Below are 1,153,433 nucleotides of genomic sequence, written 5' to 3' on the forward strand. Positions count from 1 at the left end.
GGCTGAAGCTGAGGGCCGGGCTGTCAGCGCAGCCTAGCGGCGGAGGCTGAGGGCCGGCTGCGCGTCGCCGGGGTCACTTTCCCGAGCCTCACGCCGTGGAGACCCGTGGGGCGGTCCTCTGTGCGGCAGAAAGGAAGCCTGCGTTCCCAGCGCGCACAAGCGGCCGCCTCCCGAGGGCAGAGCTGAGGCGCTCGGCGGCGGGAAGGTGCTGCCAGCTAGGCCCTGAGGCCGCGTTTCCGACAGCGAAGCTCAAATGGACGGTGTTCCCAGCCCACTCAACACGGGAGAAAAGCTGCTTTCTTGTAACGATTCCTTCCCCTTTTAAACCTGCCCGGGTGCAGAAAAAAGAATATAATCGAATCTTTCCGACTCCTCAGAGTCAAATCGGACTGTCCAGGTCCCGCGCTACAATGAAAGTGAATGAGTCCACCCAAGAAGACCTGCACCTAAGGGATGTAGGAACTCGGGGAGCTATGTCGTGCTTGTCTCTCACGCCGTCTTCCCACCCGGCCCGTGCAGGCCCCGGCGCTGCCCTCTGACGTTAGCGCGGGTACTGCCAGGCCTAGTTCCCGCCCACACCGGGTAGGTGCCCTGCTCCACCTCTCGGGCTGAAGCAGAGGGGCGGGTCCGGAATGCGCATGCGCCGCGGCGGCGCCGAGCGGCGCGGGAGACGCTCCAACGGGATTGGGCGGCCGAGACTCACACCAGCCAATCGAAGGAGCAGTCGGAAGGGGAAGTGAGACCGGGGGACACTCCCTCAGAGTTGTCCCTGCCCTCCACCGTCGTCCTTTCCTGCGGCCGCTGAGGAGAAGGGTTCTTCCGAGTGGCGCTGGTCCAAGCTGCGAAGTCCGGCAGGGAGACTGTTAAAACCTTCAGCACTATAACCGGAGGTACCTTATCTGCTTCATCATCACCAACACGGACTTGGAGCAGAGTCTGTGAAACTGGGCAGAGCCGCACCTGAGACTGAGGAGGAAACGGACTCTCACAGAAAGAGGGAGATAATTACAGAGAGAAGCTAAAATTCCTTAATTTTGTTTTCATTTTAACTGGCGTATTTCGTTTGGGCTTCCCAAAAGTCATAGTTTTAAAATCGATATGTTGCTTAACTGGGGTGCTGTTGAAATGTGTGCCCAAGGACATTGCTTAGTTACTGATTTTAATGAAACATATTTTGAAGCAGTTTTAGAATTGTATACAATGTTTAGGCGATACGTATTATATGTTTATTTTTATTTATAGGTACCATTCAAAATATCCCTTATGGCGTCCCTTGTGGCTCAGCTGGTAAAGAATCCAACTGCAATGCCAGAGACCTGGGTTTGATCCCTGGGTTGGGAAGAAACCCTGGAGAAGGGAAAGGCTACCCACTCCAGTATTCTGGCCTGGCGAATTCCACGGACCGTATAGTCCATGGGATCGCAAAGAGTGGGACAGAACTGAGCGACTTTCACTTTCACGTAGATGAATCAAAATTAAATGGCTGATAATTTTTGTTGGTTGTGAAACAGAATTTTCTGTTGTTTAGTCGTTGAGTCCTGTCCTTAACTCTTTGCAGCCCTATGGACTGCAGCACATCAGGCTTCCCTGTCCTTCACAGTCTCGGGGAGTTTGCTCAAATTAATGTCCTGTTGAGTTTGTGAAGCTGTCTAATGATCTCATGCTCTGCTGCCCTCTTTTGCCCTCAGTCTTTCACAGCATCAGAGTCTTTTCCACTGAGTCTGATCTTCCATCAAGTAGTCAAAGTGTGAAAGTAATATGTTGTCCCACTCAGAATTCTTGACTGGCTAAATATAAGGCCTTACACATATGGTTTCATATACAGTGTATACAATAAGAATTTACCATTATGTGGTACTTAACGATAACTTTATTAAAATTCCCCATGAAACATTAAATTATCTTATGGTAAGAAATGCTTAAAGAATGGATTGAAGATTTCCACTGGAGGAATTTGGGATAATACAAGCCTCAAAGAGAGTAATTGGAATAATTGAATTTAAAAATTGGGTAAAGAAAATGCATGAATTTAAAAGTGCCAGTAGAAATAAATAAAGGGATAGATGAAAACTTTTCTTTCATAGAAATGCCAGAGAATAAATGTACAACAAATAATAGAATTAGAAAATCACCATTTTGCAAATCAGTCACAATTGATTCGGACTAGAGAATGCCAAAAGTCACTGGGTGGAAGATAGTAGGAGTACAGGATGTTCACTTGGTATGAAGGTATCAAGATGTTAAAGTATTAAAAGTCCGTTTTTTCCTTATTGTAAAAGGGAACAACATACCTTTATCTTTATAAAAAAAAAAAAAAAAAAAAAAAAGGTACTGCCTTAAATAAGTGATGAAGGCTAATCAATAATGGGACGATCGGATGTTATGTGCTTACTGATACAATCAGAAATAAGCATCATATGACAAATATTCTTGATAAAGTTGTTTCCCCTGAATTTGAGTGAACTTCTAGTTCCCTACCCTAACCTCCACCCCTGGCCCCGGGCACTTTTGAGCATGTGTGGAGACGTTTTGGTTATAACCTGGTGGGAACGGGGAAATATTAAACACACTGCAACACACAAGATAGCTACCTGTCCAAGATGTCAGTATTGCCAAGCCTGAGATACATAGGGAATTTAACAGGTAAAACATAAGGAAACAGGCAGATAAATCTGGAATCTGGCATTTTCTACAAAAAACCTGGCATGGATTGTACAAATGTAATTTAAATTTTACATTTGCAAAAATGTAATTTTTTTGAAAAAGAATTCTTCCAGGTTAAAAGGAATAAAAAGACATGACAACAATATGCAATCATGGATTCAAAAAGAATAGGGGAAGGAACAGAAGGAGAGATTTTTGTGGCCAAATGCACCAATTTCAATATGGACTAGATTTGGATAGTATAATGAAATTATAGTTTTCTTAGATGTGATAGTAGTCCTTAATATTACAAATTTTATGTGAAATATTTATGGCTGAAGAGCTGTGGTGTTTATAACTATGTGTGTGTGTGCCTATGAAAGAAGATAACTGTGGCAAAATATTTAACAGGGAATCTAATTGGAGAGTCCAGTGTTCATTATATATTTTTAAAAATTTTTGTCTAAGTTTAAAACTTTTCAAAATAAAAATTGAAGGGAAACGCATGGAATATACTAATTTCTTTCACATCAAGAATTAGGATTATGCTCTATGTAGATAAGTTAATACCATGTGATATGGTAGGAGCTGACTAGACAAAAAATTAGATTTCCATTTTTAATAAGATGAATCATTGACTTACAGAAAATATAAAGTCTACAATGAGCTGAAAGCTGGACAAGAGCATAAAGAACACACAAGAGCTGTGTTAGGTATCAGTTCAGTTCTGTCGCTCAGTCGGGTCCAACTCTTTGCAACCCTATGAACCACAGCATGCCAGGCCTCCCTGTCCATCACCAGCTCCCAGAGTCCACCCAAACCCATGTCCATTGAGTCAGTGATGCCATCCAACCATCTCATCCTCTGTCATCCCCTTCTCCACCTGCCCTCAATCTTTCCCAGCATCAGGGTCTTTTCAAATGAGTCAACTTTTCCCATCAGGTGGCCAAAGTATTGAAGTTTCAGCTTCAAAACATCAGTCATTCCAATGAACATTCAGGACTGATCTCCTTTAGGGTGGACTGTTTGGATCTCCTAGCAGTCCAAGGGACTCTCAAGAGTCTTCTCCAACACCACAGTTCAAAAGCATCAATTCTTTGGTGTCCAGCTTTCTTTATAGTCCAACACTCACATCCATACATGACCACTGGAAAACCATAGCCTTGACTAGACGGACCTTTGTTGACAAAGTAACGTCTCTGCTTTTTAATATGCTGTCTAAGTTGGTCATAACTTTCCTTCCAAGGAGTAAGCATCTTTTAATGTAATGGCTGCAGTCACCATCTGCAGTGATTTTGGAGCCCAAAAAAATAAAGTCTGACACTGTTTCCACTGTTTCCCCATCTATTTGCCATGAAGTGATGGGACCGAGTGCCATGATCTTAGTTTTCTGAATGCTGAACTTTAAGCCAACGTTTTCACTCTTCTCTTTCACTTTCCTCAAGAGGTTCTTTAGTTCTTCACTTTCTGCCATAAGGGTGGTGTCATCTGCATATCTGAGGTTATTGGTATTTCTCCCGGCAATCTTGATGCCAGCTTGTGCTTCTTCCAGCCCAGCGTTTCTCATGGCGTACTCTGTATATAAGTTAAATAAGCAGGCTGACAATATGCAGCCTTGACGTACTCCTTTTCCTATTTGGAACCAGTCTGTTGTTCCGTGTCCAGTTCTAACTGGTGCTCCCTGACCTGCATACAGGTTTCTCAAGAAGCAGGTCAGGTGGTCTGGTATTCCCATCTCTTTCAGAATTTTCCACAATCTATTGTGATCCACAGAGTCAAAGGCTTTGGCATAGTGAATAAAGTAGAAATAGATGTTTCTCTGGAACTCTCTTGCTCTTTCAATGATCCAGCAGATGTTGGCAATTTGATCTCTGCTTCCTCTGCCTTTACTAAAACCAGCCTGAACATCTGGAAGTTCACGGTTCACATATTGCTGAATGCTGGCTTGGAGAATTTTGAGCATTACTTTACTAGCGTGTGAGATGAGTGCAATTTTGTGGTAGTTGGAGCATTCTTTGGCATTGCCTTTCTTTGGTATTGGAATAAAAACTGACCTTTTCCAGTCCTGTGGCCACTGCTGAGTTTTCCAAATTTGCTGACATATTGAGTGCAGCCCTTTCACAGCATCATCTTTTAGGATCTGAAATAGCTCAACTGGAATTCCATCACCTCCACCAGCTTTGTTCATAGTGACGCTTCCTAAGGCCCACTTGACTTCACATTCCAGGATGTCTGGCTCTAGGTGAGTGATCACATCATGATTATCTGGGTCATGAAGATCTTTTTTGTACGGTTCTTCTGTGTATTCTTGCCACCTCTTCTTAATATCTTCTGCTTCTGTTAGGTCCCTACTATTTCTGTCCTTTATCAAGCCCATCTCTGCATGAAATGTTCCCTTGGTATCTCTAATTTTCTTGAAGAGATCTCTAGTCTGTCTTTCCCATTCTGTTGTTTTCCTCTATTTCTTTGCATTGATCGCTGAGGAAGGCTTTCCTTTCTCTCCTCGCTATTCTTTGAAACTCTGCATTCAAATGGGTATATCTTTCCTTTTCTCCTTTGCTTTTTGCTTTTATTCTTTTCACAGTTATTTGTAAGGCCTCCTCAGACAGGCACTTTGCTTTTTTGCATTTCTTTTTCTTGGGGATGGTCTTGATCCCTGTCTCCTGTACAATGTCACGAACCTCCATCCATAGTTCATCAGATACTCTGTCTATCAGATCTAGTCCCTTAAATCTATTTCTCACTTCCACTGTATAGTCACAAGGGATTGACTTAGGTCATACCTGAATGGTCTAGTGGTTTTCCCCACTTTCTTCAATTTAAGTCTGAATTTGGCAATAAGGAGTTCATGATCTGAGCCATAGTCAGCTCCCCGTCTTGGTTTTGCTGACTGTATAGAGCCTCTCCATCTTTGGCTGCAAAAATATATAATCAATCTGATTTCGGTGTTGATCATTGGTGATGTCCATGTGTAGAGTCTGCTCTTGTGTTGTTGGAGGAGGGTGTTAGGTATAAGAAGACAAAAAGGAGGAATTAAATGTATTTGGAGTCAATGGGATAAGTTAAGAGAAGAAAGACTGAAAATCCATTCAACTGTTTCATTTCAGTGAAAGAAAAGTTTCTCAGATTGAAAATGATAGAAGGCTTTGGATAAGGAGGTAAAAACCACAATAAAAAAAAAAAATGGTATTATAAGAGTACCTAGCCCCTCTGAGGCACATTAAATCTTTGACCTTAAACCGTTTGTATTCCAAAGAATACTATAATAACCTCTGAATGACTTAGATGAGCCAGTGCCAGGGAGCTCTGATGAACTGCTGAGCATATCAAGAAATGTGCTACATGCCTGTAAACAAGAAAAAAATATTTTCAGTATTAAAAAGGGAATTTCATTCCCTTAAAAAGGGAATATGTATTTTCAACAAATGGTGCTGGGACAACTCTGTATTCCCATGCAGAAGAAAAAAGTTGGACCCCGTTTAACATCATATGTAAAAATTAACTCAAAACTGATTATAGATCTAAATGCAAAGGCTAAAAATATAATATTCAAAATGTTAAAGCAAATCTTCACGACAATGGGTTAGGCAGTAGATAATGGCAACCAAACACAATTTTAAAAACAAATTAGATAATTTAATCTTCACGAGGTGATCCTAAGATGGTGGAGGACTAGGATGGGGAGACCACTTTCACCCCACAAATTCATCTAAAGAACATTTGAACACTGAGCAAACTCCACAAAACAACTCCTGAACGCTGGCAGACACCCAGAAAAGCAGCCCATTGTCTTCGAAAGAACGTAGGACAAAATATAAAAGATAAAAAGGAGACAAAAGATTTAGGGATGGAGATCCATCCCAGGAAGGGGAGTCTTAATAGAGGAGAAGTTTCCAAACACCAGGAAACCGTCTCACCAGTGTGTCTAGGGGAAGTGCTAGAATCTCGGAGGGCAACATAACCGGGAGGAAAAATAAATAAATAAACCCCACAGATTATGTGCCTAAAGGCAACTCTCAGGAGAGAAGTGCCCTAGACGCTCACATCCGCCACCAGCAAGTGAGGGCTGAACGGAGAGGAGCGGGCGACATTGCTTAAGGTAAGGACCAGGCCTGAATGCCCTGAGGGCAATCTTAGGGAGCTAACGTGAGATAACAACTTAAACTGTGGGATAGCCAGAGAGAGAGAGAGAATTATCCCGTGAAAAGCCCTAAACTAAGGCAGTGCCGGCCCGCTCACAGAACAAGGGACTGAGCAATACCAGAGAAAAGCTAGCCAGCTGTGGAATGGCCCATCCCCTGCCGGTCACAGGGGGCAGGAGGGTGCCATCCAGAGCCGGAAAGGGGCAAACTCGGCCCCATAGAGGGCATCCCCTGCCAAACTGCAAACAGGCTTCCAGTTTCTAACCAAAGACTTCCTGAGATTCTGGATGGTTGACATCCGCCAGGAGGATCACAGCCAGAGATAAGCTCCCCAGAAGAGACACACAACACACCAGAGTCGGGTGCACCAGGAAACCGAGTGGCTGGGACCAGGGAGGTGATAAGACTCAATACACCTGAAGAGAGTGTGCTCGCCAAGCAGATGATCGCCTGAGCTGCTGGAGCCGGGGAAGGCACAAAACGCAAGCCCAACCAAGTCTGCGCCTTTGTGGAGTACCCAAGAACCTGAACCTGAGTGGCTTAGATCTGGGATGTTCACACAACTCAGAGCCCGCTCCCTGCAGAGCAACTTGGAGCCTGAGCAGTGTAGACGGGGAGAGCACACACGCCGTGAGCAGGGGCAAACCCAGAGTGGCCGGAACACTGCGAGTACTCCCCACACAGGCCAGTGATATTTGTTCGCATGTTCCTCCCTCCCCACAGCACCACTGAACAAGTGAACCTAGACAAGTGACCACCACGCCCCCTTGTGTCAGGGCGGAAATTAGACACTGAAGGGACCTGCAAACAGAAGCCAAATAAACAAAGGGAACCGCTTTGGAAGTGACAAGTGCAACAGATTAAAACCCTGTAGTTAGCACTGACTACATAGAAAAGGGCCTATAGATATTGAAAAGTATAATCTGGAACAAGGAACTATCTGAAACTGAACGGACACCACACTGCCCAAAACAGCTCCAGAGAAATTCCTGGATATATTTTTACTATTATCATTTTTTAATTTTTTTTATTTTTTAAGTCCTCTATAATTCTTCTAATTTTCATTTTTATAACTCACTATTACCCTGCAAAAATAAAAAAGATCCTATTTTTAAAACAAACTTTATATATTATACTTTTTGTGATTTGGGTTTTTTTTTAATATTGTATTTTTAAGAGTGTAACCTCTACTCTAGATTTTTAATCTTTGTTTTATAGTATTTGATATCAGTTTTGTACATTTAAGAATCCAATCTTCATACCCATTTTTACTCAGGAGTGTGATTACTGGCTTGATTACTCTCTCCCCCTTTTGACTCTCCTTTTTCTCTCCCAGGTCACCTCTGTATCCTCCCTCCCTCTTCTCTTCTCAACCCAATTATGTGAATCTCTGTGGGTGTTCTGGGCTGCAGAGAACACTTAGGGAACAGAGTACTGCCTAGATCTGTCTCTCTCCTCTTGATTCCCCCTTTTCTCCTCCTGCTCACCTCTATCTCCTTCCTCCCTCTTCTCTTCTCTATGTAACTCCGTGAACCTCTATGAAGGTTCCAGACTGTGGAGAACACATAGGAAATTGTTTACTGGCTAGACTGCTCTCTCCCCTTTTGATTCCCCCTCTTCTCCTCCTGGTCACCTCTATCTCCCTCCTCCCTCTTCTCTTCTCCATGTAACTCGGTGAAGCTCTCTGGGTGTCCCTCACTGTGGAGAATCTTTTCACCACTAACCTGGAAGTTTTATTATCAGTTATCTGTGAATGGAGAAGTCTTGAGGCTACTGTAAGAATAAGGCTGAAAACCAGAGGCAGGATGCGTAAGCCGAAAACCTGAGAACACAGAACTCCTGACTCCGGGGAACATTAACTGACAAGAGATCATTCAAAAGCCTCCATACCTACACTGAAACTAAGCACCGGCCAACAGCCAGTAAGTTCCAGAGCAAGACATACCATGCAAATTCTCCAGCAATGCAGAAACATAGCCCTGAGCATCAATATACAGGCTGCCCAAAGTCACATCAAACCGATAGACATCTCAGAACTCACTACTGGACACTTCATTGCACTCCAGAGAGAAGAAATCCAGCTCCACACACCAGAACACTGACACAAGCTTCCCTAACTAGGAAACCTTGACAAGCCACCCATCCAAACCCACCCACACTGAGGAACCTCCACAATAAAGAGGAACCACAAACTGCCAGAATACAGACAGGCCACCCCAAACACAGTAGTATAAACAAGATGAAAAGGCAGAGAAATACTCAACAGATAAAGGAACATGACGAATGCCTGCCAAACCAAACAAAAGAAGAGGAGATAGGGAGTCGACCTGAAAAAGAATTTAGAATAAGGATAATAAAAATGATCCAAAATATTGAAAACAAAGTGGAGTTACAGATAAATAGCCTGGAGAGAAGGATTGAGAAGATGCAAGAAATAATTAACAAGGACCTAGAAGAAATAAAAGAGAGTCAATATATAATGAATCATGCAATGAATGACATCACAAACACTCTGGAGGGAACCAACACTAGAATAACAGAGGCAGAAGATAGGATAAGTGAGGTAGAAGATAGAATTGTGGAAATAAATGAAACAGAGAGGAAAAAAGAAAAAAGAATCAAAAGAAATGAGGACAACCTCAGGGACCTCTGGGAAAATGTTAAATGCCCCAGCATTCAAATCATAGGAGTCCCAGAAGAAGAAGACAAAAAGAAAGACTGTGAGAAAATACTTGAGGAGATAATAGTTGAAAACTTCCCTAAAATGGGAAAGGAAATAGTCACCCAAGTCCAAGAAACCCAGAGAGTCCCAAACAGGATAAACCCAAGGCAAAACACACCAAGACACATATTAATCAAATTAACAAAGATCAAACACAAAAAAACAAATACTAAAAGCAGAAAGGGAAAAACAACAAATAACATACAGAGGGATTCCCATAGGGATAACAGCTGATCTTTCAATAGAAACTCTTCAGACCAGAAGGGAATGGCAAGACATACTTAAAGTGATGAAAGAGAAAAACCTACAACCCAGATTGCTATACCCAGCAAGGATCTCATTAAAATATGAAGGAGAAATCAAAAGCTTAACAAACAGGCAAAAGCTGAGAGAATCCAGCACCACCAAACCAGCTCTCCAACAAATGCTAGGGGATATTCTCTAGACAGGAAACACAGAAAGGGTGTATAAACTTGAACCCAAAACAACAAAGTAAATGGCAATGGGACCATACTTATCAATAATTACCTTAAATGTAAATGGGTTGAATGCCCCAACCAAAAGACAAAGAGTGGCTGAATGCATACAAAAACAAGACCCCTATATATGTTGTCTACAAGAAACCCACCTCAAAACAAGGGACACATACAGACTGAAAGTGAAGGGATGGATACTCTATGCAAATAGAGACCAAAAAATAAGCAGGAGTAGCAATACTCATATCAGATAAAATAGACTTTAAAATAAAGGCTGTGAAAAGAGACAAAGAAGGACACTACATAGTGATCAAAGGATGACCCAAGAAGAAGATATAACAACTATAAATATACATATGCACTCAACATAGGAGCACTGCAATATATAAGTCAAATACTAACAAGTATGAAAGGGGAAATTAACAATAACACAATAATAATGGGAGACTTTAATACCCCACTCACACTCAGGGATAGATCAACTAAACAGAAAATTAAAAAGGAAACACAAACTTTAAATGACACAATGGAACAGCTAGACCTAATTGATGTCTATAGGATATTTCACCCAAAATCAATCAATTTCACCTTTTTCTCAAGTGCACATGGAACCTTCTCCAGGATAGATCACATTCTGGGCCATTAATCTAGCCTTGGTAAATTCAAAAAAGTTGAAATCATTCCAAGCATCTTTTCTGACCTCAGCACAGTAAGACTAGATGTCAATTACAGGAGAAAAACAATTAAAAATTCCAACATATGGGGGCTGAACAACACGCTGCTGAATAGCCAACAAATCACAGAAGAAATAAAAAAAGAAATCAAAATACGCATAGAAACGAATGAAAATGAAAACACAACAACCCAAAACCTATGGGACATGGTAAAAGCAGTGCTTAGGGGAAGGGTTATTGCAATATAGGCTTACCTCAAGAAACAAGAAAAATGTCAAATAAATAACCTAACTCTACACCTAAAGCAACTAAAAAAGGAAGAAATGAAGAACCCCAGGGTTAGTAGAAGGAAAGAAATCTTAAAAATTAGGGCAGAAATAAATGCGAAAGAAACAAAAGAGATCATAGCAAAAATCAACAAAGCTAAAAGCTGGTTCTTTGAGAAGATAAAATTGAAAAACCATTTGCCAGAGTCATCAAGAAACAAAGGGAGAAAAATCAAATCAACAGAATTCGAAATGAAAATGGAGAGATCACAACAGACAACACAGAAATACAAAGGATCATAAGAGACTACTACCAGCAGCTCTATGCCAATAAAATGGACAACTTGGAAGAAATGGAGAAATTCTTAGAAAAGTACAACTTTCCAAAACTGAACCAGGAAGAAATAGAAGATCTTCACAGACCCATCACAAGCATGGAAATTGACACTGCAATCAGAAATCTTCCAGCAAACAAACCCCAGGACAAGATGGCTTCACAGCTGAATACCTCCAAAAATTTAGAGAAGCGCTAACACCTATCCTACTCAAACTCTTCCAGAAAATTGCAGAAGATAAACTTCCAAACTCATTCTATGAGGGCAGCAAAAGACTTATATATAGAAAACTATAAAACACTGATGAAAGAAATCAAAGAGGACACAAATAGATGGAGAAATATACCATGTTCACGGATTTGAAGAATCAATGTAGTGAAAATGAGTATGCTACCCAAAGCAACCTATAGATTCAATGCAATCCCTATCAAGCTACTAACAGCATTTTTCAAAGAACTAGAACGAATAATTTCACAATTTGTATGGAAATACAAAAAACCTCGAATAGCCAAAGCCATCTTGAGAAAGAAGAATGGAACTGGAGGAATTAACCTACCTGACTTAAGGCTCTACTACAAAACCATAGTCATCAAGACAGTATGGTAATGGCACAAAGACAGAAATATAGCTCAATGGAACAGGATAGAAAGCCCAGAGATAAATCCACGCACCTGTGGACAGCTTATCTTTGACAAAGGAGGCAAGAATATACAATGGAGAAAAGACAATCTCTTTAACAAATGGTGCTGGGAAAACTGGTCAACCACTTGTAAAAGAATGAACCTAGAACACTTTCTAACACCGGACACAAAAATAAACTCAAAATGGATTAGAGATCTAAACATAAGACCAGAAACTATAAAACTCCTAGAGGAAAACATAGGCAAAACACTCTCTAACATAAATCACAGCAGGATCCTCTATGACCCACCTCCCAGAGTATTGGAAATAAAAGCAAAAATAAACAAATGAGACCGAATTAAACTTAAAAGCTTTTGCACAACAAAGGAAACTATAAGCAAGGTGAAAAGACAGCCTTCAGAATGGGAGAAAATAATAGCAAACGAAGCAACTGACAAAGAATTAACCTCAAAAATATACAAGCAACTCCTGCAGTTCAATTCCAGAACAATAAACGACCCAATCAAATAATAGGCCAAAGAACTAAACAGACATTTCTCCAAAGAAGACATACAGATGGCTAACAAACACATGAAAAGATTCTCAACATCTCTCATTAGAGAAACGCAAATCAAAACCACAATGAGGTACCATTTCACGCCAGCCAGAATAGCTGCTATCCAAAAGTCTACAAACAATGAATGCTGGAGAGGGTGTGGAGAAAAGGGAACCCCTCTTACACTGTTGGTGGGAATGCAAACTAGTAGAGCCACTATGGAGAACAGTGTGGAGATTCCTTAAAAAACTGGAAATAGAACTGCCATATGACCCAGCAATCCCACTGCTTGGCATACACACCGAGGAAACCAGAATTGAAAGAGACATGTGTACCCCAATATTCACCACAGCACAGTTTATAATAGCCAGGACATGGAAGCAACCTAGATGTCCATCAACAGACGAATGGATAAGAGAGCTATACACACACACAATGGAATATTACTCAGCCATTAAAAAGAGTACATTTGAATCAGTTCTATTAGGTGGGTGAAACTGGAGCCTAATATACAGAGTGAAGTAAGCCAGAAAGAAAAACACCAATACAGTATACTAACAAATATATATATGAAATTTAGAAAGATGGTAATGATAACACTATATGTGAGACAGAAAAAGAGACACAGATGTATAGAACAGTCTTTTGGACTCCGAGGGAGAAGGTGAGGGTGGGATGATGTGAGAGAAAGCATTGAAACATGTATATTATCATATGTGAAGTGGATCACCAGTCCGGGTTCGATGCATGTGACAGGTGCTCAGCGCTGGTGTACTGAGATGACCCAGAGGGATGGGATGGGGAGGGAGTTGGGAGGGGGGTTCAGGACATGTAAACCCATGGCTGATTCATATCAATGTATTGCAAAAACCACTACAATATTGTAAAGTAATTAGCCTCCAACTAAAATAAATAAATTTTAAAAATTAAAAAATGAAATAGAAATAAACTTCATCAAAATATAAAATTTTAAAAGGGAGGAAATCCAAGGAAAAGGGTATGTGTGTGTGTGTGTGTGTGTGTGTGACTGATTCACAATGCTGTACAACAGAAACTAACAACATTGTAAAGTATTCCCCAACTTTAAAAAAATATTAACTTTTGTGCCTTAAAGGTAGTGAAAAGGACAATTTACAGAATGAGAAAAATGGGGTTTTGTATCAAGAATATATAAAGACTTATAATTCAATAATAGAAAGACAACTCAGTTAAAAATGGGCAATGCATTTTGGCAGATATTTCTCCAAAGGACATATACAGATGGTCAATAAGTAGATGAAAAGGTGCTCAACATCATTAGTCATTGCATGTATGTGTGCTAAGCTTCTTCAGTCGTGTCCAACTCTTTGCAACTTTATGAACTGTAACCTCCCAGGTTCCCATGTCCAACGAGTTCTCCAGGCAGGAAAACAAGTGGGTTGCCATGCCCACTTCCAGGGAATCTTCCTGAGCCAGGGATGGAACCCACATCTCCTGCACTGGCAGACAGGTTCTTTACCACTAGCACTGCCCCGGAAGGCCCCATTTGTCTTTCAGGTAAGTCAGTTCAGTTCAGTCGGTCAGTCATGTCTGACTCTGCGACCCCATGAATGGCAGCATACCAGGTCTTCCTGTCCATCACCAACTCCCGGGGTCCACCAAAACCCATGTCCATTGAGTCGGTGATGCTATCCAACCATCTCATCCTCTGTCTTCCCATTCTCCTCCTGCCCTCAAATCTTTCCCAGCATCAGGGTCTTTTCCAATGAGTCAGCTCTTCACATCAGGGGTCCAAAGTATTAGAGTTTCAGCTTCAACATCAGTCCTTACAGTGAACACTCAGGACTGATCTCTTTTAGGATGGACTGCTTGGATCTCCTTACAGTCCAAGGGACTCTCAAGAGTCTTCTCCAAGACCACATTTCAAAAGTATCAATTCTTTGGCGCTCAGACTTCTTTATAGTCCAACTCTCACATGCATAGGAGACCACAGGAAAAAACATAGCCTTGACTAGACAGACCTTTGTTGACAAAGTAAAGTCTCTGCTTTTTAATATGCTGTCTAGGTTGGTCATAACTTTTCTTCCAAGGAGTAAGCATCTTTTAATTTCATGGCTGCAATCACCATCTGCAGTGATTCTGGAGCCCAGAAAAATTAAATCAGCCACTGTTTCCACTGTTTTCCCATCTATCTGCCATGAAGTGATGGGGCTGCATACCATGATCTTAGTATTCTGAATGTTGAGCTTTAAGCCAGCGTTTTCACTTTTCTCTTGCACGTTCATCAAGAGGCTCTTTAGCTCTTCTTCACTTTCTGCCAAAAGGGTGGTGTCATCTGCATATCTGAGGTTATTGATATTTCTCCCGGCAATCTTGATTCCAGCTTCTGCTTCATCCAGCCCAGCATTTCTCATGATGTACTCTGCATATAAGTTAAACAAGCAGTGACAAAATACAGCCTTGACGTACCCCTTTTCCTATTTGGAATCAGTCTGTTGTTCCATGTCCAGTTCTAACTGGTGCTTCCTGACCTGCATATAGGTCTCGCAAGAGGTGGGTCAGGTGGTCTCGTATTCTCATCTCTTGACGAATTTTCCACAATTTATTGTGATCCACAGAGTCAAAGGCTTTGGCATAGCCAATAAAGCAGAAATAGATGTTTCTCTGGAACTCTCTTGCTCTTTCAATGATCCAGCGGATGTTGGCAATTTGATCTCTGGTTCCTTTGCCTTTTTAAAAACCAGCTTAAACATCTAGACGTTCACCGTTCACATATTGCTGAATCCTGGCTTGGAGAATTTTAAGCATTATTTTACTAGTGTGTGAGATGAGTGCAATTATGCAAGTAGTTTGATCATTCTTTGGCATTGCATTTCTTTGGGATTGGAATAAAAACTGACCTTTTCCAGTTCTGTGGCTACTGCTGAGTTTTCCAAATTTGCTGACATACTGAGTGCAGCCCTTTCACAGCATCATCTTTTAGGATCTGAAATACCTCAACTGGAATTCCATCACCTCCACCAGCTGTGTTCATAGTGATGCTTCCTAAGGCCCAATTGACTTCACAATCCGGGATATCTGGCTCTAGGTGAGTGTAAGTGATCACACCATGGTGATTATCTGGGTCGTGAAGATCTTTTCCGTACACTTCTTCTGCGTATTCTTGCCACCTCTTCTTAATATCTTCTGCTTCTGTTAGGTCCATACCATTTCTGTTCTTTATTGAGCCCATCTTTGTATGAAATGTTCCCTTGGTATCTCTAATTTTCTTGAAGAGAGCTCTAGTCTTTCCCATTCTATTGTTTTCCTCTATTTCTTTGCACTGATCATTGAGGAAGGCTTTTGTATCTCTCCTTGCTATTCTTTGGAACTCTACATTCAAGTGGTTATATCTTTCCTTTTCTCCTTTGCTTTTTTGCTTCTCTTCTTTTCACAGCTATTTGTAAGGCCTCCTCAGACAGCCACTTTGCTTTTTTGCATTTCTTTCTTGGGGATGGTCTTGATTCCTGTCTCCTGTATAATGTCACGAACCTCTGTCCATAGTTCATCAGGCACTCTGTCTATCAGATCTAGTCCCTTAAATCTATTTCTCACTTCCAGTGTATAGTCATAAGGGATTTGATTTAGGTCATATCTGAATGGTCTAGTGGTTTTCCCCACTTTCTTCAATTTAAGTCTGAATTTGGCAGTAAGGAGTTCATGATCTGAGCCATAGTCAGCTCCTAGTCTTGTTTCTGCTGACTATATAGAGCATCTCCATCTTTGGCTGCAAAAATATATAATCAATCTGATTTCGGTGTTGACCATCTGGTGATGTCCATGTAGAGTCCTCTCTTGTGTTGTTGGAAGAGGATGTTTGCTACGACCAGTGTGTTCTCTTGGCAGAACTCTATTAGCCTTTGCTCTGCTTCATTCTGTTCTCCAAGACCAATTTTGCCTGTTACTCCTAGTGTTTCTTGACTTCCTACTTTTGCATTCCAGTCCCCTATAATGTAAAGGACATCTTTTTGGGGTTTTAGTTCTAGAAGGTTTTTAGGTCTTTGTAGAACCATTCAATTTCAACTTATACTCAAGAGTAATGGAAACATATGTCCACATAAAAACTGGTAATGGCTATTCACAGTCTTATTCATAATAACCAGTAAGTGGGAAAAACTCCAAAGGTCCATCAACTTTTGAAAAGATAAATAAGTGGAGTGGGAATCCACAAACTGAAGACCAGAGAATTTACTGTTAAACCACTTGTCATGGTTCTAGAACTCGTGATTCACGAAATGATTTAGTAGGAGAAGTAATTCAAATAACTGATGTCTGAAGATTGTTTGAGTCCTAGAATTCTATGAAAAATGAACTGTTTCCTTTAAAAAAAAAAAAAAAAAAGAGCTTCTTAACTACTGACTACAAGAAGTAGGTTTCCATCAGGAGATAACAGGTTATGCCATGACAAACAACCACAAAATATTACTGATTTGTGATCAAAACATGTTTATTTCTTTTTCATGTAGTGTGTCCACTGTGGATGTCTAGAGAATGGAAGGAAAGGTCTTCTCATTTTAGAACCCTGACAAAGCACTAACCATCTGGAAGATCATTGGTGGAAGCAGTAGCATGAAGGAAGACTCTGGAGTAACTCACATTGGAAACTGAATGCTCTGCCAGAACTGGACACAAGACAACACAAGAAGTCTTACACCAGGAGTCGGTGGGTGAAGAGCCAGAAGTATTCAGTGAGTGAGATTAATGACTGTGGTAGTCAATGTGGCGCAGTATTATTTGTAATGACAAAATCCTGGAGATAAAGTCAATCAATAGTGGAATATTTAGACAAGTTACAATGGGTACCATAGACATTACCAAAAGAAGAAAGAAAAAGGAACAGATCATTGTGTACTGACTAAGATATATTAGCCAGATACATATGTGGAGTAAAAGAATAAAAGCATGTTTTAATGTGATTAATTAGTACAAATCCTTAAGAAAGAGGCAACATCTCAGTAGGGAAATGGGCAGAGTATATGAATGTTGTTGTTTAGTCACTTGAGTAGTGTCTGACTCTTTTTGGGACCCCAAAGACTGTAACCCTCCAGGCTTCTCTGTCCATGGGATTTCCCAGTCAAAAATACTGGAGTGGGTTGCCATTTCCTTCTCCAGGTCATGTTCTCCACCCTGAGACTGAATCCACGTCTCCAACTTTGGCATGCAGATCCTTTAGTGCTGAGCCACAAGGGAAACCCAACTTGGCAATTTCTAGCAAAGCTTGATAGGTGTATACCTTATGATTGAGTATTTTCATTTTTAGATACATATTCCAGAGGGAAAAATGCTCATTAATAAAAATCACTACAATATTGTAAAGTAATTAGCCTCCAACTAATAAAAATAAATGAAAAAAAAAAAGAAAAAAAATACATTGCTTAAAATAGAAGAATGAAAATTCCAGTGTCCGGTTGGGGAGAAATGGGTTTTAAAGAGTTGTATATGTATGTGTTCTATCAAAAAATAGAGTAATCTATGCTAGTTTAAAGGAATATGCTACATATCAACTTGAGTGGCTCTTGACCACATAATGCCAAGTAAGGAAAGAAAAAAGCAGCTTGATAAACTTATTCAGGGTATTACATTATTTGAAATTTTAAAAACACTTATAAAAATACATCTATTGCAATAGAGCTCCATGCAATGATGGACATGTTCTATATCTGCACGATGCAATATCCTAGCCACTAGTCACATTTGGCTACTGAGCACTTCACTTATGGTGAGTGCAATAGAAAACTGATCTTTAACATTTTAAAAATTTATTTTAATTTAAATAATCACACTGGCTGGTGGCTTTATACAGAATGGCATAGATATATTTATGTCTGGGTGTATAGATGCACACATACATATATAGAGGGATGAAAATAAATCTGAAGGATGCACAGCAAACTCAGAATACTGGTTAATTTGAGGAAGAAATGGAATAAGTGTGAGGGAGGTTGCCAGAGAGGAATTTTGCTTTGTTGACAAAGTTATTTCTTTAAAAGGAGCAGAAGCAGTTATGACAATATATTAGTTATTTTTCCTTGAGTAATAAGAATATATTCTTATATTATTACTTATACTTTTGGTAACACGAGTTGTAACACTACTATTGTATTACATTATTTGTTGCTGTTCAGTCACTCAGTCGTGTCCAACTCTCTGACCCCGTGGACTGCAGCATACCAGGCTTCCCTGTCCATCACTGTCTTCCAGAACTTGCTCAAACTCATGTCCATTGAGCCAGTGATGCCATCCAACCATCTCGTCCTCTGTCATCCCTCTCAGCATCAGGGGCTTTTCTAATGATTCAGCTCTTCAGGTCAGGTGACCAAAATATTGTAGTTTCAGTTTCATCATCAGTCCTTCCAATGGATATTCAGATTGATTTCCTTTAGGATTGACTGGTTGGATCTCCTTGCAGTCCAAGGGACTCTCAAGAGTCTTCTCCAACACCACAGTTCAAAAGCATCAGTTCTTTGGCTCTCAGCCTTCTTTGTGGCCCAACCCTCACATCTGTACATGACTACTGGAAAAACCATAGTTCTGACTATATGAACTGTTGTCAGCAAAGTAATGTCTGCTTTTTAATATGCTGTCTAGATTTGTTGCAGTGTTCTTTCCTAGGGGCAAGAATCTTTTAATTTCATGACTGCAGTGATTTTGGAGCCCAAGAAAATAAAGTTTGTCATTGTTTCCATTGTTTCCGCATCTATTTGCCATGAAGTGATGGGACCAGATGCCATGATCTTCGTTTTTTGAATGCTGAGTTTTAAGCCAACTTGTTCACTCTCCTCTTTCACCTTCATCAAGAGGCTCTTTAGTTCCTCTTTGCTTTCTGCCATAAGGGTGGTGTCACCTGCATATCTGAAGTTATTGATATTTCTCCCAGAAATCTTGATTCTGGTTTGTGCTTCATGCAGCCTGGCAGTTCTCATGATGTATTCTGTATATAATTTAATAAGCAGGATGACAATATACAGTCTTCACATACTCCTTTCCCAATTTGAAAATAGTCCTTTGTTCCATATCTGGGTCTAACTGTTGCTTCTTGACCTGCATACAGATTTCTCAGGAGGCAGGTAAGGTGGTCAGGCATTCCCATCTTTTTAAGAATTTTCAACAGTTTATTGTGATCCACACAAAGGTTTTAGTGTAGTCAGTGAAGTAAAGTAGATGTTTTCCTGGAACAATCTTGCTTTTTCTATGATCCAACAGATGTTGTCAATGTGATTTCTGGTTCCTCTGCCTTTTCTAAATCCAGCTTGAACATCTGGAAGTTCTTGGTTCACATACTGTTGAAGTCTCACTTGGAGAATTTTGAGCATTACCTTGCTAGCATGTGAAAAGAGTGCAATTGTGTAGGAGTTTGAATATTCTTTGGCATTGCCTTTCTTTGTGATTGGAATGAAAACTGACATTTCCTAATTCCTGTAGCCACTGCTGAGTTTTCCAAATTTGCTGGCATTTTGAGTGAAACCCTTTCACAACATCTTCTTTTAGGATTTGAAATAGCTCAGCTGAAATTCCATCACCTCCACCAGCTTTGTTCGTAGTGATGCTTCCTAAGACCCACTTGACTTCACATTCCAGAATGTCTGGCTCTAGGTTAGTGATAACCTAGATAATAAACACCATCGTGTTTATTTGGGTCATTAATATCTCTTTGGTATAGTTCTTCTCTGTATTCTTACCACATTTTCTTAATATCTTCTGCTTCAGTTAGGTCCATGCTGTTTCTGTCTTTTATTGTACCTATCTTTGCATGAAATATTCCGTTGGTATTTCTAATTTTCTTGAAGGGATGTCTAGTCTTTCCCATTCTATTGTTTTCCTCTATTTCTTTGCACTGATCACTTAAGAAGGCTTTCTTATCTCTCCTTGCTACTCTTTGGAACTCTGCATTCAGATGGGTATGTCTTTCCTTTCCTCCTTTGTCTTTCACTTCTCTTCTTTCCTCAACTATTTGTAAGGACTACTCAGACAATCTTTTTGCCTTTTTGCATTTATTTTCTTGGGGATGGTTTTGATCATGGCTTCCTGGACAATGTTAATAATAATATACTTTTATTTTCTATAGTATATGGTTTTATGTTGTTAATATAATGAACATATAATGAGTATGAAAATAACAAGGAAGAAAAAATAAAAGGGAGAGCAGGTCAGATAAAAAAGACTGTAATAGCCTGCTTCTGTTTTATAAATAGTGACCTTAGAAATTAGAAATGTGAAAAAAAATTTAGACTTGTCCTTGTCAGTTCCAAAGGATAGTCCTAAGAATTAAAGAGAAGATTTCAGCTTAATTTAATAAAAATCTTAACCTAGAGGAAGTCCAACAAAGAAACAGGCAGTCTCAGAACAAAGTAATTTCCCCAGCATTATATGATTCAAGCCTCTGTTAAATGATTATTTGGTATGAATATTATAGAAAAGAATCCAAGCAGTTAGACTGGTTCAATGCTCTAAAGAGCCCTAGTGGCTCCACTTGTTGCCTGAAGAACCACACTATGAGGCAAGAAGGGGCAGCAAGCTGACGTCTAAGCCCATAAGGCCCCTTAAAGGAGAACAGCACTTCTTTTATCTGCTTTAACTTGAATATAAAAAGAAGGTTTGAGAATCACGAGGCAAGATGAGTAAGTGAGTCACTCATTCACCAGGGATTTACTGAGCACACACGGTGAGCCAACCACTGTGCCAGGCACTGCAGGTGAGATCAGCAGTGACGAGCCCTGCCTTTGGTGTTATAACCTGCACCACGCCAGGCTTCCCCGGCCCTCACCCTCGCCCAGAATGTGCCCCTGTTCATGTCCGTTGAATCGGTACCATCCAACCATCTCATCCTCTGTCACCCTCTTCTCCTTCTGCCTTCAGTCTTTCCCAGCAGCAAGGTCTTTTCCAAAGAGTCAGATTTTCACATCAGGTGGCCAAAGTATTGGAGCTTCAGCTTCAGCATCAGTCCTTCCAAAGAGTATTCAAGATTGATTTTTTCAGGATTGACTGGTTTAATTTCATTGCTCTCCCAGGAACTCTCAAGAGTCTTTTCCAGCATCACAGTTGAAAACTGTCCATTCTTCTGCACTCTGCCTTCTTTATTTTCCAGCTCTCACTTGTACATATTTATAGTCTGTCTGAGTACAAAAATATTAAATTACTTTTATATGCAGTTAATTAGTTACAGTTGTAGTTAGTGCAATGAAGATATCAAACCAAACCTGAGATCTTATGTGTAATATTATAAATCTCTGTTTTCATTATTATTGAAATGACTAATTTTAAGTAATTTGATTTTGCTCTATGTATTCTATATGTGTCCTTGAATGTGACTGTTGATCATCTATGCAAATACCCTTTAACAAAAATTTACTTACTCAGGGGCTAAGCATAGGAAGATAAAGTTTTGATTAAGGCCAATGGAATCTCTGCACTTGTAGAGGTTTCTTTCTAACTGTTTATGGGAGAAACAATGTGTTTTACTTAGCAAATCCAATATTTTAGGTGATCACTGTGGTTCTTCTCAATTATTACAAAATAATACAATTATGTGAGCTTTATTGGACACAATTACAGCAACCTGTATTATAAGGGAAGAAGACTGAAAGAGCATGTTACTTTTGTAGCTTTCTAGGTAGCTATAGGAGATTTTATGTTCTACTTAAAATATACATTTTTTTTCAAGATTAGTATATACAGTGTTACTCTTATAAGCATTAGTAAGTATGTGGCAGAGTGAATTTACATGGCATATTCTTTTCTATGAAGTCCTAGAATTTCACATATATGTGTAATTTATGTGCAATGTAATTGATAGCTGTATCAATTTGAAGATTCTTTTATCTACCCTTGTTAAGGATTTTATCAACTAATGCATTGTAACATTTCTTATGACATACACTTTATATTTCTGTTTATATTTTTCCTTCTGGTTATTTGTTACAGGTAACATGAATTATATTTAAATATTTGAAATATTTTTTCTAATTTAATGTTTTACTTGACTTAGGTATTCTATGTATCCTTTTTAAAATTAATTTTTACTTAATCATTTTCTATAAATCACTGAGTACTTAAATATTTTATATTTCATTAAACATTTCCATAACTGCATTAATATCAGTTCAGTTCAGTTCAGTTGCTCAGTCATTTCCAACTCTTTGCGACCCCATGGACTGCAGCAAGCCAGGCCTCCCTGTCCATCATCAACTCCCGGAGTTTACTGAGACTCATGTCCATTGAGTCGGTGATGCCATCCAACCATCTCATCATCTGTCTTCCCCTTCTCCTCCTGCCTTCAACCTTTCCCAGCATCAGGGCCTTTCCAAATGAATCAGCTCTTCGCATCAAGTGGCCAAAGATTTGGAGCTTCAGCTTCAACATCAGTCCTTACAATGAACACCCAGGACTGATCTCCTTAAGGATGGACTGGTTGGATCTCCTTGCACTCCAAGGTTCTCTCAAGAGTCTTCTCCAACACCACAGTTCAAAAGTATCAATTCTTTGGTGTTCAGCTTTCTTTATAGTCCAACTCTCACGTCCATACATGACTACTGGAGAAACCATACCCTGACTAGATGGACATTTTTTGGCAAAGTAATGTCTTTCCTTTTTTTGTTTGTTTGTTTTTTTTTTTTTTTTTAGTTGGAGGCTAATTACTTTACAATATTTTAGTGGTTTTTATCATACATTGACATGAATCAGCCAGGGATTTACATGTATACCCCATCCCGATCCCCCCTCCCACCTCCCTCTCCACCCGATCCCTCTGGGTCTTCCCAGTGCACCAGGCCCAAGCACTTGTCTCATGCATACAGCCTGGGCTGGTGATCTGTTTCACCCTTGATAATATACATGTTTCGATGCTTTTCTCTCGAAACATCCCACACTCGCCTTCTCCCACAGAGTCCAAAAGTCTGTTCTGTACATCTGTGTCTCTTTTTCTGTTTTGCATATAGGGTTATCGTTACTAAATTCCATATATATGTGTTAGTATTCTATATTGGTCTTTATCTTTCTGGCTTACTTCACTCTGTATGATGGGCTCCAGTTTCATCCATCTCATTAGAACTGATTCAAATGAATTGTTTTTAATGGCTGAGTAATATTCCATGTTGTATATGTACCACAGCTTCCTTATCCATTCGTCTGCTGATGGGCATCTAGGTTGCTTCCATGTCCTGGCTATTATAAACAGTGCTGCAATGAACATTGGGATGCACAGGTCTCTTTCAGATCTGTTTTCCTCAGTGTGTATGCCCAGCTGTGGCCTTTTTAATATGCCATCTAGGTTGGTCATAACTTTTCTTCCAAGGAGTAAGCATCTTTTAATTTCATGGCTGCAGTCACCATCTGCAGTGATTTTGGAGCCAAAAAAATAAAGTCTGCCACTGTTTCCCCATCTATTTTCCAGGAAGTGATGGGACCGGATACCATGATCTTAGTATTCTGAATGTTGAGCATTAAGCCAACATTTTCACTCTCCTCTTTCAGTTTCACCAAGAGGCTCTTTAGCTCTTCTTCACTTTCTGCCATAAGGGTGGTGTCATCTGCATATCTGAGGTTATTGATATTTCTCCCGGCAATCTTGATTCCAGCTTGTGCTTCATCCAGCTCAGCATTTCTCATGATGTACTCTGCATGTAAGTTTAATAAGCACGGTTACACTATACAGCCTTGACATACTCCTTTTCCTATTTGGAACCAGTCTGTACTTCCATGTCCAGTTCTCACTGTTGCTCCCTGACCTGCATACAGATTTCTCAAGAGGCAGGTCAGGTGGTCTGGTATTCCCATCTCTTTCAGAATTTTCCACAGTTTATTGTGATCCACAGAGTCAAAGGCTTTGGCATAGTCAATAAAGCAGAAATAGATGTTTCTCTGGAATTCTCTTACTCTTTCAATGATCCAGCAGATGTTGGCAATTTGATCTCTGACTCCTCTACCTTTTCTAAAACGAACTTGAACATCTGGAAGTTCACGGTTCACGTACTGTTGAATCCTGGCTTGGAGAATTTTGAGCATTATTTCACTAGTGTGTGAGAGGAGTGCAACTGTGCAGTAGTTTGAGCATTCTTTGGCATTGCCTTTCTTTGGGATTGGAATGAAAGCTGACTTTTTCCAGTCCTGTGGCCACTGCTGAGTTTTCCAAATTTGCTGGCATATTGAGTGCAGCCCTTTCACATCTTCCAGGATTGAAATAGCGCAACTGGAATTCCATCACCTCCACCAGCTTTGTTCATGTCCACTTGACTTTGTATTCCAGGATGTCTGGCTCTAAGTGAGTGATCACACAATCATGATTATCTGAGTTGTGAAGAATTTTTTTGTACAGTTCTTCTGTGTTTTCTTGCTACCTTTTCTTAATATCTTCTGCTTCTCTTAGTTCCATAGCATTTCTATCCTTTATTGAGCCCATCTTTGCATGAAATATTCCCCTGGTATCTCTAATTTTCTTGAAGAGATCTCTAGTCTTTCCCACTCTATTGTTTACCTCTATTCTTTTACACTGATCACTGAGGAAGGCTTTCTTTTTTCTCCTTGCTATTTTTTGGAACTCTGCATTCAAATGAGTACATCTTTCTTTTTCTCCTTTGCTTTTTGTGTTTTCTCTTTTCTCAGCTATTTGTAAGACCTCCTCAGACAGCCGTTTTGGTTTTTTACATTTGTTTTTCTTGAGGATGTTCTTGCTCCCTCTCTCCTGTACAGTGTCATGAACCTCTGTCCATAATTCATCAGGCACTCTATCAGATCTAGTCCCTTAAATCTATTTCTCACTTCCACTGTATCATCGTTAGGGATTTGATTTAGGTCATACCTGAAAGGTCTTCTAAGGGATTCCTGCCCACAGTAGTATATATAATGGTCATCTGAGTTAAATTCACCCATTCCAGTCCATCTTAGTTCACTGATTCCTAAAATGTCTATGTTCACTCTTGCCATCTCCTGTTTGACCACTTCCAATTTGCCTGGATTCTTGGACCTAACATTCCTGGTTCCTATGCAATATTGCTCTTTACAGCATTGGACCTTGCTTCTATCACTAGTCCCATCCACAACTGGGTGTTGCTTTTGATTTGGCTCCACCCATTCATTCTTTCTGGAGTTCTTTCTCCACTGATCTCCAGTAGCATATTGGGCACTTACCAATTTGGGAAGTTCATCTTTCAGTGTCCTATCTTTTTGCCTTTTCATACTATTCATGGGTTTCTCAAGGCAAGAATACTGAAATCGTTTGCCATTCCCTTCTCCAGTGGACCACATTCTGTCAGACCTCTCCACCATGACCAGTCTGTTTTGGGTGGCCCCACATGGCATGGCTTAGTTTCATTGAGTTAGACAAGGCTGTGATCCATGTTATCAGATTGGCTAGTTGTCAGTGATTAAGGTTTCAGTCTGTCTGCCCTAATGGCCTCTCTCAGCATTGACCGTCTTACCTGGGTTTCTCTTACCCTGGACGTGGGGTATCTCTTCATGGCTTCTTCAGCAAAGTGCAGCCACTGCTCCTTACCTTGGATGTGGGGTAGCTCCTCTTGGTCGCCACCCCTACCTTGGCTGTGGGGTGCTCCTCTTGGCTGCTCCATCATAGTGAACAAAAGAGTCCAAAATGCAGTTCTTGGGTTCAATCTCAAAAATGACAGAATGATCTCTGCTCATTTCCAAGGCAAACTAGTCAATATCACGGTAATCCAAGTCTATGTCCCGACCAGTATGCTGAAGAAGCTGAAGTTGAACGGTTCTATGAAGATCTAAAAGACCTTCCGGAACTAACACCCCCCAAAATATGTTCTTTTCATCATAGGGGACTGGAATGCAAAAGTAGGAAGTCAAGAAACACCTGGAGTAACAGGCAAATTTGGCCTTGGAGTACAGAATGAAGCAGAGCAAAGGCTAATAGAGTTCTGCCAAGAGAACACACTGGTCGTAGCAAATAGCTCCTTCCAACAACACAAGAGAAGACTCTACACATGGACATCACCAGATGGTCAACACCAAAATCAGATTGATTATGTTTTTTTGCAGCCAAAGATGGAGATGCTCTATATAGTCAACAAAAACAAGACCAGGAGCTGACTATGGCTCAGATCATGAACTCCTTACTGCCAAATTCAGACTTAAATTGAAGAAAGTGGGGAAAACCACTAGACCATTCAGATATGACCTAAATCAAATCCCTTATGACTATACACTGGAAGTGAGAAATAGATTTAAGGGACTAGATCTGATAGACAGAGTGCCTGATGAACTATGGACAGAGGTTCGTGACATTATGCAGGAGACAAGAATCAAGACCATCCCCAAGAAAGAAATGCAAAAAAGCAAAGTGGCTGTCTGAGGAGGCCTTACAAATAGCTGTGAAAAGAAGAGAAGCAAAAAAGCAAAGGAGAAAAGGAAAGATATAACCACTTGAATGTAGAGTTCCAAAGAATAGCAAGGAGAGATACAAAAGCCTTCCTCAATGATCAGTGCAAAGAAATAGAGGAAAACAATAGAATGGGAAAGACTAGAGCTCTCTTCAAGAAAATTAGAGATACCAAGGGAACATTTCATACAAAGATGGGCTCAATAAAGAACAGAAATGGTATGGACCTAACAGAAGCAGAAGATATTAAGAAGAGGTGGCAAGAATACGCAGAAGAAGTGTACGGAAAAGATCTTCACGACCCAGATAATCACCATGGTGTGATCACTTACACTCACCTAGAGCCAGATATCCCGGATTGTGAAGTCAATTGGGCCTTAGGAAGCATCACTATGAACAAAGCTGGTGGAGGTGATGGAATTCCAGTTGAGGTATTTCAGATCCTAAAAGATGATGCTGTGAAAGGGCTGCACTCAGTATGTCAGCAAATTTGGAAAACTCAGCAGTAGCCACAGAACTGGAAAAGGTCAAGTTTTTATTCCAATCCCAAAGAAAGGCAATGCCAAAGAATGCTCAACTACTGCACAATTCACTCCTCTCACACATTAGTAAAATAATGCTCAAAATTCTCCAAGCCAGGATTCAACAATACATGAACCGTGAACTTCCAGATGTTCAAGTTGGTTTTTAAAAAGGCAAAGGAACCAGAGATCAAATTGCCAACATCTGCTGGATCATTGAAAAAGCAAGAGAGTTCCAGAGAAACATCTATTTCTGCTTTATTGACTATGCCAAAGCCTTTGACTCTGTGGATCACAATAAACTGTGGAAAATTCTGAAAGAGATGGGAATACCAGACCACCTGACCTGCCTCTTGAGAACTCTGTATGCAGGTCAGGGAGCAACAGTGAGAACTGGACATGGAAGTACAGACTGGTTCCAAATAGGAAAAGGAGTATGTCAAGGCTGTATAGTGTAACCGTGCTTATTAAACTTACATGCAGAGTACATCATGAGAAATGCTGAGCTGGATGAAGCACAAGCTGGAATCAAGATTGCCGGGAGAAATATCAATAACCTCAGATATGCAGATGACACCACCCTTATGGCAGAAAGTGAAGAAGAGCTAAAGAGCCTCTTGGTGAAACTGAAAGAGGAGAGTGAAAATGTTGGCTTAATGCTCAACATTCAGAATACTAAGATCATGGTATCCGGTCCCATCACTTCCTGGAAAATAGATGGGGAAACAGTGGCAGACTTTATTTTTTTGGCTCCAAAATCACTGCAGATGGTGACTGCAGCCATGAAATTAAAAGATGCTTACTCCTTGGAAGAAAAGTTATGACCAACCTAGACAACATATTAAGAAGCAGAGACGTTACTTTGGCAACAAAGGTCCATCTATTCAAGGCTATGTTTTTGCCAGTAGTCATGTATGGATATAAGAGTTGGACTATAAAGAAAGCTGAGCGCTGAAGAATTGATACTTTTGAGCAGTTGTTTTGGAGAAGACTCTTGAGAGTCCCTTGGACTGCAAGGAGATCCAACCAGTCCATTCTAAATGAGATCAGTTCTGGATGTTCATTTTAAGGACTGATTTTGAAGCTGAAACTCCAATACTTTGGCCACCTGATGTGAAGAGCTGACTCATTGGAAAAGCCCCTTATCCTGGGAAAGATTGAGGGCAGGAGGAGAAGGGATGACAAAGGATGAGATTCTTGGATATCATCACCGACTCATTGGACGTGGCTTTGGGTATACTCCGGGAGCTGGTGATGGACAGAAGGCCTGGCATGCTGCAGTTCATGGGGTCACAAAGAGTCGGACACGACTGAGCGAGTGAACTGAACTGAACTGAAAAGTCTAGAGATTTTCCCTACTTTCTTCAATCTAAGTCTGAATTTAGCAATAAGGAGTTCATGATCTGAGCCACAGTCAGCCCCCAGTCTTGTTTTTCTTGACTGTATAGAGGTTCTTCATCTTTGGCTGCAAAGAATGTAAGCTGTCTGATTTCAGTGTTGACCATCTGGTGATGTCCATGTGTAGAGTCTTCTCTTGTGTTGTTGGAAGGAGCTACTTGCTACGACCAGTGTGTTCTCTTGGCAGAACTCTATTAGCCTTTGCTCTGCTTCATTCTGTACTCCAAGGCCAAATTTGCCTGTTACTCCAGGTGTTTCTTGACTTCCTACTTTTGCATTCCAGTCCCCTATAATGAAAGGACATCTTTTTTCGCTGTTAGTTCTACAATGTCTTGTAGGTTTTCATAGAAATGTTCAACTTCAGCTTCTTCAGCATTACTAGTCAGGTCGTAGACTTGGATTACTGTGATATTGAAAGGTTTGCCTTGGGTACGAGCAGAGATCATTCTGTCATTTTTGAGACTGCATCCAAGTACTGCATTTTGAACTCTTTTGTTGACTATGATGGCTACTCCATTTCTTCTAAGGGGTTCTTGTCCACAGTATTATATATAATGGTCATCTGAGTTAAATTCACCCATTCCAGTTCATTTTAGTTCACTGATTCCTAAAATGTCGACATTCACTCTTGCCATCTCCTGTTTGATCACTTCCAATTTGCCTTGTTTCAGGGACCTAACATTCCAGGTTCCTAAGCAATATTGTTCTTTACAGCATCGGACCTTGTTCCATCACCAGTCACATCCATAAGTGGGTGTTATTTTTGCTTTGGCTCTGTCGCTTCATTCTTTCTGGAGTTATTTCTCTACTGATCTCCAGTAGCATATTGGGCACCTACTGACCTTGGGAGTTCTTCTTTCAGTTTCCTATCTTTTTGCCTTTTCATAGTGTTCATGGGTTTCTCAAGGCAGGAATAGTGAAGTGGTTTGCCATTCCCTTCTCCAGTGGACCACATTTTGTCAGAACTCTCCACCATGACCCATCCATCTTGGGTGGCTCTACTAGTTTCGCTGAGTTAGACAAGTCTGTGGTCCATGTGATCCGATTGGTTAGTTTTCTGTGGTTGTGATTTTCAGTCTTTCAGCCCTCTGATGGAGAAGATAAGAGGTTTATGGAAGCTTCCTGATGGGAGAGACTGACTGAGGGGGATACTGGGTCTTGTTCTGATAGGAGGGGCTATGCTCAGTAAATCTTTAATCCAATTTTCTATTATGGGTGGAGCTGTGTTCCCTCCCTGCTATTTACCTGGGGCCAAACTATGGACCACTGACTTTCCTGCTGGCTCAGACAGTAAAGTGTCTGTGTACAAGGCAGGAGACCCGTTTCAATCCCTGGATTGGGAAGATCCTCTGGAGAAGGAAATGGCAACCAACCCCAGTACTCTTGCCTGGAAAATCCCATGGATGGGGGAGCCTGTAGGCTATAATCCATGGGGTGGCAAAGAGTTGAACACAACTGAACAACTTCACTTTCACTTTCAAACTATGGTAGAGGTAATGAAGATAAAGGTGACCTCCCTCAACAGATCCCATGCATGTACTGCTACAGTCTGTGCCCCCAACCCTGCAGCATGCCAACACCGACCCACGTCTTCACCAGAGACTCCTGGACAACCACAGGCAAGTCCAGGACAGTCTCCTGTGGTGTCACCATTCCTTTCTCCTGGGTCCTGATGAACAAGATTTGTTGTGCCCTCCAAGAGTCTATTTCCCAGTCCTTTGTAAGTTCTGGCATCTCTATGGTGGGGTTAATGGTGACCTCCTCCAAGAGGCCTTATGCCATACACACACCCAGAGCCTCTGTCCCTGTGGCAGACCACCACCGACCCATACCTCCACAGGAGACACTCAAATACAGTTCTGTCTCAGTTTCTGTGGGGTCTCTGGGTCCTGGTGCACACAGTTTGTTTAAGCTCTTTGAGCATCTCTGGTGGGAATGGGGTTTGATTCTAAATGCGAATTCGCCCCTCCTACCATCTTGCTGGGGCTTCTCCTTTGCTCTTGGTGGGGTGTCTCCTCAACAGCCACTCCAGTGCCTACCATCTTTCTGGGGTTTCTCTGACATTGGACATGGGGTATCTCCTCTCGGCGGCTCACTGCTCCAGCACCGCACAGCCCCCGCTCTTAATACAGCTTTGATACACCACTGAAAGTGTTGACCATGCAGTAGAAGTTGTGTTAGGACTCTTTGGTTTCAGTAACACTAAGTGAAAGTAGAATGTGTGTATAAAGATATACAGGATTCTATAGAATCCACAAGCTGAGAAGCAGTGGACTTTGAGAAGGACCAAAAGCAATGGCCAAAAGCCACTGGACTCCCAGATGAAATTTTGTCTTCTTGCTACCTCTCTTCCACTTGCTGCATAACTTCTTTCTTTTTCCTTACTTCCTAATTTGCATGACAGCATACATCCTTAACACATGAGTTTACATACTATGGTTCCAGGTCCCAGAGAGACTAACTCTCACTCTTGACCCTCAACAGGAAATATCTGGGAAGGCACTCCCACGTGGCATGGCATGGATAAGGACCAACATGGTCAGAAAGTGGGATTCACATTTTACCCAGAGCTGCGGAAGCAGCAATTCCCAACCTTTTCATCACCAGAGGCCGGTTTTGTGGAACACATTTTTTCCAAGTACGGGGTAGGGGGATGATTTCAAGATGACTGAAGCACAGTCGGGTTCATACTCCTATGAGAATCTATGTCTACCATTAAAATGAGAGAAGGCGGAGCTCAGGCAGTACTGGGAGTGATGCAGAGCAGCTATAAATATAGACAAAGCTTCGCTCACTTGCCCATCTCTCACCTCGTGCTGTGCGGCCTAGTGCCACACAAGCCATGGACTGGTGGTCCTGGTCTGTGGTTCAGGGGTTGGGGACCCCTGTGCTAGAAGACCATCACACGTGAGAAGCAAGCAGTCAAGGGGATATTTACCCAAGCAGACACTCCAAAACATATCTACCAGAGCTGTATTCCTTTTAATGGTGTACAGATCATTATTTTGTCATGTACTATATTTTTTACTTACCCAAAGACCTTCCATTTAAAAGAATGCTAGTTGCACCCACTCATAAAATGAATCATCACAATTTTAATATATCTTCTGGATAACTTTCAAATTTCCGATAATCACTCTTATTTAAATAAAAATCATTGGCAGTCACTTTCCAAAAACTTTACAACATGAACAAGTATCATAAGTATGCTCAAGAAGAATTAGCCTGTTTTGCTTTCATATGACTAAATTAGACTGCACATACTTTAGTTATTTTATTTAATTCACTTGAGGTACTAAATGTTGCCATATTCCCTAGAGCCAGTGAACTTACCTTTTAAACTATTTAGAAGAGATATCATGTGTATTTTATGTCCACAACATGGTCTAATACGGTGCAAAGGATGATGTTTTTAAAGAGAACTGAAAATCGTCCCCCAAAAGTCTTTGTAGTTTTTTGGTGTCTGGTGACAATGTCTCTCTTTAGAATGGACAAGTAAATAATGAAATTCAATGTAAATAGTATTTTATCTACATTTCATTATAGATTGTTTTTCCAGCATTCACTTTTCTTGGAGTATTGGGGAATTTTGACTATATACACATATATCTTGTTGATGAGTAACTTTCAGTTAAATTAGTAAATATTAGAGCCAAGTTTCCAGAGGATTCTGACTCCAAAGCACATGCAATTAGCCCCTACACTTCTAAGAAACTGGAAAATCCTGGGATCGTTGGCAAGATAGAAGAGGATGAGATAGATGTGCTGTCTTTAGCCATGTCAGATCTAAAAGGGACAAGATGTGCCAAGTATCAAGTAGTAGTTTAGGCTATAAACGGGTGAAGGGCAGATTTGAAGAATGCCAATTTTGGGAGTGACTTTCTACAACATATTGTTAAAGCCTTATCAATGACCAGGCTTCTAAGGAATAATATAAAATCTGAGAAGAGGCTCAAAGATTGAGCCTAAGGAAAAATCACACTGAAAAGCAGAAGAAAGGAAGTATCAGAGAAAACAGAGAAGCTATAGCCAGATTGCTGGAGGGAATATGATGCTAGAAGAACAAATAATATGAATGGATTGTTAAAACAACTGAGATAAATTAAGTTAGAATGGATTTTCTTGACAGCCAACCTGTAGACAATGCCTTAATAAAACAATAGAGATATATTTATAGTCCCTTCCTTAGCACATCCTGTTCATTTTTACATTACGGGCAGCTTCATTGTCATTGCATGTGCTAAATATTTCCTTAAATACAAATGAGACAGAATTACAGTGGTAAAATTACATTTCCATGATACCTGTGCCATTAAATGACAAAGCTGAGATTTAAATCCATATCTATCCAGCACTCTGGCCACCCTATTGACCAGTACACATTCTTGAAACATGGAACAAAGAGAGATGGAGAACTCTGCTAGTTTTCTATCATGAAATTTTTATTATTTCTATCATAAACATCACTATCATGTTTGTGAATATGACCTTAAATAACATTAACTTAGCAAATATTTATTAAATAAATCACATAGAGGAAAGTTATACCCCTTTCCAATTCTTTTTCAGTTTGTCTCATGGCCTCAAGAGGAGGTATTGGTTTGGAGTAAGTGTTTGTATTAATAATATCTCCCTAACACTTGCCAACCTCCATTTTTCACGAAAAATAAAGATAGCAGGCCTTAAGGTCAAATATTCTGTAGACAACAACTTCTAACTATAATTTATTAACATCGCTTTGTTTTCTTTTTATTTACTTTTTATAGTTTCTTTCTATTTATGGCAAATTATTTTAGTTTTCCATTTTCGGTAGTCAGTAAACTTTCCTGTCTAAATATAGATAAGATTTTTAATAGTGCCTCTGTCCAAAAACTTATATTAGGCAAGCAATAATACTGGAAGAATGTAGATAAATGGCAGAATTTTGAGTGTGGCTTGTAAATGACTAAAGTTAGGGAAAATTGAATTGTGTTAAACATCCCCTACCCCATGAAACCCTTAATCATATACTTGGTGCCAATTACTTGGGGTCAATTGCTTATTTTCCCCTCTCCATTCCTGTCACTCTTTCTGTAGCACTAATCCAAGTTATGCCATCCATGTGATTATTCTGTTCATATTGTAGATTTTTTTTCCTTTCCTTTCCTTTTTTTAACCCTTGCAAGGAGTAAAACAATAAACAGGACAACCAGACAGAAGAGGTTTTGGGTCTCTAAGTTTCAGCAACAAAAGCCATATAATGATACTTTGAAATAGATGCTTCAGCAAATGTTTCTGAAAAGGGTCATAAATAGAATAATTTTATAAAGCTTCTGCTTGACTCAGAGAAGTTAACCATTCAGTTTTTTTTAGACATAAGTTATCCAAATCATTCCTCCAAGTATCCTTCAAAATTCTAAGTCAAATAAAATTATCAATAATTAAATGTTAATTATAGATAGTTTATTAGTGTGATCCAAATTTTCAAAGACCTTATCTGACATTGGGTTCAAATGAGTCTACATTAACATTTCTATACCAATTTTACTGTCACTTTTCACAGCGTAACTACAGGACTTAAACTTTAGTTATTGCCACCCTGACAGTAATGAATTCTAATTTTGCAAAGACTCCTCAGGAAATGTGTAACACTTGGGCAGCAACAGTCCTTCACTGTGTCTTGCTCTGGCCTCTAGTTTTGTCCACTGGCTTGCAACCCATTACAATAAAGAACTTGGATATAATCATCATACCATGACCTCTCCATTTCTCTGTCAAGGAGATTATTTATTCTGACCCTAACCTGCAAAACCTCAACATGTCAAAGAGCAATGTGTTCCATCCACCATGTCTTCTGCATAAAGTGGAGCCAGCCCCTCTCTAAATCCTGGTACACTCGGTTCACCTGGGGCTCTGCTTACTCTGTGGGCCACACACTTTGCTTTTGAAACAGCATTTGCTTCAGCCCTCAGATTCTCTACAGCTCAAAAGAGAAGCTGCACAGAACAGGCTTAACGAACTGACACGGCACTGTCCTCTTCACTCTTCTGTCTTGCTGGAACCTCCCCATAACTCTCACTCACGGGAGTAGATGTCAGGGAGGTTGTGAGTCAGCCTGTCTATCAAACACATCTGCACTTTTTTAAGCCCAGCTGGGAAACATCTTTCTCCAATATTAGTTTCAATAATCCAAATTTCTCATATAAGTATTATATTTTTTTTTACACAAATGGATAGTTTTAAATGCATTAAGCCCATTCTCCTTTTTTAAAATTAATTTGTTCATTTTTGTCTGTGTTCAGTCTTCATTGCAGTGCATGGGCTTTTTCTAGTTGTGAAGAGCGGGGCATACTCTTCATTGCAGTGTGTATTTTTGGCTAGGTTCAAATCCCATCACAGTCATGTGGTTTCGGGACCATAAGAAAGAACAGGTGAATATTATTGTTTTAAACCATTAAGCTTTGGGGCAGTCTGTGAGGCAACCAGGAGAAGGCAATGGCACCCCACTCCAGTATTCTTGCCTGGAAAATCCCATGGACAGAGGGGCCTGGTAGGCTACAGTCCATGGGGTCACGAAGAGTTGGACACGACTGAGCGACTTTACTTTCACTTTTCACTTTCACGCACTGGAGAAGGAAATGGCAGTGCACTCCAGTACTCTTGCCTGGAGAATCCCAGGGACGGGAGCCTGGTGGGCTGCCATCTATGGGGTCGCACAGTTGGACACGACTGACGTCAGTGAGGCAGCCAAAGTAAACAGAACCTGGAATATGACACACTAACATGTATGGATTGCCTACTATGTGCCAGGAACTTACTTGCATCATTTTCTCTGGTCTGAATTATGACTCAATATTTGCTTTTATACTATATTATTGGACATATCTGTGATTTATTTTATGCTAAATTTTTGTCAATAAAGCAACTCCCAGATATAATATTGTCTCTTGGGAAAATAAAATTTTAAGATGTTCTGCTTCCTAGTGGACATTCACCTAGAGGCAGATATCCTGGAGTGCAAAGTCAAGTGGGCCTTAGGAAGCATTACTGTGAACAAAGATGGTGGAGGTGATGGAATTCCAGTTGAGCTATTTCTATTCCTAAAAGATGATGCTGTTAAAGTGTCTCACTGAATATGTCAGCAAATTTGGAAAACTCAGCAGTGGCCACAGTGTTGGGACCAGCCCCAAAACAAACCGAGCAGAGGGAGCGGTGCTGCAGAAGAATAAAGAAAAAGAAGACTCAGAAATAAAGTGAGGATCAAGGGTCTGATGCCATTTGCAGGCAAAAGCCCAGATTCTAATCCTTGCCTGCTTTTTATTGTTAACTTCTACTTCCTTATTCGTGCTCTAGAGATATCTGTTCTTTACCATCTCAGATCGAGGATAAAGATATGCAATGCATAGTCCTCAGTGTCAAACCTTCAGGCCTTTCATGACTTTGTTTAGCCCTTCAGCTAGTGAGGCTGTTTCTCAGCAACTCCCTCAAGGCTCTGGTTATGGGAACTAATGATTTTCTATCGGTCACATCAGTACTTCAACATCTTGTTTTCAAGATGTCTTTCCATGATTTACTTTTTACTGCTCCCAGCCCTTTGCCTGAGGGTGATGAGAAAGTCATTCTTGTTTTTCAAAGGGGCCCTGTTGATTATAGTACAGGCCTGTGCATAGCACATTCCCTAAACCACAGGACTGGAAAAGGTCAGTTTTCATTCCAATCCCAAAGAAAAGCAATGCTAAAGAATGTTCAACTAACATACAGTTGCACTCATTTCACGTGCTAACAAAATAATGTTCAAAATCCTTCAAGCTAGACTTCAACAATACATGAACTGAGAATTTCCAGATGTACAAGCTGGATTTATAAAAGGCAGAAGAACCAGAGATCAAATTGCCAACACCCTTTGGATCATAGGAAAAGCAAGGGAATTCCAGAAAAACACCTACTTCTTCTTCATTGGCTACACAAATGCCTTTGACTGTGTGGATCACAACAAACTATAGAACATTTGTAAAGAGATGGAACTACCAGAGCACCTTACCTATCTCCTGACAAACCTATATGCAGGTCAAGAAGCGATAGTTAGAAATGGACATGGGACAACTAACTAATTTTATATATATATATATATATATATAGAGAGAGAGAGAGATTTTATATATAATATATATAGTGACACTGATACATAGTGTCAAGGCTGTACAATGTCACCTACTCATTTAACTTATATGTACATCATGGGAAATGGTAGGATGGATGACTCACCAGCTGGAATCAAGATTGCTGGGAGAATATCAACAACCTCAGATATGCAGATGATACCACTCTAATGGCAGAAAGTGATGAGGAACTGAAACCTCTTGATGAAGGTGAAAGAGGAGAGTGAAAAGGCTGGCTTAAAAACTCAACATTCAAAAAACTAAGATCATGGCATCAGGTCAGATCACTTCATGGCAGATAAAAGGGTAAAAAGTGGAAACACTGACAGACTTTATATTCTTGGGCTCAGAAATCACTGCAGATGTTGACTGCAGTCACGAAATTAAAAGATGCTTGCTCCTTGGAAGAAAAGCTGTAATAAAACTAAATAGCATATTAAAAACCAGAGACATCACTTTGCCAACAAAAGTCCAATAGTCAAAGCTATGACTTTTCAGTAATCACATATGGATGTGAGAGTTGGACCACAAAGAAGACTGAGTACTGAAGAACTGATGCTTTCAAATTGTGGTGTTGGAGAAGACTCTTAAGAATCCCTTGGACAGCAAGATCAAACCAGTCAATCCAGAGGAAATCAATCTTGAATATTCATTGGAAGATCTGATGCTGAAGCTCCAATATTTTGACCACCTGATGCAAAGAGTCAACTCATTGGAAAATACTGTGGTGCTGGGGAAGGTTGAGGCCAGGATCAGAAGGGGATGACAAAGGATGAGATGTTTGAATGGCATCATCAACCCAATGGACTTAAGTTTGAGAAAACTCAGGGAGAGAGTGAAGGACAAGGAAGCCTGGTATGCTGCAGTCCATGGAGCTGCAAAGAGTTGGACATGAATTAGCAACTGAACAACAACTTCCTAGTGCTGTTACCACTGTGCCACTTGATTTGTACCAAGAAGTACTACTGTTAGGTAATGAAAACTCATTTCAGGGTTTATACTCAGAAAGAATTATTTTGAAAAAAAAATTTTTTTAATGATCAAAATTGAACTCTAAACTGCCTTCCATCTCTAAGGTTTAATTCTATAAACTTATCAATATATTTATTTTTGGTGTGCCACTTAAAAGGGGGAGTTTTAGTTACTTTTAGAAAATATTTCTTCTTTTACTTCTTCTTTCATAATAACTAATATGAGTTTTCCTTTAACTTTGCTGAAGCTAAGAAGTGTAAGGGGAAAAGTGGTCAAGTAAGATAGAAATAATCTTTTATAAGTTTTAAAAAATATATTTTATACCAAATACTGACTTTTTACAGAAATGCAACTGGGCTTATAGCTTGTGTTTGAGGATGACACCTATTTCCCCAAGTCAATCTGTATTATGCAAAAATAAAAATAGTATAGTAATATAGCAAAATTATGCATATACACATAGATATTATATATATGTATGTTTAATTTTATGCATTCTTTTTTTAGTGCTAATTAGTAACACACACAATACTATTATTTTTAATAAATATTTTAAGTACTTGTTACAAATATTTTTGTCATTATTATTATTGAAATACTTAGGGCCAAAAGAAATTCAACCCATGTGGAGTTCAAAGCAGAAATTCAAACTGCTTTGTTTTATCGGTCATCAACAAATGGAACAGATGCATTGTTTTCTTGACAGATAATAGTCAGTGGTATATCGGCTCTTGCACTAGAAACACTGGTGAATATTAAAGTCATAAATAATTCAATCCTTTGTAGCATCAGTATACGACCTCAAAATAACCCTGTTCAGTCTGAAGCTACTGGTAATTGCCCAAAGTTCAGCAAGGCCAAATCATAGCCTGCCATATATAGTAACACGCTGTAATACAGAGCTTCAACAGAGAAAATACAGTTAGCATAATAATGAGGCATTAGCTGAAATGCACAAGAAGTTGTTGACCTGAAACAAAAAGTCTACAGAAAGGATATGTTCTAAAGGATGCTGACAAAGTAATTAAAATAACTGGAGAAATAGACCTAGCTTGAAACTTAGCAAGTCATAAGTCCTGTCTTAGTCACTTAACCTTTAACTTATGCTCCCTGATCCTTATGACTATTTTAATATTCAGTTATTCAATAGAGTAAATTCAGAGCATTGCTGTATTTAATTTCAATGCTCCTACCACAAGAACCTCTACCCCAATGCTAAACTTTGCATGATTTCCATAATGTGTTAATCTCTTTTCCTCTTTGTGCTGTGCTGTGCTGTGCTTAGTCACTCAGTTGTGTCCAACTCTTTGCAACCCCATGGACTGTACCCCACCAGACTCCTCTGTCCATGGGATTCTCCAGGCAAGAATACTGGAGTGGGTTGCCATGCCCTCCTCCAGGGGATCTTCCTAACCCAGCGACTGAACCCAGATCTCCTGTATTGCAGGTGGATTCTTTATCGTCTGAGTCACCAGGGAAGTCCTTTCCTCTTTGGTGGCTCTTTACTTAATTGTGTTTTTAGCCTTGAATACTCTTCTTCTCCTTTGGGCCTCAGACTTCAGGTCTGTGAACCCTCACCTGATTTACCCAGACACAACTTCTGCCCACCATTTCTGTGCTCACACGTTATTTCATAAATCCATTTTCTCTAGTTCTTACTGTACCACAGTGATATCATTTGTGTATATATCCACCCATTTCTCCCTTCACAGTTTGAGGTGCTTATAGGCAAGGACCTGATTTCATTCTTTTTTCTGAAGTTGGTCACAAAGCTTAGTGGTCAACAGTGTGGACTTAGAAGTTAGATATCCAGGTTTGAATTCCGGGTCCACCTTTCACTGGCAGTGCATTACTGGGAGAAAGCTCTTGTGAGTCCCTTGGACTGCAAGGAGATAAATCCTAAAGGAAATCAGCGCTGAATATTCACTGAAAGGACTGATGCTGAAGCTGAAACTCCAATACTTTGGCCACCTGATGCAAAGAACTGACTCATTGGAAAACACTCTGATGTTGGGAAAGATTGAAGGTGGGAGGTGAAGGGGACGACAGAGGATGAAATGGGTGGATAGTATCACTGACTCAATGGACATGAGTTTGAGTAAGCTTCAGAAGTTGGTGATTGGCAGGGAGGCCTGGCATGCTGCAGTCCATGGGGTCACAAAGAATCGGACACGACTGAGTGACTGAACTGAATTGAACTGAACTGGAAGAGCTACATAGCTTCTGACCCTCATTATCTCCCAATGGACCATGCTAACAGGGACTCTTGGAAGATTAAATGATATAAAACACACATACACAGAGTATTCAATAAACATAGTTTACTGAATGTAATAAATCCTTGTTGTCATTTGATTACCTTGAAATGTTTACTCTAGGTTCTATCAGACTAATGGACTGAAATCAGTGTCAGATAGCATTTGTCCTTTCTGGGTTAAAAAAAATTGTTATGCACTTATGAGTGTTACCCAACAAATCTCCAATGCATCTTGAGCAATAATAGAAATAATCCATAGAAATATTATTTGACTTAATACAGGAGGTGGTCCTAAGATGGTGGAGGAATAGGACAGAGGGACCACTTTCTCCCCCACAAATTCACTGAAAGAACATTTGAACGCTGAGAAAATTCCACAAAACAAATTCTGAATGCTGGCAGAGGACATCAGGCACCCAGAAAGGCAGTCTATTGTCTCTGAAAGGAGGTAGGAGAAAATATAAAAGATTAAAACAGAGACAAAAGAGATAGGGATGGAGATCCCATCCTGGAAAGGGAGTCTTAAAAAAGAGAGAGGTCTCCAAACACCAGGAAACACTCTCACCAGTGGGTCTGTGGTTAGTCTTGGAACTCAGAGGGCAACATAACTGGGAGGAAGAATAAATAAATAAATAAATAAATAAAACCCACAGATTACGTGCCTAACGGCAACCCTCAGAGGAGAAGCAGCCCAGATGCTCGCATCTGCCACTAGAAAGCAGGGTCTGGACAGGGAGGTGCGGGCTGCATTGCTTAGGGTAAGGACAGGGCCTGGATGCCCCGAGGGCAATCTGAGGGAACTAACGTGATAGCAACCCAGACTGTGGGATAGCCAGAGAGAGAGAGAGAAAGGAAAAAGAGAGAGACAGAGAGAACTATCTCCTGTAAAAACCTAACCTAAGACACTGCCAGGCCCGCTCACAAACAGCAGAACAAAGGACTGTGCAGAGCTAGCTGGCTGTGGACCGGCCCATCTCCCACCAGAGACAGGCAGGCGGGGGCAGCCAGAACCGGAAGGGGGCAATCGTGGCCCCAGAGAGGCATCCTCTACCAAACTGCAAGCAGGCTTCCTTGCTAACCAAGACTTCTTGGGATTCTGGATGGTTGACATTGGTCGCAGCCAGAGATCAGCTCCCCAGAAGAGACACACAGCAGACCTGAGAAGGCATGCACATTGTACACCCAGAAAACCAAGCGGCTGGGATGGGGAGGCGATAAGATGCACCCCCCTCCCAACCTTGGAGTGACTGCACTCGCCAAGAACCTGGTCGCCTGAGCTGCTCAGACCTGGGTAGGGCACAAAACCCAGGCCCAACCGAGTCTGCGCCTTTGTGGAGTACCCGAGAACCTGAACCTAAGCAACTTAGACCTGGGAAGTGCATGCACCCCAGGGCCTCCTCAGACAGTTCCTGGCAGAGCAACCTAGAGCCTGAGAAGTGTAGACCATGAAAGCACACAAGCCATGGCTGGGGGAGGAGGGGGCACACCCAGTGCAGCTGAAACACTGCAAGCACTCCCCATACACACCAGTGATATTTGCTTGCAGTGTTCCTCCCTCCCCACAGCATGACTGAACAAGTGAGCCTAAGGAAGTGACCACCACCACGCCCTTGTGTCAGGGTGGAAATTAGACACTGACCAGCAAGCTGAAGAAGCTAAAATAAACAGAGGGAACCTCTTTGGAAGTGACAGGTGCAACAGATTAAAACCCTGTAGTTAGCACCGACTACATAGGAAGGGGCCTATAGATCTTGACAAGTATAAGCTGGATCAATGAACTATCTGAAAATGAACTGATCCCACACTGTCTGCAACAGCTCCAGAGAAATTTCTAGATATATTTTTACTATTATCATGTTTTGAATTTAAAAAAAATTTTTTAATTTTTAAGTTCTCTAATTACTCCTTTAATTTTCATTTTTATAACCTATTATCTTGCAAAAAAAGACCCTATTTTTAAAACAAACTTTATATATATATATATATTATAATTTTTGTGACTTTGTTTTGTTTTTTTAATATTGTAATTTTGAGAATCTAACCTCTACTCTAGATTTTTAATCTTTGCTTTTCAGTATTTGTTATCAATGTTGTATCTTTAAAAACCCAATCTTCAGTACCCATTTTTACTTGGGGATGAGATTACTGGCTTGATTGCTCTCTCCCCCTTTTGACTCTCCTTTTTCTTGTCCATGTCACCTCTATCTCCTCCCTCCCCCTTCTCTTCTCTACCCAACTCTATGAATCTCTTTGTGTGTTCTAGGCTGTGGAGAATACTTAGGGAATTGATTGCTGGCTGGATCTCTATCCTTTTGATTCCCCCTTTTCTCCTCCTGGCCACCTCTGTCTCCTTCCTCTCTCTTCTCTTCTCTGTGTAACTCCATGAACAGCTCTGATGGGTCCAGACTGTAGAGAGCACATAGGGAAGTGATTACTGGCTAGCTTGCTCTCTCCCCTTTTGATACCTCCTCTTCTCCTCCTGGCTGCCTCTATTTCCCTCCTCCTTCTTCTTTTCTCCATGTAACTCTGTGTACCTCTCCAGATGTCCCTCACTGTGGAGAAACTTTTCATCATTAACCTAGATGTTTTATCATCGGTGCTATATAGATGGAGAAGTCTTGAGGCTACTGTAAGAATAAGAATGAAAACCAGAGCCAGGAGGCTTAAGTCCAAAACTTGAGAACACCAGAGAATTCCTGACTCCAGAGAACATTAATTGATAAGAGATCACTCAAAAGCCTCCATACCTACACTGAAACCAAGCACCATCCAAGAGCCAACAAGTTCCAGCCCAAGACACACCATGCAAATTCTCCAGCAACACAAAAACATAGACCTGAGCTTCAATATATAGGCTGCCCAAAATCAAACCAAGCCCATTCACATCTCAAAACACACGACTGGACACTTCATTGCACTCCAGAAAGAAGAAATCCAGCTCCACCCACCAGAACACTGACACAAGCTTCCCTAACCAGGAAACCTAGACAAGCCACTTATCCAACCCCACCCACAGCGAGGAATCTCCACAATAAAGAGGAACCACAAACTGCCAGAATACAGACAGGCCACCCCAAACACAGTAATATAAACAAGATGAAAAGGCAGAGAAATACCCAGCAGGTAAAGGAACAGGATAAATGTCCACCAAACCAAACAAAAGAGGAAGAGACAGGGAGTCTACCTGATAAAGAATTCCGAATAATGATAGTGAAAATGATCCAAAATCTTGAAAACAAAATGGAGTTACAGATTAATAGCCTGGAACAAGGATTGAGAAGATGCAAGAAATGTTTAACAAGGACCTAGAAGAAATAAAAGAGAGTCAATTTTTAATGAATAATGCAATAAATGAGATCAAAAACACTCTGGAGGGAACCAAGAGTAATAATGGAGACAGAGATAAGATAAGTGAGGTAGAAGATAGAGTGGTAGAAATAAATGAAACGAAGAGGAAAAAAGAATTAAAAGAAATGAGGACAACCTCAGAGACCTCTGGGACAATGTTAAACTCCCCAGCATTCAAATCATAGGAGTCTCAGAAGAAGAAGACAAAAAGAAAGACTGTGAGAAAATACTTGAGGAGATAATAGTTGAAAACTTCCCTAAAATGGGGAAGGAAATAGTCACCCAAGTCCAAGAAACCCAGAGAGTCCCAAACAGGATAAACCCAAGGCAAAACACACCAAGACACATATTAATCAAATTAACAAAGATCAAACACAAAAAACAAATACTAAAAGCAGAAAGGGAAAAACAACAAATAACATACAGAGGGATTCCCATAGGGATAACAGCTGATCTTTCAGTAGAAACTCTTCAGACCAGAAGGGAATGGCAGGACATACTTAAAGTGATGAAAGAGAAAAACCTGCAACCCAGATTGCTGTACCCACCAAGGATCTCATTCAAATATGTAGGAGAAATCAAAAGCTTAACAGACAGGCAAAAGCTGAGAGAATCCAGCACCACCAAACCAGCTCTCCAACAAATGCTAGGGAATATTCTCTAGACAGGAAACACAGAAAGGGTGTATAAACTTGAACCCAAAACAACAAAGTAAATGGCAACAGGACCATACTTATCAATAATTACCTTAAATGTAAATGGGTTGAATGCCCCCAACCAAAAGACAAAGAGTGGCTGAATGCATACAAAAATAAAACCCCTATATATGTTGTCTACAAGAAACCCACCTCGAAACAAGGGACACATACAGACTGAAAGTGAAGGGCTGGAAAAAGATACTCTATGCAAATAGAGACCAAAAAAAAAAAAAAAAAAGCAGGAGTAGCAATACTCATATCAGATAAAATAGACTTTAAAATAAAGGCTGTGAAAAGAGACAAAGGACACTACATAATGATCAAAGGATGAACCCAAGAAGAAGATATAACAATTATAAATATGTATGCATCTTACATAGGAGCACCACAATATGTAAGGCAAATGCTAAAAAGTATGAAAGGGGAAATTAACAATAACACAATAATAATGGGAGACTTTAATACCCCACTCACACCCATGGATAGATCAACTAAACAGAAAATTAACAAGGAAACACAAACTTTAAATGATACAATAGACCAGTTAGATCTAACTGATATCTATAGGACATTTCACCCAAAATAATCAATTTCACCTTTTTCTCAAGTGCACATAGAACCTTCTCCAGGATAGACCACATTCTGGGCCATTAATCTAGCCTTGGTAAATTCAAAAAAACTTGAAATCATTTCAAGCATCTTTTCTGACCTCAGCACAGTAAGACTAGATGTCAATTACAGGAGAAAAACGATTAAAAATTCCAACATATGGAGGCTGAACAACACGCTGCTGAATAACCAACAAATCACAGAAGAAATCAAAATATGCATAGAAACGAATGAAAATGAAAACACAACAACCCAAAACCTATGGGACATGGTAAAAGCAGAGCTAAGGGGAAGGTTCCTTGCAATACAAGCTTACCTCAAGAAACAAGAAAAAAGTCAAATAAATAACCTAACTCTACACCTAAAGCAACTAGAAAAGGAAGAAATGAAGAACCCCAGGGTTAGTAGAAGGAAAGAAATCTTAAAAATTAGGGCAGAAATAAATGTGAAAGAAACAAAAGAGACCATGCAAAAATCAACAAAGCTAAAAGCTGGTTCTTTGAGAAGATAAATAAAATTGACAAACCATTTACCAGACTCATTAAGAAACAAAGGGAAAAGAATCAAATTAACAAAATTTGAAATGAAAATGGAGAGATCACAACAGACAACACAGAAATACAAAGGATCATAAGAGACTACTACCAGCAGCTCTATGCCAATAAAATGGACAACTTGGAAGAAATGGAGAAATTCTTAGAAAAGTACAACTTTCCAAAACTGAACCAGGAAGAAATAGAAGATCTTCACAGACCCATCACAAGCATGGAAATTGACACTGCAATCAGAAATCTTCCAGCAAACAAACCCCAGGACAAGATGGCTTCACAGCTGAATACCTCCAAAAATTTAGAGAAGCGCTAACACCTATCCTACTCAAACTCTTCCAGAAAATTGCAGAAGATAAACTTCCAAACTCATTCTATGAGGGCAGCAAAAGACTTATATATAGAAAACTATAAAACACTGATGAAAGAAATCAAAGAGGACACAAATAGATGGAGAAATATACCATGTTCATGGATTTGAAGAATCAATGTAGTGAAAATGAGTATGCTACCCAAAGCAACCTATAGATTCAATGCAATCCCTATCAAGCTACTAACAGCATTTTTCAAAGAACTAGAACGAATAATTTCACAATTTGTATGGAAATACAAAAAACCTCGAATAGCCAAAGCCATCTTGAGAAAGAAGAATGGAACTGGAGGAATTAACCTACCTGACTTAAGGCTCTACTACAAAACCATAGTCATCAAGACAGTATGGTAATGGCACAAAGACAGAAATATAGCTCAATGGAACAGGATAGAAAGCCCAGAGATAAATCCACGCACCTGTGGACAGCTTATCTTTGACAAAGGAGGCAAGAATATACAATGGAGAAAAGACAATCTCTTTAACAAATGGTGCTGGGAAAACTGGTCAACCACTTGTAAAAGAATGAACCTAGAACACTTTCTAACACCGGACACAAAAATAAACTCAAAATGGATTAGAGATCTAAACATAAGACCAGAAACTATAAAACTCCTAGAGGAAAACATAGGCAAAACACTCTCTAACATAAATCACAGCAGGATCCTCTATGACCCACCTCCCAGAGTATTGGAAATAAAAGCAAAAATAAACAAATGAGACCGAATTAAACTTAAAAGCTTTTGCACAACAAAGGAAACTATAAGCAAGGTGAAAAGACAGCCTTCAGAATGGGAGAAAATAATAGCAAACGAAGCAACTGACAAAGAATTAACCTCAAAAATATACAAGCAACTCCTGCAGCTCAATTCCAGAACAATAAACGACCCAATCAAATAATAGGCCAAAGAACTAAACAGACATTTCTCCAAAGAAGACATACAGATGGCTAACAAACACATGAAAAGATTCTCAACATCACTCATTATCAGAGAAACGCAAATCAAAACCACAATGAGGCACCATTTCACGCCAGCCAGAATAGCTGCTATCCAAGTCTACAAACAATGAATGCTGGAGAGGGTGTGGAGAAAAGGGAACCCTCTTACACTGTTGGTGGGAATGCAAACTAGTAGAGCCACTATGGAGAACAGTGTGGAGATTCCTTAAAAAACTGGAAATAGAACTGCCATATGACCCAGCAATTCCACTGCTGAGCATACACACCAAGGAAACCAGAATTGAAAGAGACATGTGTACCCCAATATTCACCACAGCACTGTTTATAATAGCCAGGACATGGAAGCAACCTAGATGTCCATCAGCAGACAAATGGATAAGAAAGTTGTGGTACATATACACAATGGAATATTACTCAGCCATTAAAAAGAATACATTTGAAGATGAAACTGAAACCTAATATACAGAGTGAAGTAAGCCAGAAAGAAAAACACCAATACAGTATACTAACAAATATATATATGAAATTTAGAAAGATGGTAATGATAACCCTATATGCAAGACAGCAAAAGAGACACAGATTATAGAACAGTCTTTTGGACTCTATGGGAGAGGGCAAGGGTGGGATGATTTGGGAGAATGGCATTGAAACATGTATATTATCATATGTGAAGTGGATCACCAGTCCAGGTTGGATGCATGAGACAAGGTGCTCGGGGCTGGTGCACTGGGATTACCCAGAGGGATGGGATGGGGAGGGAGGTGGGAGGTGGGTTCAGGATGTGGGACACATGTACACCCATGGCGGATTCATGTCAATGTATGGCAAAACCACTATAATATTGTGAAGTAATTAACCTCCAATTAAAATAAATAAATTTATATTTTTAACAAAGAAATATTATTTGACTCAATACAGTAACCTCTTCCAGAACACCCTCAAAATCACACTATGATCATCATTACCATCATAGTTATCAACTTATACCAAATTCACTCCCAGCAATCCTTTTCTATTAATAAGCGGATGTATTTAAGTTGATTTCTTAACATTTAAATATGAAAATGAATATATTTCTTTTATAGAAAATATTACTTTATTAAATATGAAGTATTCAAAATATACAAACTATTTAATATCTTTAGAAACAGTTGCTAGTGATAAAGCAGTTGGAACCATGAAGGAATAGTTTTTGTTTGTTTTCTTATATAATAGCACTGACATTATGCTTAGCCCTCTACTAAAAAAATGCATCATCAATGATAGGGAGGATAATCAAATAGCTAGCTTAGAAATCCCATTAAGGAATTGTAGATAGAGAGGGAGCTTTAGGGGGCTTTGGGAGATCACAGTAAGGTTAATGATCACTCAACAAAATAATGGGAAAATTCTGAAACAATGTGGGCTTGCCTGACTCATAAAGCAGATCAAGTCACTTAGCATCAAAGCCAGATTCTCTTGTTGAACAATAAAATCCAGCTAACTTCAGCTCAGTTCAGTTCAGTCGCTCAGTCGTGTCCAACTCTTTGAGACCCCATGAATCACAGCATGCCGGGCCTCCCTGTCCATCACCAACTCCTGGAGTTTACTCAAACTCAAGTCCATCGAGTCGGTGATGCCATCCAGCCATCTCATCCTTTGTCGTCCCCTTCTCCTCCTGCCCCCAATCCCTCCCAGCATCAGGGTCTTTTCCAACAAGCTAACTTGTTTAGCAACAAAACCATGTAACAGAAGCACAAAACATGCCCCAGAGCAATGAAACAACGGTGGTGGAATGAGACCTACATCTTGCCCAGAGAGTTCAGTGAGTTAATGAACCCCCAAACATGTTCTTTATTTCTTTTTCTTGGGGATGGTCTTGATCACTGCCTCCTGTATAATGTCACAAACATCTATCCATAGTTCTCCAGGCACTCTGTCTATCAGATCTTTGGTCAATATTTTGGCCACCTGATGCAAAGAACTGACTCATTGGAAAAGACCCTGATGCCTAGAAAGATTGAAGGCAGGAGGAGAAGGGGATAACAGAGAATGAGATGGTCAGATGACATCACTGATTCAATGGACATGAGTTTGAGCAAGCTTTGGGAGTTGGTGATGGACAGGGAAGACTGGCGTGCAGCAGTCCATGGGGTAGCAAAGAGTTGGACATGACTGAGCGACTGAATTGAACTGAACTGAAACATGTTCTTTGGCTCCTAAGCCATGCTCTGTGCACAATGCCCCCAGAACAATAAAGCAGTAGCAGAGAATAAGGTGCCTGTCCAGTAGTGTCATCAAGTTAATGACCTATAGGACATGCTCTGTGCACACAGAAAACAATCATTCATGGAAAGGTGACTTTCCAAAATGAAAGACTCTCATTGTGCTGGGACCTGAAATAATTTTTCCAAAGTGCTATGACAGTCCTGGCTTGACCATATATGGACAAGAAATCTTCCTTGCCCATTGGGGGGAGGAACCAATGATAGAAGTGTGAGGTCTATTCAAGAAAGACAAAGAAGGTCTTCTTCTCTCTCTTCCTTTGATTATAAAAATGTTCCTACTGAGTCCTTGGGGCAGTGCAACACTTGCCTGCCTGCTTGTGAACCTTACAAGCGTCCTAGCCTATTAAATCACTTTTTATCTATCACTTTGCCTCTCACTGAATTCCTTTCTGTGCTGAGACATAAAGGACTGTCATATTGGAGCCCCCAAAACAATACCAAACCATTTTGTTATTACAAAATATGCATCTGCAGCCTCCCATGAAACTGATCACACAGCAAAGGCCACAGTCAGTTTCATGATCTGTTTAGTGCAGGAGAACAAGTGAACTCTGCCTGGAATCTAATTGTGCTTCTGTTACAGGACCAGGAGCCTGAAATATTCTGTATTTTTCAATATCAAATTCAACTTAGAGTGAATTTAATCTGAATAACTGACTGGATCTACGTTTACATCATTCATGGTCCTAGATGGCACTAACAGTGAGCTATATTCTTGGGCTTCCCTGGGGGCTCAGAGGGTAAAGAACCCTCCTGCAGTGCAGGGGACCTGGGTTCTGTCCTGGGTCGGGAAGATCTCCTGGAGGAGGGCATGGCAACCCACTCCATCATTCTTGCTTGGAGAATCCCCATGGACAGAGCCTAGTGGGCTGCAGTCCATGGGGTCACAAAGAGTGGGACACAACTGAGTCTCTGAGCACAGCACACAGCACAGCCAACTGTTCAAGCTATAGTCCTGAACAGAAGAGCAGAGAAGTCCGAATTCCTTCTCATGGAAACTAGGGAGTGTAAGGAAATAGAGCAAAAATTACCCCTGTCTCTCCCATCCATACCAACTTTTCTTGCATAGGGACTGAAGACACCTTTCTCCCCCTTCATATGCAAATGAGAAGCAACACCAAGGACAGATCCTACTACTTTATTTTTTTTCCCCATTTATTTTTATTAGTTGGAGGCTAATTACTTTACAATATTGTGGTGGTTTTTGCCATACATTGACATGAATCAGCCAGGGATTTACATGTGTTCCCCATCCGGATCCCCCCTCCCTCCTCCCTCCCCCCTCCCCACCCCATCCCTCTGGGTCTTCCCAGTGCACCAGCCCCAAGCACTTGTCTTGTGCGTCCAACCTGGGCTGGTGATCTGTTTCACCCTTGATAATATACATGTTTCATGCTGTTCTCTCAAAACATCCCACCCTCGCCTTCTCCCACAGAGTCCAAAAGTCTGTTCTGTGCATCTGTGTCTCTTTTTCTGTTTTGCATATAGGGTTATCGTTACTAAATTCCATATATATGCGTTAGTATACTGTATTGGTCTTTATCTTTCTGGCTTACTTCACTCTGTATGATGGGCTCCAGTTTCATCCATCTCATTAGAACTGATTCAAATGAATTGTTTTTAATGGCTGAGTAATATTCCATGTTGTATATGTACCACAGCTTCCTTATCCATTCGTCTGCTGATGGGCATCTAGGTTGCTTCCATGTCCTGGCTATTATAAACAGTGCTGCGATGAACACCATACACAAAAATAAACTTAAAATGGATTAAAGATCTAAATGTAAGACCAGAAACTATAAAACTCCTAGAGGAGAACATAGGCAAAACACTCTCCGACATAAATCACAGCAGGATCCTCTATGACCACATCCCAGAATATTGGAAATAAAAGCAAAAATAAACAAATGGGACCTAACTAAACTTAAAAGCTTTTGCACATCAAAGGAAACTACAAGCAAGGTGAAAAGACAGCCTTCAGAATGGGAGAAAATAACAGCAAATGAAGCAACAAAGGATTAATCTCAAAAATATACAAGCAACTCCTGCAGCTCAATTCCAGATCCTACTACTTTAAAACGGTGTGGAGGAGGTGGAAATTAAGAGCTGAGCTGAATAATAACACTGTTCAGCATTTCCCTCCATTATCATTGTTCTTCATTTCTTCTTGTACTGAAGCTCTTTTTAGAAATGTCAAGCAAATAGCCAGTATGGTATTACTTTGAAATGCACACTCTATCTGCAAATAGTGGGGAATGGGGTTGATCCTTATTATACATAAACTGTAATCCTAAGTAAATTAATTCATTCTCAAATTTAGACCTCCCAGCAATTGAAAGCTTAAAAATTGATTGTTCTCACTTTAACAAAGCAAAAGGAAAATTCTCAGTAAGTATTAATAAGCAGAATTAAATGTAATGAATAAAAATGTAAACAGATTAGCAAAGCTTTGAATTTATATCATTTTTATCAATTATATCTCAAACTATGAAGTATATTTTTTGTTCCTGTTACATCATTGTACAGGTAATCTTTTAATCTTCATTTTATTAGTAGTAATGAAAATGTTTTATACACATACACACACACATACACACACATATGTGAAGTTTGGCAACTGTCTGTATTTTGATGGTGAATGAGATAAATGGAGAACTCAGGGATCCTGAGCAATTCAAGCCAATAAATATATTAGCTGTCACAAATTGTCAATCCTAACCCTAGCTAAGAGCCTTGTTGTACTATTGACTAACTGAAAAAAAGTAGCCTTTTATTTTTTTTAAGTTCATCTTGGTACTATCTATAGGTGTCATCAGGTGGCAATATATTAGGACTCACTAGAGTTTTTACAGGAATGTGGAAACATACCTTTCTCATTGAAGAAAATATATTCAGGGACATACAGTCAAAACTTCACAGGGGTAGAAATAAACTTCAAAACTGGTCTTTCCCAGCAACACCCTGACAAAGACTTACTTTTTCCTATTCCTCTTATCACATTCTCACTGAAACCTACTCCATTTTGCCCCCATTATGCCATTAAAGTTCCTCTTGCTAAGGTTATCACAGACACCCATATTGCCAAATCCAGTGCTATCTTTCTTCCTCACCCTTTCTGACCTATGAGTGAGTGTTGACATTTAGCACATTGATTTATCAGCCTTGACACTGAGCACAGTTGAGCACCTCTCCTTCCGTGATACACATTCTTCACTTGGCTTGCAGGATGCTATACTCTTGATTTTTCTCCTACAAGAAAGACAAAAAAACTTCATAGAAATTGAACAATTTGAGAAATTTTTTTTAAATGTGTCTATGCTCAGCAAGGCAGCCTTTGTGTGTCCTGTAATCTAAAATGCCTGAAGGTCTAGTGATTTGAAGATTTGCAATATAATAAAAACAGAATTCTTCGTACCAAACTAGAGAGATGCAAACAAAGCAGATGGGAAATCTAGCATGAGATGAAACTAGCCTTTAAAAAAGGTCTAATGTTCAGGTTCCTAGTTAATATCTCTTGCTATGAATTCTCTTCTTGCAAAAGGGAAATAACCATTCTAATTGCAAATATGCGGTGGGCTTACAGCTTGGGAGCTCAAAGCTGCTTAGTTATTGCCTGTTCACTTGAAGACCATACGTTCACTATGCTGTGAGACAAAGGACAAGATAAAGATCTTGACACCGAAATCTGGGCAAATGAAGAAACTAAAGGTGTTTATTAAGAAGTACTAATCTCTGCTCAGATTTGAAGTTAATAGACTCTTTAATTTAACCAAGATTAAACAGGTTTTGTGACTAACCCATGAAATTGCAGAGTCAACTAAACTTTTAGATTGCTTGCTAAAGACATCTCAAATTTAGTAAACAAATGCTGGTGATTAATTCCTAAATCCTAAGTAATCCTTCCCTGGTGACTCAGACAGTATAGAGTCTGCCTGCAATTCGGTAGACATGGGTTTGATCCCTGGGTCGGGAAGATCCCCTGGAGAAGGAAATGGCAATCCACTCAAGTATTCTTGGCAATCCCATGGATGGAAGAACCTGGCAGACTACAGTCCATCAGGTCGCAAAGAGTCGGACAGGATTAAGAGACTTCATTTTAAGTAATCTTTAGACTTCCTCTCATTGATGTTCTGATAAGTGATACAAGTGGCTATAAGAAGATGGACCTTGATTCAAAGCGTTTGCTGATTTCTCTAGTATAAATACTTCCATCATGGCCGTTTCAAGCTGTCAACATATATCACTGGATTCCGAGTTGGCAAGAGATATACAAAATTGGCCTTCTTTGCACCAACAGGAAGTAGACTTCTACAGACACAGCTTCATCAGAAAGTGACTGGTCCTTAATGCTCATTATCTATGAGGGATAGTAGACTAGGGAGGTCCTTCCAGAGACAGGACGAGAAGCTGCCCAATTGTATATGCGCGAGGATTTTCTCTTACCCCCCAGGCAAGATGTGATATATACTATTGAATCAATGACCACTGTTAGTTGTTTTCTGTGCTAGCCTCTTCTCTATATCCTGTCCTGTGCTTAGTCGCTCTGTCGTGTCCAACTCTACGACGCCATGGACTGTAGCCCAGCAGGCTCCTCTGTCCATGGGATTCTCCAGGCAAGAATACTGGAGTGGGTTGCCTTGCCCTCCTCCAGGGGATCTTCCCAATCCAGAGATCGAGCCCAGGTCTCCTGCATTGCAGGTAGATCGTTTACCATCTGAGCAACCCTCTTCTCTATATGGATTCTAAATTGAAATTAGAATTGCTTTGTGAGTTAATTCCAAGTGTTTAGGTTTTACATATGTCCACTGGTTCTCAGATCATGAGAAGTATATCCAGATCTATTTGAAACCATGCATTATCTAGACACCTTAAATTTAGTCTTAGATGCAGTAACTGAACCAAACTCTCAGTTGTCCCCCTTCGGGAAGGCAGGAGTGCACAAAGAAGTGTGTGTCATTAAGCGCCAGGCTAAGGATGTTTGGAAATTTATATATGTGGAGGAAGATGGGTATTGGAGCTGAGTTGTCAAAGGATAGACTCTACTTAATTTTCTCCATCTAACAGTCATTCTTTCTCTTTTACTAACAGTGTTGTATTTGGATTTCTTTTGGGTGCCCATTTCCCTTGCATTCTCATCAATGCAGGGAGGTACAATTTAATCTTTTGTTCTAGGAAGAAATAAGTGACTCAGGCCCTTCCAATAGACCTCTGCTTTCCACTGGAGAATAATTTGCTTTAGAATGAGAATGTGACCCTGAAGTGGTTCAGTAAGAATAAAACCTAGGACTTTTGCTGAATTACAAGCAAGTTATTTTCCCTTTCCTTCTGGACTTGAATCTTGGTAGATAAAAGCCTGGAGATCTAGAAGCCACCATTCAGCACCTTAAAATGATACCCCACAATGAAAGGCATGGTTGAATAAGGTAAACTGACTTATTTTTAGCTACTAGATCAAGCCAAACCTGAGGAAATGGTTACATGGACCAGTAAGTTATTTAACTGGTTTGAATTGGGTTTTCTACCTCTTATTTCAAGAGGTAAAACCATTTCAAGTAGATACTTCTCCTAGCTTATTTTAAATTAAAGATAAATTTTTACACTAAATTATAGTTTTATCTTTTAATCCTTAGGCCTCCTCAGATTCCCCTAATCACAATCTACTTATTCAGTGGAATACTAACATTTCAAAAAAAGCCATATCACATTTAGGAAAGATAGAATACTTCTTACTTGATTCCCTAAGGGCTACCTTTTCAAAAACTCCAGAAAAATTAATGTGCAATGCAAACATTTGCATATTTATGCTTATTGAATCTTGTTTCTTGTCATGTTCCGTTCAATTTTACTGACTTCAGACCTGTCATATTTTTTTTGTCACTGCAGAAATCAAGATTTTAAATAGTTTATATAATTAAATAATTTAATGCGCTAGTAAAAGATCCCTTTTTGCCATGGCATAAAGAAATATTTTGGAATAAGTTTACCAGTACAACTTCAAATCAAAGTTGTACTGGAGACTCCCACTTTGCCAATTATTGCAACAATTGTAGTGACTTCTTTTAAAGGCTTAAGTTTAACAAAATATGTCTTGAAAGAGCATGAATTTTGATTATGTCAAAGCTTTACAGAAGATAATTATCATTTGATACATGTAAGTTGCAGTCCATATATAAATTGATATAGCTGTTTTATATATTTAATGATCTATAAAATAATATAGATAATATATTATATTATCTATAATTAGATATAGCATAATTATATAATTATATGTTATTAAAATATATTGTATACTTTAAATATATTTAACATATATTTAATATATTTATTGTATATTAAATATATATTTACTTTAAATATTCATATAATATATATAATATATGTATAATATTTGATATATATAATCATATAATATTATTATATCATTATTATTATATATAGCATACTATATATATAATTATATAGATATTAATTATTGAAATCTAACCATAAATAAAATATTATTATATAATATATATAATTACATAACCCTACTTATATATAATACTTAACCCTAACCCTAATAATCTTGTTTCTCTTATATAATATATAATATTAATATAATAATATAGTATAATATTATTAATATAATATAATATAGTATAAGTATAATATAACATGATATAATAAAATATATATAATTACCTAACCATAACCCTATATATAAGATATATATAGTACATATAAACTATATATAGTATATAATATTATTATAGCATATTATCATATAATATTTAATATTATTATTTAATATATTATTTATCATTTAAAATATCACTTAATATAATATTTAAATATTATATAGTAATATAAGATAAAAATATTATAATTATACATATAATGATATTATATATTATTATATTAAGAATATATATAATATATAACTATATTATATATACTATATATTATATTATATTAATATATAATATAGATTACTGTTATATAATATTACATATATAATAATATATGAATATATTTATAAAATAAATATATTTGAATATATAATATAATAATATTGTTATATTATATATTAAAATATCTATTTTATAAGTATCTATTTGCCATTTTATTTATTTATTATTTTACATATATATTATATATTATATAGATAATATATAGATAAAATATATATTCAAATATATTTATTTTATAAATATATTCATATATTATTATATATAATATTGTATCATAAAAATCTATATACTATATTATATATAGTATATAGTGTATATAGTATATATAGTATATCTCTAGTATAGTATATATATATAATATAATATATAATTATAAATACAATATAATATATAGTTATATTATTACTATATTATTAATTATACTAATTACAATATAATATATAGTAATTAAATATACATATCAATTATATTATTTATTAATTATATAATAGAAATATAATATAATATATAATTATAAAATATAAATATTATATTATATAGCATATAATATAGATTATATGTAATATAACATATTATATTATATATTTGTATATTTAGTATACATTTATTTTATATATTCACATTATAATATATAAGTATATATAATATAGATATAACTGTCTACAATATATAATATAATATAGATTATATATATAATAATATAATATAGTTGATCTTTCAGTAAACAAATACATTACATTTTTATTTTCCTTAAACAGATATTTCTTTACATCTTCCCATTCTCATATTCATAAGGAAGAGACTTCATTTTAAGTAATGAAGTCCGTCTGCTACATGAGGGTCAGATAAATTCCCAGGTTGTTTCTTTAACTATCAGAACTCACTTGGTAGTGTCAGAAAGACCTCTATTTGAACAGAAAAAAGTTAGGTACCAAATTTGTATCTTAAGGAAAATATGTAGTCACTGAATGGGATACTGAAATTCAGGAAAAATTTGTTGTTGGTCTGCTGTGCTAGGGCTAGACCAATTCCTCACTCAGAGCTCAGAGGGCACTTCTGAGTGGCACTTTTAAGTAAGTTTAATTACTTAAAATTAAGTAAAATGTTACATCTAGTCCTCTGGCTTCAGGTTCCTTCCCCTTGAGATAGACATTCATTTGGTGTGCCCATTTTGTGAAATTTTCTATAGAAAGATATTTTAATCACAGTTAAAATCACTGTCTCTTTCCATTCTGCATTGGAATTCTACATGTTAAGGATTTACCTAAGGGTAAATCTGACTATATTGGGTTTGGAGACCTCTATTTGTGTAGTTTATAGGCACTTCCCTGGACACTGTTATTCCTTGCTGTCCCAGTGTGGGAATGACTTCCAGAAATCTTCCTTCATCCCACTGTGCAAATCCATCCAGCATCATGATACAGAAACATTAATTACAAACTTGCTAATGAGTGCTATCAGATCAGTCAGTGCCTAAGAGATCTTGAAATATCTTGAACCTGATGGTTCAAATACAAAAGAAACTTGATAGAGGATTTTCCAAATTTAGCAACAATATTAAAATTGCATATGGACTTGATCACCAGAAGTTATGAAGCTGAAACTTCTCTAAACTTTTAATAAGGATAAACAAATATAAGCTAACTATGCTAGAGAAAAGTTTGAATTATCTTTCTATTCTCTGGATCAAAAAGCTATATTCTGAAGTTTTTGTCATATGAAGAGACAATTAATGGGTATACTGCTAAAAGTGTAGGGACAAAAGTATTGTAGAAATGTATCAGGAAAACCATCAATTAAAATAATTTTGTTAATTTTCTGAATTTTGTGGTTTTGTGATATTTCAGGCTTTTGAAATTTGTAACTTGCTACAATTTATATGTATTTTTAAATAATAATCACTTTATTGGGCTTCCCTGATGGCTCAGTGGTAAAGAATCCACCTGCAATGCAGGAGACACAGGTTTGATCCCTGGATTTGGAAGAATCCCTGGAGAAGGAAATGGCAAGCCACTCCCATATTCTTGCCTGGGAAATCCCGTGGACAGAGCAGCCTGCCAGGCTACAGTCCACAGGGTTGCAAAAGAATTGGACACGACTTAGCGACTAAACAACAGCAGCAATCACTTTATTACCAAATTTTATATTCAAAACTTTATCTTCTTTTTCTTAAAGAAATCCCCCTCCCCAAATTGTATAAGCCTCAGCACACAGAAAACCTGGATCCACACAAGCCTTCAAAATAAATATCAACAAAACTCTATTTGAAGGCAAAGTAAAAAATTCTATAAACCAGGAGTTTCCAAATATCTGGATGATTTCCTGGATTTTAAAAAGCTTCTCATCGGAATTACTGTCTCTCAGATAGTTGTAATCACTGAGTGACATTTCAGAATTAGAATCTGATTTAGAGCCTCTGTCAGTTCTCCAGGCTATGAAATCTCATTTGTTTGAGGGTGCAATCCCACTAAAAATCAAAGAAAGTTTTACATTACTCTGGCTATCATGGAAAATAATGTTCTGGTTCTTTGCCTCCTATCATATAGTTCTTCTCATCTAAACACAGCAAGTTCTTCCTTTACATTTGTATTCAGTACCTTTTGGCTAAGAATAAAACAGTCACTATCAATTTCTCACCAGTTCCTGAACATTGCTAAGCTGAAATTATTTTAGAGTAGTTATTCATGGGGTTTGCAAGTTGAATTGAAAAAGCACAGAAAATCAATTTCATTATAAGCTTTGAAGTAAAGGGATGTTGCATCAATAAGCTTGACTGGTTGGTAGGTGGTATTTACTTATTTTATCCTGGAATGCTATAGCACAGCAGCTTTTAAGCCACTGAAAAACCCAGCTGGTGATTTTGTGAAACACATTCCCTATACATAATCAGAGAAGTCTCACTTGACTGGGTGCTTGCACAGAATTCACTGAAAAGAATACATCTGTATTATTTCATGGCAGTGATTTCATTTATAACATTATGCACTTTCCTCCTTATAGTGAATGTGTCAGTTAACGACTCTGTTCCATAGTGGATTGGATATTTTCCCTGGTGAGTATTAAGATAGTGAGACTAACAAACGGTTCTCAAAACTCTTAGGATAATTTGAAAATCAAAGTTTGCAGTACTTAATGGGCCAGAAGCCTAAGGTTTAAAGTCATGCAAACACAAACAATGTGAAGTAGAGAACAGCAATTGACACTCTGAAATTTTAACAGCCCCAAATGTTACTAACTTCTATGGGAAACCAGAGCTCTTCTCAAACCCCATTCACTCTAACCAGTGAAAAGAGTCAAGGGCAAGATGAGGTCCCATGTACACACAGTTTAGGTCTTGATATCAGGAGAGGACAGTTTAGTGGAAATTGCAAAGATTAGTTGATAGAATTCAAATGAGACCACCATCCACCCTTCCTATGGCACTGAGCTGGCTTTCCTCATTCTCTTCCCTTTACTATGATTATACATCAAGGTAGAGGCTTAGTTTATTTCCTGCATGCAGGTCCCTCACCACCCCAATTTAAACAGTGTAGTCCTTTATGGGTGTTGGGATATCCAAGATCAAACAGAGGGCTGTTAACCAGCAGAATCCTTACTGAAGATGCTCTGACTTTGGAAGGTCTGTGACAGCAGGCTGGGGCCAAGAAGAGGAGACAGGCAAGCTCCTGTCCATTCCTTAAAGACAAGACTCTTGTTTTCTCTGCCAAACATCACAAGGAAATTTTTAGGTGGTGAGGGTCAGTTGTTTAAGTCAATCAATGAAGATGCCTGATAGCTCAGTTGGTAAAGAATCCACCTGCAATGCAGGAGACCTGGGTTCGATTCCTGGGTCAGGAAAATCCACTGGAGAAGGGCTAAGCTACGCACTCCAGTATTCTTGGGCTTCCCTTGTGGCTCAGCTGGTAAAGAATCCACCTGCAATGTGGAAGACCTGGGTTTGATCCCTGGGTTAGGAAGATCCCCTGGAGAAGGGAAATGTTACCCACTTCAGTATTCTGGCCTGGAGAATTCCACAGACTGTATAGTCCATGGGGTTGCAAAGAGTCAGACATGACTGAGCGAGTTTTACTTCACTTCCAGTGAATATTCAGGACTGATTTCCTTTAGAATTGACTGGTTTGATCTCCTTGCTGTCTAAGGGACTCTCAAAAGTCTTCCCCAACACCACAGTTCAAAAGCATCAGTTCTTCAGTGCTCAGCTTTCTTTGTGGTCCAACTCTCACATCCATATGTGACTACTGGAAAAACCACAGCTTTAACTATATGGACCTTTGTCAGTAAAGTAATGTCTCCGCTTTTTAATATGCTCTCTAGGTTTGTCAAAGCTTTTCTTCCAAGGAGCAAGCATATTTTAATTTCATGCCTGCAGTCACTGTCTGCAGTGATTTTGGAGCCCAAGAAAATAAAGTCTGTCACTGTTCCCATTGTTTCCCCAACTATGTGCCATGAAGTGATGTGACCTGATGCCATGATCTTAGTTCTTTGAATGCTGATGTTTAAGCCTGTTTTTTCACTCTCCTCTTTCAACTTCATCAAGAGGGTCTTTAGTTCCTCTTGGCTTTTTACCATATGGGTGGTGTCATCTGCATATCTGAGGTTGTTGATATTTTTCCCTGAAACCGTGATTCCAGCTTGTGCTTCATCCAGTCCAGCATTTCACATGATGTACTCTGCATATAAGTTAAATAAACAAGGTGACAATATACAGCCTTGACCTACTCATCTCTCAATTTGGAACCAGTCTGTTGTTCCACGTCTGGTTCTAACTGTTGCTTCTTGACCTGCATACAGATTTCTCAGAATGAAGGTAAGGTGGTCTGGTATTCACATTGTTTTAAGAATTTTCCAGTTTGTTGTGATCCACACAGTCAAAGGCTTTAGCATAGTCAATGAAGCAAAAGTAGATGTTTTTTCTGGCATTCTCTTGCTTTTTCTATGATCCAACAGATGTTGGCAATTTGATCTCTGGTTCTTCTGCCTTTTCTAAATGCCTGTGGTGTAGTCTGAAGGAATTCTCATGGATCTAACACCTAACTACTACACCACAGTGGGTGGTCAGTAAGGGGTTTTGACCAAACCCAGGTATCAGACCTGAATATTACAGTAACTGTGAGCATTGGGCAGGTAACATGACTAGCCAGGCAAGCCAGACCTAAGGAAAGTGAGGCGTGAGGGCCACAATACATGATCAGTGCTACCCACTTTCACAGTCAAGAGGACAGGAGGAAGTGGTGGAGTGTGTGAACTAGAGACCCCACCCTGTCAGAAGTCAGCAGCTGCCCTTCTACTCCGGGGGGTTGTTGCCAGCCATGCTGATTTTTCAAGGGAAATTGGAAATCTGGATTTTCATGTGAAATCTCCTGAATTTTTGCATGTGTGCATGCTAAGTGGCTTCAGTCATATCTGACTCTTTGCTACCCTATGGACTGTAGCCTGCCAGGCTCCTCTGTCCATGGGATTCTCCAGGCAAGAATACTGGAGTGGGTTGCCATGCCCTCCTCCAGGGGATCTTCCCAACCCAGGAACTAAACCTGCATCTCTTAAGTCTCCCACATTGGCAGATGGGTTTTTTATGACTAGTGCCACCTGGGATGCCCCCTGATTTTTTAAGTTTTATCAAATTAAAACTTTAATTAATTTAATTTAACTTAATTTAATTAAAAGTTAAAAAAAAAAAAAAAAAAACACTGGTTGCTATCACGCAGGTCAAACAAAAAAAAACAGCTGCAAATAGGATGTGTTTTATGGGCCGTCAACCTGTAGTCTCTGCCAAATGTTTACCACATGTTATGGGATCTTCATGACCTATGCCTCTGTGTGGCAGTAAGTTGTTATTTCAGGAGTCAGAGATCTAGGGTTTCTACCTCTTTATAAGAGATGATGGGGCGAATACTATAACTTAATAACAATACTATAGATTCTAAAAACAAAATGGAGAGATATGAGTTCCAAGTAATATAATATTATATTACATTGAATTGGGATTGGAATTGGAAATGAAGGTGATAATTTTGCTTTCATGTTCATTTCAAAAGCTGGGTAGAAAGAGAAAAACCAATAGAGAGCTATGAAATACTTAAGTTGCAATGCCCAATGTGGATGGGATTTTGAGGATAAATTTTTATGTAGGATAAATACTCCAATTTTTAGAATGTGGAATGTTAGTGCCCAGAGAAAAAATTATATTAGATTTGGAAGTAAGAGTAGGAAGCTCTATCTATAGAAAATCTGAAAGTGCACCACCAGTATATGAGCTGTTGTAACATGATTCAACTCAGACGAAAACCCAAAAAATTTTAGTACCTTTATTTCACTTTACAAATATAATAAAAATAAATGTCTTTATTAGGGAAAACACATGGATTAATTTAAAGGAAATAAGCCACAGGCTCTCTGAAGATAATTTAAAAATATCTCACAGGAAGCTCAAGAGAAAGTAGGACATGAATTTAAAAAAAAAAACACTAGATTTCTGGAAGAAAAATATCATTCATAGTTGATTGCAATGTCTAAAATAATGCAATGGCAAAATGCTATCAAAGAAAAGTAGAGCATTTCTTTAAACATATAAAACCTGCTCAAGGGGAAGGTCAGGTGAAAATAAATTTATGTGTGGAAAAAATATCCAATGTTATGTACCTTGGATGGTAGGGGGATTTGGGGGAAAACGGATACATGCATATGTTGGGATGCATCCTTTTGCTGTTCATCTGAAACTGTCACAACACTGTTTGTTAATTGTATATACCCCAAAACAAAATAAAAAGTTTTTAAACATTCCAAGCTAACCTTAAATTAATATCTCAATGGTGTATAGACTCACACACACACACACACACACACACACACCCCTCACAAGAGATAGGATACCAGTGAGATAAGATATCTGAATAAAACTTGATAGATTGATTCCTGTTAACATTAATATCCTGGTTATGATATTGTACTATTGCTTTGCAAGACGATACCATTGGGGAAACTGGGTTAACTGTACATGGGATCTCTGAATATTATTTCTTACAACTGTATATGAATCTACAATTCTACAATCTACTAAAAGTAAATTTTTAAATTTTAAAACACTAATAAAATGTAAAATACCAATCATAAGTTGTTAAAATATTGAAAAGTGGGAATATTGCTACAAAAGTATCTAATAAGATCAGTGTGAAGCATGTACTGAGGAGAACAGAGAGAGAATAAATGATTTGTTTCCTTCAGTCAGAGAGAGACATGAGGGAAATTTTCATTTCCATACTGTCTTTAAAAGAGAAAGGTATTAGGTATTGTACCAAATATTGGCAATCACCCAGGTGGCACTAGTGGTAAAGAACCTACCTGCCACGAAGATGTGAGAGACATGAGTTTGATCCCTGGGTCAGGAAGATCCCCTGGAGGAAGAAACAGCAACCCACTCCAGTTTTCCTGCCTGGAGAATGCCAAGGATAGAAAAGCCTGGTGGGCTAAAGTCCATAGGGTTGCAAAGAGTGGGGCGTGACTGAAGCAACTTAGCATGCTTGTATGGTAGTCCAAATTCTGAGTTGTCCCTGTCACCTGTCAGCCACCGTGAGCTTGAGGATAGGCACACTGCTTTATTATCTTTGTACAACTATTGCCTTTGAGAGCAACTGGCACAGAATAAGCATTCAATAAGGGCTTATTTTTCTTTTAAAATTTAATGAATGAGGGAGTGAGGCCTGGGGATTAGTGAAATGCCAGGATCAACACTGTCCTCAGGAGGCAGTGTAACTCAATAATGAAGTGAACAGGGACTAAATTTGGACTTCCCTGGTTCAAATCCTGACTCTGTCCATAACTAGCTGGGGGTGGGGGGGTGTTACACAAATGCTTTAATCTTTACTCACCCTTGAGCTGAGGATGATGAAATAACACCACTTATCTCACAAGTTTTGGGAAACTCAAAAAAGTTCAGTGTAACAAAAGCACACAGGATAGAGCCTAAAACACAATAAACGCTCAGTGAGCCTTAGCTCACTCTGCATAAGGAAGTGCCCAGTGCTAGCTTTGAGTGTTACAGTCCAGTAATCCTACTTCTACACTGTGTAAATTAATTAAAAGTAGAATAAGAGTAGTCACTAGTGAGTAAGATAAAAAGAGCAAATTTAAGAAGACAACTCTTGCACATCTACTGGAGTTCTGAATGGAAACAATTGTTTATTAAATACATAGTAAATGGCAGAAACCTTATGAAGTATTTAACTTAACTCCAACAATAACTCCAACAATAATTTTTAATGAATATTTTTAACACAATAATAGTTTAAAGAAGTATTTAACTTAACTCTAATAATAACTCTAACTTAACTCCAACAATTCATCTGTGAAAACCCAGTTCACATATGAAGAAAGCAAAACCAAAGAGGTCAACTAGTTAGTCAACTAACAAAGCCAATCAGTCTGAAGTTGGAAAAGCCAAATTCTAAGTTAAGGGACTGCCTTGAGAGCTCCCTCTTTTGGAAGAAAAAGAAAATTAAACTGTGATCAAGGACTTAAATACCAAAAGACACACTGTAGATTTTCAAGCAGTACATATTTTATTAAATTGTTGTTGTTGTTGTTATTCAGTTACTCAGTTGTGTCCGACTCTTTGCGACCCCATGGACTGCAGCAGACCAGGCTTCCCTGTCTTCACCATCTCCCAGAGCTGGCTGAGACTCATGTCCATTGAGCCAGGGATGCCATCCAACCATCGCATCCTCTGTCATTGCCTTCTCCTCTTGCCTTCAATCTTTCCCAGCATTAGGGTCTTTTTCTAATGAGCTGGCTCTTTGCATCAGGTGGCCAATATATTGGAGCTTCAACTTCAGATAGCACAGTAAACAACAAAATCTGTGAAAATGGGGCTTCAGGAATTGGTAAAAATTATTTCTAATGGCTCTATAACTAGTAATACAAACAAATTTTGTACATAAAAAATATATATGGATCTCTGTTCATTTCCAAGGCAAACCATTCAATATCACGGTAATCCAAGCCTATGCCCCAACCAGTAATGCTGAAGAACCTGAAGCTGAATGGTTCTATGAAGACATACAAGACCTTTAGAACTAACACCCCAAAAAAAGATGTCCTTTTCATTATAGGGGACTGGAATGCAGAAGTAGGAAGCCAAGAATCACCTGGAGTAACAGGCAAATTTGTTAGAGTACGGAATGAAGCAGGGCAAAGCCTAATAGAGTTTTGCCAAGAGAACGCACTGGTCATAGCAAACACCCTCTTCCCATAACATAAGAGAAGACTCTACACATGGACATCACCAGATGGTCGACACCAAAATCAGATTGATTATGTTCTTTGCAGCCAAAGATGGAGAAGCTCTATAAAGCCAGCAAAAACAAGACTGGGAGCTGACTGTGGCTCAGATCATGAACTGCTTATTGCCAAATTCAGACTTAAATTGGAGAAAGTAGGGAAAACCACTAGACCATTCAGGTATGACCTAAATCAAATCCTTTATGACTATACAGTGGAGGTGAGAAATAGATTTAAGGGACTAGATCTGATAGACAGAGTGCCTGATGAACTATGTATGGAGGTTCATGAATTGTACAGGAGACAGGGATCAAGGTCATCCCCATGGAAAAGAAATGCAAAAAGGCAAAATGGTTGTCTGAGGTGGCCTTCCAAATAGCTGTGAAAAGAAGAGAAGTGAAAAGCAAAGGAGAAAAGGAAATATATTCCCGTTTGAACGCAGAGTTCCAAAGAATAGCATGGAGAAATAAGAAAGGCTTCCTCACTGATCAATGCAAAGAAATAGAGGAAAACAACAGAATGGGAAAGACTAGAGATGTCTTCAAGAAAATTAGAGATACCAAGGGAACATTTCATGCAAAGATGGATTCGATAAAAGACAGAAATGGTATGGACCTAACAGAAGCAGAAGATATTGAGAAGAGGTGGCAAGAATACACAGAAGAACTGTACAAAAAAGATCTTCCTGGCCCAGATAATCACAATGGTGTGATCACTCACCTAGAGCCAGACATCCTGGAATGTGAAGTCAAGTGAGCCTTAGAAAGCATCAATACGAACAAAGCTACTGGAGGTGATGGAATTCCACTTGAGCTATTTCACATCCTGAAAGATGATGCTGTGAAAGTGCTGCACTCAATATGCCAGCATATTTGGAAAACTCAGCAGTGGCCACAGGACTGGAAAAGGTCAGTTTTCATTCCAATCCCAAAGAAAGGCAATCCCAAAGAATGCTCAAACTACCACACAATTGCACTCATCTCACACACTAGTAAAGTAATGCTCAAAATTCTCCAAGCCAGGCTTCAGCAATATGTGAACCGAGAACTTCCAGATGTTCAAGCTGGATTTAGAAAAGGCAGAGGAACCAGAGGTCAAATTGCCAACATCTGCTGGATCATCAAAAAAGCAAGAGAATTCCAGAAAAATATCTATTTCTGCTTTATTGACTATGCCAAAGCCTTTGACTGTGTGGCTCACAATAAACTGTGGAAAATTCTTCAAGAGACTGGAGTACCAGACCACCTGACCTGCCTCTTGAGAAACCTATATGCAGGTCAGGAAGCAACAGTTAGAACTGGACATGGAACAACAGACTGGTTCCAAATAGGAAAAGGAGTACGTCAAGGCTATATATTGTCACCCTGATTATTTAACTTATATGCAGAGTACATCATGAAAAAGGTTGGGATGAAAGAAGCACAAGCTGGAATCAAGATTGCTGGGAGAAATATCAATTACCTCAGATATGCAGATGACACCACCCTTATAGCAGAAAGTGAAGAGGAACTAAAGAGCCTCTTGATGAAAGTGAAAGAGGAGAGTGAAAAAGTTGGCTTAAAGCTCAACATTCAGAAAACTAAGATCATGGTATCCGGTCCCATCACTTCATTGCAAATAGATGGGAAAACAGTGGAAACAGAGGCTGATTTAATTTTGGGGGGCTCCAAAATCACTGCAGATGGTGATTGCAGCCATGAAATTAAAAGACGCTTACTCCTTGGAAGGAAAGTTATGACCAACCTAGAAAGCATATTAAATAGCAGAGACATTACTTTGCCAACAAAGGTCCACCTAGTCAAGGCTATGGTTTTTCCAGTGGTCATGTATGGATGTGAGAGTTGGACTGTGAAGAAAGGTGAGCGCCAAAAAATTGATGCCTTTGAACTGTGGTGTTGGAGAAGACTCCTGAGAGTCCCTTGGCCTGCAAGGAAATCCAACCAGTCCATCCTAAAGATCAGTCCTGGGTGTTCACTGGAAGGACTGATGTTGAAGCTGAAACTTCAATACTTTGGCCACCTCATGCGAAGAGCTGACTCATTGGAAAAGACCCTTATGCTGGGAGGGATTGGGGGCAGGAGGAGAAGGGGACGACAGAGGATGCAAAGGTTGGATGGCATCACCGACTCGATGGACATGAGTTTGAGTAAACTCCGGGAGTTGGTGATGGACAGGGAGGCCTGGCGTACTGCAATTCATGGGGTTGCAAAGAGTCGGACACGACTGAGTGACTGAACTGACTGAACTCCAAAGAACCTGAGTGACTAGAAGATAGAGAAGGCCAGAGACTTTTTAAAAAATTAATTATCATTGGATATAGTTGATTTACAATGTTTTGTTAGTATCTGCTGTACAGCAAAGTAAATCAGTTATCAATATACACATGTCCACTGTTTTTAAAATTCTTTTCCCATTTAGGTCATTACAGAGTATTGAGTAAAGCACCCTGTACTCTACAGTGAGTTCTTCTTAGTCATCTATTTTATATACAGTAGTGTGTATATGTCAATCCCAATGTTGTATCTTTAGAGTCCACTAGCAAGTGATTTGGAAACCCAGCACCTGTGTTTCCATGATTTTTCTTTTCAAGATTAAGCAAAATGAAACCAACACTCTTGTTATGCTTACTTACCAAGGTACTGTTAGAAAGTAGGATGTGTCCATGGCTTTACTCTATATTAGGTGCATTGTGACACACTGCTACTAATATTTACCTGTTGTGGCACCTCAGTCAGCTGTCAGTAGACTTGAGGCTGCTTGGCTATATGGGAGTGAGGCAAAACTTTAAAAACTGGTGAGTAACACCTTTTAAAAAGGACAGTTTCATGGCTCTGGCTGTCTAGCTTTGTGGTAAACATGGTACAATGACACATTAATAAAAGGGTTCTAATTAGACAGTCAGGGAAGGTGGCTTTTCTGCAGAAGTGCTGTCTGAGCTGAGATCTCAAAGTAGACAAAGTGAAAAAGGAAGATGGAATCAAAAAGAGAAACAGCATGTGCAGAAACCTAGATGCAAAATGCTTATCAACTGCTGAAAGATACCAGTGTGGCCGGAAAGAAATCTGAGTGTGGCAAACATGAGAGAGGGCTGGACTGTGTCTTGTTCTTCATGCATCCCCAGTATCTAGCTTAGAGTTCAGTTAATAGAGCTATAAAGCCGTAAGAAGGATAGAAATTAAATGATTAGTCTTCTGACAAGATGAATAAATAATACAGGTTACTATCTCTTCCTCTAAGTCAGTCCTGCAGATATTACACACACAAATAAGAGGGAGGTTGGGGATCTGAGAAACTTAAGTATGAAAAATCCCCTGGAGGAACAGCTGATGGTTAGCTACTGTTGAGTGGCAAGAACTGGAGGCCCAGTGCTGAAAATGGGAGCAGGGGTAGTGTAGGTAGGCAGGGATTCTCTGGGGTGGGGGGGGGGGGGGGGCAGGACATTGTAACAGTTAGCTCCTGGGGTTCTCCTCCAGGGAATTACAACTGAGGGGAAGAAGGAGAGGAAGTTCTGCCATCTGCCACTCTGGTGAGGTCCAGATTCCAACTCACAGGCTCTGGGCCTTGAGGACATTACCTTTCTCAACTCATTGGCGTAAAACACTAGAGCCCGCGCCTGGCTTCTCCCTTCTACCACTGTGTGATGCAAACTCCCCGTCCTCTGCTGAGAGCTCACAGGGCAAAAATAAGCCAGTCATCTGGGACTACAGTGTTTCTATAAAAGATAACAGGCTCAAACCCTATTCCAAATGACAGAAAATAAAAACAAGATCATAGACTACGACAGGTTGAATGTTCAAAACGGAACGTTTGTAAATTGTAGCAATGTTCTCTTAAGTCAGTCTCTCAAGGCAATAGAAATGAAAGCAAAAATAAATAAATGAGGCCGAATCAGACCTATAAGGTTCTGCACTGCAAAGAGAACCACAAGCAAAATGAAAAGACAATAGACAGAATGGGAGAGAACACACCTGCAAACAAGGCAACAGACAAGGGCCTAATTTCCAAAACATACAAACAGTTCCCATAGTCCAACATCCAAAAAATAAACAGCCTAACCAAAAAATGAGCAGAAGACCTAAACAGACACCCCTCTAAAGAAGACACACAGATGGTTAACAGGCACACGGAGATACTCAACATTGTCAACCATTAGAGAAAATCAGACCAAAACTACGATGAGGCACCACCTCACACTGGTCAGAATGGCCAGCACTGCAATGTCTACAAACGACAAACGCTGGAGAGGGTGTGGGGAAAGGGGAACCCCCACATCTCTAGTGGGAATGCAAACAGGCACCACCATCAGGAAAACAGCAAGGAGGCACCTCAAAAACCAGAGTTGCATATGATCCAGCAATTCCGCTGCTAGAAACATATCCGGAGAAAACTAACTCAAAAAGACACATGCACCCCAGTGCTCATAGCAGCACTATCCACAATAGCCAAAATGTGGACGCAACCCAAGAGTCCACCAACAGATGAATGCACAAAGATGAGGAAACACACACACGGGATGCTGCTCAGCCATAAAAAATGCCATTTGCAGCAACATGAATGAACCCAGAGGCTGTCATGCTAAGCAAATCAAACAGAGAGTGAAAGACAAATACTATAATCACTTTTGTGTGGAATCCAAAATATGATACAGATGAACTCATCCATGAAACAGAAACAGACTCACAGATAGAAAACAGACCCATGGCTACCAGAGGGAAGTGGGTAGCAGAGGGACAGATTAGGAGTCAGGGACAAGCAGACACAAACCACCGTATACAGACAGACGAATAGCAAGGCCCCCCTGCGGAGCACAGGGAACCAGACTCGACTCCTGCAATAAACCATAATGGAAAACATGAGAACAAATGCATGGAATATTTGTGGAACATGGCGGGCAACGAACTGAGGAGCATGGTTAGCTTACATGTGTTTATTGCATTGTTTTATCAGCAGCTGGCAGGGCCTAGAAGCACTAACACCTCAGTGTCTAGAACATATCTAGTACCCAAATCCTGGTTTCTTAATACTATTCTCCAGTAAAGAAACCATGACTTCTTGGATAAATGGCTAACTTTGGGACAGAAAAGATATAAGATGAACCTGGAGCATCTTGTGGAGCCAGAAAGTGAGAAGTGCTTAAAACAACCACCTCACAATGATGGGGGCATATCAAAGGAACACAAGAGCCAATTGTGAGAGCTCCTAATAGCCAAAGAGGCAACACTTTGAGCAAAATGAAGTATTATTGGATTATTTCCCAAAGCATAAAATGAACAGCTGTAAGTCCACAGTGGTACAAATAAATTTTAAAAATGAGGGAAGAGACTAATTTCTTTCTATAGAATTTCAATTAACTGATATAACATTCCACCCTCAAGAATACCACAACTCCATTCTTCTTAAGTGTGGGCTGCACACAGTGATTTCATTCCAAAGTGTACAGTGTTGTGGAGACGGGGTAAACTTTACCCCACAGGGAAAAAAACCTGTGAATAATACTTCAGCCAGGTGACCAAGGTTAACCTCAACAATAAAAAGTAATGTTGATAGTATGTACTCTTAATATGGGATGAGAATAGCACTTTACCTCTTTGGTTTTCCTTGCAAAATCCCTTGGTATTTTAAGATTCCCAATCCTAATTATGAGAAAAACTCAATCCTAAGTGACAAGCTTTCTACAAAGTTTGGGACTTGGGACTCAAGCTTGGGACTCCCCTGGGGGTCTAATGATTGAGAATCCACCTGCCAGTGCAGGGGTCACGGGTCTGATGCATGATCTGGGAAGCTCCCACATGCCATGCAGGAACTGAGCTCTGGGTGCCACAACTACTGAGCCAGTGGTCTATAGCCCATGAGCCACGATCCCTGAGCCCCAGGAGCTGCAGCTACTGAAGCCCGTGTGCCTACAGCCCGTGCTCTGCAACAAGGGAAATCACTTCAATAAGAAGCCTGCGCATTGCAAGGAAGAGGAGCCTGCTCATCCCCCCACCCCCAGTCACAACTGAAGTCTGCACACAGCAATGAAGACCCACCAAATCCAAAAACAAATAAGTAAGTCTTAAAAAAAAAAAAAAAAACTCAAGCTCGTCAGAAACAAAGAAACTCTAAGAAGATGTTATAGCCAAGAGAAGCCTCAGGAGATATGATGACTAAATGTAATATCCTCAGTGGGATCCAGGTTGCTTTCTTTTAGGTGAGACACCTTTTTGCACCCCTGTGGGGCTTGCAGAATTTATTCCTCTGGGACTTATTAAAATTTGAGATATAATCCAAAATTTCAGTGCAATAATTCATTGACATTAATTTCTTTCATCCATTATCTATCTCGTGTCACAAAAGCTGTCAAACCTCTGAGGTCCCAGTGGAGGAAGGTTTTCTCACTCAGGTAAAGGCATCTGATAACCATAGACAGCCTGCCCACCTGCCTCTAACTCCTCTCTTCAAGAGGACCGAGGATGCCCTACTTCCCAGTCATCTTGGGGCCGCATCTACTGGAGTCCACAGCTGGCCCCTCTGCACATGACCAGAGCTTGACAGAGACCCTGTAGCCCATGCAGAGACCACAGGCTTTCAAAAGGAGCAGACTTACTTTTCATTGTTACCCTTCAGGCTTTTCCATGGAGAAGGAAATGGCAGCCCACTCCAGTTTCTTGCTGGAAAATCCCATGGACAGAGAAGCCTGCTGGGCTATAGTCCATGGGGTTGCAAAGAGTCGGCCATGACTGAGCGACTTCACTCACTCACTCACTCAGGCTTTTCTAAATAATTTTGTCATGTATGTATTTGCAAAAATAAATTTCTAAAAAAAAAAAAATTAAATGACCAAAGCTTAAAGAGTATGTTTGTGTATACAGTTTGACACTATAAAATGCTGATGTCCCAAACAAATCATCCCTGTTGTAGTTACTGAATTAGACAGACATTGGCTTCAAAGAATATGGCATTTGTAGCTTTTAAGATTGATTTTTTGATTATTAGACTTAGACTTCACACAATCTCATTACTAATTATCTTAATAATTTTAATTTCTATGCAACCTCATTCTGTTAGTATTAAAGTCTAACTAGCCTTTTAGAATCTGATCCCAATTTTATATATTTCTTTGCATGTCTCCTTAAGTTTCAATTGGAGAAGGAAATGGCAACCCACTCCAGTACTCTTACCTGGAGAATCCCATGGATGGAGGAGCCTGGTGGGCTACAGTCCATGGGGTCGCAAAGAGTCAGACACGACTGAGCAACTTCACTTTCACTTTAAGTTTCAATAATGAATTTTGTGGCAGACTGAATAAGCGTGTCCCAAAATATGCCCATGTCCTAATCCTCAGAAGAATTTTTGTGTGTTACCTTATTTGGCAAAAGGGACTTTGCATGTGATTAATTAAGAATATTAAGATGAAAGACGGATTATCTAGGTGGACCCGGTATAATCACAAAGGTCCTAGTATAAGGAAGACAGGATAGTCAGAGAAGGAGATGTGAGGACAAAAGAATAGGTGCTAGTGATGATTTCATAAAGGAAATCAGTCCTGAATATTCACTGGAAGGATTGATGCTGAAGCTGAAACTCCAGGACTTTGGTCACCTGATGTGAAGAACTGACTCATTGGGAAAGACCCTGATGCTGGGAGAAAGATTGAAGGCGGGAGGAGAAGGGGACAACAGAGGATGAAATGGTTGGATGGCATCACCAACTCCTTGGACATGAGTTTGAGTAGGGAGTCGGTGATGGACAGGGAAGCCTGGCGTGCTGCAGTCCATGGGGTCGCAGGGAGTCGGCCACAACTGAGCAACTGAACTGAACTGAACTGAAGAGTGATATAGCCCCAAGCCAAGGAATACAGACAGTCTCAAGAAGCTGGAAAGGCAAGGAACAGATTTTGCTGACATCTTGATTTCTCACATGTAGCTAGCTCTAGGAGACTCATTTCAGACTTCTGACCACCAGAACTATAGGATAATAAGTCTACGTTATTTTAAGTCCCTAAGTTTGTGGTGACTTCTCACTCTAGCAATAGGAAACTAGTACAAACGCTTTGTTTCCAGTTCTTTTAAAATTGTAAATTGGTGAACAGGTATGTGGATAATTGTAAAATCTAAAGATATACAACATAATAAAGATTTTACTATAAGCAAGCAGTTTATCCACAAAATTCAAGGGCATTATATCAGGAAGAAACAATCAACAAAATTAATTACATCAACAACAAATTTGTAAGCAATGAATGTTTATCTTAGAAGTAAAAGCTCATTATTACAATTAAGTTTGATATTTACTGACATAAGCTAGGTGCCAATCAAAGTCTGAGGCCCAGGTGAGTTAATCCAGGTCTACGGAGCTGAGCAGAGACCAAGAGCAGAATATCAGCCACGAGGCCGTGATGGATGAGGGAGCGTTTCCGGAGGCAGAGCACGGAGGGTGTCCAGCACGCAGCAGAGTGCTCAGTGGAGGGGACCTGTTGGTAAGGAGAGGACCCGCGCCCACCCCTGTGGGTAAGGTGGAGTCCTTAGGATTTTCCCAGACACCTGGGATAGGCACAGTGATTTGCCCCGTCGAATTCATGGCTTCATCCTTCAGCTGTAACTCAGTAATCTGCAGAAGGCAAGTAGGTTTTTCCCATTCAGAACTACAGTATAAGAATAATTGATCTCCACAATGGCCATAAAGTCAGTACAAAAAGAAGTGTATGAGTAATCAGAACATGGTTTTATAAAAGAATGAAAGAATCCTAACATTTTATTTAATTGTTTGTGTCCCTTTGTTCCCTCCTTCCCCTGACTATCATTTGTTCTTGAGTTCAATAGACTGTGAAACATTTATATGAACCTATTTGACACATCTTAATTTCTTTTAACTTTCTTTACCAACAGTTTTTGTAAAAATAAGCCATAAATGTTCCATTGTATTCAGTTTAAAGCAATTTACTAGCAATTTCTCAGACATATCTTCTCTTAGAAATAAAAATGGCAAGAAAGGAGTGTTGTTAGGTAGAATTATGACTCATTTGGTAAAACAATGGACATTTGCAAAGTGCAAAATGAGTTAAATTTCATACAGACTAATCATTTCTATTTCACTGTTTTGACTTAAGTAAATATACCTAACTTTTAAAACAAAATTGAAAAAAAAATCAGCTGCCTTAAAATCAGGTTAAATGTGCTATGATTAAATGGGGTAAGTCTTTACTTCAAGAGATAATCCAGAGAAATATTTATATACACCAAAAGGTGGTTAAATCTTAACTTGTACTTATAGTGCTCAAACCCTATTATCTTCATTTTGCAATTCTCTACAGTTAGTTAAACACATGGCTCACAATATATTAAAGAATGTTGCCCAAAAATAAGAGTTAAAAAAGCTTATGATATGATCTGGAGAAGGAAATGGCAACCCACTCTAGTACTCTTGCCTGGAAAATTCCATGAATGGGGGAGCCTGGAGGGCTACAGTCCATGGGATCACAAAGAGTCAGACAAGACAGAGCGACTTTCTTTCTTTCTATTGTTCCTTTTGGAGGAGGAAATGGCAACCCACTCCAGTGTTCTTGCCTGGAGAATCCCATGGACAGAGGGGGCTGGTGGGGCTGCAGTCTATATGGGGTTGCAAAGAGTCAGACATGACTAAGCAACTAACACACACACACACATAATATGATCAGTAAATCAAATAAAGTTGACTCTAAAAATTAAAGATAATAGGAGAAAAACTATTTTGACAAAGAGATGACAAATCAAGAATGCTGAGTACTTAATGCTTTCTATGTTGTGATTTATGGGGTATTTGTACCCTATAAGTAAGGCTGAGGTTGCCGCTTGACCTTGACTGTACTTACAAATTACTCAAGGCTTTGCTCCTCCTGACTTGTCTTTGAAACAGAGAAATGTTTGTAAGTTGGGCTGCTGGGAGGTGTCTTGCTGGAGCCTTCCTCTGCCCTATGAGTTGATCTCCCTGGCACAGTGGTGGATCCAGGCATGATGGTGCAGCCTAAGCCTTGCTGTTTATGCCATCTTATCCCAGGAGAAGAACAAGTGACTCGAGATGAACCTATTGAAACTCCACCATGATCTGAAATTTCCTTCCACAATGATGATGAAACTGAGAGGAAGTGGTCTTCAGCTTCTGCTCCCTCCACCGCCCTGAAACTGCCCTGGCCAAGAGCACCAATAGCTTCAAATCGCCAGAGCTAAGTATCACTTTCCTCTTCTCTTCCTTAACTTCCCAGAAGCATTCAAAGCAGCTGAAAGCCTAGTCTCCCAGTTGACAATTTTGCCTTCTTAGCTTCGAGGACACCACACTCTACACTTCCCCCTATTACACTGGCCATTTGTTCCGAGACTTCTTGGCTGCTCTAAATTTGAGTACTCTAGGGTTATTTCCCTGAAACTTTTTTTTTTTTTCTTATATCTATGCTCTTACTCTAGAGACTCTTAAATGCTACAGATAAACACCATGTACTTGATAATGGGACCCAAATCTTTGTCTCCAAGACTATCTTTTCATTTTTACCTAGTTGATGTCTCTCTCAGATGTCTTTGGAATCTCAGACCGACCACGATGAAACATACTTTGTGATTCTCACACTGTATGCATCCCCCAACCTAAACTATCTGCTTCCCTCTCAGTTTTCTCCACCCAAGGAAACACCACCCTCAACCCAGACCTAGCTGGTAGCATGAAAAATATAGCCATCATCCATAATGGCTATTATTCTCTTGGCTTCCGAATCAACAAGACTTGTCAATCTACCTCCAAAACATACCCCAAACCCACTCCCTTCTCTCTAAATCCATTTCAATTCAGTCAGTTCAGGTGCTCAGTCACGTCTGACTCTTTGCAGCCCCATGGACTGCAGCATGCTGCCTCCATTATTATCCTAATTCCAATATCACCCTCAATATCACCCTCCAATATCAGGACACTCTCATCTCTTACCTGGGCCACTGTAGTACCTTCTCACTGGTCATTCCACACCTCCTCTGTGTTCAGTCACTTCTTGCCACAGCATCATCTGGCTTCTTGTCATTCAGATTCAGTTTAAATTTTATCTCCTCAGAGGAATTTTCCACACCCAGTCATCCCATCCAGCTTTAAACTTTTCTCTTTCTTTCTTGCTCTCGCCTTAACTTAGCGACTCAAAATAGGAGCCTGTGCTCCATGTCTTGCTCACCATGTGCCTGTAACATCTAGTACAGAATATTGACTTGATAAAACTTTGAAGGAATGACTATGCTCCCTAAAGCTTCTCTAAGTTTAAATCTCTTTAAATCATAAACCTCTGCGTATTTCACAGTAGCTCTCTATGCTTCCAAACCAAGTCACTAGCCTTGTCTCCATCATAATTTCATTGCCCTGTTTCTAAGATGCTCCCAAGTTCACAAAACTGAGGTCTCTATCTTTCACTTACTGATTTGAAACGTTCTTTATACATCAGAATATTACCTTCTGTCAATCAAATTGCATTTTTTTCCAATTTTGTTATTGATATTTTAAATTTGTCAATGAGTTTTGATGTTTTTAATCTGTTTGTTACTGTATAAATGTTTATGTTACTGTCTTTAATGTTGTGCTTAGAAATATTTTTTCTTACCAAAGATTATATGAATATTGATTTATTGCTCTCTGGTATTGTTTTGCAACTTGTTGCACTTAATTCTTAATTCCTATGGAAATTGTTTCATTGTCAGGTGGGAGGTAAGGATTCAATTTTATTTTTTTCCAAATGATAAACCAGTTGTTCCAATACCAGTTATTCATAAGTCCATCCTTTTGCCAGCAATGGGAACTTGAGGCAGATTGTGTGGTAATTAAAAGAATGACTCTGAGTTCAGAGACCATGGATTAAAACCAGGCTGATCCTATTATGTACATGTTGTCTATTATTTCTAAAGCTCAATTTCTTCGTCTGCAAAAATAGAGTAATAGTAATAACTACCTCAAAGAGTTGTGGTGCAAATATTGTGAAATACTCAGCATGATTCATGGGACATGGAAGCTACATTACTCTTCTTGTTAATGTTGGTATTATTATTCTTATATTTACCTTTTTAATATCTGGTAGGGTAACTCCCCATGACCATTTTTTTCTTAACTTTTTTTCTTAATCTAACCTTTCAACTTCAAATGGAATTTTGGTTTAAATTGTATTGAGTATTTAGATTATATTACCTATATAATCACCACATATGTAACATACAGTCTTCCCATCCAGGAACACAATGTATCTGTCTTTTTTCATGTCTATTTTAAAGAGCTGTGCTTTCTCTTTCTTTTTTCATTCTTATTAACCTTATTTATAGACAATTTATATATTTTTATTGTTATTTTAAATGGAATCTCTTTTGTCACTATGTTGTCTATTTCATTAGTTGTATTTAAAACTCTATCATTATTTAAAGACTTTTTTCTGAATTTGTAGTCATGACCTCTCTTTACTAATATTTATTTCTCTTTTTCTCTCTTTTTTCATTGGTCAGACTTTATGATGTTTGCCTGTATCACTGACCTTTTAAAGATGTTATATATCAACTCTATTTTTGTTTTGTCTATCTTACTGTTCCTATTTTAATTCATTTTTTTCCTTAAAAACAATAATTCTTCCTGCTTTCTTTTTGCTTATGTTTTTGGAGTTTTTCCCCAACATTTTTGTTGTGAGTATTATTTAACTGAAATATAGCTTTGGCTATATCACATTCCCCTGGGATGTTCTCATTGTTAATTTCTAATTTGTAAGAGACTTTCATTTCTGGCAACTCTAAGCTAAAATATTTAACATGCCTGTGGAAAACAACTAAACAGTTTCTTGAAAATGTTATTGATTAAACTACTGGCATCCACATATGTTTATGTCTTGCCCACTTAATAGTTTCCGTTTTTTTCCATACACTCAAAAATAAACTCAAAATAAATTAAAGACCTAAATGTGAGACCAGACACTATACAGAACACCCTCTGACATAAATTAAGAGAAATATCTTTCTTGATCCATCTTCCAGAATAATGGAAATAAAAACAAAAATAAACAAATGGTTCCTATTTAAATTCAAAAGCTTATGCACAGCACAGGAAACAATAAACAAAATGAAAAGACAACCCACACATTGGGAGAAAATATTTGCAAATGAAGTGATTGATAAGAGATTAGTCTCCAAAATTTACAAACAGCTTATGATACTTAACAGCATCAAAACAAATAGCCCGATCAACAAATGGGCAGAAGACCCAGAAATTTCTCCAACGAAGACATACAGACAGCCAAGAGACACATGAGATAATGTTCACCATGACTAATTATTAGAGAAATGCAAATCAAAACCACAGTAAGATATCACCTCCCACAAGCCAGAATGGCTATCATCAAAAAAATCCACAAACAATAAATGCTGGAAAGGTCGTGGAGAGAAGGAAACCCTCTTACACTGTTGGTGGGAATGTAAATTGGTACAGCCACTATGAAGAACAGTATGGAGGTTCCTTAAAGAACTAAAAATAGAGCTACCATATGACCCTGCAATGACACTCTTGGGAATATATCTGGGGAAAAACATGATCCAAAAGTATATGCATGCGCCTTAATGTTCATTGCAGCACTGCTTAAAGTAGCCAAGACATAGAAGCAACCTAAATGTCCATCAACAGAAGAATGGATAAAGAAGATGTGGTACATATATGCAACAGAATATTACTCAGCCATTAAAAAGAATGAAATAATGCTGTCAGCAGCAACATGGGTGTACCTAGTGATTGTCATACTTAAGGAAGTGAGTAAGACAGAGAAGGAGAAATATCGCATGACATCCCTTATATGTGAAATCTAAAAAGAAATGATACAAATGAACTTACAAAACTTAGAGAATGAACTATGGTTGCCAGGGGGAAGGGAGAGTTAGGGAGATTGGGATGGATATGTACTCATGGTTGTATTTAAGATAGATAACCAACTAGGACCTACTATATAGCACATGGAACTCTGCTCAATGTTATGTGGCAGCCTGGATGGGAAGGGAGTGTGGGGAGTAGATGCATGTATGGCTGAGTCCCTTCCCTATTTACCTGAAATTATCATAGCATTGCTGATTGGCTATACTTCAATACAAAATACAAAGTTTAAAAAAAAGTTTCAATTTTTACTTTTAATTATCCTCTGGGAATTTATCATTTTAGATGTGTATTTGTTATCCCTTTCTGTGTAACAAACTACCACAACTCAGTGGTTTAATATGTCATTTATTTATTTAATTTATTTTTGGCCATGCCAAAAGCTACCCACTCCAGTATTCTGGCCTGGAGAATTCCATGAACTGTATAGTCCATGGGGTCGCAAAGAGTCAGACACAACTGAGCAACTTTCACTTTCACTTATGGGATCTTAATTCCCTGATCAGAGATTCAATCTGGGCCCCCGAAGTGAAAGCAATGAGTCCTAACCACTGGACCACCAGGGGATTCCCACAACACACATCTATTGTCTCAGTTTCCATAAATCAGGAGGCCAACATGGCTTAGTTGACCCTCTATTCATGGTTCCACCGGGCTAAAGTTAGGTGTCAGGCAGTCTGTGATTTCCTCTGGAATTTGGTATTCTCTTCCAAGTTTAAATGGCTTTTGGTAAATGTACTTCCTGTGGTCCTGAGGACCATCTTTCTTCCTAGTTGTCAGCTAGGAGTCATTCTCAGCTCAGACAGGCCCTTGTCAGTTTCTTGCTATGTTGTCTTCTTAGAGGGCCTCTAACTACAGAGTTTTGCTTCTTTAAGGCCAGCAGAAGACTCTCTGACATCTAAACACTTTATTTAAGTGTTCAGCTGATTAGGTCACACCCATTCAGCACAATATCCCTCCTGGCTAAAATCAACTGAGACCTTAATAACAAGTACAAATCTATTCACTCCCCCATCAGATAATCTAATCTAATCAAACTGTGATACCCATCATATTCACAGGTCCTGTCCATAATCAAGTATAGTAGATTATACAGGGTGTGTACACTGACAGAGAGGAACCTTGGGGGTCATCTTAGAATTCTACCTAATTCTTTTTGAAGTTAAGTGCAGTATCTCAATTTTTATCCAGAAAACATCCGTAACACCACTTGAATAATTTTTTTTTAGTAAGTTTCAGGTTCCACATTTATCATATATTAATTTATAACATGTGTCTATATGGCTCTATTTCTGGAATTTTATTGATTTGTATGAAGACTTTGTAATATTTTAATATCTAGTTTCAGTTCAGTCATTCAGTCATGTCTGATTCTTTGAGACCCCATGGACTGCAGGCTTCCCTGTCCATCACCAACTCCTGGAGTCTACCCAAACTCATGTCCATTGAGTCAGTGATGCCATCCAACCATCTCATCCTTTGTTGTCCCCTTCTCCCCCCACCTTCAATCTTTCCCAGCATCAGGGTCTTTTCCAGTGAGTCAGTTCTTCACATCAGGTGGCCAAAGTATTGCAGCTTCAGCTTTAGCATCAGTCCTTCCAATGAATGTTCAGGACTGATCTCCTTTAGGATGGACTGGTTGGATCTCCTTGCAGTCCCAGGGACTCTCAAGAGTCTTCTCCAACACCACAGTTTGAAAGCATCAATTCTTTGGCTCTCAGCTTTCTTTATAGTACAACTCTCACATCCATTCCTGACTACTGGAAAACCAGATAAGGTTAGTTCTGTCTCACTATTCTTTTTTAAAAAGAATTTTGATATTTTATTCTTGATTTTCTAATTTTCTATGTAAAATTTAGGAACATCTTGTCTAGAAAAAATTAATTTATTGTATTTTTATTAGGACCACATTAAATTAGCAAATCAATTTAGAGGAATCCAATTTGAATGCTAATCAAGCATACAATATGTCTTTTCATTAATTCAAGTGCTCTATATATGTCTTTCCTTTGTATTTAAATGTTTTATTCATAGAGACCTTGCAAACTTATGAAAAAAATGGGTTTGGGGTTTTAATTTTTTCCACTCTTGGCATCGTTCCAATAGTTCCAATCGGAGTTATCTCTTTTTTAAGGTTATATGAAATTCCTGTAAAATTGTCTGGACCTGGTAATGTTTTTAGAAGATCATGCTTTGACAACTGCTATATCTTTTTGAAAATTGGTCTGTTTATATATTCATTCGTTTTTATGGTAATTTATTCATTCTATCCAGGTTTTTCAATTTGTTTGCACGGAGCTAAGAGGAGTAATCTCAGAATTCTTGAATGTCCTCCCTTCTGTCATTACTTTCCTACTGTCATTTTTCAATCTATATAGTTATACTTTCCTTGTATTTTTCCTTCAGTTGACTCATTTATGTACTCAGTTATTTTCCACAAATACTGAGGTTTGGATTTATTTATCACTTCAATTTTCTGTTTTTTTTTTTAATTCATTAATTCTGCTTTTATCTTTACTAATATATCCCTCTGTGTTTCTTAAGTTTATCTGTTTTTCCTTTTCTAACTTTTAAGTTGATAGTTTAGTTCATTTCTTTTTCTTTTTTTTTTTTTTAATTTTTATTTCTTTATTTTTGGCTGCACTGGGCCCTCATCGCTGTGCATGGGCCTTCTCTAGTTGCGGTAAGCAGGGGCTACTCTCTGATTGCGCTGCATGGGCTTCTCATTGCAGTGGCTTCTCTTGTTGTGGAACACAGGCTCCAGGGTGCACCAGTCTCAGTGGTCGTGGCACACAGGTTTAGTTGTCTCTCAGCATGTGGAATCTTCCCAGACCAGGGATTGAACCCGTGTCGCTGACAATGGCAGGTGGGTTCTTAACCACTGGACCACCAGGGAAGTCCTTATTTCTTTTTTAAAGTAATGTGAATGTTTAAGGCTATGCCTTTTTTGAGCACTTACATATGATTCTCATTATCCTTATCTCTGCATTTTAGAAATTCTTCAACTTCAATGGGTAGCTATTATTTGACCCATGACTCAGGTTGTTAAGAATTATTTATATTATCAGAGGAAAGAACCATTTTATTTTTTGTTTCTAGTTTTATTTTATGGTGATCAAATACATTGATTGATGAACACACTATTGTCTAATTGTAAACAATATTCATGACTGCCTCTTAGGCATTTGAAAACAAGATGTAGTTTTTTTCATGGACAGACTTCAAGATGGATGAATTGGACTTTTTAAATAATGTTGTTTAGGTATTTTAAGATCTTAGGATCCTATAGTAATATATTTTTGGACATTTCTTTTTGCAGTTTCTATCATTTGTGCCTTATGAATGTTACTGCTAACTTGATTACTGCATAGATTTTCATAACTTTTTTATGTTCATTGTCAATTGTCCTCTTTGGCATAAAAAAGAACACTTTATATTACACCGTCTATCTTGAATTTTATTTTATTTGATACTGATGTTGCAAGACTTAATTTCAACTCTTTTGTAAATTTTACATGTGTCTTCTGCATACAGTGGAAAGTTAAGTTTTGATTTTTTATCTGAAAATGTTTTTTTCTTTTAATCGTGAGTTAACTCATTTATATATGAGCACACGATAGATGTGGTTGACCTTAGTTCTCTCATTTTTTTCTATGTAGCATTATTTGATGACAGTTGTTTTTAAAAGTCTTTACAATGTAATTTGTTTACTTTTGTGAGGATATTTTTGATTTAAGAAGACCTTGTTTTTCCTTCTCTGTTTACCATTTTAAAAACAGTATTAATTCTCTATAAGGAATGACAAGAATATTATAGTATTTTCTCATCTTGTTTCCTTTCATCCCTCTGTGCCCCACTATGTCAACACAATTATATTTTTTACTGTTTGTTAGATTTTCTTTTACTTTCAGTATTTACCTGTCAACTTGAAATAATATCCAGTGGCTTAGAGATACTGCTTGTGTTCAGTCGTTTCAGTCATGTCCAACTCTTTGTGACCCTATGGACTATAGCCCGCCAGGCTCCTCTGTCCATGTGATTTTCCAGGCAAGAATACTGGAGTGGGTTGCCATGCCCTCCACCAGGGAAACTTCCCAATCCAGGGATCAAACTTGAGTTTCTTATATCTCCTGCATTGGCACACAGGGTTCTTTACCACTAGTGCCACCTGGGAAGCCCCCAATTTTGCCTGGAAATGTCTTCAAATCATCACTTGCCTAGGCCATTCAGATCTCAGCTCAACTCTCATATTATACTGGATTTAAGTGTATCTCCTTAGCTTCTTTATTTCTAAATTGTGAGAAAATACAATTTAGATCTATTTTCTGTCTCCATAGACTCCTTATTTGTTTTAGTCTCATTATTAGTTCTGTGGTTAGAATACTTCATTCTCATTGCAAGTTCTTATGCTACTGTTTCCCTAGTCATTCTAAATTGATAAAGTTTATCTCCAATAATTTTCTCAGTAAGAGTCATATATATATGGCCACATATATATTCCCTGATGACTCAGATGTTAAAGAATCTGCCTGCAATGTGGGAGACCGAGGTTTGATCCCTGGGTCAGTAAGATCCCCTGGAAGAGGGCATGGCAACCCATTCCAGTATTCTTACCTGAAGAATCCCATGGACAGAGGAGCCTGGTGGGCTATAGCCCACTGGGACTACAAAGAGTCAGACACAAACTAAAGTGACTTAGCATGCACACACACACACACACATATATATATATATCTCCACTCTTCTTTTTCAGATTTATTTCCCATATGATTACTACAGAATATTGAATAGAGTGCCCTGTGCTATATAGTACATCTTTGTTAGCCATCTTTTTTATGAATAGTAATATGTATATGTTAATCTCAATCTCCTAATTTATCACTTGCCCTGGTGCGTGTGTGTGTGTTCAGTCCTGTCTGACTCTTTGTAACACTATGGGCTATAGCCTGCCAGGCTAAGCTCCTCTGTCCATGGAATTCTCCAGCAAGAATATTGGAGTGGGTTGTCATTTCCTCCTCCAAGGGAATCTTTCTGACTCAAGAATTGAACCTGCGTCTCTTGTGTCTCTTGCATTCTCCTGCACTGGCAGATATATTCTTTACTACTGAGCCACCTGGAAAGCCTATCACTTGCCCCTAAGTTTCCCCTTTGGTAACCATAAGTTTGATTTCGAGGTCTGTAATTTTGCTTCTTTTTTGTTAAAAAGAAGTTCATTTGTTTCCTTTTTATTAGATGCCACATGTACCATATGCCATTTGTCTTTCTTTGTCTAGTTTACTTCCCTTAGTATAATAATCTCCAGGTCCATCCATGTTGATGCAAATGGCAATATTTTTGTTTTTATGACTGAGTAATATTCAATTGTATATATGTACCATGTCTTCTTTATCCATCCCCCTGTTGATGGACATTTAGGTTGCCTCCATGTCCTGGCTACTGGAAAAAATTGTGCTGCAATGAATATTGGGATGTATGTATCTTTTCTAACTATGGTTTTCTTTGTAAATATGTCTAGGAATGGGACTACTGGGTCATACAGTATGTCAGTTTTTAGTTTATTAAAAAACCTCCATACTGCTCCCCATAGTGGTTGTACCAGTTCACATTCCCACCAACATTATAGAAGGGTTCCCTTCTCGACACACACCCTCTCCAACATTTATAGTTTATGGGTTTTTTGTTGATGACCATTTGACCATTGTGAGGTGATACCTCATTGCAGATTTTATTTGCATTTCTTTAATAATTAGCTATGTTGAGCATCTTTGCAAGTGATTTTTGGCCATCTGTATACCTTCTTTGAAGAAATGTCTATTTAGATCTTCTGCTCACTTTTTTATTGAGTTATTTACTTTTTTGATTGAGCTGCTTGAGCTGTTTGTGTATTTAAGAGATTAACCCCTTGTCTGTCACTTCATTTGCAAATATTTTCTCCGATTCTGAGAGTTTACTTTTCACTTTGTTTACAGTTTCCTCTGCAGTGCAAAAGCCTTAAAGTTTAAGTAGGTCTCATTTGCTTATTTTTGTTTTTATTTTCTTTATTCTAGGAGGTGGATCCAAAAACATACTGTGGCGATTTATGTCAGAGTGTTCTGCCTATGTTTTCTTCTAGGAGTTTTCTAGTATCTACCCTTACACTTAGGTCTTTAATCTGTTTTGAGTTTACTTTTGTGTGTGATGTTAGAACGTGCTCTAATTTCATTCTTTTATGTGTAACTGTCCAGTTTTCCCAGCACCACTCATTGAGGATCCTGTCTTTTCTTCATTGCATATTCTTGCCTCCTTTGTCAGAAATTAGTTGACCATAGGTGAGAGATTTTATTTCTGGATTTTCTATCCTATTCTATTGATCTATATTTTTGTTTTCATGCTAGTACCATACTGTTTTGATTTCTGAAACTGTGCAGTATAGAGAACATGATTCCTCCAGTTCTGTTTTTCTTTCTCAAGATTGCTTTGGATATTTGGGGTCTTTTGTGTATCCATAAAAATGTTAAATTTTTTTGTTCTATGTATGCGAAAAATGACATTGGTAATTTGATAGGGATTGTATTGAATCTATAGATTATCTTGTGTAGTATAGTCATTTTGACAATATTGATTCTTCCAATTCAAGAACATAGTATATATTTCCATGTGTTTGTGTCATCTTTCATTTCTTTCATCAACATGTTATAGTTTTCTGAGTACATGTCTTTTACCTCCTTAAGTAGGTTTATTCCTAAGTATTTTATTCTTTTTGATGCAATGACAGATGGGATTGTTTCCTTAATTGCTCTTTCTGACCTTTCTTTGTTAGTATATATAAATGTAAGAGAATTTTCTGTGTTGATTTTGTATCCTGCAAATTTACTGAATTCCTTTATGACTTCTAGTAGTTTTCTGGTAACACCTTTAGGATCTACTATGTAAAATATGTCATCTGCAAACAGTGACAGTTTTACTTCTACTCCACTTGTATTCCTTTTCTTTCTTTTTCTTCTCTGATTGCCATGGCTAGGGCTTCCAAAACTGTGTTGAATAAAAGTATGTGAGAGTGGACATACTTGTCTTGTTCCTGATCTTAGAGAAAACTATTCCAATTTTTCATCATCGAGAAGGATATTAGCTGTGGGTTTGTCATATATGGCCTTTATTATGTTGAGTGAGGTACCCTCTATGCTCACTTTCTGAAGAGTTTTTATCGTAAATGGGTGTTGAATTTTGTCAAAAACTTTTCCTGCATCTTTTGAGATGATCATATGGCTTTTGTTCTTAAATTTGTTAATGTGGCATACTACACAGATTTATTTGTATAGACTGAAAAATCCTTGTATTCTTGGGATAAATCCCACTTGATCATGGTGTAGGCTCCTTTCAATGTGTTGCTGAATTTATTTTCTAGTATTTTGTTGAGAATTTTTTGTCTATGTTCATCAGTGATATTGGCCTATAATTTTATCTTTTTTGAGTCACCTTTGTTTGGTTTTGGTGTCAGGGTGATGGTGATCTTGTAGAATGAGCTTAAGAGTACTTTTTCCTCTGCAATTTTTAAGAAGAGTTTGAGAAGGATAGGTGTTAGTTCTTTTCTAAACATTTGATAGAATTTGCCTGTGAAGCCATCGGGTCCTAGACTGTTGTTTGTGGGCATTTTTATATCACAGCTCCAATTTCAGTGCTTGTGATTAGTCTATTCATTTTTTCTATTTCTTCCTGATTCAGTCTTGAAAGGTTTTACCTTTCTAAGATTTTGTGTATTCTAGGTTGTCCATTTAATTGGCACATAGTTGCTTACAGTAGTCTTTTATGATTCTTTTACTTCTGTGGTGTTTGTTGTCACTTTTCCTTTTTTATTTCTAATTTTATTGATTTAAGCCCTCTCCCTTTTCTTCCTTGTTAAGTCTGGCTAAAGGTTTATCAATTTTGTCTATCCTTTCAAAGAATCAGTTTTATTTTTTTTTAATTGGATAGTAGTTGTTTTACAGTAATGTGTTGGTTTCTGCTGTACAATGAAGTGAATCGGCTATATGTATACATATACTCCCTCTCTCTTGGATCTCCCTTCCACTCCCTCTATCCCACTGTTGATGAGTATGTAAACAGACACAGCAATTATGGACAAAAGCATGGAGGTTCCTTCAAAAACTAAAACTAGAACTATTATATGACACAGTAATTCTACTACTGGGCTTACACCCTGAGAAAACCATAATTCAAAAAGGGACATGCACCTCGATATTCATTGCAGCACTGCTTACAATCACTAGGTCATGGAAGCAAAACGTGTCCACTGGAGAAGGGAATGGCAAACCATGTCAGTATTCTTGCCTTCAGAACACCATGAGTGGTATGAAAAGGCAAAAAGATAAGACACTGAAAGATGAACTCCCCAGGTCGGTAGGTGCCCAATATGCTACTGAAAATCAGTGGAGAAATAACTCCAGAAAAAATGAAGAGACACAGCCAAACCTAAAACAACACCCAGTTGTGGATGTGACTAGTGATAGAAGTAAAGTCCGATGCTGTAAAAAGCAATATTGCATAGGAACTTGGAATGTCAGGTCCATGAATCAAGGCAAACTGGAAGTGGTCAAACAGGAGATGGCAAGAGTGAACACTGACATTTTAGGAATCGGTGAACTAAAATGGACTGAAATGGGTGAATTTAACTCGGAGAGCCATCATGTCTACTACTGTGGGCAAGAATTCCTTAGAAGAAACGGAGTACCCATCATAGTCAACAAAACAGTCCGAAATGCAGTACTTGGATGCAATCTCAGAAATGACAGAATAATCTCTGTTCGTTTCCAAGGCAAACCATTCCACATCACAGTAATCCAAGTCTATGCCCCAATCAGTAACTCTGAAGAAGCTGAGCCTAAATAGTTTTATTAAGATCTACAAAACCTTCTAGAACTAACTCCCCAAAAAGATGTCCTTTTCATTATAGAGGACTGGAATGCAAAAGTAGGAAGTCAAGAAATACCTGAAGTAACAGGCAAATTTGGACTTGGAGTACAGAATGAAGCAGGGCAAAGGCTATTAGAGTTTTGCTGAGAAAATGCACTTACCATAACAAACACCTTCTTCCAACAACACAAGAGAAGACTCTACACATGGACATCACCAGATGGTCAATACTGAAATCAGATTGATTATATTCTTAGCAGTCAAAGATGGAGAAGATCTATACAGTCAGTAAAAACGACACCGGGAGTTGACTGTGGCTCAGATCATGAACTTCTTTGCCAAAGACAGACTTAGATTGAACAAAGCAGGGAAAACCACAAGGGCTTTTAGGTATGGCCTAAATTAAGCCTCTTACTATTATACACTGGAAGTGACAAGTAGGTTCAAGGGATTAGATCTGATAGATAGAGTGCCTGAAGAACTATGGATGAAGGTTCATGACATTGTACAGAAGGCAGTGATCAAGAGCATCCCCAAGAAAAAGAAATGAAAAAAGGCAAAATAATTGTCTGAGGAAGCCTTCCAAATAGCTATGAAAAGAAGAGAAGCAAAAAGCAAAGGAAAAAAGGAAAGAAATTCCCATTTGAATGCAGAGTTCCAAAGAATAGCAAGGAGAGATAAGAAAGTCTTCCTCACTGATCAATGCAAAGAAATAGAGGAAAACAACAGAATGGGAAAGACTAGAGATCTCTTCAAGAAAATTAGAGATACCAAGGGAATATTTCATGTAAAGATGGGCACAATAAAGGACAGAAATGGTATGGACCCAGCAAAAGCAGAAGATATTAAGAAGAGGTGGCAAGAATACACAGAAGAACTGTACAAAAAAGATCTCCGTGACCAGATAACCACGATGATGTGATCACTCACCTAGAGCCAGACCTCCTGGAATGCAAAGTCAAGTGAACCTTAGGAAACATCCCTACAAATAAAGCTAGTGTAGGTGATGGAATTCCAGTTGAGTTATTTCCAATCCTAAAAGATGATGCTATGAAAGTGCTGCACTCAATATGTCAGCAAATTTGGAAAACTCAGCAGTGGCCAAAGGACTGGAAAAGGTCAGTTTTCATTCCAATGCCAAAGAAAGGCAATGCCAAAAAGTGTTAAAACTACTGTACAGTTGCACTCATCTCACACACTGGTAAAGTAATGCTCAAAATTCTCCAAGCCAGGCTTCAACAGTACATGAACTATGAATTTCTAGATTTTCAAGCTGGTTTTAGAAAAGACAGAAGAACCAGAGATCATATTTCAACATCCGTTGTATCATCAAAAAAGCAAGAGAGTTCCAGAAAAACGTTTCTGCTTTATTGACTATGCCAAAGCCTTTGACTGTGTGGATCACCACAAACTATGGAAAATTCTTCAAGTGATGGGAATACCAGACCACCTCATCTGCCTCTTGAGAAATCTGTATGCAGGTCAGGAAGCAACAGTTAGAACTGGACATGGAACAACAGGCTGGTTCCATATAGGGAAAGGAGTACATCAAGGCTGTATATTGTCACCCTGCTTATTTAATTTATATGCAGAGTACATCATGAGAAATGCTGGGCTGGATTAAACACAAGCTGGAATCAAGATTGTCAGGAGAAATACCAATAACCTCAGATATGCAGATGACACCATATGTCAGAAAGTGAAGAATAACTCAAGAGCCTCTTGATGAAAGTAAAAGAGGCAAATGAAAAGCATGGCTTAAACATCAACATTCAGAAAACTAAGATCATGGCATCTGGTCCCATCACTTCATAGAAAATAGATGGGGAAACAGTGGAAACAGTGAGAGACTTTATTTTGGGGGGCTCCAAAACCACTGCATATGGTGACTGCAGTCATGAAATTAAAAGACAATTGTCCCTTGGAAGAAAAGTTTTGACCAACCTAGACAGCATATTAAAAAGCAGAGATATTACTTTGCCAACAAAGGTCTGTCTCGTCAAAGCTAAGGTTTTTCTAGTAGTCATGTATGGATGTGAGAGTTGGACTATAAATTTGAGCACTGAAGAATTGAAGGTTTCAAACCGTGGTGTTGGAGAAGACTCTTGAGAGTCCCTTGGACTGCAAGCAGATCCAACCAGTCTATCCTAGAGGAAATCAGTTCTGAATATTCATTGGAAGGACTGATGCTGAAGCTGAAACTCCAAAACTTTTGCTACTTGATGAGAAGAACTGACTCATTAGAAAAGGCCTTAATGCTGGGAAAGATTGAAGGTTGGAGGGAAAGGGGATGTCAGAGGATGAGATTGTTGGATGGTATCACCAACTTGGTGGACATGAGTTTGAGTAAACTCCGGGAGTTGGTGTTGGACATGGAGGCCTGGCATGCTGCAATTCATGGGGTTCCAAAAATTCGGACATGACTGAGAGACTGAAGTGAACTGAGGACATGGAAGCAACTAAATGTTCAAAGAACCAGCTTTTAGTTTCAATGATCTTTGTTATTGCTTTGTGTGTGTGTGTGTGTGTTGTGTGTGTGTGTGTCTGCATTTATTTCTTCTGATCTTTATGAATTATTTTCTTCTACTAATTTTTCTTCTTCTTTCTCTAGTTACTTTAGGTGTAGGGTTAGGTTGTCTACTTGATATTTTTCTTGTTTCCTGAGGTAAGATTGTATTGCTATAAACTTCCCTCTTAGAAATGCTTTTCCTGTGTCCCATAGGTTTTGGGTCATCATGTTTTCATTGTCATTTTTCTCTAGTTTTTTTTTATTTCTTCTTTTATTTTCTTCAGTGATCCATTGGTTATTTTTTATTACTTATTAGTTTTATTATTTTTTATTAACTTTTCTGTCTTCTTTTTTTTAACCACTGCCATATCATCCTGCATTTCTTTCTTTTACCTTAAAAATAATCACATATAATTCTCCTTCATGGTTTCTTTTTTATTATAGTTCACTCAAGATATTATATAAGTTTTAAGTGTACAGCATAGTGATTCACAATTTTTATAGATTATGCTCCATTTAAAGCTATTATAAAATATTAGCTGTGTTCCCTGTCCTGTACAATATATCCTTGTGGCTTATGTTTTACATGTAATTGTTAATCCTCTTAATCCTCTTCTCACATCTTGATCCTCTCCCTTCCCTCCCTCCAGTGGTAACCACTACTTTGTTATATCTGTGAATCTGTTTCTGTTTTGTGGTATTAATCCTTTTGTTTTATTTTTTTAATTCCACATATATGTGATAACATAAATATTTGTCTTTCTCTGTATGAATTATTTCATTAAGCATAATATCCTCCAGATTCATTCATGCTGTTTCATGTGTAGCCAGATCCTGGCCCCTGCGGTGGACAGGATGGTGTCCTGGGGTGGTTGTGAGCTTAGAGGGTCTTAGGGCACCCTGCCTGGTGTAGTTGGCACTGTGTCTCCACCCAGCAATTTGCCTGACCTGAAGCATTTACAGTGCTCGTGCCAACAAGCAGGTGTGAGGGGCCAGGTCCCAGTGCTACTAAGCTAGAGGGAGGATTCCAAAATGACCCTTGCCAGCACCAGGGTCTTTGTGGTGAACAAGACTGTCTGTGGTGAGCAAAATGGCTGCCTCCAACTGTGTTCCCTAGGTTAGCTCCATTTGCTTCCTGCATCTATGGGAGACTGTCCAAGTTTAGCAGGTAGATTCGACCCTTTCAAACTAATAATGCTTCTACTCTGGCTCCCAGAGCACTTAGGGATTTGTGTGTACCATTTAAGAGTGAAATCTCTATTTCCAACAACTTTATGGCTCTCCTGAAAGTAAGCTCTCCTGGCCATCAAAGCCAAACGTTCTGGGGGATCCTTTTCCTGGTTCAGGACCCCCGGACTGGAAAACCTCATATGGGACTTGGACCCACTGCTCCTTTGGGAGATCCTCTGCAATTATAATTATCCTCTCATTGTGGGTCGCCCCCTTAGGAATATAGATGCTGACTGTACTGTGACGAGCTTCCCAGGTGATGCTCGAGGTAAAGAACTCACCTGCTAATGCAGGGGATATAAGAGACCCAGTTTCAATCCCCGTGTCTGGAAGATCCCCTGGAGAAGGAAATGGCTACCCACTCCAGTATTCTTGCCTGGAGAATCCCATGGACAGAGGAAACTGACTGGCTACACTCCATAGGGTCGCAAAAGTTCAGACACAGCTGAAGGAGTTTTCACAACACAGTACACATACTGTGTTTCCACCCTTCCTACCTGTCCCATTGTGATTCCTTCTTTACACCTTGGGTTGTGATCTTTTCTGATAGATTTTCATCTTTCTCATCAGTTCAATTCAGTTCAGTTGCTCAGTCGTGACCCCACGAATCACAGCACTCCAGGCCTCCATGTCCATCACCAACTCCCAGAGTTTACTCAAATTCATGTCCATCGAGTCAGTGATGCCATCCAGCCATCTCATCCTCCGTCGTCCCCTTCTCCTCCTGCCCCCAATCACTCCCAACATCAGGGTCTTTTCCAATGACTCAACTCTTCTCATCAGGTGGCCAAAGTAATGGAGTTTCAGCTTTAGCATCAGTCTTTCCAATGCACACCCAAGACTGATCTCCTTTAGGATGGACAGATTGGATCTCCTTGCAGTCCAAGAGATTCTCAAGAGTCTTCTCCAACACCACAGTTCAAAAGCATCCATTTTTCGGCACTCACCTTTCTTCACAGTCCAACTCTCACATCCATACATGACCACTGGAAAAACCATAGCTTTGACTAGACGGACCATTGTTGGCAACGTAATGTCTCTGCTTTTTAATATGCTTTCTAGGTTGGTCATAGCTTTCCTTCCAAAGAGTAAGCGTATTTTAATTTCATGGCTGCAATCACCATCTGCAGTGATTCTGGAGCCCCAAAAAATAAAGTTGGATACTGCTTCCACTGTTTCCCCATCTATTTCCCATGAAGTGATGGGACCAGATGCCATGATCTTAGGTTTCTGGGTGTAGAGCTTTAAGCCAACTTTTCCACTCTCCTCTTTCACTTTCATCAAGAGGCTTTTCAGTTCCTCTTCACTTTCTGCCATAAGGGTGGTGTCATCTGCATATCTGAGGTTATTGATATTTCTCCCGGCAATCTTGATTCCAGTTTGTGCTTCTTCCAGCCCACCGTTTCTCCTGATGTACTCTGCATATAAGTTAAACAAGCAGGGTGACAAAATACAGCCTTGACGTACTCCTTTCCCTATTTGGAACCAGTCTGTTGTTCCATGTCCAGTTCTAACTGTTGCTTCCTGACCTGCATATAGGCCTCGCAAGAGGTGGGTCAGGTGGTCTCGTATTCTCATCTCTTGACGAATTTTCCACAGTTTATTGTGATCCACACAGTCAAAGGCTTTGGCATAGTCAATAAGGCAGAAATAGATATTTTTCTGGAACTCTCTCACTTTTTTGATGATCCAGCAGATGTTGGCAATTTGACCTCTGGTTCCTCTGCCTTTTCTAAAACCAGCTTGAACATCTGGAAGTTCACAGTTCATGTATTCCTGAAGCCTGGCTTGGAGAATTTTGAGCATTAGTTTACTAGCATATGAGATGAGTGCAATCGTGTGGTAGTTTGAGCATTCTTCTGGATCGCCTTTCTTTGGGATTGGAATGAAAATGGACCTTTTCCAGTCCTGTGGCCACTGTTGAGTTTCCCAAATTTGCTGGCATATTGAATGCAGCACTTTCATAGCATCATTTTTCAGGGTGTGAAATAACTCAACTGAAATTCCATCACCTCCACTAACTTTGTTTGTAGTGATGCTTTCTAAGGCCCACTTGACTTCACATTCCAGGATGTCTGGCTCTAGGTAAGTGATCACACCATTGTGATTATCTGGGTCATGAATATCTTTTTTGTACATTTCTTCTGTGTATTCTTGTCACCTCTTCTCAATATCTTCTGCTTCTAGGTCCCTACCATTTCTGTCCTTTATTGAGCCCATCTTTGCATGAAATGTTCCCTTGGTATCTCTAATTTTCTTGAAGACATCTCTAGTCTTTCCCATTCTGTTGTTTTCCTCTAATTTCTTTGCATTGATCAGTGAGGAAGCCTTTCTTATCTCTCCTTGCTATTCTTTGGAACTCTGCGTTCAAATGGGAATATCTTTCCTTTTCTCCTTTGCTTTTTGCTTCTCTTCTTTTCACAGCTATTTGGAAGGCCTCCTCAGACAACCATTTTGTCTTTTTGCATTTGTTTTCCATGGGGATGACCTTGATCCCTGTCTCCTGTACAATGTCATGAACCTCCATCCATAGTTCATCAGGCACTCTGCCTATGAGATCTAGTCCCTTAAATCTATTTCTCACTTCCACTGTATAGTCATAAGGGATTTGATTTAGGTCATACCTGAATGGTCTAGTGGTTTTCCCTACTTTCTCCAATTTAAGTCTGAATTTGGCAATAAGCAGTTCATGATCTGAGCCACAGTCAGCTCTCAGTCTTGTTTTTGCTGACTCTATAGAGCTTCTCCATCTTTGGCTGCAAAGAATATAATCAATCTGATTTCAGTGTTGACCATATGGTGATATCCATGTGTAGAGTCTTCTCTTGTGTTGTTGGAAGAGGTTGTTTGCTATGACCAGTGTGTTCTCTTGGCAAAACTCTAATAGCCTTTGCCCTGCTTCATTCCTTACTCCAAGGCCAAATTTGCCTATTACTCCAGGTGTTTCTTGACTTCCTACTTTTGCATTCCAGTCCCCTATAATGAATGGGACGTCTTTTTGGGGTGTTAGTTTCTAGAAGGTCTTGTAGGTCTTCACAGAACCATTCAACTTCAGCTTCTTCAGTGTTACTGGTTGGGGCATAGGCTTGGATTACTGTGATATTGAATGGTTTGCCTTGGAAACGAACAGAGATCATTCTGTCGTTTTTGAGATTGCATCCAAGTACTGCATTTTGGACTCTTTTGTTGACTATGATGGCTACTCCATATCTTCTAAGGGATTCCTGCCCACAGTAGTAGATATAATTAAATTCACCCATTCCAGTCCATTTTAGTTCACTGATTCCTAGAATGTCGACATTCACTCTTGCCATCTCCTGTTTGACCACTTCCAATTTGATTCATGGACCTAACATTCCAGGTTCCTGTGCAATATTGCTGTTTACAGCATCGGACCTTGCTTCTATCACTAGTCACATCCACCACTGGGTATTGTTTTTGCTTTGGCTCCATCCCTTCATTCTTTCTGGAATTATTTCTCCACTGATCTCCGGTAATGTATTGGGCACCTACCGACCTGGGGAGTTCCTCTTTCAGTATCCTATCATTTTGCATTCTCATACTGTTCATGGGGTTCTCAAGGCAAGAATACTGAAGAAGTTTGCCATTCCCTTCTCCAGTGGACCACATTCTGTCAGACATCTCCACCAGGACCCATCCGTCTTGTTGGCCCCACATGGCATGGCTTAGTTTCATTGAGTTAGATAAGACTGTGGTCCATGGGATCAGATTGACTAGTTTTCTGTGATTATGGTATCAGTGTGTCTGCCCTCTGATGCCCTCTCGCAACACCTACCGTCTTACTTGGGTTTCTATTACCTTGGATGTGAGGTATCTCTTCACAGGTGCTCCAGCAAAGCGCAGCCACTGCTCCTTACCTTGGACGAGGAGTATCTCCTCACAGCCGCCCCTCCTGACCTTGGACGTGGAGTAGCTCCTCTCGGCCCTCCTGCGCCTGCGCATGTGCCCATGGATGGAGGTGAGCTCAAGATCTTTGTACTCACCAACTCAACTAAGTTTATTTTGAGACAGTCAATTCTTAGGTCGGTTGATAAGAAGTCCAGGGTCCCAGAGGAGGAGAAAGTGGTCTGGGGCTCCTAAGAAGGAGAAAAGGACAAACTTTTTTTCTATATCCCTTTATCTTAATCACATAAATTTTTTTTTTTTCTTTAAGCCCAGAGCTGATGATTACACTATGAAACAACTTATCTTAAACTTTGTACTAAGGATTATATAACAACTTTGTATCCTGATTGAGGACACGTTTCTCCTTCTTAAGACCCTTCTGACTAATCCTGTCATCTTAAAATGTATATTGTGGGAGTGGATTTTGTAAGACCCTTACAACCTTGAGACATTCTTTTGATTTACTGTAATAACCAATTGAAAAAATATATAACACTCTTGCTAAGACTAGCGAGGGGGCACTCTCCATCCCCCCTTCTGATATCTATATCGGAAGCTTTCTCTGTCCCTTGTTCACTTTAATAAAACTTTGCTACACAAAAGCTCTTGAGTGATCAAGCCTGGTCCCTGGTCCCGAAGCTAAATCTTCTTCCGAGATCACGAATCCGACATTGTTCACTGTAAGCTATCAATTTCTTTGTGGTTTATTTCACAGAAATAATTATTTCTTTTACCATTAAAAAATATTCACTATGAAGTGCTTACTACCAAGTATCAACTATTCCATGGCATTATTTTTGGAAAGCATTCTGTTCTTATATCAATAATCACTTTCATCTTTTTTCCGTAGTATCTTTTAGTCAATTCTGTATCAGTTTCTTTTTCTGATCAACAGTTTCAATGAGTGAGATTTCCCTGCAGTTGGTTCCTATGGAAGGGTCCAGAGTGTTGCAACTACCACTGCAACTACGCTGCCAAAGATACCTTACTTTAACAGCATACAATTGATAAAACACTTTGACCCATGCTTACAATTTGACCCATGTTCTTATTTTTATTTTCATCCTAACAGAATCCTATAAACCAGGTAGGATGATTATTATACCCATTTTTCAGAGGAGGATGTTTGAGATCAAACAGATTGTAAAATGTTTCCAAGTATTAAGTGATTAGAACCTAGTCCCCAAGCCTAGACATCACTACCAAGTATTTACCTCTTGGCAATGAGACTTAACTTTTGTTATCATTAGGAAATAACTCAGTAAAAGAGTACATTTATTGTTTATTTTCTTCTTATTTGAACTTTAAAATTATATAGAATTTGGGATGTTCTAAAGTAAATAGTTCTTTCGTTTACATTAATAAAATTTACTTCCTGTTCAGTGGATCATTAGCTGGTTATTCAACTTCATGGGTCTCAGAGTCTTTACTTTTATAGTGCTTAGGCTTAAACTCAAATATCTAAAACTAGTATTCAGTGAGACTAACTCTCAGCACGTACTGAACTGAAACAAAACCAGGACATCTTGAATCAAACGCAAGACTGACTCACAAGATGAGACTTTCATAATTCTACATTTCTGCAAGTATAACAGAGGTAATGGACCCCCACCCCCCCACACCATGTCACCAATGGGTCATTCTCAGCCTTAGTCCTCCTCCTAGCACAAGAAGGAGCATTTCAAAGTTTAAAAAAAAAAACCGAAGCCAAATTCCGAGGTGATTCCATGGGACAGAGACTGGGGACCCGCTGCTTCTTTTCTTTTTCTTCCATTTTGTTCTCCCCTCTATGTCTCTCCCTCATTGCCTTTCCTGGATATAACATCGACGACTGTTGCATGTCTTTGACTCAACCAACATGTAATTTGTGCCTACCGCATGCCAACACAATTGTAAATGTTGGAGTTATGACTGAGAAATAACTTGTTGAAATGTTATAAAACTTTGATCTACTCTGAGGGAAAAAAGCTATGGAAATTTAATCAATAAAGTAGGGAGGCTGTTGTATTATAGCTTATTGTTATCTCCAATCTGGAAATGTAACAACAAACATACTTTGTGGTATGCACAGTTTTTATTTATTACATATCATTTTCTCCCCAGCCGGATTTGTGGCTTATAAAAATAACCAAATATTTGCTTACAAATTGTTATAATGAAAATCTGTAGTCTGCTGCAATAAGATTCATGGTCACAATAACTTTGAAAGCATTTGTTTGCATTTGGAGTGTGGGGGAATAATTTAAATTTAAAATTTTTGCATAAATTATTTATATGTTGAGTCCAAGATGCAACGGAATTACAACATTTTTTAGAAGTGAGGCAGAAGTTTAAAATTTACAAATAACTCTACATTTTGGTGGCACTAGATATAGTTTTCTAGAAAGCTGTATTTTTTGTTGTTGTTTGAATAGCAGTTAGTTGTTTTCACTCTCTCTAACAGATGGAACCAAAGCATTGTGAACATTTTCATTAAAACAGAAAATAAGCTATGAGAGAAGTGTCACATTGCCAAGTATTCATCCTGCAAATTAAATTCTACAACTTAGCAGGTGGTTTAAGTTCCCTTTAGAAATTTAAAATCACCTCATTTTATTTATCTTTAACAGAGACACAGGTTCACTGCTGTATTCACTTGCACAGAATCTGCATGTTTCTTAGACTTGACAGTTGAGAAAATATTTGCCAACTCTCACTCAAAATGGCTCAGAAATGCCATAGTCAGATGGTTGAGTCTTTGATTTCCTTCACTATTAAAGTCTACTATTTGTCTCTGGAATCAGTTGCAAGGCCTGATGGATCCAAAAATTTAAAGCCCCACAGTCTGCATGTACTTTTTTACACCATTTTGATATATATTATCATTCGGGCACTGGACCGTACTATCCAATATAGAAAATTTCATTATTAGGTAGTAATCACTATGGACAGAAAGTTTGTGTCACCCCAAAATTCATATGTTGGGTCCTAATTCCAATGTGATGGTATTTGAAGTTGGAGCTTCTGGGAAGTGATTAGGTCATGAGAATGAAACCCTCATGAATGGGATTAGTGTCCTCATAAAAAAGGCTCCAGACCCTCCTCTCTGCTTCTGCCATGTGGGAACACAGTGAGAAGGCATCATCTATGAACCAGGATCTGAGCTCTCATCAGGCACTGAATCTCCTGGCACCCTGATCTTGAACTATCCAGCCTCTAGAACTGTGAGAAACAAATTTCTGTTGTTTATTAGTTACCCAGTCTACGGGCTTCCCTGGTGGCTCAATGGTAAAGCGCCTGTCTGCAACGCAGGAGACACGGGTTCGATCCCTCGGTTGGGAAGATACCCTGAAGAAGGAAATGGCAGCCCACTCCAGTAGTCTTGCCAGGAAAATCCCATGGACGGAGGAGCCTGGTAGGCTACAATCCATGGGGTCACAAATAATTGGACATGACTGAGCGACTCCAATTTTAAAATTTCAGTCTATGGTATTCTGGTACAGTAGCCTGAAATATTTCTAGCTTAGACAACAACAGTTAAGCAATTGACACTTCCAAATCTCTGTAAGACTGTAATGATGAATTTACCTGATACATTAAAGAGTGGCCTTGGTCTGCAGTCATTTCAGAGGTGATGAAGTAGACCTACCTTTTCTGTTTCTAATGTCAGTGCTATAAGATTAATTTCACAAAAATATAATTTTTCCTCCAAAAAAGTTTTTATGCTTTCCCACTACCTCAGAATAATACTTAGACTCATCATTCACAGACTTCTTCAATTTTCCCTCCAAACTCTTCTTCCAATTACTTCTCAAAACCTCTTGTTCCAGGTAAACTGATATATTTATTGATTGTCTCCCAAGTAAGTTGGTACTACTTTGTATGCCCCTCTGTTCACTTTTTATACACCTTCCTTCTTGATTGTCTAAATCCTTCTTTTCCCTGCAGGAACAACTTAAATCATAACACAATGAATTCTCTCTTAACCATCCTAGATTTTCTTCTTAAATCTCTCTACTATCACTTATTACGTAGCTCGTATGGTTCTTTATATTCCTTGTATACTTTCAACCTTCCCAATTAGAATGTAAGATCCTGAGGGTAGAAATGCCATATTACACACTGAGTCACTATTACCCCAGTACCCAGGACATAGTAATCAGTTTTTAGTGTTGATATTGGTAAGGTAACTGAGATTTTCCCAGGTTACATCAAAAAATATAAAACACACTTATTGCAAGTTCATAGCCTTTGGGGTTTAAAACTATAGCTGAAGTTTTGCTTGACCAGCATGCTTCCTCATTTTCTTTCTTCAGACTTTTCTGGGGTCTCCACTCTCCCTCTATGTGGAGTGTCAATTTTAGTGTTGAATTTTTCAGAACAGGCCTGCACATGATCCTGGATATTAGTAAATTCAAGCAAAGGTTGAATTCTCATTCACACTGTGTCTGGAGTGCTTTGGTTCCAAGCTTTTCTCCACATTCTCCTTCCTCTGGAACTCAGGCTAATATTTCAGCCCTTATATGGAGCAATGAAGAAGCAGAGAGATAAAGTGTGGCAAATGTGCACTGACTTCATAGGATGGACTTCCCTGGTGGCACAGTGGGTAGAATCAACCTGCCAATGCAGGGAACATAGGGTCAGTCCCTGCCCAGGAAGATTCCCTATGCTGTGGAACAACCAAGCCTGTGTGCCACAACTACTGAGCTTGCACGCTGCAACTACTGAAGCCCTCAAGCCTAGAGCCTGTGCTCCAAGGACAGAAGCCACTGCAGTGAGAAGCCGGCACGCCACAACAAAGAGTAGTTCCCTTCCCTGTAGCTAGAGAAAGACTGCGCAGTACAACAGAGACCCAGTGCAACCAAAAACAAATAAATAAAACTATTTAAAAATTACTGTTTGAAAAACTTACCAAGGAAGTACACACATGTACTAGCAGAAGGCTAAACATCAATGAAACTGAATTGAGAACCCAGAATTAAATCTTTACAGTGATCATCAATTTGAAAAATGGTTTTTTTAACATGGTGTTGAAATAATTAGATACTCACATAAAAAAGAATAAAGCTGAACAACTATCCCACACTGTATAGAAAGATTAATCCAAAATGGATCATAGACCTAAATGTAAACTAAGTGTAAAATATAAAATAAAAATGTAAAAGTAAACATGCAAAATTAAATGAAAAAGCTAAAATTATAAAACTCTTAAAATGGGATTAAATTTTCATGATCTCAGGTATTTATGACACTAAAATATTTCCTTCTATATGACCCAAATAAAATAAAAAAATAAATAAAATTAGACTTCATTAAAATGAAAAACTTTGATCTTCAAGAAAGTGAAAAGACAACTGAAGGAGTGTGAGAACATATATGCAAACAGTATGTCTGACAAGGGACCTGTATCCAGAATATATGAAGAACTCAACACTCAACAATAAAAAGACAATCTAGTTAAAAATGGGCATTTAACCCAAATGATTTAAAAAGACATTTCTCCAAAGAAAATGTATAAATAACCAACAAGCACGTGAAAAGATATTCAACATCTTTAGTCATTAAAGAAATGCAAACCAAAATCACAACAAGGTATCCACAAGGATAGCTAAATTTAAAAGACAGAAAATTATAAGTGTTGGTAGGGAAACTGAAACCCTTATACACTGCTGGTGGGAATGTAAAACAGTTCAGCTGCTTTAGAAAACAGCTTAGCAGTTCCTCAAAAAGATAAACATAGAGTTACCACATTACCCAGCAATCTCACTCCTGAGTATATATGCAAAAGAAATGTAAAGAACAAAAACCTGTAAACAAATGTTCATAGTGGCATTATTCATAACAGCTAAAAGTAGAGACAACCAAAATGTCCATCAGTGAATGAATGGATAACCAAAATGCAGTAAATCCACATACTGAAATATTATTCAACCATAGAAAGGAGTGAAATACTGATCCTACTACAACTGGGATGACCTTGGAATCATTATGTTCAGTGAAAGAAGCCAGTCATGAAAGGCCACACATTGTATGAAGCATCCAGAATAGGCAAGTCTGTAGAGACAGAAAATAAATTAGCAATGGACGGGGGCTGGTGGGAGAGCAACTGCTGCTGAACATTAGGTTTCACTTTGGAGTGATGAAAACTTTCCAGAGCCAGATGGAGGGAATAAGTGAACAACTCTGTGAATATACTGAAAACCACTGAACTGTACAACTGAAGAGAGTGTATTTTATGGTTTGTGGATTATATCTCAATAAGAATGTTATTTTTTAAAGTGACATGCATCCCTCTTGCTCCCTTTCATTGGTCAAAGTCACATGGCCGTGAGTTATCCCAATGAAAGAGAGAATTGCAACCCTACTGTGTGCTTGGAAGGAAAGTGGAAATATCTGGGGGGCCGTATGAATGACTGCAGACAGTGCCCTCAGCCTTTAGTTCTACAAGTAAGATGAGTCTCAGGGTAGGCCAGTCACGACACTGCACCCTCCTGGACACAATGATTGGCGCTTCTGCTGTTGTTATTGTTCAGTCACTCAGTCGTGACTCTTTGTGACCACATGGACTGCAGCATGCCAGGCTTCCCTGTTCATCACCATCTCCTGGAACTTGCTCAACCTCATGCCCATTGAGTCAGTGATGCCATCCAACCATCTCATCCTCTGTTGTCTCTGTCTCTTCTTGCCCTCAATCTTTCCCTGCAACAGGGTCTTTTCTAATGAGTCACCTCTTCACAACAGGTGACCAAAATATTGGAGCTTCAGCATCCATCCTTGCAAAGGATATTCAGGATTGATTTCCTTTAGGGTGGACTGATTTCATCTCCTTGCAGCCCAAGGGACTCTCAAGGGTCTTCTCCAACACCACAGTTCAAAAGCATCAGTTCTTTGGTGCTCAGCTTTGTTCTTAAAGAATCCACCTTCAATACAGGAGACCCTGGTTGATTCCTGAGTTGGGAAGATCTGCTGGAGAAGGGATAGCCTAGCCACTCCAGTATTCTTGGGCTTCCCTTGTAGCTCAGCTGGTAAAGAATATGCCTGCAATGTGGGAGACTTGGCTTTGATCCCTTGATTGGGAAGATCTCCTGGAGAAGTGAATGGCTACCCACACCAGTATTCTGGCCTGGAGAATTCCATGGACTGTATAATTGTCCATGGGGTTGCAAAGAGTCAGACATAACTGAGCTACTTTCACTTCACTTCACTTCATTCAGCCTTCTTTGTGGTTCAACTCTCACATCCATGCATGACTACTGGAAAAACCACAACTTTGACTGTACAGACCTTTGTTGGCAAAGTGATGGCACTGTGTAGTGGACATGTAACAGAAGTTAGGACAACCAGTCCTTTTGTAGCTTGAGTGTATGTTACAGACAGAAATATTGGGGGATTATGAAACAGGAGGATGGGAGTTGGGAACTATCAGAAGCCATATATAAAATCCTTGTGGAGAGAGCCTGCATCCAGCTGTGACTTCTAACCCCCTAGATTTCCAAGATGCAAAAGATTCTGACTAATGAACCATTAATAGCAAAGTGGATTTTAATCTTATAATTTTTTGCCCAGCAGATGTCTCACATGTTTCTTGAGAAATCCCACCAGTGTTTCTACTTTGCCACCTTCTGGAATCTGTTCTCATTCCCTCACTGTTGATGCCTAAACAGAAGGAATCTCCTTTTACCCAGGCTTTCACACTTCCTCTTGCCTACAACTTCAGAATCCACCTTTGATGTTGCCCCAGATTGAAAGATTTTTGAAGGAGCTCATTGTTTTGTGTTTTACTGTTTATGCTAAACAGGCTTATAAACTGAACCCCAATTCTCCACCTATGCATGTGTGAGGGTGGGCTGGACTCTTGAGAGTGGGCCAGACCTGTGACCTGTGCTAATGATGGAATGCCACTTTCAAGGCTAGGTTGTAAAAGACTCCAACTTCTGATTTGCTTGTCCCCTCTTGCTCTCTCTTCCTAATTCTGAAAAATGCCAGACACCATATTGTCAGTTGCCTTAGGAAGAGGCTCATATTGCAAGGAACTGAGGGCTTCCTCCAGCCAACAATCCACAGGAAACTGAATCTTGTCAATATCAAGTGAGTGAATATGGAACTGGGAACTCAGCAGCTGAGCCTTGAGAGTTCTGCAGCCGAGCTGGTACCTTGATTGCAGACCTTGAAACAGAGGCCTCAATTAAGTAAGCCGTGTCCAAGTTTCTGATCCATACAAACTGTGTAATAATAAATATTGTTTTAAGTCAATAATTTTGTCATACTTTGTTATGCAACAGTAAATAAACAGTAGAGTGCACCTTCCTTGAAATCATGACACAGCCCTTTTTAGATCAAGGTTGGGAGTTGTTATGTATGACTTTGTTCTAAACTGCTCTCAAAAAATTTTTGTTCTTGGACTTGCCTGGTGGTGCATTGGATAAGAGTTAGCCTGCCAATGCAAGGGACATGGGTTTGATCCTTGGTCTGGGAGAAGTCCACAGGTTGCAGAGCAACTAAACCTGTGCACCACAACTATTGAGCCTGTGCTCCAGATCCCAGGAGCCACACCTACTGAGCCCTCAAGCCGCAACTCCTACTGAAACCCATGTGACTAGAGCCCATGCTCCACAACAAGAGAAGTCGCCACAATGAGAAGTCCAAACACTGCAACAAAGAGTAGCCCCCCGCTCACTGCTATGCCCTCCAATCAGACATCACGCTCTGTCCATTTCCGTATTGATTTGATGTCAATTCCTGTTCCTGTCTTAGGCTCTTTCAGGATGGTCTTGATGACTCCTCACGTGTGCAGTCTACTCTGCAGTGCTTCAAAATTAAATAAGATGATATTGAACCTGCATATCAGTTTTTTCATCCAAAGAATCAATAGAATGTGAAATATTCAAGCCAAAGACAGAGTTGGTGAATGAGCCCATGAATCCTTTAGGAGAACCCTCTAAGTAACTGCAGGTAAAGCTGCCCAGCTGGCTTATTCTGCTTGGGTTTCTAAGATTCCTCTGTCCTGGCCAACACCTCCCACACATGGATACCCACTCACATGCTCAGCTTGACTCACCCTGGTCAGAGCCCCGGGTCCCCAGGCAGTGTCTCCCCCCAGCACCGGGATCTGTCCGTTACCTCACTCCGGCCAGCCCCGCGCCAGGAGACCGGGCCCAGCCTGCCCCGTCCTGAGTGCTGACGCTGGTAACGTAAGTTACAGCAGACAGTTCCTGTTTCATCTCTCTCATGTAACCAAGGGGTCAGCCAGGGCTTCCCCCCTCTCAGACAGTGGGAATTCCTGCCCACAGGCAGTGCCTGTCTGGACCCTCCCTTTGGTTCCCCACAGCCTCTCCTCCTCTCAGAAGGTTTAACATCCAACTCTCCCTTTACCCCAGTTTCTATAAGAAATCCAACCAAACAAAATAAGCTGTGATGGCCTGCGGATTTTTACTTCACGTTGGGAGAGTCTGGAAACACGAGGGTCTCCATGCAGCCGTCACTGTCTGGGCCCATCTGCCTTTTCACCGCCTGGTGTCCTCCCAGGAGACCCAGTGTGCTGAGCACACTCCAGTCTGCCCTGGTGCTCACAGCAGTGCCTCTGCCTCTGGGTCATGAAGTTTCCTCTTTCTCATTATTCTTGCTTTGGATGCAGTTTTTAGAAAGATCTGGCCTGCTATCTTCTAAGTTCCTCTTCTCACCTATTCAGCCACCTTCCCCCAATAGCAAAAACTAAAAGTTAGTCTTACAGTCGTGTCTGACTCTTTGTGATCCCATGGACCATAGCCTGCCAGCCTCCTCTGTCAATGGAATTCTCCAGGCAAGAGTACTAGACTGGGTTGCCATTTCCTTTTCCAGAAGATCTTCCTGACCCAGGGATCAAACCCAGGTCTTCTGCATTGCAGGCAGGTTCTTTACCAACTGAGTCATTAGGGAAGACCAATAGCAAAGCACCTCCTTTTTTCCTGATGCTGGTCCTAGAACTAGGCTGCATTTGCCAGGCCTTGGGTATGTTGGCCTGTTCACCAGGAATTGGACTCCTCTGCCCCAGCCACCCCATTGTTTACCACTAAACCCCTGCTTTGGAAAAACCCTAACAATTGACTGGGACTGCAAAGCTTTTTCCATTTCATAGATGTGTGTGCTGAGGCCAAGGCGATGCTTTCTCCTGGATCTGCACACAGAGAGGCAGATTAATCAAAAAGATCTTAAGCAGGCACTGTTTGTTTTGCATGAACAAACAGCAGTTGCTCTTTGTTTAAATTTAATAGTTAAAAATGAACAGTTCTGGTGATAATTACCACATATTTATATTGGTATTTTACTTTTTAAGTTCTGGAAGAACAGCAGTTTAACTCGATTGAATCATATTTATTAAGCCAAAGGTTAAGTGCTTCTATTGCCTTTTAACATTAGAGAAGACAAAGAATTTACTAAGAAAATGCCCCAAATTAATAGTAATTTACAGTATATGTGTCTTTTGTTGTGGAGGAGGTGAAAAGAGAGCTCAGAGTAGCTAACAGTAGATTAAAGGAAATAAATAAAACATTTATCTATTAATATTCAGAAACCTATGTAGAAGATCAGCATTGTTGCCCACATTTGCGTATGGCTGACTTTGGCTGTTGGATGGATGAAGCATGTTTGGCACAGAAGACCCTGCAGTACAAATGAAACACTAAGCACTTCATGCCACAAAACTAACCCTGCTGAGGCAGCCCTTATCACACTGTAAATAAGAATGCCACAGTGGCATTTTTAATAGGAATTTGTTAATGATAATCTCATGATTTATGGAAAACATTGCTGGTTTTAGAATCATGCTTCATCTTAGTCCTGTTTCTAGCCACCAGAAAGAGGGAATTTTTGTCATTGTGATAGTCTGTTTGCACTTCTCTTTAAAATATGGTTTTCCAGTGCATGGCACACAGGTATTTTAATTAAAACTCATCCGTATGGAAGCTTTCTACCTGATCCTAGTAAATAATTTGAAATAGAAATGTTTGAAAGAGACTGTTACAAATCAAAAACAGCTACCAATTTGGGATTGTAAGTAGAATGGATTACATAGAATATGTTTATAGAAATGAGCCTTTATAATAAACACAAATAAAGATGCTCAACATCACTCATTATTAGAGAAATACAAATCAGAACCACAATGAGATATCATCTCATGCTGGTCAGAATGGCTGCCATCAAAAATCTGCAAACAGTAATTGCTGGAGAGGGTGTGGAGAAAGGAGAAATTTTTGTTGGTGAGAATGCATACTGGAACAGCCACTATGGAGAATAGTATGAACATTCCATAAAAAACTTAAATACAACTGTCATACAACCCAGCAATCCCACTGCTGGGCACACACACCAAGGAAACCAGAATTAAAAGAGACACATGTACCCCAATATGCATTGCATCACTGTTTACAATAGCTAGGACATGGAAGCAACCTAGATGTCCATCAACAGATAAATGGATAAGGAATTTGTAGTGCATATGCACAATGGAATATTACTCATCTATAAAAAGGAATGCGTTTGAGTCAGGTCTAATGAGGTGGGTGAAACTGGAGCCTATTATACAGAGTGAAGTAAGTCAAAAAGACAAACACCAATACAGTGTATTAACACATGTATATGGAACTTAGACAGTAAGGATGATTCTATATGCAAGGAGGCAAAAAAGACACAGATGTAAAGAACAGACTTTTGGATTATGTGGGAGAAGGCAAGGATGGGATGATTTGAGAGAATAGCTTTGAAACAAGCGTGTTACCATATGTAAAACAGAGGACCAGTGCAAGTTCAATGCATAAAGCAGGGCAGTCAAAGCCGGTGCGCTGGGACAACCCAGAGAGATGGGGTGGGGAGGGAGGTGAGTGGGAGGGGGGTTAGGATGGGGGACACATGTGCGTCTGTGACTGATTCATGTCAATGTATGGCAAAAATCATCACGATATTGTAAAGCAATTATTCTCCAATTAAAATTAATTAATTAATTTTTTAAAATAAACCTTTAATTATTTCACTTTAGAGATTTAAGATAACAATTTAAATTATAGAATTATAGAACTAGAAGAACTTTACGTGTTACCAAGATCAACCTCTCCTCACTCTCCTTAGATAAGGTAAGAAGAGGTTAACATGTATCTGAGACTACACACCTGGTGGCAGGGATGGAACTATAATAAGCTCCTGATTTCTAAATTAGCATTCTTACAGTCTTTGTACAACCTCCTCTAGTGTTCCAGTAGTAAATAAAATTAATTTGAAGTATTAACTTTCATTGTATTTTAATAGATCAGTTTTCTCAATGCAATTAAGATATCAATATTTCAAACAGTCAAACCATTGACTTTATATGCATATTCATGTTTATAGTGTTTTGCATATTGAAAATTCAAGATCTTCTTTTCCTAGACCTAATTTTTAGTCCATACAATTAGTCAGAGTTACAGGAAGGATAGGACATAAACTTTCAATATTTGCATTTTTTCTGCCAAATGAGAGTTCAAAAAATTAGTTCCATTGAGGTTTTAATATTAATATATGACTTGAATTGTAGAAGAATACATTAATAGGAAATATATATCATTCTAAGATAAGTAAAATGCTTAATCCATTATTCCTAAGCTGATTTTTTTTTTTTGCTGTTGTTTTATAAGATTAGGATGCAGATTCCCTTTCATTAGAAAAGTACTTTACAACATTCATTGAACAATACATCATACAAATAATCTTTCTTGAGAATTTGTAATAAATCAGGGACTTTCTGACAATTAAAAATAGAAATAGCCTTCATATATCACTGTATTAGATAAGCTGCTTCCAGCTACAAGAAACAGAAATCCTAAATTAAGCTGACGTAACAAGGAAATGTATTAGCTTACAAACAGAAAGTTTGCTTTGGATGATTTGGCAGCTCAATCATGTCATCAAGAGCTTTAGTTCCTTTAATTTCTTTACGTGAGTGTCCAAAATGCCAGCTCCATTCTCTGTGATGTAGGTACTAGCATCTCCTCATTTTATAAATAAGGACATTTATGGTCCTAAAATGATGCCATCTTGGCCCTTTGTTGTCATGATATGGGCTTCAGTAACAACTAGGGCTATATTATTTACATCCAATGAGAGATAGACACTAGCTTCCTGTTGTTCTCTATCTAAAAAAGGAAGGATTTTCGCAGAAGTCACTAGTACACTTCTCCAATCTTACTGGCCAAAATTAGGCTTCAGATTCATTCCTGTACCAAATATTGGTGCAGGGGTTACTTTAACTCAGTCACACTTGAGTCACGGTCAGTTCTCCAACAAGACATTGCTGGTATTCAGTGAAGAGGAGAGAGGTTCTGCATGGTGCAGAGGAGGTTCCAGCTTCCCCTCTGAAACGCTTCTGCCTCTTAACTTCCACAACCTCACTGTTAGTTTGCCCTCTAGCGTTTCTGTTCCCACTCCTCAGACTCCTTTTCCAGCTCCTCTTCCACTTCCCTTTCTCTAAATATTGGAGTTTCCCATGCCTCAGTGATCAGGCTTCATCTCCCTCTTTGACTTTCTCTCTAGGTTATCTCACCTGTTCCCATAGCTTCGAATAACACTCTAAGTTGATCATCTCCCACCGAAACTCTCTCCTGAGCTCCAGATTCACATGTTCAGCTTTATTCCATGTAGACACTCAGGTGCTTGTGTTTCTTCCTTTTATGTCTCCCATTTCTCAAACTTAAGTTTCTCAACCTAACAGTGAGAAATTGTTAAGTTTCTCTTAACTTACTTAACATTCTCAAACTTAACAGTGGTTCTCAAACTTAAGCATGCATCAGAACCGCTGGAGGGCTGAGGAAACACAAACTGCTTGCCCCACCCTCAGAATTTCTGGTTCAATAGGTCTGTGTTGGAACTAAAGACTATGAATTTCCAACAAGTTTTTAAGTGATGCTGACACTGCTCATCTGGAACAACGCTTTGAGAACAAGTTTCCTCATATGAACGTCCAAAGCTGAGTCCCTGGCACAGAGTGTAGACAACTGTACAACTGCACTCATTTCACATGTTAATGAGCTTCTGCTCAAAATCCTTCAAGTTAGGCTTCAGCAGCACATGAGCCAAGAACTTCCAGATGCACAAGCTGAGTTTAGAAAAGGCAGAGAAACCAGAGATCAAATTGCCAACAATTGTTGGCTCATAGAGAAAGCAAGGGAATTCCAGAAAAACATCTACTTCTGCTTCATTGACTACACTAAAACCTTTGCCTGTGTGGATCACAACAAACTTTGGAAAATTCTTTAAGAAATGAGAATACTAGACCACATCCATGATCTGAGCCACAGTCAGCTCCAGGTCTTGTTTTTGCTGACTGTATAGAGCTTCTCCATCTTTGGCTGCAAAGAATATAATCAACCTGATTTCGGTGTTGACAATCTGGTGATGTCCATGTGTAGAGTCTTCTCTTGTGTTGTTGGAAGAGGGTGTTTGCTATGACCAGTGTGTTCTCTTGGCAAAATTCTAATAGCTTTTGCCCTGCTTCATTCCTTGCTCCAAGGCCAAATTTGCCTATTACTCCAGGTGTTTCTTGACTTCCTACTTTTGCATTCCAGTCCCCTATAATGAAAAGAACATCTTTTTTGGGGTGTTAGTTCTAAAAGGTCCTGTAGGTCGTCACAGAACCGTTCAACTTCGGCTTCTTCAGAGTTACTGGTTGGGGCATAGGCTTGGATTACTGTGATATTGAATGGTTTGCCTTGGAAACGAACAGAGATCATTCTGTCGTTTTTGAGATTGCATCCAAGTACTGCATTTTGGACTCTTTTGTTGACTATGATGGCTACTCCATTTCTTCTAAGGGATTCCTGCCCACAGTAGTAGATATAATGGTCATCTGAGTTAAATTCACCCATTCCAGTCCATTTTAGTTCACTGATTCCTAGAATGTCTATGTTCACTCTTGCCATCTCCTGTTTGACCACTTCCAATTTGCCTTGATTCATGGACCCAACATTTCAGGTTCTTATGCAATATTGCTCTTTACAGCATCGAACCTTGCTTCTATCACCAGTCCCATCCACCACTGGGTATTGTTTTTGCTTTGGCTCCATCCCTTCATTCTTTCTGGAGTTATTGCTCCACTGATTTCCAATAGCATACTGGGTACCTACCGATCTGGGGGGTTTCTCTTTCAGTATCCTATCATTTTGCATTCTCATACTGTTCATGGGGTTCTCAAGGCAAGAATACTGAAGTGGTTTCCCATTCCCTTCTCCAGTGGACCATATTCTGTCAGACCTCTCCACCATGACCTGACCATCTTGGGTGGCCCCACATGGCATAGCTTAGTTTCATTGAGTTAGACAAGACTATGGTCCTGTGATCAAGTTGGCTAGTTTTCTGTGATTATGGTTTTAGTGTGTCTGCCCTCTGATGCCCTCTCGCAACACCTACCGTCTTACTTGGGTTTCTCTTACCTTGGACGTGGGGTATCTCTTCACAGCTGCTCCAGCAAAGTGAAGATGATGCTGTGAAAGTGCTGCCCTCAATATGCCAGCAAATTTGGAAAACTCAGCAATGGCCACAGGACTGGAAAAGGTCCGTTTTCATTCCAATCCCTAAGAAAGGCAATCCCAAAGAATGCTCAAACTACCACACAATTGCACTCATCTCACACACTAGTAAAGTAATGCTCAAAATTCTCCAAGCCAGGCTTCGGCAATACGTGAACCAAGAACTTCCAGATGTTCAAGCTGGTTTTAGAAAAGGCAGAGGAACCAGAGATCAAATTGTCAATATTTGCTGGATCATCAAAAAAGCAAGAGAGTTCCAGAAAAAACATCTATTTCTGCTTTATTTACTACGCCAAAGCCTTCGACTGTGTGGATCACAATAAACTGTGAAAAATTCTGAAGGAGATGGGAATACCAGACCACCTGACCTGCCTCTTGAGAAACCTGTATGCAGGTCAGGGAGCAACAGTTAGAACTGGACATGGACCAACAGACTGGCTCCAAATAGGAAAATGAGTACGTCAAGGCTGTATATTGTCACCCCACTTATTTAACGTATATGCAGAGTATGTCATGAGAAACGCTGGGCTGGAAGAAGCACAAGCTGGAATCAAGATTGCTGGGAGAAATATCAATAACCTCAGATATGCAGATGACACCACCCTTATAGCAGAAAGTGAAGAGGAACTAAAGAGACTCTTGATGAAAGTGAAAAAGAAGAGTGAAAAATTTGGGTTGAAGTTCAACATTCAGAAAACTAAGATCATGGCATCTGGTCCCATCACCTCATGGGATATAGATGGGGAGACAGTGGAAACAGTGTCAGACTTTTTTTGGGGGGGTCTCCAAAATCACTGCAGATGGTGACTGCAGCCATGAAATTAAAAGACGCTTACTCCTTGGAAGGAAAGTTATGACCAACCTAGAGAGCATATTAAAAAGCAGAGACATTACTTTGCCAACAAAGGTCCGTCTAGTCAAGGCTATGGTTTTGCCAGTGGTCATGTATGGATGTGAGAGTTGGACTGTGAAGAAAGCTGAGCACCGAAAAATTGATGCTTTTGAACTGTCATGTTGGAGAAGACTCTTGAGAGTCCCTTGGACTGCAAGGAGATCCAACCAGTCCATCCTGAAGGAGATAAGTCCTGGGTGTTCATTCGAAGGACTGACGCTGAAGTTGAAACTTCAATACTTTGGCCACCTCATGCGAAGAGCTGAATCATTTGAAAATACCCTGACGCTGGGAGGGATTGGGGGCAGGAGGAAAAGGGTACGACAGAGGATGAGATGGCTGGATGGCATCACAGACTTGATGGGCATGAGTTTTAGTAAACTCCGGGAGTTGGTGATGGACAGGGAGGCCTGGCGTGCTGTGCTTCATAGGGTCACAAAGAGTTGGACACGACTGAGTGACTGAACTGAACTGAACTGAGACCACCTTACCTGTCTCCTGAGAAACCTGTCTGTGGGTCAAGAAGCAACAGTTAGAACTGGACATGGAACAAAAAAACTGGTTCAAGATTGGGAAAGGAGTATGAAAAAGCTGTATATTGTTACCCTGCTTGTTTAACTTCTATGCAGAGTACATCATGAGAAACATCAGGTTGGATGAAGCACAAGCTGGACTTAAGATTGCCGACAGAAATATCAGCAACCTCAGATATGCAGATGATACCACTCTAATGGCAGAAAGTGAAGAGGAACTAAAGAGCGTCTTGATGATGGTGAAAGAGGAGAGTGAGAAAGCTGGCTTGAAACTCAACATTCAGGGGGAAGCAGCATGAGGAGTTGGATGATCACCGAGGGTTACTAAAAGGGGCCACTAGGACCATCTGCCACCTGCAGTATATTTTTGGAGATTTTAGCCCTGATGAATTCAATCAGTTCTCTGTGACTCCTCATGCTTCAGTGGAGCTTCCTCCACACAGTGGGACAGTTCTGTGTGGCGCACAGGCTGCTGGTGACCTCCCCAATGGACACAACTTTCAGAGAATTGTATATGTTGTTAATGAAGTAATCGAACCCAGTGACACTTTGCCGAGAATGCCCAACTACAGTATTTCCAGTACGTTGAATCCTCAGGCCCCTGAATTTGTCCTTAGCTGCACAACTTCCAAAAAGCTCCCTGATGACATTGATAAAGAAGTGAACTACACTTCCGCCGACTGCCAGTACTCGGGCCCTACCCTTGCCCTGGATGGCAGCTCTCATGCCGAGGTGGAAATTATAGAGAATGACGGCGTTTCAGGTGGTCTCGGACAGTTCAGTTCAGTCCAGTCCCTCAGTCGTGTCCTACTCTTTGCAACCCCATGGACTGCAGCAAGCCAGGCCACCCCATCCATCACCAACTCCTGGAGCTTACTCAAACTCATGTCCATTGAGGCAGTGATGTCATCCAACCATCTTATCCTCTGTCATCCCCTTCTCCTCCTGCCCTCAATCTTTCCCAGAATCAGGGTCTTTTCAAATGAGGCAGTTCTTTGAATCAGGTGGCCAAAGTATTGGAGCTTCAGCTTCAACATCAGTCCTTCCAATGAATACCCAGGACTGCTCTCCTTTAGAATGGACTGGTTGGATCTCCTTGCAGTCCAAGGGACTCTCAAGAGTCTTCTCCAACACCACTGTTCAAAAGCATAAATTCTTTGGTTCTCAGCTTTCTTTATAGTCCAACTCTCACATCCATACATGACCACTGGAAAAGCCATAGCCTTGACTAGACGGACCTTTGTTGACAAAGTAATGTCTCTGCTTTTTAATACACTCTCTAGGTTGGTCATAACTTTTTCCCCAAGGAGTAAGCGTCTTTTAATTTCATGGCTGCAATCACCATCTGCAGTGATTTTGGAGCCCAGAAAAATAAAGTCTATCACTGTTTCCCCTGTTTCCCCATCTATTTGCCATGAATTAATGCGGCCAGATGCCATGATCTTAGTTTTCTGAAGGTTGAGCCTTAAGCCAACTTTTTCACTCTCTTCTTTCCCTGTCATCAAGAGGCTCTTTAGTTCTTCTTCACTTTCTGCCATCAAGGTAGTGTCATATGCATATCTGAGGTTATTGATATTTCTCCCTGCAGTCTTGATTCCAGCTTGTGTTTCCCCCAGTCCAGCATTTCTCATGATGTACTCTGCATATAAGTTAAACAAGCAGGGTGACAATATACAGCCTTGACATACTCCTTTTCCTATTTGGAACCAGTCTGTTGGTCCATGTCCAGTTCTCAATGTTGCTTCCTGACCAGCATACAGGTTTCTCAAGAGTCAGGTCAGGTGGTCTGGTATTCCCATCTCCTTCAGAATTTTCCACAGTTTGTTGTGATCCTCGCAGTCAAAGGATTTGGCATAGTAAATAAAGCAGAAATAGATGTTTTCCTGGAACTCTCTCACTTTTTTGATGATCCAGCAGATATTGACAATTTGATCTCTGGTTCCTCTGCCTTTTCTAAAATCAGCTTGAACATCTGGAAGCTCACAGTTCATGTGCTATTGAAGCCTGGCTTGGAGAATTTTGAGCATTTCTTTGCTAGCATGTGAGATGAGTACAACTGTGCGGTAGAAAGGGAGCGCAAAAAGAAGAAAAAACATCCTCCTGGATATTACAGTCACTTGAAAGTGCCGAGGGCAGCTCTTCAGCAGAAGCCCTGGTCGGTGGTCATCCAAGCCAGCAGTCCCCAACAGTGTAAGCACCCAGGATGCAGACTCGATGGGGGATGTGCCCACATCCCCCCCACTCTCGGACTTGGGGCAGCCCTCTGGACACCACAGACTTTGTCAGCGACGCCGCACCTCATTGAGCCCTGGACGGTGGGGCCAGGACTGCAGGGTAGCTGAGGGCTGCCCCGGGGCTGATTCCCAGCAGGGACACCCTGTTGAGGACAGCTATGGCTCAGCCCTCCATGGGGACTGAGATTACTCAGAACCTTGAAGTCGCTAAGGGACAAATACTTGAATCCTTGGGTGAGGGAACAGCTGCCAGCGGGGTGGAGTTGCACACTGTGGAGAGCTTGGACCTGGCCCTGCCAAGGCGGAGAGCACCCCACCTCCTGTGGACACCCCGGCCTCTGCAGCGGGCACAGTGCCCACCAGTCAGCCTGCCAAGTCGTGGGCCAGCCTTTTTCATGATTCTAAGCCCTCTTCCTCCTGCTCGCCTGTGGCTTCTGTGGAAACTAAGAACTCCCCTCCCACCACGTCTCCCCTGGTCTCTGAAAAGCAGGCAGAAGTCAAGGAAGGGCTGGTTCCAGTTTCAGAGGATCCCGAAGCCATAAAGATCGCAGAGCTCCTGGGGAACACCACCCTGATTCATAAACCAGTGTTGTTGCAACCCTGCGGGCTGATCTACAAAGGAAATTGGTGCTACATCAAAGCCACACTGCAGGCGTTGGTGGCTTGCCCGCCGATGCATCACCTGATGAAGTTCATTTCTCTGTATTCAAAAGTGCAAAGCCCTTGTACGTCCACACCCATGACAGACAGCTTTGTTTAGCTAATGAATGAGTTTACTAATATGCCAGTACCTCCAAAACCCAGTCAAGCTCTTGGAGATAAAATCGTGAGGGATATCCGCCCCAGAGCTGCCTTTGAACCCACATATATTTGTAGACTCCTGACGATGATCAAGTGGAGCCTGTCTGAAAAGGATGGGCAAGAAGATGCTGAGGTGTACTTAGGCTTCATTCTAAACAGACTCCAGGAGGAAATGCTGAACCGAAAGAAACTTCTCTCACCAGATAATGAAAACCTTACTGTTTCCAGTGGACCCAAAAGCCACTCAGTGAATGAAGAGGAGCAGGAAAAACCAGGAGAAGGAAGTGAGGATAAGTGGGAGCAAGTGGGCCCCCAAAACAAGACCTCAGTCACTCACCAGGTGGCCTTTGTTCAGACCCCCATCGCTGGCATTTTTGGTGGACACATCAGGTCTGTGGTTTACCAACAGAGTTCAAAAGAGTCTGCCACTGGGCAGCCATTCTTCAACCTGCAGCTGGACATCCAGTCCGATAAGATACGCACCGTCCAGGACGTGCTGGGGAGCCTGGTGGCCAGAGAGTCTGTCCAGGGTGACACCACCAAAACCGAACAAGAGGTGGAGATCAGTGGGAGAGTGACTCAGGAAAAGCTCCCTCCTGGGCTTCTGCTGTGCCTCCAATGGTTTGTGTACAGGACTGGGGGCTGTCAGACCTCATCAGAAATACTGACTATCCTGTGGACTTGGAAATTAGTAAAGACTGCTTTCCCCAGGGGTTAAAAATAAGAACTTTAAATGCCACAGAGCCTATAGACTGTTTACAGTGGTCTACCGCCACGGCAGCTGCACCACAGGTGGCCACAGGACGTCTCCCAGGTCAGGCTCAAGGGCTGGGGGCGGGCTGAGGAGCAGACGGTCACAGTGATCAGCCCGATGGTCAAGGCCAAGGCCAAGGCCAGCAGCAAGAGCAAGGCCCACCGCGGGCGCGCAGCCCGCCTCCTGCGCGACCGCATCGTGGACCTGCTGTAGCCGTGCCAAGGCCTCTCCTAGGCTCGGTCCTCACCGCCTCCCCTCTTCTCTTTAGTGGCTCTTAGAGGAGAAACTCTTTCTCCCTATCGCAAAAATGGGCTCGAGTGAGAGGAGGCGCCTTGCGGTTTGTGCACAGCATAGCTTCCACTGACTCCTAGCTTCCAAATCAAAATCATCTGGTGAAACAGACTGTAGCTTCATTCAAGAAAGTACACGAGAAACCCATTTCTGAAATAATGGTGATTCCTGAGGAAGAAGGGTAACTTGAGTTTAATTCCCAGTCTAATTGCACAGTGGAGTAAGTCCTCCACCAGCAACAACACTTGTAAATTTGTGAAAATGAATTTTCTTTCCTTAAAAAAGATAAATTTTTTAATCCATCACACTTTCGTCCCTCACCCTTTAGTTTTTGATCAATGATAAAAACGAGTCAGTTACCAGAGAAGAAATAGTTCTTTGAAGGATAAATAAACACAAAAATGTTGCTGGTTCCTAACAGGAAAAATACATTTTAATAATTGTGCGCTGAGAAGCTGCTTACGCACACATGGCAGATCAAATATTTAGAGTTACAATATCAGTCACATAGAAGGGTGATTGTAATTTCATTGCCATTAAAAGATTTCAAAGTGCATTCATGCTTCTGTGTACACATAATGAAAAAGGAGCAGAATAATGCAGATTGGTATTCCCCTCCAGCTGCTGTCTAATTCTGCTGTCTGCTCTTCTATGATGCCATGTTTCTAATGTACACAGTTAGTGATAACTAGGAGTGTACAGTTGTTGCCCATCAATAAAAATCACAAAGTTGGTTTAAAGCTGAAAAAAAAAAAACCCTCCACATTCAAAAAACTAAGATCATGGCATCCAGTCCCACAACTTCATGCAAATAGAAGGGGGAAAGTGGAAGCAGTGGTAGACTTTATTTTCTTGGGCTCCAAAATCACTGTGGATGGTGACTGCAGCCATGAAATTTAAAGATGCTTGCTCCTTGGAAGAAAAGTTATGACCAAGCTAGACAGTGTATTAGAAAGCAGAGTCATCACATTGCCAACAAAGATTCATATAGTCAAAGCTATGGTTTTTCCAGTAGTCATGTATGGATGTGAGAGTTGGACCATAATTCAGCTGAGAGCTGAAGAATTGCTGTTTTCGAATTCTGGTGCTGGAGAAGATTCTTGAGAGTACCTTGGACTGCAAGGAGATCCAACCAGTCCATCCTAAAGGAAATGAACCTTCAATATTCATTGGAAGGACTGATGCTGAAACTGAAGCTCCAATACTTTGGCCACATAGTGAAGAGTCAACCCACTAGAAAAGACCATGATGCTCAGAAAGATTGAAGGCAAAAGAAGGGGGCAGCAGAGGGTGAGATGGTTAGATAGCATCACTGACTCAATGGATGTGAATTTGAGCAAACTCCAGGAAATAGTGGAGGGTAGAGGAGCCTGTCATACTGCAACCCGTGGGATCACAAATCATCCGACGGAAACAACAACATCACACATAGCAAGGTATAATTTTAGTTTAGCATTGTTTTTTTAATTACTATCTCCTTTACTAGTAGTCTGCTTCATCAAGACAGGAGTTATGCCCCTCTTATTCATTTCCGTATTACTCATTTGGAAAAAAATTTTGTTGGTGACTGAAAGCTGTTTCTCTTCTCCTCTTTCTTACGTGAAGTTGAAGGTGAAGTTGCTTAGACTCTGCGACCCCACACTGTAGCCTACCAGGCTCTTCCATCCATGGGATTTTCCAGGCAAAAGTACTGGAGTGGGTTGCCATTGCAGACTCTAATTTAGCTCAGGTATCAGGAGATTCTTGATCTCGGGGAAGATGGAACTAGCTATCTAAGAGTAGGCTTGTAATTCAATTCTACCCTTAAGATATAACGAGAAATGTAGAATATCTTCTGTATGTTGTATGAGGATATGATATCTTGAGTTGCAGCAGCCAGACTGCAACCAGGAGGTAAAGTTCTAGCAAACTGCAAAGATACCAATCCTGAGATCCAGCATCAATAAGCTGCTGCACACACCTAGCAAATACCTACCAAATGTTAAGGGACATAAATAAAGACAACTATGTGTTTAAGCTGTTTTCTGTTGCAGTGACTAGATGAAGCCAAAAGTTTTATGACTCAGTACACTGCTTGACACATGCAAGCAACTTGTGTTCAATTAATACAGGTATTTGTTTTTGTTGAATGAATAAAAGACTACATAGTTAAAGCAATGTGAGAAAGAATGGGGAAGGTATCCAGGGAATTTAATCTACATTAAAAATACGATTTGGGGGAGGATTAATCTAAGGGAGGGAGAAGTAGGAACAGGGTACATATTATACTGCCTGGTGATATTTATTAACCAATTTATACAAATATTTTTTCATTCATTTAAATAAAAATATAATGAAGACTTACTACTTCAAGAAGTATTTCATTAAGGAGGCACACAGTATATTGTTTGAAAATACAGGTCACGGAATACTTAAACACAGCCTCTCAAAATCTGGTGCCTTAAAGTAAGTTACTAAATCTCCTTGAACTTCAATTTGCATGTTTGTATGCTAAGTCACTTCACTCATGTCTGACACTCTGCAACCCAATGAACTGTAGCCTGCCAGGCTCATCTGTTCATGGGGTTCTCAGGCAAGAATACTGGAGTGGGTTGCCATGCCCTCCTCCAGGGGATCTTCCTGACCCAGGGACTGAAACCACGTCTCTTATGTCTCCTGTTTTGGCAGGCAGGTTCTTTACCACTAGTGCTATCTGCGAAGCGCTAACTTTAGTTTCAGTTCAGTTCAGTTCAGTTTAATAGTTCAGTTGTGTCCGACTCTTTGCGACCCCATGAATTGCAACACACCAGGCCTCCCTGTCCATCACCAACTCCCGGAGTTTACTCAAACTCATGTCCATTGAGTCAGTGACGCCATCCAGCTATCTCATCCTGTCGTCCCCTTCTCCTCCTGCCCCCAATCCCCCCCAGCATCAGGGTCTTTTCCAATGAGTCAACTCTTCGCATGAGGTGGCCAAAGTATTGGAGTTTCAGCTTCAGCATCAGTTTTCAGTTTACTCCTCTTCAAAAGGAAATAATCACACTTTTAAAAGGTTAGTGTGATGAGAGGATGCATGTAAAGTGCTCAACGTCCTACATGCCTATTAAGTAGTAAATAATAAATAGTTTTACATTTGTTATTATAATGATTAAGTATGGCTAAGAGAAATGGGACACAAAGGTGAAAAATATATAGCCCCTTTCCATAACAAAAATGCCTTAATATCTGAATACTGAAATAACATAAAACAGCATGAGGAATGTGAAGGAAGGAAAAGTCTTTCTGCTTTGGAGGATAAGACAAGGTTTTAGTAGAGGAGAAAACGTTTGGTCTGTATCTTTAATGAAAGTTTGCATGTTCACATGCAGAGATGAGCAGTGAAGAATGTATGCCGCAGTGGTTGGAAAGGGAGAACTAACAAACATGTTACAGACAATAAAACCTAGGAAGAGGAGGGCAGGGAAACATAAGGCCATGGCTGGTAGGATGGCTTGGCACCAGTTCAGACTTAAGAAAGAGGCCTGTGGGGGTGAGCCCGTGGGAAGTGCTACCTCTCATGGAGGAGGAGTTTCAATAACTAACTAGCAAGGCTCTGGCTTTTTTTGGCAGGCAATGAGGTGCCATGAAAAGATTTAAAGCAGGGCAAGAAAGTGACCTGATAAAAGTGTGGCCAGACATTGTTAATGTCCCTCCACAGCCATCCTTCCTTTGGTTTGCCCAGTTTGAAGGGATGAAGACCACCAGCTCTGACAATGTAACTGAAATCTGGGCAATGATTTGTAAGGAAGATCTACCGAGTGCTCCTGGAAAGTAAGTTTTTTTTAAAGAGAAAGATATACTAAGGGAAAATCATTATGCTCTCTCCATTGGTTCCCCTTGCTGAACTCACCCTGTGAGTTCTGTTGTGTACAGATACAGACAGTGCTTAGAGCTTCAGCAGCAATCTTGAAAAATGATCTCTCACACTCACAAATGATGGTTAAAAGATAAAATTCAAGAAGCCTGGGTCTTTGATGACATTATTGAACTGTGCAGTCAATTCCAGGACTGCCTATTCCCAGACGACCAGTTAAGCAAATACTAGACACATTATAGGTTAGGCCGCTATTGCTTAGTGGCTTGTTCTTTGTAGCCACACTATTCAAACTAATGCTGATAGCGGTGTTTTAGGAAGATTCATAAGAGATTGATGGGATGAACTGATGCAATGTGAAAATAAGGATAACAAGTAGGAAAACAATTACTAAGCATGTCTTGTGTGCATTTTTGAAATTAAGAAACGCATGTACAGCACTTACAATGCACCAGATACTATGAAGCACTTTGCTCGTTTCTCAGTAAATCTCTGTGAGGTAAATACTATCAATATCCCCATTTTTCAAATAAGAAAACTGAGTCATAGATTAGTGATACAGTTTCCCCAAGGACACAGAGCTAGCATTTGTGGAGCATTCACCCAAGCAGTCCAGCTCCAGACTGTGCTCCCAGCTATTCGTATGCGGTTAATTTTCATGCAAACACTATCCTACTCTTACGTGAAGATCTTATGAGGGAAAAAACCACCAATATAGCCATTTTTTCAAGTGAAGAAACTGAAGCAGAGAGGTTAAGTAATTTACAGTCATGTATGTAACAAGGAATGGAGCAGAAAGTCAATGCCAGTTCCACCAGATTCCAGAGATACAACCTTGGTGCCCAAATCTCCGGCAATGAGACTGCTCCAGACTTCTGAATCAGAGGAGTGGCTCTAGAAATGTAAAAGGAGGAACTTACACAAGACAGAGGTTAGACAAGGATTAAGGGCAGATTTTATGTTAGAGGAAAGAATGAAAGGTGAGTCTGGTTTTTCAAAGCTTAGTTAAAGCACACAGATACTGTGGTGTGTTTTTGTGTGTGTGTGTGTTTTTTTTGAAGTATAGTTGATTTTCAGTGTGTGTTAATTTCAGGTGTACAAGTTGATTCATATATATATATATACACATACATATATATATACATATATATATATATATATTTTTCAGATTGTTTTCCCATATAGATTATTACAAAATGTTGAGTATGGCTCCCTGTGCTCTAAGTAGGTCCTTCAGGTCCTTGTTGTTTAAATATAATAGTGCGTATATGTTACTCCAAAATTTCTAATTAGGGATACTATTTTATTTTTTTTTGGGGGGGATACTATTTTTTAAAAGAAAGTCTGAAAAATGAATATTTTAAATTTATATTTTGAGAAAATACTTAAAAATCCTTGTCAGCACACCGAATAAGTTAGGGTCAACTCCAAAAGCAGATATCAAGGTGACCCATCTTGTTTAAGTTGCAATTTCTGTGTGCGTCTAAAAATGTGGCCCAGGAGCAATGAGGAGGGGCTTCGTCCACTTGATCCTTTTGCAGCTTAAGATCCTTGAGATAATTCTCTAAACAAACCCACACTTGCCTCCCCACCCCCCAGGCCTCTGCCAAGCCACACACATCTCCCTACTTTAGCGTAGGACACATTTTGGCTTATAATTTCTCATCTGTGGTTATCAACCACCCCTCAGGAAATTCAGTTTTCCAGGCATACAATGTCAGACCCTATGCTCCCTCAGCAGGACACAGGGTGTCATTTGTTTTGAGAACACAATACATGTAGTGCTGTGGGAGGAATCTTGTGATAGGGATTATATTCACCGGGTCTCTGTGGGCTGTTTCCTGGGCTTCCTTCGCAGGGTCACCTGCACACTAGCTCCAAGGCTGTGTTTTTCCACAGAACCTTATTTCTACCCCTTGGACAAAGCAGACAATTTTTCTTAGTTTCTGTCATCACTGTAGAAGTTTAGCTCTAGATGAAGGTTTTGGTTTGGGATTAAAATTACTTTTTCCATCTCCACCTGAAACTATTCAGTGGCCTCCAGGAATTTAACTTAATTCATTCAATTTCTTCCATTAAACGTTGACTAAGTGCCAGGCACCACACTAGAAGCTTAAAGTCTAGGAAAGCACTGCATCTCAAATTCTGACTGCATGGGAAACACCTGGGTATTGGTTAATGCCCCACTGCAGATGCAATAGATCAGAGGTGGGGCTGAGATTCTGCATTTCTAAAAGGCTCCCGGGTGAGTCCATTTTGAATAGCCATTGAGGAAGATGGAAATATAAACAAATAAGAAAGAGTTATAGATCCTGTGATAAATATGTGAGAAACCGAGAATGGAAAGAGGTTTTCCAAATTCCTCTGGTCTGCACTGCTTCCTCAGTAACCTCCCTAGACTGCTCCTGATTTATTTCAGTATTTCAGGTCCTGCTTTAAACCTCTGCCGTCAACTTGTACTCTAAACACTTGCTACACACCTATTCCAGCTAATATTCGCCTATGCTTACAAAAGCATCTTTCTGCATCACTAATTCCCTCATACTTTTCCTTTGTTCCACTTAAATGTTTGCAGGATTCCCTCATTTTGGCTTCTAATTTCTCATCTGTGGTTATCAACTACCCCTCAGGAAATTCAGTTTTCCAGCCATACAATGCCAGATCCCATGATCTCAGCCTTATGAACACTAGTAGTATGTAAACATATACATGTTATACATTTATATTTATATGTTGATTTTTTGTATATAATCATAACAATAGTTAACATACATGAAGAGCTTAAAATATGCCAAGCACTGTGATATCATAAAAGTCTGTGAGATTGGCACTAATATTATCCCATTTGAATAAAACTGAGACAGAGACATTGAAATCACATTGCCATCAACCAGTTTGAATGTTATATCTTCAAAGAATGGTGCCATTTAAAATGAAACTAGTTACACCTAAATCTACTCACTGTTGTGTAAGTTTGGGAAGATGTGTTAGCCATTTCTGTGGCATGGGGAATCTCCTCCATGATCTGGATGGAATCAGACATTTTCTTCGTTTGTGAGTAGAAGATCTGCTGTCTATCAAATGTGCTTTCAAATCTGGTTAAATGGCTGTGTCACGGAAACTTACGGCTCTAGATGAGTCAATTAAACTCTTAATTCAGTTCTGCCTTATACAGATGAGAGATTCATTTTTATTTGATACGTTAGGTTCTGATCAAGTCTTTTAGTTAAGTGTCTCAAAAACGCAAATACAAATCTTCATTTTATAAAATCATCTGGATTTAACAGAAAATCTGATCTCACTAGAGAATTGTATCATGCTGGCTTTCTTTTATGCTGTCTCTATAATTGAATTGCCTTTTCACCAAAAAGATTATTTTGAACTCACGGAAAACTTCTTAAAAAAATAAATGACAATGAAAGCCCAAAGGACACTCAATATGAAACCAAATTATTATAGCATTAAAAGATCTAAGTTAAATCCACGAAGGCAAGAAAATTCAAAGCAGAGTTTTAGGAATAAAATTCCTTCAGTTTCATGCCTCACTGCATGTACCACTTCCTTAAACATTAGGACGGAGTAGAGGCAATGAAATTCTTTAGCTGACAACTGCTGTGGAACTTTAAATTAGTGAAGGAACTCAAAATATTGGTAATAGAAGCAGGGTCAGAAAGGACTAATACAATTTTTTTTTTCAAATAGAACTTTTCATTGCTACTGTTTTCTCATCCTTGGTATTTTCTTTGTCCTTGGTATTTTCTTCAGCATACTTCCCAGAAGCTATCTTTTGGCCATAAAAATGGTACCACAAAAGTGAGATTCCATTTCGGTTGCCATTACCACCCCCTCACCTGGCCTAATCACCTCCTACACTCTCACTGCTTCCCGGATTCTCTCTTCTCATCTTCATTTCTTTTTCTCTGTTGCTCAGTCCTAAAAACAGTTGTGAGCTGCTTTTGGCAGGAGAGAGCTCACTACAGGACCCCTTTTGTTTTGTCATTTCCCATAAACCAGACACTCCCACCCTCTACTCATTTCAGGCCCAGCACTCTCCTCCAATGTTATGGTCACACAATACCTTGCCTAACCTGTTGGTTCTCTCCACAGCTCAGAAAAGTAGAAGTGGAGACCAAGTAGCTGACAGGTGACCAGATCTCTTCCTTAGCTTCCCCATCAACGATCTCACAAATAAACTGCATGAACAAGATAGCAAATAAAGGAAAACAACAAGCCAATAAGCCTGCACAGCAATCTGCACACAATGGGGATGGTGACGACTCTGAACGCCATCTCAGTGATCAACTGAAACCACTTCCCCGGTTCCCTCTAAAGCTTTCATGGCTGAGCAGAATCTTCAGAGGTGCTTTTGGGGAAACAATGAGAACACCATCTCCCCAGATTGCCAACATTCTAATTAAAAGCAGTTTTCCTTTCTACCAACCTTTGCCTCTCTCAAGCATTGATCTTTGAATGGCAAGCAGCCAGACCTGATTTGACAACACAATCTTTCTTTGTTCTTTCCATTTAGTCCCCTCATGAACCTCAAATTCAAATCCTTCACGAGCTCACTGCACCACCCAGATGACAATGTCCAGATGTTTCACTGTGCACACATGTGGGGGGGTTCTGATACAAGCAGGCAAGGACAGCACTCCAGAATCAGTGGGCAAGTAGCAGTTTTTGTCTGTTGCATCAGATCATTCAAAGGGCCTGGAAGTTAATGTGCTTCATATTGAGCCTAAAAGCAAATATTACTTGCCTCTTCCTATAAGAAAGTAAACTAAGTATTCTGGAGTCACTTTTACTCCTAGGGGATAACTCTTTTCTGTAAGTGGCAATAACCCCTGTCAGCTCCCCCAATATCTTTTCTGTGACAACTAGAAGGTGTCCCTGTCTCATATAGGCTCTGGTGAGTACACAGTGCAGGTGTTTATCCAGGGCAAATCTCCTCTCTCAATTGTGCTTAGCAACAACTTTGATTCAATCATGTACATGGCTTTGCAATTCAGAGTATCAGGCATAATTTATTTCTCTTCTTCTTTCTCACTTTGGAATCAAAACGGTCTGAAATTCGGTAATTCCTCTTGCATGGTTTCAATTCGGTATGTTAACATTGCCTTTTTGGCAGTTTTCCATGCTGCAGAAAAATCTGGGAGGGTGGAAAACCCACCTACAATCTATTTCTTTTTACATTAAGTCTAGCTAAGTTAACGGAAATGTGCTAATTAATCTCTATTATACACAACTCTTTAGCTGTACAGCCCTTTCTCTGCCTATTTAAGTTTATTCAAATAAGGTAACATGATGCAGTTCTGCATCATTTTCACAAGATGGCACTGCAACTTTCTGTATTTATTACTGAGCAAGGAAATAAAATAGAATTCTAAAATTTATAGTTTAAATTACATAAATTATAGTTGAATATTAAAGAGAATATAATGGCACACAACTATATGATGATCTAATTTTCTTTAAATATTTTAGCTCCCTTTAAAAAAGTAATCAGTGAAAATCAGAACAAATGCAGCTTTTTAAAAAATAAATTTCTCCTTTGTTGTTTTGTTTTATTTTTGGCTATATTGAGGAGTGATTTTCTTTAACTTTTTAAATTTGTACTGGAGTATAGCCTATTAACAATGATGTGATAGTTTCAGGTGAACACTGAAGGGACTCAACCATACATATACACATACATGTATCCATTCTCCCCCAATATCCTTAGACAGCAAGGAGCTCAAACCAGTCAATCCTAAAGGAGATCAGTCCTGAATATTCTTTGGAAGGACTGATGCTGAAGCTCCAACACTTTGATTACCTGATGCAAAGAGCCTACTAACTGGAAAAGACCCTTGTGCTAGGAAAGATTGAGGGCAGGAGAAGGGGGCAATAGAGGATGAGATGGTTGGATGGCATCACCAACTCAAAGGACATGAGTTTGAGCAACCTCTGGTAGATAGTGAATGACATGGAAACCTGGCATTCTGCGATCCATGGGGTTGCAAAAAGTCGGACAGGACGCAACTGAGTGATAAACAACATTCTCCCCCTAACTCCCCTCCGATTCAGGATGCCACATAATGTTGAGCAGAATTCCATGTGCAATACAATAGGTCAGAATAATATGACATGGTATTTTCACTGATACAGAGATGCTAAAGCTCTAGTTTCTACTTTTTTAATTCAATTTTTCTAATAATGTAATAAATTCTTATCTGGAGTTCCATTGTCATTAAAAGTGTCGGATTTTTTTCCCCCAGAAATTTAGGCTAGGGAGAAATCAGAACTATGAATTCAAATTTAGATCTTCTTACCATCTATAAGCACAATCTTGTAAAGAGTAGACATTTTTCAAAAGAAGATATAGATAATGCAAGTGATAGGGGAAATAAAGGAAAAAAGTAAAGAAGGCATAACTACTTAAATTCTTTTATGTCTGTGCCCTGAACTGTGCATTTCATGTAACTTTATGCAGTAATAACAGAGAACATTTATTGAGTTCTTATTCTATGCTAAACACTATACTGAATTCTTTACATGGATGAGCTCCCTTGATTCTCCAAACCATTTGAGGTGGTTATTATTATTATCCATATCTTAACTGGAACAAAATAATACTCAGTAAGATTCATTCATTCATTCATTCATTTCTTCTTTCATTCAATTCATTCATTCATTCATTACTAATAGTAAGATTCATTCATTCCTTCATTTCTTCTTTCATTCAATTTATTCATTCATTCATTTCTTCTTTCAACAAGTGATTATTGAGTGCCTACTATGTGACTTGAACATTTGAACATGGCACAGTTTGAGTTAAACCCAGAATCTACTGAGATCAAAACCTAAGACTCCTTCACTTAATTACAGAACTATAAAGAATCAATTCCTCAGATAAGCCTAACAGGCAATTAAGTGATGAAGAAGAGAAAAGAAACTCCACCGTAAAATGAGTAAGCAAACTGACACACTACCAAAATCAGCTTTGGTTTTTTGCTCTATGTGTTTTTCATAACGTTGATTTGAGGTTCGTTTATTCAAGGTTCAAGTTGGCCAGAATACAGTGTATATTTTAATTATAGATCAATTCAACAACCATTTCTTGCACACCAAATATCTCTCAGAGTAAAAAACATTTGGGGGTTAAAAAAAAAAAAGGCCTGGAATGACTTCCAGTTAAAATGGTAGGCTACACAGAGAAGAACCCCTCTATTTCTTCAATAAAAACAACAAAAGTGCAGACATCTCAATAAAACTCTTTGCATTATTTTGATAGTATGTAGCCAACCTCAACACTAGGGAAAAAAAACTTCTAGGCTACATGAATAAGGAAGGAATTTAAAGGTTCATGTAAAAAGAAATAAAATTGCACTGTCCACTAGGCACCAGGATACCATAATCAGGGTCTTCTGAACATGAGACTCAAGGTGCAGATCCTTGCACAGCAAGAATTCCATTTCTTACCCAAATCTGGAAGGTGAGAAAGAATTATCCTGCCATGGGGCTGCTCGACCCCAGAGACTGGCCCTCATCTGCCTGGGGATGAAGAAGAACTAGTCCACACAGGGAATCAAAACTGTGCTCAAGTGAAAGGATCTAAATTCCCTCTACCCACAATATGCAAACATTTGAAACTAAAAAACATGACAGTTAGCTAGGAACATCAGTCCGGGTAATATGAAACCACCACTTTCTAGGCCCATATGAAACTGCCTGGAAAAAATAAGTCTTAAGGAAGATGAACTTAATAAGCAGAAGTTACAAGAAAATTTGTTGACCAAGACAAGAACCCAAAGTGGAGAACTCAAAGCCCCACCAAACCATAGATTTCACCTCTATAACAAAGAAATCTAAAGGGAACTTTGAGCAAGTTTAAAATGTTCAAAAGGAAAGAATATATATATATATATATTTATGTATATATAAGGCAAAAAGATATAACATAAACCCCTGTATGTCAGTAGGTGTCCAATATCACCACTGGAGAAGAGCAGAGAAATAGCTCCAGAAGGAATGAAGAGGCTGAGCCGAAGCAGAAACGACACCCAGTTGTGGATATGTCTGCTGATAAAAGCAAAGTCTGTGGCTGCAAGAACAATATTGCATAGTAACTTGGAATGTTAGGTCCATGAATCAAGGTAAATTGGAAGTAGTCAAATAGGAGATGGCAGGAGTTGGCAAAACATCAACATTTTAGGAATCAGTGAACTAAAATGGACAGGAATGGTGAACTGAATTCAGATGACTATCGTATCTACTACTGTGTGCCACAATCCCTTAGAAGAATTGGAGTAGCCCTCACAGTCAAAAAAAGAGCCCAAAATGCAGTACTTGGGTGCAATCTCAAAAACGACGGAATGATCTCTGTCCATTTCCAAGGCAAGCCATTTGGTATCACAGTAATACAAGTCTATGCCCCGACCAGTAATGCTGAAGAAGCTGAAATTGAATGGTTCTATGAAGACCAACACGACATTCTAGAACTAACACCAAAAAAAAAAAAAGATATCCTTTTCATCATTGGGGACTGGAATGCAAAAGTAGGAAGTCAAGAGATATCTGGAGTAACAGCAAATTTGGCCTTGGAGTACAGAATGAAGCAGGGCAAAGGCTAACACTGTCTTGCCAAGAGAACCCACTGGTCATAGCAAACACCCTCTTCCAACAACAAAATGGACAACTCTACACATGGACATCACCAAGTGGTCAATGCTAAAATCAGATTGATTTTATTCTCTGCAACTGAAGATGGAGAAGTTCTATACAGTCAGCAAAAACAAGACCTAGAGATGACTGAGGCTCAAATCATGAACTGCTTATTGCAAAATTCAAACTTTAATTGAAAAAGTAGGGAAAACCACTAGACCATCAGTTCAGTTCAGTTGTTCAGTCGTGTCCAACTCTCTGCAACCCCATGGACTGCAGTACACCAGGCCTCCCTGTCCAACACCAACTCCTGGAGTTTACTCACACATGCCCACTGAGTCAGTGATGCCATCCAACCACCTCATCCTCTGTCGTCCCCTTCTCCTCTTAGGAAGAGGAAGCACTGCTATTAATAAAGCTAGTGGATGCTATGGAACTTCAGTAGAACTATTCAAAACCCTAAAGGATGATGCCATCAGGGTGTTGCATTCACCATGTCAGGAAATCTGGAGGACCCAGAAGTGGCCACAGGACTGGAAAAGGTCAATCCTCATTCCGATTCCCAAGAAGGGTAGTACTAAAGAATGTGCTAACCATTGGACAATTGCACTCATCTCCCATACTAATAAGATTCTGCTTAAAATCTTGCTTTCTAGGCTTCAGCAATATGCTAACCAAGAACTTCCAGATGTCCAAGCTGAATTTAGAAAAGGCAAAGGAACCAGAGATCAAATTGCCAACATACACTGCATCATAGAGAAAGCTAGGGAATTCCAGAAAAACATCTGCCTCTGCTTCATTGACTATGCCAAAGCCTTTGACTGTGTGGATCATAATAAACTGTGGAAAGCTCTTAAAGAGATGGGAATACCAGACCATGTTACCTGTCTCCTGAGAAACCTGTATGGTCAAGAAGTATTGGTTAGAACCTTATATGGAACAACTGATTGGTTCAAGATTGAAAAAGGAGTATAACAGGGCTGTCTGCTGTCACCCTGTTTGTTTAATCTATATGCTGAGCACATCATGAGAAATGTCAGGCTGGATGAGTTACAAGCTGAAATCAAGATAGGCAGGAGAAACATCAACAACCTCAGATATGTGAATGATAGCACTCTGATGGCAGTAAACAAAGAGAAACTAAAGTCCCTTGATGAGGGTGAAGAGGAGAGTGAAAGAATTGGCTTAAAACTAATTATAAAAAAACATAAGATCATGGCATCCAGCCTCATTACTTCAGGGCAAACAGAGGGGTCCAATGTGGAAGTAGTGACAGATTTCCTCTTCTTGGGCTCTAAAATCACTGCAGACAGCAACTGCAACCATGAAATCAGAAGACATTTGCTTCTTGGCAGGAAAGCTATGACAAACCTACACAGTGTGCTGAAAAGCAGACATTACTCTGCCGACAAGGGTCTATATAATCAGGCTATGGTTTTCCCAGTGGTCATGTATGGTTATGAGAGCTGGACTATAAAGAAGGTGGAGTGCTGAAGAATTGACGCCTTTGAACTATGATGCTGAAAAAAAAAGACTGCTGAGAGTCCCTTGGACTGCAAGGAGATCCAACTAGTCAGTCTTAAGAGAAAACAACCCTGAATATTCGTTGGAAGGACTAATGCTGAAGCTGAAACTCCAGTATTTGGTCACCTGATAAAAACAGCTGACTCAATGGAAAAGTTCCTTATGCTGGGAAAGATTGAGGTCAGAGGAAAAGAGAGTGTCACTGGATGGCATCACCAAAGCAATGGACATGAACCTGGGGAAACTTCAGGAGATGGAGAGGAGCAGAGGGGCCTGGTGTGCTGCAGTCCATGGTACGTTTGCAAAGAGTCGGACTTGACTGGGCAACTGAACAACAGCAACGAAAGAGATATAAGTTGACCAACATTTTCTTCTTGCACAACCATGGTTTTCTTTTCAGTGGAAAACTTGCCCAAAGTGGAGATAGCTGACAAGGGCCTACAGTAAAGCTATTTGTGGTTAAGGGACTGTGTATTGTCTGTCCAAGTAAAAGAGGTTGTTTGTTGCCTTCTTAAGAAATCTCCTGTTACATGAGTGAAAAATAAACTTAAAGATTTTTTTGTTTGTTTCAGTAAGAAAAAGGGTTAGGGGGCCATAGACTTTCAGACTTCAAAATGTCAGCAATAACGTTTTACCTTAAGGAATTTTGTATATAGCTGAAGCTGTTCACCTCAGACTGGGACTTGAACTCACATGTGGGGACTCGAACTCAGCCAAAATCCTGCTTGGGACTGGATCCCAAATGGCCAGGACTTGAACCTGGCCAAACCCCACAGTCTTCCGAGATTGCACATCTCATGTGTGAACCCAATGGGGCTCAGAGTCTTGATGTCTCATAGCAGAAAGAATTCAGTAAGAGACAAAGTACTAGATAAGAAGTGTATTTATTTAGACAGAAACACACACCACAGACAGTGTATGGGCTGCTGCAGAGGGCAAGTGTGGTGTGGTAAAAAGCTTGTATTAGGTCATTCAGACAGTAAAGAATCTGCCTGCAATGCAGAAGACACAGATTTGATCCCTGGGCTGGGAAGATCCCCCGGAGAAGGGAACAGCTACCTGCTCCCACTTGGCCGGGAAATCTCATAGACAGAGTAGCCTGGTGGGCTACAGAGTCAGACACGACTGAATGACTTTCACTTAGCTTTTAAGGGCTGGGTAATTTCAGAGGCTAATGAGTGGCAGAATTATTCCAGCTGTTTTGGGGAAGTGGTGAAGATTCCCCGGAACTGGGCCGCCACCCACTTTTTGGTCTTTGATAGTAGGTATTGGAACTGTCATGGTGCCTCTAAGTGCATCATGTCACTTGCTGAGGTGCTACAATGAGCGTGTACTGAGGCTCCAGGCGATAGTGAAGGACAGGGAAGCCTGGCATGCTGTAGTCCACGGGGCTGCAAAGACTCAGACACAATTTAGTGACTGAATAACAATAACAAAACTGAGGCTCAAGATCTACTTGTCTTCCATCTGGGACCTACTTGGTTCTGGTCAGCTTACGTCATGTCCTCAGGCTATGTCATTCATTAAACATTGCCCGCTTCTGTCCGATTTGATAGCCGCAAACCCAACACGTTGCTTTTTCTCCAGCTGCCAAGTCTACACTTCAGGCAGGAGTAGCTAGGAAACATGTAACTCTTGGTGTTTTAAATTTGAAGCAAACTAATTCTTCTTATATAGGGTCTGTCCTGTATGTTGCAGGGGGTTTAGCATACCTGGTCTCCACTCACTAACACCACCAATTATTCTGAAAACTAAAATTTCCCCCTTATTTTTGGAGAACCAGTTTCACTGCATCACAGGACTAATTGGTTTTCTTTTTCCAGAGCTACGATCAGCACAGTGCTAAAGACATGCTCTTATCACCCTCATCCATTCCCTTATCACCTAAGTATTTAAACAATGCTGGCTGCAAACAGTTTTGTTTGACACTAATTCCCAATCTCAGCCCAGTTATAACCATTGCAATATATAAATATAAAAATGTTCCCTAATTAATCAATCATATTGAAGTCAATTCAGGTTATGAAAACTCAAGTTGTAGTTGAGAGGTTTGTACACTTCCCATCTCTGTGCTGTTTCTGTTCTCCTGTCTATTGACAACAAGTCCTTCAGCTTGTCTTAGTTTTGAGCCCTGAGTCAGAGCCCTTCAACCTCTCCCATACTGTTTTCACCTAGAAATTCAGCCTCAGATTCATCTGGTCAAGAGTCTGAGGGGATCAGTATTTAAACCACTTGAAAGTTAGTGAGAATATTTGGGAAGAGCATTTTCATAATCATGAATAAATAACAGGCTGAAAGGAGTAGCTGTTTCCTGCTAAACCCCATCCCAACCCCTTTCCAGGCTTCACTGAGCCAGGCAAGCAAGGATGTGATAAAGATCTTCAGACAGGACATCAGTCTGTCCTTTTAAAACAGTATTTTCTCATGGCAATAAGCATTCTCTCTAGTTAAAGAATAGAGGGAGAAAAATGTGATTGGTGAAATCAGTCAGTAACAAAGTGATGAGGTTGGCTTCCTTAAGGAGACAGGGTCTTTCTGAGGTCTGTTGAGATTGTACAGCCTTGCTATCAGAAATAGACAACACAGAGGGACACTATGTAAATGCAGGACGAGGAAATGCAGCATGGTGTCAAGCCAAGCCTGAGGCTGAGGAAGAAGACTGCGAAGGGATGAGGGCACAGAGAGCAGCAGCAGCCCCTGTGTTCTGTGTGACACTGGGGGCAAGTGTCCAGGAGAAAGCACGCAGGATGGCAAGGCTGCTGGAGGAAAGAGAAAGAGGAAAGAAAATTGTGCCTGTATCCAGAACAGGCACACCCAGGACATCAAGGGTTAGGTAATACTCAATGACTCCAACCATTCATTTCTTCACTCAGCAAGTTTTTAAGGAGCTATTATTACATGTGTTATTACGTGGTTTCCCTGGTGGCTCAGCTAGTAAAGAATCCACCTGCAATGCAGGAGACCTTGGTTCGATCCATGAGTTGGGAATTTCCCCTGGAGAGGGAAATGGCTACCCACTCCAGTATTCTGGCCTGGAGAATTCCAAGGACTGTATAGTCCATGGGGTCGCAAAGACTCAGACACGACTAAGCAGCTTTCACTTTCACTTTCATTATGAGTCTGGCACTGTGCAAGGTGATGCACAAAGATGAGCATAATAAAATCCCTGTCCTTCAGGTTTAGTGGAGAAAACTGTTAAATAAACAAGCGACAGAAAACACTGTAATCAAGTGCTTTAGCAGAGTACTGCATGTTGGAGGAACTTAGAGCAGAGAATGACTTTTTCCTGGGGTCATAGAGAAGGCTGGAAAATACTTCAGAGATAAGTCTTTATAGAAAAGCTAAAACATAGAGGCCTAGGACAGGGCCCTGAGGTACAGAAGCTGCAATTAGTTCACCGTGATCTGAAGCCAAATCACCTGTGAAACAAGAGAGCAGGTGAGGCTAGAGAGGTTGACAGAGGAGGCCTGTTCAAGAGACACCTTGCCATATGAGGAGTCGACTTCATGTGGTGAACGTAAAGAATCTCATTCAAGGAGCAATATGGCCAATACTTATTGAAAAATAACCAACAACCATTCCCGATTTCCTACTTCCTTGCCCATCTCTCTCTCTGCTGCTGCTGCTGCTGCTGCTAAGTCGCTTCAGTCATGTCCGACTCTGTATGACCCCATAGACGGAAGCCCACCAGGCTCCCCCGTCCCTGGGATTCTCCAGGCAAGAATACTGGAGTGGGTTGCCATTTCCTTCTCCAATGCATGAAAGTGAAAAGTGAAAGGGAAGTTGCTCAGTTGTGTCCAACTCTTAGCGACCCCATGGACTGCAGCCTACCAGGATCCTCCTTCCATGGGATTTTCCAGGCAAGAGTACTGGAGTGGGGTGCCATTGCCTTCTCTGCTCTCTCTCTAGACGCTGGAAAAAAACCCTACATATCCATTTTCCTTTTCTCTCTTGTCGCTCACATGGACATAGGACCCAGTGTTGGTCAATGGGATGAGAGTGGAGGTCTCAGGGGCAGACTTCTAGGAAAGAGTTTCCTCCCCGGCAAAAGCCAACAGTCATGTGGGGGAGCTCTCTCACCACCTTGGCCACACCTCTGCTTCTTAGTTTTCAAGCCTGGGGACACGATGCTGGTGCTGCAGGAAAGACACATCAACCCAGTACCCTAAAATCTGAAGCTGCTGATCTAATCCCCAAACCATATGCATCCACGTTTGCGTTACATAAGCGATATTCTATGACTTAAGCCACTTAAGCTTAACTCCAATTTAAGCTGGAGTTTTCCGTGATTTGCAGTCCAACGCATTCCTGTAACAGCTCGTTATTGAGAATTACTAAAATGTGGTAAATTAGACTTATTCTAGAATATACTAAGTACTCTAAATCAGTATTTTAGTGGCTCTCAACTTTGCAAAGTGTGTTGCAGATGCTTGAAATTCCTCCTGCTTTCTGGAACTGTCCTTTCTTCAGTGCCAACTGTGCGATGGCGGGTTGGTCCCAGTTCACCTTCACTGCTACCTTACTCTTTCATTACAGTCATATCTTGGGGATATCACAGGTTTGGTTCCAGACCACTGCAATAAAGTGAATATCACAATAAAGTGAGTCACACAAAATTTTTGGTTTCCCAGTACATGTAACAGTTATGTTTACACTATGTGCATGCATGTGTGCTAAGTTGCTTCAGTGGTGTCTGACTCTTTGCAACCCTTTGTTTACAATATACTGTAGTCTGTTAAGTGTGCGACAGTGTTACATCTAAAAAAACAATGTGCGTGCTGTGTGCTCCGTCACTTCAGTCGTGTCCGACTCCTTGAAACCCCATGGACTGTAGCCCACTAGGCTCCTCTGCCCATGGGATTCTCCAGGCAAGAATACTGGAGTGGGTTGCCATGCCCTCCTCCAGGGGATATTCCTGACCCAGGGACTGAGCTTGTGCCTCTTACATCTCCTGCATTGGCAAGAAAGTTCTTTACTACTAGCACCACGTGGGAAGCCCAAAAAACAATGTACGCATATTTAATATTTTTAAAAAGTGTATTGCTAAAAAAATGCTAACCATCATCTAAGCCTTCAGAGAGTCATAACCTTTTTTCTGGTGGAGGATTTTGCCGAAATGTTGATGGTTCCCGACTAGTCAGGTTGGTGGTTGATCAAACAAGACAACAATGAAGTTTGCCACATCAATTGACACTTCCTTTCATGAATGATTTCTCTATGTCATGCGATGCTGTTTGATAACATTTTTACCATGGTCAAACTTCTTTCAAAATTGGAGTCAATCCTCTCAAATCCTGTCTCTGCTTGATGAACTGAATTTATGTAATCTTCTCAATCCTTTGTTGCATTTCAGCAATTTTCATAACATCTTCATCTGTAGTAGATTCCATCTTAAGAAACCACTCTCTTTGCTCATATATAGGAAGAAGCTCCTCCTCCATTAAAATTTTATCCTGAGATTCCAGCAACTCAGTCACATCTTCAGGCTCCACTTCTAATTCTAGCTTTTGTGCTATTTTTACAACATCTGCAGTTACTTTTCCACTGAATTCCTGACCCCCTCAAAGTCATCTGTGAGAGCTGGAATCATGTTCTTCCAAATTTATGTTAATGTTCATATTTTGACCTCTTCCCATGGATCACTAATGTTCTCAATGGCATCTAAAATGGTGAATCATTTCAAAGAGGTTTTCCATTGACTTTGCCCAGGTCCATCAAGGGAGTCATTATCTACAGCAGCTAGAAATGCACTTCTTAATATGACTAAATTCAAACTTACTCCTGATCCATATGTTGTGAATCCATATGTGTTATCAGGCCTGAAAACAACATTAATCTCAGGGCACATCTCCATCAGAGCCCTTGGGTGACCAGGTATTGGGTTTGGCTAAAAACTTCATTCCTGTTTTTCCCTAAGATGTTACAAAAAAAAAAAAAAAAACCGAATGAATTTTTTGGCTAACCCAAAACATTATCTATGGGCAGTAATATTTTGAAATAAATCTTTTTCCCCCCTAAGTAGTAGTACTCAACAGTGGGCTTAAAATATTCACTAAACCATGTTGTAAACAGTTGTGTCATTATTCAGGTTTTTTTCCATTTATAAAGAACAAGTCGAGTAGGTTTATCATAATTCTTAAGGGCCCTAGGATTTGGGGATGGTAAATGAGCATTGTTGTTCAATTGCTAAGTCGTGTCTGACTCTTTGTGACCCCATGGACTGCAGCACACCAGGTTTCCCTGTCCTTCACTATCTCCTGGAGTTTACTCAAACTCATGTCCATGGAGTTGGTGATGCTATCCAACCATCTCATCCTCTGTCATCCCCTTCTCCTCCTGCCCTCAGTCTTTCCCAGCATCATGGTCTTTTCCAATAAGTCAGTTCTTCACATCAGGTGGCTAAAACATTGGAGCTTCAGCTTCAACATCAGTCCTTCCAATGAATATCCAGGGTTGATTTCCTTTAGGATTGACTGCTTTGATCACCTTGCTGTCCAACAGTCTCTCAGGAGTCTTCCCCAGCCCCACAATTCAAAACTACCAACTCTTCAGCACTCAGCTGGTGAGCATTGGCTTCAACTTAAAGTCACCAGCTTCATTAGCCTCTAACAAGAGAGTCAATCTGTTCTTTGAAACGCTGAGGCCAGACATTGACTTCTTCTTTCTAGTTATGACAGTCCTAGATAGCATCTTCTTCCTATATAATTTCATTGAAAATTTGCTGTTTAGTACAGCCACCTTCATTCATTATCTTAGCGATATCTTCTGGATAACTTGCGTGGCTTCTGCATCAGCATGTACTGCTTTTCCTTATACTTTTGTTATAGAGATGCTTCTTTCCTTCAACTTCATGAGCCAGCCTCTGCTGGCTTCATATTTTCTTCTGCAGTTTCCTCACCTCTCTCAGCTTTCACAGAACTGAAGAGAGTTAGTTAGGACCTTGTTCTAAATTGGCTTAAGGGAATGTTATGGCTGGTTTGATTTTCTTTCCAAACTACTAAATTTTCCCCATATCACCAATAAGGCTATTTCACTTTCTTATCATCCATGTGTTCACTAGAGTAGCACTTTTTAATTTCCTTCAAGAACTTTTCCTGTGTGTTTATAACTTGGCTAACTGTTTGGTCCTAGAAGCCTAGCTTTCAGCCTATCTTGGCGTCGTACATGCCTTCCTCACTAAGCTTAATCATTGTTAGCTTTGGTTTAAAGTGAGAGTCATGTAAGTCTTCCTTTCACTGGAATACTCAGAGGCCATTGTACAGTTATTAATTAGCCTAATTTCAAGATCGTTGTGTCTCAGGGAATAGGGAGGCCCAACAAGAGGGAGCAAGATCAGGGGTAGGGGGAACGGAAACTGCTGGTCGGTGGAGCAGTTAGAACACACATATTCATCAAGTAAGCTCACCATCTTATAGAGACATAGTTCATAGCATCCCAGAAAAATTACAATAGTAACATCAAAGATCACTGATTACAGATCACCATTAGTTCAGTTAAGTCGCTCAGTCGTGTCCGACTCTTTGCGACCCCATGAACTGCAGCACACCAGTCCTCCCTGTCCATCACCATCTCCCGGAATTTACCCCAACTCATGTCCATTGCGTCAGTGATGACATCCAACCATCTCATCCTCTGCTGTCCCCTTCTCCACCTACCTTCAGTCTTTCCCAGCATCAGGGGCTTTTCAAATGAGTCAGCTCTTCACATCAGGTGGCCAAAGTATTGGAGTTTCTGCTTCAAAATCAGTCCTTCCAATGAACACCCAGAACTGATCTCGTTTAGGATGGACTGGTTGGATCCCCTTGCAGTCCAAGAGACTCTCAAGAGTCTTCTCCAACACCACAGTTCAAAATCCATAAGAAATATAATAATAATGGCAAAGCTTGAAATATTGAGATAATTACAAAATTGTGACACAGAGACATGAAGTGAGCAAATGTTGTTGGAAAAAATGACACCAAAAGACTTGCTCAACATAGGGTTATCACAATCCTTCAATTTGTTAAAAACACAATATCAATGATCAGCTCAGTTCAGTTCAGTCACTCAGTCATGTCCGACTCTTTGCGACCCCATGAATCGCAGCACGCCAGGCCTCCCTGTCCATCACCAACTCCCTGAGTAAGCGCAATAAAGCAAGGTATGCCTCTCAGGACTGTTGACTTCATTGTTATTAATTTAATTTGTTTTGCACTCTGCTTAAGCTTATTTTCATTTGAGCTATAATTTTCCAGATACTAGGCTTTAGTTCATGTGTGCACTGTTTCAGATAGAATGCAACCATATTGCTGCTGATAAAGAAGTACCTCTCACCAAAAGCTGTTAATATAAGAATACTTGAATGGTGATGAGTTACTATTGGACTCATCCTTTTTTTAAATTTATAAATGTTATCATGGTGTCATAAAATTACATATAATTACATAAGCTTAAATATGGCATCAAGGTTGCATTCTTCTCCTAAAGTATAAGTAGTTCATGTGAGTTGTGAAATACAAACATGTGGGCTTACATTTCTCTAGAATGCTTTGTTAAGCCTGTTCCCACTGGAACTGCTCAACAGTACTGCTAATCAACACTTGGAACTCTGACCCAAGTCCACTCAATAGGTTGATACCACCTTTCTTGAGGCCAACACGGTTTTTCATTTGGTCTCTTTGGACAAGTACATCACACTGTGCAAGTATTTACAAATTTCTCTACTGGAGCACTAACAGGGTAAGAATAAGTTTCTAGCTAACACAACATTTTAATTTTGGTATCAAAGGGAAGGGCACCATAGACGTCTACCTTCACAAGGAAGTCAATTTTCCTTCACAGCCTGCCTCTCCTGCTTCCGGGACAGATCATGCCCCCTTCTTCAGCATTTTCTGTCTGAAACTCCACTCCCTTCTTCTAGGAACATGTATGAGACACAATTTCCTGGTTCTTTCCCTTTTCCTATCACACAATACTCTAAATATACACTTCAGTCAGATGATTAAGGTTAGATTCTATTTCCATGTGTGACAGTAGATATAGATTTTCCATCTTGAGTACCTGTTTACTTTCCTGGTGTCTTCTTCACCTGTGTGTGTGTGTGTGTGTGTTAGTTGCTCAGTCATGTCCAACTCTTTGCAGTCCCACAGACTGTAGTCCACCAGGCTCCTCTGTCCATGGGATTCTCCACACAAGTAAATTGAAGTGGATTGCCATGCCCTCCTCCAGAGGATCTTCCCAACCCAGGGATCGAACCCTGGTCTCCTTTATTGCAGACAGATTCTTTTACCATTTGAGCTATAAGGTAACATGCAGATAATAATAGTGTCTATCTCATAGACTGGCTAGGAGGATTATGTGATAGCTCATGGCTTATAATAATGACTGGCACATAGAAATTACTATAAGAACGTGTTTTTAAAAAATAACATGTGAATTCTTTCCACTGGTGTATCTAATTAAGATAAGCATATCTCTCAACAACAAATACTGTTTGTGTAGCTTGTTTGTTTGTTCTAAAACAGAATGGTCAAGTCATGTACCAGAGCTATTAGTTTGTTTAAATAAATGAATAAATAACTACTAAAAGGTTCAAATAGTACTATTCCAAAAAATAGAAATGCAAGGGGAAAAACTGAGACTGGAAAAGGACATTGAGTTGTTTTAAAGTAACATAAAATAATATTTTAAAAAAGAATACATATTTATGTATAACTGAATCACTTATACATATACATATATATATATATATATATATATATATATATATATATATATATATATGTATATATAAGGTCCATCTAGTCAAGGCTATGGTTTTTCCAGTGGTCATGTATGGATGTAAGAGTTGGACTATAAAGAAAGCTGAGCACCGAAGAATTGATGCTTTTGAACTGTGGTGTTGGAGAAGACTTGAGAGTCCCTTGGACTGCAAGGAGATCCAACCAGTCCATCCTAAGGGAGATCAGTCCTGGGTGTTCATTGGAAGGACTGATGGTGAAGCTGAAACTCCAATACTTTGGCCACCTCATGCGAAGAGCTGACTCATTGAAAAAGACCCTGATGCTGGGAGGGATTGGGGGCAGGAGGAGAAGGGGACGACAGAGGATGAGATGGTTGGATGGCATCACAGACTCGATGGACATGGGTTTGGGTGAACTCTGGGAGTTGGTGATGGACAGGGAGGCCTGGCGTGCTGCGGTTCATGGGGTCAGAAAGAGTCGGACACGACTGAGCGACTGAACTGAACTGAATCACTTTGCTATATAGTAATAATTAACACAACACTGTAAATCAACCACACATCAATTGAAAACCACAATAGGATAAATACATGTTTTAACACTATATAATGTATTATTAGAAACCAATAAATTATAATATTGAACAGTGGACAAAAAAAGAAAAGAAAGAAGGAAAAGTGAAAGAGCAAAATAAGAAAACATACTCTTACATAATAGTAAGAAAACACATTATGGAGGAACAAAAAGAAACGAGGAAGAAAATCAAGCTGTTTGTTTCATTAAGCAAGCTTCCGAGTTAATGAATCTGATTTTCTTTGGAATGTGGCCAGAAGAAAATGAACAGTTTAGGTAACGACCAGTCCTCACTGGATGCAGAGGTCCAGGAAATTGCCAAGGCGACAGCAGCTGTTTACGACACACCGAGAAGAAAGGATGCCGAGAATTTCTTTTTATTAAGTAGCTGAGACAATAGCAGGATACCGTCAAACAACGGTGGAGATGAGGAATGGAGCATGTTTAAAACTCAGTGGATCATATGGCAGTTCTATTTCCAGTTTTTTAAGGAAGCCCCACACTGTTTTCCATAGCGGCTGTACTAGTTTGCATTCCCACCAACAGTGTAAGAGGGTTCCCTTTTCTCCACACCCTCTCCAGCATTTATTGCTTGCAGACTTTTGGATAGCAGCCATCCTGACTGGCGTGTAATGGTACCTCATTATGGTTTTGATTTGCATTTCTCTGATAATGAGTGATGTTGAGCATCTTTTTTTTTTTTTTTTTATGTTACAACAATTTTATTTTTGGGTATATTTCCAAAGAATTGAACTCTCCATAAAAATATATGCACCCCTTTTTCATTGCAACATTATCCATCCTGGTGAAACATATGGAAACAACTGAAGTATTAATTGTTGCCTGAATACCTCTGACTGTTGTGTTCAGTCACTCAGTTGTGTTGATGTTGAGCATCTTTCCATGTATTTGTTAGCCATCTGTACATCTTCTTTGGAGAAATGTCTGTTTAGTTCTTTGGTCCATTTTTTAATTGGGTCATTTATTTTTCTGGAATTGAGCTGCAGGAGTTGCTTGTATATTTTTGAGATTAATTCTTTGTTGCTTCATTTGCTATTATTTTCTCCCAATCTGAGGGCCCATATGACCCAGCAATCCTACTTCTGGGCATACACACTGAGGAAACCAGATCTGAAAGAGACACGTGCACCCCAATGTTCATCGCAGCACTGTTTATAATAGCCAGGACATGGAAGCAACCTAGATGCCCATCAGCAGATGAATGGATAAGGAAGCTGTGGTACATATACACCATGGAATATTACTCAGCCATTAAAAACAATTCATTTGAATCAGTTCTAATGAGATGAATGAAACTGGAGCCCATTATACAGAGTGAAGTAAGCCAGAAAGATAAAGAACATTACAGCATACATACTAACACATATATATGGAATTTAGAAAGATGGTAATGATAACCCTATATGCAAAACAGAAAAAGAGACACAGATGTACAGAACAGACTTTGGGACTCTGTGGGAGAAGGCGAGGGTGGGATATTTTGAGAGAACAGCATCGAATCATGTATATTATTTAGGGTGAAACAGATCACCAGCCCAGGTTGGATGCATGAGACAAGTGCTCAGGCCTGGTGCACTGGGAAGACCCAGAGGGATCGGGTAGAGAGGGAAGTGGGAGGGGGGATTGGGATGGGGAATACATATAAATCCATGGCTGATTCATGTCAATGTATGACAAAAGCCACTATAATATTGTAAAGTAATTAGCCTCCAACTAATAAAGATAAATGAAAAAAAAAAAAACTCAGTGGAAGTGCAGTCAATAGCAATGCAAATGTTGAGGATGCTCGAAGTGTTTTCTTTTTTAATTCAATTGAGTCAAACAGTTAAAGAAATGCAAAAACAGTGCAAAGAAATATGGAAACCAAAGGAGAAACAGAAGGAAAAACTCTGTGCTCTGTAAACATAGCTTTGAGTGCCAAAAGAAAACTTGAACTTGGCTTTGAATCCTCAATGGGCAAATTATTTAAATATTCTGAACCTCAGTTTCCTCACTTGCAGAATGAAAATATTGGAAGATTGCTATGAATTTGAGTGAAATAATGTCATGTTGTCCCTGCCTGTTTTACAATAATTGTGTTATAAATTATAGACCTCTCTCTCTTTCTGTAACTAGATGAAAGACCTTCTTTATAGAGGAAAATGAGACTACTAAGATTTAGAAAGCATGAAACAGGAAAAAGTTTTAATGGTGTGTGTTTGGACTATAATTAAAAGTGGAAAACAAGGGAAAGGGATCTGAGATATATTTCAGTTCCAAAAGTTGAAGAATTAAATCACCAAGTTTAAACCTTCATGCTGTATGTACTTAGACTAATCTTAGGATACAATTGGCTTTACACTTAAATCTAACTCAAACTTACATATTGTTGTTCCTACACTACGTCTTTGCTTGAATATCTCATAGGAATTTCCAACTTTGCATGTTCAAAGTCCATCTCCTGAGTCTTTCAACACACAGATCCCTATGGGGATTTCTCATAAGGGTACATGGCACCATTTTCACTTAATTCAAACATGAAACTCAAGAGGCTTCCTTGATTCATAGTTTCCTTCAGTCCCACACCAAGTTACCTTCAAGTTCTTTTCATCTTACCTCCAAAATCTACAGATTCTTCTCCATGTCTCTTGCCATGTCTCTGCTATAAGCCAGTATCATCTCTAATCAGAAATGCTGCAACAGGATCTACTCAGCTTCTGACATCCTGGCTTGCTGTCCTTAATGTAGCCATGAGAGTGAGAGTGATCTTTGAAAACATAAATCTGATCATGTCATTCTAATGCTAAATGCCTTAGGTGGGATCCCTTTGAACTTAGAGTAAAATTCGTCTCCTTTCCAGTGCCTGCAAAGCCCTAAATGATCTGGCCCATGACTACACTAAACCTCATCGCCCCCAGAGTCCCCCAGGCTCACAGACCTTTGACAGTTTCTAGAACATTCCATGCTTTATTTCTGGATTTTTAGTATTTGTTATTCCCTTTGTCTATAAAGTTCTCCCCTAACTCCTGTTGTAGTTGACCTCATCCTTCCTTTAGGTCTCAGACAAGCCTTTTCTGAACATCCAGTGTAAATAATTCTTCCTTTTTACTTTCAATCACTATCACAGCCCATAATTATTTATTGATTTATTGCTTTAGCTTTTAGTTCTCTGTCTCTCCCTTGAGAATTTTGGCTTATCAGTGCAGAGATTGTGTTTCTGAAGATTCTGAAGATTCAGAACTTGCCTGGCACAAATTAGATGCTCAATAACAATTTGTGAAATGAATAAATTTTTAGTATATTCCTTATATTTCTATATATGTGAATATACACACATTTACACATATACTCACTGTTTTTTTTAAAAAAAAAAAAAGTAACACCCCATGAGAATGAAACCAAAAGTTTTTCTTCTTTTAATTTTACCATCATTTAAAAAATCTTTGCCTTTTGTTGTTTCTGTGGTTATTCAAGCCAAACATGAAGACTACTTCCTCCCACAGTAATTAGCTCCTTCTGGGAAAAGTTTTTAGAAAAATTCTTTGTGGTCTTGCCCAATTTGAGCACTGGTCTTATGTTAATTTTTTTTTTTTTAATTTTGCCCCTTATATTTCATCTCAACTGGCACAAATACTGATTGACAGCTTAAAATCCATGTCCCTTTCTTGGAGCAGGAATTGATACAGGATTATGAAACCCCAACACAGGGTTAGAAATCCACCGGCTGCTACAAGTTTGAAGTCCAACAGAACACCCAGGCCAGATGGTTTAAACGTGCCTCCTTACTAATAACTTGGTACAAAGAAGAAAATAACTCCCTAGCTAGATAGCATGTTTCAAATGGTTTTAGAGATGGGAATTAAGGTAATGGAAACCAGGTGAATAAACCAATTTTTCTCGTTAAAAATGCAGGTGGTACATTCCAGTGCAGCTGCTATGTTTTAGGGGAAGATAATAGCAATGCACTTTTCATATTTTATGATTTTGAAACTTTCTTTTTCTTTGAGAAAGCTTTAGACATTACACAAATGCATTAAGTTATGATGGTTATTAATGTTATTAATGTTAACATTACTATATGTATGAGTTACTAACTGCTGTGTGACAAATTATTCCCCAAACTTGGCACTTAAAACAATCCTTATGAGCTCATAGTCTCTGAAGGTCAAGAATCTGGTCATGACTTAACTAGTTCTCTCTCTCAGAGTCTCTCACAAGCTGTAATCAAGATTTCAACTGGTTTGCAGCAAACTCAAGGCTCATGTTGGGAAGGAACCACTTCCGTGTTCACTTATACGGTTGATGGTGGGGTTCAGCTCCAGGTGAGCTGCCAGTCAGAGGCCACCCTCAGTTTTCTGTGCTGCTGTGGGTCTCTCCACAGCATAGCTCCCTACATGGCAGCTTGCTCCATCCGAGCACGTGAGCAAAGGGGTAAGAAGAGTGCCAGCAGGCAAGAGTGCTAGTAAGACTAAAGTCACAACCTTGTATAATGTAATGCCAGAGTGGCATCCCATCATTGTTGCCATATCTTATGTGTTAAAAGTCAGTCACTAGCTCCTTCCTATACCCAAGGGGAGGTGGTTACATTCAGGAGTGAACACCAGGAGGCAGTGAATGTTGGGACCACTTTGGAAACAACTACCACTGGGGTTGTAGATTTACCACACCACTATTGCTTTAAGTATGCTGGAGCATTGTCATATTGCACATAAGAGCATAATGTTTGAAGCTAGAGAGAAGAAATTGAGTCCCAGACATGTTATTTATTAGCCATGTGACTGGACATATCTGTGCAAATTTGACCTATGCAAATTTTCATTTTCAAATTTCTAAAAATTGTAACACTCAGTTCAGTTCAGTCACTCAGTCCAACTCTTTGAGACTCCATGGACTGCAGCACGCTAGGCCTCTCTGTCCATCACCAACTCCCAGAGCTTGCTCAAACTCATAGCCATTGAGTCTGTGATGCCACCCAACCGTCTCATCCTCTGTTGTCCCATTCTCCTCCCACCTTGAATCTTTCCCAGCATCAGGGTCTTTTCCAATGAGTCAGTTCTTCGCATCAGGTGGCCAAAGTATTGGAGTTTCAGCTTCAACATCAATCCTTCCAGTGTATATTCAGGACTTATTTCTTTGGGATGGACTGGTTGGATCTCCTTGCAGTCCAAGGGACTCTCAAGAGTCTTCTCCGACACCACACAGAACCTGTCTGAGGAGAGAGGGAGAAACCTACAGATGAAGGTGTATTTTTGGACATAGTATTCATGGGATCTAATGATGGATTGTTGCTCCAGCTGCAAGCATAGGTCAAGATTAGCGTCATCCAAGTTCCTGGGCTTTTCACACACAAATCCTTTCTAAATATTTTTGGTTTTGTCACTTGTATGGTCTCATAGCAATAGCAACTGGTAATATTAATTACTGGCATCTAGTAGGTGCCGAGTACTGTACTAAGTGCTCTACTTTGATGTTTAGTTTACGCCTCCTTTGGTCCTATGCAACTTCAGCATCAGTCCTTCCAATGAATGTTCAGGACTGATCTCCTTTAGGATGGACTGGTTGGATCTCCTTGCAGTCCAAGGGACTCTCAAGAGTCTTCTCCAACACCACAGTTCAAAAGCATCAATTCTTTGGTGCTCAGCTTTCTTTATAGTCCAACTCTCACATGCATACATGACCACTGGAAAAACCATAGCCTTGACTAGATGGACCTTTGTTGGCAAAGTAATGTCTCTGCTTTTTAATATGCTGTCTAGGTTGGCCATAGCTTTTCTTCCAAGGAGCAAGTGTCTTTCAATTTCATGGCTGCAATCACCATCTGCAGTGGTTTTGGAGCCCTAGAAAATAAAGTCTGTCACTGTTTCTATTGTTTTCTCATCTGTTTGCAATGAAATGATGGGCCCAGATGCCATGATCTTGGTATTCTGAATGTTAAGCTTTAAGGCAATTTTTAAACTCTCCTCTTTCACTTTCATCAAGAGGCTCTTTCATTCTTCTTCACTTTCTGCCATAAGGGTGGTATCATCTGCATATCTGAGGTTATTGATATTTCTCCCTGCAATCTTGATTCCAGTTTGTCCTTCATCCAGCCTGGCATTTCACATGATGTACTCTGCATATACAATAAATAAGCAGGGCGAAAATATACAGCCTTGAGACCTACTCCTTTCCCAATTTGGAACCAGTCTGTTGTTCCATATCTGGTTCTAACTGTTGCATCTTGACCTGCATACAGATTTCTCAGGAGGCAGGTCAGGTGGTCTGGTATTCCCATCTCTTGAAGAATTTTCCGCATTATCAATTATTATTGCTATGAGGCCATACAAGTGACAAAACCAAAAATATTTAGAAAGGATTTGTGTGTTTGCAACACCCAAGAGCTTGGATGAACATTAATGTTGACCTATGTTGGCAGCTGGAGCAACAATCCATCATTAGCTCCCATGAATACTATGTCCAAAAATATATCTTCATCTGTAGGTTTCTTCCTCTCTCCTCAGATACGTTCTCCTGTGTGAATGACAGTGATAGTCTCCTAATTGGTCTGCCCTGTTCCTCTTTAAGGTCCTCCCATGAAACTTCCATACAGCTACCAAGGTGATCCTTAAAATATTTCAAAAGACCAAATCATGCTCCAGCTTTCACACCTTCCAATGGTTTCTCATTTTGTAGTCATGATTCAGATATTTCAGTATGACCTACGAGGCTCTGCCTCCTTGCCAACCTCAGCTTTTCCCTCTTCCTTTCTACTCAGCCTGAGTTCTAGTACTTGAGTTCTTGCGTGCCTCAAGGCTTTGCAGATTCTCTTCCTCAAATACCTCCCCTCTCTGACTCCAACCACCCTTCAGGTCACGGCATACATCACTTCCTTAGTCTGCACTTCTGTCACCTGCTTCTTCTAACCAACTGAGGCTCTTCCATTTTTATTTCTTTATAGTATCTTAGTCTTTTTCTTTGCTGTTTCTAACTTTATTTACTATTTCTTTAATGCCTGTCTATTCTGAGAGGGCTGAGATTATGTCTTTTTTTAATTCACTATTTTATGTTCACATCGAACATGGTACTTAATCACAGTTGTTGTTGTTCAGTTTCTCAGTCATATCCGACTCTTTGTGACCCCAGGGACTGCAGCACACCAGGCTCCCTTGTCCTTGATCATCTTCCGGAGTTTGATCAAACCCATGTCTGTTGATTTGGTGATGTCATCCAGCCATTTCATCCTCTGTATCTCCTTCTCCTCCTTCTGTTAATCTTTCCCAGTATCAGGGTCTTTGGCAATGAGTTGGCTCTTTGCATCAGGTGACCAAAATATTGGAGTTTCAGCCTCAGCATCAGTCCCTCTGATGAATATTCAGGATTGTTTTACTTCAGGATTGACTGGTTTGATCTCCTTGCAGTCCAAGGGACTCTTAAGAATCTTCTCCAACACCACAGTTCAAAAACATCAGTGCTCGCATGTTCAGCCTTCTTTTATGGTCCAATGCTCAGATCCATACATGCCTACTGGAAAAACTATAGCTTTGACTATACGGACTTTCGTTGGCAAAGTAATGTCTCTACTTTTTAATATGATGTCTAGATTTGTGAATTGGAATGAAAACTAGAAAAGGTCAGTTTTCATTACAATTCCAAAGAAAAGCAATGCCAAAGAATGCAAAAACTACCGCACAATTGCACTCATCTCACATGCTAGCAAAGTAAGGCTCAAAATTCTCCAAGCCAGGCTTCAACAGTATGTGAACCATGAACTTCCAGATGTTCAAGATGGATTTACAAAAGGCAGAGGAACCAGAGATCAAAATGCCAACATCTGTTGGCTCATCAAAAAAAGCAAGAGAGTTCCAGAAAAACATCTACTTCAGCTTTTTTGAATACGCCAAAGACTTTGACTGGGTGAATCACAATAAAATGTGGAAAATTCTTTAAGAGATGGAAATGACAGACCACCTGACTTGCCTCCTGAGAAATCTGTATGCAGGTCAAGAAGCAGCAGTTAGAACTGGACATGGAACAACAGACTGGGTCCAAACTGGGAAAGGAGTAGGTCTGAAGGCTGTATGTTGTCACCCTGCTTGTTTAACTTATTTTTTTTTTTATAATTTACAATATAAAATTTATTCTCCATATATGTGCAATACTCTTTTTCAAAGGTTCACATTTTGTCCACTTTCTCCCAGCAGCATACAACTTTGTATTTTTTAGAACACAAATAAGAAATTTAAATCCCAGACTTGAGATTTTCTATAGTTTGATTAGTACACTGTAAGATTCTGTAGTAGAAGCAGATTTCACTGTTTCCCATCTTAATTTCAGACCTACAAATAGAGCTTATATGCTTTCTCTTAGTGTAATAAATACCATTAGTTTCCAAAACTCTTCATCGTAATTTTTTATGAAACTCAAGTTTCTTGGGAATTATCTAGATATGTGGCTTCTCCTGAGAAACTTCTCTGGGCTTCGATTACTGTGCCTAACCAATTTTCAGATTGTCCATAACTATCTACAGATTAGGAGCAATTGGCTTTTTCTTGAGGTATCACTGTAGTCATCACATTGCTTGTTTAACTTAAATACAGAGTACATCATGTGAAATGCTGGGCTGGATGAGGAAAAAGCTAGAGTCAAGGTTACCGGGAGAAATATCAATAACCTCAGTTATACAGATGACACCACCCTTATGGCAGAAAGTGAAGAAGAAGAACTCTTCTAGAAGAAGAAGAACTAAAGAGCTTCTTGATGAAAGTGAAAGAGGAGAGTGAAAAATTTGCCTTAAAACTCGACATTCAGAAAACTAAGATCATGGCATCTGGTCCCATCATTTCATGGCAAGTAGATGGGGAAACAACGGAAATAGAGACTTTATTTGGGGGGGCTCCAAAATCACTTGCCCACAGTGACTGCAGTCATGAAATTAAAAGACACTTGCTCTTTGGAAGAAAAGTTATGACCAACCTAGACGGCATACTAAAAAGCAGAGACATTACTTTGCCAACAAAGGTCCGTCTAGTCAAAGCTATGGTTTTTCCAGTAGTCATGTATGAATGTGAGAGTTGCTGAGCACCAAATAATTTGATGCTTTTGAACTGTTGTGTTGGAGAAGACTCTTGAGAGTCCCTTGGACTGCACAGAAATCCAACCAGTTCATCCTAAAGGAGATCAGTCCTGGGTGTTCATTCGAAGGACTGATGCTGAAGCTGAAACTCCAATACTTTGGCCACTTGATGTGAAGAACTGACTCATTGGAAAAGACCCTGATGCTGGGAAAGATTGAAGGCAGGAGGAGAAGGGGACGACAGAGGATGAGATGGTTGGACAGCATCACCAACTCAATGGACATGAGTTAGAGCAAGCTAAGGGAGTTGGTGATGGATAGAGAATCCTGGCGTGCTACAGTCCATGGGGTTGCAGAGAGTCAGATACAACCAAGCAACTGAACTGAACTGAAGTTTGTCATAGCTTTTCTTCCAAGAAGCAAGCGTCTTTTAATTTCATGGCTGCAATCACTGTCCACAGTGATTTTGGAGCCCAAGAAAATAAAGTCTCTCACTGTTTCCATTGTTTCCCCACCTATTTGCCATGAAGTGATGGGACTGAATGCCATGATCTTGTTTTTCTGAACATCGAGTTTTAAGCCAACCTTTTCCACTCTCCTCTTTCACCCTCATCAAGAAGCTCTTTAGTTCCTCTTCGCTTTCTGCTGTAAGGGTGGTGCCATCTACATATCTGAGGTTATTGCTATTTCTCCCTGCAATCTTGATTCCAGCCTGTGCTTTATCCAGTCTGGCATTTCACATGATGTACTCTGCACAGAAGTTAAATAAGTAGGATAACAATATAAAGCCTTGTCATACTCCTTTCCTGATTTGGAACCAGTCTTTTGTTCCAAGTCCAGTTCTAACTGTTGCTTCTTGACCTGCATACAGATTTCTCAGGAGGCAGGTAAGGTGGTCTGAGATTCCCATTTATTTAAAAGTTTTCCACAGTTTGTTGTGATCCTCACAGTCAAAGGCTTTAGCATAGTCAATGAAGCAGAAGTAGATATTTTTATGATCCAATGGATGTTGGCAATTTGATCTCTGGTGCTCTGCCTTCTCTAAATACAGCTTGAATATCTGGAAGTTCTCAGTTCACAAATGATTGAAGCCTGGCTTGGAGAATTTGGATATTACATTGCTAGCATGTGAAATAATTGCAATTGTGCAGTTGTTTGAACATTTTTGCCTTACTCTTCTATGGAATTGAAATGAAAACTGACCTTTTCCAGTCCCGTGACACTGCTGTGTTTTCCAAATTTTCTGATATATTGAGTGTTGTTTTTTTTTTCTTAACATTAGTTCTATATGTTTTGAGAGACACAAGAAAGTGTGCAATGTTAAACAATATTGCTGCCCTGTCTAATGGGAAATCCAGTGTCATTTCAAGAAATTAAAGATACCGAAAAGTCATTCCCCAATTTCCATGAACAACCCTCTAAAACTGAACCTCTCCAATTGATATAAATATACAAATTTAAAATGTGTGTAATTCAGAAAACCGTACTGTTTTCAGATTGCTTGTGTTCTAGAAGATATACAGTTTAAAAAAATACCAGAGATGTAGGGCTGAAGGCTCTCTGGATTACACAGGGAAAATGAGCCTCACTTCAGTAGGGAGCAATTTGTGGAGAATGTGGCATCCTTGCAAATCAGTAACATTGAAGGTTGGCGGATCACAACCCTGGTGGTGAGGTGGGGTGATAAGATGCATGTCTGCTAAGTTGTTTCAGTTGTGTCCAACTCTTTGCAACCCCATGGACTGTAGCCCACCAGCCTCCTTTGTCCATGGGATTCTCCGGGCAAGAATATTGAAGTGGGCTGCTGTGCCCTCCTCCAGGGGATCTTCCCGACCCAGGAATTGAACCTGTGGCTCTTACATCTCCTGCAGGTGGGTTCTTTACCGCTAGAGTCATCTGGGAAGCCCATAACATGTATAGTAAGGCCAATTTTCCCCAGCATGATATTCAAAGACAAAAGGACAAAATCTCAATACTTGAATTGCAATGTATATCCTAATGCTAAATTTCTCTCCTTATGTGTAACACCTCATCTTACCTTCAACACTCTGTCTCCCAATAAAAGAGATAATTGGGCTTTCTATGTTTCAAGAATATCCATAGACACCTGAAAATAGCTTTCTTCCACTTCACTCCACTTTATGGGATAGTATTTGATACTTTTAAAAGTACTTAAAGAATCAGAACAGTCTTATTTTTTAATTTTATATTTTACCTTTTAGCTGAATTAATAACAATGAGGGACTTTTTATAGAGTCAGATCTTTTAGAGACAGATACAATACTTACAGATGAAATGATACAATGTCTGGGAAGTACTTCAAGTGATTTAGGGCATTGGTGGGGACTGCAAGTTTACATGAAACAAGATTGATAATTTTTGAGTCTGAGTGATGACATGTGAATGCTCATTATACCTTTCTCTTTATTTTTGTTCATTTGAATTATTAATAATAAAAAATTTAAAAGACTTTTTACAAAATATCATTGAAATCTTCTAGATTCTGTATGTCTGCTTTTGTTTTCCCCGTCCCACCTTAGGTCACAGCACTGACCATATGAACTTAAAACCCTGGTGGTTGAGAGTATGGTCTGGTCCAAACTGTTACCAGTCCCACCCTGCTGCATCACTCACTGCGCATGTTACGGGTAAGTGCTGAAAGAGGCGGGATGCCCTTTGCGGCTCAACTTTCCTTTCTGTAAAGTGGGAGAAAAATATCAATCTCAGTTTTGATGATACAATAAAATAATGAATGTTAAATACAGAGTCTGATAAGTGGTGTTTATTCAGCTAACTAATAATTACAATCACAAATTAATTCAGTTGATTATTGACTACTTACTCCTTATGGGGCACTTTTCTAAAGGTAGCTATCGTTATTCTCAGACTTAGCTATCAGCTATGAATACACAGGAATGCTGGCTAAGAAGAGAAATTTGCAGAAACTCTAGAGTTGAACTGAAAAGGGGAAGGCACTGAAGAATCGGAATGAGGGAAAAGAAAATAAAGCCATGGGTGCTGCTTGGAATGCGTTTTCCTCCTTTGTCCCTGTCTCTTTATAAGATAAAAGGACACCTTTGGTTTTTGAAGGACTCTAAACTCCATGGACAGAAGATTTCCTTTGAGAGTCCTCTTTATAAAGGATAGGAATACAATTGCTTGGTTTAAAAAAAAAAAAAAATCTGTTCACTGGGAGCCTTATCCATTCTGTAAGAACAAACCCAGGAGAATTTTTATCTCAAACTCAAAACCTCAGGGGAAAAGATTCCTGAGGATTTGATATGCATTTCTTTTTCAAGCTGGATCTGATTTTAAAAATCCCCTCACCTCAGTCGTGTGTCTGTGTTGCTTACTTACCCCATGGCCACCTTGGCTTGAGAAAGATTGAGAAGCAAGGCAGGCAGGAAGTTATTTTCCGTGGATAGAGCTTCACTGGCGCAGCAAGCGCCTCTTCTCCAGCCGCAGCTGCCGGCTCCTATCGCTGGGCACCAGCTGTCCCCAGCCTCTGCCTCTGGTCAGGGCCCTCAGGCCCCCGGTGCCGAGCCCTGCATGGACCGTCCTGTGCCCTGGTCTCCTGCCCCTGGCCAGTCCGCTCTGGCCCCGCAGCGTCCCTCCCGGGTCCCCCGCCCTCCTGGTCAGCGGCTGTGGGCACCTGCTGCCCCCTTCGGCCGTGGTGCTGTCAGGACAAAACAAAAGCAAGAATCACGACCTTGGAGACTAAGACTCTTCACAGTAGCAAAATTATGGGAGTTGTATTACACACAACATGTATGAAAGAAAAACTGGGTTTGTTTTTAATATATATGCACATATATAGCATATCAGTTTCTCTTTTTTAACTTTTTATTTCATATTGGGGTATAGCTTATTACCAATGTTGTGATAATTTCAGGTGGGCAGCAAAGGCACTCAGCCATCCATAGCCATGTATCCATTCTCCCCCAAACTCCCCTCCCATCCATCCAGGCTGCCACATAACACTGAGCAGAGTTCCGAGTGTCATAGAGTAGGTCTTTGTTGGTTATCCATTTTAAATATAGCAGTGTGTATGTATCCATTCCAAACTCAAATTATCCTTTACCCCTATCCTTCCCGGCCAACCCCCAGCAACCATAATATCATTCTCTACGCCTGTGAGTCTGTTTCTTTTCTGTAAGTTCATTTGTATCATTCACTTCTAAATTCCACATATAAGGATGTCATATGGTATTTCTCCTTCTCTGTCTGGCTTACTTTACTCAATATGACAACGTCTAGGTCCATCCATGTTGCTGCAAATGGCATTGTTTCATTCTTTTAAATAGCTGAGTAATATTCCATTGTATCTATGTACCATATCTTCTTAATCCATTCCTCTGTCAGTGGACATGTCTTGGCTTCCATGTCTTGGCTATTATAAACACTGCTGCCATGAACATTGAGGGGTGTGTATCCTTTCAGATCATGTTTTTCCTCCAGATATATGCCCAGCAGTGGGATTGCAGGATCATATGGTAGCTCTATTTTTAATTCTTTAAGGAACCTCTGTACTGCTCCCCATAGTGGCTATCCCAATTTACATTCCCATCAACAGTGTAGGAGGGTTTCCTTCTCTCCATAGCCTTTTCAGCATTTAAGGTTATGGATTATTTTATGATAGTCATTCTGGCTGGTGTGAGGTGATATCTCATTGTAGTTTTGAATTTGTATTTCTCTAATAATTACCAATGTTGAACATGTTTTCATGTGCTTCTTGGTCATCTGTCTATATTCTTTGGAGAATTGTCTATTTAGACCTACTACCCAATTTTTGATTGGGTTGTTTGCTTTGATGTTTTTAAGGGCCATGAACTGTTTGTAAATTTTGGAGACGAATCCCTTGTCAGTCACATCATTTGCAAATATTTTCTTTCAATATGAGTTGTCTTTTCACTTTATTTATTGCTTCCTTTGCTGTGCAAAGGTTTTTGAGTTTAAGTAGGTCCCTCTCTGGATCACAGGGACTGGGGAAGCATAAAACCGTATTTTCCATATTCCCATTCTGCTAGGGATCTAGATGAGATTTAGGGGAAAAACAAAAGTAGGTCACATTAGTTTTTATTTCCATTATTCTGGGGGATGGATAAGTTTCTGAAAAAGTGGAAATTTTGTTTAGGAAAAGAATTCTTTTAGAGTGCATTTGAAAGAGTACACTCTATTAGAAAAATATAAAGTTTTACATAAGTCTCAATTATGTTACCTAATTGGGGTGAATACAGAGTGACTTCACTTTTCGTAGGGAGCCAGGCCTCCTCTGTCCTCACTGTGTGGCATCTGACAAAGTAAGTTGACCAACATATTCTTTTAAGAATAATTCCTTCTTTTTTGATATGTATCAAGATCTGAATTAAAAGCCTTCTATTTTATTTTGTTTCTTCTTTTCTTTGATTTCTTATGCCAACACATAAGGAGATCAGGAGAGTCATCCTATGGTATTCAGCAGTGACATTTGTTAGCTATTACAGGGAGGAATTTGAGACTCAGTTTGGGTGATGCGATCTTTCAAACGTCACTAGGAATATTCTAGAATGAATGATTCCTAATTTGAGGGTACGAAGTTACAGGACTACCTGCTTTTACCATCTTGGGGATACTGGCAGAATTCAGTTATTTACAGTGTTGGTCAGTAAGTAGCATCCCATGTCGGTCTCACCATTGCAGCCACTGGGGATAGTGACAACTGTCCTTAACTCCCAAGTCTCCCTACTTCTTCTACTTCTGCTGCTATTATCACCCCTTTTTGGAGAAGTCAGGTCTCTAGAAAGCGGGCTTTTTCAGCTTTTCTACTCTCTGCTGTGATTCTCAATATCTATATCATCTCAGTGAAGATTAAAATGTATGTGTGTTGGGAGAGGCAGGCAAGAATTTTGAAAAAAATACTAGTAGTGGTATTCTTTAGTGGGGAAATTAAGGGATTGCTGCTTCTTAAAATTTCCCTCCTTTGCAAATTGTTAGGAAAGGTAGTTAATAGCATTTTGATCAGAAAAAAAGCACCTCTGTTTTGCAAATGACCAAAAGAAATGTTTTTTCTCTTCCCTTCATTATCTGTTCCCTTTTGCCTCTTCTGGCACTCTCTTCATTCCTTATAAGAGAGCCAGTATCAGTTTCAGAGCAACGGCACATGGGGTGGGGACCTCAGAAGAAACAGCCCTTTCCCCTAAACTCAGTCTTCACCGTTCCCAGGGGCCCGGTTTCCATCTATCGTCACAAAGCTGTCTCCCCTCCATTTTCACACCGCATCCCCTGCTCTTATTCTCCATCCCTTTTCTAGACCCTCTCTCTCACACAGCGCAGATCTTGCCCGATCCTTCACCTTTCCTGTTCTCTCTCAGCCCTTCCTGTGCCTTGAAGAACTATAGATCCACACTCAGTAAACTCCTGTCTCTAGTTTCTTGACTGTCCCTTGCACTTCTGGTCTGACTGAAACCTGGTTGTTCGCTGAGGACACCACTCCTGGAACACTCATACTCCCTTCATCTCAGGGCTAGAGGTAAAGTGTAGACTGCTCCCCATTTCCATACCCAAGCTTTTCTCTTCTTTCAAAGCCCAAATCCTTTCATTCTCCTCCTTTCCTTTTTGCCACATTTTCTTCGTTTCTTTGGCTGTCATCTACTGACCCCTTCCTGGACTCTTCTCTTTGAAGATGTTTGCTTGCTGTATTTCCACACTTACAGTCGCCTCCATTCTCAACACCCACAAAGATGACACATCCTGGCCTTTCTGGCCTTGCCCCCGCCTCCCCACTCCAATAAGCATTTCCTTCACCAACTTCAGTGACCCACACCCAAGGTCAGAGTCTAGCGCTTGTCATCACAGTAATGGCATCTGAAATCAAATTAGAATATGCTTCTCAAATACAGTCTACCACGTTTCCAGCTCACTGTCCATGCATACACTGTAGTAATTGTTCCTCTTCTGTTCTCATGGTTCATTATTCCTGGCAACTTCCCTGCACACACTTGCCCCTCCTTCCTCTATCACATTCACCTGTTGAAACTCTGACCTGCTTAAACACGTATCAGCACCAGCATTTCTAATGGCTGCCAGGAAAATGTTTCAGAGGACCTATGCAGTGACTGGTGGCATTCAAATCAGGATTACAAACCCCTGTTGAAATAATTTTCTAGATCCAAGATGGAGCTGTTTCTGCCTGGGGTGCACATCAGCCGACCGAAACTCAGATCACATTGTGTCCCTATAGCTGCACCCTCTGACCAGAAACACAGTCTACTCTGTCAGTCAGTCCCCAGACACAAAGCTGACTCCCAGCCTTCTCACCCCAAGCTGACATTGTGGGCCCACACAATCAGATATTTCGTTTGTCTCTTCCTTGGTCTTTATTCTTTATCCTGTACAAGCTTCCTGCCTTCCACCCTGTTTTGCAGGTCTTCCAAAGGAGACTTTCCACGTCATCAAGTGTTTAATAGTTTGCTTGCATCACCTAAATTGCCTTTTTAAATCATTTTTAATTGCATTTATTTATTTTTGATTGATCTGTGATTGATTTACAGTATTGGTTTGATTTCTGTCATACGTCAACATGAATGAACCAGAGGTGTACATATGTCTCCTCCCTCTTGAAGCTCCCTCCCACCTCCCACTCTCCCCAACTCCTCCAGGCTGTTACAGAGCACCAGCTGGAGTTCCCTGGTCACGCAGCAAATTCCCCTTGACTGCCTATTTACATACGTTAGTGTGTATGCTTCCATGCTGCTCTCCCCATTCATCGCACTCTCTCCTTCCTATCTCTTACCTTTGTCCATGAGCCTGTTCTCTATGTCTGCTTCTCCATTGCTGCCTTGCAGATAGGTTCATCAGTACCATCTTTCTAGATTCCATATATATGCATTAATATCTGACATTTGTTTTTCTCTTTCTGACTTACTTCACCCTATATGGAAGCAACCTAGATGCCCATTGACAGATGAATGAATAAAGAAGCTGTGGTAGTATATACAATGGAATATTACGCAACCATGAATCATTTTTTAACATCCTAAACAGGCATCGGACTGCATCCAACAATGCTACTACATGGCCCCGGTGAGTTTGCTGCCTGGATATCTGACGTGAAGTAGAAGTGAAAGTCGCTGAGTCGTGTCTGACTCATTGAGACCCCATGGAGTCCAAGGAATTCTCCAGCCCAGAATACTGGAGTGGGTAGCCTTTCCCTTCTCCAGGGGATCTTCGCAACTCAGGGGTCAAACCCAGGTCTCCCTCATTGCAGGCAGATTGTTTATCAGCTAAGCTACAAAGGAAGACCAGGAATACTGGAGTGGGTAGCCTATCCCTTCTCCAGGAGATCTTCCCAACCAGGGATCGAACCCAGGTCTCCTGCATTGCAGGCAGATATCTGAAACTGCTCTTTAATTCATACCTTCCCCTCTCTTACCACATTTTATTACTCCTTCACTCCAGCTGATGGTCACTCCTCATTCTTCATGGATAAAATAGAATCAAAAACACTCTTTTCTTCCTTTAACAAATAGAAAGCCTACTTACTTCTTATGTTTTCTGCCTCCCTGTTTCCTTCTCCTCTTCCTAACTTCCTCGTGCATCTTAGCCACCATCTCTCTGAGACTTTGCTCCTTTAACTATGTTCTCCCACTGCAGCGTCCTCAGTCTCTCCGTCTCTCCTGGCTCGTTCCTGTCAGCATAACAGACATGCTCTGGCGTGTCCTCTTTAAAACCTCAACCTTCCTTTACCCAACGTATCTCTCCAGCTTTCTCCTTATTTCTCTTTTGCTTTTCACTGCAAAACATCCCCAAACCGGCTCTACACTTCCTTCATGCTCATTTTCTCTTGAAATAATTTCACTCTGGCTTCTGCTTTCATCATTCTTTCTACTTCAATGTCTGCTGCTGCTGCTGCTAAGTCGCTTCAGTCGTGTCCGACTCTGTGCGACCCCATAGACGGCAGCCCACCAGGCTCCCCCATCCCTGGGATTCTCCAGGCAAAAACACTGGAGTGGGTTGCCTTTTACTTCTCCAATGCATGAAAGTGAAAAGTGAAAGTGAAGTCATTCAGTTGTGTCTGACTCTTAGTGACCCCATGAACCGCAGTCTACCAGGCTCCTCCCTCCATGGGATTTTCAAGGCAAAAGTACTGGAGTGGGGTGCCATTGCCTTCTCCGACCTCAATGTCTAGCGTACATCTAAAAATCAACTTGTTCAAAGCATTTCCCACCCCGTGAAATTATCTACCTTCCGGTTTTCCACAGGTCGGACAGTGGAACCACCATCTGCCCAGATGACCAAGCCAGAAATCTAAGGGACATTTTGCTTCATCCTGTTTACTCCTCCTTGGTCCAATCCATTAATAAATCCTGTCATTTCTTCCTCAAAATATATCTAGAATCTTCTGATTCCTCTTCCTATTTACAATTGCCTCTATCTTCCAGGATAATGCTTCCCTAAATGGGCTTAATTATCTGCTCTTCCACTTCTTCAATCCATTTTGCACAAAGCAGCCAAGAAGAGTGATCTGTTTAAATGCAAATTGGATCTTTTAGCACAGCCTTTAATGGCACCCATTATACACACACAGTACACTCCAAACCTTACCTCTTACTCTTCCCTCAGGGCACAGCCCAGATGTCACTTTCTCCAGATCTGTCTTCTTTCATTCCACTCCACATCTGAACCAGTTGTCCCTCCCAGAGTCACAGAATAGTCTGCCCTCCCCCCATAGCTCTATCCCATCATTTTTCCTTCTTTTCTGCCTCGCTCATGCTGCAACTTCTTTTAGAGCTGGGAATATGCTTATTGTGCTCATGATTACATTGAAAGCTTTTAGCACATTGTCTAGCAGACAGGATGCCCTTGGTAAATAATTAGAATGTTGTCGTTGTTCTTCAGTCACCCAGTTCTGTCCAACTCTTTGCAACCCCAAGGACTGCAGCATGCCAGGCCTCCCTGTCCCTCACCATCCCCAGAAATTTGCCCAAGTTCATGTCTATTGCATCAGTGATGCCATTCAGCCATCTCATCCTCTGACACTCTCTTCTCCTTCTGCCCTCAATCTTCCCCAATACCAAGGACTTTATCAGTGAGCCAGTTTGTCACATCAGGTGGCCAAAGAATTAAAGCTTCAACTGTAGCGTCAGTCCTTCCAGTGAGTATTCAGGGTTGATTTCTCTTAAGATTGACTGGTTTGCCCTCCTTGATGTCCAAGGGACTCTCAGGCATCTTCTCCAGCACCACCATTCGAAGGCATCATTTCTCTGATGCTCTGTCTTCTTTACAGTCCAGCTCTCACAACCATATGTGACCACTGGGAAGACCATAGCCTTGACTATATGGATCTTTGTCAGCAGAGTACTGTCTCTGCTTTTCAACACACTGTTTGGGTTTGTCATAGCTTTCCTGCCAAGAAGCGAATGTCTTTTGATTTCATGGCTGCAGTCACTGTCCACAGTGACTTTAGAGCCCCAGATGAGAAAATCTATCACTACTTCCACTTTTCCCCTTCTATTTGCGATGATGCAATAGGGCCGGATGCCATGATCTTAGTTTTGTTTGCTTGTTTGTTTTTGTTTCATATTTAGCTTTTGGTTCAGTTCAGTCACTCAGTCATGTCTGACTCTTTGAGACCCCCATGGACTGCATAGACGATTTAGTTTTACGCTGGCTCTTTCACTCTCCTTTTTCACTCTCATCAAGAGGTTCTTTAGTTCCTGTTCACTTTCTGGCATTAGAGTGGTATCATCCATATATCTGAGGTTGTTGATGTTTCTCCCACCTATCTTAATCCCAGCTTGTAACTCATCTAGCACAACTTTTCTCGTGATGTGCTCAGCATATAGTCCTTGCAACCCCCAGGACTGCAGCATGCCAGGCCTCCCTGTCCCTCACCATCCCCAGAAGTTTGCCCAAGTTAACCAAGCATATAGGTTAAATAAACAAGACAGCAGACAGCCCTGTCATACTCCTTTCTCAATCCTGAACCAATCACTTGTTTCATACAGGGTTCTAGCTATTGCTTTTTGACCCGCATAAAGGTTTCTCAGGAGACAGGTAAAATGGTCTGGTATTCCCATCTATTTAAGAACTTTCCACAGTTTGTTATGATAATAAAAAATATGAATATATAAATATTCCTGCCTACTATGTATGTCTCTTCCCTGTAACCACCCACACCATCACTCTGATTGGTCCTGCTCCCCATGTTTTCTAACCCAATGATGGAATAAAATTTGTGTTTTATGGCAAGACAAGAGAATTTTAAACATAAAATTTTTCTCTGCCCATTTGGGCCTCTGCCTTCCCCTTTAGAGTGTGTTGTGCATCCAACTTAGGATATAGCCTTCCCTGTCAGTCTTGTAAGGGTCCATGAAGACACATGACCCACTACTCGCTTTGTACATGTAGACCTGGGTTGTGTAAACTGTCAATGTCATTTAGTGTGCAGCCCTCTTGACTCAAAATCTCATGTAACTGTCTTTGACCAGTAATGGGCAAAAAGTTCTTGGATTTTCTGAGAGGCTGTTCCTGGGTTGTAATCCTTAGTATGGCTCAAATCTTCTATTTGTCTCTTAGACTTTTTTTTTTCCTTTGCTGACACCAAGTTCACGTACCTGACTTGTGAGGTTAAACAAACCAAAACATCAGAGTTTGGAGCAGAGAGATTTATTGCAGGGCCAACAAAAGAGAACAGGTGGCTCCTGCTCAAAAAAAAACCCCAAACTCCTCTCTTTTTTTTAATTTATTTATTCTTTAATTGAAGGATAACTGCTTTACAGAATTTTGTTGTTTTCTGTCAAACCTCAACATGAATCAGTCATGGATATACATATGTCCTCTCCTTCTTGTTGAAGAATTTTAAAGGCAACATTTGGGGAAGGGCTGCAGGGTACATGACTTTCTTCTGATTGGTTGGTGGTGAGGTAACAGGGTGGAATTCCAGGAATGTCAATCATCAGCCTTCTAGTTCCAACCAGTCTGGGGTCTCAGCAGGTACTGATTGCTACCATCTTCCACCTGGGTGGTGGCCTTAGTTCCTGCAAAACAACTCAGAGATGTATATCATATTGTTACATACACACATATAACCTTTGAAGAAAAACTAGAACTCTTTTATCACTGAACTATGTTTCTTAACTGGTTTTCCTTTGTTTCTGCATTTCCTAACTAGTGACTGCTTGAAACTGCTCTTCAGAACCAAAGGAAGGCCTAGAATACTATAAAGCCTTTTACTACAAATAAGAAATGGGGGACAAGAAAAGGCTTTTGTACTTTGGAGAGCCCCCTCCCCCCCAGAGTCCTGCTTGGCTTTTTCAGGGGAGTGTGTAATTTCCTCGGTTCTATCTTGTCACAACAAAAATTTGAAGTGATGGACATCACGGCTCTCAGACAGACTGAGTCGCAGCTCTCAGACAGACTGTGTCTCAGCCCTCAGACAGACTGTCTCAGCTCTCGGAAAGATCAGTGTTACAGCTCTTGGACAGATCAGTGTTACAGTTCTGTTTTATTTAGAAAATAAAGGAAAATACATCTTCAAGATGTGAAGGCATGCTGACCCAAAAGACACGAAGAGAAGAGAGAGAGAGCGCGCGCACACACGCACAAGAGAGACCCCCGGCCTTTTGGCTCCTCTTTTTCATGTTTTTTTCTCCTGCCCCTGGGCCTGCCCTATGTAAATCGGGCCAGCCAGGGGTGCTGTTTGTTCTACCTGAGGTCCTCACTTCAGTCCTCAGACCTTCATTTGTTCAATTTTTTCAGGCTTTTCCCTTCCTTGTCTTTTAGCCACCGATATTCTGGACTCCTTTTTTCCTAGTCTAACTACCTAATACTCCCCCCTCAAGAGATGGGAGGCCCAGTTCTTTGGGAACAAGGGCATCGAGGTACCTCTGGGTACTTCCTGCTGAACTGGAATGACGAGGGGCATTGGGCCTCCCCCTCTTGCTAGTCTCAGGCCTCAGAGTCCTTATAGTGGGATCCATCTAAGGGTGAGTAATGTTTTCTGTGGTCAGCTGTAGTTTTATATATCCTTGTTGAACTGGCACTGCATGTTGTAGCTTGTTGACCTGGGCAGAGACAAAACGGGTTAGATAACCAATAATACATGAAGCAATCAGCAGCAGCATCAATATGGTGGCAACAAGGACTAGTTAGCCAACTCCAAACTCCCATCGCCAGGATGGCTCAAGTCCCTCCTTGTTCAGGGATCAGAAGATCTGTCTCGTTTCTATTTTGGAGTACAACTCCTGCCAAGCTGTGTTGGCTCTTTAGAGCTGTCCTGAGAAATCTTATCCCCAGAAACTTAATTTTGGGGGTGTTCATTAGAATGGCACTCATTTGTAGTCCTGAATAGGTATCTGAGATCTCCCAGGGGCTCCCAGGTATATTGAGTGTCCTCTTCTGTTTTCTTCCATGGCTTGACTCATGAGTAGTGAATCCAGGAGTCATGTCCTGGTACCTTGACTGCTGTGGGGGTAGAGAGTATTACAGGGTAGGGGCCCTTCCATGGGGGCTAGAGTTGAGCCTTTGGGGACACATCTTTCCAGACTTTAATTAGGATTTGAGTCTCTGGAACATATAGTGGTGACTTCTTAGAATCTTTTGGGTCCTAGTTGACACCCCACAAGCGTATATCCTGTTGGAATTGACCAATGACCATGGCATAAGACCTCAGGGTCTGAGCCTCTGGATATAGGAAGAGGTCATTGACAGAAACAAAAGGTCTCCCATATAGCATCTCATAAGGACTAAGATCAACCTGTTCCTTATGGGCAATACTGGTGCAGAGGACAGCTATCAGTAAAGCCTCCTTCCATCCTGGGGAGGTCTCCTGGGTTATCTTTTTCATCACTGATTTTAATAATTGGTTGGCTCTTTCTACTTTTCCTGAAGACTGAGGCCTCCAGGCACAATGGAGATAATAAGTAATGCCCAATGCTTTAAAGACCCCTTGGGTGACCTTAGAAGTAAATGGTGTCCCATTGTCACTTTGTAATGACCTGGGCAGACCAAATCTCAGAATGATTTCATAGAGCAGGTTTTTTTTTTTTTTAACCACCTCCTCAGCCTTCTCAGTCCGGGTGAGAAAGCCTTCAATCCATCCTGTGAATGTATCTATCATGACTAATAGGTATTTATACCCTTGAGAAACGCATCTGGGTGAAGTCCATCTGCCAGTCCTCTCCTGGGTAGGCCCCACATCATTGGACAGACTGGGCCATCTGAGGTCTTCAAGCTCCTTGGGAGTTGTTTAATTGGCAAATGGGACAAGAGGAGACCACTTGCCTTATACCGTTTGGAGGTCTGTTCCTCTAAAGGACCTTTCTAGTAATCTTTGGAGGGCCTTTTCCCCTAAGTGAGTGGTGGCATGTAAGGAGTTAACCAACTTCCCTTGGAGGTTCCCAGGCAGAAAAAGGAGTCCCTCCTTTTGGAACCACTCCATATGATCTTCTTGAAAGCCCTCACTCTTAGCTTTAATGGTCTAACCTTCAATATACAAAGGAGTTTCTGGCAAATTAGTCTGTGGACCTAAGGAGGAAACCCCTATTAGGTCATTGCTCTGTAACGCTGCTCTCTTAGCTGCCTGATCAGCTTCTTGGTTCCCTCTTGTCACTTCTGTGCTCCCTTTTTGTGTCCTTTACAGTGGGAGACTGAAACCTCAGCGGGCAGATGGACTGCCTCCAAGAGCCTAAGGATTTGATCACCATATTTGATTGGGTATCCTCATGTGGTCAAGAGGCCTCTTTCTTCCAAATAGCAGCATGTGCAGTAGCACCAGAAGGGCATACTTGGAGTCAATGTAAATGGCTACTCTTTTTCCTTTTCCCAGCTCTAAAGCTCGAGTCAGGGCTATGAGCTCAGCTAACTGGGCTGAAGTACCTGGTGGCAGAGGCTTCGCCTCTATGGTCTCAAAATTGGAGATGACTGCATATCCGGCTCTTCTTTTTCCATCTAAGACAAAGCTGCTTCCATCAGTGTACCAGATTTCCTCAGGATTGGTCAGAGGATCCTCTGACAATCCCTCTCGGGGTTTTGTCCAGTGGTCCAAGGTTTCTAGGCAAGAGTGAAAGGGGAGAGAGCCCTTGGGGGTAGGCAGGAGGGTGGCTGGGTTAAGAACTTCACAAGGGGATATAGTGAGGCCTGGATTTTCCATCAGCACTACTTGATATCTGAGGATACTTTGATCAGACATCCATAAATGGCCTCTCCCATTCAGGAATTGTTTTACTTGGTGACTGGCAAAAATAGTTTGTCCCCAAAAGAGAGTTTTAAAGAATTTTGTATCAGGACTGCAATAACTGCAAGATTTCAAAGGCAGGGAGATATTTCTTCCCAGTAAGAAAGGAGGATAGTCAGGGACCACTAGAAACTGATGGGAAAATATTTGTCCATCCCAGCAAAAAAGTGCTTGGGTGACTCTTTTGTAATTGTTTTTCCTGTATCACCCAAAATGGTACAGGTTTAGGAGAAGAAGGCTCTGGAGTAGGAGGTCAGGAGAGAGTAGTAACCCCTGTGTCAACCAAGAAATTCTCAGACCTACCTGCCACAACCAGTTGCACTTTTGGCTCCAGCTCCGCACATGGTTATCTGCAGGCTGGCTGGAGCGGGCCACTTCAGTCCTGTTGAACCATCATGAGGGAAGGCTTGGCTCTTGACCTTGAGGCTGTTGGGTCCCCGGGGCAGAGTGCCACTCAATGTTCCAATTGATGGCATTTGTAGCAAGCCATTTTAGGAGACTTGTCATGGTTTGAACACTCTTTGGCCCAATGCCCTGCCTGTCTACAGATTAGGCATTTGCCTGGTGCCTTGCCCTTCAAGGACTCAGGGTTTGCCATAGGGTTTTCCTGGAGGGTGGCCAGCATCTGGGCATGCCTTTTCTCTTTCCTTTTCTCCTTCTCCTGGTCCTTGGCCTCCTTCTCCTGTTCTCTGTTGTAAAAGGTATTGATGGCTATCTGGACCATCTCATCTAAAGGCAGCAAGGTCCTATAGCTGTTGTTTGTAACTTTGTTCTGATGTCTGATGCACATTGGGACAGGAATTTGTCCTTTAAAATTGCCTGTCCTCATGGAAGCAACCTAGATGCCCATCAGCAGATGAATGGATAAGGAAGCTGTGGTACATATACACCATGGAATATTACCCAGCCATTAAAAAGAATTCATTTGAACCAGTTCTAATGAGATGGATGAAACTGGAGCCCATTATAGAGAGTGAAGCAAGCCAGAAAGATAAAGAACATTACAGCATACTAACACATATATATGGAATTTAGAAAGATGGTAACGACAACCCTATATGCAAAACAGTAAAAGAGACACAGAAGTACAGAACAGACTTTTGAACTCTGTGGGAGAAGGTGAGGGTGGGATGTTTCAAAAGAACAGCATGTATATTATCTATGGTGAAACAGATCACCAGCCCAGGTGGGATGCATGAGACAAGTGCTCGGGTCTGGTGCACTGGGAAGACCCAGAGGAATCGGGTGGAGAGGGAGGTGGGAGGGGGGATCGGGATGGGGAATACGTGTAAATCTATGGCTGATTCATATCAATGTATGACAAAACCCACTGAAAATATAAATAAATAAATAAAGGGAAAAAAAAAATTGCCTGTCCTCATAAGAGTCTAAGTCCAGATTGGTAAACTTTCAGAGGGCCTATTTTAGCCTTTCCAGAAAGGCAGTGGGGTTCTCATTGGGCTCCTGAGTTATTGCTGAGACCTGGGCATAGCTGATTACTTTTTGCTGGGCTGCTTTCAGTCCTGCCTTCACACAGATCAGAAAATAATCCCTTTCCCAGATGTGCTCAGAGTCATTGTAATTCCAGTTAGGGTCTGAGGAGAGAACTGCAGTTTCCCCTACTAGGTATTTATCACTTGACATGTGAAGCCCTGTTGCATAACTTCAGGCCTCCTTTAAGACCCTAATATGCTCAGGGTCAGATAAAGTTTGACTAAATATGACCATAATGTCCTTCCACGTTAAGTCAAAGGCCAAGGTAATGTGTTGGAATGTATCTATATATTTGCTGGGTCATCTGTGTAGCTTCCCAGGTCTTGTTTGATCTGTCTTAGATCTAAGAGGGAGAAGGGCTTATGGAGCTGGGTTGGTCTGAATTCTCCTCCAGTTTCGACTAAGGGACATATTCAAGTTGGCTTTTGTGGAGGAGGTGCTCCCAGATATGGGGGCATGTTTGGATACAAGGAAGGAGCACCAGGCAACTCAGGAGCTGTGGGAAGTGAGCCTTCAAAGGGGGGGTTCCTTCTCTTGGTTGTCTGCGCCTAACACCATTTGCTTAGTAGGCTCACTTTTAGGGCATACAACGATCCCATACTTAAGACAGAGTTCCTTCATATCTCTTAGTTGGAAGAAAATTTGGACTTAGGGGATCTCTATCCATTTCCCTTGTCTTTTGCAGAATAAGTCTAGCTGTAGGATGGTATTGTAATTTAAACTCCCATCCTCAGGCCAGTGTTCCTTGTCCCCCAGAGGCACAAAAGAATTTTAAGCAACTTCTCCTTAGAGTTAGATGATTGAACAGCTTCCAGTTATCAAGGATGCATCTCAAGGGCATCTACCAGGAAGTGTATTAGAGCACAGAGGATAGTGGAGTCTTCAGGACACAATGGGGAGTAGCCTCTTCAGAGTCCCTCAATTGTACCCACTGCAACTCACCTGTTCTCAGGGGGTTCGAGGAAACAAGAAATGAGAGATTGTAAAGGAATTAAGATTTTGTTAGGCATATGTCCTTCCAGCCATAAGAGCGAGGGCCTCCTACCTTAACTGGAGGTCATCTGGAATCTGAGACTGAGCCGCGTGAGCTTTCTGCTGAGTTCATTTTTCACTGTCCCGCTTTCCAGCACACTGGGCTTCTTGTCACTTCCCCTGCGCTGGGTTTTCTTCGTGTTCAGCTTCCACTGTGGGAGGTTTCCCCTAGTTGGGCTCCTGCTGTGCTTGGCCTCCTCCTTGCGGGGGCCGTGCTGAGTTTGTTTCAGCCAGGTTAAGTCCAAGAAATGGCACCATAGATGTCGAGGAGTGTGTCATTTCCTCAGTTCTGTCTCATCATAACAACAATTTGAAGCTACGGATGTTAAAGCGCTCAGTATGTCTCAACTCTCAGACAGATCAGTGTTACAGCTCAGTTTTATTTAGAAAATAAAGGAAAATACATCCTCAAGGCATGAGGGCATGCCAATCCAAAAGACACGAAGAGAAGAGAGAGAAGGAGAGCATGCAAGACAGAGAGCCCCGACCCTTTGGCTCCTCTTTTTATATGTTTTTTCTCCTCCTCCTGAGCCTGCCCTGTGTAAATTGGGCTAGCCAGGAGGGCTGTTTGTTCTACCTGAGGTCCTCACTCTGGTCCTCAGACCTTCCTCTGTTCTATTTTTGTGGACTTTTCCCTTCCTTGTCTTTTAGCCACTGCCATTCTGGACTCCTTTTTCCTATTCTAACTACCTAACACTCACTCACATGATAAAGAATCCTGTTACTGATTTAAGTGAATGTTTAGTTAATGTAGATTTATTGACCTTTATTTGTTGACCATAAGGCAATTAACAGAAGCAAGAAGTTTTTGCAGTCTGTAGAAGATCTGGAGATGTGAAGGGTTCCATGAGGAAATTTTCTCCTGTAGTTCCAGTTGACATAATTACATGTGAAATGGTGACAAATATTTGGGACCTTCAAGCTTATGTTGCTACTTACACAAAGATATATCCCAAGGGCCTACATCCAGGAAAGAGAATCAGTGAAAAAAAGAAAATTACAGTCACAACTACAAGTAAAAACTTTCAGCTTGACGGTTTTTCTTGTAGGCATTGAAAAGAAAACCACAAGCCCAAAATGGCATCACTCGTCCTGAAAGCCCAGGATACCAAACCTAGATTTAATGCCTGATCTACTTGCAGTTTCAATCTCTCTCAGAAATGTAATCTTAATCGACCGGGCTGAAATTTTCTGGTCAAGAACCAGTAGGGTAATCAGTCATGTGGGCCCTGTCCATCCCCCGGAGGAAGAAGAGGTAATCTGCATGATAAAACACTTGCCATTCCCTTTCCCTGAAAAAGATGTCCTGGCCTAAAAACAATCCTTTCTCCCCCCCCCCCCCCCCCCCCCCCCACTAAAAGCACCCTTGGGATCACCCTTCTTCCTTTAAAAATCGTCCATTTTCTACAGCTCTTTAGATTGCCTTTCCAGTTGTTCACTGCAATGCTGTTGGATTCAGGAATCATTGAAGAAGTAGATTAGAGTTCTAAATTAACTGAGTTTAATTTTGCTTTCTTAACACAGATATAGCTTAAAATTAAGTGAAAACTCAGTGAAAAGTACATTTGACTTCTTTTGAACTTTAATTTTTTCAAAATACCTACAATATATATTACAGAATATAACCTTTAAGCTTTACTGTTTTAATTCATTCAGTCATTGTTGTTCAGTCACTAAGTCATGTCCAACTCTTTGCAACCCCAAGGACTATAGCACACCAGGCTTTCCTGTCCTTCACCATCTCCTGGGGTTTGCTCAGACTCATATCCATTGAGTCAGTGATGCCATTCAACTATCTTAGCCTCTGTTGCCCCCTTTTCTCCTGCCTTAAACCTTTCCCAGCATCAGGGTCATTTTTCAATGAGTTGGCTCTTCACATCAGATGGCCATACATTCAATCACTGTTACTGAGAGTTTCTATGTGTCAGGCACTGAGCCAGGTAGCAGAAATACAGCAGAGAAAAACATCTAAAGTGTATCTGCTATCAAGAAGATTACATTCCAATAGAAAAGCAGATACTGAACAATTATGTAATTCATTTTTTAGCTATAATTGTGACTGCTGCTATAAATGAAAAACAAAAAAGCTATGACCACACACAGGGTGGACAAACTTTGCCTTTCATATGTGTCCTCTCTTTGTTACCACTGCTATTGCCTCAGTCACACCCCTGCCCCTCTTTTTAATAGAAACCTGTTACTCTTATATAGGTTTCAGGAGAGTTGGTGGAGATTTCTGACAGAATGTGGTTCACTGGAGAATGGAATGGCAAACCACTTCAGTATTCCCGCCTTGAGAACCCCATGAACAGTATGAAAAGGCAAAAAGATAGGACACTGAAAGATGAACTCCTCAGGTCAGTAGGTGCCCAATATGCTACTGGAAATCAGTGGAGAAATAACTCCAGAAAGAATAAAGAGATGGACCCAAAGCAAAAACAACACCAAGTTGTGGATGTGAGTGGTGATGGAAGTAAAGTCTGATGCTGTAAAAAACAACATTGCATAGGAAACTGGAAAAGGTCCATGAATCAAGGCAAATTGGAAGTGGTCAAACAGGATATGGCAAGAGTTAACATAGACATTTTAGGAATCAGTGAACTAAAATGGACTGGAACAGGTGAATCGCACTCAGATGACCATTATATCTACAACTGTGGGCAAGAATATCTTAGAAGAAAGGGAGGAGCCATCATAGTCAACAAAAGAGTCCAAAATGCAGTACTTGGATGCAATCTCAAAAATGACAGAATGATCTCTGTTTCTTTCCAAGGCAAACTATTCATTATCACAATAATCCAAGTCTATGCCCCGACCAGTAATGCTGAAGAAGCTGGAGCTGAACGGTTCTATGAAGACCTTCTAGAACTAAACCCCCCCAAAAATGCCCTTTTCATTATAGGGGACTGGAATACAAAAGTAGGAAGTCAAGAAATACCTGGAGTAACAGGCAAATTTGGCCTTGGAGTACAAAACAAAGCAGGTAAAAAGCTAACAGAGTTTTGTCAAAAGAATGCACTGGTCATAGAAAACACCCTCTTCTAACAAGAGAAGACTCTACACATGGACATCACCAGATGGTCAGTACCAAAATCAGATTAATTATATTCTTTGTAGCCAAAGATGGAGAAGCTCTATAGAGTCAGCAAAAACAAGACCTAGAGCTGACCAGATCATGAACTCCTTGTTGCCAAATTCAGACTTAAATTGAAGAAAGTAGGGAAACCAGCTAGACCATTCAGGTATGACCGAAATCAAATCCCTTACGATTATACAGTGGAAGCGAAAAATAGATTCAAGGGATTAGATCTGATAGAATGCCTGGTGAACTATGGTTGGAGGCTCATGACTTTGTACAGGAGACACGGCTAAAGAGCATCCCCAAGAAAAAGAAAAAAATGCAAAAAATCAAAATTGTTGTCTGAAAAGGCCTTACAAATGCTGAGAAAAGAAGTGAAAGACAAAGGAGAAAAGAAAAGATATACCCATTTGAATGCAGAGTTCCAAAGAATAGCAAGTAGAGATAAGAAAGTCTTCCTCAGTGATCAGTGGGGGAAAATATATATATAGGAAAACAATAGAATGGGAAACACTAGAGATCTCTTCAAGAAAATTAGAGATACCAAGGGAACATTTCATGCAAAGATGGGCTCAATAAAGGACAGAAACAGTATGGACCTAACAGAAGCAGAAGATATTAACAAGAGGTGGAAAGAATACACAGAACTATACAAAAAAGATCTTCACGACCCAGATAATCACGATGGTCACTCACCTAGAGTCAGACATCCTGGAATGTGAAGTCAAGTGGGCCTTAGGAAGCATCACAATGAACAAAGCTAGTGGAGGTGATGGAATTCCAGTTGAGCTATTTCCAATCCTAAAAGATGATGCTGGGAAAGTGTTGCACTCGATATGCCAGCAAATTAGGAAAACTCAGCAGTGGCCACAGGACTGGAAAAGGTCAGTTTCATTCCAATCCCGAAGAAAGGCAATGCAAAAGAGTGCTCAAACTACTGCACAGTAACACTCATCTCACATGCTGGTAAAGTAATGCTCAAAATTCTGCAAGCCAGGCTTCAACAGTACCTGAACCATGAACTTCCAGCTGTTCAAGCTGGACTTAGAAAAGGCAGAGGAACCAGAAATCAAATTGCCAACATCTGTTGGATCATCAAAAAAGCAAGAGAATTCCAGAAAAACATCTATTTCTGCTTTATTAACTATGCCAAAGCCTTTGACTGGGTGAAAGTGAAAGTCACCCAGTAGTGTCCAACTCTTTGCGACTGCATGGAATATATAGTCCATGGAATTTTCCAGGCCAGAATACTGGAGTGCGTAGCCTTTCCCTTTTCCAGGGAATCTTCCCAACCCAGGGATCAAACCCAGGTCTCCCGCATTGCAGGCAGATTCTTTACCAGTTGAGCCACAAGGGAAACCCAAGAATACTGGAGTGAGTAGCCTATCCCTTCTCCAGCAGATCTTTCTGACCCAGGAATTGAACCAGGGTCTCCTGCACTGTCGAAGGATATTTTACCAACTGAAGGATTGCAACAACCTGTGGAAAATTCTTAAAGAGATGGGAATACCAGATCATCTGACCTGCCTCCTGAGAAATCTGTATGCTGGGCAAGAAGCAGCAGTTAGAACTGGACATGGAACAGCAGACTGGTTCCAATTTGGGAAAGGTGTATGTCAAGGCTGTATATTGTCACCCTGCTTATTTAACTTATATGTGGAGTACATCATGCGAAATGCTGGGCTGGATGAAGCACGAGGTGGAATCAAGATTGCTGGGAGGTTATCAATAACCTCAGATATGCAGATGACACCACCCTTATGGCAGAAAGCGAAGAAGAATTAAAGAGCCTCTTGATGAAAGTGAAAGAGGAGAGTGAAAAAGTTGGCTTAAAACAACATTCATAACACTAAGATCATGGCATATGGTCCCATCACTTCATGGCAAATAGATGGGGAAACAATGGAAACAGTGACAGACTTTATTTTCTTGGACTCCAAAATCACTGCAGATGATGACTGCAGCCACGAAATTAAAAGGCACTTGCTCCTTGGAAGAAAAGTTATGACCAACCTGGACAGCTTATTAAAAAGCAGAGACATTACTTTGCTGACAAATGTGCATATAGTCAACGCTATGGTTTATCCAGTAGTCATGTATGGGTGTGAGTGTTGGACCATAAAGAAAGCTGAACAGTGAAGAATTGATGTGTTTAAACTGTGGTATTGGAGAAGACTCTTGAGAGTCCCTTGGTCTACAAGGAGATCCAACTAGTCAATCCTAAAGGAAATCAGTCCTGAATATTCATTGGAAGGACTGATGCTGAAGCTGAAGCTCCAATACTTTGCAAAGAACTGACTCATTGGAAAAGACCCTGATGCTGGGAAAGATTGAAGGTCGGAGGAGAAGGGGATGACAGAGGATGAGATGGTTGAATGGCATCACCAACTCGATGGACATGAATTTGAGTAAGCTCTGGGAGTTGGTGATTAACAGGGAAGCCTGGCAAGCTGCAGTCCATGGGGTCACAAGGAGTCAGACACGACTGATCGACTGAACTGAACTGAGGTTTCAGGAGGCAAAGGAGAGAAAGCAAGAACTGGTTAGAATCAATTAGGCCTGAGATGGTGGCAGATTTCACTTCCAGTCGACCTTGTGCCTCATTAAAAAACCATTGTAATACATTAGCTAAGTGAGAAACTCACCAGCCCATGACAATTGACAGTTGCCCTGACAACAACCAGAAAAGCCTAGATGAGGACTGATATGGAGTTTTTCATCAGTTCCAGGTCTAAACCACAATCTTGTTCTGAGATAATTCATGAATACTCCTTCAACTTTTTCCAATTCTCTTCCTTTCACTTCAACCCTCCTATATATTTGATGTCACCACCCAAATGGGTTGAGAAGTTGATTCGCAAACTAGATTCCTGATTCTCCATTCTTTGGCTACTGAATAAAGCTTGTGCTGGTCCAGTCTCAGTTTTGTTATCAGTTATGTGAATCTGACCAGAAAAAGAATCTCCCTGGCTGAGATAAGGGTCTTGGCCTGGTTAGCACCCCAGCAGAGGTCTAATTGACCAATTTGATAGCATTCCTTCTCTGCTCTGCCCTGGGAGGCTGACCTCTTTGGATTCCTTGCTCTCTGGCTTTCCTTTGTTTCAAGAGGATGTGGGAGAGCAGAAAGGGATCAAGGTCAGGGTAACTGCCTCCCAAAGCCCCTCCCTGGCCGACCCTGGCAGGGAGCAGTTGCACCCCTCTCTTCAGGTCCTGGGCATCCCTTCTTTCCCTTGTCACCTAGGCCTAGCCACGATCACAGCTCCCTCACAGCGTCTGGCATTCCTCACTGTCCAGGAACCCTGCAGTGCACCTGTTGAATCATTCTGGTTAGCTCATCAGTTTTCTGATTCATGTACCACCTGTTTCCTGTTATGCTCCCTATGAACTTGGTAATGGAATTTAGACAAAAGTAGAGAGGACAGAAGGAAATGTCCTTTTGGAGAAGGCAATGGCAACCCACTCCAGTATTCTTGCCTGGAGAATCCCACAGACAAAGGAGCCTGGTGGGCTACAGTCCATGAGGTCACAGAGTTGGACACAACTGAGCGACTAACACACAGAGAGGACAGAACGCACGTTTAAGCCGCAGGTTGAAGGGTGTTGCTCCCCCGGGTGGTCCTTCTTACACGTCCTCTCTTTCCATAAAACATCCACGTGTCCAGAGAAGAGTAGGTCATCAATTGTTTTTCGCTTTATCCCTTTGCTCATGTTGCCCTCTCCTAGCCCCAGTAGGAAACGCTTCCCCTTTCTGTTTTCACTGGCATTAGGTCTTCCTGTGCTCTGAGATCAGTCCCCTCTTCCTCCTCCCCCATCGTGCATCTTTCCTGTCCTGTCAATATCCCTAAAACACGTGCCCTCCAGGTGACCCATGCTGTGATGTGTGGGCCTCCTCTCTCACGGCTCCTTTGTATTCAGCCACACTAGATCTTTCGCTGTTCAATGCCTTTGTTCAGTTTTTCTTCCGGATCACCCTAACCTCATCTGTCCTTTCTGTTGAAATCCCCTCCAGTTTAAACGCCACCACTCCACAAAGCCTTCCTAAAGGTCTCAGCACGAAGTGTGTTCCCTTCCATTATTTTTTGTCCCCATAAAGCCTTTTCTTTATTTTTACTTTCTTTGTTCTTCTCACATGATTTATAGTTTTGATATTTGTGAAAGTGTTTTACTTCTCTCCCATCAGCTCTGGAAAGCAGGGACTAGTGTGTCTATGAAACATCTACAACACTCCATTTGATACAACACTTACTATTTAGTAGGAGATGCTGAATTTTCATATCCATTGATACATATTTTATCTTTTGTTGTAGGGAATCATTTTGGAATTATTCCCTTATACAACATGATAAGTGAAAATGTTTGTGCGCTCTCTTTGTATGTGGCCCCTGGCCTGGTTATTTTCGTATTGTGCTTTTTAATGCAATGTAATTAAATTGTACACTTAAACCAAATATAACTAGGGGACATAGAACTCAGACTATTTCCTCCAGTTACACTTGGAGGGCCAGGCTTTATCCGCCATTTCCAGTCTTTCAACATTCATGTATCAGTCATGCCAAATTATTTATCATCTCAGAAAAAATCAAACAAAAATATTATAAAGGCTTCTAGATACCGTACAGTTGCATAGATCTGGAGAAATAGGAATGAAGCATATACAGATTAATTGAGGTGGAAATAAAAATATGGTTCCCTTAGCTTCATGCTCCATACTTCAAATTGAGATTTCTATAAGTTCTTCTCGAGGAGGCCTTTGCTATGTCTATTGTTTGGTTTGCTAAGGTTGGAAGATGAGGAATTTGGGAATTTTAACTTCAAAAAGACTTTTTGATTCTGTGCATTCTGTGAAATTGAATTGATTTTAAATGGTAGTTTGTATACTTTATATATTTGAAATAAAGTAATTATATTAACTACCATTTATTAATCACCAAATAATCCTTTTAATCTTATAACCAGATCTAATGCAGATATTATTGTCCCCATTTCATAGATGAGGAAGCAGAGATTCAAGATGTTCACTGCCCTCTTCCAGGGCACAGTTTCAGGTGACAGCTCTTCCTTGTCCAATGCTCACATTCTTAGACACTATTGCACACCTCCTCTGGGCAATATCACTGAGGAGATGCCCGTTTGCTTGGCCATCCTCTATATATAGTGCAAATGTTCTACAACACTCTGAAACTTGTATGATCTCAGAAAGTCTCTTCCTTAGGGAACAGAGCTGCACAGATTGCTGGGGAAGAGATGGCCTGGCAGAAACATGGCGGGGAAATGGACCACCCTAATTCAAAGTCCTGCTAGGGCTTCCTCTGCCTCCTAAACCAGTAACAGCTGGGAAATGAGTCTGTTAATATGCTGGGAGGGAGAGTCTCTGGAAAAACAAAGAAGGACTTTCTGCCCTGAACACATAGGTAAGCATGCTCTGACAGCATATATTATCTTGTATTTTATAAATCTGAGAAAGTTTGTCTTAAAGTGGCTGGGTGGTAGATTTTTTACATTGCTTTCTATGCATATTTGAAGACTTTTTTTCCTCCAGTTGTTAGCAAAAGTTGTTTAAACATCAAAAGCCTGAAAAGCATAAAGTCCAAAGAAAAATTATTTTTATTGAATTGAAGCTATATTTTTTTAATCAAGAAAGCAGTCATCTAAGGGGCTTTTCCTATTTTCAGTTCAGTTCAGTTTAGTTCAGTCCCTCAGTTGTGCCCGACTCTTTGTGACCCCATGGACTACAGCACGCCAGCCTCCCTGTCCTTCACCAACTCCTGGAGGTTACTCAAACTCATGTCCATTGAGTCAGTGATACCATCCAACCACTCATCTTCTGTCGTCCCCTTCTCCTCCCACCTTCAATCTTTCTCAGCATCAGGGTCTTTTCAAATGAGTCAGTTCTTTGCATCAGGTGACCAAAGTATTGGGGTTTCAGCTTCAACATCAGTCCTTCCAAAGAATATTCAGGACTGATTTCCTTTAGAATGGACTGGTTGGATCTCTTTGCTGTCCAAGGGACTCTCAAGAGTCTTCTTCAACACCACAATTCTAAAGCATCAATTCTTCAGCTCTCAGCTTTCTTTATAGTCCAACTCTCACATCCATACGTGACCACTGGAAAAACCACAGCCTTGAGTAGACAGACCTTTGTTGATGAAGTAATGTTTCTGCTTTTTAATATGCTGTCTAGGTTGGTCATAACTTTTCTTCCAAGGAGTAAGCGTCTTTTAATTTCATGGCTGCAGTCACCATCTGCAGTCATTTTGGAGCCCCAAAAACTGAAGTCTGTCAGTGTTTCATCTAAGGGGCTTTTCTTATTTTCTATCTCACATGTACCAAGACACCTCGCGTAACATGAGAGACAGTATTCAGAAGGCAATTCCAAACACATTAGAAGAGCTGCTTTGGAAAAATGAGTCAAGTGAATTTTCTCCCTCTAAAGGCTACAAAAAAGGAACACCCTTCTACAGGGCAATAGGCTGAAAAGGGGATAAGGGGGAACACAATATCTCATCTAAAATCTTGCCGGCAAGAACATTTATTATTGCAGGAAGCAAAAGGTGAGCCTAGCTTATAAATGAGATCCCGCAGACAAGGGAGGTGTATCTTGCTGAAGTATTACTGTACAGAATGAACTTTTAAAGCTTGGACTCCAAAGGCATAAACCATTGTCAAATAAATCTAACTGATGTATTCATTTTTAATAAAAGAAAATGCGACATAGCATGGCCATAGTAATATGTAATTTCATCCTTGCATTTCCATTCTCAAGGGTTGTTTAATTTTCCTTAAAACATTACAGAAAATGCAAGGAGTTAGATGAAAATAAATATTCTCACCTGGAATGATATGAATTTCATCAGCATTTTCCCTGCCAGTAAGAAACAATAGTAGAATACACAAATTTGAAGACCCATCTATGGTTTATCTATACAATAATTTACAATACCAAATTAGCATATAAATAGTTAAGAGGAGAAATGGCTAAATTTTTTCTTTTAAAATTATTTTAGGGTCTTTAATTTGGATATTTAAATTCTCTATAATGAAGGCAAGTCCTACAGGAAAAACATAAATATTAATTGTGAAAAATAAAAAGAACTGAACCAGCATACAAGTATCCTATTAAAAACGGTTCTCATATGAATAATCCATAGGGTTAATTGCAACCTTGAAGCAAATGACTGCCAAAGCTGTTTTAAAGAAACATTTTTTTAATGTGACATTGAGTTTTTTATCTGTTTTTTTCTCTCTTCTTCTTCCTCTTCTCTATTTTCCTTCTTGCATTCCTCTCCTGATATTTTTAAAGTAGGATTTAAATTAATTATATTAAAGACATATAAAAGAAGTAAATAAAATAGAAATGTTACCTGAAACTAATGCCTTCACTATAACATGCTATGAAGATTGTAGAATCTTTTTGTCTTACAGTGTAGCTGAGTGAATTTTATGGTGACCCAGGTAGATGTTAGGCATTTTATTTTAAATTGAGATATAGTTGATGTACAACAGTATGTATCAGGTATATAATGCAGTGATTCACAATTTTTAAATTTATAGTTATTATAAAATATTGGCTATATTGTCTGCTTTGTAGGAAATACTCTCATAGCTTATTTTATACATAGCAGTTTGTAGTTAATCTTTTAACCCTATGTTGTCACTCCCCTCTCTGCTCTCCCCACTGGTAACCACTAATTTGCTATTTATATCTGTAAGTCTGTTCCTTTTTTGTTATTTCACTAGTTTGTTATATTTTTTAGATTCCACATATAAATTATAGCATACAGTATTGCCTTTCTCTATCTATTACATTTAGCACAATACCCTCCAAGGCCAGCTGTGTTGTTGCAATTGACAAAATCTCATTCTTTTTGTGGCTGAGTAGTATTCCATTGTGTGTGTGTGTGTGTCTGAATGTCACACCTTTATTCACTCATCTGTTAATGATTATCTAGGTGGCTGCAGTTCGTGGGGTCAGAAGCAGAGGACACGGTGAGACTGATCAGCAGCGAGGTTGTTTTCGAGTCTCGGCTACTGTAAGTAACGCTGCTATGAATATTGGGATGCATGTATCTTTTTGGATGCTTTCGTTTTTTTCAGACATATACCCAGGATTGGAAGTTCTATTTTTAGCTTTTGGAGAAGCATCCATACTGTTGCCACAGGGGCTACAATAATTTACATCCTCATCAGTAGTTCACCAGGGTTCCCTTTTCTCTATACCCTTGCCAACATTTGTTTTTTGTGTCTTTTTTCATGGTAGCCATTCTGACAGGCGTGAAGTGGTATGTCATTGTGGTTTTAATTTACGTTTAGGTATTCTTTTTTAATGACCAGAATCATCAGTAGCTTTCTTTTCACTAGTGCCCAACATACCAGGGAAAGCTCTATTATATAATCATGTTTAATATAAGGATGTCTTTCTAGAAGTTTGTTTCACTCAAAGGAACAAATATAGTTAATCAAATAATGAGTTGATTCCAAAAATCTGGATGCAATTCACAAATATGACTTTCAGGGTTATAGTGTCTAAAATTTAACTTTTTATGTTGAATAAAATCTTAAAAGTTTAAAGAAGAAAACAGTTTGTCAATTTCTCAAAAACTTAAACATAGAATTAACATATCACATAGGATTCCACTCCTCAGAGTATACTCAAAAGAATTGAAAATAAATACTCCAGCAAATACATGTATCTGCATCTTCATATTAGTACTAGTCCGCGTTATGCAAAAAAATGAAGCCAGACACAAAAGGTCACATACTGTCTGATTCCATGTAAGTGAAATATCCAGAAGAGGTAAATCCATAAAGACACATGCAGACTGGGTGGTTGCCAGGGGCTGGGAATGGGTGAACAGTTGCTTAACTGGGTACAATGTGATAAAAATGTTTGGAACTAGAGAGAGGTGGTGGTTTCTCAGTATTGTGTGTGTTCTAAATATCACTGAAACGTCCACTTTAAATAATGTTATGGTGTATGAATGTCATCTTTAAAAAATGAAAGAAAGAAAATCTTCCAGAGAAATGTTAAAGAATGAAAATGCAAAGCCACTGAAATTTAAATTATAGCTCAGAAAAATATGGACAGGAGGCATTAGACAGTCAGAATTGAAGTAAATGAACATGTAGTAAGGTCAGGAAACAGAGAAGAAAATTGAGTCCAATAGCAAGTATATTATGAACAAAAAACTTTCATAGGAAAGCATAGTCAAACAAAAGCAAACCCTCTCTAAAGCAAATTTAGAAGAAGCTCTTTTTAAATGAGTGAAATATAAATAGCAGATATGTTCTTAAATTTTATATTATTTAATCAATTATGCAGCAAAGTCCTAATTTATTTTTGTAGTAGATAACAGATAGCTCATTTATAGTTTATTAAATTGCATCTTATTGTCGAATGTACAGTGTAATTCAGGAAGCTGAAATGCACCCTCGGCATCTCCTTCAGGCAGAGCTGATTTATAACATTGTGTTAGTTTCAGATGTACAGCAGTGTGATTCAGATTGAGAGGCGGGTAAGTATTATAAGAGTATATGATACATATATTCCTTTTCAGGTTCTTTTCCATTATAGGTTATTACAAAATATTAAACACAGCTCCCTGTGCTATGCAGTAGGTCCTTGTTGTTTATTCTATGTATAGTAGTATATATCTGTTAATCCCAAACTCATAACTTATTCCTTATTTTGTCCCCCTCCATCTTATTTCATTAAAGTTTTGCTCATATGGCTCATTTTCAGAGAGTAATGCAAAGGAAATCTTCAGTCTGTCTTTGGTCTGTGGTCAAAAAAAAAAAAAATCTGAGTAAGGTTTAAATGTTTGTAGCACCAAAACAAAGAACTGTATCTGAATAAAAGATGTAGAGTAATTCTTAAATACAAAAGGAGGACTAAAAAAGTCCACATATTGGGTCTGATTTATAGAGATGTATGATACTGCTATGTCAAATAATTTTAATGATTAGCGTAAATTAATCTGTAAAAAGGAGAAAAGCAATTTGAAAAACTAGAGACCATGTTGAGTACAATAGAGAAGGATAAGTGAGCAAATGGGGAAAGGAAATGGAAGTATTCAGGAAGCAATTACTAGCTATCCCGAGGTTCCGTGAATGATCTAACAGTAGGTGCCAGGAGTGGAAAGGGGCCAGGGTGAGTGAATAGGCCCTGAGGGAAGTAATCAGAGATAAGGATAACATGAGTATCGGAGGCACAGATAAAGCTCAGAGAGAGGATGACAAAGTCCACAGCCTGAGCTTAGAGACACTGCACAATGAGAAAGAAAGCAAAAGCTGAGAGCTGAATAAAGGGTCTGCTCGCAAATATTATGGAAATGTAAGATGATGGAATACAAGCTCACTGGAGGAGGCAGGATGGGCACGTGAGAAAAGCCAGAATGAGGTGCAAAACGAGCATTATCAAAAGCATAAGTGAATTTTTAGGCTTCGTGTTCAAATGTGCAGATAGCAAAGGTGAACAGGTGCTGTGGTTCAGAATATTCTCAGAAGAAACAATTTCAGAAAACCACAGTCTCATTTTAACTGAAAAATAGAAAGTTAGACCCTGCAATCAGGAATATACTGTGGCTGGCCAGAGTTTCTGTTCTAGAAGTTCCATGAGGATGCAGTTGTTAACTGTTAGAAACTAAAACAGAAGAACTTAGAGCCTTTCCCAAACACCAACTCTGTATTTGGGAAAATGTGAACAAAGAGCACAAAGTAAATGTTGGGAAGAAAATAACCAATTAAAGTTCCATTAGAAATCATTTATTATCACATACCACATTTATTAACTAATGTGTAAACTGAGGAGCATATTTAGCTATTTGAATTATACCAAAAACAGTTCTACCTTCTCACAACCCCTTCAAAAGTATTTATTTATATTTTTGTATAAATACTGATGTCAAGCCAAGTGTTTTGTCTACAATTACTGTTTTAAATGTCAGATGATATGGTCTTACATACAACCTTGTTTCTTTTCAGTTGTGCCCCTAATATTCCTAAGTCTCGGTTTTCCTGTGTGTGGAGAAGAGCAGATGGTAAGTGCATAAATGAATGTCGATTGTCATGGAAAGGATGGTATGAGATAATGTCAAGATGCACCCTGCAACTTGTTTAATCACTATTAATCTTGTTGTCACTAGTATTATTTGCCATAAATGGTCATGTTACCAGAATGCCTCAGTCAAATAACATGGAAAGGGGAAAAAGAGGTTATAGTCGAATACAATATAAGCCTATTTGGTGTTGACATAATACCAAAAAAAAAAAAAAGCTCACTTTTTTTCTTGCAGAATTTTTAAATTAAATGTTATATTTTTATTAATAACCATACTTTTAGTATAAAAGAGGAAAGTTGCACATTAAAAAATACTTCAAAGAGAAATTAGTCCAGTGTAATTACTATAAATTATCAAAATAGCAACATATAAGAGTACATGTGCCCTATTACAAAAACCAGGTGTTTAAATGAGATAAAATTGCCTCCTGAATTGTAAGAGGATTGGACTTGAGTTGTGCTTTTCAAATATAGAAAAGATTGTTTCTAATTGCTTTCTCCATAGGTACCAAATTTGTGCATTTTATTAAAATGTTTCAAAAAGAAGTTATCAATGCGATTGTGAACATTTTGTATGCATTTCAGCCACTCTGGATATATCCTTGGCCCTGACTAAGAAAGAGAATTTAAATATCAATCTAGTATAGAATAATAGATGTGAAAATGCTAACCAAAATAGATGGAAAACATTTTCTTCCAGAACCTTGAGTTTAGCATAGAGATTTCTGCATAGCTTTTGAATGCCGGGAAGGGCATGTAAGGATGGAACAAGGTCCTGAAAGAGGCAATAAGTGACTGGCTCAAGAGGCAGGTGGTGGGTCTGGCCTTTAAAAAGGACAGGGAGACCCAGTAGACCCTGAGACAGGCTGAAAGGAACTGAGTGCAGGTGTGAATGCAAATAATTTATAGACAGCAGGTCAGAATTTAAGAAAGGGTACACTCAGTGGCCTCAGTTTTCTGGATTAATTGGGAGGCAAGATTGTCTTCTGGGAGTGGAGCAGGCAGGGGCAAGTGGGGAAGGCTAAAACCAAAGCAAAACCAAACCAAGTCACGGCCGCAGATCCAGGGATGAGATTAACCCCAAGAAATGTTAAACCTTTGTTGCAAAGATGCAAAAGATCACAATCTCAACTAATTCTCTTACATAGCCATCAGATTATCCTTTAACTATCTATGCAGCTTTTGCGTACTGTGTATCATACATATTCCTCACTAAACTGCTAGAGATACACATAGTTTGTATCTGGTTCTGGTTGAAAAACCAATGCATTCATCTCCAGTTCTGCCACGTTATCCACTCTTGTTCACCTCAGATTGATAGGAGAGGTCATTTTCAGGGCCTCATATATACATGAAGCTGTCTCCCAGCAATCACATCGTTATCAAACCTTGGTCCCTATTGAATGTCTTAGTCTCTGAAGATAATATTCTGGGGAAAATGCCTGCAATTTCTACTCTAATTACTACAGTGCTCTGAAGGAAGCTCCATTTGAAGGTGAAGTCAAACGCTTTCCTTTTTCAGTCTGCCAGGAAACAACTTAACTTCCCTTTTTATCTTAAAAAAATCAGATAAAGAGAAGCTTTAATTATCCTGCCTACAAAATTTCCTGTTTATTTAGCAATAATAAGTATCTTTTCAGTTGGTGCAGAATTAACCTGCCAATGCAAGAGGTGTGGGTTCAATCCCTGGGTCAGGAAGATTCCCTGAAATAGGAAATGGCAACCCACTCCAGTTTTCTTGCCTGAAAAATTCCATGGACAGAGGAACATGGCAGGCTACAGGCCATGGGTTGTGAAGAGTTGGACACAACTGAGCAAAGCACAGAAACAATTGTCTTGTCACAACAGTTGTAACAAGCATCATTTCACCCCTCAAACATTGACAAAGATCCTCTCCTCGACCAAATTCTAATCAGGCACCTCTGAGCTCTATTTCAACTAGGTTTCAACTTTTAGACTTCTCTGTTCATCTCTGCGATGTCTAGTTTTAGCAAGAATTCTCCTTAGTCCAAGTTCAGACAGAATCCCTCACTCTCCACGTCTGATCAGACTCAATATCTAATCTCATTCTCTGGGGTGATGTCTGATCACCTTGAGGTTCCTTCAACAAGAATCCTGCTAGATTGGTTTAGCCAGGATTCTTCTTTTCTTCTGAGGTTGTCTGGGAGCAATTTTCCACCCACTGACCTCCACCCTGCTCCTTGGCTCTAAATTCCCATTCTTTGTTGTTGTATTTGAGTTGAGGCAATTTCTCTCTGCCCGCCCCCACAAGACCCCAGCTCAGAGCTCCCTTCATCTATCACAATAATCCCCCTGAATCAAGTCTGGCTTAACATTCTTTAGTGTCATCAATGTTTTTCTTCAACAACATCAACACTTAAATGTGGATTTAGAAAGGTGACCCAAGGGACTTCCCTGTTGGTCTAGTGGCTAAGGCTCCAGATTTCTAATGCAAGGGGCATGGGCTGGGAACTAAGAACTCATATGCTGAGTGACATGGCCAAAGAACATAAACAAGTGACCAAGCCTCAGTCCTAACATAAATTGGTCAAATCACAGTGAAGTGGGACCCATCATACTGTGATACCAGGTGAAATAAATGTCTTACTTTAGGACAAGTCATTGGAAGGACTGATGCTGAGGCACAAACTCCAATACTTTGGCTACCTGATGTGAAGAACTGACTCACTAGAAAAGACCCAGATGCTGGGAAAGATTGAAGGTGGGATGAGAACAGGATGACAGAGGATGAAACTGTTGGATGGCATCACCAACTCAATGGACATGAGTTTGAGCAAGTTCCGGGACTTGGTGATGGACAGGGAGGTCTGGCGTGCGGCAGTTCTGGTGTCGCAAAGAATCTGACATGACTGAGTGACTGAACTGAACTGACAATAAGTCCTTTGGGTGGATGGATCCAAGATATTTTTACTTTCTATTATATCTACTGTTTTATGCCAAAGCAAAAAAAAAAAAAAAACACCCTATTGTGGATGTGACCATGGAAGTAAAGTCTGATGCTATAAAGCACAATATTGCATAGGAACCTGGAATGTTAGGTCCATGAATCAAGGTAAATTGGAAGTGGTCAAACAGGACATGGCAAGAGTGAACATCGACATTTTAGGAATCAATGAACTAAAGTGGACTGGAATGGGTGAATTTAACTCAGATGACCATTATATCTATTACTATGGGCAAGAATCCCTTAGAAGAAGTGGAGGAGCAATCATAGTCAACAAAAGAGTCCAAATTGCAGTACTTGGATGCAATCTCAAAAACAAGAGAATGATCTCTGCTCATATCCAAGGCAAACCATTCAGTACCACAGTAATACAAGTCTATACCCCAACCAGCAATACTGAAGAAGCTGAAGCTGAACGGTTCTATGAAGACTTTCTAGAACTGAAACCCAAAAAAAGATGTCCATTTCATTATAGGGGACTTGAATGCAAAAGTCAAGAGATACCTGCAGTAACAGGCAAATTTGGTCTTGTAGTACAAAATGAAGCCTGTAATAGGCTAACAGTTTAGCCAGAGAATGCACTGGTCATAGCAAACACCCTCTTTCAACAACACAAGAGAAGACTCTACACATGGACATCACCAGATGGTAAACAACAAAATCAGATTGATTATATTCTTTGCAGCCAAAGATGGAGAAGCTCTATGCAATCAGCATAAACAAGATCTACAGCTGACTGTGACCCAGATCATGAACTCCCTGTTGCCAAATTCAGATTTAAACTGAAGAAAGTGGGGAAAACCACTAGACCATTCAGGTATGACCTAAATCAAATCCCTTACAATTATAGTGAAAGTGACAAATAGATTCAAGGGATTAGATCTAATAGACAGAGTGCCTGAAGAACTATGGACAGAGGTTCGTGACATTGTACAAGAGATGGAGATCAAGAGCATCCCAAAGGAAAACAAATGTAAAAGGGCAAAATCATTGTCTGAGGAGACCTTACAAATAGCTGAGAAAAGAAAAGAAGTGAAAAGCAAAGAAGAAAAGGAAAGATATACCCATTTAAATGCAGAGTTCAAAAAAAAACACCAAGGAGAGGTAAGAAAGCCTTCCTTGGTGATCAATGCAAAGAAATAGAGGGAAACAATAGAACAGGAAAGACTAAAGATCTCTTTAAGAAAATTAGAGATACCAAGGGAACATTTCATGCAAAGATGGGCACAATAAAGGACAGAAATGGTATGGACCCAACAGAAGAACAAGATATTAAGAAGAGGTGCCAAAAGTACACAGAAGAACTATACCAAAGAGATCTTCATAACCCAGATAACCACAATTGTGTGATCACTCACCTAGAGCCAGACATCCCAGAATGTGAAGTCAAGTGGGCCTTAGGAAGCATCACTATGAACAAAGCTATTGGAGGTGATGAAATTCCATTTGAGCCATTTCAATTCCTAAAAGTTGATGCTGTGAAAGTGCTGTACTCAATATGTCAGCAAATTTGGAAAACTCAGCTGTAGCCACAGGACTGAGAGCCAGTTTTCATTCCAATCCCAAAGAAAGGCAACCCCAAAGAATGCTCAAACTACTGCACAATTGCACTCAGCTCACACATCAGCAAAGCAATGCTCAAAATTCTCCAAGCCAGGCTTCAACAGTATGTAAACCGTGAACTTCCAGCTATTCAAGTGGGATTTAGAAAAGGCAGAGGAACCAGAGATCAAATTGCCAACATCCACTGGATCATCAAAAAAGCAAGAGAGTTCCAGAAAGACATATATTTCTGTTTTATTGACTGTGCCAAAGCCTTTGATTGTGTGGATCACAACAAACTGTGTTAAATTTTTCAAGAGATGAGAATCCCAGACCACCTGACCTGCCTCCTGAGAAATCTGTATGCTTGTCAAGAAGCAATAGTTAGAACAGGATAGGGAACAACAGACAGGTTCTAAATCAGTAAAGGAGTACGTCAAGGCTGTATATTGTCACCCTGCTTATTTAACTTATGTGCAGAGTACGTCATGAGAAATGCTGGGCTGGAAGAAGCACAAGCTGGAATCAAGATTGCAGGGAGAAATATCAATAACCTCAGATATGCAGATGACATCACCCTTATGGCAGAAAGCAAAGAAGAACTAATGAGCCTCTTGATGAAAGTGAAAGAGGAGAGTGAAAGAGTTGGCTTAAAGCTTAACATTCAGAAAACTAAGATCATGGATTCCAGTCCCATCACTTCATGGCAAATAGATGGGGAAACAATGGAAACAGTGAGAGACTTTATTTTCTTGGGCTCCAAAATCACTGAGATGGTGACTGCAGTCATGAAATTAAAAAATGCTTCCTCCCTGGAAGAAAAGCTATGACCAACCTAGACAGCATATTAAAAAGCAAAGACATTCCTTTCCCAAAAAACATCTTTCTAGTCAAAGTTATGGTTTTTCCAGAAAGTCACATATGGATGTGAGAGTTGGACTATAAAGAAAGCTGAGCACTGAAGAATTGATGCTTTTGAACTGTGGTGTTGGAGAAGACTCTTGAGAGTCCCTTGGACTGCAAGGAGATCCAACCAGTCCATCCTAAAGGAAATCAGTCCTGAATATTCATTGGAAGGACTGATGGTGAAGCTGAAACTCCAATTCTCTGGCCACCAGATGCAAACAGCTGACTCATCTGAAAAGACCCTGATGCTGGGAAAGATTGAAGACAGGAGGAGAAGGGGAGGACAGAGGATGAGATGATTGGATGTCATCACCAACTCAATGGACATGAGTTTGAACAAGCTCCGGGAATTGGTGATGGATAAGGAGGTCTGGTGTGCTGTGGTTCATGGGGCAGCAAAGAGTTGGACATTACTGAGCAACTGAACTGAAGATATTTCAGTTTATGGCTACATTCAAAGCAAACAAGATGCTGGACCCTCCAGGAAAGAGGGTGTCACTTCCAAAGGGAGCCCCTTTGAGTCTTTGCTTAATATTCATGAAGTCCTTGAAGAGTTGTTCAAAACAGCTGGTTCAAGAAAGCTTTTGGACTCCAGACACTGGAAAGTATGTGAAACTATTAAACTTGAATATTATACATATGTGAAGAAAACAAGAGAAAGTGTACCACCTGAGCCAAACCATACTGAAAACACAATTTCATCCCTCACCTCTCTCTATAGCTAATTCATGTGGAAATCAAATTTTTATGTTGCATAGACTGCAATCTTAAAGCCTAGATGGATGATTAGGAGGAAGAAAATGATGAAACTACATGATGCCGTAGAAATAGCCAGGGCTATTCGAAACAATGGAAGCTCTGTTAGTTAGAGCACAATATGTCTACTAATAATCAGCCCACAAAATGCTGTCATTGTGTCTGAACCTGGGACTCTGCTTTGATAGTGAGTATTGATTTGAAAGTCACAAATCTTGGAGATGAGCAAAAAAGTGAAAGTGAAATTTCTGTCCAACTTTTTGTGACCCCATGGACTATACAGTCCATGAAATTCTCTAGGTCAGAATACTAGAGTGGGTAGCCTATCCTTTCTCCAGCGGATCTTCCCAACCCAGGAATTGAATTTTCCTCTTTTAACAAATTATTAACATTTGGATTGTTGAAAGGTAAGTTAGCAAATATGCTTAAACCCAATCATAGCACTCCATTTGCTCCTCTTTGGGTATTCTAGAAGAAAATGCAGAAAACAGCCTGCAGCTTTGTTTATCCTAGACAAAAACAACTGTAATCTACAAAGGACACTCTTCTTCTGTTCTTGTAAAATAAGATCCTCTGTCTGTTAATAGTGGTATATCAGCATCAGTTTCTTGATTCTAATAATATATTATGGTTATGAAAATGGTTATTGCTGTGGAAAGGTGGTTGGAGGATACACATAAATTCTTCTGCAATTTCTTGTGTCTTGTATTAAAAAAATTTTTAAACCAAACCAAACAAAAAGATCTTTCTGCAGACAAATTTGTCTCAATCTGTCCCCAATGACCTATTTGTCAGGAAAGACTGTTGTTCAATCACTCAGTCAGGTCCAACTTTTTGCGACCTCAAGGACTGCAACATGCCAGGCTGCCCTGTCCTTTGCCATCTCCCAGAGCTTGCAAGGACTCATGTCCATTGAGTTGCTGATGCCATCCAACCATCACATCCTGTCTTCCTCTTCTTCTTCTGCCTTCAGTCTTCCGCAGCATCAGGATCTTTTCTAATGAGTTATTTCTTAGCATCAGGTGGCCAAAGTATTGGAGTTCAGCTTCAACATCAGTTCTTCCAATGAATATTCAGGACTGATTTCCTTTACGATGGACTGGTTGGATCTCCTTGCAGTCCAAGAGACTCTCAGGAGTCTTCTCCAACATCACAGTTCAAAAGCATTAATTCTTCTGCGTTCAGCCTTCTTTATGGTCAAACTCTCACATCCATACATGACCACTGGAAAAAACATAGCCTTGACTAGACAGACCTTTGTTGGCAAAGTAATGTCTCTGCTTTTTAATATGCTGTCTAGGTTGGTCATAGCCTTTTTTTCAAGGAGCAAATATCTTTTAATTTCATGGCTGCAGTCGCCATCTCAGTGATTTTGGAGCCCAAGAAAATAAAGTCTCTCACTGTTTCCATTATTTCCTCATCTATTTGGCAAGAAGTGATGGGACACTGTAATTGAAGAAAGTAGGGAAAACCACTAGACCATTCAGGTATGACCTAAATCAAATCCCTTATGATAATACAGTGGAAGTGACAAATAGATTTAAGGGACTGGATCTGATAGACAGAGTGACTGATGACTATGGACGTAGATTCATGACATTGTACAGGAGACAGGAATCAAGACCATCCCCCCAAAAAATGCAAAAAAGCAAAATGACCCTCTGAGGATGCCTTACAAATAGCTCTGAAAAGAGGAGAAGTGAAAAGCAAAGGAGAAAAGGAAAGACATACCCATCTGAATGCAGAGTTCCAAAGAATAGCAAGGAGAGATAAGAAAGGCTTCCTCAGAGATCAATGCAAAGAAATAGAGGAAAACAATAGAATGGGAAAGACTAGAGATCTTTTCAAGAAAATTAGAAATACTAAGGGAATATTTCATGCAAAGATGGGCACAATCCAGGACAGAAATGGTATGGACCTAACAGAAGCAGAAGATATTAAGAAGAGGTGGAAAGAATACACAGAAGAACTGTACAAAAAAAGATCTTCATGACCCAGATAATCACGATGGTGTGATCACTCACCTAGAGCCAGACATCCTGGAATGTGAAGTCAAGTGGGCCTTAGGAAGCATCGCTATGGACAAAGCTAGTGGAGGTGATGGAATTCCAGTTGAGCTACTTCCAATCCTGAAAGATGATGCTGTGAAAGGGCTGCACTCAATATGCCAGCAAATTAGGAAAACTCAGCAGTGGCCACAGGACTAGAAAAAGTCAGTTTTCATTCTAGACCCTAAGATGGCAATGCAAAAGAATGCTCAAACTACCGCACAATTGCACTCAACTCACACGCTAGTAAAGTAATGCTCAAAATTCTCCAAGCCAGGCTTCCACAGTACGTGAGCTGTGAACTTCCAGATGTTCAAGCAGGATTTAGAAAAGGCAGAGGAACCAGAGATCAAATTGCCAACATCTGCTGGATCATCAAAAAAGAAAGAGAGTTCCAGAAAAACATCTATTTCTGTTTCATTGACTATGCCAAAGCCTTTGATTGTGTGGATCGCAATAAACTGTGGAAAATTCTGAAAGAGATGGGAATACCAAACCACCTGACCTGCCTCTTGAGAAATCTGTATGCAGGTGGGGAAGAAACAGTTCGAACTGGACATGGAACAACAGACTGGTTCCAAATAGGAAAAGGAGTGCATCAAGGCTGTATATTGTCACCCTGCTTATTTAACTTACATGCAGAGTACATCATGAGGAATGCTGGACTGGAGGAAGCACAGCTGGAATCAAGATTGCTGGGAGAAATATCAATAACCTCAGATATGCAGATGACACCACCCTTATGGCAGAAAGCAAAGAAGAACTAACGAGCCTGTTGATGAAAGTGAAAGAGGAGAGTGAAAAAGTTGGCTTAAAGCTCAACATTCAGAAAACTAAGATCATGGCATCCAGTTCCATCACTTCATGGCAAATAGATGGGGAAACAGTGGAAACAGTGGCTGATTTTATTTTCTGGTCTCCAAAACCACTACTGATGGTGATTGCAGCCATAAAATTAAAAGACACTTACACCTTGGAAGGAAATTTATGACCAACCTAGACAGCATATTAAAAAGCAGAGACGCTACTTTGTCAACAAAAGTCCATCTAGTCAAGGCTATGGTTTTTCCAGTAGTCATGTATGGATGTGAGAGTTGGACTATAAAGAAAGCTGAGCACAGAAGAATTGATACTTTTGAACTGTGGTGTTGGAGAAGACTCTTGAGAGTCCTTTGGACAGCAAGGAGATCCAATGAGTCCATACTAAAGGAAATCAGTCCTGGGTGTTCATTGGAAGAACTGATGTTGAATCTGAAACTCCTATACTTTGGCCACCTAATGCAAAGAACTGACTCATTGTAAAAGACCGTGATGCTGGGAAAGATTGAGGGCAGGAGGAGAAGGGCACGACAGAGGATGAGATGGTTGGATGGCATCACTGACTCAATGGACATGGGTTTGGGTGGACTCCAGGAGTCCACCATGCCAGGGAGGCCTGGCATGCTGTGGTTCATGGGATCACAAAGAGTCGGACATGACTGAGCATCTGAACTGACTGAACTGACTGATGGGACCAGATGCCATGTTCTTACTTTTTTGAATGTTGAGTTTTAAGCCAACTTCTTCACTCTCCTCTTTCACTTTCATCAAAAGGCTCTTTAGTTCTTTGCTTTCTGCCATAAATATGTCATCTGCATATTTATTGATATTTCTCCCAACAATCTTGATTCCAGCTTATCCTTCATCCAGCCCTGCAGTTCTCATGACGTACTCTGCATTTAAGTTAATCAAGCCAAATATATAGCCTTGACCTACTCCTTTTCCAATTTGGAACCAGTTGTTTGTTCCATTTCTGGTTCAAACTGCTGCTTCTTGAACTGCATACAGGTTTTTCAGGTGCAGGTAAGGTGGTCTTACCTTTCTCTTTAAGAATTTTCCACAGCTTGTTGTGATCCACAGAGTCAAAGGCTTTAGCATACTCAGTGAAGCAGAAGTAAATGTTTTTCTGGAAATCTGTTGCTTTTTCTATGATCCCAATGGATGTTGGCAATTTGATCTCTGGTTCCTCTGCCTTTTCTAAATCCAGCTTGAATATCTAGAAGTTCTCGGTTCATGTACCACTGAAGCCTGGCTTGGAGTATTTTGAGCATTACTTTGCCATCGTATGAAATGAGTATAATTGTACAGTAGTTTGAGCATTCTTTGACATTGACTTTCTTTGGAATTGGACAGATAACTGACCTTTTCCAGTCCTGTGACCACTGCTGAGTTTTCCAAACTTGCTGACATATTGAGTGCAGCACTTTCATAGCATCATCTTTTAGGATTTGTAATAGCTCAACTGCAATTCCATCACCTCCACCAGCTTTGTTCATAGTGATGCTTCCTAAAGCACACTTGACTTCACATTCCAGGATGCCTGGCTCTAGCTGAGATGGATCACATCTACTTGGTGATCTGGGTCATGAAGATCTTTTTTGTACAGTTCCTCTGTGTATTCTTGTCACCTCTTCTTCATATCTTCTGCTTCTGTTAGGTGCATACCATTTCTGTCCTTTATTGTGCCCATTTTGCATGAAATGTTCCCTCAGTAACTCTGATTTTCTTGAAAAGATCTCTAGCCTTCCCATTCTATTGTTTTCCTCTATTTCTTTGCATTGATCACTGAGGAAGGCTTTCTTATCTCTTCTTGCTATTCTTTGGAACTCTGTGTTCAGATGGGTATATCTTTCCTTTTCGCCTTTGCTTTTTGCTTCTCTTCTTTATCAGCTATTTGTAAGGCACTTCAGACAAACATTTTGCCTTTTTGCATTTCTTTTTCATGGGGATAGTTTTGATCACTGCCTCCTGTTCAATGTCACAAACCTCTGTCCACAGCTCTTCAGGTACTCTATCAGATCTGATCATTTGAATCAATTTTCACTTTCACTGTATAATTTAAGGGATTTTATTTAGGCCATACCTGAATGGCCTAGTGATTCTCCCTACTTTCTTCAATTTAAGTTTGAATTTTGCAATAAGGAGTTTGTGATCTGAGTCACAGTCAGCTCTAGGTCTTGTTCTCACTGACTCTACAGAGCTTCTCCAACTTTGGCTGCTAAGATTATAATGAATCTGACTTCAATATTGACCATCTGGTGATGTCCATGTGTAAAGTCATCTCTAGTGTTGTTGGGAGAGGGTGTTTGCTATGAGCAGTGTGTTCTCTTGGCAAAACTCTGTTAGCCTTTTACATGCGTCATTTTGTACTGCAAGGCCAAGTTTGTCTGTTACTCCATGTGTCTCTTGACTTCCTACTTTTGTATTCCAGTCCCGTATGATGAAAAGGACATCTTTTTTAGAACCATTCAACTTCAGCTTCTTCGGCATTAGTGATTAGGGCATAGACTTTGATTACTGTGATATTGAATGGTTTGCCTTGGAAACAAACATAGCTCTGGAAAAACCATAGCTCTGACTATATGTGCTTTTCTTGGCAAAGTGCTATCTCTGCTTTTTAATACACTAAGTTTGTTGTATCTTTTCTTCCAAAGAGCAAGTGTGTTTTAATTTCATAATTTCAATCACTGTCCACAGTGATTTTGTAACCCAAGAAAATAAAGTCTGTCACTGTTTCCACTTTTTCTTCATCTATTTTCCATCTATTTGCAGTAAATTGATGAGACCAGATGCCATGATATTCATTTTTTGAAGGCTAAGTTTTAAGCCAGCTTTTTCACTTTTCTCTTTCATTTTCTTCAAGAGGCTCTTTAGTTCCTCTTTGCTTTCTGCCGCTTTCTGCCACAAGGTTGGTGTCATCTGCTTATCTGAGGCTATTGATATTTCTCCCAGCAATCTTGATTCCACTTGAGTTTCATCTAGTCCAGCATTTCGCATGATGTACTCTGCATAAAAGTTAAATAAGCAGGGTGACAATATACAGCCTTGACGTATTCCTTTCCCAATTTGGAACCAGTCCGTTGTTCTATGTCCAGTTCTAACTGTTGCTTCCTGATCTGCATACAGGTTTCTCAGGAGTTAGGTAAGGTGGTCTGGTATTCCCAACTCTAAGAATTTTCCACAGCTTGTTGTGATCTGCAGAGTCAAAGGTTTTAGCATAGTCAATGAAACAGAAGTAGATGTTTTTCTGGAACTGTCTTGCATTTTGTATGATCCAACAGATATTGGCAATTTGATCTCTGATTCCTCTGCCTTTTCTAAATCCAGCTTAAACATTTGGAAGTTCTCGGTTCACATACTGTTGAAGCCTGACTTGAAGTATTTTGAGGACTACCTTGCTAGCGTGTGAAATGAGCACAGTTATGTAGAAGTTGGAACATTCTTTGACATTACACAGTCCCTTTTTGGAACTGCAATGAAAACTGACATTTTCCAGTCCTGTGGCCACTGCTGTTTTTCACATTTGCTGTCATATTGAGTGCAGCCCTTTCACAGCATCATCTTTTAGGATTGAAATGGCTCAGCTGGAATTTCATCACCTCCGCTAGCTTTGTTCCTACGAAGCTTCCTACGGCCCACTTGATTTCACAGTCCAGAATATCTGGCTCTAGGTTAGTGACCACACCATCATGTTATCCACGTCTTTAAGACCTATTTTGTACAGTTCTTCTGTGTATTCTTGCCACCTCTTTTTAATATCTTCTGCTTCTGTTAGGTTCATACCATTTCTGTCCTTTATCGTGCCCACCTTTGCATGAAATGTTACCTTGGTATCTCTAATTTTCTTGAAGACATCTCTAGTCAAGATTATCTACATTATTAGCAGAGGTACCTTACTCATTGCATTTCTTTAGATGACATAAAGGAGGTGTGTGAAGAATGCCCAGTCTATTCTGGTGCAGCCTTGGGGCAGAAATATATTAGAGTTTTGGGCATTTGTCACCTGTGGGGGAACAGAGTTCGCAAAGGCCGTGGTTTACAAGGAAACAGTAGAAGAGGGGCCAGACTGAGCATCCAGCACATGTCACACACCAGGGACCAGATCGCTCTCCAGGGTCAAGGAGACAGGGAAGGCCAACTTGCCAGCCCTTGTACTTTTACCGTTTACATCCCATCCTCCCTGAATAGCCACTCTCAACTCTCCCAGCTAGACAAAACCAGCACAGAACTCACCAGCTCACCTCATTGCCTAGAGGCTGGCAAGAAATGTCCTGCTCTGACTGGATAATGCAGACCCGTTAGGCTCCCATGGAATCCCCATGGCTCGGTACTCCAGACCCACTCCATGGCCAAGCCCTTCTCCATTTCCCACCCCACCAAAGCCAGGGCCCCTCCCTTTTAAAAAACATAATTTTATTTACTTATTCTGGGCTGTGCTGGGCCTTCATTACTGTGTGTGGGCTTTCTCTAGTTGCAGCAGGCAGAGGCCATGCTCCACCTGTGGTGTGCAGGCTTCTTACTGTGGTGGCTTCTTAGGTTTCTGAACGTGGGCTCTAGGATATGTGGGCTTGATAGTTGTGGCACATGAGCCCAGTCGTTGTGGTCCCTGAGATCTAGAGCACAGGCTCAATAGTTGTGGTGCATAGGCTTAGTTTCTCCATGGCATGTGGGATCTCCCCAGAACCTGCATTGGCAGGTGGATTCTTTACCACTGAGGCACCAGGGAAGCCAGCCAGGCCCTGATATTAGTCAGGGTCTAGCTGCTCCTTTTCTATTTTTAAATTTGGCCTATCCTGTTTGTGGTTATTGCATTTGAAATGCCTGTACCACAGCTGCTTGGATTACCTGGTTCACATGACTAATTCATCAAAGGTATGTAGGGGAAAGCATTAACACTGTCCTGGTTAGCTGACTATGAAGCTTGGCCAGTTTAGACACTGGTCTCAACTCTCCAGGAAGATACAGGAGAGATTAATAGTAGAGGTAGAGGTCTTCCATCTCTGTATACCTCTGAGTCCAATGGTAATTTTATTACTTGGCTACTATATGTGGCTAATGTGGGAAAGATCTCAGAAAGATTACGAGTAAAGCATTGGAGGAAAGTATCATTAAATACACTGACCAAGCCAATTCTTCCCTGTGGAAATAGTATTGGAAAGTGTTAGGTGTGTGTGAGGAATACAAGTCAGAGATGATATGAGATGTGAGAGGACAGAAGGAGGCAAAATATAAGAAACAGAATATAAAGTTGAACCATATGAAATAGCCATTTGTGTAGGTCAAAAACAAAATATCAACAATTTCAGTGTTCAGCCTAATAAAAGGATGCTTAGTATGGCCTCAATTAAGATATGCTTCAAGAAATAAATAAGCTATTTCATATCACTGAATAGCTCATTCATTTTGTCATTCATTTGACAATGATTTATTGAGATACTACTACGTGCCGGGTAACATTCCAGGTGCTGGGATTCAGTAGCACGTAGGACAACCAAATATCTCTGCCCTCTGGTAAAGAAAGACATTCAATAAACAAACTATACACATATATCAATAAACACACTCAAAAGCATCAAATATGCAATATAATATGTTAGCGATATATATGTATATATATGTATGGTCAGGCCACTCAAAATGACTGTTCTCTTTCTCTCTATACATCCGCTGCATGGCCAGTGCTTGATTCATCTGCACCCTACTCACCTGAACTTCCTGTTTCTTGCCCCAGTCACCAGATGATGATTGTTCTTATCAAAGGGGCAGTGAAGACAATGCCCCTCCACAGTTTTCCTTGCTAACTGATGAGCCAATGTGATATTTATTCCCCCTATAACTGGCAATCTCCCCGTCCCCCTGGGCGTGAAGCCTGCCCATCATCCACCACATTTGGTAGAGTGTTGCTCTGGGATCTTGCTTCAGACGTGTAAGATCCCCTATCCATTAAACCACTGATGGCTCTGCCACCAAATCTGGTTTCTTTCTTTGGTCTTGAAGTTGGGAAAGCACAGGCCTTTTGACCTGACAAGTGCAGCACAACAACATAATATTGCTATCTATCATAAGCAATGATATACTCTAACATTTTATGTAATAAACATATCGGTGTGTTTATGTATATGTATTTATACACATTATCAGATAGTGATGCCAAAAGCTTGGCCTCTGTGCACCAGTGCCAAATTCAGTCTTGGAGAAAGAGTTTTGGGTGAAGTAGAAAAGAATAGCTTTATTTTTTTGCCAAGCAAAGGCAGAAGCAGTTGGTCCCAGCCTTGAAAACTATAAAACCCCAACCTAGAAGGATTTGACAGGGAGTTCAAAGGTTCAAGGGTAGGATTGATGATAGGATTAGAGTGTGTGTACAACCTCTGTTCTGCATCAGGGACTCATTTGAAAAAACCCTGATGCTGGGAAAGATTGAAGGCAGGAGGAGAAGGGGACAACAGAGGACAAGATGGTTGGATGACATCACCGACTCAATGGACATGAGTTTGAGTAAGATCCAGGAGTTGGTGATGGACAGGGAGGCCTGGTGTGCTGCAGTCCATGGGGTTGCAGAGTTGGGCACAACTGAGCAACTGAACTGAACTGAACAACCTCTGCTCCTCTAATCTGGTCTCAAGTAATCATAATGACCTTCTCTGGTTCCTTTAATGTAGCCTCAGGTGGTCTTTTCTCTGGTATGAAGAATGCTGACATCTTAGAGTTTAAAGACATAATTATGTGTATTCTTTGAACCAGGATCTTACCCCAAGGCTGCATTACTGTTTCCTGGTTACCCCTCCTTTGTCTTTTCATCTCTTCCCTTCTCAAATTAGCAATTGATTCAATCAGTCCTTTGGAAATGGCTCTGAAAAATGGTTCAGAGGATAAAGCATCTGCCTGCAAGGTGGAAGATCTGGGTTCGATCCCTGGGTCAGGAAGATACCCTGGAGAAGGAAAAGGCAACCCACTCCAGGACTCTTGTCTGGAAAATCCCATGGATGGAGAAGCCTGGTGCAGGCTACAGTCCATGGGGTCACAAAGAGTCAGACATGACTGAGTGACTTTACTTACTTTTCACTTTTTGGAAATCAGGGAAAGATAAGGAGGCTGGAGTCCTTTTATCCTCCTTTATGGAGGGTCCTGCTTGGTTTCAATAGTAATATGTACTATAAAGAAAAATAAACAGGAAAGGAAGATACAGTGACAGGTTACACAACAGTATGCAATTGTAAATATGGTGATTAAGATAAGTTGACCTTTGAGCAAAGATCTAAGAGACATAATGGAGTAAACCATGAGGATATTTGGAAGAAGAGCTATCAGGAGGAGGGAACAGCAAGAACATCAAGGTGACGCCAATGCAATGTGTGAAGGGTAGAGTAATAGGAAGTGCATTTAAAGAAGTAAAAGGGAGCCTACCTTTTCAGGCACTATAAAACTTTGCTGCTCTGAGTGAAAAGGGAACCATTGGATAGTTTTGAGCAGAAGAGAACAACGCTCTGATTTACATTTTAAAAGAATTCTGGCTGTTCTGTTGAAGAGACTCTTTAAGTGTAAGGGTGGGAGTGAGAAGAGGAGATAGAAACTGTTATAGTGATTCAGTGGAGAGAGTGAGAAGTAGTGGGCAGGCTTGAGGCATATTTTCAGGATTGAGTGAGTAGTGTTTGCTGTTTGGGCATGGGATGTCAGAGAAAGGGAGTCAAGGAAGACTGAAGACTTTGGTCTGAACAACTGAAAGTGATACCAAAACTCCGTCTCTGTGCACCAGTTCCAAATCAAATCTGAGAGTCAGACTTTTGGGTCAGGTAGAAAAGAACAGCTTTATTGCTTTGTGAGGCAAAGGGGGACATACTGGGCTCATGCCCGTCAGAACTGTGTGTTCAACCCATGAGAATATGACAAGGAGCTTTACAGAGATGGTTCAAGGGTAGCTCACTGATAAGGATCAGGATGTGTGCAGAGTCGTCATTCTGTTAATTTGGGCTCACTTCCATTCAGTTCAGTCGCTCAGTCGTGTCCAACTCTTTGCCACCCCATGGACTCCGGGAGCTTATTTAAACTCACATCCATTGAGTTGGTAATGCCATCCAACCATCTCATCCTGCCATCAGTCTTTCCCAGCATCAAGGTCTTTTCCAATGAGTCAGTTCTTCACATCAGGTGGCCAAAGTATTAGAGTTTCAGCTCCAACATCAGTCCTTCCAATGAATATTCAGGACTGATTTCCTTTAGGATGGACTAGTTGGATCTCCTTGCAGTCCAAGGGACTCTCAAGAGTCTTCTCCAACACCACAGTTCAAAAGCATCAGTTCTTTGGCCCTCGGCTTTCTTTATACTCCAACTCTCACGGCCATACATGACTTCTAGAAAAACCATAGCTTTGACTAGACAGACATATGTTGGGAAAGTAATGTCTCTGCTTTTTAATATGTTGTCTAGGTTGGTCATAGCTTTTCTTCCAGGGAGGAAGCATCTTTTAATTTCATATCTACAGTCACCATCTCAGTGATTTTGGAGCCCAAGAAAATAAAGTCTCTCACTGTTTCCATTGTTTCTCCATCTATTTGCCTTGAAGTGATGGGACTAGATGCCATGATCTTAGTGTTCTGAATGTTGTTTTAAGCCAGCTTTTTCACTCTCCTCTTTTACTTTCATCAAGAGGCTTTTTAGTTCCTCTTCGCTTTCTGCCATAAGGGTGGTGTCATCTGCATATCTGAGGTTATTGATATTTCTCCCTGCAATCTTGATTCCAGCTTGTGCTTCATCCAGTATAGCATTTCTCATGATGTACTCTGCATATAAGTTAAATAAGCAATGTGACAACATACAGTCTTGACCTACTCCTTTCCCAATTTGGAACCAGCCTGCTGTTCCATGTCTAGTTCTAACTGTTGCTTCTTGACAAGCATACAGATTTCTCAGGAGGCAGTTCAGGTGATCTGGTAGTCCCGTCTCTTTAAGAATTTAACACAGTTTGTTGCGATCCACACAATCAAAGACTTTGGCACAGTCAATAAAACAGAAATAGATGTTTTTCTGGAACTCTCTTGCTTTTTTGATGATCCAATGGATGTTGGCAATTTGATCTCTGGTCCTCTGCCTCTTCTCAATCCAGCTTGAACATCTGGAAGTTCACGGTTCAAGTACTGTTGAAACCTGGCTTGGAGAATTTTGAGCATTACTTTGCTAGCGTGTGCGATGAATGCAATTGTGCAGTAGTTTGAACATTCTTTGGCATTTGCAATTTCTTTGTGGTTGGAATGAAAACAGAACTTTTCCAGTCCTGTGGCCACAGCTGAGTTTTCCTAATTTGCTGGCATATTGAGTGCAGCCTTTTCACAACATCATCTTTTAGGATTGGAAATAGCTCAACTGAAATTCCATCACCTCCACTAGCTTTGCTTCCTAAGGCCCACTTGACTTGGCATTCCAGGATGCTGGCTCTAGGTGAGTGATCACACCATCGTAATTATCTGGGTCATGAAGATCTTTTTTGTACAGTTCTTCTGTGTATTCTTGCCACCTCTTCTTAATATCTTCTGCTTCTGTTAGGTCCATACCATTTCTGTCCTTTATTGCGCCCATCTTTGCATGAAATGTTCCCTTGGTATCTCTAATTTTCTTGAAGAGATCTCTAGTCTTTCCCATTCTATTGTTTTCCTCTATTTCTTTGCATTGATCGCTGAGGAAGGCTTTCTTATCTCTGCTTGCTATTCTTTGGAACTCTGCATTCAAACGGACATATCTTTCCTTTCTCCTTTGCCTTTCACTTCTTTTCTCAGCTATTTGTAAGGCCTCCTCAGACAACCATTTTGCCTTTTTGTATTTCTTTTTCTTGGGGATGGTCTTGATCTCTGCCTCCTGTACAGTGTCACAAACCTCCATCCATAAATCTTCAGCCACTCTGTCTATCAGATCTAATCCCTTGAATCTATTTGTCACTTCCACTGTATTATCGTAAGGGATTTGATTTCGGTCATACCTGAATGGTCTAGCTGTTTTCCCTACTGTCTTCAATTTAAGTCTGAATTTAACAGTAAGGAGTTCATGATCTGAGGCAAAGTCAGCTCCCAGTCTTGTTTTTGCTGACTGTATAGAGCTTCTCCATCTTTGGCTGCAAAGAATATAATCAATCTGATTTTGGTACTGACCATCTGGTGATGTCCATGTGTAGAGTCTTCTCTTGTGTTATTGGAAGAGGGTGTTTGCTATGACCATTGCATTCTTTTGGCAAAACTCTAATAGCCTTTGCCCTGCTTCGTTTTGCACCCCAAGGCCAAAATGCCTGTTACTGCAGGTATATCTTGACTTCCTACTTTTGCATTCCAGTCCCCTATAATGAAATGGACATCTTTTTAGGGTGTTAGTTCTAGAAGATCTTGTAGGTCTTCTTAGACCCATTCAGTTTCAGCTTCTTCAGCATTACTGGTTGGGGCATAGACTTGGATTACTGTGATATTAAATGGTTTGCCTGGGAAACGAACAGAGATCATTCTGTCGTTTTTGAGATTGCATCCAAGTACTGCATTTCAGACTCTTTTGTTGACTATGATGGCTACTCCATTTCTTCTAAGGGATTCTTGCCCACAGTAATAGACATAATGGTCATCTGATTTAAATTCTCCCATTCCAGTCCATTTTAGTTCACTGATTCTTAAAATGTCACTGTTCACTCTTGCCATCTCCTGTTTGACCACTTCCAATTTGCCTTGATTCATGGACCTAACATTCCAGTTTCCTATGCAATATTGCTCTTTATAGCATCAGAGTTTACTTTCATCACCAGTCACATACACAACTGGATGTTGTTTTTGCTTTGATTCTGTCTCTTCATTCTTTCTGCAGTTATTTCTCCATTGATCTCCAATAGCATATTGAGCACCTACTGACCCGGGGAATTCATCTTTCAGTGTCCTATTTTTTGCCTTTTCATACTGTTCATGGGGTTCTCAAAGCAATAATGCTGAAGTGGTTTGCCATTCCCTATCCAGTGGACCATGTTTTTTCAGAACTCTCCACCATGACCTGTCCATCTTGCGTGGCCCTATATAGCACGGCTCAGTTTCATTGAGTTAGACATGGCTGTGGTCCATGTGACCAGATTGGTTAGTTTTCTGTGGTTGTGGTTTTCATTCTATCTACCTTCTGATGGAAAAGGATAAGAGGCTTATGGAAGCTTCCTGGTAGAAGACACAGACTGAGGCCTCAGGTGGTCTCCTAAAGAGGCTCTGTGGTTCTTGGGGTTATCAAACTTTGGCTTTCTCTGTGGAATAAAGAGTGTTTCATCAAGTAGTTAACATCTTCCATTACTGGGGGTGGGGTGTCCTGCTGAAGAGCTCAAAGTTATTGGTATGTGTTTTCCTTGCCAGGGAACCAGAACCTTGCCCCAGAGTTTTGCTATTATTTTATAAAAATTATTTACTTATTGACTGTGCTGGGTCTTTTTTGCTGTATGCCAGCCTTCTCTAGCTGCAGTGAATGGAAGTAACTCTCTAGTTGCAGTGCATGGGCTCAGTAGTTGTGGCACGTGGGCTAAGTTGCTCCGTGGCATGTGGAACCAGGGCCGGGGACTGGACCTGTGTCCCCTGCACTGGCAGGTGGACTCTCGTCCACTGTACCAGCAGGAAAGCCCCTGGGCCATTATTTTTTGGCTGATCATCCCTTGATTCTATATCCTCTCCCTTTTTCTCATTAGCAGCTGTTTGAACCTACCCTTTGGAACTCTGGTAAGGCCATGGAGGTTGAAGCCTATGCCCTTCAAACAAGAAATGGGGACACAGAAAAGCTTTAATGCCCAGGAGCCCCCCAGGGTGCTACTTGGTTTCAAAACCATGAAAAATTGAAAGAGTAAAGAGCAGAAAACTGCCATAGAAGTGAAACTGCACACTTCAGGTGGGGCTTGGACTCACTGTCTTTTAACTGAACTCACATATTAGGTCTCAGGGCTTAATGAACCTCAGTCTTTTATGTGTCCTCACAGAAGGAATTCAGCAAGAAATATCAGTAAGATCTTACCAAAAAAAACTTGAAACTTATGGAGAGAGATACACTCCAGAGATAGAGTGTGGCCATCTCAGAACATGAGAGACCCCAAATATGAGGTAGTTAGTTTTGTAGGCTGGGTAATTTCATAGGCTGATGAGTTGGAGGATTATTCCAACTATTTGGGGGAAGAGGTGAATATATCCAGGAACTGAGCCACTGCCAGGTTTTGGCAGTTTATAGTTGGTCTTGGAACTGTCATGGTACCTACATACATGTAATTTAGCATGCCAATGTGCTACAATAAGCACGTAAGGAGGCTCAAGGTCCACTCAGAAGTCAAATTTGTGGCCGTCTTCAACTCACTTTGTTCTAACCAGTTTATGTTTTATTCTGAATGTGTGTTATTATTTTAAAGGTTGTACCGTGTCCCCTTCCCTCATGTTTCAGAAGTAGTCGGGGAAGGGTGAGGGGAGATAAGCTATAGAGAGTTCACTTTAGTTGTGTTAAATTTGAGACATTTATTACGTATCTAAATGTTGCTGAATACACATTCTTATGCCCAACACAGTGAGGCCAAAAAACCAAAATGTCTGAGTTTGGAGTAGAGAAATGCTTATTGCAGGACTAAGCAAGAAGAATGGCTGGTTTGTCCTCAAAAAAACCTCAAATTCCCAAATAGTTTTCTGGGGAGTTTTTATAAGCAAAATTTGGGGCAAGGGCTACAGGGTATATGACTTTCTTCTGGTTGGCTGATGGTGAAGTAACAGGGCAGTGCTCCAAAAATCTTGTGCTCAGCCCCAAGTCACCATGCTCCACCTGGGTGGAGACCTAGGAGGAAGAACTCTGACCCTGCCCCAAGGTTGCACTTTTGTTTGCTGACTCTTCCTTTATTTCTGCATCCTCTCCCCTGATTAGCAACTGTTTGAACCAGTCCTTTGGAACTGAGGGAAGATCAAGAAGGTTGAATGAAGCCTATTTCCTATAAAAAGGAAACAAGAAACATGAAAAGGACCCCACTGCACCAACAGTGTCCTTCTCAGTTTTGTAAGGGCCATAACATTATTACCTGAAATCTGGATTTGCCTCTTGGTAAGTGACACAACCCAGCCAAGATGGGGAGAGGGAAGGATGGATTACTTACAGCAAGTAAGGAGAATATTGTGGGGGTGGGCGGTGGGGGAGGAGGATTTTCCCAAAGCAGTGTTCCCCTGAACAGCAAAGCTGGGGAAGTTTTAAGCTGAAGGTGCCTGCATATTCATGAAGGGCCTCAGGGAGAGGAAAATTCAGCACAGAATTGGGGCAAAGGTCAACAGACTTCAAGCTTTAGATGACTGAAGTCACAAGGGTCAGGAAGGTCAACATCACTAATCCTTAGGTTCCACGTGGTCTGGGGTCTCAGCAAGTAGCTACCATCCTCTACCTGGGTGTGGGCCTTAGATCCTACAGAACTCAGAGACGTGTGCTGGGTTATGATGTTCCTTTGAGGAGGAACTAGAACTCTATTTTATATCACTCAACCATTGCATCTTGACTGCTTCTCCTTTGTTCCTGCATTCTCTTAAATCATTAATTACTGAGACCTATTCAAGGGCACGGAGAAGGCAATGGCACCCCACTCCAGTACTCTTGCCTGGAAAATCCCATGAACGGAGGAGCCTGGTGGGCTACAGTCTGTGGGTCACAAAGAGTCAGACACAACTGAGCAACTTCACTTTCACTTTTCACTTTCATGCATTGGAGAAGGAAATGGCAACCCACTCCAGTGTTCTTGCCTGGAGAATCCCAGGGACGGGGGAGCCTGGTGGGCGGCTATCTATGAGGTCACACAGAGTTGGACACGACTGATGCAACTTAGCAGCAGCAGCAGCATTCAAGGGCAAGCACTGAGGCAGACTTAGATCACAAAATGACTTAGGCCAAAATTAACTTCTTTATGTCAGGAAAACCATGCCTGTTTCTTTTTTGAAGAGAGCCACTAACCTAGATAGAATAACCCACTATTAAAAAATGATAATACTCATTCCAGAGCCAAACCCATAAACATTTTCATATATTTACAATTTTTAAGACCCCCCTAATGTTTGCTTACATGGTTATAGAAATATCCGGTGGTTTAAAATTAACTTTATTTTTATATTAGCCCTTATGTTGACATATTATATTCCCAAATGAATAGGGTTTATAACAATTGACTGCAAAAAGTGTTATACAAAAATAAGCAAAGGTAGAATTCAATCTAACTTATTTTTCATCTTGGCAAAGCTATGATTTTCCCAGTAGTCATGTATAGATGTGAGAGTTGGACTATAAAGAAAGCTGAGCACAGGAGAACTGATGCTTTTGAACTATGGTGTTGGAGAAGACTTTTGAGAGTCCCTTGGACTGCAAGGAGATCCAACCAGTCCATCCTAAATGGAAATCAGTCCTGAATATTCATTGGAAGGACTGATGCTGAAGCTGAAACTCCAATACTTTGGACAGTTGATGCAAAGAACTGACTCATTGGAAAAGACCCTGATGCTGAGAAAGATTGAAGGCGAGAGGAGAAGGGGACGACAGAGGATGAGATGGTTGGGTGGCATCACCGACTCAATGGCCATGAGTTTGAGTAAACTCTGGGAGTTGGTGATGGACAGGGAGGCCTGGTGTGCTGCAGTCCATGGGGTCACAAAGATTCAGACACGACTGAGTGACTGAACTGACTGATTTTGCATATTAATCACATAATTTGGACATTTTTGTATTTAAAAAAAAAAGTACACACATTCCTCCATTCTGGCTACTGTTGATTTCACTTCCAAAGTCATCTGCACTGACAAAACTATGAAAATTGAAAACTATTGATCCCAGTTTATCCACATGTACTTGAGAGAAATAAAATCTGGCTCATTTCTATTTTTTTTTTTTTTTTTAATTCATGAGCTTATATCTGGCATTCAGTCATGCAGGACTGTAATTTGCTACTCATGTTCTCTTCATTTTAAAGTCAGCTTATTCGAGTCTCTGGTGTCAGAACAAATGTGTCCAGAGTTCCAAAGCATGTACATCACCCCTTTCATTTCACAGCATCCCAGAGAAATCAGGATCTGAGGCCACTCAGAACACAATCTATGCTGACCCCAGGCCAGTGGGTCATAGTAACCCTCATACCTGTGGGTCAGAGACAAATGGATGTGTGAAGCAGAAATACAGTTACATTCATGTCATTATTTCTGTGATTCAATTGATTCAACTTGGACATTTTATCACATTTTTCACTTGTTTCAACAGCCATTAGGTAAACAATAAAAGAACCTTGGATTTCAATTAGCAGGAGAAATTCTTAGATGGCAAAAAGAATGAAGAGAGGAAGGAGGGAAGGATGCAGTTAAAGATAAAGGTAGAATTTTTTTTTTTAAAGAAAAGGAAGGAAGTAGGGGAGGGAGGGGAGAAATGAACCAAGGACTCCTCCAAATCCAATTTTGGGTTTATTACATTTTCTCCAGTGTTTTGCTGCATCTCATTTCCCAGCCACAACTTTGCTAAGTAGTTTTCAGATTCTGACTGGTCTGGTTTTGTGATTTCTGTCCATCTAATTATTTTTCTTCTGTTAATATAAACCCTCAGAGAGCTTAGAAACAGATATGTTTGCCTATTTACCTACATATAACATTTTGATCTAAGCAAAAATCCGAAGTGAAGAGCTGATTATACAATTAACAGCATACTCCATTTTAACCTCAAGATCACCAAGGGTTCCTTCCTAACCTCCTGAGGAAGGGATAGGCTCCCCCTCATCAGCAAGAACTACAATAAATCTGAAATCTCATGCTTGGGCTGCTATCTGTGAATAAAATGTGTTTGAATACAGAAAGCCGCAGACTGGTATGTTTAAATTAAATTATCCAGGTAATTACACAATTCTTCATATCATTACCCTATTAGCAGCTTAAGCTGATAACACGCATCGACTAAGCTAAGGGCTTGTCTGAAATGCTAACTTTTTATTCTACTTAGTTGCAACCATTGAGGTTTCCTATATTCCTTTTACTGGCCAGTCATGTCCAACTCTTTGTGACCCCATAGACTGTAGCTCACCAGGCTCCTCTGTCCATGGGATTTCCCAGGCAAGAACACCGGAGTGGGTAGCCATCCCTTCTTCCAGGGGCTCTTCCTAACCCAGGGATCAAACTGAGGTCTCCTATATTGCAGGCAGATTCTTTATCATCTGAGCTACCAGGGAAGCCTTTTTTAGTCACTAGTTTCAAAAGAAATGTAAGGAAGGGGGAAAAAAGCTAGAAAGAAGAAGGAAAGATGAGTGATTTGATCATCACAAACCCCAGAACCCTGTTAAAAAGTATTTGTACTTTAAAAAATCTTTTTTGCTGAAAGCTTTTTCAGGAGAAATAAATTATACTGACTCTATATAAATAAAAGCAGAAAAAGAGCAAAGACGAACATGAACATATATTACCAATGCCATTCATCAAATATACTTGACACTTCAATCTAATCCAGCAAATGAAAGCACAGAAGTTTATAGAGTTATAGGAAGTAAGCAATTTAAACATACCAGGGCATGAGGTCATCTCACAATACAAGAAGGAAGATGTTCCCTTTTTTTTCTCTTTCATTATTTCACTTCTCTCAGATACTGATTGATATCCGTGTTTCTCACAGGGTGAGGTGATCTTCAAATCAGATAATTAATAATAGCAGTCCAAATGTTCCTGAACAATCCTCCTTGCTCTAATGTCATAAAATAAAAGGACTTTTCATGCATTTCACACCATCATTATAGTGCAGGGTTTCTCTTTCCATAATAAAGTAATACATTTCTTAACTAATTAGTTCATTAATTTTAAATGTGATTCCCAGTTTTTTTAAAAAAAAAAAAACTCTTTGAGACAGTTAATCCTTCTTAAAAGTGTGTGAGGTTATAAAAAACAGTTCCCTGAGCACTGTCACCACCAATCATTAATGGTCTGAATGGGTGAGGAAATACAGAGCTGAGAAAACACATCTCATTTGTTTTTGAAGGCAAAGCTCCAAGGATGCTTTATAACCAGAAATCATACCCATGTCATGCAGATGCTCTGGTAAACTTTACGGTTCCAATTAGGAAAGGACAGTTTTCAATGCACTGCTCAAACGCTTTGCTAGTCTATATGTAAATACTTCACTAAAACCACTGAACAGTGATGGAGTTCAATATTAATATCGCAAATTAAAGATGACATCTGAATGCCTACTATCCAGAAGAGTGATCAGCGCTCATGGCAAGGCAATAATCAGCGGCTTAAGCAACTTTCAAGCACCATGGGGGAAAAAACAAATATGATGGAGCTTGGAAATTGCACTGGTGCATGAAGAACATACCATAGAGCAACTGCCGATTGACCTGGTGATGAAGTGGAGGATACGACCATATGCTGCCATAAAGGATATTTGGAAACAGCCTTGAGAATATCCCCCAAGAGCTCATGACTATTACCTGGTGTATTCCCATTAATTTACAATGTAAACTTTATCTGTAAGAGTGAAATAAGCTGTCAAAATAACTGCCTGTCCTGGGAGGAAAAAATTGCCTGAACGATGATCACACCCAGCACATTTTTCCACTAGAAATATTGAAGGATTATGTGCCTGGGTTTTCCTTAAGTTCCATCGTCACTGCCTTGAAGAGAAGAATGGTTTCCACTTCTGTACTTGGATCATCTGGATGGGGAAAATAGGTATGTTAATATGAAAATTGGAATAGAAAGTCATATGAGAGGTAAGAGATGATCAGAGAATTTAGAATCCCAAGCACAGTGGGACTCTAAAACCCAGACTTAGAATCCCAGTCTGTGATATTCTAAGGATACTATTCTGAGCCTGCATCCTCTGGGAAGTCATGTTTTACTTCCAGAAACCAGTCATAGGAAGCAAGCAAGGGAGTGGGCACTGACAGCCTCAGACAGGAGGCCGAAATCCAAGAATTCCCCCCGAAGGAAGCCACGCAGCTCTGCAGACAGCGGTCCCTCCTTCTTCCTTCACGTTGGGAAAACATCAGGAAGTGAAAATGAACACAGATGGAAAGAGACATTACTTTCCCATGACAGCCTGTGCTGGGGTGACAAGGACAGACTGTGAGGGAGTCTGCTGAGGTTCAGTTCCTGGCCCTGCTACCTCCCAGCTGTGTGGCCTTGGGTAGGTTACTTAATCTGTGCTTCAGCTTTCCTCTGTAAAACGTGGCTGCCTCACAGACCAGGGCCGGCCCTATGTCCTACAGCTGCCAAGCTAGCTGGGCTTGGTCGCTCAGTCGTATCCGAGTCTTTGCAACCCATGGACTGTAGCCCGCCAGGCTCCTCTGTCCATGGGGATTCTCCAGGTCAGAATATTGGAGTGGGTTATCACACCCTCCTCCAGGGGATCTTCCCAACCCAGGGATTGCACCCAGGTCTCCCGCATTGCGGGCGGATTCTTTCCTGTCTGAGCCACCGGGGAAGTTGTTTTTAGTCTTCCTGTCCCTAGAACAGTCTAGGGCCACGTTGAGAGAGTAAATTAAGGATCCAAGGTTTTTCTGGCCTCAGCGCATCCTCTCTCTGCTTCAGAAATGAGAAGGGGGATTTTTCTTGTTAACGTCCAATGGATGAGTTGTTTTTAACTCCAGTTGCTGGATTCCACATTCCATTTATCTATTTACTTACTTATTTTTGGCCGTACTGCAGCTTGCGGGGATCTTAGCTTTCTGACAGGTACCAAAGCCATGCCCCCTGCAGTGGAAACAGAGAGTCTTAACCACTGGACCTCCAGGGAAGTCCCCAGAAGGGGAATTCGTCTACTGGAGCCTCCTCACGCTGCCTGCTGAACCAGGGCCCAGGGGTGGTCCTCCCCGGCGCCCTCTCCACCTGCAGAGACCGGACGGCGGGCCGGGCCCAAGCGCCGCCCTGTGGCCCGCTCGGTGCCGTCTTCCCACCAGGCTGCCCTGCTTTCAAGCCGGGGAGACAGATCCAGCAGCAGGAAGAAAGTGGAGCCGAACCGCCCTGACCCGGCCGACCCCGAGTGCCCCGCCACTAGGGGTGCTCAAGCCTCCTCCCCTGGTTTTTTCTGGGAGGACTTGCATTAGAATCCTTGTCTCAGGGTCTTCTGGGGAAATCCAGACTAAGACACGCAGTTGGTGTCTTCTGGTGCTGTCCCTGGAGCGTGAAAAAGGTTAGGGAACCACGGGGGCTCATACCTTTGGGTGTTAGAGACACTGCCAGCGGGCACCTGTGAGCGGCTGAACCAAGCGGAAAATGACCACCAACACTGGCAGGCCATGCTGATCTTCATGACTTTTGTTTGTCAACCACTCTCTTTCTGAATATTCTTTTGTTCCAAGAGGCTTTCAACTAGGAGTATGTAGAGGAGAGAAAGAGGACATGGAAAGGGTACCGAGAGAACCCTGCTTTCTGCTCTAACCGCTGTGAGCAGAGACAGGCTGCGCAGAACAGACGCTGTCTCAGGTTGAGATTCCCTCACCTGCACTTTTCCGGGAGGCTGACACCGGCAGGACGAGGTGACACAGGGTCCCTGTAACAACCGTCTACCACGGCTGCACAATCCCTAACCGCTGTGATAGAGAAAGCAACTGTAATAAAGGCACATTACCTCGCCCCTGAGCGATCAAACACGCTCAGATTGATGGAGGCTACACTTTGATGTCTCCTGAAAAGTCCGCGTTTCTGGATATCGCTGAACTACCAAGGCTTTTCCTAAGGTAAGGTTAAAAAAATAATTGTGGTTTAGGCTCCTATTTCAAAAGGAGAACAAACTGCTTTTTAAGTTCTGTGCGAGAACAACAGAGACCCCAAATATAGACCGTGTCTCTGACCTGCTGTACCCTAGAAGAAAAATAAAGCTGGGCCATCCATTAATACCAGCCTTGAATTCAGGAGTAGTTGGAGTGCAGGACAGGCAGGAGGTATTATTATTTTTTAATGGCTACTTTAATAGAGATGTACACGTGAGCCTTCTTCATGGGCAAAAAGCTTCCATTCTCTAAGATGCTTGTCACTCTCCAATTAAAAACATATTTATTGTCAAGGGGTAGTAGAATATTGGTTTCCTTCCACCTGTATTTTGTCTATTGTTGAAAACCTTACATAAAGAAAAGTTAGAGGACGAGATGAGCTTCTTGTAAGTCCAGAGTGGGGAAATATTGCCACTTAAAAAATAACATTTCTGAAAGAAAGCAGAGGCGTCAGAGACAAAGAGAAAAGGGGGTGATGTGTCGGTTAGTCAATAGTCTTTATTGAACACTCACTGTGTGGGAGAACACAAAAGGCATAATACACTCCTCGCTTGTTCTCCAGGAGCTTGGGACCTGAAGAAAGGACAAGCATTAACACAAGGAAACATGCGTGAAGCATATGACTAATTGCAACCTAAAAGAGCTGTGTGTGAGTGAATGAGAGAGAGTGTGTGCGTGCATGGGTGGGTGTGTGTGTTTAAAAGGAGCTTGAAAGTAAGATACAGTGCTGGTAATGAAATCAGAGAATGAACACCACTGAACACAGGAGAACTGATACAAGAATACAAATTATCCTGTAGTACTTTTGTCTTTCAGTTGACTCTTCTCTGAGTGTAAATCACAAGTGGAAATATAACACAAGATACCTTTCTTGTCATTGGGATGTCGAGTAACTGGCATCCTCCCTTGTCTGATAGCTGGCCCTTCAAAGATATGCATCATATGTATTACTGTTCCACCTCACGAAAGTGATTTGACTTGAAAATGCAATGACAGGGAGCCATATTGGGGAACAGAAATTGTTTACATAATTGCTTGGTCTGTTGGTGAATACAGGCCTTCATTTAAAATTCATTATTTTATAAACTGCACAAAGGGATTTCTAAGTTGTCAAGCTTGGTTTGTAAAAAATAAAATAAAAAGATAATGATAAAATGTCTGGCACCAGCTTTTCTGACTGTAATTTTTTTCCTCCATTCTATTCATCTTCCCAGTCATAGCAGGTACTCCATCAGCTGTGATAGCTGCTATTTTCTCTGGATTTAGATCAAACAACCTCAGAACATCCATCAGGGCCATTTTTACATCCTTTCTCCTTTGATGCCAAACCCCAAAGATTCCCTATCAGGTAGAGTCTGCAAGTTGTTGGACTGACGAGCATTAGTAACCTTGGAATGTCACCCAGACTCAGCTTTCATACTGGAGGAGGCTAATGAATTTTGCTGTGACCAACTTCGTCTTGAAATAATTTTTCTTTAGGTCACCTTTCATAGTTAAAATAGTTTGCTTTCTTATAGTTTACTTTTTGTCTGCTGAGTGAAGGTGGCAGAGAAGACTGGGCCTGAGAACAAGAGTGTGGAGTGCAAAATTCTGATGTGTGCTTTTAACACTGCATATTTTAAAATCATCTCAACAAACCCTTATTTTTTACACACACATATTAAAATGTTGGTTTTATTTTCAAGGGATATCTTATGCTTAAAATGTTAACCCTAAAGTGTGGACTATACTTTTATAATCATATTTAGCAGATGAGGACCATCTAAGCAATTAAAGTTTTGTCCAGATTAAAAAATGTACAGTCTCAAAAGCCCATGTCAGAATTTTGTGCTCTAGACTCTCTTGTTCAGGGGCTCAGTCATCTTTGCCATCTTTAGTCGGCAAGCAAAAAGAAAACCAGGAGAAAATGACCCAACGAAAAATCACTTTACATACACACGAGACTTTTAAGTATAAGTACAATTTTCAATCAGTTCAGTTGCTCAGTCGAGTACAACTCTTTGCGACCCCATGGACCACAGCACACCAGGCCTCCCTGTCCATCACCAACTCCCGGAGCTTACTCAAACTCATATCCATCAAATCGGTGATGCCATCCAGCCATCTCATTCTCTCTCATCCCCTTCTCCATCCTTCCAATGAATATTCAGGACTGATTTCCTTTAGGATGGACTGGTTGGATCTCCTTGCTGTCCAAGGGACTCTCAAGACAACACCACAGTTCAAAATCATCAATTCTTTGGCCCTCAGCTTTCTTTATGGTCCAACTCTCACATCCATACATGACTACTGGAAAAACCATAGCCTTGACTAGGTGGACTTTTGTTGAAAAAGTAACATCTCTGCTTTTTAATATGCTGTCTAGGTTGATCATAACTTTTCTCCCAAGGAGTAAGCGTTAATTTCATGGCTGCAATCACCATCTGCAGTGATTTTGGAGCCCAAGAAAGTAAAGTCTCTCACTGTTTCCATTGTTTCCCCATGTATTTGCCATGAAGTGATGGGATCAGATGCCATGATCTTAGTTTTCTGAATGTTGAGCTTTAAGCCAACTTTTTCACTCTCTTCTTTCACTTTCATCAACAGGCTCTTTAGCTCTTCTTCACTTTCTGCCATAAGGGTGGTGTCATCTGCGTATCTGAGGTTATTGATATTTCTCCCGGCAATCTTGATTCCAGCTTGTGCTTCTCATGATGTACTCTGCATATAAGTTAAAAAAGCAGGGTGACAATATACAGCCTTGATGCACTCCTTTTCCTATTTGGAACCAGTCTGTTGTTCCATGTCCAGTTTGAACTGTTTCTTCCCCACCTGCATACAGATTTCTCAAGAGGCAGGTCAGGTGGTTTGGTATTCCCATCTCTTTCAGAATTTTCCACAGTTTATTGTGATCCACACACTCAAAGGCTTTGGCATGGTCAATAAAGCAGAAATGCATGTTTTTCTGGAACTCTCTTGGTTTTTTTGATGATCTAATTGATGTTGGCAATTTGATCTCTGGTTCCTCTGCCTTTTCTAAATCCAGTTTGAACATCTGGAAGTTCACAGTTCATGTACTGCTGAAGCCTGGCTTGGAGCCATTTTGAGCATTACTTTACTAGCGTGTGAGATGAGTGCAATTGTGCAGTAGTTTGAGCATTCTTTCGCATTGCCTTTCTTAGGGATTGGAATGAAAACTGACCTTTTCCAGTCCTGTGGCCATGGCTGAGTTTTCCTAATTTGCTGGTATATTGAGTGCAGTGCTTTCACAGCATCATCTTTCAGGATTTGAAGTAGCTTAACTGGAATTCCATCACCTCCACTAGCTTTGTTCATAGTGATGCTTCCTAAAGTCCACTTGACTTCACATTCCAGGATGTCTGGCTATAGGTGAGTGATCACACCATAGTGATTATCTGGGTCATGAAGATCTTTTTTGTACAGTTCTTCTGTGTATTCTTGCCACCTCTTCTTAATATCTTGTGCTTCTGTTAGGTCCATACCATTTCTGTCCTTTATTGAGCCCATCTTTGCATGAAATGTTCCCTTGGTATCTCTAATTTTCTTGAAGAGATCTCTAGTCTTTCCCATTCTGTTGTTTTCCTTATTTCTTTGCATTGATCACTAAGGAAGGCTTTCTCATGTCTCCTTGCTATTCTTTGGAACTCTGTATTCAAATGGGTTTATCTTCCCTTTTCTCCTTTGCTTTTTGCTTCTTTTCTTTTCACGGCTAGTTTTGTGCACGCCAAATACAATTCTGGCGTGCACAAAACTTTGCTTGTCCTTCAAAACAACTGAGGTTCATGGGTTTAAGAGCCACTAGTGTAGGGCTATAATATGCAAAACCATTTCTGTTCTATAATATGCTCATGTAGAGAAAAGTGTCCATGTGGGCAAGTCGAGAGTTCAGGATTCACGTATGTAATTAATAACATTTGCTGATGACTAATGATACACATTTCACGACTGTTTATCCCGACCCCCATGCTCGGGGGCAGAAGAGACCCTCAAAATTTCAATCAAGACAAATTATAGAGAATGCAACTTGAGTTTTCCTACCTCTCTCCAGTTTCTACCTACCAGTTGCATTACCGTGCTAACAGGGGTCCCGCCCTGGGCAGCGCGCAGCGAGCGTGGGGCCTGGGGAGACTCGCCCGCCGGCTTGTCCTGCTGCGCCTGCGCCGTGGGCGCGGCCCTGACGGAGCTCTTCTCCACCAGGGGGCGCGCTCCCGGGCTTCCGGACCCGCCCGCCGGTCCACGCGGAGGGTTTGTGCACTGCTGTATCACTCCGTCCGCGGGCGTCCAGAGCGCGGCCGTCTCCCTACCCAGCCTGAACGCGGCTCCACGGGCGCCTGAGGACGACCTGAGGACCCCGGACCTGCAGCTGTCTGGGGCCGTATCACTGCCTCTCCATCACTGCGGATCTCACTAAATGCCAATTCCGATTTAGTAAGACTGGCCTGGGCCTGCATCTCTCAGGGGCGGGACTAGGCACAAAATTCGGGGGAGTGACAGAAAACTTAGCTATCAAGATGAACTACATTTTAATGCAACAGTCATAGTATTTAATGCAATACTTGAAGTATATTTATTTAAATTAAATTATCTTACTGTTTATTAAATTATATTAATATTTGCTAATAATTATTATAATGCACGTTTATATAAATAATAATGTGATATTGATATTTAATGCAACATTTTGAAAAATACAAATTTTACCCCAAAACCCATGATGAACAGAATAACCAGCTTTTAAATGCAGGATTAAATATCCCAGGCAACGTTAATCTGACTACATTTTTAGCAGCAAGGCCCCAGAGTCTAACACATCTTAATATCCTCCAAGAGGTAACATTTACCTCCCCATTTTACCAGTTGTGTGCCAATGTGCTTAATTTGAGCCCGTGTTAGGACCACTGATACTTGTACAACGTCTGTCCGACCCTCACCACTAAGGTGAAGTGGAAACTATAACTTGATGAGGAAACGCTCTAGAGCAGTGGTTCTAAAGCGAGGGAGCAGATTTAGCAATGCTGGGGAACGTTTTGGGTTCTCACAGATCTGAGGGCTCTCCTGGCGTCCGGTAAGGAGACGCCGAGGGGTGCTGCTGAGCACCGCACACCGCACAAGGCGGCTGTGTGCGCCTGTGCGCCGAGTCTCTTCAGTCGTGTCCGGTTCTGAGACCCTGTGGACTGCAGCCTGCCAGGCTCCCCTGTCCATGAGGTTCTCCAGACAAGAGTACTGGAGTGGGTTGCAAGTGCCCTCCTCCCGGTGATCTTCCTGACCCAGGGATCGAACCCGTGTCTCTCACATCTGCCTTCATTGGCCGGCAGGGAGGCCACCTGGCAAGTCCAGTGTTAGGTCGCATAGTCATATTCCACTCTTTGTGACCCCATGGGCAGTAGCCCGCCAGGCTCCTCTGTCCATGGGATTGCCCAGGCAAGAATACTGGAGTGGGTTGCCATGTCCTACTCCAGGGGATCTTCCTGATCCAGGGATTGAACCCACACCTTTTATGTCTCCTGTATTGGCAGGTTGGCAGGCAGATTCTTTACCACTGAGGCCACCTAGGAAGCCCGTATTATTACCTAAGTATAGCTATATGTGGGGTTTCCCTGGAGGCTCAGATGGTAAAGAATCTGCCTGCACTGCAGGAGACTGGGGTTCGATCCCTGGGTAGGGAAGTTCCCCTGGAGAAGGGAATGGCAACCCACTCCAATATGCTTGCTTACAGAATTCCATGGACAGAGGAGCCTGGCAGGTCACAGTGCACGGGTCACGAAGAGTCAGACATGACTGAGCGATGATCATATAGCTATATATAGACTAATTTATGTATAATATACATACAATATTATATAATGTTAATATAGCATTTTCATCTCATAATAATCTTTTAGGAGCATTACAATGATGGCACTCAAACTTACTCTGTACACTTTTGATGACAAAGCTCCAAGGCATAAAATGACTACAAGTGGTTTTAGAGTCCTAAATTTTGCCTGCTCTGTACAGAAATCTAAACAAAACGTTACAATATAAGTTAGTGATTATTGCAGAGCTCTGGGTTGATGATTCGAATATTGCGTCTCAGCTCCAAAGCCGCCTTCTTGTGACCTGCTCCGTGATGCTGGGGCTGAGATTCTATGAACGGTATTTCCCAGGCTCCCCGTGCGTCCCCTTCTGTTAGGTTCACTAATGGAAGGTTGGGGGAAGAAAGAAGGTGCTTCCGTTTTGTTCTCTTGCAACAACAATCCAGCCTCAGGCTCTTTGAAAACTCTCAGCACCTCTGGGACCCACACCAGCTATGGGGTGAAGTAGAGCCCCCCACCCAGGGGTTCTACGTCCTAATGGACCCTTCCCCTTTCTTTTCTTCCCCTAGGCCTAAGGGTAGTAGTTGCTTCCAGAAGTTACTAACCCTGGGGCTACTTCAGCAGTTCCTCTCTGCTCTTTCAGGCTTCAAAGTCATGTAAATAATACCCTGCATGAAATCCCTCTGCTTGAAATACTTATTCTGGCTTCTGTTCTGACTAAAAGCTAGCTGATATAGCCTATTATAACAATAAAAATATGGATTATATAATATATAACAACAAATGCATGCAGTGTGATTGCACCTTTTCAGATACAGCTTATCGATTGTGAATTTCTCAGTGATTCTACTAGAAATTTCATGTGTAAGACATTACACCGCGTGCTTGGAACAGAACAGGTGCTCTTGAAAGAGTGTACTTCTCTGCCATTTGTGCTTGCTTTTTTACCAACCAGAGGAAGTTAAAGATCAAAATTATTTTTAAAAAAGATTCCAGCTGCTTGACCAAAAGAAGCAATGTCTGGAATATATTTCAATAATGTACCTCAACCAGATGTTAAACTAGAGTTTTCTCCTTTTTAAAGAGCAATGGTGCCCATCCAAGAGGAAACACTAATCATCTCACTCTCCCTTTGGGACAGTGGGAAATTGTTGCTTGCAGATGCCGCCTCGTTGATCACATGTGGGTCTATGTAGGTGACTGTGTATAATTCCTGTTGCTCTATTTCTGACTTGCCTGTTTATTTTTAACAAATACATGTCCACTTTTCCATACATCCTGGATGTTCTTAAGTCTTAAGGAAACTTGAGTATTTTGGCAGCCTGGCTTCAGTCATTTAAATTATACTATATTATGGGAATGTTTTTCCTAAAACACAGACTCCTAGGAAAGTTGAGATTTATGAGTATTCTGACAGTCATTTTATTTTATACAAACACAGCAGTTAGTGATTTTTATACCACTTCAATGACACGTGGTAAGTAGATAGACCATAAATAAATGACTGCATTTTTATAACACCAGTTAGACATCTTCAAAAATGTGGGTTTTTTTTTTGTTGTTTTTTTTTTTGTCTTCATTCACATCAATCAAATTGAGTGAAGTCCACGGTTCTATTTATATGACTACTTTTTGCAAGTTACCAGTGGCCCAACACCATGAACTATCCAGGAAATGTAGAACATCTTGGATGCTATTTATAGTAGGAGCACCAAAGGGACATAAGATATAGATCCTGCCTTCTTAATCAGTAGTCTTTGGCAGGCAGTGATGGTATCACCATGTGTCTTTGTATCAGTGTGGGAAACTTGATAGATCCACGCACATGCAGAGGGCTGTTTGGCTGCACGGAGACATGCTTAAGTGATAGATAATTCATGGAAGAGAAGCCACGTGGAACTTGGGGGAATAGTCACAGCGATCTGCTTAGTCTATGTAGTCTGTTGTTTTAACGCAAGTTCCTCCCAGAGAAACAAAGCCTGAGCCCTAGGCTTTTGTGCAGGTAGTTTATTTTGGAAACTGATCCTAGGGATCAAGAGTGAAGGAGCAGGGAGAATGAAGGGGAAGGAGGAGAGGGCAAATGGAGTATGCAGTGCTGAGTTGGTCACCGCTCTGGAGTTCCACCCTGCGGGCACCCCCTAGTGCCGAGAGGAGCCGTCCGCCCTAAGGACCCCAGGGAGAGGCCCGCTGTCGCAGGCTCAGGATCCCCCTTGGAGCTCCTCTGGTGGAGAATCGCCCACTAGGGGTTAACTCTCTCCTACTCCTGAGGCCGAAGGTGTCCCCGCCAGCCCAGGCAGGCGAGAGAAGCAGTGCTTTCAGCAGGAGATGGGTCAGCACTTGTGCAGACCTGCCCGCGGTAGCCATGGCCTCAACAGGAAGCAAGACAGAAGACCCAGGGCAGGGCTCTGATAGGACCAAGGAAGTCTGCTGCAAAAGAGGTCACCCTTAGGCTGCGGTCAGCGTTTTCACGGCACGTACCTTTCACTCGATTGTGGTTTGTACTTTCTCTCTTTCTTCATTTTTTTGGCTGCACCGCAGCTTGTGGGACTTTAGTTCCCTGATCAGGGATTGAACCGTGGCCCTCAGCAGTGAGAGCACGGAGTACTAACCACTGGAGCGCCAGGAATTCCCCATATTTTCTTACTTTTGTGAAACATTTTATTTTCCCAGATGTTTCACTACTAAAAATTACTTTCTTGGCTCCTGTGTAAGTGATACCTCCCCAACTTTGAAGAAAGGGAAGCGTTCTTATCTTCTTTTAATGTGGCTAGGGTTTTAATTCTAGTTGTGCACGGTAACTACTCACAGAGCCATCCCTACCTCGGGGTGAGGGGAGACAAATATTTTTTCAAACAGCAACTGTCCATATAAACAACTTATGTTAGCTGCTCAGTCGTGTCCAGCTCTTTGTGATCCCATGGACTGTGGTGAGCCAGGCTCCTCTGTCTGTGGAATTCTCCAGGCAAGAAGTACTGGAGTGGGTAGCTGTTTCATTTTCCAGGGGATCTTCCTGACCCAGGGATTGAACCCCAGTCTTCCTCATTGTAGGTGGATTCTTTACTATCTGAGCCATCAGGGAAGTCCAGACAATAAACAATTTGAGTTACACAGAATCAGTCTGGTCCCCAGTATGTTCTGGTGGCCCTTACATTCCTCTGACAGAGAGACCTTTGGCAAGAACAATTTGTTCAGGGGGCTGCCCTCCGGGTATGGGCACCCAACCACAGGGCTCCAGGGTCCAGGAGCTCCACAGAGCATGCGGCCCCCACACCTGAGGGCTGAGGCAGGCCACCCTGCTGGGCTGGCTGCCCACCGGAGGGGGCTGCGAGGGTTTGCGGAAGCACCCCACCCACATGGGAGGGAGGCAGGGAGCTGGCGACTCTGGCCCAAGGTCCAGAGCTTTCTGTGAGGGTCTGAGCACAGTGCTAGTTCTCCTGGACACCTGGTTTTTCAACATATGCTTTCTTGTGACCTAATCACTGTCACACTGGCAGCCTAAACACTTGGAGGAATGCACTTTTTCCTTGGTGAGCTTGAGATGGAGCGGGAGCCTGCGGTCCTTCCCTCCCCTCCCCTCATGTCCTCTGCTTGCCTTCTGCCTGTGGAGAACTTTAGTCAAAGATTAAGTTTAATCAGAGAAGTGAGAAGCACAGAAACAAAGGAAAACAGTTAAAGGAGACCAGATAATAATAATGTCATCATTAAGCATGGTCAGGGACTTTCAGTTCTTTCTCAATGGCTGTAGACAATATTCTGAACCACATCCTATGAGCTGTCCTATAGATACTAAAATATCATGGAAGTCACCAGATGGTCAACATTGAAATCAGATTAATCATATTCTTTGCAGCCAAAGGTGGAGAAGCTCTACACAGTTAGCAAAAACAAGACCAGGCTCAGATCATGAACTCCTTATTACCAAATTCAGACTTAAATTGAAGAAAGTAGGGAAAACCACTAGACCATTCAGGTATGACCTAAATCAAATCCCTTACGATTTTTCAGTGAAAGTGACAAATAGATTCAAAGGATTAGATCTGAAAGACTGCCTGATGAAGTATGGATGGAGGTTCGTAACACTGTACAGGAGACAGGGATCAAGACCATCCCCAAGAAAAAGAAAAGCAAAAAGGCAAAATGGCTGCCTGAGGAGGCCTTACAAATAGCTGAGAAAAGAAGAGAAGAGAAAGGCAAAGGAGAAATGGAAAGACATACCAACTTGAATGCAGAGTTCCAAAGAATAACAAGGAGAGATAAGAAAGCCTTCCTCAGTGATCAATGCAAAGAAATAGAGGAAAATAATAGAATCAGAAAGACTAGATGTCTCTTCAAGAAAATTAAAGATACCAAGGGAAAATTTCATGCAAAGTTGGGCAAAATAAAGGACAGAAATCATATGGACCTAATAGAAGCAGAAGATATTAAGAACAGGTGGCAAGAATACACAGAATAACTATACAAAAAAGTTCTTCACGACCCAGATAATCACAATGGTGTGATCACTCACCTAGAGCCAGACCTCCTGGAATGCGAAGTCAAATGAGCCTTAGGAAGCATCACTACGAACAAAGCTAGTGGAGGTGATGGAATTCCAGTTGAGCTATTTCAAATCAGGGTAAAGAACTTAACTACAGGATGACCAGACTGTACTCCTGACATCAGCTGCCACAGTTCTGAGAATTGGCCTCAGAGAAATGGAAACAAGTGGACTCTGGAACTGAAGAATAACTGTACCTGAAACAACCAAGATGATGCTGGCCAGAGCGCCAGAGGCCACCGTGAAGAGGACTGTCAGGGAGGACTGTGATGCTCCTGTGTGTGGACCTGCCTCCTTTCCATAAGTGCTCTTGCCCCATGAGTTGCCTGCGGTAGGGATTCGGCCTCTGGACAGATGTCCACCCTCCTCCCCCAACCCAGCTGTCAGCATCTGAAATAAAGCAAACTTTCCTTTTCACCGACCTGTCCTGTTTATTGGCTTTTGAGCGGCAATCTGGACCCTACACTCTTTCAGTAACATGCTAAGACCAAGCGTTTATAAATTGGGCTTAATGCAGTACAGAAATACATGTGTGTGTATCAGGACCTGATTTTTATGTGCAGTGTAATAAAGGAACAACTCACTAGCAAGTATTAAAACACCATCTTCTTGTTTTATATATTACCCTCCATACATTCACATTCCACTTAGAAGATACTCCTGGTTTAAACAGAACGGAATGTATCTCGTTTTCATTTGATCTATAACAGAATCTATAGGTAACACTGTATATTTTCTTCTTTAAAAGATACCTCTTTGATATTTTGACACTGGCTTAATATTTCTTACACCTATATTTATATCACAGATTCTACTGAAAACACAATTATCAAGGTCAGACAGTGCAGATATTGTCACATACACCCTTTCTTCAGATGACAGCGTTATGCTGCCGCTACTGTTGAACTGTTTCCATGAGGTTAAAATATAAAAATGTATTATTCATGAAAGAAAATGCATTTCATATATTTTGCCAATTGTTATTATTGTTCTAGAGGGGGAAATAAATGAAAATGGTGGTAGTTGTGGAAATGCACCCTGATTTGGAACTTAATATACAATACCAATTTAGACTACTTACCTTTTTCAACTTTATACCTTCCATTAAACTCAAAGTTTGATGTCAGCTAAACTCTATAAATGTTAATTTAAGGTCAAGGTGCTCCTGGGAAGCATTTGAATGCTTAGAGCAGAGCCCAAGAAAACTTCTTTTCAAAGATTTATGGGATAATGTGTCTCCTTTCTGAAAAATAGGAACTCTATTTCTACTTTTTCCAATCACTTTCTATTTCAAGCTCTAGGACACACTTTCCTTTATGAACCTTTCTCAGATGTTTAATGGCATTCTGGAGATGTTAAAATGCAAATTTTTTTCCACGTGTAAGGTATAGTGTCTCTCCAATTTAATCTTCATTTAGTAATGCCAAGTGCTCTGTATAGTGAGGAATGAATCATCCGTAACTTGGAAGCCCCTTCATCCATAAAGTAGCCACAACACAAATGCATCCCTTTCAATATCCAAATTATCATGAGGTGGGGTGTTGGGCCAGTGGGCACGTCTTCTGAAATCATGAACAAAGTGCATTTAAGGTTTGGTTCCGATGAGGCCCACAGTCCATTTTTCTTTGTTGTCTATGTTACTAAGTGAAATAAAGTTGGGCACACAGGATGCTATACATGTTCCCCTTTTTTAGTCCATCAAAGTTTTTTTCAACAGGGTTCTGAAATCTTCTGGGGGAGTGGTTGGGGGCGCAGCACTGCTTGTTATTTGGTGGAAGCCGCAAGGGCTCTCTGTTCTACGCGTGAATGCAGGGTTGAGGTGATGTCTCCTGAGGACGGGGCGCGTCATCGCCACATCCACACAGGTCTCTGGGATTCGGGGAGGAGACAGGCCACAGTCTCTGCTCTCCTAGGATCCTCTGCCCACCCTCCCAGCAGCTGGTCAAGGGAGGCGGGTCTTCACGGCCCCTCCAGCATTTTGTATGACATTTTATGCAGCACACTGTCTCTGAGAGCAAGTCGTGGAAGGCCAGCAAATACATGGGCTCTCCTGGGGTTTATAAGGTGGTTTGGCACAGAAGCCTTGTCCAGAAAGGGATAATGTTGACCAGGCAGGGCGATGGCATTTTTCCTCCCAGAAATTTGAAAGCGAAAAAACTAAAACCCAGGTTTGAGCAATTAGCAGAAGGGTTGGAGGTGAAAGGATACACAGAGCAGGCTGTTTGCCGAGGCTGTGAGGCAGTAAAGGTTATAAACGAGCAGAAGCTCTAATAATGCCAGAGTCATAAAGCAGAAAGTGGGCATCGGAGAGAAATTCCTCAGAAACATCAGGAGAGAAAAGTTAAGTCATGTTAATTACAAAATACCAGAACACAAACTGTCTCCAGGAGCCCGTGCTGTAAACCTCTTCCTGATTGCCTGAAATGCTCAGTGTCTTCATTCCCTGCCTTTCGTGTTAACTGAAGTGACCTGAATTCTTTGCTCAGGACTAAAAGTAAGCGGCATGCAAATAGCTTTGGAAGCTTCCAGGTAAATCCTGGAAATTAACAAAGAACCCTTATCTTCTGGTGGAGGACTCTTGGAATCACAGGACTGACCAGAGTTTGAATCATGCACTTAAGGATAGTCATTGCATTCCTGAGGAAAATCTTAATTAGCACCTCTTTGTGTGATGGGGCTGAGGGCCCCTGGGGGTTGGCGTGGCTGTGACAACAGCAGCCACGGGAACCCCAAGACTTCAGAGAAACTGATGCCTGAGGGCCTGGGGGAAGGGTCCTGTCCTGGACACACACTGCTGGTGCTCAGTCGTGTCTGACTCTTTGTGACCCCAGGCTCTGCTGTCCACAGGATTTCCAGGCAAGAATACTGGAGTGGGTTGATATTTCCTTCTCCAGAAGACACACCCACGTTGACACTATGAGGCCTGGTTTTCTAGAAAGGAGCCCATCTTGTGGCTTCTCTTGGCTATCTGAGTGTAGAAGAAAGACTCCACAATGTCTCTTGGAGACCTTGACGCTACAGATCTCCTGCGATTCACCTGGGCTGCCCACCGGGAACTCGTTCTCTCAGGGAAGATCTGGCCTAAAACGATCAGGGTCAAGAGGAAGGAGTGAAACTCCAGTGGCCTCCCCCAGCCTTGTTTCTGAGGTGGTGGGGGGTGGACAGAGCGCTGAGGTGAGAGCTGAGAGCCCTTCACCGCACTTCTTGGGTCTCAGCCTCACCAGGGGAAACTGAGTGATGGGTTAGATGAAAACTGAGACCCCAGCTCAAAAAGCCGAGGTCTGGGATTTGACACTGACATCTCCACAGGTTCTGGAGCCCTGTTCGCTCTCCCTGGCATAAGCTGGGGAATGGGAAGGAATATTTTTCTGTTAAAGCTTTGCAAATGTGGGCTTTAATTGCCATTCGATAACATCCAAGGTTGCAGATACGTACGTAAATACTGCCACAGTCAGCTCAGACTCTCTAATATTCTGACCTGATCAAATTTGAAAGATGCATGAGTATGAGTGTTGTAGCCACGCTTTCCGGGAAACAAACTCACTCAGAAGGACAATGCAGAGAGTGGAGTGCAGTTTATTACACCGGCGGGCCCAAGGCAGAGTCTCCTCTTAGCCAAGGACCCCAACCAGTTTTTGTGAAAACCTTACATACCCTAAGTGTATGTGCTTAAACCTACCTCCCCAAATTCCCTGAAACTAGTCTGAATAAAGGAAAAGAAAGATAGAATCAAAGTTAACCGGTGATTCATATGCCTTAAGCCTAGGTAGTTAACAGTGAACAATTATCAATATGCCTGTGGTCATACCACAATAAGAATAATAGAATTTATGATTCTATTCAGTTGCACAGATAATTAGGGTATTCTTTTAGGCGACTGAGAGTCTAAGTACCAGCCCTGGGCTCTTCCATCTGGGGGGTCTGGTTTTCCAGTTGATATGTCATTTCCATAGATACTGGGCATATAGCTCAAAGTCCACAGTCCGGCCCAAGATGGAGTCCTGCTTTCAAGATGGAGCCTGTTCTGTCTGTTTCCTCCTAATGAGAAAGAGTACAGTTCTCTTTAGCAGGCAGTGTAAGCAACTGTTCATCAGGCAGTCTGGAAAGATCAGGGAATTGACTTTTCTCTTGAACCTCAAGCAAAGGCTGACCAGAGCTGGTCTACAACTGCCCCTCAGGTGGGATATCACTAAGGCACACGTTCTGCCCAGCGTCGCAGAGTTTCCCTAGTGGGATTTGGCTCCAGATGCCCTCGGTTGAACCACTGCTTAAACTGGCCCTCTGAACCAGGATCCCATCTCTTGCCTGCCCAGTATATCTCTGTGTGTGTTGTGAGGGCAGGGTAGTTAGTTTCAGGAAGAGAATGCACATGTGCAGAGGTCTGGGGCACAGAGAGCAATGGTGAGTTGGGAAAATGGCAAGTAGGGTCATTGTACAAAGAACTTAAAGTGGGAAACAGTGAGAGGTGAGATGAGATGTGAAAGCAATGGCCAGTTATGCCTAAGAGGCCAGATTGAGGGCTTGGACTTTAATACATGGTAATGGGGAGTCACTGAGACTTGTTAAGAGGGAAATGACACAATCAGTTTTCCTTTTTGGAAAATTACTCTGGCTGCAACATGGATAAGCCAGAGGATGCAGAAAACTGGAGGCCGAAAGACCAGTCCTGAGTTAGCTGGAGATGTTTAAATGAGAGACCCTGGGGGTTTACATGAGGTGGTAGCCATGGGTTTGGAGAAAAGTAGGCTGTTAAGCAAACTTTCCTTGGCACCGCCAAGCAGAAACAGGCGGCCTTTCTCTACTCTCTATGAATACTAAACATCTTTCTGAATACTATACATCTCTCTGTGGTTGCTTTTATCATCACTTCAGTTGCTCAGTCGTGTCCGACTCTTTGCGACCCCATGAATCTGAGCACACCAGGCCTCCCTGTCCATCACCAACTCCCGGAGTTTACTCAAACTCAAGTTCATCGAGTCGGTGATGCCATCCAGCCATCTCATCCTCTGTCGTCCCCTTCTCCTCCTGCCCCCAATCGCTCCAAGCATCAGGGTCTTTTCCAATGAGTCAACTCTTCGCATGAGGTGGCCAAAGTATTGGAGTTTCAGCTTCAGCATCAGTCCTTCGAATGAACACCCAGGACTTATCTCCTTTAGGATGGACTGATTGGATCTCCTTGCAGTCCAGGGGACTCTCAAGAGTCTTCTCCAACACCACAGTTCAAAAGCATCAATTTTTTGGCGCTCAGCTTTCTTCACAGCCCAACTCTCACATCCATACATGACCACTGGAAAAACCATAGCCTTGACTAGATGGACCTTTGTTGGCAGGGTAATGGCTCTGCTTTTTAATATGCTAGCTATATTGGTCATCACTTTCCTTCCAAGTAGTAAGCGTCTTTTAATTTCATGGCTGCAATCACCACCTGCAGTGATTTTGGAGCCCCAAGAAATTAAGTCTGACACTGTTTCCACTGTTTCCCCATCTATTTGCCATGAAGCGATGGGGCCAGATGCCATGATCTTAGTTTTCTGAATGTTGAGCCTTAAGCCAATTTTTTCACTCTCCTCTTTCACGTTCATCAACAGGCTTTTTAGTTCCTCTTCACTTTCTGCCATAAGGGTGGTGTCATCTGCATATCTGAGGTTATTGATATTTCTCCCAGCAATCTTGATTCCAGCTTGTGCTTCTTCCAGTCCAGGGTTTCTCATGATGTACTCTGCATATAAGTTAAATAAGCAGGGTGACAATATACAGCCTTGAAGTACTCCTTTTCCTATTTGGAACCAGTCTGTTGTTCCATGTCCAGTTCTAACTGTTGCTTCCTGACCTGCATACAGATTTCTTAAGAGGTGGGTCCAGTGGTCTGGTATTCTCATCTCTTTAAGAATTTTCCACAGTTTCTTGTGATCCACACACTCAAAGGTTTTGGCATAGTCAATAAACCAGAAATAGATGTTTTTCTGGAACTCTCTTGCTTTTTCAATGACCCAGCAGATGTTGGCAACTTGATCTCTGGTTCCTCTGCCTTTTCTAAATCCAGCTTGAACATCTGGAAATTCACAGTTCACGTACTGCTGAAGCCTGGCTTGGAGAATTTTGAGCATTACTCTACCAGTGTGTGAGATGAGTGCAATTGTGTAATAGTTTGAGCATTCTTTGGGGTTGCCTTTCTTTGGGATTGGAATGAAAACTGACCTTTTCCAGTCCTGTGGCCACTGCTGAGTTTTCCAAATATGCTGGCATATTGAGTGCAGCACTTTCACAGCATCATCTTTCAGGATTTGAAATAGCTCAACTGGAATTCCATCATCTCCACTAGCTTTGTTTGTAGTGATGCTTTCTAAGGCCCACTTGACTTCACATTCCAGGATGTCTGGCTCTAGGTAAGTGATCACACCATTGTGAATATCTGGGTTGTGAAGATCTTTTTTGTACAGTTCTTCTGTGTATTCTTCCCACCTCTTCTTAATGTCTTCTGCTTCTATTAAGACCATACCATTTCTGTCCTTTATCGAACCCATCTTTGCATGAAATGTTCCCTTGGTATCTCTAATTTTCTTGAAGCGATCTCTAGTCTTTCCCATTCTGTTGTTTTCCTCTATTTCTTTGCATTGGTCACTGAGGAAGGCTTTCTTATCTCTCCTTGCTATTCTTTGGAACTCTGCATTCAAATGGGAATATCTTTCTTTTTCTCCTTTGCTTTTCATTTCTCTTCTTTTCACAGCTATTTGGAAGGCCTCCTTAGACAACCATTTTGCCTTTTTGCATTTCTTTTCCATGGGGATGGCCTTGATCCCTGTCTCCTGTACAATGCCATGAACCTTCATCCATAGTTCATCAGACACTCTATCAGATCTAGTCCCTTAAATCTATTTCTCACTTCCACTCTATAGTCATAATGGATTTGATTTAGGTCATACCTGAATGGTCTAGTGGTTTTCCCTACTTTCTTCAATTTAAGTCTGAAATTGGCAATAAGTAGTTCATGGTCTGAGCCACAGTCAGCTCCCAGTCTTATTTCTGCTGACTGTATAGAGCTTCTCTACCTTTGGCTGCAAAGAATATGATTAATCTGATTTCGGTGTTGACCATCTGGTGATGTCCATGTGTAGAGTCTTCTCTTGTGTTGTTGGAAGAGGGTGTTTGCTATGACCAGTGTGTTCTCTTGGCAAAACTTTATTAGCCTTTGCCCTGCTTCATTCCATACTCCAAGGCCACATTTGCCTGTTACAGATTATAATTGTTTGCTTGAATGTCTATTTCTCCACTGGACAGTAACTTCCTTGAGGTGAATACATGCTTATTTTCATTTTCATCTTGTGTCCAGTCTGCCAGCTCTCTCCTTGGTTCATGGTAATTTCCTAGATGTTTGTTGAAGGAGAAATGTTTTCCCCTTATACATTCCACCCATTCTTCTAGTTCTGCTACTTGGCAACAGTACGGATTATATTTAAATCTGCGTTGTTGCAGGAAGGGAACATTTTCCAGGGCCTAAGAATGGGCTCTCGTCTAACACTCAGAAATGAATTGTACAAGGAGACACACAAGCTGACAGTGCAGAGACTTTATTGGGAAGGGGCGCCCAGGCAGAGAGCAGGAGGGTAAGAGAAACAGGAAGGACTGCTCTGCTGCGCGGCTCGGAGTCTCAGGTTTTTGGTGATGGGATTCGTTTCTGCGTTGTCTTTGGCCAATCATTCAGGGTCCTTCCTGGTGGCCCACCCATTGGTCAGGCAAGATGGATGCCAGCAAGAAGGATTCTGGGAGGTGTTAGAGCACATGGCCTCTCCTTTTGACCTTTCCCAAACTCTTGAGGTTGGTGGTGATTTATTAGTTCTGTGTTCCTTACCAGGACCTACTGTTGTAAAATAACTCACACAAATTGTTACTATGGTGCCTGGCCAGGGTGTGATTTCAGTTAATGTTACCCCTAACTGTTTTGTATTTAAAGTCTCTTCAGAGCTCCCCTTTCCTCTTCCAGTTTCAACAATCTAATCCTTTCAATGGTTCTGTGGTGTCTGACTTGGTTTTGAATCGTTCACCATCCTAGTTCACCTAAGTATGCAAAACTCCTAGGACTGGGCATCGCACTTCAGGAAACTTGGAAGAGAAAAGCCAAGCTCCAAAAGGTAAGTGAGACTGGAGACCACCCAGCATTGTCTCATGGACCACTGTCCACATGCAGCCTGCATGATTCTTTTCTCCAAGGGCCAACCTAGAGACTAAAGCAAAAAGAAATTCCCCCGGGGAAGTACTTGCCCATGTATTGCACAATACTGTCCTTTATGTAAAGATTGGGGAGGGCAGGCAGACTGTGGAGGAAAGTTTAGGTGGGCAAGGGTGGGTCTGCCCCCTAGCAAAGAGGACATGGACAAACAGCCCCCCAAAAGGAGAACCCAAGGGCGTCTGTGGTGCAGTTCATCCCTTTGGAGGCCAAAGGACAGAGTATCAACTTCAATCCCACTCACAAGTTACCAGCCATCTCTTTCCTGTAAAACTGAAGTTTTTAACATTCTTTGTCATTTTCCTTTAGATACACTTGTATAAGCACATACTTTCTAGCAGGAGAAGGAGAAAGACAGCAATGTTGAAGAAGAAAAGTTCTATTGTTCTGTTGCTTCTAAAGTAAATGATGGAAAATTATAAGCTAATTTACATATGGAAGATTAGCAGAGTATCCCTTTATTCCTATTAATATATTTTCCCTTCCTAATTATAAAGATTTCAATCTTTTTAAAACAACTTTATACAAAACATTTGTGTGGATATAAGAACTGCATGTTAAATGCTAATTCTGGATGAGTTATTTGCATAACCTTACAAAGGAGCTAAATTGCTTGTATTTAATAATAAATAGAGAGTTTAAAAGGATTGCGGATATCTTGAGAAAATGTGAAACAGAGAAAAAATTTGCTTCTATTTTAAGATATGGACTTTTTTCTCCCCACTTTGAATTTAAAACTGCTCACTGTCCTCTAGGGAAAACTTGTCCTAACTTTTCGATAAGCTTGATATTTCAAGGCTCCAGCAGCATAACAATTCAAATACATTGGAGGTGAAGAGCTAATATGTTTTAAAATGAACATGGATCATTTCCAAAAGATAATAAACTGCATCTAAAATAGTTCTACGTTTGGAAAATGGAAATTTTTGAAGATTCTAGGTATGATAGCAATATGGAGAGAATTATAGAAGTTATCCAGATAATTCAGGGAGAATCAAAATTCATAAAGGAAGATGGAAGACTCTTCTTTAAATAATGTGATTTGACAGTGTTATGACTCAGCAGTTGTTATTTCTGCAGGTGCGCAGGGAAAACACACTAGCAGCTAAAACACATGCAGTAACTAAGATGCTAAATACATTTTAGCTTTGATTTGATGTTCACACTTTGTGAAGTCAGGAACCAGTCTCTTAATCATCATTCCATGCAGCAGACTCTTCATCTTTCTCTTCCCCCTCCTCCCATCAATTCCTTGCTCTCTTGATTTTTCCTTCTGTCTCTTTGCCAATTCTTCTTCAGACTCTTTTGTAGACCCTTCTTTCTCTCTTTGATGTCTATTGTTGACCTCTAGTTTGGTCCTCAGCCCTCCTTCACTTCCACTTATCCCCCTCTTTCTCAGTGATCTCTTCAGTCTCCATGGCTTCAAATTCTATCTCTATGCCCCAAATACCAAGTTTATATTCCCAAACCTATCTTCTGAGTCTGGGTTAGCAGCTGTTTCTCAGACCCCTCCGCTCAGATGTCTCTCAGCATCTCACATGCAACAAGTCAGCCCAAAACTATACTCTCAGTGTGGCTCACCATTCATGTCTCCCCAGACTGCTCCCCTACAGCAGTTAACACCGTGTCCACCCATTCCAACTGCTTGATATCAACATACTTTCCCTGTCATGTCATTGGAAAAGCATGTCAAATCTTTTCACTGGTCTTCTTTTACACCATTGTCCACTCAGTCTAAGCCACCATCCCACGTGTTGACTTCCCTGCCTGCTACTGACACACATGTCTCCTCTAGCCAGTTTTTCCTGCAATAACAAGAAAGTAATCTTTGTATGTCATTAATTATTACCAGCTGCCTTTCCTTAGAATTTATTTGTAATTTTCTTAGAATTCCTTAGCTAAGCAGATTTTATAGCTAACTGCAAAATGGCTACTCTGGGTTGTCACAAATCTGACCTGGTCTATGAACATGTCACTTTTATAGTAAAACCCTGTCAGTGACTTTCTATTACATAAAATATAAACTCCTGACAAGGGTGTTATATACTGATTATTTGTGTCCCCCATAAAATTCATATATTGAAATCCTAAACCTAATGTGATGATATTAGGAGGTTTAGGTCATGAGGGTGATGCCCTCACAAGTGGGGTTAGTGCCCTTCCAAAAGAGACCCTGGAGAGCTTCCTCACTCCCTTCTGCCATGTGAAGAGACCTCAGAGAGTTTCCTCACCCCCCTCTACCAACTGAAGACACGGCAAGAAGACAACCATCTGTGACCCAAAAGGCTGACCCTCACCAGACACTAAATATTCTGGCACCTTGATCTTGGTCTTCCCAGCCTCCAGATCCATGAGAAATAAATGTTCATTGTTTAAGGCACCCGGTCCACAGTGTTCTGTTACAACAGCCCAAATGGACTAAGACAAGTGGTCTACAAAGACCCCAGGTGATCTGTCAAATTACTCCTTGCTTATCTTACAAAATTTATCTCTTGCCCCCTCCACCTTCCTCACTTTCCTTCAGCCACACTGGCCTTTCAGCCCTTCAACGGTTCTGTGCTTTTTCCAGTATCAGAGACTTTGTATGTGTTGTCCCTTTATCGAGAATACCCTGTCTGTGCTTTTATGAAACTGACTCTTTCAGTTCTCAGTTTAAATGGCACTATCTCAGAGAGATCTTCCCTGCCCAGCAGTTCTGAGTGAGCCCTCCTCTACAGTGTACCATGTATCACTTTAACCTGTTTGTTTCCTTCAAAACAATGATCATAATTTTTATGTCATTTTTTTTTTTTTTTGCTTGTCTAGTGACAGCCTCTTCTACTAGATTGTTAATACCCTAGGGACAGGGATTATATGTGTTTTATTACCTAAAGAGCTTAGTACAGTGCCTGTCACATCCTAGGCCTCAATAAATATTTGTAGAATGAAGGAAGAGTAAATGAATGAGCTGAGGGCAATACAGGAGGAGGTTTTCTACAAAGTTTTTCATGAGTGAAAGAAACTAGTCAGCTGCTTATTATCTAAAAACTAAGTGGTGCATGGCTGTAGTTTGCTACCTGAAAACTTGGTACAACTTCATACATAATTTCTTTCAAGAAGAAATTATGATCTACAGCTATCTTTTCAAGTCTGGAGAATATCAAAAGTTCGAGAACATAGCCTTTCGAAACGTCAAGTGCCTATTGCATTGAGGTTTTTAAAATTTTCAAATGATTTAAGCTAAATTGCATTCTCTTTATTTACTCACAAAATACACTCATGGCCTGAAGAAATAGAGTCAAGTCCAACAAATGACAGGGACAGCACACAGAGACTGGAGTGGGCTGTCTGTATAAGTCTCCAATTTTCCTGGTAGGAGACAGAGAAACACCACAGCAAGGGGACTCTGGAGTAGAATTACTCACCACTGTGGGTTGAGACCAAATGCCTTGGAGAGTATATGATTCTATGACTCTCAACATATTTAATGAGCTGATATGGCTCCTTGGACTTCTATACTATTTTCTCTGTTCCAGTATAAATTTTCCTTGAGTTTTAAATATTGCTTCTGTAGTTATCTAGAATAATTAGTTATGCAAGGATATTATAAAACCCTTGGCAATTCGTCCCAAAAAAATGTTTTGCAACCTACCAGGGAATAGCCTCTGCCCTGCTGATTCCTTTGAGTGACATTTCCAAAGCTGATTACTTAGTCCTATTCAGACAGATATCCCACTGCAATCAACATCCTTCTTGTGTTTGCCTCAATAGGGATTTTGCCTTAATAAGAAATATAGAATTGGTTTCTTGGTGATAATTATGATAATAATTTTCAAAGGGCAAGTCTTCCCCTTAATAAAAAATTCTTCTGTAAGAGCAACATCCTTGAATCTTATCTATGCTAATTTTCAAGTGAACATTTTTAAAAATCAATTTTGATACTGGAGACTTATGCAAGGATAAGTAGAACTCAGAAATGATAGATTCCATTTTTATGTGGATGTAGATGTTTACCTAATACCAACAGTAGGGGAGAAATAAGCAAATTTGTTTATTAAGGTCTTCTTTAATCTTCCAATGCCAAAGATAACCTCAGATTCATATAAAATAAAGCATCCCACCATTGTCCTAAATTAATTAATTAAAACCAATAGAGGCTGCCTTATCAGAGTATTGTCATCATTGGAGTTTAATATAAAGCAGGCAGTGTTTGGATGGCTTGAGACTGTTTAGCACCTCCTATTTCCATCCATTTGGAGAAGGAAATGGCAACCCACTCCAGTATTCTTGCCTGGAAAATCCCATGGACGGAGAAGCCTGGTAGGCTACAGTCCATGGGGTCGCAAAGAGTCAGACACGACTGAGCGACTTCACTTTCTATTTCCATCCATTATCCACAGTTCACCTCCAATAACATATTTTTAAGTAAAAGGAGAGCATTTGCTAGGGTTTAATTCCTCAGCTGCCCCTTAAACTCACACTGCTGCTTCTGAGCTGCTCATATTTGGGGATTCTGGACCTACCAGTGGAGACGACAGTATAGCAGGGTAGCTAAGACTTTGCAAAGATTCTGAAGGAACACAAACTAAAACGTGACTGGGAGGCAGTGAGTACAGGGTGCGGGGTTCTCATAACACCATCACTACAGCATCACAGCTCAAGGCAGGCGCCTACATTTCACTGCATTTCACAATGGTGAGAGCAATGAACAAAGAGTTAAGTGAGCAGGAATCTAATTCAGTCATGCCACTGTTAGTTGTGGCTCTTTATCCAAGACTTCAATTTCCTCATTTTAAAATTGAATGTATAAGATTTCTGTTCCTGGAAACATAAAGTAAACATCATTTCCCTGTTTGTCATATAAAATAAAACTTTAAAACACCAAACATATATATATATGTAAAACACATAAGAAGCCACTGAAAGGGGAGAGAAGAAGGCAGACAAACAAGAAAGTTTGGGACATGAAAAAAAAACATGGTGGTGAGTTCTCTTAGCTTTCTTTTAACCTCATATATCCAGACTTGGAGCTGAAGAAGTCAATGATATGGGAATGCCAATGGGAGCAAGGGGAAAAAAAAAAAAAAACTACAATAAAACCTGCTCTTTTTAGACAAGAAATAAAATATGGGCAGCCCATTAGGACAGAAGCTTTGGGAAAATAAAAGCCAAGCATCAGAGAAAAGACCACGGCCCTACCCCACTCATGCTGGCAAAGGCTGAGTGGAGTGAGGAGCTTGGACTTACACTCAGACACACTACAGCAGAGTGCCCTCCTAAGGTGATGTCTGAGAAGACCACGTGGTGGGACGGAGCACTCACCCCTGTGACCAGCAATGAGCCCCTTGCTTAGGCAGTGTTACTGGAGGCCACGTGACAGTCTAGTCCCACCCCCATCCAGCGCTAAGGAGACCTCCGTCCCACCCCCATCCAGCGCCAAGGAGACCTCCCTCCCCTTCCCCGTTGAAGTAGTGTCAGAGGAAGTCTAAGGAAGAGTTGGTACTCTCACCATCAACCAGCAGTGACAAGGCCATCTCTACTGTGACGTCAGTGGAGACCACAGCTGTGCTGAAAGTTACACTCATCCAGCCTTAATGAAGATGCCTCCCACCAGGTGTCAACAGAGGCTGGACAGCCACAGAGGCGACCTTTACTTGGCAGTAACAAGGAAGTGCCCTCCTCTTTCCCCAGAAGAACAAGTGTCAGAGAAAGACAGTTAAAATAAATGGCGATCCACAGTCTTAAAATGAAATGCAGAAATAATCAGGTTGGCACTGAAAATTGCTCATCATACCAAGAACAAGGAAGATCTCAAAATGAATTCCAAAAGACTATTGATAGATGTGAACACTGAAATGGTAGAGATGTTAGAATTATCTGACAAAAATTTTTAAGTAGCCATTAAGTATGCTTCACTGAGGGACTTCCCTGGTGGTCCCATGGTTTGCAATCTGCCTTGCAATTCAGGGAACACCAGTTTGATCCCCGGTTTAGAGGAGCCCATGTACCTTGGGGCACTGAGCCCGTGCGCTGCTGCTACTAAAGGCCATGTGCCCTATAGCCTGTGATCCTCAACAAGAGAAGCCTCGGTGAGAAGCCCTGTGTACCCCGCTCGCTGCAACTAGAAAAAGTCTGTGTGCAGCCACAAAGTCCCAGCACAGCCAAAAATAAATAAATAAATAAGAAGAAAAGAAATTGCTAAAAAAAAAAAAAAAAATTGCTTCAATGAACAAACTCGTGAAACTTCTGAAAAATAGAAAACCTCAGCAAAGAATTCGAATCTATAAAGAAGAGCCAAATGGAAACTTTTGGAACTGCGAAATGCAATCAATCACTGAAATAAAGTAGACACAACAGCAGAATGGAAGTGACAAGAGTAAAGAATTAACAAACTGGAAGATAGAACAATAAAAATTACTCAATTTGAGCAAAAAGAGAGGAAGTACACTAAAAAATAAAATGATGAGAGCCTCAGAAATCTGGCATACCAAAACAAAAAATCTAACATTTTGAGTCATTCAAGTCCTGGAGGAGAGGAGAAAACAACGACATTGAAAAAGTATACAAAGAAATAAAGATTGAAAACTGCCTAAATTTGGCAAGAGACACAAAACCACAGATAGAAGGAACTGGGTGTAGCCCAAGCAAGGAAAAACTCAATGAAATCTGTGACAAGACACATCATCATTAAACTTCTGAAAGCAAAAGACAAAGACAAAATCCTAAAAGCAGCCAGGTAAAATGACATACTAGCAGTGAGGGAAAAATTATTCAATGACAATGGAATGCACATCAGAAATCATGTAAGTCAGAGGGAAATGGAAATCAAAAAATACATTGAACCAAATGAAAATAAAAACACAGCATAAAAATTTGGCATTACACGCTAAAGCAACATAGCTTTAGCTTAGCTTAGCTAAAGCTAAGAGGAAATTTATAACACTAAATTATACTAAACACTAAATCAAGGAAGAACATTCTCAAATCAGTCATTTAACATTCCACCTCACAAATCTGGAATAAAGAGAACAAAGTAAATCTGAGGCAAGGAGAAGGAAGGAAATAATAAAGAACAGAAATTGGTGAAATTCAAAACAGAAAACAACACAGAAAATCAATGGAGCAAAGAGCTGATTCTTTAGAAAATCAATAACATTGATGGAACTTTAGTATGACTGACAAAGAAAGAGAGAGAGAAGACAAATCATCAATATCAGGAATGAAACAGAAGCTATCACTAAAATCCCTACATGCATCAAAAGATAATAACTGAATCTCCTTCAACAAATGAATGGATAAAGAAGATGTGGCATATACATACTATGGACCACTATTCAGTGATTGAAAAGAATGGAATGCTGTCATTTGCAACAACAAGGAGGGTATTATGTTTAGTGAAATAAGTCAGACAAAGATAAATACTGTGTGATATCACTTCTGGAGAGTGATAAAGCTGACCTGAAACTCAACATTCAGAAAACTAAGATCATGGCATCTGGTCCCATTGCTTCATGGAAAATAGATGGGGAAACAGTGGAAACAGTGGCAGACATTATTTTTCTGGGCTCCAAAATCACTGCAGATGGTGACTGCAGCCATGAAATTAAAAGACACTTTCTCCTTGGAAGAAAAGTATGACCAATCTAGAGAGCATATTAAAACACAGAGACATTACTTCACCAACAAAGGCCTGTCTAGTCAAAGCTGTGATTTTTCCAGTAGTCATGTATGGATATGAGAGTTGGACTATAAAGAAAGCTGAGTGCTGAAGAATTGATGCTTTTGAACTGTGGTGTTGGAGAAGACTCTTGAGAGTCCCTTGGACAACAAGGAGAGCCAACCAGTCCTTTCTAAAGGAAATCAGTCCTGAATGTTCATTGTAAGGACTGATGCTGAAGCTGAAATTCCAATACCTTGGCCACCTGATGAGAACTGACTCATTAGAAAAGAACCTGATGCTGGGAGGGATTGAAGCAGGAGGAGAAGGGGACAACAGACGATGAGATGTTTGGATGGCGTCACCGACTCGATGGACATGAGGTTGAGCAAGCTTCAGGAGTTGGTGATGGACAGGGAGGCCTGGTGTGCCGCAGTCCTTGGGGTCACAGAGAGTCAGACATGACTGAGCAACTGAAATGAATGGAGGAGACTAAGAGGTGCAAGCTGCTATGTAAAAAATAAACAAGTTCTAGGGGTAAATTATGCAGCACTAGGAATATAGCTAACACTTTATAATAGCTATAAATATTTTAAAAACCCTTCCCTTGTATTTATTACTACTTTAATTATAGATATATTTAAATAACTATTTAAAATATGAATCACTATGTTTTACACCTGAAGCATATAATATTATAAACCAACTATACCTCAATCAATTAAAAAAAGTAAAAACAAAAATAAATAAACATTTATCCCAAAAAATAGTTCACTACAGTACTATACAATACACATTTGGTTGAATATTGTGATGTGGAATCATAGATATGAAAGGTCAACTACAGGCTATATGTGAATTTGACTATATGAAGAGCTGGTGTCCCTAATCCACATGTTGTTCATGGATCAAATGTACTAAAAACAATGCTATACAAATAAATTTGACAACTTAGAAGAAATGGACCAAATCCTCAAAAATACAACTTACTACAAGTCACCCAATGTGAAATAGATAATGTGAATAGCCCTAAAGCTATTAAGGATATTGGATCCATAATTTTTTAAACTACTGAAAATAATTATGTGATCTTAGATGATTCTACTGGAGAATTCTACCAAATGCTTAAAAAAAGAAGTATCACCAATTCTATACACAAGCTCTTCAAGAAAATAGAATAGCAAAGGACAGTTCCCAATTCATTTTATAAACTAGTGTTACTCTGATACCAAAGCCAGACAAAGACAGTACAAAATAAGAAAACTGTACAGCCAATATGCCTCATGAATATGGATGCAGTCTTAAACAAAATATTAGCAAATAGAATTCAGCAGTATATTTTAAAAAATAATTATATACCATGAACAAATGAGATTCATTGATGAATATGAGAGTTCCTATATTTGAAAATCATTCAATGTAATCAATTTGACATAATCCACTATATTTAAAAAAGAAGAAATAACATGATCAAATCAATCAGTGCAGAGCATTCAACAAAACTCATGAAAAATAGGAATAGATGGCAATATAACATATTTGACAAAGATCATCTACAAAAAGTCCTACAACTAACGTTATACTTAATGGTACACTGCAAGTACACCTGCTTTCACCAATGTTATTCAACACAGGGCTGAAATTTCTAACCAGTGCAATATGGCAAGAAAAGGGAATAACACCATATAGGTCAGAAAAGAAGAAATATAACTGTCCCTATGACAGAAGACATGATTGCCTATGCAGAAACTTTCAAATTCTATCAAAAACATCTCCTAATACTGATAGGCAAATGCACACAAGGTGACAGGATACAAGATCTACATCTGAAACTTGATTGTATTTTTATATATTATTACTAACAATGAACATGAGAATACTGAAAAACATAATACTTGTACAGGAGCTTAAAAAAATCCTTACATGTCAATCTAACAAGACCTGTATAGGAGTTGTATGTTAAAACTATACAATGATGATATAAGACATTAAGGATTTAAATAAGTGGATGTTCACGGACTAGAAGAGTCAACATAGTAAAGATATCAATTTTCCCTAGATTGATATACAGACTTGGCACAATTCCTATGAAAATTATAACAAAATTTTTTTGTGGAAATATATATGTATTTATTACCATGGTAAAGGGTACACTGGATCTCTCTGCATTTTTTTTATAACTGCATGTGAATTTACAATTATCTCAAAAGTTTGATGTAAAAAAAGAAGGTAGCAGGGTAGTCTCTCATATAACTTCTCAGATAAGTTATATGAGAGATTCTAAGAGTTTCTCATTATCATTTTAGTTGAACAACTGTAAATACATAGAAGTGTAAACATAAGACACAAAGGTAAATTTAAGCTAATACATTTTTAGCATTTATGACTGAAGTAGAAATAGGTCACTAAGTTGAAAATTAATAGACTATATTCAGACGGGTGAATCTTGCATATTTACCTCAGGTTGAAAATAGCAGCTATAGAGTCAACTAGTGAAATACTATCTGGAATAACGCAAAAATCTCATGTACATTTCTTATAATCCTGCAAAAAGCTTGCAGACAAAAATTCTATCACAGGTGTGTGGCCTGGGGCCAGACTTGGAGAGAGTGAAACAATTTCCCGTTCTCCACAAAATAACATTCTAAAGAAACACAAGGTTATATAAACACTGTGATAATCTGGCAAAAGCAAAGAGAAACTACACATATCAAAACAATACCAAATAGAAAAGATAACCTATTCTGACAGCATGTTACTGTTCAGTCGCTCAGTTGTTTCCAACTCTGTGCGACCCCACCGACTGCAGCACGCCAGGCCTCCCCATCCCTCACCGTCTCCCGGAGCTTGCTCTTCCCCAGCGTCGCTTCCCCTGAGTGTAGCCCACCCACTCTTTCTGACCGAGCTCTTCTCTTTCAGGAGCCCAGTTTCACTGGAGGGACGGAGAAACTAGAAGAGTGCACTGTCTAGTGCTGAACTGAGGTCAAGAATTGTCACCCAGGTCAAGATTAGTAAATAAAAAGTCAGGCAGACAGTCTAACTGGCTTCAGTCCTGGGGCCCACAGTGGGAGACCAAGTCCAGATGTGAGGCAGCGGGTAAGAAACCAGCGGGAGCAGAAATTCCATCCCTAACAGAAGAAGCCTGGAGACACTGTCCACACCACTGGGGCAAAACTGGAGGTGTTCATTCAGGGTGCCTGTGTTTTCACTGCAGGGGAGAGAGCTTCTAAAGTTTTGGGTCAGTTCAGACACATCTACTCAGCAGCTTTTTAGGAATCTCTATGTGCTGGGCTTTGTGCTAGCATTGAGGAAGCAAAGGCTATTTAAGTGCTTCTATGGTTCAGTTGAAGGGAGGGATCAGGCAGCCCTGACCAGCACCTGTGAAAAGATGGAGGGAAGCAAAGGTGGGGTGGGCGCCCCCAGGGAAGCACTTCTGTGATCTGAGGGTTTGCGGCAGTGGAGGGGTGGAGAGGGGGCAGGCCAGAGAAAAGGTTGCCGAGGTCACACCACCAGACTGGGTCTTGAAAGGACAAAGGTGAGACAGGAGGATTGGGAAAGAAATTTCCGACACAGGAAAGGAGAAGGAATCTGTGTGAGATACTGAGGCTTGAAAACCTATGATGCCTCAAAAATTCTATTTCTGGAGCAATTGATGATGAAGTTGGGGACTCTGGGGACACTGAACAGAGACCCCAAGGAGAGTGAGTCACAGAACTAAAAGCAAGGGCATTAAACCGCACAAAGGAAGGTGGCTCTCCATGCAGAACTCCAGCCTCCAGGCTCTTCCACCAAAGGCAGAGGTTCACTCAGACTTCAACCTACATGTCATTCTCTGGAGGATCTTGATGAAATGCACTCTGACACAGTAGGTTTGAGGATGGGCCTGAGATGCTGCATATCTAACAGACTCCCCATGCGATGCTGACTCTGCGGGTCCATAAACCACTCTGTGAACATTAAAAGCTTAGAATGCTCTAGTCTCCAGAGTGGACATGGACTGTAGCGAGGGAAGGAAATGTTAGGGCTTATATCTGTGTGAGCATGCCAAATCGCTTTAAGTCATGTCCAACTCTTGCAACCTCATGGACTGTAGCCTGCCAGGCTCCCCTGTCCCTGGTATTCTCCAGGCAAGAATACTGGAGAGAATCTTTATCAAAAATGTAGGAAATTAAATGTTGTGCAGTAGTATGCAGATCAAATCCGGCACCTTCACTCATTCTGTCTCCTGGACAGTTGGCGTGTGTCATATATAAGGTATCCTGTAGGAGGGGTGGACATTCTGTAACTTGGAGGAACTAAGTGGCACCTTTCTCCTAAGTCAAATTTCAACTTATAGCCACATACTGCAATTATAACATATTATTCAGTGGGTTTCTGGATTATATTATCTAATATTAACAACTTCAATTACATTAGGAATATAAATACAAAGTGAACAATCAAATGGCAGTGATAATGTTTCTGCTACTCTTGGAATGAGGTCTTGGTGGCTACATAGTGACATCAAAACAATGATTCCAAGGTCTAATTCCAAGTTGGTTAAAAAATAAATCTAAATTATGAATAAGACTATTTGCAGTGTTTTTTTACATCTACAAATATTAACAATTAACAATTAACCCCACTATGACTGTATATTGTTCCTTGGTATATTCATGAAACCTTGGGATATTCATGGAACAGGACTTTTCAAAACAAAGCATTTCCATGGAGAAAGACTGCAATATTTTTCAGCTACACTTAAAGACATGTAATTATCAATCTTGGACAAAATTTTACTAAATTTGATATTACATTTTTAGAAACCACTTTTGCATCTTCTTACATAATAGCAGAGACAAAAAGTCACACACTGGGGAGTGACTTGATCTTTCTGATATATCCCACCACCAAAAATGAACATGATAAACATATGCTACCCAACACACAGAATACCAACAGTGACTCAAGGAAGGACTCCCCATCTTCTAGGTCCCCAGGTCAATACCACTCAGCTAAAAGTGGAGAATAGTACATGGGAGATTCTTTATTCTTATTGGAAGATACTGGTTTTACAGAGTTGTGGTGGTCTGTGTCGTACATCAGGGCCAATCAGTCATAATTATATATATATATATATATATACCCTCTTCCTCTCAAGCCTCCTTTCCCCCTTCCACTCCTCCAGGTCAGTGCCAGGCTGGGCTCCCTAGGTTATATAGCAGCTTCCTGCTACACAAGAGATTTTGACGGGCCTGGAAAATGGTTTACATCACTTTTTTTTTTTTTTCTTCTTTTTTTTTAATTTTTTTATTAGTTGGAGGCTAATTACTTCACAACATTTCAGTGGGTTTTGTCATACATTGATATGAATCAGCCATGGATTTACACGTCTTCCCCATCCCAATCCCCGCTCCCACCTCCCTCTCCACCCGATTCCTCTCGAAACATCCCACCCTCGCCTTCTCCCACAGAGTTCAAAAGTCTGTTCTGTATTTCTGTGTCTCTTTTTCTGTTTTGCATATAGGGTTATCGTTACCATCTTTCTAAATTCCATATATATGTGTTAGTATGCTGTAATGTTCTTTGTCTTTCTGGCTTACTTCACTCTGTATAAGGGGCTCCAGCTTCATCCATCTCATTAGGACTGGTTCAAATGAATTCTTTTTAATGGCTGAGTAATATTCCATGGTGTATATGTACCACAGCTTCCTTATCCATTCATCTGCTGATGGGCATCTAGGTTGCTTCCATGTCCTGGCTATTATAAACAGTGCTGCGATGAACATTGGGGTGCACGTGTCTCTTTCAGATCTGGTTTCCTCAGTGTGTATGCCCAGAAGTGGGATTGCTGGGTCATATGGCAGTTCTATGTCCAGTTTTTTAAGAAATCTCCACACTGTTCTCCATAGCGGCTGTACTAGTTTGCATTCCCACCAACAGTGTAAGAGGGTTCCCTTTTCTCCACACCCTCTCCAGCATTTATTGCTTATAGACTTTTGGATAGCAGCCATCCTGACTGGCGTGTAATGGTACCTCATTGTGGTTTTGATTTGCATTTCTCTAATAATGAGTGATGTTGAGCATCTTTTCATGTGTTTGTTAGCCATCTGTATGTCTTCTTTGGAGAAATGCCTGTTTAGTTCTTTGGCCCATTTTTTGATTGGGTCATTTATTTTTCTGGAATTGAGCTTCAGGAGTTGCTTGTATATTTTTGAGATTAATCCTTTGTCTGTTTCTTCATTTGTTATTATTTTCTCCCAATCTGAGGGCTGTCTTTTCACCTTACTTATAGTTTCCTTTGTAGTGCAAAAGCTTTTAAGTTTCATTAGGTCCCATTTGTTTAGTTTTGCTTTTATTTCCAATATTCTGGGAGGTGGGTCATAGAGGATCTTGCTGTGGTTTATGTCGGAGAGTGTTTTGCCTATGTTCTCCTCTAGGAGTTTTATAGTTTCTGGTCTTACATTTAGATCTTTAATCCATTTTGAGTTTATTTTTGTGTATGGTGTTAGAAAGTGTTCTAGTTTCATTCTTTTACAAGTGGTTGACCAGTTTTCCCAGCACCACTTGTTAAAGAGGTTTTCTTTTTTCCATTGTATATCCTTGCCTCCTTTGTCAAAGATAAGGTGTCCATAGGTTCGTGGATTTATCTCTGGGCTTTCTATTCTGTTCCATTGATCTATGTTTCTGTCTTTGTGCCAGTACCATACTGTCTTGATGACTGTGGCTTTGTAGTAGAGTCTGAAGTCAGGCAGGTTGATTCCTCCAGTTCCATTCTTCTTTCTCAAGATTACTTTGGCTATTCGAGGTTTTTTGTATTTCCATACAAATTGTGAAATTCTTTGGTCTAGTTCTGTGAAAAATACCATTGGTAGCTTGATAGGGATTGCATTGAATCTATAGACTGCTTTGGGTAGAATAGCCATTTTGACAATATTGATTCTTCCAATCCATGAACACGGTATGTTTCTCCATCTGTTTGTGTCCTCTTTGATTTCTTTCATCAGTGTTTTGTAGTTTTCTATGTATAGGTCTTTTGTTTCTTTAGGTAGATATACTCCTAAGTATTTTATTCTTCTTGTTGCAATGGTGAATGGTATTGTTTCCTTAATTTCTCTTTCTGTTTTTTCATTGTTAGTATATAAGAATGCAAGGGATTTCTGTGTGTTAATTTTATATCCTGCAACTTTACTATATTCATTGATTAGCTCTAATAATTTTCTGGAAGAGTCTTTAGGGTTTTCTATGTAGAGGATCATGTCATCTGCAAACAGTGAGAGTTTCACTTCTTCTTTTCCTATCTGGATTCCTTTTACTTCTTTTTCTGCTCTGATTGCTGTGGCCAAAACTTCCAACACTATGTTGAATAGTAGTGGTGAGAGTGGGCATCCTTGTCTTGTTCCTGATTTCAGGGGAAATGCTTTCAATTTTTCACCATTGAGGGTGATGCTTGCTGTGGGTTTGTCATATATAGCTTTTATTATGTTGAGATATGTTCCTTCTATTCCTGCTACATCACTTTTTCTCAGTTTCCATTGACCTGAACTCAAAACTTGACTGTAACTAACTGCAAGAGAGACTGGGAAATATGTCTACCAAAATTTTAAAGAGCTGGGTTTGAAGCCAGTATCTCTGTTGAGTATGTAAAGCTGAGAAGTGAGCCAAAGATATATTGGTATCATATTTGATGGTTAAAATGTGTGCATGTTGGCTTTTAAAAAATTATTTCAAAAAATTTTTAAAAAAGCATAAAATAAATGTGCATCCAGTCAAACATTTAGAACTAGCAGCCAATCTGTTTTGAGCATATGATTTTCTTTTACAAAGTTTTGTTTTATTTTGTTTTTGAAGATATACCAATATTTAACCCTATTTGAAAAATATAGCTAAAGAAACAAACAGGGAGAAACGCTTAAGATCAGCTAATATTTTATTCAAAGTACATATAATAACTTTTTACTAGAATTCTTACAAAACTAATGATCACATTAATAGATATTAGGGTATATTATGAAGACTAAGCATTAAAATATATGAATCTAGATGGGTTTACTTTCTTTTAAAATTAGTCTATAAACTAGTATATAAAATATCCATTTCTGAATGCTTAATTGATATCTAAAAATATTCTCTAGAATTTAGGGAATTAATCTAATTAATTTTGCTAGGCTGACAACAAAATCACAGAAAACAACTCAAGAAATGCAGACCATATAACAGATGACTGTTCTTATTATCTCTGGAAATAATAATTCCCAGAGAAGATAAAACGTTCATCATACTGTTGTAAAATGAATGAAAGCTGCAAATTAAAATTCCAAACCCTGATAACATAACTGTACAAGAAGGGAAAGTGAAATTTACAAGGAACAATTAGAAAAATTATAAATACTTAGGATTTCAAAATTATTTTATAATGTATTTGATTGCTGAGCTATTAAGATTTTTCTCTCATAAAATTATAATAAATTCTAAGCAGTCTGAAAATCCTATCAGCAGGAAGCATGTGTCTTTTTTTAATACAATGTGGCTTTAAAATGAACAATTCCCAATTATTAACCTTAAACCATCTCAACAGACAGAAATAGAGATAAATGCTTTGTTTTTCTAGAGCCTCACACCAGGCATTTTCATCCTCTCCTCCTTGCTTCATAGGAAGCAATTAAATCTTTGCATAGAAGATTTACAAGTCTTTGGAAAAGCAAAATCATTAGAACAAAACAATGTGGCCATTTGAAAAGAGTATCAGGGTAGGTAATAACAATTGAACTTTGAGTTATTAAAGCAATAAATTTTTTAATCAATTTGGGAAGTATGATGAGTATCTGAAATCTTTACTTAGTATTAAATGATTTTTCTCTCCTAAGAATCATTCTCAGACTGACCTCTTAAGGTTTCTTCAAGACTTAACTCAATTATTTTTTTTCCTCAGACTTTCTAAAGAAATAAAGTGCTTTTGAAAATGAGTATGGTACACAGTAGCAGCTGTCAGAGGGGGAGGGATATGAGCAGAGGGCAAAATGGGTAAAGGAGGTCAACTGTACAGTGATGGATGAAAGCTAGACTTTTGGTGGTGAGCATGCTTGCTGCAGTGTATTCAGAAGTCAAATATAGTGTGGGACACGTGAAACTCATAATGTTATAAACTGATGTTACCTCAACATAGTCATTATGGTATTTGTTTTATTTTGTATAATTCTTCTTTAACTTTTTGGTTGTGCCTTACGGCATGCAGGGATTTTAGTTCCCAGACCAGGGATTGAACTCATGCCCCCTGCAATGGAAGCAAGGAGTTGTAACCTCCAGATCACCGGTGAAAGTGGCTCAGTCGTGTCCGACTCTTTGCAACCCCATCAGCTGTAGCCTGCCAGGCTCCTCCATCCATAGAATTCTCCAGGCAAGAATACTGGAGAGGGTAACATTCTGTTCTCCAGGGGATCTTCTCAACCCAGGGATCAAACCTAGGTCTCCTGCTTTGCAGGCAGACTCTTTACCATCTGAGCCACCAGGGAAGCCCAGAATCTTAATAGAAGTTAGGTATCATACAAGTCTTAGGATATTTATAAAAAATACTTCTCTTTTTTAATATGATGCAAAGTTTAAGGCTGCTAGAAGCAAGAGCACATTGTTATTGCTCTAAATAGAGTTAAAGTTTATACAGAATGACGTTTGGCAGATCATAGTTTATGACATCATGGTAGGATGGTCCCCAAAGCAAAGGAATGAAGCAAGGTGCTTCAAAGGCCTGGGTTTAAAGTAAGCATACTTGATATTGCAAATAGGAGCTGAAAAACCAAGGTTGGAATTTGTTTCAAGCCTCCTGGGGAAGCTCTTCAGCTGAATGCTGATGAATGAGCCCCTGAAGTGCTCACACCAGCAGATTTGCTGGATATGGTCCCAGTTGGGATAGGCAGCACAATACTATGTACTCATGACCTATCAAAATCAAAGGACAGGCTGGTATGGACAACCAAAGACACAGTTCAGAAGCACACAGCTATGAGCCAAGACCAATTCAAAAATGCCCCAAAATACTTCCAACAGGATAGAAGCATTTATTTCATGGTTCCTTTTAAGAAACAAATAAAAATCCTCAAAATACTGCCTCTATCCTTGGCCTGAGTGAATGGTCTAATCTGTTTTAACCCCCTAAAACTCATATGTTGCAATCTCAACTTCCAAAGATGATAGTACTAGGAGGTAGGGCCTTTGGGAGGTGCTTAAGTCATGAGGTGGAGCCCTCATAAATGGGATTAAGACTCTTGTAAAAGACACACCACAGAGTCCCCAGCTCCCTTCTACCATGTTCCGACGCAACAAGAGGCCCTGGCCACAACAAGGAAGAGGGCCTTCACCAGAACGCGACCCAGCAGGTGCCTCCAGAGCCGTAAGGTGTCAATTTCTGTTGTTTTCAAGCCACCCAGTCTGCGGAGCTTTGTTACAGCAGCTTGAACAGGTCAAGGTGACCCTACGCCTCTTACTTGGATTATTCATACAGCCCCTTATCTCCCTCAGCCTCTTCCGTGACTTCTCAGATTTGAGCATGCACTCTTGACAAGCTGATCTTCCTAAAAATATATTTTCAAGGTTTCTTTATCTTTTCACAACTTCTGTAGGTCAGTGAGGTTGACCCACATGGAAGACTGTTCACAAAAACGGCCCCTCCCTGCGGCGCACACTCTGACCAGTGATTTTTCAGCTCCTCGCATTAGGAGGAGGAGGGTAATCCCCCACCATCTTCGTCTGGCACTGTGATCTGTGTTGACCAACAGAATGTGGCAGAAATGACAGTGCGCCAGGTGTAAGCCTGGGCCTCAAGAGGCCTTGGCACACCTCTGCCCTTCTCCCCTGTGGCCCTGATGGGTGGCCCCGACCAGCCAGCCAGAGTATGAGACCAGCTGCAGCCCTCCAGCCAACGGCCAGCCAGCCTAAGCTGTGAGTTTCTCTAGATTAGTCAGCCCTTAGTTGCCCTCTTAGCTGACCACAGCACAACTGACAAAAAGCTCAGCTGAGGTCCACTCAACCTGGTCCCGATCAGTAGAACAACAGACAACAGCAAATCGCTTTAGGTTGTGAGGTGATTTGTTACATAAGGAACAACTAACGAGTGTAGCCCCCACACATCCATGCTTATTCCCACCTCTTTGATTACATCCTCCAATCGTCCTTCCTAGAATGTCTCCTTCTCTCTCCTCCATCTTCAGCTGTCCAAACACTTCTAAGCCCCAAGTCAAGTGCTATCTTGCAAAGCCTTCTCTACTTCAACCTATACGCGTATCTCTCTTTAGTAAAAAAAAATTTTTCATTTTTCTCTGTAATATTTCATGTATCCCATATGTGATTATACAAACCCTGAGTTAACCTCAGTCCCTGACACAGAGCTAGCTCACCTTGAATGCTTAATAAAATTCACTACCTGAAAGCAAACCGATTTGATAGTCTTTTCACCCATCCAACCTGTGACCTGGTCTAGGCATCAGTACATCTCCCTCAACTGACCATGTCTTGGAACTGATTAACAGGTGCAAAACTTTCGCTGTTGAAGCTCTTTATAAAGAGAATTGATGACTATATAACTACAGTTTACTTAAGCCATCAATTTCCTTCAAATAAAAGAATTGTGTTAGTAGATTTTTCATATATATGTATATAAAAGCTTAAGGGGATTTCTCCTTTGTTAGAGCTATCAGTTTCTGTTTCTGCTTATTAAGGATGCACTTCATATTCATTTTACTTGACACTACAGGAAATTGTGCATTCTCGGGCTACATAATTCTGAGCTTACTTCTGAATTGCTTTGACTATCATTTCACTGTCACAAAGTCATCTGACTCTTAACATGCATCAGGTAAAACAAGAAATATGCACATACATACTAATGTAAATTTCATAATAAATTCCTATATTCAGTATTATCCATGACCAACTCATGTTCTAACATCACTTTTTTCAGAATGTATGATACTTACACAAGATATTGCAAAAGTTACAGCATTGGCGTTTCAGTCCAATAAACAATTATAGCATATTTACCACTTTGGATTCATTTGCCACCTCAATACAATTCCAACAGTTAGATGAGTAATTTAGCTACTTAAAAACTAACTTCTTTCAGAGTAGTTTTACTGACTTTTTCTTAGAAATCAAGAAATGTATGCTCATTACTAAAAATCTTGTCCCAGTTCTTATGCTAAGATTAGTGTCAAATAATAATATTACTGGATATTACTATTATATATAAGACCCTCAAGAAGTCAATTTAAGCCTAACAGTTTACAACTTGACTCATGTAGAAGCAGTCTTCTGTTAGAAGTGGTACTAGTTTAGAAGGAGTAAGAGTAGTTCTTCCTAATTTGAGGCAACAATTTACTGAGTATTTGTTAAGTGTCAGATATGTGGAACGAACCTGAGCTTTATAATCTGATATAATTATCACAATAATCCTACAAATAGGCATTTATACTAGCCTCCTTTTTTGCCAATAAGCGAACTGAGGTTCTGAAAAGTTAAGTAACTTACCCATAATCGCACAGATAATGAATCATATTTTAAATATTACATTCTTCCCAGGTTGCTCTTGTTTTCAAGAAGCCCAGAACTATCTTTAAGGTTCCTCTTGAGATTGCTGTGATGGCAAGTCTCCCTTCTGTTTTCTCACTGTATCTCCTTTATCCAGGTGACTTGCCCTCAGTGAGACCAGCCCAGGGGAGTGGATTACTGCTCATGTCATTTCTTCACATAATTAACTGTAATTTTTTGTCTTGTCTGCTAAGCTCATCACTGTAAATTTAACTCAGTTTAAAACTTGAGTATTAAATCTTGAAAATCACTTATGTTTTAAAAAGAGATATTCAAAGAGGAATTGTTTAATCCAAAGGAAGCAATTGCTGGTGATAGAACTCGAGGCAGCTGTGAAGATGTAGGAATAGATCAGTGGTTCTCAGTCTTGGCAGCACTTTAGATCACTTGCAGAGATTTAAAAAAGAAAAATCTTTATCCAGGATTCCCCAGAGGTCTGATTCAATTGCTTTGTATGATAGATACTAGGTACCAGTCCCGCTTTATAAAAGCTTCAAAGGTAATGATAATGGTGAACTAGGGTAGAAAACCAATAGTAAGATCACAGAATACCTACATAGCTAAAACATCGGACTTGGCGTTCATTTTTCTCAAATGGTGTGTCGGTCTGTGGCAGTGAGCTTGCTCTCTCGATGAAACACAAATTTCTTACCAACATGTGGGTGGTGGTTTAGCTGTTGGTTGTGTCCGACCCTTGCGACCTGCCAGGCTCCTCTGTCCATGGGATTCTCCAGGCAAGAATACTGGAGTGGGTTGCCACTTCCTTCTCCACTTCAAGATTTTTAAACAAACTTTTTCTATGAAAGTGCTAGGAAAAAAAAAATGGGGAGAAATGTTACAATGCTGAAGTGTAAAACTCCTGAGTTAGATGTAAATCCCAGAAGCCAAGACAACAAGAAAGAAAAGGTAAATTAGGATACAATATGAGCAATTATTTTTTCATAGGCAAAATAACCATAAATAAAGTCAAAAGAAAAACCTAAAACTGAGAAAAGCTTACTTGCCACATGTTGACAAATGAATAATCTCTCAAAGTACAAAGAGCTGAGAGGGCTGGGAGCAGCAACACCGCAAGAGCAATGAGCACACTTGGAAACCAAATCTTGTTTTCTAAATGAGATCCTTCATTAAAAGGAACTGGCTTGTAATCTTCGTAAGTCTGAGGATCAGGAAAGTCAAGGAAAGACTGAGAAAAGGTTCTAAACAAAAGGAAACCACAGATACATTACAACTAAATGCCACACTTCATACCAGACCCTTTTTCTATAAAGGATGTCATTGGGACAGTTGGCAAAACTTGAACAGAATCTGAGGACTAGATGGTAATAAAATATCAATTTTGATCACCTGACTGGTGAACTTTTTGTTATACAGGAACATGATCCCTAAAGTATTTGGGGGATTATGAGATTCACATCTTAATCTCAATGGTTCAAAAAAAAATCTTTGTTCTGTATTCACAATTTTTCAGTAAGTTCAAAAAAAAATTTTTTTTTAATGTAGTGCACTGGAATTTATTAGAAAGTTCAGTGAGGTGGAGATGTGAATCTACACACTTTCCCCCAAGGAAAGCAAGAACAATAACAGCTCTCTAGGTACTAGATATGGCTAAACTATACAGAATTTGTAGATATCAAAAATGCTACCTTGAGGCTGCCTCGGTGACCTGACCTTGCCCTCTAACATTTAGGATTGCTGGGAGTAGAGGGACTTCTCATAAAGGAAATTACTTTTATTTCCTCCTCAAAATTCAGTGGAAGAAGGAAGAAATCTAGAGAAATATATATAAATAAATAAACTTCCGCAGCAAGTTTGAACATTTATGCATTTGCAGTTTAAAAACCCATTTTTTAAGTACAGACATTTATGAAGTTCCAACAAATATTTCACAAGTACACTTTTGTCAGAAGTACACTCAGTTTTTGTAGAATGCTGCCTCTTATCAGAGATAAGAAAAACATACTGTTCATTGAATTAGACCTTAAAGAGACCTCTGGAGCTTATCTGACCCAAATACCTCCTGCTGGGTTATAACCACCACACCACCACCCCCATCCCTTTGCTCTGCCCTGGTAAGAAGAGAGATAGAAGTCATCCTCTGATCCTGCAAGCTCGGCTGTCTGCCGCAGAGAGCTCGTCCCTGTGCGGCCGGGCTTGGTTCCCTGCGGATCCTCCATCCAACGTGGATGTTGATGTTCCGTGGTTCACAAGCTCCACGGGCAGCAGTGCTTCCCTCCCAGCTGGTGGTGTTAATCCCCTTGAACCATGTGGCCTGTGGTCCAAGCTAAACGCAAAAGGGCAGAGACTGGCTTTCATTAGACTCCAAGGATATCTATGGGACACACAATGGTCATATTTCACCCCTTCCCACCGTGTAATCATCTTTCACACAGGATTGCTTCTCTGAGTCACCTGTCCAGCGTCTCTTCCCGGACTTCACATGCCCTACAAAGGGGACATGCACGCGGTCCCCTGCTGCCCCTTTCTTACCCAGCCCCTGCTGTAAGATGGACCCATCAAGTGGACGGACTGAATTACCCCTACATCTTTGGCTGTCACCTAATAGGAGAGGAGGGCCCAATGTGGAGAACACCACAGGAGAAGGAAGCCAAAGCCAGAGATAATGCTAAAGACAGTGGAATGACTGGGGAAATCTGTCCCTGGAAAATTGGGATTCAAATGTTTTGTACCTGAAATAAACCACAGGAAATCGATGAATCCTCATAAAACCACAGAGTGGGAAAAGACTTTAGAGTCACTTTTTCTGGCTGAACCCTGTTCACCATGAATATTTACAGTTCTTGAACAATAATCCACATTCTTCTTTTACAAAAGTTTTTTTTTTCTTTCCTCCTTAGGTAGAGAAGAAGCAAGTCTGTGTAGTGTGGCCTGGTCCCTATAACTTGTTAAGGATGTAGAGTCTGTATTTCCTAAGCGTCTCAACCTCATTATGAATGAGGAGCTATTATTTTCCCCATTTCTCAGATGAGAAAAATGACCCCTAGAAAGGTTCAGTGGTGTGTCCAGGGTCACACAGCATGAGTGGCAAGGCCAGGCTGTGAGGCCAGAATGATATGATTCTGACAGGCTATTTTAGTCATCTCATTTTTGGAAAAGTAATTTACTATATGATAGACACAGAAGAATATTTGTGACATATGCATAATACTCCAATTATTTATTGCAAACCACGAGGCTGAAAACAGCCGTTTAGGCCGCTAGGCCGCCGGAATCCGCAGTTTGCTCAGCGCCCTGCGCCCCTCACCGCCCTCCCTGGAGCAGCTTCCAAGGCTGACAGCCCGAGCCGACCGGCGGCGGCAGCGGCCTTCGCTTTCCCGGCCAGCGTCCTCTGCCCGGGAGGCAGGTGGCCGCCCTGCGAGGTGTGCTGCGCGACCCGGTCCACGGATGAAGGTGCCCCAGGCCCTGTGCGGGGCCCCGCAGGGCGGGTGACCCCGCGGATGGACGCTCACGAGCTGCGACCCCAGAAGAGATCGCAGTGTCTGGTCCTCTCACCGACCCAGGGGGCAAGCAGGTGCGGGACAGACCCTTCCTTTCGCCCCGAGCAGGTCCAGCCTCTCCCTCCAGCCTTCCACCCTTCATCAGAGAGTATTCCTCCCTGTCTAGGAAAGAAAAGCAGCCTCCAGGGAAATCCATCTCTTCCTCCAGCTTCAGAACCCTCTCGGGGACTGATGCCCCCCGCCCCCGACACCCCACTTAAGGTGCTCGGGTGAGGGCGGTTCTCAGGTTCTGTCCCTCTCCCCAGCCCTCAGGAGGGGCGTTGCCTTAAATTCTGTTATGAAAACACAGCCATCTCCGAATCTATCTCGCTTGGAAATCCCGTCTTGAAAGTACCCTTTCTTCAGTTCAGTTCAGTCGCTCAGTCTTTGCGACCCCGTGGGCTGCAGCACGCCAGGCCTCCCCTGTCCATCACCAACTCCCGGAGTCCACCCAAACTCATGTCCATTGAGTCTTAACGGGAGCCCAGTGTGGTCAGTAGGTCCCCAACTAGGAGGTCTCAGAGAGCCTTTCTTGTTGCTCCCCTTGTGTATGTGTTTGTGTGACTTTTAATAACACGTTGACTTAACAACAACAACAAAAAAAAAAAAACAGCAGTTTATTACTACTGCCCACAGTTCTGCTCATTGAAGAAGCTCAGTAGGGTAGTTCCCACTTGGGTTTCCACAGGTAGTTGCAGTCAGGTGGTGGCTGGGCTGATGTCAAATCTGCAAACTCTCATGTGCTAGACACACGTGATGACTCTCTTATACATCTGGGGCCTCAGCTGGGATGGCTGTTCAGGCATCACCCTGTGTCTGTGCAGCCTCCCCGGTGGCTGACTTGGGCTTCCACACAATATCCTGTTCCGGGGTAGCTGAACTTCCTACATGGTGGCTTGCTTTCCCAGTGTGTGTGCTCCAAGAGGCCAAGAAGGCAGATACAGAGCTTCTTATGACTTAGGCTTATAAGCCACATAGTGCTACTTCTGCCAGTTTCACTGTGGGAGGGGATTATACAGGAGAATGAGTATTGGGAAGTGTGGCACATTGAAAGTCCATCTTTGTAGACTGGTTACCAAATATAAGTTAAGATGCGTAATCAAAACACCAATCCACCCTTCAAATAAAGAAGTAAAACATTACTAACACCACTGAAGATATTGTGCATTTTCTCTTGACCCTTCCCTCTACAAGTTGTAAATACTATCCTGAATTGTGTGTTTTTATTCTCTTGCTTTGTTTAAAAAATAAAATAAAAATTTAAAAAAAGCAAAACATGAAACAGTATCTGTATGTGTACATGTCTTTTAATTGTGCTCATTTTGAAACTACTGGAATGGTATCAAACAATGTGTAGTCTTCAGTTACTTGCTTTTTTTACTCTCAAAACTCTATTTGTAAGTTCCACCTATTCTGCTATATGTAAGCAACAATTAGAACTGGACATGGAACAACAGACTGGTTCAAAATAAGAAAAGGAGTACGTCAAGGCTGTATATTGTCACCCTGCTTTTTTAACTTATATGCAGAGTACATCATGAGAAACACTGGGCTGGATGAAGCACAAGCTGGAATCAAGATTGCTGGGAGAAATATCGATAATCTCAGATATGCAGATGACACCACCCTTATGGCAGAAAGTGAAGAAGAACTAAAGAGCCTCTTGATGAAAGTGAAAGAAGAGAGTGAAAAAGTTGGCTTAAAGCTCAACATTCAGACTAAGATCATGGCATCTGATCCCATCACTTAATGAAAAATAGATGGATAAACAGTGGAAACAGGGACTGATTTTATTTGGGGGGCTCCAAAATCACTGCAGATGGTGAGAGCACGCATGAAATAAAAAGATGCTTACTCCTTGGAAGAAAAGTTATGACCAAGCTAGACAGCATAGATGCTTTTGAACTGTGGTGTTGGAGAAGACTCTTGAGAGTCCCTTGGACTGCAAGGAGATCCAACCAGTCCATCCTAAAAGAAATCAGTCCTGGGTGTTCATTGGAAGGACTGATGCTGAAGCTGAAACTCCAATACTTTGGCCACTTGATACGAAGAGCTGACTCATTTGACAAGACTCTGATGCTGGGAAAGATTGAAGGCGGGAGGAGAAGGGGACGACAGAGGATGAGATGGTTGGATGGTGTCACCGACTCAATGGACATGAGTTTGGGTAAACTCTGGAAGTTGGTAATGAACAGGAAGGCCTGGCGTGCTGTGGTCCATGGGGTCGCAAAGAGTCAGACACGACTGATCGACTGAACTGAACTGAACTGAACTGAATCAACACTCATTTTTACTGTTGTAGGATATTCTGTTTTCTTGAAAGATGCCACAGTTTAACCATTCTCTTGTTAGAGGATAGCTGGAGTGTTCCTGCTTTTTGCTGCCAGACTCATCACAACTATGAGCATTCTCGTGCTTGTCTCCCAAGATACAAATGTTGGAGGCTTTCTCAGACACATACCCAAGAAAGGACACTGGGTCATGGATCACAGGAAAGATAATCTTTCAGTCTCCCTGTCTCCAGGTTCACGCTCCTTTAGTCCATTCTCTACACACACGATAGAGTGATCTTTCTAAAATACAAGTCTGGTGTCATTCCCTTACTTCAGGGCCTTTGGTAAATGCCCACTGACCATACCAGTTATTCTCAGACTTTGTGTATGTTAGATGAACCTGAGGGGCTTGTCAAAATCAGTATCCTGGTCCTACCACTGGAGATTCTGACACCATCATAAAGGCAGATGTGTGTGTTTAACAAGTTCCCCATGTAATTCTGTTGCATACCAAAATTTGAAATTCACTTCATAGCATGATAAAATTCCAACCCTTATTTTACTTAAAACCACTCCACAATTTGTTTCCTATTGACAACTCCAGATTTATCTTTACCCCACCCGTCAAATACAGCAAGACCAAAGGCTTCAAGTTCCTGAAATGTCTCCTCTTGCCCCAGTGCCCATCCCATTTACTTCCTATTATTGCATCTATAGTTCTATACTCTGATTATTTTTACAGTCAGTCTCTCTTTATCATGGGGAAAGAACCTAGAAATCAAGGATTCTCTTCTATTACCAAAATATTTCCAACATTGTGAATAGTATTCAGATATTTAAGGAACATCAAAATCATTGATTTTCCCAAGGTCACAAAACCAGTTAATGGTGCATCTGGGACAAGATACTACAGTTTTTCATTTCTAGTCTGATGGTATTTCTTTACCCTGTAGTCAGTCTTAATGACCAATCATATGACACTATCATAGTGTTCCTGGTATCTAGACTAAAAGAATGGTGACCTTCATCCTCATTCTTAAGAAGGACTGCATATTCACTCCTGAAGGAGTATATTGAAAACAGTGTGGGAATCTGTGTAAATCCTCAGATTCTCCAAAACATAGTAAATTCTGATTTTCCGAAGCATAGGAAAGTTTGCTTTGGTAAGTATTTTACCTTTGAAAATGATTCTATAGGTGTTTTTAATGTTGTCTTTGGGAAATTTGTTACCTAGTTATTTTATCATTTTGTTTCAATTTGTTTTAACTTTTACCTTCACTTGCAGTATACACCCTTTCCCTATTATTTATAGTTGTTTCCATTCTTTTAATAAAAACACAGAGAGACCGTTGTAGAATCTAAACTACTGATATTTTATAATGCATCTTTGGGAGATGCTCTTTGAAGATTCCCCATAGAACAGAGTGTAAATAGAGTTGTTGCTGTTTTTTTGTTGTTGATTTGGCTTCTAGCTTTAGGATTCTCTTCAAATGCTTTCTCAGACTTCTCAGCTGTTCCATAATTTAGTGTTTCCATGTTTCTGAACTGCTCCTTTGTAGAAAAGCCATGCTATGAGCAACTACAAAAATGTATATAAACAACAAAAAGATTTTTCTGAAAAAAATCAATTAAGGTGATGTTTAAATGAGGTTAATTGCACCCTGAAATAAGCCAAGATATTTTCCTTTAGTGACAGATCTTATTTTATTAATATGAATTCTTGCCCTGATAGTGAGCCACAGAAGACAATTTGAGACAAGAATAATTAATTAAAAGACACATTTCATGAAGCAGATGACATTGACAGAGTAAGAAAGAAGCAAAGCAGAATTCACAGTCTGAAGATGAGGTACTAAAAAAATTCAGCCCTTTCAAGTGATATAGGTATTTTCTTCTGATGCACAAAAATGCAGAAGGCAATTCAACCCTTTAGAGGTCTGTTTTTCATCAGCTTTGATCTTAAAATTGAGACAAGTGTTTGGAGTACTGTCGCTGATAAGGAGCAAAGCGAGGGCTGGAAGCACACTTGAACAGAATGTGGCTACTCACACCCGGAACGATTAAACACTCACTGCATTTTTTCAAAGGCAAATTCCACAAGTCACACAGTTTCAGAAATCATTAAAGAGAAAAAGAACACCACACAGAGTACTTTCATAAGAGCAAAAGCTGTCATGACCACAGAATACCAAAGAATAAGCTCTGCACATATTCCCAGTTTCATCTTTAGTTTTCCTTATTTGTTTCTAGACGCTATTTTCTCTGCCACTGACAGTGTTTACATTCTCTGGTTGTCACATAATGAAACAGAAGCAGAAAGCCTGATTATGGTGTTAGTAGTTTAGAAAGACACCAACATAGCTAGGTGTCATATTTTATTTGTTTTATTTTTATTATTTTTTAAATTTTCTCTCCTGAGACATGCTATTTTTTTAGTCTGAGGATCCTGAGGAATCCTAGGTCAGCAGAGTTTTGGTAACTGAAAGGTTACATTCATAGCTAGCTGCAGGGTTGAGATGGGCTTCCTTGGCCGCTCAGTTGGTAAAGAATCCACCTGCAATGCAGGAAACGTGTATTCAATTCCTGGGTGAGGAAGATCCCCTGGAGAAGGAAATGCAACCCACTCCAGTATTCTTGCCTGGAAAATCCCATGGACAGAGGGGCCTGGTGGAGTTGCATGAGTCAGACACGACTTAGCGACTAAACCACCACCATGGTTGAGTTACAGTCCAATAAGATGGAAATTAGTAGTGATGTTTGCCCCCTAGAAGAGGAAGCGATATCCCAGATGCCGATCCTTCCTTGCAATTATAAAACCCTAGGGTCCAGGCCAAAGGTAGACTGATAAAGAGTGGAACTTCCTCAGCTGTGTATTTCATTCATAGCCCCTCTTCAGTTCAGGTGGGGATGCAGCTGAAAAGCAGAAACTTCTCACTTAACTATTGGGCTTTAGTTTCCTGCTTTTCATTAGCAGAATGTGTGAAATCTCTTGAGAATTGTACCTTTCTGTTATCTGTGCTAAATATTCATGTGAGACAAAGTAGTATAGTTCATGAAATCATTTAAACATTACTCAGCAGATACTGCAAGGCCCTGGAAGCAGAAAAGGGAGAAAGACACAGCATGCCAGACCTCAGACAGTCAAGGTCTCATCAGAGACACAGAAAGGCAAACATCTGATGACAGCCTAGCGTGGGAAATGCCGTCATCACCTCCGCCGGGAGCTGCAGGAGCAGCGGGAGGCTGAACTCACCCTGCTGAGGTTCCGGGAGAGAGGGGCTGGGACACAGTGACAAAGGAAGGATCAGCTGAGCTGGAGCTCTCCAGGAAGAGAAGGCATGGAAAGCCATTCCAGAAAGAGCCGCCTGCAGAAGCTAAGGCTGGTGCTGTGTTTAGAAAGGTGTGTGGGAAACAGCTTGTTGGGAAACGTTGTTATCGAGTTATCTCTTCGGCTAAGGGAGAACCTTGGAGCAAAGAGTAAATTCCCGCAGCTCTAGCACTGGCACCCAGGGAGAAGCAGATGCAGTCAGCTTTAGCGTTGCTCTGAGAAAGGAAGGAGAGGTGGAGATGGGGCAGAGGCTGCAGGGGATGCAAAGAGGGACTGCGGGGAGGAGGAGGTGGCCAGGCACCCCGGTCGTGCCCTTCTGTTTACAGACTGTTTCCGCATCCAGGTCAGATTCTTTTTCATTTCTGCACACGTTACCTCAGTGATGGGGCCTCTAAAGCAGCATGGACCTCATGAGTTACCAGAATCAGAGATGTTCCCAGCTTTGCTAGGTCCTACGACAGCGCTGTCTAAATCCCAAGAAAGAGATATAGGTTAGAGGTCTCTGCAGAAAAATAAAAGTAGGGAAGAGACAAACACTACCTCCATAGGTAGTGGGGTCCTGAGGAGAGCAACTCTTTGGGAGAACTGAGCCTCTGACAGCAGTGAAACGGGAGAAAGGCACAGGCCTGTCACCTGAGGGACCGGGGACTCTTGGCCAGACTTGCTAATGCTGTGAGGGGTGACTGAGGAGACTATTTCCAGCCCCGGAGGGGTGCTCCACAAAGATGCAAGGCAGATGGAAATTTGAAAAGAACAAAGACACATTCTCACTGGTCTCCAGGTTTTCACACTTGCCACTCCTTCCACGCCAGCTAACACTGTGTCATTGGTTTTTGCAAATTCAAGCCATATCGAAACACAGCCAAGCTCATTCTTTCAAACATTGTCTATGGCTGCCTTTTTGCTCCAATGGCAGGGTTAAGTAGTTGTAACAGAGCTTTGTAGCCCATAAACCCTAAAATGTTTACTATCTGACCATTTCCAGAAGAAGTTGGCCAATCATTACTCCAGATCTATCTTAGAATTTTCAGAAAATACAGTGGATATAAGATCAAATCAAAATGGTACCATGATGATGCCATCAGCCAGATCCAGAATGTTGCACATTCCACCCCAGCACTGAAAAGAGGAAAGGGATATTATAGTACACAAGAGAATTAACACACACAAATTCATAAAATTTGCCAAATGTAAAACAAGAGGGAATGAGTGGCAGGATGTCTGTGAGTTCAAATGCAGATTTCTAAAAAATGTCACAGACTCAACAAAACCTGATGATTGAATCTGACCAGACACAACAACCTGTGAGCTATTGTATGGATGGTGAATGCTCCTTAATGCAGCTGATTATTATTATTATTCATTTGCTTCTCAAGCTTTTTCAAATTAAATATCAGTGATTTTATTCTTAGTTATTAATAGATCTATTTATCATGCCCAAGTCCTATAGAGTTTTATCCTCTTGTATTTCTTTCAACTTGAAATAGCAGTGTTTTCCCCCAGTGAACCATAGTTGGTATCTTCCCAAGATTAATCACATGTCATGATTGTCTACTGCACATTTCTAACCTTGTTAGTTCCATATGTACCATGTTTCTATTCTTTCCTCTGTTGAAAACACCTCATTTAGTACCATCTGCAAAGTTTAATAAATTATTTGTTCTCTCAAAGAACTAATGAGAATATGAAATGAAACCTTCTAAATGGTAACCAGAATTTGCATAGCTGAGTCTGTGACACTGTATGTGATCTTAGTAAAGCTGCTTAATCTCTAAGTACCATTTCAGTACTTTTCACCATTCCTTCATTCTTTGCACTTATTTTACTTATTGTTTTTAGTGCAATTACTGATAAAGCTGCCTCTTGCTTTTTGTAAGAATGAGTATCAGAATTACAGGATGGACAAGTTGATATACTTCTTTTCTTAAAAATATTTGTTTGTTCTCTTAAGAGTAAATATTTCATGAAAGAGTTGCCTGGAGGAGTTTATGCATGAATTTGTCTTTTTATTCTGCTGCTGTCACTTACCCACACCGTGATTAAAATGTGTGTTTGTAAAACACTAACAGTATAACTACAAAAAAGATGTGAAGTGGAAAAAAAAAAAAGATGTAAAGTGGTGCCCTAAATTCCTTCTAAGGAATAAAATTGGTTATAGAAGTTAAATACAACTATGTAAGATAAATGAGAATTTATCATATAAGCATCAGAATCCGTACAGAATTTCAAATGACAGATCCATAGAAAGATGCCTAAATGTCCTCTTTGAAAATTGAAGGGTAAAGGACTAGGAATTTCATGGCAAAATGGAGAAAAGACACAAACACAGCTCACCAAAAAGGTGTAAAAATAGTCCATGTGTATGAAAATATTTTCAATAAAATCTGATATTATAAATATCAATTAATTAAATGTTTCACACTTAATTAGAGAAATTCTAATTAAACCAACACTGAGATACAAGTTCTCATTATGTAATTGGTGATATTAAGAAGTATGACAACATATTCTGTTGGCCAGGCTGTGGGGGAATAGGAACTCTCATACATGGTTGAGAGAATGTAAACTAGTTAAAATGAATCAGGAAGTACAGGAAACTCAAAACACCCCAGGCAACAAATTTGGAAAAGAGTGTTTGCGCTATATATTATAAGGCTAAAGACAAAGAACTGTACCCAATATCGTTACTAAACTTGCTTTTCACTGTGATATGTGGGTTTTCACTCACAATTAAGCAACTTCATTATGTGTATTCCAGAATGGATTAAGTAAGTAAATATATTGCAGATCATGAGAGTTTGGCTTCCCACTGCTGGAGAAAGAATGAGGCAGGCTAAAATGAACCACGGGGTGGGGATTTGGAGTCAGAGGTATCAGTATGAATTCACGGTCTTTAATATATTCAGAGAGAGAGGAAAGAGTGTATGTGGAATGTATGTGTTAGACATACATTATACTAATATTTCCTACATTTTTTCCTTACAGGAGCCTAGAAACAGTGACATTTCAGCATTGAGCCCACCTGGCACTCAAATCTTGGTTTTAAATCATTATCCAATAAAAGGAGTATATTCTTGGCTGATTCCAGGACTGAGGCAAGAAAAATGCGAGCGGAGTCTGAAATGCATTGTGGTGTCAGAGAGTAAGGAAATGATGGGGACATGCGAAAAACACAGACGTTCACGTGAGGGAGCTTCCCTGGCTGATGCTGGGGAAAGCAACAATATTAATAATGAGACTAATAGGATGTAACCTATAAATAAAATAAAAGTCCATGATTCATACTCAGAGAAGTAAGTCATTAATATCTTTATGTGAACCTGTTTCCCCCACAGTATCTTCTTCTATAAAGGTAGGACGAGATGAATTTATCTTGCAATATTGTGAGGATTAATTAAGGGAAAGGGTTTGAAAGAATAGTGCAAACTACATGAAAGGTGTCTATAAATTAATTTACTTTCCTACCTAGAGGGATAGGAAAGGTGGGAGGTGGGAGGGGGGTTCAGGAAGGAGCGGACATATGCAATTTACTTTCCTGCCTCATTTTCTTTTTACACAGTCATTTCCTAGAAAGCCAGAATATCACAATTTTGAAGTGAAATGACTGTGGAGTTTTGATTTAGTTTTAGAAACATGATCTTAGTCTTTTTTTTTTTTTTTTTTTTAAGCAACCTCCTTCAAAATGGAAGCATCTACTTACTGACTTGTCAGTGATAGTTAGCCTAAAATAATCTTGAGAAATTCACCATTTCCCCATGAATTCTGCCCCAGCTGCTTCTCCCCTCCAGGTGCGTTCTGGAAGTGATCTTGAGACAGGAGCCTCAGAACGCGCGATCCTGCTGCCTGCCCTGGACAGCTGGCCGTTAGAGAGCACTGCAGGCTTGCAAGAGGCGCCTGTCCTCTCCTTGGAGTTCAGCTCCCTGGGTAAGCAGCTGTCATCTGAACAAAGACGCTGATTTCCCATGGAGGAAGTTTCAGCCTGGTTGGAAAACGTCTTTTTCTGTCCTGATAATCGGGTGGTCCTCGTTCATGGTTGTTAAAGAGAGTCTGATGAAGCTCTATTTTCTATGCATGTTGTCTTCTCCTTGATTTAACATAATCCTTGAAGGCAGAGAATGTTTACACTTTTCTTTGATAATCCCTTAGCATCTAGTTTAATAATCTGCACACTGGACTTGATGCTATCAAGCCAGTTTTGGGTGCAAACTGATCTTAGGATACAGATATGAATCCAGTGTTCCTTCTGTTAGAGGGAGATATCCCTATCTGCCTTTTATATATTATGTAGAGCTATGTGGTCACACCATTCCTTAAAGTTAGACAAACACTGATTTTTTAATAAGAGCTTCGAACTCTAGCATAAGGGTAAATAGCTCATTGAATGTACTATGACCTCACTTATTCAGCAAATATTTATCAAGCCTTCATGATACCCCTGGCACTGTGTTAGTAGTGAGGGTAAATAAGACTTAGGGGCAAATAAATGGTAGTATCTGCCCTCAGAGGGTTTGCACTCACATAGAGTGTGATAGATGTGTGAGTAAGTGTAGCAAAGTGCCATGGTATATGAGCCGTGATAGCCACTCCTACAAGATACACGAGCACTCAGGGAATGTCCAACAGTTCCCCTGAAGGTGTTGAAAAAAGCTTCACAGAGAAACTATCAATTCGAGCTAAGTCGGAAAGAGAACCCTGCATAGCATGATGAAGAGGTAGAAGGGAGGCTTGATTGAAAACACGGAGATCAGTGCAGGGAACGATTCTGAAAGCAGAGGCTGGAGACGGGGAGAGCTGAGGCCACAGACGGTGGGCCCCAGCTCTGAGCAGGGCTCGCCGAGGGCCGAGGCAACATGTATTGAATGCGTGAAAGAGGAAACTAATAAAGACGATACATGCTAGTGTGGATGTGACAGGGAATAATCGTTCATTCATTTAACAAGCATTTATTATGCATCTACTAAATGTCAGGCGTTGTTTTAGGTAATGATTATGCAGAGTTTATAAAATAGAGTCCGTTTTCAGGAAATGTGTATATACTGATGGGAAATGACAATAAACAAATGGTCAAATAAATATTGATCTAAGTCAGATGCGTATAAGTGATGTGCACAAAAATGAAGCAAACGAGGGCACGAGGGGCAGCAGGAGTGTGGGCTGCTGATTTTATGTCAAGTGGCTGGGGAAGGTCTTTCTGAAGGTTTTTGTGTCAGCGGAGAACTGAAGGAAGAAGGTGGGGAGATGAAAGGCCCAGAGTAAACAGGATGGCTCGCATTTCTGCACAGAGGGAGGGAGGGCAGAAAGCAGCAGGGGGCAGACAGGAAGAGTGGGGCGGATGCCCTGAGCAGACCGCGGGAGGACGGCCTCCGGGAGCACAGGTATCCATGGCCATGTGCACAGACACTGGAAGGGGGCCCTGGGGCCTCCGCCGGCAGCTCCTTCGATGGCGGAGGTGGCATCTGCGAGGGTGCTCAGGGCTCCAGAGCCCTAGGCCGTTCAAAGGGAAGACTCAAGGGTCCTCTTTGTTGGCTTCCAAGGGCCACCTGAACAGTTTGGGAAAAGCAGACTGAGGCGGTGGCAAATGATGGCAGTTTGGATATGTTGAGTTTGAGTTTCCTAGGGGAGGGCCAAGGGGGATGGTTTATGTGGGGATCTGTAGCTCAGGAAAGACTTGGAAGTGGACGAAAGAGTCATGTGATCACTGGTGACAGTGATCTGCGGGGAGGTACGTGGTCACCAAAGGAGGAAAGAAAGGAGAAGAGAACTAACATCAGCTCGGGGGAATTAGCGACGTTTTAGACAGGGCAGGAATAAACAAGCCTGCAAAAAGTCTGAGGAGGAAAGTTGAAGAGCAGGAGAAACGTGGCATCATAGAAGTCAAAGGATAAGAGATTCCTCAAGAAGACGGGGATGAGGATTTCTCTGGTCCAGTGGTTAAGACGTGGGTGTCACTGCCGTGGACCTGGGTTCAATCCCTGGTTGGGGAACCAAGATCCCACAAGCCATGCGGTATGGAAAAAAAAGAAAAAAACAGCACATCAGGAATAATCAACATTGGCCAGTGAGAAAATGCCAATGGGAAGTGAGAACACAAAGATACTGAACGTGGAGTCTTTTTTTTTTTTTTTTCAAGAAACTTTGGTGTAAAGAGATCAGAGAGGTGACAACCGGAAGGAGGTCAAGGCAACTGAGGTGAGGAAGTCTTTTGTTTTAAAGCTCGCTGATGCTTAAGCAGCTTGTAGCCTTTGGGGACCAAGTCTTCCCTAAGAGGAATCTAAGGGTCTAAGAGAGAGAGGAAATAACTGGGTAAATGCTCACAAGAAATGAGACAATAGAAAGAAAGCAGTTCATCTGGAAGACTGGTTTACAAGAACTCTCTCACTCTTCTTACTAAACTATGATGTTGTCGTTATTTAAAATGTGAATATTTCATCCAAGTTTTTGGAATATTTAATCAGATAATTGTGGATTTTTACATTAATTTTGCTATCTTGAAACATTGCATTAGATTATTTTTCTTGATTATGAAGTTTTTGTCCTTTAAACTTTGCACCAGAAGCAATCACCCTAGTCCCAGCCCTATCTGAAACAGACACACCTTATCTACCAATGAAGATGTTGTTAGGATTAATCATCAAGGAAAGAGGCTAATTCTAGAAAAGCACTGGAGACTAGAGGTACATTAGGGACTTAGGCAGAGATGGACACTGCCTGTATTCAGAGATGTGAAGGTCCTGGGTTCCAGGAAAGCAGACACATTCAATGACATCCCTAAAAGGCCACTATACAGAAAGGCACCCACAAGGGACACATCCCTCCCCCCGACAGGTGGGCCTGGCCTTGAGCATGAGCACATATGATAATAGCCATTGGATGCTCACTAAGTCATTCTTCTATGATCTAACCCCTCTAACTTCAGTAAAGTCTTCTTTCTACCAATGACAAACTATTGCCCAGCAAAAATATCCCAGACTCCAGCTAATAAGTTCACATTATCCCCAAATTGTGGACCCATGCAGTACATTTCCTCATTTTAATACATTCCTTTCTTTTCACATAACACAATTTATGTCCTACCTCTTGGGACAGCTTCTTCTCTATCTCTGTCTGATATATTTATGCAATAGATTTATGAGTTCTATATCTTTGCTGCTTTTCTAACAATATAAGGAGCTACCCACACAGTTGATTGACAACAGTTTTTATTTTTTGTTGAAACCTAACTCAGTTCTTCATTGCTACTGATTTTCAGTGTTCACTGGTGATAAAGAGAGAACAAGGGAAACCACTTGTGACTATCAGAGTTCACAGCATTATTTAAAAAATAGCTAGTTGATGGGAAACTGTCCCACAAACCAGTCATGGAAACTTAAGTCAGTGTTTGGTCAGGCATCCACAAAGAAATAGACATCCACTGACACTGTCTTTGCCAAGAATGTGATGGTAAACATTTAACAACTAGCTCTCCAGAAAATAAAAAAGCCCTAACTTTTTTGTATTGAACAATTTCCATAGTGTAAATGCTCTTACAATGATGGATTTCAAGTTGCCCACCTGATATCCCTGAATGTAGAATGGAAAGAAGTCACAAAACAGCATATCCTTCTGTGAAATTTCTGCCGTAAACATACAATCAATGCATAAATGTACAGGTAGGTGTAAAATAGCAAAGAAGTGACAAATTTTGAGCGTTTATTAGTTTAAAAAATTTAGCTTAGTTCTAAGTTTACATAATTCAATTTTTAAGAGTGGCTTGCAAAACTTTTGAAAATTTAACAGTCATAATGAGCCTGTGTGACAGAGCTCCAGGACAGCCTACTCCTTACTACCCTCAGTGAAAAGGAGTCGGCTATGAGGAGACAGACGTGAAGCATAAACCTCCTTATTGATAAGACTAGCAGCAGCTCAGAGGAATGGTGCTGGCCTGCATCAAAGGAACAATGGCAGAGAAACTGGGAGACAGAGCAGAAGGAGCTTTTCAATGCGAGGGTTCAAAAGTAAAATGCACAATCACGACTGTCTTACCCTCTGAAAAATTCTTGATGCATTGATATACCTAGTTTTGTGCTATACAAGTAAGACCATGCTACTGTATTTGCCCTACTCCACTAGCCTGCTGGGTAACTTTTTGTTTAGAAACTTGAAAAGCTTTTCCTTTCTAGGTTTACAAAAAACAAGGATCACTCTGGAGTTAGAAAATGGGGCTCATTGTAAGGATGGTTAGTCTTCTCAAAAATAATACAAGGGGTTGTTATTATAAAATAATGCCTCTAGGATCCTTTTAAAAAAATAAAATTTATCATGCTTGGGTTGGAGGAAACATTACATTCTCCCCAGTCTTATGTCAAAGTCAGAGCATTTTGGGAGAATGTCTTTGTACCGTCTCTGGATGGGCCATGGTCTGGACCCACATTTCCGGTGTTCAGTCACCAGAATTGAAAGGCCTGGACCTAGGAGGTGTGCAAATTCTAATTACTGGGGGGATGCTCATTCTGGAGAGAGGCAAGAAAGCCGACTGCTTATTATGGGTTGCTCCAGAACTCCAGCCCATCACACCTTAGAGAAAGCAGAGAATGCAGAACTGGAACTACTGTCTTGAACCTGCAGCCATTTTTATGCCTAGCGGCAAAGCAGAATACTGTAAAGCAACTTTTTCATGAATGTAGCTATTATATATTATTATTTTCTATTTGTGTGCTACTTAATAAATTGTCATCCTTTGAGCAAATTATGTGTTGATTGCTTCTCTATTCTGGCTGTGAAGTCTGCCAGTCAGACAAGGCATTCCTGGTATAGGGCAGTGGTTTTCCAATGATCTTCCTAATAGGAGACACTTCCTAAGCTGTTCCTCTCTGCTGTTGACTTCTGAGTAAGATTTTATTTGATAAAAGAGTTTCCCCAGCTCAAAAGTCAAGTTCAGAAACCACTGGTAAGAGAGAAAAGAGTCTGTACCTGTGTTACATGACAAAAGTAAGAAAGGATTAATCTGGAAGCATTGGAACATCATTGTTGGAATTTATACTTTGATACAAGCCAGTTGGTTTAAAGCTAAAAGAGATGTGAAAAAAGCCCTCAATATTAAATTGAAGATTGTTGTCCTGATATCATTCTTACTCAAGGACTATTGATTTTTTAAAAAATCAAGCTGTTTAAAAATGTTGTGCTAAGGATGAGACCATATTCAATGACAAATGGACGGCATAAACTGTCTTCCCAGAGCCTTATCAAAGCTTTTCACATGGTGCTTGGATAGTTCATTTTTTGATGGGCAGAATCTGAGTCGTGCACCCTTATCTGGCTTCATTATTATGGATATGAACATGGTTCCCGAGACTCTCACTGGCTCCACAAAAGAAGATTTTTAAAAAGGCAGCCTGATAAATTCCCCATTCAATGAGAGCTAAGGAGTGTTTTATTCCACTATACTGTAGTTTAAAGGCATGTGACCTGAGTTTCTGCAGGAAGTTGTTTTTAATAGGGAAACTATTTAGGTTACAAACCTTGAAACCTCCTTCTCTTCCTCTAAACTCAATTTAAGTGCTTTTCCCCTCACATCTATTTATGCAAGAGAGCCTGGAATGAAAGAAAGGAATCTGGAAAGAGGAAATTGAGAGCCCTGCCAAACACCTGGAAAGGCATTTAAGAAGAACATGCAATTCACTTCATAGGAATTCAGATCCACCCAATTCACGTCCAAAAAAAAGAATAGTTTTTGATCTGAAGCCCCAGAGGACCACATTTCCACTACTGATGCTCTCCAGTGTGTGCCGTCTATCCCTTGTTTTTTCATGACTCAAAAGTTGGAAAGGCCTTAACTAGTCGGTCAGGAAAGGAAGACTCTTATCATTAGGGTGAGTAGTATCAGGCTCTCAGTTTCTTGGCAAGGATATTCACTACAGGCTGGGCATTATGCTAACACTATCCGATTTATTTCTTATAGAAACTCCAAGGAATGAAACCTTATTATCTCTACTGTGTAGGTTAGGTAATTGAGGTTTAGAGATATTATATGATTTACCCAAGGTCACTCGGCCAGCAAATGATAGAAAAGGGTGTGACTCCCCGAGCCTCCTACCACAGTGGAGCCAAAGGAGACGGCGGAGCCGTGTGACTCGTCAATGCAAGGACGGAGAGACAGCAAAGGTCAGGAGCAATTGTCCTTTTCCTCGTAAGGGCTATTTTAGGCCTTGCTTCTTAGCATTCATCTGCGCACTAGAATAATTTTTGTTTCCATTCATAATGCAAAATTGTCTGCATCTCTAAAATTTTATTATGAGCCTTATGTAATAATTTGTATAAGGTCGAATTTGCATAAGTCAAGTGTTAAGTAACCGGTTAGCATCTGCACATCACTATCTGTAACTAAATAGAAAGGGAAATGAGAAAGACTGGTAGGATAGGTTTTTTACACAGAGCCTGAGAGAGAAAGGATTATAGGGAATAAAGAAGCGGGCATGGAGAGACAAACAGAAACTCTGAGAAAGGAACCCAGTTGAAGGGGAGAACTTAACTCTTTAAAAAAAATTTTTTTTTAATTATGAAAGTATGATATATTTTGAACTTCCCCAGTGGCTCAGTATTAAAGAATCCACCTGCAGTGCAGAAGACACAGGAGATGCGAGTTTGATCCCTGGAGGAGCGCATGGCAACCCACTCCAGTATTCTTACCTGGAGAATCCCATGGACAGAAGAGCCTGGCAGGCTACAGTCCATGGGGTCACAGAGTCAGACATGACTGAAGCGACTGAGCAAACACAGCATATGATAACACATTTACAGGAAACCCGGAAAATACAAAACAAGGTTACATATAGTTCCACTATATCTTACAATTATTTTTTACGTAGATAAATTTTGAGTAGATTTTTAGTTGGAGTTTCAATATCAGATTCTCAAAAATCAATAGAAGAAGAGAAGTTGAAGGATATAGTAGACCTGAAAATTACTGTGAACCAATTCAACATAATTAAGATTTATACAATTTTCACACAACAATAGGATACAAATTCTATTCAAGTTCCCATAGACTGTAAACTAGGAGACAGTGGAACATATCCACGGACATAAAACAAAGTGCAAAAATTCCGCGGTCTAAAGCTAGAATTTAATTCTTAAGTCAATTGTAAAAATTCACATGCTAGCCTGGATCCTTCTTACTTCTTTTTCTCTTTGTTTCTCCTTCTTTCCCTCCTCTCTTACTCTCTGCCCCCTTCCTACCTCCCTCTTTTCGCTCCTTCCTTGCTTATTTGGTTATTAAGCTCTTTCAGATTCTCAGGAACATAAATATGTTCAGGACAGCTCAACCATGATAGTGACTTGTAAGAATATAGGAGAAAATAAGGAAGTAAGAAAAACTAGGAAAAGGCCAGCATTTAAACCACCAGATCTTAGGAATAATAGCCCTCTGTTCTGAGTAGGACCTCAAGGACACTGAGAACAACATTCAATGGCTCACGAGGTCGCCGCTGACCCTCCCCAAGTCAGAAAAGTCTCTAGAGCCTCTGTCTCAGCTTCTGCTTTGCTCACAATCACAGATTCTGCTTACTCTTTCTACCTCATGACATTTTCTTACTCTTGACTTCAACTGTCTCATAGTTTTGTCTTCCTTCTCTATATATCACAGCTTTTGACAAATCATATGAGAAAATCTAGTTTAACTCATTGTTTTATTTGAAGATTATTTAGCATGAGACACTTCTCTTATACATTTCCTGGACAACCATTTCTTCCCTGTATTGAAGACTTTTCAGAACATCTGACTAGTTCACAAGAATCCTCTTAGCTATCCGTCTACCCCATTGTCATTTTGTACATGATCCCACTCACCTGTCAGACAGACCAGTCCCAAGACCAGCCGATCAGAGCTTCTTCTCTGGCAGCATTGAGAGAATGAGCCTATCCAGGTAGCTGGGTTTTTAACTTATACAAGAAGGCTGTCTTCCTTTTTGCCATGGGCTGTCTCATTTGTTCCAACCCAGACAGAACTCAGCTCTCTATCACCATTATCATTACAAATATCAGCTCATCAAATATCTTTCAACTTCTGTCATCTATCATTAATGAGGAGAAAGGTAGAGGAGTCATGCAGTTTCTTCCCTCCTCCCTGTCCTTTCTAGCTCTGTCCCTCTTCAGTCACACTCACTCTTCTTGGTTTATGCATAGATTTTACAGTACTCAGCTTGTGTAATTTGAGCATGTCCTCAGGGCTCAGCCACTCAGCCTACCAACTCATCCAAGGATTACTTCAAACTAGGTATTCCTCCCCAGAGGAATCCTAGGCAATTTATTTCCTTTCAATAGCTTTGTTCTTAGGAGCTGTGACCAGATTTTTAACCGTGACCAGTGCTTTAGAAAAGCACTCAGACTGGTGAACCATCTTGGGGAACAGATGAAGAGAAGCAGAGAGGAGAGTCAGAAAGAACACTTCTGGGTGGACAATTTCTCTCCAGTCCCTGTCCCTGTCCTCTCTAAGGGTAGGCTGCATTCTCTCCCTTGGATTCTCTGAAACAGCCTGTTAGTTAATAATTCCTTTCTTTGCTTAGATAGCCTAGATTAGCTAGGCTATTTGTCAGCCAGTGATCCTAATTAAATACTCCCCTATCAAAAAAGCATCACTTTTTATTACCATTACCAGTTATGTCTGTGCTCTTTCTTGACTGAAAGCTTCTCAAGGGCAAGGGCTGCATCTGTCTTGCTCACTGTTTTATCCCCAGAACTTAGCATGTTTCCTGGATACTTAATAAGTATATTTGGATTGACTCTACAGTTATCGATTACCACCTGCACCAAGCACTATTTTATGCACTGTGAATGAAAGATGAGAGACATGATCCTCACAGTGCTTAGAGTCTGTGCCTATGTGCTCAGCCCTGTCCAACTCTTTGCCACCCCATGGACTGTGTCTCCTCTATCCATGAGATTCTCCAGGCAAGAATACTAGAGTGGGCTGCCATGCACTCCTGCAGGGAATCTTCCCGACTCAAGGATCAAACCCATGTCTCTTACCTCGTCTGCATTGGCAGGTAGGTACTTTACCACTAATGCCACCTGGGAAAAGTCTAGTTGCTTCCAAATCAGCCCAGTTCTACTTCTACTTTAAATGTTCCTTGTATTAGTGAGGACTTTTTGAGCTTTTGTGAAGGGGGTAGAGTTGGCTCAAGTGACGAAATCTCACAAGAAGCCAGGATAAAACTGGGCTGTGGGAACAGCTGGAGCCAAGGACAAATGTGGCCAGGACTTTTCTCCCTTTCTTGTCTCTGTGGGTTAACTTCTCCACATCAGGCTTACTTCCTCCTGAGTATGGAAGAGTGCTGCAGTCCATGGGGTCGCAAAGAGTCGGACACGACTGAGTGACTGAAATGACCTGCTGGAAGAGAGGCAACCAGCAGTCTTCACACTTACATTTTCCCAGCTTTATCATGAGTTTCCATGTTTACAATTTAAAAAGTACTGGGGAGCCATTCCAGTTGGCCTGGATTTTGTCTAAGGCACTTCTCTGGGCCAATCACTGTGGAGAGAAGGCCCTAGGATTGTTTGAGTTTGGGTTTCCATCCCTACAGCAGTCACAACCAGCAGGACCTGTCAGATGGTGGCAGACAAACTAATAGGTGTCTGCCTACTCCATCTCCTTACCTCACACGTATCAACTCCTTTCCCTGACTTTATTAAACAAATACCTATTAAAAGTTCATTTAGTGCAAAGCATTGTGCTAGGCTATTAGATTAAGCATTTACATTAAATGTATCAAAATTAAAATTTTTAAAGGAAAGCAAACATCTCTCCTTAATCCCTACAGCCATAATTCAGTCTTTTCTGCATTTATTTTTCAGGGTCACAGTGTAGCAAAACCTTCAAGCACTGGTTTATTTGGACCATCCTAGTACACATGAGTCGGGTGATTTTTATCTTTTGTTCCTATCCTTGCCATCTCTAATCTGTCAGGCAGTCCTGAATCTATACCATCAGGCCTGTTTGTTCTACTTCCCTATCCTTTTATCATGGTTCTATTAACTCACATCCAAGGATGTCAAGAGAATAAATAGTCCAATAAAACAGAAGAATATACTTCCAGTTTTAAAAAGAAAGAAGCGTACAAGAAATACATAAATCATACCGTATGACAATAGCCTAGAAGATTGCATGGGAGGATCTCTGTGCTTTCTGCAGGGGAAAAGAAAAATGGAATTTCCATGCCTTGCATCAGCACTTGACAGCTGAATATTGGACAGTAAAAGGAGGAATGGGTGTCAGGAATGACCTGAAACAAGCACAATTCCATGGAGGATGACGATGTGTTTTCCCTGGCGATCATCTTATAATTCAGGGCAATTTTAACCTAGCCTAAACCTACATTTTATCTAAGAAATTCTTAATCATAAACATTTCCTCCTCATAAAACACAGTCTCTTACAACATGGGCTTGACATGCAACTCCCTATCACTTAGGGTCACACCTATGTAATGGACACTCAGGTCTCAATGAGCTCTTCCCAGATAAACAGAAGGCACCTGTCCAAGAGTAATAAACACTTGGTACACAGGTTGCTAAGAGCACAAATAAAGATAAATTTGTTAGCCTGACCTAAATGTTCTCTGGATCTCAAATTAATCTAATGTTATCTGGCATTTGGCACTTTCTCTATCTAAACTGAAAAGACCACTCTATTGTTAGGGTCTCATCACTCTTTTTCAAGAAGTAATTGTTCTTTTGCCTCCTGGTGCTTCCCTGCTGCTTCAATGGGGTACACTGTGAGCTCCAAATGTAGCACCCAGATTCAAGCAGAATATAATTCAAAGTCACTCAAAATCAAATGGTTGGTTCCTGGAGTCAACACTGATGTAAAGCTAAGTCTAACATCGAAGGGGAATTTTTTTTTTAAGATTTTCTACATGACTTGAATTAGAAATTTATTATATTAGCATTTAAAAATGCACTTTAGAGTTCTCAATTTAAACTCATAGTTTACAGTTGAGGAAACCCAGACTCCAAGAACTAATTTCACCTAAGTCACACAGACCTTAGTGAGTGCCAACTTATGCTGGAGTAGAATTTTGTTTTACCTTAATTATAGAGAAACTGAAACTATTTAACTGCTCAAAATATGTTCTATACATTTTAATATGTTTAGTTATGACAAACAAAGAAATGTTCTGTGTCAACAGAAAGCTGGATTGGCGAGCAGCCAACAAGCTTACCTGCCAACTTCTGTAAATATTCCCAAGTTAATAATTAGTTTTTCTTTCTAGGAAATAAAGATTCTGTACACCAACCTCTAGGAAGGAGAAGAAGGAGAAGAACCACCGAGAAGGTCACTAGCTATAAATAGAGAAAACACGTGCCCCAACCTCCCCATTAAATAAGAACTCTTACAATAATATTATTACTACTATTACTATTTAACATAATATAACCTCTGATGTCCTCCCAGAGCAAGTTCTGGAATGTGCTTTATAACTCTTAGGAACTGATTCTCCTTTTACAACCAAAGCTTGTTTGCTGTTGTCTAGAAACCTGGTGTTTGAAAAAAGTCGCTTGCTGACAACTATGACCAACATGAAAGTTTTTCCTCATCACTCCTACTTGAACCTAACCTGATCTTCTGCCCGAAACAGGCAAGATGGCTTTGCAATAAGACAGAGTCACACTGCATGTACCTCACACTCACAAGTCCAAAGGGTCACGTGACCACTGTGTGCTCCCTGCAAACCCTCCCAGGCTGGTGAATTTCCCTTGTTTGCCAATTTGGCCACTTGCACGGTCCTTCTACTTCACCTACCCTCTCCACAGGATTGCCATACAGCGGTACAGATTTTTCCCAAGCATCTGCCCATTTTATTTGTTTAGAAGCAACAGTTCTCCCGCTGACTCTGTCTGTCCTCCTATCAGTACCAAATGCTCTTAGGGAAATTATTTTATTATTATTATTTTAAACTTTCTCCTTTTAAGATAGTTTATATAATCCTGCATTTGTTCAACATCAGAGTGAAATTTAAATAAAAGGAAATTTGCTAGCCTTTCTATGTTCTGCAGGAGGCAGATTATAGGAATTGTAAATCCTGTACTGCTGCTGCTGCTGCTAAGTCACTTCAGTCATGTCCGACTCTGCGACCCCACAGACGGCAGCCCACCAGGCGCCCCCGTCCCTGGGATTCTCCAGGCAAGAACACTGGAGTGGATTGCCATTTCCTTCTCCAATGCATGAAAGTGAAAAGTGAAAGTGAAGTGGCTCAGTCGTGTCCAACTCTTAGCGATCCCATGGACTGCAGCCTACCAGGCTCCTCCGTCCATGGGATTTTCCAGGCGAGAGTACAAGAGTGGGTTGCCGTTGCCTTCTCTGGAAATCCTGTACTACCCAGCACCGAAACAGAATGCACATGCACATCATGGAGGAATCGCCCAGTGTAATGCTTAGCGAGAGAAACGGAACACAAAGAGAAAGTGCTGAACAATCCCAAATTTGTCAAGTTCAAAATCAGCAAACCTAAGTCTATGGTTATACAGGTCAGATAGTGGTTGCCTTTGGCTGGGGTATCAACCATCAGTGGGTATCAAGAGCCTGCTGGTGACAATAGAAAAGTAGTGTCTTGTGGGTAGTGGCAAAATTAACTTATATAAGTACTCACCTAGTGCAAACGTGAATTGCGTACTTTACTATATGTAAATATGCATGTATTATGCTTTAATTTTAAAAATATGTTATATCTATTTTTGTTAACTTTTGTTTAAAGATCCAGCGATGTGCTTGAATTCTGATTTATATGAGAAGCGTTCCTCAAGGTCAGGTTTCCCTTTTGGCTCAGCTGGTAAAGAATCCGCCTGCAATGAGGGAGACCTGGGTTCAATCCCTGGGTTGGGAAGATCCCCTGGAGAAGGGAAAGAAAACCCACCCCAATATTCTGGCCTGGAGAATTCCATGGACTGTATAGTCCATGGGGTCACAAAGAGTCAGACATGACCGAGCCACTTATAATGTGGTATATTACATTGAATGACTTTTGTGTATTGAATTACTCATGCTTTGAGGGGATAAATCCTACTTGGTCATGGTGTATATTACATTTTTATATGTTGCAGGATTTAGTCTGCTAGTATTTTGTTGAAGATTTTTGCCATCTATATTTACAAGAGATATCAGTCTGTAGTTTTCTTGTGATGTCTTTGTCTGGTTTTGGTATCAGGGTCATACTGCCTTCATAGAATGAGTCAGAAAGGATTCTTGGACCTCTACAGGCAGCATCTGATGGCAGGATGTCTCACGGGAAGTTCTCTACTCCCAGGCGTTGGTTCCTGGGCTTCCTGCCTCAGAAGTGCAGCAGTCAGCACCAGGGGAAAGTGACAGGGTTCCCCAAGGATGACTCTTCCAAGCCCATGTAGCTCTCAGCCTTCCTTGGCTACAAGGCTGGCAAGACCCATGTTGTGAGAAAGGTTGATAGACCAGGGTCCAGACTGCATAAGAAAGAAGTTGTGGAGCCTGTGACCGTAGTGGAGACTATGGCCTTTATGCCTGTGGGCACTGTGGGCTGCGTGGAAATGCTATGAGGCCTCCAGACCTTTGAGTCCATCTTTGCCGAGCATATCAGCAATGAGTGCAAAAGGCGTTTCTATTAGAACTGGCATTAAACATAAGACAAACACCTTCACCGAAAAGAAGTGACAGGATGTAGACAGCAAGAAGCAGCTGGACAGGAACTTCAGCCCACACCCAGATGTGCCTGCTTCCTCTATGCCAGAAGAAGGCCCACCTAATGGAGAGCCAGGTGAACAGAGGGACTGTGGCCAAAAAGTTGGACTGGGCCCATGAGGAACCAGAGCAGCAGGTCCTTGTGAACCAAACATTTGGGTAGGATGAGATGATTACTGTCACTGGGGCGACCAGGGGCGAACACTACAGAGGGATCCAGCCACTGGCATACCAAGAAGCCACCTTGTGAAACCCACCGAGAGCTTCACTGGGCTGCCTGTATTTCCATGTGACATCTTGCCCGGGTGGCCTTTCTGCGGCTTGGGCTGGGCAGAAAGGCTTCCATCTCTGTACAGAGATCAACAAGAAGATCTACAAGATTGGCCAGGGCTACCTCATGGGGAATGGCAAAATGATCAAGAACAACGCCCCTACTGATTACACCCCAAATCATCAGCCCTTCGGGTGGCTTTGTCCACTGTGGTAAAGTGACCAATGACTTTGTCATGCTCAAAGACTGTTCGGTAGGAACCAGGAAGACAGTACACACCCAGTGCAAGTCTTTGCTGATGCAAACTGAATGGCAGACCCTGGAGAAGATTAACTTCAAGTTTGTTGACACCACCTCCAAATTTGGCCATGGCTGCTTCCAGATTGTGGAAGAGAAGAAAGGGTTCATGGGACCACTTAAGAAGGACTGAGTTGCAGAGGAAGAAGAAGGGGCCTAGTATCAGAGTAGATTGTACAACTGGCAGAATCTCAATAAAGTTAATTTCCAGTGACAACAAAAGAAGAAAGTGTTCCCTCTTCTGTTTTTTAGAAGAGTTTGCAAAGGACTGATGTCAATTCTCCTTTAAATGTGTGGTAGAAATCATCAGGATATAATCTCCTTTACACACTTAAATGGTACGGTATTAACACAGTGCTATTTTAGCTTGTATTTCTTTGATAACTAGTAAGGTTAAACATCTTCCCATATGTTTGCTTGTTAATTATCTCTCTTGGTATGTATTGTTTGTTCATATCCTTTGCTCATTTTTATATTGAGGTCTCAATGTTTTTCTTATCAAGTTTAATGAGGCTTTTAGAATAGTTACCCTCAAAACATTATATTTTAATCCAGTAATTTTTCATCATCCAAAAATACTGTATTTTAGGCATAGGGAGGATAAGTCAGATTTTAGAAGCACTTCTACTTACAAGAATTTTCTCCTAATTTTATCCTGTTGGCAAATAAACTTTTCTGCATTTAATGGGGTCAGCAGGAGGTCACAAATCTAACTAAAAATGAATTGAGTTTTCTTGATGCCCAGGTCAATTTTAAAGAAAATTATTTTCTCGAATATTTATTTGTTTTCACTGTCAATCCAGGCATACACACACACACACACACACACACACACACACACACATATCAGACATACCCAATCCATAAGGTAATATCCTCCCTCTGAGTCCTTGCTGATGGTTCCATTTAGTGAGTCTGACTTGCTGAGTGCCATGCCTACATGCTTAGTTCAACACAACATCTAATTCAACTTCCCCCAACTTTTTTACCCAAGGGAAACATCAAAATGGAAAACAAGCCATTTAACCAGTATGTATCTTGAGAAATTCATTCAGCTCACCATTTTAATGAAAAGCTAATGAAGACAACTTGAGTCTTCTCCACGGACAAACATTTGATTAATAAGACCAGTTGGCATATGGTCTGCTTAGAGGATTTTAAACTAAAATGTCATTCCCTACAAGCCTATAACAATGCCTGGACAACCCTCATTAGAAAATGTATTATTTGTGATTAAATTTGGAAAAGACTTATTCCATATATGTTTTGTGTGGGTTATGTGTGTGAAGGTGGGTGAAGGTGAGTGGACTGTGGATGTGTGAGTTTAAATGAAAGAAAAGGAAATAAAACACATAGGTTTTTTTTCATTCCATAATTTTTTAAATAAAATTTTACTTTTCTAAACTTCTCACAATTTAGTATTCCAGAGAGGCATTTTTGCTAGCATGGAATAAGAACCAAATCACTCAAAGTCAGCCTCAATAAAGCAATTTAAACTACCTAGTATAGATTTTCCCTGGCTCTTTGCACTGCTGTTTATGTTTAGGAGATTTTTGTCTCCTAGTCTCTTGTCACTTTAGATGAGTACACACACAGTTATACAATGTTTTCTCATACCAAACCTATAGGAAAAATATACATGTTGACTACATGGAAGGTGTTTTAATCATTCTTGTGTTTTTCATTCTTCTTTGGTCTATTTCTCTTAATCATAAATTGATCCTATTTTGTACATTTTATTCCTTTAAGAAGTTGTTGTTTAGTCTCTTAAGTCTTGTTGGACTCTTTGCCACCATATAGGTTGCATCATGCCAGGCTCCCCTTGTCTTTCCTCTCTCGCAGAGTTTTTTCAGGTTCATATCAATGAATCAATGATGTTATCTAACCAGCTCATCCTCTGCCACTCCCTTCTCTTTTTGCCTTTAATCTTTCTCTGCAATACAGTCTTTTCTAATAGGTCAACTCTTTGCATCAGGTGACCAAAGTATTAGAGCTTCAGTATCAGTCCCTCCAATGAGTATTCAGGGTTTATTTCTTTTAGGATTAACTGGTTTGATCTCCTTGCAGGCCAAGGGACTCTTAAGAGTCTTCTCCAGAACCACAATACAAAAGCATCAGTTCTTCCAAGCTCAGCTTTCGTTATAGTCCAATTCTCACATCTGTTCATGACTAATGGAAAAAACCACAGCTTTGAGTGTATGAAACATTGTTGGCAAAAGTGATGTCTCTTGTTTTTAATACGTTGTCTTGGTTTGTCATAGCTTTTCTTCCAAGGAGCAAGTGTCTCTCAATTTCAAGGCTGCAGTCACTGTCCACAGTGATTTTGGAGCCCAAGAAAATAAAATCTGTCACTGTTTCCACTTTTCCCCCACTTATTTGCCATGAACTGATAGGACTGGATGCCATCATCTTCATTTTTTGGATGCTGAATTTCAAGCCAGCTTTTTCACTCTCTTCTTAGGTTCCTTTTCACTTCCTGCTGTTAGAGTATTATCATCTGCATATCTGACGTTGTTCATATTTCTCCTTGCAATCTTGATTCCAGCTTGTGCTTCACCCAGCCTGGCGTTTCGCGTGATGTACTCTGCATATAAGTTAAAAAAGCAGGGTGACAATATATAGCCTTGATGTACTCCTTTCCCAGTGTGTAACAAGTCTGCTGTTCCATGTCCAGTTCTAACTTCTTGACCCACTATAGGTTTCTCAGGAGGCAAGTGAGGTGGTCTGGTATTCCCATCTTTTGAAGAATTTTCCACAGTTTTTTTGTGATCCACACAGTGAAAGGCTTTAGTATAGTCAATGAAGCTGAAGTAGCTGTTTTTCTGGAACGCCCTTGCTTTCTCTATGATCCAACACATGTTGACAATTTGATCTCTGGTTCCTCTGCCTTTTCTAAACCCACCTTGCACATCTGGAAGTTCTCAATTCATGTCCTACTGAAGCCTCACTTGAAAGATTTTAAACAGGACATTGCTAGCATGTGTAATGCAATTTTACAGTAGTTTGACCATTCTTTGTTGTTGCCTTTCCTTGGTGTTGGAATGGAAAGTGACCTTTTACAGTCCTGTGGCCACTGCTGAGTTTTCCAAATTTGCTGAAATGTTGAGTGCAGCACTTGAACAGCATTATCTTTTAGAAATTTAAATAACTCAGCTGGAATTCCATCACCTCCACTAGCTTTGTTCACAGAAATGCTTCCTTAGGCCTACTTGACTTCATACTCCAGGATGTCTGGCTGTAGGTGAGAGACCACACCATTATGGTTATCTGAGTCTTTGAGACTTTTTATATATAGTCCTTCTGTGTGTTCTTGCCATTTCTTCTTAATCTCTTCTGCTTCTATTAGGTCCTTACCATTTCTGTCCTTTATCGAGCCCATACTTGCATGAAATGTTCCCTTGATGTCTCCAATTTTCTTGATATCTCTAGTCTTTCCCATTCTATTGTTTTGCTCTATTCTGTGCATTATTCATCGAAGAAGGTCTTCTTATCTCTACTTGTTACTCTCTGAAACTCTGCATTCAGTTGAGTATATCTTTCCTTTTCTCCCTTCTGTTTCACTTCTCTTCTTTTCTCAACTATTTGTAAAGCTTTCTCAGACAATCTCTTTGCCTTTTTGCCTTTATTTTTCTTTGGTGTGATTTTGTTCACTGTCTCCTGAACAATGTTACAAACCTCCATCCATAGTTCTTTAGACACTCTGTCTACGAGATCTAATCCCTTGAATCTATTCATCACCTCCACACATAATCATAAGTGATTTGATTTAGGTCATAGCTGAATGGCCTTGTGGTTTTCCCTACTTTCTTCAATTGAGCCTGAAGTTTCAATAAGGAGCTCATGAGCTCAGTCCCAATCAGCTCCAGTTTTTGCTGACTGTATAGAGCTTCTCCATCTTTGGCTGCAAAGAATATAATCAACCTGATTTCAGTATTGACTATTTGGTGATGGCCATGTATAGAATACTTTTATGTGTTGTTGGAAAAGCATGCTTATTATGACCAGTATGTTCTTTTAGTAAAATTCTGTTAGCCTTTGTCCTGCTTCATTTTGTACTCCAAGGCCAAACATCCTGTTACTCCAGGGATCTTTTGACTCCCTACTTTTGTGTTCCAATGATGAAAAGGACTTTTTTTTTTTTAATGCTAGTTCTAAAAGATCTTGTAGATCTTCATAGAATCATTTGACTTCAGCTTCTTTGTCTTTAGTGATTGGAGCATAGACTTGGATTACTGTGATGTTGATTGACTTGGAAATAAACTGACATCATTCTCTTTTGTTGACTCCATTTCTTCTAGGGATCCTTGCCCACAGTAGTATATATAAGGGTCATCTGAATTAAATTCATCCATTCCCATCCATTTTAGTTCATTGATTCCTGAAATGTCGATGTTCACTCTTGCCATCTCCTGCTTGACCATGTCCAATTCACCCTGATTCTTGGACCCAACATTCCAGATTCCTATGCAATATTGTTCTTTACAACATCAAACTTTACTTTCACCCCCAGACATATCCACAACTGAACATTGTTTCTGCTTTGGCCCAGCCACTTCATTCTTTCTGGAGCTATTCATAATTGCCCTCTGCTCTTCCCCAGTGGCACACTGGATACCTTCCAACCTAGGGAGCTCATCTTCCAGTGTCATATCTTTTTGCCTTTTCAAACTGTTCATGGGGTTCTCTCAGCAAGAATACAGGAGTGGTCAGCCACTTCCTCCCCAGAGGACCGTGTTTCCTCAGAACTGTTTACTATGACCGAGTCTAAGTTGTGTGGCCCTGCACGACATGGCTCATAGCTTCACTGAGTTATGCAAGTGCCGTTGCCACAACAAGGCTGTGATCCATGAAGGGGACTTTAAGAAATATCCCTACATATGTTTATGTGTAATTTAATAAAGTATAGGTATCTCTAGAAGCTTAATAGACAATGTATGCCTACATGATCCTTGTAAAATGTACTTAACCTCTCTGGGTCTGTTTTCCCCTCCCTAGTAGGATGATAGCACTTTCAAGATTGTTGAGAGATTCTACCAAACCTTTGCTCCAGCCATCTTAGCAGATGTAACAACAATAGAGGCCACTGAACATAAGGCAAATAAAAGGCAGCATGGGATCAAGGAACATCATCAAGGACCAAACCCTGTCCTCTCTGCTGCCCAGATGATTCAAAACCCTTGCCCTTTAACCAAAAAATCACCCTGAGTGAAAGGAAAGGAGAAAAGAGACAGAAAGGCCTTAAAGTTATGTAACTATGTTAAACCATGGGTAAGTAAGGAAACACTGGACTGACTGAGTCCACCATGAATTGCCCAGATTGACTTTTCTACACTAACCTGACATTGTGAGGCTCCTTCTTTGGAGACAAAAAAAATACCAGAAGCCTATTCTCTTCAATCACAGTTGGATATAGTTTGACAGAGTAGTTGGAAGATTTGGGGAGGAGGGTTAGAGGACTGTTTCTGTAAACTTTCTCCTTATTATATCCTTCATGGATACCCTATCCATTACTAGATCCTAAGCACTGACATAAACACTTAGACATAGCTGTCTTTTGAAGTAGACAAAAGTGTGAGTCACTGCTGGTGCTGGAGAAGACTCATGAGAGTCCCTTGGACTGAAAGAAGATCAAATCAGTCAATCTTAAAGGAAATCAACCCTTAATATTAATTGGAAGGACTGATACTGAAGTGGAAGCTCCAATATTTTGGCCACCTGATATGAAGAGCTGACTCATTGGAAAAGACCTTGATGCTGGGAAAGATTGAGGGCAAAAGAAGTGGGTAGCAGAGGATGGGATGGTTAGATAGCATCACCAACTCAATGGACATATATTTCAGCAAGCTCTAGGAGATAGTAGAGAACAGAGGAGCCTTGTGTGCTACAGTCCATGGGGTCCCAGAGTTGGACATGACTTAGCAACTGAAAACAACAACATCACTGGAAAACTTTTTTCCAACCTCAAGTCAGTCTTTATGTTTGACCTATTGCTAATGGAAATGTTCTAGGTAGAACAGGTAGTCCAGGAAAAATATACCCTTTGCACATCTTATTCACATAATCATCAAATTATGAAAGGATCTACAGTCCTGACTAAGTGTATCAACATTGCCAATAACTGTAACTAGGTCATCAGAACTTGAAATAGCTAACAAGCATTACCACTAGCAAGAGCCCATAGAGCAGAGGTCAAGAGTTAGATTTTCATACAAGTGAAAGGCTTGTGAAGCTTTAACATAGGAAACTGTTTACCAGCTCTTTCCATCCAGTGACGTGGATATGCTTTATTCATCTGGGGAGCACATCACACTGATACTGTGAAGCAAGCACTCCCTTCCTGTAGACAACTTTCTTACTGCCATTAGTGATGATGCTTCAGATAGGAGTCAACGTGGCACCTTCACATTATCTCTTTCTATAACTGTGAACCCCTCTCGGCATGTCAGGAGAGCAGGAAAGTGAAGAGCAAATGAAAACCTGGAAACAGGTTGGAAACAGAAGCACCCCATTTAATTGAACTGAAAAGTTCTTCCTAAGTTTGTGGCAAACTCACTTGGCAGCAAAGTGTGAGCTGATATACAACTGTTTAAAGACTATTTACCCTAGTTAGCATGAATATTCATTCATTTCTCTGCAGAAATAACAATGTGCTTGATTACGGGGCAAAGACCTGTTGGGAACATTATATTATACATCAGCATATTACGTAAGTTACATGCATTTGATTATCTTTCTGAAATTCAAGAATCTCTGAATTCTAAAATGTTTGTAGCCTCAAAGGTTTTATGTAAAAAAGAGTGAATTTGTACTTATTTTTCTGATTAGGTTATATAGAATTATTCTAGCCACTTTAATTTCATATGGTAATATACTTGGTCCATATTCCTGATTCTAGTTTCCTCATTTATATCCATGCCATAATATATCTCATCTTAACTGGAGTACTAGGTAGTTTATGATAGCTGAGCATATAACTTGAATATATGTATGTATACATATATAAAACCTATATGTTTATGTGACACAACTACACACAGAGAACTGCTTTGGGAACCACCTCAATTTTAGTAAACACAGGTATATAACTGATACTTTCATTCAACAACCTATTTCTCAGGAGCACTTTCAAAAAAGTGACACTTGATCTCATTTTGCGAGCAGCAAGTTCAGTGTTCTTTCCACAACTTCTTACTATCTAAAGTTTAAATCAAGTGTGCGGGCAGTGACAGAAGGACTATCACTGAAAAACCTGGTTTTAAAGAGGCTGTCTTCACAAGGGGAACTCGCAGATCTCTCTTCAAATTGCTGAATATCTTAAAGGAAGTTGATCATCACCCTGGGAATCAATTTATATGTAAACTCTTTCAAGAGCTTGTATGCGACATCGACAAATACAGAGAGCACTGCAAAGAGTTTCTTCTTGAAGATATTGCAAGAAGAGCTTAGGTTTCTATTTTTCAAAGAACTGTAACATGTATTCTCTGTATTTGGTTTTGTGTAATGAGGGTGATAATAATAGCCACCCCAAGAGTAGTTTTGAGGGTTAGATAACACATTAAATGCCACGCCCAGTGCATTCTACCTGGTACCACTGTGAGGTAGAACAGCTAGGATCACCGTCCTCAGTTTTCAGACAGGGTCCAGAAACCGTAGGTGGCTTGTCCAAAATCACATGATCAGGACACTGAAAAAGTGACACTTGATCTCATTTTGCAAGCAGCAAGTTCAGTGTTCTTTCCACAACTTCTTACTATCTAAAATAAATGAGGAAGACATGGCAACCCACTCCAATATTCTTGCCTGGAGAATTCCACGGACAGAGGAGCCTGGCAGGCTACAGTCCTTAGGATCACAAAGAGACAGACACAACTGAGGCAACTTAGCAAGCACGCATCTTTTATCATAACTTTTGCTAAGTGGAAATAGCTTTATTATTTTTACTGATTATTTAAACAGAACATGCTCATTGTATAAATAACTGCACAGATTGGAGAGATGAAAAGAAAAAAAATACAAAAAAATCACATCATCCAATCACCCAGAAATACCCATGTTTAATTAGAAGCATCATCTTTAAGACATTTTTCTATGCATAAACACATGTAAATACAATATAACAGGGTTTCCCTGGTGACTCAGTGGTAATGCAGGATATATGGGTTCGATCCCTGCTCCAGGAAGATCTCACATGCCATGGGGCAACTAAGCCCATGGGCCACAGCTACAGAGCCTGTGCCCTAGAGGCAGGGAGCCGCAGCTCCTGAAACCCACAGCCCCTAGAGCCCGTGTTCCACAACAAGAGAAACCACTGAAACGAGAAGCCTGCACGCGGCAGTGAGAGAGTAGTCCCTACTCGCCACAACTACAGAAAAGCCCACCTAGAAATGAAGGCACAGCACAGCCAAAAATGAATAAATGAAATTTAAACAAATAGCCACAGCTTCCCAAAAAAAACCCCAAACAAGCAATGTAATAACTAAAATAGGATAACACAGATCATTTTTATAGTGCCTTTTTTGTAAAATAAATTATAGACTTTACATATTAATAAATATGTTTTAGCTATAAATTGCAAAAAATTTACTAAAGTGCACAAAACTTACGGTTTTGCCGCTTAATTTATTTTTAAGACCCACAACTAGTAGAAAAGTCCATCTGGGCAATTCATGGTGGACTCTGTCAGTTCACTGTCTTCTTGGTTACTTATGGTTTGACATAGTCACAGCACTTTGGGACTTTTTTCTCTCTTTCTCAATCATTTCACCCATGGTGATTTTTCAGTTAATGGTCAAGGGCTATGAATCATCTGGGCAGCAGAAAGAACAAGGTTAGAACCTTAATGATGCTCTTCTGTCTTATGCTGCCTTTTATCTGCCCTTTAGGCAGCAGTTTTCATTCTTGCTATGTTTGGTAGGAGGGTTGGAATCATTCCCTGACAGCTGGCTGTCAGATTGTGTATTCTGCATCCACTTTATTCCAAACACAAGGTTCTCTGCAAGTCTGCCCACCAACCCATCTGCCTTAATCTGTTCAAACTAAATATACCATAGACTGCATGGCTTAAACAATAGACATTTCTTTTTAACGGAAGTTCTGGAAGCTGGGAAGTCCAAAATCAAGTTGTCAGCAGATTCAGTGTCTGTTAAGAGCCTACTTCTTGGTTTGTAGACAACTGTCTTCTCACTGTGTCCTCACATGGTAGAAGTGGCCAGGGAGCTTTCTGGAGCCTCCTTCATAAGGGCACTAACACCATTTATGAGGGCTCCACCCTCACTACCAAATCACCTCCCAAAAGCCACACCTCCTAACACTGTCACTCTTCAGGGTGAGGATTTCATAGATGAATTTTGAGGGGACACAAGCCCCCACTGTATGTCATCTTCTGAGCCCTCTCAGTCGCCTTCCCAATGCCAAACTGAGATTACCCTTGGGACTACCTGCTGAGACACCTAACACACTCATGGCTATTCCACTGCCAGGGTACCCCCAAGGATGTTCACATTCTTATGGTCAGAACTCATGAACATGATACTTTACATAGTAAAAGGGACTTCGCAGATGTGATTAAGTTAACGATCTTGGTATAGATTATATCAGATTATCTTGGTAGGCCCAACGTAAGACCCTTATTGAAAAGGGGAATACAAAGATCAGAAGCTGCAAAGGAGATAAAATAAACAGAGAGAGGGAGATGCTGGAAGATGCTACACTGCTGGCATTAGAAATGAGAAAAGGCTTATGAGCAAAGGAAATCTCTAGAAGCTAGAAGAGGCAAGGAATAGATTCTCCCCTAAAGCCTTCAGAAGAAACGTAGGTTTCACAACAACCTTGATTTTAACACACTGAGACTGATCTTGTGCTTCTGACCTCTAGAATTATGAGGTAATAAATTGTATTGTTTTAAGTCACCAAGCTTGTGGTAATTTGTCATAGCAACAATTTGAAACTAATATACATACTGAACATAGAGCTTCTTTAAAGGCTGTACCTAGAGAAGTAAAGCATAGGCACCCTCTTCACGGGTACGCCTTAATTGAAATTGGGTTCCTATTCTCCCACTCACCCCACTGTCAAAGCTTGGCAACACGAACGCAGAGAATTATATTCCTTTTCAGAGAACACTGATAGCAGCCAAGTTTGTTGCTCTGCTCTCTCTCTCTGAAAAATAAAGCTGCTTGTTTGCCCAGAAAGGAGAAAAACTCACTAGACAGTTACTCTTCCAAATCTATCACTTGTTTTAACACTTTAAGACTTCAACTTCTAATATGAACAACCAAACTTTTCAAACTAAACATCTTTCTCTCACAAAGTCCAGCTCTTTAAAGCCTAAGCTTTTTAAATTTGTTTAAAATTTCATTCACATATGTATGCATTGTTTAATTTGTTTTTTTCCTGAGCCAATAAATGCATTGATTCAGTGATAGGTAGAGAGAGAACCTGGGTTAATATCACCACAATTTATCTCTGTTCATATAAACCTCCATCAACAGTTACTATTGAAGTACAGTTGATTTACAATGTTGTGTTAATTACTACTGTTCAGCAAAGTGATTGAATTATATATATATATATATAATATATATATAAATATTATTTTTCATTATGGTTTATCATAGGATACTGAATATAGTTTGCTGTGTTATGCACTATGAATTTGACATTTATCCATTTTAATATATAAAAGCTTATATCTGCTGACCCCAACTTCCCACTCCATCCCTCCCCCAAACCCTTCCTGCTTGGCAATCACCAGTGTGTTCTCTATGTCTGTGATTCTGTTCCTGTTAACAAACGTAGGTTCATTTGTGTCATATTTTAGATGACACATATAAGCGATATCATATGGTATTTCTCTTTCTGCTTATTAATATAATATCTAATTGCACCCTTGTCGCTGCAAATAGCATTATTCTGTTCCACTGTATATGTATACAATGTATAATTCATCCATTCATCTGTCATCCACCAATATCTTTAATGATTATAAAATATTCTACTATATGGTGACTCCAGAATATATTTACCTAATTCCCTTTTGATGGACATTTTGATTGCCAAGTTTTTGCTAATATAGTATGGACACGGAGTGGAAGGGGAGGGTGGGACAGATTGGGAAATTAGCACTACCAGGCATAAAATAGATAGCTAGGGGGAACCTAGCTATAAAGAACAGGAAGCTCGCCTCAGTGCTCTGTGATGACCTAGAGGGATGGGATGGGGGTGGAGTGGGAAGGAGGTCAAAGAGGAAGGGGATGTATGTATACATAGAGCTGATTCACTTTGTTGTTCCAGAAACTAACACAGCATTGTAAAGCAATTATATGCCAATGAAAAATAAAGACCTATGTGATTCTAAGTTAAAAAAAATGCAGCAATGAATTTTGATCAGTTATGACATCATTTCTTTAAAAAAAAATCTTTAAGAACAGATTCTCTAGTTCAAAGTGTATGCACATTTTACACTACGAAACTTGTTACCAAATTGATTTTCTCTTATGCTGGAAGTAAAAATGAATTGTCCTTTTTGTTTTACCAGTTTTTCTTTTGTGTATAGTCAGTGTATGAGAGTCCCTTTTATCCACACTCTGTCCAATCAGAGGAGTTAGCAATTTTTCTTTATCCACAATGGATCAACAGTAATATCGAATTGGTATTTTACTTTGTATGTCTTTGACTATTGGATTAAATGTTACTGGTCATTTTTAAGAGCTTCCTGGGTAGCTCAAACTGTAAAGAATCTGCTTGCAATGCAGGAGGCCCGGGTTCGATCCCTGGGTTGGGAAGATCCCCTGGAGGAGGGCATGGCAACCCACTCCAGTATTCTTGCCTGGAGAATCCCCTGGACAGAAAAGTCTGGCAGGCTACAGTCCATGGGGTGGCAAAGACCTTCTCTAGATTCATCAGTCATATCCTCAGTCCATTTTTTTTTTTCACATTGCCTTCTTCATATAAGCTTTTTCATGCCATCACAACATTTTTCCCTATGCTTGTCACTTATCTTTTTTCTTTTATTTAATTTTATGGTTTCTCTGCCTCCATTAGATTGTCAAGTATGTCAATCATTTTTTTTAAGTGTTCTGATTTAGCTAGCACTCCTGCCTTTAATTTTAGTACTGTTGATGTTTTGCAGAATGTGATATCTGAATGTTTGGATTAAGCAGGAACATTTCAAAATAAAACCTTCTCCTTTTCTCCCCCCAAAGTATTTATTTATTTAATTGATATGGTTGCATTTAGGTCTCCAATCTTACTATTATTTTCTTTCTTTTTAACATACAATTTTATATTAGTGTTACTGCAATATTTTGTGATTTGATATCTTCATGTATTTATAAAATGATCCCCACATTACTGTCCAGTTACCATGTTACACTTGGAAACTTGTTACCAAGTGTAACAAGTTACAGTCTGGTTACCATTATAATACAGTTATTGCAATATTGTTGACTGTATTCCCTATGCTATATATTATATCCTCATGATTTATTTATTTTACAGTTGGAAGTTTGTCCCTGTTAATACCCCTCATCTATTTCACTCAGCCCTTTACCCTCCTCCCCTCTGGCAGTTTGCTCTCTATATCTGTGAGTCTGGTTCTGTTTTGATTTGAGTGTTCACTTGTTTTGCTTTTTAGATTCCACATAGAAGCGAAATCATATGGTATTTGTCTTTGTCTGACATCACACTTAGAATAATATCCTCTACGTCCACCCATGTTGTTGCAAATGACAAGACTTCATTCTTTTTTATGCTGAGTGAAATTATATATAATGGAATATTATTTATTTATTATATATAGCTCCACATATATGATGGAATGTTGCATATATATATATGGTTGCAGATGATATGATACTATATATATAAAATCCTAAAAACAACCCCAAAAAGTATTAGAACTAATAAATAAATTCAGCAAAGTTTCAGGATGGAAAATTACATACAGAAATCTGTTGCATTTCTATACACTAACAATGAATTATCAGAATGAAAAATTACGAAAACAATCCTATTTGTAATTGCATAAAAATAATAAAATACCCAGGGATAAATCTAAACAAGGGGGTAAAAGCTTATACTTAGAAAACCATAAGATACTGAAACAAGAAATTGAAAACAGCACAAATGGAAAGGCATAATGTGTTCATGGGTTGAAAGAATGAATTTTGTTAAAATGACCATACTCCCCAAAGCAATCTATAGATTTGATCAATATCTCTTAACTAATTGTTCATGGGTATGTACTTAATTTTCACTTTGTTACTCATGGTACACAAGCTTCTCTTGTTGCAGAGCACAGGCTCCAGGGGCCGTGGGTTTCAGAAGTTGTGGAGTGTGGACTCAGCAATTGTGGCACACGGGCTTAGTTGCCCTGCGGCGTCTGCAGTTTTCCTGGACCAGGGATCGAACTCACATCACCTACACTGGCAGGTTAATTCCCAATCACTGTGCCACCAGGGAAGTCCAATTTCCTAAGTCTGAACACATTGGAACAGCCTTGCATTTCTACTCTCTACTTTCCTATGTTTGAAAGTGAAGTCGCTCAGTCGTGTCCAACACTTTGTGACCCCATGGACTGTAGCATAGCAGGCTCCTAAGTCCATGGAATTTTCCAGGCAAGAGTACTGGAGTGGGTTGCCATTTCCTTCTCCAGGGGATCTTCCCAACCCGGGGATCGAACCCCGGTCTCCCACAATGCAGGCAGACGCTTTACCATCTGAGCCACCAGGGAAGCCTCCCTGTGTTTAATGTTGTTTTGTTTTATATTATTGGTTTGTGTATCCCTTAACTACTTATTGTGGGTGTAGATGATTTTGCTATTAATACTTTGTCTTCTAACTTTCCTACTAGCTTAATAAATGATTGGTCTACCACCTTTGCTATATGTTTGCCTTTACCAATGAGATTTTTTTTCTTCATAATTTACGTATTTCTCATTGCAGTCTTTTGTGCTTAGAGAAGTTCCTTTAACCTCTTGTCAATCCACTTTAATGGGCTGAATTCTTTTGTTTGTCTGTAAAATTTTCTCTCTTCCTTCGGATCTGAATGATAGACTTGCTGCGTACAGCATTCTTATTACAGTTTTTTATTTGTTTTTCTTTCATCTCTTTGAACATATTTTTTTTTTAATTTAAAAAGAATAATATTTTATTCCAATTATAATTTCATTTAAATATACACCACTGAATACTCTGAAATTCAGATGGGCTGATTTTTTTTTTTCATTTATTTTTATTAGTTGGAGGCTAATTACTTTCTTTGAACATATTTTGCCACTCTCTTCTTGCCTGCAAAGTTTCTGCTGAAAAGTTAGCTAATAGCTTTATGGGATTTCCACTGTATTGAAATAGTTGCTTTCCCCTGCTCCTTTTAAGATTCTCTCTTGATCTTTAACTTTGCCATTTTAATTAGAAAGTATCTCGGTGTGGGCCTCTTTGGCTTTCCTTTGTTTGGGACTCTCTGTGCTTCTTGGTCCTGGATGCCTCTTTCTTTTCCCAAGTTAGAAAATTTTTCAGCTATTATTTCTTCAGATAGAGTCTCTGACCCCTTCTCTTTCTTTTCTCTTTCTGGGGTCCTGTAATGTGAATGCTAGTATGCTTGATGTTGCTCCAGAGGTCTCCTGAACTAGCCTCAATTTAAAAACATTTTTTTTCTTTTTCTGTTCAACTTTGGTTATTTCCACCACTCTGTGCTCTAGTTCACTGACCCATTCCTTTGTATTACCTAATCTGCTGTTGATTTCTTCTAGTGTATTTTTTTACTTCAGTTATTGCAGTATTTCAATCTAGTTCTTAATGTTTTGAAACTCTTTGCAAACTTTTCACTGTGTTTATCCATTCTTCTCCTTAGCTTATTAAGCATCTTTATAATCTTTCGATTAAACCCTTTATCGGGTAGTTTGTGTAGCTCCACTTTGCTTAGTATTTTTTCTGGGGTTTTTATCTTATCCCTTAATCTGGGACATAGTCCTCTGTCACCTCACTTTGACTAATTTTCTGCGTTTAATTTTAAGTGTCAGGTAGGTTAGTTATGTATCCCAGTTTGGAGCAGTGGGCCCCAGCTGCCTCCTCCCCTCTGGCCATCGGGTATATATGCTCCAGGATTATCTCCTATGTGAGCTGCGTGGGCATCTCTGTTGTGGCGGGCCACTGTGGGTATGCTAGCAGGCAGGGCTGGCCTATGGCGCAGGAGATCGCTAGGCCCTGCCTCATGTGGTGGCTGCCGACCCACTGCTATGTGGTGGCATCTACCTGTGGGACCAGGGGGACCCCGAAGCTGGCGTCAGCCTGCTGGTGGTAGGTGGGGTCAGGTCCAAGGGCAGTCCATGCTGGTGGGCAGGTAAGCCCCCTGTGTCAATGGGCTAAAAGGGGGATTTCAAAATGCCGCTTGTATACAGAGCATCAATATCTTCTTTGCAGAGCAAGCTTCCGAACAAGGCAGCCACCAGCATTTATGTCCTGTGGGGAATCCCAGTTGCCTCCTGCCTCTCCAGGAGGCTCTCAAGATCCGCAAGTGGCTCTGACCCAGAATGCTTTCAAATTCCTGCTTTTGCACTGAGGCTAGAAGCGTGTGAGATTTTGCTTGTACTCTTTAAGAGTAGAGTCTATGTTTTCCCCAGCTCTCCTATATCCAAGCCCTAGTAATCTGTAAAGCCAGTTCTTCCAGGGGCTCATCTTCCTGAAGCAGGACCCCTGGCTTGGGGAATCCAGCGTGGGGCTTGTACCACTTGCTCCTTTAGGAGGACCTCTACAGTTGGGCTGATCCTCCCATTTATGTGCTGCCTCGCTGAGGATCCAGGTCACAACCATACCATGCCTGCGGCCCTCATCTAACTGCGGTTCCTTATACCTCTGTCTGTGGAAAACCCCCCCTGCCAGTCTTCAGGTTGTTCTCTTAGATAGCTAGCCGATAGATAGTTGTAATTTTGATGTGCCCATGGGAAGAGGGGAGCTCAGTCAAGTTCTTCCTTCTCCAAAATCTTGGCCATATTATGCAGATAAACAATGCAAACATAGTTACAAATAGACATTTCCTTGACACATCACCCAGCTTAATTTTATAATAAATAGGTGTACTTCGTTTACCTGAAGATTTATTGTTTTGTCTGATCCTTTGTCTGACCCTTTTGTAACCACGGGGACTGTAGCCCACCAGGCTCCTCTGTCCCTGGGATTTCCCAGGCAGGAATATTGGCGTGGGTTGCCACTTCCTTCTCCAGAGGATCTTCCCGACCCAGGGACTGAACCCATGTCTCCTGCATTGGCAGGCAGATTATTTACCACTGAGTCACCAGGGATGCCAACTGAAGATTAAGGGTCTTTAAAAACTGTCAGCTGAATAACTTTCTGAAGTTATCCAGTAATGTTTATAATGGTTTATCCCAAAGAAAGCACAGTCACTTAGTATTTGTGATTCAACTAGGTGTCACGCTTAGCATCTTTTTCTTCTACAAATTAATAAACTCTCTAGAATCCACTTATCTGAGATTTCTCTTTCTGCCATGTCTGTACTTTGCAGAATTATCTGAATTTTCAAGATGGTTTGGAACATTCGTCTCTAGATCGTTTCTTTCAGCGTACACTTAGGTGACTGGAGTTGAACCACTGTGGGGCACACCAGAACTGCCTCCCCAGAGAGCTCTGTCTGCGTTGTTAGGTAGGCATATAAGTTGCATCTCCAAAATAAATGTATCCTCTACAATCACCAATGGGGTACCCCAGGGCAGTGTTTATATTAGACTACCAGATCAAATATTTTAACTAAAATGAACAGTCAATTCAGTCAGGTTATTTAACTGATAGTAAAGCAAGCAGTTTTTTGTTTTGTTTTGTTTTTTGCAAGCAGTTTTTTGTGTGTGAAATAAAGGAACTAACCAGTGATTTAAAATTAAAATAATTTTCATAGCCTTGATATTTAAACACAGCATTGCCCTGGCTTCTCTGTGGGGGGTGTGTGTGTGAGTGTGTGTTTGTGTTCATGTGTATATTGGGAAGTTGTAAGTAGTAAAGATAGAAATTCATGTATGTAATTGTTTTATAGGTAAAAGTGCTTAACATGGGATTTTTTTCAAGTATCAGCAACTCCTGCAGAGACATTCTTGATAAACTGATATGAATGAACAATTGTCTAAACAAATACTATTATGGTTATGTTCCAGATAACCTACATGTCTCCACTTAAAATAACTAAGTAAGTGATACTGTAAAAAGAGGTCCCCAGATGCTGGGATCTAATGCCTGATGATCTGAGATGGAGCTGATGTAATAATAATAGCAATAAAGTAAGCAATAAATTCTCGAATCATCCTGAAACCATCCCCCAGCCCTTGGTCATGGAAAAATTGTCTTCCATGAAACCTGTCCCTGGTGCCAAAAAGGCTGGGGTTCACAGCTGTAGGGTATTACACAGCTATTAAAAAGGACAAACATAAATTTAAAATTCATACTTCTTATAATTTTTCCCTCATGTATGTCTAACAATTGAAACTTACTTCAGTCAGCTAACAGACATATTCAAGAATTGTCAAGCTACAAATGGAAGCAAAACCAATGCACTTATTTTTTAAAAAAAAATAATAGCTGTGACTTAAAAACTATCATATTGAATATTTCTAAATGTCAGATATCTTCAATCTAGAAATCTTTAATTTTACTAAAACAGCTTGGTTAAAAGTTGAGTATTATGTTTTTTCACTGATAAATTCAAGAAGCTTGTACAAAAAATATCTGACATATTTTCACCTTAAAATCTTTACTACAGTCAGAAAGCTTTGATTTCTCTTGACCACATTATATCTAAATCAAATTCATTTTTGTCCTATAAAAAGTTCAGGAAGACTGCATGAAAATACTATGAATGTTGAAATACCAGACATTTTCTAGATAATTTTATAGAAAAGATAATTCTGAATAGGATTTTGTTATCTTGATAATGTGCTGTTATTCATTTTTCTTGGAACCACTTTTTTCTGATACAGTTTTTCTCCTGTAGTGGAGAAACCATCATTTTGCTAACAGTTAACAATATATCTCCCAGATGGTATATCTTCTCTGCATTGCTTCCTTGACCTTTCTCTTCAGCAGCACAAAATTCTTTTCTACAAATTCTTTCCAAAGATATCCACTAGCTTTTAACAACGAGATTTGCAAGGAACCCAACAAACTCCTTAATTGCTTTTCACCCCTGACCAGCTAGTCACTTTTGGCTGCAGATTTATATGTGTCCAGAATACCTAAATTCCTTATCATGCTTGCTATCAATTGTTCCTTTTCAAGATCTTCACTATTTCTAAACAGCAAAAATATCTCTTCATTTTTCTTGTTAAAGAAAATTAAAAAAAAAAATTCCAGTATCAAAGGACATAATTAATTCAGTGCTTGTCCTGATTTATTAGTAAGTTTGCTTCCTTTCTTTGTAATTTCTTCCCCTGATATATTTGTTAACACTCTGCAGATTAGTGTTAATCCTTTATATTAATAGAATATTTTGCTTACTTGCAAATATATATATACATCTTTTCAAATATATCTTTTCAACTAAAGTTAACCCTTATCTGATGTGTTTACTTTACTTCCTTGTCATCTTCTTATTTCCCAAATAGATTTTATTCATCAAAATCTTTTGGTGGTATGTGCTCAAGTCACTTTTCTATAGAGTTTTCATTCCTTAAGGAATTAAAGCTATGCTGGGTTTGCATTAAAATCCTAAGTTGAAAATTTCCTTCACACCTCTTGATTTAACATTTTTCTTCTGCACTTGGATTAGTTGTGTATTTTTTTCATGAATTATTATATAACCAAGTCTCTAATGTTATAGTGGAGTCATTACTTTTCTCTACCCATATCTGCTTTTATATCCATAATGTTCTAGAAAATACTGGGCTTCCCTGGTGGGTCAGTTGGCAAAGAATCTGCCTGCAAGGCAGGAGACACAGGTTCGATCCCTGGGTGGGGAAGATCCCCTAGAGAAGGAAATGGCAACCCACTCCAGTATTCTTGACTGGAAAATCCCATGGACAGAGGAGACTGGTGAGGGTTATAATGAAGCCTGTTATACTGGAGTCATTAATTTTCTCTACCAATATCTGCTTTTATATCTATGTGAATGTGTGTGAAAATCCCTCAGTTGTGTCCAACTCTTTGTGACCCCATGGACTATATAGTCTGTGGAATTCTCCAGGCCAGAATATTGGAGTGGGCAGCCATTCCTTTCTCCAGGGGATCTTCCCAATCCAGGGATCAAACTCAGGTCTCCCACATTGCAGGTGGATTCTTTACCAGCTGAGTCACAAGGGAAGCCCATTATGTTCTGTAAAATACTAATTTATATTTCAACAAAAAAGATCTTAAAAATTCCTTAAAAAAGAGGCATTGTCTTCTATCTCTTCTGCAACATCTTAAGAATCTAACATTTAAAATGTGTTAGTCACTCAAATGTGCCTGACTCTTTGTCACCCCATGGACTATAGCCCATCAGGCCCCTCAGGAATTCTCCAGGCAAGAATACTGGAGTGGGTTGCCATTCGCTTTTCTAGAAATAAGTAGTAGTAAGACATAAAACCAATGCTTTGGAAAGATAAAATTAAGGAGCAGCAAAAACTGTTAGAAAAAAAAGGAGACCAGGTGGGAGAGTACAGCAATAATACAGGAGCATGAATGGGACTGGAGAGAACACGTCAGGAGATTGTGTTTAAGACAGAATATTCTGAATTTACGGACTGGATATGCGGGGAAAGGGAGAGGGCAGAACCAGAGATAAAGCTGTGGTTTCCAGCTCAAGTGGCTGAGCAGATGCAGTGCCTTTTAAAGGAATAAGGAAGTCAGAGGAGGAGGCAAGTACAGATGACTATTCAATAATCGGAGTGGGGAAGGGAGTTAGGGGCTCCACTCCTCCAGAGTTGAGAGTGGGGGGATAACTTTACAGTCAGCATCCATGATAATGATTCAAACAACCACAGATCATATAGTCCTGTAGTATTTATTTTTAAAAATAGGCATATAAGAGTACCCTTGAAGTTCAAACCTGCATTGTTCAAGGGTTATTGTAGAGAGTGTGCAAGATTATCAGTTCTATTTTGGACAGAGTGTTGCTGGAATTTGGAGAAAATTGGTTGTAGTTACCCTGACTACATAGCACAGAATTTAAGATTAGAGCCAAATAAAAATGTAGGATTTAACCCAAGAGGATAGATGACCAAAGACGAGATGCCCTAAAAATAAGAGAAAGGAGAGTAGTACACCTTTATGGTAAAGAGAAGAAAAAGGACCCAAGAGGAAGAAAAGCTCCACAGGAGTGAATTAAGAGTGGCAAATGCTACTGAAATGGAAAGAAGAGGCCTGAGAAAACAGACCTGAGAAAACTCAAGGTACTCAAGAGGTACCTTGAGTTGTGGAGGGAGAAGCCAAATTCAAAAGGGTTAAGCATTAAGTGACAGTAAGAAACTGAAATAAATTCGAATTTGTCTACACCCCTCCCGTATTTTTTCATCCCAGAAACACTGGTTGGGTTTGTAGTCACAAGCTTCTTTCCTTTTTTTGGCGTTCCGTGGCCCTCCAGATAGTGATTTGAGTAATTAAGTTCTTCTTAAATAAAAAACTAATTTAAGAGTATAATGATTAATTTAACTTGTTGAAATGGGAAACTTAAAAAACCTGTTTTAGGAAATATTTGAGTCTTAGCACTGCAATTTACTAACTATGATCTTGGCTGGGTTTCCTAAGTGATCTATGTCTAGTCCTCATCTGTAAGTATTAATATGAAGTAATTTTGAGAATAAAATAAGCACATTATTGAAAGAGCTATGTAAGTTGTAACACACTCTACATAAATTAAGTTTTATTGAGACTCACTTGTTTATGTAAGGGATCAAGAAACTTGATGTTAACTGATTTAAGGGTAAAGGTTTGACCTGGGGGAAAGTGTATACATTAAAATAAGATTAGATGGAGTTCTTGATGTTAGAAAAACAAAGAAAAAGAGAGGCCTTCCTATTCTTTTGAAGACTTAGTTCTTTCTTGTTTCTCTTCTGAGTAGTTAAAGTTAATTGAGATCTCCTCTAATCTCTCCCACTATCTCTCTTTTCTACTTACCCTGTGTCTCAGAACAGCTGTTCCTAGAGCTGGAGAATGCAGCCAGGCTGCACGGACTATTTAGAGTGGGTCCCCTTCACTGTCCCAGAGAGCCTTTACAGAGATTTATACCTAGTCACCTCTCCCTCCTGAAAGTTTAATAGTGCAGGTTTAGTTTATTTCTGCACTGTGGCCCTTTATATAGTCACAAACCATTGTAACGAGCTAAATTTCATTGTCCTTATGTACCAATTTTCACCTTCTACAAGGTTATTATTGCCTCTGTGGAGAATTTGTGCTTCAGCTTCTTCTTTCCCCTCCATCCATTCTCATGATAAGTCTCTCCATAGCTGAAAATATCTGAAAGTCAGGGGGAGGAGGAGCTCACCAACGCAGTCTACACGGACCACCCTCCTAGGGCACAGGGCTGGGTGGAGAGGGTGAAGAGCGGACCCGGATGGCTGAACAGAAGATATCAACACAGAAAATATGCCAGTAGACATGAAGTACATCTTCCACATGGGGTGGCTTGGAGAACAGGCAAAGTCAAAAGTCAGAGGAGGTGTGTTCTAAAGAAGACAGAGCAAAAAAAAAAAAGAAGAAGAAGAAGAAGACAGAGCAGACAGACAATCAGATTAATAAAAAGAGAGCTTAACACAAAAGCCAAACTAACAGCAATGGCTGGGATATTTTTGAGACCTAGTTCTCTTCCAATATTTAAAGCATGAACCCTTAATCCCGTGCGAGGATTGACACTCTCCTGCTGCTCTCTTAGTGGGTTCTTAGTTCATTAAGCTTCTGCCAGGGATGTGGTCCAAAAGGGTGGAGTACAACTTTTCATTTGATGAAAGGATTAATGAGACTTAAGACGTGATGTGGAAGAATTAAAACTTGTGTCCAATTTCTAATAGACTTCCTGGCATATCACATTATACTGCAACATTTCTTTGACCCAAATTTCTCAACTATTTCCTGAAAGCTTCCACTTAATTCTTCCACATTTCACTTGACTTCCTTTTAGATTTTACAGACAGTTACAAATATTCACATTGGAAAATTATACCTAGGAAATAATTCTCAAGCATTCCACATGGGGCTTTTTTCTCATCACTAATTATTAGTAAACCCCAAATTTTCATATTATATAATAGTTTGTCATTTTTCTGTGGGTATTATTTTTGTTCTTTGTCTTACAAGGTAGCTATCCCTTAGTAAGTAAGTAAGGCTAGCTTATCAACCCACATTCGCATTTAAATCTGCTTAGCGACTTTCAGGGCCATCCACGAAGTGACTCGTAAACACAAAACATTTGTGTACAGTGAGCTATCTCTTCATTTTATGGCACAAATTATGCATTGTGGTGGTTTTTAGAAAAAGAGAAATTTGCAAAGATATAGTAAGGGTGCACAATAATTGAAAATCTATGGTTATAAGACATAAAAGAAATATGTTTCTCACAGGATTTTCATTTTGTTACCCTTTTAGATGGCACATAGAGAAGTCTTCAAATATGCACGATTAAAAAGAATAAAGGGGTGACATAGTCATTATTCTTTTTCTGATAAAGCCCGGGAATAAACTGAGTTTTCTCAATTTATCTAATACTCTTTATAAGAGGCACAAAAATGAAACAAATGGTAATTTTAAGAGAATAAATACTGATTCCGTTCTGCTTAAAATAAAATTACATATTCGCTTGTAAAAGAAAAGATGTCAGAGCTAGCACAGAAGAATGAATTCATGTTATTAAGAATTCACAATTAAAATATTAAAATTCTGACATTATAAAAATGCTCATAAACCCACAACCATCACTTGATGTCAGGATGATATTATAGTCATTAAAAAAGAATATTACCTAGAAATTCTATCTGAACAAAGAAATTACATGGAAGAATTTTATTAAATAAAATTAACATTCCTAAAGATATTTGAAATCTACTTTGTAACTTTTGTGATTGTGAACTACAAATAAGAGCATTAAGTACATATTTCAACCTGGTGAGGTACAACCACTTTTTATTTTGATCACATATTGAGTTCTGCAATTTGTAGGAAATACTAGCAAATTTATATTCAGATCAGCTTTCAATGTTTATATGAATATAACACGTTTATATGAATATTTAAACATGGTAAAGATACTTTTCTTAGCAACATGACAACTCAGTAGGCACTAAGTATAGTGAACTTAGCACTACCAATATGTTAATTCACCAATATATTCATCAGCAAAATATAGAATATTTTTATTTATTTGTTTTTGCCTTCATAGTACAGTAGTATAATCAATTTTTAAATGAAAGTCTGAACCTATCCTTTAGATTTACTTTATCTGGCAGTAGAAGCAAGAATTGAGTAAAACAATTGATACAGATTTGGAAATATGTAATATAATTGCAAACTTACTAATATAAATGATACAACAATAAATGCACGTTTTAAAAGTACATTTTTTCCTGTGCCATGTAAAATAGAAAAATTCCTCTATGGACGGTTATGAAAATTTAACTTTTTAAACCCTATACTTTCACTAATAAATAGAAGAATGTCCTAGTCTCAGTTCTTTTCTTCACTGATTTATTATCTTAGGAGTTGCTTCTCTTTTCTGGCCTCAATTTGCTCCGATTGTTAATGAAGACATTGAAATAAATTATCTAATAATTACTTCAAAAAAGAAAAATTTAACTTTTTTCATTTGTCAAGGTTCTTTCCTTTCTAGGCTGTATGCATTAGCAATGAAATTCTCAAAATGTGTTAATGGAGGTATTTTTCTGTGAAAAAATGTCTTTTCTTTATAATGGAGAAAATGATATTTACTACTTCCCATAATGTGACACTTGGTTTTATTATACTGCAAATATGGGAATAAGGATTTTATGATTTTAGGGGATGATTAAATTTTGTATAACAAAATTATCTTTTTCCATATACTCCAGCAAACTGTTATTTTCACTATCTTCATACATATGTTGTCTCTCTAAGGAAACATATTTGAAATCTCAGGGTTCATATATTCAGTTTACCTAGAAATATCTTTGCAAATCTTACCAGATTAATTTTTCCATGCCTGTTTTCAGTCCTCAGTTCAGTTCAGTCACTCAGTTATGTACAACTCTTTGCAGGCCCATGGACTGCAGCACGCCAGGCTTCCCTGTCCATCACCAACTCCCAGACCTTGCTCAAACTTATGTCTGTTGAGTTGGTGATGACATCCAACCATCTCATCCAACTTTTAGTGATAGTAGTATACATTTGTTTGAGGTAACTACCCCTTTGCCTTAATTTGTAAATGAAGCAAATATATAAGTTCTGCTATAAGAATATTTTAGTTACTTATAAGTAGAATATCCTGAGACATAGGACATCCTGTCCACAGTTATTTATTCTACCTCTATGTTTAAGAATTAATGCTCCATGCTTTCTTTTTCACTGCCACCTACATAATAACTTGCTCTTCTTGGTCAAGTATATTCCTTACCTTCTTCACAGCCTTACTGAAGTCCCATCACTGTTCCTTAAACTTTTTCCAAAACCATAGAATTGTGCAATTGCCTTCATGGTAAATGGCAATGGATATTGGCCACTGTGGGCTTCCCAGGTGGTGCTAGTGGTAAAGAATCAGCCTGCCAATGCAGAAGACGTAAGAGACACGGGTTCAATTCCTGGGTGGGGAAGATCCCCTGGAGGCGGGAATGGCAGCCCACTCCAAAATTCTTGCCTGGAGAATCCCATAGACAGAGGATCCTGGTAGGCTACAGTCCATCAGTCACAAAGAGTCAGACAAGACCGAAGCGACTTAGTACTCATGCATTGACCACTGTGGAAGGCGGAATAATGGCCCCACAAAGAAGTCTGTGTCCTAATCTCTGGAATCTGCAAATATGTTACCTTACAATGCAAAAGAAAATTCAGGGTACAGATGCTAATCAGTAGATCTTAAAATAATGCAATTATACTTAATCACTTGGGTGGAGCCTTAAAAACAGAGAAGTCTAAAGAGTCAGTAGAGGTGTGATGATAACATGAAGAGGCAGGTGAGATTTGAAGCTTGAGTGGGACTTGCTCTGAAGTTACTAGATTTAATATGGAGGGGGAGGACCATCAGCTGATGCATGTGAGTGGTCTGTAGAAGCTGGGATGAGCCTTCAGCTGACAGCAATAAACGGGAATCTCAGTCTACAACAGTAAGATGTGGATTCTGCCAAAAACTTGCATGAGTCTAAACATGCATTCTCCCCTAGAGCCTCCAGAAAGGAATCAGCCCTATTACACCTTAGTTCTAGCCTGGTTGAGATCTATTTTGAACTGACTTCCAGAATTATAAGATAAAAAAAAGTTTCTGTTGTTTTAAGCTTCTGTGCATGCTAACTTTCTTCAGTAGGCTGACTCTTTGCAGCCCTATAAACCATAGCCTGCCAGGCTCCTCTATCCATGGGATTCATCAGGCAAGAATACTGGAGTGGGTTGTCGTTCCCTACCCCGGGGATCTTCCCGACCCAGGAATCAAATCCACATCTCCTGCATTGACAGGCAAGTTCTTTATCACTTGGGCAGACCTGTTTTAAGTTTGAAAGAAAGAAAGTGAAGTTGCTCAGTAGTGTCCGACTCTTTGCGACCCCATGGACTGCAGCCCACCAGGCTCCTCCATCCATGGAGTTTCTAGGCAAGAGTACTGGAGTGGGTTGCCATTTCCTTCTCCAGGGGATCTTCTCAACCCGGGGATCGAACCTGGGTCTCCCAAATTGCGGGCAGACGCTTTATGATCTGAGCCACCAGGAAACCCGTTTTAAGTTTAGTTTTTGGTAATTTGTGTGACAACAATAGAAAACTAATACAATCACATTCACCTCCAACTGTTAATATACTAATTAATTTATTCTATCATCCATTAACTGTCTTTATAGGGTTGGTTCTGTTCCACTTGACCGACTGAGTGAAGGGATTCAGCTCCTGTTCTTCTCAGAATTCTATTTATTAGCATAGGAAGAAATAGGAGAAAACATTGACTAAAGAGTCAAAAACAAGAGTGAAAACATCAACAGACAAGAGACTTTAATGAATTTGTGGAAGACAGAGGGTGTGTGCATGCTAAGTCACTTCAATCATGTCTGACTCTTTGCAAACCTGTGGACTATTGCCCACCAAGCTCCTCTGTCCATGGGATTCTCCAGGTGAGAATCCGAGAGTGGGTTGCCTTGCCCTCCTCCAGGGGATCTTCCTCACCCAGGGATCGAACCCTTGTCTCTTATGTCTCCTGCACTGGCAGGCAAGTTCTTTACCACTAGTGCCACCTGGGAAGATAGAGAGTAGTTTGGAGCATATTTATGAGTAACCTGGATTGGAAGAATGTACAGATCAAAATCTACACAAGAAAGTTGATAGGGAGAGTCAGTTCAGTTTAGTTGTTCAGTCATGTCCAACTCTTTGCGACCCCATGGACTGCAGCATGCCAGGCCTCACTGTCCATCACCAACTCCCCGAGTTTGCTCAAACTCATGTCCATTGAGTCAGTGATGCCATCTGACCATCTCATCCTCTGTCGTCCCCTTCTCCTCCCGCCTTCAATCGTTCCCAGCATCAGGGTCTTTTCTAATGAGTCAGCCCTTTGCATCAGGTGGCCAAAATATTGTTAGAATAAGTAAAGTTATTTCCTGCCAAGCCCTGGGAGACTTCAGAATCCGTCTTGGACAGTTTTAAAATAGAGTGAGATGGAAATCAAGGCGATTATGTGATGCAAAGTCTAAAGATCAGCTGGGCAATTTTCCTCATCTGCATCTCTAGGTTAAAAACAAACGAGGTAAGCTGCCAGAGTAGGCTAAGGATCTAGAGTGGGGATTATCTGCCAGAGTAAGCCTCCTTCAGACTGCAAGATGATACGGAAGAGGACGTCCTGTCTATTCCTTCCCTTCAGGTGAAGATAATCAATAGATTTAATTATATTTGCCAGGCAAATGTTATAAACGTTGACAGTGTGAATGATGGACATGGCAGGGGGTACTGCTGAGAGAAGTGGAAGGAATTAATTTCCTCGTTTTATGGTAGTTGAGAGATTTCATCTAAAGATGCTGTAAGAAGTGGGCTCTATTACACCTTAGTTTTAGCCCGATTGAGACCTAAGAAACAAGATTCAACTATGCATATTTTTTAAAACCCCTGTGAGGTAACTTATCGTGGTAGGCAGTCTCTAAGTAGCCCACAGTTATCCCTGCTTCCAATATTCATGTCTTTGTGCCATCACCTCACCTTGAGTGTGGGCTCAGGCCATTGATTAACTTTTAGGAAGCAGAACACAGCAGAAATGAGGAGATCTCAATTTGAGATTAGGTGTTTAAGAGAAGACTGAGGCCTCAAGCCTGAGTGCTTCCTTGGATTGTGCAACAGGAAGGCCAGCAAGTGGTCCTTTCCCTATCGGTGAGCCTTCAGATGAGACGAAAATCCTGGTTGGTAATTTGATTGCAATCTCAGGAGAAATCTTAAGTCAAAGGCTCTGAGCTAATCATACCAGATTCCTCACCCAAGGAAACTGTGAGATAGTAAATGTTATTGTTACATTATTTTTTATTATACACCTATTATATGGATAGTTTATTATGCAGCAGTAATGAATATACACATTTATATACATTTTAAGATATAATATGTCATTTTAATTTATTTTGTAAATAGATTTTGCTATATAAAATTTTAATTTTTATTCAAGTATATCTTATCATTTTTCCAGAAATTAAAATTTTCCTATCTATAAATTATACATAGAGTATCCTAGTTTTTGTTGAAGGGTAATTGCTTTACAATATTGTGTTGGTTTCTGCCATAATCAACATGAATCAGCCACAGGTTGATGTCCCCTCCCTCCTGAAGCCCCCTCCCACCTCCCTCCCCATCCTACCCCACTAGGTTGTCACAGAGCACCGGGTTGAACTCCCCATGTCACCCAGCAAATTCCCACTATTTTGCATATGATAATATATATGTTTCCGAGCTGTGCTCCCAATTTGTCCCACCCTCTACTTCCCCCACTGTGTCCACAAGTCTGTTATCTATGTCTGTTTTGTGTAAGGATGCTTTTTTAAAATTTTACAGCTGTAATTTTAATGCATGTGAAGTTTACTTTCTGGCTAGAAGAGGTTCCGATTCGGCTTTTCCCGTATGCCTCGTCAGTTTTACCAAACAATTTATTAAATAATCCATCTTTTCCCACTTATGTAAGCAAATAAAATAAATTTAATGAATTATCATCTGTAATTGGATTTGTTTCTGAAGGCTATTCTATCCTGCAAATCCACTTGCCTCTTCCGATACCAACATCTTATGGGTGTGCTGACGCATGCTCTAGCTGATTAGTAACAAAAGCTGCGACCCCATCCGAATTGCTTTTCATGCTATTTAAATTACAATGTGCAAAGAGCTCAAGATGAATAAGAAAAGGGCACATCAATTTCTTAATTGACAAAAAAAATGTTATTTACAAAAAAAAAAGCAAATTCAAATGACCAACAAACATAGAACTCTGATATTCAGTAACAATCTATTAAATTAACAATGGGCTTCCCTGGCAGCTCAGACAGTAAAGAATCCGCCTGCAGTGCCAGATACCTGGGTTCCATCCCTGGGTTGGGAAGATTCCCTGGAGAAGGGAAAGGCTACCCACTCCAGTATTCTGGCCTAGCGGGCTACAGTCCATGGGGTTGCAAAGAGTCAAGGATGACTGAAGTGACTAGCACACACAAATTAACAATAAGATATATAACCTTACCCTATCTAACTGGCAAAAATTTGAGAGTTCTAATTTCTATTTCCAGTGAGAATACAAAGTAAAAGAATACTTACCTTAATGACAAGGGAGTGAAATTTGCATCATTGCAGTAGAGACCTAATAGAAGAAGAATATGTTAAGAAGAGATGGTAAGAATACACAGAAGAACTATACAAAAAAGATCTTCATGACCCAGATAACTGCAATGGTGTGCTCACTTACCTAAAGCCAGACATCCTGGAGTGTGAAGTCGAGTAGGCCTTAGGGAGCATCACTACAAACTAGTGGAGGTGATGGAATTCCAGCTGAACAAATTCAAATCCTAAAAGATGATGCTGCACTCAATATGCCAGCAAATTTGGAAAATTCATCAGTGGCCTAAGGACTGGAAAAGGTCAGTTTTCACTCCAATCCCAAAGAAAGGCAAGGCCAAAGAATGCTCAAACTACCGCACAATTGCACTCGTCTCACACACTAGCAAATAATGCTCAATATTCTCCAAGCTAGGCTTCGACAATATGTGAACCAAGAACTTCCAGATGTTCAAGCTGGATTTAGAAAAGACAAAGGAACCAGAGATCAAATTGCCAACATCCGGTGGATCATAGAAAAAACAAGAGAATTCCAGGAAGACATCTACTTCTGCTTCATTTATTATGCTAAAGCCTTTGACTGTGTGGATCACAACAAACTGTGGAAAATTCTTCAAGAGATGGGAATACCACACCACCTTACCTGCCTCCTGAGAAATCTGTATCCAGATCAAGAAGCAACAGTTAGAACTGGACATGGAACAAGACTGGTTCCAAATTGTGAATCAGTATATTGTCACCCTGCTTATTTAACTTATGTGCAAATATAGCATGCAAAATGCCAGGCTGGATGAAGCACAAGCTGGAATCAAGATTGTCGGGAGAAATATTAATAACCTCAGATATGCAGATGACACCACCCTCAAGGCAGAAAGTGAAGAAGAACTGAAGAGCCTCTTAATGAAAGTGAAAGAAGAGAGTGAAAAAAACTGCCTTAAAACAACATTTAAAAAATGAAGATCATGGCATCTGGTCTCATCACTTCATGGCAAATAGATGGAGAAACAATGGAAACAGTGACAGACTTTATTTTCTTGGGCTCCAAAATGACTGCAGATGGTGACTGCAGCCATGATATTAAAAGACGCTTGCTCCTTGGAAGAAAAGCTATGACCAACCTATACAGCATGTTAAAAAGCAGAGATAATACTTTGCCAACAAAGGTCTGTATAGTCAAAGCTATGGTTTTTCCAGTAGTCACGTATGGATGTGAGAGTTGGACCATGAAGAAAGCTGAGCACAGAAGAATTGATGCTTTTGAACTGTGGTGTTGGAGAAGACTCTTGAGAGTCCCTTGGACTGCAAGGAGATCCAACCAGTCCATCCTAAAGGAAATCAGTCCTGGGTGTTCGTTGGAAGGACTGATGCTGAAGCTGAAACTCCAATACATTGGCCGCATGAATCAAAGAACTGACTCATTGGAAAAATGGGTCATAGGTCACACCTAGGAGTTCCACTCCTGGGAATCTGTACCATAGAAATAAATAGCACTTAAGAATATTCATTTGTCTCAGTCACTGAGATGTGTCTGACTCTTTGCAACCCTATGGACTGCAGCCCACCAGGCTCCTCTGTCCATGGGATATTCCTGACAAGAATATTGGAGTGGGTTGCTATTTCCTCCTCCAGGGGATCTTCCCAATCCAGGTATCAAACTCACAATTCCATGTATACTGCATTGCAGGTGAATTCTATATTTGCTGAGCCACCGGGGATAAACAGTACTTAAGAATATCACTATAGAATGTTTATTGCAGCAATGATCATTGTGGCGCAAAGCTAAAAACATTTTTCATGCCCACTAGTAAAAGTATAGTTCAAGAAATCATGGTACATGTATATTATGAAATCTTCAACTGCTTAAAAGGTGTCTCATAACTATACTTGTCAGTTTAAAGATATTTACACAAAAAATGAGCAAGAAGAGGAAAATGCAGTAAAGTGTTGGTAATATGATCTCAGTTTTGTAAAATAACTAATGAGCAAAAAAACTACGAGTATCATCTCTTTGCATGTAGAGTAAGATCATAAAAAATGTGTAAATTGAAACCTTTCACATTGATTTAATAATCAGTAGAGAAAACTGTTCTGAAACCCTTAACAAATTTAGTTGATACTTTAATTCTCTTAGTGTCAATTACACATACACATGCTAAGTCACTTCAGTAGTGTCCACCTCAGTGTGAAACTACAGACTATAACCCGCCAGGCTCCTCTGTCCATGGGATTCTCCAGGCAAGAACACTGGTGTGGGTTGCCATGCCCTCTGCCAGGGGATGTTCCTGACCCGGGGACTGAACTCGTGTCTCTTAAGTCCCTTATATTGGCAGGCGGGTTCTTTACCACTAGGGCCACCTGGGAAGCCCCATAGGAAAAGGAGTACGTCAAGGCTGTATATTGTCACCCTGCTTATTTAACTTCTATGCAGAGTACATCATGAGAAACGCTGGGCTGGAAGAAGCACAAGCTGGAATCAAGATTGCTGGGAGAAATATCAATAACCTCAGATACGCAGATGACACCACCCTTATGGCAGAAAGTGAAGAGGAACTGAAGAGCCTCTTGACGAAAGTGAAAGAGGAGAGTGAAAAAGTTGGCTTAAAGCTTAACATTCAGAAAACTAAGATCATGGCATCTGGTCCCATCACTTCATGGGTAATAGATGGGGAGACAGTGGAAACAGTATCAGACTTTATTTTGGGGGCTCCAAAATCACTGCAGATGGTGATTGTAGCCATGAAATTAAAAGATGCTTACTCCTTGGAAGGAAAGTTATGACCAACCTAGATAGCATATTAAAAAGCAGAGACATGACTTTGCCAATAAAGGTCCGTCTGGTTAAGGCTATGGTTTTTCCAGTAGTCATGTATGGATGTGAGAGTTGGACTGTGAAGAAAGCTGAGCACTGAAAAATTGATGCTTTTGAACTGTGATGTTGGAGAAGACTCTTGAGAGTCCCTTGGACTGCAAGGAGATCCAATCAGTCCATCCTAAAGGAGATCAGTCCTGGGTGTTCATTGGAAGGACTGGTGCTGAAGCTGAAACTCCAGTACTTTGGCCACCTGATGCAAAGAGCTAACTCATTGGAAAAGACTCTGATGCTGGGAGGGACATGAGTTTGGGTAAACTCCGGGAGTTGGTGATGGACAGGGAGGCCTGGCGTGCTGCGATTCATGGGGTCGAAAAGAGTCGGACACAACTGAGCGACTGAACTGAACTGAACTGATAGAGAAATTATCAAATGTAAAATGGTATATTTAGTACACTTTAAGTTCAAACGTTAGGATCATTAAGAATTAAATGATTTTATTTCACTGTAAAAAACCTATTAAAACAAACTTACCGAGGATGATTGGAAGAGTACTGCCTTCTCTACTGGGTGACACATTGTGATGCACTAAGTCTCTTTTCTACGCCTGGGCAAACACTGCTCTCCTTCTCTGATTTTGGCCACCCCTTGCTGCTGGGCCAGTCTCAGCTCCCAGCCAGGGTTGGCCATGGCAGTGAGAGCCCAGGATCCTGACGACTGCCACCAGGGACTCCTGTCATTCTTCTTTTAGAGATTGATTCAGCTTCTGACGTTTTATCCTTTTAATACTGCAAAGTACCTCTAGAAATGCCTTAATGTGAAGTTTTCCCTTTTATTTGCATCACTTCCTTGGAGACTCCATTCTCCCATCACAATCACTTTCTTTACTGATGCTGGTAAGTTCACCATCACGCGGTCCCTCTGGCTGAGTGGCTGGAGTCTCTCAAAGGGCCGTAGCGTCAGCATCCCCGTGGCCAGTATTTTTATGTTCAGTTGGAGTTTCACTTCAGCATTGTGACTTTCCATTTTTTCCTGCACTTTCATCTTTGTTGTATATTTTCCTTTTTGATTATTCATTTGCAAAGTGTTACGTAGTTTCACCATTGGGAGATAAGGAAACAATATACTGCATGCTTTGCTGTCAACACACTGAATAGAAAATAGGCAGTGGTCAGTCACTAACAGATTTTGAAAAAAGTGTCATGATTGGTCAAGATCATAATGTATATTTGTTATTTACAAGGTGACTTATAGACTAACAAGTTGGCAGTGAAGTTTGTACTTTATACGTGCATTCAAAGTTAATATATTGTGGCAACTGAAATTCAAACCTCGTTCTTAGAAGACTGGTGTTACTATTTATAATTGCCAGGACATGGAAGCAACTTATATGCCCATCAGCAGATGAATGGATAAGGAAGCTATGGTACATATACACCATGGAATATTACTCAGCCATTAAAAAGAATTCATCTGAATCAGTTCTAATGAGATGGATGAAACTGGAGCCCATTTTACAGAGTGAAGTAAACCAGAAAGATAAACACCAATACAGTATACTAACGCATATATATGGAATTTTAAAAGATGGTAACCATAACACAATATGCAAAACAGAAAAAGAGACACAGATGTACAGAACAGACTTTTAGACTCTGTGGGAGAAGGCGAGGATGGGATGTTCTGAGAGAACAGCATTGAAACAAGTATACTATCAAGGGTGAAACAGATCACCAGCCCAGGTTAGATGCATGAGACAAGTGCTCAGGGCTGGTGCACTGGGAAGACCCAGAGGGATGGGATGGGAAGGGAGGTGGGAGGGGGGATCGGGATGGGGAACACGTGTAAATCCATGGCTGACTCATGTCAATGTATGGCAAAAACCACTACAATATCGTAAAGTAATTAGCCTCCAACTAATAAAAATAAGTGGAAAAAAAAAAAAAAAAGACTGGTGTTACTTAACCGAGCTGTGGTCAGAAAAATTTGTTTACGTAGTAACTGCGAAAAGTGAAGATTTGCTATAAAAGTATGTAGTTCAGTAATGTTAAGTATGTCCACACTGTTGTACAATAGATCTCCATAAATTTTTCATCTTGCAAAACTGAAACTCTTCATCCATTGAGCAATGTGTATGTTTTACATTATTATAAAATCATGTCATTTTTGCTGTTCAGTCGCTCGGTCATGTCCAACTCTTTGTGACCTCATGGACTGCAGCACCCCAGGCTTCCCTGTCTTTAACTATCTCCCAGCATTTGCTCATGCTCATGTTCATTGAATCGACGATGCCATCCAACCATCTCATCCTCTGTCACACCCTTCTCCTCCTGCCTTCAACCTTTCCTAGCATGAGGATCTTTTCCAATGAGTCGGCTCTTTGGATCAGGTGGCCAAAGTATTGGAGCTTCAGTTTCAGCATCAGTCTTTCCAGTGCATATTCAGGGTTTATTTCCTTTAGGATGGACTGGTTTGATCTCCTTGTTGTCCAAGGAACTCTCAAGAGTCTTCTCTAGCACCACATGAAGAAACATCTAAAGGTTTAATTGGCTGTTTAATAGGCAGGAAAGCTATGACAAACCTAGACAGTGTGTCAAAAGGTAAAGATATCTCTTTGCCAACAAAGGTCTGAATAGTCAAGGCTATGGTCTTTCCAGTAGTCATGTATGGATGTGAGAGCTGGACCATAAAGATGGCAGAGCACTGAAGAGTTGATGCTTTCAAACTGTGGTGCTGGAGAAGACTCCTGAGAGTCCCTTGGACTGCAAGGAGATCAAACCAGTCAAACCTAAAGGAAATCAGCCCTGAATATTCATTGCAAGGACTAATCCTGAAGCTGAAGCTCCAACACTTTGGCCAACTGATGTGAAGAGGCAACTCATAGGAAAAGACCCTGATGCTGGGAAAGCTTGAAGGTAGAAGGAGAAGAGAGGCAAAGGGTGAGATGGATGGATGGCATCACCAATCTAATGGACATGAACTTGGGCAAACTTTGGGAGATGATGAGGAACAGGGAAGCCCGGCATGCTGCAGCAGTCCATAGGGTTGTGAAGAGTCTGACACAAATTGGTGACTGAACAACAACAACAAACATTTTTGAAATGGGAAATAAATGTGTTTCTCAATTGAGAGAGGGAAAATTAGGCAAAAAAAGAAAGAAAGAAAGAAAAAACTGCATTAAGATAAAAACATATACCATATTATCACATTTATGATAAATGTGTGTAAATATTTGTGTATATATGTAAATAAAAATAAAGGTAACATTAAACAGAAATAAAAGTTCAACTAGCAAACTTTGAAAGGAAAAGATAGCAGAAGAGGTAGGGGTAAGCTAATTTCCTCATCTTTCATAATAGATTCCGTTGATACTGTTGAGTACTATTAAACTGAGAAAACAGGACATAAGTATAATTTTCAGTATCACACAAGTAAGAAACAAAGGAACTTGAAATAAAACCAGCTAAATGTAGTTATGTCTGCTAAATAGTACTAGGAGTAAAGATTGGGAGATTTTTGCTTTGTGTTTTATAATTTTCTATAAATTGGATTTTTTATTACCATATTTATTTTATTTTTATAACTTGAAAAATGGTAAACTTAGTACATATTCTCTGGGTGCTTACAATCAAGTTTCACACCACATAAGAATTAAAGTACTACGTAGGGCAGTAATCATTCTACAGCATAATTATCTGTTTTGAAATATGCATATAATATGATCATTTTTCCTTAAGAAGTGAAGTTTAGTAGTAGCTTTAATGAGGAGAGAGGAGGCCTGCACTAAAACTTCTGTGATCATTATGCAGACGGTAATGTCTAACACCGTAAAATACCAAGATGAATGAAGGTAAGTAACAGGACAGCAGTAAGAACATTAACCTAAAATTTGAAACCAATTTAAATATTCTATGGTCAGCTCTACTATATAATGAAAAACCATGTCAGTTTCCTCCTTAAGTGAATCAAGTCACTTTAGCATTACTATTAGGCAGGCATAATAGAAAAATGGATCTTGATCTAAAAGGTTTTCTAAAACATGCTTGATGTTGAGTAATTTTAGAAGCCATTCATTTCCTTTAAAACTAGACACATCTAAATTATGGCTTTAAAAATAATTGGGGGCAAATTTCTGACTTCCAGAGAATGTGTGAATATGCATAAATATGGCAGGGGGAGAGTGATTGAATTGCCAGAATTTATAAGTAAAAGTAAGATAACCTTTTACAGATGTTAAATACCTTGGAGAGCATGGTAGTGTGAGAACTGTGTTTGCTCTCCTGCTGCTGTTCTTAGAAGAGTGTGTTGGTGTATTTGGATAAAGCTAAAAGAAGGAGTGGACTTTTTATTTGCACATAATGGAAAGCTGTGGTTGGTAACAGGCATTCTTCTCTCTAAGTTTTGACATGGAAAGAAGACACATTAATGCGAGAAATTAGATTTTGTTTTTCAGGAGGAGCAGAATATTCAATTATACTTTCTCAATACAAATTTTCAGAATGGATCATGTAAAGAGACAGAAATAATAAAATAAATTAGCAAGCCACATGTAAGAAAATATCAGTTGTTCAGTCTTACACATGGCATTTAAGGCAAGTAGACTGTGTGCTTGATCCCAGCTATTTCCAAATCCATATGAAAATTCCTCTTGCAGCTATTTCCAGGACTTTTACAAAAGCATTGACTCCTCGGAGTTTAAGAGAGAGAGAGATGAAGAGAGGGTAAGATAGATTAGCCATTTATTTAACATTAGCATGATTTCTTCATGAAAATGTACAGAGGAGGTTCCATGAATCAGTGTATACAAAATCTCTGTATTTTCAATTTATGTGCTTTATTTTGTAACTACACACTCAAATCTACTAATCACCTATTATGATTACAATTTCTTTTTACTTCTCAACTTAGTCCTCAAGATATAGTCCATATTAACAAAAGTAAAGCTGTGAAAAGAATTGAGTAATCAAACAGATAACTTTCAAAATGTTTAGCATTTAAGATGACTGGCAATTCACATTAGTGATTGGGCAATTCTCCTTGTTATTCTGTGTAACAAAAGCAAAATGTTGATTTTATCTTTACGCTTTTTTTTTTTAAACCAATTCTGTCTGTAATAAATTCCCAATTCAGCTCTTCCTAAAAATTAAACTTAATTCCTTTCTCTCTGAGAGTATAATTCAGCTCTTCCTAAAAATTAAACTGAATTCCTTTCTCTCTGAGAGTATGAAGAGCCTCTTTCTAATCTTCAATAAACTTTCAATAATGCATGGGCCAAGGCGTAGTCGGTAAACCCACATATAGAAGAAAGGAAACTCTAGAATATAGTTCAAAAGCTGAATGAGAAAAGCAAAGAAATAAAATAGTCTGGATACCTGAATAGGTAATGGCAGGTAGGGAATGTATAAAAGGGATTCTTAGGATTGTTAGGAAAGTTACACCTGGTAAATGTTTAAAATTCCCTCTTGTTATCTCTGAATCTTCAGAAGAGCTTTGTCTATCATGGCAAACTGCCCATCTACACTGAGGGAAATTGTGAGACAGGTCAAATCCTTACAAATAATGTGCACTGGCTCTGCTTATGAAAACCTGCTCTGGAGAAGAGTCCCAGTCTTCACATTGTAAACACACGCTTCTTGTCACTGTCCTTCCATTTGTCCTCTCAATCATTTCATATGTGAGTTTTGCAGAAAAGGTTTAGGGCCAGCAAGACTCACTGTGCTGTTTATCTTTTATATAAAAATCCAAAAACTGTACCATAATCCTGACTTAATGATGACATTTTTTATACCCTTGGATGCACACTAGCATTAGAGAACGTAAAATAATCTAATCTTTACTGAATGTTTGTACTGTAATATTATTCATCTCATTTAATCTTTATACTGCAGATCAGAAAGATTAAAAAAAGGCAAACAATAAAGATGACAGGTCAAACCCCATGGGTTTTGTGTGGATATCTCAATTTTGCCTGGTAAGGATACTGTTCCACCTCACCTTGATTGGTGCAAGCATCCCAGCCTCCTTTTAGGAATTCCACAGCAATTCCTCACGCTTTGAATGCACCTGCCCACGTCATTCTCTCACTTGTGTGACTTCTCCTCTGCCCCATTGCATCGGCTCAACAAACCTAGGCATTTCACTCAGGTGTGATCCATCAGTGCCCACCCTAAACTTTATTTGCTTGAATTAGTGAAGACCAGCTAAACTATCTCAGTAGGAGAGAAAAAGTGGATGTGAGAGATGTCAGGGAGAAGGAGAGGAAAGGTCCCAGTTGACTTGAGCTAGCACACCATTCTCAAGGCCATGCAATGAGCACATCACACAGGATTGTGAACTTGGACAAGCCTCACACAGAAAGTTCAGTGCTCTGCTGTAGCCATCTTGACTATCTTATTAAATTTTAAACAAGGCATCTTGTTTTTTCATTGTGCAAATTATATAAACAACCCAAACTCTGGGTCCAGCTTCTGAGATCTACTTCTTTTTATTATTATATTTTTCTGTTATTTAAAAAGACATGCCTTTTTCTGCTTAAGCTTGTTTGAGTTGAGAATTTGTGACTTGCAATGGAAACACTTGTGACAAGCATATCTTCAAACCTGCACTTTCTATCAGTCTTCAGGTTGTGAAAACACCAACCCTTGATCATATGGAAGGATAAGTTATTCATTTATGAATGATTTATGCCACAGTTTTAACACTAAATGCTGTTTTCCTGCCATCTGTCATGCTTTCAGCCAACTTCACAACATCAGTTAGATCATCCATGGAATGAAAACTAATGTTAACAACTCTGAAAAATATGTATGTTACATTTAAATAAAACGTAAATACTTAAAATAAAATATAAATTTAAAAAAAGAATATATGATACCTATATAGCAGGCAGCAAATGCATGCCAGGGAATATTATAATATATATATACTTTAGAGTGATTTTCAGTTTATAAAATGTTTATATATACAACATATTGCTATAAGCAGCACTAAAACCTGTTTAGAAAGTTCAGTTCAGTTCAGTCGCTCACTCACGTCCAACTTTTTGCGACACCATGAACTGCAGCACGCCAGGCCTCCCTGTCCATCACAAACTCCCGGAGTTTACTCAAACTCATGTCCATTGAGTCAGTGATGTCATCCAGCCATCTCATCCTCTGTCGTCCCCTTCTCCTCCCGCCTTCAATTTTCTCCCAGCATCAGGGTCTTTTCCAATGAGTCAGTTCTTCACATCAGGTGGCCAAAGTATTGGAGTTTCAGCTTCAGCATCAGTCCTTCCAATGAACACCCAGGGCTGATCTCCTTTAGGATGGACTGGTTGGATCTCCTTGCAGTCCAAGGGACTCTCAAGAGTCTTCTCCAACACCACAGTTCAAAAGCATCAGATCTTTGGCACTCAGCTTTCTCTAGAAAGTTAGGCTAAACTAAATGTAGCACTTAATTTCAAAAAGCATTTGAGCAATTTATTAAGGACAGAGGAACATGTGGTTACTAAAAGTATCAATAAATAGATTAAGACTGAACACTAAGGTTTAACAAAGGTTTGGTGGAGGGCGAACATGTGTTTTCACAGCCTTGTGGTTTTATCTGTCAAAAATACAAGAATTAGGGAAAAAAATCTGGGCCAGAGTGTCCTGGGTGTCCGTCCCCCTGAAGACTTTAACAGGGCCTCATGCACCCGGCTGTCTGTTCGGCCTGCTCCTGAATGCTCATTTCTTCCTTGGCCAGAGTAGTTTGTCCTTGGTCAGCACCACTTTTCAGGAAATGGGTGAAGTGCAGCTCTTCCTTGTCATGGTGTAAATGGAGAGAGGATGTTTTATTTTGTTTACAGCAGTTCACTGCCTCTTGGTAGTAAGAAATGAAAATTAGGTTTAGGGAATCACATAACTGAGAGAGGTGAAAATAGAGTTAGAGCAATAGCAGGACCTTAAAATGAATTCAGGATTTAGTAACCACCTGAAGGACAACAGCAGATGGTAAGTTTAGAGGTGTACAAACATAATGGGAAGAGGTCAGGTGGATTTCGATAGCAATCACAGGAGAACTGCGTGATTGTTTTGAGGAATAAGGGAGAGAAGAGAAACCATATGGTGAGATAGTAATTAGGCTCCAGCATTTGCCTTTAAGAAAAGAAAAATCTTGGAAACTCATTTATGAAGATGTAACCTGAGGTCAAGGAAAGGATTTATTGGAAAATAGAAGAAAGAGAGATGACATTAGGGTCTAAATTGCAGACTCTTGAAGAGATTTTACAGTAAAATTGAAACTAGGAAGATGAAAAAAGGAAAAATAGTCATTTAAACAACACGGAACTATGAATCAGGCTTCCTAATGATAGAGTAAAATAGTACAGAGAAATTGAAGAGAGATCCCAAAGAAATTATTTATAAAACTAACCCAAACCATTTTGACACTGAAGATAAACTTAGTGAATTCTCTGCTTATTAAAATGCAGATCTCTTCTTCATGTCCAGGAGGAAAAGCAAAGACAATGCAGAGAGAAGTCTCCGCGAGTGTGGTGACCACCTAAACATATTAAGAGCTTGCCAAACTCCTTGCTAAAATCATTCCATTCTCCAGGTTAGGCCAAGTTTTCTTTTAAGTCAAAAAAAGGTATATATTTCATGACTCCAGGGAACTAGTCCTAATGCTTTTCAGCTGCCTATTCTCAAGTCAAGGCAACCTGCAGGCCACGTTGGTTTATGGCAGTTTCTGCTTGAGAGGTTTCCCCTCTTATTCTTGAGAGGGATCAGAGAGTTGTGGTAGCTGGAGGAGCTGGATTTTAAACCCGAGGAGAAAGTAGGCAATCGATAACCTTTCAGAGAGCTCTGTGGCCGCATTCTGTAGAGAGCATTGGTGGGAGGTGGGTTCAGCCTTGCAGGAGAACAGGGCCTGAGGCGGGGCAGTGGTGTGGAGAGAACGGATTTGAGGTGTGTTGAGGACTGGCAGGATTTAGAGGCTGAATGCGAAAGAGAGCAAGTTTCTGCTTAGGTAACTGGGCAGGCCATGTTGCTGTCTGCTGAGGTGACTGAGTGAGAGGCAGATAGAAAGGTGTTGATCTCACTTTTGTGTGTGTTGGATTTAGGTGTCTGTGGGATGATCTTTTTTTTTTCTCCTCTCCAGTTCTGACTGCCACCCTTCTGATGAATATTTTTCTTGACAAAGATTAATGTACTCCTGATGTCAAAGTTATCAGTCCTTTAACCTAGGAGAAAACCCAACAGCTTCTATTAGTTTGATTCTCAGAGGGGCAAACATTCCTCCTTTTCATACTTTGGGCTGGTGCTCACTGTTCACCTTGACGTGGGTGTAAGTTGTCAAAGGCAAGAAATGTCAAAAATAACTTTCAGGATTTCTGCCTGGAATGCTGAAGAACTATGGTGGTGCTGGCAAACATAAGCAATTGAGATGGATGTTGTGAGAGGTTCAGTTTTGTTAAATGTTTAAATTGGGAAAATACTAGAATTGTGATCTCATAAAATATCAGCCTGGATGGGACTTTCAAAGAGAAGGAAAAATAACATTGAACATCTGGTGTGTACCCAGAACTTTGCTAGAACCCTTTTGTATGTGTGCATGTGTGCTAAGTCGCTTCAGTAATGTCTGACCCTTTGCGACCCTATGGACTGTAGACCTCCAGGCTCCTCTGTCCATGAGAGACTACAGGCAGGAATACTGGAATGGATTGCCATGCCTTCCTCCAGGGAATCTTCCTGACCTAGGGATTGAATCATCGTCTCTTATGTTTCCTGCATTGGCAGGCTGGACTTACCACTAATACCACCAGGGAAGCCCAGAACCCTCTCGTATATGTTACTTCAATTAATCTTGAAAATATGCTTGTAAATTATTTCTCCCGTTTTGTTAATAGAAATGGAGATTTTTTATAATCTTTTTTATAATTTCATGCCAAAAGTATGAAAGCTGGTTCTTAGGTGGCAAAAAAGTTCTCTTTTTATGTATAAAGCACTGATAAATATATACAATAGATAGTGTATCCAAATTATTAAAAATTTACAAGGGGGCAATTCGGAGAAATTCGGACAAATGTCTGCAAAGACTCTTTAAGGGTGTGATAGTATAAAAAACAAAATTGAGAAAAGCTGATTTAGATCCCATGTCATTTAATAACTTTTTTACTCTATTTTTCCAAATCCTTTTTTGTTTCACATGAAACTTTGTGTTGAAGTATTATATGTACAATAAGTAAAAGCAGTGTTAAATATCCCTTGGAAGAGGGCCCAGAATCATTCCGTTTCCTTTTCCCTCCCTGTCTGTAGTGGCCTTGGAAGGACTGATATGAAAATTAGAGCTCTGAATATCTAAGCTGGAATATCTAAAGAACAATTTAACCTCTTAATTTTGCAGATAAGAAAACTGAAGTGTTCTTATATCATAGAATCATGAACTCCTCTAGTCATTTAATTACTTGAAAGCCATGTAAAAAGTGGAACTGAACCAGATTTTCTACCTTAAGGCATACTACAGGGTGAGATGTGATTCCCAGCAAAGGTCAGGGAAAGACTGTTTAGAGAGACATCAAGAGGAATAAGCAAGTAGAGATGTTTGAGAGGATACTCATCACAAGAAAAAAAATTCTTTTTGTAACTATATAAGGTGACATGTGTTAAGTAGAATTATTGTGGAATGATTTCAAAATATGTACAAGGTATTCCCTGGCAGTCAGTGGTTAGGACTCTATACTCTCACTGCCAAGGGCCCAGGCTCAATCCTTGGTTGGAGAATTATGATCCCACAAGCCGAGTGGCACAGCCAAGAAAAAAAAAAAAAAAAAACATATATATATATATATATATATTAATACATATGTACATCTGTACAGTTCAGTTGCTCAGACATTTCCAACTCTTTGTGACCCCATGGACTGCAGCATGGCAGGCCTCCCTGTCCATCACCAACTCCCAGAGTTTACTCAAACTCTTGTCCATCGAGTCAGTGATGCCATCCAACCATCTCATCCTCTGTCATCCCCTTCTCCTCCTGCCTTCAATCTTTCCCAGCATCAGGGTCTTTTCCAATGAGTCAGCTCTTTGCATCAGGCGGCCAAGGTATTGGAGCTTCAGCTTCAGCATCAGTCCTTCCAATGAATAGTCAGGGTTGATTTCCTTTAGGGTTGACTGGTTTGATCTCCTTGTAGTCTAAGGGACTCTCAAGAGCTTTCTCCAACACCACAGTTCAAAAACATGATTTCTTCAGCACTCAGCTTTCTTTATGGTCCAACTCTCACATCCAAACATGACTACTGGAAAAACCATAGCTTTGACTGTACTGACCTTTGTTGGCAATGTAACGTCACTGCTTTTCAATTTGCTGTCTAGGTTGGTCATAGCTTTCCTCCAAGGAGTGAGCATCTTTTAATTTCACGGCTGCAGTCACCATCGGCAGTGATTTTAGAGCTCCCCAAAATAAAGTCAGCCACTGTTTCCACTGTTTCCCCATCTATTTGCCATGAAGTGATGGGACCAGATGCCATGGTCTTCATTATTTGAATGTTGAGTTTTGATCAGTTTTTTCACTCTCCTCTTTCACCTTCATCAAGAGGCTTTTCAGTTCCTCTTCACTTTCTGCCATAAGGGTGGTGTCATCTCTATATCTGAGGTTATTGATATTTCTCTGGGCAATCTTGATTCCAACTTGTATTTCATCCAGTCTGGCACTTCACATGATGTACTCTGCGTAGAAGTTAAATAAGCAGGGTGACAATATACAGCCTTGACCTACTACTTTCCCAGTTTGGAACCAGTCTGTTGTTCCATGTCTGGTTCTAACTGTTGCTTCTTGACCTGCATACAGGTTTCTCAAGAGGCAGGTCAGGTGGTCCGGTATTCCCATCTCTTTCAGAATTTTCCACAGTTTCTTGTGATCCACACAGTCAAAGGCTTTGATGTAGTCAATGAAGCAGAAGTAGCTGTTTTTCTGGAACTCTCTTGCTTTTTGTATGTCCACTGGATATTGGCAATTTGATCTCTGGTTCCTCTGCCTTTTCTAAATCCAGCTTGAACATCTGGAAGTTCTCAGTTTGCATACTGTGGAAGCCTAGCTTGGAGAATTCTGAGCATTACCTTTCTAGCATGTGAGATGAATGTAATTGTGCCATAGTTTGAACATTTTTTGGCATTGCCTTTATTTGAGATTGGAATGAAAACTGACCGTTTCCAGTCCTATGACCACTGCTGAGTTTTCCTAATTTGCTATCACATTGACTGCAGCACTTTCACAGCATCATCTTTTAGGATTTGAAATAGCTCAGCTGGAATTCCATCACCTACACTAGCTTTGTTTGTAGTGATGCATTGTAAGTTCAACTTGACTTCACACTCCAGGATATCTGGCTCTAGGTGAGTGATCACACCATGGTGGTTATCTGAGTTCTTTCACTAAGACCTTTTTTGTACAGTTCTTCCGTGTATTCTTACCACCTCTCCTTAGTATCTCCTGCTTCTGTTAGGTCCATACCATTTCTGTCCTGTATTATGCCCATCTTTGCATGAAATGTTCCCTTTGTATCTCTAATTTTCTTGAAGAGATCTCTAGTCTTTCTCATTCTATTGTTTTTCTCTATTTCTTTGCATCCATCACTTAGGAAGGCTTTCTTATCTCTCCTTGCTATTCTTTGGAGCTCTGCATTCAGATGGATATATCTTTCCCTTTCTCCTTTGCCTTTTGCTTCTCTTCTTTTCTCAGCTATTTGTAAGGCCTCTCCAGACAACCATTTTGCCTTTTTCCATTTCTTTTTTCTGGGGATGGATTTGATCATTGCCTCCTGCACTATGTTACAAACCTCTGTCCATAGTTCTTCAGGCACACTGTCTATCAGATCTAATCCCTTGAACCTATTTGTCATTTCCACTGTTAAATCATAAGGGATTTGATTTAGGTCATGCCTGAATGGTTTAGTGGTTTTCCCTACTTTCTTCAATTTAAGTCTGAATTTTGCAATTAGGAGTTCCTGGTCTGAGCCACAGTCAGCCCTAGTTCTTGTTTTTGCTGACTGTATAGAGCTTTTCCATCTTTGACTGCAAAAAATATAATCAATCTGATTTCGGTATTGACCATCTGGTCATGTCCATGTTTAGGGTCTTCTCTTGTGTTGTTGGAAGAGGTTGTTTGCTGTGACCAGTACATTCTCTTGGCAAAACTCTGTTAGCCTTTGCCCTGCTTCATTTTGTACTCCGAGGCCAAACTTGCCTGTTACTCCAGGTATATCTTGACTTCCTAGGGAATTCCAGTTCCCTATGATGAAAAGGACATCGTTTTTGGTGTTAGTTCAAAAAGGTTTTGTAGGTCATCACAGAACTGTTTAATTTTGGCTTCTTCAGCATTACTGGTTGGGGCATAGACTGGGATTACTGTGATATTGAATGGTTTGCCTTGGAAATGAACAGAGATCATTCTGTCATTTTTGAGATTGAACCCAAGAACTGCATTTCAGACTCTTTTGTTGACTACAATGGCTACTCCATTTCTTCTAAGGGATCTTGTCCACAGAAGTAAATACAATGGTCATCTGAACTAAATTCACCCATTCTGGCCTATTTTATTTCACTGATTCCTAAAATGTCGATGTTCACTCTTGCCATCTCCTGTTTGACCACTTCCAATTTGCCTTGATTCATGGACCTAAAATTCCAGGTTTCTATGCAATATTGCTCTTTGTAGCATCACACTTTACTTCCATCACTAGTCACATCCACAACTAGGTGTTCTTTTTGCTTTGGCTCCATCTCTTCATTCTTTCTGGAGTTATTTCTCCACTGATCTCTAATAGCATATTGGGCACCTATCAACCTGGGGAGTTCATCTTTCAGTGCCCTATCTTTTTGCCTTTTCAAACTGTTCATGGGGTTCTCAAGGCAAGAATACTGAAGTGGTTTGCCATTCCCTTCTCAAGTGGATCACATTCTGTCAGAACTCTCCTCCATGACCTATCTGTCTTGGTTGGCCCTACATGGCATGGCTCTTAGTTTCACTGAGTTAGACAAAGGTGTGATCCAAGTGATCAGTTTGGTTAGTTTTCTGTAATTTTGATTTCCATTCTGTCTGCCCTCTGGTAGATAAGGTCATATGTACTTATATGTGCACAAATATAAAATCATTTTGTTGTATACCTAAGAGTAATTGTTACATGGAAACTAAAAAAAGAAGAATGATACTGTTATCAATGGCAGCAAATGGAGAGGTGATCAAGGATTGAGACCTGACATAAAATTATCTGATCACATGTGACTGCATTCTCTGAGTAATGTGCAGCCAGAGCCTGATTTCACTGGAAAGTGCAAATATTTCAGACATGTAGGCAAAAAACCTAAGGATGCTAACATTGCTAAGCATTGCAACTACTTATACAATATGCTTTCATGACAAGATAGAGACATCAATAGGTTAGTCACAGCAAATTAACAAAATCATTTTTAGTCTAGTGTATTAGGATGGGCCCAGCTAAAGAATTAGAACCAATGCAAATAATGCATACAAAAGAATGTCTTTAGAAGTGACCTCAGTAAAGAAAGGCTTTACTATATTTACATTAGATTTTATAGTATGCCCAGCATACAACAATTCACCTAAGATTAAAAAAAGAGAAACATATATGGTGATGAGAAAGAGACATTAATTTAAGTAAAAGAATATATGAAAATCTCTGTAGGGTACCATAGAATTCTAGCTAATTTTACATGTATTTTAGCTTTGAGTGATATAGTTACTATTTGTTATTGTTAGACTAATTTTTATCCAAGTGACTCAACAAATTATATCTGTGTGTTATTAATTGTGTTTTAATATGAAGGAATTAAACTGAAATCTTATCACAGTCTTAATGATTTCTTAATTTCTTTTTGCTATTTATTTCAAATATTGGGAGTGTGATCTGGTAGTGACATGTAACACTTTCAACTGAACCTTGAAAGTGTTGGTCCCTCAGTTGTGTCCAACTCTTTGCGACCTTGTGGACTGTGGCCCGCCAGGCTCCTCTGTCCATGGAATTCTCCAGACAAGAATACTGGAGTGGGTTGCCATTCCTTTCGCCAAGGCATCTTCCCAACCCAGGGATTGAACATGGGTGTCCTGCATTGCAGGCAAAGTCTTTACTGTCTGAGCCACCAGGGAAACTCCAACTGAAACTTAGCTAAGTGTTAATATTAGTTAATGTAAGTTAGTTAATATTTAAGGAATGCTCCTGCTTCCTTTCAAACAGCTCTATCATCTACAAACATGGGCAGATTACTTTTCTAATAACAACATCACAGGAAACTCTTAAGCATGACATTAAACTCTGCTATACTAATTACATTCTCTATGAAAAATTTCTATTTGAACTTACAGCATAAGACCCTGGAGAAAACTTAGCAGCACACAAATTACTTAAATGTGTTTTAAGAAGAATAGCATACCATATAATAATTTTGCTTTTCATACCTTAAATCAACTGTTCTCCACAATGATTCATTATGGTAGCACGATCTTCTTGACCTTGCTAAACAGATTATTTTTTTAAATGTTAAAGCCTCTGTGATTGTATAATATAGCAAAGGGAAGAGCTTGGTTCTATCATGAACATTTGTCCAAAGTTAATATTTGCTTCTTACTAGAATATTGCTCTCATTGAGGAAAAAGAAATAACTGCATAAAACTAATTGTGATACATCAAGGGGGGAAAGAATTTATCAGGAGTCAGAAAATATTTTTCTATAAAGTGCCTGATAGCAAACATTTTAGATTTTTCAGGCCAGCATATCTGTCCCAAGTATGCTACAGTTACAGAGCAAAAGCAGCTATAGACAATACATAAAATAGGCATAGCTCTATTTCAATCACATTTTTTTTTTACTAAAAATAAGCAGCATATAAAAATTACAGTGAGGTGCCTCTTGACACACACTAGCATGGCTAAATTTAAAAAGTCAGGGAAAAAATTTTTTTTGGCAAGGATGTGTGGAAATTGGAATCATCTCTGTTGATGGGAATGGATGATGGTGCAGCCACTTTGGAAAGGTCTTACAGTTCCTTTAAACTGTTAGCATATGAGCCAGCAACACCCGTCCTGTGCATGTATCCAAGAGAGAGAGACACTTAAAGCCATACAAAAAGTTGTACATGAATATTTTAGTTAGTTACTTAGTTAAGTTGCGCAGTCGTGTCCGACTCTTTGAGACCCTGTGGACGGTAGCCCACCAGGCTCCTCCGTCCATGGGATTCTCCAGGCAAGAATACTGGAGTGGGTTGCCATTTCCTTCTCCAGGGGATCTTCCTGACCCAGGGATCGAACCCAGATCTCCCACATTGCAGGCAGACGCTGTAACCTCTGAGCCATCAGGGAAGCCCACATGAATATTTATAGTAGCATTATTCATAATAGTGAAAAGAAAGAAAAAATCCAAATTACCATTAACTGATGAATGGATAAACAAAATGTTATGTGCTATATCCATACAACAGAATATTGTGTTGGCCAAAACCTTCCCTTGGTTTTTTAAGTAAAAAGATATTTTTCACTTTTACCAAAAACTTTATTGAACAATATACTCATTGTTTTGTTCCACTACCTTCTGCCATTTTTCAGGCAACTTCATAATTCCATCTTCCCCAAACTTTTTTTCCCCAAAACTTTTTATCTTTTTGAGCAAAGAATTCTTCCAGGTGCCTTTTATAGTCTTCCATGGAATTGGAATTTTTTCCATTAAAAGAATTTTGTGAAGACGGAAATAAATGGAAATCTGAAGTTCCATTTTCTGGTGAATATGACAGATGAATCAGAAATTCCCAGGCAAGCGGTCAAAGTTTTTGGCTGGTCATCAAAGAAACATGTGGGCTTGTGTTATCCTGATGGAAGATTATGAGTTTTCAGTCAACGAGATAGTTTTTGTTGATTGATCTTTTCAGCTGGTCTAATTGGGAGCAATACTTGTTAGAATTAATTGTCTGGTTTTCTCAATGGAGCTCATAAGAAAGGACTCCCTTGCAATCCCACCACATATACAACAATCACCTTCTTTGGATGAAGACCAGCCTTTGGTATGGTTGGTGGTGGTTCATTTCATTTTGCCCCATGATCTCTTCCCTTTCACATTATTGTACAGTATCCACTTTTCATTGCTTGTCACTATTTGTTATAAAAATGGAATGTTTTCATTATGTTTCAATAGAGAATCATATGAGGAACTGTGATCAAGAAGGTGTTTTTTGCTTAACTTATATGGAACCCAAATATCAAAGTGATTATTAATAACATAATCAAGCTGGTGCAAATGATTTTCAACACTTGATTTGGATATCTTGAGTATGTTGGTTATCTCCTATGTGGTATAGCATTGATTGATCTCAATTAATGTCTCAATTTGATTGTTATCAATTTCAACTGGTCTACCCAACTGTGAAGCATCATCCAGTTAGAAATCTCCAGCATGAAACTGCAAACCACTTTTGACATGTTGGATCAGTAATAGCACTTTCTCCATACATTGCACAATTCTTTTTGTGTGTTTCAGCTATGTTTCTACCTTTCTTGAACTAATAAAGTACAATACACTGACAATGTTGACTGCTTTCCTCCATTTTCACTGTTAAAATGACTATACAAAAATTCACCAGTTTTAATGTTTGATTTTTTTAAATGCACACTGAGAAGACAGCTGTCACAATACAATGTAAAAAATAGTTTATAATGAAGTTAAAGACAACTAAGTGCTCCTACAGCCATTTTATGGAAAAAACCGAATGAACATTTTGGCCAACCCATTGTTACAAGAATCCTTCAGGGATTCTTGGCAATGTTTGGGGAAAACTAGTAGTAAAAGTCAGGAATGCTGCTACACATCCTACATTGTATAGGAAGGTCTCTCCCGTAACATCCAGTTCTAAAAGTTAATAGTGCTGAGGTTGAGAAACCCTGTATAGACGAATGCATGATATATCAGTGATAATTCTGAGAATGTGATTTGACTTTTCTAACCTAACATTCTACTGTAAAACAGCAGTGATTTTAACCAAGACAGACAAACATGTGGAAAGCGCGTTAGAAGCCATGCCTCATATCCAGTCCCGGAGGCAACACTGCTTTATCTTGCCATCAAGGATTTGAAATCAAAGTGCAAAGTCATTGCTAATGGCCAGACAATTATTTGAGTATCCTGTCATTAAGCACAAAATGCTACAGAACTTATGGATAGTGAGGCATTCCTCCCGTGGAGTCAGGTGTTAAATGGTGAAAATGGGAATATTAAACATAATTGGGTTTGACTTAGTGAGTGTTGTTAGTGTTGGCTGCTCAGTCCTATCTGTGATCCCATGGATCCCGCCAGGCTCCTCTGTCCATGGGATTCTCCAGGCAAGAATACTGCAGTGGGTTGCCATTTCCTAATAGTTCGTGTTTTAATACACTGACCACTTGGAAAGTATTCCTGGTAAAGAGTTGAATTTGTAATTTAACTGAAAGAGGAAAATGTAGTGATTTTCCTTGTTTGCTCTGTACTAATTTAAGGGATAGAATGCATGTGAGAGGAGAGAATAGAAAAAAGTGGGAAGGCAGATGGAGAAGGATATATGTTTGATTACTCAAAATTAAAAAAAATTAAAGTCATCCTAAAAGGGAATTAATTACTTCACTTTTCCTTACATGAACTTAAGGAAAAATGAAATAATTACTTTAATTATTTCAATTAATAATTACTTTAATTAAAATGAACTTACTTCCTTACATGTTAGCTCAATGCCAACAAACTAAAATATTCTGAAGAAATTAGAAGAGTTAAAGGAGCTATATCTAAAGTTCCTTTATTTCTGTTAGTTTATGTATTTTGTTAAAGATTTGATATTAAAAAAAACTTATTTTCACACCAAAAAACCCCCTTAATATGAAACGTTTCCAATAAATAGAAAATTACCAAAAAATAGACACAAATATACCCACTTACTGAGATTAAATGTGTGTTACCATTCTGCTAGATTTACTGCAGATCTTTCCCTTTTTTTAAAGCTGTAATTCTCATAATATTTTAATTCTGTTCTGAAATTGGTCTACAAATATTTCTACATTAACACCAAAGTCTGTGATTCAACAAATAAGAGGAATGTAATGATTGCCTTGCCAGAAAAATAAGCCTTATACATTTATATCTATTTATGATATTTATGGAATCAGTTTCCCAAGGCTCATGCACATGGGAAGGCTCAGGCACATGCCATATACACACACCACTATATTAAAATCAAATGGATTTATAGTATCAAAGTAAATACTATGTAAAATTTATAGCCAGATACACAAAATATGAATTTGACTCATGAATACACTGTGGATCATGGGTACCATACCTCACAAGTATGAGTTCCAGTTAAGAAGAGGGAAATAAGTGCTTGGGTGGATTTTAAGTGAGCACTAGTCACCACCACCAACACAAGAAATTAATTTAATTACAGTATGTAAAGAGTTAACATACATCTGGATATTAAATTGACCCTACAATAAAACTTTAAAATATGCAAAAAGACATTAGAATGTATGGTTTACCATGCACTAGCTGCCACAGATTTTCAGTAGATGGTGCAAAGGACAATCAGGTTTTTATACCACTGTCAGGATGCATTTAACAGGAGGCTTCCTGTGTGCTGTTTTGAATCTGTCAGGAAACCTTTGGCCCTTATTAATTCCTGAATATTCAGGAATTAAGAGAGGCACGCCTTTCCCGGGGCTGAGGAATCCAGGCATTTCCTTTGTTAGTTTCTCGTTATGGTGATAAGTACCCTCTTCTCTCTTTAATAGGGTTCACCTTGTGTTTATTTAGTCTGGAATTCTAATCTGTATCTTTGCTGAGAATAACTACCTTGTAAGACAGTATATGTGCGCACACCATGTTGATTAAAACACCTTTTTCAGAGCTTTGGTCCCCGTGTCTTTCTTTCTTTCTCTTCCTCTCTTTCTCTTTATCTCTCTATTTCTGGCTGATTCCCTGGAACATGAAAGCGGGCTGCGTAACCCAGGGAATATTAGCCTCTTTCCTTCTTTTACTTTCTCATCGACTCCGGACCACCAGGTTCTGGTCCATTAAAGGACCAACATACCACCATCAGGGAAATGGTCTTGGTGTTTCTCCTATGTATCAAGGAATTGCAGAGCACAGAATTCAATATGCTGGACAAGGTTTGATTATTCCAGGATCTTTTCCTTTTAATAGATAAAAACATTTCCAGAAACTTTACCAATAACACTTCAGCTTAGTTCCTTCCTTATTCTTCCTTTCTTCTTTGGAACTAGATGACATCATTGTGTTTATTTCCCTCATGTTTTTGTGTGTGTTATCACACACACCCATTGCATTTATATATATTATGCTATATATTAATAGACACTTAATTTCTCTATTTTTGAGATTTATCCATATGTAGCCCTAGTTATTTGTTTCAAATGCAGTGTAGAAGTCTACTGCATAACAAGCCTCTCTGTATTTTATTCTCTCCCTGACTGCAGGATATTTAAATGCTTTACCCTTTTTAGCTTTTACAAATGTTCAGGAAATATTTTTGCACAACATCTTTGAGCTTCTCCAGGGAGACATGAGACATGGAATTGCTGGGTCATAAGTACATGCACGTTTACCATTTCCAAATTACTGCCTAAACTGGCTTTACCAGTTTTGCACTCTTATTATCTATGCAGAAATCCCTACACGTTGGTGAAAACTTGGTGACATGGAATTTTGTCATTTTGCCAGTCTGATGAGGGTAAAATGGTATCTCATAGAATTGTCATTAAAAAAAATATATTGAATGGGAATGATCCACCCCTTCCCTCAACTTTTCACAACTTGCTTATACAATCCTTAAGAGTGAACCCTCATAAGGATTGCGTTACAAATTGTTTGGACGTTTAGACTGAACAGAAATGATAAATCAAAGAAACACATTCCTAGATTCCAATCTTCTCCAGGTCTGCTTTTTGCTTTGTCAGGCGAGTGTATGTTCCTCGGTTCTTTGTCTCATCACAACAAAGATTTGAAGTGACAGACATTAAAGCCCCTTGGCGGGTCACAGCTCTCGGAGGACAGACTGTGTTATAGCTCTTAAATAAATCACTGTTACAGCTCAGTGTTACAGCTCTATTTATTTAGATGATAGCAGGAAAATCCATCTTCGAGGTGTGAGGGCACTTCAATCCAAAGACGGGAGGAGAAGAGCGCCCCAACTTGTGGGAGAGGGGGAGGGGGGGGAGGGCGGGGGAGGGAGAGGGAGATGGGGAGAGGGAGATGCTTTGGCTCCTCTTTTTATATGTTTTTTTGTTCCCCCTGGGCCTGTCCTATGCAAATTGGGCTTAGGCTGGAGCGTTGTTTGTTTTACCTGAGGTTCTCACTCTGGTCCTCGGACCTTCCTTTGTTCTATTTTCACGGGCTTTCCCTTCCAGGTCTTTTAGCCACAGCCATTTTGGACTCCTTTTCCCTATTCTAACTGCCTAACAGCTTCATTCAACTTTGTTCCAGTCCTGGGCATGGAGGCTGGCACAAGGTGGTGCTTCCAAAATTGCTGACTTGGGGGGCTTATCATATACTTCTTGTTGGGGCATCAGAATGAGGGGCAGTGCATGCTGTGTGGTGTTTAAGTAATAAACATATATAAAATGTACTTTAAAATGTGAAATTTATTAATAGATAAAGATATTATCATAGGTGCATTATAGTCATAAGGAACTTCCATGAGAAAAATGTAAAGGTGCTCTATATAAAGCTTGAAAATCAATTATAATAATAGTTCCCACTTATTTATATTTAGTACCGTCTCTATGCCCAGGACCTGAGGTGGGCCTTGGTGTTTTTGGAAGCTGGTCTGACATTCACAGATAGACCTCATTGTTCTTCTTATGGACATAACCAGTCTTACAGAATAATGTTGGTGGGAAGTCACTACTAAACTTTCCGAGACTATCAGTGACTGTCCTCCTTTGTCACTTATGGCTTTAGCCTCATTCTTTAGCTTGCCATCCAACCAGATAAGATTTACTAAGTTACCCAATCATCAAACAGTCCCCAATCCCTGACAGCACTGAAATTCAGAGTAACCCTTCTCATTCTGCTTCTGAAGAGTCTTCCAAAATCACCTAACCAAAGTCCAAATCCTTTCAGGCCTTTCTAGCACCTCTTACTGAGCAACCCCATCCCAAAGTGCATGTTCTCATTCTTTATGTGTAATAAACTCCACTGGCTCAACTACATTCATTCCTCCTTCCTGGTAGTCTTTGCTGGGAGGGGCTTTCACAGACATTTCTAAGAACTTTATATATGCTACCTCATTTAAGCCTGACAATTCTGATTGTTAGGTATTGTTATTACCCCCTTCTGCATTTGAAAAAGCAAAAGAGAGAAATTTTAACATCACCTTCAACATCACATAGCTAGTAAATAACAGGAGTAAAATGTGCATACGGATCCAATGATTACCAATAGGTAGGAATTACATACTTGCAGTTCTCCTGACCTTTCTGTTCTCCTGGACTTTCCCCTAAAGTTTAGATACTTTCTGAGTATAGAGACCAACACAGAAGCTTTGTACAAATAAATAAACATAATAACAAATACAAATAAATAAACAATCCTCCCTTCCCTGCCCAACTGTAGTGTGAAGACTTTACTTGAACTAAGACCCAAGGCCCATTTTCTCAACCTCTATGCTAGCCCACGTCCCATCCAGCTAGGACATCACAGAGCAACTTGCGCTAACCAGCAGGTTCCCACTAGCTATCTATTTTACACAAGGTGGTGTATATATGTCAGTCCTAATCTCCCAATTTGTTCCATCCTTCCTTTCCCCACAGTGTCCACGTATCTGTTCTCTCCCTTTATGTCTCTATCCCTGTTTTGGACATAGGTTCAACTGTACCATTTCTCTGGATGAAGCACAAGCTGGAATCAAGATTGCCGGGAGAAATATCAATAACCTCAGATATGCAGATGACGGGCTTCCCTGGTAGCTCAGATGGTAAAGCATCTGCCTCCAGTTCGGGAGACCCAGGTTTGATCCCTGGGTTGGGAAGATCCCCTGGAGAAGGAAATGGCAACCCACTCCAGTATTCTTGCCTGGAAAATTCCATGGATGGAGGAGCCTGGTAGGTGACAGTCCATGGGATTGCAAAGAGTCGGACATGACTGAGCAATTTCACTAAATTTCACTCATGCACATGACACCACTCTTACGGCAGAAAGTGAGGAAGAACTAGAGAACTTCTTGATGAAAGTGAAAGAGGAGAGTGAAAAAGTTGGCTTAAATCTCAACATTCAGAAAACTAAGATCTATGGCATCCGGTCCATCACTTCATGGCAAATAGATGGGGAAACAGTGGTAACAATATCAGACTTTATTTTTTGGGGCTCCAAAATCTGTGCAGATGGTGATTGCAGCCATTAAATTAAAAGACGCATATTCCTTGGGAGGAAAGTTATGACCAACCTGGACAGCATATTAAAAAACAGAGACATTACTTTGCCAACAAAGGTCTGTCTAGTCAAGGCTATGGTTTTTCCAGTGGTCATGTATGGATGTGAGAGTTGGACAATAAAGAAAGCTGAGCCCCGAAGAATTGACGCTTTTGAACTGTGGTGCTGGAGAAGACTCTTGAGAGTCCCTTGGACTGCAAGGAGATCCAACCAGTCCATCCTAAAGGAGAGCAGTTCGGAGTGTTCGTTGGAAGGACTGATGTTGAAGCTGAAACTCCGATACTTTGGCCACCTGATGCGAAGAGCTGACTCATTGGAAAAGACCCTGATGCTGTGAAAGCTTGAAGGCAGGAGGAGAAGGGGACAACAGAGGATGAGATGGTTGGATGGCATCACCGACTCAACGGGACATGAGTTTGGGTAAACTCTGGGAGGTGGTGATGGACAGGGGTGATGGACTGCGTGCTGCAGTCCATGGGGTTGCAAAGAGTTGGACATGACCGAGTGTGAACTGAACTGTACCATTTTTCTAGATTCCACTTGTATGCATTAATATACAATATTTATTTTTCTCTTTCTGACTTACATCACTCTGACAGACTCTAAATCCATCCACATCCCTACGAATAACCCAATTTCATTCCTTTTGAAGGCTGAGTAATATCCCATTGTACATATGTACTACATTTTCTTTATCCATTCATCAGTAGATGGACATCTAGGTTGTTCCAATGTTCTGACTATGACTCCTCTAGGCCTTGCCTCTGCCTGGAACGTCTTTTTGCTGAAAGTCACGCCACTCTTTTCTGTCCTAAGAAAGTCTTTGCATCCTTCCTTTCTTCTTTCCAAATCCTCCCCTTCAGATTTAATACATTTTTTAAAAAAATTCTCAAGAACTTTTAAATTAACTGCTATAACATTCATGCTATTTCATCTGTGTAAGGATTTGTGAAGCACATTATTAGACTGTGCGCTCCTCCAGGAAGCGCTGTCTGGTTTTTGGTGGCTGCCTCTGCCACCCTTGAGCGGGTTCCCAGCTCTCAGCAGGCGCTCAGACGGCCTCTGCAGAAAGCGTCCTCTAGGGCGTCCTGGAGGCTATGGTTCTCTCCTGCTTAGCGGCCCTTCAAGTACAGATCCCAGATGAACTACTTTTCCCAGTGGCCGTCACACCGGGGCCTCCCGAGACGTGCGGAGACGGGGATCAGATGATTTCGCATCCAAGCTCTGCTCAAGTGGCGGCGTTGGGCAGGCCCCGCCGGATCCCGCCCCATCCCCGGTCAGCCGGAAGCCATTCTCCAAATTCCAAACACACCCAGACTAGTCACTTCCCGGTACTCTTCCCACACTTCCAAGGCCGGCCGCACCTACTGCCCTTCAACTTGGGCCGCCTGCGCCTCCGGAGGCTCGAGCGGCGCAGAGAACGGCGGAACCGCCAATCATGCTTCTTCTTGCCCGGAAGGGGCGGCGCCCAGGGCGCGTCCCTCCGAGTGCGGCCCCGGATTGGCTGCGCCCAGGCTCGGCGGCGGCCCCGGATTGGCTGGGCCCGGGTGCTCGGCGGCGGCGGGACTTTTCGGATGTGTCGGCGGCGGTCTGGGGCAGCGGTTGGACTGAGCCGGGCCGGCGCAGTCGGCGGCGGGATTGGGGACGCGCGCGCGGCGGGTGCCGGGCTCCCTCCCGCGGTTTGCAGAGCTGCGGCCTTCTCCTCCCTCGCCTGCCCGGAGCCGCGGAAGCATGGACCGGCACAGGCCGCGGCTGCGTGCCCCGGCGCAGCGCTCGGTCGCCGGGGCCGCCTACCCCGCCTCCTCCCCGGGCCGCAGCCGCCGGGACAGCGAGGCGCCGCGCAGGAAGGGCCTGCAGCGCCCTCCGCCGCCCCGCGGCCGCGCGGCGCCTGCGGAGAAGCGCCCCAAGTTTGTAAGTTGGGCCTTGGTCCGGGCGGGCTGAGGCCAGGTGCTGGGTCCCTCGGTTTTCCTCAGCTCCGGTCTGGCCGACAGTGGGGGCGGGTTCCCTGGACCGAGCCGTGAGCTACGCTTTGTTCTAGATCGTCAGAGCTGCCGTCTCCTCACGGGTTTTGACGGCAGCGCCCAGTTCTATTTGGATCCTTTGACAAACACCAGATCACTGCCCCAACTTCCTAAGGCTGTCGTGAGAAGCAGCTTCAAACGTTTCAGTCCTGATGTCTCTCGTGCACTTTGCATTTTCAAGTTAAACTTTTCCTTTTTCCCTTAGCATCTGAGGGTATGAGATATATCGAAGTGATCTTTAGGTGATAGGATTGCTTTTTCAGCTTCGTGTTTTAATTCCCAAGAAGTGTTTTTTTTTTTTTCCCAAGAAGACGTTTTTAAAAGTAGATTATAACTTTACAAATTGAAACGGCTCGTTTTAAAACTTGGCGGGTCATGCAGTCACCGCTAAAGAATGTTTTGGTTAGTTTGGAAAGAATTCTGAGTATTTGAAACCTGCTATTCCGGTTGCTTCTCTTACTCACTTTAACGGTCAAAGAAGTGTCGTGATTAGCGCCTTGTAAATCTTTGTATTGGCACTAACTAGTGAAAGAAGAGAGAAGATTGTTTTGTTGTCTATGTGTAAATAAATCACAAGCAAATTACATAGAGGGTTGGTACATTTGGAGTGAGACAATTGAAAATTTAATACCCCCCCATTTTACTTAGAAATACGGAAAAACATTTTAGTCATAGGTGAAATTTTAGAGTACAGCTTGTTCCTTCTGTGAACAGATGAAAGTTGTTAGAAATGTGAGTCAAGATACACAAATTAAGGGATGAAGGCTTGAGGAGGAGTGAGTAGCTACATATAACAGTCAAAAATGACACATGAATAAAACAGAGCAGAGCCTGAGATGTATCAGAATACTGAAAATGAAGGACAGCATGGATTAATGATGCAAAATTAAGTATCAAGATGACCATAGGAATGGTGAAATTTTACAAAGGGGATCAACTGTGTTATTAACTGTTATCTTAACATGGCTGAGGAATAAATAAGACAGAGTTGGCAGTGAAAGATTCTACCCCATATGGGAAGAATCCACTGGGCAATGACTTTTTTTCTTTTTACTCTCTGGGTTAATGTCATCATTCCAGTTTGTCTCTGACTCCTGTGCTCCAGAATGTATGAGATGTAATTTTCTGTGACTCCTTCCAGCAAGGAGGTCATGAAAGAAGAACCTAAAATAATATTAATAGGTTTCGTTTCCTTGAAGGATGTATTAGGTGATGTGAGTTCTAGGTTCTGTGCTGTTTTTCACTTCTTACGTATGTTGTAAAGATGAAAAAATGTCTAAAGACACACACTTTTAAGCCCTCAGTCTAATTACATTTAAAATACTGTGCGTGTTTTTAGATTGGTAGAAGTCTGATTTGAATCATGACTTTAAATTAATTTAGAAGTAATTTGGCTTCTTTGTAATCTCATAAACTAATTTAGATTCTTGCTTACATGATAATTTCTTGGTATTTTCCATTTTACTAATTCTGTCATCAGCTGTGTCTAATCTATTTAACTTATTCTGAATATTTGAATTATCAATTATCTTTTATTTCTATAAGTTCCATTTGCTTCTTTTTCAAATCTGCCTGGTTACTGTATTCTTTATATTGCTGTTTCTTATTCCTTTGTTCCTTTAGACACTGGCTATTTTACTCTTTTTCTTCTGTATTTGGCATTTATGGTATGTGCATCTTTGGACTGTATACAGTGACTTGCACTCGTGGTAGAGTGGTCTCTCCCTCTGTGCTTGTTAAATTTTGTATTGGTAATTTCAATGCTTAATCTTAACCTGTCTTCTAGGAGTCCTAACTCGGGAGAGTTTTCTTTGGGCATGATCTGAGTCTATTTCTACTAGGAGCCTGAAAGCGCCATCTCTCTGTTGGATTGGAATCATAGAGAGCCTGGAGTTGCAGGCGCAATTCTAACTCTCCTAGCCTAAGCTCAGTATCCCAGTACCAGGTTACCTTCTGAGCAGGTGTTCCCAGCCTGCCTGCTTCTCGCTGTTCTCAGTCCCACTTCAGTGATGCTTGCTAATTGGTTGGAGGGTGATTTTGGACACCACCCATTCCTCATGAGATCTCAGCAGTGCCCCAAATAGTGATTGTTCTGTCGTTCAGTCTGCTGTACTGCTGGACCTCAAGTCCATTCTTGGCTTTCTCTTGATTTGGAATGAAATGTTGCTAGCTAGTATGAATCCCTTCAGGTCACATAGTCATTAGGTCACCTGGTTGCTTTTGACTGTAACAAGTCATGCAGGTTAGTGATAATGTGCGTGACTGGTGTTTGCAAGCCACAGGATTGCAAGCTTGTGAGGAACTGTGGGTCAATGGCCACTGGCTCCTTAGTGTAAGAAGGTAGGAGCTCTGGTCCCCGCTGAATTTCTATCTACTTTGAACCTAGATAAAGCAGACAGATCCTTATTTTCTGCTACTTGTATAGTTGTGGGCCTCTAGTTAGTGTTGAATTGTGTATAATCGTCTGTAGCATAGAACTTCTCCCCATAGATATGTGTAAATAGTAGAGATTTGTCTGTTGTAAATGTAGGATAGTTTGGCTGCACAATAAATCAGCTTCTTTTGGGCTGCTTGTGAACTCAACCACTTGGTTTCAGCAGGGGATGTGGCAAGCAGCATGTGTGTATGTGTGTGTGTGAAGGTCCTGTGTGTGTGTGTGTGTGTGTGTGTGTGATAGAGAGAGAGAGAGAGAGAGAGGGGGGGGGGGGGTCCTGGAGATAGTTAATGGAGACGGGGTGCCAGTGGAGGCTGGAAGGACAAGGCAGGAGCCTGGGTGAAGACTTCGTGAAGGTGAAGAGAATTCAGTAGATCATTAAAGTGGTACTTGCCCTAGGTCACACCATTGGTACCTGGACCCAAGTTCTATTTCCCTTCTAGAACAAAACAAAACGGTTTCCTACTCATTGTGAAAAGTCTTTCAGTGACACTAGGCGTTTACTTCTTACCTCCCACTACTAGAAATGCACAGTAGAGACAGGGGAAGTCCCAGATCCAGAGTGAGAGCAGGACGTGTGGCTTCAGGCGAAGTCTCCATCTCCAGGATGTGGGGGGTCCGGTCCTCTGAAAGGGGGCCTGTAAATTCCCTGATCCAAGCTGGCAGAGTAGCTCTTCTTTTTCAGTTAGGATATCCTTTAAGAGTTCTCACAGACTTTACTGTAAATTTCACATCTCATCTTATGGTTTCCATTGTATAGATTGTTATTACAGTATCTAGTTCTGTCACTACAGTAGCCTCAGTTTTGATAGGAGAGGTTTTCACCAGATCCATTAACACCTGTATGTCTACTGTGGTTGATCGTTGTTAGTAATAACAGTTAACTTTAATAAGACAAGCACTGTTTTAGGTTTGTCATAGATTTCAGCTCCTGTAATCTGTTTAACAACCCAATGAGGTAGATACAAGGTAGCCTTGTTTGCTAGAAGGGGAAACTGAGGTACAGAGGTTAAACCGCCTTTGGTTGCATTGTTGCCTGGGTGTGAGACTGGGATTTGACTCTAGGGAGGCTGGCTCCAGAGGACACATCCTTAGTCCATGAGCTGTGTTACTCTCCCATGCTAGTGGGAGTTTTACTCATTACTGCTGCGTTTTTCATTCAGGAACCATTAACACTAGTTAGTGATGTCTTTAATTAATATAGATAGTGATTTCCTGATTGTAAGCAGGTTGTGAGGTGGGAAGAGGTGTTAGGTTGGAGAACTTTTGCTTGTTGTACTGAGAACTTGAGAACTGAAATTGGGGTGGGCTTGGTGAGAATCATGTCTGCTCACCTCGTTTCCTTGGGCTTCTTTGGAGGTAGAAGTGGTCGGCTGAATAATGATCCCCCCAAAGATTCAGCTCAATTCTGTCCCTTAGTCGTGTCCAACTCTTTGCGACCCCATGGACTGCAGCACGCCAGGCCTCCCTGTCCATCACGAACTCCCAGAGCTTACTCAAACTCATGTTCGTTGAGTCAGTGATGCCATCCAGCCATCTCTTCCTCTGTCGTCCCCTTCTCTTCCTGCCTTCAGTCTTTGGCAGCATCAGGGTCTTTTCAAATGAATCAGTTCTTCACATCAGGTGGCCAAAGTATTGGAGTTTCAGCTTCAGCATCAGCCCTTCCAATGAATATTCAGGATTGGTTTCCTTTAGGATGGACTGGTTTGATCTCTTTGCTGTCCACGGGACTCTCAAGGGTCTTTTCCAACACCACAGTTCAAAAGCATCACATCTTAATTTCTGGAGCCTGGTGACCTTATGACAAAAAAGGACATTGTAGGCATAATTAAGTTTTAAAAAATGGAGATATTATTCTGGGTTGTCTGGATGGACCCTACTTGCAAACACATTTCCTTAGGAGAGGAGGTAGAGGGAGATTTGACTACAGAAAGGTAAGGAGATGTGGTGACTGCAAGGCAGAGGCGGGAGATGCAGTGACACGCTAAAGAACACTGCAGTCACCAGAGACTGGGAGAGGCAGGGGGCTGTTCCCACAGAGCCCGCGGAGGTCCGCCCTCCTGACACCTTGATTTTAGCCCCTTTGGAAACATTTCTGTTGTTCTAAGTCATCGTTGTGGTATTAATTTGTTACTGCCGCCACAGGAAACTAATGGCAGGTATAGTTATGAGGATGACCACATTGAAAGTTTTGGCTTCACAACTTGTAAGTGTATGCTTTAGGAGAACCATCAGATCATTTAAATCTCTTCCTGTGGTATCGTTTATTTTAGATTTGTGATCTGAGCAAAAAGAAGATAACCACAGTTTGGTTTCCTAGAAAGACAAGAACATTCATTCATCTTGCTGTGCTGTATCTTTCTCATAAAGCGACTATGATAATGATACAGGCGATTTCTGTGTGCTTTTTTTGAATTAATTTCTTCATTGAGTCCCCAGAAAAGTGATGCTTTCAGTTGTCCTAGATTTACACTGTCAAGAATTGGAGATTGTGTTCTTAGTTGAAGGCTTTAGGCATCTAAATTTTATTCATATCAAAATTCCACCTAACCCAGCAGGCACAAAAACCTATTTAAAGTAAAATCACTTTATTCAGCCCAGTCTTCTAAGTAGAGTTGTCTTTCGGTATCCATGGGGGATTGGCTCTAGGACCCTCCTTGGATGCTAAAATCCATGGTTGCTCAAGTCCCCTACATAAAATGGCATAGCATTTGCATATAACCTATGCACAGTGTGTTAGTCACTTATTTGTGTCTGACTGTTTGAGACACCCATGGACTATCCTGTGGCAAATTCAAGTTTTGCTTTTTGGAACTTTCTGAAGCCTTTTTCCCCAAATATTTTTGATCTATGGATGGTTGACTACTCGGATTCGGAACCTGCGGATATAGAAGGTTGAATGTAAATTGCTCTGAATCATCTCAGACTTTCTTTTCTTTCTGTCCTTCTAATAGAAAAAAATTTGTTTGTTAATAAGACTTATTAAAAGAAACAAAATATATCCACTGGCTTTTGGGGAGCATATTAGCTGCTGAAAACAGATGATAGATGGTACATACACTTCTGGATCATGTTGATCTTTGTGACTAAGAAGGGGTGGGAGCAGGGATGATTGTTTTAGATTTAGAGCAAGGCTTAATTGCTTTTTTCAAAGACTCATGTCTTTAATTATGAAGCAGGCAAACTGACATACATTTATTGCACTATGAAACCTTGCATCTCATCTAGTCTGTCTTGCAGCAATTGCTTCTGAACAGATGTTACCTGAAACACCTTTGTGCAGCTGGTAGAATGCTAAAATTTGTCATGCTTTTATTATTGTTGTCTTAAATTAACTCTGCTTTATGGCATAACTTTATTGCTGTGTCCTAGAATCTTTATATATTTATTGCCTTATAAATTGGATTTAAAATTGGCTTTTTATATGGAATGTGAATTAACGTGTGTATAACTTGTTTATGCTTACAGAATAACACAAGACAAAACTGCTTTGTGTTGCACTAATGCAGTTGTCTTTAACTCAGCACATCGTATACTGTCTCCAAACTCAGAGTGAAATGAATGCTACAGAATATGCTTACGATCACACTCTGCTTGTTTATCCCAGAAACTAATTTGACTTTTAGATCTATAAAATATAGATTAAGCATAACCTTTTACTTCATGGGATATTAAGGATCAAAGCATGAGCTTTCTTTGAACAGGATCTACAAAGGTAACGCTCTCTCAGTAGCAGTAGGGTGGCATTGAAACACCTTAGCGCCGAGAGTAATTTTCGCAAATAGCAAATCACATAATGGTTATTAACTTAGGGGAGAATTTAAGAGTTTCAGTAAGTTAAGTTTTGATACTGGAATATTCAGAGTACTGTCTAATGAAACCTACTTGGAAATGCTTGCCATAGATTTTGTTCTTCAAATGATCAATTATGATCCTTTCTCACAAATTTTCTGTAGAAGAGACATTATGAATAATATTTCGGGGCAGTGACTTGGGTCACTTTTAGGGCTTGGATTCCAGCTGAGTCCCTTATTAGCTGTGTGAACTTAGGCGAGTTGTTTAACCTCGCTCTGTGCCCGTCTCCTCATATGTAAAAGGAAGTTGTGGGGAGATGAGAAGCTAAGTGTGATGGGTTGAGACCGGTACCTGTAACCGCGCTTAGACTGTCTAAGTATTTACCGTTTATAGTTTTGTTGTTGTCATCACTGGTAGTGATAGTGGAAGTGGTAGTACAATTTTTGTGTAGGCTTTAGGGCATTGGGGACATTACAGTGCATATCTGAATAACTTTCTTACTTTGGGAAATCTTAACTGGGCCATACTTTTTCCTCATGATGAGACGGAGGCATTCGGTTCCCTAGTTTTACCCTGACATGTCAGCTGACATGCACAGTGGTGTAGACTTCTGATTCTTAATGACTGAAAAGTCAGAGCAAGCTTCTGAATCTTTGGGAGGGGAATGTTTTTATTTGCAAAACGAGTTTCATGCAACTATGAAACTTGAGTACCAATGAAACTTACAAAAAGGAACTTGCAAAGGAAACAACCTCAAATTGAGGAAAAAAAATTCTTGTGACACTCCATTGTGATTTGAATGATAGTAAAAATAATTTTACTTATATATGTGTATATAAAAAGCTAAGTATAAATCTTTATGCTTCTGGCTCTTTTATAAAACAGATTTACATATAAAATCCAAAACAAAACTATAAAACTTATAAAGTTTAAATTGGTAACATTAATGTGATTGATGACTTTTGTTGAAATTACATCCTCATTATTAGATGTATCAGTGGAAAGATACGTGTGTGGTTTGCTGGGCTCCTTTTTGTCACCTTGGCTCTTGGGGCAGAAGTGGGACTCCGGAGCTGAGGAGGCTCAGCCCAGACCATGCATCCAAAGGCCCAGCTTGCGCGGCGGGCGGAGGCCTGTCACCGAACACCTCCATCCTTCTCCCGAGGCCTGGACTGGAGGCTCTGAAGTGAACAGCCTCACTGGCTCTTCTGGCTGGAGTAGTGAACTCTTGTAATGTGTCTATGATAAAAAAGAGCCATATGTACTTTTTTTTTTCCCAAGTAAATTATATGAAACTGTTGAAAAAGAGCAGAAAGAATCGGAGCCAAGGCCACCAGTCCCTGTATTCATCTTTTCTTGAAATGTAACTTTCTGTAGCTGTAGGTTTATTGTTCCTTGAATAGTGTCATTTTCGAATTACCTTTTGGACCTGAATTTTTCCTATGTGCAGGAGTTTGTGAAACCTACACGGCATGCTGTCCGTGTTGTCTGGCCTGCCGACACCATGTTGGTGCTGCACATAAATGTAGGCGTTTCACCAAAAGTGCCTGAGGGAATGTGGTTTAGAGAGGGCTTCCCCGGTGGCTCAGCTGGTAAAGAATCTGCCTGCAATGTGGGAGATATGGGTTCAATCCCTGGGCTGGGAAGATCCCTTGAAGAAGGGAGTGGCTACCCATTCCAGTATTCTGGCCTGGAGAATTCCATGGACTGTAGCAGCTTTCACTTTCAGATTGTCCAGGACGTGCTTGGTGGTGATGGTTTAGTCACTAAGTTGTGTCTGACTCTTGTGACCCCGTGGACTGTAGCCCATCAGGCTCCTCTGTCCCTGGGATCTCCCAGGTGAGAATATTGAAGTGGGTTGCCATTTCCTTCTCCACCAGAATGTGCTTGCTTTATTTCTAATGTTTAATATAATCTTGAAAAAATAGAAAGTTTTAAAATTCTGATAGAATTGGAGAGTCTGTAGAAGGGCCCTGCAGACCTCAGTTGGAGGAACTTGGAGATGACTTGAGGAGTTAGGAGAGTCCCCGAACAGGCAAAAGTTTTGTCCCTTTCTTTAGTGTTTTATTTCGTGATGAACTAAAAGTGATTAGTAAGTATTTATCAGTAGCGAACCAGAAGTGATTAGTAAGTATTTATCAGTAGTGAAGGATTGTATATAATGTGCTTCAAAACAGTCTACCTCTAAATGGTTTTCTGAGGGTCAGCATTTCCCTTGCAGTCTTTAAAAAATACATTTTATCTTACAAAAGTGGTATAGAACACCATGTACTGCTCACCAGTAAGCTTCAGAAGTGAAACATCATAAATCCTACTGAAATGTTCATTTCTTCCCCTTCTGTCCATATCTCCTTATTATCTTTGCTTTTCATTTCTTTGAAATAAGGGCTTATGTTATTTAAACTTTTTTTCCATTTTAATTTTTTTTTGGTGAGGGGGTTTCCAATTTATATTTATCTCTTTTCCCCTAAAAATATTCCCATGAATGGAATTAGTACCCAATAACTTTCTAATCTCTCCACCACTGAGCATCATAGCCCATCTTAAATACCTGAAAAGGAGGGGGCGCTATGACTTAATGTGTGAAACATCTCCTAAGGACATCCTGTGTGCTAAGGGCCTTGCGATATTCCCAGGTAGCTGTGGTCTATGTCAGACCTTCATGGAAAAGATGTCTAAGTAACTTGTCCAAAACTCATCAGAGAAATTATTGCTAATTCTAGGTCATTATAGATGTTAAAAAAAAAGTATATGCTTTTTTTGGAGATAAGGTATAGAATTTCTTAAAACTCTCAGTATGATATTGATACGTGGATTGATCTAATTGTAAGATACTTAATGTTACATTTATTTTTCCAATTTTATTGTGAGGTATCTTCTCAGGATGTGGGGGACTTTTTCCTGTAGTCACTGCATTTTGCTGAGGCAGACGTTTATTTGGGTGTCATAAAAATGAAACTTTGTTAACATTCAGTTTTTAACCAGGATTTGCAAATTGGTGACATTAATTATAGATTGTTCTGTGGTATTAAACGGTTTCTGTTTATCAAAACTTTGGATGGAATGCAATTCAAATGACAATTACAGTTCATTTCTAATGAAAAATTTGACAGCCTGAGAAATGAACATGAAAAATAGAATTCACATAATCTATATTCAGAAATCCAATGTGACAGTTTCATTTCTTTATAAAAGGTGATGGTTTCGATTAAAATCATGTTCTCACTGCACTCAACTCTCTTCTGAGGGTATTATTTTACTCTTATTGATATGTTATCTCGAGCCTGCTTTCAGTTGCTATGTGCATATGTTTGTAAGCTTTTGGAAGTCACTTTCTCTCTTGGTGGTGCCTGATACAGGCTTAAGCTTACAATGTGAACACTTGGTTAATTGAAAAATCTATGCAAAATAGTTCTTGTAATCTTATACCACCTGATTCACTAATCTATTCATGATTAATTTAAATTTAAATGTTAGTGATATACCTTTAATGTCTGTTTTCTTTTCTCTAAAAGATTGCGGTGGGGGTGGGTGAGGGGCATGTGAGTGTGTGCTTAGTCGCTCGGTGTGTCCGACTCTTTGCGACCCCATGGATTATAGCCCCTCTGTCCATGGGATTTTCCAGGCAAGAGTTCCAGAGCGGGTTGCCATTTCCTACATGAGAGGATTTTCCTGACCAGGGATCGAATCCATGTCCCCTTTGCAGGCGGATTCTTTACCGCTACCACCACCTGGGAGGGCCTGCAGAGACTACTTGAAACATACCTGGGTCATTGGAGGACTGAGCCTGCTGACTCAGGTCCTCCAGGGGCCTGGCAGTGTGGCTTAAAACCTGCCTCCCACCCCAACCACTGTGATAGAGAGGCTTGGCTTATATGTCCTTGGGTGAATTAGCTTCTGTGCCTCGGTTACCCTGTCTGTAAAGTGGGATAGATATTCATAGTATTGTGAGGATTAGTCGAGGTAATGCATGTTATTATAATAGCTTGGGCACAAAACTAGCAGTTAATATATGACAGCTGTTATTACATCTCTTTTTGGAATTGCCATGTGATTAGGGCCTGATAAAGTAGTTGTAAGTTAAAAATATCATAAGTCAAAATTGCATGGACTATGCCTAACCTGCTGAACATCATAGCTTAGCTTAGGCTGCTTTAAACATTCTTGGAACATTGCATTGGCTTATAGTCAAGCAAACGCATCTCTCAGAAAGCCTGTTCTGTGATGAAGTGTTGAATGTCTCTTGTCACGTGTTGAACACTGTTCTGAAGGTGGTAGACAGGCTGGTCGTCCGGTCTGGAGCAGTTGCGTCCCCTGTGACCACGTGGCTGACGGGGCTGTGGCTGCCACCCTGCCCAGCATCTGGGGAGGACCCTGCCCCTGTTGCCAGCCTAGAAAGGGTCAGAATTTAAAATCTGGAGTACAGTGTCTAGTGAGTAAGTATAAGTTTTGCTTCATCGTAAAGTCACCCCTTTCTAGGTGGGAGACTGTAGTTGTATTCTTTTGATTCTTTCCCAGACCCCAGAGTGGGGGAGATTTCCGCGTCTGCAGTGTAGGATATCCTGAAGGGCAGGTGACCAGATCTCAGTTACTGACAGCATCTTGACCTTTCTCCTTCTGCTGCCCACCTCCCTCCGCCCTCCTTCCCCCGTTCCTGGTGTCCAGGGACCCAACCTCAATTCCAGTGGGGCCACATAAAGAGCTTGGTCCCTGGGTGCATCCCCCTCCTTTCTTCATCTTCTGCCCTTGCCTCTCTTTCTTTCTCTGTCAGCCTCCTGCTGACAGCATTTGCTCCACACCCTACAGAAGTAACCCAGGACTCTTTGAACTAGGATGCCTTCACATTCCTTGCCTCCTCAAGCCTGATATAACATGGAATATCAGTAAATAAAAGAGCACTGGCCTCCATGTGCACTTGCTTCCTGTCTCCAAGCCTGGAGTGACCTGACAGGCTTCTCAGTGAGGGACCCACGCTCTGTGGCCGGGGGAGACCCCGCGAGCCCTGCGGCCTGCGACGTCGGGGCTCTGGACCTGCTGGCTGGCAGGGCCTGCAGCCTGCCGTCGCAGTCATCACTGGCCCGGCACTCACTCAGCTCTCTGGTGGACTGTGCACTCCTTAATCACTTTCTGCAGTGCTCTGAAGCAGGACCCTCACGACCCTGGTGTTGCGCTTGATGGGACCGAGGCGAGGAGAGAGGTGCTGCGCTGGGGACAAGGCTGTGGGCGGCACGCAGCCAGGCGGGCCGGGGCTTTGAGCTAGCTTTCTGGCTGCTGCTGTTGCTTAGTCACCCCACTGTGTCTGATTCTTTTTCAGCCCCATGGATTGAGGATTTTCCAGGCAAGAATACTGGTGTGGGTTGCCATTTCCTTTCTCCAGGGGATCTTCCTGACCCAGAGATTGAACCCACATCTGCTGCCTGTGTTTCCTGCATCGCAGGTGGACTCTGACTGCTGAGCCATTGGAAGGCCCCGCTTTTTGGTTCCATCCTTTTTTACTTCTCTCAGCGTTTATGCTGAGACTGTATTCACTCTTTTTACCTTCTCTATGGGCCTGATTCCTTTTTGTTGTTAATAGTGTTTTAAATTGAAAAAGTAATGTATGAACCTCTTAAAAAGCCCAACAGAATGAGTTCAGTGTGAAATTCACTGACTCCCTTACATCCCGGTTGAGATTTTCCCCACACAGAAACAGTGATGACTTTGATCATTTTCACTTGGATGCTTTACTGATACTCGGTGTGTGTGCGTAGCTCCCACTTGGAGCTGCCCTGGCGCAGCATTCGCTGAAACTGTCTTAGACATTGTTTCTCCTGCATCTCCACGCTCAGCCTTGACACCTTCTTCAAAGAGAAGTTAAAGGCCATATTGCTTGAACTGGCTCAATTTCCTGCTGTTGCACCGATAATCTATATCCGCAACGCTTCCTCCTTTCTCCTTCAGTATCTGTAGAAGTGTCTGGTTTTCTATTCAGGGTTAGCCCCTTTGCCCCTGATCTTCATCCAGTTCCACTGCAAGAGGTTGTTTCACTCTTCACAGGCCCCATCTTATTAAAATGCTCAAACATCTTCTACTCTGAAAGAAAGAGCAGGAGCAAAACCAAACACCCACCTCTCCCAACTGTCCATGACCCAGACACCGCTCTGTACCGTGCTGTTTCCTTCCCTCATAGCCAAGTTCTGTGAACTCGTTGCTCTCATTTATTCTGTAAATATTTGAGTGGCACAGTTGGGTACAGTTTGGTCCCTGACTTCAGGAGGCTTGCACTCCGTCTGGCATGGACACAGAGGTGCAGTATTACCAGGGAGCCCATACTGTGTCATTTTAAAGAGCTCAGACTCTGAAGTTAGCCTGGGTTTAAGTCCTGGCTCTGAAACTGGTAGCTCTGTGACCTTGGCAAATTGCTTTTGTTACTGTTGTTTATTTATTCATCTATGAGGTGGGAACAGTAGTATCTGTATTATAGTTAAACATGATATTTCAATATGTTATATTGGGGGTTAACATGTAAGTACTAAACAGCTCTCAGCTCATTGCTCCTGTCATGATGGCATTAGCCAAGGGTAGAGAGCGCTTGTAAAGGGGGGATTCAGACACCTCCCACAGGCTTCTCAACTTTTGCTTCTGTCTTTCCACTAAAATTTGGCAGGTCAACTACTGCCAACCCAGTGGCTGGTCTTCATCTTCAGTTCAGTTCAGTTCCGTTGCTCAGTCATGTCCGACCGTTTGCGACCCCACGGACTGCAGCACACCAGGCCTCCCTGTCCATCACCAACTCCCGGAGTTTACCCAAACTCATGTCCATTGAGTCAGTGATGCCATCCAACCATCTCATCCTCTGTCGTCCCCTTCTCCCGCCTTCAGTCTTTCCCAGCATCAGGGTCTTTCCAAATGAATCAGTTCCTCGCATCAGGTGGCCAAAGTGTTGGAGCTTCATCTTACTGGAGTTCAGAGTATGAGCACTGACCCATCATTTCTTCAAATCTTTTCTCTAACTTGTTCTTCTCTTCTAATCTTTGCTTATCCATCTTCCTACCCTCTTGGTGTTCCAAGTACTCTCACTTTGATCTTTTAGTTTTTTGGACTTGAGATTTCCCTCCAGCATGTACTCCTTCATTTCACTGGCTACCTGGTGATACAGGCGTCTACCTGTGTCAGTGCTGTTCATCACAGCTTTCAGTGATGATGGAGCTTTCTGCTCTGCTGTGTCCAGTTTGATATCCACTAGTCATATGTGGCTCATGCTGTTAGAGGGCTGATTTTTAATTTGATTTAGTTGGAATTAACTTTTGAAATAGCCATATGTGACTAATGGCTATGCCATACTTTGACCCACATTCGTGTTTAAAGGGACTGCCTGTGGTCTCAGAGTCTTTATTTGTAGGTCAGACTGCCTTCTAGTGATGGGACGGTTTGTTCCTGGATAACTTGCACATCTTGTTCAGGCAAACGTGATACACTTTCACAGCCTCTGAAGCTACCCTCAGTGATGGGTTTGTGAGTGAAACGCCATCAGTGATAACAGAAACAGGCTTGGGGTCACATCTGTTAGAATGGGTGTCATCAAGAAAAGAGAGCAAGTTTTGGTGAGGATGTGGAGGAAAGGGAACCCTTGCGCACTGTTGCAGGGACTGTAAGCTGGTTCAGCCTCTAAGGAAAACAGTATGGAGGTTTTTCAGAAATTAAAAAAGAACTATTATATGACTCATTAATCCCAGCTCTGGGTATATGTCTAAAATAAATGAAAACTGAACCTCGAAAAGGTATCTGTGATGCTTCCCTGGTGGTCTAGATTGGCCAAGAATCTGCTTGCCAATGCAGGGGACATGGATTCAATCCCTGACCTGGGAAGGTTCTACTTGCCACGGAACAGCTGAGCCCAGGGCCACAACTACTGCACCCTTGCTCTCGAGCTTGCAAACTACAGCTAATAAAGCCTGTGTGCCTAGAACCCATGCTTCTCAAGAGAAGCCCATTGCAGTGAGAAATCCATGCACTGCAACTAGAGAGTAGCCCCCACTTGCCACAATTAGTGAAAAACCCGCATGGAGCAACAAAACCCGGCGCAGCCAAAAAAAAAGCTATCTGGATTCACATGTTTATTGCAGCGTTACTCACAGTAGCCAAGATAGAAAGCAACTTCAGTGCCCATCCACAGGTGAACGGACAAAGAAGGTTCGCCACGTACTGAGTATATACAGTGGGATTAAATCCATCCGGGAGAAAGACATGCTGCCGTTTGTGACAATGTGGTTGGACCTTGAGGGCATTATGCTAAGTGAGAAAAGCCTAAGGGAGAAAGACAAATACTGTATGATATTACCTATATGTAGAATCTGAAAAAGCACGGTAGGGGAATGTGTTAAAGGAGGTCAACTTTGGAGAGATGAGTTAAAGGGTATAAACTTATAATTAGAAGATAAGTTCTGGAAGTCTACCGTACAGCATAGAGGTTATAGTCAACAATGGTGTATCATAAACTTCAGAGTTGCTCAGAGATTAGATCTTAATGTTCTCAGCATTAAAAAGATGATAATTATGTGATGTGATAAAAATGTTAGCTAAAGCTACTGTGGCAATCATATTGCAAAATATAAATGTATCAGTCAACATGTTGTATACCTTAAAGTTACACGATATTATATGTAAATTATATCTCCATAATATAAAAAGCAGGTACAGTAGGTTTATCTTCGTATCCTCACAGGAGCGACAGTAATCAGTCATCTGCTCTAGGTTATGATCACTGGGGACTCCTGCGCCTGTGGCTGTCAGCTGCTGACTCCCCCGTAACCCTTGCTGACTTATTAATGTGCTTGAATGATGCGGTAATCAGTATAAAACTATGTGCGTCCAGAAGTCCTTTACAAACATACTTGGGTTGTTACAAGAGAGTCATCACTAGAGTCTCCTTGGCTTTGTTGGAGGATTGCCAAAGGCGGTTTAGGCTGCAGTTGCATGATCTTAACAGCTTGACTCTGGAAATTGGTGTGTTCAAAACCCAAATTGTGACATGGAATGCTCTGTGTTGGAATGTGGCTGTATCATTATGTAACACAGTGTAAGTTTGATACAGTATTGGACTGCTCTGTGTCTAATCTCATTCATGCATTTCTGTCTCCAAATATCTCAAATTTCTTTGGATAAGAAGTGCAATGAAGACTATTAAGGTGAGGAACCCATGTGTTTCAGCACGTGTAGCACTGGAAAGATAGTTACTTATATTATTTTTTGACTAGCTGAAAAGGGAAATATGTGACCTAGGTTATTTATTTTTTCCTCTGAAAGCTATTGAATTGTAAACTCCTTAGAGGGCAGATGCTATGTTTTATAGGTACTTATATACCAGACCAGACGTGATGTCTTGCTAGCTTACGTGCATACTCGATCACTTCAGTCGTGTCCGACTCATTGACGCTGTGGATCATGGCCCTCCAGGCTCCCCTGTCCACGGGATTCTCCAGGCAAGAGTAGTGGAGGGGCTGCCACGCCCTCCTTCAGGAGATCTTCTGAACCTGCGTCTCTGACATCTCCAGCATTGGCAGGCAGGTTCTTTACCACTAGTGCTACCTGGGAAGCTCCTTGCTATTTTAGATGCTCAGTAATGATATCCTGCTTGTTTCGTATTTCTAAAAGAAGTGTCAAGTGTAACCACATTTTATGTATAGTACTGGGACTGTATGTAAGAGCTGGAATTGCGCTCTTTTTCTCCCTTCTTCACACGTCAAGTTTGTAAATATGCAATAATCTTTTTGACTCATTTTAAGTAACAAACCAATTTAGAAGTAGTAATAAAAAGTAGCAATCAAATTATGCAAGAAAACTTAGTGGTGATTTAAAATGTTATTTAAAACAGTTCAAACTTATCAATAATTTAAAAGAAATTTTCTTTAGTTAGACTTGTGTGTGTATGTATTTTAATGATATTTTGAAATGTGAATGTTTTTGTCGCTTATGTTTAGTCTTATTGGGAAGCACATGGTATATAAGGCATGTACTAAACTGTAAATTCTATGAATAACAAAAAAATATTCATTACATTTCTATTTTACACTTCAGCAACTTTAAAAGATAAAAGGGAAACTCCCTAGCAAAACATCTATTTTTGCGTTAGTCAATTTTCAGAAATTACAGTCCTCGCAGCTTCTTATACTCACTCCCCTCGAGTGTCAAGGTAACACTGTGTCGTCAGTATTAGAACACTTATTAACTGCCCAGCTGGAATTATGCTGGTCTTTCTTGCTCAGATTTTATTTTCAGCTTCTTTGCCTCATAAACAATTCAGAAACTGCTTTATTTCTGCTGTGGGTCTTCCTCCCTAGGTTTGGGACGGCGAAGACGGAGGGAAGGGAAAGGGAGGGGTCTGAGCCTGGGTTTGGGTCTCATTGACCAAGACTCCATTCACAGACTGCCCACTCTGGTAGATCACTTGTGTGACAGTCAGTTTCCTGATCAGTGAGATGGGGCTTCGCTGGTGGCTCAGTGGTGAAAGAATCTGCCTGCAATGTGGGAGAGACAGTTTCTATCCCTTGATTGGGAAGATCCTGTGGGGTAGGAAATGGCAATCCACTCCAGTATTCTTCCCTCGGAAATCCCATGGACAGAGGAGCCTGGCGGGCTACAGTCCCTGGGGTCAGACGAGTCAGACACGACTTAGTGACTAAACCAAGGTGGGACAAGGGCTAGTCTGTCAGATCGTTGGGTGTGTTAGCGGTTACAGTAAGTCTCACTAAGTGTTGCTAGGAATGGTGATGTGAGGTGGATACCTAAGCCTTCATTTTGCAGTCTTGGTTTCTGTCTCAGTCAAGGCCTTTTTTGGGCTTAAAGGCACAGTCACGATCTAGTTCACGGTTAGAAACAGCAATTGTAAAGAGGCCTGGGGCTGTCTCTTGGGGTCAAGAACAGTAAGTTTAGCTGTTCCTCTCTTGGCCTGGAGCTGCGAACTGAAAGCTGGCAGCTCCCCTTTGGCTGGGATCACACGGCTTCAGGTTGCCTCCTAAGAGGCATCTGCTCCACAGTGGTGTGTCTGCAGTGTGTTGCTTCTGCTGGTCTGCCTTTTACACAGCTCATCACAGAGCCTCACAGTCCTAGGTATGTGTGATGCTCTCGGTCCGGATTCTCATATCTGAATTCCAAGTCCGGATTTCTGGGAGAGTGAGGATGTGACTGGCTTTGCTTGAGCTCTGCTTCCTCAGCTGTGGCAGGGCTGGCTTACAAAGAACAGGAAGAGAAGGAACCGTGTGCTTGAGACACACAAACCAACACGTGTGTGCTCTAGCTGCCCCTGTGGGACTTTGGAGACCCCTTGATGCTCGGCACCGAAAGGCAGAGTTCGCAACAGTGTGCCCGGTTCAGTGGTTTCTAGCAATGGTTATATGCTCGAGGCACTGGGAGGAGCTCACGTACTTAGGACAGGCCCTGTCTTTGGGTATTTTGATTCAGTTGCTTTGGGATATTACTCAGGCATTTGTATTAGGAACAGAAAATAGAAACTCTAAACCACTGGCTTAATATGTTCCCCGCACTGTGGTATGTCTAGTTCAAAGATAAGGGAAACAAGGTTCCTGGCAGGTTTAAAAAAAGAGAAAAAGATATGCACATGATCTGCCAGACAGTGATTGCAAACAGAAGAGCCATGGACGACAGGTGGAGTCACCACTGACGATACTGAGGCTCACCACCTGTGCTGTACATGTGTGTGTGTGTTACCTACTCAGTCCGTTTGCTTCCCTCCCATCTTAGTCTCCCCTGAAGCTGCCAATGTCCTGAGGCCCAGGCAGCACGCTGGCTTTAGGGATGGTGTTGAGAAGCTGCTGCTGACTGGAATTCTCAGCCCCAAAGAAAAATGACAGCATGTGAGAGACCACAGCAGCTGAAAGGAGGTTCAATACCATTAACACTCAGCAAAACCTGAGAGCCTGTATGCAGGTCAAGAAGCAACAGTTAGAACCAGACATGGAATAGTCTGGTTCCAAATTGGGAAAGGAGTACGTCAAGGCTGTATATTGTCACCCTGCTTATTTAACTTATATGCAGAGTACATCATGTGAAATGCCAGGCTAGATGAAGCACAAGCTGGAATCAAGATTGCTGGGAGAAATATCAATAACCTCAGATATGCAGATGACACCACCCTTATGGCAGAAAGTGAAGAGGAACTAAAGAGCCTCTTGATGAAGGTGAAAGAGGAGGGTGAAAAAGCTGGCTTAAAACTCAGCATTCAGAAAATGAAGATCATGGTATCTGGTCCCATCACTTCATGGCAAATAGATGGGGAAACAGTGGAAACAGTGACAGACTTTATTTTTTCAGCTCCAAAATCACTGCAGATGGTGACTGCACTCATGAAATTAAAAGGCATTTGCTTCTTGGCAGAAAAGCTATGACCAACCTAGACAGCATGTTAAAAAGCAGAGACGTCACTTTGCCAGCAGACGTCCATCTAGCCAAAGCTATGGTTTTTCCAGTTGTCATGTATGGATGTGAGAGTTGGACTATAAAGAAAGATGAGCCCCGAAGAATTGATGCTTTTGAACTGTGGTGTTGGAGAAGACTCGTGAGAGTCCCTTGGACTGCAAGGAGATCCACCCAGTCCATCCTAAAGGAGATCAGTCCTGGGTGTTCATTGGAAGGACTGATGCTGAAGTTGAAGGTCCACTCCTTGGCCACCTGATGTGAAGAGTTGATTCGTTGGAAAGGAGGAGAAGGGGGCGACAGAGGATGAGATGGTTGGATGCCTTCACTGACTCAATTGACATGAGTCTGAGCCAGCTCCAGGAGGTGGTGAAGGACAGGGAAGCCTGGCGTGCTGCAGTCCATGGGGTCACAAATAGCTGGACACACCTGAGGGACTGAACAAGAACAAAAGCAGAGTTGCTGATAAAGTGGAGTCAACTGTCACTTAGTGTTTATGTTGTAACTTTGAGCATGTTGTTATGCTTAAGCATTTGTAACTGTTGCCTTAGGAGAATAAAGGCCCTCATCCTCTAGATGGCCTGGTTCGGATCTACCCCTCTTCCTCTTCTCTGGTTCAATTCCCGTCACTGCAGCCTTGCTGGCTGTCTCCTAATCGCCTTTGTTCCCGCTGCTCTTTTATCTGAAGTCCTTTCCCCGCTTGCCCATGTAGCTACCTCCTTAGTCCAGTTCCAGTCTGCTCAGATGCTGCCTTCTCAGTCAGTCTTATGCTCACCCCAGTTCCTCCTTTTAAAACTGCATCCTGCAAACCCTTCCACTCTGCTTTCCGGGCCTGCCTTCCTTTGAAGAACTTTTCATTTTTAGCAGAGATCTCATCACCTTCTAACATCTTCTGTAACTTACCGTGTTTGTTGTCTGTTTTCCCAGTGGAAGGTGAGCTTCTCTAGGACAGAAATTTTTGTTTTACTGATGGATCACTTGCCAGCAACATAGTAATATTTAATAAATATTTGTTGAATGAATGAATGTTTTAGGAATTCCTCATTCTGTGAGGGTAAATGATGCCCTACCAGTTTTCCCTAAATCATGGCTGAAACTTATTTCTGCTTTAGTTGTAGATCATTATTAAATATTTGCATGTTAATTAGCAAGTATTTACGCAAATGTAATTAGTATATAATTAGCAATATAATTGGCATATAATAGAGATTCTGCCTTTTCTCCCTGTCAGCATTAAACACTTCTGTTACGGTGCTTGTCCCACTGTCTTGCATTTGGTTATTCAGTCACTTGTCATGCTGATCCTTTGGTTGTAAACTCCTAAGGGCAGGGATTGGGTCCTCTTTATATTTACTGTAGTGTCTTGCACATGTTGGGAGCCTAATTGTATTGTGTAGTAGCAAAAAAAAAAAAAAAGGATTACGGGACTAGATTGAAAAATCATGTCTTTTTTTCTTATTTCTTATACTTTGTTATCTTGTCTTCGTTTGCATTAAGGGGTTATCAAGTGAGTGGTATTTATCTTAGCTTTCTCAAGATGGCATGGGATCATTTACATTTACAATAAGGAACAATGATAGATTTCTTTTATTTCTGACATTAATAAGTGTCATAAAGTAGAAAAATAAAGCTAAGTCAATATATTATTGTTGCCACAGAAATTGAATTTATGTCAAAAGGATTTGTGCTTGTGATGTAGTGATTCGTATATTTTTCTTGAAATTAAGTCTCTAGCAGGTGACAGCATCAATAATTCACAAAACCAAGGAGCCTTTTGAGATAGGTTAATTTATATATGTGGATTAGAAAACACATGAATAATGTGCTTAATGTATTCTGACATATTTGAAAATATGCATCAAGAAACAGCCTATTAAAAAGGCTGTTCACAGTATTTATTAGATTTTTATTCTTACTTCTTTTACTGTCTCATACATAACATTTTTATTTAAAAAGGAACTAATCTATATATTTCCTGCCTGGTGTGAAAAGTATTATCCATAGTAATTAAAAAACTATTCTCACTATAAAATAAATATGCTCATTCTAGACAACTGAGGAAATACAGAAAAAATGTAAAAATAAATTTCCCAATCCCACAATTCAGATAGATAAAATTAACAATGGTTCCTGTCTGATTTTTTCCCATAAGTATGTATGTTAACAAAGTTAGAATTATATTGCAATTGCAATTTTACTTCAGCTTTGTTTCCTATAACATTATATTATAAGCATTTTCCCTATGGCAGAACTGTAATCTATTTACTCTTTCCCATCTTCTGAGTTTTAGGTTGATTGCAATTCTGGTTATCTAAAATAACACTGTTGTGGTATATATATGATTGTATATAAGAATACGTGATTGTATTTCTTATTTTCTCTGTATAGATTCTAGAAATAGAATTACTAGGTTAAAGAATAATTACTAGTAGAATTCTTAGTTTGAACATTGGATTTATTTCATCAAAATTGTTCTCTAAGGTTTAACCAAATTTATTTTCTTTATGGTGATGCTAGAATGTAAACAAAATCCTTCTCAAATAATAGATGCACTGACACTTGGTACCATATGAGCTTTAGGAATATCCAGTCTAACTTTGTGTCTTGTGCGTGACATCTAAGAGATGAGGCAGTCTCAGAAATAACCTAGTAGTTGGATAAGCTTCAGGCTGATCCTGGAATCTCTGGGACCGTTTAAAATCTTCCTACAGCCAATACCTTACTTTTCAGCCTTCTTCAGGTGATGAAAAAGGTTTTTGGTTCTCATGACCTGGAACAAGACCTATTTGTAAAGGGGTTCAGGGGTTTGAATTGTCTTTTCCTGGACCCATTAGGGAAGTTTCTGATCAGGTGGTTTAGGTGAAAGAAGTTGGAACAGCTGAAGAGAATATCTTAAAATAGATATGAAACCTGTGTTCCTAGGATTAGTCATTAGGTTTTCCCTTTGAAGGAAGAGGAACACTAGAATTCTGCTAGAATAAAGCATGACTTGTAAGGTGTTCAGCCCCTGTGATGTGTAATCCAGGTGAGAGTACCAAGCAGCAATTTGAGAATTGCTTTTTCTGGAGAGGTGGTTGTTTTCTCGCAGTTACATGGCAGACTTTTGATCCTTTTGAAAACCTTGTGCCCTCTTAGAAATGAATCTTTTCTTTTTCACATGTGTAAATGGTTGAATGATGCCTCCTCCTGAAAGCTGGTCTTTTACAAAGAAGGAGTTATGGAGAAGGCAGGTCTGCCTTCCTAGAGGGTGAGAGTGCTGAAGCCGTAGATAATGGACAGTAGACAGGTGTTTGTCGTCCTGAAATAGGCAGGGTTATGGTTTTGAGTGAGGGAACAGATGAAGGTGCTGGTGAGCTTTTTCTGCTTCCCACCTGTTTTAACATCGCCTCACTCACTTTCTTCTACCTCGAACTACAAAAATGACCACATGAACAGTGAGGCGACTGAAAAAAGCTTTACTTTGTAGTATCAAAGAGCCAGCTCTGCTCTTGTCCTCAGGGCTGGTGAAGCTTCAGTGTTATTTTTGAACCCTTCTGAGATATTGGAGCCCTTGAAGGACGATATTTTCTAGGTGTATCGTGTGGTTCCTGGGAGATGACCCTTGGATTTATCCACAGGTGTGTCTACTGTCATGGTTGCTAGTGGTAGCATTTCCCATTTCTATACTCTTTATGATTAGCATTGATATTAAAATAAAGGCAGGTGTGTGGACCAGAAATGTTACTAGGTTAAAATACACGTTCATTACTGCTTCAGTGGAAGGAAATAATCTGGACTTTAAAAAAAATTGGAGCAGATTGTGATTAATAAAAAATTGGAGCAGGTTGAGCCTGGCCCTTTGCCCTCACGGTGTAACTTTGTTGTGTTGGTCAGAACCTGTCACCCATTTTATCAAGCAAATAGTGTCATGTTGTGGTTTGATATAATGAACAATCCTTGATAGTTAGGTACTAAAAATATGCTTATGAGACTGAATTATCTTACCTTAGAAAGAGATTAAGTATTTGAATAAACAATGCAATTGGCAATTCATCCTGTACCCAGAGATTGTTGAATTCTCTTAAATCAGTGCTAATGGGTGCCTTCAGGGACTGTCCCCAACTACCGACTCCCTGTCTCTCACTTCTCCGAAGTCTTCTGTGCTTCTTCTCTGCACCCTTCTGTTCGTTTGTTTCAGGGACATGGGTTTTAAACGGCCCGTGGGATAGGGTGTTGGTCTGCATGCCGCCCCGGGGATGTTTAATGCTGATGGTGGTGGGACGGGGTCCTGGGTTCACTGCAGCAGTGTTCTCTTGGGCCCCAAAGTGTGCAGGTTCCCGGGCCCCACCCCAGACCTGCTGTAGCAGGACCGTCAGCAGCTGAGGCCTGCCACCTGCTTTTACAAAGCAGGTCTTGGTGTGTTTCTTGCACACACCTACAAGCTGGGAACCAGCTGGTCTGGAGGTCAAGTTCATCAGAGTTGGGTCTGAGTCACTTGTGTTTGAAGACTCACAAGTTTTACAGTCTTACAGTTTCCCTCTTGTTGGTAATTTCTCATGATGAGCCAGTTAAGTAGTATAAACTTAATAGAACTAATTCCAACAGCTTGTTGTAATTGTTCTAAAATATTTACACGCTCTGACTCTGCTGACAGTGATCTGAGCCTGCTAGCTTGATGCCTGGTGGGCCTTCATGTGTCTGAGGACATCAGTAGACAGATCCCTTGCTCCCTGCTAACCCACAAGTGCCAACCAATGAAAGAAAATGTAAAATTTGCTAAGAGCCTTGGGCTACAGTTTGGAATATTTTTCTCATTGCGTGTGAACCTCAGAGCTTTGTGTGTTGCTTTGTATTACATAATTTATTTGGTCTTTGTTACTTGTTAACTAAGTTGGTAGGAGAAGGACTGTTCTTCATACCTCTTGATATTGACAGCGTTTTGCACAGTACTCTGAAAGCTCTAGGTCTGGCTTTTGACAGCATGAGCTGTCTTCAATAAAGGTTTTGATGCCTTGCTTAAATGGGAATATAGAAGTCTGTGTTCTGTGTTTCTGTGTCCACCCGCCCCGCCCCGCCCCGCCCCAGCTTTTTGATTCTTATGTTCTTTTGAAGAAAAATATTTAAAGACTTGTTCTCTCTTTCAATTTCAGAGTGATCCTGTTGACCATTCATCCTAGGAGCTGTTGTTAGTAGAAGGCCTGTCTATATGCAGAGCTGCTTGCTTTTTAGGGAGAAATAGAATTAGGAATTTGAGATACATCAGACCGCAGGAAGATAGGTGAGGTTTGGCTGAGGAAGAGACTCCCAGTGTGCAAGTACCACACCTTAACCAGTTACCAGTGGTCCTGGCTTCAGAGTTACTTGTATTTTGATATTATCACCACTTTTGTTTTTATCCCATGGTTATAAAGCATTGACACCTGTAGAATCATAGGCCAGATAATGGAACTAAAGGTCATAAAGCCACATCTAGGTTGTAAATGCTTTAATAGGTCTAACATTCTGTGCTTTTAACTTCATTCCCCCACTCCCGCAGATTGAACCCTAATGTTGCTGTCAGGTTGTTATTTTTAAAAGTGTTCCTATTCGATTTCATTTACTAGTGGTTTTATGTTCCTGTTTCCTTTCTGGTGTGGATGTCAGCAAATTCTGCTCATAAACTGGATTGATGGGGCCGTTCCTGTTTTCGCCACCAGAGGATGGAGTCAGGGGCATGCTGGTAGCTATGAAACTACCAGTGTTTTGGTACTTTTTAAGTGTACTTGGTACTTGGTACTACTTTAAGTGTCTTGGTTAACCAGACACTTAAACAGTATTTTACGCACTAGTATAAGAGCAATAATATAATAAAGTGCTTTTTTTTTTTAAATTAAGGATGTCACCCTTGTAGTCTTGTATCTACAGAAGCGAGGCCAGAACTCCACAGTTATCTGAGGCTTTTACGTCATTCTGTCCTCCTCTCTCTACTTTTTTAGAAATCTGTAATCTAAACACGTAGGACTTTGACATAACCTAAACTTTATAATAAACTTCAATTAATAATTGGTTTTCAGAGATCCTACAAAAGATGCCACTAGATCTAACCTGTACATATTTTCACTAAATATTTAGTATTTCTCCTCCCCCACGCCTCATCATGTTTGAAATGGACTGTGATTAGACAATTAACTTTTCAGGAGAAATTACCCACCTTTCTATCTACTCAGATTTTTTAGAGCTAGTTTGTCTTTAGTGGCTTTTTTCAGATTGCGTGTTGGCTGAAGAAATAGCTATATAATCTCTGTTTTCTGTAAGCTGGATCTTGAAGTAGAGCTTATTCTGTCTTTACTGTTTTGATGTAGCAGGCAACACTTTCAGACGCGTTTTCTTTAAGTTAGCATCTCTCGTCCTGTCATGGGCCCTGGACCTTGCTGCTGTCGTGCCTACTGGCTTCTCCTGCTGGAGGGAGAACGGATAGATCAGGGTGTTCCAGGAGAGACGGAATCATGAACCTGACCTGAGCTTCTTGATTGTCTCTCAGGCTGTTAAATTTCCGCTTCCCACGCTTTGACTTTTCTTACTTTTCTGTGTAAGCCTTATAATTCTGTTGTAATACATCACATGTTCTTTTTTGTGAAATATTGTAATAATATAGTTTGTAATTGGACTTACATGCATGCTTGTATAGTTTTTGAAGAACAGGCCAAGCATTTAACAAATTAATTGATTTGCTAGACCCTTAATGAAATAATTTAATGACATTAAAAAAAACTATTACCAAAAAATAAATCTTTATGTGTCTTGTTTCTACTCAAGAGTGACTATTTTTCTGAAAGTTATGAGTCCAACTCTAGTTTAAAAGGCTGTCCTATTTTTAGGTCTTTGAAGGTAGATAAAAATATTTCTCTTATTTATGTACATGTTCTGAATTTTATATCATATAGCCTATATTCTCTACACTTTCTGTACTTTATCTTCTGTGCAGTTTTTAGTTCATAAATCTTGCATAGGTCCTAGTCCCATTTCTCCTAAAATTGTTCGTGTGCTTCTGTTGTTTTTTCCCTCTCCTTTAACGTCACTTTATGGCATTTTCCTCAGACAACTCAAACTGGCATTTTGGGATTATTCATTTTTGTCAGTAACAGTTTTTCACTTTCTTAAGACATACTCTCCCAGATAGGACTTCAGCATGATGCTTTTTCATTAGCCTTCCTTTTCAAGCCTTAGGCCGCTTAGAATGCTGTTGTATCAGAAGTTGGCTCTATTCCTTTTTTCTTCTCAGATGAACTTGAAATGACCCATTTCAGGTGTGATGTGAGTTGCGATTGGGCTAAATCTTCTAGTTGGAGAATAAGAGAGCGGTATGTTTAACCAAGGACTTTGCAGGTGGCGCTAGTTGTGAAGAACCCTGCTGCCAATGCACGAGATGTACAAGACATGGGTTGGATTCCTCCTTCAGGAAGATCCCCTGCAGGAGAGCATGGCAACCCACTGCAGCGTTCTTGCCTGGAGAGCCTCATGCACAGAGGAGCCTGACGGGCTGTGGTCCATAGGATCGCAGAGTCGGACACGCCTGAAGCTACTGATCACACACGTGGTTAACCGAGTGCTGTTGGCTGGAAGCCTCTGCTGGCGGCAGGGCACACAGACAGCTGGCAGCTAGAGGAGGGGACCCCACACAGGCTTGCCTCTGCTCCTTTCTCTGCAAATTCAGGAGCCACGTGGACCCAGGTTTAATTCTGGTCCCGGTCTCTGGGCCAAGACTGTGGCCTCTCGCGCCTCAGGGCCACTCCCACTCTCACGGGCCCCTGTGCGTACTTGTTAATTTCAGTGCTGAATTTCATAGTGATTAACTGTAAATTCTACAGCCCAGGCTTCAGCATTGCTGTTTCGTTAATCCCGCATTCTTGCTGGTTTGCTCCTAGCCCAGAGGATGTGGTCTGCTGACTCGGCAGTTCAGCCTGGAGCCTAGCGGCGTGCTCACCTGCTCGGCTGCATGCTCTCTGGCGTACACTCAGCTCATGCTGGGCCCCTTGCGTCCCCATTTCTCCTGCTTTTTGAGAAAGAGCATCTCTGGAAGGGAGAGGACTCTAGGGTAGTGATTTATGCTGTACAGATTTTCAATCTGAACTGTCATTGAGAATAGATTCATGAGCATAATGGTGAATTCTTGTACTACAAGTGTGAATGATAAATTTCATTCTGTCGATAAATGTTGAATTTACCTATGTGCTACTTATTCCATTAGATGATGAAGTGTTAGTCCCTCAGTCGTGTCTGACTTCTGCAGTGCAGTGGACTGTAACTGACCAGGCTTCTCTGTCCATGGGATTTTCTAGGCGAGAATACTGGAGTGGGTTGCCATTTCCTACTCCAGAATTAGATGTTGACTGCTAACATATGTCCTTTTATACTTACCATAGACCTGACCTGACTTCCTGCTTAGGAAATGTGCTTGACCCCTTCTGTACCATTTTAAAGGTTAAATGCTACAAAGAAAAATAAGGAGAAGTGGAAACTGACTTCAGCTGCTTGAGTACAAAATCTTCCCCAACTCCAGAATTTATAAAAACTTGGGATTGTTTTTCCTCCAGATGCTTAATTTTGCTCTTGCACTCCACTTTGCAGGAAACCAATTTACTCACTTTCTAAAGTGGCCTAGTGTTTGTCTAGCAAGGAAATCAGCAAAAGGGTTCTCAAAGAAGTAGCAGTGAAATTGAAAAGTGTCTGCTGTCACCACTGGTGATAAATCAAACTGATGTTAAAGATGCAAATAGTCATTATGCCAGTACTCTCTTCTCTGTTATTGGAATTGTTTAAGTTAATTAAGCCAGCAAAGTACTTCATTATCTATTATGCTGCATGCTAATGGCAGATTTAAAGTTTCACTTTTATCATTTGAAAAATTTTCTGAAAATCTTATTTAAATTCCTACATCCATTGCCATCTAAGTCTGTATACTTAATGGTAACTAATACTGTTATTTGGGAGAATATATTTATTGTACCACAGTGAGGTTTCTATTTTGTGAGGTTTACAAACCCAAGAAATTTTAGGAGACTGTCACATTCAAGGTAACTTTTGTCCATCTTTTTGAGAAAGTGATTAAAACAGTATATAATGCATTTTTATTAGACTGTCAGGAACTTAATTATATTCAACTTAACATTGTAGAATTTTAAATGTACTCTATTAACTAAAATTAAAAAGCTGTTATAAATTACTGATATGATTGATTTCTTTCATTTGCAGCATTTAAATATCAGGACGCTGACGGATGACATGGTAAGATGACCCTTGCGGTTTCCTTTGTTGTGAATCTTCACTAACCCTCTTACAGTGATGGTGTGCTCCACTAACACCTTTAAGATTGGTACATACTGCATGTTTTGGAAACGGACTGTTTATAGTGCTGAAATAAAGGTTGAACTGGTGAAATATATTACACTGTTGCTTTTGAATAGTAAAAGGGACTAGTCAATATGTTAATTTAAAATTTTTGTTTAATAACAAGTTGTTAATCAACTTGGAATCATTCAAATCAGCACTCTTTCTTTGGGGATGAATTACACACTTCAAAAAGAAGTACAGAAAATAGCTAAAGACACGTCAGCTTTTCAAAAATACGTAGTTACTAATTAAAGTAAGCCAGACTAAAACATCACTGATATATTCTTAAAGTTTTGTTTGAAAGCGAGAGAACTAGATATGCCTTACCCTATATTCTGAATGCTGAAAATAATAAGCTTTCTTATAAGTACTTAAAACTTCATAGCACCATTATAGATTTTTATATATTCAAATAAATTTTTCTGAGAAATGTATTTTTGAATGTAACTCTAGGTTACTGGTAAAGACTGACAAGATTCAGATAAACAGTAACATCAATAATACAGAAGCATGATATAGGGCCAAGCGCAGCACTCTGATAATGAGGATTTGAATTCAGCTTCACGTTATGTCAAACGTGAAACAGTACCTAGAATACAGTGAGCACTCAAAAAGCACCTTGATAATCTGAAGTACCATCTTAGGCACGTGGCCCAGGGGGCATACAAAGATGAATGAGACATAGATCTGGACATGCACGATTTAAAAAACTGAATTAGAATTCTACATTTTACTCCTCTGGATAGAATCTAAGGAAAGGATATTTATATAAACTTCTCTGGATAACATTTTTTTAATAGGATAATATTCAGAAACGGTGGTAATATTGAGCAGTAATGCAGATTTTGGGTATAACTTCTCACCCTGCAAGGTGGGTGATGTCCTTATTTAGTGCTGAGCGAAGCGGGGCTCAGGCAACTGAAGTAGGTAGCTCGCCACATACCCATGGCTGGCAGTGGTGTAGCTGTGGCTGAAGTCCTGTTCCTCCTCGCTCCAAACCCACACACTTGCTGTGCTGACTTAACTTTCAGATTACTTCTTAAGGCCGACAGTAAAACCATGTGCGATTATTATGTGTGATCCTTTATGAGAATTTACAGTGGTATATTTGTAAAGCCTCACTGAGGTATAATTCATATAGCATGTAGTTCACCCATTTAAAATGGACAGTTCAGTGGGTTTTTAGTATTAATGTATTTGCAGAACTGTAAAACCATCACCACAATCAATTTTAGAACATTTTCATCACCTAAAAAGAAACCTCGTACTTATAAATAGTCACTCCCAATTTATTCCCAACGCACCTAGACCTAGGCAATGGCCAGTCTATCTTCTGTCTGTAGATGTGCCTTTTTTGGACATAGCATATAAATGGAATCGGTTGCTCTTTTGTGACAGTTCTTTCACTTGACATGATGTTTTCAAGGTGCATCCATGTCGTGGCATGTGTCACTGCTTCCTTCTGTTGCTGAATGCATTCTGTGTGATGATATTCTTGAGGCTTGTTCACATTTTATGGACACTCTATGTTTTTTCCCTCTTTTCATTCAGATCCCGCCCTTATCTTTGTTTTGTTCCTCTGTCTTTTCGCTTGGCCAACCCTCAGTCTCTACCCCACGATCTAGAATCAGGGTCATGCTATAGAGTGGCTTCAGCCTACTGCGCTGGAAGCCAGTGTGCTTTGATTTTCTGTTAGTTAATGGGCTCCTCCTCAGGGAAGACTTTCTCCCTCCTGCCTCTTTTCCTCACCTTTCTCCTTCTCCTTGTCCCTTGGCTTTGTAAGGTCAGAACTTTTGGGCTCTACCATACTCTGTGCATATTTTTGTCAAAGCAGTATATGATTTATGATCTGTCTTTCTCACTAGTTTAAATCTTTTGAAGACTGAGACAGTATGTTATTATTAATACTTCCAGACGAGTTGTCTGGCACATGTTAAGCATTTTCATCAGTTTGTTGAACAAATGAAAGAGTGAGTCTCGGTTTTGCTAACCTGCCTGGTATTGTGTTTGTCTTGTATCTGGTCCTGGCATGGTCCTGGCAGGCTTTCCAGAGATGGATCTTGGCTCTCCACAGGGTGGAGCAGCTTTGACAAGGACCTGCTCCCAGCCTTTCTGACCACCTGCCTGGGTCACTGACTGTTGCCTGCTTTCTCCTTAGATGGTTCCCTGTTCCCCTTCTCTCCCAGGGGAGGCTCGAGCAGGCAGGCTGGTCTAGGCCGCTGGCCCAGGGTTGTGGAGGCCAGAGAAGAAGCATGGTTGTCTTGAGCAGGAGACCCCGAGTCAGCCCCTTCTCAGCCACTGCTGACTGCTGCCCTGCGGAAAGAGCAGTGAACGTGGAATCAGGGGTTTCTCGTTGGAAGACAGAACTTCACCACTTCTTTGCTCTGTGGCCATGGCAGGTCACTTAGATGGTTCACTTACACATAAAGCAGGACTAATTCTGTACCTTTTCCGCTTTCCTCAGAGGGTTCTGCTGAGTCTCATTTAAGCTAAAGTATGCTGAGCTGCTGCATTCAGTTCTGTCTCTATCTACGCGCTGTAAGAGATACTTCCCTGTGTGGACAGAGGGTGGTGTGACCGATGCATTTGCAGTTGAGTCTTAGAGTGTGTGTGTGTGTGTGTCACAGATCATGCAGAGATTTGAGGAGAGAAAGGATAGCTGGATACTTTGAGGGCTCTTTAAGCTATTTCTGATGAGTTGCAGCGTATGGAAGCATTTGCACTGATGTTTGATGTGTGCTAGCAATGTGTTTTCTAATTAAACTTTCCCACCACTGTAACATGTGTTGCATGTATGCCTTTAATATAGAACTTCCTGACGTGAATAGACTTTTCTGGGGCAGAACTTTGGAGAAGGCATATAGGAATGATGTCTGCTGTAGTCATGTGTTTGAATAACAATATTTTAAAAACATTAATCGAGACATGCTGGGAAACACTAATGTTAGAAACTCATCTTAGGTTGCTTTTTGTTAAAGGCCTGCAAAAGTACTTCACATTTCAAGGTTATTTCTTAAATTACTGTCAGAATTAAATTTCACAGGACACTGGTGGATTAAGAGAATGGAGTATTACTGTAGCCTTGAGGTCCATAGGCAGAATTAATATACTTTAAACAGTGTTCGTTCTATGAATATCTGGGCGTCCACTGTGTATAAAATGCTGTTCAAGGTGCTAGGGTAATATAAAAGTGAAAAAAGTAATTTAGCTTACAACACTCTTTTGTTTAACCTGGGTTGAAAAGAAAGGTTTCCTTGTAGAGACAAAAAGGTTGGGAGGAGGACAGTGAGGGGCCAAGTGTGAAAGGTAAGCTGGATGAAATTGAATGTGCATGTCACCATGCTAAGTTTTCCATCAAAGTGTCCCCTGGGTGTTTTTGTGGGGTAGGGGTTATTTTTGACCTGCTTTTTTCTCCCTTGTCCTTCAGAACCATTTTGTCTAAAGTGCAGTCCTCCTGCTGATCTTCCTCTCTCTTTTTATCTTGCTATAGCCAGCATTACTATTGTAATCCCTTGTGTGGCCTGCAGCAATGGTTTTCAAGCTTTTTTGACTAGGATCCACAGTAAGAAATACACTTTAGTTTGTAGCCCAGCACACATACACAGATTCTCTCTGTTGAAACAAAAGTTTTTAAGAACCTATATTTAATGTTTCTAAGCGTAATGGTCAAACCAGATCAAACCAGTCCATCCTAAAGGAAATCAACCCCAAACATTCATTGGAAGGACTGATGCTGAAGCTGAAGCTCCAATACTTTAGCCACCTGATGAGAAGAGCCGACTCTTTGTAAAAGACCCTGATGCTGGGAAAGACTGAAGGCAGGAGGAGAAGGGGACGACAGAGGGTGAGATGGTTAGATAGCATCACTGACTCAGTAGACATGAGTTTGAGCAAACTCCAGGAGATGGTGAAGGACAGGGAAGGCTAGCGTGCTGCAGTCCATGGGGTCGCAAAGAGTCGGGCACGACTTAGCGACGGGACAACAACAAAAAAGCCTAATGAACTCTGATCTTTTTCTTTCCCTTCCTTTCTACTCCTTTTACTCCTATGTATCCCTTGAAAAAAAGAAAGGTCCAGTCCACTAGATTGATTCATGACACCAAATAGTCCACAGTTACGACTAGCAAGACGGACACGTCCGGCACCACAGCCGGAGGAGGTCCCGAGCTCTCTGAGCATGTGCTCAGCCCACGTGGGCCCGTGTTGGCGAGAGGGTGAGTGTGCCCGCCTCCACGTGCCCGCTGTGCGGCTCTGAGTGCTCACGGGGCTCCTGAGCCGTGACGTTCTTGTTTATGGGGGTTTTTAGAGTTAAGTTAGGTAATATGTGTTAGTAATTAGCAAAAAGCACTTTAAAAATGAGATAAGATTCCATATAACGTAATGCATTAATTTTAAAAGTGCAGTATGCTTTTTGGCAAATGTACACAGTCATGCATATACTGCCATTATGACAAAAACGTTGCCGTCACATCTGTGTTCCCTCTGAGTCCCTCTGTGTCCTTTGCAGTCAGTTCTCTTCACCCTTCCTGGCTCTTGGAAAAAACTAATCAGTTTTCTGAGCTATCCAGTAGTTGAGTTTTGGAATGCATTTAAATGGCATCACATTGCCTCATGCCATTGTGTCTGGCTTCTTTTACTTACCGTAATGCTTTTGAGACTCATTTAACATTTGGGTGTATCAGAGATTTGCTCTTTTTATTACTGAATGGTGTTCCCTTGTTCGGTAATACTAAAGTTGGCTTTATATATTCAACAGTGTGGGTTGTTAGCAGTTTTTGGCTATTATGAAAAACTGCTATGAACATTTGAACTCAATTTTTTTTTGGACATGTGTTTTCTTTTTGGAGGGCGAATTATGTGGTTTAACTCTAAGATACACATTATTTCCTCTAGTGACTAATGATGTTGGACATCTTTCATGTGATTATTTGCCATTCCTTTCTTGTTTGCGATGAGATGTCTGTTACTAAATTCAGGGCTATTCAAATTTTCTATTTCTTCTTGACTGAGACATGGTAGTTTATCTTTCAAGGAATTTTTTTCATGTTATTTATGTTGTTGAATTATGAATTATTTGTGATACTTCCTTGTCTTTTTAATGTAGGATCTGTATTTATTTCCTTTTTTTCCAATTCTGATATTGGTGATTTGTCTTCTGTTTTTCCCCTGATTGGTGTGCCTAGAGGTTTATCAATTTTATTGATTCTTTCAAAGAACTGGCTTTTGGTCTCACTAATTTTCTTTATTGTTCTTTTATTTTCATTTATTTGATATATCTTTATTATTTCTATACTTTTGCTTTATTCTTTTAATGGCTTCTTTGGGTGGAAGCTTAAATGATTTATTTGAGAACTTTCGTTTTCTAATGAGAATTTTATGCTGTATATTTCCTTCTGAGAACTACTTCAGCTGTTAATCATCTGAATATTTGAAATAGTTTTAAGTTTCCTGTCGATTTCTTCTTTTCCCCATTGATTATTTAGATATATCTTGTTTAATTTTCAAATGTCAGAAGATTTCTCTGGTACCTTTCTGTTGCTGATTTGTGATTTAAGTCCCTTGTGACCAGTGATTTCATACTGCGTGTGATTTCAGTCTTTTTCAATTTGAGTCTTGCTTTCTGCCCCAGAATGTGGGCCGTCTTGGTGGATGCTCCATGTGTATTCTGTTTCTGTTAGAATCGGTCTATAAGTAGTAAATATGCCAAGGTGGTTGATAGTGTTGTTCACATCTTCTATGTTCTGGTTTTCTGTTGCTTTTTCTAACAATTATTGAGGAGTGTTGAAGTCTCCAACTATAATTTTGGATTTAAAAATTTTTCTTCTTAGTTTTTTAAACTTTTGCTTCATGTTTTATGAAGCTCTGCAATTAAGTGCATGTGCATTTTGTATCGTTTCAATTTATCATTATGAAATGATCCTTTTTATCCTCAGTAATATTCATTACTTTTAAGTCTTTGGACATTTAATGGATTTCTCTGCTCTGCCTGATACACTTATCTTTTTTTGAAGAAGAAAGATTGCTTGGCTACTGTGGCACCGAACTTCATAGGTTTTCACGTCGCTCGGACTTTCCCTTCTCTGTCTCTGTTGTGTGTGTCTGCTTTGCCTTTAGACTTACACGTTTCTTAGACTGTTGTCATTTCTCGGCTTGCTTTCCTGCAGCCACTCTGCTCTCCTTTGTCTGTGGTACTTGGCTTGGGTGGTCACCTCTGTGTATATCTGTCTGTGACTTCGCTGCAAGCGAGGCATCCATGTGTTGGCCTACTGAATACCTTCAGGTGGATGTCTCATTTTTATGTGAAACTCTTTGTGCCCCAAATTAAATTTCTCACTTCCCTCTTAAGCATATTTCTGTTCCTATATTTTCATAGAAGGTCTTCACCCTTCCAGTGTTTGGTCAGGACTCTCACAACTTTCTATTGCTTCCTAAAAAGCCAGCTTCTTGGGGGACTTCCCTGGTGGTACAGTGGTTAAGACTCTGCACTTTCCCTGCAGAGCACATGGCTTTTCCCTGATTCAGGGGACTAAGATCCACCATGTGGAAAAAAAAATCCGACTTAAAAAAAAAGCCAGCTTCCTGCACAGCAGCTGGAATGACCCTATCTAAATTGCATGCCTGACAATATTTTGCCCTGTTTGTAATTGCTTAGTTGCACCCTTGCTTATAGGTCAAGCCTAAAGCTTTTTGTCGTGTCACACAGTCCTCCATGGTAGGACCCTACTTTTCTAACTTGATACACATCTCTCATTCAGCAAGTAGGAGTCAAGTAAGTTGCTGGAGAATTTACTCAGAGAATGTAAAAACACAGCTGCTGCTTGGAGAAAGGTGTGTTAAGTGATAGTGAGGACTGTTTATTAGCTGTGTGCCAAGTAGCATTCCAAATATTAGCTTTATAAACACATTTAGTTTCCACAACAAGCCACTAAGTAGGCCTTGTTACTATTCCATTTTTCAAAGATGAAGAAACCGAGGCAAGAGAGAGGACGAGTAACTTGTGTAAAGTCATGTGAAGCAGCCGGGAAGCTGGCGGACTGGCCCCAGGGAGCGCGATCTTTGCCACGAGACTTACACTGCCACTTAAGCTCTGTCCCTCCCTCGGTTGAGAGTACCAGTGTAAAATCTGGAAGCATGTTTCCTTATTTTCTGCTTTTCTCCTGCAGTCATCGGAATGAGTCTTCTGACCTTGAAACTGACCGGGAAAAGTTGTATCCTAGCCATTGATCTTAATCCTGAGAAATTATAATTGTAAAGACATGTTATATTTAAGGAGTTTTCTGTGATAAGAAATGAACTGTTTTGAGTATTTCTAGTAAGGAAACAAAACTGGAAAAGTTGTCTCAAAGGAGTGGTGGTGTGTGTGACTGAGAGATACCAACAGGTACAGGATATGTTTTCTTACTTGCAAAGAACATGGAAAACCTGTCTGGAAACCACAGATCTCGCAACCATGGCAGCTTGCTCCCAGTGGACGTGGAGGCTTCCCGGCGCCCCTCCCGGGGCCCCTGGAAGGCCCTCTGAGGGAGCCTGGGCTTCCGTGGTCTGGGTGCGCGTGCTGAGGGCCCGTGAGGAGCGGCCCTTCCTCCGCGGGCCTGCAGACCGGCTCGGTGTCACCGCCTGCGCTGCCTTCCGGGCGTCCCCGCGCTGCCGGCCCCGCAGGCTGAGCGCTCAGGCGGATGCGCCTGCCCGGCCTCCGTTTCCCCTCCCTGTGGGCTCTGCCTGTACCCACCTAGATGTGCGGTGTCTTGTGGAATACATGTAAATTAGACATTACACTTGTGAAGTAAAATGATTTTGATTATCTGAATTTGTGCCTAACTCCCAAGTCTGGTCATGGAACCTAAATCATTAACTTTTTTCTTTAAAAAATAAGTTCAACGGAAAAGAATAATTTAAAAATAATTTTATCATATTGGCCTAGTACGATTTAAAGCTTTCTGTACTGTAATTTACGTTTATTTTGCATTTTTATTAATTTAGTTTTCCTTTTAAAGTTAAAAACAAATGATAAAGCAAAACGTATCATAATATATTTCCACAGCTTTTCTGCAAAACTATATATTCAAAATATTCTGTGGAAAGTCAGTACACCAGGACCTTACGTGGCGGTGCAGAGGTTAAGAATCTGCCTGCCAGTGCAGTGGAGTGGGCTTGAGCCTCGCCCGGGAGGGTTCGAGGACCGCTGCAGCCTGGGGCCTCGGGCTTGCGCTCTGCAGCGGGGGAGGCCCCCGCACTGAGAGGCCGGCACACAGCGCGGAGGCCCGGGGCAGCCAGGAATCAGCCAGTAAGGGAATGGAGGAGACACACCAGCTGGACAGCTGAGTATATCTGAAAATAAGCCCTAAAAACTTCATCTGTTCACTCAGTTTGGTGGGCCTTTCTGAGCACATTAATATGAGTTAATTAGCACTTCCTGTATTTAGATTTTCAGTAGTAACACTTAAGTGCCATCTTGGATTTTTAAATATTTATGGGCTGGTTTAGAGAGCTCCTCCTCAAATCAGTAGGAACTTGAAATAAGATCAAGAGTTCTCAGAATTGAGTATGCTAAGATGTAGGGTATGCAGACTTGTTTATTCATCCTTTTATCCATTCATTCATGGAGCCTTTATTGAGGGCTTGGTACTGTTATAGGCATGCAAAGATGAATAATCTGTCTCTGCCCTCTGGGAACAGTCGGAAAAAAAGTTGTGTGCAAAACCAGTATACAGTTGTAGTGGGCTGGAATGGTGAATGGTAAGATCAGTTTTGGTCTTGGAGAAGACTTCATAGAGAAGGTGACTTTTCAGCTGAGTTTCAAAGGACAGGTTGGAATACAGACTGGCAGGAGTGGTAGCAATTTTTTTTCTTTAATGATTTTACTCATGGATATCAGCGGAATGGATTACAGTGCTTGTGTCAGGTTGGCATGTAGAAAGCAATTGTTGATATCTTCAGGTAATTTTTGGGTAATATTTGTCTGGGTCTTGAAAATAATGTGATATTTATAGAACTCATTTATATTTCCATCAAGCATATAATATTATAATGTTTGAGTATATGTAATTAGAAACTGTAAGTAGATGTGGGTAAATATAACTCTGAGATATTTTAAATATTCAGTACACCTCAGTTCAGTTGCTCAGTCGTGTCTGACTCTTTGCGACCCTGTGGAATGCAGCACACTAGGCCTCCCTGTCCATCACCAACTCCAGGAGTTTACTCAAAATTCATGTCCACTGAGTCAGTGATGCCATCCAACCATCTCATCCTCTGTCGTCCCCTTCTCCTTTCACCTTCAGACTTTCCCAGCATCAGGGTCTTTTCAAATGAGTCAGTTCTTCGCATCAGGTGACCAAAGTTTTGGAACTTCAGCTTCAGCATCAGTTCTTCCAATGAATATTCAGGACTGATTTCCTTTAGAATGGACTGGTTGGATCTCCTTGCAGTCCAAGGGACTCTCAAGAGTCTTCTCCAACACCACAGTATAAAAGCATTAATTCTTTGGCGCTCAGCTTTCTTTATAGTCCAACTCTCACATCCATACATGACTACTGGAAAAACCATAGCTTTGTCTAGACGGATCTTTGTTGGCAAAGTAATGTCTCTGCTTTTTAATATGCTGTCTAGGTTGTCACAACTTTTCTTCCAAGGAGCAAGTGTCTTTGAATGTCATGGCTGCAGTCACCATCTGCAGTGATTTTGGAGCCCAAGAAAATAAAGTCTCTCACTGTTTCCATTGTTTCCCCATGTATTTGCCATGAAGTGATGGGACCAGATGCCATAATCTTTCTTTTTTGAATGTTGAGTTTTAAGCCATCTTTTTCACTGTCCTCTTTCACCTTCATAAAAAGGCTCTTTAGTTCCTCTTTGCTTTCTGCCTTGAGGGTGGTGTCATCTGCATATCTGAGGTTATTAATATTTCTCCCAGCAATCTTGATTCCAGCTTGTGCTTCCTCCAGCCCAGCATTTCTCATGATGTACTCTCCATAGAAGTTAAATAAGCCGGGTGACAATATACAGACTTGACATATTCCTTCTCCAATTGGAACCAGTCTGTTTTTCCATGTCCAGTTCTAACTGTTGCTTCTTGACCTGCATGCAGATTTCTCAGCAGGCAGGTCAGGTGGTCTGTCTGGTATTCCCATCTCTTGAATTTTCCATGGTTTCTTGTGATCCACACAGTCAAAGATTTTGGCATAGTCAATAAAGCAGAAGTAGATGTTTTTCTGGAACTCTCTTGCTTTTTCGATGATCCAGCAGATGTTGGCAATTTGATCTCTGGTTCCTCTGCCTTTTCTAAATCCAGCTCGAACATCTGGGAGTTCACGGTTCATGTACTGTTGAAGACTGGCTTGGAGAATTTTGAGCATTGCTTTGCTGGCGTGTGAGATAGGTGCAATTGTGCCGTAGTTTGAACATTCTTTGGCGTTGCCTTTCTTTGGGATTGGAATGAAAACTGATGTTTTCCAGCCCTGTGGCCACTGCTGAGTTTTCCAAATTTGCTGGCATATTGAGTGTAGCACTTTCACAGCATCATCTTTCAGGATTGGAAATAGCTCAACTGGAATTCTATCACCTCCACTAGCTTTGTTCATAGTGATGCTTTCTAAGGCCCACTTGACTTCATATTCCAGGATGTCTGGCTCTAGGTGAATGATCACACCATCATGGTTATCTGGGTCATCAAGGCCTTTTTTGTATAGTTCTTCTGTGTATTCTTGCCACCTGTTCTTAATATCTTCTGATTCTGTTAGGTACATACCATTTCTGTCCTTTATTGAGCCCATCTTTGCATAAAGTGTTCCCTTGGTATCTCTGATTTTCTTGAAGAGATCTCTAGTCTCTCCCTTTCTATTGTTTTCCTCTGTTTTTCTTTGCATTGATCACTGAGGAAGGCTTTCTCATCTCTCCTTGCTATTCTTTGGAACTCTGCATTCAAATGAATATATCTTTCCTTTTCTTTGCCTTTCTGTTCTCTTTTCTCAGCTATTTGTGAAGCCTCCTCAGACAACCAATTTGCCTTTTTCCATTTCTTTTTCTTTGGGATGGTCTTGATCACCGCCTCCTGTACAGGAGGTTTCCTGTTGCAAACCTCTGTCCATAGTTCTTCTGGCACTCTGTTGGATCTAATCCTTTGAATCTATTTGTCACTTCCTCTGTATAATCCTAAAGGATTTGGTTTAGGTCATACCTGAATGGTCTATTGGTTTTCCGTACTTTGTTCAATTTAAGTCTGAATTTGGCAATAAGCAGTTCATGATCTGAGCTACAGTCAGCTCCTGATCTTATTTTTGCTGACTGTATAGAACTTCTCTATCTTTGGCTGTAAAGAATATAATCAATCTGATTTGGTATTGACGATCTGGTGATGTCCATGTGTAGAGTCTTCTCTTGTGTTGTTGGAAGAGGGCGTTTGCTATGACCAGTGCATTCTCTTGGCAAAACTCTATTAGCCTTTGCCCTGTTTCATTGTGTCTCCAAGGCCAAATTTGCCTATTACTCCAGGTATTTTCTGACTTCCTACTTTAGCATTCCAGTCCCCTATAATGAAATGGACATCTTTTTTGGGTGTTAGTTCTGGAAGGTCTTGTAGGTCATCATAGAACCGTTCAGCTTCTTCAGAGTTACTGGTTGGGGCATAGACTTGGATTACTGTGATATTGAATGGTTTGCCTTGGAAACGAACAGAGATCATTCTTTTGTTTTTGAGATGGCATCCAAGTACTGCATTTTGGACTCTTGTTGACTATGATGGCTCCTCCATTTCTTCTAAGGGATTCTTGCTCACAGTAGTAGATATAATGGTCATTTGAGTTAAATTCACCCATTCCAGTCCATTTGAGTTCGATGATTCCTAAAATGTTGATGTTCACTCTTGCCATGTCCTGTTTGACCACTTCCAATTTGCCTTGATTCATGGACCTAACACTCCAGGTTCCTATGCAGTATTGCTTTTTACAGCATCAGACTTTACTTCCATTACCAGTCACATCCACAACTGGGTGTTGCTTTTGCTTTGACTCCATCTCTTCATTCTTTCTAGAGTTATTTCTCCACTGATGTCCAGTAGCATATTGGGCACCTTTTGACCTGGAGAGTTCATCTTTCAGTGTCCTATCTTTTTGCCTTAGAGTAGTACACAGACTATATAATGGTGAAGCACTAGGTGTATGGGCATCTAATCCAGTTTTGAGGTGTCAGAAAGACTACTACATGAGATGTAGTGCAAACTGAAGCCTGAATTGAAATTATCCAGAGAAAGGGATAGGTTTTTGGCACAAGAAATAGCTTGCGCATGTGTAGAAGTTTCTAGGTTATTCATTATGTCTAGATCATATAGTCTAATGGTGGTGGAGTCGTGAAGAGATTTTCTCAAGAGGAAATAAGATTTAGGTTAAAGTGGACCTTTGAGCCACGGTAAGATATTTGAGGGTCATCCTCTGAGCAGTGAGATTCCAGAGGCTAAAAGGACTGAAGCACAGGAGTGAGGGACATGATTCGATCTGGATTTCAGTAAGACCTGCAGAGGTCACTTTGGGGAGTGGTAGGGACGGGGCCCAGTGGAGACCCTGGAGCCGTTAGGAGGCTGTACCGATTGTCCAGGTGGCCTGCAGCAGGTTAGTGGTGGTAGGGCAGAGGCCAGAGGCAAGATGAATTAAGATACGGTCCACTTGGTTTGATTTACGTTTCCTGGTTAATTTTCATTAAAGTTATTATAGTTCAGATCATTTTTCTGCTGACTGGAGACAACCTCAGAAGTCCACATCTTCAGTATACATCTGTATGCTTCTCCCCCAGTCCAGGTCCATGTATTTTTCTAATCTGACAGTATTTCCCAGCTTCTAAAGCCTTCAAAAACCCTCCTACTTTGCCCTCTGGAACTCAAAGTCTGTCATCTTTGAATGTTTGCTTTCCTTGTTGCTGTACTTGAAACCTAGGGGTTATTTGAAGACTTTATTTTCCTGGTGACTTTTTCCCTCAAAAGCTTCCAGCTCTTCTTGAGCATTTCTATTGCATTTCTCCTTGTTAGTCTCAACTGTGGGTCATCTTGTCCCTCCCATTGATTCATTGCAGGCACTAGAACTTAAGTTCATTCCTTTTACACCACTATTTCTGTTATTATTCCATCCCTACCTACCAGGGACACTTACTCTGAGGTCCGTGGACCACCAAGGGGTCTGTGGTAGAATTCATGGTATAATTGAACATAATGGGAAAAGGATTAAATCTTTTAAATTAAGCTTTAAGCAAAATTTAGTATTTTAAAAAATTATACACATAAGCAAAACAAAAAACCAAATGAACAGCCAAGCATATGAACAGTAGGTTTGGGTCTGTGACTTTATCACAGATAAGGAAAGCTTCTTTCCTATGTGGGCATTTCCACTGGCTACTCTGCATATGGCACTTGGCCGTGGAATACATATTGCATATTCAGTTCAGTTCAGTTGCTCAGTCTTATCTGACTCTTTGAACCCCATGGACTGCAGCACGACAGGCTTCCCTGTCAATCACCAACTCCTGGAGTTTGCTCAAACTCATGTCCATCAAGTTGGTGATGCCATCCAACCATCTCATCCTCTGTTGTCCCATTCTCCCTCCTGCCTTCAGTCTTTCCCAGCATCAGGGTCTTTTCCAGTGAGTTGACTCTGCGCATCAGGTGGTCAAAGTATTGGAGCTTCAGCTTCAGCATCAGTCCTTCCAATGAACACCCAGGACAGATTTCCTTTAGGAGGGACCGGTTGTATCTCCTTGAAGTCCAGGAGACTCTCAAGAGTCTTCTCCAACACCACAGTTCAAAAGCATCAGTTCTTCAGTGCTTAGCCATCTTTATGGTCCAACTCTCACATCCGTACAGGACTACAGGAAAAACCATAGCTTTGACTGGACGACGGACTTTTGTTGGCCAAGTAATGTCTCTGCTTTTGAATATGCTGTCTAGTTTTGTCATGGCTTTTCTTCCAAGGAGCAGTGTCTTTTAATTTCATGACATAACTTATTTTCAAGCAATTTAAAGGAATTTCAAGATTATAACTGTTAAGTGTATTTCTCTCTTAATGATATTAAAATACTATATAAAATCTAAATGTGAACAAATCATTGTAAGTAATTTTGGGGCGGTGGTGATACATTTTAATCTTTTCGAAGAATCCTCTGGCTAGAGAACGTTTTATAAATTTCAGTAATACAATTTAAAAGTGGGAAATGGTCATTTGTAATATTTAGGAGCATTGAAGGTAGGGTGTAGCAGTTGGTAGGTTGACGGGAATTGTTACCAGGTGATGAGACTGTACCTATGACTGAGATGCTTAGCTTATCCACTTGAAACAGTGAATGGTCAGTTTTTCTCCCCAGAAAGATGTCTCTTTGTGACAGTGATGTCACTAGCATTTTAGTAAAGATCATGGAACTCTTTAGCTGTTAACCTGCACCATCTCCTGTAATTCTGATTTAGCCTCACCTGGTTTCTTATGCATCCCTTTCCAAAGACTCTTTTGAGGCTCCTTCTCTACCCCAGAGTTAATCACTGGTCTCTATCTGTTGCTAGTTTGCTTGAGGGCATTTACAGTATTTCACCTTGATTTGTGATTTGTTACTGTATTTCCCCCACGTGGTAACCTGTGGGACAGCACTGTATTTTATGTGTTTGTCATTCAGTAATTGCTTAGGCATGCCTTCGGTGTTAGGTGCCTGCCAACTACTGTTTTGTAGGCTGAACACACAGTGGTGCTATCAGTTATCTGCTGCTGTGTAACAAAGTAAGCCAGAGCAGCAGACATTTATCATCTCATACTATTTCTGTGGGGCAGGAGTGGAAGTTGCTAGGCTGGGTGGTTGTGGCTTGGAGTCTCATGAGGTTGCAGTGAAGATGTTGGCTAGAGCTCTCATCAGCTGAAGGCTGACTGGGGCTTTTGGGATGGCTCACACACGTGGCTGTCGGCACGATGCCTCCCTGCTTCTCTAGCTTTGTTAGCTCAGTTCTTTGCCCCGTGGGCCTACCCCTAAGTCTTCTTGAGTGTCCGTGTGATCTGGCAGCAGGCATATCCTAGAGTGAGTCATCCCAGAAGGAGCAAGACAAAAGCTGTGATGTCTTTTGTGACCTAGTCTTGAAATGACACTCCATAATTTTCAGTGTGCTGTTGCTTACGTAAGTCAGGGGATCCCTGAGGGCTGTCCTCGAGACTGGCCAGCACAGCTAAGACAGCTGAAGATTTGTCTAGCATGGCACTTAACATTTTAGCGGGAGAGAGGCAGAGCCAGCAATTACAGAAGAAAATGACAGGCTTTCTTAAGTCATACTCAGTGCAGATGAAGGAAATAAACTGTGTGCTCTGACAGATAGGGATGTGAGTGGGCTCATATACTGCTTTAGATGGGGTGGCCCGCCCTTTAACCTGACACTGAGAGGCGAGAGGTACTTTTATTTCTGTTGACAGCTCACTGCCATGTTAATTAAGCGTGGCATCCCTCCTGCAGAGAGCATTATAATGGCATTTCCTCAGTCTTCTGTGAATTTAACCAGTTCTTCAACAAAGATACCATTGTGGAAATTTGAGGGGTTTGGTTAGGGTAACCCAGCAAGCGAGGGGTTGGGCAGGATTCAGAAGTCAGACTCTGGAGTTCCATTTTTAATCAGCAAGTTGCTTCGTTAGTAATAAAGCTAATTAAAAGCCAGGTTATTTTAGCTGTTAGGCTTTTTTCTCTTCTTAAATGTAGTGCAGGATTGCAATTGATAATTTTGAGTGGTTTTTTTTTTTTTGATTTCAGGTATGTGTTCAAATAGAATTAATTCAATAATTAAAATGAACGTTTATTTGTTTAATAATTCTCCTGGGTTGCATGAAAATATCTTCTCCATTCTGGATTCTAAGAATGTGTGTTTATGATCACACATAGTTTTTCTGTCTTTTCAAGTTCTAAAAGGACTAATAATTTCATATCTTCCTTTTGTTTTAAATGTAAAAAGGATCACTACTCTGTTAGTATTGAAAAACATTGTAACAGTAAAAAGTGTGTTTTCAGTCTTACAGTGTTATAAAATAGCTAAACATCCAGATAGTTTTTTAGAGCCTGTTTTTAGTTTAATTAATTTTTTAAACTGTCATTACTGATTATCAGTGTGAGATAATACTCAGTAGGGTGCTCATTTAACTTCCCCTGAAGATAAGTGATATTAATTTATAAAATCCAGTACACCCCAGACACAGCTGAAGCCATATTAATTGTGTGTACCACCTCCAAATAGCATAATGGGATTCCCTCAGTCTTCTGTATATTTAACCAGCTCTTCAGCAAAGGCAAACTGTATACTTCGCCTACTTGGGTTGTGTTTCTATATCAACTTAAAGAGAATTTCACATGAAATTAAGAGTAGCCATCCAAGTGCACATTGTAAAGTACATACAGTTGCAACCAAATTGCCAAATGCAAACAGCAGTCGATGAACAGAGTACGATGGTGATTTCTGTCGTGTTTTTATATACAAAACTATTTTATTTTATTTTATTTTTTTTTGTAGAATTGTTTATACAAATTCAACAAAGGTAAAACCGCATCAGGGAAGGTCTAGGAAAACAACATCTTACAACAATGGCACTTATGAATGCGTAACTTTACAGCTGGGCAACAGCCATGTTCTAAACCTCAAATGAGAACTCAGCTCACTTCAAAGGAGAGAAAAAAAAAAAAAAAGAAAAGGCTGTGTTGGGTCATTTATTCTATTTCTTGACTCACTGTATAAATTAGATCTATGTAGAATATAAGAGTTCATGCTGGAGCAAACCCCTCCTGAGTGCAAAGGCTGAAGTCTGAATTTCAAAATTTTGAGGGAAAAAAAAAAAAAGGTGAATTCTATACAGAGGAAATTTAGCTAAGTGTCTCTCTCACTTTGACTATAATTTACATATATCCACATCATGCTTATGCAATTTCTTGACATACAAAGCAGACTCTCAACTTCCAGTTAGACATGCTTTTAACTGGAGGTCTTAGCCTGCTTTGCCGGATCTGGGCACATGTATAGATGGGTTTGTATGAAGTACAGGGAAAGTTCTCTCCTACCTTAAGGAAACCAGGAAAGTTGGCAATCTCAAAACAATAAAAACACTGGTATGCATTCAAACCTTGCATAAATAACTTTTAAACAATTTGTACAAAAATAGTTCTGCATAATGTAAGATGTAACAAAACCAAACAAACATGTTGAGATGGCAGATGTGGTGTGTGGTCCACTTTATGTTGACACCAAAACCCCCAAAGTTGCCAGGAGTAAGGTGTCCAAAACAAAAACACCACCACCCCCCCCAAAATTTCCTAAGCTCATGCTTCAGTAAGAGAATGTCGCCCAAGTCCATCCTCCTCTCCAACGGGAATGTCTTCTCGGTAAAGGCCGCCTGAGCAATGGTCCAGAAAGCAGTGCGGTTTTGATTCAGAAAGACCAGAGGAAAGCACCAGGCTCGCTCATCCCCCAAACGGTGGCAGACTGGCTTCTCCCTCGGCAAGACTTGCAAAAGGGAATTGTTTGGGGTTTGTTGTTCCAAGTTCCAAATTGAAAATATTTAAAGGCCCTAGTTTTTGTAAAGTCTTTCCCCCTCCCCTGGCGTCTCCCCTCCCCTCACCCCATATTTACATACTTGTCCTTGGACTAACTCAGTTTTTGCAGGAGTTTTTCTTCCACTTGTCCGAACTGGACACTAACAGACATTTCAGCTATGAACTGCTCACAGCCTTCCTTGGTAACTTGCTTGCAGTACCTCAGGTCAATGTGACAGATATTCCCACAGCGTTTGAAGGACAGGCACTGGTCAGTCACCTTATTGCAGCCTGACAGGTTGACTTCTGTTAAGGAGTCCCGGGCGGTGGTGCCCACAGCAGTGAGCAGGTTGATGGACTGGTCAGTGACATGGTCACAGTAACTGAGGTGGAGCTTGGAGGGCAGGGGCATGTGGCGGCTGATGAGCCGCAGGGAGGCGTCCGTGATGTCCAGGCCGGCCAGACGCAGCTCCGCGGTGTTCCGGAGCTGACTCCGACTGTCCATCTGGCCTGGCCTGTTATCTGTAGGCGGGGATAGGAGGTCCCGCATCTGGGCGTCCTTCAGTCCTTCTACCCACTGGACATCCAGGGTCCGGAGCAGCGGACAGCTGGAGCTACAGAGGGCGGAGACTGCGATCCATGAGCAGCCAGACAGCACCAAGTCTCGGAGCGCAGGCAACCGGTTGATGAGCCAGCTCAGCTGTTTCTTGGAGATATTGGTCCAGCTGAGGTCCAGGGAGACAGGCTGTCGCCGGATGATGCCGCTTAGCATCAGGGGCGTGATGGACTTGCAGTGGTTCAAGTCGATGCGGGTCCATAACCGCTTATCGCAGCACCAGCGGTTCCAGGTCTTGCAGACCCGCATGCAGACACACAGGTCTTGGTGGCTGAGGTAGCTGAAGACGGCCATCCACACCTCCCTGTGCATGACGTGGGCCGCCCCGTCATCCAGGGGCAGCGAGTCGGGCGGGGGGCTGATGGGGGGCGGCCGGATCACATGGCGCTCCATCTGGATGCACTTGGGCGGGGACACGGAGGGAGGGGGCCGGGAGATGACGCGGGGCGGGCTGCGCAGGCCGGGCCCCAGCTGGTGCCGCAGCTCCCGGGGGGGTGCCGTTGAGCCCCTTGCTGAAGCGGTGGGGGCGCTCGCAGAGGCCCAGGGGCCGCTTGGGCTCCTCGTTCTCGCTCTCAGGCTCTGACTTGATGGGCTGGTGGTTCTCCTGGGCCAGGCTGCTCTCCGTCTTCTGGATCTCCTGGTTCAGCTCCTTGCTCAGCTCCTTGCTCAGCTCCTTGTTGGGGAGCCGCCGCTTCCGCCGCATCTTCACCTTCTTCTTCTCCTCGGGCCCCTCTGCGCCCTCATTGCTTGGCCCGGCGGTGGGGGAGCTGGAGCGCGAGTGGTCGCTCTCCCTGGTCTTGGGGGGCGCCTCGGGCAGGTCCTCCTCTGGTTCCTGCTTGAACCGCCGGAGAGGCTTGTTGGCCAGAGTTATGCGGTCCTCGGAGTTCTTCCAGGACCGCCGCTTTTTCCTGAAAAGCTTATCTTCTTTGCCAGGTTTTAGCTGCTGCTGGAAGTAAGTGAGACTGGATCTCCACCAGGGGCTGAGGCTGCTGCCTAGAGGGGGCCTCGGCGAGAGGTGAGAGGAGGAACCGGGGGATGTTTGAAGCGTCGAGGCTCGCTTGCGTCCACTCAGCTCCTGGGGCTTCTCGTATTTCCGCTTCCTCCTCAGGTGCACGTCGTCCGACTTTCGGCGCAGGATGCCGTCGGGGGGCACCTTCTTGGGGTGCTCGTCGGGCTTGCGCCGGGGCGCCTCCTCACACTCACTCCTCCGCTTGGCAGGCTCCTGCCCTTCCTTGTTGTCCCGGTTCATCTTCTGCTCCTTGAGCAGGGAGCCGGGCAGGTTGGAGGCGTACTTAAAGCCAGGGCCACGCTTTTGTTTCCCGGTCTTGCCGGCGTGGTTACACTTGGGACACTCCCAGCAGTTTGGAAGCTCATCGTTGACCACGCCCTCTGACTCCTTAATCTTAAGGCATCCAGGGTGGATGATTTCACTGCAGATGGAGCATTCCATGAGCATGAGGTTAAACTTGCCTTCTTCCTCTTCCACTGTATCCTCTTTTCCCACCTCGCCACACACCAGGCACACGGCGGTGTGGGGCAGCACTGGCGCGATGCACTGCCGCATGATGCAGCTCTGCTTCATCCGCCCGGGGCCCCCGAACTTCTTCATGTCCTTGCAGAAGTGGCACTCGCTGCACTCCGTCCGCAGGCAGGCCTCGCACTTGCGGCATCGCATCCGGCGCCGGCGAGCTCCCGCCGTGGTCCGGTTGGCGGCCAACTTCACCGCGGAGGCCGGGCCCAGCTTCCCCTTGGGCCGACCTACCGCCCGGTTCTTTGGAGTCTTCTTTGGCCAAGTGACTACGGGGACCCCAGTGATGGCCAGACTGGGATCGTCCTCCGCGTGCTCCTTCAGGACATTCTTCACACCCTCAAGGAGTGCCTGGGGGTCCTCGATGCCCTCGGGGACACACTTCTTGTTCTCCGGGAGGGATTCAAGTTTCTCCACCAGAGCTTCCAGGCCCTTCAGTTCAAACTCGGTGAGGTGGGTCCATTTGGCAGAGACCTCAGTGGCGGGAGAGCCAGTGGGCGTCTTGGGGTAGTCGGTGGGCATCGTGGCGGACTTCACGCTGTCCTCTGACTCGTTCGACAGAGTCCTTTTGAGGAACCGCATGGCAGGGGCTTTGGGCTTCTTCCCGGGGGCCTCCTGGTCCTCGGACGGGGTGCTGGTGGGTGAGGCAGGGCCATCAGTAGATGCTTTGGGGGTCTTATCTGCACCCTCCTCCTCTTCCTCCTCTTCCTCCTTCTCCTCCTGGGGCTGCTGCTCACAGGACTCCTCCTCCATCTCCAGCCAGGAATCAGATGAGAAGCCGCCTATGCTGGGCTTTCTTGGGGCATCAATAAGCATTGATTCTCTCTGGTATTCCTGAGTGAGGTAGGACCGCTGGGTCATACAGTACACGTATCTCTCCAAGACATACCAGCACATCTCATAGTAGAAGGGGTAACGGAATTTGGGCTGCACCCGCGTTCTGTCCTCCATCTCGTAGATCCGCAGCTGCATGGGCACGTTGAAACTGTGCAGGATGTTCCCGCCGAACACCAGAGAGTCTACAGGAGTGTAGACTGCATGGATCCAGCCGGAAGGGATGAAAAACGTGTAGCCCTGTTTCAGCTCAGTTCTTTGGCATCGCTCCACACGGTCTCCCAGGAAGATGTCGCTCTGTTTGCCTGACAGCACCCACTCCTCATACAGTGCCAAATTGTGCAAGGTTGGAGGAATCAGCCAAAAGATCTTCCCACCCCGGAAAACATGGTACCAAACGGAAGTGCCTCCAAAGTCGATGTGGAAGTCAGTGAAACAACCCTTCACGCTCATCAGACAGTTCCCTCGGCGGTGCGGCTCCCGGGTGTCCCCTTGGGCGGTGGAAGCTGGACGCTCGCCTGGCCCCGGCAGCCAGAGCAGAGCACCCTCCACGGCGCAGCCAGGCCCCGGTAGAGGACCGCGAAGCCCTCGCTTGCTGGCTTCCTTCCTTTCTCAGGGAGCTGGGCGCAGCCTGCACTCATCCCCGCGCTGAAACTGAACACCCGCGCGGCACAGCGGCCGCCAGGGAGGCGGAGGGAGGCCGTGGCGGTGACAAGGAAGCGCGCCAGACCAGCGCCAGGGGACGCCGCCGCCGCCCACGGCCGCCCCCTCACCCGGGCTGGGTGGGGGCACCAGGATAGCTCTCCCCACCTCTGTTCTACTGGCAGGCGCCCGGGGACTCCCGCACACGTTCTCAGGGAGTGTGGATGCTATCCTGCTGTTGAAGGCGACGACCCAGCAAAACTAGCTTCCTGAAATGCATCCATGGGGCAAAGCTATAGGAAGGGCCAGCAGGTGGAGGGCTTGTCAGATCCCGGGTGTGGCAGCCCCACAAAACTATTTTAAAAGTTTGCTTTTATGTTCTCTTGTGAATTGCTTTAAGCAAATTGTGTGTGTGATTCCATGAAAGATGAATTAGGAGTGATTTTTTCCCCCTTATTTATGAGTAGAGTCATAGAATCATCCATTTAAAAAAAGATAAAACTTCCTTAGAACATTTACACTGATTTGATAATAATGTTCACTCTGTACCTAGCTTTGTAATAGTGCCCACAGTATTTGAAATCTACTTGTAGCACTCAATAGAGCATCACATACCTGGGAATGTTTTTACTTTAACCCTGAGGTCTTCAACAAATTTAGTTTACTGTATGTTCTAGTATAGGAGAAAGGATTGTATTTATTTTTCTCTTATGGCTCCTTCCTTATTTTGTCTTTCATTTCTTTCTCATCTAGGAAAATAAAAGCATTGAAATTATGAAACACTGATTTTTTTTTTTTTTTGCATCTTTATAGATTTAGGAGTTAGAAGAGGGATGTGCTTATTTTTGCTATCTTGTCATTAGCTAGCTAGGCTAGCGATCTGGTGCACATTTGTTTCAACACTTGGATAAAAGCCAACCCTCCCCCAGAGTTTAGGTGCTAAGCATACGGTGGAGATGTGCTAATTCTGTATTATTATTGTACAAATTGTAGTATTATTTATTGATACAAATGCAGTTCTATGTCTAAAATCATAATGCATTGATTTTTAAAATTTTCTTTGTGCTATTTTGTAGTCTAAATTTGTTGTTCAGTCGCTCACTCGTGTCCGACTCTTTGCGACCCCATGGACTGCAGCACGCCAGTCCTCCCTGTCCATCACCAACTCCCAGAGTTTACCCAAACTCATGTCCGTTGAGCCGGTGATGCCATCCAACCATCTCATCCTCTGTCATCCTCTTCTCCTCCTGCCTTCAATCTTTCCCAGCATCAGGGTGTTTTTCAATGAATTGGCTCTTCACCTCAGTGGCCAAAGTAATGGAGCTTCAGCTTCAGTCCTTCCAGTGAATATTCTTGGTTGATTTCCTTCCGTATTGACTAGTTTGATCTCCTTGCTGTTCAAAGGAATCTCAAGAGTCTTCTCCAGCGCCACAGTTTGAAAGCATCAGTTCTTTGGCGCTCAGCCTTCTTTAGGGTCCAACTCTCACATCTGTACATGACTACTGCAAAAACCATAGCTTTGTCTATACGGACCTTTGTTGGCAAAGTGATGTCTCTGCTTTTTAATATACTGTCTAGGTTTGTTATAGCTTTTCTTCCAAGGAGCAAGTGTCTTTTCATTTCATGGCTGCAGTCACTGTCCACAGTGATTTTGGGGCACAAGAAAATAAAGTCTGTCACTGTAGTCTAAATAGCATGACATTTTTATGTATACAAGTGTTTTGGAGATTGTTTTTTGTTATTTAAACAAGTAGTTTCCTCCTTGAAGAATTAAACAAATGCATTCATTTGTTTAATGAATGATGCTTCATTTCAGTCTCTTAGTACAGTGTGTAGATAAAGAATGTGCTCAATTAATAACTATTGTTATTTTTATGACTTTTAGAGATTTTTATTTTAAAGCATTTTGATTTTTGGTGAAAACTAAAATTTTGATTTCTTCTACCACTGTTGGAAGTTAAGTATTCATAAATTAGCTTGTGAATTGCTTGAGTTTACTCTTCCCGTTCATTGACATGTTTACATTTATAATATTAATGTTGCATTAATAGTGTTTTGCTTAATTTCACTTCCTTATAAGTTTAGCATATTAATTAACTGTGTGTGTGTCCGTATGTGTGGTGTGAAGAGGAGTCAGTATAGTTTCTACACTCAAGGGTTGATGTTACATGTATAGAAGCGATGGCAATGAAGTAGTGATTCAAAAGCCTGAGGAACCAGCCCCATTTCTTAAAACAACTGTTTGATGTCCCTAGTTTTTTAAAACAAGTATCAAGAATTGAAGTACTGATGTCCCTAGAGATATAACTTCTGGACACATTCATGTGAAATAATCTCCTGTTTCTGAGCTGTCTCACAGCAGGGAGGTTTTGTGTTGGTGAGTCAGCTGCCCTTTTCTTTCGCTACATTGTACACACTTCTTATTACATCTTCCACATTGCGTATAATTACCTGTTTATGTGCTTGTCTCCTCCCCATGATTGTTGTTTAAGTTATTTACATTCACATCGCTCGTTTATTTTTGTATCACTGACTTGCTCTTTATTTCTTTTTGTATATTTGGTGTTCCATTTCCATCAATTCTGCATGAAAAACCTCTTTTGACACTTTTTGTAGTGGAAGTCTGCTGTAGACAGATTCTCTCAGCTTTTACCCACCTGCAAATGTCTTTATTTTGCTTCTGTTTATGAAAAGTGTTTTTACTAGACACTGAATTCTAGGGTGAGATTATTTTTCTTTCAGTTCTTCAATGATGCCATTGGTTGTCTTTTGCTGGCATTGTTTCTGGTGAGAAATTTGTATCATTTTTGTTCTGTATATAAGGTCTTTTGTTCTTTGGCTGTATTTTTATGGTTTGCCCTTTATTTTTAATTTTCAGTAGTTTGACTGTGAGGTTCCTACGTATGGGTTTTTTGTTTGCTTGTTTTGTATTTTTTCTGGGGATTGCTGAGCTTCTCTGTGAATTGATATACATATATGTATATATCTATATCTATATTTATAATACTCTTTATTTTCTGCTGGGGACCCCAGTTACACTTGTGTTACAACATTTCATATTGTATCATGAATATTGGTTATTCTGTTTTTTTTTTTTTTGTTTGTTTGTTTGTTTCAGTTTGAATACTTTCTATTGATCTGTGTTTAGGTTCACCAGTTCTTGGCAATGTTCAGGTTCTTTTTAAGCCCACCTAATGAATTCTTCATTTCTGATACACTTTTCATTCTAATAGATTAAAAAAAATAGTGTCCATGATTTGCTACTGAAATTCCCCACTGCATGGTGGTAATTTCATTATATCCTTTACCATTATTTTTATAAATCTTCTTTTAAATAGTCTGTCTAGTAATTCTGCCCTCTAGGCTGTCTCTCCGTCACTTCTTTTGACTGTGGGCCGTATTTCTTGCTCCTTTGTGTCTAGCAACATTTGATTTTGTGGTGGACATTTTATTTAATTACAGTAGAAATTAAGTAATATTTGCTTCCAAGAGAGGGCATGCTCTTCTTTCAGACTCTTGGAATGGGGGCTGTGTCTCTGTGATCTCTAGTTGAGCTGCGTTTGCTTTTCCTGCTGCTTGAGTTTTATTCAGCTTGTCTGTGGCCTCAAATGCTTTGTGGACTTGGGATCTGAGTGCTAATGAGAGTCTGGCAATTTGCTTTTTGGCATTAACAGTTGAACTTTGGCTTTGGAAACCATGGAATATCTCTTTCTGCTTTAAAGTCTTGATGCCCATTTTTAGGATTTCTGTAGTGTTCTTTTTTTGTTTTCAGTTCCATTGCTGGCTCTCTTTCTTCAGAGACTTGGTATCCTGCCCCCAGTCTTCAGATAGCAGCTGGCATTTGCTCTCTGAAGGTCTGGGTTTCTCTCAGGTCTTCTGGCTGGTCCAGAGGCTTTGGCAGGCAGCTGCTTTGCACTGGGAGAGGCCTCTCCCGCCTCAGGGAGCATCCCCGTGTTCGGCTTTCGGCATCTACGTCCTGCAGTGTGTGAAGACTTGAGGGAAAGAGTTGGTCAGAGGGTGCAGACTCGCCCTATGGCTGGGACTTCATGACCCAGGACCTGGAAGTCTAATCTCTCATGCCAGTGCTCATGTGGCTGTCAATAGTTCGTTAAAAACTTGGCTGGTTTTTCTTTGCCTTTCTGCATTTGTCCTTCTTCTGCAGCTGTCCTCAGGGGCGAGAGCACTCTGTTTCCTCCCAGTGTTTATTTGTGCTGGTTCCCTTGTGTCCTCAGCTTCCTGAGGGGTTGAAAACAGCAGTGAGAAGAATTCTGTAGGGTGTCTGGCTTGTTTTGGTTGTTAGGATGAGAGCAGTGGTGCTGTGGACTGCTCTGTAATCCTGCCAGAAGCTGTCGTGTTATTAGTACTTTAACGTTTAGTTCGTGTTAGATGGACCATGTGTGAGTATATACAGTACATGGTATTTTTCCTTAGGATTATCTTCAAAGTGAGTTTAAAGGCCTGTTTTGAAAGACAAGTGTTATTATCTTTGCATATTATTATTTGAAGGCTTCCTTTGTGGCTCAGCTGGTAAAGAGTCCTCGTACAATGTGTGAGACCTGGGTTCAATCCCTGCGTTGGGAAGATACGCTGGAGGAGGGCGTGGCACCCACTCGGACATTCTTGCCTGGAGAATCTCCACGGACAGAGGAGCCTGACTGGCTGCAGTCCATGGGGTTGCAAAGAGTTGGACATGACTGAGCACCTAAGCACAGAACATTATTATTTGCAAAAAATCCTATTTCTCTAGTGAAGTGAATAATCAATACTGTGACTTACTGTCTTTTTAAATAGGGAATTTAAGTGCTATGCTCCTTTAATGGGCCCTAGTAGCTCTATTCAGTAGAACCTCTGTTACGATAGAAGTGTACTTTATACGCTTTGACCAATGTGGGAGCCACTAGTCTCTTGTGGTTCTTGAACACTTGGTATGTGACTCAGGCAGCAAAGGAACTGAGTTTTAAAACTTAATTTATGTTTAAATAACCACACATGGCTGCCACAGTGAATAGTGCAGGTTTATGTACTACACACATATATATATGGTGGAAACAGTAGCTTAATGTGTGCACAGTTATTCTGAACAGTTCCAGAATCACAGTGTTTTTAAGTACCCTTCTTTCCCTTTTTCATGGTTACCACTTGAAACACTGTGTGTGTCTGGATTCTCTGTGAGGAACAGAACTTGCTAAATTCACACTATTTTCAATGACTGAACAATTAGCTTTGTAAACTAATCTATGCATTTTCAAATATCCGTGAACTATTTGTTGATAAAATTGTAGAAGAAATCTCATTGCAATAAAAATCCGGTTTTATTTCTTGAGGCTTCAGTCTGCTCTGTGGTGGTGGTGGTTGTTTAGTTGCTCAGTCGTGTCCGACTCTTGTGACCCCGTGGACTTGTGAGCCCACCAGGCCCCTCTGTCCATGGGGTTCTCCAGGCAAGAATGCTGGAGTGGGTTGCCATTTCCTTCTCCAAGTCTATCCTGTAGTTGTTCATAAAGTTCAAATACAGGCTAATCTGAGTAAAGAGAAATGTGATGTCTCTCAGGTCAAGCTATGGAGATGTAAGTAAAATTTAGTTCTCAAAGTGCCTAAATTATGTCCCCCCACCCCCTCCCAGCTCGAGTGTAGTATGTGCTATGAAAAGGACGCTGGAGGAGGGGACTCGAGGGTGAACTCTGAGTACCAGTGTGATTGCCAGCCACCAAATTAGCTGGGCTTCCCTCGTGGCTCAGTCGGTAGAGTCCACCTGCAATACAGGAGACCTGGGTTCGGTTCCTGCGTTGGGAGGATCCCCTGGAGAAGGAAATGGCAGCCCACTCCAGTATTCTTGCCTGGAGAACCCCATGGACGGAGGATCCTGGCGGGCTACAGTCCATGGGGTTGTAAGAGTCAGCCATGACTTAGTGACTAAACCACCAAATTAGCTAAATTACCTTTGTAAAAATGCTTAATTTGTTAATCTGTAGCAAAGGTCATTTATCATTAGAGTCTTCATTCTATCATCTTAAGATTGGAAGGAATCTTTTGAGGTTGTCTCTCCTGCCTTCAGACAGGATGGTTATGAAGACTTCACTTATTTTTATATTTATTATTTCTTTTAATCTTAAATTTTACATGCTAAATTGAATGCCTTCTGATGAAATCACAGTGATGATATAACTGACCCTGTTTTTTCATTTTGGAAATTAAATAAGTGTTGTTGAGAAGGGAATACTTACATATGTGCTTTTTATTTTATCTTTCTTCATAGATGGATAGATTTGCCAGCATAAGAATTCCAGGGAGCAAGAAAGAGAGGCCTCCACTTTCCAACCTGAGGACTGCATTTTCAAACAATGATTGCTCTTCAGAAATGAATGAAAACATTCCAAAACCACTGTCCGAGAAGGAAATTTTAGAGCTTTTTGAAAAGATGATGGTAAGAATTTTGATTCATTATAAAATGTTTGATGTAAAAACCTTAGCTTTGGCTTATGTTCATGGAACTAAACGTGTCTGAAACTTAGGTTGCATAGGTTATTTCTGATGTCATTAAGATAGCACTCAAGGCGTAGAGAGTTTTAGGATTACAGAAATAAGAATCTGAAGAAAAGTGTCATGCCAGTTGTTTTACACAGAAGTACATAAAAACATAAACTCTCCAAAGTATCAAATGATATATCTTTATCTTAGATAGATTATCTAAGTGGTGTGTCTGGTTCGGTTGCATTGAGGACAGTCATAGCGCTTGGCTGTGTGTGTTGTTGAGTGTGCTGACTTTTGGACCTTGTTTGAGCTCTTAGTTCTCACAGTAACCATGTTTGCATAGTCCTGCAGCAGTTAAGTCTGCAGACACTTGAACTCACTTGCTTTGGGGTGTGCCCCTGTAACTTCTATAACCATGAGTTAATATAATTTCAGTCTAGAACAAAGAGAATGTAACCTTTTTTTTTTTTTTTTGCTAGCCTTTGCGTCTGTTTATGAGACTTGTATAAGGCAGATTTCTTCAAGACTGCCGTGAGGACTCAAGATAGTAAAGTGCCCCCTCATTCATGCATCGTGTGTTTGAGCTGCTGCCTGAATTGTCTGTGAGATTCTGGAATGGTGCTGTTTTGGTGCGCCTTGTTCAGACAGTTTTCTCCCTGTATCAGAGTTGCTGGTGTCATCTGAGTAAGTGGAGCAAGTGGGCCAGTGACGGACATTTGCGAAGGCTCACCACACGCTGTTAAAGTGTAACCACAGAGGAAGCGCAGAACGTAGTGGGTGGTGTTCTCTTCTGAACATGATGACTTTAGAAGTGTTTTTCTATTAGTCTTACCCTTCTCCCAGCTAAGAGTATTAGTTTATTTATATGAACAGGGCAGATGGATATTGGCATCTTTGAAGTGTTTCCATATTTAATAACTGGACCAGATCACTTTTTAAATCTTAAACAGGTCTCCCTGTTGGCAGAAGATCTTTTGCAGTCAAACTCACTTCACTCAGCAGAAGTAAAGTGAATTATTGCTTTCGCAGGACTGCCAATTTGCTAAATGAGTGAGTTTGTCACAACTAAAGGCTTTAAAAGAAATAAGGACTGGGTTCTTCTTTTCCTTTCTGATACCTTGACAATATCACAATACATTGCAGGGAGAACTTGGAGATTCTGAAGCTGAAATGGGCCTTTCTCCTCCTTTAAATGTGGACTCAACTGCTGTTTCTCAGGCTTGTCAAGCAGAGTACCACGTCTCTGACACATTTAAAGCTATTTCTAGGTCTGGGGAGGATGCTAGATTTAGGTTGGGGTTTATTTTTGGCTTTGCCTATCTGTACCATTTTTATTAATCAAAATCCTTCAGAGGAAGCAACGTTGAATACTCTGCCATTTTTGTTTTTTGGCATTTGACAAAATGAGGTTTCATTTATTTATTTTTTTTTTGAGGTTTCATTTAAAAGTTGTGTCTAGATTCTTTGTCTTGGCATTGTACAGTTTAAAAACTTATATAATGTTCTCAGAGGTACTTAGATGATTTTTTTTTGCATGAAGTAAAAACTTTGTTTTGAAGAACACCTCTTTTTCCTCCTCACGATGGTCGTTTGAGAGACAGTGTGCTGACTTGATTGCTTAATGAATGCGAAGTACAGTATCATCCTTCAGCATTCGTACTTATTTCACTTTTATTTAGAAAATGATTTAGTTGGTCTCTGGGTAACAGTTTTAGTGCACTTTTAAAAAGTAATGATGAGTTTTTAGTTCTGCTACTTCTTAAGGGCTTTTTTTCCGACATTTTCATCCAGTGAAAGGAGAATTTTGATCTGAAAGCTCATTTTGGTTTCTCTGTGGGTCTTAGATATATGAAATAGTTGCATGAGCATCGCTATATACACAACTTTGATTTCTGGATGTCAGATTTCAGTGGTTGCTCTTGAACTCATGGTGGGTCTGTGTAGCTGGCTTTTTGACCAAGGTGAACGTGGCAGGTACAGATTGAAAGTGACCTGTTTGTTCCAGCCAGGGCCTCTTTCAACCAGCCCTTTCAGCTTATTCCTACCTGCTGCCAGATAGCTTTCACCACAGGTCCCAGAGTTTTCCATTTGCTTTCAAGATAACGCAGCCCTAGTTTAATTTAAATAAGTTAACTTTTATCCGGAGAAAAACTCTCCCTTGCCCGTTCAGGGCTGCTCTGCTCAGAGCCTGCGGTGCCCTCGGTGGGGCCGTGGAGGGGGTCCTGCTCTGTCCCCTGCCCCGCGTTTCTCTGCCCCGCTGCTCTTTGGACCCAGTCTGTCTTCTGCAGGGTGAGCTTGGAGGTGAAGGGAGGAGGAACAAGGACACCCTGCCGGCCAAGGGTGTCTGTTGTCTGGCCCTGGTGTCGTGGAGAGTCGTGTTGGTGTTCTACTGCTGCTTGTAGCTTATTGCCCCAGGTTTGATGGCTTGAAACCACACCAATGTGTCATCGCCTCGTAGTTCTGTGGGTTGAAGCCCAGGACGACTCAGCTGGGTTCTCTAGGGTGACAAGGCTGAAGTTAGTGTTGGATGGGTGGACTCTTCTTCAGAGGCTTTGGGGGAACACTCTTCCTTCCAAGTTCATGTTGTTGACAAAATGCAGTGCCCAGGTGTTGTAGGTCTGGGGTCGCAGCTTCCTTGCCGGCCGTCATCTGGGGCTGCCTTAGCCTTGAGAGGCCCCATTCCTCTCCTTCACATGGGCCCTCACGTCTCAGACACGCCAGATCCATCTCACGCTTAGAATCTCTCTGAGTCCCCTTCTGTGGCATCTCTTGCCTTCATGAGGAGAAAGTTCTCTGCTTTTAAGGGTTTGTATAGTAGATTGGGCTCACCCAGAAAATCCAAAATACTTCCCCTGATTTAAAGTTTGTAACCTTAAGGACATCGAAAAAGCCCCCTTTGCCACGTGATTTAACATATTTACAGAAGCTAGGGCTTAGGGCACGGATACCTTTGGGGGACCATTTTGCCTGCCACAGGTATTATTGTCGTTTAGTCACTAAGTCGTGTCTGACTTTTGCAACCCCAAGGACTGTAGCCCACCAGGCTCCTCTCTCCTTGGAATTTCCCAGGCACGGATACTGGAGTGGGTTGCCGTTTCCTTCTCCAGGGGATCTTCCCGACCCAGGGATTGAACCTGTGTCTCCTGCCTTGGCAGGCAGATTCTTTCCCACTGAGCCATCTGGGAGGCCCCGGCTAGCGGTACAAGAGATTGCAGTGTGATTACAGACGCCTTTCTCCTGTGGAGTTCCATGGCTCTCCGGCTCGCAGTGTCACCTGTCATTCCCTCGGCACTGGTGGCGTCTCCTTTGAACGTCAGAGGAGCCTTCCTCCCGGCCTCCCGCGAGCCTGTTCCTCTCGTGGGTCCCCTTGGGGTGCAGTGCCTCTGAGCCGGCCAGCCCTGCTCCTCTCCAGGATCCGTATCCTCCATGGAAGCTAGTGTGTGCTGTGCCCCAGCCCCCGTCTAGTTCGGTTCAGAGCCTGGCCTCCACGAAGAATAGTTTACTCTGGCGCTTTCTACCCATAGCTCTTCATTTGGGATTCCTTTTGTTGCAGATGTTGCCCCTCTAACTGCAGGTGGCTTTCCAGCCATCATATCCTCCTTGCCACACGTCACACTGCACAGCTGGCCTCTTGCGTTCCTCGTTTTCCCTTGGGTGTCAGGACATTTTCTTCCTTCTCCTGATTTTCCTCCTCTCTAGCCAGTTCATTCTGGTTTACTTTCCATGTTTCTTCCTCTGTCTGTCCTTTCATTTCCTCTGAGTGTTGCCTCTGTCCCTTTTGTTATGTCTTTATCTACTTTGGTTCACCATAGACTCCTTCTGGGGAATTGGAGCCCTTTCATATTGTAGAATATCCCATATATTCTGACAGTCTGCTGTTGTCTCTTACAAAGAGCAACTATGATTGAGCTCTTTAAAAGATGTTAAACTTCAATTCATTTTCTTATTTTTTCCCAGTGTTATTGAGTTACAGTTGACATTTAATATTGTGTAAACTTAAAGTACACAATGTGATGATTTGATAGATGTATATTTTTTAAAATGATTGCCACAATAAGGTCAGTTAACACATCCATCACCTCACATAATTATTGTTTTTTGCCCTGTGGTGAGACCGTTAAGATTTACTCTCTTCAAATCTTTCAAGTGTGATTTTTTTTGTAAAACTAGAGTTACCATACTATTCATTACATCCTAAGAATTGATTCATTTTATAACTGTCAATTTGTACCCGTTGACCTTTTCCCCGCCCCTTAGCCCCTGGCAACCACCAATCAATGCTGTTTCTATGAGTTTGGTATTTTTAGATTCTACATTTCAGTGATAACATACACATTTGTCTTTCTCTACCTGATTTATTTCACTTGGCATAGGGTTCTCAGGGCCCATCTGTGTTGCCACAGGTGGCAAGATTTCCTTTTTTAATGGCAGAATAGTATTCCATCACACCCTGTCCCCTTCCCCCCCACACCCACACCAGTTTCTTTATCCATTTATTTCTCAACAGATATTTAAGTTGTTTCTTTATATTGGCTATTGTAAGTAATGCTGCATTGAATAGGGGCATGAAGATATCTTCTCAAGTAAGTGTTTTTACTTTCTTCAGATAAATAGCCAGAAGTGGAATTGTTGGATCATATGATAGTTCTATTTTTAATTTTTCGAGGAACATCCATACTCCTACTACTTTCCACAGTGATTTTAACAATTTGCATTCCACCAGGAGTGCATTTTTTTTCACATTCTCCCCAGCACTTGATACTTCTTTTTGACACTATTCTAACCATGTGAGGTGATGTATCATTATGATTCTGATTTTCATTTCCCTGATAATTAGTGATGTTGTGTCTCTTTTCATGTACCTGTTGGCCATTTGTTTAACTTTTTTGGAAAAATGTTTTTTTAGTTCTTTCCAATGTTAATCAGATAATATTTCTTTGCTTTTTAGTTGTATGAGTTCTTTATGTATTTTGGATAGTAACTTCTTATCAGATGTGTAGCTTGCAAATATTTTCTCCATTTTACAAGTTGCTTTTTAATTTTGTTGATTTTAAAAATTGTTTTGCTGTGCAGAAGCTATTTAATTTGATAAAATTCTTCACATTTATTTTTGCTTTTGTAGCTTGTGCTTTTGGTGTCATGTTCAAAAAGCTCATTGCCAAAACCAACATGGAAAAGCTTTTCCTTTATGTTTTCTTCTAGGAGTTTTAGAGTTTCAGGTCTTACATTTAAGTCTTTAATACATTTTGAGTTAATTTTTGTGAGTGGTATAAGGTGGGGTCCAGTTTCTTTCTTTTTCATTTGCATGTGATTATCCAGTTTTTCCTTCTTTTTTAAGGAAACTGTCTCTCCCCATTGAGTACAGTTGGCTCCCATTTCAAATATTAGTCAATCATATAGCATAGGTTTATTTCTGTACTCTTGATTCTGTTGTTCTCTGGGTTTGTTTTCATACAAGTACTGTATTGTTTTAATTACTGTAGCTTTGTAATATAGTTCAAAATTGAGATGTGTAATGTCTCCAACTTTGTTCTTTTTCAAGATTGTTTTGGTTATTCATAGTCTTTGGTGGTTCTATTTCTTTTTTTCTATAAGAAATACCATTGGAATCTTGATAGCATTGCATTGAATATATAGATGGCTTTGAATAGGATGGACATTTTAATTACGCTAATTTGAACACAGGATATTTTCCCACTTATTTGTGTTTTTTGTAGTTTTTTTCATCAGTGACTTAAAATGATCAGTGTCCAGATCTTTTACTCCTCAGAACTTGTAAGTCCCTTGTGCAGTTTTATCCTTTATTTATTATTTTGATATGTCTCTATGCTAGATTAAATCCATGTAGCATTATTCACCTGGTTTATCATCTCAAATAACTGCCTGTAGAATTAAGTGTATCTTTCTAACTTTTGTCTAAGATTTGATATTTCTTTTCACCTTCAATTCTATGTTTTGGTGGTAGTAAACTTTAATTATCAAATTTGGGTTTGCTGGATAACTTAAAAATGTTAAAATAATGAATAGGAAGAGAAGTTTCATGTATTCATACCTTTTTTGTCTTTTCACTTTCACTATATGTTGAGAGAACAAAAGCTGGAAGGTCATCTATCAAGCTGTGATCATCAACAGGCATTAAATGAGTGCCAGCGATGACAGAATTACTTTGAAAAAAAATTATTTAAATTCTGGACTTCCTGTCATCACTTGTAAGCATGGAAGAAATGGTCTGATAAAATTGCACAAAGTACTTAAGTATGAATAGTAGTGCTGTAATCTTTTCTTGGGAATATGTTTACCAGGCTCTATTGTAATGTAGGAGAGAATGCGTTTATCGATTGCCATTAGCATTGTCTCTTAAGCGTGTGTTTGAAGTGTCCATTGGCATTAAGAGCTTAGATGACCTGCTATTTAATACATATTTTAGCTTTAGTGTGAGGAAACATACTACAGATGATACTAAAGCCATTCAAAATTTAATTTTGAAACAATTATCAGATATATTATAAAGTTGGATCTACTTTTGTTCAGTGGCGTTGTTTTTAAATAGGGTATTTGAGGTACACAAACGACAGTAGAACCTATATATTAATTGGAATACTTTGTGTGCTTTTTCAATCCCAGCCTCCTCCTTGAGGTATACAACAAAGAATAGAACACATGCAATTAACTGAAATACTTGGTGTACTCCTTTCAATTCCATCTTTCTTTTTGTGTTGTTAACCAGCATTTCAGAGAAACAGAGACCTGACTGAATAAAGATTGGTGTTTGTTAGGACTGTAGTCCAGGAGATACAGATTCAAAGAGCACTTGAATTACGTTCCCTTGGACTACAAATTGGGGGAGGCTTAGAAAGGCAAAAAATCCTGCAAGGTTATTAGAACTGGAATTGGAAAGAAGTAAGGGTGCTTGTTGAGCAGGGATAGGCTGGGGTCTGAAATGATTCTATAGTTGTGAAGGGGGATGGACTTTGAACCTGTTAACCCAGTCCAAGCTGGTACTTGCTTCTTGCTTCTCACTAAGTGGAAAGACAAGCTGTTGGGGCAGGGAATAATGACCTTGTTCAGAAAGCCAGCAGGTCTAAAAGATGGTGGACTAGGGCCCCAGAGAACCATCCTATCTGATTTAGACTTCATGCTGCTCTTATACTGAAAGAGGTGGAGGTTATTGCAGACTTGTTGGTGCAGAAACTCTTTGTTCTTGCCGTTGTCCACATGGTTCCTGTAAATCTTCAACGACAAATGTTATTTCTGTTCCTCAACATTTTTTCTCTATATGAATGAAAATGTTATACATTTAAGCATTAAATATTTAATCCCTCTGTCCATGGATTCTCCAGGCAAGAATACTGGAGTGAGAAGCAATTCCCTTCTTCAGAGAATCTTCCCAACACAGGGATTGAACCCAGGTCTCCTGTGTTGTAGGCAGATTCTTTACCGGCTGAGCCACCAGGAAAGCCCAGTTATAAAGTGTTATACATTTAAGGGTTAAATGTGGGAGGTAGAGCCTTAAGAATAGGCTACCAGGTATATTTCAGGCCATAGGCAACATTTTTTTTACAAAGGTACAGAGCTAGCATGACTAAGCAAGGCAACAGAGCACAAAGCTTAGAGCTAAAGGAATCGATCCAGAATGCAGTGAGGTTTGTTTTTTGTTAGAAAACTACAAAGGTGCAGCTAGCAGATACTGTTTTGAGGTGGTTGGTTGTGTTCTTGAGTTTGTTAAAGTTGAGAGAAGATTCACATTCTCAATGATGCAGGAATGTGTCTAACACCACATCTATAATGGTCTGGCTCCATTTGGATGCCTGAACCATAGTTACTCCATTTTGATTTTTAAATAGTCTTAAATATATCATCAGTATATTTTTCAAGAAATCCTTCTCTATGCTGACATCATAGGTCTGTTCCTCTATATTCCTAAAGTCTGATGTGAGACAGTATTATTCCTACATGGGTAACTAGTTTTTCTATTATATTAATGGCACTATTAATATAATAGAATATTATACTGAATAGGCACTCTTGTCCATCATCTGTGATATCTCCAGTGTTATATATCAAGTCAGTGCTCATATCTGTGTCTGTTTCTGAGGTCTGACTTTGCTCATTGTTCTATTTGTCTAGCTCTGCAGTTACATCCATTGTCTTAAATACTTTAACATATATAATAAGCCTTGATATCTAGGACTTCCTTGCTCTCTTCAAAATTATCCTGACTGTTCTTGGCCGCTTTGTGATTTTATATTAATTTTACAATCAATTAAGTTTTATTATAAATCCTGTTGGGATCTTGATTGGAATTGCAATAAATTTATTGATTTAGATAGAATAAATACCTTTGTGATATTAAATTTTCCTGTGAACATTGGATATATGTATCTATTTATTTAGATATTTTTCTGTTCCTAAACTGTAACATTTATAATTTCCCCCTAGAGGTTGTATCTTTTATAAGATTTATACCTTGGTTTGTTTCTAAAATGTAACTAATATTTTTAACAACTTAAAATTTTTAGTAAGATTATTAATTTGTGTGTTGCCTTTTACATTCAGTAATCTTTCTGAATTCTCAGTTTTTATTTGTAGAGTTCCTCATATTTTTCTATGCATATAATCAGGATATCTGTGGCTAACTTTTACATCTTTTTCCGTTCTTATTCCTTTCTTTTTCCTTTGGTTGCACTGAGTAGAAAACCCCAGAAAAGAGTTAATATTTTTTTTTCCCTGTTCCTAAAATATATAGTAAAGAATTTTTTTTTCATTTTTCATTTCAGTTATTTGAATAAAGTTGGCCAGCCCTTCACTGGACTCTTCTTCCAATAAGATAGATGCGTGGCTCTGCTAATTTTTATCCTTTAAATTGAGTATATCATCCATTACTGATCAAATGAGTGACTATGTATGATAAATTTGTTTTATTCATTATTTTATTAGATCAATTTCCTAATATTTTCATAAGAACTGTATTTTAATGGGCTTTGACTATTTACCTGTCCCCCTTTGTTCCCTTTATGCTTTCACAGAGTATGCTGCATGAATTGTTGAATGAGTTGGTTTGTTTCTTCTCTCTGGTGAATACCATGTCTAAGCAAGAAAAGATAAATAAGTACACATAGAGTTAAATACTGAGATATCTTTGTATTCTTAGCTTTGTAGTCAATTCAGATGTCTTTGAAATGTAAGGTCCAGAGGAAAAAAGAAGAGCTCAGGTGAACTAATGAAATTGAATTTGATACTTTTTGGTAAGGTTGCTGGGAGCAGAGTTCATCTTGCTATCTTTATTCAGTGTTGTCACTCTTTGGGCACATGCTAAAGATAATTTTTCTTTTTTAATCTTTTTTTTTCCTTTTTCGTAGTTGGTGTTAAGGATTTATGCTTAGCTATTTCTTCAGTCAGACAAGTGAATGAATACCTATTGTGTTTGATGTGTAAGTGATGTCTTAAGGGTCACCAGAAGTCTGAAAGAACAGAAACCAAGGAGGACTCCTTTGTGTTAGTTCTTTAAGTGCTTATTGACTGCTATAGATTCCTACTAGCACTTTGTTTATTTCAAGCATTAGCATTTTTAACAAATCTACTTTTTCTGTATTGTGGGGTTTTTTTTATTTCTTAAAAACTATAAAAGTATATTTTGGGTTCACGAGATAAAATGAGAGAGGGTCTATGGTAATGCTTTGTTCTGATCTATTAGTTGTCACCTTTCTCCCTCTCCTTTATGTAGAAATTGAAAAATTTGGGGTAAGTTTGTTTAAAAGCAATCCAAATAATAATCCAAATAGGAGGAGGAGGAGAGAGAGGGTAGAAGTGTAAGGCGATTGTCAAGTTGATTCATGGGTTGTGTTTGTCAGGGGGATAATGTCAGTGCCATGTTATTTCTTCTAGATCCAGATAAATGAGAAAATAAATGATTTAGGAGCATTGGATTTTGCCTGGTGGGAGTTTGTCGACCCAGTCAAATGATTAGAAAGGGGATTTTTGAAAGGATAAAGGTTATGCTAATGTTTAAGATTCCGCTTTCGCTAATTATTAGGAAGTATGCAAGAGCCTTTTCCAATGGTAAAGGTTTTTTTTTTTCAGTCTGATTTTCTTCTCTAGGGAAGTCAGCCTTTGTGTTTTGTCAGATGACCATTTTATTATTCTTTACGTAGTTTATGAAGAAATGGCCGTTTGTGGAGAGCAAATAAGTGAGTTATACCCCTTTTATAAGTAGCAGTGTTGTTCTCTGCTGGACTATGTAACAGCTGTGATTGTAGGTGCTTATGCATAAGCTTGAACAGTTCCAACCAGATTATTCCAAAATAAATTAGAGTTGAGCAGCTTGCTGCATATTCCTCTCATTTTTTGCTTCTTCTGCTGAAATTTATAGTATGTGAAAAAATGATACTTAAGTTTCTTGTGTGTCTGTTAATCTCTGATACTGGTTTTAGATTAAATTGAAATTTGGTTTCAAATGGAGATAGTTTGAACTCTTTGTGTAAGCTCCAGTTAGAATATTTGGTTGAATAAGAATTTTATGAGTTCACTGTCAACCTCTGGGTAAGGGCTGTTTTCTGGCTGCAGTCCTGTTACTGAGCTAGCCATCTGATTTCCTGTTAATTTTAATTGGATTGAGGACATTGAGAATAGAAAAGTGAATCTAACCCCACTATTGGTGAAACCAAAAAACTGACTCTTCATAATCATAGTTTTGTATAAAAATGAAAGGATTGTTATAAAGGTTTATATAAAAACATGAGCTTCCCTGGTGGATCAGATGGTGAAGAGTCTGCCTGCCATGCTGGAGACCTGGGTTCCATCCCTGGGTTGGGAAGATCTCCTGGAGAAGGGAATGGCAGCCCACTCCAGTATTCTTACCTGGAGAATCCCATGGACAGAGGAGCCTGGAAGGCTGCGGTCCATGGGGTTGCAAAGAGTTGGACATGACTGAGCAACTAACACTTATATAAGGATGTAGTAAACATGATGGACAAAGAAAGAAAAGCTTTTTTATAGTTTTAGCGCATTTTTGGGCATCTTGAATATAAAGTAGTAATATAAAGTTAATTCCAAGTTCCAGGGTTTTGGTTGTATTTATCTTTCACAGGTTTCCTGATTTTACTTTAGCTTAATCTAGGAATGCAGTTTATTAAATTGCAGAGCTATGTGAGATTCAGTTACTGTACACTGTTTGAGAGTATGTGATTATCTGGAATGAGATCATGAAGCCTTCGATTTTGCATTGGGCGCTACACCACTCCTGGTGCTAAGACCACCACTTAGTAGGCTAAGCATCAGCAAGACCTGTGACACTGTGTGATGGGGAAGCTGAACTCCAGCGTGGGGAAGCATCGAATCACACTTCTAGAAGAAATATGCGTAAAATTGTGCTTATAGTATGTTGAGCTCTGAGGTCTCAGGAGAAGAAATTAGGGGATCATTGTGGACTTCTTAAAATGCTTAACCAATTTGTGGCTGTACTGGAAAAAAATTTAGCAAAACTGCTGCCAAGAACAATTATTTTGGCTTTAACCCATGGAACAAAGCATTGAACACTATTGAAATCAGATGATAACTGTTGACTTTGTAAGAATGTTTGATTTGGGTATTGCTCTGCTTCCAGTTTTTACATTTTAGTATTTTGCTTATTCATCCATACAGATGTTTTGATCCACTGTTGTACTGTTTTTCTAGCTCCTGTTTTATAACTCTAGTCATGCTTCTGTTTGTCTGTAGTGTTTTTCCGCTCTGGGTGAATTTCCTTGCACCTGACCATCTTCAACTTGCTGCTTGTATATTCGCTTAATTCTCCAAATAGTCAATCATTTTAAATTTAGTCTGACTCTCCATGGCATTAACTATCCCACTCAACTTGATGTATGTAAATTTAATGAGCATGCTGTCTTGTAAAATCCACATTCATGAATGAAAATAGTCTAATGTTTGTAGTTCAGTTGAAAAACATGTCCACTTTCTGTTTGCCATTCTCTGCTTGATTACTCCTTGGTGCTCACTAGTTGCATGTATGCGCATGAGTATTAAGATTACATCTTTTTCTCTTTCTCAGTTTTGCCGAAGAAAATGTGAAAGATATATATTTTGTGTCAGTGTTTTTTTAGCCAAGGATGGAGTCAAGGTATGTAAAGATAGTAGCAAACTTGGATTATCCTGGTTTGTGGGAACTTCCAGCCCCATCTGACATATAGAAAGAGTTCTCTGGAGCATCATCAAAGCTGAGGGCTTGACTCCACGTCATTGACCTGGCTTCCAGGTCAGGGCCACAGCTCCCCATTTGGTGTTCTTGTGCAGGTTAGGAAAATGTGTGGCCCTTCTTTCCTCTAAGAGGACGCAGCGCCGCACAGAGTCACCCAGTCTGGTCTCTGCGGTATCTCAGCCTTATTCACGTCTCAAGCAGGGGCTGCTGTGCAGGGCTCAGCCATGCGTAGACTGACCTAGGTCAGCGGTTGCGTGTGGTTCTGCTAGTGCTCCCTGAAGACATGATGGACTTTTAGCTTGGCCAATGCTAGTGCCACCGCCTGGAGCCGTGACTCTGCCTCCAGAGCTGGACCTGGCTTCCGTCACTGTTCTAGTCTCGGACTCGGATTATTATCTCTGGCTCCAGCTCCAGCTCCCAGAAAATTACCTGCATTTCATGTTTGTTCCAAAAGAAGTTTAGCAAATTCTATTTGGGAGTTTTTGTGATATCTCATTTGATAGATATCTGAAGAGTATATGCATTGTGAATGACACAGCAAGTGTAGAAAAAAAAATCTTTTAAAAATTATCTGTGATGGAGGAAAAAGAAAGGCATATATAAAGGAGAACTAGGGTCGAGGGGAGGCTTTTTTCTTTTTCTTTTTAATCCATTAAGGATTACCATCTTAATATAATGAGACCCAACAAGCTAGGAGAATTTAGTGAAATGGGATGGAAGCAAGGTAATTGACGTGCAGTGCCCTTTTAGGAGGGGAGAGGAAAGAGGATCCAGAGTGTAAATGAGTGGGATTATCATTGGATCGATACAGGAGTTGGTACAGGAGAATGAGTGTGCAAATAAATTGGTAATAGAACAAACAGGAAGTTGATGGTGTATTCCTTTTCATGGAGAAAATTAAAATGTGCTTACTGAAAATGATAGGTAGACGTGATGGTTTCATAGCTCCTGGAGAATGGCCAGTTTGAAGTAAGTACTTCAGGGAATGTGAGGAGGGATTCCTGTGATTTCCCATCCATGTTAGAGGAGCAGGTGAACCACAGAGTTAGCCTGCTTGGGAGAAAATGGAGTGTGTCATAACACTGAGGTTTCACTGAGGTCGAGAAATAGGTGGCTTGGAAGTGGGAGAAGTGAAAAGATGGAAGATTGTGATCAGAGAAGAGGATCTTGGAGATGATGATGATACTCGAGGTAGGACCATTTCTAAACAAAAGGCCCAGGTGTGGTCGTGAAGACCACTAGTGAGGAAAGTGGAAATGAGGGTTGCTGGTTGTGGGGAAGCCAGGGGGGGTGTCACAGCAGGGCAGTAGGGGGAATCCGCTCCTGAGGGCGTGAGATGGCCTTAGGCCCGAGGGAAGGGGGGCTTCAGATCATGGAGATACATAATATGGAAATAAGAATGGAGGCACAAATCTGAGCTGCAAGGCTTACCGTCAGCTTAGAGAACTTCCTTCCGACTCACTTCTCTAGTCAGTAAAGAGGAGATAGTACATAACCCGAAGGGTTATTACTGAGTACTAAACAAATGGTGCTTCTGAGTGTTGTAGCACAGTGCCTGGCTTGGATTGAACCATTGTTTAGGGTTAGAAACACGGTCCTTGTGAAAAGATGTAGCAAGGGATGCTAGGAGAGTGAGTGAGAAGGATGGTTCACAGATCACCTTTGGAATGGATATGGGAGGACATGTCAACAACTTGCACTTCGTGTTTTGGAAAATTCCAAAAGATACCTGATTAGGTTTCTGATGGACTTCTGTTAATATCTGTCTGACTCAGATTTGTCAACAGTGGTTTCTTTACTTCCCTCTCCTCTATCGAGTTTGTGTGTATTGACTGTAACCAAATATCCTACAAATGTGCTCCTTTTATGTAATGGACTTTTAAAAAATTGCTATATATATTTTTGTTTGTTTTTAGCCTCACTGTGCGCTTGTGGGATCTTAATTCCCTGACAGGGGTTGGACCCCAGCCCTTGGCACTGAGAGTGCACAGTCCTAACCAATGGGTTGCCAGGGAATTCCCCCAAAATTACTATATTAAAAAATGTGAGATGTTCCATTTTTCTTGTTCTTTTCAAGTTATTTTCTATAGCAGAATTTTTGTGAATATTTTAATTTAGTTTTTAAGAACTTTATCTTGAAATAATCTTAGAAGAGTTGCAAAAATAGTATGGAGGATTCTTTTCTACCCTTCACCCAACTTCCTCGAATGCCAACATCTTATATAACTTTAGTGCAGTTATTAATACTAAGAAATTACTATTGGTTCTTACTAAACCACAGACTTGATTCAGGTGTTGGCAGTTTTCCCACTGAAGTGCATTTCCTTTTCTGAGATCCAGCCCAGCATCCCATCTTGTGTTTGGTTTGCCGTGTGTCTTTCACCTCCTCATCAGTGGTACTTCTTCATCTCTGATGCTCTTGACACTTTCCAACAATCCTGCTTATTTTGTATCATGCCCCTCAATATTTTTTCCTTCAGTATTTCTTCCCTGTGTTTTTGAAATCTGTCCCTAGTGCCAGTCAGACTCACATAGTGAAATAGCACAGTGATTCAATTTAGGTGTAGTTTTTAATTAGAAAGTAATTAACTAGAGGGAAATTACTTTTTGGTGCTGCAACTCCCAATTTCCCCAGGCAAAAGATTGTGTTTAAACATGTATATGAAGGTAGTGCTATAAATGAATTAATTTATAATGTATGTTACTAAGGCATTAGTAGAACTTTAGCAACAAAATTGAGAATTACTCTTTGGACTGATCAAAACTGAAGTTTTGATTGATAACTGCTCAAAAAATATTTTTGAATGAGATATATTCTGTTAAATAGCCAACTGATAAGGCTTTTCCCATTAAGGAAATAGATATTTGTCTTATATCCATGGAAGTATTAGTCTCATTCAAAGTATTCCTCAGACCTTGTACAGTTATGTATTCTATGCATCATTTGTTCATTTTATTTATTATAGGTATTTAATGAATTATATATCATTGTTTGCATATATGGAAGTGAACTGTTTTTAGGGCTTTTATAAAATCCGTTACTCCGGTGTCCTTTTGTGTCCATGCAGTATATAGACGTATTGACCTCTGTTTGAAGGGGAGAATTGGTAAACGTGCAGAAGTTTACGTTACTTGTGTCAGCCGTACATGAGGATCTCTGTATTACTCAGCTCTGCTTAGAAAGTAACCTCGTTGTGATACTAAGTAAGTTGTTCTCAAATGGTGTCGTGGACGCCGTTGCTGCCCCCTCAGACCCCCTTCACGTGGCTGGTACAGGCGCCCGCGGGCGTGCGTGGTGACTCCTGGTGGCTCACAGCTGCCGTCTTAATCCAGAGCCGTGGCTTCAGGGAGCCGTGTTCTGCAGACAATGGCTGCCTGACTCGGGTGCTGTCAAGGTTGTCTCTCCATCTAGGGACTACTGCTACCCACTGCATTGCAGGCTCAAGTGAGAATCCGGATGCAGTTGTTTTTTAATGTACATATATATATAATTTAATTTATTTATAGCAGTTCTGGGTTTCTTCCTTAATTCCACATATACAGCTTTTGTGTATAAGCTCAGGTCATCTTGAAAAGGCATTTCACGAAAGAAAGCAGTAGCCTTTTCTTTCTTACAAGTCTCCGTCTTACAATTTTGTTTTGATTTCAGTCACAGTAATGGGCTTTCTGTTTTTTAGTTTTCTGTATCTATTAAGTATTTTAAATGCAGGTTAAAGAGGCTGGGTCATGTTTGGCCATTAGATAGAAACTAAAAAACATAGTGAATAATTTAGAACAGATGTTCTTATGAAACCACTCTCACCTTTTATAACAATTGTTCTTTAACTTCCTGGCTACTTTTCCTTAGTTAAATTTTTTTTATAGATCATATAAGCTATCTTCACTCATAATGAAAAAATCAATTTATTACGTTACTGCAGTATGTAATAAAACCGTATGTGTGTGTGTGTTCAGTTGTGTCTAGCTCTGTGATCCCCATGAACTATAGCCTGCCAGGCTCCTCTGTCCGAGGAATTTTCCATGGAATACTGTGGCGGGTTGCCATTTCCTTCTCCAGTGGTCTTCCTGACCCAGGGGTCAAACCTGCGTCTCCTGTGTATCCTGCATGACCAGCAGTGTTCTTTAGTAGCTGAGCCACCAGGGAATAATGTAAACAGTTGGCCACTGGCTACTCAAAAAGGCACAATAAAGTCACATTCTGGAATCTTTGCCTCATGCCACTGTGAGCCCAACAGCTACAATGTAGGTGGATATAGCTGTTGTTCTTTTCTGTTGATTCAGATACCACAAGCAGTATTGTTCTGGGATACCTGAATTTCAGAAATGAAGCACAAATGATGGTGAAGCTTAAAACAAAAACTGGAACTATGATTTACACAGTAGTTAGATTTTTGGAAAATTCAATATATATTAAAGATATATAATATAAAGTATTAAATATGTAACAACTTACCTCTGAATTCCATTGTATGTCTGATTTCCCTGAATTAGAGGCTAGGCTCAGATGATGATGGTTCTCCCTCTCTCTGCGCATCTCTCAGTGGGAGGCAGGGTCATTCCTTGTGCAGGAGTAGTCCATGTGTTGCAGAATGTCTAGCATACCTTTCCCCTGTAGCATCACCTCAGTCACCGTGACAACTGACATGCCCTGAGACATTTCCAAAATGCTTCCTAAGTAGTGTTAAGGCCTGTTGAAAATCACTGGCTTAGAGAGAAAAAAAGAAAATAAATAATTATTCACATAATAGGATGTTTCTAACCTGAACAGCCAAGAGTGACATTACTAATTACTACCTTTTATTGGAATTTCAAATGCAACAACTTCTAAGATCTTAAATTTTATATCAAGGTGAAATAAAGGGAATTTTGACTTTTAAGTGCTTCAAAGGTTTGGTAGCCAAAACCTGAGTCAGCTAAAGGCATAAACTGTAGCATCTGAATTGTAGCACCCTTATAAAACTTAGAAAAAATTTTAGCTTTCAGCCTCCTTAGGTGATCCAAAGCCCTGACTTTTATGGGCCCAGTTCTGAGTGGATATGGAGTTTATATACATTCAGATGCCTTAGCGTTGCACACAAATGACCCAAGGCTAAGGTCAGAAGGAAATCCATTTGAACTGCTCTCTCCTTCAGCCCCTTTTGTCTTACCTCGGCCTGCCTTCCTTTGTCAGAATAGCCTTTTCCTTAAGCAGCTTAATTGATAGATTCTGGTCGCATTTCGTATCTTTATCTGGATATTCTTGACTTGTTTTTTTTAGTCACAATTAGACCTATAGCAGGATCTAGGTTACATAAACCCTTATTTTGAATGGTGCTGTTAAGAAATGTTAGGTTTTTAGGTGGTACCTCTTTTCATGAGAGCAACTTTTATGTGATTTAGAATATTCAATAAATTAATTAATGTATGTTTTTGATAGGGATAGATTTCCTGGATAGCTCAAACAGTAAATAAATAATCTGCCGGCAATGTGGGAGACCCGGGTTTGATGCCTGAGTCGGGAAGATCCTTTGGAGGAGGGCATGGCAACCCATTGCAGTATCCTTCCCAGGAGAACCCCATGGACAGAGGAGTCTGGTGGGCTGCAGTCCATGGGGTTGCAGAGTCGGACACGGCTGAGCACTTAACACTGCATTTCTTTGCTGGGGTGAAGAAGTGACAGTTCAAATTGTAGAATGCTTTGCCTTTTGTTGGGATCAGTATTAGGTATTTGGTATGTACTTGCAGCTTATCAGAATCTGGAAAGGGATTGGCTTATTTACCTTTTACTTTTTATGCTACGTGAAACAGTGCTTTCAGAATGGTGCGAGATGGCTTTAGGTGCAACTGTTGTGAAAAAAAAGCTTATATATTTTTATATAATTATATTTCACAGTTATATATAAATTGTGAATCCTAATATGTTTATGGAAGGCAGAAATCTTCAACTGTCTTATTATCTATAATGATGTCAGTGTAATTTTACTAGCCTGTTGTGAATTTTAAAAGTTTTTCTGGTAAGTATTTTACCTGCTCAAATGATCTAGAATACTCTTCTCTATCTCTAGTTTCTTTCTTTCTTTTTTCCTCCAGGCAGAGCTACATGGAAATCATTCCAAAACAATTACTGCTGCTTTAGTCACAAATTATTGATTTTCTGTTTCACTGTGTATGTAGAATTGCTGCTCTACTTAGATTCTAAAACAAGGCTTTTTAATTGTGTTTTCCAGGAAGATATGAATTTAAATGAAGATAAAAAGGCACCATTGCGGGAAAAGGACTTCGGTATCAAGAAAGAAATGGTGATGCAGTACATTAATACTGCTTCCAAGACAGTAAGTAAAGCTGTCAGGCTGAGAAATACTGTTGAAACTTGCCGTAGTACAGCGAACAATACATTTGTCTAATGAAGTACCTAAGTGTGTGGGCAACTGTAATCAGAGAGCTTTTGGATGTATAATTAAAGGTACAAGTATTACAGTAAGTTTGTTTAATTTAAAAGTATTTCTTACCTTATGGCTTTTAAACTGCTTTTTTTTAGCCATTCACAGTGTTAAGAAATGCTGTGGTTGCTTGGTCTGCTCACTTTAGGTCATCTCTCCTTGTTAGTAAATTAAGATGGGCATTGATCTCTCATGTCACTTATAAATTAGGATAATATTTGTATTGTAGAAAAGTGAGACTGATTTGACTCCAACTGCCTAACTCAGAATGCATAATCGTGGCTTGGAGGCATCTGTTTAATGTGAGTTTCCCTGTGGATAAAATTAGCTTCTCACAAATTGTAAATGTAGACAGTGAGAGCAGCATTACGTCTCCGCATGGCTGCTGCTTTTCTAGGGAAACATGAAATATGTGGGTGGAAGTAATGACTAAATGTCTGAGAACCATGACTGGCACATAGAATTTATTTCATGGAACAACAAATGAGCTTGACCAGTCATAGAATTGTGACTAAATGGATTGGATGAAAAATATACAATGGAAGCTAATGAGGAAGCAAGGCTCAGTAAAAAGACAGTAGAGAATGCTTTTGGCGGAACATAAAATAGAACTGGACTGGAGAAAAATAACTAAACAAACTTGTTTTCACGGGGTGTTTTAACCTAAGGCCAGTGGACAAGAATGTGAGTTATTTATACTGTGGCTCCACTCCTCTACTAGGCCAGTCAGTGACTCAGGTATTTCTTTTGGAAGAAAGGCTCAAGTGATGTTTAATTTTTAAGCATGTCTCATTTTTTGGCAGTCTGATGTTTGGCTGTGGAATTCACTGAATACTGTTTTTCCCAGCTCTTTCTATAGATGGGCCCTGCATCCTGCCACTGAGATGTGCATTGCTTTTGTTCCGCGATGATACTCAGCCATCACAAATTAGCAGTGGGGCTTTAGACTGACTGTTTTAGACTGACTATTTATCTTCTGTTTGATCTTGGACATCTGATTTTGTCTTTCTGATCTTCAGTCTCCTTCTACATAAGATGGAGCTAATACTAACTTCACCATAGGCTTGCTGTTAGAATTAAATTAACTGATTAGAACATAACAGATTTTTAACTGGTGCTTGCCTCTTGTAGTAGCAGTTGTTTATTTTTTATTTTTCTTTGTGATTTATTATTCTTACTGTTGAAATCATTTTACTACAAAACACAATTAAAAATATAAGTAAATGTACCTTAGTAAAATACAAATTTCTTATTAGTTAGTCTGCATTTCTGAGACCTTCACTAAACGTGTTTATTAAGTGTCTGTACGTAAGGCACTACTTAAGGCCCTAGTGGTTGAGCACTAGAAAGGTGTGTCACTGTGTTGTGTGGAGCAGCATGGGACACACGTGACAAACACACAAGCGTGTCATGGGAGGTGAAGTGTGGCGGGGGGGGGGTGGGGTGGGGATGGTGTAACTGTTTTCTGTAGAGTCATCAGGGCAGAGTCTCCTGTTAGAGAATTTTAAATCCAACAAGCGTGAATCCACTTAATATAATTACAGGAGATAATACATTAGTTAGAACTGGTTTAGAAAACCTTGGCATAGTAGTGCAGTTTAATTCTGGAATTTCAGATAAACAAACTTTTTAATAGAACAGAACATTTTGAACTTCTACACAGTGGATCTGTTTCAGCTCACATTCACTGATTTTAAACTTTAATCCTCTAATTATTTTGGACTTGCTTTGGAATTTATTTACCAGAATTAGATAATTAGATTATCAGAATTGAAATAGATTAACTATCTGAAGTATGATTAAAGTTTTTAATTGGTGTGTGAAGGGTCATGACTCTCCTAGAAGGGTTCTGAATAATTTGGCAAATGGTTAACATTGTAGAGAGTTCAAGCTGACCAGTCATCTGTTTTTGCTATGGAAGTAAAAACACATTCATTAACTCTAGGATGTAGACTTTGTTATGCCAGTATATTTAGGTTGATGAGTACTGAAAAAATTTCTCTGAGAAAAGCAATGAGTTCATAGATAGGTTGTTCTAGAGAGAATGTGGGAAGTGTGTGTCAGATGTAACCATTTTAGCCTTAGAATTTGCTTTAAGATTCTCTTTTGTGTGTAAGCGTTAATATTCTCTTTTGGAAGATAGTATTGATGCCTACTATTGGTGATTTGATAACGCTTTAGCAATGTTAACCCTTAAATTAGCCCTGAAGTAGATCAGCTTGACTTTAAAATAGCGGGAAAAAAAGAAAACACTAAAAAAGCCATCAGTCAAACTAGATTGTTTTCAAGATCTTACAAGTTTCGGTTTAGGTGGCCGAATAGTACAACTGAATTTCTTCAGTTAGGAAGTATTATTAAAATGTACTAAGCAAATATCATACTTAGAAGCTAAAAATGCCATGCTCAACGTTTCTACCTTCCCAGGGCCTCTTGGCCCGTGCAGTCTGATGGCCGGCTCTGGTGCGGCTTCTGAGAACGCTGTCCCTGGACCTGAGCCGGCAGCTGCCTTCCCTGCTGCCGTCGTGGTTGGGCCGGGTGTGCGGGGCTCGGCGACTGACGCCGTGGAGCTGCTGCTCTGGCTCCGTGCAGGCCTGTGCCAGACTCTGCTTACGAAGGTGATGTCTGCTCTTACTGAAGCTGCTTTGAGCTGGGTTTTGCTTTGCTGCTGTAAACATCCTGTAGGCCGTCCAGGTGTCCTTTTGTGTATGTGGGCTGTCTCTTTAATTCCCTCTGGAAAGTTCTCTTTCTATCCAAAGAAGTATCTAAAAGATCCTTGGAGTCACTGCAAGGCTTGGTGGCCATTTCTTGGTAAATGACTCGCCTTAGATGCTTAGCGGCAAGTTTATTGGAGAATGTATGCATGCATGCTGAGTCACTTCAGTCAGTCCAACTCTTTGTGACACTATGGACGGTAGCCCTCCAGGCTCCTCTGTCCATGGGATTCTCCAGGCAAGAATACTGGAGTGGGTTGCCATGCCCTCCAGGGGATCTTCCCAGCCCAGGGATTGAACCCACCTCTCTTCAGGCTCCTGCATTGGCAGGAAAGTTCTTTACGACTAGCACCATCTGGGAATTACTGGAGAACACTTATTTCAAAAAGAAAGTGGCACTAGTGGTAAAGAATCCGCCTGCCAGTATAGGAGATGGAAGAGATGTGGATTAATCCCTGGGTCAGGAAGATCCCCTGGTGTAGGAAATGGCAACCCACTCCAGTGCTCTTGTCTGGAAAATGCCATGGACAGAGGAGCCTGGTGGGCTACAGTCCATAAGTCTCAAAGAGTAGTTAAAGTAAATAAATTTATATTAAAAAAAAAAAAAAGAAGAGTTGGACACAACTAAGCTCACATCACTTGCCTTTTCCTACTCCATGGAATCTTCCTGACCCGGGGATTGAACTGGCATCTCCTGTTTGTCTTCTTTGTTGCAGATGGATTTTTTTACTGCTGAGCCACTGGGGAAGCCCAGCCTGTTGCAGAGCATTAGTAAAAATCTCTTTCCCATCTGTTGAGAAGAAAGAATTTGCTATTCCACTTTTAGGCTTTTTCAGGGTGGATTTGTGGTGATTCAAAATGGAGACAACCTGAGAGGCCAAAACCTGTGTCTCAGAAAGTGAAAGCAGTTTAAGTTGCTATCTCACGTTAGCTCCCTCAGATTGCCAGGACATGGAAGCAACCTAGATGCCCATCAGCAGACGAATGGATAAGGAAGCTGTGGTACATATACACAATGGAATATTACTCAGCCATTAAAAAGAATTTATTTGAATCAGTTCTAATGAGATGGATGAAACTGGAGCCCATTATACAGAGTGAAGTAAGCCAGACAGAAAGATAAACACCAATACAGTATACTAATGCATATATATGGAATTTAAAAAGATGGTAATGATAACCCTATATGCAAGACAGAAAAAGAGACACAGATGTATAGAACAGACTTTTGGACTCTGTGGGAGAAGGCGAGGGTGGGATGATCTGAGAGAATAGCATTGAAACATGTATATTATCAAGTGTGAAACAGATTGCCAGCCCAGGTTGGATGCATGAGACAAGTGCTCAGGGCTGGTGCACTGGGATGACCCAGAGGGATGGGATGGGGAGGGAGGTGGGAGGGGGGATTGGGATGGGGAACACATGTAAATCCATGGCTGATTCATGTCAATGTATGGCAAAAACCACTACAATATTGTAAAGTCATTAGCCTCCAACTAATAAAAATAAATGAAAAAAAAAAAAAAGTTATCTACAAAGAAAAAAAAAAAAGTGAAAGCAAACCCTCTGGAAGAAGGAGAAGGTCAGAGCTGGTGAGAGGGAGTGAGGAGGGGAATCGGCCCAGCCAGGAGAGAAGGGATGGGGCGGAGGGGCATCTGGTGTTGGGACGAGGGGGGAATCAGGGGGTCCAGAGAGAAGGGACAGGGCGGAGGGGCGTCTGGTGCCCTGGGAACTTGGGGTTTCAGGGGGAGAGGGAGAGACATTTGAAGAGTTTGGAGGGAGATTGTGTTTTACTGTATGTACTGAAACACCTTTTTTATGTCTTTAAGAATCGCTGTGTCTCTAAGAAGAACCATTCATCTTTTTTTTCTTTTTCCTAACTTATTTTTATATACTGAGATGACGACACTGTCCAGGCAAGTTCACTTCTATACAGACTACAACCAGACACCTGTCAGTATATAGTCTTTTTTGGTTGTAGATATAATGCTTTAAAAATCTTTCTTAAAAATGTATACTTCTTGTTCCTGAGGATTGTGCTAGCTTGGAATCAAAAGTTTTTACAGGCTCCCCAGCCCGTGCCTCCCTTCCCCCACCCTGCCATCCATATGTCTTTGGAATCTGTCCCCATTACAGGTAACAAGCTCATTTTAGGTGGACTTCGTGAAATGAAAAGACCCAACCTCACATTTCTAAGGTGTCTAACGAAAACATTCATCCTTCATTCCCTATTTGTGTCTTGATTTTTCCTATTTGGTTTCTTTATCCAAGGAATGAAGCATAAATCCTCTTTTATAAATGCTCCTGGAAGTTTACGAGCTTCCTTTGACTTCGTTTCTAATTTTTTTCTTTCCTAGGTTATCAGGTCTAGAGTGGAATCAAGTGGCTGCAAGTGTTCCTCTGTTAGAAAAGTTTGGTTGGCATTTAACTTTACTCCTTGAATTCTTTCTTAAATATTATTTCTTCTTTAGTCTTCTTTAGTAAGAAATATAAATGACAACTATTTACAGAACATAATTTTAAAAGGTACACAGAAGACTGTAACAAAATTTTTCAAAAAGTGTGATGAAATGACTGAGTGTACATTGAGTTCTTAAATGTAGGATTATAGACTTTCTCAAACACGAAGGAAGTGGTTTTCTGCGTTGTCAGCCTTCTAGGCATATTTTGATCAGATCAGGAAAGAACTGCTTTGAGGAAATATCAGTTGTATGCTCATTTGTATGTGTGCTTTTTCTCTAGGTAGAAAATCTAGACTTGATTTGTTAATATTTAATATCAGTGAGGCTATTTTCATACCTTTTAGTATGCATTTTATTTTTTAGAGTTCAGTTTCATATGTTAATTTGGGAAACATTGTCAGATATAGGTCAATCAAGTTGTCTCACTTTTTGTCATTATTATTTAAAAATAGAAACTTAGATGAACCATAATTAGTTACACATTCTTGGTAGCGTTAGCATGGGTTTTCCTGGCTTACATTCAGGTCTGGGGTTTGATCAGAGCACCCCTGCAACATAAAAGCTCGGTTAAGTGTGTGCTGGTCCCTGGTGTTAGACACTCGCCATCAGTGCTCGTGGGATACCTTGCCTGTTTGTCTCCAGGTCTTGGTTGCTGAAGAGGGAAAGTTTCAGAGCCTCGGAGCAATGGACCAGTTTCTTGTTGAGAGTATTTCCTAATTTAGCTGGCATTTTCATTTCCATTTGTGCCTTTATAGGGCAGGTTTTATTTATGTACAACTAAAGTTATCTTCCAACAGCTCAAATTCATCCAGCTTTCTTATGAGTTGTCTGAGCAGCACCAGTGGTGTATTGTATTCTCTGTTGTTACTGTATTGTGTTTTTGTTTAGGCAGGAGATGAATATGAAGGTGACGGTGATCTTTTCTTTTTTAATAGGAAGAAATTATATTGGATTCAAACTAGAATTGTATATTTTTGGTTTTTAAAAAATGTTACTGTTAGTTAAGACATTTTTTCTTTTATTATAGCACTTTAAAAAAGATTCATCAGATACAGAAACACTGTTATTTATTAATAAAATTGACTAGAATTTTAGAGCCTGACAGGGTTAGTGGTGCTTTTACCAGTTGTGGCATTAGAGGTCATCTGAGATTGTTTTCATCTTGCTTATTGAGTTGTTGCTTGATCTATGATATTTTGCTGTGTTCATGATTACTTTTTAGATTTTATGAATATAATTAATCTTATGTCTGATAGCTGCAAAAGGAGTGAAAACTTTGCAAGTGCCAGGAAGAAGAGGCCTGTGATTATGATGTAGATGAAAGGGAAGAGCAGGTATCTGTATGGAATGGACCTTCTGAAAGCAGGGATGGTTCTAAAGGAATAAGTGAAAAATGGAGAAAAATGCTGTGTATGTACGATTGTTTTTCAGTGAATGAAGGGGAAAAGTATGTCAGTGGAAATAACAAACAATCTATAATAAAGAATAGAAAAGAATTTTATTTGAGGAACAGTGGAATAGTGGTGCTCAACCTTGACATCCATTAGAATCGTTTGGGGAGCTTTAAACGTCTTGATGTCTGGGTTCTGTTGTTTTCAATCAAGTCAGGTGGGACCCAGGGATGAGTATTTAGTAATGCTCTTCTGGCGATTCCCGAGTACAGTCATGGGTGAGAACTGCTGGACTGGACAAAGTGAGCCTTATCACTAGGTGTCTTCATGGAACCCTAGTTCAACCAAAGACTAGAAGTTAGTAGGATTGAAAGGCTGAGCATGCTGAACATTTACTCGGGAAGCTGTCATCAAGCAACTGTGGGTTCTGGGCTAGTTTGCCTGTGTATAAGTGAAAATGAATGTTCAAAGGCATGCTGTAACTACAAAGAAATTCTCTGACCCTTGGCCTCTTGTGAAAAATCATCAAAGTAGGGGAAGGTTATCTCCTATAACAGATGGAAGAACTTGGTCTTTTTGGAAAAAGATGCCTAGCAACGAGGGAGAGGGTGTACCTGGTTTTCAAGTTTCAGTGGTGGCAATAAATTTAAACTCCTCTTAAATCTGGTTTGTATTAACACTTAATAGACATACTTTCAGTTCTCACTTACTCCTAAAGAGAATAAATCCTGTCCATGCTTAAAACTCCATAGTGGGATGGTCATCTTGTGTACAGAAGGCGTTCCTTCCTGATTTCGTGCTTCCCTGATACACTGCCGTTTCCTCACTGGTATAATATTCTGTCCTTGGGATTCTGTGGGGTATGAAATTGTCCAAAAGTAAATTCAGAAGTCTTTGTGTCTGCATGCATGTGTGCTAAGTTGCTCAGTCGTGTCTGAGTCTTTGCGACCCCGTGGTCTGTAGGCTGTCAGGCTCCTCTGTCCATGGGATTCTCCAGGCAGGATACTAGAGTGGGTTGCCATTTCCTCTACCAGGGGGATCTTCCTCACCCAGGGGTCGAACCCACATCTCATGCCTCCTGCATTGGCAGGCAGGTTCTTTACCGCTAGAGCCACTGGGGAAGGTTTTGTCTACCCCTTGTACACAATTACTGTTAAACTAGTCCTTTTTTTTATTTGGTAGCCTTTGGGAAAGCTGTATTGCCTTGATCAGTGAGCTAAAAATCATTTTGCTGTTTTTGTTATTCTCTTTCATATAGTAGAAATTTTTTAATTTACTCAGGTGGTCTTTTACTTAGGTCTGAAATTATCTAAGAGCATTTCAACATTTTGCAAATGAAGTATGTGAGAACCTCCAGATAGTAACTAGGACTAGAAACTAGGGTTTCTGATTTTCTAAACCTTTTTATTGTAAAGTAAAACACAGTTATAAAAAACACTGAAAAATAAATATGTAGCTTAATGAATTGTAAGAAAATCACACTTATCAATAAACAGAACCTTGGCAGCCATCTTAGAAACTCCATCATTTACCCTGTCAAACTTTGCTTTTTTATCCTTAAATCACTACCTTGACTTTTATGGGAAATACTTCCTTGATTTTCTTTAATCTTATCACCAAAAATTGTATTACCAGACACCGTTTGTTGTTGCTTATGTTTTGATATTTGGAATATCTTTAACAGTGTTTTAATATTCAAGTTCCTCTCCATCCCTTTATTTTATCTAAGGCAGTCTGGATTTTACTGATTGCATCCTTGTGATGACATTAATATTTATCTTTCTTTCTTATTTCCTTGCAAAATGGCAGCTAGTTCAGAGGCTAGATCAGACTCAGGTTTGATCCCTTTGGTAGGACCGTAGGAGTATGTTCTGTATCAGAGGTTACTTCATATACAGGGTATAGTTAAAATTCTGTAATTTTGATTTCATTTATTAGTTGGAATATATTTATAAAGAGACATTTTCTCTCAAATACTGATTACCATGTGATATAGGAAATTTAGGATAAATTCTTGATTCTTTTTGCCAGTTTTCAAGATACTGAATTGGTACCCTATCATCCTATAAAGGTGATCCTTTATTATTATTATTAATATTATTAATGAAGCTCAAATTGTCCCATCTTCAACCAGTGGGATCTTGTCCAGCTGGCTCCTAGTCATTTTGGGGTGACCCTGCTGTTTTACATTGTTTTGTTTCTATCTGGTAAGATAAGATGACCTGCACTCCCCTCTTTTCCCACACTATACCTGGAATCGGTTATTTCTTTTGGTGGGAAATAATACTTTAAGAACAATCTGGCTGTCAAGGATACTTACTGCTAGTGGGTTAATTACTGTTTGTAGACCTTTTCAGTGGCGAGACAGCAAAGGAAAAAAATAGGTGTCTGTGTTTAAAAGTTTTTTCTTTTGCATTTACTGTCCACATCTTCAACTGTTTTTGTTGTTATACTATATTTACATGGAGCATATAGCCATTACATTCTATATTCTTTTGGTAGGCTGCAGTCCATGGGGTCTCAAAGAGTTGGGCACGACTGAGTGAGTTCACTTTCACTTTTCACTTTCATGCATTGGAGAAGGAAATGGCAACTCACTCCAGTGTTCTTGCCTGGAGAATCCCAGGGACCCGGGAGCCTGGTGGGCTGCCGTCTATGGGGTCACACAGAGTCAGACTAGACTGAAGCGACTTAGCAGCAGCAGCGTTTACTATTAGATTGATACCAAAGTAATAGTGGTTTTGGACCCTGAATTTTAAATCATTGTGACTAGGCTCAAACACATGTCTATTAATCAAAATAGGAACCATTACAATCAACATATTTTTTGCCAAAAAGAAATAAGTGTTTAGTCCTGTAGCAAAAAAATCCATGCTTTGGAATTTAGTGACCTCCTGGAAAGCATTTTCTGCTTCTGCTGCTTGTGGAAGCATTTCCCCTGCAAACAGTTGTTGCGATGCTTGGAGAAGAGGTAGCCGATGGGCGAGAGGTCAGGTGAGCGTGGTGGATGAGGCAGAGCCTCGTAACCCGATGCGCAGGTTGGTTGTGTCACATGCGGTCACATGTTGTCGTGGAGGAGAACTGGGCCCTTTCTAGTGACCAGTGTTGTCTGCAGTGAGGCAGTTTTCAGTGCGACTCTTTGAGTTGCTGAGCATGCTTCTCAGATGTGATCGTTCCGCTGGCATTCAGAAAGCTGTAGTGGATCAGACTGGCAGTGGGCCACCAGACAGTGACCAGGACCTTTTTTGGTTCAGGTCTGGCTTTGGGACGTGCTTTGGAGCTTCTTCTCAGTCCAGCCACTGAGCTGGTTGTCTCCGGTTGTCGTATAAAGTCCACCTGTTGTTGCACGTCACAATCTGATTGAGAAATGTTTTGTTGTTGTTATAGAATAGGAGAACATGACACTTCAGAACAACAGTTTTTGTCTTTTGATATTTGGTCAGCTCATGAGAAATCCACTTATCAAGCTTTTTCACCTTTCCAATTGGCTTCAAAGGCCGAATGACCATTGGTCAGCGTTGAGTTCTTTGGCAACTTCTTGTGTGACTGTAGAGGATCAACTTCAGTGACTGCTCTCAGTTGGTTGTTGTCAAATTCCAGTGGCTGACCACTCAGCCCCTCATCGTCAAGGCTATCGTCTCCTTCACAGAACTTCTTGAACACCCCCTGCAATGTACATTCATTAGTAATTTCTAGGCCAGATGTGTTATTGCTGTTGTGAATTGTCTCTGCTGCTTTATGACCCATTTTGAAATCGAATAAGAAAATTGCTGAATTTGCTTTTTGTCTAACATAATTTCCATAGTCTAAAATAAATATGTGAAGAAGAACTAAAGAGCCTCTTGATGAAAGTGAAAGAGGAGAGTGAAAAAGTTGGCTTAAAGCTCAACATTCAGAAAACTAAGACCATGGCATCCGCTCCCATCACTTCATGGCAAATAGTTGGGGAAACAATGGAAACAGTGAGACTCTTTATTTTTTTGGCTCCAAAATCACTGCAGATGGTGACTGTAGCCATGAAATTTAAAGACGCTTGCTCCTTGGAAGAAAAGCTATGACCAACCTAGACAGCATATTAAACAACAGAGACATTACTTTACCAACAAAGCTCCATCTAGTCAAAGCTATGGTTTTTCCAGTAGTCAGGTATGGATGTAGAATTGCTGAGCACCGATGAATTGATGCTTTTGAACTGTGGTGTTGGAGAATACTCTTGAGAGTCCCTTGGACTGCAAGGAGATCCAACCAGTCCATCCTAAAGGAAATCAGTCCTGGATATTCATTGGAAGGACTGATGCTTAAGCTGAAACTCCAATACTTTGGCCACCTGATGCAAAGAACTGACTCATTTGAAAAGACCCTGGTGCTAGGAAAGATTGACGGCAGAGAGTGTTTTGCCTATGTTCTCCTCTAGGAGTTTTATAGTTTCTGGTCTTACATTTAGATCTTTAATCCATTTTGAGTTTATTTTTGTGTATGGTGTTAGAAAGTGTTCTAGTTTCATTCTTTTACAAGTGGTTGACCAGTTTTCCCAGCACCACTTGTTAAAGAGGTTGTCTTTTTTCCATTGTATATCCTTGCCTCCTTTGTCAAAAATAAGGTGTCCATAGGTTCGTGGATTTATCTCTGGGCTTTCTATTCTGTTCCATTGATCTATATTTCTGTCTTTGTGCCAGTACCATACTGTCTTGATGACTGTGGCTTTGTAGTAGAGTCTGAAGTCAGGCAGGTTGATTCCTCCAGTTCCATTCTTCTTTCTCAAGATTACTTTGGCTATTCGAGGTTTTTTGTATTTCCATACAAATTGTGAAATTCTTTGGTCTAGTTCTGTGAAAAATACCGTTGGTAGCTTGATAGGGATTGCATTGAATCTATAGACTGCTTTGGGTAGAATAGCCATTTTGACAATATTAATTCTTCCAATCCATGAACACGGTATGTTTCTCCATCTGTTTGTGTCCTCTTTGATTTCTTTCATCAGTGTTTTATAGTTTTCTATGTATAGGTCCTTTGTTTCTTTAGGTAGATATACTCCTAAGTATTTTATTCTTTTTGTTGCAATAAATCAAAGCAAGATCCTCTATGACCCACCTCCCAGAATATTGGAAATAAAAGCAAAACTAAACAAATGGGACCTAATGAAACTTAAAAGCTTTTGCACAACAAAGGAAACTATAAGTAAGGTGAAAAGACAGCCCTCAGATTGGGAGAAAATAATAGCAAATGAAGCAACAGACAAAGGATTAATCTCAAAAATATACAAGCAACTCCTGCAGCTCAATTCCAGAAAAATAAATGACCCAATCAAAAAATGGGCCAAAGAACTAAACAGACATTTCTCCAAAGAAGACATACAGATGGCTAACAAACACATGAAAAGATGCTCAACATCACTCATTATTAGAGAAATGCAAATCAAAACCACAATGAGGTACCATTACACGCCAGTCAGGATGGCTGCTATCCAAAAGTCTACAAGCAACAAATGCTGGAGAGGGTGTGGAGAAAAGGGAACCCTCTTACACTGTTGGTGGGAATGCAAACTAGTACAGCCGCTATGGAAAACAGTGTGGAGATTTCTTAAAAAACTGGAAATAGAACTGCCATATGACCCAGCAATCCCACTTCTGGGCATACACACTGAGGAAACCAGATCTGAAAGAGACACGTGCACCCCAATGTTCATCGCAGCACTGTTTATAATAGCCAGGACATGGAAGCAACCTAGATGCCCATCAGCAGATGAATGGATAAGGAAGCTGTGGTACATATACACCATGGAATATTACTCAGCCATTAAAAAGAATTCATTTGAACCAGTCCTAATGAGATGGATGAAGCTGGAGCCCATTATACAGAGTGAAGTAAGCCAGAAAGATAAAGAACATTACAGCATACTGACACATGTATATGGAATTTAGAAAGGTGATAACGATAACCCTATATGCAGAACAGAAAAACAGACACAGAAACACAGAACAGACTTTTGAACTTTGTGGGAGAATGTGAGGGTGGGATATTTGAAAAGAACAGCATGTATACTATCTATGGTGAAACAGATCACCAGCCCAGGTGGGATGCACGAGACAAGTGCTCGGGCCTGGTGCACTGGGAAGACCCAGAGGAATCGGGTGGAGAGGGAGGTGGGAGGGGGGATCGGGATTGGGAATACATGTAAATCCATGGCTGATTCATATCAATGTATGACAAAACCCACTGGGAAAAAAAAATAATAATAATAAAAATTAAAAAAGAAAAAAAAAAAAAAAAAAAAAAAAAAAAAAAAAAAAAAAGATTGACGGCAGGAGGAGAAGTGGGCGACAGAGGATGAGATGGTTGGATGCATCACCAGCTTGATAGACATGAGTTTGAGCAAGCTCCAGCAGTTGGTGATGGTCAGGGAGGCCTGGTGTGCTGTAGTCCATGGAATTGCAAAGAATTGGACACGACTGAGTGACTGAACTGAACTGAAAATAAATATAAAATATATAGCAAATAGTAAGTCATTAGCAAAAAAATGTAGAGCGAGAAATGTGCATTAAAATGATGTACACCTACATTTATTTAAGAATGTATTCTAATATCAAATGACAAAGTTCAACAATGCAAAACCACTATTACTTTTGCCTCAACCTAATAATTTTGCTTTAGGTATTTGTCTCATTTCTTTTTGACATATATATATTAGTCTCTCTCAGTTCATTTTGAAATGGAGAGTTGCAGGTTGCTGTGTTTCCGGCTGTGTTTTGTCGTCAGTGGGGTTGCTCAGGTCTGTGTTGGTCTCTCTCCCAGCACCCTCTCCTCAGCGGGGAGCCTGGCGGGAGCACTGGCCGCAGTGCTGGGACACTCCTCACGGGACACCTGCGGCTCGGGGTCTGTGGGTCTTCCTGCCTCTGACCCACACCCGCCTGTTTCCAGCTGCTGTTCTCACACTGTGTAAGAATAGCTCTGGGCTATTTCTGATATGTTTTCACATCTTCAGACGTCTTGTTGCTTTCTCTGCTTCTTTACATCAGACCTTGATGCCGTGCAGATTTTGTGACTGTTAAGTGGGTTCTCTCCAAACGATTGGACTTTGAGGATCATGGAGATACCTTATTGCTCAGTATTGGTAGGTTTTGCTATTTAGTTGTTTTGTTTGTTTTTCTCTGGGAGATCCAAAAACTATACTGCTGCGGTCACCTGCCCAGGTCCTCTCGTCTTCTGATTTTGAGTCTCGTATTCTTTTCCTTATTTTAGGTCAGTTTTCTGTCTTTGGTTAAAAACTGTTTCTGAATTGTTAGTATTCTTCCTCTTGCTTGCCCCACCCAGTCTTGACTTTCAGGGGAGAAAATGATATATTAATGCATGACATTTTCCTATGTAATGTCAACTGATAGAGCTAGGTTTTGCTGCTTATTTCATTCATAAACTGTCATCAAACCTTTTAATGGTCCATGACCTACAAGTATAATTAAATGAAGCACTAGCTTTAGTCTTAATTTCTATATTATGTTTGTGCAGTGCTATCATCTAATATAATTTAAGTAAGTTATGCAGAATGCATTGTTATTTATATTCCATTGATCATTGGGAAATTCAGACTGCCCTGCAATACTTTACCCCACCCTGGAAAAACAGGTCTCATCTGCTTGTGTGTGTCTATAAATTAGTGAGTGTGTTAAATCTATCGCAGCGTGAAATCACTTCAAGCGTTGAAAGACTATCTTAAAAGAATTTAAATTGATTGCAGATGTTGGTGCAATTAAGCAGGCCTGATGAGCTCAGAATCATGTTTCTCAGATTTGAATATGAATACATTTAAAAAATTATAGTGATGTACTCCATGTAAATGGAGTTCATAGGCCTCTGAGAGTTTCTGTCACCTTGTGCTTTAAAATGGTTCAGCACTGTAAAAAGTGATGTGTGACCCCTTATGCGTGTACCTGTATCACTTAAATGAAAATGTGCTACTCATCTTAAGTATGTGGTTCTGTGTATCTCTAACCAACTAGAGTTGACTTTGGATGAACATTTTCCTTCGTTATTTCATTTGCCTACTAATTAGTCTACTTTTGTGCCTATAATTCATTTGAAAATTAGTCTACAGATAGAGCCCAGTGGCTTGTGGGATCTTAGTTGCTGAACCAAACTAGGGATTGGACTTGCACCCTTGAGTCCTGACCACTGAACTGCCAGGGAATTCCCTCTCCTTTGATTGCTTTGGCTTTAAACTGCTGAGATGTGAAAGAAATTTTTCTATTTATTATTTTAAAATATACTGACTTGCAAATTAGAAAGTGAATTCTGAAATGACTGTCTTAACAAGATTAGAGTGTACAGTGTGCTCATTATCAATTTATTTCAGATTGATTTGTGCACATTAAGTAATGAAACTCATCAATTTTTGCAACGCATTGTAAAATTTTATGGACATTAGGACTTTATTCTGTATACTGTAGTAAAATAAATTACAACAATGGTGAGTAATTATATTTAGAAACTATTTTTAAATACTAAGAAAATTATTGAAATAGTAGAGTAACACTAGTGATTTGAAATAGGAACAAAGAATACATTCTACTTTGTCTGGATGGTGTGGATTAAAGCTGTGTTCTGTAATATTTTATAAAAGCTTATTTTACTTATCACACAGGGTGTACTTTGCCTTCAGAGGTTGAGAATTACTTTGTTACTTCTAGCTTTGTGATTCCAGAACATTCATTATACCTCTTAAAGACTTAAGTTTACTAAGCAATAAAATTTAGGAGTGTTTGTATGAGAATGATGGGATGAGACATAGGGCAATGATTAAAGTCTTATGTTATCTTTATTTTAAGTCTCTTGATAAGTCATCTTACTGAAGTTTATAGTAAAGTATAAAATGGGACATGGGTGAATACTGTAGATGAAGCATTCTTAAATCTGATTATACTGGAATAAAAAATTGAATACAGATTGTTAAAACAGGTCATCATTAAAAAATACATAGTCTTTTTTCTACTTATAATATAAAATTATAAATTCATCTGCTAGTACTGAATCTAGAGCCAACCCTTTGCTTTGATTAGGAGTTGCTCTTACTTTTTTCTATATAAAGCATGAAGCATCATCCATGATCACCACTTGTGTATTTTAATTCAACCAAGAATTTATACTTGTAAAAACAGTCTAAGGTCAGGTTTACAAGATTTGTATGATTTTTATAGTGAGATGTTTTCAGTTATCTTGATCATACCTAAGTTGAAATTAAGTTTTTTCAAAAGCAGGTCACCCTAATCTTGATTTTTCTAAGCATTAATTTGTCACAGAAGCAACGATTTTCATTTTCATATATTATTACATTAACAAGAATAAGATTATCATACTTCATAAACAGTATGGGGTTTATTTTAAAAAATCAGCTCTTGGTGTTTACAGGTTTTGATTCCTAGGAGTATGGCCTACAGCGTACTTTGGGCTTTGATCACTCTGTGTCGTGTAGTTTAGTGGAAAGCCTGATAGTGGATGTCTGTCTCTAGCACGTTAAAGAAGTCACTCTGGTGAGCTTTATTTTTTCTTTTCCTTTCTCCAATGGGGTCAGAAAAACAGGAAGATGCTGGCTCCTGCATCTGAGAGGCCCTGGGGTCTGCTGGCCTCAGGGAGGCCTGGATCTGGGTTCTCAGGTGACATGAGGACTCTGTCTTCTGTGTCTCTTAGTGCTGTTTTGCTGTGTCTTGTCTTTTTTCGTGTAGGTTCTTTCCGTGCCGTATCTAGATGGTTAACAGAACCTTCTGGCTCAGTTTCTGTATTTTAGGCTGGTAGCCTCAAAAGTTTTGAACACTTGCCCTATCGATGGAAAGAAAAACAACTGATCGTGTGTGCTGTACTGTGTGCAACGCTCAGTCTCTCAGCCGTGTCCGACTCTGTAACCCTGTGGACTGCAGCCTCTCAGGCTCCTCTGTCCGTGGGATTTTCCATGCAAGAGTACCGGAAAGGAGAAGGTGTTGGTTGCTCCATCGTGTCTGACTCTTTGTGACCCCCTGGACTGTAGCCTGCCTCTGTCCATGGGATTTCCTAGGCGTGGATACTGGCTGCTGCTGCTGCTAAGTCACTTCAGTCGTGTCCAACTCTGTGCGACCCCATAGACAGCAGCCCACCAGGCTCCTCTGTCCATGGGATTCTCTACGCAAGAATACTGGAGTGGGTTGCCATTCCCTTCTCCAGGGAATCTTCCCAACCCAGAGATTGAACCCATGTCTCTTGCATCTCTGTATACCACTGAGCCATGTGGGAAGCCCTTATGCTAATAAGCCAATAAATGTTTATTACAAACATATCCATTATATTAATACTTTATGTATAAATTAATATATTAATATTTTATCTGTAATATATAAATGAATTGAGGATATTAAGATATAAATCAAAGTACTAATAATTCATTAGACAATTTTTTTGTCTTATTCACAAATCCATTTTTTTGTGTGTAGTTTTTAATTCCACTTTAGGTATGCTAGATTTATGACAAACAGATAAATATCCCTTTTTTCCCTACTCATATATTTTTATACAACCTACAATTTACTGATGACTTGTTATTTTCAAGAACTATATAGCTTTTTGGGCTTGATACCTTTTTAAAAGTAAATTTTTAATTTAAATTATTTTTTATTAGTTTTCTTCTAAAAATTGTACTCTAACCTTCAATTTTAAATCCCCTTTTAACTTTAATTACCCATTATTTTTATCTTCTTAGGACAGAATCTATCATACCCATTCAGGAATGTTCTGGGAGCACACACAAGCATGCTGTAACCTTTGTTCATGGGGGAAAATTTTGTTCCTTGAAGTTTCTGTTGACTTCCATCTTGTCTGTATCAACCCTTTTGGTTCCTCTGTCTTTGTACCACTAATTAGCTCCCATCCCCCACTTAGCCACATTTAATTAAAGACCTAATTTCTGCTGTTTTGACCTCCGCACTGCCACTCCCCTTGCCAATTTAATTAGTGCTTGAGCTTCCCAGGTGGCTTGGTGGTAAAGAGTCTTTCTGCCAATGCAGGTGATGCAGGAGAAGTGAGTTTGATCCCTGGATTGGGACGATCTCCTCAAGGAGGAAATGGCAGCCCACTCCAGTATTCTTGCCTGGGAAGTCCCATGGCAGAGGAACCTGGCGGGCTTTAGCCCGTGGGGCCCCAGAGCATTGGACACGACTGAGCACAAGCGTGAATGAGCTGTCTCTTTGCCCATCTGGTTAGTGCTTGAAGGTCCTGAGGAGGTACGTGTGCCCTGGCTCTGCCTTTGTGTGTCGTACCTGGAGGAAAAAGAAAGACACACATCAAGGTCATGCGTCATCTGGACAAGATAGATTCCTTTGTGACAATATTATCTTTGTGAACTTATGACTGTCTACATGTGACAGATTTTGAAGCCTCACAAATTTGGATAGTCAACATTCTTTAAGACTCAGTATGTATTTTGTGGGCAGGTATACAATCTAAGCTAATGTATTAAAATCCAAATATCATTTTAACATTACACAATCAGAAATACTATTATTAAGGAGAAAATTCTTGTATTGTCTTCTCTATTTGTAGGCTGGTGTATACAGAATGCCACTTGACAGGAAGTTGCTTACCTGGTTTGTTGGATGATTCACTATGAAGATTTGGGGTGTGTGCCCATAGCACCATATGCTTTCCCTATCTTAACTGTCATACTTCATGTATGAATTACATTAATTGAATTAATGAGAAGTTAGTGAGTTAATTCCTTGAGTTGATTGAGAAGCTCCATGTGGACAGGGAATACCTGATGCAGCAGAAACTAGATCATTGGTGCCCCTTTTCTGGGGGAGTCTCCGTGGAACTCTGAAGAAGTTTGGGTCTCTGGATATGTGTGCAAGTAGCCCCGCAGACTGCCTCCTCATATAGCACATACTCCCTACTTTTAGAGTAACCCCAAATTCCTGAGGTCATACTTTTTACTGTGATTAAAATAAATTCATTTTATCTTGACGTTACACTTGATCTTGGTACACATGTGTAAACTCTTGGGTCATTTTAATAGGAGCCTTATTATCTGTTATATTTTGATTTTTACTAATTCATTATCTGAAGTCAATTGTGATTTAAGGGATGAGGGCATTGTAACAGTTGGCAAAATGCACCTCCCTTGATGTTCACTTCTTAACTCCTTCTAGAGGAGGATGTGACAGGAGCTGTTGTCCTCATTTACTCTTTCACTAAGTATTTTTATTTTTATATCTTTTGATCTTTATACGTTTCCCCCTGTCATTTAAAATAAATTTTCGTAGGACACGAAGGCTGTTTAAATAATCAAAATGATTAGAAATTCTAAGATCAACTTATTTTGTAATCAAGTAACATTCTAAGTGTCATTCATTTATTCAGATACTCAAATTTTAAATTATTAAAATCAAAGATGCATCTTAAAAAGATAAGAGTATTACTTAATGAGGTGGTCTTCAACCAACGTGGAATAATTTCCTACTATTCTATTGCTTTTGTCCTTCCTTACTGAGAAAGGAATGTGATTTTTCAATACTTTTCACATTAAAAGTTCTGTAGAGGTATGTTTTCTTAAGAGAGATGATCAGAATTCAAATATCATCTTAATATAAAATAAAAATGAAAAATAAATAAATGGCTGTAAGTAATTATTTAGTTTTGTATAAGGCTTTAATGTGACTTATGGGGAATGCACTGAATAAAGGTACTAAAACTGTAAGAATTTTAACAATTATTTTTCTTATTTCAAAAATACTTCATTGTTACAGAAAGTTTAGAAAATATGACATCATAAAGAAGGAAAGAAAATCTATCAACTCAAGATAAAGTCTTAAAAAAAGAAGAAAAGAATCTAAAGTGGAATTATTATAACAATAAAACTAAGGTTTCAATAGCAGAAATATTAAATGTGACATTTCCTTCTCTGTCAGCAATTAGGCAGAAGTCCAAAGGCTAAGGATAGCAAGTAGGCTAAGGGTTCAGTTCAGTTCAGTTCAGTCACTCAGTCGTGTCCGACTCTTCATGACCCCATGGACGGCAGCACGCCAGGCCTCCCTGTCCATAACCAACTCCTGGAGTTTGCCTAAACCCATGTCCATTGAGTTGGTGATGCCATCCAACCATCTCATCCTCTGTCATCCCCTTCTCCTCCTGCCTTCAATCTTTCCCAGCATCAGGCTCTTTTCCAGTGAGTCTGTTCTTCAGGTGACCAAAGTATTGGAATTTCAGTTTCAGCATCACAGTCCGGAAGGACTCAATGGACATGAGTTTGGGTAATTTCCGGCACTTGGTGATGGACAGGGAGGCCTGGTGTGCTGCTGTCCATGGGGTCGCAAAGAGTCGGACATGACTGAGTGACTGAACTGAACTGAACTGAATCCTTAGTCCACTTGCTATCCTTAGCCTTTGGACTTCTGCCTAAGAAGATACCGGAACAGTGTGGCCTTGAAATGAGACTGTGAAATGGATTGTGAATGAGCTAACAGTAGCTGAATATTTTAAGCTAACAGTAGGTTACAAATATGTAAAAAAATAGAAGATTGAAAGAGAGGCTTTCTCTGGAGGCACAGGTGTCAGCTATGGCACCTTTTGAGGGGATGAGAGCTAGATGAGTAGACACTCGAGAGGACCACTCAGGAGCTGGCTGTATTCTTTGCAATTTAAGGACACAGGGGCTGGAAACTGACTCTGTCTGTGAATGATAATTCTGAGGCACGCGGCTGTGTGAGCTGCTTCGGTGTCAGAGCAAGGAGACAGGATTAGACCTGCTGTTGGAACAACTTGGATTTGTATCAGAACAGTGACTGGATATGACCTCTCAGAAGGGAGTTGACTTTGAGTTGCCTTGGAAGGAATTTTGTCCAAGGGGCCCACCTGCACATGCAGTGACTCCGCAGAGAAGGCCTGTGTGGGCTGGACGGCCAGGTCTCAGCGAGGGAGTCTCCCACATGTGCAGCATCTGCCTGTCAGCCGCGGCAGAGGACAGCGTGGCAGTGACGCCTGATCACAGTCGTTTCCATGCCTGAACTTTCTTTCCTCCCCGCTCTCTTTTGCCCCACAGGGGTTGGAGGAAACCCGGTGAGTCGGGATGATGGAATTGAAGGGCAAGGTGGGAAAACAGTGAACCTTCACAGCCATGTTCAGCATTATAGATTTCCTAGTCTGAGTGAGGCCACGCTGAGGAATGGGAGGAACTTTAAGTCAGCGAAAATTAGGCCTATCTGTTCAGTAAGGAAAACTCAGCCTTGCTAGGCTGGGTACGTTATATGAAGTGTAGAGTATTATTCTGGGGTGATATGACTAAAAATAATTTTGGAGTGAGAGAGTGTTCTTAAGCAAGTTTAAATCCAGAAAATCTAAAGGAAAAGGTGGGTACATTAAAAAAATACCTTTATTTGGCTGCTTTGGGTCTCAGTTGCAGCTCTTGAGATCTTTGTTGCATCACGCGGAATCTTTAGTTCTGATGCACGAACTCTCTAGTTGTGGTGCGTGGGCTCAGGAGATACCACGTGCAGGCTTAGTTGTTTTGTGGCATGTGGGATCTGAGTTCCCCTGCTGCTGCTGCTGCTAAGTCACTTCAGTTGTGTCTGACTCTGTGTGACCCTAGAGATGGCAGCCCACCAGGCTCCCCCGTCCCTGGGATTCTCCAGGCAACAACACTGGAGTGGATTGCCATTTCCTTTTCCAATGCAGGAAAGTGAAAAGTGAAAGTGAAGTCGCTCAGTGTGTCCGACTCTTAGCGACCCCATGGACTGCAGCCTACCAGGCTCCTCCTTCCATGGGATTTTTCAGGCAAGAGTCCTGGAGTGGGGTGCCATTGCCTTCTCTGTGATTTCCCCTACCAGGGATCACACTCACGCCTACTGCATTTCAAGGTAGATTCTTAACCATTGGGCCACGGGAGAAGTCTGTACATTTGTTAATGTAACAACTTAAGGCTTCTTAAGGCTTCTGGGCAGTGACATGGAGAGGGAGGGAGTAAACCAAGTTAGAAGAAATTAAAAAAATGGAAGAAATAGTTGCTGCATGTCACTAATGTGTAAAGAACACCTACAAATCATTAGGAAAAAGATGAATAACCCAATAGGAAATTCTTTACTTAATATGAGTAAGCAGTTTACCTAAGAAAAATACAAATGGCAGACGGCTAGTTGAAACGATGTTCAATCTCAGTATGTAAATTAAAATAGATAGAGAGCATTTTTCATCTGTCAAAATAGAAAAGCTAAAAGAGTGCCGACAGTACGTGTTTGGTGAGGGTGTAGAAATATAACGCAGTGCAGCCTTTTTTGGAGTCCAATTTGGCAGTATTTATCAAAATAAAAAACTTGCATAGCTTGCTTATCTAACAATCCCACTACTTTAAATCTATTTTTATCACAATACCTTGAAGATAAAAGATTTATGTATGAGATTGTTCCTTGTACTACTGGTAAAATAGCAAAGGAATTTAAAATAACTAAAGTATCCATCAGTGGAGAAATGGTTAAGTAATTTACAGCACATTCATGCTGTGATCAGTAATGCAGCTATTAAAATGAATGAATTTATGATTTGGAAAGTTAGCTGATACAGAAAATGATAGAGAAGCATGTGTATAGCACAAACCAAATTTTGTTTAAAGAAAGTTGTTTTGTGCAGACATACATGTCTTCATTCCTTCATTCACATATATGAATGAGTTGGTGCCTGTGTTTATTTATCCATTTTAAGTAAAACTACTGATGTATTCTAACCAAACTAGTTAAAAGCACTTGCAGATGTCTATTATTTGGGGCTAGAATTGGAGAAATTGAGGCAAGAATTTCCATTTTTATCTCATCCTTAAATAAAAGGAGTCCTGGGATTATGTATGATCTACTTTTTGATGTTTTTGTGTATTTCTCAAGATGTAAAGGGTGTTTTTTTTTGTTTGTTTTTTTTTTTTGACAAAGTGCAAAGAGGATGATGTGGGGCGAAGAGCAGGACGGTCACCGACCAGATTACATCAGGCTTTTGCGTGCGGCTAGGTGACTGCTTCTTGATTTCAGGCTGCAGTAAGCCAGTCTTGTTTCTACCACATGCAAGAAACTTTGGGAAGCTAATGTAAGACAAGGTCTCGAGTATGTCAAGGAGCTCACAGTTTGGTAGAGACAACATGTGTCAGCAGATGGGATCAGTACAGTGGGATCCGTGGGCCCTAAGTGGATAGTAAGGTGCTAGATTGTTGCCTGCAGCTATGTTGAGAATGCCTCATGTTCTTTCTTGGGGGGAGCCTTGGGGAGACCTGGGACTCCCCCAAGTCTCCTGGCTGGTGCCCTAAGCAGGTCAGTGGGCTGCTCCTACTGTAGCTTCCTTTATCCAAGTTTTCAGTATTGGTACCAGAAACTGTCTTTGTAGAATAATATTTTCTTAGCAGAATCAAAATCAGATGTTGGTAATATAAAATACCATTTTTGTCTTGTTTACCAAGTCATTTTGCCATAGTGCAGATGGCCTGATAACACGGACCACATTTCAATTAGGAAAATAAAAACAAATCAGTAGAGTTAATAGTATGCTGTTTGCAAAGCTTTTAAGTACAACTTGGAATAGCACACAGATTCATTTTACATTTTTGTAGTAAATTGGCACTCATTTAATAATCACTTTTATTTACTAGAACTTAAGTTTTGAAAACATCTGGATAAATCCATGGCTAATTTAAATGTTCAGTCTGTGATCATTGCCAAATAGTGTTTATTAAGCATTTACCTATGCATGACAGTGCTGGATAATGTAAAAAGCATAATAAATGGAAAATATAGGAAACCTTGGAGACTTGACTCATAAGAGGTGTATTACCACATTAAAAATGTATGAAAAGGAATTATTTGTATTTGAAGTATTTCTTGTGCTTTTTTTTCTGTCTGCCTTAGAATTTTAGTATTACTGTAATTGATTTTTTCAACATGAAAAATTAGGGCAGTAGATCTGATAACATCTAAATTACTTTTCACTTTTGAAAATTCTTTGTTTCCTTCCTTTACCAGGAAATGCTTCTCATGTATTATTCCCCGCTTTCAGAAACTTGATGTCTTCATCTTAATATATTTTCAAAAAGTAATGTGTATCATTGCAGACAACACATTGCAGACAACATATAAACCAAAAAGAAAAAAAAATAGCCATCCACAAGTTCTTCACCAGAGATAACTGTTTTTAAACATTTTTGGTTACTTTTATTCAGTATGGAAAATGAGGTTGAGACTGTCAGCTCAAGAGGTAGTATGAAATACTGTGTGTTATTACTGCATGTATGGTGTCTGGCATATATGTTAGGTAAAGCATCTAGTAATACTAATGAAAGGAACATTAGTTTTACAGTATCAGCCTTATTTCTGGTGTGGTTTTTTTTTTTCTTTTAATAGTGTCCTCATTATGTTCCAATTCTTCTTCTTCTTATACTTATTAGAGACCCTTAGTAACTGTAACCTTATAGTAAGTAGTGTAAGATACTCTTTGTAAAAGGTACATTTGTCATGTAAGTGTATTTTGATATTATCCAAGCTCAGATGGTAAAGAATCTGCCTGCAATGTGGGAGACCTGGGTTTGATCCCTGGGTTGGGAAGATCCGCTGGAGAAGGGAAAGGCTACGCACTCCAGTATTCTGGCCTGGAGAATTCCATGGACTGTGTAGTCCATCGGGTTGCAAAGATTCGGACATGACTGAGTGACTTTCACAATGCTCCATTTCAAACAAAACTTTAGTGTTTGTATATATAAAAATACAGTCTGATCAAATATTTGTCTTCAGAGAGTAGCAAGGAGTATATTTTTTTCCCCTGAAATTCATGAAGTTGGTCACAGTATATCAGAAATTGGTCATGGCATGCCAGAGATTAGTTTTCATGTTCACTGGTATAAGGACATGATTGAAAACTTCTCAATGAAATTAACTTAGCAAGAACAGAGAAATGATGGAGTCATTGTGGAAAACCTCTGTTAAAGGAATAGAGGGGGAGAAGACCAATAAAAGATTCTGAGGCGGTACTGCAGCTTTCTCTTCAACTGTAGATATGATACAGAGAGCTCGAGAAGAATTAAACAGGATAGTCTAGGGAGAGGAGGGCTCATGTGGAAAAATTAAAAAAAAAAAAAAGTTTTGCCTCAGGAAGATTGGCAGAGGGGCACTGAGAAGAGACATGGATTAGGAGTTTCCTGTTGGTCATGTGTAAGAGAAACTCTGGGAGAGGGCTGGTGAGGGCACAGGTAGTCACGTCGGTGAAGGCTAAAGAAGTGAGTATATTGAGGAAGGAGGGACAGTGAATACACAGCATACTTGTCAGTTTTTAGTGGTGATAGAAAAGAAAGAAATGAATTAGTAACCTGAGGGGAGGCAGAATAATTGAGGGAGGTTTGAGTGAGAGGGTGTGTCTGGTTGAAAGGTTTGTAGAAATGGAATCACTGTACAGAGAAAGAGGGAAATAGGGGCTGGGATTAGACTGACGGTTTAATGTTAAAAGTCATAAAAATAAAGGAGCACACATGTTTCTCTGTGTCTTGTAAAGATGGAAGAAACTGGTTTCCTTGATGGAAGATGAAAGATAACTGTTCACTGTTCTGAGTCTTTGTTATAATAGTTGGGCAAAGATAGGGATAGAACTGAGCTGATGGGTGTTAAACCAGTGTTTAAGGAATGGAATATGAGTAAAAACATATGAAAATTCTCTTGAAAGCATATTTGAGCTTGGAAGATAAAAACAAATACTAATGAAAATTCTCTTTAGTGTAATAAGAAGCTTTTTGTGAAAATATAGTCTTATCTAGCTCCCTCCCCACTCCCCCCGTCATGTCTCAAAGATAAAAATGGATCTGTTCTGTTGTCAAAAAGAGTAGTGGGTCTTAGAGCTTGTGATTAACGCTCTTGTGGTCAACTTTAGCTGTGTCTGCTGAAGCCTGAAAGGGTATACAGTAGAGACTCACATAGCCTGTCCTAATGGGGACAAGTAGGAGGCACAGAAAAGGAAGGTGATAAATTGGAACCATGATGTCATCTTCTGTTTAACTACAAAGAAACCAGGACCGTCTTGATCGGAAAAATAGCACCCGTTTAAGTGACTTGGGGATTAAGGCCAGGCTGAGGAGCAAGTGAATAGGAGAAGGTCAGGTAAGGAGTTAGAATATATTCTAGGAAATCATCCAAAGAAAGAAGCAGCATGTGGATTTGAGAACTTCATGTTAAGCAAGTGCTTCCTTGGAGTCTGGGAGTCAAGAGATATCCAGAAGCAGTGTAACAAATGAGGTTAATATCACGTGACTGGCCCTCTGGGTTGGTTAACTGATGTGGTGTGTGTGTTGGGAGTGCGGTGTGGGACTGAGGGGAAGTGTTGCTCCTGGATTGACTCATGGCTGGATTGACTCATGGAGTGAGCGCTGGGAACCTTCCTTAGGAGCCCATCGTGTGAGTGCCACAGAAAGCATGCGATGCTTCCCTGAGCCCGCTGCCACCTTCCTGCAGTCTCCTAAAGCCCCGGGAAGGTGTTGGGGCAGCCTGTCGTGTTGTGTAAATCCAGCATGAGCTGGAGTAAGACTTCCTAGAGAGGCGTTCTGGGGGCTGTTTTTGCCCGATTCAGAGCTCCTATCCCTCCTGATTCAGAACTCCTTTCGCTCCCCTGGGTGCTGAGCCGGAGCTGCGTGCTGACTCCCCTGGGTCCTGCCAGCATGAGAGGAGCTCAGCGCTAGGTTTTGGGGCAGAAAATGTCTCCAGAAATTTTGCCTTCTGTGGGTGTTATCAAATGGTTATTATGTAGATGAACTCATCTTCTCTAATGGTTAAGAAAAAGAATGGTAGAATTATATATACAGGAACAAAGCCTTCAGGAATCTGGGTTTTAAAATGTAAAATTGTAAGTACTTTCTAAAATTAGGGATTAGCCATCATATCCATAACTTTCTAGCCCAGTATCTGGAAGTGAAGCTTACCTCACTTATGGTATAAAAAGATACAAAATTCAAAGGATAAAAATTCTGTGAAATTGTATGCTGAGAAAAAGACACATTTGTCAAATGGAAACTCTTAAGTGTATTATTACCATCGTTCTTAGGGGTAATTTAAATAATACTGTCAATTATACTTAAATTTCAAAAGCTTTAGCTATTGTGCATTAAGAAATAATTACATTCATTTTTCTTAAACCATGTAGTGATATTTTCTCTGTATAAACATGTGGAGACTTAGAAACATTGACATGGGTAGTGAGATTAGGAAATGATTTGTATAGTACCGATTTTCTAGTACGAGCATAAAAGCCGTAGTGTATCAAACTTAGCAGTTCATGTGGGAAAGAACATTGCATACTAACCAAATTTCTTTTAGTTGTCAGTTATAGAAGCCCAGCTTGAACTAACTTGAGCAATAAAGGCAGTTTATTGATTCTTCCCTGGAAGAGAAGGGTGTGGCTAGGATGAAGAGCTCATACCAGGACCGTCTCTCCCCTCGTCCCTTGGCCTCTGAACACTACAGATCAGCTTCTTCGCCGAACGGAAACCTCGAAACCGTAGGAGAAAACGTCAGGACTCCCTGGAGGTGCAGTGGGTGAGAGCCCACCTGCGGCTGCAGGGTCGCGGGAGCTGCGCGCCTTCCGTGCAGCGCGTGGGCTCCTCCGGGCGGCGCAGGGCTCCTGAGTCCTTGGGCTCAGTACTGTGCTGTCTGGGCTCAGTTGCTCTCCAGCATGTTGGGATGTCAGTTCTCCGGCCAGGGGTCGATATGTGTCCCCTGCTTTGGAAGGTGGATTCTTAGCAACTGGACTGCCAGGGAAGTCCCTTACAAGTAATTTAAAAGAAGGGAATATATGCTTATTATAACAAATCAGATAAGTTATGTTGCAAGCATATTTCAGTTTTTACAGCTTCAGCCACTCCATTAACACTGTAAATATTTAACACTGAGGAAACCAGAGAGCAGAGTGGGATGTAATTCTGATGCAAAGATCTTGTTTCTTCCTCTCTGCTATTTATTTTGTCCCATATTTAGCTGTGAAAGTGAGTCACTCAGTCGTGTCCGACTCTTTGCGATGTGAAATTATCCAGGCCACAGTACTGGAGTGGGTAGCCTTTCCCTTCTCTAGGGGATCTTCCCAACTCAGAGTTAGAACCCAGGTCTCCCACATTGCAGGAGGATTCTTTACCAGCTGAGCCACAAGGGAAGCCCAAGAATACTGGGGTGGTTAGCCTGTCCCTTCTCCAGGGGATCTTCCCGGCCCAGGAATTGAACTGGGATCTCCTGCATTGCAGGTGGATTCTTTGCCAACTGAGCTATGAGGGAAGCCCTATAATGTAATTTATAAGAAGAAGAATCTGAGAAATAGATTAGCTTTTATGCTGTTATATGTTTTTGAGCTTTTTACTAGCATAAACAGATTAGATTTGTAGGGTACCTTGTGTATGTGAAGAGGCAGGGTGGTTTTCTTCTATAAATCAAGGAAAAGAAAGAAGAAACAAAGGAAGACGGGCTTTCAGTATAAACGTTAACAGTGACACTTGAAAGTACTACTCAGAATTGTGGAGGCAAATAATTGTGCAGTTAGCTGGAGGAATAGAAAAACAAATTGCCTTATTTTAAAGGCTGGAACAGCTGGTGGTTTTGACACCCCCCCTCCCCCAACCTTTTTTGGTAAATTCCCAATGAAGTTTTGTTGTGTTTTTCTTTCTACATGAACATAATCAACACAATAAAGAAGAAAATGAACCAATGACTAAGAGCATCAGCACATTTTTTTCTTCAGATGTGCCAAATAGATCTTTATCCTTCACTGAACCATCAACTAGAGGCTGGCAAATTAGAACATCCATGTTTATTTAATCAGCTCTCTCCACCCTAACTTTGGACTCCCCCTCCCCAATTCCAAAAAATACACTGAAGATGCTGAATAAAAAGAAGTGTCCTTATTTGACATAGTGTAACTTTTTAGCAGGAAAATACATGAAATTTTATATAAAATACTTTAAATGGCATGTTTTAAAATGTAAATTAAACATTTAAAAGGAATTCAATTTGCATATACCTATCTAACCTTAGAAATAACATAAAGCATCAAAACTAGTAAATTTGGAAATGGTTTAGCACTTTACATGCATCGAGTCTGCCTGTCTTTAGTGTAGTGTTGGGCAAACTATGCCAGAAATAAGCTCACCCACATGACCACTGCTTCGCTGGGACTCGGAAACGCTGGCAGCTCCAGTGTCCCGGTCCCTGCCCACCCTCCTCCCCGGGTAATTCCTCTCCTGACATCTCACACTACAGATTTTTTTTTTTCTGTTTTATAAATGTTTTTTAAAAAGTTTATTGTGGTGGTATACGATTCATCGTTTAGCCATCTTAAAGTATACATTGGTATTTATTATCTTTGCAGTGCTGTGCACCCATTGCCACCATCGAGTTCCAGAACAGTTTCATTAACACCAGGGGAGCCCGCCTGTCCTTGGAGCAGCCACTCCCCGCCCCCTTACTCCTTGTATACTTGACGAATAGAATCCCCTTCAAAACCGGATCCTCTATCCTTCAGCACACCCCTTCCTTCTTTGGCACTTCGTCACTCTCCAGCATAAAATCTTCCAGGGTCATCTTGTGCTGTCCTAGCCTGTCCTTTTTGTGGAGAATGCAATTTAAAAATCATGAGTGCTAGATCTTCTAATAGGATGTCTTAGACTTCTATGCCCTGCAGACAGAGCTAGGACATAAATATATATATGTACTTGTGTGTTCACAGACATATATATATATGCTCTACATGAAGGTATATGACATATTTATATACATGTGTGCATATTTGGATATTACATATGTGTGCATATTTGGATATTACTTATGTATGCATATAATGGATACATATAAAATATATGTATATCCATATGTGAAAATCACGTGTCTACAGACACCCATCTTAAATATATTTTTTACCCACCTTACCATCTTTGCATGTATTTCTTTTCCTGTCTTTATCTATCTATCTATCCATTCAAATGCCCCCCCTCCCAAAACCGCACCTTCACATTTTATACTCTAGCTTATTTTTCTGACATTATTGATCACTTAAAATGCAATTTGGTTTATTTGATTTAATTTTAAAATTGTCTTTCCATTGTTCTTAATTATTTTTTCTATCTGAGTCTATGAAACATCAACATAGTTCTAAAAATCTGAATTATACAAAAAGGTATATTCAGAGGATTGTCACTTGCTGTCCTTTCTCTTAGGTGTCCTGTTCTCTCGTCTTCTCTACCACGTTCTGTGTGTGTGGTACTGTAGTTCACACAGTGTGTTCGTGGGTTGTGGCTCACCGTGGTTTGTTCAGTAACTATCCTCTGGCCTTTGGTAGGAGCAACTGTTAACTGCTGTCATATTCCCCTTTTGAGGCTTAGAAGCTAAAGAACACCTCCATTCTGATCATGGTAAGCAGGTGGAAATGTTATAATGCCTTCAACAGTTGGAGCAACACTTCTTAAGTAAAAACAGTCTAGATATTCAAGTCTTTTGAAGGCAGTGGGCCAGCAAAGGAAAGCTTTCTTCTGAATGGAAGGGAAATTGATGCTAGTTGGGTATAGGTGGATAATACAAGAAATATAGCATGTTGAATGTCTTCTATTATTTATTCAAGCTAATATCTTAGTGACTAAAATTAATGTGTGATCAATCTTTTTTTTTCTTTGTAAAGATATTTTACAAACAATGGGAGAAGAGCAGCAGATTTTCTGTATTTTATCATGTTTCTTTGTAAAATGTACTTGGTAGTAATTCTAAACTTTTAATATATACTATTTTTACTGTACGCTAAGGCAACTTCTAAAATTATAGGAAGAATTCTTGGTACATAATTGTGTTCTTTAAGTGCTTATAAAAAAGCCTTAACTCTTTTTTTTTTTTTTTAAAAAGCCTTAACTCTTTATGGGCGCTCCGTGCTAAACTTAGTTTTGTTAGTGAATACTCCTTTGTGTGGTGCTTTTCATCACTCATTGTTTCTGCTGTGAGTTTGCATAACAGCATCTCTGAATAGCAGATTTTATTGGCATTGGAGATCTATTGGGGTTGTAAATGTTCTGAAAACAAGTAATTCATACTGCAGTGACAGCTTAGTGTTTCTTTTGATAAGTAACATTAGAGATGCTAGAAATCATTTGAAAAATTCAAGGAAGTTGTCCCAGCGCATTTTAATAGCAATATCCATGATGGTAATTTAGGTTATAATTACCCCCTTGGCACCAACTGTGCTTACCTGTTTTTGTACAGTGCTGACTCTGCTGTTTTTTTCCAGTGTTGTCATTATCTATGCAAACTATTTCTTTAAATAGTCTCCACATTTTGTATCATTTTATTTATCTTCTCAAGTCTCATCACCTGAATAAGTACCAAGAATTTGGGAATTGGCAATGCTAGTGAAATGAGGCAGTTAATTTAATAGTTACTGACATAAATAGACAAGCACAGAGACATGTACACACTCATGCAAGAGTACACACCCTCTCTTCACCCTGCAAACTTAGGTGTTTTGACTATTTTGGCTTTATATTGATGAAACTTTTCTATTTTCTGCAGTTAACCTGCTGAAAATTACAGAGTGAATGTCATGGAGAATGGTCCTGCGTCAAGTAACTTTTCATATAGAAAGCACTTAAAACTCCAGTCTACTTTTACAGTCCCCCAATATTTTAAGTTTGTAATCTCTAGAGGCTGTATTTTGGATCTTCGTGTTAAAAAATGCTAATTTTTCTTGATGGATTTATGTGTAATTACAAAACTAAAAAATTGCCTGCAGTTGGGGGTGCTGCATGGTGAGTTTTGGTGTAGAGTACCTACTTTCTGAGAGGAATTAGTTCCGATTTAGCGAGCAGAGTGATATTTTACAGTGATTGGAGTAATGTTTTAAGAACACAACTTCTGACTTCTGTGATATCTCAGATAATGTGGGCAGAGTTTTGCTGAAAGCAGCCACCACATTTCAGATACTGTGTGTGTATACCTGTCCTCAGCTGTGATCGACTCTCTGTGACCCCATGGACTGTGGCCCACCAGGCTCCTCTGTGCATGGAGTTCTCCAGGCAAGAATCCTGGAGTGTGCTGCCATTGTCTACTCCAATTAGACACTCTGAAAGAAAGAAAAGTGAAAGTGAAGTCGCTCAGTTGTGTCTGACTCTTTGCGACCCCATGGACTATAGCCTACTAGGCTCCTCCATCTATGGGATTTTCCAGGCAAGAATACTGGAGTGGGTTGTCATTTCCTTCTCCAGGAGATCTTCCCAACCCAGAGATTGAACCTAGGTCTCCTGCATTGTAGGCAGACGCTTTACCATCTGAGCCACCAGGGACGTCCCATTAGACACTCTACTAGGGACTAAAAGGCCATTTTCTCACCAACATGGGCATTTTGCTGTGTTGGCTTCCTGTAGAGCATGAGGATTTTCTAGATTTAGCTTTTTGCTTTTATTATTTTAAAAGTCAGATCATCATTATGTGGTGGATTCTGCCTGGTTGTATAGAAATAATTCAGTTAATTGAAAAAGGAAAGTCAGTTCTTTGGTACTTTTCACTAGTACCTTGAAAATATAACATATTTTTATTTATTTATTTATTTTTTCAGTGGGTTTTGTCATACATTGACATGAATCAGCAATAGATTTACACGTATTCCCCATCCTATAACATATTTTTAATTTGTCATAGAAATGGTATTCCAGATGACTGCTAATAAACAAATGAGACAAAATAGTGAAAAAAAAAAACATATGCTGATAAATCTTACACCTGAACTGCGATGAAATGCAGGCATTGAAGCAGGTACAAATGAATCTGTTCTAAGACAGGTCAAAGGAAATGGTTGCTAATTTCTTTAAAATTAAATAGCAAAAGAAAGAATGTTTCATTTTAGAAAAATAGAAATGGTAAGGGAAATAAGTATTGAAAATATATTAATTTTTGTGCCTTAGAATACTTTTAATAAAAAAATATGACAAGAATAATGTATGTACTTTTCTGTCTATCCTGCATGTGGTATTTTAGAATAAAATTTACTAAGGGATTAAAAAAGATTTAAAAACTGTGTTGGATAAATATCCTTCCAATTTTTGTGATGTCAGGCAGACATCCTTATCTCACTAATGTGTTTTGATACCACAGGGGATAAGGCTTTCTAAGTATTTTCCTCTTCATGGCTAATGGACTTAGAAAGACGGAGGTGTGAGTGTCCTCCTCCCTCCCTGGCTGCCTGCTTCCTGTGAAGTCATGTGAAATGAAAGAAACACAAGAAGGGCTGTGTGTAAAAGGCACAGTTCTGATTATTCATGTAACATAGTATTTTCTCCCCTGAATTTCTTTTCTTTTGTACCTGTATTTTGATAGTAATATAATAAAAGGGGAGAAGCGGTGCTGAAGACTAATCTTTTGTTTATCTTTATTTCCTATGTCTTTATTTATTTATTTTTAAAGTTTTTTATTTTTTAAATTATAAAAGTATGATAACACATTTATAGAAGACTTGGAAAATACAAAGTTAAATATAGTCCCACTATTCATTGAAATTATTTTTTAAGTAGATAAATTAAGACTTTTAGTTGTAGTTTCAGTATCAAGCTCTCAAAAATTACTAGAATGAATAGACAGAAAGGTAGATGGGTATAGTAGACCTGAAAAACACTATGGACCAATTCAACATAATTAAGATTTATATAATTTTCACACAACAGCATGATACAAATTCTGTTCAACTTCCCAGAGACCATAAACCAGGAGACAATGAAGCATATCCAGGGACATAAAACAAGGTGCAGAAATTTCATGATCTGAAGATACTGAAAGCATACAGAGTCCTCTTATCACTGTGGAATTATGTAAGAAATAAATATCAAAAGATAAAATAACCGACGTATTTTCAAGTATAATGTGACATGAAAGCCTCAATAGAGTTAAAAGACTGATAAAGCATTGAGGGTTATTGCAGAGCAGAAAGCATTTACATGAGAAATTAATATCAAAATGAGGAATTAATATCAAAGATACTTAAAAAAAAAACCCCATGTATTGGAAATTAAGTGTTTACTTTTAAATGATGGATGTATCTAAGAAGCCATAACAAGGAAAATTAGGAAATATTTGTAACAGAATAAAAATGAAAAGAGAATTTATCAGAATTTGTTACATGCAGCTGAAGCTACTCAATGCAATTAAATACAATGTGGAATCTTGAATAAGGTATGAAAACAAAAATAATGGGCACTAGCATAAATTTTGTGAAATTTGAACAAAATCTGTGCTTTAGTTAATAATAATGTATCACATGTTAGTTTTCTACTTTTTATTTTGTTTGGCTGTATAGTATTTCTTAATATTCTCAGAATTGTATTAAAAGTTTCAAGCCTCATTCAAATAAAAAAAATAACTAAAATAATAAGCTTTCTAGACTTTTAGCAGTAATACTAGTTACCAGAGTAAATCGATTGAATTTAAATTAGAATCTAGCTTTCTATTTATACTTAGTCAAATAACTGGGACCAAAATGTCATAAATTTTTCATAAAATTTCATAAAATTTGTAAGATTTCTAAAATATCTATATTTTATTATACATGCTATTTATGTGTGTATATATACATACATACATACATATATATACATACAGGCTTCCCAGGTGGCTCAGTGGTAAAGAATCTGCCTGTCAAGCAGGAGACACAGAGATATGGATTAGATCACTAGGTTTGAAAGATCCCCTGGGGTAAGAAATAGCAACCCATTCCAGTATTTCTGCCTCAAAAATTCCATGGACAGAGACTGTCGGGCCACATTTCCATGGAGTTGCAAAGTGTTGGACACAATTGAGCATACAGGTTCACTAGACTCCTATATAGAGCTTTGGAGAAAAAAACAATACCTGGGAATTTATAGTTTTCAAAAATTTCTAAGATAATTCTAATGTGCATCTGAATTTTAAAAAGTGATTATAGGTTTTTCTATTAAAAGGTAGTTTTAGTGACAGAGAGTTCTATTATTTTCTGTTGATCAATCATGGTACAATGATAATAGAAGGAATAATAGTTACATAATCACATTGTAAAGGTGTTTATCAGTTTTCACAATCAATAGGCAGACAAAAAATAAAGGATAATTATAATTGCAAGCCATAATGGAAACATGATTAACCTAATATAAAATAGTTACATACTGTTTGAGGGATTAAGTACAGTGATGTGGTAAGTGAAAGTGCATACATGCACATGTTTTCATCCACCCAGCCAGTCTGTGTCCTTTGGTTGGTTCATTTAATCCATTTACATTGAAGGTAATTGTTGATACGTATGATCCTATTACCATTTTCTTGTTTTGGATTTATTTTTTGTGGGTCTTTTCCTTCTCTTGCATTTCCTCCCTAAAGAAGTTCCTTTAGCATTTGTTGTAAAGTTGGTTTGGTGGTGCTGAATTCTCTTTACTTTTGCTTGTCTGGAAAGCTTTTGATTTCTCTGTCAAATTTGAATGAGAATCTTGCTGGTTTTAGGTTGTTTCCTTTCATTACTTGAAATACATCATGCCATTCCTTTCTGACTTTGAGAGTTTCTGTTTAGAAGTTAATTGATAACCTTATGAGAGTTCTCTTGTATGTTATTTTTCATTTTTCTCTTTTTGCTTTAAATATTTTATCTTTGATTAATTTTTGTCAGTTTGATTACTGTGTGTCTTGGTGTATTCCGTCTTGGGTTTATCCTGCCTGGAACTCTCTGTGCTTCCTGGATTTGGTTGACTTGTTTTATTTTTTCCATATTTGAGAAGTTTAAAGCTACTAGCTCTTCAGATATTTTCTTGGGTCCTTTCCCTCTTCTTCTTTTGGTACCCCCATTATCAAACATTGGTGCATTTAATGTTGTCCCAGAGGTCTCCTAGGCTGTCGTCTTCTTTTTTTTTCATTTCTTTTTTTCTTTATTTGGTTTTGCAGCAGTGATTTCCACCATTCTGTCTTCCAGGTCATTTATCTTTTCTTTTGCCTCAGTTATTCTGGTTTTGATTCCTTCTAGTGTATGGTTCATTTCTGTTTGTTTTTTAGTTCTAGGTCTTTAGTAAGCATTTCTTGCATCATTTCCATTCTTTTTCTGAGACCTTGGATCATCTTCACTATCATTATTCTGAATTCTTTTTCTAGAAGTTGCCCTATCTCCACCTTTTTTAGTTGTTTTCCTGGGGTTTTATTTTATCCCTTTATCTGGGCTATAACCCTCTCCATTTTCATTGTGATCAACTTTCTATGGTGTGGGTTTTCCTTCTGGTTGAAGAAGACTGTAGTTCTTGCTGCTTTTGTCTGCCCTCAGTGAGTGGGGCTGACTGGACCGGAAGGACTAGCAGTGGGAAACTGAGTCCTGCCCTGGTGGGCAGGGCCGTGCCTTATGCCACTTGTCTGCTGATGGGTGCGGCTGCGTTCCCTTCCCGGCAGTTGTTTGACATGAGGCTTCCCAGCTTTAGAGTCTACAGGCTCTATTGTAGGCTCATGCCAAGGGGCATCTCCCAGGATTGCTATTGCCAGTGCCCCGTCCCCGGGGTGAAGCTCCTGCCAACCCAGGCCTCCGCAGGAGCCTCCAACACTAGCATGTAGTTCTGGTTCTGTCTCCTGTGGGCTCGCTGCTGCATTCCCCTGGGTCCTCGTATGCACACGATTTTGTTTGTGCCCTCCAAGAATGGAGTCTCTGTTCCTCAGATTCCCTGGGGCTTCCTAGTCTCTTTCCCGGATGGCCAGGCTGGGATGTCTGAGGTGGGGCTCAGAACCTTTACAACAGTGGGACTACTTCATTGATACTACTGTTCTCCAGTTTGTGGGTTGCCCACTTGGCAAGGATGGGGTATCATTTTATTGTGATTGCGCCCCTCATTCTGTCTAATTGCAGCTTCTCCTTTGTCTTTGGATGTGGACTTTCTTTTTTTGATGGGTTCCAGAGTCCTCTTGTCGGTGGTTGTTGAACAGCTGGTTGTGATTTTGGTGCTGTCAAAGGAGGAGGTGAATGCAGGTTCTTCTACTCTGCCATCTTGAACCACTATTCTATTTCCTATTTAAATTGAAATATTCCTATTAAACTAAGCATTCATTCGTAAGAGTGTTTTCTGTGTGTAACTTACTCGCCTGTCCATTCTTGTTACCCTAAGTCTCTATACGGCTTCCATTTAACAACCTCATTCATTCACTGAACACTAGGCACTTTTCAAGGCACTGGTGATGCAGTATTGAATTCAGTTCCCATGAGGCAGATGCTGCCCTAATAACTGTGTTCTAGCGGAGGAGATGGCACCACACAGAGGTTCTGATGTTCCTAGAAGTTTTGCCCACTGAGTTCATTGCTTTTCTTCCTGCCGCACTACTGTCATCATCCTTCCTGAGTTGATTGTTCATGTAGATGGTCAGTTTAACATCGCATGCTGTCATTTCCTTGACTTTATGACTTCCAAAAATCTTTGTTTTTCCACCCAGTCTCAACCTCCCATTACCTTGGATAGTAAAATACCACCTCTAAATATGGTTGCAAACTTCCTTTCCTGAGCATTATCTATACTCATACTTAATATTCCGACTTTAAGAATTCTGTTACCCTTTAAGAACTGGGCTTCCTTGGTTGTTCAGTGGAGAAGAACCTGCCTGCCAATACAGGAGATCTGGGTTCTTCCCTGGGTCAGGAAGATTCACTGGCAAAAGAAATGGCAACCTGCTTCAATATTCTTGTCTGGGAAATCCTTAGGACACGACTTAACAACTAAACAATAACAACAATAAGCTACTGACTCTACGGTTTTTTCATGTCCATCACCTTCTTACTTTCATCGTGTTCTCATCTTTTGATGTTAGATGCACAGTCCTTTGTTCTCTATCATAAATATTCAGTGCATTTGTCTCTCTGTTCACATACCTTCTGCCCTTGGTTAATGGAACTACTTGCTTGCTCTGTCTTTTCATGTCAGCCTAGCATACATCTCAGTTCAGTTCAGTCGTGTCTGACTCTTTGTGACCCCACAGACAGCAGCACGCCAGGCCTCCCTGTCCATCGCCAACTCCCGGAGTTTACTCAAACTCATGTCCATTGAGTCGGTGATGCCATCCAACTATCTCATCCTCTGTCGTCCCCTTCTCCTCCCACCTTCAGTCTTTCCCAGCATCCAGGTCTTTTCAAATGAGTCAGTTCTTTGCATCATGTGGCCAAAGTATTGGAGTTTCAGCTTCAGCACCAGTCCTTCTAATGAATATTCTGGACTGATTTCTTTTAGGATAGACTGGTTGGATCTCCTTGCAGTCCAAGGGACTCTCAAGGGTCTTGTCCAACACCACAGTTCAGAAGCATCAATTCTTCGGTGCTCAGCTTTCTTTATAGTCCCACACTCACATCCATACATGACCACTGGAAAAACCATAGCTTTTGACTAGACGGACTTTTGTTGGTAAAGTAATGTCTCTGCTTTTTAATATGCTGTCTAAGTTTGTCATAACTTTCCTTCCAAGGAGTAAGCATCTTTTTATTTCATTGCTGCAGTCACCATATGCAGTGATTTTGGAGCCCCCCAAAATAAATTCTGTCACCGTTTCCACTGTTTCCCCATCTGTTTGCAATGAAGTGATGGGACCAGATGCCATGATCTTAGTTTTCTGAAGGTTGAGTTTTAGGCCATTTTTTCACTCTCCTCTTTCACTTTCATCAAGAGGCTTTTTAGTTCCTCTTCACTTTCTGCCATAGGGTGGTGTCACCTGCATATCTGAGGTTATTAATATTTCTCCTGGCAGTCTTCATTCCAGCTTGTGCTTCACCCAGTCCCGCATTTCTCGTGATATACTCTGCATGTAAGTTAAATAAGCAGGGTGACAATATACAGCCTTGATGTACTTCTTTCTGGATTTGGAGCCAGTATGTTGTTCCATGTCCAGCTCTAAATAACTTTTGCTTCCTGGCCTGCATACAGATTTCTCAAGAGGCAGGTCAGATGGTCTGGTATTCCCATCTCTTTAAGAATTTTCCACAGTTTGTTGTGGTCCACACAGTCAAAGGCTCTGGCATAGTCAATAAAGAAGAAGTAGATGTTTTTCTGGAACTCTCTTGCTTTTTCAGTGATCCAGCGGATGTTAGCAATTTGATCTCTGGTTCCTCTGCCTTTTCTAAACCCAGCTTGAACATCTGGAAGTTTACAGTTCACATACTGTTGAAGCCTGGCTTGGAGAAATTTGAGCATTACTTTATTAGTGTGTGAGATGAGTGCAATTGTGCAGTAGTTTGAACATTCTTTGGCATTGCCTTTCTTTGGGACTGGAATGAAAACTGACCTTTTCCAGTCCTGTGGCCACTGCTGAGTTTTCCAAATTTGCTGGCATATTGAGGGCAGCACTTTTACAGCATTGTCTTTTAGGATTTGAAATAGCTCAACTGGAATTCCATCACTTCCACTAGCTTAGTGATGCTTCCTAAGGCCCACTTGACTTCGTATTCCAGGATGTCTGGCTCTAGGTGAGTGATCACACCATCATGATTATCTGGGTCGTAAAGATCTTTTTTTTTAATAGTTCTTCTATGTGTTGTTGTCACCCTTTCTTAATATCTTCTGCTTCTGTTAGGTCCATACCATTTCTGTCCTTTATTGTGCCCATCTTTGCATGAAATATTCCCTCAGTATCTCTAATTTTCTGGAAGAGATCTCTAGACTTTCCCATTCTATTGTTTTCCTCTGTTTTTCTTTGCATTGATCACTGAGGAAGGCTTTCTTATCTCTCCTTGCTATTCTTTGAAACTGTGCATTCAAATGTGATCACATGGACCACAGCCTTGTCTAACTCAATGAAACTATGAGCCATGCCACGTAGGACCACCCAAGACGGATGGGTCATGGTGGAGAGTTCTGACAAAATGTGGTCCGGTGGAGAAGGGAATGGCAAACCACTTCAGTACTCTTGCCTTGAGAACTGCATGAACAGTATTAAAAGGCAAAAAGATAGGACACTGAAAGATGAACTTCCCAGGTTGGTAGGTGCTCATTATGCTACTGGAGAAGAGTGGAGAAATAACTCCAGAAAGAATGAAGAGATGGATCCAAAGCAAAAAGAACACCCAGCTGTGGATGTGACCAGTGATGGAAGTAAAGTGTGATGCTACAAAGAGCAGTATTGCATAGGAACCTGGAATGTTAGGTCCATGAATCAAGGAAAATTGGAAGTGGTCAAACAGGAGATGGCAAGAGTGAACGTTGACATTTTAGGAATCAGTGAACTAACATGGACTGGAGTGGGTGAATTTAACTCAGATGACCATTATATCTACTACTGTGGGCAGTAATCCCTTAGAAGAAATCGAGTAGCCATCAAGCTAACAAAAGAGTCTGAAATGCAGTACTTGGATGCAATCTCAAAAACGACAGAATGATTTCTGTTCATTTCCAAAGTAAGCCATTCAGTATCACAGTAATCCAAGTCTATGCCCAGTATTACTATGCTTCAGTAATGCTGAAGAAGCTGAAGTTGAATGGTTCTATGAAGACCTACAATACCTTCTAGAACTAACACCCCAAAAAGATGTCCTTTTCATTATAGGGGACTGGAATGCAAAAGTTGGAAGTCAAGAGATACCTGGGATAACAGGCCAGTTTGGATTTGGAGTATAGAGTGAAGCAGGGCAAAGGCTAATAGAGTTTTGCGAAGAGAACGCACTGGTCATAACAAACAGCCTCTTCCAACAACACAAGAGAAGACTCTGCACATGGACATCACCAGATGGTCAACACCGAAATCAGATTGATTATATTCTTTGCAGACAAAGATCGAGAAATTCTATAATGTCATCAAAAACAAGACCGAGAGCCTACTGTGGCTCAGATCATGAATTCCTTATTGCCAAATTCAGACTAAATCGATGAAAGTACGGAAAACCACTTGACCATTCTGATATGACCTAAACCAAATCCCTTAGGTTTATACAGTGGAAGTGACAAATAGATTCAAGGGATTAGATCTGATAGAGTGCCTGAAGAACTAAGGACAGAGGTTTGTTACACTGTACAGGAGGCAGTGATCAAGACCATCCTGACGAAAAAGAAATGCAAAAAGGCAAATTGGTTGTCTGAGGAGGCCTTACAAATAGCTGGGAATAAAAGAGAAGCAGAAGCCAAAGGAGAAAAGGAAAGATATACCCATCTGAAGCATGCGTCTGGGAGGAAGCATACAGCCACACTGACTAGTGTTTTCTGAATGACCACGGATGACAGAGTGAGCGTTTAACAGGTATTCTACCACGTGACCCTTGTCAGTGTCCTTTTTTGCTTTCTGAAAATGGTCTCTTATCTTCTCTCATACCTGCAGCTTTGCACCCTGACTTCTAGCTGATTGTATTGCTGCTTCTGTCGCTGAGACTGTCAATGTAATCAGAATAGAACTACCTTACTTCCTAATTACCAGATCTGACAATCTACCTGAATCTGTTCCCTTTGATTCTGCTTTTGCTCTTTCAGAGTGCAGTTCCCTTGCTTCTGTGTGAAGTCAGTCCTTCCTCTTATGAAGTAGGTCACATCAGGAAAAACCTTAAGGAGTTCTGGTTGTTATTGTTTACTTGTTTGTCTTCCTGCATCTGTACCTATCCTTGGCATCCACCAGGGTCTTCCTGTCTGCTTCGGTTATTCCCATCAATATGCAAACAGGATGTGGTTTTCCCCTCATCCGCGATACCATGCCACAGGGGTTCCTTTCTATCTACTTTTCCTGGTTCTTTGCTGTCGTTTACAGAATCTTCTTAGAAAAGTTGCCCATTCTTCTTGCTTTCTTGCTTGAACTTCTGATCTAGTTTATCTCTAGTCCACCACTGAAGCTGCTCTTATCAAGGTCACAGTAATCAGTAGGGGGTGAGAGCATTCACTTAGTTGTTGACACCTATAGCTTTCTCATCATCTTTGCGTTTTCATTCTTTGACATCTCACCTCTCCCATTCAGACTGCCTGTAATTCTAATCTGATCTTCCTTCATACTGAGCAAATCTATGGCTTCCATCACTGCACTGTATACTAGGCTGCTTTCAACTCTTGACCAGACGATGCAAAAGACAGATTCTAATTCGTTTCCTTGTTTCATGTTTTGCCTATGTCTGTTGCCACACAGTAGCTAGAATAATCTTCTAAAAATGTTTATTGCATGTCATAATTTCTGTTCTTGGTACTCTCAAACGTTTTTTTCCGTCTATTCAGAATAAAACCTAAAGTCTCTACCAAGGTTTGTAAGACTGCCTGGGACCAGGAAACTTTCTTAAAGGGCCAGCTCCGAAACAGTTCAGGCTTGTGTGTTATGTGTGGTCTCGGTTGCTTTGCTGCTGCCCCTCCTCTTCTGTCTTCTCTTCCTCTTCTCTTCTGAATTGCAAGCTTTTGGAAATGCGAAAACCATTCTTAGTTGAGATCATATGAAAACACTTGGCCGTGGGCTGTGGTTTGTCAATCCCCTGCCTGTTGTATCTGTCCCTGTCATCTATAACTCTTTGCCACCCTGACTGGGATTCAGATGAGTTTCCTTGCTGTCCTTCAGATATGCCAAGTTCCCTCCTGCCTTAGTGCTTTATATTTGCTCTTCTCTTTGCTTGAAAGACCCTTCTCCCAGAATGCCCGAGCTCCTTTCCTTTCTTCATTTTGCTCTCTCCTCAGATTTTCTGTCTTCTTTTTTTTTAAAAAAAATTTATTTATTTATTTGGCTGCATTGAATCTCAGCTCTGGCACTTTGGATTTTTGTTGCACCATTAAGACTCTAGTCGCAGGACATAAGCTTCACTGCTCTGTGGCATGTGGAGTCTTAGTTTCCTGACCAGGGATTAAATCTGTGTCCCCTGAGTTTCAAGGTGGACTCTCAACCACTGGATGACCAAGGGAGTCCCTAGATTTTATTTTCCCAGACAGAAAAAAATTTCATTTGCTCAGACCTATGACTCTTAAATAGCTGCTTCCCCTATTACTCATTCTTTTTCTTCTATCTTCCCAATTTAGGTAGTTAGCACTACATTTTTGCTCATGCCTAATACCTAGGAGTCATTGTTGACTTATATCACCATTGTTTCCACATGATACAAACAATGTCTGATACATGGTAGGTACTCAATATATCATTTAAGTAATAAATAGTAGTTAGGGTTATTTTTTAAAATGATTTATTTGGCTTTATTTATTGATTCAGCATCCCAGCTAATAAATAGAAAAGCACTCCGAGGAATTGTACAAAATGGAAGGTTTTTACAGAAGGAAGGGGTGGTGTGTAAGGAAGTTTTCAGCAAAAGAAAGAACTTTTTCAGTCCCAGTCATCTCTTCTTTTCAGGGTAATGGGGAAGGAAGGGGGTCTTCTATGCAGATTGCCTCACTAGTGCTTAACGGAAAATTTCAGATTTGCCTGTCTATAGGTCACATCCCTGGAAAGATCGAAACTCCAATCAAGTCTCGGTTTGTGTCCTGGGGGCAAAGACTCCATTTTGGGTCTGTTTCTTCTCCTGTTTTTTTTTAAAAAAAACAGCAATGGTTTATGTTCTGCTGGTATCATCACTATCTGAGTATCAGAAGGGCCATCTTACACTTTCTTGATAGTCCTAAAACTTCACATTGATGTCCGTTAGAAAAAAGAGCACCTCTGCTTCAAAGATATTAAAATATAGGGGAAAGTGCTCATGCTAGGTTTGATGAAATAGGATCCATGCTATATTACCTTGGACTTAAGGCTCAACTTCCTGCTCTTTAAAATGAAAACAGTACAGTCTACCACCTAAGACTTATGAGGTGTAAGAAATTATATCAACAAAGTACCTGGTATAATACCGGTGTATTATGTATAATACTGGGTGTATCACTCGGGGTCCAGCCAGGCAAAGAAGAACCACTCCAAGTATGTAAAACACAGAATTTAATGCTGGGCATTGGTGACACCGTGACAGGGGCAATGAACGGACTGGGAAACCAAGAGAGGACAGTGAGACAACCGAGAGGTTAGCAGAAACAAGGAGCTGCCCGCACTCCTGATCTGGAGGGACGGGTGGAGGAGGTGACATGAATGGAGCCTGGGGAGCACCGTCCTGTGGGAGCTGGCGCCACGCAGCCTGTCGCTGCAGGAGCTGGGGCCGCAGGGGCGCCAGAGCTCACACAGGGCCGGAACGAGAAAGCGCCTGGCTTTTCCCTCCCTCCCACCTTCCAGGCTCCTGCCCCTGACCCCCATTGGCCAAACCCACGCCTGAAGGCAGCTGCTCTGGAAGCCTGAGAAGCTGCGTCCTGCAGGGACAGCGCAGAGCCGAGCAGAGGGCAGGGGCGGGACCTGCACCAGGGAGAGCAGCCACTCCACAGAATGAGGGTGGCCGGCCTTGGGTGCGGCCTGGTCGCGCAGCTGTGTCCGACTCCTGCAGCCCCATGCGCTGCAGCCCACCAGGCTCCTCTGTCCGTGGGATTCTCCAGGCAGGAATACTGCGGTGGGCTTCCGTCTCCTTCTTGGTAAAACAGGCTTGGTTAAAATCTTTATTCTGATATGATACGGTGGCATTCTGAGATAGATTTCTAAGCTCAGGCATGTTCTCCTCTGAAATCTCATGAGGGCTTCTACCGCAGATAGATGCCGTTCTGGGTCACCGAGCCACAGCTCGGCCAGAGTGGAGTTGCAGCGTGGCGGAGTCAGGACAACCGGACTCTGCTCTGGGGCTCTCCAGGGCTTCTGAGTGACCTTTGCGGAGGGCCACAGTCTCTGGACTCACCCTTGAAAAACGGAAATCACAGTTCTCAGGCGGTTTTCTCTCGCCCACAACACACTCCACTTGGCTGTTCATCTTTGCAACCCCCTGTCTAGAACTCTCTCCAGTGCTTTTTGAAAGAAAGGAGGGGATAGTCTTAAGAAAACAGATAACGCACCTAAGGTCACGGAATTGGCAAATCGTAAGGCATTCAGTCTCCACTCATCCTGCTCCAGGGCCGCTGGTTCTTTTTGTGCCTGGGGCCTCTTCTGGTCCAGGAAGGCTTGCGCAGAGAAAGGCAGGAGTGACAGCCACCAAAACCCTGGGCACCAGGTGGTGTGCTGCGAGCAGTGAGTGCCGACTGGAGTGTCAGCGGGGTGGGTGAGCACGCGTGCACACACTCCACTGTATGGCTATACAGCACCTTGCATTGTTCCCAGTCTTTGGCTTTTATGAATAAAGCTGTTCTGAATGTCATAGGGAATTTTTTCCCCTCCTGCTTAACGCCTCGCTGTCTACTTGCTGAGTTGGTATGTATTTAGCTTTAAAAGAAATCTCTATCTGTTTTGTAGGGTGCTGCGGCCATTTCACGTCCCTACTAGTTGTGTGGGAGCGTTCCAGGTGCTTCACACCCTCACCGTTCTGGGGGTGTGTGTGTGTGTGTGTGTGTGTAGTATTATTTTGTTTCTGGTTTTGTTTTGCAATTCCCTGATTACAAATGATCCTGAATATCATTTCTTGTGCTTATTGTCCATTCATATGTCTTCTCTTGTTAAGTCTTTTATTCATGTTTTTAATTGGACTGTTTTTCTTATTACGATTGAGTTGTAGGAGTTTGTTAATTGGTCTGAATAGAAATCTTTTATGAGATATATTTATATTAGGAGATGAAGTCTCCTGTGGACCCTAGATATTCCTGTATATTCTTTCTGGTTATGCCAGCATGCAAGGCCTGAGGGTTGTTTATCCAGATAATTTTTCAGGATTGTGTTCACAGTGAATCAACCTTAGAGATCACCTTAGAGAGGGCTTCCCTTGTGGCTCATCTGGTAAAGAATCCGCCTGCAATGTGGGAAACCTGGATTTGATCTCTGGGTTGGGAAGATCCCCTGGAGAAGGGAAAGTCTACCCACTTCAGTATTCTGGCCTGGAGAATTCCACGGACTGTATAATCCATGGGGTCTCAAAGAGTTGGCCTGAGCAACTTTCACTTTCACAACCTTAGAGATGAGGTTATATCTCTGTGGATGATTAATGGTCTTGTTACTATTCACTATAACAGTGGTGATTACCCTCAACTCAGGGTTCTTCTCTTGTAATATTGAACATGATCCATTGCATGTGTAGACATCCACCATCATCCGTTTGGGCCTTCTTTTGGGTTGGGGAACCCACATGTGTGATAGAGTCCTTTTGTATCTAACTCAGGAGCCTTAAGTTTTCCCTCGGTACTCAGGAAGCAGCAGCAGGCTAATTTAGCTTGTATATAGAGTAGAATATGAAACTCTGCATAGTTCTTGACATGTACTGCAGTGTCTTCTCAGTCTGTGGCTTACCTTTCATTTTAAGGACACTGTCTTAATAAAAGAGTCTTTTGAGAAGTGGAACATTTACATTTTGATGAAATCCAGTTTTATAGTTCGTGCCTTTTGTATCCTAAGGAATCTTTGCTTTCCCCAGGATAGTGAAGGTTTTCACTATGTTTTCTTCTAGACATTTTATAATTTTAGCTTTTTTAGGTTCACATTCTTTCATATGGATGTTCGGTTATTCCAGCACCGATTATTGACAAGATTGTTAATACCTGATTGAATTACATTGAGATCTTTGTTGAGAATCATTCATTACATAGATTCAAGTATATGTCTATACTTTGTTCTGTTCCATTAACTTTGATTACTGTAGCGTTTCAGTAAATATTGAAATCAGATGAAATAAGTCCCCAACTTTATTTTTTTCAAAATTATTCTGCTGTAGATTCCCTGCATCTCCATATTAATTTTAGAAACTGCTTCTCAATTTCTTCAAAAAAGCTTGCTAGCATGTTGATGGTTATTATGTTGACTTTGTAGATTATTTTTCAAAATCTGTTTTTCTTAATGGATTTCTTGAGATTGATCCATGAACATGGTATAACATTTTTATTTATTTAGGTCATCTTGTCTCCACAGTATTACAGTTTTTAATGTATAGATATTTCCCTTCTTTTGTTAAAATTTTTCTTAATGATTTTGTGTTTTTTGATGCTATTAGAAATCGTTTATTTAAAAGTCTTGCTTTCCAGTTGCTGGTAGTATTTAGAAATAAGAATTACTTTTCTATGTTGAGTTGTATTCTGTGACCTTGGTAAATTCCTGTAGACAATCTTGTTTGCTTATAGAGAGATCTCCTTCTTCCTTTCTAATCTGTGTGTCTGCTGTTATTACTGACCTTGCTGTATTCCTGAATGGGAGTGATGGGAGCCAACATTGCTTCTCATATTCCCAATTTTAGGGGCAGCCCAATATGTTGATTTGGCTAACATGGAAATTATAGTAGCTGGAAGACTTTATGAATGGAGGCATTCTGTTCATTGACTGCCCTATTCTGTGTCACTAAAGCAAATTAAAGCATTGTTAAGGTTTTTGGATGCCTGCACTCATCTCTCTAGGAACTTTGCGGTGAGGATCCCATGGAATGTGAATTCAGCTAGCTCTCATTTCATGGACTGTCATCATTTGGTTCAATTTAATTTACTTATAACTGTAGCCAGAGGGAGGGAGAGTAGAATTTCTAATGTTTTTATAAGTCTTTATGTTTTATATATTTTATAACAGAAGTCCAAGGCAATATTGAAAGGTTACAAGTTTAAATATATCAGAATAAGCACATAATTTACATACATTGAGTAGCTCTCAGAAGAAACTGTTTCAGGGACTTAAAAGTGACTGTCTTTTAAGTGAGATGGGGCTAAAGAGGTGGGCAGGTGGCTTTTTATTTATTTTTAAAATACCTTTATATCACTTTTAATCCAAATGCACTTATTGCTTGTTATTCTTATATTGTAGAAGTATTTACTTTAAATACTGGGGTTTACCCAAATATTGTTGAACGAAACAGTTCATCTATTCAGTCTTGGTTTATTTTGATTCTACCAAAGTTGTAATTCTTTTCAATAATAAATTCAGAAAGGACTACAAAAGATTATCTAGTTTAACCTCCATTGATATATATTTGGATAGAATTATTGGCCTGGCAGCCTACATCAGAAACTTGAAAAAAATTACAATACAAAAAAATTGTAAGCAGACGAAATGCTCATTATGGTGTAAATTAGGTAAGTAGTAGTATGTTAATCCTGGGAGAAGGCATGGCAACCCACTCCAGTATTCTTGCATGGAGAATCCTATGGACAGAGGAGCCTGGTGGGTTACAGTCCATGGGGTCACAAAGAGTCGGACGCAACTGAGCAAGTAAGCGCGGCACAGCACAGTCTGTTGTTAATAGTCTGCGGGCAGAAAGAAAATAATTTTCTTTGGGAATTAAGTATTAATACTGGAATATGTTCTTTAAATATTACTCAATGGTAAAATATATATTTTTATAAGTAAAGTATGTTTAAGTTTGAAAGTTTATATATTATATATATAATGTAGGGGAGAAATACTTAAGACATAGAAATATCAAACTAATAGTTATTTTTAGACATTTTTCCTTTGTTTTTCTGTTTTCCAAATCTTCTGTGTTGAACAAGAAACAGATTTGTAATTTAAGCAAAGAGATGGATAAATGATACACTGGTACAAGTTGAATGTATTCTCTTTTTAATGAGAGATAGCGTAGTCACTAATTAAAAAATCTGATATTTTCAGTTTTCTCACCATTTCACTTTTCGTGTCATTTTTATTTTATCATTTTGTTCTTTGAGATTTTGCCCTGAAATTTTCTTTAGTAAATTAGGACTTGCTGATTATGAAAATCACCTGTTTCCCAGGGCTAACTTGTTTTGCTTTATTGGGAATGTTTCCTTGTGCAACAGTGTAGCAAAATAATGAAAAAGAAATGGGAAAAATACATCTAATTTCCTACCATCCCAACTAATCTACTTTTGGCAGGTACAGATCCTTTCCTTCCCCTTGGATTTATAATCTGTAATTTAAATAGAATTCTGAAGTCTACTGTTAGCTGGACATCCTCATCTTAGACGTCCGTCTGGTAGATGGACGTTCTCATGTGGTCCATGTGGACCATACACACACCTCTTCAACCGTCTTTCTGCTTCTGATGCCTCTGATTGCCAGGTGGAAGTCCAGGCTCTTTGGTGGCCTGTAAAGCCTACAGTCCTCTCTATCACAGCTCTTTTACGAGACTTCTACAAGGTTCAAGCTCTCACATTCTTCAGACTTTGATTCTAACATTTAAGTTTGAGTCCTTCAGAGTCTTCTCTAGGAGACTTTCTTTGACCACCCTGTTTAAAGTTCACCCCACTTGCTATGCTGCTTATTCCTCCTATTGCTTGTTTTTCTCTATAGCACTTAGCACTATCTACAGTTGGATGTGTTTTGATCACTTTTCAGTTGTTGTCGGTCTGTGGAGAGTGAGGTTCTGTGCAGGCAGCGGTTTTTGTCTCTTGTTCACGGGTCCTTTTTCAGCACGTAGGACCTTGGCTGGTGCTGACTGGACCTGATGTGTGTGGAGTAATGAGTGAGCGCCAGCCCCTCTCCCGTGTCCTCCGTGCTGCTGCTGGTGTGACAGGCTGTTTGTGGAGTGGTGCTCCCTGCTCTAGGACCTGGCCTCTCATTTGCAATTGTATGTGCTTTCGTATATTTTTGGGGGTGTGCTCATGTGTTATGTTTTTGTCTGAAAGGTATTCTTGACTCAGTCTGCCTCCTTAACTCTTCTTTACCTTCCCTTGGATTCTTCCCTTATCCCTCTGCCAAGTTGGCTCTTCTTCCTTTGAGCCTTTGGTGTCATGTTAGAGAAATTAGGAGCTTCCCTTGTGGCTCAGATGGTAAAGAATCTGCCTGCAGTGCAGGAGATCCAGGTTTGATTCATGGGTCAGGAAGATGCCCCTGGAGAAGGGAATGGCTACCCACTCCAGTGTTCTTGCCTGGAGAAATCCATGGACAGAGGAGACTGGTAGCCTACATGGGGTTGCACAGTTAGACCCGAGTTAGTGCTGGAGGAATTAGACTGCATTGAAAAGTACTGTTTTTTCACTTGGGTTTCTCCTTCCAGACTTAGATTTTGATAATCTCTGTGTCTGTAATGCCTCGAACTAGATGCTTAATAGTTTATAGCTTTTTCTGTATTGCTTAGAATATTTATTTTAATGGAGTTATTCTTATAGGGTTTGGTTTTATTTTACATGTTCCTAAAACACATTGGTATATTTTTGGATATTTCCTTTGTTTTCCATGATAGTCTGGATTTGACAAGGCAATTATTTTATAATTTGAAAACCTGTTGATGATGTATTGCTATGTTTCATGGATACCATGGATTGTGAATTTATAGATTTATGGGCAGAAGTAAGGAAATCATTCTCTCAGTAATACTATGAGTAACGGTGTATTGCTGTTAATGTGAAAGGTGGGATTAATGCAGTTGTAACTATTTTAATAATCTTCACACAGCATGAAGTCAGTTTTTTTAACTTATTTTTCAGGGAAGTCTTAAGAGTAATCGACAGATCTCACCTCAGGAATTCATCTATGAACTGAAGATGGGGTCTGAGGATGAGAGACTCTTCACGTACCTGGAGTCCCTCCGCGTGTCTCTGACAAGTAATCCTGTGAGGTAATTCGTCTGTCTGAACATGAGGGCATGTTACTGAATTAAACAGATGCTATGATCTGTCACTTTTATACTTCATGGTGTCTGTGAATAAATAGCTGGTCTACCTCAACAACTTCTCAGGGTAACAGTTGAATACATAATATTTATATGCATGTGGAAATATAGTCTCAATATACTTTTTGTATTTATTACTGAGTAATATATAGCTTGTGGACTTTTTAAAAAATCATGCTTTTTTTTTTCTCAGAATTTTTAAAAACTTAAGCTGTTTTTCAAAAGAGAATTAATCATGATCAGAAACTATTGATTTAATGTGGCTGAGTTTCACTCTGAATTTTGGCATTGTATATATACTGGCTTATTCCTGTTTGACGTAGCAAGAAATACCAATAATTTGTTTTTTTCTTTTATTGGAAGGGGTATCTTTTATAGGAGCCCATGGGTTAGTGTTGTCAGGTTTAGCAAATAAAAATATAGGATGCCTAGAAAAATCTGGACTTTAGACATATTTACAGTAAGAAATTATTTGTTATTTTTTCATAAATCCAGATTTCACTAGGTGCTCTGTATCTAGCCATACTATAGTAGGTGCCTTGATAAACCAATTTTTAGACTTTTTAGCCCAGCATAGTCTTTAAAACTTTTAAATAGGAGTGGTTATAAAATGAGCAGTCATAGAATTTCCAAGCTGTAAGAGTCTAAGGTAGATTAGTTTTGATTTCTTATTTGTATAATAAATGAATGATTATTTCTATGTAAATATATATATATATATAAATATATTCTAGTTTTCTCTTTATATGCATATATATGTATATATGTATGCGTGTATGAAATATAGACAAGGGGCCAGAATGACTAACTATGGTTGGAGGTTAATGATCTGTAAAAGAATTTTTTTGATATTCTGATATTCTGGATATTTCTTAATTTTGGCTACAGTAAGATAAAAATCCTTGACAGTATAATTTTTAAAATAAAAAGACCCTACCTGCTGAGAGACATGAGAGTGAGGTTTAACTAAGGAGTATGAAGAGTGAGCAAAGAATCTCTATTATTTCAACTTTATCTTTATTTTTCCATATTTTACCATTTTAGTCTGTTTTCTAGGGTGTAAGGAGAAGGAAATGGCAACCCACTCCAGTATTCTTGCCTGGAGAATCCTATGGACAGAGGAGCCTGGTGGGCTGCTGTCTGTGGGGTCGCACAGGGTTGGACATGACTGAAGTGACTTAGCAGCAGCAGCAGCTAGGGTGTAAATTTATGGTGAGCATGAGATCAGGGACTTCATATGTCCTAATATTTATTTGACAGGTGTAGTCATACATGAAGAGTTCTAGTTTCCGTTTTTATCTGTACTGTTAAATGGTATCATTTAAAAACTGTGGATGAGCACCTGCTGTTTTCTAAGCACCATCTTAGATATGCGGCTGGAATAAACAGCAGAGGAGGTCCAGGCCCTGTTCCTGTAGAGTTTAAATGTAGGAAGAGGGTATGTTGGGGTCAACTGAGGTGCTATACTCATTTTCAGTTTATATGGCAGCCACCTGACACTGGAGATAATCATGGAATTTCAGTATAATTAGAAGTAGACTCTCCTATTGCCTCATCTTATTTTGAATATTTAAACATGTTAGTGAAAAAAGCTGTGAGTGGACTGTCTGTGTGAATTCAAGCATGTTACACTAGATTTAGCATTTCCTGTGATTCTACCTAAAGGCACTGAGAGAGGATGCTGTGTGTTTCATTTGTATCTTGTTTCAAAAATAAAAATTTGTGGAATTATTTCCTCGAGAGTGGCCAGTTCTAGAATATATTATCAGGAAGTCACAAGTATTTGTTTCCTATGAAATAGTATTTTTGATTGGAAAGAATAGAAAACCATATTATTAGAGAAATTTTTCTGAAATCATGGTGCTTTATGTAGAAAGAAAACTGAGATACTCAATAACATTTCTGTGCCCAGTGCTCCAGTTAGAGGAAAAACTTAGCTGAACATGTAAAACTTGAATCTGTTTCTCTGATCAAATCTTTGGACTTTGCAGTTAGTTACAGTGCAGTTAGCTGATAAAGTCAATTTTTCATATTTTCTTTTTAATACATTATGTGATTAAATTTCGAGAGAGAAGGAATTCCAACTTTTTGTAAGCTTTTGAGATTATTATTAGATCTGTAGGATTACTGAGAAAATCAGAGTTAAATTTTTTATGTCCGTGAATACAATTGAAAAGGAAGCAAGTGAACTGATGATGGTTTGGGATCAAGATTTATTTAAATCAAAAATCAAGGAAAAATTAGGAGCAACCCCACCCTGCCCTGGAGCCTCGTCCCTGATAGGTAATATTTTAGAGCCATTCATCAACCTCTGAAACTCTGCCTAGCAATTGTGAAGCATGTTATCCTTTGATTATCTGGATAGGGAATTATGTGTAAACTACTGCTTTAAATACCAAATTATTTGCTTTGTTTTATGAAGAGTTGATTTGAAGATCACGTAGTTCTTCTGTTTGAAGTTTTATTGATTATTCAATATTCTTAAGGACAATTTTGAGCTTAAAGACTAGTTCCTTTATTTTTGGAACATAAGAGAATAGACCAGCTTCTTCAAGTATAACTTTTTAGTGGATGTCCACTAAAAGATGAGTCAATAATTATGTCAACAGCTATCTTTGCACTTTCAAATATATGGGTATAAAAAGGTAAAATGTACACACTAGTATCATTATGATTGATATGCGTTTTAGTCCATACTCATCTTTGCATGTAGCAAATTATAGAATGCATCTTCATTTGCCCAGTTTGACATGGCTGTTAAGAAAAAGATTTCTGTCTCAGGAACAACAGTCTTCTTTGATCTTTGTGTTATTCACAGTTAACGTGTACATTTTGAAGTTTACTGTTACTATTTTACAAGATACAAGATACCATTATGTTAGAAGATTTTGTAATGAGATTTTGGAACTAGATTTGATTAAGTTAATAACTGTAACTTTGAGAAAATCACTTTAGGAAATTTTTTCATAAAATATAAGTTGGTAGCTCAGCTGGTAAAGAATCTGCCAGTAATGTGGGAGACCTGGGTTTGATCCCTGGGTTGGGAAGATCCCCTGGAGGAGGGAAAGGCTACCCACTCCAGTATTCTGGCCTGGAGAATCTCCATGGACAGAGGAGCCTGGCAGGCTGCAATCCATGGGGTCGCAAAGAGTCAGACTGAGTAAGTAAGCATGTATTTACTGAAAAGCAGGTAAAAGCAGTCTGTGTGTGTCATTATTCCATTTAATCAGTGTGTTTGGAATGTAGGTTTTCTGCATTTCTGGGCTTGAAAACACAAAACTGGTAGGAGAACTTGCTTTGGGAATTGCTGAATGTTTTGTGCCGTGCGCTGCATGTGTGGGGACAGAGATGGAAGAGCTTATGGTGAGCGATGAGATCACTGTGTTCCTTGTTGTCAGCCTGATCTGGAGAAAAGAAGTCAAGACCCAAATTTGAAGTTACTAATAGCTTGACTTATTATAAAAATTATTTGTATAAAATGTTTAACATTAGAAAGGCTACAGTGGCACAAATATCCACTTTACTGATGAGGCTAACCTACAGAATGTTGCCTATGACTTTGAATCTTCCACGCCCCCCTGCTCAATTCAGGTCCCTTGAATTTTGGGTTTATCATTTCTTTCTTTGCATTATAGATAACCATATATATATCCCTGATATTCTTCTTGGTTTTTATATCTTTTGAGCATTACTTAAGTGGCGTCATCTTCTGTGTTCTCTTTGAAGACTTTCATTTTCCTCTCAGTTTTCATGTATTTATAGATGTTGTGTACAGCTACTCACATTTCATAACAAGCATTTTTCGTAACTTTTTCTTATATTTTAAATAGTATCAGTTCAGTTCAATTGCTCTATCATGTTTGACTCTTTGCAATCGCATGAACCATAGCACGCTGGACCTCCCTGTCCATCACCAACTCCCGGAGTCTACCCAAACCCATGTCCATTGAGTCAGTGATGTCATCCAAATGTCTCATCCTCTGTTGTCCCCTTCTCCTCTGCCTTCAATCTTTCCCAGCATCAGTGCCTTTTCCAATGAGTCAGTTCTTCACATCAGGTGGCCAAAGTATTGGAGTTTCAGTCCTTCCAGTGAACACCCGGGACTGATCTTTAGGATGGGCTGGTTGGAACTCCTTGCAGTCCAAGGGACTCTCAAGAGTCTTCCCAACACCACAGATCAAAGCATCAATTCTTCGGTGCTCAGCTTTCTTTATAGTCCAGCTCTCACATCCGTACATGACTACTGGAAACAACATAGCTTTGACTAGACAGACCTTTGTTGGCAAAGTAATGTCTCTGCTTTTTAATAAGCTGTCTAGTTTGGTCAAAGGACTTCCCTGGTGGCTCAGATGGTAAAGTGTCTGTCTACAATGCAGGAGACCTGGGTTCGATCCCTGGGTCAGGAAAATCCCCTAGAGAAGGAAATGGCAACCCACTCCAGTACTATTGCTTGGAAAATCCCATGGATGGAGGAGCCTGGTAGGCTACAGTCCATTGGGTTGCAAAGAGTCAGACACAACTGAGCGACTCCACTATGGTCATAAGTTTTCTGCCAAGGAGCAAGCATCTTGTATTTCATGGCTGTAGTCAGCATCTGCATTGATTTTGGAGCCCCGCAAAATAAAGTCTGTCACTATTTCCAGTGTTTCCCCATCTATTTGCCGTGAAGTGATGGGACCAGATGCCATGATATTAGTTTTCTGAATATTGAGTTTTAAGCCAACCTTTTCACTCTCCTCTTTCACTTTCATCAAGAGGTTCTTTAGTTCTTCTTCACTTTCTGCCATAAGGGTGGTGTCATCTGCATATCGGAGGTTATTGATATTTTTCTCCCAGCAATCTTGATTCCAGCTTGTGCTTCATCCAGCCCAGTGTTTCTCATGATGTACTCTGCATATAAGTTAAATAAGCAGGGTGACAGTATACAGCCTTGACATACTCTTTTCCTGATTTGGAACCAGTCTGTTGTTCCATGTCCAGTTCAAACTGTTGGTTCTTGACCTGCTTGCAGATTTCTGAGGAGGCAGATCAGGTAGTCTGATATTCCCAACTCTTGAAGAATTTTCCACAGTTTCTTGTGATCCACACTGTCAAAGGCTTTGGCATAGTCAATAAAGGAGAAGTCGATGTTTTTCTGGAACTCTCTTGCTTTTTCGATCTAGTGAATGTTGGCAATTTAGCTTTGGTTCCTCTGCCTTTTCTAAATCCAGCTTGAACATCTGGAAGTTCACGGTTCACGCATTGTTGAAGCCTGGCTTGGAAAATTTTGAGCATTACTTTACTAGTGTGTGAGATGAGTTCAGTTGTCCGGTAGTTTGAACATTCTTTGGCATTGCCTTTCTTTGAGATTGCAGTGACAACTGACCTTTCCCAGTCCTGTGGCCACTGCTGAATTTTCCTAATTTGCTGGCATATTGAGTGCAGCACTTTCACAGCATCATCTTTTAGTATTTGAAATAGCTCAACTGGAATTTCATCACATGCACTAGCTTTGTTCGTAGTGATGCTTCCTAAGGCCCACTTGACTTAGCATTCCAGGATGTCTGGCTCTAGGTGAGTGATCACACCATCGTGATTATATGGGTCGTAAAGATCTTTCTTGTATAGTTCTTCTGTGTATTCTTGCCACCTGTTCTTAATATTGTCTGCTTCTGTTAGGTCCATACCATTTCTGTCCTTTATTGAGCCCATCTTTGCATGAAATGTTCCCTTGGTATCTCTAATTATCTTGAAGAGTTCTCTAGTTTTCCCCATTCAATTTGTTTTCCTCTATTTCTTTGCACTGATCCCTAAGGAAGACTTTCTTATCTCTCCTTGGTATTCTTTGGAACTCTGCATTCAAATAGGTATATCTTTCTTTTTCTGTTCCTATTTAAAGCATTCCTTTAAATAGTATATGAATGAATGCTTTTTTAAAAAAAATGTTATCTGATAATCCTTGTGTACACTTCGTAATTCATATCAGTTTAGAAATATATTGGAATTTATGTGACGTTTCTCTTCAGAATTTCATCTTATGCTGCTTTTCCCATGGTCCTCTTCTTCCTCCTTCGTTCATTCTTCTCCTATTCCTTTCTGTATTATTTTCCTTCTTCTTTCTCAGATTCTTTTGATAGATTTAAAATTTCTCGTTTTATTTTTCATCATTTACTAACTTGGAAGACATTCCCTTTGATCTTAAATAGAAGAGAAATTTAACATCCACATTACTTAGAAAGGAAACTTTGCTTGCATGTACTTATAAGGAACAGAAGAAAGCAATATCTTTTCTTCTGAACCTAAAATACATTAACACCAATCATCTTCTTTTGATTTGTATGCTAGTTCTGTGTGATATTTTAATTTTCTCTTTTTTCATATTGTAAATTGGCTGTCTTTACTACTGAGATACTTCCCGGGTGGCGCTGCTGGTAAAGAACCTGCCTGCCAGTGCAGGAGACACAGGTTTGAGCCCTGCTTCTGGAACATCCCCTGGATGAGGGCATGGCAGCCCACTCCAGTGTTCTTGCCTGGAGAATCCTACAGGCAGAGGAGCCTGGTGGGCTACAGTCCGAGGGGTCACAGAGAGTTGTGCACAACTGAGGAGACTTCGCATGCACACATGCACTACTAATACATGCTACAGATAAGCGTCTGTATGTGTTTATATACACATACTCACCATTTGGTTTTGGTTCATCATTCATCTTTTTCTAATTCTATTTTTGTTTTAAGTGTATCATTATATTTCCCTAGTGAGAGTACTTCAGTGGTAAAGCTTTCTTTTGTTTGAAAGTGAATTTGTTTGCCTTTACTTTTTTGAACAATAGTTTTCCTAAGGGCATGAAATTGTTTGATCTTTTCTTAGTAAAGTGAAGGTATTGATAGCATTTTTCTTCTGCGTTACATTGCTTTTTGGAGAAGCAGGTACTTTCTCTAAAACTTGTTCTGTTCTAAGTAATCTGCCTTTTTTCTCTGGTTTTATTAAGTCTTGTTTTTGATGTTCTCTAGTTTGTTCTATGTGTCAAGGTGGATTTTTTCTTCTTTATTTTTACTAGGGATTTTTTTTTTTTGGGTTTCCTGAGTATGAATGGTGTCTTTAATAAATTCTGTGAAAATATCAGCCATCGACTCTTTGAATATTGACTGCCCTCTCCATTTTGTATGTTTTCTACGTTCTTACTCCATATAGTGTTATTTCCTAACCTCTTTGAAGTTTTGTCTGTTTCTCTGTACTGTTAATATATTCATGTTTCTCAATTATTTTTTTTCCATTGTCTAATCTGCTGTTTAATTTGTATGTTGTATATTACATTTCTGCCCCATTATAATTTCATCCCTAGACGCTTGCTTCTTGGAAGAAAAGCTATGACCAACCTAGACAGCATATTAAAAAAGCAGAGACATTACTTTTCCAGCAAAGGTCCCTCTAGTCAAAGCTATGGTTTTTCCAGTAGTCATGTATGGATGTGAGAATTGGACTGTAAGGAAAGCTGAGTGCCAAAGAATTGTTGCTTTTGAACTGTGGTGTTGGTGAATACTCTTGAGAGTTCCTTGGACTGCAAGGAGATCCAGCCAGTCCATCCTAAAGGAAATCAGTCCAGAATATTCATTGGAAGGACTGATGCTGAAGCCAAAACTCCCAATACTTTGTCCACCTGATGTGAATAACTGACTGATGGAAAAGACCCTTATGATGGGAAAGCTTGAAGGAGGGTGGAGAAGGGGACAGCAGAGGATGAGATAGATGGTTGGATGGCATCACCAACTCAATGGACATGGGTTTTGGTGGATTCCAGGAGTTGGCGATGGACAGGGAGGCCTGGCGTGCTGCAGTTCACAGGGTCACAAAGAGTAGGACATGACTGAGCAGCTGAACTGACCAGAAAACTGTATCTTTATTCATTACTTTTGTGCTATTTATTATTTCTCTAAATATATGACATATTTTATACCCTTTGACTGTAATTCCAGCAAATAGAGGTCTCCCAGGCCTGCTCCTGGAGTTTTTTCCCGCTCGACTTGTTTCTCTCGTTTGTCTCTGTGTCTTTAATTTTAGAATGTGTCCTCCTATTCCTTGGAGCTTTTTCTTTGAGATTTATTTCGAAGATATTTTGAATTAATCTAAGTGAATTAGTCTGATTAAATTTTTGTTTTTCTCTTACTGAGTGCGTAGTGACCGAGGGCTGCCTTAAAATAAATGGATTTTTTTTCCCCTCCACATACATATGCAAGGTTGGGTTATGAATTATCAGAAGACATTTGCCTTGATGTCCCCCTTTACTGGGTTGTTTATTGCTGGTCTCTTTCTCACTGAAGGTGTGGCCTTCTGAGAGCCTTGTGTGTCTCAGGCTTGATGGTGGCTTGAGGCTGTAATTCTGGTCCCATTCGCCCTGCTCAGCTACCGCAAAGGAGATGTTGGGTTTCCAGGGCTTTATGTTGGCCCCAGAGCAAATGAAGTTTGAGGCAGGCTTTCCTGTCAACATTTTTTTCTCTCTCTCAGGTCCTGCATTTACTTCAGCCCTTTTTTAGTAGCTTTCTTTGGTTTGGCCTCTCAAGATCTTTCTTTATGACTCATCCCTAAATCCCACAAGAAAGAGACCTTTTACCATTTATTCAGTTTCCTGTAATCCAGCTGCTGTCCTCTTTGACACATGTGAAATACTGGGTTTTATGGCGATACTCATTACACCTTGTTTTTGCTTTTGTGTTCTGAACTACATTAAAAAAAGTAGATACAGAAATAGAGCAAGGAACAAAATCAGCTGTACTGCTGGAAAAATAGAGTGAAAAACAAAACTGGAACTTGAAGGAGAAATGTACTTCTTAACTTCTTTCCACTGAATCACTTACCACGTTGCCATAGCTAGAAAGACCAGGAAGCTGCTGGACAGAGTCCTGTGCGTTTAGGAGCATTCTGTGAGTTCTGTCCACGTCATCAGTTTGATACATCAATTCTTCTTGGGGGATATTCTAATATGGAGATGGAAGGAGTGGCCAGAAGGAACCCTTGATGTTGTTTTCTAGGAAATATAGAAGAAGACCTCTCTCTTTGTAGAAGTGAGGGAGGGCGGATAATATTCTTATTAATAGCATGCTCTAGTTTATTTTCATTCTCATGGTATTTCGGAATTTTAAATTAAGACATGAAATATAAAGTTTCTTAAGAAAAAAACCAGCCTTAGAAAAATCAGCAATATGTACAGGTTTACAGTGATAGTCACAGTGATAATTTCTGAAATGGGCAAGAGAAGTAAACGTTTTCCTTGGAGATGTACATTCTTGTAGTCTTCCTGTCTTCCTTTTTCCTGCTTTTCCCTCTTTCTCTTCCATAGTGATGTCAGGAAGATATGCAATGCAGATGACTCTCTATTCTTTCCTATGCTGTTCAGTACAGTAGCTATCTTATGGCTATTTAATTAATTAAAATTTAATTAAAAAAAGGCAACATTTCAAGTGCTCAAGTGGTACATGTGGCTAATGATTCCTATATTGGACAACACATATGTACCACTTCTGTTGTATTTTAGTAGCTAGTGCTGCTTAAATGCTTTGGTTTTTCTGATAGCTGTATATATGCATACACATATCAGACATTTCTTTGATATGTTTATTACATGGTTGCTATGTTCTCAAAGTTATGTTCAGGAATATGAGAATATATAAGGAATTACAGTCTGAAAGATTAAAGGGTATTTTTTAAAACCTCCAAGGATGAATGAATATTCATGTCAAGAGAATCAAAGAGTGATATAAGGCAGCGGTCTTCAATGTTTTCGGCGCCAGAGACTGGTCATGGAAGACAGTTTTTCCACGGATGGAGGGAAGGCAGTGGTTTGGAGATGATTCCGGTGCATTACATGTATTGTGCAGTTTATTTCTATTATTATTATATTGTGATACGTAGTGAAATAATTAAACAGCTCACTGTAATACAGAGTCAGTGGGAGCCCTGAGCTCAGGCGGTAATGCGAGCCCTGGGGAGTGGCTGTAGAGACAGATGAAGCCTTGCTGGCTCTCCCATTGCTTACCTTCTGCTGGTGCTGGCTGGGGACCCTGATCCAAGGGAGGCTGCCTACCCAGGGACTGCTGCCTTGCAGTACATGGCTAAGGGGGTGGGCTTCACAGCAACGTCCAGAACAGGAAAGGGAGAGGCTGGGGTGACAGGCCGTGCTGTAGCTTTACTGTGACTGCCTGTAGTCAGGATGAGGGACTCACCAATAGGGCACATCCTAGAAGTCATGGAGACGTCCTCTTTGAAAGGTTGAACATATTAGTGAGGTGTGTGTTTCTTTTAAACAGAATTTTCCGCACAGATGTGCTTACTTTTACCTCTTAGAAGCAGTTTTTCCAGGTTGTTTTCCAATAAGAAGTCAAAGTGAAAGGTAGGATGTTACTATTCTTCTTTACCTCTTTAGGTACTGTCATATATCTTAGGATATGCCTTTTATTATTTATGTGTAAATTATCATTCAGAATTCATAACTTTTATGATAATATTGCTTATTAAAGAAATATTTGTTGAAAATGACCTCTAATTTTAGGCCATTTTGCTGTTCTTTCTGAAGTGCTTGAAATGAATGAAATATTAATGAAAAATGCCCTGGAAGAAAATAGCTGTTAATGTTTTCAGGTGCATACTAGGTATTTTTGAAGGGCAAGCTATTACTTCCCAGTGCATTCACAGCCCCTCCACAGCTGGTGCCATTTTTCTGAGAGCCTCTCTGGAAGACTCAGTGTTCCCCAGTGGTTGAGATTCTTTCCCCTTTGTGTATTGTCATTCATAGTGTTGCTTGGTTTTGGCTTATTGATATATTAAAATGTATTATAATTATTTGGTTGCGAAGTTACTTTGCCTGTACCTTAAAGCTTTGACTTTGAAGGCAAGGTTAACAATAAAAGTAGAGTACGTTGAAAATAGAGTAATTGCTTTTAACAGAGAAATACATATTTTCTGCACAAGGTGAATAGAGCGTATATAGCTCAATTTATACTTGAGCTGAAAAGTCCTAGAATTATAAAGTGCTGCCAATATATTTTAAAATATGTCTCCCAGTCTTTTTAAAATAAAATATAAATTGCTGTTTGAATTGCCAAGATTAATTTTAAAAATCATATTCAAATATAAAGTCAGTTACAGTATAACATTGGGTCTCAAATTTTGCTTTTAAAACAGAGTAGTTTGATATTTAGGCATAAAAGGAATAATATATGAATGAAAACTAAACATTTGCAAAAATTAGGTTACTGTTTAAAGACTACAAAAATAGTTTTATGCCATAACAATTTGGGAAAAACACAGCTATTAATCTGAAACAATTTCTCATAGATCTAGAGACAAAATATAAGAAAATTTCTTCTTTCCAATGGTAACTGTCTGCATTTTCAGAGAATGTAAACCTTCTGTGCTCAGCTCTGTAACAGCTATCAATATGATGTTATTTACTGAATACTTTGGTTTCTTTGGTAAAGATAAATATTTTCAGTGGAAAATTGTTGTACTGCAGGCACTAAAGCTTCTAGTTACTTAGTATCCTGCATACAAAAAATTAAATAGTTTAGTGCATTAAGTAAAGGATTTAAAATATGATAATCCTTGTGTTGGTATTCCCTGACACATCTGTACATAAAGAAATATGTAATTGTACATAAAGAAAGGCAAGAGAAGGAAGTTTCAATTTTCATGATTCAGAAAACCATATAGAGTAAACTCAGTTTTATATTAATGCAGATTTCTAGTTCTTTTATTACAAGGGGCAATGTACATTAGAAAGAAATAGGTATACTTTTCATATGTTAAACATCTTTTGTGTGTTAAAATTTATAAAAAAATTATAAAATTATAAAAATTTATAATTACAGAAGAAATATTTTGTATGTTAAAATTTAGAAAAGAAGCATATTGCACTTTGATTAATTTAAATTTAAATATCCACCTGTTACTTGTGGCCAGCCCGTGGGACAGCACTCTTGTGGAGATCAGAAGCTCATATAATTTTACTGTTGCACTTGTTTTGAGCCTTTGCGCTCTTCTGTGTAGACATGGATGCTCCCTGTATCATGCTGTGAAATTCTGAGGTGGGGGGCAGACTGTTCCCCTGTTGCAGAGCCTTAATATGGGGCTCAGAAGAGAAGATCAGAGGCAGGTTAAATAAACTTGCATAGTAACGAGAGAATAGGGAAATTCAGGCGTGAAATGAAGTGACATGCTGAGCCTGGCTTGCTCATTCTTCAGGATCGAGGGCAGGTATTTGCGTGTTTCTGCGGACCTTCCTGTTACAAAGCTAGAAGAGGTGCAGGTGCTTCTCCTGGTCCTCACGCTGCTGAGAGTCCGTCTGGAGAGGAAGGTCTGACAAGCATTAAAGAGTAAATGGTGCCGTCAGGTGTGACCTCAGTAAGTTCTTAGGTATGTGGTATGGATAACCTGCCCCCAGAGTACAGCAGAGGGTGTGTGAATCTACCCAAGTGAGGTCCCACGGTACCAAGAGGCGTGCTGCGGAGGGACGCAGCAAATAGAAGTTAATGAAACAGAAGAGGTCATCAGTTGAGTCCAGAAAAAATAAGGGACCCACAGTGCAGCTGTTCGGTGCCCGCTGGTCAGATGCTAGTCTTTCTGAGGTGGTGAAGTTTGAGAGGCCAGGGGACAAGGAACTGGGTCAGACGACAGGCTTTGGCGCTGGGCCTGGGGGCGTCTGGGCGGTAGAGACCCTGCGGGCGAGACAGAGGGGCGGCTGGTGGGGCGGCGGGAGGGTGGGCACGGGCAGGTCCTGGGGGCCTTCAGGGCACAGCGGGGAATGTGGGTCTTTACTGTTGGGAAGCGGGAGGCTCTGAGGAGTTTTAAGCAGGAACTAGAGATTGCTGTTCAGAAAGCTCACTCCTGATGCTGCGGAGAGCAGGTTCTAGATGGGAGGGTGGACAGGGAGAGCGGAGTGGGGCTGTGGCGTCCCCGCGGGGACGGAGGAGCGGGGTGAGCACTGCAGTCGTGGGCCCCGATTGGGGGCATTCTGCAGATGTAGTGACGGAGAGACCGCAGGACGTGTTGGTGGATTGGATACAGGCTGGGAATGAAAGGGAGGACTCCGGAAGGACACCTCAACTTTTGAGCCTGAGCAAAGAGGCTGACAGTAGTGCTGTTAACAGATGTTGACTGAAAAAAATTATAAAACCTCAAAGTTGAATCACGTTTTATTCAGCGGACTTACTGAGGTCTTAAGCCCCGGAGACAGCCTGACAGACAGCTCTGAGGAACTGCTCTGAAGAGGTAAGGGAGCTGCCAGGATATATAAGTGTTTGTGAAAAGATCTCCAGGTAGTTGGCACATTAAAAAATTACTGCTTGTTAAAGAAAACCAGACATCTCATGTTAATGAATTTGAGATAGCAGGTGAAGAGTTGAATACGTGAATCTGCAGCTCAGTGGAGAAATGTGGAGTGAAGATATATGTGGATAGTTGTGGATTGTACATGAAACTTTGAAAATGGCAGAGATCCAAGGTTGGGGTGTGTGTGTGTGTGCACGTGTGTGCATCCAGTGAGAGCCAAATATGCAAGAGTTTCTGGAAGAAGCTCTGAGGAACTCAGCAATTTTTGTGTTGCCCGGAAAGGGAGGGGAAGCCCGGAAAGAGACTGAGCTCTGGCTGGTGGGGAGGAGGAGAACCCAGGAGACTGCTTTCCTGAACCTAAGAGAGGAGAGTGTTTCAAAAAGAAGGGAGTGGCAAACCACATTGCACACCGCTGAGATGGGGCGAGGTAATACTGTGGTAGTTGCCAATGGGAGGGCTGTTGGTTACCTTTGAGAAAAGCAATTTTGTGGTGTCTGCATGGCAACTGTCAAATTGAAGTGAGATGGAACGAATGGATGAAAATGTACAAATTACACTTGTACGCAGGTCAGGAAGCAACAGGTAGAACTGGACATGGAGCAACAGACTGGTTCCAGATAGGAAGAGGAATACGTCAAAGCTGTATATTGTCACCCTGCTTATTTAACTTAATATGCAGAGTACATCATGAGAAACGCTGGGCTGGAAGAAGCACAAGCTGGAATCAAGATTGCCGGGAGAAATATCAATAACCTCAGATATGCAGATGACACCACCCTTATGGCAGAAAGTGAAGAGGAACTAAAGAGCCTCTTGATGAAAGTGAAAGAGGAGAGTGAAAAAGTTGGCTTAAAGCTCAACATTCAGAAAACTAATGCATGGCATCCGGTCCCATCACTTCATGGCAAATAGATGGGGAAACAGTGGAAACAGTGAGAGACTTTATTTTTGGGGGCTCCAAAATCACTGCAGATGGTGATTGTAGCCATGAAATTAAAAGATGCTTACTCCTTGGAAGGAAAGTTATGACCAACCTAGATAGCATATTAAAAAGCAGAGACATTACTTTGTCAACGAAGGTCAGTCTGGTCAAGGCTATGGTTTTTCCAGTGGTCATGTATGGATGTGAGAGTTGAACTATAAAGAAAGCTGAGCGCTGAAGAATTGATGCTTTTGGACTCTGGTGTTGGAGAAGACTCTTGAGAGTCCCTTGGACTGCAAGGAGATCCAACCAGTCCATCCTAAAGGAGATCAGCCCTGGGTGTTCATTGGAAGGACTGATGCTGAAGCTGAAACTCCAATACTTTGGCCACCTGATGGGAAGAGCTGACTCATTTGAAAAGACCTTGATGTTGGGAAAGATTGAGGGCAGGAGGAGAAGGGGACGACAGAGGATGTGAAGGTTGGATGGCATCACTGATTCAATGGATATAAGTTTGGGTGGGCTCCGGGAGTTGGTGATGGACAGGGAGGCCTGGCGTGCTGCAGCTCATGGGATCACAAAGAGTTGGATACAGCTGAGTGACTGAACTGAACTGGACTGAACACTTGTGATGCAATCATTTGAGACCTCTGCTATAAAAGAAAGGGGAAAAATGGACAGCAATAGGAAGTGTCTCAGGTCATGGGAATGAAACCCTTTGAGCCAGTGCTATGTTATTCTACCATGTTTCAGTCATGCCTGACTCTGTGACCCTATCAATTGTAGCCTGCCAGGAGCCTCTGTCTCTGGGATTCTTGAGGCAAAAATACTGGAGTGTGTTGCAGTGCCCTCCTCTAGGGGATCTTCCTGACTCAGGGATCCAACCTCTGTCTCATTATCTCTCCTACATCGGCAGGTGGGTTCTTTACTACTGGTACCACCTGGGAAGCCCTTTGAGCCAATTATTGTTCAGTCCCCAGGTTGTGTCCAACTCTTTGCAACCCTGTGGACTGCAGCGTGCCAGGCCTCCTTGTCCATCACCGTCTCCTGGAATTTGCTCAGCTTCATGGCCATTGAGTCAGTGATGCCATCCGACCATCTCATCCTCTGTCATCCGCTTCACCTCCTGCCTTCAACCTTTCTCAGCATCAGGGTCTTTGCCAATGAGTTGACTCTTCATGTTAGGTGGCCGAAGTATTGGAGCTTCAGCCTCAGCATCAGTCCTTCCAATGAATATTCAGGACTGATCTCCTTAAGGATGGACTGGTTGGATCTCCTTGAAGTCCAAGGGACTCTCAGGAGTCTTCTCCAACACCATAGTTCAAAAGCATCAATTCTTCAGTGCTCAGACTTCTTTATGGTCCAAGTCTCACATCTGAACATGACTACTGAAAAAACCATAGCTCTGACTATACGGACCTTTCTTGGCAAAGTGATGTCTCTCCTTTTTAATACGCTGTCTAGGTTTGTCATACAAATCTTCCAAGGAACAAGCATCTTTTAATTTCATAGCTGCAGTCACTGTCTGCAGTGATTTTGCAGCCCAAGAAAATAAAGTCCATCACTGTTTCCATTTTTCCCCCATCTATTTGCCATGAAGTAATGGGACTGGATGCCATGATCTTCATGATCATGAAGACGCCGTGATCTCCTTTTTCACCTTTATCAAGAACCTCTTTAGTTCTTCTTCGCTTTCTGCCATTAGGGTGATATCATCTGCATATCTGAGGTTGTTGACATTCCTCTTGACAATCTTGTTTCCAACTCCTTTCCCAGTTTTGAACCAGTCTGTTGTTCCTTGTCTGGTTCTAACTGTTGCTTCTTTGAGCCAATGGAGAAACTTAAATTAGCCAGAGTTCAAACAAGAAGGAAACTTGAATTGACCCTTGAAAGATGAGATCATTCCATTTGTTACAGAAGAGGCAGTTCTGTAGAGGGGAGCATTGTGAGTGAAGCTAGGAATGACCTTGATAGAATCAAGGGCAGATTATGAACTTAATAATTAAGTTTATGGATTGATCTGATCTACTGGAGGAGTATTGAGCAGTAGTGGCAAGTATTTAGAATGGGAGCAAATAATGGAAGGTCTGAAATGTGATAACAGTTTTTCTTTCTGTGTATGTTGGCTGTCAAATTAGTTTGTACTTAAAATGAATAATTTAGTTAATGCTTTCCTAAAGAAAAATACATTTGATACTAAGAAATTTACTTACTAATACTTAAACTATCTGGTAGTTTTAAACTATTTCATTTTTTGCAATATGTTTCTTTTAGCAAGTGACAAGTTTTGAGTAGAGCACATAGTGGTATGTGTGTATGTGCTCAGCTGCTCAATCATGTCCAACTCTTCGTGACCCCCTGAGCTGTAGCCCACCAGGTTGCTCTGTCCATAGAATTTTCCAGGGAAGAATACTAGAGTGGGTTGCCATTTCCTACTCCAAGCAATCTTCCTGATCCAGGGATCAAAGTGTCTTTTGACACTGAGTCTTTGGTGTCTCCTGCATTAGCAGGCGGATTCTTTGCCATTGCACCACCTGGGAAGCTCACACAATGGTATATATTATTTTAAATTCATAGTTCTCTTACTGTGGTTTCATCTAAAGATAAAGAACTCATGTTTCTTGTATAAGGTGCTTCATTTTTTCTTCATTGCAGTTCATTTGCTTTTCTTTTAATTTTATTTGTAATACTTTCTCTGAGCATTTTATCCCCTTTAATATATTGTAGCTAAAAAGTGACTATGATTATGGATTATTCACTTTGTTTCTTCATTATCTTATCTAATATTAGAGGGGGGAATGAATAGCTAGTTTTAAGTACATAATTTCTTTAAAAGTTAATTCCTAGAAAATATACATGTTAATTGTTTGGTATGTTTTACAGTCACAGCATTATTTAGTTCCTGAATTCCCTGTCTGCCTGTATAATTTAGTGTAAATTTTGTGGATAGACTATTGAATGGGATGTGGGTGTGTTTGTTTTGCCCTGCTGGGCATGTTAATTGCCTTGTACTCTCCCCTAGAACTCTTCTTCTTAAGTGTTAATATTTAGTCACCTTGCTAAGAGTAGGTGAGAATGAAAGCTTAAAATAAGCTATAATTATATTCAGCACTGGTGATATATTGCTCTGACAGAGGAATATAAATTGGATCTGGATATTATACGTATTAAAATTGACCTTCTAAGTTTAAGATCTGAAATTTGTTACTTTGTCACATGTGACCAGTAATATATTTTTTCCTCTTTCGAGAACTCCTTATATTGATTTTTAGCAAAATAATTTTGTATTTCCCTAGGCATTAGTGCAAAATTATTATTTTTGGTAAGTAAAACATAGTGTCTTACAGCAAAAAATATGAATTCTTGCCAGGAAAATAAACAGTTCACAAAAGCAAAATGATGGAGAAATGAATGGCATCACCTGCGTTCAGAGAGACTGTAACTCTTGGGTGTAAGTGGGTTCGTGTGTGAGGAAGTTCCCTTGTTTACTGCCATGGGGTTCATTTGAAAAAATGCTGGTTAAAGCAGGGAATCATAAACTAAATGATTCATGTATATCCTTAATGGGTTGGTTTTTTTTTTTTTTTTCATTTGAAACATAAGCATGCATTTTACTCCTGGATATGAGGTGTGGAGTCCAGAGCTCTTCTCGGAGGGAACCCAGGCTGCCTGCCTGAGCCACGGCCACATCATTGTCCTCAAGTTGGTGTTTACTGTGGAACAGAAGCGTGAGGGCTCTACAGAGTTACCTGAGTGTAGAGTCCTTACTGTTAAAAAAAAAGTCTTTTTGATCTCTCCCAATAAATTTACACTTGTGTCTGCACCTACTTCTATGGCACTTTTTAAATGTCATTTAAAAAAAAAAATGTTTCCAAAGCATTAGACTTAGTTTTCATAGAAACAGCAACTCTTCCCAATGATATGTTATCTATGTAATTTAGATTATATAATAATAAGTGCAACTTGTAAAAATGGGTTTGGAAACAAGTCCAACTGATTCTTATGTGGGAGCAGAAGCGTGTGGATATATGAGACAGTAGAACCCTTGCCTGGAATGTCCATTTTGCCATGGATGTTAGCCTATATTTCACACATGAAAAGGAAGCCAGTAGGTAAATAAGTGAGCTGATTAGGTAGGAAATAATTAAGAATGTGTTTGTATGGCTCCACATATATGACACATTTCCAATTTGTGAACAAGAACATGTACTTTTGAAAAAAAAATAGAAAATATCATATTACTATATGGTAAAATACCATATTACCATATCTGCTTTTTAAACTTCACATATGTTAGCATATTTCCATAGCAAGTTTGTAGGCATAAAAGTTTCTTTGATTGAGGATTTTTTTCCTAGCCCCTGCCATGTTAGGTAATTATCTTACCTGCTTCTTCAGCATCCTTTTTTTTACGTTTGTCCTAATGCTTATTTTAATTGCTTTTTTTGCCTCTTCTTATTTCTTCTTCAAATTTCTGCCATCAAATCTCTATCCCCTATTATGTTTATTTTGTCTACTCTTATCACCCCCCTTTTTTTTTTAATTCTTCTGCAATCACTATTTTACTGTTACAGAGTTATTTATAAACTGGTCTTGAGTTGAGCTTTTTAATGGTTCTTTTCAGTTTTTATTTGAGCTCACTTCAGCAGTTGATCCCTGCCTCTTATCTATTTTCTCTTTCCACATGATTTGTATTTTTTAAACTGTTTTTTATTGAAGTATAGTTGATTTACAATGTTGTGTTAGTTTCTGTGCCTTAGCATTCATTAGGTCATCTTCACTGCCTTTTCTTAGGTGCCTTGGTTGAGAGTCTCTTTGTATTCTCTTGTGTTAACTGTAGATGTTTCAGACTTGTGTTTCTCAGAAGATGGAGCAGATACATTTTTACCTATATCTCCCTTTGTTGCTGCTGCTACTGCTAAGTCACTTCAGTCGTGTCCGACTCTGTGCGACCCCATCCCTGGGATTCTCCAGGCAAGAACCCTGGAGTGGGTTGCCATTTCCTTCTCCAATACATAAAAGTGAAGAGTGACAGTGAAGTCGCTCAGTCATGTCTGACTCTTCGCGACCCCATGGACTGCAGCCTGCCAGGTTCATTCGTCCATGGGATTTTCCAGGCAAGAGTACTGGAGTGGGGTGCCATTGCCTTCTCCGATTCCTTCCATTAGCCACAGCTAAAATAATAAGACATTGTATGTGAAATACATACCTAGTGTGTGTGTATCTGGTATGTGAAATATGTATGTATGTATATCTAGTATGTGAAATAGATACCTAGTGACATATAGGCTAGGAATCGTGGGACCCAAAAGACAACATGGAGGTGAGTTCTCTGGATTTTCTTTTGCCTCTTCTACCCCAGCTTTGGACCTAAAGAAGTCAGCAAGCTAGAAACACCAGTAAGCACAGACAGAATCCTGATAAAAGGCTGCTGTTACTCTGAAGTCAAAGGGCCATGAAAGGGGCAGCCAGCAAGATAGGAAGCCATGACAGGAACCAGGGCAGGCCTGCTGAAGACTGCAGAAGACAATCCTTGTCTCATCCACCCCTCTGTCCGAGCCTGCTAGAGCCCTGGACTCAGACCCCCAGGCTGCAGGAACGCGGAGCTCGTCTCTCGCCACTGTGCAGGCGCCATAGGACACGAGGGTGAGTGAGAACACGCACCACAGTCCAGTGGTCACATGCGTGCTCTCCTCTCCACCTCCCCTGTTGGTGTCAGTGGAAGTTCCATGCAGAGCGTGAAGAGGCAGTCCTGTCTCTCTCTGCCAGAGAGGTGCCATGGAGGGCAGGTAGGGAACCCACGCTCCCACCTCATCAAGCCTCTCCTCTGAGTGGAGGCCGGGCGCGGAGCCTGGACTCAGTTCCCACCCGCCAGACTTGGTGGGCCGCCTCTCCTTCCTCTCCTGGACCAGTGTCACAGGAAGCCAGCCTGAAAATAAGAGATTAAATAGGTCCAAAATCTCCTAGCCTGATACCCAAGTTTCTCAGATTCAGTATAAAGTCATGTCATTCCAAGAAGTAAGATCTCAGGCTGCATGAAAAAACACAGTTGGTAGATACCGGCACTGAGATGACATAGACACTAGAATTATCTGGCAAGGATTTTTAAAGCAGCCACCCTAAAACTATTCTAGTGAGCAATTATACACATACTGAAACAAAAGAAAAAATCAAAAGTCTCAGCAAAGAAGTAGGAGAAACTTTATTCTTCTTTGAAGATACCAATGGAAATTATATAAGTGAAAAATACAGTGACTGAAATTAAAGAAAAAATAGTTTACTGGACGGGGCTCAACAGCAAAATTTAGGGATGAGAGGAAAGAATTGGTGAACTGCAGTGTAGAATACTTAAAATTAAAAACTACCTAATCTAAATAATAAAGAGAAAAATAAATAAATAAATAAAAAGAACAGAGCCTTAGGGGCCTATGGACCAAACGTCTGACTTTTCTGTCTTCAGAGTCTTGGAAGGATTTGAGAAAGACACAGGATAAAAAAATTGCTTGAAGAAACAGTGACCGTATACTCCTCAAATTTGGCAAAAGACATCAACTTAAAGATTAAAGAAATTGATTGAACCAGAAGTGGGATAAACCCAAAGAAATTCACACTAAGATACATCATAGTGAAACTTCTGAAAACTAAGGGCAGAGAAAAAAGACTTGAAAGCAGCAGGAAATTACACTTTAGTTATGGGAAAAAACAATTTGAATGACTTTGGATTTCTCATTAAACTGTGAAGGCCAAAAACAAGTGCTGAAAGTTTTCATGTGAAGAAAGAAAAGAACAATCAGCTCAGAATCTTACATGCTATGAAAATATCCTTCAGTAGTGAAGGGAAAATCAAGACCTACTCAAAGGAAAGAAAACCAAAAGAAACTTTAGCCAGCAAATTTAGCCTAAGAAAATGAGTAAAGGATGTTTTTTACATAGAAAGGAAAAACTAGAAGAAGGAACCTTGGGATATTAGGTAGAAAAAAAGAAAACTGTAAGTAAAGGTAACAGTCAATACAATATAGTTTCCTTCTCTTGATTTTTATAAACTTGATGGTAGAAGCAAAATTTATAACACTGTCTGATGCCGTTCTAAATCTTTGTAGAAGAAATACTTGAAAAACATGATTCTATAATGGGAAGAGTAAAGGGATGTTTGCTAGGGCTATCAGAACAAAATACTGCAGACGGGGTGGCTTAAGCAACAGAAATTTTATTTTCTCACATTTCTGGAGCTGGAAGCCAGCAGGGTTGGCTGCTCCTGTGGCCCCTTCCTTGACCTGTGAATGTCTGCTGTCTTATGTGTCTGCACGTGGCCTTTGTTCTGCATCCTTGGTGTCTCTGCCTCTTATGAGGACACTAGTCATACTCGATTAGGGCCCTCCCCTTATAACCTCATTTAATTACCCCTTAAAATGTTGTATCTCCAAATGGAATCACACTGTGGGTTTGGGCTTCAGTGTGAGTTTTGAGGGACACTTTTCCATCTGTAACAGGAGGGAAGATTTCTATAGTTCATTCAAACTTGTGAAATGATGACACCACGAAAAAATATGATTATATTATGATGTAACATCTAGACCAATCACTTAAAAGGGCAATACAAAGAGATATACATAAAATCACAGTAAGTAAATCAAAATGGAATGTAAAACACATTCAAATAAACTGTGGGAAAGCAGGAAAAGGAAGATAAAGTGAACAAACAAAAGCCAAAAAATGGTAGAATGAAGCACTAACATATCAACAGTTATACTAAGTGTAAATGGCTATATGATAATCAAAGGAGATTTGGAGAGTTGATTAAAAATATCACTAGTTATATATTTTCTATAAGAAATGTACTTCAAATATATTTATATAGGCAAAGGGAAAGTAAAAATATATTATACATAATATATAAATATTAATAAAAAATCACTTGTGGCTATTTTAATATAGTTTAGACCTCAGAGTAACGAAATAAAAAAGATTGATTGTATATTATGAGTCATACCACCAAAAGTGCAATCCTAAACATATATGTGTCAAATCATAGATGTGTAAAACACAAGAAGCAAGAAGGAAAAGGAAGAACTGAAAGGAAAAATGGATAAATCCACAATTAGATTTGGAGACTTCACAACTCAATTAACAATTGATACAACACATGAACAGAAAATCACTAAGGGTATATAAGAAATTCAGCACCACCATTAAGCAAAAATATATATTTATAGGAGACTCCATACAATGGTATCAGAATTTCTTCTTATTATCAAAGAACATATACCAAGACAGACCATGTCTTGGGCTACAGAGCAAACCTCATCACATTTAAAAAAACTGAAATCATATCAAATGTGTTTTGTCACCAAAATGGACTGAAATTAGAAAGATAACAGGAAGATCTCTGAACATCTGGAAAGTAAACAAAAATAGCAAATAACACACTTCCATATAGTCCTTGGGTCAAAGAAGATGTCTTAAAGGAAATAAAAAAAATATATACCAAACTTAATGAAAATGAGAATTGCTGTTGTTTGGTCACTTAAGTTGTGTCCAACTCTTTGTGACCCCATGGACTGTAGCATGCCAGGCTCCTCTGTCCTTCACTATCTCCCAGAGTTCGCTCCAGTTCATGTCCATTCAGTCAGTGACGCCATCTAGCCATCTCATCCTCTGCTGCCCCCTCTCCTTTTGCGGTCAGTCCCAGCATCAGGGTTTTTTCCGGTGAGCTGGCTGTTGGCATCAGGTGACCAAAATGTTGGCGCTTCAGCTTCAGCAGGAGTCCTTCCAGTGGATGTTCAGTGTTGATTTCCTCTAGGATGGACTGGTTTGAGCTTGTAGTCCAAGGGACTCTCAAGAATCTTCTCCAGCACTGTAATTTGAAATCATCAGATTCTTTGGCAGTTTAGCCTTCTTTATGATCCAACTCCCATATCTGTACATGACTTTTGGAAAAACCGTAGCTTTGACTGAACAGACCTTTGTCAGCAAGGCGATATCTGTGCTTTTTAATACACTGTCTAGGTTTGTCATGTGGGCTTCCAAGGTGCCTCAGTGGTAAAGAATCTGCCTGCCAGTGCAGGAGATGCAGGAGACATGAATTTGGTCTCTGGATTGGAGAGATTCCCTGGAGAGGGAAATAGCAACCCACTCTAGTAGTCTTGCCTAGAAAACCCCATGGACAGGAGCCTGACTACTACAGGCTACGGCCCATTGCGTCAGAGTCGGACGTGACTGAGCGACTGAGTATGCATAGAGCTAGGTTTGTTATAGCTTTCCTTCTGAGGAACAAGCATCTTTTAAATTTCATGGCTGTAGTTACCATCCTCAGTGATTCTGGAGCCCAAGACAATAAAATCTGACATTGCTTCCACTTTTCCCCCTTCGATTCGCCAGGAAGTGATGGGGGCGGGTGCCATAATCTTAGTTTTTTGAATGTTGAGTTTTAAACCAGCTTTTTCATTCTCTTCTTTCACCTTCATCAAGAGGCTCTTTAGTTCCTCTTCACTTTCTGCTATTAGAGTGGTATTATCTGCATACAACATGAAAATGCAACAGTAAACATTTTGTGGGACACATCTAAAGTAGTACTGAGACAGAAATTTATAGCCCTGAACACATACGTTAGAAACAAGGAGAAGGCTCAAATTAGTAATTTTAGTTAACACCTTAAGAATAAAAAAAAAAACAAAAACAAAACACAACAACAACAAAATGAAAATTCCCTGTTGGTGCAGTGGTTAGGAGTCTGCTAAGAGTGTGAGTTTAATTCCTAGTTTGCCTCAAGGCCAAATAAATAAATAAATAAATAAAGGAGCACATAAGCTCAAAGTGAACAGAAGGAGGCAAATAATAAACAGTAGAAATCAATTAAATTGAAAACAGAAAAACAGTAGAGTAAGTCAGTGAAACAAGGAGCTAGTTCTTTGGAGAGATTGATAAAATTGACAAGCCTTTATTAATATTAATGAGGGAAAACACAAATTACTGATATCAGCAGTGGAGCAGAGTATCAGTACAGACCCTGCATCAAGAGGGTAATAGGGGACTGCCTCAAACAACTATAAACACACACATTGGACTAGTTAAGATGAAAGCACGAAGTACTACAGCATACCCAAGATGAGACAGAAAATCTGAATAGTCCTCTATTAAGGAAATTGAATTACTAATTTAAAATTCCTTGAAAGAGCAAGTACAGATGATTTCACTAGAGAATTCTACCAAACATTTGAAGAAAATAGTATTATTTCTACAGTCTCTTGCAGAAAATACAAGAGCAGAAAACAGTTTGCAATTTGTTTTATAAAGTTTGTACAGATAGCAAAAAGAAAAAGACAATAAGACAAAGCAAAAAACCGCCTACTTCTACATAACAGTGTCCATCATGAATAGAGACACACAAATCCTTTTTGTAACATACTATATAAAATTAGAGAAAAAGAGTCACATGATCATATCAATCAGTGTTGACAAAGCATTTGACAAAACCCAACACCTATTTCATGATAAAAACTCTCAGAAAAATAAGAACAGATGTTTGGGATTGGATTGTGTTTCCCAGAAGGATGTGTTTAAATCCTAATTGACACCTTACAATGTGACTATTGCAGATGTAGTCCTTTATTGTCTTACCTGGTAGCTAAGACAGTAAAGACTCCACCTGCAATGCAGGAGATGTGGGTTTGATCCCTGAGTTGGGAGGATCTCCTGGAGAAGGAAATGGCCACCCACTCCAGGATTCTTGCCTGGGAAATCCCGTGGACAGAGGAGCCGGGTGGGCTACAGTCCATGGGGTCAGAAAGAGTTAGACATGACTGAGCGACTAACACTTCTGCCTTTTAATCCCGTGTAAGCGGTGTCCTTACAAGAAATAAAGAGACACAGAGGGCGCACAGTGCGATGACGGAGGATGAATCCTGGATTCACAGTCACACCAGAAGCTGAGAGGGGGCAGGAGGAATTCTCTCCACAGCCTAAGAGGGAGTCTGATTCTGCTCTGGCAGTTTTAACTTTGAGCGTCCATCCTCCAGAACTATGAGAATAATTTCTTAGTTTAAGTCACCCACTGTGTGACACTTTGCTGTAGCAATCCTAGGAAACTAGTGCACAGGGGTACTTTAACTTGATAACTTGAGTCTATAGAAAAGTCTTAGAGCTATCAATACTACTGTATTTAATGGTGAAAAGCTGAATGAGTTTCCCTTCTGACCGGTGCAAAGTAGGGACGTTCCCTCTTACACTCTTAATCAACTAGAAGTTCTAGCAGAGCAATGAGGCCACAAATGAAATAAAATACATATGAATCAGAAGGGAAGAAATAAAATTGTCCATTTTTGGAGATGGCATGATTGTTTACACAAAGTTCAAGAACTAATTTGAACTGAGTTCAGCAGGATTGCAGGATTCAAGATAAAAATCAGTGTGTTTTGGAAGAGAGAAAGTTTCAGAGCTCTGCTGGGCAGCCGTGGGCATGCAGCTGACAGGAGTGTCCTGTACACTGAAATATTCCGAGAGTTGTTGTTCATCAGGCCCAACTCTTCTCGACCCCATGGACTTCAGCACACCAGGCTTCCCTGGCCTTCACCATCTTCTGAAGTTTGCTCAAACTCATGTCCATTGAGTCAGTGATGCCATCCAACCATCTCATCCTCTGTCGTCCCCTTCTCCTCCTGCCTTCAATCTTTCCCAGCATCAGGCTCTTTTCCACTGAGTCGGCTCTTCTCGTCAGGTGACCAAAGTATTGAAGTTTCAGCTTCAGCATCAGTCCTTCCAATGAATATTCAGGACTGATTTCCTTTACGATTGACTGGTTTGATCTCCTTGCAGTCCAAGGGACTCTGAAGAGTCTTTTCCAACACCGCAGTTCAAAAGCATCAATCTTCGGTGCTCAGCTTCCTTTATGGTCCAACTCTCAGATCCATATGTGACTACTGAAAAGACTGTCACTGTGACTATATGGAACTTTGTAAGCAAAGTAATGTATCTGCTTTTTAATACAATGTCTAGATTGTCATAGCTTTTCTTCCAAGGGCAATTTTTTAAAAATTTCATGACTGCAGTTACCATACGCAGTGATTTTCGAGCCCAAGAAAAGAAAGTCTTTCACTATTTCCACTGTTTCCCCATCTATTTGCCATGAAGTGATGGGATCAGATACCTTGATCTTATTTTTTGAATGTTGAGTTTTAAGCTAGCTTTTTCACTCTCCTCTTTCATCTTCATCAAGAGGCTGTTTAGTTCCTCTTCACTTTCTGCCCTAAGGGTCGTTGTCATCTGTATATCTCAGGTTATTGATATTTCTCCCGGCAATCTTACTCCAGCTTGTGCTTCATCCAGCTCAGCGTTTTCCATGATGTATTCTGCGTTTAAGTTAAATAAGCAGGGTGACAGTATACAGCCTTGACGTACTCCTTTCCCAGCTTTGAACCAGTCCATTGTTCCATGTCTGGTTCTAACTGTTGCTTCTTGACCTGCATACAGTTTTCTCAGGAGGCAGGCAAGGTAGTCTGGCATTCCTATCTAAGAATTTTCCACAGTTTATTGTGAGCCACAAAGTTAGAGGCTTTAGCATGGTTAATGAAGCAGAAGTATATGTTTTTCTGGAATTCTCTTGCTTTTTCTGTGATCCAACGGATGTTGGCAATTTGATCACTGGTTTCTCTGCTTTTCCTAAATCCAGCTTGTACACCTGAAAGTTCTTGGTTAACGTACTGTTAAAGCCTAGCTTGAAGGATTTTGAGCATTTCCTTGCTAGCATGTGAAATGAGTGCAGTTGTGCGGTAGTTTGAACATTCTCTTGCATTACCCTTATTTGAAATTGGGATGTAAACTGACCTTTTCCAGTCCTGTGGCCACTGCTGAGTTTTCCAAATTTGCTGACATATTGAATGCAGCACTTTAACAGCATCATCTTTCAGGATTTGAACTAGCTCAGCTGGAATTCCATCACCACCACTAGCTTTGTTCATAGTGATGCTTCCTAGGCCCCACTTGACTTTGCATTCCAGGATGTCTGGCTCTAGGTGAGTGATCGATCACACCATCGTGGTTATCTGGGTCGTGAAGATCTTTTTTGTACAGTTCTGTGTATTCTTGCCACCTCTTCTTAATATCTTCTGCTTCTGTTAGGTCCATACCATTTCTGTTATTTATTGAGCCCATCTATGCATGAAATAAATGTTCCCTTGGTATCTCTGATTTTCTTGAAGAGATTTCTCGTATTTCCCATTCTATTGTTTTCCTCTATTTTCTTTGCATTGATCACTGAGGAAAACTTTCTTTCTCCTTGCAATTCTTTGGCACTCTGCATTCAGACGGGCATATCTTTCCCTTTCTCCTTTGCTTTTTCCTTTTCTTCTTTTCACAGGTATTTGTAAGGCCTCCTCAGATAGCTATTTTACTTTTTCGCATTTCTTTTTCTTGGGGATGGTCTTGATCACTGCCTCCTGTACATGTCACGAACCTCCATCCATAATTCATTAGGCACTCTGTCTATCAGATCTAATCCCTTGAATCTGTCACTTCCACTATATAATCATAAGTGATTTGAATTAGGTCATTCCTGAATGGTCTAGTGGTTTTCCTTACTTTCTTCAATTTAAGTCTGAATTTTGCAATAAGGAGTTCATGATCTGATCCACAGTCAGCTCCCTGTCTTGTCTTTACTGATGGTATAGAACTTCCTCAAAGGGTATATTTTTATTATCTGTTTTTTTCACCTGAACAAAGTGATACGTTGTATTTCTGTATGCTAGCAATTACTTGTGGAAAACAACACTTTTTCACTCCTCAAAAAAAAAAAAAACAAAACTATTGTAAGTTTAACAAATTATGTATAGGATTTATATGCTGAAAGCTACAAAATTATGATGAAGGAAATCAAAGAAGGTCTAAATAAATAAAGAGATATCCTGTGTTCAAGAATGAGGAGACCCAGCTCTGTTTGCTTGATTATTTGGGTTTTAGCAGAATTCATTTCCAACAGCCCTGGGACTGGCATCCAGGTTTGCCTGCTAGCTGTCAGTTTAGACTTGTCTCAGCCTTTCAGATTCCACCAGCCTTTCTTGCCTCATAGCCCCTTCCTCCATCTTTACAGCCTTGAAAGGCAGGTTGAGTGCATCTCAAGCTGTGAATCTCTTCTTCCATATTATCTCTCTAACCCATCTGGGGAGGGTCTCAGCTTTAATGAATTATGTAATGATATTTGGCTCTTCTGTTTAATCTAGTTTCCCTATTTTAAAGTCATATGATAGTAATCATAGCTCTGTAATTAGTTTCTCATTTCCTGTGTAAGGCAATGCCGTGCTAGCTTTGGTGTTAGGACATGACCGTCTTTGTGGGACAGGAGTGGGGCTACTCTGCCTGCCACATATGCACCCTGGAGTGGCCTGTCATTCCTTCATGTGCGGGGTCAGCACCAAAGTCTGGCGATGTGCAAGTCTCTTACATAAAGTAGTGTTTGCATATAATCTATGTGCATTCTCCTGTATACCTTAAATCAACTCTAGATTACTTGTAATACACAATACAATGTAAATTAGGCTAGGCAAGTTGTGTTAATACAACAGAAAGGCTATATAAATAGTTGCTAGTATGTGGCAAGTTCGTCCTTTGCCTTTTGGAACTTTTTGGAATATTTGTTTTTTCAAATGTTCTTGTTCTGCAGTTTGGTGAACTGGGGGATATGGAGTGCTGACTGTATATAGGTTTTACACACAAGATCCTTCTTACGTGTTTGTTACAAGATCCTTCTGATCCAGCCACTTGTGCTCGGCATAGGCCTTGCCTTTTGTATTTAATGGTTTTGCATGTGTTCCCTCTGGCTTAGCGACTTCTGTTTCTTTCTGTCACTGATTCGCTTAAGACTCAAGGCAGAATTCAGCGTGTTTGACCCCTGGAGAGGCTGATGCTGCTGCACCTCAGCTCCTTTGTTGCCATGATGATAGTGCTACTTACATTTTGGGAATAATTTTGCTTGACATTTGTTTTAACCAGTAGTCTGTGAATTTTCTCAAGGGCAGAGAACATGTTTTTTTCAGCTTTGTATTTCTCATTCATCCGGTCCCATCACTTCATGGCAAATAGATGGGGAAACAGTGGAAAGAGTGGCTGACTTTATTTTTGGGGGGCTCCAAAATAACTGCATACGGTGACTGCAGCCATGAAATTAAAAGACACTTACTCTTTGGAAGGAAACTTATGACCAACCTGGACAGCATATTAAAAAGGAGAGACATTACTTTGTCACCAAAGGTCTATCTAGCCAAGGCTATGGTTTTTCCAGTGGTCATGTATGGATGTGAGAGTTGGACCATAAAGAAAGCTGAGCGCCGAAGAATTGATGCTTCTGAACTGTGGTGGAGAAGACTTCTTGAGAGTCCCTTGGACTGCAAGGAGATCCAACCAGTCCATCCTAAAGGAAATCAGTCCTGGGTGTTCATTGGAAGGACTGATGTTGAAGCTGCAACTCCAATACTTTGGCCACCTGATGTGAAAGGCTGACTCATTTGAAAAGACCCTGATGCTTGAAAAGATTGAGGGTGGGAGGAGAAGGGGACGACAGAGGATGAGATGGTTGGATGGCATCACCGACTCGATGGACATGAGTTTGGGAGAACTCCGGGAGTTGGTGATGGACAGGAAGGCCTGGCGTGCCGCGGTTCATGGGGTTGCAAGGACTTGGACACGACTGAGTGCCTGAACTGAACTGAGTGCAGTGCCAAGCACACAGTGACCCCTCCTAACGGCTGGCTGACTTGATGAGTGAATGGTGGTTTTAGTAGCGGTGAAGCATCAGCCTTGGAGCAGCAGTCAAGTCCTAAAGTGTGATGTAGGGCAGGGACTCAGGTTCATCATTCTTGCTTCAGGATGGACAAGTACTAGTTCTGGGATCAGAATCAGTGTTTCTGGCATGAAGGCTGGGACAGGCTTGGTGATGCTGCATGGAGCGTGTCATCACTTGCTGCCTTTTTCTACATGTATCAAGTTAAGGGCAAGAGCCTGGCCATGGGCAGACCTAGATGCTGTTTCAGGCAACCTTAACTTCTCTTAATGTGACCCTTGAACAGGATGGATTTGAATCACACGGGTCCACTTATAAGTGGATTTTTTTCAGTTGTAAACACTGTTAAACTGCACAATCTGAGGTTGCTTGAATCTGCAGATATGGAGGAACCCCAGATATGGATATGGAGAGCTGACTGTAGTCATACACTGATTTTTGACTAAGTGAGGGGTCAGTGACCTTAAGCTGTGTTGTTCAAGGGTCAACTGTATAAAAGTGGGAGGTTCTTCAGCTTTATTCTAAAACCATTTGAGTGCTTAGTCTGTGCCAGGTGATTTAAACACAAATAAGAAATGCTCCCTATCTGGTAGGTTTATTCCACCTTGACAATCCATGATGTGTTTGTCTTTCTCTTCTTTAGAGTGCACTTGGGAAGAGAGGTAATAACTTTTGTCTGTAGGAAACATAGTAGATAGTGCTTTATTCCTTTGGCCAGGAAGTAAATTTGAGACCCGATTACCATTTTTGCTTTATAAGGTGGCTGTATTTGTTTCATAAAGCCAAAAATACACCAGAAACCACTTTGCACGTTTGATGTCATCTTCTGTCTGGAAGCAGCAACAGTTTCAAAGCCTAACATTTAAAGGTGGTTTGAACATTTAATCGAACACCAGATGCCCCTCTCCCTCCTCTTTTTTTTTTTTTCTTCTTCTGTTAGTATTTCACCTCTTTTTTTTCTTCTACATTGAGATCCTTCTAGGAAGTGCTAAATGGTAATACACTTAGAAGTTTTTCTTGAAGCAATTAAAAGAGAAGAGTTTGGTATTTCCTGTCATATGATTTTAAGAGGTAGCTTTTGTGTTAAATTAGTGCTTAGCATGTTATTTTTTGCTGTTTTAAAGCAATTTTTTTTCCATTGCAAATGTCATAGTAATCTCTGTCATTTCCATTCATGAATAAAAAGCACTTGCACAGTGCTTCTTCATCCATGAGTGCAAGTTTTAGTTAAACCACATGGTGCCCTATGACATTATGCTGACAGGCACAGAATAAATAGCACAGATTTTGTTTCCTGAAGATTGATTATTTATAGATCAGTTGATAATTTTTTTTCCAGGTTGCTTCTTACATTGATGATGAGAAATTTTTCACTTCTGTAGAAAGCTATGGATTTTAATAAACCTCTGTCAGGACTGCAGACCTACCTACTCAATATCACTTTTTCATCTTGAACATCTTTTCCAGCAAAGATAGGAAGTGATATTTACCCCTATTCTTAAAAATAACATTGCTGAAAGCTGTAGGAGTGAGGGCAAAGCTTTTGAGGCAACGAGTTTGTGAATGATAACTTGTTAATACAACAATATGTTTGTCTTGCAAATTTTTAAGAAAAACAGGAAACTTTTTTATGCACATTTATTTTGTTTTAAACCATTACATATTCAGTAATTGCATTCACCAGCTTTCATTTTATGTTTAAATATTAGTGCTTCTTTTGTTATCAAGCATCTTAGCTTCCTCTCCCTGCATCCTGTCTGACTTGCCTTGTTTTTGATATGTTTTACAAAATGTAAAGTGTAGTCTGGGTTTCAGAAGGCTGTTGCCAGTCTCTCTGATTTTATTGTTGTTGATAAACTATATTCCCACCATGAGTTAAAGGCTTATAGTGTAAAGTAACAGGGTTTAGTGCTTCTTTACATTCAACTTTTATAGAAAATTAGTTCATGCGTAATACTTTGGCCCCCTGATGTGAGGAACCGACTCATTTGAAAAGTCCCTGATGCTGGGCAAGATTGAAGGTGGGAGGAGAAGGGGACGACAGAGAATGAGATGGTTGGATGGCATCACCGACGCAATGGGCATGAGTTTGAGTAAACTCCAGGAGTTGGTGATGGACAGGGAGGCCTGGTGTGCTGCAGTCCATGGGGTTGCAAAGAGTTTGACATGACTGAGTGACTGAACTGAACTGAACTGAATATGCATGAGTGGGTATAATTTTTACTTTAATGACTCATATTCTACTTTGTAGAAGACAGTTATTTAGTTTGTCCAGAAATAGTTAATTTGAGAACTTCTGTGTATCTCATTATTCTATATTTATATAGTTCTTATATTAGTAATGATACATTTTTGAAATAGCCCTGTTCTATTAATATTATTTATTAGTCAGGCTTGATTTACCTGGATTGATATGCTTCCTAGGTTTTATAGTGGGCTCCAAAATGAACATACCATGTGCATGCGTGTGTGTGTGCTAAGCTGCTTCAGTTGTGTCCGACTCTGTGTGACCTTGCGGACTGTAGCCTGCCAGGCTTCTCTGTCCATGGGATTCTCCAGGCAAGCATACTGGAGTGGGTTGCTATACCCCTCTTCCAGGGGATCTTCCCGACTCAGGGATCAAACCCGTGTCTCTTATATCTCCTGCATTGGCAACTGGGTTCTTTACCACTGGCACTATCTGGGAATTATGTGGAATAGTATCTTCTTTTCCATTAGTATAATTTTAAAATATTTGTACTTTCTGTTATAAGGCAGTTTTAGGAGTAGTAAGTTTATTTTCCATAATGATTGAAAGTGATAGCAGTATGAATGATCGTAAACCAATTATATTAGCTTTAGAATATTTTTTATGGGTATAGTTTTAAAAACAGAGATTGTTGAAAATTCATCAAGTTTTACTGTGAAGTACTAAGACTGGAGGGCGTGATGAGCAGAGTCTGTGCACATATCTTAGTGCCAGCTCTCAAAAAACCCTCAAATTACTTATTGTGTGTTTGATTTCAAGCTTCCATGCTGCAAGTGAAATTAGAATAAGTACAGAATAGGATGTCATCAAGGAGTTAAGTGGGATGTTATAGGTGTTTTCATGAAATGTGAAAGTAGATTTGAAATGACTACAAGTAATTTGTTAAGTGCATTCTTGAATTATTCTTATAGTTAAGAGATGAGTAAAATAGTTTGAGAAGAGACTGTCAATCTAAACGGCAGATTCTTTTTTGGGTGTTGGTTAAAATCAAGCTGGTTTTAGAAAAGGCAGAGGAACCAGAGATCAAATTGCTAACATCCACTGGATCACTGAAAAAGCAAGAGAGTTCCAGAAAAACATCTATTTCTGCTTTATTGACTATGCCAAAGCCTTTGACTGTGTGGATCACAACAAACTGTGGGAAATTCTGAAAGAGATGGACATACCAGACTACCTTACCTGCCTCCTGAGAAAACTGTACGCAGGTCAAGAAGCAGCAGTTAGAACCAGATATGAAACAACAGACTGGTTCCAGATAGGGAAAGGAGTACCTCAAGGCTGTATATTGTCACCCGCTTGTTTAACTTAAATGCAGAGTACATCATGAGAAACGCTGGACTGAATGAAGCACAAGCTGGAATCAGGATTGCTGTGAGAAATATCAATAACCTCAGATACACAGATGACACCACCCTTATGGCAGAAAATGAAGAAGAACTAAAGAGCTTCTTGATGAAAGTGAAAGAGGAGAGTGAAAAAGTTGCCTTAAAGCTCAACATTCAGAAAACTTAAGATCATGGCATCCGGATCCATCACTTCATGGCAAATAGATGGGGAAACAGTGGAAACAGTGACAGACTTTATTTTTTGGGGCTCCAAAATCACTGCAAGTGGTGACTGCAGCAGTGAAATAAAAAGATGCTTACTCCTTGGAACGAAAGTTATGATGAACCTAGACAGCATATTAAAAAGCAGAGACATTACTTTGTCAGCAAAGGTCTGTCTAGTCAATGCTATGGTTTTTCCAGTAGTCATGTGTGGATGTGAGAGTTTGGACTATAAAGAAAGCTGAGTGCTGAAGAATTGATGCTTTTGAACTGTGGTGTTGGAGAAGACACTTGAGAGTCCCTTGGACTGCAAGGAGATCCAACCAGTCCATCCTAAAGGAGATCAGTCCTAGGTGTTCATTTGAAGTACTGATGCTGAAGCTGAAACTCCAATACTTTGGCCACCTGATGCAAAGAGTTGACTCATTGTAAAGACCCTGATGCTGGGAAAGATTGAAGACGGGAGGAGAAGGGGACAACAGAGGATGAGATGGTTGGATGGCATCACCGACTCAATGGACATGAGTTGGGGTAAACTCCAGGAGTTGTTGATGGACAGGGAGGCCTGACGTTCTGCAGTTCATGGGGTTGCAAAGAGTCGGACCCGACTGAGTGACTGAAGTGAACTGAAATCAGAAACTGAATATTTGTAGTTGATTAAGTTATGTTCACCCTAGTGGTTGTATATACAAATGAAGAAAATGGAATTTTTAAAGTAATATTTTTTTCATGAAAATATGTTATGTTTGATGTTTATTCTTAACTTTCTAAGAAATGTGCTATTATGTGTTAAGTAAGGAAATGACATTATGTCTTGGTATATGACTTAAATTTTTTTATTCTTAATAGCATCCTGCTTCTGATTACGGTTATTAACATTCTGTTTTTTGAAGACTACTCCCCCACACTCGCATAAAATCATACATACAAACATATATACAAGCACATATATTCAAAGAAATATACATATACTTCATGTTATATTTTTTCTTACCCCCACTTTTTAGAAGATTAATTGTTACCATTATTTTATTTATTGTGCTAGGTTTTCCAGATCGGCACTGATTCTCCTAGGGTAGTTTTACTATAATAGGTATGAGCTGTTGTCTGTTGGCAGAGTTATCCTAATTACATACATGTTGTTCTTTAGTTGCTAAGTGAAGGTGAAAATGAAGTCGCTCACTCGTGTCCGACTCTTTGCAACCCCATGGACTGTAGACTCCTCTGTCCAAGGGATTTTCTAGACAAGAATAGTCGAGTAGGTGGCCATTTCCTTCTCCAGGGAATCCTCCCAACCCAGGGATCGAACCCACATCTCCTGCATTGCCAAGTGGATTCTTTACCACTAAGCCACCAGTGGAAGCCCCAGCTCCATACATACTGTGATTATATTAATGGGTTTACAGAATGGAGGTGGTTGTGTCAAGATGGAAATACTCATTTAAAAATAATAATGAAGCTTTTCTTTTTTTATGAAGCTTTTTAAAAATAGTTGAAGTTTGAAATTTTTAAAAAGAAATTGTTAACATGTTTAAGGATGTATTTTAGTGATTCGGGAAATTCTCATAGAACGTGGTTCTTACAGTATTTTGATTAATTTTTTCAGTAATCTTTTTCTTTATGTAGACCAGAGTCCTCTCTCTTCAAATGTTGCTTCCTTGCCCGGTGTCTGCTCTTTGGAACAGTCCAGACTGAGGCTTGCCCAGTGGTGAGCTGGTGAATGTTTAACTGCCAGCTCTCTGGGTGAGGCGGTGCTCTGACCAGCGGTGTTAGCCGCTTCTGTCGTGTCAGTACTTCCAACATGGCAGGTTTTAACTGCTCATGTGATGTCAGTGGACTTGGGGTACAGACGAGCTGGGCACGCTAAGCTCTCAAGAAGCTGAGTGCAAGCTGGGGTCTGCATCCCATTGGCTGTCCCATCATTGCTGCTTCTTTCACAACTAAGATTGCGAATCATGAACACCTTTATATACTGTGTTATTCTTTTGTTGTATTTATGACTAGATTATCATAAGTACAAAATATTTGCGAGTATATATCATTATCGTGATATTCTAAACTAGAATACTGATTTAATATATGACTGTCGGTTTTTCTCTTTTTCAGCTGGGTGGAAAGCTTTGGACATGAGGGGCTTGGATTATTACTCGACATCTTGGAAAAGCTGATTAGTGGCAAAATGTAAGTATTGCTAATCATTATTTCTAGTCAAGCTACATTTGAATGTCCAATGATGATTCCAACACTGATATCTTTCATGCAGACAAGAAACAATTGTGAAGAAGAATCAGCACAAAGTCATACAGTGTCTGAAGGCCTTGATGAATACCCAGGTATGCACATAGGTAGCTGTATTGTTCTTTATTAGTTCTTACAGAAATTCTTATGAAGTAGAGTTATGTAATATAGAATTTGCACCAAAGTGATGTATTGCTTTGATAAGCTGTTCAGTATATAAGGGGAAAATATTGAATTGTGTTGTTTCTAGTTTTGTATGAAATATGTACTTGGAGATACTTGGGGATGAATAGACCCTCTTCTGCTGCTTCATCCTTCGTACACAGATTAATTTTCTTTTCCTTCTGTCCTTCCTCCCTACCTCGGTACTGTGCTATCTGTTTGCGTTTTGTTTCACCTTTCTTCTTCCCTTCCTTCTTTTTTAATTTTCAAAAGTATAGCATGAATCAGCTTAGAAATCATAACATGATTATTAAATATGATCTTCAGTAATACTTATTCCCAAAGAATTAAGTGGGAAAAACTTAGTTTTTATAGTCTAGGAATTTAAATCTTTAATGAAATTAATGTGAACAGATGTGAATAGATCTCAGAGGTGGAGCAATGATGCTTAATGCAAGTGCAGCTAATGCTTGAACAATGCGTGTTTGAACTTCACTGATCCACTTACATGAGGATTTTTAAAAATAAATACATATTTGTACTGTAAAAGAATTTTCTCTTGCTTATGGTTTTTTTCAATAGCATTTTCTTTTCTCTACTTTATTTAAAAAATATATAATGCATTTAACATACAAAATATGTTAATTGACTGTTTATGTTATTGGTAAGGAGTCAAGAGTAGGCTAAGTAAGTAAGTTTTTGGGGAATCAGATATTATCCTCAGACTTTTGACTGCCTGAGGAGTTGGTGCCCCTAGTCCCTGTGATGTGCCAGGGTCAGCTGTCATATTGAAACCCAATAGTATATGGCGGATCTGCAGTCTGAATGTTTAAGGAGCATACGTTAGGAGAAATGGTTTTGCCCTGTACTGAAGTTTGGTTTCTCTAACAGTGTTTCCTTTCTTTCAGACTGTTAATTGCAGAAGTTAGCTCTGTTCCAGGATGTGTCTCTAGCTCTAACATATAAATGCATCTACCTCCTGATCGTATGCAATAATGATAGGTGTTTTCTTTCATTAGACAGTGGGAGAGGAAATTTTACCTATGGTAGATGATGATGTGTGTTTTATAGCAAAACTCTATACTTCTGATAATTTTTAAAAATTTGGTTTAAAAATAAATCCTTAGAGAACTTCATACTTAAATACTTATTAAATTATTAACATTTACTTTTTTCTATTGATTAAATGCAGCAAATTGTTACATTTTCTAATTATTTTTCTTACTGGACTATTTATGAATTTTTCATCATTTTCTGAAGTCTAAATTTCTGTTTTTAGCCAATGAAATATTTTTAACCTCCCTGCTTTCTTCAGTCAGATATAATTTCAGGGAAAATTTCTGTTATAGAAATCACAACCCCTTTCTATATTGAACTGATTGGTCTACAGAGTTTGATTTTAGATAGATTATGTGGCTTTTGTAGAGTATGTGTTAAGAGTGAGTGAATAAGGGAATCAAACTATTAATAAGGAGTTTCCAGACTGAGCCTGTAATACTTGCTGTGGCGGTGGTGGGGGTGGGGGATAGGACTTCCTAAAGTAGGAATATAAATTGGAAATTTCAGTGGTGAAGGCTGAGCAGAAAAAACTCAGGGATGTTTTTTAAAAACCAAAGGGGTATTTGAATCATAATTTGAATTTGAGAAGAATGTCATGGTTAAAGTGAGGGGTTATATAGGAGATAATATTCTTACTTGGTTTGAGATCAAATTGGAAAGAGAGTAAACTTTATGTGTTTATATTCTAATTAATATAATGTGATTTAATTGTTATAGTAGTGGATCATTTTGTTTCTAGTTTATGTATATATAGTTTATGTATATACATTAAATATATTATCATTTGCATTTATTGCTACCACTTATGCTGATAGAGTTACAAAAACACTTTAATGATACTTGGAATTAGTATTATAATGTCTGAATTATCAAGTTAATTGTATGTGAGATTTTTTGGTTAAATTTTTTTTTCCCGTACCTACTCTGAAATCTGCATTAAAGTTAATTGAATGATGAAAAATACAGTCTTTAAGAGAAAAAACAAGTATGATACCTGATTTGGTGCTGGTAATTAATTATATAATTGATATTATGAGCAAATCTAATAACATTGCATGCAGTTAAATAGTAAATTGAAGTTTATAGTAGTTTTTAACTAGAAGAAAATTTTGATTATTTATGAGGAAATAAAAGCCAAGATAGCTTTTGGTGTGTTTCTTAAGGCACTCGGCTAGCTTGCCTTGTTCCTGAGGCCAGTCTCTTCCTCTTTGCTGCTGGGACTAACTCATTGTGGATAGTTATTCAGCACCAGTGTTCATGTGTTAGGCATTCTACATAGGATTTAGGGGATTCGCCTTCCCCATCGAACACAACTTCAGTGGCCCGAAATTCCATTAAGTAATAATGGGCCTCAAGTAGAATGCAAATGGAACTTGGCACTGGTTCTCAGTTTAGAACGCATGTGTTTTCCTATAATCTGGAGTGGGTCTTTGACATTCAGTGGAGAGACATTCTCAGACCTTCCACAATTTGCCATCATCTCTCTAACCTTATAGTAGCCTTTATTTAATGCACTTTAAATGCCAGTGCTGGTAAGTTGACTGTTTCTCTCACAGTCCGTGGGTTTTGTTTTATGTTTACTTTTTTAAAAAATAATTGAATGAAATAATTTTATAGTAGTCAGCAGTTCAGTCTTTAGCTCTAGATACTCAGTTGTGGTAATCTGGCCTCATTCCAGTCTCAAAACAAGCACCGTCCAATATTCTATTAGCAAAGTCAAGAGAAAATTGCCTGTGAAGAAGCTTTGAGTTCATAGGATGCTGGTCGGAACCAGGAGATCGGGGAATGCTCCCATTCTGATGTGGGAAGGGCAGGTGCTGGCCCCGGCCAGCCCAGTGTGTGGGAAGGGCAGGGAGGTGCTGATGGCAGCTTCTGTCAGCCTCAGGTTATTAGGACAGAGCCAGCTCTTGGTACTTGGTGGGCAGCGGCTGACTGTGCATTGGGTCTCAGTGATAATTTGGAAACTTCTGACAGTTCCCTGGAGTGATTGTCAAGGCATGTTGTAGTCTCTGGCCCCATGCCTGCTTTTCTGTTTCCAGGTATGAAACCGCCTAGGATATCACAAAAGTGAGCATTTCTTGACTGGTTCAGCTGCTTCTTTGTAAACTTCCCTGTGGCCAACAGGATAGAGAAGTCACTTCAGAAATCATACCCTGGGGCCCTTGGCCCTTCTGTTTGTACTTCCTTCTTTGTACCTGTGTTCCTTAGTAGTTTGAAGTGAGTGCAGTATTTCACCACAGTGTGAAGCGTCTTTAAATAAATGCCATATACAAGATAGGAAACATGAATAAGATTTCATAGTACTCAAAATGTTTGGATCTAAGCTTGTTATAGATTTAACTTTGATACTGATATCTAATGCTAATTTTGAGTTTAATTGGAATTAAGGTCCTTTTTAGAGCTTGGTATTAATAGTAATTCTATTAGACTAATTTCTTACTCTTTAAAAGGATCCTCTGGGATATATGGTGAATAAATAGTACTGTTTTATTGCTTTCATTCATCCTCTGTTATTTGATACTTATCTCCCATAGATTGTAAGTGGGCCCTAAGAGAGGTATACATCTTTAAATCAAAATACTGAGTCGTTAACATAACTCCTTATCTTCCAGTAGGATGTGACATCCTAGCAGTAGCAAACAAACCTTGTTTACATTCAAAATAATCCCATTTATATTAATATCATGTGTTGTCTTTTTGATGACAAAATACCATTCTGATCAGAATACATATATTCCTGCAGTAGTTTCTACATGGTATCAGCCCAAATCACCCTTCAGCTTCTGCCCATTTATGAACCAAGTGTTACTGTCTAGGCCTGTGTTGTGGAATGCGGTTACCATGCGTGACTCCTGAGCCCTTGAGATGTGGCCACTCTGAACTGAGATGTGCTCTGAGTGTGGAATACACATTGGATTTTGAATACTTAGGAAGAAAAGAAAAAGTGAGAATATCTCATCAGTAAATGTTTTATAGTGATCACATGTTGAAAATGATAACATGAGTTTTACTTTTTCTTGGCATTTTATGTAGTGCCTGAGGTTCACACTGTATTTCTCTGGGACAGGGCTCTGTGGTCCGGTGCCTCCTGCCAGCCTTCCTTCCTCCAGGAGAGTTCCTCCTGTGCATTTTGTGCGTGCCTGTTGGAGAATCTCAATATTCGTCACTGCTTCTCCCTTTCTCCATTTGGCCACCTACCTATCTAATAATTGTCAGTTATATTGCTGAAAATTTCCTGTGAGCGGTCATCTGTATTTGATTGATTTTCTTAGTTTTTAATGTAAAGGGAATAGTTGTATGGATTTTTTTAGAATGTTGTACATTCTTTATGTTTTCTCACTTTACTACATGTGCAAGTATATTTTCTTATAAACATTTTTTTAATAACTGCATTTTCTTCAGGGCAGTATTTTTTTTAACTAACCACTAAAATTTAACCCCTTTTCCCCAAAATGTTGTAGTATGGCTTGGAAAGAATTATGAGTGAAGAGAGGAGTCTTTCTTTGCTAGCCAGAGCCATTGATCCTGAGCAGCCTGGCATGATGATGGACGTGGTCAAGCTCCTTTCTGCAATGTGCATCGTAGGGGAGGAAAGCATGTAAGTCTCCTCAACTTGTTTCTCTCATTACACAGTAATTTAATACAGTTTTATGCAATAATGTTTTCATTATTTTAAATAAATGAAGTATACTTAAGCAGCTTATTTAGATTCATATTGGCTGAACAGAAATGAAAATTTTTTTTCTCTTAATTGATACAGTAGTTATGGACTGACATGTTTCTATGAAAAATGGAATTCTTTATTATGTTTAAACTGTTTTGAACTCAGACCTTCAATAAACAGTCTAAATGAAGACTTTGAAAAATATACAAGTTGGTTCTGTTTCTTAAGATTTTTTTCAGATAGAAGTATAAGTGAATAATTGATGCTATAATGGTTGAGGGTACAATGTCTTGACCATAAAGTGTATCATGAAGTTTGAACTTTAAAGACATTATCTACAATTTCTAAAGCTGTAACTAAAAAGCCATTACATGTATTGGAAGATAAAGATAAACCTTTTGTCTTTTTAAGAATGGTTAGTATTCTTATTACAAGAGAGCATTTACAAATTACTTGACTTGCCTTTTATATGTGGTAAAGATATTCAAACAACCAACAGAGCAAACAGAAACGGCCTTCTGACCTCTAAGTGTAGGCAGAGCCCTGTCACTGAAACGCCCAGCACACATTGGAAACTTGTCCACGGAGGTCCTGTGGGTCTGCTGACTGTCGCCCCGCTCAGCTGGACTTCGCTGGAGAGGCAGCAGGCACTGCTCGGCCGGCGCCCCTCCCTGGATGAGGCCGTGTCTGCTGCAGTCCCAGCTGCAAAGCCACGCGTGCAGCTTTAGCACTTTCCCGTTTTAAGAAGGCCACCCAAGTGTAAATTTAATGTCGAAACAAGGTGTGCCTCCTCTGTTCCCTCCCTCGCCTCTCTCTTCCTCCGCCCTCGTCTCCATGCGTTCTTCCTCTTCCTCCCTCCTCCCCTGCATCCTGTGTCTTCTCTTTTCTCTTCTTCCTTCCCGGTCCCTTCCTCCTTCCCTTCTTGTCCTTCTCTTTCTTTATCCTCTTTCTCCTTTTCCTCCTTTCTCTTCTACTCTTTCTCCTTCACTTCCATATCACTTTTATTATTTCTTGACTTCAGGTAGATTATTTAAATGATGTAAAGAACTGTTAGGACTAAACTGTCTATGTCCACAAACTGAGATTTTACAGTATACCGGGTACTGTTAGCGTAAGTATTCTTTAAAGAAATAGTAAGTATATTTCTTACATAACCATCATTCTTTATATTTGACTATAATTACTTACTATTGTATGTTTTTGGCCACCAGAACTTCATTTACTTACGTTCAAGGCAGAGTAGGGTTGTAGTGGTTAAAAGCAAGTCTGGATCCAGATCCTTGCTCTAGCACTCTATCATTTAGTAGATGTGAGACCTTAGACAAATTGCTTAACCCTTTTCTGCTTCAGTTTCCTAACTTACAGTATAGAATAGCAATAATACTTACTTTGTAGAATGACGTACATTAAAACTAGCTAATACTAATATTTATAGCACAGTTTACATAGTACCTGATGTGTAGTAAGCACTATATAAATGTTTGATAAATAAATATGATCATAGGGTTATTATGAGGAATAAATGAATATGTAACAGGGTTTGTGCTTGATATGTGCTATGTAATCAGTAAGCCACTTTTAAAATGTTATTGCTTGTCTAGAAGTAGTGACTCTGGAGGGTAGTAGGTTAAGCTACTAATTTTGAGTTACCTGGGTTATTTGTTGTTTGCAATTTAATTTGTAATTTTCCAATAGCCTTGAAGAAGTCTTGGAAGCTTTAACATCAGCTGGAGAAGAAAGAAGAATTGACAGATTTTCTTCTATTGTGGAAGGTCTTGGGCACAATTCAGTTCAATTGCAAGTAGGTTTTATGTTTATCATTCATACGTTTTGTAAATGTTTTCTCACTGACTTATATTTAATAATAACATGTGAAACTATATGCCATTTAACATTTTATGCCATTTTTAATAAGTATAGGTTTCTAACTATACTATATCATAATTTATCTTATAGATACAACTTTGTATACGCCTGTAATTATTTCCTTAGGTTCCTAGAAAGTTGACTTACTAGGTTTCTCTGTGAAATATTTAATTATAATCCATGAATTGTTGTCTCAGTAGTTGATTATTATAATTTTGTAAAAAGTTTCAACAATTAAGTGAATTGTAGCTTTTCATTGCGTTAGTTTTATATCTGAAAATTTGAGAGTTTTCATGAGTAAATCGAGAGAGACCGAGGTACGTACACTTAGAGATTTTCAGATATTTTATTTTAAGTGCTCCCAAAACATCATGTTAGATTGAAACTTTATAGTACCCAGGTTACCTATCTAATATTCATTTAATTTCTCTCTTTCTTGACACAATAATTTTATTGCTATAATTTTTGTTATAGCCATTGCTAATCAAACCTGAGTATCTTTTAAGGAATTATTGTAGCCTGATTTCTATCTTCAAATTTTTAAAAATCTAATTGTTGTGGTTGGGACCTGGCTATAGAGAATTTTAAAAGATCCTCAGATGATTCTAATGTATGATAAAATTTGGAAATTGAGCTTGCTAATAGATATGAAGTAAATCTGTTTTACACTTAATAGCCATTATAGTTTTAAATTTTATTTTAAAACTGCATACCTTAGCCATTTAATTGTTCTCAATTTGGTAGGAATAGAAGAGCCAGATCTTAGCGTTAAATTAATGAAATGAGCGTGATATTTGGTGACAAATCAGAAAACGTTCAGTTAGTTCAACCGCACAGCTGTGTCCCACTCTCGCCAGCACGCCAGGCCTCCCCGTCCATCACCAACTCACTGAGCCTGCTCAAAGTCATGTCCGTCAAGTCGGTGATGCCACCGAACCATCTCATCATCCTCTGTCGCCTCCTTGTCCTCCCGCCTTCAGTCTTTCCCAGCATCAGGGTCTTTTCTAAGGAGTCAGCTGTTCGCATCAGGTGGCCAAAGTAATGGAGCTTCAGCTTCCACATCAGTCCTTCCAATGAACACCCAGGACTGATCTCCTTTAGGATGGACTGGTTGGATCTCCTTGCAGTCCAAGGGACTCTCAAGAGTCTTCTCCAACACCACAGTTCAAAAGCATCAATTCTTCAGTGCTCAGCTTTCTTTAAGGTCCATCTCTCACAGCCATACATGACTACTGGAAAAACCTTAGCTTTGACTTGATAGACCTTTGTTGGCAAAGTAATGTCTCTGCTTTTTAATACGCTGTCTAGATTGTTCATAGTTTTTCTTCCAAGGAGTAAGCATTTTTTGATTTCATGGCTGCAGTCACCATCGGCAGTGACTTTGGAACCCAGGAAAGTAAAGTCTGTCAGTGTTTCCATTGGTTCCCCATCTATTTGCAGGGAAGTGATGCAATCAGATGCCATGATCTTCCTTTTTTGAAAGTTGAGTTTTAAACCAGCTTTTTCACTCTCCCCCTTCACTTTCTTGAACAGGCTCTTTAGTTCCTCTTCACTTTCTGCTATAAATGTGGTGTCATCTGCGTATCTGAGGTTATTGCTGTTTCTCCTGGCAATCTTGATTCCAGCTTGTGCTTTATCCAGCCCTGCATTTCGCATGATGTGCTCTGTATAGAAGTTAAATAAGCAGGGTAACAATATATAGCCTTGATGTACTCCTTTCCCAATTTGAAACCAGTCTGTTGTTCCATGTCCTGTTCTAACTGTTGCTTCTTGACCTGCATACAGATTTCTTAGGAGGCAGGTAAGATGGTCTGCTATTTCCGTCTCTTAAGAATTTTCCATGTTTTTTTGTGATCCACATAGTCAAAGGTTGGTGTAGTTAATAAAGCAGAATTAGATGTTTTTCTGTAACTCTGTTGCTTTTTCAATGATCTAACGGATGTTTTTCAATTTGGTCTCTGGTTTCTCTGCCTTTTCTAAATCCAGCTTGGATATCTGGAAGTTCTCAGTTCACATATTACTGAAGCCTGGCTTGGAGAATTTTAAGCATTACTTTACTAGCGTGTGAGATGAATGCAATTGTGCAGTAGTTTGAGCATTCTTTGGCATTGACTTTCTTTGGGATTGGAATGAAAACTGACATTTTTCATTCCTGTGGCCACTGCTGAGTTTTCCAAATTTGCCGGCATATTGAGTGCAGCACTTTCAGAGCATCAACTTTTAGGATTTGAACTAACTCAACTGGAATTCTATCACCTCCACGAGCTTTGTTCAGAGTGTTGCTTCCTGAGGTCCCCTGACTTCACATTCCAGGGTGTCTGGCTCTAGGTGAGTGATCACACCATCGTGATTATCTGGGTCATTAAGGTCTTTTTTTGTTTAGTTCTTCTGTGTATTCTTGCCACCTCTTCTTAATATCTTCTGCTTCTGTTAGGTCCATACTATTTCTGTCCTTTATCGAACCCATCTTTGCATGAAACGGTCCCTTGCTATCTCTAATTTTCTTGAAGAGATCTCTAGTCTTTCCCATTCTATTGCCTTCCTCTATTTCTTTCCACTGATCACTGAGGAAGGCTTTCTTATCTCTCCTTGCTATTCTTTGGAACTCTGCATTCAAATGGGTATATCTTTCCTTTCTCCTTTGCCTTTCTCTTCTTTTCTCAGCTATTTGTAAGGCCTCCTCAGACAACCATTTTTCCTCTTTGCATTTCTTTTTCATGGGGATGGTCTTGATCACTGCCCCCTATACACTGTCATGAACCTACATCCATAGTTCTTCAGGCACTCTGTCTATCAGATCTAATCCCTTCAATCTGTTTGTCACTTCCACCGTATAATTGTAAGGGCTTTGATTTAGGTTGTTCCTGAATGGTCTTGTGCTTTTCCCTACTTTCTTCAATTTAAGTGTGAATTTGGCAATAAGAAGTTCATGATCTGAGCCACAGGCAGCTCCTGGTCTTGTTTTTGCTGACTGTATAGAACTTCTCCATCTTTGGCTGCAAAGAATATAATCAGTCTGAGTTAGGTATTGACCATCTGGTGATGTCCATGTGTAGAGTCTTCTCTTGTGTTGTTGGAAGGTGTTGCTATGACCAGTGTGTTCTCTTGGCAAAACTGTTACCTTTTGTCTTGCTTCATTTTGTAATCCAAGGCCAGAAAATGTTGGGTATTGTCTAGTTAATGATTTTTTATGACCTTTCTGAGGGTGGTGTGTGTGAATCTCCTTCTGATGGCAGCCTTTGCTAATGGCAGGGATGAGCCCTATGAGCTTGTTGTCTGGGGGCAGTGGGCAGCCCTGGGGTCTGAGTGCTGTGAGCATGGTGTCTGGGGCAGCGGGCAGCCTTGGGGTCTGAGTGCTGTGTGCTGGGTGTCTGGGGCAGTGGGCAGCCTTGGGGTCTGAGTGCTGTGTGCTGGGTGTCTGGGGCAGTGGGCATCCTTGGGGTCTGAGTGCTGTGTGCTGAGTGTCTGGGGGCAGTGGGCAGCCGTGGGGTCTGAGTGCTGTCTGCTGGGTGTTTGGGGCAGTGGGCAGCCCTGGGGTCTGAGTGCTGTGTGCTGAGTGTCTGGGGGCAGTGGGCAGCCCTGGGGTCTGAGTGCTGTGTGCTGGGTGTCTGGGGCAGCGGGCAGCCCTGGGGTCTGAGTGCTGTGTGCTGGGTGTCTGGGGCAGTGGGCAGCCCTGGGGTCTGAGTGCTGTGTGCTGGGTGTCTGGGGCAGTGGGCAGCCCTGGGGTCTGAGTGCTGTGTGCTGGGTGTCTGGGGCAGTGGGCAGCCCTGGGGTCTGAGTGCTGGGTGTCTGGGGCAGTGGGCAGCCGTGGGGTCTGAGTGCTGTGTGCTGAGTGTCTGGGGGCAGTGGGCAGCCGTGGGGTCTGAGTGCTGTGTGCTGAGTGTCTGGGGGCAGTGGGCAGCCCTGGGGTCTGAGTGCTGTGTGCTGAGTGTCTGGGGGCAGTGGGCAGCCCTGGGGTCTGAGTGCTGTGTGCTGAGTGTCTGGGGGCGGCGGGCAGCCCTGGGTCTGAGTGCTGTGTGCTGGCTGTCTGGGGCAGTGGGCAGCCTTGGGGTCTGGGTCCTGTGTGGTCACTCTTGCATGAGTCCAGTCCCTGGGGCTTCTGGAAATGAGCCCATCCTTCCTCATGTGGGAGTGGGGGCTGGGCTGTGTGTCCGCTCCTGACTTCAGCCCTGCTCCTTCAGTTTCTTGTGGGCTGGGGCCTGTTTGTTCATGCTCCTTTACCCTTTCTTCCTCTTCCCTCCTTTCTCATCGGCTCTGGATTTCTTGTTCCCTACAGTACTAATGAAGAGTGAGCCTGAAAGAACCTGTGTAAAGAAAAGCTGAACAATCACTTTATCTGAGTTTTCCTCTAGTACTCTTGTACCTTAACTGTGTAGTATTTGTGCAAATCCCACTAGGTTATTAGATTAATTTTGGTAATTTCTGCAGCATATTAAAAATTATCTCGAATTTAAAAAAATCTCAGTATAAAATGTCATAGTTACATGTAAAGTTTAAGTAAACATCTTTTTGTTCTAATACATGCTTTTCATATTTAATGACACACATGTTACAAGAATGATGAAATGAATAGAATTTTGAATCAGCCAGACTTGAATCTGAATCCAGCTTTTCACATCCTAGCTTTAAGACATTTTAGATCACTTCCTCAATCTTTTCTATACCTCAGTTTTCTCAGTTTCCAGGTAGCAATAATCTCAGTACCTAGCTCATTTTTGATGCAAGGATTACATAGGATATGAATTAAAATGCTTAGTACACTGCTTGGTTCATTAACAGAAGCATTTAGTAAATGCTGGCTTTAGAAAGTATTTTGGTAAATTGAAAAGACAAAGTCAGTGGAGATTAAATGTGATCTTCATTTTTTAAGGAACCATTACCAGTGCTGATATTAAAATTGGTACTTAACTATGAAGCATTTAATGAAAACTTATTAACAAAAATTTATGGTCACATATAAACGCATGCACAGAGTTTTATAGTGGTTTTATTTGTCATAACCCCACACTGAACAATGCAGATCTCCCTCAGCAGCGGGCTGGTTACACTGTGGTACACCTGTGCTTAGGATGCCCTTCACCGTTAGAAAGGATGAACCACCGGTTTCATACAGCTTGCATGGGTCTTCAGAGAATTATCCAGACTGAAAAATGCTAGTCCTAAAAAGTTACACACTGTGTGATTCCATTCTCGGAATCAAATGGAATGTGATTCCATTCTTAGAATCAAACTAAATTATGGAGAACAGTTCTCTAAGAACAATTTATTGCTTTACTGATTTTCAAAGGTTTGCAATGGGGTCTGGAAAAGTGTTGGACAAGGCTATAAATAATAGCAGGAAGGAATGTTGTGTGATTAAGGCTGTTCTGTATCTTAATTGTGCAGATGGTTACACAAATCTGTACATGTGATGAAATTGTGTAGAACTGTACATGCATCTACAGTTGAGTGTAAAGCTGGTAAAATCTGAAAAACTCTGTGGATAGAAGCAGTTTCAACTTCTTGGTTTTGGTATTGTACTATACTGATGCAGGATGTTACCAATGGGAGGAATTGTGTGAGGAGTACTGAGGACTAATCTGTATTTATTTTTCCAAACTTCCCATGAATCTGTAATTACTTCAAAATAAAAGGTCTAAATCTTGATGAAATTGGGCTTCCAACTTTTTTTTTTGCATCGTTATTACATCATTTGATATTTGAAAGGTGTGAGGGAAAAGATAAAGAAGGGCTTGCTAAGACCAAAGGCAAGTTCTGCCTAGGTATGTGACAGGGTTGACTCATTAATGGGGAAGTTTGACTTTTGTTGTTGTTGTTTAGTCACTAAGTCGTGTCCAACTCTTTGTGACCACGTGGATTGTAGCCCACCAGGCTCCTCGGTCATGGGATGTCCCAGGCAGCATCGGTGGAGCGGACTGCTCTTTCCTCCTGCAGGGCGTCTTCCCTGCCCAGGGACCGAACCTGTGTCTCCTGCTTGGCAGGCAGACTCTTTACCACGGAGCCACCTGAGAAGCCCTAGGTGGTTTATGCCTTTTGATTATTATAATGCTACTGTGAATATTTGTGGAGATGATATTTTTAAACAGCTGATAATTTGCCTTACTCAGTGTTGGGGCATTAAGGCCGGAGAGGAGGGGCCTATAGCAGCCTCTTCCTGGACAGTGGTGGAAGTCATGTCATTAATTCACTTCTTGAGAAATTTTTACCAGGACACAGGTGGCTGATTATATTTGCTTTATGAAACCAGTTGCCTTATTAATTATATTTTCTATTATGCTTAGTACTGTTATTTTTTTAAGTCCTATAAACACTGAAGTTTCTTGATAAAATTTTTAAAGTTTAATTTTCATTGAGAAATAAAGGTCATTAGCATCATTTAAGTTTCTTGCCTGTTTTTCTGATAAGTTCAGGTTAAATTTGTGTGGTCTTGATTAAGAATAGACAATGGGAAGAATTTTGCTAAATTCTACTATCCCCACTGAATAATTTTGTTGGGAGTTTTTACACTAATGGATGTTTCTTCTTATAAAATGAAATATATGAAATAGCTAGCAGCTAAGAAGTTAAAAGTAAAGATATTATTTTCCAGATAGCTAACTAAGGGGGAGATAACTAAATTCTTTTTCTGGGATTGCTTGTGCTCTATTTCCTTTGAAATGGTCAAACAATACTGTAGTAGTAATAGCTAAATATGTTTTCTTTTTGGGTGTTTCTCAATTAAATACAAATAAAAACTATTTGAGCACCAGCCAGTTATCAGTTTTCCCATAAGGCTCTAAGTAGCCATTTTACTCCATTAGCTATATAAGATGCACTTATTAAAATGTACTAGACAGGAGTGATATTAGCAAATCAAAAAATAAACCTTGTTTGTCTCTCAATAAAGTAGAAACCAGTTGTTTGCTTTTAAATTGGAGAAAATGGGAGATAGTAAAATTAAAAAAAAATGCTCATTGTTCTTTTATTGCAAAGTATATTTATTCCAAAGTATTTTTTAAAGGAGGATTGTTACATTTTCTTGAGTCTGATAATAATAATTATGAAGATAATGTGACTGCTTCTGATTTTGATAGAATTGAGCAGATTTCCACCCATTTCTCCACATAGCATAGTAGGAAAGTGCCAAATTTAGCACCAGAAATAACGTAAAATTATTTCAGGCCTTCAGTTCAGTTCACTTGCTCAGTCATGTCTGATTTTTTGCTACCCCATGAACCGCAGCACACCAGGCCTACCTGTCCATCACCAACTCCCAGAGTCCACCCAAACCCATGTCCATTGAGTGGGTGATGCCATCAAACCATCTCAGCCTCTGTCATCCCCTTCTCCTCATGCCCTCAATCTTTCCCAGCATCTGGGTCGTTTCAAATGAGTCAGCTCTTTGCATCACGTAGCCAAAGTATTGGAGTTTCAGTTTCAACATCAGTCCCTCCAATGAATGTTCAGGACTGATTTTCCTTAGGATGGACTTGTTGGATCTCCTTGCAGTGACTCTCAAGAGTCTTGTCCAATACTACAGTTCAAAAGCATCAATTCTTTGGTGCTCAGCTTTCTTTATAGTCAGATGCTCACATCCATACATGCCTACTGGAAAAACAATAGCTTTGACTAGACGGACCTTTGTTGACAAAGTAATGTCTCTGCTTTTTAATATGCTGAGGTTGGTCATAACTTTCCTTCCAAGGAGTAAGCGTCTTTTAATTTCATGCCTGCAGTCACCATCTGCAGTGATTTTGGAGCCCAGAAAAATAAAGTCAGCCACTGTTTCCACTATTTCTGCATCTATCTGCCATGAAGTGATGGGACTGGATGCCATGATCTTAGTTTTCTGAATGTTGAGCTTTAAGCCAACTTTTCACTCTCCTCTTTCACTTTCATCAAGAAGCTTCTTAGTTCTCTTCACTTTCTGCCATAAGGGTGGTGTCATCTACGTACCTGAGGTTATTGATATTTCTCCCAGCAATCTTGATTCCAGCTTGTGTTTCATCCAGCCTGCCATTTCGCATGATATACTCTGCATATAAGTTAAATAAGCAGGGTGACAATATACAGGCTTGATGTACTCCTTTTCCTATTTGGAACCAGTCTGTTGTTCCATGTCCAGTTCTAACTATTGCTTCTTGACCTGCCTACAGGTTTCTCAAGAAGCAGGTCAGGTGGTCTAGCATTCCCATCTCTTTCAGAATTTTCCACAGTTTATTGTGATCCACACAGTCAAAGGCTTTGGCATAGTCAATAAAGCAGAAATAGATGTTTTTCTGGAACTCTCTTGCTTTTTCGATGATCCAGTGTATGTTGGCAATTTGATCTCTGGTTCCTCTGCCTTTTCTAAAACAAGTTTGAACATCTGGCATTTCATGGTTCACGTATTGCTGAAGCCTGGCTTGGAGAATTTTGAGCATTACTTTACTAGCATGTGAGATGAGTGCAATTGTGCGGTAGTTTCAGTATTCTTTGGGATTGCCTTTCTTCGTGATTGGAGTAAAAACTGACCTTTTCCAGTCCTGTGGCCACTGCTGAGTTTTTCTAATTTGCTGGCATATTGAGTGCAGTACTTTCACAGCATCATCTTTCAGGATTCGAAATATCTCAACTGGTATTCCATCACCTCCACTAGCCTTGTTCGTAGTGATGCTTCCTATGGCCCACTTGACTTCGCATTCCAGGATGTCTGGCTCTAGGTGAGTGATCACACCATCGTGATTATCTGGATCATGAAGATCTTTTTTGTACAGTTTTTCTGTGTATTCTTGCCACCTCTTCTTAATATCTTCTGCTTCTGTTAGGTCCATACCATTTCTGTCCTTGATTGTGCCCATCTTTGCATGAAATGTTCCCTTGGTATCTCAGATTTACTTGAAGAGATCTCTAGTCTTTCCCTTCTATTGTTTTCCTCTATTTCTTTGCATTTAATGCTGAGGAAGGCTTTTTTTATCTCTCCTTGCTATTCTTTGGAACTCTGCATTCAAATGGGGTTATCTTTCCTTTTCTCCTTTGCTTTTTGCTTCCCTTCTTTTCTCAGCTATTTGTAAGGCCTCCTCAGACAACCATTTTGCTTTTTTGCATTTCTTTTCCATGGGGATGGTCTTGATCCCTGTCTCCTGTACAGTGTCACGAACCCCCATCCATAGTTCATCAGGCACTCTGTCTATCAGATCTAGTCCCTTAAATCTATTTCTCACTTCCACTGAATAGTCATAAGGGATTTGATTTAGTCATACCTGAATGGTCTAGTGGTTTTCCCCACTTTCTTCAATTTAAGTCTGAATTTTGCAATAAGGAGTTCATGATCTGAGCCACAGTCAGCACTTGGTCTTGTTTTTGCTGACTGTATATATCTTCTCTATCTTTGGCTGCAAAGAATAAAATCAATCTGATTTTGGTATGACCATCTGATGATGTCTATGTATAGAGTCCTCTCTTGTGTTGTTGGTAGAGGGTGTTTGCTATGACCAGTGCGTTCTCTCATCAGAACTCTTTTAGCCTTTGCCCTGCTTCATTCTGTACTCCAAGGCCAAGTTTGCCTGTTATTCCAGGTATTTCTTGACTTCCTACTTTTGCATTTCAGGCCTTATAGAGTCTTATATGAGAAAAGAAAGTATAGGTGTAAACATTGCACTTAAGTGTACATTAGTTTCTTTTCTCAAATGTGTCATACAGAGGTTTTCATTGTCAAGCAAAGTAATCCTCTCTGCTTAATTTAAGCAGGAAACGGGGCTGAGCACCTTACAGAATTTCTTATAGACTTGTGCCCATGTGTGGATATATGTGGCAGCAGTAATGCAGAAGAGTCTAGAGAGAGCAGACCATATCCAGGAATGTCCTACTGGAAACAGCACTCCTAATCCCTGCTTTGGGCCGCGCTGGAGGGCTCTGCCACCCTGCTGGGAGAGCTTCAGCTACACCGCACACCTTCCGTCCCTGGGTCCAGCCTTCCTGTGGTGATTAGCCTCTTGTGTTGTCTGGGTCTTCTGGAGAGGAGGCTTGGAATAATGTGGGTGGGCCAATCTCTAGTGTCTGTCACACTTTGATTTTCATTTCTCTCCTCTTGTTATTTTTCTATGTGTGTTTTCTCTCTTCTCTTGTTATTTAAATCTGTGTTTTTGGGCACAGGGCTGATGGAATTGTGGTATATTTTTGTAAGGAATGGAATCAAAGTGTGGCAATCCTGGAGTGTTTTTGGGTGGCTGTTTGACTTTTCCTCTGCATCTCTGTCCTCACTGACAGCATGTTGTACCTTCCCTTTCTACAGTGTCTTCCTGATCAGTCTTCTTGGACTTACGGCTGGGAGGGTCAAGAGTACCAAGGATCTGTGATTTCTTGCCACTCGTAACCTACTCTGTTAGTCTTCCACCCTTGCAGGGGGGTGCTGCTGTCCAAAGACACAGACTCCTAGGTCTAAAAAAGGACTCCCTTTACCCACAGCCGTAACAGTAGCTTGAGTTTCAGCTCTGTTAGCCCCAGATTCCAGCTGCAGGGGCCACGTTAGAGCAAAGACGCTCTGCACAGCAGATACTCTGGTCAGCACAGGCTGTGACGGTATCTGTTCTGTTCGTCCCCTTGAGTGTTTGATGAAGCCTGATGGTCAGCCGTGCCTGCAGCCGCAGGTTGAATTTGCCCTGCACTACTGACCTCTGCCATGCCTCTCAGATCGCAGATCCTGTGTGCTGAACACATCCTGTGAACCGCCAGGGACCATCTTAGGACACCAGGAAGCTTTCTTGGTTTCTTCTGTTGCAGTTTCACTCAACCTCAGGTTTGAATGATTGCACAGACTTTGTTCAGCAAGGCGGACATAGGGGCAGCTCTTTCAGCCCTGACAAGCCTGACGGTGAGTTGAGGCTGATCTGAGTGCCTTGCGGGGCTGCAGCATGTCACTGACTACTTCAGGCAAAGCCAGGGGCGTGTCTCTCAGGGCCTGTTCCCTTGGTGTCTCATTGTAGGTGTCTGTCTGCTGGTGCCTGTACGTCCTTTCTCTCCAGGAAACTTGCCAGCGGAACCAGAGTTGCCTCAGGGTGGAGACATGACCACAGTTGTCTAAGGCTGTGCGTGTACAGATCCTGATTCCTCAACAGCTAAACACCTCTTATGAGTGCCTCTGAGGTGCGCGGCAGTGTTTTGGGGCAGAGAGGCATGTTAACGCCTGGCTCCCCTGTCCGATGCGTGGTCTTGGAGGTGCACGTGGAGCCCCTGGGTGGAGCGTGCTGTCTGGAGTGCTCGGGCCCCCGTCTGGAAGCTGCTGGGTGACTGCTTTCAGTGAGGCCTCCCAGCTGGCTTTTCAGGAAAGTTGAGTCCCGTTGTTCTTTGTGAAGGGGCTGTGTGATGGCCTGGCAGAGACGGCACCTGTGTCACAGGAGAGGAACTTGAAGCTTGGGGAGCACAGATCTTTCAGAATGGACTTGGGTCTGCCTGCCCTTTGGGTCTGGAGGGTGGATGCATTCTCTGTCTTCCAAGGCGGTTTGCTGTAGAGACAGCCTGGTAAAGGCCTTGCAGAACGGCGGTCTCCACCTCTGCTTGCAGTGCTTTCAGACCCTTGAGAGCCCCGCGCAGCGTTTCCTGGCCACGGCGAGCAGCGCTGTCCCTCCGCCTGTCTCCTCCCTGGCTTCTTTTCCTTCAGTCTGATGCTCCTGGTGGTGTTTCTGTACACTCGCTGTGCCTTGATGTCACGTGAATGGAACAAAGTCTTCACTAATTTTGGTTCGTGTGACAGTACACTAATTGCTGTTTAAAGGGAAACGTGTTTTCTAAAGTTTCTCAATCAGAGAGGAGGAGAAGGCGCCCCGTCAGAGAGCAGACGTGAGTGTGGGCGCGTGGGGCCGCTCGGCTCAGAGGGGCAGAATTCTAGTTCTCTTGTCTTTGGTGCACTGATGCCAACCTGTAGCAACTTTAGTTTCTGAGCTTGATCAGAATATATTTAAATATAAATATATTTTAAATATGGGCTTCCCTGGTAGCTCAGATGGTGAAGAATCTGCCTGCAATGCAAGGGATCGAATTCGATCCCTGGGTGAGGAAGATCCTCTGGAGAAGGGAATGGCAACTCACTCTACTCTTCTTGCCTGGAGAATTCCATGGACAGAGGAGCCTGGCGGGCTCAAACAGTCATATACAACTGAGCAACTAACACACGCACACGTGCATACATACTTGAAATAAACTTAAATCCTTAATTGCCTCCAGGTTTCTCAAAATTTGACTTAGTATATTTTTAGATACTTCCAGTTAGCTGGATCTTTGCTGTGTTTCTGTGGACCACTGTTTTTACTGTTAATTTGGCTGCGTTGGGTGTTGGTTGCGGCACGCGGCTCTTTGCTCTGTTGTGGGGTCCTTTGATGCAGCGCAGGGACTCTCTAGTCATGGCGCTTGGGCTCTGGAGTGTGCAGGCTTGATACTTGTGGTACATGGGCTTAGTTGCTCCGTGACACATGGGATCCTAGTTCCCTGGCCAGGAATTGAACCCACATCCCCTGCATTGCAAGGCTGGTTTTTAACCATTAGGCCACCAGGGAAGTCTGGACGACATATTTTTTACTAATAACCCAAATCTTGTCATTTCTTTTCACCCATTATTGAAGCACATAGCCATTATTCTACTTCTTTCTCTTTTTTAATTGTGGTAAAATATACACAACATTAAATTAGATAATTTGAAAATAATACTCCTGCTGCAACTTGCCTTGTGGAACCAAGACTGTTCATCTGGGTTCCTTGAGTAGCAAAGGGGTTTGATGTGCAAGGGACTAGAGGAAATGCCTCCAAGGGAATCTGGAGAGGGAGTTGAGAGAAGCTGGAGAGTGTCAAACTCAGTGTTGATCTCACGGCAGGTGAAGGAGAGACGGCAGGAAGAAGGTTGGGGGGAAGTGTCTTAGGGCACTGTGCAGTTCCAGGAGGACTTAGCAAGGTGGTTGGGGGAATCCTCCAACCAAAGTCCTGGGGATCCCAGCATCGGGCACATTTCAGCACTCTTGCTGGGATCAGATGTTGACTGGTGGAGCCCATGGGAAATGCGGCTCCATCACACCTGTTGTGATGGGTGTCACAGGGCTGCAGCCGGGGCTGTTGGTCATTTGTACTCAACTGCGGTCAAAGATTAAAAGTGCATGTTCATGGCTGCTATAAAGACAGAGGTTTCCTAAAAAAAAAGGGGAAAAAAAAGCTTCTTCAGTCTCTATGGATTTTGTTGAGTTCAATTACAGAATAGGTCTTCGCAAATTTGATTGGATCAAATTTTTCCATAATACTGAAAAAAAAAAAAAAATGGCAGTTTTTCTTTTTTTATTTGTGAAAAATTGAGGAGCTTCTCTGGTGGTCCAGTGGTGAAGACGCCATGCTTCCAGTGCAGGGAGCGCAGGTTCAGTCCATGGTCAGGAGATTAAGACCCCATGGGCTGTTCAGCACAGCCAGCCCCCCAGAAAGATGCTTACCTGTTGGATGATTGGCTTCAGGTCACTAAAGTGTTAGAACCAGGGCAGGAAAAGTGACCCTCAGTTCAGCTATCACTGTGCTTTGAAATGTGTTACTGGGCAATAATTGACAGATATGACATTGAAGAAAATGTTACAATGCCTGTTTGAATTTAGCCAAATTTGTTAGCTTCTGTTTATTTCCCTTATGGTTAAGACTCTTAAGGCCCTTAGGCTCAAAATGTACCTGAGTTTAATTTTGCCCTTGACCAAACAAAGGACTTCCTATAACAAATGGTCATAACTTGATTGACTGTTTCTTTTTGTTTCAAGTATCTCCTACCCCCTCAAAAAAGTCAATGTTAAGTAAAATTACTTTTAATATCAAGTATGTCATTCTCACATTTATTGAAGGCCCAAATGAAGACTACAGGGTATAGTTGGACATTTATTTTTTAAGACCACTGTTGGGGCATTCCAAAAGGATGCAGAGATCAAATTATTTTGATTCCTCTCTGTTTTTGATTACTGCTTTTATTGAGGCTTGCAACAGTATGGTTACTGTATCTGTATGAATCAAAAGGTTAATACATTAAATGAACAAGTAAATACTATGTCATTAAGCTAATAAACATTAAAGAAGCAAGAGTAAAATAATATTCTAATGTAAACTCATATTGTCATATGGAGTACACACTTCACTATAGTAAGCTAGTGGGTAACATTTTTATCCTAGAGTATGCTGCCAATTTTCTGAATCTATGTAATGCATTTTTTCACTTATGCTATAATAGACCACCAGAAAGATATAGGTAACTCATGACTCAAGATAACAGCAAAGTTTCATAATTAACAAGTCGGTTAATTATTCAGTGATTGCTGTGCAGAGTTCTGCTGGATGTTAGAACAATAAAGATGAATGAAATACACTCCTTAAGCTCTTAAGAAGCTTATCCTCAGGAATTCAGAGCTTGCTAATATTTCATATGAATACTGTGATACTAGCATCTCAACAAAATGGAAGAACACAGAAAGAATTCATGGATATCTCAGGGGGAGTGCCTGAATACATCTGTAAAAATCCAGGTCCTGTCTTGAATCCAGCTGTTCATATTCATGTAAATTAGAGCCTCTTGATCCTGTGATTTATTTGTCTGAATTTGTATGAGATATATGCAGTTTCACCCAAGCTCTGACTTGTCCTCTTACTGTGCCTATCGTTTATAGAACATTTTATTAGAAATATAAGTAAAGTATAGGACTTTACATTTGCTGACATAATTCACCCTTTTCTGTGTTTGTCTTCATAATGTAGTAGTCAGGTTTAGTTTATATTCTGGATTAACGCTTGAGATTTTAAAATTCCTTGGTATTTCTTTTGTTGCACTGGAGGCAAGATATTTGTCTGTAAGCATCATTTACTCATTTTACTCACTTGATAAGTGTGGAATTTGATTGTGCAAAGAGAGACAGAGGATTTCTGCTCTGGAGCTGAGATGAATAGCTGTGTGACCTGGTTCTTCCAGGCCCAGAGAGCAGGGGTTCACAGGTTCTGATAGAGTTTTTATTGAAGTACTTCACGGGTGCTGGTTTGCAGTCTGCTTTCAGCTTGTGAAGCTGATATGTGTTCAGTGTAGGATAGCCATCATTTTACATATGAAAGCATCTCCTCATATTCAGGATGAACCTGTTGCCCAATTGTGAGCTTTCTAAAGAATACTTGCTTTTGCTGTTTGTTGGATAACTTCAGTTCCTTTGGCATAATCTTGGAGAAAGCATCTGTGCTAGTGGCCTCGGCAAAACGCGGACAAGTCAGTGGTTGGTCTTAAGCATCACAGCTCTTAGTGTGCCTGGAATTTTGTGCTCAAACTTGTTAGTCGAAAAAGGGTTGGAAACTGAAAGTTAAAGATGCATAAAATGTGAATGTTTTTCTCCTTTTGTGTTGCACATAGTGATAGATAGCATTACATTAAATTATGTGGTAGAGGAAATTTAGGTAATATGTATTTACATATGACGAAACCTCCTCACTTCATTTTCAAGGGCGGAAAACTACTTTGCTGATTAAGTGATGTTAATTCCTGTGTGTGTCTTTGTCTTGCTGTTTAATTTCTGTCTACTTCTAATGATTTTCCTTTGATCATTTGCCTTGTTCTAAGATTGCCTTTGACAAGCTCTGTCCCTCTTTTTGAATATCTTTGCGATTTTTGCTTGCAGTTTATGTGTCCCTTGTTATACGTCTAATCAAGGCTGTGGTTTTTCCAGTGGTCTTTACTTTCTAGTTCATGTCGTTGCTGACACTTTCCCCGCCGCTTGTGGTTGCGGTTTTGGCTACGTGTTTTTCTCGTCCTTGGCTGTGTGGGTTTTGTAGTGCGTTTTCAGTTTGTTGCTGCTCCTGAGGAAATCCTCAGCTATCCTGAATTCTAGTTGGCATGCCTGTGTGCACGTGTGCAGACATGTCTTTATAGCTAGAAGTTATGTTAAAAGTAGCTTTTCTCATGTAAGCTTCCTCTCTGATAATGGGGGCAAGGGTAACAATTAAGTTTATAGCATTTACTTTCTAAATCATTAAAATGGAGTCCATGGTCTAACACCTAGAGATGTCTTACTTAGAAGCCTTGTTTTAACCAAAGGTCAATAAGCAGTTTTTCTAAAGTGTTAATAAAGTGTTTCTAAACACACGTTTGCAGTAAGGAGGAGAATATTTTAGGGTCAGTTTAATTGTCTACTTTCATGTATTGGTTGTGGATGGGACATGAGAGAGAGAGAGTTTTCCAAGTGGAAGAGCAGTTCTGGCCCGCTCGTTAAGTCACCACTTTGCCAGATGCAATGGTCATGATCTTATTTGACACAGTTGATCACTCTCCCTGTTGACACACTTTCTTCCCATATTTTTTGGACTTCTCCTTGTTTGTTTTCTACCACATTATATCTTTCTACTTTTCTTTAACTCATTTCCCCAATCTGTAAATCAAAACCTACAGTTGAAATTGATGAAACTGAAATGTCCCAGCCAGTTCTTGGACCTCTTCTCTCTCTCTCTCTCTCTTCTGCTTTCTTGATCATCTGAGATTTGGTTTTTACATGCAATTGCTATGGTAATCTCTTTCTTGAACTAGGGTCTCCTATATCCAATTTCCTTTTCTACTTCTTTGGATAAGGATCAATATTAGGTATTTCCAACTTAACATCTCTAAAATGGAACTCCTGATCTTTCTTCCCAAACCTGTTTCCTCTGTTTATCCGTATTTATTTTCCATCTTAATAAATGACTGTCAGCTTTTAAATTGCTCTGGTCAGAAATTGTGGAGTCAGTCTTGACTGCTCCCTTTCTTTAGTAGTGATTTCTGTCTTTTTCTTTTCATAGTTGTGTCCCCAGTACCAATAAGTCCTTAGTAGACATCACTAATAGGCTTGGAAGGAATGCATAACCTAATAAACAGAGAGGGTCTGATGCCCCAAGATAGAGCCTTTATGTAACTTAGGATGCTCCCAGGAGGAGGGCAGAAACTCCTGTTTTCTTACCCCCTTCAGTGATCAGTTCTGGGTGAGGTAGCTTTTGTCTGCCTTTCAAACTGTTAGTATGGCATACTTAATGCGAATTAATGGAGATCATATATGCTATGTTATTGGAACATCAAGCAGAACATGATGATTAATTCCTTATGATGAATATCACAATTTCATTATTTCCTGGAGTTTCTGTTAATATCCTGGCATTCAGTAACTAATTTTTTAAATGAATGTGATTCCTAATGTACATTTCATTTTTAAATGCAGGATTTATTCTAGTCTCCTGTGAAATTTGTTTCTCTCCTTGCATTTCATGTGTCTGTTAATACTCCCCCCTCTTCTCTTGTTGAAAAACAAAGGTGGGAGAACTTGCAAATTCTTTTCTTTGGTCTCAATCACATGTTCACCCAGCCATCACATGTTTTAGAAAGGTTGTTCAAGACCTCCTCATTGCTCACTGAGGTTACCGCTATGATAGCTTTATTTCCCTGCCATGCTGTGTGGCATGTGGGATCTTAGTTCCATGACCAGGGATTGAACCTGTGGCCCTTGCATTGGAAGCTTTGTGTCTCAACCACTGGATCATTAGGGGAGTCCTAAGATCACTTCTTCACTTAATCTGTTACCTCTATTATTACCTCTTCTGTGCATGAAATCCTTTATGATCCTCCCTATTTCCAGCTGAACCAGCACTCTCTGATTTGGCCTAGGAGGCTGTGCTTCATCTGTCTGGCCTCATCTTTAATGAGTCCTTCCCCTGCTATCCCACTTACTACCTTTACAGACTGCTCAGAAAATCTGAATTCCTTGTGATTCAATAGAAGGGCCCAGGGCTTTGAATATGTTAACTCTTTTATATTTGAACACCTTGGTCTTCCTCTTCATCTGGCTGCCTGTCTTCCAATCAATCCTTGAGAGTCAGTTCTGCTCCTCAGCTGTCCTTGTTTTATTACTGTCTCCGTATCCTCATATAATGTATTCTCACATATCTGTTCGGGTGTATTTTTGTTATTGTGCCTACTTATCTTCACTAGCGTAGACAGTGTGTGCCGTTTTACCTTTTAGCTCCTGAGCCTTTTCTGCTGTCTATAGAAGTTGATTCATATACTGGTATGCTCTATCAGTGTGAAATCATGTGGTAAAACAGGTCCAAATATCTCAATGTATGTATTAAAAACCTAGAAGGAACTCTTTGGTCTTTACCTTGACTATAGAATTCTTCATCTGTAAGAAAATAAATCAATACATTTTACTGTATGTAGACATATGTTTACAGGCTATAAATTAATCAAAGAGTGGGTATAGGTCGTGATAATGGTAAATTACCATTAGAATTGGGAAGGGATCTTAAAGAATTAAATTCATTATTTCAGTTTGTCAATTTCCTATTTTTCCTTTTATTGGAAATTGCCTTTAAAATGTTTCCTGGAAGCAATTTGGATGATCCTTTCCACTTTCTCTTCAATTTTGTGCTAATATTGTTCTATGTATATTGACTTTCCATTTAGGTGATATTTGCTGCTAATTTTTCGGTTGTTTATTTTTGCTGCTTTCTTTGAGTTGTCTATAATTTGCATCTTTTCTGGAAACCTGGTGACTAATGCTAATTTAATTTCTCTGAACGTATAGAAACATGATTTGTATGCTGTTTGAGATCTTTTATAATGCTGAAAAAAAAAATTGTGGGTACTGGGTAATGACTGGCAAGGAAGTGCAAAGAAAGCCTTTTAAACTTGACTTTTTGACATGAACTGTTCACAGTTGAGTGAACATGTACTGAAAGGTAGACTCTGTTTTAAGTTTTTCTTTTCTTCTTCTAAATATGTTTTTCTTTTCCCTCTCTTTCAGATTTTGACAGTAGAGGCATGCTGGCCAGATTTTAGTGTTTAGATATCAAATAGAACAATTACAATATATTTCAACCAGCTGGAACTCAGACCCCTGTTGGTGTTTTAATCCCAAAATGGCGTTTTAAATTCATATAGACCTTGCCTTAAGGGATGGAGAAAGGACAATTTAGAGAGCAGCATGAGGTTAAACATATTGATCAGTACGCTAGTCTTTCTTGTTGGCTTTTGGTAGAATGTAGACTTAGAAAAATAACCATTGACAACAACGAAGAATTCTTTGCTACCCTAGAAACAGTCTCCTTTGTTTTCATTATATAGATTTTTGATAATGAAAGATACAGTTCAGTCAGTAATTAAAAAAAAAATGATATCCAAGTTGAAAGTTGGAGTTCCAGGGTGAAAGTTGAGAAAATATGATTTTTAATTTTTAGCTCAGTTGGCCATGTTATTTCTTTATGTCTTCTTAATAAACATAACATACAGTAAGTCTGAGTTTTTGTCAAAGTGTAGGGACCAGTGCCTGGTCAGTTAAGTAATAAGTAAGTAAGTAAGTGTTAGTTTTTCAGTTGTGCCCGACTCTTTGTGACCCCATTGACTGCAGCCCACCAGGCTCCTCTGTCCATGAGATTTTCCAGGCAAGGATACTGGAGTGGGTTGCCATTTCTTTCTCCAGGGGATCTTCCCAACCCAGGGATCAAACCAGTAATTAGCCTTGCAATGTTCATAATACATTTTTTGGTTATAGCAACCCCATTAACTAGATGCATGCCTTAGTTAATTCTTATTGACTTAAAGTCTTTGGGTTTCTCTTGATGAATAGGAAGTTATTTGATTATCCTAGTTTAGCTAAGTGTTACCTAAGGATATTTATAGTTTTTCAACTAATGTGTGTTCAGTTTATGTCTTGTGTGCATGGAATGATATTTTTGGACAAGAACTTAACTTTTGGTTGGAGTGAATTAAAAACTCCACTGAAAATATATTTCTTGTATAATTTATAATTGACTAAAGTATTTTACATTCAAATTATCGTTTTAATAGACTCACCTGTGAAGGAAGATATTTGATAATACTTGGAACACAGCCTTGATGTCTCAGTGCTATTACTCCTTTTTAAATGTCTGATCCAAGTCTAAGTCTTACTGTGTAATTTATTATAGGTAGCATGTATGCAGCTCATCAATGCCCTTGTTACATCTCCTGATGACTTGGACTTCAGGCTTCACATCAGAAATGAATTTATGCGTTGTGGATTGAAAGAGATATTGCCAGTAAGTGCCCTGCAGTCTTCTTATTAATATTTAAATTAAAGAAGTACTTGAGTAGGGGGAAATTTAGATAAATTACTTTCAAGAATAATTTATCTATGGGAAAAAAGGCTTGAGTATAAAATCTATTTTTGAAATACAGACGATAAGTTTTGAGTATTAGTTAACACTTTTAAGTCTTTGAATGCTATAAATGAAATTGAGTGGTTTGTTTATTGTTTATATTTTTCACTAATTTTTTGCATTATTAAAACCAAACAGTTCCTCATAATTTCAATTTAATATCTGTAGAATTTAAAACATATTAAGAATGATGGCTTGGATATCCAACTTAAAGTCTTTGATGAGCATAAGGAAGAAGATTTGATGGAGTTCTCCCATCGCCTTGAAGATATTAGAGCTGAATTTGAATATCCTTTTGTCTGATGTCCAATCATATATATATATTAATTACTAATAATTGCTGCTAAATCTTAAACAGTCAGCCCCTAACCCTAAAATATTAAACTTCTGAAGCCATTTCTAGGTAAATGCTATAAAATCAAAACTCTATTGAATCAGAGGGATGTTTGTATAAACCTTTTTATTTTATTAGTTTATATGTGTTTTTATGAAAACATGCTTATATAAATGAATGTTGCACGTTAAAACTGGATACTGGAGGCCTCTTAATGTGCACATGTGCAGTCTGTTCTTTCTGTTTGGAGCCCCGCTGCCCCCAGTGCTTTCCAGCATTAGGAGTAGGCCCCTTAGCCTGCTGGTTATTTCTGCCCTGTACCTTGCATGTATTTTCTTACGAGCCTTGGCTGGCTCTGTGTCTCTGCAGACGTCTGTGTTTGTGCTGCATCTCTGTCTTCCACGGGAGTGCGCCGTGGTAGGTAATGCCTAGCACCGGCTCTCTCGGTCACGGCTGCCCCAGAGCCCAGGGCCGCCTTCGTGAGCAGCTCTCTGCCGCTCTGCCAGAGCGCCTTGGTGCGAGAGAGGAGACTGGCTGGAGCCGACTGCAGAGGGGAGGCCGGAGAGTGTCGTGCGGCCCCGCTCTGCGCTCACAGCTGGCCGCACACGCTTTATCACATGCTCGGTCTGTGCGGTCCTGGTTTGGCGTAAGACAGGATCTTCTGAGGCCTTACACAGCAGATTCCGTGTCACTTACTGCCGTTGTTGGGTGTAGAGGGCAAATAAATCCACATATTCCTTAATCTGTTTACTGAAGCGAATGATCTTTACAACATGCTGTGGAACACAGTTAAGGAAACCAGAGCAGAGGGGTATTTCATTTCAATTCTGCAGCATCTTTTGCTGATTCGCAATGATTATTTTATAAGGTAAGAGGAAGCTATATTCTAATATTTTCTTTCACTAATAAAATTATATTGTGAAATTCACCAGCTGTTTGATTTGAACATCACATATTTTTAAGATTTCTTTCTTTCATAGTATTAATTCATAGTATACAGTGTTTCCTATGGGCATATATTTAGATAGATGATGGTATAAAATGATATTACTATTACTTTTTAAGCTCTAGCAGATTCTTGGTTACAATTTTTCATCTGAATAAAAATAAGAACTAGCAACAAATTTATTTATTACTAATTTATTGCATGATGGATAATATTTTCTGCTTAGTCCTTGGGCAGTAGGAATGGTGTTGATAAGTTTCTTTTCATAAGTTATAAAAAAGATACTAAAATATCACTTTTATTAGTGTTTAAGTAGCTAGAAAGTTCCTTAGTAGTACAGTTATGTTTAATGTTGCTAATGTATCAGAAAGCTATACAAGTAACTTTTGAAGTCATTTGGTTATACCTTAGACATCTTGAACTCAGCAAATTGTTTAAAGAAATTAACTGTTATCCATATCTGCCTGTAGTTATATGGGTTTCCCAGGTGGTTCAGTGGTAAAGAATCCATCTGTCAATGCAAGAGACTCAAGAGATGTAGGTTTGATCCATGGGTTGGGAAGATCTCCTGGTGTAGGAAATGGCAACCCACTCCAGTATTCTTGCTTGGAAAATTCCATGGTCAGAGGGGCTTAGCGGGCTACATACATGTCCATGGGGTCACAAAGAGTCAGACACGGCTGAGTAACTGAGCACCACCATCTATGGGTAGTAGCACTTAAGCTGCTGTATTGTTATGAAGATTGAAATGGTAACATGAGTGAGACTCCTAGCCAGATATGGTGTATGCTCAATAAATACTATCTATACCTTCTTTCCTTTTTTATTGCTGTTTTATGAAGGAAGCTAAGATCTTTTGAGTATGAAGCCATTTGGCTGCCTTTAACTTTGCTGAAATTTTTTCTCGAATACTGTGGATAGTATGTCTTTTCTTATTCTGATTTCAAGTAGGAGTTGTTAGTTTCATTCAGGCTGTGTCCTCTGGGTGATGTCAGAGGGAGTAATTTAGGTTTTTGATGTACCTGACAAGTGAGCAGTTTTACCGAAACATGGTAAAACTCTAGGTTGCGATTAGTATGACCGCCTGTTCTACTTCCTTCCTTTGTAGAATTGGCAGATCCCAAGGTCTTCTAAAATATGAGTCAGGAACCTGTTAGGCTTCATTTGCTTGTTTCTCAATTTTTATTTAAATAAGACAGTTTATTGAACCACTTTATAAATGCTAGGTAAAAAATACTAATATTTGATTAAATATGATTTTTGAGAATCATAGGTACCCTAATTGTAACATTGTACTCTTCTGAAAATTTAAAAATAAACTTGAGACTTTCACTCATTCTAAAGTAACCCCATCCTTTTCTTGATCCCTGTATTTTCCAAAAATTTAAGACTGTTGATTGCTTTTGAAGGTTTGAATGTATCCATAGTATGGCAAAGGGCCTGTAGTTATATGGGTTTCCCTGGTGGCTTAGTGGTAAAGAATCTGCCAGCAATGCAGGAGCCTCAAAAGAAGTGGGTTTGATCCCTGGGTCAGGAAGATTCCTTGGAGGAGAGCTCGGCGACCCACCTCAATATTCTTGGCTGGAGAATTCGATGGATGGGAGCCTGGCAGGCTACAGTCCACAAGGTCACAAAGAGTTGGACGTTGGACACCCCTGAAGCAACTTAGCACACACACATAGTGCTGTAAAGGAGGTTATTTCTTACTTAGGATTCTAGTCCCTTCATCTCTGCTCTGGAGGACATGTGGTTTTGAAACTTCAGAACAGATTAAAAAGCACAACTCTTGTGGGGCATGCTCAGGCAAGCCTATCACTTTAGTAGAATCAACTGTCTAGAGAAATACATTGTAGTGTTACTGAAAATACAAGTCTGTGTGCCTGACTCACAGTGAGGCCAAACAATACTAAGACATTGGAGTTTGGAACAGAGAAAAGTTTACTGCAGAGCCAGGCAAGAAGATGGGTAGCTCATGCTTTAAAATTCCCAAATTCCCCCAAAGCTTTCAACAAAGCCCTTTTATAGGAAAGGTGGGGAGGGCCGTGGTTAGTTGGTACAGACTTCCTGGTGTGAAATTCTTATTCTTGAAGTCAGGTCACAGTCAGGTGAAGATGTTCCTGTAAATCTCTACCAAACAAATGTTCTTCTCTGTCCTGACAACAAAGTGCCAAGTCCCAGGGCACAGCCCTCACCCTCCAAAGTCCAGGTCCTGGCCAGGAGGAGGCCCACCTCAGTTGGCGGCTCCCTCAGGGCCAGGTTCCCAGACTCTGTCCAGCTGCCATCGCTGAGGAGCCTGGCGCCCAGGACCCAACTGGCCCTCCGTTCCTCAGGCCCCCAAAAGGGGGCAGGAGGCAGGGCCCACAGCCTGCGGCCTAGGCCAACGGCTGCCGCTCTTCGCTCACAGAGACAGAGGTTGCAGAGTGGTTCCCCAGCGCCTCAAGGCCCATGGGTGGCCATGGGGAAGGCTCTGGAGCCTCTGACGCATCTCTGGCCTCCTCTCTGGGTGCCCAGCTCACCTGCTGGTTCTGGGCCAGGGAATGGGCCGGAGGGCCCCGAGCAGAGACCAGGGTCCGCTCTTCGCCGACTCCCCCTCATGGCCGCGCCTCACTCTTGGCTGACCACCCCTTCCACCCCGCCCCGCCCCCCGGCGTGGCTTCCTGACAAGTGGTCGCCTATGGGCGGGGCCCACTCTAGCACCGACCAATGGCTGAGTGGGACCCGTTGCCAGGTAACGGGGCACAGAGTAGTGTTGCCCAGCAACGGCTACATGCTAAGGCTGCTCTCACTGTGCTCTGTCATAGTAGCATTATCAAAGTGTTATTAGTGAGCCATAGAAGTTCCTCTCCTTCGGTCAGTTTTTCAGTATCACTTTTGAAGATTGATAATCATCTGTGTTCCCTTCTTCCTTGGCTCTTTCAGCCCAAGGCCCTTGGTCTTCATTCCAGATCTGGTTGCTATGAAGGCAGAGTTCTTCCTGTGACTGCTTAGTCAAGACCCCACTGGTTCTTTCCCATGGACCAAAATTCTCTTATTTATTACTGTTTGTTGTTGTTTATTCTTCTTTTAAAAATTTATTTTATAATTAAAGGATAATTGCTTTACAGAATTTTGTTGTTTTCCATTAAACCTCAACAGGAATCAGCCATAGGTGTACATGTACCCCCTCCCTTTTGAATCTCCCTCCCATCTCCCTCCCCATCCCACCCCCTAGATTGTTTATTCTTATAGTGGGAATATATTTATTACAGGATAGAGTCAGAATTATGGTCATTTACATGGTACTTTTGCTATATATTCTTTAAAATTCTTCTGTATTTACCTTTTAGTTCACATACAGTAAATTTTACTTTTGTTGTGCAGTCCTATGTACCTTGTTCTTTTCTGTTTACCTCTTCATTTTTTTGGTTTTGCTATCTCAAGTGGACCTGGATTTTACCTTTCAGAGATCTTCAGTTTTCTGGACATTTTCACTTGATGAACATTTAGAATTAATATTGATAATTAATAAACAAAATTTCTAAAGCTTTTAATAAGCTAATTTTCATTGTAGAGTGCAAAATATTCTCACTTAAAAGAATTCAATCTATGAATTTAAATCTTTGCTCACTTTTGCTTTTGGGACAAAAGGAAATTTTACTGAAATGGAACTCAGTTGGAAAATATACAGCAAAGGCCCCACGAAAAATCAAATGCAGCAAGTTAATTGGAAGGTGGATAGAAGATCAAATTCAATTCTGTAACAAATTATTGATGGCTTATTGTGTGCAAAATAGCATGTGAGTTGAATGTGCATGGAGATAATTTCTGATTTTGGTAAAAAAACTGCAGAGAAAGTGAAGTTGACTTCAAAATATTCTCCAACAAGAATTACATTTTTTTTTTTAAATTACATTTTATATTAGTGAAGTAATCACATTTATATTTATTCCTTAATTAGGTTGTTTACATATTACTCTGACATTCACTACCTTACTAATATCTCACATCAAGACTATTTTCTAGATTTACATTTCTGGAATCCATAAGTATATTGTTCTTTACTTTTGTTACCTTGCTGAAAGAGTTTCTGCATGAGTTTTCATCTGCATTATAAATGAGCTCATAATTTAGAATGGTGGAACTGAGAAAGCATTTAATGAAATTATGGTTTTAAAAAAATGACACAAAATAACTTGTGTTAATTTAAATGTTTTATTAAAACAACATCAAGATAACATTAAATAAGAGTACAAAAGGGACAGAATGTGTCATCTCAATTTTTAAAAGTGATAGAAATGTGTGCAATTTATATATAAATACCTCAAGTGTAAATGTGTTTATTACAGCTAAGACATTAGCTAGGGGATTATTTCTTTAAAAGAAGTTGTGAAAGTTGAGGAAAGCAATGATTATGCCTTCTTGCCTTGATCTGTACCTAAGAATACTCTCTTAAATAGTCACTCTATGACAGTTAATGAACATTTTCTTATTTGCTAATGTTGAACTCTAGTTTATTTTATTCAGTGTAATGAATGGTTTATTGGGTGTAAGTAGGTAGGTCCAGAGCAGCAGGTCATAGATTATAGGGATGGAAAGCTGAAGTTGCTGAGGTGCCATCACATACATAGTGAGAAGAAGGTGGAGAGGAAAAACTGCAAAATGTCATTGAGAAGAAGTAAGTCTTCCTGAGTGGTTGGGATGGAGGCCTATGCTCCCCGCCCCTGCTCATAACTGTAGTTTGGTTTTGTTTGTAAAATCTTTTGCATTTGTTGGCTTGAGTTGTTTCAAAGGATTTCTTTAACTTGTTACTCATACAGGTGGACTGAACTTAATTGTAGTTACAAATGAAGCCTGTTGAGGATTTTAACTAAATTTAAACTTTGGAGAAAAATTGTTAAACTGAATTTTTCTAGCTTTAAGTAAAAAATATTCATTTGATATTGTTTATAATTCACATTATCCCAAACATTGTAAAAGCAGTGAACAGTATGGTTTTAAGAACCTTCCAGATAATTTTTTAGAAAATATGTCTTCTGATTTGTAAAATAAAATGAATTAATGGTAACCCTTTCAGTACGGTATAGTGATAGGCTGATGATCTCTGCTGAGGACTGTGTTTAAGCATGTATCAGTATCACTTCATTTGAATGTTCTCTTTTTCACTGCCTACTAATTAACTCAAGGTTCTGACTTTCATAAGAAAATGATCTTTAACGCACACTGTATTTATAACTAAAAGATTATGAAAACATTAATATGTTAAAATCATTAGAAGTGACATTTGTATTTACTGTCACTCCCATGTTAAGTCTGTTATATCAACTGTTAAAACTGCACAGTAGTATATTATTGAACTGGAAATCAAGCTACTGAATGAAATTGCTTTGTTTTGATGTAAAGTTACACTGATAAATTGAGTGTACCTTTATTCTTTTCCTTGGTTCTAGGCAACAGTACTTCAAATTAATTGATGAGTGTGTATCTCAGATTGTGCTGCATAGAGATGGGATGGATCCAGACTTCACATATCGAAAAAGACTAGACTTAGATTTAAGTCAGTTTGTTGGTGAGTGTGTCACTGTTATTTAAATGGAAATACCTTCTGTCCCTTACCCATGGGTTAGTGCTAGAGTGTTTCTTGCAATGCGGACTCTGGAGGGTCCTGGATACCCTTTCAGAAGGTCCTGCTGGTCAAATCTATTTTCACAATGGTACTGAGACATTATTTGCCTTTTTCACCATCTTGATATTTGCAGAACAATATTGAGAAAACTGCTGGCACCCTGTTGTAAAGCAAGGCAGTAGCACCAAACCTCAGTAGCCCTGGGATTCTTTGGTAAAACAAGAGAAATGAAACTGCTATTTTTTACTCAAGAATGTTCTTGATAAAGAACTAAAAAAATATTTTTATTAGACATTTACCTTTGTGTATACAAATTTCAATATTCTGTGTGAATATATTCAAACTTCAATATATTGTATGTGTGAGTCACTTGTGCTGCAAACCGGAGTCCAAAAGGAAGTACTTGTGTAATTGCCTGAGTTGCCAGCTGAGATGCCTGCCTTTTTTTTTTTTTTAATCTTTGAAAAAGTGATTATTATACAAATTGGAGCTACTTAGATGTGAGTGTTTGGCACACACTTTCCTAAGAATGAGATGAAGATAGACTATGTTACCAATGATAAAATCCAAGCATTTATGTAAAAATTTGAGTTTGGAAAACTTGTATTTGCTACTGTCATCTCGGCAGCGCTAAATTTTTTTCTGATGAGATTAGTGGTGATATTACCCTATACGATTATTTTGATACTGTGTGATGAGATGCATCACCATTTGAAGGATCTGTATGACTCTGTAAACCACTCTTTCCCAGATGACCAAGGCTTGATGTGTCTAAATGGTTTATAAGTAACAGAGTGCAAAACAGTCTTTGAAAGGATATGTGATTCCACATGGTAACTAATGTTTAAGAAGTTACCATACGTCAAATCTTGATTTAATATTCAAAGAGTATTATTTGCATGGAGTTGTTTTTTTCCTCATAAAATATTTGAGTTCAGGAAGAAGTGGGAGATGCATAGGATGAGAAGGTAGTAGACAATACTAATGACACTGATAAAGGAAATGCTTGTTTCTTTCCCTAAGAGAGAAGAAATTAGAAGTTCCTGGGGGTAGGAGGGACACAGAAATAAAGGAAAATATTCTCTAAATGTATAGCAAACTAAAACATGGAATGATTTTGAATAGTGTCTGAAGAGAAAGTTTTTTCTACCTGGACATTAGGAATATTTTTCTTGAGTAGCTGAGAGGTTTTGACATTGAATTCTTGAGAAGGAAATAAAATCTTTGAATACTTCTTGGCTATATAAGTGAAAGTAATTACATATTTAAATAAATTCATTCTGTTAATTGATTATAAATGTTTCAAATAAACTTACAGACACAATGCAGAAGACTTAAATACAGAAGAGAGTTTCACTGTGTTAACAGGCTTAGGTGGGAGACAGATATTGGAAAGTATAGAGCACAGACAACATAAAAAGGTAGGATTCAAGAGATGCTGTCTGTGCAACAGGAATCAGAGGGTTAAGTATCAATTTAGTGCTACAGAGCCAGCCAAGTGAAAAAAACTTACAGAGAATTAGGATTATACAGGAAAGTATAACTTGGGAAGTTACCCGTAATGCCCTACATAGTTAAATCAAGAAATAACTGTGTACACCCTGTATTTGGAGTTGAGCAGCTAACCACGAAAGTAATCTAATACAGAAAGAGCTGCAAGTGGTCCCATTCAGGAAGTGGGGCTAGTTTTGGAGGCAGTGATTGGTTGATTCTTGCTTTTCATAAGTTGTTTTGTAGTATGTTTTATTAAACAATTTTCATTATTGCTTTCATTAAAAAAGAAAGGAGGGATATAGTACATCATGAGACATCCATACGAATTACTTCTCCTGTGAAGTGTCCCATCCTGGGGATTCCTATCAGAGCTTTATAATCTATTATTAGTGGATATTTATTTGCAGTTTTTTGCTAACAATATTTTAATGAATCTTCTTACTTAAAAGCCAAGTTCTAGAAATAGAATTACTGGGTGAAAGAAAGTATTCATTTTAAATTTTAGTACATATTGCATAGTTTCTTATTAGCAAAGTTCCTTAATGATACTTCCAACTGTTTTTAGGAGAGTTGGATTCCCCATGCTATCTCCAGTACTTGGCATTAGGGATTATTTAATTTTTGCTTATTTCTAATTAAATATTTGTATATTTTCATATTATTAGCAAAATTCAATTATCTCTTCTTATGGCTTATCAGTTTTTAGATTTTTATTCCTAATTTTATGCTCATTGTTATTGTATATTTTCCTCATTTGTATTGGCTATCATCTTCTCCTTTTCCTTCAAAATATGAACTGAGGATAGCAACCTTTGTTGCTATGTACAGTTGAACTCCTCCTTTTGCTTAATACAAGGTTAAAGTTGTGGTTGGGTTTATCTTTCCTCTTATATTTTATGACCTTGGTATCATGCTTAGAAAATTGTTCTCCATTATATATTATATACTTCTCCATTTTGTTTATTACTGACATTATTTCTGATTTTTCTCAGTGATTTTTTTCTTTCTAAACTTTTAAAGTAACAGTGAATTTAAGAAAAATTTTGTCATTGCAATTTTAGATATTTGCATAGATGAAGCAAAACTAGAAGAGTTTGAAGAGAAAGCATCAGAACTTAACAAGAAAGTAAGTAGCTTGAATAACTTTGCAAGACTTACAGGGGGACTCCTGCAGCTATATTTCTGCCTCAGGGACTCTCTGTGTTCCTCCAGTTTCCTTCTTTACTTCCTTTGGGTGTTTGCACAGATGCCATCCTCTGAGAACTTCCTATTTAAACATTTAAACTCCTCACTCCCAACTCCGACCCTCCCTATGCTTCTTTCCTTGTTTTTCTACTGTTGTATTTATCGCCATCTGACATGCTACATCATTTATGTATCTGTGTGTGTATATACAAATGTCTTGTCTGTTTCTCCCTCTGTACTAAAACTTATGAAGGGTTTTTGTTAGCTTTATTCACTATCACAGCACCTAAAACAATTCCTGGACTGAAAACTAAACATATTTTTTGAATGAGTGAATGAATAAATAAATGACTGACAATATAGAGTCAGAATTTTAAGATTGGACTATTTCTCAAGGCCTCAGATAATTTAGGCCCTTAAGATTGAAATTATATCTAAAAATTTTAAGTGAAAGTTTAATTTGGTTTTTGTTTTGATTAAAGTTGCTTCATAAGACTCAGCGGAACCATTTAAAGTTGTCTTTTTCATAGATCATAAGTATTGGATGTCAGCAGTTTCATTTGTTCCTGTCCCAGTAGTGTTGTTGACCATCCAGCCATCCCCCACTTTTCTTTAAGATAGTGTATTGTGCTTTTGTCTCTACTTAGTGGGTACCTATTAGACTGGTTCTTGATCTTAAAATTTTATTTTTAAATTTTATTATCTTTTGTTGCTGGAGTCTTCACATTTTAAGTAGTTTACTCTGATTTGAATTCTTAGGGCTGGTTCCTTTTGTTGGAGGAATCATGGTAGTAACTGCTACCATTATCTCAATGAACATTGTGCTCAAGGAACATTTAGACTGAGTTAGGCACCATGCCAGAGTCTACATTTTTGATGTGTCAAGCCCTAAATGAACCTTGAGAGAACTGTACATTTTTAACAGACTTTTAAGATAAAACATCTTAGGGCTTCCCTAATAGTTCAGTTGGTAAAGAATCCGCCTGCAATGCAGGAAAGGCCAGTTCAGTTCCTGGGTCAGGAAGATCCACTGGAGAAGGGACAGGCTACCCACTCCAGTATTCTTGGGCTTCCCTGGTGGCTCAGCTGGTAAAGAGTCTGCCTGCAATGCGGGAGATCTGGGTTCAATCCCTGGGTTGGGAAGATCCCCTGAAGAAGGGAAAGGCTACCCACTCCAGTATTCTGGCCTAGAGAATTCCATGGACTGTATAGTCAACAGGATCACAGAGAGTCGGACATGACTGAGTGACTTTAAGTTTCACTTTTACATGGAGAACTTTGTAAGGGCCCTGTCTAAGAAGTCCTAAGTTTCACCAAATCCTTAGAGAGTATTATCTCCCCGACCTTTGGCTGCAGGCTCAGATTACAGCTGTGGATATTACCATCGCCATTTTTGCAAAGTGACTTGGTTAATGGGGCAAACAAAGTAATCGATACTTTAAGTGTCATAAGTGTTCCAGTTGATAGATGTTTGTGTTGTATGGTGACCTCTCGCCCACTGACTCTGTATTCCAAGCTCAGTAAATAAGACTTCCACTCACTGTAGGAAAGGAGTAGCAGACTTTCAAGTTACTTGGTTTGAATGAATCTCAGATAGTTTAAATTGGCTTTTATAATCTTTTTTTTTTGGCTTACAGTATTTGTATATGATAACTTTCTCAAAACATTGTTTTAAAATTGTAAGCTTTTAGTGTAAAGAGAAGAAAGACCTTGTTCAAGGTTAGTTGTCTCCTTTTAGTCAGCAGTTATATGTCTTAGGTATATTCAGAAAATATTGTTCACTCCATAAAAGATTTCTATGGCCATACCATTTTGTATGTGTCAGCAAGAATTTTTTCTGATAGCTTTATAAGGACACATGTAAATACTTTGCTTTAGGCAGGAAGCTATCATGGTTGCTAGACACATTCTTTATTTTAATGCATAAATTTGAAAAATGAAGACTAGAAATGTCAGAAAGTACATAGAGAGTATTGAGTTATCAGCCTTCTTGTATAGATGCACTAATTCACTTACCTGAGGGAATGAAATTAAGTAGAACCTCAACCTTAACTGTGTTTCTTGACATTTTTGCATGTAATTTTGTAAGTGTAATATTGCTCTACTGACTCCTTTCGGAGAGGAAGCCTATCATTTCAGTTTTTGTAAAGTGCATCTTTAATGGAGATTCATTTTATCCTCAAGGCTACTGTGATTTCACTATGGATATTATAAAAATGCTAAAGCAAAGTTTATATTTTGTCTGATCCTTTTATAGGGGAGGATGTAGAAATTTATCTCTCTTGTAAGTAATACAGATACTCTCAGTATGGTAAAGTTAATTTAGTAAGCTTTCTTTGAGTGTAGTAACTATGATTCTGGTTGTTTTGATAGTTTTAGTTTTGTTCCTATAAATAATTCTTTTTCCTTCTGCATCTTATTCTAAGACCTAAGACAGGACAGTGTACATATTGATATTATGAGAAAGGCTTCTTCATTCTTACTCTCATAAGAATTTAGTTTTCTATTTCTTACTAAGCAGCAGTAAACATTGACTGAGTGGTCATAGAGAGGAGAATAGAGAAAATGACCTCATAGAGATATTTGAGACTGGGAGATTGAGGACCTTTATGATATTGACATGGTTATTCAACATATAAAGGAAAGTTTGACAGGAACTGGCTGATGATTTCACTCAACAAAAGAGTTTAATTTGTAAATATAAAGCTTTTGGAAAGGTGATGAATAAAACAGAAAAGGTCTCATTATTAGTGAGCTTCCAGGTTGGTGAGCATTACTGAGGTGTATGATACTACAGTTTGATAGTTTTATAATACAAGATGATAACAGTTGTTTTAGGAAAACCCTGTCTGGTGTGTAAGCCTGTAGGAAGGATCTCGGGTGGCGAGGCAACACTTGCCCTGGGAAGTGATGGCTAATGTGAGCCCTGAGGGATAGTGGGAGGCAGCAAGGTGACTGTCCGAGGAGGAGGCACAAGTACATTCATTTTGAATTTCTTATACCAAGCTTAACATCTTCAAAACCAAATTCTTCATTCTTGTCTCTAAAAATGTCATTCCCTCAAATTATAATCCTTTTTTGCCAGCTTTCAAAGCAACAGAACAACATGGTTATCTTAGTTATGGTCCTTCGCTCATTTCCTCTGTTCAGTCAGATGCTAGTTTTTGATTCTGTTTATACATATATATTTTCCTCCTTTTCTTGTGCTGTTTTCTGTTGAGCTCCAGCAGGGCTTGCGTCCGTGCCGGGACGCTGCAGTGCCACACCGCACTGATGCCCAGCACACCGTTCCGTCCACTGTCCGTGCTGCCGCTCGCTGGGTTTTCCAGAGTGCAAGTCTGATTACGTTGCTTTCCTGTGATAAATACTCTAAAAGTTGTCTGTAGTTATTAGGGAAAAGAAGAAACCTTTTTGGTTTATTGTGAACTTCCTTTCCATAGCTTGGCTCTGGTGTATCTCTAGCTCTATCCTCTGCAGTTTGTTCTCAGACCTCGTTCTGTGGCCCTTAGAAGGGATGCTTGTCATTCATGTACACACCGTATGAGTCACGCGGCAAGCTACGCTTCTCAGCTGGTGACTCAAGTTCTTCCAACCTTAGATCAAGCATCATTGCTCCAGGAATGACACACATGCCTCCTGGCCTTTCTCTATTTGCATAGATTTTGGATGGTTAGTTTGTTTTGATTTTGCCACCAGACACTATGCTTACTAAACATAATGATCATATTCTTTTAAACTCTGTACCCCTAGTCCCTGCCACTCTGAGAAACACATAATAGTCATGCTTTTAGATACTTATTGAATAAAGAAGTGGAATGGGACCAGATATCAGGTGGTTCTTAGGTATTAGGTTAATAAGTGTGGTTTTTATAATGAAGCTACTAAAGATTTAAGACAAAGGAGTCATGATATGTGAACTATCTTTTGGATGGAACAGCAGTATTAAAAAAACAAAGTTTGTAGAGAGAAAGACAATATTGGTTTTGAAAATACTGGAATGCTTCCTTACTTTTTCAAAACCTTTCTTAAGTTGGAAATATATTTATAGACTGGTTTGCAGTCTGGAATGCAGTTGTGAATCTGGAGCTGATGATGGGGACTTGGAAGCCACCAGTGTATGGAGATCCTATTCCTAATCTGAAGAGTAACCCTCATTTGACTGTGTTTTAAAGTCTCAAGGCTACATTTGTGAAGTATTTGTATTTTTTAGTGACTACTTTTTTCTTTTTTGAAACGGAGTCAAGTACGTGTTCTTGATCATGAGACAGAGCTCATGTTTATCTCTGCTAGTAGGGGGATTTTCGTGAAGATGATGGCAAGGTGAAACTGTTTGAGTGCAGGATGGTGACTTGTGATAAGTGGCTATATCAACTAGAAGACTCATTGGATTTACCAAATTTTATCACTTGCCTTCCTCCCTCAAAGTGTTGCACTAAGGTCTTTGAAAGATTAATTTATCATTAATTTTCCAAAGATTAATGATAAAGAAGATGGAGTTTATCCTCTTAAACTTTTGATGAAGGTTAGAACATATATTAGGTCCTTAAGTTTCTGATGCTGTTTTACAAAAAAAGGAAATAATTGATGCATTTACAAAATGGAGTTATTTATTAATAAAAAATATTGAAATGAAATTCTTTTAAATCATGTTGATAAACTTGAGACATTTCAAGTATAAGTTTTCACAGGTAGGGGTCAGGGAATTCAGTACAGTGCCTTGCTCTCCATTATTTTACACAAAGTTGCAATGGTATTTTGGGACACTTAAGAAAAATGCCAGTGTTCTGGATAACTGTAAGCCCAGTTTGTTCTGCTGAGAGGAGAAGGTCACAGATTTCATTTCTGGCTTTGTCTGCTCCTTTTCAAATGAATGATTTTGGTGGGACCCTGAGGGACCTAGAGAAAAGCTGTGGGTGACTTAGCAAAAACCTGCCACCACTCCTTTCATAAAAGTTATGTGTCACTAACAGATCATTAGAGTCAAATTTCTATATGCAGAATAGTGCTTTTTATTTTCATCTTTCTCTGTGTCTTGTATGTTTCTTTTTTTTTTTTTTTCAGTTTGAAAAAGAGTTTACCGACCACCAAGAAACTCAGGCTCAATTGCGGAAAAAAGAGGCAGAGATTAATGAGCTTCAAGCAGAGTTACAAGCTTTTAAATCACAGGTAAAATACTATCTACCTGGAGTGAATTTGGGTATTGAAAACTCACAGGGTAACAAAGGTTGTGTCATGCCCTCACAGCATCAAAATGTTGAAACTTTAATTTTACTTGTATGTTTTCATATTTTTGTTTATATATATTTCTATTCTGTGTTTAAATTTTAAAAATTATTTTGCCTCCTTTTTTTTTAATTTGCTTTTTTTAAAATGTCTGGTATCTTCCTTGTGTTGCATTTCGGTTTTGTTCCTGATGTCATGTGTTTGCTAGGTAATTAAGCACTAAGGGTAAGAAAGTCTGTTATTATTAGATTTGTCATTCATCACTGATCTTTATCCTACTACAGAAAATTATTGCTCAAGCTATTTATTTTTCAAAACCTTCAGCCTATGGGTACTTGCAGTGAAAGATAACCTCTAGCTGAATGAGAACATTTTCTGATAATTTTTCAATTTCCAAAAGTAAACAGATTTAAAACATGACAAAAAAGGGAGCAATTCTGGATTATGAAGTAGATAGCTCATATATACTCTCTGCACACAAAACAGGTAGCAAGAAATACATTATCTACATGTTTTACATGGATGAAAGTAAGGAAGTAGAATATCCATAGCTAAATTCCTTCATGTAGATTTACATGCAAGATGATGAGCAATAAGTATAGTTTTGCTATCTTCCTTTCATCCTAATTTATGGTTATGTCAAAATAATGTTAGGCATACTTTTTCCTATGTTATTTGCAATTTTGTTCTCTTTTTTACTTAGTGTATAGTTTTGTTGCAGAGTCTATCTGAAGATATTGTAGGAATTATCTGTTAGTGTTTAATTTTGGGGGAAAAAAATAGAATCTATCTACAAGAAAATTCTCAATGATCATCTTTCTCTAGTGCTGCAAGAGAAGGTACCACAATTTGTTGAACGTTTTCATCTTTCTTATGTGGTTCCCTCTCCCTCATATTAAAGAAACATTCGGCTGTGTTTTCTATATTTCAGATTGAGCTTTAGACACTGAAATATTCATGACAATTTTTTCCTGGTCCAGGCTAGTATAAATTTAGACTTTCCTTTCTTTTAATTTTTCCCAATTGAAGCATTTCTTGTAAATCTATGTTAGAAAATTTTAGTTTATAGAAAACATATTTACTGTGTTTGAATATGTTATTGCTGCATATGATTTTATATAAAGCGGGAATATATTTACATTTTGAAACAGATTAAATCAAGCAGTCTCCTCTGTTGTTTTAGATTGTGTACAGTGATCACCTCTGTTTATGTACAGTGATCACCTCTGTTTATGTCTGTCAGAAGAGAGCCTGTCATTAGAGACTCGACGTTGACCACATACTCAGTTTTGAAGAACAACTGACAAATCCTTTCTTTGGATTAGTTTGTATTTCTCATGAAATGTATGCATTTGCCTTAATATACTTCTCTTTCATCAAAGCCATGCTGATTATAAAGGTTATGAATAAAATGTGTTCTGTTATCCATGATTTCATTCCTTGTGTCACTTAACAGCCAAGCGCTCTTAGACGCTGAGGACAGACTGGGGGGCAAGGTGCTCATGGTGTCTGGCCTCATCAGTGACATTCTCAAGTCACTCACACTCATCAAAGTCTAGAGCAGAAATTCAACTATACCTTTGTTTTAAGACATTAGTTAACTATACATGTCTATTGAATGTGAGTACAATGTACACATATCCCTAAGGTTCAAAGGGCTGTGGTATCCACTATCACAGCAACCCAGCACTAAAGTGATTCTTCTTTATACTTAATAGTTTTGATAAGGCATGTTTTTTGATTGTGGTCTCAATTTCTCTTAAATACCTTTTCTTTGTGCTGATTTTGGATGTTGATTTCAAGCCTTTGTACGTAATCTATTTTCCGTAATTTTAGCATAAAACTTTAAAATGATTTATTAATAGTTATATAGCTATATGCCTTAGAGTTGAAGTTGGTTTCAGGAAATCATCATCACAGAAATTATTTATCAACTCCTATCACCTTTATGGTAGTAAAAATGCATCTACTTTTATTAAGCAACAGAAGCATAAGGATAGAAGTGCCTAGTAACCAGGTCGTGTTTTGCTTTTCCAGGTCTTACTAAGAATCTTAGTTAATTTTTCCTGAAGGGTACAGGCGTGGTGTGGCAATATTATTTCCCTCTCTTTTTCTGGATCTTATTTATTTATTTATGTATTTATTTACTAACTTAAATGCTGGTGTCCCGCAGAATTCTGTATATAAACCTTTCCTCACGCTCGGTCCTCTGGGTGAACTTACTGCACAAATGGCTTCTTCAGCTGTCCTACTGAGACGGCTGACTTGCAGATCTTTTAGACCCGGGTCACTATTTGCCTCTTGGACATCTCCACCCAGATGACCATAGCTACCTTAAAATGGGGAGTAATATTTCTGACCATTACATTTTTATGAAAACAAAAGCTATAATAATGCTCTTAAATTGGGAAAAATATTTGTTGAAATTTTGTTTGTAGGTTAAACCACATGGCATTACTGAAATTCAATTGTTTTTGGTTTAAAACAGTATTTTTGAGAAGCGTATACTTGAACCTGCTTTGTAGAGAGCTCTTTGTCATGGTTCTTACTGTTTTCCCCCTGTAGTTTGGTGCCTTGCCACCCGGTACCTGTTTGCCTCCTTCAGATGGAGACGGAACCGGCCCACCAGCCCCGCCGCCGCCGCCGCCGCCGCCGCCGCCGCCCTTACCGCTTGGCTGGGGGCCTGTGCCCCCACCCCCTCCGCTGGGGCTTCTCAGCGGACAGACCGCACCCCTTCCACCGACCCTGCCTTTTGGGTTAAAACCAAAGAAAGAATTTAAACTGGAAACCAGCATGAGAAGATTAAATTGGTTAAAGGTAAAACAGAAACAAGTAGAGAAATAATACTGTTTCTTAGATTAAAGCTTAAATTTGTATTTACTTGTATATAATTCCCAATGGGAACCTTGTTCAAAATGGCATTAAATAGGAATTCTTATAAGAAAAGTGTTGAGTTAAAGCCCTTTACTATTGACTAAAGCTTTCTAGTTTATAAATTGGGTAGGAGTCTATGATAATTGTGCTGGGATTTGGTTTATAGTCAAATGCATACATAACATTTAAATTAAATATATACATAACAATTTAATATTATCATGATTATACCATGTATTTTGAACTGTTTTAAAAAGTACAGAAAAGTTAGTATTCTTAGGAATTTTTTTATGTTGGTAGCTATTGCAAAAATTATTGCTGTCAGAGGTGGATATTTAGTTGAGACACAGGAATTCTGAATCCTGCAGAAAGATGGTTTCACTGTCACATAAACCTGAGCATTGCTAAAGATTAGGAGAAGTATAACTGAGAAAGAACAAACTTCATTGCATTCAGCTTCAATTCCCAGCTATTTGAGAGTGGAACCTTTTTTTTTTTTCCTTTTCCCTAATAACACCTTAACTTTCTGCAGAACTTGTTTTTCACTGAACACACTTTGGAAAAAATCTTATGGCGATGACTCCGTCAATATCTGCTGGCAGCTATGGGGTGCTGGGTGTGTAGATGGAGACTGGGTGGGGGACAGATGACACACTCAACCTTTTGTGAATCTGTCTGCTCTCTGACTGCAGATCAGACCTCAGGAAATGACTGAAGACTGTTTCTGGGTAAAAGCAAATGAAAATAAGTATGAGAGTGTGGATTTGCTTTGTAAACTTGAGACTACGTTTTGTTGCCAGCCAAAAGGTGAGTTTAATATCTCGGATATTTGTTACTTTTGGCGTTTTAATGTCACAGCTCTTTAGATGCTTTCAGTAGTGTTATTTGTATCCTATAAGAGATGTTTTTACATTACTAATGGATAAATGAAGCTAGTTTTTTTTATGTAGAGTATCAACTGAGCAATTTTAAAAATGCAAATGATTAACTTAATACCAGAGTTAAAAAAATTTCTACATGATACCTTCTTTGAAGATATTCTAAGTTAGACTTTCATAAGGGAGGATATTTTCAGAGAAAATTTTGATATGAAAATTCCCTCTAGTCAATGAGAACTGGAAAAACAAAGTCAAAATGTGAGTCTTCCTCTAGTCCTAATTTTCCCACTCTTTAATGTTGCAGTGACTACCATGTAATTAATTAGTATGACTCACATGGAATAGAAATGATCAGATTTATAGATTATCTTGAAAGGTAGCTTGATATAGAGTCTGTTAGTAGATTATATCATCTTTTCATTATGAACAATGAAATTCATTTTCAAGAGCTACCCACAGATAGCTGTTACCTATGCACTGTGAATTTTCTCTTTTTAACAATTATATTTAGGAATTACTCTTGTCTGAAATTTGATTTTGTCATGGGCCTCCCACTTATGTTTTAGGGTTGATACTCACACTGTTTAGTTCATTTTTGAGTAACACATTTTATATTTGTAGTATAAACCACTTATATCAGGCATTATCTTTTAATTTTCAGAAAGGAACCTTTTAGCAGACTTATGCCACTTATATCCCTGGGCTCATCTAAGAGATAGGTGATGGGGAGAGATTACATTGGACAGAGCTGGGAATGCTTGGTCTAGACCGAAGAGCTGACTTCTTGAGTGCCTGCTGCATGCTAGGTACCATGCCAGATGCTTTATGTACCTGATTTAACTTGATCATCACAGCAACCAAGGGATGCTGGCAGATACCAAAAATATCATTTGCATACCTTTGAAATGCTTTCTAAAATATAACTTAGAAACTCTTTCTAAAATATAATGTAAGTTAGAAACTCTTAACAGGTAATTGTAAATTAGATTTCTAGAATTTGTTTTAAATCCAAAGCCTTCATCAGATATCTTGGAACACCATTTTTCGTGACTAAAATGGTAAAAATAATATATTTTGTTCTTTGAAAACCAGGGGAATTTCTAACCCTAGTAAAACTTGTGAAGTAAGCAGATCTTAATTTTACCTTTTGATTATGGAGAATCAAAATTTTCTTTGAAAAAGATTAGTGTACTCTTCAGGCAATCAAGGAAAATATATGGCAGTTAAAATGTGTATTTGCATTTAAAGCACTTGAGAATTTCAGATTTCATAATCTGGAATTGATTAGTTTTCCCTTTGCTTTTCTTGTAGGTGGAAAGGGTGATATCTAAAAGCTGTTTAAGTAGTACTGCCATCAGCTACTCTTTTTTTCCTCTCTGTACTCTGATTACTTTCTTAATTAATGAGGCTCAAAAGGGAAACTTGTTAGCATGCCTTCAATTTAGCTGTAGTGTTAGCCTTAAATGAAATAATTGGACCTTTAAAAAATTCTTAAGTCATCTAACTTTAGTCTTATGATTTAAGGTTGAAAAAAATAGACATTAGCGCAATCTAATACCAGTTGTAAAGGGTAAGGTGAGGAAATGATGATCCTTTTCTGAATATTCCATATTTCAGTATCTCTCTGACTCTGCGTGTATCCCCAGTGCCCCGAATCTCTCTTTGGTTTGACTTAGAGACTGGCAGAGGCCTACGACATCTTTTCTCTCAACTCAAATGCAGCTTCCTCTTTTCTGTGACACTATATAATATCTCCAGGATCGTTGGAAAGATGAGGAAGCCCATGGTCATAACGCTGGGCAATACCAACATCTTACAATGCCAACAGGAGGCAAGCTATGAGGGCAACTGATTTTTTGGTCGGGATTTTAAAGAATAATTCCTAGAAAGCATTAGTTGAGGAGCCTTAAGTGTGCTTTTTGGTCTGATTAGTATTTTATTAGAAAAGGTCATTCGTTACTGCTTTCAGAAGGACAGGACTTTCTGTAGATATCTTATAGGAAAGATCAGAAAGGAATGCAAGACAAAGGTGCCTGGAAAACTTAGACAAGACACAGGGGTGTTGGATACTTTGCTCCTTGTTCCTTTATTCATGGCCTGGCTGCTACTTTTGCCTATTTCCCATGATGCTGAAGTTTTCTTTGAATCAGTTTTGTCATTTCTGCAGAATTCAAAATGGAAATACAGTTGCTCTCCCCTCTCTAGCAGGCAGGGGGCGATAGAGGCACGGACAGGGGTTGATTGTCCTCGTTGGCTTGCATCACAGCTTGGTAGAAGAACAAAGTATTCAGATTACTGAAAAATTACCGATTTTTAGAGAAAAGGTGTACTTTTTTTTTTTTTTTAATTGTAGTACCTCCTTGGACTAAGAACCAGGGCTCTTTCTCTGATTACAAAGGTGAATGTCCTGTTCCAGGCATTTTAAATGGTAGACACCAATCTTTGTGCATTTGAAATTGGCAGAAAGGAAAAAGAAAAACAAAACAAAACAAAAACACAACTGAAGCCAGTAATTTTAAAAGAATCTTGGAATTTTCTCTCATGTTATTTATTTTTTTGTTACCAAGAATGGTTCTTTGTCTTATAATGTTTTAGGTTTATGAGGCATTTAGGTTAAGATAATTGGGTTTCAGAGGTCTCATACCCAGAAAAGGAAGAGGAACTAATCATTCCTATTGAGCACCTGTGGTATACTAGCCCTGAACTGGGTCTTCTTCGTGTGACCTTGTTTAATCTTTACTGCATCTCTTCTGAGGCTTTTCTCTTGGTCTGCTGATTGAAACAGTTTTAACTCCACACAGTACCACCCTGCCCCACCAACTCACAGATGGAGCAAGATGTTCTTGGTGAGGGAGTTGAGCATTTCCTCTTAACTCATGTTGCTCTTTATTATTTTACTTCTCTTTTTTTTCCAGTTAGATTTTACTTATTTTGCTTTTTAAACTAATCTCCTTCCTATAACTTTTATAACATTGCTTCAATGGGAACGTGTCTTGTGTCATATCATAAGGAGTACGGAAACTCCTCTCTAAGTCATCTCCTATGAAGTCAACATTTTTTTCTGATTCAGTTATATCATTTTCTTTTTTATACTCTATTTCCCTAGTAAGTATCTCACTTTAGTTTCCTTGCTTCTCTCCATCCTAAACTTTTGAGATGAGTCTTAGTTTTCCATAGTTTAGATTCTTTTGAAAATAACATGTTGGATTTTTCCTAATCATAATTTTTTTTCTCATCTGCCTCACTAATTTCTCCTGCTTTTTCTGTATCCTATTTGTCTACAGTTGCTCACGTCAGGTATTTACAGGGGACACGTTGTATGTAAAGACTTGCGCTTGGCACTGGGGACACTGTGGTGAGGATGTGGACATGGCCCTAGACTCACGTTGCCTTGTGGCTGCGGTGATGTGCAGTCAAGTTCGCAGGTGAAGTCTTAAGACCAGGAGTGAGATAACCAGTGCTGATCTTGACTGTGGAAAAGACTGCCATGTTCCACTGTTTCAGGCTTCTCTTACGGCTTAGCAAGGTTATAAAAGAGCATTGTTTATAGATCTCTCAGAAATTTAATCACAATATTCATACACTGAACATTTGGTATCATCAAAATAATGCTAATGACCTGTGTATTTTTTACCAGATTGGAAGCATCTGTTGGTTAATTTTTACAGGCTGTTGGAAAATGGATTAACGTACACTAACAGGTTATTGGTGTTGGATTTATCAAGTAAAATTAATATTAATTACTTTCATTATTCACAAACTGTTAACTTAATAGGGATTAAAGGGCTTTCTGAAAGTATATGAATAGTCTAAATCGCTTAGACTGATTTATTATGAAAATGTGATTCCACAATTGTTAGCTTTCTGAAGTAATCACATTTTATAACAGGTGTGTCATATTTGCCAGATAAGAGTCAATAAACTGGTTTATAAATAATTTCTCAACTGAACAGTTATGGCATATGGAAACAGTTAATGGATTATGTACTTAAAAACAAATCAAGCTTAGATTTCTGACATCATAGTTCAGTGGACAAAGTATTGAGGTAGAGAGTGATAAACCATGGATTATCCCAGTGACTTGGCTGTGTTCAGGATGTGTCTTTGTGTTTGAAACACAATTTATTACTCTGTAGAAACCAAAGTGTATACAAATCCTGAACTACCTCCGGAGCCTACATTAAGATTAACAATATAATTTGTAACAGAGAAATGTGGTCCTTGAGGGCATGTTAATATAGAAATGATGCCAAAATGAACGTAATATATCTGCAACATCTTGAAGATTTCTGAGAAGGCATTTGACAAACACTAATATAGGAAGTTTGTGGAGAAGTAAATATTTTTCTAGAGATCTATTTTGGTTTTTGTCTGTGGCTGAATCTGAAAAAACCTTTTAAGGAAATTATGAGGTAGGTCAGGAATGTCATGCCTGTTTTGCCATTAGGGAGTATCTCATTGTTACCAATTGTATTCTCTGTTGTATTGCAAAAGAAACCAGAATTTATTCTGAAAACTTTAGTGAGGTAAAACCCAGAGAGAGAGGGTAAAGAAAGCAGTTGTTTAGGTTAGAGCCACAGGCAACTTTCAAGTCCACAGAATGTGTCAGTCACATGCGTAGTTACCCAGCATACCTTTGGCATGTTGTGATAGAAGCTTTGAAGTCCCTGCAGGGAGACATGTTTCTTAAATACTGTGGTGATGCTGTAGACAAGGGGAGGAGGCTTGAATTTGCTTGTATATTACTGGGGAGTGTGTGCCCATAAACGTGGCTTTTTCCCCTTTCCTTTTTTCTCTTTTTTGTTTCTCCTTCCATCAGAGAAAGGGATGGTATCAGGGCATTGGGTTCAAGTAGAGGCACTTGACTAGTACTAGATTGGGCAATGCCGTCTCCTGTTAACAAGTAGTTAATCTTGGTATTTTATTTCTGGCGGCAGTTTCCTGTGGGGCGCCTGTAGCTATCAGACCTTAACAACACTGTAAATGTGTCACGTGCTGTCGTCATCAGCTAGTACTTTTTCCCTTAGGGTCTCTCTTCCACTTCCTGCATCTTCCGCTGCCTTCCTCGTTTACACTGGCGTCTCTTGTTACCCTGTTACCCTCTGATTGCTCAGTGCACACTGTGCAGTTGCCTTGTCTGCAGTATGTTCTATCACTCAGGATTCCCACCTAATTAGCGCACAGTAGTATTCTCCAGAAAATAAAAAGGAGGCTCTTCATTGTGAGTGTGTTATTTTAATCTAAAGCAATATTTTATAAATCTGGCCATTCACCACTTCCCCTCTTCTCTGCTCCCTCCTGCCCCTCCCCACCCCTGGGCCCACCTCCAAACACACCACTTGCCAGGCTTCGAAGACCGAGAATCACGTGGAGTTAGCCTTGTACTGGATCCATCTCTGGAGCACAGGCAGGGAGTCGGCTCATGGTAGGAGAGTCATAGGAGATGGGTGCTCCTTGCTGGATTCCAAGCTATAGGAATTTGATAAGAAACAGTGTAGTAAGTTTGTAAGAGGGAAAAAAAAAACATCTCATGGAGATAACTTTATTATAATTGTATAACTTTGAATTTCCTAAGTTAGATTTGGATTATATAGTCATGTGTTTAGTTAAGCTGGGTGTTCCCCCCGCCCCCCTTCAAGGTTAGGTCATTTGGGCATATACTTTCAAACTTTGAACATATTCTATGTATAGAATAAGCTTTCATGAATGTCATGGCATTTGAGAAGAATGCCAGTTTAGAGACCTTTGTTTATCACAGTTCTGACTTGTCCAAGTGCGTGTCTGTGCCTTAAAAGAATGGATATTTCCAAGTTAGACATGCTGTATCCCAGGAGTTCTTAACTTGGAGTCTATGAACTTTGATAAGAATAATAAAAGTAAAATCATTACTTTCACTAACCTCTAATCAATATTTAGTTTTTCCTTCAGTTATAAATATGAACAATAAACAGAGCAGTAGCTATTCCATTTCTATCTGTAAGGTTCATGTGTACTTTGCATCCTGCGTGGGTGCATTCATTCAGTCACGTCCGACTCTGTGACCCCACGGGTTGTAGCCCACGAGACTCCTCTGTCCGTGGGATCCTCCTGAGAAGAATACTGCAGTGGGTAGCTATTTCCTCCTCCAGGGCATATTCCTAATCCAAATATCGAACCTCTGTGTCCTGCACTTCCTGCATTGTAGGCAGATTCCTTACTGCCAAGCCATCAGGGCAAGCCTGTGTACTTTCATACCACGTGATAATTGTTTCAGGTACATTGAAGTATCATTGAAACTCATTGCTACTTTAATATTAGCATATAAATTTTTAGACTTTCAGCTAGACTTTGTTACTTAAGACATGAATAAAAAAACTTACTCAGTTGGGTCCTCCTGGAAGCAGATGCTGAGATTTTGAAGTGCCGGGGGGATTTTTCAGAGTTAAGCAGGTGGTAATGGGTATGAAGGGTAAAAGATGGTGAGAGCAGGACTGGGCAGAAGAACCGGGATTGTCCCGCACCTCTGAGAGGTTCTCAGCCCTGGAGCCCAGGATGCGTGTGGGAGGGGTCCCAGGCTGGAGTCTGCTGGCTGGCCTGAGCACTCCTGCCACACCCGGGCCTTGGCCGGGGCTCCGGCTACAGAGGGGCCTGGGGGGCTCGTGGCTCATAGCCTGTCGGCTCACGGTGCTCTTTCTGTAGCCGACTGGAAGGTTCTTTTCTGAAGGGAGGTCTGAGCGTCCCATCTCCATGGTTGTCAGATGTGTATGTGACTGGTCCACAAGCTGTCGTTCAAATGGTGTGTTTTAATAACTGCATTTGAGAACAGTTTAGTCCCTTTGAACTGGTGTGTACTTTCTATGCATTTAAAATCAGAGGCGGGGTCTACCTCTACGGCCGCAGGATGGGTCTGTGCCCACAGACGCTGCGGGCCCTGCTGCGCAGGTGAGACTGGGGTCAGGGGCCTGCCTGCACCCGCCGCCTGCTCACAGGCACGTGGCTTTTGGGTTTGCTTGTTTCGTAATTGAAGGGCCCAGTGTGTTGTATGTGGTGAGATGTTTCATCCAACTTAGAATAGTTTTTATGATGGTCCCAACATCTGGACATCCATTTATTAAATGCATTTGTTAATAAAAACATATATCAAATGTGCAACAAATATAAAACCTACTCCCTAATTAGACAATAAGAAAGCAACAATATTAATAATGTGTCCTTTTTAAAAGTAATGTTTACTTCATTTATGTCATTTTATTTGTTCCCCAAAGCAATCCTGTGAAGCAACCCAGGCAAATGTTCTATACATTTTATCTTTAAGAAAAAGTTGTGCTCTTCAAGTGAAGTTCAGCTAAAAGGAGATGCCACTCTGAATGGAATACAGATCTGAGTGTAAAGTCATTGCTCCTTCTTCTATGCCATGCTGCTTCTCTGATTAAAAGAAATCCTATTATGTTTTATTTAAAGTGCTCTTCTTTGATTTAAAATAATTTTCCTCTCATCTCCTGCCACCTTACCACTGCCCCACAGCAGTTCATCCTCATCCCACGATTTATATTAAAGGCTTTAAAAACCTGCCGTTTTTTATTAAGACCATCTTTCATCATTCGGTACCTCTTTTCACTTCTGTAAGTATTTGAGCTGTAAATACTAACATCACGCTGTGGAATGTGTGGAAGAGGTGAGAGACTGGAGTTCAGCTACAAGTGTGTGACCCCAGCCGTTACCGCTGTAGGTCTTTCCTCTCTGAAATATACGAGATCAGATCCAGTTCATAAAGTTATTGTGAGGATTATATAATGCATATTTTAGGGCATTTGCAATGCCCAGGTCATTGTAGTTGCTATATAATGTAGAAATATTAGCTGAACTTACATTTTGAGAATGCAGGCTCACCTTCACTTGCAGTGTTTTGTGTATCACCTCTGAATCTTCCACAATAGTAACAAGTTAGGCGACGTCCCTCCACCTTGACCTCACTTTCTAAACTGCTCTGTTAACGGACCTCTGGTAACAGTCACTTATGAAGACTTCTAGAATACCGGTCTGTATATCTTGTTTTTTCATTTTTGTGTACATCTTCACTGTCAAATACTTTATAAGATTCTGTGGAGAAGGATCTGTTGAATCAATGTAAAGACCTTTATTTCCCTATTTTAAAAAAGTTTTTGTTTGTTTTTTTTTCTTTCAGTTTTTGAGTGATTAATGGAGCTGGTGCCCAACAATGTATAATTTTAATAACTGAAAAATTTAACTTTGGTTTTCTTGGTGTGATTCTGTTTTAGATTATTGAGCTGATGAGAATGATCTTGGAAAGCTCATTCAGTTCTTTATAAAACCTTACTGGATCTTGTTAATAATTCATTATGCTTGATGGATATGTATAGTTTTCAATCTAACGAGGGTGATATGGATGGCTTAATGTCTTTGTGGAACTGGGATGCATTGAGGTCCCAATCCCCAACCTTGTTGGCACCAGGGACCAATTTTGTGGAAAACAGTTTTTCTGTGGACCAGGGGCCGGGGAGATGGTTTCGGGATGATCCAAGCGCATTAGATTTATTGTGCACTATATTTCTGATCTAATGCTACCACTGATCTGACAGGAGGTACTTATCTACAGCCCGGAGGTTGGCGACCCCTCTTTAAGGCAAAAGGAGCCTTTGCTGCTGCTGCTGCTGCTAAGTCGCTTCAGTCGTGTCTGACTCTGCGCGACCCCACAGACGGCAGCCCCCCAGTCTCCCCCGTCCCTGGGATTCTCCAGGCAAGAACACTGGAGTGGGCTGCCATTTCCTTCTCCAATGCAGGAAAGTGAAAAGTGAGAGCAAAGTCGCTCAGTTGTGTCCGACTCTTAGCGACCCCAGGGACTGCAGCCCACCAGGCTCCCCCGTCCCTGGGATTCTCCAGGCAAGAGCACTGGAGTGGGGTGCCATTGCCTTCTCCAAAAGGAGCCTTTGGTTGATAGGCCAATCAGAGTGCCAAGTAGAGCTTATGGCCTAAATCCCTGCAGAGTTTGCAGGAAAGATGAGAACTGTTTATTTTTTTAGTTTCATAGAGCACTAGCAGAAGGTTCAGAGGAGTGATAATTTCTCAAGAACAAGCTCCTCCTCTTTTTCTTCTCCAGTTCTGTGATGTAAGCTAAAGAAATTATTTAGGTCAACTGTATAACACTATCTTCTATATGTATCATTTAGCCTAACTCTTATTTCCTAAACAGGTGACAAATTGAAGAAATACATAAAGCAATGTCTTTAGAACGTAATTGAAAATGGGTATTGTATTTCTTCTTCTACAGTAGCCTGTCTAGTAATAATAGGGGAGGCAAAACTCTGAAAAGTGTGTATCTCAGAATGATTTACAGCCTGGAAACGTGAGATTGGCAGATGAACTTGGAAATTTACATGCTGCATTAGTGTATGTAAATTAGTCTTTTCTGATGAATCCAGAAACGAAAGTTTGCCTGCAGGAAACAGTACTCAGTTAAAAGTGATTTAAAAAAGAAGCCTATGGGAGAAGGCAAGGGTGGAATGATCTGAGAGAATAGCATTGAAATATATATATTATCAAGTGTGAAACAGATCACCAGTCCAGGTTGGATGCATGAGACAAGTGCTCAGGGCTGGTACATTGGGAAGAGTCAGAGGGATGGGATGGGGAGGGAGGTGGGAGGGGGGATCGGGATGGGGAACACATGTAGATCCATGGCTGATTCATGTCAATGTATGGCAAAAACCACTACAATATTGTAAAGTAATTAGCCTCCAAGTAATAAAAATAAATGAAAAAAAAAATAAAAAAAGAAGCCTGGTGGTTTGTAGTCCCAGGGTTGGTAAATTCAGTATCCAGTGACACTGTCAATATTCTAGATTAATTTCTCCGCTGTTTCCTGTCTTTCACCCCAGTTTCAGCATAGCCTAGCTGGCAAAGGGGGAGGGAATCATTATGCTCATGCTCACAGATGGGGCTTTGTATTAGCTTTTTATTGCTGCTCTAACAAATTTCTCCAAATTTAGTAGGCTAAATCATGTAAATTTACTATCTTACAGTTCTATAGGTTAGAGTCCTGTGTGGGTCTCATTGGGCTAAAATCGAGGGCTGCATTCTGGAGGCTGTCAGGGAGACCCTGTCCCCTGCCCTTTCCAGCTTCTAGAGGCTTCCCACATTCCTCAGTTTGTGGGCTCCTCTAAGCCAGTAGCAGTGAGCTGAGCCTCCCTCACCTGATATCCTTGAGTACATATTTCTCAGACTCTGACCTAAATCAGGAAAGTTTCTTTAAAGACCTGTGATTAAATTGGGCCCATCTGGATAGTCAGGGAGACTCTCCTCATCTTAAGGTCTTTAACCTTAACCACATCCTCAAAGTTCTCTTTTCTTTGTAGCTGATGTATAAAACAGGCTCCAAGAATTAGGATTTGGAAATCTTTGACAGGGGAGAACAGGGCTTAGGTTAACTGAGTGCCATAAAATTACAACATTTCACAAGATACTTGACCCTGTTGATTCTGCTCATTTAAATTATATGTCTCCTTTTAGCCCTGCATTCCCTTAATAGAAATGCTATTTTTGGGTCTGGGGGCATTTTGGCTTATTGTTTAAATCATTTGTTCTGTTCACTAAATATTTATTGAGCTGTGGATCTTTACTAACACCAACATGTTTTTGTTACCATAGCTAAGTGCCTTTCCGAAGCCTTAGGCAAAATCCTCATATCATGTCTAAGAGCCAGGCATTATTTTTCCTCTTCTTTATTTAGTTAACGTGCAACAGGTATCATAGCCTATGGTATATTTTCCAGTTTGTAATGTATACAATTAATTTCATTTTTTTCTAAGATATTAATAAATTCTGCATATATGTATATATTTACTTACTTTTTTCCAAAGTCAGAAATACGTTTCAGAAAGCTGCGGTAAAGAACCACTGGTATCTACAAGCAAACTGGTTCTTGACTTTCAGTTGTTATCATTTAATTATTATTATTTAACTATTTTCTAATTTAGAAAAAGAAATGTGTTATATTGTTTAACTTATAAACTTTTGTTGGGATATGACTATTTCTGTATTGCCTTGTTGAAAAACTTAATTCTCTCACCTTCAAGTTTAGTTATATTTTAAAGTACAGTTTGTTTTATGACATTTCACAGCATATTTTTATCTGAAGAATATTTATATAATGCTCAAACCTAATATGCATCTACAAATGGATATGAACATATAAATAATTATAATTGCATATTTCACTGGATAATTTAAAATACAATATATAAAAAAAGTTTATTTTAATTGGGAACATTTCATCACTGAGGGAAATCACATTTATCAAAAGAGCTAATACAGCTACATTTCACACAGAATAAGCAATTTCTGTTAATTTAATTGTTGTCTCTTAGTTACTTGCCAGTGTCCTCTTCTGTTGTCATATTGCCTTAGACTCCTTCCTCCTGAAGTAGAGCTCTCATCCCTTCTTTAATCTTCTTTTCTTCTTCAGTTAGAGAGCCAGTTATTTTTCAGGGTTTCACAGGCCTCAGTGGGAGAGTTTGACTCCCTTGGTCCTGTTACTGTAAGAGTCAATCCAGAAGAGCTGAAATAGCCAGTGGGATCATTGTGTTTATTTTTGAATAAGGGACATTTGTTTTTAGAGCTTTTGTGTTTTTCTATTTAAAGATTATTCATTTTTTGAATACTTTTTAATTTTCCTGAGTTTTATATAGCTTCATTTAAAATCTTATCTAGCTATATAAAAGTGAATGTGAACTTTCAAAATTGACCACTCATTTGTATTTCCATTAAAGTTAGGCAGATTTAGCAGTGTGTTCAATACCAGTAGGAAAGAAAACAGCGGTTTGTGTCAGCTTCAGTGTGGTAACAGTACTATTGTAATAGATTTACCGCATGTGCATGTATATATATATATACACATGTGTATATTTCTGAAAGTATATTGTTCCATAGACTAGGCAGTCCGAAAATGACTAATCAGTGGATTACTGTTTTTGTTTTTTTGAACCATTTTTTTCCCTCAGCTAGATTGTTGAGTGCAGAATAGGCAATGGATGTGATGATCCCAAGCCCACTTTTGTACCTCTGAGGTGTGCTTTATCAAAAGAGCTGTTTTCGTGAATGTGTTCATGATGAATAGGCATAACCTACAACCTCAATAAATCACAATTTCTCATTATTCTTCATTATACTAGGATTGTAAGAAGGCCACACAGCTGGTAGAATCAAAAAGGAGAGAGAGAAAGGAGCTGACTTACACAGGAAAGGAGAAATAGGTGCTCGCTCGGCTCCTAAGCGGGCCCAGCCCTCACATCGTAAGAGTCAGGTCTTTGTCTGTTCGTGTGAGAGGCTTAGGCCCTGAGCAGTTAAAAATCTTAAGTCTCCAGGTTGCATCATTAGAAAGGTGTTGAAAGTCAAGGGTTCATTTCTTCTTGACTTCATGCCTGGAGCTTGCGCCTCTCTCTCCTGCTGAGACTCTGGAGGAAAGGCAGGAGAGGAAGGCGAGGGAGCTCCCGGGGGCCTGGCTGGCGGTGCCTGCACGCGGGCGTGGCAGTGACAGGAGGCCTGCTCCCTGAGCGTGGTACGGCAGAAGGGCACCCTCTGATTCAGTCCTATCAGCCTTAGAAGCCGTAGTGGCCCTTGTCATTCATTAGTCACTTTCTTGCAGCTTTTTTTTCATATTGTTTTCTCATAGTCTTTCTATTCTCAAGACAGTAATGTAAACTATCTTCAGATTTATCGTCTCTAGAGATACCACATAATCATCTCCCATGTGTGTACACATTCTAGGGGATTCAAAGACAATGGCCTTCCCTGTCTCGCATTTGTAGCCTTCTGCATTCAGGTTCAAACTGTATTTCTAGCTGTATACTTCTCGCTGTTTTTCTGCTCTGCACACCATATCCAGTACATTTGATCTACTTTTCCATTAAACTCGGCTGTGCGTTTCATTGCCCCTCCCTGGGTCCTCATCACTTCCTCTGAACTTTTAAATTTGCAGCCCCTACCCATTCGTTGGCTTCTAGGAAAATTCCCCATGGGAGCTGCTGCCGCCTTCTTGCCAGCGTGTCACTGACAGGTGAGCGCCGCAGAGCCCTCCTGGCCTCCTCCGTGCAGCTGCCGCGCCTGCCATCGCGTGGGCCGGCCAGTCGTTTCTGCTCGGAGGGCACCGGCGCTCTGGGGCCTCACTCCTGCCCCCCAGCTTCGTCCCTGCCTCTCTCCCACCTCCCTCTCAGTTCCTCCCCTTGAGCTGCACTGGAGGGCCTCTGGGGTGCACCTCAGACGTGCCGGGGGCGCTCCTGGTGGGCTCTTTCCTGCCTGGATGCGCTCATGTCAGGTTACTGCGTGGGTCAGCCCCCCTGCCCCCGTGTCTTGACTCCAGTGTCGCCTTCTCAGTGAGCCTCCTGCGCTTACCTCCCAGTTTAGTGCCATTACCCTGTATGGTCCCCCTGACCGCCTCAGTCCAACTCTGCCGACCTCATTTTTCATTTTTCGTTTTTTTTAATATCACTCACCACCTTTTAACATCTTGTTTATTACATATTTACAAGGTATAATTTATCGTTTTCTCTCTCTGCCCTCACTGAAAGTTAAAACCCGTAAGGAGAGCAATCTTTGTTTCATTTACTAATGTTTCCTAAGCACCTAGGAGACTTGCCTGGCACCTGTTCAGTCGCTCAGTTGTGTCTGACTGTTTGACCTCATGGACTACAGCATGCCGGGCTCACCTGTCCTTCACTGTCTCCTGAAACTCTCTCAAGTTCATGTCCACTGAGTCGGTGGTGCTATCTAATCATCTCATCCTCTGCCACCTGGCACCTAGTGGCACCAAATTAATTTTGGCTGAAATGAATGGTTTTTCCTTCTTTTAAAGAAGAAATATAATAATTTCAACTTCCTCAAGCAAGTTGTCTTTTTAAATTTTAAGCAAATAGGAATTTTGTATCAGTAGATTTCTAAGTTGTGTCCGACTCCTGCGACCACTTGGACTGTAGCCTGCCAGGCTTCTCTGTCCGTAGGATTCTCTAGGCAGGAACACTGGAGTGTGTTGCCATTTCCTTCTCCAGGGGATCTTCCCGACCCGGGTCGAATCGAACCCAGGATCGATCCCTGTCTCCTGCATTGCAGGCAGATTGTTTACTGAGTGAACCATGGGGAATTTTGCAAGGAGAGTAGAATTGCTTAAATGATCTAGATTCCAATTAACTCTACCACTGATGAGTTTAGCTCTGCTGAGTAATAGACTCTTTTGTAAATCAGGTAAAAAATTAAGAGAATAACTAGGGTGGTTGAAAGAGTGATATAAGTTCAGGATCTAAATGCTAAAATGCTTCACATTTTTTCCTGTTTTAACAGCAAGAATGTATGTGAGAAGAAGGAAAGAGTTTAGGTAGATTCTGTTATTGTTGGATAAACCTTGATTTGCATCAACAGCCACAAGAACAACTGTTAGCAGACAGATTGTAACAATTGATTTATTTATTTTTTCATTTATTTTTCCTGAAAATTGCTCTTTTGTTGGATGTTGATTTGTTACAGTTGTTATTAAGTGGGGTACAATTCACATCATGTGAAATAAACCATTTTAAAGTACGCAATTCAGCAGCATTTAGTACATTCACACTGTTGTACAACCCCTACCTCTGTCTAGTTACAAATGATTTCCATTAGGTCAAAGTAAAACCCTGTCTCATTCAGCAGTTTCTCCCCGTTGTCTCTTCCCCTTAGTCCTGGCAACCACCAGTCTGTTTTCTCTGTCTAAATTGGTCTTAGCTGGGTGTTTCATTTAAATGGGGTTATGCAGTGTGTGACTTTTTTAGTCTGGCGTCCTCCCGCATGATAGTTTTGAGAATCATCCACATTGTAGGGTGTATCGGTATTACATTCCCTTTGTTGTTGTTTACTTGCTAAGTTGCGTCCCTCTCTTTTTTGACCCCTGGAGCTGTAGCCCACCAGGCCCCTCTGTCCATGGGATTTCCCTGGCAAGAATACTGGAGTGGGTTGCTATTTCCTTCCCCAGGGGATCCTCCTGATTCAGGATTGAACTAGTGTCTCCTGAATTGGCAGACGGATTCTTCACCACTGAGCCGTCAAGGAAGCTCAAAATGGTGGGTTTCCACCCCTGGGTGGGCTCAGACCAGCAGCCTTCTGTTTAACAGCTGAATGCCATAACCGACTGCACCACTGAGAGAAATAGATTTCTTTTAGTGGCTGAATAATATCCTCTTGTCTGTGTTATACCTGCATTCCATTTCCTTCCTTGGAAGGAAAGCTGTGACAAACCTAGACAGCATATTAAAAAGCAGAGACATCACTTTGCCAACAAAAGTCCATATAGTTAAAGCTATGGTTTTTCCAGTAGTTACGTATAGATAAAGAAGATCGAGTGCCAAAGAATTAATGCCTTTGAATTGTGGTGCTGGAGAAGACTCTTGAGAGCACCCTGCAAAGAGTTCTAACCAGACAATCTTAAAGGAAATCAGCCCTGAGTATGCATTGGAAGGACTCATGCTGAATCTGAAGCTCCAATACTTTGGCCACTTTATGTGAAGAGCTAACTCATTGGAAAAGAGACTGATGCTGGGAAGGATTGAGTGTAGGAAGAGAGGGGGCTGACAGAGAGAGGATGAGATGGTTGAATAGCATCACTGACTCCACAAATGTGAGTTTGAGCAAACTCCAGGAGATAAGTGAAGGACAGGGAAAGAAGCCTGGGGCGCCGCAGTCCATGAGGTTGTAAAGAGTCAGACACGATTTAGCAAGTAAACAGCAAAAACGTGTTGTGATTTGTTTACCTGTTCTTTGCCTGATGGACACTTGTGCTATTTCCTTCTTTTGGCTGTTGTGAATAGTGCTACTATGAACATTTGTGTACATATATTTGTTTGAGTACAGGTTTTCGGCTCATTTTGGCATTTTTGAGGAACATCCAGCTGCTTTCCAAAGCAGCTGAATTGCTTTACGTTCATACCAACAATGTACGTGGGTTCCAGTTTATCCATATCAAATATTTATTTTCATTTTTTATTCATAAGTATTAATTTTGACCTGTAAAAATATTAAAAGTTTACTGAAAACTGTCATTTTATAAAGATTTGTGCACAGAAAAGAAAATCAAGTATGTTAACTCTTTTCTTATAGAGGCTAATGAAAGCTTTAATTACATAGAGAAACCACAGGATACAAATAAAATTTAGTTTTAACAAATTTATTGAGTGAAATGTAGCATAAGATTCAAATGGTTATAACTGGGAAGCTTGAGATTTTACATGAAAGATAAATGTTTTATGGGTTATTTTGTATTGTAACTATGAAGTAGTACTTGTGTGTTAATAAGTAACAAAATATTACTTATGTCTTTATTAAAACTGTATAAAGATAATTGCCCTTAACTATTTAAACTGCTAACATTTATTCATTATAAAACAACTAAGTTAGGGAAAATTTAGAAGTGAATTTAAGAAAAGGATACCATCCTAAATACCACTACCGTACTTGAATTAATCATAAGACTTGAGTATATTTCCGTTTATCCTTTTAATATTTGTATATGTAGTATGATTTTTTGTTACTTTCACACATGGTTTCTATGCTAAGTAGCTTTTATTGTATCTTGATTGACCATATTACATCAAATCATTATATCACAACTATTAGACATTTTAAAATCTATTGATTTACACTGGGGTGATTAGAAAAGACCTTATAAAGGAGGTAGCGTCACCTTACTGACCCATACATAATTCATTTTGTGGCTTTAAGCGTCATTTTCTTAGAGAAATGCTTTCTTTTTTTTTTTTTTTTCATGAGAATATTAATTTCTTTTTTTTTAATTTTTAATTTTTTATTTTTTTATTATTATTTTTTTTTCCAGTGGGTTTTGTCATACATTGATATGAATCAGCCATGGATTTACATGTATTCCCAATCCCGATCCCCCCTCCTATGACTTTCCAAATTAGGTTAGATCCCTTTGTAATTCAGTCCCAATATTGCTCATTGTTCTTCATTCATAACAATAGATTGTGATTCAAATAAAATTTGTATCTTTTTTTAAAATATTTGCTTTTCTTATTTGATTGTAATCTTTACATGTAGGGCAGAATTATGTCTTCTCCCCTCTGTATTCCCTTTACTCAGGCCAGTGTCTTATATTAATTGAGCTTAATAAGCCAGTTGGATGGATGAGCGAATGAACACAGAGGATGATGGAGCTGAGACTGTTAACGTGTTCGCTGGGCATGTTTGGCAAATATGTGGGCTTGGAAGTTCACGTACTGATGGAGTGAAATTTAGTCTCTGGAGATGGGGAGATGGATGGGACAGTGTCAGTGGGAGATGAGTGTGGAGGGAGTTGTGTTTATATTATGGAGGTCTTTATGTGCAAATTTAAGGATTTAAATTTTGTTCTGTCTCTTGTTTATATATATAATAAGTTAATAATTTAAAGTATGAGATGTATGGAATTCTATCACAAAGGTTGGAATGTTTTGAATAGAAGTATAGCATGATATAATCTATGCTTTAGCATGAAAATTTAGTATTGTGCTGGTCTGTGTCATAATAGAAAGTCCATAGGCTGGGATATCAGTTAAGACACTAATATAATTAATGGGGGATTAGTGATGAAGTTCTGAATCTATAATACTTCCTTGGGAATGCATAGACATGGGAGAGATTTGTGGATTATAATAAACCAGGTTTAGGTAATTATTAGCTGGTGGACTTTTGAAAGAATTGCAGAGCCATGAGGTGATTTAGGTTTATAGCATGAATTAGGTTGATGTTTATAGATTTTTAGGCTGCAGACAAGCACGTTTTTATCCAGTTGGCTTGGGATGCTATTATGGATCTCCAGCGTAGTGCTGGAAGGCTTTTCTGTAAAAGGCAAGAGTGACTATTTTAGTCTTTATGGATTATATGGCAACTGTCGTAGTTATGCAGCTGTGCTGTCATAGCACAGACGTAGCCACAGACTGTGTTTACTCGTAGTCACGGCTCTGTTCCCGTTAGTTCTTTGTGTACGAAACAGGTGGCAGATAGGCCTGGGCTATGGGCTGCAGTTTGCTGACCCCTGGGTTATGTGACTGAGGTTTGATTTCCGATTGCATCATTAGTGCATAGTGGATCCCAATGTTGGTTACGTGGTATTCTTCAGCAGCGATCACTAACTGGAAATAGGACTGGCAAAATGGACATTGTATTTAAATGTCAAATAAATCCACCTCCCAGACGTTTGTAATTAAATGTCGAATAAGTAAGACAGAAAAACAATATGGTGGGCACTACCTTAAGAATTTAGATCAGAAAGTCTAAGCTGGGTGGTGAGAGAAATAAAGATTGATTGGGTGTCAGCAGGAAGCTAGGTAGAAGTACAGGTGTAGAGATTGTGTAATTTTTTTTTCTTTTTTGGCTGTGTCTTGCATCTTGCGGGATCTTAGTTCCCTGACCAGGGATCAAACCTGTGCCCCTTACAGTGCATGCACGGAGTCCTAACCACTGGACTGCCAGGGGTGTCCTGAGAGTATGTTAAGAGCAAGTTTCTTGAACATGAGAAGAGTACAAAACTGTGGAATTTTAAGCACTACATCTTGGAATAATAACCTTGCAGAGATAAGTGTTATTCTAACAATTGTGCAACCATAATGTTAGAATGAAATAAGGGGAACAGAAGCAAGATTCTAAGGTAGAAATTAACAGTGAAAAGCTTCAGCTTTGGAATCAGACTGCCCAGTTGGAAGGAATTCCGTCTTCCTGATTTTTCTCGACTTTGGATACATTTTCACAATATTTTTTAGACTAACTTAAATTTTCTCATTTGAAAAGAGAGTTAAGGGCTACTGAAAGGATTATTATGAGACTTTGTCTATTGAATGCCTAGCATGATACCTGATTCACATTACTTCAAAAATGGCAGTGTTTTTATCGTTGTCATATTTTCATTTTATTGGTATTGCATCACGGCAAAGAAGTAGAATAGCTGTCGAAGCTTTAATGAATTGGAATTGGACTGGATATTCCAATGACGTTCTCTTCTATATCTAAGATTCCTTTTTGATTACTATCATTCCAAGTTTCTTCAGTGATAACTAGTTTATTTCTCTGACTTCCCATTTTTAAAGCATAGGATTTAGTCTCATTCTTTTGAATAATTACAATCTTATGAGATTTATTATAAAAGTTATTAGAATGATGTGAAACTCTCCCTTTCTCTTGGTAGTCTTTAAATTAGATCACAGGTATAATTATATCTAATGTTGCTGCTAAAGCACTTCAGTCGTGTCCGACTCTGTGTGACCCCATAGATGGCAGCCCACCAGGCTTCTCCGTCCCTGGGATTCTCCCGGCAAGAACACTGGAGTGGGTTGCCATTTCCTTTTCCAGGGCATGCATGCATGCTGAGTTGCTCAGTCGTGTCCAACTGTGAAACCCCATAGATGGCAGCCCACCAGGCTTATCTGTCCACAGGATTCTTCAGGCAAGAATACTGGAGTGGGCTGCCATTTCCTTCTCCAGTATCTGATGTTACTGCATCAGAATTATTACTTCTATTGATGAAGTGGCACAGTAACTGGGGTCGATGCTTGCTATCAGTTTATTTCAAAACCGTTAAGTGTTAAAAGAATCAGGGAGGGAACTATGCAGAGTTAAAGCTAGAATTGCTGTTTTTGCTAATGACATTGTCTTAACTTTTTTTGAAAACTGTTGAACATGAGCATATGAGTCTTTATACTAATTGTAATGCATTACTGTACCCCATAATCTATGAGAGTGTTCACCTCTGCACTCTGCCTGTCCAGCTGTTGTCTTGAACAATTATCAGCAAGTTATTATTCCGGTATGAGCTGTGTCATGCTCGAAAGTGGGATAAAAAAAATGTTAATGAGTGTGCATGAATGTTGGTTGATGAAGGTTAAGTGGTTGCAGATACGCTCTCTGCATTCTTTCCTGTGAATGATCAGACTGAGGCAATGGGTTCTGATGAGGGATTACAAACAAATGGTGCTGACTGACAGTTTTTGATTGAACATTAAAATGGTATCTAAAGGCAGACTCTGCGTTTCAGCTGAACAATAGCACAGTGTTCTTGACCCCCAGTGCAGCACCACACTTCAGCATCAGTTTTATTTTATAGTTTTCATTTTTTTCTGTTGTACGAGATTTTCATGTTCTCTCATTTTATATTACACATTATTTGAAAGATGTGCCTGGCAGTGGTGGTGTTATTTAAAAAAAAATTTTTAAATATGCCTAGGTACTTATGTTTTTTAGACTAATAACTGCAATTTTAAGTATGATCAAATTGTTGTATCCAGTAGCTGTTCATGGTGATAAGCATGGGCCAGTATTCATCAGCAGCGTGTTCTTTCCCTTTGTGTCAGTTTGCATGTATTTTGAAATGATTACTGAAATGATTTTCAGCATTTGTTATTTGTATGCTAATTAAAATTAGCTGTGTATATATTCCCTAGGGATCTTTTGAGTTGATTTTTGTGAACATTGCATTTCACATGCTGTATATTGAGCAAAAACTTTAAATACAGCCTTTTTTTTTTTTTTTTTTTAAAGAAATGACTGCTTGGAACAGTATTAAGTAGTGTTGATAAGGCTTTCTTATTTTCTTCACAGTTAATAAACCAGAACTTGGTTTTCCACTTTCATGCTTTGTAAAGTGTAAAATGTTATACAGATATTCGTTTTTAACCTTTTCAGTTGAAAGGACAATCCATAAGGATCACAGTGCTTTGCATCTTGTAACAGAAATAGAAAAAGTGGGAATGTTTGTTAAGTGAACATTAAATGATAAAGTTAGTGGGATCTATAGTGATCATTTTATCATTTGATGGGTGAAAATTTGATAGCTAAGCAGAGTTGACTTAAACTGTTTGCCAATTGAACCATCATTGGATGCATTTGGGTTATTTGTTGACCACTGAGAAATGTTTTCTTTCCTTTTTATGTGCCTTATGGAGACAATACCCTGTAATTCATTGTCTATTTAATGTAGGAGTTTTTAATAATAACCCATAGTGTTATTCTTAATTTTTACATAGACATTTTAATGTGTGAAGCTTGCTTTTAAACATTTAATTTATAGTTTAAAATTTTTTTCGATAAAACTAATTCATGATTATTATAGAAAATACTTACGCATGCATCCTGAGTTCTGAAGGAAATAGGACTAGAACACCCACCCACACCTCTGGCAATGGTTCCCACATCTATTCTGTGGATCGATCCTCCTCTGCAGAAGAGAGCCTTATCTCGTAGCCCAGCGGCTTTGTGCTTAAGGACTATTTCTCCTCAGAGCTCTGTAATCCCTATTGTATTAAGTGCTTAAGTTTTCATGCTCCTGTGGCTTTTTTTCTGTCAGTGAGTGAAATTGGATATACAAATCATACTCCCTCAAGGCTAGCTACTTCTTAATACTATGCCTAGGATTGCAGTTATCTGCCATCAGCAAGCAGAGGCTCTGGTTTTGGTTATTGAATAAATCATGGCAAATCATGGAACTTAGCTGACCAGCCAGTCAGCCAAACAACAAGTAATATTGGATGTCTCCCCTATGAAAGGTAGTGTCCTATGTCCTGGGATGTGGTGCTGAGCAAAACAGATATAAATTCTACCTTGATGTAATATATTTTCAAATGGGGAAGATAGAAAATGAATAGGTAGATAAGGAAAAATAACCGTGGTGTTGGAATGTGCTCTGAAAGTAATGAGCAAGTTTTGATGATGCTGGATTGGAGAGGATGGTCATGGAAAGCCTCTGAGGTCGTGACGTTTAAAGGGAGACTCAAAAAGAAGTAGAAATTTACCGTCCGAGGGATCGAGGTGCAAGGTCTCCAGGAGTAGGAAGCCGCATATTCAAAGCTGCTCAGCTTGGAAAGAATGTGGTACCCAGAATCTGTCAAGTTCGGTATGGCTAGGGCATATTATGTAAAGGGGAGAATGGCAGAAGGTAAAGTTTGAAGCCTTCTGTGGAAAATCTGAGTTGTTCTGCAGGATGGCTGTGCTTTTTGAAAGCAGGGAGGAAGCATGAGACTAATCCTGAAGAAGGAATGGTGGGGGCAGAGGGAGAGTTGACATGCTATTGAGCTGCCTGCTACCTTAAGGCATAGGAAGATAGATGATGGTGATGATGGCGCTGATGGCCAGGTGGGGGGTGGGTGGTGTTACGGAGCTAGGGTGTGGCCTGCTTCCAGCCTAGAAAGATTGATGCCAAGGGAAAATTCTTTTTAAAGAACTTGCTTCTCTAAAAAAGAGCTAAGAGAGTCTGTAGCCCCTTTATTTCTAACACACGGAAAAGCTTGTTTGAAATAAATTAGTTTTTTGACTCAACTATGCATTAAGAAATGAATATATTTGAATAAATAAATAATCGAAAATTCCTCTGAATCCAAATCATGGGTGTCCATCATTTAATTCAGCTTCCTTTTAAGGGTTGGTTTCTCTCCTGTATGAGATTCTCTCTGAATTCATGTGTGATGATTATTCTTAAACCCTCCTGTTCTTCAGCTGCCTTAAGTGGAATAAGACGAAATGATTGAAACTCTTGCCCTTTGGATTTGCTTTTTACTCAGCTTTCCTTCTGCATTCTATAGAAAACTTAGAACTATTATTTTACTATAAAGTGTGTGTATACATATATATATTTATATACATAAAGTGACTTTTCATGGAGATGAGAGAAACAGAATGCATTCAAGTCTTGTCTTGCGTATCCATCTTTTAAGGCCCACGTGTGATACCCTTAACTCTATGAAGATTTCCCTTATCAGTCTAGCCATACGTTATTTTTTTTGTTTTGCTTCTGTGAACCTTCATGCATCTTTTTTCTTGATAGGCCTCATTTCCTTGAGTCATTCAAAATTTTACTCATTTTTAAATAAACTCTTTTACTAGGCTTTTTATTGGAAATGGATCAAGTGGTGCTTACTTCGCTAAAACTTTTCACTTGATATAAATGATTGTATCATTCTGTATTTTCTCTCTGTGCATCTTACTGCTATAACTGTAAAATTCTTCAAGGACAAGGTACTTTCTGTGTCCTGTGGATAGGCTCAGTGCCTTCTGAGTGAGTGAGTGAGATTTCAGGTTTTCTTTATAGTGACCGAGGTGTCCTTGGGGAGTGCCACACTGACGTCTGTCGCAGGTCTCCTTGCTGGCGCTGCCCTAACCCGGCTTTCTGCCCTGGGCGTCGTCCTGCAGGCAGTGGAGGGTGCTCACAGTGAGAATGGCCTGGGGCCAAGCTGGATTCCAGTCCTGAATCTGCCAGTAGCAGTTGTTGGCCTTGAAAAGGTCAGTTCTCCTAACCGTAGTTACTTATCAACAAAACCAGAGTTCATTTTAGTTTAACATTTATAAATTACCAAAATAAATTTTTTAAATTATCTGTTTTAAAATAATAATAATAATAATCAGATTAGAATTTTATCTAGTTCTAGTTACTAGAACTAGAACTCTGCTAATAGGGGTAAACTGATCAAACTTTTTTTTTCCTCATAAGGGAATAGATGATCACTTGGCACAATTAAAAGTAGACACAACAAATCTTATATATGTATAAGGATGTTCATTGTAATGAGATTTTCGATAGCAGAAGTTTATAAATAAATACTCACCAATAAGGAGAATAGTTAAATTAGGATATTGTTGAATTATGGTACCTAAGAGTATAACTATGAAGCTGTTAAAAAGAAGGTGGTCAATCCATAAATATCAATATGGAAAAGTATTAAGGGTTTATTGCTTTATGAAATAAGTGAAATGTAAAATACGTGGTAAAATCTAATTCAGTTAAAAAGGGAAAAAGAATTCTAAATTATATTTTTGTATGTGTATGTACACATCTGTCTGTGTTTATACTCAGACATGTTTTATATGTAACCTTTTAGAAGACTACCAGTGGTAGTTTTGTGTTACTAGTTACTGTCATCACCACTACTAGTTTTCTTTGGAGAATATTTGTAGTAACATGTAGTAAGGTAAAGCAACCTTCACTTACTGTACTTTTATACTGTTTGAATTGTCTTATAATGAATTTTTAAAATTTATTTTTCCTAGAGAACAATTCCAGAATAAATGGGCAATTAGTTGGAATAGTATATTTAGTTTTTCTTTCCTTTTTTTTTTTTAGTTCTTGTGTATTTTATATGTGTATTGTTTAGCTGGAAAGTAAAAAAGTGACTTATCTTACTCAACATAAATGAATCCCCCAAATTGTAACAAGACCTATAGGTCATTTGTTTTATTTTTAAACAGGAATCACCTTAGCTTTCTCAAGTGAAAGAAAGTTTTGTCAAGTGTATAACATAAGCAAGGTCCCACTAATTCAGTAAACTACATTCAGAAAGCGGTATATTTGATAGTTAATTATTCCAAATAGTGCCCCTGATCAAAAGGGACACCCATTTGTAATAGAGGGGATCTGTGTAATGGTTGTTCCTGAAGAACGTTTGCTCAAGTGTGAGGACAGCCGTAATTGATGAAGTGAAAAGTTGGCATGTATCTTTCTCAGGCTTGGAAGGAGCAGCTTGTGAAAAGCTGTGAAAGAACTGTGTATATTCAGGTAAACTAGGAGGACTGTGTATTGGGATAAGATTTTACATTTGATAATTTTGAGGCCCAGTATTGTATTTCCCTGGTGATGGGACTTCCCTGGTGGCTCAGATGGTAAAGCATCTGCCTAAAATGCAGAAGATCTGGGTTCAGTCCCTGGGTCGGGAAGATCCCCTGGAGAAGGAAATGGCACCCCACTCCAGTACTCTTGCCTGGAAAATCCCATGGATGGAGGAGTCTGGTGGGCTGCAGTCCATGGGGTCACAGAGAGTCGGACAGGACTGAGTGACTTCATTTTCTTTCACTTTCACATTGTATTTCACATTGTATTGTCGCTCAATGGTAAAGAATTTGCCTGCAGAGCAGGAAACCCAGGTTCCACTCCGGCAGGAAGATCCCCTGGAGAAGGAAATGGCAACCCACTCCAGTATTCTTGCCTGGGAAATCCCATGGATAGAGGAGCCTGGTGGGTTGGACACAATTGAGTGACTGAACAACCACAACACAATAAGACTTTGTGCTTCCCTTATATTCTGCATCTTTATTTTCAACTGCTGATAGTGGGATCTTGTCCTTAGTTTTACGTGGTTAAAGGAAAATTCTGTAAATGCATTAAATTTTTTTCTAAGTACTCAGTTCTTGCAATTGAACTACATAGCTTTTAAGCCTTTTGTCTCACTGTCGGTATTAACAGTAATCTAATTTTATGCCCAGTGTTGAGGGATGGCCTCCTATTCTAACTGTTATCTTTCCCCCCAGAGGAAATAAATGCCATTGATCCTGAAATGACAAGTCTCTGGGAAAAATCTCAGGAAAGAAAGAAATTAATCTTCAGTAATCATCTCCAATTATCATCGGACTCTACTTTCTCTGCAGAGTAGAATGACTCTCCGCCTTTAATTCTGTTTAGTTCTAGATAGGCTCAAAGTGGCCAGGATAGTAAAATTTCCCGAGTGGAATAAGCACAGGAACAGGAGTCCAGAAGCCTGATGTGCACTTGCCAGATTCTTAACCTCCTCTGCCTTAGTTTTTTGTTGTAAATTGAGATTTTTTATTACATGGTTTTTTACTATCCATTTTAATTGGGAGAAAAAGGGTTTGAAACTTTCAGAAATTCAAGTAATCATTTGATTTATGGATTTGATGTTTTGAGCATGAAGTTAAGTTGTCTTAAGAATAGAAATACGATTTATTTAAACATTTTAAAGATTAGGGATTTTGACATGCACCAGAGAGTCGCAGTTAATAGATGTTCCTAGGTGTCAAAAGTGTTGTTCTGTCTAGTATTTCATTTCCTGTTCTGCATTGGCTTGCTGGTGTATGTCTTTTGATCAGTAACTTTTACTGTCTGACATTTTCATGAAGCATTTAAACTGGAAATAGTTTTTAATTAGTAAGGTTAGATAGTTTATAGTTAGTGATATTTCAGTTCCTGTAAAGATTCTTCTCAACTAAGATGTTAATGCTTCTCTTCTGAAGTGTCAGGTGGCCCAACATAATTGTGAAGTAATTGAGTTTATAGTGAGATTCTCTAATAAGATTTAAGCCACTGCATTCCCATTAATGAAAGGTTTCTTCCCTTCCCCTTCACAGAATGGTTCTGTTAAGTACTTTCTTCTTTTTTTCATTTTTATAGTACATTTGGTTAGTCTGCTAAAGGTAAAATGTTTTTTGGGAGGCAGGCTGGAAGACATTAGGAAATTATGATTTTATTAAAACCTGTAACTCTAAATATAGACATTTGGAAGGAAGCAGAAATTATGCTCATCTTAAATTCTAAGAAGTTTTTGTTGGACTTTGGCGATTATAAAGCATCAAAGGGTTCCGAATTCAGTTTTGAATCAGCTCTCCCTTTTCCTTGACGAGATAGACCCATAGGGATGCACAGCACAGAAAGATGAAACCACTTTACTATAGTGACTTTGTCTGAATGCACTGAACAGGCCTGTCTGGCCTTGGGTGAGTGGTCTGAGGCTGGGAACCCATGTCCCAGCCGTCTAAACGGAGCAGTGACCAAGCAGACGAGGGGGTCAGCGCCAGTGCTAGGACCTGCCCGACCCTCCTGCCTGCTGTCGGCTCTTGAGCAAGGGAGGGGCAGAGAAGTGAGAAGATTACAGTCTGTGCCTCATCTCTTAGAGTGGAGGGATAGAAGAAAGGAAGGGGAGCCATTAGACCTCCTTTTGTATAAAAATCTACCTGTGCTTTTTTACCTGTTATCTCGAATTACAAAGTCGTTGATAACAGGCTACCATATTTTTAGATATCTGAGAGCTGGGTTTTGATGTTAAAGAAAGTGGAAATGTGATTAGGTACTTAAAACACACAAGAATTAAGTTCCTTGTCCGGTTAGGAGAGAGAATCCAGAGTGGGGGTAAGAGGGGAAGGACTCTTTGGTAGCAGTGTTTCTGCGTCAGCTGGGGAGGAGTTAAGCCGTTGTGCACTGTGGGGGCATTGTGCCGGGCGTGAGCACTGTCCTGGCCTCACCGGTTCTTGGGAAAGGGGGAGGAACAACGTGTGTTATAAATGGTCCCAGCCTGGTCTGGTTCAAGAGTTTTGAAGTCACTTTGATTTCTATCCCTTCATTAAAATGGCAAAAAAATGTTTTGACTATAATCATTCCTACATACATCTTCAAATCAAGAAGTGGTCAGATTAACATCATTTTAAAAAAAAATGATTTGAAATCCAGCCTTAATATTTTTTCCTATTTTAAAAAATTGTGGTTAATTTATATAACAGAATTTTACAATGAAAGTTATTTTGAAGTGTACAGTTCTGTGGCGTTAAATACATTCACATTGTTTGATGGCCGTTACTGCCATCCAGCTCTAGAACTTTTTCATCTTCTCCATCTGACACTCTGTGCCCATTAAGCTCTAACCCCCATTTTCTTGTCTCTCTAGTAACAATCATTTTCTGAAACATTCCCCAGTCGCAGTGTAGCCGGTTCCTCCTGGTGCTCCCTCGACCACCTCCCTGCAGCGGGAAGGTGTGTGTGGGACCTTTGAGCCGCATCTCAGGGAGGGGTGTGCACATGCACTGGAGGTTTATATGGCCATGTTGGATTCACACGGTATGAGATCGGGCTTGAAGGGACAATACATAGATAAACACCTATCTAAAGCCCAAATTAAAAAAAAATAGTCTAAAGTTCAGGCGGGTATGGGAAAGCAATTAGCACATAATAGTTGATTTTAGAAAACAGACAGGACAGATAATGGAGCTCCATTGAGGTAGGGCAACTGGAGGCCAGTATGACCTGGAACTTAACATAGAGGAATAAAGATGCAGTAACTGAGAAATCAAGGAAATAACTTGAATTTTCAACTGAGCTATCAGAGATGGGTATATACAATCAGGACAGCGTAATTACCTATCAGAAAGGCTATGTAATTAAGGTTGAATTGAACTGAATAAACATCCAGGTATTATCTCCATCTCTTCTTCCCCATGACTGGCTCCTGTGTATGCACACGTACACAGACACACACACATACATACACACACACACACACACAGACACACACACATGTACACAGACACACGTACACAGACAGACACACAGACACACACAGACACACACGCAGACACATACACACACACAGACACACATACACAGACACACACACACAGACACATGTACACAGACACACGTACACAGACACACACACACAAACACAGACACACACACACAGACACATGTACACAGACACAGACACACACAGACACACACAGACACACGTACGCAGACACACACGCACACACAGACACACGTCCACAGACACACGTACACAGACACACGTACAAAGACACACACACACAGACACGCACACACAGACACACGTACACAGACACACACACACAGACACAGACACACACATGTACACAGACACACATACACAGACACATACACACACACACAGACGCACACACACAGACACAGACACACGTAGACAGACACACACACAGACACACACACACATAATTTTTGATCAGGGGTAACACCTATACCCCTTTCCTAGGGCAATGCCAAGTCCATAGTTGGAGACAAGTCCAAGGTTTTATGATAGAGTACCAGAGCTTCCTTTTTCTAACACTGAAATGTGAAATTCATGTTGATGCTCTATACTCTGATTAGTTTTTTGCAAAAATGCAAGATCCTAAAGAATGTAAGCATGCTGTTACTGAATAGAATTATGTTCATTGTAAAATTCTGCTTCTTAAACCTGAAATTCTTTCTCAGTATTTTGGAATAATCGCTTTTATGTCTGATCACATTTCTACTGAGTTTTGTAGTCTTACAGGCCATTTTGATGAAATTCGGTGTCATGTTTTCCCTGCACACTGATACATCAGGGATTACCTGCTCCCTATTTAATGTGGCATTGCTTTTTATCTTTAGTTAATATAATTTATTGTTATTTTTCTATTCCCAGGTTGCTTAGCACTGTGCATACAAATATTAATAAGTTGGCTTATTAAGTCTTCCCATTCTAGATATTCTGTCCATGCTAGATATCCAGAATTACCTCTGTCCTCGTTTGGATTTAATCCTTCTTTTAAATTAGGAATGTATACTAAGTTCTCATTCTTTTCATAATAGGATGTTTTTTTTCCCTTCAGTAGATTCTCTTTTTATGCATTAGCATATCAGCCATTAACTTTTAGTCTTTGCTGTATAATTTCTTTAGCAGAGGTGTATTTCTACTTTCTAATATCATCAGAGGATATATGGGAGTAGCTTGTACTGGCAAAAACAATAGTTAGAAAAAATATTTTTTATGAATATATGTAATAATCCATGACTGGGAAACAACAAAATTCAGAAGGAATTCATAGGGGTAAGAACTAGAAAGATTCTTTGTAGTGGGGAGATTTTGAGGATACAATTTAGGGATGTTTTTATGAGAAGTCATGATGGAGCCAAGAAAGATTGTGTGAGGATAAACTTCAGTTGTCTTGTAGCTGAACGTTTAACTTTTTCATGATTCCTTTTATTTTTTTCCCTCATAACCTATGGTCTATTCAGTCAGAAGTCATCTCAATTTGTAATTAATTTAATTAAAACAGTTAACATTAAGACATAACCTGATACATAGGCTTAACTGTCTTGAAAGTCGCTCAGTTGTGTCTGACTCTTTGCGACCCCATGGACTATATATAGTCCATGGAATTCTCCAGGCCAGAATACTGGAGTGGGTAGTCTTTCCCTTCTCCAAGGGATCTTCCCAACCCAGGGGTCGAGCCCAGGTCTCCCACATTGCAGGCAGATTCTTTACCAGCTGAACTACAAAGGAAGCTCAAGAATATTGGAGTGGGTAGCCTATCCCTTCTCCAGCGGATCTTCCTGACCCAGGAATCGAACCAGGGTCTTCTGCATTGCAGGTGGATTCTTTACCAACTGAGCTATGAGGGAGGAGGGTTATTTTTCTCCCTAGCACAGCTTATTTAATTTAAAAAAGCTGTTGAATATGTGATTTAGAAGGGCTTGGTGTTTTATTTGGTTTGAACTCTTGTTTTTCTGCTAAGTCTTTGGTCATGAAGGGGTGTTTACAACAAGGGAACCTGCAGGAAGTGGTTCTTTTAGTTTGCAATGGCAATACTTTTGAGATGAGCAAAATAGCTCATTTCTGTGATTGCAGAGGTCCTCAGGATCAAGCACTTCTTTAACATTTATTTTGATCAGTTTGTATTTTCATATAGGAAAAAGAGATGGGGAAGACAAGTGCTTTTAGTTAAGTGGGTAGGAATCATTATTATTTTGAAGTCTATTAAATTCCTTATAAAGTGTATTCCCAATGCCTTAATAATCCTTTTGTACATGGTTTTAAAAAAAGTCTAGCTATGACTCTAGTTAAAGGCTTGATAAATAGTGAAATCTTTCTCCGTATCCATATAGGACTTGAGTTGCAGAGAGAAGTCCTTCAAGAAAATTTGTTTTATGCCCTTGTCTTCTAACCACATAAAGAGAAATGCATTTACTTGCTATACTTTTGATGGTTGCTGTTGTTGAATCATTCATTCTATAAGGTTTTATTTAGTGCTTCAGCTACTCTCTTATATATAATTCTTAGCCTTGAATTACCAGATAGACAGCTTTTTGCTAGTAAAATGCTCTTATTAGTTATGGCAGTCATATATTAATATTTGAATAGAAAAATAACCTGTTTCTCCCCTATTTATTTTCTTTGTATTTAGATACATAGCCATTTATCTTTGTGCCTAGAAATATTAAAACTGGGTTTGACAGATCAGGTGTGACTGAAGCTATTTATACAATTATAGTTTTCAGTACCAAAGTGTTTACTTTGATATTTTGCCAAGGGGATATTGTCAATGAAAAAATAACTAATTTATTCCAGGTTTTCATTTTTTCCTATGTATTCTGTATCTTCTGCCTCTGAGCTGCCTAAGTCTTCTTTGAAACCATATCGTCTTATCACAGTCTCCAATGTTAGTAACTTTCAGAAATCTGCTTTCTTTTCTCAGCCTTTCATCTGTTCTCAGTTCACACCCCTGAGACTCACTGATCCATTCCATTCACTCTGTTTGGCTGAATAACTGAGCCTCCCCCTAAGGGAGCCGCCATGTGAGAATAGTGATGAGTGAACTCTTGATTTTCCCTTTGGAACTATATAGTTTTTCCCATAGCCCTAAATCCTGCTCATGGTTTTCAGGAGACCAAGCATTTCTCTTCCTCCCCCAGCCCACTTCCACTGCATGTCTCCCATCGCCCGGGGCCGTGAAGCCTGGAGTCCCCTTCGCTCGCTCGCCTGGTTGTGGACTGCTGTCCTGCTGCAGGTGGCCTGCCCCAGAGTGGGTCTGGGCTTGTGGTGTGGGACCAGGGTTCTTGTCTGGGATCTGGTGAGAACTGAGGCCTTTTTGTGACCTCGGGCAGTAACTCATATTTTCTGTACTTGACACAGAAAAAACCTGTGCTTGATCTGTGTTTCCTCATTGATAGAATGAGATGGTTAAACTTCATATTCAAGAGCCTATAAATGTGGATGCTCTAAATTTTTGATACTCTTTATTGGGCTCTTAGAATCTCAGTAGTTAGAGAAACTGGAAAGAAAAGCAACCACAGTTGTCCAGATGATGTCTAGTTTATAGCTGTCTGCCCCCACCTTCCACCGCACCTGAAGGCTGTGGTCGGCTTCAGTGATCATATACTTTACATTCACTTTATTTCTCTAGTTGAGATGATTCTTACTGGCTTCTCTCAGTGTCATCGAGAATGGTTATTCAATCGGGTGCGCTTCCTTTTATCCTCTGAAGGCTGATGTTATGATAATATAATGAACAAAAAAATGGTAATTTAAACATAAAACGTAAACTTTAATAGCAGTTGTGCTAAATGAAAACTAGAAAACAATTAAAATGCTTAGTATTTTAAAGACATATTGTTGTAAGATACAATAACCAGGAAGCACTAACAAAAATAAAATAAAAATTATTAATAGCATTTGTTGTTTAAAATATTCAATTATGGAAGTAGAAAACTGTTGCATTTTGTGCCTCTACTAGCTAATTACACATTTATAACTGCATATTCTAGAATTTTTTGCAGTCCTTAAATTATACCTTAAATAAATGAACCTTAAAATTTGTGTGGAATCTTACTCCACACAAAGGAAAAGGTCACATTTTTAATCAATCTGATTAGAACATAATGTAAAATGAACTAGAATAAAGTGTATAACCATGTACCATGGAACTATGACTTTTAATGGAAAATGTAGTATGAAAGAAAAGATTTTGAAAGGAGATTCTTTATATAATTTTGCAGCTATTTTTGAAACTTTGAAAATAGAAAAAGAATAAAGAGAAAATGTAATTAAAAAAGACTTTTTCAGTTCATGGCTCTCGGCAACAAAGAAAGTTTTGTCATCTTTGCCTTAATTCTGAAATAAAACCCTTATGAAATGTGGCATAGGTTGTGTTAGTGATCAGAACCATTTGTGAACAGGATTCATCTTCTCAGAAAAATGCAGCCTTACTCAACATCTCTAGGAAGTGAGATTAAACACAGATTTCTAATGGCAGAAAAGCTACAAGCATAGATGGCACTAATAATCTGATGTCCTGACTCCTACTTGAGGAAAGCCAGTCTTTTAGTGAAAGGGTGTTGGTTCTGGTTTAGAAGCTGCTCCCGGCAGTGGGGGGGTGTGTCTAAAGGTGCTCTGCTCTGGCCTCCTGAGCTGGGGTCAGGCACTCATTTCTCTGTCACTGCAGGGGTTAGGGGATGGTTTCGGGAAGGTGACGATCATTTCCCTTCATTCTCACAAGTCCTTAGAGGGACAGTGTTCCCAGGGCAGGGATGTAAGCCACAGTGGGCTTCTTGTCTGGCCCTCGGGGGCCAGGTTTCAGAGTCTGGCACTGGGATCCCAAGCCCGAGTTCCCTGCAGAACCCTGCACTCTCCTGATTAGTATTCGACAGAGGTACCATCAGCATGGGTAACTGGATTTTGTGAAAAAATTTCATTCTTACTAATAACCTCCTTTATTCTTATCTGTCTTTGTGTGTGAGTCGCTCAGTCGTGCCTGACTCTTTGTGATCCCATATTTCTCTTTAACGCATCCTTATTGTTGGCAACATGTATATCCTGCTTTATCAGTGACCTTTGCATAAACTTTTTCACTGGTTTTACTCTCATTTGAGGCAGTTCATGATATGGCTGTTGTTTTGTTTTGTTTTTTTTTTCCACAGCAGTGCTTCTCATTATTTCTCAGCATGAAAGATTTTAACCAAATCAGTCTGTTTGGATAATAGACTTGATTATCTGGTTTCATAACTATGTAAGTGTGTTTCTATCTTTTTTTTAAACCTGTTTTTTTTTTTTTTTTTCTCCCCTGAGTTTCTTTTTAGTTTAGAAACTCTGTTTCTTCCTGTCTCTTTACTCTATTTCCATTCTGTCTTTCCCCAGACGTCTTTTGACCATCACCATCTGGTAGCAGAGAAGAGAGGAGAAGCCATGGTGTCCATTGCATGGAGTATGCTGATACATTAAACTCCACAAGAGTCTAATTTATCATTTAAAAAAATAAAACAGAATTGATTGAAGTTGCTTTGGTTTCTGATTTGCAGGTTGAAGTAGTGAAGAGTGCTAGTTTTTTAATGTGACATCTAACATATTTTGCAACTAGTAGAAAGGTTGAGTCAAAGTGTAGTGACTTTCATTCTTTCATTAGATCTGTTGCTTAAAGATACTTACCTCAAGCATTATTTTTCTCACAATGATTATGATGATGATGATAATAGTCACAGAAGTAGTATTACTCTTATGTAAGTTATATAAGCAAGTGCACCAGGAGGTATTCAGTGTAATGCCCAGCAGATATTCAGTCAATATTATTTAAAATTTAAGGTTATTTGACTTTCTTCTTTATGTAGACCAGAAGATATTTCAGAATGTGATAGGTTACTGCTGTTGAGAAATAAATTGAATTTTAAAAATGTAGAGACAAACCTTTTAGTTGAGGATCAAGGTAGGAAGATAAAATGTATACATTTTCTAAAAAGTAAAGGATTACATGGGTTCGGGTTAAGGAAAGAAACTCCACTAATAAAATTTTTACTATCCTGTATCTGAAAATTTTAACCAATACAGAAAGACAAGGAAAAGACTTCTATGCTAGGAATAAGGAGATGAATGTGCCATTATTTGCTGATACCTGGATAACCTATGACAACCAGTAAAATAATTACTAGGACTGATAACATTTTGTCTCTTGACATGTGGAGGTACATGCAGTTGCACATGTTTAAAACTGAACAGGGTCAAAAGTGTTCTTCATTTGTTGCTCAGTTAAGCAAACAACACCATCATCTGCCTGCTTGCTTAAACCTGAGGGTCCCCTTCTTTCTCCATTAGTCTGCAGGTACACAGGTCCGTGCGCATATAACCTACAACAGAGCTTTACTGAGGTCCTGCTGTGTTCCAGGCTTGGGGCTAGGTATACCCTGGTGAACAGAGTAACTGCCTCTAACAACTTGCTTTCTCATGAGGGGAGAGAGACTGATATCAAATTCATGGTATGTGAGGAGTAAGGGAGAAACAGGGCAGTGCTCTGTGATGGGGAACACCAGGTGGGAACGGCGTGCTGGTCTGTGTAAGGAAGCAAACCTGTGCTGCTGGGGTTTAACAGGAGTCTTCCACTCTGTGTGCTGAAGCGACTACAGCTGGTCAGACTTGGAAGTGGGGAGACTAGTTAGAAGGCAGTTGTGAGAAAGGATAGTGGCCGTGAGCAGTCACGGGGAGTGTAGTAGCCAGGGATCCAGTAAGTGGTGCTTATTTTAGTGAATATTTTGAGTTAGAATGGACAGGATTCACTCTTGGACTTGATGTAGTTAGGGGTTAGTGAAAAGAAGGGTGACTTTAAGCTTTGTGACTTGAGCAGTCGCAATAAGAGCATTCCCATTTCTCATGGATTGCTACCACTCCCCTCTGTCTTGCCCGTCTACCATTACTGTGTGCCACTCTTTCAATTCACCTTCAGTGGGCTGAGTTTTTTCTAAAATGCAGTTCTTTTGATGTCTCTCTCATACTTAAGACTTCAGTGGCTCCACGTTGCTCTAAGAATAAAAGCCAGAATTCTTGTCAGTCAGTTCAGTCGTTCAGTCATGTCCGACTCTTTGCGACCCCATGGACTGCAGCACGCCAGGCCTCCCTGTCCATTGCCAACTCCCGGAGTTTACCCAAACTCATGTCCATTGAGTCGGTGATGCCATTCAGCCATCTCATCCTCTCTCGTCCCCTTCTCTTCCTGCCCCCAATCTTTCCCAGCATCAGGGTGTTTTCAAATGAGTCAGCTCTTCGCATCAGGTGGCCAAAGTATTAAGAGTTTCAGCTTCAACATCAGTCCTTCCAATGAACACCCAGGACTGATCTTTAGGTTGGACTGGTTGGATCTCCTTGCAGTCCAAGGGACTCTCAAGAGTCTTCTCCAACACCACAGTTCAAAAGCATCAATTTTTCGGTGCTCAGCTTTCTTCACAGTCCAACTCTCACATCCATACATGACCACTGGAAGAACAGTAGCCTTGACTAGATGGACCTTTGTTGACAAAGTAAGGCTTAAAAGGTCTCACATGTTCTGGTGCCATTTTTTCCACCCAATATTCTTTGTCTTATTATCTTACTCGTTTCTGTGCCCTTGCAGAACCCGAAACACTGTCCTTCCGTAATCTCTGTCCTTCCTTCTCCCACCCCAAACATTTCTCACTTGCCCTACTCCTTTTCTCTGTCTAGCTTTTGCTTAGATATCATTCATTCCATAGAGAGTATCCCTTACAAATATGAGTTAATCTTCTTTAGTCTCCTTTGGTTCTTAGCCAAACACTGTAGATGTGTCTATGTGTGTACTTTAATTGGATTGGTTCTTAAATTTTTTGAGGCCAAGACATGTCCATTTTGTCTAGCATATTCTTTTTTAGTTGGTGCTTAATAGATACTTATTTGAATGAAAGAATAAGTAAAGTGAATGACTATAAAACACACATGTGAAATCCAACAAAATTTCTCTATTCTGCCAGTAACAAGTAACAAAGTATAGTGGGGAAACGTTGAGTTGATCAATATGCCCAGAGACCTAGGAGTGTAACACTTAGGGCACCTGACATTAACAGTGAATATGCGGATGCCTGTGCAGAATGCTGTGTTAAGTTGAAAAATTATAGACAGATGTCATGTTCATGATTAGGAAGTTTGGAACTTGTCAACATACCAAATTTCCCTGAATCTGTTTACGAATGCCTTACAGTTCAAATACAGTTCAAATGGATTTTATTTTTAGAACTTTGGAATTGCTCTAGGTTCGTGTGGAAAATAAATGAAAAAAGTGAAGAATGTTTTAAAAAAAAGAAAAATAATTTGAACAGCCAATTAGTAAGATATATCTTAAATCCTACAGTGCTGAAGGCGGAATGATAGTAGCCCAAGAGTAGTACATGGAACTGTGGAACAGAATTAGACATCCAGGAAAGCAAATATAGAATAAAAGTGTGACGTAAAATCATTTGAGAAAGATGGTTGATTATTCATAAAATGATAGAGATAATTAGTTAATAAACATTTGGCAAAACATAAAATTTGATCTCTGTTCCACACTATGTACCCAAACATGTAATTATAATGCTTTTCTGATATACAAAAATTTTAATTATAATGTGCTATCTTATATATGAAGATTGTTTTTGAAGTTTTTTCAACATTAGTAGTTTATTTATACGTATCTAGCTAAATGATTTGCTCCGTTGTTTTTGAGATCCTAATTTTGTCTAGATGAATGACTTTTGTCAGAAATGCTGTCCATGTGTACAAAGGATAGGAATGATGACAGGATCACTTTATTGGTTATAGCTGTTAACCTTGACTGTCATGTACTGTGCTGTAATCACAATCCATACATTGTTCATCAGGATGTATTTATTCTCTTACTTATTTTTTAGCAAAGACAGAGAAGTTAAATGCATTTGCTGATTTTTAAAAGCTCAGATAAAGTAGGCTGAATATTAAAATTTGACTATCTTTCAAATATTTGGAAAACAATTATAAACATTCTACTGTCCAGTTTTATATGAACTGTCTTTTTAAATAAATAAGGTGTATCAACCATGAAACAGCTGGATGTTTGTTTAGCACTCTTAGAGCTAACTCCTTAACCTATCCCAAGTGTCAGCACCTTTATTTTTATGACCGTGTACTGTATATTGTTGAGACGGACTCACTGTGCTTATTCTGCACCTGATGGCTTTGGTTTCCATAGTGAACAAGAACTTTGTTTTTGTGTTTTCTGTTAGACTTTTAAATATTTACTCCTAGTTGTTCTTTTAGGCAAAGAGCTCCCAGACCCTATATGAAATAGTTTGGGTCTTGGGATATCTACTATTCTATTATTTTTGTAACTGATTGATGCTATTTATGTCTTTTTTAAGATTATTTTATGGCAAAGTTTATATCTTCTCTTTTGACAGTTGAGTGCCTAACATGGATCTATCCTTGGTTTTACAGAGAAAAGAGAAGAGGAAGATTTTGAAGAGAAGAAAGCTATTAAGAAACGAATTAAAGAACTTAAATTTCTAGATTCTAAAACTGCCCAGAACCTTTGTAAGTATCAGATGTCAGTATAATTAAATGAGCAAAACACACCACTGAACACACTGGTTCCTTTAAATTATGACATTTTCTTTTTGACTGTTTTCTCATTTTATGTTAATTTTATTATTATCACTTATAATAGATTCAAAGATAACTTTCCTTTCCTTTAACTCATAATTCCTGAGTTAAATTCTTCAAAAGATTAATGCATATTAGAAAATAAAGCTAGGAAAGGGATTTATAATAAAACTATATTTCCCATTATTGAAAATAGACCTACCCTTTAAAGTCTTTCTTTCAAGTATAACAATAAAGAATTATGGAATTTAGGTGATGACACCATATTTAAAAAAAATTGGTAGTGGATTATTTCTTCTGTACCTCTGAATCTCTATTATTTGTGATACTTTATCAGACACAAAGGAGTTTGGAATATTAATGGGAATAAGGATGGTGATTAAAATGATTTCTCTTATCCAATCTGAGCAGTTCAAAGCCTTTCCTCAAAAGTACTGCCTGGAAATATTTTAGATTTAATTACTGTTACAGGAGCTAAATACTTAGTATTGAATTGTCTTCCTGGCTGAATTACTGTGGGAGAAGAGGGCAAATGGGTTTGCTTCTGACTCATTTCAGCTGCATCTTAAATGCATCAAAGACAGTTCTGTTTGAAACTGAGATAATATGATCTGGATGTATTACTTTCTGATGCTACAAGATGGATAAAATGTGGAGAATCTAGAGGCATGAAGAGCTAATGTAGTCTGCCATTCAATTATTACAAGCCTCAAGTGAGCTTTTCGCAAACACTTGGCCAAAACAGTCCTTGGCGAGAGGATGAGCCTCCTTGCTATTGAGGCAGGAGGGAGGGAGTTAGAGCAGTGTCCGGAGAAGGCGGGGTTGACACTCCTTTGTGAAAGCTCTGGAACCCTTTTCTTACCCTGCTCACTTTTGGGTACTCCTGACAGGATGTAAGCTTGACAAGATCCCTATGGATAGTGTACAGAAATTAGTGTTCTGACCAAAACAGCATTTCTGTTTCTGGGCCCCCGTTGATTGTGCATAGCTGCCCCTTTGCTGTGGAGCCCTGTGGCTTGGTTGGGCCCAGGAAGGTGCCAGCAGGGATGCGGTATGGAGGCGTTACCTGCAGCTCCAGGGCTCTCTGCCTGCACTCAGAGCATCATCCTCCCAACGTGAGAACCGTAAGGCAGGGAGCCTATCTTCCTGGTGTCTGCTGAACATGTGGTCTGAAGTAGAAAGGTTTTGGGGCTGGGAGGTTAGACCAGTGAAATTTTGGTATTTGTTGTTTCAGGAAACTTCCTTCTTAAAGGGAGAGAAAAGCATTAGTAACAAATAATGTGAAAAAGATCTATACTATGATTTGAAGAGTGATTTTTGTCTTGAAAAATGTTAATCGCCTCCGTTACAAATTGTCTTGTTCGGGGTCCTAAAGAAATATTATCTTGAATATGATTCTTTCTAGGTGGGTTAACCATGGTTCAGTTCAGTTCAGTTCAGTCGCTCAGTCGTGTCCAACTCTTTGTGACCCCAGGAATTGCAGCACGCCAGGCTTCCCTGTCTGTCACAAACTCCCAGAGTTTACTCAAACTCATGCCCATCGAGTCGGTGATGCCATCCAACCATCTCATCCTCTGTCATCCCCTTCTTCTCCTGCCCCCAATCCCTCCCAGCATCAGGGTCTTTTCCAATGAGTCAACTCTTCGCATGAGGTGGCCAAAGTATTGGAGTTTCAGCTTCAGCATCAGTCCTTCCGATGAACACCCAGGGCTGATCTCCTTTAGGATGGACTGGTTGGATCTCCTTGCAGTCCAAGGGACTCTCAAGAGTCTTCTCCAACACCACAGTTCAAAAGCATCAATTTTTTGGTGCTCAGCTTTCTTCATATGGTAAGATAGCCTAAATAGCCATCAAAGTTGAATGATTGGTCTGCGGAGCAGTGTTCTTTAGTATTAGTTATGTATTAGATGGAAAATCAGTAGACCATTCAGGTATGACTTAAATCCCTTATGACTATACAGTGGATGTGAGAAATAGATTTAAGGAACTACATCTGATAGACAGAGTGCCTGATGAACTATGGGCGGAGGTTCGTGACATTTTACAGGAGACAGGGAGAAAGACCATCCCCAAGAAAAAGAAATACAAAAAAGCAAAAGGGTGTCTGAGGAGGCCTTACAAATAGCTGTGAAAAGAAGAGAAGCGAAAAGCAAAGGAGAAAAGGAAAGATATTCCCATCTGAATGCAGAGTTTCAAAGAATAGCAAGGAGAGATGGGAAAGCCTTCTCTGTGATCAATGCAGAGAAACAGAGGAAAACAATAGGATGGGAAAGACTAGAGATCTCTTCAAGAAAATTAGAGATACCAAGGGAACATGATAAAGATGGGCTCAATAAAGGACAGAAATGGTATGGACCTAACAGAAGCAGAAGATATTAAGAAGAGGCGGCAAGAATACTCAGAAGAACTGTGAAGATCTTCACAACCCAGATAATCACGATGGTGTGATCACTCGACATTCTGGAATGTGAAGTCAGGTGCACCTTAGAAAGCCTCACTATGAACAAAGCTAGTGGAGGTGATGGAATTCCAGCTGAGCTATTTCAAATCCTGAAAGATGATGCTGTGAAAGTGCTGCACTCAATCTGCCAGCAAATTTGGAAAACTCAGCAGTGGCCACAGGGCTGGAAAAGGTCCGTTTTCACTCCAATCCCAAAGAAAGGCAATGCCAAAGAATGCTCAAACTACCGCACAATTGCACTCATCTCATGCACTAGTAAAGTAATGCTCAAAATTCTCCAAGCCAGGCTTCAGTAATATGTGAACCATGAACTTCCAGATGTTCAAGCTAGTTTTAGAAAGGGCAGAGGAACCAGAGGTCAAATTTCCAACATCCACTGGATCATTGAAAAAGCAAGAGAGTTCCAGAAGAACATCTATTTCTGCTTTATTGACTATGCCAAAGTCTTTGACTGTGTGGATCACAATAAACTGTGGAAAATTCTGAAAGAGATGGGAATACCAGACCACCTGACCTACCTCTTGAGAAATCTGTATGCAGGTCAGGAAGCAACAGTTAGAACTGGACATGAAACAACAGACTGGTTCCAAATAGGAAAAGGAGTACATCAAGGCTATATGTTGTCACCCTGCTTATTTAACGTATGTATAGAGTGCATCATGAGAAACACTGGGCTGGAAGAAGCAGAAGCTGGAATCAAGATTGCCAGGAGAAATATCAATAACCTCAGATATGCAGATGACAGCACCCTTATGGCAAAAAGTGAAGAGGAACTAAAGAGCCTCTTGATGAAAGTGAGAGAAAAAAGAAAGAGTGAAAAAGTTGGCTTAAAGCTCAACATTCAGAAAATTAAGATCATGGCATCCGGCCCCATCACTTCATGGCAAATAGATCGGGAAACAGTGGAAACTGGCTGACTTTATATTTTTTTTGGCTCCAGCATCACTGCAGGTGGTGATTGCAGTCATGAAATAAAAAGATGCTTGCTCCTTGGAAGGAAAGTTATGACCAACCTAGACAGCATATTAAAAAGCAGAGACGTTACTTTGTCAAGAAAGGTCCTTCTAGTCAAGGCTATGGTTTTTCCAGTGGTCATGTATGGACATGAGAGTTGGACTATAAAGAAAGCTCAGCGCCAAAGAATTGATACCTTTGAACTGTGGTGTTGGAGAAGAATCTTCAGAGTCCCTTGGGCTGCAAGGAGATCAATCAGTCCATCCTAAAGGAGATCAGTCCTGGGTGTTTATTGGAGAGACTGCTGCTGAAGCTGAAACTCCCGTACTTTGGTCACCTCATGCAAAGAGTTGACTCATTGGAAAAGACCCTGATGCTGGGAGGGATTGGGGGCAGGAGGAGAAGGGGACGACAGAGGATGAGATGGTTGGATGGCATCACCGGCTCAATGGACATGGTTTGGGTAAACTCCGGGAGTTGGTGATGGACAGGGAGGCATGGCGTGCTGCGGTTCATGGGGTTGCAAAGAGTCAGACACAACTGAGTGACTGAACTGAACTGATGCATTATACATGTGTACTAAACTGGATTTCAGGTTTAAGTGTAATAATTGGTTTGCTGGTTCAGGATGTGCCTGTTAGTCTTTACTGCAGTCTCTCCATGTTGGTAGGTATTTTGACATGTAGGTTTTGACATGTAGGTTGTTGGTAGCATGGCATTTGAGTGACTTGAAAAAGATTGTTGGTTTTGAAAATGGCTGTTTAAAGAAAACAAAATAAAGACAGATCCTGTTGGGATTGCTGTAGCTGAGCATATGAATCCATTCATTTAATCATTAGACACATTTTAAAGTATAACATCAAAAGGTCAGAATTTATACCAGGTCATCATATTATGATGTAATCCATCTTGGATCATTCTTACCCTCTCTGAGTGTAACAAGTGTTATCATTTAAGCTTTAAGAGGCTTTAGCAGCCTATAATCTTTACTGTTATTATAATCTGATTCACAGTTGGTTTTTGTCTATGAAATTCAGTCTTCTGAGATACTGAATTCTGAGAAGAGTCACGTGATAGTGACAAGATTGTATCTTATCACTTAAAAGCCTAAGGTACTTTCTCTTTAATTTCTCTTAACTGAAACATTTCACAGAGTTTTGAGAAAGGATCTAAAATCTATTGATTTATTTACCTATTTATTTAAAAATGGGTTGTATGTGTTAGTCGCTCAGTTATGTCTGATTCTTTGGGACCCCATGGACTGCAGTCTCCCAGGCTCCTCTGTCCATGGAATTCTCCAGGCAGGAATACTGTAGTGGGTATATTTTGAGTTTGTGAAGTTTGTCCGAGTCTAGGTTCAGGGTAAAAGAATTCTAGCCATTCTAGGATGAAGAGATGGCTTTGGAGTTTTACAAGGTTCCTATGCTTTACTAGATTTTTTGGAGTGGATATTAGAGTTATAAAGGGGGGAAATCTGGAACCTAGAATTTAATATAAAGGTTTAAATATTTAAAAGTTCCCTTTCAGAAAACAGGTGTGACTGGCTCTAATATCTGCACATTCTACACTCCTTTACTGCACTCAAAACTTCTGACTGGGATCAATACAATCACATTTTGAGGGATAAGATGCATGTTAGTAAAAATATTCAGTTTACTGTGTCTTTTGGAGGCTTTAAATAAGCATCTTATATTATTCTCAGTAACTTTTAAATACAGTGTTTTAAAGATCTGTGCTTCTCTTTTGGTTTGATGTTATGCATTAGTCCATTTTCAACTCTTCTGTAATTTACTTGCCCTTTAGTTCAGTTCAGTCACTTAGTCATGTCTGACTCTTTGTGACCCCATGAGCCACAGCACGCCAGGCCTCCCTGTCCATCACCAGCTCCCGGAGTCCACCCAGACCCATGTCCATTCTACCATACTTGCCCTTAATTATGGCACATGTTTTCCCAAAAGCTTATTCATAAGCAAAAAAACCCCACATTCCAGTCTTTATAAATATATGTCATTTTAATTATGGAATAATACCTGAAAGTAGTGGATGAATTACAAATATAGAAGAAAGTTAAGAAATAAGTTATATCTATCTGCAAAGTTGATTTTTCTATTCAAATTTAACTTTTCTTTCATATATTATTGTTAAACATGTATTATTAGTTATAAATAGCATGTGTAACTAATGTTGTTTATGTTTACATGATTAGATAACTGTGTAAGTGAGATCATAGAGGTGTTTCATCTGCAAAGTTAGGGGCTTCCCAAGGCTGCCCTCACTACTGAAACCAGTGGTAAGTTTAGGGGTCCCCAGGACCACTCTTAAGGTTGATAATTTGTTTGAAGGACTCATAGAATTGACTGACAGCTATTTTACTCATGGTTATTACAGTAGAATGATACAGATTATAATCAGCAAAGGGAAGAGGCCCGTGCAGCAGAGTCCAGGAGAGTTGTAAGCATGGCATTGCAGTTGTCATCTCCCAGTGGTGACAAGGGCAGCCCTGGCCTCTCCCAGCAGTAATGGGGACACTTCTTACAGGTTATTTCCAGCAGAGACCCAAGCTTTGCTATTTAGTTTGCACTGGGTCTTGGTATAGCTGATCTCCCATATGTCTGACCTTAGTTCCCAGACCCTCCACAGTTCAGGCTAATACGCTGTGGCCCAATGCTCCTGGTAAACAAAGACACTCTTATTATGTAGGACATTGCAAGGGCTTACAGAGTACCTCATACGACCCAGACTTCACTTGGGTAAACTTAATCCTTTATCACACAATAAGAATCTGCCTGCAGGAGATCTGCGTTCGATCCCTGGGTTGGGAAGATCCCCTGGAGAAGGGAATGGCAACCCACTCCAGTATTCTGGCCTGGAGAGTTCCATGGATGGAGGGACATGGTGGGCTATAGTTTATGAGGTTGCAAAGCGTTGGACATGACTGAGCTACTAACACTTTGGTTACTACTGTGGCTGCTTTGGGGCTGCAATAGTAGAGCTGAGTGGTTGTGACAGATTGTATAGGCTCATAAAACCTAAAATATGTACCAATGTGGCCATTTATAGAAAAAGTTTGTTAACCTCTACTTTGAGTATAGCGCTTCCCTGGAATGGTAAAGAATTTGCTTGCTAATACAGGAGACAGGGGTTTGATCCCTGGGTTGGGAGGATCCCCTGGAGAAGGAAATGGCAACCCAGTCTTGCCTGGGAAATCTCACGGGCATAGGAGCCTGGCAGGCTGTAGTCTGTTGGACGTGACCTAGCAACCAAACAACAACAACTACTACTCTAAGTGTATACAGGTTCTGCATTTGTACCGTTTTTCTCTTCCAGTATCAGAGTGTTTGAGGGTTCCCATTCTACCACCTCTCTAATGCTTGGAGTTTTACAAGAAGCTAGTATAGCTTTAAAGAAAGAAAAAATACTGTGTTTAGGACTTGTTTAGCTTCCTTGCTCTGATGATTTGTCTCTCTCTAAAATTTTGGAAAGTGACATTTTCTCTTTAAATATGCTTCTTCCCTGGTGTGTGTGTGTGAGTTCCTTTCAGAACTCCAGGAAGACATTTTTAGTTGTTTAGTATTTTTCCATCGCTTTGTCTTTGTGGTTTGGAGAGCATCTCTGCTTATGTTACCTGTTTTCTCTTTATCTGATGTCTAATCCATATGAATTTTCTACTTCCGGAGCTAGATATGCATATTTTCATTTTTAAAGATTTTGTCTCCTTCGCATATCTGTCTCTTTATAACATGGTTCTTTTGTTTCCTGGTCAGTGTTTCAGACTCGGGTTTCACTTCTTTAAGTGATTTTTTCATTTTCTCCAGGTTGTTTTTTATTTCCTTTCTTTTGGGATAGCTCAGAAAAGGATTTAAAGATTAAAATAAAAATAACTTTGAAGAAATATTTCAAAGTTCTGTCTCCACTTTGCCATGTCACCTGAAATAAAAAACTATGATTTCTTTCTCCCTCAATTATTATGTTATGTCTCCATGTAATTCTTTCCTTTTAATCTTTTTTTTAAAGATACTCTTTATTTTATTTTTTATTGGAGGATAATTGCTTTACAGTTCTGTGGTGGTCTCTGCTGCTCATCACAGAAGTCAGTCACAATTTTATATGCATATAAAATAGAGTTTTACATTATGAAATTTAAAAATATTATTGATAATTCAGCATTGTTTACATTTTCTCTACCTCGTATGGGCTTCCCTAGTGGCTCAGATGGTAAAGAATCTGCCTGCAATGCAGGAATCCAGGTTCGATCTCTGGGTTCAGAAGATGCCCTGGAGAAGTGATCTGTCTGCTCTGTCCATGGAATTCTCCAGGCAAGCCTCAGCATTCTTTTCCGGAGAATTCCATGAACAGAGGAGCCTGGCAGGTTATAGTCCATGGGGTCAGAGAGAATCAGACGCATATAAAATAAAAAACTCCCTCTTGAGCCTCTCTCAATTCCACGCCTCTAGGTCATCATAGAGCTCCAGGCTGGGCTCCCCGAGTTATATAGCAGCTTCCCTCTGGTTATCTAGTTTACTAGGTAGGAGTGTGTATATGTCAATGCTACTTTCTCAGTTTATTCTACCCTCCCTTTTCCCCGCTGTAACCACCAGACCGTTCCCTATGAATGCTTCTCCATTTCTGCTCTGTAAATAGTACTGTTTTTCTAGATTCCATATTATGCATTAATATACAATATTTGTTTTTCTCTTTCTGACTTATTTCACTCTGTATAACAGGCTCTAGGTTTATCCACCTCCCTGCAACTGACTCAAATTCATTCCTCAGTGGACATGAGTTTGGGTAAACTCCGGGAGTTGGTGATGGACAGGGAGTCCTGATGTACTGCAGTTCATGGGGTTACAAAGAGTTGGACACGACTGAGCGACTGAACTGAACCACAACTTCCTTATCCATTTATGTGTTGATCCTTTTAATCTTTTTATTTAATGCTATAACCTTTTCTACATTTTGTTACTGTGTCCATAGTTAGGTGTCAAATAGAACTTATTGTTTCTCAAAGGGAATTTTAAGGATTGTGATTAATCTTACTAATCCTTCTAAACTTGCCTCCAGATGATATCTTAGCAATTGGCCTTCTCAGTTTGCCTCTTTCTGATGTTTAACAAATTACATATTATTTTTTGGTCATTTTTTCTTATTCTTTTGAGTTTTCCTACATTTTTCTCATTTTTCTATTTGGACCTCACTGTATTCTGAATGAACTGGGGAAAAGCCTTCTGAATTTTGAGGCACATTTATCCCCTGAGTTTTCTTGATTTTTCATTGCTTTAGGTGATTTGACAATGGTGTTTTCATTTTGTGAGATATAAATCTTTTCATGTGTTTTTTCATTGATTATTATGAGTAAGTTCTATAATCATAAATGAGCTAATTTCCCATGTTCACTTTCTTTTAGTATTCCTCTATGTTAATGTTTGGACTTCTCTTGTGGCTCAGCTGGTAAAGAATCCGCCTGTAATGTGGGAGACCTGGGTTCGATCTCTGGGTTGGGAAGATCCCCTGGATAAGGAAACGGCTACCCACTCTAGTATTCTGGCTTGGAGAATTCTGGCCTGGGTCGCAAAGAGTCAGACACAACTGGGCATCTTTCACTTCAGTTCACTTCATATTAATGTTTACATTTAATCCTAGGATCATATGCAACTTGCTTTAGTACATATGCAACTGTACATGATGTACAGATTTAGATTTTATTCCCTCTCTATCAGTTATTCATTAATTATCTCTTTAAGATCACATAAGTGTTATATTTTTGTGCTTTCTAGTGTCTGCTAATGGGTTATCCCTTAGTAATTCCATAAATCTCTTTTGCAGTATCATTTAGCTCATTTGTTCCTTCTTGTTCTTACATTATTGAAGATTATACATATTATAATTTCTAGGAGCATATCCCACATTTATAACTGTTGAGTTCAATATGTGTGAATGAAGCTGATGATAAGAACACAAATGATGTTCTTATTATTCCTTTCTAGTTGATCCATGATATCCTTAGGAATATAGCCTTACTCCAAGAAAGAAGGATCATGTTTTCTCAATCTCATGAAAAATAGTGTTTTTATATGAAAATACCTACAGATAAAATGATACAAGTTTGGTATATAAACGTAGTGGGTAGTGATAACGAGGTGTGAGTGTGTTCAAGAAGTAACATCTGTCACTGGAGAGAAAAAACAATAGTAGTAGAATAAGGGGGGACCAGTAAAACATTACATCTAATGCTCTGAAAATATTCTTATACACCTCAGTAACTTTTGAGAAGATCATTGGGTTTGAACATTAGATTTATGAGGTATGAGTGTGTTAGTTGGTCAGTTGTGTCTGATTCTTTCTGACCCCATGGACTGTAACCCACCAGGCTCTTCTGTCCATGGAATTAGTGCATGTATATGGAAGTGGATAGTGGAAGAATACTGTAGTGGATAGCTGCAAGTATTCTTGCCTGGAGAATTCCATGGACAGAGGAGACAGATCTGTTCTCCAGGAGATCTTCTCTACCCAGAGATCAAACCCAGGTCTCCTGCACTGCAGGCAGATTATCATCTGAGCCACAGGGAAGCCCATGTGGGGTATAAAAAAATGTAAATAATGTTGACTTCTCAAAATAGCATTTTATCCCTTCTAGTCCATTTGGATAGTTTCCATTAAAATTTGTGTTCTAGTATTGCATATTTAGAGAGCATCACTATGAACAAAGCTAGAGGAGGTGATGGAATTCCAGTTGAGCTATTTCAAATCCTAAAGGATGATGCTGTGAAAGTATTGCATATTAGAAAGCATATGCCAGCAAATTTGGAAAACTCAGCTGTGGCCACAGGACTGGAAAAGGTCAGTTTTCATTCCAGTCCCAAAGAAAGGTAATGCCAAAGAATGCTCAAACTACTGCACAGTTGCACTCATCTCACACAGTAGTAAAGTAATGCTCAAAGTTCTCCAAGCCAGGTTTCAGCAGTATGTGAACCATGAACTTCCAGATGTTCAAGCTGGTTTTAGAAAAGGCCGAGGAACCAGAGATCAAATTGCCAACATGCGCTGGACCATCGAAAAAGCAAGAGAGTTCTGGAAAAATGTATATTTCTGCTTTATTGACTATGCCAAAGCCTTTGACTGTGTGGATCACAATAAACTGTGGAAAATTCTGAAAGAGATGGGAATACCAGACCACCTGACCTGTCTCTTGAGAAACCTATATGCAGGTCAGGAAGCAACAGTTAGAACTGGACGTGGAAAAACAGACTGGTTCCAAATAGGAAAAGGAGTACATCAAGGCTGTGTATGGTCACCCTGCTTATTTAACTTATATGCAGAGTACATCATGAGAAACACTGGGCTGGAAGAAGCAGAAGCTGGAATCAAGATTGCCGGGAGAAATATGAATAATCTCTCATATATGCAGATGACAGCACCCTTATGGCAAAAAGTGAAGAGGAACTAAAGAGCCTCTTGATGAAAGTGAAAGAGGAGAGTGAAAAAGTTGGCTTAAAGCTCAACATTCAGGAAACTAAGATCATGGCATTTGGTCCCATCACTTCATGGGAAATAGATGGGGAAACAGTGGAAACAGCGTCAGACTATTTTTCTGGGCTCCAAAATCACTGCAGATGGTGACTGCAGCCATGATATTAAAAGACGCTTACTCCTTCGAAGAAAAGTTATGACCAACCTAGACAGCATATTAAAAAGCAGAGACATTACTTTGCCAACAAAGGTCTGTCTGGTCAAGGCTATGATTTTTCCCGTGGTCATGTATGGATGTGAGAGTTGGACTGTGAAGAAAGCTGAGCACCGAAGAATTGATGTTTTTGAACTGTGGAGTTGGAGAAGACTCTTGAGAGTCCCTTGGACAGCAAGGAGATCCACCCAGTCCATCCTAAAGGAGATCAGTCCTAGGTGTTCATTGGAAGGACTGATGCCGAAGCTGAAGCTCCAATACTTTGGCCACCTCATGCGAAGAGTTGACTCACTGGAAAAGACTCTGATGCTGGGAGGGATTGGGGGCAGGAGGAGAAGGGGACGACAGAGGATGAGATGGTTGGATGGCATCACGGACTCGATGGACATGTGTTTGAGTAAACTCCTGGAGTTGGTGATGGACAGGGAGGCCTGGTGTGCTGCGATTCATGGGGTTGCAAAGAGTCGGACACGACTGAGCGACTGAACTGACTGACTAACTGATTGCATATTTAAACTTTAGTTATATGCAGAATGTATTTCTCTGACATATTGTCTGAACATTAGGATGCTCTTATGACTTGTAAAAGTGTTGTGCACTGCTTAGCAGAGTTTTTGTTTTAGTATAATTTTGTTTTTAATTGGAGGGTGATTGCTTTACAACGTCGTGATTGTTTCTGCCACACGTCAGCATGAATCAGCCATAGGTGTCCATGCGTCTCCTCCCTCCTGAACCCCCTCTGCCTCCCTCCCTCCCCAGCCCTCTAGGTTCTCACGGAGCACTGACATTGGGCTCCCTGCGTCACACAGCGGATTCCCACTAGCTCTTTATTATATCTGGAAATGTGTGTTTCAGTGTTACTCTCTCAAATCGTCTTACCCTCTCCTTTCCCCACTGTGTCCAAAAGGCTGACCTTTATGTCTGCATCTCCTTTGTTTCCCTGAAAATAGGATCATCAGTTCCAGCTTTCTAGAGTCCATAGACATGCATTAGTGTGTGATATTTGTCATTCTCCTTCTGACTTACTTCACTCTATATAATAGGCTGTAGGTTGAGCCACCTTATTAGAACTGACTCAATTGCATTTCTTTTTATAGCTGAGAAATATTCCATTGTGCCTATGTATCACAACTTCTTTATACATTCATCTGTCAATGGACATGGAAGTTGCTTCCATGTCCTGGCTATTGTGAATAGTTCTTTGGTGAACATTGGGGTACGTGTGTCTTTTTCCATTATGGTTTCCTGAGGGTGTATGCTCAGTAGTGGCATTGCTGGGTCATATGTTAAGCAGTTTTCTGAAAAAAGTTTTTTAAAACTATTTAGTAAGGGCAGAAGATATGTAGACTAATAACACACACGTCTAGATAAATATTATGTGTACATATTGGGGTTTTATGGTTCTTTTCATTACAATATGATACCTCTATAGTATACTAAGCCATTTCAGTTTTTTAAAAAATCACATCAAAATTGGTACCATTCCTATATTAGGCTAATACTAAGCATTAAAAATCATCCTCAAAACCAACATAATAATATAGAACTGTTGTTTAAATGTAGTTCTAAAACTGGGGAAGAGTAAAAAAATGTGTTACTGAAAGATTCCTCCACAGTAATTATATTGAATATTTAAAATTTCTCTTTTTATGAATCATTTTTTATTTTATATGTAGAAGTACATCTCAGATTCTTTTCTTACAATACTGTAAAGCAGTTATCCTTCAATTAAAAATAAATAAATTTAAAAAATATTCTATTCTCACCTTCTTTACTATGGCTCTTTTTTTCCCCTCCTCTTAGCAATCTTCCTGAGCTCTTTCCGGGTGCCATATGAGGAAATCAAAATGATGATATTGGAAGTGGATGAAGCACGGTTGGCAGAGTCTATGATTCAGGTAAACAAACAGAGAGCTTAAATTCCTATATTTCATTGCAGGCTTCTCATTAAGCAGAAATCTGTAAGTGAAGCAAAATTATTAAACCAAATCATTCAACTGGAAAATCTTCGCTGCATAATTACTTTTAGCATAACTTCTGTGTTGCCAGGAGATAGAGCTTTGCATGTTCTCTCTCTTTTTTTTTTTATTTTATATTTTCATTTGTTTTTATTAGTTGGAGGCTAATTACTTTACAATATTGTAGTGGTTTTTGCCATACATTGACATGAATCAGCCATGGATTTACATGTGTTCCCCATCCCAATCCCCCCTCCCGCCTCCCTCCCCATCCCATCCTTCTGGGTCTTCCCAGTGCACCAGCCCTGAGCACTTGTCTCATGCATCCAACCTGGGCTGGTGATCTGTTTCACCCTTGATAATATACATGTTTTGATGCTGTTCTCTCAAAACATCCCATCCCTGCCTTCTCCCACAGAGTCCCAAAGTCTGTTCTGTACATCTGTGTCTCTTTTTCTGTTTTGTATATAGGGTTATTGTTACCATCTTTCTAAATTCCATATATATGCGTTAATATGCTGTATTGGTCTTTATCTTTCTGGCTTACTTCACTCTGTATAACGGGCTCCAGTTTCATCCATCTCATTAGAACTGATTCAAATGAATTGTTTTTAATGGCTGAGTAATATTCCATGGTGTGTATATACCACAGCTTCCTTATAAGGACATCCAGGTTGCTTCCATGTTCTGGCTATTTGCAAACTTAATATAATGCTATCAAATGATTACATTTCAGTTATTTTAAATGACTGTTTCTGAAAGGCAGATTGTTTCCTTTTACATGTATGTTTATTTTTTTTTTTTTTGCAGTTAAGTCTAATAATATGCTAATTTAAATTTATTTTTATGATCCTTATAGAATATGATTTTCTTGGGCTTGTATGTCTTTTAAAGTTGTATTTTTGTTTGGTCAAGAAGATTGAGGGAGTTTTCTCTTTATTTAGAGTTACCATTACTAACAACCCTTACTTGAGTCATTTGTGTTTCTGTGAATACTAGACATTTTTTGCATAGTATTCTGAGTCATTCAGAAGGCTGGAAGATTTTTAAAATAGTTTTTACTCATAGGATTATTTTACAAATGTTTGTACCCTGTTGGCAGAATTGCTTCCTGAATTCTATGTGAGCTACCATTAATACTGGTCTTGACAGAATTTAACGTTGGAGAAGCAAACCGCAAATTTGAGAGAATGTTATCTTTAGTTTGTTACCTTTATTCTTACAACAACATACTTAGAAACATATTCTTTAGTGATAAAAAGAAACCAAATGTTATTTGTTAGTGTTAACAACTAATTAAAAATATTCTAAATGTTTTAACCCATCAATAAATGGTATCCTTGGAAGTTCTTGGTTTTTTCTGTCCTGTCTTCTAAATGTGGTGTTAATATATAATCCCATCAGTGACTTGTGCTAAGTCTCAGACTCTTAAACTGCCTAACGTAGCAGCCTTTCTTCAAGCCTGTTTTTCCTCCAGCAGTTTCTCTTAGTTTTTGTATTTATTCCTTTTGATCGTGAATGTGCTTTGTTCCTGGGAGTAGATTTCCAAGTTCTTTCACTAAAATGCTTCTACTTAATGCATATGTAGTTTTTATAGTGCATTTGTAAATATTATAAATATATAAATATTTGTATTTACACAGTAGCTTTTAACTTGTTTATATGAATATTTTGCATGATCATGTCTTTTGTTGTTTGAGTGGAAAAAAGTTTGGGTTTTAAAATTCATGTCCGAAGAACATTCAGTTCCACATAATTTATTAACATATTACTTCTCTATTACTACTTTAACAATTTACCACAAATTTAGTGGCTTACTATAAAACAAATATATTGCGTTTTTGTAAAACAAGTCTGGTGCGGTCTTACGGTGCTCGAGTCCAGGTGTGGCCGACTTGCACTCCTCCCTGGAGGCTTCAGGCTTGCTTTGCTTCCTAGCCGCTCGTGGCTGCCCGCATTCCTGAGCTGGTGGGCACACTCCTTCATCTTCTCAGCCAGTGGCTTTGCAGCTCTGTTCCTCTGCTCAGAGAGGCGTGTAGGGGTGTCCTCTGTTCCCATCTTCCTCTTACTGTTGTGCTCTGCCTCTTCCACGTTTAAGGCCTTTGTGGTTCCATTGGGCACATCCGGGTAATCCAGGATAATGTCTCTAGTTTAGGGTCAGCTGATAGCAACTTAATTCCATTTTAAACCCTGGTTCCCTTTGTTGTGTAAGTTAATATTTAATAAGTTCTGGGTATTAAATGTGGATCTCTTAGTGGGGTTGGGTCATCATTCTGCTTACCACACTTACTAATTATAAAACCAATCTTATGAATTGAAAATCTAAAAATTTACTTTGGACATATGCAAAATCTTTATATATTCATTAAAAAATAAGAATTTCATGCTGTTTGAAGTCTTATTTTTAATTTTAAAAATACTTTCCAATTGAAAAGTGAAGAACTTGCCTATTTTGAACAGAGCATAGAGAAAGCAGTACTTTGTAATAATCATTAATTAATTTAGCACATATTTTATAGTGCCTACCATATGAAGGCATGGTGTTAGGCTCACTCAGGTATAGGCTTGATCAGACACAGACTTTAGCTTTGTGGAGTTTATAGTGTGGCAAGGGAGATGGCATTTATATATATATATACACACATATATATAATTATAACTGTATATGTATGATTGTAATACAAGGTAAACCTGGCTGTATAGAGAGTGTTAGACCGAGATGGTATGTGAGGTGTGCGGCTGTGTGTGAGCATGTGTGTCAGTCGCTCAGTCACTTCAGACTCTGAGACCCCATGGACGGCAGCCCGCCAGGCTCCTCTGTTCATGGGATTCTCCAGGCAGCAATACTGGAGTGGGTTGCCGTTCTCTTCTCCAGGGGATTTTCCCGACCCAGGGACTGGACTCAGGTCTCCTGCAATGCAGGCAGATTCTTTACTCTCTGAGCCACCAGGGGAGCCTGAGTGTGTGTGTAAAGGTCCTTAAAGGTTGAATTAGTTCAGTCCAGTTCAGTCGCTCAGGCGTGTCCGACTCTGCGACCCCATAAATCGCAGCACGCCAGGCCTCCCTGTCCATCACCAACTCCCGGAGTTTACTCAGACTCATGTCCATGGAGGCAGTGATGCCATCCAACCATTTCATCCTTCGTCCTCCCCTTCTCCTGCCTTCAGCCTTTCCCAGCAACAGGGTCTTTTCAAATGCATCAGCTCTTCACATCAGGTGGCCAAACTATTGGAGTCTCAGCTTCAGCATCAGTCCTTCCAGTGTGAATATGGCATGTATATAGGCAGAGGGATCCTGAGAGAAAAGCTGTGTGGGGCAACTTTGAAGACTTTATTTTGAAAGGAATTTGGGATGGGAAATATGAAAAGGGGAACACAAAGGAAAGTTGGGCCTGTAATTTTACAAATCTAATAGTTTTATTACTTTAGAAAACAAAAATAATGAAGTGAAAAAGTAATGAATTTGTGATGAAAGATTAAAATGTAAGTATATGTTAACTAAAAATATTTAAGGTGATTTTATGGTTATCTAAAAGATGCTGAAGAAATTGAGTGTAATAAATAGGTCAGCTGTCAACTAGAATGATTAAAAGAAACCAAGTCTTTTGTTAATAACTGAGTCTTCTGGTCTTAGGCAGTTTTACTGAGAGAAATTTCTGTTTATAAGGGAAAATCATATTCTTTTATTGTTTTTATTCAGTTTGGTAGTATTAATGTTGAATATTTTTTTAGATGATCTTAAATTTGCCACTTTTTTGTTTGTTTTTGGCCAGTCAATCAAGTTTTTGTCCAAAGGTACACAGTGAGTGAAAAACTTGTTCTTTGATCTAACTCTTTGATATATAACATTTCTAACATTATTTTTTAACTAATATAACACCATTGGGGATTTTTTTTCCTTAAACATATTTAGCATGATATAGGTTTAGTTATAATTTGAATTTGACTTTGGTCTTGTACAGAGTTTACTTCTGCTGTAATTTGCAGTTGTGAGCACCAACCACTCTTTTTTTCTTAATTTTAATGTCAATATACTAATTTGCTATAATACTATTATTGTCAATCATATTTTGATACAGAGCATCTATATAGACTTTGTCAAAGGGTTGATTTAATCATTTAAGTTCTAATAAGGAGGCATAATTATATGTATTCCCTTTCTAAGCTGAAGATGATTGAGGCAAAGGGCCGTTACAGCCATGGAACTTAAGTTCTCTCTGTATTCTTTTATCTGCAACATTCATCATCCTGTGTCTTCAATGCCTTTTCAAGTTTTCTTTCACATCAGAAAAGTTACCTTGTCTTGTTTTAGAGATATCTTCATTTTTATTATTAAAACTGTAATCATATTGGTTAAATCTTGCAAGTGCTGTCATTAAAATTCCCTTGATTTCTTTTCTATTCTTTCTCTTGCCTGTTAGAAGCAATATGATCTCTTTTATACCCCTGAGTGAAGTGCTAAAATATGTTTGGCTTTGCCTGAAAATTTCTGACATTTAATTCCCTATAGCTGAAATGTAATTGATCACATTTATCCAGGTGAGAAAGCTGTTTCTTTGGTATAGGTTGAATTTTCCTTTCTCAATTATATAGCTAATCAAATAAACATTGAGTAGTGCTTGATTTGAATGTGTAATAACCCTGGATAGAAAAGAGGAAAATTAGTTGCTTTCAAGATACAGAGACTAAAGCTTAAGGCTTAGTATTTGGGAAGTTAACTAGAAATAAAACTGAAGATTAACTTGGTCAATGATTTCCTTCTCACAGTTTATTAATAAATTTTCCTAGAATTTAAGAAGCACATTAATGAAGATATTTTCCTTTGGTTTTAATTTTAGAACTTAATAAAACATCTTCCCGATCAAGAACAGTTGAATTCACTGTCTCAGTACCAGAGTGAATATAGCAACTTATGTGAACCCGAGCAGTTTGCTGTTGTGGTGAGTAAGTACCCTGTCAGCTCGCTTTGGAGGGGACCTCTGTACTGTGAGCAGAGAAAAGAGAATGTAAGGCTTTTCACCTCGTTGCTGTTCACAGATGTTTAATGTCCACCTTGCGTTTCTTCTTAACCTGAGGATATTTATGGGAAGTTATGTTGGTTTTAAAATATGTTGAAATTCTAGCCATAAATGAAGTCCAAGGAGTTTTTTCAAAAGCATAAATGTGACTTTTTTATCTTTTCTATTTAATATGAAAATGTAAAATGAAACCTGCACTCCTATGACTGGAGTGTATTTGTGCTTTATTCTAGAGCTGTATATTCCAGCATATTGCAAGAGTAGCTTCACTTTCTCATTCTAATCATTCACTTCATTTCATCTCATGTTTTAGACTCCAAAATTAGAAATATAGTTTCTCTTTGGAAATGAGGATGAAAAAATTAATGTGTTTTAGAAAATCTTCAAGACTCCTTGATAATCATCTTTTTCCAGCCTCCTATTTTATAGAAGTTGGGATCTAAAGAGATGAAAAAAGACTTTCCAGTGTTACATGTTAGCTCTATTGCAACTTGAATTTAAGGTTTTTATCAAGTTTTCTTTTCTCCTGCTCTTACCTTCTACCATTAAATTATCATGTTGACGTTGGGTACTTCAGCCATCATGATGATGTTTGAAGTACTATTTCATTTTTTTTTTATTATATAAGATTTTTTCCCCTGAGTCTTCAGCTATATTATTACCAACCTCCAGGGACGTGATAGTGTTATATTTATGTAATTCGGAAGGCTCAGGTTGGATGACTGAAGGACTGTGTTTGCAGACTATTATTTGGCGTGTTACTGACACTTAAACTTCTTCCTGTCTCTTCATAAATCCAGTCTACTCAGCCCTCCCTGCAGTGACTCCCCTGCCCCCAAAGTTCACAGAGTCAGATTAGAAAGAAAAAAAAGACAGGTTTTTCCTGTTCATAGCCCTACAATTTTTATTATAAAACTTTTAAACATTATTTTTAGAAAAATGCTATTTTTTTTTTACTAGAGTCTCTCCAGACAGCTCTTTTATCCTCTTGTCTCTCTCTCTCTCTCTCTTTTTTTCTTTATTTTCTTGTTTATTTTCTGTCACCTGATCAGTCTCTTGTTCCCTGTGTGACACAATATCTTCCATATGAGACAAGGGAGAATTTGCGTTACATTTTTAACCACAAGTTGCTTAGATTTTTGATGTTTGCTCATCCTTTTTGACTCTTGAATGAAAATCATAGGATGTAAAATTACAATTTTGAAATATTCCTATCCATGTTAAATATGAAACGCAAACTTATATGAAAATATTACTTACCAAGAAACTCTTTATGTTGCATATCATCACAGAGATTTAAAACTACTCTCATGTTTTTCCTGGTGATTGTCACAGAAGAATGAACTCTAACTTGCAGATGTTTTAGGTTTATTTAAATAGTCAGGTTATGCCTGCCTTTGAGAAACCAGGGTTCACATCAAAGAGGCATGACTTACAAGTATTGTACTCAGAGGGGTCAGAAAGTTAAAATAAGTATATTCCCAGGTACCAGGGCTTTAGACATGATAATTTTGATTTTAAGACAGAAATAGTTTCAGGACATGTCAATGCAAACTTGACCTTGACTCTACACATTCCATGCTGATCATACCTGACTACAAATGGGATATAGAGCGCTAGAGTGATACTGTTGAAAACCATCCGCTATTATCTGTTGATTATGAACATTTCTAAAAATATTGTTTCACGTTCTGGTTTGTGTTACACTAACATCTTAAAATATATTTGTTTTGATGAAGAAAGGAGAAAGACAATTGAAGAAAAATGTGAAGTTTTTATATACTCTTTTCTGGGGGTAGGGGGTAGCAAATAGTAATATTCTTCACTTCATCTTTTTTTCCATTCCAGTTTTTCACCATTTTCAATCTGGCTGTCACTATTTCTCAAACCCCCATGCATCGCCCAAAGACAGGAAAACGTGCCTAAAGTTTTAAACAGCTGAGAGTTACCCCCAAAATGATGAACCACGTGTGATGCCTGACGTTTTCTGTTCTTTCTAATTTAAAAACTCAGTGAGTTCACTCATTCATTAAAGAGTGATGTGTTTTCAGTTTATCAACATTGTATAAATGATACCATAATTTGTTGGTTTTAAGAAATTGATTATAATTACCATGTATATTTTTTAAAGATTCTTATAATGCTGTTTCATTTTTAAAGTTATAAGCTTAGTATACTTGTGTATATATTGAAGATGGGCTGCTAACTAGAGGTAAACTAAACTGCAGATTCCTACAAGACTTTGCTCTTGTAGAAAAACCTTTACTTATTGACTAAACCTATATTTAAAGTGCTAATCATTTCTAGCTGAAAAATCTTCACAGTCACAAACAAGAAAGAGTCAGAGGTGGTCGTTCCACCCCAAATAGGATCGAAACTTGCCTTTTTACTTGTTTTCACCATAGATAGACTGGTGTTAACTGTTTCATCTTCAGGTTCTGCACTGATACTGTCATTTCTAGCATTGTTTTCATTTTCATAGAAATCAGTTAAAACCCTGCAGTTATTTTCATTGCCAGTTTACATTTTTCTTTTATCCAATTATGTAAATTCATTAATTTGATTCATGTGAATTACAGATGTTTTCTATTTAAATAAACATTCAAATCTGATACAGTGGATAAAGTCACTAAAGTTGTTTGCATTATATAATCCGCTTTAATTCCACACAAGAATTACGTAAAATGACAAACAAACAAAATCCAGCTTACCTGGACATCAGTGTTTGTCTCCATTATTTCTGTTTCATAGAAAGGCGGTTTGTGAAAGGAACACATCCAAATTGCTGGTAATCAATGTCAATTAAAGGCCAAGTAGAATAGAGACTTCCTTGGCTGTCCAGTGATTAAGACTCCAACCTTCCAATGCAGGGGCCCTGAGTTTGATCCCTTGTCAGGTAACTGAGATCCTACATGTTGCGTGGTGTGTCCCAAAATACCAGATACAATATATAAAACACAACATGTAAATTAGAAGTATGTTCTAATTTTGTCGTTGATTACTTACATACAAGTATCCCAGGTTCTATGGTCTATAGAGTATGGTATTCAGATATACTATTCAGAAATGTGTGAATATCCATTAAATTGTATGTCCCTTATGTTTTCTTTAAACAACTAAACCGTTTGCTATGTCTATATTCTCTCCACGTTTCCTGTAATACGGAGTTTCCATATCCACTTTTATTTATTTCTCCCTTGAAATTGAAGCAAAGTTCTTTAATCCTGATCTTATCTCTGTTCTTTAAAAAATAGTCTTAATGCAGGCGAGCTGTATCTTGGTACTTTTATGGTACTAAACATTTAATTGCTCATCTTAATTATGTTAATCACTGGTAATTCAGAATCTTAAGGTGCATCCCTGAACTGATTCTTGCAGCCCTGCTAACTTGAGCCTTGGCCAGTTTGAGCCCGACAGTTCTCAGGAGTTCCAGGGCGCCCCTGTTGACGCCTTGTAGTCTAGTAGTGGTGTTGACATGGTGATAGCTGGTACCTTTAGAACTGATAACCCAGTGCTCTGAATTCAGGACCTAGGAGTTTATTGATATTATTGACTTGTTTTGTGGCTGATAGCTATGTTTTCCAGGAAATTTTGACATAAGGGAAAAATAACATATCAAATAGTCTGAACAAGCTGTCATTTAATTCTGAGAGACTAAGTGTGCTAGTCAAGTGATATTTTGTTATTTTAGAGATGTGTTCTGAGAGGTGGTCCATCTTTATATCATTCTGTGTAATGTGAAATGAATGAGACAATTTACAGCTGGTTTTATTTGTTGGTTTAGGTTTTGGGCTCCCCTGATAGCTCAGTTGGTAAGGAATCCACCTGCAATGTGGGAGACCTGGGTTCAATCCCTGGTTTGGAAAGATCCTCTGGAGAAGGGAAAGGCTACCTACTCCAGTATTCTGGCCTAGAGAATTCCATGGACTGTGTATAGTCCATGGGTTGCAAAGAGTCAGTCACGACTGAGCTAGTTTCACTTTTTAGGTTTTGGGCAGAAGACATTGAATACTAATCAGTGTGCTTAAATTTGAAACATTCTTTTCCCTAGACAGTCCAGGATAAAACTTTTTATTGAGAAATTGTTTCATATTTGGAGTGCCCTAGTCTCATGCTTTATTCAGCTTAATTTTCTATCAATAATATTATAAAAGGAAAGTGTGCTTCTTAGAAACTCTCACTCATTGGATCAGTTAGCTGTCTTTTTTCTTGGATTCCTTACTTTTCCTCTCTTCAGCCTTAGTATCTCCTTGTTTATTTCCCTCAAATACTGCCTACTCATCAAAGGCTGGTTTCTGTTGAAAGAACCTGATTTTAGTTGTATGACTGTATTTTTTTATATTTGCAGTCATCTTTTGATCAATAAGCCATTAGGTAAAATCACTGTGCTCACAGTGGTACAGTTAACTGTGTGAGAAGTAAGATATGTAAATACTCAATGGGATCACAAGATTTAACTGAAGCTTAGATAGAGGCCTAAAAGTTGCATTTGAAGCTTGGTATACTAGAACTTCTTTGATTAAAAATTCTAAGCTTTTGAGTATTTGTCTCCACATTATTTAGTTTTGTTAAGCTTCCAATTCTTCAAAGGAATTGTAGTGTTTATAAGAAATTGAACAAACGTTTTGTTTGTGTACTGTATTTTGATCTGCCACCATTTGGTGTCACTGTAGGGCAGGGCTTTTAAACTTTGTGCAGTAGAGACTTTTTTATTTTTAACCAAAACCTGTTGTAAGAAGCTCATGCAAATTTCCTTCCATTAAAAATGCCTCATTTTAAAATACTTGTAAATATTCTTGTTATAAAACATTTAAATAATGTATAAAAATATTGAATACAATGTAAAAGTTTCCTTATATCTCACTACCCACTGCATTCCATATAAATGATCTTTTTAAATGTTTTGCTGGCTTTCCAATCCTATTTCTTTGTATTTACAAATGTATGCATATTCATTTGCACATTGTTCTAAAACTTTTCACCATGAAATATGTTTTGGAGATTTTGTTTTTATGATGTGATGTTTTGGAATTCCTATATGATATTTCATGCTGTGCTCAGTCATGTCTGACTCTGTGCAGCCTCGTGGGCTATAGCCTGCCAGCCTCTTCTTTCCATGAAATTTTCCAGGCAAGAATACTGGAGCAGGTTGCCATTTCCTACTTGAGGGGACCTTCCTGACCTAAGGATTGAACCCTTGTCTCCTAAGTCTCCTGCATTGGTCAGGGGATTCTTTACCACTGTGCCACTTACTGATATTTTGACTTTTTCTGTAACTATTTCCTTAATGAAGGATGGTTAGTTTTTGTTTTCCCCCAGGTTTAAAAAAAATAATTCTTCATACCTTGTTTGCATATGTGTTTGGAGGGAGCGTTTTATAGAGGTTATGTGCATGAACTTTGGGTTTAAATCCTACATCAGCCTCACAGGCTTTGTGATCTTGGGGAGTTGTTCATTTTCCTGTACCTCACTTGCCTTGTTTGTGAAACTTCCATTAGTTTCCTGTTGCTGCTGTAACAAAGTCCCACAGACGTAGTGGCTTGAAACGAAATACATTTAGTGTCTTAGAATCCTGGAGGTCAGGAGTCTGGGACGGTCATTAATGCTGTGTTCCTCTGAGAGCTCTGGGAAGGATCCCCTCCTGGCCCTCCCGCTCTTGGCGGCTGCGCACGCCCCTTGCTTATGGTCTGCCATCGCGCACGGCTCCTTTTGTCGGCACGCCTCCTTCCCTGGCTCTTTCCTCCTCTCTCATAAGGACCTTGTGTTCATATTCACTAATCTAGGGTAATCAGGAATCTTAATTTAATCACATCCACAACGTCCCTTCTGCCATGTGAGTTAACATATTCAAAAGTTTTGGGGATCAGTATGTGGCCCTATTTGGGGGAATCATGATTCTGCCAACCACAGGGCCAGTAGTAGTGTCTACATCCACTGCGTTCTTCTGACTATTAAATAGATGCAGTGATATGTGTAAATCCTCTTGTAATCCTAAACTCTTTTAAGGGTTAGCTTTTGTGATTAATATTATTATTTCTTTGTAAAAGTCACAGAATTTGAATTCCTAGGTGAAAACTTCTGTTAATCTTGGTCATTCCTGCCAAGTTACCCTTCTAGAAATTATGTCAATTTATATTTTTATGAACAATATACATGAGGATTTTTTTCTTGTGCCATCACTAGTACTTAATATAACCTTTTTTATTCCACTTGTGATTTTTTTTTTTCACTTTATATTAACAGGCTACCAAATGAGATTGACGCAGTTTATTATATATTTATTGGTTATTTATACTTCTTCCTGGATTTACTTTATTATATTATCTTTCTTTCATTATAGTTTGTAGAAGCTCCTTATATAACCTGTGTGTTATTCCTTTGTAAATATTTACAGATTTTCTTATTGCCTCTCACTTGGCCTTCCATGTTTATGATGTCTTCTGTATCCTACATTTTTGAAGTTTGATTATGAAAATGAATTGAAGATCCATGTTCCTCACTTAAGGAATGTTCTGTGATTTAGGACGAGCTCAGTCCTTTGCACATAATAGGGACATGTAAATAGCAGTTGATTAAGTCTTTCCTTGCATGGTGTGGAACATCCTGTAAAGTTGTAGAATGAGTGAAATGCCACTGACTGTCCCTCACTGATTCCCTAAGCTACTTCGCTTGCTTCCTATAACTTTTACATGGGTGTCTAAAATTCTTAAAATAGAATGCCTTAAAAACTAACAAAAAAAACTTCATTGAAGTATAATTGGCACACAGTAAAATGCATATATTTAAAACTTGTAGAATTTGATTCGTTTGATATAAGTACACTTGTGAAACCATCACCATAATCAAGATAATGAACATGCTCATCAACCCCGAGTGCTTCCTCAGACTTCCTCTGTGAGCCTCTCCTTCCTGCCCGCTCAGGCACCAGCCTTAGGTCTTTGAGGAACAGTCCAGCCGCTCCTCCTGCCTCCTGTCTCGCCTGCCCTGTGCTTCATCTCCTAGACCACTTGCCCAGTTCTCAGGGCCCACGCCCAGGCCCGTCCACAGCCTGGGGCCCCTCCTCTCTGCTTTGGGAAACCCTCTCTGGAATTCTTTCTCTAGCACTTCTGTTATTCCTTGCATAATTCAGGATCCTTCCTCTTTGTTATCATAATGCCGGGTACTTATCTCTAGATGGTTCTTATTTCCCTGAAGTATAAGTATGTCACAGATTTCATTTATGCTTGGGATTTTTGACAGGCTTACGTATACCATGCTCATCTTTATATTCCTGATCCATGGTCCACCTTCCGGTACGTGGTGGCTACACCATACAGGCTAAGTGAATATGTGAAAAACGAAAGAGATGAACAGAAAGGAGGGAAAACATATATAGCAAGAATAGTAAAATAAAAATGAAGTAAGAATTGTTTTTGATATTTTACTTTTTAATTTGTTTTCTGACTATAAAAAATTTGTAATACTTTGAAATTATCGACAATTATTAGAAAAAAAGTTCACAGAAAAATTGGGGGTAAGTTACAGAGATTTTCTATATGCACATGCACAGCCTCCCCCTTTATCAATATCTTCCACTAGAGTGATACATTTTTCACAATTCATGAACTACACAAACATCATAATTGCTCAATGTCCATCGATTACCTTAGCGTTCATTCTTGGTGTTGTACGTTTAGTGGATTTGGACAAATATATAATGACATATAGCCATCATTATGGTACGATACAGACAATTGTTTTTAAAAATCACATTCTGAAATGAAAATGTTGTGTACTTTTGAGAGAGTGATTTTAATTTTTGTTAAAATAAGTCTCTGGCCAATTATTTCTTTGGTAAGAATGGGTTAATTTAAAAGTAGACCAAGTAACCAACAATTTTGAGCATAAAAGTCTGAATTTATACTTGTATTCAAAATGGAATATAACCACCCTATATGATTCTGCCACCTACTTTGTAGACTTGTCACTTTGTAGACTAAGTCACTTTGTAGACTTACTCCACTTTTTTCTTATTTCTCTTTTCTCCTTCTTTAGCTCATGAGGCTCTGCTGTTTTAAGTCTGTGAATACTCGGGTACCTGCCCTATACAGTGCTGCTTTTGGTACTCAGAAGAAATTGAATTTTCTAAAAGGTATTGAGGAAATTGTGATTTGGTGTAAGAATCATAGCTTATTGAAACAACTGCAGAAAAGACTGACCAGAATTGGTGTGGAACCTGAAAGAATATGTCCACTGAGTCATTGCTTTCCCAGACTTAAAATATCCACCTCTTTTTCATTCAAGTGTTGATTATTTGGAGTGCTTTGCAAATGTCCAGATACAAAATCGTTCATGTTTCACAGAATTATCAGTTTCTTTTAAGAGTCCATTTTGGCTTCTTGTAATTACTGTTTCCTTTTCTCCTTAATAATTCGTCTTCAGGCTTGTCTGTCAGTGACATAGATCCCCAGTCTCTCCTCCTGGAACATAGGAGTCCTGTTTGTCTTCGGTTGCTGCCTTCGTCCTTCAGTGCTGGTCCTTCACATTTCGGTATGCTCTAGACAGCACTTTGGCAACCTCATCTGCAAATCCTTCACCATCCAGGAGGACATTTGTTTAGAATAATAAGCTGTTATAACTCTGTCCATAGCTATTTAAATCTTAGAGGTCTGCTTCTCTTAAGATGATAAACATTCAGCTGTTGTTCAGCTATTCTTGTGCGTTTGCTTTGCAACCTTCTTGACACGTTTCTGCCAGGATCCAGTACTTAATATAGGCTCCCTCTTACAGATGGCTTTCTTCCACCTAGTTTAAGGCTTATTAATTTAGCCTCCTTTCAGTTGTCATTGGTCTGTAGCCTGAAATTCTTCAGACGTGTCATACTGCTGTCATTTCCCTTACAATCTGGTTTCTGCTTTTCATCTCATTCAGTGGTCCAAGTCAAAAGGATCACAACGCCATTTGAATTTTTAGTGTAACTTACAGAAATTTTATAGGTTTAAGTAGTTAAACATCAGTTATCAGGTAAGAGAAAGTTCTGTTTCACCCATCCTAGTATTTTCTCTGAAGATTTTTCTCTCACAGATTTCTTCTTAATTCTGCCGACATATGACACGGTGGAGCTACATGTTGACAAAACTCTTAAAAGGCCATTTACACCTTTTCCTTACATGATTTTTGGTAGTATAAAATAATGTATAACAGATTTATTGATTTAGGCAAATATACTGAAATTCACTGAAAATTAGAGATTATTTTTTGGTTTAACTTAACATGGCTTCACTGTTGGTAGATTGAGTATATTTCAAAACATTTCTGATATTAATTTGAGTTCTCATTTAGATGATTCTGAGGAAGTGGCTTCATGTCCACTAGCCATTTGGTTTACATGGGTCTGAATTACCAGACTTGTATGGATGAATATAGACCTTGAGATTATATTGGTGACTAAACCACTGTCTCATGTGTTTCATTTCAATACTTGTCTGCTTGGTTCAGCAGTGATTCACTCATTTCTACATTTATTTGACAAATATTTATTGGACACCTGCTGTGTGCTCGGCCGTGTTCTGGATTCTGAGTTTGTTGCAGGGAACACACCTCTTCCTCCTCCTTGGTCTTCCACTGTAGTCGCGTACAGTGACCCAGACACAGAAATGAAAGTGTGGAGTCAGGTGGCCCTCGGGACTCCTCAGCATGCGGTGGTGATCAATGACTGGAGAGGGCCTCTCCCCTCTGAGCAAGCACCTGAGTGACCGGCTCGGGGGACCGCTCACAGACAGAGGCCGCAGAGCGCCGGGCTCTGGGGACAGTGGGGTTTGGAGCAGGGGAGCCTGGCTGATGCAGAGCGGGTGGAGGGGCGGGCAGCAGGAGAGGGGAAGACGGAGGCCCCAGGACCGCGCCGGCAGAGTGTGGGCCGGCGGCCGTCATGCTAGGAAATCACTGGAGATCTTTACACGGAGGAGTGAAAGTATCTGGTCTGTGCCTTAGGTTTAGGTCAGGTTGATTATTCTGGCAGCTGTGTGAGGAACAGGTGGTGGGGTAGGAGAATAAATTGAAGCCAGCGGCCAGTTAACATGCTATAACAATAATGAAGGTGAGAAAGGGTGCTGGCTTGATGGCAGTGTCCATGGTGAGAAGGGCAGAGTCCATATAATATTTCAAAATTAGGGAAGCCAGGGTATCTGATAGGTCAGATTTAATGAATGAGAAGAGTCCAGGATGACCGCAAGGTGCTTGCTTTGTTCAGTTAGATAGATAGGAGATCCTATTTCCAGAGAAAAGGAAAAGACTCAAGAGAGAAGCAGACTCAGGGAGGGAAGATCACTTAAAACATCTGTGGACTTGTGAGTGGACCTATGCAGAAAGCAGTTGGGATGTAAGCTGGAGGTCAGGGCTGAAGGCATAAATTCGGGAGCTAGTCACATACTTGTGGAATTTAAAGCTCTGGCGCTAGATGAGATCACCCAGGGTATGAATCAGAAATGTAACACAGGAGGCCGTGAGGGCACAGCAAAATATGCAAACCTGACTGTTTATCTCAGTCTTCTCCCTGGAGAGGGACTCATCATCTGCAAGGTTTTATTTGTTTTTGCTGCTGGTTACCACCTCTCTGAGGAAAATTGTAATCCCTGGTCTAGGGAATTGTACAAGGTGATTTTTTGATATGACACTATTGCAGTTTGTTTCAAAAGCTAAGCATGAGGCAGGGCGAGAGGGCTGTTTGGCATTTGTGGGATATAATTCATCAGGGACTTTTGGAAAGAAGCTGGTGGTCATGAGAACAGTGGTTGTGGAATATGTATCTGTGAAAAGAAAGAAAAAACTACTTTTGCCTGCAGATCTTGCTCTCATGAAGGAAAATGGAGTGATTTCTAATATATCAGTAAAAAATGTATAGTGCCTATATTATGAACTAAGATAAAGTTAAAATGCCAGAAGTGTGCAGACATATTCTATGATACAGTAGCTCTTGTTTATTCAAGGGATTGAGTTCATTTAGTTCAAATATACATCAAAATAGTAATATCAAATCCTGTCATTAATGGGAAAATTCACTCATGTACTACCGGTTGTGTTCTCTGTAGAGTGGGAGGATAAGTGGAATTGAACTCTGAATGAATTCTCTTATGAGTATTTGTTACCCTTATTCCCCTGAAATTAGTAGAATGTCAGCTATGTTAAATAACTCTTTAATTCTTTAATTTATGAGAACTAATAAAAACACAGCATGATCAGAATAATATGCTGTTTCGTTGAGTTGCTCTCGTGAGTTTCTCAAAAAGTTTGAATTTTCAACTGTAATTTGTATTGGTCTGACCACTTTTTTCATGTGTTAGCAAAAGGTACATTGTATTGTTTATGTTCTATCTTATAGGCGTGTATAAATGTAAAATGTTGTGAAATAATTTGATAATACTAAGAAATGATATCTTTTTTTTTAGTAAATGTGCTGCCGAAGCGAGCACTAAGAAATGATATCTATGTCAACTCATCTTCACTGCATTCTGTTCTTAACATAGCAGCTAGTGACATAAGGAAATGTCAACCCACTCTAGTGTTCTTGTCTGAGAAATGCCGTGGACAGAGGAGACTGGTGGGCCACAGTCCACGGGGTCGCAGGGAGTCGGGCACGACTGAGCACACCTGTAAGCAGGCAGTGACATTAGGTGGAGAAGGCTTTGTCTCTCCCTGTAACCTCGTACTGGCCTCCACCTTGGAGGAGGAGCCTAAGTCTTCGCTATCGGTGACAAGTTTCTGCATATGTGACAGGGCCCTGATGTTCTGTGCTTATTTTCTACCACTCTCCTCTGGCTAACTCAGCTTTAACCACGTAGCCTCCATACTGTCCTGTTGGCTGTATAGTCTCCTTGGACTTATTTTCTGTATAGATCCAAATGGCTTGTTGCCTCATATCCTTTTGATATTTCTTCCTCAGTCAACTTTTGAAGGTGTTTTCTGAGCACCCTGTTTGAAATTGCATGCCCAGTTGCTCATGGCACTTCTTTTCCTTTTCCCTGCTTTATTTTTCTCCCAAGCACTCATTACCTTCGCATTTACTGTATTGTATTCTGTCCATTAACCTGTCTTAGTTTATCATAAGAATGGCCATGGTCACAACGTGACTCATTCTCTTAGACATATGTTAGAGAATTTCTAGTGTCTTGAACAATACCTGGCATGTAATAAGCATAATAGATATCTGATAGATGAATAAGTAACTTAGCCTATGATGCTTGATAGTTAATTTTAGATACTGTAAAACTATAATCATTTAGTGCTTATCTTACTGAGGCTTGAATGCAGCATGTTCCTAGCACTGAAACACAAATCTGGGTTAAAACAACTTCATCTTGGTATTTGAGATTCCTGCAAATATCCTTCATTGCATTTCTAGTCTAATTAGACAGACCTGGGTTTGAATTCTTAGTTTACCATTTACTAGCTTTGAAATCTTGGGTAAGCTTATTAATACCCCTCGGTTTAATTCCCTTTATAAAATGTGTGTGAATTTAGGGCCTATCTCAGTAGATTGTAGCAAGATTTAAAGGAATGTGTGCAGGTTTGGAGTCAATAGTGAGTGCTCAATTCTGTTAGATGCTGTTATCCTTCTTATACATTTATTTTGAATGTTTTTCTTTTCCTCTGTAATGATCCAGCTCAGGACCTACTTTCTTTCTCTAAAGCTGGTTCCTACTTTACATTTAGAATTTTCTCTCTCACCCTGTTATTTTCTATCATGTTTTGTGTTGTACTTTTGCCCGCATCACTGTCTTCAGAATTTCTCTCTTAGGGTGTGCACAGCCACATGGTTTCAGACCCAGCACACATCCTTTGTCTCTCATCTTGTGTGCGCCTGACCCGCATCAGCAACTCACAGGCTCAGCTCCGTCTGCTCTCTTGTTCTCTCCTCTCCCTCCCTGGTGCTGCTTTACTGACGCCTGCCCTGGCTCTTTTCTACCCCTTCTTACACTTAAGTGAGCATCTTGCTCAGAGTCTTCACTCTGCTCTCTTTTCATACCTTCCTCTTTCTCAAGGGCTTTGTTCACTCTCCAATTGATTTCTAATAACTCTTGACTTTTTTTTTTTAGAGCTCCCAGTCTTTTTGTACTTTAACTTTTAAACATACACAATTTAATGTCACTAAGCGGCAAAGGGCATCGGTTAGGAATATAGCATAAAGGCTAGTACTGACTCATGAGCCATCTCAGTTATGATCAGCCATCATGACTTCCAGGTCTCATGATGAGTTATGGTGCTGGAGTATTTATATTCTATTCATGGGAACAGTTTTCAAGGGGACAGTTGAAATTACTGAGAAACGGATTAGGATGAACATCTCATATTAGTTACATGTGTTGGAGCCAGAAATACGAGCTAAAAGCTTTCTACCTCTAACTCTCTGAGGATCTTAGCCTTAGGAATCTTAGGATCTTAACCTTAGGAATCTCCTGAAATTAAAATCATCCAGTTGCATACAGTAATAGCTTGATAGTTATTATAGAAAGTGTGCTCAAGAACAGAAAATACTCCAAATTCATTTTGACTGTCTCATGTATTATAAAGCAGCAGGTTAGCCTCTGCTTGTAAATCGCGTCATGCAGTAGGGAAGTGGGAGGAGATTAAAACCTTACTGTACATTAGTTTAGTCTGATCATTTTTTTTATGTAGCATCTGAGACTTGTTACACTTAGAAGATGAGAGTGTGGATAATAGGAACAAAGAGGGAGATTAATTTTGGAGTTTCAGGTCAATGACATATGTATTGTATCAAATTAGCAACTATAGGACACTCAGGTAAGTACATGACAGTTATAGTACTTGATTTGAAAATGAAAGTTGTAGTTGCTCACTCGTGTCTCACTCTCTGCAACCCGTGGATTATAGCCCACCAGGCTTTTCTGCCCATGGAATTCTCCAGGTAAGAATACTGCAGTGGGTAGCCATTCCCTGCTCCAGGGGATCTTCCCGATCTACAGGCAGGACACAGGTCTCCCACATTGTAGGCAGATTCTTAACCATCTGAGCCACTAGGCGAGTGATGTACAGTTCACAAGGTGTATTTATATACATGTATCTGATGCATCTGTCCTTCTGAGACAACAGTCCCTTAGGCTTATAAGAACTGAAACTCATTTAGAATATGTGATTTAACCAAGAAATCCCACACCTCACAAACAGAAAAGAAGGATTCAAACTCAAGATTTCTGACTCCACATTTCTATATTGTATATTGTTTCTACTTCTTTGCTTCTAGATACAAGACTCTTGATCTATTGGCACAGTCTTATATGTATACAAGAGGTAGGAAAAGGCAAATGAATGCAAAGGGAAAGTTTTTCAAGGTAGTCTTTAGCCTGCATTGCAGTTTTGCTTGAACTAGTCCCGCCTCTGCTTTTCTTTGCAGAAACTAACCTTTTTTATCTTTAGAAACTCAGAGCCCATATGGGAGGGAAATAAATGCTCTTCTTTCTTAAGGAGCTGGAATGTCAACCGCCTCGTCTGGCTTATTACTCTCTGACTACTCACTTTGCTTGAGAAGCCTTCCCCTCTTTTTCTGTCCCCGGTTTGGCAAGGAACTGGTGCTTTGAGGCCCAGAGTAAGAGCCTTTGGAAACTCCTTTAGATTCTCAGAATCTCAAACGCTTACGTTTTACTCAACCTAGTTTTCACTGTGGCTCCTGGCATGGAGTGTTTGTGGTGAAGTTTCAGTTCTGTATTTATCTGGTTCTTTATAGTACTTGTCTGGTTAAAAAAAATTTTTGTTGCTGTCTATTTGTTCTTTCCCCTCTTTGCTTATATTTTTATTTTGTATTGAATTGTATATTTCACTAGACATCCTTATCTTCCACACCATACTCGGCTTTTTTGAGAGGATAAATGCAATTGTTTTCTTTTCTCTAACATTGGGTCAAGTTTCCTGTCCTGCAACTCAGCTATTATCCATTATTAGTGCTATTGTTCATTCTTTACCAAGAATGCCAATTTTATATCCAAGGTGACATATTTATTTAAGGACTGATAGGGAACAAAGTAGCTTTTCTCCTCTTCAGTGAAAAGCTAACATTAACTTTCTTACACTAGTGTCACTAGTGCCAAATCATTTGACTTTTACTTTTGTCCAAATTCCCATCTGCTATAAAAATTTAATTCTCTGTGTGTGTGTGTGTGTGCTGTATCACTTATTGACTTCCATTATTGATCACCATTGGCTGACATTAATGTTGTTATTCAATTTAGTCTAAATTTTAGTATGTTTGAGTTCTCGTGGTTTGTGGCTTTGTTTTGAAACTGACTAGACTAGTGTCCTGTTGATGTTTTGTTCACTGGCGTCACATGGTGTGTCTCTCCCTGTGGAAGACGTGACAGTGTTGAAATGTTATGCTGTGGGCAAGCAGTCTTTCAGTCCTGCTTTATCAGTGTTTATTTTGTAAGTAGCTCCCCATGGAACTGCTAGCCACAGTGAAGCACCTCAGTCATTCTGATCAGTTGAATGCCAGTGTACTCTGAAAGGATTTAAGGTTCTGCTGGCTTTGTATTATGAGTTTCCTTGACACTGTCTTTATATGCTTTTCCTAATTTCTGAGCCAGAATTTTTTGAGGCATTCTATATTTTGAATATAACTAAGAGGAAGCTAGTTTGGTTAGCTTCATGACAGGCCTTTCCTTTATTGCTTAGTTGTCTGTTTGCTATTCTGTTCTCATTCTATTACTTTACGTATTTTTTTGTGTTTTTTTGCCTAGTTTTGCTTTTCTTATTCTTAGCCTTTAATTTCTTAGTGGATTTTTATAATCTCTGGAACTGTCTCTATTCCTATCTACTGTTGGTTTTAGTAATTACCTCTCTTGCCAGTTGAAGACTACTCCCCCAACCAACTTTAACCACCCCCAAATTGAGGTTTCCACCAATTTTTTCTAATCATGGGTCTTCACTGTGGCCTAACCCTTACTTAGTTGTGGCCCTGGTCTGAACGCTGCCTTCAGCCTGGCCTGTGTCTTGGTGCACCTTAGCCAGCACGCACCTAGTCCGCCCGCGCTGCCGGGAAGCACGTCACAGACCCGGCCCTCTGGTGTCTGCAGACGGAGCAACAGACGTGCTTCACTGCTGAAGGGCCGAGCAGCCCCGGAAAAAGGTGTCTCAGCGGTTTGATGTGAATGCTCCCACAGCACACCCACCAAATCAATGGCTTGAGCTGAAACATGATCCCAAACACTGAATGAATTTCTTAAACGCCACTGATTTATTTTTAGAAGCCCCTGAATGAATTTATTTTTCCTGATGTAGAAACAGAATAAAAACTGCAAACAATCAATACTAAGAAACAGGTGTCATTTTTAATGGGTTTCTGTTTGGAATAAATGCAGAAACACCTTTGCCATTAATATTCTGGCATTAGAGAAAGAGCAAAAATTTATAAAATGGCATAGGAAAAATAGTTAAATCAGCCATTTAAGAGTATTTTAGGGAGAGTTATTATTTTAAAATATGACTTAGTAAATGTTATAGGAAAAGGCCCTCTATATTACTTTTAAAAAAAAACAAAATCTGGCCAGTTTTATTGAAGAAAAATTGTACATGGTTTACTTTTCACCCGTCTGGTCTGGCGTGTGTCTGATGATAGCAGAGTCACCTGGATCTGTGAGAGCCAATGTGCATACTCTCTAGTGTTCTCCACATGCTCTGCCCAGTTCAGTGCTATTGCCACTGTAATGATGGACACCAGTTTTGGCCAACATGCCATAGTACTGTATTTCAGATTTCCTCAAAGCCGGCCTTTGTCTGATCATTTTCAGAGGCTACTTGTACCCCAGCATGTACTTTCCACTTTTCATAACCAGTTGGAGCCTAAATTTGATAGACTCCAGTGACTTTCTCATCTTCTTTGTGGCCACCATCTTCCTGCCTTAGGTGTGGGATGCCCCCAACAAAGAGCAGCCGCCAAGATAGCCAGGTAGTGAGAGACTTCTGTTATTACTTCTGAATAAACGAATCTATAGCATAGTTTCTCCTGTGTCACTTTCTCTTACCCTCACTACCCTGACCCTGCCTCCCTGAAGTGCACCCCAGACTTCAGTGTTTATCAGTGAGGTCAGCTTCTGGAGGTAGAGACAAAAGGGTCAGCTAGCTGCCATTACATCCAAGAGGCTGAGTTCTATTTTTTGATGTCCAGCTCCGATTTGCCATTTTACTCTGTGACTGACCTTTACCTAGAACACTGATTAATCTTGAACATGTAATGTTAACCAATTGGGAATTTATAGGATTTCACCAAAGTGGCTCTTGAATGTTAGCATCTTGATTATGATATTTTAAAGACTTCTCAGAATCCCTCTTTTGTTAACTGAAATTCTGAAAGTCAGGCATACCTAAGATTGCCATGCCTAAGGTGCTTTATGCACTGGTCATAGCAAACACCCTCTTCCAACAACACAAGAGAAGACTCTACACATGGACATCACCAGATGGTCAGTACTGAAATCAGATTGATTATATTCTTTGCAGCCAAAGATGGAGAAGCTCTATACGGTCAGGAAAAATAAGAACAGGAGCTGACTGTGGTTCAGATCATGAACTCCTTATTGCCAAATTCAGACTTAAATTGAGAAAGTAGGGAAAACCACTAGACCATTCAGGTATGACATAAATCAAATACCTTACGATTATACAGTGGAGGTGACAAATAGATTCAAGTGACTAGATCTCATAAAGTGCCTGAAGAACTATGGATGGAGGTTCGTGACATTGTACAGGAGGCAGTGATCAAGACCATCCCCAAGGAAAAGAAATGCAGAAAGGCAAGAAAGAAAAAGAAAGTGAAATCGCTCAGTCGTGTTTGACTCTTTGCGACCCCATGGACTGTAGCCTAGCTGACTCCTCCCTCCATCCACGGGATTTTCCAGGCAAGAGTACTAGAGTGGGTTGCCAATTCCTTCTCCAGGGGATCTTCCCAGCCCAGGAATTGAACCTAGGTCCCCTGCAATGTAGGCAGATGCTTTTACCATCTGAGCTACCAGGGAAGTCCAAGAAGGCAAAATGGTGTCAAATGAGGCCTTAGAAATAGCTGTGAATAGACGTGAAAGGCAAAGGAGAAAAAGAAAGATACATCCATTTGAATGCAGAGTTCCAAAGAACAGCAAGGAGAGATAAGAAAGCCTTCCTCAGTGATCAATGCAAAGAAAGAGAGGAGAACAACAGAATGGGAAAGACTAGACATCTCTTCAAGAAATGTCTAGAAAGATACCAAGGACCATTTCATGCAAAGATGGGCACAATCAAGGACAGAAATGGTATGGTCTTATTAGAAGCAGAAGATATTAAGAAGAGGTGGCAAGAATACACAGAAGAACTGTACAAAACAGATCTTCACAACCCAGATAGTCTCAATGGTATGATCACTTGCCTAGAGCCAGACATCCTGGAATGTGACATCAATTGGACCTTAGGAAGCATCACTATGAATAAAGCTAATGGAGGTGATGGAATTCCAGTTGAGCTATTTCAAATCCTAAAAGATGATGCTGTGAAAGTGCTGCACTCAATATGCCAGCAAATGTGGAAAACTCAGCAGTGGCCACAGGACTAGAAAAGGTCAGTTTTCATTCCAGTCCTGGAGAAAGGCAATGTCAAAGAATGCTCAAAGTACCACACAATTGCACTCAACTCACATGCTAGTAAAGTAATGCTCAAAATTCTCTAAGCCAGGCTTCAACAGCACGTGAACTGTGAGCTTCTGGATGTTCAAGCTGGTTTTAGAAAAGGCAGAGGAACAAGAGATCAAATTGCCTACATTCGTTGGATCATCGAAAAAGCAAGAGAGTTCCAGATAAACATCTACATCCACCGTTGACTATGCCAAAGCCTTTGACTGTGTGGACCATAAAAAGCTCTGGAAAATTCTTCAAGAGATGGGTATATCAGACCTCCTGACCTGCCTCCTGAGAAACCTGTATGCAGGTCAGGAAGCAACAGTTAGAACTGGACATGGACCAACAGACTGGTTCCAGATCAGGAATGGAGTAAGTCAAGGCTGTATATTGTCACCCTGTTTATTTAACTTCTATGCAGAGTACATCATGAGAAACGCTGGGTTGGAGGAAGCACAAGCTGGACTCAAGATTGCCGGGAGAAATATCACTAACTTCAGATATGCAGATGACACCACACTTATGGCAGAAAGTGAAGAAGAACTAAAGAGCCTCTTGATGAAAGTGAAAGGGAGAGTGATTAAGTTGGCTTAAATCTGAACATTCAGAAAACTAAGATATGGCATCTGGTCCCATCACTTCATGGCAAATAGATGGGGAAACAGTGGCAGACTTTAATTTTTTGGGTTCCAAAATTACTGCAGATGGTGACTGTGGCCTTGAAATTAAAAGACACTTGCTCCTTGGAAGAAAAGTTATGACCAACCTAGACAGCATATTAAAAGCAGATACATTGCTTTGCCAACAAAGGTCTGTCTAGTCAAGGCTATGGTTTTTCCAGTAGTCATGTGTGGATGTGAGAGTTGGACTGTGAAGAAAGCTGAGTGCTGAAAAATTGATGCTTTTGAACTGTGGGGTTGTAGAAGACTCTTGAGAGTCCCTTGGACTGCAAGGAGATCCAACCAGTCCATCCTAAAGGAAATCAGTCCGGGGTGTTCATTGGAAGGACTGATGCTGAAGCTGAAACTCCAATACTTTGGCCACCTGATGCGAAGAGTTGACTCATTGGAAAAGACCCTGATGCGGGGAGGGATTGGGGGCAGGAGGAGAAGGGGATGACAGAGGATGAGATGGCTGGATGGCATCACCGACTCAATGGACATGAGTTTGAGTAAACTCCGGGAGTTTGTGATGGACAGGGAGGCCTGGCGTGCTGCGATTCATGGGGTCGCAGAGAGTCGGGCACGACTGAGTGAGTGAGCTTAACTGTGAATGAATGGCAATAGGAAGACAAATATAAAGAGGAATAAATTGTGGGTATTCATTTTAGAATAATGTTCTTGAGATATAAGAGATTCTCAAGGGTGATAAATGCTGAGTCAGCCTGTCACAACTGTATATTTTTTTGTAGTTTCCATTTGTTGATAACCTGTTGTATTTCAGGTCCTATACCTCACGTGTGGAACATTCTGTCCTTTTGCACATAGCAGCTAAAAGATCTTTTATTATAAAAATGAATGTGATTATGTCACTTCTCAGCTTAAAATACTGTAATGGTGTGAAATTTACCTTGTTATGTTAATGAAGCCATTTTTTGTCCTTTTCATTTTAACCTATTGTTGTTATAGGCAGCATATATGTTGAATATTGCATTTTTGTTTCAAGTCCAGTGTAATGATTTTGCCTTTTTAACTAGAGTGGTCCTTTTGTTTTAATGTGGCTGTTAATATAGTGGGATTTGAATCTCACATTTTGTTATTTATTTTCTATTTTTCTCATCTATTCTTTGGTATTATTTTACTCTTGGATTGAGTATTTTAATGACTTTATCTTTCTGTTGGTTGGTTTATTACTACTTTTTGTTTTGTTTGTGGTTGCATTAGGGTTTACATGATACATTTTTAACTTCCTTCAAATGATATGATATCACTCTTCGTGTGGTATGAAGCTTCACGATAATATACTCCCGTTGGGGGTTTGTGCATTTGTTACCACACATCTTACCTTGGGTTACATTTAAAACTCTTAACATGTTCTGATTTTTACTTTCAACAAAGCAGTTGTCTTTTTAATCTGCACACTCCAGCATTCTTCACTCTGTTGTGTCAATCTTGACTTCCATCTGGAATCATCTTTCTTGCACATGAAAAATTGCCATAACATTTCTTCCAATGCTAATGAATTCTTTCACTTTTTCTATGTCTGTGGAAGTCTTTTCTAACCTTCATTTTGAAGTATTTCCATCGGTATGGAATTCCAAGTTGATCATTTTTCCTTTCAGAGTTTTAAACATGTTACTACACTGTCATCTTGTTTGAATTATTGGGGCGGGGAATTTGCCATCACTCATAACTTTGTTCCGCCGTACATGTTTCTCTTCTTCTCTGGTTGTTTTAAAGATTTCTCCTTCGCTTGATTAATTTGATTGTGATGTAGTTTGGGTATATATAGTTTTCTTCATATTTTTGTCCTTGGGTTTCACTGAGTTGGATCTGTGGATACTGGGTTTGTAGTTCTCTTTAAAGTTGAAATTTTTTTAGCCATTGTGTTTGTCAAATATCTTTTCTGTAGCTTCTCTCCTCTATTTCTGAAACTTCAGTTGCATATATCTTATATTATTACATACATGTCGGCTTCTCACAGTTGTTTCACAGCTCATTGATGCCCTTTTATTTCTTCCCTCTTTTTTCATTTTGCACATATATTTCAGTTCACTAATCTTTTCTTTTATGCTATTTGATGTTTTTCCTATTCAGTTAGCTCAGATAGCAAAGCTTTCTATTGTCGAAATTCAGTGCAGGTATTTAAAAAAAAAATATTTTTCATTTCTCTGCTTAAAATCGTTAATCTTTTCTCAGCCTTGTCAAGCATATGAATTGTGGTAAGTTTAAACTTTCCTGTCTCATTCAATATCCCATGAATTACAAGTTTTTTCCATTTTGCCCCTTGAGAGCAAGTACTGTTCCGATCTTTATCTGAGAGTTGGGCACGGTTACCTCCAGTGCTTTTGACTGATCTTTCCTCAGCCTTGAGTAGTTTTCTCGCATGCATGTGGTGTACACTGCGGCTAAAGACATAAGCGGGAGCCTCTTGAGAACTCTGGAGCTTTCTGTCTGTGTCACCGTTTACTAGCTGGTACCCTGTCCTGAGAACTCAGCTGCATTGGCATTCCAGCTCTTACCTCTGTCTCAGTCATGACACCTCCTGGCTCCACTGGGTTCCTTTTCAGACAGCAAGCTGGAGCAGTCATGGAATGCACCTCTTTCCCCTTTCTCAGTCAGTATCAGTGTCTGAAAACTGTTGCCTCTGGGTGTGGAGGGGAAGGGAGATAAATGCAGTCTCTGTTTTTCCATTTTTGGCCAGAAGGGGAATTTCTCTCTGATTGTTCTAATGATTTCTAAATCCATTTCAATTTGTAAAATGATCTAGTATCTATTTTTTAGCCAATGCAGGAGACCCAGGTTCCATCCCTGGGTTGGGAAGATCCTCTGGAGAAAGGAATGGTACCCACTCCAGTGTTCTTGCTTGGAGAATCCCACCATCAGAGGAGCCTTGCAGGCTTGAGGTCCATGGGGTCATGAAGAGTTGGACACAACTGAGCGACTTTCAGATTTCACCACTCCCTTCTTGTCTACTGTGTTTCAGCTGCATTCATTTTCTGTTCACTGCTCAGGTTTGCTTTACCCCGGCTGCTCGCTCTGCCTCAGCCCAGATACCCCTTCCCTGTGGTAGGACCTATCATCCTGATGTATCCCTCCATTCTCTATGTTATCCTGCATATTCATGAGCAATTATCCTTACCTAAAATGATCTTACCTATTTATATTATTGTTTCTCCTTTTCTTTCCCTTTCTTTATCTCTTTACTTTAGTACATCCATTTGGACCGGGTTCCTGTCATCTTATGTTCAGTGTGATTCTTTGGCACATAATAAATATGCAATAAATAATTTGATATATAAATGAATGAGTAGTTATATCTGTCTCTCATATAACTCCCAGAAATAGTCATTAACATTTCATTGCTGAGGCAGCTTGTTCATCCATCTAGTAACTAGTGCAGCTCAGCTATGAACCATACTTTTATGATGCTGAAGGACAGCCTCCTTTTTTTTAATGGTGGCAATCACTCTCGTGTGTTAGCTGTAGGTTCCCCCTGTACTTGAAGTTGCTTTTAGCCCTGGTTTCTGTATGCTTCATCACTGGAGCAAATTTATTTTTAATATTTAAAGATTGACTTGAGTTAATGATAAATTACTTAGTATGTTTGTGGAGGAGCTTAAATTATTGAGTTGTTGAATTTAAAATTAATTTTGGGGAATTTTGTCAAGTTTCTACTTTTTCTACTTTGGTATTTTAAATCTTCTAAATAGACAACTAAAAAGTGGGGCATTTGAGTCCATAATAGGAATTATGGTTGTTTTTTGGTATAGAATCATGATGCTTTCTTGTTAGACCATCTATGTAGTATTGAAATTTTATGGCACAATCTGCTTAATGTGTTTCATTTGCAAAAACAAAACATCATTATAGTCACATACTAATTACTAGCCATGAATCATTCATTTGAAAGAAAGTCTAAAGCATTTTGTAGTTATAAGCAAAAAGGTCTCTTATGAGTCATCACTTTACAGACAACATTGTTTTAAGGTTGATTTTTAGATTTGAGTATCATCTAGTGCCTGAGAATCATTTTCTGTATTCTGCAAATCTCATTATATAGGTCTAGATGCTATCTTCTAAGACTGTTTTGGAAACATAATGGAAAATGGGAGACTGGACTTCTGGAACTAAGTTACTATAGAGTTGGGCAATTTTATTTTTTTTTTATTTTTATTTTTTTAAATAAATTATTTATTTATAACTGTGTTGGGTCTTAGTTGCGGTGTGCAGGCTTCTCTCTGGTTGAGGGGCACGGACTGAGCTGCTCTGAGCCATGTGGGATCCTAGTTCCCTGACCAGAGATCGAACCCACATCCTCTGCATCGGAAAGTGGATTCTCAACCACTGGACCACCAGGAAAGTCCCCGAGTTGGGCAATTTTATTGTGCTGGTGGCTTAAGGTGTAATTGCAGTAGATATTGACATGTTTATTTTATATATTATTCTCGAAGCCATCTGAAAAGCTCTATAAACGTACATTTTTAGTAGAGTGAATACTATAACCAATATTCTATATTTAATGGCTGTCCCCTTTAACACAAAGGTGACCATTTGATGAAAATAGATTGTATACATACTACTTATATAGTCTTAAATCATCTTCCTATAAATAACATTATATAAGAAAGTATTGTAACTTTACATTGAAAAACTGATGGACATCACCTTAGCTAAATATTATGTATTATATTATTATAATATATGAACATATATATATTTCCTTTAGTATACATATATATGAAAAGGACGACAGAAAATATGATGATGCAAATGATACAAAATGGAAACATTCGGTTAATCTAGGTAAAGAGTTTTTTGTATTTTTAAAACTAAACTTGTAATAAAAGCATTTTAAAATTCCATTTACAGTAATAAAAGAATAAAATACTTAGGAACAAATTTTTGGAAATCTGTGGTGGTCTCCCTGGAGGCTGGGCTGTGCACATGCGGAGCAAGATTTGCCACATGGCACCTGCTGCACAGCGAGTTTAGAACAGAGATAGCAGGGGTCCATCGTTGCTAGGAGCCGTTGGAGTTCTGGCCCTGCCAGTGTAGAGATAACTCCCACTAACATACTTGGCATTCACTCAAACAACTAGTAAGGTTGTACCTTAGGAAACATGGCCAGCATCCTAAAGGAGTACTTACACTAGGCTGACCTTAACAAAATTAAGACTACAGTCTTTTCTGGGAAGGATGAGTCCTAACAAGTTAGAGGGGCCAAGGAAACGCCTCCCGCTTTCCACAGAATGTGAGCCTAAACCTGTTAAGACTATAAATAAGCCTATGGAGAAACTTAAAGGTGATGACCCAATGATCGATTTGCCTGCTAAGTCAAGAAGGAACAGTCTTCAAAGTAGTATTATACTTCAGGAGTTGTTATGGCATTTTATTATTTAATTAAGAAGTTGTGGCTCAGCTGGTAAAGAATCTGCCTGCAATGCAGGAGACCTTGGTTCGATTCCTGGGTCGGGAAGATTGACTGGAGAAGGGAAAGGCTACCCACTCCAGTATTCTAGCCTAGAGAATTCCATGAACTGTATAGTCCATGGGGTCCCAAAGAGTTGGACAGGACTGAGCGACTTTCACTTTCACTTTCAAAGTTAATAATATAGAATGTATTGTCAAAGGAAAAAGTAGTCAAATCAACAAGAGGGCCCAGATTTTAGATTTCAAATGTAAAGACGTTAATATGGATATTATAAATATGTTTAACGAACTAAAGGAAATTATCTTTGAGAATGAAAGGAAAGAAAAACTGAAAAGTTCAGTAACTGAATTAAAATATTCAATATGTAGGTTAAGTATATTGGAAATAGACAATCTAAAACACCTGTAATTGTAGTCCCCAAAGGACAGAGAGTGAGATTGTGGCTGGCAAAATATTTGAAGAAATAAGGGCAAAGAAATGTCAAATTGAGAGGAAAAAATAAACTTATGGTTCAAGAATCTCAGTAAACCACACTCAGGATAAATATAAAGAAAAAGGCACATTCTAGTCAAACTGCTTAAAGACAAAGACGAGAAAGTAATTTGAGACGGAAGGAAACATATGAGAAAATAAGGAGATGGATATAGCTGATTTTCTAGAAATAATCAAAAGCAGAAGTCAACAGAAGGGTGTATTTAAAATGTTGAAATAAATAAAACTCTATAAACTAAAGATTCTCTACTTAGTAGATACCCTTCCAAAATTGGGTAAAATGAATACACTTTAAAAAGCGGAGAGTTTGTGCCTGTCACAGCTGTCCTACAAGAAAAGGTAAAGTTGTCCTGCAGACCAAATGAAAATGATACTAGATGAAAACTGGTATCCACAAAAAGAAATCAATACCATGTGAAATAATAAATGAACTGTGCTTTTTTTGTTCTCATAATTTACTTAACAGAAACCTAATAATTAAAAAGTGACGTTGCAGGATAGTGTTTGTCTGTATATAGAAGCAGAAGATGTGCTGGCAGTTGCCTGAATGGTCGGGTGGGATGAATGGAGTTGGACTGCTGTAACATTATGACACACGTGGAATGAATCAGAGTCTGAGGTGTGACTGAAGTGCTGGAGGGGGGAGTCAGGAAACGAAAACCGTAAAAAAGTATGATACTGACTTAACAGTCACTCTCAATAGACTACATAAAGTTGCATCCTAGAGGAACCACGAAAAATCAAGAAAAAAAAATGGAGTACTAAAAATTGCTTGATAAACACAAAAGCAGGAAAGGAGAATGGAGATGTAAAGGGCAGAAAGGACAAACACAAACACATAATCAGCAGTAAGAAAAGTAGCATCGCTGTGTGTATTTCAGGGAATGCGTATTTCAGGACAGATTATCTGTTAAGAGATAGTGGCATTACACAAGGATGCAAGGAGTAATTTACAAGAAACAATCATCTTAAATATGTATGCACCTAATAAAGAGCATTAAAATTCATGAAACAAAACCTGTAGAATGAAATGGAGAAATAGATAGCTTCCCAATCATAATGAGGTTTTAATGCCCCTCTTTCATTTAATTCTAGTAAAAGTATATCAAAAAAGAAGACAGTAAATATTTGAAAAAGCAAGACTGTTCTATCAACCATATTGTTCTAATTGGTATTTATAGAAAATTTCACATGTAACTGCAAAATATACATTCTTTTCAAATACACATGGAACATTCACCAAGGTGTAGACCATATGGAAACATAAAATAAGTCTCAGTAATTTTCCAAAGATTGAAATCTTATAGAGTATGCTTTCTGTCTAAATGGAATTAAATTGGACAAAAACAATAATAGAACATCTCTCACTGTTTCAAAGTTGGATAACATAATATTAAATTGTTTGTGGGTCAAAGAAGAAATTATTTTGAAATTCATGAAAATGAAAGCATGAAAAAAATAAAACTAAATTCTCAAATGTCAGTCAGTAATCAAAGAAGGGAAACTATTACAGAAAATAATCTTACTACAGACCCATATCATATATAAACATACATGAAAAAATTGTCAATAAGATATTTTTGTATCAAGTAGTGCAGTGCATAAAAAGGAGAGTGTATTGTTACCAATTTGTACAAGGTTGGTTTAACATTTGAAAATTAATTAATGTAGTTGACCATATTACAAAAAAATGAGAAAAATCATACAATTATCTATATACAAAATAAAAGCATTTGACAGCATTCTATCCTGTTTGTGATATGTAAGAACTCCTAGCAAGTAAAAATAGAAGAAAACTTTCTCAACCTGATGAAGGACATCTGTGGAAAACATGGGACTGTCCTCATGCTTAGTTGCCAAAGATTAAATTCATTGTCATTGTATAATATAATTTGGAAAACAGACAAGGAAATCTATCCTTATCACTTTTCTGTATTATAATATATATTCTAACTTGTGTAATAAGAAAATGAGATAAAAGGCTGGTATGTTGGAAACGATGTAAGTGAACTTATTATATATGTGAATACATAAGGAATCTATAGGAATCTTAGAAGGTCACAAAATAGTCACTATATGAAAATCAGTTGTATTTTTCTATATAAGCAATAATATATTGGAAAACAAATTAAAAATAGTACTATTTATAGTCGCATCAAAAGTGTAAAGTACATAAAGATGCATTTCACTGAACATGTGCAGATTTTCTATACTACAACTACCAAGTTATTGCTGAGAGAACTTACAGAAGTTGTAAATAAATGGTGATATATATACCATGCTTCTAGAGTGGAAGACTAAATTCATTAAGATTACGTTTTTCTCTCAAATGATCTATAGATTCCTAATACATACAGTCTCAACCAGTCCCAGCAGGTCTTATAATAGCAACTGACAAGATTTTACAAAAATTCATATGGCATGCAAAGGACTTGGAATGGACAAAATCAATTTTGAGAAAGACAAATTTGGAGGACCTAGAGTACTGATTTTTTATCAAGACAATAATGTTTTCGCTTAAGTATATATAAACATTTTTCTTAAAAGTTTAGAGTTTAAAGACTCACAAAGATACCATCAATTGATTTTCAACAAAAGTCTTGAAGGCTAATGAGTAGAGAAAGGAACTTCTTTGTACCAAATGATGCTGTGAAAAGTCCTTCATCATACCATGTGTGCATGCTAAGTCGCTTCAGTCGTTACCAACTCTCTGCAACCCTATGGAGTGGAGCCCACCAGGCTCCTCTGTCCATGGGATTCTCCAGGCATGAATACTGGAGTGGGCTGCCATGGCCTCCTCCAGGGGATCTTTGTGGCCCAGAGCTTGAGCTTGCATCTCTTAACATCTCCTGCATTAAAAGGAAATGGCAACTACATAAAGTTGCATCCTAAACCACCACCAGTGACTTAGCGACTAAACCACCACCAGTGCCACCTGGGAAGCCCTCATCATACCATACAGACTAGTTAATGAAGGGTGGAGTGTAGACCTATATATGAAAATATAAAATAAAAGCTTCCAGAATACAGTCTAACATTGGCAAACGAGGCATAAGTGGTATTAACCACTTTGTAAAAAGGTTGACAATTTTTGTTGGGTTAAGTATACATTTACACTCTCCCTTTTAGATATTTAATAGAAATGAAAAGACTCAGACCAGAGTTTTCATAGTATCCTGTGTGAGTGTCCCTGGGCTGCCACAGCAGAGGTCCACAGTCTCCGTGGCCTGAGGCAACATTTATTTTGTCACACTCCTGGAGACCTTTGGTCCCGCATGACGCTTTTGGAAGGGTTGGTTCCTTCTGGAGACTCTGAGGAAGAATCTGTATTTTACCTCTCTCCTAGCACCTGGTAGCCTTTGGTATTTCTTGACTTGCAACAACTTGCCATTCTTTGCTCCTTCTTCACATTCTTCACGTTGACTTCTCCTGTGCATGTCTTTCTCTCTCCTTTCCCTTAAAATGGCATGGCATTAGATTCAGGGATCACCCTAAATCCTGCATGATTTCACCCGGAGGTCTTTAATACTCAGTCATACTACGTGTATGCAAATCTCGAAGTCATTTTATTGAGTGAAAAAAATCAGATACAAAAAGTGTTTACTGAAAGTTTCATTTATATAAATTTCAAGAACAGGCAAAACTTAGTTATAGTGATAGCAATGAAAACATTGGTTTTCTGTGTTAGCGTGCGGATTGTCTGGAAGCAGACGTGAATGAATTTAAGACACCAGAATGGTTCTGGGTGTTATGCCAGCTTTTTAATTCATCAGATATGAAACTTATGTGTGAAGAAGGTTTTGCTAAGACTGCCAAATTAAATAAGAAGCCTCTCTCTCTCTAACTTCACAACTTGCAGATCCTGAGTATCTGCAGAGCTCATTTGGACCTGCTGTGAAATCCTTAGTGGTCCAGAATTGATAAGCATTTGTACAAAAAGAGAAAGCATATCTGATGTCTATAGCAATTGTCTATTTCTTGACTAGCTGAAGGAATATACATTTTATCCTTTTAATATTTTTTGTGTAACTCTTGGCTTTATCTTGCTCCTATGGCAAAATGTAAAAAAAATGCCATATGTACCTTGCTGTTGTATAGTTTAAAAAATAATTTTAGCTTATGAGTTTTATTATCATAAGGGCACATTTATTTAAAAGAACAGTCTTGATAATCTGAGCACTATCCAGGAATAAGGCACTTGAATAGCTATGTTTTTGATGCCTTTCCTGAAGTGCAATGAACTTTTTTTTTTTATTCTGAGGATTCTGGAGATCATGAAAATATTGGACAGCTAAACAGTAAAAGGAAGATACTTTTCATATAGTTTGCTTAGGAAAATCAAGTTCTAAACCCTTTCCGAAGGGTCTTAGTCTGTGGTAGACCTTCTTCCTTCTCAGATGGCACTTTCCTCCCATCCCTGTGTCGTTTTTTCTAGTCTTGTCTTTCACAAAGATCCACTTGTTTTTTTCCCCTTCTCCTTGCTTCTCACACCTGTCTTACAGGGAGTGGAAGAATTAACTAGTATGAAAATGTGAGTGGCAAGTGCAGTATCAGGGGACAATAAAAGTGGATCTGGAAACATTTAGGGTAGTTGGGTATACCCAGAAGGAAAGAAAGGAATGTGAAGAGTAGCAGGCAGAGCTCACCGCAGGGGCTCTCGTCTCCGTAGTGTTTTATCTAATAACTGCTACGGGGAAATTAAAGTCTGCTCTTGTCCATAGGAAAATACGGTAGTAGTAGTTTGAGTATCAGATGGCTTTTAAGTTACAGTTGTTAATTTTTGTGTTATGATGCTCTGAGTGTCTTGCACACTTAGTTGGCAGCAAGTTAGCTCTAGACTCATGCCCTCTGGCCCTGTGACCTTGCAAGAGTCATTTAACTTTCCAGAAACACTGTCCCATTATTCCTTATAATTATGTATTTAGAAAGTGTCTAAAGTAAAGGTTTAAAGCAGTATTGATAAGTAAATTAAGACTCAAACTAGTAGCCTTTCAGTCATCAGGTTACTTATGTTAGAAAGTTAAATGAATGATTCATTGGTCTTACAGCTTTAGGGAAGAATAGTAAAGATATGGAGTGTGTTCTCAAATGTCTTGCGAGATGCGCCTGCGCAAGGCTGCCGGCAAGAAGTGGGGGAAAACCCAACAAGTTTTGAAAAAGTTTGCTCCTGAAATACCGTGTTTGTAAAGAGACTGAATAAAGAGGACCAGATATGGTGTTAAATGTGGTTGGTGTAAAAATGTCAAATAGATTCTGTTTTTCTCCCCCGTGAAATAATAGATAAAATTATACATGAAAAACATAACCATAATGAGATTATGGGAGATTATATCTCCCGGAAGACTTTTCCTCCTTTTTGCCCTTTAAGACAGATGGCGAGAATTCGATGATACGAGGGCAGCAACCGCGACTTCTGTGCGGCTTGCAGCACCGAGTGGGCACCCAGTCAATGCTTGTTGGTTCACTGATTTTCTAAAGGTCTTCTCGTCTTACTTTGTACCTGCTCCAACCATACAAATGTTGCCAATGAACAAAATCTTGAAATAAAAATTACCCTTTGTGTTCTGGATATTGGTTTCAATTTTATCCAGTCTCTATTCTTAGGTGTTTTCATTCTGGCATGTGACATCTGTGGTCATGTGATGGGATGGTTGCCAGAGCACTACTCCCTGCCTTCAAAAAATAGTGGTAAATTAAAAAAAAAAAATAGTAGTAAAATCAAAGTATTTTTATTTTCTTTTTTATGCCGTTAGTTTGATCTCCAGAGTATAACTCAGTGTTATCAGATTTTGGTGCTGTGAGTTTACATTGCTAAGACCCTCTAGTAATAAATGTAAAGGATACCTCTGGAAAAAATGAGTTCTAATTTGTTCTAACCTTCTAATTATTTGCTATCTTATAGTTAAGTTTTGTAGTAGTCTTTCCTTTTTTTTCTTTTTTAATGACTTTCTGTTAGCTTTGAGAATATTTTTTGAGCATCATAGCTCTCCATTTCTCCATCCAGTCTAGTCTCTGGCAGACAAGTCTGAGTTCTAAAGTTTTCAGCAAGGAAACCAGAGTGTAGATGTCCAGTTTGAAAGAGTGTGTGAAGGGCTAAAGAAACCTTCAGGATTAAAAAAAAATTTTTTTTTTATTTTTAACCTTTTTTCTTTGATCCCATCTGAAGAAATAGACTTTGATTTGACCAATAAGAAAAATAACTGCTGTTATCTTTATAGATCACAAGATTTAGGTCTTAGAACATTAGGTTTCATTGAGGTCTTTTTCTTCTATTAAATAAAAGGGAAAGCCATTTGGTCTGGGGCATCCGTGTAGGCTGAATGGTAGACTATAAACAGGCTCGAGTTCTGGTGATTTCTCAAGTTCCTTTCCAATATGGTAATTTTGTTCACTAAAATGCATTTGTTTAGTATCAGTCAAAATACTAACTTTCCAAAATTGGGAGGCAAAAAACAATATGAAAAGGATATCTAATTACAAAAAGTGTTAAAAGATCTGTTTACACTATCCTTCCTGACTTTGCTTTGTCAGGACTTCCCATAAACTCATAGCACTTTTTACTGCATTACATCAGACTTACTCTATTTTTTCAAGGAACCTGTCCCCAGTGCCAGGTAGACTCATTACTCATATAAATCTAGGTTATATTTTTCCAGGAAAATTAATTACTTTGTACTGGCTACACATGGTGAGCTTGTCAGTAGGAAAGTTTTAACATACTTTGGGGTAGTTTAATATAGGCTTTTAGGTAGTCTATTTTCTCTTTGCACATGAGGTAGTATATTAATATATGTTAAAATTAATATATTTTGCAATAATAATGTTTTGCATCAGGTATTAGAGAATTCTTTCCTTGTTTATTGTTTTTGTTCAGTCTCTAAGTCATGTCCGACTCTCTGCAACCTCATAAACAGCAGCTCGGTGATTCCATCCAACCATATCATCCTCTGTTGTCCCCTTCTTCTCCCGCCCTCAATCTTTTCCACCTTAGGGTCTTTCCCAGTGAGTCAGTTCTTCACATCAGGTGGCCGAACTATTGGAGCTTCAGCATCAAGAGTCTTCTCCAACACCACAGTTCAAAAGCATCAATTCTTCGACCTCAGCTTTCTTTCTTTTTTTTTTTTTTTGACCTCAGCTTTCTTTATAGTTCAACTCTTATATCCCTATGTGAATACTGGAGAAACCATAGCTTTGACTAGATGGACCTTTGTTGACAAAGTGATGTCTCTGCTTTTTAATATGTTGTCTAGGTTGGTCTTAGCTTTTCCTCCATGGAGCAGGTTTCTTTTAATTTCATGGTTCTTGTTTATAGCAAAGTACCAAATACATGATTTCATAATCATTAATGAGGGCATATAGATTGAAAGCAAAGATGGCTGTGGGTCCATAATACACCTTCTGAATGGCTATAACTGTATGTGTGCATGTGACTACTCCCTTGTATATCTTGTTGTTCTGAAGGCTAAATTAAAAGTAAAAGAGTATCATACAGAACAATATAGTTATGTACAAATAGTAAATTTGTAATATTTAACTAAGGACACAAATTCCAGGTAAATAAATCCATTTGGGAACATTGTATAACAAATGAAATGACTTTATGAGAAGTAATCACAACTTATATCTACTTTCTGTCTATTTTTGGACATACAACATCCAAACAATGATTTGTGCCCACTGAGATCACTGCAGATGGTGATTGCGGCCATGAAACTAAAAGATGCTTACTCCTTGGAAGGAAAGTTATGACCAACCTAGACAGCATATTAAAAAGCAGAGACATTACTTTGCCAACAAAGGTCCATCTAGTGAAGGCTGTGGTTTTTCCAGTGGTCATGTATGGATGTGAAACTTGGGCTGTAAAGAAAGCTGAGCGCCGAAGAATTGATGCTTTTGAACTGTGGTGTTGGAGAAGACTCTCGAGAGTCCCTTGGACTGCAAGGAGATTCAACCAGTCCACCCTAAAGGAAATCAGTCCCGGGTGTTCATTGGAAGGACTGATGCTGAAGCTGAAGCTCCAATACTTTGGCCACCTCATGTGAAGAGTTGACTCATTGGAAAAGACCCTGATGCTGGGAGGGATTGGGGGCAGGAGGAGAAGGGGACAACAGAGGATGAGATGGCTGGATGGCATCACTGACTCAATGGGCATGAGATTGAGTAAACTCTGGGAGTTGGTGATGGACAGGGAGGCCTGGCGTGCTGCGATTCATGGGGTCACAAAGAGTCGGACGTGACTGAACTGAAGAATGGGTATCCTAATAAGGCCTCACTTTGTCTTTCTAAAATTTATTTTTATTACTAGAACCATTCTATAAAATAATTAGTAACGTTTCCTGTACTTTAAAAAATTGTCCCTTTTGAGCTTACAGTTTCTATACTTTCTTCTAGGAGAAAATATTTTCTCTAGATGGGAACTTAAGACATTGCTTGAATTCAAGGAATTTTAAGACATTCCTTAGAGTACTTTGTAGAGGGACTTCTTAATAACTGTATTAGTTTAGGTTTTAGAGTCTTGATTGTATATGCATAAGCATTTAACAGGTCAAGTGGGTGGGAGAATACTATATGTACATTATATATTTAAATTATTTGCTGAGAAAGTATTTAGTAACTCTAAGAGTTCGGTTCATCTGAAGATACTCTCAGAGGTATCTCCTGAGAGCTCTTTATTGCTCCGGTTTTGTTAGGTGAGTTAACTGGGTTATCTTTCTTTGTTATTAAGGTGGTATCTGTAGTGTCCTGTTGTAGTCTAATAAGTTCAGGCTTTTGTATGGTATATTTTATTTTAAATAACAGTCATTATATTATGAGCAGATAGCTTTCTATCTCCTTAATGAAATACTATAAGCTTCACTTGACTTTTTTTTTTTTTTTTTTAGCTTTTCCTTTAGGGTCTGTGACAAACACGACTCTTTCCTATTTTAATCGTGTCATATTCTGTCACTGTTTTTTCCCTGACCTTGCCTCAAAATGCTGATCTTTATGATTGTTATTGACGTTCACTGGTTTTGCTACTGCTGTCCCATCAGTCCGCTTTGTCTCAAATTTCTAGTATGTTTGGTCAAAGAATTCAAATGTCACTTAAACAATGTACATCCCAAGTCCTCTGGCTCCTCCCCTCGTGTGTTGCTCGGGTGTGGTTTGGGGGTAGATTGAAGGCCAGAGCTTGCTGACCCTCTAGCCGCTTGTTCTTTGTGATGCTCTCAGCCCCTCTCACACCCAGGACAGGAGCCGGAGTCCCGACCGGGCCTCTAGCGTGTGTGGCTGGTGGCTGCCGCTGGTCCCCTGCTCTGCGAGCTTCCCAGCTCTAACTGCCCCGAGCCCGGGACAGGGCTCCCTCTGCAGCCCTGTGTTTCTGAAGGAAGTCAGTTTAGCACAAATTGGGACCTGTTTACTCTCCTTTGATGTAACACATACTGTTAGTCAGCAGGGTTCTTGTGGACAGCAGTTGCTCTTTGAAGAAAACAAACCCTCTTTAGACCTGTCTGAATCTGTTAAATATGACCCAGCATATTTCAGTATTGAATAAAAATTAAAGCAGTGCTATGTATGAATGCTCTGTAATTTGTTGCATCTCTATCCTGTTACCTTTTAAAAATTGTGTTTTTAAAAAGTATATGTACTTTATTACTCAGTTAAACTTTGTCACTTAACTGAAGCTTTCTTTTCAACGAGCATTTAAATTGTTAATTTTTTCTTTGAGGGATGATTCTGGATTCTTCACAAAAACATGCAGGGTTTTTCTCTCTTCCTGCTATCAGTTTTAGGGGACATATTGCTTCTTCTGTACTGTCATACCAATAAATCATCCCGGATTACTTGCAGCCACACAGTACTAAAGTATGCCATGCATTTTAAAGGAAATCTGCTGTTTTCTTTTCAATCAGATGAGCAGTGTGAAGAGGCTCCGGCCGCGGCTCAGTGCTGTCCTCTTTAAGCTTCAGTTTGAGGAGCAGGTGAACAGCATCAAGCCTGACATCATGGCTGTCAGCGCCGCCTGCGAAGACCTCAGGAGGAGCCGGGGCTTCAGCAAGTTGCTGGAGCTGGTGCTGCTAATGGGAAACTACATGAATGCCGGCTCCCGGAACGCACAAACCTTCGGATTTAACCTTAGCTCTCTCTGTAAAGTGAGTTTGTTATTTGTTTTTCCAATTTCTTTTTTAATTGGAGGAAAATTGCTTTACAATGTGGTGTTGGTTTCTGCCATACAACAGCGCAAATCAGCCATAATTATACATATATCACCTCCCTCTGAACACTTATTCTTAAATGTCAGCCCTGACTACATTATTTATTCTTTAGTTTGATATGCTCATTGTCAATAACTTAAACTGAACCATCAACCCAAACCCAGAGTGAACTGAGCTAATTTACTCAACCTCTGAACTAAATCCAAATATTAATTATCTCTGATCTGCAAATTCACATGAAGGATTTTTGTTTAATAGCAAAATTGTGTTGTAAATCTATGGTTTCTCAAACTGATGAAGTGGAATATTTAAAGCCTAATATTCATTCAATATAAATACCTGCGTATGACAGTATATATATTGAGAATTGCTTGTGATTGCCACTAAAAGTTTTACCTTTGGCTATTTAAATGTTTCTTTGCATTTTTCTTTTTTGAAAGCTGACTAAAGGGAAAGAAAATTGAGACTGCTTTATATAAAAGGAAAGTCATATTAGGAATAAACATAACTCAGATGTCATTAATGATTTTGAAATATTTCTATTTAAATATAATGTTGGAGGAGGTGAAAATTTAGTAAGTTTAGAGGTTTTTTTTTTTCCTTCAGTTTCTTCTGTAGGTTAAATTTTCTTACAGCAAATCCATTCAGTGTTTTATATAGCAGAGCTCTGTCTTAAGAAGCGGGCCATAGTAATAGTGCTTTATTGATCTGCTTACAACAAATTCTTCTCAGTTATACAGCACAAGAAAAGCTTTCTCTTGTTCTTGACCTGGCCACATCTACACTCCCTGATTAAGGAATTTGATTATTGTTATTGCCAGTTTAATAGGGGAGGCGAGAAACAGGCTCAGCGTTAGCTGTGGGTTACTGAGTGGTTAGTCTCTTGGTGCTTTCCTGGCTTTTCTTGCACGTTCCCCTGGCTTATGCCTCCTTTTGGTAGCAGTGCCTTGCAAACTTTTCTCCTCTCCCACAGCCATCTTTTCACTCTTCTTTCCTTGTTTTCTTAGCCTGCTATGTTCAGTGAAGATCCCTAGCAAGTATTAAGATGGGACTCATAATACATGTGTTAAAGACTGCACATTTATACAGTGCTTACTTACTCTTGTGTAAAACGCTTGTCCTCATCATCTCATTTTATGTATATGATTAATATTTATCTTGGATACGTGGGATTCATATTTTTCATAGGTAAGCCATTAAGCATGCTTAAATATCTCAGTGAACCTGTATACCAAAGTTATGGCAGCATAGTTAAGAGAGAACGGCTGGCTGGATTAAGGAAGGGCAGTTACTCACTTGGAGAGGAGCAGGACTTTGAGCTGGATCTGGAAGGATGAGTGGATATTCCCTGAGAGGAAAAAGCATTCTAAAAAAGCATCAACCGTTCATATAAAGGGTTATATCATGGCATGTGTGAGTACACCAAGTGATCAGTTATTGTTGAAGGGGCTTCACTGGTAGCTCATGTGGTAAAGAATATGCCTGCAGTGTGGGAGATTTGGGGTCAATCCCTGGACCAGGAACATCCCCTGAAGAACGAAATGGCAACCTACGCCAGTATACTTGCCTGGAGAATTCCATAGACAGAGGAGCCTGGTGGACTACAGTCCATGGGGTTGCAAAGAGTCAGACACGACTGAGCAACTCACACTTTCCCTTTTGGATGGAGGAGGAGTGGAGAAAATAGAAATGAAATAGTAAGTTGGTCTCGATGGTGAAGAGCTTAGGTGTCATGCTGTATGGTAAAGGCTTTATGAAGGCATGTTAGTTCTGTAGGTCAAGTGACATTATCATCTGTCTTCCCGGAAGATAATTCTAGCAGCAGTGTGGAAGAAAGGCAGACTGCACCTTCCAGTACTGTCACCATTAGCCATGTATGACTTTTCAAATTTCAATCAATTACTATTTAAATAAACTTAAAAATTTAATTCCTCAGTCTCACTTAGCATGTTTCAAGTGAGTCAGTGTTCATACATGCAGACAGCATAAATATAACACGTTTCCATCACTGTTCTATTGGACAGCATTGGGTTGGGGGGTTACAGTGGGGAGAGACTCAGTGGTTGGCTGATCTGTGTCACGTAACTTAGGAGGGCACCAGGGGAAATGGAGCTGAGAGGATAGCTGGGGATGGAAAAGGAAAAAGGGAGGAGTCAAAGATAATTCCTTGCTGCTGACATGTTTGAAGCTATTGCTCAAAAGAGAGATGAGTTCAGGCTGATTTTGGTGTTTCCTATCCCTAGTTTCTAGAAGGCAACCCACTCCTGTATTCCTGGCTGGAAAATCCCATGGAGAGAGGAGCCTGGTAGGCTGCGGTCCATGGAGCTGCAAAAGAGTCAGACACGACTCAGTGACTAAACCACAAACAACAGTCTCTGTTACCTCAGTGTCTTAAAAGGCGTCTGACTGAAGCTGCCTTCTTTATACATATGTTTGAGGGTCCACTATGAAGTGGTCACTGTGCTCTGAGATGATGGAGGTCTGACTAAGGCAGTTGCAGAGGGGTAGAGGGGATGGAGAGAAGAGTCTACGTCTAAGGAACATCTAGGAATTGGGAGGGCATGGTGATTATGAGTTTGGAGGCTGAAGGGCAAGGAGGCAAGCAAGACTGCCAGTTCAAACTTCCCCTGAGAAGGGAAGCCAAGGAAGAGAAACAGGGCCGGGGTGAGACAGCGGAGAAGTTAAGTCCACACGTGGAAGCCTACTGGAGTTTGCTTCACACTGCTGAGCATCTCTTGTGGCTTCAGATTGTGTGTGTATCTCAGAACGAGGACCAGCTCACAAGAAGCTGACCACATATCTTCCCTCATGCCTTCCTTCAAAGAGAGGTGGAGACAAGAGGTTAGGTTTGACTGATGAGGTGGAATTGCCTCTTATAGTATTTGGTTCATAGTAAATGCTGAATAAATAGCTTTTGAATGGATAGCAGTGCACAGTGCAGTACATTCAATGTTGTGTAAAGACAGTGTTATTATGTAGTTGAAAATAGATATCCTCTGATATTGATACACAGTTGCTGATGCATAATGATTTAAATCCCTTTGCAAATACAGTGCCTGCTGCTAGTATTTTACTATAGTCAAGCTATATACCTGTTAATCTGTCACTAGATAATAGGGCTGACTATATTTTCAGTCAACGATACTGGATATTTTGATCATCCCTGTTAGGAGCCTTCTGTTGTACAAGAAACAAAATAAATACTACAACTTCATATTTTTTATTAGCCCACATGTCAAGTTGAAGGCATATATTGAACAAGATGATATCTCATCATGTTTGTTATCAGAAGTAGCAGCTTGATCTTTGACAATTGTGATTGAATTTTCACACTGAGCATGAAGCATTTGCTTTGATGATAAGCCCCATACAAGGAATTCCATATTTATTTGACAGTAGAAAGACAGGGTAATATTTTAATCTGTTCAAACATGCTGGGTAATTATATGCCATTTAATATTCTATATCCAAAGTCTTTACTTTTAAGTGTGCTTTATAAATTTAGCTTAAGTGTCTGGAAAGTTAAAATGTTAACTTTGCATTGTTTAGAGATAAATACATGAATAGTGAATTCTATATGCATTATATTTTGGTTTTAGGGACTATATTATCTTTGTTTATATCTGTGATTGAAATGACTATAATAAACTGTCTTATAATTTATATTATAATGATAAACTATATTATAATAAAACTATAACATCACCGACTCAATGGACATGAATTTGAGCAATCTCCAGGAGATGGTGATAGACAGGGAAGCCTGGAATGCTGCAGTTCATGGGGTCACAAAGAGTTGGACACAACTGAGCAACTGAACTGAAGTATAATAAATGAGTTCAGAAAGAAAAGATTTTACTTTCTTTTACCCAAAGATTTGATAGGGTCTGTGATAAATATAAAAGTAAAATTTGAGACATAATACATTCTAGTCTATGGTTATTTTAAGATGTAAATGTAAATTAAAGTAGATGGTAGGCTTGAGGCTTTCTGATAGAAAAAGTGAAGTGCAGAACATGGTCATGAGACTTTGTGAACTAAATATTTTAATTTCTCTTATTTGCTAAGGCTGCACTTCATGCGAAATTTTGCCTGCATGTTACTATAAATGGAAAATAGGATGTCGAGCAGTGTTCTTTTAAATAGCAGTGAAAAAAATCAGTGTCTTGAAGATCTTTCTTTTGGAACCATCTTTCCCCCATCAAGGGGGACTGCAAGGGGACTCCCTTGCAGACGCGCACTCAGAGCCCATTTCGGGTGACACTCTCGGAGCACACTCATGGTAAGACGCTGCCGTTGCTGTTTGGTTACAGTCATGGCTGACTCTGAGACCCATGGGCTGCAGCCTGCCACGCTTCTCTGTCCAGGGACTTTCCCGAGCAAGAGTACCGCAGGTCCCGAATGCAATAAGACAATCTCAAACTGCCTACTACCCAAATTCAGCTAAAGTTTAGTAATATCTTAGGGGGATTTTACGAATGACAAGCACTCTGTCCATTCTTCTATATAGTCTGATGTTTATCCTTTTAAGAAGCCAAGCCATCAGAAAGGAAGGCACTTATACCATTTTCCTAAACTAGGGATAGCATTACTATAACTGAAAAGTCCAGGTGTATCATTTGATAATAAGCAGTTTGAGATTACATTCTTTTATCCGGACCTGCTTTTGACTAAATGCAAATTTGTATCCTTAGAAATCCAATCAACAATCAGGTAGGTGCTTGTCTGACCAAAATGCCCACCTAAAAAAATGTATATGTTGTTGGTGCTAAAATTAGTAATTTTAGAGAACCTATGTGGAGCCAGGTAAGTCAGTATTCTAGAAAAAGGGGGTTGACTCAGCCATCAAACTCTACACCATATTAAATATATGAGATGATTTTAACTTGTTTTTAAAAAGATGTTGTCAGTTCAGAAACAGTGATTATCACATGCTTATATATTTTACTGATGTCTGCAGAAATGTGTGATTTCTAAATAACAAATCATCCCAATAAGTATAATTGAATGATGGAGGTATTGCTCTAGGTAGCTAAATAAACTGACTACCTGTATTGGGATACTGTACAATCAGTACAATTGAATGATGGAGCTATTTGTTCTAGGTAGCTAAATAAACTGACTACCTGTACTGGGATAGTAAATATTAAGTTTTGGAAGAGTTTACTGATTATAACAAGTTATATCAGTTTATGCAGTGTTAGTTGGAGGGGAAGGATTGCAGAAAAAAGTCACTTTTGATTTATCTATAAATTTATCCATATTATCACTTATAGGAAATTTTCTTTTGTCAGTGGCAGTAGAATGTTCAATTAATTCATTTCAAAGGTGAAGCTATCACAGCATACGTAGTAATGGGACTGTTGGTACTGGGAGTTAGATATTAAATGCAGCGGTGGCAGGCCAGTTTGATTTTTGTTATCTTTTCAAGTGCATGAAATTCTTATTTGGTCTGTATGTTTCTTTTACAAGTATAGGCTAACCAAAAGTCAGATAATTTCACCAAAGCTGTGATGAGGGGGAGTTTTAGAAATGTGTTTAGTCTCCTCATTCTTTGGTGCCTTTGCCTGCTGTCGTGAGTGATCTCTTGAAGCTGTGCGCAGCTCTCCTTCAGGGCTTCAGTGCTCACCCCACAGCGCCCGTTACAAGTAGCGATGTGTCAGCCTTGCGTTGGATCAGGCACTTCAGCATGTGTGGGTGTGAATCCTGATGAGTGGCACCTTCAGAAAGATCCCACAGGTGATCTTTCAGGTTCAGATCGAACTGAGAATTGTTTTATCTGTCGTCTACCCTACTTACTTACCCCAGAATGGACAATCCCTGATAGGTAGCCTGGAACCAACCAACCAACAAACACGCAAAAGCTAAACCTAACCAATATGAGAGCAAAACAAAAATGAAACAACTCTGCTTCCTCACTTAAGGATGAGTGGTGAAAATACTCCCCAAAGCTGCTGCTTTTCTTTGGTGCCACGCTGAACGCTATTCTGAAAGTGAAGAAAATGAGTGAAAGGAGTATGAAGCTCAGTGACACGGTGGAACTGAGGAAAGTTGATGGTCAGTGTCCTGAGTTATTTTTCAGGACTTGATCTTAGACAGCAGAGTTTCAGTGATTATGAAGAGCAGGAAGCAAATCCCTCCACCTGTCACATGTGGTTTATATTCTGCAAGCTTGTCACAGTCATACAGGTTACCACTCGCGATCTTTTTTTGTGAAATCTTAATTCTTGTATATATTACCTTTTCTTTTACTATGTGAAGTTATTTTTAAGAAAGACCTTTGTCAAACAAATCCATTGTTCCAACAGCATTCAATTTTTCAGAAGGATTTTAGAAGAATTTTTATTTGCTATCAGATTGGAAAGCCACCCCAGTAAATTTTGGCACCCTTTGAAAATAAAGCAGTTTTTGGCCAAAGACTTGAAGATAACAAATGCCACACATCCAGCCAATTAAGTCTGTGAAAAATCTGACTTCCAAAGCAGTGTGAAACTACTTAGATTGCTTAACTCTATCGGACTCATTCATTAACATATTTAATCTATAGCATTTTCCAAGAAATAATTAATTAGCTTTACTAAATAGTGTTTCTGATAAATTATTCATATTACCTTTGTTTTCTCGGTCGCTGTTACAATTAGAATTATCCCTTTATTAGAATTATAAAACCCAGGTGGCTTTGTTCATGAAGAGTCAGTGTACTGCTCAGGTGCTGTCCTCTCACCGCTCTCAAAACCAGAATTCCTAATCTGTCAAACTCCCTGTCCCTGAAGCTGACAGCCTCAGATTCCTCCTTAACACTGTGCTTAGAGATTAAAAAAAATACTTAATGACCCAGATAATCACGATGGTGTGATCACTCAGCTAGAGCCAGACATTCTGGAATGCGAAGTCAAGCAGGCCTTAGGAAGCATCACTATGAACAAAGCTAGTGGATGTGATGGAATTCCAGTTGAGCTATTTCAAATCCTAAAAGACGATGCTGTGAAAGTGCTGCAGTCAACATGCCAGCAAATTTGGAAAACTCAGCAGTGGCCACGGGACTGGAAGACGTTAGTTTTCATTCATATCCCAAAGAAAGGCTTTGGCGTAGTCAATAAAGCAGAAATAGATGTTTTTCTGGAACTCTCTTACTTTTTCGATGATCCAGCAGATATTGGCAATTGGATCTCTGGTTTCTCTGCCTTTTCTAAAACCAACGTGAACATCTGGAAGTTATTGGTTCATGTATTGCTGAAGCCTGGCTTGGAGAATTTTGAGCATTACCTTACTAGTGTGTGAGATGAGTGCAATTGTGTGGTAGTTTGAGCATTCTTTGGCATTGCCTTTCTTAGGGATTGATCACAGGTGACTGATCACACCACTGTGATTATCTGGGTCGTGAAGATCTTTTTTGTACAGTTCTCCTGTGTATTATTGCCACCTCTTCTTAATATCTTCTGCTTCTGTTAGGTCCATACCATTTCTGTCCTTTATTGAGCCCATTTTTGCATGAAATGTTCCCTTGGTATCTCTAATTTTCTTGAAGAGATCTCTAGTCTTTCCCATCCTGTTGTTTTCCTCTATTTCTTTCATTGATCACTGAGGAAGGCTTTCTTATCTCTCCTTGCTATTCTTTGGAACTCTGCATTCAAATGGGAATATCTTTCCTTTTTTTCTTTGCTTTTCGCTTTTCTTTTCACAGCTCTTTGTAAGGCCTCCTCAGACAACCATTTTGCCTTTTTGCATTGCTTTTCCACGGGGATGGTCTTGATCCCTGTCTCCTGTACAATGTCACAAACCTCCGTCCATAGTTCATCAGGCTCTCTGTCTATCAGATCTAGTCCCTTAAATCTATTTCCCACTTCCACTGTATAGTCATAAGGGATTTGATTTAGGTCATACCTGAATGGTCTAGTGGTTTTCCCTACTTTCTTCAATTTGAGTCTGAATTTGACAATGAGGAGTTCATGATCTGAGCCACAGTCAGCTCCCGGTCTTGTTTTTGCTGACTGTATAGAGCTTCTCCATCTTTGGCTGCAAAGAGTATAATCAATCTGATTCACAAAGCAGTGGGTTCAGATAAATCTTGGCTGTGTCGCATAGTAGCCGTGTGTCCTGGGGTATGCTGCGTGACGTTTCCGTCTCTTTTGCTCTCATAGTGAGTATAGTACCAGCTGCTTCCTCGTGGGCATGTTGTGTGTGTAAGCACTTAACGGCATTACAGGGTTGGGCTAGTCCTGTCTCCTGGTAAGTGCCACACAAGCAGGAGTGGCCGCTGGGTTCACGCTCGGGTTCACGTTGTTCACAAGGGAGGGCCTCCGAGATCGTCTGTGGGGTCATTACCGACCCTCACAAGGTTCTCCTTTTCCTGGTGTCAGCAGTGTCTACGGCATGTCGAGTCAGTGCCGTCCTGGTGATGTAATTAGAGTCCAGGAACATAAACAGTGAGGAACGGTTGCAAGTCTGACACTGTTCTTAAGGTAGAAGTTTCATTATTCAGAGTATAAGGGGTTGTAGTTCTTTGGATTCTGAAAATTACTAAGAAGATGCTTAGTTTTTATTTTGAGTATTTTCTTCCTTGTGACTAATACAGTGGAATATTCTTTAAATGTCATCCACATATGTGCTGAATACCTTAAAAATATTCCTAAACCTTGTATTGTAGCTACAAAGGAGTTCTGTCCCAACTGACAACCAGGCCATGATTTATTACAGGATCTCCTTTTAACATTATTTTGTTTGGAATGAACAGAGCGGTTGAAGAAACTCCATCCATCTTTTTGTTTATTTGACATCTACAGCACATTGAATGTACCTTAAAGCAGCAATATATAAATAAGAAATTCTCCTTAACAGTAATAATTACTCACCAGTAAGATAATTTCTTGACAGTGATACCAAAGGAATCCTGTCAAGCAATGTTAGTGACAATTTAAATAAAGCGTATTCCTTAAACTCAGGAATAACGTTTTAAAGCAGACGTTTTAGCTTCAGTTTCTTCCCAAGGGAAAGACTATGCTCAAGTTGTGTTTTTCTCTTTAACAAAATTAGCGTCATCTCTCCAGCTTTCCTTGTTCTCACTCAATTGCTGATTATGTACACTGGATAATTAGTAAAAATAGAGTGTCCCCTGTTTGTTTTTAATGTTTATCAAAAGGTAAAAAATATATTGATCACGTAAGTGAAGACTGTGATAAATGTGCCTTGCTGTGCTGTCATACATTTTCACGAGCTTTCTGGAAGGATTTTTTTTTTTTAAGTGATTTGGGGGAAGGAAGGAAGGGACTAGAGTAACTGAGGCACTAAGAATACCTTCTCAGCATTGTGCAGCTTTTCCTGAGAATGTTACGAACTGAATGAACAATCTCTGTCCTGGAATTTATAGCAGTGGGAGTTGGTGATGGACAGGGAGGCCTGGCGTGCTGTGATTCATGTGGTCGCCAAGAGTTGGAAACGACTGAGCGACTGAACTGAACTGAGTAGTTTATTAGTACTGTAGTTTATAACTCCATGCATTATGAACAAATTGCCACTCTCTGTGTTTCTTAACTTCTTATTTTTTATTAGGTATATTTTCAAATCTGTTTTGGGATTTGAGTATTTTTTTCAAGTCTCTTAATTGTTAAATATGGATTTGGGGAAAATGGGAGACTTTTACTTATTTATTATTCAGTGAGTATATTTTCAAATGATAGACGGTGACCTGTATGTGAGTTACTGACCTGCTGATGTCAACAATACAGCCGGGATAGAACCGTCCTCCCTCAGTTAGTGTGCAGCTTTATGATTGTCTCTGAATATTTGAATCTCTGTTTGGCCTACATCCTTAACATTTATTAAATTTGTAGATGCCATAACCTATAGTATGTACCAGAATTCTCATTCTGAAATCTTATCACTCTTGAGGAAAGATCAAAATGATCCAGTTGCTTATTGTTGGACCATAGACAGTTCTTGATGTATTTCATTCCTCGAAATAGGTGGCCATTTAATTACATCACAAACAGAACTAGAAAGCTCTTTGCAGGCCCTTGTCTAATCAGCATTCCACACAGGCCATGTATCTGGATTCACATGAATGGAGCATGAGGAAGACAGTACACTGGTGACAGTCAAGAGCTGGAAGTTCATAGAAGGAGTAGTATTCTCCAGCCATTGCTTTAAAGAGGAAGGTGGGGAAATAGAAGAATTCAGTATTGTTGTTGTTGTTCAGTTGCCAAGTCCTGTCCGATTCTTTGTGACCCTGTCACACGCCAGGCTTCTCTGTCCATCACTGTCTCTCTGAGTTTGCTCAAACTCAGTGTCCGTAGAGTTGGTGATGCCATCCAACCATCTCATCCTCTGTCGTCCCCTTCTCCTCCTGCCTTCAGTCTTTCCCAGCATCAGGGTCTTCTCCAGTGAGTCAGCTCTTCACACCGGGTGGCCAAAGTATTGGAGTTTCAGCTTCAACATCAGTCCTTCCAATGAATATTCATGGGTGATTTCCTTTAGGATGCACTATTTTGATCTCCTTGCAGTCCAAGGGATCTCAAGAGTCTTCTCCAACACACAGTTCAAAAGCATCAATTCTTCAGCACTCAGTTTTCTTATGGTCCAACTCTTACCTCCATACATGACTACTAGAAAAACCATAGCTTTGAATATATGGACCTTTGTTGGCAAAGGTATTAAAAATGTCTCTGCTTTTTAGTACTCTGTCTAGGTTTGTCATAGCTATTCTTCCAAGGAAAAGCATATTTTAATTTCATGGCTGCAGTCACTGTCCGTATTTATTTTGGAACCCAAGAAAATGAAATCTGACACTGTTTCCACATTTTCCCGATCTGTTTGTGAAGACATGATAGAACCAGATGCCATAAATCATATTTTTTGAATATTGAGTTTTAAGCCAGCATTTTCACCTTCATTCTCCCGGCAAACATGATTCCAACATGTGATTCCTCCAGGCCGGCCATTCACATGATGCTTTCTCTGTAGAAGTTAAACAAGGAGGGTGACATTACAGCGTTGGCATACTCCTTTTCCAATTTTAAACCAGTCCATTGTTCCATGTCTGCTTCTAACGGTTGCTTCTTGTCCTGCATACAGGATCCTCAGGAAGCAGGTAAGGTGGTCTAGTATTCCCATGTCTTTAAGCGTATCCCACAGTTTGTTGTGATCCACACAGTCAAAGGCTTTAGCATAGTCAATGAGCAGAAGTAGACTTTTTTGTATTCCCTTCCTTTTTCGATGATCCAGCGTATGTTGGCACTCTGATCTCTGATTCCTCTGCCTTTTCTAAATCCAGCTTGTACATCTGAAAGTTCTCTGTTCACGTCCTCTGAAGCCTAGCTTGAAGTATTTTGAACATAATCTTGCTTGCATGTGAAATGAGTGCAATTGTGCGGTAGGTTGAACATTCTTTGGCATTGCCTTTCTTTGGGATTGGAATGAAAACTGACCTTTTCCAGTCCTGTGGCCACTGCTGCGTTTTCCAAATTTGCTGACATATTGAGTGCAGCACTTTCACAGCATCATCTTTTAGGGTTTGAAATAGCTCAACTGGAATCCCATCACCTCCACTAGCTTTGTTCGTAGTAATTTTTCCTAAGACCCACTTGAGTTCACACTCCAGGATGTCTGGCTCCAGGTGAGTAACCACATCATTGTGGTTAACTGGGTCATTAAGAGCTATTTTGTACAGTTCTTCTCTGTATTCTTGCCACCTTTTCTTAAACTCCTCTGCTTCTTTTAGGTCCTTGCCATTTTTGTCCTTTATTGTGCCTGTCTTTGTATAAAATGTTCCCTTAGTATCTCCAATTTCCTTAAAGAGATCTCTAATCTTTCCCATTCTTTTGTTTCCCTCTATTTCTTTGCATTCTTCACTTAAGAAGGTTTTCTTACCTGTCCTTTCTTTTCTCTGGAACTCTGCATTCAGATGGTTATATCTTTTTCTTTCTTCTTTGGTTTTCACTTCTCTTCTTTTCTCAGCCATCTGTAAGGCCTCTTTAGACAACCTGTTTGCCTTCTTCCATTTCTTCTTCTTGAGGATGGTTTTGGTCATCACCTCCTGTACAATGCTACAAACCTCCGTCCATAGTTCTTCAGGTACTCTCTAACAGATGTAGTCCCTTGAATCTATTTGTCACTTCCACTGTATAGTCATAAGGGATTTGATTTAGGTCATACCTGAATGGTCCAGTGGTTTTCCCTAGTTTCTTCAATTTAAGTCTGAATTTGGCAATAAGGAGTTTATGATCTGAGCCACTGTCAGCTCCCGGTCTTGTTTTTACTGATTGTATAGAGCTTCTACATCTTCAACTGTAAAGGATATAATCAACCTGATTTTGGTATTGACCATCTGGGGATGTCCATGTGTGGAGTAATCTTTTCTGTTGTTGGAAGAGGGTGTTTGCTATGACCAGTGCGTTCTCTTGGCAAAACTCTCTAAGCCTTTGCCCTGCTTCATTCTGTACTCCACAACCAAATTTGCCTGTTACTCCAGGTGTTTCTTGACTTCCTACGTTTGCATTCCCATCCCCTATGAGGAAAAGGACACTTTATTTTTGATGTTACTTTTAGGAGGTCTTTGTTTTTAGGTCATCATAGAATCATTCAAGTCTAGCTTCTTCAGCATTAGAGATTGGAAAGAAACTTGATTTACTGTTATATTTAGCGGTTTGTCTTTTAAATAAACCGAGATCATTCTGTCATTTTTGAAATTGCACCCACGTACTACATTTTGTACTCGTTTTTTGGCTGTGAGGGCTACTCCATTTCTTCTAAGGGATTATTGCCCACAGTAGTTGATGTAATAATGGTCAGTGTTCACTCTTGCCATCTGTTTTGCGGCATCCAATTTACCTTGTTTCATGGACCTAACATTCCAGGTCCTATGCAGTATTGTTCTTGCAGCATCAGACTTTAGTTTTACCACCAGATGCAACCACAGTGGGTATCATTTCCACTGTGGCTCAGTCCCTTCATTCTTTCTGTAGGTATCTCTCCACTCTCACCCAGTAAATAATACTGGGCACCTCCCGACCTGGGGAGTTCATCTTTCAGTGTCGTGTCTTTCTGCCTTTTCATACTGTTCCGGGGGTTCTCGAGGCAAGAATACCGACATGGTTTTCCATTGCCTTCTCCCGTGGACCACGTTTTATCAGAACTCTCCACCAGAACCCTCCACTTCTCCAGTGAACCAAAAACAAAAACAAATGACAGTTTTTATACTAACTCTTTGTTGTAGTGGGGAAAACTGTTATATTTGCGAGAGTTTGATACTTTTACTCCAGCCTTATCCATTAAAAATAATATTATGAATGAAATTGTAGAGCTGAAAGGTAACTTTTATAAATTATATTAACATTCTTAGTTTATAAGAAAGTTGAGACTGAAAGATTCTGACTCAAGCATGCAAAAATAACTTCTGAACTGAGATTGCAAATAGGGTTCTTTGTATTTTTTAAGACAGATTTTGCAGTATCTACTAACTCGTAAGTCCATTAAAATGTATATTTAATATTTTTAAATTGGAAGATAAATTTAGAATTTCCTTTTCCTGTCCAGTTCCACATTCTCATTTTACTTGTATGCATCTGAGGTCTGATATCTTGCCCAAGACAACGTCACTAGTTAAAGGCCAGTCTTAGTGTTATTTTTTAGCAGGTCATTCACACATGTTAGTGGCCATGGGTCAAGTTAGTGATCAGAGTCATTTTTTTGAGGAACAATATTTCAAAACAGATGGATGTTTTCTTTTATAAAGGCATCAAACAGCAGACTCTGTTCGTATCAGTCAGTTTTTAAAGTGCCAGGAACCATTCTTTTGGTTTGCATGTTGGAGGCCTGTGTAGCATTTGAACCTATTGTAGGAGTAATCATGTGAATGCCAGGCTTCTATATTTGAGTAACTCTATATTTCCAGGGGCAAGATAGTTTTTGCATCAGTATATTGTATGTGTTAGTGTTTGTGATGACCCAGAATATCTCTTTCTGCCACAATTGGATAGTAACTTTCTTTTGATATTTTTGTGATAGTGATATAATATTTATTGACATAGCATTTGAAAAAATACATATAGATATATGTACATATCTGTGTGTGTATGCATACATATATATGTGTAATATTGTTGTTCAGTCACTCCATCGTGTTCAGCTCTTTGAGACCCTGTGGACTACAACACACCTGCCTTCCCTGTCCTTCACTCTTTCCTGGAATTTGCTCAAACTCATGTCCATTGTGGGCTTCCCTGGGGGCTCAGATTGTAAAGAATCCTCCTCCGATGCAGGAGACCTGGGTTTGATCCTGGATTGGGAAGATCCCCTGGAGCAGGGAATGGCGAGCTGTTCCAGTGTTCTTGCCTGGAGAATTCCATGGACAGAGGAGCCTCGTGGGCTATAGTCCATGAGGTCGCAAAGAATTTCACACAACTAGGCAACTAACACTTTCACTTTCATGTCCGTTGAGACAGTGATGTCATCCAACACCAGGCTTCCCTGTCCATCACCAACTCCCAGAGTTTGCTCAAGCTCATGTTATCGAGTCAGTGATGCCATCCAACCATCTCATCCTCTGTCGTCCCCTTTTCCTCCCACCATCAGTCTTTCCCAGTGAGTCAGCTCTTCACATCAGGTAGCCAAAGTACTGGAGCTTCAGCTTCAGCATCAGTCCTTCCAATGAATATTCATGACTGATTTCCTTTCGAGTTGACTGGTTTGATCTTCTTGCAGTCCAAGGGACTCTCAAGACAACACCACAGTTCAAAAGCATCAATTCTTTGGTGCTCAACTTTCTTTATAGTCCAACTCTCACATCCGTACATGACTACTGGAAAAACCATAGGTTTAATATATATTAAAGTAGGAAATTGTTGTAAAGGAAGCAAGTAAGTAGGACTGTATAGTTAAATATAGCAGGAATCTCACCAGTTCTAAATTAAATCCTGATTTTTTCCTGTCTTGTATTTATCTGATCTGGTTCATTACTCATTCATAGGGAACACTACCAGGTTGTATATTTGCCTGTTCACACTTAGTACCCCCTACGTCCACCACTCACAAAACCAAGCTGACTGCTGTTTATACCTGGTTTGTAGCCTGGTCCCTTTGGTGTAGGGTCAGTCCATCCTGGTCTTCTCTTCAAGTCTCTGTTCTCCTTTCTTTTATTTTATATACTTATTTGTGTTTCTTTAGCTTTGGAGACCAAGAGTTCACAAACTGGTACTCCTAGAATAGTTCAGTCCTCTAACTTCTAACTAAGTATTCTCTACAGTTTGTCACCCTCAAGGGATAAAAAGTTGGTTCTTAGGGAGCAAAATTATCTTTCCTATCTTATAATCTTTTTGTGTAAAGCATAGTTGTACATGCAGTACAGAGACAGATATATAGTATATGTATCATTTTTAAATTTCATGTTCACAAATGATTAGGAAAAACATGCCTGAAAAACTTAGTCAGCTATAATGAAAAATAGGTTAAGAAATGAAATATAATGAAAGATTGTGCTACACTTACATACATCTCCATCCTTTCCCAGTGTCTACACTTAGATGTTACTCAGAAGCTTCAAGCTCCCTTGTCCCAAACTGAAGCAATCCTTTCCCTCTGCCCCGCCCAGGCCTTTGTCCTCGGCCTCCTGGTTCAGAGGAGGTGAATGGTGTCAAGTATGGGTCTGTGCCCACCTTGTTCCCTTATCTCATGCCGAAGGTGTTACTGCCGTACAGTCTGTTTTGTTTCACTGCCTGGATTATTACTGCAGCTTTAAAAATCATTCTTCTGTTCTGTGCTTACCCTTGCTCTAATCTTTTATCCATGTTGTGCTAGAAGGATCTTTCTAAAATGTATGCCTGATTATCTCTCATCTAGTTAAAAACCTCCCCATTCTTAGGGATCAGAATTCTTTATCCACAGAATGGTCTGCCTTTCTTTTAATTTTCTGGCTTTTTCCTTCTCAGATTTCTGTCTACTCTCTGCTCCTCTCTCCCCCAGCACACACTTTGCTCTGAGTCACTCAGCCGCCTCCCCAGTGCCACTCCCCTCTTCATCGCTGGCCTCCTTCAGATGCTCTGATGCTGCGCCTTGGAGGGTTTCCCGTGTTTCTGCAGCCCCGTACCACTTCTGTCTGCTGCCGTCCAGCTCAGGTACCCTGTCCTCCTAGGCGTACCGCATGGTTATCTTTACCGTACTCTTCATCACACAGGAAGAAGTATATATATTTTCCTTTTTTTACACTAAATGGCTTCCTGAGGAACGACTTATTTGTTATTGCCTCTCCAACTCCTGTAGTGTCTAGCAGGCGTTCTATAAATATGTGCCAAATGAAAACATGAACAAGTGTGTGAGGCTGTTTCACGTGCTGACCCTGCCTGGATTCTTAGGTTGTCCTGCTTTCCTGAGCATTCACCATATATTTCCCCCCCCGTGAAATATTGCATACTAGATTGAATTAAGCTTATTCCTTCTTTACGGGAAATATTAATGATTTAGACCAAAGAACAATATATGATAAGTAGCTTTTCAAGTGTTTAAACATTGGCTTTTCAAAAACAGCATTAACTAGTTTTAGAACTGATTTATTTCTTATCTGTAAAAAACAGGATTAACATTATTTAAATAAAAAGATTATCAAAGTATTTTTGATTCTCTGTATTTTTTTCTCCCTCTCATTCTGTTTAGCTAAAGGACACAAAATCAGCAGATCAGAAAACAACACTTCTTCATTTTCTTGTGGAAATATGTGAAGAAAAGCATCCTGATATCCTGAATTTTGTGGATGATTTGGGACATTTGGACAAAGCTAGTAAAGGTTTGTGCTTTTGTAGAAAACATTCTCATATTCTGGGTCTTAAGTTGATATAGAAAATAATGCTTTTTATCTGAACGTACTTGCCTCTTTGTCACAGTGTTTTCATACTAAATGCCTCATTTTAAAATTAGAAAGGTACAGGACATTTACTTTATGAATTGCCATTTCTGCAGCCGTGGGTTTAGTTTGTTTGATTGGGTAATGAGACCCTCTGTTCAGAAGCTCGGAGCTCTGCAGTCTCAGCCCCGTGAACACCTGCAGCCGGGCTCTCTGAGCCCCGCACTGTGGCCTGCACTGTGCTCCCTGGGCGGGTGTCATTCCCAGATACCTGGGGTGAGTGTAGTCAGTGTCCCCTTGGCCTGAATCTGAGTCTCCATCCACCTGCCTTGCAGGTGGAGTGTGCTTCCTTTGCCCCAGCAGGTACCAAACTGCCAGAGATTCCAGTCACTCCTCCCTAAAGCCCTAGTTTCTAACCTCCTTATCCCCACTGTGGGTTTATATCTGGTTATAGAAAGGGTCAGAGAAAGGATAGGCCCTATCGATATTATATATATTTGCCTTGAATATGACTTAGGTGATGTTTTGATCATCTGAAGAATCTCGGTTATATATCAGATCAGTTCTGTGGGAAAAAACTTTACTTGACTCAAAAAAATGAATTTATGAGTACACATGTGTATGAATATGCACAAATGTATGGATATACATTTAGGAAGATACCTCATTTGGACCGAGAGAATATCTGTATTCTTTAGGTCTAGGCCACTGATTATTTATCAGCTTAAAGAAGGATACTTTTTCCTGTATTATAGTGAATATTTCTTTTAAAAATCACTTTTATCATTTTATACTCCTATGAAACTCTTTCTTCTGTAAAGTGGGGTTGGTAGCACGTCTTTTGCAGAGAGGCATGTGACTGCATGAGAAATTCTTTCACATATTTTCCTGAGATACATGTTTCTTTCAAGTGTATATCTCCTACAGCTGTTGCAAAAAAAAAAAAAAAAGTTGGAAACAGTCTGTTTTTTTTAAGACATAAAGTAAACTTTGAAACTTTATCTAATGTTCTAATGACATTGGATTACTCCTTAGTTTGCACTTGTGCTTCCATAAAATGTTCTTGGCTAAGAAGATAATGTCCGTATGTATAGGTGTACATGTTTTAAGGGAATTTAAGAAGGGAAAATAATCCAAATAATTTTCTCGTAATAAGCAATGTGAGATTGAGCAAAGAGCACAGAGAAGAAAAGAAAAGCATTAAAAAAGACTCACTGATACTCAGAATAGCTTTTCAGTGATTAAGTTCATTAATTCAAGGATGATAACGTCCTTAAAACGAATTTTCTGAAATTTTGGAATAAAATTTGAGTGTACTGGATGAAAAAGAACTGAAAGTGGGTTTTCTTGATGAACGTTAAGCTTGATACGTAACAGATGAAAAAGTGTTACCAAGTGCCTTGAAATATGGAGGAATTTCTTTTTCTGGGGAAAAGAGGGTTGAGTAGTTATTATAACAGCTTATACCAGCATTATGTCTTTAAAAAGAATTAAATCAGTGTGGGCTTTTCAGATAATAGCAGTTTGGATTTCTGATCACTTCACCATCTTTCAGGCTAGTTCTAAAACCGAACAGTAAGCTGGAGTGTGCTTCTCTTTCAGAGGTCCTTTTTAAAAAGTGAAGTTTTTACTGACGTCCCTGTTGGGGTTGCGCTGGGCCTCCCTCGCTGCGCCTGGGCTTGCCCTGGCCGTGGCGGCTGGGGCTGCCCCTGGCCGCAGTGTGCGGGCCCCTCCCTGAGGCGCCCTCTCTTGTGGGACACGGGCTCTCGGTGTGCAGACTTCAGTGCCCCTGAGGCACATGGAGCTCTCCCAGAACAGACTTGAACCCGTGTCCCTGCATGGACAGGCTGATTCTTATCCGCTGTGCCACCATGCGAGTTCTCAGATGTGTTTTTTATTGTAGAACTTATTTTCTAACAGTTTTTGCTATGAATGAAGTTTTCAAAATGTCATTTATCTATTTTGACTCATTTGATTGTGCTAAAAATCCACTACAAATATAAATATTATATGTTGCTTTTGAGAAATGTTTAACTTTCATAAGCGTGCTTGCAGAGTAGCAACTTGGTAATGAGATTCTTCTTTCTTTTTCGGTGCTTCTAAGGGGGCATTCTGGGGCCTTGGAGGTTTTAGTTTCCATCTGTTACAGTAGAGGCATGCATATGTGTATGGGTCAGCAGATATGGTGAACGAGTTTCACAGGGAGCAGCTAATTTCATATTTGAAATAGAAAAGCCATCACTGAGAGAATTTTTTTATAGTGTAGGTGATTGTTGAGCCTAATTTCTTTTTATGATTGTATTACCTTATTAACAGATGAGATTTTAGAGGAACAAATATAATGTCTTAGATAAAATAAGTCTATGTTTGCTTTGGAAAGTTTCAGTGCTCTTGTATTTTATATCATCATTTGAAAGTCTGCAGATTTGAAGTCTCCTCAATGAGCTATCACATGAATTAAAAAGTATCTTTGTTTTTGACACATAACAAATCCTGGCCGTTAGGTACTCCTGGATCAGCAGGGAGAACTTTCATTACAACTAATGAGCTTACCCGTATGACAGTTGTCAAGAATCTATTTCATTAGGGCTGCTCCTCTGCTAAAAGGTAATGGCTTACAGCTTTTCGTTGAAAATATTTCATTGAAAATATTTTGGGTCATTATTGTATTTCTGTATACCTTTGTAATATTTTTTTCTTTATGGATTCCTAAGGGTTGGATACATTTTCCCCTGGTCTAAACAGTTGAAATTAATGAACTGTAATCCATGATGGTTTTACTGATTATTTCACAGTAATTTCATTATTAAATTGGAATGGTATTTTACTAATGATTTAGAAAATATGACCAAACTTTGCGGATTTGGGAATGTATTAAAATAATACCAAGGTAAATTTACAATTTCACCTTGTTGAACCTGTGTCTTTCCCTGGTGGCTCAGATGGTAAAGAATCTGCCTGCAATGTAGGAGACCTGGGTTCGATCCCTGGGTAAGAAGATCCTCTGGAGAAGGGAATGGCTTCCCACTCCAGTACTGACTGGAGAAGTCCATGGATAGAGGAGCCTGGCGGGCTACCGTCCATGGGGTCGCAGAGTCGGACACAGCTGAGCCACTAACACAGCTATTAGCGACGACTGCTGCTACAGCTCTTGCAGTCTCCACTCTTTGCTAGATAGCTAAGCCTGAGTTCTCGAGACGCCATGCTGACATGCTTTGGAACCCACCTGCTCACCCATTCAACAAGCTCATGCTGTGTGACTGCCGTGTGGTCTGTCTGCTGCGGTCCACGGTGTGGTTTCTGGGTCTTGGCCCCAGCTACCTTACTCTCCCCCGACTTCTGTCCAGCTGACCCCTCCCTTTTCCTCTCACATATTTGACTTCTTCTGTACACCTTTTCAGTAGAGCTGTTATTACTGGTCTGATACTGAGCCCTTCTCTTTTTTTCTCCCTGTAGCTTCTCCTTAGGTGATCTCTTTATTCCCCAAGGGCTTAAATAGAATCATTAAATTAATGATTTACAAATTTTTTTCTAGACTTCCTTCTAAGCTCCACACTTGTATATCCAACAGCTTACTGTTCAATCTGCAGCTACGTTGCAGTGTATAGATCACCCTTTGCTGTAAGTGTGGCTCTTGATTATGACCTCCTTGCTGTCTCCTCTCCAAATTTGATTTACTTGAAAAAACCTTTCTTGGCACGCTTTCTCCTGATTTCGTTTTTCTCACTCCCGTGACTCTTTGCAGCCCCTAGCACCTCAGCTGAGAAAGCACGGTGGTTTCTGTGGGGCGCGGCTGCTGCGCTGGAAAGCTCTCCCTCTCTCCTCGTCAGGCTTTCCTTTGGCGCTGCTTCCTGGGGCTCGCTGGGAGCCTCACCTCGGTTTCTGTGTATTCCAGTCTGTATTTAAGGGTAAATTTCTTGATTTTCCACAAAGCCTTAGACCCCTGTTTAAGGACTATACTCTGTGTCAGACACTGTTCCTGCAACTGCTGAGAAAGGAAGTAGCTTCCAGAGAGAGGGCAATATTCAGTGTATTTTCAGAGTGGGTTTAATGATTGCCCGCTTCTTTTTTTTTTTTAACTTTTTCCATTTCTACAGTTTCAGCTTTCAGGAGCATTATTTGATCCTTTATATTTGAGTTTTTGTTTGCTCCATTTTATAGACCTCTCTGCTTTTAAGACTGTTTGTTTGCTTTTAGCTAGTAATTCCTTGGTCTGACCCAAATATTTGTCTAGTCAAATACATCACCTGGTTTTCAATTCCTCATGACTTTCCAACATTTTATGATAAATGCCTTACTAAATACCAAATGTTTGTCTTTTGTTCACCTACTGTGAGCACTTAGAGTGCTTAATTTCCAGGTGGTTGCCACCTGGAAGTGCACAGTGTTTGAAAATTTCTAATTCATCTGCTATAACAAGCAGAAAGCATTTTCAAAGGCTTCCATTAACCTCTTTATGCTATAGGCTTCCAAAAATGACAATTAAAAATGTATTAGCAAGTTGGATATGTATTTTAGATATTCAGTATTAGTTATTATTTCAGCTTCATTTATATTTTAAGTGTATATTGTAAACATATAAAAATATTTATTGTGCAATAAAATTTACAACACAGCTAACATAATTTTTGGAACCATTGTGTCATGAAGACTAACGTTGGAGTCTCATAGTTTTTCAGGATAAATACTTATTTTGGTATTTCAGATCAACTGTAAAATACTAGAGTTTTATGAATATACACATTAGTGTGTATGTCCGCCAATACAATGAAATAATTTGACAGGACACATTGGCAGGGGAGCATTTATAATATAATCTACTTAAAAGGAAAAACAACCATGTAGGATATGGCTTTAACTAAATTGTCAATAAAGAGCACAAAATATATTGTTATGGGCTGAATTGTGTCCCCATATGTTGGAGCCCTTCATATGTTGAACCTAGTGCCTCAGAATGTGACTGTATATGGAGATAGGGCCCTTAAACTGGTGATTAAGTTAAAATGGGACCCTTAGGGTGGGCCCTAATACAATCTGACTTGTGTCCTTATGAGAAAAGGCAGTTTCAACACCCAGAGGAGACATCATGGGTGAGCATACAAAAACCAGCCGTGTGAGTGCACAGGAGAGAGAGTTCAAGCCAAGGAAAGGTGCTGCAGAAGAAATCAAGCATACGAATTAATATAATAACTTGAAACATTTTTCTTGCTTAGCTTTTGGCTTTATAATGGCCTATTTTGTGTTATTGTTTAGTTGCTAAGTTGTGTCTGAGTCTCCTGTGACCCCATGGACTGTAGCCTGCCAGGCTTCTCTGTCTATGGGATTTCCCAAACAAGAATACTGGAATGGGTTGCCTTTTCCTTCTCCAAGGGATCTTCCTGATTCAGGGATTGAACCTGCATCTCCTGCTGTTTACCACTAAGCTCCCTAGGAAGCCCGGAGTGGCCTATACTGCATGATTTTTGACTTTATCAGATAACTTGAAGAAACAGTCATAGATCTTCAGTGTTGGGTGCTCACTAGTAATCAGTTCAGGAATAAAAAGGTTCTTATACAAACCATGAATTATCACGTGATTTTAAATAATTACAAGTATGTGTCAATTCTTTCTTGAATAGGCATGACACCTAAATTACTATATGTATGAGGAAATATTGAGGCATTCTAAATAAATATATTCATGAGTGTTTACATTTAATTTTCAGAGTGAGCTCTTACATCTCCTGGATTTTATTTTAGAATGCATTCATTTACATTGAGCTAAATTCACAAGTTTTAGTTTTGTTTCATCATGTCTTTTGCTCACTACATCTGCATATATTTCTTTACCACTCTCTGTTTTGCTACTATATAATAGTTGAATTTTTCTTGTAAGCAAGTAGCCAACAAAGACTAGTTGCGCTCTAGTTATCTATTGACACTTTTCCAAAACTGAGATATGAATAGATGGTTTTACCCTTTTTTCTATTAGCATGTGGAAATAGTGAAAGTATTATTCTACACATAGATGGAGAGTAAGGAGCTATGTCTTGAAAGCTAGTCTGTGACTCCTGTTTAATTATGTCTCAATGATCTATTTTGGTATGTATTAGCCATCTAATACATATACTCAGGAATTGTAAAACAATTTTAATATTACTACAAACTAAATATAATTAAAAATAAATTTATTTTAAAAAGGCAATTTACATGTAGTTTTGCATGTACTTATTAAAAGGGCCATATATGTAAAATTTTACATTCAACAAGTTAACACTTTTAACATAAAAGGGTATGATGAAATACAACTGAACCATTCACAAGGTAATTGCAGGATTTATGAAAAATATTTATAGTGCACTGGGAATATGGTGTACTGGTAAAGAACCAATAGGTTCAAGTTGTTTGGTGAGCAGCATTTTACTTAAATCTTGCCAGTTTATTTCCATGGATTTTCTATGTAAATTTGGCATCAAAAGTTGAAATTGGCCACTTGCAGGTGAGGTTGTAAATATTACGCTATTTTATAATACAAATGTAAACTGTTTTGGAAGGCAGCAGAAAGGAATATAGAAAGAATATGGGCAAAATCTCTAGAAGGATTAAGGACTCTGTAGAGTGACATTGAAATACACTGGCATGAAGGAACTACTTGCAGTTAAAGATTGCTTTCTGAGATATGGAGCCGGGAACATTTCCTGAATTGGCTGCTGCTTGGGCTGATAGATGATGATGAAGAAGAAAACTGCATCAGGAAGACCTCTATATCTTTTTGGAGGTTAGCAGACTGAAAGTGGCACCAATACAGTGTTAATCTTTTTGAGAAACTAACAGTTTACAGTGTTTGCAGATTTTTGTCCTCCCGCAGATTTGCAATAGCTACTTGAACAGTTCTGTCAGCGTCACCTATGAGCCAGAGCTAGCATCAAGTAACAGGACAGGGGCAACAGGGACAGCCAAGGTCTTGGAGCTTTCTTTGGCTGCTGGGTGGAAAGCAGTATTTACTGCACTTTAGTTTTGCAACATGAAGTGGGAAATTACAAACCAGGTAGATAAAAGAAAACTCCAGGGTGTTCCGAAGGATAGCTTAAATATAACAAATCTATGTACTATAAAGACGCCTACGCGGTGGATGGAGCAAACACAGTTATGGCTGGCTGCTGAATTTCATTACTCACAAGGTTGACATGTAACCAACTGGGTGAAGAGTCATGGAGCTGATAAGATGCTGAAGGTAGAACTGCTAACTGCTTCCCAGAACCAGACTGTTCATATAGCTTGCAAAGTCTTGAATTAGTGGTTGTATTAGTTCCCTAGGGCTGCCATGAGCTATCACTGCACTCCAGGTCGCTTTACACAGCATAAAGTTAGTACCTAGCTGTTGAGGAAGACAGAAATCCAGGTGTTGGTAGGGTTGGGTTCTTCTGGAGCCCCTGGGGAGGAGCCATCCAGCGCCTCCCTCTCAGCTGCTGGCGGCTGCCAGCGAGTCTTGGCGTTGCTCTGCTCTCAGTTTTCACAGTGGTTTCTTCTCTGTGCCCCTGTATTCTCACTTCTCACTATTAAAGACACCAGCAGTTTGATTTAGGTCCCACCCAAGACCCAGGATGATTTCATCTTGAGATCCTTAACTCTCTACAAAGACCCTGTTTGAAAATAAGTCACATTCTGTTGTTCTGGGCGGATGTGGAGTTTGGGAGACAATTTTCAACCGAATCCTGTCATCCTTGTCATCACTCCCATAAGGGCATGGAGGCAGCACCGTCATCTCTGAGTATTGTAAAATAGTTAAGGGTAACTACACTGTTAGGTTTATATATGGAATACATTTATATTATGTTGTGAAATGTTTGGGCGTTTAAGGGTTATTGTTGATGAGCTTGTGAAGCAATTAAAACTGAAATTTATTAACATGCCTTGAATTTAAGAAGGTTTTATTGACAGGTAGAGATGATTTAATGGTTCTAATAAATTATTTCAGTGGGTGAAATAAAAACGTGACAGTTCTACCTTATATTAAGGGAGAGGCTGTTGTTACCATCGTAGACCTTAAGACTAGACAGCTGGGGTTTAAACTCCAGCTGCCCATTTCTCATCATCGCTGGGCCCGGCTTTCTTACGTCTGAACTGGGGATGATACTAGTATTTAATTTAGAGCTTTGGTGTGAGGACTCCATAGGTTTCTGTGTGTAAATGTTTATAAAATTGTGTATAGCGCCTTGTAAGCACTGTGTGAATATTCTCTGCGTTTGTAGTAGTAGTAGTTGCTGTTGCTTTTCAGTGATTATTTCTTATTTACACACATCTTCCTATGCTGTTATTAATGGTGCAAGTAAACATGGATCTCTGTGAATAATGTATTATTAATTTTAATATATATTCTCAAAAGTTGTTTGAACAGATTCCAGGTGCATCTTGCCTGAAATGTATGCAAACTTAAGCGTACAGGACCAAGAAATTTGTAGATTTATGTTGTTGAAAGACTTTTGTGCTTTTCTAAAGATTAGAGAATAATATACATGTAAGAATTTGCACAAATCATGAATGTATAGCCCAGTACACTTTCACCAGCTGGATACATCAGCACAGGGAGTGGAATTTGGAAAGTGGATTCTCTTGACCCTCTGTGCTTCAGCCTGACACTGGAGTTTTATTTCATATTTTGAAGTTTGGTAGATTTCTTTTGAAAAAACGGTTTCTACTGCTAAACAACCTTTGAAGCCAATGAGTCTCCAGCAGCTCTTCAACAACTTATAGTTCTTTTTTTCTGCAGGTGTTTGCATGTTATGTGAAATCAAATTTATTAGCCCCGGATTATTGAGAAATGCCATATGGAAATATGAACTAATACTGATGATAAATGATAGAAATAATAGAAACATTCAAAAAGATTTTATTCACCTTCATAGGAAAACCTGAAGAAAATGACTTCTTAGATAACCTTCCCCTCTCTCCTCAGAAGCAGAGATTTAAAATTGATCAGTTGGTAGACCCTTGTGGCATGTAATGTCTGTCACCATGATGGCAGCTTCTCAGCATCTGTCTATCAAACTACATATTCTCCGGAAAAAAGAAATAGTGCTCATTAATAGTTTTTGATATGTTTTGAAAGGATTCTTTTCAAAATGTTTATTGAACTCTCACTGCCTAGCAAACACCATCCTAGGCACTTGTAGTAATAAGGATTAGACTAACAGAAAACAAAATCAACCAAACAAAAAAAATAAGGCTTAGACTGACTTTGAGTGACAGAAAAAAAGGTGACAGCGGCTCATATATGATGCACTCATTCAGTCAGTATTTGATGAGCTGCTTTTTGAATATATCTTCTGTCTCGGGGCCATTCGGGTCGGGGTGCTGGATAGAGCTGCTGTTGTGTTGAGCTGCTGAGTCATGCTCCCCTCTTCTGTGACCCCGTGGACTGCAGTCCCCCAGGCTCCGCCATCCATGGGATCTTCCAGCAGCACTGCCGTCTGCTTCTCCAGGGGATCTTCCCGACCCAGGGACTGAGCCACTGCTCCTGCACTGGCTGGCGAATCCTTTACTGTAAGCCACCAGGGAAGCCCTCTGGATAGAGTACCGGAACACAGAAGAAGTCTCTGGTCTCTTGAGATTTACAGTTTAGGTGGTAGATACAGAACAAAGAGAGAAGTCAGTGTGTACCATGTTGGGTGGTTAGCTGTGGAATTCTAGGCCAGGTACCTTTTTTTTTGGAATTTAAGTTAAGAGATTGGAGAAGACCTTTGCATGAAAACTTGACGAGGTGTGAGGAGGTCAGACACGGTGTGTGAGAGAGGCACATAACAAGAGGGGCACGCAGGCGCCTAAGCCCTAGATACCGGTGTGACCGGGATTGGGGGTGGTGAAGGAGATACGATCAGAAAGGTGACATCCCGTAGGACTTGCTGGTCATTGTAAGGACTTTGATTTTGCTCTGAGATGGGGAGTCATCAGAAGCGTTTTGAGCAAAAGAGTGACAGCTGACTTGCATTTTCAAAGGATTGCTTTGGTTGCTCTGTTGGGAAAAATGGAGAACAGTGATGAAGTAGTGAAACCACTTGATGCTGTGATAATAATCCAGGGCAGAAAGAAGGTTGACTGGGACCAGGAGGAGGTAGCAAGGGAGGTGAGAGGGTTTAGGCAAAGCATCTACGTTGAAGGTAGAACCAACAGGATTTATTCTGGGACTGGATGTGCGGGGTATGAAGGAAAGAGGGGAGTCATAGCACCAATCATTTACTGAGATGCAGGAGCATGTTCCAGGAGAAGGATAAGTTCCAGTTTGAAAATGTGAGTTTAAGATGCCTATTAAACATGAAGGAATGATATTCAACCAGCAGTTGGAGTTCAGGGCAAAGATCTAAGCAGCCCAAAAATAACTGTCGTGTTTCAAATTCAGAGATACACAGTCCAGGACTTGTCAGCCTACATGGTCTGTAGCCATACATAAAAACTCATTGCACAATTTACCGTGTGCATGTTTTTAGTCAGTCATGTCCAACTCTGCGACCCCATGAAGTAGCCTGCCAGGCTCCTCTGTCCATGGAATTCTCCAGGCAAGAACACTGGAGTGGGTTACATTCCCTTCTCCATGCACTCTTCCCAAACCAGGGGTGGAACCCGGGTCTCCTGCACTGTGCACGGGTTCTTTACCGTCTGAGCCTCCCTCCCGCAGACGTGTGCACAAAATCATTATCTTGAGGGAACATTTTGAATAATGTTACAGACATCTCTACTATTGGTCTCTTTTGTATAGTATTTATTTACCATAGTCTTGAACATCTTATTGGTAGAAAGGAGTTTTCAGCTTCTTTTAGGTAAATACGGTTTTCCATTAGATAGACTTCTCCCATTGGTACTGCTTTCTCTCCTGACAGTCTTGTGTCTCTCACGCCCTCCTCCTGGCTGGGGAGGGTGGGCTGCTGCTTGTGCCCTGGCATGGGTGGTGCGGCTCCGCAGGGCCAACCCAGAGCCCGCCACTGCTATGCCCCTCCTCTCCTCTGCCTGCCTTCTGTCTGCCTTTCCTGCCTCCACACTCCATCGCAGAGAGAGGTGGTTCCCTTGCAGTGTGATGTGTAGAAAAATGTACCAACAAAACCTTCTTGTCTGAGCAGATCTTCCTTGACTTATGATGATATTACATTCAGGTGAACCCTCACAAGTTGAAACTAAGTTGAAAACTCATTGAATACATCTGCCTAACCAAAAATCATAGCTTACCCTAGCCTAAGTTAAACATGTTTAGAACACTTATATTCACCTCCAGTTGGGCAAAATCATCTAACACTAAGCCTAATTTATAAGAAGGTGTTGAATATCTCATACTGTTTATTGATTACTGGCCTGAAAGTGAAAACCAGAGTAGTTCTGTGGGTACAGATCGTAAGTATATTAATTCTTCACCTACACAGGCTGACTGGGAGCTGCAGCTTGCTCTCCATCATCATGAGAGCGTGTCCCACACACTGCTAGCCCAGAGAAAGAGCAACATTCAAGGTCTAAAGTATGGTTTCTGTTGAAAGCATATAGCTTTCCCCACCATCATAAAGTTGAAAAATCCTAAGTGGAACATACGCAAATTAATAGCAAATGCAAATTATAATGTATTATTGTATGGGATCCCCTCAAGAATCAGACAGGATGAAGGACAGGGAAGCCTGGCGTGCTGCAGTCCATGGGGTCACAAAGACTCAGACACGACTGAGCAACTGAGCAGCAGCAGCAGCAAGAATCAGAAGAGGGCTTCCCGGGGGGCCCAGTGGTACAGAATCCACCTGCCAAGGCAGGAGACGCCAGAGATGCACATTTGATCCCTCGCTCGAGAAGATCTCCTGGGGGAGGAAATGACAGCCCACTCCAGTAGCGTTGCCTGGAAAGTCCCACGGACAGAGCAGCCTGGCAGGCGACAGTCCACGGACAGAGCCGGACAGGACGGAGCGATTGAGCACGCTCCCATCATGCGATAACCAAGACAAGGAAAAGAAGGGAAGCTGAGCAGAAGGAGGCCGGCTGAGGATTAGTGGCCAGTCATGTAGCATTGCTTCTTCCAGTTTACAGGTTTGCCTGTTATGAACCAAACTGCAGTTTATTTTGAGTTTGTGCTGTTTTACCATCTTATTTTAATTTTATGCTTTTCCGTCAACACAATGCATTTTATAATGGAACTTAGATTTATAATACAACTTAGATTTTGTCTTCAACCTACTTAATATTAAAGATTTTTTTAATGCTACTGAAGGTTTTGTCCATCATGTCCATCCAGTGTATTGTTTTTGACGTGCATTTTGTGAAATACTCTTAAAGCTTTATTATTACAGTTGTCTAGGAAAAATCATTATGTTTGGAGCTTTAAATGCTATAGGCTTTAGTTTCTCTCATAGAACAATTGTGTCTAGAATAGGAAGGGTAATTTAGTTTGGATGTTTACGTTGTTTTTTGGTAATTGTTGCTTTTAAAGCTTTCTTCAAAGACATCAGCTCCTCTGTAATGTATCATGGTATGTAAGAATAAGTGTGACATTTCTTAGTAAGCTTGTTATGAAATAAGGACCAACACCTCCAGGAGATATTCATAGATGATTATTGTTTAATTATAGAGATTATATAAATGTATGCAATTTCTCCATTTTTATTTGAAATCTTAGCATGGTAAATCATAGAGGACATTATATTGCAGAGAACCTGTATACGTGATTTCTGTATCATGATTTCTGAATCTAAATATTTATAGTTGTTATTTTAACTTCTATTTAGAGCTTTTCTAACACCTCTAGCGTATGATTATCAAAATGACTAGCCACTTGAAGAAAAGTCTGTGTCTTAGCTTTTAAAGTTTTAGATATTTAATCTGTTATATTTCCCCTTTTTAATGTTTTAACCTCTTGAGAGGTTAAAGTTAGACCCAAAATCCATTCTTTCAGCAAACATTTGAGTACCTGCCCCGTGTTATGTAAACCAAGGCACAAAGATGCATAAAATGTAAGGTCTCTCCCCTCAGGAATCCCCGGGCGGTTAGGAGAGGAAGGCACATGCTGAAAGTAATGGGTGTCCTCCTTGCAAAGACAGAGACAGTTGCCAGGCGTGACAGGCGGGAGGGCGCGTCACCAGGGCCGGTCTAGGGTTTTGGCCTCGGACTGTGAAAGTATGAACAGGAGTGACTTGGGTGGAGTGGGCAAAGCAGATAGACACACTTTTTCTGGCATCAGGTACGGAATAGATGAAAGGGATTGGGTGGAATCAAACTAGGAGTCGATTTGGTAGTGAAGTGTGGCAGATTAGGAAATAGGACCGCGTTGTAGGTGGAACTCTGATGTTGTTGTGTAAGGAGTTTCTTGTCTGGTTTTTAAGCAGAGGTAGGGTATCTTTGGGCTTCCCTGGTAGCTCAGATGGTAAAGAATCCACCTGCAATGTGGGAGGCCCGGGTTCAATCCCTGGGTCGGGAAGATCCCCTGGAGAAGGAAATGGCAACCCACTCCTGTACTCTTGCCTGGAAATCCATGGACAGAGGAGCCTGGTAGGCTACAGTCCACGGGGTCGCAAAGAGTCGGACAAGACTAAGCGACTTCACTTCTTCTTAGGGTATCTTTAAATTAATGTTTGTCTCAAAGTTTCCATGTACAGTTTGGATATGGCTCTGAGAGAAACAGTAGGAGACCAGAGGTCAAAGAAGAGATTAGTGTTCCAGATCCCTTGAGTGGTGTTCAAGGGTAGGTTTTATTTGCCAAGGACCATGTGAGGGATGTCATGATCCTTTGGATCTGAGGGTTCAGGAGAGGAAGGGTCAAGGCTAGCAGGTTTCCATCACAGGAGACAGCATTATGGTTCTACTGCCCACAGTCATATGGAGATTGCAGATGGGCGGTTGGCTTGGGGTCAAAACACACAGTGTCTGAGGTGACTGAGGGATATCCCATCTGATTGAAAACTGAGTAAAATACAGAAGTTGAAAGTGCCTTAAAAATATCTAGTCAACTCTTGTTTTATAATGACTGTATTTTGTTACTTCTAAATAATGAAAAGGGATAAAAAGATTAACTTATTAGTTAAGAAATGTGAAAGAAAAAAAACAAATATGACATAGTTGAAAGATAAAATTCATATGTGTCACATACAGAGATACCAGTAAATTAACACTTTCAAGGAGTGCAATTTAAAATTCTCTGCTCCAGTTGGGACCTCTAATAGCAAAAATTTTGTCACTGACCTCAAAGAACTTCAGATATGTTCAGGTTAAACTGTGTGGTTAAACTATGTCCAAAGATGTATGTGGGTAGTTTCTTTGTATATATAATTACTGAAGAATGCCAAGGACATTCTTAAATGCTCTTTAGTTTTATCCATCAGATGGCCCTGGGCATTGAATTGTATTTTATTCACATAGAACTTGCACACACCTTTCTTTCTTCTGACTGTGGTTTCGTCTTTATTTAAAAACCAGCAGTGAAAAGTTGATCTGCTGCTGCTGCTGCTGAGTCGCTTCAGTCATGTCTGACTCTGTGCAACCCCATAGCCGGCAGCCCACTAGGCTCCCCCATCCCTGGGATTCTCCAGGCAAGAATACTGGAGTGGGTTGCCATTTCCTTCTCCAATGCATGAAAGTGAAAAGTGAAAGTGAAGTCACTTAGTCATGTCTGACTCCTAGCAACCCCATGGACTGCAGCCTACCAGGCTCCTCTGTCCATGGGATTTTCCAGGCAAGAGTACTGGAGTGGGTTGCCATTGCCTTCTCCGAAAAGTTGATCAGTTACAGTTAAATTGTCTTAAGGATAATGTACAAATAATGTAATTGGGTAGTGCTGATGAAGCTTAGGTTGAAGCTTAGGATGAAGCTTAGGCTTAATGGGATTTCTATCTGGTAAGTAGCTACAGAACCATTTTGTAAGCCAACTTTTTTCTCCTTATGATGCCAACCTTAGATATCTGTTTGAATGTGCCCCCGAGTTTCCTAACATCCCAAACATTTTATTCTTATAATTACCAACTTTTCTTTTTAGCCAGAGTTCTACAGCACTTTTCCTGTCAATGATGATGGTTGTGATGATTTTTTTTTAAAATTTCCTTTTATTTTAGTATTGCTTCAGTCTTTAAGGCATTTCTACTGAGTTGTCTGAATAAAATTAACATCTCACAGTCCATTTTATTTTTAAAAAATTCTTCATCCTATATTATAGCAGTTGATCTTTATGAAATATCAGTGAGGTAAAAGTATGAGGCGAGATTCCTCCTGTTTTGCTCATGTGGTGATAGACCATCGTCCCTGACCCAGCTGGCTGCCAATGAGTTGGGAAAGGCTCCCAGGGTCCCCTAAGAAGCCTTTCCCTGACCACCTGAAGCCCTTCTCCCACCCCCTGAGGAGCACGCACTCCCTGGGACAGCTCTGTTTCCAGCCACGAGCCGCCGGCCCCCGCCGAGCACAGGCCCGGTTGCGGGGCAGCTCTGAGGACAGCTTGTGGATCAGAGGCACACCCCTCTCAGCCTTCCTGCAGGCACTGGGGTCCCGCCTGCTGACCAGATGCACACTGCTGCGTCCATGGGACAGGGGAAAAACTATGCATTTGACTTTTGTCTTGGTTCCTAAAATCCTTGTTAGAGCAAGAGTGCCTTTGTGCGCCAATGAGATGACTTGGGGCAGGGCCAGCTTAGGGAACTTGAGGATGGGGGCACTGGTTGACAGAAGCGCCAGCCAGGAGGCCAGAGGGACTCACGTTTCAGCCCTCCCTCTCGCCTCCAGGTCAGGCACGAGCGCCCGTGACCGGGTCAGTCGCAGCTGTGCAGTGAGGCTTCGCTGAGACTCCGAGATGAAGAGGCACAGGGGCCTTGTGTTACAGCGAGCGCGTGGGTGCTCCGGGAGGCCGCACCTGGACTGCGCCCAGAGAGCGTGGGGCGTCGGGCGGCCGCTCCTTCCGTGTTCTTGCCCTGTGCGTGTCTTCCGTTGGCTATTCCTGAGCTAGAGCCTTTATACTAAAGGCTGTCTCAGTAAGCACAGTACTTCCCGAAGTTCTCTGAGTCATCCCAGTAAATTATAGAAAATAAATGGGGTGGGGGGAGCGTATGAGAACCCTTGAATTTATCGTAGGTTAGAAGGACAGGTGATCCCTGTAACTTGCCCTCTCGAGTGAGGGCAGTCTTTATGGGACTGAGTCCTTAAACATGTGGGTTCTAGGCTAACTCCAGGCAATGAGTGTCAGTGAATTGGGAGACACCAGTGGGTACTGGAGAAGTGGATGGTGTTGGAATGATGTATCAGGTATCAGAAAAAAAATAAATAATCCACGTATGTTCCTTTCCAGTGTTTGCCTTTTGCTTTTTGTTACATGGGAGTTCCTCAGACTCATTTGTCTTTTCTCTAGATATCTGCCAGATTTGATGTGTGTCTATGTGTAGTAAAATTTGATCAGTGATTTGATCATAATATTTTAAGTATGTGATTTTTTTCAATAGTGTTAATACATTTAATTTAAATGCTAATTAAAAATATAATTTATTTGTCTTCGAACCATCCGTCTATCCACAGAATGTATAAGTGTATTCCCCTGGGTTTAGCTATATGTGGATTACTTGTGAGTTTTACTAGGCAAGAATGTATACACAAAAACACTTTATTATTTAATAAACAGAGTTTACTGTTCTTAGAGTACCAGTAAAGAAAGTTTGAAATTTGTTTCCCGGGGCACTCAAAGAACCCCTGATATCTTTTCCTGATGTAGATGACCTTGGACAAGAGAGCAGAGTTTACCCATCTTTTCTTTGTACATTTTTCCCCTCTCAAAAGATCATCATTTTGAAAAGTGCTCAAATTATATTGAAATAGATTTAATTTTAAAACCATACTCTTTCTTTTCCATCTTTTTCTTAATTGATTTTTTTGTAGTGTTTGTAGAGGTCAAGGACTTTGATTTTCAACAAAAGATATTTCTTATATGTGGTTTGTGTATGTGAGCTTTACCAAAATATTCCTGTTTTTAAAAATCTTTTATTTTCTTCATTTCTGGATTTAAAAATTAAAGGGTTTTTAAAACTTTAAGTGAAATTCACCTTTCCTTTATTTTCATGGGTTTTTCATTATTATTGTAAGGTTTTTCATGTGTTTTGTTTCTAGAATATTTTACTTTTTTATATTATAATTTCGTCCTTTTAAGGCGTATAATATTCTCTCTTTTAGTTTCTGTAGAAACCCTGGAAAAGAACTTGAAACAGATGGGAAGGCAACTTCAACAGCTTGAGAAAGATTTGAAAATCTTTCCCCCTCCTGAAGACTCACATGATAAGTTTGTGACAAAGATGTCCATATCCTTTGATATCTAAATAACTTTAAATTACTAGTCAATTAGGAATACAGTTTGCTTAACCTTTTAAGTGTACTTTTAAGTGTACTTGCATAACCAGAAATCACTCTATAATGCCCAGTTATAGAAAATTTATCCTTTACCTTCTTGCAAGGAAATTTATCAAGGGTTTTGCCTGTAGTGAATAATACAGAGATGTATCCTGTTAATTTCATTCCTTTTTTTCCTTTTTATTAATCTAATACATTCTCTACTCACTTTCCTTCCATATGCCCTATTTTCCTTCTGATGTTCACGGTAAATTGAAAGGATAGGAAGATTCAATTTGAGGAAGTTTGAACTTAATGTCATGTTGTGATATAGATACTGTTGAAATGGACCAATACTTTTGTAGCAGATGAAGACTTTATAAACTGGTATGACTGTCAGCTTAATTTCAAAAATTAATTTTTGCATATCAAAAGTTAACTCATAAAAAACAAACAAACAAAAAAAAAGTTAACTCATGTTCAAGAAACTAAAATTTCCTTTAGAAATACTACACTGTTCCAAAAAGCAAAACTGAACTAATCACAGTCCTACTGGTATCGGTATTTTCCAGACTGAAAATAAAATTGACCAATACATGTGTGTATGTATGTGTGTAGATATGTATATATACATAAAACTAATAGCATTGGGGTTGTCCTGCTCAATTTAAGGTCCTTTAAATTTCATTATCTTTGGTTTCACTAACTTTGTCAGTGGAAAGTGAAAGTCGCTCAGTCATGTCCAACTCTTTGCTACCCCATGGACTATACACTGGAGTGGGCAGCCTTTCCCTTCTCCAGAGGATCTTCCCAACCCAGGGATCGAACCCAGGTCTGCCGCATTGCAGGCGAATTCTTTACCAACTGAGCTATAAGGGAAGCCCCACTTTTGTCAGTGAACTCATCTTTAATGAGTAATTGAAGTAATAAACTTTTTTTTTATTTCCAGAAACTAATGTTGAGTTTTCTCTCCAAACCATTCTGTGAAATTAGAGACTGATATCTTTTGCCTTATAATATTACAATTGTACAAAAATCTCATATGGGCTTCAAAACTCCATACGAAAGGATAACCCATTTCTAAACAAACACTTGTAAGTAGATACTCCTAATATTTTATTTTAATCTGAGATGCTTAAAATAACTACTTTTCCTCTTTTCATCTCTTCTTCCCTGAGATTTTGCAAATCACAAAATTATTATTTGGCTTGTCATAGACTTTATTGTACTGTATACTTTCAGCTTAATTGTGAATTAGTTCAGTTTTAGCTTTCTGCACCATCTCTTTTGGGAAATATCATAAAAATGCACTCTAGCAATAATCAATTCAGGCTAATGTGTTTGTTTCCTTTCGTTATGTTTCCTATCCACACAGTTTCTTCTTTTATTAGGCAGGATGTCTTTATTTGAAAAGGTTGTGTTTTGAAAACTGAAGATGAAGTCTGTGTTTATCCATCGAATATATGTTTGCCACACCTTCTCCTTTGGCAAAGTATGGTTAAGCCTAAATTTGTTATTGTAGAATTGCATGTTACATCATTCTTAACTCCCCCCACCCACCATTTTATCATGTTACAATATTTATATGTGACAGTATTGTGATCGTTAAGAACTGTTCATTGAGGCACTTTTTATTGTTCCCTATAGATAGAAAGCATTTTTGAAAAGGTTTTACTTGCATACAATTTCCAGTAATACATTGTGCATGTACTAATTATGAATCTCAGTTATCTGGAACATAGGACCTGAAACAAATTCTTGAGATTAGAATAAGGTTAGTAGAATTCTGCTCAGCAGACAATTCAGGACCTATCCATATTTGTGTTCATATGACACAGAAGCTGAATGATGTTGGCTTGTTGAAAGGTATGCAGCTCATAAAAAGCAGCCAGCAGGAAATCAGAAACAGGAAGGATGAAGCTTTGTTGGAAACAGTTTTTCATTTTGAGTACAATTACACTCCATGGACAAGAAAGCTCCTACATCCTGTCGCTAAATATCACAACCTAGATGCCTCTAATGAACTGATTAGCATTCATGTATCTCTTGGAAGTCAGATATATGAACAGTTGGTGCACTTTGCTATTGACAAAGCTTATAATCATAAATATTCTTTGCTGAGATTAGATTGCACTCGTTTGCTCTTCATCTTAGACATACTAGTTTCTAAGTAATTAAATTCATTCATTGCAAAGCTTTGTTTACTTTAATTAGGACTGACAACAAGTCAGATTTTGAATATTAAATACTTTTATACAGATTTTATTAAAATGGCAAATTGTGAGCTTCTTACATCTAAGAAAATGGAAGAATTTGGGGACTAAATACACAATAAATTAAACTGTGTTTAACTGAAGTTGGGGTTATTAATACTGGCAGTTTGTTTATGCTTAAGTATTAGTGCTTATTAGTTGAAAGACATATCAAACGTTTGGGTCATAAGTCAATTCTGAAAGAATGTATGTGTTATCAAAGTTATTAATGGTGCATTTATGCAAATAGATATTTAGATTAAACAATCATGATTTACTGAGCTATTAAATAATTTGTTAATTGTTTTATAGTATAGTGATACAATTTTGTTGTAATTTCATGAAATTTCATGAGTACCACTCAGTTATAGTATATTGTATTTTTATTCTACCAGTACTTGTTTTCTTTACATTCATGTCTTAATATTAGAAAAGACAAAATTACATTCTTTAAAAGGCATGCACAGTTATTTCATTATCACATTGACTTTTTAGTAATAATTACCCTACTTTTCAATTGCTAAGTCTGGTGAGAAGTGTAATTAGAGTAATTTCACTGTAAGTATTTGCCTGAAAAATTTGTTTTGTGATTTGTGGTAGGGTCACCAATATTATTATATATCGATATAAAGTATTATATGTAAGGTGTACATACTTTTTAAATTCTTTATCCATGAGAAACTGGGAAAATGCCAGGATTAGTGTCATGCAATGCTTATTCCTTTCTTTTGACCTTTACATTCTGGAATATATCTTATTTTAAGGAAAAATAACAAATAGATCCTAGCACATCACCCTCAAAATTTTCCTTGCACAAGCCTTTGCATTTCTCTTTTCTCCTTGTCCCACTGTCTCCCAAGTCTCATAGAAAAAAATCATTTTGCTTGATATTTTTGTATTTGCTATAGAACTTACATGACAAGTTGTCACTTTTCCATTTTTTTAGTCTTTAAATTTCTTCTTTGTAATCACACTTTATTTTCACAGTTTCTTTTTTGCTGTCCCACTGTATAACAATATTTTGGACACTCCAGAAATTACTAGGTAGATGCTAAAACTGTCCCAATAAATTATTTGAGAGAAAGACTTGCATATTACTTATATCTATATTTCACACTGCATAAAACACAGAATTTTTCTGGTAAAGCAATTTAGTACATTTTAATTTAATTGAAGTGTGATTAGGAAGGAAAATGGAAGAGTGGAATGAGTGAAATGTAAACTTGCATAATACATGGTCCATTTGCAAGAGTGTCAAGTTAGGTAATTGAGTGATTTGTAAGAGCAGATTTTTTCTCTTAAATTAGTCTTCTTTCCTCCTTTTTTTCCCTGCTTTCTCTCACTTATTTTCCATTTAACACATTCTCAACAAACTTTGAAGACTTGGGTTAAAATATCCTGCTCCTCATCCTCTGTACACCCTCAGGTCTACAGTGATCTCTCCCTTCGCAGAGGTCTTGCTTTATTGACTGTGTTGGGCGTGACAGGCATGCCTTGGTCACTGTCGCTTTCTCAGCCAGGAGTTCCCTCACTGCCCTGCATAAGTTAGGCTCTGTCACTCTGTACAACATCACGCACAAACGTTTGTTTTTATCACCCTTATTACTGTCTGAATATCTCATTCATTTATTTACTGTCTGTCACCACTCTCTAGAATGCATGTTTCGTGGAAAATGGGGACTTTGCTGACCGTGTTAGCCAGCGTTTTCCACAGTGCCTAGAAGAGGCGTTCTCAGTGGGGCTCAGTGAGGACTTGTAGATTAGCTGGTTGCCTGGCCATCTGGGTCCCGGGTCATTAAGAAGATCTGTTAAAAGTGTTAGATGTGTAGGACCAGTTGAAGCTCATCCTTGTAGGGTGATTAATGGAAGTAAAAGATATCTTAGGTGGAGGTGTGCGGTAATATGCTAATAAAGGTAGAATCTATTTGTGCCGTATTGCTTGGGAATGAACAGAACTTGTTTAAATCCCAAATCTCGGCCTGACTACTCAGTTGGCCAAAACTAAACATGTTGTTCAATGTGTGTGAACACAGATCTGGTTCTCATGTACCTTTCAAATGGGAAAATTCCACTGGGTCAAGTAGAAGTTCATCAGAATATTGCTTTAGTCTTGGTAAAGGAAAAGAAAATAGATTTCACAAAAATGTCATGTAATTGGATATATATCAATATTTCTGTAATGAACTTTATCAAACTTGTGTTGAATAACTTGCCTTTCTCTAAAGCTCTTTATAAATATAGGACTTGTGCTGGGGAAAAAATAAAGCCTTGTTACTACTACAGCTACGGGCATTAATTTCTAACTGGAGTTCAACAGTTGGCATGAGAACACCTGTGTTTGCTTTTTCTTTCAGATGATGAAGACTATTTTTTATCTGAAGGTTCTGCCATCTCTTAATGAGACAGTATCCACCACTAGCCTCACTAAAGTATACCGTTATTCCACTCTATCAGATGGTCATTTTATACTTCTGAGAATTCATTTGGCTATTTCCAACATCATTGCAATTCAATCACAGTCTTACAATTTTTTGCCAGTAATTCCACTATTTAAAGTTGTACTTCATTTCCTTTAGGAGCAAATTGTTATATAGATAACAATGATAAGAATATTTAAAACTCTAGCTGTTAGAACAAGACCATATAATTTCCATGGTTTTGGCTCTTGATCCTCTTTCACATCACATCATTTAATGGAATTTTGCTATTTTTAAGTATGTCCAGGCATATTTCTGATATTTTGTTTACTCTTGATTCTTCCCTGAAAATCTAAGAAGTGTTATTGAATAATAGGGCTTTATTTTAACTTATTTACCAAGCTGATTCCTGTGAATGGGCATAGTCCTAGGTACTAGAAAAAAATTGTTAGTATTTGTGGAGTACCTGTTATTTCCTGTGGCTGATTCATGTTGGTGTATGGCAGAAACCAACTCAATATTAAAAAGCAGTTGTCCTCCAATTAAAAATAAATAAAAAAAACAAAAACCTGAAAGCCTTATAAGTCATGATGAGGCAAAATAGGAGTGACTGTAGAACATACAATTAGGAATGCCCACCATGGAGTGCAACCAGTTGTCCAGGGTAGCTACTTTTTAGGAACTCTGTTAGCCCATAACATTGCATCCAAATTGTATGTGTTTGTGTGTGTGTATGAATGTATATATGCACGATTTTATGAAGAGAGTTCCATGATTTATATCAGGCTTTAAAAAAAATTATTTTGTAATTGGAGGAAAATTGCTTTATAATGTTGCATTGATTTCTTCTGTACAACTTCAAATTAGTCATATGTATATATGTGTATATATATATATATATACACATATATACATATGTGTATATATATATATATGCTCTCATGTCAGACTTGTGAGACTTCTTACCTTTCCTACCACAGTTTAAGAGTGATGACAGAAGAGTGAAACTAGTCGTCGGCACCCATACAGTTGCAGACGATTTGACTTAATACAACAGCTAGAGAAAGGGCAGACAGTCACAGGGGATCAGCCCCCAAGATGTGGCAAGTGTGAGTGAGTGAAGTTGCTCAGTCGTGCCCCACTCTTTGCGACGCCATGGACTGTAGCCCGCCTGGCTCCTCCGTCCATGGGATTTTCCAGGCCAGAATACTGGACTGGTTGCCGTTTGCTTCTCCAGGGGATCTTCCCGACCCGGGGATTGAACGCGGGTCTCCCGCACTGCAGGCAGACGCTTTCCCGCCTGAGCCACCAGGGAAGCAAGGGCAAAGCACTGCCAGGGGATTGAACTAGAAGGGCGAACAGAACCTCACTGAACAGGTCACAGTGAGCGGCAAGTGCTCTGTATGCAGTGGGGCGAGTGCTCACTCTTAGCTGCAGAGGTTAGAGTAGGGGGCTTCGTGGAGGAGGAAGAATTGAACTAAGCTTAGAATGGTAGGTTTGGACAAGCAAAGGCAGAAAATGACTCCTCTTTTAGATGGGAGTTAAGGCTATGTAAGTAATCCATGTGGATATAGTCTTATTTGAGACATAAATTCTAGTTTATAGACTGAATAATGAACCACCATTGATTTCTGAACTTGGTAGGTAAATAAAGGGATGCTTACTGTACATTACAAATGAATCAGCATAAGTTCCATGTAATAATAATTTCTGAATGCATTTCAAATGTGATTTCTATTTACATAAGTTCACTTCACCTACAGTATTTCACAAATGTGGATGTTTCACAACACAGTATATGGAGATACATGTATGTATTATTATAGCTGCTTATGATTTTGTGATTTTAGTATACAAAATCTTTTGTTCACCCAAGGATTAGAAATGATACTAGATATAAATGCATTGATATTTAGCACTATTAGCACCACTAGTACTATTATGGTCTAGATTTTTAGCAAGTATAAGGAGACATTTGAATATCATTGAAACTACTGAGCTGTAATTTTAAATCATATGACATCTGATAAGATAGGCAAGTTAGAAGAAAAATATCCTTGAACCCAATCATAAAAGCAAAATGTTAAATATATAAATACTTAACTTTTCTGATTGTTTTTCCACTGTTAATTAGGAATCACACTGAAGATTTCATCACTGTACAGTATGGATTGAATTGTAAAAATGGTTAACTATTAGAGCTAGTTTTGGCATTTTGGAGATGTGTAATAATGGCTAACAATTAAAACATATGACTTAAGGATTTTTTTTTTCCCTAAAACATTTCTTTGTAAATTTCAGAGTACCTTAACTGTAATATACAGCTTTGTTATCAGTGCAAAAGAACAATATGAGAAACTTTCAAAATTACATGAAAACATGGACAAGTTATACCAGAATATAATGGCATACTATGCCATCGACGTGAAGAAGGTTTCCGTAGAAGACTTCTTGACTGATTTGAATAACTTCAGAACCATGTTTATGGTATGTTAAAAATCTTAATTTGTTTTTTAAGAGTATTTAAATCTATATTACTTCATTTACTGTTTAGTAGTTCATTCTGCTCCTGTTGTCTGTAGTAAAACTTATCTTTTCTGATGTTGAAAGTTAGCTTTAAAATTTTTAGATTTTTAAATCTATTGAAAAGTGTGTGTTTTGTTCTCTTTTGGGCCTTCCCAACATTAAGTTGTAATCAGAAATTTTGATTGAAGAAGTGACAAATTCTGAAGTTTTTCATAAAGACTCCCCTCCTGGCTGATTACAAAGCACTTTTGTAAGAAGTTTTTGGCTCTGAATTTGTTTCTTTATGCCTAAGATCAATTTTTATTTTTGTGGTATAATTTCACCAAATTCTGTACAGTTTTTATGAAGCTTTTTTTCCCTTTTCTTTTCTTAATGCATTGTACAATAAGCTACCTGTGATTTGCCTTTGAATGGATTTTACATTCCTGGGGTTTCCTTTAGATGCTTTAATAGGGAGGTCAGGTCTCTGATGTGGAATCCTTTCATTTAGGCATTAAAAAGATCTTTTGAAAAGTATTAGGTGATTAAATGGGGGAAAAAACCCACACACATATTAAAGTGAGAAAGCACTGTTGTCTCCCTAGGGAAACTGGTGATACATTTTCATTTCTACAATGAAAAATTACATTGTTCGTAATAGATGGGTGAGTCACTTTTGTGTTTCAGCAAATGTTTATGGGGATTAAAAACTTTTTGAGGTGTAAAGAAAAAAAAGGTTGAATTTAAAGAAGGTTGAATTTATTTTTAATTTTAGGAAAGCTTTATTGCTGAATTTATTGGACTTAGTTATAATCACCTGGTTATGACTAGATAGCCTTTCAATAAAAAGTCAATATTTTAAATGAAAATTGATTCACAAGTCTAGTTTATTTCCTCCATAAATTCACAGTGTTTTTCAAAATTATTTTTTCACTAGCAGAAATAACTTTGACTATTAGATATACTTATTATGTGTTTATATGTGTGATATACTGCATAATATGCTACTTTAATTTTTATGTTTTATGAGTCAACATGGTTTAGTAGGAATAGCAAAGGCTTTGCAATTTGAGAGAACAGGGTTTGGATTCCACACTAGTTATATGACTATAAATACTTTTAACATTTTTGAACCTCAGTTTCCATAATTGTAAAAGGGAATGTTAATTCTTTTCTCATGGTAGTATTTAAATACTAAATGAGATAAGTATCACAGCTCTTGGTACATGGTAGTTGCTTAATAAGTTATTATGCCATGAAAGATTAACTCAGTAGACTTGAGATACTCAGACCCTGCACATTTCAAAGAAATTGCTGGTCCTTGATTGGCTCTGGGGAGAACAACTATATACTCTTGGACTATCCTGCCCAATAAAGCAGTTTTTGTATACCCGGACCTGGGGCCAAGCTGGATAGTTATGCAAAAAATGTGATTTATTGTGAACACTTGTTTTTGTTCACCTGGGGCCTTGGGCCACACTGTGTCCGCTCATCCTCTGTGTGATGTTGAAGACTGAGGGGGCCAAGGTCAGTCATGCTGGGGGTCTATATTCTGGTCTGCATGACTGACCTCCTCAATAACTCTTGGTATCAAGGCTTGGTTGAACTTCCCTTCTTGTCAGTACATCATATCACATGTGTTGTGACATGTTGCTGGAATAATGAAACTCTCCTGGGAGAAGACAACTGTGATTTTACTCTGTGTCTCTTCCCTGTAAGAAAGTGTAACAGCGAGCATAACAGCGTTTCTGAGTTCTGTGGCTCCTTCCAACAAATTATCAAATCTGAGGGTGGTCTTGAGGATCCATGACACAATTATGCATAAAATTATAAAATAATAATACCCATCAGATACTGAATATTTTCTATGAACAAAATATTTTTCCAAATGCCTTACATGTATCAGCCAGTCTTCATGATAACTCTGCATTCTTTTGCTGTTTCTATCCCCCACTTTGGGCAAATGAAGAAAGAGACCAAGTCCATATTGTATTGTTTTGAATCACATCTAATTCCACATCTGTCTTAGATCTGGTAGGATATCTGTGGTTAACTTAGCATCCTTAGTAGGTGGTGGCCAGAGGGAAAAGTGTTTGAGTGGAGAAAGGTTCAAGGTGGAGGGTGATAAAGTGAGAGCTATACTTTGTTTCAGAGTTCACATGGCTCCTCGCAGTAGCTGCTACCACACACTTCCTGCACACACAGACATGCACACACACACTCACATTCACATTGTACTAAATTAAAATTGTTATAGCTAAGTATAAAACACTTTATTTGAATAAATAATCTGGAGAGGGAATTTTCTTTAGAATAAAAAAAAGCATAAAGAAGACTATAAGGGAAGAACAATTTTGCAGGCAAATTTTTTCTTCCTTTCATTATGGTTGTAGTCCTTGAATTTTAGGCATTGTGTCCCTTTTTTTTTTTTTTTTTAATTGAGAGAAAAGTGCTATACAGTAGATGTTTAGAAAGACCACAGTGTCAAGACTGATAGAAACTACTGCCACATAAATGTCTGTTTGTCAATGTCTTCTGATCTCTTAGGTTGCTGTTTAATTCCATACGATTCAACTTCAGAAACTATGCTAATTTCAGTGAGTTAGTATGAAAATATTAGGGATAGATGTGGAACTTTCATATGTTGAAGGTTGTTCTGGAAAATCACATGAATACAGTAGACTTCTAGGCTGCTTCCATTTCCTAGCTGTTGTACAGACTGCTGCAGTGAACACTGGGGTATTGAAGTACCTGTGTCTCCTTCAGATGTGCTTTTCTCAGAGTACATGCCCAGTAGTGGGATTGCTGGGTCATACTCCTTGTTTTTTAAGGAATATACATACTGTTCTCCATAGTGGCTGTATCAATTTACATTCTCACCAACAGTGCAAGAGGGTTCCCTTTTCTCCATATCCTTTCCCTCATTTACCATTTATCGATTTTTTTAATGATGGCCATTCTGACTAGTGTGAGGTGATACCTCATTGTAACTTTGATTTGCATTTCTCTAATAATAAGCAATGTATAATGTTCACTTTTAAAATTAGAGGTCTATTAATGCAAACCCTTGTGGTGAGGTGAGGGTTAAGGGGAGCTGTAGAGAGTCGGTACCTCTCTGTAATGGATTTTTATTTCCTGTAGGACTCATGTGGGGAATAAAGTTCAAATTGGAGGCACTAGTTGGAAATGTTTGACCTCACACTGTAGGCTAAGGAAATTGGTGGCTCATCAGGCATTAGACTTCTCCAAAATTTGTGCCTTGAGTCATGTACTGTTCCATAACAGTTATTGCTTTCCACTTTCGTCTGGTTTTAAACTCATTGTTATATGCCATTACCAATGGACCTGTTCTCAGTAGGGATAAAATGCTTCTCCAGGATGAACTGATGAATTTTTGTTGGATCGTAAAAGAGCCCTCTTGTCCGCCTTTACTTTATCCAACAACTGTAGCATGCTTGTGTTTGTTGTTAGAGGTTAGTTTCTCTCATTGGTCACTGTGACTTTGAAGAATATGTTTGTTCTGGTCCCACTTCCCACTCATCTTCACATTACAGAATTTTGTTCAAACTGCTTTTACATCGTTAGGCTCGAATTACATGGTTTCCTCTCCAACACTCACCTCTTATACTGATAATGCTTACGTTCTTTATCATTGAAAGGTCCTTTGCTACTTTCTTTCTTTAACCAGAGTTAGTTAGTAGCACACTGAAACAACACTCTTAACTCCTTGAACAAATTTCACCTTACACCTCATTTATATTGCTAAACATTGCATCTTCGAGAGATACTTCTAAGTGCTTTTACTTCTTAGAATTCCTTTGTTATTTGTCTTCTTAAAAATAACATGTTTAAAAACAAAGTTTCTAATAAATTTTATTCTGAAGAATATATCATTTTTCTGTTTTAATTAGACATACCTAACTACATAGATATTCCCCAACAAACATTCTCTTCCATCAGGAAACTTCAACAAGCCTCTTATCCTTGTCCATCAGACAACAGACAGAAAGAAAACCACACTTACAGAAAACTAACCAAACTGATCACATGGACCACAGCCTTGTCTAACTCAATGAAACTAAAACCATGCCTTGTAGGGCCACCCAAGATGGACAGCTCATGGTGGAGAGTTCTGACAAAACGTGGTCCATTGGAGAAGGGAATGCAAACCACTTCAGCATTCTTGCCTTGAGAACCCCATGAACAGTATGAAAAGGCAAAAAAATAGAACACTGAAAGATGAACTCCCCAGGTCGGTAGGTGCTTAATATGCTACTGGAGAAAAATGGAGAAATAGATACAGAAAGGATGAAGAGATGGAGCCAAACCAAAAACAACGCCCAGGTGTGGATATGACTGGTGATGGAAGCAAGGTCTGATGCCGTAAAACAATATTGCTCAGGAACCTGGAGTGTTAGGTCCATGAATCAAGGCAAATTGGAAGTGGGCAAACAGGAGATGGCAAGAGTGAACATCGATGTTTTGGAAATCAGAGAACTATAATGGACCAGAATGGTGAATAGAATTCAGGTGACCATTACATCAACTATTGTAGGCAAGAATCTCTTAGAAGAAATGGAGTAGCCCTCATAGTGAACAAAAGAGTCTGAAATACAGTACTTGGGTGCAATCTCAAAAACAACAGAATGATCTCTGTTTATATACAAGGCAAACCATTCAGTAAACAGTAATCCAAGTTTATGCAACAAGCACTAATGCCAAAGAAGCTGAAGTCGAACGGTTCTATGATGACCTCCTAGAACTAACACCAAAAAAGATGTCCTTTTCATCACAGGGGACTGGAATGCAAAAGTCAAGAGATACCTGGAGTAACAGGCAATTCTGGCCTTTGAGTACAAAATGAAGTATTAACAGAGATTTGCCAAGACAACACACTGGTCATAGCAAACACACTCCTCCAACAACACAAGAGATGACTCTACATGTGGACATCATCAGATGGTCAATGCTGAATTCAGATTGATTACATTTTTTCAGCAGAAGATGGAGAAGCTCTATACAGTCAGCAAAAACAAGAACAGGAGCTGACTGTGGCTCAGATCATGAACTCCTTATTGCAAAATTCAGACTTAAATTGAAGAAAGCAGGGAAAACCACTATTCCATTCAGATATGACCAAATCAATTCCCTTATGGAAGTGACAAATAGATTCAAGGCAGGAGGTCTGATAGACAGAGTGCCTGAAGAACTATGGATGGTGGCTTGTGACATTGTACAGGAGGCGATGATTAAAACCATCCCCAAGAATAAAGAAATGCAAAAAGGCAAAATGGTTGTCTGAGGAGGCCTAACAAATAGCTGAGAAAAGAAGAAGAGCTGAAGGCAAAGCGGAAAAGGAAAGATATTCCCATTTGAATGCAGAGTTCCAAAGAATAGCAAAGTAGAGATATGAAAGCCTTCCTCAGTGATCAATGCAGAGTATTAGAGGACAACAATGGAATGGGAAAGTCTGGAGATCTCTTCAAGAAAATTAGAGATATCAAGGGAACATTTCATGCAAAGATGGGCACAATAAAGGACAGAAATGGTATGGACCTAACAGAAGCAAAAGATAGTAAGAGGTGGCAAGAATACACAGAAGAACTATACAAAAAAGATCTTCATGACCCAGATAACCATGATGGTTTGACCACTCAGCTACAGCCAGACATCCTGAGTGTGAAGTCAAGTGGGCCTTAGGAAGCATCACTACAAACAAAGCTAATGGAGGTGATGGAATTCCAGCTGAGCTATTTCAAATCCTAAAAGATGATGCCGTGAAAGTGCTGCACTCAGTATGCCAGCAAATTTGGAAAACTCAGCAGTGGCTGCACTGGAACAGGACAGTTTTCATCCCAATCTCAAAGAAAGGCAATGCCAAAGAATGCTCAAACTACCTCACAATTGCACTCACCTCACATATTAGCAAATTAATGCTGAAAATTTTCTAAGCTAGGCTTCAACAGTACGTGAACCGAGAACTTTCAGATGTTCAAGCTGGATTTAGAAAAGGCAGAGGAAGCAGAGATCAAATTGCCAACATGGGTTGGATCACAGAAAAAGCAAGAGAATTCCAGGGAAACATCTACCAACTTCTTTATTGACTATACTAAAGCCTTTGTGTGGATCAAAACAAGCTGTGGAAAATTCTTCAAGTGGTGGGAATACTAGACCACCTTACCTGCCTCCTGAGAAATCTGTATGCAGGTCAAGAAGCAACAGTTAGAACCAGACGTGGAACAACAGACTGCTTCCAAATTGGAAAAGGAGTACGTCAAGAATGTATGTTGTTGCCTTGCTTACTTAACTTATATGCAGAGTATATTCTGCGAAATGCCAGACTGGAGGAAGCACAAGCTGGAATCTAGATTGCCAGGAGAAATATCAATAACCTGAGATACGCAGACGACACCAGCCTTATGGCAGAAAGCGAAGAGGAACTGAAAAGCCTCTTGATGAAAGTGAAAGAGAAGAGTAAAAAGCTGGCTTAAAGCTCAGCATTCACAAAACTAAGATCATGGCATCCGGTTCCATCGCTTTTTGGCCAGGAGCTGGGGAAACAATGGAAACAGTGACAGACTTTATTTTTTTGGGCTCCAAAATCACTGCAGATGGTGACTGAAACCATTAAATTAAAGGACACTTTCTCCTTGGAAGAAAAGCTGTGACAAACCTAGGCAGTCTGTTTAAAAGCAGAGACATTACTTTGCCAACAAAGGTCTGTCTAGTCAAAGCTATGGTTTTTCCAGTAGTCATGTATGGATGTGCGAATTGGACCATAAAGAAAGCTGAGTGCCGAAGAATTGATGGTTATGAACTCTGGTGTTGAAGAAGACTCTTTAGATCCTTTGGACTGCAAGGAGATCCATCCAATGCATCCTAAAGGAAATCAGTCCTGAATATTCATTCGAAGGACTGATGCTGAAGTTGAGTCTCCAGTACTTTGGCCACCTGATGCGAAAAGCTGACTCATTGGAAAAGACCCTGATGCTGGGAAAGATTGAAGGCAGGAGGAGAAGGGGACGACAGAGGATGAGATGGTTGGATAGCATTACCGATATGCTGGACATGAGTTTTAGTAAGCTCTGGGAGTTGGTGATGGACAGGGAGGCCTGGAGTGCTGCAGTCCATGGGGTCGCAAGAGTTGGAGATGACTGAGTGACTGAACTCAACTGAACTATGTAGACCTTTTAAGTTTACCATATTATATATTCATGTATAGAACTGATGTGATTACACTTAAAGAAGTCAGCCTTTTGGTTCACATAGCTTTTATCCTGGTCACATGCATCTTCTCTGTTGGGATGTTGATGTACTGGGAAAAATCATTAGACATCCTGCTTTATAAATAAGTTCCAAGACTGTATATATCTGGACCCCTCAGTTTAAGGTTAGGGTTTTGAGGTCAGCAGAAAGCAGTCCCTGCCTTTTAAAAGGGATTACTGTTGGATACACAAAAGTTGGAGGAGCATTGTCGTTTTCTTGTGTGTGTGTGTGCATTGGGTTTCGATACATGTGCTAAACATTCCAAATTTTCTAGTCCATGAAGTCCAGTTTGTTTCTCCCTAATTTTTGTTTCCCACAGATATACTCCCATATGAATTATGTGTGATTACAATCAAAGAAAAAGAATTCCTTTTGGTTTCTTCACGTTTTAAGTGATTGCTGAATTCTCCCTGTGACGAGCCTCAGCTTTTGTTTGTTTTTAATAGTGATGTTTTGCTCTCCTCGTCACTACTGGGGAGACAGTCCTGGCTGGGAATGCAGGCTCTGTCTTTCGAGTGACTTGGGTGATGTGACTTTGGCAGGTTACTTAACTTACTGAGCCCCACCAGCTCCCTGTTAATAACAGCTTGTATTTCTTAGGGCTTTTACAGTTTGAAGATCAGATGACATAATGTTCATTTACCCTCAAAATAAGTCAGTTCTCTACAGAGAATACAAGTAATTTTCAACTTTTCCGTTTCATTATAGTAAGATCGATAGTTTAAGTACTTTATCTCTTTTATTTTATGCTTCCTTATATAATACTTTGAAATAAATAGCTACCTATTTTCAATCAATAGTTCTGTCTTTAAATTATGTCTACAATTTTGTAAAAGTTATGTTTCATCTAGTTAAAGATTTATCTTTTATGTTTGCAGACTTTAGGTTGAATTTTGTTTCGTGTGATTGAAAGATAATGTGTAGTAAGCAAATATAAAATCAGTTGTAACTCAGTTTGTCTTGCTGCTTTTGTCGATTAAATACAACTTATCTTTCCAGTGAATACTAAGACTAAAGTAGTGATTTGCTAAACAAAAATGAAATCATCCAATGAGAGGATATTTTTAGTGTAAAATTTTAGTATATAGGACAGCTAGAACAAATCTTATTTTGCCAAATCATTTAAATTACCCCAAATTGATTTTTGTCATCTCTAGGTATCATTTCATGGGTTTGGGTGGACTCTGGGAGTTGGTGATGGACAGGGAGGCCTGGTGAGCTGTGGTTCATGGGGTCGCAAAGAGTCAGACATGACTGAGTGACTGAACTGAACTGAACTGAAGTATCATTTCTGATGATTACTGTATAGACCAAGTAGGTGACCAGCAGGAACTCCAAGGGCACTAAGCATTTTCTATGTGTTCCTGAAATCTTGAAGATGAGCTTATTGTAGTTTATCAGAGAGAAGAAAATCATATTAAGTTCCTGGGATTGGTTGTTGAGCCAGCTTATGTATTTCTAATAGGAAGTGTCTTCTATCCTGATTTTGGTGGGGATACAATTTGAAAATTACCTTCACTGGAACTGTTGTTATTCCGAGATCATACTTAGAAGTATAAAGCTCCAAACCTAGAACAAAGTAAATATTCTGTTGGATCTTCTTTTGTTCTTATCCTTTAGTATCTGTTTATTTAAAGAATTAGATCAATTCCAGGTGCTAAATATTTGGGTTTGCAACTTGAAAATGAATACTGATAGGTTCTTCTAATCTTTTTTCTCGATTACACCTAGATTAATTGGATTAATTTTTCTCTTTACCTAAAAGATTTTTTTTGTGCATTGCTCAGCAGGATAATAAATGCATTTGACTGACAGATTCTGTATGAATAAATTAACTGGTGATTTGTATTAATGTATCTCTTACATTTTAAATATTTTGTTTACTGAAATATCTCACAAAGTAAAGACTAGAGAATTTTTTTATATAATGTAACCACATTTATTTCAGAGTATATTCTAATATCAAACAGCAAAGTACAAGAATGCAAAACTGATTGCTTTTGCACCAGCCTAATATTTTGTGTTGGGGTATAGCCGATTAACAGCATGGTCGTCGTTTCAAGTAAGAGCAGAGGAGCGCAGCCATACCTATACATGAGTCCATCCTCCCAGCAGCTCCCCCCATCCCGGCTGGCAGTAACACGGAACAGAGCTCCATGTGCTAGAGAGGAGGTGCTAGTTTACCCGTTACGAGTGTAGCACTGTGCGCGTGACCCTCCCAGACCTCTTAACTCTCCCTCTCCCCTGACAGCCATAAGTTCCTTCTCTACGTCTGTGTGTCTCTTTTGTAAGTAAGTTCATTTATATCATTTCTGATTGCACATATAAGGGATGTCATATGACATTTCTCCTTCTCCGTCTCACTTACTTTGTGCCGCTGTCTAGGTCCATCCATGTTTCTGCAAGTGGCATTATTTCATTCTTTTTAAGGGCTTAGTAATAGTCCTTTTTGTATATGTACTGCATCTTCTTTATCTAGAAAGACTAGATTATTTTAATACAGTAAATAGAATGACAATTGATAATGGAGAAAAAAGAACTCAACTAAATAGCTAATACATCATAATAAGTATATTAACTCATGTAATTGAAAAGATATCCCATAACTGCTGCTGCTGCTAAGTCGCTTCAGTCGTGTCCGACCCTGTGCGACCCCATAGACGACAGTCCACCAGGCTCCCCTGTCCCTGGGATTCTCCAGGCAAGAATACTGGAGTGGGTTGCCATTTCCTTCACATAACTAGTATACCACAAATGAAAGTGAATAAAATGGCATATTCTTTGTACATTAAATATACTGGTCTTCCATGTTCTGAGCAAAGAGAGAGAAGGAAGGAAAAAAGCACTTGACTTAAGGCTACTTTTTATGTTGTTTAAACATTACCAGATTTACATGAAAGTTGCTGGGTTCTGACTGGATGATTTCCTTGAAGAACTGATTAGCAATAGTTTGGGGGAAAAAAAAAGATTGTCCTGTCAACAGGCCTGTCTCTAAGCACTCTTCCTCATGGTTGCTGTCTTGTGTTTAGTCGTGCCTTTATTTAGCCTTATAACTGTGACATGAAAAGAATATACTTATAGTATATCACTTCCAAATACAAGGAAAGAAAACATGTTTAATGGACAAACAAGTTCTACTTTGGGAGAATCTTAATTATGAATATTTCATACTTTATTTATTTATTAAATATGTTGTTGAATTGTTTGAAAATTCTCATTTATTTGAAAATTTTAGAAAGTGCTTGAAGGAATTGCAAACAAACTCATAGCACGAATTTGAAAGGCCAGTAACATTAAGTCCCTAATGAGTTAATATGTAATTTGGTGTTTCATTTGAGACTGACTTTACAATAAAGAGCAACTTGAAGCTAAAACTGTTTAATCATAAGCACCTTTGCATCCTTTGGGACATTCTCAAAGGATAGTTTTTTGTTTTCATAAGTTTCACAGGTCATGGAGAGTTCAACTAATAACACCTTGCCGTGAATGTTAAGATGATGAAATTTTGGTGCCAGGATATCATGCTTCCCAGTTCTCGTTGATAGCATTTTTAAATTGGATTTGGTAATACCAGAGGACATAACTTGATTAATTTTTACTGTCATTCTAGATGCCTTTCTAAAGCATCTACCTTGTAATTATTGCAAATAGAGGTTTCTAAGAATAAACTTGTTTTTCATGAAGTAGTTATAATCTATTTAGTTAAAAAATAATTTTGATGGAAAGCTAATTCCAAGATCACATACCTTTTATATCCTCAGAGGCTTTTTTAACTGGTATTAATTATCTAATTTTTTTCTTTCATGTTCCATATAAGTAGGAGTACAGGAATGCATTTTTAAGGTAGTCGTGAAGAATTTCTAGGAAGCAGTCATGCCATATAGCTGAGCATTGCCTCCTCTTAAGGTTAAGTAAAGTCCTAACAAGCATTTAGTGGGAATGTGCTGGACTCTTCTATGATTCTTTACTTTGGGAAAATTAGCCTGTGTCTTCATAGTCCTAATGCCCGTCTCTCTGAAAAGCATGCAGATTTAAATTCAGTTTGTCTTATCTTATTTTAGGGACTTGAGACAAAATTGAACACTTAGGCAAGAAGAAAAGATTTTTGAGTTAAGTAAAAACTGTACTAAGAAATCCCTGGCTTACTTAGCTTAAATATCCATTAATGTTGAAAAGAATATAACTCTGAACAAGAAGGTATTTACCACTTTTTTTATTTAGTAAAATTGCCATGAATTTTCTTTTACAAAAATATACAAGAAATTATCTTGTGTTGAACATTGTTGAGGTGGGCAGATTAAACTATTTAAATAGGCAGCAATCAAACAGAGAAATAAAATCAGAAAGTCAGGCTCTGTGCAAGTCTACTTGTGTACTCAAATTTTATATTTTAGTACAATTTTATCTTATAAGTAAGACATATGTTTGTCAAGTAAAGGCCTATTTGGAATATACACTATTTCTTAGACTTTTCTGGGACAGGGTGATAGGCACATTGATTTTTTAAAATTTACACAGGAAACTCAAACCGGAGCTCTGTGACAACCTAGAGGGGTGGACTGAAGTGAGAGGTGTGAGGGAGGTTCAAAACGGAGGGCACGTGTGTGTACCTGTGGCCGATTATGTTGGTATAAGGTAGAAACCAACACAATATTGTAAAGCAATGACTCTCCACCTAAAAGTAAATTTTAAAAATTTTACTTTTGGGGAAAAATAAAGCAATTATTAATGTATCATCAGGCAATGTTTTAAGTTAATTTATCGAAAATACCAAATTTCAAGTGAGGAATTTTTTGGGAAAGCACAGAAAGCTAAACTCTTCCAAGGGGAAAAAAAAAATCTCATAAAGTATATTAGAGTATTAAAAGCAATGTGAGTGTCTGTGTGTGTGTGCTGGGCACTTCTGTAAGCCACTTACATGTATTAATTCATTTAATTATTACAGTATGCCCATAAAATATATGTGTAAGTGAAATTCATATATATAAGAATTAAATCTTTAGTGGTAAATAGCTAGACTTGAGGTCAGGAATACATCTAACTTCCATGTTTATTTCACCTCTTTATTTTCCCTGCCAAGTAATCCAACTGTGTTGTATGCATGCTTTAATGGTACTTCCTGTCAACTCCATGTCCAATTGTATTCCAACATCTCTGGATGGAAGGAATTTATAATTCTCATAAGATCTGTGAAAACTGGCATTAGCCCATTTTCTTTAGATAGAAACATATAAATGATGTAAGCTGGAAAGTGGCTCTTCCTTGGTTTGTTGCTGGATAAGTAATTGTGTATTTGAGGTATTTGGTTAATGATATAGTAATAATGAATATAATTCTATAAGTTTGTAATAATATATTACTAGTAATAGGAATAGACACTAACATTTATATAAGGGCTACTGTGTGTCAGGCACTTCTGTGACCCATTTCATGTATTAATTTAAGTAATTCTTACAACATCCCCATAAAGTAAATATTATTTTGCCTATTTTACTGAAGAGGAAACTGAGATCCAAGTCATGCAGCTATTTAGTGCCAAGTGGAGTTTCAAACAAAAACAGTATGACTTAAGATTTCTTCCTTCTAGCCAGTATGCTCTCTATAGTATACAGTAATAAGCTCAGATTTTTAAAAATAATTTCTGAAAGCAGTGAAATGTCACACTTATTGTATTTTTAAAGACATTGTTTCCATTCAGCAAACGTTTTTGGGTGCCTGCCTAGGACTCATTTTGTATGGGTATGCAGTGTTAAGTTGTTTACTTTTAGATTCTAAAACATAATGTATAAGGTACCCAGAGGAGTATGTAAGAACTGCCACATTAAAGTAAAGTATTTAAAAAGTCAAGATCTATGTGTTGGTCAGCCTTCTGTAAGAATTCATTTTTAAGGACTTTGCTTTTCACAATATGATAATAGGGATTCTTAAAGGTTCATCTCACCACAGTTCAACAAAGCATTCTAAACCATGGGTGTATCGTGTGAAAGTAAGGGAAATCTCTGAGAGTAAAAAGAATTAAGGAGAAAAGAGAAGTGCTGAAACTTACACGTTGAGCATAGATACACAAAGGGGAAAGCCAAGATTAAGACCAGGCTAAATGCAGGGTAAGTACACCAAATAAGAAGTATACACAAAGACCAGGACAAAAGGAAATTAAACTTATACAGGTTACACATGATACCTGGTTATTTATAGAAGCAAATTAAAAGTTCTGTGCTGGAGGCAGTTACGATTTAGATCCTCAAGATTCTCACAAATTAAGTTAAATCAAATAAGAGCACTTAATCACAGTCAACGAACACACAAAGAAACAAGGGGTTGTGTGGCGAAATGGTCCTGAAAGAACCCTGGGACTCTACATATTGAGCTACAATTTGTGAGAGGTTTAAGGAAGTAGTGGATGAAATTAAAGAGAGAAACTGAAGATTACCAAAGAGAGTTTAAGAAAATGAAGTATGATGGTTGAAATTAAACATGCATTAACCAGCAAACACATTTCACATACTATCATGTTTATGCTCAAAATCCTTCAACCCAGGCTTCAACAGTACATGAACTGAGAAGTTCCACATGTACAAGCTGGATTTAGAAAAGGCAGAGGAACCAAAGATCAAATTGCAAACATCGGGTGGATCATAGAAAAAGCAAGAGAGTTCCAGAGATACATCTACTTCTGTTTCATTGACTACGCTAAAGCCTTTGACTGTGTGGATCACCACAAACTGTGGAAAATTCTTAAAGAGATGGGAATACCAGACCACCTTGGCTGCCTCCTGAGAACTCTGAAACGACAGTTAGAACCAGACATGGTGTCCCACACTGGGAAAGGAGTACGTCAAGGCTGTATGTTGTCACCCTGCTTATTTAACTTGTATGCAGAGTACATCATGAGAAATGCCGGGCTGGATGAAGCACAGTCTGGAATCAAGATTGCTCGGAGAAATAGCAATAACCTCAGATATGCAGATGACACCACCCTAATGGCAGAAAGCAAAGAGGAACTGAAGAGCCTCTTGATGAAGGTGAAATAGGAGAGTGCAAAAGCTGGCTTAAAACCCAGCATTCACAAAACTTAAGATCATGGCATCCCGTCCCATCACTTCATGGCAAATAGATGGGGAAACAATGAAAACTGTAGCAAGCGTTCTTTTCTTGGGCTCCAAAATCACTGTGGACGATGACTACAGTCACTGTCCACCTGAATATTCATTGGAAGTCAACCTGAATATTCATTAGTGATCAACCCTGAAAATTCATTGGAAGTACTGATGCTGAAGCTGAAGCTCCAGTAGTTTGGCCACCTGATGCCGAGAGCTGACTCACTGGAAAAGACCCCGATGCCGGGAAAGACTGAGGGCAAGAGGAGAAAGAGTTGACAGAGGATGAGATGGCTGGATGGCATCAGTGACTCAACGGACATGAGTTTGAGCAATGTCCAAGAAATAGTGAAGGACAGAGAAGCCTGGTAGGCTTCAGTCCATGGGGTCGCAAAGAGTCCAATACAACTGAGTGACTGAACAATGCCAACAAAACAGCAAACTATACTCTGCTGAAGAAAGAAATGCTGAATTAGACACTAGCTCTAAGGAAACTGTCCAGAATGCAATCCAGAGAGAGACTAAGATTAGCAGTGTATGAGACAGTTAAGAAACGTGGAAGACAGGGTGTTGAAGGCTTTCACCCTGTACAGTGAAACATCTCAAATAGATAGACTCAAAGGAATGAATGAAAGGCAACATTCAAAATGATGGCTGTAAGTTTTCAAGATCAAGTATCTGCACAATAGGAAGCACAATCTATACCAAGCCAGATGAATAAAACGAAATTCACTTGAAGAAAATATTGTAGTGAAAGTTTAGAACACTAAAAGACAAGATCTTCAATGCAGACAGAAAGAGAAGACATGATCGTTGTGACTCAACAATTAAATGCAGATGACTTCCTGTTAGCAAAAATGGGGATGGATAGACACAGATATTCTCAAGTGTTGAGAAAAAGTTCTTTTAAAATGGGATATTCCACATAAGCTGTTTATAGAACAAGGAAAAAAATAAACAGGTTAGCTAATAATAAAGGCGTTTCCTGCAAATATCCCTTTGTTAAAAGACCTTCTAGAGCAGAGATTGGTAGAGTTTCTGATGATCAGATGGTAAATACACGCAGGTCACAGAGTCTCTGTTGCAACTCCACAGCTCTGCTATAGCTTGCAAAAACAGCCATGGGCAGTAGATAAATGAACGCATGTGGCTATGTTCCAGTAAGCCTGTATTCATAAAAATATGTAACTGATCCAAGAATTGTAGTTTGCTCACCCCTGCTCTGAAGGATACATTTCTAGAAGCACAGTTTACTTTTTAAGGAGAAAATTGAGAGACAAGAGGGCATACCTACCATGAAACTAAATGTATAGCAATAAAGTATACAGTAAAACAATGTGTAGTTCCTTTTGCAGAGAATGGGATAGAGCTTAACTACTGGACAAATTGTTTAGTAAATTGAAAGAGATATTTTTTGGAGTTCAGGTATTTATATTCTCTGTATTGTTCAAAGAGGAAGAAGGGAGGTCAAAATATCAATTAACTTGAAACTTTGTTAATTTGTGTAATAAAATTACAAGTATAACCAGTAAAAAAATAGTGTAAGTTCCAAACGGGAAGAGGAAGAATAGATCAAGAAAGATATATGAAGTAAAACAAACACTCCAAAATGTCTAAAAGGAGCATAGATAAAGCAGGACAAATAGAAGAAATAGTGTAAGATATGAAAAACATAAAATAGACTTAAGGGAATACTACTTCATGACGATAAAAGGCTTAATTCACCAGAATGATACAGTTCAAAAACTTGCATGTGCATTATAACATAGTACCAAGGCAGACATGTAAAATATGATAGACTATAGGAATAACTTCACAGATACAACATTGTTTTGGACAACAACAAAGTTCTCTAACTTACAGATGCTGCTGCTGCTGGGTCGCTTCAGTCGTGTCTGACTCTGTGTGACCCCATAGACTTACAGATGACATATACTAGAGATCTGAAATGTGTGCATGCTGAGTCGTTTTAGTTCAGTCTCACTCTCTCTGACCCTATGGACTACAGCCAACCAGGCTCCTCTGTCCTTGGGATTCTCCAGCAAGAATACTGAAGTGGGTTGCCATTTCCTTCTCCAAGAGCGTTGAAATAAATTTTAATAAATTTCTAAATTTCAGCTTTATTCATTGACCACAATAATATGAAATGTGAAATAAAATTTAAAAGGGTGATGTTTTAAAATCACTTAGGAAAAAAATCTAAAACCATATGAAGTAGCTCATTATGTATCAAGGAAGAAATCATAGAAAAAAATAGACCAGAACAGTATTTAAAATAAATCAGAATTTGTGGGGCACAGAAATAGTGGTATAAAGAAATTTATATCCTAGTCTTTGTATTAAATGGAGAGAGTAACATGGAAGCTTACATTACCATATGTAAAATAGATAGCCAATGGGAATTTATTGTGTGTCTCAGGAAACTCAAACAGGGGCTCTGTATCAACCTAGAAGGGTGGTTTGAGGAGGGAGGTTCAAAAGGGAGGGAATATGTGCATACCTATGGCTGATTCTTTTTGAGGTTTGAGAGAAAACAACATTATTCTGTGAAGAAATTATCCTGCAATTAAAAAATAAGTAAATTAAAAAAATAAAATATCAGAAAGGCAAAGTTAATAAACTAAGCATCTGACTTGAGAAATTTATAAACAATTATACAGTCCAGAAAAAAAACAGAAGGAAATGAAGGGAGAAAGATGACTTTAGAGAATTTTTAAAAACCAAAATGTGGTTATTTTGGAAAGAAGTTAAACTTCTGAAGAGATTGATTAAAGAATAAAAAGAGTATTGAGAATATAAGAAGGAATATAACTCTAAATATAAAAGATACTAAAAAGAGAAAGCATAGTATAAGAAATTTGCAGGCCAGAATTGGAAAGATTGATGAGATAGATAAGTTCATAAGAAGATTTTGTTTGAAACTGACTTTAAAGGAGATAGAAACCTTGAATAGGTCTATAAATAATTTAATGACTTCAAATCTGCCAAAAAATTAAATACTTGTCCTAGAAAATTTTATAGTGAGGCTTCTCAGTTTTTATATGATTATTCTAAACTAATAGAGTGTAAAAAAAATTATGACCAAATGTTCAAAAGGATAAATTTTCCATGTCCAAGTTGAGTTTATCTCAGAAATGGAAGTGTGTGTTGTGTTAGAATATTCACATCACTACAGTAATAGTTTTAATACATCGAGAAAACACTTGATAAAATCCAACTCTTTTTCACTTTTTAAAACAAAGAAAATAAACTAGTTGAAACCTCTATCCCTCAATGTGAAATAAAGGACCCTCTTCACCTAATAATGGAAATTTAACTCTTAGCTAATACAGTACAGTATTCAAGAATGAAAAATATAAAAACTGAAAAAGAAGAAGCTAATTACTTCTTATGTCATCTATGAATAATTCAAAAAGGAACCTACAGGAAAATTGTTAAAAAATAGTTTATCAATGAAATAGATAGAATGAACTACATTTTATACATTAGTTACAAAATATTAGAAATCATATTTTTTTAGAAAAACATCACTTATAATGGAATAATAATGGCAACAAAGAGAAGACACAGATAACAAAAGATGCCCAAGACCTGAATGGTGTAAATTCTAAGTTTTTTTCAGTAGACTTTAAAAACACAGTAGCTCAGTTGGTAAAGAATCCGCCTGCAATGCAGGAGACCGCGGTTTGATTGCTGTACCGGAAAGATCTGTTGGGGAAGGGATCGGCTACCCACTCCAGTATTCTTGGGCTTCCCGAAGTAGCTCAGCTGGGAAAGAATCCACCTGCAATGTGGGAGACCTGGGTTCGATCCCTAGGTTGGGAAGGTCCCCTGAAGAAGGGAAAGGCTACCCACTCCAGTATTCTGGCCTGTAGAATTCCATGGGCTGTATAGTCCATGGGGTCACAAAGAGTCAGACATGACTGAGTGACTTTCACCTTCACAGTCTTAAAAGACAACACTGAATGGAGAGCCATATCATGTTCGTAAGTGGAGAGATTAAGTACTAATATAAAGATATCAATTCTGTGTTAATGTACAGAATCAGTAGTTCTGTTCAGAAACGTAAGAAGCGTTTTCAACAGCTTTAATAAGTCTGTTTTGAACTGTAGATGACAGTGCAAGAGCCTGAGAATAGTGAAGTCATTTCTAAAGAAGAAGAAAAAAATCTTTTGTTATCTGTATCTTCTCTTTGTTAATCATTTATTATTCCATTATAAATGATGTCTTTCTAAAAAATTACAATTTCCAATATTTTTAACTAGTGTATAAAATGTAGTTCATTCTATATATTCCATTGATAAAGTCTCTTATTTTTAATAATTTTCCTGTAGGTTCCTTTTTGAATTATTCATAGATAACATAAGAAGCAATTAGCTTCTTCTTTTCTAGCTTTTCCATTTTTCATTCTTGAGTATTGTATTAGCTAAGAGTTAAATTTCCACTATTAGGTGAAGGGGGCTCACCTTAGTACACTAGAATAATTAAGACAGAATGGGTGGCACTACTGGTAAACAACCCACCTGCCTTTGTAGGAGACATAAGAGACGTGGGTTTGATTCTGTGTCAGCAAGATCCTGTGGAGGAGGGCGTGGAAACCCACTCCAGTATTTATGCCTGGAGAATCCCATGCTCAGGGGAGCCTGGCAGGCTACAGTCCTCAGGGTCACAAAGAGTTGGACATGCTGAAGCAACTTAGCGCACACACATGCATGCTATTGGTGCAGACTTGGATACAGTGATCAAATGGACTGAAACAGCTCCAAAACAGCAACACTTAAAATCCAGCTGAGTGGCTTTGTAAGTCAGTGATGGAAAGGATAGGCTATTTGTGAAATCATTATGGGTCAACTCATTTTTCATGTGAAAAAATTAAATTAGAATCATACCTCATTTTACTCACAAATGTGTTCACAAATGTTGATCCCATAACGTAGGTGCTGAAATATGATGCTGAAATATGAACAACATCACTTTCAGGAGAAAACATGGAAGAGTGTTGTCTTTCATGTACAGAAGGATTTCTTAAATAATGTTTTAAAGGTATCAACAATAAAGGTTGATAAAGAGGTTTGTGGCTATAAACCAAAAGTGGTTTTTGGCTACTATATAAATTTGAGAACTTCTGTTTACAAAAAGGCAACATAAATAATGTATAATGATATATAAAATCCAGTATAAAATCCAGTATATTACATGCTGGATATTTATGCTTTAAAAAGCATAAAGTTAAAAAATATAGTATCCAGAATATTTAAAAAGCTGCAAATCATTAAGAAAATGATAATGTAATGAAACAGTGGATAAGAGATATGAAGAGGCTTTTCATTAGAATAGGAAATGCAAATGTTTTGTAAATGGGTGAGAAAATGCTTGAATTAGTAACCATAGATGTACAGGTTAAAAACATGATGTAATAGTATTATATACCTGCTGTATAGGTAAAAGACTGATAGTATTCGTGAGTGTGTTAGCTGTGGTTATATATTGATGGTGGGGGTGCACATTGGCTCAGTCACTTTGAAAGCATTTTGACCTCCTTTAGTAGAAAGACTGAAGATTAACCTCTTCTTTTGTTCATCAGTTGTGCTCCTATCCTAGAAAGCAGTGAATTTCAAACTGTTTTGTCCTCACCCACAATGGAACCTAAAACTCTTATATTTATGTTTTTTTTAGAACAGAGACAAACAATACTTATCCTCAGTCCTTATGTTCTAAAATGTTACGTTCTATAATGAAGGAGTGTGCTCTCACTTAAAGAGTATGTGTCAGCAGTTTCTAAACAAATCTAAGAACCAGCGAGACCTGCCATTTACAAAAAAAAAAAAAAAATAAAGCTGTTACATATATACACAGGGAAATGTACAAGAATGTTTGTAACTGCATGATTCATCATAGCTCAAAATTGGAAACAACCCAAATCCCACTGATAGGAGAGTAAACAATAATACCCAATTTAATTTTAAAAACAGTGACAAGGAAGCACAATTTATACATAAACATATGGATGAATCTTAGAAATATAATGTTGAGTGAAGAAAACAAATCATAGTAGTTTACAATAAAGGATAAGGCAAATATCAAAAAACAAAAAAATGATATAGTAGGCACATCTTATAGAGGATTACAGTGCCCGACTTCTAAATTTTGCGTTCCTACACATACGCACATCTGTTTAATTTTACTGGCTTTGGGTTATTTTGGTTTCTCTGAGGGAATATATGTTGTATAATGCTGCAGTGTATGTTTAAACTACTCGTGGCAAAGTTCTTGTTATTGCATTTAGTTGTAAAGAGAGCATAACTTATAGGAAAACAGTTGTGATCTGGTGTATTTCATTTTCTTCCAGAATACACATACATGCACCCTTACATGTGTGTACATGCATGTGTGCGTGTGTAGTCTCTTAGTCGTGTCCAGCTCTTTGTGACCCCACGGACTGTAGCCCGCCAGGCTCCTTTGTCCATGGGACTCTCCAGGTGAAAATAGCAGAGTGGGTTGCCACGCCCTCCTCCAGGGGATCTGTTTGTTGACATACATGTGTATATACATACATCCCTTAGTATCCCTGTATATTTTTATTGCTGTGTTTTTATAGGTACTCTAGAGTCTTTTGTTGTTGTTAAAAGCACGTGAGCCTTAGGAACGGAGGTGGATTATCAGCTACGCCTTTGACATGAATAGTCCAGATGTGTCTGAAGGCTCACAGCCCTCTGTTGTTTGTTGCCCTAGACTGGGAAGCCCACAGACCTTTCAGCCAAAAGCACACACCAGGTTGTGTCTGCAAGTTCTGCAGGCACGCAGGATTTCTTTTGGTATTACATAGATGAAAGTTGGGGGCAGCACACTTTATTTGCCAACTGACTATATAGCAAACCAGCTAAAGCGTAGGGCAATTTAAAGAAATGGATAGCTAACTATCTTCATGTATGTGCATGTGTGTGCTCAGTCAGTCACGTCTGACTCTGTGACCCCATTGACTGCAGCCTGCCAGGCTCCTCTGTCCATGGGGTTTTTCAGTTAAGGACACTGGAGTGGGCTGACATTTCCTACTCCAGGGATCTTCCTGATCCAGGGATCAAACCCACCTTTCTTGCGTCTCCTGCATTGGCAGGAGGACTCTTTACCACTGTACCACCTGAGAAGCTCTTACCTTCATATATGACTCACCCTCAACTTCCTTTCTGGCTTCAAATTTGGGAATTGAAGAAACGAGTAGGCAATTATATCTAGAATAATGTGGTTTTAGAACCAATCTTTCTGTTTTAGGCTACTTTTACCTCTCAAAATTTAGCATTAAAAAACCCCCCAAATTACCATTTGAACTAAGATAGTATTTTCAGACTAAATACCTATTTCTGTGCTGTCTGTTGGTATTTTTCCAGCTAAAATTCTTCTAATATCAGAATAAGATACTTTTAAAGGAGATAGTATTTTAAATGGAAATCGATAGTGCATTTTCCATAGACCAATATAGCTTTAAGAACTCCTTCAGATCTTATTTCTCAAGGTAAACATTATTTCTATAGATCCTGAGAAGTAATTTTGAATTTTTATTACCCAAAGGAGTACTAAAAAGGTGTGGCAATTATATCTAGTAATAGGTTACCTATTTGATGTTCTCATTGAACTGCATCCAGTCATTAAAGTAGAAAATTCACATCTGGAAATTGTATACTTTAATAAGTTTCAAAAAAAAAAAAAGCTACATGATATTTTTACCTATTACCTGTTCCTCTTACTCATCTCCTTCAAACAAGAAAAAGCTTTGATGCCCGTGTATTTGCCTGTCCCTTTCTCTACCACTATTCAGTTTTCCTTTCCCATCTTCTGTATACTTATGTGGGTGCACATGCACACACACACACAGACATACACACTTGCCTTTAAGAGCACACTTATTTCCTACTTTTGGGTTGCCTTCTCCTTTCCTAGTCTATGTTGATTTTTATAGCAGCTGTCATCCTATATCTGGTTCTCAGCATATGCTACATCAATATGAAGGCACATAGCAGAGAAAACATAAACTGTAAGTAGCTTTCAGGTATTGCTTCTGCCTCTTCGTCCTTTCATTGTAGTGAACAAGAACAGAGTTATTCTGAGCCAGAATAGAGGATGCAGATTCCATTTTGAGGAAACAAGGAATTTGCATATTGAAATATGTATTTTTGGAGCTGGACTTTCATAGCTTACCAATAGTATTTAATGTTAATATATATCATGAACTGTGAAGTTTCTGAGAATTTACCAAAGTTTCATGATTTCTATAATTTCATGAATGTTGGTAGAAGGCAAAAGATCGTGGGGTCAGAAACAAAGAATAGTTTATTATAGCGAAAATAGTAGCCAAAGTAAATAGGTTTGTGGATTTCTGAGTTCAGAATTCCCACAGGCAATGTGAAAAGGGCTGGGTTTAATACCTCCACTCACAGTGCTTTATTGGAGGGAAATCCTGAATTTAGAAAACCCAGTCTTCTTTCAAAATTAAGACTATTTGACCATTGCCCCAGTTTATCATTCTGGACAGGAAACAAATCCATTTGTTTAAGAGGGAAACACTGCCTCTATTTTCTAAGACTGTTCATATCTTTGAAAAGGTAGTTTGGAACAAAAATGCTTCATTAGGGCTGTATCTTACTTAGTTTTACTCTTACTTGAAAATCTTTTGTTGTTTCCTAGTTCCCTTGAAGGAGACTGTAGCTCCTCATCTTCTTCTCGAATATCCTAAACAGTCGGGTCCCTGCATACCTCCTGATCTCATTTAACACCACCATACTGGCCACTTCTCTCTCCAGCCCACCAAAAGCCTTTGCACTTGGCTCTCCCTAGATCATTACCTAGGTAGCTCCTTGACTTTGAGCTTGAATTAAGTCCAAGAGGGAAGCCTTGTCTGACCGACTAAGATAAAATAACTCTCCAGGAATTCTATCACGTCCCTCCTTTTTTTTGTAGTACTGTACTTGTTAAAGATTTTAATTGTTTATAATCTGTCTTTGCCTCCCAACCCAACCTATCACACAGAATGTAAACTTGTTTTAGATCTATTAATATGTATCCCAAGCCTTTAACGCAGTACCACTTACTGTTCGGGCTTCCCAGGTAACACAGTGGTCAAGAATCTGTGTGCAGTGCTGCAGACGCAGGAGACTCGGATTCGATCCCTGGGTCGGGAAGATCCCCTGGAGGAGGGCTGGGCAACCCACTCCAGGATTCTTGCCTGGAGAATCCCATGGTCAGAGGAGCCTGGAGGGCTACCGTCCAGGGGGTCGGAAAGAGTTGGACACGACTAAGCAACCGAGCATGCTCGCATGTGTGCATTTACAACTCAGCCTCTCAGTAAATGTTCTTTGCGTGGATGAGTTAATACTATTCTATTCTTTCTGTTTCTCCTTTTTGCCCTTGCAATTTTCCTTTTAATTGTTATGATCAGTGATACCGAACTTTATTATTTGATTTCTAATGAAGGACTTGCCCTGTATCTTGGGTTAAAAAAAAAGTATTATAGTCAAGATTAAAGCCTCACTAAAAATAACATGGCACATACTTGTTAAAGTGTAATTATACACTTTTCTCCTTAATTCTATTAGTGATAAACTAGCAATTAGATAACCTCTTTGACCTCATTGGCACTGAGAATAGTCTCCACAGGAGATTGCAATGTGATGACATGCTGTTTGTTGGCACTTTGAAAGATCCATGTTTACCTGCTGATTCCTACAAATGCCACAGGAATGGCATTTTTTGATTTGCATAAAGCTTATAAAAGTACGAAAAGAACTAATCGCATTTCTGCTGAGATCTTCTTATGTTTCACTTGTCATGATTGGTTTTGATCAGGTTAGAGGCCCTGACTTTGAAATGCCATGTATTTCTTTAGTCATCCTGATACTTCCATCTGTGAAAGAAATTGTTAAATATAGATTGTCATATAAGGTAACCATTACAATATTTCTGCTCTGTATCATTTTTCATCAGTTATTTTTCCTTTCCTCAGTAAAGGAGGTATGGGAGAGTAATACATTTGCTAGGCACTCTTTGGGAAGTATATATAGGAAAACAGTTTTCATTTGTAAATTAAGTCCTTTTTTATTTTTAGTTTCTGTCTTCCTTCTCTTACTTGATTTCACTAAGATGCAGGTGCTTTAAATGTAACAGTTGTATTTTTAGATACATAACACATTTAACAAGGGTTAATGTGCTAATCTTTTAAAAGACTGTGTTACTAATATAAGAAGTAACCATTACCTAACAGATATTTAACTTTACAGGTGAATAATTTTACATTTTCTTTGTTTAATCATTGTGGTTAAAACTGATCATTTTCCAAAATTTGTTTATGACAGCAAGCAATGAAGGAGAATTTCAAAAAAAGAGAAGAAGAGGAAAAAGAAAAACGTGCCAGGATAGCCAAAGAATTGGCCGAGAAGGAAAGACTTGAACGCCAACAAAAGAAAAAGCGCTTATTAGAGATGAAGACTGGTAAGTACTATCAAATTTGCTATTTATATTGTGTACCAAGCTTAACTGGCAGTTTAATATACTTTTGTGAAAAAGGAAGACGTGTTCACTTATTTGTATAGTTAAACAGTAGAGCAATTCTTTCTTTTATGGGCTTTCCCCACTTCAGATTATTAACAAGTAGTGTTTTCATTCTGACGTTGGTCATGGGTGGTTTTGCTGTAGTTCCATTACATGAGCATTTCTTTGGCTACTACTTAAATAACCAGTCTGCAATAATATATTTCAGTGACTAAATCAACAACTATAGGAAACTGTGAGAAATTCCACAGGACAAGTAACCTATTTTCTTTAACAAAATACTCTTAAAGAAGGGGAAAAATGATGGAGGGGACACTAACTGATTAAGAGACGTATCAACCAGATGTTTTAAACGGAACTCACGTATACTACAGTCCAAACAAATGTAGAAGAAAGTAGTCTGAAAAATTTGAATGCTTTAGTTTTTTCTTGTAGAAATTATTACAGCATTGTTGTGACTATGTTTTAAAGTGTCTTTTAGAGACTCATAGTGAAGTTTTATAGATGAAAAGATGTAGTGTCTTGGATTTCAGTCAAAACAGCCTTGCGTGACTGGAATAGGGATATGTAACATGACACAAAATTGACTACAAATAATACTTAGTAAAGTTGAGTGATGGGTACTTGGAGGGTAGACTGTGTTCACTGTACCATTTTCTCTACTTTGAAATTTTGAAATCCTCTATTTTGAAATTTTCTTTAATAAAAAGTTCTTAGAAAAAATTGAGAAGAAAAAGTACAAAAATTATTGTTTTGCAGAAACATATATGTGTATTTTCTAAATTTAAAAGGTATCACTAGCTTAGAAGCAAAAGAGGTAAAATATAGTTATATTTTTGCCCCCTCAAAATCCTGGCTCTTCCACTGCCACCAAGGACTGTAGAAGCCTAATTAAAATCTATCAGCCTCTACATGTAAGTCCATGGCTGATTCATGTCAATGTATGACAAAACCCACTGAAATGTTGTGAAGTAATTAACCTCCAACTAATAAAAATAAATAAATAGATAAAATAAAATAAAATAAAATCTATCAGCCTCACTGCCAAATTACCATAGTTTACAACTTAGGGCTGCAAATTCACCTGAAGTTTCCCTGGGGGTAAAAAAACCAAGATGCCTTTTTTCCTTCTTCACTTCCATTTTTACAGACATATTTTATCTTCAATAAAACAAGCTGAGTACTCTAATGTATTGCACATGTTTTTTCCAGGGGTTAAAAAATCGTCCAAACACAATTTCTTTTTTATAAGAGTACACTTGAAATTCATAAAGTGTTCTCAGAAATATCTTCAAGTGTTAACACAATGTAGATGAGGACAATTTAGCATTGACTTTTAAAAGATGCTTCTGGAAACCTTTTAAAATAATATATTACTATCTAGTTTACCAGACATTCAGGTGTTTGAACATTATTAGTTAGTTCATTGAGTTTTGGTTAACAAGTCATCTACAGGAGTTGCTTGATGGCAGATTGTGTATTGTGTGGGTATTTTACCTAAGGGTCTGTCATATAAAGCCTCTTAGCAATCAACCTGGAAAGTTGAAATCTGACAGGAAGCAAAAATTTTAATGAAACTTGGTATCCAATGTAATCTTAATAACATTTTCATTTAAATTTCTTTTTCTTCTGAAGGAAGCTTCCATTTTTAAAGAAAACTATGTTTATTTTATTTTCCAATTTGAAAATAGTATTTTCATGTTGTAGAAGATAAATGGGTAGCCATTCCCTTCTCCAGGGGATCTTCCTGACCCAGGGATCAAACCTGGGTCTCCTGAATTGCAGGCAGATTCTTTACTTTATGAGCCACCAGAGAAGCCCTAAGTTTATTTTATTTTCCAATTCGAAAATAGTAATTTCATGTTATAGAAGACACCTAAAAAGTATTTGAATCAAAAGACTATAATCCAAAGAATCACTGTTGATATCTTGACCCGTTTTTCTTTCCATTTTAAAAGCTTCTGTCTTAACAGTAGTTACATGATTCTAGCCAACAGACAGTTTAGTGTCCCACATTATCTTCCTGAATTTCCAGAATGTTTCACTTTATGTAAATTGTGATTTTTAATTTGTAATTTTTAATATCTATGTTATTACATCCATTGGATGTATCATGTCTAATTTAACTTGCAATAAATTTTACGTTCGTCAGTATGAGGTCATAGAGCAATATTTATTTTCAGCTTTTCTGTGTGATAGTTATTTATGCATACCTAATGCATAAGCGACTTCACTTTCACTTTTCACTTTCATGCACTGGAGAAGGAAATGGCAACCCACTCCAGTGTTCTTGCCTGGAGAATCCCGGGGACGGCGGAGCCTGGCGGGCAGCAGTTTATGGGTCGCGCAGAGTCGGACATGACTGAAGCGACTTAGCAGCAGCAGCAGCAGCAGCAATGCATAAGTAATTGAAAAGTATTTGTAATTATTAGAATATGGAAGAAAAAAGGTTAAATAGTTTTAAGACTCTTGGTGCGTGCCACCAAACTGATTTCCAGAAATATTTTTCTACTTTTCACCAACTTTTAATATTTAGTTTATGAATGTGCCTTGGTTTGATATTTCTCATTTTGTAAGGTTTTTGTTAACTTAATAGATTAAAAAGTTGTATTTTATTATCTCAGCTTGCATTTCTGTGAATACTACTGAAACTGGACTTTTTTCCAAATGTCTCCAGTGCATTTATATTTCTTCCTTTGTGAGTGGCGTTGTCTTATTTTTCTCATAGATTTATGTATTCATTATGTATCAGTATTTGCATTTAAAATTTTTTTTGTTTTTTTTTAAACATAACCATGTATTACTGTATCAAGTGGTAAAGTTCAACAATGCAAAACCAGAATTACTTTTGCACCAACCTAATAATTTTACATATGGTATTGCATATGTTTCAGTGCTACTCTCTCAGTTGTTCCAGCCCTCTCCTTTCCCCTCTGTGTCCATAAGTCTCTGGCTGCGTCTCCATGTGCCTTGCAGATAGGTTCATCAGTACCATCTTTCTAGATTCCATATATAAATTGCTTCCTTTTTATGTAATATTTTATTATAATCTTTGCTTTTGTGATTTTTTTCTATCATATTTAAGTTTAGAAAATCATTCCTTTGATAATTTCTTATTCCACTTCAATTTTATTAGTTTAAGTTGTTTGTAATACTATTTTCTCCATTTATTTGTAATTCTTTCTCATTCATATATTTGACATATAATTTTTAATATGCTGGAATCTGTTTCTGAATTCTGTTCTATTTTTAACCATCATTTATGGCTAATAGTTTGTCTATATTGTGTTAAGGTTGTTACTTTCCTATTCTTAATTATTAAAATAAATTGAATATTTTTTATTTTAAAATAAATTTAAGAAAAGTTTTCTGTTCCTTTGCTAATTTAGCTCATCTTCTTTGACCTACTGGATTATTTTATAGAACATTTTCCATACTATCCTTCCCCCAACATCATCTGAAAATTATCATCATGGATGATCAAATAAATGTCAGGCTTTCACTTGATAGGAGTTTCCAAAACCTCTATATGCTGAGGTCCATTTGTGCCATACATTCCGTCATTTTTCAGAAGAGTATTCTTCAAAGGATATTCTGGCTGACATTGACTTACGTAAACAATATTAAATAAATACTTTAATACGTCTTAAAAAATACTATGTATTATCTGTGACTATTTTAAAAGGTTTAATCAAAGCCATTTGATAAAAGACGATACAACTTTTGATACAACAGAAAGCTTTGATGTAGTTCTTTTGAAAACATATGAAAATTTTGGAAACCAAGTTTTAATTTTTTTCTTATAGACTATAGAATTTTAAAGAATCTAGAATCTAGGGCTGTATCCCAAATTTTATAATACATAAACATATAATTTTCTCACCAAAGTAAAAGACCTCTTCTGAAATCCCAATAAATAATGATTATTCTGAACAGTCTTTAATTTTCCTTTAAACATACCATGATTATTAGCATAGAAAGACAAGGTATTCAGTCTCAATATTATTGTAGCTATTATAACCAAGTAAGTCATATAAGTATCAAATATATTATTACTTATTTATTGATACCTTTCTTCATATTTAAAAATAGTACAAATATGAAGTAACCCTTTTTCTTTCCATATTAGATGTAGGACATGCTTTTTGTCATTAAATATTACATTGTTATGAGAAATATAAGTGCTGTGGTTTTCCATTATTATTTTATTGGTATAGAAAAAATTAGTAGCTATGCCACTTTTGTTTCTTTTATTCAGCCACAGTTTTTTCTCCCCCCCTCAATGTACTAAAATTGCAGTGATAAATAAGGACAAATAAGATTTCTGTTGTAATGAAGTTAAAATCCTAATGAGTGGGTCATTATCTTATTATCTTATATGTGTAAGTATCTTATACATAACCACATACATAAGATAATTTCAGATTATAAAAAGTTATGTGAAGTAAAGTAAGACAAGATAATGAGATAGAAATGGAGACTGGCTGTGTTGGTGAGTGCACGTGATGAAGTTTGGTCCCCAGAACTCAGAAAGGAGAATATTAAGATAGCGGACTTATTAATTTAAAATATTGGTTATAAAACTCCTTTTAAACTGTTAGGATAACTAGGCTCATGTGATTTACTGTCCCATATATGCTAATATTGTGAGCTTTTTAAACATCTTATTGTGAAGATCAGCTAAAATTTCATGTATTTCTGGGTGTTATTATTTTCATATAGAACACACTGTTACTGTAATTTTTGTAGGCGTTGTCAGCCTGACTTTCCTTTTATCTACAGGAGATAGAAGGGCCAGTTGTTTAATTTACAGTGGCGTTTTGTCACCTCTCTGGATTGGGAACTGTTTGTTTTGTTTTGTTTCTGTGTGTAGAACACATACCCCTGAGTGACAGAGGGGAGAAAAGTCTCCAACCCAGCCCTGCCCTAAACACACAGGGAGCTTCCTTCCATCTATTTTTATCACTGTAGTATTTTCATCATGCAAATAAGAACTATATTTTCACAGATGTACAAATTCTTGCATCACCACCTGATGTAGTGGAGTAAATTTAATTCCTGCTCTTTCTTATCCATCGTAAATCACTACTTGCCCTTGGCAAGAGAGCAAACAACAACTATTTTCAGGTCTACTATTTATTATCACTATCATTTCAGAATGTTATTTTTGTTAGTAGAATGAAAATAAACATTGAATAGTGGGCTAAGTTTTACTGAGAAGAAAAATGAAGCGTTAAAAATCCTTTTGAGCAGCAAAATTAAGTAGCACAGCATCTCCTGTTATCATGTGATGGGATTAAAAGGTCATTTGGCTCATTTTTGTTCTCTTTGAAAATGATGAGCCTGGAGGTCTCTTAAATATTCACATATGCAGTTGTGGTTATTTCTGTTGAATGGTTTGATAGTACATAAAACAAACAAACAACTGCATTTTCAAGATGTCTTAACTGGTTGAATTTTGAATACATTTTCTGAGGTTGATGTTTAAATTTGAGTTATTTTAATTTGCAAGATACTGAAAGTATTAAATATCTGATGTAGAAATTTGTAAGTATAGACACTAAAATTTATTTAAAGTGCATACCTATCCTTATATGTGATCATTTCTAGTGAGACAGTTACTGAATTTATGTGATTATGTATGACTTTTTCAAAACTGCACTTTGTTTTCTTAATCATGGAAAAGAATAGGGTGTTTGATAATAGAATTCAAGTATTATGCTTTAAGACTTCCCAAGTATGTAAGTTGATTCACTTAATTTTTAAATTGTGCATCGGAATGGTCTTGAAATGGACCCAGTATTATATAATTATGTTTTGTGGAGGAAGTAAATAAGAGCTTATTTAATGGAGCAATAAAAACTATATGAGCAGGCTTCTATATTTTAGTCTTTAGGTTGCAATTTGTTTATTATTTATTAGACTTAAATGTCTCATTTGGTACAACTTCAGTCTATTAAATAAAGAGATAATTAGCTTTTAGAAATCTGTTGTTTACCCACATGGCCAAAACTGCTCCTTTGTTTTCTATTTTGCAATTTGGAATAACTCAGCAATTAGGCTTCCATTTTAGAGGAAATGCATATTACAGAGATACTGCTTGGGAACGTCTCTGCCAGTCTCACCAGAGACGCAGTTAATGTGTGTGCTCGCTTTCAAAGGCTTGACATTTACCTTTTCCTCTACATATATATAAAGCTTAGATTGTTTTCCGTAATTGCATATAGCCTAGTTTTACAGGCTTTCTGTTTTATGGTGCTTTCAGTTCTGACTCTTGATGATGCATAAGAGACAGTAATTTTAATTATTTCTCTACTTAGAAGAATATAATAAATTGGCATTGCTTTTTTTCTTACCTTCAGCATTTATGAAATAATAATGATACTAGTAATAAAAGCAATAACACCCAATATTACTGTTATTATTACTACTACCACCACCATTTTATAGATCACATATTGTTTTCCAGGCTCCAGTGTGTTCATTACTGCATGTAATAGTTGCAGTGATATTAGGAGACTATTTTTATCAAACAGGCAATTAATTCCTTTTGTACACAGTCACGCATTTAGCAAGTGAATACTCATGTTTTCTCATCAGGGGTCATATTTCTATATTTATTTCTTTAACTTTTTAAATTGACCTATAGTTGATTTACAGTACTGTATTATTTCAGGTGTACAGCTTTAGATTATTTTACATTACAGGTTACTACCCTTTTAGATATGCTGATTCGATCCCTGGGTCAGGAAGATGCCCTGGAGGAGGAAATGGCAACCCTCTCCAGTATTCCTGGCTGGAGAATCCCATGGGCAGAGTAGCCTGGTGGGCTACAGTCCATGGGGTTGCAAAGAGTCAGACATGACTGGGTGACTCAGCATGCACACATAGGTTATTACAGGATGTTGAATATAGTTCCTTGTGCTATACAGTAGATCCTTGTTGTTCATTTTATATATGGTAGTGTGTATCTGTTAATTCCATCTCCTAACTCATTCCTCCCCTTCTCCTGTCCTCTTTGCTAATGATGCTTGTTCTCTTTGTCTGTGAGTCTGTTTCTGTGTTGTGAATAAGGAGATTTGTATTATTTCTTTAGACTTCACAGATAAGTAATATCATACAGTAATTGTCTCTCTCCATCTAACTTATTTCATTTAGTATGGTGTAAGGTTGATAACCCAAAGGTTGTATTTTTTTTATTCCTTTACTGGTGACGACTTAACCATTATACAGAAAAATGGGACCAAAACAACCTTAGTAATTGGTGACAGGCACTGGATTATACCTATGTGGAGAATTGTCCTCTCTGAAAACCTTTGAGAGCAGCTACTGTCTCTTCGGACTCTTTTGGTGACCATGATGGCTACTCCATTTCTTCTAAGGGGTTCCTGCCCACAATAGTAGATGTAATGGTCATCTGAGTTAAATTCACCCATTTCAGTCCATTTTAGTTCGCTGATTCCTAGAATTTTGACCTTCACTCTTGCCATCTCCTCTGTGACCACTTTCAATTTGCCTTGATTCATGGACCTAACATTCCAGGTTCCTATACAATATTGCTCTTTACAGCATCAGACCTTGCCTCTATCACCAGTCCCATCCACAACTGGGTATTGTTTTTGCTTTGGCTCCATCCCTTCATCCTTTCTGGAGTTATTTCTCCACTGATCTCCAGTAGCATATTGGGCACCTTCCTACCTGGGGAGTTCATCTTCCAGTGTGCTATCATTTTGCCTTTTCATACTGTTCACAGGGTTCTCAAGGCAAGAATACTGAAGTGGTTTGCCATTCCCTTCTCCAGTGGACCACATTCTGTCAGACCTCTCCACCATGACCCGCCGTCTTGGGTGGCCCCACGTGGCATGGCTTAGTTTCATTGAGTTAGACAAGGCTGTGGTCCTGTGATCAGACTGGCTAGTTTTCTGTGATTATGGTTTCTGTGTGTCTGCCCTCTGATGCCCTCTCACAACACCTACCGTCTTACTTTGGTTTCTCTTACCTTGGACGTGGGGTCTCTCTTCACGGCTGCTCCAGCAAAGCGCAGCCGCTGCTCCTTACCTTGGACGGGGGGTATCTCCTCACGGCCGCCCCTCCTGACCTTGAACGTGGAGTAGCTCCTCTCGGCCCTCCTGTGCCCGCACAGCAGCTGCTCCTCGGACGTGGGGTTGCTCCTCTCAGCAACTGCCCCTGACCTCGGACGTGGGGCAAGTCGAACAGTTCTATGAAAACCAACAAGACCTTTTAGAACTAACACCCAAAAAAGATGGCCTTTTCATTATAGGGGACTGGAATGCAAAAGTAGGAAGTCAAGAAACACCTGAGGTAACAGACGAATTTGGCCTTGGAGTACAGAATGAGGCAGGGCAAAGGCTCATAGAGGTTTGCCAAAAGAACGCTCTGGTCATAGCAAACACCCTCTTCCAACAACACAAGAGAAGACTATACATGAACATCACCAGATGGTCAATGCCGAAATCAGATAGCTCTATACAGTCAGCAAAAACAAGACCGGGAGCTGACTGTGGCTCAGACCATGAACTCCTTATTGCCAAATTCAAACTTAAATTGAAGAAAGTAAGGAAAACCACTAGACCACTCAGGTATGACCTAAATAAAATCCCTTATGATTATACAGTGGAAGTGAGAAATAGATTTAAGGAACTACATCTGATAGACACAGTGCCTGATGAACTATGGACAGAGGTTCATGACATTGTCCAGGAGACAGGGATCAAGACCATCCCCATGGAAAAGAAATGCAAAAAAGCAAAATGGTTGTCTGAGGAGGCCTTACAAATAGCTGTGAAAAGCAGAGAAGCGAAAAGCAAAGGAGAAAAGGAAAGATATTCCCATTTGAATGCAGAGTTCCAAGGAATAGCAAGGAGAGATAAGAAAGCCTTCCTCAGTGATCAGTGCAAGGAAATATGATCCATATGACCCAGCAATCCCACTCCTGGGCATACACACCGAGGAAACCAGATCTGAAAGAAACACATGTACCCCAATGTTGATTGCAGCATGGTTTATAATAGGACATGGAAGCAACCTAGATGCCCATCAGCAGACAAATGGATAAGAAAGCTATGGTACATATACACCATGGAATATTACTCACCCATTAAAAAGAATGCATTTGAATCAGTTCTAATGAAATGGATGAAACTGGAGCCCATTATACAGAGTGAAGTAAGCCAGAAAGATAAAGACCAATACAGTATACTAACGCATATATATGGAATTTAAAAAGATGGTAACAATAACCCTATATGCAGGACAGAAAAAGAGACACAGATGTATAGAACAGACTTTTGGACTCTGTGGGAGAAGGTGAGGGTGGGATGATCTGAGAGAATAGCATTGAAACATGTATATTATCAAGTGTGAAACAGATCGCCAGCCCAGGTTGGATGCATGAGACAAGTGCTCAGGGCTGGTGCACTGGGAAGACCCAGAGGGATGGGATGGGGAGGGAGGTGGGGGGGGGGATCGGGATGGGGAACACATGTAAATCCATGGCTGATTCATCTCAATGTATGGCAAAAACCACTACAATATTGTAAAGTAATTAGCCTCCAACTAGTAAAAATAAAGGAAAAAAAAAAAGAAAAGAAAAGAAATAGGGGAAAGCAAGAGAATGGGAAAGAGTAGAGATCTTTTCAAGAAAATTAGAGATACCAAGGGAACATTTCATGCAAAGATGGGCTCAATAAAGAACAGAAATAGTATGGACCTAATAGAAGCAGAAGATATTAAGAAGAGGTGGCAAGAATACACAGAAGAATTGTACAAAAAAGATCTTCATGACCCAGATAATCACGAATGTGATTATCATGGAATGTGACATCAAGTGGGCCTTAGAAAGCCTCACTACGAACAAAGCTAGTGGAGGTGATGGAATTCCAGTTGAGCTATTTCAAATCCTGAAAAATGATGCTGTGAAAGTGGTGCACTCAATATGCTACCAAATTTGGAAAACTCAGCAGTGGCCACAGGAATGGAAAAGGTCAGTTTTCATTCCAGTCCCAAAGAAGGGCAATGCCAAAGAATGCTCAAACTACCACACAATTGCACTCATCTCACACACTAGTAAAGTAATGCTTAAAATTCTCCAAGCCAGGCTTCAGCAATATGTGAACCGTGAACTTCCAGATGTTTAAGCTGGTTTTAGAAAAGGCACAGGAACAGAGATCAAATTGCCAACGTCCATTGGATAATCGAAAGAGCAACAGAGTTCCAGAGAAACATCTATTTCTGCTTTATTGACTATGCCAAAGCCTTTGACAATGTGGACCACAATAATCTGTGGAAAATTCTGTAAGAGATGGGAATACCAGACCACCTGATCTGCCTCTTGAAAAACTTGTATGCAGGTCAGGAAGCAACAGTTACAACTGGACATGGAACAACAGACTGGTTCCAAATAGGAAAAGGAGTATGTCAAGGCTGTATATTGTCACCCTGCTTGTTTAACTTATATGCAGAGTACATCATGAGAAACTCTGGGCTGGAAGAAGCACAAGGTGGAATCAAGATTGCCGGGAGAAATATCAGTAACCTCAGATATGCAGATGACACCACCCTTATGGCAGAAAGTGAAGAGGAACTAAAGAGCCTCTTGATGAAAGTGAAAGAGGAGAGTGAAAAAGTTGGCTTAAAGCTCAACATTCAGAAAACTAAGATCATGACATCTGGTCCCATCACTTCATGGGAAATAGATGGGGAAGCAGTGGAAACAGTGTTAAACTTTATTTTTTTGGGCTCCAAAATCACTGCAGATGGCGATTGCAGGCATGAAATTAAAAGATGCTTACTCCTTGGAAGGAAAGTTATGAGCAACCTAGACAGCATATCAAAAAGCAGAGACATTACTTTGCCAACAAAGGTCCGTCTGGTCAAGGCTATGGTTTTTCCAGTGGTCATGTATGGATATAAAGAGAGCTGAGCACCGAAGATTTGATGCTTTTGAACTGTGTTGTTGGAGAAGACTCTTGAGGTTCCTTTGGACTGCAAGGAGATCCAGCCAGTCCATCCTAAAGGAGGTCAGTCCTGGGTGTTCATTGGAAGGACTGACGCTGAAGCTGAAACTCTAATACTTTGGCCACCTCATGCGAAGAGAGACTCACTGGAAAAGACCCTGATGCTGGGAGGGATTGGGTGCAGGAGGAGAAGGGGACGGCAGAGCGTGAGATGGCTGGATGGCCTCACCAACTCAGTGGACATGGTTTGGGAAGACTCTGGCAGTTGGTGATGGACAGGGAGGCCTAGCGTGCTGCGATCCATGGGGTCACAAAGAGTCGGGCATGACTGAGTGCACTGACTGACTGACTGACTGACTGACTGACTGAGCTCTCTTCAGTAGTACCATGTTGGTGGTTTTTCCTTTGTCCTTGGAAGTTTTGAGAGGACTGCCAAATTAGGAGTGCTTCCCTGATGTTCCTTTGATTCTTCTGCTTGTTCAAAGATTTGGACGAGGGATTTTTCAGTGGTCTGTTTAGTTCTGAGCCCATAACTCAGTAGCTGTGAAAGGAGCAAGAATGTCAGCAGGATGTTCATGCTTGACCCAGGTTAAGAGGCTAGGGACGCAGGGCACTCACCGTGTAGTGTTTCTGAAAAGGCGCAGACACCTTAGTGAGCTTTATTGGAGCTCCAGTTCCCTGAGACCCTTTTTCTTTCCTGAGTGTGTGGAGAGACTGAGACCCCGTGAAGTAGTATGAAGGGTTGTCTGGTGGGAGACTTCCCCAGAGTCTCACCAGTGGGATGCAGGTTCTCCTTTGTGTGCAGGAGTCTCATGGAAGGACAGCCTCAGCTGTGGACACTCACTCAGCGCGCGGCTTTTGTGTGCCTCAAGATGTCTTCTCTGTGTGGCTGTGCAGTGCTCATGTGCCATTTTGTGTCCTTGAAAAAGGCCCAGAAGAGAGAAATTGGGAAAGGAGGCTCTCAAACTTCTCCAGCACGATGTACCTTGAAACCTTGATTCTTTTTTTTTTTAAGTTTAAATGTGTCCTCCTTTGTTAAACATCATTATGGTACATCCTCACACTAATTGGTTTATGGCTCATCCAATATTTAAAAATCATTTGCATTGCCCTTCTTATGAGAATTATGTAATATTAACTACTTGCTATTAGGTTTGTTTTGGAGGGAGAGATTAAATGCCAATCATCATAAAGTTCATTTGAGGGGGAAATAATTTAAATCTCTATGGTATGCTATGGATGACTTTTAAGAATGTTAGCAAAGAAGTAGTTTTATTAACATCACTTATTCATAAATTTTTGTATTACTAAGCACAGATTCACCCTGTTTATTTTATAGGCAGAAATCACATCAGTCAATAACTTTGATCTTGTTACAGTGCAGAGATGCTATAAATTCAGTAACAAAGCTAGGCTTATTGTATGTAGTTGAGGACTCGGATCACAGTAGCATCATCTTTGTGTATTATCTTGAGTTCTCCTTAGATAACTGTCTCCTTAATCAGTAGTTATTAATACAGTGTACAATTTCCAAACAGTGTATTATTGTCTCCATGAGCCCTTCGATGTCAGATTGCCAGTTCTGAGTGGAATTATTTGTATTTGGTGGAAAGTTGTTATCCTTAATTTCAGAGATACACGTTGAATGTTGTCCTGTTTTCAGGCATGATCACAAATCTCTCTTTTAAGAAACTTATCTCATTTCTGTAATCTAATGCATTCTCTTTAAATGTTACATAAATCTCTTTTTTAGCATTTACCCTGTGAAACAGGCCTCCAGAAACCTTTAGTTGCTTTAGATCCAGTGGGTATCGACTTTTGAACCTGACTGTTACTTTATCCAATCTAACACTTTATACTATTTATACATGTGTACACACACATATCAGGGATGATATAAATTTCACCTTTTTTTCAACTATTATATATATATAAATGTGTATATATGTGCAGCACAACCAATCAGAGAAAATTACAACCAACACAGAATTGTTTAGGTCATTTGAACAGTTAAATATATCTACAACCCCTTTTACAACTCAAAAATGTATGGTGCTCTGAAAATCAAAAACTTTTGTGTCCAAACTAATTTGATGCCAAACCTGACTTGAATTGATAGGTGGCTCCATCAAATGTGAATATTCGTGCTGCAAGAGTAATAAGATTTTTAATTAGAGTATGCAGCTCTAAGTTGCTCCGGGTTTGTTGTGATTTTATAGTGTGTACACCTTTTTGACCTTTTGGCAGTCTGCAAAACTTTAGTTCTGAAATAGCTGACTGCAGAGCTTACAGATAAGAGGCTGTAACCTTGAACTTCTTGGTGACTGTCCTCCTCTGTGTTGAAGTGGTTATACCATCCACTCCATCTCTGGCATAGTCATGACTACTTCTCTGAGTTTATGTCAGATGTTCTCCCTCCCATCAGTACTTTTTTCCTAATTCTTAAATGACTGAATCTAACAAAATGTGATTTAACAATTCTTGCGTTCTCCGAAAAGTCCTGTCTGAATATTTGCCCTTGATAGTAGACAGTCTCTGTTTTAGAAACCATTATAGTCTTGCCATATGAATTATGTATTGAATATTTGGTCATGCTCATTTTATTTGCTTTAGTCTTATGCTCCTAATAGGTTGTGCGTTTTTCAAGAACATGGCCTTATGCATTCTTCTTTTTGTAGGACCTAGCACACTGTGTGCACATAGTAAATACCCAGAAAGACACTTAGAAGATTTGCCAAAAAAATTGATACATATTTAGCTGGTTGAAAGACATCTGTTTCATTTTGTGTTTAGTTGAGCATATTGTTATTTACATGGAAAGTAAAAATGTAGATCAAGCTACAGCTCTTGAGCCAAGTCAGCCTGCACTTATTTTTGTAAATAACATTTGTTGGAAGATAGCCACACTCATATCTTTACATATTGTCTATGGCTGCCTTTGTGGTACAAGTGCAGAATTGAGTAATTGGGACACAGACCATTTGTCTCGTAGTTGCTATCTGGTCTTTTGCAGAAAATATCTGCCAACTCCTAATATATGTCAGTAATCTATAGATATTATTCTTTCAGTTTGGTAACACAGAGTTAAAAAGAAAATGGTTCTATTAACTTCTTTTTTTAATCTTCCTGTGGCCAAAGCGTGCATTTGCAGAGTGGCTGATCTGCGTCGTAAACTGAGGATCTGGTGGTTAAATCAGTAAAAAATACTGATATGCATTTCCAACAGCAGAAAATTACCTGACTTTTAGTTTCTGTTCATTTGGAGTGGAGAGTCGTGCAGTTGAACCTTCGCTGTGCCAGCGAGAGCTGGGACTGCCAGTTGGTCCAGGCCCAGCCAGCACAGCCATTGTCCTACTAGCCTTTCATCCGCGCTCTTGCCCGCAGCATTTCTGTGCTATTGTTTGTGTGTCTTTTGAAATGAAAATATCAATGTGTCAAAGGGCATGGGGGAGCCAGGTGTTTATTTCTTTATTAATAGGCTGTCTTTCTTCTCTTCCTATTTTTGGTCATTTTGACATTAAATCCTTAAAGTCAAAGGAAATTCATTCAGTGGTGTTGAACTTGGTCAAGAAAGTTGCTCCAAGTCTGAAGTGACTATCTTGCTGAGTAAAAAGAAACTCAGTAGTGTTTGGCTTTTGATGATGACTAAGTATACCTTAAGGCAAACTGGGAAAATTAACCAGAGAAATTGAATATTTATGTGTTACTTGAAAAAGGTATAAATAGGCATTAGTGCTTAGATGAAATTAGACATTATTTTGTAATAGGATTTTAAAATATTGTTTCCTGGGTAGCTTCCTTCCTGAGATGGCCAATGTTCTTCAAGAAAATTAGAAGCAGTCTAATATTAATGAAGTTAACACTGAGGACAGCCTTTACACAGGCGAGGATGCCCTAAGGCAGGAAGAATTTGACAGACTGCTGTAATACAGAAAATAGATGACTGACTGTTTTTGGAACAAGCAATTCTTGAGAGACATTGCCAGCTAGAGTGAATTATGTCACCGTCGAACTTTCACCAGTAATTATCATTAATGGGTGGAAGTGACAGTAATTTTAGTTTAATAGAATCCTTTGAATGTTCATTTTTAAACTATTAGTGGTATTCATGCAGGAACTCTTGCAAAGCAGAAACATTTCTGTCAAAATTAGTGTTGAGTTAGAGGCTCCATCACCAACTTTCAGGAGAGTTGTGTAAAGGATCATTGCAGGAGGAGCGTACAGTGCCCTCCAAAACCATTCCCTCTTCATTGCTTTGATTTGCCATTAATTCTAAGCTTCTAAATGTGCAACATTTCCTCTTAACTCAACTGCAGAATATTCTTCAAATGTCATAAAGTCAAGAAAATTGGTGAACGAAGGAAATTCTTTATTTAAAAGCCAAGAATTAAGAAAAAAGCAGGTTTTCTATTGCACTTAAGATGTATAAGTATTGATTGAATTGAAATTATGATCACTTGTTTCCAATGGATATTCTCCATACTAATTAGATTATGTTTTCTGTTGGTTTCACAGGTAAATAGAAGTACTTACTTTTATTTTTCTTTGCTCTCCATTATTTATTTTAATATGGATCAATGTTGAGCTCTCAAAAAAGCATAGTAATTTTTTATAGTAGTCAGTCTCTATTTCTTAATTGCATGAAGTATTTTTATTAGATTGAGGTTAAATCAGTAAGTAAATAAATCTGTTAAGTGTTTTAATAGTTGCTACTGCTACCACTTTGCTGTGTCTCTATGTTATCCTCTGATTTCAGCTTTGGTAGATGAAAGTATCACTTGTGATCATGGGAAGCACCTTTGATCCTTGCAGAAAGACCCTACTGTTGCTCACCTTCCCCACAGACTGCAGCCTTTGGAGAACTTTTCCATGGGATGCTCAAGGAACTTGGTCCGAGGAAACCTGAGGCTTGGGTTATACTGTGTTCTAACTGATTCTTCTAACTCAGCACTTTGCTGTGCCCAGCTTTGCAGTCTGAGACAGATATGTTTCCTGAATCATGGGGGTATCTGCTGCGATTGAACATAGAATGGTCTCATGATATGTTTAGAGGCATAGTGGGCAGTCTGTGAGCTGTTTCTTCTGTGCCTGGAAAGTTAGAAGAACCCAAATGATAGCAAGCTTTGTTCAGAACTACTGCACTCACATCATGGGGGGAGACTTGGGAAGGAGAGTTGGTTTTCCAGTTTTCATGCTCCCCAGGAGGAAATTTCCATTTTATGTTTTGCACCATCCTATTCCTAAAGCAGTGCCCCTCGATGGACTAGAAATAGAATACAAACTCGTTGCCATCCATCGACTCTAAAAAGGGAAAGCCAAGAAGAGACGGGAGGCGTATCCTCAACAGTCTTCAGCATTGTTAGAATTGGAGCAGTTCTTCCAGTAGAAAAATTACTCAGTGTTACAGCTTAGGTGAGGGAGGCTTCTGTGTGTGTGTGTGTGTGTGTGTGTGTGTGTGTGTGTGTGATTGCTTTTACCCTGCTTCAATTAGAGGTCAGCTAATTACGAAAATAAAAATCAAAAGTTTCAAGAATTTGGTGTACTCTCCCTAAAAACTTATCAGAGGCCTCTTTGGAGTAAAAAGTTTCTCTCATTTCATTAGTAAGATAATCTGTATCTTCTATAAAATATGAAAGAAGAAGAAAATGACACAAAACATTTACTATAGTTATTTCGAATGACACTTCAATTAATGTTCTGATTTAGCTACTTTATACATGAAAATTAAACATACTCAAATTTCTTAAGAAATTTACAAACTAAAATTCTTTCATACAAAAATAGTCACATTTTTAAAAAATAAACCTTTCAAAGTGAGCTTCTGTTTCTAATATTGTATCTTTCCATAGCAGGTGTTCAATAAGCACTTTTAAAATATTAATGTAATTCATGTCTGTGGGACAAAAATCCCTCAATTGTACACATTCTATTTGAGTAGACTCACTTCAAAATCACTGCAGATGGTGACTGCAGCCATGAAATTAAAAGACATTTGCTCCTTGGAAGAAAAGCTATGACTAACCCAGATAGCATATTAAAAAGCAGAGACAGTACTTTACCAAAAAAGGTTTGTCTAGTCAAAGCTGTGGTTTTTCCAGCAGTCGTGTATGGATGTAAGAGCTGGACTACAAAGAGAGCTGAATGCCGAAGAATTGATGCTTTTGAACTGGGGTGTTGGAGAAGACGCTTGAGAGTCCCTTAGACTGCACGGAGATCCAACCAGTCCATCCTAAAGGAAATCCGTCCTGAATATTCATTAGAAGGACTGATGCTGAAGCTGAAACTCTAATACTTCGGCAACCTGATGGGAAGAACAGACTCATCTGAAAAGACCCTGATTCTGGGAAAGATTGAAGGCAGGAGGAGAAGGGGACGACAGGATGAGATGGCTGGATGGCATCACTGACTCAATGGACGTGGGTTTGGGTGGACTCCGGGAGTTGGTGATGGACAGGGAGGACTGGTGTGCTGCAGTTCATGGGGTCACAAAGAGTCAGACACGACTGAGTGATTGAGCTGACTGACTGACTGACTTAAAGGTAAACTGACCCAATCCCAGGACAAGATATGACACCTGTCAAGTTTGTTGCTCTTATAGCATTGATATCAAACAGGTATTTCAGTCAAGAGAACAAATTCAGGTCTGCAAAGATACAATATTTCTATAAATGCATTTTAATTTCTGACTCTGAACCACCAGCCTGCCTGTTAGTAAACAACTTAGGTAATTCTCTGTGTGTTTTAGCTCCATAATTCTAGTGTAGAATCCAGTTATTGATGTTTGAAATTCCCTGCCAAGCTCTCTCCCTAAAGGAACTCCCAGCTTGAAAGTCAGCTTGGGGTACACTTCTACGGTTGTGTGTTGTTCTTGACTGAGTTCTGTCTGGACACCAAACACCCTCCTGCTTAGATGTAGTTTCTCCTGCCTGCCTTTGGTAAGAACGATGTCACTGTGCCCCTGAGTCGTGGCCCATGAGACCTGATGGGCTGCTCTTAGGCACCTCCTCTGCTCCCTGACGTCTGCTCTTGTTATTCATTGCTCAGTTGTGGCTGACTCTTTGCGACCCCATGAACTGCAGCACACCAGGTTTCTCTGTTTTTCACTATCTCCCGGAGTTTGCTCAAGCTAATGTTCGTTGATTTGATGTCATATTTGATTCAACCATCTCAGTCTCTATCAACCCCTTCTTCTCCTGCCCTCAGTCTTTCCCAACATCAGGGTCTTTTCCAATGAGTTGACTCTTCTCATCAGGTGGCCCGAGTATGGGAGCTTCAGCTTCAACATCAGTCCTTCCAAAGAATATTCAGGGTTGATTTTCTTTAGGATTGAGTGGTCTGTTCTCCTTGCAGTCCAAGGGACTCTTAAGAGTCTTCTCCAACACCACAGTTCAAAAGCTTCAGTTCTCCAGCACTCAGCCTTCTTTATGGTCCAGCTCTCATATCCTTTCACGACTAGTGGAAAAACCATCGCTTTGACTAGACAGACCTTTGTTTGCTGAGTGCGGTTTCTGGTTTCTATCTTGCCATCTGGTTTGTGGTGCTCATACGTGTATCTGAGTTCTTTGATGGGACTCTCTAGCCTGCTTGTCCCCCCAGCCGGGGCCCTTGGGGGTCGCTTGCTCCTCCCGCCACTCTCAGGTCCTGGGGTGAGGGGTGTTCTGCAGCCCGCTTGCTCCCGGGCCAGCTCTCGGGTGCACCGTGCACGTGCCCGATGCTTCCCGGATCTGCTTGTTGGACACAAGGCGCTTCCACTCTTGACTCCAGTCTCCATGACTCCATGGGAGATTCTGCGTGTGGTCCCATTTCCTCCGGAATGCGGGGCAGTGTGCTGGGGTCCCACCCTGTGTGGACTCTCCGTGTTTTCTAGTCTCCCAGCAGATGGAGGCTTTTTCCATCTATAACCCAGGTATGTGGTGTGTGTTCTCTCCTATGTGGAGAGCTCCTGTATTCGAATGGTCCTTTATCCTTCCTCTTTATGGAAGAAGGGAGGTTGGGCTGGCATCTGAGCCGCAGTGCTGACTCCTCTGCTGGTCTGTAGAATTCCAGAATCCTGAAGTAGGTGGATAACGAATGAACGCATACTGAATCCTGGGAATCTACTGGCCTCCATGCCTGGGAATCTACTGGCCTGAGTGAGTTAAGACACAGAGGCATGAAATCCATATTTTCATAGCAAAAACCAAAGTAGCAGGTCTAGTGTGAGTGTTTAGTAGAGCTGTAATTAAAGAGAAAGCTAAATTGGAAGATGGGAGAGTGTGCTGCTGTGTTTTGGATTTTTGCTTCATCCCGTAGGCACACTTAAAGGGCATTGTGCAGATCAGTGGTAGCATCTTCTTTTTAGAGAGATGGTTCTGATAGCAAAAAGGCAGATAGATTAGAACATGGGGGGGCAGGTGGGGGGAGGGCAATAGAAAGACTGAGAGAAATTAGGAGACTTGCAATTTTGCAAGAGTTAAATTGCAAACGCCTTTACTAGGATGTACTCAAAACAAGAAGACTGGATGGATTGGAAAGGCAGTTAGAGGTAGTAGCAATAGGCTTTTGTTGCTGATTTGGGTTTTCAGAACCTGGAGAAACTTTCATGACAGGGTGGGTAATGTCTATATAGCATTAAGACACATTGAGTTTGCATCTCCAATTTCAAGCCTTTTTATTTGGATGGCAATTGAGCTTCCCAGGTGGTGCTAGTGGTCAAGGGTCAAGAGATACAAGAGACAAGGTCCCATCCTTGGGTCGGGAAGAACCCCTGGAGGAGGAGATGGCAACCCAGTTCATGATTCTTTCCTGGAGAATCTCAGGGCAGAGGAGCCTGGTGGGCTACACCTGATGGTGTTGCAAAGAGTCAGATATGCATGTAATTGAGCAGGCATGCTAGAGCCTGAACGGAGCTGGCATAAGGTTATTGGCACAACTACACATAAATGTTAGCTTCTTTCTTAGAGGAAGGAAATAAATTTCTTTGTTAGCAAAGACAGTTTAGTTGTGTTAGACATTTTAGTAAGTACAGTAACCAAGACCACTTAAGAGCAAATCCTGTTAGCTCATGAGGATATAAGCTCAGGGCAGCTGACCCCCCCCCCCCCCCCCCCGCCCCGGAATCTGACCGAGGCCCAGGATGTGGGTCAAGTAAGACAGACCGTGTGTCCCGCCGTCCTCTTTGACTCTTAGCCTCCTTCCTTCCTCTTAGCTGGGTCGCTCTTCCTCCTTCCACGTTAGCTGATATCAGCTCAGATCTTCTGTGCCAAGGCTCTGGGATTCTCAGTGTAGACATTTGTTTTCATATTTATTTACTTGGCATATGTGATGTGATTTAGCATTTTGCGATTTTTTAAGCATTAATCACACCCTGTCTAACAGAACAAAAGACAGCCCTAGGGTTTCTGTGTGATTTACTTTTGTGGCTTTAAATTTCTGACCAAAAAATACACAAATTGGCATTGGGGTGCCTTCCTTCTTTAACAGAATTATTAGATTATTACTGTCATGGTGGAAACGTTGCCTTCATTGAACAAACACTTATGGACACATGGTATGTCGTGGCACTGTAAAATGAGCCAACACTCCTTCCCTTGTGGGCCCATATCCGGGCAGAGAAGACAGTGTTTGAGATGGATTCACTGTAGTGTTAGAGTCAGTCGGCTCTGAGGAGAATAAAGTGAAGCAGGGCCGTGGGGGTAGGAAGCACGGGAAGGGGTGACGTGTTTCTGAAGTGCCCAGGCTCACCCTGTTGCGGACTGAGCATTGTGCTGTAGTGCTGAGCCCCAGCCCAGGGGTCGGCATGGCCAGGTGTCCAACCCCAGCTCCACCAGCCACCGACAGTGAGCAGATCAGTTAGCTTCCCAGGTCAAAGTCTTCTCATCCATAACGCAAGGTTTCTTTTGACTCTGAAATCTCATTGATGTTCTACAAATTAATTTTAAGTAAAATATGTGCTGTGTTAGAGCCCAAACAGTCAAATGTGTTTAGCACTCCACTCATTTTGTAACACTGTCCTCTATTAAAATACAAAGTCTATTATGATAAAACTGTCTTTGCATCTGGCAGTGAATAGCAGTGTCTTCCCATGTGCAGTGTGTTGTTTTATTTTTCTTTCTATTTGGACAAATGTGAAGTTAACTTGTTTAAAATGTTTTCCCCATGCTTTGATTGGTGAAAGAAAGATACGAGTTCAGAAAAAGTTACTGGTAAGAGGAGCTTGGTGAAATATGTATGTATGCAGATGTGTATGTGTGTATATGAACAGATCTTTTCAGTTGTCAATTGTCTCATATCAATTACTAGTCTGCTTCTATATTAACTTAATTTTATGAATGGAACGTGTCTAGTATGTATGTAGAATAGAAATGAAAATGCCATTGATTATAGAATTGGTTGACTCTTTCACAGATTGACTTCTTATTTTCCTTGACAAATACTCAGTCAGCACTTTAGTCTGTTAAGAGCAGAGCTCATGAACACGCATAAACTAACAGCCTGATCTAGTTATAATGTATCTTTAATGTCTGACTTATGCAGCATAGTTTGGGTCCTTAGTCTTGTCATAAAACGTAGAGTGGCCTCCCGTGAGCAACAAGGTTCTGAGATCAATATAACCTGGATAAAACCTTTACCCATAACAACTGTCATTAGGAATGACTAGCATTTCACTAATTAGCCCACCATTTACAACCCATAAGCTTCTCACAGATGGTGGATGTTTATAAACACCCACAGATGTGTGCACAGCTGACTCCCAGTTATCCGCAGGAGTAGGGGACATAGATAATTTAGATTTGCTTACAATACAAACCCCTCATTTTAGCTAGTTTCAAGCTCCTTTCTCTTTGGACTTTTTACCACAGCTGTTAATGAAGTAGCAAATTAACTAATCTAATTTCAACTTCTCCTCTTATTGATGCATATACCCCCTGGTGAAAGCACTAATATGTATAAATATGGCCACAAGATGTCTGGCAAGAGGACGCAAACAGGGAGCTCAGGCTCAGACGAGCGCGTGGAGCCATGGCATATCGTTCCTGCATGTTGGTAGCTGTGTGTCTGGGAAGAGGTTTCCATTTCTGAAAGCACAGCAAGCCTCCCACGTCAACAGTGTTACACCTGAACTCCCATGGACGGAAGAGAGTATCTGTTTAAATTTAGGAAAGAGGAAAGGACATCATTTTCCTTTCCCATCAGGCAGTCTGATCCTGTGTTAATTGTTTCTTTTCCGATAACTCTTTCTGTAATCTGATCTCAGGTTTTCATTGTAATATCAGCCTGTTCACTGTCTGATGCTGAATGAAGATGAGATGTCAGTGTGATAACCTGAGCACATGATGTTATTTACTTCCCTTATTTTCTTCAGCCTGAAGAGTCTTCCTTTAGGCTGATCTTCCTTTGGCTCATCTTCCCTGGTGGCTCAGACGGTAAAGCATCTGCCTGCCAATGCAGGAGACCCAGGTTCAATCCCTGGGTCTGGAAGATCCCCTGGAGAAGGAAATGACAACCCACTCCAGTACTCTTGCCTGGAAAATCCCATGGATGGAGGAGCCTGATGGGCTGCAGTCCATGGGGTCACAAAGAGTCGGACACAACTGAGCGACTGAGCAGCTTCAGTCTCCAAGAGTCTTAGATTTGGCTCTTCTCTTCTAGGTTTTTAATCTGAAACTTTCATCCTCCTCTATGCCTGCCGTGCTATGCCATGCCATGGCACTCCAGTCGTGTCTGACTCTGTGACCCTGTAGACTGTAGCCTGCCAGGCTCCTCTGCCCATGGGATTTTCAGGTAAGAATACTGGAGTGGGTTGTCATGCCCTCCTCCAGGGATTCTTCCAGACCCAGGGATTGACAGGAGTCTCTTAAGTCTTCTGCACTGGCAGGGTGGGTTCTTTACCACTATCGCCACCTGGGAAGCCCTCTCCTTTGTGCACTGGGCTGTATTTCACTTGTCCCAGAAAGTTTAAGGCATTGTTTAAGCATACCCAGAGTCAGGAGTCGTGTGGAGATAGTTGAGGTCCACAGACCATGTGTTTACAGAATAAGATGTGAAGGGCAAACATTTTGCTTCCTAGTGACCTGCAGAATGTGTACCATCTCTTTAGGCTGAGGCATTCATAAGTTAATATCAGTTGTTTCCCAGAGTTTCCTTACTCAAGAAACAGTGCTTTATGTTGGCTTACTGAAGAGGAAAATTAATCATTCCATAACAGCATGTTATAAATATCCAAAAATGTTTAAAGAAGAAATGTTATAATGGATTAAATGGTGGTCAAAATTATAAATTGTAGAACATGAATTGTAGAAGAACATAGAAGAGTGAAGAACGGTCGCACCACTGGGGCTGTGCAGCACATCTGTAACTCTTCACATAAAGGATGCTATAGTTTTGTTGTTATTTCATTGGAAAGAGTTTGTGAGTGCTGATTCGGCTTCCCTGGTGGCTCAGACAGTGAAGAATCCGCCTGCGATGTGTGAGACCTGGGTTTGATCCCTGGGTAGGGAAGATCTCCTGGAGGAGGGCATGGCACCCACTCCAGTACTCTTGTCTGGAGAATCCTCGTGGACAGAGGAGCCTGGAGGGCTACGGTCTGTGGGGTCTCTAAGAGTCGGACACGACTGAGCGACTAAGCGCAGCACACAACAAAAGCAGGTTCTGTAAGAGTCATTGGGCATTCCCCCCGTATGAAAAGTGCCTGGGACCTGCGTGCTTTGTGACAGATCCTTTCATGTATCCTTCAACAGTCGCCATCTGACTTTAACAGGCAGTGCTGTTCTCAGAGATAAGGAACCCCCGGAGGAGATGAAGTTTGGGGGAAATGGGGACGAAGTATCCGTAAGGACACCTGAGTTCCCACTCTGGTGAATCATTGCCTGTGGTCTAGGGTAGCCAACTCCTCCCAGTTTGCCTGAGGCTTTCCCAGCCCTGCATTCCAGGAAACCCCTTAATCTTCCGTCAGTGTAGTCAGAGCTCAGGAGTAGAAGTGCTGGTGGTGGAAACTTAGAGTTCTTAGTTTGCAGAGCTACAGAAGTTAATAAAATGCTGATGGAGCCTGTGAAGGATGGTGTGAATGGACAGAGGAAGAGGCGGCAGGAAGAGAGTTTTGGAAGCAGTCACCATGGAGGAGGGAAGGGAACGAAGAAACCCTCGTGTCGTGAAGCCCAGGGGGAGAGACTGTTTCGAAGAAGGGCTAGCCACTATTGTCAAGTGCTGCCCAGATGCCGTAGAGTACACCGACTGACCGTGTCCTGTTGACATCAGCTCGAGGAACAGGGAAGAGGGTTGATGAATGAGTATGGGAGACTGAGATCTAAGTAGGATAGTCACCAGAGGGGTTCAGGATCAACAGAGCACGAAAAGCCTGTGCTGCGTTTGAAGCCTGTGTTTAAATGTAGATCGGGAGACATGAGAAGGGAAGGGAGGCGGGGAAAGAGTGATCCTCAAACAGAGCAAGATCCTGAGGGCAGTGGGACAGAGTGAAGAGAATGTGGCATCGGTATAGGCAGAGGAATTGATGAGTGAGAAGGCGGAAAAGCTGGACCCAGTGCAGATACATTTGTAGATTTGTTGGTAGGAAATTAAGGGTTTTTTTTAATCAAGTCGTTGCTATTTCATATCTGATACAGAGCAAGTCCTGTGCTGAGGAAGGGTAGCTGGTTGAAGGGCTTGAAAGAAGCATTGAAACAACCCGTGTAGGGAGTGGGAGTGAGGGCCTCCAGGTAAACAGATGGAGTGCTGGCATGAAAAATCCAGGTGAGGTTGGCAGCTGTGATCATGTACCAGCCCTGATTCTGCAGTACTGTTTTTCACCACAGTCATTCAGCAGCTAGTGTGTAGTGCCAAGAAGATAGAATTTTCAGTTCATTTAAGTTTTAGAGTCTGCAAAAAGACCCTACGGGAGGAGGAAAGTAAAATAACGGCTCGTGAACCACGGTCAAAGTGATGAACCTCAGATAGGCGAGGAGATGACAGTGGGCCCAGGGCACGGAACATATCCCTGGAGAGATGACAGGATGCGGAGAGGAGGGGGAGGGAGATGGGCTAAGGGAGGGAAAAGAAGGACAGCTGGCTCATATGAATTCAGATTAATAGAAGTAAGAGTGTCATAGTGCTAGCACAGCTCGGATTGTGGCTGCGAGAGTGGGTAGTGTAGGACTGATAGCCTGAAGGTGTGGGAGGTCAGGGAGCTGGTTTGCTGTTGGACGGGTAGTTCACGTGGAGTTGAATTCATGCAGGATGATGGCAAGACTTGGCTAGAAGAGGAAGGCTAGCTCAGATGACAAAGTCAGATGGGAAAGACATACGAGAGGATGAGCAGCATCTCCTAGAAGGGGGCAGGGGGACCATCTATCCAGTTTAACAGTAGTGGTCAATGGAGTCTCGATTGAAGGCATCAAGGTAGTAGAGAGTTGCTTATGTTAATAAATTCTGGAAGAAGGAGGGGTCAGAAAGGACTTGCCTCTTAGATGTGGTGACTGTGAATGATAGCGACAGTGGTGTGACTGGCCTCAACATGTTAACCCAACTGTCGCCATTGTCCAGTAGGTGGAGGGTAGGAGGGTCCAGGAGGGCACTGCAGACTGGCCTGATTCTGGTATTTCTGGATACTCCTGGTCCTCCGAGAAGGAAGATGTCTCTGCTCTTTTCCTATGAGGAAGTAGTCATCAGTGACCTGTATCTCATTCACCACCTGGTTCTGGAGAAAGGCTTCCAGTGAATTTGGGGAAACTGATTCTGTGATTGGTTGTTGAGTTCCCAGCTATGAAAGCTACTGTCTCTTTCTGCCTTGAGCCATTTCCTGAAACAACTCTAAGTACAGCTCAGCAAAGCTGAGGATCTGAGTACTTTTCAGTTATCACACAACACAGAGACAAGTATCAAGAGGCTCACAGTGTTGGAGGGTCACAATGCAGAGGGTCAAGAAAAGTCAGTATCATGGAAAGCACGTCAGCTTTAGAATCAAAAGATGGTGGTTCAGACCTCTCCTTTGCTATCTGCCTGTTACAGTGCTTTGGTGCATTACTGGCCTCCTAGAGCTTCAGGTTCCCTGGCTTTAAAATGCATCTGGTAATAGCTACCCTGCAGGGCTGGAGTGAGACTTAACACAGAGAATCTAGGGAAGATGCTCCACACAGATCCTAGTACATGGGCACTCAGTGATATCTCCTCATATACCTAGCTCACATTTAGTTTATGTTCATTTTGATACGCATTCTTTCTTTTCTAAGTAAAATTGCTCTCAAATTTACCCAATACCAGTTTTTATTTGGGGGCTTCTGTATTCATTTGTCAGCTTTTTGTAGTCAGGGCAAATCTTCTTTGTTCTCTTGAGAGTTTAGCACATTTCTGCCTCCAGTTTCTTTGCAATTGTTAATGAGTTCATCAAAAGTTCATTGTCTCCCATTTTCATTTCTTTTCTGTGCTACTTGCTTTCTCAAAGCATATGTCAGTTCCTTTTCCTCCTCACTTTCCACTCATTCATACTGGCCTTATTGTCTTTGCTGACTTCTTTTCTTTCAAAAATATGGTGCTGTCACCCTGATTAAGATTTTAAAATATCTTTAGTTTGTAATATTAATGCCACAGTTCTCACATCTGATTGAAGAAGAAACACTAGTGCAGAATAAATCTGTATTTGTCCTTTGAAATATACTGAAAAAATGTACTTTGAAACACAAATTCATACTTGAAATGAACCTAGAATTTGAATCTAGTAAAAATTACTTTGTGTTGGCAAGATTGGCAGAAGTGAGGTGGCATTTAACTAGGAGTTTTCTTGGCACACACAATATTAATAAACAAATTTTCACTGTTTGTGTGCTATCTATCTATAGGGTTGTGTGTTTTAAAGTACAAGTGAAACCATCTTCAGAAATGTGAGTGCAAATACAAGTACAGATTGTTTTTGTTGTTCAGTCACTAAATCTTGTCCAACTCTCTGCAACCCCATAGACTGAGCCCACTCGGCTCCTCTTTCCATGGAGTTTCCTGGGGAAGAATACTACAGTGGGTTGCCATATCCTTCTCCAGGGAATCTTCCCGACCCATGGACCCAACCCGCATCACCTGCCTTGGCAGGCGGACTCTTTACCATTGAGCCACTCGGGAAGTACTGATACCAAAGAAGAATCGCTGAAGTGACCGCTGAGCAGCGGTGGCTGTACCTCTGACCTGCTGCCTCTGTATCCGACAGTTTCATACCACTTTGCTTTCTTTCCTGGAGCATTCATCATTTAGATAGTCACGATTGTGTGTTGAAACTGCCCTTAGACTGTAAGTCACGTTGCAACAGGGCAGGGGCTGGTTTCAGTGCCTGCCCCAGATTCCTTAGTGCATATTTGTAGGATTGAATCGAACTACAGACTTTTAGTTTTATATTTCCAACTGCTTCTTGGACAAAACAGTTTGACTCAAAATCAATTCATTGAAAACCTAACTTATCATGTTCCATGTGAAACCTGGTTTTTATGCTCTCACTTTGGGTTAGTGATACCACTGTTTTCCTCGTCACCCAGCCTTGACATTTTCACACTGTGCCAGCTTTAACCGTAGTGAAGTCCAAATTTGACTCTTTCACACCTGTCAGCAGCCCTCCGTGGCAGCTCTCCAGCCCTGAGTCCGGCCGCCCTCACCCCGTCTCGGCACCATATGCTGCTGTCGGAGCCTGATTGCTGGGTCCCTCTGCACCCCCGTCACTGGCTCAGCCAGTGCTGGTGAAGAGGGCCCCCAAGGCCTCGCGCCCATTTGTCTCAGCTTTTTCTGAAGGAGAATTCCTGTGAAATCACTTCTCTTCCCTAGCTTAGTCTCCCCTGGATTCTTGGTATTGAATTAAGCATTTTTATTTGCTCTATCTGAATTTATTTCATTCTTTGTTCTAAAACTCTGTGAGGAACAAAACCATTGAAAAGTCTTCTTCCAAATTTTCTAATATATGAAAATATTAAAAAACAAGTTTAAAATATATGCTAATATGTTTTCAATAGGAAGTAAGCAATTGTGTTGTCTGACTTATTTCTCAGAGTACAATGAAGCTCCTGTGGGTGAGCTTCTACTTAGAATAATGATGTCTGTTGTGTAATTAACCTTTTCCTCTCTGGGTTACTGTGTGATTATAGGGTCATGGGTGTTCATTGTGTGTAAGAGTCTCATCTTGTTAAATGTCATCATCATTTCACATTGACATATGTATTTCAATAGATACATTATTTTCCCCTGACTTTCTGTGCTTTTTGCATCTGAGGGCCTCTATTCAGCACCCTTAACCCTGTACAACACACAGAGACAGCTTTGTCAACGTTATTTTGTCAGGGAGTCAATACTGATTTTAAATTTTGTTTTCTTTAGTAACTGTTAGAATAGGTCACCATGAACAAGCTAGTCAGAGTGGGTCACTTGTGGAGTAATTGCTAAACAGAAAGTCAGGAAATTCATCCTCTGCTTTGTAAGTAGTAGTTGTGAGTGATCATGGAAAGGTCTGCTAGGCGTCTTCATGATAAAACAAGTGATTGGCTTTCTCCACTTAACTATGTTTTGGATTTTGTCTGTATCAACAATTTAAATATGCTTCATTATTTTTTCTTGCCTCAGCATACTTTGGTGTAGGAATGTCATAGTTTACTAAGTTTGTCTCCTGCAAATTGACATTGAAGTTGTTTTCAATCACTTGTTATTATTTATAAACAACATTGTACTGAACATCCTTGTGCATGTATGAGTTAAGATAATTAATTTTCTTAGGAAGAAATTATTTCATCAAGTGGTATGTGCAATTTATTTCTGATACAGATTGCCAAATTGCATTGCAGAGAGGTTGCATTAGTCCTGTATTTCCCCTAACAACACTGTGTGGGATGATCTGTTTTCAAATCTTCACCAGTTATTCTCAGTTGTTGTTATTGCCACGCCCATAGGTGAGAAATGGTCTCTTATTGACATACTTGAAAAATCTTTAATTATGAATGAGGCTGAGGATTATATCCTCTGTATAAAAGCCCTGTTTGTTTGTCTTCATGATGGGTTTCCTGAATACATTGTTTGTCTGATTTTTGGTTTTTTGTTTTTATTGAACTGTTGACTTTTTTTTCTGAGTCATAAACTTCTTTATTTCAAGAAAATGAGATTTAGGGAATGCCTGTTTTCAAACACTTTTCCTAGTTTCTCCTTTTGTTGTATATGTGTAGTGTAGACTTTGTTCTATTAGTCTTGTGATTTGTAGATATTTATTATAGTACAGACCATATGACATCTGGGTATTCAGATTTTTCCCAGAAGATCTTCCGATTTCAGCCCTAATGAAAAATACACTTTTCCATATTGTCTACTATTCTTTGCAGTTTTATTTTTTAGTGTTGAAACATTTCATCCACTTGGGATTTATTTTGGTGTTAGCAGGAGGATAGGATCCAAGTAAACTACCATCACAGTAGTTAGTGAGTCTTTTCTTATCCTCTGCTGATTTGAAATGCCACATTTATCATGAATCATGACTTGAGTTTTCATATTCAATGTAAACTTCAGTCATGAATTTCATTTATTCAGTATAAATTACCAAGAGCCACATATACTGTGTATTATTTTCCACGTCTGTATGACCACAGAGCCACCACACCCCTCCACACCCCACAACACACACGAACACACAGAACTTCTCAGAGGCTCATATTCTGTGGTACACACTTTGGGAAATTGTCTGACTTACTGAAGTTGTGTTTTGGTGTTTTTTTAAAAAATACATTGGTTTTCTATTTAATACAACACAAATAAGTTTTTCCTTTAATATTTTGTAATAACAAACTCATTCATAGATTGTATGGTTTCTTTAAGTCTTGTGCCTTATGTGTGTTTATATTCCAAAAGTGGGTGTGCCCTCTTTATTTGAGAGGAGAATTAAATGAGCAGACAATAACTGATTTTTCTGAAATTCTGTCAGTTGTTTATATTATTAATAGTTTTTGAAATGAAAGACCTTTTATAAAAAATTCCAGAAGGTAAATCAGATATCTTCATGAGTTAAACTAAATGACTATGATGCCAAAATCATTTTCTTACAACTATCTAAATCATAAGAAGTTTGAAAACTAAAAGTTAATAACAATACATTTTGATGTATAACAGTAAATTTTTATTACCACTTTTTCCTAGTTCTTTATATAATTAAAATAGAACCATGCTTTAAACATGACATCCAGTAATGGATTTCTTTCTTTCTTTCTTTTTTTTTTTTTGAGACTGGAAAGTTCATATAAGAAAAATTTTTTTCTTTTACGAATGCCTCTATAACTCTAATATAGCATGAAAATATAGATTCCAATCTAATATAATATAACAAATAGTATAATAATTATAGTTTATGCAGTCAAATGTATCTGCAAAATATTTTTCACTCAAGCTTTGAAAATATAGCCTTATATTTTATCCAGAGCACCTTAAAGAATGGCCCTGTGATCTGTGCTCAGAGTTAGGATGGCTGTCAGGGTCCAGGCTTATCCAAGCAGCAGGAAGGGGTGGGATCATTGCAGCCACCCCTGACAGCCACAGCTGACGCAGCGCCAGTGGATGCCCCAGACAGGAGGAGGAGCGGGGAGGTTATCACATCTGACTCCTCTGCTTCCAGCAGCACTGTGCGGGTGTTTTATCAGTCAGAGATACATCAGAGGGCCACCCTCAGCTTCACTGCACGGGAGCTTTGGAAAATGAGGTTTTAGCTTTTCCAGTCTCTGCAGTGGAAGCAGACAAAGAGAGGATAGGGAATGGATATGTTGTGTTGGCCATTCAGCAATGTGCTCCATATTAGTGAATAAGAATAGTCATCATAATAGTAAAAATAATAGTAATATGTACTGAAACCCTACTCTGTGTGTGTTGGTCCTTTATTGAACCAGAACCTGGTGGTCCAGAGTCGACGATGAGAGAGTGAAAGAAGGAAAGAGGCTAATATTCCCTGGGTTACGCAGCCAGCTTCCGCACTCCAGGGAATCAGCCAGAAATAGAGAGATGGAGAGAGAGAGAAAGACAGACAGACAGACAGGGGGACCCAAGCTCTGATGGAGCAAAGGTGTTTTAATCAACGTGGCGTGGGCATATATACTGTCTTACAAGGTAGTTATTCTCAGCAAAGATAAAGATTAAAATTCCAGAGTTACAAAACATTAGGCAATCCTTATCAAAGAGAGAGAGTCTTGAACAATCACTTTTACCATATGGTTCATAAAAAGGAAGAGGGTACTTATCACCGTATTGAAAAACTAACGAAGGAAATGCCTGGATTCCTCAGCCCCGGGAAAGGCAGGCCTCTCCTCTTAATTCCTGAATATTCAGGAATGAATAAGGACCAGAGGACTACTGACAGATCCAAAACAGCACACAGGAAGCCTACTGTTAAATGCTTCCTGACATGTGTGAAGCATTATCCTATGTTCTTTACTTAGACTAGCTCACTTCACCCTCACAACAGCCTTTTGAGGTGGGTACTGTTATTCCCCATCTGATAGATGAGGAAATAGGGAGACACAAGGTGGTCTTTAAGGCAGGCACACCTCTGGTGAGAGCCAAGAGTTAAGTGCAACAGTTTGGCTCCTTGACTTCATTTTTGTTTCCGGAAAAAGGAGAAACTTCCTTCTTTGTAAAAGATTGTAGTTTTTTCCTTCTAACTTGTTTTTTGTTTGTTTTTTTAATATTTATGTATTTTTAATTGGCGATTGCTTTACAATATTGGTTTGATTTCTGTTATCAGCATGAATTAACCAAGTGAGTACGTGTGTTCCCGCCCTCTTGAATCTCCCTCCCACCTCCCACCCATTCCCACCCCTCTAGGTTATTGCAGAGCTCCCGTTGGAGTTCCCAGTCACATGGCAAATTCCCCTTGGCTGTCTATTTTCATGTGTTAGTGTGTAGGCTTCCACACACTGCACCCCTTTCATCACTCCCTCTCCCTCTGCTCCCCTACCCTTGTCCGTCAGTCTGTTCTGTATGTCTGCGTCCCCATTGCTGCTCTACTAGCCAGTTCATCAGTACCATTCCTATATACTCGTTATGAAAAGTCAGAAAGAGAAATTAACGAAGCAGTCCCATTTACCATTGCAACTAAAAGGGTAAAATACCTAGGAGTAAACTGATTCATTGGTTCACAAAGAGTCAGACACGACTGAGCCACTGAACTGAACTGAACTGAAGGAGACAAAAGAGCTCTATACAGAAGACTGTAAGACACTGATGAGAAGTCAAAGATGACATAAACAGATGGAGGGATAGTCCATGTTCCTCGGTTGGAAGAAATCAATGTTGTGAAAATGTCTGTACTTCCAGAAGCAATCTACAGATTCAGTGCAATCCCTATCAGATTACCAATGGCATTTTTCACAGAGCTAGAACAAAAAACTTCCTTCTAACTTGTAATAGGAAATATATTTAATTTAAGATATGCAAATAATGAAGACTAGTGAGTAAAACCAGAAATACTAAAGTATTGGGTTTTTAAATATAAAATTCCACTTCTCATGGTTGAGCCATTCATTTAATTATAGTATAAGAGAGAACAGTTCTAATTAGTTTATTTCTTAAATTCCAATGAAAATTGACTTATTAATTTTTTTGAGGCAAATTTTCAGTTTCATATCTAGATTAAGACACATTTGGGAGGCACGTAGTTTTGAGGGCATTAGCCTACTGTGTTTCCCCCTTTGGTTGGCAAAACAATAAAAATGATAATCGTAATAATATTAATATTTTATACACTGAACAATGGCAAAATACACATAATAATAATAGCAATGCTATTTTTTCCTACTATGCTGTTGTTTTTAGGTCGTTAAGTCATGTCCAACTTTTTGTGACCACAAGAACTGCGGCAACTGGGCTTCCCTGTCCAACTCCCGAAGTTTGCTTAAACTCATGTCCATTGAGTAGCTGATGCCATCCAACCATCATCCTCTGTCGCCCCCTTCTCCTCCTGCCCCCAAGCCTTACCAGTATGAGAGTCTTTTTCAATGAGTTGGCATTTAACATAAGGTGGCCAAAGTATTGGAGCTTCAGCTTCAGCATTAATCCTTCCAATGAATATTCAGGGTTGATTTCCTTTAAGATTGACTGGTTTGATCTCCTTGCTGTTCAAGGAACCCTTGAGTCTTCTACAGTACCACTATTCCATAGCTGCGCACGCCCCCCCCCCCGCAAAAAAAAAAGACACATTTAAAAACATTATTTTAAGTTATTCCTGTCTTTTTGCTATCTTGATTAATTCATATTTTGAGCTTTGTTCTAGAAGGCTAAAGACTGAACTTGGTGACCAAGTAAAGCAAGTATAACCTGGTTCCCAGAAGGTTTTAACTAGCAGCATGAACAATGAATTCATGTAATTTTGTTGGATCCACTGTCTTGTGTTTCTTTTAAAAAGAGTTAAGTTTAACTCTGAGTCTCTGAATTTTGGACTTCAGCTGCACACTTTCAACACTTCTTTGCAGAAACTGAGCTTTTCTTCCCTATCCTCATGCCAAACTCTAGGCTGTTAATATATCTCTTACTACTACTGAAGTCATATCATATGTGGTGAGACCTAAAGAAGGTGTGCCAGAGATGGTGGGAGTAAAAAGGGGAGCTCTGGAAACACATTCAAAATGAACACAATGGAAGATGTTCACATGTTGCAAACAGCTGTGAACTGTTCACATTACGTATTAGTTGCATATTAGTTTGCCTTGTGGCTTCACCCTCAGCTCTCTTTTCTTATATCTACACACACCCATCCTAACAGAGCTCATGCTTTGTCATAATACCAGTGATGCTGCTAAGTCACGTCAGTCATGTCCAACTCTGTGCGACCCCATAGACCGCAGCCCACCAGGCTCCCAATCCTGGGATTCTTCAGGCAAGAACACTGGAGTGGGTTGCTATTTCCTTCTCCAGTGCATGAAAGTGAAAAGTGAAAGTGAAGTCTCTCAGTCATGTCTGACCCTTCACAACCCCATGGACTGTAGCCTACCAGGCTCCGCCGTCCGTGGGATTTCCCAGGCAAGAGTACTGAAGTGGGTTTCCAATGATGACGACGGCAAAGACTAACTGTTAAGTTCTTATGATGCGCCAGAAACTCTGTTGAGTGATACACATGATTTAGCGCCTTTAATCCTCTCAATAATCTTATGAAGTAGGCGCTATTATTAGTCACATATTAAAGTTGAGGGAAAAAGAATGGCGGTTAGTAAGGCTAAGTACTTTGCCCAGTCACACCAATTTTCTAATTGGAAAGCCAAAATTTAAATACAGGTTGTCTAAATTCAAAACTTGTATTCACTACCATTTCGCTATGCTTATGTATTATTCTATATCTCAGAGTTTGACCAGTATGCTTCTAAAAGTTCAATCTATTATTAATAGTATAACCAATTCTTCTCCCCCAAGTTTCAAACCTGTAAGCCTTCTAGACACCATTAATCAACCTGTAGTTGGATATCTCATGATCATCTCAACATAAACAAACTGAATTCTTCTCTTGGCTCAGGCACACTGTACCATGAAGCAAAAATAATTCAGTACTTGGTGAATAATACCAACTTATATCCAATTGGCTGAATCAGAAACTTGAATATTAGCCTCAACTTTACTTCGTAATACACACATCCACAAAAACCAAGGTTTTTCTGTTCTTTGTCCTTTTTCTTTTCCTTTTTCAACACTTTTGCTCTTTATCTGGTTCCTGAAATTGTGTTTTTCCTGGATTTAAATCACAAAAGGGAGAGGAACCAGAGATCAAATTGCCAATATCTGTTGGAGCATCGAAAAAGCAAGAGAGTTCCAGAAAACCATCTACTTCTGCTTTTTTGACTACACCAAAGCATTTGATTGTGTGGATCAGAGCAAACTGTGGAAAATTCTTCAAGAGATGGGGATACCAGACCACCTGACCTGCCTCCTGAGAAATCTGTATGCAGGTCAAGAAGCAACAGTTAAAATTGGACATGGAGCAACAGACTAGTTCCATATCAGGAAAGGGGTATGTCAAGGCTGTATATTGTCACTCAGCTTATTTAACTTATATGCAGAGTACATCATGTGAAATGCTGGGCTGGACAAAGCACAAGCTGGAATCAAGATTGCCGGGAGAAATATCAAAAACCTCAGATATGCAGGTGATACCACCCTATGGCAGAAAGTGAAGAAGAACTAAAGAGCCTCTTGATGAAAGTGAAAGAGGAGAGTGAAAAAGCTGGCTTGAAACTCAACATTCAGAAAACTAAAATTATGGCATCTGGTCCCATCACTTCATGGCAAATAGATGGGAAAGCAGTGGAAACACTGTTAGAATTTATTTTTGGGGGCTCCAAAATCACTGCAGATGGTGGAGATCTCCATTGCCTCACTCTCCATTGTGTATTGGACCTTTTGTTACCTGTCTTCTTTCCTTTGTCATAGGAAAGCACCTTTAGGTCAAGAAGCAGCCTCTTCTCTTCTCTTCCTCCATTTTGGTTTTCTCTTCCTGTTAGGAATTTTTTAGATTTTTTCATACTTACCATTGTGGACTTGTAGCCTGCCAGACTCCTCTATCATGGGAATTTCCTAGGCAAGAATACTGGAGTGGGTTGCTATCTCCTTTTCCAGGAGATCTTCCTGACCCAGGGATCAAACCTGGGTCTCCTGCATTGCAGGCAGACTCTTTACCATCTGAGCCATGAGGGGATCCACGATGTGATTTCTACAGATTTCTAAATGAAATAACAGTATGCTTACAGCACAGTAAGTGATCCTCCCCCTCACCCTCTCAACTCCCACTTCCCAGAGGTAACCACTTTTAATTCTTAGGTCCCTCTTTTTTTCCTGTATTTACCTCTTCTTTATTTCTAGTAGTATACTTAGGCTATCACTTGTCAGTTCTTCACTTTAGCCGTTGAGTTCCTAAGTGGCAGAAAGTTTAGTTCCTCTGTGCCTCTCCCCACTTACACTGTCCTCATTGCACCCTTCCTCCTTTACCTCCGCGACCATCACCTTGTAGCTGTCCATACTTGATGGTCAGAGAAGAGCCAGTGAGTGCAGGAGGCACAGGAGGCCTGGGTTGGATGTCTGGGGTTGGAAAGCTCGCCTGGAGAAGGCAATGGCAACCCACCCCAGTATTCTTGCCTGGAGAATCCCATGGACGGAGGAGCCTGGCGGGCTACAGTCCACAGGATGGCGAAGAGTCGGACACGACTGAGCTTGCAGACATACATCCATAATAGTGCAATGATGTCAGTATTCCTCACCCCTCTGGTTAGTATTCCATGATTGCTTCCTGTAGGACAGCAATATTATTTCTAGGTTTATACAGTAATTAACAAAAATTGCTTGGTATTTGTATATATCTATCATTGTTCTCTTCAACTTTCTGACAGGTCTGTGAAATAAGAAAGAATATTTTTGTAAATGGCCCATCCCAGCAGATTTGCTTTTAGTTTCTTGGCCCCCTTTCTCTCCTGTAGCCTACTTGTCTCCCTTGTGATCACCTTAACAGAGCCCCTCTCTGCCTGTCCTCGCATCCTGTTGACTCTTCTTTAGAAACGTCTCATCCTTAACTCTCCCTTCTGTTTCCCTTGAAACCAAGTGACTTTTTAAAATATGATTTAGAAATTAAGCAAGGTGATATGTTGTTCTGACAAAGCACAGCTTTGACTATTGCAGTTAGTCTATTTATTTAAAAGAGTTTTCACAGCAGGAGAGAGGCTATAAATATTTTGAATATCAATTGACTTGTAGTTAAAGAAATTGAATTCTAGTCCATGATAAAAATGGATAATTTTTATTTCTCTGGTTTGTATTTGAATAATGTAAACATGAGTCATTTAAATACTTTTCCTGAGTCTGGAAGATCCCTTAAGAAGGAAATGGCAATCTACCTCAGTCTTCTCACATGAGAAATCCCATGGACAGAGGAGCCTGGAAGGCTATAGTGAGTGGGGTTGCAAAGAGTTGGACACCACTGAACAACTAAAGAACAACAGCAAAATACTTTATTATACCTCACTTCTTTAACTCTTGCCTTTGTATCTGCGTTTCTTCTGCCAGATGTGTTGTTCCCTCCCCAGTCCCTGCCATGGTCCACTCATGCTTGTTCACCAGGTTTTAATTCACTGGGAAAACTTACATCTCCGATATAACCCTCCATACCTAGCACACTTTACCACTTCTGGAGAGCTGGAAACACCTCTTGTTAATTCTTGGGACCTAGATATCTTGAATGCCTAGTAATATTCTGGCACATCAGAGCCCTCAGTAAACGTGTGTCAAGTAAAAATTTTAAATGCATTTTCAGCATTTGGGAAAACATCTTTATTTTGTGTCCACATCTTACCCATTGGGTTATTTTAAGAGTCTACTTGTATTTCTGAACCGAACTTCCCATAGAAATGATGTTATTCAAAGGCATAATTCAATATGCTATAAAAGAGTTATTTAATTTATAATGTATCTGAAACAATACTTAGAACATAATTGAATATTACATAAACTTCCTATAGTATACCATGGAGTTCGTTTATGAATTTATTTCCATACATTTTTGTATCACTTAGCAATTTACCAAGTGCTTTCATTTGTATGATTTCATTTGATCGTCTCCTGAACCATGGGTATGTATTATCGCTATTATGCATCTCAGGAATGATTACGTAGCCAGTTGACAGCTCAGACTAGAATGCAGGTCTTCTTACTCTGATACTATATAATTTTCATTATAGGAGTGGGGAATGGAAGCCAAGCAAAACTGTTAACACTGGGGAATAAGTCCAGGGACAGAAGTTCCAGGTAGAGCCTGATGGATGGGAGAGAATGTTTGTGGAGAATCACAGGTAGTTGCCTTTAGTGGAGGAACAGGTTGTGATGTTGGAAATCAGAGATATGATTTAAAGAGCAATTGGAGTCAGTGTCAGGGCCAAGTGAACGAGTTGGGACTTTATGTTGTGGGAAGTGAGTGATTTTGAAAATTTGTGACTAGGGGATCATAATTCTGCTTCAGTGCTGTATGGAATGAATTGAATTAGGGAGAAACTAGAAGCAGTATCATTTCAGGCAACACATACAGTATTTCAGGTGAAAAACAGTTCAGTTCTGGACCACCGACATTGATTTTAGTCAGAAGAGGAAACAGCAGCTCGCTTCCTAGGATATTGGCAGGTGCTGACCGGACATGTGAGACCAGGGGGAGGAGCGAGCCAGTCAGCGTTGTTGACTTCTGTCACAACTTCTGTTCTTCTGTGTGGGGACTCCTTCCAGCTGACCACACCCGTGCTTCATTTGCTGGTAGAGTCAACATACATTGGTAAACACTTTCTTTGCTAAATGTTAAATGAAAGCCGTAATCCTTGCCCTCAGTGGACTAATAGCCTCGTGGTAGAAACGATCACATAAACAATATTATAGAGGATTTATTGATATATGTACCTCAAGCCATTAGGACACAAAAAGGCACCCAGTTCAGCATATATAGGTCAGGAAAGGATATTTAGTTGTCTGTCTGGAAGGAGAAGGAGGTAGCTTGGTGAAGAAAGCAGGAAGGATGTTCTATGCAGACAGAACAGCATGATCGAAGGCATGAAATTGAGGACATGAGACTGTGGGTAGTTGTTTAGTGAGCTTGACCACGTCAGCGTCTATCTCCCAAGAACAATGGCATCATCCTACCTGACCGTAATATAATTTTCACACTCAAGTGACTGGTGGTGGTGGTGGTGGTTTAGTCGCTCAGTCGTGTCCGACTCTTGTGACCCCATGGACTGTAGTCCGCCAGGCTCCTCTGTCCATGGGATTCTCCAGGCAGGATACTGGAGTAGGTAATCATTTCCTTCTCCAAGGGGTCTTCCCCACCCAGGAAGCGAACCCAGGTATCCTACATTGCAGGCATATTCCTTACCGACTGAGCTACAAGGGAAGCCTCAAGTGACTAACATTGGTATAATATAATTATTTAATACCCAACACATTTTAAAATTGAACTTTCACAATAATGTCATCTGTGACTTTTGTGCATTGCAAGAGCTAATCAGAGATTCTGTGTTGCATTTAGTTGTCATGTCTTTTTAATCTCTTCTAACATAAAATGCTGTTTCCCTAACCTTTTCTTCTCTTTTTTTCTTTCTTGGTCTTTCATGACATTGATGACTTTTAAGAACCTAGACTAGTTGTTTCACAAAATATTGTTTCCTTACATTTAGATTTATATTTCTGCACACGTTATATTGTGTCCATTTCAGTTCATGACCTCAGAAGACAGTTGTTGTCCATGTACCCCACTGGGGATGTCAAATTTGATTATTTGGTTAAGGTATTATCTGTGAGTTTTCTCCATGCCATGTTCCTCCATAACCTCACATACAATAGTTTTTGTAACCATTGATGATTTCTGCCTAATTAATTCTTATTGTGTGAGTTGTAATATGGTGAATTTTCTTTTTTTCAATAGAGCTTTTTCTTCCCCTTTTTAAATAAAATTTAAAATGTTTAGTGTCAGTATGGATTCATGATTCTTTTTTCCAATGTATAATAATGCATTCTCATCATTACCTATTCAGTGTTCAGACTGTCCTATATTTGGCTAAGGCTATTCTTCTTTCCCTGCTAGCTAAGGCTTCCCTGTTAGCTCAGATGGTAAAGAATTTGCCTGCAGTGCAGAAGACCTGGGTTTGATCCCTGGATCGGGAAGATCTCCTGGAGAAGGGCATGGCAGCCCACTCCAGTATTCTTGCCTGGAGAATCCCATGGACAGACCATGGAGTTGTAAAGAGCTGGACGTGACAGAGTGACTCACACTTTCACATTCGCTTTCATTCTTCAGTCTGGCCCCTCCCCTCATCTGTCTTTGAGCCCTTTCTTATTTTCTGGCACAACTGTGTTTTCCTGACTCATTTCATTCTTCCTTGATCTCAGCCCTAGAAACAGCCATTTTTGTAAGTATTGCAGTTCCTATCAGTGAGAAATAATGTTTAGAAGCCAAGATTTGAGGGCCAGGTGTGCTCACTGCTCCTTAGTGTCATTACTTCTTGGCTCTTTGGGACTGCGAAGCTAGAAAAGTACTTTTTTAAAAGCTTGAGCTTATCAGATACCTTTCTGTCTAATCCAGCACTTCATGGTTCTTCCTTGCCTCCTCCCACTCTGTATTTGTATTTCCCAGCAAGCATCCGTGTTCTGCATCAACGTGTCTACCCATCTGCTCAGGCTTATAATACTCGTGTGATAGTTTCACAGTCACTTCATCAATACTACTGTCAGCAGCAAACTTACTGAGGAAAGTTCAAAGTTTCCTTTTACTAATGAGATATATTCACAACTAATATCACACTAATGAGATATATTACATATTTAGCTTTACCTGCAGTTCTTTTTAGGAAAAATGTAGTAGAGTTTGAGTGTAAATTTACAAGATTGCTAGGTACTAATTAAAATATCTGAAATATTTAATATATTTTAATTAAAATAGCCATTAAACCACTTTAGAACTAAATTTACATGTAAGTTAACAACCTCCAAATACTCTATTGCTCACCCACCTTTTTTCACATTATACCTATGAAGTTTAGTACTTTTCTAAAAATGAAACAGAACCAGATTGCAAACATCTGATACGTATTTATATTTATATATCTGTTTATAAACTGTAAATGAGTATGTTATTTGTACTCTACTGAGTTCGTTTCTCATATGTTCCCTAGAAAAGGATTGCATTTCAAAAAAGAAAAAATCCAGAGGAAAATAGTTATGTAGTATTTTAGACGTGACTGTGTACCAGTCATACAACTTCATATAGAATGCCTGAAAATAACTACTCTCTCAGGGACCAAAAAAAAAAAAATCTTTGGCATTTCCATGGATTTAGTTTGAACCAGTAGTTTCTTTGAACCACCCCCCCTTTTTTTAACAGCTTCCTTTAAAAAGCATTTAGCATGGACATATGTAACTATAGATTATTACAAAATAACTAAATACAGAGAGTTGGCTCTATATCCAGAATCTCATCAATTATATGTAGAATATCAGTTTAAACTAATCATAATGTGTTTCTATCCTTCAGATTTTTCGGAGCCTCTTTTGGTTTATTTTTCATTAAAAAGACAAACTTTTCATACTTTCTGTAAAAGTTTATAGTGATTGTTCTGTGTCACTGAAAGTCTGGGGACAATTATCCTCTGATATGAAGAATCAGCTGTTGGGAGCATGTTCACAGAAGTTGGCCTAGAAATATAATTTTGTACAATAAATTTAGACAGCAGAATCTCTATAACAACAGAAACATTCTCCCACACCTGGTCGATTTTAGAATAGGAGCTGATGCCTTGAAAGTAACCCATTTCTACAAGGGAAATGTGATTTATGATAACCCAAGACACAGATATGACTAGACCCACATTCCATTTAAAGTTATTATGCCACCAGACTATAAAAACAGTGCTCTAAAGTGAATCAGTGGAATTTGGTTCTCTTTAGTGGACAGTGGCAGAGGCACTAATGAGACAGATTTCATTAAAAGATATTTGATTTCTGGGGGAGTTAAAGTCCTTTCATATTTTGAAATTGCTGGCTTAGACCTGGCATCTGATCTTCTTTCCCCTACCATACCATCACCAGTTCCTGCATGTGGTTTGACATTGCTATGGTAACCCGGAGGGATGATGGAATTCCCGGCTTCTCTTTTCACAGAGGGTGATGAGACAGGAGTGATGGATAGTCTGCTGGAGGCCTTGCAGTCGGGGGCTGCCTTCCGCGACCGAAGGAAAAGGACACCGAAGCCAAAAGGTGAACATTATGCTTCTTTCATGTTGCTTTCTAGGGAACTGTAACAAAGAACAGCACTCCCCTTTTTTATAATTCTTTTAAAGTCATGTGTCACGAATGTGGTGCTGTGGGCAGCATCTCTTCAGGAGTTTTGCAATGACAAGTGTCGGAGAGAGAAGCGTTCCAGTTGGCCAGTGTCACTGGCATGTTAACAAATCAACGCGCTGAACCTGGGAAAGCCTGATTAGTGAGACGGGCCTGTCTCATCTAAGGGACCAGATGTACCTTATCCCAGTGGAGTTCACAGTAGCATAGTTAAAGGAGAAGTAAAAGTCATAACATTGTTGCTTCAAGTATATCAGGGTATTGAAGCATTGCTTCGCTTCCGGAAATACTTAACCTTGGAAAAATGTCTAATATTGTTATACTTCCTGAGATGAGCAGAGCTCTATATTAAGTTTCTTTTATGTATATGTATTTTTAACAGATATTCGGCAGAGTCTCAGTCCAGCATCTCAGAGGCCTATTCTGAAAGTTTGTAACCATGGTAATAAACCGTATTCATAAATTGCACATTCTTCTTATCTACTTTTATCCTGTTGATCTGTGATTGTAGTAGGCTGCTATGATGTTCTTGAGTTTCAGTGTGACTAAAAGAGTAAAAATGTGAGGATGTACATATTTGTGATGAGATTGTACACTCAGATTTTCCATCCCTCCATTAGTGCCTGGAGGTAGTGTCACAGAGTCTTCTTTCAGGTCTCAAGGACATATTTTGCTTTTATTATTATTATTTGAAGTTATCTCACACATTTATAATCAGTGTTGTCCAATGTCTCCTTTCAAAAACTTTGTTTTCTCCTTATCCTGTTTTGAGCAGTATATTTACTTTACATTAAGATGCAGTTTGAATTACTGAATTGTTACCTCTTTTACTCTACCATATTTGCCAGTACAGTGTGAAACACTGTGACCAACTCTGTGGCCAAATCTTTAACACAGAGAGCTTCATGTGGTATTATTGTGGAAGGATGTACTAGAATCACTAAGAAAGGTGAGTTACCTTAGTCTCCAGTATTTATCTGAGACTGGCTCCTTTCGTACATCCCCGGCTGGCTCCTGAACCCCCGGCTCATGGAGCCCTCTTTCTGTCTTCAAGACGCCGTTTTGTGTGGGTTGGGTTTTATTTACTTTTGGCTTCCTTTCTCTCACTGATATGTATTATGGTTTCTGCTTCCCTTTCCTAGTCAAAATCAAATTCATCCATCGTGATTGACATTTATTCAGTGAGGTGTTAGCAAAGTTTACTAGATTCATAAATGAAAAGATACTTGACAGACTTTATTTGGGTTGTTTTGGGTACAGATGAGTTAACGTTCTAGAAGTGTTAATGTGTGACTGAATAGAGAAACTTATGTCGGATTTGTAGAGTAACCTAAAAAGAATATGAGGTAAATAAGAAAGGGGCATGAATGTAATGATCTTTTACTAGCTGTGTAGGTGCTTACTGATCAAGATGAAGTATACGTAATAGTTGCTTAATAAACGAAAGAAAAAGTAAAAAAATGTACACCGAAATTTTAAATAGATCTTTTGACTTTTTTCAACAGTTTGTTTTTATTGTTTTGCTTTTAGCTATTCTAGAAATAGGAAGAAAAAATTGTACTAAGTCAGAAAAATTCATTGTGGATAATTAATTTCTAGCTTTGGGTAATTATTTACTAAATATTGGCAAAAAGTGTGTAGAGGATAGAGAAACTCAGAGAGGCTGAGAGCTTTCTAAGAGTACAGAGCTACTTAGTGACATAACTGTAACATTAGTGTTGATTCCCATCATGTTTCTTATTTGATTGCATATGAGTACTTAGATTTTTAAATTACTATTAATGCAATATGTGAAATAACTCAGCCTGCATTGTAAGTCATTGTAGAGAAGACCCAATCATGATATAATATGATTATAATGGCATATAGATACCCAAGCTGTGATTAAGTATTCTGGCTGCTATGAAGGGGAAAACTTTAAGATAAATTCGTATACTGGCCTTCAGAAGAACAGTCCTTTTATGACTATAATTTATAGTTAGTAACGTGTCCAGGCTACAAAGGTTTGTCTATAATTATGAATTCTGATATTTTTGGTCCAGATGAAAAAAGCAGGTAAGCACTGCACTTCTCTTTTTATCAAGGCTGATATACTTACTATCTTAAGTCTAAGGTTTTTGTGATAATTAAGTAAGTAAATTATATAGCAAGTCAAAGGAGATATATCTTAAAGATCAAATTCTCTGTTCTAAGATAAATGTAATCGTTTAAGGCATTTTAAAAACTTATTTTCATTGATATTTATGTTTTCCCTTTATGTTTCTCACCAAGTAGAAAAAAAAATTCAAATGACCAGACTTATTTTTAAAGATACATGTATAATGGAAGATTTATTACACTAGACCTTGAAAAATGCAGAATTTAGTTAAGAACATTGCAACAAGGATCATGAGTAATTTTTGAAAAGATAACATTTTAGAATTCATTTTTAAATCTATTTTGAAAAATTACTTTGTTTTCACTAAAAATATTAACCTTACAACTGCACTATGTGATTGAAATGTAACGTAAACCCCTTTTGTTTTTTGATTTACTTTCATGTACTTGGAGAAGGAAATGGCAACCCACTCCAGGACTCTTGCCTCGAAAATCCCATGGACAGAGGAGCCTGGTAGGCTGTAGTCCACAGGGGTCACAAAGAGTCGGACACGACTGAGCGACTTCACCTCATGTACTAAAACTAACAACTGATATTTGTATTTTCTAAAAATATATAGTAGTTGATACCTTATTATTTTTAAAAGATCTATGAGATTTTCTACAGTATTTTAAATTTGTTTGCATCTTAATAATAATAATAGTATTAATAGGCTAATATTTACTACATTACTTTGCTTATTGAGTTATTTGAGTTAGAAGCCAGACAGTATGTTGAAATGCTTTATATATATATCCTTTTTAATCTTCTTAATAATCCTATCAGATAGTCATTGTTTTTATCTCTGTTTTATAGTAAAACATAACCAAAGATTGAACAGGTCTCATAGTTTGCCTCTGGTCCTGTGGCCAAGTTTCAGACACAGGTCTGCCTGACTTCCGAGTCCAGCTTCTTCATCTCTGTGCTATGTCGTGTCTGAACACAGCAGCTTGAATCACTGTTTTTCCCTCTTCTCGTCATCCTGATGAGCCACGTGCGTCCATGTTCTTTCTTTTGTAACATAAATTCGTGCCACTGAGATACACTCTCACATGCACTCAGACATTTTCTAGCCTCTGGTCTGTCCCCTCCCTCGTTCCCAGGTAGAACCACTAGCATAGCACTCTTTTATCTGAGGCTTGGATCGCAAGAATAAACCACCTTCTGGAATTAGGACCATTGTTTATTTCTTTTAATAAACTCTATTAAAATATCTATATTAATTTAATATACTGTTAAAAAATCATGAAAATTTTAGATTATAAATATAGACTTTGTGTGTATGTGGGCTAGAAAGAGGGGGATTCATCTCTATTTCAGAATGAGAAAATCCTGATAATGTATCCTCTGAGACCTTGGAGCTAAAGTATCACAGGATATATTTTGGCAAAAGATGACCTCAAGCGCTCTAACTCCTATAAACTTTACAAACAGAGAAATTGTACACACGGAATAATCCAGCCCTTGTGCAGTGCTAAACCTCTACTCAAAATACTTCCATTAAAACCTTTCGCTGTTTTATCTTTTGCTTTGTCTGTTAAGACCTAGTAAGAAATCGTGAGTGGTATTTTTCTTTGTTAAGCCTTCACTTGCTCAGTTGTTTAGCAAAATGTATTAAGCACTGCCGGACACTTTAGATGCAGAGATACTGTCTAAGAATTCACCATCCAGTTAGGAGACAGCTGAGTAACAGTTCTTATGTGTCTGGTTAGTGCCAAGATAGCAGTCATGCACAGAGCTTTTGGAATACCATAAAGACCAATCCAGACTTTATGAGACAGTTCAGATTTGGCCTCTAGAGGGACCTGGAATCAAAGCTGAGTTTTGAAGGATAAATAGAAATGAGGCAAAACCCTGATGGCAAGAGTGAGGCAAAAAGCAGAAGCAGCATGTGCACACACTCCCAGTCTGAACCCTGTGGGGCTGTGGGCCTGCAGGGCTCCTCCCGCCCTTCGGCCACCTCTCTTTCCCTTGCTGTGTCCACCAGCCTGCGCTCCAGCCTGGGTCTCTGTTCCTGCCCTGCAGGTAGGCTCACCGGGCCCGTTCTTCTGGGTTCCAGATACTGTGCTAACAGACAGTGTTTGTTTCTCTCTTTCTGACTGACTTCACTGTGTAACAGGCACCAGGTTCAACCCACGGACAGAGGAGTCTGCAGTCCCCAGCCCCTGGGGTCACAAAGAGTCGGACACAGCTGAGCACACACAGGTTCACCCGCCTCACTGGAACTGACTCAGTTTCATCCCCTTTTATGGCTGATTAATACTCAATTACCATATGTAAAATAGATAGCGAATTGGAAGTCACTGCATAGCACAGCAAGCTCGAGCTAGAAGGGTGGAACGGGGTGGGGATGGACGGAGCTTGAGGAGGCAGTGGACATGTGTATACTGAAGGCCGATTCACACTGTTACATGGTAGAAACCAATGCAACACTGGGAAGCAGTCATCCTCCAGTTACAAGTAAACTGGAAAAAAGCAAACCATTTGCCCTTATTAGGACCTGTATGCTCTTACGAGCACTCTAGTTTTCCCATTTTGCAGCCTGCATTTCCCTTAAAGTATTCTCATCAATCTGCCTCATCTGTCCTCAGTCCCATAGGTGCAGACAAGGAGGGTCTCTGCTTTGTTAACTGCTGCAGCCCCAGTTCTTCGCTGGGTTGGTGCCTGACAACCAACAAACCAACAAACAATGGGTGTTTTTAGTAAGAATGTGTTGAATGAATATAGACATGTCTACACTTAGACTTGAATAGAACAATTAATGTACATTGAGCAAAATCATATGTGCTGTTGTTACCCAAATACGTAGGGCTTAGTATGTCACTTGCTAAAGCTGTGACCAGGTAACTCCTTCTCATCTTCTCCCTAGAATATTATCTGTCATCAAAAGGAGATATTTGATCATCACAGGTTTGAAGATTATTGCATCAGATGTGAAGGGTGAGGTTCAATCTTGATTAAATTATTCACTCCTTAGCAGTGCAGAGTAACTTATTAATTTGATTTCTTTCCCTTGCTTAATCAAGCAAAGTTTAACAACAGTAAATAAATGAAAGCATCTGCTAACAAGTACAGGGCATTGTCTCATTTCTTTACTCAACACAGTGCATTTGAAATCTAAAGATTTTCTATAGTTGATAGAAAATAGTAACCCAAAATAATCAAAATATTTATTAATGCATTTTAATAATATCATACCATATTTGGGTATTAGTGAATAAACTGACCTGGTTAAAAATAAAGGCCCAGATAGGGAAGAAGTATATGGAGAGTCTGATGCCAGGCCAAGAACTTGGACTCTTGAGGCTTTTGAGCAGGAAAGTGACAAGTCTGAGCACTTCGTATGGAATTGCAGTGACATGTGTTAGAAGGAAGAATGGAAAGGGCCCAGTAGCCACTTTGAAATTTCCATAGATCGGCTTCAGGGAATGGGGAGAGTCCGAGAGCTTGTCAGGCTGTGAGGCGAGAAGCCAGGTCAGAGCTCTGTGTTGAGATCCTCACAGAGACGAGCTCACAACTGCATAAGCACATGAGTTATCTGCAGGAAATCCTCTAGCCGAGAGAGTACAAGGACTGAGCCTTAGAGTGGACACAGGCAGTGACGGAAGCAGATGACGGATGAAAAGGAAGATTGCGTGATAGAGGAACCTTCATTATAAGTTGAAAGAAGACTTTCAAGGACGTGGTTTACCCCATTTTTTTTCTTTAGTTTCTTTCCTTTTATCTTTTTAAAACTGAGTATTACAACTGAGGGACCAGTGTTTTTCAGGGTACAGTAATTTCTACTCTCTTTAGGGACTTCTTTTCCCCTGTAGACTCTATAAAACGTTTGTGACAAAGGTTTTTACAAACAGGAATTGTTCAACCACATCTTATGGAGCATCTGCTGGCAGTTTGATTGCATCTCATTAGATGGTTCTCTTTTCATTAAGTGGTACTGTGGAATTTTTTTTTTTTTGGTTAAATGGATATAGAGTAATCAGAAAGAATTCTATAAACTATATGCAATTAAAATCCCTAATGATAAAACTATTTAACTGTGACAAAATAAGATAAAACATAATCAAAATTTTAGGCAAACAAGTATTACACATTTTTAGTGAACATCCATAACCTAAACAAAATCTTGCTATATTATCTTTACACTAAATCAATTCTTAATAGCCTTAATTTGGATTTGATTATCTATTTTTACTCTCCCACTTATGTATGGAGCTTTGAGGGATTTTTATAGAAATAAGATTGTATTGCCTCCAGGCACAGCTGCTCTGCCTCTCCAAGACTGGAGTCAGAATTAAATGTGAAGCTAGTTAGATATCTTTGAATTAGCATATTTCTCACAAAATAACTAAAGGAAGCTCACAGGACAGGTTTGTTGTTGATGTATTAAAACTTCACACACAACCATCCCCCTCCCTGCTGCACTCGGCCTTCAGTCCCTTTATTTCTTGACCTACCTTTTCCATGAGCAGCAAGAATTTGTCTTGAGGCAGAATTATGAAATGTGTAAGATTTTCAGTGGTGTCTACTGAGCACGAGCTGCCTTCAGGCTTTTCTGAAAACAGGGAGGACTATCCCAAACCAGTCTTTGTCTAGAAAACCTTATCTATCAAAGTAGTATATGGGCTACCATTTTCTTTTTTTTTTTTTTACAGAGGAAAATATTTATTTAGGTGATTTTCAATTTGGAAATAAGTTTTTTTTTTCCAGTGGGTTTTGTCATACATTGATATGAATCAGCCATGGATTTACATGTATTCCCAATCCCGATCCCCCCTCCCACCTCCCTCTCCACCCGATCCCTCCGGGTCTTCTCAGTGCACCAGGCCGGGGCACCTGTCTCATGCATCCCACCTGGGCTGGCGATCTGGGCTACCATTTTCATTAAAATAATAATAATAATAATATCCTATTTTAAACTAGAAAAGCGTTAACAAATAATATGGCTTATTTTCTTGAGATGATTTTTTGTTCTCTTTCTGATGAATTTGTGCCTGTCTAAGGACGGGAACTACTAAAATACTAATTGTTTTTTACACCCTTACACTTGGGCTTTCAGGCGGAATTAAATGCTACCTGTAACTGTCAAAAGACTTAAATATTTTTTAAGGAGACTTTTCTAGGCCAGGAATGTAAAACAGTTTGGGTGACTTTACACTTTGTTCGGGCATCAGTCTCTCCTCCTTACTGTACAGTCCCGCAGGAGGAAGAGCAGACTCAAGAGGCTCCCGCCCAGGTCCCGGTGCCCTGTGGGCGGACAGGAAGGCCTTTCTCCTTTGCAGTCAGGGCAGGACAACCTTTTGGCGAGTCCTTATCGGACAGACTCTTAAGCATGAACAGGTCAGAACATTCTCAAGTTGTTTTAAAAGGACATTTATGCAAGAAATAACAAATGCCTTTCCTTTAGTGAGCATTCACGGCTGTATGCCGAAGGCTGAGACTAAACTGCACAGGGGATAGAGAACCACTGTGTGAGAAAGGGGTGTCCTTGACGTCCCTGAGAGAGCTGCTCTGTCTGTGTTACTCAGGGGGCTGTAATGGTTACTGTTAAATGTTTTTGGTCCATTCTAAATCTATCCTTTTCTTAAAGCCTAGATTCAGAATCTGGATTTGTAAGGAGTCAGTGGATGGACTTTAGAAACTCCTTGAACTTTAATTTTGTTCTAGATTTTGTGCTGGGGCTTTTGGGTTTTTTTTTTCACCCTGCTAAAAGGATCTGTTGATTTTATCAAATTCCCCAAAGAATAAAAAATAATTTTTTTCTTGTTTGATTACTGGTTTGTTACAAATTTTCTGTTTCTACACGTTACATTTTTATACATGTATGCATGATGCATTTTCCACATTTGTGACTGCATCAGTAAGAGTCTCATGATGTTTACCGTAATTTTTTTGTCCTTTGAAAACTGATCTTTAACTGACATAGTCACAAATGTGGGGAACATATCAAATGGTTTACAAGTCTGTAATTTTAGTGACAGATAAACTGTTTAGGATGAGCAGTTAAGGTCCAGTGAGCCAGCGCCACTGTGGAGGTTCACTCAGGACGCGGGGAGCTGACAGTATCCTTGCACCCAGGGTGGTCATTAGTCTTGCTGGGTCTCCTGGCAGGAAGATGTGCAAGACTCACTAGACTCTGCAGCTGGGAAGCAACAGTCTCTGAGAGGCCAAGACACGGAGTGGTCCGCAAAGCCAGGCTTGAGAAAGGCCAGGTCCGTCGAGGTCGGAGGCCCACCAGGCACAGAGCGGGCCCAAGGGCACAGACAGCACCACTCACCTCTGGCGGAGTGTTTGTGGCGGGACGGTAGGAACGAAGCCAGACAGTGCTGAGTGCAGGCGTCGTGGAGGCTGTCCTTTCTACAAGCTCGGGCGTGAGAGAATGAAACAGAAGAGAAGTAGCTGGAACTAAAACGGGTTGTAGTTCAGTGAGAGGGCTGTGACTCTGTCTTTTGTGTGGCGTTGGCTTTAGCGTCCATTCTGAAGGAAAGGCACTCTAGTGGGGAGAGATGCGTGTTTGCTGGGGCGGTAGTGAGGGTGAGGTTCCTGGGGGTGGGATGCGAGAGCACAGGTTTGAGCACCTGGATGGTGAAAAGGAAGGGTGTGTGGAGAGAAGTAGACACAAATATTGAGTCAGGAGCTTGGGGTCTCACCTGATGGCATCCTCTTCTCTGAGAACTGGAATGCAAGGGCTTCTCCTGCAAGCGGCAGGTTCTGTGTGGGCACGTGGGGCAAGGGCAGCAGAGAGTGGCACATCTCCTGGACGGATTGTGAAACGTTACTGCTCAGGGAGATGCAGGAAGATGTCTGTATCAGTGGGCCAGCTGAAAAGAGAGACTATCACTTGTGTATTAATAACTGTCTGTAAAACCTGAGGGAAAGAAAATTAGCTGAGGTGCTCCCCAGGTCCCGTGACAAAGGGCGGTTGGTTCTCCAGTTGCCTGATCTCCAAGTGTAACCGTAGGGATCAGTTTGGCGTGGGCCAGCTGAGTGAGCTTTAGGGCGCCAGCCAGGCGGAGTCATCCCGGTTCTGAGAGGGCAAGGTGTTCCGTGTAGTAGCAGTTAGTTAGTAAAGTAGAGGAAACTCTGTTGGAACGTCTGTACCGCGCTGGTCTCGGCGTGGTCTGGGTGTGGTGTTGCGTGTGAGGAGGCAGTGACCCAGTGCTTCTGGTTTTCCCCCAGCAGGTGCCCGCTGCATCGTGTGTCTGAGGTCTCTTCCTGCTAACAGCACTTGGTGCTAAACTTCACTGTTTCTAAGGGACTACTAGATTTGTTTTTATAATTTATTTTATTTGCCCTCATTAAAAATAAAGGTCAGTTTGGAGCAGTCACAGATAGAAACCACTTTCCAAGTGTTGTCAGTATCAGAAATAAAGGTTTTGCCAAATGCCTGTCAGGCATAGTAGTTGCTTAAAGCAATAGCTGTTCGTACTCACTGACTATTTGTAAAAGTAGTCATATTTTTGAACGCTGTTTCTAAAAGCCTTGAGTGATCTGGCCAAACAGTCTGACCTTGAAAACAGCGTGGAATCAGGCAGCGGCTTCAGGGGCAGTCAGGCCTCGCTGTGACTTCTTGACTTAGTGAAAGGATGACCCTAGCAGCTTATTTAACCTTTGCATTTACTTTTCCTCGGCTATAAAAAAGAGAAATTATACTGTGTGCTTCTTAGGCTGTTTAACGTTAAGTGAAAACATGTGAAAGGACTCGACTAAAGTACCTCTGTGGCGTGCTGAGTTGCTTCAGTGGTGTCCAGCTTTTTCCGGCCCCATGGACCATAGCCCACCATCCTCCTCCATCCATGGGATTCTCCAGGCAAGAATGCTGGAGTGGGTTACCATGCCCTTCTCCAGGGGATCTTCCCGACCGGGATAGAAACCTCGTCTCTTTCATCTCCTGCGTTGGCAGGCGAGTTCTTTCTTGGCCACCATTGCCACCTGGGAAGCCAGCATGCCTATAATTGAGCAGGTTTCCGTAAGTTCAGTATCTGTCAGCTCCTCTGCGTTCTTCTCTTTTTCTGCCTGCCCTGCATGACGCATTTGTCAATAGAAAGTTATTATAAATTCTTGTGCAAAGTGGCAGTGGTTTGCAGAATGAGTCTACTAATTAGAGAGATTGAAATTAATTCTTTTACATATGATAGTTCCTGTGCTGCACTTAAGATGTATTAATTGGTATGAACTAGTTTCAAAGAGAAAAAGACAAAAAAATTAAAAGTCTATAGAGACTTTGGTTTTAAAATAAAATAATAAAGGTGTTTTTACCTCTTTTTCCCCTTGGGTGTTACTGCAAAGCCACAAGGAGAAAAAGCAGCAAAAACCAGCGTCAAATTCTGTGAAGTCAAGACATGGTCAGCCTGGAACAGCAAGATGTGAAGATAGGAAAGAGAATGCTGTGGGGGGGGGGGTAGAGCTGGCACCCAGGGCTTAGGGCTTCCAAGCAGATTCCCCAAACCGAGGGCCTGGGAGTGCTCTGTGGGGATCCTGTAGGTGGGTGTCCAGACTCAAGGTGTGGGCAGGGCGGGTTCCTCCTGCAGGCTCTGAGGGAGGCCCCGTCCCCCCGTCTCTCTTGTGGAGGTGGCTGTCCTCCAGGTCCCTCAGCTTGCAGCCACATCACGCTCGTCCCAGACTCTGTCTGCACGTAGCCCCGCAGTGTGTCTCTGCGCCTTCACGTGCCCTTGTTTTTGGCCGTACAACATGGCATGCGGGATCTTAGTTCCCCAACCAGGGATCAGACCCATGCCCCCTGCAGTGGAAGCTCCGAGTCTTAACCACTGGTCTGCCAGGGAAGGGCCTACGTGACCACCTTCTATGGACTTGAATCTTTTGGCTAGGGCTCCCCGCCTTAACCTGGAGGAGGGCATGGCAACCCGCTCCAGTGTTCTCGCCTGGAGACTCCCAGGGACCGAGGAGCCTGGCGGGCTACAGTCCCTGGGATCACAGAGTCGGACACGACTGAGCAACTGTGAGCACAGACCCCCACCTTAACTCGGTTCTATCTGCAAAAGCCCTGTTTCCAAATCCGGTGCCGTGCACAGACACCAGGTGTTAGGGCTTCGACATGAGTCGCGGGTGATACAGTTCAGCCCGCAGCAACGGGGACCCCAGTGAGAAGCACCGACATGCCCTCACAGGAGCACCCAAGGGCTCAGAACCCGCGGGTGCCCGGAGGCGCCGACAGGAGGGGAGGGATGTCCAACGGGAAGCGGGGTGACGGGGGGCGGGTCGGCCCCACGCAGGCGGCAGGCACCACGGCCAGACCTGCGACCTCCTGGCTGCACTGCATTTCTTCCTCCCCGAGCAGGTAAGAGTGCAGACGGCGTCTGCAAAACTGAGGCGGAGACCCTAGAACTGGGGTGCCAGTCAGAGGCAAGGCACTGCACTGACGACAGGGGCTACCTGAACACAGGCGGGCCCCAGGAGAGCAGGGGTCTGTGGACAGTCATGTTCGGGCCCACCCACCGCTCAGCGTGAGCCAGCTCCCGCTCCAGGCACGGGACAGCAGCTTCTCCCGGGGGCCGCCGCCAGTCCAGAGAGAAGGCTTTCCGATACTGGTGTTTTGGACCCTCTTCCCTCAAAAACTGCTAGCTTATTACAAGAGCACTCCACAGAGAAGCCCACTAGTTAACAAACCTACTCACAAGTTTTTTTCTCTGGAGTATTCACTGGGGCCAAGGATTCATTAGCTGACACTTGAGGAAAACATTCAACCTAAAAAAAACAAGGGAAAACAAACCAGAGGAGCTCTTAGTGAACACAGAAAATGTGGAGGAAAGCAATTAATAATTGCAAAGATGTCAAATATTTCCATGATATGTCATATGTATAATATATGCAGTATATATATAAAAGGGTTAGAAACAAATCTGTTGGATGAAAAATATGGTAGTAGGAAAAAATAGTATGATATTTGGAAAAGCATAAACAGAGTTGGTTATAGGGAAGATAAGGGGGAAAATGTAGAATTTATAGATAAGAGAATTTACAAATAATATAATGTATCTGACTATAATTTTTGTTATATTAATTTTTGTATAATTGTATATAACTATGTACAATTGTATAATTGTATTGCAAAGCTTTGAGGACGAGTAGGGAAAGAGTGATAGGCGCTTGGAAAATGAGACAGTTATTCTAGAAAAAAATGATATACAGTTGACCCTTAAACACCATGGGTTGGAACTACATGGATTCGCTTCTATGTGCAGTTTTTAAATAGCAAACATTGTAATGCTACACCATCTGTTGGCTGAGCCCATGGATGTGGAACCACAGTTGGCAGGACCTCATGTATGGGGAACCTCACATATGACTATAAATCATATGTAGATTTTCAAATGCTCAGAGGTCACATCCCCTAAACCCATACTGTACAGGGGTCAAGTGTATAATCATGATACTCTACTTGCATTTAACATGGCCTCATATGCTATTTTATAGTCATAATAGGAATAAACACTCTGGTAGACAGATGCAGTGATCCTTGCCTCCTAGTGTTCTTTATTGTGTAGCTCACCTCAGCAACACTTTCTAGGATTAGTCTGCAACTAGTTGCACAGGGCAGAAATGATAGTATGTTTCTTCTGAGATTGGGGCTTCTCCGATAGCTCAGTGGGTAAAGAATCCGCCTGCAATGCAGCTGTCACAGGTGATGTAGCTTCGATCCCTGGGTCAGGAATATCCTCTGGAGTGGGAAATGGCAGCCCACTCCAGTATTCTTGCCTGAAAACCCCATGGACAAAGGAGCCTGGTGAGCTACAGTCCACAGGGTCGCCAAGAGGCAGACACGACTGAGCGACTGAACACACACACACATACATCTGAGATTAGGTTGCAAAAGAAACTGTGGTTTTCCTCTGGGGTGCTGTGTCTCTCCCCCCTCGGTTCTGGGGGAAGCCATGTTGTGAGAAGCCCTGTGGAGAGACCCAAGCTGCGAGGATATTAAGCTTCAATCTCTCAACAGGAAATCAATGTCTATAGTTGATGAATCAAGAAATAACAGGAGAAGCATCAATAAGGCAAGAGAGTCAAGGACAATGGATGTTTATATTTTATTGGAGGCCTTTTGAATTTCTTATAAAGTAGCCATTAACTTTCTTAGAAGTTAAGGTTAGCAATATTAAAGTTGTAAATGGGCAACAGGTGGGCAGTCAGGATGGGAAAACACCTGGTGACTCAGTTTATCTCTAAAGAATAACCAGAAGCGCAAAGTTCTCCTTATATTCATTGGTTATCTATCTCTTTCCTTACTAAAATACACTGATTTTATTTTTATTTTTCATTTTCTTTTCTCTCTTCTCATACTGTGTATAAAAGGGACTTATCTCTCTTCTAGCTCTCAGCTTTTCATTTTTGTGTGATCCAGAGACTGAAGTGCTCGTCACTGTGTGTTCCTTAAGAGGATGAGAGTCGGTGATGGTGGTACCTCTAGCTCAGGATAGTGACTGTGCTTCTCCATGTAAGTCAGACCATCTTCCTGCTGCATTTGTGTCCTGTAGACAACATTGGCCAGTGATTTTGCATTATGTGTCTGAATATTTTTGTCCTTTGCAATTCTTAATGTGGGAGAAAATTATTGAAATGCATAAGAGAAAATCAAGTACCACTCTGCTTGGTGTGTGTGTGTGTGGATTTGGCTTTTAGAGCAAAGTAGCCTTCCAGTGCTACCTAAGAACTTGATGTCCACTCTTTATTCACTGAATCCTCAGAAAGCAAGGGAATGGGATGAGATTTGCATTTGGAATTCATATTAGTTACTATTATTGACTGACTGTAAATAAGTTGTCTTAATTCGTTATACTGGCTTCATGAAAGCCGAGGGTGTATTAGTGTAGCCAGAAGAACGGTTTGTGTTTTGGAGGGAAGTGGTGATATGACTACTTGTTATGTAGTCTAGGTAAGGAGATAAATATTTTTCTACTTTAAAAGCATCTATAAGTTTATTTAAGAAAGCATTGACATGCATTAAGAAAGCTACATGTCCCATCGATTCCCAAGTAAATTAGAAATTATTAATGTTAACCATGATGTAAGTTATTGTGATATGACAGCATTTGGCTTAAGCAGTTTCACCATTTATTAGCTCTGGTATTAGAATAAATGATAATGATCATTAAGTGCTATGTACATTATCATTTAACTAATCATGCTTGCAATCTCCTTCTATTAGTCAAATCTCTTTGGGTTAATTAGTCAGAGGAGCTGCCTAATCCTGATTTCTAGAGGAATAATGAAATAAAGGAACGCTGAAGTATGCTAAAGAAAGTGTCAGTGCATCACCGTTCACCTTACATATCGGCTTCATTTTCCCGCACTCAGTCCATTATAGTGGCCTCAAGGTTAAGAGATTCTGGCAGTTTTTTTTATTTTGAAATATGATTTGGCCTATTAAATTACATACATTTATTTTTTCCATTAAAGTACATATGCAGCAGAAAAGTGCTAATATGATATGCAAATAAAAACAAAATTCACATTTACCAATATATCCATATTGAAAGATAAACCAATAAACACTGTTTAGATTGAGCATTTAAAATATTAATAACATCTTATACTTTGATTCTGACAAGTTAATAACTCCAGATCTGTAGAATATCATGGCTACAAGTATAAGATACAACCAGAAGATTTTTATTATTAGTCCTTTTTTTTTTTTTTCTTGTTAATATAGTTAGGCTAAGGAATCCTTAAGCTGATGTTTGATAAACCATGAGCAGAGCTTTATTTAATCCAAAGTATATTTTATCATTGGGTGAAAAGTATAATTTCATCCTTTTTCTTAGTCTTTCTCATGTCTCAAAGGAGGAGAAAAAAGAGAAAAGGCTCTTTAAAAATTCATTGTGACCTGTCATGAGGCAGCTTCTCAAATGATGATGATGACGATGGTCGTCTGATTTTGAACGAGCAGGCACAAGTCAGTGAAGGGCATGGTGCGTGAAGAGATAGCCAGTGGAGTCTCCAGGCAGAGAAGCACCTCCTCCTAGGAGCGCCCCTGGGTCCACACCACACTTGCACCATTCGCAGTATCGTCCTCCCTAATACGTCTCAGGGTTCTCATCATGTCCTAAACACTGCTCTCCCTCTTTGCTGCTCACTTGCTGGAAACTGGACAAGGCCTGTTACTCTCCACTCTACTGATATTAACCTCTTTCCTCTTTGTTCACTGATCCCCATTTCCTTTCCTCACCTAAATACAAAAAGACATGATCTGCTCAGGGTGAGAGAGAAATACATTCAGTAACAGAATGAAGCAGACAGAGTCAGTAACTCCCAGAGTTGGGATATTCCTAGAAAGTAACACTGTCTTCTATATATTCTTTTATTTTAAAGCCACGAAAAGGGAAGGTTTTGAAAGTAATATTTTTCAATATTTGTGATGAGTTTTCATGCCCTGCTCCTAAGCCCTCGTCGTGGTAGTTTATGTGCTCCTGCGTTCATGCCTGTCTGTTTTGAAAAGTGTGATTTGTTTGTTTCCATGTTGTAGATCCACAGGGTCACTCCTGTGTTCCTCTTCCAAACAGATCTGCAATCCTATCTAGAATCTGTAGTTTTACTCTAAGATCTTCTTTAACCCTGTCAATGTCCTCTTTCAAGAAATACCAAATACTATTTCTACATTTTTTTTAATAAAATTGTTTCTATTATTTTAAAAAAATTTTAACAATTTTATTGGAGTAGAGTTGGTTTACCATGTTGCCTTGGTTTCAGATGTACGGTAAAGTGATTCAGTTATTATTTCTGGGCCTTTTGGCTAAGATCAAGTGCAGTATCTGATCTTACTTCAAAATCAGGCGTTAAAAACTATACATATACAGACTGTTGCCTCAGCAAAACCCTCTCTTGGTGTCACTAAGGTATTTGGCACTGTGCATTGTACTGCACTGGGAAGTATTATTTTGTTTTATTTAAGCATTTCTTATTCTCTTATACTTCTTGATGATGGTAGGCTTCCCTGCTGGCTCACAGTGGTAAGGAATCCGCCTGCAATGCAGGCGACCTGCCTGGGTCAGGAAGATCCCCTGGAGGGCATGGCAGCCCACTCCAGTATTCTTGCCTGGAGAATCCCATGGACAGAGGAGCCTGGTGGGTTACAGTCCATGGTGTTGCAAAGAGCTGGATATGACTGAGCAACCAACACTTGCAACTTTCTTGGTGATGGTGTGGTGGCGGTGGTGCTGGTTTAGTTGTGTCTGACTCTTGCAACCCGGTGGGCTGTAGCACCGAAGGCTCCTCTGTCCATGGATTTCCCAGGCAAGAATGCTAGAGCGGGTTGCCATTTTCTTCTCCAGGGGATCTTCCCTAACCCAGGGACTGAACCCACATCTCCTGCATTGCAAGTGGGTTCTTTACTGCTGACTCACCAGGGAAGCCTTACAGTGCTTACCTCATTTTAAATATATACTTTATATAGAAGAATAACATGTATAGAACTATAACTACACACTTCTGAGTATCTGACTTGAGAATGCTCATTAAGTGAACTTACCTGTGTAACCAATACCTAGATCAAGAAACAATGTTACTAGAAACACAGAGCCCCTTCCAGCTCCATCCTCCCCACTAACCCCTGTCCCGACTGTGACAGCAGTAACCAAACTTACTCTGTTTCTTTTTTATGAATACAGTCTTACACTTTGTATCCATATTATTGTATGTGGTTATAATTTGTTTATTCTAATGCTTATTTAGTATTCCACTCTGAATATATGGACTTTTTTCCTTCTGTTGGTAGATATTTATATTGTTTCTAGAATTGGGGTATTATAAATAGTACTGCTAAGAACATCCTTGTAGATGTCTTCTGGATCTGCCAGAAATATATGTAGGCATGTAGTTCACTGAATAAACCTATGTTCAGCTTTAGTGAATACTGCCCAACAAATTTCCAGAATGATTGTACCAGTTTATACTTCCATCAATACTGTATGAGAATCCATCTCAATAATTCTGATAGGATATCTCATTGTGGTTTCATTTTGCATTTCCCTCATGAGTAACATAAATACTATTCCATGTTCCTTTGGCTTTTTACATAATATTTTTCACATAATATCTCATTGTGTGAAGTGCCTATCCGAGTCTTTCACATGTTATTCTATTGGCTTGTAGGTGTTTTTCATATTGAGAATAAATAGATTTTGATACAGCTTAGAACTGCATCATAACACTTATGTCAAACTGCCCATTAAAGGCAAGACTATGTTACTTTATAGTAATATAATACTCCACATCACTCAGATCTTTGAGTGAGAGACCTTATATGACAGGTCTAGTCAATATATGTTAAAAGAGCAGCATTTTCCAAGCGTATAAACTGTTGCTATAAAACATTGTCCTCAACTTGTAACCCACAAACCTGTATCAGAGGTGAACTCTCAAAGTAACAAGCTTGTAATGCATTTAGATTTAATTTTATGAAATGAGTAACTTTTTTTTATAAAATACTTTTGAATAGTCTATTATCAAAGGAAAAATTCAGTGCAATGCACGTGATTCTATTATTGATGAGTTAGAACCAGATTAAGTGAATAAATGTATACATTTCTTCTAAAAGATTATTTTCATTTATTTGTCACAAAAAAGTATATCTTTGAAGGTCAGATTTCATATTAAGGTAGTTTTGAATTAATAACATTAATATGAAATAGAAGCTACTCTTATTTTGTTTACATTATTTATTTTCAATTGAAAGATAATTGCTTTTCAGTATTGTGTTGGTTTCCGCCAAACATCAGTATGAATCAGCCGTAGGTATACATATGTATACTCTTATTTTTCAAATGATGATTCTAACCTATCAGTTCAGTTCAGTCGCTCAGTTTTGTCCAACTCTTTGCGACTCCGTAGACTGTAGCACACCACGCCTCCCTGTCCATCACCAACTCCCAGAGTTTACTCAAACATATGTCCATTGAGTCGGTGATGCCATCCAGCCATCTCATCCTCTGTCTTCCCCTTCTCCTGCCTTCAATCTTTCCCAGCATCAGGGTCTTTTCCAATGAGTCAGCTCTTCACATCAGGTGGCCAAAGTATCGGAGTTTCAGGTTCAGCATCAGTCCTTCCAGTGAACACCCAGGACTGATCTCCTTCGGATGGACTGGTTGGATCTCCTTACAGTCCAAGGGACTCTCAAGAGTCTTCTCCAACACCACAGTTCAGAAGCATCAATTCTTTGGCGCTCAGCTTTCTTCATAGTCCATCTCTCACATCCATACATGACTACTGGAAAAACCACAGCTTTGACTAGATGTACCTGTGTTGACAAAGTAATGTCTTTGCTTTTTAATATGTTGTCTAGGTGGCTCATAACTTTTCTTCCAAGGAGCAAGCATCTCTTAATTTCATGGCTGCAGTCACCATCTACAGTGATTCTGGAGCCCCAAAAAATAAAGTCTCTCACTGTTTCCATTTTTCCCCCATCTGTTTGCCATGAAGTGATGGGACCAGATGCAGGGTAAGTGAAGTTCTTAGTTTTCTGAATGTTGAGCTTTAAGCCAACTTTTTCACTCTCCTCTTTCACTTTCATCAAGAGGCTTTTTAGTTCCTCTTCACTTTCTGCCATAAGGGTGGTGTCATCTGCATATCTGAGGTTATTGATACTTCGCCTGGCAATCTTGATTCCAGCTTGTGCTTCATCCAGTCCAGTATTTCTCACGATGTACTCTGCATATAAGTTAAATAAGCAGGGTGACAATATCCAGCCTTGATGTACTCCTTTTCCCATTTGGAACCAGTCTGTTGTTCCATGTCCAGTTCTAACTGTTGCTTCCTGACCTGCATACAGATTTCTCAGGAAACAGGTTAGGTGGTCTGATATTCCCATGTCTTTCAGAATTTTCCAGTTTATTGTGGTCCACAAAGTCATAGGCTTTAGCATAGTCAGTAAAGCTGAAGTAGATGTTTTTCTGGAACTCTCTTGCTTTTTTGATGATCCAACGGATGTTGGCAATTTGATCTCTGGTTCCTCTGCCTTTCCTAAATCTATGGAAGGGGGAAAATACGTAGTTCACTAAATATGTGTTCCTGAGTTCTTCACTTACCCTGCTTCCTTATCTGTGAAATACCGTATTGGACTACCCCCATAGTAAGAATGGGTCATACATACTTAAGCAGCTTCTTTAGAGATTTGCCTTTACATGTTTAAAATTCTCATCATTATAATAAACGGTACTGTTTATTCAGGATAAGTTAACAGAGGTTAACAACTTTAAGGCTTTGTTATAAATATTGCCATACTGATGTGGTACAGAAGAAGGAATGATATGAATTCATACTCCTCCCCGCATCCAGTGACTTGTCCACTCTTCAAACCCTCAACAGCACTAGACGCATTTAAAAATTTTCAGCAGTTAGACAAAATGATGTCTAATTATCTTGCCTTTTTAATTAGCAATGAAATTATATCTTTTTTTTTTTTCTTTCTTATTGCAACTGACAAAATATGAGGGACAGGGAGATCAGAAACAGTGGGGGAGGAGAGAAACTCTCTCAGTATTTCTTATCAAACTATGTTATCCATTAAGGAAAAACTATACATTTTAGTGCTATCTCTTCTGTCTGTTTTCTCAACTAGAAACAGTTATTATTACTGTTTATTTGTAATGATTTCTCAATGCTGCTAGTCCAGGAGTAGGTTTTATTTTTACATTTTGGTTGTTAATAACAGTACATATAACCAACTCCTGATTTGTTGGAGTAATGAGGTAGAGACAGATGGAAATCAGAGACAGATGTAAACCCCAGTGGAAATAACTGGTGAAGGGAAAGCTAGGATCTCAGGTAGACTCACATATCCCTGGGGGATTTGGGTTATTAGGCAGCAGCTAATGGATCTGTGTAGCTTCTTGTGACTAATCTGGGTCTACTTGATACCAACAGAGCACGCTGAAAAGTAGAGAAGCTGAGCCACCCAGCAAATTTTTCCTCTGGACAATTTTGGCCACAGTTTTAACAGAGTGTTTTTCACTGAGTTTATCACATGAATCCATTTAATAAAAGATATTTCAATAATGAAGGCAATTCTGAATATGATTACTTTGCTAAAATGTTAATTTTTTGATTTATAATTTATATACCTTACTTCTAGGAAGATTTTGTGGTGACTTAGAAAAGGAAGCACAGAACAATCCTGTAATTATAACAGAAAACAGATGCTGTAAGAAATCAGAAGCAAGTTGGCCTTTCAGTGTAGAGCTGTGATTCTTAACTTAAGAATCCATCAGAAACCCTCGAGGCGCTTATCCACGCCCAGGTTGCTAGGTCCACCATAGAGTTAATGGATTTAGGTTTGTGGTAGACATGAGAATTTGCATTTCTCATAAATTCCCAGAGACTGCTTATCCAAAGAACCATGCTTGGAGAACCACAGATCTTAGACTGCTTTTTGTTTCTTGAGTTTTTGGAACCATCACTGATTAATATTAGATTTTTTAATTAAATAGTTTCTCTTTATAGGTCACTATCTGATCACACATGGGAGCTGTGTTATTATTTTCATCAGTTTCTTCATATAAATATAAAGGATATGATTGGTTATAATTTCTGGTTATTCTGAACCTTGACCACATTAAATACACCAAGAGAGTTTTTAAATGTAACCAATATGGAAGCTTATCTGCACAGATTCTGATTTAATTGACCCCTGACGGAGCCTAGAACAGTAGCTTTGAAACCTTCCCTGGTGGTTCCAGTGTTCAGCCAGACTTGCAATACACAGATGGAGGAACAGTCCGTGCTGCCCACAGAGTCAGATTGTTCCATCTGTGCCTTGCCCCCTGCCCCCGTCACTTTACCCAGCTACTCTCTCCCATTTGTGTCTGTGTGGTATGCTTTTGGTGCTTAAAGAAGCTGTTTTGTTCTTCTCTTTATTGAAGTTCATCTGTTTTTGATGAACTATTTCTCTAATCTGTCAAGGTCATCTTAAATTCTATTTCTTTCTTCTAAAGTGTTTAACTCTTGCCCAAATAAGTATCATCTGCAAGTTTAATGAGCAGATTTTCAATTTCCTAATTGAGACTGTGGTCATTAAGTTTTAATGTTTTAAAATTTTATAGCAGATTATTTCTAGTGTGCATGTGATGCTACCTTGACTTCGCCCTGGCCATGCACATTTTCTTCATTATCAGTGAACATTTATTTAGTGCTTGAAAGTTGTGTGTTACTGAATCAAGTTCATGACTTGTAAATGGTTGAAAATAAGTGCAGATTCTGACTCTTACGTGGCGTTAAGTCTACGGAGAATATGTATGTAGCATGAGCTGCGTGAACAGCGCAGGATGTATATGCATATAAACACAGAAGTTGCACATTGTCTCTAGTTCATTGGTCAGGTGGATGTCCTGACGCTCACTGTGGCTGTATAGAACAGAGGTTAAGAGTCCCAGCTGCCTTTAACTAGCTGTGTAACCTTGAGCAAGTTATTTACTCCTTGTTCCTCAGTTTTCTCGTCTATAAAATGTGAATTTAATCGTTCTTGCCTTGGTTTGTTGTAAAAATTTGTATCAGATGATGCATGGAGGATTCTCAACAGAGCCATTAATAATACATAGCAACAGTTTAAATAAATAGTAATGATTAAGTCAATTAATTGAGCAATTGATAGTAGAAGATATTTAAGATTTGGTTTGACAACACTGATCATTAATAATTTACACAAAGATGTCTGGGACCTGCCCTAATCTGGAACTTTTGATTTGTACAACTTTAAGCATGTTTTTCTGTAAGCAGATAGTTTAGATTTTCATTCTCAGTGTGCTGTGTTTATTATGGAAAGTGTTCCATGAAGTTAATGGTAACTACTTAGTGGCAGAGCCAGGATTCAAACTCAGGACTTCTGTCTAGAAGATGCTAATTGCTGAATGGTAGAAACAGAGAGAAAAGATTGCCCCAGAGATGAAGGGTAAGGTGAGTGAGAATCTTATTAGGAAGAATAAGATTCCAAAAATAAAGAAGCCAATATTTGACCACATAGTATGTGTTAAACATTCTTGAGTGCATTGTTTACATTGTCTCATTCAGAGTCTCAAAAAGGTTAAGTAATCCTTTCCCCAAATCATAAAGCTGATAAATAGCAGAGCTAGGAATTGAACCCAGATCTGTTGGCAGCAAACTCTATTCTCTAAGTCACTGCAATAAACTGCCTGTCCTTGAATGGAGTCAGATTGCTTTTTCTGGAGTAGAAGACGCACTCAGAGATGACTTAGAGTGCAGAGAGATAAGGTGCAGAGAGAGGTGGTGTCTACTTCCTGTTTTGTGACAGAGTAAATTGGAAAAAGCAACTGACAGATTTTCTCTTGAGTTTGAATTCAGTTCAGTCGCTCAGTTTAGTCCATCTCTTTGCAACCCCAGGGACTGCAGCATGCCAGGCCTCCCTGTCCATCACCAACTGCCGGAGTTTACCCAAACTCGTGTCCGTTGAGTCGGTGATGTCATCGAGCCATCTCATCCTCTGTCGTCCCCTTCTCCTACCTTCAATCTTTCCCAGCATCAGGGAGTTTTCAAATGAGTCAACTCTTCCCATGAGGTGGCCAAAGTATTGGAGTTTCAGGTTCAGCATCAGTCCTTCCAGTGAACATTCATTACTGATTTCCTTTAGGATGGACTGGTTGGGTCTCCTTGCAGTCTAAGGGATCTCAAGAGTCTTCTCCAACAACACAGTTCAAAAGCATCAGTTCTTCGGCATTCAGCTTTTTTTCTTGTCCAACTCTCACATCCATACATGACTACTGGAAAAAAACCATAGCCTTAACTAGATGGACCTTTGTTGGCAAAGTAATGTCTCTGCTTTTTAATATCCTTTCTAGGTTGGTCATAACTTTCCTTCCAAGGAGTAAGCATCTTTTAATTTCATGGCTGCAGTCACCATCTGCAGTGATTTTGGAGCCCAAGAAAATAGTGTCTGTCATTTTTCCACTGTTTCCCCATCTGTTTGCCATGAAGTGATAGGACCGGATGTCATGATCTTAGTTTTCAAATGTTGAGCTTTAAGCCAACCTTTTCACTTTCATCCAGAGGCTCTTCAGTTCTTTTTCACTTTCTGCCTTATGTGTGGTGTCATCTGCACATCTGAGGTTATTGATATTTCTCCTGGCAACCTTGATTCCAGCTGGTGCTTCTTCCAGCCCAGCATTTCTCATGATGTACTCTGCATAGAAGTTAAATACGTAGGGTGACAATATATAGCCTTGACTTACTCCTTTTCCTATTTGGAACCAGTCTGTTGTTCCATATCCAGTTCTAACTGTTGCTTCCTGACCTGCATGCAGATTTCTCAAGAGACAGGTCAGTTGGTCTAGTATTCCCATCTCTTTCAGAATTTTCCACAGTTTATTGTGATCCACACAGTCAAAGGCTTTGGCAGAAGCCAAACGAAGCAGTCAATGAAGCAGAAGTAGATGTTTTTCTGGAACTCTCTTGCTTTTTTGATGATCCAGCAGATGTTGGCAATTTGATCTCTGGTTGCTCTACCTTTTCTAAACCCAGCTTGAACATCTGGAAGGTCACAGTTCATGTATTGTTGAATCTGGCTTGGAGAATTTTCAGCATTACTTTACTAGCCTGTGCAATGAGTGCAATTGTGCGGTAGTTTGAGCATTCTTTGGGATTGGAATGAAAACTGACCTTTTCCAATACCGTGGCCGCTGCTGAGTTTTCTAAGTTTGCTGGCATATTGAGTTCAACACTTTCACAGCATCATCCATTAGGATTTGAAATAGCTCAATAGCTCAATAGAATTCCATCACCTCCACTAGCTTTGTTCATTGTGATTCTTCCTAAGGCCCACTTGACTTCACATTCCAGGATGTCTGGCTCTAGGTGAGTGATCACACCATCGTGGTTATCTGGGTCATGAAGATCTTTTTTGTATAGTTCTGTGTATTCTTGCCACTTCTTAATATCTTCTGCTTCTGTTTGGTCCATACCATTTCTGCCCTTTATCGAACCCATCTTTGCATGGAATGTTCCCTTGGTATCTCTAGTTTTCTTGAAGAGATCTCTAGTCTTTCCCATTCTAATGTTATCTTCTATTTCTTTGCTTTGATCACTGAGGAAGGTTTTTATATCTCTCCTTGCTATTCTTTGGAACTCTGCATTCAGATGGGTATATCTTTCCTTTTCTCCTTTGCTTTAGCTTCTTTTCCTTTCTCAGCTATTTGTAAGGCCTCCTCAGACTTTTTTTGCATTTTGCTTTTTTGCATTTCTTTTTTTTAGGGATGGTCTTGATCAGTGCCTCATGTACAATTTCATGAACCTCCCCGTCCATAGTTTTCAGGCACTTTGTCTATCAGATCTAATCTATTTGTCACTTCCACTGTATAATCGTAATGGATTTGACTTAGGTCATACTTGAATGGTCTATATTTTTGCCTTTTCATACTGTTCATGGGGTTCTCAAGGTAAGAATACAGAAGTGGTTTGCCATTCTCTTCTCCAGTGGACCACATTTTGTCAGAACTCTCCACTATGACCCGTCCATCTTGGGTGGCCCTGACTTATAGTTTTATTGAGTTCGATAAGGCTGTGGTCCCTTGGTCAGTTTGATTAGTTTTCTGTGATTGTAGTTCTCTTTCTCTGTGCCCTCTGATGGAGAAGGATGAGAGGCTTATGGAAGCTTCCTGATGGGAGTGACTGATGGGGGAAACTGGGTCGTGTTCTGGTGGGCGGGGCCATGCTCAGTAAATTTTTAATCCAATTTTCTGTTGTTGGGCAGGGCTGTGTTCCCTCCCTGTTCTTTGACCTGAGACCAAACTATGGTGGGTGTAAGGAAGATAATGGGGACCTCCTTCCAAAGGTCTTGTGCGTGCACTGTTGTATTTAGTGCCCCCAACCCTGCAGCAGGCCACTGTCGACCCATGCGTCCACCAGAGACTCCCGGCCACTCACAGGCAGGTCTGGGTCAGTCTTGTGTGTGGTCTCTGCTCCTTTCTCCACGTCCTGGCGCGTAGGTTGTGGTCCTTTAGAGTTTGTGAGTCAGATTTATTTATCTGCATATAGAAACAAATTTTTAACGCTAAGATTATTTGTTTTTGTTGTTGACCTGGTTTGGTTGTCCTCAACTGAAAAACTAAGTAATACAATCTGAACTTTGGAGATACCATTTTGAAGCTATAAAGTAGGATTATTTCTACCCAACAATAAAATATTCTTACTTTTTGTACTTACTACTAATAATGAATAACAGCTTCTTACTACTAATAAGGGCTTCCCTGGTGGTTCAGGCAGTAAAGAATCTGCTTGCAATGTAGGAGACCTAGGTTCAATCCCTGGATTGTGAAGATCCCCTGGAGAAGGGAATTGCGACCCACTCCAGTATTCTTGCTGGAGAATCCCATGGACAGAGGCTACAGTCCATAGTGTCACCAACGCTTTCACTTTCACTACTAATAAAGTGTTTACTTTTTAAAACCCTTTATAAAATGAAAACTCTATTAACCTTTGCCCTGCTTCATTCTGTACTCCAAGGCCAAATTTGCCTGTTACTCCAGGTGTTTCTTGACTTCCTACTTTTGCATTCCAGTCCCCTATAATGAAAGGGACATCTTTTTGGGGTGTTACTTCTAGAAGGTCTTGTAGGTCTTCATAGAACTGTTCAACTTCACCTTCTTCAGCATTACTGGTCAGGGCATAGACTTGGATTACCGTGATTTTCAATGGTTTGCCTTGGAAATGAACAGAGATCATTCTGTCGTTTTTGAGATTGCATCTAAGTACTGCATTTCAGACTCTTTTGTTGACCATGATGGTTACTCCATTTCTTCAAAGGGATTCTTGCCCACAATAATAGATATAATGGTCATCTGAATTAAATTCACCAATTCCAGTCCATTTTAGTTTGCTGATTCCTAGAATGTCGATGTTCACTCTTGTCATCTCCTGTTTGACCCCTTCCAATTTGCCTCAATTCATGGACCTGGCATTCCAGGTTCCTATGCAATATTGCTCTTTACAGCATTGGACCTTGCTTCCACCACTGTTCCCATCCACAGCTGGGTGTTGTTTTTGCTTTGACTGCATCCCTTCATTCTTTTTGGAGTTATATCTCCACTGATCTCCAGTAGCATATTGGGCACCTACCGACCTGGGGTGTTCTTTTTTCAGTATCCTATCATTTTGCCTTTTCATACTGTTCATGGGATTCTCAAGGCAAGAATACTGAAGTGGTTTGCCATTCCCTGCTCCAGTGGGCCACATTCTGTCAGACCTCTCCACCATGACCCGACCATCTTGGGTGGCCCCACACAGCATAACTTAGTTTCATTGAGTTAGACAAGGCTGTGTTCCTGTGATCAGGTTGGGCAGAAATTGCGCCCACCTTATAGGATGGCTGTGAAAACGGAATTTAACAAGACATGCACAACGCTGTGTATTCAATAAAGTTAACTGTTGTTATTGATGATAATAGTTGGTCCCATGCTGACAGGAGTGTTGGTTGAAAAAGGGAAATATTTGAGTTTTGAAAATTTTAGCAAAGATAAAAAAGAAGATCATCCTCTGCCAAATTCTAGCAACTGGGCCTCACTGTCCCGTGCTGCCTGCACATCCTGCCCTTCTTGGCTCGTTAAGTGCTCCTGGATCAGATCTGCAGAGTGGTTTACATGACTGTGAGTGGCACTGATCCAATTATGTAGCTTGCCTGCAGAGTCATTTAGTGCTAGCCAAGGTAGCTTATTTCTATGTCATTTAGATTAATTTTTCCATTTAACTTGTATTACTACCAAACCCATTGCAAGATATTTCCAGTTTTCTGCTTTCAAAATTTACTTTTAAAAGCAGTGATAAATAGGCTCCTGTTTGATTTTAAATGGTTTTCTATAACTATACAATTTTAGCTCCACATAAAAATTGCTTAGATGTTGTTGCTCCTTCCTCCATAAAATTGCAAACACCTAGGGCTTGGTTGAATATCCAGGTGTAAGGAAGTTCATGTTAATTTTTCAAAGGTTGTATATATTTCTGACATAGCAACTGATTGAGGAAAAAATGGGTTTGTATATTGTTGCAGCAATATAAGTAACAGCTGCCTCCTAAAATAGGAAATAGAAAAATCAAGTTAAGAGGCATCTAATGTTATCACTAATTATTTTACCGGAGTTTTAAAAGAATGTATCAATAATGGGTTTTTGTTTCAGGCTATTTGCAGCCAGAACCTTGGCTTCCAAAATTAAGAAATCAGCTCGTGTTAATTAAACCTAAATATGACGGCAGAGATCTTTGTGCTGTGAAGCGAGAGCCTGATCTCTGGCTATTTCGTTCTGTACTTGGTGTAATGCAGTACACTGTTCTCAGCCAAAGCCCTGTGTTGTCTGGGCAACTCCCGTTGCCATAGCAATGAGATTCTTTTGTGGGAGCAGGGCGAATGCTAATTGTAGCCATTTGTTGTTCCTTCTGTCGATCCCTTAACTAGCACAGTTGTAGAGCAGCCAGAGATTCTGGGTGAACAGCACGGAGTGCCCCCAAAAGCATTACTGCTGAAGGCAACCGGCTGCTCTGCTTAAAAAATCACCGGAGCAGCCGCGGGTGCGGGCAGTGCCGCTGTGTGGGCAGAAGCAGTGTGGCTCCGGCCTGACAACTGTTGAGCTGGGCCTGGGAGGGAGAGAGAAGGCTGTTTGAAACCTGTTGAGAAGGTACTGATGACATGGAGGTTAATTTGACACCAGTCCCTCGGAGGTAGGTAGGCATATCATAACAACTGTTTATCCAGGCTAAATGCAGTACTGGAATGCCCAGAGGCTGTGGGAGACAGATCAATGGTTCTTCCTTTCATTTCCATCTGAAACTGCATTACTGTGGCCTACGGTAAAATGATTGGTTTGGTTGGAACCAACCAGTTGTAATTCACATAGGTATTAGATTCAGTTAATATTGGTAACTCCCCCCTCTCTTTATAACCCCTTATTTTTAGAGACTCATGATTTAGCTGCCAGAAATGAGTTGAAACTGAAAATCATCTCAACATAAATGAGAACAGACTCCTTTTGAAAAATAAATGACCAAGTAATATCTACCAATTATGTGGTCTATCATGCTACTTTAATTCAAGAAAATACTATTAACCTAGCTCATGATTCATTGTAGAGTCTAATTGCTATAGGTACTTGGTTAAGAGAAAAAATATTATAATGGTAAGAGAAAACATGTGAGGCACAATTATACTATTATATTACATTTTCCCTTTAAATGTGTACTGACCCATAAAAATTGGTCAAGTTCATGAGATTTTTAAAAACTAGTTTCTGTGTAAGCATAGTAATAAATTGCAAGGTAGTTTTTATAAGGTATAAATTTAATGTATCTGCCTCTTAATATATGTGCCTCTATATTAATAGACTGAAGGTACATCCTGGCTGCGATGTCCTTAAAATGTAGAAGAACTGATATCATAGGCTTGTTATACAAAGCTACTCCTCATCATAGTTTTTGTGTTTGTTTGGATTAAGATGGTCAAATTAGCTATAAGGATAGCCCGTCATAACCACAGATTCCTCTTTTTACTGCAGATAGGAAAAGAAGTCTTTCAAGTCAGTGTGTTGTTTGTTTTTTTTCTTGAAAGAACTGCATGTACATTTAATATTTTTATTGCTTGTCTTGCTCTTTATAGGGAGGCAACTACCAGAATATCATTCAGTGTACTAAAAGAAATTGGTTTCTGATGATAGTGATCATAATAAGTCATTTGTGTGCTTCAAACACTAAACAAATTAGTCCCATTCCATTGTTTAAGATAGATATTCAGCCCATAAATTCCAAGGAGAGAAGACTTGAAATTTGTTGAAATTTTCTAAGATACACAAGTTTTCTTCTTTTCATAATTTTTAATTAAGAGAAGAAAATATCTGTAAACTATGTAATAAACACTATTTTTGAATATTATCTATATCTTATTTGTGAATTTCATATGAAAGATATTGTAGATATTCCTTAATAAACTTTTGGAATTATTTTAAAGAGTATTTTTACTAAATCTTCAACATTAAAATATTTGGTTGTACTTCTAAAACACTACATTCTCAGTATAATAAATGAAAAAAAGAACTTTTTTATTAATGCCTTTAATTCCTCAGCCTACAAAAATCAAGTTATTGTTAAATTTACCACCAAGCATGGCTTCTGGCCCCCCTCAAATGATTAGGTCTCCCATAGAGTTCTGAGAATGATTGAAGTCTAACCTTACCACCAGCCTGCAGAGAGAATTTGTGTCAACACACCACTTAGCAGTGGACTGGATGATAACTGGCAGGATAGATTTCCATCATGATCAGTCCTCAGTAGCCCTCTGGAGAAATCAGAGTAGACCGTCCATCCTCAGTCAACCAAGTTTCTTTTCCTTAATAGCCAGAGATGAAAAGACTAAAATCTGATTATGGGAGGAATGCTTTCATATCACAGAATGTTCTGAAAGCACATCATAGAAATTAAGCCTCATCTAGAAAGCCAGCTCTTTGAGGCACCTACAGCTTTCTTCCAGGGGCAGAAATAGACCATTGCCTCTTGTGTCCAGCACCGGCCGCTGTGGAAACCCACAGCCCAGCTTGTCCTGTTGGCTGGTCTGTAGGTCTTTGCTCTGAATGATGTAACATGCCAACACCTGGCTCACTTGGACCAAACAAACTGAAGCATTCCCAAACAACTTCCAGTGGAAGGTGACAACCCGCAGGCATTTAGAGTCGGGTTGCCTGGTAGGAGTGAGTCTTACAACCAGGCTCCATCTGGGAAGCAGGAGCTGACTGTGGAAGGAGTCCGGGGCCCGAGCTGCTGCTGCTGCTGCTCCTGCCTCAGTCTGGTGTGGGTGGTGGGATACTCACTTCCTGACATGATGGACCATTCACATCCGAGACAGCTGTCCTCTCCAGAAGAGAGCGCCTCCTAGGGCGTGTGTCAGGAAGCCTAAGAGATGCACATGAGCACGCCACATTAGGTGCCCTCCACTCCATCAGCAACGAAGGCAGGGCCTAATGGCTTAGAAGAACCACTCTGGTGGGAAAATGAGGGAATAAGCAACCTCAATTTTAAAATTCTTTTTTAACGTCTGTTCAAACACTCTCTCCTTGTCCCTCCTTTTAAGTCAAGGAAGCTTGAAGAAGCTTTTGTCCCACGATGATTCTCCGTGGAAGATTGATGAGCCATTCTCGCAATACATAGATGGGGGAAGCCTGCCTTAAAAATCTGACTATAAAATCTGTACCTCATATGGCTATTTCTTAGAAGATTAGGTTCCTCTTGGTCTATGCCACAGTCAAGCCTTTCCTAAGTACATACACCTCACTGAGAGTCCTGAATAACAGTGGTAATTTTTTTTCATGTAGTGGTAGTTGGTAACGTGGGTCACCTTGGCAACCTGTTAGATATTTTTTAGTAGTTTTGTGGTTTGCAGTTCATTTTTACAGTTATTTCTCAATTATTTTTAGTCAACCATGTCTTATTCATAGTTTAGCCTTCTTTTTCATTGTGCCCAGTATTAAACAATTTGCTCCTAAGAAAATTAGTTAAGAATTAATGTTTATAACTTTGGATGATAATTCAAGTTTTTAATTTTTAAAACTTAGATTCATTTTTCTCCTTGTCAGTCGTTACATGAAAATGATTAGTCAAAAGCCAGAAACTATCACTCTCTAAATTATAAATTATACATAATGAAAAGCTCTGTTGGTAATTCCAGACCTTCTTGCTGTATGTCAGAAACATTGGGAAGCCTGATTCCAGAATTACTGAAGTACAGCTTCTGGTGGTAGGTTCTCAGGAACTGTTTTTAAACAGAGTTCTAAGATGATTATTGTAGAAGGCACTGGCACCCCACCCAGTACTCTTGCCTTGAGAATCCCGTGGACGAAGGAGCCTGGTGGGCTGCAGTCCATGGGGTCGCTGAGAGCGGACACGACTGAGCGACTTCACTTTCACTTTTCACTTTCATGCATTGGAGAAGGAAATGGCAACCCACTCCGGTGTTCTTGCCTGGAGAATCCCAGGGACAGGGGAGCCTGGTGGGCTGCCGTCTATGGGGTCGCACAGAGTCGGACACGACCGAAGCGACTCAGCAGCAGCAGCAAGATGATTATTGTGTCCCTAAGATATCCCTAGTTGGAGAAAGAACATTTTGGAAACAATGATCTGAGGGTGATGTTCCTCTCTTTTTAATGTCCAGTTTCAATGTGAAAACAAAGTTCCAGGAATACTCCCAACTAACCGGCTCAAATTTTTTTTGTTGTTCTTTTCTGATGTTTCTTTTTCTCTAAGATGAAAGTATTTCAAATATTTGACTATAAAAGATATGTACGATAAAAATGATGTTAAATAGGTAATGGTTTAAAAAAAGAAAAGGTGATGGTGGTGGTGGTTTAGTCATTAAGTTCTGTCCGACTCTTTGCGACCCGGTGGACTGTAGGCCTCCAGACTCCTGTCTATGGGATTTCCCAGGTAAGAGTGCTGGAGTGGGTTGCCGTTTCCTTCTCAAGCAGATCTTCCCCACCTAGAGATTGAACCTGGGTCTCCTGCATTGCAGGAGGATTCTTAATGTAAGTCTTATTAACTAGAAATAAAATTTAAGCAATATATAGAACATGGACACAATTGTTGATTTTAAGGTGTAAAATGTTGTTATAAAAGAATGCCCCAGAGTGCAAAAAAAATAATTGGGACTGCATGAACCAGTAGATTGGAAAGATTCATTTTTAATCCATATCCTTCCAGACTATTTACTTAGACTAGCTTGAAACATACTTTCAGCATTAGTGAAAATTGCCAAACAAACAGAGCAGACATAATTGGCTGAAATTTAATTAGAAAATTTCTTTGTTTAAAAAATAATTTTTAGGAAACCCTGAAGTGTGCATTGATTGTATGCATTCATTTTTAGTCAGTTTGCTGGTGACAGTTCACCTAGAGCTGAGAAGGACAACTCTAGGTCTAGCCTCCAGTTCCCCAGCTTATAGCAACTCATTGTTTCAACAAAGTCTGGGCTGCTGGGGCATGGAATTATAATGAGTGACAGCTTAACCTATGTTTATGTGTAGGTGCAACCTCAATTTTCCTTGTAATATTACACACACTTGGGGACTGGTAACCACTGGCTTGCAGGCATTTCTCAGTTGAGCAAGGACTGTCTGTTGCACACAGTAGTGTCATCAGAAAAAATAAAGAAAACACGTAAGGCAGCAAATAAGAGTTTACTTGGAATCTTAAGAATTATAATTTAGAAGATATAGATTCAGGGAAGAGAAAGAATTGAATTTATAAAACAAAGCCATGAGGCTGTATTCTGACACAAGAAAGGAAATGTTTATCCTTGAGGGATGTCTGTCCCAAGTTCATTTTGGTAAGAGTTTGATAAGTATTTTCACTTTCTGGCTGCTGTTCCGAATGCCTCAGTTGGGACGATAAGTCGTCAACAGGTCAGGTTCCATCTGGGCTGGGACAGTGTGAGCGGCACTTCCGCAGTGGCCCCGCCTCCGTCTTAGAGCACTCACTTAGCAGTCCCCGCTCCATGCCGAGTCTCCAGCCAGGCCAGTGGTTAGTGAGTCTGTTTCTTCCCTTTTCCCACTCAACACCCTTGAACCACTTGTCTGAAATACCTTTTCCAAGTTCTCCCCTAGTATTGGAAGGATCACTCTTTAGATATAGCAGAAAAATTCCTAAAACCTTTGGCATTCTGTTTTGTTTTTTTTTTTTTTTAAGCAGCTAACCCTTAGGTTAAACAGTAATCACACTTGAGATGGCCCTGGCCCCTGCCATGCTGGGTTTGGTCCTGTCTCCCTTCTGTTTCCCTTGCCTTTTTGATTCTCTTGCTTTGTTCTTGTTAAACATGCTGACAGACCTCAGGCTGTGTGTTAAAACCAGAGGAAAAGGAAAGACAAAAAAGTACCTTAAGTTTTAAAACACTTCCTTCCAGGCAGGCTAAAGTGGTCAGGTCTGATGAAAGCAGCTGCAGCAAGAAGCCTTTCTGGAACAAAACGGCCCGAGTTGTATGAGTTGTCCTTAGACTGACTCTCCGTCCCGAAGTAAAGTGCTTTAGTGACTCCACATCCCACTCCCTGAGAGTCTTCTCCCTTGTCGGGCAGGTTTCAAAGCTCCCTTTGATGTCAGGCCCACATCCCATCCCACTCCTAGTCAAAGAAAAAGTCCCCGCGGCTCTGTGCTGCTGTAGTGCATTCTGCCCCTCTTCCACCTGGTAAGCTTGCTGTCATTCTCACTGGGATGTGAGCTCCCAGATGGCAGGGGTCATTGTCTCCATCCCCCACTCCCTGATACCTGGTAGAGTGCCCAGCAGATGTGTGTATTAGGTGGTCCTGGTGGTGGTAGTCAGTTGCTAGTTTGTGCGTGGCTGTTTGCGACTCCATGGCCTGCAGCATGCAGAGCTTCCCTGCCCTTCACTGTCTCCCAGAGTTTGCTTAGATTCGTATCCACTGAATTGGTGATGCTGTCTAACCTTAGTGGTTACTATTATTTCTACCCATAATGTTGTTACTGGGTCCAAGCTCGCTCCACTTGCTGCACAAGGAGTTGAGGCAAGGAAGAGACTTTAATCGGGGAGCCGGCTGACTGAGAAGATGGCAGGCTAGTGCCTCAAAATAACCATCTTATGAGGGTCTGGATGCCAGGTTCTTTTATAGATCAGAGAGAAAGAAGCAATGAGGAACTAAAATCAAAAGGCAGAATAGAGAGGCAGAGGCAGTAGGGAAGTAAAGTGAAAGGATCTTCAGTCTTGCAAAACATCTGCAAGGGAATGTCAGACCTTTGAAGTTGGTGTGTTAATCTCTTCTATTCACAGGTGGGTAGGGACATATTATCTCTCTATGAACTGAAGGAAGGCACTTTAGTTTATAGTCAAGCAGAGGTCAGGGTCCTCAAGGCAAGCCCATAAGTATGATTATAATAACAAGAGCAATGAAAAGCAAGTCAAACAAAAATTCCAACATGGAGTCAGAATTGACTTCTTCCCTGCAACAGTTTCATTTGTCTCTAGATCATATTTTTTCAGGTAATTGATTGGTATCACAATCCAAATATTGGATATTACATCTTCATGTGGTATTACACTTTTAATCATCTTTAAAACTTAGGTTTTATTTTTAGTTGCTACAATCTTTTTTAATTTTACATACCTGCAGAAGACTCTTGAGTTTTTGTGCATGACTGATGGACACATCGTGAGTTCAATGTATTTTCTCAGAATGAACTTGCCATATAACCAGTATCTATACGGTTTTTCAGTGGTATAGAGGCTTACCAGAAATAATAAAGAATTGATCTTCGTATGTGGGATTCCCTTGTGGCTCAAAGGGTAAAGAGGCTGCCTGCAATGCAGGAGACCTGACTTCGATCCCTGGGTTGGGAAGATCCCATGGAGAAGAAAATGCAACCGACTCCAGTATTCTTGCCTGGAAAATCCCGTGGACAGACGAGCCTAGTGGACTACCGTCCATAGGGTCGCAAAGAGTCGGACATGACTGATCTTAATATGAAGTTACTGTTAGAAATGATTTGCCACTGGTTTGCTTGGTTGTGTGTGTGTGTGTGTGTGTGTGTTTAGACAAGGAAGTGACAGTGGTGCCTGTGGCAAGTAGACTTTTCCCCTCTATTACAGTGCTTTTTAAATTCTCCATTTTGCATTCCCTTGGCAATTTCAAAGGAAATTGAATTTAAATATGCTTTTCTAGCTGCATTTAAATGTATGTAAATGGATTGTAAATAAAAACTTTCAAGGAAATGAAGATGATTTACAAATATCCCATTAATTCCCCAAGCATTCCTGTATGACTCTGAAAAGGGAAGTTGTCTTAGAATCAAAAGGCTGGAAGAGAGCCTTCAGTGGATCTGTGAGTAGCCTTACAGAGAGATAACTGGCCGCTTTCTCTTTAAAATGCTCAGCTCGGGAAACTCCGCACTCTATCTGGAGAGCCCTCCGTGCGGCTGTGGCAGGGGCCTGTGAGGGGTGAGACTAAGACAGAGCAGGCCCTCCCTGGGGTGCCCAGCACCCCAGCCCAGCCAGACGCATACAGGCTTCTCAAGAGGCGGGTCAGGTGGTCTGGCATTCCCATCTCTTTCAGAATTTTCCACAGTTTATTGTGATCTACACAGTCAAAGGCTTTGGCATAGTCAGTAAAGCAGAAATAGATGTTTTTCTGGTGTTTTCTTGCTTTTTTGATGATCCAACGGCTGTTGGCAGTTTGATCTCTTGTTCTGCCTTTTCTGAATCCAGCTTGAACATCTGGAAGTTCCCAGTTCACATACTATTGAAGCCTGGCTTGGATAATTTTGAGTATTACTTTGCTGGCATGTGAGATGAATGCAATTGTGCCGCAGTTTGAACATTCTTTAGCATTGCCTTTCTTTGAGAGTGAATGAAAACTGGCCTTTTCCAGTCTTGTGGCCACTGCTGGGTTTCCCAGTTCAGCCCGTAGTACCCAGCCAGTGAGGAACTGGTGAGGAGGGACCTGAGCGTTAGGGAATAATTTGCTTGCTGTAACCGCTGTGGGTGTGCCTGCCCACCGGACACCTGATCTTGCAAGACCGACATTAAATGTCTCGCTTTCGCTGTTCTTCATGTCTCCAAGTCCATCCCATGGCTTTGGACATGTGATTGGGTTCTCCCACTGGTCTTTTTAGATTACTACTCATTTGTGGATTGCTGGAAATACTGTGGGGAGGGATGGCAATGTGTAGCTGGTGACAGTGAGTTCCTGTAATTTCAAGCTGAGATTCAAATTTCTTCAAATATTCTCTTATTGCCCTGGGTCATCTTTTGCTTGTCAGTGTCCACTTAGTTGTGGCTCGTAGTGATGCTCCTTATATCACAGGCCTTCTGTATCAGAACCTAGTATTGTCACTGCTTTGCCTGGAGCCAGCTCCCTTGCTGGGAGAGTACTGTGTTACCATTGTTTCTCCTTCACGCCCAGACTCTGTACTGTGTTGTAGTTTCTGACTGGTCTCTACCTTTCCCCAGCCATTTCTTCATTTGGCTATTAAATCAAATGCTGTTCGGGACTCTGAAACCTAAACCTAGAGAATTTGTGTCTGATGAAAATCCGCAGGGGAGTGTGTCAGCAATAAGCATCCTCCAATTCAGTGTTTTACAGATAAGCCTTCTAGCGCGTTATGATTCTTCCCATTTTTTCATTGAAAATTGAGGGTTTTTTTACATTGTCATTTAACCTTTTTCTGCTTTAAGTTTTGATATATATGTGTTGTTTCATTTTTGAACTTTTTACTGAAATGTTACATACATTCAGAAAAAGGCACAAACTGTACGAGTAAATAGCTCAGTATATTTTCTCAGGATAAACACACCCTGTAACTCCACTCAGGCCAAGGAGCAGAGCACGCCAGCACCCCCAGGAGGGCCATGGCTGGTCCCTCACAGTCCTGCCGTCTCTGCCCTACCACCGCTGCTCAAGGACAACCCTTCTGTGCTTCGAAGACCGCTGGGTACTGGTTCTCATTTTTGAACATCATGTAAATAGAGTATCACAGTCAGTTCTCTTTGGAATTCGTCTTCTTTCCCTCAACATGTCTGTTAGAGTCAATTGTGATATTATACAGAGCAACTTTTTCCTAATTCTTATTGCTAATATTCCATTATTTGATTAGCCTATAATTTGTCCATTCTCCTGTTGAAGTACCTTTGATTGGCTTCCAGCTTGGAGCTATTCTGATTAGTGCTCTATGAACATCCTCAAACATACATTTTGATGCACAGATGTGGACATTCCTGTCAAGTAAGCACCTAGGAGTAGAATTGCTAGATCACAGTGTAGGCTAATATTTACCTTTCGCAAATACTACCAGTAGATTTTTCAAAGAAAATTTACCAATTTATCCCTCAGTCAGCAGTGAATAAAATTACAGTTGCTTCACGTGCTCAGTAATGTTTGGTATTGACAGTTTTTTAAAAGTTATTTTTAATTTTAGCAATTCTGTTGGTGTGTACTAGTATTACATTGGTGCTTTAACTTGTATTTCCTTTGATTTGTAACCTCTTTTTTTTTTTCCATTTATTTTTATTAGTTGGAGGCTAATTACTTTACAATATTGTAGTGGTTTTTGCCGTACATTGACATGAATCAGCCATGGATTTACATGTGTTCCCCATCCCGATCCCCCCTCCCACCTCCCTCCCATCCCATCCCTCTGGGTCTTCCCAGTGCACCAGCCCTGTGCACTTGTCTCATGCATCCAACCTGGGCTGGCGATCTGTTTCACCCTTGATAGTATACTTGTTTCAGTGCTATTCTCTCAGAACATCCCACCCTCGCCTTCTCCCACAGAGTCCAAAAGTCTGTTCTATACATCTGTGTCTCTTTTTCTGTTTTGCATATAGGGTTATCGTGTAACCTCTTTTATGAAGTGCTTGATTAAGTCTTTGTCCAATATTCTGCTAAGTTGTCTTTTTCCTGTTAGTTTGAGGACTTCTGTATATACTCTGGACCCAGGTCCTCTGGTGCATATATGTAATACAGCTGTCTTCTTCCACTCTGTAGCTTGCCTTTTCACTTTTTCAGTGATGTTTTTTATTTTTAAAACAAAAAGACCTTACTTTTAATGTAGTCCAGTTAATTGAGCTTTTCTTTATGGTTAACACTTTTAGTGTCCTGGTTAAGAAATCTTTGCCTATCTCAACGTCATAAATATGTTCTTATTTTCTTCTAAAAGCTTTTTTAAAAATAAAAAAATTCTATAATGCTACTATTCAGAATATGAATTCTTTAATTTTTCTTTTATTCTTTTTATTTGTATCTTTTTATATCTTTATCTTGTATTTTTCCTTTTTCATATGTATATTCATATACTTTACTGTGGTAAAATATATGTGATGCAAAATTTATCATTTTAACCATTTTTAAGTTACAGTTTTGTGGCATTAAATACATTCATACTGTTGTGCAACTATCCCCACTCTCCATCTTCAGAACTTTTCAGTCTTCCCTAACTAAACTGTGTACTCAGTAAACACTAGCTCCATATCTCATTTATATATTTTGTACAATAATATTTTTAATACTTTCCACTTTTCTTGTAACAATGTTAGCAGACCTGTATACAAAAATATTTTTTAAGCTCTTAATCCCAAATTTTTACAAATCCTAATTGATAACTTTAAAGTGCACTGTCAAAAAAGAACAAAGCTTAACTATTTTGAAAATTTTTTGTTGTTCATTTTTTTTTAAATTTGTGTGACATGGTTTTGATTTAGCATTATTGAAATTACATTATGGAGGCTGAAAAGTATTCTTATGTCAATTTAAGGCAATGCTCATGGCAAAAAATCAATTAAGAAACTATGAATAATTTCCACAGACTTCTTTTTGTATTTACAAATCATGTTACATTGAATAATATTCAAATAGGTCAAAGTTTGAAATGTAAAAGATTTTATTTTCTAGGCTTTTACTTTAGGCATATTAGCTATATTTGAACTGAGCTATAGATTTTATTCTTACATGAAATTTTTATCAGTGTACCTAATTACTTTTAACCTATTTAAGATTATGTAAATAATTTAGTATTACCGAGTAGTAATATTGCTAAAATTTTTTTGCAATCCTTCTCTTGTTGCTAGAAATCCTTACAATTCTCTTATACTAATAGTGCCTTCCATTGGTATTCTTTCTAAAGTACACTTAAACCTCTAGTATTAAATGTATAGTATTTTGTAGAAATGAGAAACTCAAATAACTAGTATAATAGCATAAGGAGTATTGGAACTTTTTTCTTTTCCTTTATATTTACTCACATTTTCTCTTTGTGTTTTTGTCTTCCATGCATTAACTCCTGAAATATCCCTGTAACGGGAAGAAATTCAAGGGAAAAATAACCTTCCCTGTGTCTTCTTTCCATCCCTTTCTTTTAAATAGCACCTGCTTGATTTTAAGTTTTTCTTCAGGATGATCATATGTGTCTTACCAGGGATGACGGCTGGTTAAACTGAAAATGGCCTATTAATGTTGAGAGTGGGCACGGGAAATTCCTGCCCCCTGGTTTCCCTGTATTTCCCGGTCACCACTTCACTTCACCCGAGTGTGCTCACCATGCTGTTGGCCTTGGGTGTGGATACTTAGAGCTCCTCCTCTGCTCACCAGCCCTGAGAAAAGGCCCTCCACCCTTCCAGGCTGTACCTTCTCAACTCATCTTCCTGCTCTGCCACCCTCTGCTCCTCACCCCCTTACTATAGTGTGGAGTATGAGGGAGGAATAAGTATATTGTTTCTCTAATATAGATCAGATGGATCTAAGTTATTTTAAAAAGCAGATAAGTTATCTAATTCAAACTTGTTAAAAGTTTCTTGAACCTTTACATACAACTTGGTGAAGTTTTTTCTCAAGATACCAAAGCTAGAATTTAACTTGCTTTTACTTTCTTCTTTGGCATTTTTATTTCCTTCTTAGATGTTCATTGTTTGCTAATTTTGTAGTTTCTAGAAGGCCTCAGTCCATGGTGTTAGATGTAGCATGTGGGAAATCCCAGTACACAGGCTAATTAAATGTCATTAGTACTATCTTTGTAATTAATATTACTGGATAGCATTTACTGAGAGTTCTCTATGTGACAGGTACTGTGTACTTATCTTAACTCTTATAATGATGCTGTGAAGCACTTCAGACTGTTCCTATTTCCACAGTAGAGAGAGGTGAAATCATTAACATATGATCTCATATATAGAGTATGGTAAGGAGGGATTGGAACTTGGATATTTCTGACTCCAAAATAGTTATCTCTTGAGATCTGTCTTTAATTATTCTTAGACAAGACTGTATTTTCCAAGGATACAAGGGAAGAATATTAAGAAATGATTCTGCAACCTACCCTTGAAGAAGTAGGTGAGAAGGGTGCAGACACAGTATCCCCATGAATGGTGTATGTCTGTTAAACCTTCGTGATTGACATGTAAGTGTGTACACGCTTGTGTATTTTCCAGTGCCTTCACCTGCATTTTTGTCGTGCTTAAATTAACAGTAGTCAGTGTAGCACTGTGGTAAGAGGATATGCATTGTGATAAGCAGACCAGGGTTCAAATACCTGGTTTGATATTGACTTAATGTTTGCTCTTTATATAACTCTTCTTTACAGTCCATAAAATAAATGTATTTTGTAGGTCACTGTGGGTATATTAATTAATTGCTTTAGAACTTAACTGTCCTGTGTCAGGAGTTTTCACAGAATGCCTGGTGCAGAATAATACTTAACAGACATGACAAACCATAGATGGTGTTATATTTCCAGTGCTACTCGTACTGGTTGGTGTTGTCATCAGTTCTCTGAACAGCACTGTGAGCCACACGTGTTGATACTAGTATTCCCAGTTAACAGATGAGAAAATACATACTCAAAGTAGTTAACTATCTCACATGGCTACATACAGAATAAAGAATTTCTGATTCTTGCATCTAATGTGGGGCTTCCCAGGTGGCACTACTGGTAAAGAACCCGTCTGCCAATCCAGGTTAGACATAAAAGACGCCGGCTCAATCCCTGGGTCGGGAAGATCCCCTGGAGAAGGGAATGGCAATCCATTCCAGTATTCTTGCCTGGAGAATTCCATGGACAGAGGAACCTGGTGGACTACAGCCCATTGGGTTGCACAGGGTCAGACATGACTGAAGCGACATCTAATGTGGGTTTTCTACTATACCTTGTAGCTTCCAGTAGTTCAATACTAGAATGTCAAATGCATTCAAGATTCAAATGATAGTTCAGTGGATGAAATGTCAGGCTCCCCTGGGAGCACAGCTGGTAAAGAACCCACCTGCAATGCAAGAGACCCCAGTGCTATTCCTGGGTCAGGAAGATCCCCTAGAGAAGGGATAGGCTACCCACTCCAGTATTCTTGGGCTTCCCTGGGGGCTCAGATGGTAAAGAATCTGCCTGCAGTGCAGGAGACCTGGGTCCAATCCCTGGGTTGGGAAGATGCCCTGGAGGAGGGCATGGCAACCCACTCTAGTACTCTTGCCTGTAGAATCCCATGGACAGAGAAGCCTGGCAGGCTGTTGTTCATAGGGTTGCAAAGAGTTGAACACAACTGAGCGACTAAGCATAGTACAGTTGAAATGTCATTAGTTTAGTTTCATGCAACATGTTATTCTAGAGGATCACCTTCTTAATAAAAATGCAGGTTCAAGACTTCAGGTCCGTTTGCTAATCCCTCTACTAACTGTTGTCAATTTTGACACTTTGGACCTAAACATGAGGGATAAATCCTTACAGCATAGTCAAAAGAAACAGAAAGTAAGGAGGGAATTTTAAACTCCATCCCTGCAATATTCATAATAAGTGAAATTAATTTACTTCATTGCTGTTTGAACACACACACACACATACACACAGACACACACACACAGACACACAGACACACACACACACACACACACACACACACAAACACACCTTCCAAAACTGGGAAAGCCATTGGTTGTAAACCCAGTCAAGTTTCTGTGAAGAGATGGTACATTGGTGAAAATATTTCAGTATAAAGGAGAGACAGGTAATAATGTTCAGGGGCCAATTGACTGCCTTAAATTTAGGAAGAGACATTCAGGTCAATCTGCCACTGTTATTGGAAAAGAGGCAGAGCTGATTTGATTTATAGAATTCCTTTATGGGTGCTACAGGCTATTATATGAAGGAGTAAGTTTTTCAAAGTGGTGCCACCTGTAACTATCTTCATGGATTAGTGGAATTACAGGTTTTAATTGTATAATGTTGAGGAATATAGTCTCTTGTGCATATTTTCTTCTTGGTAGTCTTAGTATCTAACAGTCCAGCAAATCTCTCCCAGTTGGAGGCGCCCTAACGTGGCAGTGCGTTCCCTTTCCAGCGGAAGGAGAGGAAGCGTGCGGAGGAAAGTGACGGGTGTTCAGCAGTAACTGCTTGGCACACCAGCGTCTTCGTGTCTGGCCAGCGCTCGGAGCACAGTCGCTCTGGGAGAGCTCTGCTGAGCCCTGCCGGCTTCAGCCTGCACCTTCAACAGGTGCCGAGATCCTGTTCATCAGACCCTGCTGCTGTGGTCCCCACCCATTCATTCTCAGGCCGTCTTCTTACCGAAGGTCTTTATTGGCCTCAGACCATTGTTACCAGGGGTACCAGCTGTGGTCAGGGAATTCTATAAAGCAGGTAATTTTACATTTTAAATGAAGAAGATAGGTATCATACATTTCTGAGGCTTGGCAACTAAACCTCAGGTGTTTGAAGGTGAGGGGTTGTGTATAAGGGAGACAGTGAAAATAATATTTGATGAGCAACTACCAAGTGTCCACTGAAAATTCAGCCTTTTCTTGAATAGGTTAATTCATTTCAAACTCAAATCAACCTTTTTGAGGTAAGTCCACTTTTATAGGTGAGAAAAAGGCAAACTAAGAGTAACTTGCATCGGTTATTAGTAGCTGAACTGATACTTAAATCAAGCTGTGTGAATACCTGTGTGCTGGGGTTTGCAGCTGCTAGAACTTGCTGCCTTACCCGCTGCAGCATTCTCTACATCCACAACTGCCTCAGCCTCCTTGGTTGGTTTCTGTCTTGTTTACCTGCTCGTGTTTTATTCATTTTTCTATGTCTAATGCTTTGTTTAGCATAAAACACATAACAGGTTTTTACTGAGTGGTAAGGAAATGATAAATGAACATAGAAAAAATATAGGCATTGAAATCAAGTTGAACTGACTTCGAGTTCAGTTTGCCATGCCCCTGTGTCCTTCTTTATAAAGTGGAATAAACATGTCTACCCTTGGTGTTTGAGGAGGCAGTGATATCACACATGTAAAGGCCCTGTCTGTGCTGCCTGTGAAATAGGTCCTTAATGTTTCTTCCCTTTCTTTCCCCTTAAAGAAATGCTTTGTGTTATTATGAATGATCTTTGTTTTATTTTTATTGTGTAAGATTCCTGTGAGAATTATTCATTCCCACTTAAAGTAGTTTTCTACCTAATGTGATGCTAAATGTATCCAGATTTTATATTAAGTATTTTTTGATGTTGAAAATTGCATAGTGAGGTGATGCAAATTCTCAAAGTGTTCTCCAAAATCTGCAAATTTAATCAGGGCTGTTTTCTTTTCCTTCAGATGATTCAGAGTTATTTAACTCCACAAAGTATTTAAAATGTACTGGCCTTAGTTAATAAGTAATAACTTGTTGAGAAAAAATTATATTTTCATATCTGCAAAGTATAATCTTTACATGCAGTTAATATTCAATGCTTGTTGACTAATACTTGCTTATTATATTATATTTAAATGTTTAGTTCATTTTGTAATGACAGTGTGAAATAGTAAAAAAATGTCTCATTTAGGAAAATTTTGTTAAAATATTTCTTAAATAATCAATTAAAAACATGATGTCAGATCTGAAGTAATCTAAAAGGAAATGTCATTTTTCTCTATTATGTCTAAAATCATAAAATTTGAATATAAAATTTCCACTTTCAAAGTTTTAGCGGTATTTTAGTCATTCACTTTAAAAATCAAAGAATAGGAACATTGTGTGGTATTAAATTGTGAGATTGCCTGCATGTACTATTAGACACTTAAGAAATAAATTTTGGCATTAATCTACCTTAATAGTTATATTTGTAAAATTTGAAAAGAAAATGAGGCCAGGTAGACTAAAGAGAGTCTCCAGCACCTTTCTATGTGGTGGAATTGCTACTGATTTATGACAAATGCCAGCAAGAGCAGGACGGGACTGGTTTGTTGCTGTCAGATGAGAACTGAAAGCAGACAGGTTTTGTCATCAATCGCTGGTCGTTGGAGTCAGACAGCAACGGCTCTTATAATTGATGTGATGGCTCCAAACGACTTGAGCTTTAGTGGCCAGAGCCAATTGTGGCAACTCAGCCATACAAGACATTGACATAAAGAGGAGGTGACGTGAGCCCTCAGAGGCACAGTCAGATGATTTAGAGGGGCAAATTTACCTACCAATTCAGTAACTCATAAACTTTAACTTTTGATGTGAGATGATGTTGATGAGCAAAAAAGAAGACTGGTTTTTAAGTTAGACTTTATGGTGCTTTTTTTTTGGATTATACTAGCCTTTTATGTTCTCCTTTTTATCCCCCACGACTGTTACCTATAAATTACACTTATTATATTTGCTTTAATGCAGAACATCATGTATTATATGTCACTTCTATAACTAAGCCGTTTGATGGGAATGTGAGTTTTACTGGGGAGCAAAGAAAGGGAGAGTGTATGGACCAGATATCTACCTTCATATATGACCTTGATTCCTGATTTGGAGAATATGAATACATTCAGTTTCCTTGAATGAAACAACTTCAAGAACTAAACACAGTAGAAGGCTTGAATTACTGACTGTATCTGCCTCATCATCTATAAAAAAGCATTTCATTAGGTGTATATGTATTAGTTAACAAACATACAAGTGTGTGTGTGTATGTGTGTTTTACGTGTATGTGTGTGTTGACAACCTGCTTTCTCTGCCATAGTTTTCTCACATGCATGGATTCTGATTTGGACCAGATGTGGAAAATGTTTCCTCTCAACAGCCTGTTGACTGGTAGTCGCTTTCTGAAGCATTGCATAGGGAAAGGTTCAGTTGGAAAAAACATCGTGCTCATTTAGTGATGTCTGTGTTCGATGCTGATTATGACACCTTTATAAAAATGACAGCTTTTGTACTACTGCTTTCTGACTTTAAGTAGGTGTATGTGCATATATACGCAGTGTGCATGCGGGCATACTCAGTCGCTTCAGTCGTGTCCGACTCTCTGTAGCCCACCAGGCTCTTCCATCCATGGCATTCTCAAGGGAAGAATACACATTTGTTTGGGGTTTTTTCTTCCTAAGCAAATATTAATATATATCAGAAATTTAAGACACCATAGATACTGCAAGCATAGAAGACTTAAATATACTTAAACCCTGGTATCTTGGATATCATTCTTCAAATTTTATCTGTAATGAATTCATCAAAGGTGATAGTTCATCCAGAAATCTTTCAGGATATTTTATTTTTTAACTTAGAATAAGATGACAGAACACACTAGTTAGAGGCTTCCCTGGTGGCTCAGTGGTAAAGAAGCTGCCTGCCAGTGCAGGAGATGCAGGACATACAGGTTTAATCCCTGGGCCAGAAAGATCCCCTGGAGGAGGAAATGGCAACCCACTCCAGTATTCTTCCCTTGAGAATGCCATGGACGGAGGAGCCTGGTGGGCTACAGTCCATGGGGTCACAGAGAGTCGGACACGACCGAGCGACTGAGTATGCCCGCATGCACATTGCACATACAGGCACGCACACCTACTTAAAGTCGGAAAATAGTAAGTTCAGTTTTTACCTTTACTTCATTGTGATGTAGTCTGTTTTCTAATCTACTTTATTTCGTTAAAAATAAAATAATATAATAACAGTCCTGATGGGTAGAGACCTGATATTTTAGAAAATATTGTTCTGAACTTATTCTCTCAGTTTATTCATTAAGACACTAAAGCCAAAACTGAGAGGCACCCTTTGTGAAAAAAAAAAAATTAATAATAAATTAATGCAAACCTCACAGTCTCCTATTAAGATGTAAGAGAAATTGAGCTCCTGGCCGTCAAAGAACTTACAGACTGAAACGTAAATACAGCTGTATATATTATATCATTAACAACCAACCTTTTTAACCTTATAACAAATAGGATTACAAATAAATATTTGGATTATACTAATGAGAAGAATATGAATAGACTAAAAAGACTTTATAAACAAAATCTTATTTGAGCTAAATTTTGAAGGAGTAGCCAAAGATGAATTTGTTTTTTTCTAGAAAAGGACTGTTTAGGAAAGGTGTTTTAATAACATTCTATACAGATAAAGAAAACATGACAGATCAAATTTTAGAGAGCAGTGAAGCTCAAGGTTGGAGATTGTTAACTCGCTGTTGTGGTTCTGAATTACTCTAATATCCTACAAAAATTCAGCATAGTTTTGCACAATGATCAGTTCTCTTAATAATAAGCTTTAAATATTTTCAGTGACATAGACACCAGGATTCTGACAGATGATCAGTAAAGACCCTCTAGATGTTAAAAGTCTTCAAATTCAAATAAAACCAGCAGAAAATAAGCTAGAAATCTTTCTAAATTTGAGTACAAGCATTTCACTTCAGCTGTGAAAATCCAAGCAATCTGACTTTTTGGTTCTTCTGGCTGTTTTCCTTTTTTTAAGAAAAAAATAATTATACTGAACTATAGATAACAACCAGCCTTATATGATCTTCAAATATGGCAATTATGTCTTTTACATTGATTTACTAGCTCATTCTGTTTCTAAGCTTTTTAACTGTGGTGATCAGTATAATTACAGAGCTGCCTATATCGTGTGAAGTTGCAATTTGCAGGTCAAAAATGTTATACAGAAGTAGGTATGGTGGCTGTCTAATTAGATTGCTTAATATTTATCAAAATGGCACTCGTTTTTGTTGTTGTGCTTTGCTTGTCTCAACGTTCCAAGTGTTCTTTTTTAATATAATTACATGATTGGATTTTCTTTTGAACTTTATGAAGCATTAATCATAGTTAAACACTTAAGCTTGAAATGTGACTCGCTGTTGGACAGAATCTGGAGTTTCTTCCTCGTGTTTTCGAGTTGAAGCTAAGAATCCACTCAATAGAAAGATGTTCACTGTGCAGCTCCTATAACACCTGTCAGAGATTCTGGGACTCTAGCTGGTTTTACTCTAAACGGGCCTTACGAAGTTCTCTTGCAGCAGCATGCAGTTCATGGGAGTCTGCATTCTGCATTCATTTTAGAGTCAACACCTTGTCAGGAAATCTGGTGCTTGTTTTCTTTACCACGAGAATGTTTTGGTCACAAGTGGTTCCAACTTATTCCGCCAAGTGCATCATTTTGCCTTCTGAGTATCATGATGTAGTGATGTCATCCAGAGTGTTGTCATCCATTCCTAATGACCCCATGGACTGTCGCACACCAGGCTCCCTGTCCATAGAATTCTCCAGGCAGGAATACTGGAGTGGGTAGCTGTTCCCTTCTCCAGGGGATCTTTCCCACCCAGGGATGGAACCTAGATCTCCACTGCAGGCAGATTCTTTACTGTCTGAGCCACCAGGAAAGTCCTATATCTCTTTATACAGATAGAGAAAATTTCATCTACATAAGTGTATTGACTTTTTTCACTAAGTATCACTGCTTCTCTATGGAACAAGGATCAAATCTAGTTTATAAATTGTATATACAGGAAGTGTAAGGTGGCCCCCACACCCCACCTCAGACACATGGTCTTTTGCTGTCAGTGCAGTTGTGGCTAGTCCTCCCTTTGACATCAATGTTCAGAAGAGAGTGTGTTGTATTATTCTTGGTCGGGGCAGAATTTAGGATCTCTGGTCATGACCACCGAAAGTCAGGCCATCCGACTGTGCAGGTGATTCTGACTGAGTCTTGTCCCTTCTGTAACAATTGATGTTTTCTAGTTAAGAGCATTAAATTTGTCACTTCAACAAAGTGTGTACACCCCATTAATGATGATCTCAGATGAAGAAACTGTGTGTCCATACAAACTGAGATCATCCCTCCATCCTTGGGATATAGTTATGTTTGTATTGAAGACACAAGTCAACAATAACCATCGCCACAGCAGACTTCCTTTTGTTTTAAATTAGTAAAAAATTAAATATGATATTCACCTGTTTTCATATTACTGCATGTCGTATAAAATATCTGTCAATGTTAAGTCATTTGCAATAAAATTATGGAATTTTTTTTTTAGAAATAGATAAGCTAATCATAAAATTCAAATGGAAAAACAAAGAAGCGAAAACTAGAAAAAATATTTTAAGAAGCGAGAAACTGGCTAGTGGGGTTCTAGCCTTACCAGATGTGTTACAGCACAAAGCAACAGACAGGAAGCTTGGACCATGTGTCTCAACTCAAGAAAAACTGATTTCTCTATTTCCTTTTTAAGGCCGAAATTGTCAGACTTGCCCAGTAAGAACCCCTTTCAAGGTTCTTACCCCGGTCTTTTCTTAGTGTGTCCCTACATTTCGGCAACAAGATGTTCCAGGCTCATTTTGACTGTTGACTTTCCCTGCTGCAGAATTTGGAATCAGTTACTCTCCACAGCACTCACTTTCTTTAACAGAAAAGACTGTTAGAAACCAAAATGTGGGCATTATGGCTGCATATCAGTTTATGCACAGTTGGCCCTCCATATTCACAGATTCAACCAAATTTCAGAAAGAAAATATTTTAAAAATTCCGGAAACTTGAATTTGCAGCACACTGGCATTTATTTATATAGTGTTTACATTGTATTTACAACTGCTTACATAGCATTTACATTGGTTAGGCGTTTTAAGCAATCTAGAGATGAGTTAAAATATAAGGAGGATGTTGGAGGGTGTTCTAGGATTACGTAAATGTTATGCAAATACTATGCCATTTTATTAGGTTGGTACAAAAGTAATTGTGGTTTCAGACTGTAAATTTTAAATCATTATAACTAGGCTCAAACACATCTTTATTAATCAAAATAGGAACCAATATGTTTGATTGATTCTAATAGGAATCAATATATTTTTGCCAATGGGAAATAAGTTTGTTTATTCCTGTAGTCTAAAAGTCTGTGCTTTAGAATTCCATGAACTCTTGGAAAGCATTTTCTGCCTCCTGCTTGTCATATATACATTTTCCATATAAAAAGTTGTTGAGATGTTTGAAGAAACCGAAGTCAGTTGGCAGGAGGTCAGATGAGGCAAAACTTCACGTCCAATTTTGTTGCCAAAATGTAGGGACACATTAACAGAAGTCCAGGGTAGTGTTAGAAGGACACAGGCACAGACTTTCTGAGGCAAACTTCACATCCCTGTTCACTCAGCTTTTGAGGTGCTGGTTGTAAAACGTGTTGTAGTGAAGATTGGGGCCCTTTCTGTTGGCCAGTGCCGCAGCCGCAGGCTTTGCAGTTTTCGGTGCATCTCATCAATTTGCTGAGCATACGTCTCACATGTGACGATTTCACTAGGGTTCCGAATGGTATAGTGGCTTAGACAGGCAGCAGACCACCAGCGAGTGATCATGACCTTCTTTAGGTCAAGTTTGGCTTGAGAAGTGCTCTGGAGCTTCTTCTCAGTCCAGCCACTGAGCTGGTCATCTCTGGTTGTCATATAAAATCCACTTTTCATCGCATTTCAAAACCTGATCGAGAAATGGTTCCTTGTTATTGAGTAGAATAAGAGAAAACAACACTTCAAAAAGAATGTTTTTGACTTTCAGTCAGCTACTGAGGCACCCACTTATCAAGCTTTTTCACCTTTCCAATTTGGTTCAAATGCTGAATGACCATATAATCATTGACGTTGAGTTCTTTGGCAACTTCTTGTGTAGTTCAATGACCCTGTCAATTGGTCATTGTCTACTTCTGATGGCCAGCCACTACCCTCCTCATCTTCAAGACTCTCGTCTCATTTGCAAAACTTCTTGAATCACCACTGCACAGTAAGTTCATTTGCAGTTCCTGGGCCAAATGCATTGTTGATGTTGTGAGTTGTCTCTGCTGCTTTACAACCCATTTTTGAATTCAAATAAGAAAATTTCTCAAATTTGCATTTTGTCTAGCCTCTTTTCCATAGTCTAAAATAAATATAAAATAAACAGCAATTAGTAAGTAATTAGCAAAAGACATAAATTAAGGAATGCTCATTAAATTATGTATAACATAACATTTATTTAAAAATGCATTCCAATATCAAACGGCAAAGTTCAACAATGCAAAACCGCGATTACTTTTGCACCAACCTAATATGAGATGGGCATCCATGGATTTTGGTATCTTCATGATTCCTGGAGCCAATCCCCCATGGATACTAAGGGAGGGTTGTATGTAGTGGTTAGGCTGGCTGTATAAGGCCATAACTAGGCCACTTTAATAATAGACCAGACAAGAAATTCTTTTTTTTTTTTTAAGAAATTCCTTTTTTAAGTTCCAAAATTCATGATGGTTTATTTTCTCTACATCACATCTTCCTAATAATAGAAATAGCAGCCAACGTTTATGTGGCTCCTACTATAGCTTGGAACTGCATAAAGTTGCCTTCACTGCCTCCTTCTATGTAGTTAGGCAGCGTTTTGCCCTTACGTGTAAGTAACTCATTCTATCATCACAGAAGTCCCGTAAGGCATAGGTATTTATGTGTGAATGTGTGTGTGTGTCTAAAAGAGGAACTTCACAGAAAGTTGCTAAATAACTTGATCAAGGTTAAACAACTAGTAAATGTCCCAGGTGGGATTCAAACCCATGCCTTTGTGCATATCCTTTGTTTGAGAGAAATGGATGAGTGAGGATAAATACACCTATGGGACAGGATTTCCAAATTCCAGTTTATTTCAGGCGGATATTTGGGAAAGAGGTGACTGTGTATCAGCCCAGACAAGTTAGAATAGTCCTGTTCTCTGAATATCAAATAATAGCTTACTCTGTTTTATGTGACCTCAAGGACATAAGACCTAATTATTATCCCAGTGTCCTAAACAACACCCTGTACCCCTAAGGATCTGACCACCTAGCTGTTGCCAGAGGGAAAGTAACACCCCTTTGTTCCTTCAGGTCACACTGACCTTGCAAGAAATCCACAGAGACTGGCTTTGTTTTTGAAGAGGCTTCTCAGAATTAATTCACTGCCTCCACTGAGAAGCATAGTAAGCAGGAAAACACTTAATGTGAAAAAGAGAGCCTCTTTCTTTGAAAATTTTCAATCTTTTTATAGAAAAGATAGTTTGTATGAGACACCTTTATCAACTAAGTACATTTTATTATCATCATTGATTTCTAGCCTCTAATCTTTAATACATTCACTGAAGAGCTGTTAGCAGTCATACATTATTATTTTTAATGTGCTTATATTTACCTCTTTGTGCCTAAGGCTGATTTTTTAAATTATTATTATCATCATTATTATCAAATATCTAGTGAGGATAGTTAACTATTAGTTGGAAACTGAAATCCTAAGACAGGGAGAGTCCAAAAGATCAGCCCTCTTCCAAGTGAGGGGCTGCAAGATCAGCCACCTGGAGAGTGTGCCTCTGGATCTGTGCCTCAGTGGAACAGGAAGAAACGCTTAAGGGGTTGAGGATTCCTTGGCTGGTTAAGTGGACCAGGGGGCTCAATCCTCTCATGAGGCCTAAAGGTATCTCATGATACCAGGATCTGTGCACACACTCAGAGCCCAGCGAGGGAACGGTCAGAGAAATGAGAGCCTTCCATTGCCTGGGGTAATGGCTACCCTCTCCCGAGGTGCTAATGTTTAGGTTAGCTAGTGGTATCTGTGAACAGCATATTCAAACAAATTCAGAACTGATTCATTGATTCCTGTCTTACTGTACATGCGTGCTAGAGAAAACATCAGATACATATAAGGAATTACATATGTAAATACATATGGAGGTCGATACACATACACACACATAAAATATTATTAATATTGGGGTAGAAATAACTGGTTTTGTACAAACTTCTATCAGTTTGGTTATATGAAATAACATATGTAAACCTATATATTCTTGCACTTCTAAACTGAAGTTCTAAAATATGTGATAGAATGGACCTTGCAATCTATCAAATATGGCAGCTATGTTTTCACAACAAATACTTCCTCCCCAAGCTAATAATCAGGTTTGAGTTTTAATAAGTGATTGTAAATTTTTAGCAGAGAAAAGGCATTGATCACCAAAGTGTATGGTGGTATTTTCTTTTCTAACTCTTACCTTTGTAATGAGGCATTTTCTTAAGTCATTTTCTGCCGTTTAAAATGGTAGTATTCGTGTTCTAGCAATAATTGTAGAGGTTTGAATTATTATAAACCTTGAATATCAATTCCTCCCCTTCCGTGACAGTTCTACCACTAGGGAAGTCAGGCTTGCAAGGTCTAATTACTGCAGCGTTTTGATATCCCCAGCCACAATATTGGCAGGAATTTAAGCCATGGTAGAATTCATTGGTGACACCGTTGTAACTAAAAAGCACAGAATGTGTTTTCAAGCTTGTTCAGGATGGGAAAAAAAGTATCAGATGATGTCAGATAGTCGTGCTGTAAGTTCAGAAGTGCCTTGGACGATTCTAATATGAAATGCTAATTATTTGCAATAGGATGTAAACAAGGTCGCACCAAGTCTTGTTTGCAGTGACTAATGAAAGCTGTTGTACTGGAATCAGTGAGATGCAGAGCAACAGGGCAATTCATTAGGAAAACCGTAGTTGACAAGCAGCTAATGCATGCCAGTCTGAACCTTTCCTCTTGCTTCTGTTTGCTTCTATTATTTCTTCTCGTTGATAATAATAGGTCCCATATGGAAAACATATAACAAGGATAAGATGAAACTAGCAGCTAAATTTTGCCAAGCTAGGCCAAATATCTGCAGGCTGTAAGTCTCCTTTAGCTTTTCTTTGCCTCTGAAAAACAACTGCCATATTAGGCTGATTGAAAATACAGCGGTTTTCTAGTCAGCAAATTGCTAGTCTGAGAATTTTTCATGTTATTTCTCTAAACTTGAGCAAAACTTAACTATGCTACAAATTATTTTATTTTCCAGATATATATTACATTTCAAAGTTTAACCACATTTTCACTTCTCATACTTTAGCAGCAGGACACTTTTAACAAATAAAAATGAAAATTGCTTGATATACTGCTCTCTTCTCTGTGTTATCCAGTACATCCCTTAGTATATAAAGAAAAGTTGAAACTCTGGAATAGTTTTTCTGCCCTGAATTGTATTTTCATCACAGCAACAGCAGTATAGAATACTCTTTCGATACTTGTATAGCTAAATTTCTAACATATAACTATTTAGAAAAAAAGTTGTATTTTATTCCCCACAGTTGGAAAAATTAGGAAGGTAACTACCTTTCTGTGTCATTTTTAGACCTATTTCTTTCACTGATTCTCCATGACTACCATAAAGGAAAGCCAGCTCATTAGTCAGCATTTTGTAGTCCTTCTCTTTTTTTGAAAGAGCTTAAGGTACCTTTTCTATTTAAAGTATGAAGAAGTAACTGAAAAGTCAGAACTGGGATTTACTTCTGAGCTCCCTGACAGCCATGAGTAAGAAAAGAAGCAGGGTGGGTTCTAGACTACCAAAGCGTGAGCTGAATTCTCTGGTCAAGAGCATGTCTGAATCTAGATTCAAGGAAACAAGACCCAGGAAATACCAAGAGTCTGAGGCAAGTTGAGAGTTTAATTTACTCTGTATTCCCCTTTAGTTAAAATGCCGTGAATTAGCCGTACCAAGCTCTTTCCTTCCATCTGAAAGTGTCTTAAATACTTTAGACAGTCTTGGGCTCCTAAGCTGGTGTAGAATAAGAAGTGGTAGTGCATGCAAGGGATTTTCCCCCTGTTTTATCTAGGATTGACAGATAAAACACAGATGATTATTTAAATTTAAATTCTAGTAAACAATGAATCCTTTTTTTAATATCAGTATGTCCCATAAATACTTTAAGAATATAAATATATCCCTTATATTGTATGGGACATAATGACAATAAAAATATTATTCATGATTTATCTGAAACAATTGTTAATCTGAAATTCAAGTTCTTGCTTTGGTAGGTCTGGCAACCTTACCCACAACCTGCAAGTAAGCCTCACAAACTATAACAAGGAATTGTCCTTTTATCACAAGAACTTTCCCTTTTTTTAAATCTCTATTGAAGTACAGTTGATTTGCAATGTTGTGTTACCTTCAGGTATACAGGAAGTGAATCAGTTACACATGTACATATATCTACTCTTTTTAGATTCTTTTGCTATATAGGCCATTACAGACTACTGAGTAGAATTCTTTGTGCTATATAGTAAACATCCTTTTTTTCCCCTTTTTTTTAATTTTGGTTGAGACATTGATGGCCCTTAATAGAAATACCATTGTTTTCTAACAAAGAGATGCTTAAAAAGGATCTTTAGATTCTACATGATAACCAAACCAAAAAGGAAACTTTTATCAAGAGACCTGGTTATTTCAAGTGAGCTATGAAAGAACACAGACTTATACACGTACCCAGAGTATAGTTAAGTTTCCAGGTATTAATAAAATTGCCAGAGAGATCGCGTCTTCTCAGAACTTGGATGACTGCATGGCAGGACTAGATGTGGCATTATCTTAGCACTCCGTTACTCCACTAGTTCCAGGAACTAGTGGAAATCTTCAGTTTCCAGAACACACTCCTGGAAAGAAGGGTCTCACTGTACATACTGTTCTGTTATCCTTGGGGTTTTAAATTCTGCATATTATTCTGGAAGTACTTACACTAACAATCTGAACACTTCGCATCAAGGGACTGTTTAAGCATTGGCCTCTCCTCATCCTTGAACGCATGTCAGTGTCACTAAGAACATATCTTCCTTCTGAGTGCGCAAGAGCAGAGTAGCATCCATTAGTCCCTGGATATTATTTTGGAGTGGTCCTTTCACTGTAGACTTTAAACTCTGCCTTGCTCTATCTCTGCCCACAAACTGGAAGTCCATTTTTTGGAAGGGGTATTTATGTGCCGGCATGTGTTTAGATCAAGGTTCAGCTGCAGGAACCAGAATCCAGTTTAAGCAGAAAAGTATTTATAATGGCATATTAAATGCATTACAGTATCATTGGGAGAAACGAGGAGGCAATCTAGATTGAGATTTCTGAATAACATCAAAACCAGACCACAGGCTGCTAGTGCAGACGGAACTGCCTGCCGAGCTGGGGAGCGGCTGCTCTGGAACCTCACTGCCGGTCCTGACGCAGGGGCCCCATGATCCGGAAGCCCCCAATAGTCACTCTCAGCTTCAGAACTGTCCAGTGCCCTTGTGGTCTGTGCCAACACAGCAGATACCCAATTTCATGCCTTTCAGCACCCACCAAGTTAGTGACCAGATCCTTGGGACTCACCAGTGTGTCCAAAGTCACATTTGTGAGCAAAATTAGCAAAACTGTGGCCTCTTCTTTACTTCCACCTTCCTAACCTTGAGCAGTTCAGAGACTGGCCAGACCAAATCACATCCAAACTGGACATGCTTTTTGAAACGGTTCTTAGTTTTCCAGCCAGTATAACACTGGAAGGCAGAGTAGTAGGTGGTTGAAATGGATGTTGAGTGCCAGTTCTCCATAACCAGGATACATAACCTTGTTTACAAGTAATCGTCTTATCTCAGTCAGTAATCTGCCTCCTACAGAAGGGAAAAATCAATAAAGGCCATGTTACAAGGCTCTCAGATGCTTTTTAGAAAATGTTTCTGAGGGCCTCTGTAACTTACATCATTAATATTTTCATCTATAAGATAATATACCATTCTTGAACAGTGGCACGTTGTTTTGGGGTTTTTGTTTTTTTTTTTTCCTAGCCTTAAATTTCTAAGGGCTTTGATCACTAAGGGCTTTGAACACCAACTCTCCAACAGGGATAATGAGATGTCTTGTGGACAATGTTTTGACCACAGTTCTATGTCAAATGTAAAACCTTCTTCATGTGATTGTATCTTTATTCAGAAACATTTGCCTTGCTTTTGTTGTCAAGTGAAGTCTGACTCCTGAAAGGACAGGAGATGCCAGTGCCTTTCTAGCTGTTACTTTGATGGTGCTCAGAAACTGTTTTTCAGAACTAATCTGCCTTGACTGATTCTGCTTTGGTTCCTCCAGACACAGGCAGGTAGCCTGATGGGACTGGCTGTCCTTCCCTTTTCACCTACTGTTGTGGCCGGATTGATGACCCTGGGCATGCTCAGACCCACCCAAAAGATCTTCTGTTTATAGCACAGTCTTCTTTTCTCTGTCTTTGCCATTATTTTTCAAATGGACCCAAAGTGAAAAGGCAATGGTGAGAGGCAAATAGGATAGAATTAGTGATGGTCCAGAAACACTTAGGGCTGTTTTTCCCTCAGGATTTTTATTTTGTAGGAAATAGACAAACCCATATCATTGATTCACTTCATTCCTACACAGTTGTGGATATGTTGACAAATAACTTTAAAGAAACACGAGTTTACAGTTTGACTACTCAAGTATGGTTCCTCCTTTTATATAACTTGAGGAACCATTGTTGTATAAAAATCACAGAGCAGTAAATGTAATAAAAATGATCTTTATTTATCAAAATAATATTTATTACCAAGACATGAAAAATGAAACTGACAAAGTAAGTTACACATTCCTATCAATCTTTTGCAAATTTCATGTATTTGTTCAGTAAAAAATCCTTACTTGGAAATTCCATTTGAGCTTTTCTAATCAAATGTTCATATAAATTGGTTGTAATTGTTATCCATCCCTTTTGGGAAAATAGGTGATTTTTAAAAAAATAGAACCAAGAAAGATGTATCATAGTATAAATGTAAAATATAAATCAAAATTCTCAACTTACATAGATGTTTAAAGAGTTATTTATGGAATTTTTCAGTATGAAAATTCAGCCAAGTGTACAGTTAGTAAGTTGCATTCTTCTGAATTGATTTAATAGGATAAAAATTATGGAAATTAAAGCTAAGTTCCTACAATACTTCTTTAATAGCAACCCTATACCCCACCCCACATAAATTCTTATTAAGTTTTCACTTGGGTTTGTTACATATGCTAGTCTGTCAATGAAAATGAGTTATTGGGGCAGATAAATAAATGGACTTACAATATTTGCTTACTAGCTTAAATAACTGCCTATAACTGTATTCTGCTAAGCTTTGAAAATTCTAGTAATTTTCCTCTCTGTTTGCCCAAAGTCTTTTTCATACATTCAGTTTTACAGATAACAGTCAGGCACGTACAGAGAAGAACACTTGCAATGATGATGTATTTTATGGTGTTTCATTCATTCAGCCAGCATTTTTGAGCAACCACATGTAGAACCTTTGGTACAAAAGTGGCACAGTGTTACCTGACCTGATTTTACTTCCATGTTTTACAGAAGAAACTACTGATGTTTATATCACATTTTCCACTTTTATTAAATAAGTTATTTCCAGATTTTTATGAAAAAAATGTTATTTTTTCAAATAATAAGCCTAAATGGTTTCATTAAATGTTAATAGTTTCTAATATTTCAGACATAATATTTTATTAATTTTTAGACTCTATGTTTTAACTTAATTTTGACTAAGTAAATCATTCCCATGGTTCAAATTGAGAATTTCTAAAGAAAATACAGCGAGCAGTCCCTCTCCCCCTTGTCCGTCAACCAGCCAGTTTCCCCCTTCCCAGCAAAAATGCAAATTGGTTAAGATTAGGTTCAAGTGCATATAAGAGAAGACTCAAATATCATTGACTTAAATGCTTCACTTAGAGATACTTAAAGGTCTGATGCGTATACCAAAGTTCCACAGTGTCATCGGGGACTTGGACTCCTGTCTTTTTTGTTTGCAGTTTTGTAACTTTGACCGTCAGTGGTCAGCTCTCATCCACACTGACTGTAGATTTTTGAAGGTGGTGACAGGAACATGGGTAACCGACATACAGTGCTTGTTTGGTGAGGCTCCGTCCTCTTTCCATTTTCTAGAGGCCCACACGGGGGTCCAGGGTGGGACACCACTGTCTCTTTGGCCCAGCTCTGCTGAGTCTGGCGTCTGGGCATGTCTGGAGTGCCCGCCTCCTTCACAGGCACGTGCGTCTGGAATCCCAGTCCGTGCATGTGCTTGTGAATGTTGATGGTGTGCTCCCCCATCACCCTTCATTCGTGGCAGGCCTTCCACCATTCTGCTTTGCAGGAGCTGTTCTTCCAGGTCCAGGTTGGAAGAAGTGAGGGTGAGGAGTTGTCTCTAACGGTCTTTATGCTTACCGTCTTTATCCTTTAGCTTCTAGTCTCAAGGCTGCTTCCTCGTCCAGTTTGGCTCCTGGAGTGCTAGCCGTCATTTCTGTTACTCCAGGGAGGAGAAAGAAGTCAGGAAGAGCAGAAAGTGCTAGCTCTTTGTAGAGCTTTTCCCAACATCAAGAAGAGGAGATGCAGAGAAAAGTTCGGATTACAGGGAACCCATGTGAAAGAAATGCCTGTCTTGGATAGGGCATGAGCAGCTGGTGAGAAAGTGTACCTTCAAAGGACATCAGCAGAGGCAGCAGCGGCCAGAGGCAGGCCTCACTGATAGGATTTCACGTTTTTGTTTAGGAGCAACCTCTGTTTTTTCTTTTTTTTGGCAAGAACATTTAAGGTTTGCTTTCTTAGCAGATTATAGTTATACAGTACAGTGTTATGAACTGTAGTCACCCTATTATACATTAGATCCTCTGACCTTATTCATTTTATTACTGAAAGTTTGTATCCTATTACCTTTCCCTGTTTCCCCTACCCATACCTCCCACTACTGAAACCACTTCTCTAATCTCTGTTTCTGAGTTTCATTTTTGATTTTTTCTTTTTTGGATCCACAGAGAAGTGATCCCATGCAATACCTTCTATCTAGTTTATTCCACTTAGCATAATGCCCTCCAGATTCATCCATGATGTCAGGATGAAATGGAAGGACTGCCTTATTTTTAAGACTGAATAATATTACATTACATATTGTATACACATATATGTATGTGTGTGTATATATATATATACACACATGCCATATTTTCTTTATCCATTCATTCATTGATGGGCACTTAGCTTATTTCCATACCTTGGCTATTGTGAATAATCCTGTAATGAACATAAGAGTACAAATATCTCCTTGAGATAATAGTTTCATTTTCTTTCTAATCTTTTTGAAAATTAAAAACCAGCTCAAAGGGCTACTGTAGTGGCTTATAGCCTACCAAAAGTATTTCACAAATAATTACTTTTTTAAAAAAAGATACTACTTTTTCCCACCTTTGTCAACATTTCACTATCAAAAATTCTCAGTTACACATACTGTATAGTACATGTATTAGTGGAAGAGTTTGTTTTAAAGAGATATTATTAAAAGACAGTACCATCAGACTTTTGGAAACTTGCTTATGGTGATCTCCTTCCTTCCTGGTATCATTTTAACAGGCTCATCGCATTGAGCTAATTTATTAAGCATTTCCCATTAAGTAGCTATGAATAGGATTAGATAGTGTGTTTTATTTAGGCCAGGAACACTCAGGTGTTTATAATTTATAATGTTTTTCCTTGAATACAACACTATCAGTATTTTTGAAAATTTGGATGGTTTGTCAAGTGCTAAACAGATTTGATTTTGAGCTATGATGCTGAAGCTGAAACTCCAGTACTTTGGCCACCTCATGCAAAGAGTTGACTCATTGGAAAAGACCCTGGTGCTGGGAGGGATTGGGAGCAGGAGGAGAAGGGGACGACAGAGGATGAGATGGCTGGATGGCATCACCGACTCGATGGACATGGCTTTGAGTAGACTCCAGGAGTTGGTGATGGACAGGGAGGCCTGGCGTGCTGTGATTGACGGGGTCGCAGAGAGTCGGACACAACTGAGTGATTGAACTAAACTGACTGATTCAAAGATAGATTTTAGAACAAGAAGAATTAAGCTTTGTAATTACAAAACTTAACACAGTACGTTCTCCAAAGGTTTAGGATCTTACTAGAGTGGTTTACATTCAGTGTTATTCTTTTTAAAGGGAGGAAAGCTGAGTGTGAGTTTTTCCTCACCACAGGTAACATGATGTCAGGAAGGCAGCCAATAGCATAACCTTGACCTTTAAGCCTGTTTCCTCACTGTAACACTGAAATAGTAATTCCAACCATAAAAGATTGTTATGAGTCTAAAAATGAATATATAAAGGACCTGGCTACTACCTGGTGCATGCTAGTTCAGTAATTACTGATTTTTCTTTCTTTCTGCAGGTAAATTTCCCTCTTGTGGTTTAGTGATCTCTGTAGAGATGATTAGAAATAAAAAGTTCAGTATGATTAGTGACATGTAGGGTTGCCCATTTTAATACTTGTCTTTTTTATAAACATTTGAAATTCAGAGGCTAGCACTTTGGAAGATATATCCTCCTATACATAATTCTCTTGGTTGCCATAAACTCAATGGTAGTAATTTTGAGGTGGGTTATGGCTGTGTAGAGAAAAGTCACCAATGTTTCTGTTGCATGGGTAACTGGAAGCATAATGTAATCATTATGGGTCTTCCTCATGTGTTTATTTGGGCCGTTCTGGATGTTCTGTGACACATGTGGGCTCTCTCTTGTTGGGGTGCGTGGGCTCTGAGCGGGTGGGCTTTAGTAGTTGTGACGCACAGGCGCGTGGGCTTAGTTGCCCCGCGGCATATGGAATCTTCCCCAACCAGGGATTGAATCCATGGCCTCTGCATTTGCAGGAATTCTTAACCCTGAACCACCAGGGAAGTCCCTCATTATAGGCTTTGTGGGGGCTTTTCTATAAATACAATATTTTCAGTATATAATAGTCATTCATTACCTAATAGTAAATACATGGCCAAAAAGTAAGACTTCTCCTGAAGGGTCTGAGTGAGTAGTCGCTGAGCCTTGGCTGGACCAGGAACGCTGGGCTCTTGGACGACAGATTAAGGCAGGACTTAGAACTAGAGAAGCAACAGAGACCACAAGTTCTGTCCCAGCGGATCACTGGATGCAGCTGAAGGTGGCTGGCTGACAGATGGCTCCCTCTGTGCAGGCTGTCAAGTAAGCCCCTGAGAAGCACTTACAGATGCTTTAAGTACTTACAACTTAAAGCAATGCATATAGATTAAAAACTGAAAATTTAAAAATTGCACCAATATATTATGCATTTTTAACAGTTTAATGATCATAAGAGCTTTTAATTGTTTCACAAACTCAGAGTAGTTCTAGGTATTTTTTTCTTAAATTATCCCAGCCCTTTTTGGTCTTTTGAATATGTTTGTTCTGTGTTTCTGGGTACATTTTGTGAGAGTTACTCCAGTGTGCAATTTTTTTAATTAAATTAGAATTTACTATTATTACCTTTTATTTTTTTAGTAGACACTCTTGTCACTGTAGTTACAATCATCACAAAGGAGAGATGAGGTAATAATTTGAGTCAAGTATCCCCCTGTTGGGCTTCCCTGGTAGCTCAGCTGGTAAAAAATCTGCCTGCAATGCAGGAGACCCCAGTTTGATTCCTGGGTCGGGAAGATGCCCTGGAGAAGGGATAGGCTACCCACGCCAGTATTCTTAGACGATAAAGAATTCACCTGCAATGTGGGATAGCTGGGTTCGATCACTGGGTTGGGAAGATCCTCTGGAGGAGGGCATGGCAGCCCACTCCAGTATTCTGGCCTAGAGAATCTCCATGGACAGAGGGGCCTGGTGGGCTACAGTCCAAGGGGTTCCAAAGAGTTGGACACGACTGAGCGACTAAGCATAGCACAGCACATCCCACTGGTGGCTAGATAGTTCATCTCGTTTAAAACAGAGTTCAATGAGTGAATGTATTTTATAGTGATTCTGTTAGACTCACTTATTTTATGTGTTTAGGAACTAATAGAGGGAATGTAACTTCCAAGATCAGGCTTCAAATTTCGCGTCAGCCACTTATAGTGAAACCTTCTTTGAGTTGTTTAAGCTGTCTTATGTTCAGTATCATATTTATAAAATGGAAATAATAATATCTACTTCAAAAGGCCTCCATGAGTACTTGAAGCTATTCAGATGTCAAGAGTTTGGTATGCATGTTGCCTGGCAAAGAGCACTTGCCCTTGAGAGGTACCTGTATTTTTGTTGTCGACATCATTTTCATTATCGTCAGTTTTGAATTAACGTTTCTTGGATGTCCAAGTCCAGCATTATTCCCATAAATTTAAGAAAAGTGGAATCATGAATATTTATGCATTTCAATATAAAAATTTTCATCAAGAGAGTAATATGGCTGTAGCCATTGTAACCCACTGCTTGAGGGTCATCTGTTGAATTACATATCTGTGCATTGAGATTTTAAATTGATATTAACATGGCTGGTCCACTTTACAGTGTAGGTTTTAAACACTCTCATCCTTTTGCAAAGGGTAATCTTTAGAGGTGCTCAGTGGTGTCATGATCTTCATGCACACTTTACAAAATGCTTGCCTGGAAGCGAGCTCTATGTATGCTCACTTATATGGTGTCTTATTTACTCTTTACAGTAAGTGCACAGGTGAAAATTATCATTCTCGTATTAGATAAAGAAAACATCGGTCTTAGAGAGTCTATAGGATTTGTTCAGAGTCGTATCACCAGGTCACTCTTGGTTCCATTAAACCACCACTGTTTTTTTCAAAATGCCATGCTGTGCTGTGTTTAGTCACTCAGTTGTGTCCAGCTCCTTGAGACCCCGTGGACTGTAGCCTACCAGGCTCCTCTGCCCATGGGATTCTCCAGGCAAGGATACTGGAGTGGGCTGCCGTGCCCTCCTCCAGGGGATCTTCCCGACCAAGGGATCGAGCCCAGATCGCCTGCACTGCTTTGCCACGGCAGCCACCAGGGAAGCCCAAAGTGCTGTAATCGGGACAGTCTGTGGGAACCTCCTCACCTCTGTTCACGGGGGAGCAGATTTGGTCTCAAACTAAAGAACGTTCTCACAGTTGGGACAGTACAATGACAGACTGACTCCCTTGGGACAGACCAACCTCTTTCCCAGTTGTAAGATTCAAGCGCAGGCAGACTTGTTGTTTGGCAGGAATGTTATGAAAAATGCAGGTTTATGTGAACGACTGGGTTTTGTATCTAGTAAAGATCTTCCGAAACACAAAGTTGTACCTTCTAGTGATTTGTGTCCTCACCCTTCCTCTAATCGCATGCCACATCACAAAGATTTTATCAGTACTGTCACAGAGTTTCAGACCCTCACAAAGAGAGAACAGATACATTAAACAAATGTTTGATTGCCTACTGTGTGTTGGGAACTTTGCTAAGCAGATAATTTTTGATGTCTTCTGGAGGTGAATTATGAATAATTCTTTGAGGACAGATAAATTGAGGTGTGCTCATTAACATCATAGAGAAGGGAATGGCAACCCACTCCAGTATTCTTGCCTGGAGAATTTCATGGACAGAGGAGCCTGGCGGGTTACAGTCCATGGTGTCGCAAGAGTTGGACACGACTTAGCGACTAAACCACCACCACCATTAACATCTAGATAATAGATGGTAATATGATAAACAGTAACAAATAATGGATGCATGAAAGGAAAGATGACAACCATATGCCTCATATAGATAGATAAGGGGAGAAATAGGACCTGCTTCTGGCACATAAACATCTCAACTTGTAAGAAGTTTTGGTTAAAAGAAAATTATTTCACACTGCCCCTCCTCATTTGTCTCCCTGTTTTCTTACTGTATTTAAAATGAGGAGGTTCTTTTTTTTTTTTTTGATGGGTAGAATAGCAGAAACACTTTTAGTATAAAATTAAACTGTATATTGTATGCTAGAAAATGGGATTACATGCTCTCTATACACCAGCCAGCTCCCTGAGAGCCTTCATCAGCCATCCCATGAAGCTAAGAAAGCTTAGATTTCTTGATACATAAGATAATAAATACACCTCCTATTTAAGTCACTTTAATAAGTAATATGTCTCTTGAAGTTGGAGCATCCTGATTTGGATGGGCTGAGAGAAGGAGCTCTGTGAAGGTGAAGTTCGGGATATGACATCTTATTAAAGAGACAGGAGAAAAGGTAAAGATATAAATACAGAGATTTAAGATGTTGACATCTTTCTTTTAAGTAAAATTTATTTTTAGTTTAACTTCTGCATAGGCTTCAACAATGTCATTAAGGATTTGGACTTCTTTGCTCTCCATGGCTATTTTTTCTTGGAGTCATTAATTCATGCTTGCAAGGTAACTGACATCACAGCCGCACACACCCACATCCAAAGACAGATGGGTCTAGGGTACAGCTCTGTTCTTTTGAGTCTCTGCTTTCAGGAAGGAAATCTCTTTCCCAACAGTGTAGCTGCCTTCTCTGCCAGGACTAAACCATAGCCAGTAGGGAGGCTGTCTCTGCCACTAAAGAGCCCTCACCCATAGCCTTCTAGCCGCACCCCAGTGCCCTCCCTTCTTCACGTCTTTGTACTCTTTATTCCATCCCTTGCTGCAGAATGTTTCTACCAAAAACAGAGATTTGATCAGGTCATTCTACACTTAGCGATTGTTGCTGCCTTCCCTTCAGACATTGAAGGCAGTCACCTCCTCCCTGCCCTCCCCATCCCCGATCACCCTGCCCAGCACGTACATGGTGTCAGTCCTGCATGGAGTTGGGCTGGCTCAGTCCTACTGGTAAACACTTTAAGGTCATACACTGGATGTGTTTTTAGATTTCTAAAAGCAGGGACCTTCAGGATACAGCAGATGATGTATTACGTGAAGAAATAGTCATAAGTATCTGTTAAGCAAATATTTATTGTACACTTCTTATGGGTCAGACAGTGTACTTGGAATATAGGATTGAACAAAACAGACACTGTAATGTTGTCAAGGAGCCTATGATCTAGGAATGAGGACATTAAATTGAGCACGTATTTGTAAGTCAGTGTGACAGACGTTAGAAAGGCAGAGAGTGACAGAAGACTTACTAAGAGAAGGACTAACCCTACTCTGAAGGTGAGCTTCCCCAAGAAGGTTTAAATGAGAGCTGAGTGGGTCCTCGCCCGGTGCAGACGGTGCGGATGGAGGCCAGGCACGCGGAGAAGAGATGGACACTGACCGACATGTCACGACCCAGACAGGAGATGGTGGTGGGGCGAACAGAATGGAAGCAGAGAGCACAGAAAGAGAACATGGACACAGGAGTCGTATGTGGGGAATGAACGTGTGACCTGAGCACGTGCATTCGACAGTTGTTCCCTGAGAAACAGATCAGGGCTTGGTTAGAGAAGAAAGAAAGGCTTTGAGAGAGCGTGGTGCCAGCCCGCACGTCAGTCAGCCGCTCGCTGTCGCCTGACAGAACGCTGTTCGGGCAGCACAGCCCGGGGAGCCCTGCCCTCCATCACTGTGGCCCTGTCTCTCCCTCTGTCTGCTCTGCCATCAGTGCCAGCAGATAGAACACCTCTTACCTTCGTGGCTTGTGTTTACACTGGCTGTCTTCACTGCGACTTTTACTGTCCGCCTTCTCTCTGGTCCTTGTTCAGTGTTCCTATACTCTCTGTGTGTTTCATTGTCCCACAAGGGGAATTTACAGGATGAGCTAGATAATTATCAAGTCTACAGTATCCTGTAGGTCAGAGTCTTTTGCCAGTTATCCAGGGACCCATCACCACTGCTTTATGACCCAAACTGTGGAGACTTGTATTTATCTGTTTATGCAGCACATATTTTTTTAGCATTAGATTCATGCCAGTGATACACTGGGCCATGGAAAGAACTTGTGTTTTGCAGTATTAAAATGTAGAATTCTGACTTTCCCATTCACCAACTATGTGAACATAGGCCAAAAACTCTTCTAACGGTCTCTGTGCCTTGACTTCCTTATTTCTCATATGTGTCATGAGTTGCCTGAGGATTCCATGGCATAAGTCAAGGGCTCAGTTTATTATCTGTCATGAGAAATAATATAGGGGTAAGGGCGATGTTGTGAGAGCAGGAAAGGAAGTCTTTGAGGCTGTGGGAAGTGTGGTCAGGATGGAGGGGAGGGTGGACAGTTTGATCGTGAGGTGTGACATGTTGATAGTGGATCATGGCAACAAAACGGCCCTTGACTGCTTTGCTCGGAAGGGCTCTGGATAAGAAGGCACTCAGAGCTTCAAGGACTGTCCGGTACAAAGGAGTTCTTAAATTTAGTTGGGCTCTATTGTTAAGAAACAAATCACTGTGCTCACTTAAACTTGGACCTTGGAGAGTGTATTTTAAGAGTTTAACGCTGAATTACTTTCACAGTTCAAGAACACTGACAAAATGACTTAAAAGTGTACAATTATCTAACTATTTCAGAAAGTCAATTTAGGGGTGGAAAGTCTATATTAAAATGGAAAGAACAGTGCTCACTTGCATGTACTTTAAAGAGCATATTAAAGCCCAGCTTCTTGGCCATGGTACCTTATAGTTGTTCAATTACATCCTCTGAGCGTTTTGTCTTTTGGATAGAACAAACTGATTTCAAAGAAGAGCTTTGTTCTCTGTAACTGTGTTGCTTAAAAACTTTCAGACAAAATTCAGAGCTCAGTGTGAATACTCTCTTTATTTTAATTATTTTGTTAATTTGTTCTTTTGAATAGTTTTTGTGGAGGAAAATTTCTTCGAAAAAAAGATGTAGTAAACAAGTTTAAGAAATTAAATAGAATGATAATAATAGCTAACATTTATTAAGTTCTTAGTTTATAGATCAGGCACTGTGCTAAGATATTAATATTTACATGCATTAATCTCATTTAGTAATCACTATCGTGAGATAAGAACCAGCCTTCTCTTCATTTTTTCAGATAAAGAAACTAAAATTTAGACTGCCCCACGCTCACACAACTCAGAAGAGAGAGAGCCAGCATTCACGTCCCATGTTTCTAGCCATGTTGTTAGTTGAACAAGTTCTTTATTATTCCTTTACCCTTGTTTCTTTAGCAATATTTGGATAAGGATTGAGTTCAAGTTCAGTGAAAGTTGAATTCCATACTTTTTTGAGCATTGAATCATCATTTTATTAATATATCCCTAATCTACTTCTTTGTAAATTCCATGGCTTTTTCAAATTGTAGTTTTGATTATCATGTGTTATGTCATTTTTTCACTAACTTTAAATGTAGAGAGTACATTTGAAATAACAATAATGACTTTTTTCGAAGTCTATAATAATGTTTGCAGATATTGTAATTTTTTTAGCCCAAATTTTCTACCTTAACTGTCATCCATCTGCTGTTTTTCAAAAAGACCAACTTAATAAAAGTAAATATGTTAAAACCAACGATTCTATAAAATTACAGGCTCACTCTGAAATAAAAGTTATTCATTAAAAATATGAAAGACACAAAAGATGTTCTCATTCAGATACCTTGTCTTTGACAGAGGAGGCAAAAATATACAGTAGAGAAAAGACAGTCTCTTCAACAAGTGGTGCTTGCAAAACTGGTCAGCTATGTGTAAAAGAATGAAACTAGAACACTCTCTAACACTGTTCACAAAAAGAAACCCAAAAGGGATTAAAGACCTAAACGTAAGACCAGAAACTATAAAACTCTTAGAGGTAAACATAGGCAGAACACTCTCTGACATAAATCACAGCAAGATCCTCTATGACCCACATTTAGAGTAATGAAAATAAAAACAAAAAATAAACAAATGGGACCTAATTAAACTTAAAAGCTTTTTCACAGTGAAGGAAACGATAAGCAAGGTGGAAAGACAAGCCTCAGAATGAGAGAAAGCAATAGCAAATAAAACAACTGACAAAGAATTAATCTCCAAAATATACAAGCAGCTAACACATCTCAATACCTGAAAAATAAACAACCCAGTCAAAAAGTGGGCAGAAGAACTAAACAGAAAGAGACTTGTTCTCTGTCCAAAGAAGACAGAGAGATGGCTAATAAACACATGAAGAGATGCTCAACATCAGTCATATTCAGTTCAGTTCAATTCAGTTGCTCAGTTGTGTCCAATTCTTTGCGACCCCGTCAATCGCAGCACGCCAGGCCTCCCTGTCCATCACCAACTCCCGGAGTTTACTCAAACTCATGCCCATTGAGTCGGTGATGCCGTCCAACCATATCATCCTCTTTCGTCCCCTTCTCCTCCTGCCCCCAAGCCCTCCCAGCATCAGGGTCTTTTCCAATGAATCCTCTCTTCTCATGAGGTGGCCAAAGTACTGGAGTTTCAGCTTCAGCATCAGTCCTTCCAGTGAACACCCAGGACTTACCTCCTTTAGGATGGACTGGTTGGATCTCCTTGCAATCCAAAGGATTCTCAAGAGTCTTCTCCAACACCATAGTTCAAAAACATCAATTTTTCAGTGCTCAGCTTTCTTCACCATCCAATTCTCACATCCATACAAGACCACTGGAAAAACCATAGCCTTGACCAGACGGACCTTTGTTGGCAAAGTAATGTCTCTGCTTTGTAATATGTCTCTGCTCTCCAGGTTGGTCATAACTTTCCTTCCAAGGAGTAAGCATCTTTTAATTTCATGGGAGAAATGCAAAGCAGAACCACAATGAGGTATCATCTCACACTGGTCAGAATGACCATCATCAAAAAGTCTACAAACAATAAATGCTGGAGAGAGTGTGAAGAAAAGGGAACCCTCTTACACTGTTGGTAGGAATGCAAACTGATAAAACTACTATGGAGAACAGTGTGGAGATTCCTTAAAAAGACTAGGAATAAAACTACAATCCCACTACTGGGCATATACGCTGAGGAAACCAAAATTGAAAAAGACGCGTGTACCCCAGTGTTCCCTGCAGCACTGTTTACAGTAGCTAGAACCTGGAAGCAACCTAAATGTCAGATGAATGGATAAGGAAGTTGTGGTACATATGCACAATGGAATATTACTCAGCTATAAAAAGGAATGCATTTGCATCAGTTCTAATGAGGTGGATGAACCTAGAGACTATTATACAGTGAAGTAACTCAGAGAAAGACAAATATCATATAATAACGCATATATATGGAATCTAGAAAGATGGTATTGACAATCCTACATGCAGAGCAGCTAACGAGACACAGATATAAAGAATAGACTTTTGGACTCAGTGGGAAAAGAAGAGGGTGGGGTGATTTGAGAGAACAGCACTGAAACATATACATTACTGTATGTGAAATAGTGAGTGTGACATGAAAAGATGCTCAACATCACTCATTATTAGAGAAATGCAAATCAAAACCACAATGAGGTACCATTACACGCCAGTCAGGATGGCTGCTATCCAAAAGTCTACAAGCAATAAATGCTGGAGAGGGTGTGGAGAAAAGGGAACCCTCTTACACTGTTGGTGGGAATGCAAACTAGTACAGCCACTATGGAGAACAGTGTGGAGATTTCTTAAAAAACTGGAAATAGAACTGCCATATGACCCAGCAATCCCACTTCTGGGCATACACACTGAGGAAACCAGGTCTGAAAGAGACACGTGCACCCCAATGTTCATCGCAGCACTGTTTATAATAGCCAGGACGTGGAAGCAACCTAGATGCCCATCAGCAGATGAATGGATAAGGAAGCTGTGGTACATATACACCATGGAATATTACTCAGCCATTAAAAAGAATTCATTTGAACCAGTCCTAATGAGATGGATGAAGCTGGAGCCCCTTATACAGAGTGAAGTAAGCCAGAAAGATAAAGAACATTACAGCATACTAACACATATATATGGAATTTAGAAAGATGGTAACGATAACCCTATATGCAAAACAGAAAAAGAGACACAGAAATACAGACCAGACTTGTGAACTCTGTGGGAGAATGTGAGGGTGGGATATTTCAAAAGAACAGCATGTATATTATCTATGGTGAAACAGATCACCAGCCCAGGTGGGATGCATGAGACAAGTGCTCCAGCCTGGTGCACTGGGAAGACCCAGAGGAATCGGGTGGAGAGGGAGGTGGGAGCGGGGATCGGGATGGGGAATACGTGTAAATCCATGGCTGATTCATATCAATGTATGACAAAACCCACTGAAATGTTGTGAAGTAATTAGCCTCCAACTAATAAATAAATAAATAAATAAAACTCATGGCAGACAAAAAAGAAAGAAATAAATAAAAAGGTAAGTTTAATAAAAATAAATTATTCTACTATTCACCCTGAAAAAAAAAGGAAATAGTGAGTGTGAGCTTGATGTATGACTCGGCACCCAAACCCGGTTCTCTGTGACAACCTGGAGGAATGGGGTGGGGAGGCTGGTGAGAGGCGGGGTTCAGGATGGAGGGGACACATGTATGCCTATGGCTTATTCATGTTGATGTATGGCAAACACCATCACAGTCAGTTCAGTTCAGCCTCTGAGTCGTGTCTGACTCTTAGTGACCCCATGGACTGCAGCACGCCAGGCCTCCCTGTCCATCACCAACTCCCAGAGTTTACTCAAACTCATATCCATTGAGTTGGTGATGCCATCCAACCATCTCATCCTCTGTCGTCCCCTTCTCTTGCCCTCAATCTTTCCCAGCATCAGGATCATTTCCGATGAGTCAGGTCTTTGCATCAGGTGGCCAAAGTATTGGAGCTTCAGCTTCAGCATCAGTCCTTCTAATGAATATTCAGCACTGATTTCCTTTATGAATGACTGGTTTGATCTCCTTGCAGTCCAAGGTATCATCCAATTAAAATAAATTGTTTAAAAAGATATATGCCCTTTTAAAAACATTTTTAATTACTATTTTGTTTCAAATGGACATAGATCCTGTGTATTTTTTCATAGATTTTAATAAGTTTATATGTGTCTCACCATAGTTATCTGTAGTGTATGGAAAGAGGTGATTTATTCATTGTTATAGCCATCATACTTAGCAATTAAGAAAATCATACATGTTTTTCGAAACAATGAACTTTTAGTTTTTGACTGTCGACAATAGAGTCCCCCCCTTTTTTTTAAGTCCAGAAGAAAGATAGTAATGGGGTGGGGAGACATTATAAAAGCAGTACAGCTTTAAAATATTCAGAAAATTCCAGATATAGGTTAGGCTTGTGGGGTACAAATTTGGGAATTCTCAATAGGCACATGGCACTTAAACAGTTAGACTGACTGAGTGACCTTGAAAATAAGTGTGGGCAGAAAAGTAATGTTCAGGGCCTGAGCCCTGCAACTTGCTGTGATAACACTTCAGGGCTCAGGATAGGGAGGAGACACACAGAACACTGAGCAGGAAGAGCCAGCGTTCTGATGTCCTGGAAGCCAAGGAAGTCGATCTCAGGAAGGAGAGTGAGTGACCCCGATGCTCACTACCGCAGAGGGAGTCAAGCTAGGTGAGAAATGAGGCGGGACCATTGGTTTTCTTTTTCCCCCCATTTATTTTTATTAGTTGGAGGCTAATTACTTTACAATATTGTAGTGGTTTTTGTCATACATTGACATGAATCAGCCATGGATTTACATGTATTCCCCATCCCGATCCCCTCTCCCACCTCCCTCTTTACCCAATCCCTCTGGGTCTTCCCAGTGCACCAGGCCCGAGCACTTGTCTCATGCATCCAACCTGGGCTGGTGATCTGTTTCACCCTAAATAATATACATATTTCGATGCTGTTCTCTCGAAACATCCCACCCTCGTCTTCTCCCACAGAGTCCCAAAGTCTGTTCTGTACATCTGTGTCTCTTTTTCTGTTTTGCATATAGGGTTATCGTTACCATCTTTCTAAATTCCATATATATGTGTTAGTATACTGTATTGGTCTTTATATTTCTGACTTACTTCATGCTGTATAATGGGCTCCAGTTTCATCCATCTCATTAGAACTGATTCAAATGAACTCTTTTTAATGGCTGAGTAATATTCCATGGTGTATATGTACCACAGCTTCCTTATCCATTCATCTGCTGATGGGCATCTAGGTTGCTTCCATGTGCTGGCTATTACAAACAGTGCTGCGACGAACATTGGGGTGCACGTGTCTCTTTCAGATCTGGTTTCCTCGGTGTGTATGCCCAGGAGTGGGATTGCTGGATCATATGGCAGTTTTATTTCCAGTTTTTTAAGGAATTTCCACACTGTTCTCCATAGCGGCTGTACTAGTTTGCATTCCCACCAACAGTGTAAGAGGGTTCCCTTTTCTCCACACCCTCTCCAGCATTTATTGCTTGTAGACTTTTGGATAGCAGCCATCCTGACTGGCGTGTAATGGTACCTCATTGTGGTTTTGATTTGCATTTCTCTAATAATGAGTGATGTTGAGCATCTTTTCATGTGTTTGTTAGCCATCTGTATGTCTTCTTTGGAGAAATGTCTGTTTAGTTCTTTGGCCCATTTTTTGATTGGATCATTTGTTTTTCTGGAATTGAGCTGCAGGAGTTGCTTGTATATTTTTTAGATTAATCCTTTGTCTGTTGCTTCGTTTGCTATTATTTTCTCCCAATCTGAGGGCTGTCTTTTCACCTTGCTTATAGTTTCCTTTGTAGTGCAAAAGCTTTTAAGTTTCATTAGGTCCCATTTGTTTATTTTTGCTTTTATTTCCAATATTCTGGGAGGTGGCTCATAGAGGATCCTGCTGTGATTTATGTCGGAGAGTGTTTAGCCTATGTTCTCCTCTAGGAGTTTTATAGTTTCTGGTCTTACATTTAGATCTTTAATCCATTTTGAAGTTATTTTTGTGTATGGTGTTAGAAAGTGTTCTAGTTTCATTCTTTTACAAGTGGTTGACCAGTTTTCCCAGCACCACTTGTTAAAGAGGTTGTCTTTTTTCCATTGTATATCCTTGCCTCCTTTGTCAAAGATAAGGTGTCCATAGGTTCGTGGATTTATCTCTGGGCTTTCTGTTCTGTTCCATTGATCTATATTTCTGTCTTTGTGCCAGTGCCATACTGTCTTGATGACTGTGGCTTTGTAGTAGAGTCTGAAGTTAGGCAGGTTGATTCCTCCAGTTCCATTCTTCTTTCTCAAGATTACTTTGGCTATTCAAGGTTTTTTGTATTTCCATACAAATGGTGAAATTATTTGTTCTAGTTCTGTGAAAAATACTGTTGGTAGCTTGATAGGGATTGCATTGAATCTATAGATTGCTTTGGGTAGTATAGCCATTTTGACAATATTGATTCTTCCAATCCATGAACACGGTATGTTTCTCAATCTATTTGTGTCCTCTTTGATTTCTTTCATCAGTGTTTTATAGTTTTCTATATATAGGTCTTTTGTTTCTTTAGGTAGATATACTCCTAAGTATTTTATTCTTTTTGTTGCAATGGTGAATGGAATTGTTTCCTTAATTTCTCTTTCTGTTTTCTCATTGTTAGTGTATAGGAATGCAAGGGATTTCTGTGTGTTAATTTTATATCCTGCAACTTTACTATATTCGTTGATTAGCTCTACTGATTTTCTGGTAGAGTCTTTAGGGTTTTCTATGTAGAGGATCATGTCATCTGCAAATAGTGAGAGTTTCACTTCTTCTTTTCCTATCTGGATTCCTTTTACTTCTTTTTCTGCTCTGATTGCTGTGGCCAAAACTTCCAAAACTATGTTGAATAGTAGTGTAACTTTCCAAAACTGAACCAGAAAGAAATAGAAGATCTTAACAGACCCATCACAAGCAAGGAAATCGAAACTGTAATCAGAAATCTTCCAGCAAACAAAAGCCCGGGACCAGATGTCTTCACAGCTGAATTCTACCAAAAATTTAGAGAAGAGCTAACACCTATCTTACTCAAACTCTTCCAGAAAATTGCAGAAGAAGGTAAACTTCCAAACTCATTCTATGAGGCCACCATCACGCTAATTCCAAAACCAGACAAAGATGCCACAAAAAAAGAAAACTAGAGGCCAATATCACTGATGAACATAGATGCAAAAATCCTTAACAAAATTCTAGCAAACAGAATCCAAAAACATAATAAAAAAAAATCATACATCATGACCAAGTGGGCTTTATCCCAGGAATGCAAGGATTCTTTAATATCTGCAAATCAATCAGTGTAATAAACCACATTAACAAATTGAATAAATTTGTTACAAATTAACATTAACAAATTAACAAATTGGAAGCAAACAAACAAAAAAACCATATGATTATCTCAATAGATGTAGGAAAAGCCTTTGACAAAATTCAACATCCATTTATGATTAAAACTCTCTAGAAAGCAGGAATAGAAGGAACATACCTCAACATAATAAAAGCTATATATGACAAACTCACAGCAAGCATTACCCTCAATGGTGAAAAATTGAAAGCATTTTCCCTAAAATCAGGAACAAGACAAGGGTGCCCACTCTCACCATTGGTTTTTTTATTGTGGAGGAGACTCTGTAAAAGTAGGATAGATACCTGATTGAAACGGGTTCAAAAGGGAATAAGAGGAATTGGAAACTGAGATTATAGATAATTCTTTTAAGGAAATTTGATATAAGAGGACAGAGAAGAGTGAATTGGTAGTTCGAGGAAAAATTGAGGTCCAGGAAAGGGTATTTGTTTGTTTTAAGATGAAAGAACATTTGTTTGCTCCAGGAAAGGGCATTTGTTTAAGGTGAAAGAACATTTGTTTGCTAAAGAGAAGAACCCAGGGATACGGGGAGAAGTTAATGCTGCAAGAAGATAGTGAGTGGGTCGCTGGAGTCTTGTCCTTGAATGAGAGGCTGTGTGGTCTGGGTCAGGGGACGGGGTGGCCCTGTTAGAGCTGGACCGGTTCATGGTAGAGATGGGAAGGAAGACAGGGTGTGGGAGGGGGAGAGGCAGGGGAAGGATGGCATGGTGAAGGGAATTTGTAGTTCTTGTCTCACCAGTTTGTAAGTAATCTTCATTTCTTCTCTTCTAGTTTAAGAATTTTATGGGAAGCTTTTTCTATATTGTACAGTTTATTTAAACTACTTTCACAGAAATATTCAACCTTGGTATGAAATATATCTTATATTCTTGTAACTTATAAACTGTGGGGGATTTAAACTTTCTATAAATAGCGGATTTTCTCCTTCAGTCCCTTTGATTCCAATTACATTTAATACGTTCACCCAATTTTAACCTTCTCAAACCTTATTCAGCAGTTTTCTTCCTGATATGTTGTAACTGTGAGAAAGTCCATTTTATTTCTCTGAGCTTTCACAGTTAACTTGAGAAAGCCCTGTTTTCCAGATATTTAACTGGTTTCTAAATTACTTAACCAGGTGCCAACGTACTACATTTAATGTACCAAGTAATGATTACTGATTGCTGGTCAATCCATATTCTAATTGCCTTTCTCCTCAAGGTATTGTTCTCTTGGGGGAAATTGTCAGCTGTTCAATGTTTTGAGACCAGAAACATTTAAAAATGCGTTAAAACCTAAACTCAGAGCTTGATAGAAACACATTCAGCTGGCTCTACTAGTAGGTTCTAATCACTTTGTTCATGTAATGAATATAATTTCACTTTGTGTTACAGTCTGTTTTCTCAGACAGATGGCTATAACCATTTTCTGAAATTATTTCCACAATAACTGCTAATAATAAATTCATAATTACTTCCTTCATTTATATGTATGTGTCAATTCTACTCAATCAAAATATTCCCATAGAAAATATGTTATTAATATAAAATATTAACATTTTTGTTGGTAGTTTCAATTTGAAGAAATCAATATAATTCTCTTACTGTCCAAAAGTGCTCATATAACTAAATTATCCATAACATCTGAGAGTGACTAATAGGAGAGAGAAGACAGAGAAGGAAGAGAGGTTATCTCTCGGGGCCACTCTGTTTGCTGGTGTTTGTAAACAGAGGTCTTTCACAGCTAAAGCTTGTTTTAAGAATTCTTCTTTAAGAATCTAGATAAAAAAAGAAATAACCTCTTAAAGTGAAGATGTGTGACTTTGACCACCTTTGAGTGTCTCTTCATTTGAGGTCTTCTCTTACTTTACAAATCAAAATATCAGAATATTCTTTAAAGTATATTTAGAAAATATATTGAAGTAACTTAAGCACCATTATTTGCAGCCAACTTTGAGTTCCACAGATTGTATTCTACTCATGTTCTTAATGACTCTCATTTCTTCTTCTGTTTGATGTAGTTACTCCTCAACTGAAGGAAGAGGTGCCTTCTTTTCTTTACTGTTGTTTTCTCATTCTCTGTATTAAGTTTCAAGGTGACTAAGAATTATAAGGTGTAAGAACTACATGCATACATGTATCTTAAGTGATAACAGCAATATCAAGAGTGAGAAAGCCTATAAGCAATATGGATACTTCAGTTCCGTGAAACACAGAATAGAATTGTTAGAGACCTGCTTACCGACACTAGCACAGAAAAGTATTACATTCTGAGCCCAGAAATACAGGCTTTGTTGGGGGTTTTTGTGGGATGTTTTGTTTGTTTTTCTCAATACTTTTTTAGTTGAAATAAAGTTGATATACAATATTATGTTAGTTTCAGGTGTACTGCATAGTGATTTGACATTTGCATACATTGTGAAATGATCCCCATGATAAATCTAGTGAAGACTTTGTGAAATCTAAGTAATCTCATCTACCATAACATTCCATGTACCTCCATGTACTCTTCTTCCATGTGTTCTTAATTCTCACCTTCCAGTGCACATTGTATACTTTGAAAATTATGTAGGTAACCATAGGACTAAAAGAAACAAAATACTGAAATAGTTACTTCAGCCATATTTCACTCTTAATAATTTTCCAGTTTCTTGAAATTGCCTTCAGAGCCAATTTACAAACCCCACAAGAAATCCCATTTACCTCATAGTCTTCCCTCCTTGATCAGAAATTTTATGAGTTGCCTTTTTTATCAAACCTCCCTCCAAAGGGATTCTGTTTTTTTTCTAAAGACAGATCTACTTTCCAGGGGGAAATTTTCCAGCCACCATTGAAAACAAAGATGCTGCAGTCCCCGAAAGCAATTATAGAAAAATGACAGATTGTTCTGACCAGAATCTGAGGGCCATCAAGGGATTGAGAATATTAGTTTTCACAGAAACTTTTGAAGGGCTTGTTGTTAATTAGGGTCCTTATAGGTTTAAAAATTCATTGTTGCTCTCTTGTCATGCCAAGAAAGGACTTTTTTTTATTTTATAATAAAAATTTTTTGCCAGTCTATGTCTTTGGTGTACAGAATGTGCCGTTTTATTTTTTCATTGAAGTGTAATTGACATACAATGTTATATTAGTTCCAGATGTACAGCATAATGACTCAACATTTGTATATACGTTGTGAAATGGTCGCCACAATAAGTCTGGTTACTGTCTGTGCTGTGTTCATTTTTGCATGCACACCACTGTTTGGCACATGATAAGGACCCACTAAACAGTGGTAGAATTTTTAAGTATTTCTTGGAAAGACAAATTGTCTTTATTTAAGAATAATTATTATTCAAGCTTCTCTTGTCTGACCAATACATTGATCACACATTCATCCTTTTATTCTTTCCACCTTTTTTTGAGAACTGAAGGTGCAGGTGTAAAACAATAGACAAAACTCAACTTCTCTTGGAGGATACATTCTATAGAAGAGAGAAGATGGTAAACTAAATGAATAAAATACCTAGTGTGTTAGATGGTGACCTGTGCTATGAAGAAAACAATGTAGCAAACTTTTGCTTCCAGATGAGGGCGAAGCTGGTGGCGGGTCATCATCCCTGCTGGAGAAAACTAGAATGCCACATAAAACACACAGATCATCCAGGAGATACGGAAACAGTGAGTTCAGAGGAATGAACCCTGTGGAGAGGAATTGGCTTTTCACTAATTCCTGCTCCTGTGGGATGAGATCTGCGCTGCTAAGGCTCAAGGCTGGGGCTCTCCGCCATGGCCCCAGGAAGAGGGTGGCTGCTTCAAGCAGCAGAACCAGCCTAGCTCCAACAGTCGTATGGGGCTGGACTGGCAGAAACGAGCCTGGTGGGGCCTCAACACAGAGTCAGTTTCCCTCTGTGATGCTTATTACTGTATTCCGAAGGTGTGGGAAGTCAGGAATGACAGTAGACTAAAAGTCTAAGCAGAAAATGTCTTTGAGGAAATCACAGCGTGTCAGACAATCATTTAGAAACTCTTGAGGGCAATGCCCTAGGAACTAGGGCAAATCAGAGTAGACTGAGTCTTACAAAAACTATAGCTTAGACTGGGGCCAGCTCAGTCCCTGACTGAGTGAATCCTAAGGTAGTCACTCATTCGCCCTTCCTAGGAGATGAGAGTGTGAACCCTCAGGGAGAACCATTATCCGGGCATAAGTATATACAGGAGTTTGAGCAAACTCCAGGAGATGGTGAAGGACAGGGAAGCCTGTGTGCTGCAGTCCAGGGGGTCTCAAAGACTGAGTGGCTGAACAACAAATAAGTATATACTTAATGTCTAGATTGCAATAAAACATCTCTATGTATGCCAAGAGATAGGACATATGAACACACATACACAAGAAATATATACACAGATGATCCAGACATCAAATGAGATTGAAATATTCAAGAGAGTAAAATAAATAAAATAGGTTTTACTGCAGAATGCAGTTCAGTTCAGTTCAGTTCAGTTGCTCAGTCGTGTCTGACTCTTTGCAACCCCATGGACTGCAACACGCCAGGCCTCCCTGTCCATCACCAACTCCCAGAGTTTACTCAAACTCATGTCCATAGAGTCAGTAATGCCATCTAACCATCTCATCCTCTGTTGTCCCCTTCTCCTCCGGCCTTCAATCTTTCCCAGCATCAGGGTCTTTTCAAATAAGTCACTTCTTCGCATCACGTGGCCAAAGTATTGGAGTTTCAGCTTCAGCATCAGTCCTTCCAATGAATATTTGGGATTGATTTACGTTGGACTGGTTGGCTCTCCTTGCTGTCCAAGGGAATCTCAAGAGTCTTCTCCAACACCACAGTTCAAAGGCATCAATTCTTTGGTGCTCAGCTTTCTTTATAGTCTAACTCTCACATCCATAATGACTGTTGGAAAAACCATAGCTTTGACTGGATGGGCCTTTGTTGGCAAAGTAATATCTCTGCTTTTTAATATGCTGTCTAGGTCATAACTTTTCTTCCAAGGAGCAAGCGTCTTTTAATTTCATGACTGCAGTCACCATCTGCAGTGAAAAGAAGTAAATGGAAATTCTAGAGTTGAAAAATACAAAATGTGAAAACACATTGATGGGTAAAATGATGGTTAAAATGTCAGTATAGGTAAAACCAAATTGGTGAACTTTCTAATGACCTGAAAGACAGGTCATTAGAAAATATCCAATCAGAAACACAGGGGAAAAAGGAGAAAAAAAATGTAGTGAACGTGAGACACCCAAATATGTTCACTAGCACTGTCCAAAAGACATAAGATGGTAGAATACATATGTAACTGAAAGAGTTGAAATTAATTTAGCAATATGTTTTATTTGACCTATTATTAAATAAAATATTATTTCAACATGTAATAACATGAAAATGTTCTTATGGATACTTTGCTTTCCTTTACTCATGCAAAATTTTGAAATCAATGTATGTTTTACGCTTGGCCACATCTCAGGCTAGACTCTCCACATGGCTATGGCTGCCATCTTGGCAAGTCAGGTCTACATGTATGTGGTTGGGACCCCAGAAGGAAGAGAGAAAAGTAGTTAGAAAGAATATTTTTTAGAAGATTAGGTAGGAAAGGGAATGAATACAGTTAAGAATTGGTAGCTGGAACATGAGGAAGTATATGACATTGAAGAAAGAAATGAGAGAATGCCCCTCTAAGGGCAATATTGAGGGATAGACATGGAGATGAAGGTATAGGTGGCTTTGGCTTTGGAGGAGACAGGAAGATTAAAGGCAGTGTCCAGAGGTAGTAATAATTTGCCGGCATTTTTAAAAAACATCGAGGAGGCTGGTATGTGATGGAGGGATTAACAGAGAAATGAGAAGATTAGGTCAGAGAAGCAAAGGGGAGACAGATCACATAAAGCGTGGATAGACTTCTTAAAGTTTATCTAGAGAGAAAGAATACATGGGCATACCTCATTTTATCATGCTTCAGAGACTCTGTGGTGGCTTTAACCTGATTGAGAGTTGGAAGTTTGTGGCAGCCATGCATAGAGCAAATCTCGTGGCGCCGTTTTCTCAGTAGTATTTGCTCATGTCGTGTCTCTGTCACATTTTGCTAATTTTCTCGGTATTTCAGACTCTTCATTATTATTGTATTTGTTATGGTGATCTGTGATCTTTGATGTTACTGCCGCTCACTGAAGGCTCAGATGATAGTTTCTTAGCAATGAAGTAGTTTTAAGTTAAAGTGTGTACATTTTTAAGACATAATGCTGCAAACACTTAATAGACTACAGGATAGTATAAACATAATTTTTATATGCACTGAGAAACCAAAAAATTTGTGTGACAGGCTTTATTGCTTTGCTGCCATAGTCTGGAAGCAAACCCATACTGTTTCCAACATATGCCTTTATCTCTGCCTTTTCATGTTCTGTTTATCCTCTTCATATTGTTGAACTACAACAAACAATGCCAGTTATTTCTCCACCAAAAATGAGTTTGTTCAGAATCAATAAAGAATTGTAATTCAGGGTTTGCAGCTACGGCAAGCTAGGTGCAAGTTCCTACACAGGAGGGAGAGAAGACTCTTCCAAAGTGGGGAAGGGAGGCTGAGAGGGCTGTAGTAAGCGAAGATTTTACGGGAGGAACTGGGGGCTTGGAGTAACAGTGGCTTTTCGTTGGCTCATTTGTGATAGTGTCTTATTATCTGAACCTTGCCGGGTCTCTCCGACTGCTGGGTCTCTTCAGGCCCTCCACTGCCTCGCTGGCCAGCAGGCGCTGCTCTGGTTGAGGTGCTTAGGCGCTCCATGGCCGTGGGCGGCCACATGCAGAGCGCAGGCTCAGGTGCTCGGGCTCAGTCCTTGAGGTGCACAGGCTCTGTTGCACTATGGCCTTTGGGACCTTAGTTCCTGGACCAAACCCATGTGCCCTGCACTGGCAAGCAGATTCCTAGCCACTGGCCACAGCGTGCGCATGTGCTCTCTTGTCCGGCTCTTTGCAACCCTCTGGGCTCTAGCCCACTAGGCTCTGCTATCCATGGGATTTTTCAGGCAAGAATACTGGAATGGGTTGCCATTTCCTCCTCTCGGGGATCTTACTAACCCAGGGATCAAAGCTGCATCCTCTGTGTCTCCTGCATTGCAGGCAGATTCTTTACCCACTGAGCCATCAGGGAAGCCCTCTTAACCTCTGGACCAGCAGGGACATTCCAGGAAAGGTAGTCTGTCTTCTTCCTATTGAGCGCTGATATTGTTATGGTGTGAGAACTCCCCCTTTGGCCTCCCAACTCTATTTTAATTGAGGTTTCTCTTTATTCACTTTTACAGTATTAGGAGTGGGGGTCTTAAGGCTTAAAAATGGGCTTTGGTTTTTCTTCTGTTGTTAATTGAAAGAATACCTCCTAAGAGTGACTGATTAGTAAATTCATGCAATGCCATCAGAAGTGTGCCCCTAAAAAAAAAAAAAGAAGAAGAAGTGTGCCCCTAAGCATGCAGTGTGAAGAGTCTGGGCAGCTGTGTGTTTGTTTGGAGATTGACTTTCAGGAGTCCCTTTCCCCTAGTCTCTGGGATATGATCATATGTTGTTATTTAGTCACTAAGTCGTGTCTGACTCTTTCTGACCCCATGAACTGTAGCCCATCAGACTTCTCTGTTCATGGAATTTCCCTGGCAAGAATACTGGAGTGGGCTGCCATCCTCCAGGAGATTTCCCTGACCTCGGGATTGAATTAATGTCTCCTGCTTGACTGACGAATCCTTTACCACTGAGCCGCCTGGGAAGCCCTCTATTAGCATAGTTTTGTTTTTGTTTTTGTTTTTAATAACAACTTTTCCACACTGTGAATGCAATAGCTTATCAAGAAAATCAATACAGTTATTCATTTTCAAATTTCTTACATTTTTTTTCTATTTTAAGGGTTGAAAATAACCACATTCAATTAGTTAAGCATGCATTTCTAAAATTATAAATAGCTTATTCTTCAGTATATTGTGTATTAGGGGACAGGAAGATCATCTAGTTAAAAAGATAAGGCATTTCTTCACCTGACAAATGAAGATATTAAAACAAAGGATGCATGCATATTATATATTGTCTTACTACTCAAAGGTGTTTAAAAATGTAATTCCTGTAGCCAAGATGGAAAATAAATATGAAAATTCATTTGCTGAAGTTGAAAGAGAACTAACTGTGGTAAAGGAAGAGACGAAAAAAAGACAGAAGGCTAGGGTTCTTCAGGGATTGATATTAGCTCTAGGCTTACTTAACACTTTTACAAATAATCTGGAGAAAGGCAGTACTTGGCCAAATATCAGAGGTTTTAGAGAACGCAAAACTTTGCAGTAGGAAAGAGTCAGTACATTGGTGAGGGTCCTTGGGGAGGCTCACGCAGCTCTGTGCAGGCGTGCGGGGGTCAGTGTGGTTGAGTGTTGAGATGGGCAAATGCAGCGACCCAGGGCTGGTCACTGAGTCCTGTGTGTGTGTGTGTGTGTGTGTGTGTGTGACTTTAAAGCAGTGGCTGTTTTCCTTTTTGAAGAGTACTCTGAAAATCTGATTAAAGTTACAAAGTTTTTCCTAAGGAAAAAGTTCATAATCCTCACAACACCAAGTTATATTTCAAGATGGTGGTCTTGAACTGGCTTAAAAGTCCAAAAATAATTTTCCTTAATCTGTTTATTCAATGAGGGAACAAATATTTACTGAACTTCAGTTATAATCTCGGCCCTATATAAAGTACTGGAAAGACAAACTCGGTATCTAACCTTGTGTGAGTTACCATTTGGGCAGGAGATAGATCACCAAGCATTTGTGCTGTAAGGTGATAACTGTTCCCACCCCCTTGCTAAAGTGCTGTCAGAGTGCCTCACGAGGCATCTAATTCATATTTGAGGGGTGAAATGGGGACTTCAGAGACGGTTATGAGGGGGCCTCTAATTGACATCCAGTGGCTACCTTCAATCAAAATTTCACCCACAAAAGTCCAGAAGCATATCTTTATTACAGCTATATTGCAAACATGTGTATCTGTAGGTCTGATATACCTCATAATAGGTGCAGTGGAATAAAGCAGATAATGTGAACGGAAGGGCAAGAGGAATTTTTAAGTGTTTGACAGTTTGGACTAGAAGGCAGAGACTAGGTGAGTAAGTGCAGTGTGGACAAAGACTTACTTAGCAAACCCCTCACTACTAGAGTAAAAGAGATTGTCCTTGAAACTTGACCTGGGTAACTTCCTTCACTAAGTAAATAAATTTCAGGCCTCATTATCCTAAAGATGATGCTAGAAGCAAATATGAATGGAAATTAAGATTTTAGAAAGAGCACCAAAAGAATCTGTTTCACGTTTAAGGCTCCCAGGTGACGCTAGTGGTAAAGAATCCACCTGCAGTGCAGGAGATGCAAGAGATACGGGTTCCATCCCTGGGCCAGGAAGATCCCTGGAGGAGCAACCCACTCCAGTATTCTTACTTGAAAAATTCCATGGACAGAGGAGTCTGGTGGGCTTGCAGAGAGTCAGACACAACTCAGCGACTGAGCATAGCACTGCCGGGGGTAGCCGGTTTTCATTAGCTGGGGCTCCCCAGGCAGTAGTGCTGAAGAACCCACTTGGCAGTGCAGGAGCCGTAAGAGACTTGGCTTTGATCCCTGGGTCGGGAAGATCCCCTGGAGGTGGGCATAGCAACCCACTCCAGCATTCTTGTCTAGAGAATCCCGTGGACAGGGCCGTCTGACAGGCTACAGTCCACAGGGTCTCAAAGAATAGGACACGGCCGAAGCGACTTAGCACACATGCACAACGATGACTTAACTGTCATAGCAGACAAATCCTGGAATCTCACTGACATCGCAGTACAGGTTAATTTCTCTCCCACATGAGGTCCAGGATAGGTTAGAAGACCCCCTTCCATCATGTATCTACACCCTCAGAAGACTACAGTCTCTGCTGAAGGGAAGGAGGGAAGAAGGAGACACTTTGGCTAACCGCCTTATCCTTAGTGTGACACACGGCACTCAGTTCAGTCAGAGACCATAACTAGTCACATGGCCCCAACATAATCGCAGAGCAGTCCAGGGAGTGTAGGAAGGTACCCGAAATACTTGGTGAGCACTGTCTCTGCTACACCTTTCAGTACTACATCCTCTGTGGACAAGTGTCAGCAAAAGCATTTGGTGGCCTAAGAAGGGAACTTGTGTGTGCACCCCTGCACACACACACACACCTCCCTCTTTTCCAAGGTTTGCCAAAACAAGAAACTCCCACCAGAGAAATCGAGTTTTGTCTGAGCGCTTGCTGGATAAAAGGGAAGCAGACAGTTTGCTGTACAGAAATGTGCTGTCAGAATTCCTGTTGCCGCCTCTTTGTCCTTCCCCGGGGTCGAACTAGGGTGATGGGCTGAGCAGCACAATGCTGGTACCACTAACAAAATGGGAAGGTAAGGAGGAAGAGCAGGTGTTTTTCCCAGGGAGAAGAGAAGTCTGCATTTAGACGCGAGGGATTTAAAGAAAGAGAAGATGGCATTCTACCCACAGATAGAAACTGGGGTCTGCAGCTCAGAGAAGTGCTTAGCATAGAGGTGTCAGGTTTGGAGCCAACAGCCTACAGCTGAAGCTGTGGGCACAGATGAGCTCTCTAGAAGAAAGTGCCAACAATTAAGGTTGACACGGAGAGAGTGAGGTTGGAGCTCAGAGGATCACAGGGTAGAAGCAGTGAAGGAGCTCTATGACTGTAGGGGCAGCAAGGATATCGGAGAAGTTTGGGAGGAAAAGGAAGACAGAGAGTAGGTCTTTCCACCCAGTTTGGAGCTGAGAAAACCCAAGTGAGGACGTCATTCTCCTTCCGCTTCAGCAGCCCATGCAAGGCCACTGCCTGCCAGCACTTCCCCAGTGAGCTCTGCTTCCCTGGAGAAAGTCCAGCCCGGACAGAAGTGAGCTGAATGAGTGGAATCACTTCCCGGCAGAACCCTGGGATTAAGGCCAGTCTCTGCCTATAGGAAATAAACCAAAAAGTGGATTAAGATGATTGCTCTTGAGGCGCCATCTCGTATTTCCCCGGATCTCTTAGGAAGGGGAGCAGTCTCATCGCGTCATCCCTCCATGGACTGCTGCAACCTCTTGTAACCGGCCTGCTGGCCTCCACCCTCCTCCTCCTCTGGTCTGCTCTGAACGCAGCAGCGGAGAACACTCGTTCAGGTGTGGGTCGGACCGGGCGCTCTTCATCTGAAAACCTTCCGGTGGGATAAGGGACCCGCACGGCCGAGTGGTCCACCCGCCTGTGTTTCTGACCTCGTTTCTGCTGCTTTTGCCTTGGCTGGCTTGTCAGCTGCCCCAGCCTCCCTGCTACCCCTAGCAGGTACCCCGTCTGCACCTGCTATTGCTTTTGCCTGGAACACTGTTCCTTCCAGAACATGCGTGTTTACCCTGTTTTCCTGCAGATCACTGCCCCGTTTTCTCCTGACCTGAGAGGCTCACTCTGACCATCCTTTGTAAAGTAGTGACTCCAGCCCTTGGCGGGTTTTTTCTGCCCTTTTCCTCCACTGTGCAGACCACCCTCTGGCGTATGATGTCTTTACTTGTTTTATTTGTCTTTTGTGACTCTCCCCTGCCTCACCCCCAGACCACAGGCTCACGAGGGCCGGAATATTTTCAGTTTTTCTGTTTGCTCTTTCTAGAAAAAAGTCTGATTGTTAATGGGGGTTCAGTAACTGTTGAATGAATGAATGGATAGATAAATGGTCCTTTGTGGTCACCTATATTCTATGTTTTCCTTTTTTTATTGAAGTACAGTTGAGTTATAGTATTGTTAGTTTCATGTATACAACAAAGTGATTCAGTTATATATGTGTATATATATGTATATATAATTTTTCAGATTATTTTCCTTTATAGGTTATAATAAGATACTGAATATGGTTCCATGTGCCACACAGTGAATCTTTGTCGCTTATCTATTTTATGTATAGTAGTTTGGATCTGTTAACCCCAAATTCCTAATTTATCCTTCTCCCCTACCTTCCCCTTTGGTAACCATAAACTTAATTTCTGTGTCTGTGTCTGTTTCTATATTATATAGATTCATTTGTATTATTTTTTAGATTTCACTATAAGTGATGTCATGTAATATTTGTCTTTATTACATGTATATTTCATTTTTAATGAGAATATTTTAACACCCCCAAGAAAAGGACATATGGTAATTCTCAGTTTATATAAATTTAGCTTCAGGAATCATTATTTTTGTCATTCTGCCTCAGTGAACACTTGGGAGCACTGTTGGGGACCGCTTCATCACGCCATCTGAATTCTCTTAGATCTATTAGTCCTTGCTGGGTATTATTTGTGTTGTTCATAGGAAATAAATTGCTTCAAGCTGATTTAAGGAAATAAGAATATTTGCTTACTTCCTATTTTTAAAGGAAACAGGAATATAGCTTATTGTGCTTCTTTTTGTCAAAATATACAATTACAGTACTTATTTATGCACCACTTTAACAACACTTGTTTTTTGCATATTCATTCCATAATGTTTTTAAAACAGATTTGTAAGATGAAAGGAATATTTGCTGGTGCTTTGTTATCTTTAGTATCATTAAATATAATTTCACAGTCAAATTGCTTCTATAACTGCTAAGTTCTAAATTTCTGATTTCCAGATGTAGCAGGTTTTCATAGAAGGTTCATTGTTAGTATTTTTGTTTTTTTTCTCCTTTTTTTTATTAGTTGTTTTGAGGCAGTAAAGCAGTTTTGTGTTCCTTCATTAGAAAGACATCACTTTAAGTTATTTTAAGTCTTTGAAAAGACCACTTTACCACAGGGAACCGGAGCAGCGGCCGGGAGAAGGCTTTAAAACCCATATTAAGCTCAGAATAAAATTGTAATCAGACAACCAATTATTTGATTTTCTTAACAATGCACTTTCTAAATGTCAATGCAGTAACTTGTAGAGAGAAAGATAGTAATAGTATGAAATGTATTGATACCTATAAAAAGGAAGACAGGCCCCTGTTTCAGTACTCATAAAATAAGCACTCTTCAGCTTATGCATATTTGGGCAAAGATATTTTACTCAACTTTCCTAGGCGTTTAATTCTTACCAACACATAACAGAATTTTCCTTTCTTTGACCACCAGTACTTAAAATATTAGTTAAAAAAAAAGCCGGGAGCATTATTTATTTCTAAGTAAAATTTTATATAGAAGCAGCCATTTTACAAGCACAATTAACATCTGACAGTGAAAGCCTAATCATTCATTATTCCTAACCCCTTTCTTTAAATATAAAAAGATTAGTGTAATAAACAGATGGCTGGGTGATTTAAAGTTGTTTTCAAATACCATGAATACTTGTCATTCTTTGCTTTTATCAAAAGGTAATCTTTGTTCATAGCTTGTATGGAAGTGGAACCTCAGATTCCAGAGAGCTCCACTGGTGAGCCTGGAACAGAAGTCTCGGTCACTGATGGGAGGAGTGGTTCTTAGATCTGTCATGCGTTACAGTATGTGTCTGTCACAGCCAAGGGGCAGTACAGTCTCCTGGTAGCTGTAATGATTAATGTGCATTCACACATTGCCTGTTTGTGGTGGTATTTAAATAAACAATATACTGTATATATAAACACACACACATAATTATAGATATTGGTACAGGAATCTCGGTTCCTTCTTTGAAAAGCATTTCTGCCCTCTTGCTTGTTACTGTCAAAATGTAGAGTACTTTGAGGACTTATTACTAATAATATTTCATATTGATGTGTCTGAATTTTTACAGCTATCATTGGGTTATGTAACCCTCAATATACCACGTACTAGTCAAAGTAAATGATTCAGAAATTTAGACTTAAGATAATCCAAGTCTCTTGGAATGTAATTCCTTAATCTATTTGAAATACAATTCAAGTTTTATTTTACAAGTAACTAGGATAGAATTACAAGCCCATACACCTCAATTAATACGTCTCAACTAATAAAATGAGAAGTTTTTTGGTTGCTTCATTAAGGGTTTGCATAAAATCAGGAGCCTACTTGTCACATACAAATAGAGAAAACATAAAGCACTGTAGAAAATTCAATTTAGCATTACGAGATTGCTGCAGCCCAACAGCTCTTTATCTGTACTAGTGTATGAAAGCACCGTAGCAGTGCGTCAGTTTTCACAGCCATTTGGTAGATTAGGAAGCAATTGTCAACAGTGTAAAACCCACATTAACTCCTGTCAACATCCTGCTTTTTTTACTCAATATGGATTTGTTTGAAATAACAGTGAGATCTAAAGTGATTGCATCGACATCACAGATTGTATTATAAATATGAATGAACCCATTGTAACAGGCTGCGTAGCACGGGTATGGCAGGCATTTGTCCTCCCTGTCATGGGAACAGGCTTATGACATTAGGGAACATGCCACTGTCTCTAAGAAATGACTCCACATGTTCTCAAGTGGGAATCATGTCGACGACAGGTTTTCAGAGTGCCCCAAATTTTATATTCTAATATTACACCATTAATAACCATCTGTTGTTTAATGTTTAAAATCAGTCCATCTGATATGAAATCCAATGAGCTATTTCTGAAAAGTGATTATTAATTAAATAATGTGCCATTTTGATTTTAGTAGATTATCTTGATTGATCTCTGGCTAAAAGCCTAAGATCAAGTAACCATCTCATATGAACAGACACACTGGTGAATGGAACTGGGTAGAGCTAACACAGAATTTCTTTTGAATGAAAGAGAAAAGTTGCCGCACCCTTATCTTTCAAGCTTCAGTAAGGATTTATTTAGTAAGCTGCTGCTTTCTTCCATTTGAAAGCTGTGAGAATGTACCTTAGTCTCTGATTTTTATTTTGTTTCTAAAGATAACCGCTCTGAGAGGTTTTGGTGGTGGAACAAGGAATTGTTTTAAGTCATTTTTTCCCTTACTGTTAAATTAGAAGAAAGTGTACCAGTGCATATCTTTTTAATTGCTTGATTCAACTTGCATTGTCATTCCTTTTTTAGATAAGGGTCATTTTATCCTACTACTTAATGTCCTTTTGTTAGAATACTCTTACTTTTGTAAAAGTTTAGTACTAACTTCTTAAGTACATCTTTTAGTCTTCAGAAAGAGTAAATGCATGTTTTAGTATCAGAACCTTGAATCCAATTGGGTTTTGACAGTTCACTTAATAGAAGATACTTTTTAACCTGATTGCTGACCTCTGTTTGTTAGGAGCTTTGCTGTTCACTTTTCTGATGCTTAGGAGGACGGGCAGTGGGCACCTGATAGAACTATTTGTTTTATGACTTTTACATGAGAAGTACCAAATTTAATGGTTTACATACCTTCTATTATCTCATTTAACAGTGCTCCTTTTAACTGGTAAATATTTGAAGGGGAAATTATCTGAACATATTGAACAGTGGGTTATTTCCAAATACATAGTTTATTTGCAAATGCAAGTCCCAAGAGATAATAGAAAGTTAATATTACTCCCCCTGGTTTTTCTCATCCTAACTCTAGCCGTCACCTGAGTTCTAGAACCGAGAAAGATGAGGAAAGTCCCACTGTGCTCATCTCTAAGGGAGAGACATCCATGCTTGCGTCAAGTAAATAGCAGCACCCAGCAGTACTTACCCCTAACCCCCTTTCCCTGTAAATGGAGCTGGCCACATTAAGTGTGTGTGCATACTTAGCCATGTCCAACTCTTGTGACCCCATGGACTGTACCCCACCAGGCTCATCTGTCCATGGGATTTTCCAGGCAAGAATATTGGAGTGGGTTGTCCTTTCCTACTCCAGGGGATCTTCCCGACCCAGGGATCGAACCCATGGCTCTTGATGTCCTGCACTGGCAGCCAGATTCTTTACCACTGCGCCACACGGGAGGCCACATGATAGCTATAGCAATCCTGTTCTTCAAGTTGAGACATAAGGCACGATGAAGCCTAACTAGAAACCTACAAAATATATTCATTAGAATCTGTGGCAGTGATTCAAAGTTAGAAAGATGATCAGTATGTTCATTTTTATCAACTGTAGCACTTTATGATGCTTATGGAAATATTCTTGGTAAATTATTCAATCAAATAAATTTTACATGAAGGTTTTACTAACAAGTCTAAAAAATTATTTTCAACTAAATTCAGTCAGACAGATGGATTTTGTTCTCCAGGTGGTTGCGTATTTTTTTGCTTCATAACCTATTTGGCAGCACTCTTTTGAACCTGTGAATATTTACATTTCAGGGCCCTCCCAATATTTAAGAAATGCTCATTCAGTACCAGATGTTTCAGATGACTAAACAACTTTGTTTTATTCTATAACTGTAATTTTTTTATTCTCCTTTTTGTTTTTAATTACATTTTCCTAAGAATTTGGGAACAAAGCAAGTATATACTAAAGTCTTCTGTTCACCAAGAAGCTATGTTAAGGCTAATTTCCTTTATTAAGTAGAAATGTGGCATCCCAAGAGCATTATTTATTGTAACAATCTGGTATTTTAGAAGCTATTAAAATTAGTTGGTTTATAATGTTTTCAACTCTTAGGTTGTTAATGTACCCAACTAAGAAACAAATTTAACCTTAGAAACTATGAAAATATGCTTTCCTCCAATTAATTATGTAACTTTTTGATGTGGAGCTTTACATTTTTCAGTTAGAAATTGTGCTACAAATGAAAAATGACATGTCTTCCCTTTCTAGTAAGCTAGACCAAAACAAAAATGTATCAACCTCATAAACTTATTCCTGGAATAAAAACTCTGACCCAAGAAGATATTCTTAATTCTTACAGCAAATAAATCTTCAGTGTCCTCTGGAGGTTGGTGGTCATGCACAATTCTCTGAGTTTTTTTGCCAGTCTCTGATTTTGTTTTACTTTGATTAGATCTAGTCAAGACTTATTTTTCTTAGTATTATTGAGGTTGATTATTGGTTATTAATTTCAAGGCCAGGAAATTTAGTAGTGTCTCGTATCATGGTAGGCAAATTGAAGGTGGAATATTTGGCAACTATGGTTTATTGATAGTGCCACAAGAATAATCCAGAATATCCAAAATAAAACTTACTTGAATAATCACATTTTTCAGGATTTTGCTAAAAGGATTTTTCTTTGTGGTGAATTTAGAATGTTGTATGCTAAAAAGATTATCATTTCATGTGTTATTTCAGAAAGTATTTCATTGAAAATTTACTTTTGGCCTTTTAAAATGAGGATTATAAAGATCCTTTAAAATTCAAATAGAAAAAGTCTATGAGTCTGTTTTGTAAATAAGTTCATTTGTATCATTTTTTAGGTTCCACATATAAGTGATATCATTCATTTGTCCATCTCTGACTTACCTCAGTCAGTATGGTAATCTCTAGGACCATGCATATTGCTGCAAATGGCATTATGTCATTCTTTTTTATGACTGAGTAGTATTCCATTGTACATATGTACCACATCTTCTTTATCCATTCCTCTGTCAGTGGGTCTTTAGGTAGCGTCCATGTCTTGGCTATTGTAAATACTGCTGCAGTGAATATTGGGGTGCACATGTCTTTTCAAATTATGGTTTTCTCTGGATATATGCCCAGGAGTGGGATTCTTGAGTCTCAGATTTCAAAAACAAACTTACGGTTACCAAAGGGTGAGGGTTTGGGGCAGGGATAAATCAGGTGTTTGGGATTAACACATACACACTGCTAACACATGTAAAATAGATAATCAATGAGGACCTATATATAGCACAGGGAATTGTACTCAATATTCTGTAGTAACTTATAGGGGAGAACTCTGAAAAAGAATGGATAGATGTACAACTGAACCGCTTTGCTGTACACGTGAAACTGACACAGCGTTATAAATCAGCTGCGGTCCAGTCGGTTCAGATCAGTCGCTCAGTCGTGTCCAGCTCTGCGACCCCATAAACCACAGCACGCCAGGCCTCCCTGTCCATCACCAGCTCCCGGAGTCCACCCAAACCCATGTCCATTGAGTCGGTGATGCCATCCAGCCATCTCATCCTCTGTCATCCCCTTCTCCTCCTGCCTTCAATCCCTCCCAACATCAGGGTCTTTTCAAATGAGTCAGCTCTTCGCATCAGGTGGCCAAAGTATTGGAGTCTCAGCTTCAACATCAGTCCTTCCAATGAACACTCAGGACTGATCTCCTTTAGGATGGACTGGTTGGATCTTCTTGCAGTCCAAGGGACTCTTAGAGTCTTCTCCAACACCACAGTTCAAAAGCATCAATTCTTTGGCGCTCAGCTTTCTTCACAGTCCAACTCTCACATCGATACATGACCACTGGAAAAACCATAGCCTTGATTAGACGGACCTTTGTTGACAAAGTAATGTCTCTGCTTTTTAATACGCTGTCTGGGTTGGTCATAACTTTCCTTCCAAGGAGTAAGCGTCTTTTAATTTCATGCATAAGGTACTCAAATTTTTCATGTAATTTTGTAACAATTTCCTTTGTCTTTTTATTTAAAAAACACTATATAGTTTTCACTGTTTTTTAGGTATCACGTACTTTTTGAATTTTGCATGAACTTTGTTACTTTTCTTTAAGATTGGGAAGTATGCTATTTTTGCTCTGCAATTTGTTTTCATGTTAAATTGCAGTACTAAGATACTAAATATTATATGATGCTACATAAAGACTATCAAAAGAGCTCTTGCCTTCAATTGTTTCTACAACTAGGAGAGAAGACTTTGCACTGATAACTCTCTTCATTCTTTGAACTGAGGACATATACTATAAAAGCTGAGTTCAGGTTGGTTATCCATTTTAAATATAGTAGTATAGACTAACAAGGACCTACTGTATAGCACAGGGAATTTTGCTCTATATTAAATAACAACTTAAATTGGGAAAAGAAGAGATACGTGTATATGTATTACTAAATCACTTTGCTATACACCTAAAATTTACACAGCGTTGTTAATCATCTATACTCTGATATAAAATAAAAAGTTAAAAGAAAACTGAGTTTTATGACAAGGACCATCAGAGAGATGCACATCTCGGCAGGTCACACTCCCGCTTAATATCTGTCATTGGCCCCCTGTGGTTCTCAGAGTAAGATCCCAGCCCTCTCCAGGTCTCAGCTGAGTGACTGAGTCACTTACCTTAGGTCACTGCATTCTAACCACAGGAGTCTTCCACGCACGGGCTTTATGCAGAGTTTTCTGCCTGGAATGATGTTCTCCCATTAAACCTGCCTCACTAAGTCTTTAATTATCTTTCTGGTCTCAAATATTATTTTCTCACTGAAGCATTCCTATAACTGCCTTGTCTCTGAAACTTAAGTCAGGTCCCCTGTTACACTTCATAATTGCATCCTTTACTTTTCCTTCATTTCATTTACAAGTTATAATTACATATTTGTTGGATTATTTGTTTAATGCCTGCCTCTCCCAATAGAACATAAGCTCTATGATTAAAGAAAGAGTTGGAGTCAGAGGAAAGACTTTATTATGTTCAGTATTTCACACTTTTGACAGGTAAATTAGACCAAAATAATTCCCAAGGAGCAACACAGAGCCCGCAAACCATAAAATCAAAGAGAGGCTCTTTGTGTCATTGAGAAGGTACACAGACTGATTTTCAGAGGCCTCATAGAGGAGGCATGCTGGTGGTGGGTGGTTTTTATATGGAAAGTGTGTGCACTAACTGTTCATTTGGGGCATGTCTCTTGACCACTCTGAGCTTCAGTTTCCTGTGAAAGAAAACCTGAAGTTCTGTGGTTATAATATTGTCAACCTCAAACAAAATAGAGTGAGACTTGGGCTCTAACATTCTTTGTTTTCTAGAAAGTGGGTTATAGTTGGGAACCATGCTGAGGAGTCCAGACAGCCAAGAGTATAGAGCCTCTTGTCTTCGAGGGATGGGGTGTGGTATAGAAGGGCTGGAGGAGGGACACAATTAGAAACTAATAACCTTTGGCTCAAAATTTACCATGTTATCAATATTTATCATTTTTACCCCTTTTTAGCATCCCACTCCTAAACCTCAACCCTCCTTTTGGTCACCAAAGTTTTATTGATAAATTCTCGGGATTCAGAAAAATAGCTATGAAAACTGATATTCTTTTCTTGGGGGTGGGGGGGGAAACACTTTTCTCAAAGCTATAAGGAATCTGAATGAAGTAAGATAGGAAAAACATAAAAATTTCATTTCATTTTTATTTACCAAAAGCATAGAGCAGAATACTAACAACTACAGCTGGGGTATCCTATATTCTGAATTTTATGTGTGGATTTTTAAAACCCTTTTTGACTTGCCTTAGGCTGAATGAAGTCCTAATGAGTACATTGCATAAGCTTCACACTGAAGGGTCAGGATTATTTTTAACTAGTGCTTATAATGGATCAGTGGACTGTGTCCTTTTGTTTATATTACACATGAAAGAAGCACAGTTTACTTAGTCCTAAACACTCTCCTTCAGCCATCTGCAAATGGATATGTACTTGAATATTAAAAAATTCCTGGTAAACATAAAATGTACTTGAGCCGAAACTCTTTCCTTTTTGTCTCCTTTCCCTTTCTCTATCTTTGCTTTCTCTTAGGTTATTAGTTCTACATGCATTAACTAAAATTGATCTGTGTGCTGAAATATCAGATGAACTTTTATTTTGAACTTCCTGAAGCATGTGTTTACAGTGTACTGGTTTCTTACAGTGAAAAAAAAATCATAATTTTGCTGATGTAAAAGCACATTAGTTTAACAGAAGTAAGGATAAGAAAATTGTGAGGATACTCCCAACTTTTATTTTATATGCTGACCCTTTATCATATTTCCTAAAACTCTAAGTATCATTAGACAAGCTCTTATCATCTTTGATTTCATATAATTTAGCAAAAGATTGGTGAAGGTTAACAATGCAGCACACAGAGTTAAAAACAATACTAATGAAATGGTAGGCAGAAATCTCCATTCTCCGTGCAGGGCAGGAATCTCTTTAACTTTCTGGATCTAGTCATCCTTTTTCCTTTGGAAAAGCCAAGAAGATAAGATAGTCCAAGAGGCTCCAAGATGGACCAACTTTGCTTATATACTAACTCTGATCCTTCTGGGGGGTTGGGTTGGGGTAGGGTTCACTTTTGCTGAAGAATGAAGTTTTATCTCTTTTTCTGTTGAAGTATATTGACGTATAGTTGATGGACATGGACTTGGGCAAACTTCGGGAGGTGGTGATGGACAGGGAGGCCTGGCTTGCTGCAGTCCATGGGCTCACGAAGAGTCGGACGCGATTGGGCGACTGAGCAACAACAGCAAAACACAGCTGATTTACATACAATGTTGTGTTAATTTCATGTGTACAACAAAGTGATTCAGTTACGCAGATACATAATCTTTTTCAGAGTATTTTCCCTTCCAGGTTATTAAAAATATCAAATATAGCTCTCTGAGCTTCTTTCTTACTCCCTGCGCACCTTAAGTACATTTTATAGTCTGCATTTCACAGGTTACCATATTTTTTTTTCCTCTTGGTATCAAAGGTCTTGTTGGTCATCTGTTTTATATATAATGTGCGTATTTTAATCCTGAACTCCTAATTTATCCCTTTCACCCCTCCCCACTGTGGTAACCATGAGTTTGTTTTCTGTGTTTGTGGGTCTATTTCAGTTTTGTATATAAGTTCATTTGTATCATTTTTTTTTAGAATCCATATTATAAGTGATATCATATGTTTGTCTTTCTGTTTGGCTTACTTCACTCAGTATGATAATCTCTAGGTTCATCTATATTGCTTTACATGGCATTGTTTCATTCTTTATTATGGCTGAGTAATGTTCCATTCTAAAAATGTACAACCTTCAAAATAGGAGAAATTTGCAAGCAATGCAACCGACAAGGGACTGATCTCCAGAATATGCAAACAGCTCACACAACACAGTATCAAAAAAACAACTCTCTCCCTTTTTTTCTTGATGAGTCTGGCTAAAGGTTTGTCAATTTTGACAGTGTTGATTATCTTTTCAAAGAACTAGTTTTTAGTTTCATTGATCTTTTGTATTGATTTCTTTTTTTTTTTTTTTTTCGTGTATTTCTGCTCTGATCTTTCTGATTTCTTCCCTTCTTTGTGATTGTTTGTTTCTCTTTCTCTTCTTGCTTTCGTTATAAGGTTGGTTGTTTACTTGTGATTTTTCTTGTTTTCCTGAGGTAAGATTCTGTTACTGTCAACTTCCCTCTTAGATCTGCTTTTGCTGCATTGCACCAGTGTAGGAGACCTAAGAGACTTGGGTTCAATCCCTGAGTTGGGAAGATTCCCTGGAGAAGGAAATGGCAACCCACTTCAATATTCTTGCCTGGAGAATCACATAGAGAGAGGAGTTCATAGGGTTGCAAAGATTCAGACACAACTGAAGCGACTTCGCACACATGGGTTTTGGATCCTTACGCCTTCATTGTCATTTGTCTCTAATATTTTTTTGTTTCCTCTTTGATTTCTTCAGTGATCCATTAGTTGTTTAGCAGCATATTGTCTAGCCTCCACGTGTTTGTGTAGTTGCCAGTTTGTTTTTTTTTCCCTTATAGTTGATTTCTAGTCTCAAAGCTTTGTGGTCAGAAAAGATGTCTGATATGATTTCAATTTTCTTAAATTTACCAAGGTTCACCTTGTGGTACATCATGTGATCAGTCCTGGAAAATGTTCCATGTGCACTTGAGAAGAATGTGTATTCTGCTGCATTTGGATGGAATGTTCTATAAATATCAATTAAGTTCATCTGGTCTAATGGTTCATTTAAAGCCTAAGTTTCCTTATTGATTTTCTATCTGGACGATCTGTCTGTTGGTGTAAGTGGGGTTTAAAGTCTCCCAACATTATTTTGTTACTGTAAGTTCTCCTTTTATGGCTGTTAGTATTTGCCTTATATATTAAAGTGCTCCTATGTTGTGTACATATATATTTACAACTGTTCTATCTTCTTAGATTGATCCCATATTCATTATATGCTGTCTTTATTTGTCTCTTGTAAGAGTCTCTGCTTTAAACTCTATTTTGTCTTCTATGTTATTGCTACTCCATATTTCTTTTGATTTCCATTTGCCTAGAATACATTTTTCCATCCCCTCACTGTCTGTCTGTATGTGTCCCTAGATCTGAAGTAGATCTCTTGTAGACAACATATATATGGGTCTTTTGTATCCATTCAGCCAGTCTGTGTCTTTTGGTTGGAACACTTAATCTACTTACATTTAAGTGATGATTGAAATATTTGTTCTTTCTGTGTAGTGCCATTGTGTTAATTGTTTTGGATTTGTTTTTATAGGTCTTTTTCCATCTCTTCCTCTTTTGTTCTGTTCTCCTGTGATTTGATAACTAACTTTAGTGTTGTGTTTTGAGTCCTTTTCCTTTTTTATGTGCATACCTGTTGTAGATTTTTGGTTAACAGTTACCATAAGATTTTGATATAGCAGTCTATATATAAACAAGATTGGTTAAGTTGCTGTCTTTTAATTTCAAATGTACTTCCAATATCCTGCACTTGTGCTCTCCTCTTCTTATAATTGCTGTTTTGATATCATGTTTGCGTGGAGATGATTTCCTACCTTTACTGTATGTTTGGGCTTCCCCAGTGGCTCAGTGGTTAAAAAAAAAAAATCTGCTTGCAACACAAGAGACACAGGAGACACGGGCTTGATCCCTAGGTTGGGAAGATCCCTTGAAAGAGGGCATGCAACCCACTCCAGTGTCCTTGCCCAGGGAATCACATGCACAGAGGGGCCTGGTGCACTACAGTCCATGGTTTAGCAGAGAACTGGACAAGACTGCGGCAGCTGAGCTCACACTGTGCATTTACCTTTACCACTGAGCTTTTCCGTGTATAAGTTTCTTGTTTCTAGTTGTGGCCTTTTCTTTACCACTTAGAGAAGTTCCTTTAGCCTTTGTTGCAAAGATTTTTCAACATCTGCAAATCAATCAACCACATCAACAAACTAAAGAATAAAACTATATCATCATCTCAATAGATGCAGAAAAAGCTTTTGACAAAATTCAACCTCCATTTTTGATTAAAAAAACGAAAACTTTACAGAAAGTAAGCAGAGAGGGAACACACCTCCATGTAGTAATGCCAGATATGACAAACCTACAGCTAGCATCATACAAAGTGGTGAAAAGATGAAAGGGTTTCCTCTGAGGTCAGGAACAAGGCAAGGATTCCAATCTCATCACTTTTATTCAACGTAATTTTGAAAGTCCTAGCTACAGCAATCATAGAAGTAAAAGGAGTGCAGTGGAAGAGAAGAAGTGAAACTGTCACTGTTGGATTTCTCTGGTGGTCCAGTGGCTAAGAATCTGCCTTCCAATGCAGGAGTCATGGGTTTGATCCCTGGTCCTGGAAGATCCCACGTGCCATGGGGCAGCTAAGCCCATGTGCCACAACAACTGAGCCTGGGTACCACAGCTACTGGAACCCATATGCCTAAAGCCCACACACCATGCTCTGCAACAGGAGAAACTGCCGCAGCAAGAAGCCTGCCACCACGGCAGAGTCACCCCCAGTCTCTGCAGCTGCAGAAAGCCTGCACACAGCAACAAAGACCCAGTGCAGCCAAAATTAAAATAAGTAAGTAAGATGTAGATGACATGATGCTGTACATAGAAAATCCTAACCATGCTATCAGAAAACTACCAGAGCTTAACAGTGAATCTGGCAAAGTTGTCAGATACAAAATTAATACCCAGAAATCTGTTGCATTTCTATACACTAACAATGAAAAATCAGGAAGAGAAATTAAGGAAACAATCCCCTTTACCATCACATCATAAAGAATAAAATACATCAGAGTAAACCTACCTAAGAAGACAAAAAACCTGCATTGTAAGATGCTGAAAGAACTCAAAGATGATACAAAGAGGTGAAAAGATACACCATGTTCTTGGATTAGAGGAATCAATATTGTCAAAATGGCCATACTAGTAAGGCAATCTACAGATTCAGAACAATCCCTTCTGAATTACCAATGGCATTTTTCACAGAACTGAAACAAAATATCCCATATTGTGTATGGAACACAAAAGACCAACCACAAATAGCCAAAGAAATCTTGAGAAAGAAAAATGGAGCTGGAGGAATCAGATTCCCTGACTTCACACTATACTACAAAGCTACAGTCATCAAAACAGTGTGGTACTGGCACAAAAACAGAAATATAGTTCTTTGGAACGAGAGAAAGCCCATAGATACATCCATGTACCTTTAGTCAATTAATCTACAACAAAGACTAAACAATGGAGGAAAGACAGTCTCTTCAGTAAATGGTGCTGGAAAAACTGGACAGCTACATGTAAGAAAAATGAAATTAGAACATTCTTTAATACCATACACAAAAATAAACTCAGAATGGATTGCAGATATAAATGTAAGACCAAATACTATAAAACTCTTAGAAGAAAAGATAGGCAAAACACTCTCTGACATAAATCACAGCAATATCTTTTTCAAGCCATCTACTAGAGTAATGGAAATAAAAACAAAAATAGACAGGACCAAGTCAAACTTACAAGCTTTTGCACAGCAAAGGAAACTGTAAACAAAACAAAAAGACAGCTCACAGACTGGGAGAAAATATTTGCAAATGATGCAGAAGTAGTCTCCCAAATTTAGAAATAATTCATGCAACTCAATGTAAAACACACACACACACACACACAATCAAAAAATAGACAGAATACCTAACTAGACATTTCTCCAGAGATGGCATACAGGTGGTCAAGAGGCATATGAAAAGAATGCCACTCAATATTGCTAATTATTAGAGAAATGCAAATCAAAATTGCAGTGAGATATTACCTCGCACCAGTCAGAATGGCCATCATCACAAAATCTACAAGCAATAAATGCTGGAGAGGAAGTGGAGAAAAGGGAATTCTTCTACACTGTTGATAGAAATGTAAATCGGTACAGCCACTATGGAGAACAGTGGTATAGAGGTTCCTTATAAAACTAAAACTAGATCTACTATAGGATCCAGCAGTCCTCCTCCTGAGTGCCTTGAGTGCCTCAAGGTTTAGGACCTTCTTCACTTTTGCATTCCCAGCCCCAGCACCATGACTGGTAAGTGTATAGTAGGCAATCTGTTCCTGTTTCTTCAATGCATGAATTAAGTAACCAATTACATGAAATGTCGAGATACAGTCTTCTACTTTGAAACCAGTTGTATTCCCAAAGTTAATTTTTAAATCAGTTGTTTTGAAACTGGCAAAGCAATTTCCCACAGAAACAATGTTATAAATGTTACAAATGATGGGTACCTTCCCAGGCTAGCCCTCAAGAGTCTATTTAACCCATAATGTAGCTGAAACACTATGCAGTTGTAATGAAAAATAGCAGAAAGCAACACTGGTACAAATGTGCAGTATTTTCATTACATTAAGTAAATAAATTCCTCTTCTATGTAGAATTGCAATACAGGGGAAATTGTATCAATGGGCAAATGTAATGTGTCCCAGCAACAAGAACTGCATGTAGGCCAAGCTTCTTTCACTGACTTGCCTAGTTAGTTATTTGGCCCAAGGTTCTACATCTGTGTCCTCCAAGCTTGGTATTTCTTGCCTACTACCCCTGAGGAAAAAGCAGAGTATAAGTACAGGTTGAAACATACAGGGAGAACACTGCAATGTGTATCATGGAATAAAGTACCTACAGACAAATGAAATTAAACTGAATTATAAACATTTAATGGAGTAAGATCTAAGGTTTAAACCTCATTTGGCCTGACCCCAAAGCTGGGAGCTGTTTAACCATCATGTTACCCTCCTTTCATAATAACCAGTCTAGGACCCATGAGCCAATCTTCCTGGGCCTTAGTTTCCTCTTGGGCAAAGTGCCATTGGAGTTGATGACGTTCCAGTTCTCAATGTCTATACTTAATACTGTCTGGAAAGAGTGGTTACTTTGTTGGGATTAAAAATGTCCTGGAGGCTAATAAATATTGTCTGAGTTTCTTCAGTTTTCTCTTCTGTGATGAGTTTGCTCCAAGCTCCACTTGCAGAAGGAAATGACAGCCCTCTCCACTACTCTTGCCTGGAGAATCCCATGGGCAGAGGAGCCTGGCGGCCTATAGTCCATGGGGCCACAAGCATTGGACGCGTCTAAGTGACTCACACAAGCCCACTTGCATGCTTTCTATCTTTACTGCTTTGTACAGTTGTTTCCTTAGTCTGCTGAGCATGCCTACCTTAAAATCAACCTGTTCCCCCACTTCTGCTGTCAGAATCTACATAGGAATGAACTTGTGTCACGTGGCCATCTTCACCCAGACTTACAGAAGAGCTCTCTTCCCCTTCCTTACCCAGGATTCTGTTCCTTCCCAGGAAGAGGGAAGTTTCTCTGCTGATTCTGGAGCATCAGATAGTGTGCTGCAGCTAGCTGTCTGACCCAGCTTTCCTCTCTATTAGCCGCCATCTGTCTGTGATGACTGCTCCCTTTGTTTTTTATTTTAGTGCAGCCCCCTTTAGCACCTTTGTTTTTACCATGCCACCTGTGCTTCCCGCTTCCCCAGCTCATTCATTTCTTCCTTGTGTGGGTGCCGGAGGGGACAGAGTGCGATGGATCAGCGGGGTCTGCTGTCCTCCAGACAAGATGCTGGAGGCTCACCCCTTTCTCTCCAACCGGCTTAATGCCTCTTTCCTCAGTCTGTCCCAACCCTCTTAATTTGCTGCCCTATATTTAAACTTCCCCAGATGTTTGTGTCCTTCAAGAGACTTTACTGGAACAAAAGAAAGAAGCTGGTAAATTCTTGAAATCTTTAACTTTCTATAACAAGAGTTTCAAGTTTGTCTCTCGCACAATCATTGCTTTCCTTTGGTGCCTGAGAGTCGACTAGTCTGTAACCCCTTCTATGGAGACAGATGTTATTGGGTCAGGCACCATTAGAAGAATGTTTTCTGTGTGGCATCCCTGACACAATTTGATGTTAAAAAAGTTAGTATTCAATAACACATGTTACGTTGCCTTGATTATCTTCGTTTGTTCATCTACATGAGTGTCACTTGTCCTGAACCTTAAGATCTACTAGATGGGACTTTTGTAATAATTTTTAGTAGATTTCCCCTTAAGAGGGATACCCTGCAAATTGTTTCTGAAGTGTCTTAGTCCCATTATTACTGCAAAGCTCAACTAAGTCCCTGCCATTGTGAAGCCTGCCTTCACTTAAACTATCTTCAGGTAGACTTCACTCCTCTGAAATCCTAGTGCATTTGTTGTGTGCACAACTCATCTGGTACTTCCCTAAGACGAAAAAGTGAGCCAAATAAGCACTTCTTTTGTCCATGATCCCTTTCAGACCAGCAACAGTACCTACAACTTCTTGGTGGTATGTAACTGTATAGCTCATACATACATACATATAGGTGCACAAAAAAGATTCATTAATTCCTTATTCAATTACATATTGACTTACTTGTGAAGCTGAAATTTTCAGTGGATCCATATTTTGACCTTTTCAGTTTTTTTGTCTGTTTTCAACTACTCAGTTGCATTTTTACCATCAATAGGTTATGTCTATAAATACAGGTCTAGAGACATTTTTTAATGTGTTTAGGAAGAAGTTCAGCTTTTGAAATTGCAGATGAATATTGTGGTAGCGATTAACTGAAGCAAACATATTTTTAAGCAGTTTATCTGACTGAGGAAAGAACAACAATAGAGGCATCCCTTGTGACTAGAGTTTCAATGACTTCCTTCAAAAATAGTCATTTTAAAGTATTTTGTTTCCTTTTCCCTTAATCTCTTGTATTATGAATAATATTTAGTTGAACTCCCAAAGCAACTGGGGAAAGAATATCTTTGGTGTTGATTTTGGATAAAATATGAGACATTTACTTTTGTGAATTTTAATCTCAGAAGATTTGAATTCAGTGTTTTGTTCTCTGGGCTCCTGGGTCATTCAAAGATTTAAATTTAAAATCTTTGTGGTTTTGACCACTAGAAAGACCACTGAGATGCCTAAGTATGACAGTTTTAGTTAATAATATCTATAGAAGCTCATTAGTCTTTTAATTATCATTTTAGTAACTCCCAGATGGGTAATGTCTGTCTTTCTATAGGCATTTTATAGAATAATCATCCTAATGTTACGCTGCATTGTAGTTCATTATTTCTGTGAGCTTTTAGTTTTACTTATATTTGCTTAGCAACCAAGTTAATTGTTCAAAAATTATTATTCTAATTAATTATGTACTGAATCCTTTAGATACATCATTTCAAAGCACTGAGATGTCAGATTTTGTCCTTTTCGTAAAAAGAGTTAAAACTCTACTTTTATATTTTTGACCTTATAAAATTCTTTCTCCAAATTTCAAAACCTTATTATCTCAAAGTACATTAACGGATCTAAAAATTCATGTGTTCTTTTAAAATATATACTTGTTGAGGACATACAGTAGATCAAAAGTTTTATCAGCTGTAATTTCCTTTTAAAACTGTAATTTTTTTTTTTTTTAAATCCAAACTAAGTTACTTCTCTTTGGTTTAAACATGTTGGCTGATTTTTAGACTTGGATGAATTTCACTGTAAATTTCTGTTCGATGTGACTTAAGTACCCAGGAGCTGTCAGGACGGCTCAGTGATTTAACGCTGGTGTCCTGCAGCTCTGACTGTAATCAGCAGATGCTGTGGTATTACCATAAATGTTTCCCTAACTGCTTCTGTCAAAAAGAGAAGATTCTTCCTGCCCTGAGTCTGCTGCTTCTGATTAAATTCAGTTTGCCTTCTTTTGCATAATTAATGTCCCATGATGATCTCTAACCTTTTGTTTTTAATATTGCCTTTTGGTCTAGACTCACTCACTATGCGGAGGCTCCACTAAGAGCAGACAAAGAGAAAGGGATGCTGCTTTTACATGAACCCCCAGCACCCGCATGGCTCTGAAGTTGTTACCGTTTTATATACCATCACTTGTCAAAGATCATGAAAGGTTCTGGTCTTTGCAGTGTTTTTCATTGTTGTGCCACTGCTCTGTTCTACTTCTGAAGGCTGTTTCTGCAATGCTTTGATGCACATGGTTTTGCCTGAGGGTGTGTGATGGGATCTGCTTTAGAATGTGCTCACCTGGGTGTATTAACTGTGATAAACCTCTGGCACCGACGAGGCAGAAGCCTTCCTGGTCTACAAAATTTTCTGTACCTCTAGCCCAAAGTTTATCAGACACTGTATTTGGCGCAACAAAGGAAATGTCTACAAAATATGTTAAAAGTGAATGCCCTGTTTTGCCAATGAAAGCATTCTTTACATTATTTCAATGGCAAAAAAAGATCCTTAAATTTATTAAATATCAGCAACTTTTCCCTGAAGAGCCCAAAGTGCTTCATCATTTTCCTGTTTATTTTATTAGAATCTGTGAGGACTCCTGCTGGCAACCACCTGTGACTGTTTTTCTTTTTCAAGTAGAACATCGGTGAGACTAGATAGCCTTTGTGATATTGTTCTTACTATATAAGATAAGAAGCATACACGGCATCTCCATGGTGCTAAATGCAGCCAGCAGCAATGGGCAGATTTACCGCTTAGAAATGCTCTGTCGTCATAGCATCTGAAATCGGGCTCCTGCATGTTCCTTCCTTTCAGAAGAAAGGGTGAAAGGCTGAGCGTCACATTTTCTGTGGTTTATCTACTTCTTTCTCCTATAGGAGATTCTACTAACAAATCTTTTATCACATTATTTTTTGTATAATTTTATTTTCTTCATTGTATCAAAGGACTTTAGAATGGAAAAGGATCTTAGAAAAGTGTTCCTCTTGTGAATGACAAAGCTGAGTCTAGGTGACATAAAGCCACAGGTAGTGGCACATTTTATTTGGGGATTTTCAGTTCTTAGTTACTGAAATGTTAACTTTGAATATAGATTTTCATTCATTTCAGATTAAAGCAAATAAAAGAGAAACAAGGTAATTTTAGAATAAATGTATCAGATCCCACATATATTCCCCATAAAAGCAAAAGTTATGATCAGCAAAACTTTGCCTTTTTTCTCCCTGAGACTCTTTTCCTACAAAGTCTTTTAAGCTTCTAGCTCCTTTGATCTCCTGCAGCTCCACTGTATTTTTTTTTTTCCTACACAAATACCAGCGATACCACTTTGCCATCTCTCTTCCTAGTAGGCAGCCACATCTACAGTACAGAGCACCCCTTCAGCAGATCGGCTAATCTGTGACCCCAAAGATAGCGGCAGGGTGCCATGTGAGACACGGGGACTTACGTGTTCATCTGCCTCTGCCTTTCCTTGCTCGGCCACAGACTGACCCACTCACCGCCTGGGCTCAATCTCCTTGTTGGTAAATGGAAATAAACAATAACCACCTCACAGGAGGATTAAATGAATGCCATGTGTGCTAATGTGTCCACACACCTGCTTCTTTGAGACCTGTATTTGATAGCCAAGGAGAATCAGGAAGACACTTGGAAAAGGCAAGAATACAAGAACAAGAGTGCTTGTATTTAATTAGTTTCAATGGTTCTTCTTAGTCTGTTTCCTCATTCTCAGTTTATTCATGAACATAATATGTTAGCTACTACTCAAAAAAAAAAAAAAAGCCATAGATATGTCTCTTTCAGGATAGTTGAAGGAAGTCACTAAGAAAAGCACCAACATTTTACAAAAATGTGAAATATTTCTCTGGCTCTAAGGAAGAAACATCTCCTTTCTACCCCAAGCGTGTCTCCCCCACACCACTTTAAAAAAAAAAAAAAAGTTTTTCTTAATTTCTTAATAACTAGAGGCCCTGAGATCCTTAAATTTGATTCTTAAATGTCTTGCTGTTACCATGCTTTAAGAAGATTATTTTAAATGACAAAGAGCTATAATTCATAAGTGGTATCGCTGCCACTCTCATCAGATATAGTCAAAATTTGGATATCCACCTACCTATCCTCAGAAAGTAAACACATAAATATGCATGACTGCGTTTATCACTTTAATCATGAATTTAATGATACCACATGTAAGCATAAGCCAGTTCACTGATGAAATAGGTTATACTGAAAATATTAGAAGTGAGTTTGTGTTTTTTACATTGAAAGACATATCTTGCTTGATCAATTACTCTATTAAGGCATCTGTGGCTCAGTCTTTACTCAGTTACATGACCTCAGGGGCCATGTTACTAATCTTCCTGCTATAACCATCAAAGAGGGTGAAACACATCAAGAGTTGTGATGAGTGGGCCCAGTGATGGCATACAGTGTGGTGGTCTCTGCTCAGCTGAGCACTTTCATATGTGTTTTTGTCATAAACATCCTGTGTAGGTTTAGCTTATCTCCAGTACTCTTGCCTGGAGAATCCCATGCACGGAGGAGCCTGTGGGCTGCAGTCCATGGGGTCGCAACAGTTGGGCACGGCTGAGCGACTAAACCACCACCACCCACGACCCCATAAGAGAGCACCCTCTGACCCAACTCACCACAGACGTGGAGTTTGCAGCTAACCAGTTGAGCCAGGGCAATTGCTGATGGTTCTCTTTCATGTAACTCTGAAGAACAAACGAGTCAGTGAGCCTACAGCTTGATAAATGGAAAGGTTGTTCTGTGGCAGTAAGCTCAGCTAAAACCAAATCTGCAGAGATGGCAGTGGAGGGGGTTGAGCTAACCTTGCCCCCAACACAAGGGCCTTTAATCTGCCCGAGGCAGTCATCATAGCCTCTCTAGGAGAATGGGAAGACTCACAGTTGCAGAGCCAGGAGCATCATCATGGTCTAACAGTGGCCGACCTCGTGGCCTCGGTTTTCTTCTTGTGTAACGGGGCTGTCGGCAGCGGCTTCCCAGAGAGTGGCGTGGGACAGTTACTGAAGCCGCACCCTCGTCGTGTCCAGCACGCAGAGGCACGGTGCGTGGAGGCGGCAGCAGCGTTACCATTTGACTAAGACCCACTGAGAGATGTCTGGTGGAATGTAGTGGAGAAGGCATACATTAATAGTAAGTTACACAAACCCGTCATGCTTCTGGTAAATGCAGAAGGAAAAGAAGAGGATGCAATGAGGATGAGCGAGGCGGGCCGGGGGCGCTTCCTGGGGAGTGGCCTCTGTGCGGGAACACTGTGACCTGATTCCACACTGACCGCAGAGAATGGAACCTGGAACACCAGTCTCTCAAGAGAGGCCCGGGTGGGGCAGTGGATCCAGGTCGTTCTGCTCCCTGTTAACACAGCCATGTCCACGAGGAGACAGAGCTTTAACTGCAGGAGAAGCAGTGGCGGCCGCGCCGTGCTCCTCTGCATCTGGAGCCACAGTGCCTGGGACTCAGAAATCCTGATTCCGAATCCATCTCCTTCTGCACATGTTGCTCCTCAGATCCGGCCCAGTTCACCCTCTGTGAGCTCTCCCCGATTTGGTTGACTCCTTTCCTGCATCCCTCCGTAGCCTCTTTTTCTCTCCCATCTCCCCTTTCCATCCATCCCCCAAATGGCCTCATTTATTGGGTCTCCTTAGAAAACGTTCTCTAACCAGGATCTGTTACCTTCTGCTTGTGTTCCTGTCACTTGTCATCTGCCAGAAGGGACATCCCCTCCCCTCTACTATAAGCATTCTCTTCTGAAATCTAATACACCCACAGGACTTAAGCGTTTGTGTGTATTAAGAGGCACAGATCCTAATTGTGCTAAAAGACATCATAACAGATACCAAATTCAATAATGCATTTAAAAAATGAGAGGCGTAATTGACAGCTCAGAACGCTTTTTAAGCAGTTCTTGCTATTTCTCCTTGTTATATCGATAGATAGATAGATGATAGGGAAATATAGATATATGTAGGTAAATATAGATATATCAAGGTGGTTAGGTTGTAGGCTTCCTGAAGGCAGGAGCTGTGTCTGCTTATTCCTGCTGCACTCCAGACACCTAGCATAATGCACCCACTGTTCATACTTTTGAACTCAATGGATGAACACATGTTGTCCCTCTTGGATCCTACATAATGCCAGGAATTGATGCAGCATAGCCTCTGCCCCCTTGAGCGTAACTCTCACGCAGTACAACCTGTTGCCCGCAGAGCACCGGTCTCAGCACCGCGAGGGCGAGAAGAGCACAGATCCTGCTCCCAGCAGTGTATGGTTTTGTCACTCGCCTCTGGTTTATATGTCAAAATAACTAGCTTTACATATTTTCTAACATATTAGTGAATCTGGACCATAGATTTTTCTTCTTCTATGAATAACTAGTTATGTTGCAATTTTAAATATAGGCAGTACTTCGTACTACACAAGCAAAAACCCTGGAAAAATATATTCCTGGTTCTGTCTAACTAGAGAGCTCAATAAATTTTTAAATTATTTGTCAGAGATATCGGTAAAAGTGAAGCGTCTCATAGTTCCTTTTGGTTCCTTCTGCTAATACAGGAATACTGTCTGCTTCTCCTTCAGCATTTATAGCTTTTTTCTTTTCTTTTTCAGTTAGGTAACAGTGCTATAGTTTGAAGCCTGGAGCTGAATCTGGTTCCAATTCTAGTTGAATTTGAGCTCTACCCTCAGGTTGCTCCTGATCTTGGGCAAGTTTCTTAACCTCTCAACACATCCCTTCCTCCTCTGTGAAATGGGGAGAATCAACATCTCACTCGATTAGACTGTATGATGACTCATGTAAAACACCTCATACAGACGGGCACCTAATAAGTGCTCAAACATTCAGTTCAGTTCAGTTCAGTCGCTCAGTCGTGTCCGACTCTTCGCGACCCCATGAATCGCAGCACGCCAGGCCTCCTTGTCCATCACCAGCTCCCGGAGCTTATGCAAATTCATGTCCATTGAGTCGGTGATGCCTTCCAGCCATCTCATCCTCTGTCATGCCCTTCTCCTTTTGCCCTCAATCGTTCCCAGCATCAGGGTCTTTTCCAGTGAGTCAGCTCTTCGCATCAGGTGGCCAAACTATTGGAGTTTCAGCTTCAACATCAGTCCTTCCAGTGAACACCCAGGACTGATCTCCTTTGGGAAGGACTGGTTGGATCTCCTTGCAGTCCAAGGGACTCTCAAGAGTCTTCTCCAAAACCACAGTTCAAAAGCACCAATTCTTCAGTGCTCAGCTTTCTTTATAGTCCAACCCTCACCCATACATGACCCACTGGAAAAACCATAACCTTGACCAAACGTACCTTTGTCGGCCAAGTAATGTCTCTGCTTTTTAATATGCTGTCTAGGTTGCTCATAACTTTCCTTCCAAGGAGTAAGCATCTTTTAATTTCATGGCTGCAATCACCATCTGCAGTGATTTTGGAGCCCCCCCAAAATAGTCTGACACTGTTTCCACTGTTTCCCCATCTATTTGCCATGAAGTGATGGGACCGAATGCCATGATCTTAGTTTTCTGACTGTTGAGCTTTAAGCCAACTTTTCCACTCTCCTCTTTCACTTTAATCAAGAGGCTCTTTAGTTCTTCTTCACTTTCTGTCAATAAGAGTGGTGTCATCTGCATATCTGAGGTTATTGATATTTCTCCTGGCAATCTTGATTCCAGCTTGTGCTTCATCCAGCCCAGCATTTCTCATGATGTACTCTGCATATAAGTTAAATAAGCAGGGTGACAATATACAGCCTTGACAAACTCCTTTTCCTATTTGGAACCAGTCTGTTGTTCCATGTCCAGTTCTAACTGTTGCTTCCTGACCCGCATACAGGTTTCTCAGGAGGCAGGTCAGGTGGTCTGGTATTCCCGTTTCTTTCAGAATTTTCCACAGTTTGTTGTGATTCACACAGTCAAAGGCTTTGGCATAGTCAATAAAGCAGAAATAGATGTTTTTCTGGAAGTCTCTCGATTTTTTGATGATCCAGCTGATGTTAGCAATTTGACCTCTGGTTCCTCTGCCTTTTCTAAAACCAGCTTGAACATCTGGAAGTTCACGGTTCACGTATTGCTGAAGCCTGGCTTGGAGAATTTTGAGCATTACTATACTAGCGTGTGAGATGAGTGCAATTGTGCGGTAGTTTGAGCATTCTTTGGCATTGTCTTTCTATGGGATTGGAATGAAAACTGACCTTTTCCAGTCCTGAGGCCACTGCTGAGTTTTCCAAATTTGCTGACATATTGAGTGCAGCACTTTCACAGCATCATCTTTCAGGATTTGAAATAGCTCAACTGGAATTCCATCACCTCCACTAGCTTGGTTCATAGTGATGCTTTCTAAGGCCCACTTGACTTCACATTCCAGGATGTCTGGCTCTAGGTGAGTGATCACACCATCATGATTACCTGGGTCATGAAGACCTTTTTTGTACAGTTCTGTGTATTCTTGCCACCTGTTCTTAATCTCTTCTGCTTCTGTTAGGTCCATACCATTTCTGTCCTTTATTGAGCCCATCTTTGCATGAAATGTTCCCTTGGTATCAAACACATTAGTATTATTATTATTATTAGTCTTTTATAAAACAAAACCTGAAGTTGGGAGGAAAAATTACAATTGCACTAAGTCCCCTACATACAAACGTATTCCATTAGGAAAGTGCATTTGAAAAAAAAAAAAAGGAAAATGCATTTGTAAGTCCAATTTGTTAGTCCAATAAAGCTAACCTAGGTGTGTTACTAGCACAATTGGCTATATAGTATTGTACTATAATAGGTTTACAATGCTTTTCACACAAATAATTTAAGAAAAAACAAATGCAAAGAGTAAAATAATTAAAATCTTGCAGTATAGTACCTTGAAAAGTATAGTAGTACAACAAAGGTAGCAGCTGGCATATGGGACTGGCATCCCGTGGACAGGAAAGGAGTTCCTGACAGAGGAGGGAGGGGGATGGGGCCAGGAAAGCCCAGGACCATCAGCAATGAGAGACGGGGGCAGGCTGCCATGGCAGTCACGCCTGACGCTGATGGCACACACGTTCACAGCTTTGCAAGTCCGCAACTTGTTCATATTTAGGGTACTTACTGTATTTTATTAACTGTAATTTTATTCATTATAGTCAGATGGTGATAAAGTGACTCTATTTTGTTAGAACTAAATCTAAATGAATTCCACCCTTGCAAATTGTGTCGTAGCTGAAAGTTTTGTTGTTTTTAAGCAAGTATTCTTGGTTTGACACTCATTGGACAAATGAGGAATGATTCACCCCCTGATTATAATTAGACACACTGAAGTTCACAGCAAGCTTTCAGCATTGATTACTTCTTCCCTCGGATAAGATGTAAGATGATATGGCTTGCCTATCCCAGAAGAGAACAGACATAAGATATTACATTAGAGAAATGAAATCATTGGTGTTGGGAAAGGCCCTGAATATTAGGATCACCAAATGGATTTGGTAAAACTGCAAAACACAGAACTCCTTTGATCTACTGCAGAAAAGGCTTTTTTATGTTACAGGATTCCATTACTTGAAATGATCTTTCTCCTCTTCCAATCAAGTGAGAGCCTGTATGGAAAGCTGGTACCATTGCAAAATCTAAGGTCATCAGAAATAGAACAGTTAACTAGCAAACATATTATTACTGTATTGTAACAGTTATAAAAGAATGTATTATGTTCCATATTTTTAAGTCACTAAAAATAAATTATTCGAGGTGCTCTAGTGCCCATTTAATGATTAGTGACAGGTGTGACTATCTGACCTCTAGTGGCAATAGCTCATTGCTGCATCTCAGTTGATGTGTTAAAACAAACAAAAAACTGACTGTAAATGAAATCTCAGCTCTTAAGAATTGTACAAGTGTGTGACTAGCTTCCCTGAATATCTGCTGGTCTGACTGTGGGGGTGCTGCCGCAGAGAACTTTGTGGACCTCTCAGTTCAGGCGCCTGAAATGTGCCCACGGATGCCACACCGAGGCCTAGTAGCCAGCTGTCCCCTGCAGCATTTTTCACAGACATTCTGAAGCTCACAGCAAGCTTCTAGCATTGATGATCAGCATTATTTTATAGGCTTGCATGAAATATTTTTAGAGTAGGTATCTATTAAATGTCTACATTAATGTGTGTTTCATAATGCGTAGATGTTACATGTTTGCGTGGATGTTTCCTGCTTCAAATCGAAAAGCATTACCATTCCTCATATACTGCATCATGAGTTAAAGGCTGCTGCTTTGTAAACAGGAAATAGGTTGGAATTGACAAACAATTTGAAACTACTAAACCACTGTACTAAATAGACTTACACACTCCATTTAGTTTGGTGCCCCAAACTGGAAAAGACTCGGAAAATTTACATTATCTTCCCTGGTGGCTCAGACGGTAAAGAATCTTCCTGCAGTGCAGGAGACCTGGGTTCGATCCCTGGGTCAGGAAGATCCCCTGGAGAAGGGAATGGCAACCCACTCCAGTATTCTGGCCTGGGAAAATTCCATGGACAGAGGAGCCTGGTGGACTACAGTCCATGGGTTTGCAAAGAGTCAGACACAGCTGAGCCACTAATACTAAGGCTGAATAATTGAAAAAAGAACATTCTGCTGTGTAATAGTAACATGCTTTCATTTGTCTTTAACATAAACCATTCTGGAATATTTATTTAACTTTTTCTTTTCATACTTGGTATCTCAACTAACTGAGGACTTAAATCTCAGTAGCTTAATGAACTATAAATTGCTGTATATATGGCTAATGTGGGTCTCTGATAATTTTTTTTAAATTGCAGATACCATGTGGGTTATAAAGTTCCACATACTTTAAGATTTCTTCAGTGCTAACACTTGGAGCTCTTTTAGGAGAATATACAAGAAATGGGACAACCATCAACTGCCCCATCTCATCCTGTGACCATTTGCCTGCAGTCAGCACTTCTTTAGCTTACCAAGAGTACTGCACCATAATATCTTTCTTTTCTGCCTGCAATGTGATACATTTCTCCTGCTTCGTGTTTTGTGTTACCATGGAGACAGGAGGTACTCCAAAGCCCTGGGAAGATGGTTGGACCTGGTCTTTGAGGAAACTGTCCCTGCTGGCTAGAGAAGCCTGAGGCAGGAATCTAGCAGTAAATGGAAGGAGGGAATTACGTGGTCAGATCTGACTTTGTGTCCAGAGTGTCTTAGGAAGCACAGGCCCCGCCGATGCTGCATTCAGAATGAGTTGTTTACAGAAACCAATTTTTCCGAGATCTCGATGCAGCCCGGGCTTTCGTAGGAACCAAGCTTAAAGATTTTTATTTCGAGAAAATAACTGAAGTGACTTTGACTTATTTCTTTTACTGTTTCCTCATTAAAAGGGAGCAGCTTCTAAGAAAGATCCTCTTTGCCTAACTTATTTTGCCGATCAAAAATTTCACCTTTAAAACACAGATCAATATTCTTTGACTCAGCCGAAGCCATCAGAAGTCAGATTGCAGGCTGAGCACGAGGGACTCTGCAACCAGCACCCAAACCGTTGATCCAAATATGCTATAGCTCTAAAAATAAGTAGTTTTTACCCTAAAGTGTCCTGTATGCCTTCCATATTTCAGAAACAGAATTTAAAGCCTTTAGACATTTCTGTTTCCTACCGTATTATTTTAACTCATACTTGTTAATATTTTTCTTTAGGAGAAATCTGCTAAAAGATTTCCAAATAACATATTTTTTCATGCCTTTTCCTCTGGATATGTGCATGGGAGTTACTGCTGAAGGCAGCCTCTTTTCAATAGATAAGGTCCATACTCAGGGTGTTTCCTGGAGTTTTGTCACATATCTCATAGCCTAAGCAGGGAAGGATTTCAGAGAACTTGAGACACCATCAACATATCTTCCTAGATTACTGGTCCAAGGGAATAGTATGCAGAATTGTTCTTTGGAGGAAGAAGGCCACTGAGCTATGAATCTGTAAAAAGAATATGGTTGAATAAGATCCTCCTACTTAGCTCAGAAAACAGCAGGAGGCAGTCATATAATAGCCTGAGCTGCCCTCTAAGGTAATGGCTGTGACTCACGCCAAAATCTTTTTTACTCATTTTCTAGAAATAGAGGAAACCAAAATCTTAGTCATTTCAGATTTTATAATGAAACCTGGTACCATCAATCCAGTACAAGATAATGCTGCTGGGCTATGAATAGAACAATCAAAAAAGGCAGGTCTATCAGCCTTAACAGGTGCCTCTGCACCTCGGCCCAGTGTAGGTCCTGTTCCAATTTGAATAGGAGAATGGCAAGAAATAAAGGTCAATCTCATTTTGGAAAGAAGGAGAGTCACATTTAATATGTTAGATCCTTCTAATTTTCACTGATTTACTAAAATGTCTACAGAACTGCAAAGTAGAATCTGAATGGTAACTTGGCCTCCCTATACCTAGGTGGCTGGATCAACATATGTCAAAACAGACAGTGGAAACAATAGGTACGTCATTATAGCATTCAGTTTCATGACTGCACTTTGAATCTTTAGTCATTGCCTATTTTACCGTTCATAGAAGTTACATAAATCCAAATTACCTAGGAATGTACAACTGTGACTTCCTTTCCTTATAAAACAAAGTCACAATGAAATGCTAAATTTTGGAACATTGTGTTCTTTCACTTGGATGTTTTTCATGTAGCTAAAAAAAATAATGTTTGAAAAGCATTTTCCTTCTGTAGTAACTGATTCCTTTAATACTTTATCTTTCATTTATGGACCTAATCTCAATAAGGTATGTATTTGGGAATTTTTTTCCCCTCAGTTTTCGGGTTATATTTTTATCTGCAATTTATTTCCCTATATAATTCAAGCAGCACATATTTACCTGATACCTAATTATTATTGTCATACAATCTGTGACCATAGAACAAAACTTAAGATTTCTAATCTGAATTACATAGGGAAATAACTTGCTGATTTAAATGCATCCCTGATACTGAGGAGAAAAGTTCCAAAGTGCATATCCGTACAAAGCTGGGGCTTGTGATCTTGATTCTATAACTTTTACTTTAGCCCTTTGAACTGTACATCTCCCTCTATTGTGACTTACAATAAATTTAGAAGTATTTTCGGCAAATATGGGGAAATGGACAATATTAATTTCTACTAGGATATCAATTAGAACTTTTAACTCAACCTTAAAAATTATTTTTGGGATAATCCCTAAATTTTGTTAATACTAATTATTAGCTTTCTAATAGTACAAATTTTTCTGGGCTCCAAAATCACTGCAGATGGTGATTGCAGCCATGAAATTAAAAGACGCTTACTCCTTGGAAGGAAAGTTATGACCAACCTAGACAGCATATTAAAAAGCAGAGACATTACTTTGTCAGCAAAGGTCCATCTGGTCAAGGCTATGGTTTTTCCAGTGGTCATGTGTGGATGTGAGAGTTGGACTATAAAGAAAGCTGAGCACTGAAGAATTGATGCTTTTGAACTGTGGTGTTGGAGAAAACTCTTGAGAGTCCCTTGGACTGCAAGGAGATCCAACCAGTCCATCCTAAAGGAAATCAGTCCTGGGTGTTCATTGGAAGGACTGATGCTGAAGCTGAAACTCCAATACTTTGGCCACCTCATGCGAAGAGCTGACTCATTGGAAAAGACCCTGATGCTGGGAACGATTGGGGGCAGGAGGAGAAAGGGACGACTGAGAATGAGATGGTTGGATGGCATCACCGACTCAATGGACATGGGTTTGGGTGGACTCCAGAGGTTGGAGATAGGCAGGGAGGCCTGGTGTGCTGCGGTTCATGGGGTCGCAGAGTCAGACATGACTGAGCGGCTGAACTGAACTGAATAGTACAAAATCCATCTGAGATAGTTACTCATCACTGGAGTTTTCTATGAAGATACCTAATTCAAAAATCTTACAGGTATTAGCACTGGTGGAAACTCCAGGTTCTAGACCTGTGCTGTCAGGACAGTAGCCAATAGCTGTGTGTGGCTCCTGAGCTCTCAGACTGTGGCTAGTCTGAATTAAGATGTACTTCCAATAGGGTCTATGAATTTTGAGTGAAGGAAGTAATTTTTGGTTGTGCATGTGTATTTGAGACATGTATATATAGACAGAAAATAAAAGTGAGACTAGCTACTGAATAGAAGAACTACGAGCATAGAACCATTGGTCATTTCAACATTTAATAATGTGGAAAAAGACAACAGCTAATTCCAATTAAATAGCAAACTAAGACATGTTTTATTTAACTTAAATTAATTTGAACTTTGCCAGTCATCCATGTAACTAGTTTTGGCTCAAGAGCTATGGTACATTTAGGCTTCTCTGAATTGAGAGACTATTTCTCTTTTTCTCAAATGCTACAAAGAAGCCTGGAGACATTCAAACTGATAGCAGAAAAGATACCATTTCTCTATTGAATAAAAAACCATTTTCAGTTATTTATTCATTAAATTGTCTGAAAATATGTATTTATTTTTTATTAAAATATATATTTAATTGTGTACTTAAACAGTACAAATTTATAACATGAAGAATAGAATTCTGAATTAACTCTATCTTTGAATTATTACATGTATGCCTGTATATGTTAGTTGCTCAGTCATGTCCTACTCTTCGCAACCCCATGGACTGTAGCCCGCCAGGCTCCTCTGTCCATGGGATTCTCCAGGCAAGAATACTGGAGGGGGTAGCCATTCTCTTCTCCAGGGGATCGTCCCAACCCAGGGATCATACCCAGGTCTCCTGCATTGCAGGCAGATTCTTTACCATCTGAGCCACCAGGGAAGCCCTAAAATATGTATATTATAATTTAAATTGTGAACTTGGACTGTTATTACAAAGATCTAAATGTAACATTGATTATAAAATGCAGAAATTATTTTGTATTATGAAAATATACAGTACACAACTCTTCCCAAAGGCTCACGTGCTACTACTTCATTGTGTCCTGTTGTACTGCCGTCCGCAACATGGAACCTCCTTCTCTGGTTCTAAAACAGCTACTCTGCCTCTCACACTAAGTCTTTGTGGAGGAGAAATAAATGAGACTTTTTTTCTTTCAAGGACATAGATGTGAAATTCAACAGGTTGCTTTCATTTACTTTCACTGGCCCTATTCTAGTCTCTGGTCATATGGGGCTTCAAGGAATAACAGGAAATATAATCTGCATCTGTATTAATGAATTTAGGGGGAGTTACCAGTTTTCTATGTCAGCCTGAAAAGCAGTAGATATAACAAAGCATTGTTGTCCTTATATGTGAATAAAATATATGGAAAAAAGATGTACTAACAACTATAAAATACATATTTGACTTTGAAGACTTAGTACAAAAGAAAAATTAAGGATTTTGTTAGTATATTTTTTATTTTGCTTACATGTTGAAATAATAATAGTTGACATTGGTAGGTAAACTACATTGTTCACACTAGTTACACCTGATTGATTTCCTTTCCCAGTTTTTAAGGTGACCACTGAACAATGTTAAGTAACATATGTAGCTCACTTTCATGATGCTTATTATATTTCTATTGGACAGTGCCATTCTAGACTCGAAGCTAGTTCCTAAAGAGGTCAGAAAGCACAAAAATATACATTAAATAATAATTGACATGTCATCAGTTTTTCAGAGTGTTGTTCTGAAGTGTTTTCTTTGGGTAGATTAATATGAAGTAAGGTGGTAAAAGTATGGCATGCTTAGGTTTTGTCACTCAAGAAATAATGTTTTAAACACCTGTTATAAAACAGGCACTATTCTAAGAACTATTTTATTTATTCTTTGTGAATGAAACAAAGATTGTTGCCTCTGTGGAGCTTACATTCTAGCAAGTTAGATCAGAATTAGATGATATGAGTGTTTTTCTTGCTCCTTGAACACACTGCTTTCTATATGGCTAGTGAATGTGACTATATGTGTGGTGACAGGCTGGGGAGACCTAAAGGAACATTTTTATATATAAAGTCATACCCAAAATTATTTCATTTAAAATCGTCTTCATTACAAATGTATTGCAGGACTGAATTCTCCAATGAATAAATACAGATAGTTTTAAGCAGATTTTTATTAGGCTGAAAATCAACTTCAGGTTTTTAAGGTTATATTCAAAAAGATTCTATGAGCATCAGTTCTCGTGTATTTTGGTACTGGTACACTAGTTGGGTTTGTTTTTTCTGCAGGATTTTGGACTACTAAATGAATATGGTCTTGCATGTTCATGATGGAAATGACAGGACCCTAAATGTTTCAAGGCCTGAGCACCTAGCATGGTGGATAAGTACTCAGTGGGTTAACTAATGAGTTAACTTAACAATAACTTCAGCTCATGATCTCTGGAAGAACAGTTGAAGAAATTGTGGATGTTTGGCTTGGCAAAGATTTGGGGGTTGTGATATCTGTTTTTAAATAGTTGAAGAACTGGTCAATGGAAGAGGAATTAGACTCTCTTAATATGGCCCTAGTGGGAAAAATCAGTAGGGCTGGCTAGTGACTAAGATCTTAGGGGAACAAACACTAGATAAATCTAAGTTAAAATATTTAATTATTAGAGGAATATATTGCCTTATGAGATGGTGAGACTACATCTAGAGGTCTTCAAACTTAGACTGGACAGCCATTGGATGGGATTCTGAGTAAAGGGAATTCAAGCATTGGATAGATGGTTCTGGCAACTCACTAAGGGTCTTTCCAAACCTGAGGTTACATGCCTCTATATTATATGATTCTATGAAAGTGAAATGGAGTTGAAATAGCATACATTACTCATTTAGGAAAAAAAAATCTGTGCGTTTGCAATATCTAGTAAATGTTGACTTAGGAAATATACAAAATAAAAATACATAAGCACACTATAAGATACCACTTAGAAATGGCCTAAGGAAAATATTTAGTTCCTATAGTATTCATCTGGTTATTTTCCAGTACCGCTTCCTGGTCATTAGCACGGGGTATAGGCTTGTCCTCAAATCTCAAGTGTAAAGTGCTCTTTCCCTTTCACAATATGTCTTTTGCCATAACCTCATCCTCTGCTCCTAGAGCTGTGAGGGAGTAAGATGTGAATTATGTTTGCTGGAGGCAAATATCAAAGTCTCTGTGACCTTGAGGTTCATGGACTTATCTAAACCTCAGTTTCCTTATTTATTAAGTGTTGGTGAAAGTGTTAGTTGCACAGTCGTGTCCGACTCTTTGCAACCCCATGGACTGTAGCCCACCAGGCTCTTCGGTCCTTGGAATTTTTCCAGGCAAGAATACTGGAGTGGGTAACCATTCCCTTCTCCAGGGGATCTTCCCAATCCAGGGATCAAACCCAGTTCCCTCACATTGCAGGCAGATTCTTACCATCTGAATAACCAGAGAAGTTGTTAATACTTTTATCTTAGAGTTGTTGGAAAATTTTTTAAATAACATGTAAAGGGTTTAACATATATTATGTATCCAGTAACTGTAACATCAAGCTATATACCTGTGTAATTTGCCTACCTTCTTCCTCATAAACCGCCAGACCAACCCATGAATTTATTTACTATCTGATATCCATTAGTTGACAGGCAATTGCATACTTTAAAAACCATTTACTTAATGGCTGCTCAGCCACACACTGGTGACCACAAGTGCCTGGTAGCCTGAGACAGCTGTCAATGACAGACAGCAAGACTAGTAAACAGACGCTTTGGTTGGTTTTGGTGTATAAAAGTTAAGAGGAAGTTGCTTTGCATGTGAAAGTTTGGATTGAAAATGTGTTGTAGGATTGTGCCAGGCATTTCAGTGGAAATGCTGAGGCAGACAACAGTACTGAAGCTCTTGCCTTAGGCCTGGAGCTGTGGATGTGGGGGATTCCTTCCTAGGGGAGATGGTTGAAACTGTGAGATCTTGGTGAGCAGAGTGTAGAGAGGACAGAAAGGGCCAAGGATCTAAATGGCCACAGAGGGAGACCCTTGTCTTTGTAAGGGGTTGAAAAGGTAAAGTGGATGAGAAGACTAAGAATGAAGCATCAGTAAGTGGGAGAATAAGCGTGGTGAAGGGCCTTGTCATGATGGAAGGTGCTAACCAGGGGTCTCAGGACTTGAGTCTTGTTTGTCTCTGCCTGAAAGTGATGCCTGCTGCCTCAGCTGTGTGTAAAACGAGGTAAGACACCCATGTTACCTCTTCCACAGGAGCATTATAAGAATCAAATGAGTGGATGTGTGGGAAGACTGCTTGCCAACTATAGCATGTGTGTGTATAAAGGTCAGATGGGGATACTGATGTTAAGTTATAGACAGCATTCTTCAGTGACATGACACCAGTTATCAGGGATTAGGCCAAGCTTTAGAAGTCACAGGCCTCTACTGCCCTTACTTCATACACCAGCTGCAAGTTTGGGGGTGCCCAGTCCTGCCTCTCTTCTGGCTAGGTGGCTATAACTTTGGAGGTTTTTCACTATCTCCTCAGGTTTGATAATTCACTAGAAAGACTCTAGGTTTCAAGAAGTACTATTTTGATTTCCCAGGTGGCACAATGGTAAAGAATCCGTCTGCCAATGTAGGAGACACGGGAGATGCAAGTTTGATCCCTGGGTCAGGAAGATCCCCTGGAGGGGGATATGGCAACCCTCTGCAGTGTTCTTTCCTGGGAAATCTCATGAGCAGAGGAGCCTTGTGGGTTACAGCCCATGGGGTGGCAGAGCTGGACATGACTGAGCCAGTGAGCACTACTTACTATTACAGGTTTATTATAGTGAAAGGACACAAGTCAGAACCAGCCAGAAAATTCCTCAGGGATATATCACCCTCCACCCCCCCAGCATATACATGCATCATGCTGTCAGTGTGTGACAATACCTATGGCCAATCAGGAAACCTCACCTGCTCCTCAGAGACCATAGATTTTTGTTGAGGCTTTATTCCTCGGGCATGATTGATGGGCCCCATGATTGAACCCAGTCTCCACCTCCCAACACTCCAGTCACATGACTGCTCTTTCTAATGTGGCTCCTCCCCATTCTGAATCACTTCTTACCAGAAACTAGGGTCCCATGATGAGTCAACTTACTAGCATAAATCTTCAGGTGTGATCTGAGGGGCCCACCATAGATAACAAAGACACGCTGTTCACTCTGTTAATTCAAAGGGCTAGAGGCTACCTTCTAGAACCAGACAAAGGCTAACCAATTTCTTTATTATACATACTCTATTAAGTGTTGAAGGCAGGAGGAGAAGGGGACGACAGAGGACAAGATAGTTGGATGGCATCATGGACTCAATGAACATGAGTTTGAGCAAACTCTAAGAGATAGTAAAGGACAGGGAAGCCTGGCATGCTGCAGTCCATGGGGTTGCAAAGAGTTGGACACAACTAAGTGACTGAACAGCAAAGTATTGCAAAAAAGAATTAATGCTTTCAAACTCTGTTGCTAGAGAAGACTCTTGAGAGTACCTTGGACTACAAGGAGGTCAAACCAGTCAGTCCTAAAGGAAATCAACACTAGAATATTCGTTGGAAGGACTGATGCTGAAGCTGAAGCTCCAATACTTTGGTCACCTGATGAGAAGACCCGACTCATTGGAAAAGAGCCTGATGCTGGGAAAGACTGAGGGAAGGAAGAGAAGGGGCAACAGAGAATAATGTGGCTAGATGGCATCATCGACTCAATGAGCATGAGTTTGAGCAAACTCTGGGAGAGAGTGAAGTTCAGGGAAGCCTGCATGCTGCAGTCCATGGGGTCACAAACAGTCGGACACAATTTAGTGACCAAACAACAATAAAAGTGTTGTAACAGTAAGAGAAAATGAAGCATGGGAAAATTCCATCGAGTTTAGAGATTTTGAGGCTTCTGGTATTCTTATAGGGAGCAGTCTTAACAAAGAGGTACAGATGAAACCCAAATTAGAATTTGCTTAAAAATTGGGTAGGAATGTGAGAAAGAGGGAAGCACATATAGAGTGGGGTATTCAGTTCAAGTAATATATTATAACTCAGAGAGATAAGTAGTTGACTGGAAGAGTTTGCACTACCATTCTCTTTAGAATCCCCGTACCCAGGAGCCTGTATCATCTGAAGGCCCTTTTCGCACTATGTCAGATTAGGAGGGCTGAGTGGAGGAAATTGCAAAACAGCAGTGCTGTCTTTAAATTTTTATTCAAAGGACAGTGAAATAGACCAAGACTGCAGTATTGTTATTGTTGTTCAGTCGCTCAGTTGTGTCAGATTCCTTGAGACCCCATGGACTACAGCACACCAGGCTTCCCTGTTCTTCAGCATCTCCCAGGGCTTGCTCAAACTCATGTCCATTAAGTCGGTTTAGAGTTGGATGCCATCCAACCCTCTCATCCTCTGTTGTCCCCTTCTCCTCCCGCCTTCAATCTTTCCCAGCACCAGGGTCTTTTCCAATGAGTCTGTTCTTCCCATCAGGTGGACAAAGTATTGGAGTTTCAGCTTCAGTATCAGTCCTTCCAATGAATATTCAGGACTGATTTCCTTTAGGATTGACTGGCTGGATCTCCTTGCTGTCCAAGGGACTCTCAAGAATCTTCTCCAACACCACAGCTCAAAATCATCAATTATTTGGCATTGAGCCTTCTTTTTCGTCCAGCTCTGACATCCATACATGACTACTGGGAAAACCATAGCTTTAGCTAGATGGACCTTTGTCAGCAAAGTAATGTCTCTGCTTTTTAATATGCTGCCTAGGTTTGTCATAACTTGTCTTCCAAGGAGCAAGCATCTTTTAATTTCATGGCTGCAGTCACCATCTGCAGTGATTTTGGAGCCCAAAAAAAGAAGGTCTGCCACTGTTTCCACTGTTTCCCCATCTATTTGCCATGAAGTGATGGGCCAGATGCCATGACCTTCAGTTTTTGAATGCTGAGCTTTAAGTCTGCTTTTTCACTCTCCTCTTTCACCTTCATCAAAAGGCTGTTAGTTCTTCTTCACTTTCTGCCATAAGGGTGATGTCGTCTGCATATCTGAGGTTATTGATATTTCTCCCAGCAATCTTGATTCCAGCTTGTGCTTTATCCAGCCTGGCATTTCTTATGATGTACTCTGCATATAAGTTAAATAAGCAGGGTGACAATATACAGCCTTGATGTACTCCTTTCCCAATTTGGAAGCAGTCAGTTTTTCTATGTCCAGTTCTAACTGTTGCTTCCTGACTTTCATACAGATTTCTCAGGAAACAGGTAAGGTGGTCTGTTATTCTCATCTCTTGAAGAATTTTACACAGTTTTTTGTGGTCCACATAGTCAAAGGCTTTAGCTTAGTCAATGAAGCAGAAGTAAATGTTTTTCTGGAACTGTCTTGCTTTTTCAATGATTCAGCAGATGTTGACAGTTCGATCTCGCATTCCTCTGCCTTTTCTAAATCCAACTTGAACATCTGGAAGTTCTCAGTTCAAGTACTGTTGAAGCCTGGCTTGGAAAATTTTGAGCATTACTTTCCTAGCATGTGAACTGAGTGCAATTGTGCGGTAGTTTGAGCATTCTTTTGCATTGCCCTTCTTTGGAATTGGAATGAAAACTGACCTTTTCCAGTCCTGTGGCCGCTGCTGAGTTTTCCAAATTTGCTGACATATTGAGTGCAGCACTTTCACAGCATCATCTTTTAGGATTTGAAATAGCTCAACTGGAATTCCATCACCTCCACTAGCTTTGTTCATAGTGATGCTTCCTAAGGCCCAGGATGTCTGGCTCTAGGTGAGTGATCACACCATCGTGATTATCTGGGTCATTAAGATCTTTTTTATACAGTTCTTCTGTGTTTACTCGCTGCCTCTTAATATCTTCTGATTCTGTTAGGTCCATACAGTTTCTTTCCTTTATTGTGCCCATCTTTGCAGAAATGTTCCTTTGGTATCTCTAATTATCTGGAAGAGATCTCTAGTCTTTCCCGTTCTATTGTTTTCCTCTACGTCTTTGCATTGATCACTGAGAAAGGCTTTCTTATCTCTCTGTGCTATTCTTTGGAACTCTGCATTCAGATGGGAATATCTTCCCTTTTCTCCTTTGCCTTCAGCTTCTCTTCTTTTCTCAGCCATTTGTAAGGCCTCCTCAGAGAACCATTTTGCCTTTTTGCTTTTCTTTTTTCTTGGGGATGGTTTTGATCACCACTTCCTGTACAATGTTATGAACCTCTGTCCATAGTTCTTCAGGCACTCTCTCTATCAGATCTAATCCCTTGAATCTATTTGTCACTGTATAACATAGGGATTTGATTTAGGTCATCCATGAATGGTCTAGTGGTTTTCCCTACTTTCTTCAATTTAAGTCTGAATTTTGCACCAAGGAGTTCATGATCTGAGCCACAGTCAGCTCCCGGTCTTGTTTTTGCTGACTGTGTAGAGCTTCTCCATCTTCGACTGCAAAGAACATAATCAGTTTGATTTTGGTATTGTCCATATGTAGAGTTATATTTTCTGTTATTGGAAGAGAGTGTTTGATCTGACCAGTGAATAGAAGTTCATATATCTAGTTAATGCAAAAATCCTAATTTAATTGTCAGTTATCTCCGTTATTCAGAAATGCCTTTTATCTGTCATCTCTGCTTTCTTTTGTTTAAATTGGGGGAGTAATCTTTTTTTGTCATTTTTGTTTCTACTTAAATTGGTTTCTGTAAGAATTTCTTGACACTCCTAAAAGATTTTTAGCTATATACAAAATGCCCTTTTGATGTTTTTTATCATTTTTTATATGTTTTCAATACAAAAAGTAAAATAAACAGCAAAATGAAGCAAAGAAAAGGCAATTATTTATAGCACCAGTGAATCAATAGTAAGGAAAACCACAGGGGTGAAGGCTGCGGGTGGCCAGCAGTAACTTCAGTTATTGCATAGATTAAAAACATATATTTGTCGCACACTTTACTATCATGTAGGCCCAGTAGTGCTTTAAAATTATATTTATGGGTCATTTTTTCTCCTGCCAAAGAAATGGTATTACTGGGTAAGCCAAACAGCTACTTAGTAGGTCAAAGTAATAGTTAAGAGCAAAAGGTAAAGAACTGTAAGACGAGATCAAATTTCAGGCAGACTGAAGAGATGCAGTCAGTTTAGGACACCAGAGTTCTGCATTCCTCCTCCTGTCAGACTGCCACGGGCGCACCGCTGACCACAAAAGGCAGGGGCTCAGTTTCATATTTCATCTGAGAGTTGGCGCTTCTAAGAACCCAGTGCCCATTAGAACCACAATGTGATGGAGGATCAATACTGACTTAAAGGGAATAATGCCTCTTTCTGAACCATAACTGATATTTCCTGTAGCAGAGAGGGTTTTCCCCAAGGGCTGTCAGCCAGAGCCTAGCCTTGCCTTCTTAGCTCAGGAAGCATAACAGCTGTTGGCTGAAATATTTCCTCATCTAGATGCCAGGTTGCATACATTTATATTTTCTTTTTTGTCAGCGACTTTCCCGGTTCCTGTGTTTTTTATATTACTCAAGAAATGATGCAAAAGTTAACTCAGGATGGTGGGGTTGGGCATGGTTTTTTGTTTCTAGCTTTCTTTGTCATCCAAATCTGTATTCTGCCAAGGTCATGTTGGATCCAGCCCAGTTTGTGGTTTAAGGCTTTTATGCTCGCTCACTCTCTCTCTCTCTCTCTCTCTCTCTCTCTCTCTCTCTCTCTCTCTCTCAGGTCTAGCAGATTCTCTGTATTTGAGACCCATTTAACTTTTCGACAATTTCCAACTTCTCATTTAGTTTCAGAAAAAAAACTGTGTGGGACTGCAAAACCAATTCTATAGTAAGAATCACATAAGGAATTAAATTGAAATAAGTAAGTTTCCCTATCTTAAAGGATAATGACATGTATTCTCACCCTGTTTATTTCCACAGAAACATAAATACAAGATGTGTAGATTGGATATCCTTACTGGCCTTGCAGTAAAAATAGCAGCTGGCCCTGGCCCATCTGTACTCCAGTCACCAATGGCCTGGATATTGGCAGGAGTCCTAGATAGATCATACTTCTTTTCACAGACATCAATTATTATCTTAAAGGCAGAAGAAAAAAAAAAAACCTTGGATTTGATTCATAAAATAATAGCACAAGTTTCCTGTCTTTGGAGAAAAACTAAGGAAGCATTCTACTTGGCCTTAATGTTTTTCATCTCCTTTTTAAAACGCGTGTTGGTAAGGATTTGACTTCAGGGAAAGAAGAAAACGCTTCTCTTTTTATTGATACCCAGCCTTACGTTCCATTTAAAGAGTCCATGTGTCCAAGTGTATCACCTTGTATTTGGAACTAATTTCACATAAAAAAAGATACAAGCCCACTGGCCTCAAATTACAATTTATTTCATAGCTCTGAGCACCTATATAGAGTTTTCACCAACTTGCAGAGTTGAGGTACCCCCCAGATGTTTGAAGTGAGCCATTTAGAAATTAAGTGCATGTTTTTTATGTGGAATTTGGGTCTCCAGGTCAGCCCACAGGAAATCACCAATAGTATCAATAGTAATGGCAAAAGACACCCGAACCAACATTGTAATAAAATGTCTGTATAAAAGAGACCTTCCAACTTGAGAGCTTTCTCTACTGGTAAACATTTTCTCTAGTTTGCAGTGGGACAGGGGATCCTTCACCTACCCAACTTCATTCGTACTTTGCAGTTTGGGATGTGACTTCCTCAGTGCTACAGCTTGGGCCTCCCAAGGCTGAGAACCAGGATGGGGCTGTTGGGATGCTGAGAGATAAAGGTGTGGGCTGGAGGGAAGTGCTATCAAGGAATTTCTAACAGCTATATGCTCATTCTAAAAGGAGCTCTCTGCTTTCTTTTTTATTTCTTCAGTGGTCTCAGGAATGACCTCTTTTCATGTTATATTGTCTTGTCTATTGCTTCTCATGAAAGATTCTCTGTCTAAAACCACAGAAGAGTTACATGCCAGCTTGGTTTTTCTCCTTATCACTTTGTGCCTAAAGCTAGCCCAAAACTGTCTGAAGTTTTCTCAATAGGGTGGAAACACTTTTGCCTGCATTGGCTGTCCAGTGTTATCCACCTAATTCTCTGCAGAAGCAGACGGTAAAAGAAAAGCTCATCCTCTGCTGGGCATTTCATCATCAGATTTTATATAGGTCAAGTAAAGGAGAACAAAGTATCCAAGGCGTGTGCCAATCTTGTTTTTAGCAACGCTAGTTTATTAGTGGTCTTGACGAGAGCTGTCTCAGAAGAGTAAAGGGTCAGAAGGGAAGACCCCCTGGAGAAGAGAACGGCAGCCCACTCCAGCATTCTTGCCTGGAGAATTGCATGGACAGAGCGCTTGGTGGCTTACAGTCCGTGGAGTCCCAAACGGTCAGACACGATAGAGCGACTGAGCCTAAAGGGTCAAAAGCATGATTGGAGCGGGTTCAAGAAAAGGAAGAAGGAAATGAGGCAGCGGTATCGGCTGTTCTTCTGAGGTGTTTTGTTACCAAGGCAGCCAACTGTGGAAGACGGAACGGAGCAGGATGTGGAGACAGACATTTCTTCTCTGAAGGTTGGGGTCATCACTGCATAGTGCCTGTGTGCTGAGGGGAACGGTCACTTGAAGAAGGAAGCCTTGAACATGCAGGAGAGAAGAGGGCACAGCTGCCCCAGGCTGGAAGGCGGGTGCCCACCTGCGGAGTGGTCCACAGCGGGAAGGGTGTGGATGCTGCAGTGAGCAGCTGACAGAGGGTCTCTTCTGATGCCTCTGTGGGTGAGTGAGGTGAAGGTGAAGGGGAGCAGGCTGGGTGTTTGCTGGGAGAGCAGATGGGAGAGGGTGGTCTAGGAGAATGGACAAGGAGTGCCAGGGCCCTGCGGGGGTAACGGTTGCACCTGAAGTTCACAGTCAGGAGTTAAGTAATACCAGAAGAGAAAAGGGGTTTACGTGTGACCTTGGAGGTGCTGAGGCAGGCGGCATAGGTGCACCTTCTGCAGAGTTGCACGGGCAGGACATCTGTCAGAAAGCATTCTGAAGCCTGAGAACAGGACCTTGCTATATGAAGCTTAGCTTTGAATTACTTAGCACTTTTTCTTAGCAAAAAGCTTTTTAAATTTCTTTAAGACAGCCTTAGTATCTCCAGAGACAGCATTTGGCTCCTGCCACTGATTTACTCAGTTACTAAGTCTAAGCAAATGATTTAACCTCTTTTTGCTTTTACCTCTCAATCTATAAAATGACAGTGGCAATGTTTCAAGTGCAACAAATGCTTTAAAAATAAAAGTGCTACATAAATACAAGCTATTAATAAAATGGTATTTCAGCCCTCATGGGTACGGTCACCAGAAAGTCAGAAAGGTCAGAGCGTCTGAACAAGCCTTGGGTGGCAGAAGCCTCGCTTGGAAGGCTTGGGCAGAGGAAGGCACAGCCAGGAACCTCGAAGGAGGTATCAGCCTCATCCTTCCCTTTAGTTCTCACACCTGCCCTTGGAGTTTGTTGAAACCTGAGACTCACAGAGGTGAGCTAACCTGTAAAGCCAAGGGGTGGGACTTGGATTTCAACCCCAATGTACCTTAAAATCCCATGCTGTTTTCACTTTGCCACATGTGGAATTGGGCTTGATACATTATAGCCGGGAAAGGTGTGGAATACTTTATTTATGTACAACATAGACCTTTATTTTAGCCAATCGAATCTCTTCTCTGTCATCAAAAATGTAATGAGAGTTGCCCAGCAGCAAAATAAATTATAGTTTGTTGGAGATATCATCATGATGGAGTTGTTTACAAGAACTCAAATGACAAGAAAAGATAGGAACATTTTGGGAAGGAACAGTAAACAGACTAAAAATTTGCACTTAGCTACAGTGCAGTTTTCAAACACTTTGGGGCAGGAGAGTTGATGCTAGGAAAAAAAACAACTTTTGTGTGTGGTCTTGGGAACTGTAGGAATACAGTGTTAGCTGTACTTTTTACTGCAAACATGATACGCACGTTATAAACTATAAAGATAAACATTCCTAAGAGAAAGTCACTGCTCTGTAGATTTTTACTTTTGAGTAACAATTGGCTACCTGATAAAGAAGGTGACAGGAAGAGTGTATTTATTTTCTTCCAACAGCTAAAAGGTGATCAGACTTCTAAAATTTGTTGAGATTGTCCAGGAAAGTGAGTAAAATACTCATCCATCACCGGAAGGCCCAGACAGGAGATGACAGTGTGGTAAATACCTTCAGCAGCCACCTTTTAATGTACAAGCTGTTCTCAGTTGGAATTTTCAGCACTCACATAAAACACACTGTCATGAGTGACTGCTTCTGCTCCAAAGTCATCGCTATTGGGATAATGGAACATCTCTCAGCAAATAACCAAAAAACTTTAAATGTCATGTCAAGTTTGTTGAAGCCATTTTCAGGTCACATTTAAGGTTATGTGAATATTGAGAGTTCTGTGTTTTTTTTTGAGTTTGAGATATACATGAGATTACTCATAAAGTTGTACAATGTGAGAGTTAATCAGGAGAAAATCTGTTGCTCTTTGGGAAAGTCAATTGGCTAGACTCATTTAGCTGTTAGCTATTATACCTCTTCCCTCACAACCTGTAGAAGTTGGGATTGCTATCACTTACCAATGAAAGAATATACACGTGTGTATAGTTTTCAGGTCTGTATTGATATATGTGTATGCATTTGGCAAATTATGACATTATTTTGACTTGCTAGGAAATTTTGACAATTTGATTTTTAATTTCCTGTTAGTTTTTCCTTCTTTTTACTTTTCGAAAGGAAATTAATCTCCTTATTATTCAAACTAATGCCTGTCTTAAGTGTAGAAATGAATTACTTGCCCAGTGCGTATTTATTGAGCACCTACTTGGCCCCATGGCCATCCTAGGCGCCAGTGTTACAGCAGTGTTTAGAACAATGTCCTTGCTGTCAGCAGAGCTTACATTCTAGTGAAGACATAGACAACAGACAAGTAAGCAAGTATATGATGTGTCCAGGGGTCATAAGTTCTGTGAAGCGAAAGACGAGGTTAAGAGAGAGTGATGAAAAGGTGAGTGCTGTTTTAGATGGATGATCAGAGACGGCCTCTCTCAGTAGCACTTGAGCAGAGACCTGAACGAAATGCAGGACCAGCCTTGCTAGTAACTGAGTGATGGGGGTTTCAGGCACAAAGGCAGCAGGAAGTAAGCATTAATACTAATGAAATAGTTGCCTATTTATATTTTTTAGCTTATTCTTAACCTCTATGTGTTTAATTTAAATCTACCTTACTCTTGAATATTTTTTAGTTTAGTCTGTCAAAAAGGACTTGTTTGTTGAGAATAATTATTTTAATGTTTCATAATGTGCACAATCCTTGCTTATCACAGTAATAAGTTTAATGCTTCTTTCTTCCTTACTGTAGAAAATCAGAAGTTGCAGTTGACAGAAGGGTCACGTTCACACTACAATATCAATTGCAGCTCAACAAGGATTGCAGTCGCCAAGGAGCTTAATTATAATCTAGACACTCACACGTCTACAGGGAGGATCAAGGCAGTTGAGAAGAAGGAAGCCTGTAATGCAGAAAGCAGCAGAAAAAAGGAAATGGAACTTCTTGGCTCTGTTTCTAAAAATGAGCCCATTCCCGAAGTTGAAGCCCTGCTGGCAAGATTACGAGCTTTATAAATTAAACTGGTAAAAAATGATTAAGCCAAATATAAAGCCATGCTGTAAGCTGTAACACTTGAAAAAATTGCTTTTTATATAAGTGACTTTATGTAGTTTTAAATTAGGATATATATTAGAAAAATAAAGCTAAATACATGATTGCAGTGCTTTTCCTATGTACTTGAGGTTTTGGCTCATTCGAGATTGTAATGGGCTTTAGTGCTTTCCTTGTCTCCCGGTGTTCGTGTGTTCTATATTTGGTGGTTGAATTATACATAATGCTTCAGAGAGCAGGTAGGTGGCCAGGTGTTCAGCAGTGTGTCCTTAAGAAAATACCATCTTTTTAAGTCCCTGGTTTTTACTTTACTATTTTCAACATTAGTGAACATCAAATCATCAGCCTTCAGTCTTGCTACATATCCATGTATATTCCGTGTATGTTATTTATATAGGGCCAGATTTCTCCTTAATTGGGATCTGTATGCTATCAACGTAGCACGGAAAACATAAACTGGATATAATAAAGCTGTGAGGAGATGATTGGTAAGCTCATTATGATCATTGTTGAATTCATGTTAATTAGACCCTGTTGGAGACTATATGGCAACTGAACACACTTCCAAAACTGATGTAATAGGAATATATGTCCTCTCTTTGTAGAATGCACATACCTTTGTGTAAATGGATGCAATGTTACAGTGCTGCCGAAACTCTTAGGGGAGAAAGCATTTTCCCCCTGATAATGATGACTCTGGGATCAAATTGCCATTTTGAAACTTTCCACATTAAGAAATTTTAATTTCTGTGAACAAACTTGAAATTGCAGTTTCTTTGATCTGACAATCAATCACTTTAACAAAAATCTGAAGTGTTTCAAGAAAAGTCTTCTTATGCAAAGGTTGCAATTTTACCTCGTTGGGGGCATCAAATTAATTCTGTTAACTCTATATCAAAGAAAATAAACTTGTTATTTGCACTAAATAAAAAACGTTGCACCTTTTGTGTTGTAATTAGCATATTCTGTGGATTGGGGGAAAGAGACTGTGCTCTGCAGTCTTTCTAAGCATGTCTTTTGCTTTATGACATGCAGTAAGCAAGTGACTGCTCTTTTACCTTCAGTTAAAAAGCAGTTATATGGAACTAGTCTGGCGAGGTCCACTGCTTTTTATTTCCTTGTTTAAGTTGCCACCTCCTTTCAGCTCCAAGTTAATAAAGTTAATTAATTAGAACAATGAGCCAGGCCCTGTTTATAGACACTGGGGAACAGAGTGTGATCCATAGTCAAGGTGGGAATAAATTGTTCTCATCTGTGTCCTGAAATGTGCGTTTTATCCTCCAGTTGCAATTCCTATTTTCCTGAGAGCACATTTTAAAAATCAGGAAAGGTGAAGGATATTTACACATTTAAGAAGTCAGGAGCCCTTAACAGCAAGGAAAGAAGCTAAATGAAAGAATCCTGACTATCTGGTCTTCATATGATTTTGCGAAGGCTTGAGATTTTCAGAAACAAAACTAAAGTTCAACCTAAAAGTTTGGACACACCAGATGGCAGGTGAGTGTCAGTTTAGGACTGGGGAGCAGACACAGGGGAGAGGCCGCCTGGCCGGTAAAGGAGAGTGAAGTTGACAGTCTCCCAGGGGTGGAGGAAGGCAGGGAAGCCCCGACACTGAGCAGTCTGCCCAGAGCATCTGTCTGCAGAGGCTGAAGGACATTCTCAGGCGAGGGGCCTGTCCCAACAGGCCTGGGCGGGAGGCTGCAGCTGTGAGGGGAAGCACAGGGCAGTCGACAGAGGTAAGAGGCCACCAAGAAACACCGGTTTCTGATGCAGGTGTTTCTTCCAACAATAAGCAGGGAGGTATAATTAGGATTTTTAAGGTCATAATATTCCTTTAGTCAACTGTGGATGAAAACTAGAGTGAGGCAAACCTTGAGATACAGTTGTGTTTCTGAGCAGGCAGATTTTGTTCATTTGATTTAGTGGATAAAAAGTCAGTACCTTGACAAGGACGCTCCATCCAAGCTAGTGACAAACCCCAAAATAGACTCCCCTCCCCTTTCTCTCAGGTCAAAGGAGAGAATTTGGCAAGAACACAGACAACTAAGTGGTCATCAGGGGGTCCAAAAGCAAAGACTGCTTGTGAGAAACCACAAGTTTTCCAATCAAATATTTAAAAAGTAATTTAAAAATAAGAAAAGCAATCTTATCTAATCATATACACATATATGTCCTTTTCTTAACATATATTTGAATAGTTAAACAAAATATGCCAAACATCTAATATTTATGTTAGGAAGTAAACATTTCAGTAATTTATCTGAAAAAATTCTGCTAAAGCTAAAAAATGCAATTATTTATACTAAGTAAATCTAAAACTCTTAGTTGTTACAATAGTGTTTATTCAAAAACAAGAATTATTAATGATTTCAAAATGTTAGTTTAGCCACAAATGATTATTTCTTAGGTGATTCATTCTCATTTTAAAATATCACGCTCAGCCGCTTCAGTTGAGACCACCAGGCTCCTCTGTCCATGGGATTCTCCAGGCAAGAACACTGGAGAGAGTTGCCATTTCCTCCTCCAGGGAACCTTCCCCACCCAGGGATCAAACCCGAGTCTTCTGCATCTCCTGCATTGCAGGCGGATTCTTTACTGCTGAGCCACCAGGGAAGCCCTAAAATATAATTCTGTGTAGATCTGAGTTTACTAGTTAGAAACTAAATCTATAATGTACAAATCTTTCATCTTATCAAACTCTCCTTTATAGATAAGCATCGGTGGACTTTGGTGGTAAGTTTTGTGGCAACCTTTTGTACAGAGTGTAACTTTTGGAAAGTTGTAGGTCTTAATATATAAAGTGCTAATATGAATGAAAATTTTTAAAACTGGCATTCATTGTCTTTTTCTTCATGTTAATTATTAAAAATTTTGAGATCCAGGAATTGTAGCTATCAGTGACCCACTCTTTTTTTTTGTCTGGTGAATTGTTCAATGGTAGCTGTTACACGGCCTTGCCAGGCACGACTATTCTTAAAATAGGTTCTAGGGCCAAACTGTTCAACCATTAAGCTCAAGAGTTACTGTTTAGCAAAACATGTGGAGCTGCCAAAGAGCCACAGCGACTGGATGACATTTCAGAATTGAATCCAAATCTCCCCATAAAAAGAAAATAATGGAACCTTAAACCATAAAAGTTCATTATTCCTAAGTAGGCCATTGCCTTTTAAAGTGGATATAAGGGAAGAGGTTACAGCTAAGATGGGAATGGAGTTAGAGGTAGAAAGAGAGTGAGCCATGCCCCTAATTAGGGTTTGACTGTGAGGGTCTCTTTGCCTCCTACTCACCTTGTTAGATTTTGAGCGTCACATTTGGCTTCATATTCTCCTTTCAGCATCTCCAAGATGACAGGAGCTTAAAAAAATCACTGCAGATGGTGATTGCAGCCATGAAATTAAAAGACACTTACTCCTTGGAAGGAAAGTTATGACCAACCTAGATAGCATATTAAAAAGCAGAGACATTACTTTGTGAACGAAAGTCCGTCTAGTCAAGGCTATGGTTTTTCCAGTAGTCATGTGTGGATGTGAGAGCTGTATCATAAAGAAAGCTGAGTGCCAAAGAATTGATGCTTTTGAACTGTGGTGTTGGAAAAGACTCTTGAGAGTCCCTTGGGCTGCAAGGAGATCCAACCAGTCCATCCTAAAGGAGATCAGTCCTGGGTGTTCATTGGTAGGACTGATGTTGGAGCTGCAACTCCAATACTTTGGCCACCTGATGCGAAGAGTTGACTCATTTGAAAAGACCCTGATGCTGGGAAAGATTGAGGGCAGGAGGAGAAGGGGACGACAGAGGATGAGATGGTTGGATGGCATCACTAACTCAATGGACATGGGTTTGGGTGGACTCTGGGAGTTGGTGATGGACAGGGAGGCCTGGAGTGCTGCAGTTCATGGGGTCACAAAGAGTCAGACACGGCTGAGCTACTGAACTGAACTGATTGGGACCAGATGCCATGATCTTAGTTTTCTGTCCATAGGGATTCTCTAATCAAGAATGCTATAGTGGGTTGGCAGACTCTTCACCATCTAAGCTACTGGGGAAGCCCCATTATGTAAGTCTATTATGTACTTAGTTTTTTGTTTTAATTGTATATAAAGTTTGAGACTTTTCATTTTCTCTTGGTATTTTTTATTCCATGTTATGTTTGGATTAAAAACCTATTTATAAAAATTTCTTTTCCCTTGTTTTCTAACTATGGGTTACTAAAATTCTTTTTAAAAGGGCATCTCCAATGACAATCTAATCTTTTTTTTTTTTTTTTTTTTGCCCCTTTACCTTCTTTATAGCTCTGAAACACCAAAAGAGGAGGGGGTTGGGTTTCACTGGCTCTGCTTTTAAAACATCATGGCTTTCTGTTCCATACGGGAGGGGAGGGGTTCAGAGGGTCCAGTCGGCGGGGCGACTTTGGTTAAGTCCCCGGTTTCTTGCTGCATAGAAGAGGCTGGGGTGCGAGGAGGAGACGTCGTCGCGTTCTCTGAGGTCCCTGGCTGGCCGGACCCGAGCCCTGGACAGTGTGCTACCTCATTCCACCACCAGGAGGCGATTGTTCCCTCTGGGATTTCTTCCTGTGGGGACGCTGACAGCGTGCGTGGGGGGAGGCAGGAGTGTAGTGTAGGGTCACAGAAGGTAAAGCAAGACCTAGGCCTGAGACTGGCATCGGTGGAGAGCACCATCTCTCCGCGGGGAGTCCGGGGCTGAAGGGGCGGGGGGAGGAATTTCAGGACCTGGGTCCCCCTGACAGAAGTCTAGGGGAAGGAAATCATGCGGCCCAAGGCAACAGTTAATGCAACACAGTGGGAGATGTTCCTTCTCTACCCTGCCAGGCAACCCCTTCCCCCCAGTTGGGAAGGGGCAAGATTTTTGGAAAACACTGCTGCCTGCTTGGGTCTGCGCACCACCCTGGTGGGGCCAAACTCTAGAATTCGCTTGCAGTGGAACTGGGGGAGACAGCCAAGCTGGGTTAACTGCATAGACGGGGACAGCTCCGAACTCTCTCCTCCAGCCCCCAAATGGACGAGCTCCGGATTCCGGAAGTTCCCGGAGGGACCCACCAAAACGAAAGGGAAAGGGACTAATAAAACTAGGTTTGTCTTTCCCTGTCCCCAGCCCCCTGGCCCCCTTCCCGCCGGGCGCCCCCTGCAGGCCGCGTCCTCAGCACGTCTTCAGCACCTGTTGCAGATGGAGGCGCACTTCGGTGGCATTTTCCCAGGGTACCACGCTGGCGCGGAAGGAGCTGGGCTCAGCCTTCTGTGCCTCCTGGATAAGGCGGTGCATGGGGTAGCCGCGGCGAGGGAAGGCCACATCGCCACCGGCCAGCAGCCCCATGGGACAGAAGTCGTTGGCGCCGTCGCCCACGTAGAAAAGGCGCTCGAAGTGCACGCCGTCGTGGGCCCGCTCGCGCAGGTAGTCGCTGAGCACCTTGTGCTTGCACATGTTGGCGGGGCAGCGCGCGCAGCTGTGTGAGTGGAAGGGCCGCAGCGCCAGCAGCCCCCGAGCGTCGGGCCCGGAAGGGTTGCTGAAGATGCGGCGGAACAGGCCTTGGTGGCCGGCGGCGCGCAGCGCGCTCTCCACGCCAAAGGTGTTGGCGTCTGAGATGAGAATAACCTCAAAGCAGGAACCCTGCTTGGCCACAAACTGCAGCAGTTCGCCCATGCCGGGCGACAGCGGGATGGACTCGTAGACCACGCGCAGGTCTTGCGGCCGCACGCCCTGGTCGCCCAGGTACTGGAAGACGCGCTGCATGTACTCGTTGTAGAAGCCCTCGCGGTAGGTGGCACGCAGGCTCTCCGGGAGCCGCTGGCCCGGCGCCGCGCGCACGATCGCGTCGTCGCTGTTTTCGTCCAGGATAGTCTCATCAAAGTCGAAGGTCAGAAGGAAGCGCGGCGAGCCCTGCGCAGCCATCCCGCCGTCCCTAGACAGGCATCGGAGGCCAGCAACTGGAAAACACCCGCTCATTGTCAGTACATCACCCTGAGCACCACCTGTAGGGATTGTTGGCCTCCAGCTGTCGGTCCAGAGCTCCTGACAACCATACAAGGTCCATGTGAGGGTGCCCAGTCAGGCGGCTTTGTTTGCACCACTAACATCCACCTGATCCTATCCCCTCTCCTGAGCCCCAGGAACCACTCAGTAAAAACAGCCCATCAAATAAGCTAAGGACCACAAGGCCCTGGCTAGGCATCCTCTTAACAATCCATCATGATGCTGGAAAGGTTACAGATATTACTGAAGACCTAGAAAGGGTAACCAACTTGTGCAACCATCACCCACTATATATGGCAGAGACAGATCTCAAAACCAGATCTCAGAGTCTGAGACCAGTGTTTTTTTCTCTATATGTTCATTGCCCCTTTCTTGTGTATGGTACATCATGGTTTACAAATCAGCTTCACTCATATTCTGTCCTTGCTCAACACAATTCCATGGATTCAGCAGATGAAAAGGACTCAAGAGATTAAATAACTTGCCTAAGGCTACCATGTTTCTATTGGGCAAAGCCTGGTTCATGAACACTTGGTCACAGCCTTGCCTGCCCTCTGTCCTCAAAAGGGAAGAGGCAGATGCCCAGGGATGGGCATCCACTGCAGCTGGAGGGCTAGGACCCCTGGGTACCACAGGTGATCTAGGACTGTCTCACTCAATGGTGCTTCTAGAGACTGGCAGTCCGCCAAGAGTCAGGTTGATATTTCTGCCAGATTTTGCTATGTGACTTTGGGGACAGGATTTGGCTTCATGGGGGCTTCACCAATGCTGCTTCAAACCTACAACTCCCAGTTGCTCCCCTCCACCCTGGCTTTAAATGAGAAACTAGATGCAGCTGGGACACATCTGGACCACTACTGCCAGCAAGACTAGACAGGGGAAGGAGCAAACGTTTGGCTGGCTGCTGCCCTCTGGTGGTGAGAGTGGGTTGACACTGGGTACCCCTCTGACTTTGTCAAGGTGACTCTCCCCAGACCATCCCAGGACAGCAAGGAAAATCAACAGCTTCTCAAGAAAGAGACTGGGACTTTGCAGGAGCAGGGCACCAGTCAGAGGAAGGGCTCCCTCCATCTTGAGGTACCCCATCTATCCCCACTCCCTGGCTACACATGGAATGTGGGTTTCAGCCTTTTCCCTAAGAATTTGTAGTCTAGGAATCTAGTTGTGGCCAAAGCTCTGGAAGCTTTCACCTGAGTGACTGAATCCTCTTGTGGTCACCAAATAGAGTCTCTCAGAGGAAAGGGGGACAGGACCTCTGAGCTTTTCCAGCTCGGCGAGTCCAGGACTCACGTGGGAAGCGGCGGCGGCAGAGGTCTGTCCCGGCTGAGTTTGGAGTGTGAAGAGTAGGGGGACACGGGCTAGCTGAGGTATTTGGGCTCAGGATGGAGCAAGGGGTGCTTACGGGAATTGGAGGGGATGCGGTGTCTTATCCACCCCCGGATTTCTGGGCTTCGGCTCTCACGAGTCCCTCCAGTCCGGAGGGGCCGTGGATGATGTGCGTCTGGGCCGTCCCCTCCACTTGCCCCCCATCCGACAATCTAATCTTAATATTTTACATATAGTTCGAGTGTGATTGATGGTCAAATATAAAGAAGCTATAGCAAAATTAACAGATTGAAGCAAGCATCATGGTGAATTACTTCTTGAAAAGGGGACCAAGTTCTCAGGTGAGTGTGTCCAGTTAATTTTTCCTGAAGTGTGTTTTCACGAGCATGGCTGATCCTGATAGAACAGGCCTATGTTTATGTTAAAAAAAAAAAAAAAGTGTATTAACCAGAAATGTTTAGTAGCATACATATTTAACTTAATATATTTAGTAATACGTATAAAGGCAAGTTATAGATGGTGTAGATATATTAATAATATGGACATTATTATTTACATGCTTTGTCATAATTTCAAAGTTTGGTATGTGTAAAGCATTCTCTGTTAAAATATGTCAAAATCTGGCAACAAAATTTAGAACTTATAATTAAAGTACCTGACTTCTGAGGGAAGCTCGATTTTAGGATGACGCATTTCTTCCCTCCCCTTACCTTCTGTCGGGCACAAATACTTGACCTTTTCCATACAAAACCAAGCAGGTGGCTAATAAAAGCAAACAGGTGCCTCTCCAGCCTGAAAACAGCAGCGGTTTTTGGAGGCCCGCGTCCTAACTCCCTTCCTTTGCTTCATGACCTACCAAGGGCCGTTCTGTTGCCTGCTAGAATACTGACTGATGTCCCATGCCTGCGGCTTAGCCTGAGCGTGAGAGTCCAATCTGACTGACGATAAATAAAATCTTGTCGTACTCTTATAGGATGTTTGGCAAGGACAAGAATTAAGGCACTTTTATAAGTCCCCAAGGAATCTGGTGATATTTCTAACGTGATCTCACACATCATTCTGTCCCGCCTGACCTTCCTTGTATCACCCTCCTGAATTATAGCTTGTATCTGTTACCCTCCCCTCCTTCTGCAGCCTCTCCTCCAAATAAAGGAGTGCTGACCTGAAGAAAACAAATCTGTTTTTTTTTCAAGTTTATAAGAAAGTCAGTTGGGTCCTGGAACTCACTCCATATGTTTTCTGCCGAACATTTACTACCTCCATTAGATTAAATGTATGTCTCACATTCTGAAATGAATCCTGAAAATCTCTTAGAGGTTAAAGGACCTCCCAGAGAGGTGTCCAGCTTCATACCTTAATCACTTCTGGGGTCTCAGGATGTTATAAGAAACATTATGTACTCACCCAGTTCACTAGTCTTCCACCCTCTTCGTCAATGATTAGTTCCTTTATCCTGACAGTCACTCGGGAGAGTTGCCTCTCAGGCACTTTCTCATGATTCCACTTAGAGAGGGAGTTTTTTGCTATGTTCTAATGGCTTTCCTCATGCTCTCCAAAGAAGCTTAACAGCTTCTGTCTGATGTGCCGGAGGGCACACTTACCTGAAAACAGGCACACTTCAAGGACACTGTTAAGCATAAGGGTGTTACTAGCTCATGGGAACAGCATCCATGCCTATAGAGACCACAGACCCAGTTCAGGAGGGCGACCGTGGTTAGGATGTGTTCCCTGGGCCTGCCCCAGGCAGAGCATGGGGAAGGCAACGTTTGATGCCAAGTGCTCCTGATAAGTTGAGCTTCTCCATCCTTATGGCTTCTCCTTTTCTATACTTGAACCTCCTTGGAGTTTTTTATGTGGATGATAACAGCATTTGCTCCTTGGAAGTAAAGCTATGGCCAACCTAGACAGTGTATTAAAAAGGAAACACATCACTTTGCCAACAAAGGTCCGGCTAGTCAAGGCTATGGTTTTTCAGTGGTCATGTATGGATGTGAGAGCTGGATCATAAAGAAAGCTGAGTGCCAAAGAATTGATGCTTTTGAACTGCGGTGTTGGAGAAGACTCTTGAGGGTCCCTTGGACAGCAAGGAGATCCAACCAGTCCATCCTAAAGGAGATCAGTCCTGGGTATTCACTGGAAGGACTGATGCTGAAGCTGAAACTCCAATACTTTGGCCACCTCATGCGAAGAGCTGACTCATTGGAAAAGACCCTGATGCTGGGAGGGATTGGGGGCAGGAGGAGAAGGGGATGACAAGAGGATGAGATGGCTGGATGGCATCACTGACTCAATGGACATGAATGTGAGCAAGCTCCAGGGGATAGTGAAGGACAGGGAGGCCTGGTGTGCTGCATTCTGTGGGGTCACAGAGCAGTGGATATGACTTAGTGACTGAACAACAAAGAACAACAGCAGTGTTACCCTTCATTGAGGGCACATGCATTTTACATATGACCTATAAGAGTTGAAGGCCTGCTAAAGGATAACTGTGAAGAGACACGGTGAGGGAGTCTACACCCACACTCTGAATGGAACCTTGCATCCCACCTTCCGCTTATTCTTTCCATCTGACGCCGCTGCCATCTTGTCTTCAGGGAGCCAGTTCCCCTTCCCTGCTGAGATCAAAGCATGGACAGAAGTCCCTTTCCTCCATCCTCCTGCAGAGCTGAGGAAAGATGGGATTTTGAAAACAGTTAACAAAGCTCTGAGTAGAAAAGCAGAGGGACAGATAGAGGTAGGAGGAAGTATCAGGACGTCCACACTAGTAAACAAGAGTTCATGTCCTCCACAGCAAGCGGTCCCCCCTTACTTTGAGGAGAAGCTGGGGCCTGCAGTCGTCTGGTACGAGGGGTCTAGTGACCCATTCCCGAGGCACCACCCGCCCTGTGGCAGCTTCGGGTGTCCTCCAGAATGGCAGCCACTGATTCAGTCCCAGGGTCCCGGCCCACACAGTCTACAGGGTTGTCTGGGCTTTGTGTGTGGGGGAGTGTTCTTCGCTCGATCATGTCTGACTCTTTGCAACCCTGTGAACTATAGCCTGCCAGGCCCCTCTGCCCATGGAATTCCCAAGGCAAGAACACTGGAGTGGGTTGCCATTCCCGTCTCCAGATCTTCCCAACCCAGGGTTCAAATCCAAGTCTCCTGTGTTGCAGACCGTCTGAGCCCCTAGGGAAGCCCATGGGTATCTTAGCCTTGCCTAAAGCTCAGAGACAAGAGGCCAGGCCTTGCTTGAATGGTATAGTGTCGACACTGTACAGACCCTGGGTTTGAGGTCTTCGTTGATTTGCGCTCGGGGTGGTGCGCTGACTGCAGGATGTGGGTGGGTCAGAAGCCCGCACACGGGTGGGGTGTCAGGAGGAGGCCGGACAGGCCACCAGGGTCAGGGGAGGGTCACTGAAGGTGCAAGCGGGGCATTCTCCAGGGCGAGGGCTGGAAGCAGTGCAGACGCAGTAACAGTGCGCCTGTGTTCAGAGCACGGGAGGACTCGGGACGGGCTCGCGGCCTGCCGGCCTCGCCACCATTCGTGTGGAAAAGATGGCGAACTTATCCTGTGTGTCTCCAGAGGACAGCGCTGGGGCCAACGCCTAGCTGGAAAAGTGTTTCAACCACAGAGCCCCCCAGAGATGAGAGGCTGTCTGTCACAGTTAGGAAGGCATCGAGCCTTGGAATTCAAGCACGTCCTTGTGAGGGGCTTTGCGTCATCTCCTTCAAACGCCTGAGGCGAGCGGACGCCCGCTCCGCCCCCCACGCCGGGAGCGCGCCTGCTGCTCTGCGCTCCCGCCCTCCTCACGCAGCCGCCCTCCTCACGCAGCCGCCCTCCTCACGCAGCCTCCCTCCTCACGCAGCCGCCCTCCTCACGCAGCCGCCCTCCTCACGCAGCCGCCCTCCTCACGCAGCCGCCCTCCTCACGCAGCCGCCCTCACCAGGCTCCCAGAGCCAGCGAAGGCTGGCCTCTGACGGAGAGAGCGGAGGAACCCATGACTCCGCTAGCCGGTGGGCATGTAGGGGCCCCGCAGGACTTGATCGCTCTCCGAATCTGGGCTCGGTGATGGTATGGAGTCACAAGTGGGCCCCCAGCCTGGGGCTTACCGCCTCCGAGCCGTGACGCCGCTGCTCATCTCTGAGGAACATAGTAACTGTCGTGGTTTATTCATGGACCTGAACCAGGTCTTGCAACTGAAATAAATCAGCCCACCCGTCGAAGGAGTCAGACACGACTGAGCGACTGAACAGAACCCTGGAAAGAAGCGGTCTGGAAAGGCAGAGAGCTTAGTGGGAAAGAGCTGCTGAGGACCTGGGCCCCGAGGCTGCCTCGGTCTGAGCCACACGGCAGCTCAGCCCTGGCACGTGGAAAACACTGATGTGGGCTCCACACTGTCCAGGGGTGTCGTGTGTCTCACCTCACTTATGTGTGTGACAGCCTCGTGAAGAAGAGCCTCTCTCAGAGCTCATTTTACCAGTGAACAAGTACCGAAGTTAAGGAATTTATCCATGGTCACCAGTCAATACAGACTGAATTCGGAATTAAAATCTAAGCATTCCCAAACTTCAGACCCTGCAATCTTAAGCTAGCCTCTCTCCCTTTGCGATGGTAAAATATCTTCTAGAAAAACACCAGAGGTAAGACCCAAACACCCTGCCTGCTCCGTGTTTTGCAGTTTTATAGTTGTAATTAGAGACGACTCACCACTCAGCTTCATTATTTTGTTTGGAAATGCTGTGATTTCCCAGAATCTCATATACTTATATACAAAAGACGAAAAGAAATAATTTTATAAAATATTTTCTCATTTGAATTCCTGTCATCAATGCTTCTCTTTGAGTACAGTATTGTCAAATAATCACACACATAAATATAAGGCAAGTAAGTTTAAACATGAACATCTGTTGCCACTGCTGGTCAAAATGACAGGAACGTCGGGTCCTCTGAGGTTGGTCAACTTTGCAGACACCGCTCCCACAAGGAATGCTTCTCCTGCACAGATGAACAGCTTGTCAAGCCCTCTGTGTTTTGAAGACTTGTGAGATTTCTGTTAGTATGGTATGTACAAAAGATGAGTTCTTCCCAAACCGTTAGCCTCTCAACAAAATAACAGTGTACATCATTTTTGTTTTTCCCTTGGCTTCCTTTTTTCTTTCTGAATATGGGGGGAAGTGGAAGTACAATACATAAATCATAATTTTGACAAGACATTTTTTTTGCCAAAACAATCACTTTGCTTAAAATAGGCCTTTTAATAACATCTAGAAAATTGAGTACTTTTGAGTTTCAGGTTGTTTTAAAAATAAATTCATAATGTGTAAAGTTTTTAGAAGGTAGTCCACTCATCAAGATATTTCTCGTATCTTTGATTAGTACTAAGCAGTGCACTTTGGAATAACATATTTTGAGAGATTTCTGAATTTTATTCATTGAATGAGCAGCAATTTATGTCCCACTCATACGGAAGACAAGAGATTTATTGTAGATAAACTGAACCAGTATTGTCCTCCCTATATATGCTTTTTCTGTTAGACAATTTAAATGAAAATCAAATTTGCCTGTTATTATTAAAACATATAAGGTTTCTGTTTGTCTCTTTTTTGTCTTCAAATATAATTCTAAAGTTAAAAGTTACTGACATTATTCTTACACACAAATCTCGTGGCTTACATATCCATTATCTGACTTGCTTATATTTTTTCTTTTTTTTTTTACTTGCTTATAGAAAACAAGCTCTATACTTTGTTAACTACTATATCTTCAGTGTCCTGCATGATACCATAAAGCTCATTAAAATTTAGTTATCCTGTGTTGAAAATAATTAATGATTTGTTTGTTTATAAAATATCAATTAGATGCAAGAGCCCATGATAAGCTGTTCAGATATGAATCCTTCTGTAAGCCCACTCAGTCAATAACGCCAGGGACTCTGCTGAGAACTGGGGACATAAGGTTTAAGGAGGAGAGCCCCTGCCGTTAAGAGGTGTAGAATTCACCAAGGAAGACGAACAGGATAGGTGTGCTCGGGCTAAGAAACAGGCTTTAGGAGAATATAATGGGAGGCTAACTGGGCTAATGGGGGAGTCGGGGAAGCTCTCCTGGGTGGTAACTTCAAGTGGAGAGGATGGTAAACCTCTCCAGAGAGAGAGCTCCAAAGAGAGGGAACAACATCCACAGAGGTTTTGCAGATGCAAACTGCATGAAATTTTCATTTAGGGGCACAAAATAGGTATGAGGTTGAGTGGAAGCGAATCAAGCCAGCATCCTGCTTCCTCTATAACACACAGACATGTTTTTCTTGAACCGCTGGAATTTTTTTTTTAACTTGACAGGAGGTTGAATAAATTTCATTGAGCCACCTACACAAGGAAAACAACTATTACTCATGGTATCGAACATCCTTAAGTTTTGTTTCATCTTTATAAAAGTAAAATGTAACCAAATTAGGAAGCTTCAAATTTTTATTAATTTTACATGCATCAAGATTTATATTTAAGGCATTCGAAGGTGAACATCTGTTACTATATTAATTATGGTAAAAAAAATTAGTCTGCACTAAATTATCTCAGCATTTAAGGCAAGCATATCACCTTCCTACGGATACATTTTCAGTATATGCTTTCATGTGTTTATTTTAGAAAACAGCCATAGTGTTTAAGATTCGGTCTGTCTCTAACGTTTAACACTACTGGTACATGCCGTTAGATCACCCACACCACTGTGGGACATACATCCTTTAGAAATGATAGGGAGGAAAAAATAAGAGTATGCAGAAATAAGCGTTTCATTTGATTTTTCAGAGAACTCTTATTTTTTTCTTCTCCATAGATGCATACTTTTCTAACAAATGCTAACAGTGATGTTTTCTTTAAGACCCATGCAGGCAAAGTTGTATGCACTAGGGAGCTTCGCAAAGACAGTCGTTTTCACACAATAGTGAAAAAATGCATAGATCAGCCAACTAATTTATGCTTCATTAATGTCACACACCCAGAAAGCATGAAACTTCAATGTGATCTTGGAGAAGTCAAATAAGCCAAACAGAAGCTACCAAAACAGGCCTGGTGTTTTCATCTGAAGAAGTTTCTGTCAGGCTGCCTCAGAGAACACTGTGTATGCTGAAAGGGCAGGCCGGCCTCGCTGCTACATGCGTGTTCCCCCGGAGAGTGGAGAACTATAGAGGACACTCAGCAAAGTGTCTGGGGGCCCAAGTTGATTAATGTGTAGCTTTATTTCACTTCGGGGTGAAGCACCAGAGGGAAAAAAGATCATAAGCTCGTTTGACAACTGTAAAGGTCACAAAGGGAGTGATGCGGGAAACGTGAAGCTGTCAGGGAGGCGGGGACCCTGCCCTCAGAGCTTGAGGCAGAGGCTGCAGGAGTGAGGTGCCAGCTGACCGCCAGCCACGGAGGGTTTGAGAGAAATGAAACCTGAACCTCCTAGGACCCCGAGTTCTAGTGCCGGACCGTCTTAACCCCGTCAGTAAGGTGAAGAGAGTCGTCTGAAGCCAGGATTCCCAGCTCCGAGGGCTTCACCGGGGTCGTCTAAGGGCCTGACGGGAAGATTTTGCTCGCTGGGGTGTCCGTGTCACAGGCACTCACCTCAAGTCAGCACACTGGAAGCTACGCGAGCAGGTGAGGGGCCAGGCCACCCCTGTCGTGACGTTCCCCTTCGAGAAAGCCCCGTGTAACTGGATGACTGACCGCTTAGGGGACCCTGTCTCTCCCTTCTGGTGCCTCTAAGCTTTCAGTTTGCCAATAGAGTAAGGCCCTTGAACCCCGCCTTTGGACCCGAGTAAAGGCTGGTCCCAGGTTCACGCTCCCTCCCTCTCTGGCGACCTCACCCACACTGTGTGCCCTGTACCCCGCCAGGACCTGTGAGCAACGACGCTTCCTCCTCAGGTCCCCGGATGACTGTTCACCAGAGGGCCTCGTGTGAGCCTGAGAACCACAGGGGCCGCAGGCCACCCCCTGTACCCCGCCAGGACCTGTGAGCAACGAAGCTTCCTCCTCAGGTCCCCGGATGACTGTTCACCAGAGGGCCTCGTGTGAGCCTGAGAACCACAGGGGCCACAGGCCGCCCCCGCCCCAGCGATGGGAGGGCACGTCCCTGGGGGCTCCCCTCAGGCCTGCAGACCAGGCAAGTGCCCCGGGCACTCCTCGCTGAGAACACGACTGTCATTAGACTGGGACCAGAGAAAAGGCATGTATCTCCTGTTCGTCTGTGCTCACTGGCTCGTGGAGATCAGCCTGTCACAACCCTCAGGATCTGTGAGAGCTGGAAGTGCTGGTGTTGGTAACCCCACCATTCCCTATGGCAGAACAAGAATCTGAAAGGAACCACAGCCCTCAGAGGCCTAGGACAGGCGCGCCTGCCAGTTTGCTCTGTTTTCAGACAAGGAAGGACCCTGTTCCTTTATTTCTCCAAGTCTTCAGGCAAACAGCCTGTTCTTGAAGGTTGTCTGAAGAAGGACAAACAGTCCTAACACAACTGTGACTTTAGGACCTCCCTAGACTGAGAGTCCTGAGGGAAATGGGAAGAAAGTGGATAGTTCCCAACCCCTTGTCAGTGACCTGGAGCATTAGCCTCCCTGACTGGTAACTGAGCCTTCCAGCGGACACTGGGCCTTGCACTTCCCTAACGCCCTCCCGTTTCATTCAGCTACGGGCTGCAGGGCTGGGAGTGCTGAGAGCTTCTTCCTCCACAGTGGGAAGAGCACAGAAAAGAATCATCCCATAAAACTCACATGTCATTATGACAGGGACAAAAAGCAATCAACATGGAGGAATTCACACCCTTTTTCCTGCCAACCCACATGCCCTTGCTTGGATCTCTCTGTGGAGGTCGGGGTGATGAGTGAGGGGTGGAATATTTGGGGGGTTTGTAGAAAAGGGAGCAGGATTTACACTGAAAGAATAGAGCAGACAGCGGGAGTGGGTAGAAGATACTAGAGACGTCCCCGGTGAGACGCTGGCAGCCTCAGTGAGGACCTGGCGGAAGTGGAGGCTGCTGAGGCACCGGAGGCGGTTTCCCGTAACCACACAGCCCTGCAGCTTTCCTTCCTGAGACCTTTTAAAAACATCCAGATGATTTCTAAGGCAACCGGAGTCGAATCTGTGGGATGTGTCTAAACGGCTCGGCTATACTTGGGTAACACCAAGCTATCCAAACAGGAGACAACCCGTGTGAATCCCTGCAGCCTACTCCAGAACTGCCCATGTCGTTTGGTTTTTGTTATAACTGTCATTTTAAGCCTTTGTTTCCTCTAAACATATGACTTGTTGCTGCTATTTTTGCACTTCCAGAAGTGCAGCTTCAGCTTCCAGCTCACATTTCCATCTGTAATTGTAACAAACCAAACGGTTCTAGTGGAAAATACTGCTCTGCTTCACTTTTGGCATCTGAGACGTACCCCACAGAGTGAGCCTCTGTATCACACTGAGTGAAGAGACGAACAGTTTCGCACCCAGGAGATCAAATTAACTAATGAGGTAAACTTGACATTCATGGGTGAAACACCACACAGTGTTTAAAGGTTCGTCTGAAAAGGACTTCACAGAAAGTCGTTAGAAGAAAAAATGTCATTTTCAGGGTATTATGAACAACTCTTGAGAATTTGCCACTATTTGAGCTAGGGCAAGCAAGACAGTGGAAATAGAGAGACCCAGACTTGGGGCTCAAGCCTGTGGCAGTTAACTTCCTGCTCAGCTGACCATCCAAAGAGGGGGCAGGATACCCCACAAACCATTCAGAGCCAGGCTGGGGATGACTGTGCATCTTAGTACCGGCTTTGGGGTGGCTCTCGCTGGGGAGGAGGGAAAAGCAGGAAGCAGGCAGCTTAAAGAAAAAGACCATGCAGGAGGGGGCATGGGGGGGGGGGGGCCCTGGCCAGACCTGGGGGGAGCAGGCACCATTTGTCTCTAGTTCCTGGGACAGGAGGTGAATCACCCACTGTGGGGAAGCTGAGGACTGAACTGTAGCTGCCAACCCGAAGGAGGGGAGGACAGAGGGGAAGTGAACACCGTCTGCCATGGCCACCTCCTTAACCTTATTTTCTGCCTTTAAGAATATTATTTACTGGAGAAATTTACTTGTATTTAATATTGATCAGTTAGGGCTTCCCTGATTTCAGTGAGCCCAGATTCCTGCATCTTCCCATACATAGAAAAATGCTAAATCCATTAGCTTGAGATGTCTACTTCCCTTTAATTAACAGTAATCTTGGGCGTCCCAAGTGGCTCCGTGGTAAAGAATCTGTCTGCCAATGTAGGAGATGCAGGCTCCATGCCTGGGTCAGGAAAACCCCCTGGAGAAGGAAATGGCCACCCACCCCAGTATCCTTGCCTGGGAAATCCCATGGACCGAGGAGCCTGGTGGGCTGCAGTCCATGGGGACGCAGAGAGTCAGACACGACTAAGCACACACACACACACACACACACACACACACACACACACACACACACACACACACACACACACACACACAGAGTTATATGTATAAAGGAAGGGGCAAAATCATTGCTCCTGGTCCAAGAAATTGAAACAATGATGGTGCCATTGAGAAAAAGTGAAAGAACTGGGAAGTGTGCGAGTGTGGGTGTGCATGTGTGTTCTGGTGGGCAGGAATGAGAAGGATGGAGGGTGGAGGAGTTCTGGCAATGAGGGGAAAGTAATAAACGAGACAGAACAGAAAAGGGAAAATAATAGAAAAGTTATTTACGCGTATTTTTAAAGTTCATGTATTATTACTTTCATATTGGCTGTACCAGGTCTTAGTTGCTGCATGGGCTTTTCTCCTGTTGCAGCAAGCAGGGGCTGCTCCCCAGTCGCAGTGAGGCCTCCTCCCTGCCAGGGCTTCTCGTTGCCGAGTGCGCGCTTCGGGCCCACAGGTTTCAGCAGCTGCGGCCTGCTGGCTCTGGTGCTCGGGCTCAGTAGCTGCAGTCCAAAGCTCACTTGCTCTGTGGCATGTGGGATCTTCTGGACCAGGGACTGAACAGGTGGCCCCTGCATTGACAGGTGGATTATTTACCACTGAGCCACCAGGGAAGCCCCATTTCCATGTGTTAATCATTACAGAAGGGCCCACAATATAAGGGTCCTTTGTTGAACGATGACACAGTTGTAAAACATTATAAGATGACACATTTGTGATGTTAAAATGATCTCCTGAGGGAAGAGTGATTGCTAAATACTCACCATGGAGGAAAGACAGGGACAACAGCAACACAGATGGGGCTTGATGGTTCATAAATACAGTCCACCTTAGGAAACTCAGTTAAAACATTAGAAACTACAAAAAAAAATGGTCTCAGGACAGACCTCTAGGGAATTACAAACACTGGCCTTTGCAAAACACAGAAAATTCCCTTTTAAATGTCCTATAGTCAGATAAGTTTAGTTTTATACATATCTTGGCTTTATGTAAATATTATAAATGCAATTTTATTTAATATAAAAATTAAATATTATAAATGCAATTATAAATGCAAAAAATGAAGGCAAATACCTTAAATTTCACTGAAAATCATCACCACTAACATTTTGGGATGAAATGATTTTTCTTACATGTTTTCAGACAAAAAAACCCTGTTCCTTGACTCTTCTGTCAGACATTGTGAGTACAGCCAGTGGAGCCTCTCTCACAGACGCTCTGAGCTCCCTCTCACCGCTCCGTGAGGTCACACAAGGTCCCCAGGCTGAAACATGCAGGGCAAACTGGGAGGGGCTCTGGGCTCTTAATCTGAATTTTTTTCATCTGCACCAATTGCTCCTTCAGCTCCTGAAGGTGCTGCTGAGAAGCGGTCTGCCCAGGCCTCCCCCCAGTCCTGCTCCGGACAGTTGAGGAGTCCTTGCAAGTCCATCCTGCTGGTGACTCCACTGAACCCAGACTAGTGGTCATGCTTGGAGTCCAATCTCCACGAGTTTTCTGAATTTTGTGTGCACCAGCTGGAGATCACAGTTTCCATGATAGATGACACGGTACCTAAGGCAAGGTCCAGGAGGGTCCTAAGCACAGGACCTTCTCTCGCCCTGGAGTTGGGGTATCTCCCCAGGGTGGCTGAGTTCAGCAACCTTGAAAACTCTCCAAACTCCCAACTACTGGGATTTTATGGAGGCTTTCTCACGTAGGCGTGATCAATTACCAACGCCATCTCCAGCCTCTCTCCCTTCTCTGCGGAAAGTGGGGTAAGGCTGCAAATTCCACGCTTCTCTTCATGGCTCGGTCTTTCTGGTGAACACCCTCCATCCAGGAACACACATGGAGTCGCCTCATTAGAACAAAACATACTGCAAGTGCTCTTGTCACTTAAGAATTTACAAGAGTTTCCAAGCCTTGTATCAGGGATGTGGTCAAAGACTAAACGTTAAAACAAGGGATGTTCTTTGTGGTCTTATCACCCAGAAGATCACAAGGCTCTGTGCCGGGCACCACGTGCAGATAACATGCTCGTGCTAAGTCACTTCAGTCGTGTCCGATTCTGTGCAACTCTATGGACGGTAGCCCTCCAGGCTCCTCTGTCCATGGGATTCTCCAGGCAAGAATACTGGAGTGGGTTGCCATTTCCTCCTCTAGGGGATCTTCCCAACCCAGGGATGGAACCTGTGTCTCTTAACGTCACCTGCACTGGCAGGCTGGTTGTTTACCACTAGCGCCACATAGGAATATATATATATATATATGTATATATTTATATATTCTATTGTTTCACTCTTCTTCCAAATAATACAACTCCTTAAGTACTTTAACATCTGCTGAACTCTTCAAAAGTACATGTAATCTTTCTTTAATTTCATAAATTAGTGTTTCACTGTTTCACACAATTTTTTAATTTATCTTATATTTACCAGTGTCATTTCTCTTTTATTTCAAATTCTTCTGGAATCTTTTTGCACGTGCCTTCAGAATTTCATTTAGTGAGAAGTAAGTAGTAAAGTAAGTAGTTTTATCAGTAGTAAACTCAGTTTTTGAGAAGTTCTCTTTATACTGTTCTCATTCCTGAAAGATAGATTTTACATTTGCATATTTTCTTTTAGTACAGTGATGATATTATTCCACAAATTGCATTGTTGCTACTGAGACACTAGTTGTCAGTCTAACTGCTGTTCTTTAGAGCTAATCTTTTAGAGTTAAATCTTTTAGCTCTAATGCTTTTCTTGCTGAATATTTTTTAGATTTATCTTTGAGATTCTGCAATTTCACTATGACTTACATAGGTGTGGCTTTGTTTTTACTTAGTCTCCCCAAGATTCATTTAATTTCCTGAATTTGAGTTTTGGTGTCAATCCACAATTCTAAAAACTTATGGCTGTTTTCTTATTGAGTATTGTTTCTCTTCTATCTATCATCTTTGGGAACTCTTATTAGATATATCCCATAGACTGCAGCCCACCAGGCTCCTCTCTCCATGGGATTCTCCAGGTAAGAATACTGGAGTGAGTTGCCATTTCCTTCTCCAGGGGATCTTCCCGACCCAGGAATTGAACCCAGGTCTCCTGCATTGCAGGCAGACTCTTTACTGAGCTACAAGGGAAGCCCGGATATGTCCAAGATGTTGTCAGTTTTCTTTGTCTCTTAGCCATGCTTTGTATAATTTCTTCCAATCTGTCTTCCATAACAGTAATTTCTCTCCAGCTGTGTCTAATTTTCTGTTTAATCCATCCACTGTTTTTAACATTGACTGTTACATGGTTCATTGTAGAAAGCTGTTCACTTCTTTTTCAGGTCTGCTTGGTTCCATCTAGTAGCCTCTTATTCCTTCCTCATATTTTCAGGCTTCTCCTTTATTTATCTACACATATTAAACACATTATTTTAGAGTTAGCATCTGATAATTCTTATGTCTAAACATCTTGCCAGTTTGTATCTGCTGGCTCTTCCTTTTGGTGTTTTATTTCCTTTACTTTTGAATGTGAGCTTATTTTCTTTGGAATCTTCTCTCTAGAGTTCTTTGAGGTTTAGGCTGAATTTGTATGCCTACAGAGAGGATCTGTACTTGCTTCTGCCAGTTGCCTGAGGCTACTGCCAGCTGGAAGTGTTTTCAGACTAACTGCACCAGATAATGAGAATTCTGACTGCAGAACCCTGGGAGGGCTGGCCAATCCTCGGGGTAGGATTTTTCCATTCATTGGAAATAGATTTGTCCATGCAGTGCCAAGGCAGTGACAGGCAAGTTTCTTTGCTCTCTCCTGGCACACAACAGGCCTTAGTTCTCATTCACTTTTACAATAAAGGTATAGTGGTCCCAGTCACATCCTTGTTCTACCTTGTCCTGGTACAAGCAACAAAAAAGCGATCTGGGTCACTAGGGTTGGCAGACACCTTCAGAGAGAGAACTGTTTCAGCCCTCACGTATCTCACAGGGTTCTACAATTCTACTTTTGACCTTTGTAAACTACTGTGCTTTTCCCAGCCCAGTGAAACATTTTAAAGAGCTTAAAAACTGTTAATCCAGCATTTCTAATTTTTTTCAGGGGAAAACAATTTCAGGCTTTTTATTCTACAATAGTCCCACTAAGTTCTGTCAATATTTTTTCTTAGTATATGTCCTATTAGTTTTTTTTAAGTATACAGAATTTTGTGTTTTACATAACAATTCATAGCAGTTAAGACTGAAAACTATTATTTCATATTTTCCTTGACATAATTAGAAACACCTATTCACATTTGTCCAAGATTATAAATATGTGTTCTTCTAGTATTTTTATTGGTTGTTTTTTCTCCTTAAAATGATTGATTCCTTTTCAATTAGTTGTGATATAAGAAATAAAGTTGGGAATCTGGCTTTTTATTTTTTTACAAATGGTGGCCAGCTGCCCTAACACCTTTTATTAAGGAATCATTATTTTCCTTAAGGACTGGAAATACTTCCATTTTCATAAAATATATTCCTAAATATTAATAGTATTCCTGTATTTTCTTGTGTGGATTTCTAAGCTCTCTATTTTCTTTAACTCATCTGTCTTCTTGCACAAGGGTTAATTTGTTTCAATTAGTGAAGTTTTAAAATCAGTGGAAATGTCAGCCAAATTGAGACATCACTCATCACTTTTGCTTTTTAAATATTTTTTTCAGAAAATTTCTACCCATGTTCTTGAATATTTTTTCTTCCAGATGAAATTAAGAATTAGTCTATCAAGTTTCTATTAAGTTATTCTATCAAGTTTCTCGATAGTCCTGTTAAAGCTGTGACTAGGAAATATGTAGTTATTTCCATACTCCCCTTTACATATTTTACAATGAGTATCATTAAAATATTGCTGTGGTTTCCTTCAGGGAGCAATCAGGAAAGCAATAGCGTCTTGAAAGGGTTTCACAGAAGAGAAATTAGTAAAGGGACTGCTTCCAGAGGTGTGGGCAGGTACAAAGAAGCCAGCAGGGGATGGGGAAGCAGCCCCAGCCCCCCACAAGGAAGGGACCTGTACCCTGCTCCCCCTTCCCTCCTGTTTCCTGTTGTGCCTTCTGTTGGACAAGCCCAGTCAGAAGCCAGAGAAAGAGGAGCTTGGGGGAAAGCTTCTCCTGCAGCACAGAGAGGTGGGATAATGGATGCGGAGGGGCAAAGGTGAAAGGCTTAGCACAGCTCTGTTTACGGCCTCCTAACTTTTACACTTGCAGCGCTGTAGTGCTGTTAAAATTTGACAGATATTCACGGAGAGACTCCGTGGAAAGTCATTCTAGAGAAATGCCTGACTCATCATTCTGTAGCCAGGTGACACTGAAAATCCCACGTACTGTTACCTGAATTGGTAGCAGTTGTTTTTCGCTGGCAGCACGGCTGTTCCCGGCTGCGGGCCTTTCTTGTCAGGTGGCGGAGTGAGGATTCTCTGGTGTCGGAGAGCCGCAGTGAGCAGAGAGCGCTGTCTCCATCTCTCCCTCTGCAGACACGGAGCCTCACATCTCATCTACTACGGGGCAAGCTCTCATCAGCTTCGACTTCGAAACAAGGTTTCTACTTCTTGATTGTAAAAGCCCCGGCAATGAGGCGAAGATTTTTATTTTTCTCCCCCTAAAAATGCAGAATGGTACGTTTCTCACAAAGAGAATCCAGAGAAACTTATAAACAGTAGTGTACATCCAAGAGTACCTGGTAAGTGTGCAGGGATCAGCATGTGAGGATAAATCGGGGCCTTTCCAGGAAAGGTTATTTGAGATCATTGCTCTCCTACCACTAATTTCTCTGCTGGCCTCACCACACGAACCTGCGGTCAAATGCCTTTGGCTTAGTGGGAAGTGAAAAACCCAGTGAAGTCAGCCTTTGTCAGCCCTCTGCCATCGGACATTGTCCCTCCTGATGTTACCTTCAGCCGAGTCTTTGTTGCCGCTGAAGGGACAGACGGGAGCGGCAGTGAACGCTCAGCCCTCGCATTAGCGCCAGTCATCTCCCCCGTTATGTGCCAACAGGGTGGTGTTAACCACGAGCCATTGTTTTCCGAGGAAACACTGCCTTCAGCCCTGATGATGTGCTTTGGCACCAGAGCATCGGAGCAAACGCAGAGAACGCCCCTGTGCTGCCCCCGCGGCCCTGATGAATCACCCAGCAATGCAGTCTCAGGGAGAGACTCGAGCAAATGAACAGATTATTGGATGTTTTCAGGTCATTTGCAGCAGGCGATGCTGCCTAGGATAAAGAAAGCAAATAGGTCTGTCGCTTTTCTGTGTCACGTTCTTTGCCATGCACGTTCTAAGAATGGACTAGGGCAGGGCCAACCTTAAGGCCAGGCTCATGCCGCTAATTTTTGTGCATCATTTCTGGTTAATGCACCATGTTGTGAATATAATTTTAAAAATACTTCCAGAGACAGGTTTGCTTTTTGTTCGCTTCTGGAGGCGGATTTGTTCGGGCCTGATTTTGCCTTTCCTGTGAACCCTCCCCGCCTGCCTCCTGGGCCTCGGTGGCCTGGTCGCCTTCCTCCTCCGATCGATCGGTGCCTCAGGGAAGGGCATCGCCAGTGTGTCCTGGGGCACCACGCCCTCCCTCCGGGCACAGACTCAGCCACAGCCCAGAGCCCTCGCTTGAACGCTAAACTTTCTGTCTGCTGGATCCCCCACTGATGCGCTCTCACACCTTAGACTGCACACGTAGGGACTCAGCTGACACTTCCTGGCGCCTTCCCTACCAGCCTTGCACTGTTTTCAAACCCAGGATAAAGACATCAGACTCAATGTCTCAGTTTCCCTTATCACCTCGTGTTCAATCTTTTTAGGTAAGACTCTTACCTTCTCTTACCTAGGTTGTTATTATTACAATAGACACCCAACTACCCCTCTCTGTGTCTCTAATCTCTTCTGGTTCAGTTCATTGGAGGATGCCCCAGATTACTCATATTGAAAAACCACTCTAGTCATGTACCTTTTTTTTAATCCAAAAGCTTGCTATGGCTCTGTGGGCCATATGTGGGCCTATTACCTGTCTAGTAACTCACTGAACCACAGTTTAGGATTTGGGGTGCTGCACCACCTCAGGAGAATGTTAGCCCTCTCATTATTCCCTGGACCAGAAGGCTGCAATCCGTTAGCCAAATGCGGTCCATCAAGTTTTGTAAACGAAGCTGTATCAGAACACACGCACACCCACCTATTCACATGCCATCCATGTCACTTTTCACACTGCAGCGGCGGAGTTGAATTGTCACAGAGACACCTCGGCTCACAAAGCCTAACGTCTTTGCCATTTGGCCACTTACGGAAATTTGGCTGATTCGTGGCCTAGACTTATTCTTATATTACAACCAAACTTTGTAATTTTCCACTTTCCAAACATTAAGCCCTGAACTTCCCACTTGCATATTCCTCACTCTCCTGTAAGGTTTTTCCTGCCCCAATCCTACCATTTCTTCAAAATTTTCCTCAAATATCACCTATGGAATAAAACTTTTGTCCAGTTGCTCTTGAATCACTTGACCTTTGAATCACTTGTTTGGCAAATGTCTTTACTGAGCATCTATCATCCAGGCTCGGTGATAGGCCATGTGGGCATTGTGGAAATAATGGCCCTGATAAACTCACTACCACATAAAAGAATCACATCGAACAACCACACATCTAGGCATGTGATGGCAAACTTCATAAGTGCTAGAGGAGAATATGACAGGAGACCCAACTTAAATGAAAGAATCAAGAGAGGCTGACAACTAAATGGTGAAAAAATGGGGGTTAAAAGGGTTCCAGGCTTGGGGAGCCCTGGGGAGGTGACCTGGGGCAAAACAGAGCTTGACAAGGTTGAGGGATTGCTGTGGATTCATGTGACTGGTGCCTTCTCAGAAAGCAAGGGAGAATGTGCACAGTGCAAGGCTGACAGGCAGGCAGAGCCCAGTCTGGAGGGACTTTGGAGACCATACAAGGAGTTTGATTTTTTTTTTCATGAAAAATCACTTGTATAGTTTTGAGCCTGAGAGAATATGCTCTGATTAAAACAGAACAGAGGAACAACAAAAAAGCTTTGTTTTGGTTTCTGTGTGGAGAACAGTTTGGAGAGGATGGAAATGTACCCCGTCTGTCCCCCAACTCCCACCACACTTTGTTAACCCTCCGTTATGACCTCCATCACCTTCCCCTTGTCTAGTCGTTACTTCTGTAAGATTGTGAGTGCGTGTCCTGTGGCCCCTAGATGCTCATATACTGCAGATCCTGGATTCTTTCATCCACCTTTGAATCTTCTGTACCATCCACCACTGTGCGATGCAGAAACACGTAATAACTGATGGATTAGGTTGAATTAGTTATCCAGATTGCCCTGAAGTCACAAACTTCCATATTTCTCTGACCTAAAATTTTTAGGTTCAGCTTTATTCATTAATCTCATTGGAAAGGAACTGAATTTCCCTTGGGTATCTCCAGAAGCAGGACAGCAGGGGGCAGTTATAGACAGCAGAGTTGGGCACAGTATTGGCACATTACAAGGGCTGTCTTATAATAGATAGCCCATAAAGGGCTATCTTTATGAGTTTAGCAAGGATGGAATCAGCTGCCTTGTGAGGGGAGGAATTGCTAATCATTCCTGGTTTGTGCCATGATGGCCAAAGACACCATGGATGATGTCATGGGTTGAATGGCGAGATCTGTCCACATCCTAATCTCAAGAACCTGTGGGGAACATCTTACTTGGAAAAAGGATCTCTGCAGATATAAATGAATTGAGATCGTCCTGGATTATCTAGGTGTGCCTTAAATCCAATGATAACTGTCCTTGTATAATACAAAAAGTTCAGTTCAGGTCAGTTCAGTCGCTCAGTTGCAATCCCATGGACTGCAACACACCAGGCCTCCCTGTCCAACACCAACTCCCAGAGTTTACTCAAACTCATGTCCATTGAGTCGGCGATGCCATCCAACCATCTCATCCTCTGTCACCCCCTTCTCCTCCCGCCTTCAATCTTTCCCAGCATCAGGGTGTTTTCAAATGAGTCAGTTCTTCACATCAGGTGGCCAAATTATTGGAGTTTCAGCTTCAACATCAAAAAGTAAGAAGATGCAAACCCAGTGGACAAGGCTGTGTGAAGATGGAGGCCAAGGCTGGAGTGACGCTGTCACAAAGCAAGGAGTGTCTAAGGCCAACAGACACTGGAGGAGGCAGAACAGATCCTCCCACAGAGCCTTTGGAGGTAGTGTGGCCCAGCTGACACCTTTTTCAAACTTCTGTCTCCAGAACTGAGAGAATGAATTTCTGTGGTCTTAAGTTCCTGGAAATCTGTTACAGCAGCAATTGGAAACTAATACTGATGGGGTTCCCCTATGGTGAAATCTATTTCCCTAGATCCATGGTTTTCAAGCAACTCTTTCAAGGTGTAGAGTCTTCATTTCAGCTGGGATGTTACTGGGAAAGCGAGCAGTAAACACACAGAGACCCCTGCTGTAACTGAAGAAAAGGGCCAGAGTCCTGCCTACTTGCCATGCCTCCACTCTCCAGAGGTCTGTCAGCAGCAGGGTGATTTGCAAGGCCCTGTGCAGCTCAGTAGGTGGATATTTTAGATGACAAAGGAAGACAGAAGTCTAGGAAACATGGGTGAGTTAAGTTGGGGATGCCCAGAAGCCAACCTTGAGGTTATTGGGGAAGTTATTCCAGGGACCCCCCAACAAGGAGTGGGGAAAGGAGATGGGAAACTGAAGGGTGCATTAGAGGGCAGGTCACTTCTGTGGGCAGCTGGGTTGCATCCTGTAAGGGCCTCTGGAAGGTGGTGCATTCTCCCTGAGAGCCCCCAGAGGTGGGACTCTGATCCACTCAACTCAGTTCGTAGCTGGTTAGGGCTGTGCCAGGGATGGTCACTCCCCAGCACCTCTGACCATTCCCTTCTCCCGCTGAGCTTGCGTGTGGCCAGCAGGAACTCCTGGACAGAGCCGCAGTGCTGGCATCACGGAGCCACTGGGACAGGCATGATGCAAAAGAGAGGAGATGGCGGGGCTCGGCCGGCAGGTCTGGGAGACACTCGGGGTGGCCCAACATCCTGTGTGAGAAACGACTGGGAGACACGTACCCGGTCCAGGAGGGAACCGGCGAACAAGCCGCTCATCTCCCTGTGGGTAATCCTAATCCTGGCATGGAGACTGTGCTCTAAAATTAGCTTCTGAAAAGAACCTAAGAGTGGATATATGTAGATGTATAACTCATTCACTTTGCTCTGCGCTTGAAACTAACACATTGTAAATCAACTGTACTCCAATAAAAATTAAAAAAAAGTAAAATGTGCTTCTGTGCAGCTAGTCAATCAACTATTTGTATAAATAACTCACAGAACAATTGAGCATTTGCAACACAGTTAGTGACACATAGAGCATATGGGCAAAGGAAGAAAAGGAATAGAAAATGTTAATTGTCCAAATAAACTGACTATCTTTGTCTTAAATAAGTTCTCAGGAAGAAGAACTAGGAACAATGTCCTGATATTTTTATTAAAGGATGTTGAGGATTAAATGTCCTTAACCTAAACAAGATATGGCAGGTGTACCAGGTTTGTTGGTGGAACAACAAAGAAAGACACAAATAGCAAATGACGCTGACTTCATCACTATTTGGGGTTGGCAGAGTCACAGGACATCAGAAGGAGCAATTGTTGTTGCTATTGTTCACTCACCAAGTCATGTCCAACTCTTCAAGACTCCATGGATTCAGCATGCCAGGCTTCCCTGTCCCTCACCATCTCCCAGAGTTTGCTCAAACTCACGTCCATTGAGTCGGTGATGCCATCCAACCATCTTATCCTCTGTCATCCCCTTCTCCTCCTGCCCTCAATCTTTCTCAGCATCAGGATCATTTCCAGTGAGTCAGCTCTTTGCATCAGGTGGCCAAAGTATTGGAGCTTCAGCTTCAGCATCAGTCCTTCTAATGAATATTTAGAGTTGATTTCTTTCAAGATTGACTGGTTGGATTTCCTTGCAGTCCAAGAGACTCTCAAGAGTCTTCTTGAGCACCACAGTTCAAAAGCCTCAGTTCTTTGGTGCTCAGCCTTCTTTATGGTCCAACTCTCACATCCATACATGACTGCTGGAAAGACCGTAGCTTTGACTATATAGACCTTCATTGGCAGTGAAGGAGCTGTGTGGTGGTTCAAAGCAGGTAGGCAAGTCCTGTCAGCCCTGAATGGAATCCACGCCCCACCACTCACTAGTGGTTTGGCCTAAGTGGACAACTTTTCATCTTGGGTAACAACAGGGTCAGTCTAGTTCTAGTGGGGCCGAAGGAGCGACATGCTGAGATTCATGCCTGCACATAACTCAGCTGGTAAAGAATCTGCCTGCAGTTCAGGAGACCTGGGTTCTATCCCTGGGTTGGGGAGATCCCCTGGAGGAGGACATGGCAACCCACTCCACTATTCTTGCCTGGAGAATCCCATAGACCCAGGAGCCTGGTGGGTTCTAGTCCACGGGGTCGCAAAGAGGACACAACTGAGCAACTAAGCCCAGCACCACAGGGCTTAAAAAGGCGCTTACTCAGTCTATTGTTTGTAAGATGCTCAAGCCTTTGTTTCTGTCTCTCAGGAACACATGGCCAAGGGGATGAGCACAGAGGAGGGGATTTGGGAATGTGAAGTCAAGTGGGCCTTAGAAAGCATCACTACGAACAAAGCTAGTGGATGTGATGGAATTCCAGTTGAGCTATTTCAAATCCTGAAAGATGATGCTGTGAAAGTGCTGCACTCAATATGCCAGCAAATTTGGAAAACTCAGCAGTGGCCACAGGACTGGAAAAGGTCCGTTTTCATTCCAATCCCTAAGAAAGGCAATGCCAAAGAATGATCAAACTACCACACAATTGCACTCATCTCACACACTAGTAAAGTAATGCTCAAAATTCTCCAAGCCAGGCTTTAGCAATACGTGAACCAAGAACTTCTAGATGTTCAAGCTGGTTTTAGAAAAGGCAGAGGAACCAGAGATCAAATTGCCAATATCCCCTGGATCATCGAAAAAGCAAGAGAATTCCAGAAAAACATCTATTTCTGCTTTATTGACTATGCCAAAGCCCTCGACTGTGTGGATCACAATAAACAGTGGAAAATTCTGAAGGAAATGGGACTACCAGACCACACGACCTGCCTCTTGAGAAACCTATATGCAGGTCAGGAAGCAACAGTTAGAACTGGACATGGAACAACAGGCTGATTCCAAATAGGAAAAGGAGTACATCAAGGCTGTATACTGTCACCCTGCTTACTTAACTTATATGCAGAGTACATCATGAGAAATGTTGGGCTGGAAGAAGCACAAGCTGGAATTAAGATTGCTGGGAGAAATATCAATAACCTCAGATATGCAGATGACACCACCCTTATGGCAGAGAGTGAAGAGGAACTAAAAAGCCTCTTGATGAAAGTGAAAGAGGAGAGTGAAAAAGTTGGCTTAAAGCTCCACATTCAGAAAACTAAGATCATGGCATCTGGTCCCATCACCTCATGAGAAATAGATGGGGAAACAGTGGAAACAGCGTCAGACTTTATTTTTTGGGTCTCCAAAATCACTGCAGATGGTGATTGCAGACATGAAATTAAAAGATGCTTACTCCTTGGAAGGAAAGTTATGACCAACCTAGATAGCACGTTACAAAGCAGAGACATTACTTTGCCAACAAAGGTCTGTCTGGTCAAGGCTATGGTTTTTCCAGTGGCCATGTATGGATGTGAGAGTTGGACTATGAAGAAAGCTGAGCGCCGAAAAATTGATGCTTTTGAACTGTGGTGTTGGAGAAGACTCTTGAGAGTCTCTTGGACTGCAAGGAGATCCAATCAGTCCATCCTGAAGGAGATGGCGTTCATTGGACTCCTGAAGGAGTCCTGGGTGTTCATTGGAAGGACTGATGCTGAAGCTGAAACTCCAATACTTTGGCCAACTCATGCAAAGAGTTGACTCACTGGAAAAGACCCTGATGCTGGGAGGGATTGGGGGCAGGAGGAGAAGGGGACGACAGAGGATGAGATGGCTGGATGACATCACCGACTCGATGGGCATGAGTTTGAGTAAACTCTGGGAGTTTGTGATGGACAGGGAGGCCTGGCGTGCTGTGATTCATGGGGTCACAAAGAGTCGGACATGACTGAGCGACTGAACTGAACTGAACTGAACTTCTTCAAGGGCACGGGGCAGAGCTAGAGATTTTAAATCACTGTGGTTTTCTCTCAAGATGCTCAACACTGGGGATGTTGAGAGTCAGTTGATAGCCTGCCAAGCAGTGGCTTATGAGCCAGGCTGAAATCTAAGTCTGCAGAAAAAGAGGAGTGACCTCTCTGCCCAGAGCTTCCTGACCACCCATGGCTCCCTGAAAACGCTGTCCCCTGGTCTGTGGGAGACCTGTGCTCCTGGCTGGAGGGCCGCCGTGGGAGCAGCTGGCCCTGCCAGTCCTGCTGCAGCTCTCCAGACCCTGTCCTCATCGGCTTTTCCCCAAGCATCCACGTTCCCACTCACTTTGCAAAATGCCCCCGCTCTGAACCCTCCCACCCCAAGCTACTGACTGTTCATGAATATTTTAAGCAGATATAGTGGAATTAACAAAAATATCTGTCTCTAGGACTTTTTTCTTGAAGAACCTGAAGATAAAATTTGAGCGATGCTGAAGTCCTCCTGGAGCTGCGTCTGTACCTGCAGAAAGGTAGATTAGCGAGAGGACTGTCTTCTGATGAACGGCGTGAGTCATCTTCGGGCTAAGATCCTGGAGTTTCGAAGCCAGCTGTGCTGCCAACCCACCGGCAGGCCGAGGCAAATTGCCGACACTCGCTGTGCCTCAGTTTTCCCATATGCAAAGTGGAGATAAAAATATACTTCCCCAGTGGGGATGTTCTGAGGATTAACGGAACAGTATCAGGAAAGCACTTCGTGGTGTTTTATACGCCAAAAGGTATTACCATTATAAAAATGCACAATGTGAGACTCTATTTTTTACTCTGTGACTTTGATGGCATGAACAAACTTCACCCTCCAGCTTTTTAATATGATTATAAGCCCTTTACAAGAATACAGCTTTCAGACTGCACAGCAGGATACATAATATTTCTTATAAATTTAATTTAGAAAGCGGCAGGAAAATAATGTTGAGGATTTTCCCTAAACCTACTAAAGCAAGGCAATTCCATTAATACTGCCACTCCATCTCTAACTCCACACATGGCGCTTTAAGATGACAGTCTTCTAAGATCCCTGCTATTCTTTGGAACAATAAAGGTAAACTTGAGATATAGGACACGTTTTGTCTCTGAATTTGTTTTCCTAAAGCTGCGCAGTCGGATTGCTAACAACGCCCTTCGTGTTTAGCTCTTCTTTTGAAGTAGCGGGCTGAAAAGTTCTAAGGTAAGTTTCCCATTGACTTCCAATAATGGATGCTCTTCCCTAAGCTGCCCACGCGGGGCTTCTGAACGCCTGCAGCCACGGAGGAGCTGGTTTACACAGTACCTGCCAAAAGAGAGTGGAATTGGGAAGCTTTTAGCTTTTGGTTAAAGCTGAGCAGGTGCTTGCCTCAGAGACTGAAAAATGATTCACTACTTTGGACAAATTATCCCTGGTGAGAGGGCATCTGGAGCTCCCTCTTGGGAGGGAGGGGTGCTGGTCTTCTGTGGCTGCTGTAACAGGTAAAACTGAGTCACTGAAAACAATACACGTGCACTACTTCACATGTTATATGGATTTTAAGTTCAGTGTGGGTCTCTTGTGGGTCACAGTCAAGACATCCACAGGACTGTGTTCCTTCTCGCAGCTCCAGGGCAGAATCCATTGCAGACTCCTCCTGCCTCTGTGGTCTCCTTCCATCTGCAAAAGCAGCCGTAGGGGTGAAGCCAGTCTTTTCTGTTGCTGTTAATTGTGCTAGGTTTTCGTTGCTCTGATGGCTTTTCTCTGGATGCAGTGTGTGGGCTTCTCCCCGCAGGCGCTTCTCTGGCCGCTGAGCATGGCCTCTAGGCGTCCAGGCTTCAGAAGTGTGGCTCGTGGCTCAGCAGTTGCAGTTCCCGGGCTCTAGAGCACAAGCTCAATAGTTGTGGCCCACAGGCTCACTTGCCCCTTGGGACGGGGGATCTTCCTGGTCCAGGCATTGAACCTGTGTCTCCTGCATTGGTGGGAAGATTCTTTACCACTGAGCTACCAGGGAAGCCCATGTCCTTCTGCAATCATCACTCTGACCTCCTCTTCTGCGTCCCTCATCTAATTTTGAAGACTTTATGGCTGCATTTGGCTACCCAGATACTCCAGAATAATCTTGCCCGTCACCCAGTCGGCTGATTGAGACCCTAACTTTCCATTTGTAACTTTAATTCTCGTTTACCATGTGATTTAACATATTCAAAGTTTCCGGGGAATAGGACATGGATGCATTTAGTGGTGGGAGCCTTCTTCTGCCTTCCACAGGATCCAAATATCTTCCCAGCTGTTGTCACAATGGCTGGGCCTCACAGACTCCAGGGATGGTGCCCTGGGTCGCTGTTCCTGGTGTCAGAAGGGGTATGGGACCACTGAGCTTCCTCCCTGCTCGAGTCTCTCCTTCCGGGAGCAAGGCCATCTTTCTTTTCAGGCCTTGTTCCCCAAGTCCAAGCTTCACTCTGCTTGTGGGTGAGCAGTTCATCAAATCCAGGTCCTAGCCGACACAGGCCCCTCATGGAGACAATTGTTACCATCTTGCAAGTGATCTGCATACATTTTGAACGTTCTCAACTCTGACCGCTAAACTCAGTCCTCATTATATTAATATATCTCTGTCCTCCATATGTTGAAACACCAACTGGTTTATGTTTTCGTGTCCCCGACTGAAGCCAAATCCAGCCATGGTTGAACTCCCTGGGACCCCCACCATGCACAGGCACCCGGCACCCTCATACCTCTTGAGACACCCAGAATGCCTTCTTGGCTCCCATTACCATCCATGTCCTGTTATTTTGGTGTGGGATTTGTCCTAGAGCAGACTCCTGGGTTAGAAGCAATTGGTTAATTACCCGGGAATTTCTTATCCTTGGAAAGACGCCCTGAGGAGCAAAGGAAAGGGGCCGGGGAGGTTCCCACACCGTAACACTCCACAAGAAGAGGCCTGTGGTCTTCAGGGCCCTCAAATCCTTCCATAGACAGCATCTGTGCTTCAGCCACAGCTCGTCCCATGTGGAGGCAAACGCAGCCCAAGCATCCATTCTGTGAGATTCTACAGTATTCAGGGAGGGGAGTGAGGTAGATTGACTGGCAACCAGAGATTAATTGGGTCTGTGTGGGTAAGTGGTTGATGGAACAAGGTCAACTTCTGCTGTGCGTTGGCTTGAAAGAGGATGTGGGGATTGGAGTCAGGAGGCTGTGAAGGGCGGCCTTGGGGTCAGAACGACAGCGGCTCGGGGAAGGCCCTGGGCTGTGAAGTAAGACAATCATGAGTGTAAATGACCTGGGGCGCTGATGATGTGTGGCAGAGACCTTCGTGCTTTTAGGCTGACATTCAAATGACTCAAGTATCACTCGCCTCGGCAGCCTGATCTGCACTAAGGGAGAGTGAGCTCAGATCACCAACCAAGTTCATCGTTTACTAAACAGAGTGTTAAAAGGTTTCTGGGCCCCTGAGGTTTGAAGCCTCTGTGATAATGCTGCAGTAAGGTATAGTTAAAGCAGCTCGTGGGTGGGCCCGTTTTAAATATTTATCTCTAAATGAGCCTATTAAATTTCTAAAAATGTTAAATCTATAACATACAGACCTTTCCCCCAAAGACAGATGAAAAGAAAAACACATCAAATGCCTCGGCGGGCATCACTCCTGACCCATTTGAAGCGCGGAACTGTGAAACAGCCCTGGTGATTTCTTATTCTATGTCGATATCCATCTTCAAGGGGAGGTGGGAAGGAGGGAGGTGGGAGGGAGGGAGGGGGAAGATAAATAAGACATTTGCAGCATTGGAAGAGTTACGTGTGGAAGAGTGGTTGATCACTGAGGGGAGTCCACGGCGTCCAGGGCAGCCCGCGACTACTGCCCTGGAGCCGGGCGGGCACAGACTTAGAGGCTGTGCCTCTCTGAGCCTGATGTTTCCCAGAGAGGACTCCAGCTAACCAAACTCAAGAGTCTAAACGTAGACAGGGTATTATCTTGTTAGTATTCATCCAGAAATATGCTTTTACTGGCAGCCAGGATACTAATGAGTCAGGTATGTAGGAAGTCGAGTTAATAATCGGCAAGGTGCTGACTTGCAGAGAATCACATCAAAAAGGGTGCAGACTATGGGGTGTCGGTACTGCATCCCAGTCATGGGGGAAGTTGCTAGAAGGGTTCACGGTTCTAACACGGCACACCTGATAATGTCACTTTGAAACCAGTATTTATTTAGCATCCAGACACAACAGACAGACAGCTGAGCAGTTCACGTGCTCACAGTTTTTATTCCTACTTTACAGGAAAGGAACTTGTGGCTTAGAATTGGCAACTTGTACTAGATCTCATGAGCTGCAGAGTGATGGATCTGAGGTTAAAGCCAGGTCTGTCTGCCTCCAGACCCAGGCCCGTAGCCACCATTATCTACTTCCTCTGCGCTTGCCGCAGAGTTCCGACTGCAGATTGACTGCTCCTTCCCTGACAGTGCTAGAAAAACACTGCCAAACCCTTGCTTTCTGACTCCCCTTTGTTTAAGCTGCCACATTGACCATTCCTTGCTGTTAACATAATTTTTCTTCTGTCTCCTCTCTTCTAATTCATGCTTTCTGTCGGCAGCCACAGTGATCTTTCTAAAGCACAAATCTGATCCTGTCACTTCCCCTGCTCAAACCTTAATTGGGTTCCATAGAATAAAACACAAATGCCTTTGCCTAGATTTCAGGCGTCTTGATGATCTGCCCACTGCTCATTGCTCCTTCTTCACCTTCCCCGCCCTCTTCCGCACCCCTCTTTCTTCTCCTGCTGTATTTAAACTCCTCTCTGTCCTTGGAGCTTCAGTTACTTTCTCTCACTGTCTCTAGCTCTTACTCTTCTTCCTGCTTTGTCGGCCTCTCTCCGAATCTTTCCATCTCTCAGTCTCTCCTCCCTGCCCCTCTTCCTCCAGTTCCTCATTCTTCCCTCCTTTTCCAACTGACATCATTCAGTCTTTTATTCCACACACATTTATTGAGCACTGGATACATCACCAGGCACTGTTTTAGGCACAACAGTGAAACATAATAGACAAACAGGAGCTTCCATTTTAGTGGTGGTAGACAAACAAGACCATATAAGCCAATAATAAGGGGGCCCCCCAAGTATGCCCAGTGCTATGTGAAGAATTAAACTGGAGGTGGTACGGTGTTCAAGGAAGAGCTCAAGGAAGGCAGCTGGGGCTGTGACCCTGTGGTGTGATCTGGGTGATAAGGGGACCAGGCAGCCATGTCTCGTTCAGGAGGACCAGCCTATACACAGTCTCTAAGTTGGGAGGGACGAGACTGATTCTGGGGCACAGAAAGTCCGCTACAGCTTGGAGTGAGCCACAACAGTAGGAGCCGAGCTTGGAGAGAAAAATGGGCTAGAGCGTATGTGACTTTATAAAAGGAGTACAGGTTATGTACAGGTTATTTCTTGAGCTCAGTCATTTCTTCATCTAACCGATCTCCTAGATTTTGTTTCTGGTTTTACTTTAGCAGTCCTGAGGGTCCTGGGGAGGGCAGGGGCCAAGCTTTATTTGTTTTACTGTGGCTCAGTTGGTAAAGAATCTGCCTGCAAAGTAGGAGACCCAGGTTTGATCCCTGGGTCAGGCAGATCCCCTGGAGAAGGAAATGGCACCCCACTCCAGTATTCTTGCCTGGAAAATCCCATGGACGGAGGAGCCAGGCAGGCTACAGTCTGTGGGATCACAAAGAATCAGACACAACTGAGCGATTAACTTTCACCAGCCCTTAGTGCAGTATCTAGCAGGTACAGATGTTCAGTAATAATTTATTAAATGAATAAGTTGACCAATGAACATAGAGTTCAGCTTTATCAAACATTTTATAGCAATCTGGGCCTTGGGTTGCTGATCTGTCATCTCCCAAATCTGAGATTTTTTTTATGATAGAGACGGTTGGGTGACATGACAAAACAGCTTACAGAGGGACATTATTTAAAGGAATGCACTATTTACAACATGAAATGAAGTTTCAGACATTCCTATGAATCTATCATCTCTTTTTCTCTGGGAAAATCACTTGGAAACTCTTCATACTGAGGAGGCTCCTGGGAACAAGGTGATATTCTGAGTGTTCCAAGCTTAGATTTCCAAACTGATTTCAAGTAGCTCAACTCCTGTGATATAAAACAGAATATCAGATTATTTCCTACTTTCCACCTGCCTTCTTTAGGAAGACCTTGATGTGAGGATTAACTGAGAGATGAGTGTGAACAGCTTTGCCTTAGTAAGTGCTGGGTGTTACATTATACTACCCATTTGAGCAATATCCGTATTTATCCGATGAAAGCTGCCTTCTAATAATAAGCATTCAGTTAGCCTGTAATACCAGGGCTCAGGTCATTTTGGTTACAAGTTCTAAGGTTGAATAAATACACAAAACAGCCCAATACTAAGTCAAAGGTTTGGAGTCTAGAATAGCTTTCAATAATAAGGTTCAAGTGAGGCTTGTTTATTAGACCATCACATATTGAGACTCATTGTGGTTATAAAGTACACGGCAAAAACCCAATAAACACTAGGATGCACAGTAAGCACTCTGAGGGGACTAACAAAAGTTTAAGTTCTTTCCAAGAGTAATTATATGTTTTTAACAGAAAGGAGCAATGAGTGAAAATTCTGGTCTTAACAAAAATTTCCCCAGGAACAGTGACAGTGAGATGGCTAAAAGGTCATGTGGGTAAAGCCATCAGATTATAGCTAGTACTTTAGATTCATCTATTATTTCAGAAGTTTTTTTTCCTGGCAAAAGGACAGGAAGCTCTGAGTTATAGGATGTATATGGAAACAGACTAACCAAGTGACTGGGAATTTTTTTTCTTTTCAGCAGAGGGAGTGGAAAACAAAAGAAGCAGGAGTTAACTTGTTTTTCCATACAGGAAAACAAACAAACTCCTTCACTATATATGTCTTGATGATTTTGTCTTCCAACAAACCCCCAAACACAGATAAAGCGCTTCAAGTGCCAGTTTGAATTTGGCAGGCAAGTTGAGCTGCAAATGATCTAATTTATCTCAATTCAAATCAGCTTAGCAGATTTGGAAGATACTACATGAAAATAGGTAACATGGGAGTCACAAACACATGAATTTTAAGGTCTTTAAACAGAAGTGACTTCCTAGGACTTCCTGTTATCCTTCCAGTAATCAGTACTCGCAGAAACCTGGGAGACAGGACACGCTACTGGGTAGCTTGCCTATTTAAATGCTTGGCTCAAAAATGAGAATTACAAGCCACCTGCCTCCTTTTCAGAAGGAAAGAAACTTTCAAAAGGCAACAATCTAGCTGAAACCCTGGGAAGACTTGGGAGTACAAAGAGAGGCCACAGTGGGAGAACACAGTAATTATTCAATAATTATCGGCAGTGAATAAAACGCATGAAATGCAGGTGTAAATTATAAGGCGAGAATGCCACCATATTCTAATGGCAGAGCCTCCTCGGCCCAGAAAAGAGCACCCCTGTGGATGCCTTTTCCAAACCCTTTACTTTGCTGAGGGGAGCTTTAGAAAGGGCGGCAGACTGGGGGTTTATAGAAGGCACAGCACATTTAGTAAGAGGACTGGAGCTCAGATCACTGAAAAATTCTGGAACTTCACCTTCCCTTTTTCTGAGTTTGGTGATTTTAGTATAAAACATAAGCAGTAAATGGGATGTTTCCTTAACCTGAGAACAATGAGGGAAAACAGCAACACCAAAGAAAATTGAACCAAAAAAGGAGGCTTTCAGGCATGGGCAAATTGATTGTTATTTTTATGGCAATTAGGCCACTGAAAACAAGTGATTAGTGCTAGAGAACGCCTGACGTTGGTATACTACTGTGTGTGTGTATGTATGTTAGTCACTCAGTCGTGTCCAACTCTTTGCACTCCCACGGACTGTAGCTCTCCAGGCTCCTCTGTCCATGGAATTCTCCAGACAAGAATACTGGAGTGGGTTGCCATTCCCTTCTCCAGGGGATCTTCTCAACCCAGGGACTGAACTCAGGTCTCCTGAATTGCAGGCCGATTCTTTACCATCTGAGCCACCAGGGAAGCCCGGTATACTGCTTTATGGTTTGCAAAGTGCTTTTATATCCATTTCCCATGGCTCTCACAGAAACCCTGTTTTAGGTAGGAATTATTAAATGAAGCAAGGGGTATGCAAAGTGTCTGGCATATGCTTAGCATGTAGTTGGCACTTGACAAGTGAGAATACTAGGGTGCAGAGAGGTTAAGTAAGGATCCCAAGGTCACATCTTCTGTTTGTACCTAAACCATCTCAAATTCAGGTCTTCAGATTCTCTGCACAAACCACATTTCCACTACCTCATACTGATTTTCTGGGTTCTCCGGGCCCAAAAAGAAACAACCTAAAAACGTCCCCTATGCAAGAGTTTCCATTAGCTTCTCCACAGAAGATGTTAATTGGTAATAATGTTAAACAATTTCATTTCTTTGTCCTCTTCTAGAGGTGATGATGATGGGCAGAAAAATGAGCCATCAAAAGGAGAGAGGGAATTTCAACCCTCAACTCATTAATCAGTGCTGCTCTATGAAAAATTGCAGGATATTCAAGACTTTTTTCATGCACTCATTCCTTGGTTATACAACCTCAAGCAAGTAGTGCATTTATCTGATCGGTGGACACTTCCTGTCATATTCTTCAGAATCTTGATGCCCATCCAGCACAAAATGAGGATGGGATTTAGAAAACATGGGATTGATTTTATCAGTATATAAAACTGGAAACTCAGGACTCAGAGGGGATTTCTGAGTCTGACTATCTCTGTGTTCCCTAAATGTTCGCAAGGAGATGGCCTTCAATTGGAGCCTGGGTGAGATTTCAACTTATCCTTTATCCAAGGAGGACGCCTTCATTTGTACATCCCATGCAGACAGCTTGTGAGCTCCAGATCCTAGTCCAATGGGTCATTTCTACTTTGATGTCTCACAGACACTTCAAAGTCAACATCGCAAGTGATACTCAACATTCCCTTAAAATGGCTGTCCCTCATTGCTTGTGCCCTGTAGGATGAGCATACCACTGACCTGCTGCTGGTCTAGCCGAGACCCAGGAGACTGCAGAGGGTCTGGGTGGGCCACACGGAGGTCAGGCTCCCCAGAGAACCCCAGCCCTCACCCCACTGGTGGGGTGCAGGGCCCTAGAATAGCACGGGCTGCTCTTGACAATACTATTCCCAACACCCTCTTGACCTCCACCTGCTTTATCCCTGAAGCCACCCAGATAAGTCCCCAGCACTCAGCCAATGCCACTCAGGCAGGGGTCGGCTGAATGCCTGCGGCTGAATGCCTGCTTTTTCTAATGAAGTTTCCCTGGGATGGCCACGCCCATTCATTTGTGCACATTTAAAGCTGCAAGGCCACAGCTGAGTGGTCTTCCTGACAGAGAGCTTATGGTTCCACAAAGCCTATCTGGATCTCTACAGAAAGATGCTGGCCTCTGCCTGGACAGAATATCAGATGGATCCCATGGATGCCGAGAGCATGGTCCCCTACCCGGGTCTGTGAAGCTCTCCCCAAGCCCAGCTCCTACTCTCTGAGCCTCCACACTTGGCACATGTGTTCTCTAGAACCCAGTGTCATCAGCAAAATCCCCTAAATCCTAAGCCTCAAAGTGCCTTGCGTTTTCTTGTTCCTGTGGATACCTAGCTGTCCCTTGAGGCCAGTCTTTTCCCTTCTGAGTGCTCAGTCGCTCAGTCATGTCTGACTCTTTGCAACCCCATGGACTGTAGCCCACCAAGCTCCTCCATCCATAGGATTCTCCAGGCAAGAATACCAGAGTGCGTTGCCATGCCCTCCGGGGATCTTCCCAACCCAGGGATCGAACCCAGGTCTCTTGCATCTCTTGCATTGGCAGGCGATTCTTTACCACTAGTGGCACCTGGGAAACCCCAGCTTTCACTGAGACCCTCTCAAATAATGGCTGTCTTCCTTCCCACCACCCCATGAGCCATTGGACCTATAGTGGTGATACTCTTCATTACCACTTCCAGACCATCATTCTTCCTGCCTCCCTGATCCCACACAATGTCTTCAATTATACTATTTGATACCCTCTTTTTAATAATGACTTACCATCTTTCTAATCTTTTGCCTTAATTAGTTGAAGGTCTGGGCCCAGAATTATTGGAAGTTCCCCTATCACTATTATATTATCCTTTGTGTTTTTATGTATATAGACATTAGGGATAATTTGTCCAACAGTTTGTCTTTGCCTCTAGTGATCTTATCTTCCATGGCACCTTAGTTATCCAAACCCACAGTGTGCCTTGTTACCTGTTACATATATCTCTTCCAAAATTTCAATTTGAGGCATCCCTCTCTATCATTACCTCCTATTTTTTCATCTCACTCTAATACCTCCATAACAATCATTTTTTTACCCCCTTAGACCTTCTATCTGGGGCTTTTCCAGTGGCTCAGTGGTAAACAATCCACCTGTAATGCAGGTGCCACGGGGGATGGGTTCACTCCTTGGGTCGGGAAGATCCCCTGGAGGAGGGCATGGCAACCTACTCCAGTATTCTTGCCTGGAGAATCCCATGGACAGAGGAGTCTGGTGGGTTCTTGTCCATTCAGTCACAAAGAGCCAGACACGACTGAAGTGCCTCAGCACACAGACCTTCATCCTTGGACTCTACCTCTTTCTGCTGCCCATTACCGCCCTACGTCCTCACTTCTCTCCTTTATACAACTTAGATGCCAGACTCCATATTTATAGTTGTTGCCTTACATCAGCCTCAAACCCCTTCTTACCTTCTCTCTCCATTGTGATCACATTCAAAACTCTAATCTTGATCAAATCCAACTTTTCACATTCTTCTTTACTGTTCCCAAGCAGCTGATAATGGTTGGAAAAAAAAAAAAAGGACACGCAGAATGCTGCTGGCTTTAAATGAATGACGACTGTCCTCAAGGGGCTCTCAACATCGCACAGGGAAGCCTCAACAGTTCCATAGTCAATGCACCCTCTAACTCTGAAATACTTCGAACTTATTTTTCTCTTATAACAGCCCCCTTCCAACCCTCCCTCTCCACCCCGCCCACACATACGCAGCAATGCTCTTGATTCTTCTCACAGCAGGAAGGAGTTGCAGGGCACTGGTCTCCCTACATCTGTCTCATCCCTCTGGCTTCACCTTCCCCACTTGAAGAATGGTCTCTGCCCCTAGAGTGCATTAACCTCTCCACCTGTGCACTGGATCCCATGGCCTTCTTGCCCAGCAAAGGACGTTGCCTCTACTTTTAACCCCTTCTCTTCTGACGTTATCCATTTATCCTCTTTTCTACACTATTCCCACAGGCACATAGACTTGCTGGTATATCTCCAACGTGAAAAACTGGATCAAAACAAAACCAACAAAACACCTCCCTTGACCACACATTGCCCTTCACTCCCTTTTTTTCTGTTCCTCTTTGGAAGAAAATTCCTTAAGAATTTCTCCACACAGCATCAAAGAAAACCTTCAAAACTGCAAATCAAATCATGCTATAGTCAGTCGGTCAGTCCTCCAGAGTTTTCCCCAGACACTGTAAATAAACTCCCAAGTGCTAACCACAGTTTAAGAACCTTAAATAATCAGACCCCCAACCTAACCTCTCCTTTTATTCCCTGTCTCCACAATCGTACTCTCTATCTGCTTACCCTGCTTTACTGTTTTCATAGAAGTCAGAACTTGACTGTGGTTGGATGAATGTGCCTGTGTACTAAGTCACTGCAGTTGTGGACTCTTTGCAACCCCATGAACTGTGACTCGCCAGGCTCCTCTGTCCATGGGATTCTCCAGGCAAGAATACTGGAGTGGGATGCTGTTTCTTCCTCTAGGGGATCTTTCCCCACCAAGGATCGAACCCATGTCATTTACCCCTCCTACATTGGCAGGCAGGTTTTTTTTTAAGACTAGTGCCACCTGGGAAGCCCTATTTGGATGAATAACGGTCCCCAAAGATATCCCATCCTATCCTCAGATCCTGTCAATAAGTTTGTCCCTTTGCATAGCAGAAGGGACTTTGCAGATGTGATTAAGTCAAGCATGTTGAGTTAAGGAGATGCTGCTGCATTATTTGGGTGGGACAGGAGCCTTACACGAGGGAGGCAGGGGGATCAGGGTCAGGCAGGAACACAGGACAAGGAAGGCGGAGGTCAGAGTGAGGTTGGGGCAGGACGGGGGCCGTGAGCCAGCCATGCAGGGACCTAGAGAGTTAGAGACACAGAGAAAATGGTTTCAGAACGCAGTCTTGCTGGCACCTTGATTTCAGCTGGTACGATCCATTTTCAGACTTCTGAACTCCAAAATCATAAGATAATGAATCTGTGGCATTTTAAGCCACTATGTTTATGATATTTTATTATAGCATCAATAGGTAGCTACTATACTGATCTTATGTAGTTTCTTTACCTGTTTATTATCTGTCTTCCCTAAGGCAATACAAGTCCCATGAACTGAGGGGTCCGCTTTCTCTTTTTCAGTGCGATATGCCCAGCAGTCAGATGATGGATATTTGTTGAACTAACAAATGTGTACCTGACTGTAGAACATGAGCGAGTCACTGCATCTCTGGCTCGAGCGTGTCCCTTGTGCTTCCTGTTGGCCAGAGGTCACAAGAGACAGCCCTGGCACTCCTTTGACCCCCGGATGTCTGATTTTCATACAGGGTCCAGCTGTGTCAAAGAACAAGTCCTGAATTCTCTCCAGCACCCAGATACTCTGCCTATGGATCACCATCAGAATGCTAAATCAAGGAGCTCATTTTACTTTCTGGAAATTTGTCCATTTCTCCTGTATGCTGCCTGATATATGAGAAGATGGATTTAATAGAAAGGGCATTAACTACAAATTGAATCCTAAATTCATTTAAACCCATTTGCTTTTCTTCCTCATTAGAATATAAGTTCATGAGAGCCCAAATGTCTTATTCACTGCTTTATCCTCAGGGCTCAGAAGCCCTCAGCTTGGTACTTAGCAGGCTGTAAATCAGAATTGAGTGAATGAACAAGTTTTCTTTAATGTCTCCGCCTCTCAACCTCAAATCCAAACAGCTTCCAAATCCTGTAGATTATCTTCCCTAGCACATTTGAATCTGCTCTCCGTCCCGTCTGGCCTCAGTTCGGGGCTCCCACCCTCCCTACTGGGGTGAATGGAACAGTCCCGGAACTCCTGCAGCGCTGCTGTTAGAAGGTCTGGCTCAGATCCGATCTCACTAACCTCCCAGCTTCAGTGGCTTCCCTGTTGCCTACAGAATAGAGTGCCCCTCTGGGCATGGCATCAGCGACCACCCATAGCCTGAACCTGGCCCTGCACACTAGGATCAGCACGTCTTCAAGGTCTGGGAATTGAGATCCAAGGGAGGCCCCTATTCAAGAGTAGGCCTGCTTTCCCCTGCTCTCATTGGCCATCTACACACACTGTTTAAATTACACATTTAACCTGGCCCATCCACCTCTCCCAAGCACTTCTAAAGTTCTGAACTCCCCTTTGGTTTTCAGGGTAGAGCTTTATGGGCAAAATGTTGGGGGTGTGTGACTTCTGATTGGTTGGTGCTGAGGTCACCGTGGGATTCCAGGCATCTCGACCATCTGCCTTCTGGTTCCAACGGTGTGGGGCTCACGGGGCTCAGCCTGAAGTAGTCACCCTCGGCCTGGGCGGGGAGGGGCTCGCTCCTGCGGAAGGGCTCACAGCTCCGCATCTGATGTCACATCCCTCGAGGAGGTCCCAGGACACTTTTTGGGTGGCCGCGCTATATTTTCCTGCTCACTCCTCCCCTGTTTCTGCAGCCCCTCTCGTCCCTGCATAGCAACTGTCTGAACCTTCCCTTTGGAGCTCCGGGAAGATCAAGGAGCGGGAAGGAAGCCTATTTCTTACAAAGAAGAAACAAGGACATGGAAAGGATTAGTCCTCGGGAGGGCCCCACAGGGTCCCACTCACTTTCAGCAGTTCCATTCGTCCAACAGAAAAAAAGACCTGTTTGTTCTGGAGGATTAAATTAACCAGAAAGGTGCTCCACACGATTGGCATTTAAGGAAGGAAAGTTCAAATGGAGCTGCTGACCGGGGAAGCTCATCGCCGAGGCATGCACGCCTGGGTCTCCCTGCACACTGGGATTTCATAGGATCCTGGCCATATTTAAGATAAAAGGAGAGAAAATTACCTCAGTGTCAGGAGGTACTTTAGACTTATTTGAGGAGGTCGAAGGTCCTAGCTGTAAACGGACATTTTGCTGAAGGAAAGGGGAATTTTGAATGTCGCTGAGCATTTCAAGTGCTCATGGGCTGGAAACACCTTTGGAGGTTAAAAAAAAAAAAAAAAGCTTTACTGCTGCTTTCTTCCCTCAGAGGACTCCAGCTGTTTGTGGTGAGTGCCCACGGGGCACCGGGGCACCCACAGAGATAATGGGCAGGCTCTGCTGCTCCAGCTGACACCATAGCCAGGAATTATCCCGAGTTTACCGACTGATCAAGTGCATCATAAATGAAGGAAACCTTTAGCAGGGGTGATAAAAAGTCTAAAACACTTCTCTGTTCAGATTTAATTTTCCAAGTAATAAAAGCTTTTAACATTAACAAAGGTGGTGGAGCTCCTAAATTATTTTTAAAAATCTTTTAAGATTTTTTTGAATATCTCATTCCAGTGACTAATTAGGAGGAGATGACACAAAAATAGCAGGTGACTTAAACTGTTCCATCAGTATTACAAAGCCAACATTTTATGGATCCAGTCCTTTTGGATTTGATTTCCTAATTAGCTTTTAAAAGAGAAATACAAAGGTTAAAAGCTGCTGCCTTTCTAGAATGGAAGTATTTGAAACTCCACTGCCAACCTGGAAACTTAATTTCAAAGCTAAAGCAATCTGCCCAGAGTATCTAAATAAATATCTAATAAAATCAGTTTATAGGTGAAACAAACTAAGACTTATGACAAATCTTGTTATAGACTGTTTCTTTTTAAATTCAATGCTTTGTGGGCATAAATAGTGTCTTTATAAACCCTATACTAAGGCTTATTTCATGCTGTTGCAAGGCATGAAACAAATTTTATGTATATGTCTGATATTCTTCTAGATCAGATTAACAAGAGGAGCTGGTTTTTTTTTTTTTTTTTTCTTTTTTCTAGCAATTGTTAGAGAGGCAGAGAAGAGTTATAAATAAGGACAGGTTTGGTGAAATAATGACTCAAATTCTTTCAGAATCCCATCCATATAGTATGGTTTTGTTATTTAGTCTGACACACAAAATTATACATATTTTCACTGATCAAGTGTGTTCATCCTTTTCTTTGACTTCTTTCATGATTTCATGTATAGAATTGGAAGTGGTGTGCGTGCAAGTCTCTCACTCGTGTCTGACTCTTTGCAACCCCGTGGACTGTACCCTGCCAGGATCCTCTGTCCATGGAATTCTCCAGACCAGAATACTGGAGAGGGTTGCCATTTCCTTCTCCAGGGGACCTTGCCAACCCAGGGATCGAACCCAGGTCTCCTGCATTGCAGGTGGATTCTTTACCAGCTGAGCCACAAGGGAAGCCCAAGAGTACTGGAGTGAGTAGCCTGTCCCTTCTCCAGGGGATCTTCAAGATCCAGGAATCGAACTGGGGTCTCCTGCATTGCAGGCAGATTCTTTACCAACTGAGCTATACACCCATATTTTTTTCTGGAATTTTGTATACTTACATTTTTATTGAGGTAAAATTCACAAAACTATTTATACATATATTTTATTATATATTTTAATGTATCATATATATTCTTATATATAAATAACCATTTAATTTACTATAACATGTACAGAGCAAAATTTGCCACTCTGAAATGTGTTCTTTAGGCATGAGGATTAATTTAGGCTGATTATTTTTAAGACCCAAAAGAAGAACTTTTGATCTTCCTTGTCTGTGTACATGTGCTCAGTTGAGTCCAACTCTTTGTGACCCCACAGGCTGTAGCCCACCAGACTCCTCTGCCCATGGGATTTTCCAAGCAAGAATACTGGAGTTCAGGCTTCCCTATAACTGCCCAAAAGAATGTAGATTGAGGACTTGCTCCAGGAAGGGAGCTATCACCATAGATAAATATTTTATGAACTAGCCAGGTGTGGTAGGCAGAGAGGAATCCAACAGGGCTCATTTTTTAATTTTCCTCCCTGTGCCCCACCATCTCTGCATGGAACAGCAGACATTTGTTTACCAAACATTTGGTTTTCCTTCTCCACGTGAATTGTTTTCCTCCCCTTGGAAGTCCCAGATCCCTACCCCACAACACCCACTTTTGCTTTTAGTTAAAAGTTGCAATTTCCTTCTCTAGGGGATCTTTCTAACCCAGGGATTAAACCCACATCTCTTGCACCTTCTGCATTGGCAAGTGAATTTTTTACCAGCTGTGCCACCTGGGAAGCCCTAAACACTTTAAAATAGCATTTAAGATGAAGGTTTTGGCCATTTGGTAGAGTTTTTCATTTTGGGTCTCTACCATGTATTGTTGTTGTTCAGTCAGTCATGTCCGACTCTTTGTGACCCCATGGACTGGAGCACGCCAGGCTTCCCTGTCCTTCACTATCTCCCAAAGTTTGCTCAAACTCTTGTCCATTGAGTCAATGATGCCATCCAACCACCTCTTTCTCTGTCGCCCCCTTCTCCTCCCACCTTCAATCTTCCCCAGCATCAGGGTCTTTTCCAATGAGTCGGCTCTTCACATCAGGTGGCCAAAATATTGGAGCTGCAGCTTCAGTATCAGTCCTTCCAATGAATATTCAGGGTTTATTTGCATTTGGATGGATTGGTTGGATCTCCTTGCTGTTCAAGGGACTCTCATGAGTCTTCTCCAACACCACAGTTTGAAAGCATCAGTTCTTTGGCACTCAGCCTTCTTATGGTCCAACTCTCACTTCCCTACATGACTACTGGAAAAACCACAGCTTTGACTATATGGGTCTTTGTTGGCAAAGTGATGCCTCTGTTTTTTAATATTCTGCCTAGGTTTGTCATAGTTTTTCTTCCAAGGAGCAAGCGTCTCATCCTTTATGGATACAGTCATTGTTTGCAGTGATTTTGGAGTACTCTTCACATTCATTCTGGTGTCTCCATATTCCTTGGTAAGGTACCTAGTTATTTTATCTTATTACTTTGTGCATAACATTTCCTCCTAATATTTATTTGGGGGCATTTATGTTTTTAATTTCACTTATTAATTCTAGCTCATTTTCAGTTTATTATCTATTTCCTACATAAACTGCTGTACATAAACTTACATGATTTGTAAGTAACAATAATATTTTTTCTCTTTTCCAATAAAGTGAAAGTGTAGCTTTTCCAACAGCTATAGCTTTATATCTTTTTGTTGGGTGAGAACTTTCAAGACAGCAGACTTCATTTTGTTCATTCTCATACTCCCAATGCCTAGAAAAATGTGTGTAATATATATTTTTTAATAAAGAAGAGGGATTTTTGTGTAGTAATTATTACAGTGGGCTTCCCAGGTGGGCAGAATCCACCAGTCAATGCAGGAGATGTAAGAGACATGGTTCAATCCCTAGCTTGGGAACATCCCCTGCAGGAGGGCTTGGCAACCCACTGCAGTATTCTTGCCTGGAGAATCCCATGGACAGAGGAGTGTGGTGGGCTACAGTCCAAAGGGTTGTAGACATGACTGAAGTGACTTAGCACACGTGGGCACAATTATCATAGTAGGCATTCTTGCTTCACTCAATTTTCAGTAGAAAGGCTTACAGTATTTTGTTTGGTTTGAAAAGGGTATTTATTGTAGGAAAATAGTTTTCTACTCCTAATTTTTAAAAGTCTTAAAATTAAGAATGGGAGTAAATTTTTGTCAAATGTGTCTTCACAATGTACTATTATAACATTTCCTAATGATTTTAACTTTTGAAAAGATATATTAGCAAATTTACTCTTAACAAGTTATGCTTGGTGACTGTGAAAATATTATTTTAAGGTAATCTTGAACTTAATTCACTAGTACTGTATTTGGAATTTTCATAAAAGGTTTCAAAATTAGTTTGAAGGGTGTGAAGTTGAGAGGCTGGCCTCTGGGCTCACTTCCTGCCTCACTTCCCCTCAGGGTGTGGTCAGGGTGTTCCTGGAAGGAACTGACATCAGGAAGGAAAAAGGAAAGGATTAGCAGAGCCCCTAAGGAAATGGGGCCTGGTATTTCACATTGGAAATCAGTCCTCATTTTATCAAATTCTCGGAAGCCACAGAGTGGCGTCAGCTGTGGTGGTGTCTGACACCTGTTGTTAGGTCAAAGCATTTGCACCAATCCCTCACTGTCTACAGATTTTTCTTTCCTTTTCCATGTTCTTTTCCTTAAGGGAGACTCAAGCTACCATAAAACTTGCGTTTTTTTTTTTTCCATTTCATGGGATGGTTTTATTGTTGTTGTTTCCTTAAGATGGGTTCAGAACCCTAATTTTCATACACTTTGCTGGGCATTAGGAGTCAAAACCCATTTTTCAGAAGCCAGAATAACTGGTAGCAAGAGCTTTAAACAGTTCATATTCAGAGTACTCCGCACAGGGTAACGCGGGAACATCACTCCTTAGCTAACCGGTACCCATCCGCATCCTGTTTCCCAGCACCGCAAGCGAGGTGCAAGAATGCACAGCGTGAATGCGCAATCAGTTCACCACGCACATCTTTGCTGTCTCCTAGTACAGAGAGCACAGGGCAGGGAAATCACTTAGTAGCTTTTAGAAAATGCTTCTGCCATCAACAGAACACTTGTGTCCCCCACATCCCCAATTCATATGCTGAGATTCTAATGCCCAGTGGGATGGTATTAGGATGTGGGACTTGTGTGAAGTGCTTAAGTTATGAGGTGGAGCCCTCACGAATGGGATTCATGCTTTTATGAAAGAGACCCATAGACTTGTCACTCTCCTTCCCCCATCTGAGGACTGAGATGGTTTCAGACGTAACCTGTGACTGACATAGTCGGTGCTCCCTGTGGCGGGCATGCTTCAGAACACACATCAAAGACAAACCGAAATGATTACTTTTGATAACGTACCGACTTGAATAATACAAAATATTATTACCTCCTTGCAGATAGTGGAAGGTTGATTATAATCTAGGTTCATTTCTATATGAATATAGTGGACGTTGTTGTTTAGTCGCTAAGTCATGTCTGACTATTTTGTGACCCCATGGACTGTAGCCTGCCAGGCTCCTCTGTCCATGGAATTTTCCAGGCAAGCATTCTACGGTGGGTTGCCATTTCCTTTTCCAGGGGATTTTCCCAATCCAAGGATTGAACCCATGTTGAACCCTGCTTCTGCAGGTGGATTCTTTACACTGAGCCACCAGGGAAACCACATGTGAGTGGCTAAATTTTATCTTTTCAGCCATACCATTGGTGGAGTTGTGGAAACATTTTCCACATTCTCAAGTGATTAGGACCTGCCTAAATAAAATGACCTGAACAAAAGGGAATTCCACATCCTCCAGATACAGTCCTCACAGTGCCTGGCACTTTCTAGGTGTTTAATCAATATTTGAGGACTAAATAAATGAACGAATATTTTTGGTACCAAAGATGCAGTTGACTATGTTTGAATAAATATGAATAAATACGAAGAAAGTGACCAATACTTCCTACCCTTTCATGTAACACTATAATTTTTAAAACAAAAACTGAGAAAAAAAAGTTACCAGTTCCTGTGAAGTTACATAGAAGACCTAGGGGAGTAGCCCTCAAAGTTATGCATTCAAAAGTTTCTGTGGCACATCCCCTTCCCCTCACACCCTCTTAGTAACAGAGGTGAGAACAGGAGTGGGAAGGGGCGGAAATTGAAAATGGGCTTCAGGGAAGAGCAATAAAAATGATGAGCAGGTGGATATATGATTATGAGGAAAGGCTGAGAGAATCAGGACTTTAGATAGATGAAAGGAGAATGAGAAAACTTAATATTCTCCTTCAAGGATATGAAAGGTTATAATGAGGAAGGCACTGGCCAGCTGCTCTTAACTGTCACAGAGGACAGAACTAAGAAAAAGAGGGATACTTCATAGAGACGCAATAGGACGTCAAGGTAAGGCCTATTTAATACTTGGCTCTGTTACCAAAATGGGATGGGGGAAGGTAGGAGACATCAGTGGTTCTCAAGTGATGCTAATGAACCAGCACTATTAGCATCTCCTGAAAACTTTTTAGACATGCAAATTCTGGAACCTGGTCCCAGCCCTACTGAATCAGAAGCTCTGTGGTTGGGACTCATTAACAGCCCATTTAACAAGCTCTCTGGGTGATTCTGACGGACTTTAGGCTTGAGAATCATTTGTTGTTGTTGTTGTTCAGTTGCCCGGTCATATCCAACTCTTTGTGACCCCATGGACTGCAGCACGCCAGGCTTCCCTGTCCTTCACTATCTCCCAAAGTTTGCTCAAATTCATGTCCACTGAGTCAGTGATGCCATCAAACTATCTCATCCTCTGTCAGCCCCTTCTCCTCCTGCCCTCAATCTTTTCCAGCATCAGGGTCTTTTCCAATGAGTCGACTCTTTGCATCAGGTGGCCAAATTATTGGAGCTTCAACATCAGTCCTTCCAGTGAATATTTAGGGTTGATTTCCTTTAGGATTGACTGCTTTGATCTCCTTGCAGTCTAAGGGACTCTCGAGAGTCTTCTCCAGCATCATCGTTTCAAAGCATCAATTCTTCGGTGCTCAACCTTCCTTATGGGCTTCCCTGGTGGCTCAGATGGTAAAGAATCTGCCTGCAATGCAGGAGACCTGGGTTTGATCTCTGGGTGGGGATGATCCCCTGGAGAAAGGAATGGCAACCCACTCCTGTATTCTTGCCTGGAGGATCCCATGGACAGAGGAGCCTGAAGGGCTACAGTCTGTGGGGTCTCAAGGAGTCAGATATGACTGAGCCGACTAGTACTTTCACTTGAGAATCATTGGGATAGATAAATTCTCATGGATACTTTGTTTCTAGATATTCTTGAGAAACAAAAGTCTTGAAGAAACGAAGACATTAAGCCTTTCTCTGCATAATATTATCTGTATTTTGTCAAGAAGACAACCCCCATCATGGTAGTTAATATCCATTACTGCTATAAAACTCAAGGGATAAAGTTGATCTACTTTGGAAGATAAAATTTTTGGCTGTTGGGGATATAAACTGGATTGTAATCAGCAATAGTGAAAACTGCTCCAGAGGAAATGAATTCCTTTTGCTCTGGAAGTTACTAAAGGTACTTCACAGAGAATGCCACATTGGAAAAAAAAAAAAAAAAAAAAGAGTAAGCCACCAGCTGAATGTTAAAATGTCAGTATCTGGTGAAAGAGGACATACCAAGTGATGATTGTGGTTGGGGTTGCTCTGTGGTAGCATTAGTGAAGAAGTGAAGACTGGTTTGTACTAGGGATGGTGACATGAGATAGGCACACTGACACTTTGCTAGAAAGACTGAAAGGCTACCACCACAGTCTTTCTGGATAAAAGCTTGGCACTGTACATTAAGAACCGTAAAAATATTCCACCTCACTAGTCTACTAATGTAACTTTTAGTAACTTAACCTAAGAAACAATCAGAGGTGTAATCTAGAATGTATGTTGTAGTCTTATTGATTAGTAGTAAGATTTTTTAAAGCAATCCCTAATTACTTGCAGATTTTCCTGAAACAGGCAAAGAAATAAAAGTGACAGTATATAAAGGATATATGTAAAAGAGGTATTCATTCATTGTTTGTAGTGCCAAAAAAAAGCCAAACAAACAGAATCTGAGAAACAAATGAATACCTTTCATTAAGGGAATGGTTAAACACTAGTAACTGATGTCATGAAATATTACACTGACATAAAAAAATGAAATTTAAACCACTGTCTTGGAGGATTTTTCATAATGCAGTGTTAAGTGATAAAAGCAAGATGAAAGGAAGAATTCATAACATGCTTTCCTTAAAAACAATGACAAGTTGCCCATATATATGTATGTTTCTTTGATTGTATTAAAATGTATGAATGTGGAAGCAAGCCAAAATATGTGTTTAGAAAATACAGCTATGATAAAATTAACATGTATAATATGTTCCTGTATATGGAAAATTATACAAATTTATGTGTATTTATTTGTAGCAAGATATTTGAAAGTTTACTGACACTTCTTTGGGTGGTAGGACTTGAGGTGTTTATTGCTTTGTTCCTTATTCTTTCATATATTGCTTGATTCCTTTGTATAATAAGCACACGAAACATAACTTTTTTATTGTAAAAAAAAAAAAAAAAAAGGCCTAAAAAAGCCCTACTAGTGGAGGTATGAAAATTAACAGAATCCACTCACTGTTGTGATTTAGGAAGTAGGAAGCAGAGGAAAAACTGTGCTGCAAACGTATGAATGATCAGAGATGGCTTCTGTAGAGAAGTGTTAGATGAGGTTGAACAGAGGAAGAAGTTAAGGAAAAATGGTGGAGGCAGCTGCAGTGACTACACAGTTAGAGGTAGTTTGTGGGAGACATGGGCTCTGAGAGCCTAGAACTGTTTGCACTCTGACAAGAAGGAATCTGGGCACTTAAGGACCACTGGGATGACAGCTCCAGCTCTGCTGGGTGCTGAGGAAGGTGTGAGTTGAGGTGTTTTCAGGAAGCTTTCCTGTTGATTCCAGGCATGCAAGTTACCTGTGTCCAATGGCTAACTTTCATGGTTCCTACTACCTACACTTCCTCAAACAGCCTCTCCTCTGCCCTGCTTGTACTTCTGGACAATTGAGGCAGTAAGACAGGGAGAAAAAAAAAAAAAAAAAGCAGGAAGATGATTCCTGACTCCTGAGTCTCTCCACCTCTTCCATCTTGGGGCCTTGGGGAGAGGAAACGAGTTCGCTTCTTACTCTCAAACACTTTATATGTGGCTTCCTCTTGTCCAAGGTAAGGAGCAGCAGCTGCACTTTGTTGGAGCATCTGTGAAGAGATACCCCACGTCCAAGGAGAAAAACCCAAGTAAGATGGTAGGTGTTGTGAGAGGGCATCAGAGGGCAGACACACTAAAACCATAATCACAGAAAACTAGCCAACTTGATCACAGGACCACAGTCTTGTCTAACTCAATGAAACTAAGCCATGCCGTGTGGGGCCACCCAAGACGGTCGGGTCATGGTGGAGAGGTCTGACAGAATGTGGTCCACTGGAGAAGGGAATGGCAAACCACTTCAGTATTCTTGCTTTGAGAACCCCATGAACAGTATGAGAAGGCAAAATGATAGGATACTGAAAGAGAAACTCCCCAGGTCGGTAGGTGCCCAATATGCTACTGGAGCACTAGCTGGAATCAAGATTGCTGGGAGAAATATCAATAACCTCAGATATGCAGATGACACCACCCTTATGGCAGAGAGTGAAGAGGAACTAAAAAGCCTCTTGATGAAAGTGAAAGAGGAGACTGAAAAAGTTGGCTTAAAGCTCCACATTCAGAAAACTAAGATCATGGCATCTGGTCCCATCACCTCATGGGAAATAGATGGGGAGACAGTGGAAACAGTGTCAGACTTTATTTTGGGGGGCTCCAAAATCACTGCAGATGGTGACTGCAGCCATGAAATTAAAAGATGCTTACTCCTTGGAAGGAAAGTTATGACCAACCTAGATAGCATATTACAAAGCAGAGACATTACTTTGCCAACAAAGGTCTGTCTGGTCAAGGCTAGGTTTTTCCAGTGGTCATGTATGGATGTGAGAGTTGGACTATGAAGAAAGCTGAGCACCGAAAAATTGGTGCTTTTGAATTGTGGTGTTGAAGAAGACTCTTGAGAGTCCCTTGGACTGCAAGGAGAGCCAACCAGTCCATCCTAAAGGAGATCAGCCCTGGGTGTTCATTGGAAGGACTGATGCCGAAGCTGAAATTCCAATACTTTGGCCACCTCATGCGAAGAGTTGATTCATTTGAAAAGACCCTGATGCTGGGAGGGATTGGAGGCAGGAGGAGAAGGGGACGACAGAGGATGAGATAACTGGATGGCATCACCAGCTCGATGGGCATGAGTTTGAGTAAACTCCGAGAGTTTGTGATGGACAGGGAGGCCTGGCGTCCTGAGATTCATGGGGTCACAAAGAGTCGGACATGACTGAGCGACTGAACTGAACTGAGTTGAACTGATAACACGTACTATAGTTTCTATAATATAGTTTCTTTTTTGTTGTTGCTAGTATCTGCAATTATCTTCAAAGTTCTTTAACATTACAATCTGATATTGTAAGATGTAAAACTTAGGTTAAGCTCATTGTTGTTGGTTAGTTGCTAAGTCATATCTGACACGACTAAGTGACTAACACAACACATCTGACTCTTTTGCAACCCCTTGCACTTTTGCCCACCAGGATCCTGTGTCCATGGGATTTCCCAGATAAGAATCCTGGGGTGGGTTGCCATCTTCTCCAGGGGCTCTTCCGTACCCAGGAAGAGCATTGGCAGTTGGGTTCTTTACCTCTGAGCCACCAGGGAAGCTCTTACACAGGCATTAATTTTGAAAGCTTGCTCATGACATGGTCAGCTAGGATGCTAATTACATACAGCTGAAGGGTCAGATAACAGTATCAGAAAGGGCCACACTCCAGATGTAACTGTCACAGGCCCTCCCATTATCCACATCTCCATCAACAACAGATTGTTTCTAATTAGCATATTTGATATTCAGAAATAGATTTCTATTTGCATAAAATGTAGCCTTTTGCTTAATGTGGGGGATATTAGAAAGTGAACTACCAGTTGTGAAATTAAGGCATTTGATATACAATTACTTTTTAATAAATAGGGTATACAAATCCAGCAAGCCTTGTGACTGCACCCTCAGGGACTGCACTTTAAAATTCTGGTGTGTAGCTATGAACTCTAGACTCTGTCAGGGTATCCAGGTGACAGAATCTTGCCTCTTGAAACTTGGCATTGCCCTAAAATGAGACTTTCATGTAGTTAGTGGTTAAAGCATTTGAAATGGAAGAGAGTGGAGGCCTTCTTTAGTCTGTGGAAGTCATATGAATTTTATCCTAATACTTGCTTTTCTAACAAAATTTTAGTTGATAAACATCTATTGGTCTGACTTGCTTTTCGCATAACCTACTGTCAGGAAATAGCTGACTCTCTCTACCTGAAACTTCTTTCCATAAAAGGCCCTAAGAATTGTGCATATCAACAGGTCAGTTTGTAGTGTTGGCATCTTGTTTATGGTCTTCCAATTTCCTTAGACAGTAAACTCCTCGTTTGGCTTGTACACAGGCACCTACAGCAGGGGCTGCTGTGGTACGTGTGTGGAAATAACTAACTTGTGGGTCAGTTGGCTGTGCTTTCCAGGGCTCCTTCCTATTCTTCTCCAACCTTCTTGCTGAAAGTAATCAGAGAAGCGGGACTTTTGACGCCATTCAGAGCACAACCCACAGCTTCAGTGGGTTCAGACAAGGAAAACGGACTCTTTCCAGGCTGAGTTATGAATTTTATTCTTGGGCCCTTGGGAAACATGTATTGTGGCCACATGTTTACCCAGACTTCTTTTTAGGAGTGGTTGTGACAGACTGGGTAAGTGGAAATGAGATAGTGCAGTAATAAAAAGACTGGTCTTAGAATCAGTCTACTTTTTTTTTCTTTTAACTAATTTTTTATTGAAGGATAAATGCTTTTACAGAATTTTGTTGTTTTCTGTCAAACCTCACCATGAATCAGCCATAGGTATACAAATATCCCCTCCCTTTTGAAGGGAGGGTGAGATGTATGGAAAAAGTAATGTGGAAACTTACATTGCCATATGTAAAATAAGTGGTCAATGGGAATTTGCTGTATGTCTCAGGAAACTCAAACAGGGGCTCTGTATTAACCTAGGGGGGTGGGGTGGGGAGGGAGATGGGAGGGAGGGTCAAACAGTCCACTTTAACTCTGCTCCTCTACTTACTGGTATGATTGTGGGAAAGTTTCCTCATAAAGTTAGTAGTGACTTACAGGTTTGTTGGGAGAATTAAAGGAGATAATACATGAAAAATATTTAGAAAAGAGCCTGCCATGCTGGTGGTAAGCTCTAGGTGATAATTAGCATTTCTTATCATCGGTATTATTTATACCAGGAAGCACAGTTGTGAATAAAGTGTTTGGGTACCAGGTGCTCATTGCTCTAAGTAAGGGCTTTCAAACTGGGAAGAACATTGACTCATCTGGAGAGCCTGTTAAATATTTGGATTTTCAACCCTTGCCCCGGGAGACTGATTCGAAGTCTCTGATCTATAGCCAGAGATTCCCCTACAGTGATCCTTCTGTTGAGCGAAGTTGGGGAACACTGCTTTAAGTGAATAAGGAAATGAATTTCTAAGCACCTGCAATCTTTGGTTTAAAGCTGGCTTCTGATTAAGAAACCTGCCTGGGGCAGTCTTTGGTGCCTCAGGGCACCTTTTGGTTGGGAGAACTACTTTTCTGCCTTAAAGAAATAAGAGTTTGGGCTTTGGACTCCAAAACAGTTGGGTTTGAATCTGTTATTGGAGTGTGACCTCCAGCCTTTCTCAACCTCCATTTTCTTATGTGTAAAATATAAACAACAACAGTTCCTCTCTTGCAGGATTCTTGTACGATTAAATGAAATTATTTTTCTATCATCTATCTACCTATCACAGTTCTTATACAGAGCAAAGTCTCAGTTGTTGTTTAGTCACTAAGTTGTGTCTTACTCTTTGTGACCCCGTGGACTACAGCATGCCATGCTGCTCTGTCCTCCACTGTCTCCCAGGGTTTGCTCAAATTCATGCATATAAGTTAAATAAGTAGGGTGACAATATACAGCCTTGCTGTCCTCCTTTCCCAATTTCCAATCAGCTGGTTGTCCCATGTTTGGTTCTAACTGTTGCTTCTTGACCTGCATACAGGTTTCTCAGGGGAAGGTAAGGTGATCTGGTACTCCCATCTCTTTAAGAATTTTCCAGTCTGTTTTGCTTCTAAATCCTAAGTAGGAATAGTCATAATCTGTCTTCCCCTTCCAGTGTGGCTTGAGAAATTCCTCACCCTCCTGTTGATAATAACTGAAAGTTCTGGACAAAACTGAAATATCAATGACCTAAAGCCATGAGAGAATGAACAAAAGCAGGCAGGTTCTGGACAGGAGTAGACACCTTAAAAAAGGGGACTGCATGGACAAATTACTCATTTCAATAGTATTTAGTCTGAGGGCAGGCCAAAGTTGGCATTGAGATGTAACTAAAACTCTGGCCTAAAGAAACAGAGGACAAATTCATGCAATCACAGCTATTGACAAAAAAGAGGAAATCCTGGAGAGTTTGTGAGGTTGAGCCCCAAGTTTGTTTGGTTTATAAAATCTGCCCAAGTCTGACTACCTGTCAAACAATGCATGGGACAGATACTAGCCAAAATATTAAAGAACTGAACTGAATTTTAAGGTATTGTCCAAGGGGCAGTATTTTCAGTTTGACTCTGAGGTAGAAATTGCTAGGCAGTCAGTGTAGAACTCTGAACCCTTGTCTTGTTTTCAGTAAACATCCCACTCCATTTAACCTAAAACTATACCCTTTGTCCCAAAGTCCTGTAATATGTCCTTGGTCTGATAAATTATCAATACTCAGCTCCAGGGAATTAACACAAATAACTTGTGCTCTATATGTCTGAGGGAAAAACAACTGCTAATCATCAATCTTAAACCCATACAACTGGTCCATTGTAAAATGGCCAGGGGGCATGAAAAAGGGTGGTGACTTAATTGAGGATAAGACATAAAGACATTAAGTTAAGCATCTTGACCTTTAAACTTATTGGTTAAAAATGATGTATTTTAAGGACAGGAGCCAACCAAAAATGTACAGATTAATACTGATAGAGCTAGAAAACTACTGTAATGCCTGACTTTTTGGTGACTCTTTACCCCCTCTCAGTGTCTATGCTGAGGGCTTTGTACTTTCCTTCTCTTTAATAAAGCCTATTTGCTTGCTACCTTAAGTATTAACATGTTCGTGAAGTTCATTCTTCAGCTCCATGAACAAGAACTCAGATTCCTGTTTTGACTCCAACCAAATAATTGCTTGCTAAAATAGAAAATTCTGCACTCTTCAGAGGAATATGAAAAAATTCAGATTAAAAAACATAATACTTACAATGTCAAGGATACAATCCTAAATAAGTTGACATTTAAAGAACTGGAAACATGTAACCCTTTCTAAGAGAAAGGCAAATTCTGAGATGAACTAGATGTTAGAATTAGCAAAATTTTAAAGTAAATGTTTAACTATGCTTAAGGATATAAAGAAAAGTATATTTTCAATGAATGAAAATATAGAAAAATCTCAATAGAAGTAAGGAAAAATCATGTGGATATTGTAGAAATGAAAATACAATACCTGAAAAATTTAGAAAGTTACTGAATGGGTTTAGCAATAGAATGTAGATGACGGAGGAGTCAGTTAACTTGAGGCAGATTAATAAAAATGATCAAATCTGAATCATAGAAAGAAAAAGATTGAAAAAATTGAATGGAGTCTCAGGGTCCTATGGAATGATGTAAAAAGTTTAACATGTGTAAAACGGAAGGCTCAGAGGCAGAAGAGAAATGAGATAAATCCTACTTCTGATCCTCACGTGAGTAAATATAGATGGGGTAAAGAAGGGGGCATGAAGAAATTTACCAGAATCTCACCCTATAGGAAGAAGTTCTTTTGGGATGTCTTCCTCTACTATCTATTAAAACTGTTCTAAGCTTTCAAAGGGCTTCCCTGGTGGCTTTCAAAATGAAAACAGCATCTCCTATTTGAAATGCTGCTTCTTTTTCAGGTTCTTTCTCCCTCCTCTTCCTCCTGCTTCTTCTTCCTCTCTTCTTCCCTCTCTCTCCTCTGCTCTCTGCCTCCCGCTTCTTGTCAGCAAATGTTTGCTGAGCTATTAATATATATTCTGGAAAACAAGAACTTTATCTAGTTCTTATCACCGGCCTCATACTGGAAAGTACTTATAAAACTCCTTTCTCAGTTGTAAAGATTTAATGCATCTTGGGTTGAATTGGGGAGGGATTGGCATGAGCAGCATTTTTCTCTTGCCTAGTAGATGTAATTGAGATCTGAAAGGTCAAAAGCAAAGGATCACCACTGGAGATTCACCCCAGCACCAGATTCCCTTTACCAGTTTGTCTACTCAGAAATGTGTGGATCTGGGTTTCATGCATCATGGGTGTAGATGCTGTAGGTGCTGCTTTGGTTCTTTATAGGATTGATGAGAGGTTGGCGTTGTCTTAGCACCCACTCACCTCTTATCTATTGCTGTCAGAAGATTTCTTTACTCTCTGGCAATACGTCCATTTACTGGGCAACTGGAATGGTGTTTTAAAACTTCAGTGGCTCGTAATTGCTGGCCTAACAAAGTCTAAGCTTCTTCTTTTGAGATCTAGGCTCCTTGTAGCTTTTAGACCATGTTAAGCTCTCAGCAACTCATTAATGCCCCAGTTGCTTCATGTCTCCACATTTCTCCTCCCTCTCCCTTATCTGTCTGATGGAGGTTTATCCAGCAATAAAATAACAAATGAACCAGAAACATGTTCAGGTGTGACCTGTGAGAATCAACCCAGACAATCCCAGATTTGAAAATTAATGATTCTTTCCTTCATGCTGCTATATTAAATCAATCTAAACAATTTCCCCCCTACATCCTATCATTTCTGAAATCAGAAGAACTTTATCACTGCTGGTATCTTATGATCACTGGTGGCCAGGCAGGCAGCAGTCATAACAGTTATTTTTTATGCACACGCTTAAAGTTGGTTATTATATATGGAAACATGACTGACAACTGTAAACCCTCATTGTCAACACACTAGTTAAAGAAGACTTTCAAAGGATCATGAATCTCATTTGTTTGAAATCTTTTATTGACAACTTCTCCATAAAGTCAAGAAAAAAGCATGCAGATACTTGCAGAAAGAGTATCAGCAACTTGAAATAAAATCCTATTTTACATTGAAAGATGTAAACTTGAAAAGCTCTGACTCAAAAAATGACATTGAAAAGACAAATTTTGAATTGGAAGAAATTTCAGTAGTGTATTAATCAACTTATCTCACTTACATTTTCCTTTCAATGTATATACAATATAAGTATACAATATAAAATGGTATGTTTAAAGGTCCTTTCAATAAGTATAAAATAAAGCTTTTATAATAAGAAAGCATCTATATTACTTATAAAGTGATAAGAAAGCATTATTATAATTTAAATGGTAGTAGTTTTTCTTAATGAGTCTTTAAATAATAGTACATTTTTACACTTCATTATATCTTAGATTTGACAAGATAAAAAATATTTTTGTGTATTCTGTTATTGTACCTGTCTTCCAGATTGTTTCAAATCTACTGAAATCTGTTAGCAGTAAGCTTCTTAAAAGTCAAGTGATGCTTTAATTATACATCATATATTTAAACACATATATGTGATGATATACAGACTATCTCTCTACCCATCCATCCAATTATCTACCTGCCCCTCTATGTATGCATGAAGTAAGCTATTTGGTATATAGAAGATTTTATAAATTTTTCTGAAAATAAACTAAATTATAAAGGAGATCAAGAGTTGACAAAGCCAGCATTAAAAATATCAAATGGGTCAGAAGCAGTCCTAGGTCAAAAGTGTGCATTTCTCCTTGGCTAATCTCCTCCGTCTAGTCAAGGCTATGGTTTTTCCAGTGGTCATGTATGGATGTGAGAGTTGGACAGTGAAGAAAGGTAAGTGCCGAAAAATTGATGCTTTTGAACTGTGGTGTTGGAGAAGACTCTTGAGAGTCCCTTGGACTGCAAGGAGATCCAACCAGTCCATCCTAGAGGAGATAAGTCCTGGGTGTTCATTGGAAGGACTGATGCTGAGGCTGAAACTCCAATACTTTGGCCACCTCGTGCGAAGAGCTGACTCATTTGAAAAGACCCTGATGCTGGGAGGGACTGGGGGCAGGAGGAGAAGGGGACGCCAGAGGATGAGATGGCTGGATAGCATCACCGACCCGATGGACATGAGTTTGAGTAAACTCCGAGAGTTGGTGATGGACAGGGAGGCCTGGCGTGCTGCGATTCATGGGGTCGCAAAGAGTCGGACACGACTGAGCGACTGAATTGAACTGAACTGAACTGAATCCTCTCATTCACTTTTTGTTTAGATTAGCATTGCATTGGAAGTCTATTATCTCCACATTCGGAACACTTGCCTCTAAGACTGACTCTAGGAAGGGTCCAGTAGTGACTATGAGAAAAGTGTAAATAGGACAGGCTATTTGTGAGTGGCTATGTTGGACATGACTGCGCGACCACTTTTCACTTTCATGCATTGGAGAAGGAAATGGCAGCCCACTCCAGTGTTCTTGCCTGGAGAATCCCAGGGACGGAGGAGCCTGGCGGGCTGCCGTCTATGGGGTCGCAGAGAGTCGGATACGACTGAAGTGATTTAGCAGCAGCAGCAGCATGTAGCCATGTGGTTGAGATAGAGATGGTCAGTACCCAGAGTGGTCTAGGACCAGTGAGGAAGAAGGACAGTTCTGAGAGATACTGGGCTTATATATACAGTCTTCAAATATTATTTGCATATTTTCCCTTTCACACATTTTTAAAATGACCTCAAAGACATTATTAATTGCAAAAGGTGCAATTTCTAGTATTTTTCTAAACATTGACATTTGAATATAAAACTATTATATTACTCTTTTAAGTTATCCAGTGGAATCTAATTATCATAATGATTGAATATCCACTAATTTAAATATATATAATTACGCTCTTAAGTTTGGAAACTTGTTTTGTAATTTTCTTCGTCTCCTTGAACTTAAGTTTCTAATTTTAGGAAGTACAGTATGCCAAAAAGATTCTATCAAGTGACAATTAATTGTACTTACTACTTTAAAATTTATAGGCATCCTATTTATCCAAATCAAACATACACTCAGAAAGGATAGGGAAAATAAATATATTGTGAATTTTACTTCACTTTTGCCACATTATATATTTGATAAAATACTTCTTTTTTTTGTATACTTATATATCTATTTCTTCACATTCTTTTCCCCTATAGGTTACTAAAAATACTTTTGTTTTATCTTGTGGATTAAATAGTTTTTCATCTAAAGCTTGGAGTAGAAAATTTAGCTCATTCATGACCAACATAGGGCTTACTTAGCATATGCATGTTGTTAAACTGTTGAACTTAATCAGACTTACTTTTTCTCAGAAGATGTCTAACTTCATTTTTTTTGGAAAAAATTAAAACATTTTTTGGTCATTACAGAATCACAGAAAGTTCCAAAACCAGTAGAGAGAGATCTCAGTCACACTTCATCCAGTTTCTCCCAGTGGTTACATTTACATATCAAAATCAGAACTGTTATATTTTTTGTTATAGTCACAAATCTTTAAAGCTCTGCTGTTTTCAGTTTATTTTTCTTTCAGATTGGGTAATTTCTACTGTTTTATGTTTTAGTCAACTGATTTTTTCCCCTGTCCTCTCCAAGTCATTCACTGCTGATTCCATACATTGAGCTTTTAAAATTTCAGCTATTGGTTTTTTCACTTCTAATGCTTCCATTTGGTTCTTCTTTATATCTTCTATTTCTTTGCTGAAACTTGCTATTTCTTAAAATTTGTTTAGATCATGTTTTTAATTGCTAATTGAAATATATTTATCATGGCTGCTTTAGAATCTCTATCAGATAATTCCACCACCTGTGTCATCTTCGTGTTGGGGTATATTGATTTTCTTAACTCATTTGAGTTAAGATTTTTCTGGTTTGTGGTGTGATGTTTTACTGTATTCTGTACATTTTTACTGTACAGTTTTACTGTATTCTGTACATTTTGAGTATTGTGTCATGAGATGCTGGATTTTATTTAAATATTTTCTTTTAGCAGACCTCCATGCTGGTGGGCAAAGGTGGACACTACTATGAGGTGCAGTAGATGTCTAGGTTCCATGAACACTCTGGGATAGGGCGCCTCATCACTGTTGGGCAGGGGTGGATGTTTAAGCTTCCATGTTACCTCCAATGGGAGTTCTTTTTTCACTGGGTGATGGTAAACGCCATGGGTTCCTGCTCAGCTTTGTCTGCTACCATGCTGACAGTAGGGAGGTACATCTTGGGAGTGAGGATCTAGCCTCAACTTTTTTCATAGTATCTGCCTGGAGCAGAAAGCAGGCTTTGGGGATTTCTTTAACCCTGAACCTGTATGTTTCCGGTTTCTCTGGTGCTCAGTCTAGAATACATAGAAGGCAAACAGAAAAACTAGAGAAATTATCACTGTGCAATTTCACAGATTGCAAGGTCCCTCACTGGTCTGCCTTCTCTCTTCTTTGCAGAGTCTACTTGTTTGCTTTTTATATAATGTCTTGAATTTTTAGTTGTACTTAGTTGGAGGAATATAGAGAAGTGTGTCTACTCCATCTTTTCCTAGAATTGTATATCTCTCTGACTTTCTTTTTAAATTAAATAAATGTATCAACAAGTAGATTTTTGAAGTATGTATTAGACATTCTGAAGAAAAAGTTGAAATTCATCTTATAAAAATGATTACTAAAATATTAAATTATATTTAAGTTTTTTGATTTAATGTCTAATTTATCTATTTTGTATTAAGATATACAAACAAAATAATTCAATATATAGTTTCTCATTACTTAATTTGTAACAATGTAGTGTAATGTATAAGTAAAATTATGTCACAAAAATTAGAGATTATTGTAATAGTCATGGCAATACTTAGGTAAATATGTGGGCATGTGCATTATGTTGTATGTATTTGCATGTATCATATTTTGCTGTCTGGTTTTAGCTATAATTAAATTATATTCAGGTATCCACATAAGTAAGTAATAACTGCATCATTTTAGTTTAACACTATGATTGAAATTTCTGTATTTGAAAAAAAGAGAAAGGTATATAAACTTCTGAAAATCAATCAATCTGGCAATAGCATAGTTTTTTATTACTAACAGGTAGAAATATTAAACTTTTCATAAGATGAAGATAGAATAAATATTTTAAAATATGACTAGATAAAATAGTTTTAAATTTCCCTGGTGGCTTAGCTGGTAAGAATCTGCCTGCAATGTGGGAGACCTGGGTTCGATCCTTGGTTTGGAAAGATCCCCTGGAGAAGGAAAAGGCTACCCACTCCAGTATTCTGGCTTGGAGAATTCCATGGACTGTGTAGTCCATGAGGTCACAAAGAGTCAGACACGACTGAGTGACTTTCACTTTCACTATTTAATCATAGACACCAATTTCTGAAAGAAATCTTATTGAGGTTTATATGAGGGTTTTATCTAATCCACCTTGCAAAATTTGGAATCCTAAGAAACATTCTACTTAACGTTTAAGAGATCTGTGTCACAAACCCATTCTGTTTTGGCCGATAGTGCATTTTATTGTCTGATGCAAGCTGCGTTTTTCCCAGCTTATAACATGTCTTAGGGATGAGCCTTGAGAATAGCTGAAAAAAGTGCTTATATTTAAATATATAGGAAGAAGGGACCACTTTCTTGTGTTCAGTATTTCCTGCAGATATTCTTTTTACCTTGCTGTCAACAGATTCTCCCTCATGAATTCCTTCATGAATCCCCCCTCCTTCATGAATCTTTTGATAATAGTCAGGAAATAGAAGAAGTAAAGTCATTAAGCAAAAATTATCAATTTACTCCCCTGTTATTTCATTTTACCTTTATTATCATTCATTCAGTTCAGTTCAGTCACTCAGTCGTGTCTGACTCTTTGAAATCCCATGAATCACAGCACGCCAGGCCTCCCTATCCACCACCAACTCCCGGAGTTTACTCAAACTCATGTCCATCAAGTCGGTGATGCCATCCAGCCATCTCATCCTCTGTCATCCCTTTCTCTGCCTGCCCTCAATCTTTCCTAGCATCAGGGTCTTTTCAAACGAGTCAACTCTTCGTATGAGGTGGCCAAAGTATTGGAATTTCAGCTTCAGCATCAGTCCTTCCAATGAACACCCAGGACTGATCTTCTTTAGGATGGACTGGTTGGCTCTCCTTGCAGTCCAAGGGACTCTCAAGAGTCTTCTTCAACACCACAGTTCAAAAGCATCAATTTTTTTGTGCTCAGCTTTCTTCACAGTCCAACTCTCACATCCATATATGACCACTGGAAAAACCATAGCCTTGACTAGACGGACCTTTCTTGGCAAAGTAATGTCTCTGCTTTGTAATATGCTATCTAGGTTGGTCATAACTTTCCTTCCAAGGAGTAAGCATCTTTTAATTTCATGGCTGCAATCACCATCTGCAGTGATTTTGGAGCCCCCAAAAATAAAGTCTGATACTGTTTCCACTGTTTCTTCATCTATTTCCCATGAGGTGATGGGACCAGATGCCATGATCTTAGTTTTCTGAATGTGGAGCTTTAAGCCAACTTTTTCACTCTCCTCTTTCACTTTCATCAAGAGGCTCTTTAGTTCTTCTTCACTTTCTGTCAATAAGAGTGGTGTCATCTGCATATCTGAGGTTATTGATATTTCTCCCAGCAATCTTAATTCCAGCTTGTGCTTCTTCCAGCCCAGCGTTTCTCATGATGTACTCTGCATATAAGTTAAATAATCAGGGTGACAATATACTGCCTTGACGTACTCCTTTTCCTATTTGGAACCAGTCTGTTGTTGCAAGTCCAGTTCTAACTGTTGCTTCCTGACCTGCATACAGATTTCTCAAGAGGCAGGTCAGGTGGTCTGGTATGCCCATCTATTTTAGAATTGTCCATAGTTTATTGTGATCTACAAAGGAAAAGGCTTTGGCATAGTCAATAAAGCAGAAATAGATGTTTTTTTCTGGAACTCTCTTGCTTTTTCGACGACCCAGCAGATGTTGGCAATTTGATCTCTGGTTCCTCTGCCTTTTCTAAAACTAGCTTGAACATCTGGAAGTTCATGGTTCACGTATTGCTGAAGGCTGGCTTGGAGAATTTTGAGCATTACTTTACTAGTGTGTGAGATGAGTGCAATTGTGCAGTAGTTGGAGCATTCTTTTGCATTTTCTTTGGGATTGGAATGAAAACTGACCTTTTCCAGTCCTGTGGCCACTGCTGGGTTTTCCCAATTTGCTGGCATATTGAGTGCAGCACTTTCACAGCATCATCTTTCAGGATTTGAAATACTTCAACTGGAATTCCATCACCTCCACTAGCTTTGTTCGTAGTGATGCTTTCTAAGGCCCACTTGACTTCACATTCCAGGATGTCTGGCTCTAGGTGAGTGATCACACCATTGTGATTATCTGGGTCGTGAAGATCTTTTTTGTATAGTTCTTTTGTGTATTCTTGCCACCTCTTCTTAATATCTTCTGCTTCTGTTAGGTCCATACCATTTCTGTCCTTTATTGAACCCATCTTTGCATGAAATGTTCCCTTGGTATCTCTAATTTTCTTGAAGAGATCTCTAGTCTTTCCCATTCTGTTGTTTTCCTCTATTTCTTTGCATTGATCACCAAGGAAGGCTTTCTTATGTCTCCTGGCTATTCTTTGGAACTCTGCATTCAAATGGGAATATCTTTCCTTTTCTCCTTTGCTTTTTGCTTCTCTTCTTTTCAGAGCTCTTTGTAAGGCCTCCTCAGACAACCATTTTGCCTTTTTTCATTTCTTTTCCATGGGGATGGTCTTGATCCCTGTCTCCTGTACAATGTCACAAACCTCCGTCCATAGTTCATCAGGCTCTCTGTCTATCAGATCTAGTCCCTTAAATCTATTTCTCACTTCCACTGTATAGTCATAAGGGATTTGATTTAGGTCATACCTGAATGGTCTAGTGGTTTTCCCTACTTTCTTCAATTTAAGTCTGAATTTTGCAATAAGGAGTTCATGATCTGAGCCACAGTCAGCTCCTGGTCTTGTTTTTGCTGACTGTATAGAGCTTCTCCATCTTTGGCTGCAAAGAATATAATCAGTCTGATTTTGGTGTTGACCATCTGGTGATATCCATGTGTAGAGTCTTCTCTTGTGTTGTTGGAAGAGGGTGTTTGCTATGACCAGTGCGTTCTCTTGGTAGAACTCTATTAGCCTTTGTCCTGCTTCATTCCGTACTCCAAGGCCAAATTTGCCTGTTACTCCAGGTGTTTCTTGACTTCTTACTTTTGCATTCCAGTCCCCTATAATGAAAAGAACATCTTTTTTGTGTGTTAGTTCTAAAAGGTATTGTAGGTCTTCGTAGAACCGTTAGCTCCACCTTATTGTATATGTGCATTTAGAATCTGGTGCACACAAAATTTTGTTTGTGCCCTCCAAGTGTCTCTGGTGGGTATGAGGTTTGATTTTAAATGTGATTGTACCTGTCCTACCCCTTGCTGCAGCTTCTCCCTGTCCTTGGGCATGGGATGTCTTTCTTTTGGTGGGTTCCTACATCCTCCTCCTGATGGTTGCTCAGCATCTAGCTGCAATTTTGGTGTTCTCTCAGGCGAAGATGAGCAAACGTCCTTCTACTCTGCCATCTTGTGAAACGCCCACTTTCAATGACACCCGTGTGCTGTGAACTGGGGCAACCATCACATCTCTTAGGGTTTTAGTTTTCTCCCAGAATTCTTCATGATACTGGGAAAGGCCAATCTTTCTTAGGCAGGACATCAGAACACTACCTCTCAGAACTCATTGTCTTCCTTTTAAAATGAAAATAATACTGAATGCTTTGCAGGTCGTGGAGCTAGGTCAAAGCGCTCTTCATTTTTAATGCCCACCTTCATTCTTATCAGAAGTACGTAAAAAGAAGAAACGACTGGAAGTCATAAGAACTTAGAGTGTCTTGCAGAGTCATGAATGAAGGTCCTCTCCCCTGATAATCTTTACAATGGGGCTGGGGAATGAGGCCTTGGCTCACTTTCGGTAAAGTGAGAACGGGGCCATTGGTGAACCCAGGTACATGCTCAGGCAAATCCTTTTCAGGAAAAGGTGTGAGTTCAGTCTGAGAACCTGGAAATTATTTTCTTGAAACTATAGGGGGATACTTCCCTGATGGTACAGCGGATAAGAATCTGCCTGCCAATGCAGGGGACACAGGCTTGATCCCTGACCAGGAAGATTCTACATGATGCAGAGCACCTAAGCCCAGGCCCCCCAGCTACTGAGCCAGTGCTCTGGGGCCCATGAGCCACAACTGCTAGACCCCGTGCTCCCCAAGGCGAGAGGCCAGCACAGTGAGAAGTCCGTGCACCGCAACCAAGAGCAGCCCTGGCTTGCCACAGCCAAAGTCCGTGGGGAGCCACGAAGACCCAGAGCAACCAAAAAGAAAGAAAAGGAGAAAGAAAAACTGTAGAGGGGATTCTGGTTCAGGATGGTGACATAGAGGAACTCCAGATCTACAGCTCTGGGTAGGACAGATTCTCCTGGACAAAACCTAAACGCTGGTGACACCTCAGGCAAAAGAGAGAAGGCCCCAGTGGAAGCAGGGAGGAGAGGTGGGACCCAGTCCAGTCCTAACGCCCACCCCTCCCATGCTGGGACGGTTAATAACACTGCAGCGCATGTTTGGTAGGAACTTGGAGAGTGGATCTTTTTTTTTTTATTTGGAGAGTGGATCTTGAAATATCTCATCAGAGAAAAAGAAATTGTGTACCTATATGTGGCGATGGGTGTGAACTGATTGTGATGATCATCTTGCAATATATACACATATTGACTCATTTATATTGTACACCTGAAGCTAATGTAATGTTATGTCAATTTTACCTCATTAAAAAAAAAAAAAAAAAAGGAATGCCCAAACATCTATAGGAATTGCTGCAGCCCTTGGAAAGCCCTCCCAGGGCTACGAGTGTCTGCTTTGAATCTGTCTGCTCAGATCAATGCTCTGGTGCGTGGACCTTGGGATGTGAGGGGGAATAAGAGAGCTGATGTGACGTCAGAGTTGTCGGAAGAGTGCCTCTTTAAAGAACTGTTAATTATCAGCGTGTCAGTGATAACCCTGACACAGAAGTTGTGAGAGGACACATGCTGAGTGTGAAGACTTGGAATTGCTTTTTTTCATGTTGGTTAGAATAATCATACATTCTGTTTTTGTGCACTCTTGCTTATTTCTGAAATTTTGACTCTTTTCATTAAAATTATATGGGGTAATCACCTATTGATAGAGGTTTAAAATTAGCTGGAAGGGTACAAGGGTCACTAATTGGATTAATTTATTCAAACAATGAAGCTCTCTCAGGGCTAAAATAGTGCCCTATGCTCCCTTTCTCCTGCAACAAGCCTGATTTTTGTTGATAACATCAGCATTTATGCCTAAAGGAGACAAAAAAAAAAAAAAAAAAAACCTCACAAGTTGCTTGTCCAGCAGTTAGAAAAATCCTTAGGATTTTTACACTTACAATGAAGATCTATTGGTTAGGGATTATTAAAATTGTAAAACTCAGAGACTGGGAGCTGATGATGCATAACATCCTTGAGGAGAAAAGAGTGAACTGATATTATCATTGCATCTAAAGGATAGGGTAGGAACTTTATGTCAGGACCTACAGGCATTTTATCAGCTTCCCAGTCCTCCTTGACTCCTTTCTTTCAGGCCCTGTGTGGTTAGTTTGCAGCTTGTCACTTCCCATCTTTGCAAAGTCTGATGAGAAGCTAATCAAAACATGTGAAGGAGATGTAAGAAGGAAGTTATATGGCGTAAAGTCTGCACAGCCAAGAGCTAGGGTGGGCCTCACTGAAGTTACCCATCGCCCATTCACCAGCTTGGCTCTGTATCCAGTCGAGGAGGAGCAGTTGGGGAGCCGTATTTCTTTCTACCTTGGAGGAAGCCTTCTGAATCAGGAAGTGGATGGAGGAGTACTTGCTTCTTTTATTTAGAGTATTCCCAGTCTTCCATTTACAATTTTGCTTGGTTCTTCATGAAAAATTCCTTTGGATAACTTACAATTTATGCCAGAAAAAGAAACTGTGCTTCTTTTCATATGTTATAGTTAATTAAATTGATTCTAATCAGTAAGTTTGCACATTTGAACTTCATTTTGGAGATTTTTTCCAGTAAGCCCATAGTAGTGATGGGCTTTAAATGGAGGGTTTATGGAGATATCTTTTAATGACCTTGATGTAAAGCACCAAGAAAGTTTATAATATTTTTAATGGAGAATGAATAAGCAGGGGAGCAGAACATAAGATAGTTTTTAAGTGTTTAGAGACCTTGAATTTTTGTTTCCTTTGCAAAGTCTATTAGTCACCCGTGACGAGAAGCCTGCAGATTCAAGTGTTTGCAGTTGCCTGTCCCTTCAAAGCTTCTCTCTGTGGGCTCCTGATCTGGCCTGATGCAAGAAGGAGAAGGGATTCTGTTATATCCCCATTGTTTCCCAGAGCCTATGGTATAGACTCAATATATATTCATGAATGGATGGATCTTTAGTCTTTAGTTCTCAACATATACTGTCTCAAGACAACAAAATATGCTTCACCATTTTGATCATGTGGCCTTTGGCAGGAAAGAGTCTACATGTGACTCTGGGACAAAGTCAAAATGCTCTATAGTGGCCTTCATTTAAAGAAGTTTGGTTAGGCTTGGTGGGCAAAGACTCAGTTCCACTAAGCCATAGAAACTTAGGCCTCTAGGTGACGTTCAATATTCCATCAACATTTCATAGTTGTGATTTCCTTGCAAATGGAGGGATTTTTTTCAAGGTTGCATAGGCAGGGAGTGGCAGAGATGGAACTCAGTGCCAGGCCTTCTGACCCCAAGTATAATGCATTTTTAATCCCCTGTGTTGTTTATAATAAGTCAATTATTTTGACTCATCAAGACTAGCATCCTGAATATGCATGTCATTGATTACACACAAAAATGATTAAATGCAAACCAATCACCACTGCTTAAAGCAATGGCAGATACATACCTTGCTCTGTAAAGACCCCATTAAACAAGGATGTTGACAGGGGAACTTGCTCCCTGGGGCTCACAGCCCCTAAATGCCTTTCTTTGATGCTCTTGAAATTCCCACTGGGAACCAGGAATTTCCTGCTACTTTTCACCTCCTTCAAGAGGACCACTAAACTACGGTGTTCTATTTTCTCTCTGGGCTAGCAGATTCCTAAGGGCAGTGACTATGAGTAGTCTCCTTAAAAATTTCCGTCCATCATAATAACTATCATGTTGATAGCTCAGTTGGTAAAGAATCTGCCTGCAATGCAGGAGACCCCAGTTCGATTCTTCAGTTGGGAAGATTCACTGGAGAAAGGATAGGCTACCCACTCCTGTATTCTTCAGCTTCCCTTGTTGCTCAGCTGGTAAAGAATCTGCCCTGCAATGCAGGAGACCTGGGTTTGATCCCTGGGTTGGGAAGATCCCCTGGAGAAGGAAAAGGCTACCCACTCCAGTATTCTGGCCTGGAGAATTCCATAGACTGTATAGTCCATGGGGTCGCAAACAGTCAGACACGACTGAATGACTTTCACTTCACTAACATACTCAACCCATAGATGCTGAATGAATGAAAGGGCCTAGATAACTGGAGTGACTTGTCTAGATGGAATTAGCATTGAGAAAGTTAAGTAAATGTTGCATTATTGAAGCAAAATAAAAACTTAAATAACTCTGCTTTCTTTTTTTGAAATGCCAGCTTCCTTCATTGTTAAGCGGCCTCCTCCAGGCTTGCTGAATTTGACTCTCTGGTTTCATCTGCTGCAATCCTGTGGATCTGGCCTTTCCTGCTCCATCAGTTGTCAAGCTGCTTCTCTTTTAATGCAGCATAACAAACTGTTTTAATAATGCATTTGTTGTACAATGAAGTTCTCTTAAATCTAGTTCTGATAGAGATTTGGAAGCACAATATGCTTATATTTTCAAATTTTGCTGTTGAAGAAAACTGAAATCTGAATATTTCTCTATCATTCTGATAAATTTCCATCATGGACCCTCATGTGAATAGTGCAATTTAGCCAATGGCCTCTTATGGATAATAGACCAATGCATCAGAATTAAACAGAGCTGGGTCCATGCATCCTTTAAAATCATCAAATACAAAATCCTCCTGGTCACATAAATATAAATGAAAGGTTGATTGTATCACAGCCTGCAGGCATACAGTGTGTGTTAGGATAGCTGCATTCCAGCCTACACTATTGATTATTAAACTCAGATGTGAATTTTTCCATCAGGGTCTTCAGAGTTTGGATTCTTTATTTTTCTCTTGGTAGCCACATCTTAAAAAAACTTATATTTTTTGTTCATGCAGGAGGGCAGAATCTTTCTTAGAGGCCAGGGCAGTGCTTCAGGTCTAGTGGAAGGGAGTGGATTCTCATACTGCCGCGTTCTGGGCTCCTTGTCCTCAGCACAGGACCGCTGTGGCCCTTGCTGGGTTGTCCTGGGAAGCTGCAGGAGAATTCTGCATTACTGCACTGACTCTGTCACAAGTTAGGCTGCAGAGGGCTTTTCTTTGGTCTTTTCCAAGCAAACTCTTAAGTTTTTCAGACTATCCATCATTACTCCTTCAACTCAAGACAAATTTTTCAAAAGGGAAGATCCTTAGGTGGTGTAGGAGGAACAAGGGGTTCACAGAGGTGTTGCAACAGGTACGTTCACAGAGAGAGTGGCTCAGAATGTTTTTCTTCCTTATAATCTCGGCAAGGAACACACTGTGGACATCAGTGGCTCCAGAATTTCTACAACATTAAGTTCAGCCACATGAAACTGCTGACATGCAATCATTCTTGATGTTAAAAAAGGTTATTTAGTATGGTTCAACCTAATGGAAAGAGCTTAGGAACAGCAAATTGGTTGGAGTTGGGAACTTGGGAGGCTTGTAATTGGATTTGCAAATAAAAACAAAACCATTGTTTTAACTATATATGTTTCTATATAAGGATTGCTTAAGGGAAGCACTAATGGATATTAGTGGGGGCCAAAATCCTCTCAGTAGCCGCCTCCTGTGCTGGGCTTGATGGAGAGAAGGCAGTTGGGTGTAGAAGGGCTCTGTTATAACCATCAAGAGTTAATACAGGTTCAGATTACTCTTATATACACATTCTTTGCTGTTTATTTCTGGTTCTTCTATTTTTAAACTGGCCAGTGACTTAAAGAAGGGAATTTACCAGAAATTAGAGAATATTCCCCAAATATATCAGCTATAAATAGAGTCAAAATTCAGTGAAGCAGAATCAAGCGTATGAATCATAACTGGTTTTACTAGGGTAAGCACTTATGGGAGCAATTTGTCACTATGAAAGAATGTATTTTGAAAATCAAAGAAAACATACTTTAGGTGCTCAATGACAGTGCATTTTATGTAGCACAGAAATCCTGGCCAAACAAACTTTAGGCATATGACATTAATGGGGATGCTCTGCATTTGTGGGGCTCAGTGTGTGTGTGAGTGTAACATGGAAGAGTACAAGGACATTTATAGATGTATCAGCCTCCTTGTGAGCCTCCTTTCTTTATTTCATCCCCCTTAATTTTTCTGCTTCTTAACTTCAGTCTTGACTGTCACATAGTAGAAGGAAAATGTCATGTGATGAGGCTGTATACTCAGTATGAGGCCACCTGATGACCTCAGGGGAGTGGTTCTGGGATGCTAAAGCTGTTTATTCAACAATTTAAATCCTCTGTGAAACACCAGTGCCCCTAAGAAGGAAGGCACACTGACTTTTCCATCACTTCCAATCTCTACTTCATTACCAAGTCCTGTGTTTCTGATTCCCTTCATGTTTAAAAACTTTTTTTCACCTCTTCTTGCTATAATCTACCACCACTGCCTTAGTTCAGTCACTCATCTTCTTTGTCCTGGACTTCAGCAACCATCTCCCAGTGGTGTCCCTCCCTCCAATATCTGATCTTATCCTCCTCAAATGTACTCTCCAGAGTCTGACATTCAAAACTGACCAGTTAATCTACTTTGTAAAGCCCTTTCTCCACCAGGTAAAGTCTAGATGCCAGTCATTACATACTTTGGTTCCCTCCCCATCACCTTGAGTGGTCCCATCTCTTCCACTGCCCCTTCGCACTGGTGACTTGTCACACAAGCATAGCGCTTCATGCCACCTCCTGTTCCTCTGCCCAGAAGAATCTCTTCTGCTTAGAATTTTGTTATTCAGTTGCTCAATCATATCTGACTTTTTGTTACCCCATGGACTGCAGCACAGCAGGCTTCCCTGTCCTTCACCATCTCCAAGAGCTTACTCAAACTCATGTTCATTGAGTCAGTGGTGCCATCCAACCATCTCATCCTCTGTTGTCCCCTTCTCCTCCTGCCCTCAATCTTTCACAGCATCAGGGTCTTTTCTAATGAGTTGGCTCTTCACATCAGGTGGTCAAAGTATTGGAGCTTCAACTTCAGCATCAGTCCTTCCAATAAATATTCAGGATTTAGTTCTTTTAGATTGACTGGTTTGATCTCCTCGCAGTCCAAAGGACTCTCAAGAGTCTTCTCCAGCACCACAGTTCAGAAGCACCAGTGCTTTGGTGCTCAGGCTTCTTTATGGTCCAACTCTGTCTATACATGACTACTGAAAACACCATAACTTTGACTAGATGGACCTTTTTCTGCTTAGAATGACTTTCTCCAAACCTGAGCCCACAGTATTTTCACATGGTCACACCTATATTGAGTTGTGCTTGTTTCATTCATTAATTTACTCATTCTTTCTTTATTTTTCTGCTCAGTTGTCATGGATAGAAGGTTAAGCCACAGGTTTTAGTGACCTTACTTTTATGTCAGGATGAATACAGTTGGCCCTATGTATCTATAGATTCTGCATCCATAGATTCAACCAATCATGGATTGAAATATTTGGGAAAAAACACCAGAAAGCTCTAAGAAGCAAAACTTGAATTTTCTGCACACCAGAAACTATTTACATAGCATTTACATTGTAGCTAAAACTATATATAGCATTTACATTGTATGGGGTATTCTAGAAATGATTTAAACTCTACACACTGCTATGCTCATTGCAGTATTATTTACAACAGCCAAGATGTGGAAGCAGCCCAAGTCCTCACCAATGGATGAATAGGTAAAAAAATATGTGGTGTATACATATATGTATTCTATTGTGTGTATATATAGATTATAAGTCATAAAAAAGGACAAAATCTTGCCATTTGTGACAAGAGGGATGTAAAGGGTGTTATGCTAAGGGAAATAAGTCAGAGAGAGAAGGACAAACACTGTATGATTTCTTTTCCATGTGGATTCTAAAAAAACAAACAACAGAAAACCTAACTAAACAGAAACAGAGTCATAGGTACAGAGAACAAACAGGTGGTTGTTGGGGTTGGGGTGGGACATGGGAGAAACAGGTGAGGGAAATTAAGCAGTACTATTTTCCAGTTACAAAATAAATGAGTCATGAATATGAAATGTACAATGTTAGGAATATAGTCAATAATTATATCATATCTTTGTATAGTGACAAATGATAACTAGACTTATTATCATGATTATTTTGAAATGTACAGAAATTTTGAATTATATTGTGCTCTAAGAACTAAAATAATGTTCTAGGTCAGTTGTACTTCAAAACCAAACAAACTCTTGAAAAACAGGTCAGATGTGTATTAGGGGATTAGGGGAAGGGAGATTAGATGAAGTTAGTCAAAAGGTACAACCTTCCAGTTATAAGATAAGTAAGTACTAGAGGTGTAATGTGCAACATGATTAATATAATTAACACTGCTGTATGTTATATATGAAAGTTGTTAAGAGAGTAAATCCTAAGAGTTCTCATCAAAGAGGAGAAATTTTTTCTACTTCTTTTATTTTGTATCTCTATGGGATGATGGATGTTCACTAAATTTATTGTGGTAATCATTTCATGATGTATGTAAGTCAAATCATTATACTGTACTGTACACCTCAAAATTATACAGTGCTGTATGTCAATTATATCTTCCAAAAAAAACAGAATGAATAAATAAAGTATATGGGAGGCTGCACTTAGATTGTATAAAAATACTATAGAATTTTATACAAATGACTTAGTATTCACAAATTTTATATCCACGAAGTTCTTAGAACCAAACCCCATGGGTACCAAGGAACTATTGTGCTAAATTTCAACAAGTGGGGCTTTGGGGCAGAAGGGGAGCAAGAGAGTATTATGACTTAGACTAATTATCTAATATTACTCCTTAGAGATGGTTTGATGGGTTCTTAAGTTAGGGTCCATGGATATCATGTATCAATGTATTTCTTTCTGTGGATGAAGTCCATAGCTTTATTTATAGCCTCAAAGGAATTAAAAACCCAGAAGGATTAAGAGGAGAGTGTATGTATATCTGTGTGTGTGTGTGTGTGTGTGTGCATGTGTGCACATTCCAGCTACCTTTTCTTATTCTTAGAAAATTTCCTTCCATTTTAGACCATATCTACTCATATGCTATTTGTAATAAATTGCCTTTTCTTTCAAACATTCGCATTTATGCCTCAATTGAAAAATCCTTGCTGAAATTTTATCTTTATCTTTTTCCATAAAACCATATTATTAGTACAAACAGATGTCTGACAATCAACAGAGAATGTTTAAACCTGGGCTTCAAAGCTTTTGAAAGATGTCAGATTATATAAATAATGATTACTTTTATCACAGATCTATTACTAAAGATCAAAGTCACAAGGTAAAATTTGTTGGCACAAGTTAGAAAAGGGTAAAACAACAATAACAATAACAACACAGATGTAAGAAAATATCTAAAGAGGTTGAAAATATTGTTCTTGAAAATATGTGCTTAAGTCAGACACTGTAAACAAACACAGAAATATGTGGACAGATTAAAAACCTATCAAATGCTAACTATGACCCTATATGCGAGACAGCAAAAGAGACACAGATGTAAAGAACAGTCTTTTGGACTCTGTGGGATGATTTGAGAGAATAGCACTGAAACATGTATATTCTCATATGTGAAGTGGATCGCCAGTCCAGGTTCGATGCATGAGACAGGGCGCTCAGGGCTGGTGCCCTGGGATGACCCTGAGGGATGGGATGGGGAGCGAGGTTCAGGATGGGAACTCATGTACACCCATGGCTGATTCATGTGAACGTATGGCAAAACCCACCACAATAAAGTAATTAGTGTCCAGTTAAAATAAGTTAATTAATTGAAAAAATAAATTAAAATAGAGCTAAAAAAGGCCTATCAAATGCTCAATTTAAAACACAGTTATTTGATGAGACCATGGATGTTGAAAGAAGGTTTTATGTGAAGGAAAGATTATCTTAGATAGAAACTGAGAATTTTTGTGAAGATTGTGTTAAGGAATTTGAAAACACTTTCTGTGATATCTAAATAAATAATTTTTTAAGTGAAAGAATCAAAGCTTGAACTTTTAAAATAAAGACAAATGAGAAATGTTTCTATGCTAAGGGGGAATAATTTAGTAATAATCTCAAAGGTTTTTTTTTTTTTTCCCTCCCCTGTATGTTCTAAGTTATAGTATGCTTGCGAATTGAGTGGAATAAATATTATCCTGGGAAATTTAGGTAGGAATTGGGCTTCTCCCTGTTTGGAAAAGAGTGTAAGTGATTGAAACTCCAAAAATGATAAAGAGCGTGTAAAGTGAAGAAGGAAAAGAAAGAATTAGGAAAAAGGGAAGAATAATAAAAGGTAGGAGGAGAATGAAAAAAGAATAACAACAAAGAGGCTGAAAGAAAGAGGAGGGGGGACGGGGAAGGAAAAGGAGAGGAGGCGAGGAGGACAGAGGAGATGATAGGAGACAGGAGATACAAAACCGCTGGGCTGGAATGCCTTACCTGTGATTGCTGTGTGCGATTCTGAAGAATCTTGAGAATCGTGTTCCCTGACCCTCTACACTGCCTGGTAAAGGGTCAGGAGAGAACTTCTCGGAGGCAAGGTCCCAGTAGTTATGCATTTGTGCAGTGTAAGAAGACTGCCTTTTCACAAGGTCTTAGCTGGGACCAGAATTTACAGAAGAGAGAGTTTATCTCAAAGCAAAAGCCTTGAGTCAGTGTGCCCACGCCGTGGGCTTCACCGGCCCTATTGTGTGCCCTGACATCCAGGAACAGCTGGCTTGGTAGCTCGGTGGGACGGTCCATGAAGACTCAGTTACCACTCCGGCTGGGTAGCAGCTCTGCGTGCAGCCTGTATGTTATTCTACAAGATGTGGATTCGACCTGAGCCAGTGACCAATATCTGGTGCTGTTTATTCCACAGCCAGAACACAGGAGTCCTGACACCAAAGAAGTGTGGCATATCTCACTATTATCACCAAATATCCTTAACAGTTTTCACTTATCCTTATGTTACTGAACTTGAGTTCTGGGGCTTGCCACTCCAAAGACAATACTTGAGAGACAAGTGTTGATAGGAATGGAATTGCTTTATTCAGGAGGTCAGCAACTTAAGGAGAATGTGGACTAATGTCCAAAAATCAACTCCCCGCTGCCGACTGGGGGCAAGACCTTTTAAAGGGGAGTTTTATGGGGGTATAAGCAGAGCAAGGGAGCTATGTGCAAAACAGCACAGTCAGCTCTGACAGTTACCTTGAAATTAGTCCTGCAATGGTCTGGTTAATGTCATCTTCACTGTTATAAGTACAGCTAATTTTCAGTTCCAGGATCAGCTTGTTCCCATTTCTTTGAGGCCAGTTCTTGCAATTGTATAAGATGGAGCAACTAATGTCAAAGCTATAGTCTAGTCATCATGTCAGTAACTTCTTCCACCTGGTGGGGGGTTTCAGTATCTGCAGAACAGCTCAAAGCATATGACACAGAATATTTATCTATAGCTCTTGAGGAGGAACTAAAGGTCTTGGACTTTGTTTAATAAGTAAACTGTTATTATTTAATCCTGTTTGACTGCCTTTCTTTGTTTCTGGATTTTTTCATTTCTTTCATTAAATTTATTTAAAAGAATCATTGCCAGGACTCATGCAGAGGAGCTTTTTCCTGTGTTTTCTCCTAAGAGTTTTATGGTGTCAGGCCTTACATTTAAGTCTGAAACCTGTTTTGAGTTAATTTTTTTGTGAGTGATATAAGAGAAGCATTTAGGCTTATTCTTTTGCAGGTGAATATCCAATTTTCCCATAGCATCTTTGTTCTTGTTAAATATCCCTTTTGAAAACTCCTCTGTTTCATCACCAACAGAGTTGGCTTTGTTGTGTGTGATCAAGAGCTCTGTCTGATATTATCCATTGCCCACTTCCTACCTTACAAAACTAATACTTATAAAACTAATAATTTATGAGGGGCTTCCCTGGGGGCTCAGATGGTAAAGAATCAGCCTGCAATGCAGGAGACCCCAGTTTGATCCCTGGATTGGGAAGATCCCCTGGAGAAGGATATGGCAACCACTCCAGTTTTCTTGCCAGGAGAATCTGTGGACAGAGGAGCCTGGTGGGCTATAGTCCATGGGGTCATAACGAATTGGGCATGACTGAGTGACTAACACACACACAATAGTTTATGAAACATTCATCTAGGTGATTAGGAAGATTCTTGGGTTTTGCAGGCAAATGACTGTTTCTAGATATTATTATGATATCCATTTATATAGATGGGAAAACTGAGGCTCACAAAAGTCAAGTAACTTAATATGTGGCAGGTCTGAGGCCTGCCAGTAGTGTGTCGCTCTATCCTGTGATTCTTTTAACCATCTGGAAGGGACGGGAGGAGAAATTGTCAGACCCGAGAGTCTGTCACCACTGCATTATGAGTCCATTGTTGTCAGAGTGCATCAATATTCTCTTGAAAGTTTTGTCTATTTTCAGTACACCTGCTGCTCTGATGAGTAAGCCACTTGCCGTCACAGGAGAGATCGTAGGGGACACCAGCAATATGGTTCAGAAATCTCTTCTAAGCATTTCTCATAGTATGTGAATGCAGGCTTTTCTGCTCATCCTTTCTAGGACTGGAAAGAAGAGTTCTGGAAATCAGGAGTCTTCCTCACTGTGTTGTAATGCACTCCCTTAGCTGTGTAATCTGGCCCAGAGCTCCGCACCTCAAAGCCCCCAGGGGCCATTGTTGGTGCTACTGAGCTTTTAGGGCTTGATTTCCCTGCTCTTTGCTGTCTTAATGTTTTCTCTTAAACTACTTTGCTATTCTTTCCCCTTTATCTCCTCTTCCCCACAGAATGAAAGTTGTGGAAAAATGCTCTTTGCACCTATTGCTTAGATATAATAGCTTTTGGGGATTGGAAAAAAGTTTCCTGATATTCCTTAAATAATGTCATACTTAACTCCATTATTTCTAGTTATAAGACTTTCTCCAAGCTAAATAAATGCTCTTTGTAGTGTTTGCGCCTTCCAAATAATTGCAGACATTTCTTTAGTCTTGCGATTATAAATATTTATCCCCATTAACCTTTTTATTTGCACCATACTTGGTGATTCTCAGTTCAGCTTTGTTTTCTATTCTCTGATTTTTTTTTTTTCAAATAGAACGTTGTTATTGCACAGTTGGTCACTAAATCATGTTCGACTCTTTGTGACCCCATGCCAAGCTTCCCTGTCCTTCACCTGGAGTTCGCTCATGCCCACTGAGTCAGTGATGCTGTTTAACCTTCTCAAGTTGAATACAGGGCTCCAAATTAGACACGCTATTCCAAGTTCAGATCCATTAGAGTTGGAAGAAAGGGACATGGGATTTCCTTTCTGCATGAGGCAATACTTTTGTATTTAACCTAAAATAGGTCTCCCTTTGGGGTGGGGAATGGCAGCTTTCATGTAATACCACAAGATGTGCATACTCTGTGATTGCTGTCATATTTGTATTACATATTCTGTATTTCTTCCTTTTTTACTTCCCTGTATTTTTAACCACTGCAGGTTTATTTATTACTGTGTTGTCTTCACTGGTATTAGCAACAGCTCTTAATTTAGTGTCATCTGCAAACTTCATTTAAGTACCATTTGCTGTCTCTGCTAGATCATTAATAAAGATATCAACCATAAGCATCTTGGAAAGTTGCTACAACTTCTTCATCTTTAGGAAAAGGGGAGGATGTAGAGGAAGTGTTTCCTGACATAAAATATTGCACTCCTCTCCTTGTTTGATTGACGTCTGAGGCCCACCCAAATGTCTGCTGAGACAGAGGCCCCTCCGCAAACAGGTACTTGGCTGCATGCTGCTTCTTGTCATGTTTTCACTGTGTTAAATGAGTTTTCTTAAATTAAAAAAAAAAAAAAAAAAAAAAGCACTGATTTGTGTTAAATCAACAGGAAAAAATGTCAAGTATTTCTAAAAATTTGAAATGTTGATATTTGGGAAGTCAGACAGGCAAAGAGCTGAGGAATAAGAGATTTGCTTCTCAAAAAACTAATTTTGAGCCAAAGAATTCTATTATCTCGGGAGGTGGATATAGATAAAAATGCAGCCTAAAGAAAGAAAGGAACCCATTTACCTGCCCCCAGGTGTGTTTTGGGTGAAATTTATGTATTTTCATCTTTCTCTTTGCTCTGATCTGCTCAGGGCTCCTTACACTATCCACATCTGTCTGCCAGGCTATGTTTGGGTAATGAATACATGCCCTCCAAACTGTATGACAGCCTCTTCATCTTAGACCAGGGCAAACTTTTAGGTGCAGCCATTGCAAAGAACCTTTGCTCTTTCACATGTCCTGTCATCACTCTCCTTTCTCCTCCTGAAACTCAGACATGGATCATCACTTAGGTGCAGGTTGGTTGACCTCCCACACTCCCCAAAATCTGACAAAATCTGACTTAGGGCCCAAGCAGAAAAGAAAATGCCAAATCAAAACAGATAGTCCACATCCTGCAGTTCATTGGTTCTGATTTTACACACAGTTCCAGCAAGCTGGTGGCCAGATAGGTAATTCTTTGTGTGTGTTTGCTGTGTTTCCTCCTCTTCTTTTCTAAGCAGGCAGAAATTTTGCAGGGTGGGAAGCAGAGCCTGCTGAAGGGCTAGAGATTTCTCTGTCATTTGTGATGTTAATGTGGACTTCAGGCTTTCACAATATTTCTGCGAATGTTACTGCAGGAGAGAAGAAAGGTTTACGCAAGACTGGGAAGGTCAAAGCAGAACTAGAGGCCTTGCCTGCAGCAGTCCTGGGACCCGATCCCTATAGGGCTGGGGGAGGGGGTGGGAACTGATGCTGAAAGATCCCAGAGGCTTATGCACGTGTGGCTGCAGAAATACTCCTGGGCTCTGTGAGCCGCGGGAAAGAGGCACTTGGAAGAAGCCTACACCTGGTGTGCATTGACAACGGATGACCCCGGGGACTCAGGGGAGCCTGACACAGCCCAGGGAGGAGACCAGTGACATCAAAGAGTGCTGCTTCTTACCAGCCAGATAGCATGGATCTTGGAGTTAAAGAGATTTAAATAAAAGAGATAAAATGCTTTTTCTCACCCAAGTTGTGGTCTTAGAGTTCTCTTTGCTCTATTTGATTATCTACTTGCCCAGTGAATAGTAAACTAAAGTGGATAACCAGTTTACTGACAGTCACAGAGGGTTTGCACTACTGACATAAAGAAAATAAAATCCTTTGATTTGGAGGGAACAGTTCATCAAGGATCCCTGGGGAAGTGGTGATGTGGAAGAGTTTATTGTCCCCAAGTGTCTTTCTTTCAAGTCACAGAGTACACCACCTCCCACTGCATTTCCCAGACTCCCTTACAGTTAACTGTGATCATGTGACCAAATTTTGGCTGCTGAGAAACAAGCAAAAGCCACTTGGTTGCACATCCTTAAAAATAAAGTCGCTTGGACTTGTTCCCTTTGCTCCTTCCTTTAGGCTAGAACAGAGATGTGGCTTTGACCCAGCTTTGAGCATGCAAGAAAAAAGATAGCCCAGAAGAAGGTGAAGAACCAAGACAGAAGAAATCTGGTTTCTTGAGTGACTTTTCAAAGAGAAGCTACTCAACAAGCCTACACCATCCAGATGATTACAGGAGAGAGAAATAAATCTCTGTCTTATGGAAGCCTTTCTATTTTTAGTGACTTTTTGTTACAGGAACTTAACATTTACTTCAACACATATAGCAGATACCAATATTTTCTTGCTGTGTCTGTTATCAAACATGTAAACAATAATGTTAACATCCTCTGTTTGAGAAGTAGAGAGTGAATTATAAAAATTCTGAAGATTGGATGTTTAAGTTTTTTAAACATACCATATGCATAAATATTATTTTTGTCCTTCAATTTTATGTTTAATATATAATGAGCAGCTCTACGTCCCCTCCCCCCACATCACCAAATATTCTTCAGAAACATTCTTTTTAATGACATGACATCTGGATATGCATAATTTATTAATGAACCTCATGTTGTTAGGTATTTAAATCATTTCCAGGCTTTTAGGTTATTTGTAGTGCTGCCATGAATATTTTGGCACATAAATCTTGGTCTTTCTCTTTTATAATTTCCTAAGGTTGGTGTCTTAGAAGTAGAATATGTGATGTAGATATCACTTTTCCTCTTTTTTCCAGTCCAGGACCATCCAAGATAATCTTCAAACAGTCCTAATACCAAACCTTCTCCCTATGCATCCCCCAAAGAAAATATTTTAAAATATGTTTTATCCAAATTTGCTTCTGAAATGAAATCCATTTTCTATAATATGAAGTTCTGGAATCTTCTCAATTACAATTTACCTTTCACAAATTTATTTTTTGATTAAATTTGTATATGAATACTCTGCTCCAGTTCAAATACTCTGTTACTTGAATGAGACTTAATATTTTATGCATTCATGCCCTTTTACTTGAATGGAACACCTCTTTTACCATCTTTCCATGTCACTATATTTTCATTCTTCAAGATGCCCCTTACTATTCCCCTCCTCTATACAGGCTTTCCTGAGCTTCCACCCACATGGGCATCTATTACCATGAGAATGTGGGAGCATGTCCCTTTTCACTACATATTTGTTGCATGCCTGATATGGCACCACTGGGATAACCCTAAATGACTGCCCTCACATGCTTCCTGGACAATTATGTGTGTATGTATATGTATAAAGGATGTATTTGGAGGTGCTTACTTTCCACAGGCCCATAAAGCTCGAGGTGCTCACAAATCTCCAGCCAAACTGGTAAACAGATGAGCTCCTGAGCTAAGGGCAGGCCATGCAGAGTGACTATAACAGTGAGGAGAATGCTGCCCGACAAAAATGACCGCCACAGTGCTGGGTCACAGTGCTGGGTCAGTGCTGGGTCAGTGCTGGGTCAGTGCTGGGCCACAGTGCTGGGTCAGTGCTGGGTCACAGCGCTGGGTCACAGTGCTGGGTCAGTGCTGGGTCACAGTGCTGGGTCAGTGCTGGGTCACAGTGCTGGGTCATGGTGCTGGGTCAGTGCTGGGTCAGTGCTGGGTCAGTGCTGGGCCACAGTGCTGGGTCAGTGCTGGGTCACAGCGCTGGGTCACAGTGCTGGGTCAGTGCTGGGTCACAGTGCTGGGTCAGTGCTGGGTCACAGTGCTGGGTCATGGTGCTGGGTCAGTGCTGGGTCAGTGCTGGATCACAGTGCTGGGTCAGTGCTGGGTCACAGTGCTGGGTCAGTGCTGGGTCAGTGCTGGGCCACAGTGCTGGGTCACAGTGCTGGGTCAGTGCTGGGTCACAGTGCTGGGTCACAGTGCTGGGTCAGTGCTGGGTCAGTGCTGGGTCACAGTGCTGGGTCAGTGCTGGGTCAGTGCTGGGTCACAGTGCTGGGTCACAGTGCTGGGTCACAGTGCTGGGTCAGTGCTGGGCCACAGTGCTGGGCCACAGTGCTGGGTCAGTGCTGGGCCACAGTGCTGGGTCAGTGCTGGGTCAGTGCTGGGCCACAGTGCTGGGTCAGTGCTGGGTCAGTGCTGGGTCACAGTGCTGGGTCACAGTGCTGGGTCAGTGCTAGGTCAGTGCTGGGTCACAGTGCTGGGTCACCACAATGAGGTGGTGGACCTAGAGTTCAGGGTCAGGCTGCTCTGGGCCATGTTCAGCTATGTGAGCAGAGGAAACCAGGCAAGACAGCAAATAACTCAGAGCAAAGGATTTATGAAAGGTAGAGTTTAGAGAACTCATCATCTAGAGAGGGAGCACCTCCTAATTAAGCACCTGCCTTAATTCCTAGCACTGTTCTGATTTCCGACATATTTTACATGAGGCTCAGATGTATTTCCTTTTCTTCTTTGAGATAGCCTTACAGTGAATTACAGTTTTATTTGAGTTCTCGTTCGTGTGATTTAAAGAAGCTTGAACAGGACAAGTCCAGTCAGGGGTCTGAGTTCTTTAACAGCAGGAAGAATACCCTATACTTTGTTTTCTCTCCTGCAACTTTGTCCTATAAGTTGGTTCAAGCAATTTCCTAAAATATTTTTTATCTCTTCACAATCTCTTATTTCTGTCATTAATGATATCCTCTCCAAAAATGTATCTTTTCATGTATATATTCTTATAACTTCAGCATTTATATGGGTCTGATTGGATTTGAGTCCCAGTTCTACCATTTATTAGCTGTGAGATCTCACTATAAAGTGAGAAGATTACACCAGCAGATTGCTAGAAAGCCATTTATGCACTGGGATTAGAAACCATGATTAACCACCAGGGAAAGAAATTTGAGTTAGTGGCCTAACAGTTACATTCATAATTTTCCCACTGAGCAAGTGTCATGTAAGGAATGAAAATATAGCTCCTTAATAAAAACTAAGCTCATCAACAGAGCATATGCAAATATGATGATATTTGGGTTTGGATGATGTAGCACTCTACTCAGATACAGTGTGTGTTTGTGTAAAATATTTAAAAGAAAACAAAACAGATGTATGGTAATTGAAACAATGCTACTGGATAAAATTTAAAAAAAAATGAAAAAAAGGACCCAAGACAGACAATGAGATTTTTAAGGAGATGCCTTACTCTGTTTATTATTAATGTAAATTATTAAGAGATATCTTTATTTGATAGAGAAATAGCAAAAGCTCACATTTCTGGAGTTTTTACTTTATGCTCAGCATTTTACTTACTACACGTCTTATAAAAATCAACCCTCAAACAGTTCTATGATATGAATTCTGGAAGTTTCCAGGTTACGGAAAAGAAAATTGAGGTATAGGGAGTAAAATGATCTTTCCAAGAATTTGAACATAAATAATCTCTTTGATTATTCATGTCAAACTACATTACTTCATTGATGACTCCCTGTTGACATGTAAAAGTGAAGAAAACAGCAAAATCTTCATATCATGGTGTTTCTTATTCACACCTGCTAGAGCGTGAGCGCCAGAGCCTTGTAAAGTTCAGTCTAGTTATTTCTAGCAGTGTCCAGAGGATGTTTTATATGTGTTAATGACCAAATTTGATAGGCGACCATGGGTTGCACCAATTACTTGGGGTCAGATAATTGAAAGGACTCGAAGGACTCTAATCAGGTATGCTCATGAACGATTTATGACAAGCAAAGGCTGCATGGTACCAAGATCCAGAAAACGGAAAGCAATAGTGTGGGAGCCTGGAACACCTGGGCACAGCTTTCAGGGTCCTTTTCTCAGTTGTGAAGAATATGTCTGTCTCAGGATCATGGGCCACCAAGGTCACCATGAGGTAATCTGTTCCAGGGAAGACAAGGCACAAGTCTTCTTGGAGGTCTTTCACGCCTCACTGATGACACAGCCAAAATCAGTCTGAGTGACCAGGTAAACCAGGTGGGGACCATCAATCTATGCATTGTCATTAAACAAGGCAGACGAGCTGGCACTGGGCATCTCCAGGAGAATTTTGGGTTTTAAACAGCATATCATAAATCATTAGCCAGAACATTTCTTTGCTATCTCGGCCAAGGGGCTGTACCACAGCTCCAGCAATCCTGGAGTTGCCTGCAGATGAGCTACAAATACATCTCATTGCAACAAAATGTGGATTTATCACTTAAGAAGTTCTCCCTTGCTCTAGCCCAGTGCTCAAACAATAAACTTTCTGTAAAGATGGAAATGTCCTTGATCTGTGATGACCAATACAGTAGCAACTAGTGGCTACTGCATACTTAAAATATGACTAGTGTCACCAAGGAACTGAATTTTATTTTTTATTTTTTTTAAATTTATTTTTTATTGAATGATAATTGCTTTAAGAATTTTGCTGTTTTCTGTCAAGCATCAAAATGAATCAGCCATAGGTATACATATACCACCTCCCTTTTGAACCTCCCTCCCATTGTCCTCCCCATCCCACTCCTCTAGGTTGATACAGAGCCCCTGTTTGAGTTTCCTGAGCCCTACAGCAAATTCCCGTTGGCTATCTATTTACATAGGGTAATGTGTTTCCGTGTTACTCTCTCCATACATCTCAACCTCTCCTCCCCTCTCCCCATGTCCATAAGCCTGTTTTCTATGTCTACTTCTCCATTGTTGCCCTGTAAGTAAATTCTTCAGAACCATTTTTATAGATTCCATTTACATGTGTTAGAATACGATATTTATCTTTCTCTTTCTGACTTTCTTCACTCTGTATAATAGGTTCTAGGTTCATCCACCTCATCAGAACTGACTCAAATGCATTCCCTTTTATGGCTGAGTAATACTCCGTTGTGTGTATGTACCACAACCTCTTTATCCATTCATCTGTTGATGGACATCTAGGTTCCTTCCATGTTCTAGCTATTGTAAATAATGCTGCAGTGAACAATGGGATACATGTGTCTTTTTCAATTTTGGTTTGCTGGGTTATATGGTGGTTTTATTTCTAGTTTTTAATCCATATTGTCTTCCATAGTGGCTGTATCAATTTACAGTCCCACAAACAGTGCAAGAGGGCTCCATTTTCTCCACACCCTCTCCAGCATTTATTGTTTGTAGACTTTTTGAGGACGACCATTTTGACAGGTGTGAGGTGATATCTCATTGTAGTTTTGATTTGCATTTCTCTAATAATGAGTGATGTTGAGCATCTTTTCATGTGTTTGTTAGCCATCTGTATGTCTTCTTTGGAGAAATGTCTGTTTAGGTCTTTTTCCCATTTTTTGATTGGGTTGTTTGTTTTTCTGGTATTGAGTTGTATGAGCTTGTATATTTTGGAAATTAATCCTTTGTCAGTTGTTTCATTTACTATTATTTTCTCCCATTCTGAGGGTTGTCTTTTCACCTTGCTTATAGTTTCATTTGCTGTGCAAAAGCTTTTAAATTTAATCAGGTCCCACTTGTTTACTTTTGTTTTTATTTCTGTTACTCTAGGAGGTGGGTCATAGAGGATCTTGCTTTGATTTATGTTATTGAGTGTTCTGCCTATGTTTTCCTCTAAGAGTTTTCTAGTTTCTGATCTTACATTTAGGTCCTTAATCCATTTTGAGTTTATCCTTGTGTATGGTGTTAGGAAGTGTCCTAATTTCATTCTTTTATATGTAGCTGTCCAGTTTTCACAGCACCATTTATTGAAGAGGCTGTCTTTGCTCCATTGTATATTCTTGCCTCCTTCATCAAAAATAAGTTACCCATAGGTGCATGGGCTTATTTCTGGGCTTTGTATCTTGTTCCATTGGTATATATTTACATTTTTGTGCCAGTACCATACTGTCTTGATGACTGTAGCTTTGTAGTATAATCTGAAGTCAGGAAGAATGGAGTCCAGTTTCATTCTTCTTTCTCAAGACTCCTTTGGTTATTTGGGGTCTTTTGTGTTTCCATATGAATTGTGAAATTTTTAGTTCTAGTTCTGTGAAAAATACCATTGGCAATTTGATAGGGATTGCATTGAATTTATAGATTGTATTTGGTAGTATAGTCATTTTCACCATATTGATTCTTCCTACCCAGGAACATGGAATATCTCTCCATCTGTTTAATGTCATCTTTGATTTCTTTCATTAGTGTCTTATAATTGTCTGTGTACATTTCTTTTGTCTCTTTAGGTAAGTTTATTCCCAGATATTTAATTCTCTTTGTTGCAGTGGTGAATGGGATTGTTTCCTTAATTCCTCTTTCTGATTTTTCATTGTTAGTATATAGAAATGCAAGTGATTTCTGTGTATTGATTTTGTATCCTGCAACTTTGCTAAATTCACTGATTAGCTCTAATAATTTTCTGATACTATCTTTAGGGTTTTCTGTGTACAGTATCATGTCATCTGCAAACAGTGAGAGCTTTATCTCTTCTTTTCCAATCTGGATTCCTTTTATTTCTTTTTCTTCTCTGATTTCTTTAGCTAGGACTTCCAGAAATATGAATAATAGTGGTGAAAGTAGACACCCTTGTCTTGTTCCTGATCTCAGGGGGAATGCTTTCAGTTTTTCACCATTGAGAACAATGTTTGCAGTAGGCTTATCATATATGGCCTTTACTATGTTAAGCTAGTTTCCTTCTAGGCCCATTTTTTGAAGAGTTTTAATCATAAAGAAATGCTGAATTTTTTTGAAGGCTTTTCCTGCATCTATTGAGATGATCATATGGTTTTTATCTTTGAATTTGTTAATATAGTGTATCACATTGATTGATTTGCATATATTGAAGAATTCTTGCATTCCTAGAATAAACCCAACTTGATCATGGTGTATAAGATTTTTGATGTGTTGCTGAGTTCTGTTTGCTAAAATTTTGTTGAGGATTTTTGCATCTATGTTCATCAGTGATGTTGGTCTGTAGTTTTCTTTTTTTGTGTGTTGTCTTTGTCTGGTTTTGGTATCAGGGTGATGGTGGCCTTGTATAATGAGTTTGGAAGTGTTCCTTTCTCTGCAATTTTTTGAAAGAGTTTTAGAGGGATAGGCATTCGTTCTTCTCTAAATGTTTGATAGAATTCTCCTGTGAGACCATCTGGTCCTGGGCTTTTGTTTCTTGGGAGATTTTTGATCACAGCTTCAATTTCAGTGCTTATAATTGGGTTGCTCATAATTTCTATTTCTTCCTGGTTCAGTCTTGGGAGATTGAACTTTTCTAAGAATCTGTCAATTTCTTCCAGGTTATCCATTTTATTGCCATATAGTTGTTCACAATAGTCTCTTATAATCCTTTGTATTTCTGCATTGTCTGTTGTAACCTCTCCTTTTTCATTTCTACTTTTGTTGATTTGATTCTTCTCTCTTTTTTTCTTGATGAGTCTGGCTAAAGGCTTGTCAATTTTGTTTATCTTCTCAAAGAACCAGCTTTTATTTTTATTAATCTTTACCATTGTTTCTCTCATTTCTTTTTCATTTATTTCTGCTCGGATCTTTATGATTTCTTTCCTTCTACTAATTTTGGGGTTGTTTTGTTCTTCTTTTCCCAGTTGTTTTAGGTGTAAAGTTAGGTTGTCTATTCGATGTTTTTCTTGCTTCTTGAGGTAGCATTGTATTGCTATAAACTTCCCTCTTAGAACTGGTTCAGGTGCATCCCATAGGTTTTGAGTTGTCGTGTTTTCATTGCCATTTGTTTCTAGAAGTTTTTTGATTTCCCTGTTGATTTCTTCAGTAACCTGTTTGTTATTTAGAAAAGTGTTGTTTAATCTCCATGTGTTTGTGTTTCTTACAGTTTTTTTTCCCTTGTAATTAATATCTAGTCTCATAGTATTGTGGTTGGGGAAGATGCTTGATATGATTTCAATTTTCTTAAATTTACTGAGGTTTGATCTGTGACCCAAGATGTGGAGTGTTAAAGTCTCCTACTATTACTGTGTTACTGTCAATTTCTTCTTTTATGTCTGTTAGTGTTTATCTTATGTATTGAGGTGCTCCTATGTTGGGTGCCTAGATGTTTACAATTGTTATGTCTTCCTCTTGGATTGATTGCTTGATCCTATGTAGTGTCCTTCCTTATCTCTTGTAATCTTCTTTATTTTAAGGTCTATTTTGACTGATATGAGGATTGCTACTCCAGCTTTCTTTTTCTTCCCGTTTACATGGAATATATTTTTCCATCCCTTCACCTTCAGTCTATATGTGTCTTTAGGTCTGAAGTGGGTCTCTTGTAGACAGCATATGTATGGGTCTTGTTTTTGTATCCATTCAACCAGCCTGTGTCTTTTGGTTGGAGCATTTAATCCATTTATATTTAAAGTAATTATTGATATATATGTTCCTATTGCCATTTTCTTAATTGTTTGGGGTTGATTTTGTAGATCTTTTTTCTTCTCTTGTATTTCTTGACTATATAAGTTCCTTTAACATTTGCTGTAAAGCTGGTTTGGTGGTACCAAATTCTCTTAACTTTTGCTTGTCTGAAAAGCTTTCAATTTCTCCATCAGTTTTGAATGAGATCCTTGCTGGGTACAGAAATTTTGGTTGTAGATTTTTCCCTTTCAGTACCTCAAATATATCTCCTGTTCCCTTCTGGCCTGTGAAGTTTCTGCTGAAAGATCAACTGTTAAGTGTATGGGGTTTCCTTTGTATGTTGCTTGTTGCTTCTCCCTTGCTGCTTTTAATATTCTTTCTTTGTGTTTAGTCTTTGTTAGTTTGATTAGTATGTTTCTTGGTGTGTTTCTCCTGGGGTTTACCCTGTATGGGACTCTTTGTGCTTCTTGAATTTGATTGACTATTTCCTTTTCCATGTTGGGAAAATTTTCAACTCTAATCTCTTCAAAAATTTTCCCATACCCTTTCTTTTTCTCTTCTTCTTCTGGGACCCCTATAATTTGAATGTTGGTGTGTTTGATATTTTCCAAGAGGTCTCTGAGACTATCCTCAGTTGTTTTCATTCTTTTTACTTTATTCTTCTCTTCAGAAGTTATTTCCACCATTTTCTCTTCCAGCTCACTGATTCATTCTTCTGCTTCAGATATTCTGCTATTGATTCCTTCTAGAATATTTTTAATTTCAGTAGTTGTGTTGTTTGTCTCTCTATGTTTATTCTTTAATTCTTCTAGGTCTTTGTTAATTGATTCTTGCATTTTCTCCATTTTCAAGTTTTTTTTAAATCATCTTTACTATCATTATCCTGAATTCTTTTTCAGGTAGCTTGCCTATTTCCTCTTCAACTATTTGGACTTCTGTGTTTTTAGTTTGTTCCTTCGTTTGTGTAATATTTTTCTGCCTTTTCATTTTTTTTTAAACTTCTTGTGTTTGAGGTCTCCTTTTCCCAGGCTTAAAGGTTGGATTCTTTCTTCCTTTTGGTTTCTGCCCTCCTAAGATTGGTCCAGTGGTTTGTGCAAGTTTCCTATAGGGTGAGATTTGTGCTGAGTTTTTGTTTGTTTGTTTGTTTTTCCTCTGATGGGCAAGGCTGAGTGAGGTGGTAATCCTGTCTGCTGATGATTGGGTATGTATTTTTGTTTTGCTTGTTGCTTAGATGAGGCATCCAGCATAGGGTGCTACTGGTGGTTGGGTGATGCCGGGTCTTGCATTCAAGTGGTTTCCTTTGTGTAAGTTCTCACTATTTGATACTTCCTAGGGTTAGTTCTCTGGCAGTCTAGGGTCTTGGAGTCAGTGCTCCCACTCCAAAGACTCTGGACTTGATCTCAATAAGGGTATTGTGACCCATCATCACTGCTGTGCCTTTTCTAATTGCTGTTGCCAGGTCTATGATGTAAGTCACCGCAGGTCACAGCTTAAGGGCCAGAACTTTTGGTTTAGATATTTCCATAGCAAGAGTAGAAACTCAGGAGCTGAAATCCTCCATAGGCACCACTGCTGGGGTATGGAAACTTTATCTGCAATTGACAAATCACTGGATAAATTTTTTTTTTTTGATAAATTTTAAATTTTAATTAACTTTTGTTTAAGATCCATTTGTGGATCCTGGTGACCATATCAAACAGTGCAACTGTAGACTGTCCCTGTGCTCGACTCAGCAATCTCTGTTGGACACCATTGTGTCTGCTGGCACCATTGAGGCTTCCACTTGGCACCACCTTTGATCTGGGTACTGCTACCAGAAATGCTGGACTGGATGAAGCACAAGCTGGAATCAAGATTGCTGGGAGAAATATCAATGACCTCAGTTAGGCAGATGACACCAACCTATGGCAGAAAGCAAAAAAGAACTTGAGTCTCTTGATGAAAGTGAACGAGGAGAGTGAAAGTGTTGGCTTAAAACTCAACATTCAGAAAACTAATATCATGGCATCTGTCTCATTACTTCATGGCAAATAGATGGATAAACAGCGGAAACAGTGTTAGACTTTATTTTGGGGGGCTTCAAAATAATTCAGATGGTCATTGTAGTCATGAAATGAAAAACGCTTGCTCCTAGGAAGAAAAGTAATGACCAACAGACAGCTTATTAAAAAGCAGAGAGGTTGCTTTGCCAACAAAGTCCATCTAGTCAAGGCTATGGTTCTTCCATTAGTCAGGTACGGATGTGAGAGTTGGACCATAAAGAAGGCTGAAAGCTGAAGAATTGGTGCTTTTGAGCTGTGGTGTTGGAGAAGACCCTTGAGAGTCCCTTGGACTGCACAGAGATCCAACCAGTCCATCCTAAAGGAAATCTGTCCTGAATATTGATTGGAAGGACTGATGCTGAAGATGAAACTCCAGTACTTTGGACACCTGATGCCAAGAACTGACTCATTGGAAAAGACCCTGATGCTGGGAAAGATTGAAGATGGGAGGAGAAGGGGACAACAGTGGATGAGATGGTTGGATGGCATCACCGACTCAATGGACATGAATTTGAGTAAACTCCAAGAGCTGGTGATGTACAGGGGGACCTGGCATGTTGTGGTCCATGGGGTCACAAAGAGTCAGACGTGACTAAGTGATTGAACTGAACTGAACCTTTGGGAGGCATTGTTGCTACTTCTGCTAGTATGGCTATGTCCAGTGGCACTGCTGTGCCCTCTGTGGGATATGGTGGAGGATGTACTGAGCCACTCAAAGTGAGTGAGACTTGCTGCTGATTATCTATGCAGATTCCCACTTGCCTAGTATCAGAACTTGCCTCCCACTCTAGACATCAAAGATTCTAGATTCTCATTTCCTTCACCATTTGTATTTATGTCATGAGCACGTAACTCCACCTTGGAGAATGTAACCTGAAAAAATGTCTACTTTAGTTGTAAAGATAGATTTCCTCTGTGATAAAAGACATGCATTCAAGAAAGCAACTCTTTACTTCAAGCAGATATTGGGGCTGTGGCATCCCCATTGCAAGGTGCTGACCCACTCCTCAGACTGATCCAGCGAATGCTGAGGATGAATGAAAAATAGCCATTATTCTTAAAAATTAAATGGAAAGAAGTAGTGACAGTGTTAGTTGCTCAGTTGTGTTCTATTCTTTGCAACCCCATGGGTTATAGCTAACCAGGCTCCTCTGTCCATGCAATCCTCCAGGCAAGAATACTGGAGTATGTTCCCATTCTCATCTCCAGAAGATCTTCCTGACTCAGGGATTGAACCTGGGACTCCTGCACTGCAGGTGCATTCTTTACCATCTGAGCCACTAGCAAAGCCCAAAAATTAACTTAGAAAACCAAAATTTTATACATACTCATAGTTTAAAAGGGTCACACTGTTCCATCAGTTCAGTTCAATTGCTAAGTTGTGTCCAGAACTTTGCAACCCCAGGGACTGCAGCATGCCAGGTTTCCCTGTCCACCAACTCCTGGAGCTTGCTCAAACTCATGTCCATCGAGTCAGTGATGCCATCCAACTATTTCATCCTCTGTCTTCCCCTTCTCCTCCTGCCTCCAGTCTTTTCCAGCATCAGGGTCTTTTCCAAAGAGTCAGTTCTTCACATCAGGTGTCCAAAGTATTGGAGTTTCAGCTTCAGCATCAGTCCTTCCAACAATATTCAGGACTGATTTCCTTTAGGATGGACTGGTTGGATCTCCTTGCAGTCCAAGAGACTCTTGAGAGTCTTCTCCAACATCACAGTTCAAAAGTATCAATTATTTGACACTCAGCTTTCTTTATAGTCCAACTCTCACATCCATACATGACCACTGGAAAAATCATAACTTTGACTAGACAGACCTTTGTTGGTAATGTCTCTGCTTTTTAATATGCTGTCTAGGTTGGTCATAGTTTTTATTCCAAGGAGCAAGCATGTTTTAATTTCATGGCTGCAGTCACCATCTGCAGTGATTTTGGAGCCCAAGAAAATAAAGTCTCTCACTGTTTCCATTGTTTCACCATCTACTTGCCATGAAGTGATAGGATTGAATGCCATGATCTTAGTTTTCTGAATGTTGAGTTTTAAGTGAGCTTTTTCACTCTCCTCTTTCACTTTCACCAAGAGGCTTTTTAGTTCCTCTTCACTTTCTGCCATAAGGGTGGTGTCATCTGCATATCTGAGGTTATTGATTGCAGCTGTGCATCATCCAGTCTGGCATTTTGTATGATATACTCTGCATATAAGTTAAATAAGCAGGGTGACAATATACAGCCTTAATGTACTCCTTTCCCAAGTATGAACCAGACATTGTTCTATGTCTGGTTCTAACTATTGCTTCTTGACCTGCAAATACAGATTTCTCAGGAGGCAGGCCAGGTGGTCTGGTATTCTCAGCTCTTTAAGAATTTTCCACAGTTTGCTCTGATCCACACTGTCAAAGGCTTTGGCGTAGTCAACAAAGCAGAAGCAGATGTTTTTCTGAAACTCTCTTGCTTTTTCAATGATCCAATGGATGTTGGCAATTTAATTTCTGGTTTCTCTGCCTTTTCTAAATCCAACTTGAACATCTGGAAGTTCTTGGTTCATGTACTGTTGAAACTTCTCTTGGAGAATTTTGAACATTACTTTGCTAGCGTGTGAGATGAGTGCAATTGTGCGGTAGTTTGAACATTCTTTGGCATTGCCTTTCTTTGGGATTGGAATGAAAACTGACCTTTTCCAGTCCTGTGGCCACTGCTGAGTTTTCCAAATTTCCTTACAAAAGAATTTTTAAATGACTCTTGCTAACCTTAATGCAGAATACTGTGACAAAACTTCTGCAGCTTCACACATTATTGTTTGATTTTACACTGTGGGAGACAATTTTAGTTCTCTTTTGCACAAGTACCCACCTCTCCCACACATTGTGGTCTCTTCCCTCCGTCTCTTCTATACACATAGTTCTATTATAATTAAAATAATTTTTTAAGTGTTTGTCAAAAATTTAAAAGTTATACTGTTTTTAAAGGTTACTTTCCATTTACAGCCATTGCAAAATATTGGCTAAACCCCTTGTGTTGTGCAATACATCCTTGAACCTATCTTAGACCCAATAGTTTGTACCTCCCACTCCTACATCCTTATATTGCCTCTCTCTCTCACTGTTTTGTCCTCTGTACCTATGAGTCTGCTTTTTTGTTGTTGTTATATTCACATTTGTTGTATTTTTTTAGATTCTCCATATATGATGTCATACAGTATTTCTCTTGCTTTGAGTTATTTCCCTTAGAGTAATGAACTATAAGTCCATCCATGTAATGCTGCAAATGACAAAATTTCATTCTTTTTATGGCTGAAATAGTACATATATACTCCACCTTTTTAATCCCTTCATCTGTTGATGATGGTGTCTACTTAGGCTGCTTCCACATCTTGGCAATTGTGAATAATTCTGTTATAAACATCAGGGTACTTTTATTTTTTCAAATTAGTGTCTTTTATCAGATATATACCCAGAAATGGAATTTCTGGATTATATGGTAGTTCTCTTATGTCAAGGAAGTGATGCTTTTTCCTCATTCTCCAGTGAACCCCTGGACAAACAAATCATGGTGTCCATTTATCTGTTGATTGACATTGAGTTGTTTCCCCTTTGGGGCTATTGTGAGCAAGGCTGCTTGGAGTATTTGTGTAAAGTCTTTGCAGAACTTATGCTGAAAAATTCTGATATCCTCCTGATAAATACTTAAGAGTGGAATTACTGGGTCATAGGGTGTGTGCATGTGTGTGCTCACTCACTCAGTCATCTCTGGCTTTTTGAGACCCCCATGGACTGTAGCCTGTGAGTTTCCTCTGTTCATGGAGCTTTCCAGGTAAGAATACTGGAGCAGGTTGCCATTTCCTTCTCCAGAGGATCTTCCTGACTCAGGGAATTGAACCCCTGTCTCCTGCATCTCATGCTTTGACAGGTGGATTCTTTACCACTGTGCCACCTCGGGTAAAAATAAAGTCCAATGCTGTAAAGAACAATAATGCATAGGAACCTGGAATGTTAGGTCCATGAATCAGGGTAAATTTGACATGGTCAAGCAGGAGATGGCAAGATGAACATCAAAGTCTTAGGAATCAGTGAGCTAAAATGGATGGGAATGCATGAATTTAATTTGGATGACAATTATATCTACTACTTTGGGCAAGAATCTCTCAGAAGAAATGGAATAGCCTTTATAGTCATCAAAAGAGTCTGACAGGTAGTACTTGGTTGCAACTTCAAAAATGACAGAAAATAGTTCTTTTCCAAGGCAAACGATTCTCATCACAGTAATCCAAGTCTATGTCCCAACTACTGATGCCAAAGAAGCTGAAGTTGACTGGTTCTATGAAGACCTACAAGACCTTCTATTGGAATGCAAAAGTAGAAGTCAAGTGGTACCTGGAGTAACAGGCAAGTTTGACCGTGGAATACAAAATGAAGCAGGGCAAAGGCTAACAGAATTTTGTCAAGAGAACACACTGGTCATAGAAAACACCCTCTTCCAACAACATGAGAGACAACCCTATACATGGACATCACCAAACGGTCAATACTGAAATCTGATTATGCTCTTTGTAGTCAAAGATGGAGACGCTCTATACAGTCAGCAAAAGCAAGACCTAGAGCTGGCTGACTCAGATCATGATCTCCACATTGCAAGGTTCAGGCTTAAACTAAAGAAAGCAGGGAAAACCACTAGGCCAGTCAGATATCACCTAAATCAAATCCCCTATGATTATTCAGTGAAAGTAAAGAATAGATTCAAGGGATTAGATCTGGTAGGCAGAATGCTTGAGTAATTACGGACAGAGGTTTGTAAAATTGTACAGAATGCAGTGACCAAAACCATCACAAAGAAAAAGAAATTTAAGAAGGCAAACTGATTGTCTTAGGAGGCTTTACAAATAGCTGAGAAGAGAGGAGAAACAAAACTCAAGAGAGAAAGGGAAACATATACCTCACTGTACACAGAATTTTACAGAATAGCAAGGAGAGATAAGAAGGTCTTCTTGAATGAACAATGCAAAGAAATAGAGGAAGATAATAGAGTTGGAAAGACTAGAGATATCTCCAAAAAAATTAAAGACATCAAGGGACTATTTCATGCTAGGATGGGCACATAAAGGACAGAAATGGTAAGGATCTTACAGAAGCAGAAGAGAGAAAGAAGAGATGGCAAGAATTCATAGAACAGTTATACAAAAAAGGTCTTAATGATGGTGTGGTCATGCACCTAGGGCCAGACGTCCTGGAGTGTGAAGTCAAGTGGGCCTTAGGAACCATTACTATGAAATAAGCTAGTGGAGGTGATGAAATTTAAGTTGAGCTATTTCAAATCCTAAAAGATGATGGTGTTAAAGTGCTGCACTTGATATATCAGCAAATTTGGAAAATTTAGCACTGGCCACAATCCCAAAGAAGGGCAATGCCAAGGAATGTTCAAATTACTGTACACTTGTGCTCATTTCATATGCTAGCAAGGTTATGCTCAAATTCCTTCAAGCTGGGCTTCAGCAGTACATGAACCAAGAGCTTTCAGAGGTACAAACTGGGTATAGAAACGGCAGGGGAACCAAAGATCAAATTGCCAACATTCATTGGATCTTGAAGAAAGCAAGGGAATTCCATAAAAAATATCCACTTCTGCTTCACTGACTATGCTAAAACCTTTGACTGTGTGGATTACAACAAAATTCCTAAAGACATAAGAGTACCAGACAACCTTATCTGTCTCCTGAGAAACCTGTATGTGAGTCAAGAAGCAACAGTTAGTACCAGATGTGTTACAACAACTGACTGGTTCAAAATTAGGAAAGGAGTACATCATTGTACATTGTCACCCTGCTTATTTAACTTATATGCAAAGTACATCATGGGAAATGCCAGGCTGGATGAAGCACAAGCTGGAATCAAGATTCCTAGGAGAAATATCAACAGCTTCAGATATGAAGATAATACCACCCTAATAGCAGAAAGCAAAGGGCCTCTTGATGAAGGTGAAAGAAGAGAGTGAAAAAGCTGTTTTGAAACTCAACATTCAAAAAGCTAAGATCATGGCATTTGGTCGCATCACTTCATGGCAAGTAAAAAGTGGAAAAGTGGAAGCAGTGACAGATTTCCTTTTCTTGGGCTCCAAAATCACTGCAGACAGTGATTGTAGGCATGAAATTAAAAGACACTTGCTACTTGGAAAGAAAGCTATGACTAACTTAGACAGCATATTAAAAAGCAGAGACAGCACTTTGCCAACGAAGGTCTGAATAGTCAAAGCTGTGATTTTTCTGGTAGTTGTGTATGGATGTGAGAGCTGAAATACAAAGAAAGCTGAGTGTAAAAAAATTGATGCTTTAGAATTATGGCGCTAGAGGACTCTTGAGAGTCTCTAGGACAGCAAGGAGATCAAACCAATCAATCCTAAAGGAAATCAGTTCTGAATATTCTTTGTCAGGATTGGTGCTAAAGCTGAAGCTCCAATACTTTTGTCACCTGATGCAAAGAGCTGAGTCATTGGAAAAGACCCTGATGCTGGGAAAGATTGAAGAAAAAAAGGAGAAGGGGATAGCAGAGGATGAGATGGTTAGATAGCATCTCTGATTCAATGGACATGAGTTTGGACAAACTCCAGGAGGTAGATGAGGACAGAGGAGACTGGCACGCTTCAGTCCATGGGGTTGCAAAGAGTTGGACAGGATTTAGCAAATGGACAATGGTGGTTCTATTTTTGGTTTCATGAGACACCACCATGCCATTTTCCACAGTGGCCACACCAATTTACCTTCCCAGCAACAGTGTACAACAGTTCCTTTTTCTCCAGATCCTCGACAACATTTGTTATTTGTGTTCTTGGATGATGGCCATTCTTACAGGTGTGAGGTGATATCTCATTGTGCTTTGATTTGCATTTCCCTGATGATTAGCAATGTGGAGCATCTTTTCATGTGCCTGCTGGCCATCTGCATTCTCTCTTTGTAAAAATGCCTATTCAGTTCTATGCATTTTTTAATTGGGTTTTTTTTTTTTGATGTTTAGTTGCATCCACTGTTTATATATGTTGATATTAATCTCTTATCAGTCATATAATTTACAAAAATTTTCTCCCATTCAGTAAATTATCTTTTTGTTTTGTCTATGGTTTCCTTTACTATTTAAAGCTTTTAAATTTAATTAGGCTCTATTTTAATTTTTGCCTTTATTTCTTCTATCATAATTGGATAGGATCAATGCTTATTATGATTCTGAGATCATTATCAGAGTTGCACATACAGTGATCAATGATTACATTTCTTCCTGCACAACTTTCTGTTCCTTTTGGCGTTAATAAGTCATTTTGTTTATTTGGATAGTTTTATGGTCAGGTGTGTCCTTATAACCATAATTGATATTCTCTCAATCACATCTTTGTGAAGCTTCTTCTACCAAAACCTGTGATCTGCTCCAGTCTGGAATGGGTTCCCTTTGTGCTGTATGACTTGCAGGCTTGGTATTTTGCCTTACCGTAATTTGAGATCTAAGAAATTAATTTCTGGATTCGGGATCCTATGTCTTTTACTTTATTGACTTTCTTTCTCATTTTGATGAAGTCCACTGTTGGTTAGCTTCTGGATAAGTGGTCAGTGGGAAATAACACTTTTGAGACCTTATTCTCCTCTCCCTTTTATTTGATAATTTGTCTGCAAATAGAATTCTACATGAAAAATACTTTTCCTTCAAAATTTCACCAACATTGAAATAACGTTATTCAGTCTTCAGACGCAGAGTACACCATCTTTATGGCAAAAAGCCAAGAGGAACTAAAGAGCCTCTTGATGAGCTTGAAAGAAGAGAGTGAGAAAGCTGGCTTAAAACTCAACATTCGATGCTGTTCTCTCGAAACATCCCACCCTCATCTTCTCCCACAGAGTCCAAAAGTCTGTTCTATACATCTGTGTCTCTTTTTCTGTTTTGCATATAGGGTTATTGTTACCATCTTTCTAAGTTCCATATATATGTGTTAGTATACTGTATTGGTCTTTATCTTTCTGGCTTACTTCACTCTGTATAATGGGCTCCAGTTTCATCCATCTCATTAGAACTGATTCAAATGAGTTCTTTTTAATGGCTGAGTAATATTCCGTGGAGGGGGGGGGAAACACTCAACATTCAAAAAACTAAGATCATGGCATCCAGTCCCATCACTTCATGGCATATAGATGGGGAAATAATGGAAATAGTGAAAAACTTTATTTTCTTGGGCTCCAAAATCATTGTGGATGGTGACTGCAGCCATGAAATTAAAAGATGCTTGCTCCTTGGAAGAAAAGCTATAATAAACCTAGTCAGTGTATTAAAAAGCAGAAACACCTTTCTTTGCCAACAAAGGTCCATCTAGTCAAACTTACTAAAGAAAGTTGAGTGCCAAAGGATTAATGCTTTTGAACTGTGATGTTGGAGAAGACTCTTGAGAGTCTCTTGGACTGCAAGGAGATCCAACCAGTCCATCCTAAAGGAGATCAGTCCTGAACATTCATTGGAAGGACTGATGCTGAAGTTGAGACTCCAATACTTTGCCCATCTGATGCAAAGAGCTGACTCATTGGAAAAGACTCTGAGGATGAGAAAGATTGAAGGCAGGAGGAGAAGGAGATGACAGAAGATGAGATGGCTGGATGGCATCACCGACTCAATGGACATGAGTTTGAGTAAATTCCAGGAGATGGTGAAGGACAGGGAAGCCTAGTGTGCTGCAGTCCATGAGATCGCAAAGAGTCAGACATAGCTAAGTGAATGAACAAAGTCTTCTGTCTATTGATTGCAAAGTCTGATGCCATTTTGATTTTTGATTCATTATTGATTCCTTTTTTTTTTTTTGGCAGCATGCAGGATCTTGCTTCCCTGACCAGGGATAGAACCAGTGCCTCTTGCAGTGGAAACATGGATTTTTAATGGCTGGGCCCCCAGGAAAGTCTCCACACTGCTTGTTTTTAATAGTTTTACTGGAACACAGCCTTGCATATTTATTTGCATATCATCTATATCTGCTGTTACACTGTAGCTGCAAAGTTGCATAGTTTTGACAGAGATTGTATGGCCTGAAGTGTCTAAAACATTTTTTTCCTGACTTTTTATAGAAGAAGCTTACTAACCCATATTATAAGTCCTATGTTGGTTTCCTCTTTAAAGATTTGTAAGATTTTGTCCCCAGTATTCTGAGGTATCTCGGCCCATATTCACTCATTGTGTTAAGTACAGTGTCTTTCATTTCTGGTACATTACCTTGAACTATCCCCAGTCTAATTTCTTCTCTTTTAAAAAATTTATTCAGTTCTCTATTATTTGAATCATTCTCTATATTTTCTTTCCTTTTATTTTTTTAAAACTCTTTGCCTTTTTACTGTAACTTCTGAGATATTTCTTTAACTGTTTTCTAAAGTTTCTACCAAGAAACTTCTAAAAGCAAAACTTTTTTGGGTCTGCTAACTTATTTTCAGTAAAAACTATATCCTCTTTACTCTCCGAGGCTAATTGATGCTACTTTTTGGCTTTGACACTTTTCTCTTCCCTTTGTAACCTCTGTCTTACATGGTTTTGTTTGCTTATTTGGGGCACTTTTTCTGGAGAAATTCTTAATATAGGCTTTCTGCAGCCTTATCTTTTGGACTTGTCAGGTTTTCTAGGGAAGGCTTTTACAGTATCTGGCCTGGGGGCTTAAATGTGGGGTTAAATGGGAGAAAAGGTCTGGGGCCTGGTTCTCAACATTTAATATGTTCATTTTTTTCTAACCCTCCAGGCTTAAGAATTATCTCCCAGCCATCAGCTGAGTCTAGTGCTCCACTCAAGAGACCATCAGGTTTCCCTGGTGCACAGCAGTAAAGGATATTCCGCAATGTAAGAGACATGGGTTCAATCCCTGGGTCAGGAATATCCTCTGGTGGAGGAAACGGCAACCCCCTTCAGTATTCTTGCCTGGGAAATCCCGTGGTCAGAGGAGCCTGGTGGGTTACAGTCTGTGGGGTAGCAAAGAGTTGGATGTGACTGAGCAGCAGCTGCAAAAGACCATTTGTCCTAGCCCTCATCTTCTGCCTACAGGAGAGAAGGGTGGTTGCTCAGTTGCACACATGGGGAATAGGGTCTGGGAGGGGCTCCATGTTGAAGAGATGGAGCAACTCAGCTTTGGTACCCTTTTGTTCCCCCTGCCATCATGACCCTTTTGAAATCTTGCTTGTATTGCAGGAGCTAGATTCCCAGGAACTACATTCCTAGCATTATTTGTTGGCCAACTTCTGGATTCAAGTCTTCCAATAAGAGACATGCCTGCAAGACTGGGAGGTATAATAAAGGTAGAAACCACATCATTGGCTTCTAGCAGTTGTAGGCAATTTTGTGGACTTCAGCAAACATGAGATTTTATAGTTGCCTCAGAGTATTTTCTTGAAAATCACCTGCTATGGTGATTCAGACATCTGTGACCATCCTTGGCAGTTTTCTGAAGTTTCTGCAGCTTCTTGGTTTTCTAAAGGACGGACTGCAAGTCTAAAAAGTAGCCGTGGCTTTCTCTGAACTGGGCTATTCTAATTTTCTCAAGTTTTGAGGCATCTAATTCTCTGTATTGAATCACTTCCTGACTGGTACAGAATCTAAGTGATTCTTGATGGACTTTGAACCAGTCCTGTTTTTAGCCTCACCTCTACTCCATGCCTAGAGGTAACTTGGTAAATTGGGTAACTTCTTGGCTTCCCCCACTGCAAACTTTCTCAGAGTTGATAAATCAAACACAACTTGCTCACATGCTTTCATACTTTAAAATTTTTGCATCTTTCTTTGTTCTTGGGGGTTTATGCCTTTAATAAAAGAGTCATTCTCTCTTTGTCATTTTACAATGGATTTCATAAGGAAGTGGAGAAATTCAATTCTGCATTCAATTCACTATCTCAGCCTCTCTACCTGAATCTACCTCAGCTTCTCTATTGACTCTTCAATCATTACAATCTGGACACTGGCCTTCTCTCCAGCCTCATCTTGTACCATTTTCTCATTTCCTCCATTTACACTGACCTTCATGATATTCCTTGAACCCACCAAGGTCTTTCTTGCTTCAGGATCTTTTACATACTTTATTACTTTGCCTGGTCCCTCCTCCCCTCCTTGATGAGTCTAACCTTGCACCTGTTTTTTACATCTCTCAGAGAGGCCATCCTTGACACACTCACAGATAAATAAGGTTATCCCCTCTTTTCTCTCATGGAACACAATTCTTTTCCTTTATCGCATTTATATTTTACAGTCATATTTATTTGTTATTTGTAATGGCTATCTCCCTCACAAGAATATAAACTTTATATCTAGTATACATAATAGGACCTGTATCAATAACTGAATGAAGTGAAGTGAAAATCGCTCAGTTGTGTTTGACCCTTTGTGACTCCCATGGACTGTAGCATACCAGGCTCCTCTGTCCATGGGGATTCTCCAGCCAAGAATACTGGAGTGGGTAGCTTTTCCCTTCTTCAGGGGATCTTCCCAACCCAGGGATCAAACCCGGGTCTCTGTCATTGCAGGTGGATTCTTTACCATCTGAGTCACCAGGGAAAACCAATAATTTGAGCAAAGAAAAATTATTTTTAGGAAAAATTACAGAAAAGGAACATTATATATTACTTGGCCTGATGGCAAAAATATCATTCAAATAAAAAGGACATTCAGTTCAGTTAAGTCACTCAGTCGTGTCTGACTCCGTGAGACCCCATGGCCTGCAGCACGCCAGGCTTCCCTGTCCATCACCAACTCCTGGAGCTTGCTCAAACTCATGTGCATCGAGTTGGTGATATCATACAACCATCTGATCCTCTGTCTTCTCCTTCTCTTCTTGCCTTCAATCTTTCCCAGCATCAGGGTCTTTTCAAATGAGTCAGTTCTTCGCATCAGGTGGCTAAAGTATTGGAGCTTTCCAAAATATTGGAGTATTTCAGCTTCAGCATCAGTCCTTCCAATGAATATTCAGGACTGATTTCCTTTAGGATGGACTGGTTGGATCTGCTTGCAGTCCAAGGGACTCTCAAGAGTCTCCTCCAACACCACAGTTCAAAAGCATCAACTCTTTGGTGCTCAGCTTTCTTCATAGTCCAATTCTCACATTCATACATACTAGAAAAACCATAGCTTTGACTAGATGGATCTTTGTTGGTGGAGTAATGTCTTTGCTTTTTTAATATGCTGTTTAGATTGGTCATAACTTTCCTTCCAAGGAGCAAGTGTCCTTTAATTTCATGGCTGCAGTCACCATCTGCAGTGATTTTGGAGCCCAAGAAAATAAAGTTTCTCACTGTTTCCATTGTTTCCCCATCTATTTGCCATAAAGTGATGGGACCAGATGCCATGATCTTAGTTTTCTGAATGTTGAGTTTTAAGCAAGTTTTTAACTCTTCTTCGATTTCTGCCATAAGGGTGGTGTCATCTGCATATCTGAGGTTATTGATATTTCCCCCAGCAGTCTTGATTCCAGCTTGTGCTTCATCCAGCCCAGCATTTCTCATGATGTACTCTGCAAATAAGTTAAACAAACAGGGTAACAATATACAGCCTTGACGTACTCCTTTCCCTATTTTGAACCAATCTGTTGTTCCATGTCCAGTTCTAACTGTTGCTTCCTGACATGCATACAGATTTCTCAAGGTCAGGTGGTCTGGTATTCCCACCTCTTGAAGAATTTTCCACAGTTTATTGTGATCCACGCTGTCAAAGGCTTTGGCATAGTCAATAAAGCAGAAGTATATGTTTTGCTGGAACTGTCTTGCTTTTTTGATGATCCAACAGATGTTGGCAACTTGATCTCTGGTTCCCCTGCTTCTTCTAAATTCAACTTGAACATCTAGAAGTTCACGGTTCACATTGAAGCCTGGCTTGGAGAATTCTGAGCATTACTTTGCTAGTGTGTGAGATGAGTGCAGTTGTAATGAAAGGACATTATAGAAGATTAATTTCTTAAAAGATTCACCCTCAAAGTATAAATTTTCCCATCCTGTTTTAATTCTACAAACTATTATCAAGGAAAAAAGGTAACAGGACCAGTTTACAGGCTATATGGCTTAATATCCCTATAAAGCCTTTCTTTATTCTTTTCCTTTTTTTTTCAACTGAAGAAATTCCTTCATTTTCTTTTTTCATTCCCTTAGGCTTGAGCCTGTTGAAAAAAAAAAAAAAAAGAAACTTACTTAATAGTGTTCAAATGAAAACAAGAAAGAAAAAGGAAAAGTGATGAGAAAATTAATATAATGAAATAATCAGTGCAAATGACATTCCATTGTCCAGGAAAAACCCCTCAATCAACTCTCTTAGAATTATTGAATCTGATGAGTAGTTGTGGCTTAATCTCTAATTGTAAGATCAAGGCACATTGTCAGGAGTACTGCCAACATTAAATAGACATTTTACAGTGCTCATTTTAAGGTGGGACTTTAAAGAAATTGAAAACCATTAATCAAAAGCATAAATCACCTACACCAGGTATTAACTGAAAATCCCTAAATCTTGTAAAACTAAAATTTACATTCATTATCAAATAACATTCATCAGTGCTCTTCAAGAATAGGAAAAGTTTAGAGAAAATTTTTTATAATAATTTCAAACTATATCCTTGTCAGATGACTGAGTTTGAAGTGTGTTTACACAGCTAAAGAAGCAAGTTTTTAGAGGTTGGGGATGTAAGGGGAATACATTTATTTACAGTATTTCTTTAATGAAAATATGCAACAATGTAACCATTGCTTAAGTTCTTTAATGTTTGGGAAAACATTTCAACAATATTTTGTGTAAGCATACACATAGCAGTTTACAGTGTTGAAAATGCTTTCCCATGTAGTACTCATTTTGTAATAAGTTTTATTTTTATAATGATTTGTTAACCTCATTAAAATTAAATTGACATGACTGGGCTAAGCAATCATCAAGACTTTTTCCAGCTTTGATTCTATTATGTTTTCAAACTGGGGCTTTGCCTAATCACAAGCCCAGTTCAGTGAATCCCTGTCCTCTGTGTGTTTCCGTGTCTGTCTCCGTCACTTTGGGGTTCTCCCAGTAGACACATCGAAGGGCATGCTGATTAAATTAGTCAAATTAACTCTTTGCCTGACTCCATCCTCATTAGGCTAATGAGCAGACTCAGGAGTAAGTCTGCGTGTCTCAGTTGTCTTAGGTCAGAAGTACCGTCACTAGGAGCACCAATGAAAATTTGTAATCGTGACACTCTTTAGGAGTTTTTAGCTGGCAGAGCTCATTTTCCATCGTTTCTCAAGAGAGAGCATGTGGCTTCGCTGAATAGAAGCTGCAATGTGTTGGGCGATCTCATTTTCTCTGCTGGAACATTGTAAAAGAAGGGTAATTTTGTTTCCTCTCCCAGGAAAGAATTTCTTGGGTTGGCAAGTGTGAGAGATGTTGAACAAGTATTCATCAAAGGGAGGGGGACTCCTATTACAACCATAGGTGCTGGAAAATGATAGATCTTAATGATGGAGTAGCCGTGCGAATAGCTGCTCCACAGGTTTGTTTTGATGAAGTGTGTGCTCGTATGTAGAGGATGAGAGGAGGGGACTTGGAGATGGATGTGGACGTGGGGGAAAGACGAATGAGCGAGGGAGTTGTAACAACCAGTTTCAAAGGTCGAGTGCCCTCTGATTCTAAAAGGCATGGTTCCCGGTCCAAATGACAGAACAGGGCAATTTATTTGACTAAGTGACATTTCATATACATCTGAAGCATGGATCTAACATTTTCAGACTGGCTAAATGATTTTCAGCATTTGGGTACTTTTATAAAACTTAAAACACTGAAAGTTGATAGCAAAGTGGTCTGCACATGGTGGGTGCAAAATTCATGGCTTTGAGTGGTCAGAAGGCCACGGTGAGTTGTGTTTGGATATCGCTGCTGGCTGAGTCCCCACAGGGGCTGGCACTGGCCTGCACAATGTCTTCCTCTGGATGAGCAAATAGTGTGACTGAAGATGGAGCAATACACCCAGGGATTGTGGGCCCTTTATGATGGAAGTCCTTACTGGTTTTCTAGGAGGAAAATACATTGCTATCTCTAACCCTAGAGTGAACTGTGAACTTCCAGATGTTCAAGCTGGATTTCGAAAAGGCAGAGGAACCAGAGACCAAATTGCCAATATCCATTGGATCACTGAAGAAGCAAGAAAATACCAGAAAAACATCTACTTCTGCTTTATTGACTGCCAAAACCTTAGACTGTGTGGATCACAATAAACTGTGGAAAATTCTTCAAGAGTGGGAATACTGGACCATCTGATCTGCCTCCTGAGAAATCTGTATGCAGGTCAAGAAGCAACAGTTAGAACTGGACATGGAATAACAGACTGGTTCAAAATAGGGAAAGGAGTACGTCAAGGCTGTATATTGTCACCCTGTTTGTTTAACTTATATGCAGAGTACATCATGAGAAATGCTGGGCTGGAAGAAGCACAAGCTGGAATCAAGATTGCTGGGAGAAATATCAATAACCTCAGATATGCAGATGACACCACCCTTATGGCAGAAAGTGAAGAAGAACTAAAGAGCCTCTTGATGAAAGTGAAAGAGGAGAGTGAAAAAAACTCACTTAAAACTCAACATTCAGAAAACTAAGATCATGGCATCCGGTCCCATCACTTCATGGCAAATAGATGAGGAAGCAATGGAAACAATGAGAAACTTTATTTTTCTGGGCTCCAAAATCATTGCAGATGGTGACTGCAGCCATGAAATTAAAGGACGCTTACTCCTTGGGAAAAAAGTTATGACCAACCTAGACAGCATATTAAAAAGCAGAGACGTTACTTTGCCAACAAAAGTCTGTCTAGTCAAAGCTATGGTTTTTCCAGTCGTCATGTATAGATGTGAGTTGGACTATAAAGAAAACTGAGCACCAAAGAATTAATGCTTTTGAACTGTGATGTTGGAGAAGACTCTTGAGCGTCCCTTGGACTGCAAGGAGATGAAACCAGTCCATCCTAAAGGAGACCAGTCCTGAATATTCATCAGAAGGATTGATGCTAAAGCTGAAACTCCAATACTTTGGCCACCTGATGCAAAGAACTGACTCATTTGAAAAGACCCATTATACAGAGTGAAGTAAGCCAGAAAGATAAAGAACATTACAGCATATTAACACATATATATGGAATTTAGAAAGATGGTAACGATAACCCTATATGCAAAACAGAAAAAGAGACACAGAAGTACAGAACAGACTTTTGAACTCTGTGGGAGAATGTGAGGGTGGGATGTTTTGAAAGAACAGCATGTATATTATCTATGGTGAAACAGATCACCAGCCCAGGTGGGATGCATGAGACAAGTGCTCGGGCCTGGTGCACTGGGAAGACCCAGAGGAATCGGGTGGAGAGGGAGGTGGGAGGGGGGATCGGGATGGGGAATACGTGTAAATCCATGGCTGATTCATATCAATGTATGACAAAACCCACTGAAATGTTGTGAAGTAATTAGCCTCCAACTAATAAAAAATTTAAAAAAAAGAAAAGACCCTGATGATGGTAGAGATTGAATGCTAGAGGAGAAGGGACGTCAGAGGATGAGACAGTTGGATGGCATCACTGAATTGATGGACATGAGTTTGAGTAAACCCCGGGAGTTGGTGATGGACAGGGAGGCCTGGCATGCTGCAGTCCATGGGGTTGCAAAGAGTTGGATATGACTGAGCGACTGAACTGACCTCAACCCTATGAGTATTGGGTGAGGCATAAGTTTCTCTCCACGGGGCTCTCAGGAGAAAACTGTATCCCCAAGTAACGTAGGTCTGGAAGTAGAAAATGTGCGTATACACAACCAGCAAACATCTAATGTTCTGGAAATTATGTGAAAACTATGCGCCTTCAAAAATGCTGGACAATTTTTTTGTTATGGTTTTGTAGTGCACAAACCCCTTTTTTTGGTTCAAGTCTTTTGCATGTGTGGGGGTGCATTTTTAAAGTAATTTTTTTTTTGTTACAATATTGTGTCTGTTTTATGTTATCATGTTTTGGCCACCAGGCATGTAGACTCTTAGTTCCCTGACCATGGATCACACCAGCACCCCTCTGCTTTGGAAGGCAAAGTCTCAACCACTGGACCACTAGGGAAGCCTCTCAGTTCCAATCTTAATTCAGTACTTCTTGGCTGGATGACATTCTCCTGAACAGCTCAGAATACTAATTGGTAGATCTCAGATCTGTGTTTATGGCTCTGCGGCAGCTGAGAAATTTGTCTGCTGGGAACCATAGCTGATCTGAGCAGAGCCTGACACAACTCCTGTAACAACAAAACCCAAGTTTCTCCACTTCTTCACTTTTCATTCGCCCAGCTCTTGCCAAGATGGTTAGCACTTGCAAATATCTAGATTTATCTTTGTCATCGGGATCAGGAATAACTCAGAGACAAGCACCATGGGAAAAACAAAGGCTTTTGATAATGAGCACTCTTGTCACCACACTGCTTCAGATTTCATCAGCAGGTTTATGTCCTGGCTTCGCCTTCTACCACCTGTCTGTTTTTACTGTCTGTTTCACCATCCATAAAATAGGATAATTGAACTACCTACAGGGCTTCCCAAGTGGCACTAGTTGTAAAGAACCCACCTGCCAATGCAGAAGATGTGGGTTTGATCCCTGGGTCAGGAAGATCCCCTGGAGGAGGGCATGGTAAACCACTATGGTATTCTTGCCTGGCGAATTCCATGGGCAGACGAGTCTGGTGGGCTACAGTCCATAGGGTACCAAAGAGTTGGACATGACTGAATCGACTTAATATGCAAACACACAACTCTTTATATCATAAGGTCATTGTAAGAACTGAATGAAGTAATCCATGGAAAATGCTTAATACTCAGCCTAGCACAGAGTAAGTACTCAAGAAATATTAGCTGCAATTACACACGTAGTCCATTGAATCTAGGGCTGGAGTAGTTGCTTGTATCTTGTTTTTTCTAAATTTAAGTATAGTTGGTTTTTACCATGTTGTGGTATTTTAAGGTATACAACAAAGTGACTCAGTTACAGAGTAGTTACTTAAATCTTAAATATTATAGGGACACAATATTTTTCTTTGATAAAAATGCAACTTTTGCTTAAATTTGATAAAATATTGCTAGTCAAGAGGAAGGCTTACAGCTACTAGGAGCACATGAAATGGAATGATTCCTTGAAGACTGATTTAGACACTGTCACTCTTGCAAAATGAGGATAATGCACTTTCTCTATTTTTCTCCACTGGAGGGAAGGGCTATGCAAGCAAAATGACTTAAGCCGTACAGTCTAACAGAGTTGGGCGATGTAGCTCTCTTAGTGAACACTAGCCTACCCAGTGGGCACAAAGAAATGGACTTGTAAAGTGGTACTGAAATTTCAGAGGCTATAGTGAATATTCCAGATTGAACTGAGCTCAAAGATCCAGAGCAAGCTTGGAGAAATGTGAGAAGTTACCTGGAGTGTTAACTGTGACCACAGCATGATGTGTTACCTGGGGCCACAGTGAGGCGCAGCTCAGGAACCTGGAAAGATCACCTTCCAAGTATTTCTATGAAACAAACACTTAATATATTAGAGCAAAGATATATGATTACCTCACAGAAGCAGAATGCCTCCTAGGGTAAAATGGAAGAGAAAGTACTTATATGGCAAAGGGAAAAAAATAAATGTCTTAATCTGAAAGCTTAAGTCAACAAAAAGGTCAATAATAGGGTAGTCAAAGATGGCAAAGATGGACTATCCATCTCCAGTCCTGTCCAGAAGACTAGTGTCCTGAACCTGCAAGCCCAAGGCCCTGGCCTGTGCATGCAGGCATCTCGTAGCAGATATTCAGGTTAGCCACAATCTTCTGATTTCATGCCCCTCAGATAATCTTCTGGTGAGCATCACCCTGCCCAGATTTACCCATGGAGAGAGACAGTTTTGTTCTAAGTGAATAGATTGGTGGTCTGGGTTCTTAATGTCAGACTCAGGAGTTGTGCTGGTTTGAGTATGCCCCTGAGTTGTTACTCAGGAACATACTGAATTTCCAACCTGTGCATCCATGATCCAGACCCTTGGTGATTGTACTAAGGATCTCCCCCTCTATGCGAACCTGTTGGAGGGTAGCTGGCTTTTCCCAGAAAGTATTGCTCTATCTTTTTCAACCTACAGTATGCATTTGACATAACCATAGGGGAAGTCAAGGCCTTTGTCAATGCAGTTAATACTGTAATCACCACCCTAGAAATACTTGTGGAAGGGATTTAAAACTTGTCTCTGAATTTGAACTTCTTTTCGAAGTCTTCCAAGTACTAAAAAACGAGTCTCTACAATAGGACTTTTAGACTACAGCAAAATAAAACAAGAGTAAAAGACAAGTCCCCTTGGCAAAATTTGTCTCATCTACTATTTTTAAGTAGGAATATGTTAAGAGACAAAGCTTAGAAAATGATAATATTAATATCCATGCTATAAATTGCTATGAAATCTGAGCTTTGAGGAGATGCAAGAATGATCTCTGGTAGCATTGATCAATAAATCTATCAATGGTTTAAATCTTTTCTAAGGTTTTTTTCCTTCTTTCATATAATTTGATACTCATAACAACCCAGCAGAGTATAGGTAAGTGAATATTAGCAAGTATTAGTATTATTATCTGAAAGTTGAAGAAACTAAGAGATAGGGGATATATAGGGCTTCCCCATACAGGGCATCAGATGGTTGGGTAGTAGAAGAGAAAAGGGGCTCAAGCCTCACCTTGAGTCCTTGGGTATGTCCCCCACTGCACCACACTGTTTGTGCGTGTCACCTGGGCTATTAACAATAATTAAGGCAGAATTGATTGCAGAACAATCTCCACAGTTAGTAACAGTGAAGACTGCACCCTAATCCACTCATTTCATAATCTATAGGTAGTCATTGCCTAAGAAGCCTCCAGCTTTAAAAATCATTCAGATTAGTTTGTGGGACTGTTCTCAATTATCATCATCACCTTGACCCTTTATTATATGTTGTTTCCATCACAAATTGTGGTGGATGGAAACAACTCTATATAATCAGGCCCATGTTTCTAAGTCTTTTCAAGATTTTTAGCCAGGGAAGAAAGTCTGTTGGTTGTCTTGGGAAAGTTTGATTCCCATAGAGGCATCAAATCTGTAATTCTGGTCTTTTCATTATCACCTCAGAGAAAAAAATACCATCTTATCCCTTCCAACACAACTCTCGAAGTGGCTATTTATTCTTTTATAAACCCTTTTTACTTTGCTGCAGTTTCCTTCTGAGACTTCCTGCTTTTCACTGATTCCACTCCGGTCAGTTGAAAATGCTAAATCATTTTTCTTTTTCATCAGATCTATTCTCTTCAAATTCCTCTGCTGCCTTTTGAAACCACATTTAAACTTTGTGGGATTTTTTTTTCTTCTTCTTTAAGATTCCTATCAAACTGAATTTTTAAAATAATCAAATAATAACTATAATACAATACCTCAATTTTCAGCAACAAATAATTTTCTCAATGAGAAGGAAAAGAAAATTAACCCAATGAATGTATTTCTATACCATGCTGAGAAGAATAACTGTAGGAAACTATTAGATTCTCTTCTGTGAATGTCTTACAGAACCTGGCATTCTGCTATGTTTTCCCCCCAAAGGGTGTGAATTATCTAGTCAGAAATTTCTATAAAGGTAAATGTGAACCAGGTAGTTTTAAATAGAATAAGAAAGGGAGCCAGGGAGGAGAGAGAGAGAGAGATTGGGACGGTTGGAGCAGGAACAAGTGCTCAGCACAAGTTTGCATTATGCAGTTTCTCTGACCAGGCAGGACTTTTCTACATCCATAGCAGCAAGGCACTGTGATACTTTCCAGTTTCTGTAGAACAGCATGTTATGGCTCTGGCTCCTATAGTTCATAACTTTGTCCCAAGGAATAGGAACTGGTGTGTAAGGAACAACCACAGAACAGTTCACTGGAGACTTGTTGTCAAATTAAAAAAATTGAATTTTTATTCTTCTATTTTAGAAATGTACCTCTTATTGAACAAAATGACCGAGGCACTTCACAGTGCATTATTTCTATAGGCCTTTGTGAGGATATTGCCTCTGGAGACAAGCCAGTGATTTCTATAAATATGGCTCAGGTCAAGACCTGTCAGTCTTGATTCACTGGTATTTTGAGCTGTGTTACTGGAAGTCTGGGATGGGCAGGGGTTGACTGAGCAAACACCAGTCCACTCTGAACCCACAAGGAATATCAAACCTGATATTCAAATACTCAAAATAGAAGATACTTATATCATGTCAATCTCCCATTAGCAGGAACTGAATGCAATAAGCTTTAGATTTTCAGAATTACTTTATGTAAAATGACATAAATCAGAAATTAAGTTTGAGAATAAGTACAGTTTTTAACAACAGTACATTACAATTAGCATTAAATGTATTGACTGGTCTATGACACAGCGCTGTTTACCAAAGCAATCTTGTCGTGTCTGCTCTTCTGTAACTGCTTATTTAGGTGGAAGTTTATGAGGTTTCTATGCTAAGTGTCTTGCTTTAAATCTCTTTTTCTTTCAAGTCGGTAAATAGCAATAAGTTTTCTTCTTCATAAATACAGAACAGAAAAGGATCACTAGAAAGCCAGTAATATGTCTTTCAAGATTAGCAGATGTTAATAAAATGAAGTAATAAAATTGCTAATTGGATTTGGAAGGTAGAACTGTGGCAAGGAATATTTTTTAGAGGGTTAAAAATAATTACTTTTCTTATTTAAAGGAGGTAGATTAGTATACAACCCTGGTGTTGGGGTCTGGAATGGCTTATTTTCTTTGGAAGGTCTCTATTTGGTGATTTATTGAATCCCGTTTTCATTGCTTCCTTGGGACAGAATACTCAGTTTTCTTAGATTTTATTCTCTGTTGCAAATGACAGGGCTTGAAATTATTTGATTTCAATTGATGCCTTTTTCCTTTGGAAAGCTGCAAAAAAGGCAGCAATTATTTATGCATTTTATTTCATTGTTAGTGCCCATATACCTTCCAACTCTTAACTGCTACAAATAAGCATTTGATATTTGCCAACCTTCACAATGATACACTGGTCATTATCAACTACTACTGCCTTTTCATAGGTGTGTGTATCCACACATATATGTCTTTGCAGAAAAGAATATTCTGTATATGCTATTGGAAGAATTTTAAATAAAACTGGCTATAACTTTGATTTTTCAGATAGAATACAAGGAAATACATTTTTAGTTTTGGCCTATTGTCAACATAATTTGAGGTCTAGAAAATTATAAGCCTTTCATTAATATACTTATTGGAAGAGAAATTCCTTTCTGAATATTTAGTAGGTTGAAGATTCCTAAACAGTGAATGAGCCTTACATGCCTTTTTTTTTTTTTTTTTGCCACAACATCTAGTAAGAGTTCTGTAATTTGTAATCTTCTTGATTCAAAAGACTATTGAAGGTATATTACCACTGAAAACACATGGAGAGTAGAATTGCTAAAGATAAAGGGAAAGAATTAAAATGTGATAGGCAGGAAGAGAATTATACTCTAAGCCTGGGCTAATATTGAATTCTGCAATTTTAGCTTTAGAGCTTCTTGAGACAAGAAATAAAACATGATGGATAAATATTTTTCATTATTGAATGCAAGAACGTAAATCATTTTGACAAGAGCAACAAGCTTTTATTGGTTAAAAAATAGTCTGAAATAGATTTATCATATGGATCTGTAGAAGGAGACTACTGAGCTGCATGAAGTCTATCTTAAAGAGAATTTTTTAAAAGCAGAAATGTTCTTGGTATGATTATTTCTTATACAGATACATGAACAAAAATAAACCTGCTTGCCTACCATGAAAATGTAGCTCAGCAGTCACCTTGGACAAAAACGTTGCATAGAAAGACTGTCATATCCTCAAAATTAGATGGCTGCTTGGAGCTACATAAACAAGAGCTGGAAAGAGTTCAGCATCATAACAGTAGCAACAAAAATACGCTCAGGCAAAAGCTGCCCTAAACAAAAGCCTCACCTTGGCAAGCAGCTGAGGGATGTTGCTCAGACAGGGCAGAGCCCTTCCTAAGAAACCGCTGCTTCCTGGCTGGGAAGGCCCCCCCACCCCCAATCCTAAGCGTTTCCGGTCGTTTTGTGTAAGAATTCTGCCCAGGGTGACATTTGTTGGCTTCCACATACATTCCTCATACACCCTGATCCAGACACCAAGTGAAGGCCCTCTTCCCTCCGTGCCTCCCGCATACAACCCCCTCTGCTAAACGCCTCCCCTCCAAGGCCATCTTCTCCGCCACGCTGGTCAAACCTAACTACTGGCAGGCCTAGGGTGCCAACGTGCGTGCGCAGAACGTGCGTGCGCAGAACGTGCGTGCGCAGAACGTGCGTGCGCAGAACGTGCGTGCGCAGAACGTGCGTGCGCAGAAGTCTCCTCAGTCGTGTCCCCCTCTTGGTGACGCTACGGACTGTAGCCAGCCAGGCTCCTGTCCATGGAATGTTCCACAGGAGTGGGTGACCGTGCTCTCCTCCAGGGGATTTTCTCAACCCAGGTCTGTCACGTCTCCGCGTTGCCCGGTGGGTTCTTTACCACTGGCTCCACCCGGGAAGCCCCGTCAGTCTTCTTCTCTGTTTAAGTATGCGTCCTTCACAGACTCGTCCTTGACAGCCTAAATCCAAGATAGCTGCTCCTAGATCAGTGATTCTTATCCCTGGCTACATGCTAGAATCACCTGGGATGCATCTGAAACATTCTGCTTTCACAAATTAAAACTAGAACATTCTGCTTTGCCGAGTGAGGCACAGATAAGAGTTTTAAAAGTTCCTCAGGTGATACTACTAAGCAGGTAACGCTATGATACCACATGACACGGTATACCGTAATTTCCAAATGATCTCTTATTCTCTGAACTTCCCTAGCATGACACTCACCACCAGTTCAATTCAAATACTAATTTACTGAGCCTTTTCTTTGTGTATAGGATCATTTAGTGCCTAGTTAGTAAAACAGGCCAGATGTCTATGTTTATGGAGCTTACAGATGCAAAGGGAGACAATACTGAGCAAATTGTTTAAAGTGTGATGAATAATCAAAGAGGAGCAGTACGGGGTAGGATGGTTCGGTGTAACAAGATAGTAATCTAGTAGAGTAGATTGAATGACCATTTGCATTTCTTGACATCCACCCCATAATGACCAGACTATGGAACTTGGCAGTGCCCTTCCACAGAAGTCACATCCCGTTGCATTGGCATTGAGGTTGCGTTGACATTGTCCATTGCTTTGGTCAGTGGAAAGTTAATGGATGTCAAGGAGCAGAGGATGTTAATGCATTTGACATTTTGTGCTTCAGTGATCCACCTCGAGGAGAGCATGTTCTGAGAAGTCTGTGCTGCAGAATGAACACAAATGACTTAGACCTGAACCTAACTCACAACAACGAGCCAGTTCCAGCCAACCTTTGGCCTGACAGAACATATGCTGAGGCCTGGCCCAGATTAAGCAAACTACAGAGAACTAGGAGACCTGTGGGCAGAACACATACTTGCGGTTGTAAGCCTCCATGTTTTGGGGTAGCATCACAGTGGAAATAGCTAAATAACATACCAGTCTAGGGTTCAGACCATGTTGCATTTGGCAAAATAAACCATGTTTACTTACTCCTTCTTGTATTTCCTGTCCCTGCCACACTGTAATACATAACAGATGCTCAAAAAATATGTGTTGAAGGAATGGAAATATGGTTTCTGGCCTCAGTGATCTCCTAGGCTAGTGTGTGAGACAGGTCTTTGAGTAAATAGTTACAATGAGATGCGATAAATGCAGTAATGGAAGAGCTATGATTACATGGAGGTGGAAAATCTTCAAGTGTGGTGTTACTGACATCAAGGGCAAGTGTCAAAAACCAAGCACTCAGATTTGAACATAATAAGAACCCACTTATTTTACCATCAGTAGCTTATGTTAAGTTTCCTGGTGCAAGATGGTCTACTTTCAAAATCACATAAATAGATTTATAGTTTCTGCCATGACTCAGTGAAATGTATATGTTTAAAGATTTTCAACATATACAGTGAATAAAATTATATATATGTTTATCTATATATATATAGATATAAAATCTACATTGCGTGCAAGGAAAAGCTTAGAGGTGGGGTCTACTGAAATGAAATGTTAAGAGTTGTAGACTGCTTAAATATTCTGAAAAAGCAAGTTGTTACCTTATAAAGGTATATTATATTTATTTATCTTACAAATGAGAACTTAGGAGAAATTGGACAGAGGGATAGGGGGCCGGAGCTGGGGGCAGAGGGGAAGATCAAAATACAGGGTGTGCCTACTCCCTATTTCTTACTTCACATTAAAAGTAAAGGTTCTCCCTGAATAACTAGTGATCAAAAATTCTGTCTTCTGACCTTGCCCTTTGAGAGTTCATTGACCCTTAACTTGGTCAAGGTTAAAAATGACTGTCATTCTTGACTGGGTATTGCAGAGAGACAGATGTTTAAAAAAGGGTATCCATAGGGAAGAAATATTAATAGCAATATATTCCCAAGAGCAGAACCTCTCAGCATTTGCTGGGTCAACTGGCTGGCTTCTTTCTGCTACCTCCTCTGCAGGCTTTTGGCTCCTCTTTGTCTTCTTCACTAAGCCAGTTACTCTTGTTTATACACTTTCTAGCTTCCAAAAACTGTCCTGAAATCTCTAATCTCCTGAGGTCTCTTCTTGCACGCTCTTTTCCCTTGTGGATTAATGTCCTTTTACCGATATTTTAGCCAGGTTTGAGAAAGCAGAGGGCTAAAGTGCTTTGTAGTCTATCTGCCACTTTTCAAATCAGAAATTTAAAATATTTTTCATTAAACTAGAAGTCAGAAACAACCTACATTTCCTGAGATAAGGAAGTTGTTGAATATATTAGGTGCTACACGCATGTCAAAATAACATGTATGCACTCAAAATCATGTATTGAAGATTATTTAATAAGAAGAAATACTCATAATAGAAAATAATTATGAAAGTCAGAATATAAAATTCTCTTTACAGTATGACCTCAATTCTTTGACTGACATATCAAAATAATAATAGTATATCTGGATGAGGAGAGTGTAGCAAACTTATTTCAGTTATTTCAAGACATTCTACTTTTTGAATGTTACTTTTATAATCAGAAAAAATAATTTTTAAAAACATATACCAATGTTTCTTCATATCTATTTTTTTTAGCTAATCTCTCCAATCTTGACTGTGAATAATTTTACCTGTTGGTGAATAAAGCAATCACAATCTGATTATTTTGCCATCCAATTATCAGATTGATTGATTACATATTTTTTCGAAGTCTAAATTTCCCAAAATCTAGATACTTAAGCTTCCAGGATTCCATTTCTTCAGGGACATTTTGCTGCTTTCTACTACTTTCCAGGTAAATATAAAAAGTGAGTGTGGTTTTAGAGAGAAAGGTCTTCAAAATGAAGCATTATTAACACAAACACACCTTTTCAGTCATTTGCCTTTTGCATTCAGCTTTACACAACTGGATATGAAAAATATTCCCATTTCATCGATATTAAATGTTGTAAATTACACTGTCAACAGTCCCTTAGGTCTACCTAACAGTCCACTAATAATTTCAAGCAGCATGACCAAGGAAGGAAGTGGCACTCCTAAACAAAGCAAGAGGTTCTGCTTAAAGCCTCACCATGGGACATTTCATATATTCTGAATCTCTATGCAGTGATTTGCTCACTTCTAGGTTTTCAGATTGCAAGGAAGTCTTCTAGATTATAGAGGTGAGAGTACTAACATTTTCATCTAGGTTGTTAAATTTCTTAGCTCAAGTGAGAGGGTATGTACATCTATAGTCAATTACCTTAAATGTCATGATGGTTCTTCTTTTTTAAAGAGTCTCTTGCCCTTGAATGAAAACCCAAGCTCCTTGCCATGTTCTTCAAGAATATTGTGCAGTCTGTAATTGTTGTTCAGTCACTAAGTCATGTCCAGCTCTTTGTGACCCTACTGACTGCAGCATGCCAGGATTCCCTGTCCTTCATTAGCTCCCAGAATTTGCTCAAACTCATGTCCACTGAGTTGATGATTCCATTTAACCATCTCATCCGCTGTCATCCCCTTCTCCTCCTGCCTTCAATCTTGCCAAGCATCAGGGCCTTTTCCAATGAGTCAGTTCTTCCAGTCAGGTGGCCAAAGTATTGTAACTTCGGCTTTAGCCTCAGTCCTTCAATGAATATCCAGGATTTCTTTTAGGATTGACTGGTTTGATCTCCTTGCTCTTGAGAGTTGAAGAGACTCTCCAACATCACAGTTCAAAACCATCAGTTCTTCAGCACTCAGCCTCCTTTATGGTCCAACTCTCACATCCATAAATAACTACTGGAAAAACCAGAGCTTTGACTATACGGACCTTTGTTGGCAAAGTGATGTCTCTGCTTTTTAATACACTGTCTAGATTAGTCATAGCTTTCCTTCTAAGGAGCAAATGTCTTTTAATCAGTCTGTAAAGGTAATGTTAAAAAATGAACAGGGTTAGTGAGGGTCTTGGAGGTGAGAGATGGGAACTGTGGGGAATACAGAGAGCCTGCAGAGCTTGGCTTTTTTGAGGAACGGCAGGAAAGCCACTGTGGCTGAAGCACAGGGAGGGATGGAGCGTCACGTGGTCTTCAGCAGTATGGTAGCCCCGCACTGTCCCCGGGGGCGTGTGTTCCAAAACCCCTGCAGTAAGCCTAAAACCGAGGCTAACACAGTGCCCCGAGCTTGTTGTTTCTTCCTACAGCTCAGATGCACCCAGCAAGGGGACGATCTAGGTCCGGAAAGGACTGGGCGGGATTGGCCACAGATTTCACCACGCTACTCAGAAGACAGGAAATTGTATTTATTTCCAGAATTTTCCATTTAATACTTTCAAACAACTGTAGATTACGGGTAACCAATTCTACAGGAAATGAAATATGGACTATACCGTACTGTTCTAGACTGATCCAGATCTCTGACTTAGCCATATAACCTCCTCCCTAAAGAGTTGATCCCATACCCTGTGCTCCCGACAGCCAACATCATGGCTCTCCCATCCTACTGTGTCCCCAGCAGGTCGGCACTACAGCAGGGGCATTGGGGTGTGCCCTCCTCCCAAGGTGGAACCCCTGCAGCAACCTTCCTTGCTGGCAGAAAATAGCCTTAGAGTCAGAGTTACTTCTTACCCACAGAATCACCCTGCTCCCAACTTAGAAAAGAGAGAAATTTTGAGATAACCAGAAAATAACTTAAGAAAGTAACTTTACTCAGTCAGGTCATATGCAATCCGACCTGTGAGAAATTCATGTACTTCGCCACACAGGGATAGGATCAAGTATGTGAGATATGGGGAAAATACTAATGTTGGTCTCATCTCGTTAACTTCATCTGTGAAGCCCAGAAGAATGCTTGGTACATGCATTGCTAAAGTAATGTGTGTGATACGCATAAATAAATGGCTGATTCTAGGGCTGGGATAGGAAGATACAAGATGAGCCTGGACCATCTTGTTATGCCAGAAGTAAAGAAACGACCCAGAAAAATGCGTGGATGTAACAAAAGCACACAAGCCAGCTCGAAGAGGCTTTTGCTGGCCAAGTCTGAGACAAGTTTAAGCGTCACAGTAATCAAGAGTAGTAACCCATTGGATAAAATAGGAATATATGAACCTATGTTGATCATAATTAGATGGTAAAAACTTGAGAAAAGAGAGAGGTCTTCCTCAAAGAATAATTCAGACAGATAACTGTGGATGGAAGAGTAGAGTTAGAAATTCACCAGTTTTCAATTACCATAAAAAGACTGGTTTGGAGCAAGAATCATTCCTGGAGACTAAATCCAGGGGAAGAGGGTGAGGAAGAGCAGGAGTTTTATATATTCTTAATATGACTACCTCAAGATTACTAATTAGTTGTAATGATAAATTCAAAGCAGTGACATGATTTTGATTAAATATAATCTAAATGGAATATGTGATCTTAAGCTGGATCCTGTGTTGGAGGTTACAAAAAATGATAAAAAAACTTTATTAGAACAACTGACAATATTGGAATATGGACTGCTTTAGATAAAAAGCATCATATCTATGTTAAATTTTCTGAAGTTGTACCAATGATGCATAAAATGATAGCTTTATTCTTACCAAATCTATACTGAAATGTTGAGGGATAAAGGGGCATGATAGACGCTATCTATTTGAAAGAAGTTCAGACAGGAAATGTTAGAACACATGCATACAGAGAAAGGAGAAGATACCACAAATATTGCAGATGTTAAAATTTGTTTCTCTATGTAAAAGGTATTATGCTTTTATGCATCTTTTCTATGAGTTTGAAATTATTTCCAAATAAAAAGTTAAAGATATAATATAGCAAATACACAAAACAAAATAAGGTCAGAGAGGGTACAAGCCGAATACTGCTGCTGGTCAAATATTGGGAGGAATTTTGACCAGAGGAAATGAGAGGGCAAGGAGGTCTTTAAGTCAGGAAATAAACAAATAAAAACAATAATAAAAAAACCTTTACAGGAGCAGAGATATGGAGGAGGAAAGTAAAGGCAAAGGGAGAAGAGAGTCCTGTTTGGCTGAGGTACACAAAATTATAGAGATAAATTAGTAATACTAATTTGAATATACATTTGTGAGCCTATCTTGAATGTCCAAGTACAGATTATCAACTCAAATCCAAACAATTATAAGTAATACATCCTGACTTCATATGTGATAAATTACTATAAGGACCATAAAGGAAGATTAATTTTTTTTATTTTGTTTTATATAGTCTATTAACAATGTTGTGATAGGAACAGTGAAGGGACTCAGCCATACATATACAAGTAATCATTCTCCCCCAAACTTCCCTCCCAGCCAGGCTGCCGCATAACATTGAGTAGAGTTCCCTGTGCTATACAGTAGGTCCTTGTTGGTTATCCATTTGAAATAGGGCAGTGTGTGCATGTCCATCCCAAACTCCCTAACTCTCCCTTCTCCCTATCTTTCCCGTCCCTGCAGCCATCAATTCATTCTCTAAGTCTGAAGACTGTTTCTGTTTAGTAAGTTCATTTGTGTATTTTCTTTTTAGAGTCCACATGTAAGGACTGTCACAGGATATTTTTCCTTCTCTGTCTGACTTCATTCAGTATGACAATCTCTATCTAGGTCCATCTATGTTGGGAAGATTTTTCAAAGTATGATTTCAGAGAAGAAAAGATTATTTCTAGCTCTTTCTAAATCTAAACAAACACTAAGCAAACAATAATTCCCCATGTGCTGCTCACATATTTAGTTATAAAATAAAATCCCAAATAATGCTGCTCAGAAAATGGTAAACAAGTGAGAGAGAAGACAAGTTATTACAGTGAACATTGGCCCCAATTCAAATTCCCTCAGAATTTTCAGTTTATTCAACCATTTATAAATTGATGAAAAATTATTTGAAAGATTTGCATTTTCTGATCATCAGCAGCTCTTTTCTTTCCTCAAGTTTCTTAAGCCTGCACAATCAACCCTTTCAGATGAAATACGGATTCTCCTGTCCGGGCTCCCCTCCCTGAGCTGGGAACTGCTGTGGAGCAAGCAAAATGCCCTGAACCAGCTGCTCTCTGCTCTTCTGCTTTCTGGGCAAAGAACACATTCTGCCTGGTCCTTGTGGGAGTTATCAATGGACTCAGGGAGAGTGATTCACAAGATCAAAGGCAGCTGTGAGGTCAAGGGGGCCCAGCTGGCCCAGAGGCTCAGCCCCCAGGAGGAGGTAATTGGTAGTTGTGTGCTTCAGTGGAGTGGAGTGGGTAAAAGCTGGATTAGAGAAGGTCAAAGAGAGAATTGAAGGAAAGAAATTTACAGGAACAGGTGTGGGCTTCTGGCTAAGAGAAATTATTTAAGCAAAAGAACAAGGTCAAAGGAGAGAGAACCAAAGCCCAAGGAGTCAGCAGGAGATACTGCACTCTCCTGGGACGTGGCTCAGAGCCTGGGCCCTGTGAGCACAAGGGAGCTGGCAGTGCCACCCGAGGAAGGAGCTGGAAATCCAGGTTAATGGAAAGCTACTGCTTATGAAACAGAGTTGGAGAAGCCAGACCCAGAGAAACGGAATCCAACAGAGTGTAATAAGAAGGGCATTTAAATCCATATGTCAGAGTGGTTAATGGATTAGAAGCTGTGAAAAGTATAAGTGGGACAAGGATAAAAGAGGAAAGAGTTTTACTAAAGAAAAAGGAAGAGAGAGAGGCTTCCAGGAAGAAATATTTTGTGTTAAAACAGTGGCTAAGCCAACGAAAAGAACTCAGCACAATGTTCTTTTACATAGGTGCCTAAAAGATGCGTTATTTAAAAAGTTTTAACCATAAAATATTTGCTTCATAAAACTCTACATTTAAAATACATACAAAATATAAGACAAAAACAATAGAATGAACACTCGCAACCCTGCTGCTCTATGTACAAACTAGCACATGACCAACACCCCGCAGAACGGAAGCCTGGGCCCCCTCCCCGTGCCCCTGCACAGAGCTCGTGTGGAGTCATGCACGTGGGGCTTATCCTTTCCTATGTAAAAATATTTTCCCACATATGTGTACATCCCAAAGCATTACATTGGTTGGTCTTCTCTCTTTTTGAGCTTTATAAATATGGTAACATGGTCCCACTGGATGTAGTTTTAAACGCTTTTATCACTGATGTTCATTTCTTGTATTAGTCAAGGTTCTCCACAGAGGCAGATCCTGTGGGAGATATATATTTAATTTTATTTATATTGAGGCATTGACTCATATGATAATAGGGACTGGAAAATATGAAATTTGTATACTAAGCTGGCAGGCTGGAGATGGAAACTCAGGGTTTCCATGTCACAGACTTGAGGCAGAATTCTTCTTCAGGAAAACCTCAATCTTTGCTCTTAAGTCCTTCAACTGATTATATGTGGCCCACCCACATCATAGGCCACTCATGGACCCACATCATGGGCCCATTACTTTGCCAACAAAGGCCCATCTAGTCAAAGCTATGGTTTTTCCAGTAGTCATGCATGGATATAAGAGTTGGACCATAAATAAGGCTGAGTGCTGAAGAATTGATGCTTTCAAACTATGGTATTGGAGAAGATTCTTGAGAGTCCCTAGACTGCAAGGAGATCAAACCAGCCAATCCTAAAGGAAATCAGTCCTGAATATTCATTGGAAGGACTGACGCTGAAGCTGAAACTCCAGTACTTTGGCCACCTGATGCGAAGAGTCAACTCACTGGAAAAGACCCTGATGCTGGGAAAGATTGAAGGCAGGAAAAGAGGATGGCAGAGGAAGAGATGATTCAATGGCATCACCGACTCAACGGACATGAGTTTGAGCAAACTCTAGGAGGTGATGAAGGACAGGGAAGGCTGGTGTGTTGCGGTTCATGGGGTCACAAAGAGGCAGACATGACTGAGCAGCTGAACAACAACCCACATCATGGTGGATAATCTGCTTTACTTAAAGTCTACTGATTATACATCTTAAATCACATCTGAAAAGTATCTCCACAGCAACATCTAGGCTAGTGTTTGACCAAACCACCAGGCACCATAGCTTGACCAAGTTGACATATAAAATCAACCATCACATGTTTCTAAGATTCACCCTTGTTTTGTGTAGCTTTAGTTCATTTCAGCTCACTCACCACTCTTCCACATTCTCTTATCAGTTAACACTTAAGTGTTTCCATTTCTCTGGTGTTGTGAACAAAGCTCCAATAAACATTCAGGTGCATGTCCCCTTGTGCACGTATTCAGTAGTTCTTAAAGAGGGTAGGAATGGGATTGCTGGGTTGTAGACTACACTAATTCAACTTTAAAAGCTAGTGCCAAATTGTTTGCTAAGGTGATTGCATCAACTTACATTCTTTCAAAACATTTAAATACTTGGAGTTTTTTTTTTCAATATTTGAGTTCCAAAAGTAGGTGTAGATATGTGAAGAGTTGACTTCATTTGATGATTTGATCCTTATCCATGCTTTCTTCCCTTGTATCTCCACACCTACCCCTCAATTATTTAGAAGCTGAAATGAGAAGTGAGGCAACCTTTATGAAGAGCTTTAAAGACAGACATAGTAAGCCACTCTTTCGTGCAGCAGGTATTTTCTGTGCATCTGCTATGTACCCAGCACTGTGCCTGTGCTAGGCATTGGGCAGGATATATAATGATGGATGATGCTCTATCCATTGGAGAAGGAAATGGCAACCCACTCCAGTATTCTTGCCTGGAGAATCCCGTAGACAGAGGAGCCTGGTGGGCTGCTGTCCATGGGGTCGCACAGAGTCGGACACGACTGAAGCGACTTAGCAGCAGCTCTATCCATGCCTTCATAACTAAGGGTCTAGAAGGGACTAGATATACCAATAGACAATTGTAATAGTGCTAGGATTGAGTAAGTATACGTATCAGCATACAGTAGGGGTACTTATTTATAGTCTAGAGAATTGTAGGACATTTCATAGGTATTTAATCACTTACCGAGACTAATAATATATAGGCATTGGTAGTCATGGGTAGGTATGTAGTTTTATGGTCATTAAATATTTGAGTTGCTATATAGTGTCTATTGGAGATTGTACTAAGCCTACCTCCCTGGAGTAATATAAGACTTTTTACATATACAGAGAATTTCAGTGAAGCAAAATTTCGATTTTCCATAGCGAGAAATCACTACCCTCAAGGTGGGAGAGACCAGTATTATGGAACCCAAATTGCCCTGGTCATGCCAAAGCCATCTTTGAGCATTTCTTTTGGAAGCTTCTCCTTATCTCTTTGAGCAAGGTAGAAAGGAAGCTGTGGAAGTGAGTTTTTTTTCTTGATCCTACTTGAGCATGGCTTGAACTAAAAGTTCAGAAAGAGCGCAAAGAGACTTTTCATTCTCTCCAGTGATGGCACAAGGGTTATTGCTTTCCATCTTCTTGAGTTGTAAGATGTCATTCACCTAAGTCTGCCAAATGATACAGTTTATTTCTAAATGATACTCTTCTTAGAATAAGGAGCATTTATTTCTAGGGTAGTGGCTCTTAGCCTGTTGTTTCTTTGCTACATATTTGTTAACAAGTGTGTTTATTAAGAATGCAAGCTCTTTTCTTTGCATAATTCATTTTCTGTAGCTACTCTTCCTAATCAGGTCGTTGCATTCTGTAATAAGCGTCTTTATAGGAATGCATGACTATAAAAATAGGCTGAAATTCAATACACAGAAACAGTGAGCTTCAGACCAGCTAGCAGAAAGATTTATTTTAGCAATATAGCTCTGTGGAGGCTGCTGCCTGGTACTTTTTATCCAGCTTACAACATTTTATCTCCTTATGTTGGTCAGAGTTAGTCCTAAGAGTAGGATTCATCTTTAGGAAATCTTAAGTGTCAATAAACTATACTGGCCTTCCAGAAGGCTCCAGCCCCATACATTTTGAGGAGTAAGGGGCACCATCCCAGTAATATATCCATTCCTTCTGACTCTACACTAGAGCTGCCTCTTTGGTCAATTTGTCCGTCCTCTCCTAGTAACAGTAGAGTCATAGCACTTGTAGTGGGTGGAGCACAGAGATGGAAGCAGGGCCATTAAAATGCACTAATCTTTAGGCTATGCCAAAGCCTTGACTGTGTGGATCACAATAAACTATAGAAAATTCTGAAGCATACCAGACCACCTGACCTGCCTCTTGAGAAACCTATATGCAGGTCAGGAAGCACCAGTTAGAACTGGACATGGACCAACAGACTGGTTCCAAATAGGAAAAGGAGTACGTCAAGGCTGTATATTGTCACTCTGCTTATTTAACTTATATGCAGAGTACATCATGAGAAACGCTGGGCTGGATGAAGCACAAGCTGGAATCAAGATTGCCGGGAGAAATATCAGTAACCTCAGATATGCAGATGACACCACCCTTATGGCAGAAAGTGAAGAGGAACTAAAAAGCCTCTTGATGAAAGTGAAAGAGGAGAGTGAAAAAGTTGGCTTAAAGCTCAACATTCAGAAAACTAAGATCATGGCATCTGGTCCCATGGGAAATAGATGGGGAAACAGTTGGAAGCAGTGTCAGACTTTATTTGTGGGGGCGCCAAAATCACTGCAGACGGTGATTGCAGCCATGAAATTAAAAGCCGCTTACTCCTTGGAAGGAAAGTTATGACCAACCTAGAAAGCATATTAAAAAGCAGAGACATTACTTTGCCAACAGAGGTCTGTCTAGTCAAGGCTATGGTTTTTCCAGTGGTCATGTATGGATGTGACAGTTGGACTGTGAAGAAAGCTGAGCACCAAAAAATTGATGCTTTTGAACTGTGGTGTTGGAGAAGACTCTTGAGAGTCCCTTGGACTGCAAGGAGATCCAACCAGTCCATCCTAAAGGAGATCAGTCCTGGGTGTTCATTGGAAGGACTGATGCTGAAGCTGAAACTCCAATATTTTGGCCACCTCATGTGAAGAGTTGACTCATTGGAAAAGACCCTGATGCTGGGAGGGGTTGGGGGCAGGAGGAAAAGGGGACTACAGAGGATGAGATGGCTGGATGGCATCAGCAACTCGATGGACATGAGTTTGAATAAACTCCGGGAGTTGGTGATGGACAGGGAGGCCTGGCGCGCTGTGATTCTTGAGGTTGCAAAGACTCGGACACAATTGAGCGACTGAACTGAACTGAACTGAATCTTTCCTCCACATTCACAGCGCCCTCCCCCATCCCTGCCACTGCTTTTCTGAATGCAAATGCAGCTAAACAGCCACTATGGGGCCTTCCCCAAGTTCCCTCCCCCATATCCTCTGCTTTAGCTCCTCTCTGAAGTACCTAGATAATAGTATCTGATGCACAAATCTGGAACTGTTTTACAAATGCTAAAATCCCCACCAAATGGAAGCAATTAACTACTCTACTGATGACCATGAGTACATGGCCCCAGGTCTCCTGGTGCCTGAGGATTTATAATGACAATCCCTGTGACACCATCATCAAACAGTCAGAGAATTGTGTATGAGCTGATCACATACCCTGGGATGTCCTTCCCTCATCTTGCCTTTAAAAATGCTTTGCTGAAACCCATCCTGGAGTCTGGGCTTTTTGAGCACTAGTTGTTCTGGACTCCTTGTGTGGTGCCTTAAACACTGCACTTTCCTTCACCATAACCCAGGATCAACAGATAGACTATACTGTGTGCAGTGAGTGGACCCTCATTTGGTTGGCTAACGCTAATAGCCAGTTTTATGATGTCTCTTCACAAAATTCCCTTGTCCTAAGTGAGGGATTAGAGACTTTTTTGAGAAATAACTCTTGCAGATAAAGAGATCTCCAGATACTGACTTTTTTTTTTCCCCCCAAAGCCTTGTTTTCTTCACAACTAAACATCACCCAGTTTAGCTCATGGGCGGAGAAGTCATGCCAGTGTGCACCGTGCTCCACTGATGGACAAATCATACTCAGGAACACTGAATTTCTAACCAGCAACTTTGGAGCTGCCAGCCTTAAATGTGAATGTTCAGCCAAGGATCACTATATAGTTGAGGAACGCATCCACCATTAAAGAGAAAAACAAACAAACAAGTAAAAAGTTCCCATAAAACACAGAGACAATGCAGAAGAAAACAAACAAAAATCTATATTTAATATCTTCAAAGCAATAAAAGATACTATATCTATAAAACAAACACAAGAGGCTATAAAAAAAAAAACAGTGGATTAGAAAGAGCCCTTAAAATTAGAAATATGGTACCAGAATACACAATTCAATAAAAGAACTAGAGGATGAAATTGAGGAATTCAGAAAACAGAACCAAAGGGGACAGAAAATAGAAGAAGGAAAAGAAAATTAGAAAATCAATCCAGAAAGTCTAATATCAAACCAGTAAGAGAGACATAAAAACAAAGATGAGGAAATTATAAGAGAAATAATAAAAGATTTTCCAGACATGAGAATACTTTAAAAAAAAAAAAAAAAGGATCTTCCCTGTTTTCCTTCTTGGGAGGCAGCTGGAAGATGAGCTCAGGCAAAATAGAGAGTAAACAGAGGAAGACTCCGAAAAGTGGGTATCCATGTAAAACAGCAAGGAGATCAAACCAGTCCATCCTAAAGGAAATCAACCTTGAAGATTCATTGGTAGGACTGATGCTGAAGCTCCAATGCTTTGGCCACCTGATGTGAAGAACTGACCCATTGGAAAAGATTCAGTGGGAAAGATTGAAGGCAGGAGGAGAAGGGGACGACAGAGGGTGAGATGGTTGGATGGCATCACTGACTCAATGGACATGGGTTTGGGTGGACTCCGGGAGTTGGTGATGGACAGGGAGGCCTGGCGTGCTGAAGTCCATGGGGCCCCAAAGAGTCGGACATGACTAAGTGACTGAAAAATAACAACATCAACAATCTAAAACAAGAAGCAAGAAAGGAAAGCCTTAAATGTGCTTGGGAGGAGGAGCTGACGACTTGATCTAGATCGACATCTAGTTAAAAATTGGAAGAATATTAGGGACAATTACAGACAAAAAGAGAAACAATTAACTTTAGGAAAAAATAATGTACAAGAAAGGAAATTTAATTGTAGCACACTTGTTGACTCAGTACAGTATTTATGTAGCTATAATAACAGAAAATAACAACTATGAAATAATATTGAGAGGAAGAAGGAATGGGAAGCAAGGATGAATGGGGTGAGGATCAGGCAGCAGCGTTGAAGTCTCAGCCACAGTGTGTGTATATATGTGCACTTAGTCACTCAGTCATGTCCAACTCTTTGGGACCCCATGGACTGTAGCCCACCAGGCTCCTGGGTCCATGGGATTCTCTAGGCAAGAATACTGGAGTGGGTTGCCATTTCCTTCTCCAGGGGATCTTCCCAACCCAGGCATCGAACCTGGGCCTCCTGCATTGCAGGTGGATTGTTTACCTTCTGACGGAGAAGGCAATGGCACCCCACTCCAGTACTCTTGCCTGGAAAACCCCATGGACGGAGGAGCCTGGTAGGCTGCAGTCCATGGGGTCTCGAAGAGTCAGACATGACTGAGTGACTTCACTTTCACTTTTCACTTTTATGCATTGGAGAAGGAAATGGCAACCCACTCCAGTGTTCTTGCCTGGAGAACCCCAGGGATGGGGTCGCCCAGAGTTGGACACGACTGAAGTGACTTAGCAGTAGCAGTAGTAGAGCCCCCAGGGAAGCCCCTCAGACACCATAATAAGATTATATGTTATGTCTACAATGAATAAATCAAAAAGTAGTAGGATAAGCATATTTTTAAAAATATGGAGTTATGCATACAGAAGAAAGCTATCAAAAGTGTGGAAAGAGATGGCATCTATGGAATGGACTCTGAGATGGGAAATACAAGGGCAGGAGCTGCTATGTTCAGCTTAAATCTTATAACCTGCTTCATGTTTAAACTGTGTGCATGCATTCCATTGATGGAAACAAAAATTAACTTTCAAAATAATGCAATAGGGGTTCTTTTATATAAATTTCTATGCATAGCTCTAATTTTTTCCTTAGGACCAATCACTAGAAATGAAATGACTGGATCAAAGGATTTGATCATTTTCAGGTCATATGTATATCAATATATCTGTATGTTTATATATATATATATATAATCTTATCTAGATATTCATACTTCAGTTTTCTCCCTGACTCCCTGGCAATTCAGATCTTGCCTGTTTCCTCACATCCCCATCACTGTGGAGTGTCCCCATCATTGTGGGGTGTCACCATTAAAAAGTTTTTCCCTGTCTGATGAGTGAAACTATTTTAAAATTTGTTTAAAAATTATTTTAGGCTCAATATTTTAATTTATTTTAATTTTCAGTAGTGCCTTATATATAAACCACATAATAACATCTACGGTAAATGATCCAAACCTATGTAAGCACAGATTAAAGGAAGAAGATAACCTTTCAAGCCCTTTCTGGTCTCCACTCCCCTGCTCAAGAGCGACCAACCTTAACAGGTTTTAGTTTATAGATAAAACATATATACAAATACTTATTTTTTATATAAAAGGACTCATACAACCCTTGTTTTACAAATTGCTTTCTACGCTTAAGAACACAAATTGAGAAGTTCCTCAAGTCATGGTTTTAAATATTTGCTTGTATGCATTTTTAACAATGTGTTGTGATCCATCCGCCAAGGCAGGGTGGACCTCTACCTCAACTGTGGTCGTGATGACATTACACAGCAGCAAGAGGGTGTAAAAATGCTTATTACTCACATAATGAGGCTCTCTGAGAAGAATAAAGTAGGCCCCCAAGCTGGTCTGAAAGAGGTTTAAGAAAGCAGCGAAGGGAGGTTTCAGGCTGGTTACGGAGCTGTAGTGGGCAGGGGTGGGGCGAGGCCTCCCACTGCGGCTCGTGTCTCGCGTGGTTTGAACTGGGCGCCGACAGAGAGGGCCTGCCGGGCGGGGCCGGCTCAGGCGATGCGGCATGGAGCGCGCCTTCTCTTTACACAGTGTTGCCTGTTCCTCCAGAACTTGGTGTACACAGGTCCTCTTCACTCTGGGAAAATAATCCTCTGACTTCCCAGGAGTGGATGGAGCTGAGGGACAGACTGAGCGATGACTGCGTTTCCTGTTGGGTTAGTAACTGCCGAGGCGCCGGCCCAGCGCCCATGGCAGTGATGGCCATGACGAGGCAGGCCGGTCTGACAGTTCTGGGCGCCCCCTCGAGTCTCCATCTCGGGGACTCCTCAGCTCGGGCCTCGTTTTCCCGCCGGGCAGGACTAAACCACTGCACCAGGACCAAGCCACCTCTCTGAAGGTCCGTGTTGCCAGCCTGGTTGTGCCCAGCTGTCTCCAGTGGCCGGATGTTGTTCCGGGCTCACTTCCTCTTTGCCTCTGGAGGCCTTTCTCTGTCTCTTTCAGGGAAGTGAGTTATCCTGCACTTTGGTCCTCTCCTCTCAGAGCTCTGTTGGCAAAGAGATAAAGGGTAGAAGGAGGCCTAACATTTTCTCAATCTCAGAACCACAGGACTGACTATTGTCTACTCAGCAAGTGTGAAGGGCCAACTGAGAATAACCAGAAAGTGTGCTGACTGAGGTCTAATCACTGAATTTTGGGTAAAAGCTTGAAAACGGCCTGTTGATAGTACATAATAACCAGAACGATTATTCTCTCCCTTGTGGAGAATTCTAATTAATAGGGAAATGCAAAAGAAAAGGGTGAGCTGAGAACAGAAGGTCTCAGGCATCAAGAGCTTGACTCTCCCAGCAGCATTTAGAGCCCTAGGAAGTGTTTAAGCCCAATTTGACATTTCAGATGGAGCGGATTAAAGTCCAGGGTTTTCTCCACCTGGCATAATCCTAGCCTGTGGAAGGCACAGTTAATAATTATTCCCCCAAGCCTAGAGAGCATTCCACAATAGACTCTCTGGTCTTGGCAAGCCCAGGGTGGGTCGTGGCCAGCGTTTTCAAAGCTGGCACACAAAGGTCTGGCCGACTCTGGGTGAGAAAGTCTTCAGCGTGAAGTGTTCTTGCTCCCTTGTTCCCGGCCACTTTCCCACCACCTCTGCATCACTAATATCTCAATTCCACTGCGCTCTTGGCACTTGAGAGTGACTTTGTGCTCAGAGGAACAGGTGGGCATGTGGAGGAAAAGGAGGGAGACTTGTAATGGCTGAGTGTATTGGAAGAGATGGGCCAAAGTTCCACAGTGGTCTGTCCCACCAGCATGCTGGAAACTTGAATTGCTGACAAGCTGAGGGGTAAGGATTTGGTCCCTCACTAATGACAACACTGCAGGGTCACTCAGGAGGGAAGAAGTTACAATCCAAGGCAAACCCACATACAGATATTGGGCAACTGAGATATGAGGGGACTCTGACGGCCAGGCTGACAGAATGGCAGATAATATTCCCAGAGGAAGGTGCTATAAGGCAGAATTCCTGCCACTGAGTCACTGCTATCAAACCACAGGCCTGGGACTCTGTGATGGTCCATTGGTTAAGAATCTGCCTTCCAGTGCAGGGGAGGTAGGTGGGTTTTGTCAGGGGAGTATAATCTCCTCAGTTCTGTCTCGTCTCAGCAAAAATTTGAAGCGACGAATATTAAAGCTCTCAGTGCGTCACTGCTCTCGGACAGTGTTAGAGCTCCCTCAGTTTTATTTAGAAAATAAAGGAAAATACATCCTCGAGGTGTGAGGGCGTGCTGACCCAAAAGAAGTCATGAAGGAGAGAGGGCAAGCGAGCGAGCGTGAGAGAGAGCGCATGCATGCGGGAGAGAGAGAGCCCCAAGGCCCCCCCCCCCCCCCCCCCCACCGCCCTTTGGCTCCTCTTTTTATATGTTTTTTCCTCCCCCTGGGCCTGCCCTATGTAAATTGGGCCAGCCAGGAGTGCTGTTTGTTTCACCCGAGGTCCTTACTCCAGTCCTAGGACCTTCCTTTGTTCTATTTTTGTGGGCTTTCCCCTTCCTTGTCTTTTAACCACTGCCATTCTGGACTCCTTTTCCCTATTCTAACTATCTAACAGTTTGATCCCTGGTTGGGGAGCTATGATCCCACACACCACAGGACAGCTGAGCCCTGACGCCACAATGAAGACCCAGCACAGCCAAAGTTCAAAGAAAAAACAAAACCCACAGGCCCCATCTTTGCTTTGTCATCTGTAATTGGTGCACCTTTGCTCACTTCCTTTTCCTGGAGGTAAGTCTTACCTCTAATTTCCCAGAGGTAAGACTGAGGAGATGACTAACTATTCCAGTTTCTTCCTGGAGATTTTATATTTAAATCACAAATACCATCAGGTGAGATAATATACATAATCACAGCACTGTACAGGGAACACAGTGCTCACCTAACTGGTGCCACCCTCTACCTAGAGATGTGTGTTCCAGCCCTTCTCCTTCACCCATTTTCATTTTCCTTTCCCCTCACGCCCCTCCTGCACCCCCTTTCCCTCTCCTTTCCTCTCACTATCTTGGTATTTTGTTGGCTATCTCTGCACAGATACTGTCTCTCCTATGTTGGATCGGAAGCTCTTGAGAACAGGACCTATGTTTCTGGGTTGTTCTCTCCACTCTTATTGATTGGCACAGGGCCTCCCCAATGGATTCTCTTATACACACCAGAAAGTGACCTGTAATACAGCATCTCACCCCTAGTGGAGGTTACCCCTCTATGGGAATTGCCTGACTCACTCCATCTTCAACCATTTTAAAGCAGGGCAGGGCTGGTCCCAGAGCCCCTAAGTATCACTGAAAGTGTCAACTGTCACCGCTGTGTGCAGCCCCCATGGATAAGGTATGAAGGCAGAGAGAAGGGGAGGGAGGCAGAGGCACTGCTAGGCAGTTACAGCTCATTTCCTGTATTTGATGGACTTCAAAACTGACCAAAGCCGTCTTGAGGAAGCTTTGGACCAAAAGGATGAGAGGAGGATGATTTGCTTGGGAACTTAGAAGACTTTCTCAAACCATGGCCTTTCTAGTGAAGGGACGAGCACCTGTATTTAATACACACTTGGAGAAAAGCTTGGGCCAAAGTAGCTAAGGGAGAGGCAGAAATTTTCTTCCCTTTTCTGAGAAAGGAATGTAAAAGTAAAATGCTGCTAGGAGGTATGGTTCTTCTCTCGAGAAGGAATCACTGGTCACTGGTCACTTTTGATGGGCCCTAATATGCGGGTATGGGTCATCCGCCTGCTTCAGTGCTCTTCCTCAGAGTCTCTGTCCCGTCATTCCCCATCTATCATAAGTACCCACTCTGCCCCTCCAGAGGCATGTTTACCACCCAGACCTTCAGACTCCAGGTCCCCACCAGGGCTCTGCAGCAGGCTCGGGTTATCCTCCCTGGCCTTAGTTGTTACCTCTGAATATCATCTGTCTTCTGTGCCATTCATTCAGGTCCTGATTGCTGACTTGAAATCCATGCTTTCTCGGGCCATTTCAGGGGCCAGCCTCTGCAGTCTAATGCATTCTTTCTATTTAGGAAGATTCTTCTAGGAACTTAACGGTTTACATCCAAAGAAGAACTTCTAATGGTGAGGATTTGAGGCATAAAAACGGACTAGGGGGGTGGGTCCATCTGAGTGGGGAAGGAGACAAAGCTTGAGCCTTGGTGTCCCATTGGTCAGGTTGGAACAAAGCTTCAGACTTCACTTGTAACATTCAGCTACCATTTCGGAGATATGCTCTAGTACATGCTGAAAATCATTTCCTGGCTTGGACATCAGGAAATCTGAGTCCCAGGTCCAGGTTACTGCTCGGCAGCTGTGATATTAGGAGACTCTGGGTCTGTGTTTCTCATCTGTGAAATGAATGTGAAGGATGAGGTCATCTGCAAAGTCCCTTTCAGCTGTGATTCCATGACTTTCTGATATGGAAATTTGTATGACTTGATTTAAACATGGTAGTAGGAGATTATTAAATGATACTTAGGGAGACAGAGTGACTATGAAATGCCAGGGTAAATTTGGTCATTTTGTTGTCTCAGTGTGAAAAGCAACTCTGAAGGCAGTCCTTCCCTAAGCAGCTCTAATTTGTGTGGAATTTCCATTGCTGAACTAGAAACACTCAGTGCGAACACTTTCAATTAAGTTAAATGACTTCATGTTCTGTTAAGTTTAGCCTGGCTAGGAATTTCATGACTTTTCCCTGACTTCATTACAATAATGCTTAGCACTAGGTTCACATGTGTGATGTCTACTTGATAGTATTTTCATAGTTGTGCAGCTATCATCAAATTTTGTTGATTCATGGCTGGATGAGGAATAACAGTGAATAGCATAATTGTGAGACTTCACAAGGTACTGACATTTGTGCTTAAGCACAGAAGAATTCAGCAGGTAAGACTACTACAGTGGGAGTGTGATTGTGAAGGCTTCGTGGGAAAGTTCACGAATTCAAATGTAATTAAGCATGAATTAAACATGATGAGCTGCAGGGCTGATTCTAGCAGTGCTGAAGATACATTATGGAAATCCTTTTTGGAAATATGACCAGCTCCTTTTTAAACATATGTCAGATGCCTAACATATGGTCTCCTAAGGCCTCCAGCATACCTTGGGTGATCCAGGGCAGTCAGCATATGCTTGGCACTGTGGAAGGTCTAGCTGATCAAGCCAGGAAGCCAAGAACATGATGGGCAATTGACCCATCCTTGTCAGATTCTCACTTCTCCTTTAGAACAAGTATTATAAATTCAAAGAGAAGTTTGAGCGTTTGTAGGATATAGTGCTGTGTCCTGACTTTTCATGCTGGTGCAAGAAGCAACAAATCATGAATGTAGGCTAGCGTCTATTTTCAAACAGTTTACAGGAATGATAACAAAGTAAAGAGATAAATCTCATAAGCCACACTCACTAATGAATCAGTTGACAACTCGATACCTTGTGTAGTTTGAGGGACAGAGGAAACCTGGAAAACAACACCCTTATAACTGTCTCTTATCCCCTGACATCTTTTGCATCCATGTCCCCCAATTTCCTTTGCACCCTTCTCTCAGTCTCAAAGAGGAGAAATAAACAAGAAATCTGAAAGGCAGAACTGCATGTTCAAACCTCACAACTGATTGCTATGGGGGCACTGATCTGCTTTTGGGGTCACCTTCCTTATATGTAAAATTAGGATAATTACATTACCACCTCACAAGGCTCCTAAGTGAAAGTGATGTGATGACTACAAAAGTCCTTCATCTATATCTATCTATGTTTCTGTCACCTAAATAGAAGATAGACTTCTGATTAGCTCTGTTTTCTGATCATATCCCTAGTGGACTATGGTAGATAATGATTGAATTGATGAGAATAACAACATCAGTGACCATGTATTATATTTACTCTATGTGAAGCACCATACTAAACATCTTATATTTGCTTCATATATTTATGGAGAGACTTTAATTGTATGACATGATCCTCTCTGAATCCTAGAACTGTAAAGTGTGAGAAGGCTAAAAGTGTCTAAAATATAATAGCTAGTTTCTCTTTTAACGTCTCTAGCTGTAATTACTGAAGTGAAATATGTTTCTCCATTTTTGGGCAGTAGTTTGTGGTCTTCATATCAGAAGTTGTGGCTGCATCCTGCCCCAGTGAAAGGTTTGGGAACATCAAGTTTTTCTTTGTTTTTAAAACCATATCTAATAGTTGTACAAAGTAAGTGTCCTTTATCCAGCCCTTTATTTTTTCCCCCCAAACCCAGATACACAGAGTGACCTTTGTTCAGTTTGAAAGAGAGAAGTTTGGAACTTGAGAAGCTCACTGTTCACAAATAGTGGAGGGCACAGGTCACAAAACAGCTTGCAGGCCCAGTTTACCCAAATAACATCCTTATTAATAAGGATAGTAATTGTGTTCTTCAGGTTGGATGGAGGAGTCTGGAGCTAAGGAGGTCGGGATTGTTATTTGAAATTCCTCTGTGTATAAGTGTTGGATGATGGCCGATAGATGAGATCTTAGAAGTAATATGTAACGCTGAGAAGAAAAAAGGAGCAGAAAAGAAGTCAGCAGGAGAGACCACAAAGGAATGGAGAGATAGGGGGCTGGGGTCATAGGAACTGAGAAGAGAAGTTGGCCCATGGTATCAGATGCTGGGAGTGAAATACAGGCAGGAAAGTGTTCATGGGGTTGTTGATTTGGTGAGAGCTGTTTCAGTTGTGCCAGGTGAATGCCTGCATGCTAAGTCGCTTCAGTTGTGTGTAACCCTATGGCCTGTAGCCCGCCAGATTCCTCCGTCCATGGGATTCTCCAGGCAAGAGTAATGAGGTGGGTTGCCATGCCCTCCTCCAGGGGATCTTCCCAATCCAGGGGTTGAACCCTCATGTCTTATGTCTCCTGCATTGGCAGGCAGGTTCTTTATCACTAGTGCCACCTGGGAAACCTGCCAGGTGAATAGCAGGTGATGAAGTAGAAATCGTTAGGTATGAAAAAGACTTTTAAGCCACCAGTGAAAATAGGGAAGGAAAGGGTTAAAAGGATAACAATTATTTTAAACAGGGAGAGACTTATCTGTTAACAGTGAGTGGCACAGAAGTTGAAGACCCAGGAGATGAAAGGAGGATGCGTTTGATGGAGTAGGTTCTCTGAGGACTTGGATAAAATGTGATCCTGAGTGCACAGGTGGGGTTTGGCTCTGGCAACTGAAGAACCATTTCTTCTGTGGTGGAAAGGAAGAGAGCAAAGATCCAGACAGCTTTTCAGGTCAACAAGTAGGGATAGGAGGTTGAGGTATTTCTTACTCTATGACTTTCAGTTACCCCAGTAGAATAGAAAGTGCAGTTGGCTGAGAGTCAAGCTGGAAATAGAATTTGATGGCAGAAGAGAGTGTGCAATACAGCCTGCTCATGTGTTAACATTTTTGGATGGATCTGGTGAAAAGTGACTGGGCGTGCGGGGGCTCAGATGAGGGAGGGGGTCATTCATTAGGAACTGTGCCATTCTACACAGGAGAATTCTCTCCTGAGTTCTATGATTGTCTGATCAGGTATGTGAATGGAAGGGTAGATGGGTGAATTGATCCAGGGTTGGAGGCTTTCCTGGCAGGTTCGTTCAAGAGACAAAGATTACAAGATGACTCATTAAGAGCCTGCAGGTAGAGTCTCAGTAAGATTCAAGGACAAGTGAGTGTGCTGAGGGAGGGAGTCAGCCTGGTCAGCTTTACCCTCTTTGTTTTTCAGTTCTCTCCCTTCCCCTATTCACAAACCATTTGCTTGGCTGTGGACCTTGATTCCATTTGCCTGGTTCCTAGTGTCCCTTTTCTTTGCACTGCATCTTTCACAATCCACCTCAGGCACCATCTGATGCCTAGAAACCCTGCCACCTGGAGATGACTTGTGCCAGCCAGGCCCCTGGGACCAGATCCCTGCATGCCGCTCCATTCCACAACAGGTGGGCCTTCAGTGCACACCTTGGGCCCAGTATTTGCCTCCTGGCCCCTTCTAGGAGGTGCTGTGTCTCCTCTCCGGATGGGTTACTCTCCTGCCTCCATGTTCCAAGGTCAAGATGTTTTCTGGGAGCTAGAAAAGAGAGGATTAGAAAGCACTACCCTCATTTTTATCTTACTGAAATATGTCACCTGAACATGGCAGAAACAAGAAAAATTACCATTGAAACAGTTAGTTCCCTGCTTTTTGAGACTGAAAAGATGATTGCACATGATTAGGTCATAGAAGAGTGGCTGATAAATGGTCATATATTCAAATATTGGCCATATATTCAGTTTTTCTGGAATAATTCCAAGAAATCAGCCTGTTCCTGCTCTCCATCTTGACCATGTTTTTACTGGACGTGAGAGGGTCAAAGCTAGAGCTGGCCTTGGATTTAACTGATGTCAACAGGCTGCTGGCTCTCCGCCCTGGAGCGGTCTGCTGTTCTCTGCTTGGTATGCAAGTCATACCTGAAAGCCCTCCTGTGAGTCGGCTGCGGGCCTTCCACCTGTCTGCAGCTCAGCGGAACTTCAGGTATCACAATAGGAGATTCAAATGCACTGACAGGATTTTTATTTCACCTGCTGTTGATGGTTGATAAAGAAGACAAAAGTGAAAGTGCCGTATATTCAGGCTATTCCTTTTCTATCCAGTATTCACTGAATAAATATTTATTGACCACCTACTAAGTGCCAGACACGTCCTCTCCTTGGTGCTAAGAAGGCTGTAGGGAATTCAAATGGACATAATTCTGACTAGTACAGTTGGGGAGGGTTAGAAGGACAGTAACTGAATAATTTTTTAAGTAAATGTAGAACTTCAGCTATAATCAGTGTTAAGGAGAAAAAGTGTATTATGTTTTGAGAACAGGTGAGACGTCCTTATCTCACTTGGTGAGGTTAGGGAGGATTTCTTAGAGGAAGTGACATCTGAGTTGAGAGGCGACTGATGGGTAGGAACTCACTAGGTGTAGAGTGGGAGGAATGGGTTAAGGCCCCAAGCAGAAAGGAACCAAAGGATGGTTGTGGGCTTGCATTCAGAGAATGTGGTGAAGTGTGGGTCAAGATGAGCCTTTAGAAGGAAAAAAAAAACTTTACCATTCTTTTAGAGAGGAGTTATAAGTTAATATTTAAGAAAGATCACTCACTGCAGTAAAGAGAATGGATTCAAGGTGGGAAAAATGATTATTGGATAACAGTTAAGGGATAATTTCAGTGGCCCAGCTAATCAATAAAAATAGGCTGGATTAGGAATGTAGCAGCAGAAAATTCACACTGCGTTTTGGAGACGGAACTAGTAGGACGTACTAATGGATTAACATGCTTCGGGCAGAGGGAAAGTGAGGAGAGACAAATGATTTCCAGAACATAGCTTTGCAACTGTGGTGATGGTGGTGACAGTTAGTGTTCAATCAGAAGGCTAAAGGAGAAGCCATTTTGGTCTGTTAGGGCCCCAAATTAATACAATAATATGGTTTTTTTTTTTCCATTTCATATAAAGTTCAGAACTCCTAAATCATTATTTTTAGTTTTTTAAAATTTGTAGATAAGATGTTTGTAAAAAGCGTATTTGTGGATCTTTTGGAATTGTCATTTGAAATTATCATTGACTACATCCTTTACATGTAGTCAAAGCTGAACAACTGCATTAACAGCAAGAGGCGTAATGTATGTTTAGAAATATGGAAGACAAAAACACAATAGGAAGTGGGAATTTAAGGGTCCTGATGGAAGAGAGGGAAAGAGAGAGAGAGAGAGAGAGAGAGAGTGTGTGTGTGTGTGTGTGTGTGTGTGTGTTTATGTAGGAGTATATGTGGGCAGATTATAGTCTATAGATGAGCTTATTTCCTTAGCTACCACATCTATAAATTTGCTACAATCTTCCCCCACCTTGGTGTGTCATGAGTATAGTAGATCTTATCCTCCTATGTAATGATAAATTGAGACAAATTTTCTCCTTCTTGGTTTTATGGCTATTTCTGGAATAATGTTTTTTGTTTAAGTTATTATAAATAATCATTCAGTTTCAGTGCTGAATATTCCAGCTCTTTTTCCCCCTCTGGTTCATTGCTATTGCTATTTTGTGTTAGATGGGGCACTGGGTCCAATTATAGCTTTGCATTTAATTACAAACTTTGCATATGTGTGCATTAATTAGAAGATTTTATTGCTTTGTATTTTATGGCTGGAGGTTGTGAACTATAGCAATCCAATATACCACTTAAGGGGATAATACAAATTTAGAATAATAAAAAGAAATTTATAATGATCATCTCAGGCATCCAAAGTATTGTATAGAAAAATAATAAAGCATAAATGCAATATACACAAGACTCAAGCCCATTCTCCATTCTTTAATTAAGAGGTTTAATCTTGTAAAGAAGACATTTAAAGATCTAGAACAACATATATATGACACTTGTTTATGCTGAGGATCTAAAAGTAGGACCTTAAGAGTGTGTTTAAATGTGCCTGCCCATTAGAAGAAAGGGGTCATGATGTTAAAACCCAATGTTCTAAGGTCATTTGTATATGAAAAAAGTAGTCCCATGCCTATAAGAAGGGACACAGATTGCTTGAATAAGCCTTCAGTCAAGAGGCCTGCTGCTAGAAAAGAGTGAACCTCAGTAAATTTGCAAAAAACTATTTTGACAGAATATTGTAAGACCAAAGACAAAGTAACACTATACAAATGCTGTACTCTAGTTAGTGAATATGCTTCTAACAAGGCCTGTGTTAGAACATTTGATTATGTACTAGAGTTGTACAAATGAGACTGCATATCCACTTACATGGGAAATAATAAAGTAGACACTCCCCTTCATGGATCACAGCCTGGCTGTGGTGAAGGTGTTTACATAACCCTATGAAGCAAAGAGCCATGCCTAAGGCTGGTGAGTCATAGTAAGGAGTTCTGACAAAACATGACCCACTGGAGGAGGGAATGGCACTAACTCCAGTATTCCTGCTGTGAGAACCCCATGAGCAGTATGAAAGGCAAAAAGATGGCACCAGTAGATGAGCCCCCCAAGTCTGAAGGTGTCCACTGTGCTCCTGAGGAAGAGTGGGGAGCAACTATGAATAGCTGCAGAAAGAATGAAGCAGCTGGGCCAAAATGAAATGATAAGTTGTGGATGTATCTGGTGATGAAAGTAAAGTCCAGTGCTGTAAAGAACAATATTGCATAGGAACCTGGAACGTTAGGTCCATTGTAAATTGTAAATTGGTCAAGCAGGAGATGCAAGAGTGAACATCAGCATCTTAAGAATCAGTGAACCAAAATGGATGGGAATGGACAAATTTAATTCAGATGACCATTATATTTACTACTGTGGGCAAGAATCCCTTAATAGAAGTGGAGTAGTCCTCACAGTCAACAAGAGTCCAAAATGCATTACTTGGGTGCAATCTCAAAAATGAAAGAATGATCTTGATTTGTTTCCAAGACAAACCATTCAACATCACAGTAATCCAAGTCTATCCCCCAATCACAGATGCCAAAAAAGCTGAAGTTGGACAGTTCTATGAAGACCTACAAGACCTTTTAGAACTAACACCAAAAAAGGATGTCCGTTTCGTCACAGGGAATTGGAATGCAGAAGTAGGAAGTCAAGCAATATCTGGAGTAACAGGCATTTTTGGCCTTGGAGTACAGAATGAAGCAGGGCAAAGCCTAACAGAGTTTTGTCAAGAGAATACACTGGTCATAGCAAACGCCCTCTTCCAACAACACGAGAGACCATTCTACACATGGACATCACCAAATGGTCAATATTGAAATCAGGTTGATTATATTCTTTGCAACTGAAGATGGAGAGGCTTTATACAGTCAACAAAAACAAGACCTAGAGCTGACTGTGGCTCAGATCATCAGCTCCTAATTGCAAATTTCACACTTAAATTGAAGAAAGTAGGGAAATCACTAGGCCATTCAGGTATGACCTAAATCAAATCCATTATGATTATACAATGAAGGTGAATAGATTTAAGGGATTAGATCTGATAAAGTGCTTGAAGAAATATGGACAGAAGTTTATAACATTGTACAGGAGGCAGTGATCAAAATCACCTCAAAGAAAAAGAAAGACAAGAAGACAAAGTGGTTGTCTGAGGAGGCTTTACAAACAGCTGAGAAAAGAAGAGAATGGAAAGGCAAGCAAGAAAGGGAAAGGCATACTTAACTAAATGCAGAATTCCAGAGAATAGCAAGGAGAAATAAAAAGGCCTTCTTAAATAAACAATACAAAGAGGTAGAGGAAAACAACAGAATAGGAAAGACCAAAGATCTCTCCAAGGAAACTGGAGTTATCAAGGGAATATTTCATGCAAGAGTGGGCATGATAAAAGACAGAAATGGTAAGGATCTAACAAAAACAGAAGGGATTAAGAAAAGTTGAAGAAAAATACACAGAACTATACAAAAAAGGTCTTAATGACCCAGATAACCAAGATGGTGTGGTCATTTCTGCAGAGCCAGTCATCCTGGGGTGTGAAGTCAATGGGCCTTAGGAAGCATCGCTATGAACAAAGCTAGTGGAGGGGATGGAGTTCCAGCCGAGCTGTTTCAAATCCTGAAGATGACGCTGCTCAAGCACTGACTCAGTGTGCCAGCAAACCTGGAAAACTCAGCAGTGGCCAAGGACTAGGAAAGGCCAGTTTTCTTTCCAATCCCAAAGAAAGACAATGCCAAAAGATGTTCAAATTACCATACAGTTGCTCTCATTTCACATGCTAGTAAGGTTATCCTCCAAATCCTTCAAGCTAGGCTCCAGCAGTACATGAACTGAGAACTTCCAGATGTACAATCTGGATTTAGAAAAGGCAGAGAAGCCAGAGATCATATTTGCCAATATTCATTGAATCATAGAGAAAGTGAGGAAATTCCAGAAAAATATCTGCTTCATTGACTACACTAAATGCTGGGCTGGATGAATCCCAAGCTGTAATCAAGATTGCTAGGAGAAGTATCAACAACTTCAGATATGCAGATGACACTACTCTAATGGCAGAAAGTGAAGAGGACTAAAGAACCTCTTGATGAGTATGAAAGAAGAGAGTGAAAAGGCTGGCTTAAAATTCAACGTTCAAAAAACTAAGGTCAGGGCATCTGGTCCCATCACTTCATGGCAAATAGAAGGGGGAAAAGTGGAAGCAGTGATGGATTTTATTTTCTTGGGCCCCAGAATCACTGCAGACAGTGACTGCAACCATGAAATCAAAAGATGCTTGCTCCTTGGAAAGAAAGCTATGACAAACCTAGACATCATATTATAAAGCAGAGACATCAATTTGCTGCCACAGGTTTGTAAAGTCAAAGCTATGATTTTTTCAGTATGCATGTAGGCATGTGACAGTTGGTCTGTGAAGAAAGCTGAACACTGAAGATTGATGCTTTTGAGCTAGAGAAGACTCTTGAGAATCCCTAGGACAGCAAGGAGATCAAGCCAGTCAATAATTAAGGGAATCAAGACTGAATACTCATTGGAAGGACTGATGCTGAGGCTGAAGCTCCAATACTTTGGCCACCTGATTGAAGAGTCAGCTCTTTGGAAAAGATCCTGATGCTGGGAAAGATTGAGGTCAGGAGGGGAAGGCAGCAACAGAGGAAGAGATGGTTGGATGGCATCACTGACTCAAAGGACATGAGTTTGAGCAAATTTCAGGAGACAGTGAATGATAAGGGAGCCCTGTGTGTTACAGTCCATGGGGTTGCAGAGAGTCAGAAACAACTTGGCAACTGAACAACAACAACAAAAGTAGGCAATAAGCCAGGTTTCTCAATATTGGAGGAAGAGGGAAGGCTAATCCATGGTGTTGGCCTGAAATCAGCATCAGTATAAATTCCTTGACTTTGATATATACAAGCAGAGAGATGGATACCAAAATATATGTGTATCCTTGGGGTAGAATACACACAGGTACCCTAGCTCTCTTTGCTGAGAGGGCCTAAGAAGCAATGATACTACAATAGTGCTGAGTATACTGGGTGCCCAGATACTGGTTTCCAAACACCATTCTTCAATAAAAGGAACCAGGGTTTCATAAAGAAGAGGTTGATTCCAGAAGTTGGGCAAAGAAAAACAAGATTAACCAGGATCATCTTGTGGTATAAGGAAGTGCTAGAAAAAAGGAGGCATGCTTGCTGTAAGGGTGCAGTCAACCTGAAGGACCTCTTAACGTCTAAAGCTGGAGTGATTTGAGCAAGAAAATAAATAATAAAGACACTGGTTATAATTAAGACTTTCTCAGAAGAGCTGGCTCTAGAGACCATAAGGAATTTCAAGAAGGGGCTTGAGAACCCAGGGGAGGAAGTTGGGTGCAGTTGTCTTTGGTTTGGTTGGAAAGTGGGAAGGGAAGTTAATTTCCTGAAGGAGCAGAACCTGGAAGATAGCAGCAGCTAAGTGGGGTAAGAGCTTCCCCAGTGGCTCAGTGGTAAAGAATCTGCTTGCAATGCTGGAGATGCAGGAGATTAGAATTTGAGCCCTGGGTAGGGAAGATCACATGGAGGAGGGCATGGCAACCCATTCCAGTATTCTTGCCTCAAAAATTCCATGGACAGAGAAGACTGGTGGCTACAGTTCATAGGGTCACAAAGACTCAGAACCAACTGAAGCGACTGAGCATGCATGCACACAGAAGAGGTAAAAGGCTTTGAGCTCCGAGGGAAGTCAGTATGATTTAGGTCCAAGTGGGAAGAAAGCTCTGGAGTCTGGGCTAGGTTGGGTCATAGCAGCTGTTGCAGGATTGTCCCATTCCATGATTCTGGATGAACAAACAGATCATGTAGTCCCCTTGTTTCCTTTGCAAGGATAGAGAAATCTTTTGGGAAAGAGAGTGGGAAAGCATTTCCATTTCCATGTCATCCATATCTCTCCATGGTGAATATACTGGCTCCTCTCCAAGGGAGGGGCCTCTGGAAGAGAGACCTGGTGTCCCCCTACCTTGGGATTCTCAAGAACTCCAAGAAAAGGTGTGATGAGGAATAGTATGAGCTATTCCGCATGTGAGGAACATGGTCACCTGCTGCCTTTCTCCAAGGTCTGCTCAGGCTTCCCTCAGTGGAGTAGTGTGAATGGCCAGACCTCAGCCAAATGGCTTTTCTTAGTTCCTTTTATTGTCTCAACTGCTTTAGAATATTCTAATTATTTCCAGGATAAGCCCCCTTCTTATTTCTATGTAAGCTTTAGGTAGACAGCTTCCTCAGAGTTACATGGGTAAATTATATAAAGTGTTACAAATATTAAAGTAGCAAAGGGTTAAATAAAGGTCAGTGGTCTTGACAGCCTCAGCAACCTTCCCTTCTACTCTGAGTGAATGGATCTGTGAAGAGAAGCTTCTGTAAGTCTGGTTCACCTTGGAAGAGTACCTGAAGACAGAGAATCCCTCTGAGAGTCGCAGTGACCAAAGTTTATCTTTTCATGGTTCTCCAGGCCAGTAGGGGGTGGTGATTGTGAGGAACCCAATGGGATTAGGAGTGAGGTTGTCTGTTACCTACCTAACATTCATTCTCCCCATCTACCCTTAACATAAGCCCACCTTTGTTCAGAACCCGGTCCTCCCCACTGCAGCCCAAGGAGGTAGCAGATCGTACCTCCAGTTCCAAGGGCCTGATTGGTACAAGGGGTATCACGTTTATTTAACAAATATCAAGGCCAAACCTAGATTATGGTCCAAGCCTTATTTTAGTTGAGTAAGAAAGTTCCAGATTCCATACACAATGAAGTTGATGTCATAGTATATGTGGAAAGAAATGCACAAACAACAGAACAAAACACATGGTGATAAAAACTAAGGAGAATGGGGCCTCGGCAGGGCCAAAGGGGAATGCAGGAAGATGGTGTTGGGCAGTACTTGTTATTTGAAAGGGTGTTTGGGGAAGGGCTTGATGATGAGATACATTCTCCTTGTCTTGCTTTAAAATGACATCAGTTCTGCTAATGAAACCAGGGGGAAGTCTACTGGGAAAACTGTAGAAAAATGTTTTCTCATAATAAAGATAGAGACGCAGGAAGAGGCATGTCTCTCCTTTCTCTGGATGTTGTAATTGGATGTGATGCCAGGAAGTGCAGCAGAAACCTTGTTCCATCTTGATGACACCAAGAATGGCAGGGTGAAGAGAGAGAGAACAAAATTCAAACCTTGATTCTTCTTCTGAGCTACAGAATTAACTAACCCTGAAGTCTGATCTGTGTCTGTGCTTTTTGTAATGTGAAGTAGTAATTTTTCATATTGTGTATGCCAGTTTAAATCAGGGCTTCTTTTACTTGCAGTTGAAGTCATCCTAACTGATACAAAATGGATTCTGCTAGCTCTAATTAACTGCAATAAACCAGTCTGCAAAATTTTAAGTAGAGAGGGGTAGGAAATTGTGACATTGCTTATAACATGGGCTTTTTTTTTTTTTTTTTTTTTTGCACACAATCTCAGATGTAAGTTTAGTAGAGTTTGAAGCAGTTGGCTAGAAAAAAGACTTCCTGTTAGAGCTGTCTTGCCCAAGACAATGACATAAGGGAATCCAGACAGCATTCTTGGAAACCTCATATTCAGGGAATCATGGTCCACCTGCCCTAATTTCCAACAAGGTGTGGCTAAGAGCTGCAGACATGGAGGAGTACATAGATGTGGGTGAAGACTAGTCCAGAATAAATAAACGCCGAAGGGGCATTGGAGTGGTGGTGATGGTGGTTAAGTGGGAAAGTGACCACACAGGGTTTGGAGTGCGCTTTTCAAAAATTCCCATTGTGACCGAGAGCTGGTAGGAACTACTGTCTCTGATTACATTGCCACAAGCTGCTGCCCATGGTGGGCAGAGCGACAGATTCCACTTCTGTCCAAGATGTCTACATCCGAACCCCTGGAACCTGTGAGAATCTATGCTATGTGAACAAAAAAAATTTCTGCCGATGTGATTGTCAGTTCAGTCACTCAGTAGTTTCCTACTCTTTGCGACCCCATGGACTGAAGCAAGCCAGGCCTCCCTGTCCATCACCAACCCACAGAGATTGCTCAAACTCATGTCTATCAAGTTGGTGATGCCATCCAACTATTTCATCCTCTGTCGCCACCTTCTCCTCCTGCCTTCAATCTTTCCCAGCATCAGGGTCTTTCCCAATGAGTCAGTTCTTTGTATCAGGTGGCCAAAGTGTTGGAGTTTCAGCTCAGCATCCATTCTTCCAATGAATATTCCAGACTGATTTCCTTTAGGATGGACTGGTTGGATCTCCTTGCTGTCTAAGAGACTCTCAGGAGTATTCTCCAACACCACAGTTCAAAAGCATCAATTCTTTGGCACTCAGCTTTCTTTATACTCCAACTCTCACATTCATTCATGACTATGGAGAAACCATAGCTTTGACTAGACAGACATTTGTCAGCAAAGTAATGTCTCTGCTTTTTAATATGCTGTCTAGGTTAGTTATAACTTTCCTTCCAAGGAGCAAGCATCTTTTAATTTCATGGCTGCAGTCACCATCTGCAATGATTTTGGAGCCCAAGAAAATAAAGTTTCTCACTGTTTCCATTGCTTTCCCATCTATTTGCCATGAAGTAATGGGACTGGATGCCATGATCTTAGTTTTCTGAATGTTGAGTTTTAAGCCAATTTTTTCACTCTCCTCTTTTGCTTTCATCACTTTAGTTCTTCTCTGCTTTCTGCCTTAAGGGTGATGTCATCTGCATATCTGAGGTTATTGATATTTCTCCCGGCAATCTTGATTCCAGCTTGTGCTTCATCCAGCCTGGCATTTCGTGTGATGTACTCTGCATATAATTTAAATAAGCACGGTGACAATATACAGCCTTGACATATTCCTTTTTCTATTTGGAACCAGTCTGTTGTTCCATGTCCAGTTCTAACTGTTGCTTCCTGACCTGCATACAGATTTATCAGGAGGCAAGTCAGGTGGTCTGGTATTCCTACCTCTTGAAGAATTTTCCACAGTCTGTTTTGATCCACACTGTCAAAGGATTTGGCATAGTCAATAAAGCAGATGTTTTTCTGGAACTCTCTTGCCTTTTTGATGATCCAACAGATGTTGGCAATTTGATCTCTGGTTCCTCTGCCTCTTCTAAATCCAGCTTGAACATCTAGAAGTTCACGGTTCACATTTAAGCCTGACTTGGAGAAGTTTGAGCATTACTTTGTTAGTGTGTGAGATGAGTGCAATTGAGCATTCTTTGGCATTGCGTTTCTTTGGGATTGGAATGAAAACTGTCTTTTTCCAGTCCTGTGGTCACTGCTGAGTTTTCCAAATTTGCTGGCATATTGAGTGCAGCACTTTAACAGCATGGACTTTAAGGGTTTGAAATGACTCAACTGGAATTCCATCACCTCCATTAGCTTTGTTCGTAGTAATGTTTCCCAAGGCCCACTTGACTTCACATTCCAACATGTCTCTCATTCCAGCATGGCTTATAGGTGAGTGAAACTATCTGGGTCATTAAGATCTTTTTGTACAGTTCTTCTGTATTCTTGCCACCTCTTCTTAATATCTTCTATTTCTGTTAGGGCCATACCGTTTCTGTCCTTATTGTGCCCATCTTTGCATCAAATGTTCCCTTGGTATCTCTAATTTTCTTGAAGATATCTCTAGACTTTCCTAGTCTATTGTTTTCCTCTTTTTCTTTGCATTGATCACCAAGGAAAGCTTTCTTATCTCTGCTTGCTATTCTTTGAAACTCTGCATTCAGATGGATATATCTTTCCTTTTCTCCTTTGCCTTTAGCTTCTCTTCTTTTCTCAGCTATTTGTAAGGCCTCGTCAGACAACCATCTTGCCTTTTTGCATTTCCTTTTCTTGGGGTTGGTCTTGATCACTGCCTCCTGTACAATGTGAACCTCTGTCTATAGTTCTTCAGGCACTCTGTCTATCAGATCTAATCCCTTGAATCTATTTGTCATTTCCACTGTATCATCATAAGGAATCTAATTTAGATCATACCTGAATGGTCTAGTGGTCTTCCCTACTTTCTTCAATTTAAGTCTGAATTTTGCACTAAGGAGTTCATGATCTGAGCCATAGTCAGCTCCCGGTCTTGTTTTTGCTGACTGTATAGAGCTTCTCCATCTGTGGTTCTAAAGAAAGTAATCAATCTGATTTCGGTGTTGACCATCTGGTGATGTCCATGTGTAGAGTCTTCTCTTGTGTTGTTGGAAGAGGGTGTTGCTATGACCAGTGCGTTCTCTTGGCAAAACTCTATTAGCCTTTGCCCTGCTTCATTCCGTACTCCAAGGCCAAATTTGCCTGTTACTCCAGGTGTTTCTTGACTTCCTACTTTTGCATTCCAGTCCCCTATAATGAAAAGGACTTCTTCTTTTTTTTTTTTTTTTTGGTGTTAGTTCTAGAAGGTCTTGTAGGTCTTCATAGAACCATTCAACTTCAACTTCTTCAGCATTACTGGTTGGGGCACAGACTTGGATTACAATGATACTGAATGGTTTGCCTTGGAAATGAACAGAGATCATTCTGTCATTTTTGAGACTGTATCCAAGTACTGCATTTTGGACTCTTTTGTTGACTATGAGGGCTATTCCATTTCTTCTAAGGGAGTCTTGACTGCAGTAGTAAATATAATGGTCATCTGAGTTAAATTCATCCATTCCAATTCATTTTAGTTCACTGATTCCTAAAAAGTCAATGTTCATTCTTGCCATCTCCTGTTTGACCACTTCCAGTTTACCCTGATTCATGGACCTAACATTCCAGGTTCCTATGCAGTATTGTTCTTTACAGCATCAGACTTTACTTCCATCACCAGTCACATCCACACTGGGTGTTGTTTGCTTTGGCTCCATCTCTTCATTCTTTCTGGAGTTAGTTCTTCACTAATGTCCAGTAGCATTTTGGGCACCTACCAACCAGGGGAGTTCATCTTTCAGTGTCATATCTTTATGCCTTTTCATACTGTTCATGGGGTTCTCAAGGCAAGAATGCTGAAGTGGTTTGCCACTCCCTTCTCCAGCAGGCCACATTTTGTCAGACCTCTCCACCTTGACCCATCCGTCTTGGTTGACCCTATGTGTCATGGCTCATAGTTTCATTAAATTAGACCAGGCTGTGGTCCATGGGATCAGTTTGACTAGTTTTCTGTGATTGTGGTTTTCACTCTGTCTGCCCACTGAGAGGTAAGTATAAGAGGCTTATGGAAGCTTCCTAATGGGAGAGACTGACTTGAGGGGAAACTGGGTCTTGTTCTGATGCACAGGGCCATGCTCAGTAAATCTTTAATCTAATTTTCTGTTGATGGGCCGGGCTGTGTTCCGTCCCTGTTGTTTGATCTGAGACCAAACTATGGTGGAGGTAATGAAGATGATTGAGTTCTCCTTCTGAAGTCCCATGCTTGCACTGCCGCATTCAATGCCGCCAACCCTGCAGCAGGCCACTGTTGACCCACACCTCCACTGGAGACTCCTGGACACTCACAGACAAGTCTGTCTCAGTGTCTTTTGGGCTCACTGCTCCTTTCTCTTGGGTCCTGGTTTGTACAAGGTTCTGTTTGTGCCCTCCAAGAGTCTATTTCCCCAGTCTTGCTTAAGTTCTGATAACTCTATGGTGAGGTTAATGGTGACCTCCTGCAGGAAGGCTTAAGCCACACCCAGAGTCCCTGCCCTGCAGCAGGTCACTGCTGACTTGTGCCTCCACAGGAGACACTCAAACACTCAGTCTCTGTGGGGTCTCCTGGTGTGCACAAGGTTTTGTTTGAGCCTTCCAAGTGTTTCTGGCCGGTATGGGATTTGATTCTAAATGCGATTTCACCCCTCCTACCATCTTCCTGGGGATCCTCCTTTGCCCTTGTATGTGGGGGATCTTTTTTTGGTAGGGTCCAACATTCTCCTGTCAATGGTGGTTCAGCAGCAAGTTGTAATTTCGGAATTCTTACAGGAGAAGATGAGCGTATGTCCTTCTACCCTGCCATCTTGATTAGGACAATCAGATGTGATTGATTGTAGATGTAATAAAAATGTATTCCAGATGCAATAAAAATTATGGAGCTGGGAGATTGTCCTGGATGATCTGGGTGCTCGTGTGCTAAGTCACTTCAGTCATGTCTGACTGCCACTATATGTACCGTAGCCCATCAGTCTCCTCTGTCCATAGGATTCTCCAGGCAAGAATACTGGAGTGGGTTGCCATGTCCCTCTCAGATTATCAGGGTGGATCCAATCTTATCCTATGGACATTAAAGAGTGGAAATTTTTCAGCTGGGGTCAGAGAAGTGTGATGGATGAAAATGTAGGGTGGAGTCTAACTCTGAGAGGAATTCAACCCATCTCGCTGGCTTTGACAATGGAGGAAGGGAGCCAGGAGCTAAGACATGTGGGTGGCCTCTGGAAGCTGGGAATGGCCCTTAGCTGACAGTCAGCAAGGCTGCAAGAGTGTCTTTCCTATAGCAGTGAGGAACTGAATTCTGCCAACAGTCTGAATGAGCTGGAAAAGAGTCTCCCCTGGAGATGCCAGTAAATGAGCACAGCTCTGCGGACACCTTGATTGAATCTGGAGCCCCATGTCAAGCTTCTGATCCACACAACTGTGAGATAATCAAAGCATGTGGCTGTGAGCTTCTAAATGTGTGGCAATTTGTTTTTGTCATCACAGCAACAGAAAATGAATACAGCCAATGAGTAGAGAGCTGCGTCCTGGCTGGATGAGCATGGACTGAACCACTGGGGCTTGCGGAGGGAGAGGGAAGTGCAACTTTACAGCAGCGCCAGAGGCAAGGGGGTCAGTCTGAGTGATGGGGTAGAGGACACGGAAGCTGCTAATGACAGAGCAGGTATGTAGTCTGTGTAACAAACTACCCCCAAACCGAGTGGCTGTGAACACCAGCAGTTGCCTGTGGGTCAGCGGTTAGCAGGGTCAGCTCCTTGGTTCTCCTGCTCACGTCAGCTGCATCCTCCTGCACTGCTGGGCGGCTGCTGGCCAGCGAGGTGGCTGCCTCTGGGGTTGACATGCTTGCTGGGATGATGACGTGACTGGCCATGTGTTTCTGATCATCCGGCAGATTAACACAGACTTGCTCACAGGGTCACTGTCAGGGGTCTCAAGAGCAGCAAGAACCACTTTTCCAGTCTCTGCTTATGTCGTACTTTTCTTGTCTCACTGGCCTGGGGGAGTCACATGCTTGGCCCAGAGTCAGCATATTAGTCTGCTCAGGCTACCTCCACAAAGCACCACAGACTGGGTGATTTCAAGACAGAAATGTATGTTCTCACAGTTTGGGAGCCTGCACCTTCAAGGTCTAGGTGCTGGCAGGCTTGGTCTCTTCTGAGGCCTGTCTCCTTGGCTTGCAGACGGCCTCCCTCTTGCTGCCTCTTCACTTGGTCTTTTCTCTGCATGTGCTCCCTTAGGGTCCTTTCTTCACACAAGGAAACCAATCAGTTTGGATCAGGGCACCACCTTAACATAATCATTTTAACTCAGTCACCTCTAGAGGCCTGATCTCCCGATATGATTAGATTCCAGGTACTGAGGTTTGGAAAAGACACAATTCAACTTGTAACAGTCAATATGGCAGGAGACTGCTCAGAAACAAGGCTAGTGGAAGGCTTGAACAGATGGGGGTATGGGGAATTAACTCTAACAATCTATCACAGGTTACCAAAATGTGGGTGAGAAGCAGAAAATTCACAGTATTTCCCAGGGTCAATTTTGTTTATGATAACAATGTCTTAGAGAAGGCAGTCTGCAAACTATGGCTGGGGGCTAAATCTGGCCCCCTCAATCTTTTTTTTTTTTTATTGGAGTATAATTGCTTACAATGCTGTGCTAGTCTCTGCTGTAGAGCAGTGTGAGTCAGCTACATGTGTACACATATCCCCTCCTACTTAAACCTCCTATTCCAAATTATTTTTGTAAATAAAGTTTTATTGTAAACCAGCCACACTCACTCATTTGTGTCTGGTCTGTGTTGTAACTGGCTTCCTGCCACAATGGCAGAGTAAGTAGCTGTGATAGAGACTGTGGGTGCTCAGTTGCTAAGTCGTGTCCAACTCTTTGCAATACCGTGAACTGTAGCCCATCAGGCTCTTTTTGCCCACAGAATTTTCCAGCTAAGAATACCGGAGTGGGTTGCCATTTCCTTCTCCAGGATAGACACTGTACAGCCTGCTAACCCTTAACCTATTCGCCACCTGCCCTTTCACAGAACATGTTTGCTGACTTGACTGTTGGAGAAGTCTAAGAAAACCATGAGTTGAGTAGAAGGGTGAAAGAACCAGACAACCAACCAGCAGTCCAAAGAAGGTGAAGGCACAATTTCCTTTGCTGACTTCTGAAGAACAAATTACCAGGGAAGCAACAGGTCTGGAACTGTTACAAGGAGAGGTCTTAATGCGCCGCTTGTGAAGTTGGCAGGAAGGCTTTCTTGGAGCTGTTTCACAATGCCTCGGCCACCCACCCATCTGCTGCCCACACGCTGTCGTCCTTTCAAGTGTTATCTAGAGATATCTACTTGTCAACTGCAGAGAACAAAGCAGGAGTCTTGGCCTTGACAGGGATTTCCCCTCCTGTGATATTTCACACTAAGCCTCATTCACACCCAATGTGAAGGCAGGGCTGCTTTTAAAACCCATTTCACATTTTAAAACCAATTCTGTTAAGCATGACTTCAGCTGTCACTTCTTGTTATTTTTGGAGAAGTTTGATGCTCATAGGTTTGAGACATCCCATCCATTTGTTCAATGGACTTCTGATAACTGTCCCTGCCCACTGGCTATGAAGTCAACACCAATTATGCAGCTGACTGCCTTCATGATAGAGCATTTGAGAACAGGCCACGATGTCTGGTTGTGCCTTACTACATCGGGCCATGTCGTACTGAAAGGCCTTGAAAACTGGTGCCATTTTACAGGGGGAACTGGGGAACGCATGAAAGCTGAGAGTAGGCAGAGGGCTGTCTGCACTGCAGACGTGGTCTGCAACCCCGTTGGGATCAAGAGAAGTAGGCTTTTCAAACCCTTGCTACATGAGCCTTGTTATTGCCAAAATAGACCACTTGAGATGGAAGTACAGATGAATTTGCTGCTGATGACAGCTCACCAGGACCCTGTTCTCCATTCAGGTACATTGATATGCATATTTGCTCTACTGGAAAAAAAAAATCATCTCCTCTTCTACCCTGGGACGCTGCTTCTGTAGGATCGGAATCTGCTATTTTATACCCACCTGCTGCTCCAATATAAGCAGCGCGATAGGCATCACGCTATGAAAAGCTCTGAGGAGCACTGTTGCCTTGCGAATTGCTTCCTTGCTCGGCTCTGCTTGGTGATTGCAAGATGGATTGCCAGATTAGCACAGGCGCAAGGAGTTTGTATAAGGAACAGGAAGGGTGATTTTTCCCTGCTTCTCCCAGCAGCTATTTCTTACCAGTCCCTTTGCTTACTATAAAAAGCAAGGTATTTGTTAATGTCATCTTTTGGTGGAAATTCAAAGGGCAGAATCACTGACTCAAGCCCAGAGTGAAATTCCTGTGTTTCTTCCTGCCCTCAGACTGCCAGACAAGGACTCCTGGGCAACTGGAAACAGAGGCCACTGGCCTATGCCCCTGCTGGCTCGTGGAAGCTTCCAGCATGGTGGTTTGCTGTCCTTTGTTGTTTTATGTCATGCGCTAGCTAACTCAGCATAGCTCCTGTTCCCCAATGCAGAATGTTGTTTCCAAACACAAAAAGCAAGCCGATGAAACAGGTAGAAGCACTGCAGCCTGGAGGCGAGGAGCCTGATTCCGCTCCAGAAGACTGGTGTCGCCTGTGTGAGTAATCTATGTTAACATCTTGTCTTCCAGACGTTGACCTCACTTTGATTCAGATGTTCAAGAAAAGAATTCATTTCTTCTCCATTTCAAAGCTGTTTATCTAGCTTAGAAAATAGCTGCTTTAAACAGAAGCCTTTACACTTGTCTGGGTAAATTCAGTTCCAGTTTTTGCTTTGGCCACAAGTCAAAGATAACAGCTGTGCGTGTGTGGGTTCACTGCACTCTACGTGACTGCTGGCTGTATCACCAACTAGAGGGAATAACCAATAATTAGAACATTTTGGGTCATCCGGGAAAGAACAAAGTTTTCTCATGTCTGGAAAGGTGATGTGACCTCCCTCTGATTTTCCTGAATGAGGATCTGTCTGTGACTACAGGGGCAGCTGAATATACAAGCCTGGGCTCATGGCCGGCCACCGTGTTCTCCCCTTCCTAAAATATCACCTGATAAATGGAGGCTCAAAACCATATTTAATGTTTGTCGGCTCAACTTTAGCTCTGCAACAGGCCTGAGCCATGGTAACAAGCAAAAGTCCTTGTGTATTCTTAGCACATCAGCATTTCTGATCATAATGATTTGTGACTCAGACCTTGAAAGCTGTGGGGTCTCTTCCTAGTTGAATCAATACAAGTTTACATAAATATATGTTTCTGTTTTCCTTTTGTTCTTGCTTCAGCATTCATGTTTCCTCATGGGCAACAACAGACTCTGGGAAGGTGGGGAAAAGAGAAAAGGAGCAGATGGAGAGATGATTCAGAAGAAATTATTTGGGTGGGTTCTCACTTCTTTCTTGATTATGACTTTTTTGTTTATTTCATTTATGAGAGGTAACATGTTAGAATTTTTATTTGGAAAGGTAAAATGTGTCCCATGTATTTAAAGAATACGCTCATTCAGTTCTTACACCTGATTACAAGCTAAAGCCATTCCCACATGAACTGCTGTGTGTTGGGCTATTTGGTGCGTAGTACTTCTTATGGCAGCAATAGGTATCCCAAAGCGTGAATCCAACAGGGAAGAAGAAACTGGTTTGCCCCAGACACAAAGAGCCAGGCGATCATTCCCTCTGCCTTCAAAATCTCACCCCCTCCAGGAGACAATATTGGCAAGAGATATGGTGGTAATTTTTTCCTTGATTTTATGCCAAGTATGGGAGAAACTTCCACTTCCACTCAAATAATCAGAAGGACAGGGGAGAGACCACCTTTTTGAAGACTTACCTGTGGGATGGTCCCTGTTACCAGCACAGGTTCTCTCTCTACTGCAGGATGCGCCCTGGGCACACGGAGGCTGCAGCTCTCGTGACTGCCCTGTTTGTGGAACATGCAACGCTAACTGGCATTGCTGTGCCATCTGAAGTCCACAGGACTGCCTCTGCTCAGGGTCGGGCAGGAGCGGGGTGTGTCCACATTTATCGTGTTGGTTAGAGGCAGCTCTGGGCACATTTGTGCTTTTGGTATCAGTTTGAACCCCAAATTCTCTACGTCAATCATCCCTGACTTCCCTGGCCTGCAACCCCATTTCAATAAGAGAGGAAAAGAGTGGTTAATGTAGATACATTTTCTGTGTCTGGGTTCATTTGGGTGAAACCCAGCTACCTAGAGATATTTGTGTGGACTACACACATGTCTCCGATTTATTTCTTTAAGGATATTTTCAATGACATTTTATACTCAAGAGGGAAAAAGGGAACTAATTAAAAGTGATATGCATATATTGTATCCACTCTATTTAACCAGCACGTGACCGTTGAGATAGGTTCTTGAGATGTAACCAAGATTGGCATTGATATTACCAGTTGGGAACAAGAAATCCTGCCTAAAAACCACGATATGAAAATACCAATAGCTAGCCCTGATTGCTGAAATTATACACTCAGAGCACAGAGGATACCACCAAGTCATTTACAGGCTCTGTGTCCTGAGGGCTGTGCTGAGAGCAGAGAACTCCAAAGAAGCCAGGACTCTTAAAATTTTTATCCCATGATAGAATGTGTAAGTTCAACGGGAGGAGACTGAGAACAACTCGTTCTCCTGAAACGGGACATGCATAGGCTGCCATGCTTCTGGGCCCCATTTCCCGTATACCTGGAGTGTCCCCCCAGGATTGAAGAAACAAAGGGAGGTGGATTCACTGAGTCTCAGAGATGCCCTTGCTTACAAATGATTTCTGCATGAAAATTTAGAATCTGGGGAAAGACAGGAAAGCGTGCAGCAGGGATTTTTTCCTCCTCAGCCCTTCTAGCCGTGGACTGATTGGTGTGAGAAATTAGCTGTCCTGCTGAGGAGTGAGGTGTCACAACATAACTGGTCCTTCATGAGCCTCTGTATCTGATGCACTGATCTTTAAATCAGGGGCCCTTCTGGCAGTTTTCCTTGTGACCTTCCTCGGGTTGGCACACGGTGGGTGTGGTAAACAGATGGCTGGTCTCCATCCACTAATATGTAAAATCTGATTATTTTTTATGCTGGTGCTTTTTCTCTTTTATTCCTGAAAGTGATTTTATCTCCTTCACTTCTGTCAATGCCACATGTATACTCATTTCATGATGAAAGAAGACCTCCATAATGTCTCCTTCTGCTGTGTGGACTTAAGTGAATTTAGTGACTTCAGCTGCAATGCAGGAGACACAGTTTCAATCCCTGGGTCAGGAAGATCCCTTGGCAAAGGAAATGGCAATCTATTTCAGCTTTCTTACCTGGAAAACCATAGACAGTGGCCTGGTGGTCTACAAGCCTCAGGGTCATGAAGAGTCAGACATGACTTAGCAAGAGAGTCATGCAAAGTGACTTCAGCAGGACTAATCTCCAAACACACAGGCATAAATTATTATTAAATTTTCTAGGGACCTAAAGAGAAAAGCATAGCTATTTCTATTAAAGAAACAGAAGGCACTTTTCCAATATATCTGAAGTTAGATATTATTAATGATCATTACGATCACATCCTCATTTTATTCCTACATTGAAGTCTTTCTCTCTGACCTGTCAACATCATGAGAAGTAAACAGTTGGGGAAGGAATAAGTCAGTATACATGATATGGGCAGTAGTGTTTTACTGCTAGAGCTGATCTGCTGCTTCGAATTAGGATTTTACCTTTTATTAGCCCCTTAGTGTTTAATAAGTGCTGTCTTGTGCTTAAGGAAAGAAGGAAGGAAATGAGTTGTTTAAATGACCTACTATGTGTCAGGCACTATGCTAGCTGCTTTTTATTTGTTATCTCTGTTAATACAACAGCCTTGTGAGGTGGGTGGTGGTTTTATTTTACAGGTGAGAGAACCAAGTAAAATAGAGTGAAGTGAGGGAAAGGGAGAGAAAGACAGGAGCTGGAGTTCCAGTTCTTAGTCATGTGGGCTCTGACTTTACTAGACTTTCTGACCCTGGAATTCCAGTGGGCCCACATGGCATTTGAAAGGGGCAGAGCAGAGTTGTTCCAGCTCGGAGATTGCAGGTATACTGTTGGATTGGAGGTGGAGCAGGATTTCTTACCCCCAAATATTCCTCTTTGGTGTGAAGATTATTTTAGGCTGATCATTTTTAAGAAAGAGCAGACCATGGAAAAACTCTGAAGACTAAGTAGCAGTTACCCTTTTGTAAGAGATATTTACATGCATAAGGGCATTTCTAAGTATGTTTTCCTTGTACCAGGAGAAGGATGGTCAAATCCCTAGAAATTCTTATCAATGGAGAATGCATGGAATCAAAGTGGCATAAGCACCACGCCCCCTGTTTACTGCTCCTTACCTGGTAAACACCCACACCTGACCGTCCCCCTACTCCCCAGCATCTTTGTCTTTAGCTGGAGATGGTCTTTAAGGTGGTGTCTTTGGTCATTTTGGAGAGTTGCTCAGTTTTCCTGAATATCTCCCAAGTGTACAAGACGTATATATGATATTAAATATGTGTTTGCATTTCCCCTGCTAATCTTCCGTCATGGGAGTTCTCAGTCAAGAACCTGAAGAGTAGAGGGAAGATGTCCTCCTTCTTCAGGAATGAGCTATTTCTGAGCCCCAACAGGAAACCTGCTGGTGCCAGTGTAGGGTGTGGGTGTGCCAATTTTCGTCTCATGGTGACATAGCCCTGCCCACTCCAAAGCTTGCAAATATTGTATAAATAATAACCCACACTTACTAAGCATATACTCTGGGCCAGACACTGGCTTAACAGTTCATCCTCAGAACCCTATAAGGTAGATGCTAATATTACCTTCATTTTAGAGAAGGGAAAACTGAGGCAGCTGCTAAGTAGCATAGAGGTTAAGGCCCCTATCAAAGGTCACAAAGCTTGTCAGCAGTGGAAGTGGGGCTTGCTCCGAGGCAGGCTGGCTTTCAAGTGATGCTCTTCATCACTTCTGCTTCTGCCTTTCAACCAGGCCCTCAGCCTGTCACTGGTGAGGCTGATTTTTGGGCTCGAGGCTGCTGTTTCTGTGCCTCTTCCCTTTCTTAGAGGACAGGGAAGTCTCAGTTGTCACATTTTCTAGGAAGTGAGTATAAATGCTTGCATTCCATCTTTTTAATGTAGCAAAGAAAAAAAATAGATCAGACACATTTAGACAGGTGACTACATACCCTGCTATGGAGATAATCAAAGGGTAGTTCACAGAACTACAGTAAAAGCCTGGGTTTATAGCTCCACTCCTCCATTTAACTAGCTGGCTGTATACAGAGACACTCCAAGTCCTTGGCTTGTCAACTATAAAACATGTTTAATTTCTAGCTCATTGCATGGTTGTGAGAATCAATGAAGATGTTGTGTAGAAAGTGCTCATCAAGGTGCCTGGCTATAGTAAGCTTTTAATGAAAGATACTTTTATTAATTAAGATTATTAAAGCCCTGGTTGACTAAAAAACCTAGCTGAGACTATTGCATCTTAACTCTACAGATGTTTTGAAGGCAGTATGATGTGGAGTATCTTCAATCAGCTTGGGCGGGGGGGACCCCTTTCTTATTGAACACCTTGCTACACAGGAGCACTGTGCTAAGTGCATTTTACATACTCTGTAATATTTACAACCAAATGTCTTATGGGTCTCGTCCATCTCTAGGCTTACTTCGTTTTTCCAGACCGGGAAGGGGCAGAGGTGAGATTTGAAGGCAAGCTTCAAACCCTCACCATTATATTTTGCTTGCGGTCTGAAGCAGCAGCAAGGTAACTCCTTATTGGAATCCAAGTCTAAGGGGCAGACCAATTAGACTCAAATTCTTTTTTTTTTTTTTTTTTCAAACGGAAGTACAGTTGTGTTAACTACTGCCATATAGTAAAGTGGTTCAGTTATACATATAGATGCCTGTGTGCATGCTAAGTCGCTTCAGTTCTGTCTGACTCTTGGTGACCCTAGGGACTATAGCCTGCCAGGCTCCTCTGTCCATGGGATTCTCCAGGCAAGAACACTGGAGTGGGTTGCCATGCCTCCTCCAGGGGATCTTCCCCACCCAGGGATTGAACCTGGGTCTCTTATGTCTCCTGCACTGGCAGGTGGGTTCTTTACCATTAGTGCCATCTGGGAAGCCGCATACATATATTATACATATATAATGCATATAACCATATGTGTGTGTAGAATATATATATACACATTCTTTTTGAATATTCTTTGCCATTTTGGTTTATCACACGATACTCTTCTCTCAGTGTCATCATTGTGTCTTGCTGTTTTTGTTCAGTCACTGAGTCGTGTCCGAATCCTTGTGACCCCATGGGCTGCAGCGCACCAGGCTTCCCTGTCCTTCACTTCTCCCGGAGTTTGCTCAAACTCATGTCCATGAGTTGGTGATGCTATTTAACCGAATCATCCTCTGCCACCCCTTCTCCTTTTGCCTTCAATCTTTCCCAGCCTCAGGGTCTTTTCTAAGGAGTCAGCTCTTCACGTCAGATGGACAAAATATTGGAGCGTCAGCTTCAGTCCTTCCAATGAATATTCAGGACTGATTTCCTTTAGGATGGACTGGTTTGATCTCCTTGCAGTCCAAGGGACTCTTCAGAGTCTTCTCCAACACCACAGTTCAAAAGCATCAATTCCGTACACAACTACTGCAAAAACTATAGCTTTGACTATACAAATAGGATCTTTGTCAGCAAAGTAATATCTTTGCTTTTTAATATGCTGTCTAGGTTTGTCAAAGCTTTCCTTCCAAGGAGCAGATGTCTTTTAAGTTTATTGGTTATCTGTATTTCTTCTTTGGAGAAATATCTATTTAGGTCTTCTGCCCATTTTTGGATTGGGTTGTTTGTTTTTCCTTTGCTGAGTTGTATGAGCTATTTGCATATTTTGGAAATTAAAGCCTTGCCAGTCACATTGTTTGCAAATATTTTCTCCTATTTCTTAGGTTATTTTATTGATTTTTTTTGCTTCATTTATGGTTTCTTTTGCTGTGCAAAAACTTGTAAGTTTGACTAGGTTTCATTTGTTTATTTTTGTTTTAATTTCTATTGCCTTTGGCAACTGACCTGGGAAAATATTGATATGATTATGTTAGACAATGTCTTGCCTATGTTCTCTTCTAGAAGTTTTATGGTGTCATGTCTTATGTTTAAGTCTTTAAGCCATTTTGAGTTTATTTTTGTATATGGTGAGAGAGTGTATTCTAACTTCACTGATTTACAGGTATTTTATAACTTAGACTCAAATTCTTGATAGCTGAGGGAACCTAACTCCTCTGACCTTTCTGAGTTTGTTTTTTCAACTAGAAAATGCAATAAAATGATGAATCCTGCAGCACTCTTTCTCAAGAAACAAATGAAAGAATTATCCGAGTCTGGCATGGGTGTTAAATAGGCCTGATTTGAACAAGACCTTCATTTCCTGAGTATGACGTGCTTGAAGCTAGATGGCTGGGGCATCTGTTGTTGCCCTACATCAGGGAAACTGAGAAATGGATTTACTCAGGAAAATGAAGGTACTTCAGGAAAAAGGTGCTCAGCGGGCAAAACAGCATGAGCAGAGTTCTCCCCAAATCATTTTTCACATTGCAAGATATGACTAAGAATATTCTACATATAGAAGGCAATGCCATCAATGATCAGCTATGTCTTTCAAGAGGTAAATATGTTGCTCTTATGATGCGTGTGCATGCGTGCGCGGTTACTTCAGTCGTGTCTGACTCTTTATGACCCTATAGACAGTAGCCCGCCAGGCTCCTCTGTCCATGGGATTTTCCAGCCAAGAAGACTGGAGTGGGTTGCTATGCCCCACTCCAGGGATCTTCCTGACCCAGGGATCAAACCTGTGTCTCCTGGCATCTCCTGCAATACATCTCCTCTTTACCCACTGTAAAGAATCTGCCTGTGAGAGCCATGTGAGACTGTAAATTAGCTTCTTCTAGTTCAGCAGTTAGAATCACGTGGTCATGAAACAAAGGATGGGCTAGATCTTGAAAGAACAAGTTCAAGGTTAAAAAAAGTGACTTTAGGGCAAGTGAAAACTTGGATACATTTGTAAAATATCACCCAAAGAGCCTGAGTTTTCTATTTGTTCAGCTTTTTTGATGCCATTACATGTATCATTTTGACAATAAGCATAAAAGGGTGATTTGAGAAGGTGAACAATTTGCTTCCTTGCAAGGAATTTTGCTGGTTGGATTTCAAATATGTAGGAAAGGATTATTCATGTAATATTTAAAATAAAAATTGTAAGAGTGACTAAGGCAGTAATGAAAAAAATCACAATTCTCTAAATGTCACTTCATTCAGTAGCGTACATTGTCTGCATTTCTTCTCAGCGAGTGGGAAAATGAAAAATGTCATGTACACACAAGGTTGACAAATTGATTTTTCTTTGTGAGTACACATCTCTACTTTAAGGATCAGAAAAAAAATATTTGTACTTCACAGGTTTAATGGTGAATTTATACCATTTGGCCCATTTAAAAATTGCTAAGAAGAGCACAGAGTAAGACATCAATATTTCTGTGATGTTTCAATATTTACTGGCAATGCTTTCTTAAGTATTACCTGCTCCAATGAAGCCAAATTCAGAAGGTAAATTGTAATTTTCAGGCATTATTATTTACTTTCAGCATTTCTGGACAGAAAATGTAAAATGTTAAAAATACTTCAAAATGACTTGATATATAATTTTTGCTCTTTCAAAAATGGCTTGGTATGTAATTTTTGTTCTTTCTTCACTCAGAATTCCCAAATCCACATAAGATTTTTGCTCTAAACTCTGCTCCCGTGAGAACCCACAGCCCTCAGAATAAATATCAAATATATAATTTTCCCCCTGAGGCCATCTGTAAGATGATTTCCCAAAGGAACAAAAAAAATTGCCTTTAAACAAAGGATAAACATGGAGTTTTGAAAACTCTGATTAAACTTCTTTGAAAGTTTTAAGCTGAGGCGAAAGGGGATGAGTGAGGCTGAAATAGAATTCATCTTGCCACAGCATCATAGAGCATTTGGTCTCTTGCCCATGGTGATTTATTAGGGGACCAAGTTCATGTCATTGTGCCTGAGCTTCAGAAATCTGGCTCCAAATCCTGATGTTACTCACAATTGAAAATGAGGCTGGTGGTCAGATCCCAGCCTCGTTTGACAGGATTGTCAGCCTGCACTCAGGAGAATGGCCGTCTGGACAAACAGGGAGTGTGAACTTGCAGGTCAGGGACTCAAGCGGGTGTCAGCTGGGTTTTTATCTGCAGTGAGCCTGGGAGGTGTGTGCCTTGGCTCCTGACCCTTCTCAGTGGGAAGCTTATTAAGCTGCCTGACAAAGTAGGCTGACACAGTCCTAACGTCCTCCGAAGGAAGCTTTTGTTCTTTCTTCTTCTTTTTCATTTTTTGGGGTCGAAGCTTAAGAGAATGACTAATTATTAAAATTTCGGAAAAGAAATAGCTCTGGGACTTGGAATATCTGTGTAAAATCTTAAAGGCAGCCAATTTTGCTTCCTGGCATTTGCTTGCCTCGTACAGCTTATAAATAGCTTCCATGTGGTTGCTGCTTCAGTACAGACCTCTGATAAGACCACAGGGAAATTAGTTTTGTAGAAGTCTGTCAGTCTGGGGATAATGGGGATGCCTAAGTGAAATTTGTAAGAAAGATTTTTTTACAAGAATTTCCTTCTAGAGAAGGAAGGTTATTTGCTAACTTTTGAGGAGGCCAATAGGAAAAAACAGAAGATTTAAGATGATCAATTTTATAATCTGAGATTAGACAAAAAAAACCAAGTACTGTCATTAATTTCAATGTTGAATTTAAGAGAAGAGTGATAAAAAAAGATAGGACTATAGTTTAAGGATTTGTCATCCTGGAATCTCTATTCCCATACAATGAGGCCACCTCTTACTTTTGGATGATTATATATTTCCTATAAGAGGGAGATGATGGACTTCACCATGGCCAGTATCTTAGGAAAATGCATGCCATTCATTCAGTGGTGGAAAGGGAACATGGAGCTGTCTGATTTAAATATAATCCTAGTGATCTTTTTGGTAGAGAGTAAGATGGTCTCTTTCCCCCAGAGAAAGGTCATGTCATCCACAGAAAAGCAGGTATTATCTGGAATAAATTATGGTTCACCACGTATCTTGATACACATTGAATGGAGAAGGGGCTCATGATGTTGACTTTTATTTACCATAACCTTTCAAAACATTTACTAAGGGCCAAGCCTATTCTAAAGACCATTCAAACCTTAACTCACTTACTCCTCATGACAATCCTAGGATTTAGATGCTATCAGTTCAGTTCAGTCACTCAGTCATGTCTGACTCTCTGCAACCCCATAAACCACAGCACGCCAGGCCTCCCTGTTCATCACCAACTCTTGGAGTTTACTCAAACTCATGTCCATTGAGTCGGTGATGCCATCCAACCATCTCATTCTCTGTCGTCCCCTTCTTCTCCTGCCGTCAGTCTTTCCCAGCACCAGGGTCTTTTCAAATGAGTCAGTTCTTTGCATCAGGTGGCCAAAGTACTGGAGTTTCAGCTTCAGCATCAGCCCTTCCAATGAATGTCCAGGACTGATTTCCTTTAGGATGCACTGGTTGGATATCCTTGTAGTTCAAGGGACTCTCAAGAGTCTTCTCCAACACAACAGTTCAAAAGCATCAATTTTTTGGCGCTCAGCTTTCTTTATAGTCCAACTCTCACGTCCATACATGACCACTGGAAAGACCATAGCCTTGACTAGATGGGTCTTTGTTGACTAAGTAATGTCTCTGCTTTTTAATATGCTGTCTAGGTTGGTCATAACTTTCCTTCCAAGAAGTAAGCGTCTCTTAATTTCATGGCTGCAATCACCATCTGCAGTGATTTTGGAGCCCCCCAAAATAAAGTCTGTCACTATTTCCCCTGTTTCCCCATCTATTTGCTATGAAGTGATGGGACCGGATGCCATGATCTTAGTTTTCTGAATGTTGAGCTTTAAGCCAACTTTTTCACTCTCCTCTTTCACTTTCATCAAGAGGCTCTTTAGTTCTTCATTTTCTGCCATGAGAGAGGTGTCATCTGCATATCTGAGGTTATTGATATTTCTCCCGGCAATCTTGATTCCAGCTTGTGCTTCCTCCAGCCCAGCATTTCTCATGATGTACTCTGCATATAAGTTAAATAAGCAGGGTGACAATATACAGCCTTGAGGTACTCCTTTTCCTATTTGGAACCAGTCTGTTGTTCCATGTCCAGTTCTAGCTGTTGCTTCCTGACCTGCATACAGGTTTCTCAAGAGGCAGGTAGATGCCACGATTATCCCCATTTCCCAGATGAGGAAACTGTGGCACAGAAAGGTTGAGTCGAGGTTCCAGCATGCGGTCAGTGGGGAGCCAGGTTCAGATCCAGACAGTCCTTCCAACTCTGTGGGCTGTGCTCATTCCAACCACTTGACCGTGATGTGTCCCGACTAACTAGTGAACATGTTAATTGCTCAGCTGTGTCTGACTCTTTGCAACCCCATGGACTGTAGCCCACCAGGCACCTCTGTCCATGGGCTTCCTCAGACAAGAATACTGGAGTGGGTTGCCGTTCTCTTCTCCAGGGGATCTTCCTGACCCAGGGATTGAACCTGGGTCTCCAGCATTGCAGGTAGATTCTTTATCATCTGAACCACCAGAGAAGCCCATTTTATACATAGCAGGGCGTATGTTTTCACTCCAAACTCCTAATGTACCCACCCCACACCCTCCATCCCTGCTACTCCCTTTGGTAACCATACGTTTGTTTTATTTGTCTGTTTCTGTTTTGTGAATAAGTTCCTTTGTATCATTCTTTTTTTTAGATTCCACATGTAACTAATATCTTCTGATATTTGTCTTTTGCTCTCAGAGCTGATTAACCCTGCCTGGTCATCTCCAGCTCTACTGAAATTCTCCATCAGAATGAACTCCTAAGAACTGACTTTTGGACAGATTTCCCACTAACAGGTCAAGAAGCTTTTTCTGATCCCTCATGGGTAGCCACCCCTATATTGATTTGTAGAATAAACCTGGATTAAAATGCCCCTTTCTTTGATTGCCTCCCTCACATTATGTAAGCTTGTGAGACAGGCTGTATGCCTTATTTTGTCTTCTTGCAGCCTCTCCCTAGCAAAGCCCCTCCTGTGCAGTAGGTGCTCACAGGGATTCAGAAAGGTTTTCACTACATCAGACCAGCCGACGTTTGCAGTCTGATTTCTGAGGACTTCCGGGCTGCACCAATGAACAAAGACTATTTCCTTTTACTGCAAGGAATAGACTTTGTGACTGATTTTAAGAAGTTAAGAAGTAACTTTACTTGTGGCATTACTTGTCAAACAAAATTTAATGACTATTAGAGATCTTGAAATAGAAATGGGGAAAAATGAAATTTTTATTGGGGAGAAACTCCCCAAATAGCTGTTAAACATCAATTTCACAGAAGAAATTAGAGGGATCTAATTGCTTCTGGACCCATTTTGCCAACACTAAGGTGCCTTAAAAAATGAAAACAGTGCCAAACAAGAGGTTATTATGAACACAGAAAAAGGGATTTTAGAGAATAAATGCTTCCTTCCTACATGTCCTGCTCGTCATTTGTTATATCTAGATCACAGAACACGGCATAGTAATGCACCTCCCTTGACCGAAAGTCCAACATTTCCCACATAATCTAAGTGCAGAATCTAACCTCTTAGCCCTCTCCCTTCATGCCTGCTCACTCTAATCATCTCTGCTCCCCAGAGTCTTCCCAGTCCTATCTCCTTGTTGTCATCTGAGGTGATTTTCAGTTTTTATGTGATCGTCCCTTGCCTCCCTCCCACATGACTGTGCGCACGCATGCACGTGCATACACGCGGAGTGCAGAGATTTTATCTTCTTTCAGCTTTTTCTCTCCTCTCGTCTCTGCAGTTTCATAGTAAAGATCAGAAGATAGCAGGGCTGTTTTGTGGAGGGAGGAGACAGTTGGGGATTAAATTTGGCTACCCCTCGCCTTCTAGCTGTGTGGCATTTTCTTATCTGCTTGTAGGGGAAGGTTAAAGTTTGCTCAGCTAGTAAGGAGTTATTTCCAGGATTTGCCAACAGGAGTGGTTTAGACTGTTTGCTGAAGCAGAGGAGATTATAAGTAACCTAGGGAGGATGTTTGTAGTACTGACCTCTAAGCAGGGATGCACATGTTAGCTGTGGCCAGGCTTTGAGGTTTCCAGGGCTAGGCTATTTCAACATCTGGTGGGTACATCACTGTTTAAGAAATAAAATAAAACTTTGAGAATGACTGCATCCTTGACAAGAAGTATTCTTTTCCAAGAAGGAAGGCTGCAGCTGTCTAAGAATGACTAACAAGACTCCACAACTCTCTGGGCAGGAAATGAAGAAGATTATCCTGGCTATCTCAAAATGGGTGTTTGGGGAATGTGGGAGGGTGTGAGTTGCTACAGACTATTCTGGAATTAGGGCATTGGGCTTGCCTGATTAATTTTTATCTCATATTACAGGGTTCTTGGCTATCAGATTTCAGATCACATTAGAAGGGTTTGAACCATCTAAAATCACACAGCATGGTTACATAGATTCCAGATCTATTAATTAGAGTGAAAAATATGTCTACTTTTGGCAGCAAGCAGGTTTCCCTTCATCTTTCCATTTGATGAATAAATGGCATTTAAAAAAATTAATATCTGAGTTACATCAAAGTGAAATGTGATAGAGCTATGACTACTGAGGTATCATTTAATAATTATTATTTCAGAAGACAAGTGGTCTTATTTTTGTGAAGAACGTGGTCACTGAATAACTGCTCATCAAATGGCCATTTTGTGTGCCCTCCACATTGCTTCACAAAGTTGTATTCACCAAGCACAGCTAAAGCCAGACTACTCCCCTTCTTCAGAAACTTTCAGTGGATCCCCACAATCCTCCACAGTGTTTATCAAATCTTAATGTGCAAAAATTCACCTGGGGATCTTATAAAATTGTAGATCCTGGTGTGATTTGTCTAGGGTGGGGCCTGGGCTTCTGAACATCTAACAAGTTTCTCCTGGTCTCTGACTTGCAGAATCTTAGTTTCCCACCCATGAATTGAATCCAGGCCCTAGGCAGTAAAAGTGCCAAGTCCTACCCGCTGGACCGCCAGGGAATTCCCTCAACTGCACTCTGAGCAGCAAGGGTCCTCAGGAGAAGTCTGACGGTGATGACAATACGCTAGGCTTCCAGTAGCTTCCCAGGCTGATCGCCCTTCCTGTTCCGGACTCCCCGCAGCCTGCTACTGTTCGACGTTCCCGCGCTGTCCCTGTTTCTCAGATGCACACGTGCCTTCTTCGGTGGTTTGGGGATGTTAGCCCCCGTCCACATCTTACTTGCCTTTCTTCATCCAAAGAACTCCCATTCTCTACAACCGCTTCTCAACTTGTCTGTACACTTCCCACTCATTAGCATCATTCTTCCCCTGTCCTGCTCTCCTCATGCATTTTGTTTGAAGATCAATTTTGCAACGTACTGCTGTCTGCCAGACCATATATATTAGGCATGTATCTGTCCTTCCCTATGAACTGTGAACCTCTGGTGGACAGCTATCTCATGCTATACATCGTTGCCTCCTCTGCAGTGTTTTGCACAATTCCTACATAGAGCAGGTTCCAATAGAAGTTTGCTGGAATTGAATAAAGCTCACAAATTGTGTGAAATCACCCCTCTAGATGGGTTTCTCTTGAAAAGTTGAAACTCACTGGCTTTCAGAGAAACCTCTTCAATGTTCTTTCCTGAGAAGAAATGTCTTACTCCTCGGTAATTAGGAATCTCTCCTAATTTTTAAAACAGGTTTTGATTTGGAGGGTCTATGAGTATGACTATGTGGGCTAAGCTTCTTAGAGGGGCATCCCAACTGAGAATCACAAAAGAAAGCTGAGGCTGCTCCCTCTGCCTATCATACAAACTGGCTTTTCCTTGTTGCTAATAAAAGCTACTGTGTTGACTGTCTAACAAGAAAGCACCTTAATCCTTTTTCAATGGACTTCTAAAATTAGCTTTATTTTGTCCTTCCCAAAGAATGATGCGATATGTCATTTTTTCACTTTCAGGGGGCTTGATCGGAGAATTGGTGGTCTTTGCCTAGAGTATGGGAGGACATTCCTAGCTGGGCAATATTAATGAACCAGCTTTTTGAATCAGAGTGACCTGGGTTCTAATTTTGATACTGTAACATGTTAACTTTGTTATCTTGAACACAAGCAGTATTTAGCCAATTTGAGCCTCATTTTTCTCATCTCATGATAGGGTAAATGATACCCACAGGAAGGATTATTTATATTAAATGGAAAATGTGTGTAAATTGGCCCCACAACAAATGGTGGGTGTTATTGCAATCAATTTTCAGACATCACTGGTCATTTTTTAGCACTTAAAGTCCACCGTCCATGTTTATCAAGCACATCTCAACTATTAGAAGTTGGGGACGAGAGGGGGTCTTTGTTGCTGTTCGTTTGGTTTTGTCAGTGCTGCCCAGCTTGTGGAATCTTGCGTCCCGGACCAGGGATTGAACCTGAGTCCTGAGCGGTGAGAGCACCAAGTCCTAACCACTGGACAAAGAGGGAATTCCCAGAGAGGGGTTCTTGACTTTGGCATCCAAAGTCCTGCTTCTTTTTATAGAGCTTTGGTCATTGTGTTGAGGCCAGCCACTGGCCTCTACTAGTGGTAGAAGGAATAACTTCGTTGGTGAGGTGATTTCATTCCAAGTCCATAGACACTGGGACTTGGGACTTATTAAAATAATGATCTCAGTGAAGCTTGCAGTTATAGTGAATAATATTCCAAGTTAGGAAGCTTCTGTTTTGGATGTGGAAGGGAAGTTGCCCAAGCAGCAAAGTCTGCTTTCACCGTTTATCTTGGTCCAGGTGGTAGATCTGTGTACAGGGCTGGCTTGCATTAGTAAGCATCAGCAAAGTGGTGGTGGAAACATGTCCAGGCCTTGCCCGTCAGTTTCCATTTTCATATTTCCTGCATAGGTTGGGAAACGTGGAAGGACAGCATGAATTCAATTTAACAGTCCACTAAGTTTCAAAGAAATGATCACATCTCTGAATCTAAGTGTTTTAAACAAGATTTTTCAGATGGTAAGAAAAGACAAATCCCTTGTTTAGCAAACAGAAGCAGTTTAAACATTAATCATCCACCAGACATTAAGTGTAATCAAAGGTTCCATTTTAGTTCAAGTATAACTTATGTTCCCCAATTAATTACTTACAGGACTATGTAGTTTGCATTTTTAAATGAATGTTCTGCCTCCCAGATGTCTTCTTGTAGGAATGCTGTGACCCTTCATAGAGAGGCTGGTTCTCTTATCACAGTATTTTCAAGGCCTCTTGGGGTGTGAAAAGACACAGTTTAAGTACCACCTGCCATATTGGACCCAATAAGGAATTTGTGAAGTTGGAATGCAGTTTCGACACTTAAGTAGGTTACATTCTTGGCAAAGAGACTGTGAGTTGAGATGATGTAATTCAAATTTGATTTTTTCCAGAGAAACATTATTATAATGGAGCTATTTTCTTGACAAAGGGTCAAGTCTTAGTGGATTTGTAGGAGTGAGGCTATCACACTAGTAAGGAACCTCAAAGTAATCTGGGTCAGTTCTCTTTCTTGAGTCAGAAAAATGCTATTCTCACTTTTCAGATGAAACAAGTAAAGTTTATTTAGAGGCTCAGTGTTCTGCTAATATGCCAACTAGGGGTGGGGTTTTGGAGGGTGAAAAAGGGATCTAGAACAGCACTATCTAACAGAACTTTCTGCAGTGATAAAAATGTCCTGTGTATATCTGCATTGCTTAACACAGCGATGGTTAGCCACACGTGGCTACTGAGCACTTGAAACAGGGCTAGTATGACTAGAAAAAGGAATTTTCAATTTTATATAATTTTAGATAATTTAAATTTAAATATAACTAGCCACATGTGGCTAGCACAGGTAAACCCAAGCTAATTTTATGCATTTTGAAAGGCAAGAGCTAGGTAACAAAATGAAAGCACAGCCAAGAGAATAAAATCTGATGACATATCCACCTTGCTGACTGAATTGGTTATTTTATAATGAAGTTTAAGGATCATCAATCTGCTGGTCAATACCAAGGGATGTTAGTGGTTTATAGCATGGTAAAGTCTCAGAGCCATTTAAACTTTTTTATTGTATAAGAAAGAAAAAGCATAAAGAGAATGCTAAAGGCATGGGCAAGCATGGAATAAAACTTTTAGACTTAGGACAAGAAACAAATGCTTAACTCAGAAAAGAGTTAAGGATTTTAAAGATGGATTTCCTAAGGACAGTGGAGGGAGTTTCTGTGAAAAATTATGGAATTTATTTTTAAAAAACTATACATGGTTTGACTGTGGCTGACCATAGGTTGGAAACAAAAATTACACTCCTTATAATTTCTGTCACTAATTTGATTTTACTTCCAATTTTAACATATACCTACCTTTAAAAAAATTGTAATAAAAATTACATGAGACCTAATGTCTTAAATTTTTTATTGTACACTGCAGTATTGCAGTAACTATAAGCAGAATGTTGTGCAGAAGATCACTAGAGTTTCTCTACCTTGCCCGACTGAAACATTACCCTTACTGAAACGCAGCTTCCAGTTCCCCTCTTCTCCCAGCCCTGAAACCACCATTCAACTTTCTACATGGAATCAGGCATATTTACCCTTCTGGAATTTGCTTATTTCCATCAGCATGTTGTAGTATGTGACAGGATTTCCTTGCTTTTTAAGGCTGAATAATATCCTATTGCATGCATATAATCTTCATTCATTCATCAGTCAGTGGACATTTAGCTTGTTTCTACTTCTTGGTCATTATAAACAATGCTGTAATAAATGTGGGAGTGAATACATCTCTTGGAGATTCTGATTTCAGTTTTTTTTTGGTGGGGATAAAATACCCAGAAGTGGTTACTGGATCATATAGTAGCTCTCTTTTTCACTCTTTGAAGAACATCCATACTGTTCTCCACCATGGCTGCACAATTTGACATTCCTATTAGCAATAGGAATTGCTAATAGAAATTCTCCACATCCTGACCCACACTTGTTATTTTATGTCTTATTTATTTATTTTTATAATGGCCATCTTGACAGGTATGAAATGATATATCATTGTGATTTTGACTTGCATTTCTCTGATGATTAGTGATGTTGAATATCTTTTCATACACTTGTTGGTTATATGTATGCCTTTTTATGGATAAATGTCTATTTAAACCTTTTGCTCACTTTTAAATACAATTATTTATTTTCTCTTTTCTAATGAATTATAGGAGTTCTTCAAATATTTTGGTCATTAATCCTTTCAGAGACATAGAGTTTGCAAAAATTTTCTCCAGTTACACAGATTGCCTTTTTACTCTTTTTGATTATTTTCTTTACTTTGCAGAGTTTTGTGTTTGATATAGTCCCACTTATTTAATTTTATTTTGTTTTCTGTGCTTTTTGGTGTCATATCCATTGCCAAGACCAACATTAAAAAGCTTTGCCTTTATGTTTTCTTCTAGGAATTTTAGAATTTTAGGTCTTATATTTACGTCTTTAATCCATTTGAGTTGTTTTTTATGTATGGTATGAAATAAAGATCCATTTTCATCCTTTTGTGTGTGAATATCCATTTTTCTCAACACTCTTTAAAAAATAATGCATTGTATATTATTGTCTACAATAATTGTATATTGTCTATTCTTGGCACCAGTGTTGAAGATCAGTTGATCATATATGTATGGGTTTATTTCTAGATTCTCTATTCTGTTCCATTCATCTGTGTCTGTCTATAGGCTAGTACCACACAGTTTCAATCACTGTAGTTTTTGATATATATATATATTTTTTAATTTTTATTTATTTATTTTTTTTGGCTTTTTGTTTTTTTTTTTTTTTATTAGTTGGAGGACAATCACTTCACAACATTTCAGTGGGTTTTGTCATACATTGATATGAATCAGCCATGGATTTACATGTATTCCCCATGCCGATCCCCGCTCCCACCTCCCTCTCCACCCGATTCCTCTGGGTCTTCCCAGTGCACCAGGCTGGAGCACTTGTCTCATGCATCCCACCTGGGCTGGTGATCTGTTTCACCATAGATAGTATACATGCTGTTCTTTTGAAATATCCCACCCTCACATTCTCCCACAGAGTCCAAAAGTCTGTTCTGTATTTCTGTGTCTCTTTTTCTGTTTTGCATATAGGGTTATAGTTACCATCTTTCTAAATTCCATATATATGTACTAGTATGCTGTAATGTTCTTTATCTTTCTGGCTTACTTCACTCTGTATAAGGGGCTCCAGCTTCATCCATCTCGTTAGGACTGGTTCAAATGAATTCTTTTTAATGGCTGAGTAATATTCCATGGTGTATATGTACCACAGCTTCCTTATCCATTCATCTGCTGATGGGCATCTAGGTTGCTTCCATGTCCTGGCTATTATAAACAGTGCTGCGATGAACATTGGGGTGCACGTGTCTCTTTCAGATCTGGTTTCCTCAGTGTGTATGCCCAGAAGTGGGATTGCTGGGTCATATGGCAGTTCTATTTCCAGTTTTTTAAGAAATCTCCACACTGTTTTCCATAGCGGCTGTACTAGTTTGCATTCCCACCAACAGTGTAAGAGGGTTCCCTTTTCTCCACACCCTCTCCAGCATTTATTGCTTGTAGACTTTTGGATAGCAGCCATCCTGACTGGCGTGTAATGGTACCTCATTGTGGTTTTGATTTGCATTTCTCTAATAATGAGTGATGTTGAGCATCTTTTCATGTGTTTGTTAGCCATCTGTATGTCTTCTTTGGAGAAATGTCTGTTTAGTTCTTTGGCCCATTTTTTGATTGGGTCATTTATTTTTCTGGAATTGAGCCGCAGGAGTTGCTTGTATATTTTTTGAGATTAATCCTTTGTTTGTTTCTTCATTTGCTATTATTTTCTCCCAATCTGAGGGCTGTCTTTTCACCTTACTTATAGTTTCCTTTGTAGTGCAAAAGCTTTTAAGTTTCATTAGGTCCCATTTGTTTAGTTTTGCTCTTATTTCCAATAATCTTGGAGGTGGGTCATAGAGGATCCAGCTGTGATTTATGTCGGAGAGTGTTTTGCCTATGTTCTCCTCTAGGAGTTTTATAGTTTCTGGTCTTACATTTAGATCTTTAATCCATTTTGAGTTTATTTTTGTGTGTGGTGTTAGAAAGTGTTCTAGTTTCATTCTTTTACAAGTGGTTGACCAGTTTTCCCATCACCACTTGTTAAAGAGGTTGTCTTTTTTCCATTGTATATCCTTGCCTCCTTTGTCGAAGATAAGGTGTCCATAGGTTCGTGGATTTATCTCTGGGCATTCTATTCTGTTCCATTGATCTATATTTCTGTCTTTGTGCCAGTACCATACTGTCTTGATGACTGTGGCTTTGTAGTAGAGTCTGAAGTCAGGCAGGTTGATTCCTCCAGTTCCATTCTTCTTTCTCAAGATTACTTTGGCTATTCGAGGTTTTTTGTATTTCCATACAAATTGTGAAATTCTTTGGTCTAGTTCTGTGAAAAATACCGTTGGTAGCTTGATAGGGATTGCATTGAATCTATAGATTGCTTTGGGTAGAATAGCCATTTTGACAATATTGATTCTTCCAATCCATGAACACGGTATGTTTGTCCATCTGTTTGTGTCCTCTTTGATTTCTTTCATCAGTGTTTTATAGTTTCCTATGTATAGGTCTTTTGTTTCTTTAGGTAGATATACTCCTAAGTATTTTATTCTTTTTGTTGCAATGGTGAATGGTATTGTTTCCTTAATTTCTCTTTCTGTTTTTTCATTGTTAGTATATAGGAATGCAAGGGATTTCTGTGTGTTAATTTTATATCCTGCAACTTTACTATATTCATTGATTAGCTCTAGTAATTTTCTGGTAGAGTCTTTAGGGTTTTCTATGTAGAGGATCATGTCATCTGCAAACAGTGAGAGTTTCACTTCTTCTTTTCTTATCTGGATTCCTTTTACTTCTTTTTCTGCTCTGATTGCTGTGGCCAGAACTTCCAACACTATGTTGAATAGTAGTGGTGAGAGTGGGCACCCTTGTCTTGTTCCTGATTTCAGGGGAAATGCTTTCAATTTTTCACCATTGAGGGTGATGCTTGCTGTGGGTTTGTCATATATAGCTTTTATTATGTTGAGGTATGTTCCTTCTATTCCTGCTTTTTGGAGAGTTTTAATCATAAATGAGTGTTGAATTTTGTCAAAGGCTTTCTCTGCATCTATTGAGATAATCATATGGTTTTTATCTTTCAATTTGTTAATGTGGTGTATTACATTGATTGATTTGCAGATATTAAAGAATCCTTGCATTCCTGGGATAAAGCCCACTTGGTCATCATGTATGATTTTTTTTTAATATGTTGTTGGATTCTGTTTGCTAGAATTTTGTTAAGGATTTTTGCATCTATGTTCATCAGTGATATTGGCCTGTAGTTTTCTTTTTTTGTGGCATCTTTGTCTGGTTTTGGAATTAGGGTGATGGTGGCCTCATAGAATGAGTTTGGAAGCTTACCTTCATCTGCAATTTTCTGGAAGAGTTTGAGTAAGATAGGTGTTAGCTCTTCTCTAAATTTTTGGTAGAATTCAGCTGTGAAGCCATCTGGTCCTGGGCTTTTGTTTGCTGGAAGATTTTTGATTACAGTTTCGATTTCCTTGCTTGTGATGGGTCTGTTAAGATCTTCTATTTCTTCCTGGTTCAGTTTTGGAAAGTTATACTTTTCTAAGAATTTGTCCATTTCATCCAAGTTGTCCATTTTATTGGCATAGAGCTGCTGGTTGTAGTCTCTTATGATCCTCTGTATTTCAGTGTTGTCTGTTGTGATCTCTCCATTTTCATTTCTAATTTTGTTAATTTGGTTCTTCTCTCTTTGTTTCTTAATGAGTCTTGCTAATGGTTTGTCAATTTTGTTTATTTTTTCAAAAAACCAGCTTTTAGCTTTGTTGATTTTTGCTATGGTCTCTTTAGTTTCTTTTGCATTTATTTCTGCCCTGATTTTTAAGATTTCTTTCCTTCTGCTAACCCTGGGGTTCTTCATTTCTTCCTTCTCTAATTGCTTTAGGTGTAGAGTTAGGTTATTTATTTGGTTTTTCTCTTGTTTCTTGATGTAAGCCTGTAATGCTATGAACCTTCCCCTTAGCACTGCTTTTACAGTGTCCCATAGGTTTTGGGTTGTTGTGTTTTCATTTTCATTCAATTTCTATACATATTTTGATTTCTTTTTTGATTTCTTCTATGATTTGTTGGTTATCCAGAAGTGTGTTATTTAGCCTCCATATGTTTGAAGTTTTAACAATTTTTTTCCTGTAATTGAGATCTAATCTTACTGCACTGTGGTCAGAAAAGATGACTGGAATGATTTCAATTTTTTTGAATTTTCCAAGACCAGATTTATGGCCCAGGATGTGATCTATTCTGGAGAATGTTCCGTGTGCACTTGAGAAAAAGGTGAAGTTGATTGTTTTGGGGTGAAATGTCCTATAGATATCAATTAGGTCTAGCTGGTCCATTGTGTCATTTAAGGTTTGTGTTTCCTTGTTAATTTTCTGTTTAGTTGATCTATCCATAGTTGTGAGTGTTAAAGTCTCCCACTATTATTGTGTTACTATTAATTTCCTCTTTCATACTCGTTAGTGTTTGCTGCACATATTGCGGTGCTCCTATGTTGGGTGCATATATATTTATAATTGTTATATCTTCTTCTTGGATTGATCCTTTGATCATTATGTAGTGTCCTTCTTTGTCTCTTTTCACATCCTTTATTTGAAAGTCTATTTTATCTGATATGAGTATTGCCACTCCTGCTTTCTTTTGGTCTCCGTTTGCATGAAATATTTTTTTCCAGCCCTTCACTTTTAGTCTGTATGTGTCTCTTGTTTTGAGGTGGGTCTCTTGTAGACAGCATACATAGGGGTCTTGTTTTTGTATCCATTCAGCCAATCTTTGTCTTTTGGTTGGGGCATTCAACCCATTTACATTTAGGGTAATTATTGATAGGTGTGGTCCCGTTGCCATTTGCTTTGTTGTTTTGGGTTCATGTTTATACAACCTTTCTGCATTTCCTGTCTAGATCCTTTAGCATTTGTTGAAGAGCTGGTTTGGTGGTGCTGAATTCTCTCAGCTTTTGCTTATCTGTAAAGCTTTTGAATTCTCCTTCATATCTGAATGAGATCCTTGCTGGATACAGTAATCTAGGTTGTAGGTTATTCTCTTTCATTACTTTCAGTACGTCCTGCCATTCCCTTCTGGCCTGGAGGGTTTCTATTGATAGATCAGCTGTTATCCTTATGGGAATCCCTTTGTGTGTTATTTGTTGTTTTTCCCTTGCTGCTTTTAATATTTGTTCTTTGTGTTTGATCTTTGTTAATTTGATTAATATGTGTCTTGGGGTGTTTTGCCTTGGGTTTATCCTGTTTGGGACTCTCTGGGTTTCTTGGACTTGGGTGGCTATTTCCTTCCCCATTTTAGAGAAGTTTTCAGCTATTATCTCCTCGAGTATTTTCTCATGGCCTTTCTTTTTGTCTTCTTCTTCTGGAACTCCTATGATTCGAATGTTAGGGCGTTTCACAGTGTCCCAGAGGTCCCTGAGGTTATCCTCATTTCTTTTGATCCTTTTTTCTTTTTTCCTCTCTGCTTCATTTATTTCCACCATTTTATCTTCTACCTCACTTATCCTATCTTCTGCCTCCGTTATTCTACTCTTGGTTCCCTCCAAAGTGTTTTTGATCTCATTCATTGCATTATTCATTTTTAATTGACTCTTTTTTATTTCTTCTAGGTGTTTATTAAACATTTATTGAATCTTTTCAATCTTTGTTTCCAGGCTATTTATCTGTAACTCCATTTTGTTTTCAAGATTTTGGATCATTTTCATTATCATTATTCTAAATTCTTTTTCAGGTAGATTCCCTAGCTCCTCCTCTTTTGTTTGACTTGGTGGGCATTTTTCATGTTCCTTTATGTGTTGGGTATTTCTTTGCCTTTTCATCTTGTTTAGATTGCTGTATCTGGAGTGGGCTTTCTGTATTCTGGAGGTCTGTGGTTCCTTTTTATTGTGGAGGATTAACCCAGTGGGTGGGGTTAGACGATTGGCTTGTCAAGGTTTCCTGGTTAGGGAAGCTTGCGTCAGTGTTCTGGTGCGTGGAACTTGATTTCTTCTCTTTGGAGAGCAATGGAGTGCCCAGTAATGAGTTTTGAGATGGGTCTATGTGTTAGGTGTGACCTTGGGCAGCCTGTATGTTGATGTTCAGGGCTATGTTCCTGCGTTGCTGGAGAATTTGCGTGGTATGTCTTGCTCTAAAACTTATTGGCTCTTGGGTGGTGGTTGGTTTCAGTGTAGGTATGAAGGCTTTTGGAGAGTCACTTATTACTTAAAGTTCCATGTAGTCAGGAGTTTTCTGGTGTTCTCAGGTTTTGGGCTTAAGTCTCCTGCCTCTGGATTTCAGTTTTATTCTTCCTGTAGTCTCAGGACTTCTCCAACTATACAGCCCTGATAAGAAAACTTCTAGGTTAATGGCGAAAAGATTCTCCCCCGTTAGGGACACCCAGAGAGGTTCACAGAGTTACATGAAGAAGAGGAGAGGAAGGAGGGAGATAGAGATGAGCAGGAGGAGAAAAAGGGGGACTCAAGAGGAGAGAGACAGATCTACGCAGCTGTCTGTTCCCAGAGTGTTCTCAGTAGCCCAGTCACCTACAAAGATTCACAGAATTGGATTGGGAAGAGAAGGGGAAAGGAGGAAATAGAGGTGTTCTGAGGTAGAAAACAGAGAGTCAAGATTGGGAGAGAATAATCTTCGGTTTAAAAATAGGGCTCTCTTCTTTTCTTTTTTTGTAAGGTTATAGTGTATTGAAAATGAAAAATAAGGAGTAGTAGAGGAGTACTAGAGGACTTTAAAAGAAATAAGAGAAAAAGAAAAATAGAAAATAGAAGACAAAAAGGAAAGAAAAAAAGAAGAAAAAAGAAAAAAGAAAGAAAGAAAAAGAAAAAAAAAGAAAGAAAAAAAATTTTTTTTCCCTAATTAAAAAAATCGTAAAAATCTATGGAAATGAAAGTTAAGGAGTAATGGGGGAGTAATAGGGGATTTTAAAGGAAAATAAAAGAGAAAAAATAAAAAAGGAAAAAGAAAAAAAAAAAAGAGAAAAAAGTAAAATTATATCTAGGAGTTTCTCTGGAGCTGTTGCGGTCAGTGTGGGTTCGGCTCAGTTTCAGATAGCTCCTCGTTCCAGCTCACACTTCTCGATATCTACAGGCCCCTTCCAGTGTAGTCGGTGTTTTCTAGAGGGATTTTAATCTGTTGCACCAGTCCCTTCTGAGGCGGTTCCCTTCATTTATTTGGCTTCTGTTTGCCGGTCTCTTCAGAGCCTCATTTCCGCCCTGACACAGTCGGGCGGAGGTGGACTCTTATTCAGGTAGCTAGTTCCGTCGCTCTGCGGGGAGGGGCTGGCGGCGCGGGGAAGGGCTGGCGCTGCTGGGAGGGGCTGACGCTGCTTTCTCCGTCTGCGCTGCTCCGGCTCCCGTCTGTTCTATATGGAGCGCGCCCCGCGCTGCGCGAGGTTCCAGCCCTCGGGTGTTCCACAAAAGCTTGGAACGAAAAGCTGCGCCTGCTCTCTGTGCCTTCCCCGTCAGAGCGGTCCAGGCAGCCAGGGGCTTGGTGGGCGCACTCTCCCCAGGTGCTGCGCGCCCCCTCCCTTCCGCGGACCCAGTCTCAGTTTCCGCTGGCGCCAGTCGGGTGCGCGCGCCTTCTGCCCTCCGCGTCCCCAGCCCCAGTCCCGCCCGCGCCGGTCGGGTGCCTGCGCCCTGTGTCTCGCCGCGACCTTCCCCTCCCCCCTGCCTCCTGCCTCCGGCGGGGCTGGGCCGGTCCGCAGCCTGCGAGCTCCTCTCTGGACTTTCTCGGTCTCTTTGTTCTGCGAACGGCCGGCAGTGTGTTCGGGCCGGTTAATTTACTCTCTCTCTTTTGGTCTCCCACAGTTCAAGTTGGCAACTCACAGAAGCTCCCTCCGATTGTCCTCAGGGCACTCAGGCCCGGACCCTACCCCAAGCAATGCCGCCTAAGACTTCCCGGGACAGATCTCCGTCCTTAGCTCTTTTGCCTCACTTTTTATCTTTTATATTTTGTCCTACCTCCTTTTGAAGACAATGGGCTGCTTTTCTGGGCGCCTGATGCCCTCAGCTAGCGATCAGAAGTTGTTTTGCGAAGTTTGCTCTGCGTTCAGTTATTCTTTTGATGAATTTGTAGGAGAGAAAGTGGTCTCTCCGTCCTACTCCTCCGCCATCTTGGCTCCTACCCCCTTTTTGACATATTTTGAAATAAAAAATTGTGAAGTCTTTAGCTTCACTCTTTCTTAATATTGTTTTGGCTATTTAGAGCCTTTTGTGGTTCCATATGCATTTTAGGATTCCAAGCCGCCCCCCCCGCCATTTCCATGGAAAAACCCTTGGGTTTTGATAGAGATTGAACTGAATCTGTAGATCAACTACTACTTAGGTTAGTATGGATATTTTAATAATGTTAAGGCTTCCAGTCATTGGAAAAGGGAGGCCTTTCTATTTATTTGCGTCTTCTTTCATTTCTTTCAGCAATGTTTTGTGGCTTTCAGTGTACAGGTTTTACACGTCCTTGGTTAAGTTTAGTCCTAAGGATTTTATTCATTTTGGTGTTATTGTTAATAGAATAGTTTTGTTAATTTATTTTTGGATTATTTATTGCTAGTGTATAGAAACATAATTGATTATTGATTTTGTAGCTTACCAGTTTGCTGTATTAATTTATTTGTCCTAATTTGTGTGTGTGTGTATAATCTTTAGGATTTTCTATGTGTAACATTATTTCATCTATGAAAAAATGTCAGACAAGACTTAGTGACTGAACGACAACAACATCTGTGAACAGAGATGATTTTACATATTCTTTTCTGATATGGCTGCCTTTTATTTGTTTTTCTTCACTAATCATCTGTCTAGGACTTCTAGTACTATGTTGAATAGAAACAGTGAGAGTAGGCATCCTTGTTTTGTTCCTAATCTTAGAAGAAAAGCTTTGAGCTTTTCTCTGTTGTGTGTAATGTTAGCTATGGATTTTTCATGTATGGCCTTTATAATGTTGAGGTATAATCTTTCTGTTCTTAGTTTGTTGAGTCTTTTTAGGATGAAACAGTGTCAGATTTTGTCAAATGCTTTTTCTGTATCTATTAAGATAATCATGTGATTTTTAGTCTTCATTCTGTTAATATGATGTATCCTTCACATTGATTGATTTCCATATGTTGAAACATATGGAAACTTACATCCCAGGGATAAATCCTACTTGGTCATAATGTATGATCCTTTTAAGGTGTGTTGAATTTGGTATGGTAGTATTTTGTTGAGGGTTAAAAAAATATATATTCATCAAGAATATTGGGCTCAAATTGTTTTTTCTTTGGCATTAGTGGTTCGGGCATAGAGTTGGATTACTGTGAAGTTGAATGGTTTTCCTTGGAAAGCAATCAAGATCACTCTGTCATTTCTGAGGTTGCAACCAAGTACTGCATTTTGGACTCTTGTTGACTATGAGAGTTACTCCATTTCTCCTCAGGAATTGTTGCCCACACTAGTAGATATAATGGTCGTCTGAAATAAATTTGCCCATTCCCATCCATTTCAGTTCACGGATTCCTAAATGTTGATGTTCACTCTTACCATCGCCTGCTTGACCACATCCAATTTACCTTGACTCATGGACCTAACATTCTAGGTTCCTATGCAATATTGTTCTTTACAGTATCAGATTTTTACTTTCACCAGCAGTCACACCCACAACTGAGCATTGTTTCCACTTTGGCCCAGGCTCTTCATTCTTTCTGGAAGTATTTCTCTCCTCTTTCCCGGTAGTATTTTGGACACCTCCTACCTGGGGGGGCTCATCTTCTGGTGTCATATCTTTTTGACCTTTCGTATTGTTCATGGGGTTCTTGAGGCAAGAATACTGAAGTAGTTTGCCATTCCCATCTACAGTGAACCATGTTTTGTCAGAACTCTCCACCATGACCCAACCATCTTAGGTGGCCCTGCACAACATGGCTTATAGCTTCCTTGAGTTACACAGGCTGTGATCCATGTGTTCATTTTGGTTAGTTTTCTGTGATTGTTGTTTTCATGCTTGAGGCTGTGGGATTGTAGTTCTTGCTTCTTCTATAGAAGAATAGATGCTTTCAACTTGTAGTGCTAGAGAAGACTCTTGATAGTCCTCTGGACAGCAAGAAGATCAAACCAGTCAATCCTAAAGGAAATCAACCTTGACTATTCATTGGAAGGACTGATGCTGAATCTGAAGCTCCAATACTTTGGCCACCTGACGTGAAGAGCTGACTTATTGGAAAAGACCCTGATGCTGGGAAAGGTTAAGAGCAGGATGAGAAGGGAACGACAGAGGATGAGATGCTTGGATGGCATCACCAACTCAATGGACATAAGTTTGAGCAGACTCTGGGACATAGTGAAGGACAGGCAAGACTGGGATGCTGCAGGCCATGGGGTTGCAAAGATTTGGTCATTGGGTTGCAAAGATTCGGACATGACTTAGTGACCGGACAACAAATAATAAGTGTCTTTTCTGGCTTAATATCAGTATTAGCTGCTCTCATTAAATGAGTTTAGGTGTGTTCTGTGCAACATTTTGAAGAATTTAAGAAAAATTGGTGTTAATTTGTCTTTAATTATTTGGTACACTTTACCAGTGAAGTCATCTGGTCTTGGACTTTCCTTTGATTACTGATTCAATCTTCTTACTAGTTATGAGTGTATTTGGGTTCTCTATTTCTTCATGAGTCAGTTTTGGTAGACTGCATGTTTCTAGAAATTTATCCATTTCTTCCAAGGTCATCCAAGTTGTTGGAGTATAATTGTTTATAGTTGTCTTAGCATCATTTTTATTTCTGTGGCATCAGTTTATATCTTTTCTTTCATTTCTGATTTTGTTTATTCTAATCTCTCTTTTTCTTGGTCAGATTGGCTAAAAGTTTGTCAATTTTGTTGATTTTTTAAAAAAACAACTTTTAGCTTTGTTGACTTCTGTTGTTTTTCTGTTTTCCATTTCTGCTCTAATCTTTGGTATTTCTTTCCTTCTGCCAACTTTAGGCTTAGTTTGTTCTTATAATTATCTGAGTTGCAAAATTGGGTTATATATTTGAGATTGTTGTTTCTTTTTTACTGCATACTTTTATCACTATAAACTTCCTTCTTAGTACTGCTTTTGCCATATCCCATAAATTTTGGTATGCTGTATTTTTTTCTTGAGATATTTTTGAATTTCCCTTTTGATTTCTTCTATATCCCAATGTACAAGAATGTGTTGCTTAATTTCCACATACTATAGATTTTCCAGTTTCCTATCTGTTACTGGTTTTCATTGTCATTGGAAAGATATTTGCTATGATTTCAATCTTCTTAAATTTGTTAAGAATTGTTTTGTGACCTAACATGTGATCTCTTCTAGAAGCACTCCATGTGTGGTTGAGAAGAATATATATTTTGTTGCTGTTTGTTGGAACATTGTATATATACCTTTAGGTCCATTTGACCTTTAGGGTTGCTCAAGTCTGTTTCCTTATTAATCTTCTGTTTGGATATTTCATCCCTTATTGAAAGTGGGGTATGGACAGCTCCTACTATTATTGAGCTGCTGTCTATTTCTCTCTTCAGTTCTGTCAAAGTTTGCTTTATGTATTTAGGTATATCCACCTCTGATGTTGAGTTGTAATTGTTATAGATTCTTGTGAAGAAGGTATATCATTGGATAATGATATAATAATATATCTTTTATCATTGTATGATGTTTCATCTTTGTCTCTTTAGACAGTTTGCAACTTAAAGTTCATTTTGTCTGACACAATTATGCCCACTTTTGCTTTCTTTTGGTTATCATTTGCATATAAAACATTTTCCATCCTTTCATTTTCAGTCCATGAGTGTCCTTAAATGTAGAATTTGTAAACAGCACAAAATTAGATTTTGTTTGTTGCTTTTAAATTAATTAAGCCATTCTATGTCTTTTGATTGGGGAGTTTAATCCATTTACATTTAAAGCAATTATTGATAGAAAAAGACTTACTATTGCCATTTTGTTCATTTTTTTTTCTGTCTTGCAGTTCTTTAGTCTTTTCTCTTAGTCTTCTCAGGCTGTTATTAAAATATAGCACAGACTGGGTAGCTTATATACAACAGGAATTTATTTGCAGTTCTGAAGCCTGAGAAGTTCAAAATCAGTCTGCTGGCAGGTCAATTCTTCCATGTTAATGATGTCACTCTCTATATACCTGCTTTTGATTGTGTTTAGAGCTCTCATTTAGGCCAGATGATTGAAAAACACTGTATTTAAAATTTACAAATGATTTCCCATCACTTATATTAGCTAAGGTTCTTCAGAGAATTAAAACCTTCAGAAAAAAATACAATTATAATAAAAATTATGTATATAATTTTTTTCTTTTACAAAACTGTCTTACAGGATTGTGGGGGGACGTTTTAAATCTGTTTGGCAGGTTATTGTACTGAAAACTCAGGTAAAAATTGCAGTCTTGAGTCTAAATCAGTGAGGTAGGTTAGAAGATTAGAAACTCAGGCAGAGTTTCTATGCTACAGTCTTGCAGCATAATTGCTTTTTCTCTGTGAAAAGTCTTAGTTTTTCTCTTAAGGCCTTCAAATGACTGAATAAGTCCCATTTACCTTATTGAGGGTAATCTCTTTTACTTAAAGGCAACTGATTATAAATGTTAATCACATCTAAAAAATACCTTCTTTACATTATCTGGACTAGTTTTGGCCAACCAGCTGGACATCATAGCTTAGCGAAGTTGACGCATAAAATTAACCGTCACAATGTCTTGCATTATGTAAATTGACTAACCTAGCCTCACAGAGAATCAAAGATGTCAGGGTAGAAAAGGACATGGGATACTGCATAGTCTTCATTTTATAGGTAAGGAAAGTGAGGCACAGGTGAAATGACTTAGTGGAGACAATATGAATTAGTGGATGGAAGTTGGGAGCCAGAAAGGTACAAACATAATGAGCAGGTTCATCTTTTGTTAGCTGTATATATTGTTGGACAAGATATTAACCTCTCTCTGTCTCAGTTTTAACATCTGAAGTGAAGGGAAGTGTTAGTTGCTCAGTCGTGTCTGACTCTTTGTGACCCCATGGACTGTAGTTCGCCAGTCTCCCCTGTCCATGGAATTCTCCAGGCAAGAATCCTGGAGTGGGTGGCTATTCCTTTCTCCAGGGAATCTTCCTGACCCAGGGACTGAACCTAGATCTCCTGCATTGCAGGTGGATTCTGTACTGTCTGAGTCACCAAGGAAGCCCCTTCAACATCTATATAGTGGGAATCATCTACTACTCTCACAGTAACATTTCGTAAGAACAGCCCATTGTCTAATAAATGGAGATTAACATTATCAATATTGACAACCACACAAACACTTAAAGGTAGCCTTCAAGTTACTTAAGAACTCAGCTATGTAGCCAGGAGTGTCACATTCCTAGTTCTTCATTCTCTATCATAGTTGTGCTGTCACTAATAATAGGAAATTATGTTAAATGTGATAGACTACCCACTCAACGGCATATACTTTGTATTCCATGCTGTCCTCACTTATTAAGATGGAAATAAAATCAGGGGATCTTTTATCGGTTGTAAATTCTCATCAGAGTTAGAAAATTCCAGAAGTTTTTCCCATTACTACTGTAAAGTATTGGAGGACTGTTCTGATGAAGAGTCCTGGATCCATGTTGGTGAATTTCTGAGGTGTTGATCCAGGGCTCTTTGCTTTGTGGCTTTTGTGTTCTCATCATGAACACAGTTTTGCAAGCCTGAGGCTTAGAGATCACGGTGCTGTCGTCTCTGCTTTATGTCAGAATGTCTGTTTTTGCGGCCTTGAGCCTCTGGCTCACCAGCTTAGCAGTTTCCCCATGCTTGCAGATGTTATGCAGAGAATACCTACATCACCAGAGACTGAACTAACCCTCACTTGTGAAGAAATCTCTGTCCTTTGATCCTTTACTCTGTTGTTGCTTCACAACGTCAAGAGCCTAAAAGCTTTGGTTTGAATGGTAGCCAAATGCACAGGCGTTCAGGACTAAGCTGGATCCTTAATCCACAAAATCAAAGGTTCTCCTCTCTCAGCCACAGGTCCTGCTTGTTACTTTATAAAATTGGATTACTACTGTCACTGGAGCACTGTCTTTTCCTTTTATCAGCCAATCTAAAAATTTCACTGCAGGTGTGCCAATAAAATAGCGAGACGGTTCCCACTTCCTACAAACACAGCAGAAAAACTGTCAACTAGGTCTGTCTTTAAAAGTCATTTTTCTTCAAACATTTTTGAAACTTACTTCTCAGAAATGTTTTAAAATGCCTTCTAGTGACAGTTTTAACAAAAGAGAAAAATTAGTGTTGTTACATTAGAGTCAGAGGACATTCTTCCAGACTCTACAGTATTTTCCCCCTTCATTTCTCCCTTTCTTCTTGGAGGGTGGGAGGCAGAAGAAAGAAGAGGGGAGTCAGAGTTTAAGAGTCAGAGAAAATCTGGGGAACTTGGATTGGGAGCATAGGGTAATGCTTCCCAGACATTACTGTGCATGGGAATCTTTTTGGATCATGTCAAAAGGCAGATTTATGAGGGTCTACATTTTGTAATTCAAATATAGTTGATTTAGTTTATGCTGTACAGGAAAGTGATACAGCTATACATACACATACATTCTTTTTTAAATTAATTAACCTATTTTAATTGGAGAATAATTACTTTACAATGTTGTGATGGATTTTGCCATACATCAACATGAATCAGCCACAGGTATACATGTGTCTCCCCATACTGAACCCTGCTCCCACCTTCCTCCCCACCCACCCCAGAGTACCAGCTTTGGGTGCCCTGCTTCATGCATCGAACTTGCACTGGTCATCTATTTTACATACGGTAATGGACATGTTTAAATGCTATTCTCGCATATCATCCCACCCTCACCTTCTCTTGCTGAGTCCAAAAGTCTGTTCTTTATATCTGTGTCTCCTTTGATGCCCTGCATGTAGAATCATTGGTACCACCTTTCTAAATTCTGTATATATGCATTAATATACAGTATTTGTCTTTCTCTTTCTGATTTCACTCTGTATAATGGGTTCCAGGTTCATCCACCTCATTAGAACTGATTCAAATGCATTCCTTTTTATAGCTGAGTGATATTCCATTGTGTACATGTATACAGCTTCCTTATCCATTCATCTGCTGATGAACATCTAGATCGTTTCCGTGTCCTTACTGTTATAAACATGCTGTGATGATCTCTTTCAATTCTGGTTTCCTCGGTGTGTATGCCCAGCAGTGGGATTGCTGGGTCATATGGCAGTTCTATTCCCAGTTTTTTAAGGAATCTCCACACTGTTCTCCATAGTGGCTGTATTAGTTTGTATTCCCAGTTTGCAATAGAGTAAGAAAGTTCCCTTTTCTCTACATCCTCTCCAGCATTTATTGTTTGTAGACTTTTCAGTGATGGCCATTCGGACTAGTGTGAGATGATACCTCATTGTGGTTTTGATTTGCATTTCTCTAATAATGAGTGAATTTGAGCATCTTTTCATGTGTTTATTAGCCATCTATATGTCTTCTTTGGACAAATGTCTGTTTAGGTCTTTTCCCCACTTTTTGATTGGGTTGTTCTTTCATAATATTCTTTTCTATTATGGTTTATCTTAGGATATTGAATATAGTTCCTTGTGCTATACAGTAAGACCTTGTTTATCTACCCTATATAAAATAGCTTACATCTGCTAACCCCAACCTCCTATCCATCCTCCCCCAACATGCCTGTGTTTTAAGTAAAAAGGATGGGGAGAGGAGGAAGCCATGGTATCAAGAGCACTCGGAATGAGACATTTCACAAGTTTGCTCTGTCCCTCCTCACACAGCTCTGTACAGTAAACTTTTCCCCATTACAAATAAGCTTTCAAACTCAAAGAGGTGTGGTAGCTGAATGAGCTGGGATACAAATGCCATCCGGCTGGTCAAGGGTCACAGGTGGCCTCCGCTCAGGGCTGTCTGCCTTCCGATGACGCTCAGTCCCCGGCGACGTGCACGCATTCTGTTTCTCCCATCAGCTGCGCTGTCCACTCTCACCCACTCAGGGGCTTTGGTTTGGCTACCGGACCCTTCATAGGGGCTTCCCTGGTGGCTCAGGCCATAAAGAATCTGCCTGCAATGCGGGAGACCTGGGTTCAATCCCGGGGTTGGGAAGATCCCCTGGAGAGGGAATTACTACCCACTCCAGTATTTCTTGCCTGGAGAATCCCATGGACAGAGGAGCCTGGTGCGATACAGTCCATGGGGTCGCAAAGAGTTGGACACGACTGAGTTACTAACACTTTCACAACCCGCTTTCTAAGCTCTATCTTTCTTTCTCCTCCAGGCACCCTACACAGAGCTGGCAGAGTGATTTTTAAAGCGTAGCTTTTGTCAAATGCTCTGCTGCTCCAAAACCTCCTGAGTATAAGACACACTCTTTGGCTTGACATTCGAGGCTTTCCACAATATACCCGCCTTCCCAGGTCTCCCCTGCGTATCTGCTATGCTGCTGCCAAACGGGGGCCCTCCTGTTCGCCTGACTAGACCTTGACCTGCCTTGCTGCCTGCCCTGCACTTGTCTGATCTTTCTCCTGCGACGCTCAGCTCTCCACCTCAGCAGGCTCAGATCCTTCCTGTACTCGTCTGTCCCCCTCAGCCAGTCACCGTGGAAGTTTCCCGAGTCCGTCTCCAAGTACACGTTTCTTACTCATGTGGTGTCAGCTCATTTGTTTGTACCAACCCCATCTTAGAGCAGGATGTGAGGCAGTCTTCCTAGGTGTCAGCATCATTTGGTATTAACCTCCCTCACCTCGCCTATCAGGGCCCAGGGAGCAGACCCAGCACTAGACAGTATTTCATGAATTAAGTTGCGTGATGCTGTGAGATTAAAAACTGTAAATGGGATTAGGTGGTGACTGAATTGTCAGCTAAGCACTGTTGGCCTATTAGTTCTTAGGGTTTTCTAATGAGCTGACTGGGGCTTCCCAGGTGGCTCAGTGGGAGAGAATCTGCCTGCCAGTGCAGGAGATACAGGTTCAATCCCTGGGTCGGGAAGATCGCCTGGAGTAGGAAATGGCAACCCACTTCAGCATTCTTACCTGGGAAAATTCCATGGAGCCTGGCAGGCTACCACATTCCATGTGGTCACAAACAGCTGGACAGGAGTGACTGAGCATGTGTGAGTGAGCTAATAAAGCTCAGAATCAAACATATGCCTGAAAATAGAGTATAATGTGTCCAATGTTCATTTTCATCATTGTCTGTAAAATGCAATAAATAAACCTCTGGTTCCTAAGGTTACACTTTTTTTTTTCTTTTCCATATCTGCAGCCATAGCATAACTAGCACTGGATAGTGCCTGGCAAATAGGAGAGGCTCACCAACTGTTGATTTCCATCCTTTTGCTCTCTAACTCCTTAATTGCATAGGACTGCTGAAAGGATTGCTTTGATCCAGAAAGCTTGCACAGCAGTGAGAAGGGAGCGCTTCGTTTTCGGCATCTTATTTAACCGCCAGGTGTAGAAACATCTTGTGAAGGAGAAAGTAGGGAGCTACATCTCCCTGGAAACCTTTTTGGTGTTCTTAGACAAATCAGAAGAGCAGTGAATAACCACTGATAATAATAACTCTCTAGGCACCACACGCCTTTGTCTTGCCAGAATATTTTCAAATGATTGTCAGTCTTTGAGTTCTTGCATAAAACAGTCCTCCTGCGATGAGTCAGTTTGAGGAAACACTACCACTTCTTCGTCTATGATGGAGACTAAAGAAGGAAGATGAAACAGTCTAGACACCAATTTAATCAGAGAATTATTCAAATCGCTGTCCTCTACTCTGCATTACTAGAACTGGCCCGCATGTCATCAGCATTGATGTCAAGATTGAAAAGATAGTTCTCTGCATGGATTGGTAACAGTGACCCTCTGAAATTAACATGTGATTAGAGTCACCTGGGAAACTTGTTAAAACTGTAAATCTCTGAGAAATTCTGACTTAGTAGTTATAGAGTAGGACTTCGACTCTGATGCCAGTGGCTCTTGGATTACTTTACAGTGTTATGTACAGTTGAGGAAATTGGGGGTCAGAAATGCTGTGTGATTTTCCAAAGATCACATAGGTAGAAATACAGAAGAACCAGGGTTTCAGAGATCCCAGAATAGTTTTTTTTTTTTTTTTTTAATGCCATCTACATTTATTACCTCTAACTCACAGTCACCTCCAATTATCTAGGGATATGGGTCTCAATAATTAGTACAAATTTTTGTGTATGAATTAACTGGGGAGCTTGTCAAAGTGCAGATTCTGACACAGTAGATCTGAGGAGGGGCCAGGCATGCTGCATTTCTGACACGTTCCTGGGAGATGCTGGCCTGTGGTGCTCATGTTGATTGCCAGGATCTAGGACATGGCTGGAGAAGGCAATGGCACCTCACCCAGTACTCTTGCCTGGAAAATCCCATGGATGGAGGAGCCTGGTAGGCTGCAGTCCATGGGGTTGCTAAGAGTCGGACACGACTGAGCGACTTCACTTTCACCTTTTACTTTCATGCATTGGAGAAGGAAATGGCAACTCACTCCAGTGTTCTTGCCTGGAGTGTGAGGCTGTCACGGCTAACGCCATGACAGGCAGCCTAGATTAGGAGTAGGCCTGGTTTCCCAGGGTAACATAATTATCAGGCCTCCTGGAGCTAGCCAATCAACATATGCCTAGCAAGAAAAAGGGAACCTATCAGGGGAAAGCTGAAAGCCCCACATTGGGCCAACAAAAATTGCCTTGCAACTGTGTAACCAATCCGCTGGCGCCAACTACCCGCTGTGTAACCAATCTGCTTGCGCCAACTACCTGCTGCTTTTTTTTGACCTAATAAATACCCGAGAGAACTGGGGCTCGGGGCCTTTTCGTCCTCACACACTTGGTGAGGGCGGGACGCCCTGGCTCGAGTCAGTAATAAATTCCCCTATTGCAAGTTGCATTGTTTCGAGGAGTCTTCTTTCCCGACTGGGGACTCGGACTACAGGCAGAACATGGAGAATCCCAGGGACGGCAGAGCCTGGTGGGTTGCTGTCTATGGGGTCGCACAGAGTCGGACACGACTGAAGTGACTTAGCAGCAGCAGGACATGGCCAGGTATGGACTGAAGTGTTTAATGAAATGAGAGTTGGTCATGAGCTACAGTAAATGAACACTTTCTCACTTGTAGCCTCTACTGTGGATAACAAATAGCAAATTGAAGGCTACTAGATAAATAAAAATAAAATTGAGTTGCTGAAAGGCCCAGGGGAATCAGTGAGTCTAAAATTAGGTGGTGGTCCTGAGTAAATCTTGCCTTTCCCCCCACTTTGGTACTGTTTTCATGGTGATGTGTTTCCCTGGGAAGTGAGTGAGTCTGATGAAGGATTGCTTTGATCTAGAAAGCTTGCACAGATGCTTTTTCCTAGAGATATGAACAAAGTAGCAAAAAATAGAGAAGATATATGAAAGAAATAGCATGGCTGGGATTAATGTGGATTTTTAAAGGTTCTGAAATGACCTAAAAACAGAAGTGAAATGAAAAGCATTTATGTGTGTTCATAAGTACAGGTAACAGGTTTTCAAAAAATATCATAAAATTAGGTTATGGAAGTGAGATTATTAACCAGAAAAAGAAAAATGGACACATAAAATTACCTGCTACTTTTTCTGAAGTTTTCAAGACTAGTTATTTTATATCTTTTCAGAAAAGGGAAGAGAAATGAAAATTTGCATTGCAGTGGAAGTATTTTATTTGGCATAAGAGAGAAGTTCAGAGTCTCTAAAAGTCTGAAAATAGTATATCGGGGGAGGATATAGACACAACATTCCCAGAAATTTTAGAAAGTGATGCTTCTTCTCTGAAAAACTTCAATCAATTAGGGTTGGAACTCGTATTATATGCCAGGCACTGGGCTGGGTGCAGGAATACTGCACTGATAAAAAATGGTACTCGCACAGGAGACGGTAATAGGTATGAAAATAGGTAACTTCAAAACAATGGAATCAGTGCAGTCTTGGAACAGATCAAAATGTGGGAGGTCAGTGGAAGGACTCTGTATAGGACAGTCAGGGGAGTCTGCAGAAAGGATGTAATACTTAATATAAGCATTGAAGGATCAGTAAGAGATGGTCCAGAAAAGTTTGTTAATATTCACTCAGTATTATTTATTGTTATAAAATGCAGATAATAAAAGATATCCTATGGAAGCTAGCAGTTCTCAGTTCAAATTCTACCCTACAGCTTCCTGATTATATAGACTTGGCCATAGTATTTAACCTCTCTGAGCCTAGATTTTCTCATTTGAATAAGACTAAGCTATATACTATGAGGAAATAAATAATAATAAATGCATGCCTCCTACTCTTCTACATATCCCTGAATTCCAAGGTCCACAGATTTAGGGTCCCACTGGGATCCTGACTGCATTCCTGAACACATGATTCTTTGGAATGAGGTTGCTCCTCTTGGGTTGAATTCTCTGTTCTAAAATTTCCACTTATTTCCTGGTCTAGATTTTCCCTTATGATACCTGTACTATGTTAAATAGTGTCCCCCACAGAATTCATGTCGATGCAGAAACTTAGAACGTGACCTTATTTAAAAGTTATTTAAAAGAGAAAGGTCTCTACAGATGTAATTAGTTACATTACAATCAGGTTCCCAGGGTGCAGCTAGTAGTAGAGAATCCGTCTGCCAATGCAGGAGAAGCCAAGAGATGTGGGTTCACTCCCTAGGTCGGGAACATCCCCTGGAGTATGGCAACATACTCCAGTATTCTTGCCTGGAAAATTCCATGGGGAGAGGACCCTGGCGAGCTATACAGTCCACAGGGTCATAGAGAGTCAGACATGACTGAGCATGCGTGCACCACAGACTGAATTATGGTGGGCCCTCTGCTCGTGGAATTCTCCAAGAAGAATACTGGAGTGGGTAGCCATCCCTTTCTCCAGGGGATCTTCCTGACCCAGGGATTGAACCGAGGTTTCCGACACTGCAGGCAGATTCTTTACTCAGACTGAGCCACCAGGGAAGGCCAACTGCAGATGTAATTAGCTAACTTACAGTTGGTCGGGTCAGACTGGATTAGGGTGGGCCCGAAGCCCAGCATGACGGGTGTCCCTGGAAGAAGAGGAGAAGCCACGCAGAGAAGCTGGGAAGACCTCACTGAAGACAGAGGCTTAACTAGAGTTACGCGCCACGAGCCAAGGAACATGGAGGGCTGCTGACAACCACAGAACCTAGAAGCAAGAAAGGGCTCTTTTTTGGGCTTTGGAAAAGCCTCTGGAGGAAACACGGCAGTGCTGACACTGTGATTCTGGATTTCTAGCCTCTAGTACTGCGAGGAAATACATTTCTGTCATTTCAAGCTGCCCAGGTTGTGACACTTTATGATAAGCACCAAGAAAATAACACAACACCTACACGTCATCCACCTTCAGTTCCAGTGCCAAAGTCAGTTCTAAAGGTGTGTGCTTGTTGTGCAGCGTGTCGGCCTGACCGGGCTGCCGTCCTTGTTGCAGAATCCTCCTCCTTGTGTGCATCTAATCAAGGTGGCACAAGAGACACTTTGGTGCAAGCTTTAGGGGCACAACTGTAACCGCAATGACTGCGCAGATTCTGTGCTCAGAAGTCTGAGCAGGGTCGCCGGGTCTCCGGTCCCTCTGCAGAGGTCCATGTCTGCCTGCGCACCTGCTTGGTCTGTGACTGCCCCATCTGCCCCTGGACCTTTTGCAGCGTCTCTGACTCCAGCCAAGAGTCTATCTGACCTTGTAAGAAGGATTCATTTTTCTTCTGTGGGAGACAGCGACGGTCTCCACCCGGTGCCAGCTCATCTTCTCTGCCCACTTTACATCCACCTTCCCTTCTGGGCTGCCTGCTCTCTGAACATCAAGCTCCAGCATCAGCTGCAAAGACAACAACTTTTCAGAGACTATTTACCAGCTCCCTCAATCTTGTAAGTCAAATCCCCACAATAAATTGCTTTTCTGATTGGACCCTCACAGATACAGGTACTCAGAGCTCCATAGCCCTGTCCCAAGGTTTCAGGCAGTCTGTGCCTGTCTGCAGATGAGATGGCTGTATTTTTAAAATCATTGCACCCAAGATTCTTGAACACAGCAGGTGAAATGCCAAGCAGAGTTGGGTGTGAACTTACCTATTGTGGTTTTCAACTTCTGTGAATTTAGCAGCTCAAGATAAAGATCTCCTGTTTCCCCTGACTCATGTTTGTGATATTTCTCCATGCTCTGGTAGCACGGAAAAAGAAAATTACAGCCAGTTACTGCTGTTTCCTTCTTCTCCTCTTAGTGGGAGGAGGAGGCCTCAGGTTCTGTTCTTTGAAAGCTTTCTTAGCCCTTGTTCAGGCTGACTTTGGCTCGACTGTGCTTGGAGCATGGCCTCCCGGCATCCGCAGTGGGGGCCTCAGAGGGGCCGTGATTCTCAGTGACAGCCCGGTCCCTCCAGCTTAGCCTAGAGCTTTTCCCTGAAAGCCAGACAGCATAATCTGGAAGTCCTGGTGCTGACGGGAAGAAGATGAATAGTGATGATAATGGACATCAAATTTTTTTTTAAACTCCCATTCACTTTGTGCATCAAAGCTGGACATGACATTAGCAGCTGGCTCTACCGGCCACTGCCTCGTGCCAGCCCTGAGCTGGCTTTCCTAAGGCAGCCCACAGTGAGAACGTCACGCAATTATAATGAAGATCCTGGAGCGGGATGAATGACACCACTCACTGCAAATAGAGAACTTGCTGTGAATGTTCAATTATGCACATGGGAGGCCTCCAGGATCATGTAGAAGGGGAGGTGAAGTGTTGATATCAACTTGGGAGAAGAAGGTTAGGATTAATATATGCAAAAGGGGCCTTGCTGTTCTCAATTCATGCCGGCGTGTCAGTAGAGTGTGGTCTGCAACCTGGCCCTCCGCTCTGAACAGGCTGCCGCTAACAGTCATCACTCACTGGCTCTAGAGGGTCCTTCTCCCTCGGCGCTCATGGCTGATGAATTAGCAGACAGCCACCTTGACAATCCAGCTCCCACACAGTGGCTCTGGTTCCTTGATCTTTCCTGCGGAATACCTGTGGTCTGTATATTTTTCTGCCTTTATTTACCCTATTTACCCTATGCTTTCTTCCAGGACATTTCTTGCCTCTTTTCTACTTTGGGAACTCTTGTATTTTAAGAACTAGTTCAAATATTACTACATTTGACATTCTTAGACAAAATAGTTTTTTTTTTTTTTCTACTGTGTTCTTCCAGCATCTTCTTTAAACTTCTATTATTATCCACAGTAAAAAATCATGTAATTATTGACTGACCTGTCTAACCTAAAAATATTGAGTTTCCGTGGACTTGACTGATTCATCAGAATTTAAAAGAGTTTCTGGAATTAATGTGGAATTGATAGATTTTTTGAAGAGAATTAAATAGTATTGGAAAGACTGCAATTGACTTGGCCAAAGGGCTTTCAATAAGGGGTTTGGGCACCTGGGTTCTAATCTTAATTTTGTTTATCACCATCTGACCTTTGAATTACCAGCCAGAGTTGAGTGACACCCATAACTATGAAAAACCTGAATTTCTTCTTGCCTTGATTTCTTCTTTTGTGCATTGACCAATGTGATATTTACTTTGCTAACTTACAGTTGTGTCTGGAAAGTCAAATGAAATAAAAAATATAAAAATAATCTCCCCCACCTCCACCCACCTGTAGACAGCACTGAGCAATGAGTTACTTGGTTGTTCCAAGTAACTTTCCTCCTTTCTTCAAAGGTCACTAACTCTGACTTGGGGCTGTCACAGCAGGCTGACCTGGACTGGGGGTGTGTTTCTCTGGCAGCTGTGATTGGTGGGGAGGAGGTCCAGTGAAGGTCAGTGGCTTCCAGGACTTAGGAACATGACTGTCCTATTTGTTGTGGGCTTTGGGCTTTCCCGGGACTTCCTTGATGGCTCAGCTGGAAGAATCTGCCTGCAATGTGGGAGACCCTGGTTCAATTCCTGGGTCAGGAAGATCTGCTGGAGAAGGGATAGGCTACTCACTCCAATATTCTTGGACTTCCCTTGTAGCTCAGCTGGTAAAGAATCTGCCTGCAATGCAGAAGACCTGGGTTTGAGCCCTGGGTGGGGAAGATCCCCTGGAGAAGGGAAGGCTACCCACTCCAGTATTCTGGCCTGGAGAGTATAGTCCATGGGGTTGGAAAGAGTCGGACATGACTGAGTGACTTTCACTTTCACTTTGGGCTTTCTTGCTCCTTCCCCTGTGCCAGAAACTTGGTAAAAATGGTAGTGATCAAGAGAAAGACATGAGCTTGAAATTTCAGGTTATTTAGATGGACTGAACTCCCTGAGAATAATCTCTTGAAGAATGTTTCTTGAGAGGCTCTAGAGGGTTACCGAGGGACAGTGTAGCTCTTCAGCAAAAAGGTCTTTATGAGGGAGAGGCTCTGATTGCCCCGGGATGACCCGGGGCCACTCTTATGTCATTCTGCCCAGATATGGGCTGACATGACCATTTTCTTTGGCAGTTGGCTTCATTCAGTTTAGTTCAGTTCAGTCATGTCAGACTCTTCAAGACCCCATGGACCACAGCACGCCAGGCCTCCCTGTATATCACCAACTCCTGGAGTTTACTCAAACTCATGTCCATTGAGTCGGTGATGCCATCCAGCCATCTCATCCTCTGTCATCCCCTTCTCCTCCGGCCCTCAATCCCTCCCAGCATCAAGGTCTTTTCCAATGAGTCAACTCTTCGCATGAGGTGGCCAAAGTATTGGAGTTTCAGCTTCAGCATCAGTCCCTCCAATGAACACCCAGGACTGATCTCTTTTAGGATGGACTGGTTGGCTCTCCTTGCAGTCCAAGGGACTCTCAAGAGTCTTCTCCAACACCACAGTTCAAAAGCATCAATTCTTCAGCGCTCAGCTTTCTTTATAGTCCAACTCTCACATCCATACATGACCACTGGAAAAACCATAGCCTTGACTAGACAGACCTTTGTTGACAAAGTAATGTCTCTGCTTTTTCTTTTTTTTGTCTCTGCTTTTTAATATGCTATCTAGGTTGGTCATAACTTTCCTTCCAAGGAGTAAGCGTGTTTTAATTTCATGGCTACAGTCACCATCTGCAGTGATTTTGGAGCCCAAAAAAATAAAGTCTGAAACTGTTTCCACTGATTCCCCATCTATCTCCCATGAGGTGATGGGACCAGATGCCATGATCTTAGTTTTTTTAATGTTGAGCTTTAAGGCAACTTTTTCACTCTCCTCTTTCACTTTCATCAAGAGGCTTTTTAGTTCCTCTTCACTTTCTGCCATAAGGGTGGTATCATCTGCATATCTGAGGTTATTGATATTTCTCCTGCAATCATGATTCCAGCTTGTGCTTCATCCAGTCCCGTGTTTCTCATGATGTACTCTGCATATAAGTTAAATAAGCAGGGTGACAATACACAGCCTTGACGTGTTTCTTTTCCTATTTGGAACCAGTCTGTTGTTCCATGTCCAGTTCTAACTGTTGCTTCCTGACCTGCATACAGGTTTCTCAAGAGGCAGGTCAGGTTGTCTGGTATTCCCATCTCTTTCAGAATTTTCCAGTTTATTGTGATCCACACTATCGAAGGCTTTGGCTTTGGCTGCTGCTGCTGCTAAGTCGCTTCAGTCGTGTCCGACTCTGTGCGACCCCAGAGATGGCAGCCCGCCACGCTCCCCTGTCCCTGAGATTCTCCAGGCAAGAATACTGGAGTGGGTTGCCATTTCCTTCTCCAGTGCATGAAAGTGAAAAGGGAAAGTGAAGTTGCTCAGTCGTGTCTGACTCTTAGTGACCCCATGGACTGCAGCCTACAAGGCTCCTCCATCCATGGGATTTTCCAGGCAAGAGTACTGGCGTTGGGTGCCATTGCCTTCTCCAAAAGGCTTTGGCATAGTCAATAAAGCAGAAACAGATGTTTTTCTGGAAGTCTGTTGCTTTTTCAATGATCCAGTGGATGTTGGCAATTTGATCTCTGGTTCCTCCACCTTTTCTAAAACCAGCTTGAACATCTGAAAGTTCACCGTTCACGCATTGCTGAAGCCTGGCTTGGAGAATTTTGAGCATTACTTTACTAGTGTGTGAGATGAGTGCAATTGTGCAGTAGTTTGAGCATTCTTTGGCATTGCCTTTCTTAGGGATTGGAATGAAAACTGACATTTTCCAGTCCTGTGGCCACTGCTGAGTTTCCCAAATTTGCTGGCATTTTGAATGCAGCACTTTCACAGCATCATCTTTTAGGATTTGAAATAGTTCAGCTGGAATTCCTTCACCTCCACTAGCTTTGTTCATCGTGATGCTTCCTAAGTCCCGCTTGACTTCATATTCCAGGAGGTCTGACTTTAGGTGAGTGATCACATCATTGTGATTATCTGAGTCATGAAGATCTTTTTTGCATAGTTCTTCTGTGTATTCTTGCCACCTCTTCTTAATATTTTCTGCTTCTATTAGGTCCATAAAACTTCTGCACTTTATTGTGCCCATCTTCGCATGAAATTTTCCCTTAGTATCTCTAATTTTCTTGAAGAGATCTCTAGTCTTTCCCATTCTATTGTTTTCCTCTATTTCTCTGCACTGATCACTGGAGAAGACTTTCTTATCTCTCTTTGCTTTTCTTTGGAACTCTGCATTCAAATGGGTATATCTTTCCTTTTCTCTTCTCTTCTTTTCACAGCTATTTGTAAGGCCTCCTCAGACAACCATATTGCTTTTTTGCATTTCTTTTTCTTGGGGATGGTCTTGTTCCCTGTCTCCTGTACAATGTCATGAATGTCCATAGTTCATCAGGCACTCTATCAGATCTAGTCCCTTAAATCTATTTGTCACTTCCACTGTATATTCATAAGGGATTTTATTTAGGTCATACCTGAATGGTCTAGTGGTTTTCCCTACTTTCTAAATTTAAGTCTGAAGTTGGCAATAAGGTGTTCATGATCTGAGTCACAGTCAACTCCCAGTCTTTGGCTGCAAAGAATATATTCAATATCATTTCGGTATTGACCATCTGGTGAGGTCCATGTGTAGAGTCTTCTCTTGTGTTGTTGGAAGAGGGTGTTTGCTATGACCAGTGCATTCTCTTGGGAAAACTCTATTAGCCGTTGCCCTGCTTTATTCTGTACTCCAAGGCCAAATTTGCCTGTTACACCACATGTTTCTTGATTTCCTACTTTTGCATTCCAGTCCCCTATAATGAAAAGGACATCTTTTTGGGGTGTTAGTTCTAAAACATCTTGTATGTCTTCATAGAACCGTTCAACTTCAGCTTCTTTAGCATTACTGGTTGGGGCATAGACTTGGATTACCATGATATTGAATGGGTTGCTTTGGAAATGAACAGAGATCATTCTGTCGTTTTTGAGATTGCATTAAAGTACTGCATTTCAGACTCTTTTGTTGACTATGATGGCTACTCCATTTCTTATAAGGAATTCTTTCCTGCAGTAGTAGATACAATGGTCATCGGAGTTAAATTTACCCATTCCAGTCAATTTTAGTTCACTGCTTCCTAAAATGTTGACGTTCACTCTTGCCATCTCTTGTTTGATCACTTCCAATTTGCCTTGATTTATGAACCTAACATTCCAGGTTCCTGTGCAATATTGCTCTTTACAGCATCAGACCTTGCTTCCATCACCAGTCACATCCACAACTGGGTGTTGTTTTTGCTTTGGCTCTGTCTCTTCATTCTTTCTGGAGTTATTTATCCACTGATCTCCAGTAGCATATTAGAGATACTCTACATCCAAGGTCAGTAGCTGCAGCTGCGGGGTGCTGGAGTGGCGAGTGGCCAAGAGGAGCTACCCCATGTCTAAGGTAAGGAGTGGCGGCTGAGCTTTGCTGGAGCAGCCATGAAGAGATACTCCACGTCCAGGGTAAGAGAAACCCAAGAAAGATGGTAGGCACTGAGAAAGGGCATCAGAGGGCAGACAGACAGAAACCACAAGCACAGAAACTAACTAATCTAATCACACAGCCCACAGCCCTGTCTAACTCAATGAAGCTATGAGCCATGCTATGTAGGGCCACCCAAGATGGATGGGTCATGGTGAAGAGGTCTGACAGAATGTGGTTCACTGGAGAAGGGCATGGCAATCCACTTCAGTATTCTTGCCTTGAGAACCCTGTGAACAGTATGAAAAGACAAAAAGATAGGACACTGAAAGATGAACTCCCCAGGTCGATAGGTGCCCAACATGCTACTGGCCTCATTATAACCCAGGATGAACTAAAAAGCAGGTAAAAATGGCCTCTGGTGTTTTCACATCCCTTTATGTACTTTCTCCAGCATTCTGACAGGTGCCTTCCCCATACTTGGTGACATGCAGTGCCTCATTTTCTCCCTTAGCTGTCCAAAAGTCACTGTTCCCTTTTTTACTTTCCTCAAAAAGTTAGCGGTTTATTCTTTTAATTATTAAAAACTCTCACCTTCTAATGAATTGATATCTCTTTCTTCTCTGTCTCCAGGATTTTATTGGGGGTAATATAGCACAATTTCAAAATAGGCTATAGTGATACAAACTGCAGAGGAATGTTATTTTCTGATAATTTCAATATCTGCTAATTAATAGTTGTAGACATCTGCACATTTGACTGTGATGTGTTTTGTCAGAGTTTTAGTGATTTCTCCTGTGTCTATAAAGAAGTGGTGAACTTCAAACACTCTCCAAATGCAGGCTTTTAAAATCAGGAAGCAATTCATGCCTCTAGGGCAAGCCAAAACAAGGTGATCATTAGATTTGGGGGTGGGGGCAGTGGTAGCTTTAAGATAAAAGGAGCAGATTTTGTTTTGCTTTCATATTAATAACACAGATGGTGACACTACTGAATACACTCACATCTTAATAAATTATAGTTACATTGGCAGCAACAAAGAAACCTAGAATGAATACAAAGCGAATACACACTTCTTCATAAAGTAATGAGAGTTGCCATTAACATGATGAGTTTTCAACCAGTCAAGTAAAAATAAAGTTTGCTAATGAGATATGACAACCTTAAATATGGCACGTGGAGTGAATTCACACATTAGGTACAGAAAAAAATGAGTTTTCTAGTTATAAACACAAGGTACATTTGTATCTCATTAGTGAAAAATAAAACTTACTAATAGGTGATAACCTTGCTGTATCAGTGACATCAAGAGTGCCTTAATTATTGTAATGCTCTAGAAGTGCCTTCCATGTATGTTAGCGAAACAGACTAAAAATACTCCTCTGTGAAGATGAATGATTTCTGCTTTTCCCTTCATTTAAAGCAGTAATAAACATCTGGCACGTGCTCATCCCTGCTCTCCTTTTGTCCAGCTCCTCCCTCCATTTCACAGACTCTTAGTTGGAAAGGGGCACCTTGTTCATTCACTCATCTGATGCTTGGATGCTTTCCAGAGAAGAACAAACAGAAGCGCTTGGACTGCTCTGGTGACTGACCCCCTGAAGGACCCGTTCTGTGCTTAGATGCCCCTGACCACTCAGAGCCCTCCTGCTCTGCATCTCCTTTGCACCGACCCCGACTCCACTTGCTGGGGCTGCACAGAATAGGGCCAACACCTCTTTGAAATGACAGCCCCTCAAGTAGTCATCAAGCCATGCAGAACCTCTTTTCCCTCAGACTAAACATTCTGCATCTTTCTATCATTCCTCACAAAACAAAGTCCAGACTCTCTTCACCATTCTGGCCACTTTCTTCTGTCCACATACTTCTTAGATGCAGCATCAAAACGAAATGCAACTCTAGAAGTGGCGTAACCAAGCAGAATAAGACTGCAAGTTTTCTTAATTTTTATAAAAATAAACATGTTCATTCTGCTTGGACTCAAATTAACCCTTTCTAAGTCATATGAGATTGATAGAAATCATAAAAAATCATAGAGCTTCTATGCAATGGCTGCACTTCATCCTGTCCTTGTACAGCCATTTATATGGATCCACATGTCGGATGGTGACTGCAGCCAGGAAACTGAAAGAACACTTACTCCTTTGAAGAAAAGCTATGCCAAACCTAGACAGCATATTAAAAAGCAGAGACGTTATTTTGCTGACAAAGGTCTGATTAGTCAAAGCCATGGTTTTTCCAGTAGTGATCTATGGATGTAAGATTTGGACCATAAAGAAGACTGAGCACCAAAGAATCGATGCTTTCAAACTATGGTGCTGGAGAAGACTCTTGAGAGTCCCTCGGACTGCAAGGAGATCAAATCAGTCAATCTTAAAGGAAAGCAACCCTGATATTCATTGGAAGGACTGATGTTGAAACTGAAGCCCCAATACTTTGGCCACTTGATATGAAGAACTGACTCATTGGAAAAGACCCTGATGCTGGGAAAGATTGAAGGCTGGAGGAGAAGGGGATGACAGAGGATGAGATGGTTGGATGGCATCACCGACTCAATAGACTTGAGTTTGAACAAACTCTGGGGGATGGTGAAGGACAGAGAAGCCTGGTGTGCTGTAGTTCAAGGGGTTGAAAAGAGTTGGACATGACTGAGCAACTGAACAACATCAACATGTCAGACCATTTATTTATTTCTACTGATCTTCATTTTGGGCTTCCCTGGTGGCTCAGAGAGTAAATAATCCACCTGCAATGCTGGAGACCTGGGTTCCATCCCTGGGTTGGGGAGATCATCTGGAGAAGGAAATGGCAACCCACTATGGTATTCTTGCCTGGAAAATTCCACAGATGGAGGAGCCTGGCGGGCTACAGTCCATGGGGTCACAGAGAGTCAGACACGACTGAGCAACTAACTTTACTTTTACTTTAATCTTCATTTTGGGCTCAATTCATTATTCCTACCCATTATACTCTTTTCAAAGAACTTTCAGAGTATGAGAGAAATGTCAAGATCATCCAATCTAACATCAAACAAAGATGCAAGGTCAATGACTCCAATGAGCGACAGGTGGAGTCCCTGAGGTTTCACTGTCTCCTCTTCTCCGTCTTGGTCTCTTGTGATAATGTCTGTACTTCCAGCAACATTGCCTTTTCCCTCTGGGTTATTGAATGACTGATTTTAAGAGCCCGCTGACTTTGCTTTGGGCTTCCCAAGTGGTGCTAGTGGTATAGAACCTGACTTGGGACACATAAGAGATGTGGGTTCGATCCCTGGATCAGGAAGATACCCTGGAGAAGGGAATGACTGCCCTCTCCAGTATTCTTACCTGGAGAGTCCCATGGACAGAGGAGCCTGGTGGGCTACAGCAAATGGGGTCGCAAAGAGTCAGACACGACCGAAGCGACTGAGCATGCATGAACGCAACTTTCGTTTGGATCACTCCTGTAAAGCATTATAGTGAAAAATACTTCCTTGTTTCCTTTACAGAAGAAGTCCTAAAATGACATCCTTTCCCTGCCTGAGATCTGGTGTTCCACTGACATTTGGGGAGACAAATTTTATGATCTCAGAGTAAGTGCTGATATCTCGAATTGCAAATGCTTTAATAACAGTAACAATAAAAAAGATGAACCTTCTCACGTGTTGGGATTCAGGAAATGTTCATTCTAATCCTGGCAGTATCTCCTTGGGCAAGTGAACTCATCTCTCTGAGCCTCAGCTGTTGGAACGAAAAGAGCCAGATTGTGTTTTGTGACCTCGTGTCTAATGCTCGGCTACATGTAGAAACGCTGCAGTTTCTTTATCAAGGAAGCAAGTTTAAAATTTCATCATTAGAAAGTGAGTCCTCTGTGCTAAGGCAGGGGGTCTCCTTTCAAGTCCAGATACTCCATGGGAAAATTCACGCATTTAAATTAGCCACTAGTACTGCAGAGCACTGCTTTCTGGAAGGTGCCCAATGGAAAAGCTAGTGAAGGAAGCTCTGAAGGGGGTGAAGTTAATAGCAGGAAAGTGTAGGCGGGAGAGAGCTCAGGAACCGCACTGGGAGGTCTCATGCGCTCCATGGGGCGTCCGGAGGGAGACTTAGAAGCTGTGAGTCCAAGTATGGGAGGATGAAGACAAATTACTGTACCAGCTGGAAGGGAATTAAGGAGACCACCCAGTCCCATCCTCTCATTTTCCAGATGAGGAGACTGGACCCGAGGTTGCCCCGCTGTAAGTGGCGGGTCAGGTGTCTGGTTCCTGAGCAGTGCTTTTCCCTTCGATCATGAAGACAAACTGCACCATTTCCCTGAAACGGCTTGCTCTCAGGGTCCAGGACCATGCAGAGTGAGCAAGATTGATGAGGTGGTTGCAGCCGTCTCTCAGGGAGTGGAAAAGCCTCTCCCCGAGGCTGCGCGACCACACTCTCAGCACCACCCAGGTCAAGACGTCAGGGCGGCCGCCTCTGCGGAGATGGCGCAGACTTCAAGGTAGCGCAGTCTTCGGTGCCCGTCTGGGGAGGCCGATGGCAGTTCACTGGGCTCAGAGTCACAGAACGGTTCTGCAGCTGAACATGCAGTCCCAGAGGAAGACAGATGTCACCAATCAAATGGCTCCTAGACGACGGGGGAACGCTCACGGAGTGAAGGGAGAAAGCTTTTGAGGGGCAGGGGCTCCATGGCCTTTGCTCCCTCCCAGGGCACATGCTGAGAACTCTCAGTATTAGCCTTTGCAGGTTTTGTTCCTGAAAGGTTGCCACTTTTGGATTTTTCTTGAAGCTTCATGCTTGCTCATGGTGGCTGAATAACCACTGGTCACCTCCTTCTACCATCCTGGATCTCATTTGAAAGGAAGGCCTCCTCGGACGACACTCAATTGCTCCCCACGCCCCAACCTAACTCTGCAAACTGAGAGTCAAGGGCAGCCTTGCTTCCTGAGCAGCCCTCTATGGTGGTGCTTTTTAAACGACAGGGCGTATGCATCACCTGGGCATTGTAAAATAGTGCAGATTCTAATTCAGCAGGTCTGGGATGGAGCCCGAGGTTCTGTCTCCCAAACAAGCTCCCAGAAGACTCTTGACAGTGCTGCTCCGCGGACCACTCTTTGAGTGGCGGGGTAGAGTTCCAGCTTAGCATCAGCCTGACATTGGGAGATGCTGCTGAGGTCTGCTTGGACGGTCTTTCCCCACTCCATTCCTAGAAGAGTGTTTAACCAGCACCTTCCTGGGCCCAGGGGGAAAATGATTGCGCCTATTAGGCACTAGCAGTGAACATAGTTCTTTGCACCTAAGCCTTCTTAATCAAATCTGCAATATTTGTGGGTGGGACTGTTTGCTTTCACAGACACCCTGCACTTGCCCACAGTAATTAGGTAATTGAATTGCAAACACTAATTAGCTGCCTAACTGCCTGCTTGTTCATGCAGGTATCCAATTTGCTTTTGAAATGTGGGTTTATACTGGTGAAAGTGGAAGCTGCCTAGAAAGACTCCAGGCACGATTGGGAAGATCCCCTGAAAATCTGATCCTGAGTGAGTGGCTGCTGCCTCCTTCTCCCTTATATATATATATTAAAAAATTTTCTCCCTATTCTAGTTACTCTGATTACATTTTTCTCTTCAGATTCAGAGAATCTTAGTTCCATTGTGTTACTTAGGAGAAAGGAGAGGTGGTATTGGATGCTTGTTTTCATGTCTTCGGGATAAAATTAAAAACTAAGTGTTGTGCCATAGAGTGACAGCTGGTCTGCTGCTTTCTTAGTGAACTGACAAGCTTGTTTACTTCCCTAGAGCTTGTCTCTCTGCTCAGCCCGTCAGAAAACAGGTGAGGGCTTCTGCTGCTGTACCTGCGGGATGCGTGCTCCATGTCGTGGCCCAGCAAACACGGCTCTCTTTAAACCTGTGCTTATTTTCATAACAAGGAAAAAGCTTCGAAATCAGAAACTTCTGCTTCTCTGATGAAGTGAGTTTGTGTCCAGGCTTCCCAAGAAGCTTCAGTGAGGACATGAGGCGATCCCCCACACCCCTTTTGGAATTGCTATTTCTTTTAAAATATGTCTCTCAATCCTGTCTTCCTACCCACCTCTAATGTCTAAGACTGGACTCTCCTGTATCCTGGCCATGGGTCCCTGAGCATCCGGGCATGAGGTTGGTATGGTTATCTAATTCACATCACACTCTAGAGTGCTTGGGAAGCTGCTTCTAAGGGGTGACCTTGAACCTGCTGACCTACAAAGTAGTGTTCAGCCAAGCCAGGCTATCCTTTCTAAGCTGGTCTATCCTTTCTAAAGGTGAGATCTTTGAAACCCGCAGTTATTCCAAGTGTAGAACAACAGAGAGTCTGGTTAGTACAGTGCTGTCTTTGTAAATTATATTATGATGGTATTCATTTACCCATGCTGCACTGTGGGTCTTTTCATTTCTTTCATGTAACAATAGTTTTGACTAAATTTTTGCATGAGGGTTAAGTTTTTAGGGGAAAAAGTATCTTGCAAAAATTCCCCCCCTTTTTTAAAAAAATGATTGACACAAAAACCATTGTGTAGTTTCTAACTTTAAAGGGTGTATATAAAAGAGGACATAAAAGCATTTAAGCTAGATTGTTGAAATCCATTTAGTTTTACTTTCATTATGAAGCATATTGACGGGCCTGTGGTCAAGGCTGTTACTGAGCTTTTGGAGGTAGGTGGAAATCTGAGGTGTCATCAGTAAAAAATGAAAAGGAACGAAAACCAAAGGCACTTTTATATTCAGTGTAACAGGATAAAATTTACAAAAAATATGATTTTTTTGAAATAATAATGAAATAATTTTTAGGTTAAGATGAGAAATTAGAACATTAATGACTATTGCTCATATAATATAAAGATAAGGTGTGTATTTTTAAGGTTCTCCCTGCTTTTTTTCTCAGATTTTTCAACAGGTACTAAAAGATTCCCTAATATTGTTCTTTCGATAACAGGGGCTGCAAAGATTCCCAAAGGATTAGGGGTTTAACTTTTGCTCTCTTTCTTTGATGAGAAGGGAGTGTGCTTTCCCAATGTTTTACTCTGAGGACAACACTGAATTTGGCTTTTCCCTTCCATGCCTCCTGGAGCTGCCTTCATTTAGGCTTCCAAATTTCTCTGCTGGACCATGGCAATCCCATCAGATGAGTTGTCCCCTCATCTTTTTTCTCTTCTTGTGCACACTGTCCACACTGGCAGCATTATTTCTTTAAAAAAAAATCATCACATACTCCAAAGGGTTCCTGCTGCTCAGAGTTAAAATCCATACACAGCCTGGCTTCTATTTTGTTAGGGAAATCTTGCCAGCAGCTCTCTGCCTGGCCATGCGCCCAGCACCCTTGTCATGATCAACTTCTCAGCCTTCCCTGAATTCACGTCTCTCCTTACACCCTGTCACCTGGTTCAGTGGACAGGGACTCAGACCAGGATGAAAGCAGGGCCCGGTTGTAGGGTATGGTCCAAGCTCAGGTAGAAGGGAAGAACTTACGGGTAGATAATTGGGAGTGATTGTACTTTAATCCTTTCAAAGGTTTATTGAGTAGAAAGAACACTTGTCTAAATAAGCTCAGTTCATAGCAGTTATCCATAGCACATTGCTTTATAACCAACATTCAAGGAATTATATTAGCCTCCTGGCTACAGAGCATATGGAAGTCCAGATGGGTGTAGGTTTTTTTCCCTTTTCATTTTGTTCCACTTGTGCTGACGGTATCAGATTTTCCATCTCCAGAGTCATAGCTTGTACTTGTAAACATAGTGGGTTCAGTGGAAGAGGAGAAGGGAAGGCACAAAATGTATTTTATGAGGAAAGAACAGAGTTCACCTTCCTTCTTAACGTCTGGTAATAACACAGGTATCCGTGACGATCAGCTCCTCTCTGGAAGGAAAAATTCAAGGTTTGGTGATTTTTAGGAAAGAGTCCTTATAGAACATCTGCAGCTTCACAGAGCTGAACGAATCTACTGGTTGAGTGAAATTTTCCCTTTAGATAATTTATAATCTGAGAATGCCTTTCTGGAAACAGCATCCAATCTTTGATTTTTCTTCTCTCCCTTGTAACCCACAGGGCAGGGCAGGGACAGTTGATCTTTCAACAAAGTAGAAGGACCTTCATTTCTAGGAAGCTGGAGAGAGGAGGGACAGGGGAGCTGTGCTGGTACTAACATTCCTCTTGCTGTTGGGAGAGGTCTCTAAGATTCTTCCCTGGGAATCTCAGCAAATGAAGGGAGCTCAGCCGTCCGAAGAGCAGGAAACAGGACCTAGAAGGCATGCAGACTTTACATCTGCATGTGTTTGTGTTCTGTGTTCAGTCATGTCCGACTCTTTTGCAACCCTATGAACTGTAGCCCTGCAGGCTCCTCTGTCCGTGGCATTTCCCAGACAATACTACTGGAGTAGGTTGCCATTTCCCCTTCCAGGGTATCTTCCCCCAGGGATTGAACCCACATCTCCTGTGTCTCCTGCATTGCAGGTGGATACTTACCTCTGAACCATGGCAATGGTGGCAATAAAAATGCATGTGGACATGGTTGCCTTTCAGTCACAATCCTGTAACTTACATTGTAAGTGAGCACATGTTCACCTACTAATTAGAACATTTTGTGAGAAATGTAATAAAATGTCAGATATTTTGTTAGAAGATTTACCCTGTCCTGTAGAAAGTGAAGAAGCATGTAAGCCCTTACTGCCAGCCGGCTGCACTCCTGTGAAGGCCCCTCCTTGATTGGGATTCAGATGAATCAAACCAGAAGCGAAGCTGACCAATGGAAAGTCCATCCTGTTTAGAGTTGTCTCCTTCAACTAGTTAATGAGACAACTCAGAGCAGTGGGGAGAAAAGTGAAAACCTGTGAGTGATAAGCTCAAACTGCCTTTCTCCTAGCAAGAATGGGCAGGCAATTTGAATCAGATCACTTGGAAAAGCCAAAGGCAGTGATTCAGGAAGCGTGAAACTTGCTTGGCCGGTGACTGGGGTAGCTCTGGAGTTGCCTCTAAAGGAGGAGTCATATTCACTCATTGGCAGGCTCTGATGAGAGTTGACACTTGAATGACACAGTGTGAAGTGCACGAGTCTGCTTAGTCATGGGCTTTTTCAGTAGCAAATATTGCAGAACTACGTGATCCGTAGCTGGTTGAGTCCACGGATGTGGAACTGTGGATATGGGGAAAGGTGTATACAGAGGGGCCAACTATAAGTTATGTACAGATTTCCTAGTGTGTGGAAAGTCAATGGCCCTAATGCCTGCATTGCTCCAGGATAAACAGTATGATGGATGCCTAAAACTGGGGAAATCTAGTGAATGTGGTTTATCTCTGTTTCGATAGGGGTCACTGTCTGCTGAAAGATATAAGCAAGGGGAATGACGGAGGAAAACCTACTTAGAGATTTATAATTCAGGGAGCTCTTGATTATACCAAACACTGTGCTAGGCAAGGTTTTGAAATTTGCCGATGGACTCTATGTTCTAGTTTGAGGCTTCTAAAGCCTTGACTCTCATTATCCACATTGCATTTCTTCTTCAAGAGTAGAAGGGAGAGACTGGCAGCCTCACGGGCTGCAGTGGGGAATGCTACGTTTACAGTCCATATTGTGCTCAGTCTTCTTTTGCCAGGCAGATCACACAGCTGTAGCTTGTGCAGGTGAATAAGATGGTGCCTGCATCCATCCTTCAAGTGGGAAGAATATGCAAAGCTTTATGACCAGTGGAGTCATGGTCACTGAGCCCAATAGATTATGCCCATCTTTTGCTGTTATGGGCAGAGTTGTTTCACTTCATAATGCATTCATTGAGGTCCTACTACTCAATATCTCAAAAGATGACTTTATCTGAAGATAAGACCTTTAAAGAGGTAGTTAAATTAAAATGAGGGTGTTAGGATGGGCCTTTGAAATCTGGCTCCCGTCCTTAGAAGAGAACACTCAGACGCAGGGAGAAAGAGAGACACGAGGGGTGTGCATGCGAGGAGGAGAGACCGCGTGAGAACAGTGAGAAGGGGGCCCCCGTCTGCAAATCAGGGGAGAGGCTTAGAGCAGACTTCTTTCATGGTCTTCAGAGGAAACTAGCCCTGCCAGAACCTTGGCCTTGAACTTTCAGCCTCCAGAACTGTGAGAAAATAAACTTCTATTGTTTCAGCCACTGGCTCTGTGGTTTGTTATGGAAGTCCTTGCAAAGTAACATACTTGACTTTGTATCTTTGAATATTCTGTGGTCCAGTAACTTGATGGGTTAAACTTTCAAAGGAGATGATCTTTACTTTTCCCTGGTTTCCACTCAGACAACAGCTATTCTTCCATTGCTGCTCATGGTCACTAACCTGGACATATTAAGAACACTATGTTTACTATTTGGTAATCTCCTAAGTCCAAGGAGGCACTGTTAGCTTGTCTCACATGGACTGAGTTCTTTAAGACTAGAATCTGAAAAGTCTGCTAATATTTGATATTTTAATATTGATGTGCTTGAAGAGAGGGCTAGGAAATAAATGACCACTTCAGAGCTGTTCTGGCTCAGTGATCCACAAGCATACTTTGAAAGGACTTTGATCTTCTCCAAGGCTCTATGTAAATTCAAAAGTACATAGTATTTCTAAAATATCATCTGTGATTAAAATTTTTTTCTATTGGATGTGGTTGGAAATCACATAGATAATATTTAATAATCAGGAGATTGACACGTAAATCACCATTGTTTGAAAAAGCTCACTGATGCAAAGATGTAATTTTCTCTCTCCTCCCTAAACCAGTAAGAAAGCAAATAACAACCTTCTTGTAGTTCTGTGGTTAACAGATTGAAGATTTGTGTTGGGGGATATTAGAAATGCTTTTTTTCTGGAGCTTTCTGGTTGATAAAGTGTTAGATAATGCAAGCATTTTACCAAAATTCATTTCCTCTGCTTAATGACTAATTGCAGCGAAATACACATGGCTTCAAAAATAATGTCTTTTCTATTTGCATTTTTCCTTCTGATTCTTATATTTAAAATTCCAGTTGTGCTAGAAATCATGATATGTCTAACAGTTTTTGAAAATTATATAGATCAAAAGAGAAAGCATGTTCATGAAAAGCTTTGATAGTCTCCTTCTAATAAACCCCCTTTTAGACATTTTTAATTTATACAGAAAAGTAATGTTCAGTTGGGAAATGCTCAGATATTGTGCTTTAAAGGCTTAATTTATGTGATCAGCTTGATTCACATGGTGCACATTATCCCTAACTTGTTGGCAGAGGGAAAAATTTAGCTTGATAATATTTTATACACTTTGTGAAAAGAAAATATGCTTATTAGGGAACCCAGGAGGCAATGCTGAGCTGCTGCTAGCATAGGTACTAGCCCAGCGTGTGCTCAGTTGCTGTGATTGGGCTAGGGAGACCTCTGTCTGTCCAATTTTCTGCTGCTCTAGTCCCTAAGAGATCACTAATTTGTTTCTTATTCTATAGCCAAATCCAATAGCAACAGAAGACAACATCTGTGTTCAATGGGTATATTTTTGCCAGCTTACATTAAATAATTCATTACAAATGTTTGTAGGCTGAAATTAGCCTTTATTAAATATAGAAGCAGGCATCATTACCATTCCCTGATGAGCACAGTCAACCCCTTATATGGTTCCTCTCTCCAAGTGCTATTGTCAGGACTTTACATTTTTTTTTTTTTTTTTAAGTATTTCATACTCACCAAGTTTTCTGGGTGGAACTAGGTCCCTCTAAGAAAACGTTAAATTTTTAAGCCCCAGGACCTGTGTATGTGTGCTGCGTCACTTCAGTCATGTCCAACTCTGCACTCCAGGGATCAACCCACGTCCCTCAGGTCTCTTGCATCGGCAGGCGGTTCTTTACCACTAGCGCCCCCTGGGAAGGCCAGGATCTTCAGATCATCAAGTTAAGGTGAAATCATCAGGGTGAACCTGAATCCAGTATCACTGGTGTCCTCAGAAAAAGTGTAAATTTGGACACAGAGACAGACACGCACACAGAGATGCTGACAGAGGGTGGACAGTGTGAAGCCACGGGAAGGACGCCATCGATGAGCCCAGGAGGCCAGGAGAGAGGTCCGGAACAATTCTCTCTCACAGTCTTCAGAAGGATCCAACACTGCTGATACTTGGATCCTAGGCTTCTAGCCTACAGACCCATGAAGCAAGAAGTTTCTGTTGTTTAATTGACCCAGTTTGTGATTTTTTGTGTTTTTTTTTTTTTTTTGTGTGTGTGTGATTCTTTGTTAAAGCAGCCTTAGGAAACTCATGCACTAACTGATATTAAGTCTACTATACCAGGTTAGGATAGTTCCACTAGTTGGAAGTCTTTATGTGGGTTACATGGGATCCCATGTTAGCTTGTCACTGCACCACCAGACACTTTTTATGACCCTCTATTTTTTCTTCTTAGCACATACTAAGATATGACATATTTATTTGTTCTTTTTGTCATCTTTTCCTTCACTAGAATGTGATCTTCACAAGCGCAGGGAGTGTTGACTGTTTTGCTTAACAATATCCCCAGCTTGTACAAGGGTGGTGAAGGGTATCTGTGAAATGAATGATTTGGATACTTGTGAAATGAATGATTTAAAGGATTAATCACCTCCTCTTCTTTGTCATCTCCCTGCATTCCACATACACCTCAACACTCATCTTACTCAGAATACAAGTGCTCCACAGAGACCACTGAAAGTTAAGAAAAAGAAGAGGTAAAGTGAGAGTATGTTACCTATGAGGTGCTGGGAAATTTGCCTAATCTAGGATCTCAGTTCAGTTCAGTCACTCTGTTGTGTCCGACTCTTTGCAACCCCATGAACCACAGCACACCAGGCCTCCTTGTCCATCACCAACTCCTGGAGTTTACCCAAACCCATGTCTATCAAGTTGGTGGTGCCATCCAACCATCTCACCCTCTGTCGTCCCCTTCTCCTCCTGCCCTCAATCTTTTCCAGCATCAGGGTCTTTTCAAATGAGTCAGCTCTTCACATCAGGTGACCAAAGTATTGGAGTTTCAGCTTCAACATCAGTCCTTTCAATGAACACCCAGGACTGATCTCCTTTAGGATGGACTGGTTGGATCTCTTTGCAGTCCAAGGGATTCTCAAGAGTCTTCTCCAACACCACAATTCAAAAGCATCAATTTTTCGGTGCTCTGCTTTCTTCACAGTCCAACTCTCACATCCATACATGACCATTGGAAAAACCATAGCCTTGACTAGACGGACCTTTGTTGGCAAATAATGTCTCTGTTTTTTAATATGCTGTCTAGTTGGGTCATAACTTTTCTTCCAAGGAGTAAGCGTCTTTTAATTTCATGGCTGCAATCACCATCTAGGTGATTCTAGGATTTATTCCATTCCAAATCACAGGTGGTAGGAGAATAAGATGATTGTTCTTTAGGGCAGATTCTTTCATCTTTCATTTTTATCCCTACGTCTTGGGGTCAGCCCATTTCAAGTCTATGAGATTTCAGTAATTTTGGAGTAAATAACATTTATTTTGTAAAGGATGGTACAGCAATTTTGAATGTCCACATTTTGCTTGAAATCTGTTTTTAGACTAACTGCTCATAAGGAAAAGCCAACAAGTTGTAACCTGCCTGGGTTCAAATTTCCATCCATTTCCATGGTAGGTGTTATGTGTGAATGAGAAAATCAGCAAGCCCTAGTTTGAGGTTATGAGAGGGTTTCCTGCCTGTGAAAGGAGAATCAAGACTCCACTACTCTGGCCCTCATGGGCAGGGAATTCGTTTATCTGGTTAAGGTTACGACGTCCCAGGCTGAGCTCCTTCCTCAGCTTCTTCTAACCTAGAGTAATGTGGTCTGGGCTTCCCAGGGGTTTTGTTCAATTTCTCTCAGGGTTGGCACAATACAGTGATGCTTACTGGATCACCATGGTTTTACATTGTTTAAACTGGAATTTGTTTCAGTTTACCCTGAAGCCTTTGACTGTGTGGATCACAACAAACTGTGGAAAATTCTTACAGAGATGGGAATACCAGACCACCTTACCTGCCTCCTGTGAAATCTGTATGCAGGTCAAGAAGCAACAGTTAGAACTGGACATGGAACAGACTGGCTTCAAATTGGGAAAGGAGTATGTCAAACTTGTTTATTGTCACCCTGCTTATTTAACTTATATGCAGAGTACATCATGTGAAATGCCAGGATGGATGAAGCACAAGCTGGAATCAAGATTGCCAGGAGAAATATCAATAGCCTCAGATACACAGATGACACCACCCTTATGCAGAAAGCGAAAAAGTAAAGAGCTTTTTGATGAAAGTGAAAGAGGAGAGTGAAAAAGTTGACTTAAACCTCAGCATTCAGAAAACTAAGATCATGGCATCTGGTCCCATCAGTTCATGGCAGATAGATGGGGAAACAATGGAAACAGTGAGAGACTTTATTTTCTTGGGCTCCAAAATCACTGCAGATGGTGACTGCAACTGTGAAATTAAAAGACGCTTTCTCCTTGGAAGAAAATCTATGACCAATCTTTTGGTCAGCATTTTAAAAAGCAAAGACATTACTTTGCCAACAAAGTTCCCGTCTAGTCAAAGCTATGGTTTTTCCAATAGTCACGTATGCATGTGAGGGTTGGATCATAAAGAAAGCTGAGCGTTGAAGAATTGATGCTTTTGAATGGTGGAGTGGAGAAGACTCTTGAGAGTCCTTTGGACTACAAGGAGATCAAACCAGTCAATCCTAAAGGAAATCAGACCTGAATATTCATTGGAAGGACTGATGTTGAAGCTGGAACTCCAATACTTTGGCCACCTGATGCAAAGAACTGACTCATTGGAAGAGACCCTGATGCTGGGAAAGATTGAAGGCAGGAGGAGAAGGGGACGACAGAGGCTGAGATGGTTGGATGGCATCACTGACCTGATAGACATGAGTTTGAGTAAACTCCGGGAGGTGGTGATGGACAGGGAAGCCTGACATGCATTAGTCCATGGGGTCGCAAAGAGTTGGACATGACTGAGTGACTGAACTGGACTGAACTGAAAACTGAAATTTATAATTCACCTGTGGATTACCCTTCTAGTACCAGAACAGAAAGGAGAAATGGTCTGGGATCAGAAAGTCTCACTGCTCGCTCTGCATATTGTCTGGGGCAGATTACTTTGCCTTTGAGGCCTATGAAAAAGGGGTAATGGTATCTAACCCTACAGAATTATTGTTTTGAGAAAAAAATGTAGGTAAGGCTTTGGAACATGATAGGTGTTCTGTAAATGGCAGGGTGCTATTTCCCCTGGAGGTTGGCAATTCTGATAATGTGTTTACTTAACCTACAGGCTCTGGGCTGCTCAGACTTCAGCAGAAATATTGATGGTGGAGCTTTTCTCATTGGTGGGGGAGAGAGGGGTGTCTCTGATCAAATTTGGCTTGTCTATGTTATAGCTCTGGATGTAATTCTGTGCAGGAAAATCAGGTTGCAGATGCCAAGGGGAGCAGGAGGGATATCCCTCCTGTGAACTCAGAAAGAGCCTCAAGGGCTCTCTGAAAGAGTCTTCCATAAAACCCCAGTTGGAAAACTCCTCAAGAACCAAAACCCTCTTGCTTTGATAGTTTTTGCTGTTATCCCAAACCCAGAGGAGGTTTTTGAGTCCACTGCTGTGTCCCTCAGGCAGAAAACACAGCTGTCCTTGAGCAACAACCTCACCTGCTTTTCTGAAAAGCACTGACTCCCAACTCAACTAAAATGGTGTGGATGTTCCTTAAAGAACTTCACCAACTTACAGAAAAAAAGAAAATCAACTTGAAAGATAATTGATGAGCACCCTTTTTCGGTCTTTGAAAATATGCCAGCCCATCTAGTGGAAGCCACTCCGATTATTTTGTATTTTTTTTGTTATTGCTGTTTGTCACTTTGGTATGATAACCACCTGTAGTCATTAACTGTCCCTGTTTCTAGCACAGGGTCTCAAACATCTGCTGCTGCTGCCAAAACATCCCTCAACAGACTTAAACTTTATGTTCCTGAAATGGGAATTTCATCTCCCATCGCTGGAATTAGGCGTATGTCTTCTTTAGGCTGCAGTCTGGCAATTCTCGACTTCAGCTCTGCTAAAGCAGTTTTCACCGCCCTGCTCATCCTTGTAACTGGGCTTTTGTTTTTAGGTATTCCCATAGGGGTCTTAATGCTCCTGCTGGACTTCAGGCTCCCTGAGGGCAAATATGAAGCTTCCTGCAGTTTTATGTCTCATTCATACCTAGCAGATTGGGGGCTCAGGAAACGCTTCTTGAATATATTTTTGTTGCAGTGCTGTAGACTCTGGGATACTGGACAGTTGACAGACAAGGAGGAAAAACGGAGGAGAGAGAAGAAACAAAAAGAAATCACCTTGGTTGTTTCTTTCAATGAAATGATTTTCTAGGGTCATATATTGGTCATAAATCCTAAATTACTGAAGCAACTCAAATTATCCGTACTTATAATAAAGGGTGAAGACTCTGCACTGATATATATTGGAGGTTTTTTCCTTCCATCCTAAACGTAGGTTCTCAAAATAAAGGATGCTAGATTGAATTTTCCCTGCAAATGGTTTATTCTGGAAATCCTTTTCTCCTCAGCAGAACTTGGGTATTTACAGCTGCTGCAGCTTATCGGTCTCACTTCAGTAAATTATCTTGCGATATCATGATATTGTGTCTCAGAGGTTTTAAAGATATTAACATTGTATTATTACCTTTTCTTTTTTTTACTGGAAAGAAACTGATGTAATTTGACCTTAAACTATGAAAATGTGATCTTCCATTCAGACTAAACAGAGGCTTTGTATCTCATGGACCACATTTACTGTAAGTGCCTTATGTGTGTTCTAGAGGATGTGTTTTTCATGGTCCCTAAGTGAAACCAAAATTGTGTGCGCTGAAAAATATTTTGCTTTCCAGAATTTCCTGAAGGCTTACAGAAGTGTACAAGCATGAATCACAATAGGGATATAGTTTACTATCTAGGTGGCAGTTATTTTGAGTAAAAAAATGCTTTCATTTTGTTTAAATATGGATATATTATTCTTTTAGATGAATACTATACTTGTGGATTAATCATACAAGAAATGTAGAAAATTAGACATTAAGAAAATTCAAAAATTAGTCCACATATCTTCGTGGGAGTGGGGGGGCCCTTGGCAGGCTAGAGTCACTGTCCTGTTCTATACACTGATTTTGTCCAGGCTTGTGAAAGTGAAAAGTTGCCCAGTTGTGTCTGACTCTTTGGGATCCCATGGACTACAATCTCCCAGGCTCCTCCATCCACGGGATTTTCCAGGCAAGAGTACTGGAGTGGGTTGCCATTTTCTTCTCCAGGGGAATCTTCCTGACTTAGGGATTGAACCCAGGTCTCCTGCATTGCAGGCGGACGCTTTACCCTCTTATCCAGGCTTAACACAAGACAATTTTAAAATAGAAAACCAGACAAAATTCAGGAAACCAAATGTACTGTTTTTTTTTCTTTTTTAAAATTTATATATATTTTTAATTGAAGGATAATTGCTTTACAGAATTTTGTTGTTTTCTGTCAAACATCAACAAGAATCAGCCATAGGTACACCCATGTCCCCTCTCTCTGTTTTGTATTTTTTTCTTAATTTAAGACATAAGCAATAGCTGAGGACAGTGCTGCCTGAGGTCCATGTTGGGGTCCTTTAGGGTAGCCCCCTGGCATGCTTACTGAGCTCAGAAAACATCCAAGTTAATCTGGAGAACACAAAGTCCTCCCAATGGCAGGTCATTAGAGGTAGAAGGAAAAGGAGATTTGCATTTCTTTGCTTCGGGCTCAGGATTGCTGACAATGTCCGGTCTGTGTTCAGAGAAGAGAAAATAAGTGATGTAAAGAAATCTTAGTGAGCATTGCCTTTTTGAACTTATTTACTTTCTAATAGAAGCCAGGGGATGAATGTAAGCGTGTTTTCAGTGTGTTTGTGTTGTGAATGTGTGTGCATATGGCGTGGTTTGTGTGCGGCATGTGCGTGTGGTGTGAGTGGATGTGTTCCATGATGTGTGAATGTATTTGCTCTTATGTGCACATGTGGGACATGTGTGAATGTTGTTTGTGCGGTACATCTATGTGTGCCTGTGATGTGTGTGTGTGTGTGTATGTGTGTGTTTGTGTGTGTGTTTAGTGTATGTGGAATATGTGTGTGTATGTTCAATAGATTATGTGAGTTTTGTGTGTGGGCGTGTATGTGTGAGGAGGATTGTTTATAAATATGTTTTTGTGGAAAGAAAAGTCCCTCCAAATTGCATGCCCTTCAATCCAAGCTCTTTTTTGCTTCAGGGTTATCTTTCTGAGGCATAAAGCTGAGTTTAGCTTATCCCTGCTCAAGTGAAAAAAGGAAAGAAAAATACCGCTTCCTGAGGCCTAGAGAGGGCAGCGGGGAAGGCCTCCTCGGCCTGGTCCGTGCTCCCGGCCCTCCCGGGTCTCCCAGCCCTCCCGGGTCTCCCGAGGAGTCTCCGGATGGCGGGGCATGCCCTGGGGCCTGGGGCCCACTCTGGGTGGGACTATCCGGTCCTCTCCTCCTCGGACAAGCTTTGACTGTGGACAGGACTTTGGTCTCTCTTAGCCTAGCTTTCTCATTTAGACAGAGGGAATGATGATAGTACTTATTCTCCTTGAAGAATGAGGGTGTCATTGGGAAGATGGAATTAGTTAATGTAGATTGGACTCAGAACAGTGTTGGGCCAGCAAATGAGTGCATTGGAAGACTTAGTTATTATCTGCCTCAATGCATCCTGACCTCCCTATGTACATGCTTTTTCCTTTGGAATAACTTTTCCTCTCCTACACATGTCTAATACCTTCCTGGTCCAGTTCAAATGCCATCACTGAAGTCAAGTATAAAACTTTCAGTAAGGAAGCATATAGGTCAATGGTTTAGTGCTTGCATTAGGGATCAGAAAGATCTGGAGTAGAATATCCAGCCTCTGTCCTTTATCAACTCCTTTTTAAAGGATAGCTTTGTCATGCATAACTCAGATGTACTACTAGGTCCTCCCTTTTCAGAGGATCAGCAGCCTTATTCGAGTCTATCTATGGGAACACTGGGGGGGAGCAGTCCCATCCACTTTGGGTGCCGTTGACAATTTTTCTTCTGGATGTATACACTCAATTATCCTCCTTGTGTTATCCTTGCTGAATGCATGTCTAGATTGTGTCCATTGTTTTTCTTTCCCTCCTTTGCCTAGCATAATGCTATGTTCATGATACTCCCTCAGAAAACATTTGTGGAATAAGCCAATAATGAGAATGAAAGAGGAATCAGAAAGTGAATCATGAGTTTCTAGGGTCAGCCTAAAAGCTATTACTGTAAGAATATATAACGATATTGATAAACATTCAAAGAGCTGCCTTTAAAAGTTTCATAGCTCAAAGAGACCCTGAAACCTTTGGAAGGCAAAAAAGACTTTTAAGAACCTACTTTATTTTCATCCCCATTTCTTTTGTTGTCATGTGGTGAAGAAGGCTGATTCTCAGGGTCATCGCAAATTGATTTTGTGCTGTGCACTTAAAAGAACTGAAGTGGGTTCTTAGAGTTTTGTTCACTATTACTGCTCCTAAGGATTCTCATCCTGATCATTGATTTAATTTTTTTTCTTACAGTAATAGCATTTTGAGCTACAAAAAAAAAATTATTTTAGCAAAAATATTAGCCCTGTGGATAATTGTTAAGGCACTTTTTGGGTGTTGTAAATATATGTGTAGAAATACCATAACTCATATGATTTTCAAACATCATTTTTGTGGAATGCAGCAAATATGGTATGTTTCTGGTATTTATGTTTTTAAATGCCTTTAAAGATCTTTTTATAATTTGTTATGCAAATATTCATGATCTGTGGTAGTAGTTAAAATGTGGATGGCAAGAGGGAATATGTGTACGATGTTATATTTTGTCGTTTTATTGTTTACCTTAAAGAGGGTGTTTTAAAGCTATTTCTTAATTTTTCTCATAGTAGTTGAAAAGGGCTTTCAGGCTGCCTGTTCTTACAGTTTACAGGAGAATCCGACAATTGCCTTTGTAAATACCAGAGCTAGTACATAAACTCTAGAGGGACCCAATCTTCAGCAGCCTGAGTTGGTCACTGGGAGATTGATTTTATGAATTGGTATTCAAAGTGTTTCTTGCCTTAATAAAATGTAGCCTGAATGGAGTTCTATAATCCACATTTTCTCAGATTTTTCAGCTGTTTTTTCAGATAATATTCTGCTGGGAGGCTATGTCCAACCATCTTACAAAATAGTAATAAATGGACTGTTTGCCCTTTGCTGTGGTTTTAGTCAGCACCTTGGAGAGTAGAGGTTAAACCTTAAAAAAGGAAGTGATGGAAAATAAAAAAGGGAATTTCATAAGGTGATAAAAAATTTATCCCAATTATAAGTGGGTGATGTATAAAAATACTCCATTGATGAAATGGCTTTCCTTACTGTGTGGAAATTAAAGAATCCTTAGACCCGAACCCCTTTAATACCCCCAAACAAGACTTCTGCCACAGCTGGAAGTCAATTATCTCCATGGCAACCAAAACAAATAGTGAATATTGCCTTAGCAGACAAGGTGGATAAAAGGTGCATCTAAAATTAATTTATGTCTTGGGATCAGACACTTGAGATGAGAGAATTGGTCCATAAAGTACCCAAGAGGAGCTATTAAAAGAGAAACAAAATAAGTCCCTTGTTGAGTTCCCCAGAGAGCTGTGGTTGAAGCGTGTAAATCCTTTTTGCTTTGCCTTTATGGGGGAAAGTTGTCAATATGTCCCCATTTACATGGCTGCTTTGATGATGGCCCCTGTAAATCTCAGGCCTGCCAAAGAATGTTTATTAAGAAGTGCCTTCAAGAGTGATCTCTTAATCCATCCTCTAGTACAGCAGGGATATTTATTATTATTATTATATACATCAATTCTGAGATGCAGAGATGCCCCCAAAGATTAAAGTTCAGAGGATTTTGAGTCTATAAAAATCTTGCATTAAAAAAACAGGAAGAAAGAAAAAAGCTCTCCCACAAATACATAGAATTCTCAGAAGCAACCGTGGAGTTGTAAATTTTTCATTACGTGCAGAAATTAAAAACACTAATTAAACCACTGTTTGGAAAATAACTCTAAGTATTAAAAGGAACTTTTCAAGGGGAAAAGTCTCTCTGATTTCCTGCACCTGGAGATGTGGCTTTTGAAGTCAGGGGGGACTCAGGCAGGCCTTTCTTAACCTGAGCAGGAAGATGGCAGGGCCGGACGCCGACCCCAAGCCCGCCCTCCCTGTGAGGGTAGAGTGTTCTCCCCAGCCTGGAACCCCACTTAATGCTTAGCTGCACTCAGTTCCCTCTGGGTAGTAGGTTTCCCCCACCCCTCACCATTTTTCTAAGATCACAGTTTCCTCTTATATGCAACTGTCAATCAATCTGAGAGTCCAGCTCTTTCTTCTTCCAGAGATTTCGTGCCAAGTTCCCTTCCTTTCTATCTACCCTTGCGTGCGTGGTTACCAAGTCACTTCAGTTGTGTTGGACTCTTTGTTGACCCTATGGACTGTAGCCTGCCAGGCTCCTTGTCCATGGGATTCTCCAGCAAGAATACTGGAATGGGTTGCCATGCCCGCCTCCAGGGGTCTTCCCGTCCCAGGGATCCAACCCAGGTCTGCATGGACAGACAGGGTCTTTATCACTTGCCCCATGAGGCAAGCCCGTCCACCCTTACTGCAGCACAGCTGGGTGATTTCACAGTCTCCTGGTATACTCTGCTGTCTTCTTGCCCTCCTCAGGCCTGTCTTTGCTATACACTGGTTGCATCCTTTTTTTCCAGAAGATCATTCAATTTCCACTTCTCTCTAAAAACTGTAATGACTTCCTGTTGCCTGTAGCATAAGATACAAATTCCTCTATGTGGTGTTAATGGTTTCCCACCAGCTAAACTTAACCTGCATTCTAAAATATCTTCCCACTAATTGCTTCCACAAGCCATTCCCTCTCCTCATTGTCGTTTACCACAAATGCCTCACACTTCTCCGCGGGTCTTTACTTGTGCAATTCTTGTTACTAACTGGAATAGCCTCCCCCATGAGCACTTACTTCTTCCTCCCCAGCAAAAAGAGCACCTCTCCTGCATCACTTAAAAGCCAATTCCTGTTTTACGTCCCTGAATACTTGCTAACCTTCCAGCCCTCATGATCTTATTTTCCTCTGACCTCTGTACCTGTGGTAGGCAGAATAGCCTACAAAGATATCTATGTTCTAATTCCTGGAATCTGTGTTGTGTTAAATTATGGGGCAATAAGAATTTGGCAAGTGTAATTAAAGTTGTTGTTGCTTAGTCAGTTAGTTGTGTCTGACTCTTCTGCAACCCCATGGACTGTAGCCTGCCAGGCTCCTATGTTCATGGACTTCTCCAGGCAAGGATACTGGAGTAGGTGGACATTTCCTTTTCCAGGGGATCTTCATGACCTGGAGGGTGAACTCGTGTATCCTGCATTGACAGATGAATTCTTTACCACTGAACCACCAGGGAAGCCATGATTAAAGTTACAGGCCTTTAAAATAAGGAAGGAATCCTGTATTACCCAGGTGGTCTCAGTCTTATCACATGAGCCTTAGACTGTTCCTTGGCTGCAGTCAGAGATGGGGCAGGAGAGGAGGCAGTGAGACGCAGCAGAAGGAAAAGGTAGAGGGTCTAAGTGTGATGAGGACTTCATGCACTGTGCTAGCTTGGAGATACAGGGACCCACCAGGAAGGACTAGAGAGAGGCTCCTAGGAGCTGAGTGGCCCTCAGTTGACAGCCAGCAAGAGACTGAAGCTTCAATTCTTCAAGTGCTAGAAACTGAATTCCTCCAAAAACCCAGGTGAAATAGGAAGCAGATTCTTTCCAGATCTTAATAAGAGTTCAGCCTTCCAAGTACTTCCAGTTTTCATTCCAATCCCAAAGAAAGGCAATGCCAAAGAATGTTCAAACTACTGCACAATTGCACTCATCTCACACATTAGCAAAGTAATGCTCAAAATTCTCCAAGCCAGGCTTCAACAGTATGTGAACTGTGAAATTCCAGATGTTCAAGTTGGATTTAGAAAAGGCAGAGGAACCAGAGATCAAATTGCCAACATCCATTTGATCATAGAAAAAGGAAGAGAGTTCCAGAAAAACATCTATTTCTGCTTTATTGACTGTACTAAAGCTTTGACTGTGTGGATCACAACAAACTGTGGAAAATTCTGAAAGAGATGGGAATACCAGGCCACCTTACCTGCCTTCTGGGAAATCTGTATGCAGGTCAAGAAGCAACAGTTAGAACCAGACATGGAACAACAGACTGGTTCCAAACTGGGAAAGGAGTATGCCTGCTTATTTAACATATATACACAGTACATCATGTGAAGTGTCAGGATGGATGAAGCACAAGCTGGAATCAAGATTGCCAGGAGAAATATCAACAATCTCAGATATGCAGATGACACCATCCTTATGGCAGAAAGCGAAGAAGAACTAAAAAGCCTCTTGATGAAAGTGAAAGAGGAGAGGGAAAAACTTGGCTTAAAACTCAACATTCAAAAAACTAAGATCATGGCATCCAGTCCCATCACTTCATGGCAAATAGATGGGGGAAAATGGAAACAGTGAGAAACTTTATTTTCTTGGGCTCCAAAATCACTGCAGATGGTGACAGCAGCCATGAAATTAAAAGACACTTGCTCCTTGGGAGAAAAGTTATAACCAACCTAGACAGCATATTATAAAGCAGAGACATTACTTTGCCAACAAAGGTCCATCTAGTTAAAGCTACAGTTTTTCCAGTAGTCATGTATTAGTGAGAATCAGACCATAAAGAAAGCTGAGTGCTGAAGAATTGATGCTTTTTGTGGTGTTGGAGAAGACTCTTGAGAGTCCCTTGGACAGCAAGGAGATCAAACCAGTCAGTGCTAAAGGAAATCAGTCCTGAATATTCATTGGAAGGACTGATGTTGAAGCTGAAACTCCAATACTTTGACCACCTGGTGTGAAGAACTGACTCATTGGAAAAGACCCTGATGCTGGGAAAGATTGAAGGCAGGAGGAGAGGTGATGACAGAGGGTGAGATGGTTGGGTGGCATCACTGACTCGATGGGCATGTGTTTGAGCAAGCTTCAGGAGTTGGTGATGGACAGGGAGGCCTGGCGTGCTGCAGTCCATAAAGTTGCAGAGTCAGACACGACTGAGTGACTCAACTGAACTTCCAAGTACTAACCAGGCCTGACCTGCCTTAGCTTCTGAGATGAGATGAGATTGGACACATTCAGGGTTATATGACTGCAGACATACAGAATGGGAGGAAATATTTGCAAATGATGCTACCAACAAGGGGTTAATCTCCAGAATATACAAATAGTTCATACAGTACAGTATCAAAAAAATAAAAATCAATCCTATCAAAAAATGGGCAGAAGACCTAAATAGATGTTTCTCCAAAGAGTACATACATACGGCCATTAGGCACATGAAAGGATGCTCAACATCTCTAATTATTAGAGAAATGTAATTCAAAATTACAAACAGCAAATGCTGAGAGGGTATGGAGAGAAGGGAACCCTCCTACACTGTTCTTTGGAATGTGAATTGGTGCAGCCCCTATGGAGAATGGTATGGAGCTTCCTTAACAAACTAAACATCAGTTCAGTTTGGTCAGTTCAGTCCCTCAGTCACGTATGACTCTTTGCGACCCCATGGACTGCAGCACGCCAGGCCTCCCTGTCCACTGCCAACTCCCAGAGTTTACTCAAACTCATGTCCATTGAGTTGGTGGTGCCATCCAACCATCTCATCCTCTGTTGTCCCCTTCTCCTCCCACCTTCAATCTTGCCCGGCATCAGAGCCTTTTCCAATGAGTCAGTTCTTCACATCAGGTGACCAAAGTATTGGAGTTTCAGCTTCAACATCAGTCCTTCCAATGAATATTCAGGATTGATTTCCTTTAGGATGGACTGGTTGGATCTCCTTGCAGTCCAAGGGACTCTCAAGAGTCTTCTCCAACACCACAGTTTAAAAACATCAATTCTTTGGTGCTCAGCTTTCTTTATAGTCCAACTCTCACATCCATACAAGACCACTGGAAAAACCATAGCCTTGACTAGAGAGACCTTTGTTGGCAAAGTAATGTCTCTGCTTTTTAATGTGCTATCTAGGTTGTTCATGACTTTCCTTCCAAGGAGTAAGCGGCTTTTAATTTCATGGCTGCAATCACCATATGCAGTGATTTTGGAGCTCCCCAAAATAAAGTCTGTCACTGTTTCCACTGTTTCTCCCTTTATTTGCCATGAAATGATGAGACCAGATGCCATGATCTTAGTTTTCTGAATGTTGAGTTTTAAGCCAACTTTTCACTCTCCTCTTTCACTTTCATCAAGAGGCTCTTTAGTTCTTCTTCACTTTCTACCATAAGGATGGTGTCATCTGCGTATCTGAGGTTACTGATATTTCTTCTGACAGTCTTCATTCCAGACTGTGCTTCATCCAGTCCAGTGTTTCTCATGATGTACTCTGCCTATAGGTTAAATAAGCAGGGTGACACTATACAGCCTTTACACACTTCTTTCCCTATTTGGAACCAGTCTGTCCAGTTCTAACTGTTGCTTCCTGACCTGCATACAGATTTCTCAAGCGGCAGGTCAGGTGGTCTGGTATTCCCATCTCTTTCAGAATTTTCTACAGTTTATTGTGATCCACACAGTCAAACGCTTTGGCGTAGTCAATAAAACAGAAGTAGATGTTTTTCTGGGACTCTCTTGCTTTTTTTGATGATCCAGTGGATGTTGGCAATTTGATCTCTCGTTCCTCTGTCTTTTCTAAATCCAGTTTGAACATCTGGAAGTTCATGGTTCATGTACTGTTGAAGCCTGGCTTGCAGCTATCATATGATCTTGCTATCCCACTCCTAAGTATACATCTAGAGAGAACCATAATTTGAAAAGATACAAGCATCCTAGTGTTCACTGAAATGCTATTTACAATAGCCAAGACATGGAAGCACCCTAAATATCCACTGATGAATGGATAAAGAGGATGTGGTGTACATACAACTGAATATTACTCAGCCATAAACATAAATGAAATAGTGCAGTTTTCAGTAACATGAATTGACCCAGAGCTTATCATATATTAAATGAAGTAAGCCAAACAGCCTGGAGAAGGAAATGGCAACCCACTCCAGTATTCTTGCTGGAAAATCCCATGGACAGAGGAGCCTGGCAGACTCCAGTTTTCTTGTCTGGAAAATCCCATGGACAGAGAGCCTGGCAGGCTACAGTCCATGGGGTCGCAAAGAGTCAGACACTACTGAGTGACTAACACACACACACACACACACACACACACACACACACACACACACGCCAAACAGAGGAAGACAAATATCATATGATATCACTTATATGTGGAATCTTCAGAAAATATGAGTGAACTTACATACAAAACAGAAATTAACCCATAGACAAAACAAACTTATGGTTACCAAAAGGGAAGGGAGGATAGATGCATTAGGGGTGTGGTATTAACACTTACACATTACTGTATCTAAAATAGATAGCCAACTAGAACGTATACTCATCACTTACATCTAAGCTGGACTTTTTCTCCTCCTGTTATCCCACAGAGCATAATGGAATCAGTATTGTGGGGGTTTCAAGAAGACTGCAGCTTTGCTTCTTTGCAGTGCTGGGCCGCAGTGAAGAAGCCCAGGATGAAAGAGCAAGTGGAGAGAGGCCCAGTCATCTGCCACTTCAGACTTTCCTACCTAGGCCCCAGGTCATCAGGGCACCCTGTTCTGGTCAAGCCACCAGCCTACAGCAGACGCAGAGTCCAGCTGAGATTGGAAGAACTGTGTGGTCAGCCCCCCAAATTCCGAAATATGATAAATTGTTGTCTTAACATGCTCAGCTTCATTTTTTGTTTTGTTTTGTTTTGGCAGCAATACATAGCTGATGCTAAAGGTTATCTTAAATTTCTTTCATATTTCCCCTTAGCCTCCTTACAACTTAGCCCACCCTTGCACATTATAAACACTCAAGTGATTTTCAGTGGAATTAGTACCTGCTTTTTCCTTGATGTTTTTACAAATTCAATTTAATTTTATATTTACTAAATTAGATTTTTTAGTTGGCTCTCTTAGAAGCCTGATCACATATTTGCAAGCTAGTTTCATAATTTGGATAAAAGTATACTTATCTTTGGGGCTTCCCAGGTGGCTGAGTGGTAAAGAATCTGCTTGCAAATGCAGGAGACACAGGTTTGATCCCTGGTCCAGGAAGATCCACTGGAGAAGGAAATAGTGACCCACTTCAGCATTCTTGCCTGGGGAAACCGATGGACAGAGGAACCTGGTGGGCTACAGCCCATGGGTTGCAAAGAGTTGGACACAACTTAGCGACTGAACAACAAAGTTATCTTTAAGCTGTGTAAACAGGATAAGGCAAGTAAGAAAGGTACTCCTGACACTCATAATTGGATAAGTGTGTGAGTCATATGTCTTTGATTTATGCTGATTTTGTGTAAGTCATACAGTTTCCTGGGCATTGATTAGCTTGTTTAACTTGGGAGGTCTGGATCAGAGGCGCTGTATAGTCTTTCCCAAGCATTCTGTTTACAGACCTGGCTCAGGCAGCTCTGGCCATAGGGGCAAGAACTGCTGAGTTCACTCTAAGTTAAAGCAGTTGTCAAAGAGGAGAAACTGTTTTCTCTGGGGTAGAAGACAAGACCCAGTGGTCACTGCTTCACGTGATCCAGTTTCATGATATGTTCTGTCATTTGTTGGGAAGGAAATTAATTTGTGATCCTTGTCCAGCTCCCTTGGTCTACATCATAAAATACCTCACAATTGGCAGGTGGCTGGCAGCCTCAGCAGGGAGAACATGGAATCATTTTAAGAATGAATGGGCCTCTTTAATTCAACAATGATGCGCTTTCAGAAGACCATTGGAACATGTTTACTGTTACCAGTTTCCTCACTGGAAATACTTTCAAATCAGAGCAGTCATCCATGATTTAGTAAATTTTTTAATTTTTTTAAATTAATTTTTATTGGAGTACAGTTGTTTTACAGTGTTGTCTTAGTTTTCGCTGTATAGCAAAGAGAATCAATGACTCAAACCATATGTCAAGGCCTTTATAAAATGTGTAAATTCTGCATAAAAAATAATTAGATTTTGCATTTTTCAATAAGTAAAAAGAAAATTACAGTTGGGATTATGCTCCACGTACATTTAGTTAGATCTATTAGAGTAATGATCATCTATCAATGTGAAATTAGGAACTTTCTATTAGACTAATAACTTTATTTATCCAAGCAAAAATACTGTGTGACTTGATGCAAACCAATATTATCTAAAGAAATCAATTTACTAAAAAAAAGAAAAAAGAAAGAATGAATGGGTCTCTTACATCTTGCAGAGTTGCAGTTTCTTTCATATTTGTGTTACAATAAGCATATGTTGCTGCAATGCTTGAAGATGCTGAAGCTTGCTCTATGGTTGGTGAATAAGAGGAAGTAAAAAGATAGCTTTCTTAATCTAATCTAAATAATGTCTTATTCCTTAGGGAGAAAATTTATGAGTACAAATTTCTTTGTTGTTGTTACATGATTACTGCTCTCTATAGTAAGTGCATGCTGTTGATCACAATAGAGTGAAATGACCTCTCCCTCTGGATGAAATATTTAAGGCCCGCTAATGGGGCAGGGGGGAGTAGCTGCTGGGTCACAAGCTATTCTTTCCACTCTCAGGTCTGAGAATTGTACGAGCTGATGCCTCTAAGCTCCTGCTCTCTCTGATCGTCATTTCATAGGCAGGAACCTGAAGCCTCCTTGTCCTCTTGGCAGTTCCCACCTCCATCTCCTGATTCTAGCCCAGAGACCAGCAACTTGAGAGCAACCAACCTTTCCCTCTAAGTCTAGTCCACCTTCTTGGAATTTATGCTTTATCCCTGAATTGGGAAGTAAACATAAGACATCTTTCAAAGTTTCATAGCAATAGAGACAAGTATACGAATTTTCTGTATCTCTAGCCTGCTTCATGCAGATGGAACACATCTTCACATGTGAGACAGAAATAACTTCATTGTCACTCAAGGAACCCAGAAACTTCTGGATCTTTCATCATGGATCCTGTTACAATCAGTCATATGTCACATACTCCAACGTTGTCTATAACTTAAGTTTGGTGTACTTTCCACAGCATTCTTGCAAGTAATTACCAAATATTTTTAGGCTTAATAAAAGGCAACATTATAAAATTTAATGGTCAACTAGGCTACCTGCAAAATGTTAATATAGATTAAAGATTAGTAATATTTAACATTTTTTTGGATAAACCTCTCTTCTAAACCAGTATGAATTGAGGTATATTGAGAAGCTTGCCATATTCACTTAAATGTACAAACACTAGGTATAAAATTACATTTCAAAACTCTTGCAAGTACTTCTGCTTCAGGTATAATGGAGTTCAGGGCCAGAATTACCTTCATGTCTTAAGATAGTAGAAAACTAGACAAAACATATGAAAAATGATGCTCACCCATTGGAAGATGAGAAATGGAGAGTGATTCCAGGAGAAGAAAAGCAGTTGAGGTGCTTTCTATAACTGCCCCAGGTCATGAACTGGAAAAGGTGTTCTGACTACATGACGGGGAGGGAAAACCAAAAGCCAGCCTGTGGCTCCCAGTGACTTGAGGATACAGAGTTCAGAACGTAGGAGGACAGGATCAAGGCGCGGACAAGGGTGAGGAGAAGCAGCTGTTTGTCTCAGGCATGGAAGTTAAAGGGGTGCTGGAGACCAAGTACTCAAGATAAAAAAAAGTTAATCCAATATTTTAAAAATTAATATAGAAAGCTCATGATGAGCAAAATATCAAACTTTTAAAAAAGACAGAAACTGACTTTGAACATGCGTGATTTGGCTGCCCTGGCCTTACTCTGATCCACCTCTGTCAGAATATTTAGTTTTGGTGAAGTCCAATGTGTCAGTCATTACTTGTATTTGGTTTACTAAATCTTTGTCTATATCGAATTCACAAAGATTTTCTCCTATATTTTCCTCCAGGAATTTTATTGCTTTTACTTTTAAATTTAAGTATGAATTTTATCAAGTTAATTTTATTTATGTTGTGAGTTAGGGGTCAATATTCTTTTTTTTTTTTTTTTTTTTTAAATACAGATACCTAGTGGTTTCAGCATCTCTTGATGAAGTGAATATGTTTCTCTATTTGATGAAATTTTGGCTTTTGTGAAAAATCAGTTGGTCACACATATGTATATCGGTTTTTGGACTCTATTTTACTTTCATGATATGTTTGTCTACCATTATATCATTACCACATTGTCTTGACAATTGTGACTTTTAGTAAGTCTTAAAATGAGATGGTGTGATTATTCTAGTTTGTTCTTAGACTTTGAAATGGTTTTTGTTATTCTAGGTCCTTTTATTTATATGTCAATTTTAGAATGAGCTTACTATTGTCTACTACTATGACTTTTAAGTAAAATTGCTTGACTCTGTAACGCAAACTTGAGGAGAATGTGCACCGTATGAAGCCTTCTAGTTTATGAACTTGAACTTGTAATACTGTATATTTCTCTCCAGTTAGTCTGCTGTAATGGATCTCCATAATGCTGTGCAGCTTTTAGTGTAGAGACCATGTGCTTTTCAAATTGAATTTATTCAGTTAATTCAATTTTCCAATTTTTTGCTGGGGTATAGACATATAATTGATTTTTATACATTAAACTTTTCTAGCTATTAATAAATTCACTAATCAATTCCAAAAAAATTTTGTAGATTCCTTTGAAATTGTATGTAGAGAAACTCATATGGTCTATAAATAGAGATAAATCCATTTCTCCATTTCTCTTTTCAAATCATGCCCTTCCTCACTCCCTCCCCCGCATCCTTTCTTTCTTCTGTCTATATCTATCATCTATCTATCATTTTCCAATTGCAATAATTAAGACCTCTTGAGGCTCTGTACGTTTTTCTTCAATATTTTCTCTCTGCTTTTCAGGTTGAATTATTGCTTTTTGTATATCTTCACTATCACTAATTCTTTCTCATGCCAGCTCTAAGATACTGTTAACCCCCATTCTCTCATTTTAGTCATTTTACTTGAGGTTGTACAATTTATATTTAAAATTTTTATTTCTTCTGAGATTTCCTATCTATTTACTTATGGCTAACCATACTTTCTTTTACTTTTAAAACAACTTTTCTTTAGCTCTTTGAACATATTTACAGTTGCTGCTTTAAAGTCTGTTAATTCTAACACATGAGTACTGTGGGGGATGAATTTTTTTGACAGTCTTTTTTTTTTTTTTTTTTTTTTGCTGAATATGACTTATGTTTTTTTGTTTCCTTATGGATTTGGCTATTCATCTTTGATAGCACATTGTAGAGATTCTGGAAAATGTTGATTTTATTTCAGTGGGCAGTTCAATTACTGGCTGGTCAACTTGCACTTTATAATCTTGGCTTTAGTAATCTGTTTTGTTAGGATAGATATTTGGAAAGATGTTTGGAGGGGTTTTCCAGCCTCTCATTTGATGGGACTCAATTTCTGCACTTTGTCTTCCAGGAGATCTTATCAGGGTTTGGTTTTAGGTTTTATTTGGGTAGGTATGGAAAAAGACATAGGTCTTACTTCCAAAAGGCAGTGTTTTGTTGTCTTGGAGGATATGCAAAGTGCTAGGGAAATTTTAACAAGCACTGCTTGACCACTAACATCTCTTTTCCAGGTTTAACTCTGTAGCAGCTGCTTTCTGGAAGCCTTCTGTGATATCAGCTTGACCATGCACAGCACAGCCTTTGGTCATGCGGTATATGAGGAATCCTCTGTCTGGCATTTATTTATTTTTTTTTTTTCATTTATTTTTATTAGTGGGAGGCTAATCACTTTACAATACCACAGTGGGTCTTGTCATACATTGACATGAATCAGCCATGGATTTACATGTATTCCCCATCCCAATCCCCCCTCCCACCTCCCTCTCTACCCAATCCCTCTGGGTCTTCCCAGCGCAGCAGGCCCGAGCACTTGTCTCATGCATCCAACCAGGCCTGGTGATCTGTTTCACCCTAGATAATATACATGTTTCGATGCTGTTCTCTCAAAACATCCCACCCTCGCCTTCTCCCACAGAGTCCAAAAGTCTGTTCTGTACTTCTATGTCTCTTTTTCTGTTTTGCATATAGGGTTATCATTACCATCTTTCTAAATTCCGTATATATGTGTTAGTATGCTGTAATGCTCTTTATCTTTCTGGCTTACTTCACTCTGTATAATGGGCTCCAGTTTCATCCATCTCATTAGAACTGATTCAAATGAATTCTTTTTAATGGCTGAGTAATATTCCATGGTGTATATGTACCACAGCTTCCTTATCCATTCGTCTGCTGATGGGCATCTAGGTTGCTTCCATGTCCTGGCTATTATAAACAGTGCTGTGATGAACATTGGGGTGCACGTGTCTCTTTCAGATCTGGTTTCCTCAGTGTGTATGTCCAGGAGTGGGATTGCTGGGTCACATGGCAGTCCTGTTTCCAGGTTTTTAAGAAATCTCCACACTGTTCTCCATAGCGGCTGTACTAGTTTGCATTCCCACCAACAGTGTAGGAGGGTTCCCTTTTCTCCACACCCTCTCCAGCATTTATTGCTTGTAGACTTTTGGATAGCAGCCATCCTGACTGGCGTGTAATGGTACCTCACTGTGGTTTTGATTTGCATTTCTCTGATGATGAGTGATGTTGAGCATCTTTTCATGTGTTTGCTAGCCATCTGTATGTCTTCTTTGGAGAAATGTCTGTTTAGTTCTTTGGCCCATTTTTTGATTGGGTCATTTATTTTTCTGGAATTGAGCCGCAGGAGTTGCTTGTATATTTTTGAGATTAATCCTTTGTTTGTTGCTTCGTTTGCTATTATTTTCTCCCAATCTGAGGGCTGTCTTTTCACCTTACTTATAGTTTCCTTTGTTGTGCAAAAGCTTTTAAGTTTCATTAGGTCCCATTTGTTTATTTTTGCTTTTATTTCCAATATTCTGGGAGGTGGGTCATAGAGGATCCAGCTGTGATTTATGTCAGAGAGTGTTTTGCCTATGTTCTCCTCTAGGAGTTTTATAGTTTCTGGTCTTACATTTAGATCTTTAATCCATTTTGAGTTTATTTTTGTGTATGGTGTTAGAAAGTGTTCTAGTTTCATTCTTTTACAAGTGGTTGACCAGTTTTCCCATCACCACTTGTTAAAGAGGTTGTCTTTTTTCCATTGTATATCCTTGCCTCCTTTGTCGAAGATAAGGTGTCCATAGGTATGTGGAATTATCTTTGGGCTTTCTATTTTGTTCCATTGATCTATTTTTCTGTCTTTGTTCCAGTACCATACTGTCTTGATGACTGTGGCTTTCTAGTATTGTCTGCTCTGTCTGGCATTTAAAGTCCCTACTCTGTGTATCCTCTGCTTCTGGGGTCCTGGCCCTATAGATTCCAGCTGTTCCAACTCTGTTCTCTGCCTCCTGAGCTCAGACGGATTGCCACTTGGACTCCAGCTCACCACACTGTAGTCAAGAAGCTGTCCCAGTATTTCCCTGGTGGTCTGATGGTTAATACACGATGCTCCCAGTGCAGGGGGCACAGGTTTGATCCCTGGTTGGGGAACTAAGACCCCTGCATGCTTCCGGGTGAGGGCAAAATAAAATCAACAAAAACCCTAACTTGTCCCCAGTCAGACAGCTGGGTTATCATAAACAAGACTCACATTGTGAGTTCCTTTTTCAGGGAGCACAGGCTTGAACTGCTTGTGATCCAGTGCTGAAACCCAGATGCCTCATATATCTGACCACTTATATTCTTTGCAGCCAAAGATGGAGACGCTCTATACAGTCAGCAAAAACAAGACCGGGAGCTGACTGTGGCTCAGATCTTGAACTCCTTATTGCCAAATTCAGACTGAAATTGAAGAAAGTAGGGAAAACCACTAGACCATTCACGTATGACCTAAATCAAATCCCTTATACTATACAGTGGAAGTGAGAAATAGATTTAGGGACTAGATCTGATAGACAGAGTGCGTGATGAACTATGGATGGAGGTTCGTGACACTGTACAGGAGACAGGAATCAAGACCATCTCCAAGAAAAAGAAATGCAAAAAAGCAAAATGACTGTCTGAGGAGCCTTACAAATAGCTGTGAAAGAAGAGAAGTGAAAAGCAAAGGAGAAAAGGAAAGATATACCTATTTGAATGCAGAGTTCCAACGAATAGCAAGGAGAGATAAGAAAGCCTTCCTCAGTGATCAGTGCAAAGAAATAAGAGGAAAACAACAGAATGGGAAAGACTAGAGATCTCTTCAAGAAAATTAGACATACCAAGGGAACATTTCATGCAAAGATGGGCACAAGAAAGGACAGAAATGGTATGGACCTAACAGAAGCAGAAGATATTAAGAAGAGGTGGCAAGAATACACAGAAGAACTGTACAAAAAAGATCTTCATGACCCAGATAATCACGATGGTGTGATCATTCACCTAGAGCCAGATATCCTGGAATGTGAAGTCAAGTGGGCCTTAGGAAGCATCACTATGAACAAGGCTAGCGGATGTGCTAGAATTCCAGTTGAGCTATTTCAAATCCTGAAAAATGACGCTGTGAAAGTGCTGCACCCAATATAGCCAGCAAATATGGAAAACTCAGTAGTGGCCATAGGACTGGAAAACATCAGTTTTCATTCCAATCCCAAAGAAATGCAATGCCAAAGAATGCTCAACCTACTGCACAATTGCACTCATCTCACACACTAGTAAAGTAATGCTTAAAATTCCCCAAGCCAGGCTTCAACAATACATGAACCATGAACTTCCAGCTGTTCAAGCTGGTTTTAGAAAAGGCAGAGGAACCAGAGATCAAATTTCCAACATATGATGGATCATTGAAAAAGCAAGAGAGTTCCAGAAAAACATCTATTTCTGCTTTATTGACTATGCCAAAGCCTTTGACTGTGTGGATCACAATAAACTGTGGAAAATTCTGAAAGAGATGGGTATACCAGACCGTATACCAGACCACCTGACCTGCCTCTTGAGAAACCTGTATGCAGGTCAGGAAACAACAGTTAGAAGTGGACATGGAACAACAGACTGGTTCCAAATAGGAAAAGGAGTACGTCAAGGCTGTATATTGTCACCCTGCTTATTTAACTTATATTCAGAATACATCATGAGAAACGCTGGGCTGGAGGAAGCACAAGCTGGAATCAAGATTGCCGGGAGAAATATCAATAACCTCAGATATGCAGATGACACCACCCTTATGGCAGAAAGTGAAGAAGAACTAAAGAGCCTCTGGATGAAAGTGTAAGAGGAGAGTGAAAAAGTTGGCTTAAAGCTCAACATTCAGAAAACTAAGATCATGGCATCCGGTCCCATCACTTCATGGCAAATGGATGGGGAAACAGTGGAAACAGTGGCTGACTTTATTTTTCTGAGCTCCAAAATCACTGCATATGGTGATTGCAGCCATGAAATTAAAAGCCGCTTACTCCTTGGAAGGGAAATCATGACCAACCTAGATAGCATATTAAAAAGCAGAGACTTTACTTTGCCAACAAAGGTCTCTCTAATCAAGGCTATGGTTTTTCCAGTGGTCTTGTATGGATGTGAGAATTGGACTGTGAAGAAAGCTGAGTGCCAAAGAATTGATGCTTTTGAACTGTGGTGTTGGAGAAGACTCTTGAGAGTCCCTTGGACTGCAAGGAGATCCAACCAGTCCATCCTAAAGGAGAACAGTCCTGGGTGTTCACTGGAAGGACGGATGTTGAAGCTGAAACTCCAATACTTTGGCCACATCATGGGAAGAGTTGACTCATTGGAAGACTCTGATGCTGGGAGGAATTGGGGGCAGGATGAGAAGGGGACGACAGAGGATGAGATGGGCAGATGGCATCATCAACTCGATGGACATGAATTTGAGTAAACTCCAGGAGTTGGTGATGGACAGGGAGGCCTGGCGTGCTACGATTCATGGGGTCGCAACGAGTTGGACATGACTGACCGACTTAACTGACTGACTGATGATAGGAATGCTACTCCTGTACTAGTTATTTCACTATGGTCAGGATCATTTTAATCTTTATATAATACCAATGTCAGAGATCTTCATATTTGTTCAACACAGTAAATAATCTGCCTGCAATTCAGGAGACCCGGGTTCAATCCCTGAGTTGGGAAGATCCTCTGGAGAGGGGAATGGCTATCCACTCCAATTTTCTTGTCTGGAGAATTCCATGGACAGAGGAGCCTGAAGGGCTACAGTCCGTGGGGTCACAAAGAGTCAGACATGATTAGTGCTTATACACTTCACTCTGTAGTTTTGATCATACAACCTTCTTGTGAATACGCAAAAAACAAAAATATAAGTGAAATGAATTGAGTATTATTCCTAAAACTTCAAATTCTTTTGAATTACTTCAACTCAGAGTTGTTGGTGCTTGTAATTTTCCAAACCATTGTACGGTGCTCTGGGCCACTGAGATCGCTAGTGATTCCTCAAATGACTGATCTATTGATTCTGTGATTCTCTTCAAGTTGCTGTGCTTCTGAATTTTGATGTTGATACGTTTAAGGAGTCTAAATGTGCAGCAGCGTCGTATGCTATGACTGCCACCTGGCCCGCAGTAAGTATGAGATACCATGGGCAGTAAGAGAGCATCCAGATCTTCAGGATATTAAAGTGTGGGTAAATGTGCAGATAGAATCAGTGGCATACCGTATCTGACTCAAAGTATATGCATCCTAATTGTGAGAAAATTACAGACTAACTCTTAAAAAATAAAAACATTTTTATTATATTACAGGGACTGTATTTAGCATGACTATAGAATTAATCTCTAGTCTCTATTATTGTAAATAACACTGGATGTATAATGTAATCCACTAGTAATTTTTATTAATATAACTTAACAGAGAATCAAAGTTAATTTTGTTTTTTTCTTTCAAAGTTTATTTTGAATATCAATGTGGAAAAAAAATGTAGAGAAGAAAGAATGATATCTACATACAAGGATTTATCAATTTCCTGTGTTAGGGCCAAGGGCAGGCTGCCCCAACACGTACCTCAATGGCATAGAGATTATTTTGAATTAAAGTTACTTGAGAAACAGTTGGTAAAAAAAGATATACAGAAAACACCCTGGCCCCCTACATTTCTCCTGAAAGCAGGAAATAAATCTTGCATGTGAAAGTGTCCTTCCTATACCATGGGGATAGAAAGGTTTCTTATCAACAAAGTTAGGGAATTCAAGGTTAAGGAAGCTATATAAACAGGCTTTATTACTTCTTCATTAGTCTGCTTCCCCAAGCACAAGCCTCTTTCACAGATACTTTTTTCTTTGTGTAAAAATAATATACAAATAGCCTACTTTGGTCACTTCAGGGGTCCTATTTCTATGAGAGCTCTGTGTCTATGAATTAAATTAGTCTTTTTCTCTTGTCAATCTGTCTTGGTCAATTAATTGTTAGACCAGTCAAAAGAACTCAAAAGGCCTTGACCCTACATGAAGGATGGGTAAATAAATATGTTTTAGATTAAAAATAAACAATTTAGTATGCATTTCTTAACACATCACTGCTTACATTTTGATACATTTGTCTTTGTAACGCTAAATAAGAGGGCTTCCACTCTACTATTATTATGTCTGTTTTACAAAGGAAGAAGTTGAAATAAGAATCAGGAAAGATTAATGAAGGGAAAAACTATGATTACATAGTCACCAAGTGGTGGATGTGGGATGCCCACCAGCAGTCCAGCTTCAGAGACCCCCACCCTCAGATTTACCAGTCTCCCCCTCGTTCAGCATGTGTACTTAGAAAAAGCGTTTGGCTTCTCCAGATTTGAATATTTTTATCTGTTCAATAAAAGGAATTGTATCAGATCTCTTAGTTTCATTAATTCTAATAATTAACTTATATGACATAATTCTCTACCACTTAAGCATGGCTCTGATACTTAAGTTCTTCATGAATACTTTTACCAGACAGAAGCAGGTGAGGAAAAATACTTTCAATATTTATTTGAATTTTTACAATACCATAGTGATAACTGGGCTTCCTGTGTGGCGATAGTGGTAAAGAACCTGTCTGTCAATGAAGGTAAGAGATGAGGGTTCAATTACTGGGTTGGGCAGATCCCCTAGAGGAAGGCATGGCAACCCACTCCAGTATTCTTGCCTGGAGAATCCCATGGACAGAGGAGCCTGGTGGGCTACAGTCCATGGGGTTGCAAGGAATCTTACACAACTGAGTGACTTAGCACACATGCACGCATAGAGATAACAGCATGGCTAAACAGAGACAGCCCGGCTGAGAGTTGCTGAGGTCTTCTTTGATGATTTTATGCTTATCCAAAATTTCAAATTCCTTTTATATGGGCTCAAATATCAAGATAGTTGACATTTCCCTTGTCAAAAATTCTAAAATTTTGTTGCTGTTGTTCAGTCACTAAGTCATGTCTGACTCTTTAAGATCCCATGGCTTGCAGCAGGCCAGGCCTCCCTGTCCTCTGCTATCTCCTAGAGTTTGCTCAAATTCATGTCCATTGAGTCAGTGATGCTATCTAACCGTCTCATCCTCTGATGCCCCCTTCTCCTTTTGCCTTCATTCTTTCCAAGCATTAGGGTCTTTTCAAAGAGTCTGCTCTTTGCATCAGATGCCAAAGTATTGGAGTTTCAGCATCAGTCCTTCCAATAGGTATTAACGGTTGATTTATTTTAGGATTTTCTGGTTTGATCTCCTTGCAGTCCACAGAATTCTCAAGAGTCTTCTCCAGTACCACAATTTGAAAGTATCAGTTCTTCATTGCTCAGCCTTCCTTATGGTCCAACTCTCTCATCCACACGAGACTACTGGAAAAACCATAGTTTGACTAGATGGACCTTGGTTGGCAAATTGATGCCTCTGCTTTTTAATATGCTGTCTGCTGCTGCTAAGTTGCTTCAGTCACGTCCAACTCTATGCAACCCCATAGACGGCAGCCCACCAGGCTCCTCCATCACTGGGATTCTCCAGGCAAGTACACTGGAGTGGGTTGCCATTTCCTTCTCCAATGCATGAATGCATGCATGCTAAGTCGCCTCAGTCATGTCTGACTCTGTGCGACCCAATGGACAGCAGCCCACCAGGCTCCTCCATCCACAGGATTCTCCAGGCAAGAGTACTGGAGTGGGCTGCCATTTCCTTCTCCAATATGCTGTCTAGGTTTGACATAGTTTTCCTTCCAAAGAGCAAGCATGTTTTAGTTTCATGGCTGCAGTCATCATCCACAGTGATTTTGTAGCCCAAGAAAATAAAGTCTGTCACTGTTTCCATTGTTTCCCCATCTACTTGCCATGAAGTGATGGTACCAGATGCCTTGATCTTTCTTTTTTGAATGTTGAGCTTTAAGCCAGCTTTTTCACTCTCCTCTTTCACCCTCATCAAGAGGGTCTTTAGTTCCTCTTCACTTTCTGCCATTAGAGTAGTATCATCTGCATATCTGAACTAACATTAAAAAAAGAACTAACACTGAAAAAAGAACTAACACCAAAAAAAGATGTCCTTTTCATCATAGGGGATTGGAATGCAAAACTGGGATGTCCTAAAACTAATGCCAATCAAATTTTTGATACCTTTTGATACAAATAGCCTTTTTGAATAATGGTTACACTGTGTTTCTTTTGCAGCCTCAAAATTCTTTCTTGGCCTTGAGTAATGAACAGCATTTGGTGAACATCTAAGAGCACCATCTAATAGCACCTCACTGTTCTGGAATCCTCTAACAATTTCTTTGGGTTGGTCAATATGTATTAGGCATTCTGTTTCAAAACTTTAAAAGTAACTAAAAAATCTACTATTATTTGGTAAAATTTTCAAAATATTTGACGTTATTAGTGTCTACTGGGCAGTATATCAAAGATGGATTTTTCCTTAAAACTGTGCGTGTTTGGAAACCTGTGTCATTAGACGTAGAGTTGAACTAAAAATGTGTATAAAGTAAATGATGTTGATGAGCATAGAGTGCTATTAAGAATGTATATAATACTATGTAATAAAACAGATATACCCAGGAAAGTATAATTTTTCAATATATGAAAATAATTCTATTTTCACATTATTTATTATTTGATTTAGATCAGAGAATTTTATAATTAATTCTTAATAAATTCTTGGCAAAGTTTGCTTCTGTTACTTCCGGAAGATACAGTGCATAGCAAGAATAAGCTATTTCAGAATTTTTTCATGTTTTTGCACTGTATTGCCTTAGCCCTGCATTTATCTCTCAGTTTTCACGTACAATGATCTAAATGAAATTTTTGAGATGAATATTAGTTTTTCACAACATACAACATCTGTTCCCAATTGAGGTAATAGGGTTACAGTCAACGGGATACAAAGTACTCATGGAAACATTCATGTTGAGAAAGAATCTTCTGGGACAACTGAAAGATGGATCTTCTGTTTGCTGGGGGAATGCCTTCCATTGGAGGCTGGGGAAGCGTCAGGAATGGAAGACAACACAGGTTAGTGCTGATATAAAGATGAATCTCAGACCCAATCTGAGATCAGCCACCCACAGAACTTTGTTTATTTCTAAAATGGATTGTTCAGATATGGCGTTCCTTATGTGGAAAAATGTAATGAATGAAGAGACAGAGGGAGAAGGGTGACTGTTCTCAGATAAACTGGAAACATTTATTAAACCTTGTTTTATCTTACACATTTCACTAGGAGAGTGTGTGTAACATTGGCTTAATATCAGGGTAGGGAATGAGGAAACTAAACAAGTGTGTCTCAGAATGGATTTCTTTAAACAGACTCTTTTTCTTTCTTTACTCAACATCTTTTTTATTTATTTAAATAAATAAAGTTAAAAAGTAAAGTCATTTATTTAAAGTCTTTTTTAAAAATTGACTTTGTTTTGATCCATATAACAACTTCAGATTTGAGAAACAGAGGGAGCCACAAAGGGTAAGTTATTAGCAAAGGGAATAGAAATAATTAGGTATACCTTCTTGCCCTTTCATATTTATCAAGCTCATTGCATTCTATTTTAAAGCACTTCTGTGTCAGATGTATATTGGTAATTATTTTCAATGTAAAGCCTAGGCGGGGGTGAGCTGGTGTGCTCTGATCTCAGGACGTAGTCTTACTCTTCTGAGGCAGACACTGGAGGGATGCCTGCTGCGCCTCTTTCCCAGACCCCTCACTCTCCAGCAGAGACCACGGACTCATCTGAGGGTCTTGTGAGTTCCTGCCTCCCTCCTGGGTCTGGCTGAGCCTCCTTTGCCACTGCTGCTCTAACAGTGTGACTGGCTCAATTTCCTCCTTACAGAAAGAAAAAAGTGTCTTTACTCCTTGAAGTGTGATAGCCTCTGGAAGTAGTTTTGAATAAACATCATTTTCACTAAGATGAGTTTCCTACCTGTGTCTCTTTGTCATTCCAGGCGACTGTTCTCCCAGAGGCTTGGTTCCGAGGCTCTTCTGTGCCAATTGTGCTAACAAGACCAGCCTGGGTAGGTGGCCCTACCAGGGATGGTACTGCTTTCTCAGGGACAGTTCCTACCTGCTTATTTAAGGTCCCCTAACCTAGGCATCCCCTGGAGAAGGGAATGGCTACCCACTCCAGGATTCTTGCCTGGAGAATCCCATGGACAGAGGAGACTGGTGGGCTACAGTCCATGGAGTCCCAAACAATTGGACAGGACTGAGTGACTAACACATTCACCTCACTTTTTCTCCAACCTAGGCAGCACTGAGAAGGTCTTCAGTTCGAACATCCGCAGGTCAGTGGAGAAGAAACCTCCCTCCCTGTGCCTTCAGCCGTTCCCGTGTCTCTGTCTTGAATGAAAACAATCTGCGTGTTCTGAGAGGCACCTCCTGAGTTCTTCTCTTGCTGCCTCAAACCAAACGGCCTTTTTGAAGCTGGGGTTGTCTTTAACCAAAAACCTCAAAAGTGAGTTCTACAAAGGAAATGTGTACATGTGCATGCATTAGGAAATAGTAGAATAATGCTTTTTCGCAAAGTTTTTATAATCAACTGTTAATTAGAGAGTTTCAGAGTTCACCTAGGCCCTAGGGGAAGAACAGGGACAAAAGCAAGCTCCCAATAGTTGCATTCTTCTGGGACCTAAATTACAAAGTTTTATTAGGAGATTCTATCCCTTAATTATAAGAACAATTTTTGAACATGGGGTACATCCTGGGAGGTGCCACTTAGTTCACTGTAGCAGGAATTTAAAAAAACGGCACCCCGGTGACTTGACAGATTTTCATGCCATTTCAAAAGAGCCAGGTTTATATGCCGCCGCTGCTGCTAAGTCGCTTCAGTCGCGTCCGACTCTGTGCGACCCCATAGAAGCAGCCCACCAGGCTCCCCCCTCCCTGGGATTCTCCAGGCAAGAACACTGGAGTGGGTTGCCATATCCTTCTCCAATGCATGAAGCTCTTGAAAAACTTGAAAACAGACACAGGAAGACCTGGAGTGTTACCTGCACATACCTTTATCAGCCGCCTCCTCGCCAAGAGCCCAGGCGCCGGCGCACTAGGAGACCAGGGCTTCCTAGGTGAGGTCAGGGCCTCCTCCCCGAGCGCCCGGGAGCAGTGGCCTCCGGCCGCCTCAAAGCCGTGAAGCTGCCGCTGTGGGATTCTCAGGGCCCTGCCTCCACGGCTCGGTTTCACTGCAGGGCCCTTCATCTCAGCGCACAGGGTCTGTGCCGGTCCCCACGCAATTGCAAGAAGGAACAGAAAGAACTCTCAGCTCCGTCAGAGTGCCAGGCGTCAGAGACCTCAACACCAGGCCCAAGGCCGCAAATCTGGTCTGAACACGTTAAGTCAAGGGGAATGGGTCAGCACTGCAACACCCTCATCTACCAAGTCACTGTGACTCAAAAAAACCAAAAAACCGAAAACCTTTTAGAGAACATTTTGGAGTAACACGGAACACAGAAATGTCAACTTTAGAGTAGGTGTACAGAGGGTAACTGTTGTATTTTCAGAATTGTTGGTATTAGCTTCAATAGCTTAAAAGTTGTGAGTTCTAATTCCATTTTCAAAGCTTTTTTATTCCTTACAGGTTTTTTTTCCCCTCATTTATGGTACCATCCTCCTTAAGTCATTATGGTGAGAAATAATTCAAATGTGTTTAAAGTTATTTTTTTTTTCCTTTGGGACAAAAACATTGCTATTTAAATGTGAAATAAAAGTTTCTGGTTTCATAATTTATTTTTCTCCATCTGAGGTGTTGAACCAGTTGGAGACTAAAACTATCAACCCACTAAAGATCCAACAGAATCACGTTCACTGTTCAGCCTGGGTTGAAGGCAGTGTTTCCAGCACAAATGCTCAACAGACATTCAGTGGAACTACCCTCCCTTCAAATTCTTAACACCTGGCGAGTGACCAAACATTTTTTTAAACAGTAACTGAAAAAAAATATCAATTACAGCAGATATTTTAAATCCTTACATTGTCTGTCACAGCAGACCTTTAGATTGGCAGATTTCCAGAGAGAATGAGCCACTCTTTTGCACAGGATGGAATACATTCCGACTCAAAGAGTTCAGCCCGCAGTCTAACCGATGCCTTGTACAATCTGCATACATTCTTTCTATAACTCTTGTTGCCAAATTACACGTATTAAATGTGTTTCAGAAACCTGACTTTCTTCCCCCAACCCCAGTAAAAAAGTGCATCCTTTACAGAGTTATTTTCATGCTCATGATTTTTCTGCCCTTCCAAGTATGGTGTGTTTTGGTTATAAGACAAGTCTCATCTGAAATCTTAGCGCTAAGAGCTTGATGATGGAATCTCTCAGGGAAACTGCTTTTGGCTGGAGCACTGTTGTGGTGCTGTTGGGATCTAAGTGTTGGTGGTCCACACTCTTTTAACAGTACCTCAGGCCACTATCCTGCAGATGCCAATAGACTCTGTCCTCTGTCCCTGGGTGTGACCAAAAAAAAAAAAAATTGTCTCCAGGACCCTCCAAATGTCTCCTGGGGGGTAAAATCACTCCCAGCTCCACTCTCCTGAAAACCAATGGATTAAAGGGCTGCTTCACTTTTTTGCCACTAACATCCTGCTGTTAGTACTTGGAATTTCAATTTCATCTGAGTTAACACATTAGTAACAGTATATTGCATTTATAATTTGCAAAGTGCTTTTCACATAGAAGTACTGTATTTAACTCTCCCTAAGCCCTAAGACACATTTGTTGACATTCTTTCAAAGGAGTAGAGACCAGTTCAGGGGGGGTAGGTGACAAACTCCTGCAGTGATGGGTGACAGCATACTTAAGGTGGAGTTTTGGGGACACTCCCCATGGTCTTCAGCCCCCACATGCCCGTGGTTTACTCTGCCTGCTCTGACCACGCACTGGACTGTCTTACTCATTTCTTTTATGTTAGGCATGGAAGGAAGCCTAGAAGTTTTCTGGTCCATCTCTGTTTTAGAGAGGAGAAAACTGGGATGCAGAGGACACAGGTGACCTGCCCAGAGAGCAAATGTGGCAAAGTCAGGACTTAAACCCAAGATTCCAAGTTTCCTAACCAACCCACTCCAGTACTCTTGCCTGGAGAATCCCCATGGACAGAGGAGTCTGGCGGGCTACAGTCCACGGGGTCTCCAAGAGCCGGGCACAACCGAGTGACCAAACACAGCACAGCAGAATCAACATTCCATGAACGGATAATAAAACAGGATACAAATAAATACGCGCACGTGTGTGTGTGTGTGTGTGTGTGTGTGTGTGTGTGTACTGAAGAGGGCAGAGCTCCCATCTGTGTTCTGCAGTGTTTGAAATAGTGATGACCGCCTCTCCCAGTTTTATCAGGTGGAGTATTTCTGCCTTGGAATGAATGTCAGAAGAGAAAGAGGTGGTGGGAGAAGGGAGGAAAGACTAATTATTGTGTTTAAGAAGACAGGCTTTCTACAAACCTCATTCCACACCCCAACTCCCTACCCTCTCTCCTTACCGTAGATGAGAAATTGTCAAATTCTGTAAACTCAGCGCACGCAGGGAGGGTGGGGGTTGTCTGTCCCGCCTGGCCTGTCTGGAAATCAGAATGCTCTATGCTAATACACTTGTGTCCTGCACACGGATCCTTTGTTTCCATGCCCCCAAAGTCTTTGCTTATGCAAATCAAACCACTGGGGCACTAGAACATGTACATCACATCGTCTCCCTCACATGGGATGAATTGACAGGATTTGAAACTCCTTGACTGTTGGGAGGTGATGAATGGTACTTATTTAGCCTGCATCTTTGCTCTGGGAGCATCTCCAATTCCGCTTTGCTCTGTGGTGCCGCCCTGCCTGCTGAGCACCTGCGATTGTGAACACCACTCAAAGGAATCAGAGGGCTTCCAACCATAGAAATGCTGACCCTCTTTGAGGAGGAAGGGCTTCCCAGGTGGCGCTTCCCAGGTGGTAAAGAACCCACCTGCCAATGCAGGTCCCCTGGAGGAGGGCACGGCAACCCACTCCAGTGTTCTCACCTAGAGAATCCATGGACAGGGGAGCCTGATGGGCTACAGTCCCTAGGTTCGCAAAGAATCAGACACCACTGAAGTGACTTAGCAGGCACCCATGCATTGAAGAAGAAAGACACTCCTCAGAGATTGCGCGGAGTTCTGTGTCTTCTTTGAGGGTGGGATTAGTGAATGAACATTGAATCCTCCTGGAAAAGGCTGTTTGCAGTCTGTTTCACAGGTAAAAGAGCCAAGGAGAGTTAAGGGACATTTCGAGCCCCCAGCCCATAGGGAAGGAGTTGCAGGCGGAGGCTGCCACCTTCCCCAGCTGCCTCTGCAGCCCGCATCCTGCCTCAGGCCAGCTCCCTTCCCAGGTGACCGGGAGAGTGCTGGAGATGAAGGAGCAGAGACCAGACCGCACTGATAATGACTGGTGAGCCGCTTGGACAAGATGTGCTTGTTCCAGCGATCAAGTGTGAGTCCATGACAGTGAGCGATCTCCTGAGTCAGCCTACCTTGTCTTGGAATGCGTGTTACTGCATTTATTTGTTGGGAAGAAATTGACGAGAACAACACTTTGGCCCTCCGGCCCGAGTCTGAGCAACTCTGGCTTTTAACTGGCTGGTTGGTCTCCCTCTGTGTGTTTGAAGGGTTTGACAATTGCAGTGTGCTCATTTCAGCCACTACCTGGGTGACATTCTCCCCCTGGGCAATGTTCCAAGACTTCTTCTGAACTGAGTAGCTGGAACTCAATATACATTTTCCCATAGAAACAATGGTTGTAAGCCTTCATGGATGGTGGACAGAAATTGATTGGACCAGAATGTAGCTGAAATCCTGTGCATTTTGCAGTTAAAAGCTAGCAAGAGAAATTAGAAGCATTAGAAGTTTGCTTTTGTAAAAAATATTACATAATATATTTAAACCTATCTAAGCACTGCAGAACTTAAAACCACAAGGCCCTTGGCCTAAGCTGCCTGCCTTAGTCTGATACTTTGGAGACGTGGAAACAAGACCCCCTTGGGGCATTTCCCTAAAGTACTACCACCGGAGTACAGGAGGGAGGAAGAATGAACAGGGGATGCTGATCGAAATGCAGAAGGGAGAAAACGTGACTTCATCACCCTAAGCCAGACCCCCTCCACCCCTTGCTGCCCTTCAGATTGTGAGGTGAGAGAGTGTAGTGAGTGCTGTGGGTTCCCACCCACGTGCCCCTTCCAGCTGAAGGCACCAGGCCCCCAGATTCTGGGGGTGCTTCTGCTGAAGGCTCACAGCTGAGCACCTCCCCAGGAATCACCTTTGTCTGCTGGAGCTACCTTGCCCGAGGCCACAACCTCTTCCTGGAACACTCCTGCCCTAAGAACCTGTCAATTTAGAAATCCAAAGCCCTGGCCCCCTTGCCTCAGTTGGGACAGCTCTGAGGGACCATGCTAGCTTCAGTCGTCTCCGTAGGACACACCCCTGCGTGACCACCTCCCAATGCGTTGCCTTCCTCTACCACATATCCTTTCCCATTACTTCCATCCTTCACTCCTGTGGACACATCAGTCCTAACCGCATCCTCAAATAAACCTGAGTGTGAATCTTGTCTCAGAGTGTGTTTCCAGAGAGCCTGACCTAAGACAGACAAGCAGACAAGGATGAGTGAAAATGCAAAGGTGACCAGTAGAGACTCTGTCCTTGACTGGCGGTGGCGAGGCTGGTAGCTGCTCCACAAGAAAGAGCACCGTCAGGATTCCAGCTGAGAGAACCCTGCGCTGAGGTGAGAGCCCTTTATTCAGGGAGGGAAGGCAGGTAACAGCATTTCTATGTGAAATGGACCCAGTGACTTGGTGAAAGCGATCTTCACACAGAATGCTGAGGAATTCAAGAGAGCTGCACTTACCAATCTTCCCTAGCATTTCATCAGGATTGAATGCTAGCTGTTTCTGAAGCAATTTGGACATCTCCTTGCTTTCTCAGGAAGACTCTTGTTGAGGTCCCTGGTATTTCTGAATAGCATGTTCAAAGATTACTGATCACGGAAACACCTTTCCTCCAAATGACTTCTTACTGCCAGTCCGGTCAGCAATGGCTCCAGGCAGGGCTGGGGGTTTGCTGACTTTGTGAATTTGAGGCTTGGGTTGTGATGTTCCTCACCTCATAGCTCTGATTCTTAGTTTTACCACATTGAGCTTCTTCCTGTGGACCAGGTACATAGTAAAAAAATGGGCAATATGAAAAAAATATTTTCAAGATTTCTGAGAGCCAGCCATCTTCCCCAAATGCTGAGACTAAGGTGTGTCTACCAGGCAGTGGACTTCTGGCATTTGTGAGTTCACAGTGCTGTGGGAGGACTCTGGGGGAGGACCGAGGACCCCCGGATGACAGCGTACCTGTCTCTTGCGCTAAAGAGCTGGCGGTCAGGGTCCATCAACACTTGTTTTCCAAGTCTGTTTTCCTGAAGACCAAATGTGGTACAATATTATTAGGGGAGTTCAAAAAACAATTTGAAGGCCAATAAAGGAGAATTTGACCAGACATGCTTGGCAGACCCCAGAACAAAACATTATTTTATACTCTGGTGTTTTAGCTATTGTTTTCCAGAAGGATGAGAAACGTAAAACTGTAATGGTCACACTTATCCAAGGATTGGCAGCTTGCAGAAGGAGCAAGAATACACAGAATTGCTCTGGAGGCCAGAGTGGATGGTGAAAACCTGAATTTTACAAATCCAATACTGTTTGGCTGGTCTGATAATGCAAGGGCTAAATTTTAGGTGGCAACCTGACTAACTGTAAGGCTGAATTTTAGGGCAGAGTTTTAACATGAATCTCTTTAGAGAAAGACTCCCTTACCATGCTGATAAGAGGTCATTAAAAAAAACTTTTGATTTGGAACCATGGGTACATTGCAATGGTAAGATGAGCATCATGATATCCTCAGAAAAGGCCTAAATCCATCATTTATTAAACAAATGTCACTGAAGGCCAACCATGAGGTACTGAGCAAATGTTTGAAAAACTGCAAAAGTGAAAATTTCCTTCCAGATTGCAAATTGTTTTACATAGAATGAAAGATTCCAGTTATTGTTAATTTTTATGATATCAGGGATGCAGTAGCATTTTTATGATCTGTGGGTGAAATCCAGCTTCCTACAGAGGTTTATAAAAGACCTGTGTGACTGTGTCCTGCTAATCCTGTCCCAACTGCACCCCTCCCACTTCGGGTGGACCGTCTTGCTCTCTGTAGGTGCTCCTCTCTTTGCCTGGGAAATACTTCCACACAACACTGTCCCCCAGCCCCTCCACTACCTCTCCTTTGGACTTGCTAACTCATACTCATTCTGGGGATATCATGTTAAATTTCATTTTCTCTTAGGAGTACTTTATGAACCCTTCAGTGTTCCTATAATGCTCTGTGATTTCCCCATTGAATTACTCTGCTAGAGCTGACATCACAAAATACCACAAGCTAGGTGGCTAAAAATCAGAAATTTTCTGGAGGCTGGAAGTCCCAGACAAAAGTCCGGCAGGATTGGTTTCTGGTGGGATCGCTCTTCCTGGCTTGTAGATAGTCCCTTTCATGCTGTGTGCAAGATTATGAGCTGTCCACTCATGTGTCTTTCCCTAAGGACACTCATCCCATCAGATGAAGGCCCCACCCATGTGTGTGTGTGCTCAGTCATATCTACTCTTTTGTGAGCCCATGGGCGGTAGCCCACTAGGCTCCTTTGTCTGTGGAATTCTCTAGGCAAGAATACTGGAGTGGGTTGCTATTTCTTTCTCCAGGGCGTCTTCCTGACCCAGGGATTGAACCCTTGTCTCCTCTGTCTCCTGCATTGGCAGGCAGATTCTTTACCACTGTGCCACCTGGGTTATAATAATTGCCTCATTTTACCTTAATAACATTCATAAAAACTCTGTCTCTAAATGGCATCACCTTGGGGGTTGGTGACTACAGAGAGACACAAACATTCAGTCCATTGTCGTTGTTGTTCAGTCACCGAGTCAACTCGTGTGGTCCCATGGACTGTGCACACCAGGTCTCCTATCCATCACCATCTCCTGGAGCTTGCTCAGACTCATGTCCATTGAGTCAGTGATTCCATCCAACTGAGGCAGAAATTGCTAAGCAGTCAGCAAGGAAGGGCAGTAATTATCTTCTGCTCCATATACCTAAGGGAAAAACAATTGGTGATCATTAGTCTTAAGCCCATTATGGCCAGGGGGTAGGAAAAAGGGTGGTGACTTATTTCGAGGATCAAGAGGATCCATAAAGACATTGTTAAAACATTTTGACCTTTAAACTGATTGGTTAAAAATAATGTACTTTAAGGACAAGAGCCAAACAAAAATGTACAGATTAATACTGGTAAAGATATAAAACTACTGTAATGCCTACCTTTTGGGGGACTCTTTACCCCCTCTCAGTGTCAATGCTGAAGGCTTTGTACTTTCCTTCTCTTTAATAAATCCTATTCGCTAGATAATATGAGTGTTTGAGTATTCGTGAAGTTCATTCTTTGGCTCAGCTAACAAGAACTTGGATTCCAGTTTTACAACGATCTTGTCCTCTGTCATCCCCTTTTCCTCCTGTCTTCTATCTTTCTCAGCATCAGGGTCTCTTTCAATGAGTCGGCTCTTCTCATCAGGTGGCCAAAGTATTGGAACTTCAGCTTCAGCATCATTTCTTCCAATGAATATGCAGTGTTGATCTCCTTCAGGATTGACAGGTTCGATCTCCTTGCAGTCCAGGGGACTCTCAAGAGTCTTCTCCAGCACCACAGATTCAGTCCATAATGCCCATTATATTTATTGTCCAGTGGTGCAGTTCATGAAATGTCCTTCAGGGCAAAATGTAAATGTCCAAGGACACACACTACAAGGTGAGTGTTGCCCTCCCAAAGTTGCACTTGCATACTGTATTGCCACTAATTGTTCACTTGTCTCTATCCTTCACTAGAACTAAATCTTTCATGAGGGCAAGATCATGCTTATGTTGTTTACTACTGTCTCCTTAATACCGATCACAGTGCTTCATAGATATAGAAACTCAATGAACATACTGAGTAAATGACCTTGACAACAAAACGCAACCAGATCAGATCTGTTTGTAATATTTGTTCTAGTCTTTTGAGGACAGTTTATTTACTTGGTTCCTGGTTTCTGGTGCAAAGCCTCTAGCCATGTCCTCTGTCTGATTGCTCTTCTCAAATGGATGTCTTTATCAATTGCACAAATGAACTTTGACTATCTTCCTTCAGACATGTGTTGACTAAAAAGGTGCACAATGTTAGAGTTGTGAGTTAAGTTTTATTTGGGGGAAAATGAGGGCTGCAGCCCAGGAGACATCGCCTTAGATAGATCTGAGGGACTTCTCCAAAGAAGTAGTAGGGGAAGGTCAATATATAAGATTTTGGTGAAGGGGAAGTTCGATGCCATCAAGTGCTTCCTTTGCAAACTGTTTTCTGCTAGTCATGAAGAGCTGATGTCACCGTGAAGGGATTTAGTGATTTTCTAGATATGGAAACATGCAAGGATAGGATTATGAAGTCAGTTCCTGGAAATATCTTACTATCTGAAGACCTGTTCGCCAGGCTCTCTGGAGCACAAAGTGCCTCGCTCTCCGCCCTGACTCCTCGCAGGTGGGGTTGAGGGTCAGCCGCTGCAACAGCCCAGGGTTCAGTCTCCGCAGAGGAAGATGGCAAGCGCCCTTGTTGTTCCTCAGTCACTGGCAACTGCTCTGGGCAAGTTCCAGTTTGTAGTTGACACGTGTCTTCTTCGATGTCATCTTCCTGCACCAGCCTACTTTTTCCATCTGTGGGTCACAGGTTCTGAGTTACCTTGATTCTTAATCTTGGCCTCTCCAGATAGAAAGAGACTCACAAAAGTGATACAGAGGCAGTTTGAAAACTGTTGATAGAACCTAAGAGAGTTCTAACACTGCAGGACAGAATCTCCTGAAGCGTTCTCAGGAGATTTCCAGGCCTGCTTCTCTGTTAGGTCAAGGGATGGTTGGGGTTTGACTGGGGAACAGGGAACAAGGTGGGCCGTGTCATGTGCTGGAAAGAACACTCAGCAAACCAGGAGATATGTGAATAATTGCTATATACAAAGCGCAGAGCTAGGCATGATGGAGCTGTTAATACAACAAAGCACAAACCAAGATTCTTGTAGATGATATCCATTTGGAAGATATACATTCATGAAAAAGTAATCTTCAGTATAAAGCAGAATGTGGGAAAGACTGAATGAGCATCCAAAGAGAGTTAGGAGTTAAAGGAGGAAAATAATCCTGGACAGGGGTATTACTGGGAAGAGTCATGGAGGAAAGGGGGCTACAACTTTTCCTAAAAGGATGGCTTTAGATAGACTGACTTCCAGATGTCTTTCAAATTCATCCTTTCCATTTAAGACCACACTGTTGAGTCATTGGTCATTACTGCTTAAATTTTCTTTCTTTAAATTTGTACAGCTAAGAATTCTCATTAAAATATTCAGACAGAATATAGTAGTAAAATGTGAAATGACACAGAAGCACATAAATACTGAAGGCTTTAATAATTAAAACAAGATTATATTATACTATTTTGTAACTTGTTTTAACCTTGAAAAATACTACTTGAAGACTTTTTAAATTAATTCATTTTATTGTTGGTGCACTAGGTCTTCATTGCTTAGTGCAGGCCTTCTCTAGTTGTGGTGAGGGGCAGCTACTCTTCTTGGCCGTGCTCAGGCTTGTCACTGCGGTGGCTTCTCTTGTTGCAAAGCAGAGGCTCTAGGGTACTCTGGATTTGGTAGTTGTGGTGCACGGACTTAGTTGCCCCAAGGCATGTGGAGTCATCCCAGCCCGGGGGTCAAACCCATGCCCCCTGCATTGCAGGTGAATTCTTAACCACTAGGCCACCAGGGGAGTCCAAAGAATTTTTCTGTATAACAGGATATACTGCTCATTCTTTGTCTTCCCTTTTTGCTTGGACTTTGATGAAAGACTATTCTATTGACTTCTGGCCTCTTCCTGCACATTCTTTTCCCAGTTGCTACCAGTAATATTTTAATGAAATATATATCCAATTATGTTACTTCTTTGTTTTGAGTCTTTCACTAGCACTTGTGTTAGTTAAAATGTTTTGATGGAAAGAAACAGATGGCAAAACTCCAACAGGTTTAAGAAATAAAGAGAATTTTATTGGTTTTGTGTATTGGTTCATTACTGAAGATCCCATAGTAGGGGGGCTTCAGATAAGTCTAGACCTGCAGGTTCAGTACAGTCATCAGGAGCCTGGATTCTCCCTCCCATTCCAATCTGTGTGCCGTGTGTCAGTTTTATTCCAAGCCTGTTGTTCCTCCTGGCCACAGTGCATCCTTTACAGTTGTCTCAGCATCATCAATAACAGTTTTGGACTTCATTCTGTCTGGAAAATCTCTAGAACTATCTCCAAATGGAGACTAGGGGCCGATGGGAAATGAAGAAGCTATGCTAATGAAGCAGTCACACATTTACACTAAAGTATGGTAAAGAATCTGCCTGCCACGCAGGAGACCTGGGTTCTGGAGGAGGGCATGGCAATCCACTCCAGTATTTTTGCCTGGAGAACTCCACGGACAGAGGAGCCTGGAGGGCTATAGTTCACGGGGTCACAAAGAGTTGGACACAACTCAGCAACTAACACTTTCTTGAGTAACATGGTTTGCACTGTGTGAGTTCACTGATATGTGGCTTTTTTTTTTCTAGTTATAAATAGTACACTACTGTACAATCCTCAGTACTACATGATCCTCAGGAAAACACTAAAATAGTTATTGAATGAGTTAATACATAAATAGGAACCATTTGAAAAAAATAGTTATTTATTAGTTTGGTTGAGTGGGTTCTCAGTTGTGGCATACAGGCTTAGTTGCCCCAGGACATGTGGGATCTCAGTTCCCTGACAAGGGATTGAACCCATGTCCCTTGCATAGCAATGCAGATTCTTAACCACTGGACCATCAGGGAAGTCCCAAATAGTTACCATTTGTGAGTGTAAGGTAAAAAAATTGATTTAACCGTCATAAAAATTTACCTAAAAATTTACCATAAAAATTTTTGAGAGACAGGTATTATTTCCCTTACTTTGCAGCCGAGGAAACCGAAGCTCAGAGAAGCTGGATCGTTTCCTTTGGGTCACACAGCTAGACAGTGACAGAATCGGGCGCTTCTCTCTTCCACTTGCTCTCTCTCAAGCAGCATTGTTCAGTTCTGATAAATGGTAGACATAAAGTTTCAGCATCGAGCATGTCTTGCTGCATTGCTTTAACTGCCTAATGGAAAGATGAACCACTCAATCTGCCTCACGAGTTTCCAGGTTTAAGAGATGATGTCTATGACTGTGCTTTCAAACACAGAGGTATGTAACACTATGTAAATATGATATTATTTTATAATTTGCTTTGTATTAATAGCTTCAGCTTCATAATTAGCTTAGGATGAATGCTTTAAGGAAGTTTAATATTTTTATGGGTGTGAAATGGAGTCTTGAAATGCATTTACAAAGCAGGGCTGTAGCCCCAAAGGGAAGGGAGGCAGCCTAATTTATGGCCAGTTTACAGACCCAATACCAAGGAGCCTCGCAAGGCATCTTCCTTTTATTCTTAGTTGTCACTAGCTGGATTCAAATTCCAGTGGTGAAAGTACAGAATTCTTCAGCTGCATAGAGTCTGCCTCTGTGAAAGGAAAAAACAAATCTATAAATGTAATCATCTCTCCCTTGTCAGCTAATGTAACACAGTAGTAACTCTAAAATGGTTTTCTTTAGGTGCTTTTGTGGGATTTATTCCTCCCGGGATAGATTGGGATATGAGCAACATTTTGTTTCAATAGAGACCTTCTGGAGTTTTTAACCAGTTACAAAGGGTGTCTCTCTATACCTGGACACAGTCCTGCAATAGAAGTGACACCGGCTTTTAAGTCTTGAAAGAAAGGAAAATAGAAGGCCAGTGGCAAATTATCATTTCATCATCTTGTGGGGCAAATATTATATATCTGGGAAAAAGATTTTTTAAAAGTATGTAATTTAGGAGTGTCTAAAGGTGTTTTGTTAGGTCAACTGTGTACCAGGAATTTAAAAGGAACAGCCTATAGACCTTTAAATGCTCCCCAGATAAGGTGAGCTTAATCAATTGCAAATTATACTTCCCACTCCTTGAACTGGGAGAAAGGCTTTCTGTCTTGCTTTCAGTATTTAAAATCTGAAATAATATAGACCCAGCTATCTAGGGGTCTGCTTCTTGGCCTGGTGCTTTTTCAGCCCAGTTGAGATGGGCAGGCTGGAAAGCAGCAAGTTCCCCAGTGTAATTCATGGGAGTGGGAGGCAGTGTTTTCTGCGTTTTTCCCAGAGGCTGGCTGGAGCTATACTCGCCTTGAGTTTCCGCCAAGGCACATCACTAAATAAGAGGGAGGTAAAATAAGGATAAGATTTAACTGCTTCTTTCCAGGGAAGCTTGGAGACAGTCTTACTTCCTTTTTTAAAGTTGGAGGCAATTTTATTTGTTTGGGCAAATCTTATGGGAAATGAATAAGTATCAACTGACATGCTTCAGTAGGCTGAAAATAGATCCCAGTACATGATTTCTTTTTTATTTATCAGCCATATGTATTTATTCCAGGTTTCCTTTTCACAGCCTCCCAGATTGGGAGAATCAGAGATAGTAATAGCTGGCAGGCACAGATCATTTTTAGTTTGTTTGTTTGGGAGGTTACCTCCCAAATTTTTATTTTGAAAAATTTCAAACCTACAGAATAGTTGAAAGCATAATGTGAACATTTTGCACATTTGCTTTCCCTTTTTCTGTCTTTTTTTTTGGCCTAAAGTTGAAAAGTTAGGTTCGTGTAGAATCATGAGAGTTCATCTCTAACTACTTTAGCATATATTTTCTCAGAAAATAAACACCCTATCATGATCATACCCAAGAAACTTAGCACTGATATGATGGTATATGTAACATAAGTCCATAGGCAAATTTTCCCCAATTGTCCCAATAATGTCCTTTATGGCTATTTTTTGTTGTTGAATTCAAAGTCCAAAAAAGGATCACATATTATATTTCATTACCTTGTCTCTTTGGTCCCCATTCACTTGGTACAGCTCCCCTTGCCTAATTTGCTAATTGTGATATCAATATTTTTTGAAGATTCCAAGACAGATACCCTGTAGAAAGTCCCACAATTTGGATGTACCTGATAAGGCCCCACCAACAGTATTGTGTATGTGTGTATGTATATACACACACACATATATATATACGTGTATATACGTGTGCATACTCAGTAGTTAAGCATGTTTGACTTTTGACCCCATGGACTGTAGCCCACCAGGATTCTCCATGGGATTTCCCAGGCAAGAATACTAGAGTGGGTTACCATTTTCTATATATAAATATATATATATATTTATATATGTATAGTCAGACAATAAATTTCAAGACCTACTGCTTTTCTGTGTGGTTACGTCATCAAGTTGATGTACAGTTAGGCTCATTTGTTTCTGTTTATATTTAATTTTAGAGTTTGTTTTTTGTAAATCCTTTTTAATTTAAATTTAACTTGTGAGTATGTAAAACATTTACTTGGCTCAAAAGACAAAACTGCATTAAAAAATCTACCCAGAGAAGTCTTTATTTCTGTCTCTGTCTTTCTCCTAATTTCTATTTACCTTTTCTCAGTACCTTTTTTCATTAATTTCTGGTTTATTCTTCCTACGTTTCACTTTGCAAAAGCAAGCAAATAAATTATATATGAATATATATACGTATATATGAATTTTGTTGTTGTGCAGTTGCTAGGTCATGTCTGACTCTTTGCAACCCCATGAACGGCAGCACACCAGGCTTCCCTGTCCTTCACCATCTCCTGGAATTTGCTCAAACTCATGTGTGTTGAGTCAGTGATCCCATCCAGCCATCTCGTCCTCTGTCGTCCCCTTTTCCTCCTGACTTCAGTCTTCCCCAGCATCAGGGTCTTTTCCAGTGAGTCAGCTCTTAACATCAGGTGGCCAAAGTACTGGAGCTTCAGCTTCGGTATCAGTCCTTTCAGTGAATATTCAGGGTTACTTTATTTTAGGATTGACTGGTTTGATCTATTTGTTGTCCAAGGGACTCTCCAATCTTCTCCAGCACCACAGTTTGAAAATATCAGGTTTTCAGCACTCAGCGTTCTTTTATGGTAAAATTCTCACATCTGTACGTTACTACTGAAAAAACGATAGCTTTGACTTATATGGACAGTTGTCGGCAAAGTGATGTCTTTGATGCCTAGGTTTGTCATAGCTTTTATTCCAAGGAGCAAACGTCTTTTAATTTCATATATTTAATTTCATATATATGCATAGATATGGGCTTCCCTCTTAGCTCAGCTGGTAAAGAATCTGCCTGCAATGCAGGAAACTCCAGTTCCATTCCTGGTTGGGAAGATCCCCTGGAGAAGGGATAGGCTACCCTCTCCAGTATTCTTGGGCTTCCCTGGGGGCTCAGATGGTAAAGAATATGCCTGCAATTCAGGAGATCTGGGTTTGATCCCTGAGTGGGGAAGATGTCCTGGAAGGGCATGACAACCCAGTCCAGTACTCTTGCCTAGAGATTCCCATGGACAGAGAAACCTCGTGGGCTATTGTCCATAGGGTTGCAGAGTTGGACATGACTGAGTGACTAAGCACACAGCACCCACGGCACACACGCATACGCATATATGTATGTGTCTCTATATGTGTGCATGCTCAGTCGTGTCCGAATCTTTGTGACCCCATGGACTGTGGCCAGCCAGGCTCCTCTGTCCATGGGGATTTCCCAGGCAAGAATACTGGAGTGGGTTGCCATGCCCTCCTCCAGGGGATCTTCCCAACCCAGGGATTGAACCTAGGTCTCCCACATTGCAGGCAGATTCTTTACCATCTGAGCCACCAGGGAAACCCATATGGGTGTATAGATACATATATTTCTGGTTTCCTGTCTTATGCTAAAGGTTTTACATACATAATATGCTTTTCTCATTTACTCTATCATAGAAATCCCTCCGTTGTTAATTCACAGATGTACTGCTCACTCTGTTCATAACTGCGCTGTGTTCTGTTGTGTTAGTCAGCCTTCTCTGGTGGCACATTTAAATTTTTTCAAGACTTTGGATCAAAGCCTTGACAAGTAAGCTGGTGCTTACGTGTACTCTACCTGTAGAGCTGTATTAATGGTGCAATGGTGGACTAAAAGGTAAAATACACATGAGATTTTGTTACATACTGCAAATTCCTCTCCATAGGGTTGTATCATTCTGCACCTCTGCAGTGTGTGAGCATGTGTGACAGAGATATTAACACTTTGCTTTTTCTTACTGAATCCTAACAACAATATTTTCAGGAAGATCATTTTATTCCCCTCATTTTATGCTTAGGAGAGTAAGGCTCAGAGATCATCACAAATGTCTCCAGGTTCACATGGCTAGTAAGCGGCACACCCAGGATCTGAACCCAGACTCAAGCAACTGACCACTTCACTCTATGCTTTGCCTGCATTAAGCAGCATGAATCATGTTTTGGTATCCTGATAAAATTCAGGAGAAACCATTTATTTCTAGAAATGAAGTTCCTGAAAATATCAAGGAAAACTAGAAAGTCAAGAGAATTTACCATCTCAAGGAATGTTGGAGAAGTAAGAGAGCAGTCCTCATGCTCAGCCTGTTTCTTAAGGAGATGAGTGTTTGGTCAGTTCCTAGGCTGAAGCCAAAGATTCTGATCTAGTGAGTGTAGCTTAAAGAAAATAAGCTTTAGAAAGGCCTTTTTGTGGAAACAAGGCAAGAGGGTTCAGGGAGCCACATGTAGTCCTGAGACAGAATGTGTTGGTGGGAGGAAGACAAGCATTAAGGCCACAGATAAACATTTCAAGATTTTGGGCAGGTTCTCCCAGCAGAGAATGGGAGAACAAATCAGGAATCCAGAAAGAATCTAAGAATCAGACTTAGATGGTCAGAAAGGAGAAAAAGGCCCAGGCTAATGATAATAGTGAGGTTAATCAGGGATTACCTGCAGGCAGCAACAAGGAAATACCTGATGTCAGATACAGATAAACATCATGATCCAAGGCAATGGAGTTGAGAGGAGCTGGGATTTTAGAGACAGTCTCTCCAAGGATGTAACACTTGAGGTAAGAGGTGACAAAAGAGAAGGAATTGGCCATGCAAAGACTTGGAGAATAGCCTTATTGGCAGTAAAAGTGAAAGTCACTCAGTCGTGTCCGACTCTTTGTGACCCCATGGACTATACAGTCCATGGAATTCTCCAGGCCAGAATACTGGAGTGGGTTCCCAACCCAGGGATTGAACCCAGGTCTTCTGCATTGCAGGCAGATTCTTTACCAGCTGAGCCACAAGGGAAGCCCAAGAGTACTGGAGTGGGTAGCCTATCCCTTCTTCAGCATCTCTTCCTGACCCAGGAATCAAACCGGGGTCTCCTGTATGGCAGGCGGATTCTTTACCAACTGAGCTATCAGGGAAGCCCTTATCGGCAGAGGGAATAGCAAATGCAATGTTCTGAGGGAGACTGAAGGCTACAAGTCCTGTAACATGAAGACTGGGATGGCTGGGATATATTATTTATGAACAAGGGAGTAGTAATTGATGAGTAATTGACAGATCAGGCAGGGCCTTGACGATCAGGGTAAAAGAGTTTGTATTTTATCTTAATTGCATCTTGGTATTCCTGGGGGAGGCATGTTCCAAAGGACTTCTGAAATGAGTGGCATTTAATCATCTGAGAATGTATTTAAATTTAGTTACACAATATATGATATGTTCCAAGGAAATATAAATCGAAGTAATTATTACTGATTGTCAAGAATTTATTTATTTTTAAGTAAGAGGAATTTTTCTTCAAGCAGCATGTAAAATGAAGCTGAACCTGAAGTTTGGCCAGCAGTGTGGGCTAAAGGACATTTACAAAAATAAATATACTGCTACTTACATTTACCACCTCCAGATAAGTCATCAACAGGAGCATATTCTTCACATTCAAGTATGAATAAACTGCATTTCAGTAATACATGTGTAGTAAACATATTTTATTTCACAGAAAGAAGTAGAAATTTTTTTTTAAATTTTATTTTATTTTATTTATTTATTTATTTTCATTAGTTGGAGGCTAATTACTCCACAAGAAGTAGAAATTTTAAAGTATCTTGTGTGTGGCACATGTGAAGCTCAGAATGTGGGCCACTGATTTAAATACGCAGTACCGCCCACCCCCACCCTGCTCATCAGATCTCATTTTTTGGTGAAATCAGGTTAACAGAATCTTTCCTTTGATCATAACCCTCATTTTGTACTCAGTATTTTTATAAATTCCTGAAATCAGAGGAGTTTGTAATATTAAGAAATCAAGCTAAGAACATAAATCCTTGAGAAATAAAGAGAGTGAAAAAAGTTGAAATATGCCATATCCTAATCATGTAACAGCTAAAATAGAGTAAATGGCAAGACTGTAACTGAGAAGAAATGTTGAAATGAAATGAATGGCAGCTAATACATTTAAAGTCATGACAGACACATCAAAAATAAGGATAATTTAGTAACAAGTCAACTTCTAAGGAAAAACTCAAACATAATATTTAACATTAAAGCAAAATCATAATTAGCTAAGCAAAAATTCAGTAGGAACACTAAAAATGTGTGAATACGTTTTACATGTCCTTCCTTAGGCTGATCTCTAAGACACGTCAATTATTCAGGTATCTTTAAATATCTAGGTGTTCGATATCATGTAGATCAGAAATGCAGACATTTGACTGAATTTTCTATTTTTAGCTGGCTACTTAGCATCATATAGATATAGCCTGAACAACATCTTCAGACTTATGAATTAGGCACAGATAATATTTCTTGTAGGTAACATATAATGTAATAAAACCTAAAGAGTGACCAATCATCAGTTCAAGATTGTAGCTGATTATGTAAGATGACCGTCATATATATATTTAATAAGCATTTTTTAAAAAGTCATTTTGTACTAATTTATCTGATAGATATGTTTAGCTAATGAAAATGCCCACTGAGATAGGCAAGTTCTTTTAAAGTAGGTAAAGAACTTCATTTACTGTACACAAATGGCCTTCTATAAAGGGGCATAACAACCTTCCCAGTGTCAAGGAAAAGAAGATTTTTCTGGACCACCAATACTCCTGAAGATGTGCTTTGGCCCCTAAGAGCATGTGACTGAGGTTAGGAGAACTTCAGGCTCTTCCAAGAGGCTTGCTTCATTTTTGGAGGGATTGCCTCTTGGACTTTATCACATTCTATGGAGACTTTATCACATTCTGTGGAAGGACTGATGTTGAAGCTGAAATTCCCATACTTTGACCACCTGACGTGAAGAGCTGACTCATTGGAAAAGACCCTGATGCTGGGAAAGATTGAAGGCAGGAGGAGAAGGGGATGACAGAGGATGAGATGGTTGGATGGCATCACCGACTTGATGGACATGGGTTTGGGTAAACTCCGGGAGTTGGTGATGGATAGGGAGGGCTGGTGTGCTGTGGTTCATGGGGTTGCAAAGTGTTGGGCACGACTGAGCAACTGAACTGTGGAGACTTGGCATCCTGTCTGCCCTCTCCCCAGTATACCACGTTCCAGAGTGTTGGCTTTGAGACTGACTGAACCTGAATGCCTATAGACTGTGACTAGTTCTTTCTTTTAAACATGATCAGACCTACAATATAGAAATGTCAGTTCAAGACTAGAAACTGGAGTCAGGCTAATTTGTTGAAGCATTCTAATGATACCCAGGGTCTAATTTAGGAGTTTATTCTTGATCTGGAAGGCAATAGGGAGTCATTGTACATACCTGCTTGAGGAAGAGAGTGCCGAGATGAAAATGATGTTTGAGGAGCATACTGGTGACATCTTTGGCATGACCTGGAGATAGAGAGATGGAAGACAGGCAGAATAAAAACATGGTACATGTGAATTAGTCCATCTTTTTCTACTACTTTTGGTTTTAGCAGTCAAGTTATTAGCCTGAGTCAAGAACCTTTTACAGGTGACCTCGGTGGGAGGTAAGAAGAGAAGGGAAGTGGTAAAGCCCACATGCCTTGTCTAAGGGATCAGTGGGCGTGAATGGAAGATTAGAAGGAGTGGTAAGTGTTACTTTGACAGAGAGGTGTGGTTAGCCTGGGCAGTCACTGAGATCAAAGCTATTTGAGAAACCCTTCCCCTGAACAGGTTGGTGTGGAATGAACTAAGCTTATGGCTCAAGATTACTCCCAGAGGGGTCTTGTAATGGAGTCTAAAGAGGACTCTAAGAAGGATGCACAACCCATGCATACCACTCCTAGTCCACACAGGAGGTAAATCATGCAACCATTACTTTAATGAAAAGAATTTAAAATAAAGAGTTGTTTGACGCCTATTGTTAATAGGTACTACCGAAACGTAAAGGCCAAAGGGAGCACTAAATGCAACTTCAGACTGCAGGAAGGGAGGAGGTTGGGATTACTAACTCTGAGTGGCTGGGAGCAGGGCTCTGTAGAGCCACCCCTGAGTCGCTTGTTGAGGCTGGTCCTTTGAGGGTTGCAGACTGGAGTCATCAGCTATACTGGAACCAACCATCAGGGTGAAGAAGGGCTGTTAGAGTGAGCTGGCAGAGAAAAGTAACCTGACAACAGAAAATCAGAATGGAAGCCGGTTGCAAACAGGAAGGAACAACTTCCTCTAGCATCCCCTCGTGGGAGAGCGTAACATGGAGCTGCTGGCAAAGGAGGAGAAAAGGTTTTGAAGTCTCAGCCCTGGTGATGCCAAACAGAGTACACAAGGTCGGGTTTGATGCTGTGAGATGACAGTGTAATAACTAGGAAATTGGGTCATCCATACTGATTGGTGGAAGGGGGGTCACGAGTAGAGTGATTAGTAGACATATGGATGTTCTTTGACAGAGCACGACTGAGACAAATGATGAGCTCGAGGCCTCTTCCAAAAAGACCTATTTATCTTGAGATTATGAAAAGCTAATGGTGAATAATAAAAATCCCATCAATAGCATCACTGCAGGAGTACCTTTTATGTGCTAGGCTAAGCTGTGAATATAATCTCATTTATTCTTCACAACCATATTATCCCCATTTTGCAGATGAGGAGAGAAGAGACAGGAAGAAAATCTAGCAGATCGTGACTCAAACCCGAGTCTGTCTGATTCTAAACTACCTAGGTGTTCTAAATTACTTAGTAGTTACCTAGGTGGTAATTACTACTTGAGTAATCTTCAGCTTTATCAACTCTCTTAAAAATAGCGATCAGTGATAGCTTTATCTGGAGAGAGTATGTAAAAGAACATGGGGAAATTGAAAACTTGTGTTGGAAATGGGGGAGCTCATTCAAAAAACATCTCCTCTAATGTGTGGACTTTGTGAGTGCTCCACAGGTATTCAAAAAAATGACCCAGTGCTCTTTTTCTTTTCTTATGTATATTTTTGCCTGGATCATTTTTCCCTTGTTGGTTTGTTTGGGCTGTTGTAAGCTTTTCTAAAGAGTTCAGTGATCTTTGGTTGATCATTCATGCTTTGGTATGAGGCACTAAAAACTGACAAAACCTGCATTTGTTGGTAGAGCTTGTAGACTAGAGTTTTCTAGTGGATAACTGACATTTTGGGGGTGGAATCAGCTGGTAAAGAATCAGCCTGCAATGTGGGAGACCTGCGTTTGATCCCTGGGTTGGGAAGATCTTCTGGAAAAGGGAAAGGCTATGCATTCCAGTATTCTGGCCATGGGGTTGCAAAGAGTCGGACACGACTGAGAGAATTTCTCTTTCACTTTTTTCACTTTCTCTAAGTATTGGTAACTATAGGTGTTTTCTCTGGCTACCAAAGTAGAAAAATTGTCAAATTTATAGAAACATTTTAAGAATAGTGAATATATATATATATATTTTTCTCTATCATTTATGAGTAAGTGGCCTACATGATACTTCTCTATATATTTCTGATACATAAGGATGCTTCCTTATATAACCAAACTGTAACCACCAAAATCATAACACTAGCATTGCTGCTACTTAACCTGCAGACCCCGTTCAAGTTTCCCCGAAGTGTCCATTGTGGAAGGAATCCAGGCTAGACTACTATGTTGACTTTTGCTGTTGTATCTCTTAGTCTCCTTCAGTTTAGGAAAGTTCTTCAGTTCTTCCTCAACTTTTATGGCCTTAACATTTGTGAATGTCAGGTATTTTGTGGACTGTCCTTCTCTTTTGTGTTTTACTGATATTTCCTTCTGATTGTTTTCATGTTATGTGTCTTCAGCGGGAATATCACAGCAGTGAACTTCCTATGCAGCCTATCACCGCGTGGTGCATAACTTTGACTTGTTAGTGATATTAATGATATCATTTTTAGTGATATTAAATTATTAGTTATTAGTGATATTAGCGATATTAAATTTGAACACTTGAGTTAAGTGGTGTTTGCCAGGATTCTCCACAGTAATGTTACTTCTTTCCTTTTGTAATTAAGAAGCATTTTGTGTGGGAGATGCTTCAAGACTTTGTAAATATCCTGTTTTTCATCAAATTTAATTCATTAGTTGAGATCAGCATGAACTCACAGATTTGTATTTTCTTCAATGGTTATAATTTGTTGTCATATTATTTTCTATTGATGCTCAAATTGCCCTGGACTTGGCCAGTAGGAGCTAAGATGACCACTGTATTGTTTAGATGCAGCCCCATCATTCCTGAAGGACTTGTTTTTCTCCAGCCACAAGATCATCGAGAAGCCAGGATGATCTTTAGTGGTTCTTTTTAGTAGCAACTATTTTTTAGAAACCCTGATCTCTGTGGTACATACGCAGCACTTAGGTTCCAACACGCACTCCAGTCCACCTGCCTGATCGCTCAGCTCTCCTCGTCCTACCCGGTTCTCATACCCCTGGGCTGCCTTCCCTCTTTCCCCAGAAATGTAAAGCTACGGATCTGTTTTGGCCCCAGCTACTAATTTGAGGTCAATTTTTCAAGAAAGGAAGAGAAGAGGGAGAATTAAGATCCGTATTCTAAATGACTCTCTCAGAAAAATGGAGCAACTTCTGCAAATTGGAGCGAGAAGGCAGAGCCACGCTGTGGGGCTCCAATGCAGTTTCAAGCATGCCCTGCTGCTGCTGCTGCTAAGTCGCTTCAGTCGTGTCCGACTCTGTGTGGCCCCATAGACGGCAGCCAACCAGGCTCCTCTGTCCCTGGGATTCTACAGGCAAGAACACCAGAGTGGGTTGCCATTTCCTTCTCCAATGCACGCATGCATGCTAAGTCACTTCAGCCATGTCCGACTCTGTGTGATCCCAAGGACAGCAGCCCACCAGGCTACTCTGTCCATGGGATTCTCTAGGCAAGAATACTGGAGTGGGTTGCCATTTCTTTCTTCATCAAAAATGCACACATGCATGTAAATAATATAAGTACATGTAAGTAATGTATAGCCTCTAAACCAAGTCAGTTATAATACTTTGCTAGGTCCTCAACCAAAAAGCAGGGTTTCCCTTGTAGCTCAGTTGGTAAAGAATCAGCCTGCAATGCAGGAGACCTGGGTTTGATTCCTGGGTCAGGAAAATCCCCTGAAGAAGGAAATGGCAACCCACTCCAATATTCTTGCCTGGAGAACCCTATGGACAGAGGAGCCTGGTGGGCTATAGTCCATGGGGTTGCAAGAGTCAGACACAACTTAGTCAGACTAAGACTAAGTAACTAAACCACCAAGCAAAAAAAACAACATAGTATTTCCACACTCATTGAATGAAAACATGACTATAATGGTTTTATCCAGAGCTCTTCTTGGGTTCCCAGGAGCTGACTTAGAGACAAGGATTCGGGTGTAAGTGGTGTGTTTGGGAGGTCATCCCAGGAAATACTGGGATAGTAGAGAAGGAGATGAAGACAATTAAAGCTGTCTTCTGAGCAGTTTCATCCATCTCTGAGGTTGCCTGGAGCTCAGTTCCTTAAGGGAAGTCTGGAGGTCAGTGTGAACATATTTCATTTATTCCAACTGATGGCCAAGAAAAAAGTGACATTAACCTATTACTTCCTTGGTTGTCATTGATTGAAAATTCTGAGAGACATTAACTCTCCAGAGTGGCTAACCTTGACATCAAGTCTCCAGTGTGATCATAGACTGATGGAAAATCCTTGGGAGAGAGGTTTAGGTGTTTGCATGCAGTGACTTAAGACACACGAGAGGATATCAACAGGGCACATTTGCCATAAACGGTGTGTCTTTTCAAAGCTCTGTACTCAAAAGCGCTCATACTACCTTAGGGAGATTTTCAAGGGTGTGTTAGGTTATAGTATAATTTGTATTACACCCCAGTGAGATTCCAGTGAACCAGAAAAACCTAATAATATATAATACACATATATGATGTATGTAATAATATAATAATAAAAGCTTATAATGTCTCATATTTTGAGTTCTTACTATGGTTTGTACTATAAAATTTATAATATTTTATAAATCTATTACTGCAGTTATAATATTGATATAGGTATATACTATATATAGCTTTATATAATATTTTATACAGTTAATTTTCAAAGGAACTCCTTAAGATCAGTGTTGTTAAGTATTTACATTTGATGTATAAGGAAACTAAGACTTTGAGAAGGTTAGTACTTGCTCAAGATGGCACTGCTGGTAAGTGGTTCTGTCAGGTTGTAAATGGAGGCAGGGAGGCTCCAGAACTACCAGCTTCTCTGTTCGCTAAAGCAAAGCCGTTGGAGCTTCCCCAAAAGTAATAGCAAGAAGATCTCTGAGGAAGAACCACTAAAATGCTCCCACAATCAATGATCTAGTGAAGAAACATCAATCCAGTGATAAGGAAAGCTGGGATTTAGACAGGAGGTCTATAAATCTAAGTAATCAGCCTTAGGTTCTAATTGGAACCCTGGTGTAAAATTTTATCCTGCAGAAACCTACTGAGTTCAAAGGATCAGTCCCATCTCTGGAACTCACTTCCAGCATCTAGGAACTACTAACGAGAGAATCTCAAAAAATGCAACCGGGATCTAGAGGCTGGAAAAATGCCATTTGCTGTTCCAGGACTCTGACCTGAGAGCTGATACGTGTAAGTCATACTCTTGAGATCTTTCACTCAGTTTTCAGTTAAAAGAAAGTTACTATGCTTGTCCCTTCTGATTCAGATTCTGACAGGTAGAAATTCTTTTGTTTTAAATTTTTAAAAATTGAAGTACAGTTGTTTTACAATGTTAACTTCTGCTGCACAGCAAAGAGATTCAGTTATGCATGTATATGGAGATATATACATATACACACACACATATATTCATTCTTCTTAATACTATTTTTGTTATGCTATTTACAGTATCACGGAACATTGAACATATTTGTTGTTTGTCCATTCCCTATATAAGGGCTAACATCTGCTAACCTCAATCTCTCGGCCCATCATTTTCCCAGGCTTCTGCCAGTTGGCAACCACAGGTCTGTTATCTATGTCTGTGAGTCTGTTTCTGTTTTGCAGATAGGTTCTTTTATGTCAGATTTTAGATTCCACATATACAGGTATTTGCCTCTTCAAAATAGAAATTCTTAATGCAACAAAACTCTTATTTTCAATGTAGAGAACTACTTCTTGACTCCAAAAAATCTAGGAAAAAAGGAAACTGAATATTGATTGTAAAGTCAATCTAAGTCTAAGTCTGAGTGAAAACCATGTTAAGATGCTACAGAAAATGTACACTGCATTTTAAAATGTCTTTAAGGAGGTAAAAAACTGTCTTTGGAACATAGGTACAGTATGGGTGAATGGTTGAATATGTATTTGGTTGAAACCAGGCCACTTCCTATTTTAACTGGGAAGATTTTGCTTCAGCTTTAGTGTATTTTGAAATACGGTATTGAAAAATGCAGTTGTTCATAGGCATTATTTATGTTTAAGCTGATGACCTCCTTAAGTGGGTGCCTAGGAAAGTGAGTAGGCTATGAATCTAATTAACGTGGATCTGAATTGAAGAGTTTTAAGGGTTTATTAGTTGACATGTATAGAAATCATGCAACAAGGGGAACTAGACAGAAATTACCAGGGATAATATTGTAGCAGGGAGGACAATGCTGGCTGAATTAAAAACTCTTTCTACCAGCCACAGCACTTTTCACAAGACTCTTCAGACTTTGAAGATGCCAAGCAATTATCTAGGTTTTCAGGCCCTGGACTGAACTGGTGGACCATCCTTTAGCTTTGGGCATTGCTAGGACCCGAATGGATGAGGGAGACATGTTTCAACTGTACTCAAGACCAGTCATGTGTTTTTTTTTTTTCTTTCTCATGAGAATACATTTTGGAAGAGATCTTGACTTTACTGAGTCTTATACTCTAGTGATCTAAGTGAGTAAACGCTAAAGTTCCCCCACTTCCCTCCATAGATTCTGAGTAATTGTCTTAACTTCTTCCTTAGCCCTATACAAGGAGACTTTCAAATTCTAACCACTAAAATCCCAATGAAGTAAAGAGATAATAAAAACAAATGGAAATGTTTCCATCTGGAATCTCTCAGATTTCAGGGTGAATAAATTGGCACATACCTGGTGGAGCCCTGGGGCCAAAACCTGAGCTTATTCTGTTCTGTTTTCATTTCTTCCTCCCCCGCCCCCCTTGTCAGTTTACTACCCTCTGCTGATTTTCTGGGGACTCGAGCCTTCCTGATGCCTTTTGTCACTCCCTCAGCTTCCGTGGCTGTTGGCTATGGATACCCCAAAAGCAACAAGGTAAAGAAAAAAAAATCAAGAAAGAATGATTAGCTGAATGTTGTCTTCCAGAATTTCAACTAAATTTGGAAACAGAAGCCAAGTGGCAAAGTAAAGGTTTTCTTCCCATGGATCTTCTAATTGCCCCCCAGAGGCAGCCCTTGGGATCGCTGAGGATGTTAAGCATTCAAGGTGCGCTGACTGCAGGCTGATAGTCATCAGGCAGATGGTGGGAATCTGCTGGAAGGCTGAATGTTCCCTGATGCGGAGGAGGGCTGACTACACAGCAGTTAAGTGGGGTAGCTGTCAAGGAAAGACGCTTTCCCTCCCCTCCAGGGACAATTGAACCACACACTTCCCAGTTCCCAGTTGCCCTGGGCGTTCTTCTCTGCTACAGCATTTCACTCCTGAAATGAATGGCACTTAGCAGGGGAGGTGTCTTTGGTAAGTATTTTACAACAGTGCAGGAGTTAACAGTTTCTTTTTTCTTTAAAAGTGAGTTTTGTGGCTTGTGACTGGCAGCCTGGAAACTTCTTACTTCCTTTTGATGCAGTGATCTCATAAAGGGTCTCCTTTGCCCAGACATCTGCCAAAGGGAAGGTTATGCTTCTTTCCTCTCTTCCTTCTGCCTTTGTTCCCTGCTTCTCTTCCCTCCCAAGTGTCATAAGAGGGATTTTTGCAAAATCCTTGTGAATATGCAACAGTGATAGATAGTAGATAATACCATAAACACAACCAACAAATGATTTATTTACTAAGATATATGTGTGTGTGTGTGTGTTTGTGTGTGTGTGTGTGTGAGAGAAAGAGAGAGAGAGAGAGTTTGAAAAAGAGCTTGGGTGACATGGGAGGGAAAAATTATAGCTCATTGAAAAAGATAACATAAAGGAGAGGAAAAGAAAAAGAATAGTAGTCACTTTACAACATCAATGAATATACCAATTTTTAAAAATGTAGATCTGCTGCTGTTACTATTCCACTCATAGTCAATTAAATATTGTCAAGGTAATTCTGTTGCAAGGGGGATAATATACTGTCCCAAATTCAGAATGTGTCCCCCTTAAGAACCAACATTATATCACACTTTTATGGCTTCCCAGAGCTTACCTCAGGGCTTGGCACAAAGAAAGCATTAGATAAAGATTTGTTAACTTGTGTTGAATAAAAGTTAGTAGATTGCTACATCATGAACTCTCCAAAAGTATTAGTGAGAATTAGGGTAGTGATTATATGTAAGTGGAAGCTGATCTATGTGTTATTCTTCTGACCTACACTTCATTAGCACAATCACTCTTCTGCTGGACGATGCACCAGAGACGTTACCAGTACTTAAAGGATCATCTGAAGCATCCAAGAAAAATTTGATTATATTCTGCATAATTTGAGTATTTTTAATCTTGAGGATATTTTACTGTACTTTAATTCTTTGAAAACTGGCAATCTATTAAGGATCCAGAGGATAAATTGCTAGAATCAGAATCTTTAATTAACCAAAGCACAGAATGTGCATCAATTAAAAAACTGTTTTGAGGTGAACAGAGTGGGGCTGGAAGGATGACTTTGCAGTTGCTAGATGTGTGATCTTGGGTAGGTCCTTGACTCTCCTTAAGCTTTGGAGTCCTCATCTCTATAAAATGATAAGAGTAACATCTCCTCCCTCCAGGGCTGCTGGGAGGATGGAAGGAGGTGATGACTGTGCTCAGCACAGTGACAGGTAACTCGATAACTACTTCAGTAAGTAGTAGGAGTAGGCGTCTGTAGCCGCCCTGGTGTCTGTACCAGGTTCCACATTGGCTGTGCCCTGTGACTATTTTGTAGAAGATAAACTAGGAGAGAGGAAAGCCTGGGTGTGTACCAGCAGGCTTTCTGTGTTTCTGTTCTAGGGTTTGAAACTTTATACTCAGAAGGAAAGTGATAGGTAGGGGAAAAACTTTCCCAGTGTTTGGCAGCATGTTATTAGTATCAGGGGTAGAATTAGTCTGGATGTATATTTTTCCAAATATAATATATTGCTTTCAAAGGTGGATCTATACACATACCTGTGTTTTCCCTCCAGTCCCAGGCAATTTGAGAGCAGTTCACTGAAAATGCCATCTGCTCTTTGTAGTCAGAAATGAAAAGAAACTGAGTTTTCAGTCTCACTCTGAGATTTGCATTTGAATAATAGGTGTCAGGTTTATATTGGTACCCACTTCTTTGAAGTGTGAAGTTAAATGCCTGTGGCTTCACTCAGTGTTGGAAGCAAGGCATTAATATCATAATTATCTTTTTCCTTAATAAGATGATACTGAGAAGCAACTTTAGGAAAACTTATTGAATAAGGTGTTGAAAATGAAGAAAAGATGAGTTGGCTGCCTTTGCTTTCTCTCTGTTCGTGGGCCTTAAGTTGGAAAGAGGAAGAAGAATCCACGTGTTGCTTGAACGCTTAGACTACTTTGCTTGGATGCCTAGATGCTTTTATGTGAGCTAGATAAAGGCTGAAAGTTTGAGGGGCTCTGTCTTCTAACAACAGTTGGTGTTGTAGGGCTGGACCACTGAGAAAGTCACTGCAGAATTTCTAAAGTATTGCAGATTCCTCCCATCCCCCCAACCTTCTCCACCTGCAATTTCAGGGGTCCGTAAGACTGTCCTTAGGTTCAATAATTCACTGGAAAGACTTGGAGAAGTCAAAAGAGCTGTGATACTCATGGTCTGTGTTTATCACAGGGAAGGATGCAGGTGCAGTCAGCAGAGGGAAGAGCTGCAAAGAGGGGGGTCCAGGAGACAAGAACTGGGGCGTCCAGTGGTCCTCTGCCGGCGGGGCTGTGTGGACAGGGCCTATTTCTCTCAACACATGTGCACCGCCAACTGGGACGCTTACCCGGCCTTTAAGGTCCAGAGTGTTGTTGGGGCTCAGTTACGTGACAGATGACCGTCGCTGCGGCTGACCTTGGTCTCCAGCCCATCCAGAGGTTGAGCTGATGCCACGTGGACAAGGTTCCCCACCACAAGTCATTTTGTTAGCGTAGACTGTGTAGCACGGCCCTACCTCCCGTCCTCACCCCCAACAAAGATACTCTTACCAGTGGACATTCTTAAGGTTTAGCAATTACCTCCCAGGTGCTGAGGGCAACGGCCAAACCTACATCTGGGCAAAGTTAATCCTGTGCTGTATACTACACTCTGACCACTTCCAAAGCAGAAGCCTAATTTTGATACTGATGCAGAATTAAATGAAGTGGCGCCACAGAGCGAGCTGAGAAGCAGCATATCCAGTGTAGGTTCAGCTTATTTCTGGCCCCTTGATTTTCTGAAGGAACTTGCAGTTCTCAGTGACACTTTCTATGTACGTAAGATTCTGCCAGAATTAAGGATATGGACAAATGTTTGTAATCTCACTGTCCTATGTACTCAGGCATTACTTCACCATACCATAGAAGAGCCTGATAACCAAAGCAATTTTACTTAAGGGATTTCTTATAAACATTGTTTTTCTGATCCTGAAACCAAATTTAACAATGGAAAGCCATATCTTCATGTTTGGAAGAAAGTTCTTATTCCTTCTAGCTTCAACTAAAAGAGATTTCTTTGCAGACCAGCTCATCCCAAACACTGCATAAGGCTCTTTTGGGACTTATCAAGAAAATAGTAATTTTTCATGCATATGAAGAAGTTGTGGGAGAGTGAGCCCTAATCAAAGTTTACGTTTTCCTACTACATTTCAAGCAAACCTGTTGTTAGGGTGTATTGAGCTATTTATTATCAAAAGTTCACATCCCTCCATATCTCACCTCCCTTTTTATACTCAATTATGAATTATAAATACAAATACCTATGGAACTAGGTGAGTTATGTGTGAATAGGTCAGTAGATGATTGGATATTACTGGAGAGAATGGCAAAGTGGAGATTATCAGTCTGCTACAGAATTCATGTTCAGATTTTGCAAATACTTTACAGGCAAGTGAAATACATCTTTTGACAGATGTGGCTCATGACCCACTAGTTTGGGACTCCTATAACAAAGGAACACAGGAGCAAATGCCCATATATTAGTAGGACAGAAGATAGAGTTTACTTTTTGGCTTAGCATTTCAGATATTTTCAGATTATGCAATCTGGCTTGATGTTGGCTGTAAAAAGTCAGTTTTCCAACTTTCCTACAAAATGTAAAAATAAAAGCTAAACAAAGAAATATACTACATAATGGATGGAGGCATCAAGCAAAAAGAATTATGCTTTCATCCTACTCATTTTTCATTCTTTGTGGTAGGGACTTGACCAGGAAAAGGAGAAACTGAAACCAAGCAGGACCCAGCGGAACTTGCGGCTCAAATCCTTTCTATGTCCCTCTCTATGTTTCTTGTTTGTAGGAAATAGGCTTTATTTAGCTTCCTTGATCTTCCATGATTTTCGAAGGGCAGGTTCAAATAGTTATTAATCGTGGAAGGGAGGGGGTGCAGAGACAAGGGAGGAGCAGTCAAGAAACAATGGTGCAGACTTGGGCTGGGTTCTGATGCCACCCAGGGGAGTATATAATAACACTTTGAGTTATTTGTAGACCTAAGGCCCTCCTTCAGGTGGAGGATGACAACTTTGGGCTGAGCACAGGATTCCTGGGACACTCCTCTATCACCTTACCACCAGCCAATCAGAAGAAAGTCACACACTCTGCACTGCACACGCACACCCCACCCCACCTTTTGCCCATAAAAACTTCTCCTTCACAAAGCATCAGAGAGGTTAGGGTTTTTGAGCATTAACTACCTGTTCTCCTTGCTCTGCCCCACAATAAGCCTTCTTGTGTCTAAATTCCCATGTTTCAGATTATTTGGACTTATTGTATGTCAGGCACACAAACTTTGTTTGGTAACAGAATGAGTGAAGACTTTAGATTTAAAAGTACCTAAGCTTCTCTGTGATAGGGATAATGGAAATACGTATTTTAAGGTAACAGTGACATGGGAATCCAAGTTCCTGTCTGTGGAGCCGAAGAATGAACTTCATAAACACACAGAGGCTCATGGTAGCAAGCGAATAGGATTTACTAGAGAGGAGGAAAGTACAAAGCTCTCAGCATAGACACTGTGAGGGGGTAAAGAGTCCCCTGAAAGTCAGGGACTGTAGCCGTTTTATCTTTACCAGTATTAATCTGCACATTTTTGGTTGGCTTCCCTGGTGGCTCAGAGGTTAAAGTGTCTGCCTGCAATGCGGGAGACCTGGGTTCGATCCCTGGGTAGGAAAAATCCCCTGGAGGAGGAAATGGCCACCCACTCCAGTGTTCTTGCCTGGAAAATCCCATGGATGGAGGAGCCTGGTAGGCTACAGTCCACAGGGTCGCAAAGAGTCGGACATGACTGAACGACTTCACTTTACTTCCTGTCCTTAAAATATGTCATTTTAACCCATTGGTTTAAAGGTCAAGATGCTTAATGTTATATCTTTATGGCTTCTTTTGATCCTCGATTAAGTCACCGCCCTTTTTCATTTTACAATGAGCCAGATGTAGAGGCTTAAGATTAATGATCATCAGTTGTTTTCCCCTCAGGCTTATGGAACAGAAGTGAATCACTGCCCTTCCCTGGATCTGAGTGCTGATCCTTTATCAGACCAAGGACAGGACACATTCCAGGAATTTGGGACAAAGCCTATAGTTTTAGGTTAATGGAGCAAGATGTTTACTGAAAACTAGACCGAGGTCTCAGAATCCTACACTGACTACCTAGCAATTCCTACCTCAACAGAAAGTAAATATCAATGGTGGTGATGGTTTAGTCGTTAAGTTGTGTCTGACTCCTGAGACCCCATGGACTGTACGCTGCAGGGTTCCTCTGTCCACGGGATTCCCCTGGCAAGAATACTGGAGTGGGTTGCCATTTCCTTCTCTAGGGCATCTTCCCAACCCAGGGATCGAACCCAGGTCTCCTGCATTAAGTGGTCTCCTGCATTGAAGGCAGATTCTTTACCACTGAGCTGTCAGGGAAGCCTGTAAATAACAATATCTAATGTTAAAATTCTGGACAGTGAAATAAGAGTGGTAGGGAGACATGGTGTAATATTTTTTATATTTCCTATATAATTTACAGTTTCAATATATGCAGTTTATAAAATGTATTTACGGAAAGTCAATCTATGATTATTTCACTGAGATTGAAGTATAGCTTTGTGCACTTCTAGCATGTAGCAGGCATTTAATAAACCTATACTGAATGAATTAAAAAAAAGCTTCCTTGGGTTCCTTCTTAGCACCCTACTGGGTTTTCTAATCTTGTATAGAGCCCACGTCCGAAGAAAGATGATACATCATGAGTAGTGAACAATGGCCATTTTTTCTTTGTACCCAGAATTAGAAGCAGAAAGGCTAGCATTTGAGGGGAAATTATTCTCTTGATAAAATTCCAAGTACTTGAACTTTCATAATGCTGACCTTCCCAGTGAGATTTTAGATCCAGAGTTTTAGTAAAGAATTGGCATAAGCACTCACAAGTTTGGGTGTTTATCCAAACTGAAATTAATCTCTGAACCTTTAAGGGTTTTCTGAGTTCTAAAGTAAGCAGAGAAAGCCAGAGAGGGCAAAGAAATCAGAGAAAAATCAAGGAAAGCGATCACAGCAAAAGCTTCCTGGGCCAGAAAGATGGCAGGAGTGATTGGAGGGCAGGCGGAGAACGGGGTCACTGCAGTAGAAGAGGATAACGGCGGAGCGGGGCCGCCAAGGGGGACGGAGTAATCAGGGGAGAGGTGGGAGGGCAGGCAGACCCAGGAAGACCCTGAGTGAAGCCCTTACTGTGAGCACAGCAGGGGTGAGTCTGGGCTGGGAGCACTCAGCGCGGAGCAGGAGAGGCAAGAGCACGCTCTCAAGCCGGGCTAGGCGCTCAGCACCCTGTGTTTGCAGGGAAGGACCCTTGTAAGAACTTAGTTTTGATTGAGATAGTTCAAACTCTTGAAAAGCATTTTTTTCTGTTTTCCTTGTTTCTTCTTCCCTCCCTTTGTTACATTCCCTCTAACAGAAGGGTAGAAGAGGAGAGAGGGGTGACTTGATTTTTTCCTAGCTACTTAGAAGTTTGATTATCAATACATCATGTGAGACTTAAAATGTTATGTATTGCAAGCCTTAAAAGATGAAACTGACTGAAAACCGAATATAAGCTATCTTTCTTCCTTCTGAAATTCAGTGTGAAGAAAGTACTATATTTGATGACAAGGAAAAAAAGCATTTTTAAAATACAAATAAAATGCTAAAATAAGTGTTTGTGAGTTCAAGTATTAAACAGTAGTATTGCTTTCTGGAGAGACTCTCTTCATCACACAATGAGGGAAGAGCTGGGTGAAGCCTGCTAAGGTAACACAATGTGTTGAAGGATCATTTCTGCATGTCATAGTGCCTAGAATCGCAGTTTTAGCTGATTTGGGAGCTTATATCTCTTCCCAGTTCAATCTCATCCCTTACAGATAAAGACATAGACGTTCAGAGAAATTGGCATAATGTTTTAAGGCCATACACTGCTTAACAGTAAGACTATAATGTTTGTAGTAAACAAAATTCTGACAAGATGTGTAACATTTTACACCTTCTCAGGTTCTGAATTTATCTGTAGGTTATGTTGAGGTAAACTGTCATATGTAATTGAAATTAAAAGCAGAAATGCAGCTGTTTTAGTGTGACGTCTGAAATAATCCCTGGGTCTAGCTTCTGGGTACATGTGGTATGTCTGCCTGGTTCTGTCATATCGGCTCTTTCTTTTCCCCAGTCAGCTCTCACATGTACACCTTGACCTAGGCCACTGGAATTTGTTTTGCTTCATTATCATAAATGTGTGAAGTTTATTGTGAGTAGGACGGTGGGAGGGAGGGGTCAAATAAGAGAGATGAGTAAGCTATGTCCATCAAGGTCTTCCCCGCTAGCTCAGTTGGTAAAGAATCTTCTGCAAGCATGCAATACAGGAGACCCTGCTTTGATTCCTGGGTTGGGAACATCCCCTGGAGAAGAGATGGGTTACCCATCCCAGTATTCACGGGTTTCCCTGGTGTCTCAGAGAGTAAAGAATCCACCTGCAATGTGGGAGACCTGGGTTCGATCCCTGGGTTGGGAAGATCTCTTGGAGGAAGGCAACACACTCCAGTATTCTTGCCTGGAGAATCCCCATGGACAGAGAAGCCTGCTGGGCTACAGTCCATGGGGTCACAAAGAGTCGGAGCAATGAGCAACTCAGCAGAGCACAACAACAGTCAAAAACATGCAACTGAGATCACAACCGGTAAAGGCAGTAATCTTCAAATTAGAAATACAGTATAGAATTTTTATCATCATAAAACTCCTTTTCTGCAACACAACCTTACTGCCGAACAAGAAATCAAGAGATTGTAGTGCTTACTCTTCCTAACTTCTTAGACTGGCTGAGTAAGAACATGCTACCCTCAAGATCCATCATTACCTGCATTTCAGATCTCAGTCCTGAGTTCACGCAATAGAAACTTTTATTAAAGTGACTCCTGACTTCCAGCAGCAAGCGGGTTACAACAGCTTCTCCGGCTACAGCTTCATTCTACCCGTCAGCGTTAAATCCTCTCCATCCTTTCGAGAGCCTTACCCAGTGGTTTCACTGTGCTATTTATTCTTCTCTCAATAATAGCTTTAACCATTTAACAATAATCCTGTAAATAGCCTAGTGGATATTGGATGAGCAGGCAGGCACTTTTTTCAAGTATTTTATCAGGAGATAAGACGGAGCTGTGTTGGGAATTCCCTGGCAGTGCAGTGGTTAGGACTCTGTGCTTCCAGGTCTGGGGACCTGGGTTTGATCCATGATTGAGGAACTAAGATCCCACAAGCTGTGAAGTTATTAAAAAAAGAAAGAGGGAGAGATGGAACTATGTTAAATATTTTTCTTCTTTACATGGACCTAAAGTCTCTGAAGGTTAAAGAGTTTGGTTTCTCCTTATGTAACCCCCAGCAGCCCATGGAATGGTATTCGGAACAGAATAGTCTTAATGGGCTTACAGACCTCTGCCTAGCCTCCCTAGTATCTTAAGCAGTTTGTCTGATTTATTCAACAGTTGTTATGGGCAAACCAACTTCTTTAATCATTACATCTGTCATTTTTCTTCTTGTATTTTTTGGAACTAATCCGATTGCTTATTGTCTTTGATTTTCCCATGTGTGGTTCTTTGCTTTTCACTCTGAGAAAATAACACCTATGTTACTTCATGAACTTGCTGTGAGTACCAAATGAAATGCTCTACACATATGAACAGTAGGTATAGGATACATTACAAGTAGGTGTTACTTTCAGAGAGTTCTTTCCTTTAGTGTGAAAGTGTACAGGTAATTTACTTGTGAAACAGAGTATAAATATATTATCTATAAATTTGGCATAGGGAAATGTACATTCTATACTTTATAACAATTAGAAACACATTTTTATCAGGCCAACTATCAGCGGCAATAGTAATGAAAAACAACACATAATAGAAAAGCAATTTTGTTTCACTGTTCTGTGGGCCAGAGAGATACAGTTAGATGGAAGCATTACTTATAGGTGCATGATGCAGGGTCATGTGCTGCTCACTCGGGCTCGCTGTGGACTCTGGAGCAAGACTGCCTAGGTCAGAATCCAGCTCTTTTACTAAGTAGATGAGAGTTCTTTCTGTCCCTGGTCCCCTGTCTGTGGAAATGAGCCCTGACGTTTGTGATGATGATTAGATGAGCTGTCTGTAAAGTGCTTAGGAAAGTGCCTCACTTAGAGAAAACTCTGTCTAGTTGTTAGCTGGTGGTGGTGGTGGTTTAGTCCCTAAGTTGAGTCCGGCTCTTGCAACCCCATGGAGCGTAGCCCACCAGGCTAACCTTGGGTTTTCCCAGGCAAGAATACTGGAGTGGGTTGCCGTTTCCTTCTCCAGGGGATCTTCCCGGGTGAAACACTGAACCAGCGTTTCCTGCATTGCAAGCCAATTCTTCACCACTGAGCCACCAGAGAAGCCCCTGTTAGCTGGTTTTACTCTGTTATATCAAGATGTGTGACTGGAAGGTGAGAAGCATAGCCGACCATGCTGGGTTTGTTGTCCCAGAGATCTAGCAGCAGGCTTTGTGAACGCGTACAGGGCAGACAGTGCTGCTCACTCACTTCCAACTCTGCTGAGTTCTCGGTGAACACCTCGGAGTCTGCTCAACGAAGAGGGTAAAGAAAACAGCAGATAAGCCGCCAACGATCAGACACGACGGAGCGACTCAGCACAGGACAGCTCAGCAAGTGACTGTGAGATGAAATCAAACTAGATCACCGGCCACTGCCAGATGGCACGGGCACAGTCACGGAGTCACTCCGGGGTCCGCGCCCCAGGTCTGCCCCGACCAGCCGCGTGGGCGATGCGTTCCCCGCTGGGAGGCTGTGTCACGACACGGAGCCGAGCGTGGGCATGGCCGGTGACTCGCTCTGCACAGATGTTAGCTTCTGTTCAGTTTGACACATGGTGCTGTTTTACTTAGGCTCTCTGGCTTTGCTTTAATGACTTGAGAGAAACAGCAGATTTTCATTCCTTTTCGCAAATATTTTAACACTTCAAGATTGTCATTCGCACAGTTGTTACATCAATAACAAAGCAAGCCTGAGCCCCGCTGGAGCAGTGTGGGTTCCAGGGAAATAGCATGTCTGTTTCTTCTTTGCCTCATCTGCCATGTATATTTCAGCTGTTAATTGGAGATGGAAATGTTTCCAAGTTTGCTTCTTCCAGAAGTATTGATCTCTTGGGCAGAACATAAAGTCTTAACCCCTTAAGCTTTATCACCATGCTTTCTTTGCCTTATCAGTTCAAATGGATTTAGCATGCATCATCAGTAGTCAGATCTTGACTTTCTTTCTACTTCTTTCTCCTTTAAAGCAATCTGTCTAGTTGCAAACCTCTTGTTAGAAGAGATTATATGATTGTTTTTTGGGTTTGTAATCTGTTTGAAGAACTGGCAGCATGCTTGAGGATTTAAAACGATGTCTTAACAGGAAACAGCTTCTCTGTTGAAAACCTGATTTCTCACAGAACTGCTTTTTCTTTCTTTACAAAAATTTTTCTGCATTTGATCACATTGCTACCAGGATATTTGGCTTTATTTAAATGCAGCAACACAAACATCACTAATCTGGTTTACGCAAATTCATTTGTGCACTCCCTGTCAACAGTGGCTTTATCAGCCATCAGAATCTAATTGAAATGGTAGTGCTGCATGTAGTCATCCAATAATTAGAAAATAAACAGACTGAAAATTCAGAGGCATTTGCACAAAAGCCATCAAAGTAACTAAAGAGGAGAAAAGGTAATTAAAGAGCTTTCTGTCTTCAGCTTTCAGCATTACAGGTTTATTTAAATACAGCTGTAGCAGGCGACCTGAGCTGGATTGATTGGCCAAATTTGTTGGCTAATGCTGTTCTGAAATATACCCCCATTAAAAATGTGGCAAAGAAATTTAAAAAGCACGATAGTCATGGCACCTCAAAGCACACGTTATTCCCCCTCTGAGAACCTCCAATGGCAATGCACACATGTGACAGTTAATAATGTATGGCCAAAGGCACTGCCCTTTATCATCTAAACACCAAATCTTCAGAGACTTGGGGAAAAAGAGTAGTCTGGTCCCTGACTATAAAATTGTGACGTCAGAAGGTTGCTCTGCACAGGCTACAAACCTCCACTTGGGCTCTTCTCCTGCTGCAGAAAAGGAAGCTCTCTGACTATCAGAGGCGGTAATGCATGAATGCAAGCAGTTTAGCAATAAGCAATTCAAACTTTTGAAAGAGAGGTAACAAAGCCCTAAGAATAAGCCCTGGTCATGAATGTATATATAGTCCTGGGGCTGGTTGGCATAGCAACTGTTTCTGAGAACCCTGGTGCTGCTTAGTAAACAGCTGAAGCAAAGAGCATGCCTCAGCTAAGCTGGGTCCATCTGTAGTATCAGCATGCAAGGATCAGAACAGGAACATTTTCTCCCACGAATCAATGATATTTTGGTATTTCCTCCTAATAACTGTCCTATTCTCAGTGTCTCATGGCAAGGCTGTAGTCCTCTTTGTTTTTTCATACGGGCATTTTACTGAACAATGTCAGTATAGGTGAAGCTGACTGAATTGGTTTGGGAATAACTAAAGGAGTCTGGGGTGCCCCTCGTGGCTCAGATGACAAAGAATCCACCTGAAATACAGGAGACCCAGTTTTGACCCTTGATTCAGGAAGATTCCCCGGAGAAGGGGATCTTCAGTATTCCTGCCTTGAGAATTTCATGGACAGAGGAGCCTGGCGGGCTACAGTCCGTTGGGTCGCAGAGTCAGACACAATGAGTGACTAACACACTCACTCAGAAGTGTCAAGATCAGTATCTTCCACCTGTTATTTGCTAAGAATGTCCACAGAAATCCAATCAATGATTCAACAGCAGCTCATTATGATGATCCAACGGAAACCATATCTGCTGAAGGTTTTACTGCAAAGTTCAGCACACCAGGTAATTGCAAAGGTTTTGGAATCAGACAAAAGTGAAAGTGAAGTCGCTCAGTCGTGTCTGACTTTTTGTGACCCCATTGACTATGGCCTACCAGGTTCCTCCATCTGTGGGATTATCCAGGCAAGAGTACTGGAGTGGAGTTGCCATTTCCTTCTCCAGGGATCCTCCCAACCCAGGGATTGAACCTGGGTCTCCTGCATTGTAGGCAGACACTTTACCATCTGAGCCACCAGGGAAGTCAGAATCAGACAAACTTAGGTATAGTTTCTGGCTCCACTATGAAAAATGTGACATTGGGCATATCACTGATCTTTTAGGGATATTATTGATTCTTTCCACAAATGTCATCTCATGTATAAAATGAGAATAGTAATAAGTACCTCATGGGTATTTGAAGATTAAATAAAACATTGTGTTAGCATGCTAAGTGCAGTACTCAGGAAATGACACTGCTAACAGACCCTGCTGGGTTCCTACCCAATGGCCATTTTAGAGCTTAATGTGTACACTGCCAACCCTTTCACACACAATTCAGCAAAAATTCCCAACTTGTCTAAGCCAAGTGCACTAGTCTAATGCCCCTCACCAGTGACTGGATGTGTCACCAGAAGTGAATGTGTGACTCAGTTCAAGCTCATTCTGTTTGCCCCATGACAGGCCAGTAAATCAGGAAATGAGGCGTTGGGGCAAGGAGTAGCGACTTTATTTGGAAAGCGGAAGTCTGAGAAGATGGCCAACTAGTGGCCTAGAGAGCCATCTTACCCAAGTCAGAACTGAGGCTTCTTCTATGCTAAAGAGAGACGGTATTCATTTGTTTGGTTTGTTACTGCAAACTTCTTAGTGTCAGAATTCTCTGTTCTTGCAGCTGTCCAAGCAGGTCAGGTCATGAGGTTCCTGTAACCCTGCAGTAAGACGAAAGCTATTCTCTATTTTGCGATTTTTATCTTTACATGAACGCAAAAGCAGCATACCCTTAAAGGTCAGAAGCTTGAGAATGGGCTATCCTGTATATTTTAGGATATAGGCAATATTCTTAAAGCAAAAGCAACATAGTACAAAGGTTAAAGTAAAAGAAATAGATGCACTATGGAGTCAGAGTTGTTCTTTCCTGTTATCTGGCCGCTGATATAGAAGGAGTAAACAGCTGGGTGGTAAGAGAGTACATGCGCTTGGACTAGGGCACTGGGAGGTTTCCGGGAGTTTCAAGGTTACAGAGTAGGCAAGTAAACACATGATGACAGCTTTTATGCATTTGTAAGTGGATACTCTTAAATATTTGGGATTTGTGAGTAACGAGTGGAAATTTCTGTTTGGGCTGGACTTCATTAGTATCAGTTCTTTGGGAACTGTGCTATGCAGACTATTGCTTTATAAGCATTTAAAAATTGTATACACTATGGTGCTTTGAAAAAACAGAGTAATTCACTAGTCTTGTTTCTGTGGAGAAAAGACACAAAAGAAAAGCTCTGTCTCTTGAAAACGTTTGAGGTCTTCCTGGAAAATTGTTTTCAGCACTTGAGAGAATGTGAATAAGGGTTTTAAAAACTGACAGATCATTTCCTTCCTTGGGGGTCTGCTCTACCACCCTTTCTGATGAGGGAAGGGATTTTAATGAGAAAGACTCCGTTGTGGGGCCAAT

At 40.3% G+C, this 1,153,433-nt stretch overlaps 3 protein-coding genes, 1 non-coding gene and 4 pseudogenes across 6 annotated transcripts; 4 read left to right on the forward strand and 4 right to left on the reverse strand.

Moving 5' to 3' along the window:
• The first annotated feature begins 73,485 nt into the window (after nt 1-73,485).
• LOC133049690 (ubiquitin carboxyl-terminal hydrolase 10-like) lies at nt 73,486-116,446 on the forward strand (annotated as a pseudogene).
• A 159,155-nt stretch (nt 116,447-275,601) lies between these two features.
• On the forward strand, nt 275,602-276,762 carry LOC133049582 (large ribosomal subunit protein uL3-like; annotated as a pseudogene).
• A 56,734-nt stretch (nt 276,763-333,496) lies between these two features.
• On the forward strand, nt 333,497-869,430 carry DIAPH3 (diaphanous related formin 3). Of its 3 annotated transcripts, XM_061133813.1 has the most exons (28): nt 333,497-333,676; nt 361,637-361,669; nt 389,162-389,329; nt 407,776-407,880; nt 457,865-457,995; nt 493,939-494,013; nt 494,096-494,165; nt 498,753-498,889; nt 500,651-500,756; nt 520,748-520,858; nt 521,147-521,265; nt 522,064-522,180; nt 527,685-527,803; nt 530,416-530,480; nt 535,601-535,705; nt 538,328-538,579; nt 539,329-539,443; nt 577,062-577,157; nt 590,126-590,220; nt 595,118-595,219; nt 630,396-630,635; nt 647,340-647,469; nt 664,663-664,786; nt 671,806-671,971; nt 696,696-696,831; nt 738,492-738,587; nt 739,054-739,113; nt 868,186-869,430. In XM_061133813.1, the coding sequence occupies exons 1-28, from the start codon at nt 333,497-333,499 to the stop codon at nt 868,446-868,448; spliced, it is 3,516 nt and encodes a 1,171-aa protein (XP_060989796.1). In that variant the 3' UTR covers nt 868,449-869,430. The 3 variants fall into 3 exon arrangements, with proteins under 3 accessions (XP_060989796.1, XP_060989798.1, XP_060989797.1); XM_061133815.1 differs by lacking the exon at nt 739,054-739,113; XM_061133814.1 differs by lacking the exon at nt 361,637-361,669.
• LOC133049453 (lysine-specific demethylase 2B-like) lies at nt 378,270-385,346 on the reverse strand. The gene is given in 4 exon segments (XM_061133465.1): nt 378,270-380,396; nt 380,398-382,873; nt 382,997-383,143; nt 385,336-385,346. Coding segments are annotated over 4 exon segments (3,630 nt in total). The 3' UTR covers nt 378,270-379,400.
• LOC133049493 (large ribosomal subunit protein eL30-like) lies at nt 611,453-612,388 on the reverse strand (annotated as a pseudogene).
• LOC133049770 (U2 spliceosomal RNA) lies at nt 754,536-754,697 on the forward strand (annotated as a pseudogene).
• Nucleotides 869,431-873,591: 4,161 nt separating the features above from the next.
• Nucleotides 873,592-874,538, reverse strand: LOC133049308 (phosphoethanolamine/phosphocholine phosphatase-like). The gene has a single exon (XM_061133291.1). It carries the CDS (start codon nt 874,441-874,443, stop codon nt 873,640-873,642), a length of 804 nt encoding a protein of 267 aa, XP_060989274.1. The 5' UTR covers nt 874,444-874,538; the 3' UTR covers nt 873,592-873,639.
• A 277,420-nt stretch (nt 874,539-1,151,958) lies between these two features.
• TRNAC-ACA (transfer RNA cysteine (anticodon ACA)) lies at nt 1,151,959-1,152,030 on the reverse strand. Its single transcript has one exon. It is a non-coding gene; the product is annotated as a tRNA-Cys (tRNA).
• Between the last annotated feature and the right edge of the window lie 1,403 nt (nt 1,152,031-1,153,433).

The sequence above is a fragment of the Dama dama genome, chromosome 30 (genome assembly GCF_033118175.1).
Source record: "Dama dama isolate Ldn47 chromosome 30, ASM3311817v1, whole genome shotgun sequence".
Taxonomy (NCBI): domain Eukaryota; kingdom Metazoa; phylum Chordata; class Mammalia; order Artiodactyla; family Cervidae; genus Dama; species Dama dama.

Excerpts from the sequence above, each read along its gene's own strand:
- LOC133049308 (XM_061133291.1), bottom strand. The coding sequence starts at position 874,443 with ATGAGCGGGTGTTTTCCAGTTGCTGGCCTCCGATGCCTGTCTAGGGAC.
- DIAPH3 (XM_061133813.1), top strand. The coding sequence starts at position 333,497 with ATGGACCGGCACAGGCCGCGGCTGCGTGCCCCGGCGCAGCGCTCGGTC. Across the intron at positions 530,481-535,600 it reads CATCAGAACTTAACAAGAAA|TTTGAAAAAGAGTTTACCGA; the intron begins GTAAGTAGCTTG and ends TTTTTTTTTCAG. Across the intron at positions 739,114-868,185 it reads TCTGAAAGTTTGTAACCATG|AAAATCAGAAGTTGCAGTTG; the intron begins GTAATAAACCGT and ends TCCTTACTGTAG.